A 990,625-nucleotide genomic window follows, 5' to 3' on the forward strand; every position below is an offset into this window, starting at 1 on the left:
CAACTCTGTGAAAGAGGGCAAGACGGGCTCTGGTTTTGATTAATGAGTTTTGACTTTAGAGCCAAACCTTTTCTCTGTTAAGTCAGAGGAGAACATCCTGTTAGTAATGTAAATGTCCAAAGGAAAAAAATAAATAACCCTTTTGGGGAAAAAAAGGTAGATCTCATATTTTCTCTCTTTCTAATAAATGATCGAGAAAAACTGAAACCATTAGGGACATTCATTCCTTTTATCCAAATCTGGGTCATGCTGTCTCTTTTTATAACATCGAAGAAGGACATGTTGGTGAGTGACAGGTGACATTTTTGCCATCAAGATGTGTTTTTCTCAGTCCAATCAAGATAAATGAATGTTTGATTTATTCTGAAACTTCCCCAAAGAGGTGTTAGTATCACTTTCCTCAAATAATTTCTCCCCATTACTTTAATAGTCGGGATGTAATGTTTTTCTATCTCTCCCTTTACATTTTTTCTTCTGTCCTCTGGAATTGAATGAATAATGATTAGTCAGCATCCTACTTCAGATGATTTTAGTGTATTAGAAAGTACTTGACTTCTACCCCAGGCTTCTCTTCACCTGGCTAAATAGTTCCAAAACTGTTTAACCTTCCCCAGCACAGTCAATGCTCAGTAAATATCGACCCCATTTTTCAATATTCTAAACACTTGTGACTGGAGGAAATCTGATCAGCATGCCTGGGTCTGACTGTACTTATTTTTTTTGCTGACCTGTGTTTATGACGCACTTTAGAGCAGAAACCATGCCTGGTTTTTAAACTCTCACAAAACAACAGCCCAGGGATAGAAACACTGGCCTGCGATAATCTTGACGCTGATGGGCTCAGTTGATGAGCACAACGCTTTTAATATTTCATCTCTCTAATGCGGCATCATTGAATATGTTCAAGATGAATTTTTAGAGCCCAGGATTCAGAACCCTGCAGCAATTAGGATAAAAACAAAATGAAACTTGATCTCCAAAGCACTGCAACTTTGATTACCCTGGTACTCAAATCAAAGAGCCTGGATGTGACTCTCCTGGTGTGGATTCCTGAAATCCTAAGGAGAATTGCCAACCCTCAGGATTCTGGCTTGGGGAACGTATGTAGCTGGGCTCAGTGGCCTCCAACGCCTCTTCCCAACCTAAGATGACGTGATTCTCTGAGGCCCTGGTGGATATAAATTCTGTTTTTCTTCCCCCCAGATTCCCGTGAATGGATTTGCTTTCATCTACATCCAAATATCTCATTAATACCATCACTTTAGACAACCATGCATTTGAATTCTCATGTGAGCTCTGTTCCCAAACATTCATATGTATTTTGGCTTTCTTTTATCTCCATCTGTACGATCTATTTCTGTTTCACTCATGGATGGATAGGTCTCTTATCTGTGGCACAGCTTATGCCACGTGAGGATACCGTCATCATAACATATCGTGAGGATTCAGGGCTGGGGCGGAGTACCCTGGGCCAAAGTGAGAAGCTGGGGCTTAGCTGTGTGTGGAGCCGAGGCACCTACACACCCAGCCACAGATGCCTGCAGGATATAGTGGGCTGTCAGCTCAGCCCAGTGCAGTGAGAAACGGTGACTTTTCAAAATATGCAATCTATATATTTGGCTTGTCTTCATTTTTGGCACTTGTTTATCACAGAAGGAAAAAAAAACAAGCTTGTGGGGAAATTGAATAATCTCTATAAAAGGGAAAAGCACAGTAATAAGTTATATATACTTTCCCCCCCTGTCAAAATTTAGCATTTCATATCTGATCAAAAGTTTTAAAATCTCTTTTTTTTAGACTTACAGTACATGAGATAAATGGGTTCTTAAAATGCACTTACAACAAAACCTCATTCTGATTAAATTTTCAGTTCAGTCACTACCCACTTCATTTTTTATGGGCTTCATAGGAGAAACTTGAAAAACATCATATGATATTCCAGGACTTGTTCAACTTGCTTACCGTGAGTGGTTTTGGTTTCCAGGTGCAATTCTGCAGCATCTAGATTGGCAGAGAGGAAATAGCTAGGCTTCCTCTCAGCTTAACACCCCATTCAAGACTCCTCGCAGCCCTTCTTACAAAGCACATGACAGATGTCCATGCAGTGCACTGGGGTCTGGGCTTGGTTTTGTGCTGCGTTCATCCTTAAAGCAGTTACTGAAGGTGATACGTGCTTGGTTAAGATTTCCTGGTTTTGTTTGGTTCAGGTGTTGGTGGTAAGTGGAAGACCTACCTGTGTGTTGATCTTCACTTTCACGCTAACTAGTTTTAAGATGGTTAGCAAATGCATCCAGGTCTTTCACAAAAGGCTTGGAGATGACTTAGCGCCAACCTCACATTTGATAACTCACCAGTGGTCATAGAGGTTAATGGTCTCATCTAATGTCACAGGGAGATGTTTGTAGTTACGATTTGGTTTTCTTGACTCAGTGTGCAGTACTTACCAGACTGTCTGCTACCACACTGTTTAAGCTGGTTAAGCTCCTAGATGATGCACAGTGACCAGCTTCACATGATTTATTTTATTAAGAAGAAAATAGATGTGGAATTGTTTTCAAAGATATAAAGTAATTATTAAAGTAAGACAATTATTTGTGCATCTTATGGTGTGTTATTTCTCTGTCGAGCTTCATATTTGTTGACAGGTTTTCCTTTCTTTTCTCGGGCACAGTTCTAATAAATGCTTTCCAAACACTTGTCCACTAGATCTGTCTTCTGGATTATCACAGAGTTGGTTTTCACTGATTACTTTTTCTCTGTGTTATGAGTCACATTCTTCTTTTTATTTTAGTCTAGTAATTCTTATCATATTCTGGACATTGTGACCATTGCAGAACTCTACATTCTGTTGCGCTTTCTAAGTATATTGATATTTTTGTTTGTTTTAGCAGGTAGTCAACTTGGCAAGATTCAGACTCCAAACTGTCCCCTCTGTGGTGGGCAGCAATCAGCATTTTGTTCAGTCCCTTCAGCTTGTGCTCCTCTCTGCAATGAGTTCTGGGATTGCCTGGAGATTTAAGCAGATCTTTTTTTAATGCAGAATTTAGGACTTGACTTCTGTGCATATCTCTTTCATGAATATTTATCCCCTCAGTTCGTAGCTGCAGTGGTCACTTCAAGCCCTTCTGGTTCTGCAAGGCAGCAAGATCATAGGTACTCTTTTCAGTTTTACTAACATCATTTGGTGCTGACTAGAGCTGCCTTCAGGCAAAAGTTCATAATGTATTGGAAATTTACCAGGTACCATTCCATTGTCTTCTTTTAAATGAATTCTCCTCAACTCCCCTCTCCCCCAAATTTAGTGCCTAAAATTGCCTCTAGGTAGTGTGTTGTTGTTCCCCCACCCACCCCTTAATTTAATTTTGTGTTTGTGTGTCCAGAATTGATAACTATTATTTGTGTAAAGGTTAACCCATTAGACGCTATTCCACCATTACCAAGTAGAGTAGATTTTGTATAATGAATTTCTTTCGGAAGTAAATTTTATAAATTATTTTCAAGTTCTGTAGTTCTCTTTCCCTTTTACATACAAGATAAACATTCCTAGTACCAAAATGGTAGAAAATATTATATGACATACATTTTTATTGCATAGATTGAATTCCCATGGGTATGGTTTAGGGCTTCCCAGGTGGCCCTAGTGGTGAAGAACCCGCCTGCCAATGCAGGAGACACAGGAGATGTGGGTTCGATCCCTGGGTCAGGAAGATCCCCCAGAGGAGGAAATGGCAACCACTCAAATATTCTTCCCTGGAGAATCCCATGGACGGAGGAGCCTGGCTGGCTATAGTCTATGGGGTCGCAAAGAGTCGGATGTGACTGAAGCAACTTAGCAGGCACTCAGGAATGCGCATATATGGTATATTTAAGGTTTACACTGTATGTATACATTAAGTATGGGGAACATATTTATCACACTTTTAAAAATACACACTATACATCCAGTGTTTTCTTGTTACCCAGGCTGGTACACCAGACCTTTGATCTACATATGTCTTTGTCAGCATCACTTGCACTTCACTGGATCCCCAGAGTAGTCAGGACAGCCATTCTAACTTCAGGCTAACCACCTCCTGTCTTCTCTGCCATGCTGTCTCCACCTCTGCCTATAGCTGTGATCTTTTTATTTTTATCCTCAGAAGCTACAGGATACACAGGAATTGCTGCCACCCCAGGCTAATCTTCAGTGTTAGCAGAGAAGGAATCAATCTCTTTTTTATAATTTCCATTTTCTTCCCCTTCTTTTCTTTCTGGAGAGTCCCATTTTTCTCTGCAAGTTGTTGCCGTTCCCACGGGGTGATCCAAAGCTCTTTCTGCCCTGTCTCCATATTATATCCCCAGAATTAAATTTGAAAGGTTGGTGATAACCTTTTTTGCTGAGTTGAGTCAGTGTCAAAGTGAGAAAATTTGAAAGAAAATGGATTTGTACAGGTGTGTTTTCTCTTGTTGGAGGGCAGGTCAACAATTCCTGAGTCACTATAGCTTCCAGTTGTTACCTTCTGAGGATACTTTGTGAAACAGGATGATTTGACTGCAGGGAAGAGTAAACCTTAAATCAGTGCCTTAATCAACAGAAATTCTATTGCATCTTATAACAGGGGGCCCAGAGTGAGGCAATAGCCAAGTTAGTTAATGCAGCATCTCCATGATACAAAGACATTCCCTGCCCTTCACCTGGCTTTCTGCTGTGTCACAGAGGATTACCTCAACTCCTAGCATCTCTTCTTTACATGGCAACATCCAGAGATAGGAACGTATAAAAGTTGTCTCTTTACTTTTTAAAAAATGAAACAGGGACATGTCTTCCCCAGGTAACCCCATAGTTTCTTCAGTATCGCTGGCCAGCAGTGAGTCATTTGCTGTCTGTCAGCAATTGATGGGAAAGGGGAGTGGGATTATTATTACTGCCTAGCCTAGGCATAGAAGGTTGAAGAGCCCCTTCAAATTGACCACAAATTTATGTCAACTTGGAATCTCACAGTGTTACTTTGGTTAGAGAAAATGTCTTTGCAAATATACTTAGTGAAGAATATTGATAGGAAATTATCCTGGATTCAGGGTGAGTAAATTCAATAAAATCATTGGTTCCTAGGTGGATTTTGTTATTGAAGTAGTAGTACTGTATCTGATGTGCTAATAGCTGAAATATTTGGTAGTGTAAATAACCTGTAATATTCACAGTAATCATCTTAATTTTATGACTTGTGCATGCAAAGTACAGATTATAAACATTTCTTTTATATTTCTGTGTCTCCTGATGATGATATCCAAGATGTAGAGGTAAAGGCACTGACATGTCTAAAATAATCAAGAAAGGGCAATACTTGTTCAACCTTAGTTATGCAGTTCACAGACCAGAATAGAGTCCAGAAGAGCATCCTTGTAGTAGATGGTCTATGATTTTTGGTAAAGGTGTCGAGGTAATTTAATTGGTGAAGGATAAACTTCAACAAATGGTGTTGGGACCATTGGATATCTAGGTGCAAAATGATTAATTTTGACATTTGCCTCACAAGATTCAGTTCAGTTTAGTCGCTCAGTCGTGTCCAACTCTTTGTGACCCCATGGACTGCAGCACGCCAGGCCTCCCTGTCCATCACCAACTCCTGGAATTTACTCAGACTCATGTCCATTAGTCAGTGACACCATCCAACCATCTCATCCTCTGTCATCCCCTTCTCGCACCTTCAATCTTTCCCGGCATCAGGGTGTTTTCCAATGAGTCAGCTCTTCGCATCAGGTGGCCAAAGTATTGGAGTTTCAGTTTCAGCATCAGTCCTTCCAGTGAATATTCAGGACTGATCTCCTTTAGGATGGACTGGTTGGATCTCCTTGCTGTCCAAGGGACTCTCAAGAGTCTTCTCCAACACCACAGTTCAAAAGCATCAATTCTTCAGCACTCAGCTTTCTTTGTAGTCCAACATTCACATCCATACATGACTACTGGAAAAACCATAGCCTTGACGAGACAGACCTTTGTTGGCAAAGTAATGTCTCTGCTTTTTTATATGCTCTCTAGGTTTGTCAAAGCTTTTCTTCCAAGGAGTAAGCGTCTTTTAATTTCATGGCTACAGTCACCAGCTACAGTGATTTTGGAACCCCCCAAAATAAAGTCTGTCTGTTTCCACTGTTTCCCTATCTACTTGCTATGAAGTGATGGGACCAGATGCCATGATCTTAGTTTTCTGAATGTTGAGTTTTAAGCCAACTTTTCCAATCTCCTCTTTTACTTTCATCAAGAAGCTCTTTAGTTCTTCACTTTCTGCCATAAGCGTGGTGTCATCAGCATATCTGAGGTTATTGATGTTTCTCTTGGCAATCTTGCTTCCAGCTTGTGCTTCATTCAGTCCAGCATTTCTCATGATGTACTCTGCATATAAGTTAAATAAGCCGGGTGACAATATACAGCCTTGACATACTTCTTTCCCGATTTGGAACCAGTTTGTTGTTCCGTGTCCAGTTCTAACTGTTGCTTCTTGACCTGCATACAGATTTCTCAGAAAGCAGGTTGGGTGTTCTGGTAGTCCCATCTCTTGAAGAATTTTCCACAGTTTGTTATGATCCACACAGTGAAAGGCTTTGGTGTAGTCAATAAAGCAGAAATAGATGTTTTTCTTGAATGCTCTTGGTTTTTTGATGATCCATAGGATGTTGGCAATTTGATTTCTGGTTCCTCTGCCTTTTCTAAATCCAGCTTGAACATCTGGAAGTTCACAGTTCATGCACTGTTGAAGGCTGGCTTGGAGAATTTTGAGCATTACTTTGCTAGTGTGTGAGATGAGAACAATTGTGTGGTAGTTTGAGCATTCTTTGGAGTTGCCTTTCTTTGGGATTGGAATGAAAACTGACCTTTTCCAGTCCTGTGGCCACTGCTGAGTTTTTCAAATTTGCTGGCATATTGAGTGCAGCACTTTCACAGCATCATCTGCTAGAATTTGAAATAGCTCAACTGGAATTCCATCACCTCCATTAACTTTGTTTGTAGTGATGCTTCCTAAGGCCCACTTGACTTTGCATTCCAGGATGTCTGGCTCTAGGTGAATGATCACACCATCGTGATTATCTGGGTCATGAAGATCGTTTTTGTATAGTTATGTGTATTCTTGCCACCTCTTCTTAATATCTTCTGCTTCTGTTAGGTCCATACCATTTCTGTCCTTTATGGTGCCCATGTCTGCACTATACACGAATATTAAAAATGAATTGTAGACTTAGTGACAAGAGTTAAAACTGTAAAGCATAAACCATAGAAGAATATATTTGATCTTGGTTGGGCCAAAAGTTCTTAGATATGGTATAAAGCATTCATAAAAGAAAAAAAATTTTAACTTTTTCAAAATTTAAAACTTTTAAGCTGTTGCAATGTACTGTTATGATAATGTGAAGACAAGTCACAGGGAGACAATAGTTACAGATCACAGTTCTGATAAAACACTGGTACACAGGGTACACAAAGAATTCTTACAACTCAATAAAATGAGCAACCAGTTTTAAAATAGACAAATGACCTAGACAGACCTGAAGAAAATATTTGATTGGCAAAAAAACACATGCAAAGATGACCAACATTATTACTCACTGGAAAAATGCAAATCTAAACTACAATGAAATATTGTCTCAGTTGAAAAAGACAGTAACAGAAGTTGGCAAGGGTGTGGAGACCAGGAAATTGCTGGTGGGAATGTAAAATGGTACAGCTACTTTGAAAAGAGTTTGACAGTTTAATTGAAACTGCAGCCTTAAGTTTTGATGACCCAGTAATTCTTCTTTTAGGTGTCTACACACAAAAAAATGAAAATATATGTCCATATAAAGACATGTACACAAAAGTGTATAGCAGGGTTATTCACAGTAGGAAAAGAAATAGAAACAATGCAAATGTCCATCAGCTGGTGAGTGGACAGAGAAAATGGTATTCTATCCATTTGAAAAAATTATTCTATAAAAGACAGCAGTCACAAATGACAAAATGTTGCATGATTCATTTTTACAGATTGTCCTGAAAAGGTGGGTTATAAAGAAAAAAGTAGATTAGGGTTCCCTGTGGCTGAAGAAGCCCTATTGAAGGAGCAGCAAGTGACTGGGGGGACCCAATTGGGAGGACCAGCATTTGGGAACAAGAGATCTTTTAGGGTGTCAGTAAGGTTCTGAAGCTGGATTGTGGTGATCATTGCAGAATTGTATAAATTTACCAAAAATCATTACTTTTTGCTTAAAGCAGATCAGTTTATGGCATATAAGTTATATCACAATTAAATACTCTAAGAATACATAGCAAGGTTGAGCACCAAAGAATGGATGCTTTCAAATTGTGGTGCTGGAGAAGACTCGTGAGAGTCCTTTGGACTGCAAGGAGATCAAACAGTCATTCCTAAAGGAAATCGACACTCAATATTCATTGGAAGGACTGATGCTGAAGCCCCAATACTTTGGCCACCTGATGCAAAGAGCCGACTCACTGGGAAAGACTCTGATGCTGGGGAAGGACTGAAGCAAAAGGAGGGGACAGCAGAGGATGAGATGGTTAGATCGCACCACCGACTCAATGGACATGAATTTGAGCAAACTCCAGGAGATAGTTAAAGACAGGGAAACCTGGTGTGTTGTAGTCCATGAAGTCACAAAGAGTCATACACTACTGAGTGATTGAATAAGTTATACAACAATAAAATACTCCAAAGAATGCATAACAGAGCAATTGTGTGCTGTGTGCTTCGTTGCTCAGTCGGGTCCGACTCTCTAGGCCACCCGGCTCCTCTGTCCATGCGGATTCTCCAGGCAAGAATACTGGAGTGGGTTGCCATGTCCTCCTCCAGGGGATCTTCCTGGCCCAGGTCTCCCGCATTGCAGGCAGATTCTTTATCATCTGAGCCACGTGGGAAGCCACCAGGGAAGCAGAAGAATTAAATCTGCAAATATCCAACAGAAAATACAGATGCAAACTGAAAAGTATGTGGACTCTATTCACTGTTGTCTCAACTAGAAAACTGATTTTTAGAAGGGCTAAAAGGAGCCTGGGAATTCTTGTTCCTGTCGAAGAACTGTTTAAATCTCATCACCTCTGTGTCGCTCAGAGTGATTCCTGAGTTTCCTGGCCTCCCACTGACCCAGTAAGCAGAATTAAGTGGTAAGAACCCTATTAGCTGAATGAGCAGAACACGCTTTTATGGTTTTTCTCTTTATTTCTTTTATCTTTATGCCATCCTGTGAGGTGGGTTGAATAGATATTTTGGGCCCCGTTTAGGTCATAAAATCACAGACCTATTACTAAGATGAAGTCATAGCTGACTTTTTAGCAGCCTTGGGAGGCCCATCTCCTTCGCTTGTCCAACCCCATCTCTCTGTTCCCCTGAGCAGTTTATGCTCCAGCATCACACCTGCTCCCCCATCTCTTTTCCCCTCTTCTCCTCCTCGGAGGTAGAACAGCAAGGCTGTCATTCTGGGGTGAATCTTTGTTTGAAGTCTGCTCTGGATGTGCAGAAGGCAAGCTCTAGGGCAGCCTGTTTAGCCAGGAGGGAGATCACACTTTGGAAAATGATTATTCTGCGAGTTTCCTTCCTTCTCCCATGTTGACTCTAACTTAAACTGAGTTTGACTACATTCTCCAGGCTATGAATGATGATGGCACCTAGTCATCAGCTATAACCACCATGGCAATATTTAACTATTGATGTGTGTGCTCAGTCGTGTCCAGCTCTTTGCCACCCCATGGACTATAGCTCGCCAAGCTCCTCTGTCCTTGGGATTCTCCAGGCAAGAATGCTGGAGTGGGTCCTCATTTCCTTCTCCAGGGGATCTTCCTGACCCAGGGGTTGAACTGCATCTCTTGTGTCTCCTGCATTGGCAGGCAGATTCTTTACCACTAGTGCCACCTGGGAAGTGGATTTATTGTGCATTTTACTTGTAACGGCGCCACTGATCTGGCAGCAGGTAGCAGTCCACAGTCCATAGACTGGGCACCCCTGATTTAGGCCCCAGCAGTTTGTAATAGTATGGGTGGGTATGGTCATTTCTGTTCACTATCCAAAGACCAACAGGCACACAGTTGGGTAAGAAAAAAAATCCCCAAGTTTGAAAAAGCATGCAGCTGCCCTTCTGCCTTTTGCTGTGTCATGATGAACATTGTCTATTCTGACCCAAGTTACCCTACTTCTCTAGGGGCATGGTTCTTTGTTTGACTCACTACTTCTTATTGATTAGGCTACTCTATCACTCTGTAAGGGTAAATATTAACCTCTGTGAAACTGATATAAATGAAAATTATTCTTGTCCAGAGCAGGACGAGGTTTCCCAGGTGGCACAGTGGTAAGAATCCACCTGCCAGTGAAGGAGATGCAAGAGATACTGGGTTTGATCCCTGGATCGGGAAGATCCCCTGGAGAAGAGAATGGCTACCCACTCTAGTATTCTTGCCTAGAGAATTCCATGGACAGAGGAGTCTGGTGGGCTACAGTCCATGGGGTCACACAGAGTCAGGCACGACTTCGTGACTGAGAGTGTGCACGTACACACACACACACACACACACACACACACACACCAGTGTCAGGCACGACTTCGTGACTGAGAGTGTGCACGTACACACACACACACACACCAGTGTCAGGCACGACTTCGTGACTGAGAGTGTGCACGTACACACACACACACACACACACACACACACACACCAGTGTCAGGCACGACTTCGTGACTGAGAGTGTGCACGTACACACACACACACACACACACACACACACACACACACCAGTGTCAGGCACGACTTCGTGACTGAGAGTGTGCACGTACACACACACACACACACACACACACACACACACACACACACACACACACACACACACACACACACACACACACACACACACACACACACACACACACACACACACACACACACCAGGAAGGGATGACTCTAGAGGCTACAGCTTTATTGCCCTGTAGGACTTTAACTGGTTTTGTATCTAGGTGAGCAATCCTATTCTAGCATTTGTTTCGCATCTATACATAACTCAGTCTCTCAAATCTTTGAATAGCTTTATGGTTCTTCCAGTTCTCTCATTAGTGAGTTAAGGAAATCTTTACATGGCCTCACTTAACACTTGTGTAATGGCACGTTTAACATTTTGAAAATTATTCTCTGAGAGCTTTAAACTAGAGAGCAGGAAAGCTGACTTTTTCCTGTCGCTGAGTAGTACATCTCGAAACACGTTGAACGCCACTCTCTTTCCTCCCTGCCCCCCTTGCTTCTATGCCTTGGAGGAGGCAGGGTTGGGGGCCTGCAGCCTGCATGTGCTGCTCTTCTCTGCGGCTCCCCTAAGGGCATGGAAGCATCTGGAAGAAGCTGGTGGTCTGGCTGTTCCCAGAGGTCCCCACTGCGGACGAGGAAGGCTGGCATCTAGGTGCAGCAGTCCTTCTACTCTTCTTGGTCTCAGGCATGTTGCATGGAGACGGCACATTAGTCAGGCCCCCAGGCTCCCTTTCTCAGTCCAGGTGCCCGCAGGGGTTACCCACACAGCTTGTCCACTGGGACGGAGCCTCAGCAGCCTTGAACCCCACTTTTGATAAAAGAAGTGCAGCACACACAGCGTGACCCATTTCAGGGCCGAGTGGTCCTGGCTGGGAATATCGGCGCCTTGAGGAAATAACAGATGTTAACTTCCGCAGTGAGGGGGCGCTGTGGGCTGGTCACTAGTATACAAGGGGCCTGTTATTTCACCCAGCATGAAATGTTCGGACTCTGAGTGAGGCTGTGGATGTTTTAACAAGAAAGGCAGAAGGGGAACTGAAAGTCTACCCTGGCCGCCTCTGCATTGTCTATGAATTAATGTAGGATGAGCCTCGTGTTAAGGATGAAGCTTTGTTTTGGTAAAATGGGAGGGAATCTGTAAACTCCAGGCTGAATCGCCAACAGATCTTAGCAAACAATGACATGACATAGAAAAACATCCTGGGTGGAACTCAACTCTGTTAACATGGGAAGACGTGAAGATTCTATAAAAGATTGATCTGGGTTCTTTTAGAGAGTTAACTCATATGGACCTCTAGAGGGTGTCACATTTATATTCCGGATGTTGTACATTCCTATCATGTCCCTGAACTGCTCATGGAGCATTGGACATACGCAACGGGGGCGAAAAATGTGGTGCCCAAAGTTCTCATCTTATTGTCTGTGTTCTCTATGGATTGAGTTTCAATTTCATCACTATATATTGATCCTGAGTTTCCACTCTTACAAATAATGCTGCCACAACTTTCATTTTCAGACATCTCTTGCCTACATCAGCTGTTACTTAAAGGTGGCTTTCTAGAAGTGGAATTCTTGGGTCTGCTTTAAAATGCTTTGAAAGAGTCTGCCATATTTCCCTTCAAAAAGACTTTATCAACCTACATGACCATCAAGAGTATTTGAGAATGAAAGTTTTCCCTCATTCTTACCAATGCTGAATATTAACCTTTTAAAAATAATTATACCAATTCATCATTTTCATTCATCAATGAAAAAAAAAATCATGGCAGAGTAGTGAACTGGTTTGGGAGCCAGACTGACATAGTTTAAATTCAGATTTTCCCACAGCTAACTGTGTGCTGTGGGAAAGTTCCTTCAAGTCTCCTTGCTCCTAGTTCTTTTCTCCACAGTAGTGAAAATACCCACCGCAAAGCCTGGCATAAGCCTTGCGTAGTGTGGACTTGTCAAACCCACATTAGACCACAGACATTAGACTCTGTGGTCAGTAGCAAGCACTCAACAGATGTTAGGTATATTTAGTATTAGCATTTTATAGATTTTGATGGGGCTTTGTACATATTTATTGGTCTTGAAAATCTACTTAGGGAAACTTTTTAATGTCATTTGTGTTCTGGTAGTCTCTCTTAACTTTTTCTTAAACTTCTAGCACTTTATATACATACACATCCGTATATCCATGATACTAAATATTTTTTTAAATCTATTTTTTGATTATATGTTAAATATTTTCCAGAAATATTCATGTGGCCTGTAATGTTGCATATACTGTTTTTATAAAGTTACAGAAGTTTAAGCTTTTTCTTTCATCACCGTCTGCCTTTTCCACTGTGATTTGTGCTGTTATGACTATTTATTAAGCAAGATTTTGGGAGAAAAGTCATAAAGGCTTGTTGGTTGATTGACTATCTCTTCAACTCTTGAAATTCTGAAATTTACTGTTTGCATTTTGCATGAGATATCATTTTCTCAGAAACATTTACATGAGTGGTACATCTTTTCTGTACTTACTTGAAATGATACTTTTATACCTTCTCGTAAAGTGAATGCCTATATATTTATGGATCTCTTTCTTGTTTCTCAAATTGTAATTTTTAATATGAATACTCCAATTGTTTTCACAAGTTTTTTTTTTTTTTTTCCTTCAGTATGGTAGATAGTAAACTGATGGAGCAACTGATTTCTAGTTTGTTTGTTTTTTGTTTTTTCCCCAAAAGTTTTCATGCTATTCCTGGATATTTTTTTTCCACCTGCTTTGTGTATAGTGTGTGGATGTGAGTGCGAGTATGTGTGTATGAAACTGAAAGTGAAGTCACTCAGTCATGTCCGACTCTTTGCAACCCTATGGACTGTAGCCCACCAGGCTCCTCCATCCATGGAATTCTCCAGGCAAGAATATTCGAGTGGGTTGCCATTTTCTCCTCCAGGGGATCTTCCCAACCAGGGGTTGAACTCAAGTGTCCCGTGTTGCAGGCAGACTCTTTACCCTTTGAGCCCCCAGGGAATCCCGATGTGGTACGATCAGTATTTATTTTTTCATTGTGTTTTCTAGTTTACTATATTTGTTGTTCATTGTTGTTGTTTGGTCGCTCAGTCATGTCCAACTCTGAGACTCCCATGGACTGCAGCATGCCAGGCTTTCCCGTCCTTCACTATCTTCTGGAATTGGCTTACACTCGTGTCCACTGAGTCAATGATGCCATCCAACCATCTCATCCTCTGTTATCCACTTCCCCTCCTGCCTTCAGTCTCCCAGCATATAGTTTTTACTATATGCTAACATGCAAGACATTGATTTTTGTACATGACGATGTGTCTGTCACCTTATGTCTGTCATCTTAGGGAACGCTCTTGTTCTAATCGTTTGTCTTATTTTAAGAGTTCATCTTAGAGTCTGATTCTTCTAGAGGAGGAAGATCATGCTGTAGAAAAGAATGGTCATTCCATAGATACCTTTACATTCTTTGTACCACTTCTGTATTTACTTTGACATTTTTATTGGCTAGGGCGGCAGTGTGATGTTGAAAAGGACTATTTTTTTTTTTCTTTCATCTTTCCAACTCTAATAGGAGTGCTTCCAGTGAGTCATCTTATGTATAATTACTGTAGGCATCTGTAAAAGGCCTGTATCACACTGAGGACATTTCCATCTATTTCCAGCTTGCCAAAAAGTTTGTTTACTCAGACATGCCTGTCAGATTTTATCAAATGCTTTTCAGCCTTTATTGAAATGATCATACTGGGTTTCTCTTTTAACCTGTTGTTACTTAGTACTTACTGTTGTTACAACTAATTACTTAGTTGTTTTTAATACCTTCTTGGTGTTTGACCATTTTGATATTCCAGAGTTAAACTTGGTTTGTCATGAAACAGTGTTCCGTTAACTCACAGTTGGACTTGGTTTGCTCATATTTTATCTGAGGCTTACAAAAATGAAACTGCTCCTTTGATTTCTTCTTTGTAGCTTTTGCTTTGTTTTGGTGTCAGAGTTAGACTGGCATCATAATTTTCTATTCCCTGAAACAACTGAAATTTTTCTTAAAAACTCATGTGGATGTGTGATGGTGTGGCTTTTTGTTTTATTTCCATTAAGGGTAACTCTAGGATAAAATTGAAAATTTTTGAGAAAGTCATGAACAAATTTCTATTTTTTACTTGTTTTTTCTAGTTCTTTGTGAGTAACTTGAACAGGTTGTCTTTTCCTAGAATATCTCCTGTCTGCCTCATTCTCTGTCCTCTCCTCCCTCCATTTCTGTCTCCCTAGCTGACCTGTCAGCCACTGAAAGGGAACTATGGATAAAGCTCCTCTGTGTGTGTTTCACACACAGTTTCTCCTTGTGTTTTCATCAGATTTTAAAGCACATACACATATATACACATATTTATGTATATTTAGCTTTGTAGTTAGATGCAGAGAAGTTTGAGTATTGCATCTTCTTATTGGAATGCATGATTTTGCAATTGTAGTCATCCACTTTATTATATTTAATGTTTTCTATATTGCTCTCTTTTTTGAAGTTAATTTTCCTGTACTATACCATTTTCTAATCATTTTTATTTTTACCATTTGCATAGTATATATTTTTACATCTTTTAAAAATTAATTTGGGTTAATTTCAGTGGGCCTCTCTTATAGTCCAGCTGGTTTTGATTTTTGTTTTTTTTTTTCAGAGTTTAAAATGGACATTATGGCTGTGATATATTTTGAGTTTGCTATTTTTGCTTCTTTCTATCTTGCCCCTTGAACTAATTATATACATATTTCATTTTATTAAATTTCCTTCTTAATCATTTGGAACTTGTATATCTATTTCTGTTCTTCCAGTGGCTATACTTATATTTTTAACAATTCTGCCAACAGCTATAGTATCTATACCTTCCTCTTACATAAGAGAAAAACTATATTCTTCTACTTCCTACTATCCCCTCTGGCAGATTCCACTACTGAGAACATCTGGGATTTTACTTTCAGATGGTTATTTCATGCACTTTTAAAAATATCAAGCACCACCAGTTATTTAAACTTAACTGTAACTTTTAGTGTTCTCTTTGATCACTATTCTTTCTTTCTTGTATCTTTTTTCTTGGTTTTGATATTTATTTTATTGAATTATCCTTTCATACTTTTTTTCAGAAGTATTTGTGGGTGGCAAAATTCTCAAGTCTTTGCAGATCCAAAGTCTTTATTTGTCCCCAAACTTGAAGGCGGGTTTGACAGATATGGAATCTGGGTTCAAAATAACATTGGCCTTTTTTCTAGCTTTTGAGCCATGCATGGTAAATTTAATCCCCACATGCTTATGAGAAATTCATCATCTTGCCGTTGGAACTCCTTTGGATTCTTCCTTATGATGAGCTGACATTCCACGATGATGGTTAAAGTGAGCATTTTAGAACTTGTACTTTGGAATAGGGTAGGGCCTTTTAACCTGATGAACTATATGTTTCTTCAGCCTTAAGTAAACTTCAATTACTTTGATATTTCTATTCATTCTTCTCTTCCAGAACTCTTCTCCATGTCTCTCTTTCTCTTTTTAAAGTCTTTATTGAGTTTGTTACACCAATGTTTCTGTTTGATTTAGCTGTAAGGCATGTGGGATCTTAGCTTCCTGACCAGGGATCGAACCTGCACCCCTGCATTGGAAAGCTAAATCTTAACCACTGGACCACCAGGGAAGTCCCTCCAAGCCTCTTAAATTTTCTTTTATGCTTGACGTACTAGGATCTGGGCCCTGGTCATTAGACAGCATTGTCACCTAACAATAAATAAATGTTGATTTACTGTCAGAGAACTATAACATCATCTAAATTAGATAGGTGTGCTGAAAATGTGCACAATCATGAGATAAAAAGGAATGAAAGCAAGAGTATGAGGAAAAGAAACAAATCAGGAAAGCCTTCCAGCACAGTGCTGGCTGACACCAGGGGCAGGGTTTAGGCCATGGAGTCACATAAGGGTTTTCTCAGAAAGTGTTACACTTGCTTGTGAGTGAGATGCTATAATTATACTCACTTTACACATGAAGAAATTCTGTTGATTTTAGTAACTTGTTCAAGGTCACACAGCTAGTAAATGCTTGGATTGTACCATGGCCCATGTTTTTCTGATTTTATGGTCTTTCAATTTCAAAGCTGCTCCTTGCTACACACCGTTCTATGTCCTGGTGCTCTCAAGAGAGTGTGGAAACTCTTACTGTGAGATGAGAACTTTGGGGTGACATGTGTGAGCTTTGTAGACCAGAGCTCTCAGCTTTTCTCTGAGAAAAGTAACTTTCAGGAGAAAAGTGAGTGGGCTGAAGTCATTAGCTGACTCAATATGGGAATTTCAACTTTAACTGTATTGCATGTCCAGCCTTCTTTCAGGGTAGGAGAAAGAAAAGTCTTGGAGATAGGGGGACAAAAGACAGAAGATGGCCACATAATTCCTTACTCATCCCTCCTTATATTCTGCCTTCCTTTGTGCCAAGTAAGAACTGAACTCAATGGAGGTTCCAAAATGCATTATCCTTTGGGACTTACCTGACGTCCAGTGGTTAAGACTCTGACCTTCCAATGCAGGGGCCCTGGGTTTAATCCCTGGTCAGGGAACTAAGATACAGCATGTTGTGAGGCATGGCCAAAAAAAAAAAAAAGAGACCAAAATTCTTCATCCTTGACCATTCATTTACTGTCATTACCTGCTCTTGACTTTTCCTTACTTCTTCACTGCATCTTCTCTTTTCAAAGGAACAGTGTAAGAAATGGACTATTTTGCTGTTGTTCTTGTTGCAATAGGTATGTTAGCTTTTCTTCTTAATTTTAAGAAATGAACAGTGTATTCCTTGTTCTAAAAGTCATTACCACTCAATTCTCAGGTATTCTGTGGTTTGTCTTTTTGTCTGTTTGTATGTGGCTGCACAATGAGTGTGTGGTGAGACTGTGCGTGTGTATTTTGCAAATGTTATTTATAGCTCTTAATTAGAATTTTTAAGAAGAGCCGTACAGGCTCAGTACTTTGTTTTCAAATGTGAGCAGCTGAAATTAGCTCCCTCTTATACCTTGCCTGAACAAAGCTGCCATGTGCCTCTTGCCCTCCTTCCCCCATGGAGAGGGATGAGAGTGGAAAGTGGATAATCCTCTTCACGGGGGATGGAGTGGAAATTGAGCTTTGCAAGCGAAGTCAGAGATAATTTCCCGTCTTCATTATTTATGGAAATCAGTTACTTTACTTTAATTATCCACTGTCTGTATCATCCACGTGAAATGCCTTTTCTTTTATTTAAACTGCAAATAATTGCTGGTAGATTTATTCATCAGAAATTGGAATCTACTTTTTTGATCTCTGGAAAGCCTATTAATAATGAATGAGGATGTTATTTATTTGTTATAATTCCACAAATGGAAACTGAAGATGGACTTTATATTCATTGCTCAGTCCCTCTGACATTACTTAAATAAGCTCACCCCAGGAGAAATGCAAAGAACCCAAAGACCAGAACAACTTTCTTATTTTCTTTCATTTTTCCCCTTCTCTCCTTCTTTTGACAAATACTGATGTGTGGTTACTTTGGGGAAAGCTCTCTTGGGGGAAATGAGGGAGAGGAGTCCAGTGCCTTCTAGGACATAATAAACATTCATAAAATCTTGACATTCTCACAGGATACACCCTGAGACCTTCAAGAATCTCCATATCCATAAATCCTACTATAGTATATAATTTCCTACATAAAATGCAATAAAATATAACTGAAGAATTTAAGTGACCCCTTTGGACTCTTAATGATTCTATAAATAAAGGACTCAAGTAATTTATAAAGCCATTAAAATAAATTTTGCCATTAGCAAAACTATCCATCGTGCTCGTTCTCACCTGGGCAGATTTTATGCTACCCAGAGCACTTGCTGAAATAGTTTCATGAACCGCTTTACCCAGTTTCCATCCAACACATGGGGTAGAATCATTCATGTCTGAGAAATAGCAGAATCGGAATCTTTTCTCTCAAGTTTATTTTTAAAAGTCTGTTCCCTGGCCATAGCCATCACTTGGTTGGGTCTCATTGCTTTCTCATTGTGTTCGCTGCCAATGGTAGACACCAGTTTCCCTACTAGCATCTCTTTTTTTCCCCTTGAGAGAATGGAAGTTCTACCAGCTTTTTAGCTTGTATGTGGAGATAAACGTGGATGAACTTGGAGGAGGATGCTCGGGGTCCACAATTGCTTTCATTAGCTGCTGGTGTCACTTCTAACACCGACCTTAGAACATCGGATTAAAATTTTATCCTCAGCAAAATTAAAGTATAGTATCAATGATGAAACGTTGACCCTTTGTTTATGGTCAAAGCCATAAACGGATGAGCCATGTCTGCTATGTCTAGATGATTTTACACCAGAAAAGAATAAATCTCCAAAGAAAAGATACAGATACAACTCCAAGCTCAGAGCTTTAAGGAAGATCAGAGAAGACTTCATGGAGGAGGCAGCATTTTTTTCTGGGATTTTGAGTACCAGTGAGATTTAGAAATCTGTCAAAGACATTTTAAACAGACGGGAAGAATGAGCAAAGATATGTAGTTGAGGATGTAGGGGGCCTATATAGGAAAAATGAGTGCATTTCCACCTAATTACAAAGATAATCCATCCATATTGTAGAAAATACAAGTTTCCGCCTCCCCCTTTTTAAAGCAATACTACAGACTCGACATAAAACACACCCAGTATAGAGATGTTGTAAAACACTGGGAACATATGCTTAAATAAATATTTTAAAATTCATAGGGATTTGGCAGGAAAGCAGGCAAAGTTCAAGGAGCACAAAGCAGTGAAAGCATACTATTGCGGAAAGTTAGGATCCACTGAAGCCAGTTTTGCTCTAGGATATTTTTCTGTTCCTGTTTCCCAAGCTTGGATTCGAAAGACTGTGTGTGGATGGTGGATAAAACCCGGGACTTGGACACAGTGGGAGGTGGGGTTATGCGTTTCCTCCTGGAGCTGTGGACTCTGCAGGCAAGACCCTCAGAGGAGAAAATGCAGCAAAACCCACCTTGCAGCTGGAGAGGTTGGGGGTCCTTGCCTGACTGAAGACCCCGTTGGATGGGAGGAGAAGGAGAGACCTCTCTGACTGCCCTTAACCACAAAGCTGCCTCCGCAGGAGTCTGAGTGGGAGTCGCAAGTCCCCTGGTGGGCTCTTGTAACTTATAAGATATAGTTTTAGAAATTAAGCCCAAGTTGGTAAGACTCCAAATGAGCAAGTGCAAATCTGGAATGGGAAAATGTACTTTAGATTGAGTCATCACTAGCATCTCCACAAATCCTAACATGTGCATCTCACCATACGCATGAGGAAACAAACCCTAGGAACAAAAGTCAGTGTGCATAATAAAGGGTAGGACAGAAGCTGCGCATGGTGCAGCCTTTTCACATTTGGAATATAAAGTATGTACTTATGCTACATAAGAAATAAAAGTGACTCTCGGAATATACTTAAGGAACAAAAGAATGTAAAAATTTACCAGTGATATTTTTCAAATAATCACAAATTTCTAAAAATGTAAAACATAATAATGTAAAGTGAAATTTCAATAAATGGATGAAAAGTACATTAGTTTCAGCTATGGAAAGGATCAGTGACCTGGATGATATATCGTAAGAAAATGCTAAGAAAGCAGAAGTTTTCCATCCTACCTTAATTTATGGCAGTCTTAGTAGCTTAGTTCTTTCTTTTTTTCCTCACAGTGCCCCTGGATCATAAGAACTACCATTTGTTTTTATTCAGTAGTTAGGCCCATACAACTCACTAGTAGTATTTTTGCATGGTATCTGACAGACATTGCTATTTCCCTCAAACATTTAAAATCCAGCATCCCTGTGGGCTTTGCCTAACACTCTGAGACCAATAGTTTGGGAACTGTGGATGTCAGATGTAGAAGCAAGCACTGGAAAATGTTAAAGATGAGTGAGAGACTTCATTTATCCAGAAGTAGTAAAGAAAAAACACCTTGCAAATGTCTTTTCCAGAATTCAAACCAAACCCTTAGATTCAGGAAGCACAACAAATCACAAGCAGGATAAATAAAATGTATGTCTAGAGAGATTGTACCCAATTGCGTAACACAAGACACCAAAGGCATTAAAGAAAGAGTGACTGACAGCTGACTTCTCAAGAGCAGAAATAAATGCCCTTGCTCAAAGAAGAAAGTGAAGTCGCTCAGTCGTGTCCGACTCTTTGCGACCCCATGGACTGTAGCCTACCAGGCTCCTCCCTCCATGGGATTTTCCAAGCAAGATTACTGGAGTGAATTGCCATTTCCTTCTCCAGGAGATCTTCCTGACCCAGGGGTTGAACCCGGGTCTCCCACATTGTAGACAGACGCTTTACCTGGCAGCAGTCTGAGCCACCAGGGAAGTGAACCATAAATATTGTAAAATATTTTCTTCAATTTCTTCTCTGTATATATTCTTAAATTGAGCTTCACATAATATTAGTTTTGTATTGTACTTTTTCAGTTAATACAGCATGAATATTCATCATTTGACAAAGTTTGATTTTAAAATAAATGATTAACATGTGCTTGACACTGTTCTAAGCACTTTATGAATATCAGTTAATGTTAATTACCAGTTCTATGAGATAGTTATTATTCCAGTTTTGTGTTTTCCCAAAATAATTTTCTCAAGAATCCTCAGTCAGTAAGCAGGGTCAGGATTTGAAACTAGGCAATCTGACTCCAGATTCTGTTTTCTTAACCTTTGTACCACATTATGTTGAATTTTGGACCATCTTAATTCTAGAAAACATGAACTTTAATATCAGTGTAAGTCATCATTTGCATGTATATTAACTAAACAGTTCCTTAATTTACACGTTTAGTTTTTTGTTAATTTTAGACATGAATAATATTTGATTAATATCCTTTTGTCCATGTGTGTCTAAGTGATTTGTCAAGATAGATTTTTAGGAGTTTCAGTTCAGTTCAGTTGCTCAGTTGTGTCAGACTCTTTGTGACCCCATGGGCTGCAGCACACCAAGCTTCCTTTCCCATCAGCAACTCCCAGAGCCTGTTCAAACTCATGCCCATTGAGTCAGTGATGCCATCCAAACATCTCATCCTCTGTTGTCTCCTCCTCCTCCTGACTTCAATCATTCCCAGCTTCAGAGTCTTTTCCAATGAGTCCATTCTTCGCATCAGGTGGCTAAAGTATTGGAATGTCAGCCCCAGTGTCAGTCCTTCCAATGAATATTCAGGACTGATATCCTTTAGGATGGACTGATTGGATCTCCTTGCAGCCCAAGGGACTCTCAAGAGTCTTCTCCAACACCACAGTTCAAAAGCCCATGAGTCAAGTGCTCGGGCCTGGTGGGCTGAGAAGACCCAGAGGAATCACGTGGAGAGGGAGGTGGGATGGGGGACTGGGATAGGGAATACGTGTAACTCTATGGCTGATTCATATCAATATATGACAAAACCCACTGAAAAATAAAAAATTTAAAAAAAAAAGCATCATTTCTTCAGTGCTCAGCTTTCTTGATGATTCAACTCTCACATCTATACATGACTACTGGAAAAACCATAGCTTTGACTAGACGGACCTTTGTTGATAAAGTAATGTCTCTGTTTTTTAATATGCTGTTTGTTTGTTTGGTTTGTCATAACTTTTCTTCCAAGGAACAAGTGTCTTTTAATTTAGGAGTTTAAAAATATTTAATGTTTAAAACTGATGAATGACCTAAAGGTACTGATAGAGCCAGTCTGCTTTCTGGTAGGATTTTATCTCTAACCCTGAGATCATACCCTCAGTAGAACCTTGCCAACAGTGAACATAAGAACTTAATTTAGAGTTTAATAACTTCCGATTATAACTTGAGAACATTGAAAAGTATCTGTTTTACTATGATTGCAGTTTCTTGATTTACAGATGATTTTGAACACTTTCCGCATGTACTATAAGTCAGTTGTGTTCTTTCCTGTGATCTTTGCTGAGTTTTCTCTTGGTGTTTCCATGTTTTTTCTCCAAAGGCATTGGTCTGTGTATCACCCTGGTACATAGCATGAGCAGTAATTTTGTATGATGTATTTGCATCATATATCTTCAAAAAGGTTTGACTTTTTATTTTTTGGTTTTCTGGCTTTTTTTTACAATCAAATTGTGTATGTATCTTCTTCGTTTTTGTTCTTACATTATCAGTTATCACCTCAATGTTAGATACTCACCTATATTGTTTTATAAATGCTTTCACATTTTATTTTACATTGAATTCTCTAAGCCATCTGGAATATTCTTTGCAGTATGTACTAATGTGAAGATCTGTTTAGTTCTGTTTTCCAAATGTCTCAATGTACCAGGGGCTGCAGTTTCTTCCCAGTTTCTCTGTTCCTCTTTACAAAGAGCTCTCCTTAGGAGCAAACCTACTTGCTGCCTTTCTAGCCCATCTTTCCTCTCAGATGCCTCTTGTCAGCCTCACCAGTGACTCTACATCATCAGGTCCATTGGTCCATATTTGGTCTCAGATAGCCTGGCCCGTCATCCTGCACAGTCCTCCCCACAACCTCCAGCCTCACAGGCAGTCCCTTCACTGTCTCTCTGCTTGGTCCTCCTCACGATCCTGAATTTCAGGGTTGATTTCACTCCATCTCAGTGCAAGGACTCCTCCCTGCCCACTCCCATCATGGCGTTATCCAGACACATGGCTTTGAATAAAATTCCTGTGTTCTGACTTCCAGATTCACACCTGGAGCCTGGATCCTCTACTCTGGGCTCTTCTGTAAGTACCCCAGGTTTCTTCACATGTCTGCCTGGGTGTGAATTCCAGAGCTTCTTTCCCAGAGCTGCTCTCTGTGGGGTTACCACAGCACTGCTGAGGTCACCCTATCTCAGGCCAGGTACTTCAGAGCCCCCGCTGACCCCTGCCTCCTGCTCACACCTGACTTCCACTCCAGGAAATCTGTTAACTCTTCCTTCTCCAGCACCAGCCTCACGATCTTCACTGGTTCTTGTTCACCATTTCTTGGGTGGGTTGAAGGCACGAGCCGTCAACTGGATGTTCCATTTTCATTCTTGTGTCTTTTTTTCCTTGTCCAGTATACCAATATTTTTGCTTACGAAAAGAAAACATAGTATAGAACCTATAATCAATAAAATATATTAGTAATTGTTTTAATATTGGTTGTAGGAAGAGCAGAAAAAGATGATAAGCCTGTCCGTAATCTTAAATAAGATAAACTCTTGATAACCAAGGCATTAAAACAACAAATACAATATTAAAAACTGTAGATCCTGGAAACTACTCTTCTCTGCTTCACCCATGTTTCTTTACAGTCTCTTTTTAACAAAGCAATCACTTGAAAATGATAGATCACACCAAGCCTCTGCTCTGTGCCTTTCAATGGCTTGCCATCTGACTTAGAGTAAAAGCTAAGATAATGACTTAAAAGACCTATGTGGTCTCCACTCCCTCTTGGGCCCCGTTTTGGCGACTCAGCTGCCTTTTTCAGCAGCTGCTATCCTCCCCAAAAGGCTCTCCTCTGAGATATGCAGGTGGGTCACCCCTCACTCCCTCTCCTTCAAATCTTTGCTCAGTTTACCTTCCCCATGACCCTTCCTCATCATCCTGTTTGAAATTCCAGTCGTCTTCCACATCATTGTCCCCCTTCTGCATCCATCATGTATGTCACCCTTATCATCTAATACGCTGTTATATGTATTAGAGTCTAAGTCTAATTCTAAGCATATTTTCATCCCTTTTGCTGATCTTTCTGTCATTATTGAAGCAATAGAATCTGACTTAATCATTCAGATTTTGTCAAACATCATTCACATCTGGTGAGGAAAGTCTTCTTTATTACTATCCTTCTATAATATTCTTTTGGTTTTTCTTAGTTTTTATTCCAGCTTAACTTTGAAAGTACTTTGTCATGTTCTAAAGGAAAAAAAAATCAACTTGAGTTTTTTTTATTGGGATTTCACAATGTATGGACATTCATTTGGAAAGAATATCTTCACTCTTGATTTCCAGGAATATTGTATGATTTTCTATTTATTCAGGCCTATTTTCTTTCTGTCATCAAAGTTTTATAGTTCTATACTTTCATAGTTCTCAACATATTTCATAGTTATTTCTATACATTTTAATGTGTTTTTTTCCTCCACTGTGTTCCTGTTGAGATTGTTTCTGTTAGATATTTTCAAAAGATTAGTTTTCAGATCCTAAAATATTTTTACCTAATTCAGATCCAATTATTGTTCAGTTGTCTCATTAGTTCCAGTAGTTTTTCGTTTTGTTCTCTTGGGTTTTCTAAGTAGATGCGGTGATAATCTTGTCTCCTCTCTTCCTCATATTTCGTCTGATGCTGTAATGACTTGGCTAGACTGCAAAAGGGTGTTGAAGAATTACAGTAATAACTGGGTTCTTCTTGTTATTCCCTCCTAAGTCTGTGCTGGCTGTTGGTTCAAGATGGATCTGTTTTATTATGCTGAGAAAGTATCTTTACCTGTTTTACACAAAACTCCTTTGGAAAAATGGAAAGAGTTGAGAAGTTTTTCTTGTGCTTTTGGTTTGCATCAATGAAGTTAATATCTATTGATTTGATTAACAGGTTTCTCAATATTAAACCACAGAAATGGTTGTCCCAAGTGGCTTTAAAAACACACTATTGAATTCATTTTATTGATATTTAAAGAGGATTTTGCATCTGTATTCATAAATGTCTCCAGCCTGTAGTTTTCATTTCAGTGCTGTCTTTTGTCATTTGTTGGAGTCTGTATTACAGAGTTTTTATGAAATAACATGGGAGGCAATTTATCTTGCTCCACACTTAGGAGAGACAGCAGTGTGTGTGTGTGTACATACATAAATATTTCTGTAGTGAGTATCTACTCAGAAATTTCACAGAATTTTTATCTTAAACACTATTTGATCTCAGAAATGATTTTGAAAACTTACAGATTTTTTTCCCCTATAGTTATTGGTGAATTCCAGTGTTCTACTGCTTTTAAAGGGAATCTTGATAGCTTTTTGCTTTTGAAGCAGATAGTTTATTTGAACAGAATTTTCAAATTATAGCTATGGAATTATACATGGTATTTTCTTGAACTTAAAAAGAAATAGTCTGTTGTTAAAATAAATCTGTTGTCGTGGCCCATTCTCCTTTCTAGTTCAGCTTATTTTTATTTTCTCTGTTTTTTTCATACTTTCAAGAGGCTTGTCTAATGTTAATTTTTCTAATAGTAAAGCATTTAAGATCTCTACCCCATCATTTTGGTAAGGATTGAATTTAGTTTTTTGTCCCCCCCCCCCAAACTGGTTTCTACTTTAATTTGTCTCTGATTTCTTATTCATTTAAGAGTAATTTTTAATTTCCCACTGATTACATTTTCATTCATTTAAATTTTTGTTATTTTCTCTTCTTGGAGTGTGGTTGGAGAACATGACCCATGTAATTTCTGTTACTGGGAATTTATTGGTACCTTATTCTTGATCCAGTAGATGATGTTTCATAATGGTCCATGGTCATTTGAAAGTAAGGTGCTTCCCTACTTGTAGGGAAGAAAATTTTATTAATTCAGTGCTTTAAACTAAAAAAAGATATGAAAAGATATTCTCTATGTCTTTTTATTTTGGGAGTCTATTTTATGTCTTACAATGTTACAGTCTCCTGTGATAGATAGTACTTCTGCTATTTTTATTCATACTGCCAATAATTTATCTGTTTCACTTTATATTTTTTTAACTTTGCATAACATTCATTAAAATACCTATTTATTTTGAAATATACTTATTTTCACTGTACTATTTGGCCTATATGAAGTTGAATTCTCCTTTGAGTGATAATATTTCTAGCTGTGCTTTCTGCATTTGTTTTATGGAAATGAAGAGACTAGGCTCCAGCATTTACCAACTCTGGGGCTGTCTCCTTTCCAGGACCTATGAAGTGATGGACCAGGGACACCTGAGTCTGCAGGAATGTCACCTTGGCTTTCTGCCTGCCTCCTGTTGTTTCTTTCCGGATAACAGGGCTCTGCGAATACATTGTGGTCGGGACAGCCCGGCTGCCTCCGGTGGTTCTCACGTGGTCGTGTGGTCTTTCCATTTCCTCTGTGTCCATCAGCACCCTCTCTGTTTTTTCATGCGTGCTACTTTGCCTTACTACGTGTGGAGGTTTGTGCCCAGATTCCAGGAGTAAATGTCTGTCTGCTTTAGGGATTTGTTGTATTTTCATACTTTGGCCATTAATGCAAAGAGCCAACTCATTGGAAAAGACCCTGATGCTGGGAAAGATTGAGGGAAGGAGGAGAGGGGGGCGGCAGAGGATGAGATGGTTGGATGGCATCACCAACTCAATGGATGTGAATTTGAGCAAACTGGGAAATGGTGAGGGACAGGGAAGCCTGGTGTGCTGCAGTCCACGGGGTCTCAGAGTCAGGCAGGACTTAGCACCTAAACAGCAACAACATCCTTTCCCACCAGTATCTTAATAAGTATTTTTGTAAACTGCTGATAAAGACCACATCAGAAGTTGCTGGGCCCATAAACAAAACAGAACAAAAACCTGAAAAGAGGATGCTCTACAGAGCTGCGGTCTGTCTGGTCAGCACCGTATTTTAAGAACTTCTATCCGGTTGGAGTGTAACAGATTGCTCAGCTTGGAGACAGACAGGATGGTGCTGGAACTGGAGTGAGAAGTGAGTGAACAGAGACCTATTATACAGCAGGGTCTGTAATATGGAAAAAAAAAAAAGCTCTGTATGTACGTGTAAGTCTGTGAACTGAGAACTGGGTGGGAGGGAGACAAGTGTGGGAGGAGGTCAGATCCACACTGAACTTCTAGCACAAATTAGTGAGAATATTTGGCAGATTGCTGGAGCAGGAACAGCCTTTGAGAGGGAGTAATTATGGTTATGTAGGAAAAGGGTTATTTTGTTTCGTAGAGAAACACATAGGGAAGAAGTAAAATGAAGCGTTATGAAACATAGATGAATCAAAGAGGAAACTATCTTAAAATGGTTAAATCAAGGAGATAGGTATACTAACATCAGTTTCACTCTACTCTCCACATGTATGGATGTGGAAAACAGTTTCATAATAAAAAGCATAAAGGAGAAAGATGACTCAGTGTGGGACATACAGTCTAGAGATGTAAGCCAGACCCCCTCCAGGTGACAACGTGCGGGGGGCTCTAGGGTGGGAGAAGCAGTCCTCGGGAGAAGCAGGGGCAGGCCGTTAGGACAGAAGTTGTGGGTGATGCTGTTAAATCCTGTGGTAGAGTTCATGAAGCCAGTTCTCAGCATGTAGTATTTGACAACATGAGCCGCAGTGCTTGGTCCACCGGGTGTTGTGAGGATGACATGAAACAGCACGAAGGCCCTGCTTACCTGCCTGCATCCTGGGGATGCTCAGCAGTTCTGTCTCTCCTCCCACAGTGACCTCTGGAATGGCTTGTGGGTCCCACAGTCCAGAAGGCTACTGCCTTTTTATCTCTCTAATTTTTATTTCTTTATTTTGGCTACACTGTGCAGCACGTGGAACTTCCCTGACTAGGGGCCTGGGGATCAAACCCTTGCCCCCTGCAGTGGAAGCTTGGAATCTTAACCACTGGACCACCAGGGAAGTCTACTGCTACCTCAGCAGTGTCTCTAGGAAAGAAAGAAAGGGGTGGTGTGTTCATGTTGGTTGCCAGGGATATGTCTGGGTTAAGGCAGGTGCTTCTCTGAGAGGCCCCCCTGGGACCAGGCCAAGGTGGTGATACAGCGTATAGTAGGGTGATACAGTGTATATCATACAATGTACGTTAGGGTGATACAGTGTATATAATACAGTGCATATTAGGGTTCTGTATTATAATAGTTGTGATACAGTGCATATTAGGGTGTCTGTATTATAATTGCTTTGGTGGGCTCAGAGGTGAGGATTTGGAAGCAAGTCTCAAAGAGTAAACAGTTTGATCATAGCCGAACAATCCACTTTTCTAAAAAGGGGCAATTTATCTTCGTACAGGCAGGTAGAGTGGTCTACTATTGAGATCAATGAATTTTCAAAATATTCCTAAAACAAAGTTATTTGCAACTTCATTTCTCAGGTCAAGAATTTTCAGGAGTGGTAAAGTTCTGTTCATTTAGAGCATTGAATGGTGTGGTAATGTTTTCTCAGCTCTAAGCTGTGTGTCTGTAGACAGTCCAGTTCACTGGGGCTGTTACGGGGTGATTCTCTATCTTTGATTCTGGTATCTCTGGTATCAATACATTGCTGCAGTCACAGCAGATGCATGTGATGGCTGGAAAAGCTTATTGAAACTTATCATCCATTTGCTGATGTCTATCAAAGACCTCACAATAAGCGCTGAGTTAGTAGTTTAACTTTTAAGGAAGCAGTCATTCAAAATCAGCAAAGACATGGATGAAGATGTGGGCAGAGATGGTTATCATAGCAATTTTAGATTAGATACAATCAAATAAGCAAAGAAATCTTAGCAAACAGAACACAAATTATGATCTAGCCAGAGGAACACTGTATTACTAGGATACATCATGCTTTTTAGTAGTATTTAATAGTGTGAGAAAATTCTCTCTGAAGTAAATTAAACTAGGATATCAAGCATCTGAAACTATAACATATGATAGCTGAAGGGAAATACACCAACATTTTGCAAGTGGTTATCTCAGAGTTGTGAGATGACAGATCAATTTCATTTTACTATGTGTACTCTTTCCTACAGATATTTAAAATGGAAATTTTTCTTATCTGAAAATACTAATGATGCTGCTGATGATAAAATGATTGAAGAGTGGTCCACATGCCTTCCAAAGAGGATAGGCTCTGATCATCTTTGTTGTAGTGCCAGTAATGAAGGCACTGTGGCAGTCAAATCAAAGTGAAGGACTTGGAGAAAGGGAGGGCTGGTTGGGTGTTCAAACTGGTTCTGAACATGGAGTGCAACCTGTGTTAATATGGATCAGCATCCTATGATTCAGGAAATGACTTTTGTCAGAAACAATGAATTTCCCCTGGTGCTTTTCAGTCCAGGTAACTCTGAAAATCCCACTCAGCAGGTATGGGTTCATCATCCTCGACCATCCTTCTTCTCAGGTCTGGCTTGACATCCTTGAGGACCTCTCATTAGTAAGTCTTTTCTCCATGCTGGGGATGCCTGTGACCCTCCTTATTTAACTAGGGTCCAGAGAACTTCAGTGACCTGCCTACACATGCGTTGTGAGTTGCATTCTCTGGATCAGCTGCCACATAGGAAGAGATGTTGAGTTACTTTCTACCATCATTTCTATGCAGCTGCAGCCCAAATGGCCAACAGATGCTATTGGATGGAAGTCCATCAGAACTGCATTTTTCCTACCTAAAATTCTAACTGCTGAAATGAAGGAGAGAAATAGTAAGAAACTCCAAAATGAGAGAATTAAAATGATCAGGGGGATGAGTGGGTACTGGAGCAAAAGATATTTTTTTTTCCCCCAGAACAGAAAGACAACTGCTGAGAGAAGGTGAATGTTTATCACATTATGAAAGGCAAATGTAAGCCCACAGCTGATTCTGGGCACACACTGGAGGGTGTTACTTGAAATCTGAAAGACATGAGAGAAGAGTGGAGTAGCTTTGGGTTGAGCAATGGAGAAGGAAGTCAAAAGGGAGGTGTTTTACACACATTGTCTCAAATAGCAAGCAGGCTGTGCACTTTGCCTTGTCCTTGCTCTGCCACCGGCTATTCCCACGTTCTTCCCTTTTAAGGACTCAGATTTCTTTCTCTTATTGAAGTATAGTTGCTGTGCAATAATGTATGTTACAGGGGTACAATATGGTGATTCACAATTTTTAAAGGTTATACTCCATTTATAATTGTAAAATATTGGCTCTATTCCCTATGCTGTGCAGTGTCTCCTTGTGGCTTATTTTATACATAATACTTTGTACCTCTTACTTCCCTACCCTTATCTTGCCCCTCCGCACTTCCCTCTCCCCATTGGTAACCACATTGCTTCTCTATATCTGAGTCCGCTTCTTTTTTGCTATGTTTCTTTGTTTGTTGTATTTTTAATATTCCACATATAAGTGATATCATACAGTATTTTATTCTGTCTGCCTTGTTTCACTTTTTAGCATAATGCCCTCCCAGTCCATCTGTGTTGCTGCAAATGGCAAACATTTTATTATTTTTCATGCCTTAGTAGTATTCCTGTGTGTGTGTGTGTTTACATCACTTCATCTTTAGTCATTCCTCTGTTGAAGAACACTTAGGTTGCTTCCATATCCTGGCAATTATAACTAGTGCTATAAACACTGGGGTGTGTGTCGAATCATGAATAGAATTAACTGGGCTTGAGAATGCTTTATGATTCAAAAAGGTATGGTACAAAAATATGTAAAAATACATATTTATTTTGCAATAAAAATGTAAATATTGTTATTATTATTAATAATAATGCCTAAAAATATTATGCAGACTCAAAATATAAGAAGGTTTGGAGAGTGCTGGTAAACATTTGAGGTTACCTTGACATAATAATTAAAGGGCAGTTGGTGGTTCCTAACAAGACACGGAATTCCGTGGCAGAGGCATCCTCTCCCCCGTCAGTCACTGAGCAGTGACAGGCAGCTGGAGCCCAGCTTTGAACCACTGTGTGTATGCGCACTGGCTGTGGTCAGAGAGATGTCACCAGGTGTGGTGTTGGAAAATAATCTGAAATTCGGCTTCCTCCTTTTACCCCATGTCTGTGCCTGACAGGGGCTCCCACAACATAGTCACAGCAAATGTGACCCCGGTATGGGGCTCTTGGTTAAAATCTGTGAGGACTCAAAGCCTTGTACTTGTAGGGCGCTGCACTAGCCCCTCCGCTTCGCTGGTGGCTCCAAAGGTAATCTGCCTACAATGCAGAAGACCCGGGTTTGATCCCTGCGTCAGGAAGATCCCCTGGGGAAGGGGCTGGCTACCCGCTCCAGTATTCTTGCCTGGAGAATTTCATGGACAGAGGAGCCTGGCGGGCTATAGTCCATGGGGTTGCAAAGAGTTGGACATGACTGATTGATTAAGTACAGTATACACAGTAACCCCAACCCATCCCCAAGGATATGAGTCATATCCTCATATGACTCATAGATATGAAGAGTATCTACCCTAAATGCTGCTGCATCCTGGGGCTAGAGATGTGGTCCCAACATGGGAGATGGCCTGTATTCTTCTGAGTCACAGACTGTTTTCCTGGTTCCCAGTATCTGCCTCCTCTTCCCTTCAAGGCTGAAGGCTAGAGTATGACCATCCCGAGGAAGATTTGCCTGGCAGTATGGTCATCCCTCAGAGCGAAATGAGCTTAAAAATACTTGAGAAGTGTTACTATTTCATAAGAAATATAAAATACCAGACTATAAATTTCATTAAAGGCATAACAAGTAGTATGGCTGAACTACAAAAAATTAAAAGTAGTTTGATAAAAAGATTAGAAGTTTAAATCAAGAACAAGAAAACATAAATAAGAATATTAAATATAAAAATTTCAAATTTTAAAGAAACAGTAAATGAATAAGCAGAAAGAAAATTGAGGAACCAATGAAGTCTTTGGAAGATATTTGAGCAAATTTTCAGTGTCAAAAATGAAAGGCACCCTGAGGGATGAGATGGGGAGGGAGTTGGGAGGGGGGCTCAGGATGGGGGACACGTGTGCACTCATGGCTGATTCATGTCAATGTATGGCAAAAACCACTATACTATTGTAATTAGCCTCCAGTTAAAGTAAATAATAATAAAAAAAATGGAAGGCAAATAATGGAATAGTCATGGCTAAGAAATATGAAGGCTAGAGACACACATAGTAATATCTGAGAAACAGGTCCCAGAAAGAAAATACTTTTAATGAGATGAGAAAATATTGCAAATAATAAATTTCTCATAATTAAAAAAAATTTTGGATGGATTTGGTACAAGGAACATCAAAGGGGAGCAGATGGAAAAGTCCACTCTTGGAAACAATAAAATTTAAAGACTTTGGAGTTCCAAAAGTTGACAGATCAAGAATAAGAATCAAATTAGCAACTGATTTTTCAAAAATAACCCTTGATGCAAGATGACAAGCATTTAAAACCTAGGAGCATATATACAGTTACATTTTCACTTGAATATGAGAGTGTGGTAAAATTATTATTCCAATTATAAAATTTCAGAAACTTTATGAGAAACTCACAATCAATTAGTTTAAAATAGACTTTATAAACTACTCAAAAGGCAAGAGAAATCTAGGAGTTGTCACAATAGCTATATGAAATGAAGGTTATTAAATGTCTTGTTAAGGTTTTTATTGTAACCTTAAATAGCAAAGACACAATAGAAAAGAAATTAAAAGCCTAGAGCTGTACTAATATGATAGCCACTAGCTATTTGAAATGTGAACATTTTGAATTAAAATTGTATAAAGTACATACAAGATTTCAAAAGTTTGCTATTAAAGAATGCAAAATATTTATATCAGTTTCAGTTTTAAATGATCTGTTGCACATATGGGCTAAGTTAAAACATATCATTAAAATTAATTCATCTATTTCTTTTACTTTTATGTGTCCACTAAAAATATAAAACTTTGAATATGGTTTAAATTGTATTTTAATTGGAGGGTACTGGTACAGTTTATACCAACATGATGAGAACTGGAGAAAATGGAAATAAAAGTTCTAGACTCATCAGATCTACTTTTACAGGTCTCAAAAAGAAGTCAGAATAAAAGGTGCACAGAAAGTGTTAAAAAATGGTAAATTACAATAGAATCAAAATCAAGAGTATAAATGAATAGAAATAAATTTCATATTTGAAGACAAACATTGGTTAATTGGATTAAAAAATTCAGATGTAGACTCTTTAGAAAAGATACACTCAGAACACAAAGATGTGGAAAGTTAGAAGTGAAAAAATGGAAAATAGACATAAGAAATATTAAGTAAATTAAGTTTGCATGCCTATATTAATATCAGAAGAAATTGTGTTTAAGGTGAAAAAAACAGTAGTAGAGATGGAATGGGACAGTGTATAATGATATATGGTTCAGTTTTCTTAGACAATGTAGCAGTTTTAGGAATATATAAATCTAATGGAAGAGTTTCAAGATACATGAAAAAACTGATAAAGCTATAAGGAAAATCTACGATCATGGTGGGAGATATAATACATGTTTTGATCACTGACAGAACAAGCACCTAGGTTAAAGAAAACAAAGCAATACAACTAGGAAGCCTGAGTTAACAGTCTCTTGTAGAGTTCCATACTCAACAATTGAGAAGAAACATTTTTTCTGCAGCACACATGAAATAAAAAATAGTCATGCATATTTCATCATAACAAAATCTCAATAATATCTCAACAGCAGGCAACATACAGACCATATTCATTCACTGCTGCTGCTGCCACGTCGCCTCAGTCGTGTCCGACTCTGTGCAACCCCAGAGACGGCAGCCCACCAGGCTCCCCCGTCCCTGGGATTCTCCAGGCAAGAACACTACAACACCATTAATATAGAAGCTAATAACAAAGACATAAATGTAGAGGTTAAAAACATGCTGATAAATACATCATGGATTATAAAGAAATTACTATAAAAATTTTAAAATATTACATAGAGCTGGCAGTAACAATGCTCCATATTGAAACTTGGAGGATTTGCAAAAGTGGTATTTCTAAAAAGTTATAGTCTTAAGTATTTAGAATAGAAAGGAGTAAATTCTTAAATAATGAGCATATTTTCTAGCTTAGAAATTAGAAAAAGTGATATAATAAACCTAAACAAAAGGAGAATAAAAATAAAGGTAGAAGCAAATGGAATAAAAAATATTTTATAATTGAGATCTACAATCAAAAGTTATTCTTTGGAATAAAAATACTGTTAGAATGTATAAACTTTTGAGAAAGCTCTAATCAGGAGAGATATACACACTATTATGAATAAGGAGGACATAACTATACATAAAATGGAGATTTAAAGGATTAGAAAATCTTAATAATATGCTGGAATTTTTAAAAACTTAGAAAAAATAGACAATACTATACTAAATTTCATTCTAAAGTGATTACTTAATAGCCTTGCAACTAGTAAAGAAATTAAGCTAAGAATCTTTCTAAAAAGAAAATATTATGCCTATATGATTTTGTAGACAAAGTCTTCCAAGAATAGATAGGAGAAATCATTCAAAATTTTCATAAACTTGTCAAAGAAACACAAAATAAATGAAACACTCGCCAACTTTTTTCACAATATAGCATCATTCTGTTACTAAAACTATAAAGAAAACTATAGATTCATTTTCTCTTTAAGATAGAAACAAAGTTCCTAAAAAGTATTAGTAAATTAAGTCCTGCAGTGTACTTTAAAAGAATCATACTATCCCATGATCACATTAGGTTTATCCCAGGTATTTAATAATTATTTATTAGAAAATTCAAAATGTCATTTACATTAATGGATGAAGAGACAAAAAGTTGCTTGAGCATCTCAATAGAAACATAAAAAGTATTTAATGTATAATTCAATGCTTATTGCTAATTAAGAAAAACATACAATTAGGAAATTGAGAGTATTTAAGAATTCCAAAACCCGATTAAAGAGTGTATTAGTATTATCTCTGGAGAAATGGTATAATAAAATAGACATAGGGAAAATATTTATTATAAATAATATTTTCATGAGACTACAGGGGCTGAAAAGTCCGGGATCTGCAGGGCGGTCTGGCAGACTGGAGAGTCAGGAAGCCTGATGTCAGGAGAGTCTTATGGCAGTGTGTTGGAGAATTCTTTCTTGCTCTTGGGATGCTGGTCATCATGTTCTTTTCAGGCCCTCACCTAATTGGATGAGGCCCACTCACATATGCAGAGCAATCTGCTTTACTTCGAGTCCAGATTAAAATTTTAATCTCATCTGAAACACCCTCACAGTAAAATCCAGAAAAGTGTTTGACCAAATATCAGGGCACACTTTATCCTGGACAAGGTGACACATAGAATTAAGCATCAAAAGAGGACCTAAGATGTAAAACAAACAAGCATCATTGCAGATGAAAAATGTTAGAAGTATTTGGCTTAAAATTTACATGAGATGAAGAAACTTTGAACACATATGTTCAAAGTTGACAATTCTCACCAGTACTATGGAACAAACATAAGAAAGTTAGAGGCATACAAATTAGAACTGAGGAAATAGTGTCACTACTTTCAGATAATATAATCATTCATGTGGAAAAACCCAGTAAATCAGGACAATTATTACAAATGTGGGGAGGGGATTAGAAAGTTCAGTTCAGTTCAGTCACTCAGTCGTATCCAACTCTACTGACCCCATGGACTGCAGCCGGCCAGGCTCCCTGTCCTTCACCAACTCCAGGACCTTGCTCAAACTCGTCCGTCAAGTTGATGATGCCATCCAACCATCTCATCCTCTATTGTCCTCTTCTCCTCCTGCCTTGAATCTTTCCCAGTATCAGGGTCTTTTCCAATGAGTCAATTTTTCGCATAAGTTCAATTCAAGTTCAGTTCAGTCACTCAGTCGTGTCTGGCTCTTTGCGACCCCATGGACCGCAGCACACCAGGCCTCCCAGTCTATCACCAACTCCTGGAGTTTATCCAAAATCATGTCCGTTGAGTCAGTGATGTCATCCAACCATCTCATCCTCTGTCACCCCTTCTCCTCCCACCCTCAATCTTTCCCAGCATCAAGGTCTTTTCAAATGAGTCTGCTCTTAGCATCAGCTGGCCAAAGTATTGGAGTTCAGCTTCAACATCAGTCCTTCCAATGAACACTTAGGACTGATCTCCTTTAGGATGGATTGATTGGATCTCCTTGCAGTCCAAGGGACTCTCAAGAGTCTTCTCCAACACCACAGTGCAAAAGCATCAATTCTCTGGCGTCCACCTCTCACATTCATATATGACTACTGGATAAACCATAGCCCTGACTAGACAGAACTTTATTGGCAAAGTAATGTCTCTGCTTTTAAATATACTGTCTAGGTTGGTCATAACTTTCCTTTCAAGGAGTAAGCTTCTTTTAATTTCATGGCTGCAGTCACCATCTGCAGTGATTTTGGAGCCCCCCAAAATAAAGTCAGCCACTGTTTCCACTGTTTCCCCATCTATTTGCCATGAAGTGATGGGACCAGATGCATGATTTTAGTTTTCTGAATGTTAAGCTTTAAGCCAACTTTTTCACTCTCCTCTTTCCCTTTCATCAAGAGGCTTTCTAGTTCCTTTTCACTTTCTGCCATAAGGGTGGTGTCATCTGCATATCTGTGGTTATTGATATTTCTCCCGGCAATCTTGATTCCAGCTTGTGCTTCATCCAGTCCAGCATTTCTCATGATGTACTCTGCATATAAGTTAAATAAGCAGGGTGACAATACACAGCCTTGATATAATCCTTTCCCGATTTGGATCCAATCTGTTGTTCCATGTCCAGTTCTAACTGTTGCTTCCTGACTTGCATACAGATTTCTCAAGAGGCAGGTCATATGGTCTGGTATTCCCATCTCTTTCAGAATTTTCCACAGTTTATTGTGATCTACAGAGTCAAAGATCTTGGCATAGTCAATAAAGCAGAAATAGATGTTTTTCTGGAACCCTCTTGCTTTTTTGATGATCCAGCAGATGTTGGCAATTTGATCTCTGGTTCCTCTGCCTTTTCTGAAACCAGCTTAAACATCTGGAAGTTCACGGTTCACGTAGTGCTGAATTGGAGAATTTTGAGCATTACATTACTAGCATGTGAAACGAGTGCAATTGTGCAATAGTTTGAGCATTCTTTGGCATCGCCTTTCTTTGGGATTGGAATGAAAACTGACCTTTTCCAGGCCTGTGGTCACTGCTGAGTTTTCCAAATTTGCTGGTGTATTTGAGTGTAGCACTTTCACAGCATCATCTTTTAGGATATGAAATAGCTCAACTGGAATTCCATCACCTCCAATAGCTTTGATCGTAGTGATGCTTCCTAAGGCCCACTTGATTTCACATTCCAGGATGTCTGGCTCTAGGTGAGTGATCACACCATCATGATTATCTGGGTCTTTGCATCAGGTGGCCAAAATACTGGAGCTTCAGCTTCAGCATCAGTCTTTCCAATGAATATTCAGGACTGATTTCCTTTAGGATTGACTGGTTTGATCTCCTTGCAGTCCAAGGGGCTCTCGAGAGTCTTCTCCAACACCACAGTTCAAAAGCATCAGTTCTTCAGTGCTCAGCCTTCTTTATGGTCCAACTCTCACATCCATATATGACTACTGGAAAAACCATAGCTTTGATTAGATGGACCTTTGTCTCTGCTTTTTAACTTGCTGTCTAGGTTTGTCATAGGTTTTCTTCCAAGGAGCAAGCATCTTTTAATTACATGACTGTAGTCAACATCTGCAGTGATTTTGGAGACCCCCAAAATAAAGTCTGTCACTGTTTCCATTGTTTCCCCATCTATTTGCCATGAAGTGTTGGGACCAGATGACATAATCTTCATTTTTTGAATGCTGAGTTTTTTGAATGTTGAGTTAGCTGGATATAAAGATAAAATACAGAAGGCCAGTCATCTTTTTGCACATCAATGGCTAAAAAGTAGAAAACATAATTTAAAAGAAAGATCCATTTACCATAGTATCAGAGAATACCAAATACCTATAAATAAATATATCAGAAGATATGCAAGCTCTCCAGGGGATAAAAGCCATAAATTTTATCTAGAAATATTAAAGAAGACTTAAATAATTGGGAAAATATACCATGTCCATGGATGATAAGGTAATGTCACATAAATATCAATTCTCCACAAACTCACCTAGAAATTCAACACAATTAAATTTCAGCATGGTATTTAATGGATCTTGATAAGGTTTTTATAAAAATCTGTATGTTTGAATAAAGGATATAATTGAAAGAGATTAACCATAATGAGTAACTTGTCCTACATAATATCAAGATTAGTTGGAAAAGTGTAGTAATTAAAACAGTAATATTTGCACACTGATTGTCAGGCTGATCAATGGAATAGATCCATGCATGTGTGGAAATTTGATGTAAAGACATATGTCATGACAAATCAGTTCAAACATTTAAAATTAAAATACTTGGTAAGAAAAATATAAAAATTAGATCCCTACCTCACATGGTTAAATAAATAAACCTCAGAGTGATTAAACAGCTTGATACAAAAAGATGAAACTGTAGAAAATATGGCTGAGTATATTTGACCATAGGCTACTTTTTTTTTTAAACATAGAAAACTTTTTCTCTGAAGATGTTAAATTGACTGGGTGATTCTATCCCTAGATCTATACCTGAGCAAAGCTCTCACACGTGCACAATAGTGGAAATGGTCCAAGGGTTTAAACAGCACCGTTCACAACTCACCACTTGGAAACAGGACCCATTGTCAGGGGAAGGGCCCCACTGTGGTTTATCCACACAGCGGGGTTGTATACAACAGTGAAATGAATGTGGTGGAGAGTATGGATGAATTTTACCAATATAATGTCAGCTGGAAAAAGTAAATTACAAATTGTAGCACATGAGCTATAGTAATATGCAGAAGAGAAAGCAAGGAAATGATTGGTTTCCTTGGACAGTGAGAGAGAAGGGATGGGGCTGCAGAGTGGTTATGGATGGATTCTTTTTTTTTTTTTTTTTGGATGGATTCTTATAAAGGTCCTAACTTGTTTGGACTCTGGGTTCGTGTGTGTTTCCGATATTATTAAACATGAATGTCTTATGTAGCTGCTCAGTCATGATAATTTAGCCCTCCTGCTTAGCTCTGCCACAGTCAACACTACTGCAGGCATGGTGTATTTTTGGTTAGCAGGAGCTGTATTTGTTATCTATTCCTCATTACAAACTCCCCCCAAACTCTGAGCTTAAACCAAAAATAATTCTGGTTCCTCTCAGTTTCTGTGGGTCAGGAACGCAGACAGGTTACAGTGAGGATGCTTGTGTCTGCTCCACGGTGCCTGGAGTCTCAGCTGCAAGACCCCAGATTGATCTCTATCCACAGCATTAAGGACCATTGTTACTGCTGCGGTCTGTTTTCCAGGGTGTTTATCTGAATCACTTCTTACTCCACAAGAAGGAAGGCAGGTTTCAATAAATAAAGGGTTCATTTAGATCTAAGAGAAACAAAGTAACGGTGACTAGATGGGCCCTTACTTTCAGTGGTTGTGTGGTTATAGCTCCCAGTTCTCAAATTGTCTTTCTATCCACATCAAGTAGCTAAACCAACAATCCCAACTCTGTAGTTTGTTATCATGACTGCAGAGGCTGAGGAGGAAAGCATAGTGTGTAGAAAGCTAGAAAATGTGGTTCTTTTTATTGGTTTGCTTGAAGGCTCATGGGACACTCACTCACATAAATAGAACTTACTGTGGCTACTGGGATGTACGGCTATTATCTTGGGGTAAAGTATCTATGTTCCTTCTAGTATCAACTAACACTGCATGAGGTGGTGGTGGTGAACTTCACCCTGAATGCTGACTTCAAGTACTTTATAAACACAGTTGCCAAGCCCTTGGCATGCTCCTGACAATTCATGGTCTTCCCAGATTCATCTGCTTTCAACTTATTGATTAGAAGCCAGACTTTCGAAAGCTCCCATACCCTTAATCCCAGGACCATTACTGAAGATAGTGATAAATGATAATGTTTCAGTGTTAATGAGGGAGTAAATAGCATATTAATGATGTTTGCAGATGGATATAAATCAGGAGAATTTGTTAACACCAATGAGGTCAGAAAGAAATCACTAAAAGTTATAAAGAAGAGGAAATGTACAAAAGGAAAAAAAAAAGGAAAATAAACTGAGATTTGACAGATGTAATGCATATTATTGTAGTAAACAAAGAGCTAATTTAAAATAACCAACTACATACTGTTCTGGACACCTAAAGTCAGAAAGGAACAGTAGTTATCCAAGGGGAGTTTATCCACAGCTTGAAAATTAGTTCTAAGGACTTTATGCCACAGACTTCCAGGTGCATTCTTAGATCTGTGACCAGTGTTGTACTTGTAAATGTTTAACAAATAGACCTCTAATTCCCCCAAAGGGTGTACACCCACACATAATTATTATCAAATGGCAAACAGATGGGGAAAAAAGGAAACAGTCACAGATTTTATGTTCTTGGTTTCCAAAATCACTGTAGACTGTAGCCATGAAATTAAAAGATAGTTGCTCCTTGGAAGAAAAGCTATGACAAACCTAGACAGCAAGTTAAAAAGCAGAGACATCACTTTACCAACAAAGGTTCGTCTAGTCAAAGCTACAGTTTTTCCAGTAGTCATGTATGGATGTGAGAGTTGGACCATAAAAAAGACTGAACACCAAAGAACTGATGCTTTCAAACTGTGGTACTGGAGAAGACTCTTGAGAGTCTCTTGAACAGCAAGGGGAGCAAACCAGTCAATCCTGTAGGAATTCAACCCTGAATATTCATTGGAAGAACTGATGCTGAAGCTAAAGCTCGAATACTTTGGCCACTTGATGTAAAGAGCCGACTCATTGGAAAAGACCCTGAAGCTGGAAAAGATTGGGAGCAGGAGAAGAGGGCAACAGAGGATGAGATGGTTGGACGGCATCACCAATTCAATGGACATGAACTTGGGCGGACTCCAGGAGATGGTGAGGGACAGGGAAGCCTAGCATGCTGCAGTCCATGGGGTCACAAAGAGTCGGACGCAAGTGAGCAGCTGAATAGCAACTGACATAAAGGATATCTCACTAGCTGCAGATAACTAGTATACAACACTCTATATTGTAAATTCAGTACAGACAGTCTATCCCCGTGGAATACCAAACTCAATTATCCATACTCCACCTATGATGAACAAAGATGGTTCCAACGTGGATGTCAGTTGCTATTTTCACTTACATTGGATGCAGCGAAAGTGAAACCATGGAGGTGTGGGTCAGAGCTTCTTTTGGTTGCTGATGACTTAAGCATCTTCTTTGTTGAATCAGGTAATAGCCTTTGAATAGTCAAAGACTATTTCCTCAGTTATTTGTTTTATTCAATGTAATGGCTACAGACTTGACAGGCTGCTAAGTTTGATCTCTTGATTAACTTTTTCTCCATTACTTTTTAGGTCTAGACAATCCACAAAGCAACTAATCCAAACCAGGCTTGTTTTGTAGTGTTAGCTGATTTTCATGAACACTTTCGCCCAGACAGCTTTCAAGTTACCCGCTTGATATCACTGAGTGCAGTCATGGGAGAGATGCATGAAGCCTACCTCATGCAATGTTTCAATTGTCTGGAGATGACAGACATAAGTAACTTTAAGAGCATAGACATTAGAAAGAAGAATGTGGGGTGTCAGTCAGTCAGTTCAGTCGCTCAGTCATGTCCGACTCTTTGCAACCTCATGAACCGCAGCACGCCAGGCCTCACTGTCCATCACCAACTCCTAGAGTCCACCCAAACCCATGTCCATCAAGTCGGTGATGCCATCCAACCATCTCATCCTCTGTCATCCCCTTCTCCTCCCGCCCTCAATTCCTCCCAGCATCAGGGTCCTTCAAGTGAGTCAGCTCTTCATATCAGATGGCCAAAGTATTGGAGTTTCAGCTTCAGCATCAGTCCTTCCAATGAACACCCAGGACTGATGTCCTTTAGGATGGACTTGTTGGATCTCATTGCAGTCCAAGGGACTCTCAAGAGTCTTCTTCAGCACCACAGTTCATAAGCATCAATTCTTTGGCTCTCAACTTTCTTTATAGTCCAACTCTCACATCCATACATGACCACTGGAAAAACCACAGCCTTGACTAGATGAACCTTTGCTGGCAAAGTAATGTCTCTGCTTTTTAATATGTGGGGTTTAGAGGTGGCATTTAGGGCATAGGGTGCAGCAGACCTGGTGAGAGGTGGAGGCCTGCATAGACAGATCTTGTCCCAGCAGAAGGTGCAGGTACTTCTTGACACCCTCTGGCCTTCTCCTCCTTGCCCCCCACATGCCTTGCTTCTGCCTCTTTCAGTGTCTGCCAGGCTTGTCTCATGGCCCCATCAGCCCTTCTCGTGTCAGCGTCCCTACAGCTCTAGTCTGGGAGTCTGTCTCCCCCATACACCCCTGATGGGTGGGGTCCTTTTCAAGTATGTCTACAGACACAAATGAGAACTACACACACATTTGACATGCAGCTCGGGCTTCACACAGTATTTTTCTAGGTGAGACTACACCTGGGATTCGCTCTCCAGCAAAACTTAATTCATCTCACCTGACACTGATTGTGCCTTTGCATATGCCTTTAATACTTTATATGCGCTCTAATGGAATAGCTAATCAACACTTTTGGTTGATGTATTTCTTCCTGCTGTGGTTCCTCTGTGCCCTTCCTCCACACCCCCTGCACCACCCCTGCTGCTGGCAGCAGAGAAGCAGGCTGTGAAGTCACTGCTGGCGGAGTCTGTGGTTCCTTGGTGTCTGCCCTGCTGTCCCGCCTTCGCCCCAGGTCACCAGCTTGTTGATGCAGTGGACACATGTGAAGTGAATTCCCAAGGGTGGGTTTGAGAGTTTTCCTTGATGTCTCTTGGGAGACAGAACTCAGTTTGAAATTGTAGTCACGCGCAAGAGTGGGCGATCATTCAATTAAAACACATACACCCCAATGTTCACTGCAGCACTATTTATAATAGCCAGGACATGGAAGCAACCTGTGTCCATCAACATAGGAATGGGTAAAGAAGATGTGGTATTAACGTACAGTGGAACATTGCTCTGTAATATAAAAAAATGAAATAATAATGTTTGTAGCAGCATGGACCTAGAGATTATCATACTGAGTGAAGTAAGTCAGACAGAGAAAGACAAATGCCTTATGATATCATTATATGTGGAGTCTAAAATGTGACACAAATGAACTTATCTGCAAAACACTCACAGACATAGAGAACAAAATTATAGTTACCAAAGGGGAAGTGGGGGGATAAATTAGGACTTTGGGATTAGTAGATGCACCCTGAAGGACCTATTGTATAGCACAGGAAAATATATTCCATATCTTGTAATAACCTATAATGGGAGAGAATCTGAAAAAGAGGACATATATGTGTATTTATATGAATAAATCACTTTGCTGTGTACTTGAAACTAACACAACATTGTGTATTAACTATATTTCAACAAAAAGAAAATTGCTAGACAGCTGTTTTAGGAACTGGAGACACAGGGGAAGAAGAAGCAACTGGTTCTCAAGTAGCTCAAGGTCAAGAAGATGATGACAGTAGAGAGATGCTAGAACAACAGCATTAAGCAGCTTGTCAGGCGCCTGACTCACATGAAAGGTGTCAGAGGAGGTGAGGTCTGAACAGGACAGCCTGGAGGGGTGGGGTGGGTGATGAAGCTAGGGTGGATGTAAAGAAACTTTCATCCACATTGAGAAGGTGAAGTCATGAGAAAATGCTAAGGGGTGGTGGAGGACCACTGTGTTCATAGTGGGACTGTAGAGACTGCCCAGCTTATGTGTACGTTCCATCAGTTACAGAAAGAGACCAGGAGTGGGAAATGAGTTTTTATTTTATCTCGGAGCTAAAGGAAAGCTTTCTCATAGCTGCATAATGATCAGGTGGGTGGTTATTACCCCAAATTCAGGGACTTAAAACAACACAGATTTATTTCTGCAGGTAGGAGTCTGGTAGGTGTCAATGGCTACAATGAAGATACAGGCGGTGCTCTTCCCTAGAGACTTGAGGAAGTAAACACCTTCATCACTCATGCAGAGCAGCTAAGGGCTATCGGGTACTTCTCCCGCGCCAGCCCTGTGATCAACCAGGAATGAGTCCCTGATGTTAGGGATTCGTGTAATTGCATTGGACCCACCTGAAGAGTCAGAGAGAATCCCACCTCTCAGGAGCCTTAGCTAACTGACCTCTGCAAGTCCCTTTTGCCACATAAGGCCACACACTCACATGTTCAAGGGACCAGGGCCTGACCTTCGGAGCGGCTGTTGTCCTGCCTGCCTCAGCTCATCTCCTGCTCCTCCCTGGTTGACCCTCATTGCTGGCTACACTGTTTTGACTTTTGGCACCTGCATCTGGATTTCTCTCCAAATTTCTGCCCCTTGAAGGGTGATTTGAAATGTGGAACCTTTGGCTAGCATCCTAAATCTAGAGAATGAAAGTGGGCATTTGAACTACACGTCCAGTTAGTCACATGGATGTTAAAGTTGGGGAAGCACGGCTCTGAGTAACTCACACGTTCTCGTCTCCTTCTATGCTTAGAAGATGTACATTCTTGTTGTCTTGCTGAGATTATTGAGGGAGGTTTGATTGGGCAGATGCCCCGTGCTGGAACCAAGTTGTCTCCTTGCCTTTGGTCACCACCGACACCTGACGATTCCCTGGTTCTGCATCTACGCCTGCATCTCTGGAGTCACAACATCTCCAAGGTCAGGAGGTCACTGGCAGCAAGGGGAAGGAGGCACAGAGAATCCTGGAGGGGTAAAGGAAGTACTTTTAAATGACACAGTCTGTTCAAATCACTATGCTGATGAGGCGGCCAAGAGCAGGGAACTGATGCTCAGTGAATCCAGGCTGTTAGCCAAGGTTCCTGGGGAGTGCTGTAAGCCCGGGAAATTGACTTCATGTGAAAGTCTGTGGGGTTAGATGGAACCCTACATGCACAGGGCCAGATTAGCTTGTTGGAGACGGTATATGAAGCAGGCTTTATTTTAGGGCATTGGTCTTTGCTTTATTTCAGTCACTACCAAGTTTGAGGACCCAGATACGTGTCTACAACTGACAACACCCCGCGGGGTCTCAGTTTGACATGTGGATGGAAGAATGTCTGAATGTGATGTAGTGACTGTGGGGTTTTCCCCTATTTGTTCTGCCTCCTGCCCCCCACCCACTCCTTCTAAACCACAGAATGGTGGTGTCAACATTTCTGAGAACCTGGGGCTAAATTCAAAAAAGCCATCAATATGATTTTGATAAATCCCTCAGAAAGTTGTGCTGGCCAAGGATATTTTTGGATCAAAGTGTTAGGATGTGTGGTCCCGCTATAAGTGATGCAGGATTTTGCAGACTAGATCTCTGGTCTCGATGGTTCAGATGCTTCATCCAGGGTCTGTGTCCCCTGCTTTGTGTGGAGTCAGTTCTGGGTTAGGAACTGCAGCAGGAGAGACACGCAGAAGAGAATAGGTGCAGACTGTCCTCTTCCTACTGTTTTATGGTTCCCGTGCTACCAAGCTGACATGTGTGCGCCTGGGGAGAAGGAGAAGGAGGGGCCCTCCCTGTCCACTCATCCTCAGCTTAGGGGCTGCATGGCCATGACTGAAGCTGCTCTTCTCAAGACCTGCTTCCCTTGGCAGCGAGTCCTTGGGCCGCCCACAGGGAGGGATGAAAGGACCTGTATTAGCTTTCCTTTCAAACCCTGACAGGTGCCATCACTCTTGTGGGTTTTAATTAAAATGTTTAATTAAGCACAGTCCTAGCAGGAGAAAGTCAACTCTCATCCTGGCCACATCCCCAGGCTTGAGTGGAAGGAGACAGAAGGCCTGGCGGGGGCCCAGGAGGGACCTTCAGTTTCCTGCAGACACAGAATGTGCGGTGATCAGGTGCAGAGGATGGTTACTTTGCTCTTTCCTGGAGCCTCAGGTCTGCCTTGGAAGCACTGAACCGGGGCTTCAGTAAACCCTCATCCCTGCTCTTACCCTCCTCTCCTGACCTTGTGGCATGGTGTCCAGTCTTCCCCTGGTTCCTCAGAGCCCCCACATCATCCCCACTCCAACACACACTCAGTAATTCCCCCGCCTCGCTGCCCAGTCCATGCCCACATCCTCCAAAAGCTCGCCACCCTTCCCCTTTCTCCCTGGCCGCTGCCCAGATGGAGGTCACTGTCTCCGCTCTAACTGGTGGCAGTTCTTGGTCATGCCTGATCTCAGTGAATAACACATCTTCTGAAAGATAACTTATTCTCCAAGATAAAGGAAGGAGATTTAACTTTAAGGGAAGATATATTTGACCAAAGACAGCCTTTGGGCACTCCTCAAAGCAAGGCCAACTTCCCTGGTGGCTCAGATGGTAAAGAATCTGCCTGCAGTGAGGCGATGGGGGGTAAGATGGTTGGATGGCATCATCGACTCAATGGGCATGAGTTTGAGCAAACTTTGGGAGGTGGTGAAGGACAGGGAATCCTAGCGTGCTGTAGTCCATGGGGTCGCAAAGAGTTGGACATGACTGACTGAACAACAACAAAGCAAGTCACATGGACTACTTTTACCAAGTTGTGTCTTGTGTACAGTAGTCACTCAATAAAAAGCTACTCAGACTCTCCATCTGCCTTCCAGGCCACTTGGCCCCAAACTCATTTACCTCCCTTCCTTTGCAAGATTAAGGCTGAAACAACCGTGAGACACCAGCAGTGAACTCTGCTGGGAAATGTGTGGGAAGGGCGGATGGAGCTGTAACTGTTCTGTTCTCTCCTTGTCTTATAAGCTGGGCTGGTGGTGATGAGACCATTGCTATTTTTATTTTTTATAGTTACCTCTTTATTTGGCTTTGTTGGGTCTTAGATGCAGCTCTCAGGCTCAATTGTCCTGACTCTTGTGGGAACCTAGTCCTTGACCCAGTCCTCTGCGTTGGAAGGCAGATTCTCAACCACTGGACTGCCAGAGAAGCCCAAGCAATTTCTTTTTTGTAGGAAATAATTCTCAAATATAAAACCTGAAATACAATAGGGTTCCAAGATGCAATGAACCGGCATCTCGATGTTGAAGATAGAGGCAAGGTGTCAGCAGGTACTGTTCTGAGCACTGCCCTGCAGAAGCCGCGTCTTCACACTCCCATCCTCTGGTCAGCAGTTCATAATGAGCAGTAGGGAGGAGAGTGAGCGTCAGGTCTGGGTGTCGATTCTTCTGATTCTTCCGGGCCAACCCTGGCATCACAGCTGCTCTCCAAAGGGCCTTTCCAATCGTTCCTTTTTTCCAGGTCACTTTCCAGTAAGTGTTCCTGTCTCAGGGCTGGGGGTGGGGACTGTGTCTCGAGTGACATTCAAGGGAGCATCGGGGTTTCCTTACAGCCTGCCTTTCCTTTTGCAGATGGCATCTCTATTACAGTCACCTTCGATTAGCCCATCTGAATGTGCCACGTGTATCCTCCTGGGGCCCGAGTGAGTCAGTGGTGAAAGGATAGATCGGGGGGACTGGTCACTAGGTAGCTGCTTGGATGGCATCCCAGGTGACTGGTGACATCCACTAAGAGGCAATGCAAGAGGTCACAGTAAAGGTGGAGGCCAGCCCTTTGTAGAAGCATAGGCACGTCCGGGAATTGTACCCTGGGCTCCATGGGCGGAGCCCCACACTTCCTCCTTGGAAAGCTGAGATGATAACATGTGTTCCCCCGTCTTTCAGGTTGGCTGTGAGAAGTGCATGACATAACTTCTGAGTTGTTGAGAACGCCATCAGGGTGCTCCTGAGACTAATGGGTGACAGGCCTGGGGGTACGGGAGCGGTGTACGACCGGGGTCAGGGGACTTCTCCCCCGAAGTGGGAGCTGGCATTCTGGGCCTGCTGAGCTGTGTTCTGTCCTGGCCACAACCTTCCTCTTTGTCCCAGACCCATTGTCTGAGGGGCTGTGTCCTGGGACTGTGCTGGCATGACTGAGGATGCTTTCAGAGGAGGTCTCAGAGATTTGTGTTTCTTTCATCAAACTTCTTTTCAACAATTCCTTTAAAAAAAATGGTCGGTGCTAAGGAGTGGGTGTGACTCTTGCTCCAAAAGCTCAGATGTGAAATAAGTATCGCATATATTTCCCTGGTGGCTCAGTGGGTAAAGAATCCAGGAGACCGTCTGCAATGCAGGAGACCAGGGTTTGATCCCTGGGTCAGGTAGGTCCCCTGGAGAAGGGAATGGCTACCCACTCCAGTGTTCTTGTCTGGAAAATCCCAAGGACTGGGGAACCTGGCGGGCTATATAGTCCATGGGGTCACAAAGAGTCGCACATGACTTAGTGACTAAGCCACAACAAATGCTTTGAAAAATCAAATCACACTAAATCCAAGTTTGAGCCTGCATCTCCCTGAGTTGATGGGAAATTCAGTCAAGGTCTTTCTCAACCCATCCTCCACCTTCCACCTCCAGTACTCGGGGTCCCAGGCAGAGTGGCACAGCCATGGTGTATGTTTCCACTCGGTACCACTGAGACCCCATCACACAATCCTCCGCAGCCTTTGGAGTCCAGTGGTCCTGCTGTTTCCAGCCTGAGCTCTGGCAACTGATGTCTGTCTGGCTTCTCCCATGGCCGCTCTGATACCCACCTGGGTCCAGGGGGCCCTGTCAGGGGCTTCTCCTGGACATGCGTCTGACTTCATGACAAATTCAGAGCCATCTGTCCTCTCATCAGCTGGGGCAACTCCCACCCCCTCTGCTGCCCCCTTCCTCTCTTTTCCAAGGCAACTCCTCTCTCTCTCGCCTTGGTACCTCATGAGCCTAGGCCCCTAAAAAAGAAGGGCAAGCATTTGTCCTTGGATCACTGGGCTCAAGTCACCAACCTCCCCGTTAGTCAAGGACATGAAAGCTTGGTGTCTGTCCTGGAATACAGGTAAGAAAAAGTACAGGGAAAGTGAATCCCAACTAGTATTGCAGAACGGCTGTTTTCTGGGTGTTGCTTGTCTTACACCGAGGAAAAGGAGAATGTAAGAGTGCTTGGGGAAAGGGTGAGAAGTACTGGGATGACTTCTGGGGGCTGTGCCTGGTGGATGCCGCTCAGTCGAGACCCTCAGGATGGGTAGTCCTGTAGTTTCCAGAAGTTAAATGCAACTCTTAAGTTACTTGTTTACAGGCCTAAGAGAGACCTTCTCTTGCAGGAGAAGGAGAATCCGAATGTACAACACATCTCCAAGTGAGGCTTTCTGTTTTAGGCATTTATTGAAAGTATGTTCCTTCCTTAAAGCCCAGGTGGAGACTTGGTATATGACTTGCTTTCTCTCCCAGCAACGTCAAAAGAACTGATAAGAGTGGCATTTTTTTCTTAACATGTGCTTTCGCTCAAAGGAAAAAAAAAAAGGCAACCGAAACCCTGAAATTTCTAAAGCAGTTCCCAAAATAGACCCAGAGAGAAAGAGAAAGCAAAGCATACACTGCAGCACTCCTCAAGGGAACAGTTATAACCTAGAGAAAAAGACGCGGGGCACACGGTGTCCTCCCGCCAGCCACAGACGCATGTCAGAGCACAAGCCCTCTTGCCTGAAAAATATTCTTCCCAGGACCCTGCGGAGGGGGCCCTAGACTCTTAGGAGAATTCTGGATACTTGTGAGGCCAAGCCTGGGTAGAACTCAGGCCCTGATGTGGCTGCATGTCTCTGGGAGCCAGCTCTGCAGGCTGTGCACCGGGTGCCCAGGGTGTAACTGGAAATACTCTGAGCTGTGGAGTTTCTGGTGGCTCCTGCCTCACCTCCCATCACTCCCCTGTGTTCCCACCCCCAAGGCTGCTCCAGGCTCTGTGCTCTGTCACTCTGCTTTGTCCTCTTTCCTCCTGCACCATCCAGGGCATCTCTCCTTGGCCTGGTACCTGGGCCATGTCTGCAGGTGGATGTCTGTCCTCCTCGTGTGTTCCCGTCGCACACAGGACTTTTTTCCAGATGACATCAGATGGTACTGAGTTTTCTCTTGGTCTCTCACCAAGACCTGCAGTCCAGGTCCCACCCTGGGCTGCAGGACCCACAAGGACAGACACTATTCTAGTTTTTCTGTCTGTGTCTGCACTGACTAGTGGTCACTCGGCTGTTTCTTGGCTACGAAGTTAACTGCAGAAACGAGATTCCTTGTTCTGAACAGGCTGAGGAGATGTTCAGACTTACGGGGCCTTGGACAGCTATCCAGGCCTCAGTCTCATCAGCTGCAATTTAGGGATGATGGTATCTTTATGACTGGCAGAGAAGCCAAAGGGCACAATATGCATAAGGCACTGAGTGTCTGTCCCCGAATAGGAGCTCCATGGTGGTCGTGATTGTGAGGCTTAGAGTTAATGTTACAGGAAATGTTGATGTTTAAACTCCTTATTCCCACTGGGAAACTAGGTGCTTTTAGTTTTTATTTATGGAGTAAATGTTTTCTCTGACAATTCCAACCTCTTAGTACCTTACCCCGAAGATTTTTAAAATTCTCCTCCAATCATCACATTGGTTTCTTTCTCCAGTTTTCTAAGCCTCCTGCTTGGCCACTAACCAGCACTGGGATGAGAGTTGGGGGTGACACTCTGTGATGCGGGTTAGCACTCAAGTCTGGATTCATAGTGCCCAAAGCTGCGAGGAATTCTGTTTCTCTGTCTTGGTTTTCTCACCTGTGAAGTGGATGTCAGGATGTATGGATCTATTCTTCTGGAAAGAGACCCCTGCTCTCACTGGGGGTGTGTGTGTGTGTGCGCGCGCGCGTGCACATGCATGTGTGTGTGTGTGCACATGCACTCAGTTGTGTCTGACTCTCTGCAACCCCGTAGACCACTTCCATTTTCGGCAGCACAGAGTTGTCTTCAGGACTGCCTGTTCTTTGCTCAGGGATTTGCAAATGGCTGTCTCTCTCTGCCAGGCATTCTGGGGACACACAGGGGTCCTGGTTGCTGAATCTGGTCAGCGCCGAGACAGCAACAGAGGATGGATCGTGGTTGATGGAGATGTACCAGAAGCTGTTTAGCCACTGGAGAGATGATTGTACTGAAGTTTGCAGTCTTCTGACTCTGGTTATTTCCTGGGACAGCAGACTGCTGGGCACACACAGGGTGCAGTATCTAGAGACAATTACAGAATAACATGGCTTTATATGTGGGAGGGACCCGGGGTTTATCTCATCCAGGTTCCTGGCTGTGAGTGCATTCCCAGGAGCCTTAGGCCCCCAAGATCCTGATCCAGGAGGTCTCAGGAGAGTGTTAGTTCACAGATTTTAAAAAGTGCCCCAGGTAATACTGTTGGACAATGTCTGTAGTCCTCTTTACCTGTCTATGAAGAAAGCCTCCAACCTGTGAAACTGCCTTTCTCTAGGGAGCAGTTATAACCTAGAACCAGAGGAGCTGAAAGCAGCAGACTCCCAGAGCATGCCTGGGCACAGACCTGTCTGCCTGTGTTAGAAGGCAGCCTGTCTTTTGCAGTGGGGTACTCACTACCTGCATTTTCTAGGGTGATGATGGCCAATAGCTGTGGGCCCTGGCCCCATCCCCTGTGCCCAGGATGGGACAGCTTCCTTCCACCAGCTTACCTTGCGGGCTGGGGGACGTCCCCACATATAGCTCTCTTTAGCACAAAACGTGCCTCTAATGAAATGTCACTTCTCAGGGCAGCAAATTCACCTGTAAGCATAAAATCCTCACCTGATTGCCTTCTATCATGAAATGCAACTGTATCTGAAGATTGATGACTCTAGTTAAGCCTCTAATCCTAATTCCTTGGATTAATATTGGGCATTCACTCAAACTCTGTCTTCTGATACTAATTCTAGTTGTTGATTTTTTTGAGTGCTAATAGAAATTGTATTAAAAAAATAAACATCTAGAACTATAAATTGTATGTCTCAGAATGTATTCTGTGGCTTATTCTCAATTTTAGAATCATCTTTCTAACTTGGTTTGTGTTTTCTTGAAGCAGTCAGGTAGATGGGTTGAATCTGAGACCTAAAGGGGAGGATAGATTGCTTAGCAGTCAGAAGATGAACAAAGGTCAACTGGACAAACCTCAGGGTGGATTCCACACCAATTAGACATTGAGTGAAAATTTTGAGAAACTGTGGTTTCTCCAGGGTGTTCCCCATCAGGTGACCATGGATATATTTATTTCTCCAGTAAACTCTGTGAATCAACCTCTATGCCACTCTGTAATCTTAGTGAAGTTTTCAAGAAATCCCTGAAGTGCATGTTTCCCTTAAGACGCCACTCCTGTGTCTATTCCAGTTGGACAACACTGTGCTGATTCCACAAAGATAGTGACAGTCTCCTGACCTCTAAATTCACGATTAATTATTGCATCCAGCACCCAAATCACCCCCAGTGTCCACGGGCCTGGCTTTATCTCTCGGCACACACAAGCCTGGCTTTTAATTAAAGGCCCTCCAAATTAAATGAAAACAAATTCAATTATTACATCTCATTGGCACAGCTCACAGCATATCCTGACAGCATTTATCTGGTGGACAACCCAGGGAGAGTTCAGCTCCTGCAACCTAAATTAATGTGCCCAGCAAATTATTTTTCTTATCTTTGCTTGAACAGGTTTTTTGCCACTGGGTCAGCCCTAGCTGTGGTCTTCACCGTCTTTGAACCAACTGTGGTCTTGATACTGTTTCTCTTTCCTCAATCTTTTCTAATCTCTATCCAGCTCTCGCACACTCTTGTTGCAGGGAGAGAGAATGGGCTTATGTCCTGCTCCCCCTGAAGAGAGAAGATAATTACCCTGCAGTCTCTGCAGGTTTGCAGGCACAGCTCCGATACACAGCCCTTATATTTAGATCTCTATGGAGGATACAGGGGATCATGTATGCACGGCTGGTGCCCCAGGCTGCCCGGAGTTTAGAGGCACTGAATTGTGATTGTTATGATCTGTCATATCAATTGTTGTTGTGTTTAGTCACAAGTTGTGTCCAACTCTTTGCGATGTCATGGACTGCAGCATGCCAGGCTTCCCTGTCCTTCACTATCTCCTGGAGTTTGCTCAAACTCATGTCCATTGAGTTGGTGATGCCACCCCACCATCTCATCCTCTGTTGCCCACTTCTGCTCCTGCCCTCAATCTTTCCCTACATCAAGGTCTTTTCCAATGAATCGGTTCTTCGCATCAAGTGACCAAAGTTATTGGATTTTCAGGTTTAGCATCAGTCCTTCCAATGAATATTCAGGGTTGATTTCCTTTAGGACTAACTGGTTTGATCTTCTTGCTGTCCAAGGGACTCTCAAGAGTCTTCTCCAACACCACAGTCATATCATCAGTCTTCTGTAAACATATTGTTTAGCAGTCTGTAATGTGCCAGGCAGTGCAGACAGCACAAGATCAGACACAGCCCCTGCCCAGTGGACCTGTTATATAAATAGGAAGGGAAGCAAGGCCAGACCTGAATGAAGGGGACAACAGCACTGACCTGAAGGGAGGAAGCCTGGTTTCTCCCAATGATAGATGTCAGGTCTCTGCCTTGATGGGATATATGGCTTGGATCACACTTGGGCAAGGTTTTTTTTTTTTTTTTTTGATGTGGAACTCTTTAGCTATTGGTTGGGCTTGGGGTGCGAGGGCTTCTGAGAAGGAGAGTGTTAGGTGCAGAGGGCAGAAAACTGGGTCTTCTCACCAGAGACAGACATCATCTGGTCTAGGAAAGGCTCTGAAATTGGGGGGATGTGGGTGTCAAACAGTGCCGTAGCCCTGGCAGCATTCTCGCTCTGGTGCTACAAGCGCGAGGGCTGGGCCATGCAGAGTGGATGGAGATGAGGAGAGAGCCTGGATGCAGAGTTCAGGGGGTTGCTAGAAATCTCCAGAACTTGTAACTCAGATGTATTTTTCCTCATAGCGACTGGATTGGTCTCATACTTTGTGTGGTTGAAGCTCCAAATGCTGATGAAAGCTGAAAGAAAACATGGATATTGTAAAAACTTCCAGTCCACTTACAGCCTAGTCAGAAGGGAAAAGCGAAGCAGGAGAAAGAATCAAGGGTGGAGTCTGCCTGGTGGTCCAGTGGTTGGTCCTCCACGAACTTCCGATTCAGGGGGCATGGGTTTGATTCCTGGGAACTACATCTAGCATAGCACACGGTACAGCCAAAAAGTAAAATAAAATTAAAAAAAGAAGTGAAGGCAAGAGCACCACAGTCCCCAGGCTGTGTCTGCAGACCATCCACTTAGCATCTCATGGGCCCCAAAGCATAGCCCACACTCCTCAGATCAAATGGGTTTGCCCGAGAGCTCTGCTGGGGACCTGAGACTCTAAAACAGACTGTGTCCCGGTGCTACACACCCATAGGCATCTGCCGTCTTTCTGAGGGTGTTGACAGCTGGGAGAGCATGGTCTTGGGGGACAACACAGGCTCTGTCATCTTGTTTTGCACCCCGAGTTGAGCAGGCAGCCCCGATAAACACTTTTCCTGAGTGTCCTATGAGCAGGAAGCCTTGTAGAAGTCTTTTAGGATGAATACAAGAGAAATGGAAGATCATCTCAAGGTATTTGTAATCCAATTAGGGGGATGGAAAATGCACACCCATAGAGGCACTCTAAAATGTCCAGTTCAGCTTTCCCATGCTGACTTCCATAATTTTGCATATGTTTGCAATTCCTCTTAACATTTTGTATTGCTATTATTTGTTTATATCTTATTATTCTGCTCTAGACCAAGCTTTATCAGAACAGGGCCTGTGTCTTTGTTTTTTACTTTTTTTTAAATTTTGTATCACCCCCCCCCCCCCAAAATTAGTACTGCCTCTGACATTTAGTGGTATTTGTTTACCTTTGAATTGAATACAGTAAAAACCTAATTCCAGTGTCCCAGCCAGAGCAGCGTCAGCCTCCCTGCTCTCCCGTCACTCTTGGTTGAGGCGTCTCTCTCTGGTGCCGAATCAGTCTCATCTCATCCGCAGGGTGTCAGAGCCGGGGCAGAGGAATGGGTGGGTTTAAGAGGCCGAACTTCAAGACCAGGCTGCATGGCCTTGACCTAGTCACTTCCCCTCTCGTCTTCCTGCCTGTGAAGGATGCAGGAGGATAGTCATACTTTCAAGGATCCTAAAGAGGGCGACAAGAGTAACTCACGTGCTGGCGTGATGCCTGGAGGGAGGGTGTTATGTAACCTCTGGCTTCCCTTGTTATCACAGTCCTGAAGGGTACTTTTCACGGCTTGGACTGTGTCCTCCGACTTGACGTGCACTCGTCTTGACAGTGGCATGGTATGGGTGAGTGTGACCTTGTGTGGAAGTAGGGTCTTTGCAGAGTAATCAGGTTACGATGAGACCATCCTGGGCAACAGTGGGCCCTATCCAGTGACTGATGTCTTTAGAAGAAGAGGGAAATTCGGGCTCAGAGACACACAGAAAGGGAAAATGTCATGATACAGATGGACCCCAGGGAGAACCATGTATTGACAGAGGTGGAGACCGGAGGGATGTGTATGTAAGCCAGAGAACGCCAGGGACTGCCCGCTGCCCTGAGTGGCTGGGAGAGTCAGTGCTTCATGAGGAACCAGCCTTGCCAGCACCCGTGTTCAGAATTGAGAGCTTCCAGAACTGAGAGAGAGTAAATGCCTGTTGTTGTCAGACACCCAGTTTGTGGTAATTTACAGGACGGCTGAGCTTTATCTTCTGTGTATTCATCCAACACAGCACCTAGTATAATGCCTTGAAAGCAGAAGATTTTGGCCAATAAATATTTGTTGAAGTGGATGAAATCAGCCATGGGATATTGTAAATGCGAGTCTAGAATTACAGAGTAGTTTTCCTGGGAAGTAGTGTTTACCAGCTCATTCTAAGTATCGCCTGTTTGAAATTAAATACCAGGTGCATATTTGTCTAATTCAGCTTGTTATTGGGGTGATCAAATTGCACATAAAATTACTTTTAAAAACATAATAAAGGAAAGGAGGTTGCCATGAAAGGGTGATCTCCTCTGGGCACCTGTCTTTGATTCATTTCATCCAGTTCTGCCTCCTGCAGATTCTAGTTTCTTCCCGTGACCTTGAGGACTCTTTAAATGAGAACTGATAGCTCCAAGTAGAGAAATTTGAAACAAACCAATCAAGGTAATGTGTATGCATAGCATTATGTTGGTCTGGAGTAGAATTTCATTCATGAACATTTTTCAGCATTGTTCAGTGTTGAGTGCCTGACCATGTGCTGGAGCAGAATACACAGAAGAGAGAGCCAGATTGAGGGCAGCCACCGTGAATGTGCTCTGGGCTCTTTTTTCTGGAGCGGACAGCTTACTAAGTGCACCGTCTGGTTGGATCTTTCTAATAGCTCAGTTAGCCGGTCTCCTTCAGAGATGGCAAGACTTGCTGAGTGAGATTCGACCCCGGCCCCAGGTCACACAGTGAAGGTAGAGACCCGGCTCTGTGCCCCGGCGCCTGACCCGAAAGCTCTCCAGTCTCCATGGGGAAGTCAGGCGCCCCTCGTCCCCACGGATCCTGGGGTGTAGCCACACAGACGGTAAGCAAGTGAATTCCCAGAGTCATGGGAAAGGGCGTGAATGGGAACTCTCGGGCCAGAGAACCCAATTCACCATTTTCCCTGGGTACGGTGGGGAGAGGCAAGCCGTCATCTGTGGCTGGTTGATTTTTACAGACCGCACTCTGCTTTGGTTGCAGGGGCTCTGTGGTTGGAATTACCTGTGGGGCGGCAGCATGGGGCAGGGCTTCTCAGCAGGTTTCCATTTAGAGCCAAGGACAGGGTGGGGCCTGGGCTGCTGGGTTGGCCTCCCCTGCTTGTGCGGGGGTTCTAGCTGTTTCTCTCTGGGTCCTGCTGCCTTGTCAGACTGATACTGACATAACTGCGGGCAAGGCCTGTCCTTAGCGGTAAATGGGAAGATGTCTCTTGTCTCTGCGAGGAGATGGGGGTCCCAGACAAGAGGTGGTGTGTGTCTATTGGAGAGCCTGACCATCCACCCATTGCAGCCACTCGCCTGCTCTGCTGCAGCTCTTAGGATAGCGAAGCCGTCACACGTGATGTGTGCGGGTTCTTGCTCCATCTCCGTGGTGTCTGCACATCGACCTGCCTGTGGCCAGGTTGACTTACAGGCAGATCATCAGACTGACTCAGACCAGACTTTGCGTGCTGCTATACTGAGAGAGCTCATTACCAGGAGTGTCGTGTGCAGGCGTGGCAGGCTTCCTGGAGGAGGCTGCCTTTGAAAACCTCACTACACTCACCCCTTCTCACTTGAAAAGAGGGCTTGAAAGAAGACCCTTCTGAAAGAGAAGGGCCATTCCAGTATCTGGTCGGGTAGAAGGAGATGGTGAGGGGGAGAGTCAGCCCGAGGGAAATGTATTATCTTCTGGGCTGCTCTTTAGTCTTTTTTATGTATGGGAGTGAGGGGTAATCTATTTTTTTTTGGAGTGAATCCTCCCAGCCTCAGTCACATTAAGACCATTCCCATCAAAACTCCACTTGCACAAAGAGGGTTATTGTTGTTTTCAGTAATATCGGCTTTTGAAAAACAGAAGGCCTGGCATGGGACCCAGCTCTGCCACTTAGAGGCTCCGTGTCCCAAGGCCAAAATGCACACTCGTCCGTGCTCCTGTTCCCTCCATTATAAAATGAGAATAGTAATACTAATAATAGTGTATTTCACAGGGTTTTTGGAAAAGTCAAATGAGATAATGTGTGTGAGAGTGTTTTGCAAATTGTAAAATATTGTACAAAGCTTGGTTATTTTTACCGAAAATACATATGGATTTTCTGCCCTTTTGAATTATTCATTTTCTGTCTCTTTCTAGTGGTCTGAACAATCGAGTGTTTGATTTTTATCTCACTTCCTTGGAACTCTGTGTCCGTTCACATCGGTTATTTCATTTTATTCTCACACCATGTCTCTCTTGCCTACAAAATGCAGAGTGTGATTGAGTTGTCTCATGTTTAAAATAACCTGGGCTCTGACTTCCTGGCCCCTTGGTATTTATTTTCCAGTGAACTTTCTGATATGAACTTGGGGACATTTTTAGGGTGGATAGTTGGATTGTTGCTGATCAGAGTGCCTAGACTTATGGAATAAACTTTCCTCTAGATTCCGAATATTTGTAAGTAGGGAAGCAGTGGGGCACCAGATAGAAAAGTGCCACAAGGTCCTTCCTGGCCATAGGTGATATGTTTTCTGAATTCAGTGCATTTTCAGGCCAACTGGCATCCTTGTCAGGCAGACAAGGAACTTGCTCCTTTTTGGAGCCCAATCTGGGTTCTGGTGTGACCAAACTTGGCCAGCAGTGCTGTGTCAGGGTCCAAGGCCACCCTCCTCAGGTCCCCTGCCTTGCATATATTGCTTCCTATTGCAGTATTTCTGACCTACCTCACCCCTCAAAGGGCCAATTTAATTTTAATTATTTTTTTTATTGTGGTAAAATATCTGTAACATGAACTTGACCATTTTAACCATTTTTAGTACATTTCAGTGGCATTCAGTATTTTCTTATTATGCAGCCATCACCACCGATCATCTCTAGAACTGTAGAGGGTTGTTTCCTGGGTAAAATAAAATCATTACTATAAAGGCCTTTAGAGAATCACACCCCATAGAAATGCAAACAGATGTTAGCCCTCCTTTTGCCCAGAAGTTTAGCAAGAGGGACAAAGCAGGCTTCAAAATGTTGCTTAACTTATAGTTGGATCAAGGAGGCTGCTGGGCTGTCTCCCAGCAGGGGCCAGATGGGTGGAGATGCATCGTGGTTAGGGTCGTGGGGACAGTTTACTGCCAAGGGGAAGCTGGGGCCACCTGGCCACACAAGTCATGCCCAGATTGGACACTCTATCCATTTGCATCCATTGCTTCCTCACTTGAATCTAGACAAGACATCATCATGTCCCCTGGTGGGTCAAGTAAGGGCCCCATGGTGCTCAGTGCGCAGGTTTAGAAATATTTGTGAGGGGAGTCCCTATAAAGTGCAGAGTTTCTGTATTCTCACAGATGATGGTGGCCTTCTAACTTCATCCAAACCACTTCTTTCATCCTAAATTCATAGGGAGGTTTTTCTAGCCTGCCACATGCAGTGTGGAGGAGACCTGTGTATTCATGAGTAGATAAATGCAGAAAAACATGTATTCATTCAACAATAGATATTCTTTCCTAATCTGGTTAACTTTAGGAAATTGCATTAAAGAGAAGACAAATCTAGAAATTACATGCTGCTTAAGGGGGTTGAGATACAGAGGCCTGATCTCTGTCTGTGGACGCTCCGCTGGGTTATTTTGGGAAGTGCTGTTCTTGTGTGGAAATTGAATTTGTAGAGAACAGGGCTAATGGCCATTTGCATCCAGCTGCTGTGTCCTTCACTGGTGTACAGGAGGAGAGCAGAGGGGGTGCGCATTGGTGGCGTTCACTGGGCTCCCATTGTCCTCAGGACTCAGCACACGATTGAGTTGATGCTGGTAGTATTGGTTTGCAGACACATGATGGGAGGAGCTGGAGGAGGTGCTGGAGCTGGGGCTTCTGAGGATGACAACGGGGGTCATCAGGAGTTTGCTGTATTACCCCCCACTCTGCTAATCGTGTCAACTGGCTTTTGCTGTTTAAGTTTTGAGTTCACTGAAGCTCAAAGAAGTTAAGTAAAATGTCCAAGGTCTTAAAACTGATACAGGGTAAAGGGGGCCAAACCCAGGCCCATCTTACTCCTAAGACCCACTGCCCCCACGTGCCACCCATGGAGATGACATGCGAGAAATTTCTAAGTTTAAGCAGCAGGGCAAGTGCTCATCCTTTTTTGCTTTTCGTTATAGTCCCTTTCCTAAGCCTCTACCAGGAGGAGAGATGAAAAAAGCAAATCTGAAATTATTTTAGATATCAAAAAAGAAGCAGAGAATGATGTACTCAGTACCAAGATTCCCTGTTTAGGAAAGAGAATGAAAGCACAGCAGCAGTTCCTGGCAGAGCCCTGTCCCCAGTGAGATCCACAGCAGGAACCTGGCTTTTCCTTGCTTGAGAAGGTTGCTCTTTGGCAACAGTAAGTCCTTTGGCTTAAAGAAGTCTGGTAGGATGGACTTAAGCTCTAGAGTCTTGGGAAATTTCAGAACAGTGATTCCTGACTCACCTGGGGAAGAAGAGCCGACAGAAACTTAGGTCTGGTGAAGGTGGGGCCACAGGAGGGAGGTGAGAAGGAATTAGTTAGCGATTGCATGTTTGCATGCATGCATGCTGAGTCACTTCAGTGGCATCTGACACTTTGCCACCTTATGGACTGAAGCCTACCAGGCTCCTCTGTCCCTGGTTAGTGTTTGCATCTTGTGTAATTGAGAGCAGGTGGCAGGGACTGGCTAGACCTGGACTAAAAAATATTAGGCAAGGGTCTGAAGACAGGGTTATACCCTTGAGGGTGCCTGCAGGTATGCTTTAGGATGTGATGACACACAAGTTGTAGTTGTTTAAAGCTTAGTTTTGAACACGCATCTTTTCTGTTTGCACCTCTTTAGATTGTTTTATTTCAAAGATGTTTATAATCTTCTCCTTCCCCTTAGAGAGAAAGAAGGAACATGTGTCTTAAAGACCCACTTTAGTAAATAATTCTTATATTTATTCCTGGAGAAACAGAGAAGAAGCATCTTATTAACTGAGCAACTAGTGAGTGAGTCCTTCCTGTGGGCCAGGGCATCAGGAAGATAGACAGTCCCAATGCCCGTGAGGAGTGTGCAATCAGGCGAGTGTTTGAGAGAGCATCCTTTAAGCCAGGCAGGAAAGGGTTAATGTGGACACAGCCTCTTCTTTCTTAAAGGGCCATTCTGAGCTGCCCAAGGCACCCACCCAGGAGACTCCGTCTAAGTTGAAGATCAGAGACAAAGCTGGAAAATGTTGGTTGGATAAATCCTGCTGGCCAGGAGGGAAGTCTGAGTCTGTGCTGACTGCTGTAGTTCTGTTAGGGGTCTGTGTTTCTCAGGCTGGGACTGCCAGGTCTGAGGGCCAGGCTGCCCTTGTTTCCATGGCAGGAGGTGGGGTCTCTCCACACAGAGGCATTTGCCGACACTTGTGCTCTTGAAAGCAAGGGGACTAGTTAAGAGTATAGGGTTGGACTGGGTTCAAATCCATTGTGACCACATTTCAGAAAACGTGCCACACTAATGATGGGTAAATGGCATTGTCTTCCATAAAGAAATGCCTTCCCCACACCAGGAATCCATGTGATGTCCTCTGTCTTTATGTAGGATCAATACGGAATCTGGCAATTGAACGGTGTTTTTCCACTACTTACAAAAGTGGGGCTGAAGGCATTTTTCCATGGTGTCATTCAATGTCTTTTTTGTAAATCCTGTAAATTGCAACTCCACACTGTCTGTCACAGCAAATTTCTGCTTAAGTTTGGTTCCATGGAAAATGCTGTCTTGAGGACACATTTGTATATTTCTGTTTTTAGAGAGCAACTGGCATATGCCAGTATCCTTTCCATTCACCCTCATGGGCCCCGACTCAGAGCTCAGTGAGTTACCAGGTGTTATCTGCTCAGTCCAGGTATCCGGGCACCTTCCTTCCTCGACTTCCAGGTGACCTCTGCTTCGACTTCCCCTAAAAGACTTGCTTCCCCCTGTCTGGGCACCTGAAGCCCACTCAGTAGGTAAGGGGCAGCTCTAACGGTGTTGCTGAAGCTGAAGCTGAAACTCCAATACTTTGGCCACCTGATGCGAGGAGCTGACTCATTTGAAAAGACCCTGATGCTGGGATAGATTGAAGGTGGGAGGAGAAGGGGACGACAGAGGATGAGATGGTTGGATGGCATCACCAACTCAATGGACATTAGTCTGAGTAAACTCCGGAAGTTGGTGATGGACAGGGAGGCCTGGCGTGCTGCGGTTCATGGTGTCTCAAAGAGTCGGACATGACTGAGTGACTGAACCGAACTGAACTGACAGTGTTGATGGTTTCCCTTTGTGTGTTGACCTATTTTTCTCTTCCTCTCTCTATCTCAAGAGCAGTAAATAGCCAAGTAAAATCGGTGCTTCTTGAGTGATTGGACAATAGGGTGTTGCCTTTTTGGTCCTTGAGGATAAAGATTATAGTAAGTGAAACATTTTTGAATCTTGAGGACTCCACATCTCTAGACTAGATATTGATGGGGAGCCAGAAGGAGGGAAGAGATAGGGGCCTTACTCTTGGATGGTCCCTGCCTGGGGGAGGCACATACACTCCATTTCTCTCCATTCCACTTGCTTGGACGTGACTGCATAACATTCACCACTGAGCTTAAAGCATTCATTATAGCCACTCTTCAGTGACCAAGAAAACCTCCAGAACCACCTCTTTAAACACATGGACACAGGGTCCTACTATGTGCTCACCGTTGAGGAGAGAGGACACATTGCAGCCAGTTCTTATCCCCTAGGTCTAATCATCCAGACAGGTGTTTAAGACAATCCTGTGCGTTTCTGTATTAGGACAGAATGTATATCCCTCAGTAGAAGTAGCAACAGAGTCCAGTGATGACCCAGAAGAGCAAGGCATCATTTTTTTTTCTTAATGTTGGAAGATCAGGAAAGGCTTCCCTGAGGAGGTGACAGATCAGGTAAACAAATATGCCAGGCAGTGTCAAGTGTGCTCGGGGATGGAGGCAGGGCCATCTGTCTAGGCACTATCTGCAGGGAACAGGTCGGAGTCGTGAAAGTCGGGGAGGACATCGCCACATCCTTGACAAGTATGTACCTGATGCTGTAATCCAAGGGTGGTGAGTGAGGGTTTGAGCAGGAGCAATGTCACTAGGCTTGTGCTTCAGAAAAATTGAGCTGAACCTCGGGGTAGAGAAGTGCTGGCTTCTGGGAACCCAGGTGAAATTTCATTCCAGTAACAGAGCACAGATCAGACTCTTCTCAGGATTTGCACATGAGGAGGCAAAGGGGAAGAGTGAAGGAGGCAGTTGGAGGAGAGATTGTCCACAACGTAACTTGGTAGTGAGGATGCCTGGAGGGATGTCCTGCCTGCCATGAGCCTGGGCATGATGGCTTTAGGAGGGGGTGACCAGGCCAGGACAGAAGTGGACGGGGGAAGCGTGGCGAGGGTGGCGGACAGCATACCTGTGGATGAGGGGCTGGCATGCGTTGTCACTAGGATAAAGTGTGGGGTGTGTGAGCTGAGCTGTGAGAGAGGAGGCAGGAGATAGGAAAAGGGGCCGGGGTAAAGTGGGGAAGGTAGAGGGGCTTCTCCTGGAGGTAGTACCGGGCCCTTTGGGGCTCCTGAGCCCGATGTCTGGGGCGGAGGTGATGAGCCTGACAGAGGTGTAACCACTGCATCTTCTGTGTTAACCTCAGGAGATGATCCTCCAGAGCTTGGGTGGCTCCTGGCATTAGTCAGGAAGTGCACAGTCTGCAGAGGAGGGAGATGGTCCATGATGGGCTTTGTGTGACTCCCCCGGGGGGTGGGGAAGGACTATTGGTGACAACAGCTTTGCAGCAGCTTCAGTCCATCCACCTTGTCTAGCCTGTACAGGTGCCAGGTCACACTCTTGACCTCACTGTCTTACCTGAGGCAGAAGCTGTAGTGACCTTCCTTTTCTAAACAGCAAAAACTATGTGGAAGTGGATTTCTCAAGATCATCTGGCTACCAGAGCAGGTAGTAGCTAGCTTTCTCTGAATCAGAGCACAGATCACAGACACTTTTCATCATCTGTGGTAGTTTTGTCCTGCGAAGGCGTCTTAGCGCCTGAGTTAGTGGGTCCCACAGCGTCGCTCCTGAGGGAGGACAGGAGTTGAGAGCCTCTGGTCACATCTCCATTGACTGCTCAGTGCCTGACCTTGTTCTCTGTGCATTTCTATTTGAATAACACATGATTTAATCTATATCATCCACTCATTAGTTCTGAACTCACGGCCAGCAGCCCTGTAACACACCCGAATGAAGCTCATCTTAACACACAAATTTCCTCTGTAACACACATGTCCCAGTGTCCTGCCCTTAAGACACCAGGCAGCACTCAGCATTGCTCTCGGGGGCATTTAAAACAGCAAAAGCACCAAGAAAAGCAAAAACTGCAAAATCTGCAGCACCTAGTCAACCTCAAGAGGGACACCAGTTCATGAGTCTGAGCTGGATCGACAGAGCCGAGGGTGCCCTTGACCCCTGAGCTGGGGACACGTGTGTTGGTGACTTGGCATTCGCTGCTCTGCCAGTGTTTGGGAAGGAATGTGAAAGCCCCACAAGCATGGATGGTGGGGTCACAGTGAGTTTCTGTGAGCAGACGCACTCGTGAATGCAGACTCGGTGGGTGAGGAGGATGGCGCGGGCCCCAGGTCGCGGGCAGGTTTCTCACAGCTCATGCGTTTCTTGGAGAATCTGGGAATATATATCGCTTGTGCTGGTGTCTTTTCACCTTCAAACTCGGGGTCAACATTTCCTCCCACCGCCCCAGTTCAAAGAGCTGCCTCCTTGGAGGAATCCTTAAGCCCTAACATGAGAGCAGGTGGTCCTCAGCAGGAGGGTCTGGCTGGGACCCCAGGGCCCCCTGAAGTCCCCCATGTGACCGGCATGGTGGTCCAGCAGGTGCTCCAGAGCTGGGGGCCCTGGCAGCCTCCAGCCTCCCTCCTGTGGATTCTGGGCCCTTATATACCTGTCCTGATCTTTGGGGATTGACAGCAGCCAGAGTCGGAATATTATGCTCATGCTCAAACCTGTGCTCTCGTGGCTACCGGTGACTCCTAGTTTGTTGTCGCAGAACATGGCAGGTTAAGTCCAAGTTCTGAGATTCCCAGAGACACAAGTTTCCTCCAGTCTCCCATCCTTAACCCCCCATGTGATCTTGTATAGCTGCCTTGATGTATTCCACTTTCCATTTCTTCATCTGTCAAATGAGGGCAATAACTGTATCTACTTAGATTTTTTTTGTGAAGATTAAGTGCATTCACTCATGTAAAGTGCTTAGCATGGTGTCTGCAGTATGATAAATACTCTGTAAGCATTAGCTTTTAGAATTTTATATGTAATTTAAAATATTAGCCTCTAATTTTTTTCTTTATACCATCTCAGGAGGAAGGATGGTCTTTGGAGTCAAGATTACTTCATTTCTACCTCTTTCTCCTTTCTCTGTCTGAATAGCTTTGGGAAATTACTGACTCTTTGAATCTTAGCTTCATAATTTGTTAAAGAGGGAAAAAAAGTCTATGTCTCGGAATTAAAAAAAAAATGAAGTATAATTGACTTATACTAGATGCTACACGAGGTGTACCACATGGTGACTTGCTATATCTATACCTTATGAAATGACGACACACTAAGTCTAGTGACCATGTATCCCCTTACAAAGGTGGTGAGTATATTCCCCAGGCTGTGCATTATATCCCCATGACATAGTCATCTCCTAACTGGGAGTTTGCGTCTCTTAATACCCTTCAACTATTTCACTCACTGCCCCTCACCATCCTCCCCTCTGGCCACCATCCACTTGTTCTCTGTGTCTTGGAGTCTGTCTCTGACTCAGGTTATTCTGCATGTTAAATAATGTTAAGGCATTTAGGAGAACTTTAGCTCTGGATCTGACACACGGTAAGCCTTCCTTGATCCTTGCTGTTAATCGTGATTGTGATTATTAATAGCAACGTGGTAACTGCATTTCTGAGAGTACTTTGAAAATCATTCTAGATTTGGGACTTATCTCTTTAGCTTTGTTAGCACACTTTCTTCCAACCAAGTGTGTCACCGGAGCATACCTGTCATTTGATGGGGTCTTGCTGTGTGGTCTTGCAGAGGCCCTGGGTGGGTGAGGGCTGAGGGCTCAGCAGGAAGAGGGTGGGTGGAGCTGGAACGGGTTCGTGGTGAGAGACAGCAAGGGTGCTACTGGGAAGAGGTGCTTTGCTCCTTAAACGTCCAGGTCCCCTGTGTCTGGGGCTCAGGCACATCACATGTCTCTCACCGGGTAGTGAGGTGCTCAGAGCTGCTGGGTGACCAGCTATGGTGACGGGAGTCCCTAGAGGGACTGGGTCTCCCGTGGACTTGGAGAGAGTCAGTAGGTCTCTTGGCAGCCAGGCCGGTGTCTCCATCAGTGTCTCCTGTAGCTGTGTGAATCCACCAGCCCGCCTCGTCCATGCCTGCTTGGCAGAATGGCCTTGAGTCTTTGCGTCAAACCGTCCACTGCAGAATGGTTGAGGTTCATCCCACAGCTGACCTTCTTCCACCCCTGCCTTCCTCCCTAGACTTCTCCTTCCCTGGGCCCTGCAGGTGGGAAAACCCTACTTTGCCACATCTCCATGCTGGGGAGATTGGCCGGCCCTGCTAGGTGTGATTGGAGCCGTTTGTTTTTAAGCTGCACATAAGCATTGGGTGAGATTTATAGCACTCTCCTTCTCGCAGAATCTACCCACTGGGAGCCATTAAAGTTTTATTGCTCTCTGCAGTTGCCTGGCCAGCGAGGAACTGAGGGGGCTGCGGCTGGAAAAGCTTTTTCTTCTGTGGACTTGTTCCTGAGGAATGTTGGAGGAGGGAAGAGAAGGGACACTTTTTTTGTTTGGAACCCTTATTTTGGTCCTAGTCCTTTTCCAAACTGCTTTGGACTTTCAAGAAGACTCCCCATATAATTTGCTCTGGGTGTGAAACCTCCTCTTCAATCAAGACTTGCTCAAGGTCCCACCTCTTGCAGAGAATCTTGTGTTGACCTGGTGAAGGCCAGCCGTGTCCATGACACTCCCCTCCCCTCTCTCCTGGCTGGACCCGGGCCATTTTCCACCCTTTTCAGGGTTCCAGTCTTGCCCCACCACTTGTTCTGTGCTAAGCGATCTTCCCCTTCTGTGGGCCTCAGTTTCCTCGCCTGTGCCGTGGGAATAAACAAACCCTACTGTACATGCTTTCCATGAGGCTGAGTGACAGCCAGTACACCAGTACATTTGAAACACTTGTGATGATGCCTGGAACATAATAAAGTCTCAAACATTTTTAATTTTTAATATCTTTCAAGTATATAAAGTCATTCATGCTTATTGTCACATTTAGCCTCCTAATCAAGGGTAAAAGCTATCATTCTACAATCACTTAACTAAGGATGTATTCCTGACAGCAAGAAAGACACATGACAAGTACCGGAATTTAGTGCAATGAACTCAAGGTGGGGCAGAGGATTCAGATTCCTCGATATGCATCTCTGTAGAAGTAACCCATCTTGTCATTGCTACAGATGTCAGGGGATCAACAGTCCTGGCTGAGCAGCTCTTCTGATTTTGGAAGTAAATTGAAGCACAGACTTTGGTTGTGTTATTGAGATACTCTGCTTTGTCACACAATCATCCCTAGAGTTGATGGGTCTCAACCATGTTGAGTTGATGGGACTCAAGTTCATCATCCGGAACTCCTGGGGGTCCAGAGCCCTGGGTACCCATCCCCTCCCCCACCCCAACTTTCCCTATGGGCCAAGGGCAAGTGAGACCACCCACTCTCCTAATAGTTTTCAGAAATTGGCACTTCCCAGGTTTACTGATGAGGGTTAAACTGGCAACGTGAGACAAATGGAGGGATTCCCAAATAGGCAGTTGTTACACCCACTGCGCCTCTTGTGTGCAGAGAAAACCCGTCTCATTTGAGTCATTGTTACAACACGTGGTCTTAGTTATAAATGTAGTTCTTGTAGTTATAATTTACAGGGCATTTGCTGTGTGCCAGTCATCGTCCAAGACATGCTGATCAGGGAGTTTCCCTTATGAGGCAAGTGCAACTGTGGCAGTTTCCTGATGACCCAGCGTTGGGACCATGGACAGCGGCCAAGGTCCTGTGTGCCAGTGGCTCTCTGCGCTCCCCAGCCTCCTACACCTGCTCTGACCACAGCCCCTGCGCTCTTCTCAGACACAGAGCTGTTCCTGCCTCAGGGGCTCTGCCCTCAGAGTCCCTCTGCCTGGAAGGGTTCTCCCTGCCCATCAGATGTCTTCCTTCCTTTTGAGAGCTGGGTCCCAAGGCAGGTTTGCCCCAACCATACTTTGTGAATTAACCCCTTTATTTTGTTCATGGCGTTTTTCCCTCCACATCATATCATGTTGTTTGTCTCACAGTCTAACTTCTTTGTTAGGATCGCAAGCCCATGCCGACAGGGACTTTTATGTGTCTTGTTCACCCTGTGTTTCTCTCTAGGGAAATGACTGGAATACAGGAAGCACTGAATAAGTATTTACTGAATAAACAGAAACCCTGAATGAAGGAATTAATAAACTAAGCAGATGGCTTAGAGGGGTAGATTAACTTCCCAAGTTCATGCATCTGGTGCATTTGTTGGGTGAATTCTCCTGGGAGAAGCAGGGTGATGCACCAAGAGGCTGTCTTGTCTGGTCTTCTTGTTGGCAAGGTGGGGACAGGAGCATCAGGATGTGGGACCGCATCCTTCAGGTCTTTTAGTGAAGGGACCAGATGCTGATCGCAGGAGTCAAGCTGGAGCTGTTCCCAGGGCTGGGCTGGTTCCGAGTCGTGGCTGAGTAGAGGGTGGTGGGGTGGGTCAGGGATCCCTTAGCCACATGCTGGACGAGCGTCTGATAGAACACGGTGCACAGAGCACAGGCTGAGGCCGGAAAGTCTGAACGAAGGGGAAACCACCTCCATCCCAACCTGGGAAAACTCCTTCATCTTCCTGAATCTCAGCTTTCTCAGCTGAGATGTGGCGGGCAGGCAGGACCATCTGCGGGCTCTAAAACTCTCATCAGCTCCAAGGGACCTCTGGTGTCCATCAGCTCTGTCCTTGTTCTTGTCCTTTTTCTAGCAGCTGGTGCTTCTGGTCTGTGCTGGGCCCGTGTGGGGTGGAGCACTTCTGCAGAGTGCCCCAGTCATGGGGGACGGTTTGGTGCCTATCTACCAGCCACTGTTTCAATCTGATCTATTGAACTCCTTGCTTGGCTCAGATAATTAAAACAGGACATCCCAGAGGGAAAACAGAGCAGGGGGACTGGAAGCAATGTTTTTATCCTGCTACTTATCAAGAAATTGTCATTGTGGGAAACACACAACAAAATCTAGAGAGACCCCTATTTGTTTTGAAAGCCTGGAGACCCATCAGGGTGAGGGGAGAGGGGAGGGGACCCTTTTGAGAGAGAAAGAGAAGAAGCACTTCCTCAGAGCTGGGAGCTGGCCGGTATGTCTTCTAATTTAATTACTTATCTTTCTCTCAAATTGTTTATGGTACGCTAGGCTATTAAACGCGCCATAAGCAAGCGGCTGTTGAAAGAGGAAGTGGATTTATTTGTTTTAGTTACCACTCCAACAAAAGTCTATTTCTTCCGCTAATTAAGATTCCATTCGCTAATTTAAATGTTATGCTAATTAAAGTATAATTTCAAAAATGTAAAAAGTGGATAGAGAAAAAGGAAGAAAAAATCGGGTTGGCCTTTAGGAATTGCGTGAAATTTATTGCGTTGTAACAACGGTAAGATGGGTAATTATTTCATTTGTTGGGCGTGCTGTGTTCACGCTGCTCCTTATTCATACCCATCTTCACACTTCAGCTCGTTAACACACACCTCCCCTCTCCCCCTAATGGGAATTTTCTTGTGATGGTTTAAGATGAGTTGTGAGTTAGGTCCTTGAAGCAATGCGTAGAATTTCTTCAGCTGGGCCACACAGAGTGTTGCAAGCTGCTGCGTGATTTGATGCTTAGAGACAAAAAAGAAAACATCTGGACTTCTGCTTCGTAACCAGTTTCTAGAGCCAAGTGGCTGCTGCTGCAGCCTTTTCTCCATCCTCCAGAAGCCTGGGCGTTGTACGGAAGACAGAGATGATGATATTTTACAGGAAGGAGGATGACTTTTCTTGGCCAAATCTGTGCCTGATGCTTTGGTCTGAGCTCGGGGATGGGGTTCTGGTGGCCTCTGTGCATGCCCGTGACGTGGGTTAAGCCAGTCGCCTCCCTGATCTCTGCCTTCTTGCTGGGCGAGTGGAGGCTGCTGGGAAGATGGACAGTACTCTAGTTGATGAAAGCTCCCAGCCTGTGGTTGGCATAGAGCAGGCAGCCCAGGTGGCCCCTTTCTGCCCACTTCCTAATTCTGAGGCTGCAGCCCAGACTGGGACAGCTTGGACTATGGGCTTCCGGGTGATCAAGGGAGAGGAGACTAATTCTGCCCCTTGTTGAAGGAAACCACAGCTAGCCGAATGCATGCTAACGAGGTACCCCTGAGCTTATAGCAGCACAACAAACACGATCTCATTGGTTTTGTGGGACAGGGATCCGAGGGGCTTCTCTGGGCATTTCTGGCTCAGAGGCCCTTGACCTGGCTCAGAGGCCCTTGACCATTAAGACGCTAGCCACCACAGACCTGAACCCAGGGCCACAATCTCTCCCCAGCTGCCAGTCAGGGTGGGTAGAGAGAAGCATTGTCTCCTGAAGATCCATCTGCTCCAGGCCGGGTCTCTGATGATGTTGCAGCTGTGGGCCATCCTGGAGCTGTGCAGGTGCAGGGGGCATCCTTGGGGATAAACCTCCAGAACTGGGATGGCTAGGAAGGGAGGTGAGTGACGGCAAATGCATCTGCATCCCCATTGGATCCTCAGTGCTGAGAAGCAGAAGGAGGTGGCTCTGCAGAGTGAATCAGCCCTCAGTTCTTGTCCGGCTGAGGCGGACGGTGCTTTCTTTTGTTGCCATCTTTCTTGCCAACTGTTAAGAGAGATGTTAATACTATAAACCCAAGGCCCAAGTCTCAGGCAAGCGTCGGGATTCCTGCTCTCCTCTGGCTAGAGACATGGGGACCGAGAGGAAGGAGTCATTGCTTGGGGAGTGGAGGGCTAGAAGGCAGGGCTTGGGGGGGAGGTCAAGGTGAGTTTTTACCTTCTTTAGCAGACTTGCCTTTGGCAGGTGTGTTAATCTCTGGGGCCAGGGGAAGAATTCTGTCCAAAGCCTCCCCAGAAATTGGATACGTTTTTTGTGAATTCAGTGCCAAGGTTGGGGCAGAGGAGCACTTACACTGGCCGCCCGCAGGCTTATTTCACAGCTCGCCTGTGTCCCCTCCACTCCCGGGTGCAGACCTCACATGCCCAGGGTCCCGAGCAGTGCAGACACTGGCTCTCTGTCCTCTGTGCTCTGAGACGTCCGGGCACAGTGAAGTCTTCAGTGACAGACGGATCCTGTGAGCTTTCAGGGCTCAGTGATGAATAACTGATTCCGACACTCTTCAGGTTTACAGATTGTCCTCTAAGAACCCCAGTCACTGTAATTTTCTGACACTGGATGCCAAAGAAATGCCCCCAAAAACACCCCTAATGAAGGGCTCGCTGACCCAGGTGTTCTTGGCTGGAAGCTGGTGGTAACTTCCATGAGCAAACGTGTACTGCATGTCGACTGAGCTGGGTTATTCTGCAGACGGTGGCAGTAACAACACAAGATCTGATCCCTACCCTCCATCGGAACACCCTGGGTAGGGGGCATCTCTGCTGGGAGAGCAGCCAGTTACAGGTGGCCTCAGACAGCTGTGTCACCTGCAGAGTCACCCAGCCCTGGAGAGTCAGGGATGGTGTGGAGATGGGAGATGGTTTAGCAGGTGCGTCATCCCAGGGAGGCAGGCAGCTGTGGAGGTGGGACATAGAGTGATGAGGCCTTTGATGAGCTCTTGCTCAGGCGCGGATGGGAGATGTCCAGAGTCTGAACTGAGGGGAGGGAATGGATGTGAGGTGTGATTCATGGAACAGCATAGAGAAGAGGATGCAATGGAGGGGCAAAGGGAGGGAGCTGAGGGCCAGCGCTTGGGTGGCTGGATGCTGGTGTTATTAACTCAGGTGGGGAAGCAGGAAAGACGGGAAGATGCAGAGAAGAAATTCAGAACTTGCCTTCTGACTGAGTTGCACTTGGGTCTCCCAAGCGTCTGTGGTTTTGGTCTGTGACCTGGGTTCCCTGCTCCAAATTCAAGGTCAGCTGAGCAGCTGAGGGTCAGATCAACTACCCAGACTCAGGACTCCCCAGGTGATTTTAAAAACTCTTTTCATATGCAGTGAAGTAAATGTGGGGAGAGGCCCTCCTGTCCCCTCAAAGGTCCCTCCTGTGTTGGGCTGGATGGAAGGGGATAGGACATTGATCGAATTGATACAGATGGGAGGTGAAGCCCCGGCTGAATCAATGCTCCCTTAAAGACGGCAATAAACGGGATTACAGGTTGAAAGACACTTATTGAGGAGTGACTCTGAGTGTCTGTTTTGTTAGCCTGGGTGCTGGGCTGATAGAAACGCCCAGCCTAGGCGTTGCCACGAGCAATGAGTCAGTGCTTTCTTCCTTGGCTGGCTGCCTGGCAGTGATGTGGGGGTACCCAGCCCCAGCCAGAGATGGGAGGAGAGCCTTGTCTCCAGTCCATCGGGGTGGGGGAGGGGTGTGGAGAGGCCCTTGAGGGGCCCTTGGGTCACTTACACGTGAGATCACAGGCTCACTGCAGGGTGACTGCCCCTAGGCATGCTCAGGACTCGGAGGCTCCCTGCTCCTCCTGCCAAAATCATTTGCTCAAACTTTCGCCCGACTGACGCAGAGGCTATTAGAGGCGCTGCAGCCACACAGCTGGCCATTAATTGGCAGCCAGTGCTTGATTAATGAGCAGCGTGCTAACGTGGGTTGGGGCTTCTTTGTGTGAAGGGTCAGAACAGTGAGCTGAGTTAGAAGCAACTGCCCCAACTCCCTCCCTCCCTGCCTCCCAGAGTCATGTGGCAGCTGGAGGCACCTGAGGAAAGGCATCCACTGGGGTGGTGCATCTCAGCCTGGCTCCTCTCCTCTGCAAGGACCAGGCCTCCCGGGAGGCCGGTGGCCACCCTGGAGAGGGGCTCCAGGCCACTCTGAGGTGTGATGAGACTCAAGACCAGCATGTCCACGTAAAGTCGTGTGTCCCAACACTGACATGAGTTTGGACATACAAGGCTGGCATCAGCTGCTCTTTGTAAGCTGCCGCTCATTCAGTTCAGCAGATGGGATGCTGTGCCTTCTGCCCCAGGCTGGCCGGGATGTCCTGTGGTCTTCCCCCTTAAATTCAGAAACTGCCCCCAGTTCTTGCTTCTTCCCCTTCTCCCCCTGCTCTGCACCATCTTGAGGTGGGGGGGGGTAGGTGTCCCTCCGCACGATGTCAGTCACCAGTGCTGCTTCCCCAAGCTGTGTGTGTCCAGGTATCCTGGTCTCCTGAGAGCCCACCTCTGGCGGGATCTGCCCCCAACACCCCCCGTGGATTCTGGAGCATCGCTCCATCACTATATGCCAAGAGGCGCGTTCCTCCCTGTTGTGCGTGGGTTATGGCGCGGGCTCACCTGCGGCCGCGTGCGGAGACACAGGCGCCGTTCTGGTTTGCCCCTTGCTTCCCCTCCCCGGCCCCGCCGCTACTCTGCGGTGTTCCTCTCTGTGTCCCTGCGGCCCGCACCCTCCCCTCCAGGCTGTGGCTCCTTCTTGCAGCCCTGCCTACTTTCAGATGAGCCTCCCCCACCTACTCTAGATCGCTCTCTGCTCTGAGCTTCCACCATCACCCACAACCCCCCAATGGGGCTTGCTGGTATTCCACCCGCGTCTCTCCCCGCTCTGGGCTGAGGGGGTCCCTGCAGCGCTCCTCCACGTCCTGCTCATGCTGCCGTCCTCTGTGAGTCTGCAGGGCTCAGATGTCCAGACTCAGCCCCGGCCTGGAAACTTTTCAGGACTGACTCACCTGAGGATGTAGGTAGGGACAAAGAAAGTAAACCTGTGAGGTCAGGAAGGACAGGGAGCTGCAGGGAGACAGACTGTGTCAGGGGACAAAACCAGAATCAAAACGGAGTGCTTCAATATTGAATTTAATATGGATACATACCAAGTTGGGGCCTTCCCAGTGGCTCAGCAGTAAAAAAAAAAATCTGCTTGCAACGCAGGTGATGCTGGTTTGATCCATGGGGTCAGGAAGATTCCCTGGAGGAGGGCACAGCAATCCACTCCAGTATTCTTGCCTGGAGAATCTCGTGGACAGAGGAGCCTGGTGGGCTATAGTCCACAGGGTCACAGAGTCAGACATAAGTGAGGTGACCCAGCGTACATCAAGTTACATTTGAGGTTTAAGAAAATAATATATAAAAGCTAGTGAGCATTGAGACACATACAATGTCATGTGTGAAGCTGATGGCTGGTGTGAAGTTGCAGTGTAACACCCTCAGTGCTCTGTGACAGCCTAGAGGGGATAGAATGGGGTGTGCAATGGTAGGGAAGTGCAAGGGGGAGGGTATACGTGTACACAATAGCTGATTCTTGTTGTTGTATGGCAGAAACCAACACACCATTGTAAAGCAATTATCCTTCAATTTAAAAAAAAAAGCTACTGAACAGGAAAGGTATGGTTTAGCTAAAGTATCAACTAATATATTCTACTTACAGTAACTTAAAATGACACAGAATATAGTCATCAAGAAAGAAAATAGTCTCAGGCAACAGTGAAATAATCTGCCAGAAGTCTGGTAAGAGTCTTCATGTTTTTTTATTTTAGACATTTTACAACTGGAGTATATTTCATGAGGAAATCAGACAAAAGGCATAGTGGATGAATATTAGGAAAAGTTAAAAAACCCATAAGGTATTGATATGTGATTTACTGAAGGAGTTATTTGCCTCAATGTCATTTCCAAAATTGAAATTGTGTAAATGACCTTTCAAACCTCACACTGAGGCCCTTTGAAGTTTTCTTTATGTTTTTAAATCTAACCGAAATGTTGCCCCTTTAAATCCTCCCTAGTGCATGTCATACGAATTCACCGTATCCTCTTTGATTATCCCATTGAACATCAGTTGATATTCTACTTATATTCTGGTTGTTTACATTTCTGTCTTCCACCACCAGATTTTAAGTAACATCAGGGCAACGACTGTTTTGTAAATTAGCACAGAATCAGTAAATGTTGAACAAACTCAGATACAGAGACAAACTTGTCCTTTAAACTGGTATCAATCAATCTGTGAGCTGTATTCTAACTATGCGGAGAAGGTAATGGCAACCCACTCCAGTACTCTTGCCTGGAAAAATCCCATGGACGGAGGAGTCTGGTGGGCTGCAGTCCGTGGGGTCGCTAGGAGTCAGACACGACTGAGCTACTTCACTTTCACGTTTCACTTTCATGCATTGGAGAAGGAAATGGCAACCCACTCCAGTATTCTTGCCTGGAGAATCCCAGGGACGGGGATGCCTGGTGGGCTGCTGTCTATGGGGTTGCACAGAGTCAGACACGACTGAAGCGACTTAGCAGCAGCAGCATTCTAACTATGTTTGAAGGTTCTCAGAGAGCCTGATTTCAGAACTATCAATACATATTCCAGGAAGAGTCCTATGGCTAATTAAGTTGGGGGAGATTTGGGGTTAAATACAGTAGAGCTGGTTTCTTTACTGTAGGACATTTCTGAGCCTTTAATATATTAATGTATCCTGTGAATCACCAGAAGTCAGCTATAATGTGCAGGATCTACCAAAATCATCTGCTACAGAACGCAGCTTTTATGCATTACTGTTTAATGTTTCATGGAACCTAGTTTGAGAAATGCTGAGCTAAGTCGTTTTTAGAGAAAAGGCACATAACCTGCCCAAGAAGTGCTGGAAATTAAAGAAGATTAAGAACTGGAAACACCTTATAAGGCAAAAGAAGTAGATACTAGACAGACACATGCTCTAGACTTGAAGAAAATATATATCGAAAAGTTGACAGAAAAGTTTGCCATGATGACAGCTGGAAAAGATTGGGACACTGAATATAGATCACAGAATTTCCTGAGAAGGAGAAAAATCGGTGAATCTGCTGAAGAAACCAGTTTCTTCTAACCACAGAGGGAGCTGTCTGGGGAGCTTGGCTCAGAGGATGAAGTCAAGAGATGAGAATCCAAGGGGTGATGTGGGAATGCCCCTTGATATGCGAGGTGGTGATAGCCGGAGCAGGGGAAGGGGGCAGGGGGGTGACTGGAATAGAACGTTAGTGTGTGGACTAATTAGAAGGCACAATGGGTTCTAAAGTGCCCGTGAGAAACCTGTTTGGATGGCTGGTTTGTAAAAGCATCATTCAGAGTTTGGATATAGCCTCTGTTTCTGATTCTGCCTTTTTCAAGGACTTAAATGGGCTAAAAGCCATATTATCAAACCTGCATTTTGCATTAAGCAGAAATCTAGATAGTCAGCATCTGAGGCAAACAAGTCAGGATCAGAACGATGGCAGCTGCTAAGGATCATCGATCAGAACAATTGCACAGTGCAAGTAAGTGGAAGTAAGGAGGGGCAGTAAAATTTACTAATTTCCTGGAAGGTTGTATCTTTGACTACCTTCATCCAATTTAAAATTGAATATTTAAAATTACTGTAAAAATTTGCAGGGGTGTGGGATCTGACTTCATTGTCTGTGGAAAGGAGAAAAATCCAAGAGTATTGGGAACATAATATGACAAAAAAGTAGGAACTGCCCTGGCAAGATACTCTGGAGAAGGGAATGGCGGCTATCCACTGCAGTATTCTTGCCTAGAGAGTTCCATGAACATAGGAGCCTGGCAGGCTACAGTCCATGGGCTTGCAGAGTTGAACACGACTGAACAATTAACACTTTCTTCTTCACTTTCACCCCCAATATAGAAGTAAAAATATAACTTTAATATCAGTGTGATGGTCAGGTAAAGGAGGTCATTATTTAACTGTCCTCCTTAAAGGCTATACAGAATGTGGAGTTTTTTGTTCTGTTTTGTGCATGATGGGAGAATTACATCCATAAACTTTGACTCAAGGGAGACGGCTCGGGAGAGTGAAGGGAAAGATAAAAATTCTATCTGAAGAAAAATGGCTGGGAGGACTGGTGATATTTAATTTGGGAAGGAAGACTTTGGGGAGATACAACTTCTTCCAAACATCTGAAGCATAAGAAGAAAAATTGGGGAAGCTGGATGGCTTCTTGTGTCAGAGCGGAGAGTAATTGCTAGGGCTGCAGGGAGGCAGATTCCAGCTCCATGAGGTACGTTAAGCTTCTTAACAACTGGGGCTGCTCAGCAGAGAGCAGGTTCACCCTGGAGGCCCAGGTGAGTGGCCTGTCCTGGAAGTGATGCGCTCTTGACTACCAGTGAAAACCCAGGGCAGCAGGGCTCAGCACATCTCTCACTCCCTCCGCATTAACCTGGGTCTGCTTGGGAAACAGAAACACAGTAGGTGTTTCCAGCAGACAGGACTGAGGACCGGGAAGAGTTACACAGTTGCTCGGGGACTAAATGAGCCGGGAGAGTCACTGAGTGCCCAGACATAACTCTCCAGGTCGCTACCACCCAAGAGATGGAGGCTGAGGAGCCAGGGGACCGATTGTCAGGGCGGAGGGGCTCAGGCAGGGACCTGGGGAGCTAGCACTCGGATTTTTGGAAAGGAGACACCTCTGAGAGCCCAGTGAGATCAGCTTTGGGATGGATGTCCAGACGGAAGCCAGATGTGGGAGCCAGCTGCCTCCTCTGGGCCCCCCAGGAAGGGGCAGGAGAGCAGAGGGGCGCATCCTCCCCACACTTTCCACTTTACTGCCACTCTGGACTCCTTGGGTGACAGGGCTGAGATGGGGGCAGACAGAGTGTCTGCAAATGGGGTTCTCACATCGCAGCCTCAGAGCTACGGGGAAGCATGTGCACCTTGAATTCGTAGCGTAGCACAGCCAAGCACTCGCTTGGGGACCCCAGCGGCAAGGACAGACCCTGGGTCCCTCCGGCTTCCACCCCTGCATTCACTGCCCTCAGTCCTCAGACAGCACCTGGGCCTGACCGGTTTCTTACCTACTGGACTATGCATGTCTTCCCTCCTAAACCTAGTGACCTACTTTGGTCCATGCTCCCGTTTGCCGCCGACGTGAATGAGTGGACGTGGACGTGCTGTGGGAGGTCACTCCCCATCCCCCTCACCATTCCTCTCTTCTTTTTCTCCCTCCCCACCACTGCTATATCCTCACGAAATACCCAGATGGATGTTGTAGGGGGATTCTTGTAGTGGTGAGAGGTTAGATCGAAGTATTTTTCATGCTCTTTCAAGATAAAATGTTCAAAGTTTAACACACAAGCATATTTTTGTTATTATTTTACACACTAGTTAGTTGTGTTGCATTAGTTTCTTTGTAACACTGGATATCTTATACTTTGACTGACTTACACATATAGCTCTTCTGAATTCCTGTCTTTATCAGATAGTTCATATTGAATGTAGAAAATTTAGAAAATGCAGGTTAACAAAGACTACAGAGCTTATAACTGCAAGCAGTTGTCACTGATCAGGTGTTGGTAAATATCCTTCTGGTCTTTTTTCTGTTCTCATCAATCATGTAGAACGGTATTTGCATTGTTCACTATAGATAGCTGTATAATCTTTTTGGTAATTTGGGTGCAGTTTTTAATGTCTTTGGACATCCTTCCTTCCACCAGTCATCTGTGTACCATCTTTATTGTCTGTCTAAGACTGCAGCGTGTGGCTGTCTCACACTGTAGTTGACCAGCCCTCCATCACTGAACCTTGGGTTGCTTAGGATGTCTGCAGTCTTAAGTATTTGTGCATATTTTCGATTATCATCGTAGAATAAATTCTTTCTAGTTAATTCATTTATAATTTTTAGTTGCCAAAAATATATATGTACTTTTTTTTAATTACAAAAGACACATTATGACAACTCTTATGATTTTTAATTCTTGTGTAAATGTGGTCTTTTACTAGCACTGACCCTTTGCCCACGACCTGACCCAGCTCCTATTCTCCTGCTCTCGAGCGATGTGAAGTCAGTCCAGCCTGTTTTGCCCCTTCTTACCACCTTCCCACACTCTCTCTGCCTGAGGAGTTCTCAGCAGACCTGGCAATACCCTTTTCCCTCCCCAGCTCCAACTCTTCTCTTTTAAAACTTGGAAGGCCCTGGAAACAAAGAGCAATGAGGAGCTGAGACTTCAGTCTCGAGGTTCCCGAAGCCTCGTCTTGTGACCGCTGAGTGCCTGGCCCTGGCTGGGGGAGCACCGAGTTGGTGTCTGTCCTCAAGACTGACAGCTCCATACACAGGAAACAGGCAGGAGAGGCTCCAGACAGGACATGAATTTGATGGAAGTCAAGCTGCGGCAGCAACTCAGGGAAGATGAGATGGAGGTTACGGGGGCCCTCAGGGGACCAGGGTTCTGCCCCATCAGCTAGGTGGCACAGGGTGGTCACATCCGGGCAGGGTCCCAGAGCTGGTCCACCCTGTACATGTCACATTTGTAAGTTCAGTTCTCAGGTCGTCCCTGGATACAACTCCTGAGTTATTTTCTTCTTGGAAGCTGAGAAATGAAGCCTAAGTCGCGATGACTCGTGCCCAAGGGCAGGGCACCCAGGTTCTTTCTCCCTCTACCCTGAGTGAGAACTGGTGGCCCAGTGTCCACGCGGCAGGATGGAGAAGGTGTGGACCAGCCAGGTGGCCCTGCCCTTCTGCAGCTCACCCCTCTGTGTGGGGAGGAAAGTGCGTGCCCGTGGGATGAGCAGATGGCTGGGACGCCTGACACGCTCACTGTTAAGTGTCTGTTCACCAGACAGTGACGAGAACTCAGAGGAAGGCTCTGTGAAGGGATGAGTCATGAGTGACGGGCAGAGTTGGAGAGTAAGGACCGGCAGGTATCGGCCATCGGAGAGATCCAGGGTGAGTGAACATTGGTGCCATAGAGGGTGATGTGGTGGAACTGACTGTGTACAGTCTTCTCTAGAAACACTTGATTTTTTTAACAGCTTTTTAGTTATATTATAATTATTGTCCCATTTCACAGGCGGGGAAGTTAAGTCTTGCACTAGGAGGGATGTGCTTCAGGGCCATTCCCAGCTGTCAACTCAGCTTGCATGTGACACATGGGATTCAGGAGACCAAGAGCTTAGAAAGGGGAGTTGGGGGCAGAGAGGTGGCTCCTGGCTGCCAAGATGAGGAGTTTATGTGCAGAGTTCGTGAGATACAAATACACTGGGAAGTGATGGCCATAGGACAGATTTTGATCAGAACTGTGCTACAGGGGGAGTCTATAGGAAGATTGGATTGGTAGCAGGGGTTCTGCTAGAAAGTTACTTTAACAGTTAGTGCTCAAGCAAAAGGATTCTAATGGAGGCTGTCCACCAGTTCACAGACATGCATGGGCACGGAATGTTCCACACAGCATCCCTCCTGCCTTTTAAACAGATTTATTGACATATAATTGACTCACTGTAAACTACTAGACTGCAAGGAGATCCAACCAGTCCATCCTAAAGGAAATCAACCCTGAATATTCATTGGAAGGGCTAATGCTGAAGCTGAAGCTCCAATACTTGGGCCCCTGATGTGAAGAGGTGACTCATTGGAAAGGACCCCATGCTAGGAAAGATTGAGGATAGGAAGAGGATGGGGTGACAGAGGTTGAGATGGTTGGATGGCCTCACTGACTCAAGGGATATGAGTTCGAGCATACTCTGGGAGATAGTGAAGGACAGGGAAGCCTGGCATGCTGCAGTTCATGGGGTGGCAAAGAATCGGACGTGACTTAGCAACTGAACAACAAACAGCTATGCATATTCAAACTGAACAGTTTGATTAAGTTTTGACGGGTGCACACATGATCTCCACAGTCAATGTGTGAACACAGCTGTTCCCCCAAATGTTTCCTCCTGGCCCTGGGGTGGTCCCTCCCCACACCCCAGCCTCAGAAATCCACTAACCTAATTTCTGATAGATTAGGTTGCACTTTCTAGAGTTTTGTATGAATGGAATCACGCAGTATGTACTCTCTTAGCTTTTCTGTTGCTATTGAGAATAATTGTTTTGAGATTCATTCATGCTATTGTCTCCATTCCTTTGAATCCCACCGTGTGGATATGCACCGTTTATCTACCCATCCACCTGCTGATGGGCTCTGGGGTTGCTTACAGTTTTGGATTTTAAATTAAAGATGCTGTGAACATCTGCATGCAAGTCTTTTTTTTTTTTTTATAGAATATGCTTTTATTTCTCTTGGATGAATACCTAGGAGTAGAACGGCAGCAACATACAGTAGGCATATGTGTAAATTTTTAAATAACCTGCACAGCATTTTTTATAAGTGGTTAAATGTATTATGATACATGCATATGATAGAAAACTTTTTACAACTGAAGCCTTTTAAAAATGATTATGGGTTTGTATTTGATAGAAATATGACCACAACAGAAGAAAAAAAGCAGGGTATTGACATTCATATACACATTCTCCAAAATATCATTAGCATTTGTTATATTTCACCTAATTTTGATGTTTGTGTGTGTACTATTTAATTTGTTTTCATTTTAAGCAAAACAGTTTTACAACTTTCTCTCCTCTCCACACTATATTTCTTCTAGTATTAGAAAGGAAGTTTAGGCTGGTTCAAACAACCAAATGATCGTAAGAAGCAGAGGCTGTTTTTGGAGTATGGGAGTTTATGGAATGGGAAAAAAACATAACTACATTACATGGTTGTTGTTTTCACTGTTCATTATGAACTATATACTTTTCCCTGAAAGAGAAGAACTTATTTTTTGGTATAGAGGAAGAAAAAAAAAAAGAACCAGTGTTAATAATAGCCTGATTATTTTCAACCCAAATGCCTAAGTAAAGCAACAATTGATGTGTAACTTATGCAGTTCTATGCAAACAATTATTTAAATTGGAAGAGAAAGGATGGGACATTGAGAATGGCAATGTTTACGGGATTGATGATCTGCCAGGTGGGCTGTTTGGTACAAGGCCACCTAAATGAGCAATGAAGGGCATTGCACTTTGAGAAGACGCTCGTCATGGCAGGTGATACTGGGGAGTTCAAGGATAACCAAACATAATGACAGTCATCCATGAAGTGCTTCCTTGTTTCCCAAACACATGCATGTCCATTCACTTGCTTAGTTACCCCTCTGATAAGAGGAGAGGGATTTTAGCTTAATCCCCATTTAATAAAGGAGGGGGGCCAGGGGCATAGAAGTCCAGTAAATTTACAACAAATGCTAGGACTGACTCCTAAAGATACACCGAGAACTTACACGTGCATCTGCTCGTTTAGTCCTCACAACAGTCTCAGGAGGAAAGAGATAAAAGGGTGGTTTTCTTTCCTCCTCACCCATTTTCCAGATGAAGGAACTAAGCCAAACTAGACTGAAAAACTTGAACAAAGACTCAGATGGGGGAATAGGTGATAGCAGATTTAAACTCTAGACTTAAGTCCTAAAGCCAGGGTCCTTTAGTTTATTCTGCAACTGTGACCTGCCTAAAATCACTTGCTGGTGAACAGGAGCCAGTGCTTAACTTCTGTCCTCTGACTCAACTGAATGCTCGTTCCTACTACTGGGTGGCCAGGTGACTGTGAGTGCTTGCCTTCCCTAGCTTTCCTTATTCTGTTTACTGTGGAAGAAAGTTGAAGAAGTCTATAGCTGTGTGTATGTGTGTGTGTGTGTGTGTTGACTGGTGTTGAAATGGGGATTCTTTCCATGGACTTTGGAGTGCATGGCGTAGCCTTATGGATGATGTATTGCTCCATTAAAGCTCGTGACTCCCTGTATTTTTCGACAATATCTTATGTCATGATGACATATGGTGTGTGTGGTTAGAAAAGTGTGGATATGCCAGCTGGCCCTGTGCTCCAATTCAATTATTTACTTCTACCACTTTTATCCAGCTAAAGAGCTTTCTCTTCCATGGCGTGTCTCAATAACACTAATGATTTGGCCTCTTCCTCCTTTTGGGAATCCCTTTCGGGGAGCCTCTCCACACTGATGCATGTGAGCACCGCTATAGTCTTGTCTGCTAAGAGTAAAATTTCTGGCTTGGCATTACCTATTTAGTAAAAATTTCTCATTTGCATTTCCTCCCAAGTGTTTTTTTTTTTTTTTTTTTTTTTCCTGTAAGGATAAGACATTTTTCTGCTAACATGAAAATCCACTTTAATTATCGCACAACGAAGTATTACTTTTGTTACAAGCTAAGCCGGACCCGCACGTTTCCCTTTTCTTGGAAACAAGAGGGCAGACTCGTGCCCTTGGAGTTTATTTTGTCCTTTCGGTCACTTGAGACTTGGCTGCACCAGATGTGATTGTTCTGAATGCTTCTAGATGGGCTTTCCTGGCACTCTGCCCATGATTAAGAATGCCTTTGATTTTTAGCATCACCCTCCTTTCAAAAATCGAAAAGGGATTCTTCCAGAGTTTTAAATTCATTTAATTGTATAGCTATGTTTATCTGATGGAGAGAAGTCAAGTGAGGAATCAGATATCTAGGACAAGATCTTGACTATTTGATTTCAATTCTCTGCTCTGCCAAGCTGATTAGCATGCTGGATGGCTACAGCATCATCCTAAAAGCTTGGCTCTTTTCCAGATTGGGCACCCCATCACTGGTTCTGTAACTGCCCATTGAGTTCTTTTAATGAATGTCAAGAGTTCTGGATTTCTGAAGATTACAGACACTATCTGACCCTGCTGTCTTGTGGTTAAGTAAGGGCCCTTTAGAGATAACCAGGGGGCTGGTGGTTCATTGGGTGGTCTCAGTTGGCCCATTGCTTTGTTTGGCTTTTTTTTTTCTTCTTTAAAATTAATGCCTATTTTTATTGGTGCTCATTCTTTATTAACCAGAGGTCATCAGCAGCCTGAGTATGGCCTTAACACCAACACTAAAACGAGGTGGCAGTAGATAACCAGAAGTGAGTAGCACCCAAGGAATGGGCTCCCCCCGGGCCCTCTCACTTTTTACCTCCAGAGCTGAGACTCAAAGCTCGGAGCCCAGAGGAGAAAACCTCTGCTAAAGCCCCTCTGATCCCATGGCCCTAGGACCATCTGAGCCCCACTGCCTGGGCACAGATCTGGCTTCTGGGTGCAGGGCCTTGGGCACGTTTGGGAGAAAGCCGTTTGTTCTGATGGGAATGAGATGGTCATTGGAACAAGCAGGTAAAGGAGAGAAGAAGTCCAGCAGGAGACAGGTGGTGCTGTCGCGGGGAGACTGTGTGTTCCGCCCTGTGTGGGCAGCCTCAGAGTGCTCGAGCTGGTTAGGAAGGTCCAGGGCTTTTTCCATTTCTCTGTCGCCAGCCTGGGAAGACCAAAATGAGGAATCAGGGCTGTAGGTTTGTCTACACTGGGGGGGGGGGCAGGATCCCTGTGGCCTTAGTGGTTGATCCTGACCCCCCCAACCCTGTCCCCCTGCCACCCTCCCCCAAACACCCCAATTCTCTCTCTTCCCTCCCCGCCCCATCCCCAGCTCTCACTTGTGAGTGGGCTGATGAGAACCAAGGGTCTGTACTGTGAGGGTGCTAGACACTGAGTCCCCACTTGCAGTAGCATCAGGGACATCGGTGAGCAGCCCTGAGGAGCGCCTTCCTCCCAGGACAGGCCGGGACTTTGCACTAATTCTCACCCAGTCCAGGAGGGCGGGGGCCGCTTCTCCTCTCTCTAGCCCAACAGAGACCAGCCTTGGGAGCTGCAGAGATGCATGCTGATTCCGGAATCAGGCCTGGTTCACACCCAGACACCCCACGCTGTGCTCAGATGCTCGCTGCTCTCTGCGGAGAAGTGGCTAATGGGGTGCTAAGTCAGGAAGAAGAGGCCGCCCCCGGAGGGGACCGGCAGGCTCTCCGTGGGTGTCTGTGAGATGGTGGAGTAAGGCCAGTGCTCACAAGTTGAGGGAACAGAGAATAACTAGTCCTTGGGTTCTGCAAAGCTCGTCTTGTAGAAACAGATGGGAGCTGTGTCTTCATCGAGCCCTTGCTAGATGCTAAATTTGAACCACTCAACTCTGCCACCTTCCCTCAAAAGTACCAGTTTACCCAAAAAGCCCTGACTGTGTTTCTGCAGCTTTTGGCAAAGGTAAACTGAATGAGCAAAAGTGTCTGATTTTTAATTGTCTTTTTTTTTTTTTTTTTAATGTCAGCTGCTGAAAGGATGCCACCTTGTCAAAGAGGCAGCAGTAGATGCTGATGGCGGGGCTACTTTTCCTTTTTGTTTACAGCATGGAGTCCATGAGCTTCTGGGTCTGGAAGAGTCATCTCCATCCTCAGCCACCCCTGAGGAGCTGATGGCAGTGTGTGTATGTGTGTGTGTGTGTGTGGTGTGTGTGTGTGTGTGTGTGTGTGGTGTGTGGTGTGTGTGGGGGTGAGCCAGAGGAGTGGGGTTGCAGGAAGGAGGAATGCACATGCCTTATCTGTATTGTGTGTGTGTGTGTGTGTGTGTGTGTGTGTGTATGTGTGTGTGTGTGTGTGAGGTGGGGCAGGGGAGTGGGGTTGCAGGAAGGAGGAACACACACGCCTTATCTCCGGGTACCAGGAGAGCCTTCCTCCTGAATCAGAAAGTGTGTTTCCCGACATTTGAGATGGTGGGCGTGGCCTCAGTGCATCCTCCAGGGCCCCTGGCACTGCCCCCTGTGTCTTGAGTGTGAAGTGTGGAGGGTGGACCCTTGCAGGGGGTCACAGCTTTAAGCTGGTCTCTGGCATGGTTCACTCCTGTGTGTGAATGGTGTGGACCCACGCCATCTCAAGGCTCGATTTCTGCAGAAACTAAACATTACAAATAGGACCATAGGCTTCCTTGTCACTGATGCTGGGGGGCTGCCGTGGCGTCTTCCTTGGGGCAGGGCATGTTTGTTCCCATGACCTGGGGGACGTGACACCTGCTCTTGTCACAAGAGCTCCTGGGAAGGTGGGTGCAGCTCAGAGTCTGTTAGGCTGCTGGGGCCACGGGTCCCGCAGGCTCCACACCTGGATGTGTCCAGCCGACACACAGAAGTGACTCCCATGGGCTGAGTGTGCATGTATGTGTCTCTGTGTGCATCTGTGCGTGTGTGTGCACGTGAGTGATGGAGGAATCAGAGGGAAGGGGGAGAGAGACAGACAGATGGGTGTGGGAAGAAGCATGGCCATGAAGAAGAAAGAGTCAGATCCTTGGAATCTCTACCTAAACCACGTGCTTGGAAAAGATGAATTCTAAGAGTAGGAGTCACGGTAACTTAGTCTCAAGTCCATTCACTACATTTGAGACTCACAGGGCTCCCTACCAGCCATTTTCTCCTTTCAGGAGGCCTCATCCACTTTAACAAATCGTATTCATTCCAGAAATTCAGTTGTCACTCACTGCCTGATGTTATGCTAAGGTCTGGGGAAGCAAAGGGAAAGCAGAAGATGAGAGTTTACGTTGTGTGTCTGTTTATTTCACAATATTTAACTATCGTTACCTATATTCTGGGACTTCCCTGTAGCTCAGATGTTGAAGAATTTGCCTGCCATGCAGGAGACGCAAGAGATATGGGTTTGATCCCTGGGTCAGGAAGTTCCCCTGGAGAAGGAAATGGCAACTTGCTCCAGTATTGTTGTCTGGAGAGTCCCATGGACAGAGGAGCCTGGAAGGTTACAGTCCATGGGGTCGCCAAGAATCGGATACGACAGAATGACTCATTTTCCCAAGTTGCTCTTTAAATGTCATTTTACAGATGGCAGATCCGAGGCTTAGTTTGAGGTGAAGGAACTTCCCCAAGATCCCACTCCTCACTGCTGTTGGGCCTGGTGTTGGGAACCACATCTGAGTCCAGAGTCACTTACTTCCCACTAGGTGAGCTACTAGTGTCTGCTCTCTGGGTGTCCTTAGTCTAAAACCGGGGGGGAAAAGGTGATGATAGAAACATATTAATGAAGAGCATGGCATTGGAGGCAGGGCCAGGACTGGACGCCCAGCTCCACCCCCGTTTCACTGTGTATGAGAACAGCTTGGCCTTAGCTTCTCTTTTGGGAGCGGGGATGTTAACATCTACTTCACTGGCTGGAATTGAGCTGATGTTCACATGATAGCTGGTGGCACAGGGTGTGTGTGTGTGTGTGTGTGTGTGTGTGAAACAGACCTTTAAATGACTGACATGAAATGTGATAGCCATATTATTGGCATTTATGAAGCACTGCTATTTACACGTCGAAGTAGGCCCTAAATAACTGTGGGAAAATCAATGACATGATGGAAGAACGGCCACATGAGCTGGGATGACCAGTCCTCACTGGTCAGAACCAGCAGGAGCCGGCGGGAGGCCCTCTGGGCTGCGTCTGTGCACAGAGATGGAGACGCGATGGCACACAGGTGCTAGCCGTGGGCACGGGGAGACCCAGGTGTGACCAGAGGAGCCAGGAAGGGGCAGTGAGAGGGGCAAGTGAGCGCGGGTCAGCTTGTGGAGGTTCTTGGGTCTGTGCTGAAGCAGGAGAGACAGTGTGCCCGGTGTCAGCTCTTCCCCCAGCAGAGGGAGGGAGCCTTCTGTGTGCCTCGGAACACGGCTTCCAGGAGCCACTGGGCTGGCGGGGCAGCCTGAATCCGGGGGTTGTGACCTAGAGTGGGGAGAATGGTTCCATCCCCTCTTCCCCTGCCACGCCCCCCCTTCACAGCTCACCTGCTTCAAGTGCAGCTTTTCCAGTCTGTGTGAGAGTGCATGTGGGCAGGAAGCTGAGCCTCTGGGTCTTCCATCACAACAGCATCTTTCAGGGAGGAAATAGCTCTAAATGGGCACCTCTATTATAGTGATAGCCAGAGGCATAGCTTTCAGGAGGTATTAGAGGAGCAGAGAGAGCTGAGCCCCAAATCCATGTTTGGAGGTGGGGGGAACACACCTTCTCCTGGAAGGAGAATTTACTCTAAGCTAGGTGAGCCCGGGCATGCAGGTGCCATGTACGAGAGAGCACCCCAGAATGTCATCATCCTACTCGCCCCCTAGCCCTTCCTGTTGTGCGGGGGTCTCACGTGATCAGATTGTGTCAGCCCGGAAGCTTCCTGAAGTGTGTGTGAGGAGAGCCTTCCCACCTGTCCAGCAGGTGCCGAGTGGAGTGTAGTGGGTCCACCGGTCAGTCCTCATCCAGCCTCGAGAGACGCATACTTGGCCGCTTTCCCCACTGGCCGCTGAGCCAGCTGAATTGCTCCCCGAGTGGCCCTTTGACGGGCAGTTTGCCTGCTCCCGGGTGCCCGGTTGGCTCACTGAAGTGTCTTCAGGCCCTTCCCTGTGGAGTTAAGCTGCCACATAACAACTCAGTCCTGCAGAAGGACAGAGGTGAGCTGCTTTCTCCCCACCCGCTTCTGAGCACCCTCAGCACTCAGGGCCCTTTCACAGCCGTCTCCCTGATGGGGATACTGGTGCAGTGCAGTCCAGCTGGGGAGGGGAGTGAGCGGAGGCCCTGGTGGAGGTGGGGCAGAGCGTAGATGCCGTGCCTGCTGCTCCATCTTCAAGCTGTCGGGTCCTGTCGGGGTTGGGAACCTGCCCTGTTATCCTTCCATCTTGGCCTGCTTTTACTTCTCGGCTCTGGCTTCCCTGCCCAAGGCAGGGTTAACTCGTGTGACTACTATCATATCCGCCGGAGATGTTTCTCATCTCGCTCTCTCCAGCCGGCGTCGGCTCCTCGGCCCCGTGGCTCCTGTCCCATTTATCTCCATCAGGGAGAGGTGGGATCTTCCCTGTGACTGTGGCAGCTTGACAAGCTCCTGCTTTTCCGAGTGAATAACCCTGTTTGGGGGACATCTAGGGGATGGTTTGAATCCCCAGAAGACCCAAGCCTGTGAGCACGAGCCTCCGTTGGCGTGATTGTAGGGGCCGCAGTGCTGCTAGGGGCTACTGTCTGATGGCAGGCAGGGTCCTCAGGGAGGTGGGGGGGAGGAACACAGCATTTCCAGTGGTTGGGGAGGACCATTTCTTTTAGCCCTGATGGTGTGGCTATTGACAGCACAGGCACATTTCAAAGGGGCTATTTGGCTAGATCAGCCTAGCACACACCTCAGGGCCTTCCTTTCCATCATCTGCATACTTTTTCAAAATCCCAAGTAATAGCATTTTTCCAGAAAGCCCGTTAGATGGGCTCTACCCCTCAGGGAGATAATTGTGGCCAGCGGGAGGAAAATGCACTTGGAAGGGAGTGGATGATCCAAGTTCAAGGCTCCACTCCCCCACGACCCTTATTTCATGCCTGAGACTTCGCCCATGACCCTCCCTGTTCAGGCTGCCTGTGAACAGGCCCTTGACCTGTTGGGATGGGCCTTGTGCAGACAGTGCCCGATACCCCATCGGCGTCCCTGCCCTGAGAACATCTTGGGTTATTGTAGGAGCCTGGTGTTTCCCTCAGGCACTGTTATGGTGCCCTCTCTGCAGAGAAGCGACGGGAGGGCAGAGATGTCTAGTTCTGGCCAGATGAGAATTGCAGCTGATGCTGGAACCCAGCATCTGGAACACCAGAGTCTGAGTGTAGGCCCCTACACATTCTCCTAACACAGTGTGGGAGTGGGACAGACTTCATGAGTAATGGGAACAGAAAGGCATTAAGTGGCTGGACTGATGTTGTTGATCAGAATTCAGCATCATGGGTTACCTGCATTCTTTCCCTCCTTCCTCCCCATCAGGTGTACCAAAAGCCCCCTCTCTGTGTGGAGCTGGTGGTAGTTTAGTTGGTTAGTTGTGTCTGACTCTTCGCAACCCCATGGACTGTAGCCCGCCAGGTTCCTCTGTCCATGGTTATTTCCCAGGCAAGAATACTGGAGTGAGTTGCCATTTTCTTCTCCAGGGGATCTTCCCAACCAAGGGATTGAATCTGGGTCTCCTGTATCGCAGGTAGATTCTTTACTGCTGAATCACCAGGGGAGCACCTCATATTGTGAACTTTCCACAATTACTATCAAAATCATGTGCTCCCAGTGCCAAGGCCCTTTTTTCCTACTCACAACATCAAGGCTGCCTCAGTCTGTCTCTATGTTTATCCTCATTCCCAAGCCCTCCCTATGTGGGCCTCCTGGAAACCTTCACGTTCCTTCCAAGTGGAAGAAGGTTGTGCAGGCCCCTCACTGTCTGTTACAATGGTGTAGGGAGAATGATAATGTCAGGCCCAGCCTGGTGCCCTGGAAACGGGAGGTTATGGAGTTGGTCAAATATGCAGTAAAATCTCAACTCTGCTACTTCCTTACTATGTGCTTTTAGGAACTATGTTTACCTTCTTTGAGATTCAGTTTCCTGGTCTTGACAATCCATCTTGATGGGTAATTATACATGAAAATAGATGTTAATTTCTGGTGGAGTCCCTGGTACATTTTGGGTGTGAATAAATGTTGGCTCCCATCTTTCTTTTCCTGTAATTGGATTCTAAGCTCTTTCGGTTCAGTGCTCATAGTTAAGGCATACATCTTTACATGTTGGGGTCACATAGGGTTTTGGGACAAATAGATACAAAAATGAGAAAATAAAAAATGAGTAAATGAAAGATTTTTTATGGAAAAAGCCTCTGAGATTCCTCCTGATTATTATTCTCCAAGTTTTACTTTTTGGCAAGTAATTATTATGCAACTACTCAAAGATGGAGGATAAAAAGATGAGTGAAGTATGGTCCACGTGATGAAGGGGCTTCAGTGGAGGAGACATTTTCAAGAACCACCATCAACAATACAGACACATGGACAGCTCAGGTAACTGAGCCCCCTGGGCCTGACTGTGGGTGCTGGAGATGCCTGACATGCAACCTTGGGAACTTGACCTATCTGAGTCTTTGTATTCTCCTCTGCAAGGCTGACATAGGATGTTAGTTGCTCTAGTTCATGGGTTCTTTGCAAGAATTAAGTGAAAAGTGCCCGAGAGCCTGGCCCACGGTAGATGCTAAGTGAACAGTCACTGAAAGGGTGACCATCCAGATACAGTCATCAGTGTCATGGGGGGCGCATAACTTCCGAGCAGATGTCACTTGTCACATGGAGCCCTAACGAATGGAAACAGTCATGAGAGAGAATGAAAGGCATTCCCGACATTGGGGGTGTCACGTGTGAGTCCACAGGCACAGACTCCTGGTTCGGCCAAGAAGGAAGTGAGGAGATGAGAAGGTGGGATGGAAGTCTGGATCACAGAGGAATTTAAATGTCAAGTAAGGGCACTTATTTATTTTACAGAAAAGACCAAGCAAATAAAAATTTAATATCGGAGGAGTAATGTGGTCAGAACTGTGTTAGGGACAGTAAGCTAAGGTCGCTTCCCCAACTCCTCTGGTGGCTTCCCTTATAATTCAGAACAAGCCCACTGTTCCTGCCATGGCCCACCAGTCCCCTCCTCACACCATCCCCGCACTCTGCTTCTCCCTGGCCCCCCAGTCCCAGTATGCTCCATAGACACTGATCAATGAGTGAATCATCTAGATAATGATGAAAAATCTGAGGATCTTCCAGCGTCACAGAGGAGAGAAGATGAGGCCTTAATGCATCAGCCTTGGGAGTGAAGAGCAGTCAATGTTTCTGTCTCTCAGATATTAAACTCTGTTACTAGGTATCTTGTCAAAGCTCCGCAGTGAGCGCTGAGAAGTCAAGATAGACAGAGTCCCTGCCTGCCTCCCTCGGGGAGATGAGCCAACAGGCCAGGGGATCACAAGAGAGTAGGAGGGGAGATCTGGAGGGTTTTGGGTGCAGAGGAGGACAGAGTAACCTGAGAACATGTTCATCCATCCATTTGGTCCATCAGTTGAGAATTGAAGGAAAAAGAAAGGGAAAACCCTTACTGCCTGGACCGCCCACCTGTGAAGATGGGTGACGGTGTTGTTTTGTGCTGTGACAATGACCCAGAGAGAGACTGGGAAGAGGGAGTCCAGGGTGCTCTGGGGGTCAGATGGGGAGGATTAGCAGCAGGCGCACTTTTCCAGTCACCAGACTTGATGGAAGAAGATCATGGAGGATACAGGACATTGTGGGTCTGATGTTTGTCAGTGTTCATAGAGGCAGAATGTTTATCCTTCCAAAAAGAGGAGAATCATTCCTTCTCAGACGCAACACACGCTCAGTCACTCGGTCCTGTCTGACTCTCTGTGGCCCCATGGACTGGAGCGTGCCAGACTCCTCTGTCCATGGAATTGCCCAGGCAAGAATACTGGAGTGGGCTGCCATGCCTTCCAGGTGAGCTTCCTGACCCAGGGATCACACCTGCATCTTCTGCATTGCAGGCAGATCCTTTACCCACTGAACCACCTGGGAAGCCCCAGACTCAACACAGGAGATGACTTAAGCAGTGGACACATCTTGATTTAATGAGAGCTCTGGGCCCTCGTCAGATCTTCTCAGGCTGCTTCCTGTCACAGAATGAAATATGGGATTTGAGAAGATGAGATATGAAGAGAAATTGGAAGGTGGTCTCTGAGGGGTGGTATCCTTAAAGTGAGAATCTGCTTTGAGCCCACATTGCAGGAAAGGATCCCCCCTACGCACCAAGCTGCCTTCTTAGAAAAGCTTGGTTTCATCTTCTGCTTACCAGCCCAGCGTCTGCCATGGACTGTGCATATGCATACATTATTTCTGTGACTATTCACCACAACACTATAAAGATGTGGGTTGTGACCTACACTTTACAGATGGATGAAAAAGCCCTGGAGACAGAGTAATATGAACAGCTAGTGAGAAAGAAGATCAGCACTGAGTTCAGATAACAGCCCACATCAGGGCACCTTTTTTAGCCACCTCTCTCCCCTAAAGGACCCACCTGAGATGGGGGTTCTGCTCGCCACAGCCTTGTCAGGAGCACTGTGTAGAATGTTATCATTTAGTTACTATTGAGAGTCACCAAGTCTGAGCTGGTTCCAGGAGCCCTGAAAGGAGTGGCCGTGAGTTTATGTCCCTTTCCTCAGACAAAGTGTTGAATGACAAATCTAATACGTAACCCAAATGTCTCATTGTACCTCTGTATGGCCATAGTGTGTCCTTTGTTTTCAGTGGGGTCTTCTCTTGGTCTAGTTTTGGTCGAACCAGCTCCTAAGATGACAAGGAAGTGTGTTGATTTCTTCTACGGGAAGTGTTTTGAGCTGAACTGACTCTTGGACAAGTCTGGCCAGCCGACTGTTTGCATGGGTATTTATTATCTTTTTTTTTTTTTTTTTTAAAGCTAAACCTGACCTGAACGAGACCTTGAGGTTCCAGAATTAATATCTGTCCTGTTCCTGCCACAGCTGTGACATTGTGAATTTGTAACCACAAACAAAACCTGGACAGGTTCCATGCCAGTCGTGACTTTAATTAAAGCTATTTGGAAGGGCTGAAGGCTAATTTAAAGGTGATGGCCAGCTGGGTTTTCTCAAGTCTAAAAATGCTGGTTTGACAATTAATGATAGTGAAGGGCTTAATTGGCTCCAGTTAAGCAGGGGGACAGGCAGTAACAGGGGAAGGTCAGTCAGTGTTCCCTCATCCACATGGGGACAGTCACCCTGAGGTCCTCTTTGCCTGGTCAGAGGAGTAGAGGCTGGTCTAGCCCAGGGTGTGAACAGGCAGCAGTGTGGGGCCTTCCAGACCATTTCTCCAGTTTAAACATGTGATGGAAGCTGGTGCAACACAACTCATTGTTGAGATTCACAGAACAGTGAATCAGTGCTTACAGCACAAAAACCATGGTGCATAACCAGGAGACATCAAACACCTTTCCTCCTGTAATGGAGTGCCAGTTCTGTGTCTCAACCCCAGCATTTAAGGGTGAATGGTATATTTCATCATAAAAGAAGCTTAATGGGAGTCATGCTGTGACGTGTGTGTGGACTCAGTTGTGTCCGACTCTTTGTGACCCCATGGATTATAGCCTGAGTCAGGCTCTTCTGTCCATAGGATTTCCCAGGCGAGAATATTGGGTGCTATTTCCTCCTCCAGGGGAACTTCCTGACCAAGGATTGAACCTGTGTCTCTTGTGTCTCTTGCATTGCAGGTGATTTCTTTACCGCTGAGTCATTGGTGAAGCCAGTACCCAGCTGATCCTAGTCATTTCTGTCATAACTGATCTCTTGTTTTTTACCTAATTCTACAACTGAACCTCTCCCCCAAACAGCTTTCAGAAACCAGTGGAGATATTCTTATAGGCAAAATCCACCATGTTAGATTGAACATCCACTCTACTTAAACCCCTGTTCCCTCTTCTAACACTGGGAGAATAAAGCCTATTCATGTGTCCACTAGGAACGCAGGTCCCATCCACACAATCTGGGATTCTATAAATTGCAGATGGACAGCTACATGTTTCTGTAACCTTTTGGGACCTGTATCAAACTTGACCACACTGGATTTTAAATGACAGAAGAGTTAGCCACTTAAGAACCTTTTATCAGCTACCATCTTGTTTTGAGGCAGCAGGTTGAATCACTTCAAATATTTCTTGGACACCTCAAGCTAGGAGAAGCTGCTGGAATTGTGTGGTGAGGCAGGGAGAGTGCTGGGCCAGGGGTCAAGAAGGCTGATGTTCCAGACCCCGTTGTGCTCCCTATTCAGCTGTGGGTCCTTGGGCTGAACACTTGCCCAGAGCCTCAGCCCTTCATCTGAGTGCTGGCTCTCTCAATGGGCTGGCAATTTCCTTCCAACTCTGTGTTTCTCTAACTTGAGTTCATCTTCACAAATTTAGTTTATGCATGGCTTGAGTTTAGAATCTGCACTTCTGACTCCTAACCCAGTGCTCTTTGCATTCTTATGGCCCAGTGTCTGTGGTTACACTGTGTGAATTGGGTTAACAGTGCCTGGGAGGGGACAGAAAGACAGGAATTGCTGGAGAGGAAGAGCTGCATGAGACAGACCTCATTCTGTTCGGTCAATTAGAAAATGAACTGAAGCCTCTGCATCTAGTCCATGCAGGCAGCTGCTATTAGAGCTAATTTGAACAGTCATTGGCGTTGACTGAGTTTGCAGAACCTCTCCATCAGTTAACTCAAAGTCCTTAACCTCGTGTTCAGCACTTATTACCTTTGTTAGCCATGGTAAACCTTCTGACCTTTTTCTTATAGGTAAATGGAGCCAAGAGATTGGTAATATATTTGTGCAGTGTCGTGGTTAGTCATCCTGTTTCTGCTCTTCCCCACTCTTGTCCTCTTTGAAGTCACTCTGGATTGTTTTCAGCTCTCTTTAAGGAGGCCTAGAAGTTTATCTACTTTTAAAGCAACTTATTTGAAGAGAAGTTGCCTTTCTACAGCTCCAGGCTCTGCATGCATGTTTTGTCATTTTTATTGTTAAGGCTTTTGCAAAGCCAGCTTCTTGAGTTGAGCACCTTTCCTCCTGTAAATATGTATGTTACATCACTCTATAGCCACGGATCTTGGATTTAGAGGCTGTATTGAATACTAAAAATATGTCCCTATTTACTCTGCATCTTTCTTCCCTGGTTCTCGGGATATCTAGGATGCAGAAAGACACTGCAGATAGGAGATGATTATTATTACTACTCTCAACTAGCAAATGACAAATTAGGGGTACTTTAAAAAGTTGACTGAAGTTTAAATAGTCTGTTAGTCAGGAGCTGATATCCTGGTGTTAGACTGCGTAGATTTGCGTTCACTCAAACTAAAATCCAGTTTTGCTGCTTGCAAGCCAGGCAAGTGATAGAAGATCTTTGTGCAGAGTCTCTATTGTGTCTATAAACTGTGGATAATAATGCCTTCTTAATAGAGTTGTTGTAAGAATTATGAGCATTCTTTATGTGTTAATTCTTCCTTTCTTCTCTTTGTCATTGTCACTGCTTCCTCCACCATACCAACATCATCTCCACCATCACCATCATCACCACCACCATCATCACCATCACCATTATCATCCAGTCAGTGAACGGCAACAACACACACAGGATGTAAGGAGCTATTTAAAATGGGAAAACATGGACTATAAGTCCTACAGACCTAAACCTGGAACGCTATATAGATATGGCAGATACAGACTTTGAAAACAAGTTTTGGGCTGCAATAGAGACTTTGCTTACAGTCTATGGCGTAAAAGGAGGCAGTCTGCTTCCACAGCCTGTAGTAAATGGACAGGAATGTGATATGAAGTATAATTTTTAAAAGCTTTTAGGGGGAATGCATGGGTGGGTGTCATTTAAGTCACCATGCTGACAGGAAAGGGAAAATACTTACAGTTGGAGGGTCATTCCTGAAAAGTTGAGGAAGCAACAAGCAGGGAGCCACTGATTTTGTTAATCTTCTTCATCCAAAAGTTTACATCCCTGGGATGATCTGCGACAGTCAGTGTAGAAAGAATCTGGCTGATGGCAGAAAAGCTGGAAGCAGAGTGCAGGCTTCTGCCTGCCAAGTGAGGATCTTACCAGTTAGATGATGGTGGCAGAGCAGATGACAGTGAGTTCACTGATTTCCTTGGAGAGGAGGGACCAGAGGATTTGCACATACTGATTTCTTCCCCATCATCTGTTTCTGCCACCCCATTGGCATGGAGACTAAGCATTTAAAATATGCAATGAGACCAGATGCTCCCTCCCGCCCCTAATGAGAGCTGACCCAAGTGGGGCACACAGCACCCAGGTGGACACTCTCTTCTGGACACATATGATTGTAAGACAGATTCCAGGGGAAAGGACAAATCTTCTGTCTTTGGAAATGATTCTAACATGGGAGTAGATATTTAGACTTCAGCCCGTAAGTGAGACAAATGTTTCAGCACCCCTTATAACTTAGAGATTGTAGCAATGATTACTTAATTGTCATGGTAACTATAAAGATTATTCTTCTCATTTAATAGATGAGAAAGCTGAAGCCCATTCTTTCCCACTGTCAAACAGTCTGGCATGAATGTGGATCCACTGATTCCCAGTCCACCTCGACAGTGACCCTCATCCAGGCCTTTGGAAATATTTCTTTGGGGGGATAGAAATAGAAACTGACCTCTTCCAAGTCCTCCAACTCTCACTGCTCTTGTATCCAGGAAAACTTCATTCATTCATTCACTCATTCATTCAATAATTTATGATTATCTACTAGTCTCTTGAGAGTCCACTGGACAGCAAGGAGAATAAATCAGTCAGTCCTAAAGGAAATAAACCCTGAATATTCATTGGAAGGACTGATGCTGAAGCTCCAATACTTTGGCCACCTGATCCGAAGAGATGACTTATTGGAAAAGACCCTGATGGTGAGGAAGATTGAGAGTAGGAGGAGAAGAGGGCAGCAGAGGATGAGATGGTTAGATAGCATCTCTGACTCAATGGACATGAATTTGAGCAAACTCCAGGAGACACTGAAGGACAGCGAAGCCTGGCATGCTGTAGTCCATGGGGTCACAAAGAGTTGGATATGATTTGGTGACTGAACAACAACCATCTATTATTCTATGGGCATATCAAGTACAAGAACGTAACACTAAATAAGACAAAGTGTTATTCCAAGATTCCCCATTTCTTTTGAAGCAAAAGATATAATAAGCATCCTAAAAACATGAATACGTTTCTTCTACGCACTAGACAGTGGTAGAAAAAGTCATTTGTGATGCTTTTGAGGAACTTCGGCTCAGGGCGTCAGAGGAAGCTCAGTAACAGCTACTCTGAGAAGACAGCTACTTGGTGCTCTTGGGGAAGAGCATCTTTGAGGACAGAGACAGCAACAGGGGTGTCATTGAGTCTTGCCTGATTGGGAGGAACAGGAAAAAAGCCAGTGAGCTAGAAACGTGGCGACAATGGGAAAGTTTCAGGAGATGAGGCCCCCCAATTGACATGAACCAGGTCATCTAAGACTTTATGGGCATGGTAGGAAATTTAAAGTTTATTGTGAGTTTAGCAGAAAGGCAGTGGAGGATTCAATTATTGGAATAAAGTGATCTGATTGGAATGTTACAGTTACCCTGACTGATAGTTGGAGTATGGGTTTCAGGAGAGAAAGAGGAAGAGGGGTTAGAAGGTTATTTCAATCATCCAGGTGAGAGACGGATACGTAAACCTGGGTGGTAGTCATAATAAATAGAAGGAAGTGAAGAGTTGAGATATTTGTTGAGGGCAGGACCGACAGTCTGAATGTAGGGGTAAGAGGGAAGGAGAGAGAGTAAGGTTGACTCATGGGTTTAGGCTCAACATATGGATAAGCAGTAGCGCCATTTGCTAAGATGGAAGCATCTCAAGGGAAGAAGTGTGTGTGTGATATCTGGGAAGCCTGCTGTGGACACTTAATTGTACCAATTTTGTGCTCTGGAACATGGGCTGGACTGAACATGCAGGTTTGGGATTCAGCAGGATTTGGATGTCGTTTGAAACCATGCGATTTGCAGGAGGCATCCCAGGAAAGAGTGTGAAGATGAGGAGCGGGGGGGGGCCTGAGGATGTAGCTTAGGTCCTTCTTTCAGAGGTCGGGAGGTGACCCAGAAGGAGCAGCTGTCCAGCAGTTAACAAGGATTGAGCTAGTAGTTGCTGGAACTACCAGATAGATAACAAATAGACAACAAAGGAACAGGAGAGCGTGGTGTTGCAGAGGCTTGGAGAAGAGAACACATTTGTGTTCAGTGCTGAGCAAAGAGAGGGGTTCAGAGGGGAGAGAGGAAGTCTCCGGCAATTTGGTGAGATGGAGTCATCGATGACCTTGATTACAGCTGCTTTGTTGAAATGGATGGATTTGAGAGACCATTGTGGCGGGCTGAGGAGTGGCTGGGAGGTGAGAAAGGGGGGGCAGTGGGGATATAGACAACACCATCCTGAATCTGGTCCTAATTACACTCAACCCTTGAGCCACAAAAGCTGGATATCGACAAGCCTTTGAAAGGCCATTTGCTGTTCTGAAAATAACCATGGTGAGTGGGGGAAGCCAATTTTGTGGTCTCTCTTTGTAACTCAGTCCATTTTTAAACAACATTCGCTATCAGCGAGTTATCCATCTATTGACCCAATAGGGTTTTATCTGTCTTGATGGGATGGGGAGAGATACATCCTAAAGGCATTCATATACCACTGCTCACCCAGTGCTTCCACAGCCTTCACCTTTCCCCCTGGTCCCCACCCAAGCCCCAGCTCTCCATGAGGATAGACCCCCGGGACCCCTGTAGGTTCCAGACAGAGCTGTGTGCATTCCCTTGTACATGGGACTCAAACACACACATGTGTCCTCTAGAGAGGAGGGGAGGGGATATACCTGGTACATGGTACATCCTGGATTTTTATTAAATAACTGATTTTTGGTTATTTTAATGTACACTCATTTGCTCAGTTCTCAAGGTAGAATAATGGTGTTCCAGGCCTCTGTCTGTGGAGACTTCAATGCTTCATATAAAAACAGCAGTTTGGGGAGAAGGTTGGGGTGTTCTCTGTTTCCCGGTCCCAATTTCTCAGCCTGCTCTTAGTCCGCTGGTGAGGGCGGTGCCTCGCGCTGTCCTTTGTTCTGTGCTCACATCGTCACTCTCCATTTCTGGAAAGAAGAGAATTGCTGATTTCTTTACAAATACTTTGCTTGCTTACATCCTACTGATGTTTTCAACCTAAAAAGCATTGGGGGTAGGGGGCGAGATCTGGATGGTTCACCATTAGAAGTGTGCTATTAAAATTGTCAGTTTCCTGAAATGCATGGTTGAAAAACCATCATCTTTTCCCCACTGTGTGTTACCCTAAACTATAGACCTGTCACCAGGCAGTGTTCTTGCGTGTGGGTACAGAGAGACTGTGGGAAGATCCAAGTGGCACTTAAATTACATTCTCCCTTTGATTTTGAAGACATTTAATGCCGTTTTGTAGAATTCCGAGGCCGGTGGTTCCATAGAGGAGGGGGCTGGCCCCTTTAAAAGTGTCTCTGCTGCAGTGACTAAAGAGAATTCAGTCATCAAAACAGGCTTGGCTTTTCTACCCAGATCTTCATGGAATTAAAAGGACAAGGAGTTTCCGTGGGCTCCATGCCCTCCTGCTGTGGACCTAACTGTGTCCCTGCTGCCCCCTTGCTGGGCAGACCAGGCGGCCCCCATAGTATGGCCCACTATCGGGGCACCACCAGTATTTGAAGGAAAGGTTGGATCTTACAAGAAGGCCAGGGTCTAGGGAAGACATGGATTTCCCTGCAGAAAAAAAAAAAAAAAAAAGTATTCTTTCTCTCTGCTAACTTCTAGAGAAGTGTGCTCTGTGCACAAGTCAAAATATTTTTTTCTGACTACTTAGCATCTTCCAAAATTTCCATTTGGAATCAGAAAGCACAGCTGTGTTCTTCCTGTCTCACATCTCACCTTCAGAAAGAAAATTCCAAGGGGAATGCAGCCACAGATGATGCAGAATCTGTAGGGAAGAATGTTTGAGGTGGCCCAGGCATCTTAACCTGCCAATGTTGTAGATGCAGGAGATGCTGCTGGTTCAGTCCCTGAAGGAGGAAATGGCACCCCACTCCACTATTCTTGCCTGGAGAATCCCACAGACAGAGGAGCCTGGAGGTCTACAGTCCGTGGTGTCGCAAAGAGTAGGACATGACCGAGGGATTGAGCATAGGCATCTTAAGAAGATGCTCCAAAGATCCTGGATAAGAGGGGGTGACCAGTGCACTTCTGGCTGGCACCACTCCACTTGCAAGTGGGGTGTTCTCACACAGGGTGGACCAGGCTCAGAGTCCCTCCTGGAAGGGTCCTGCTTGTCTGCACTCTGAACACCACTTAGAGGTTTTGAAATTGAACCCCCGGCTTGGATCCTTCCACTGCGTCACCTGAAGGAGCTCTTTCTCTAGAATCACAGTAAGAGTTGAGGATGAAGACACTGTTACACAAGGAACTGGCATGGTAAAAAGTGCACTATTTCCTCGAAACTGCAGAGAGCTGAGTGAACAGTTAACAATCATAAATGGACAATGCAGTTTATAGACACACAGGTGTTAATTTCCAGTCTGTACTCAGGAAGGAACTGTCAGATAGTCAACCGGTTTTAGTGAAGGGAATGCTCTCTGTCCTGCCCTTCTGTCATCTTCCTCTCTTCTCATAAAAGTAAGAGTTTAGATTTATTGAGTGGTTTCTATGTACACGTGCTGCTTAAAGGCTTGGTATTCAGTGAGTATGAAGTGGATACAGCTAATGCTGTTTTGGCTGTCTTGGGTGTTAGGAAGTGGAGCTGGGCGAAGCCAGGCCACTTGCCCAGGTGTCTGAGTCACTGAGGTGTACACGTGGGACCTGAAGCAACTTAGCTTGCACACACTCGTAGGTCACCCCACCCTCCACGGTATTTTTAGGGTTCTCCTCTTTCAGTCTTTCCTCTTAGCTCCTCATGGTATTTTATGAACACCTCTACATCCTAGGATTATAGTAACTTAAGTGATCTGGGTATCATTCTTTCTTGTCTTCTGGATTTCTCCCCCAAGTACATTTAATGTTGAAATAAATGATATGCAACTTCCAGCCCCATCAGGAGAAGAGAAATTCAGCCAGCAGGAGCATTCCTTTCTGTGTCAAGATAATCTCTCTGCTAATTTGGAAATGAAATGATTAGCTTGTTGCTGTGTCCAACTGCAGACGGGATCTTCATCCGCTAGAAGCCCCAGGTTTCCATCTTCCGTCTTAATTTCAGAGGTCAGCCTCAGCATAGAGTGAGTTACGTATGGAATGAAGAAAGAAAATTTCCCAAGAGCATCTGAGTGTCTTCCCGTTGTTTGGCTGCTTTTAACTTCTTAAGCCTTCTTTTCATTTGCAAAGACTGTCATCTCAATTTGGATTCCTGTGGGTCCTGTGATCTTCAGAGGCTGCATTCTGACCCTCTGTGGCAGTGGGAAGTGCCACGTGTTTTTGCTGCCTCCAGAAAGCTCTCTTTGTAATTCTTGTATGTCAGAGCAATGTAGGTGCAGCTCCTGGGAGAACTACAGTTGTGTAGGGCTACCCTGGACGGGGGTGAACAGTGACCTCAGCCATGGAAAGTGACAACAGCCACCTGCACAACCCTCTAGCTACAGGTGTTTCCCACGTGGCTTAAAACCAAAGCTCAGGTACCCTGAACAACTGGGTTCTGAAGAACAAGCAGACAGAACGGGACAAGCAGTGAGTTCTCTGCCGACAACCGCAACCCAGAGTAAGTAAACAACAACAGGACTTCGAGCTCAGCATAATGCAGGGTTTAATTATATGTATCTTCTCCCTCACCCCAAATATAATGGACCACAGTGTTCTTTTAAAGCGATGTAAAGCCTGTCTTTCTGCAGGTTAACCAGAGTCAGGAAGGATCATCATGATGAATTATAAAGCACCTATAGCAGAAGGACCACAACAAGCATCCAGTTCAGACTTGGATGTTGCAGGTGAGTTTTTACAGAGGTTAAGTGCGTTACCAGAGCTCGCATAGCCAGGGAGTGGTAAACACAGCCTGAAGTCAGGTGTCTGAATGCCCATTTGCATGGTCTTTACACTGTCACCATTTTGCTTTGAATTTTCTTTAACGTCAACTAGAAAAGAGATATGGTAAAGTGCCCATCTAATCCGTGACGGCCGTCCTGTAGGTGTTGGTGTCCTGCAGAGACCAGAAACCCCAGCAGCTATATTCCTCCTATACACCTTCATGTTTTCAGTGAGTTGTGCAGTAGGGTGCATTTCAGAAATAGCGTTTGCATTTCCATTCTCCTGTGTTCCTCTAGTAGTATTCAGATCTCTAAATATTGGCTTCTGTTCTTTCTCCTGCTTCTGGAAGCAAGAATTACCCAGTAAAATAGTGGGACTTGCCTCTCACATGCTGAGGCTTATTTTTCAGCAGGAGTCTGGCTGACTCTGGAGCATCCCACTTGGCATTTGGGGTGCTGTTCCTGCTGAGAGTGGAGGAGGCGCCAGGCCCATCAGCTTCTGTTAGGCCTGTGACTCCTTGCCTAGGACGTTGGTGATGCTGACAACCGAAGCCCCTCATAGCCTGGCAGCCAAGTCATGGTCCAGTTCTCTCTGGGTCTGTTCCAGCGAACCCAAGGTTTCAACACTTAGGTCCTCGTTCTCATGTAAAGAGGCAAATTTTAGCTATCTAGATGAGCCAAATAACCTCAACTTTGTGTCAAGAACTACCTTAAAGTAGGTTAGATTCAGCTTATTCTAGTAAACTCTCCTGGCTTCTTATTGGTTTCCCAGGGTCCAGAGAGAAGAAGCAGTCTCCTCCTTTTGCTTATATTGGTTTGTCCAGATGTGGAGCATCTGTGTTCACGAAGCCACAGAGCTTTATGAGGGATATTTGTAATTGAAGAGAATTAAACAGAAGGGGCCAGGCTGGTGCCAGAATGTGAAATGCCATCAGAGTCATCACGAGAGGCTTGGCTGAATTTTAGCTTGGGGGTATAATGAGCAGAACTCTGAGAACTTTCTTCAAGTATTTGAAGAGTGATTAGGTTTGCTCCAGGGGGCCCTGGACCACAAATCTGAGAGTACAAGAAGGAAGTTATAAAGAAGCACAGTTTGGTTCCACGCAACAAAGCATGTTGTGGTGAGGAAATTACATGGGCAGTATGTTCTCTGGCCGTGGGATGAGCCAGGGGAAATGAGTTGCGACCTCAGCAGTGATGCTGCAGGAGGAACAAGTATTTAATGGAGGGTGGAGGCTGAGGGATCCTAGAGGACCCTATGTCCTGGAGCATCTCTACTCCAGGGAGAATAGGCCAGACAAACACACTTGGGCAGCAATCATACAGTGGTTATTCCTGGAGAAATGTGATTAATATTAGGGTTAAAACATTCAATGAGTTTGTCTAAATTAGCTTAATCTGACAAATGCACTTAGGTTATTGTGACTGCCTAGTTTCTTAAGCAATTCCTGTTTTTATCTTTTGATTACTTTGAGTACTTTTCTGTAAGTTATCTTCCTCCCTGGAGATTTTTTTGTCAAGAAATCCCAAGTGCTTTAGAGCAGACACAACTGGGGTGTGATGACAGCACTCCTAGGTGTTGCGGTGTTACTCCAGGGCCCCGTGCAGGGTGCAGGGTCGGCTGGTTTATGGTATTTGCTTTTCTAGATCAGTGTTGATCAGATCCTGACGGTAAGGAGGAGCACAGGTTTTAAGAGGTGATCTATCTGAGGAATGCTGTTGGGGACATCGCCGTGTCTCTGAGAGCCGACCAGAGGGTCAGAGTTCCCAGGGCGGCCCTCAACGAGTAAACTGCACACGGCTCTGATGCTAAGGCTGTGACCTGAGACTTCTGTGAGACTACTCCTGAACTTAGGTAGCTTCATTTGTGGTTTTCCTTTTTGCAAGGTCTTCCATACTTCACTAAAGCAAAGGACGGGAAAACTCCCAAGTTGGTAGTGGATTCTAATGCACAGGGGCTTCTCTGGTGGCTCAGATGGTAAGAATCTGCTTGTAACACAGGGGACCTGATCAGGAAGATCCCTTGGAGAAAGAAATGCCTACTCATTCCAGCATTCTTGCCTGGAGAATTCCATGGGCAGGAGTGTGGCAGTTATAGTCCATGGGATCACTAAGAATTGAACATGACAAAGTGACTAACACTTTCACTTTCTGATGTGCAGAGTTCTGCCTTTCGATACTGGTTGTAGAAGAGGGTTTTCAAAAAGAGAGAGTTGAGGTCAGGCTTCTCAAGACTCAGATGATGGCCAGCACGTAGCAGATGGTTTGCTCAGTCTGAGCAGCATGGTGGGCAGGCGAGTGCTGACACTTGGAGGCGGGAGGGCAGCAAGTCTTGACCATCCCAGAGAACCAGGATTTGTTCCACTGGGTGAGGAAAGGGTGCAGTGGATAAAGGTGATTCCAGATGTCAGATGGACAAGCAGAGGTTAAGGAAGAGGGGAGAGCCAGGGTCGCCCCAACAGGTGGCATGCCCCTTCTTCATATCAGAGGCACTGGTTGCAGAGGCCAAGCTCAGAGCGGTCAGGGGACTCATTTCCCCCCTGGTGACTCAGCTGGAGAACTGTGCCCGGGTCTTCAGATACCATTCCTGGACCCAGCCCCACAGCCAGCTGCTATTGTGTCCATGTGACCCCCACCCTGGTTTTGGGGGAAAGCGAGCTGATGACCCCACAGATCCCTGACAATCCTGACTGATTGAGAGGGAAGCGGGTGGGATTTCCAAGTCTGAGGCTCACCTTTTAAGCATGTTTCCTTGCGGGGTTTAATCTTCCGTCGTGAAAGCTATTAGGGATTTCATCACATGCTGCTTTGGCAATTAGTTCAGAATAAACTGAGAAAACCACAGGGACATCGCTAAGGGGACTTTAGCCTCTGCATTCAGAGCACTTTTTAAAAATAAGTGAAATAATGACTGTGTTTAAACTGTACAGCGATATTTATAAATGTGATGACTTTTTAAGCTGTTCCAGGGGATGGGGTACAAGAGAGAGAAGGGAACAACCCCACTGAACACCCTACAGTAGCTTTTTCAGTCTACTCATGAAGTTATTGAGTTTTATTTTAAACGTGCATCATTTTTGTTAAATCCACTAGAATGCTAGACAGAGAGCTGGAAATAAGTGACCCAAGTCTTAAATGTTAGTGAAGTGTAACCCCACTGCTCATCCTTTTGAAATCTACATCCTGGCTGCCAACAGTTAAGAACCTGCCCCAGTTCCAGGGAGACAAACTCTCCACGAGCTCAGAAAGAAACTGCAGTGCCAGGGTTGGCCCTGTCTCAATGGGCCATGTGGCCTGACAAAGATAATTGATTTCCATTACTTTAATTAACAAAATCTAATTTTTCATCTGATGAGGGAGATTGGGTGTGACCCAGGTAGCTAGCAAGATGGCAAGTGCTGACCCTATGGTCATGGGAGGTTGGGAGGGAACAAGGATGAGGCAGACCCTGCAGGGGGTAGAGGTGGAGGGGACAACACAGGGGACCCCTGAACTGCAGCCGCCAGGGACAGGTGCGAACTCTGGTGACCAGGGCAGTCTTCCTCCTCTGAGAACATTTCCCCAGCCTCCCTGGAGAGGACTTGGGGTTTGTTACTCGCTTTAATGTTGGATTTCAGAGACCCACCCCTTCCTCCTCTTGAGGGCCCCGAACTAATGACTCAACAGAAGTTCCAGGAACATCTAAGGTGCCACCAGCACCCCTCCCAGCTCCTCCAAACTGACCTTCGGGTCCTCAGCGTTCACATCACCAACCGCCTTCTCTCACACCAGAATCATTCTGAACCAGGTTGGGGGTGCTGCCCAGCTCAGGGCCCTCTGTCCTGGGAATGCAGTTGGGGACCCTGAGCTGTCCTGATCCCCACTTGTGGTCCCTCCTGAGCCCCACACACCTTCCCCAGCCTCAGCGCTGGCTGCCCCAGGGGAATGGGGTGCAGTCCACCCTGTGGCACCAGGAAGGGACAGGGAGATTTGCTCCTTATCGGTTTCATCAATCTTTGTGCCGTGGAAAACTCTCCATGAGGTGAAGGTGATTTTCCCTCTGTGGGTACAGGTAGTGTGGCTGGCCTCAGTTTCCTGGGCTGTGACAGGATGCTCTGTCAGGCGGAGGCTCCTGAGCAGGACAGCTCCGTCGGGCCCACGTGGGAGGGGGTGAGCCGTCAGTCCTGCCGGCCCGGTGCTCCGTGTCCAAAGCATTGCTCTTCTTGAGCACATGCATTCCCTTCCTCGGGGCCTCTGAGAGGTAGAGGCCTCCAGAGATGGTTAAAAGGGGAACAGCAAAGCCGGGTGATTAGTTCTGACGCCTCTGGAAGCCAGCGCTCAGCCTGGAGAAATCACAGGCTCCTCAAAGCCTTTCCTGGAAACCAGACTCCATCATCTTAAACACAGTTCAGATAGCTCCTCACAAGTTCTTCTCTGGGACCCAAGAGAGCCTCGACTTTTGGCTCAGGGGTGCTGGTTGCTCATTCTCTTGGGAAAGCTAATTCTTCTTCCTCTTGCCAAACCAAAGGATGGAGTCTGAAGTTGTCTGCAAGCAGGAGTCCAGACAAGCTTTTCTGTGCTGCGTTTCTACCCTGACCCCTGGGCACAGGAAACAGCATTGCCCAAGGTCACTCAGAAGTCAGTGGGAAAGTAGGCTCCCTGCATTGCCTGTAGATATGAAGTGGATTCAGGTGGATGAAGAAACAGCTTACAGTGCTGATCTGTCTACAGATTCTACTGAGAGGAAATCATTTTCTGAGGTCATTTTTCAGTTGTGTCCAACACTTTGTCAACCCATGGAATTCTCCAGGCCAGAATACTGGAGTGGGTAGCCTTTCCCTTCTCCAGGGGATCTTCCCAACCCAGGAATCAAACTGGGGTCTCCTGTATTGCAGGCGAGTTCTTTACCAACTGAGCTGTCAGCGAAGCCCTTCTGAGGTCCCAGGTTTTGTTATTACTAAATTAGGGTTAGACTCAGGACCTCTGTTTGTTAGAATTCACTCGTGTGTTTGCTTAACAATTTTGGAGAGACTGTTGAGCATTCACGATGTGCCAGGCAGGCAGCGTCCTAGGCCCTGGGGATCCAGACGTGAATTAAATCGACAGGATCTCTGTTCTTGTGGAGCTTATGCTCTCGGATCTGCTAAAAGCAGGAAGCTAGCATGTGAATACCTGCATAGAGTCAGCAGAGTCATCTGCTAGGTAGTTAGGGGAGATAGAAAACAGGGGCGGGCTATTGAGGATGGCATGCCTGAAAACCAGCTCACACTGGGCTCAGCATGACTGGACAGGAAGCCGGGGGGCAGCTGTGTGGCTCCTGGAGATAGATTGCAACAGCAAAAGTCCCAAATTCCTGATTTTTTTTTTAACCCTTCATCACAGAGAGAGGTTTTTAGAATTTATGTATTTTCTTATGCATATATTTAAGTTTCTCTGTCTCTTTTGCACACACACACACTTAATTAGCTGGCTAGAGTGTTTAAAAGGGATCAGCTATAAAAGAGGGAGTGGAACTGTGCAGGTTTTGCAGACCGTCACTGGGCCCAAGGTGGAACTGTCACTCAGCCTTCCATCCTTGGTCCATTTGGGGGCGGGAAGGTTGGTTATGGGAGCTGAGACGTGATGTGTAATAGATGGAGTTGGCAACATCCCACTGTGTGCATCTGGATGATATGAAGGGTAAAAGGATGCTCTTTGGGGTCTGGGTGTTAGTTCCTAGTTCCCGTTTCTCATATACCTAGAGACCAGAGCTGGCCGACCAGGAGGGTGGTGTCCTGTTGCAACTGACAGAGGTGTCACTGCCACATAAACACAGGCAGCATTGACTGTGAATTCTGCAGTTAGAAAAGAAAACCATTTCTTTCCATATGCAGGCAGAGGGCCGGAAATTCTAGGGAGCAGAGGTGCATGTCGTTTGACTCAGCTGCGTGTGTGTTAAAGGCACAGGAGATTGTGACCAACCCATTCATTTTCTCTTACAGAGTTTTTGTAAGGTGTGAGGGCTGGAATGTTATCAGAGCTCCATTCTGAGCTGATCTAATTCAATTGGGCTTTTCTTGGGTTCCTCATATTAGCAAGATTCTACAAGGGGACAAAACAATATGAGACAGCTTCCTTTCTCTTAAGCGACTCAGGGTCTGTCTTACCCAGGTGGGGCCCAGACAGGGCCCACACACAGGACCTGTAACACCACAGGAGACCAGGTAGCCCTGGCCCTCTACAGAGCATTGCAGGACAGGCTGGACTTGAGCCACGTCTGAGGGATGGGGAAGATTCAGGGCCGGGGAGGACAGAGCAGGTCAGAGAGGAGAAAGCAGGACTCTGAGCGTGGCTCCTTGTATAAGATGATGGAGAGGCGGCCTGCAGGGAACAGGGTCCTTGGCACAGAGGGAGCTGTGGGTGGAAGGACTGGGTGGTGGGGAGGACCAAAGGGCAGGCTTCCATGCCATGTGGAGTGTCCAGTGGTCAGGCTCAACCAACCGGTTTAAAATCCTGGTTCCAGTATTTACTGCGTGACCTTGCCCAGTTTTGTAACCTGAGAATCAGGGCTTCCTTTTTTTTTTTTTTTTTAGATAATTTTTCAAATGAAAAGAGTAATAACAACTCATTTAGAAGGTTGTTATGGAAATTAAATTATATAAAAATTATATATAAAATTACAAGAACATCTCCAGCTATAGTGAGTTCTCAACAGAGAGTCATCCATATTCATCATTAGATCGCATCTTGCTTATAGTGAGGTCAGAAGGCACCGCGGATAGATGGAGAGTGTTGTTAGCTGATGTAGCAGGAGCAGAGGGCGGTGTTCCAGGAGGGGCTGTCTTTCTGAGGGAGCGGGGAGAGGTGGTGTGGGCGGTGGGGCCGGGCCTGAAGCCCAGGGTGGAGGCTGGTATCCCCAGGTGTCTGAAGGAGGAACCGCAGCTTCTCTCCTGAGAAAGTCTCCGTGGACATCATCCCAGCTTTGAGAATCACTGGAGGAGTCGAGGTGACAGCCGGTGACATGGCTGAGCTTGCATGCGCTCCCCACCGTGGGCCAGGCTGACTCCTGAGGCAGGATTGTCTCTCCGCAGAGCCGGTGCCATCCACCCAGAGGCCAGGGGGCAGCTGGGCCCGAGGAGACCCCAGGTCTCCCTCCTGTGGGCCGGGATGAAGCGCCTTTCTGAGTTCATGTCCATTGTTCTGACCCATTTTACCCGCCTCCTCCAACCAAAGGAGTAAACACCCCTGTTGACTTTTGGCCTGAAGTCCTGCCAGAAGACATCCTGCAATGCTGGCCAGCCCTTGGGGGACAGGGGGGGTGGGAGAGAGGGTCCTTGCTGGCCTCTGGACAGGGAACCTGGGACCAGAGTTCAGGAAGGGCAGGCAGGAACAGCACTGGGCAGCACCCTTCACCTTGAGTCCCTCCAGTCTGCATCATGGTGACAGCCATGGTGGCCCCAACCCCATGGTCACAGCACTGTCCACTGGGCTTGTCCCTGGGGCTCATGGTGGCAGGAGCAGGGGCTTTTGTAGCCAGAGAGCGGTGGTGGGTAAGTGTTTCTGGGCTGTTCTCCATATTGCCTCTGAGATGAATGAAGCATCTGAGGACTGGCTCACCTGTGGTGCTCATGGGCTGTCATGACAACAGCTGCATCCAGGTCGGGGGAGAGAGCAAGCTCCCTGCTGGCCGGCTGCCCTTCTAGGATACTGCAGAGGCAGCAGATGAGCGGATGGAAAGAGACAGCGGGGAGGCCCTCACCCCATAACTGAGAACCACATGCTGGATCTTGGTCAATCCTTGAGCCCAGAGCTGTGTAGCCTCAGCAGGTGGCGGGATGGGGCAAAGCAGCTTGAATTGCTGGCAAATGGGAGACAGAACAAATTCTTCAGTTGTTGGCAAGTCTAAAAGTGGCTGTTGGGGACTCGTGTGTGGACTCTACAGTTTCAGAAGAAAGCCTTGCTGTTTCTATCATATTGATTTAACACCGCCATCTCCTGCCACCGCCTTTTGTTTAGGCTTGGTATTTGCAAGATTCTAAAGCGAGGTTGGGGGTTTCTGTGTGCTGGATTTTGCCCTGGGTTGACACCTAGCCCGAGTGGCCTTCCTTTGAGACCTACGTGGAGGCCAGTCCAACATGGAGTTTTTGATGAAGAATGGCTGGGGTAAGGTGGTCTGGTGAGTGAGTGGCAGTTGGCAGAAGTGGTAACTGGATTCCCTCGATGAGAAGTCAACCTGCAGTGGAACATGCAAGGCCTCGGCCCGCAGTGGATAAAAGCACTGAGAGCTGCCCATTCCCCTATCCCAGAAATCCACAGTGGGCATCGTGAGCTTATGGCACCTGGTCTTCACCCCTGTTGGCTCGGCCCTGGAGGCATCCGCCAGGCTCCTGCGTGGATCCACAGTTCCCCAGCAACTGGGCTGTGATTTCTGGTGCCTCGTGAGACCAGACCTTTGGAGGGGATGTTTACCAGCTGCAGCGTGGTGGGGGTGGGCCAGTAGGGGGGTCCAGAGACCGAGCGAGTCTTTGCACCTCCAAGTTCTGCAGAGAGGTGAGCGCCGGGGACAGGTGGACAGGAAAGTCTGTTAATGGTGCCCGAACCTCAGGCGCCCTTTGCCTTAGAAAAAGTCAGGGACTCCTAACACACCCTGTCTTGTCTGTCTTATCTTAGAAGAGTAGTCTTACCCCCACTGTCTCTACTGTCATAGACTGTACTCCCAGGTCACGAGGCATGTGGTTTTTTTCTTCCCCCCCCCCCAAGATGCTTTGCCTCATGTGAGGTAATTCTTCATTATACATTCATTTGGTTCTCTGTTGCCCTTGCAAGTTTAATAACCTTAAAAATTGGATGCTTCTCACTGGTTCCGTAATGAAGCAGCAGTTTGTCTCGAGATTCAAATCGAGGTGAAGCTGTGTTGAGTTGGAGCCCAGCCTTGAGCATCTGGAGAATGCGAGCTCTCTCTGGGCGCAGGAGATCCTTGGTGTCATCCGAAGGGGGGGAGAAGGTCTTTTAATAGTCTGTGGAGGTGTGAGGAAGAAAGGAAGGAAGGGAGGGAGGAGCAAGGACATTGACTAAGATTAGAACCTCTCACAGTGAGGACAGCCCCACCCTCCTCCCTTCCGCGCTTCCTGGACGCTGAGGTGAGGCTGGGACGCCAACTGCTCTCTATTAAGCGGCTCTTCACTGAACTCACCGTTTTAGGTGCCAGGCTCTCCTAGTTCTACCATCTCATTAAAATTTCCTGACCCGATGAAAGAGGTGCTTCATCACCTTCCATCTTAAATTCGAGGATAGCACATCACACTTAACACCTCTCTGGGGTCACAGGACTATTTAGTACTTGAACCTAGACCTGTCTGATCCCATTTACTGGGCTCGGAGTCACTAGCTCCTACTGTGACAGTTTCTTTCTTTTGCTCTTTCATTTTTTCATTAGGACTTCCCTGGAGGCTCAGTGGTAAAGAATCCACAAGCAATTCAGGAGACATGGATTCGATCCTTGGGCCAGGAAGACCCCTTGGGGAAGGGAATGGCAACCCACTCCAGTATTCTTGCCTGGAGAATTCCATAGACAGAGGATCCTGGCAGACTGCAATACATGGGGTTGCAAGAGTTCGACACAATTTAGCTACCCCACAACCACCACATGTCTGTTCAGACATCTGTTCTATAACAATGTGATTCCATTCTCTGTGCTGGTCTCTGGCTTCATACAGGGGTCAGTGTCTTCACTGGTTCCCCTAGGACCCAGCATCTGTCCCTGCTGGGTCTTGCTACTTTCAGACAGAGTCTTGGCTGAGAGTGCTTTCTGTTGGGCTCACCATCACTGTGCTCTTCACTGGACAGCACGTCTGCCCCTTCATTGGGCAATGCCAGCTGTCAGCTTCCTGGTTGGGCATCAGTGGGTCCATTGGGTCAATGCTTGGGAGTGGCACTTAGCTGCGGCAGGACCCCCATGGTTCGTCTGCACCAGGGTCTGTTTATGGCCTGGCTCAGGCAGTGATCCAAGATGCTCCCTCTTAAGGAAGTACAGAAAGAGAGAGAAGAGGTGTTGAAGACTTGGAAGGTGCTTCCCAATCATTCGATTCACTGCTTTTCTAATTAAAACTCAGCCCATCCTCCAGTCCAGACGCCCTCATTGCAGAGTGGATGCTGCGGGGGGCTGTGGACCCTGACCTCCTCCTGCCCTTGTCACCCCCGGGCCTGTGCACTGCACCTGTCACCCCAGCACAGCCTCCAGCAGAGGCTCAGGTGTCTCTGGATACCGGCAGGTGAGGAGCCCAGAGAGAGCGCTGCCAAGAAAATCCCTGTTCTTGATCTGAGGGCCACGTCCTGGCCACGTGTCAGCATGCAGGGCACACAAAACCCTGACATGGGCGTGGGTTGGGGGTCAGGAAAGCGGGTACCTGGGCGACTCTAAGGTCAGTGTGACTCTGCACAGCTCACAGCTGCCTGGCCTGAGCTGCCTTTTTTGTAAGAGGAAGAGGCTAATGGCTGTCTTGCCCTTCAGGAAAGACGGCTGCAAGGATTAAACACTGTTGCTTCTCAGCGGGAGTGATTTGCTGCAGGGATGTGTCACAGCGTCTGGAGTCATGCTTGGTCCTCACCAGCCAGACCCGACGTTGTCTGCCGGCATCTGGAGTGTAGAAGTCAGGGCTGCCGCCTAACGCAGGCTCAGGGAATCTTGCTCCGCAAGAGAGGAGACTGCAGCCCCCGATGTCAGGAGTTCACACTGAGAAGTGAATTCATTTAATGTGTTCCAGTACTGACAGGCTGCACACTGCTCTGACGGGCCCAGCAGGCAAGTTCAGAGGCAACTAACCCAGAGATATGTTTCCACTGCTCCCTCCACTCCAAGGTCACCCCCCAAGGGCGGAGGGGCAGTCTCACAGACCCTCTGCCTCGGAGGCTGGCGGCCTGTGTGGTCCTGACGGAAGCCCCAAGTCTCTGAATGGTGGGCACGTGTGACTAACCAGAGGGTGTGCTGCAGGCCAGCCCTGGTCTCTGTCCTATAACCCTAACCCTAACCCTACCTCCCGCTTTAGCTGAGAGGCTGGGCTTAGATTTCAAGGCCCCTGGAGATGAACCTGAGCTCTGGCTCTGCCTCTTACCAACTGAATGAGCACCGTCAAGTTATCTGATGCTGAGCCTCAGATTCCCAACTGTAAACCAGAGAATAAGTGTTCAGAGACTTGGCTAGTGGCACAGTGGGTAAGAATCTGCCTGCCAGTGCAGGGGACTGGGTTCGATCCTTGTTCCGGGAAGATCCCACACACCACAGGGCCGCTAAGCCCATGGGCCACAACTACTGAGCCTGTGCTCCGCAACAAGAGAAGTCACCGCCATGAGAAGCCCGCATAGTGCAAAGCAAAGCAGCCCCCATCTGTTGCTACTAGAGAAAGCCCACACACAGCAACAAAGACCCAGCACAGCCAAACATATAAGTAAATAAATAAAAAGAAAATAAGTGTCCAGCAGGGTCCCGGACACAAGCAGAGTTGAGTGGTGGCGGTAGCAGTTGATGCAGTCATTGGTTTGATTATTATTACTGGAATGCTAATATGGTTATTTTTATCACCATGCTATGAGCTGACATCTTTCTATCTGCTCAAACAGAGACCATATTTCCAGTGACTCTCAACCCTTATGCATAACAGAGTCTGGAAAATCTGCCTTACTATGTGGACGCCCCAGCCCATGCTTGTTCAGCTGACTTTCCTGGAGGCCCAGCCAAGCCAAGGCTGTTATTGTTTCACTGAAGCCCGCCAGGTAGTTCTAACAAGTAACCAGTATTGGAAACGGATTGTTTTGTGCAATAACCCGGGCTCACCTTCCTGAAGACCCAGGTAGAGTTGTCTATTCCGATGGACACGAGGGGAGGGACAGAGGGGGTCTGTTCCAGTTTTGCAGCTTTTCTGCACCATCATCTGGTCTCCTTCCTCAGTAGACTTGAGGAGGCTCCCAGGGTGTGCAGAGCCCCCTGTCCTCGCCCCCGCTGGTTATCAGAGGAAAGTCAGAGCAGATGAGATGGAAGAAGAGACCCTGATGCTTGTCATTTGTCGGCTCGAGTCCGTCTGGGTGGTCGGTGATTACTGTGACTAACTTCCTGTGTGTCCTCTATAGATTACATCACTTTGTTCTAATCAGTTTATTTAATGAGTGAGTGGTCTGAAGTCACCTGCTCCGGTGAATTAGAAGTACCCTCTGCAGGGACTTGGGGCTTTGGTAAGGATGAAGCTGAGGCCTCTGTGTGTGGCAGAGGGTGTGTGGAGGCTGCTTTTTACCAGTGTGGGGGGCCTGTGGGTGGGGTCTGATAGCAGTTAGGGCAGCCCTGAGCGCTGGTTCACCCCCTGTCCTGTCCTCCTGATGAGGCTCTCTCTGTTTACTGTGGACCCCAACATCTCGAAAGAGCCTGATGAAATTTTTTAAGTGAAAAAAATTACCACCATGACCATTCTTCTTTTTGTATTGTAAATACACAGTTCAAATACAGGAAAAAACTAAATGAATAAGCAAAGGAAGATAATATATGTATGTATAGATATAGATATAATTTTTAAGATACAATATTAATGATAAAAATATAGAAAGATGTAAGGAGATTCTTTATAGTTGCTAAAACTTCAACAGGAAGTGAAGCAGAATTTTAAAATAACAACGCTCCAGTCACAATAGAAATATAAGGTTACACGATGTTACATAAAATTTAAAGATATAGAGGCTTTACAAGCCAATATAGCACAAGAGTGAAAGGTTAAGACAAAAAGCTAAACTCTTAACATAAAAAGTAAAAAACAAAGATATAGGATGAAAAAGAGGAAATAACTAAAAAAAATATTTTAAGAAATTATAGAAACTATTGTAGTACTTTTTAAAATGAAGAGATTTTTGTTTGTTTTTTTTGTTTGTTTTTGAGGAAATAGGCTAGTACTTGAAAACTAGAATGAGAAGAAAAAAGAAGCAACTCCACTGGGAAGCAGACCTGACAAAGGCTGTACCTGAGACCTGGGTGGTCCTGAGTCTCCCGTGGAGATAAGGCCAGCATCCATCCTGGGTGAGGCTGCAGGGGACTGGTCCAGGGCCAGTCTCCTGCCTGCACACCTGCAGGCCATGCTCCTCACCATTTATCCTTATCAAGGTTGGCCAGTGAGGGTCAGAAATGCGGAGTAATAACCTGGGCATCTGGGTGAAGCCAGACCCCACCACCAGCTCTTCCCTGTGAAACTTACCAGCTGGCCAAAAGACAACAAGGTAACAGGACTTCAAGAGTTCTGACCCCACATGCTCAGTTCTGCTTGTTTGTAACCTCCTGTAAGAATACATAATATTGTAAAGTAATTAGCCTCCAACTAATAAAAATAAAAGAAAACAAAAACAACCAAACAAAAAAAGGATACATAACGGAAAGGCTCTCCAGGGACTAGAGCCCCTTTCTCTCTGATTTTCATTCCCGGATCCTCACTTTTTCTTTGCTAATCACCGTGGAAAGCAGATAGCAGAATGCTCAGTTATGACTCGGACTTGGGGTCAAATCCTAGCTTTCTTCATTACTATTAATAGCTGTGTAACTTGTAAACAAACTTCCCTTATAGCTCAGTTGCTAAAGAATCTGCCTGCGAGTCTGGAGACCCAGGTTTGATTCCTGGGTTGGGAAGATCCCCTGGAGAAGGAAATGGCAAGCCACTCCAGTAATCTTGCCTGCAAAAGTCCATGGACAGAGGAGCCTGGAAGGCTACAGTCCATGGGGTCTCAAGAGTCAGATGCAACCTAGTGACTAAACTACCACCAACTTGTAAACAAACCTATTGACTTCTTCAAACTCCAGTTGCTTCATTTGAAAAAAAGAAGAGGATAAACTTTGTTGGTAGCTCAGCAGTAAAGAATCTACCTGCCAATGCAGGAGATAGTTTTGTCCCTGGGCTGGGAAGATCCGCTGGAGAAGGAAATGGCAATCCGCTCTAGTATTCTTGACTGGAGGATCTCATGGTCAGAGGGGCCTAGCAGGCTACAGTCCATGGCATTGAAAGAGTCAGACATGATTTAGTGACTAAACAGGAACAACAATAAACTTTCGCTCTCCTAATTGTGCAAAGGAACTGTTTTTCTAGGGTGGGAACTAATGAGGGTGGTGATCTGTTTCTGATATGCCTTTGTATCCTCAATATGCCCAGTACATGAAAAGTGTTCAATGTGTGTCTGATAATATAAAAACTATTCTTTTTCTTTTTTGTTTATTTTTTTGAAGGATAATTTCTTTAAAGAATTTTGTTGTTTTCTTTCAAACCTCAATATGAATTAGCCACAGGTATACATATAACCCCTCCCATTTGAACCTCCTTCCCATCTCCCACCCCATCCCACCCCTCTAGATTGACACAGAGCCCCTGTTTGAGTTTCCTGAGCCATACAGCAAATTCCCTTTGACTGTCTATTTTACATATGGTAATGTAAGTTTCCATGTTACTCTTTCCATTCATCTCACCCTCTCCTCCCTTCTCCCCCTGTCCACAGTCTGTTCTCTGTATCTGTTTCCCCACTGCTGCCCTGCAAAGAAATTCTTCAGTACTATCTTTTTAGATTCCGTGTATATGTGTCAGAATACAGTATTTCTCTTTCTCTTTCCAACTCACTTCACTCTGTATAACAGGTTCTAGTTTCATCCACCTCATCAGAACTGACTCAAGTGTGTTCCTTTTTATGGCTGAGTAATATTCCATTGTGTATCTGTACCACAACTTCTTTATCCATTCATCTGTCCGTGGACATCTAGGTTGCTTCCATTTTCTAGCTATTGTAAATAGTGATGAATGAACAATGGGATACGTTTGTCTTTTTCAATTTTGGTTTCCTCAGGGTATAGGCCTAGGAGTGGGGTTACTGGGTCATATTGTGGTTTTATTCCTAGTTTTTTAAGGAATCTCCATACTGCCTTCCATAGTGGCTCTATCAATTTACATTCCCATCAACAGTGCAAGAGTGTTCCCTTTTCTCCACACCCTCTCCAGAAGTTATTATTTGTAGACTTTTTGATAATGGCCATTCTGACGGGTGTGAGGTGATATCTCATTGTAGTTTTGATTTGCATTTCTCTAATAATGAGTGATGTTGAGCATCTTTTCTTGTGTTTGTTAGACATCTGTATGTCTTCTTTGGAGAAATGTCTGTTTAGGTCTTTTTCCCACTTTTTGATTGGGTTGTTTGTTTTTCTGGCATTGAGTTGCATGAGCTATTTGTATATTTTGGAAATTAACTCTTTGTCAGTTGTTTCATTTGCTTTTATTTTCTCCCATTTTGAGGGTTGTCTTTTCACCTTGCTTATAGTTTCCTTTGCTGTGTAAAAGCTTTTAAGTTTAATCAGGTTCCAGTTGTTTACTTTTGTTTTTATTTCTGTTACTCTAGAAGGTGCATCATAGAGGATCTTGCTTTGATTTATATCATCAAGTGTTCTGCCTGTTTTCCTCTGAAAGTCTTATAGTTTCTGGTCTTGCATTTAGGTCTTTAATCCATTTTGAGTTTATCTTTGTGTATGGTGTTAGGAAGTGTTCTAATTTCATTCCTTTACATGTAGCTGTCCAGTTTTCCCAGCACCTTTTATTGATGAGGCTGGCTTTTCCCCATTGTATATTCTTGCCTCCTTTGTAAAAAATAAGGTAGCTATAGGTGCTTGGGTTTATTTCTTGGCTTTCGATCTTGTTCCATTGGTCTATATTTCTGTTTTTGTGCCAGTACCATATTGTCTTGATGACTGTAGCTTTGTAGTATAGTCTGAAGTCAGGAAGGTTGATTCCTCCAGCCCCATTCTTCTTTCTCAAGACTTCTTAGGCTATTCAGGGTCTTTTTTGTTTCTATATGAATTGTGAAATTTTTTTTTTTCTAGTTCTGTGAAGAATGTCATTGGTAATTTGATAGAGACTGCATTGAATCTGCCAATTGCATTTCATAGTATAGTCATTTTCACAATATTGATTCTTCCTATGCAGAAACATGGAATATCTCTCCATCTGTTTATGTCAGCTTTGATTCTTTCATTAGTGTCTTATAATTTTCTGTATATAGTTCTTTTGTCTCCTTAGGTAAGTTTATTCTAGATATTTAATTCTTTTGGTTGCAATGGTGAATGGGATTTATTCCTTAATTTCTCTTTCTGATTTTTCATTGTTAGTATATAGAAATGCAAGTGATTTCTGTGTATTGATTTTGTATCCTGCAACTATACTAAATTCGCTGATTAGCTCTAGTAATTTTATGATACTATCTTTAGGAATTTTTATGTACAGTATCATGTCATCTGCAAACAGTGAGAGGTTTACTTGTTCTTTCCCAATCTGGATTCCTTTTCTTTCTTTTTCTTTTCTAATTGCTATATCTAGGACTTCTAGAACTATGTTGAAAAACAATGGTGAAAGTGGACACCCTTTTCTTGTTCCTGATCTTAGAGGGAATGCTTTCAGTTTTTCATCATTGAGAATAATGTTTGCTGTAGACTTGTCCCATATGGCCTTTACTATGTTGAGGTAGGTTCCTTCTATGTCCATTTTTTGAAGAGTTTTAATTATAAATGGATGCTGAATTTTGTCAAAGCCTTTTTCTGCATCTATTGAGATTATTGTATGGTTTTCATCTTTCAATATGGTATATCACATTGATCTGTGTATATTGAAGAATCCCTGCATCCCTGGAAAAAACCCAACTTGATCATGGTGTATGAGCTTTTTGATGTGTTGTTGAATTCTGTCTGCTAAAATTTTGTTGAGGATTTTTGCATCTATGTTCATCAGTGATATTGGCCTGTAGTTTTCTTTTTCTGAAAATTATATCTACCAGAACAAAACTAACTAAAGCCCAAACTGGAAAACAAAACTAAAGCAAGGTGTCAATTGGGGAATAAAGCAATGAAAATAACAGTAGCAAAATGTTGAAAGAAAAGAAAGAAAGAATATATATGTAAAGTTAAAGAGGTATATGAAGAAGATTTATATACATTAAAGATTAACTGCAAGGGGGAAAGAACAGTAGGAAAGGCAAACAAAGGAATAAATATAAAGAAAATTGAATAGATTTTAAAAAAATTAAAAATTAAAATTATAAAAAAGAGAAAAGAAAAAAGGAAAAAAGAAAAAGAAAACTGCATGGAACTGCAAAAGCCCAACGTTGAGGCAGAGGTTTATAACAACAATAAAACCTGTGACTGAATATACACATATACATATTCACCCATAAGCAAAATCAAAACAGTCCCACAAAAATAAAGTACAATAGATTGACCTGGTCAACAAAGGAAGCCAAAAATTATATCTACCAGAACAAAACTAATTAAAGCACAAACTGGAAAACAAAGCTAAAGCAAGGTGCCAATTTGGGAATAAAGCAATGAAAATAAAACTAACAAATATGTTGAGAGGAAAGGAAAGAAAGAAAAGAATAGACATGCAAAGTTAAACAAAGGTAGATAAAGAGGGTTTGTATACATTAAAGATTAACTGCAAGGGGAAAAGAATAGTAAGAGAAGCAAACAAAGGAATAAATGTAGAAAAAATAATAATAGGTTTAAAAAGTTAAAAGTTAAAAAAAAAGAGAAGGAAAAAAAAGAAAGCTCCATAGAATTGCAAAATCCTAATGTAGAGGCAGAGGTTTATAACAGCAATAAAAAATATGACTAAAAAACAAAAGCTCAAAATCTTAATTAGATTTCATAGTGCCAATAAAATGACAACTCCAAGGGGGAAAAAAATCCAAAGAATCTACATCATATGTCAAAACATAAGAATAATAACTGTTTTTCTTGAGTCACTGCTATCAGAGTCCTTTCCCTTGCTGGGAGTCACAGTCCACCTCACCTCCCTAGGATGCCCTCCAACACTCTGCTGATCTCTGGACCTTCTGGAGGGCAGCTCTGATTCTAATCTGGTCCCACTCCTCTGTGTTCTTGCCTCCAATGTCCACAGCTATCAGAACTAGTGCGTTTTCTTTTGTGGGAGCTCTCAGTGACCTTTTATATATTCCATAGACACAGAGTCTGCCTAGTTGATCGTGTGGATTTAATCTGCAGCTTGTACAGCTGGTGGGAAGGTTTTGGGTCTTCTTCCTTAGCCACACTGCCCCTGGGTTTCAATTGTGGTTTTATTTCCACCTCTACATGTGAGTTGTCCACTGGGGTTTGCTCCTGAGACTGCCCTGAAGGAATTGGGTTTGCCCCTGTGAGGGCCAGGTTTGGAGGTGATGCAGCTGCTTGGGTCGCAGGTGCAGTACCTGGCAGCACCAGGTACTCAGGGGAGTTGGCAGCTAGGGCAGCAGAAAATATAATGCTCTAGAAGAGTATGCAACCAGTATTGTCCAATATGCTCAAATATTCTTATCTGGAGAACCCCTTTCCCTGACAGAGTAGCCTGGCAGGCCACAGTCTACAGGGTCGCAAAGAGTCAGACACTACCGAAGTGACCCTTCGAGTATAGATGCAGGACTTTTTTTGCCTGTGGCAGCTCTGCCTCAGTCAGAGTTGAGCATGATGGTGGAGGAGCTGCTTGCGGGGACACTGGTGCTGAAAAGTGTGCAGGGACACGGACTGCCTCTGCCGCAGGAGTTATGGCCCTATCAGAGTCTTTTTTCGAGCCTCTTGTAGCTGGCGATCAGAAGGCCTTTTTGGCCAGTCTTTCTCCATAGCTCCACCCCTTCAGGCACCTAGAGGGCTCCCTTACCTGGGGTCCTTCTCTGGGGTCCGCACGTCAGGCACATGGAGGGGCCCCCCTGGTGGGGGTCCTACTCTGTAGATTGGTGCTTCAGGCACTTAAAGGGGCACCCTGGGTGGGATCCTGCTCTGTAGTTCAGTGGGTCAGGCTTTTAATGGACCAGCCTCTCTATTGTTCAGCTGCTGATGCTGGCATGTGGGAGAGAGAGGCTATGGTGATGGCTCCACCCCCTACGCATGACTCGGCAGTATCGCCTTGCTTCCATGGCTTTCCTCCACAGGCATTTCCATCCACAGTCTCCTCCCTCCCATCCCCTCGATCCGCCTCTCCGCAGTCAACAGCAGCCCTTGCCCTGAGATTGCTCCACGATCTCTAAACTCCAGCTCTGAGCCACTCGGCCTTCTGGGGGACCAGCATTCCTGGCCAGGGTATGTATGGCTGCGGCAAGGACTGTCTGATTCTTATACCATTAAGGCTGCCACAGGTCAGCTGTTTCACTCTTGGCCTTAAATGTTTCTCCTCTGACTCAGACAATTTCCCCATTGTGGGGATCGGACCCCTGCTTCAGTTCCCCCACCTGCTGAGGGCAGGTCCAATCCTACTAACACTCCTGTTTTTCCCCCTGTTCCTTCATCATGCCGAGTTTTGCTGGCTCTATATATTCTTTTCTGCTGGTCAGGTACTCCTGTCTGCTCCCAGCTGGTGTCCTGCATGCACTTCTGTGTCTGAAGGTGTATTCCTGATGGATCCGTGGAGAGAGATGTGCTCCATGTCCACCTACTTCTCCGCCATCTTGTTCTCATCCTAAAAGCTAATTTTTTAAAGCAATGAATTGCTCTATGCCAGGAACTGTGCGGTGCACTTTACTCTGATTAAATCAATTAATCTTTATATCACACTCACAGGCACACAGGTTTGTAATGTTACTATCCTGTTCTGCATATAGGGCTTAGAAGTTAAATAATTTGCCAAGGCCACCCACCTAGTTTTGATTTTTAACCATAACTTAATGAATGTTCGGATTTTCAGTGAGCGTGGATTTAAGGTGGGGTAAGCAGGCAGTGAATGACGGCTGGAAGAGCCAGCACACCCTTAGTGTCCACAGTGTTCTCTGGAGCCTGGTACTCAGTACCAAAGTGTCTTCTCAACACTCGTGATTGAAGCCCCTGAGGGGCAGCATCTCAGTGTGAGCCCCGAGCTGGTTGATCAGGGCCTAGACACACATTACCCCCAGTCTCGGGCCTCAGGGTGGGAGCTGTCCCCAGGGATCTTGGTCTGTCCACTCCACCTTATCCTCTGACTCCCCTGACCAGTACTGAGTGGCCAGTCCCTGTCTCTGCAAGGGAAACAGAGCATTTGTGCTGCCTGGAGAGTCTGGACCAATGACTCTCATGTCCACAGAATCCCACTTCCTCTCGGCCCCAGTAGAGAGGCTCAAGGGTGGAACTGCTTGAGGGAGTCAGGAGCATAAGGAGATGTGGACAGTGGTGTGGGGGCAAATTTATCAAAGCTGGGAGCTCCTGCCTTAGGGACTCCAGTGCTGACCACATAGGACTTCTCTCCTACCCCAGGTCAGGGGGTCTGATCCTGGAGAGCTGCATTGAGCTCCAGCCCTCAGATGGAAGTATAAGGACATTTTATCCCTGCAGTTGGCATGAATTGGAGCATAAGCACAAATCTGAGTGTCTTGGCAAGATCCTCATGCCAACTGTACCAAATGGACCTTCTAGTACAGATTGGGACTTAGTAAAGTAAGACAGAGTGTGTCAGCTTCCCTCTTGGCAATGCATGCACACGTGCATGCACACACACACACACACACACACAAACACACCATCATCTCTTCTGTTTCCTCCAGAAAGGAGGGGCAAAATCGGTGAAATAAACAATCTTAGGTTTTCTTTTTTGAGGGAAAGAAAATTTAGTTGTGAAATGACAAGAAACTAAAGCTGTGAGAAAAACAGGCTCAGGATTGCATTCAGTTCTGCTGAGGAAAACAGGAAAAGATGAGAGAGAAATGAGGCTTAATTTTAATGAAGGGAAATTTGCTGCTGAGTGGAGAGATGGCAGGAAGTGGGGGTTCAGGAGCTTCGGAGGAGAGGGCCTTGCATTCCATTGTGACGGACACCCCTTGATCCCTTAGGAAGCAGCCTCAGCACTCAAAAGCCTGAAAGACAGCATGCTGGATGCAGAGCACAGAGCAGAAGTCTGTGGTGCAGGCAGGAGGGGACCCGCCTTCTTCCCAGACGAGCCTGGGGGAGGTTGGCTAAGGACATGCCTTTCTCTCTCGGTAATTCAGATTTTTCTTCCATATGAGCACTTTGAACGTGAGAAAGATGCTGTGGATCTTGGCAGGGTCTCCCATCTTTCTCCTCATCTCTAACTTGATCAGATTTCCTGATCATGGGTTTCTGGGACATCTTAAGACCTTCATTACCATTTATTACCTATTAACATAATTTAAAAAATATATAAATATATATATTCTAATATGCTAAAAGTTGGAAATATATGTATATATATCTATAAATATATATAAAAAATCTCACTATTTCTGGTTCTTTCTGCATTTTGATAGGTGTTAAGATTACTCCAGTGGGAATGGAGTTTGATTGGAGTAAAAAGGCAAAGGTAAATTGACTCCCCCCACCCACAGATAGCACAGTCTAACAATCTGATATTTGGATAGGCTAACATAGAGGGCAAAAAAAAAAAGATGTCTTGACATATACTTATGCCAAATCAGAAGGTCTAGTATCCCCCACCAGAACACAGTGCATCCGAAGCTGGTGCTTTTAATACTAGAAATTCTAGGATGCGTAGAGTTATAAATGGAAAGTATATATAATACTATATGTAGAATATACACATACAGTAATATCTATAATACATTGGAAAAGACCCTGATGCTGGGAAAGATTGAGGGCAGGAGGAGAAGGGGGTAACAGAGGATGAAATGGTTGGATGGCATCACCAACTCGATGGATATGAATTTGAGCAAACTCCAGGAGATAGTGAAGGACAGGGAAGCTTGGCGTGCTGCAGACCATGGGGTCACAGAGAGTTGGACATGACTGAGCAACTGAGCAGCCACAACATATACTGTTCTACATGCATCTATAATACATAGATATAATTTTTCATATATATTGAACATATGTACTTATATATAAATGTACATTTTTTAAATGTGTAAAAATATATATCTAAGCTAAAATTTGATATTGTGTAAGCAAGAAAGGGTTAGCATTGAACGCTCTGTTGAAGCATAAAGCAGTACGTGATTTGTTCTGTTTGGGGATTGGCTGGTGAGCATTTGACCTGCAGATGCAGATGTGAGGCTGCAGCCGTGGAGCTGTGCGTGGAACCTGGGGCCAGCCCAGAGGCAGGCCGGCTGGGGTGTGGACAGACTTTGGGGCCTCAAGCAGTTCCTTGGGAAAGTGACTTTCTTCTCTTCTGGAAAAATAGTGTTTTGTGCAGACCCACAATTCCTCATTTTCTTAGAAGTTCTGCAGAACTTCAGGCAACAAGGTTTTTCTTCATCTTGATTCCAGCCCTGCATTCTTAGATAATTGATTTTTTCCCTTTGGGTGAGCAGGGGCAGCTGGGTGGTAATTACAAGAGTGGTGGCATGCCATCCCTAAACTCCTTTTATTTTTTTTTAATTCTCCTAGAAATGGCTCCCGGCTTGGATCTGAGCGATGTGGAGGCAGTGTCTTCAGACTGGACAGGCAGTGGTCAGACAGCATTTTCAGTAAAAAGGGGGAAAACAAGGAGCCTTTTCAACCATTCAGGGAAAACCGCAAAATGCTGAAGTATATCCTTATCAGGAATGTTAGTGAGCAAAATAAAATATGAAATCTGTGTGATTAAAATCCAATCCCTCCCCTTCTGCTCTGCTGGAGCAGGCTGCCAAACACCAGCACGAGGTCGGCACAGGGAGGCCTTTGGTGTTTAATTCCTGCCAAGGCTGCTTCTGGGTTTAAAGCACTCCCCCAGCCCTCACGGGGAGATGGAGAGTCTGAGAGAATACAGGCGCTCCCTTCTGAGTGATTTAGAATCCTGGACAACAAACAGTACTCCTGTTGACTGAATTGGAGAGATCCAAGCTCGTTTGGCCTCAGGAGTGTGTCCCTGTTGAGGTGGGGGATCAGTTAAGGGAGAGGCAAAAGCTGGAGCCACTGTCTGCCATCCCAGGAATGCCCCTCGGGGGCCCTCCATCCTTGCTGCTGTCTCCCTCTTGAGTTGCTCTCATCCTCTCTTCAGGGATTTCAGACCAACAAGTGTGGACCTTGGGTGTGGGAAGCATCCATCCAAAATCAGCAGATGCCTAGAATATAACCTCCGATTCTGTGCCTGGCGGCTTGGTGGGTGTCCTGCCCACTTGGAGAGGAGGCTGATCCTGTTCAGCTCATCTCCTGACCTGTGGTGCTGGCTGAAGGTCACAGGTCATATCCTCCAGAAGGATGTCCTCAGCCCTGCAGTGATTTCTTTCCTCTTAGTGGTCACAGCAGTTGCTGTTCTTGGCTTCTTTTTGGGTGCCTGTGAACTTGAGATGCCTTTTCATGCCCTGGCTGCCTTTCAGTTCAGACCATGGTATCTTTCCATTTATACTCAGATTTATTTCACTTCAAGCTGTGATTTCATCACCTTTGAACTTTGCGAGAGACAAGGGTGTATTGCACAAGCTCTAAAAGTTGAGCAGAACGCTAGGGGCCATGGTGACCCTGTGGAAGTCCAATCTTCTGCTTCTTAGATAAGGAGGTGAGAATTGATGTTTCACCACCAGATAGCCCTGTGTGGACGGGCAAGCCGGTACAGTATCCCCGCGTGCATGTGCCCGGCTAAGAGAAACAGGAGGCTGGTGGGCGTGGACCATAGGAAGCCATGTCTCTGGGTGCTCGAGTGGCCAAGGTGCCCCTGGACTAGATCTCTTCCCTGCTTTTTAGTCCAACCCATGCTGTGTTTCTTATCATTAGACATATCATCAGCTTTTTAAAAATGGAAGTGTAATTTATTTACAATGTTGTATTAATTTCTAATGTACAGAAAAGTGATTAAGTTTCATACAGACATATTATTTTTCATATATCTATATATCAGATATAGTTCCCTGTGCTATACAAAAGGACCTTAATATCTGTTCTGTATATAGTAGCATGTATCTCCTGGTCCCAAACTCCTTATTTAGTCCTCCCCCTTACCCCTTTGGTAACCGAAGTTTTTTTTTCTATGTCTGTTGGTCTACTTCTGCTTTGTAAACAAGTTCATTTGTATCATTTTTTAGATTTCACATATTCTTGATGTCATATATTTGCCTTTCTCTAATTGTACTTTGTATGATAATCTCCAGATCCATCCATATTGCTGCAAATGACATTATTTCATTCTTTTATATGGCTAATAGTCCACAGTATGTGTGTACCAAATCTTCTTTTATCCACTCATCTGACCATGGATATCTAGGTTGCTTCCATGTCTTGGCTATCTATCATAAATAGTGCTTCTATGAGCACTGGGGTGCCTGTGTGTTTTCAAATTATAGTTTTCTTAGGATGTATGCCTAAGTGTGGGATTGCTGGACTGTATGGTAACTCTCTTTTTAGCTTTTAAAGGAAGCTTTGTGCTGTTTTCCATGGTGGCTTCATCAACTTACGTTCCCACCCACAGTGTGGGAGGGTTCCCGTTTCTCCACACCCTCTCCAGCTTTCATTATTTGTAGACTTTTAGATCATGGCCATTCTGATCAGTGTGAGGTGGTACCTTATTGTAGTCTTGATTTGCATTTTTCTGATAATTAGGGGTGCTAAGTATCTTTTTCATGTTTAACAGCCTTCTTTTTAATTCAATGTCTGTTAATATTAATTCAATTTTGTGTACTCCAGGTCTTGTACAAGCAGTTGTTGAAAAATATACCATTTAAGATTGCTCAATTGTATTCCTTCAACAAGTATTTATAGAGCAGGCATTCTATGCCTGGCACTGTGCTGGTCTCAGGGGATAAAGCAGCGGGTGGCTGGGGAGGTGACAGAATGGACTGAGTTGGTGGCAGGGAAAGTAGAGGAAGCATGGAGGCATCTGATAAATTTGGAGATAGAGATGGGGGAACTGGGTCCTGGGAAGATGCAGAAAGTAGGGACTCCATGACGGTTTCTGTCTTATTGGCATTAGCAGTCAAGGCTGTTGTGGTCCCTACTGACAGACACAGTGGGTCTTGGGAAAGACAGGATTCTTCTCAAGTTCCTAAACGGCTGACATTTAAAAAACATTTGATCTTTAATGCAGTAGCAAGTGCCTATAAGAATTAACTGATAAGGTTAAACCATACATTTTAAAAGGCAATTGCATGGAACCCACCCTTGTCTTACTCTATCAGATTATTTGGATGGTGAGAACTAAGCATCTGTGTTTGAAAAAGACCCCTAGATGACTTTTTACATATCCCTGGTTTAAAAAATACTCCTGAAAAGCATCCCCATCAACAGATGTGGGTATTATGTGCTTGTGTACGGGATGTGCATGTGTGTCTGTATAAATTCAACTGTGGTATGTTTTAAATCCCACTCTGAGTTCTGCAAATACCTGCCTTTAATTAATCTCTGCCCAATTACCATCCATCAGAGGCTGTTTAGAGAATGAAAGCTGATTTCAATATTGGTCTGAGCAGACATAAATAAGTGAGGGATGTACTCAGAGAGAGAACTCAGGCTGTACCCGCTAGCCTTCAGCCGTCTTGAAATAATTTAGATGTATTTTCTCTTTCTCTCCTATTTTCTAAATTAGCAGGTACCTTTCATTCGAGTAAATAACTGAAAGTTGATATCTGTTAATATAAAATCAGACTATAATTTGAGTATTTTTCAGCAGAAGGCTTCTGCTTGGTGCTCTAGTTTTTGAGACTACGTGGTTTCTGAGAGGCATTTTGCTCAGTTTGCACTCACATGCTACAATCATGAACACTCACATCGACTCGTGTGTTTGAAACATGCAGGCAGGCATATTCCACAGTCATCACCACCCTGATCCCTGGAATCAGACCGGAGTCCCTAATAGGCAGCAGGCACTTAGTCCATATGTCTATTATTATATATTTCAGCTAAATTAGCGTCAGTAGCTAACCTGCATGAATATAAGGTAATGAGACATACAGATATTCCTGCAGGAAATCAGAAGCAGTGTGGAGAAGCTTGGTTTTATGTTTTTGACGTAGCCAAAATTGCAGTATACTACTGCCGTCCTGAGTGGCCCATGCTGTGAAAATGCCTTTTCAGTTGCCTTGAAGGCCAAGTCTCACCAAACTATAAATAAAGAATGTTTAGGAACACACACACACACACACACACACACACACACACACACACACACACACACACACACACACACACACACACACACACACACACACACACACACACACACACACACACACACACACACACACACACACACACACACACACACACACACACACACCTGCTTTCCAGCCTCTGTGTGCTGACAGCCTGATACAATCACCATCCAAACCGACTAGGAATAAAATCAATGTAACCAAAATCAATGCTCTTTTGTAGAGCTGCTTAAAGTCTAAGTGGAAGTGAAACCTTTGAAGCTGCCTCCCTTCCATAGATGCGGCACTTACTGAGCTCTTGATGGCCCCGGGAACCTCTGGACTGTTTCACATTCCCGGGAACATGCCATCTTCCTTCCGGGAGCCACAGAGGAGCGAGGGGAGGGGCCGAAAGTGAACAGATTGTGGGTTTTGTCTTTCACGCCATATTTCTTCCTCCCTAGTCCTGAGCCAGCCTGAGTGGCCACCCTGAGCTCTTTGTACCTGGGCAGACTGATGGCCCCCATAAAACAGCTCCCTTTGCAGAAAGCACTGGGAGAAAGATAACGCAGGCCAGAGGCAGCATCCGATTCTAACCTGTGGGCTGACCAATGCTGCAGCTTTACACATTGGCACAGCGAGTGGATTGTTTTCCAGAGAAGGGCACACTTTTAAGGGTTTGTATTCAAAGCTATTAAATAGATACTTCCTAAACAGACAGATATTGATAAGATGCTAGCTTTCTGGAACTGGTGAAAGTATAAAACTGTTTAGCTTACAGAGGAGGAAGATGCCATTGAAAACCAGCATTCATATTCGTTGACCATGGGCTCAGCTTACTTGCTGAATGCAAATTCTCTTTTCAAGTAGGTTGTCTCAATCGATTAAATTAACTGCATATTTGGTGAAGTTATAAAAACTGTGTCATTCAGCAAGTTTGGGCATCTATCAGGGGAGAGTCAGGTTTGAATATTGTTAGGCACGCATCTAAAATGACCAGAGGCAGTGGGAACATGGGAAGTGAAGGACACATGTATTCAGGGTGCAAGGTGCCCCCCGTCCTGGAATCATTCTTTCAGCTCAAGGACAAAGCAGGTTCAAAACCAGTCTCTGTGAAGCGTTTCCTGGAAAGCTTTGACTGTAAGAGTGTGTTTGCACCACATAATGCAAATGTCTTAGGAATTTCAGAAAATGCAGTTTGCTCTGAACTGCTCAATTAAATACAGACTTTTGTTGGCACAGAGGGTGGTCGTAAGGTCCTTTTGTCCTGGCCCCTTCTTCAGGGCTGAGCCTTCTGGTCAGGGTTGCTTGTGATGCTGGCATCTGAGTGCTTCTTGCTGGGTACCTTTATTTTCAACTCCCTGGATGGTGGCATTTGACACTCAGGCAGGCTCAGACTTACAGCAGTGGAAACTGTTTGGTGGAGACGAGTCCTGAGTGAAAGCAAAATGACTTGTCTTCTTTCGTTCTCCTTTTTTTCTTTTGCTTTGGTGATTAGAGGATCCAGAAAATAAGTGTTGGAATGATGCTGGTTGCCAGCGATGCTGTAATTCATGGGTAATCTTCCCTTTTGGGAGATCACAGCAGGGTTGCCACTAAGTGCAACAGATTCCAAGTGGGTTTGAGCAAAAAATTTTCACCCTGTCAGGAGCTCAAAAGAAACTTCTTACTGTTGTCAGGGCGGGTGAGGAACAGCTGGGCGGCCATGAACTGGACCATGGGTCAGTTGTGAGGCGGGGCTGGTGAGAAGGGCGCCCCGAGTTTCATTCACACGCCTCTCACCTGGTGCACGACCAGACCGGCTGCCTGAATGCCTTGGCTTGTCAACACGATGTGCCCTGAATTTTAAAGAGAAGGTTCCTCAGAGGACAGACTCCGATTGCTGTTCTAGGTTAAAGTGATCAGATCTGAGATAAAGAAGTCTCAGTATCTTAGAGCAGCGGGATCACTGAGATGATGAACAAAGCAGGTTTGCAAACCTGCAGCAGAGTCAACTCGGCAGTCGAGTCTGTGAGCCTGCAGGCTCATGGGAGGGGCTGGGGGACAAAGTGTGCGCTGCATGAGGCACACGGCCCGACAGAAAGTATGTGTGTGTGTGTGTGTGTTGGTACAACAATGTGATCTCATAAAACAGCTAGAAAGGAGCATCTGATAGAAAACATGGCACTGTGGACCCCGGGGACAGACAGGCTGCTTCCATGTTTTTTTTGTCCAATGATAAATAACCCAACCTGTCTGTGCTTCTGTTTTCTCATCTGTAAATGGGAATAATAACTGTACACTCTAACTCACAGGTGAGTCCTGAAGTTTAAATACACTTGAAGTGCTTAGAAACAGGCCTATCACATCAGAAATTATTTTTACTTTTATTAGAATATAGTTGTTTTACAATGTTGTGTTATTTTCTATTGTACAGCAAAGTGAATCAACTATATGCAGATCAATATAAAAAAACAAACAACCCAATCAAAAAATGAGCAGAAGACCTACATAGACATTTCTCCAGAGAAGACATACATATGGCCAAGAGGCATGTGAAAAGATGCTCAACATCACTGTTTATTTGCATTTAGAGAAATGGAAATCAAAACTACAACAGGTATGGCAGGAAAGAGCACAATATTGTAAAGAAGTTATCCTCCAGTTAAAAATAAATAAATAAATTTAAAAATAAAAAGCTACAATGAGGTATCACCTCACACCAGTCAGAATGGCCATCCTGAAAAAGTTTACAAACAGTAAATGCTGGGGAGGGTGTGGAGAGAAGGGAACCCTCCTGCACATGTTGGTGGGAATGTAAACTGACACAGCAATTATTTTTATAACAAAGTTACGTGGAACTGCTCTTGCCACAAGCTTACAATTTTAGAGAAACACTCTAGCATTGGCACAGTGATGCACTGCACAGCCGAGAGAAGCTTAAGACACAGAATCTGGGTATTCCGCTAGAAGCTACTAATGTGGATATGAAATGAAGCAGACACTGTGGGTACAATTGCTTGCCACACTGACTGTCACTGACTTTCTTCACCCACTTTTAAATGTCCAAGTGGAATGTGGTCAGGCAGAGACTCACAAATGCTCCATAAATACTTGACAGATACCATCACTGTAATGCGCTACTCATCTCTAGCTCCACCACCGCTACTACAGTTAATTACCGCTCTTGCTAATAATAATAAAGACATCCGAGGCTGAACAGTGCCTGAGATTAAAAGCCTTTTGTCTCTTAGCTGGTCAGTCCAAAGAAAAGGAAATACAAATGCAATTTCTTGCTTTGAGTCAAAGTTGACAGTCAAGCTTTATAAAAAATGGTCCATCAAAAGAAGTCAAAATTCATGGATTTTGTTGGTCAGGAGAGGGGTGAATGTACTAGATCTTATTCATTCTACCATATACAAGTTTTCAAATGGAAAGCACCTCTGAAGTTATTCATGTCTTTGATAGCATATTGTAGGTTAATTGGAAGTTTTTGTTATTTCTTAGAGGACTGTAAATTGTGGTCTGTTAATAAACAATGGCATGTTGATTCAATTAAGTATAGTAATTGACCTGACTTTAAGAGAAAAGAATTGTTGAACATTGAAAAAAATGTTCTCTTAGGGCTTGGTGGTGAGTCCTTGATTCTCTAATTTCTCTCGTTTTCCTAGTACTGAATCCTCATATCTGAGGTATACATGCCTACACTTGTACCATACCCACATGGGTATATATGTGGGATAGACCCATGTATGCACCCACACATATTAATGTAAACAAAAACAATAAGTTAGGTGTTTAAAGTCAGTGGTAAAATTGTTAATACTCAGTTGTTAATTCCTATTCTATTACCCCCTGATCAATATAAAAAGGTCTGATGCCAGAATTGCTCACTGACATGTGTGCTGTCCATGATGAAGGCTTGGCCCTGCACACGGAGGTTTGCTCTTGCAGCTGATGGTGTCCCCCCATCCCTGCCCCCTCCCCCACCACACCTAGCCTCCTGTTCATGCCCACAAAACGCGCACAGCCCCACCAACCTTTCACTTGTTCCCTCTGCCTGGAACTCTCTCCTCAATCCAGTTTTCAATCTCTCCCCACATTTTCCAGCACCCTCACCCCCCACTCCCACCCCAACTATCCACTTTATTTTCTCCATTTAGCATTTATTGCTATCAGGAATCATCAGTATCACTGATTAGATGAGAGCGCAAATGAAAGCAAGAAATTTTGAACATTTTGTTCTTACTCTTTCCCCCAAACCTATGGCAGTACCTGCCACACAGTAGAAGCTCAATCCATATTTGTTGAATTAGTTTGTTGACTGATTCTAGACATTGGTTCTGTGGCTGCTTTCAGTCCAGAGGAAGCTGAGGAGAGAGAGGAAATGGTTTTGAAGTTACTGCTCTGGTGGCCTCAGATGTGAGCCTCACCTTGGGGTGACGGTGGCATGGAGGAGGTTTCTTGGCTTGATGTAGGTAGGGGTTTGCCTGAGTGTCAGTCCGGCCTCTGAGTCAGTGGTTGCACTCTGAAAATGAGTCCTTTCAGTGGTCAGGGCTATTTCATAAGCAAATGAACTCAGTGGCACTCATATTAATATAATAACACAAGAGTAATGGGTCCAGCGCTCACTGAGCCCATCAACTCTTATTGCCCTTACATTCCGCTTTAGGAACTGCACATGCAGTAAGTCTCATATTTTAAACCAGGAAAGGCAGACACGTGGCTTTTCTGAATTCATTCAAAGCCTCCATTTTTTAAGGTTAAATAAATACTAAGTGAAATACTGCTAACAAGAGGTTTAGGAGACAGGTACCTAATTTATTTTTAATGAACCCGTGAGACTCCCCATTTTACCTTATTCAGCTAGTTTCTACTTGATTCAATTTTTGATTCCATAGACTAACAGGATCACTACACACACACACACACACACACACGCACGCACGCTGAGGTGTGGTTTTCAAGGTCCTATTGTGTTTAACCAATATTTCAGATATGTTCATCTGTTCCATGGATTGCCAAGATGACAGCTTGACAGCAAACATTATTTGAAGGATAGGAGCTACAGTTACAGCCCACTCTGCAGTCTATGGGGATGAACTGATGCACGTTGATTTTCGGCAGCGATGCCAGTTCTTCTGGACCTGAGGGCTCCAGGACTCAGCGTTGGAGCTGCCTGGTGGGTGGCTCTGCAGTGGGGACAGGAGACCCAGGGGTTGCTGGAAGGACTGCGTGCTTCCAGGGCCCTTGGCTGTGGCAATCAGAGGTTCAGGGAGGTGAGAATCACGTGGAACGGCAGCAGTACGACCTTCTCTCTCCCTTTCTGCTTATTATGAAAGACAGCATGGCAAGCAGTAGCTGAGGAAGGTTTCTGGCTCCAGAAAAATAGCACTCCCCACTGCTTAATGAATAATACGTGGAAGCCAGCCCACATTTATGGAACAAAGAAAATCAGTTGAGGTTTCAAGCTTTTTCTTACAAGCCCATATCGAGAGAAAAACTTTTACAGTTGGCCCCAAGTTTTAAATTGTCTAATCTTGGCCTTAAGTTGGTGGGGGGAGGAGCTTTTTAGAAGATAGTTTATTGAATCTAATTAATTGTTTCTTAATCTGAGTGAAAGATTCTTTGGATGTCTACAGTCCAGTTCTGGTAGCAAGTGAACAATGGATCTCTTTAGATTGGCAGTTGTTTTCTGTCGCTGCTGAAGCACTTACCACAAATTCAGTGACTTAAAACCACATAGATTTGCTTTTCTATGGTAGGTCAGAAGTCTGGCTTGGGTCTCTGGCAGAAATCCGGGAGTTGGCAGGGCTGAGTTCCTTCCTGGAATTTTAGGAGAAAACCCATTTCTGTGCTTTTTCCAACTTTCAGAGGTGCCTATAGTCCCCTCCCTCTGTTTTCAGAGCTAGCATCGCGGCATCTCCACCCGCCTGTCTCGTGTCTCTTTTTCTGATCACTATCTCAGAGATTCTCTGCTTTTGAGGACCCATGTGCATGGATTGGGCCCACTGTGTAATCCAGGGTAACCTCCCCACATTTCTGTTCTAAACTTAATCACATCTACAATAACCTTTTTTTGTGGCATAAAGAAACATTGCAGGTTCTGGTAATGAGGATGTGGACATGCTTGGGGACATTATTCTGCCTACCAAAGTCAGGTTAGAAAAGACCCAGCATGGTGTTGAGTGAAATGTCCCTCCGTCATTTTTGGATTCATTGATTCATTCATGAGCAGTTGGTTGAGATTTGTTGTTAATGGCACAGGCTTTGGACTCAGGAAATTCTGGCTTCAATACCTGACTGCCTCATTCATTCATTCCTTCATTCATTTATTCATGTAACACCTAATTACTGAATGTCTGGTAAGTGCTAAGTTTGTTTTCATCACTGGGGAAACAGCAGTGAGTAAGGCCAGTTTGCTGCCCATGAGACATTTATATTTTGGTAGAGGAAGCAGATAGTATGTACATAAAGAAATATGTCGTGACAGATAGTGACAAGCACTATAAAGACAGCTGCCCTGTTGCTGTTCAGTGGCTCAGTCGTGTCTGACTCTTTGCGACCCCATGGACTGGAGCCCACCAGGCTCCTCTGTCCATGGAATTTCCATGGAATTCTCCAAACAGGAATACTGGAATAGGTTGCCATTTCCTTCTGCAGGGGATCTTCCCGACAGGAATCAAGCCCAAGGCTCCTGCATTGCAGGTGGATTCTTTTACTGCTGAGCCTCTGGGGAAGTCCACTATGAAGATAAATGGCCCTGCAAAGACATATGCTGTATATGTATAGGAATTACTCAGTGGCCATAGCCATGTTTTCAATCATTCATTTGCTTCTGTCAATGTCAGACTTGTCAGTGGAACACTTAATGTGTATAAAGCATTATAAAAAGAGTTTGAGTACACATCTGACCCTTTCCTTGTCAATATAAGCCTGAGGGGTTCTGTTTTCTGGCTTGTTGATGAGAAAATATAGAATCAAAGAAGCTGAAATGACTTATCATGTGGCTGAGTGATAAAGTGGATGGAGTCCTAGGATGTCATCAGGCTTGAAGTTTGTTTGTTTAATTCTCTTAATTTTCTGCCTGAGCAGTCAATGCCCCACCACCACCCCGCCGTTATAGGTTGTAGATGGGAGAGGAGAGCCCGAGCTAGGATGTGAAACACTCACTTTCCCTCCAAACCTGAGATAATGTGATTTCTTTGCGCTTCCCCTCATTTTCTTGTGATCATTTTGTTTCTATTCTATCTTTGATCAATCATTTAAATCTGTGTTTACACAGGCCGAGCAAAGGGAAGATCTAGACAATTACCCGAGCCTTGGAACTGATTTAAACAGCCTATTCAGGGCCTGCTCGTCCCCTATTATTTCATTCTCTCTGCTTAGATACAGCTGGTGAGCACACACAGCTTGGGTGAAACAAGTGATGGGAGAGACCAGGGAGTCCTGGTACAACCAGAGTCTTCCCATGAGGTGTTTTTTGGCTGTTGGTGTCATTGATGGTGGGACAGGTATCCTTGTGGTGGTGGTGGGGGGGGGCCTTCTCCAGGTTAATTACATGTGCCTCATTAAGTATGCACACTTATTGCTGGAACGCACTTGCCGTAGCCTATTTTGGAGAGAATTTGGATATAAATGCGCTCTCCATCTCTATGAGGAAAGCTAAAGAAGCTTAGCAGGCGAGTGTCCAGTTGGCCTCCTCTTCTGAACTCCCTGCTCCTGGAATCTGGTGTCTGTATCTCGGAGGTTGGCCACCCTGCCAGCCCATCCTGAGCACCTGGGTGGACTCTGCGGCAGAGAGCTGATGAACCTGGAATGAATAATGTGTGGCTGTCTCAGTTTTGCTCCCGTATCAGCCCTGTAACTTCTGTCCTCACCAGACTTTGTGGGGAAGCCCTGGGATGTTTGTCACAAGTGTCCAGCTGTAGTACTGGCCCCTCTGCCCTGCCTGCTGTCTCGATCTGGATGCCTGCTTTAGTGCCCCACCTGCCCCCAGACACTGGACTCCAGTCACGTGGTGTGGACCCCTCTACCCATCTGCTGCCAGGCCGCACTCCCATTCCATCCTAGGCCCCTAGGTCTCTCTGGACTCCTCTTACACCTGGTGATGGACACTGTGACCTCTCTTCCTCGTTAGAGTACATCTCGCCTCCTGCTGCTGGGTTTGACCCAAACACCTCATCTCGCTGTCCTTGAGTTTCCTCTAAACACCAGCTGAACTCTTTGCTTTTAGAATCCTGACTCCACATCTAATGATGCAGAGTTCTTATTTACAACCTCTAGAAAGTCTGGGCCAAGTTCTCAGCACTTCCAACAGACCGAAGGGAAGGTAGCACATTATTTAACAAGAAGAAGCAAATATCTTATCCTCTGGTTTTGTGTCTTTCTCCTTCCAGCTAACCCTTCCTTCCCAATGTCTACCCATGAAAGGGCTTCAAGGAAAATGTCAATGAGTGCAAAGATTATCAGTGAATAATCCACAGCAACACTTAGAAGTGATTTTTTTCCCCCTTGATGTGTTAGCATGAGAAAATAAAACTGAAAGGGGGAGGGAGAAACCCACCAGTGACAGAGCAGAGTTCTGAGCACAATATCGTACTCAGCCACACACAGGAGGAATTGAAGCTCTGTAATACCTTTTCTGCCTGTAATATTGCTGCCTGCCATCTGGTCGCAATTGTAAAGCCTAAAATATTCAGGTAAACTCTATTTGCCCAGATAGTGGGAGGTTATGGGGATTTCAGCAGCCACTTGTCTTTTTAAATATCATTGTATTCTACTGTTTTCCAGAAGAAACTGTGTTTGCAGGAGGTTTGCATAGCACACGGGGAGTTCCACTGCAGGTGCCAGGTAGCGGGAGGCAGGAAACCAGCAGGCAGAGAACGTGCGGGCGGGAGGGAGGTTCTGCTTTCCGCTGGAGCCTGGAGGTCAGGCTGGGGGTTCTCGTGTGACCTGGGTTGAGTCCTTCCACCTGGACCCCGGCTGGCAACAGTCCTCTCAGTGAAGAATGCTACACATTCAGCAAGGGCAGTAGGAAAGGAGCGCGCTCCTCTTTGTTCTGGATGAGGTCCCCTAAGCAGTGCATCTCCTACTGAGTTTTTAAACTCTAAGACTATTTGTCGACTGTTTTCTTACTCTCTCAGAAGTGGTGAGGGGAATAGATAGGTCAGATATAACCTGTGCTATGCCATATTTGGGCTTCCCCAGTGGCTCTGCAGTAACATCTGCCTGTAATGCAGGAACTGCAGGAGACATGGGTTTGATCCCTGGGTCAGGAACATCCCCTGGAGGAAGGCATGTCAACCCACTCCAGTGTTTTTGCCTGGAAAGTCCCATGGACAGAGGAGCCTGGCAGGCTGTAGTCCTTGAGGTCACAGAGTTGGACATGACTGAATCACCTGAGCATGCAGGCACGCATGTACATACTGTATTTGAGGCATCACTTCTATCAGTTACCTAGATTTTTAAACTACAGGAAATACTTTTTCAAAAAACGTGAGATGCAGGGAGGGCGAGAAATACATGTAACAAGAGACATAAACCTTTGTGGACTCCTGGTGTTAAAGAAGACGGAGTCATTTTCTCCTCCGTGCGTTACGTGAGCATGGTTCCATACCCATTTGTGGGCTGGTATTATTTACCCAGCATGACTCTTAAGTGGTGAGAACACAGAAACAAGCATATCCCCTGACCACAAAAGTGTGTAAAAATAAGGCTATTGCGAACAAGAGTTGACTTTGATCTCCATCCTCCCGACCCTTTTCTCTTCATCCGTGTCCTTTCTCTGACTCAGTGCCCCTCACAAACCTCTGGATACCGCCTGCTTCTCAGTTTATACTCCCAATTCTCTCTCTCTCTCAGACTCTAGACATGTTCCTCAAGCTGCCTATGCTGTGTGTCCATCTGGATGTCCCAGAAGCACGTCACATTCAGCGTGTCCCAGGTGAAGTCCTCGCTGCCCTCCAAGCCTGAGTGCTCACCTCATGGCCCCATCTGAGGGGTGGATGCCCGCTGAGTCTAGCCTCTCCCTGATGCCCTCTCTCTCATTTATGCTAGCCTTGTAGACCCTGCCCCCTTTCTTCCTGCCTTCTCCACTCCACCTTCTACAGTCTTGCTTGCCATTTCTTTCAGAAAGAAATTTAGAAAGGTTACCAAAGAAGAACGAAGGGTTCCAAACACCCTTACCCATTTCCCCCTCACACCAGCATCCTGTATCATTAGGTCATGATCCAAACTTGGAAACTCACCTTGGTACAATCCCATCAATGTTCAGAGCATGCTCAGATTTCACCGATTTTTCTATTAGGCTGGTGTTTCTGCTCCAGTCCGGTATCCTCTGCTGCGTTTAGTGTCTTCTGAGTCCCCTCCAGTCCGTGACAGTTCCTCCATCTTTCCTTTCTTGTGTAACCTTGACCCTTTGATAAAGCTTTTCTCATTATTGTAAATATCCCCCAGTCTAGGTTTTACTGATGTTTTCTCATGACTAGTATGAGAATATCCTAGGGCAGATGCCATAGAAGTTATGTCCTTCTCACAGTTCTTAATATCAGCAGGTCCATGCTATTGACAGGTGTCGGTAACTGGTGATGTGATCAATGGTGATGTTCAGGGAATATCTGCCAGAAATTCCCATTGTAAAGTCACTATTTTCCCTTTCTAAGTTTTTGAAGGGAGAAGCATATTCCGTTTCTGCTTAAAGTTTCAGCTGTTAATTTTAGCATCTGTTGGACTTCCCTAGTCGCTCAGATGGTAAAGAATCTGCCTACAATGTGGGAGATCCGAGTTCCATCCCAGGATTGGGAAGATCTCCTGGAGAAGGGAATGGCAACCCACTCCAGTGTTCTTGCCTGGAGAATTCCATGGACAGAGGAGCCTGGCAGGCTACAATTAGCAATTTTTGGGGAAGGAATTATTACTGTAGGGTTCTGACAGTGATTTTTCTATTTGACTCATTTTTTCCTACTTTTGTTAATTAGGATTACTCTCAAAGGTAGAGAGGTCTCTTCCTCCATTTGTGGATATATTCAGTTATTTATTTATATGAATATGAACTCATAGCTCTTTCTTTTAATCTGTATTCTTATTTTGTTTCTTAAGTTTTCCAACTTTAGTCACTGGTTATTGATGGAAGTCAATTCGGCCCCTCTAACTTTTTTTTTTTCCATTTATTTGTATTAGTTGGAGGCTAATTACAATATTGTAGTGGGTTTTGTCATACATTGACATGAATCAGCCATGGATTTACATGTATTCCCCTCTAACTTTTTAATATAGCCACATTCCTCTCTCTCTTTTTAAGCACTTTCTTAATTTCTGGTGCCAGAAAATGCTTCAGACTCATCTTTGCCCTTCCTGGTCTCCATAACCTACCCCTTCTCTAAGGAACCCAGATTATCCTTATTAGATAATGGTGTTTAGAAACCAAGTCCCGGGGCCCAGTGTGTTCATTGCTGCTGTGGGGTAACTGCATCTGGTCAAGTTCAGTGGGAGGAACTAGGGAATGTGGGCGGGTGCTAACTCCTGTATGGGCCCATCCACCTGTCTCCCATCCGTCTCTGTTTATGTCTGTATAAATGTTTTAAGATTCCGTAAGTCCATATCGATACCTCTGATTCTAGCCGACACCACAACAACACCTCTCTCTCTTTTTTATTTATTTTAAACCTCTTCTTCCAGCAGTGAGAAACCTGCCTGTCATTACTTACAGTATGTTTGCTTATTTGTTTAATCCTAGTTATGCAAATAAAATTATTGCAGAATTGTTCATTTATTCCCCTATAAGGAAAATAGTACCAACTAGACTGTAGTATCTGGATATAGTTCTTTTGATTTTCTTCTTACAATAGTCTACTACCTAAATTAAGGCATCTTCATTTCTCTGGCTAGACCATGAAACTGGAATTCCTAGTGATTTTTTTCCCACCTGTGATCCATTCTTCACAAGATAGTCAGACAGATTCACCTAAAATAAAAATCATAGTTCTCTGCTGTTTAAAATTCTTCAATATCTCCCTCTAGCCCATAAGATAAGGCTGAAGATTTTGGTATTGCATATAAATCCTTCCCAATATGGCTCTTATCTTGTCATCTGGTTATTTGTTCTCTAGCACTGAACCTGACTTCAAATTCCCTGTGTGTTCATTGACTGAAGGTAGAAGTATAGACTACTGATTTATAAAATGCTGAGAGCACTAAGTCCTTGATCATTTTCCTGGGAGATGAAACAGAAAACAGAACTTGGAAATGAAAGAAAAGAAAAATGAGGTTGGTTGTCTGCCGTGGTCCCAGCACTTCCTGAAGGCCATCTCCTCAGTCTTCCTGAGGACTCTGAAGGTAGCACAGTTCATGATGCAGATACTGGAATCCAAACAGGCCTGACTTCAATCCCAGTTGGCCACTTGTTAACTACATCTGAAACCAAAGTTGGTGCTACGCTACTTCCCTTGGAAGGGGTAGAAATGGTTGGTCAGAGAAGGTGGTGTTTGACCTGAGTCAAGAAGGATAATGAAGCCTCCACTGTGGGCATGTCGGGAGCTGAAAGAAATGTTCAGAAAAGGGCAGGGGATGACCTATGAAGTGAACTCTGTATTTCAGTATTTCTCCTGGCTATTTTGCATGTGTGTGTCATGCACCTGTACACTGTGGAAAGAGACTTTACACCTTACGTAGCAGAAAGGAAATAGAGATCAGAATTGGAAATTTTATTCTGATCTCGGCTGTATCCCTGACCAGATGTGTAATCTTGGTCATGCCATTTTATCACCTTGAATCTGATTTTTCCCACCCCAAAACCTAGCAGTGGAGTTTGATGATCTCATCCCACTTCCGTCTCTTTGCTGGAAGAACCATTATACGCGTCCTCCAGCCTCACCTACTTCTGCAGGTCCTGCACCGCTGCCCCTGATGCTTGTTTATTTTTAGTTTCAAATTGGACTTAAATGCTATGGGATGCTGAACCAACTTGGAGTTGGAGGGGGTGAAGGACAGTGGAGTGAGATAGAGGAGGTTGGAACTGTAGCCACTGGTGACCATGACCACCTGCCCCAGCTTCAAGCCTGTATCTTCCTTAAACCTCTGAGTGGTTTGAAAGGAATCCCAGTTGACCCCAGTATAGCTTCTCTGCTGACCACATAAGCACTGCCCTGAGGTTGACCAGACAACTTTCAATTAGGACAGCCTATTGTGTGGCCACCTGCATGAGTCTCTATTAAGGATAAAATCAGAAGGACTAGAATGAAATTGCGGCATGAAAACTCTGTGTTGGTCATGGGGAGAAACTATGATGTCAGGCAAATCATGAAACAGCCTCAAATCATGGAATGTCCTCCTCTTTTTCCCTTTTGTCATTTAACTAACTGAATTGCTAGGAGGCAAGATGGACTATGTCACCGCACCCCCCCCCCCCCCAGCCTTAGGCCTGTTATCACATTTTATTAGATCAGATTTTTCAACAAGTATGTAATGTTCACATTTTTGCCATTTTGTGTTCCTAAGATCTCATAGAAATGTGGATCGTAATGTGTATGCATTTACTATTGCCTTTTCTAAGCTGTTCTGTATGTCCAGAGCTTATGAAAGTGAAAGAGTGAGTCACTTAGTCATGTTTGACTCTTTGTGACCCCATGGACTGTAGTCCACCAGGCTCCTCTGTCCATGAGATTCTCTAGGCAGGAATACTGGAGTGGGTTGCTGTTCCCTTCTCGAGGCGATCTTCCTGACCCAGGGCTCGGAACTGGGTCTCCTGCGTTGCAGGCAGATTCTTTACCATCTGAGCCATGAGGGAAGCAATAGCAATTCCATAAGAAAATTTTCATTATAGATTGACATAAAAAAGTCAGCTTTGGACTGGCTGAATCAAATCATCATTAAACTTAGACACCATTGGCATTTAAAAAAAAAATAGTTGTATTTAGGAGTTGCCCTTATTTTTGATGTTTTGCATTGTTTCTATTTAATTTAAATCCAAGAGTCTTCTGAATCATTTCCTTGTAGCATTCACAAGGAATTCACTATCATTTCTAGTCTACTCAGATAGACAGATGCTGTTCTATTGACTTGTAATACAACCTGCAGACGTGATTTCAGGGCCAAGAGCAGTTCCCCGATAGCTCTTTCTAGTGGCTCTGCCAGTTAAGGTGGTGAGTGTAACACTATTGTGCTGCTATTCACTTATGTTGCAATATATGAGAGAGCAGAAAAATACTGTAAGAGTGATAAACTTTAAAGCACCTTTTCAGCTCTAAAAGGCTCTTTAGGCAATGTGCTGCTGTTCTCGTCACTGAAACCAAAATGTGAAGGTTCTTATTATTTAAGGCTTCTAAATAAGCCAGATTTACCAATGTCAAATTACTGGTGAGCTGTTTGACCCCGTATTTATTTCTAATTTCCACAAGCTGTTGGTAAGAGCTGCTGTAAATCAGGTTGCCATTGATCTTGGCTCTTGCTCATGTAATTCTAAGAGGAGCTGTTTATGATCAACAGAAAAAGACTGCAGCTCTGAGGAGCATGCCTGTAGGAGTCCTCCGGATGCCCTGGAAATGAGGGGGTATTAATTATCAGGAGATAGGAGAGGCAGACACATGGGGAGACTATGAGGTCAGTCTACACATCAGGAAATCCAAGTGTGGAGAGTGGTGAAATTTGGTCTTAGAGGAGAGATGAGGGAAGACGAGTGCTGTGTAACAGATGATCACTTAAATGATTGATTTAATTAAAACTAACTGCATGTCCATGTGCAAGGCACTTAAATGCTTCTCACAGTCAGCCTCCATGCCTCATGGTGTTTCTGTTTGTGTTCTCTGCTTTCTCTGCTGGAGGGAAGGGAAGGGAAGGTTCTTCATCTCCTGGAGGGCTTTGCCCATTTCACATACAAGAAAATTGTTCCTGAGCTTGCCATCCTCACCACAGTGGGCATCTTTGTGCCGTGTGGTCCTCTGTCAGGGGTTGGGGGACGGGGAGCCTGCAGGTCTGGAGAATGAGACCGTAGTCATTGTCCCTGATTCCCTCTAAGACAGTCGCTGCGCCTTTTGCTTCGTGTCTCTTACTTTACTGAATTCTAAAGAGGGAAATTTTTCTGTCTTGATGGGAACAGAAGAAAGATAGAGAGGTGAGGAGGGAGAATTGAGTATGTAGCTCTGGTACCTATATCAGAGGATCAGAGTTATGACCCTCTGTAGGAAAAGCTTCAGATGGAGAGAGTGTGAGTCCATTGGAGCTCCAGGGCCCCCGGGCCGTGACTGGCTGACAGCTCCTAGCCAGGTCCCAGGGCAGGGGATCTCCTTCGCACAAGACAGAGATCAGGAAATTTGTTTGTAAACCAAACTGCGAGAAGTGAATCCTGTTCTTCTGTCAGTTCCCATTACCCAATTTGAGATTCATTTTTTTAGGAAAGACTCCTCGTGGGTGTTTTGCTGGGGGTGGAGTTGGATGGGGGTTCAGGAAGGTGCTTCCGGGGCATCTGTTCTTCACTTTCATGGCCATGTCTGTGCCTGTAATGGGTTCTGCTGTAGCAGTGGGTTCGGGGATTTGAGGCTGCTTTTCTTTCCAGGAAGCCTGGCATTTAATGGCTAAGCAGACGGTTCTGGGATCCAAGTGCAAGTCGTGGACTTGGTTACACACTCTCTCTGGGCGCTGCTGCTGCTCCTGGAAGATGGAAATCTTAGCCGTTGCCAGTTTCCAGCCCACTGTGAAGTGCTCTGTGTGGTGTCAGCTGTGTGCTGAGTTTATTCTGTGAATTTTGTGCCTTGTCAGGCCTTTGGCATTCTACAGGGAAAGGGGCCAGGGAACTGAGTTCCATAAATTCCAGCACGTTCATTTTCAGATAGTTTGCTGCCCATTTCTAATCTTAATGATGAAGGGGTTAGATTACAGCAAAGATGAGCTTCCTCTCCCAATAGCGTCTGCTGCATTTTCTGAGTAAAATGAGTCATCTCCGTGGGCTGCACGGCCAAATCTCACGTGTGGATACGGCCGTCCACACACTGTGCTTCCTTGTGTGAATGTCTATAATTTTCAAAGAGCTTTATAAGCTGGAAATGACAGTCCTCACATCTGTCACCTCTATTAGTTAAAATTTTACATGTAAACCTGACTGAGAAAGACTCATCTACGTGCTCATTGTCCCGGTGGTTATGAGGATGATAGTAATAACATTGTCTGTCTCCCATTGTTCACTTTGACTCCAGGCTTGACAAAGAGAAACTTGCCACAGGCGTTATTTTCTTTGGAGACCTGGTTTTGCAACTTTTCCTCTCCTCAACAGTGCCCTTTCTTTTTTGTTTCCATATGTATTCTAGAGTTCTCCTCTTCCCCAAATTCCAAGCTGCTCTCTGATCAACAAATAATGCTGAGCTGTACATGACTGATACAGTTCATCAATATCAGGTCAAGGTCAATCTCAGAACACAAAGGGTAGCTTGTTGTTGTTCCATCACTAAGTCATGTCTGACCCTTGGCAACCTCATGGAGTGCATTGGGCCAGGCTCCCCTGTTCTTCACTGTCTCCCAGAGTTTGCTCAAATTCCTGTTCATTGAGTTCGTGATGCTCTCTAACCATCTCATCCTGTGATGCCCCCTTCTCCCCCTGCCCCCAGTCTTTCCTAGCATCAGGGTCTTTTCCAGTGAGTCAGCTCTTTGCATCAGGTAGCCAAAGTATTAGAGCTTCAGCATCAGTCCTTCCAATGAATATTCAGGGTTGATTTTCTTTATGATTAATTGGTTTGATCTTACAGTCCAAGGTTCTCTCAAGGGCCTTTTCCAGCCCTGCAATTTGAAAACATCAATTCTTCAGCCTTCTTTATAGTCCAACAAATTGTAGCATGTTTTCTAGAAACCTCATTCAGAATTCTGCAGGATTCATACATCTATGGTGATGCAATTAGTTTTTTTTAATATAAGAAATGCTTTATTTGCTAATAATTGTTTGCCATTTTAGACAAAGCAAGTATGAACATATATAAGCCCAAAGATATAAACAGAGTCCATGGAAGAAATTACAGGGAAATACGTATTCCTTGGATTTAGCACTAATGGCATTTTCATGTTAATGATTCATGGAAATTAAAGAAAACTGAACTTCCTTGTCAGTGATTTTTTTTCTTTGTTGGGAAAACTTCTATCTTAAAACTTCCTTGTCGGTGAATTTTTTCTTTGTTGGGAAAATTTCTATCATAAAAATATCTTCTCTATGTTTCTTAATAATTTTTCAAGGGTTCAAAACAGAAAAATGCCTTATACCTCCATTCACACTTGAAGTCTTTATTAAAAGCATGTGGGTTAAAGTGTTTCTGGTGAAAGAAAGTTCTTCACTTCAGTTGCTCAGCTGTGTCCAACCTTTTGCAACCCCATGGACTGTAGCACGCCATGCCTCCCTGTCCATCACCAACTCCCAGAGCTTGTCCAAACTCATGCCCATTGAGTCAGTGATGCCATCCAGGCATCTCATCCTCTGTCATCCCCTTTTCCTCCTGCCATCAATCTTCCCCAGGTCTTTTCCAGTAAGTCAGTTCTTCGCATCAGGTGGCCAAAGTATTGGAATTTCAGCTTGAACATCAGTCCTTCCAATGAACATTCAGGACTGCTTTCCTTTAGGATGGACTGGTTTGTTTTCCTTCTGGTCCAAGGGACTCTCAGGAGTCTTCTCCAACACCACAGTTCAAAAGCATCAATTCTTTGGTGCTCAACTTTCTTTACAGCCCAACTCTCACATCCGTACATGACTATTGGAAAAACCATAGCTCTGACTAGATGGACCTTTTTCAGCAAAGTAATGTCTCTGCTTTTTAATATGCTGTCTAGGTTGGTCATAGCTTTTCTTCCAAGGAGCAAGTATACAGTCCGTGGAATTCTCCAGGCCAGAATACTGGAGTGGGTAACCATTTCCTTCTCCAGGGGATCTTCCCCACCCAGGAGTCAAACCCAGGTCTCTGGCATTGCAGGGTGATTCTTTACCAGCTGAGTCACCAGGGAAGCCTGAGAAAAGTCTTGATTGTTGAGAAATTGTTAGTAGAACAATACAATAGTGAACCCAGATGATTTTTGTTTTCTTGTTAGACAGTCTGGCTCTTTGATTTAGTGAAACTGAAGAACCAACAGGCCACCTGCGATGACACAGGTGATCGGCAGTCAGGAAACCATCCAGCTCACTCTCTGCGACTGGGAGCGGGCAGTTGGTCATGGAGATGCAGCCCATGTGCAAGGCACATTTCTGTTAATTTCTCGTGTGTGTGCGCAATTGCCTGCTGGTAAGGCCGTCGGTTGTACTTGCCTAAATACTTTCCAAGAGACACTTCCCTTACACCAGTTTCCATTTCTGCTTCTTAATTGCCTTTCCTGTGCCTGGAGGGTTTCATTTTCCCCTCTTTGCTCCAACTTCATTATCCAAAACCAGACATCAGTGTATTTACTTTGGGTTCACATTTTCTTTATTTTTGCTTTTTGCTTACTTCCAAATGTTCAGTTATTTATGAATACATCATAACCGAGATCAGGTTTGCCCAAGGTTTGAGCATCTTGAACAGTGATCAGTATCCACTCACACTCCTTTCTCGAAGAGGAGTGTTACTCAGTGAAGGAACTGGGAATTCCCATATGCTCACAGACTGCTCACAGCTCAGTAATAAAAGGGAAAGAAAGGGCTTTGGGTGATCTTTCCTTAAATTTATTTAAATGACTTTCCATTGCTCTATTCCTGTGTGTAAACTCACATCCCTTTAACTAGCGAGAATCTCATCTAGTCCACTCAGCTCACAAGAACTTAGATTCAGAGGAGAGCTGGATGTTTTCGTATTAGCCCAAGGAATAGAGAGAGGAGTTCTAAGTTCCATGGGATTTCAGAAATACTCTGACACATGCTTTACACCAAGTTTAGCAATTAATGTGGAGTAAGACAGAAGTGAGACATGGTAGTCCTTCTACCTGCCCCGGGGATACTCCTGTTTTGTCCAGCTCACAGGGATACCCCTGTGCATTCTCCCACCCTGCCCCTTTTGGTATCCATGTGGCCCCTTTACAGGGTTCAACTCCAGCTCAAATCATATCTCTTTATGAGGTTGTTAACAGTGATCATAGCTCACAGTGGACTGGCTCTTCTCTTAATGGCTCTGGTACTTAGAGTCAACATCATACAATTCATCACAAGGAAGCCTTGTTTTGTTTCAACCAAGCCCTGATTGGTTGAAGTCTTCTGTAGCTTTCCAAGTCCTCTGTGTTTCCAGTGAGATTCCGCCTGAGGAAGAGCTCTCCTACTGCACGATGTTCCACCTGCCTTGTAGTACTTTTTATACTCACGCACATTCACTCTTTGAGTCCTGTAACTGCTGGCTGTGGATCCTAAGGACGTTAGTGGCTGGAATAAGTAACTTGTTTTTTTAGGGGGATCGGGATGGGGGGAATACGTGTAACTCTATGGCTGATTCATATCAATGTATGACAAAACCCACTGAAATGTTGTGAAGTAATTAGCCTCCAACTAATAAAAAAAAAAAAGAAAAGAAAAAAAGAAAAAGAAAAAAAATAAAAAAGAGAAGTGAGAAAAAAAAATAAAAATACATCTTCAGGCCATTCTATTTATACTCAGCACCTAGATTGAATTGTTTCTCCCCCATAGATGTGCACAAACAAAGCAGCTATTTTCTCTAAAGGAGCCCATGGACACTAAGCTGTGTATCAAGAGGTTATTTCAAATGGGCCTCAACCTTCCTTCTTCTGATCTCATCAAATGAGTTCATGTAGACTTTTCCCCTGAAATAAAACCAAGAAAGATGTCAGACCACATTTACCTGCACGTTTGAAACACGCCACTCAGACTGAGCAGAAGTTCTCAGTGTTACTCATTTTGGAAATCTGGACTGGGAATGGATGTCTTTGTTGATTTCAAGGCAAACCCCGAATCCGTGTGCTTTGGGTGAGGCCAGATTGAAAACCTCATCTTCAAACAACACATGTGTCTGTGAAAGTTCTCTGCCCCGGTCAATGAAAGCCCTTCCTTATTTCCCAAATTTAGATGAAGGAGTGCAAGCAAATTATCTCTGAAAGGAGAGAGAATTTTTAATTTTTCTTCTCAACTTCATGTACTCTATACTGCTTGCCCTCTATAGGTGTGGCATTGCATTAACTGTGCTAAGGATGAAGCCAGGGGTGAAATACTGCCCAGTCAAGGATGACTGCATAGCTTATTGCCAAACTAGAATCTTTGAGAGTAAAAGGGGAACTGTTGTAATTATGCCAGGATGCTAGGTATAGACTGGGTGTATGATCACCCTATACATTTGTGTTCGTTTCTTCCCGCCGCTGTAACCAAGTACCATAAACCTGATGGCTTGAAGCTTCAGAAAAGTCTTCTACAATTCCAAAGGCAAGAAGGTCAGTGATATAGGGCTGTGCTCTCCGGAGACAGGAGGAGAGGGACTGTCTCTTACCTCGATCAGCTTCCAGCGACCTCCAGCATCCTTGGGCTTGGGGCTTCATCACTCTGGTCCCTGCATCTGTGGTCACAGGCTTCCTCCTTTTCCTCTTTATGAAATCTCCCTCTGCCTTCCTCTAACAAAGGAAACTTGTGAGGGCATTTAGGGCCCCCAGGAAAATCTAAGATAATCGCTTCATCTCAAAATTTTACCTTAATCACACCTGCAGAAACCCTTTTTCCTTATATAAAAGGGTGTTTACAAATTCCAGACATTAGGACCTGATATCTTTGGAGGCCATTATTTTGTCTACGCACCACCTGTGCCCTTACATCACCCGTGATGTCACTAAGAGGAAAACCACGCCCTGGAGGAAATAGAGCCACGCCAGGAAGTGCTCGTGGCTCGGTGCTGTGGCGTGCGTGGAAAGTGCTGTGTGGAAGAGACAGAGAACACCAAAGCCCGGGGCATCCTTGCTGCTAGAGAATGAATGGAATTTGGAAAGCGGTGGGAGAAAGAGTTCCCAACAGACACAGCCCGAGCAGAGGTTCTGGGGAGGGATGAGCTGAGATGTCTGGGAGACACGAAGGAGATGAAGGAGAAGCAGGTGTGTATCGGGAGCAGTGGGGCCCTGTTTGGAGTTAGGCTGACATCAGGATGCAGGGTAGGGGGGGGTCCCTCCTTGCACCCAGCTCTCCATACTCCCCTCTCTATTCATTCTGAAGCTCTTTTTCTTCACCCTCTTGTTTCATCCTCTTTTAAATCTCCATCTTTCCACTTCCCTTTGATCATCTTTGCAACTTTGCTTCTGCATCCTTTCTGGGTCCTGCTCATCCGGCCCTGCTGGGACGATGCCTGCATCTCTGCATGACCATTCTTCCTCAATTCACTCTGTGGGTTTTGTGTGTTCACCGTGAGTTCTTGGAAGAAGGGTCTCTGACGTGCCTCTGTGTCTCTAGCACCTCATGAGCACAGGGAGTGACCTATAGGATGTGCATTCTGAGTGAACAGACATACAGGTTTATACTAAGGGGGTCAGATGCCATCAAAGGTGTTGGTGGTTGTGATGGCAGTGGTGGTATTCAAGTTTTGTCAGCTAGTGATCCCTTTTCATCTATCAAAGATGAATTTTGGAACTCCTTAGGCCTCATCGGATCGTCCTAATAATTGCATCCCTCAGTCTGAAAAGTGAAAGTGTTAATCGCTCAGTTGTGTCCAAATCTTTTCAATCCCATGGATGGTAGCCCGCCAGGCTTCTCTGTCCGTGGGATTTCCCAGGTCAAAATACTGACGTGGGTAGCAATTCCCTTCTCCAGGGAATCTTTCCACCCCAGAGACAAACCCAGGTCTTCTGCACTGTGGGCAAATTCTTCACCATCTGAGCCACCAGGAAAGCCCACTCCTCAATCTACTTAGGAGCGAATACTGAAATCATCCTTAGTAAAAGCTATAGACACTATGTTCTTCCTAAAGATATCCAGAGGTGATGTTGATGATTTTCCCTCTATCAATTTCAAGTGTATTTTCCTCACTTCTTCCTGAATATTAACCCACTTTCATAATCTACCCATTTTCTCTCGTTCTGCCTTCAGGCAGTTGGGAAATAAGTTATCGGCTACTTGTTCTCGATGGCCTACAAGTGATATTGGTTTCCGGTTGCTGTAATTAAAGGTGACTTAGGAGAAGAACCAAGGTGCCTGCCCATTAATAAACAAGGTGATGCTCATAAGCTGTGCTGTCTCCATCAAGCACCCCGATCCAACCCCAGCAGTTTTCCATTAAGCAGGGGATTAACCGCTGGTGCAGCTCCGCAGAAGGAGCCAGGGAGACAGCTCCTTGGGTCCCAACAACAAATTACCTCTGAATCAAACCTCTGATTAATAGCTGTAGAGTTGCCGCTCTGCTTTGCATAATTAAGTTTCATGGAGTGTTACAATTAACAGCCTTGCCATCACCTAGGTAGAAACAGCCACCATTTATTTGGCCAGCGGCGTCGGAAAGTGCTGGGTGGTGGAAAAGATGCATTTGTGAGGGGATTAGGTGCATTCTGGGTCATAAATTGAATAAGGCTGTAATTATCTTCCAATAAAGAGCTATAAACAGGATGGTCCCAGGATACAACCTCAAGTCTCCTTCTTTTTTTTTTTTTTCCCTGCGGCTGTGGGTCAGAGCACTTCCTCCCCTGGTCAGATGCCAGCCAAAGCCTGAGATGTGTGCAGGTCTGCGTGGAAGTGGACGGCTGCTGCTTTCTAAGATGTCATGGTCTTTCTGAACCTCCACTGCAAAGCTCGTTTCCTGCCATTTATCATGGCTGCATTTTTTATCACACGAGAAGTCAGCCGTGTGATGCAGCTGTTGGGGAAGCTTCAGACCCTAGGAATTATCTGGGGAGAGAGGCAGAGTGTCATTAGAATTTTGGAGGTGCAGCAGAACGCTGGGCACTTCCTTGTTTGTGAGTCAGCCAGTAATTAACCATTCTTCAATGCCAAGGGATTAAAATATCACACGTCACCAGAATGTATTCCTTTTAGAGTTTTTTTTTTTTTTTTTTTTTCTGTAAAATGACAGTTCTTGGACACAGTTATTCCCTTGACCGATATTATTTAGCTATTAAGGCAGATGGTTCAACAGTAGCCGCCATAGGAGTTATGTCTTCCATTCTAATCAAGTCTCCCCTGGATCAATAGATGTAAAGGAGTGAATGATAGTTGAATAATAGCGACTCCTTTTATGGAGTTTCTTGAGAGTATGCGTTCTTGTGCAAATGTGTTTAACAGGGAACTCGCTGCAGAATTGTGGTCTGCCTTACTTCCCTATTCTCTTACTCTCTCCGTCTTCCTCGGTTTACTCATTCCCCCCTTCTGCCTCCTCTTTTTTCTTTCCTCTGCATTTCTTCTTAGCTCTCTGTAGTGTCTGAGATTCGACCAAGAGCAAACAATAGGAAACTGGGGAACCGAAGTCCAGTCCTGGAGCTTCTTCATGGCCATTCTTCTTGAGTGTGATTTGGGCAAGCTGAGTAATTAATTGGGCCTTGGGTTGCATTTTCTGTAAAATGCGAGGAAGAAAGAGAGGGAGAAGGGGAAGAAGGGGTACATGGAAGGGGGGCAGGAGAGGGAAGGAGCAGAGATGGTCATACCTGTCCCACCCATGATACAGTGTCACCCTGAGACTCTCAAGAGACCGTGCCTATGGAAGCCTCTGCAGATGGTGTAGAACTCTACAAATGTCACATGTTTTCGCTAGCCTCTTGATTAGTACTTTCAGGAATTTTACTAGGATTTAGAGCCAGACATATTGGAAGAAAACACAGAGGCCACACTCTAGACAAATAGGGTTTCTCGTTCTGCACTAACCAGGAAGAAAATGCTGCCATTCCTTGCTAAAAAGCCATTTGTCTTGCAAATTTCTATAATGAACAGATTTTGGAATAAATACCATGTAATCTGCGATGACAGTTCTCTCATTTCTTTTTTATTAGTTCAATCTTCTCAGCATCTGAACCACATAGCTCCAGAACCTCCATAATCATTAAGGCAGCTGGGTTGCATGTATTTTCCCTGCTTTCTGGCACATGATGGAGTCCCCAGCCAGTCTCTTGTTAGGAGTCCCAGGTTCTGGCCACTAAATGCACCTGGATAAAGACTCTGGATTCTGAAAGAGAACCAGCAGCGAGCTATGTGGCCTTTGCAAAAATATGCCCTATTTCCCCACTTCCTAACCTTTACCTGTGTGCATTTGAAACCCAAGTCTGACTCAGAGCTTGTGGGGACCTTGAGTTGCGTGAAACATCTCTTTGCTTAAAATAGATCAACTCTTCAGAACACAGAGTGGTTGTTGTCAACACTAACACTCCTTTCTCTCTGCCTTCTCCCTTTTCCCTCTCCCTAGGTAAGTGCTGTTTGATTATTGTTTTGAGCATCTTCGAGAGAGAGAGAGCTCAAGCCTGACCCAGTTCTCAGGCCCTTGGAAGGAAGTCTTTGGCCAGTCTCTGGCCATCCTGCTCGGTGGCTCCTGCGGTGTGTGGGGCATATAGAGGTATGGCTGTTCCCTGTTGCTGGGTTTGCGTCTGTTCATGGGGAAGAAAATGTGAGTGTTGGATCAGCGTCAGCGATGCAATTAAAAGAAATTACTGGGGACCGAATGCCAAAAGATGGTCGTTTCACCTCAGCAAGTCATCTCATTTTATGGGTGCTCGTGAATTCTATGTTAATCTATTTACTAAAAATGGACTTCATAAAACAAGTGAATTATAACAATTCCATTTCTAGGGGCTTCACAAATACTTTTTGCCTTTTCCTAAAAGAAGAACACAGGGTTGAAATAGATTTTGTCAATATGCCAGTTGAGTACATGACTGGGTCTGAGAAAAGTTGGTCCATTCCTCATTCCCAGATGATGACACTTGGCAAGCTTAAACACACACTTAAAATATCGTATAAAATTCTAGGTAAATAAAAGTACAGAGGAGCAATGTTAGATGCAATTCTGAGGACCAAAATGATACATATTCCTTGTGTCTGTAACTTTTGGTGCATCAAGTCATGGTCTCATAAAATGTAACAGTGGAGCTGTCCTGTCAACTATAGGGTCGGAATATTTAGTGCAGCTGTCGAGAGGGCATGGGACCCATGCCCCTCAGCCCAGAGCACCTGGGAGGGTGAAGGTTGAATATGGGCTGATGGCAGTGTTTCACTCTGGACCAGGAGGAACCGTGATGGTATCACAAATGCTAACCTACTGACCACAGCCTACACAAAGTACAGATGTAATCGTCATGTATTCTGAGTATTTCTACTTAAAATACCCCTGGTCTGCTAAGCAGATGGAAACATTAGATGTGGCTAAAGGAGATTTCTCATGCTTATTCAAGAAGACACACTCTGTCTTTGTCACCCTAATCCTAGAATATTTGCTGACATTTTTTTTTTTTTTTTTTTGCATTCTGTTTTTATCTTTATATGGAGCACCCCTGGCTACTTGTTAAAAGACAATTTTCAGAAAAGGTAAAATGATGGGTCACATATACGTAAAAGTGAACAGTATTTTCTTTAACTCATTATTCATAAGGAAACCAGGCAGGTGTTATATGTATCTTGAAAGAAGTCAAAGACGTACAAATGTATATGGGATAAAGGGATGTGGAAATCAGTTTCCAAATGGACTGGGGACTGGCCTTTTTCTGAGTTGGGAGGGGGAAGTTGACTGAAACTGCAACAATTTATTTCCATGTATATAGATGGGATTATTTTGCTTTGCTATCAATTATCTACAATTTACAGAGTTGTAAAATAGCTCACAGGCAATGAAAGGCTGAGATGAGATGGCCCAGTGGGGTGTGCTGGAGACAATGCACTGTTTTCCATTAGAGACACCCGGTGATCTTTTCTGCTTATTTCTCATTTCCTTACATACTCAAGAGAGTGGATTTTAAAATAGGAAGTCATCATCAGCTACCCTGTTTTCAGATCCTAACTCTCCGCGTTGCTCTTTATTAAAGTTCAGATCTGTTGCCAATGCTGAGACTTCAGTTGCCTTTGATTTTGGAAGCACTCCTGCCTTCATCTTGTGTGACTTCCCTGTAATGCCTCGTTTTACCGTTGCTCTAAAAGAAGCTTTTAATATTTCTCTGAAAAAAAGTGCCAATTCTAAAGCAGCATTTGTCCTATGAATGTGATTTTTAAGGCTGTGCATTAGCTATATGTTGTTTATACTTTGGTTATTTACTAAGGGATGTTCTCAGCGTCCCCTCCAGTGGGAGGGGCCAGATTTGGAACTCCCCATCTGCTGTCCATTTGCCCTTGAGACAGCTTTTGTCCATGATAATTTGTCTCCTAAGCAGGTCCCACCCCATGGCTCTGAAGCAGGGTTCATGTCAATGGAGTATGATGTGGTCACCACACATCTTCTTAGCTCGGTGATGCTTTCTCCAAATGTGGCTCTTCAGGGTGTGTCTTTCACCAACTTGTGGGTATCTCCCAAAGTGAGCAGGGACCAGAGGGGAGGAGCGCTTGGTCTGACCTGTCGGGGAGGAAAGGGCAGGTATCAGCCAGACTGGGTCGGATGGGCAGGATGCCTGCTCCATGGGGCACACTGGCTTCAACCCCAGTCACGGGCACCAGGGGAGTCAAGTGGTCCTCTCCCGTCCGTGGGTGGGATCGCCTCCCACAGACGCATGAGCATTTTTCCCTGTGAGCCTCTTTGCCTCTGGGGACTCTGCCTCATGCTGCTGTTGCTGATAAGAACCCGCTTGGCAGCCCAGAGCTGTGGACCCATGTGGACCCACGGTGATGGCTTTTTCAGGAGAGGCGGTGCCTCTCCCCACCACATCCCAGAAAATCGCATCATTTTCGCTGTTGGCACCGCTCACCGAGAGTTCCCCAAGTCCTCTCACACACAGGATCCAGCTGTGCTCCTGAGAGAACTTTGAAAGGAAAAGATCTGTTCCAATATTTTCCTTGCTCACAAACCATCTGGATTCTTTTTTTCTTTCTGAGGTTTTCTGAGGGTGTAATGAGGAAGTTCTAAATAGAGCAGTCTCCTCAGGTGAGACGGCCCACCGGCATCCACCCCGATGGGCACCTGTGTGCCGCAGGATGGGTCACGTGGGCTTCTCGTGGAAGGCTGGAGACCCGCCGTGACATAGACTTCAGCCTTGGGCTTTACTTCTTCTGGTCAATTGGAACCGCGAAGTTTAATTTATTAATGCTTGACTAGGATGATCAAGACAGTCATTTGTGCACTTGAGCTCAGGTCTGTTTACTCTGTTGATTCTCCATGGCACGTGGGACATGAAGGATAGAATCAGAACGTTAAATGTTTAGTAGTGGTTTTTACTACAGTTGCATGATGGACCCTGGATCCCGAAGAATTACCTATCAGACATCCTCAGGATGAGAACTCATCAGCCGAAATCTGTTCACTTTCCTAAGGGCTCATGGAGTTCTGAGATAATCAGCTTTCTGACTTTCAATTATAAATATAAAGTTGGTGTTGTTTAGTTCGCTCAGTAGTGTCTGACTCTTTGTGACCCTATGAACTTTAGCCCACCAAGCTCCTCTGTCTGTGGAGTTCTCCCGGCAAGAATACTGGAGTGGGAAGCCATTCCCTTCTCCAGGAGATCTTTTTGACCCATGGATCAAACCCGGGTCTCCTGTATTGGCAGGCGAGTTCTTTATCACTGAGCCACCAGAAAGTCCCTAAACAACAAGTACATTTTGTAAATAAAATAAAATAAAATAAAATCACAGATACTGCCATTTCCCTCTCCACCGTGTACCCACCTGGGGCTTAGAGGCTGTGTGTCTCCAGGGTGATAGGGAAGAATAGATTGAAAGTAGGGGGCAGAGGAGAGAAGCGCAGAGTATGATCTGTGATTGGCGTTTGTGCCTGTTTGCTGCGCTGAGTCAGTCATGCTGTGTCCTTCCTTCCCTGACATCACACTCTGTCCAGACCTAAAGCAGCTGAGTTTTAGAGCAGACTCTGGATTGAGATGCAGACTCGCCAGGGTGGCTGCTCTGTGTGAAGCCACCTTACCTGCAGCCTCAGACATGACGATATGGACCTCATCCTCACAGCCCCTCTCCTGTGCACCAGGCCCCGTGGCCTGCCTTCCTGTCCCTCTGCCTTCTTGGTATTGCCTCATACCCTCCTCTCCGGCCTGCAGCCCAGGGAAGAGTAGCTTGTGTGCAGTCCCAGCCGTATGTGGGTTTCTACAGCTGTGAGGCGAGGCCCCTTGCAGCCTGCTGGGTGATGAGGAGTGAGATGGAGCGTCCACTGTAACCCTCTGTGGCTCGTTCACGGAGTGGCCCTTTTCCTCTCGTCCACATGTTCCCTCCATCCCGCAGGCGCTGCAAGATGGAAATCACCCAGGGGGTCTGGAACATGCTTTATGAAGCCGCATTTTGGAGCAGGCCAGAGGGGCCCTGGCAGGAGCAAGCATCACAGTGACTGTGGTGGTACTGCGCCGGGTCCCACTCCGGGGAACTGGCGAGGGCGCCGGGTGCTGTCATTCCAGCTCAGGAGGTGATGACGATGCTGGTTTCCCTTCTGGCGTGTGTATCAAACTGTATCTTTATTTACTCGAGAAACATCAAAATAATATTGAAAGGATCATAGCATAGTCGCTGTATTATGCACGGAGAGAAAAGGCAGGGATTCCTGGAGGAAGGAAGGGGCATGTTTGAATGTCTAGGAGATTTTTAAGGGAGTTGGAAAGGAATGGGGAAACCACAATGGGGGAAAAAAAAGTATTACTGTATCTCTATCGCAATGAGATTTTGTAGGAGCTGGGAGCAGCATTATTACTCCCAGAAAAAAAGACCACACTCTTTTTTCCCCTCCCTTTTGATTTAGACTTCTGTGAGCCAAGTGCTCCGTGTTTTAATGGTCTGTTTTAAAGACAGAAAGGGCCCTTATGTGTCAGAACACAAGCCTGTCCCAGCCAGCACGGGGCTTTGTTTGATTAGGAGCCTTGTTTGGGAAAGATGGTATTTTTATAGCCTCTGCTTTGCTTCACCGACGGCCATATTGATGTGGCTCTCCAGGACGGGCCTGATAAATAGCTTCTAGAACCGCCAGGCCTTTCTCTCGGCAGATGCACCACTGAGCCTACCCCAACTGAACCGCACATCCACAGCGGCCACAGGCCACAGGGAGGAGGTCTGGGGCTCTGTGAGCTCATGGGCCTTCAAAAGAGCCACCAGAACTTTCCTGTGAAAAGTTCAGAAGCGCGACGGGAGTGAAATGCCGAGACGGGGCATTTCATCCACGTTGTTCAGTCTGTGCTCAGATGTTGTGGCCACTGGGAGGGCCAGGGCTCAGGAGAGTGGGGACAAACCCTCCCAGGGCGGTGGAAGTCGCTGTGATCAAGAGGGAGCTGGAGGATGTGGGATGGTGGTGAATGACAGCTGCCGGGCAGAGGTGGTGGGTGGTGATGGAGAGCAGGCAGCCTCGTGGGCAGGGGGCCTAGAGTTAGGAGGGCAGAGGATGCTGGCGTTCTGAGAGAGGTTAGCAAAACCTTGCAGAAGCATCCTGATGGCTGAGGATGGACGGGGTGAGGACACCGAGACAAATGATGAACACAGGCTGGGGGTGGGGAGGTTGGCTTTGGGGGCTGGGCAGGTCATACTTCACCCGGATATTTGGAACATCTGTGCTGGGCCCACAGCCATGCCAGCAGCCCTCCATGTAGCATCTATTATCTCTTCTTTAAAGCTGACATATTGTCACCTTTTGTGGGTAAGGAAGTAGCATCAGAGAGGTTTTCAGAACACACAAAAATACAAGAGAGAAAAAATAACAGTAAAACCCGAAAACAAAGGTGCAGCTGAGCAAAAGTGCTGAGCCCTGGCTCTTTCTGACCCTGTGTGTGGCGCTCTGTGTGGTACATGTGACGTGGCCTGCTATTCCAGCTCAGGAGGCAATTGATGATGAGATGTGACTTTTAAAACTTGGTGTGCGACACCCTTGCCCCAGATCCCCGAGCTCCAAACACCTGAGCATTTCAGATGACAGCTGAAAACACCTCTAATTTGAGGTTTTGCGACTTACGAAAATTCAGGTGTCCCCAAGAGGGAACAATAGAGGTGGCTGTTTATTTTGAGAACTCTGTTCCTCAGTCACAGCAGTAGTTGAGACCTGTCTTTCTCCAGCCTCGCCCCCACACCTGGTGAGAGTGGGAGCCCCTCCAGGGAGTTTTGGGAACCCAGGCATGTCACATGTGCCCCCACGGGGCCGCCTCTGTGGCCTCTGGTGGTTGTCTGTTAACCATTCTGCTCCTCTGCTAGCCCTGGTCACATGCCCTGACCTCCAGCCCCAGACCAGCTGCAGGAGCCTTCCCAGTATCTGTGCTGTGTCTGCCACTGCCCCAGGGAAGCCAGGGAGCAATGTGGAGGGCGGACCTGCTGCCCAGGGCGGGACTTGCTTCCTGCTTGGCTCCTACCCTCATCGCCCATCACTCAGCATCCAGTCACCCCTGCAGCTTTCTAAGAGGCTGGTCTCTTCCCCATGGCAGTCTACACAGGGCAGAGTGAACTAGCTCGTGTAGATTTTGCTTGTTGATTTATGGCAGTCAGGTAAGCCTCCAAACTCTCTAACCCAGTGCTCACCACACACTCCCTCTGAACTCAGCGGTGGGAGTGCTCACCTTCCATCTGTCAGGTGCTGCCCCTGCGGGTCTCCCAAGATGCCCACACACACCTGTGCATGATGGTGGAGAACTGAGATGCCGCAACAGGCAGGCTTCCCCAGGTGCTCCTGTCACTCTCCCAGGAGAGGACAGCAGTCACCTCGGTGGGTCAGGAGGGAGCTGGAGTACCAGGAAAGGGGGTCCCTGGGGTCTGCTTGTGGCCGCTCTTCCCAGGTGCCTTCTGCACCTGCATAGCTGCCAGGCAACCTGGTCAGCACAGCACAAAGTGAGTGGGTACCCCCTCCCTGCCCAAGCCTGTGGAGACCCAGCATGCCCAGTGACCAGCAGGCCTTTGTGGGCCCCAGAATTTGGGACCAGTCAAGGGCTTCCCTAGTGGCTCCAGACAGTAAAGATACTGCCAGCAATGCAGGAGACCCAGGTTCGATAGAAGTGGTGGTAAAATTGTGTAAATAAATATCATTTCAAGTCAATTTTGCCATCGAAATATAAAGGAGAGGATGTCACAACCATAGATATCTGTCTAATCATTCATGAAAGTTTCTTAAATCAGTGTTATTTATTGGAAACAAGCAAACAGCATCAACCCGATCCTCTATTTGTTATATAACCCTCATCCCTGGTGACTCAGTCAGTAAAGAATCTGCCTGCACTGCAGGAGACCCAGGTTCAATCCCTGGGTCGGGAAGATCCCCTGGAGAAGGAAATAGCAACCCACTCCAGTATTCTTGCCTGGAAAAGTCCATTGACAGAGAAGCCTGGTGGGCTATAGTCCATGGGATTACAAGAGTCAGATATGGCTCTTAGTAACTAAACCACCACCATTTCAGCAAAAGCCACCACCACCATCCAGGATAATCCTGCCCTCCTTATTTCGTACCCAGATGACTGCCCCAGTGTCCTAACCACGGGTGCACTTCCCACATGTCTCTGATGGTGTCCTTTGAAGATTTCAGTAAAAACCGGGTGAGCTGTGACAGGCTCAGCCTGTGTTTGCCCGTGTGTGGGGTGGTGTTAGCCAAGTCTTCCAAGTTCTGAGCAACCCAAGGCTGTCACTGCTCTTCCACCCCCTTAACATTCCCAAGAGAAGTAGCCGGCGGGGGGGTGGGTGGAGGAGGGCAGAGTTAGTCAGGCAAACGCACATTCTTTTTTAAAGAAATAATCTTAGTATACATGATGCATGTCTTTGTTTATTTCTGGCTGCACCTCTTAGTAGGCCAGATCTTAGCTCCTGAAACAGGGATCGAACCTGTGCTTCCTGCAGTGGAAGCTCAGAGTCTTAACCACTGAACCTCCAAGGAAGTCCCCATACTCTTCATTCCGTGAGTCTTTGGCCTGCACCCTGCTGCAGTCAGCCTCCTGTGAGCTGGCTGGATAGTCTAGAGCAGAAATCTCAGCTCTGGCTCTTCACAAGGATCATGGGAGGCATTTGAAAAATCAAAAACAAAGAAAAACCATGACTCTCAGGGCTCCTTCCCCTGAGACTGTGATTTAGTTGGCTTGCAGTAGAGTCTGAGCATCTGGATGTGGGTGTTTTAAATGTTCCCCCAGGATTTAATTTTCAGGTGGATTGAGCACCACGTAAGTCAGGGGGTCTTTTGCTTGGGTTGTGGCCTCATTTAGATCCCAGCGGCCTTTGTTTCCCATTTCTCTAGACTGGCCCCTGTGTCTGGTCCCTCTTGTCTTTCTCTCTCTCTTTTGAGCACTTGACTTGAGAGGCAGTGACCCCTTTGGTAGCTGGATGCTGAGCGCAGTCAGCCTGGTGGCCTTTAGGATTTGCCTGCTGCTCAGGAGCGGCTCAGGCCACAGGGCCCCAAGCTGTCTCATGGAGGTGGAGGCACAGTTTCCAGCAGGAACACGTCCAGGTCGGTGCAGACTCTCTGGTCTTGGGGAAGCAGGATACAGATGCAGGGTGAGCTTGAGGTGCTGGGCTGGGTGCCTGACCAGCTCCTTCTTGTAGCTCTTCTTCCTCTGCCAATTTAGCCCTGGAAGAGCAAGTTTAAAGAGAGCAGGCTCCCTCACTGATATCTGTTTCTTTAACCCCCGCCCCCCACTTACATAGGGAGATACATTCCCATCACTGCTGCCCAGAAGGTGCTTAGAATTTACCCAGAAGAGGGAACAGGGCTGAAAAGAGAGGTCAGTGGGCAGAAAGATAAGTCCAAAGTCCATCCTTAGGGAGGCAGCAGCCTGGTGGTGGAGGACAAAGCCCCTTAGATCTCAGCTCCCAATCTCTTTGCCTCTTGCAGGATGCTCTCCAAATTCAGGGAGGCCCTCTGGCATCAGGGAGTCCCTTCTCTTCTAGGCAGGTCTCTGTGGTCATCCCATGAACTCGCCCGGGTAGCCCTCTGCAGAGTGACTGCTTTCTCTTCCTTCCCCGTGGTTATCTCCTGGGACCAGAGGCACTGAGGCTTCTCCGTCAGGTGGAGCAGAAACTGCCCCCGGTTCCCATGGCAACCCCACTCACCTCTCTTCTAGAAGATGCCACCCCCACGTGGCCCATTAATTTGTTGGCTTTAAAAAAATAATAATTTTATTTATTTTATTTTGACTCTGCTGGGTCTCCATTGCTGCACTCAGGCTTTTCTCTAGTTGTGGCGAGTAGGGGGTACTCTCTAGTTGCGGTGCGTGGGCTTCTCATTGCAGTGGCCCCTCTTGTTGTGAAGCATGGACTCTAGGTGTGCTGGCTTCAGTAGTTGTGTCGTATGAGCTCAGTAGTTGCAGCTCTTGGGCTCTAGAGCACGGGCTCCGGAGTTGTGGCGCATGGGCTTAGTTGTTCCAAGGCATGTGGGATCTTCCTGAATCAGGGATTGAACCCATGCCTCCTGCACGGGCAGGCTGATTCTTAACCACTGAGCCACCAGGGAAGCCCCTTTGTTGGTACTTTCGACTCAGCATTTTGACAGAAGAAACCAGCCAATGTCTATATTGTGTCTGTCACTGTGACCACTTGCCCTGCGTGGCTCCACACTGGAAACATGGCTGGCCCACGTGATGAGATGACAGTATTTTCAATATGTTGAGTTGAAGGAAATATGCTAAAATAGCTTCGCTGTAGCTTTTAAACTTTTTTTTTATAATGTGGCTACTAGAATATTGAAAATTACATGTGTGGCAAAAAATAACTTTTGGGCTCATGTTGTATTTCTGTTGGGTCGCTCTGGTCTGTAGTGACCAAGGGTGGATTATTTTTCTTCACATTGTTTCTGTTTGTGTCTTGTCTTCCCTCCATCCCCGTCCCCTGCCTCCCCCTTCAGGCAGTGAGTGGAAATAACAGAGGTATAAGCCACCCCCTCACCCTGTGGTTCTCAGGGAGGTGAAGTCACTTTGTCTGACCCCCTCCACTCCCATTGCCAACAATAGGTGAGGTGCTCAACAAATAATTATGGCGCGCTAATTCAAACAATTATTACTTATCCTGAGTCATCCAGCGTGCTTTTATGCAACTCTGTTAAAATTAAATGGCCCCTTTCTTTCACAGGTTCAGCGTGCTTCGTGTCCATTCCCTTTATAAATGCCTCCTGGTCCTTTCTTCCTCCCTGCCATCCTTTCCGTCTTGCTAATCGCACAGGCCATTTTCCAGTTGGTCGCTGTTTGTTTTTACTGCAAACCACACTGCCACTCCCCAGTCTGGTCCTCAGTGACGACTCCCAAACACCCCTCTTGATTCCTGACATTTTCAGTGTCTGCTGCCAAGCCCTGCTGTGATCCACATGACACGCAGCCCTGTGTGTTGACTTGAGCCGCCAGAAGGGCCTCGGCCAGTCATGCCATCACCGAGCCCGTCAGGACACGGGGAGGTAATGAGTTTGCCATTTGAAAGACCGGGATCGCAGGTTTTGCATCGGTCCCTCCTCCCCCCTGCTCCCTCGCCATTTGATGTAGATTGGCACAGACCAGAGTTTTCTGAATGTAAGAACATAAAGATGTGAAATACTCTCAGAAAGGGAAAAGGCCATGCAGCTCAATATATTGACCTCTCCTGTTCATATTTTCAGCAATTCCGTTTTGGTAAAAGTGCTTTGCTGGTCACTGATGGCAGGAGGTTGGAGAATGAGGATGTTCTTTTGGACTTAGCTTTGAATGTGAAAGATGGAAGGCTCCATCCAAGGATCAGGCCTGACTCCTCAGTTTAGGACCAAGGAAAATATGCTTCTTAAAGCTGGAGAGTTTTCCCAAGTCTCATGGGTATTCACAGCTGAGTTTAGATCAGGAATTGGACTTCCTGAGGCATGGAGCAGCACCCACAGCACTGGGCCAAACTGCTGCTCTAGCAAAATGAACCTCATCCATGGTGTTCGGGTTTATTCCTCCAACTTCTATTTCAGAATTTATGGGCAGAATTACCTTGAGTGTGAGACTCAGTGCTCTCCTTAGACCTGGCCTCAAAGGTAAAACCATTCAGTTCTAAGAATGGCTGGAATGTACCTATTGTGATGACCCCACAAAATGCACCCAGGATGACCTTTCTTTCCAGGAAGGGGTCCCCCATCCCAAGCTTTCTGCTGAGATCTGCAGAGTCATGAGTGACCGAAAGCTAGGCAGGATCTGCAGGACAGTCATTCCACAGACTGTGCGTGGTCTTGCTCAGACAATTGGTCTGGGGTTTCCAGTAACTCCTCATTTGCCAGGCTGGGACAAACTTTCCTCATGGGTCACTGCAACACTCAAGATGCTTAGGAAGTGGAGTTCCCAAGGAGCAGTACCTGCCCACTTGCCTATGCTGAGAGCTCAGATTACTGGCTGATTCCTAGTCACAAGGAGTCCTGAATCTTGAAATATTTACTCTCTGAACCACATCGCTGATGGGTGGAGAGGATCATGAAAGATCTGAAACGCCTCCTTGTTTTCGGGTAATGAGGGTAACAACTTATGTCAACAGACGTGTCTCCGTGTGCACCAGCATCCTTTGTACCCCTCCCTCCTTCCTGATACATGTATCAGTCACTTAACAGAGAGCAAGAGATGGAGAAGGCAGTTACTCAGCATGGACCCGCCCTCTGGGAGCTGTTGGTCAACAGAGCATCTGTGAGATGAGGATGTAGAGGTGAGTGGTGGATGCCAGGGGCCTGACTTTGTCTTGAATGCAGCAGGGTAAGTGGAGGCAGCTGCCTTGATGAAGTGCTGCTCCCGCAAAGCCATCTGCTAACTGACATTTTAGCTCAAGTGACAAGGCCCCCTCGTCCACGCAGGCTAGCTTTTCCCTTCCTTTTCACCCCTCCCGGGTGAAGGATGTTCAAATCGGTTTCTGCTCAAAGAACTTTTCTACTGGAGCGTCAGATGGTGTTTATATTCTTTTTTTTTTTTTTTTCCTTCAACTTTTTTTTTTTTTTTTTAAATATTATTTTATTAGTTGGAGGCCAATCACTTTACAACATTTCAGTGGGTTTTGTCATACATTGACATGAATCAGCCATATAGTTACACGTATTCCCCATCCCGATCCCCCCTCCCACCTCCCTCCCCACCCGACTGCTCAGGGTCCTCCCAGTGCACCAGGCCCGAGCACCTGACTCATGTATCCCACCTGGGCTGGTGGTCCGTTTCACCATAGATAATATACATGCTGTTCTTTCAAAACATCCCACCCTCACGTTCTCCCCCAGAGTTCAAAAGTCTGTTCTGTACTTCTGTGTCTCTTTTTCTGTTTTGCATATAGGGTTATCGCCACCATCTATCTAAATTCCGTATATATGTGTTAGTATACTGTAATGTTCTTTATCTTTCTGGCTTACTTCACTCTGTATAATGGGCTCCAGTTTCATCCATCTCATTAGAACTGATTCAAATGAATTCTTTTTAACGGCTGAGTAATATTCCATGGTGTATATGTACCACAGCTTCCTTATCCATTCATCTGCTGATGGGCATCTGGGTTGCTTCCATGTCCTGGCTATTATAAACAGTGCTGCAATGAACATTGGGGTGCACGTGTCTCTTTCAGATCTGGATTCCTCAGTGTGTATGCCCAGAAGTGGTATTGCTGGGTCATATGGCAGTTCTATTTCCAGTTTTTTAAGAAATCTCCACACTGTTTTCCATAGTGGCTGTACTAGTTTGCATTCCCACCAACAGTGTAAGAGGGTTCCCTTTTCTCCACACCCTCTCCAGCATTTATTGCTTGTAGACTTTTGGATAGCAGCCATCCTGACTGGCGTGTAATGGTACCTCATTGTGGTTTTGATTTGCATTTCTCTGATGATGAGTGATGTTGAGCATCTTTTCATGTGTTTGTTAGCCATCTGTATGTCTTCTTTGGAGAAATGTCTGTTTAGTTCTTTGGCCCATTTTTTGATTGGGTCGTTTATTTTTCTGGAATTGAGCTTCAGGAGTTGCTTGTATATTTTTGAGATTAATCCTTTGTCTGTTTCCTCATTTGTTATTATTTTCTCCCAATCTGAGGGCTGTCTTTTCACCTTACTTACAGTTTCCTTTGTTGTGCAAAAGCTTTTAATTTTCATTAGGTCCCATTTGTTTATTTTTGCTTTTATTTCCAATATTCTGGGAGGTGGGTCATAGAAGATCTTGCTGTGATTTATGGTGTTTATATTCTTAAATCAGTGCCGTGGATGCTTCTAACATGATGCACAGTCCTGAAGATGCTCTTTCTAGGGAGGAAAAAGGACAGGCTCTTGCAAGACTTGAGCAAACGAAAAGATATGATGAAACTGACAGGGTGCTTTCACATGCAGACATAGGAGGGTGCAACTCTTGTCTGACGAACATAAACTCATTTAGAACTGAGACACTGTCTGTCTTTACCCTGCCTTCCCAGTGCCTGCACACAACTCAGTTGTTATGGGTTCAATAAATATCTCTGTACTATTGTAACCTACCTCTTATTCTGGTCTCTCCCCATTATGTCTGCTCTTTTCATCTGGTTGAGGGATGGGAGGGTGGCTGGAGGACAGAGACAGATAGACTCCTGTTTTCGCCAGAATAAGCAATTAACTCATTGTGCACCACATGTACACAAATAAGTTCAGCTTCTGTGCTACAGTCAAAATAAAAACCTGGACTTTAAAATATTTTTATGAGCAGAGGTGTTTTCATTTCTTTGCTTGAGAAAGGGGAATAATTGAAATAGGGAAACACTTTCATTTCTCTGTCTGATGTTCAGTTCAATTGCTCAGTTGTGTCTGACTCTTTGCGACCCCATGGACTGCAGCATGCCAGGCCTCCCTGTCCATCACCAACTCCTGGAGCTTGCTCAAACTCATCTCTAGCGAATCAGTGATGCCATCCTACCATCTCATCCTCTGTCATCCCCTTCTCCTGCCTTCAATCTTTCCCAGCATCAGGGTCTTTTCAAATGAGTCAGTTCTTCGCATCAGGTGGCCGAAGTATTGGAGTTTCAGCTTCAGCATCAGTCCTTCCAATGAATATTCAGGACTGATTTCCTTTAGGATGGACTGGTTGGATCTCCTTGCAGTCCAAGGGACTCTCAAGAGTCTTCTCCAGCACCACAGTTCAAAAGCATCGATTCTTCGGTGCTCAGCCTTCTTTATGGTCCAACTCTCACATCCATATATGACGGCAGGAAAAACCATAGCTTTGACTAGATGGACCTTTGTCATCTGATGTAGGGAAAGGTTTTCCAGTTAGAGAGTGAGGTTCTGTGAGGTGGCGTGTGGTCAGGCTGGCAAGGGCAAGGTAGAAGCAGCCGACTCTGGAGCAGGGGCAGGTGAGGTGGGCAGCTGGGGACTTCTGAGTGAACACCGCCCTGGAAGCGGCCCTGAGCTTCAGACAACAGCAGCGGGGTGGAAGGGCTGGGCAGGGGGTAAAAAAAAGGCAGTGACTTGTTGGGACCAGACTCTGCTTCTCTTCTGGCTCTGTAGCCTGACAGTTGCTTCTCAGGAGCCCTCAGTAGAGAAGGCAGAAGATGAAGGCTGGACAGTGGGACCTTGGTGCTCAGCCCAGGGCTGCTTGGGGAAGATCATGCCTCTGGGCTTGCAGGGGCTGCACTGGGATTTTTGGAGCAAGAGTTTAGACCTGGAAGAGAGGTGTCCTGTCCTGCGTGTGTCAGAGCCTCGGGGTAGTTTGGTCACCATGCAGTGCCCCTTTCCATCGAGGAGAGATTTGTGACTTGCTTGACTCTGTGTTCATGGGTTTGGGGAGTGGGGTAGGCTGCTGTTTACTTATCTTTCCATGATTGAGGCAGGGTTTGAACTGCTGAGGTTCCTGCTTCAGCTCCTCCAGTGGACCCCGCGTACAAAGTCAGGAGAGCAGCCCCTGAGTCTGTGAAATCACCCAGGGGATTCAGTGTGCCAGCCTGGGGATTCAGTGGGTGGACGCACAGACTTCGGGCTTCAGCAGACCGGGGTTTAATTCCTGATCTGCCATTGGGTGCATGGAAGTGAATAAGTTACTTAAGGGCTTAAACCTCCGTTTTCTCCTCTGTAACATGAAGATAATGTAGACTGCAGGGGATTGCTGGGAGTTGAGTGTGGGACTTTACAGTGAATATAGCGTTTGATTCCTCCACACTGAATTTGGAGCCAGCCAAGTAGAAGATAGATTTTTAAAGAATTGGACAAACAAAAAGATTAGTTTTCTTGCCGTTAGTGTTACCTTAGAGAACATAGCTTGGGTCTACAGCTACAAATGGGCTTCCTTATATCTTTAGAAAGAAACTGAGGCGGCTGGAATCACAGCCTCCTCTCTCCAGACGCCCCTCTGCTGTATGCACCCACACGGACACACACACACACGCTTCCATCTGCTGTACACACAAACACACTTCCCTCTGCTGTATACACACCCACAGACACACACACCCTCTCCTCTGCTGTGCACACACACACGCACAGACACATGTACATATCCTTCTCCTCTGCTGCATACACACACACACACATACCCTCCGCTCTATGTACCCCCAAACACAAACACACACAGACACACACCCTCTGCTGTACACACACACATACACACACACGTACCCTCCCGTCTATGTACCCCCCTACCACACAGACACACACACACCCTCTGTTGTACACACACCTGTACACTCCATCCCTTCTGTTGTACACACACATGCACACACATCCCTCTGCTGTACACAGACACACACACACCCCCTCCAGGGTCTCTCCCTCAGGAAGCAGGGATTCCTTCATGGGAACAGAACAAGAGGGGATATGGGTCCACCATAACAAAGGTGAGTCAGTACCTACCAACCCCCAATGTTTGTGGTTTAATTTTACTGATTTCTTCTCACCTTTCTGTGTCTCTAAAGTGATGGATTCATCAAACACTTTTTTTTTTTTTCAAGGAAAAGTGAAACCAAGCAATAGCAGCAAAACCTAGTCCCTACATGCCTCCCTCAATTCCTGCTGTCTGTGTGTGGGTTTTCATAGGAATCTGAAGGGAAAAATTGATATCCATGGTTTCCATCTCTGTAGTCATGGCATTTGGGTGTGTTCTGTATGAGAGATCGCAGCTTGAGATTTAAGCAGGCTTTTAGACTAGTCATGGTGGAGGCTGGATGACACTACTGTGGGGCAATGGGTGTGAAGACCAGGGTGTGGTGGGCTTACCCTCAGAGTCCAGGGACCACAGACTCACCTTTAGAAAACCACAGGATTTAACAGAGTTTATACCTGGAAAGAGCTTTACACCTGGATTCAGGATGGGACCTGACTCCCAGCTGTACCATGACTCAACTAAGTGAGCTTAGCCCGTCAGTCACTTCCTCTCTCTCAACCTCATTTTCTCTGTGGATGAAATGGAGACAGTAAATTCTATTCTATAGAGTTCTCAACACTTTCCAACAAGGCGATCACTTTCCAACAAGGCGATTACATTGGAGGACTTGACAACACTAGGTTTTCACATGCATAGATGCTGGATCCGAAAGGAAAAACATGTCACAAGGAACCATCCGATCTGTTCCTCACTCTATCTCCACCCGCAGCCTCCCCAGCTGACCCCACGTAACTTGAAGGAGGGGGTTTGAGAGCATCATAGCACAGGTTGTTTCCAAATTCATATGGCTAGACCACATTTATGATGCATGTTCTTTTTGCATGATATTATGTAACTTTATCTAGAAGTGACAAATGCCTAAATTAATATCAAGGACTCAGCTGATGGTGGAAATCACTGCTCAGCTAAAAAACTGCTCAGATACCTTCACTGTTCTCTGCACTTGACACATGGAGTGGGCTGGACTGGCTGGGGCGTTTGGTTCTCAGGGTGGCGCTTCAGAATGTGGAAGGCCTGCTTGTATCTTATTAAAACAGGCCCCTAACCATGTAGGCATTTCTGGGTGAGTTTTCTAAAGTCATCATTGCCATTCATGACACACTTGCTGTGACAGAGCTGTAGTCTTGATTCCACACTTTGTATTTTTCCACAAACTGTTTCTGACATCTGGGGAGTCATTCCTTGTCCTGAATCCTGGGATTAAGTTTATCGTTAAGATGTTAACACTACTCCTTCTCTGATCATCCTCACTGTTTCTATTTTTTGTCTGGTCGTCATTCAGTGAGGCTATCTCAGGAATTAAAAATTGTGCCCTAGGGATGACAAAGACAACAGTTTGGGTGCTTTAATGACAGGAATGTCAGGGAAGAATGACTCCAGAGCCAGTTACTGCGGTTGCTGCTGCTTTCATCAGCAAGGATTACCAAACAGCCCATGTTGGGCTGTGCTTGTGGGGATGGACAGACATTCACCTCCCAACATTCTGTGTCCATGAGGAGGAGAACATTGTCTCAGATGGTCCTTCTCTGGCTGGGCGCTGGACTAGGGCCCATATCTGGGTTGTGATGCCAAGCAAGGTGGGGAGTGATGACCTTCCTGAGGCCCGTGGTCTCTTAAGTGCTGACCCCTGAGCTGACGCTGCTCTGTGACCAAGCCCCCAGCCCATGGAGGAAGGAAAACTAAACCCCCTGTCTTTGTGGAATAAAAATGCCCCCTCCTTATTTAAAAAATTTAATGATAAGTGATAATAGACATTTTATTTGGCAAAGTGAAAGAGTTTTCACCTAATTTTTGATTTAAAAAAATTCTTAAAAACATTTTACTAGTCTATGAGAGCCACAAGTATGGGGATTTTTGTCCAAAATTATCTAGGTTATGCAACAAATATGTATTTTTTTATGCAAATAATATTCTCAGTTGGCAAAATCCAGGGTGGCTCTTGACAATTGATCTGATTTACCCAATGTTTATCCAGTGCCCCCTGCCACCCCCTTACTTTGCCTAGATAGTATGGATCCTTCCAGGCAGGCTTACTAGGACATGAAGGGTCTTTGTCAGTAAATCACCCTAATTGCTGATTGTGGACCAGCACAGAAATGTCCTTGAGGCATCTGAAATCATGGCTGCCTTTCTGACCCTGAGGGTGGGAGACATAAGTTTGAGAGACACAATCTAAGCTAAATGTCCTAGGACAAATTAAAATAAATGACATGCAGGGCTTCTGGGAAAGAGAAGGTCGCTCCCTTTCCATCCCAATTATGTTTTCCCTTTATCTCTCTCTTTTGTAGTGTTTGAAGTGGAAATTCCAAGGGAAAAGGAAACCTTGGGGTTAAACTGGACAAATTCATCTTTAAAAAAGCTTGGTGACTCCACCTGGGGTGGCAAGGTAGAGCCTGCTATTGGCTGGACTCTGAACTTCTGAAAACAGGGTGGGGGGGTATAATCACATGAATCACACCCCTCCCCAATCTGGGCTTCCCTGGTGGCTCAGATGGTAAAGAATCCACCTGCAATGTGGGAGACCTGGGTTCAATCCCTGGGTCGGGAAGATCTCCTGGAGAAGGGAATGGCTACCCACTCCAGTACTCTTGCCTGGAGAATTCCATAGATGTAGTCTGTGGGCTACGGTCCATGGGGTTGTGAAGACTCTGACACCACTGAGCGACTACCACCTTCACACTTTCACTTCCCAATCTGGCATTTCAGGGCCAGGTTCATTTCCTTGGGCTGCTCTAAAAAATGCCACTGTTGTGTTGTCTCATGGTTCTGGAGGCTAGAAATACAGGATCAGAGGGTTGACAGGGCCATCTGCTTTCAGAGCCCACAGAAGGAGTTCCTTCTGTGCCTCTTCCTGGTGCCCGGCGTTTCATAGAGAATCATTGGTGTCCCTCAGCTCATACGTGACCCACTCCACCCCCACCTGCATTGCCCAATGTCTTCTTCCCTCCTGACCTCCTGCATCACCTCTCTTCCTTACAAGGGCACCAGGTGTGTGGGTGAAGGACCTCCTATAGGACCTCACCTTAACCCCATCTGTCTGCCATGATCTTGTAGCCAAAGCAGGTTCCCTTCTGAGGTCCTGGGGGCGGGGACTTCAACACCACTTTGTGTAACACGATTCAACTCAGAAAAGATGTTCAGTAATGAACATGTGGGAATTAACGATTCTCAGAACTGCCACCTATTAGGACTTGGCTGTGGGCATGACAGACAGTGAGCAGAGAAGTGGGCTCTTTTGTCAGCAGGCAGCACTGTATGTGGATGTGGGCGATTTCAGTTTCAGTTCAGTCAGTCACTCATGTCTGACTCTTTGCTACCCGAAGGACTGCAGCACACTAGGCTTCCCTGTCCATCACCAACTCCTGGAGCTTACTCAAACTCATGTCAGTGATACCATTCAACCATTTCATCCTCTGCCGTCCCCTTCTCCTCCCACTTTCAATCTTTCCCAGCATCAGGGTCTTTTCAAATGAGTCAGTTCTTCGCATCAGGTGGCCAAAGTATTAGACTTTTTTCTTCAGCATCAGCCCTTCCAATGAATATTCAGGATTGATTTCCTTTAGGATGGACTGATTGGATCTCCTTGCAGTCCAAGGGACTCTCAAGAGTCTTCTCCAGCACCACAGTTGACAAACATCAATTCTTTGACGCTCAACTTTCTTTATAATCTAACTCTTACATCCATACATGACTACTGGAAAAACCATAGCTTTGACTAGACAGACCTTTGTTGGCAAAGTAATGTCTTTGCTTTTCAGTGTACTGTCTAGGTTGGTCATAGCTATTCTTCCAAGGAGCAAACATCTTTTAATTTCATGGCTGAAGTCACCATCTGCAGTGATTTTGGAGCCCAAAAATGTAAAGTCTCTCACTGTTTCCATTGTTTCCCCATCCATTTGCCATGAAGTGATGGGACCAGATGCCATGATCTTAGTTTTGTAAATGTTGAGTTTTAAGCCAGCTTTTTCACTCTCCTCTTTCACTTTCATCAAGAGGCTCTTTAGTTCTTCTTCGATTTCTGCCATAAGGGTGGTGTCAGCTGCTGCTGCTGCTAAGTTGCTTCAGTGTTGTCCGACTCAGTGCGACCCCATAGGTGGTAGCCTACCAGACTCCCCCGCCCCTGGGACTCTACAGGCAAGAACACTGGAGTGGGTTGCCATTGCCTTTTCCTCTGCATATCTGAGGTTATTGATATTTCTCCCAGAGATCTCAATTCCAGCTTGTGCTTCATCCAGCCCAGCATTTCGCATGATGTACTCTGTATATAAGTTAAATAAGCAGGGTGACAATATATAGCCTTGACATTCTCCTTTCCCTATTTGGAACCAGTCTGTTGTTCCATGTCCAGTTCTAACTGTTGTTTCCTGACCTGCATACAGATTTCTCTGGAGGCAGGTAAGGTGGTCTGGTATTCCCATCTCTTGAAGAATTCTCCACAGTTTGTTGTGATCCACACAGTCAAAGACTTTGGCCTAGTCAATAAAGCAAAAATAGATGTTTTTCTGGAACTCTCTTGCTTTTTGATGATCCAACGGATGTTGGCAATTTGATCTCTGGTTCCTCTGCCTTTTCTAAATCCAGCTTGAACATCTGGAAGTTCACAGTTCACATACTGTTGAAGCCTGGCTTGGAGAATTCTGAGCATTACTGTACTAGCATGTGAGATGAGTGCAATTGTGCAGTAGTTTGAGCATTCTTTGGGGTTGTCTTTCTTTGGGACTGGAATGAAAACTGACCTTTTCCCGTCCTGTGACCATTGCTGAGTTTTCCAAATTTGCTGGCATATTGAGTGCAGTACTTTCACAGCATCATCTTTAAGGATTTGAAATAGCTCAATTGGAATTCCATCACCTCCACTAGCTTTGTTTGTTGTGATGCTTCCTAAGGCCCACTTGACTCCACATTCCAGGATGTCTGGCTCTAGGTGAGTGATCACACTGTTGTGGTTATCTGGGCCATGAAGATTTTTTGTTTGTTTGTTTAGTTCTTCTGTGTATTGCTGCCACCTCTTCTTAATGTCTTCTGCTTCTGTTAGGTCCATACCATGTCTGTCCTTTATTGAGCCCATCTTTGCATGAAATATTCCCTTGGTATCTCTAATTTTCTTGATGAGCTCTCCAGTCTTTCCCATTCTGTTATTTTCCTCTATTTCTTTGCATTGATCACTGTGGAAGTCTTTCTTGTCTCTCCTTGCTATTCTTTGGAATTCTGCATTCAAATGGGAATATCTTTCCTTTGCCTTTCTCTTCTTTTCTCAGCTACTAGCTACTTATACTCAGTAAATCTTTAATCCAATTTTCTGTTGATGGGCAGGACAGTGTTCTGTCCCTGTTGTTTGACCTGAGGCCAAACTATGGTGGAGGAAATGAAGATAATGGTGACCTCTTTCTAAAGGTCCCATGCACACACTGCCACATTCAGTGCCCCCCGACCCTGCCAAAGGCTGCCGCTGACCCATACCTCTGCCAGAGAGTCCTGGACACTCATGGGCAAGTCTGGGTCAGTCACTTGTGGGGTCACTGCTCCTTTTCCTGGGTCCTGGTACACACAAAATTTTGTTTGTGCCCTCCAAGAGTCTGTTTCCCCAATTCTGTGTAAGTTCTGGTGTCTCTTGGTGGGGTTAATGGCGACCTCATTCAAGAGGGCTTATGTGTGTGATGTGTATGTGTAAATGTGCTCCTATATACATTTGTGTATGTACTGTATAACAGGTAGCATTATGCTGCAGTGGTATCAGAAGCTCTAGAAGGACATGCCACATGGCTTCTGAAGTGGCAATTACTAGAGCTGCATGACTGCCGCTCTCACCCCCAGCCCTGCAATTTCTCTCACTCCTGAGATTTCCCTGTAGTGAAAGCATCCATTTAGGCTGAGAAATCAGCTTGCAGTGGGACTGTTTCCTCCTCAAATGACTGAGCATTCGCAGGGTGGAGAGGGCCTTCAGGTAGGAACGTGGTGTTTTTTTAGGCAACAGGGCTGATTCTCCCTGCAGAAGGAAGAAGGCCATCTCTTTGGCTCCTGGCTTAGTGACTCCCCTGAGGGACTATTTAAAGGCTAAGAAAAATTTCTAATGATCAATTAGAAAAGAAAAGTTTCTGCAAAAACATTGTCTCCTGCACCCCCATTCTGCAAGAGAAAGAACATAAGGTCCTCCCACGATGACAACCCTGATCTTTCAGGGGCAGCTTAGTGAGACAGGGGAGGTGGGGGGAGCAGATGCTGAGGGACATGATGTGGGGCCTGGTTGGGGGGGCTGATCCTCATTCCCCTAGATACTCCCCCACCCGCTCTGATGCTCAGGCCTGCCCACCTATGTCACTGTCCATGTCCTCCCAGAGCCCAGGGGCTGGCCAGCCTTTCCAGTTTGCTCTTAGGTCACCTCCTCCTTTTAACTCCCCATCCTTCTGGCTCACATAGCTGCTGCAGGGAGAGGTGCTGATTTGTGTCTGGTCTTTGGCTAGAATAAGATGGGGCAGGTGGCCATGCATATCAACAACTCATCATTTCCTTGTGTGGCGACCCCCACGTTCACTGTGGGCTCTTTCTGCCTGGCTCTCCTTGAAACCCCTGATGGCCTTCTGAGAATGAATGCCGAGCTCTCGAATAATCCAAGCCCAGCAAGAAGTCACTCTCTCAGCGGTGGGCTGAGTGTTCCAGACAGTCATCTCATTAAGAGCAAAGGGAAATTTTGATGTAAAGAAGGGCCCTTAATTCTTCCACAAGGAGTGGCAGTGATAACGTTTGTCCCGCCCCCTGCTGACTCACCACTTTGGGGAAACTCGGCTGTGAGATGTCCCACTCACTCCTTTGTGTTTGGGTATTTTGTCAAAGGCTTTCACAAAGAAATGTTCTTTAACAAGAAACACATTGAAGCTGTTGAAGGGAACAAATTGGTGGGTATTTGTGAGTTTGGTAAAACAAGAAAGATGTGTTCTCAGCGTGTGATCGTGCGCGTTCAGAAGGGGTGCACCTGCCACCCCTGCAGGCTGCCTCCACCGCTTACCGTCCTTCCTCTGCACCAGAGCATCACCTTGCAGGGATGAAAGGGAATGGCTGTGGCTTTCATGTAACCATGGAGGGGGCAGGCGGGGTCAGAAACACAGGTACAATTTCATTGCAAGGAATACCACTTGTAGTGCTTCTTCAGCTGACCAAGAATTAATCTCAAAAAATATACAAGCAGCTCATGCAGCTCAATACCAGAAAAATAAACGACCCAGTCAAAAAATGGGCCAAAGAACTAAACAGACATTTCCCCAAAGAAGACATACAGATGGTTAACAAACACATGAAAAGATGCTTGAGCATCACTCATTATCACAGAGATGCAAATCAAGACTCTAATGAGGTACCATCTCATGCCAGTCAGAATGGCTGCTATCAAAAAGTCTACAAACAATAAATGCTGGAGAGGGTGCAGAGAAAAAGAAACCCTGTTACACTGTTGATGGGAATGCAAACTAATATAGCCACTGTGGAGAACAGTGTGGAGATTCCTTAAAAAAATGGAAATAGAACTGCCATATGACCCAGCAATACCACTGCTGGGCAGCCACTCCGAGGAAACCAGAATTGAAAGAGACACATGCACCCCAATGTTCATTGCAACACTGTTTACAATAGCCAGGATATGGAAGCAACCTAGATGTCCCTTGGCAGATGAATGGATAAGAAAGCCGTGGTACATATACACAATGGAATATTACTCAGCTATTAAAAAGAATGCATTTGAATCAGTTCTAATGAGGTGGATGAAACTGAAGCCAATTATACAAAGTGAAGTAAGTCAGAAAGAAAAACACCAATACAGTATATTAACGCATATATATGGAATTTAGAAAGATGGCAACGATGACCCTATATGTGAATCGGCAAAAGAGACACAGATATAAAGAACAGACTTTTGAACTCTGTGGGAGAAGGCGAGGGTGGGATAATTTGAGAGACTAGCATTGAAACATGTATATTACCATATGTGAAATGGATTGCCAGTCCAGGTTCAATGCATGAGACAGGGCGCTCAGGGCCAGTGCACTGGGATGACCCTAAGGGGTGGGATGGGGAGAGAGGTTCAGGATGGGGACACATGCACACTCATGGCTGATTCATGTTAATGTATGGCAAAAACCACCACAATATTGTAAAGTAATTAGCTTCCAATTAAAATAAATAAAGTAATTTTAAAAAATGTAGTGATTCTTATATGGAAAATCTACATCCTGGTGAATGCCCCTAAATATAATGTTTTATGGGCTCGGGTGGTGATATATTTTATGTAATCAATAATCCTATACAGTACCATCTGATAATAAATAACTGCAGTTTACATGACATTCTGGGATGTTAGTGTTTTTTCCTTGTTGTTCTACTAACAAATTGCACTTATCTTTCACTCTTTTTTTTTTTTTTTTTTTAACTTTTAGCCCCTAAAACTGCCTAACTCTAGACCTGTTCAAGCTGTCAGTTATCATTAATCCTAAACATCCTAACAAGAGTGTCAGAGCTAAGACAGAAGCCTGTGAAGAGGCTGACCTATGGATGGGGTACTGTTGTGATGCGGATTGGGGCTGGATATGAAGTGCCCCTCCCCTCAGGAGTGGTTCCTGAGCTAGGAGAGCTTAGCCCTAGATAAACACCCACAGTGGTGAGCACGGATGGGATGAGGATGGTGTCCCACCCCAACCCCCACATCCTTCTGCTTGGTTGCTCTCTTGGTTTGCCTGAGCCACCTGGATTCAGAGACTGTATGTGTCCATCTTCATAGCCCTTGCCTTTAGCAAACCACCCAGTGCATAATGAGTGCTCACCTACTTTTGTAGAAAAATCGGTGCACAAACAAATGGATGGATTCAGCACGGTACAACAGCGCATAATTGACTCAGGCTTGAGGTATTATTCTGGTGGCAGTTTTGTGCTGGCAATAGTTTCTGGAGGATTTCCGAAGAGTGAAAACATTACAGAGGGTTAAGAATACTGGTTCTAGAAGTGACAGACTCTGAGCTTCAGTTTCTTCCTCTGAGGAATGGGGGCAACAGTGGTGACTGCTCCCTAAGAGTTGTGCCTGTTCAATGAAGTAGTCAGTGTTTCTCACATAAAGCTAATGGGAATCATGCTGATCCTTGACGACTCTGATGATATTCCCTTTTCCTACCATTAATTTCTGTGAAAATTTTTTCTGTAATGTAGGGTCCGTGTACCTTCATGTTTTTGGTTTATATGCAGGCAATATATGTGTGTGTGTGTGGGGGGGGGCATGTGCATGTGCTAAGTCACTTCACTTGTTTCCAACTCTGTGTGACCTTATGGACTATAGCCTGCCAGACTCCTCTGTCCATGGTGTTCTCCAGGCAAAAATACTGGAGTGGGTTTCGATGTTGTCCTCCATGGGATCTTCACAACCTAGGGATTGAACCCGAGTCTTGCCTGCATTGGCAGGCAGGTTCTTTACCACTAGTGCCACCTAGGAAGCCTAGATAGATTGATCCATCCATCCATCCATCCATCCATCCATCCATCCATCCATCTTGTGAGAACTGGAGAGACAGATGTGTATGGGTGCATGTGACTCTTTAAAACCGTCAAAATGCCTAGAGGACTACTGTTTATCAGGAGCTTACTCTGTGCTAGGCTCTGGGAGGGTGAAATACTTTATCTACCTCATCCTCTTTAATTTCTATAAAAGTATTTGCAGGTAGGTATTATCCTCTTCTTACTTTATAAGTTGGGCAGTTTAGGCACAGAAAGCTTCAACAACTTATTTAAAATCCTGCATTAAGACAAGAGTGAATTTGGGATCACTGGGTTGTGCCACTCCTTGTATGGTGTGGGATCAGTGCCCCTTCCTCATCAGCCTTGGGTAACTGCTGATTTGGAGCATCTGCTGCAAGAGGCAGCTCAAAACTGAATTCCCAGATCTTAACCAGGGTGCCGCAGCCCTTATTCTCAGGCATCCACTTCCTCACCTCCCTGGCCCCTCTGCATCCTCCGAAGGGCGGGTGCACAACACTGCCCATGTCGGGTGCTCTCAGGCCCTCCATGACCCTTTACTGGTAACTCCAGACTTGGAGTGAATGTGGATGAACAGCAGCCATCCGTTTGGAGGGAAATATTCTCTCTCCTTTTCCCGGCCGTCCGAGACTCTCTTGAACCCAGCATCTTTTAAATATAAACCACTGAAACTTGCCATTTGTAATGCTCTTTGTCTCTCAGCCATGTTGAATTAAACAAGAAACTGCAATGGGATTGCATGCGTTTGAGAGAATAAACAGATACCTGGATATCTATTTTAAATGGAAGCCAAAAATGTGTTGTTGTTACTGAGTGTTTCTCTTTTAAAATACTCCCAGCAGTAGGTCTTCAGGAATCAGGGAAACACAGCAGCTCAGACCCAGAGGAGACCTGAGGCATTGGTCCAGCCCCCTCATTCTCCAGATGAGCAAGGGATTTCTTTCCCCTGGTTGTATAATATATTTGAGATCCCTGGTGCATCATTTCCCATCCAGCTGGTGCTCATGGTGGGAACCAGAGAAGATACTTGGGGAGTATCATACACTCACAATTTACCAAATTTTCTCTGAGATGACGTCTGTGCTCTACCCTCTTTTAGTCAATCCTTCCATCAATCATCCATCCAACAACAACAGCAAAAAATCCTTCTATATAAAGTCTAAAATTAGACCCCAAAATGAACCAAGCAGCAGGTCTGTGCTAGGTGTCTTTCCTGTAATTCCTAACACATCTGCATTGAAAGGACCATGGGCTAAGATGTGAAATTTAGATTCCAGTGTCTGCATTCAGGAACCCCTAAGTAACATCTTTAGTTAAGCCTCTCTCTATTTTTAAATTATACCTCCTAGTTATTCAGCTTTGGAAATAAAATGTACAGAATCACACCCCTTGAGGTCTTTCCCTTTTATCTGTTCCTCATTACCAACAACGTCCTGCAGCGGTGTGAGGTCTGCCCAGACCCTCTCACAATGCTCTCTCCCCCGGTGAATGATAGACATTATTCTTGCTCTTACAGAAAGGTAATCTTATCAACAAGCTCCCCTTGCTGGGGATGGTTTGCTGTTCCGAGTGCATATTAATGGCATCGTCCATGCCCGGCATGGAATTCAACCCTGTGCATGCCTTTATTTAGCCTCTTAATGTTAGTTTTGCCATCGCCCCAAATGGGTAGCAGTTGTGTTTAAAATGAAATTCTCAGTGTTCTTCTTTTTAAACCATCATTTACATTTTGAATGTAGTAAAGAGAATCCGGTCTAGGGCATGGTGAAAGTCTGGACTGGGTGTTGGGACATGGAATGCCAGCTATCTATGAGCAAGGATGCCATCGACTCACAGCTTCTCTGTTCTCCCTGCTCCTAGGGTCTTTGAGGACAGTCCTCCTCCGTGTGTTAAGAGTCACACACAACTGCTCTCTGCAAAACGTGCATGTCCCCGTTGTTCTTTGTTCATCCCCAGGGAATTTCCAGTTCAGGATTTAGTTACTTGCTGTGTTTGGAGGTGTCACTGAAAACATCATGTACATGTGTGTTTACTGCTCAGAGATGTCTTTCTTCCCAGATAAGTGAACCACCACTCTTAGACCGAAAGACCATTTCCAAACTAAAGAACCCATAGGTGGGGTGCCGCAGGCCATGCTCCTGCGTGCAGAGCTGAGGTGTCCCTCCAGCCGTTTCACACTAGGAGCTCTGGGCTGGAGTGCCTGGAGCAGGGCTTCTGCACGGGGCAACTTCTGAGCAAGTACATCTGGACTAAGAACCAATGAAAAAGATTCCCAAAGTGGTGACTGCGGTGAGGATGCTGGTTTTTGATGCTGTGTGGAGACTTTCGGCAGTCTTCCGGGAGTGCGGCTAAGATGGCAGAGTAGAGGGGCCCCGGACTCACTGCCTCTCACATCAGAGTCACAACAATCTGCAGAACTTCCATGACTGAGAAAGACTGAAACCTACCAGAACAGACCTTCTACAACTGAAGACATAATGAAGGAACCACAATAAGACCAGTAGGAGGGCACACTCGCCATATTATCAAATCCCATTCCCTGGCTGGATGACCCACAAGATGGGAAACAATTGCATTGTAGAGGCTCTCCCACGGGAATGATAGTTCTGAGCCTGATGTCAGATGCCTCCTAGTCTGGAGTTCAGCACAGGAAGAGAAGTCCCCAGAGCATTTGATTTTAAAGGCCAGTGGGGCTTAATTACAGGAGTTCCACAGGATTAGGGAAAATAGAGACTCCATTCTTAAGGGTGCACACAAAATCCCATGTACACCAGGACCCAGAGCTAAAGTAGGGACTTCATAGGAGCTTCCTGGGTAAGAAATGGCACCCCATTCCAGTGTTCTTGCCTGGGAAATCCCATGGACAGAGGAGCCCTGTGGGCTACAGTCCATGGGGTCACAAAGAGTCATACATGACTAAACAGGCACTGGTAGAAATTTAGACAAAATGTGATGGCAGAGGAATATAGTCCAGATGAAGGGATAAGATAAAACCCCAGAAGAACCTCTAAGTGATATAGAGATAGGCAATCTACACAAGAATGAGTTCAGAATAATGAAGCTGAAAAGAAATTACAACTGACACCACAGAAATACAAAGGACCATAAAAGATAATTGTGAGCAACTGTAGACCAATAAAATGGACAACTAGAAGAAATGTACAAATTCTTAGACAGGTACACTCACTCCCCAAGACTGAACCAGGAAGAAATAGAAAATATGAACAAACTAATTGCCAGTATTGGAATCAATAATTTGAAAGTCCCCAACAAGCGAAAATCTAGGATCAGCTGGCATCACAGATCAACTCTACCAAATGTTTAGAGAAGAGTTGCCACCTATCCTTGTGAAATGATTCCAAAAACCTGAAGAGGGAGGAACACTTCCAAGCTCATTCTCTGAGGCTGTCCTTACCCTGATACCAAAACCAGACCCAGATGTTACAAAAATGAGAAAAATCAAAGGTCTGTGTCACTAATAGCAGAAATCAACAAAATACTAGCAAGCCAACTCCAACAATACATTAAAAGAATCATTCACCATGACCAAGTGGGATTTATCTCAGGGATTCAAGAATTTTTCAGTATCCACAAATTAATCAATGTGATATACCACAACAACATTCTTCATCATATTGAAGAATAAAAAACATGATCATCTCAATCGATGTAGAAAAAGCATTTGACAAAATTGAACACCCATTTATGATTAAAAAACTTTCCAGAAAGTAGGCATAAAGGAAACACACCTCAGCATAATAAAGGGCATATATAATAAACTTACAGGTAACATTATACTTAATGGTGAAAAGTAGAAGTATTTTCTCTAAGATCAGGATCAAGACAAGAATGCCCACTCTTGACATTTTCATTCAACATAATTTTGGAAGTCCTAGCTCCATCAGTCAGAGAAGAAAAAGAAATAAAAGGAATCCAAATTGGTAAAGAAGTAAAACTGTCACTGTTTGCAGATGAGACAATGCTATACACAGAAAATCCCAAATATGCTTCCTGAAAACTACTAGAACCTGTTAGTGAATTCAGTTAAGTTGTAGGATGTAAAATTAATACCCAGAAATCTGCTGCATTTCTATACACTAACAATGAAAGATTGGAAATAGAAAGTGAGGAAAGAATCCAATTTAATTAAGGAAACAAAACCATCACATCAAAAGAATAAAATACCTAGGAATAAGCCTCCCTAAGGAGGCAAAAGACCTGTACTCTAAAAACTATAAGATGCTGAGGAGAGAAATTGAAGACAAAACAAACAGATGAAAATATATACCTGTTCTTGGATTGGAAGAATCAATGTTTATGAAATGACCATACAACCAAAGGAAGTCAGTCCTGAATATTCATTGGAAAGACTGATGCTGAAGCTGAAGCTCCAATACTTTGGCCACCTGATATGAAGAGCCAACTAATTGGAAAAGACCCTGATGCTGGGAAAGATTGAAGGCAGGAGGAGAAGGGGGCAACAGAGGATGAGATGGTTGGATGGCATCACTGACTCAATGGACATGAGTTTGATTAAGCTCTGGAGTTGGTGATGGACAGGGGAGCCTGGTGTGCTGCCATCCACAGGGTCGCAAAGAATTAGACACAACTGAGTGACTGAACTGAATCAACCAAAGGCAATTTACAGATTCAATACAATCCCTGTCAAATTACCGATAGCATTTTATTCACAGAACTAGAACATTTTTAAATTTGTATGAAAACAAAGAAGATCTTGAATAGCTAAAACTATCTTGAGAAGGAGTGGAATTGGAGGAATCATGCTCCCTGACCTCAGACTATATTACAAAGCTACAGTAATAAAAATATTATGGTGCTAGCAGAGAGTCAGATACATAGATCAATGGAGTAGGACAGTAAACTCGGAAATAAACCCACACACCTAGAGTCAATTAATCTATGGCAATATAGGCAAGAATATACAATGGAGGAAAGATGGTCTCTTCAATAAATGGTGCTGGGAAAAGTAGACAGCTACATGTAAAACAATGAAACTGGAACATTCTCTAACACCATATACAGAAATAAACTCAAAATTGTTTACAGACCTAAATATAAGAACAGATACTATAAAATTCTTGGAGGAAATATAGACAGACCACTCTTGGACATAAATCGCAGCAATGTGTTTTTGGATCCATCTCCTAGAGTAATAGAAATTAAAACAAATAAATAAATTGGACCTAATTAAACTTCAAAGTTTTTTCACAGCAAAGGAAACTACAAACAAAATGAAAAGACAACCTATAGACCAGGAGAAAATATTTACAAACAATATGATTGACAAAGGATTAGTTGTCAAAACAAACAGCTCATACAGCTTAACATATATATATACCAAAAATGAACAAAAAATGGGTGAATACCTAAATAGACATTACTCCAAAGAAGACAAACAGATGGCCAAAAGGAACATGGAAAGATGCTCAACATCACTAATTATTCAGTTCAGTTCAGCTCAGTTAAATTGTTCAGTCATCTCTGACTCTTTGCGACTCCATGAATTGCAGCACGCCAGGCCTTCCTATCCATCACAAACTCCCAGAGTTTACTCAAACTCATGCCCCTCGAGTTGGTGATGCCATCCAGTCATCTCATCCTCTGTCGTCCCCTTCTCCTCCTGCCCCCAATCCCTCCCAGCATCAGGGTCTTTTCCAATGAGTCAACTCTTCGCATGAGGTGACCAAAGTACTGGAGTTTCAGCTTCAGCATCAGTTCTTCCAATGAACACCCAGGACTGATCTCCTTTAGGATGGACTGGTTGGATCTCCTTGCAGTTCAAGGGACTCTCAAGAGTCTTCTCCAACATCATAGTTCAAAAGCATCAATTTTTCGGCGCTCAGCTTTCTTCACAGTCCAAATCTCACATCTATACATGACCACTGGAAAAACCATAGCCTTGACCAGACAGACCTTTGTTGGCAAAGTAATGTCTCTGCTATTTTAATGTGCTAACTTTCCTTCCAAGGAGTAAGTGTCTTTTAATTTCATGGCTGCAATCACCATCTGCAGTGATTTTAGAGCCCCCAAAAATAAAGTCTGACACTGTTTCCACTGTCTCCCCATCTATTTCCCATGAGGTGATGGGACCAGATGCCATGATCTTAGTTTTCTGAATGTTGAACTTAAAGCCAACTTTTTCACTCTCCTCTTTCACTTTCATCAAGAAGCTTTTTAGTTCCTCTTCACTTTCTGCCATAAGGATGGTGTCATCTGCATATCTGAGGTTATTGATATGTTCCCCAGCAATCTTGATTCCAGCTTATGCTTCTTCCAGCCCAGCATTTCTCATGATGTACTCTGCATATAAGTTAAATAAGCAGGGTGACAATATACAGCCTTAACATACTCCTTTTCCTATTTGGAACCAGTCTGTTGTTCCATGTCCAATTCTATCTGTTGCTTCCTAACCTGCATACAGGTTTCTCTGGAGGCAGGTAAGGTGGTCTGGTATTCCCATCTCTTTCAGGATTCTCCACAGTTTGTTGTAATCTACACAGTTGAAGGCTTTGGCCTAGTCAATAAAGCAAAAATAGATGTTTTTCTGGAACTCTCTTGCTTTTTTGATGATCCAGCGGATGTTGGCAATTTGGTCTCTGGTTCCTCTGCCTTTTCTAAAACCAGCTTGAACATCTGGAAGTTCACGGTTCACATATTGCTGAAGCCTGGCTTGGAGAATTTTGTGCATTACTTTATTAGCGTGTGAGATGAGTGCAATTGTGCAGTAGTTTGAGCATTCTTTGGGATTGCCTTTCTTAGGGATTGGAATGAAAATTGACCTTTTCCAGTCCTGTGGCCACTGCTGAGTTTTCCAAATTTGCTGACTTATTGAGTGGAGCACTTTCACAGCATCATCTTTAAGGATTTGAAATAGCTCAACTGGAATTCCATCACATCTACTAGCTTTGTTCATAGTGATGCTTTCTAAGGCCCAGTTGACTTCACATTCCAGGATGTCTGGGTCTAGATGAGTGATCACACCGTTGTGGTTATCTGGGTCACGAAGATCCTTTTTGTACAGTTCTTCCATGTATTCTTGCCACCTCTTCTTAATATCTTCTGCTTCTGTTAGGTCCATACCATTTCTGTCCTTTATTGAGCCCATTTTGCATGAAATATTCCCTGGTATCTCTAATTTTTTTGAAGAGATCTCTAGTCTTTCCCGTTTTGTTGCTTTCCTCTATTTCTTTGCACTGATCACTGAGGAAGGCTTTCTTTTCTCTCCTGGCTATTCTTTGGAACTCTGCATTCAAATGGGAATGTCTTTCCTTTTCTCCTTTGCTTTTCACTTCTCTTCTTTTCACAGCTATTTGTAAGGCCTCCTCAGACAACCATTTTGCCTTTTTGCATTTCTTTTCCATGGGGATGGTCTTGATTCCTGTCTCATGTACAATGTCACAAACCTCTGTCCATAGTTCATCATGCTCTCTGTCTATCAAATCTAGTCTCTTAAATCTATTTCTCACTTCCACTGTATAGTCATAAGGGATTTGCTTTAGGTCATCCCTGAATGGTCTAGTGGTTTTCCCTACTTTCTTCAGTTTAAGTCTGAATTTGGCAATAAGGAGTTCATGATCTGAGCCACAGTCAGCTCCTGGTCTTGTTTTTGCTGACTATATAGAGCTTCTCCATCTTTGGTTGCAAAAAATATAATCAGTCTGATTTTGGTGTTGACCATCTGGCGATGTCCACGTGTAGAGTCTTCTCTTGTGTTGTTGGAAGAGGGTATTTGCTCTTGCTCAGTGCGTTCTCTTGGCAAAACTCTATTAGCCTTTGCCCTGCTTTGTTCCATACTCCAAGGCCAAATTTGCCTATTACTCCAGGTGTTTCTTGACTTCCTACTTTTGCATTCCATTCCCCTATAATGAAAGGACATCTTTTTTGAGTGTTAGTTCTAAAAGGTCTTGTAGGTCTTCATAGAACCGTTCAACTTCAGCTTTTTCAGCATTACTGGTTGGGGCATGGGCTTGGATTACCGTGATATTGAATGGTTTGCCTTGGAAACGAACAAAGATCATTCTGTCATTTTTGAGATTGCATCCAAGTACTGTACTTTGGACTCTTGCTGACCATGATGGCTACTCCATTTCTTCTAAGGGATTCCTGCCCACAGTAGTAGATATAATGGTCATCTGAGTTAAATTCACCCATTCCAGTCCATTTTAGTTTGCTGATTCCTAGAATGTCGACATTCACTCTTGCCATCTCCTGTTTGACCACTTCCAATTTGCCTTGATTCATGGACCTAACATTCCAGGTTCCTATGCAATATTGCTCTTTACAGTATCAGACCTTGCTTCTATCACCAGTCATATCCACAGCTGGGTATTGTTTTTGCTTTGGCTCCATCCCTTCATTCTTTCTTGAGTTATTTCTCCACTGATCTCCAGTAGCTTATTGGGCACCTACTAACCTGGGGAGTACCTCTTTCAGTATCCTATCATTTTGCCTTCTCATACTGTTCATGGGGTTCTCAAGGCAAGAATACTGAAGTGGTTTGCCGTTCCCTTCTCCAGTGGACCACATTCTGTCAGACCTCTCTACCATGACCCGACCATCTTGGGTGGCCCCACATGGCATGGCATAGTTTCATTGAGTTAGACAAGGCTGTGGTCCGTGTGATCAGATTGGCTAGTTTCTGTGATTATGGTTTTAGTGTGTCTGCCCTCTGATGCCCTCTCGCAACACCTACCGTCTTACTTGGCTTTCTCTTAAAGAAATGCAAAAAAAGAAAAAAAGAAATAAATAAAATTAATTAATTAAAAAAAAACTACAATGAGATATCATCTCATACCAGTCAGAATGGCCGTCATCAAAAGTCTACAATAAATGCTGGAGAGGCTGTAGAGAAATGGGAATCCTCCTACACTGTTGATGGGAATGTAAATCAATAAAAAAGAATGAAATAATCCCATTTGCAGCAAATGGATGGACCTAGAGATTATCATATTAAGTGAACTAAGTGAGAAAAAAAAGAAATATCATATCACTTATACATGGACTCTAAAAACTCATACAGATGAACTTGTTTACAAAACAGAAATAAGCTTACAGACATAGAAAACAAACATATGATTACCAAAGGAGATAGCAGGGATTAAGGGTATGGGGATAAATTAGGAGTCTAGAAATAACATACACACACTACTATATATAAACAGTAAAAAGCAAGGACCTACTGAAAGGCCCAGGGAACTATATTCAGTATCTTGTTATAACCTATAATGGAAAAGGTTATAGAAATAGAAAAGAATATGAAAATATATATATATATATATATATGAAAATTGAAAATAGTGAAAGTGTTAATCGCTCAGTCATGTCCAACTCTTTTGTGACCCGACGGACTGTAGCCCGCCAGGCTCCTCTGTCCATGGAATTTCCCAGGCAAGAATACTGGAGTGGGTTGCCATTCCTTTCTCCAGGGGATCTTCCAGACTCAGGGCTAGAACCTGGGACTCCTGCATTGCAGGTGGATTCTTTACCACTGAGCCACCAGGGAAGCCCTGACATATATTTGTGTGTGTGCATCTGAATCACTTTTCTGTGTACCTGAAACTAACACAACTTTGTAAATTAACTCTACTTCTATTTTAAAACATGGTTTGAAAAAATAACCCATGAGTCTTTCCTTGGCCTCAGATTTCTTGCTTCTGAGTCCATAGATCTTAGCTGTCTCTATAAGGAGGCAGAGTATTGCTGGTTCCAGGGCCACCAGCTTCCCTGGAGCACACACATAGAGATGCCACTGACATGCACTGCAGTGTAAACAGTGCCTTCTAGATTTGCAAAATTACAGCACCAGTTGGTTCTGCATTTTGTGTTGAATGCATGTCACTGGGGCCAACACTTCCTGCCTGAGCAGTGTGGTAGGCCACGTTTGCCTTTAGAGAAATGCATTACTTAGCAGTTTCATTCTTTCCTTATTACAGGAGATATTATTCTACCCATATCATACCCCAAGCATTTCTATCTCTATTCATGTTAAATTATGAAATTTGGAATCACAAATTCTTTTTATAAAGATGATAAATTTAACCTGCTTAATACTAATCACAGTTTTGGAAACAGATTTTTTAATATATGCATTATCTAAACATTATTAATCTATGGTTTTCCACTTTTTCCTGTCAATCTATAATTAAATCACATGAAAACACACTGATTTTACATCATTATAATAAAGGTGTATTCTGATATCTCTGATGACTGTGGCTTCCTCCCATTCATTATTTAATTGCTAGACTCTCTACTATCAGCTCACATGGTGTTATCTAAATTAATTGTGAACTTTAATACACTTGGATCTGAAAAGGAAATCAGCTGTCTCCTCCAAAAGAAGGCTCAGAAAGCTGAATAGACCAATTTTATGTTAACAACTTAATATCCTCTTATAGTTAGGAGCAAAATCTGAATGTTTAGGTAAATGTCCCTTTCTGATTATAAGAGCTTCTAAATTGTGTGACACTGTTATATCAGTTGAGTGGGGAAAGAAGTGTTTTATTCCAGTGTTTTGAGATAGTATTTCTAAATTAATTTCAAGACTGCAAAGTCAGTGGGATCTGAGCCATTCCCTTAAATAGGAACTGAATATCCAGGGCTCTCAGTCTGGCCTAAAGTGCTTGCTGGATACCTGTGGCTGGTCAGGGAGGAGACACAGTCCAGAGAAAATACCAGGGTCATTCATCACCTCATCAACACTTAGAGGATCTGCAGACTACACAGAAGCCAGTACATCTACTGGATGGAACAGGGTGGGAGATAAAAGTCAAAAGGCAGAAAACAGTCCCTTCGACTATGGATCAGGGGAAAAAGATATTTGTCAAGATCTCAGTATAATCAATACAAAAAGCAAGTGACAAAGATTTATATTGTTGAGTGTTTGTTATGATGAAGGTACCAAGTATGGAGCTTTATAGACATCCTTCACTTTATCTTTTGGCTTCCGAGGTGGCACTAGTGGTAAGGAACTTGCCTACCAATGCAGGAGACGAAAGAGATGCAGATTTGATCCCTGGGTTGGGAAGATCCCCTGGAGGAGAGCATGTCCACCCACTCCAGTATTCTTGCCTGGAGAATCCCATGGACAGAGGGGCCTGGCAGACTACAGTCCATAGAGTCACAAAAAGTTGGACATGACTGAAGCAACTTAGCACACGTTGCAAGCACTTTATCCTTAGGACTGCCTCCATTTCAGATGAGAAAACTGAGACGTCTAGTGATCAGATAACCTACTTAGGAGCCCACAGCTAGAAAGCGTGGGATCTGTATTTTATACTTCATTGATGAAGATGATTGGGGCTTATGCCTGTTGTGTAATATCAACCCATACAGCTCCACAGCAGTGCTGAACGTCAGGCTCAGAGACAGGAGTGGGATCCAGATCCCATTGCTAGTAAGCTGTGGAACTGGGCGAGGAGCCAAGGTCATTTTAATTCCAAAACTTAGGCTCTTTCCAACACATGGCGTTCCACCGCCCACACCATCCTTTCTGTTATACTAAACAGCTTTTCTAGGGAAACAAACAATTATTTCTCTGCCCAAGGTGCTGAATCCTAGTTCTGCCTTTAAGATAGACAACATAGTAGATGTTTCTTCAAGACCTTTGTCTGTCCAGAAATTGACAGGCACGTCTCGGGTGGAATTTGTCAGGGGCTCTGCTTGAGCATCTGGGTCACTTTGGCACCTGGGGACCCTCTCTAGCATGAGGCGTTGCTCTGGAAGGGATGCTCAGCCACAGAAGTAGTGGGTGCTGTGGTGGTGTAACCAGGAGTTTCTGGTCTGGAACACTACAGTTTGCTCCATGTTTCCTTAGATGGAAAAGAATCTACCTGCAGTGCAGGAGACCTGGGTTCGATCCCTGGTTGGGGACGATCCCTTGGAGAAGGGCATGGCTACCCACTCCAGCATGCTTGCCTGGAGAATTCCATGAACAGAGGAGCCTGACAGGCTACAGTCCACGAGATCGCAAAGTGTCAGACACGACTGAGTGACTAACATGTCACTTCATCCTTACTTTACATTCAACACTGTCTCGTTCCTTTGGACTGTGTGTCTGTCTCACCCACTGAATCGGAAGCTTCCTCTAAGCCAGGAGTGTGTCTCCAGTGAGCCCTTCTGCACACACGTGTTGAGATCCTCCTATGGGCCAGGTATTTGTGCTGTGTCCTGAGCCAAACAGACGGGGTTCCGGCTGGCGTGTTTTAGCAGAGATACCGACAAGCAATGACAACAACATGGTGTGATAACGATTGTGACTGGGAAGGCTGTGTCGTGGGAGGACATACAATCCAGATTTAGAGGCGAGGGCTGGGTTCTCAAGGGACTGTCCGAGAGAAGTCCCAAAGGATGGGTGGAATTCAGCCTTGGAAAAGGGCCTGGAGGTTGGCCAGGACACACAGCAGAAGGAACAATGTGTTTGAGGGGGTGGAGGAATCGAGTTCACATGATTGAAAGTCCAGGGTGCTTGGGTGGGTGTCGGGGGTTGGAGGAGGCACACCCTGCAAAACAACCTGATACTCTTCCCCTGGGGCATCCGTCAGGACTCAAGTGTGCATTTGCATGTTGGTTTGGTTGGTTGCTTTTTAAATTCTTTGGATCCGTTTCTCCTGCTCGGGGTCTGGTGTCTGCTCTCTTGGCTTTCTCTTGTGCTGCTATCAAATTGCGATTTCGATCCTTGGCCAGGTTGCCTGTTTTGCTCCACTCCCCACCGGTCTTGTAAACAGAGGTCTATTAATACTTTATTCACAGTGAAGTTGTTGGGACTCATTATCTGAGGCCTGCAAAGTCACGTGAGATAATTGGCTGAGAGACATGCCATGGAGTTTCATTGCGTCTCAAAAGCCCTGATTGCTTCCGGCATGTTTCCCTTCTGTCTTTGTGAGGCCACAGCAGTGGTTTACCCCTGTGCCTGTTTCCCAGTGTCTGTGACTCAGGGATCAACTGATGGCTGGCAGCATCTCCGATTCCCAAACCTGAATCCTTCCGGCAGATCTGTACCTGGGACTGAGGGACGCTGTTCCACCCCACCCCACAGGGGACGCAGTTCCACAGGGATTCTTGTGCAAGAACGCCATCACCCCCTCCTCCCCGACCCTGCTTCCCTGTCCTGTTTCAGAGTCATCAGATTCTCTTGCTCCCAGGTCTATCCCATCCCATCCTTCAATACCTGTCAGAAACAATTAGCAGTGAGGTTTTTCCCCACCTGTTTTCAGAGGAGAAATTAATGGTTGATATTCAGACCTCTCTCCGGATGTTACATTTCCTGCAAAGATGAAAAACAGAAAGTGGCAGCCTCAGAGATAGGCAGTGCATATCAGACTTTGAAGACACACTTCACTCAGTGGTAAGGGATGGGAGCTGTCAGTGCAGATGGCAGAGGAATCAGACGCTTGAGGAGTGGACCCAGAGGGGAGGAGGGGTCTGTGCCTCCCCCAAGCCTGTCCTCTCCATTCCTGTCCATCTGCGGGTCACAGGGCTGCAGCGTGTGACTCATCTCCTCCAGAGGGTCCCCCTGAGCCCTGTCATTCAAACCCTCCCACCCCTCAGCGCACTTGGTGCAGTGGATGGACGGTCAGGGCTCGGTCGTCAGCCCTCCGATGGCTCTCTCCCTGCAACATGAAATCACTAAGCTTTGCTTTGGTCCTGTGCAAAGTGAAGATAAGAGGCTTAAACCCGGGACGGTGGGGGAGAAATTCTAATGTATAATTACCTTAAACAGTCTGTTACATGCACACATATTAGAATTCTACCCCCTCGAAGTACTTAGTTTACTGAATGTTTTATGCACTATTTATAATTCATTATGGTGTATCATTGACAGTTATATAGCTGTGTACATGTTTATAAAGAGGTGCCACGTGTATTTTTTTCTGTTAATTTGCAGAAAGTCTTGTGAAGTAGGGAAAGAGGGTATTGTGAGCATCGTGATTTTAAAGTTGAGAAATCTGAGGCTCGCCCTTGTCCCCATGTGCCCTTACCCAATGGCCGCCTGGGCTGTAGTGTTAAGGTCAACCTGCGGCTCCCTGAAGGGTGGGTGTGCGGTGACCATGTGGGGCTTGCCTGATGAGATGAGGAACAAAAGAAGGGCCCCCATTCCAGGAACCCAAAGTTTCATGAAGCGTGCATGGGACAGGTGGGCATTCCAGGTCAGCCTCCCTTATAAGACAGAGAAAGCCTTCTGAACGTTTCCCTCTTGGAAATTCACAGAAACTGGCTTTGATTGGATTTGTCAGCTTCATCAAGTCCAGGAGATGAGAATATGCTTTCACTCCTGAAATGACAGGATTCTGTCGCACACGTCATGTCCTGGAGGATGGTGCCTGAGTCTCTGGGAAGGGATTATTTCCTGCCACACTGATGCTGATCGGGGTTCTTTCTATTTGGGGTGGAGTTACCCTGGTCTTTGCGTTCATTCTCCTTTTTCTCATTTCTTCAGCCTCCCATTCCCTCCCCTTTCCATTCTCAACAACTCACATGTGGGTTTTCTTTCTTTTTTTCATGCCAAAATATTCACTTCAGCGGGGTGTTGTGTTGTGCTGTCTTCGAGTCTAGGAGGGAACCGGGATAAGGTAATCCCTCTTCCATGTTCTGTTCTGAACATGATGCCATATCTTGAGGCGGCCTGGACGACAGAAGTGTCGCATGTCTTCCCAAACCGTATCCTGTCCACTTTCCCAAAATGACACCAGTGAAGCTCGGAAAGCATCGACTCTAAAATATTGGTCAGCCTTTCAGGATCTATGTGAGAAACAGAAGGAAACACGCACTGTTGTGTATTTCTGGTTTGTCTTCTGGGTAGATCTTAACCTCGCACCCAAGGTAGGTCTAAAAGCCCATATTCTGTCGCCAAGCCATATCCCGGGTTTGCTGTCCACTAGCAACGGGAACCAAGTAGGTGGTAAGAAGCAGCCATCTGGCCCCCAGACAAAACAAGTGATGAACTATAGAGCAGGGACTCTGGGAGTGTTGGTTGCTTTATGCAAATTGTTCATTTCATGCATGCATGCCTGCTCAGTCATGTCCGACTCTTTGGGACCCCCATGGACTGTAGCCCGCCAGGCTCCTCTATGCATGGGATTCTTCAGGCAAGAATATTGGATTGGGTTGCTATTTCCTCCTCCAGGGGATCTTACTGACCCAGGGATTGAACCTGCATCTCCGGCATTGGCAGGCAAGTTCTTTATCCCGGAGCCACCTGGTAAGTCTGCAAAACCCTCCTCCCAGCAAATTGAGCAGCAAATCCAAGGGGCTCTCCCTGTGGAACCTTTCCAGGATGCCATCCCTGCTCAGGGCCCATGTGGACCCCACTGGGATCCCCACCGCTGCCACTGGATTCCACTGCAGTCCCCTGCTCACCAGTCCCGCTCGACCTGACTCTGGTCAGCTCTCAACACAGAGGCAGAGTAGCTCTTCCTAATGCACCCCATGTCATTCCCCTGCTCCCGTTCAGAGTAAATGCCCAAGTCTGACATTAGACATCTGCCTGCAGGATGGCGTTGGCCATTCTCTCAGGAGCTCTCTGACTTTGCTTCCTGCTCCCTCCAGCTGCAACGCCCAGCCCCTCTCCTTTCTCTGAAGCTGCCAGTTCTGCTTGTTTCCCAGCCTTCGCAGTGCCCTTCCCTCCCCTGGACTCCCCATCCCAGAAAGCCTCAACTCACCCCATGTTTGCTGGGGTCTTTGCTGATGCCCCTGGATAAAATCCCACCCACCATGGCACCATCCTTTTTGCCTTGCTCTATCATTGTCCAGTACAGTGTATTTTCTTCCTTTTTTCTTTGCTTATTGTCTACCATTTTATAGCCCCTATGAAGGCGAAAACTTTCATGTCCACCACTGTATTCCCTGAGCAGAGAAGGTGCTTCATGAAGAATAATAAGTGGGTTAATAAAGGAATTTGACAACTAATTAATTAATATGTGTTCAACCAGTAAATATGAAGACATTTTCTAGGGTGTAGAGTGGTTTTGGCCTCTTCATCTTGTCTCATCCCTAACCACTCTTCTGTTTTGGTTCTTTTCTCAGGCAAGATATGTTTTGCTTGGTAATTAACATTCTACTTTTGAAATGAAATTCTCATTTTTTAAAGCTATGATTTCCTTTCTACTTTTTTCCTCTCACTTTTGCATCAAAGATTTAGCTTGTTTACACCAACTAGATTTATGCACTTTTGCTTAGATGGAGATATGTGGGGTTTTCTTACCCTAAGTCTTCTCGTACCTCAGATTTCCAGGACTAGTCTTTGCTGTGACAGGCAGAGCATTGCTGGAAAGAATGAATGCTCTGCTTTGAAGCCTGGTAGTGCTGAAAAGCATTGACTTTATAACCTCACGACTGAGGCTCAAATCCCAGCTTGGACATTTATAAGCTGTGTGATATTGAACAAATTGCTAAATGTCTCTGTGCTTCAATGTCCCCTAGTGGAAACTAGAGATGGAAACAGCAATGATGGTATCAATTATATAACCCCATAAATTCAGACTGAGAACTAAATGTGTTTATCCTTGGAAACCTGGAGGAGGACGTGGCAACCGACTCCAGTATACTTGCCTGAAGCATCCCCATGGATAGAGGAGTCTGACAGGCTGCAGTCCAGGGGTCACAAAGAGTCAGACATGACTGAGCTACTAAGCACATCCTTGAAAAGTATTCAGAGCCAGGCCTAGCATATAAAAATGTTTGTTGAAAAAACAAAGACCTCACAGGGCACTTCCTCTTCCTGTCTCTGGGACAGACGGATTACTTCCTGTCTCTGGGCCTCCAGGTGTAAAATGGAGGGGACAGCAGAGATTGAACTATTTCTAATTGTGATTTTATCTGCTCTAAAATGTGAAATCTAAGGTGAGGCTGTCTCAGGGCCAGGAAGACAGATTTCGTGCTTCCATCTTAATTTAATTTTTACATCACTTCTGCCCAGGCCTCCAGGTTTCAAATGGATTATCCCCATTTCAGACCCAAAGCCTGCCAAGTCCTTCTGTTTCCCCGGCAGTTATTTTCTAAAACACAGAGCAGATGCCTAGTTAGTGTTCTTAGGGGCCCTGAGGGGCCCAGATGGGGCCACAGGGTCCCCCAGCATCCTGGCCTCTGTGGCTGGAGTTGGAGGGGGGGGTCCTGGCATGGCTGCATTACCAGAACTGTGCATCCAAGTGGGTGGCCGAGAGTGACAGGGTGGCCGGGCCTCGGCAGGACTTTGTACAAGTCACGCCAGAAGTGACATTCTCAGGGTCCCCAGGAGCCTGAGTGAAGGGAGGAACAGAGCCCCGAGGTCCCTGCTCAGGTCTCCTGGGACCTCCTGTGGAGGCCATTGCAACACCAGGTGGGCCTGCTCATCAAGGCGATAGGAGTCGACTGTCCTTCCTACGGTGAGGAGAAGGCAGCTGTGCTGTAACTCAGGGGCCCTAGCCCCTAGTGACCCTCGCTTCCTACCCTCACTCACAGGAGCCACTAACCCTCAAAATACCTGTGCTTGTCTGCACAGCTGGCCTCAGACAGCCAGGCCTTCCTCCTCGGAGAACTCGCTCCTTCCTCTGTGCCCCGTTCATGGAGATGCAGGGTCTCTGTCCTCTGTGCTGACCTTGACGGGTGGCCTTCCCAGGATTCAGGTTGCTCAGATGCAGGGACCAGGGCTGGCAGGCTATTCCAGTGACGGGCATGTGTGCGCCGAGGCCTGAGGACCAGGGTGGGGCTCCAGAACACGGGACTCCAGAACACGAGGACAGGTACCCGGGGTCCACACAGAACCCCCTGAGCCACTAGCTGACTCCATAGTGTCTCTTAACTCAGCCCAGGTCTGATCCTACAGCAAATCTAAAGGTCGAGGAGCTTTCCCAATAATCAGCAGGTTTAACAGTCCTGGTTTTGTATTTTCCAGAAGTTATCCCTAAGGTGTTCCACGAGACTGATCTCCATGCAGAGAGGAAAGAAAGGACAGGGAGGTTAGGGAGGAAGGAAGGAGAGAAAGAAGGAAGGACAGGCCCCCTGGGGTGGAACAGATGCCCAGCTCTCTGTGGTTGGGTGGGTGAGTGTTCGAATGGCACACATCACAGAAAGGCTGATAGGCAGGAGGGGGACCAAGTCCCACAAGTGAGCCCTATGCCGTTGACGAATGGAAGAAAGGACAGTGAGAATTAGACGCTGGGTCTCTACTGCTGTCCACTGTGAGCGGGGAGGGGGGGCCTCTGGAAAAATCACCACCTGCCCTGGAGCTGGAGTTTCTCATCTGTTATATTAGGGAGTCAAACAAGAGAATCTCTTCAGTCCTGCTAATTAGAGAGATGCTGGTTTATTCATCCCCCCCACCCCCCAACAAACATCTGCTGAGTGTGTACGTCTTCCAGACCCTGGGATTAGAAGAGAGAGACATTGATGAGTTGAAGGACCTCCAGCCACATGGACGTGGTGATTGAGGGCTCAGGGGCTCTGCTTCAGAGCAGAGAGGACTGGGTGTCTACGGATGGGCCGCACACGAGCCTGGCATAGGTGACAGGTACAAAACCATTGGTTAGAATGCATTCTATGCCTGGTGTCAGAAAGGCATGTTTCCAGGAAGCCTGGCTCTGTTTCAAGGCACAGTAAGGCAGAGATCATCTCATGAGGTGACCTTTCCTCAGAGTTCTTTCATTAAGAACCCTCGGTTGTTCCTAAACCCTTGAACCCCTACTCAGGACTGATCACTCCTGGCACATTTTTGAAATTGTAGATCGTTGAGATAGAAAGGCAGCTCGCAGAATCTGGAATGCTGTTTTCACACCTGGTGTTGTCCACTGCAGTTACCGAAGTCTTGCCTCCAGCAGTTAAGCCTGACACGGTACTTGGGAGCTGGCTCATAGGAGCCCGTAGGGAGCTGCCTGGTAGATATTCAGGAATTTGGCAGGTCAGTTTAAAACACTGGTAACTTCAAATTGGCCCTGGTGGGAGTATTTACCTCACAGAAATCAGCAAACAGCACACATCAGAGCTTGCTTTCTTCTTCTTCATTTTTTTTTTTTTTTTTAATCTTGTTGACCAGCCTACCACTGGGTAGAATCCCCTTGATGCAGGTACTAGTTGATAGAATCTACCCAGAGGAAGTTTTTGCAACAAGTATCTGGAGAATAATTGAAGCGAAGAGATGCATGATAATAATGAAAAATACTAGAACTCTGAGATAAACCATGTGTGTATGGTCAACTAGTATTGACATGAGAGCTGAGATTATTCATTGGAGAGAAGACAGCCTCTTTAATGAACGGTGGTGCGGAAACTGGATATTCACATGTAAAAGAATGAAACAAGACCCCTATCTTACACTTCTCACAAAAATTAACTTGACATGGATTAAAGACTTAAATCTAAGATCTGCATCCATCAGACTGGTAGAAGAAATTACAGGAATAAAGCCCCTCAACATAGACCTTGGCAGTGAGTTTTTGGAAATAGTACCTGCAGCACAAACAGCCACATCAAAAGTAAACCAGTTGGGGGTCACATCAATCTAAAAAGCTTCTGCAGAGCAAAGGAAATAACCAGCAAAATGAAAAGACAGCCTACAGAATGGGAAAAATATTTGCAAGCCATATACCTGATAAAGGCTTGATATTCAAACCATATATAAAGAATTGATACAATTTAATAGCAAAATAAAAAAAAAGACAATCCAATTAAAAATTAACAAAGAATCTGAATTGACATTTTTTCCAAAGAAGATGTATGAGGGGATAATAGGTTTATGACAAGGTGCTCAGCATCACTAATCATCTGTGTCATAACTAATCGCTATGACAAACCTAGACAGCATATTCAAAAGCAGAGACATTACTTTGCCAACAAAGATCCATCTAGTCAAAGCTATAGTTTTTCCAATAGTCATATATGGATGTGAGAGTAGGACCATAAAGAAGGCTGAGCACCAAAGAATTGATGCCTTAGAATTGTGCTGCTTGAGAAGACTCTTTAGAGTCCCTTGGACAGCAAGAGGACCAAACCAGTCAATTCTAAAGGAAATCAACCCTGAATATTGATTGGAAGGACTGATGCTGAATCTCCAATACTTTGACCACCTGATGTGAAGAGCCAACTAGTTGGAAAAGCCCCTGGTGCTGGGAAAAATTGAGGGCAGGAAGAGAAGGGGTGACAGAGAACGAGATGGTTGAATGGCATCACCAAATCAATGGACATGAGTTTGAGAAAATTCCAGGCAATGATGAAGGACAGGGAAGCCAGAGGTGCTGCAGTCCACGGGGTCAGAAAGAGTTGGACACAACTGAGCGACTGGACAGCAACAACAATGCTAATAAACTAACTAAAAGACAAATACAATATGGTCTCACTTATATGTAGGAGCTTAAAAAAGCAAAACTCATAGAAAAAGAGAAACTTTCTGGTTACCAGAGGTGGGGAATAGGGTGGACAGGTTTTGGATGAAAACGGTCAAAAACAACAAGCTCCTAGTTATAAGATGATTCATATTCTAAGATACAATGAGCAGCCTGATGACTGTAGTTAGCACTGCCATGTGATATATTTGAAAATTGTTGCGAGAGTAGATTCTGAGTTCTCATCACACGCAAAACACAAACTTTTCTTCTATCTGTATGAGATGAATGTTAACTAAAGTATTGTAATCATTTCACAATAGATTTAAGTTAAATCATAATGCTGTACAGTTTAAACTCGTAGTCAATTTTGTCTCATTAAAACTGAAAAATATATGAAAAATACAGAGTATCAGTCATTCCCAAACTTCATATTTTTGCCATATTTGTGTATAACCTCCATTAATACACTTATTTTTTAATTTAATGCTCTTCATGTTTTTAATTTAAACTTATTTTAAAAGAAATTTATATGCTGCTATAAATGGAAATAGGTATCTTTTGTTCTAGTATATTATAATAAATAATAGCATTAAAATAATCCTATCCATATATTACCTAGACTCATTCCAAATACTGCCAAGGGTATATACAATGGACAGTAAAGAGTATAAAATGGGTTATTATGGTAGGATCCAGTGTCTTTTCCTTAAAGAATAATGATTACAATGGTTATGGTACATTTACTGGAATGAGGCATCACCATCACATATACACTGTGTATATGTAGTTATATACACAATTATCTTTAATCATGTCTGATCCTTAGTGACTCTGGACTGTAGCCCACCAGGCTCCTCTGTCCATGGGATTCTCCAGGCAAAAATACTGGAGTGGGTTGTCATTCCTTTCTCCAGGGGATCTTCCTGATCCCAGGGATCAAACCCATGTCTTATGTCTCCTGCATTGGCAGGCAAGTTCTTCCCCACTAGCACCACCTGGGAAGCCCATTAGCTATATGTTCAGTTCAATTCAGTGAAGTCGCTCAGTGATGTCTGATTCTTTTCAACGCCATGAACTGCACCATGCCAGGCCTCCTTGTCTATCACCAACTCCCAGAGTTTACCCAAACTCATGTCCATTGGGTCGGTGATACCATCCAACCTTCTCATCCTCTGTCATCTCCTTCTTCTCCCACCTTCAATCTTTCCCAGCATCAGAGTCTTTTCAAATGAGTCAGTTCTTTGCATTAGGTGGCCAAAGTATTAGAGTTTCAGCTTCAACATCAGTCCTTCCAATGAACAATCAGGACTGAACTCCTTTAGGATGGACTGGTTGGATCTCCTTGCAGTCCAAGGGACTCTCAAGAGTCTTCTCCAACACCACAGTTCAAAACCATCAACTCTTCGGCATTCAGTTTTCTTTATAGTCCAACTCTCATATCCATACATGACCACTGGAAAAACCATAGCCTTGACTAGACAGACCTTTGTTGACAAAGTAATGTCTCTGCTTTTTAATATGCTAAGTTGGTCATAATGTTATTTCCTTCCAAGGAATAAGTGTCTTTTAATTTCATGGCTGCAATCACCATCTGCAGTGATTTTGAAGCCCAGAAAAATAAAATCAGCCACTGTTTCCACTGTTTCCCCATTTATCTGCCATGAAGTGATGGGACCAAATGCCATGATCTTAGTTTTCTGAATGTTGGGCTGTAAACCAACTTCTTTACTCTCCTCTTTCACTTTCATCAAGAGGCTCTTTGGTTCTTCTTCACTTTTTGCCATAAGGGTAGTGTCATCTGCATATCTGAGGTTATTGATATTTCTCCCGGCAGTCTTGATTCCAGACTGTGCTTTACTCAGCCCAGCTTTTCTCATGGTGTACTCTGCATATAAGTTAAATAAGCAGGGTGACAATATACAGCCTTGGCATACTCCTTTCCCAATTTGGAACCAGTCTGTTTTTCCATGTCCAGTTCTAACTGTTATTTCCTGACCTGCATACAGATTTCTCAAGAAGCAGGTCAGGTGGTCTGGTATTCCCATCTCTTGAAGAATTCTCCACAGTTTGTTGTGATTCACATAGTCAAAGGCTTTGGCACAGTCAAAAAAGTAGAAATAGATGTTTTTCTGGAACTCTCTTTGCTTTTTTGATGATCCAACGGATGTTGGCAATTTGATCTCTGGTTCCTCTGCCCTTTCTAAATCCAGCTTGAACATCTGGAAGTTTGTGGTTCACATACCGTTGAAGCCTGGCTTGGAGAATTTTGAGCATTACTTTACTAGCATGTGAGATGATTGCAATTTGCAGTAGTTTGAACATTCTTTGGCATTGCCTTTCTTTGGGTTTGGAATGAAAACTGACCTTTTTCAGTCCTGTGACAACAGTTGAGTTTTCCAGATTTGCTAGCATATTGAGTGCAGCACTTTCACAGCATCATCTTTTGGGATTTGAAATAGCTCAACTAGAATTCCATCACGTCCACTAGCTTTGCTCATAACGATGGTTCCTAAGGCCCACTTGACTTTGCATTCCAGGATGTTTGGCTGTAGGAGAGTGATCACACCATCATGATTATCTATTTGTGAAGTGAAAGTGAAAGTCGTTCAGCTGTGTCCGACTCTTTGCGTCTCCATGGACTCTACAGCCCATGGAATTCCTCAGGCTAGAATCCTGGAGTGGGTAGCCTTTCCCTTCTCCACAGTATCTATATGTTCTAATCACTTAATCATTGTAGGAAGATTTTATGAGGAAAGTTTTACCGTATATCCCAGCATTACTGAGAAGGAAACTGAAGCACCACAAGTTCAGGATGAGTGGCAGAGCCAGCCTGGAATCCAGGCAGCTGTGGTCTTTATAGTTACACTTCACACCTCTAATCAGCAACTCCTGTTGAAACTAAAAATACATAGACTGTGGGGCTGCTCCAGTAATCCTAAACCTTGGAAGACCCTGAAAGGTATTCCATAGAAATAAAAGCCATATACTTAAGAGTATGTATCTGTGATTAAGTCATTACAGCTTCAGTAGCAAAAAGTAGAGCCTGTCCACTTGACAGGGTAGATAGGAAGCCAGCGTGCTGCAGTTCATGGGGTCGCAAAGAGTTGAACACAACTAAGTGGCTGAACAACAACAACAACAACAACAGCAAGGGAATTTATGCAGCCTTCAAAACGAAGAATTCAAACTAGGCTAGATAATTTGAAAGGATTTCCATTGAGTTTCCTTGCATAAGAAAAGGAAAGTGTGGACCAAAAACTGTACAGTAATCCTAGTTTTATCAAATACCCACTAAAATGACTCATTCTCCTGGCAGCCGTGGGAGATGGGTGTTTTGAATGTGTCCACCCTGTAACGAGTGTGGGGCCACAGCCGTGTCGTCTGCATTTTCCCACAGGGCTCCATGCCAGCATACAGCTTGTCATTGTTCTCTGAATAATCCTTTGCACCTTTTCATTTGTTTGTCAGTCACTTCTTTTTAATGGCAAGTTTCAGGTTTTTTTTTTTCTTCTTTTAAAAAATGTGTAGCCTCCTCACTGTAAATTTCTTTCTTCCTTTTTTTTTAAACAAAGCTCTTGTGTGTTGTCTTTCTTACCAATACAGAGAGATGTCTTTCTTGAAATAGATAAGTTCATTATGTCTTTTGAAATTTCTGATTTTTTTTCATTTTCAAGTCAAAAGTGGGGGAAAGGAAAATCAAGCAGACCCAAATGAAATCTTGGCTAGAGGGGGCCTCTTCTTCCTCAAGGAGACTCAGAACCTAGAAAGAATCCCCCACCTGCACCGTTAGTGCTGGGTCCTGACTCTTCCCATGTGACATCATCACCACCTTCCCCAGTCTGCTCCCCCGGCCGGGGCAGGGGCTAGAGACTCCACTGTTGAAGTATTTACAGCCCAATTGTGAGCCTTACTTTTCCGTCCAGGCTACTTGCCAGCCCAGACCCTCGTGGATAAGCTGAATCAGAGTGAGGAGAGAAGGTGGCAGAGTCGACTTCCATTAGCATATTGATGGCACAGCAACTCCTCATATTTTATTCTCCTAATTAGATGGGTATTCGGTTATATTTAAAGCTTAAATCTTCATTATATCCTATTACTACTGTGGATTTTTTTAAAAAGTCGCTCATGCCTTTGAATCAAGGTAGATTTTTAATTTGACTTTCCTGTCTATTATTCTGTCTGTGGGCTGGATTCTTCCCTTTTTTGGACTCCATGCTGTATTGAACGGACTTGTCAGATGTGTAGTTAGTTTACTGTTTCTTGTGAGGGTTTTCTGGGGCCCCACGAGTCAGTGGGATAGAGACTGAGTCCCCTCTGCTTAGAGCTGCCTCGCTGCAGCTGTCCCCAGATGCCCAGCTACTCAAGGGGATGCTGTCCACTTACCATGGACTCCTCTCCCTCCTGCCCAACACGACTCCGGCATCACACAGTCTGAGAAGCACGTGTAGACTGTCTCCTCTCTCATCCTCCTGCCTTCTCATCCTCATCTCCTTTGGCCGCCACTCCCAGAGGGGCACCAGCATCCAGACAATTCTCCATCCCAGTCTCTCTCTGCTGCCCAAGTCTCCTTTCTAGAGACCTCACCTTTGCCTTTCCCCTTTGAAGCATCTCAGATGCTTAGGAGATGAGACCCAAATTCCTTGGCATGGCACTTGATATCCTTGTGTCCTGACCCAGCCTACCCAAGTCATCTTATCCCCATTGACTCCTTCCTCCATAAACAACCAAAAACATCCCAGTGGGAAGAGTGTAGGTCGAGGTGGGAAATGGACCAAACTCAGACCCTGTTCTCCCTGTCCTGGCTTTAATGGGGCCACACATGCCCTCTCGTGGCCTCAGCTGTCCTTCCCCCTTCCTGTCTGAAGCTTTCCTAATAACCTTGAGAAAATTAATCTCCCTTCTCTGATGTTCATTGGTAATTCTAATATGCTAATTCTTAGTGATTAAGGCCTGCTGTTGCTGGACTGATCACATGTCTTTGAAGGTGGAGCCAACATCACGTTCATCTGGGTGCCTTTTGCCCACAGCATGTGGAGCACGGTTGTCCCTCAATGCAAGTGTGTGAAAGGGATGGAGGGAGGAAACGGAGGTAGGACATGTGTGGTGACCTCCCCGGACTAAACTCGGCTCCTTTGCTTCTTTCTCCCCTGCTCTGTTTGACTTGTGTGTTTATTTTCTTTTTCACTTATTTGAAATGGTATCACTAGTTTACAAGCTCTGCTATGTTGTGAGGAAGTGACTTGCACTATATCAACATATGGCAGGCATCCCCAAAGATAACATATCATCATTTTCATCTTTAATCACATTATCGAGCTTCCTAGATGGTTCAGTGGTAAAGGACCCGCCTGCCAGTCCAGGAGACACAAGAGACACAGGTTCCATCCCTGGGTTGGGAAGATGCTCTGGAGTAGGAAATGGCAACCCACTCCAATGGAACTCCATGAGTTCCCGCTCTAATTCTAATGCACACTCGGTATAAGAGGAACGCAGGGCTCTTGCATAGAATCTAGGTCAGCATAGTCTGTTGTTTCTTTTGCTTCACTATGAAACCCACCACATCCCTCCTATATGATCCCCTTTCCAGGAGTCAGGGAAGGGTTAAGTGGAAGGAGAAAAGGCTGAACCACTGGCATGCAGGGTGGCCAGAAGCCACAAGGGAGGTTTGTTGGAGCAAAGCCCGATAGCTAATACTAATGAGATTCCTGCAAGAAATCCTTGGGGCTGAAAACACTGGGGGCGATGCTGAGGCCCCCTGAATGAACAGAGTTAATCAGAACCAGCTCCTCCAGAGGTTTGCCTGCCTCCAGCTCAGCATTCCAGCCTCCAATGGGTGACAGCTTAATTTACAAGAGCGCCGAGCAATGGCAAGTTGGAAAATAAACCAAATATACACATTGTAAGAAAAGGAAATGTGATTCTGAACTCCGTTTCATAGCTTTCCTGAAGCTTCACCAACCCCATAATTAGATGATACCTAAACTGCCTGAAACGTTAATATTACATATTATGAGAAATTTACTGGAGATTGAGTCGTACCGCCTATTTATATTTCTGGTCTATCTTGTGTCTCCTATTTTAATAGAGAATATGGCTGTGTGTATGCGTGTGTGTATTGCCCATTATGAATGAATTCTGATGTCTTAATAGATTAACCTTGCTGGTATCTAATATAATTTATTTTAAAAAAAAATGAAATTCCTACCGCTGCACAGATTTTAATGGGTAGGCGTTCTTGGTTTCCCTCTAGAAGTCTCCCTGCCTGAGGCTGCAGTTTTCCTGAAGGCCCGCTCCCTTGCAGGGTTGGGTGGAAGCTTGCCTGCACAACAGCTGTGACAGCAGGCCAGCGCTGCCCAGCAGAATCTCAGAGGATGGGATTGGTGTCTACCCGACCACCTTGCAGAGTCTGAAATAACTTCGCCTTTTAATAGCACAGCCTGGGGTAACCAGAGGCCCTGTTGCTCTTTCAGGAAGTCAGACAAGCCTCCCCCATGTCAGAGAGGCTCAGGGAAGGAGCTTGGCACATTCAATGCCCTGTGCATTTAGGTTCTTCAAGATACAACCTCAATGAGCTCTTTATTACTGATTTTTCTGGGAAGTCCTGTCCAGCCACCACATTGCCTTCTCGGCACAAACCTCCTAAAAAAAATCTCTGCCAGGGTTTCCAAAAATTTAAAACCAGATCTGGTCCTGGTGGGACACTTGAAGGGTAGAGGATAGAGAAATATGATCAGAGCTGGGGTCTCTGTGCCTTTTTCTGTCACCTCACGTTGTGCAGAGGGGGATGAGTTTCTCTCATCAGGAGTGGCCTGCTGCTTTCTAACAGATTTTGAAAGGTTGTGCTCCCCTCTGCCTGAAGTGCCAGAAAGAAGCAGTGACCACGAGTTCCCACCACCTCAGGTTGAGAGCTCACGGCGGGCTCTATTTTGGTACCTACAAATGCTCATCTGTTTGGGATACAAAGGCCTCCGTTGTGTCCCCAACTCTGCCTCCCCAACCCCTGCCCTTCTGCCCTGCACAAGGGCTCATGTTCAAATTCAAGGCCTCTTAAGCAGTCTCTGCAGTGGGTCTTTCGCTGTGGCCCTTTATCTGGAAACGTGTTTTATTGAGCACCCTTGAAAGTTCCTCCCTTTGGTGAGGAATTTCCTTTCTCATTTCCTTTTAGCGATAAACATTTGAATATATAGCTTCCCTGGTGGCTCAGTCAGTAAAGAATCTGCCTGCAATGCAAGAGACCCAACTTCAGTCCTTGAGTTTGGAAAAATCCCCTGGAGAAGAAAAGGCAACCCACTCCAGTATTCTTGCCTGGGAAATCTCTTGGAGAGAGGAGCCTGGCAGGCTACAATCCATGGAGTTGCAAAGAGTATCAGACATGACTTGGTGACTAAACCACTGCTACCATTTGAACATAGAATTCCTCATAAAAACCTGGTAGGGTCACAGAGTGCCCTTGTGTTCTGTACTTGAAGGACAAAGTCTTCCCTAATTCTCAGTGGCCATGTCCATCAACAGTGGGAGGTGAGCAGTGATGTTGGCTGGTGCGCCAGGGATGAGAGATGAAATGGAGTCCTTCCAGGGCCTACAGTCCTTCTGAATCCCAGAGGTTTGTTGCTAATGAGAGTCATGGTGATTAAATTAAAGAAGACCTGTCAAGACCCGTTCTTTCTTTGCTCTTTAAAAAAATGTTTTCTTTCCTTCCAGATGCCCTTTTTATGAGCTTGAAAAAGTTCTAATTAAGGAAACCTCTTCTCCGGTATAAACACTGCATTCTTTCAGTCTAATGGAGCTAAGATGAGGGCGATTCTTTTTTCTTTCCTGCTCCTTTACCATCAAAATAAACTATGTTAAAATTTGCATTTTCCAAAAGACTTTTTGTTTAATTCCTTCCTTCTTTTCCATTCCTCTTCCTACTTCAATTGAGCAAAAATTTCTTTCACCTAAACTCAAGATTAATACTTCAGTTGATATAGAATTATGGGTTATTGTACAAAAACATTGAAAGTACCACTCTTTCGTAAAACTCTGTTGCTGGTTGTTTTTTTTTTAAGCTTTTATTGAACTATAACAGAGACACAGAAAAGGGCACACATCACTGAGTGTAAAGCTTAAAGGAGTTTTTAGAACAAGAAACATGTCGTCTCAGAGGGACTTGGGGTTGCTTAGTTGTGTTTGCTACTTCATTATGTTTTTGAGCATATCTCATGTGCAGGGAAGATAAGTGCTAAAAGGATGCTCTTTAAGCCAGATTCAGGGACTTGGCTGGTTCCTTCGTGGTGCTGACGAGGGATCCTGGGGCTTGCTAAGTGGCGTCTCCAAGTTCAGGGCTGGCAGTGTCTGCGCTGCTGCAGCTTCTTGGCAAAGCCCTGAGCTTTCCTCTCCAGGGTCCATTTCCTCTTCACCCCCTCCCCACACATCGTGCTCAGATGATTGGACTGCCTCCTGGCATTGTTACGTGGAAACATTAATAAGCAGAGTCCTTAAGTGCTTTGACATCCTAACGTGCTGTAGAACTGCTTAATGACGAGGGGAGCGCCATGGAGCTGTCTGGTTCCAGTCACATCTTCAGAGGGTGTCTACACTGAATTGACAGCTCCGGTAGGTGAAGTTTAAAATATATGAAGTGTCAGAAAGATCAGAAACGGGTGGTGACATTGCCAGCTCACCCTCCCCTGTCTTTGTCTCGGTCGCCGCAACCCTGCTATAAAATATCTCTTTCAGAGCAGGGAGGCCATCACAAAGTTCTGTCTGTCCCAGGGTCCCCGGGAACAGACCAGCAGTTGCTCCTGCTGTGGTCTGGCTGCCTCAGCTCCAGGGGGCTCGACAGATGGAAGTAGACTGTGTGCCCAAACAACTCTACACTGTTGGATGATGTCGTCGTTCAGGTGCTAAGTCATGTCTGGTTCTTTAACACCCCATGGACTGCAGCATGCCTGGCTTCCCTGTCCTTCACTATATCCTGGAGTTTGCTCACTCTCATGTCCATTAAGTCAGTGATGCCATCCAACCATCTCATCCTCTTCTCCCCCTTCTTCTTCTGCCCTCAATCTGTCCCAGCATCAGGGTCTTTTCCAGTAAGTCAGCTCTTCATATCAGGTGGTCAAAGTTTTAGAGTTTCAATTTCAGCATCAGTCCTTCCATTGAATATTCAAGGTTGATTTCCTTTAGGATTGAATGGTTTGATCTCCTTGAAGTCCAAGGGACTCTCAAAAGTCTTCTCCAACACCACAGTTCAAAAGCATCAATTCTTTGGCACTCAGCCTTATTTATAGTCCAACTCTCACATCTGTGCACAACTAATGGAAAAACCATAGCTTATAGGTAATGAGATCCTACTATTTTTCCAAGATATGTTCACATCCAGGCAGGTGAAACATCTATATTATCTCCTGAATTCCAGAGACCTTCATCTTCCCTCTCCTGTCCATACCATGGACCTTGAAATTGCTTGAAGTTTCTATAACCCTCAGCTCCTCTCTCTTATCCTGTCATTCCCTCCTTCTAGGACCCTTGATCTTCCATCAAACCTAAAACTCTCATACTTGGGTCACTCCCTTTTGTTCACATCTGTGGGTTTCCTCTTGGCCTCACTTAATTCTCCACCCATCTAGAACTTCACAGCTCACCTTCTTAAAAATGGCTTGAAAAGTTTCATCTCTGAGTTCCCTGTCATCAAGCTTCCTTACAACCAGGACTCTGAGCACCACTGCTGGAAAATCATTTACACGTGGAGACTGGTTTTAGGTCAGGCATGGCCTTGACGCATCTTGGTATTTCTCTGCACTGACTATTTTTGCACTCTGCCACTCACTTCAAGCTTCCCATGTATCCTTTTCTCATTCTCAACAGATGGCCTGGCCCCACGTTCATAGAAATATATGCAGGTATGAATGCTCTCAAATTTCATGCCTACCTCCCACTTACAAGTGTGTCTGCAGCCTCATCCGCCCTCCGGCATCCCTCATTCTGCTTCCAGGGGGGCTTTACCTCATGGGACACTCACCCCATTCATGAACGCACGTGTTGCATTTTATTTTCAAAGTCATCTCTTCAGTCATTTTCTTAAAAAAGTAAGAATGTGCTCAAGTCTCTCCCATCTTTGCAAAAATCTCTTCCCTCAACTATCCAGTCCTGCTCCTTTGTAGAGAGGACTCTCCAGCCCCCATCCCAGGAGCTCCTTAAGATGTGGCCTTCTGACTTCCTTACACCCTGTCCACTCCTATTCCTCCCACCAAAATCAGGACAGGCTTCCAGAGCCCAGTCTAGCACCTCCATGATTTTATGTCTCTCCAGCATTGATTTCACAACCAGTCCTCTTTTCTCTTCAAAGCTCCATAGTCTCCTTCATTACTTCATTTGCCAAAAAAAAAAAAAAAAAAAAAAGTACATGTATGTAATTATTTGATCAATCTTCATCTCCCCCAATCACACTGCATACTCAGTGGAGGGAGAAATCGTGTCTTTGTGCTAAACACGTTAACCCTAGTGCCTAACTCACATCCTAGATGTACAATTGACATTTAACTGAATAAGCAAGTGCTTGCAGAAGAAGCGCAGCACCAGGGTTTTTCTCCTAGCATTCTCTTACCTTTCTGAGCTCTCCCTTTAAGCACATTGCTGGTGTCTTCCAGGGTATCCTTCAGCCTCTCTCTGCTCACTCTGGATGGCAGGCTTATGGAATCTGTTCTATGAATGTAGCTCCAAGTGCCAACTCCCTCCTAAGCCCCAGACTTATGTAACCAGCTCTACTAGATGTTGTCATTTCAATTTCCATAGATCCCTTAAATTCATCTCTACAAGAGCTGGCGTTATCATCCGCCTCTATTTTCGTTCTACTCTTACGTTTTGGTCCAAATCATCGCTGTTGATGTAATGTGCGGCGTCCCACCCAAGACGGCTGGCAGTCACATCACATCACTACCCATCCTCATCCTCCATATCAACCACTGTTACGGTCACTACTATGCCCCAGTGATTCTTCCTGCTTCACAAATATCTAGCTTGTCCTCTCCGACTATCCCCACTGGTGCCATCATTATAACTTCTTTCTTAGAAAATACTTTCCTAACTAGTCTTCTTCCTGTTTTCAGGCTTACCACTGGCCATCTATTTTCTATAACGCCATGAGGTACATTTTCTTTTTTTTAAGTAACACAATTATAATATTATTATAGCTTTGAAACACTGAAACAAATGGAAAGACCTCTGGCTACTTTGTGTAAGAAATGTGAAGCACTTCATGGCTTTCAAGCCCAGTCCGAGTTTCCCTGCCTGACCTGGTTCCGTGTCATCTCCCTACCCTGGGCTCCTCACAGGCCCCTGTGCATCCCCACCTTGCACGGAAGGTTTCATCATCCTGAAGTGTGCCCACTACCACCCCACCCAGCCTTCCTCCTGGAACTCTTCTCTTGCTTCATAGTTCAGCTCCTGCATCTTCAACTCAGGAGAGATGTCTCTGAACTACCACCTGTTAAGTGCCCTCATGGACGCTTGCATGGATGCCTGCCCCTTCCGCTTTAGTGACAATCACATTGTCTAAGCCTGTTTGCCTCTCTGTCCTGCAGTAGACTGTGAATAGTGTGAAGGCAGTGACTAAACATCCCTGCCTGATGCACATGGTATCCATCATATAATAAAGGTTTAATAAATCTACCTTAAATGAATGTTGAACTCTTCATGTTAGTGTTCCTATTATGAAAGAATTGAACTGTTTACACACTAAGTTTCTTAATCCTGGTAACACTGCTCTAGTTTGGGGGTAAAAGAATGAATGCGCATCCTACCACTGCTAAGATGTGGGGCGGGCATGTGAGGTGTAATGGTTCAGGAACATGACACTTGTTGGATGAGCAGAAGTGGGTAGGGGTGAGGGTGATGTGTTTTGGAGGTGGTCTGTGAATATATGCTGGCAGCAAATGGAAAGACCTGAAAGGTAGGACTTAGCTGGAGAAAGAGGAGTTATCAGCATAAAGGGAGCAGGGTCCTGGAGCCAGGTCAGTGCCATGATACAGAAGTGCAAAGAGGCTCTCCCCATCATGTTTTTAGAAAGATTGTTGGGGTGCTGAATTTTTTGTGTCCAGTCCCGTCCTGGTGGGCAGGCTGCTGGTGGTTTGGTCTGTAATGGGGCTCTTCTCCTACAGAATGGAGGCCAGGTGGAAGGGAGGCGTCCTAACAGTGTTGCCTGGTCTAGTGAACCAACCTGGAGGCTTTGCAACCTCGCTGAAGGGTGGTGGGTGATGAGAAGAAAGCAGGTGACTCAGCCTGGGCTGGGGAGAGTCTGCACCTGGTGGGCAGGGATTAAAATTCATCTAGAGGTGATGAGTAACCATTATGGAGAGTTGCCGTAGCATGAGGCAGGTGCAGGTGAGTGAACCTGGTTTTCTGGCCCCCTATATCAGAGGGCGAGGGGGCCCTGCCCCTTCCAGACCAGAGGCATCTCCAGGAAGGGAGCACGTGGGGTGGGGGCGGTGAGCAGAGGCCTTGGGTAGGGTGCACGTTCCAATGCTTCTGTTGCTGCTGTTTCCAATTATTTAATGTTTGAATCTAATCATTTCCTTGATTTAGCAAATCAAAGATTTTTTTTTTCCCTCCAGGGCAAAACTACCTTCATTTTATTTTCTTCTCTTTCTTCTCCATAATTAAGTAATTTCTTAATTAGTAATGTTCAACTTACCCAATCTGAAATGGTACATTTTATTCTTTCTTATACAAGCTGGCGTGCACACTCCCGCCTCCCCCAACCCTGGGCAGTGGGGTGCCTGTCACTGCGGGCTCTTCCTAGTCGTCTTTGCCCCGAGCTCATCCACCCCCCACCTTCTCCCTTGGTGAGAGGGATGAAGCATCTCCAGCCGCCCTTCCTGAGTGGGGGACCCCAGCTGAGTCATCTCACACTGTCTGACTTCCTTGTGGCATCATTAGCATAAAGGAACTGCTCAGAGGTGGTGTCACGCTGCAGGTCTGTGCCTGGTGGGCGACCCTACATTTGGCTCTTTCGAAATCGGAAGGCAGGTGGCCGGGCCTCTGCTGGAGGGGAGCCCAAGTGGCCTTGGCCGTGGCACTTCCCGGGCCCGAGGTGCCATGCACCAGAGGCCGGGCCGCAGGGCCAGCCCCCTCTCTCTCTGCAGCAATCTTGCTCTCTTTGGCTGAGCGTGTCAGCATGCGCCTCGGTCCTCATGCCAGCCTGCAGACATGGTGGGGTCCCAGCGAGAGACTGGGTGGAACCCCGCACCCAAGCGCTGTGTCTGTCTCCAGCCCAGGCTGTATGTGACGCCCACTCTCAGGGCTGGAGATTCAGCACAGACCGCTCCTCCACCAAAGTGCTCTGTCCACCGGTCCTCACTGGAGCCTGGGAGTGCTCGCTTCACAGAAACCCCACAGAGAGCACAGGGCAGGCGTGGACAGGGGAACATGTGCAGGGTCCCTCCTGCAGGACCCTCATCTCTGTGCCTCGTGAGCCCAGCCCCTGAGCCCTGGTCTGGGTGCAGGGCCAGGAGCTCCTTGTCCCTGTGGCCACCACTCTTCCTTGACCACCAGCTACCAGCCACTCTCTCTCTCCCCAGCTCCCTGGGCCTAATGGCAAGAAAGATAATGACCCAGCACCCCGATGAGGCACAATTAATGTTACAGTAATAGAACAATACTGCCTGCCTGTGATGGGGACTTTGAAATCTCCAGATGAAAGGCCCTTGGCAGTGCAGGGCCATTATTAGCATTTATGTACCACATTTCATCTTCAAAGCACTTGGCAAATATTAACTAATGAACACAGAGGACTGTCTTTTTTCCCCCTCCGGGACTGGGAGGGGGAGATGATGATGAGTATCCTCACTTAAATGGAAACATTGTTCCTGGACGTGGAGCAGAGAAAACCCCTTCTCTCAGCAGCATCTTTAGTCCCTTAGGGAGGGCGACTTGGCCAGGCCAGGCCACACGGAGCCCCCGAGCCGGCACTTTCCAGCCAGCGCAGTGCGGCCCAAGAGAAGTATGATGCAAGCCATGTCCAGGCTTCCAGATTTTCTAGAGCTGCATTTTTTTTAAAGTTAATAGGTGAAATTAGCTGTAATAATTTATTTAATCCAGTATATCTAAGATATGATTTCAACAAGTGACATAAATTTACTGAGATCCTTTATATTCTTTGTGTTTTTCGTACAAAGTCTTTGAAATCAGCATGTGTCTCCCACTGAGAGCCCATCTCGGTATGCACCTGCCACATTTAACAGGCTCAGTCACCCCACGTGGGTCGTGGCCAGCATGTAGAACGGTTCTGATCAGGATGGTCTTTGAATGCGTATGAATCGATAAAGAAGATGTGGTACATATAGACAATGGAATATTACTCAGCCACAAAAAGAATGAAATAATGCCATTTGCAGCAACATGGAGGGCCCTAGAGATTATCGTACAAAGTACAGTTAAAGAAAGACAAAGGCAAATATATCACCTATATGTGGAATCTAAAAAAAGTGATATAGACAAACTTATTTACTAAATGGAGATAGACTCACAGACATAGGAAATAAATTATGATTACCAAAGGGGAAATGGGGGGTAAATCAAGAGTTTGGGATTAAGTTTAAACACTGCTGCTGCTAAGTCACTTCAGTCGTGTCCGACTCTGTGCGACCCCATTGATGGCAGCCTACCAGGTTCCCCCATCCCTGGAATTCTCCAGGCAAGAATAGTGGAGTGGGTTGCCATCGCCTTCTCTGACTTTAAACACGACTATATATAAAATAGATGAAAAAACAAGGATTTACTGTATAGCATAGGGAACTATACTGAGTATCTCATAAAAACCAATAATGGAAGAGAATCTGAAAAAGAATATATATACACACACATACACATATGTATGTATGTATAACCAAGTCATTTTGATGTTCACCTGAAAATAAGACAACATTCTAAATTAACTATACTTCAATAATGGAATTGCTAAAAAGACAGTCTTTGAGAAGGAAATCCCAGAACACCATAGCCCACAGGGCGGAGTGGGCAGTGGTCAGATACGGGCCAGAGTCTGAGCGACCCACGTTCACATCCTGATCTGAAACTCGCTGTCTGTGCAATGCTGGGCCTGTTGTTAAATCCACTCGGGCTTCAGTGTCTTCATCTGTGATACAGGAGTGTTACCAGGCCCACTGTCCACATAAGGACTGCATGAGGCTGCTTTGTAACATGCTGAGCATAGGACCTAACATGTAGTAATAACACAATATAGTGGATCTTCTCATCCAAAAACATGAGCTCCTGTTTCTGGCCCTGCCTCCATCCCATCCCATCCTCCAGCACCAGACATGCCCTGCATCTGATGAGTCTGTCTGAGATGGGTCCAGTGGACTTGACACATGCATTCTCTCACCCTCACCCTGTATGTCTGACCTCTGTTCTCCCTTAACAGACACGTGGCTCCATGTGCCCAGAGCCAGGGGCCCTTGTAGGGCCACGTGGTTATATGAGAGAAAGGATGATGGGGTCTGGAATTGGAAGATTGCTTCTACAAGTGCTTGACCCTTCAGTTACTGTCCTGTCTATTTTAAGGGGAAGTATCTCCTTCACCCCAGGAACTCTTGTTGCCCTGGAGTCCTGCCTCCTTTCCAAGGATTCAACCTCCAGACGTGCCCACATGCCTTTATCGCTGCCTTTGCTTACCCCAGTGGCTCTGTCTAGAACATGCTCCGCTCCTTCCCCTTTAGCCTTCAGGCCACAGTCCCCGGGTTAGCTTTAATCCTGGCACTTGTACAGGTCCATTTCTCTTAGTTGTTCATAGCACAGCAGCCGTAGTGCACCAGCTCCTCAGGTAAGGCACCTACGTCTTTGTAGGTCACAGGAGAGGGAGCTGGTGACGTGGATACAGTCACCCAGGGCCTGTGGGCCAACCCTCCCCCCCCAACCAGGACACACAGATCCTGGGTGCTGTGGGCTGTCCATTCCTAGAGCTTGCTAAAGGTTACCAACACCAACAGTTCCTTCACTTTAAGTCATTTTATATAAGAAGCAGCAATGGAAGCATAGCCTGTCCTCTTTTTAAATGCATCCCTTCTGGAGGCACATTTTCGGCAGGCAGCACGTCTGCAGGAAAGCTGCTCATTCCTTGTAATCCTGGATATTCTGATGCAGTAGGAGCCTCAGTGCACGTTTATCTGACCCCCTCACCCCACAAAATATCGGCTCCTCCTGCCTGAGCCTCCTGTGACTCCCAGCTCCACACCTGCTTGTCGTAGCTTCTGAAGGATGCACCAAACATGACTGTGGCCAGAAGATCCAGTCAGGGTGAGGGAGGGGTTCTTCTGGGTCCCCAGTGGGTATTCCTGCAGAAGTGCAAGCGTGAGACTGGGTGGACGGCTGAAGAGCCGGGTCTGGTTCCCAACAGCGCGGTCTAGCCCAACCCTTCTGAGCGCTGTACGCTGGGAGCCTCTTGCTGCTGCAGACACCAGGTCCCTGTTCCACATCGGGCTTGAGTGAAAATGTCAGGTTCACACCTCGCTCCTCCTTCCTGCATCTTATTTCCCTCTTTTGGTTCTTGTTTCCCTCCCTCTGGGTGAAAGTCTGCTGCTAGGGCGAAATAAATAATCATCAGCCTCAATTTTCTTGAGATCAATGGCCCGAGTTGGTCTCTTACCAGTGGTTCCTTGCTCCAGGAGTTTCCTTTGGGGGGCTCTTCAGAGGAAAACACAAAAGCACAAAATGCAGCTGCCCGATTGTGCAGAACTCTGTGCTGCAAAAGATAGTGCAGTTCAGTGGGAAGGAATTCTCTGGGAGCCCCGAGGTGGCCAGCTAAATCTGTGAGCCCCCGAAGTGTGAAATTTGATTACTCTTATCTGGGCGCACAGCTCCTGATAACTGCTGTCGGTCATTCAATTACCCAGCAGCCTCTACAGATGTCGGCAGTGGCTGTTAGCTCAGTGCTGGGGTGAAATACGGTCTTCCCTGAGCAGGACCTCTAAGATAGCAATGGATGTCCACACTGGGAATGGCCTGGCCCGACCCCCCAGTGCTTCAACTGCTCCCGTCAGTTGATCGCTGCATCATTAGGCTTTGTGGACCCCTCTGCAGGTCAGAGAGCTGAGAATGGCTCAGAGAGATTCCAAGGTGATTAGGGAGTTTGGAGAATAAAGCCAGGAAGAAAGGCTGAAGAACTAGCATCATTTAGCTTGGAGCATATAGGCTGATTTAGTAACTCTCCCAATACACAGACGCTTTGGAAGGAGGGAGGCAGTCAGTTGCTCTGTGTTCGCAGAGTGCAGCTGGGAATGGACTGGGCTGGGCCACACCGAGACCAGCTCTGTCCCTTCCCTAAGTGACCTGTGTGACTTTGGGTGGGTCCCTTAGCTTTCTGGGCTTCACACCTGGTGGGCTGCTTCACTTCCTGAATATTTTTTTTTTTTTTTGATTCCATGAGTCATTAGGTTAAAATGTTGGATAGATTGAAAAAGGGCAGTTTTGCAATGGCAAGTATGGTTTTGCCAGGAGACAGACATTGTTATCTTCCAAAGGGGATTTAAGGGCTAATTCCAAAGATTTTTGTTAGTCATTAAAAAAAAAAAAAAAAAAAAGGAAACTGGGATATTTTTTAGGAATCTCAGGAGCTAGACTCTTCAGACTTGGCTTTTAGGAACAATGTCAGCTTCCATTAAGGACAGACAGCTGATGATTCTGAGCTCTTTCTTATAACAATATTCCCATTGACATTTGCCATCAGGGAGCATCTGTTTGGGAGCATTGCACCTCTCCACATCAGTGCTCATGAACTTTCAGCTCTACAATCCTTAAAATCCACCATGAGGCTGGGACTGGAGAGCAGAATGTCCAGCTGCCCCAGGGGCTGTGAGGCTTGTCTAAGTTAGGCTGGCCAGTGGTCTGGATGGGTACCAACTCTGGGCATTCTGGTTCTTATCTACAGAAGAGAAAATATTTCTACCACCTCTTAAGTTCTGTACCTAGGGCCTGTGAATTGAACCAACAAGTGACAGATTAACAGGAGAAAAGCATACACATTTTATTTGATGTTAATACTTTTACATGAAATTGGGGGCTTCATGGGAGTGAAAACCCCAAAGAAGCTATTAGACTCAGGAGTTTATGTACCATTTTAACAAAGAGCCATAAATTGTGGAGACATGATAAGACAAAGTGACGGGGTACTTGGGCTAAGCACAGTAAAATTGTGGGGCAGGGACAAGGAAACTAACATTGGAGGAAATTAGTGGAAGACGAGGGTGGTTTTAGTGGGTCCATTTGTTCAGCTCTATTTTGGGGCCAAATCCCAGACTCTCATGATAAGAATGTTCCTCCATCCCTGGTACATGGAAATTTTCTCAGGGAAATGTCATGTCCCATTTTTTAGGTAGGAAGGGGAGGGCACAGTTCCCTTCCTGCACCTGCTGTTTCTCAAGTGCCTTCAGCTCAAAATAACTTGTATACCAAAGTGGCGTATTCTGGGGTGGCATGTCCTGAACCCCTTCATAGCCTGCCTACAAAGGATGCTGCAACAGCTGGGGACTGCAGCTGCATCTCCCCCTTCCCGGCCCTGTCTCCCCAGTCTGGAAGGAAGTGGAGCATCTCTTTTGGTCCACAACTTCTCTAAATATATTCCCACAGCAGTTGATGTTGGTCTTCTGTGAAAGAATCTTGGCTGCCACGTAATCCAAGGAGGCATTGCTCATGGTTACCTGCAAGACCAGGCCAGGGGTGAACATGGAGAATGGACCACATGCCCGGACAGTAGAAGCAGGTGTTAGTTAGAGGAGTCAACAGCCCCCTGAAGAGTCCTGACTACAAAGGCAGTATATCCTAATTAACTGCAAATGCCTTGCTCATAAAGCTGTCAGTATCAGACTCTAATGTCTGTACTTTTAATGATGCATTTGATTAGAAGGTAATTTTATTCACTTGGTGGCAGTTGGACCTGTTTTGTGAGGGTCTCTTTCCCCTCCTCTTTCTCTCCCTTTTCTCTCCTATTGGAAATATTTCTATGATTGTGGTGTCCAAAACGATCTCATAAAGAAGGAAATAAATCTAAAAAGTGATCTCACCATGTCTCCTTGACAGCAGCCTTTGTGTGTGTGTGTGTGTGTGTGTGTGTGTGTGTGTGGTGTGATGTGATGGAATGAAGTGAAGAGTTTGTCTAATATCTCTTCGGGGCCCACAGCTGGAATCTCTTTCACATCCTAATATTCTCTTCATTCCTGGTTCTAATTATTGACATGACTTGGTGTGAATCACATATTGCAAATGGGCTCCCTGTTCTTTTATTTCATTTACATCTCACAATCAACCCATGAGGTCATCATGTGACTGATGAAGGTCCTGAAATTCAGAGATTAGTCTCCTGTCCTGGAGGACAGGAGTCTCCCTGTCCCCCATCAGGAAACCACACATTCAAAACCCATTTCAGTGTAAATCCTGGGCTTGCTCCACAAGGCTGTGTGCATCTTTTCAAACAGGAGCTTGATCTTTTTCCCGTGGGAACCAAGCGTTGGGCTGCTCAGTACTGGTGATTCCCTCTGGCTGCAGGACATCCAGGAAGCAGCCAAGTATCTAGACCTCCTGGATCACGCCTTCTGCTGCAGAAGCGTAAGGTGACGTTCAAGGTCACTGAAGTTCAGACTCTCGGGCGAATCAGGGGCCCACGTGAACTGTGCTTCGTCTTCCTCCCCTGCTGTGTGAGGGTGCTGTCTGGTCTCCTCTCTCACGGCCTGGAGCATCCTGTGGCCCACTGATCTACCGAATCCATTGCCCGCTCCTTCCTTTCCTTCTCTACTAATAGCACCAGCTAAGATCCAACGAGGGCTTCCTCCTTGCATGTTCTTCCCATGTACCATTTCATTTCATCTGTGTGGAGTGGAGGCACAGTGTTACCTGAAGGAGGCTGTGCTGTCAGTCAGCTGCGTGGGTCCCCCAAGGTCACAGGGCGGTCCGTGGAGGGGCTGCAGATCCCATTTCAGGGCAGACGGTCTCCATGGCTGCCTCTGTTACTCAGCTTATTGCAGGTAGGTCTGCACTCTGCTCTACACTGGGCTGGGTGCTGTGAGAGACACCGCGACAGAAATAAGAGGAACACACAGGCTTTAACCTGGGATCCAGAGGGGGAATGCTTCTCTAAATTACAGTTTAGTGTTTGCACGTGAGGACAGCGCACCTTTTCACTGTGGAATCTCAGAATCCGGCCTGAGTGATACCTTTCCACACATCTGACATTCATCCCGTTCACTCGGCAGTTCTCTCCACATGAGGACTCTGCTCAGCACCGTCTGAGCCCCACACACTCCCTAAGCAGAAGTTCAGGTCAGATGCATCTTCTAATCCTATGAATTAAACTTTTATTTCGCAGTTTGGGATAAAAATCTTAGCAGAGAATTTTTATGAGATATCAGATATAGTCGAGGCACTGCCCTGGAGACTCAGGTAAAAACACCGTGCAGTGGCGATGCGTGTCAGGTGAGGAAATTGTGTCTTCACACAACAAGACCAGTGATTCAGGATACGTGCGCTGCACGCAGGAAGGGGTTTGGGGATTTACGAACAGAACTGAGCGTGCCTGGTGGGCAGGCCTGGGAAGGCTGCTTGGAGGAGGTGATGACAAGGAGGAGCATCTAGGGTGTGGAAACCTCTATTCATCCTCTCCCAGGCTTTTTACCTTGTGGCTCAGACAGTAAAGAGTCTACCTGCAGTGCAGGAGACCTGTGTTCAATCCCTGGATTGAAAAGATCCCCCGGAGAAGGGAATGGCTATCCACTCCAGTATTCTTGCTTTGAGAATCCCATGGGCAGAGGAGCCTGGTGGGTTACAGTCCATAGGGTCATACAGAGTCAGACACGACTGAGGTGACTTAGCATATGTGAGTGAAGATAGTGGAGTAATTTCAACTGAGGTTGAATGATGCAACCTTGCCCCAGGCAACCTGGGAACAGACGCTTTTAACAACAGCAACAACAAAGCAATGGAACAGGTCCAGTCGGAGTCCCTGGGGCATCCTTTGCTGTCCCTGCAGTGCCCGGGGCTCACTCCCAGCTGGGCTGGCGGATGAAGCCTCTTGTAGCTTTCTGTGCTTTTTCTTGGAAGAAGACATCTGGGGATGAGGTGCAGAAACTTGCCGACAGTTATGGGTGCCCCTGGGACACTTCGGCTTTCGATTGAGACCTCAGCACATAAAAACTCTGCAGAAACGGGAGGTTTGGCTTCAGAAATTAAGGGCTGTCACTTTCCCCTGATTTCCTCTTCCCAGACCTGCTCTCAGAGCCCAGCCAGAGGCAGCAGAGAAGGGATATTTCACGGTGACAGTTTTAAACAGCCTCCGTGTGTGCGTTGCAATCATTTTTCATGTGAAGCCTCCCGAGTGCGCTGAGGGGCCCTGCACATCCAAGCTTCCTCCATAAATTCATGGGAAGCCCCGTGATGCCAGTGGCAAGAGGCAGCCGGGGGGGCTTCCAGACGGAGTGAGGGAGAGAGAGAGAAGCTGGAGGCCCCACGGGGCCCCCTCACTGGGCACCTATGGACAGCTTAGCACCCATCCCAGGAGCAGAGTGGACTCTGAAAATGAACTGAAAAATCTTGTCTGAGGTTCCAGTTCCTTGAGGGGCACTGAGAAGAGAGCTGGAAATAGAAGCAGGAAACCTGGGATCCCGTCCCATTTTTTTTTTTTTAACGTGCTTCTGCTGTGTGACCTTGCAGGTTTAACCCTGGCAACCTCAGCTTTCAGATCTCCCCTGGGGGCTGTTCCCACTTGTAAACCTGGGCTAATGGTGCCTGCCGTACTCCCCTCCTCGTGTTCCTGGGAGCAACAAGCGGGCGGTTGATCTGAAAGTGTTTTGTTCGTTGCGGAGCCCTTCAAATGAGCGGCATTTATTGCTGTGTCGCCGCAGCAACTGTGGAAGTGGAAACTGGCAATGGGGTCGTATTCACATAATTAGTTGTTCTCACAGCACAACAGCGAGTACCAGACTCCTCAGCACTTCCTCGGAGCCACGGCTGTAATTAATGAGTGGGGTCCCTCCCGTCCCGAGGACAGAAGTCCCCTCATAAAGATGAGCATCTCAGCCAAGGAGTTGAGAACCCCCAGCCTACCTCTCCAGACATGGTCCCCAGGGTCCTGGCAGGAGACGAACTCTGGGCATGTGGCTCTCTGAGTCAGAGCCCAACCCAGCTCCCTCTGCAGTGGCCGCAAAGCCCAGCTCCTGCACTTGGGGAAGCCCTAGACAGAAGGTTAAGTCCAGGTCTCTGCCTGGATTCTGATGAGCGGTCCCCACCGTTTCCTGTGATGTGAAGGGAACTGTCAGGGAGGCAGAGGGCCCGCTATGCTGGTGGGCCCGGGGCTTCCAGACAAAGCCATGGGGATCCCAGCTTCAGGTGAAGGGGTGGTGGGCGGAGAACTGCTGTTTCTTCTCCCCTTGCTTTAACACCCCGTGATTTTCTGAGCAGTTCTTAGCTTGCCGGCTGAGCTTCACAGCCGCCGATATATTTAAACTCTCGATCTTAAAGATCTCAGCAGCCTCTCCCAGGAGGAAATTACCTCCCGATTCAAGGAAGGCAGGTGCCCTCTCGAGATGTGCTTGACTCGCGTCCCAGCAAAAAACCCTCTCTTTGCAAACTGGGAGCTGGCAGCACAGAGGCCTGTTACTGGAAATAGATGCATTTATGAATTTCAACATCCTATTAGTGGTGATGATCTGACAAAATCACGAGAAAGGAGATATTTGGGTGCACAGCTGACAGATGATTTACGTGCCAGAGTGTCATGAGGAAGAGCGTGTCTCCAACGAAGAGGCAGACGTGTGAGTGCAGCTGGGGGTACTGGGGTTCCCAGCAATGTGACCCAGAGCCGCCCCCTCCCCTCCGAGGTCATGGGGACCCTTCGGGGCACCTGTAAGGCAGCGACGCAGACTGCAGGAGGGCTCGGGGTGGGGAGGGTTTGTGAGGACTGCACCCCCTGCCCTGTTCACACCACAGCCTTCCTTGAAATGACTTTGGGCTGACACAGGCAGAGCAGCCAAAGTCAATTTCTTTTCCTTGAATGTAGTAGTTTAACTAGAATTGGTAAAAGGAAATATATTTGGAATCATTATCCTTCCTGGTAAGATGGAATGGCAATAACAGTGTATTGAGTTATGAATGTCTAAGTGTAGAGGCTAGGGACCCTTGGAGGAATCCCTATTCACTGCCTGATGCCATGTGGGCTCCTCCAGGCACTGGTGACAGTGTATCTAGCCTCTTCTCCCTCCCCTTCCCTCCAGAGCAGAGAGTCTCCTAGCTCGTCATTGCCTCTGATGCCCTCCCAAGCTCCATCCATAAAGGAAAATTGGATTGGTACCATTAGCTTGAATTTAGTAGTGATGGAGAAGGTAATGGACTCCAGCTCACGGGCAATTCATCCGGATGTTAAAATATCACATATGATTGACCTACATCATTGCCGTGGCTGTAGAGTAGGGAACACACAGGAGGGGCACGGTAGCTTTGCAGGCCATCTGTTTGTGGAATAGCTGGTTATTAAGGAGAAATGGTCACCACCTTGAGATGGAATTCCCTTAGGGATACAAGAAAGAGGTTGGGAAGAGAGTTTGTCACAGCTGGCTTTTTCCCCTGCCATCACCATTTGAGTGTAAAGAGAAGGGAGCTTAGTCCCGGCTGGAGGGAAGTAAACAGATCGCAGCATCATCTCAGAGCTAAAGCCTCCAGCTCCACAGAGCAAGAACCAGCCTGTCCAACTGACTGCCTCCCCTCGGTGTCTGATCGCAGTGTCTGCTGGACAGGCTGTGGGTGGAGTGGGCTGGAGATTTGGAAGTGTTTGTTGAAGGAACCATAGGGATGGTTGAGAATTTTAGGTACATCCAAACTGTCTATTCTCAGTTTAATTATCCTACTCCTAGAGGGCTCTGCAGATGATCCACAAAGTTTCAAATCCCAGTTTTGCAGCTTAATTACTGTGTGTGTGTGTGTGTGTGTATGCATGCTAAATCACTTCAGTCATGTCTGACGCTTTGAGACCCCATGGATCGTAGTCCACCAGGCTCCTCTGTCCGTGGGATTCTCCAGGCAAGAATACTGGAGTGGGTTGCCATGCCTTCCTCCAGGGCATCTTCCTGACACAGTGTAACCTGGTGCAAATAACTTCAACTCTCTATGCAGGTTCCTCATCGGAAAAAAATGTCCTAATATAATGCTTCGACCTGGGTTCGATCCCTGGGTTGGGAAGATTCCCCTGGAGAAGGGAAAGGCTACCCACTCCAGTATTCTGGCCTGGAGAATTCCATGGACTGAATAGCTCATGGGGTCGCAAAGAGTCGGACGCGACTGAGCTACTTTCACTCACTCACTCGCTTGTAGGGTTGATTGTGGAGTATATGACATTTTACATGAAAGTTCTTTGAAGAAATATCTAATATCTACTTAGTTATAGACATAAGAGTATTTAATACCTGACTAGTTGTAGAATATTTAGTTACACATTCGAGTATTAATTGCTGTTATTATTAAATGATGCTTTCATCTTGCTTTTTATTACTCTATCCTTTTATCTGATGAAGATGTCAAACTCCATCTTATAAAATGTTTCAACTTATTTACTACAACTTAAAGCATTTGTTTTTTTTTTATATATACCGAACTCAGGAAAAACATCAGACTGCATCAGACTACTCGGGTGGCTGAGGATAGGTGTTGGTCCTCTGCAGGCCTGGGCTTTGCTTTCTTCTGTGTGATGCTGAGTCTGAACTAGACCATCTCTGGAGGGCTCTCAGCATGATTGTGGCCATGGCGGTCACAGTCACGTGACAGGACACATATTGCGTTGCTAGGCACTGGTTTACCTGCTTGACTTGGGTCAACTCATTTAATTCATACAATAATCCCATTGAGGAAGTTAATATCATCTTCACCCTAGGGAAGGGTGAGGACGCTGAGGCCCAGAGAGGTCAGGTGACCTGCCATGGTCACTCATCCAGTAAGTGGAGCAGCCAGTGTTTGGATCTAGGACTTAGGGAGAGGCCCTCCTTCCCACCCCTGCCCTGAGCCTATGGAACAAAATCAGAGCTTCTGCGGTTTCCTGTTACTATGGTTTTAAGGATTTTCCTGAACGCAGGGTGGATCTAGAAATCAGAAAATCTCTTCTCTGCTGGCTTTATGCAGTGATCTGACCTTGGCATCAAAGAATATTTTCCAGTCATAAATAGTGAAGTGCATGATTGCCAAATAAATGAGAGGATATTTGGTACTGTGAAGATGGCCCAACAAGCTGAGTTATTATTACTGTGTCAGGGTGATAACGAGAATAATGCGTGTCCATGGAGCACTTCATGGCCCCCACGCTCTCCATGGCCATCCTAATTATGCAGCCTGTTGACATATCCAAGAGAGATGGCCACAGACTTTTGTTTCAATACCTCGCTGCCATGAAACTTAGAAAGAACCTCAGGCCTGGGACAGAGGGTCAGGAAAAACAGGTACTGGGAAGCTGGTGAGGCCAAGACCAGGAGAAGGACTGACAGAGACCAGCATCTCCTGTGTGGGAGATGCGTGATCTGCTTCTCTCTGGACTGTGTAAATCAAAAGCTAATTACTGGGAGGGCTCTGTTTGTATTTTTATTGCTCTATTTACATTTTATGAAACCATCTGGTATCACTAATATGCTCAAAGTCAGTTTAATTTTATTCATAATTGTATAGCAAAAGAAAGAAGCTTTCTCTTCCTCAAGTGGGAGAGACCCAGGTCTGGGGGAGGATGGTGGCCCTGGCATGAGTGTTCCTTGGGCTGGCATGGTGGCCTCAGATGGGCTCCCTGGTCAGGTGGGATGTGGGCATTGTCTGGGGATGGTGGCAGCTCCCTGGCAGACTCCCTCGCCACTTGGAGGGTGGCGAGATGCTCTGAGCTGAGGGATGATCTGCATCTCTGGGCCATGGCAACCTTGCTCAGAGCTGTGCAGCAGCAGGTTGAGGAGCAGGAGAACCATCCACCAGCTGCCCGCTCCGGGTGTAGAGCTCCAGTGAGTCAGGCCAAGACGTGGCTGCCTCCAAGTGGGCCCATCTGTGGGCCTCCCAGGGGCCACACACTCAGAGGGGACCTGCAAGCCTCTTGTCCTCTTTCCTGTGTCCAGCCTCCCCAGGACACAGTCGTGAGGCCCCCTCGGTGACGCCCTGGAAGATGAAAAACCTGCTGTGGCCACTCTTGGCTCGGAGACTAATGGCAAAAGGCCGCTTCCCCCTCACAACCCAAAGTGAGCAGCTGCTAGAGGATTACAAAGCATTGGACCTCCTCGTGCTCATTTTAAATGTTATCTCAGCTGGGCAGTTCTTGCAAATGAGGCCTTCATCCTCCCCTGCTCCCCCGTCCTCCCCACCACCACCCAACACTCTACCCCATCAGGCGTGGGCCTGGACCAGGGCCTGCGAGGGGAGCCTGTGACCTGGCTGTGGCTATCTGGCCAGGGAGGTGGTGTTCCCAGATCGACTCCTCTGGCTTAACGCTCAGATGCTCATGGCAGAAGCTGGTGGGTCAGATGCGGCAGAGGGATGGCCTTCAAATTGGAGATGGCAGGAGTTAGCAGCCGGAGCTCAGTTTTAGGCTGTTTCCTGGACCAGTAAGCGAGTGCGGGAGAGCCTTTTTTGTTTTTTCCCTGAACAATTGAAACATCTTTCTTTCTGCTGCAGAAAAACTTGTACTCCATAACTGTCCACAACCGTGCCCTGCAGGTTTCAGAAACACAAAGTCAAACCTTTCATTGATTCTTCTGAAAAATAACTGCTGCTTCTTTCTCAAAGGGTCCCCAGTGCTGTTGCCTCCCCCGACCCCTGTCTCCAGGGTTTCCTGATGCTGCATCCTTCTCCCACCCAGTTTTTTCTTTGCCACAAGGTATGAATGGGCAGAGGGGAGGATCAGAGGCTTTGAACAGGGAAAAAGACAAATAAAACAGAGCAGAAACGCCTGGCCTTCCCCAGGGAAAGTCATTGCTTGGGACCCAAGACAGAGTGCTGGGTCCTCCCTTTCCTGTTCCTGGTCAGGGGCCCCAGAATCAGTCACAGAACTCTCCTGCCCAGTACAGCCTTCTGCCTGAAGTCAGCCCGTGCATGAAGCCCTGGCACCAGGTGGGTGAGGGCCAAGGACAGTGGCTGGGCCACAGAGCTCCCTGAGCAGGCCTTGAAGGGTCGAGACCTTCCCTCCAGAGTCGGGCCTGGACTGGTGCCCCTGAAGATGGGCCCTGAGCCTGTCTGTCCTCCCCAGGAGGCACTATAACTCACTCCCGGCTGACCTGCTTCAGGCCCGGTTGCCCAGCTCTTGGCAGGATGCTGTTCTTTGCTTTGATGCATATCCAAGGGGCAGGAGGCTGGGGCCTGGGGAGCGAAGACTGGGTGCCCTGACATCACACGGTCAGGTGCTTCCTCTCCCACAGTTTCGTTCCTCTTGTCACCATGCCGCCCACGTTGGATGAATGACGACACTCGTTCCAAACCCCCTGGCCCTCCACACCTCTATGCATGTCCCTCTTAAGTCTCTCCTCCTTCTTTTGGCATCTAGTTTATTTTGTATATAAACTGCTGATGCAAATGTCCAAGATAAACTCTGCTAAGTAACAGATGAAGACCGATAACGTCATTTATGATGTTGACAGGAGACCTGGTCATTTCCCTGTCCTGGGGTCGGCTCTGATGGTCGCACATTGTGACGTGCTGAGGTCACCGCACTAGTCTGCTAGGTTAGCAGGAAATCCGGGTGGTGTAATGATGAGCCTAAGCAGGTATGGGTCAAAACTCATCAGGCACCATGCAAAGACCACACCCTGAGACAGCACAGCTTTCTCTGAGTGCTGACCTTCACCACATCCCTGCCTCTGAGCGACCGAGCAGCTGTGTCGCTCCCACCTGCATGCTGCACATGGGGGAGGCCCCTGACCTGGGAGCTTGGAGAGGGATGCACACGTGGGAGCCAGGGCAGGGATGCCGTGCTCACACCCGTGACTGATGAGGCTCTGCTGGCACGTGGGTGAGCGTCTAATTCCCACCTTCAACAACCCAGGGGGTGGGGAGGAAGCCTGTGTCAGCTCCCTTCTCCACAGAAGGAAACTGCATCACACCAACAGCTATGTTCCCATCAGGACGCTGTAGAAAGGATTAGAGAGTGAGAGGCCTCAGTGTCTTTGGGGACCCAGCCTCCTTTATAGAACCAACTTGCTTCTCATTCCTCACAAGAGCCCGTTCCCTCATCCCTGCGCCATCGTGTGCCGTGACCCTCCCAGAGCAGAACCACAAAGGATCCAGTTTGATGGAGCGCCCCACGTCCAAGGCTTAGAAGCAGGAAACAGCCAAACCCTCACTGTGTCGTGTGACCAGGATGGCAGCCATCTTCAAGCAGGCCTCCTAGCATCATAACAAAGCTTCGAGATTTAAAAATGGACAGCAAATTCAAGCCATGACAGCTGCTGAGTGACTGCAGATTCTCATTTCCAACAAAGATGAGGAAGGAGCAGTGTGGCCTTGAGAAGGGTTCTATCCATTTTCTCATTGGGACTCACCCTAGAGTCCTGGGGGGTCTTGCACTGCTAAGCAGAGAAACTGGACAAAATCAGTCTCATAAACAGACCACAGCTGGATCTGGGGCCTCTGGATTAGGAGGACTTTTATGCATTAAGAGGTTCCCATAGCACCCTTGGAGTTTGGGCTTAAAAATGGAGGAAAGGATTTGTGAGTGTGTCTGGGACTGTGGGGTGAGAAGTGGTGGAATAGCTAGTGATCTTAAGACCTGAGGTTAGAACAGCCTCCCTCGGGCAGGCAAGAAGCCTCCAGCCTGTGCTCCCCGCCCATGGTCAGCTGCTCGGGGGGACACGACTCTCATGCCTGCCTCCTGTCTGGAAGGTGCGGGAGTGCCCCACGACCCCACCTATGCCGCCTCCCACCTCCTCTGGGGGCTGACAGCCCGAAGCGGTGGGGAAGCAAGAGCAACTGTGAGTCTCGGTCAGCCAAGAGTGAGGAAACTGTTCTGGGAAGGAACAGTGGGGACCTTGGCCTTTGTGTGTCCTTAAGTAACCCATTTCAGTTCCAAATGCACTTCTCAGAGCAGTGCCTCCAATGTAGCCCCTGACGACTAACTCTCGTGGGAGAGTGAAAGTCGCTCAGTCGTGTCCAACTCTTTGCAACCCGTGGACTATACAGTCCATGGAATTCTCCAGAATATTGGACTGGGTAGTCTTTCCCTTCTCCGGGGGATCTCCCCAACCCAGGATCGAACCCAGGTCTCCCACATTGCGGGTGGATTCTTAACCAGCTGGGCCACGGGGAAGACCAAGAATACTTCAGTGGGTAGCCTATCCCTTCTCCAGTGGATCTTCCTGACCCAGGGATTGAACCTGGGTCTCCTGCATTGGAGGCGGATTCTTTACCAACTGAGCTATCAGGGAAGCCCATAACCCTCCTGGGAATCATGTGTAAAAGCTAGCCGGGCAGCCTCCTGCTCCTCTGGGAGTCTGGAGTGCCTTACATCTGTCCATCCAGCAAGTGCTCCCATGGGGACTTGGTGGCCTGAGCAACACTTCTCTTCTCTCCTCATGTGCAAGTTGGGGAAAAACTGCTTGATCAAACTCCACTGCCAGCTTCAAATTCCCAGCTTGGAATGGTCTCAGGGAAGCAAGAACAGATGACTACTGTAATACTTGGTCAAGGAATAAGGCCACAGCCTGCCAAGGTGCAGGGTGGCAGTGAGTAGAAATGGTATCACTAGACCACTATTGTGGCTAGAGCCTGACTGGCATGTGCAAGTAGTGGGATTCCCAACTCTGGCCCCCTTGGAATTCTGAGGTGTATAATTATCTGCTGAGGGTGGGGGATGGGCAGGGAATGTCCCACGCATGGGGTGCTCAGCAGCATCCATGATCTCTGCCCAGTAGACCCCAATAGAGCCCCTACCCCCAACTGTTACAATTAGTGACTCCTCCAGACGTCACCCCGTCCCGCATGATCACAACTGCCCCAGGTTGCTGACCACTGAGCCATGTCACCCCAGCCGTCGTCATCAGAGCAACCTGAAGCCAGGTCCTCGTGTCAGCAGCGGCAGGGTCATCTGGAGGCTTTTAGAGATGCAGGTTTTCACCTCAGACCCGGACAGACCAAATCAGAGAATCTGGCTGTGTGCCCTGCCTATAGTTTCCAGCAGTCCTGCAGGTGATTCTTTCGTGGATTAGAGTGTGAGGAACACTGTGCACAGTAGCCACGTGCAATGTGGCCACTCTTATATTTTTAATAAACTGAATTTTTAAACTTTCTATTTATTTACTTACCTGCATGGTGTCTTAGTTGTAGCACACAGCATCTTCAATCTTAGTTGTGGCATGCGGAATCTAGTTCCCTGACCAGGGATGGAACCTAGACCCTCTGCACAGGGAGCACAGAGTCTCAGCCACTGGACCACCAGGGAAGACCCCTAGTTAACTGAAATGACTATAGTTTCTCAGTCGTTCCAGCCACTGTTGAAGTGCTCAATAGCCACGTGCAACTGGTGACCGCTCATATTGACTGGGACAGTTCTAGAACATTTTCAGAAACGGTGAAAGGAAGGTGGGCTGGACTGAGCTGTTTCCCCCACACTGAAGGGCTGCCAAAGTGTGGACGCCTCCAGGCACCATCAGACTGTCACTTCTGTCAAATTTGATGGTGTGTGCACTGGTTACCTTATGGTGGTGTGTAGCTGGATATAGAAACAGATTGAGGAGAACATGATTCTTCCATGAGACTTGGAAATAAGGTAGACTCTGGGGAGGTGAGGGCTTTAATCCATCTGTGGAAACAGTCAAGGCGACTGGGTGGAGAAGCATCATATTTGGGGCAGAATGAGTAATACAGAACATGCCTATATCTGACATTAAGGTAATACATTAGGTAGGGAAGTAAAAGTGACCACAGGTTCAGCTACTATTGCACAGATAATAATAAAGAGGTACTGATTTGTGGTGTTAGGCACTTTGCTGGGGGCATTGGGCTCTCTGATGGTATGATGGGACTCACTCACCCTCTGGCCTCTACTGAGAGTCTGTGGACAACTGATGGACTCAGATGAGCACAGTCCCAAAGACCTCTGAGACCTCTTTGCAGGCTCCCTACTCTATCAAACACATGAACATAGTACCAACAGCTCCAGAGAAAAACATAATGACTGATAGCACCAAGCTTCCAGGCAATCCCTAGAGCAGGGCAGGCCATGGCATGTGGGCCCCTGCTTCTGTGCTGTGCCAGTTGCAGACATCACTAGTTCATCCTCTATTCTTTCCCTTGGATCTGAAGGCAGACATTACCAATCTATCCAGGCTTACACTCACACAAGGACACGAGCTCACCATCTTCATCTTTGAATAACTTAGTTTCTCTTCCTGGTCTGTTTCTTTTTTTAAAGCTTGAACATACCCCTTCTGTACAGTGGGGTTCTGCATACCATTCCTCCTTTAGTGACTCAAACAGTGTTTCTTGGCTTCCTGAAGGTGGTCACTTAATGTTTACTGTCCTTTTCTATCATCAAACTTTGTATTTTAGCACAGATATAATTTGCCTACCTGGTGCATGCACGCTTCAGTCATGTCTGACTCTTTGTGACCCCATGTGCTGTAACCTGCCAGGTTCCTCTGTCAGTGGAATTCTCCAGACCAGAATACTGGGGTGGGTTGCCACGCTCTCCTCCAAGGGATCTTGCCAACCCAGGGATTGAACCTCCATCTCTTATGTCTCCTGCATTGGGAGACGAGTTCTTTACCACTAGCGCCCCAGTTAGTCAGTCATGTCTGACTTTTTTGCAACCCCATGGACTGTAGCCTGCCAGACTTCTCTGTCCTTGGGACTCTGTAAGTAATAATATTGGAGTTGGTAGCCTTTCCCTTCCCTGGGGATCTTACCAACCCCTCCCCCTCCCAAAATAAGTCATGAAGCACAGGTCACCATCAGAAGTACTGTTGGGCTGGTTTCTAGAAGTTGATTCCAATTTGAATTATACCAAACCTGGAATTGTCCAGAATTTATTTGCAACTAAAAATAAAATAAAAAATAGGAAAAACACATCCCCTGCCCAGCTTGCAGTGGTTTCAGTAAGCCCTCGTTGGCAGGATCTCAGGCTTGGGTGAAACTGGTCTGATGAGGCAAAGTCTGAAGCCTCTGCCAGAAGTCCCAGCAGGAGCAGGATTTGTCCCGGACTCGCTCACTCCCTGAGACGGGCTGGCGAAAGCTTCACTGAACAAGAAAATGTAAAAGCACTGACCCTCTTGGCCTGCCTGGCCAGCTGGCCCAGCACCCACCACTTCTGCTGCCACCAGCCCCCAAGCTGGGCGGGCGGGGGAGGTGACACAAGCTGTCTCCTTCCCCTGCCTCTTCTCCAGTGCCCTGGTCCTGTGCGGAGCAGCCTCCTCTTGACAGCCTCATCCCCTTTCACCCTGTGCTCCACTCTGCTTAAGTTACAAGTATTCAAAAGCATAAGAACAGGCAATGAATTTGCAGTACACTCCTTTGCAGGGGTCCTGGGGTTCACAGGCTGACAACGGGATACTGGGCTCCTATTTCTAGCCATAGAAAGGGGAAAAAAACATGACTAAATAATAAGATGAGGTTCCCTAACTGGTTATTTGTTCCTGGGGAAGCTCAGGGGGTGTCAAGGGGCCTGGGGCAGCAGACTGGACCCTGTGAAAATGTGGAAAGAGACTGTCAAGGTCAACTAGAAACCAGACGGACAGGGTGTTTGGTGAAAGTAGTCTAGAGACCTAAAAGTGGGGGGCTGTGCCTGTTCTCTGAGAGAGAATGACCGAGTTCCCGTGAAGGGCAGGGATGTGTGCAGTCAGCTGACTTGGGTGTAAAAGTGAGTCTTCAACACAATCTGATTAAACAGGCTTAAACCACAGGCACTGGGTCAGGTGATGCTTCTGCGTGAGGCTTTCCAAACACATTCATTCCTCGTGTACCATTCACTGGGCTCGTAAGGGATCTTCTTTTAATCAAGTTGTTTCTGTTTCGAGAATGACTCATTTATGTGTTCTACCTGGTGGTTTATGGCAGGAATACCCTGCTGAAATTATGAAACATGGGGGTGCAGGTGATGGCTTGTAGGACATGTTTCAGGGAGGTAAGTGTCGATGCTGGACAAAAGAGACGTTCTGGAGAGGGTGAGTTCCCCAGTGTCGTGAAAGATGCAGCCACAGAGGCAGGGAAGCCTGTGTGGGGATCCACACCTCAGATGCGGGTGGCGGGTGTGTGTGTGTTTTTGAGGTCCCCTTGCAACAGGAAAGCCCCATGCTCTGTGGATCTTGAAGACGGTGCCTTCTGAATGTGGTTTCTGTTACCTCCCTGCCTCTCCTTGGGCCCCCTCCCTCCTGGCTGCCTCCACTCATCAGTTACAAGGCCCTGGGGGTTGTCCCATAGTGAGGAGGTGAGATTACATTCCCAGCGAATGGGCAAACTGAAATGGGGCTGGGATTGAACTCAGCCGGGCAGCCAGCTTCATTTAGCGGTCTGAGCAAAGTCTGATTAGGAAAAGTCAGCGATCCAGAACCATGGCCGGGTGCTCTCCTGGGGGCAGTGGGGGCGGGCGGCTGCTCCAGGTGGCTAAGGGGACCTCTGAGCTCTGACTCAGGCCCCCTGCCAGGCCAGCTCTCCGGGAGAGCAGAGCGGGGGCTGATGCCATGCTGCTCCTGCAGTCTGTTCTCTCGAAAGTTCCTTCCAGATGAATGTCTCCTCTCGCCTCTCTAAGCATCCCTAGAGGCCATTTCTGACAGATCCATCTCTGGACCAGTCTGGAGACAGGAAAGCGTGTTCCTGGGGCCCTCGGTGGCCGAAGTCTTTCCCGTCTGTTAAAAAAAGGGGTGGGGGGGGGCGGGCAGAAATATTTAGAGAGAGAGAACTAGGTGTTTTGTGTCTCCGGGAAGTTCAAAGATGTATGCTTATGGCATTCCAAAGGCAGCCCTGGCAATTTTCACATGAAAAATGTCAGAGGAGTCTGAGATTCCGTAATTATCTATTTATGTGCTGCGGGGGCTGGATGAGGAGGCCAGAGATTGCCTCGTTTGCTGGCGAGACCGCTGTTCATAAGTAAGTGTAATGTGGCACACACTCTATATTGGTTCACAGGGATGGGAAAGTTAGTTATGTCTCATCGGAAAGCCACTTTACATTCATAGGTCATAAACCGAGTGGAAAAATAACCCAGGGTTTCAGTATTCAATTTGTTTACTCTGAGCCAAATGCAGCCTCTTAAGCTGATGAAAGGAGGGTGAAAGAGAGAGAGAAGGCTTTTAGGAGCTCACTTTAAAAGCTCAAAAGGTGTCTGGGACATTAAATAGCTGTTAAAAGCTCTAGTTGGATAATTTAAGTGTAAATGAGTGTGAACTATATGGATTAAATTTGCCTTAAAATACCAGCCTGAAAAATTAAGGGAAGACTATTTGAGACAAACACAGTTTGCCTTTTTTTCAAAACCTGAACGCTTTGAAAAAATAATTTCAGAGTCTCAATGAAAGCTAAATGCAGTTGGATTTAACTGCCCCTAATGATCTCCCCATTAAAAGCTACAATTCAGTAATAATTATACCCACATTCAAATAAGTACATGTGTTTATACACACACCACATAAAGTGTATGGGTTTAGTCTAAGCTTTTAAAACCTTTTTCAATCAGAAATGATAAGAAAAAAAAATATATGTATATATGCAAAAGTTCAACCTGTGAATCTGAAACTGTGGATGAGAAAAAAAAACTTCATTATTTGGTATATTGGTTCCTTTTATCCTTTTGGGTACTGTTATTCTTATGATTAAAATTGTAATATTATACATTCCTAGTGTATTTTGCCTCAGAATCATGACTAAAGTTTATCATTTTGCTAAATTAATTTGTGAAGAATGTCTGTGCTTCCTTCTAAGGATATACACTTTGGAAATAATGTTACTTTAAAATACCAAGTTTTCAACTCTAATTGTAACCTATGTCTTTCTACATTATGTTCATTATGCAGGGAGGTTACACATGAAAAAGTATCTTCTTAATTATTCATCATTGTTATCATTATTGGTCTATTAAAGCCATATTTTGCTTGATTTTAATATAATTTTCTCTCGAATTAAACATTATGAGCAACATTTGATAAAAAAATTGTCTATTATGAACAGTATGTGCTCTCTGTTGCTTTGGTTTTTAACATGTGGTGCCTTTTCTTTTTTTTAATCAGGGCTCTGTGGGTTCAAAGGAAAGGGTACTGAGCTTGAGAGATGAGAAAATCAGAGCATAATAATGCCCATGACTTTGGCCTAGGTTGCAGAGGGAACCAGGGGAGGTCCTTGGCTAAAGAATGGTTTTCCTACTCTTTCAATTTCCCGTGTTCCATTGTAGTATGCCACAAACATTCAAGTTTTCAAGCCCAATATTATTGATATGATTTTTGGAGAGATCATCAAAGTAACAGTTTGAGGTGGGGTTGTAAAGAATGATATGGATACACACATGGAATCATCAAGTATGGCAATTCACGCTGAGGATGCTGTGTCGCCGTTGTGAAGTCACCATCTCTTAATAGTTGTGGGGCCAGATTCTATTCTGAAGGGCCTGAAATTTTCTAGGCATCCCTGAACCTCAGGCTGATGGCTCAGCTAGCCTGTGTTGAGTACTATGGTAGTACTAAATTCAACCTAGTCCTAAGCCGTAATTTCTATGAAATCATGGGTTTAATGTGCAAGTTGTTTAAAAAATATTCACTAAATCAACATATGATATGGTTTTAATTTCCATTCATTCACATCTGTTGTTGTTGCTATTAAGTTGCTCAGTCATGTCCGACTCTTTACAATCCCATGGACTGCAGCATGCCAGGCTTCCCTGTCCTTCACCAACTCCCAGAGCTTACTCAAGCTCATGGCCATTGAGTTGGTGATGAAATCCAGCCATCTAGTCCTCTGTTGTTCTCTTCTCCTCCTACCTTCAATCTTCCCCAGCATCAGGGTCTTCTCCAATGAGTCAGCTCTTCACATCAGGTGGCCAATATATTGGAACTTCAGCTTCAGCATTGGTCCTTCCAATGAATAGTCAGGGTTGATTTCCTATAGGATTGACTGGTTTGATCTCCTTGCAGTCCAAGGGACTCTCAAGAGTCTTCTCCAATACAACAGTTCAAAATTATCAATTCTTTGGCACTCAGCCTTCTTTATGGTCCAACTCTCACATCCATACGTGGCTACTGGAGAAACCATAGCTTTGACAATATGGACCTTTGTTGGTAAAGTAATGGCTCTGTTTTTTAATATGCTATCTAGCTTTGTCATGGCTTTTCTTCCAAGGAGCAAGCATTCATTCAAAACCATCTAAAATTATTGTGCATAGTAAGTATCCCATAATTTCTAAAATACTGGTCTAGCCTATCTGTCTGATAGAATATTTTTGAGTAAATCCAATTAAATTCAGCAGACACTGGCCTGCTGTGGCATAAGATCCTAGTAGCCCCTGGAGATTCAAAGGTGAAAAATACTCATTTCCTGTACTAGAGGTCCTTATATTATGGTAGTAACATATATCTCGTGTATCACTGGATTTTCTGGAGTAATAAGTTACCCTTGAAGTTTAGTGGTCTTAAGCAGCAAGTGTTTATTATTTCTTGGGGAGTCCACGGATGGACTGAGTGATGTTTCTAGTTTGGGCCAGATCAGCCAATCTCTGAGGTCTGCCGGAGGCTCCACTGGGCTGGACGGATTCATTAATGTTTGGCAGTCAGCTTGGTGACAGTTGGGGTGATGGGGAGAACTGGCCTCACACTCTCCTCATCCTGCGGGCAGCAGGGCTCTTTCCCACACTGATGGTCACAGGTGTCCCCACAAGCCCTGCTGAGCAATAAATAGGAGCCTCTTTAGCAGCTGGTTTGCTAATGTATCTTTGTCCAAAGCAAGTCACCAGCCAAGCTGAGTTTCAGGGAATGAAGAAACAGGCCCTATCTTTTATTGAGAGAGGAGCAAAGTCACAGCACCAAGTTGCTTACACACAGGACAAGAGGAATTTGTGGCCACTTCCAATCTACTGCAACACATAGTATATCGCTGAGCATGTCAGAAAAGAGCTTGGGACACAGAGCTGAAAAGGGAATCAGCCTTGATGTATTGAGGAAGACTTGGAAGAGCTGATGGCCTGTGTGTAATGTTCTGGAGGACAAGTGGGAGCCTTTTGAGTTTAAGAAATCTGATTAGGAGAACTAGATCAGGAAGGACAGTTAGGAGAATTGGGGGCTCAAGTGCATGGAGGAGAGAAATAACCTGACTGCATAGCCCTGGCTAGAGGACAAAGCTGCGGTGTAACCAGGATCCTGGAATCACTCTTCAGCTACTGCATCGTTCTGATTACAGTGCTGCTAATTTTATTATTATAGGGTTTGTTTTTAAATTTTAGTTTTCTCCCAGCTCAAATAAAAATGAACTATCTTTTTAAAAAAATCAAGGCGCACATACACATGCAGCATTTTTACCAGTTTCTGCAAAAATCCTAATCTTTGCAGTAGTCCCCATTCTCTATCAATTAAAACACGCACACACACACACACACACACACACACACACACATTTCTCTGATCAAGATGCTTCATAGAGTTCATCATGAAATCTTGGAAGCTTATACATTCTTTCTTATTTTTTTTTTATTAAATTGTTTTTTCAACTTTAAACTGTTTGTTTTGAGTTGGGGTAGAGCCAGTTAACAATGCTGTGGTAGTTGCAGGTGGACAGTGGAAGGACTCAGCCATACATATACACGTATCCATTCTCCACCAAACACTCCCTCCCATCCAGATCCAGGCTGCCACACAACATTGAGCAGAGTTCCCTGTGCTATACAATAGGTCCTTGTTTATTATCAATTTTGAGCATAGCAATGTGTATATGACCTTCCCTAACTCCCTAACTATCCCTTCCCCCCAAAACAAGCTCTTTTCTTTTTTTTTTTTTTTGGCAAGTGTAAATTTGTCTTTTTTTATTTTCTAAGATGTTTGCACCTTAACTTTTCAAATTATCTTTTGAGAGAGATGCTTTAGAAGATGCACATGATCAAGCCAAGACCTGGGTGCCTTGGGGACTGTGGAATCTCAGAGCCCAGTTTTCCCAAGCTCCTTTCCATCATCATTTCTATTGATTAAAACATTCAACTACTCTCTTAACCACAACTTCAGATTCAACTCAAATTGCAAGTGGATTTTTTCATTTTATTATTTAGAGCCTCAAGTAAGGTTAACCAAGATTCCTTAGTCCAATCATTCATTCAAACACTGCTCAAGACATGTGAATAAAATACACACAGAGCCATGAGGCCATGGAGTGTCCAGACTAGCAGAAGACTGACAGAGACAGTGTTTGTATTGAGTTGACCAATAAGATCATTTGAGTTTTTCCATAAGATGTAATGGGAAAACCAAAATGAATCTTTTGGCCAACCCAATAGTGGGAGTTTGTCATGGAGATTGTTTGGTGCAAGAGCTTTGGAAAAACTGAACAAGTAGAACAGAATCAGGGGGATCAAGAGTGCAGGGGGGTGGGGGAGGGTGGGTTGCAGTTTCACCAGTGTATTCAGGGCAAGTTTTCTGGAAGAAGAGACAGTTGAGCAAAGGCTTGAAGGAGATGAGTGGTTGGCCACGCATGGAGAAAGAGGAGACGGTGCGTGTAGAGGTCTCAGTGAAGAAATGTATGTGACACAGCTGTTGCAGAGCAGTCAGAGTGGCTGGGCTGAAGGAGAGCTGAAGGAGGGGAGATGGGAGATGTGGTGGGGAAGGAGGGGGGCAGGATATTCCCAGCCTCGTGAACCATGGGAAGAGCGTCACACAGCTTCCTGACCTGGAGGAGGGAGAGCACAAGGCAGATTTGTTTTACTGTTGTCCTTGCTGACTCCGTTGACTGTGGTTGGTGGTGTGGCTGTTGTCACGCTGGGGCTTATGCACGTGAAGAATCCCAGCTCTCCGCCCCGCTATGCTGGTCTGCTTCATGCCTCTGAGAGGCTCTGCTCACAGTGATGTGTATTGTACAGATGACCCTAGGCAGGGCCAGGTGTATGTCATCAGCCTGCTTGTCCTCTGTGGCCCCAGGGTCCATGGCTTGGTTTGGGTACCTGGCCTACCCAGACTCAGTGTTTGTCATCACAAGTCTTAGACTCACTCTGCGTTCTTACCCTTCCTCGGTGAGTTGTGGATCACATGCCTACATGTGTTAAGCCTTTGCTTTGTCTCCTTCACTGGGTTTTGCTGATACTTAGAGATTTTGTGTGAAAAGCATGATGGTGATGATTATGACGATGATGGTGATGGTAGTGGTGGTGGTTTAATCCACACATACTGTTCTTCTGCAAGGCCAGGTGGGGCCCTGCCCTGGGCATGCCTTTCAGTGCAAGATTCACAGTTGCTGCTCTGGTGAGGGGGGAGTGCTGGGTCCCTCAACTTCCTGCTGGAAAGCTCCTATCCACTCTATTGATGCCGAGTCAGGGCATAGTCACAAAATCCTCAAAAGAATTCAAGATTTTCACAGCCCCCAACACACACGATACACTTGCAGGTTACATGTGAAAAACACAATACAATAACCTGATGCATAGGCAGGTGAAAAAAAAAATGCCTCTGGGCCCTAGGGTGGTTATTGACAATGTCTCACTGCAGTCTGGGGGTTGCATCCATCACAGGGACAAAGCTGTAAGGTTCCGCTGGTAGGGAAGACTCCGCACTTTTGAGAGTTCAATCACTAAAGAAACCAAAGGGACCCCAGACACGGAGAGTGGAGTTGTGGACACAAGGCGCTGTGGTATCCTGAGCCCTCAAGATAATAAATAATAGCCACCCTGCTCCTCGGGCTCCAGATAACCATCATCAGAAGGTGGAACCTGAAGGAATCATTCCTGAATTTTCAGAACCTACAAGGATGTTTGACTCCTTCTGAGAAGCTCACCCATCAGTCAGTGACTAGAAAGCTGGGGTTGCAGCGGGCAGGTCTTCATTCAGGATGAGGCTTCATTTCATCTCTGATGGGGGGTAGTTGCAGTTCATAGAGTTCTCCTGTGTATCTTCTTTTGTTATTGCTGTTAGGGATACCCTCTCTTCTTATAGAAATAAGGAAATGATGGTGATGATTAAAATTTGGAAGAGGGAGTTGCAATTAGAGGAACCCACATGGTCCATGGGGTCACAAAAAGTCGGACACGACCAAGCATATTAGTCAGACACGACTAACACACACTGTAAGAGACCCAGCTCTCTCCCAATGCACCTGTTCTGTTCTAAGCCTTTCACTTCATCTCCAGAAGTCTCATCAAAGTGGTTTATCCAGAAAAGCAAGTTCAGAGAAGTTAAGTAAATGTACCAACATCATACATCTATCAGGGAGTAGAAGTGGAATTTGAATTTTAGTCTTTCTGGGATAGGATCCAGATTGATTTACACTCGAGAAAAGTTCATTCCAGTTCACATTTCACCCCCTCAAAGAATAAGAAATTCTAATACATGTCGAAACCCTTGACTCCTCTAAAGACACTCCCTTCTGTGTTCTCACTGTGGTGGAGCTGAGAATGAAGAAGGCGACAAAGAGGGAACATCCTTTTGAGTCGAGTTGCCATGACTTCACACATGAGGAAAGAGGGTCAGTCAGAGCAGAGTCGTTGCACACAGACTCCCCCAACCAAAGGCTGGGAGGAAAGTTCGCAGGGAGAGGAGGCTTTTCCGAGGAGACCTGCTGTGTCAGCGAGGCAACGTCCCCCAGTGGGAAAGACCTGGGACGAGGGAGAGAGAAGGGAGGGGCAGGCAGGGGCAGGGACACCAGGAGCAGAGCGGGGCAACCGCCTAGTCTCCGTATTATGCTGGCCATTTGCCTCCGTTTTTCTGATCTGTCCATCAGCTGCTAACACCCAATTCTCTAAAACTAAATACAACTTGAGCAAATTAAGGGAAAGGCTTTGGAGAACCCAATTACTGTGAGTCTCCCAGTTGCTTGGAAATGGACTTCATTTCTCCCGTAGTAAATCAAACAGGGAGTGACAGCTGGGCCAGATGAGGTGCATCCTGCTCGGGCTTCCTCTGTCGGGTGTGTGTGGAGAGAGAGAGACTGTGTGGATTGTCTCTGAGACACCCCTGAGTGTGTGTGTGTGTGTGTGTGTGTGTGTGTGTGTGCGCGCGCACGCGCGTGCTTGTGTGTGTGCCCACATGCATCCTTAGGCCAAATTGAAAGACACCTGTTTCTAGGAAACTGTTATTTTTTCCTTCCCAATTTATCACAGTGGTTGCTACCACTTGAGAATCTAGTAGGTTTCTGAGAAAAGTTATGTTTATTATGGAAGCCATTTATTAATAATAAATAGGGGTGAGACTGCTAGAAACAGACATATTTTGTTTCCGTACACCTCATGTGAAGGCACTAGAGGAGAACTGACTTCTGCCTTACAGTCTGGGCTCATTTTCTTCCCTTACTTCTCTAGGTTATCTTTGGTTTCCTCATCCATTCCATCAACAAATGCTTCATGCAAGTCTGCTCTTTGCCACGCACTGTGATGGGTGCAGGGTGGCTGCAGAGCACGGTCTGCAGTGTTCCTCTGCAGGAAGTCCTGATCTGGGGGAGCCAGACACACCAGAAGCCAAATATCTAGAAGACAATGTGTTATCTATTCTACTATAACATTCCCTTTGAAGAATAGCATGGAGTCTTCCGAATTCAAATTGGTAATATTTGCCCCCATGTGTCTATTCTGAAGGGCATGCTCTTTGTCAAACTCTGACAGTATGCTGTTTACTGTGCTCAGTCGCTCAGTCGTGTCTGACTTTTTGGGACCTCATGGACTGTAGCCCACCAGGAACCCCTGTCAATGGAATTCTCCAGGCAAGAATACTGGAGTGGGTTGCCATTTCCTCCTCCAGGAGATCTTCCCAGCCCAGGGATGGAACCCACGTCTCCTGCATTGGCAGGCAGACTCTTCACCACTGCACCACCTGGGAAGCCCCATCCTAGATCATACAGACTCACATTTCTATTTTAATCCTAAAATGTAGATTCAGACAGTGGACAAGTGTGTTTCCTTATGTGTGATGTCTTTCATTCTTGAGCCTCTCAGTACTGAGAAATTGTATCATTTCATGCTCATCCACTCAACAAATGATTGCGGGATGTCTCTTTTGTTCCACCTGTCGTGTTAGATACTTGGATTCTAGGAGTAAACATGTATTATACAGTCCCTACTCTCATATAGGTTTTAATCCATCAAGGGAAATAAACTTTAAACAAAGAATTGCACCGTAATTATTTAATTACAGCTGTGATTAGTTGATATGATGGAAAAGGACAGAATGTTCTAAGAGTATGTAGTGAGGATATGGCATGATTTGGGGGAAGAGAGAGTATTCAAGAAACACATTCTTGATAAATGAAACTGAAATGTGAGTCAGTCATGTGGAGAGGACACAGGGCAGCTTTACAGGTAAAAATATTTTATTGTTATTGTTCTCAGGTAAGTCTGTCTTTTTCTGAGGGTGCGTGGGTTTGGTCCTTAGACATCCATGGAGATGTGAAAGCCAGACTTCCCTGTAAGCAATTGGAACCGGTGATGACGAGTTGGCATGATTTGTAGGGGACAGGAAGCCCCATCCTCTGAACTTGAAGCTGCTCCAGTCCTTGCTACACACCTTTGGTCCTAGAAAAGCCACTGATTTAGATAAAATATTTTTGCAGTTGTATAGCATCCTCTATACCCATGGGCGTCCTTCTGAGATGGCCAGGCACATACAAACTCCTGCAGTAAAGAAACACTGCATTGAAACATGTATATTATCAATTGTGAAACAGATCACAAGTCCAGGTTTAATGTATGAGACAAGTGCTCAGGGCTGGTGCACTAGGATGACCCAGAGGGATGGGATGGGGAACACATGTAAATCCACGGCTGATTCATATCAGTGTATGGCAAAAACCACTACAATATTGTGAAGTAATTAGCCTCCAACTAATATAAATAAATGAAAAAATAAAAAAAGAAACACTGGGTGTGGGGAGCCTAGCAGCAGGGAAAGTGGAAAGAGCAGGTGAGGCGTGTGTCCAGTGTGCATCAAAGATAACCTTTTCCCACTCCGTGTTCATGAGTGTGTGTATATGGATAATCATTGCCGGGTTCTGTTCATGAGGCCCTATTGACATACTTCATTTAACTTTATCATCCCCAACCATTCATGCAAAGATGGAGTGGCCAAGAGAGGCCTGACGTGTTGCTCTGGCCACATCCTGTGCCCAGGGTCGACTCCAGAGGGACGCACAGCTCTATCCACACTGGCTGGGTTGGCCCTCCACAATGTCACACAACATACACCCGGCACAGATCTTCCCTGCCTTAATCCACCCACCTGTGTACTGATGCTTGACACCGCAGCACAGAACTACACAAGGCAACACCACACAACACAGGGCGGTGTTTGCTGAGCACCTGCCGAGAGCCAGCAGCGTGCTGAGAACTTGGGGCACAGAGAGAGCAGGACAGACAGGGCTCGTTCCCCAGGGGGGTCTGTCATCAGGTCGGCAGGTGCAGCTGCAGGCGGGCCCTGGGGATGCGGGGTGGAGGGTGCGCCCTGCACTCAGGAAGTAGGGCAGAGTGGGGGCGCCTCACCTGCCTGGCTGTCAAATGCAGGTGAGGTGTTAATCGCCTGCTGAGGGATGTGAAGCAGACTGGTAGAGAAGGCAAGGAAATAGTTTCGAGGGCCAAAGAATAGAAAGCGTGCAGACCTGACGTCCAGCCAGGACCCAGCGCATCACGGGTTCAATACTGCTGCAGTGGAGCGCAAGGAGGGGTAGGGACGTTGTCAGAAGGTCTAGCTTCCTCAGATTACAAGATAATCACAATGACAGTGTTGCATCCAGAAGCCAGGGCCTGGAAATTGCATCTGACAGCCTGCCGTCTTCCTCTGCAGTACCGTCTTCTGAGAGGCTGTATGCTGCACTGCACGCCTCTGGAGCCTCTGCCTCTCAGAGATAGCTTTCTTTGAATGAATGTATAGTTGGAGTCTCAGAAACCACCCCAACCCCTGCTATTTTACAGGTGAGAAAGCTGAGGTCTGGTCATGAACTGGGCAAGGTCACTGAACTGCAGGCAGATCTAAAGTTAGCATCCTGGTTTTTCAGTCTACAGCCTTTACATGGGGAGACCATCATAATTTTACCCCCTTCTCAAAAAAAAAAGAGATAACAAACTTGTTAGTAGTCAACATTAATTAAAAACTGGGGCCTTTAGGTGAAATTGAGGTGTTGGTAAAAAAAAAAAAAGTTATTGAAACCTACAATTAAAAGCAGTTTGGACTATGTCTGTAGCTTCTTTCTGGTTTGTAAAAAGTTCACTTGTATCTTTTTTTAGGTTCCACATATAAGCAATATCATGATATTTGTCTTTCTCTTTCTGGCTTACCTCACTCAGTATGACACTGTCTAGGTCCATCTATGTTGCTGCAAATGGCACGATTTCATTCTTTCTGTGGATGAGTAATTTTCCATTGTGTATCTGTTCCACATCTTCTTTATTCGTTCGTCTGTTGATGGACATTTCTGTTGCTTCCATGTCTTGGTTGTTGTGAATAGTGCTGCAATGAAAAATAAATGTATGTATGTACAGATATATAATACACATATTTTATAAATATGTATTTAAAACTGAGTCACTTTGCTGTATACCTGAAACTAACACAGTAGTATAAGTCAACTATACTTCAATTTTAAAAAATAACAATTTTTTTAAAAAAAGAAAAAAAAATGAATGCATTAGAAATGACGGCTCTGTTAATTTAGAAAAGCAGCTTGGACTTTCTCCATCCTTTATGAAATCCTTGGTCAGGATGAACATGTGTGGGAGAGCCAAGGTCTCTTGAAATCGCTATGGCATTTGCTTTCTCTGCTGCTTGAGACGTAGAGCTCTCATGTCCAGCAGCTCTCTCCCTCTCCTCCGTGCTATTGGCTTTCCATCACTAGGTGACGGGACTCATGGGTCTGTGTTGGAGCAATGACCTATGAACCTTCCTATTTTAAAAAAGAATTCTCTTAAAACTAAAAATAAGAAAAAAAAAGATTGCTTATAGAACAATAATGGAAGCAAAGATCATGTCTAAAGGCAACAAGTAGAAATAAACTATTTTCTCTGTTTTCCCCCAGAGTGAATTGTAAGCAAGAGACTGTCCTCAGATCTAAAGAATTCTGCTAAAAAACCCTCTTCCATCCATCCTCCACCTCCTGCATAGGTCAAGTTAGTCTCCTTCTTTTCCTGAATTTCTTCTGCCCTTCAAGACTTCGCTGTGCCCCAAACTGAATAAGCCAGAGCCTCCTGTTCTTTTCAAGTAGCTAGCTTAAGATTTTTTTCCCTTCTCCTTTTTTAGATGTGTTATTTTTTTCTCAGAGAGAATTCCTACTCTTCTCCTATCCATCATGTTGTTTGTACATTGCATGTGGGGGAGCGGGTTCTTTATTTAAGTGCCTTGAGTTATGTACCTTCTCCTATAAACTATTTTAAGATACAAAGAGATGAATTTCAGAGATTCATGCACTGTCATTATTAGAATTAAACTCACAGCTCTTCTGTGCTGTGTCCCGGATCCCATGAACACATCTTCTGCAGCATCCCTGTCAGGTCCTCCCTTGACTTCTGTCCAAAGGACATCCCCGAGGACATCCCTGTTGCTCTAGTTGCCATGGCTTCAGGGACAAGCCTCCTTGTGATGCAGTCCCACCATCTCCCAGGGAGGGTCGCCCACTAATGAAGGCTGTGTCCCAGAAGCCACGTGGAGTAAATGTGCTTCCATGTCTACACGATGCTGCTGTATTTACTCGAGGGCAGTTGCGATGCCTCTCTTGGCTCTGCCCGTCTTTGCTGCATCTGGTGTCCAGAGGAGGCCCCTCTCAGCTCCGCATGTGCCTTACAGCCTTCCTGTAATGCACTGGCCTCTCTGACATGCTGTCCCCAGATCCAGTCTGAGCAAAGAATGAGTCTCACTTCATTTTGTTTTCACACTTTGCTTTCATACTTAGACTTAATACTCCTACTATGTAAACTAAAGTAAATCTGTGATCAGATTTACATTTTGAGCAGTTACTTCTCTTTTTAAACTCAGGACTGGGAGAACACTGTAAAACTCTTGAGGATTTTGCACACATATTGTTATTGAAACACACCTCCCCACTGAGTTTTCAAGTTATCACATAAGAATCTGTAACAATTAAAACAGAATAGAAGTTTTAAATAGTTTCATCTTTCCCATCAAAATACAGATTATTGAGTAAGACAGAAATCTTTTGAGCTCATTGCTAGAAAGATACTCCAGTGAGTTTTTGTTTGTTCCAGGAAAGTTGAGAACTGCCAATTTCTTTCCTTTTCCTGATAATGTAAAGGGCCTCCTCGGTGGTTCAGTGGTAAAGAATCCGCCTGCAACGCAGGAGATGTAGGTTCAATCCCTGGGCCGGGAAGATAATCTGGAGATGGAAATGTCAACCCACTCCAGTATTCTTTCCTGGAGAATCCCATGGACAGTGGAGCCTGGCGGGCCACAGTCCATGGGATCGCAAAGAATCAAATATGACTTAGCGACTGACGAGCAGTGTAAAAGTATTATGTAGATGATGAATTCCACCTTCTGGTATGGGAAAAGCTGAAAGTTTAATGTAAGACAGCACATTTCTGGTAGCATCTGATTTGGATCAATATAGCATACTCAAGGCTAGTCATCACCAACTGACTGACTTCCTTGGCTTTGTGGTCCCTGCAGTCTGACCTGATTGGAAAAGGCGAGGCCGTGTCTTTGGGTAATGTCACATTGCACACAGAATCACACCAGTTTCCAGGAAGACTTTGGGGTCACTGAAGTTACAGGAACGGGTCCTTAGGTCTCAGACATGTAAATACACAGGTCTTTGGTATTTGAGAAGCTCATCAGTCATGAGCCCCGCACCCTAGTGCAACTGGGCAAGTGACCATGCGTCTTGGCTCACAGCCCTGGCAGAGGCCACATTGTTCCTCACTCTCCTCACTAACATTGCCCTCTTCTGCCATTTCATTATTCATTGCTTGGAAAGGAGGCAATGATATTTACTGCCAGTGGTTCTCTCAGTGACCCATGCTAGTAAGGGGTGACGTATTTGCCCTTGAACATCTGGTTCAAGGATTGGAGGTTTTTCAGAGTTGGTGCTTAGATTATCAGTCTGTCCCCTCTGGCCTCACAAAACTATCTGCCCAGTGAAAAAAGTTAGAAAATAGCCTTCACCAAGGGCTAGATTCTGCCTTGCTGTCTTTGCAGAGATTAGCACGCAGGAGCCTCTGGAGCATTGTGGGGTGGAGGATGGAAGCCCAGGAACTGGAGTCCGCAAGGAGGAGATAGAAGGAGTCAGTGAAAAGAAGCGCAGATGGTGTATTAGGCTGATGTTAAAGCCTCAAGGCCATTAAGGAGTCCACTCATCATAGCCTGCGAGGCTCAGGGTGGAATCGATTTGGGGAGCTCAGAAAATTTATTCCACACCTGGTGCAGTAAACCCCAAAGCCATCACGGGGAATTAGTTAAGTCCCCTTATTCCTCATACATTTAGTTTCCTTGATCCTGTTTGTTTCTTTCTTCAGTTTGCCAAGACATAGGTGTATACCGATCTCAGCAGCCCATGAATATTTGAAAACTAAACTTTCTAGCAAATAAATTTAAAGTCCCAAATCAGTGTCTTAACATTATATGATCTCATCACTTAAGCTCAAGGAAGTCTTTTGGATTGCTTCCACTTAGAAAAGTAGTATTTTGGCATATAATTGTGCTACAGCTAGGGGGCTATTACTTCCCTGGGCTTCCCAGATGGCTCAGTGGGTAGAGAATCTGCCTGCAATACAGGAAACACAGGAGGCAAGAGTTCAATCCCCGGGTCAGGGAGATCCCCTGGAGGAGGCAATTGCAACCCACTCCAGTATTATTGCTTGGGAAATCCCATGGACAGAGGAGCCTGGTGGGCTGTAGTCCATGGGGTCACAGAATCAGACAAGAGGACACAAATGAGCAACTGAGCAGTAGAGGGCCATTGCAAATTTAATCTGACAACACACTTCATTCAGGTAAAATAGTATATTTATTGAGCATAGAGTATGTGTCAAGACTCAGCTTGGTACCAGAAAATATAATGATGTAGATGACTAATGTAGCCCCTGTCCTCATAGTGTTTATAATTTAAAGGGAAGGTTAAGACAAATGAGTAGGTGATTTTAATAGATGGTAGTAAATGTCATCTTCTTGAAGATAAGACCATTTTTATGATAACTTTTAATCCTTTACTACTTCTTCCCATACTAATTTAATCCTATACAGATACGATCAAGATGTTTTGTTAACTGTGTGATTGATGATAGAACATAACCATTGATTTTGTCAATGGCACTTGATTGGGTGCCATAATGAGTGCTGGAAATAGAACTCAGAAGAAAAGTTTGTCAAAGTAAGAGAGAGATGAGTGAGGACAGGCTAAGATTTCAAGAGGACACAGATAGTACATGTTGAAGACGCCAACATCTCACGGGTGCTCATCCCATGTTAGCAACAGGCTTTCAGGGAGCATTTATTGACCACTATGTGCCATGGAGAAATTGTGAGCAAACTTTTACATATTGGAGAAATGGTTGTCAATAATTGGATGAAACTAAGTAAGCATGTGCTCATGACTTTTCTAAAAGGCATCATCATAAAATGTCAAGATACTAGCATTTTTCCTTATGGGTTTCCTCCTCACTGTAGCAGTAGAATTAAGTAAGTCTGTACTAAGTTCCTCCTACATACAAAGCTCAGGCACTCTGGAGTCTTACAAGCTCCTAGAGGAGAACTGTCAATGCATTTACTTTTACACAAAGCAAAACTTGAAAAATATAAAAATGCTACAATTATAATTCCACTGGGGTACAGGGAGTTGGGAACCAACATTAAATAAAAGAACCTTGAAAGGCTTTCTGAAGGAGCTGGTATTTGAGCTGCACCTTAAAGACACACCCATCTCAGCAGGCAGTGAAGTGAATTCCCCATGGGAATCGGCCTGACACAAGCCACAGACACAGGTGAGCCGTGGAGTGTGCGGGTCATCACGAGTGAGTCAATGGAAAAAGATGCCGAAGAGAAAATCCGGTGGGAAGTGAAGCTGGCAAGCTAAGGTGGGAACAAGCCATTGATACAGATTTTGCATTTCACCCCATAGTAGGGAATAAGCAATCATCAAAGGGTCCTGAGAAGGGGCTACTTTTGTGTTTTCTGAACCTACTTGAGGAGGAGGAATGAAGGCCAGATCAGTGTTGGAGGAGTCAGTGAGTTATAACTCCTTATGACCTCATCATTCTGGGAAGATGTGGCGGAAGTAAATCTCAGGTGGGCTCTGCTGATAACAGTGGAAGTCAGCTTCGGCTGGTGAAGGGGGTTAAGTGTAGATGGACTGAGAGAGGTGGATGGAGGTATATTAGTTTCTCTCATCACTGAGCTGTGCAACCTACATGCTCAAGGAGCAAACAGAAGTAGGCATGTATACCTGGGAGCCGGTCTTGTTTCTGACTCCAGTCATTTAAAAATATTTATGACATCTTCCTCTTTTCCTAGAATAATACCTTTTATTATTCTAGGTGTTTTCCTTTTCTTTGTTTCTTTCTTTTGTTATGGTCCATATAGGACATTGATTATTATTGTTATTATTATAATTCTTAAAGTTACATTTTCTTTGAATCATAAATCAATGGTTTATCTTCCCTTAAGGCACTTCTATTTAAAGAGCAAGATCGATTTTTACAGGCTATGCCAACAATAAATCTTTGGGTCTTATTTCTTCCTCCTAAAGACTGGATCGAGATTATTATTATCATTATTTATTATTTATTGAGTGCTGTCAGTGGGCTCAGCAGTATACAAATATAAATGGATAAACATCATCATTAAGTCTGTTTCCAAAAGGAGCAGGTGTTTATCATGAAAGAAAGTACCTGGATTACCAAAATAATGCCCATTAGTGGTTTTTATTTCCTGGAAAATATGGTCTTTGTGGTCATTCAACTCCTGTGGCATTTATACTGGAACAAATGGAGGCAGCCTCTTTTTTTCTGGCTTGTTTCCAAGTTGGGAATTACCCACTGCTTTTTGAAAGTTATCTTTGATTTAATTGGGTCGTTTTGGCTTGATATTGTTCAAGATTCTCTCTTCATTAGTGACTTAAACAAAACCCAGATCACTTTTTCAAGGCAGAATGTTTCACTTACTACTTGGCTTTCTCCTCTTGGCCAGCAAAAAAGGAACCCAGCCCACACAGGATCTGCCTTTTTTATTCCATTTTCAGTGGTTGAGGAGAGGACAGAGTCTAGCCTAGAAAAAACAGATTTAGAAATCTTGGTTCCTCCCACTGGGAGTTGGGAAGAAATGGGTTCTATCAGGTGCACCCTAGAGGGTGTTGACATAGCCCCTTTATCCTGCTACTTCCTCAAGGACCACCATCAACCAGAATGCTTTCCTCTATTTTGGGGGTTAGATTAAGCAATATCTGAATATCCCCAGTGGCTCAGTGATAAAGAATCTTCCTGCAATGCAGAAGCCTCAGGAGACATGAGTTCAATCCCTGGGTCAGGAAGATCCCCTGGAGGAGGGCATGGCTAACCATTCCAGTATTCTTGCCTGGAGAATCCCATGGACAGAAGAGTCTAGTGGGCTACAGTCCATAGGGTCACAAAGAGTCAGACACAACTGAAGTGACTTAGCATGCACTCATATATCTAGAGTCATGTTCCCTCAAATTTTCTTCTGTTCTGTGTTAGAAAAGAAACAAGGACCAAAAAATGCAGTTTATGTCCAACTCATATTAGTTATTTGTTTAAATTCTTCCAAAACATCATGCTTACAGGCACTGTCAAGGAAAAAAGAAAAAGCACAATCAAAATTGGTTGATTTGAGGTCACCCAGTAGTTACAGCAGCACCATTAACATTTGTTTGGAGTTTTGCATGTTGCAGGAAACTCCATCATCTAGTCGAGGTTCTCAACAGTCTTGGAAGGGAGGGAAAGAGCATGTTATATTTAGCATCTCTGATCTATAAATGAAGAAGCAGACTTGCCTGCATTTAAACAATGCATATGCTGCATAAGCTGAAGTCATGTCCCTTTTCATTACTTATAATTGAATATAACTGAGAAAGGACCAAAGATGAGGCAGCCAGAAGCAGAGACATAAGAAATGTGAAGAATGAGTTGATCTTCAGAGTACATGCTAAAGGCAATGGCAGTGGGATTGCTGCCTGAATGACTTTAAACATACTTCTAGATCTATGAGGAAGTGGTTGGTCTGATAATCACATACAGCCCAGATCTGTTTATCTTCCCAGAACTAGATAAAAACCATCTCATGTATATATTATGACCTGCACTGGCAAATGGACCCATTTGTAGATACGGCTATCAATCAGCAAATGAGCCTCCCTCCCCATCCTAATCTGGAAAAACATTCAAAGCCATCAGGATAGTAGGGTTATTGGCTATAGCTTCAGAAGATCAAAAACTATTTGACCAAGAAGGAAATAAGTCTTTCCCTTCATCTTCTTTTTAAGTAAATAAGCCAAGTGCTTAAAACCCCAGGCCTCACAAAGGCCCTGTGTGCATTGTATTCCTTCAACCAACACTCAGTTGAGCACTTGCTGCAGGCTGTGATGTTTATTGCTCTTTTTTTTTTTTTAATTGAACCCATCTCAAATGGATATGGCTTCAATTTTGCCTCAGAACTAGTGAAAGATTTGGATGGTTGTGCATAGCCATAAGATTCTCCATACTTTGGATTAGTGGACTTAAACAAATGGACCATTCACCCAAAGTCTTGACCATATACTAATAGGACCATTGACCATGCACAGGATTCAATGTGCAACATACAAATGGAGTGTCCATGGGAATCTGTGAGGCTGTAGGAGATGAGAAAAATTATACATGGTGTTTTCATTCTCTGGTAAAGAGTCAAACTCATTTTGTTCTAATGATTTTTAACATTGTAAAATATACATTTTACTTTCCAAGTTGCTATCTAAAATCATTAGCAATAAAGCAACAGGGAACAAATTCTTACAACTCTTAATATAAAGACAAATAACCCAATATTTTGGGTCATTTGGACAAATGACTGAAGAATCTGAACAGCCAGCTCTCCAAAGAAGATATCCAAGTGGTCAATAAGCTCAGGAAAAGATATCAAACAACAACACTAATCATTAGGGAAATGCAAGCCAAAACCATAATGAGATATCAGTTTCTACTCAGTTCAGTTCAGTTGCTCAGTCATGCCCGACGACCCTTTGCGACCCTGTGGACTGCAGCATACCAGGTTTCCCTGTCCATCACCAACTCCCAGAACCTGCTCAAACTCATGTCCATTGAGTTGGTGATGCCATCCAACCATCTCATCCTCTGTTGTCCCTTTCTCCCACCTTCAATCTTTCCCAGCATCAGGGTCTTTTTCAATGAGTGAGTTCCTCGTACCAGGTGGCCAAAGTACTGGAGCTTTAGTTTCAGCATCAGCCAGTCAATTCTTTGCATCAGTCCAGTTCAAGTTCAGTTCAGTCGTGTTGTCGTGTCTGGCTCTTTGCGACCCCATGGACCACAGCACGCCAGGCCTCCCTGTCCATCACCAACTCCCAGAGTTTACTCAAACTCATGCCCATTGAGTCGGTGATGCCATCCAGACATCTCATCCTCCATCATCCCCTTCTCCTCCTGCCTTCAATCTTTCTCAGCATCAAGGTTTCAAATGAGTCTGCTCTTCCCATCAGCTGGCCAAAGTATTGAAGTTCAGCTTCAACATCAATTCTTCCAATGAACACTTAGGACTGATCTCCTTTAGGATGGACTGACTGGATCTCCTTGCAGTCCAAAGGACTCTCAAGAGTCTTCTCCAACACCACAGTTCAAAAGCATCAATTCTTTGGTGCTCAGCTTTCTTTATAGTCCAACTCTCACATCCAGTGTGACTACTGGAAAAACCATAGCTTGGACTTAGACGGACCTTTGTTGGAGAAGTAATGTCTCTGCTTTTTAATATGCTGTCTAGGTGGAAATGGCAACCCACTCCAGTATTCTTGCCTGGACAATCCCATGGACTGAGGATCCTGGTAGGCTATAGTCCATGGGGTCTCAGAGAGTCGGACATGACTGGGCAACTTCATCTCACTTCTAGGTTCGTCATAACTTTCCTTCCAAGGAACAAACATCTTTTAATTTCATGGCTGCAGTCATCATCTGCTGTGATTTTGGAGCCCCCCAAAATAAAATCTGTCACTGTTTCCATTGTTTCCCCATCCATTTGCCATGAAATAATGGGACCAGATGCCATGATCTTAGTTTTCTGAATGTTGAGTTTTAAGCCAACACTCTCCTCTTTCACTTTCATCAAGAGACTCTTTACTTCTTTCCTTTCTGCCATAAGGGTGGTGTCATTTGCATATCTGAGGTTATTGATATTTCTCCTGGCAATCTTGATTCCAGCTTGTGCTTCATCCAGCCTAGCAGTTTGCATGATGTACTCTGCATATAAGGTAAGTAAGAAGGGTGACAATATACAGCCTTGACATACTCCTTTCCCAATTTGGAACCAGTCCGTTGTTCCATGTCTAGTTCTTCTTGACCTGCATACAGATTCCTCAGGAGGCAGGTCAGGTGGTCTGGTATTCCCATCTCTTGAAGAATTTTCCACAGTTTTTTGTGATCCACACAGTCAAAGGCTTTGGTGTAGTTAATAGGACGGCTGTAATACAAAAGATAATAACCACTGTTTGAGAGGAAGTAGAGAAATTTGGATCCTCACATTATTGGGAATGTAAAATAGTGCAGCTGCTTTCAAAAAATGTCCAGCAGTTCCTTAAAAGTTTAAGTTTTCATATAATAACTTAGGGACTCCCTTGGTAGCTCAGATGGTAAAGAATCTGCCTGCAATGAAGACGACCCAGGTTTGATCCCTGGGTCGGGAAGATCCCCTGGAGAAGGGAATGGCAACTCACTTGAGTATTCTTGCTGGAGAATTCCATGGACAGAGGAACCTGGCAGGCTACAGTCCATGGAGTGCCAGAGTCTGAAGGACTAACACTTTCATGATAACTTATCACAGTAATCATATGGTAACTTATCAGTTATCATATCACAGTTATCATATGATAACTTATCACAGTTATCGTATGATAACTTATCACAATTATCATGTGATCCAGCAGTTACACTGCTATGTGTATTTTTAAGAGAAATAAAAACATATCTACCAAAAATATAAATAGCAATGTGTACAGTAGCATTACATCATAGTTAAAATGGGCAATCTACCCAAATGCACACCTGATGAATAGACACATAGATACAGGGATGAGTGGATAAATAAAATGTGGTAAATCCATAGAATGGGATATTATTCAAAAGCAGAAAGAATTGAAGTACTGTTACACACTGCAACATGGGTGGACCTCGAAACTATGGGCACTAAATGAAAAAAGCTGGTTATAAAAGACCACATGCTGTGTGACTTCATTTATATGAAATGTGCAGAATAGGCAGGTCTATGGAGAAGAAAATGATTGCATAGGTCTGGGCAAGGGAGTTTGTGGAGATTGAAGGTTGACTGCTAAGGGTAGAGGGATCCTTTGGAGAGAGGGTGATTAAAATATTCTAAAATGAATTGAGGTGATGGTTAGATGATTCTGTGAATATACTAAAATCCATTGACTCATACATTTGAAATGGATGAATACGTTACGTGAATCATATCTCAATCAAGTTACAAGAAAAAAAATGAAAGAGGAAAGCAGCAGGAATTGTGGACAATGGTCATTCCGAGCTTTACCAGAGTGTTTGTGATGCATGTTCATTCCCTTCCTCCTTGTTTCATGTCTGAAGACAACTCTGGAAAAGGCAGCAGTGATGTCCACACATGCAGCCTTTCTAGATGGAGCCAAGCTCCTGTACAGTCTTCTCATCTCTTGTCTCCACAGGGAAATTCTATCAGGTGGGACCTGATAGTAGCTAAAAGCTGATTCCTGGTGGGTCACAGCATGTTTGGCCTCCGGCTTTCAGGACTGGAATTCACCAGGAAGGTTTTTGCTTGCTGCTGTCTGTAGGATTATATCTTTATTGATCTTGCTTGTCTGTGACCAATGGGGACTATGTGGAAATGATAAAGCCCTTTGGAATGAAAATTCAGAATCTGGTGAGAACATCACTAGGTCCCAGTAGAGACGGAAGAAGCATGCTTATAAAGCCTGTTCAGTATAAGATATCACTCCCCATCCCCACTTGTTTCCCCTCATCAGTTAGAAGAGTGTTCAGCTGCCCTCACTACAGGTGGCCCCCAGGGGCAGATGTGAAGAAACGATGACTTTTCCCCAATTACCTTAGAAAACTGCTTCGTTTGGGAATCAGCCATAAATAGATCGTATCTCTATCTGGTGAATATCTTCCAATTTATATTAAGAAGTTTATAGTGTGTTAAAGCATAAACTGGTAACAGGATATAATGGGTGGGGAAAGAAGATGGAATTTTTAGGCCCAGAACAGCCTCGGGGGATGGGGGGACAGACACCTGAGATGCTGGGATAGTCTAAAAGACTCATAAGAAAGAAAAGAAAAAAGAGAAGGGGACCACAGGCCTTTTCAATAGTTCAGTATTTGTAACAATGGATACTGTATTTATTAATCAGGTAAGATTTAGCTGGTGTCATGTATTCAACACTTCCTAATTAAGAGTCCACTTCTTAGATAAGTGTTAAAGTGGAAGAGAGTATTGAGATGGTCATTAGGGGCCAGGGGTTGCCAGTAGGTATGTAGTCTAGAGCTTTCTTCCTTGATCTTCAATTTTCTCGTCGATTAAAACATTAGGGTTTAGGGACCTCCCTCCTGTGGTCCAATGGTAAAGGCTTTGCCTTCCATTGAAGGTTGTGTGGGTTCAAATCTCACATGCCTAAGACCCCACATGTCTTGGCCAAAAAATTAAACAGCAGCAATAGTGTAACAAATTCAGTAAAGGCTTTAAAAAATGACCAATGTCAAAAAGAAGTCTTTAAAATATGAACATATAAGTCAGATGATCTTTGAGGTCAACTTTGCCCCTAATATTCAGAAATTATGCAAGTCTATAGAAAACCATAGCATTTTCTATTTTTTATTCTGGTCTTGAATCACTCATTTTTTAGCGATGCGTACCAAGTACTTCCTACATGCTGGTCCCAGAGCCAGAACCTGGGGTCACAGAAGTAAAAATGATAAAATTCCTGCCCTTGTGTTATTGACTTTGCCCTCATGGAGAGGACAGTGGAAAATGAGTAAGCAGACAGACACACAGACTGTTCATAGAGCCTGAAGGTTGCAGCAAAGGGCATAGGAGTGGAAGTGAGGTGCTGGTAAGGCTTTACTTTAGGACAGGTCAATGAGGAAAGGCTTCTCTGGGCAGAGGACGTCTGAGTCGACACTGAAGAAGGAAAAGCCAGTTGTTCAGAGCTCTGAGGGACATAAGGGGCAGGAGGGAGGCAAGTTCACAGACCCCAGGGTGGAAGAGAACTTCAGCGAGCAGGACGAAGACGTGTTCTGGACAAAGGGCCTGTTGGACAAAGGGCCTGCTGGCCGCGTCAGAGGGATGGGAAGAGGTGGGACGTCCAGGCATCAATGACTATGGGAAGCCTCCCTGAGAACCATGGCAGGAAGGGGGACTTTTATTCCAGGAGAGTGATGTGAATTAACTTGGATTGAAGAGAGGTCACTCTAGCTTTTTGTGGATGAGGAATTTGGAAGGTAAAACCAGGGCAGAGAGACCAACTGGGAAGCTCTGACATCAGTCAGGGAGACAGAGGGTGGCAACCTGGACAATGGTGGTGGCAACAGAGTTAGGAGGAGGCAGATTTAAAGCATGTTGAACTCTGCTTCGTGTTATATGGCAGCTTGAATGGGAGGGGAGTTTGGGGGAGGACGGATAGAAGTGTAGGTCATAGGACTTGAGTCCTTTCACTGTTCACCTGAACGCCAATACAACGTAAAAACTTTAAGTAAAATTTTAAAAACATTGAAAGGAGAACAGACAATACATGGTGATGTGCAGGAAGTTGGTGGTGGGGGAGAGAAGGAAGAAAGAATGTGCCCTTGACCTGCTCAAGGGGTGGATGGAAAAGACCTGGGAGAAGCCTGTTGCCTGAAGGGTGGGGAGTTTGGAGGCCAGAGGCCCAGGACTCGTCTTGGATGGACTGGCTTGTATTGAGACAGCACTAGGATTATAAGTAGCCACATCACATGGGCAGTTCCATATGCAAGTCCACAGTTACAGTGGCTTTCTACCAAGGCCAGAGTACAGAATCAGTCCTGGATGAGGAGTGAGAGATGGAATGGCAATGCATTCAGGGAAGGTACGCTGAGTCACAGCTAAGTGCCACAAACTTCACCAGTGTGGATAATTTTGAGATGTTCCCTCTCTAGTTGTGGGGAAGATCAAGTACTTACAGTTAAAAATAGAAAGAGAGAAGGTTCTCATTATTTCTTAACTGTTACATTTCTTTCCCAAACTTGGGACGCTCAATATCCTGTTAAAAGCATTTTCTTAGAAACGCACTGCAAAACAATGAATATTTTTCTTCTATCCCCTGTATCTGTAATATTTCTCTCTTTCACATCAGACAAACCTTACATGATTTTTACAAATTCATCTATCTTTAAAAAATTCTTCCATTTTCTATGGACGAAGAAGTAAAGATTTCCTCTCTTATTTTTCTTGCTTTGCAAGTGAACGTGGTGGCATTCAGAATAGCTGCGGACTTGAGACCAGGAAGGCAGACTTGAGCTGCTTTTCGATTGTTTCTCAGAGTAAATGATGAAGTCACTTTATCCTGACTGATGACTTTTAGGAAAGAATCAATAGTAAAGACAGAAGTTAAGAAAGGCTTGCCCAAAGACGTGGTCCAAATGTTTGCTCCTGGAGGTGGGCAAGGCTTGTGTGGATGACAGCACCCAGAAAGGAAGGAGCTCAGTAAGTTCCCAGTGTAAATGGTGGTGCCTGTTTCTAGGGAGATGACTTCACTCATTGCCATTTAATTAATCTTAACCAGAAATAAATCTTCTCTTTGGTGACTACTGTCCTTTCCTCTTGAGAACAGAAGGGTAGTAAGATTTAGAGGTTGGAAGCTAGGGAAGGTATTCTTGGCCCTTCAGCTGGGACAGACATTTAAAATCACTGCCTTCCCTCAGGCCCAGCCCCTGTATCGTTCTCTGTGTAAAAATTTTCTAGGACGCTTAACACCATTGAAGAGGCTGTCTAATTGGCTCGTTATGTTATTGATTATTGTTCACCTGCACCTTTTAGCCTAGAATATATGAGGATGAGGATTCCGACCTGGTTTGTTTGCTGATGTACCCAAGCCTCTTGCACACTCGGGCATTGCAGACACTTAACAAATATTTGTTGAATGAGGGAGAGCAGAGTAAGTGAGGGTGGCCAGGAGACACGTGAATGACAAGGCCTCTCCCCCTGCCTGCTCTAAACGCCCCTGTTTTTTTCTACTTTCCCTCCCTGACCTGTACCCTGTTTTCCCCATCCTCAGTGAGGCAGGCAGTGAGCATCAATTTAATAACTTATCACTCTTGGCCTGCTGGCTTTTCATCTCAAAACAAAAGTGATATATACAAATAAATAAGCATCCCAAACATGTGAGCAAACCAGTCACGTGCCTTTAGAATCAACCGTCTGGGAGGCCCAGTGCTTCCTCCTAAGTGTCACCTTCAGAAAACTTTTCCCTTGGAATAACACGGACAGCCCAGAGCCCATTCTGCTCATGTGCTCGGCAGGGACAAAGCCGGCTTCCCTCGGAGTGGGACCACTTTTATGAAGCAACTAAATGCCATAGAAAGTCAAGTCTGATGAATGAGCTATGTGATCAGCCCTCATGATGTATGTTTGGATCAGAACCAAAATCACTACCAAGGCTAGAGGCTGTATTTCTGATTTTAAGACCAAAGTCATGGGACTTCCCTGGTGGTCCAGTGGCTAAGACTCCATGCCCCTGATGAAGGGGGTCCAGGTCCGATCCCCGGTCGGGGAACTAGATCCCACATGCCACACCTAAGAGTTCACATATGGCAACTAAAAGATTCCCATGCCCCACCTAAGACCCAGAACAGCCAAATAAAATACATACGTACAGATGTAAATAGATATTTTTAAAGGATCAAAGTGGCAGTGCTCAAAGATGCATCATAAATACCCAGGACCATGGTCATGCCATCCTCGCATTAAGTACAAGTGCTCTCAAAGTGACTGCTTTAAAAAACTGTACTCATGTATGTCTTCTGAAATTTTTATTTTAAAATCATTATTCCATCATCACACCTTCCGCATTTTATAGGATCCACAAACTGCCTGTATTTGAGTCTTTGCATCGGTGTATGGGAGTTGAGATGCTCTTCTCTCCTTGTTTGCTGGAGGAAGAGGGGAGGAGGTGGTCTGACCTGATCAGAGTCCACCTAGGAAAGGCATCAGGAACCAGAGTTTTGATCCTGAAGTAGAACAGTCTTGGGCAGGGAACCACAAGACGCTGTTTGTCTTGCTTTTCTTTCCCCGTCCATCCTTCCCCTTCCCCTTTCTCATTGTGTTTTCTTAGAGGATTTAACCTTCTGGGTTGTTCTCTAGGCACCCTCATCTCTTATTCCTTCCACCCCCAACCTCCTCACTGTGTGACCGTTCCCTCCTCTCTCGGGATCCATCGTGGACATGTGTGCCTTTCCTGCCTTTGGCCGCAGCTTGTGGCAGCTGTTGGGGAGACCCTGCTGGTGCAGTGAAATAAAGTCAGAAAGCTGGATTAACTCAAGTGGCTTTCTTTCACATTTAGGACTGCTATTATGGTGTTGATGGCTGGTAATAAAAGACCTTTTAGTGTGGAAAATCAAATCATCTTATACAAACATAAATGAGTCCGGACTATTATTATCCTAATGTAATTGGACAATGAACTCTGATTACAGGTGTCGGTTCCTGCCTTTCTTAAGGTATCATAGGGCTTATCTAGCAATTGCCAGACTGACACTCTTTGTAAGGTGTGCAGTTTATCATTAATGTGCTGCATTTCTTACATTTGGCTTCTCTAGACCCAAGATTTGTTGAGAATGAGGTATGAGAGCTCTGCAGTATTGGCCTTGTAGGTGTTTCCAGAAATGTTCTGCAATGAAATGTGATAGAGTGACAATTGGGGGTGGGGATCAAGTTGGTCATCAAACAAAGTTACCACAGGCGAAGTCTGCTTACCTCTCACTTAGCTCCTGAGAGAAGGGAAGGAATGCACATTCAGGAAGGAAATACTTAGGTTGAGATGGAAATGTGCTTAGGAGACAGTCTCTGCTTGTCAGTAGGAAATAATTTACTGGCTCAGGTAAATATGCCCATCTATCCTGGAAAATGTCATTGCTCTCTCTATATTAAATAACATATGATTAAAATCATATTTGTGGAGATTTAATCACCATGCAATCAGTGTGTTCTGTGAGTGGCTGCCTTCTTGGTGACAAGGATCCACTGCCCTACTGAACTGAACTGAAGTCCTCTGTCTTAACTACTCTAGGTGGATAGTTAATTTGATGGGCTTGGGTTTTATAGACCTGCCAAGGGCAAATTTTGTGTGTACACAGTCGAGCACCCTTCCGCGCGAGGGGCAGAGATCACTGCTCTGCCCAGTCTTGCTTTTGCTCACCTGTGCCCTCCTTATGGAAAACCCACTCTCCTTCACCCTTGCGTCCAGACTGTACCTCATCCCCAACCTCCTCATCCTCCAAGGCTGAGAGGCCAAAGGCCACCTCCTCCAGGAAGCCTCACCTGATTTCCTCTGTATGTGCTCATCACACATGCTTGTCCTCTGTTACAGCAGTCATCGTGAATTCCCATTCTGCATCATGTTCATCATTGTATCTCCTCAAATGTCTCTCTGGTGGTATATATATGTATGTATATGTGTATACACATATATACACACATATACATATATACATATATATGTGTGTATATATATATATATTTTTTTTAATTGTGGTAAAAGTCACATAACATAAAACATAATATTTTCACCACATTTAACCATCCGGCTCAGTGGCACTAAGTACCTTCACATTGTTATGCAGCTCTTGTCATCCACCTCCTGAATTTTTCACCTTCCTCAACTGAAACTCTGTCCCCATTAAACACTAAGTCCCCATTCCCCCTCCCTGTCCCCAGGCCTTGGCAATCTACCAGTGTACTTTCTGACTTTGCATTTGACTATTCTAGGTTCCTAGTATAAGTGGAATCAAGCAATGTTTGTCTGCACTTAATGTATATTGGAATGCATTTTTGAGGTTAACTTATGTCCTACAAACAGACTGTACCTGTTTTTTTTTTTTTTTTTCCCCTCTGTGCTATTGGTTCTCATCAGGGCACTTAGTAAAGGTTGGATGTTCGAGTTAACTGACTAATGAGTGAATCTCAGACCACAGTCTTCGGTTGCTCTTGACCTGAACCATCTGTCTTGTTAACCTCTTCCTTCTGCTCCAGAATGAAGGTCAAGAGCTGAGACTCTACTTCCTCCCCTTACTTCTTCAATCTCAGATCATCTCTACCGAGCCAGACAACCAGATTGAATTCTATCAAATGCAGCGGTAGTTTCTGCTGCATAATGAGTGGGCCCTGGTGACGGTGAATCGGCTCACAGTGTGTGAGGGAGTGGGCTTGCGTTGTTGCTATTTAGTTGCTAAGTCGTGTCTGATTTTTTTGTGACTCTGGATTGTAGCCCCCTAGGCTCCTCTGTCCATGAAATTTCCCAGGCAAGAACACTGGAGTGGGTTACCATTTCCTTCTCTAGGGGATCTTCCCTACCTAGGGATCAAACTGAGGCTCCTGCTGCATCTCCTGCATTGTAGACAGATGCTTTACTGCTGAGTCCCCAGGGAATGGTGAAAAACGTTATTGAGAACCAGGCTGTTTGCTCAGAGGGTGGACATCAGGAAGTGCTCTGCAGCCCTTTGGAATCTCTAAGAGGTGGTTTTCTGTTTGGGGCACAGGTTTCTCTAGGTCTGTGAGCTGAAGAATTGATCTTGGCATTGATCTTGGTACTAACTGTACACTGCCTTGCACTTCCCCTCGAGTTTTGAATATTTGTCTAGTGTTTCCAGATACATTATAAACACCTTGAAGACAAAAAACCTCAAGCCAAATAACTCTCTGTATCCTTTAAAATAACATAACCATGATCTCTTAGATAATATGTTCACAGAAACCTATGGTAAGGTTTTGCCGGGATAGTAACTTTTTAATAAATAAACAGAAGAGTGAGCTTGTGGAGTGATTTTTCTTTTTTATGGAAACGATACTTATCTCACAGTAGTTGGAAGCGAATATTTTGCAGTCATGAGACTGTAATTCAGTAATACTTGTGGGGTCTTACTTGTCAGCTCAGAATGCTGCCATCAACCAGAATGTTCTTTCTTTAGGAAATTCTGCAGGCTGACAGACTCTCCTGTGTGGAGTAAAGGCTCTCCTGGGTGGTGAGACGTGACTTTGCAGAATGAGACTGGGTTTAGGACACAGTTTGAGATGATTATGAGTTTTCCCTCTGTCTGCTTCATCCAGCAGAAACAGTACAGCAAATGAACATTTCCTATTTACTTTTGGCAGAGTTCAGCAAGATTTAGCTCAAAACAGATTTTATTTCTTAGAGTTTCATGTCTACCCAGGAATCCCATTAGATCAGGATTCCGAGGTTTTCTTTTCCATGGATACCTGCAATCAGAGATTCAGATGGACAGAAAGTTATAATAATGAGATATTATTTTGAGATAACGAGGCACCATATGGCCTCTTTACCAGCCCTCCTCATGTGGCAGGTGGACAAAACTAGCACCTTTTCAATTTCCTGGACACTCTTGGATCCTCACCTTGGCAGTTTGTTGTTGTTGTTGTTTAGTCACTAAGTCATGTCTTACTCTTTGCAACCCCATGGACTGTAGCACATCAGCTTCCCTGTCCTATGCTATCTTCCGGAGTTTGATCACACTCATGTCCATTGAGTTAGTGATGGCCATCCTGCCATCTCATCCTCCATTTTCCCCTTCTTCTGTGCCCTCAATCTTTTCCAGCATCAGGGTCTTTTCCAATAAGTTGGCTCTTGGCCAAAGTACTGGAGCTTCAACTTCAGCATCAGTCCTTCCAACAAATATTCAGGGTTGATTTCCTTTAGGATTGACTGATTTGATCTCCTTGCTGTCCAAGGGACTCTCAAGAGTCTTCTCCAGCAATTTGTGGGTGAGGCTAACTAACTGGGTTGATAGTAGGCTCCCCTGAGGCTCTCTAGGAGCAAGGAGTTGCCTTCTGCTTGAGAGCACAGAGGTCTCAGTATCCCCCATGCCCACCTTTCTGCTTCAGTTCCACCAAGTCCCTGAACGCATGCAATGCGAACGCTTATTTTACAACCTCTTTGTACATCCACCTCATCAGGAACTTGGCTTTTCATTTTGTTCTGCTTTGGGGCTGTGCTGGGTTTTCGTTGCTGTGTTTAGACTTTCTCTAGTTGCGGCGAGGGGGCTATTGCTTAGTTCCCGTGTGTGGGCTTCTCATTGCGGTGGCTTCTCTCGCTGTGGAGCATGAACTCTGGAGCATTTGGGCTTGGTAGTTGCAACTCGTGGGCTCCAGAGAACAGGCTCAATAGCTGTGGCACACAGGCTTCGTTTCTCTGTGGCCTATGGGATCTTCCAGTGTCCCCTGCACGAGCAGAACTCTTAACCACTGAACCACCAGAAAAGCTCTCGTTTTGCTTTTCTTGAAGGTGATGGCCTCTGGCATCTTGGCTCTAGTTTCCTCACTTTCTGACACGTGGCTTTGCCACTCTTGGCCATTCTGGGAAACTCCTTGTGTCTGGCACCTCTTACTGCAAGTTATGATACCGCTTCCCAGCATCCAGTTGGCCGCCTTCTATAGCAAAAAGATTGCCTCTTCCTTTCTTCCTGCTTTGTCATCCTTGGAGGGCATGCCTGGCAGTCAGCTAGCAACTGGGCTGGCCTGGGGTTGGTATTAATAAGAAAGAATAGGAGATCTGTTTGGCTTAGATAACCACACAAATTGCATTGCTGCATTTTTTTTTCCTTTACATTTTAAGAAGTTTAAAGTGTTTTTCTATCAGGAAAATAATAAGAAATCAAGGGAACGGCTAATCCTGTGGTCCCTCTTTAGCGTGGATTTCCACTGCAGGAGATCAGCCATCTTTTAGAAGATTGACATCATGTGGAGGAGCCTTCTTTTCTTTCCTGTCTCGTGGATTTTCCTCTGTGACTCACTGAAGATGTGCCATCAGCTGAAAGTAGTCCACTTATTTAGCGTTAGGGGTGGCTTCCCATTTTGTCTTGAGAGTCTCAAGGTTTAAACAACTAAAAGGGGAGACACAGAAGAGCAGAAGCAGTACTTTTTAAACAGACTGTATTTTGGAGCTTCTGTGTTGCAGAGACCTGTGTCTTGGCTCCAGGCATCTTGAGGGTAGATAGGAGGAGTGGCCTCGCTGTGGAGGAGGATGTTGTGAGAGCTTAGCTAGCCATGAAGGGAGCCTGGGCTGCAGAGCTGACCCCCGGAGCATGCACTGCCTTTTGAAGTTGGGGCTTGGAGGAAGTGTCCAGTAAAGAGAGTGTGAAATATGCCTGATTTATGTAAATCCTCGCCAACCATGGCAGCACCCAGGTTAGTAATTTGTGTGATGGCAGCTTTTTGCCAGGCTCATCTTTTCTCAGGACTGGAGGCACCTTGGCGACTCCAAGGGGAATCCTTGGAGCATTGGGAGCTGATTCCAAATCAGAACAGAGTTATTTCTGAAGAGGAAAGACCACTCTGGGGCTTGGTTTTGATTTAGGACACCAATGAACCTTGTTTCTCCTGAATGATGATGTAATTGATACAACAGGGTTTTTTTCTTCTGTATCATTTTATTATAGTTTTTTAGAAGTTGATTATAGATTCATGTGCAGTTGTAAGAAATAATGCAAAGAGATGCTAGGTACACTCTACCCAGTTTCCCCCATGGTGACTTCTCGTAAAACCATAGTACAACATCACAGTCAAGATCCTAACGTGTAATTCACCCCTCCATTCAGACTTTCCCTATTACATGTGCCCACACTTGTAGGTGCCTGTTTAGTTTCATGCACTTTGATCCATATATGGACTCCTGTATCCACCACTGCAGTCAAGATTCTGAACAGTTCCGACACCATCAGGCCCTCTCCAACTGCCCGTTCCTAACCATTCCCAGCTCCCTGCATCTCTGATACCTGGCAGTCACTAGCGTATTCTTCCCGTCTGTAATTGTGTCATCACATAAGCAGAATCATACAGTTTGTAACCTTTCTCGATGTACTTTTTTTCACAGCATAGTGTTTTGAGATTCATGCAGGTTGCAGTGTATCAATAATTCATCTCTTCCTATTGCTGAGTAGATGTATCACTTCTGGTTAACCGTCCACCTGCTGAAGGACATCTGGGTTGTTTCCTGTTCTTGGCTATTATGGATAAAGCGACTATAGACATTTGTGTATGGGTCATGTGAACAAAAAACCTCTGGGAAAGAGAGGTTTTTAAATCCTGCTTCTCTCATGCATTTTTGCTTCCCTGAACACTACCTGTCTCCACAATCACAGCTCATAGACACAGCATGCACATCTTGCCAGATTAATCTTTATGCACCAATCAAAAGGAGTCATCAGAACTTTCCTGACATGGCGAGAGTGAGCAAAGTCATGTCTGCATCATGAGAAGGAAAGAGGGAAGGAAGCGTACCCCACCCCAGTTGCCCCTCCCATCAGATCCAGCCTGAGTTCCTTCCTCCTTGGAGACCCTGCCCCTCCTCTCAGGGGTTTTCTCCCTTCCCTTTCTGAGTTGAATGTGATCACCCTCTGTAGAAAGAATAGGGGAAGTGGTCCTCATTTCCTTCCAATGACCTTGGGTGTACACACACTTTTTTGGGGCTCCAAAATCACTGCAGATGATGAACGCAGCCATGAAATTAAAGGACACTTACTCCTTGGAAGGAAAGTTATGACCGACCTAGACAGCATATTAAAAAGCAGAGGCATTACTTTGCCAACAAAAGTCCATCTAATCAAGGCTATGGTTTTTCCAGTAGTCATGTATGGATGTGAGAGTTGGACTATAAAGAAAGCTGAGCACCGAAGAATTGATGATTTTGAACTGTAGTCTTGGAGAAGACTTTTGAGAGTCCCTTGGACAGCAAGGAGATGCAACCAGTCCATCCTAAAGGAAATCAGTCCGGAGTGTTTATTGGAAGGACTGATGTTGAAGCTGAAACTCCAATACTTTGGCCACCTGATGCGAAGAACTGACTCATTTGAAAGGACCCTGATGCTAGGAAAGATTGAAAGCAGGAGGATAAGGGGACAACAGAGGATGAGATGGTTGGATGGCATCACCGACTCAACGGACATGAGTTTGGGTCAAGTCTGGGAGTTGGTGATGGACAGGGAGGCCTTGCGTGCTGCCTGTTTATTAGGTTGGTCAAAAAGTTTGTTTGGATTTCCCCATGAGATGTGATGGAAAAACATGAACAATGCTTTTGCCCAACCCAATCCTTTCCAAGCACTATACCAAGTGAGTGCCACATAGACAAACACTGAACCTTTCCTTTAGGATATTTCCATTTATGTGAGGGGTGGAGGATGCCACCCTCATTCCCCATGGGATGGTAAATGAAATGGGTGTGGCCCAGAGCAAAAGAGGGAGAAAAAGGTCAACAGTCATCTAGAAAAACCCTTTGTGTCACTTAAGAGGAATCAGGTCAGAGTCTTGCCCAACTTCAGAGAGAGCAGGCAGTTCAGTTCAGTTCAATTCAGTTCAGTTCCATCACTCAGTCATGTCCGACTCTTTGCAACCCCATGGAATGCAGCACTGCAGGCTTCCCTGTCCATCACCAACTCTCGGAGCCTGCTCAAACTCATATTCATCAAGTCGGTGATACCATCCAGTCATCTCATCCTCTGCCATCCCCTTTCCCTCCTGCCTTCAATCTTCCCCAGCATCAGGGTCTTTTCCAGTGAGTCAGTTCTTCACGTCAGGTGGTCAAAGTATTGGAGCTGCAGCTTCAGCATCAGTCCTTCCAGTGAATAGTCAGGACTGATTTCCTTTAGGATTCACCAGTTTGATCTCCCTGCAGTCCAAGGGACTCTCAAGAGTCTTCTCCAACACCACAGCTCAAAGACATCAATTCTTCAGCACTCAGCTTTCTTTATAGTCCAACTCTCACATCCATACGTGACTACTGGAAAAACAATAGCTTCAATTCGACTGACCTTTCTTGGCAAAGTAATGTCTCTACTTTTTAATATGCTATCTAGTTTGGTTATATCTTTTCTTCCAAGGAGCAAACATCTTTTAATTTCATGTCTACAGTCACCACCTGCAGTGATTTTGGAGCCCCCCAAAATAAAGTCTGTCACTGTTGTCTTTGTTTCCTCATCTATTTGCCATGAAGTTATGGGACCAGCTGCCATGATCTTAGTTTTCTGAATGTTGAGTTTTAAGCCAAATTTTTCACTCTCCTTTTTCACTTTCATCAAGAGGCTCTTTAGTTCTTCTCTTTCTGTCATAAGGGTGCAGATGCCATATGTCATCTGCATATCTGAGGTTACTGATATTTTTTCCAGCAAACTTGATTCCAGCTTGCACTTCATTCAGCTCAGCATTTTGCATGATGTACTCTGCATATAAGTTAAATAAGCAGGGTGACAATACACAGGAGTACAATTGAGGTACTCCTTTCCCAATGTGGAACCAGTCTGTTGTTCCATGTCCAGTTATAACTGTTGCTTCTTGACCTGCATACAGATTTCTCAGGAGGCAGGTAAGGTGGTTTGGTATTCCCATCTCTTGAAGAATTTTCTAGTTTGTTGTGATCTACACAGTCAAAGCCTTTGGCATAGTCAATAAAGCAGAATTAAACTTTTTTTGGAACTCTTGCTTTTTTGATGATCCAACGGGTGTTGTCAATTTGATCTCTGGTTCCTCTGCCCTTTCTAACTCCATTTTGAGCATCTGGAAGTTCACGGTTCACGTACTGTTGAAGCCTGACTTGGAGAATTTTGAGCATTATTTTACTAACCTGTGAGATGAGTGCAATTGTGCAGAAGTTTGAACATTCTTTGACATTGCCTTTCTTTGGGATTGGAATGAAAACTGACCTTTTCCAGTCCTGTGGCCACCGCTGACTTTTCCAAATTTTCTAACATATTGAGTGCAGCACGTTCACAGCATCACCTTCTCGGATTTGAAATAGCTCAACTGGAATTCCATCACCTCCACTAGCTTTGTTAGTAGTGATGTTTCCTAAGGCCCACTTGACTTTACATTCCAGGATGTCTGGCTCTAGGTGAGTAATCACACCATCATAGTTATCTGGGTCATGAAGATCTTTTTTGTATAGTTGTTCTGTGTATTCTTGCCACCTCTTCTTAATATTTTCTTCTATTAGGTCCATACCATTTCTGCCCTTTATTGGGCCCATCTTTGCATGAAATGTTCCGTTGGTATCTCTAATTTTTTTGAAGAAATCTCTAGTCTTTCCCATTCTGTTGTTTTCCTCTATTTCTTTACATTGATAACTGAGGGAGGCTTTCTTATCTATCCTTGCTAGTCTTTGGAAATCTGCATTCAAGTGGGTATATCTTCCCTTTTTTCCTTTGCCTTTCGCTTCTCTTCTTTTCTCAGCTATTTGTAAGGCCTCCTCAGACAGCAAGCAAAGCAATTAAAAATTTGCAAGCAGAAGTAGTTTATCTTTGGAACATCTGTGTATCATGTGTGTGTGTATGGGAAGCCCTGCACACTTACATTGATCTCCTCCTCTCAGAATTGGAACAATAATTATATCAATTATGCTTATTAAATTCCCCCAAATTATTAATTTAAGTTTCTATAGAATTAGCTTGGATGAATATTCTTCTGACTTGATCTCTCTCTCTGAAACTCTTGGTCTTTTTACATCCGTCTCTGTGATTCGTCCTCTGACTTTGCTTGGAGCACACTGCTTTGTGTGTGTGACATTATGCTCCTGTGTCGCCGAGACAAGTGCTAGCCTTTGGAGCTTTGCTTTCAGTGAGTGTGTCTTAGGTCTCCCACTGTGAGGGTGTCTTATCTCTGGGAAATGGTAAACCTGAGTCCACTATGTCTTTTGTACTCAACAAGTATCAGATATATACTTGTGATACTATAGTATATATGGTATTATGATACTATATATATCATGATATAGGCATATATATATATAATATGTATGTTAAAATATTACAATATATTCATAATATATTATGATATATACTCATTTTATATATATATATAAAGAACAACCTTCCAAGTTACAGAAAGTCCCAGAGGCCAGACCAGGCCACTTGGGAAGGTCATTGGACCCATGTCATTCAGAGCTGGTGTCCTGTGAGCACAAACCTGGATTGATTGGTACTGTCTGCCTCCAGATCCAAGGGAAAGAGTAGAGGATGAACTAGTGTTGTCTGCAGCTGGCATAGCATAGAAGTAGTGGTCCATGCACAGTGGCTGGCCCTACTTCAGGGACTGTCTGGAAGCTTGGTGCCTATACAATCCAACTCCTGATACCCATTTTGCGTTGGAGGCCAGTGAGGCTCAGAAACATTCCATGGTCTTAGTGTATTAAAATCAGGACTTATACTGGTAAGAGCGAATGAACTTGTTCATGTATCGATTGTCATCTGTCCTTGGGAAATGATACCACCTGATGATCCAAAGGTGTCCTGAAGTGTACATGTCAACAAAGCTGCAAATCAACCTTAAGTTGGCCTGAAATCTTGGCATCACCTCCTGGTGCCTCCCATGTAGCTCAGAAGCACAACGGCACCTGGAACAAATCTCTGCTTCTGTCTCTCTTCTTCACAAAGTAACTAAAAGTCGTCAGGAAGCGATTTTGAACAGTGAATTCGATGCTTTGCTCTCTGATTTTGGAGTCACCTCTGTGACTGGGAGGTTCTCATAATTTCATCATGAGATTCTGCATCTGCTGGGGCCACTGGGAGAATCCGGGGCGTTGGTGGGGTCCCCTGGACCCCTGACTCTGAGATGTCAGCTGCCAGCTCTGAGATGTGTTCCCTGGGGCATTTGAGTCAGTGGGCGTTCGGGGCAGCAGTTAGAGCATGGAGCTGTGTTCACTTCTCCCTCTGCTGCCTCAACATCTAGCATGTTCTGGAGTTTCTCTCCCTGGGAAAGTTTTGCTCTCGTGCAGTCTTTCTCGGCCAAGGGGTAGCCGGGTTTTGATTTGTTTGTTTGCTCATTCATTTCAGCGAATTTAGTTAAGATTAATAAAGTTCAAGCAACCTGTCCAAAGTCATAAGTTAACATTAGTGATTCAAGATGACTGATTTCCTCAGGGTTCTGGCAGAATTGACAGTCATCTTCCCTTCCTGCCTTTGAATTGCAGAATCTTCGAAGGCCCCGGGAGTGGGCAGGCCCCTTCCCCATTCTTGTTACTAAAGACATGCTGCAGGTCTGCATTCGGCTGGGTGTGGAGTGGTGGCTCACAGCGGGTATGCAGGTACAGCCGTGTTCCTGGGGCCTTCACAGGTGCGCCCCCTAAATATTAAGGGAGCAGGAAACTGTTTTCACAAGACTCAGCACATGCAGGGGTGCAGTGACGCCTGCGATGGGGAGGTGTGATGTGACCTGCTGGCTGAGGAGCATCGCTTGGAGGAGGGGTGAGCACAGGAGAAGGGGAAGGTGGCTGAGACACAAGACTTTCCTCGGTCTTCTCCAGAAGATGCCAGGGCTCTGCAGAGTTGAGTCCCGAGGTGACCAGCTCTGTTCACAGCGGGGTGGGGCTTCAGGGTGACCTAGGGGGCTGTGGGGCAACCATGGACCCTCTGGTGGATGGGACCACGGTAGAGACTGTGTGGTGATTATTGCTGACTTGCCTGGTGCTCTTTTAAGGTTTCATGTTAAAATAATGCCATGAATTAAAACAAACATTGAGGATTAGTGTGTTGCCTCTTTTCAGAATGGAGGCTCGTTACCCACTAAAGCTGTCTATTCTAGTCTGTTCCAGTCTATCCCAGTCTATTCCAGTCTATTCCAGTCTTTCCAGTCTATCCCAGTCTATTCTAGTTTATCATAGTCAATTCTAGTCTTTCCAGTATATCCCAGTCTATTCTTGTCTGTTCCAGTCTTACACAGCTTCAGTCTTTCACAGACTATATTAAGACACTTGCTTATGCAACCTGTTTCTCCATGCCTTCCACCCAAGAGTTTGTGTTTTGCTTTTGGAATAGAAAGAACTATGTCAAACACACTATTTACCAAAATTTGCTATGCACTGAGTCATATGGAAACCCCTCTGAAGTATGGACTCAGAGACCCACCCACGGAAATTGCCAGATGATGTGTATCTTCATAAACTTCATCAGTATTGAGGGTGGGCGGCTAGGGTTGGAATGGTTCCCATAGTCTTCAGCCAGTAGTTAACTCTTCAAGGTTAATTGAACTGTTTTTTTGTTTTTGTTTTTTTTAAATAACCTGAGGACCAGACACTCCCATTATACCTATCTCATATTCCATCCCTGGGTTGTGAAGATCCCCTGGAGATGGGAAAGTCTACTCACACCAGTATTGTGGCCTGGAGAATTCCGTGGACTGCATAGTCCATGGGGTCACAAAGAGTCAGACATGACTGAATGACTTTCACTTTCACTTTTATGTTTTCATTCATTGCACTTTCTCACTGGCCTTGCAGGTCGGTCCACAGGTTTCATGTATGAAGGAAGACAGAGCTTGGACTGTGGGTGTATCTATTTACATCCTGCATACCTGTCCTGAGGGGGCTGGTCATACCAAACACTGACCTTCTAGATACACTTTAAATCCAGACTCCTTTGGGGAAAAAGAAAGCTCATATATGTAGGCACAGTCAGTGAATTATAGAATTTTCTTTCAGGGCGCTCATCATCCTTTCCTGTTCTTGCCTTTCAATTTCAAGTTTCCTAATTAAATGTGTGAACAGAGAAACTGTGTTTTTGATAGATGATACCTGTCATGGGTTTTAGTCCATAATGGAAAACTTACTCGTTCTGTTTTATTTTTTTCCCCTACAGTTATACTTGTAAACCTACATACCAGAGTAAGTAAGGTATAAACATTTTTAATAACAAGAATAAATAAGCAGTAGAGGAGATGACTTGTTGAGCTTTGAAAGTACTTGATCATCATCAGCCCTAAAATAGAATGAGTCCCCTGGACCTGGGCAGACACAAGCCCTTCCTCCTAGCCACATCCCCTCTGGCAGTCGCCTCTTCCATTTGAATTGAGCTGTGGTCTTCTGTCTGCCCACAGAGAGACTGGCCCTCTCAAGTACAACCCAGTGTACTTTTATATCTGCTCAGACTGATCCTATAACACTAAGTCAGTCTTCTGTATTGCTAGTGAGCTTGTGACAAACAGATATAAATTATTCTTCTAGGGTTTTAAAATTCTACTTTCCAGTCTGTATTAAGTCTATTTAACATTATTCCTTAATTAGCAAGGATTCTTAAAGTATTTTTCCCCCAGTGCCTGAGAAGTAGATATTTATCATAAATACTTAGAACATAGAGTTTAACAGACTAAAATGATAGCAAAAAATATAGAAGACATACATATTTTTTCTAGAAAACAACAGAAACACAAAAATTCAGGGTTTTTTCCCCCACTAAACAACACTCCATGAGATTTCTGCATGCAAATAAATTACTTTCCGTACAAGTAAAGACCTCTATTTACTATATTGATAGAGCACCATTACTTGTTGCTCTTGGGTATCTGGGTTGTCACTCATTCTCCACTGTTATAATTGGTAATGTTCATGATCACTTCTGCCTCAAGAGAAGGAAGGGCTGATGTATTTTTTCTAACTCCATTAAGAAAACCGTTGTGTGTGTCTCCTTGGGCTGAAGATCCGCTGCCTCCTTTCACTATGAAGTACAGGGAAACCATATTTTCTGGGATCAGAAGGCAGTTATTTCTGGAACCTGGGCTCCTCCTCTGAGAACCTGTCCTCGTTGTTCTTGCTTGGTTGGGGAGAAGATGGGGCTGTCATGCTTATCCTTCTAGAACCTGTGCTGGTGTCCCACTTCCTTCTTCCTTCCGTGGAGGCGGGGAGGGCCCTTCTTGGTGCCAGAGACAGTGGGGAGCAAGGCAAGGGGGAGGCTCCAGGGACAGAGCCCGACAACCCAGAAAATGCTGACATAAATTAATCAAATGAGGCATCCGAGAGGATTGAATTAGTTGTTGATTTATGGCTGCGGCGCCGCGGCTGCCAGGCCATTTCTGCACGCTCGTCCATTGTTGTTCCTGATTTATGTCAGAGTCTCACTGCATTGGCTGACTGGGGATCCTTATACGATGGATGGAGGGGCGAGCGCTGCTCCCGTGTCAGCCGGCCCCTATCCAATCTTCATCCCACCCCCCAGAGTACAGCCCCATCCATCAACTCCATTATTTGCCTCATAAACTCAATGTCTGCATCTTTAGGCTCTGTTATATCCCTCTGCAGGCTTCCCTGATGGCTCAGTGTTAAAGAATCTGCCCGTAATGTAGGAGATGCGGCGGGAGCCACCGTTTTGATCCCTGGATCAGGAAGATCCCCTGGAGAATACTCCAGTGTTCTTGCCTGGAAAATCCCATGGACAGAGGAGCCTGGATGGCTACAGTTCATGGGGTCCCAAAGAGTCAGATGTGACCTAGCAAATAAACAACGACATTTCTCTGTGCAAGTTGGGCTGGTGACAGAAGAAAAAAATTTTTTTTTCCAAACTCATTCTTAGAGATTCTTAAACCTAGGCAGAATGAAGTCTAAGCCTAGTCAGTGCTTGTGGGTCTTGTGATGACCTTTAGGACGTCCCCCACCATGGTAGCCTCCTCCAGTTACTGTTAACTTTTATAATGAGAGGCCCTGGCCAATGATTTGTAAGATGATGTGGTTTGAAAGCTGGTGGCTTTCTCCTTGGGGGACCTATTTACTGCTGTGACATTTCTTTGCAGGAAAACATTTGTTGGGAACACTTTGCTGCTCATTCTAGAAATCTGTCCTAGAGGATTTTTTTTTTCATTTGTTCACTTTTTTTTTCTCTCTCAAGTTCTTTCCAAGTGTCATATACTGATTCCTGTACTTCTATCTATACTTTCTGGGTCCAGTCTTCAAGGGTTTTTTGGAGATAAAGACATAAAAAGTATTGCCGCATAAATAAACATATGGTTATAGACGTGTGGTTGCTAATGATCATAATTCTGATAAGTGAATTCACAGTTACCAAGAGTATTTTTATTTTTTAAAGCAAACATGGAAACATTATCTTTGGAATTCATGTAAAACATTCTTTTAAATGTATTAAAAGGAGGCGACTTTTTTTAAAGCTTAGATTTGGTTGTTGATTATGATTAATGTTACTTGGAAACAAGCTTCATGGTAAGGTGAAAAATCATATTCACTAATAATAACCTTGGTTTGAGGTAGTCTAAACAATGTTTGATTATCAGGCGTGGAACTTTTTTTAAAATTAGTTTTTAAGTGTTATAATTTTCAAATATATGTCTCAGGAAAACAGTCACCACCTCTAAAACTTCTTTTTCTTATTTTTTAATAGTATCTACCTTATGAAGTTATTATTAAAATGAAATATTTAATATGTTTAGTGCAATACCTGGCCTCTAGTAGATATTTGACACATGTCTGTCGTTAGTTTATCAGTCACTGTCATCTATTATTATTTTATTTCTAGCAGATACTTCTATTTCAGAGTCACTTAGCTTTAGACGTCACCAGTTGGTTACCCTACCAAAACTCCAAAATCATAAAGAAAACAAATCTTCTACTTCCACTACTTGCCCCATACCAACACACAGTCACCACCTTCTACATAAACACCCATATCAGAAGTCAGCAATCTGTCGCCCACCTTTCCCAGGCGTCTGGGTTCCAGCTACATAGAGCTCTTCCCCTCCCTCCAGCCTGCCACACACTCCCTCCTTTGAACTTTTACCAACATGGTTCCCTCTGCCTGAGTCAGCCTATCTTCCCACATTTCAACTATTTATTTCCTGTGCATCCCTCAGGTCTTAGGTCCCTTCTTCCAAGAAACCTTCTTAGCCTCCATATCTCTCTCACAGGCTCCATCTGTATGCCCCATGGTGTCTTGTGTTAACCCTATCATATCACTTGGCATATTATGCAGTAAATAATTGTAGTTTCTGCACTGGTCCAGGATCTCTATTATCGGCTAACTGTCATACTTATCTCACTGTATCCCTTTGCCTTCCATAGACAGGGGAGTAAGTGCTTGCTACTGCACTGCTGAACGCATGACTCTGTTTTCAAAGTCAGTTCTAATGGAGTGGACTTCCAAAAGTCATTTAAAGGATGTTTTCCATTAAGGGAGAGGTAATCTTCCATTTGAGTTCAAAGCCGCTGCAATTTCCATACAGGGGCTGGTGCTCTGCATTCAGATAAGTCCCAGGACTTAACATTTCACAGAGCAGCAGACCAACTTCAAATCCATTTCCATCAATTTCCCAGAGAATGATGGAATAAACCATCTCCATTGGTAGTAATTCGACTCTAGCCCCTGGCCTTCTCAGTGTTATGTCTCTCCAACTCTGCTCTCCAGAGATGGTTCTTAAATCGAGGAAGGAAGGAAGATTCCTCCTGGACCCCCACCTTTGCGTTTCTTTGACACCTCTCAAGAATTTCAAGTGGCAGAGAACAATGAAAAATTTGTGGCATCTCCCCCTGGGAGACCAGATCTTAAGACGGATTCTTCATCAAATCTTTGGGAGAAGGTAAGCAGTCCGAGACTTGGCAGAATTTTCTGACACAACCTGGCATCAGATACAAGAGCAAATAGTTAGAGCACTCGGCATCTGAAGAGGTATTGATTTTCCCTCTCCGCTGCAGCATGTTCCTCATCCCCTTGGCATCCTCTGCAAAAATGAAACACGAGATTTGAAAAAGAAAAAAATACTCAAAGTGACAGGTTGTTCCCGCGTCGCGGGTGTGTGTGGTTCCAGCAGGGAAGGGGCCGAGGTAACACTGCTCCTTGGGGTCGCTGAGTGCACTTTCAGACTGTGGAGTAAATTGAGGTAAATAACAGGTATTAGGGACGGCAAGATAAAAGCCCTTTGGAACAGTGGGCTAGGAGAGTGGAAAGAAGCAAGTCGGGCGGGGAGTTGGTGGCAGACCAAGATGGAGGCCCCACAAGGCAGACGGGAAGTGCATTCCCGGGTTGGTCTTGAAGCTGCAGGGAAGGGGACCACAGACAGGCGGGAAGGTGGGAATGGAAGGTTTGTCAGTCAGACAGTGAGCTAGGTGGCCCGCTCTGTTCCCTGGAAGTCTCCTCGTCAGTCTAGGCTGTGCTATGGAGGTTGGTGACCTCTCCATGGTCAAGGCCAATTGACTGAGGCCACTTGTCAGCCCCATAGGACTGTCCATGCGCAGCCCCAGCTCACGGAGGGAAGGATTCGCGGAGCTCTTCCTGAGTGCTCAGAAACTCGCTCTGCAGTCCCATCTGCTCCCCAGCTGGCTTTAACTTAGCATCCACTTCAATTAACGGAGAGAACTCTTAGAAATTCTGCAGCGGTCCGGTGGTTAGGACTCCATGCTTCCACTGCAAGGAGTCTGGGTTTGATCCCTAGTCAGGGAACTAAGATCCCATAGGTTATGTTGCAAAAAAAAAAAAAAAGGAAAAAAATCAGAGAAATCATGTTCAAGATATGGCTTCTCACCTTGCCCTCCAGTTCTGAGGCCTGAATTGGATTCTTGCTTCTGGCAACTGAATCACTATATTGAAAACCTAATGCTTTTAGCTCCTCCTGGATTTTATGTCTCTTGGTTGTGCATGCTCCCTACAGATTGAACTATTTCTGTGGTCCTGTCCCACAGCTCGGTTGCCTACAGTGTGCCTGAGCCAACCAGTTCCTTGCTCTTTTATTCCTTAGAATGGTCTTTAAATTGTACCAGCCTCCCAACCAGCACCTGGTCACCTCGGTGAAGGATGAAACCCTAGATTTTGTTCCCTTGTCAATGTAGTTAGATGTGCCTGGACATTTGACATTGATCTTCTCTGCTTTCCCAGCTGATCCTTTCGTTTATGTTCATGTTATCCTTTGACTTGTGTTTTAACTGTCCACTGGACACCTCTATCTGCATTTATTACATGTGACTTGAGCTCCATGTTTTTAAGTCTGACTGTGTCACTTTCCTTCAACATGGGCTTCTCCTACTCCTTCCTCTCTTGGTTCCTGAAGTCACCGTCTGACCACTTAACGTTGTCAGTGAGCTCATCGAATCCCACAGCTTTAAATATCATCCGTATTTTAATGAGATTCAAAACACAATGAGAAAGGATGTACATCTGTATGTGTGTATGTGTGTGTGTGTGTGTGTGTGTGTGTGTTTACTTGACACTCCATACCTGACGTGGATATCTAGTGAACAGGAGTCTTGAACTTTAACAGTTTCAAAATACCCCTCTGCTCTCCCCACAGTCTCCTCCCATCTCAAATGGCATCACCATGTTGCCTATAGCCAAATTCTTAGAATTACCTTTAATTCTGCCTAAAAGATAGCCTTCTCTCCCATATCCAAACCAAGTAAATCCCCTTGATTCTTCTCTTAGATTTGTCCAGAACCTGCCCACTTCTTTCCATCTCCAATCCAACAACTCAAACCCAACCTGAACCAACACATCTGAACTATTGAAATAGCTTCCTAACCAGTGTCTAGATTTTGTTCTTGTTGTTCACCATCCATTCTGCATTCAGCAGCTTGAATGGCCTATTAGAAGTGAAAGCCAATCTCTCTGTGACTTTCAGCCTCCTATCACCTTGCAAGTACACTTGCAAGCAGTGAAGTCTGGCCAGCATGTTCTGTCTTGTCTCAGACACACCTCCTCGTGAGGCTCCAGTCAACCTGGCCTTCTTCTTTATTCATGTCATACATGTGCCCACCCAAGGCTTTTGCACTTGCTCTGCTGTCTGCCTGCCATACCTGTACCCAGAACTCCACAGCCTGGAACCTTCTGTCACTTGAGGATCAACTGCAATGCACCATCCCAATGAGCTAACCTGAATCTGTATTCTTTCTCTGAGTACCATCTTTCATGTCGACCTATTTTCTGTGTAGAATGCCTGGCTCTCTGAGAAGATCTTGCTTGGTTATTTATTTTTCAATCAGCTGCTGCTTTCCACTGAAACACAAGCTCCAAGAGAACGGGGGGGTGGAAGGGCGAGGGGGTCTTCATCGGCCCAGCTCAGCACTGCATCCCCAGTGCCTACACATAGTAGGTCCTTAGTAAATAGCTGTACAGTTCATTAATTGGTTAGTTACCCAGTCCCTAGATCTTCTCTTAAATTGTTGTTATTTTGTCTCTTCCTGTAAATGATGGATTAGATGTGTTTAGAATTCTCAGATTATCTGTGTTTAGAATTCTCAGATAACAGTTTCAAGTCCTAAATGCTTTCTATTTCCATTTATCCCTTGCAATAATCCTAATGAGGTTGGCGCTGATATTTCCTGATGACAGATGAAGACACAGAACAGAGAAATATTAACTGTCAAGGTCACTCAGCTGCCCAGCAACTGTGCCAGGGTCCGCCTCCACAAACACCAAGGGAGTCTTGTCCAGAGACCTTTTCTTTTTTTTTTTGCCACATAGCCCCTGGGGGCAGCTGACTGTTCAGGGCAAACTGCCTGGCCTGGACCTCAGCAGTTTCACCCGGACCTCACTCCTTCTAGACTGGTGGCTGGGGCTTGTGATCCCAGGGGGTCCCTGTGTTCCTGTTCTGAGCACCATCAGCCCGTGACTTGCACCCCCTCTAGGCTGCAAGGGAAAATATTTGATCATTGGTTAAATCTGAATTTCAGATAGATAAATTATTGTTTAGTGTAAGTATGTCCCGTGCATTTAATCCACAACTCAAATTTAATTGTACATCTTGTATTTTCATTTGGTAAATGGGGAAACCCTACCCCATTATTCACTGGTGTGTGTGTGTTTATTTCTGATCCATGAGGTATCTGGCTTGTTTTCAAGAGTAATATTATGATACATATTGTATGTTTTATCACTGGGTCTTCAGAATAGAGGGCAAGGGTTGCAGTGGGAATTTATTGTACTACTTTGATTAGAAGCTACATCATTTTCTTAAAAATTGTTTCTCAACCTTCTGTAACTCTTTCCCTCAAAACAGAAAAACTCAGTACAATATTCCTTAATCTTCTTAAGGTCCTGCTAGCAAAAGTGATTTTATTTTGTTTTACTGTTTGGTGCCAAAGTAAAAATAATTTGTTTGGCTTTCCAAATATAAAATTATTATGAAATAGTTTTCTTCAGTTTACATATCTCACTATTCTACCAAGATGAGTCTCAAACTTTTACTTTAAAATAAATCTTAACTGTAACTTCTCTAAGAAACCATTGCAGGCTCCCTTAGGGAGAGTTAGTCCATCCTCTGGGCCAGAGGGTACATTCTGCCCCACCTGTCAGCACCTGTTGAAACATGCATATCCCACCTCTGCATCTGTGGACCAGTTGGGCACTGAGATGCTCATGGAAGAAGTTTTTGTTATTCTGTGTTCCCAGTCCTTTGCAAATCCAATAAATATGTCTGTTCAATGACCTTACTAATAATGCATTACAATAACAAGGAAGGGGGACATTGCAGCAGCAAAGCCTGTATCAAGAGTAAGAATCAGATGGCTCACCAGAGAGAGCTTTTTGACTAAAAATGGGCAGAAAGTAGTGCTGAAGAGTCACCTACCTTTGTCTCATCTCTGCTTGTTATGTAGTTCGTTTGATTTTTAAACTCAGAAAAGGAGGATTTCCTCTTCTTTCTCATGTAATTTTTGTGAACTAGTCTGACACAGTGATGAAGCAGTTAGCCCTTGGACCCAGACTGGGTAGGCTCCAGCCCAGACTCGTCACATTCCAACTGCTGTCTCCGTGTCCGTTTCCTTCTCTGTAAAAATGGAATGGTCACATCAACTTTTCCCCTGGGGTCAGAAAATACGGAGATGTGTTGCTAAGTAGAGGAATGTACCATAGTCCCTAGAACATAAAGAGAACATGGCATATGAGGTCAGGGTGAGCAGGTCTGCGTGCTCCAACTCGTGTTTGGGTCTTCCTTTTAGAAGAGTTATTGCTTCCTGGAGGCCTCTGGAAAGATGTGGTCCATGTGTACTTGTGAAAGTGCAACAAACCAGAGCCTTCTGTATAGTAGTTTTGCATAAATTTCCTAAACTGTATCACATTTTGTTTGACCTGATTTTATTGTTTAAAGCTCTGTCAGCTTGACTTCAGCTTTGCTGTTGGCTTTCAGCTCCCTTTGTTCTAAGGACACAGTTTTTTTGTCACTTGCTCTTGACCTGTGCCTACTTCCAAACTTGGCCCCCACCAAAATCATCATACCTGGCTCTCCATCCAGCTGGAAGACCCAACCATACTGCCAGAGTCATCTTCCCCAATGCCCTTTTCATTCATCTACCTTCCTCTCATCCCTTGTTTTCCTGCATCTGACCTTTTGGAAACCGATTTACTAACAGCTTGTGCTCCAACTGCAAAGCATCCTCATTCGAGGGGCAAAAACAGCTCTGGCATTTCTCACCAGTGTCATTGCTGCTGCCGTGCAGTCAGGGAGGTAATTCACCTGCTGGCCCAGGAACACTAAAAGTGATGGAGAATGTCCTGGTTCCTTTCCCCAGTCAAGTGAAGCTCTTCTAGTTTCCTGGGTGGGAAGTGTGGCATAACTGAACTATTTCTCTCGCTTTTCCATAGGAATTCGGTCACATGCCTTCCAGTTTGCATATATTCTTTTAAAAACACAGATAAGTGAACATAATGCCCTAAAGGGGGGACACTTTTATGTACTTTCCTCGGAGGAAGGATCGAGAAGAATATTTCCCCAGATAGATGGGGTGGGAAGGAAAAGGATGGGTCAAAATACACCCAAATTTCCAACTGAGGTGACTGTGTGAATGGTTTCGATGCTGACTGATGGGGAAACAGCGACACCCTGGGTGGGTGGGTAGTTAAAAGGAGATTGACTGTGTAGGGTCCACTGTGCAGAAAGGTCTGGGCTGAGAAGGGACTGTGGTCTCCAGCATGTGGGTGATCGTTGAGAACCCCAGAGTGGATGTCGAACTCCTGGGGGTTATGTGGAAGGAAGTCTAAGAAACAGTACTGTGGAAGTGGGATTTCGTTAGGAATGGAGGCTCTCAGGCATGTGTATGGCCTTAGGAGAAAGGTAGAGAAAGAAAGTCATTGCAAAAAAAAATTCCCCCAAACAAATGTAAGTTGGTGTAGCCACTGTGGAAAACGGTATGGAAGTTCCTCAGAAAACTAAAAGTAGAGTTGCCGTGTGATCCAGCCATCCCACTTCTGGGCTTAGATCCAGACAAAACTATAATTGAAAAAGATACAAGCATTCTTCTGTTCACAGCAGCACTGTTCACAATAACCAAGGCATGAAAGCAGATGTCCTCTGACAGATGAATGGATAAAGAAGATATGGTACATATACACAAAGAAATATGACTCAGTCATAAAAAAAAAAAAAAAAAAAAAAACTGAAATAAGGCCATTTTCAGCAATATGGATGGGCCTGGAGATTATCATACTAAATGGAGCAAGACAGAGGAAGACAAATATGATCCCACTTCTATGGGGAATCTCAAATATGACACGAATGAACCGACCTATGAAACAGAATCAGGGACATAGAGAATGGACTGGTGGTTGCCAAGGGGATGGGGTGGGAAAGGGATGGATGTGGAGTTTTGGGTTAGGAGATGGAAGCTCGTATATATAATGGATAAGCAATAGGGAGATAGTAGAGGACAGAGAAGCCTAGTGTGCTGCAGTTTGTACAGTCACAGAGAGTCAGACACGAATTATCAACTGAAAAACAACAATAAAAAAGCAACAATAAGGTCCTACTGTAGAACACAGAGAACTGTATTCAGTATCCTAGGAAAAGAAGATGAGTAAAAATGTTATATAACTGAGTCACTTTGCGGTACAGCAGTAATGACAACATTGCAACTTTAACTATACTTCAATAAAAAATAAAGCAAAAAGGAAAGAAATTCCCCAAAACATGGTGAGCCTGCAGAATGGCCCTTACACAAAGTTCATTGTCATTGGATCTCTTGATCCAAATTAGAAGCACATCCGCTTTTAGATCTGCTTGGAATTTAACTAAGTTCAGCATGAAAATAGGATAGTATTTAACAATAACACCCAACATGGGTCCAGTGATGTCTCTTCATTATTTACTTTGCATTTCTCACTCACTCTATAATTTAGGCATTATGAATCCATTATTACAGAAAAGGGAAACAGACAGACAAAGCCCCAGCCGGTGAAGGCACACATAAACAGTTACTATCCGAGCAGGCTTCTAGCCCTGGCCACCCAGTTCTAAATCTTATCACTTTTAAAGAAGACACTGGCTACTTGTGTGCTTTTCCAGCACCTCCTCTAAGTCATTTCGTGGCTGTTTAGTGTAGCTCTTTTTACCTCCTCTGTGCTGCTATTTTACTGTTCTGATGAGAACCCTGGACTGATAATGAGAAGACAGGGAGAACTAAACATGGGGCGGGGGAAAATGAAACTTCATTTGCCATTAACCACACATTTTCCTTCTAGATAACACGTAGATGATGCAAAGGCAATGATCCAAACCAATGCCAATATGCATTGAACAGGTTGCTAAGAAGTTTGCGTGTTCCTCCCAAAGAGGACAGGTCTGGTAATTGCAAATGAGTTTAATCTGTTTCACATCTGAATTATCCTGGGCTTAGTGTCCAAATTGGCTCGCTTCTCGAGTTTGTCAGGTCAGCTTTCCACACGCTCTCCCTCGTCAAGGGAGAGAGGTCTGGTGAAGAGCTGGCTTGGCTCGGAGCCAGTCTGCTCATAAAGCTGGGGTATATTGCACACCTACACACATGACTCAAATATTATCTGTCTCTACAAATCTCCTGCCTCCCCCATCTCTAGTCCCAGCAGAAGTAACTGCTTTTTCCTTGGTACTCCCATTGCATATGCCAGTATTATACTAGTAACTGTCACATGCAGAGTAGCCTGAAGACTTAAAAGTGCAAACCCTTCCTGGGTTGACTCAGATCAGTCATTTAATCTCTAAAGTCATCTAATCTTCTGATCTCTTTGTCCCAGCTCCATCACTTATAACATGGGCTGTTAATAAGACCTACCTCATATGATTCCTACATGGATTAAACTACTTGTAAACCATGGGTAGGGAACATACAGCAGCTCCTGGTACCTAGGAATTAATATATAAATGTTAGTTGTTATCATTCATTTCTTTAAAACACTGCCTATTTCACTGACCTGTGAGAATCTTTAAGGCAGTAGTCATTCCTTAATCATTTTATATTTTCCCTGTAACAGTATGTGTTCACTCTCCAGTGGTTAGAAGAGCGTGACTGTCATCTAATGGTCAGTGTCTGATGATTAATGAATTGAGATGAGTGAGTGAACCTAAAGCTCATGGACTAGTAACCAAGGCTTAGTGTGTGTTCAGTAAATCTCTCAATATTCTTTTGTCTCCATCATCAAGACATCAGCCTGCTTTTGGGTGGATTCCATCGGCTTTCAATTCCTTTTGTCTAGATGGTACTCAACTGGGGGAACGCTGGGTCAGAGGCTCTGATGTCAGACCTCAGGATCCAGGGACCAGTGTGGTCCACAGCTGTCCATGGCATCCTGTAAGAATCCCTGGAGGGGGCCTTGAAGGCTAGACAGGTGGCAGATACACATGGAAGAGAGCGGGCTCCCACAACAATGCAATTTCTGTCTCCTGCTTCCTGCTATGAGGTAAAGCAAGCCCAAACCCAAGAAATGAAAACCTGAGAGCCCAGCCTCCATTATCATTGAAAAGACCATTGCCTTAATTAGGTAGGAACTTGGAGGAAATTCATTCCAATGGATTCTTTAAAAGTGAGAAATTAAATCAGTTTAAAACCCTGAGAGTGTGAAGCTCCAGGTTCGGAGACAGGAAATGAGAAGGGTTGTTCCTCAGTGTCTCTGGGGTATTGGTTCCAGGACCCCCATGGACCCCAAAAGCCATGGGTATCTGAGTTCTGTATATAAAAATAGTGTAGTATTTGCATAAACCTACTCATATCCTCCCCTGTACTTTAACTTTTCAATTGAGGTATATAGTTGATTTATAATAGTATATTACTTTCAAGTATATAAAATAGTGATTCAAAACTTTATAGACTATACTCCATTTATAGTTATTATAAAAATGGCTATATTCCCAATGCCATATAATGTGTCCTTGTAGGTTACTTATTATATACACAGTAGTCTGTACCTCTTAATCCACTAACTCTCTTGCCTCTCCCACTTTCTCTTTCCCCAGTGCTAACCATTAGTTCTCAATATCTGTGAGTTCCTTTCTTTGTGATATATTTACTAGTTTGTTTCATTTTTTAGATTCTATTTACAAGTGATGGTTGTTTTCCAGTCGCCAAGTCATGTTCAACTTTTTGCGACCCCATGGACTGTAGCCTGCCAGGCTCCTCTGTTCACTGGGCTTTCCAGGCAAGAATACTGGAGTAGATTGCCATTTTCTTCTCCAATATAAGTAATATCATGGTTTTTGTCTTTATCTGACTGATTTCACTAAGCTTAGGACCCCTCAGTTCCACCCACATGTTATTGCAAAGGTAAAATTTTCTTCTTCTTCTTTTTTTTAAGCTGAGTATTTTTCCTCTGCATTTATATGCTGCATCTTCCTCATTCATTCATCTGTTGAGGGACACTTTGGTTGTTTCCATACCTTGGCTATTGTAGATAATGCGTCTATGAACATTGGGGTGTGTGTATCTTTTCAAATTAGTGTTTCTGTGTTTCCTGTATATATACCCAAGAGTGGAGTTGCTGGGCCATATGGTAGTTCTATTTTTGGTTTTTAAAGAAGTTACAGTGGGGCAGAGTCCTGGAGCGAGGACCTCACCCTGACACTGCCAGCACCAGCGTCCCTGTGGCAGGAAGAGCTCCCATAAACGGCTGCTCCATGTCTGTGTCCCAAGTGAGTCCTCTCGCTTCTGGCCTCTCTCGGAGCCTCAGCGGGGTCAGCAGGTGGGTCTGACCCAGCTGCCCTTTAAGCGACTGCTTCTACCCTGGGTCCCAGAGCCGTGAGATTCTGTGTGTGCCCCTTGAAGAGTGGAGTCTCTGTTTCCCACAGGCCTCCGAGTCTCCCCAAAGTAAGCCCCTTTGGCCTTCAAACCCATTCATTCTAGGAGCTCGTCTTTCCTGAGCAGGACCCCTGGGCTGGGGAACCTGAGGTTGAGCTCGGACCCCTCATTCCTTGGGGAGAATCTTTGCAGTTGTGATGATTCTTCCGTTGGTGGGTCACCCGTCTGGGATTATGGGACTGACTACACCACAACTCTGCCCCCTACTCATCTCATTTCACTGGGGTTCCTTCTTTATACCTTTAGTTGTGGACAATCTTTTCTGAAGGGTTCTGGTCTTCTTCATCAATGGTTGTTCTGTAAATAGTTGTAATTTGAGGGGATCCGTGACCTCAGGGTCTTCCTACTAGTTTGTCTTTCTGCCAGTGCCTCCTGTGGACTTTCAGTTCTCTCTGGATTACTTACAATACCCAACACAGTGCAAACGCTCTGTAAATAACTTTCCTGAGCAGGGTAAATGCAAGTTTTGCTCTCTGGAGCATTCTGGATTTCAGGGAGACAATATTACATCCATTGTTGGTTGAATCTGTGCAGCAAAGCCTCGGGACTGTCCTCCTGAAAAGCCAGGTGAATAGCAAGAGTTTGGTGAAAGCAACCTCCCCACGTGGGGAGCCTTGTGCTCTGGGCTCGGCCACTTCACTGGGTGACAGAGGTTCTGGGTGAATAGCTGGGGCTCCCCTGAGCTCACCGTAAACTGGCCTTTGTGGCCTGAGGGCTCAGACCTCTGCAGAGCCTCAGTAGCCTGCCTTGGGATGGAGAATCCTCATCCACCAGCAGCTCGAGGGCTCACTCCCGTGTCTGGAGCCTTGTAAGCTTCACTGGGAATCGGGCTGCGTGCTGTAGCTGGCTGGCTAGACCAGGCTCAGTTCACTCTGAGTGCTCCAGCTGCCACCAAATCACAGATAAGTTTTGCTCTGAGTATGTTCCCCCTTAATTTTTAAACCTATATGTATTTCAAGGGAAATTAAATCCATGGGTTTCTAGTTCATTTACTCTTAAATCATTAAAATGCTGTTTAAGAACATTAGGCACCCAAGAAGCTTTGCAAGCCATTCTCATAAGCGTCTGAAAGACTTTTTCCCTGCTTAGCAACGGCTTCATCTGCAGCAAATGGATGCCTGCACATGGGGATCCACAGGACGCAAGACTAGCTTGGATCGTGAACCGACGTTTTATGTAAAGGTAGGGACCTTCAAGCTGATGGAATACACACGCCCCCTCAGTGCTGGCGGGTAGAAACATAACCTTGCTCCTTCTACCAGCTGGGAATCTAGGAAAGAGTCTTTTATTTACACCCTGAAGCCTTGAGCCACAGAATGTCCCTCCCCCTGTATCTCTGCAAGGGAGTCATTGTCCCCATTATTCAACTGAGGCTTAGAGAAACAGGTCCTGTCACTGGAGATCTCAGCTGGGGGCACTGGGATGGATCATTCCTCCTATGAGGTTCTTTCTCATGCTGCTCACATGGGCTATTTTCCTTGGACAAGAGCTCTATCTGGCTTTTTTTTTTTTTTTTTTTTTTAATTAGCACTTTCAGTGTCTGTTTATTTATTTATTTGGCTGCATCGGGTCTTAGTTGTGCCTCCCAGGATTTTGGCTACATCACGTAGGATTGTTCTTTGTGACCCACAGACTTTCTAGTTGTGGCACACAGCCTTAGTTGGTTTGCAGCATGAGGGATTTTAGCTCCCTGACCAGGGATAAAACCTGTATCTCTTGCATTACAAGGTGGACTCTGAACCACCAGGGAAGACCCCCCCTGCCAGATGTCTTTGTAAAGCACTTACACTGTGCCCAGAGCTTAACCAGATAATGTATTCAACATTTTATTCATTCATTTGAGAAATATTTGCTACAGGCCTCAGTTCCAGACACTAAGGGAATACTTAGCATAATCTGCAAGACAGGAATTCAGGTTTCTGGTCCACAAATGGGGAAGGGGCACAGGGCTTGGAAAACAAGGCGGAAGGTTTACTTGCTTGTGGAACCTGGACACCCCTCGCCACTGCGCCACTTCCACCCAGGCATGGGGTTGCCCCAGCTGCTGGCTTGGACGACTTCTTTGTAGTCGAAACCTGGTTCCAAGCTGCTTTACACAGGTATGTTGGCTCATGGCTTAGTGGCTTGTAGCCCTGCCCTTTGTGGAAGCGGCAGAATGTCGGCGGCGTTGAGTAGAGACGTTGGGATAAAACATGAACCTTATTCAAAGAAGGGGGACAGCCTTATTCAGTTCTCTTTCAGGAGAGAATTTATCCATATCCCACAGACATGGAGTCGAAAGTCATATAATAGATTGTTGTTTTGTTTTGTGAGAATTTTGTTAAGATATAATTAATTGTCAGTTGTTTCTTAAAATTAATTAATTTTTGACTGTGCTGGGTCTTCGTTGCTGCATGCAGGCTTTCTCTGGTTGCGGGGGGTAGGGGCTACTCTCTAGCTGCAGGGCATGGCTTCATTGCTGTGGCTTCTCTTGTTGTGGACCACAGGCTCTAGGTGCTTGGGCTCTGTAGTTGTGGCATACGGGACTAGTTGTCCCAAGACATGTGGAATTTTCCTGGACTAGGGATCGAACCTGTGTCCCCTGCATTGGCAGGAGGATTCTTAACCACTGGACCACCAGGGAAGTCCTGCATAGATTTTCAATGCAAGTCTGGCCAGGGTTACTGTGACAGCAAAGGCAGGATGAAATTTGGAAGTGGACAGTGGTGCCTACTCGCTTGAGCCGGAGCTGTTACTTGTCTGCTCAGGTGGATGTGACAGAGTTAAAAGATGCAGGGGCACTTCCCTGGACCACTGAGGATGAACATTGGGTGGGAAATGAAATCCCGTGTTTCCTTCCACACAGGGCTGAAACGTTTGCAGAAAGAGGGGCCACTAGAGGGCGCCGTCCGGGAGGCCAGAGGGATGGAGGGAAGTAGACCCGGCCCTGAAATCCACAGCAACAGGTTCATTCATCTGATGCTGCAATGGCCCATCTGTAAGCCACAAGCAAACTGCCACTCCTTCATCACTCCTGCCTTGCTAACTTTCCCAGACATGTCCTTAGCACTGATCAGATGGCTTTCTTCGTGGGAATGAAGGCAGAGAAATGTTCATTCCTGGGCACTGCACCACATTCTGTCAGCAGGGGACACTGTGGCCGGAGTGGTCCTGGTGTGAACACGGTCTGGAGCTTGTTCTGTGCCCGGGCTGGAGGACAGTGCTTGGTGAGAGACCCCACAATGGTGGGGACATCTCTTCTCCCACAAGTGACGGAGCGCTGCCTTGTGTTGGAGGACACTGCATCCGTCTTTGCAGTCATTCCCCTGCCTTCTAGGTGGGAGGGTGATCGGTGCTTCCCTGTGGAACCCAGGAGTGGCCACATGGCCTCTTTAGCCACCATCATAGGGGCAGAAATGCTGGTGTCAGTTCCAAGGAGAACCTTAAAGCCTCACTCCCCTCCTTGGGAGAGACACCTGGCCAGAGAGGGGCTACCTTGCCAATCTGGGTGCAGAGTGAGGGTCCTGTATGCTCAAGGCTTGAGGCCACCTGTGATCACAGTGTAACTTCTTCTGTCCTGACTGACTGCTGTGTGCCTCATACTGACCGCAGGCACCAGCAATGTGCAGAGCCCTCTGGGAATAAGGCATCTCCTTCAGGAGTGCTAGCCAGAAATGAGCAATGTGCTGTTTGTGTTTTCAAGTGACAGGAGGTGTGAAGATTTTTAAAAACATCTCGGATGGCCTCTGTCTCAGGACCAGGCGTATCCCTTGATTCATCTTTGGTCAGCTTGGGAGTGTTCTCAGGAAGACAGGGAGGCAGAGGTGGGGAGGACTTGCTGGGCCATTTCAGGGTCTGGGGAGAAAGGCCACCTTTCTGCGCAGGTCTGTGATGAATGGCACATGGCAATCAGTGTCGATCGATCATGGGCTTGCTGTCTCCTGGTGCAAATTAAATGAACAGCCTTCCTGGCTCTCACGGGCCCTGGGAGGTGCCCCCTCCGGGTGGAGTGAGCAGCTTGCCTGCCCACACTGGCTTCTCTGGGACTTGCCTCCCTTTCTAATCAGGGGCTTTCACACCTCTCAGAGCTTGCTTTTCAGAAATGAATCGGAGGCACTGAGGAATATGGTGTTTGTATTCTTGACACCTTTCTTCTAATTATCATTTGCTGGTGAGGTTTGGTTTGGGTTTTTGTTTTCTCATCTAAGACTGTCATTTATATTTTGTTCTGAAACACAAACATCTCTGGATAACCAGGGAAGGCCATCATTTTAAGAGAATTTGAAACAGAAGAGGAGGCTGGCCCTGCCTTTTTGAACGAGGTGTGCAGGACACAAGACTCTGATGACCTCAGCCCCGCTGGCAAATCCCAAGCCAGACCCAGCGTCCCACCCCAGCTTGGCAAGGGTGGTCTCCACCTTTGTCTTTCTCCAGAGCTGAGTTCCAAATGCACATTTAAGGCAAAGCTGGGTTGTTTGTTTCCCCTCTCCCCTGTTATTTTTCAATTTCCCATGGCTCTGCACTTCCTGCTGACCCCTTCAGGGGACCTGCACACAGACCCTGGCCTTGCAGCCTCCTGCAGCTTGGGTGCCCTGCGGGGCTGGCTGGGTGATTTGTGTTTGGAGATGTGCTTTTCTTCTTTCTCATTTCCTTGGATCAACACAGAGGAGGAGGGCGCACCGGGTCTCAGGTTTTTGGAAAGTAAAGTTAAATGAGCAAGCTAGGTGGACACACCAAAATTGCACAATTTAGATTCCATTTTCCTTGGGTTGTTTAGACAGATTGGTACAATCTGAGTTTGCAGTTTGATCCAAAGGGGGAGTAGATTACTGGCTCTGAAATGAGCTTCCTTCAGCCCCTGCGTGAGCTGGTTGAAAAGCTGCCTCTAGCAGCAGCCAAGGCGGGCCTGTAACTGGGGAGGGAGGAGAGACGGAGGAGGAGGAAGAGAGGCCTCGAGAAAACATGGGAAGGTCAGGAGTTGCTGAGGACCGCCCCGCAGGCCTGCTGCTGATTGACCCGTGATAAACTTAGTTAGCTCCATGAGGCAGGCCTGGAGATGAACAGGGAGCCTGAAGCCATTATAAAACACTCTCCCTTTGCTTAGAAACAGACAAGGGATGCTATGATACCCTTGGGGGGCTTGTGGGAGGGGCCAGGCCCCAGTCACCAGCTAGACCAGCCCTGCTGCAGCCGCCTGGGCCCCATGGCCTGCAAGATGCTTCCTTCACACCGGATAGGGCAAAAGTTTCTTCTGCGGTTTTTAATTCACAAGGTTTTGTGCTGGTTTTCCACAGTGATGACAGCTGCCCACGGTGTCTGCAGCATGCCGAGCACGCCCCGGCTCCCTTGTCCTTCAGCAAGAGCTATTTCGCTCATCAGCTTCAGTATGAGGGAGAAATTGCCGGCTCCCTGTGAACATCTTGCCATTGGGTGACCTGATAAGCAGAATGCAAATGTACACGTGTAGCCTGAGCCCCGCATCCGAAGCCTCCACATGCTGTGGGCGTGTGTCTTCCTAAGTGGTTTCACAGACAAGGATGTGGGGTGAAGAGGGAACAGGCTGGGGGCGAGGGCTACTGAAGGGGATGCAAAGATGGGGAGATTCCCCACTGCTTGGTCTGGGCTCTGGTGGGGTATAAACTGCTTGATGTCTGTGTGAGTTCTTTGGGGCAAAATACTCATAACACAAAACAAAACTCATTCTAATACCGATTTTGTCTTGTGTGTGTGTGTGTGTGTGTGTGTGTGTGTGTTAAATTAGAAATTAGATTTTGTTTGTTTGTTTGTTTTTGCTTTGGTGATTAAAATAGTCTTTTACCCAGGGAAATTTCTTTGGAAGGCATCTTTTAAAATAAACATTGGATTTCTTCATAATTCTTTTTAGGTAGCTTTGTGGTACAGTATTATTACCTACTGTTTTCATCTTATAAACAATTCAGCAAACATTCTATGAGCCCACATGATGTGATAGACACACTATTGAGAGATACAGAAATGGGATTCTTGCTGCCAAGAAGCTCTCAGCCCAGTGGGATAGTTAGATGAGCAGACAGGGATACCTGAATGTACGTGGCGTGTGCTCTCCTCGAGGTAGTTTCTGAGAATGACAGGGACATGGACAAGGAGCACCCATGCAAGCTGAAACTCAGTCAGCCGGTAGAGAAGGGGGTTCTCCTAGGGATGTATGTCTTCAGGTTGCTGCCAGGTCCAGTAAGAGGGGGAGCTAGAAGACAAGCATGGGCATGGTTGGGATTTTATACAAATTGTCTACCACACTATGGAAGTGGGATTTTATCTTCAAAACCAAAGGAGGACTTTGAAAGAAATTAAGCAGGGGAGTGAAATGATTAGATTTGCATTTTATCAAGATGCTTTGACTGGCAAGAAATGAATACTGGTGGCACAGTGTGTTGGCAGACATTCTGATAGGTTAAATAAGAAATGATGAGGGCCTGACCTTGGACAAAGACCATGGGATTAGAGAAGCGGGAGGCTGAGAGAATCTCAACAAGAGGAAAAGTTCCAGATCTGTTAATACCTAGGACTTGGGTTATGGGAGAGAGGGAGGGAGAGGTGGGGAGGGAGGGAGGGAGATGCAGGCAGAGGTGGTCCCAAGGATTCTGGTTCTAGAACCTGGGTGGATGAAGGGCTGTGTTCAAAATGGGAACTGGAGTAGGGGAAACAGGCTGGGAGCAGGCACTAGATCTGTAGCAATATCTAGTAGGCAGCTGAGTAAACCTGAGTTCAGAGAATTCCAGCCTGGACATACATGTGTAGGTTATATAATAGACTGGTCAGCACAGTTGATGACAAGGGTCTGGTGTATAAAGTGAGAAAAGTTGGGGGTGGAGCAGGGCATGCTGGGGACACGCACGTGTATAAAAAACTGTAAAAGTTCAGGGAAATGAAAGGGAAGATGTGACTGAAGAACCGGGAGGCATTTTAGGAGATGGTTTCATGGAAACCCAAGTAGGAAAGAATGTCAAGGACAGAGTGGTCAAAACAGTCAGTTTGAATAAGGCAGGTTGTAAAAGTTCATCTTTTAGACTTTACAAACCAGAGCTCCTTGGAGGTTGGTGTAGTGTAGGAACGGGATCCAGATGACAGGGGGTGGACTGAAGGCTGGGGGAGAATAGAAGAAAGCACTGCATGTTGACGCTGTGAGATGTCTGGAGAAAGAGAAAGGGTGATGCAGTTGAGATGATAAAGCAAAGCGGGGCACAGATGGGGGCCAAATCCTACCTCTCAGCCTCTTGGTCTTTTCTCAAAAGTAGGAATTTTCTCATTCTCAACCACCCTCTACTCTGTCTTTAAGAAGCCTTCCCAGGAGTATAAGAGGTACATTTTCCCTCAAGGGCACAGTCACAACAGACCTTTTTAATAGAAACCCCTAGCAACCTATGCTAAGCAAATAATAGGATCAACAGAGAAGATTTGACTTCATGTTGTATCAATTTTCTGGAAAGACATAAGACACAGCGCTGGCGCAAAGTCCTCTGAGGTGAGGAAATTGTGATCCCAGGCAGCACAGTGTCTCTGCCTTGCATTCCCAGAAATCTAGGTTCTTTCTTTTGCAATGTCGAGCATTTTACTAGCCTTCTGGGGCTTCCCTGGTAGCTCAATTGGTAAAGAACCTGCCTGCAATGCAGGAGACCCAGGTTTGATTCCTGGGTCGGGAAGATCCCCTGGAGCAGGAAATGGCAACCCACTCCAGTATTCTCGCCTGGAGAATCCCATGGACCAAGGAGCCCGGCAAGTTATAGTCCACGGGGTCGCAAGAGTCAGACACCACTTAGCAACTATACCTCTGGGCTGTTCTTCTTTTCTCAGTCTTCACATCTACCTGCTCTTCCTTCTTTTCTGTCCATCACCCCCTCCCCAAACTGGATTCTCATTTGCGAACTCTTCACCCTGCTCATTATATTTTCAGTGGTACTTTCTTTCTCTGATGTGTAAGAGTTGCTTCCCGATAAATGGTTTTTGTCTTTAATTTTCAAGCAACCTTTTAAGATAGTTTAATGCTGATAATTAAAAACAACACTAGGTGAAAGATACCTTTTCCCCAATGGATGACATTTCCCAAATATTTGAACATGAAAAAATAAAACTAAATCTATGTAGGAGAATAGTCATAATTGCATTATCTATTAGAAAAAGTAAAAGTTCCCAGTGAAGGGCTAAAAACAACTAAAAATACAATTGTATAAAATTTAGAGAAAAAGTTCATCATTGGGAGGCATTTATCAAATCACTTATTTTGTCACAATTTTTTTTGCCAGATCAACCTGCTCATGGCAACATCTTTAAAAATGAACAACTACATGGGGTGTGCATGCATTTGGGACGATGGTGACAATGGCATGCATCTATTTTCTGGTCTCTGTTTAGACTCTTCCTTTGTAGAAAAAGAACCCATCAGACAGGACCTGAAATGTTAGGGTTGAACTTCAGACCTTGGGATCATCATCCCAGCTGGGATCATCATCCAGCTCTCTGGATGAGATTCTTCTAGGCATCTCCCCCGAAGGACAACCATGGTGATTCGTGGGCCCTAATTCACTTCCTGCCTCATAAGACCTGCTACTCCCCCAGGGTCTCCCCACCAAAGAGGACGCACTTCGTCTTCTCTGTGAATGCAGGAGAGTGTCAGCCTCCTGGGCTTGCCTGTATGTGAACTTTTTTACAGGGACCCCAACTTCGGAGTCTAGATGGAATCAGGTGTGTGATATTAGGCATCCGTGGGGCCATCCGCTCACCATACCTGCAGGGAGAAACCAGCATCTTTCCCTTGTTCTTCCCACATTTAACCTGAGCAATCAGGAGAGGAGAAGATGGAGGCTTAAGACGAAAGGTGCCCGGACACAGCCCTAGAGATGCCTCCATCAAGCATCTGCCTCCTGCTGTTAGACCAGCGCTGTGGGGAAAAGACCTGAGGCAGGGGGTCTTGGAGCCTTCAATAGGTGGTCTGGCGCTCCAGCAGAAGGCCCTCTCCCAGGGATGGAGGCAGAGCCCCTCGAGCAGGCCTGGGGAGAGAGAGCCTTTTAGCCAACCACCCAGGCAGCGATGCCACTGGTGGTTTGGAATGTGATCTAAACACCAGAGGAAGGCTCTGTGCCCTGGGAGTCCCCAGTCCTCGCCTCCCTGTAATTGCAGAGAGTCGGGTACCAGTTGAGCCTGCCATTTGGGCAGCCAGGGTGCTCTCTCTCCCTGGGGGACTGGCTGCCCTGCGGAGAAGTCTCCTTCTGCCACAAGCCCTTCCTGCAGCTCACGCTGGCGCTCAGAGCCCTGGCCTTTCCCTGCCCCTCTTCAGAGGGCAGCTCCTGGCTGCGGGCTGGCCTGCTCCTGCTCCCTCCACCCAGAAGCTGCAAGAGTTCCCAGCGCTTTTCTCTGAGCTGCAGCAGCAGCAGCAGCGCGTGGGAGGCTTGATGCCGTCCTGATTCAGCTGCCAACTCGGAACCTCCCCCGTGCTCCCGCATCGCCCTCTCGCTGCCCTTTCGGGGTCCAGCTGCGGGGTCCCGGCAGGAAAGGTCACGCCCGATGCCACAGCTCTTAGCATCTTGCTCCCTTGCCAATGGCTGCCGAGGTGTTCAGGCTGTGAGATGAATATTTCATTACCTTAGGAAGGGGGAAAAGATTAAATTAGTAAAATGACGATTTAAAAAAAAGGATAACCTGACTTCAACCCTTTTATTATGCTTCCCACAGCTAGACAGCAAATTGCGTTCCAGGGCTTCTGCTTAGATGGCTGTAAAGAATCTAACTTTTGCTTTCAAATTAACCTGTCAAATCATATATTTATAAAGGAATGAAGGGAAGAAAATGAGGGGCCTAGGTAGTCCTACGCATCAATTAGAGGGAAATTAATTACAATTTACCTGCATTAGCACATTCACACCCTCCGATTTACCGCAGGAATGTCTCTGGAACAGGAAGGAAGTCAAAACAGACCACTCAGAGGGGGGTGGCGAGGGGAGGGGTGACCCTGGGTCTGCAGCGAGACCGGGAGGGTGGGGATGGAGAGGGTGCCGGCAACTGCGTGTCCTGTATGTTGGTGCAAGAGCCACTAGGGATGACACGTTTTGGTGAAGCAACTTCTGAAAGGAACTCTGCAGGCGTGGAGTGGGCATACACGTGCCTCATGCCGCAAGCCCCCAGATGAAGACAGAGGCTCTCACTGTCGAAAGGAATCACAGAACAAAAGGCAGGCAGTCATTCCCTCTTCCTCTGGGGCTCTGAGAGGAACAGGTCACAGCAGAGGAGGTGACAAAGGAATCAGAAGTGGTGTCTGAGCCCCCTTTTACTCCTCAGGTGCAGAGCAGGACTAGATTGTGAAGAACATTTGGGAAGGTCACATGGCGTTGGACTTCTGAACTCCGAGGCAGAAACAGCGTGTGGAACAAAAAATGTCAACTACTTATCAGATTGCATGTTAAATCTCTGTCTCTGTTTCTCTCAAGTGTGAACAAGGATGCCGTTTTGCTTCATGTGAGAATCCCTGAGGCCCTCTGGAAGGTCAAGAGTAGATATGATCTATTCCCAGGAGACCTCACCCCTGCTTCTGGTACTGGTGGGAAAGGAGGGTGTTCAGAGGCTCTGGGGTCTTTTTTTTTTTTTAACCCCTGGGAAGCTCAGCTGAGATTTGTGCTGAGATCCAGAGAACTCCAGACCAGCGTCCCCTGCTCCGTCTCCCCACTCCTCTCTCTGGATGTCCCGAGATCTCCTGTGATGGAGCAAACATAGGAGTGTGCAGGGATGTCATTGACCTGCCTGGTGAGGGGCTGAATACAGGTTTGGGTGGTTGGCAAACTGCTCTGGAAGACTCAGTTTCCTCATCTGAAAAATTAGGTTAATTAAAACCACAGTGTTCTCCCCCATTCTTCTTTTAAAGAGGACAGTGTAGCTGTTTATGAAAGCTCTTTATAAGCACCAAAGAGCTGTACAGACTCAGGGGGGTACGGGCTTGTCATTACAGGCTGCTCTCCCTTTAAAAGGTGTGCTGTTTTTTGAAGCCAACACATCCTTCTTCCCTCCTCCCGGCCCGCATCTTCCTGCACTCTGCAACTGAACGCAAAAACAACCTTTGCCAATCGTGTGGGAGTCTCTGAGGCCCATTAGATCTTTGTTTTCCTCTTTCAAAATTTTTTTCTTTCCCCTCTGGGGTTGATGCATTATTAAAACCTTTGAAATAGTTTCAGAAGCCACTGCCTCAAGAGAAGGTTCCCTGACGGGGGACCACTGGCTTCCTGATGGCGTACCCAGTTCTTCTCCAGAGCCTCTTACCCAGCTCTGCTGCCATCCAGCATAAATGCCTCTGACGGAAGGGCCCCTCTCACTTTCATGATGAGGACCACAGGGTCCATTGGAGGTTCTTGTGAGCCTGGATGAACTGGGGAGGGGAAGGCGAGGAGAGGAAGTTTCATAAGATGCTCCGACCTCTTTGCAGAGACTTGCAGAATGGGCGCTGGGGCAGGTGGGGATGCTAGGACCTGGTAAGGAGGCTTGGATCCTGCATTCGGGGCACTGCTGAGACAGCCAGGTGCGAGCCTTCACTTTTTAAAGAGGACACTTAAACCATGGCCATGTACAGCAAGTGATAGATCTCGAGGAGTGAGAAATGTCAAGAGTGCCACCATGGGTTCAGATCCCTGAAACACTGACATTTACTGACGCGGTGACTGACAGCTCAGGCTCTGGAGTCCTAGGTTTAAACCTCACCATTTAGCATCTGTGTCAATGTGGGCACGTTTCATAACTTCCATGAACCTGGGCTTCCTCTCCAGTGTCCTGGGGTTGTTGGAGGGTCTGGTGACATCCTCATGGGTGTTAGCACAGTACCCAGCAGATGGCCAAGGTCCAGTCCACCTTAAGTAAGTAAGTGTTAGTCGCTCAGTCGTGTCTGAGTCTTTTTGATCCCATGGATTGCAGCCCACCAGGCTCCTCTGTCCATGAGATCTTCCAGGCAAGGATACCGGAGTGGGTTACCATTTCCTGCTCCAGGGGATCTTCCCAACCCAGGGATCGAACCCGGGTCTCCTGCACTGCAGGCAGATCCTTCACCGACTGAGCTACAAGGGAAGACCTCAGTCCACCTTAGTGGGTGTTATTCCCTTCCGTGTGCCTCTAACAGAAAGCTGATCCATCTGTGAAGCTGTTTCCTTATTTGTGTATGTTGTGGGGTGGGGAGAGTGGATGAGGAGGGAGTTGCCCAAGACATACTTCCCGAGGGCCACCTGGAGGGTTTAGAGAGGTGACAAAGGAGTTTGCCTTCCCAGGCCTGGTCCGGAAGGAGGCTGAGCAGGTGGGCAGCCTTAGTCCCTCCTGGAGGCAGCAGCTTTCATCTCGTGTACTGGTACACGCTATGCAGGGATGGGCTTCTCTGAGCAAGCAGGTTCTGTATGGTCCCCTTCTCAATGCTGCGAGGAATTGCCTTGGTCTCGTTAATCATTGCTGTTAGTTTACCCACCCTCGCTGTCCCCGGCCCCCATCCTCACCACCTCACTAGTCCCCAGGATGACTGTGGTTTGATCTCACATGAGCCTCCTCTGAACTGAGGCTTGGATTCGAATTGGATGTCTGCTGTTGAGACGACAGGCTTACCGAGCTGATGGGATGTGTCCAGGCAGCCTCGGGGTCACCTGTGCAACCACAGAGGGTGGAGCAGGCAGGGCCTTTGTGCGTGTGAGGCAAACCACCTGATCACATATGCGTATTCCTTCATTTGATCCCCTCAAAGCCACCCCAATTAGGCTTTATCATGCTGTTTTACAAACCATACTCGCTTGCTGCTGTCCAGGTAAATGCTGTTTATAATCAGAATTGGACTTCGTCCTGCTCAGGCGATGGACTCTCCAGATTACGAAGCGGGCGGTGTTTCTCATCTCCTTGTATGCTCCGGTGGCACCGACCTTCTCCAGGTACTGCCTCCTCCAGTTGCTGGGCAGCCTGGATCCAGCCATCTCAGCTATGTCCTCCAGCCTATCAAAATCTCACGCTCCTCAAAGCCCCTGTGACCCACTGCCACCCTACTCTTGCTCATGGGTCCCTCTCCCTTCTAAATGGTCAGCATGCTGCTCTTGCCCCTCCTCTGCTCCATCTGAGGTGCTGAAGGCAGAGCCTGCCTATGGAAAATGGCTCAGCAATTCAGGCCGAGGATGACAACCTCAGAAACAAAAGCATCTCTCTGACAATCTGTTCCAAGTGCATGTGAGGCAGAGGCTGGGAGCCCTGACACTCGGGGATGGGGTCCTGTGCCCCGCTGCTGACGGAGGGAGCGGTTCCTTTAATATTTGATGGGGCTGCCGTGGACTCGTTTATTTAAGTATGCTCCGTTCATCCTGCTCCTGCGGGGGGAGGCACTGCTGCCTCTCAGCGCTCAGCAGAGGTCAGGAGGGGAACGGCTGACAAATTTGACAGCTCTTTTTAGATGTTTAAGCTTGAGCATGACTTCCCCCCTTGTCTATACCAAACATGGGCTCCAACCCTTTGTCCTAAGAGGCCTGGTCTGTGAGTCCGTCAGGTTAGTACAGACAGCTCAGGGTGGGGAATGGAGCTGTGATAGTGAGCATCTCTGCACTCTTGTTGGCATGGCCTCCCCTTCCTGGAGCCCAGAGGGTCTTATCTAGAGGCCAGCACATCGCCGCCATCCCCACGGTTTTTATCAAGCAGGCAGTTACTGGCCATCATTAGTCCCCTTGTTCCATCAAGCAGCCAGAGTCCCAGAAGAGCCGAGTGATGTTTCTAGGTGTACTCAGCCAGAATGGTCAGCCTGTAGTGGAATTCTCAGAGTTTTACCCCAGTGCATCATTCAAGGGTCCACACTCACATTTATAGTTGGAAATGATATAAAACTCTTTCCACAAAGCTACCATCATTAGAATTGGGTATCAGCATCTTAACACCTTGTAAGGTATTTACTAGACCTTAGCACCTTGTAAGGTATTTACCAAGACCATGTGGTGCTGGTCTTCTTACAACATGTATATGCACTTCAGTGCAGTGGCTTCTAATTTCTTGGGGTCTAGGAGAATCAGAACCTTGACATTTGTAAAGGTCAGGAAATTAAGGTGTTGACCTTGGTACTCTTTTTCTTCTTTCGATACTCTGTATTCTAAACCTGGCTTTACAAATTGCAAGGAGTTACACAAGAAGCTGTGAAAACTGGGGAGGCTCTTCCAGTGAGGTAGAATTGGTAAGACTCTCTTGAGATGAGCCATGATGCACTTGGGTGCTGGAGGAGAGAGGGCATAACTTCAGGAGTCAACATTCTCCTGGTGGGGTGCCAGCCAACCACAGGAGGGAAGGTCTGCCAGCAAATGTAGATCACAATCAGGTATTGAAATTCAGACTGAAATAGATCTTTAGAATACAGGAAGCACTTCCTTACTTTTCCTTCTAAAATTCATCCCCTTTTAAACCCACAAAAGCTCCCCCCAACATTCATCATTTTTAATTCTCTCAAATCCTTCTCTGTTTCCTTGTTTCTGCTCAAGACTCCAGCCCTTACTCTACAAGAAATATTGAGCTCACCTAGCACGAACTTACTCTCCCTTCTCCCCCGACTTTTTAATGCCATCACCATGGCTCCAACCCCTAGAATTTTCCCCCACTACTTCTCCTCTTATCCTCACAGTCAGTCAACGGCCACAGCCTGCCCATCTGCTCTGTCTTTCAGCCTGGCCGCTCCCGATGCACTGCATGGCCTCAAAGCCTCCTGGTCCTGCCTCACCTTCGATGTGATTTTCCTATGTCCAGACCTTCCTTTTACAGTGTAACTTGTCCATTGCTTTTGGGGTTATCTTTCTAAGATTCAGGTTTTGTCTACTCACTCTTTTTTTCCCTAAAATTTTGTTGGATTATAGTTTATTTAATAGGTTGTGTTAGTTTCTGCTATAAAGCAAAGTGAAGCAGTTATGCACATATCCACTGTTTTAGGTTCTTTTCTCGTAGAGGTCATTACTGAGTGTTGAGTAGCATTCCCTGCGCCATACAGTAGATCCTTATTAGTTATTGTATAGCAGTATATATATGTCCACTCTAATCTCCCAGTTTTCCCTCCCCTGCCCTATCCCAGTAGCCATAAGTTTATTTTCTACATCTGCAACTCTTATCATATGATAATTGTCTTTGTCTGACTTCCTTCATTAAGCACGGTGATCTCTAGGTCCATCCATGTTGCTGTCTTTGTGCTGTACTGTCTTGACCGACTCTTTGCAACCCCATGGACCATAACCCATCAGGCTTCTCTGTCCATGCAATCTTACAGGCAAGAATGCTGGAGTGGGTTGCCATTTCTTACTCCCATGTTGCTGTAAATGGCATGACTTTGTCCTTTTTATGGCTGGGTAACATTCCTTTGTATATGCATGCCATTCCCTTCTCCAGGAGATCTTCCCGACCCAGGGATCAAACCCAGATCTCCTGCTTTGCAGGCAGATTCTTTGCCATCTGAGCCACCAGGGAAGCCTGCACATATGTGCCACATCTTCTAAAAAAAAACTAAAAACAGAGCTGCCATATGATCTGCCAATCCCATTCCTAGGCATATATCTGGAGAAAAGCATAATTTGAAAAGATATATGCATCCATGTTCATAGCAGCAGTAGTTACAACAGCCAGAACTAGAAACAATGTAAATGTCCATCAGCAAAGGAATGGATACAGAAGAAGTGTCCATTCACTTATGTTCACAAGCTTTCCCTGGCTCTTTATTGCATTCAGAATAAAACATAAACCCTTCAACCTCACATTTAAAACCCTCAACAGTGAGACCCTACCAAACTTTCTAGTATTCTTTTCAATAAAACCTTTTCTCCCCTTCTATCTCTACTTCTTTTAGTGAATAATAATTACTTTTCTCTGGTTTACTATGAAACCATTCCCCTTGCTATAATCTCCTCTTCTATCTTCTTCTGCTTCCATCATCGCCAGCCAACATGATATTTAGTTTACAAAGCTTAAGTAAATTCTGCCTCTCTTCACTGATCCATCATAGACAGCCACTTCCCACCTTGACAAAATACCTTTCTCTTGCAAGCCCAATGCACTCGGTAATTCTAGTGGACAGCTTGTCGTGAATCACAGCCTTAGATTAATTAGTGGTAGATGCATCTATTCCTCCTGTTTCTTTCAGATACTGGTGAACAGAGCTCTGATCACTCTTTGTTTCCCCCTAAAGAATCAGGCAAGCATAATTGAGGAAACCAAAACATATGTGTTGAGATGAATTCTCACGTGGTCTTACCTCCACTTCCTGCCAGTCCCTGTGGACCACCTGAAGACTCAGTTCCCATCTGGTCTTCTACTGTTGCTAAGAGGCGAGGATTTTTCTTGCTTAGATACCCAAGAAGGAGTTGCTTCCTGTCTCCCAGGAACTTGAATTAATTCATTTCTCTGTTTTGCTAATGTCCCTTTGTCTCTCCCCCAGATGTCTGAGTATTGTTTTTGATTTATTGCTTGAAGTTAGACCCATAGCTCCTTTTTCCTGCTAGAAAATGATAGAACCATCTCTTACTTGACTATTAACAAAGAACATACAAAATGAGTTGCAGTTGTTAGAAAATAGACATTTGGCCATTTGTCTCAATCTATTTGTAGTGGGATTGGACATCAGCTGATAAATATACATTTATAGGAAGTAGGACCATAATCAAACTCTTCCATTCACTGAATGAACATTTATGAAGCACTGACTGTGTGCCAGCTGCCACGTTGAAGGCCCCTGGTGGGTAGGGATGCTCAGCGAACGCTTCCCTGAGCTCACAGCGGGATGCTCTCGGTAGGTCCATTCATACCAGATCTGTTCCAGTTGCCATTACTTATGGATTTGGAGGCATTTGAAATCAGTGCACCCTCTACCTGAATGAACAGGTGGTGGTTTAGTCTCCAAGTTTTGTCTGACTCTTGCAACCCCCTGGACTGCAGTCCACCAGACTCCTCTCTCCATGGGATTTCTCAGGCAAGAATACTGGAGTGGGTTGCCATTTCCTTCTCCAGGGGATCTTCCTGACCCAGGGATCAAACCCAGGTCTCCTACATTGGCAGGTGAGTTCTTTTATCAACTGAGGCACCAGTGAAGCCCACCAGAAGGAATAAAATACATAATTGCGGAGAAAGAAGGGAGCCTTGTTCCTGGATGGCATTGGTGTGTTTTCCCCTTGGGGCACGAGCCAGGCTAGATTCAGGGTTTGTGTCAGGCAGGTGGGAGGAGAGGAAGGCCGGGGTGTGGACTGGACCCTCAATCGTTCCCGGCAATCACCCCAGGGAGGAGCACAGCTAAGCAGAGGTGGCTGCTGTTTCTCCCCTGTTCTTCCAGCCACTGAAGTGTCCTTCGTGTGAGGAAAAGGATGCCAATCCTCCTCGCATCCGCTGCTTGAGATTCCCCTCAAAGTCCTCTCGTCAGGAGAGAGGGGAGGACGGGACACGAGGAGGCAAGCAGACGCTGACTAAGTAGCATCTCTTCACTCTGAGATGCACAACAAGAACCAGAGAAAACAGCACACGCTCCTTCGTCTTCACGTGGCAGAGTCTCAAGAGCCCTCCGCCTCCCGCCTCTCCTCCCACTTCCTGCCTCGAAAGAAGAGCAACGACGTGGCGTTTAAGACGGAGTTGCAGGCAGTGCCGCAGAGGAAGAATGTGTCCATCTCAGGGAGAAAATAACAGCAACGGTGGGCTAGAGCAGCTCCCACCCTTAGGAGATGGAGCGTGGCAACGTGGACAGATAAGTGCACGGTCACTCCTGGCTTCCAGTTGTAGGATTCAGGCCAGCTCTCCGGAACGTCCCTTTCCTCACAAGGAAGGGCATAGTGGGCTTCATCCCTGCTTTATGCCACATTCACTCTGGGGTCCAGCGGAGATGAGATTTGGGCAAGTGCTTTCAACAGTGTATTAGTTACTCTGATTCTACGTGTTGCAGTTGGCAGCCTGCAGATCTTAGCACTTCAAGGCCATGTTGGCCATCTGACCACAGAAGGCAGGAGAAAGAGCTCAGCCTGGAACCACATTCCACCCAGGAAAAGCATGGACAGTGTTCTGTCTAAGTGGAAGGGAGCTTCACAGTGTTCTGTGTGAACCCTGCAGGGAGAAACGGGCCTGGTGACCAGCGAGACCATCCCTGGCCCAGCCACTGTAGGTCACTGCGCAAATGTCATCCGTCATTCTGTCTGGCAAATCGATAGGCCAGGCCATCCTCCAGGCATGCCTCCAAGACTGGCTGTGCTCTGTGCTCGGACTCACCTGCGTAGGCCACCCCACGGAGCAGATGTTCAGTACCCACGTGGCTGACATGTACCCCCGACCATGTCTGAGCTCAGGAGCTGGCATCACAGGAGTTGGCACAGCTCGTGCCTGGCTGTGCAGGCTGTGCAGTCACATCCATGTTCAAGGGTGGATGCTCCAGGGGTGTGGAAAGACTCTAGTGGTTTCCACCTCGGTGTGTTGTACAGACAGATGGTCACGGAAGCAAAGGGCTTGATCGGTGGCTTGAGTCATTAGATTGCCTCTATCAGCAGCTCTCTCTGCTACACTCACCCCGCTTCTCCGTTCCACACCTCCTTCACAGGTCTGCTCAGGTCATAAACCATTTAGGGTTTCAGTAGAGACAAGCATCACTTTTATTTAACAGAGATCGTCCAGCTCCTACTGTGTGCTGTGTACGGACAGGGAGACAGATGTGGGTAAAACCAAATCCCAGACATTTACAGTTTTATAGCCTAGAGATAAAAATAAAAAAGGACAGTGGGTAGTTAGCATTAAGTGAGCAATACTAACCAAAAGATAAAATGCAAGAATACTGGAGTGGGTTGCCATGCCCTCCTACCAGGGATCTTCCTGACCCAGGGATCTAACCTATGTCTCCCGCATCTCCTGCATTGGCAGGTGGGTTCTTTACCACGGGCGCCACCTGGGATGTCCCAAAACAAGATCAGAGGAGGTTAAAGAAGTTCCAGTCAGATCTGGCTGTTTGAGCGGGTCTAGGCTCCCGTCCAAAGCTTTGCAGGCCGCCGTGTTGGCACTGACACAGGTCCTGGGAGCCATAGACCAATCGTCCTGACCAGAGCTGAAGAAAGATGCTTAGATGAGGGGACTTACCAAGAAGACACTGAGTGCCAGGCTGCAGAGTTTTGATTTTATTTATTCAACATTTTGGAAACCTTTGTGGTTTAACTTAGTGAAGCTGTGTTGGCGGAACATCATGTTGAGAAATTATCCTTCTGGTAGAGGGCATGATGGGTTGGGACCGAGGTGAAACTAGAGAAAAGCAATATTAATAATACTAATAACTACTGCTTATGGAGAGTTTATTCAATATGTGACTGTATAACCTTATCGGTCACTCCGTGTGGTCTGTACTATGATTGTTATTTAATTGAGAGCAATTTAATTGTTAGAGAACAAGAGTCAGTGGCTTCCCAGGTGGTGCTACTGGTAAAGAATCCACCTGCTTATGCAGGAGACGCAAGAGATACAGGTTCAATCTCTGGGTCGGGAAGATATTCTGGAGCAGGAAGTGGCAACCCACTCCAGTATTCTTGCCTGGGGAATCCCATGGATGGAGGAGCCTGGTGGGCTAAGAGTCTGAGCACAAGTCAGTGTGGGCTCTAACTCACTCAGTCCTCTAATGCTACGGACTTGGAGTAGTGGTTACAACAGCTGGACAGCTGAGGGGGCGTGGAGAGCAACACCGGGAGGAGAGGGAGCAGAGATGATGAAGATTGGGTCATACGTGCTGAGGCAGAGCCCAGGAAAAGTGGGACTGGGGGAAGACACGCAGGCACTGTGTTGATGTCTGCAAGAGACAAGAGGGCCAGGGCTTTAGGAGGGCTAGGCTGGTCCTTGTCGAGAGAGGACCAAGGGACCCAGAGGAAGGCTGTGTTGTCCAGTAGCATCTGAATACTTGTTGGATCCAGTACTGGGTACACAGGATCTGGTCCAAAGAATGAAGGAGAGCAAGAGAGAGGAGAACGTGTGTATTTTGTGGGGCTGGATACACAGACAAGAGTGGACGATGCTGGGGGAGAACAATGTGGTGGATGGTGCGACTCCGGGGAAAAGGCCAGCCCAGGATGGAGACTATCCTTGCTGCCGCCCCCCCTGCCACCTCCTGGAGTCATGGGATCGCGCTTCCCAGGACGGCCTCTCAAGTTCACACACTCTTACTTTTATCTCACATTGTTTCCTCTTCTCCTTGCTAAGACTCCCCCGGTCACTTCGGGAGAATCACATCTGCTGTCCATCATTTCATTTGTAGTGAATATATAAAAGGCTGACCTTGACAGATCAGTGAGAAGAGCCTCCGTCCTGCTCATGTCCCTGAAAACTCTAGCCAACATTCACATGGGAAATCAGACCAATAGCAGTCACATCCCCACTCCCACAGGCTCTAAAATATCAGAAGCTCCCATTAAAGAATCCGCCTAACCTGCCTCACCTCTTCTAATTAACCATTCCTATTTCAAAGCCAACCTGCTTCTTAACATCTCTATCTTCAACAAGTACCTCTGCAGGGCTCTTTCAGAAAAGCCTGTGTTCTGGAGGCAGATACATTGGGTTCAGATTCCAGCTCTACCTCTTGCTGGTCAACACCAAGTGACCTCAGTCATTCGGTGAGAATAGCAATAGAGCCTGCACCTCATTAGGCTGGTGTGAGGCTTCCGTTAATTACTACAACCTGGCACACAGTGAGTCCCGTGAGTGCTGGCAGGACCACCGATGCTGATTCGGGCAAGGATGGATATGATGCTGTCTCTACCCTCAGCAAACTCATAGAATGGGGACTATTTTGTTTCATTGTTTTCACACATTGCTTAATTATTACTGTAGCAAGACTATGTGTGTCTGCTAAATTGCTTAGGTCATGTCTGACTCTTTGCAACGCCATGGAATGTAGCCTGCCAGGCTCCTCTCTCCATGGGAGTCTTTAGGCAAGAAAACTGGAGTGGGTTGCCATGCCCTCCTCCAGGGGATCTTCCTGACCCAGGGATCGAACCCACGTCTCTTGTGTCTCCTGCACTGGCAGGAGGGTTCTTTACCACTGAGCCACCAGCGAAGCCCACTTTACTACAGAGAACTACAGAGAACTCTGTGAAAGAACCTATGTTTTAAGTGCCTGGTGCATTTAACTTGCTGTTTGCAAACCTCTCTAGACTGTTCCCACTTTAAATGGAGGTCGATTTTTCTGGCATGCTAAGAGCTTCTGATGTTGCTAGAAAGTGCAGTTTGTGGCTAAAGTGTGAAATTTCACCCTCAGTGGAAAGGGGAGGAACAGGAAATGAACGCATGCTTTGGTCTTTTCCCTAGTGTGGGGGGAGGTAGAATGTGATGCTGCAGTGGGCCTCCCTGCAGACCAGGACTGGGGCCTCTTTCATGCCCCGGTGGAGTTCAGAGAGGGTTCACACAGCAGGAAATGGGAACTGGGGACACAAGGTGCTAGGAATCTGGCAGGGATCAAAGCCAGCATTGTATTCACTCTGAAAAAGCTCCTAATCAGTGAAAGACATCTGCAACTCCTTGATATATCTTTTCTTCATCTATCAACCCTCCTTGGGCTTACCAAGTGGCACTAGTAGTAAAGAACTCACCATAAGAGATGTGGGTTTGATCCCTGGGTAGGTAAGACCCCCTGGAGGAGGCCACTCCAATGTTCTTGCCTGGAGAATCCCATGGACAGAGGAGCCTGGCGGGTAACAGTCCATTGGTTTTCAAAGAGTCAGACAGGACTGAAATGACTTAGCACGCATGAACGCAACCTTGCTTATTTAAAACAAACAAAAAAGCAAAACATATCAGCATATTTAATAGCAACAGTGTTGAATTATTGTTCTTCTCTGGACTTCAGCAAATTCCAGAGTAATGTAAACCTCAATTTTAAGTAGCGTTTAAAAAAAAAATGAATAAACAGTGTAAGAACACCATTTATCCCAAAGAAGCATACTTACCAGGATGAATTCAAAGAGTGAATGCTTTTTTTCAGACAGAATAGTTGATCAAGCTTGAACTCATTAGGAAAAGTCAAGAATTAGAAACATTTTCCAAGAGAGGCTCAGCCAAATGCTCTGTAAAAAATAATTTTCTCTCTCTCTCTTTTTTGGAACATTTCCACACAAAAAAGCTTCTTGTTGTTAAATGGGCCCTAAACTGGTGTGACAAAATCATCCTTCACATTAATGGTACTTTTGGCCTTTTTGGTCCTGGGAATATGCAAATTTTTGAGGGCATCGGTTATAATTGTTTTCCCAAAATAGGTTGCCTTTGTAAAGGCAGGTTTCTGATGACCATTCTCTTTTGCTAAAAAATGATGTCCCCTAAGACACCCCCATAAAATATCAACCTCTGCACCAATTGTGCACACATGCACACACACACACACACACGCACACACACAGGGTTTCCTTAACCAATACCTAAAGCCTACACATTCTAGGTCGTTCAAAATCAAGTCATACCCTACATTTCCGATGTATTTTCCTATGTACGAGTACCCCACCCTTCTCTCCTTTATCCTCTTTCCCTCCCCCAGAGAAACCACACATGTCTTACTGTGTGCAGGACGAATTCTTCTCACCTGTCTCTTCCGCTCAGCCTCACCACATCCCTGTGCATCGGCAGGTGTCAAGAATGAGTTTCTTATCCTAAGTGGATAGACTCTTAGGCCTCCTGAATAAATATGGGTGAGAAGCAGACTCTCAGAATGGGCCTGCAAAGGGTAATGTGATATTTCTTGGTCAATATTGCTTTTGTGTCCCACCGTGGAATTCTGCAGCTGCTGTGGATGGCACACCTCCAGCTTGGGTAATTACATTCTGCTTACCTCTGTTTCTCTTGAAGTTTGAAGATAACTTATTCTTCAATTTTTTTTCCCTAACTAAAAAAGGAGTCTATGTTTGGCGTTGCTATTTGCAGAGACAACAGGGGTAGAGGGAGTCAGTGGAGTAGAAAAAGGAGAAAGGCAGCTGAGGAGGAGGGCATAGGCCCTGCCGTGGTCTACCACGCTGTTAGCTCTGTGGGGCTCAGTCTTTTCATCTGTATTTTGGGAGCCCTATTGCCCCAAAGAGGGTCTTTGCTAAGACCAGTGAGTTCTCTTGGCAGAACTATATTAGCCTTTGCCCTGCTTCATTCCCTACTCCAAGGCCAAATTTGCCTGTTACTCCAGGTGATTCTTGGCTTCCTACTTTTGCATTCCATTCCCCTATAATGAAAAGACATCTTTTTTGGGTGTTAGTTCTAAAAGGTCTTGTAGGTCTTCATAGAACTGTTCAACTTCAGTTTCTTCAGTGTTACTGGTTGGGGCATAGGCTTGGATTACTGTGATATTGAATGGTTTGCCTTGAAAACGAACAGAGATCATTCTGTCATTTTTGAGATTGCATCCAAGTACTGCACTTTGGACTCTTTTGTTGACCATGATGGATACTCCATTTCTTATAAGGGATTCCTGCCCACAGTAGTAGATATAAAGGTTGTCTGAGTTAAAATCACCCATTCCAGTCCATTTTAGTTCGCTGATTCCTAGAATGTTGACATTCACTCTTGCCATCTCCTGTTTGACCACTCCCAATTTACCTTGATTCATGGACCTAACATTACAGGTTCCTATGCAATATTGCTCTTTACAGCATCAGATCTTGCTTCTAACACCAGTTATATCCACAACTGGATATTGTTTTTGCTTTGGCTCCACCCCTTCATTCTTTCTGGAGTTATTCCTCCACTGATTTCTAGTAGCATATTGGGCACCTACCGACCTGGGGAGTTCCTCTTTCAATATCCTATCATTTTGCCTTTTCATACTGTTCATGGGGTTCTCAAGGCAAGAATACTGAAGTGGTTTGCCATTCCCTTCTCCAGTGGACCACATTCTGTCAGACCTCTCCACCATGACCCGGCAGTCTTGGGTGGCCCCGCACAGCATGGCTTAGTTTCTTTAAGTTAGACAAGGCTGTGGTCCGTGTGATCAGATAGGCTAGTTTTCTGTGATTAAGGTTTTAGTGTGTCTGCCCTCTGATGCTCTCTCAAAACACCTACCATCTTACTTGGGTTTCTCTTACCTTAACACATAGTAAAGTAATGCTCAAAATTCTCCAAGCCAGGCTTCAACAATACATGAACCATGAACTTCCAGGTGTTCAAGCTGGTTTTAGAAAAGCCAGAGGAACCAAAGATCAAATTGACAACATCTGCTGGATCATTGAAAAAGCAAAAGAATTCCAGAAAAACATATATTTCTGCTTTATTGACTATGCCAAAGCCTTTGACTGTGTGGATCACAATAAACTGTGGAAAATTCTAAAAGAGATGGGCATACCAGACCACCTGACCTGCCTCTTGAGAAACCTATATGCAGGTCTGGTAGCAACAGTTAGAACTGGACATGGAACAACAGACTGGTTCCAGATAGGAAAAGGATTACGTCAAGGCTGTATATTGTCACCCTGCTTGTTTAACTTATATGCAGAGCACATCATGAGAAATGCTGGGCGGGAAGAAGCACAAGCTGGAATCAAGATTGCTGGGGAACATATCAATAGCCTCAGATATGCAGATGACACCACCATTATGGCAGAAAGTGAAAAGGAACTAAAAAACCTCTTGATGAAAGTGAAAGAGGAGAGTGAAAAAGTTGGCTTAAAGCTCAACATTCAGAAAACTAAGATCATGGCATCTGGCCCCATCACTTCATGGGAAATAGATGGGGAAACAGTGGAAACAGTGTCAGACTTTATTTTGGGGGGCTCCAAAATCACTGCAGATGGTGATTGCAGTCATGAAATTAAAAGATGCTTACTCCTTGGAAGGAAAGTTATGACCAACCTAGACAGCATATTAAAAAGAAGAGACATTACTTTGCCAACAAAGTTCCATCTAGTCAAGACTATGGTTTTTCCAGTGGTCATATATGGATGTGAGAGTTGGACTGTGAAGAAAGCTGAGCACCGAAAAATTAATGCTTTTGAACTGTGGTGTTAGAGAAGACTCTTGAGAGTCCCTTGGACTGCAAGGAGATTCAACCAGTCCATCCTAAAGGAGAACAGTCTTGGGCGTTCATTGGAAGGACTGATGCTGAGGCTGAAACTCCATTAATTTGGCCGCCTCATTCGAAGAGTTGACTGATTGGAAAAGACCCTGAAGCTGGGAGGGATTGGGGGCAGGAGGAGAAGGGGACGACAGAGGATGAGATGGCTGGATGGCATCACTGACTCGATGGACATGAGTTTGAATAAACTCTGGGAGTTGGTGATGGACAGGGAGGCCTGGCGTGCTGCAATTCATGGAGTCGCAAAGAGTCAGACAAGACTGAGCAACTGAACTGAACTGAACTGATTACCCCAAAGAATTGATGGTTTCAAACTGTGGTGTGGGAGAAGACTCTTAAGAGTTTTGGACAGCAAAGAGGTCAGACCAGTCAATCCTAAAGGAAATCAACCCTGAATATTCAATGGAAGGACTGGTGCTAAAGCTTAAGCTCCAATACTTTAGCCACCTGATATGAAGAGCCGACTCATTGGATGATGCTGGGAAAGACTGAAGACAGGAGGAGAAGGGAATGACAGAGGATGACATGGTCAGATGGTATCACCGATTCAAATGGATATGAGTTTGAGCAAACTCTGAGAGATAGTGGAAGACAGGGAAGGCTGGTGTACTATGGTACATGGGTTCAGAAAGAGTTGGACACAACTGAAAGACTGAACAACACCAATACATTCTGTCCCCTGAGTTGTTGCAGGAATTATGAAAGCAGTGCTGTTGATCTGCCACAGAAAATTTGACTGGGCGACTGGGTAGGGATGACCTTAGCAGAGTGTTTCCACACATGAGAGGAAAGCCGTTCTTACATCTGGACACTGAGCCTGGCCTCTTCCAGCTGTCAGGAAAGAGCACAGCTGTGGAAGGCAAGAGGGTAATACCATGACTGCCTCTAACGCTGTGGAAGGGAAAATAGCATGGGAATAAGGACATGGGGTTGACTTCTGGTCAACCAGCTGCAGACCAGACAACCACCTATTAGTCACAAAGCCCCTGAGGCCGCCCTAAGGCCCTCAGTAGCAATCAGGGTAAATAGCACTTCAGCTGCCATTTGTTGTTATGAATATTATTATGAATAGTGTGTGCGTGCGTGCATTCACGCTAAGTCACTTTAGTTGTGTCTTACTGTTTGCAACACTATGAACTGAAGTCTTCCAGGCCCCTCTGTCCATGGGCTTCTCCAGGCAGGAATACAGGAGTGGATTGCCATGTTTTCCTCCCGACCCAGGGATCAAATGCACATCTCTTTGTCTCCTCCATTGGCAGGTGGAGTCTTGATCAGTAGCTCCACCTGGGAAGCCTGAATAGCATTTGAACAACTATTGAACACAGGTCTTGGGTGCTGCTCCCTAACCAGGAGGAAAGTCAGACACAGTGAGTCAGGGTGGCTGGTGAGAGCAACCCCTCTCAGAGCAGTTCTTCCAGAAGTTTCCTGCTAGAGATTGTGCAGTTCTGTATATTTCACTTGATTCTAAAATGAACATGGGGCTGTTACTCAATCAAGGGAGAGAATTGGTACATTTTGGTAAAATGTACAGTTAGAACAAGATGCAGGAAATGAAGGTGGGTCTGGAAACAGGAGCAGTACCGTAGAAAATCCAGCTAAAGGAAAACGACTCAGATTAAGCATACAACTGGGAGCCAGAGACGCTCGCTGTTTGGTCTCTGCCCATCCAGCACCAAGGGCTCCCTGCATCCTCCCAGCCTAGGTGACCTGGGCCATGCCGATAGCAGGATGTTGTGTCGTTTCCCTTTGTCTTGGTGACATTTCACTGGGCGCCCACTGGAACAAAGACAGCAGAAGACCATGCTAGAGCAAATATGGATGATGTATTAGAACAGATGCTTAGGGGCTGGTAGGACAGAACAGGAACACAGGGCTGAGAGTGGGTCCCCATGGTGGGGGCACCTAGCCTTCCTATTCCTCCTGCTTCTGCCACCCCAGGGAACAAGTGCAGGGAGACAGATGCATCCCCACCCATCCTCCCAGGACTCCCAGGGGAAGGGTCTCCCCAGAGGACCACAGCTCACCATGGGAGAGCATCCTTGTGTGATTTTATGTGGCTTTCATTTCCTAGACCCTCAGGCCTCTTTGGGGCCCCTTCCCCTAGTTAAGTCTGCACAAGGGAAGTTAGCGGACTGAGGGGCTGGTTGTGTGAGCAGGAGTGGGATGTGGGGAGGTCTCAAGGGGACAGTAAAAGGCCTGGGGGGCCTTATTATTAATAGTAGTTAAGTGCCCAAGGCTGATAATGGGGTATCTTTGTGTTGGCCCAACAGATAAGTTATAACACGCTAGGCTGCAAGCACCGCCTATGATTTGCATTGATACAATTGATACAATTCAGGCGGAGGTTTTCATTCTGCAGCAGGGCTGGTACAGGAGCTGTATTATCAAAGGCAGCTGAAAGGGGTTGGGAGCCATCTCCCACTCTGTGTATCATATTCATTAGTGGTGAGTAAGGTGCTTTGTCCCCAGTGGTATTGGATGTTCACAGTGTATCATTAACAACTCAAACAGCTTCATACATATGTCTTATTGATGTGTAAAGTCACTGCAGCCCCGGCTTCTTTCTCTCTCTTTTTTTTTCTTTCCTGAATGAGTGAGTTCTGCTTTACTCAGGATTCTGCCCAAAGCCTAGTGACATTTTCAGTGATTCAAGGTTCTTGGGTCTTAGAGAGGAGCTGTTGTAAGGCTAGCCCACAGAAAGCTGACCTTCTGGTAAGAGAAAACAGGGGGATAGATTTTTAAATTGTCTGGAGCAGGAGATGCTCTGGTACTGTCCTTTAAGGGGAACAGAAGGCAGCCACCGTCTTGCGTAGGGAAGACAGCAGAAGGGGGCAAGGTCTCCGAGGGTGACCAGCAGCCCTTCTGGAGGGGGCCCTATGAGGACACGCTGTCCACGGAGAGGCAGAGGGCCAGGCGGGGAAAGTGGATGGTCAGCAACCCGGATCTGAGTGGAGAGCTACGTGGAGTCGGGGAGAGAAGATGCAGGAGGACGGAGGAGACGAAAATGGGCCGCAGCTGACAGTGAGGAACGTGGCACTAAAAACAAAGGAGGCAGCTTTTCCTGGCTGGGCCGGAGGAGAAACAGACCAGACTAGAAGCCAATTATCTCTGATTGCACAATCAGGACCCTGCTTCCAAAGCAGGCTCCCCCCGCCACCCCCAGAGCTGGGGCCACCTGAGGATGATGTCAGAGCTGGAGGGGGGGCATAGAGCAGAGGACTCGGGCAGCCCTGATTAGCACAGGCAAGGTTTGGGGGCCCCGCCTGCTGAGTCCTAACCACGTAGAGAACTTCCTGGCCTGGCATGTTGGACAGGCTTTGCCAGCAGAATTTTAATTTCTGAGTTGATAGCTGCCAGGCCATCTGAACTAAACTTTCTGACTTCCCTGACTTTTGTTCTAAGCCCTCAGAGTTCTGTCAAAGTGGCAGTCCTTATTGCTGGTCTTAAAGTCTGCAACCCCACTATCGCCAGCCCTGTGGCTGGCCCAAGTACCTTTGTGTCTAGTCTCTATAGCCCTGCCCTCCTCTACTTTCCACCATTATGTAGAACCCAGTGCAAATTCCACTGGGTTGCTTCATGATCTGTTTTTGTTTTTATGCTATTTTTTGTTTTATTTTGTTCTTGGGGGTTTGGCTTTGTGTGTGTGTGTGTGTGTGTGTTTGGAGAGTTATGATTTTTTAAGATTTTTTTTTTAATATGAACCATTTTTTAAGTCTGAGAGTTAAATTTTAATTGGCAGGAATTTAGGACTTCAAGCCTGAGAGGCCGCATCTCAAGTAACCCTGACAGAGTGCTCCAAGGAGGTGAGGGAGGAGCTCAGGATATACCGGAGTCTTGCAACAAAGGGCAGGTAGTTGGAACATGAAACGATTATCCTTAACAAAAGAAAACCAGAAATCCCAAGTTAAGGGATTTAGCACTTTTCTATGTAGGGGAAGATGCAAGAGTCTGGGCTCACTGAAATCATCCCTTTCATAGGCTCCTCAGCTCTCTGGGTTCAGTGTCCTGTGTGTTTTATTTTGTTTATAGTTTTATTGAAATATAAAGGAAATCAGTCCTGAATATTTATTGGAAGGACTGATGCTGAAGCTGAAACGCCAATACTTTGGCCACCTGATGCAGAGACTGACTCAGTGAAAAAGACCCTGATTCTGGGAAAGATTGAAGGTAGGAAGAGAAGGGGACAACAGAGGATGAGATAGTTGAATGGCATCACCGACTCAATGGACATGAGTTTGAGTAAACTCTGGGAGTTGGCAATGGACAGGGAGGCCTGGCATGCTGCAGTTCATGGAGTTGCAAAGAGTTGGACACAACTGAGCGACTGACTGAACTAAACTGAAATATAATGGATGAACAAGAAACCACACATATTTAAAGGGTGCAACTTGACAAATTATAGCAAATATATACACCCACCAACCATCACTAGCAACATAATGGCCATAGAACCCCCACAAGTTTTGTCATTTCCCTTTATAATCCTCTTCTCCACCCTGGTGCACCACTGATCAGCTTTCTATCACATAGATTGCTTTATACTTTCAATATTTTTTTTTATAAATGGTATCATGGAGAATTTACTCTCTTTCTTGGTTTCCTTCATTCATCAAAATTATTTTGAGATTTAGCCAAATGTGTGTATCAATGTGTCATTCCTGTTATTGCCAAATAGTATTCCACAACAGAGATGTATCACGGTTGGGTTATCTGTTCACCAGTTGATCAGTATTTGGGCTGCTTTCAGTTTGGAGCTGTTAGAAATAAAGTTGAGAGGAACATTTGTGTGCAAGTCTTTATGAACATGCACTTTCATTTATTTTGGGAAAATACCTAGGAGAGGAATAGGTGGATCATTTGCTATCCAGGGTATGTTTAACTTTTTAAGAAACTGCCAAACTACTTTCCAAAGTTGTATCATTTTACATTTCCCACCAACAATACAGAGAATTCCAGTTCCTCCACATCCTCGCAGTCACTAGATATAATCAGTTGTATTAGTTTTAACCCTTTGAATAAATGTACAGTGGTTCCTCAATGTGGTTTTAATTTATTTTCCCTAACAATTAATGATGTTAGGCATCCATTTGTGTGCTTCTTTGCCATCAGTATATCTTCTTTGGTGAAGTGCTTTTCAAATCTTTCACCAACTTTTAAACTGGCCTGTTTTTTTCCTTATAATTGAATTGTGAGAGTTCTTACTATTCTGGATATAGGCCCTGTAATGACTACATGATATCTGCAAATGTTTTTCTATGAGTATTTAGCTATCTTTTCAATTCCTAAACAGTGTCTTTGGAAAATACCCTGATGCTGGGAAAGATTGAGGGTAGGAGGAGAAGGGGATGACAGAGAATGAGATGGTTGGATGGCATCACCGACTCAATGGACATGGGATTGGGTGAACTCCGGGAGTTGGTGATGGACAGGGAGGCCTGGCGTGCTGTAGTTCATGGGGTCGCAAAGAGTCGGACATGACTGAGTAACTGAACTGAACTGAACTGAAACAGTGTCTGTCAAAGGACAGTTTTAATTGTAATAAAGTCCAACTTATCAATTTTGCTTTTATGGATGCTTCTAAAAGTTTATAAAGTTTTGTTTTTCTGTCTACAGTCCATTTTACTTTTTGTATGTCATATGAGATAGAGTTTGAAGTCCATTATTTTGCATACGGATAGGCAATTTTTTCAGCACTATTAGTTGGAAAGAATAACAACCTCCCTCTGTGGTTCTCTTCTTTGCCAGGATTACAGCACTCGTGGGTGGACGGGAGGGTCTCAGCCGTGCCCTCCACAAGAGAGAGAAGCTTATTGCAGGCAGCAGAGAGTTTAGTCTAGAGAACAGTACAGGAAAACTGACTTTAAAAGGAATAGAAGGAAACATCCTCTAGGGAGTGTTTCCCTTCCTTTTCCTTTCTTGTACTTTTGGTATTTGAAAGGGATGGAGAGGCTGAGAAAAGTACGTGCCAGCTCCTTCAGGTTGAGTCTGCAAGGCAAGAGTCAGGATGAGTCCAGCACGTAGAGATCACCTTCATGGGGGCGTCTGGGCACGCCTGCTGGTGTGGCATTCTCCACTCCTTCCCGCATCCTATCAGTCCTCATCAGGCCTCAACATCCTGTAGTCACCGTAAGACGCTGGAAATGAAGCAATGAGAAGCCTGGTGTCAAAGGAAGTATCAGGAGTCAGGGCACAGAGAGCAGAGCTGACAGGGTTTCTGGAAAATTCAAGGGGAATGAGTTGCTCCATGCTGTTGTGGACTGACAGTTACTCATGATGCATCAACAGCACGTCCGAGCAGTCACACTGCTGTCCAGGTTGGAGCAGAGTCCAGAGGCATCTCTTTCTCTCCTGGCCAACACCTCCCACTCCACCCTGTCCCCGAGGGCTTGTTTGGAGGTTCTGTCTCTTGTGTCTACCCTAGGTGCCTTTTCTTGACACTTGCATAGAACTTACGCTTCTGCTTGAGTAAGATACACTGTACTATTTGGGTATTCTTTTTTTTTTGAATAGTTTATAAGTGTTATGAAGACAGAGATTGTTTTGTTCACAGTCGCATCCCCACGATGGGCACGAGCCTGCACATTGTAGATAACTGTTACATATTTTTTAAATGAATGAACGTTGACTCATTTTTTCCTTCAAAGGAAGTATGGCTCTGTGACATTGGCTGAGGACCTGTAATATCATCTTTGACAGATATACAAAAAAGTCCCCAAATGGTTGGATCTTAAAACCTTAGAATAATCTTTGAAATGACTGGGGAATTTGAAGAATGTTCACTGCTGGACATGCCAAGACCCCTTTGAGCTTAGAAACTCAAATATAAAATTGATTGAAGGAGAGAAAGAACCACATCAAAGGCCAGCTCAGGGTTATCTTTGTTTCCTGGCTTCACGGAGGCTATCATATTCTAGAGAAAGTTTGGATATCAGGAAAGATGTGCCAGTAGGGTCAGAAGTCCTGTGAAGACACAGAAGCCGCTTCAAGGCTCAGTCCAGTCATTTCCTGCTGGAGCACTGATTGAAAAGAACCACATCTGTCCTTACCTGCTGCTCTTGGAGACATTCTCTTTTTTAATGATCATTTTGCATCTTTTTTTTTTTCCTTTCCCACCTTCTGTGAGCCTTCTTCATGTGTCCACCACCCGGAAATCGAGGAAGGAGCCATCCTCCTAGTCCCAGGTCCTCCATTTAACTGGGTGAGCCCATGGGCAGGACACCCAGCATCTCACAACCTCACTGTGAAAAGCGAACATGCACACGTGATGGTTGCCCACTGCCTTCAGCGTAGCAGTGCTCTGTATGATTAGGGGGTAGAGTCATAGAAAGCTTCCAATCTATCCATAAGGTTTTCATTCTTAAAAAATTTATGAAGCAGAAGGAGCGAAATGGAAAAGTTGAATTTTACCTGGTGGGTATATGAGTATTTGTCCACTGCTCTCTCTACTTCTCTCTATGTAGTTCATACATAAAAATATTAAGGGAGTATGACCAGGTCATAGGATAACTACATTGCAGAGCTTGGTGAAAATGAAGGTTTAAATGTGAATACCTAGTCAGGTGGTGCTAACGGTCAAGAACATGCCTGCCAATGCAGTAGAAGCAAGAGATCCAGGTTCGATTCCTTGGTCAGGAATATCCCCTGGAGGAGGGCATGCCAACCGACTCCAGTATTCTTGCTTAGAGAATGCCATGGACAGAGGAGCCTGGCAGGCTATGGTCCATAGGGTCGCAAAGAGTCAGACACGACTGAACACACACCTAGCCAACTCAGCGGCTGTCAGTGTTTGCACAATGCTGGTGGAGTGGAGAGCGGGAGGAAGAGGCTGAGTGATGAAGAGTTTTGGAGGTAGAACTCAGGGACACTGGGGATGGCTCTGCACCATTAACCACAGATAAACCAGGGACAGGGCTTATTTCACTGGGGAACGGTGGATACATTGTGGACTTTTAAAATGTATAAACTAAACCTTGTGCTGGCCTGAGCTTTAGACCCCTGGAGCAGGATGCGCTCAACACCCATCCCAAACATTCAGAAAGAAGCTGCTCCCCACCATGCCTCTGGGGACTGTGAACACAGCCAGTGGCTACATCTCCAAGGGTTACCACCTCCCATTCCCGGAGACTGCTCAGGGTCACAAGGAACACAGACCTCTGGGCATCAGTGCTCTTATTCCCATCACTCCCCAGCCCACGGCGGGTCTAGGCAGAGACAACTGCCTAGTATATCCAGGTGTGCCCAGGTACACGATGGCTCTCACTGGGTGTCCTTGGGGATGACCTTGTTTCCTCTGGGGTCTCCTGGTTCCTGGGGATGGCCAGGGCCATGGAAATTGAACGGGAGGATTATTCCAGTTTCCATGCTGGGCTTGAGCAGAATGCAGGCGGAGTTCCTGTTGTGCAGGAGATGCCTGGGAAGAGTTGAAGAGCGGATGCTGCCACGGGATGGGGCGGGCTCCGAGGAGGCCCTTCAGGGCCACAGGAGGTGGTGGAAACCATGACAGCTCAGTCTCAGCACCGCCAGGCTGCCTGCTGGGCACGCGGTGGGTGCTGTGATTGGAACGGAGACCTTTGCCCCTGGGGATGCTCAGCAAATGTCAGCCTTTAATGAGCTTCCCACTCTGTCAAAGGGTGTCAGTGCAGTGTGTGCCTTGAACAACAAGTCGCCAGCCAGAGTTTCCTTCACCTGCCACTCGGCACAGGCGCACGGACCCTGTGATGAAGTGGATCAGCCGTGGAGAGGCCCAGAGCCCTGGGTAGGGGAGCCGTTGGACTCCAGGCTTCTGTTAAGGCTTTGCAGAGAGTCCTGGGTGGGAGGACGGGAGCCGAGGCGGGCTGCGAGTGCCCAGTGTTTAATCCTACCTTCAGGAAACACTGGCCTTTAAGAGAATCAGAGAACCCATGCTCTTCCTTCAAAGGTCTTCTTTCTTCCTTGAGGGTGCTGCAAGTATTGGGGAGAAATAAGCTAATGCTCTTTCTGATCCACACACTCCTTTTTGCAATTCCTCCCATCTGATTCCCTTAAACCTTTGGGTTACTCACCTGCAGAGCCGAGATAAGACATGTTCTGTGCCTTGAAGGCAGGGAGCTGTGGCGAGCATCTTTTTTGGGGGGCAGGGACCACACTGGGAACCTGGGTCGTGAACCGGCTGAGCCTTAGGAGCTGCTCTGCGTTCTTCCGGCAGAGACCACTCAGTATGATCCACTCCACCTCTGGGTTTTATTTTCTGAAAGCTCAGATGAGATAGCATGCTATCAAAGATATTAGTGTTTAAAAGGAGGCCACTAGTACATTAATTAAAAGCCTGCAACCCCAGAAAGCTCCAGGGTGCTGACTCCAAATGAGAAACCACAGAGAGGAAACCAGGAAGGCTGCCACGGGGTCGAGATGACCTTTTGGCATATGGTGACTCAGGAGGTGGGTGCCCGGATTTTTAAAGAACTCTCCAAGAACCCATCCATCTGGGCCCTGGTGCTGCCCCTTCTCATGCCGTGCTGACCAGATGGCCCTTGATAAAGCGGCTTCGTAGGTGGGAGGCAGGGACCCCTTCCAGAACTGCCCCCGTTCACAGAGGCTGCTGCCCTTGGCTGGAGCACGAACCATGTTTAAATCTTAAAAGCAAAGGTTTTGCTTTGTCTTGTTTTGGTTTGGTTTTTGTGTGTATATATGCTATCATTTCCACCTGGGCAAACAATAAAAAGAGTGCCTGGCTGATACATGTCTGAGTAAATCACAAAGAGACCTTGATGAACAAGGATGTGGTCTCTAGCATGAGAATATCTCCAAGCTGCTCTCTGTCTGTTTAATATTCAGGATCTTTCCAAAATCTTTTAAAGCCTGCAAAATACAAGGGTATTGCAAGGGCAAGAATCATCTGTGACCCAAACGAGTTGGCTGATCCCAAACCGTATAATCAATCGAGTATCTGGAATTGAGGGAATGTCTTCCTGAATGATGTCCTGGGAGAAAATCCTTCAAACCCGTGTCCTTGAGGTTGTCACAGTGTACACACTGGTCTGAGGGGAAATTGATTCTACAGATTGAAATATTTTTTCCAGTTCACTTCTTAGGAGGAGGTCTTGGAGAAACGTAATTTCTACTTTAAGAAGCCTCTAGGAAAATTATAGAACATCTTCTTCACAGTGTTTTAGATGCACTTTGCTAGTGATTTCCAAATGAAAAAAACGATTTAAGTACCTGAGAGGGAAGAAAGCAGCTGGAAAATGGCAGAACTTCTTGCTGGTCAGAAAGCCACAGCAGAGTCGAGCCTCCCGCCAAGTCATCACTGTGGACGAGAGACACTGATTTCTCATTTACCTTTGGAAGCGGGTCTGTTGGCAGGCCTGGGCTTCTCTGGAGTGTGGCTGAGAGATGCCAGGACCCTCTGAGGATCAGCAGGTGGCCGCTGGGTAAATCGGGGCTGTGTCAAGCTAGGGCAGAGAACAGGGTGAGGGAGGCAAGTTCCCTTGGACAGAAAGCCCCTGGTACTGATGGGCCCCCACCACCACTCCAGGAGGCCCACCACCCAGTTATGCTGAATGCACAGGAATGTGATCAACCTAGTAAGCCAACAGCAACAAAGAGGCCTCCTGCCTGGAAAGGTAGGCGGACTCAAAGCTCATGTTTTGAGCTCAAGAATCGAATCCAAAGTCAGGACACCTACTTTCTAGTTGTTACTACCTGGCAGGATGACCTGCAAAACCCATTATGTGCAGAAGTTGTGCTGCCCTGCCCTCCTACTATGGACAGGAACCAAGGGCCCAAGATGATAGTCACCAAGGACACGCAGCCAGTCAGCAGAGCTCTGTTCATGCTGAGACGATTACCTCCATACACACTTGCTTTAAAAATATCACCACTAGCAAGGATGGTTCTCTATAATCCACTAGGATTATCTCGACTATTACCAGGAATAATAGCTGTGCTAGTCCCAAATTGCTTTTGCAAATGTTGTATGATAAATAAGAGGATATGGAGCTTTGACAATGGGGATCTCCAAATAAGCATTTGACCAGACCCGATGTCAAAAAGTAGAGCTGTAAAATGATCATAAGGCAATGACTCTAGCATTTTAAAATTTCTAAGGGTCAAAACAAAACATGATTGAACATGATCACATGTCCCTGCAAATGAAAATGTTAGCATTAGAAGTTCTTTGGGGCATTTTTCTGAGACTCCTTTTATTAAATATTTATGCTCACATAGATCTTTTTAATCTCAAAATTATTAAGTCTTAAGATTTGTTGAGAAATAATATGGTATTCATCTGGAAAATATGCAGACAGATTCCAAGGGCCTGGCATGACTAGGCCAGAAACAAATAGGCTTTAGCGTAATCCAGTGCAACTTAATAGGTTTAGGTAAGTACAATCTAAAATATGTGAACTTCCCCCCAATCTCACCAGCTTGGGGATAAGAATGCAATCATGCGAGGAGTGATAGGCAGATACAACAGGTGATTGCTTCTTGCTGACTTTGCTCCAGAACTCCTGCCATGCCTACCCAGCTCAGGTATTACCTATTAACTATTAACCACCCACCCCCGCCACCAGGCTCTCACTGAAGGGGAAGATGAGAAAAGATCCTGGAATTTGATGATTTCACCAAGTGGCGAAGTCTTTCTAGAAAGTTTCTGCTAACCAGAGGAAGCCTCACTCTGTAGCTAGAGACTAACTGAAATGCTGCAACATGGTCCTTAAATCGCACATCTGAATGAATACAGAGGGGAGGGCTTGTTTGATGGATTAGTGAAAGTGTGGGGCGGTTACAGGAGTAATGTTGGGGATGAGCATCTGCCTTGAATGAATAATTGGAAGTTCTGGCCGAGAGACAGACTATCTCGACACCCAGACTATCCTACCACTCAGTTATGCTGAATGCATGGGAATGCGATCACCCTAGTAAGCCAACAGCAATAAAGAGGCCTCCTGCCTGGAAAGACAGGTAGAGCTCAAAGCTCATATTTTGAGCTCAAGAATCAAATCAGAAGTCAGGACACCTGCTCTCTAGTTGTTGCTAACCAGCAGGATGACCAGCAAAACCCATTCTGTGCAGAGATGGTGTTGCCTTGCCCTCGTTCTCACATGGACAGTGTTCCGTGGCCACTGGGACCACTCCTGGGTGTGCATGGCTACAGTAGAATGACCAAAGCCTGAGAGTTTGAGGCAAATCAGAATGACAGGTGATGCTGCAAAATGATTCAACCTTCTCTGAACTCTGATTTCATCCTTTGAGAGAAAGACTCTCTTCCTGCTTAAGATGTACTAGGTGGGTGTCCTTGTGTGTCTTCCTTAACCTTTGCACACTTCACTTTATCAAGTGTGGAGGTAATGTTTACCTTCTAGAGTGGTAAGGGTCAAGTTAGTAGATTCTTATAATACACTTAGAACACTGCCTGCGTCCCATGGTGAGTGCTCAATAAGGCTTGACTCTTGTTTTACTGAAGGAAATGGCAACCCACTCTAGTATTCTTGCCTGGAAAATCCCACGGATGGAGGAGCCTGGCAGGCTACAGTCCATGGGGTCGCGAAGAGTCAGACACGACTGAGCGACTTCACTCACTCACTCGTTTTACTGAAGAAACAGCTGAGTGAATGGGGTAGTTGCCCATCCCCCACTGATGCCCCTGGCCAGGCCGATACTGATAACGGTGTTTCTTGCACATCAGGGAGAGAACGTAGTTCCAGATTTCTCTTTGAGAACATGGACACATAGAGACCTGGGCCTCTGCTGACTGAGTTCAGGCACACGGGCCTCTGAGGAAGCACAGATCCTGAACGACCTGGGCCTTGACTCAGGAGTATGCTGTCCAGTGTGGTCATCTCAGCCTTGGCTGCAGTGACCAGTCATTTTTCCAGGGCCTGGGGCACAGCGGTGCTAGAAGTTACCTGAGCTGATGCTGATAAACCCTTGCCAAGTTGTGGCGTGATGTGATAGTTATATGCCCACTTGGCCTCTAACAGAGGGACCATCCAAGGGAAAGGACTGTTCAGAGCCTCACATTGAAGTCCAGCCTCCTTGGACCCACGAGGCCAAGGCTGCTGCTCGTGGCCAGACAACAGCTATTTTAATACTGGAATTAAAAACAAGACCAGCCATTTGCTCAGCAGAGGGTTGTTACTGGATTGCATCCTCACCCGGGTTTGTGTGGGAGGCTACTTTGCTAGATGCCTCGTTGCCAGCAACCACTTTGTCGTGGGGGAGAGGTAGGGCCAGGACCACTCAGCCGCCTCCTGCCTCTGCCTCCTCACTGCTCCAGGGACAGAGCTGCTGGCAGGGAGAGGAGGGGTCCTGTGCTCAGAAACGAAGTGGACAAGAGATGAAGACTGGTTTTCGATGTGGTCAAGCTGCATTTTACATGAGAAGGGAAGACAGAGGCCATGAAGACGGCCCCCAGAGCCCACACCTCCTCCCAACCCTGCTTTCCCGCCCCATTCAGTTCCTGCAGCTGAGCTCCCCTCTCTCCATCCTGCCTCTGTGGCCTCGAAACAGTATAGAAGTTGTCTCTTCCACCTCCTCTCCTGTCCCATCTGTTTCAATCAAAGCCACCAGGTAAACACCATGGAAAAACCACCAAAATCTCATGTATTTCTCTCACTATTAAGCAAATTAAATGCCCTGGCTCCAGCCCTGGTCTCTGAGTCTGAGAGGACAGAGTTCCCCTCACAGGAGCCTCCCTTCAGCTCTGTTGATGTGAACAAAGCCAGGGATATGTCGGATGTGGGCTTCGAGAAGAACAGGCATCTTAAAGGAGGAGACAGAAGCCACAGCCCACTTCCAGAGAGAATGGCAGAGGCAGGCACGGGTTTAATCCAGCATTGTTACCCAAATCCCAGTAGCTAACAGGGGAACAAGGGCTCAGGCTGCAACACGGTTCTTTATAGGAGCGTTTTCAACTGCGTCCCGTAGGCTTGGGCAGAAAACAAAGCCCCCATCAACATCCGGTTGCCTTCCAGCTCTCCAGGGATGGGGGCACATAGACAACACCAGTTCCCTTCTGGAAACACTTATATCTTGCATATTATTTGTAGACTCCATTTGATAAAGTCCTGGAGAACTTTCCAGTGATGCTTTTACAGTCCGTGATTATTGCTGTTACTACATTTATTTAAGAGTCATTTTGATTTGCATTTCTCTGATAATGAGTGATGCTGAGCATCTTTTCATGTGTTTGTTAGCCATCTGTATGTCTTCTTTGCAAACTAGTACAGCCACTATGGAAAACAGTGTGGAGATTTCTTAAAAAACTGGAAATAGAACTGCCATATGACCCAGCAATACTACTCCTGGGCATACACACTGAGGAAACCAGATATGAAAGAAACACGTGCACCCCAATGTTCATCGCAGCACTGTTTATAATAGCCAAGACATGGAAGCAACCTAGATGCCCATCAGCAGACAAATGGATAAGGAAGCTGTGGTACATATACACCATGGAATATTACTCAGCCGTTAAAAAGAATTCATTTGAATCAGTTCTAATGAGATGGATGAAACTGGAGCCCATTATACAGAGTGAAGTAAGCCAGAAAGATAAAAAACATTACAGCATACTAACACATATATATGGAATTTAGAAAGATGGTAATGATAACCCTATATGCAAAACAGAAAAAGAGACACAGAAGTACAGACAGACTTTTGAACTCTGTGGGGGAAGGTGAGGGTGGGATGTTTTGAAAGAACAGCATGTATATTATCTATAGTGAAACAGATCACCAGCCCAGGTGGGATGCATGAGACAAGTGCTCAGGCCTGGTGCACTGGGAAGACCCAGAGGAATCAGGTGGAGAGGGAGGTGGGAGGGGGGATCAGGATGGGGAATACATGTAACTCCATGACTGATTCATGTCAGTGTATGACAAAACCCACTGAAATGTGAAGTAATTAGCCTCCAACTAATTTAAAAAAAAAAAAAAAAAGAGTCATTTTGAGCCAAGTGCTTCCTCCAGCTTAGGATTCCACTGCGGTTGTACATTGCTTGCATTTTTATTTTCTGCAATTGGTAATAGTCACATTTGACTTTGAAACTGATTATCAGACTGGCCACTCTGAGCGCAATGATAAGGTGAATTATCTAATGTGTGCCCACATGCTAGGTTTAAGATCAGGCTCTCACCTGAGCAGTTATCTGGTCAAGCTACTCCTCGTGTGAGTATGATGTCAAAAAGCAATCTGTGCTAGAAACAAGTATACAGGGAGGGAGGGCATAAAAGAAGTAAAACAAAAATGGAAGAGCAACTAAGCTACAGAAATTGCTTAAATTTGAAGCAGACTGTGCTCTAAATGGATGGATAAATGGATGGATAAAGGAAAGAAGATTATCATATGAGATGGGGCTCAGTTCTTTTTGGAGTTCCCTAAGGCCATGGTCATGGAAAAGATCAGTGGCAACTCTGTTTCATTCCAGGATCTTTTGTTTGTTTGTTTGTTTCATTTATTTTTATTAGTTGGAGGCTAATTACTTTACAATATTGCAGTGGTTTTTGCCATACATTGACATGAATCAGCCATGGATTTACATGTGTTCCCCATCCTGCCCAATCCCCGCTCCCACCTCCCTCCCCATCCCATCCCTCTGGATCTTCCCAGTGCACCAGCCCTGAGCACTTGTCTCATGCATCCAACTTGGGATGGTGATCTGTTTCACACTTGATAGTATACTTGTTTCAATGTTATTCCCTCAGAACATCCCACCATTTCCTTCTCCCACAGAGTCCAAAAGTCTGTTCTATACATCTGTGTCTCTTTTTCTGTTTTGCATATAGGGTTATCGTTACCATCTTTTAAAATTCCATATATATGTGTTAGTATACTGTATTGGTGTTTATCTTTCTGGCTTACTTCGCTCTGTATAATGGGCTCCAGTTTCATCCATCTCATTAGAACTGATTCAAATGAATTCTTTTTTGATTGGGTCGTTTATTTTTCTGGAATTGAGCTTCAGGAGTTGCTTGTATATTTTTGAGATTAATCCTTTGTCTGTTTCCTCATTTGTTATTATTTTCTCCCAATCTGAGGGCTGTCTTTTCACCTTACTTATAGTTTCCTTTGTTGTGCAAAAGCTTTTAATTTTCATTAGGTCCCATTTGTTTATTTTTGCTTTTATTTCCAATGTTCATCGCAGCACTGTTTATAATAGCCAGGACATGGAAGCAACCCAGATGCCCATCAACAGATGAATGGATAAGGAAGCTGTGGTACATATACACCATGGAATATTACTCAGCCGTTAAAAAGAATTCATTTGAATCAGTTCTAATGAGATGGATGAAACTGGAGCCCATTATACAGAGTGAAGTAAGCCAGAAAGATAAAGAACATTACAGTATACTAACACATATATACGGAATTTAGATAGATGGTGGCGATAACCCTATATGCAAAACAGAAAAAGAGACACAGAAGTACAGAACAGACTTTTGAACTCTGGGGGAGAACGTGAGGGTGGGATGTTTTGAAAGAACAGCATGTATACTATCTATGGTGAAACGGACCACCAGCCCAGGTGGGATACATGAGTCAGGTGCTCGGGCCTGGTGCACTGGGAGGACCCTGAGCAGTCGGGTGGGGAGGGAGGTGGGAGGGGGGATCGGGATGGGGAATACGTGTAACTATATGGCTGATTCATGCCAATGTATGACAAAACCCACTGAAATGTTGTAAAGTGATTGGCCTCCAACTAATAAAATAATATTTAAAAAAAAAAAAAAAAAAAAAAATGAATTCTTTTTAACGGCTGAGTAATATTCCATGGTGTATATGTACCACAGCTTCCTTATCCATTCGTCTGCTGATGGGCATCTAGGTTGCTTCCATGTCCTGGCTATTATAAACAGTGCTGTGATGAACATTGGGGTGCACGTGTCTCTTTCATATCTGGTTTCCTCAGTGTGTATGCCCAGGAGTAGTATTGCTGGGTCATATGGCAGTTCTATTTCCAGTTTTTTAAGGAATTTCCACACTGTTCTCCACAGTGGCTGTACTAATTTGCATTCCCACCAACAGTGCAAGAGGGTTCCCTTTTCTCCACACCCTCTCCAGAATTTATTGCTTGTAGACTTTTGGATAGCAGCCATCCTGACCGACATGTAATGGTACCTCATTGTGATTTTGATTTGCATTTCCCATGAGTGATGTTGAGCATCTTTTCATGTGTTTGTTAGCCATCTGTATGTCTTCTTTGGAGAAATGTCTGTTTAGTTCTTTGGCCCATTTTTTGATTGGGTCATTTATTTTTCTGGAATTGAGCTGCAGGAGTTGCTTGTATATTTTTGAGATTAATCCTTTGTCTGTTTCTTCATTTGCTATTATTTTCTCCCATTCTAAAGGCTGTCTTTTCACCTTGCTTATAGTTTCCTTTGTTGTGTAAAAGCTTTTACGTTTAATTAGGTCCCATTTGTTTATTTTTGCTCTTATTTCCGATACTCAGGGAAGTGGGTCATAGAGGATCCTGCTGTGATTTATGTCAGAGAGTGTTTTGCCTATGTTCTCGTCTAGGAGTTTTATAGTTTCTGGTCTTACATTTAGATCTTTAATCCATTTTGAGTTTATTTTTGTGTATGGTGTTAGAAAGTGTTCTAGTTTCATTCTTTTACAAGTGATTGACCAGTTTCCCCAGCACCACATGTTAAAGAGGTTGTCTTTTTTCCATTATATATCCTTGCCTCTTTTGTCAAAGATAAGGTGTCCATGGTGCGTGGACTTATCTCTGGGCTTTCTATTCTGTTCCAGTGATCTGTATTTCTGTCTCTGTGCCAGTACCATACTGTCTTGATGACTGTGGCTTTGTAGTAGAGTCAGAAGTCAGGCAGTTTGATTCCTCCAGTTCCATTCTTCTTTCTCAAGATTGCTTTGACTATTCGAGGTTTTTTGTATTTCCATACAAATTGTGAAATTATTTGTTCTAGTTCTGTGAAAAATACCATTGGTAGCTTGATAGGGATTGCATTGAATCTATAGATTGCTTTGGGTAGTACACTCATTTTCACAATATTGATTCTTCCAATCCATGAACACAGTATATTTCTCCATCTATTTGTGTCCTCTTTGATTTCTTTCATCAGTGTTTTATAGTTTTCTATATATAGATCTTTCGTTTCTTTAGGTAGATATACTCCTAAGTATTTTATTCTTTTATTCTTTTTGTTGCAATGGTGAATGGTATTGTTTCCTTAATTTCTCTTTCTGTTTCCTCATTGTTAGTGTATAGAAATGCAAGGGATTTCTGTGTGTTAGTTTTATATCCTGCAACTTTACTGTGTTCATTGATTAGCTCTAGTAATTTTCTGATAGAGTCTTTAGGGTTTTCTATGTAGAGTATTGTGTCTAGGATCTTTTTAAAAGAAACTGGAACTCTGAGTCTTTCAAGTTAACGAGATCTGCCAGGTGGCAAAGAGCTTATACAAGCTACTCTAAAGCACCCTACAGTACTCATTGATATGGATGGCTCCAGGCCTGGGGTGCAAAAAATGAGCCTAGAGCATCTTCATGCACCACAAGAAAGACCCCCAAAATGATGGAAATGATTAAAATGACACAGGAGCCAGCTTGAAGGGGATCCCATTGGGCAATCTGGGGCAATTTGATCATCAAAATTAAAAAAGTACTTAACAAATCATAACAGAAATAATAGATTATAATCCACTGAGTAAAATAAAGTCAGTGAGTCTGTTTGGAATTGAATAGAATTAATTAATTAATTAATTAATGCGTCAATGAACAGGAAAAATCTCACAATATAGTTCTAACTAAAAACGTGGAATAAAAGAACATGCACTCTGATGTTCATAGCAGCACCATTTATGAGAACAAAGGTATGGAAGAAACTCAAGTGCCCATCAACAGACAGATAGATAGAGATGTGATGTATGTGTGTTTGTTTGTGTGTGTGTGTATAATGGAATATTGCTCAGCCGTAAGAAAGAATGAAACTCTGCCATTTGCCGCAGTGCAGGTGAACCTAGAGAATGCTTTGCTTAGTGAAATGTCAAAAACAATACTATATAATATCAAATATTTGTGGTTTTAAATAGTTTTAAAGTATCTTCCCACAATTACTTATGAATTGCAAAGATAGGAGAACACTAACCTGGAAGAACAGAAAATTGCCAGACCACACCTTAACCAAGTCATCAAATAGTGGAAGTCACCAGGAAAGGGTTACACCTGTACCCCACATACCTTCGTGCTGAAACACACTGAGTGGGGAACAGGACACTCCTACACATTCTTGCCCCAAATGCATCACTTGTGTATAAAATGAGAGCTCATCAGGGTGCTTAAATTAGGAACCGTTCTTCAGGTTAACTTCCCTGGTGCCTCAGATGGTAAAGAATCCACCTGCAATGCAGGAGACCTAGGTTTGATCCTTGGGTTCGGGGAGATCCCCTGGAGAGGGGAATGGCAACCCACTCCAGCATTCTTGCCTGGGAAATCCCATGGGCAGTGGAGGCTGACTGGCTGTGGTCCATGGGGTCACAAAGAGCTGGACAAGACTTAATGACTAACACACTACAGGTTCACTGGCCTGCATCTTAAAAATCATTAATGTTTGGAAGAAAGAAACTTGGGGAAAAGTCCCAGATTAGGGCAGACTGTAGCACTTGACAACTAAATGTGATGAATGTTTTTAGGTTTGCTCCTGAGAACCAGGAGGATATTATTGAAAAAAGTGATTAAATTTGCATATACATTATAAATTAGATAGTAGAACTATGTTAATGCTAAAATTTTGATTTTGAAAGTTGTTCTGTGATTAAGTAAAAAAAAAAAATCTCATAATTTTAGGAAATAAACACCGAAGTATTCTAGGGGCGAATGGGCACAGTAGGTCACATTTATATTCAAGTATAAATAAAAATACAATAAACAAGCATGTGGCACAGATAGTAAAGAAAATTAGGCAGAATATTAACAGCTAGTGAATCTGGGTAGACGCATATGAGAGATGTTATGTTTTCTCTAAATTCAAAATTATATAAAAATGTACTTACAGATATTGGAATACTGTGACAATTCAGCTAAATGTGGAGTCCCTTAGTCTTCAGCCATCACAACGGGCTGCTTTTATCCCTGAATTTTAGTGGGAAATGGGATATTTCTCAAAGTGACACAGAGGAGTGAGTTTCTTAGGTCTCAGAGGTGCACGTGGACACTTACAAAACTCTTGCTTTTTACCACCTTAGACCTCAGATGGCTCTGTTCTCAAGATGACTGCAGGGTAGCAATTCTGGCATTGAAAGTCTGTCCCCAGGGAAGTCACTTTCTCAGGCCCCCTCAGGGCTTTGTAACCTATTACTATCGGCTGGATCTGCAAAGGGCTCAGTGCAAACTCTGGGGCTGCCAGCCAGGCGTGGTGTATCTGCCCTCCCAGCCCTGTGACCTGGCAGGTAGTGGGCTCTCTGAGACAGTAATTCCACTCATGACTGGCGTTCGCGCAGCAGGTGACCTGCCTGGGTGGCCTCAGAGCTGGGTTGTGGATCAAGTAGCTGCAGACAAGTAGGTGACAGGTATATGACCACCTGTCAGGTGGGCATGTTCCAGGATGTTCTTTGACCTCCCACCCAGTGACATGCAAGTAACTTGCATCAGAGAATAACTGAAGGGATAGGCTACCCACTCCAGTATTCTTGGGCTTTCCTTGTGGCTCAGCTGGTAAAGAATCTGCCTGCAAAGCGGGAGACCTGGGTTTGATCCCTAGGATGGGAAGATTCCATGGAGAAGGGAAAGGCTACCCACTCCAGTATTCTGGCCTGGAGAATTCCATGGAGTCTATAGTCCATGGGGTCGCAAAGAGTCAGACACGACTGAGTGACTTTCACTTTCACTTCACTTTCTCCATGATCTAGGCTTTGAAGAAAGTCAAGTCAAAGGCACATGAACTGACAGGAAACATGGACCTGAAAGCAGTTTCAAGTTGTATTCAGTTCTAAGAAATCACAAAAGGGGAAGGAATGTCTTGTTTAACCTGGAACAGAGCACCTTATTATTCTCCACCCAATTCATTTCTCTGTTCAACACTCCCCACCCAGCTTTCAAGGCTCTCGACTCCACCTCCTTATTCGTTCATCCCACAAGTATTTATTTAGCTCCTATTTCATGCCAAGTATGATTCTTTTCCCTGGGTATATGGTGGTAAAAGAAATAGAGGCAATTTTCTGTCCTTGTGGATTTGATATCTTGTAAAACGTTATGTTGAGGGTGCAGGGAGCAGGCAGACCATGTATTACTGTTGTAAGCATTGAGGTGATCTGGCTCACACGTTTAAAAGATCATGCTGGTTTTGAGTTAAGATAGACTTGGACGAGAGTGATCTTTTAAAGATATGAGCCAGATCACCTCAACACCAGAGTTGAATGAATTCCCAGGTGGTCCTGCGGTGAGGGCTCTGTGCTTTCATTGCTGGGGGCCCAGTTCACCCCTTGGTTGGGGAACTTAAATCCCACAAACCTCTTGGTGCAGCTGGGGGAAAAAAGAACAGACTCGGAGGCAAAGCAGGAAGGGAGATGGGAGACCATGTTTCAGTCTGAGATAGTAGCAGTGGAGGTAAGGAGTGTGGAAAGGTTCTGGATCCATCTCAAATAGAGCTGGCAGGACTTGGCTGTGGACAGAGAATGAGATGTGAGAAAGCAAGTCATAAGAACCTCGAGATTTTGGTCAGAGCACCTGGAAAGATCCTATTCCCACTGGCTGAGGTTGGGGAGGTGATGGGAGGAGCTGGGGGGTGTGCTGGAGGAGTTCAGGTGGGGCACCTCTGACACCTGCAGGTCCCATGAGCGGTTCACGCAGGAGATCCTGCTGTGACCACAGTCTGTCCTGAGTGAGTCTGTCCTGAGAGCTCTCTGTAAACAACAGGATGTAAGGCACCTGCAAATTCTTCAGCATTTGTCAGTGTCAGGAATTATTATCCTTTTTATCTGATGAAAGCAGAGGGGAGCTTGTGTAGACAGTAGGGTGTATCATGGCCTCTTCCCAAACATGCCTCTAAATGCTACAAACATCACAACTTGGTCTGAAATGCTCATACTTAAAAAAAAAAAAGTTTTAAAAAATGTATTTTAGAAAGGGTCAATGTATTTATTTCTATGCTAATGAGGAAAGAATCATATATGTGTTTGAAGTTCAGAGGCCAGAGCACTAAACTAAATGATAATATTCACACTCCAGGGAAGAGAGTCACAAATACTTTTTATCTGAGGTGGGGAAACTGAGAAAAACTCCAACATTTATTTAGGATCAGTGTACTCTTGGCCCTCAGTCATTAATTGCCTTACCCTTTAAGAGAACAGGAGATCAGTTGCTAGCATTTGCCTTGAGCCTCAGTTTGGGTTTCCTGTTTCTTCTTCAGCAACCTTTATCTTATTGTGAGAAGGGCCACGGATTGTGATTTAGAAAATCCGGGTTTTTGCTCTGACTCTGGGGGACCCCCAGGCTTCACTTCCTTGGGTAGGATAAAATCTGATGTGCCCACTCCCCCGCTGCTCCCCCCCAGCCAGTGGTTGTGAAATAAATAAGGATGCACATGCACAAAGCACAAAAGCACATCTGTTATTTTTCTCTCCTTCTTCCCTGTTCCTCTCTATCCTGCTCAAGTTTCAGAATCCTCAGGTGTAAAATGATGCTCTAGGCAAATAGAGAGTGTGATCAATTCTTTGATTTAAGTGATTCTTTTAACGAATTTGTTTTCTGAAATATCTCCAATCCATTTCAAAAGTAATCCCAAGAAATTAAAAAAAAAATTTAATCGCAAAATGAACCCACAACAAGGCAAGCAAAAGAACTGCAAAAAAAAAGAAAATATTTTTTATACCCATCCAGTTTAGCTCTGGGCAGACCAAGTAAAAGGGGCCTCTTTTCTGCTGGTGACTGGGAGCAGAGTGAATGCTGTCACTGGGCTTTAAAAGAGGCTTAAAAATACATTTGGTGTGTTTTCAGTTTAGCCAGGAGATCTGGAGGATGAAAGGGGCATCTCTATTTTGTAATTGCAGAGAAGCTGCTGGTGGGAATTGTAAATCCTGGAATCAGCCCCGGTCTGGCATGGAGGAGGGAAGACTTATGTCGCAGCATCTTTCCTCAAGGGCTGCTGGCTGAGGCTGACACAGTGAAGTCCCCCAAAGGGCAGGTGGATGACAGTCCTCGCTTCCTCGAGCCTTGAATAATTAAGGAGTTCCTGAGTGTCCTTTCACTTGCTTGCCCTTGGCTCTCCTAGATGCTTGCCCTTCTCCTGAGATGCTGGTGATGGGGTGATATGCTCTGTGGAAGGGCGGGAGGCTATGCTGAACCCCAGCCAGCAGCAGAGAAAAAGCTTCCTCCTCCTCTCTAGCCAGGACCTGCTGCATCTGAGGACCTCGATCTACAGGAAAAATAAAGAAATAAATAAAGCAAACGCGGCTTGTGTCAGATCTGCTCCTGGGACACTTTTTATTCCAAAAAAAATTCCAGTCTCCTTTTTTCCTCTAAGAAAATAAAATTCCTAAAAGACAGCTCTTTTGGTCCACACCTAAAGAACTGTTTGATGTTTTTCTGATTTAGGAAAAAACAAGACTCATTCTGTTTATTTTTAATTATTTTCTCTTGATTTTACTCATTTTGCATTCACTTCTTATCTGTTATATACTCAGCATCAGAGTAACTCAGTTTTAAGGTCAAAATTCATTTTTATTTCTTTGCATTCAACTTGGTTTTCTATGTGATGTGAGAAACTTTGTTTCTTCTAGGATTCCACCTCCCAACCCCAAATGCATACACTGTTTGGCCAAGAGTCCATGAACTAGAATGTCAAAAGGTCTGAAACTTATTCAATTTTTATAAGTATAAAATACAATTTAAAAAATACTGGAAAGAAACTATACTCCTAGATTAATATAAGGAGCAAATAGCTTTGTCACCAAGATGCTTGTCACCATATCAAAACGAGGGCAATAAAAGTTGATAAATGCATTATTTGAATATTATATGCAAGCTTGTCAATGTATTTCCCAAAATCCATCATGAAGGTGGATGTGCAGGACAATTTCCTCAGCCCAGTGTCTGTAGATCTATAACAACATCTTAAGAAAAAAAAAATAATATCCTTCACCACTGCCCTTGAGTGACAAAGCTGATGAAAAACAGAGCCGTAGATAACTTCGGCCGACAGCATCAGCACCCTCTCCCCTTCTCCCAGGTTATTAATAGGTGTCGATCACAGGTAGCGCTCTAATCAGATACCAGTACTTTTTCCTAAGAAATGGTAGACCCCCATATCACTCATAAGGATCAGGTCTTCCCTGTACCCCCCAAACAAACCTGAAAACAAAAGCAGAAACCCTTCCCTGGCACTCACTGTATTTTACAAGGGGCCCTGCCAGCAAAGGGATTGAAGTCACCTAAGTTCAAGGTTTGCTGAAGGAGGCGGTGCCCCTGAGTTTAAAGGGAGCCCCAGATGGGCAAGAACCACTCAAGTGAAGTGGTACCTTCTCTCCTGGGAGTGAGATGGGGCCTCAAAGCTGTTGGAAGAGAGAGGGCTAAGAGAGTGCTGGGGTCTAAGAGAGCCCTGCCCAAGATAACTCAGGGACACTCACCGAGGGACCTCTGGGAGACAGAGGCTGCAGGGAGGAAGGCCTCAGAAACCCACCAAAGAGATGAAATGATATTTGCTGAGAGACATCGAGTTTTCACCTAAACCACAGTGGAGGGACACATGGAGCTAGAATAGACAGAGAAACCTGCCATTGTGCCAACGGGTGACTCATTTGTTTTTTACTGTCATATCATAAATGGCACAGCAGTATTCTGCCGGGGTTAGAACGTATTTGTGTGTTCTTTTCTCATTCACATAGAATTTAAATGTATTACCCCAAACAATGTTCAGTATTCTCATCTCCATGCAGAGCAGACTCAGGGAGGACAATAATACTCCAAACATTTGTCCCAGAAAGTAGGTCATATGGGTAAGCCCGTGACGTAGTTCCTACTTAGGGGCTGTCCTGAATACTTTCTGCATAACTGTGTTATTTCCCTTTCTCTGACACAAACACAGTCAGTAGACATCACTGTTATGACACCCACATCACAGATGAGAAAACTGAGGGCTGGAGAGGATCCATACCTGCCTAATAGTGGGAAGCTGATGAGTGGCAGGAGTCAGGATTCTACCCCAGGAGGACTGGTGGACCCAGGGTCATTACCTCTGCCCCAGGCTTTTCCCCCCATCGGGAATGTGTTCCATCCAGCCTCTGCATCTGACACTTAGCCTTACTGGCAGCACCCAGTTCATAAAGGGAAATCTTATTTGTTTCCCATTTGAGTCAGGGCTGGGAGAAGGGCAGCTGGAAGGAAATAAAATCCTGTACATTCTCAGAGCCGGGCGCTGCCACCTTTGAAGTCAAAGTCACCGTCACATCAATCAACGAAGACAAAGAGGAATCTGAGCCCCAAGATGGGGATGACATTGGTTCGATCCAGGCCATGTGAAGAACTTGCCCCTGAGCTGGAGAAAGAGCCAGCCCTCCAGACTTCAAGCCAAGGCCCTTCACAAAACACTGCATGCGTGCTTAATTTGCTTCAGTCGTGTTCAACTCTTTGTGACCCCATGGACTATAGCCTGCTAAGCTCTTATGTCCATGGGATTCTCCAGGCAAGAAAACTGGAGAGGGTTGCCTTGCCTTCCTGCACTCCTTCCTAATATGGCAACCTGGTTTATGGCCTCAGGATAAATGCAGGTTCACTCACAAGGGCATGTTTCCTCTGCTGCCCACTCAGAGCCCGGGTGACTGGACAATGCACAAGTTTGTACTGTGGCAACACCAGGCAGTGGCAAGACCTGGGGGTGGGTCCCAGTGCCTAGTAAATACGAGGTTTCCTTGACATCACATAAGTGTAGTCACGTTGTCTTCGTTATTAAGGACACCCATTATCCTAAGTTTCCAGAACGCAAAATGCAAAGTTTGCCCTTTTTATTCCATCCTTGTCTGTTGACTTTCTGTTGCCTTAATGGACCCAAACAGGGTTTCCAACTTTAGCACTGTTGGCTCCTGGACTGATTAACTCTTCTCAGGTATGGGCTGGCCTCTGCATTTAGGCTGTTATGGCCACCCTGGCTTCTGCTCCCTGGATGTCAGTAGCAACCCCTGCCCAGTCATGAGGACTCTGAGCTGTCTCCAGATGTTTCTAAGAGCTCCATGGGGGCAGATTGCTCATGGTTGAAGACCATTGGGCTGGAGGCTTCCTGAGGTTAAGTCCCCTGCATCCTCTTTCTTCTCTGTTCCTGTCTCACTTCCTTTGGTTATAAAATAGGAGGGCCAGGTGATATAACCTCTGACTTGCCTTTCCACACTCAAACACAAGGACATGTCTCCCTTTGTCTGATCAGACCAAGTGCTTCTAATCAGGGCAAACTGATCAAAGAGCTGACCATTGCTTCCTGCCAGGGAAAACTCATGGGTAAGTCCCTGATGATTCCAAGGAGGTCTGTTTACCGAGTATACTAACACAAAGCCGTCTTTTGCAACTAAAAGGGTAAGGAATAAGGAGGCCTGGAAATTCTTTCCCAGGCAAGAATATTGGAGTGGGTTGCCATTTTCTTCTCCAGGGAATTTTTCCAACCCAGGGATGGAACCCAAGTCTCCTGCAGTGGCAAGTGGATTGTTTACCCCTGAGCCACCTGGGGAGCCTGATACATTTCAAATTTTACAAGCTAAAGCAATCAATCAGTTAATGCAGACAAAAAGAAGGAAGAATCATTGGAAAGTAAGAGCAGGGAGCAGAGAGGTCACAGTCTTGTGAAACAGTCAGCTTGGGTGTGAGTCTTCATGATGTCTCCCAAAGTTGTGAAGAGACAGCAGCCATAGATCCACAAGACTTCCTACACACAGACATTTGTGCAGGCAGGACTCGGTGAAGGCCTTCCCTCAGCCAGTGATGTGTTTCATTGTGTTATTTAATGCACATTTTCTTTCACTATAGCTTGCGAAGTGCTGACTTGGTAACATGGTTACCAAGTTATATGAAGGTTAATAAAAATGGTCTTTGTCTCCATAGGGTCTTCAAATCTAGTAAAGGTGATGCAATTGTTGTTGTTTGGTCTTTCAGTGGTATCTGACTCTTTGCAACTTCGTGGACTATAGTCTGCCAGGCTTCTCTGTGCATGGAAATCCCCAGGCAAGAATACTGGAGTGGGCTGCCATTTCCTTCTCCAGAAGATCTTCCTAACTCAGGGAGCGAACCCATGTCTCCTGCAGATTGTTTACCACTGAGCCATCAGGGAAGCCCAATACATTTGTATCTAATCCATAAGAAGAGAGCAAATGGAGATCTGAGGAAGGACTGGCAGGTGCTTGGGGTAGGTTCATTGTGAGGAGTCAGTTGCACATGGAAAGTTGTGACTGCCCCAAAACCCCGCTGTTTTAGTTTCACCCCACTGGAAGGTACTAGTGCAGAACACTCCAACCCAGGCTTGGGAAGGACCCTGCAGGTCCTTCCTCCTTGAGGTGTGATAGATCCTTGACTGCAATTTTAGTAGGAAGGATCAAATTTTCATTATGGATTCTCAGACCAAAAGTCTGACAATAGCTCATCAAGTGAATGTGCAACCAAGAGTCCACATACCTTTAATCTCACAACATAGTGATCTATGGCCACCTAGAAGAATTAACAATCTTCTCAGGACTGACTCTGGGAAGAGCAGTGAATATTAATTCACAGCAAACCTGCCTCTTGGCCCAACCTGAAAATATACCTCAACACTGATCAGCAAACATATACCAGCCTTTTCTCAGAAATTCAAAGGCAAAAAAAGGAAAAGAATTTTTCAAGGCTTATTTCTTTGTTAATATACTCCTGTCTTGATCTGAAGTGAACCCTCTCCTGCCATAAACAAGAATAATTTGGCGGCTGTGCTTTTGTGCGTCCTGAACCTCTTCCTTGAACAATCTTGATGAGCATGTGGGTTGTGTGCCGCATACCAATCGCCACTCTGAGCCTGAAGAGGAGGCAGTCAAGCCAGCCCACACCATCTGTGGTCTCAGCTAGATTTGTGGCATGTCTCCCTGAGCTGAAGCAAGCCTCCCTCTGTCTCGAGTACATTGAGAATCAGAAATAAAAAATAAATTAAGACAAGTAGGCAAACATTAAAATGAGTTGTTACAGAACATTTGTGTAGATTCCAGTCTTCAATGTCAAGAGAGCATCGTTCTGCTGTAATGACATCTTTTCCCGAAAGTGCTCCCTTGCTGTGAATCATAAATAAACAGCCAGTGAAAGAAATGACAACACCAAAGTGGAAACTGAGTCACTGGGATCTCTGTGATCCTTTAGACAAAACACCTGTGACTTTGAAGAGGGAAGGGTGAGCAATGAAAAGGGAGAAAAGGAATTCCTGATGTCCTGTTGCCATCTTGCCCATGTTCACAGAAAGCCTAGCTTTGGTTGGCTGGCAGGTTGTCTGGATAAATAGGTTAGGGCCAGAAATGTTCATTTGTGATGAGAAGTTTCTTACAGCTTGTATCAGCAGTTCCAGAAGCGCCGACAAGGACAGCAGTGGTTGTATAATTCAGTGAGGGCATTGTGTCTGTTAGAAGAGCATTATCTCAAGCTTTTGTCCAGGCAATTTTGAAGGACTCCCTCCCTCCCCTTTATCAGAGAGCAGCAGCTAGAAATGCAGATAGATACCCTCTAATCAAAGCATGAGCAGAAGTCTTCAATCCTTGTAAGTTCTGGTAAAATAATTTGCTTCTCTTCACCTTGGCATTTCTATCTAAATTTAGAGCTATTTGTGTACTGCCAACATTCTAAAAGTGGTCCCAGTCTCACCACAGGGCAGGTGTCTTTCACAGCCCACCTCTCCCGTGGAGAAAAGAGGGCTGCCTGAGGTCACAGCAACTTCTGAGCCTTGATCTGAGTATCATTCACCTGGAGATACTTGGCCTGGTTTCCCTGCCTTTACAAATGGAATGCCTAAGACTGCAATGTATCATAAGAACTTTCTAACCTACTGAGTTAAAAGTGACTGTTCTTGGGAGTTTTCTGTTTAAGGCAATGGATAAAGAGCCCATCTCTTCCTCCAGATCAGAGGGTGGTCTGTGGGGCCTTGCCTGTTGAGGGAGCTCAAGTCAAGGGAGTTCTGGAGACCAGAGTGGGGAACAGAGGCTGATATGCAGAGCGCTGCCTGCTTCTGAAGTAGTGTCATGAATTTGTATTTATGTTTATGGAGGGCATATTTACTTTTTATTTTTGTCCCCTCCTCCCCTACCCCAAGCAGCTGACTTTGACATGTGCTCCATTGTTTGGTCCTGGGTATGTCATTTCTGCTTGCATTTGCTTTGCGGTTTGCTATTTGAAGTATCATTAGTTGCTTCCTCATCCTGGCTTTGCCATCATCCCATTTGCCATCTGGATGGAGCACATTGCTATAAGCGCTGTAGCCCCATATACACAATTATGTAGTTCCTTACACTGCTGGGGGGGTTCGTTATTTCTTTAGAAAACAAGGATGTGATGTGCATAAAAGCTTTCGCTTTGATTTTACCATCTAAGGCATTTGATGAATTCTTTGAGACTATTTCTAGTTGCCATCATCATTTCTTACAGAAAGTCTGTGTTATGTATCTGCATGGTGCTCTACAGGCTGTGACAGAGTTTTCTAAATGGGTGCAATGCTGGCCTCCTAGAAACCTGCAGTCCCAAATGGATGGTCTGAGCACATGCTGGTAATGATACCCAACTGCACAAAACATCTTTTTCTCCAGTGGGTTTTTGTCTGAAGTAAATTGGTAAAATTATTGTTAAATTGGTGTAAGGGAATATAGGCGCTATTTAGCAATTGGAGCAAATGTTAGAATGGGGAAATAAGAAATTTAAGACATTAATATAGTTCAGATTGGCCAGATCCATGTGAATCTAGGGGGGGAAATGCCATTTCAAAACAGTGTCATTGAACATGACTTTTCTACAAAACTATCCCTCTTTCTATTTATGACCCAATCATTTCAATTGCCCTGGCTAAAAAATCTCCAAATCCTCTTTGAGTCTTTTTTCTTTTACTTCTACTAAATCAAATCTGTCAGCAAGTCTTAATATTTTCATTCACAGTATGTCTTAACATTCATATTCTTTTCATCTCTATTTTGGACCTATTTCTGAATTTTGGCAGCTGTCTCTTAGGAGATCTTTTTACCTTTGGTTTCTGCTCATTTCAATCCACCTGCCCACTGCCACTAAAGAGTAACTCTGACATGCAAGTGCGATCAATGATGATATGCATCCCCATCCTTTCTTCACTTCCTGAGACTGGGAATCCCTTCTTTGTAACATCCAATGATATAATCAGATTCACACCTTATGACCTCTTCTACAAAGCCTTTGGCAACTGTTGTTGTTCAGTCACTCAGCCATGTCCGGCTCTTTGTGACCCTATTGACTGCAGCATGCCAGGTTTCCCTGTCCTTCACCATCTCCTGGAGCTTGCTCAAACTCATGTCCATTGAGTTGGTGATGCCAGCCAACCATCTCATCCTCTGTCATCCCCTTCTCATCCTGCCTTCAATCTTTCCCAGAATGCAGGGTCTTTTCCAACTACACTTGGTCTGAATAAAAATTCTCTGCCTTGATTTATGCTTTTAGTCAGCACCACAGTTACACAATTAATTGCCTTCTTGATTATTTCAGATACACAGTTTCCCCTTTATTTTAGCTCTAGGCCTTGTATTTCATTTTTAATTACCACCTCACCAAACATAAGGTTGATTGACCACATATAGTGGATGGACAGGCTTCCCTGGTAGCTCAGCTGATAAAGAATCCACCTGCAATGTTGGAGACCCTTGTTCAATTCCTGGATCAGGAAGGTCCCCTGAAGAAGGGAGAAGCTATGCATTCCAGTATTTTTGGGCTTCCCTGGTGGCTCAGATGGTAAAGAATCTGCCTGCAATGTGGGAGACCTTAGTTCAATTCCTGGGTTGGGAAGATCCCCTGGAGGAGGGCATGGCAATGCACTTCAGTATTCTTGCCTGGAGAATCCCATGGACAGAGGAGCCTGGTGGGCTACAGTCCATGGGGTCGAAAAGAGTCAGACATGGCTGAGTAGCTGAGTGCAGCACAGCACAGAAGATGGACAACAAATCTTTATTTTTCCAGGCTTATCTTTAAAACTGTAAATTCCAAGGACACATAGAAAATTCTTAAAGTGCCCCACAACCTACTAGACATCTATAGCATATAGTTTGTTCACATTTGGCTTTTCATGACATCTTGGGTTAGCTGGAATTAATGGCTGAGTTCTGACTGGGAATGACCTTTATAGGAAAGCTATGCCCACGGATCCTGACTTTGAATTGGAACTTTAATATTTTTCTCTATATCTTGGTGGTGAACCATGATCCATTTAATTAAAATCCACTTTTAGATACAAAAGAAATCAACAAACTGAAGAAAAGTGAAATGTCACATGCTTCAGCCCTCTCCCCTGAGTGCTCTGAATGTCTTCCTGAAGCTTTTGCTGAAGGCATTTATAGGGCCCTTTCACCAGAAATAAAATCTAGCACCAGCTGAGTTCAGATCTTAGACTTGCTTTACGTTCAGTGCTTCTCCATCTTAGCAACACTCTGAGAGCATCTTTTAATTACCATACGCATCTAGGATGTATACTTTCCAAAGCACAGGGAGACAGAATATCAGACCACCACCACATGGACAAACACCTGAGAAATTGTAAAGTATTGCTCAAGAACTTGTTTTATAGAAATGTCCTTCTTCGTCAGGATCCTCTGAGGTTGGGGTGAGTTTAAGTAACTAAACACTTGGATGCTTTGAAGAACTAGACTCTGAGCTCAAAGTTTTTGGCTCTCAGTCAGCCCCAGCCCTCAGTCTAATGAAGGGAAAGGGGAAGAATTTATGATGATTCTTCAGTACCTTGGACAGCTCCTGCTGCCTGCCTGCCATGGAAAAGCTTCATCAACAGATTGCTAATTTCCCTCCTTTCTCCCTGAATAGCATTATGCCTTCTGGCAAGAAGCAGCGTATTGCTTCCATCCCCAGATCTCACCTGTGGACATGCGAAGATGTCTAATGGCTTCCTGCTTTTTGCCCCACTGGGCTGCGACTGAGCAGGGAGGCAGAGCCGCCCAAGTTGCTAATTGTCTCAGCCTGTAACTCTTGAATGATGAAAAAGATTAAAAGGGAAGGAAAACAGCTATTATATCTCTTTCTTGAAAAAACTTGCACTGCGAAAGGCTCATTAACATCATTAGTGTTCCATTAACCTCTAGCCAGACAAATAAGCTGGAGGTAATTACAGAGCATGGGGAGAGAGAAAGAGAAAATAAAGGAATTTAAAAAGTATCTGGTGTAGGTGACATTTTCCAGCTACCTCAATTGAACAGTTGGACAGCCTGAAACTTTACTTACTATAATGCCAGCCTGGTGTTGGAGTGAAGCCAGAACCCTGACTGCTAGGAAGACTGTAGGTAATAGCAAGTGGGGAGATTCATTGATTGGGACAAAATGAAATTCATTTTAACACAACACACAGGATCTTGCGAAGGATCACTGTGTGATACAATAGAAGCTTAAAAAATGTCTACCACAAAATTATGTTCCATTGTATGAACAAAGGACTTTTTCACCTTATAATTTTTCCCCGTCACATTTCATTTCATTTCTAATCCACACCTCCTTACCTGGCTCTCTTCCTTTGATCCCCACTTTCACAAAATTGGCTGAAAATCTGGAAACTGAATGCAGAGCATTGTTAAGGTAGTTAGTCTTTAGGTTTCCTGGTGTGGAGAGGGCCATTTTTAGATGGAGACATATCCTAGATTTTGTTCTTGACTCAGTCTCAAAATACAAGGTGAATTTTGGTGACTTGGTTGTTGCTTCAGTAAATGAAGGAAATTCCAATTTCCCCAAGTACTTTGTGTGATACACAATAGACATGTAAAGTTTGATCAAAGTAGAATACATAGTAAAACTATAGTTCCACGATTATCTAATATAAGCCTGAACAAAGACAGAGGTTAAAATAACTACCTCAAAAGAGGAATGCCCAGATCACTATGGGAATACAGTACTGCTGTGGTTTATTATTCATTTTAGATAGAGAAATCATTTGCACGGTGCCCTTGTTTTTGTATCCAAGCCTGACAATTTCACTCCAAGGATTAAGGCACCTTCAAGGGTTACTCTTCCGAGTGGCCACTGATTATTCTCTCTTCTGCTCCCTGGAAAGTGCTGTTGGCTCTTTGCTGAGAACTTGATATAGCACATGGGGCTCTACCCCTGCTGCTCCATAGCTCGTGGGTCATAACCCTCTCCCATTCAGAGAGATTTCAGACTTTCCATCTATACAGACACTTAGCCTTGGATGGTCAAAATCAGAATCTGCTTAGTCATTGAGCATGGACTTCTCTACACCGTGTATATTTGAGTCTTTCTCAGGCTCTGACCAGTTCTCTGAGCCTTGATGGAATGGTTTAGCTGTTTTGGTTGTAATTCAAGGCCACTGAATCAATCAGTAGTTATAAAGTGAATGCCAGAAAAATTATATCCCCTCCCTGGGATCTGAGAAGTAAATGCTGAACTTATCTCTACTGTAGGAGACTCAGAACAAGGTCAGATGCATAAATATTAATAAGATGAACTTTTCTGAACTCTCCTTTGATGCTATCAAGCCCTTCCACTTACCACGTAAGTGTTCACTCCCTTAAAAATACCTACATGTTATTAGGAGTTTTGCAAGACACTAATGATATAAACATCATGAGTCCTCCCCATAATCCACTTCTGATATGATCTCACCTCTCCTCTCTACCTTCTTTGTTCCCATGGTCTTTCTTCTGCCCTGTTCCCCTGGCCAGGGACAGATGTCCAATTTCAGGAAGCATTTACGTTAAAAAAAAAAAAAAAAAAAAGTGTCTTATTCTCAGCAAATTGGGCAAAAAGGGGCTGCTTTAAGGGAACGTGTGGCCAGGAAACATCTTACTGTCTAGAGGAGGAAATGTAGACCACTCATTACATATTGATTCAGTGAGATGCTGTCTGGCCCTATTGGAACAGATGGATAAGCAAGGTGGCTGTTTGAAACTCCGCACAGCAGCCCGTGTAGATCACCAGTATCTAATGACATTGTTGATTTCCCCTTGGGAATATAATGCATCGTATGAGCTTTGTACGACATGCCAGCAACCAGATGAAGAAATATTTGCACAAACCTGGTAGTATGTGAATACCTAGCATCACTAAGATAAAAATTTAACGTGACATCCCAGGATTATCTTTCATATTTGTGTTTTCATGAAATCTCCTTCCCAAGCTCAAACATCTGCTAGATCCACGCTTCAAGACCCTGCTGTTACTAACTCATTTCTAGCATCTTGAGAGAACTTTAAGGCAGGTGTTTGAATGTATAAGCATATAGTTCATTCCAGACATTGATTCACCTAATATGTTGTAAGTGAGTACCGTCTTGGTCTCCTGCTATTTGATTAAATGGAAGAATCATCCTTGGATCTTGTGATCTGAGCATTCACCCAGACCCTTGCATCACCATAGAAGGAGCCGAACATCATTACTGACAAGATAAACACCTCAAAAATGCTTCTGGGAAATGTCCATTTGTAGAAGTACCAATAGTGTCCTGGATCACCTGCCATAGGTCATAGAGCAGAGAGTTTCCAAGGGCCAGCAGAGGGGAGTGATTTTCAGAGACCAGAAAAGTAGTCTTGAGCTTTTCAGGGGCATTATCACCTGTGGCAGACTTCAAACTAGTATCTGAACATTTGCCCCTAGTTTTGTGGATTTTTAATCTGGCATTTTCAGCATCCTAAACTTTGTCTAGTACATTTGGCCTGTAAGCAAACGAACTTCAGCCAAGTGCATTTGTTCCATGTTTAGCATTTTCCTGTGACTGGCCCCCTTGATGGAAACAAGCCCCACTTCCACGTTTAAAGAAACTCTCATCTGAAAGCCTCAAAGGCAAAGTAATTAACAGCTGTTCTCACATCACTCAGTCCATGTAGGTAATTATAGCAACACCTGCATTTTTTCAGAAACAGTTTTTCCCAGATCTGGATAAGTAGAATAATGTTATTCTAAATAAAAATGAATCTAATACATAGACACATCAGGGCTCGTAACTTTTACCTCTCAGTTCACAACTGCAGAAGTGAAGACCATCTGGCAGCCAGCACACTTATTCTTCCACTCATGTTCTTGACTTTGACTTAATTTTATATTTATTTTTAGAAACAAATGAAGATTCATCTACTCTGTTTTTTTTAATGAACTGGATTTACTGCTGCTCATGCCAGGATGGCCTTGGCCTTGAGTCCTTTGGCACCACATTCAAGAATGCTGACTGGTGTTAAGAAAGTTAAGTGCAGACCCCTAACTCTAGCCTGAAAGACCCTACTCAGCATCAGTTTACCACTTTCCCTGGAAATTATCCCTCTGCTCCAGTAAATCTGTAGCTTTTAAAACTATATTTAATGATCTATATGGGAAAAGGATCTAAAGAAGTAGTATTATAAATCAACTATTCCCCAGTAAATTAAAAAATAAAACTCTTCTTTTCCCCAAAAAGCTATATTTAAAGCAAGTACATTTCTCACTGGCTTTTGAATTAGAGAGAATTGGGTTTGAATTCAGGCCCATCATTTTCTGAGAATAATCTCAGAATCATTATGAGATATATATATATAGATAGATAGATAGATACAGATATAGATATAGATATATATGAGATATAGCATAGATTATTATGAAAATCAAATAGATCCTAATCATACATTATCTACTATTGTGCTGGATACATAACAGGTAATAAATTATCATCTCTAGTTACTATGCATGCATCAAAGAGTTTTGGTTGTAAGTTACAGAATCCAATTCAAATTAGCTTGGGAAAATAGTGGGATATATTGGAAGAATACTGGATATCTCTTATAACCAAACTATGGGATGGGGAAGTGTGAATTTAACCTCAGAGATAAGTGGCATTAGGGACTCAGGAGCTACTAGAACTCAGAGAACTCACTTCTCTCCTTCCACCGCCCCCCCCCCACACCCCTCTCCCTCCACTCCTCTCCCTCATCCCCCTCCTCCTGCTCTCTTGACCTTTCACCTTCTCTTTCCTTAATAACTTTCTGCGTGTTGGATTTCTTTTTAATCCTGCATTGTAGACTAACCTCCTCCACATGGGAAGAACAGGACTTCCATCAGCAGAGAAGTTGATGACTCTTGAGTTTTATTTCATAATTGACTCACGTTCTCTGCAATCCTCAGTCCTGAAATTTTAGGGGAGGTTTCCATTTTGTTCACTTGTATTAAAGACCCACCCTGGTCCCAACTAACCATGGCCAGGTGGCATGTGTCATGGGATGTACACTTAGTGTGGACACTAAGACATGACTATGTTTCTGAGCCCTGAGGGTCCATCCCAGAAAGGAAAAGATTGTTGCTGAATGGGACAGGCCAAAGATGATCCCCTGTAATGATTTTAGAGTCTGAGCATGTAAAGATAGCAAAATTCAATCCCTGCCCTCAAATGACTTAAAGTTATATGCTGAGGGTTATGTTTGAGAAAAGTAAAATAAAAGTTGGAAGTACAGACAGAGGAATTCCTGACTGTGTGGGGCTGGGGAAGGCAGGAGGTGGTGACTCACGTGGGACGTAAGCTGAAAGATGCAGCGTTTGTATAATGTGTGTGCAACCACACTTGGCTATGCAGGAGGGAGCTACCAGGGGTGAAGATATGTATTGCAGGCAGAAAGAGCTTCATCTGTAAAAGTACAGAAACACGGGAAAGCCCAAGAGACTTGTAGGCAGTTTCTGTGACTATTTCTAAGGTCTCTTAGGCCCGATGGACATGGAAGAATATCAGCCTGAAAATTGTAGGAGGGTGAGCAACTTGAAATGCCTTTTAGAGGACCTGAGGGGCCTGATGCTGGATGAAGATGGTGGGGTCCATTCAGGATCTCAGTTAGGAGAACGTCACCATCAGATGGACTTTTAAGGATCGTGTTGGGACTGTGGTGAACAGGTCAAGGGGGAACAGATGGAGAAACCTGGAAGAATAATCTTGTTAACTCAGGTGGAGTAAGATGAGAATCTGAACTATGGAAAGTGACTCCCAAGGCAGTAATGAGCAGAAGTGATAAGACTTGTTGATATGATTTCAGGGGGAAGAAGGGAGCTAAGTATGGCTCAGCATAGTGGGTGCAGGGAATAGGAAATGGGGAGAAGAGCCCGACTTAGCAGAGGAAGATGCAGGGCTCCTGTTTGGACGCGCTGAGTTTGGGGTGTGTGAGCAGCATGGCTACAGCCTGCCCACACCTCTCTGCTCCCTTGCTGCAGATAACGCTACTCCCATTAGTGTTTCAGACTTGCTGTGAGGCTGTGCCCAGGCTCTGACCACAGCTCTTTCCCCCATTCCTCACCATGTCAAGGGCAGCCCATCCACTCCTGAATGGCAATTGGATGATTTGTAATTTCCTCTAGAAATTCTTTCTTGTTTCTCCTTATCCTATGATGTCATGGCTATAGGTACCTCTTTACAAGATAATCACAGTTAAGGTTTTAGATTTTGTGTAAGAGGAAAACTCACCAAATGCTTGTTAAAAAACAGCAAGGAAGGGCTTCCCCGGTGAACCAGTGGTTAAGACTTCACCTTTCAATCCAGGGGGCACAAGTTGAATCTCTGGTCAGGGAAAGAAGGTCCAGCATGTTTGGGGGTGTGGCCAATAAATAAATAAATAAACCCAGCAAGGAAGACTTGATTCATGATGATTTGCAGTAGGTATGCTGGGGTATGTGTCTTCAGAGAAGAGACTCTGGTGAGACGCTTTGTGTTTTGCCTTTAGGGTAGAGAATGATGCTGTCACCTGCAGTGATGGGTCAATATCTGCCAATGTCTTAATTCATTAATTAATACAATTAGCCCTTAGCCCTAAAGAAATTTGTATTTGAAAATGAGCATAGGATCAGTCCTGATCATTTTACTTACAAAAATAATATAGCTCTCTCTCCAGGTAAGTAAAATTCCCTACAAAGAAATCACCTTGGGAGATGAGGCCACTGTTGTTAGAACATTTTCATTGCTCAGGAGTTACTGGGAACCCCTCTGGGTGTAAGACCTGCCTGCTGGACACATTTCCAGGTGTTCTCTCTCTATCTGCACTCATCACATAGCAGCGATGATCTCAACAGGCAATCGGTCCTACTCGTTTACTGTTACCAGAAAGAATGGCTCAAGATCAGCTTTCATTTTCTTTTTTGGCACTTGTCCTTCAAAATTTAATGGCTTAGATTCAACCGTTCTACACAGTGGGTCAAATCATTCCATTAGTTCGTGATACGTTTGGCAATCAGTATATATCAATAGGTTCTCCCAGCATCCACATTACTTGATATTAGCTTTCTTATGGGTACTTTCAGAGATTTGTTGTTGTTGTTGTGTTGGTTGATTGATGCCATTTGCTTTAAAATGTTTCTGGGATAAAATGATAGTAGTTCTGCTGTATGTATTCAAACGTGGGGACTTGACTTCCTATCATCTCTGTTTTGTAAGAGTTGGCAATTGTACACTTCACTCAAATGATGGTCAAGAGCATCTGGGTCATTCTGAGGAGGTATGTAGACTACCTGTATTCTAGGCATTTGCCAAATACATAGCCTTATCTGTTGTTTAACTTTCATTAATAATATGTGTGTGTCTTAGTATGTTTTCTTTTCTGAAAAGTGAGTGTTGGCATGTTCATTTTTAAAATATATAACATAAAATTAGGCATACTGAAAAGACCCTGATGCTGGGAAAGATTGAGGGCAGGAGGAGAAGGGGATGACAGAGGATGAGATGGTTGGATGGCATCACCGACTCAATGGACATGGGTTTGGGTGGACTCCGGGAGTTGGTGATGGACAGGGAGGCCTGGCGTGCTGTGATTCATGGGGTCGAAAAGAGTCGGACACGACTGAGAGACTGAACTGAACTGAACTGAGGCATACTGTGCCATAGCTTTTAAATACCATAAATAAGTAAATAAGAATATATACAAACAAAACTACTCAATGAAAATGGAGCCAAGTTAATGTGACTATGACATCACTTAATTCTCTTAATCCTTGATCAAGATGTGAATATGCAGTTGACCTCAAGTAGCACAGAGTATCTAGGATTCTCCTGCCTTAATCCCGTGTTTAAGTATGTGATGCCTCTCGGGCTCCTCTGTACCACCTGGCCTTTAATGAATCTTTGTACATCTGCCTCTTTTCATGTTATCCTTGATAGCTGAAGTAGTTCTCCTTGGTTCCAATGATTCTACATGCAGACAGTGATGTAATATTTATTTACAGCATAGCCACTGAGGTGATACAAAGTGTATTTAATTTTTTTTGTAATTATAACTAAGAAAGTAAAAGTGTTAGTTGCTCAGTTGTATTTGACTCTTGCAACCCCATGGACTATAGCCTGCCAGGCTCCACTGTCCTTGGGATGCTCCAGGCAAGAACACCGGAGTGGGTTGTCACTCCCTTCTCCAGGGGATCTTCCCAACCCAGGGACTGAACCCAGGTCTCCTGCATGGCAAGCAGGTTCTTTACCATCTAAGGCACCAGGGAAGTCCAACTATAATTAAAATGAAAGAAAAAAAAAACCCTCCAGTTGCAGGAAGAATTGTTTATCTTGGTTATGTAAATAATCCATTACTTGAAATAAACTAATGCAACTAAAAATTTTAGCTTGTTGTCAGAGTACCCCCCTTGATATTATTACCTAGTTTGCTGTGAGCCATGGGCAAGAGAAACACATGATGACAATGGCTGTTTCCCATTAAAATTACGGTTGGCGAAAGTGTCTGCTGTGACTCCCATCCCTGTGGACACAGTTTTCAGGGAGGTTTCATGTACTCTCCCATCTCAAGACACAGCATTCCTTACTCGGGCACCTGTACCCTGCCCACTGTGCAGAGTAAACTGCGGCTTGTAGCAATTATGTCATAACCTAAAGAAACAAGCAAGAGGCAAAGGTGCTGCCCAGCCTAGGTCTTCATGGTTCAGAGTCTGTCCTCCTGAGAGCTGATGGAAAATCGTGGAGTTTTCTGACGGGCTTCAGGTCTAAGAGAAGCTCTGGTTTTCCTGGGGTGTGGCCCCACACTTTCCCTTTATCATCCGCTTGTCTGTATGAAGTGAAAGCTCTTTTATTCTCAGGCTGACAGCATGGAGCCCAGTTCTCTTCCCACTGTGCACATTCATGTAAGACATTACAATATTAATTCATATCTTTGCACTTTCTCTGTCATTGTATTTTCTTATTCTCTTTTTCTTACATTTTTTTTTATTGCCAAGATTAAACTTTAGTTGTTCAGTCGCTTAGTCATGTCTGACTCTTTGTAACCTCATGGACTTCAGCATGCCAGGCTTCCCTGTCCTTCAGCTTTTCCTGGAGCTTACTCAAACTCATGTCCATTGAGTCGGTGATGCTATTTAACCATCTCATCCTCGGTCATCCCCTTCTCCTCCTGCCTTCAGTCTTTCTCAGCATCAGAGTCTTTTCCAGTGAGTCAACTCTTCACATCAGGTGGCCAAAGTATTGGAACTTCAGCTTCAGCATCAGTCCTTCCAATGAACATTCAGGGATGATTTCCTTTAGGACTGACTGTTTGATCTCCTTGCAGTCTAGGGGACTCTCAAGAGTCTTCTCCAACACCACAGTTCAAAAGCATCAGTTCTTCAGTGCTCAGTTTTCTTCATAATCCAACTCTCACATCCACTCATGACTACTGGAAAAACCATAGCTTTGACTAGATGGATCTTTGTTGGCAAAGTAATGTCTCTGCTTTTTAATATGCTATCTAGGTTGGTCATAGCTTTTCTTCCAAGGAACAAGTGTCTTTTAATTTCATGGTTGTAGTCACCACCTGCAGTGATTTTGGAGGTTCCCAAAATAAACTCTCTTACTGTTTCCATCGTTTCCCCATCTATTTGCCATTAAGTGATGGGACTGGATGCCATGATCTTAGTTTTTTTAATGTTGAGTTTTAAGCTAACTTTTTCACTCTCCTCTTTCACCTTCATCAAGAGGCTCTTTAGTTCCTCTTTGCTTTCTGCCATAAGGGTGGATCAAATTCTATGCATGTATAAACACAAAGCCTCAAAGTACAATCTCTAAATGATTAACAACCGTTATCCCCTAATGGTGGAGCAACAGCCTATATTGTCTTCTTAATGTCTGTTGATATCTAAATGTTTGAATTGCGCAGGTATTGTTGTTGGTTGGTCACTAAGTCCTGTCCCACTCCCTGGGAACCCCATGAACCAGGCTCCTCTATCCGTGGGATTTCAAAGGTAAGGATACTGGAGTGGGTTGCTATTTTTATCTCCTGGGTTATTTCTCATTCTTATCTTCACATACATTTTCTCATATATTGATTTTTGTTATTCTGTATCATAAGTAGTTTTGCAAGGTGTTGTAAATCTAATTTGATAATTAGAGTTTACACATTTTACTGACCTATACCATTTCCTAAAATCTAGTAAGGTAAGTGAGTTCCCATTTTACAAATGAGAGCTCAGAGCTCAGGTTCATGGAACAGAATCTGTAGGTGTAGGATTACCTAGATAGTAAGTATGGGAAGGAGCCTGTGACATCAGTCTGTCAAACCCTCCTTATACAGTATTCTGGTAGAAGGAGACGTTTCTCAAACTCTGTTCTCTGATGCACTAGGTGGTAACAGAAGCTCACAATTTTAATTTTGGTCTGTCGTCAAATAGGTTGGCCAAATTGTGTATAACATCTCTCTCTCTTGGGGACTTGCAAAAAAAGAGCGTTTTAAACTCTCCATGAAAACTTGCAGTAAATAAACCCATTAAAAAATTTGTAAAACACTGGGTTAAACCAGTGTTTTATAAGTTCTTTTTTGGCCCAGAACATTTTTTCTTCTTTTCATTTGAAATATATATTAACATTTTCCTGCAGACGGCTGTTTTAAAAAGCATGACTTGGAGAATGTTTGAAACAAAAATGTCAAAACAGAAATCCGAGCAGCATCTCAGTGTTGGCCCGAGCTCCCTGCTAACCAGTGCGTGACCTTTCTGCACTCACTCACCCTTTTTGGGTCATAAGTTCATCCTCTGTTAAATTATGAGCTTGAACTAGATGCTCTGCATCTCGCCTTTCAGCGCTAACATTTTTGATGTCTGACTCTGAGTGCAATCTCATTTGAGGCAAGGTCAGGTGTATACTTAGGCTTGAGGGTTCATGCAGCCTCCAGAAGCAAGCTTAAAAGTGACGAAGATATAGCTCATCACAATATATTCGGGTAGCACTTCAACAGTGTAAGACAACAAAGGAGGATCGTGGCCCAATTACAGACAGGTGGAGTGAGGGGTAGGGTGGAAGGAGCACAGGGCTGGTGAGAATACTCCTTCCAAGTGAAAAGGGAAGCACAGGTCCTTGGGCGACAAGAAGGAGATGGAGTAAGAGGAACATCTTTATTAGACAAGAAATTGACTTTTTATTTCAAACTGAAAATTGAATTCATCTGCATTTCTTTTCCTGTTTATAATATTGTCCAGATCATAGGAAGCTCAGAGGGGGGAAAAAGACAGGAGAAAGTCGATGTCCCTTGCACAGCTGAAAAGGAAAAATTGCATCCCACTTTACGGTAGGCTTTTAAAATGGGAGGACAATAATTACACCTCAACCACAGAACAGTGTTTGACTGTAACATCTCTTTTCAAGTAGGTAGATTCTACCATTTCCAGATTTAGAAAATGAAAACGTGTTCATAGAAACCATCAGAGCAAGGCAGATGGAGTCAGGTATTTGAAAAATCTTAAAGCTGCACTTGAGTTATCACCTTTGTATCTGCATATTTGAAATAGGTTATTAAAAGCCTTTCTGTAGCACCATTTTACACCATCTTCTCAAGTGCATCAAGGGGCATCATTCACTGTCCTCTGTTTTCTAAGAAGTGAGCTGTCGACATCAGCAAAAAGGATCTGAGTTAGATATTAGGTGAATCTACATGTTAATTAGACAATTCGGCTCAGGCAACCAGCTTCCAAGAGCGCATTGACACTGCACATGTAATTTGTTCTTGATCTTCTAGATCCAAACAGACCCCAATGCATCTCTTTTTTCTTCTCCCTTCCCAGTTTGGAATACTGCTTATGTCTTTGCTCACATCCTAACAATTCTTTGAGATGTCCATGGATCTTTCCCTCTTTTAGATACAGATTTTTCTTTTCTACTTTATGTAATTATTACATATGGCTCTTTTTTTCCTGCTCATCAATAACATATGCTTTGGAACTTTATCATGTGAGTATGTCAGTGGAGCGAAGTAGACTGCATTCACTGTGTGACTAGTTAATTTCTGGCTATGGTTTGTCTTGCCGAATGAGTTGAGAGCTCTTCCAAACCAACTTAACAAAGAGTGTGTCTGCTTTTGTGCTGGGTACTGAAGGAACTCTTTGGGTAAAGGAAACCCCGTCCCTGATCTCAAGCGCTTTAGTGGTGGTGGGGAACTACAGTTGTACAGCCAGGGAGAACGCAGAGCAGCCTAGAACGTGGGCAGTAGAGAGAAGGGAAGGTATTTAATGTGGGAGGTAATGAAGGAAAGCTTCATGAAGGCAGATTAATAGCCCTGCTATGCAGCCCAACGCCTGGCACATAGTAGGTGCCCATGAAATGCTTTTGGTTTCTGGAGCAAACGAAGGGATGGATGTATTTTAATAGACAGTGGCAGGAGGGGAGTGGACTTCAAAAGGAGGGCTGAACACAAGCATTCAATAACAAGGAGTCTGTTTAATTATCCTTTACGTGAAGGAGGATAATGAGATAACATGGGAAACGTGGGTAGAAACAAGCTATTTGAGCCCTTGATGACACGATATGTAGCTTAACTTTATTCTTCCATAATGAATGCACAGGTGGGCTTTGAGCCCAGAAATGATGTCATGGAAGGCTTTTAAAATATTTATTTATTTAACTGAGCTGGGTCTTAGTGGCAGCATGGGATCTAGTTCCTCAACCAGGGATTGAACCCGGTCCCTCTGCACTGGGAACTCGGGGTCTTAGCCACTGGACCGCCAGGGACATCCCATGATGGAGGCTTTTGATGTCACCATTTATAAAAATGATTCTTTAGTAGATCAGTGTTGAATGGTATGCTAAGGACTCACTAGGGCCTGAATTACTATTTGAGTTCTAATTTAAAAGGGCAGTGTTTTAGGTAGAAGATATGAGAGTCATGTTTAGCCTCCAATTAAAATAAATAAATTAATTTAAAAAGAAATACAGTAAAAAAAACACAACAACAACAAAAAGGAAAACACTGATGGACGAGGTGACTCACTCTCACCATGTGGGATTCTGTGGAAGCAGGCGAGGCCGAGCAGGAGAGCAGGGATCAGGACCCATGCCTCCTGCCTCCAGGCCAAGCAGCAGCCCCCTCATCACCTTAGACTTCCACTGTCCTTCCACTATGATGTTCTGCCCACCCCACACATGCTTCCAAAAGGAGCCTAATCTCCTTTGATCTCATCTTAACGGAGAACAGGGTGCCTCAGGTTTTCAAAGCCAGACGTTCTCCAGCAATGCCTGGGTCAGTATTTGCCTCCCAAATATGAAATTCTGTGTCTAAACTGGGTCTCGCAGCCATAGCTTAAGACCAGTTTATGGGAAACCAAAACTTGAATTTAAAAATTGATGTTCATCAAATTAAAAAAATTTTTTTTTAAATTTACTTATTTTTGGCTGTGCTGGGTCTTCACTGCTGCACTCAGACCTCCTCCAGTTGCGGTGTGCGGGCTTCTCCCTGCGGTGACTCCCCGCTCTAGGGTGCGGGCTCAGTAGCTGTGGCAGCGTCGGCTTCTTTGTTCCGTGGCACGTGGATCCTCACAGACCAGGGTCAAGCCCGTGTCCCCTGTGTAGGCAAGTGGATTCTTCATCAGTGGGCCAGGAAGGAAGTCCCGATCTTCATCTGTTTTTCATTATGCATCTGAAAACATTAATGTCTAAGAATGATGAGACGTGAAGACTGTCTATTGAGTGCTTTGCATGTGTTTTTGTCTGCCAAGCTCTGGAGCAGAACCACCCAGGTGTGAGTCCCAGTTCTGCGACTTACTAGCCGTTCATCCTAGATGAGTTATTCTCCTCCGTTAGCTACTTTCCTTGTCTATAAAATAAGAATAATAATGACACTTAACAAAATAATAAGACCTTCTCTCTAGGTCTCTTCTGTGGTTGGACCCAGTGTGGAATCTGATCTTCCCGCTGGTTGAAAATAACCAAGACAGGTCTCTGCTCTCAAAGAATTTGCCATCTAGTTAGGGAGAGGAGGCAGGAACATGAAAAAGTTAATTAGGAACAAAGATTAAAATAACAGTTCCAGACAACAATAGAAAAGATGTCACAGGGCTGTGTAAGATTAATTGCCAAATGAATTCTTTACACAATAGCAATTCAGAGAGAGGAGGAATCCTTTAATATTGGGAAGTCTACCCAATATTCATCAGCCCCTCCTTCATCCCCGCACAGTGAGGGGGGGAGCCCTGCCTGTACCCAGGGTCAGCCCCCGAAACCTCCAGTCTGTGCAGGCCTCCAGCCTCCTCCTTGGGGCTCCAGGCAGCTGCCTGGGCCTCCCCTTAGTTCATGATCTCATCTCCCCCCAAACAAGAGCAGGTTCATGCCAATATGCTCCAGAATTCCTAGAACCTGAGATATCTGTTCTGTTATTAGTGCAGGTCATTTTTTATTACAGGTGGCAAAGATACCACTGAACTCAATTCAGCTTTTGTAAATGTGAATTTATTGGCTCAATGGCTGAACAGATTCAGAGGTGAATTCTTGGCTCCAGACACCACTGGATCCCCAGGGCCAAGTGGCCTGAACAGGCCTCTGTCTCCCCAGCCCTTTGACCTATTCTCAGTGATGAAGAGAGTGTCCGTCTCTGCACAAGAGAGGTCTCTTCTCAGCCATCGCGACAGCTAATCTAATAACCACTGGGGATGAGCTCGGCCGTCTCCCCGATCTCAGAACAGTCCCTTCCAGGATGCTTCGGCTGTGTGCTCGCCGGCTGCCCTGACTGTCCCGGGTAAGAGGGGGCCTGCTCCAGACCAGGGGACGGCCGGACAGGAGGAGGCGGGCTGTGCGGGATTCAGCTTGCAGCACCCGCAGGGCCGGAGCTGGAGCTGGGGACGGGCGACGGGCTCTAACGGGTCACCTTTCCTGCCGTGAAGCCGAAACGCGCCTCCCTTGGCTGGCAGCTGGCGCAAAGCGTGTATCATAGTACGCGCTGTGACATAATACACTTGCCAACAGGTCTAATTCAGGAAAACTGGGCGAGGCAGGGTGGGGGCTGGGTGCATGGGCAAAGAGAACACTGGTGGGGAAGGATGGACCCCAGGGAGGACAGACAGTGCCCGTTTGAGGAACCCGGGGCGGCAGGTCCCCCCAAGAGGCTGTTTCTCTCTGGATTTCTCTAAAACCTGTCTCCATAACCCTGCAGTATCTGTGCTCCCTATTTCTCAAGCAGAGAATTAAGATCATGGTGTGGAGGCCGTGGGGGCGTTGCGGTGGGATCAGCCTCCAAGGAGAGATTCTAGTTTTCAGATTCCAGTTAAATGGGACCACCAGGATTATTAAAAATCCACGGGCAGGGAGCGCCCTCTGGTGTCTGAGCAGCGCCAGTGCATTTCTGAGAGAGGCGGAAAGGCTCAGCGGACCTGGGCATGTTAAATGGGGGATGTGACTTCCAGGGCCGCCTGCTTCGTTCTCGGCACTGAAGAGGAGCCAGGGGCCTCGACAGGATCAGTGAAAGCCTCTCAACTGCCAAATCCCACGGGCTTTCACTTTGTTTCTATTTTCCTTGGCACAGGCCAGGGAGTGGCTCTTCCGCCCACTTCACGGCAGGTTGTCCTTGCTGACTTGCTGACCTTAATGTCACTGCACGCGGGCAGTGAGCCTTGCTACTGCCGTGATCACGCATCCGCTGTAAACCGTGTGCAGTGTGGGCTGTTGTCACCTTAAGTCCACCACCCGCCCTGGTGCTGAGGTTGTTTGCATCGCCCTGTGCACCGCGTCTGTTACTTACCCCTGCAGGGTCTCCACCTGTGTGCCCACCACCTGTAGCCTCGCCATCAACCAGGTTATGTACAACTTAATCATTTTCAGGCTCCTTCATGGCAACAGTCCTCCAGGGCACGTCCTTGCCAATGTCTCTTTAGAACCCGATAATAACTGGGGGCTGACACAGACCCAGCAGTGAAAATGCTGTGTCAAAGGGCTATATATTAAATTATATTCCTTCCTTAATCTAAGTGCAACTTGATCCCTGTCCAGACTGCCTGTTTCCCTACAACCATTTATATCTCTACCTGTCTAATCTTTGGCAGTCCGTTATGTGTAAAGTGATCTGACTCCACCTTCTTATTTTAATCTGCATTTATTTGATCACCAGTGAGATACGGGTGTCTTCCAGGGACTGAGCGCCATTTGAGTTTCTTCTTTAAACTGTCCATTCAGAACTTTTTGCCAATACTCCATTAAGATTCTTTTCTTTTTTTCTTTCTGGGTGATCTGAAGAATTTCTTTGCAGAAACAAAATATTATTCCTTGGTGATTTATACATTGCAAACATTTTCCCCCAATAAATCAACTGTGTTTAAACCACATACCAAATGTGTTTCTTTCATTGAACAGAAAATCTTCTGACATACTCAGAGTCATCACATTTTCTTTGTGCTTTTTGCCTTTGAAGTTATTTATAGAAATTCAGGAAATTCTTCCCAGTCCTAGTTCACAAAGACTCACTCTATTGATTATATAATTTCACATTTCAGTTGTTAAATCATATAGAATCATATAGAATCCAGCTTTGCAAATACCATTATGCAGAGCTCTTACATTATTTTGCTTTTGATTTCAAGACTGTTTTCTACTTTTTAATTGCACAAGGTATCATACCAAGTCCCCAAGGAAACTGGAGGCAGACCAGCAAAACTTGAACCTCATTCCTTGTGTTTCTCTTCCCAGGTCCCGGGAAAAGTCCCAGAATCTTTTCCTCAGGGTGGATGGGGCCCAAGATTGCCTCCAAACATCCCTAGTGATTCCCAGCCTTCCTGATACCCGCACAGACTAGGATCTTTAAACAGCTCACAGAGCTATTTAAGAAGCTTGGAAAATGGCTTGGTGAATTTCCTCAGTATCACACGAGGGAACACAGGAATCAGAAAGAAACTAGCTCTAGCCGTCCATAACCTAGGGATTCTGTCTGTTGCAGAATCCTTCAACAAAAATGCAAATCCTTGCATTTTCCTTCAAGGAAAAATACCTCAACTGCCTGCTGTAAGTAGGTTGACAGAGAAGAGCAAAGTAAATCACACGTGCTAACTTCTGTCCAGCAGTGACCCTCACTGGTTGATCACCAAGTTATTTCCTCACACTACCTTTTACATGTACTGTCACTGGTGTAAGAGCTGGTGTAAGAACAGAAATCTTTGTTTGGCTTTCATCTGCTTGAAGGATAACCAGGTAAACTTTGTGCCAGAACCTGAAGAATTATGAATCAGGAAATAGGTTTCAACAACTCTAATCCACCCTGAGAGCTGATAATGATGGTGAGACTATTGATGATGGTTGATAATATGGTGATGATGGTGATGGTGATGATGATGTTGTTGGTGATGGTGGTGATAATGATGATGGTGTAGATGATGGTGATGATATAGTGATGTAATGGTGATGGTGGTGATGATGGTGATGATGTGGTGATGATGATGATACTGATATAGTGATGATGGTGATGATGATGTTGTAGATGATGGTGATGATATTGTGATGGTGAAGATGATGATAATAATAGTGATAGTGGTGATGGTGATGATGATATATTGGTGATGATGGTGAAGGTGACGGCATTGATGATGATGATGATGATGATATGATGATAGTGATGATGATGGTATAGATGATGGTGATGGTATTGTGATGATAATGATGGTGATGGTAATGAGGATATGGTGGTGATAATGATGGTGGTGATGGTGATGATGATGTGATGGTGGTGATGATGGTGATGATGATGGTAGCCTGCATTCTCACATGGTTTTACAAGGGTGAGCCAGTGAAGGTGAGAGCTTAGAGGTCTACATAGCACAGGGAAGTGGAGAGCTCAATAATTCATCCTATAAATGACCCTTTCCTTGAAAACCTCAGTCATTCAGGTAGAAATATTTTTGGAATCAGGGATGGTGGCAAATATTTGGAAGGTAAATGTACAATTAGAAGCAGCTAATTGTTCACCAAATATTTACATGCATTCACTTGAAAGGGAATCTACAAAATGCTAAAGTAAATAAAGTGTAAAATATTACATATGCCATAAACCTGTTTATAGAAGAGAAAGTTTCACCAATTTTATATACATTTAGGCATGCAAGAGTAAATTATGGAAGATTGCACACTGTATTTCTAAAATTCTAAAATCCAGGTAGATGAGAGAGGCAGGGACTATGGATTTGATATTAGATGTTTTATACTTTTCAACATACTTCAATGAACATGCATAACTTTATAATTCAAATAACTGAAGAAATAGAAAAGCTGATGGGATTTGGAAGGAAGATTTGGTGGCTGTCGGCTCTTTCTGGTCCTGGAAGGGTCCACATTTTGTGCATGCTGAGCTCTGTCCGAGGGAGAGAGTGCCTCAGGCCCAGGGGAGCAAGGGGTATCCTGGTGTTCTGGCTTGCCCTAAACAATCACCTTGTCCAGGTTACATGCTCTGAGTCCCCAGACAGGGTCACGGTTTTTCTTGGCCAAACCTTCTTTGTGGGCCTCTGGTGTGAGACATCAATAAAGTGGCCCGTGTGTTCTAACAGGGAAATCCAGCCTTGGAGCAGAAAGGCCCGCAGCAAATGGAGGTCTTCCTTGCAGCGTCTGAACCTCCCACAGAGTTCAGCACCAGCCCACACCTTTCTCTAGTCCCTCCAGCAGGGAAATGTCATCCTTCCTTTAGAGAGACGCAGGAAGGATGAAGGGATTCACCTGTTACACGGCCTTATCCCCATCTGTGTCTTTATTAAGGGGAAGGCTCCGAGATCCAAGGAACCTCTCTCTCTCCCTGGAGAACCTTGGCTTCTGTGCAACCCAGTGATGACAGGCCACTGTGGGAGGCTAGCAGATTGCCAAACCAGTCCTGACGATGCCACAGAAACATCGATCCTGCAGTCACCTCTGATATCTATCTGTGCCAGCATTCTGCATCCTTACAGCTACTTCAAGAGAGAGAGTCCACAGTCAGCCTTTCTCTCTGAGAAAATGCAGCTGAGGCTGAAGGAAGTGGGGGCATGACAGAGGTGGACATCTGTTCCACTCACTGTCTCCCTTCTGCTTTGATTCCTGGGTCCTGAAGAGCAGACACCATTTCCTCCCCAGCCGGGGATACCTGAGAGAGAGTGTCCGTGAGTGCACATGGATGGCCGGGTTCTGTGCATGGCTGTTCACCTTTGCAACTCGCTGTGGACAGTCTTTAAGTGGGCTGAAAGATGGCTCTCTTTCCACCTATTTTTAAGCGTTTTTAGTGCTGAGAATCCTGTATTGCAAAGGGATTGGTAATGAGGTATGACCATGGACATGACCAAACTCACGGCTACTCATATTCTTGCAAAAGTAAAGTAGCAAATTAGATTAGCTCCAGCAGCAATGTGCTGTCCCTCAGCATCTGTGAACCATCCATCTTGTCAGGTTCATCAGGGATCTGGGCATCATGGGTCTGGACTAGCTCTTGGGTTTTATTCCCCCCTCCCCTCCTAGCCCCCAGGTCTCAGCTTCCGTCTTTCTGGGAGCTGAGCTAAAGTTCCTCTAAAGTCTCATGGGTAAGAGTATCTGTGTGCTCCCATCAGCTTTTTCTCCACCTGAAAGGGAGCTGGAATGCACAGGATGTAACAGACCAACACCATGAAATATGGTGAAGAGTTAATAGAACTGCGCCTCCTACTGGCCAGAGTTCAGAGTGAAAGCCACTCAGTCTTGTCCGACTCTTTGTCACCCCATGGACTATACAGTCCATGGAATTCTCCAGGCCAGAATACTGGAGTGGGTAGCCTATCCCTTCTCCAGGGGATCTTCCCAACTCAGGGATTGAACCCAGGTCTCCTGCACTGCAGGCGGATTCTTTACCAAGGGAGCTATCAGGGAAGCCAAGAGTGCAGAGAGGGGCCGCCATCATACCAACATCGAAAAAGAAAACCTGGGACCTGGTTTTTCAGTTCAGTTCAAACAATATGCACGGTTCCCTCATATAAGATCAGAGGCCAGAGTCACGGAGGTCAAGCAGCTCTTTCACTCCGTGGTCTTAGAAAAATGAAAGATTATGATTTGAAATGAATTCTAGAAAGATATAGATGTTCCAAGTAGATTTGCATACTGAGAGAAAGAAATGTGGATTGATTCATTCTGTACGGCCCCAAGGGCTCTCTAAAGATTGAACAAGCTCTCTCAGCAAATAATGAATGAGATTCCCATTACCAGAGTCATTCGTGTAGAGGATGGATGGCTCGGGGTGGAGGGTGGATTTGTGTTTAAGAATGTACGTTTTGGAATAAGTCAAACCGGCTTTGAATTCTGGCTGTGCAATATACAATCCGTGTGACCTTGGGCCACTGTTGTAAGCTGTTTATATATTTATAAAAACAGATGTGATAAGTCATTGCTCTTCCTTTAAGGGATTCAGTGGCTTTTCAATGAGATGGTGTCTATAATTGTTTGACTGTACTTGACTGGCGATAGCCTTGTTGAGGGTGAGAGTGTCGAGACCAGAAGGTGTTTATTTTGCTCGCGATGTTTGACTCCACACTCATGAAGTGCTGGTTGAGAGCCTGCTCTGTGGCCAGCATGGCACTGACATGACCGCTGAGGACACAGATAAATGGGGTCGACATCACCCCTGCCTTCACAGCACCTGGATTCTGTGAGTGGTTGTGTAAGTGGCAGGAGAGGTACCAACCTCCCTTGAGGGTCAAACTGCATGGAGCTGGAACACATCTCATTGCATTCAGCTCCTGTGAGGTCTTGCGTCTCCACCGTGGAAACCTTGCTAGTAACACTGTCCCTTGGCATTGCTTTTCCTTGGTCCCCAGGGACTACTAGAATGTTCCAGATCTCACACTGCCTGTGTCCCCGCTCACATCCTTTCTGCCCAACTTTTACTCCTGGCAGTGCAGGGGTGAGGAACTTCTCGCAGATGTCAGCAGGGAGCGCCTCACCTCTGCCGCCCCTGGCTCCTCTGCCCCGGGGCTTGGCAGGTGCCTGCAGGAACCTGCTAGGTGCTCGGGCGTTAATTAACCTGAGTGTGACACCGTTACCACGCCACGGTGCCACCTTGCAGGTGCAGAAGCAGAGGCGGGCAGCGTGTGTTCCCTCTCTACCCTCGGGCAGGTGACCCAGCTGTATACAGGGCTCCTTCGAAGGGCACTGCAGAGTTGAACTCACCTGTTCCTCAGCTCACTCAAGGTCTCTCCTCTGGACTGGCTGTCTCTCCTTCCACCGCTCACCCCTGCCAGCGCCACTTCCACAAGGAACCATCTTTGCACAAACCCTCTGTCGAGCTCTCTTCTCCCGACTGAAACACACCAGGTCAGCGAAGTCTGCATCACTACCCTCCGTCAGCATCTCTCCTAAGTCTCTGTGACTCACTGTCTGGTTCTGAGAACCCAGACGTTTGCTGGTGGGGAGGGTGTGTCAGCGCTTGTCCCGTGATGGAGACTTGTCAGGGGGCTCCATGCAGACCGTACACCCCCCCTCCTTAGACCAGGGCTGTGCCCAGAGTCAACTCTTCTCTAATATGCGGTGAAGATGATTTTCTGCCACGAGGCAATACAGCAGTTCCACAATGCAGTTCATGCCCTGTAGACTGACTTTAGCTAACCCCCAGAGGTCAGTGGGGCGAGTGTGAGAAGGAGTTGAACTGTTGGGTAATGCTCCATCGCTGTGACGTGTGATAAGCTCTCTAGTGTAATTAGCCTTACTCTCATCTCTGTTTTCTCCTTCTAAACGCTCTCACCCCTCCCTAAATCTCACAGGGGATTATGCTGCCATTACCTTTGACTTATTTTAAATATTTCATCTCTCATTTATTTCCTTAAGTACAAAGTTCCTTAATAGCATTTTGAATGATTATCATAGTAGGTTTTTAAAAAGTAAGCTTTAATTCACATACCATAGAATGTATGTCTCTGAAGTATATAGTTCCCTGGTTTTTGCCACGTTTGTAAGGTTGTACGTCATCACCATCAGTTAATTCTAGACTAGTTTTGTCACCATTGCAGAAACCCTTACCCCTTAAGAGTCATACTCCCCACCATCCGTACACACATGAGGAGGCTTTCATCTCCCTACTGCTGTTCCCGTTTTGCCTGTTCAGGTTTGAGAGCCATGGGTCAGCCTATAACACTCTTCCAGGAACAGAGGGAGGGGGATCACAGGGCTTTACTGGATTCACCATCTCTACTTAACTACTTACCTACTCCACGACTTTGGACGAGCGTTTTATCCTTTCTGAGCCCGTTTCCCATTTATGCAACGAGAGGATTGGGCTCTTTCAGACCGATTTTCTCTAGGATTTGCAAGATCTTAGGGAGAGAGGGTTTTACAGGAGGCCCATGGATGCTAAGTCTTCAGAGTTTTGAATGAATGTTGATTGGCGCGTTTTCCTGGAAGAGAGTCCAAACGTTTAGAAAATTATAAGAGGCTGGTGCCCTCCCCATCACTGGATGAACAAGGGTGGGGATGAACAGCAGTGGATGCGACAGCAAAGCTCCTTCTCTAGCTCTAGCATCTCGCTGTTGACCACTTTTCACATTCGAGGGAGCAGTTTTTGACTTGCTCACAAGACAGGACAGGGCAGTGGTGCATAATACCCATTGATTCTGGGGCCAGCATTTTGTCTTTAAGCCTCTCTATTGCCTTGAAAGAGCATGTGTTTTGGAATCAGAAAAGTCTTTAAGTCTCGTTTACACATTGAAATATACAACACATAATACTAAAGTCTTGGGACAATAAAAGGATTTTCAAAAGGGGTTTCAGAAATAGTAAACAGGCAGCAAATCACATTTGTATCCTCACTCACTCATGAGAAGGGATCATGGCTAAGTCTTTTACAGAATACACACTACAAGTATTTACATGTGTTTTTACATACGTATATGAATTTTTCTGGCTGAGTGGAGTCGTCCAGATGTCTGAGCTTTACCTAACCCATCTCCTTTGATTGTCCAGGAACTTCCCGAGTGGTCCAGTGGCTAAGACTCCATGCTCCCAATGCAAGTGGCATGTGTCCAATCCCCAGTCAGGGAACTGTAGCCCGCATGGCGCAACTAGGATCAAAGATTCCTCATGCCACAATTAAGACCTGTAGCACCCAAATAAATATTAAAAACCAACAAGTAAAAATACCTTTGGTTGTCCTGACCCACCTCACTGCTTGGGTGGGGCCAAGCCAGGCCCCTTGGTGAGATCCGAGTGACTGTGAACGTGCTGCCAACACACTCCAACACGAATGATACGTGTCTGGGGTACGTGCACAAACACTCCCATCATTTGGCCCTCGGAGAAGGTGCTCACTGCAGACCCACGCTCCCTCTCCCTAGCCCCCTTTCTGAGTGAGATTCCACGTTCACCTTGGCAGGTAGGTAGGAGCCTGGTTTACCTGGAGAGGGTGCTGTGCATCTCAGGGGCTCGGTGTCTGCCTCAAAGCTTGCAGAAACATCTGGAAGCTCAAGGTGTGGCCTCCCCTGCCCCCATCTTGGTCCTGACAGAATCCAGCTAACATCCTCAGCCCACGTGCCCTTCACATCACCTCTCCTGGGGCTCCTCCTCATGCTTACAGCTGCCTGCCCTGACCACCCAGTAGCAGGAGCCCCGGCAATGGGAGATAATTACAAAATTAGCTTAGACACAACATAATTACAAAGGAAACTGCAGATAAACAACATGGATTTATGCATTCCGAAATCAACTGTCGCTTAGGGTTATAGCCTCCTTAGGACTTAGCCACACTGCTCTTCTCCCCCCCTGGGTTTGACACCTGAGCGTGGAGGGTGTGTAAACTTGTCCCTCTGTCCACACACAGTGAAACCTCCAGCTGGAATCATGGTCACTCATGTTCCCAGGTGGATACCTGCCTTCACTTTCTCCACAGGGGAGCCGGGTAGAGGTTGTGAAAACGTGAGCCCAAAGACACCAGTAGGAGAGAATTTAGCAACTGGCAGAAGCAGGGCCAGGGGTTCCAGGAGAGTTAGACAAACAGGGGCAAGCAGGGATGCACAGAAAATTGACATTGAAAGTTGCATGTTTGAAAGACACGCCAGGCTTTGCTTGCTGCGGAGCTAATTATTATGCAAATTTATGCTAATAAACCCTGCCTCCAATGTTGTTGAGAAGCTGCCTTTTCCCGTTAACATAACTGTAATGAGAGGTAAATTTGTAATGCAGATGCCCGAGGTAATATATCCTAAATCACTTTATGGTGTAAAGGACTCTCTCTCACCCCACCCGACACAAATGTCAATTTAAATTAGTTTTTGCTTTGCATATTTATTGAAGCTTTATTTATTGTTAATATGTACTAAGGACACCAACTAAACAGACCCCACTCCTTGTTAGAAGTGGAGTTGAGCACAGAGCTGGGACTGGCATTTGCTCATCCCGAGAGAGGGTAGACTTTTCTCTTCTCCCAGCTGGAGCCCCCATCAGCTCTGACGATGCCAGCACCCCGCTGGGTCTCCCTTCTCCTCTGGGCCGGCTGTCACATCGGGCTGTGCGGGAGAGGGCTGTTCTAGGATGGTGTTTATCACAGGGAGTGAAGAGTCGGGAGCAAAGCCTTTGTCTCCTCTGTCTGTGTGTGTGGTACCCAGGGCTGCAGAAGCTCGCTCCTGCCCACAGGGAAGGACTTGGGCTTCAGGTGGCACCAACTCTCCCCTTCCGAACCTCACTCACACGGGCCTGCACTCGGGCACGCTTCCTGCTGGCAGTCCTCAGTCTGACTCTCTTGAACACTTCCTCTGGGTGTTTGCACTGGGCTCAAACATGCACACGCCTCCACTCGCCCTGCACCCCAGCTGCGGTCCTGCAGCACCCCGACTCTTTCAGGAATGGGAGGGGACGGCATAGGCGCTTGAAGAGGTTCCTGCAGGTAATTCTGCCTCTGGGTGAGGAAATGGTCCTAAACCAGGAGGGATCATCTAGTTCAGGTTCTGTCACTTTTTCAAAAATTAAAGTGCCTGTTGTGTGTGAGGGTACGGTGTGAAGTCTTTCACGTGCGCTGTCCCTCGCCTGCTGTCACTGGTGGGCTGGCAGGATGACACTGTTTTGGGGATCACGAGGCTGAGGCTTTGTGGGCTTCCACACCTGCCCACGCTGGCCTACCTGCTACACACGGCGGATCGAACTCAGATGTGCGTTTATCGGGCTGTGAATCTCAGGGTCTTTTCAAGGCACAGTTCTGTTCCCGAACCACCGTTGTTAGCACAAGTCCATGTGCCTGGCACAGGGTGTGGCCAGACAAACCTAAAGGAGCAGAGAAAGGTTCATTGCAGGGCACAGAGAGTGGTTCATGCCCTGAAAAGCCCTGAGCTCCCGAAAGGTCAGCAAAGCATTTTAAAAAGCCAGGGGAGGGAGGAGGTGTCGCAGGGTCTGAGATCAGGCTGTGCACAATTTCTCTGATCGGCTGATGGTGGGTAACCAGGGAGCTGTCCCCGGGCTTACCTTTTCAGTCAGTAGGCTCCAGGAGCCTGGGGCTATGTGCTCAAGGTCATCGAGTAGTTAACAGCTTCCGTTTGGTGGGGGAGGTTTCCTTCTACATCTGCAAAAACAACTCAGGAAATGTACAGCAAATCCTGTTGTCTAGGTGCTGTAGAGAGGCGCTGAAACAGAGCATGTGAGGGGAGGCCGGTCCCCAGAAGTGCCCATGATATCCTGCGTGGTTCCAGTATCTCAGTAAATTCCAATTTTTGTTTCTTCTGTAAGTTTAAGAAGGGGCTTCCCTGACAGCTCAGCGGGTAAAGAATCTGCCTGCAGTGTGGGAGACAAGGGTTCGATCCTTGGGTTGGAAAGATCCCCTGGAGAAGGGAATGACAACCCACTCCAGGACTCTTGCCTGCAGAATCCCGTGGACAGAGGAGCCTGGCGGGCTCCAGTCCCTGGGGTCACAAGAGCCGGACATGACTGAGTGACTAAGCCGCCTAAGTTTAAGAAGTTGGACCTGATGGTCTTAAAAATTCTCTGATTCCTCTAGCTCCAAATTATATGATTAATATTTTATGATGAGGTAAATAATTGTCTCCTTATTCTGATTGTCTCCATCTTTTATTGTGAACTAAGATCAAGCTGGTGCCCTGCGCAAAGGTTGATAGCCTAGGCCGCCTACCTCTTCAGTTACTGTGTGTTTATTCGAGGGTTCCTGAGCCTCAGTTGTTCTGACACCAGCGTGGGCCAACGGGTCTGTTAAGAATCTGGGCTGGGGAAACACAGGAAGGTGCAAACCAGGTGTGTTCATTCACACATACATACATTCAATGCTTGCCAAGAAGTCTGTCTGTGCAAAATGTCAGGGACCTAAATTTTTCCTCGTTAGCGTAACTCCTTTGAGACGAGTTATCCTGCCAGGTCCCTCTGTGAATATGTGAACTCACAGGACATGGGGCAGCAAATTGACTGTTCATGCAGGTAGTTCAGAGCATGAATTCATCAGAAACCAGAACCTGAATGGGGAAACAGAACAGACATGATGAAGAAATGGCCTGAATACCGGCTTGTGTTTTTACCGCTCAGGCATGGAACAAGATTGCCGCTGCTATGTTTCCCGTATGTAAATAAAAACCCAACTAACATGGATTTTTTGGTTCAGGTGTATTAAGGGAAGGGCTCCAAAATCCCTGCAGATGGTGACTGCAGCCATGAAATAAAAAAAACGCTTACTCCTTGGAAGAAAAGTTATGACCAACCTAGATAGCATATTAAAAAGCAGACATTACTTTGCTGACAGAGGTCCGTCTAGTCAAGGCTATGGTTTTTCCAGTAGTCTTGTCTGGATGTGAGAGTTGGCCTATAAAGAAAGATGAGTGCCGAAGAATTGATGCTTTTGAACTGTGGTGCTGGAGAAGACTCTTGAGAGTCCCGTGGACTGCAAGGAGATCCAACCAGCCCATCCTAAAGGAAATCAGTCCTGAATGTTCATTGGAAGGACTGAAGCTGAAACTCCAATACTTTGGCCACCTGATGTGCAGGGCTGACTCATTAGAACAGGCCCTGATGCTGGGAAAGATTGAGGGCAGGAGGAGAAGGGGACAACAGAAGATGAGATGGTTCGATGGCATCACCAACTCAATGGACATGATGAGTTTGAGTAAACTCCAGAAGTTGGTGATGGATAGGGAGGCCTGGCGTGCAGCAGTCCATGGGGTCGCAAAGAGTCGGATATGACTGAGCGACTGAACTGAACTGAATTGAATCATTTACTAGCAATTTAGAGAAAAATTATCTGAGCAGAGTCCAAGGGCTTCCTCACCTCCCTGTACCCACCTGCCTCTGAGCCCCGAGTCTAAGTCTGTCCCCAGGAAGCCAGAATATCTTGATTCTACTGCAGAGGTACAGACTCTGACTTTAGGAGCTAAGCTAGGTTATTAGGCTGAGTCTGGAACCAGAGCACACTCTGTCTACATCTGTCTTGGATACTTTAAACAAACGTACCAGATTAATTATAGTTGTGACCGTGTGCTGAGAAAAGGCTTTAAAAGGTTGTGTATTATTTCATGTTTAGAAAAGAAATATGTTTTCTTTGTTAAAAGTGAAAATAGTGAACAATATAGAAAAAAAGAATGACAATTACCTATAAATCTACCCTCAAAGATAGCCATCCTTCAAGCCTCTCTGTGGACCAAGAAACAGAGAGGGCGGGGTTTTGTCTGAATGTATCAGGAGCATTTTCCCAAAGCAGACTGGACAGCGTGTCACTCTGGAAATGGGTGGACGTGGGTGTGAGCCACGGAGAGGTCAAGGGTGGCACGCTGGTCCTGGGGGTCAAGAGTCCACAGGGCACCCGATGGAGCAGTTTTGGGGTGGGGGGTGGGGGCGGGGGGGAGGTTCCAGGCGGCCCCTGTTCTCCACCAGCGGCTCTGAAAGGTGCACTTGGGCACAGAAGTGTGTTTGCACGACCTTTCAAATCCCTTCTCCTCCATACATCTTACTTTGCTCCTTGGTAGCATAAGAAAAACTAGCACATCTTTTAAGTTTCCCTTCCATCTGCAGTTTGTCCCACTCGATAAAGGAGTTGAAATTCTTCTGGCCTTGAGCTCTTTCCAGGGTTCAGTCAGAGTCAGGTCTGAGAGCTCCCAGATTGAGGAGTGCCTCATTCCAACTTTAAGGGGTCCCCCCACATAGATGGGAATGTGTGACTGTTGAAGAAATATAAGTGATGATTTGTGGGAGGAGGAGTCTGGCGTCTGAATCCAGATGGGCCTGTTCAAGTTCAAGGTCCCCTTTCCTGCTGTAGATCCCTGAGCTTCGGTTCTGCGAGCCTCAGATTCCTGTTAAATGGTACCACTTATACATACTTCAAAAGATTGTTACGGGTGTGGATAAGTGCATCCATATGGCCATTCTCCACAGTTTCTCAAGCACGCTACATCATAAACGAGCAACAGAGTGAAGAGTGAGAACTGATTTCTTAGAATCACATGTAATCACTTCTTTCAGTAATTTTTTTTTTTTTTACTTTATTTGTTTGGTGGTTTTGCTCTTTGGGTAGCCTCCACCTGTATTATCCGCATGCCGCTTTACGAGGATGGGGGTACACAGAGCCGGAGGCGGAGCCTCGCCTGATGGATGAAGGGCCGGGGGGTCCTGACAGCTTGCACGGAGATGCACAGTGACTCCCTTCCTGCTGGTTCCACGTGGCTCTGCCATCAGAAACCAGAACTGGGCTTCCCCGATATCTCGGGGGTAAAGAATCCACCAGCGATGCAGGAGATGGAGGAGATAAGCGTTCGATAGATGGAAGAGATAAGCGTTCGATAACTGGTTGGGAGGATCCCTGGAGGAGGAAATGGGAACACACTTCAGTATTCCTCCCTGGAGAATCCCATGGACAGAGGAGCCTGGCGGGCTACAGTCCGTAAGGTCACAGATGGTTGGGCAGGACTGAGCGACTCAGCAGCAGCAGTGAAAACACTGCCAGGCCCAAAGCAGGCTCTGGGTTTGGTCCCTTGAACTAACGAGAATCTCAATCAAGTCTCAGACTCTGACTCCTGGTGTTTCTGCTGTGGTGGGGCCAGGCCTGGCTTTGGCATTATTTTTTCCCCCAAAGGCTCTTTCCAGTGCTATTATTTTGAGCGTTCAAAGAACATGTCTGTGCTCCGGAGGTGGCTGTGGTTGAGAGTCCCAGTGTGTTCACCAGCTGTGGGACTGGTTTCCTGCCCAGGGGAAGGGCCACCAGGATGCTTGTGGGTGGGCCCTCCCAGCCTCCCAGCCTCCCAGCCTCCCAGCCTCCCAGCCTCCCAGCCTCCCAGCCTCCCAGCCTCCCAGCCTGTCACTCGCCTGCATGCGGTCCTGTCCTTGGTGAGCGGTGGTGCAGACAGAGCATCCTGTCCACCTCCAGGTGGGGCCTCCAGGAGTGCCCATCACCTCTGACCCCTGGCCACCCGCTCCCCTCCCACCCCGGTTTCATTTTCCTCCTTGTTCTTGTCACTGCGGACGCATCCCGCAGGTTAGGTGGGGGTCTTCGTGACCGTTTCCCTTGGGGTGGAATACGGACTCCACAGCAGTGACCCCTGCCTGCTTTGCTCACATTGTGTTGTTGGCATATAATAAGCTTCCAGGAACGTATCTGCAGTACGATGAATAAAATCTTTCCTACATCCACTGCCCACCCCACCACAGGCCGTGTGGTCACAGAGGCATTTGGGTCCCCGGCCCTGCCACAGGCCATGCTGCTTAAGTCACTGCAGCCATGGGACAAAGGGGACCTTGCTTTTATAGTGGGTCAGCCTGCCATGCAGGCTTCTCCCGGGACGCAGGGTCATCTGCACCCACCCGGACCTCCGCTCTCAGCCGGAAGCCTGTGGGCGAGACGCAGTACCCACAATTGGCCACACGGTGGCGCCAGCACTCCATGAGTGAGCTGAGACTGGGCGCCGAGAAGGGACCGTTCCAGCAGCCGCTGCTCTCCTGATCCCTGTTCTCCGTCCCCTCCACCCTCTCTAGGGCTGCCTGCTGCCTGTCCTCTGCTCCCTTGGGCCAGGGCCACCTCTTCTCTTTGCCTCAGGCCCCCAAAAGGCCTCCAGATGAGGGACTTTAGGAAACGGGGCGGGGAGGGGGCGGGTTCGTTGGAATTTTTTTTTAGGATTTGAAAGCAGTATTTCCCAGCCTGTCTACAACTGATACATTCAAGTGATCAAATCCTGTTCACGGTAACCAGCTTGACAAAAAATATCCAGGAATTTTTTTTTCCCCAACTCAGAAGTCGCTTTGAAGATCTGTCTTGTATTAATGATCACAAACTGCTCTGTAAATGACCTTTTTTGAGCACGAAGCTGATGAAAACCTGATAGCATATAAATGGGACCCAGAGTCATCGTTCAAATCCTATTAAAGCAAGTGCGAATGCAGACATATATCCTGGTGGGGCTGGAACGAAGGACACAGAGAATCTCCTGGAGCCAGAGAACCTGCCCCGAAGACCTTTCAGGAGCGTGCAGTATACCTTCTTCTTCTTTTTTTCTGACACCACTGGAGACTGTCTCACTGCTGAACTTAAAGGAGACAGGAGAGGTGGAAAGTGCCCCTGGGAGTAGCTAGGGCCCCAGCGGAGAAGCCTCTTGGCTGTTTTTCTCTCCCTTTTTGTAGAACAGGAGCCGTCTGTGCTAGCTCTGCTGGCCTGTTACAATGAGCGGTCAGGAAGTGGAGGAAGGATGGACCTGCCCACTGGCCTGGATGGGTTCTCTGGATGGGCAGGTCTCATGAGCTGGGAGAGTGACTCAGATAAAACAGGAGGACAGCAGGATCTCTAAAACCCAGACAGGTCCTCGAAGGACACTAGGCGGATGCAAGGAGCCCAGCAGAAGTCTAGAAGGGAACAACAGAGGACAAGATGGTTGGATGGCATCCCCGGCTCGATGGACGTGAGTTTGAACACGCTCTAGGAGTTGGTGATGGACCAGGAAGCCTGGGGTGCTGCAGTTCATGGGGTCGCAAAGAGTTGGACACGACTGAGCGACTGGGCAACAAAGCCCCCTTGATGGAAGGATTACAGCCAATCAAGTTGGGTCTCAGGTGCCAGTGATGCGGCTGCCGGGCCAGCTCCAGCTCGGAACCGGGTCGGGCGGTCAAGCAGAGCAGCCGAGCGGGGCGTGGTGCCGCCTCTGGGGATGTGGCAAACAGCCCTGGTCCCAGTGATGGGCGAAAGTCTGAGAGGGGTCAGGAGGCCACACCGCTGAGGGGAAGAGATGCGGAGCAGGAAAGCAGGCAAGGCAGAACCATCCTGGTCAAGAGCTTGACCTGCCCCCTCGAGATGGAAATCCTCAACTGGAAAAGGACCTGCTCAACAATAAGCCCCTGTCTTCTTAAGTCCTAGGAATCGCAGCTGAAATATTCCGGGAAATTCCTCAGGCCTGTTGGCAGCAGTGGTGGCCCCGTTCAGGGTGGAGAAAAGAGAAGACTCTGGAGGCAGTTCATGTCCACTCTTCCTCCAGTCGTGCACAAGGACCGGAAGACCCGAAGCAGGGATGGCTCGAGGGGACCACGGACCCCCTTTCCCCAGGCTGTGGCCAGGGTGGGAGAGACCAGCAGGATGGTTGGGTGGGCTGAGCGCAAGGGGCCTAGGGTCTGGGGTGAGAGCGTTGCTGCATCCTGACGAGGTTGTGAATGCAGAGCCGGGGCCCCCAGCACCACTGAGGGAGCACAACACACTCGCTGGAGGTTACACTGAGCCCAGGCCGGACTGAAGGACCGCCTCTAAAAACCATCTTTACGCCATTCCTAAGAAACGTGTTCTAAAGCTCTCGTTAGCGTCCCTTCTTGCAGCCAAAGGGGACCCCGTACCCCTTATGTTGAGCATCCTCAAAGGTCCCGCTGAACCTCTCAGATTTTCTAACTCCTACCTCCCCTCGCGACTTTACGTTCTTGTGCCTTTTGTGAAGATGCCGAAGTGTGCACGGATGGGGAAAAGAAAAAAAGAAATGAAATCGAGAGTCCTGCCTAATTATACTTGCAGAAAAGTGTGGGGAGGAGAGGTGAGAAGGCTTCTTTTGCATAGAACGCATTAAAATAATGTATGGAGACGCTCTCCCTTCCAGCAAAGGAGGTGGTCAAGACTAGAGGATCAATCTTTAAAAGAATAATGTTTTCAAAATCAGGCTCCTTGTCCTCAGATCCTTTGATGTATGAGTGTAATAGTGGGGAGGACACACAGTGAAATATACATGAGCTCCCTAAGAACAGAAGAGCCCAGTGGAGGGAGTATTAGTGTTTACAGCAAAACTCGATTGGAGGGCTCATTTCAAGATGATAGTTTGTTATGTCGAGTGCAATAACAGTCCTGTGTCTGGGAAGCGCTCCACCCCCCACCCGCCCCCCACTGCCCACTTCCTTCCGCCCCAGATCCAGGCATGAGGGTGCAAACATATCCATGGTGAGGTGAGATCCCTTCTTTGTATCTGTCCTTTCTGCAGACCATAAAGGAAAAAGGAGGAGACAGAAAACTCTGGACACTACCAACAGTGGCCTGGCTCTTTGGAGACTTAATCAGACAGTTTTAAACAGACCAGACATTAAAACAGAGGGGTTTTTTTTTGGCAGAAGATCAACCAAAGAGATAAACAAGCAAATATCTTCCTCCTATCTCTCCTCAATATTTATTTCTCTTACACACACTCAAAGGGAATTCAACCACAGCAAAAGATAAGTGTTGGCATAACTGGCCTTGCTGGGGAGGCCCAGCTTGGCCCCCAGAGGCAGGGTTCCCTAGCCTCGGCTTCTTTCCCGCAGGCTGCCTGCTTTTCTCACCTGGCTGCTCCTCTCAAGCCACACCCCGGGATGGCTATAGGGGCCTTGGTCCGCTGGACCGGGAGACAGCAGCAGGCTGATCGCATCCTCCCCTCAACCAACATCTTCCTCCATCCTCAAGGTAATGGGCACGGGGCAGACAGGGCTGAGCACGAACCTGCTCACAGGGGCTGAGTTCTATTTCAGGAGTGAAGGAAAGCGCCTTCCACGTGTGACCAGATCAACACGGGGCCGTGGTGATGTGGCAGAAGCTTTATTTTCAGTCTCTGATGGCGCATTCTCGTTGCCAGAAAGGGAGGCATGGTTCCCAGCTAACAGCTTCGGGGTCTCTCTTTACCCCAGTAGTGGATTTCCTTGCTTCTTTCTTAGAAGCCATGAAACCAGAGAGGATGGGAGTTTGGGGCTGGTAGATGCAAGCTCTTATATCTAGGATGGATAGACAACAAGGCCTTATGTATAGCACAGGGAACTATATCCAGTGTCCTGGGATAGACCTTAGTGGAAAAAACTAGAACAAAGAGTGCATATATAACTGAGTCACTTTTCTGTACAGCATAAATTAACACGACATTGCAAATTAATTATAATTCAATTTTTTTTTAAAAAAAGAAAAAAATGAAACCTGAGAGGAAAGTAGAAAATGAGAAAAAGAGAGGACAGGAGTGGAGGCAAATTGGAAGAGTTGGAAATGACCTCAAAAATCCTTTATCCTTATTCAATTTTTTGAAGTTTAGAATATGAGAGCCAGAGAGAGGAAAAGATTAGCAGAGGTTTTATAGACAGTTGGTGGCAAATCTAGATTTAGCATCATGTCTGTTGACTGAATACCCCCGAAGGTCTCATTGGATGAGTCTGAGTATTAGAAGCTGTGAAGACAGTAGTGGCTGAAAGAAGTTTCCCCAAATTATCATTTTTACCTGAAAGCTCGGATTTTAGCATTGACAGCAGGCACTGGCAGTTGTTTCCTGTGAAGTGATGCTTTTAAGAAAATGACTGTCAAGGACTCACATGTAAATAACCATAGATCGCCTGTGCTTCATTCAAGTACTCAAGAGCTGAGATTTAAACAAATATAATGTATTGAATGTTAACCCCTTGAGTACAAATTGCAAAATACTCGGAGTGGTGAGGTGAGGGGCGGGGATCCAGGCAAAGCCTTGGTTCCCTGACCTTGGGCTGCTGGTGCCTCGGGGTCCCACCCTTGTTGCCAGAGACCCCAGCACCTGCCTTCGTGGGGCAGGATCTCTACATCTCAGGCCAGGCCACCGCCTAAAAGAGGTCTCTTACCTTAGCCCTCAGACTACACTGCATCTCAGAGTCAAGCCCTTCCTCCTGTGTGTTTTGAAAACTTCAGTCATGCTATGTCTAATCATTGATTCCATTCTGTTTTACTTATTTACCTAGGAGAAGGAAATGGCAACCCACTCCAGTATTCTTGCCTGGAGAATCCCATGGACAGAGGAGCCTGGTGGGCTACAGTCTATGGGGTCACGGAGAGTCAGACACGACTGAGTGACTTCACTTTCACTTTCACAACTCAGCTTAAAATTCTTCAAGAGCATTTACAAACGCACATGAGCTTTGGGTGGGGTAGTGCCATGGATTAGGTCAATAGGAGTAGAACAGACATACTTTCAGCACTCACGATGTTCCTGGTGTGGGGAGGAAGCAGATAACAAACCTGTAAAAATCAACTGTACTCCGGTGCATTATGACCGTTAATAGGCATGCAGTGTTAGAGAAGATAGAAGACAGGGTTGTGTGATACAGATGTTTAGAACTTGTAAAATTAAGTTTAAACACAGAGGGTAAAAGAGTGTGAGACCTCATGTCTCTGCCCTGGAGGGGTTGCCAGTCTGTTTTAAGAAGAAAACAATGTCCCTGAGTGATATGATATTTGACATGATGTCATATACAATGATTAAAGATTAATATAAAGTTATCTGAATACTGCACACACCTGAGGGCTTGGCAAGATTAGGGGTGATCAGAATCAGGTAATAATGTCTTGGATGTAGGATAAAGTCCACTTAAACTGAGCTTGAATGACTGTCACCCCCCTGTAAGAACAGACCTCTTCCCCAGGCATTTAATTTGGGGGGGAATCCTTGAAATTACAAGCTAATTTCATAGTAGATTTAGTCTTTAATGTTTCCTCATTTATTTCCATTTTCACAGAAAGAGACTTTCTCTCTACTCTTAGAAATGTAGTGAGTCTGGGGGAGATGAGGCATTGATCTGGCTTTTATCCCATTGATTTCCAATTTCTCGGAGACTCTAAACAGGTGTTGATGGAGATGTTTATGCAGCTGATCGTTGTGTGGTCATGTTTGCTACGCCTGTCTTTTGCCTGTTAGGACACAAGATAGTTTATGAAATGACAATTGATTTTACATCCTGTATTCAAGAATGACCACATGACATTTTAGTAGATGTCAAATACAGCATGAAATTATTTCCAACTCATCCTCTGCTCCCCTCACCTGCCACCTTTTCCCCCAATCCATGATGTGTGTGTGTGTGAAAGTGTGGTAGCCGCTCAGTCATGTCTGACTCTTTTTGGCCCATGGATTGTAGCCCGCCAGGCTCCTCTGACCATGGGATTCTCCAGGCCAGAATACTGGAGTGGGTTGCCATTTCCTTTTCCAGGGGATCTTCCTGACTCAGGGATCAAACCCAGGTCTCTCGCATTGCAGGTGGATTCTTTACTGCCTGAGACACCTATAGTTGTGCTTATTGAGTAGTTTAAATGTCAAGTGTTTAGAAAATTATTATTTCTTCCACAATAATGGCAGCTTATCCCAGGGGTAGCCACCACTCAGAGGCACGCGTCTTTTGTCCAAGTTCCCAGAGCTGTCTGAAGGGGCTGGTGGGACTCCAGTCCCACCAGTAGATGGGTAGAGGGGAGACTCAGACATCCTCCTGCCGCTGATGGGCAGGTGAGTACAGTCTGTGCCTGTGCCTTTAAATCCCCGTGCGTCTTCCATCTACAGTGAGGGGATGTGCACCCAGCCCCTGAGGCAGCCCGCCAATAGGTGAACATGAAAAACATGAAATCTAAAGAAAGTGAGGCAGGACACAAGAGAGAGAGTGAATGGGGGTGGGAAGGAGACCTGTTCGTGTGGCAGGGTCTGGCAAGGCCTCTCTGGAGAGGTGTCCCTGGAGCAGAGACCTAACTGATGGGAAGCCAGCCTTGAGAAGACCCAGAAGACCCGTGCTCCAGGCAGAAGGAGATGCTGGTCCCAGGGTGGTATGTGCGATGACTCCTGTGCGTGTGGCCTGATCCCTCAGTCATCAGGGGCAGATGTGAACGTGGGGGTCTGAGACAGGCTGCTACACGGCTCTGTACTGGGACTCATGTGAGAAGGGTGGAGCAGGTGAGATGGAATAAGTTGCACCTGCCAATGGTTAGAACTGCGGATATAGGAGAGAGGGAAGGAAGATGCCTTTTAGGGTTTTGACCCGAGAGAGTAGGAATGGCAGTACCCTTTCCCAAGATGGAGGCTCCATGAGGAGAAGCAGAGTCTGGCTGGAGGAGGATGGTGTATTAACAGGATGTAGGTTGCAGAGCCCTGGGTGACATCTGGGAGGCACTGTTATACAATGGGTGATGGAGGAATAGACCTCTAGGGAGAGTGTGGGACCAGAGGTACAGATTCAAAGCGCTTTTCCCTGCTATAGACTCAGTTGGAAGACCCAGGAGGGGGTGTAGAGAGAGATGATCCCAAAAAGGAGGAAGAGCTGGCTGAGATGGAGAGAGGAGAGGAGGAAAGCCAAGTGAGGAAGCGGCTTCAGGAGAAAGAACGTGTCCACCGTGATGAATGTACCGAAGGACTGGGGAAAAGAAGAGAAATTTTAATCATTGTTTTTGACACAATGCAGTTCATGGGCGACCTTGACAATAGCAATTTCAATAGCATAATGGGAACAAGGCTGATTGGAGTGGATGGAAATCAGGGGAAAGGGAAAAGTGCAAAGCAGAGCACTTGGGATTTTTTAAAAAGACTTTTATTGTGAAGAGGGGGGAGGGTGTGGAGCCCAGGGCAGGTTTTCGTGTTTATGATGATGATTGTGATAATAACCATTATCATCCGTGATCACAGTGACCACCATTTATTGTGTAGTTAACACATACCAGGTCTGTGCCAAATGTTTTCCAGGTGTAATCTTATTGCAGCTTTCAGCAAATCTGTGAGGGAAGGCTCTGCTATTGTTATCAGTTTAGAGGCATGAGAACAGAGGAACCAGGTCCTAAATCTGATGAGAGAACTGAGAATTCAATTCCAAATTGGAGTGTCTTAAATACAGCAGATGGATACGCTAGCTCTAAGAGGCCAGCTGAAAATGAGTGGAATTTTTAACCCGACTTAGTGGAGACCTGTTTTGGTTGCAAGGGATAGTCCCAAGTCAGGCTGACTTACGAGAGAAAAGTGAGCGAGTTTCATCCACGTATCTCAGAAATCCAGAAGTAGTGCTGACTTCAGGTGTAGCAGGATCCAGGAACTCACATCGGGTAATAAGAGTTTAGTCTCTATGTCTGAACCACTGGGTACCGCTTTCCTTTCAAGATTCTCAAGTGGGTTTCCCTACTTGTTGGCCTCTAGCAGCTCCAGGCTGACTTCCAACAGTTTGGAAAAATCCAGGGTCAGAATTGCAGGTAGGGGTGACTTTTAGTCCATGGCCTGTATCACCATCACCTGCCCATCTCTGAAACAGCATCTGTCCTGGAGGGAATATCACGACCTCATGCCTGCCTCCAGAGCCTGGAGGCCATGTGTAGACATCGAGCCTAACTCTCCAAAGGAAATATCCAGGTGCTATCAACCAAGAAAGGGACTCTGGGTGGGCAGCAAAGGGCAGATATCCAGGAAACCATGGTGCACTCAGGTGTGCACTCTTACAATATCCGGATATGCTTCCAAATATTCTACTGGAAGATAAGTTCCAAGAGGGACAGAGTCCTTCCCAGCCTGGTTCATCTAACACGGTGAATGCCACATCATAGGCTCCGGTTTAAAGCATACGTTAATTGAATGAATATGTGATCTTAATTCATCTGTAACACTGCCTCATTTCACTCGACTCATTTACCTTCTTTTATTCTTATATAGAGAGCTCTTCATTGTATCCGAAACTCGTTATTTTTCTGACCTGTAGTTCTCCAACTCTCCCAAGTTCTTAGTTTATATGAAAAGAGTATATTCAAATAATGTCCCCCTCTTCAGAACGTTTCTGATGTTATTTTTTCAAAGGAGGAACAAGGACCTTGGTACAGAAACCCCAGTTCTCTCTGGGATGTCCCTGGAGGGTAAGAAGCTGATGGTTGAGCCAGAACTGAAATCCCCACCCGTTCTAACGAAGCTCTGCGCCGTCTGCCCCTCGAGGGCGTTTGTTTCCTCCCCGCTGACTCTGGAAGGTAGAGCTCTGGGGAGAGACAGGTACATGGCAAAAAGCTGTTTGGGCGCACTTGCTTCTGACACCGCAGCACCTGTGGCGGAATTCTCCGTCTAGAAAACTCTCGAGTGGGTGTGAGGGGAATGCTGATCATCCTGGAAGGCGACGAGAAGTTCTGTACTGTGTGAGCACCATGGGGAGGACGCCGGAGGGCTCTAGTCGTGTAAAAAGAAACTTGAGTTCTGTGTGATGATCGTGAGGAAAGGCTTACAATGAAAATAAATCAGCAAAGTCAGTCTTGTCCTGCATGAATGTGATGCCTTCTTCCCAGTCATTTTTTTTTTTTTTAATTCATCGGAAAGGTTTGCGGGGAGGTTTATGGAAGAGAACGTGACCTAGTACCTATGTGAATAGGAAGGGGCAGTTTCCCATAAAGATGGTGTGGACTGTAGAACATCACTGCCTGGGTGTAAACGCTAACCTGTCCCTTCTTTAGATGCCTGCAGGCGGGATGCTAATCACCTGCTTCTCAATGCCCTTATTGGTAAAACACATATAATAAAATAGCGCTACTTCATAGGTTCTAGACATCGGTTGATATGTTCAAAGCATTTGAAATGGTGCTTGGCACATAGAAATCAATATGTGTGTGTGTTTATTTCTATTATTATTTTGAACGTGAAGAAGATGGTAATGTGAGTATGAGTGTGTGTGGAGGAGGTGGTGAGCTTTAGTTGGAACCAGTCGTGTGTGTGTGTGTGTGTAGGAGGAAGGGGTGAGGCTGGCTCTTAGACCATCCCCCCAGGCTCCGGGCAGAATGTTTTAACACTCCAGAAACTGAAAGCACCTGTTGGGTGTCTCGCAAGTTTGAGAAGAGCAATTGCTCTGAAGTCAGAAATGGAATTAATGTCCTGGAAAGAACCAGAGGCTGATGTGAATAATTAAGCCTCTTAATGAGAACATTAATATTCTCCCCAATAGATTGATTTAGTGTTTCTCTTGCTGGAATTGTTGTATAAACCCACCTGGGCTGGCCATCTATCTTGATTGTTTAGGACAAACTGCACTGGCAAAAATAAACAAATAAATACAGCCGGTCGACCCCCTAATTTCACACTGTTCTGTAAAGTGTGAGGTAAAGGAAGCCTTGCACCCAGAATATATTGAGGCTGTGGAGCGGTCCTGAGTGGTGAAGATTTCTCAGCAGGTCATCTTGGGCTTTTGTTTTGTGTGTTTATTCATGCTAAGATGGGATTTTTTGCTCAGCTTGTGCCTCCAGCATGCAATGTGCAGAATCAGAGACGGTTGGGCCTCCCAAGTTCACTGACACCAGCTTTTTTCCAAGTATAAGTAAAACCGTTAAGTGTCATTTCAGGGAGGCTCCAAAGAGAACTGGTACCGTAGTCCTTTACGTCTCAGAACAGAAGGAGTTCAGCGAGAGGCAAAGTGACAGATAAGTAGTGATTTATAATAAACAGAATAGGATGCTTGGCTACAGTTTTATAATCAAAGGAAAAGTGGCAAGGGGAGAAGCCCTTCTTTGTATTTCTCGAGTAGACGTCATGCTTCCTTCATCAGCTCCTCCTCCAGGTTGGGCAGGAGAGTCTTCTGGTCTCTACAATAGTCAGGCTGGGTTCACGAATGACTATTTTGTATGTGTGCAGAGAGCATGCCCTAGGGATCGATAATTTATTGAGCCCCTGGGTAGGATGAGGGTCTCATGCCACCATTGTGTTACTGTTTGGGGACACATCTTGTGCTCCTGTTGGGTGGTTTTGCTTCTGAGCAAGGCTGCTTGGTTTTGTGGTTAAGCAAATGAGTGTTCTTGAGTAATCATTCCTACAGGGGTCTCCCGTGTTTTTTCTACTTACAATCCCATCGTGCAATTAACTATTTCATCACCTACTTTGTCTCTTGACTCTGTCCCTCTCATAAGGACACCCCTGGGTGGGAGTGATGTTGGCTCTGCAGCAAGACCACTGGTCGGGCAGGTGGGATGGAGTGTCAGAGAGGACTCACCAGAGCAGTGGGACCAAGAGGAGGTAAATGGGAATAGAGAAGGGTTTTTACAAGCAGTGATTTACCCTGTGGTGAGTGCTGGCTGAGTATGTCCAAAGTCCTCCTGGGAGGAAGCCCATGAGGGATTCACGAGTGGATGAGGACCGCTGGTGTGAGCTCAGGCTGGTTGTCAAAGGCAGCCATCGCAGGGAAAAAGGGAACCCACTGTTCTAGGAAGCCTTCTTCCAAAACCTTCCAGCTGAGCGGGTCAGGCCCACAGGGGTCGTCTCCCTTTGATTAACATATGGTTGCTGGTTGGGAATTTCGGTCACATCAGCAGAACCTGCCTTGTGGCCCAGGGTGAGCCTGTGGCTGGGTAACCGGGGAGAAAGCAGGTGAGCTCCAACACGGCAGCTGACCCCTCTGCCCTGGTCCTCCTGGGGTCGTCTGCCCTGGGGCCCAGCTAACAGGAGACATGTCAGCCAGGGAACTCGGGCTGGAGTTCTGCCTCCCGGACTGATCCATCTACCAGCCGCCCCCGATGGACAGCAAAGGTCAAGGTGCAACCAGCTCTCAAGAGGCCTGAGACATGCAGGTTGTCAGGAAACAGACTAGGTCACAGGCCGGCCTCCATGGATCCCAAGCTGCATGATTTTAGTGACATCAGCACCTCCTATTTACACGCTGGTTCATGGAATCCAAGCATTTTCACAAGTGCAGTCCATTTCATTTTTATCTCATTTTGCTTCGAGCTGTCAACCACATTTTCAAACAGACTGTGGGTCCTACCCGCCCTTATTTCACAGGCAACAACACGAAGGTGCCAAGGATCAGGGTGTGAGAGACATGTCCAGATCCTCTGATCCCAACTTCAGGCTCACACAGTTACCTGAGACAGCTCAGGACAAGACAGAGCAGAATCCAGAGCATCGTCTCTATGATGACTTTGCATCACTGCTGAGTCTTTCAAGCAACAGGAAAGGATCCGAGGTGGTTGTGTCCAGGTTATGGCCCTGGGCATTTCACCTGCAGATGAATCCTATTCCCTATAACTGACAATCTCAGAAATTTGGAAATCACACAGAATCCAATGTTATTCTCCTGGGAATCTTCTTATTCAAGGAAAAGCCTCTAGATAACAAACCCCATGAGGGCAGCAGGCCTTACCTTGTTTGTTCGCCAGGATTCCCAGGACGCTCGGAGTAGAAGTGGTCACTTTGCAAACATCAGTGTGAAGATGAATATATAATGAAGCCACAAATCCTGAATCATGGGGAACCTGTTACTGAGTTTTTGTGAAGTCAGAGCACCTGGAGATTTACACAGACTGGGTCCTTGGGTGCAATACTAGCTTATTGACCACTTCGTTGGCAAAATGCACATTATTCATGCTGAGCAACCTAAGAAAAATGGTTCTAAACGTCTTCAGAGACCAGAGGTGTAGTGGCCAGGGAGGCTGGAGGTTAACTGCTGTTCTGTATCACTCTGCTTGCTTTGGAAACGAATCTCACCGCTTACCAGTGCAGGAGTCAGTACAATGGTCTGCGTCACTGTTTCTTCTCTGATACAGTGGGGATGCTAAGAGTGTTTGCCTCATAGAATTATTGTGAGAATTAAAATGAGTTACTCATGGGGTTTCCCTGGTGGTCCAGTGGCTAAGATTCCACCCATGCAATGTAGGGGGCCTGGGTTTGATCCCTGGTCAAGGAACTAGATCCCAAAGGCTACAACTAAAGATCCCTCATGCTGCAACTAAAGATTCCACATGCTGCAACAAATACTGAAAATGCCTCATGCTGCAAATAAGACAGGGCACAGTCAAATAGATAAATAAATATTGTTTAAAAAATGAGCTAATCAGTGTAAAGTTTCCCAGGTGGTGCTAGTGGTGAAGAACCCACCTGCCAATGCAGGTAGATGTAAGAGATGTGAGTTCAATCCCTGGGTGGGGAAGATCCCTTGGGGGAGGGCATGGCAACCCACTCCAGTATTCTTGCCTGGAGAATCCCGTGAACAGAGGAGTCTGGTGGGCTATAGTCTGTTGGGTCACAAAGAGTCGTTCATGACCGAAATGACTGAACACACACGTGTAAATGACTTAGAACAGGGTGTGCCTGGGGAGGAGTGCGGGGGATTGTGAGCGGTGTTGGTGCAGGGTTGATGTCCCCTACTCAGCAGGATGTGCGATCTGAGGAAGAGGGAAGTCTCCTCCCCAAACCTGAGGCCTCAAGCCTGTGAGAAGTCTGGGGATTGAACACGCATCTCCTAGGGCTCTCTGCATTGGCAGATGGATTCTTCACCACTAGCGCCACCTGGGAAACTTAACTCATTTTTTAAATGCTATTTATTTATCTATTTGGCCCCAGTGTGGGGGGTGGGGGTCCTGGGGTCGTGTGGGGAGGGCAGCCCCCAGTGGCCACGGTCCAGCAGCAGTATCGGGTTTTCGAACAAGGACACGTGGGGAGGACACCCCCGTCACGAGAGCCCCCGGGGAGCAAGATACAGCATGGGGCTGGATCACGCCTTGTTCTCAGAGGAAGCTGGCTAATACCTCCCAGGGGTTCTTCACATTCAGAATTCAGACAAATCGCTGCTTTTTAATTAACAGAGCCCAACAACTCTGTTATCTGTCTTCTCATGAATCTATTTTCTCTAATCCCTTCTCCTCTTCCCACCCTGCCTGCTTCTGAGCTGTAATCTGCAAGGCGCTCTCTGAGGAGCGGGCGGGGGAGGAGCAGGGGCGAGGTGGGCACGTGGAGCCCAGGGTCCGAGGCTTGAGGTTGGCGGCCGGCAGGCACCCAGCTCTCTGTTTGCGGCCGCGGAGGTCTGTGACGAGAACCCCGAGTGAAGCACGTGGGCGGGTGTCATCCACAAGCCGGGGGTTATTAAGGATGTGGCACGACTCCCTCGACAGAGACCAAGAGGAGCAGTGTTCAGGGATGTCTCCAAATACCCCATTAATTTAAGTTTAGTAGGACAGTTATTGAATAATAAATAACAGCCAGATCAAGGGAACATATTTATCAGGGACTCATGCCCAGATAACACAATTGTGGCTGCACCAGTGGAGAAACCGGAGCGTTAATAGCTGCATCTCAGTGAACAAAATCCCCTGGTGATGGTGAGGAGGGCTCTGCCTCATGCTGCCGACACCCCGGGGTTCCCCCGAAAGCAGCATGCTTTGTTCAGGCGGGGGCGGCCCTTTTGCTGAGAAGATGGACTCATCGCCACAAGGGGCCAGGCACCGTTGTGATCAGGGCTCGCTCCGGAGCATCCCCGTGAGGTCTGGTGCTGCAGATGTCAGATGGGGTCACCAGTTTGCATCACCGCTTCGGTTCCCACCCAGGACTTCGCAACAGTCTCTGTTTCTAGCAAACAGCTTCTTTCCAGCTCCATTCCCAGCGGGGCACATCAAAATGGCTTTTGAGAAAAAAAAAAACACCTAAGTTAAAAATATCCCCTTCCACTTGCCTGCTCCTCACTTATTAGAACAGTGCCTCAGGCAGCAGGGCTGTCAGTGGCAGTTCTATTTGTGATGGGTCTGGAAGAGTTGGTATGTTTATGAATATTTACACCTCCAAGAGGAGACTAGACTGCTGTTAAGTAGAATTCTTTTTAATTCTTCAAATCTTTTCTCATGATGTTAAAAGTGCTGTGGACCATAAGAAGGTCGAGGGGGGAGCACAGAGGAAAAGGAAGAGGGACCCCAGTGTGAGTTCCCCAAAGCCGGCATCACAGGCCCCCAGACGCCAGAGGATGAAGGAGGGGGCTGGGTGAGGTGCTGGCTGTAGACCCGTGGTCTGCGGTCTTCCCTCAGCTTTCTTTTCATCTGATGCTTTCCGATGTTGGATTAAATGTTCTCGGTGTCAGAATCCCTTAGCAGAGGACTAGGGTGGGGGAGGAGGGAGGCTCGTTCACGCAGGAGCGGGCCAAGAGGCAGGAAGGCAGCTGCCCAAGTGTCAAGTGGAAAGAGCGCTATTAGGATGTGATGTTCTTAGGCGACAAGCGACTTTGGAATTGAATGATCCATCTTTCTCAGGATGTCAGGAATGAACTACTGCTTCCTACTTGTCTCCACACGCAGGCACTGTCTTCTTCCAAGGCGCTTGAACATTTACATTTTTGGAAAAATGTCAGAGGTACGACCTGGTGCAAAGTACATCTGGTGCCCTGCTCTTGGTTTCCCCAGAGTCTAAGGAAGTTGCTTGAGAGCAGACAGCAAGTTGGAACACAAGGGTGGAGCGCTTCCAGAGTCATCTCCAGGATAGGCCTTGGGCTGCTTCTCTGAAGTGTGGCTACGACAGAAGCCTTGGCTCTGGTACCTCTGGTCCTGCTGCAGAGCAGGTGCCTTCCCTCCAGTCCCCTCCATCAGGGGAGCATCTTGACATTCTTCGCTGGAGGAGCAGCCCCCAGAGACTGCCAGGGACTTGGCTTGCCTCCTGCTCGGCTGCGAGGCCATTGAAGCAGGTGACTGTCGAGCCATTACTGTGCCCTGATTTGCAAGTTCCTCTGCAAAGGAGCCTTCCCTTGGCGGGCTGTCTGCCATTAGGAAGATGTCTATCAGTAGGTAGTCGTGTGCTCATCTCTCAGCTAATTTAGAGAAGCCCAGAGTAAATGCCTCTATCACATTCTAGAAAATGCAGAAATCACAGAATGTGCCTTGTTCAGAAAATGTGGTTGGTGCCTGATTAGAGGTAATGCTTCAGACTGGGGAAAGGAGGAAATGACAGAGACCAGCCCACAGAGCCCAACTCTCCAACGGGGAGGCCGTCTTGTGCCCTGGCCAAGCTCTGGGACCCTGAGTCCTTGTGGCCCATTGTAATTATAGAGCAAGTGACTCCACGCTTCTGCCCCGTGAGGAGCCTGCTGCTTGCTTGAGCAGCTGCCACCCCGTCTCAGGGATCCAACCCAGTAACCACTAGGTTTTAGGAAGGAATGAAGCCATCCGTGACTGTCCCTCTGAAGGGGGTGGGTCCTTTGTTCATTCAGTGAACATTCACTAAGGTCCTGCTGGAAGGCTTGACCTTAGGAAGAGCCAACCACTGCGTAGAGCAGATGCACATGGGAGATGCTGCGCAGACAATCAGAATCCCAGCTTTCAGTTCAGTTTAGTTTCTCAGTCGTGTCCGACTCTTTGTGACCCCATGAATTGCAGGACACCAGGCCTCCCTGTCCATCACCAACTCCCGGAGCTTACTCAAACTCATGTCCATTGAGTCGGTGATGCCATCCAGCCATCTCATCCTCTGTCGTCCCCTTTTCCTCCTGCCACCAATCCCTCACAGCCTCAGGGTCTTTTCTAATGAGTCAACTCTTCACATGAGGTGGCCAAATTATTGGAGTTTCAGCTTCAGCATCAGTCCTTCCAATGAACACCCAGGGCTGATCTCATTTAGGATGGACTGGTTGGATCTCCTTGCAGTCTAAAGGACTCTCAAGAGTCTTCTCCAACACCACAGTCCAAAAGCATCAATGTTTCGGCATTCAGCTTTCTTCACAGTCCAACTCTCACATCCATACATGACCACTGGAAAAACCATAGCCTTGACTAGACGAACCTTTGTTGGCAAAGTAATGTGTCTGCTTTTTAATATGCTATCTAGGTTAGTCATAACTTTCCTTCCAAGGAGTAAGTGTCTTTTAATTTCATGGCTGCAATCACCATCTGCAGTGATTTTAGAGCCCCCCAAAATAAAGTCTGACACTATTTCCACTGTCTCCCTGTCTATTTCCCATGAAGTGATGGGACCAGATGCCATGATCTTAGTTTTCTGAATGTTGAGCTTTAAGCCAACTTTTTCACTCTCCTCTTTCACTTTCATCAAGAGGCTTTTTAGTTCCTCTTCATTTCCTGCCATAAGGGTGGTATCATCTGCATATCTGAAGTTATTGATATTTCTCCCGGCAATCTTGATTCCAGCTTGTGCTTCTTCCAGCCCAGTGTTTCTCATGATGTACTCTGCATATAAGTTAAATAAACAGGGTGACAATATACAGCCTTGACATACTCCTTTTCCTACTTGGAACCAGTCTGTTGGTCCTTGTCCAGTTCTAACTGTTGCTTCCTGACCTGCATACAGGTTTCTCAAGAGACAGGTCAGGTGGTCTGGTATTCCCATCTCTTTCAGAATTCTACACAGTTTATTGTGATCCACACAAAGGCTTTGGCGTAGTCAATAAAGCAGAAATAGATGTTTTTCTGGAACTCTCTTGCTTTTTCGATGATCCAGCAGATGTTGGCAATTTGATCTCTGGTTCCTCTGCCTTTCTAAAACCAGCTTGAACATCTGGAAGTTCACGGTTCATGTATTGCTGAAGCCTGGCTTGGAGAATTTTGAGCATTACTTTACTAGCAGGTGTGATGAGTGCAATTGTGCAGTAGTTTGAGCATTCTTTCGGATTGCCTTTCTTTGGGATTGGAATGAAAGCTGACTTTTTCCAGTCCTATAGCCACTGCTGAGTTTTCCAAATTTGCTGGCATATTGAGTGCAGCACTTTCACAGCGTCATCTTTCAGGATTTGAAATAGCTCAACTGGAATTCCATCACATCCACTAGCTTTGTTCGTAGTGATGCTTTCTAAGGCCCACTTGACTTCACATTCCAGGATGTCTGGCTGTAGGTGAGTGATCACACCATCGTGATTATCTGGGTCATGAAGATCTTTTTTGTACAGTTCTTCTGTGTATTGTTGCCACCTCTTCTTAATGTCTTCTGCTTCTATTAGGTCCATACCATTTCTACCCTTTATCGAGCCCATCTTTGCATGAAATGTTCCTTTGGTATCTCTAATTTTCTTGAAGAGATCTCTAGTCTTTCCCATTCTGTTGTTTTCCTCTATTTCTTTGCATTGATCACTGAGGAAGGCTTTCTTATCTCTCCTTGCTATTCTTTGGAACTCTGCATTCAAATGGGAATATCTTTCCTTTTCTCCTTTGCTTTTTGCTTCTCTTCTTTTCACAGCTATTTGTAAGGCCTCCTCAGACAACCATTTTGCCTTTTTGCATTTGTTTTCCATGGGGATGGTCTTGATCCCTGTCTCCTGTACAATGCCATGAACATCCCACCTTTAGGCAGGTACAAAACACAGCTCAGAACTGATGACATAGTTTCTTGAAGGACTTCATTCACCAGCCGAGAAAGGGGGGATGTGATGCTGAGGGGTAGGGTGGGATCTACCGGCAGGCTTCCTGCCTGGAGGTTGATTGGAACTAGCTCTTAAACACTGGTGATTTTTTTCTTTAGAGACCACCTGTGTGCATTCTTAAATCCATAATGGTCATTTTGTTCATACTACGGTTGGGGCAGCCCTGAGACAGGAGAGATTTCTTTTTGGATCACCGTCTGAGATTCAAGGCTAGCTGCTAGCATCCTCATCTTGGAGTGACAGAGTTATTTCTAAGGCCCTTCTTTGGTGCTCTGTGATTTTCAGACGATTCCATTCCTTAGAATTCCAAAGTTTCCTTCCATACCCCCCTGCTCTAAAATGGACTCAGGGGGCCCAGGCTTCAGTTTATACTTCCTCTGTGACCTTGTTTAACTTACCTGACCTCTCTGCACTGCAGTCCCCCACATATAAAATAAGGTTGATAATAGAACCCACCCCTGGAGTGTGGGTTAAGATAGTGACATATAAGATGCCTGACGGAGAGCAGATGCTTGCCAAACCAGCTCCGCCTCCGGTGGGCTTCTGATCACGGGTGTGATCATCCTCGGATGGTGATCTCCCCCGCCCCCACCCCAGCTCTCCCCCTGTTCTAATCTGACTGTGATGTCATCTGCTGCAGTCTCAGTACTTGGAGTCCCAGTCTGGAGTCCCAGCACTTGACCTCCAGCCAGCGGTGTGCTGGAGCGGGCTCGTGAGGCCAGTTGTGCCTGCCATCCTCACTGACCATATGAGGGTAGTTTGAAGTCAGCTGTGGTGGGAAAATGTTGACCATGGACACGGGCCGATGCTGAAAACCAGACTCTTCTTCTTCCATGGGCCCTAGCTAAACATTTATCAGCTCTTCCTCCAGGTATATCTCTGGAGCCCCAGACCCATATGTCCTGCTGCATAAATGGCATGTCCAATAGCTGTTCCATGGACTCTTTGAACTCAGTATATGCAGTCCTAATTTATTTGCTTTCTCTCTCTGTAACTCCTTTGAGTCCCTTCTCAGAAAATGGCCCCTGGTGTCCCCTATAGAAATTGGGTCACCTATTCCTTCTCCCTTGCCTACCAGCCTACCAGCCTACCAGCCTACCAGCCCTGAACCCTACTGATTCTCATCCTGTATATTTCTTCGTCTTCTCTCCCTCCATCGCCCCCGCCATTGTTCACAACGCCATCATCAGTTGCCATGCTGACAATGTCAACTTTCAAGGTCTCCCTGCTTCCCTGCAGGACCACACTGGGCTGCTGGTGGGATGCTTCCAGGGCCACACAGCTCAGCATGGTGTCCTTGCTCACCACTCTCCTCCAGAGACTCCTCAAGTGTTCCTTAGAGGCAGATAACTTTTTACAAAGGATCACAGCTTGTAGAGCATTGCTTGTCTCAGTTCTTGGTGTCTTTCTACACACATTTCTTACCGTTTTTCTCCAGCAGGAGAAAGCAGAATGGTTCCTATGGCTGTCAGCCATGGGTCCACATCCACACCCACCTGCACACGTGCACGCGTGCACACACACACACACACACACACCCCTGCTTCACCTGGCCTGCTTCTGCTTTCCAGTGTCACCTTAGCCTCGGCTTCCTTGTGGCAGCCTCTCCTGATCCCCTCCAAGTGGCAGCAGAAATCTGGGACTTTGCCATTATGTCATGTTACAACCCACTGCAGACGTCCAGCCATGCGTCTGTATTTCCCCAGGAGAGGCAAGCTTGAGGGGTCAGAGATGTCCTGTACCCCCCAACCAGCACAGAGCCTGGCGCCTGGAAGGTGACCAACAAGTGTGTCTTTATTAACTGAATGTAGACACAAATGAATGAAGAGACAAAGATATCGGCAGATGAATCCACTCTCAGATATGTTCCCTTTGTTGGAACTGTTTACCAGCTTGGACTTGAAATTACTCGAAGTCTATCTGCGAGGGACGATTCATCTCGATTTCTCCCATCACTGTTCTGCCCCTTTCTTCTCTGCCCCTTTCATGATGCATGATAAAAACAACCACATGCCATCACTCACAGTTGGGAGCATCCATGGGCGGATGAGGATGTGTGAGACCGAGGGCTCTGCGGGAGCTGAGGCCGGTTCCACGTGTGAGAAGGCGCACCATCAGAGCCCACACGCCAGCGCAGTAGACCGCAGCCCGGGTCCTTCTGCAGCCACATCACGGCCGAGTCGGAAATCTATTTTTCTGGGTGTGCACAGCTGTCACCTCACATTTTAGGGAACGGCAGGGGGTTCACAAAGGAGGCAGGAAAGGAAGGCTAGTTAATTTAGAACCTAAGGGAGCAGGAGGCCTGGTGGGGTTAAGCCTTGGCCAGCCTAGCCTCCTCCTCAGAGAAGGAGGTAATGGGAGAGTGATTCCCCTTGAATGCTCAGCGGGGGTTCATCTTTGTTCTCTCATGATCAGCTCCAGGGAAATTTAGACAGGTTTCAAGTCAAAATAAGATTTCTGGAACAGCCAGAAAGAAACTTGCACCTGGACCCACAGCCCCAGCTGGTTCTCTCTGCCTCTTGCATCGTCCCGGGTGATAAAGATCCTCGAATAAGCAGAGGGTTGATTATGTGGAAGATGAAAGGGAATCCATCTGGACTTTGCTTAAGCTGTCCTGGCCATGCAGGGATCTGGCTGGTCCGTGCTGGGCAGGCTGGGGTGGAGGTAAGGCTGTGTGGGTCATCCCCACGAGAGAAGGCAGGTGACCACACCTGTTCTGCAGGAGGTCGTCTCCTTTTGACGCAGCGCCCGGGAGGGGCTTTCTGTCTGAACCACATCCTCTAAAGTTTTTTTCCCTTGATAATTAAATTACAGTAGCAAGCTGACACTGAAAATAGAGGGGGCGGCTTGAATATCTTAAAAATTAAGTTCATCCAGAAGCTTACCGGGTGAAACTCAGCCTTTGTGCTTGGGCGAGTCACCGAAGGTCCCAACCTGATGCTTGGCACCCAAAGGTGCCTGGACACATTGGGAAAGGTGCCCAGGTCTCACCACCTGGGTCCCCAAGATGAACTGAAGAGCAGAACTGTCCCCGAGTGAAATACCAAAGGACCCGGGGGACAGGGCGTTACACTAAGGGGACAGCTCGGTGATGCTGTTCTTTTGAGCCCCACTGAAGCCCACATGGGTGGGTCGGTGGCAGGCTGCCACGGTCGCTGTAAGGCAGCCCAGCCCTTGCTTGTGGGGTCATGTGGTTCTCTCTTGCCATGTCTCTAAATTGGTAACATGATGCACCTGCCTAGGAAAGTTGTCAGAAAGGTGGAGAATGCACCTGTTAGTGGGTTCCGGGTTCCTTCTGAGCTAGGCGCACAGGGGCAGTGGATGGATTTGTCTGCTCTGAGCACACGAGGCTGTTCCTTCTGGCCAGGCTCTCAGGGCCTGTCTGATGAACGATGGACAGGGTGGTCTTGTCGCTGTGGCCCTGGACACTCCTGGACCCCTGCAACACACCCTCCCAGGGACCCTGCCTTCTCGGAGCGGGAGTGGGGGCCTCTTCAGGTCCCTGTGTCACATGAGAACGTGGGCCTAATGGTGGTGATTAGTCAGTGTCCAGCGAGGGAACAAATGGGTCTCCCACCCCCATGCCAGCGCAACACGCCAGAGAGGCATTTGATGAGGGGGTGGAAGGTCATTAGCCAGCAGGGCTGGTATCGATCCGGGAGCGAGGTCCTGGGATTTGGAGGCAAGTCACAGCTCCTTCTCGTGCAATTCGAGCAGTTACAGCTTTTTGGAGGACTCTGTGTACCCAGGGCACTCAGAGGACCGCTGCCCTGTGGAGGGGCCCAAAGAAAGCCCCTGAACCGAACCCAAGTCAACCTCTGTCTAGTGTGAATGTCACAGGTGCTACTGCTTCCAGAGTGTTTGGTCTCTTTGTTTTTCTACTTCTCCCTTCTTGGTTCATGTAGCTGTGTTCCTAGCAGACATCCTCCCCCTTGTGCAGACAGAAGACAGTGTCCATCAAGCAACCCACAAGGAACCGGGTGTTTTCTCTCAGGTGGTACGGTTGAGTTAGGAGGTGAGGTCACTCAGGAAGGAGCAGGTGAGGATGCTCGGAGACATTGGACAGGGTGTCCTTCTCCTTTGCCAGTCACTCTTCCTCATCTGCTTCTCAAATAGGTGATTTCAAGGCAGTTTAAGCGACAAAGGGAACTGCAGGTGGTGGAGGGGTGGTTCGAGCCCAGGGAGACAGCCAGTACAGGGGAAAGGAAAGGTCACACAGCGAGAGGCAGATCCAAACCCTAAGAACTCACCACTGTTTGTGAGTTGGTTCAGTCGATAATAACAACATCATGTCATCACCTAAGGTTTGTTGATACAATGAACGCTCGACCATGTGACAAAGTAAATCCCATGCCAGGTGCTTTGTATGCATTATCTAGTTTCATCCTCACAGAGGCCCTAGGAAGTAGGTGCTATTGTTCTTTTCCATCACACAGCTTTAAAAAACCACACACACGCATGAGTAAGTCACTGTGATGCAGAAAGTCTAAGTAACTTTCCCAAGGTCACCGGCTAACAGAGTCTTGGGGTTTAAACAAAAAAAACTGGGATTTGAACTCAAACTCTCCCTAGTAGTTAATCCTTTCATCTGGCTTTTTTCTCCGGCTAACTTGCAGTATTTCTCAGCCTTTTATAGCCCAAGCCCCCGCAAAGCTTTCTGATTCCTTCCCTGCTGATCTCTCCCAGGTAAGGAGCTATTCTGGTTGGTTGTACCTCCCACTCTTTGTGTTGTGAAATTTGCAGGTGTGGTGTTTTACTGCCCAAGTCCTTCCCCAGAGTGGAGTCCGGGCCTCCCTGCTCCTCCCCCATCCTGCGAATGTTTATCTGCATTTGCAAGACAGCATCTCCTGAGCTCCTCTACCTTCTGTGGGGCGGGGGCATCATGGCACTGATGCTCAGGATGACCCCTTCCCCTCCCCACCCCCCAAGCAGGCAACCACCCCCTTCATGCACTGGGCTTTATTTCTGGTGGGGCAGGTCTGCACGTCAACTCACGGTGTCTACCCGGGCGAGGGGATTCCACCCCAAGTCTTTCCGCACTCATTCCAAAGCCAGTTCTTCTCTCCATGCACACATACAGGTTACATGAGACACTGCTGCAGGGAAGTAGTCAGAAGTCAGTTTGGAAAGATGGGGAAGGTCTTCAGCTGATGGATGAAGAGTTTGCCAGGAGGCAGCGAGCAGTAGGAGCCAGTTGAGGAGGGGAACAGCAAGTCAGGGAGATGGGCTGAGGCCACAGACTATGGGGCAGGTTGGGTGAACTTTAGGGATGAGTTTAGGAAGAGCCAGAATGGATCAGGGGATGTGGTGTGAGGAGAAAGTGACCAGCAACTCCCTCTGGCAGGAGAATTTCAGGGGCTGGTGCTCAAATGGTACATGGAGAAAACACAGGAGACCCACACCTTCTGAGCCACTTGACTTGAGCATGTCCATAAATCTGGACCCACTTCATTTGTGGGCTGAGGGGCTGAGGAAGGGGAAGAAGCCCTCCCTTCCCAGGTCCTCAGGGGGTTGACAGGCCTCCCTGCCAGTCTGTGACATCTGCCCTCTGGCAGTTAAGACGCCCCGTTCAGAGCCCCGGGGAGGATGATGTGAGTGGGGGGCTGAACTCCGAGAGCCCTGGCTCCCAGTCCCATTATTCGAGCCTCGGGCAGGGTGCAGCCCAGATGCTCCAAGCCCTGCCTGTCCCCAGAGCTAGCCCCCTCGTCCCCTTCCTGTCCTGGGCAGGAGAGTCACCGCCTTGCAGATGCAGGGCATGGAGGTGTCTCACTGTAGTGGTCAGAGTTCACTGACCACACGTCTCTGACTAGCGCTGCAGGGCTTTGAGGGCCTGAGGGGTCTTCTTCCCTCGTTCCCTGTGTCCCTCCCCAGACCTGCTGAGGCCGCCTTGGACACGATGGTCCCACCGGGCGGGAGGTGGCACTGCTCGCCAGCATAGGGGCCACGTTGACCTCTACACGCACGTGCTCGGGGACACCAGGCCGTGGGGACAATAACGTCGGTCCTCTGGTCCCCGCCCTAGCATCTCCTTTCTGATCCTATGAGTGTGCTCTGAAGGCACTAAAGAGGCTGGGAATTCTGAAATCCCTGAACATGGGGATGAGCAGAGGAGCGCCAGCTGGGGGGAAAGGATGCGGGACCCTGGCCGCTTCACTGCTCGCCGCTTTGGAAGGGAGAGGACAGGGGTGGGTCCCACTGATCCAACACTGTCACAGAGGAGAAGCAGCATGAAATGGCAGGACAGCTTTGTAGCACGCTCTCTGGCACCCTCACCAACATCACAGAGGCTTGAAGGAGCAACCAAAAACAGCACTGTTTTTTTTTTTTTGGAACTTAGTGGCAGTAGTGAGTCAGAAGAATATGAAGGAGACCATCCTTGACTCTTACAACCAATTATTTTTTAAACTTGGTCTGCACTCACTTCTTTGGACAGCAGGAGAATGTAGGCTCCTATCCCAGTTCTGTCACTGGCTAGCTGAGGACAGCTGCCAGTGACCTCAGGGATCATGCTTAAACTCTCTGGGCTGCAGTTGCTTCATCTGTAAGAGGGGTAATAATAATACCTCCCACACAGGGATTTTCAAGAGCGTTAAGACAGACGTCATGTTGTGCCTTTGTCTGTATGCCTGGCAACTGAGGATAGTTCAATTTTAGTTGCCATTATTTAGAAAAAAAAATTTTTAATCATAAATCTTTTTATGAAAGTAAAATTGTACATGTCAATAATCACAGTCTACTGATAATTACCCATATTAGTTAAACAACCACTTGAGGCAGAGAAGTTGCCATTTTCCCCTCATTTTATAGATAAAGAAGCTAAATGCTATTATAGGAGGGTGACAGGGTGAGGCAAGGCTAGGAGACAGGGATCCTACTGTTCTGGGAGAGAACGCGGGGGAGATGCCACCATGGAGAAACTGACTCAGCTTCGTGCATGTCCAGACCATGCGGTTGGTGACCAGGCCCCTGTCTCTCCACCCAGAGCTCTTCCTACTCTCTCTGCTCCTTCCCACTGGGGCCACCTGAATATTCACTGGAAGGACTGGTGCTGAAGCTGAAACTCCAATACTTTGACCACCTGATATGAAGAGCCGACTCATTGGAAAAGACCCTGACGCTAGGAAAGATTGAGGGCAGGAGGAGAAGGGGATGGCAGAGGAGGAGATGGTTGGATGGCATCACTGACTCAATGGCCATGAGTTTGAGCAAGCTCCAGGAGAGAGTGAAGGACAGGGAAGCCTGGCATGCTTGGGGTTGCAAAGAGTCGGACATCACTTAGCGACTGAACAATAGTGAAAGCATCAGACGTGACAATGAGAGGTGGCCACAGCCCAATTTGCGGGGACAGTGGGTTGATGATAAAATCCTTCTGCTGAGACCAGAAATGCACTACAGGGAAAGAGTTCACATCTCTATCCCCAGCGTGTGCATTCATTTTGTGCTGGAGGGGACTGGTGCACTGCCATCCCCCTGGGGCCTGATTTCTAGGGGCTGAGCCCCAGGAGGCCGGACTAGGCTCCAGCACAGTGAGCCCTTAGTTAGCATTACTCACAAAAACCAAAGTTTGTCTGAATTCACCCAAACAGCAGCCATCTCTGAGCCGTGGCCCTTTTCCTGCCCACTGGTAGTCCAGGCTGCGCAGTACAGATGCCAGCTTGTTCTTCTTTAAGGTCAGGGTAAATTGCAAGGTGATGGCGACCTTGGCAACATGAGAGGGTGATGAGTCAAAGACAGCTGGGGCTCCTTTTTCTTCAGCAGAATCTGAATTTCCGACCCAGCAGCTGTGAGAGCCTAAAATTGACATTTGCGCTAAGTATTAATACAAACTTCATCATCTCTCAACAAAGGTGGCAAAATGAGCCCATTTATAGGAGTTGCACTTTCCACCCCAGCCCAACTTCTGATAAAAGAGAGACCAAAGGAGTTAGAAGAAAATATCAAATTTAGCCTCAGTATAGAGGTCATTCCTACCTATTGATAGCTCCCACCCTGTGCAAGACCACTTGGATGGCCCTGCAGCCTCTACCTGACCACTTCCAGAGGCAGAGAGCCCTGGCTCTGGAAATATTCCCAAATCCAATTTTGAAGTCCCCAGCCCCCTTTTTGGCTTAAATTGGATCTCATCTATTTAAAAAATTTTTTTGCTCTATTTATTTTAATTGGAAGATAACCACTTTATGAACTATAGAAATGATCCCTGAAAATATAATCTTGATAATCACTTTACAATATTGTGATGGTTTTTGCCATACATCAGTGTGATTCAGTCATGGATACACATGTGTCCCCTCCAACCTGAATCCCTCTCCCACCTCCCTTCCCATCCCATCCCTCCGTGATGTCACAGAGCACCGGCTTTGGGTGCCCTGCCTCATACATCAAGTTGGCACTGGTTATCTAGTTTACATATGGTAATATAAATGCTTCAATGCTATTCTCTCAAATCATCCCACCCTCTCCTCCCACTGAGTCCAAGAGTCTGTTCTTTATCTCCATGTCTCCCATGCTGCCCTGCATGTAGGATCGTCTTTACCATCCTTCTAGATTCTGTATATATGCATTAATATGCGGTATTTGTCTTTCTCTTTTTGACTTACTTCACTCTGTACAATAGGCTCTAGGTTCATGGCAACAACCTAGATGGCCTTCGGCAGATGAGTGGAAGTTGTGTTCATATACACAATAGAGTATTACTCAGCTATAAAATAATGCATTTGAGTCAGTTCTAATAAGGTGAATGGATCGATCTCGTCTTTAATTTCCTGTGGCTCTCACTTGTTGGAGCAGCTTCCCAGGACGAATATATCTTCATCCTCAAGGTGACGTGGTGCTCTGACTTATTCTGTAGTTGATGCTCTTGAACCAAACAAGTCTCGTGTTTTCAGTTTTCTTCATTTATTTAGTCATTCCTTAAAATTCTCTGCCTTTCGCTGTCTATCCTCAATGACTTGTTCTAGGGCACTGGGTAAACCCTGTCTGAATGCCTTCCGGTGATGCATGCACACTGGTCAGTTCTAACTCTTTGTCTTCTACGGCCGTGTGCCCCAGACAGACCTTCCAACTGGGACGGGAGCAGCGGGGTCGTGGCCACAAAGATCACTCAGACCATCAGCGCCCAGAGGGACAAGCAGAGAAACACCGGGAGCGGGAGTAACCAGTAGAGAGAGAGAGCAGTAGATGTAGGATGACCCAAGAGCTAGGTTTGTTCTCCTGTTGATAAACGGGGCCCCTCCTCAGCAGAGACTAAAGCTGCTGGTTCTTTATCCTGAATTAGCTTCCCCAAATCTTGGACTGTATTTCTCAGAGATCGAGATCTTTTTGACTTTGGGTCCTGGTGGGTGTTAATTACTTTTGTCAGCTTGGTTTGGTTCCTAGGAGATGATAGAATGCACTCACATCCTTTCTTAGGTCATGGCTTAAATTAAATATAATTTAATAAGACAGGACCAGGCACAGAACCCTGCGACACATCCCTGTTGTTTGGCATGCATTAGACACGCCAGAAACACAGCTCCACGTGTTTACAGTTTCATTTTGTAATGTTTGTGAGTGAACATGATTTTAAGGAGTTAGAACAACGTAAAGGAAGCATGGGATCATCTGATTACAGTATGTGGGCATATAAACAAACGTGAACAATAAAATTGAGTACTTCTCTCAGTAGACCACGGAGAATATTTCATTGATCTTTTGCAATCTTGGCAGCTAAGCAGTGCCTGGCACATCATAAGAATTTGCTCCTTGTTTATTTTTTTTCTTAATGAACACACACAGTGTCACATTATCCTGGGAAAGAATGGAGATCAGAGACATTTTCAGCTCTGTTCCACTGCATTTCAGCCGCGAGCCTGCAAAGTGACCCTAATTCATTGCCCCCTAATCAGCCCCGGTGATTGGCTTCTTCTCTTCCCATTCTCATATTATAGACAGATTTTGAATTTTGAGTGTATCAAGGTCTCAGCTTTCTTGAGGGTATCAGTTCTTCGTATAGGTGTGTTAGTCTGCTTAGATAATAACAAAGTGCTGCAGAATGGGTGACTGGAGTGGCAGACATTTACTCACAGCCCGATGGTTGGAAGGCTGAGACCAGGGTGTCAGCCAGGTTGGTTTCTCCTGAGGCCTCCTCCCTCCCCAGTGTGCAGACGGCCGTCTTCTTGCTGTGTCCTCATGTGGCCTTATCTCTGCACGTGCCCTGCATCTTCCTTGTGGTTGTTGTTGAGTCCCAAAGTCATGTCCAACCCTTTGCAACCCCATGTCCTGCAACATGCCGGGCTTCCCTGTCCTTCACTTTCTCTCAGAGTTGCTCAAATTCATGTCAGTTGGGTTAGTGGGACACAAGTCAGTTTGGATCAGAACCTACTCTAACAGACTCATTTTAGCTCAACCACCTCAATGGCAGCCCACCTCAGTACTGTTGCCTGGAGAATCCGATGGGCAGAGGAGCCTGGTGGACTGCGGTCCATGGAGTCACAAAGAGTCAGACACAGCTGAGCAACCGGGCACGCCTCTTTAAAGATCTTGTCTCCAAATACAGTCCTATTGTGAGATAGTGAGGTCTGGACTTTAGGGACTTCAACAGAGGGATTCTGGATAGACACAACAGAATCCACAGAAAGAGGGCACCAAAGCGAACTTGCACAGGTGGGTGGAGGGGTCCCGGTTGGCGCTGGGTTTGTGAAGTCCCGTTCACATGGGAGATACTAAAATGATCCAGTCCAGGCCTCGTCTGGACTTGTCACTACTGACCTTATCTGTAAAAGGGGCCCAGGTGTCTATTTCCCTCCCATCAGCCTGAGCCAGGAAGTGCCGTAGGGCCCGTTTTCTTTTCCTCTGTACCCTTGATGAAAAGATTAAGCCTGAAAATGGGATTTGCCAGGAGACCCATGGAGATGCACCTGCAATATTATTTTTGTGGTTGATGGAGTAGAAAGTTTCTCTGGGAAGAAGAAGCTTTGCTGCCAGCTCCAGGAACATGAGAGATAGGGTGGCAGGCCCCCTGCGTGCTCCTGTCCTGCGGAGCTGACTGCGGCCAGGATGGAGATAATCTATGAGCAGGAATGCCTGTCAGTACCGCCCTCTAACCATATCCATCGTCGGAAGTGTGATGCTCCTGAAAGCAAGGCTCCCGGCGCATCCCCAATCCTGTCTGGGGTGTTATCCATCTGGTGTTGACGATCACATCAGTCTGCTGGGGAGTGGGTGGAGTCGGGGAGATGCAGGGAAGGCAAAACAATGACCCGCCTGCCCAAGAACTCCCCTTTCATCACATCAGGTAGAGAACCTGCCTCTGCTAGTGTCAGGAGGAACCTGAGCTCTCAAGGTAGGGGTGACAGGCGCAAGAAAAAACAAGATCCAGGATTGAGAATGGAGTGTTTCCAGGTTAACATTAGGCTACACCTCTTCTAGGCTCAGTTCTTATGCCTTAGTAATAATTGGGGGAAAAAAATTAGCTAACTTTATTAAGCGCTTACTCCATCTCAGTCTCAGCTCTGCGTGCTCTTTGCAGCTTATTTAATGCTCCCAACTCTCCACACAGCATCACTCTTCCTGGAAGGATACTGAGTCACAGAGAGGTTACACACAGTGCTCAAGGTCACAGGATCAGAAGGAGATAAAGCCGGCATTCGCCCCCAGAGAACCTAACTCCAGATCCTATGCTCCCTAAAGGCTGCACCCCAGGTAGAGGCAACCTTGCTTTTATTAAACTCTGCATGTGCAATAGGCAGTGGCCTAAGGTCCTATCACTAGTGATCAGCTTCTCAGTGTTGTACACATGATGCTTTCCCTCTGTTTCTCTCACTCTTGCTCTCACTCCATTGCACACACACACACACACACACACACACACAGTGCTTCTCTTCCAATTAGAATGATGCCACTGCTTTTGGGATCTGCCCCCCAGCGAGTAATGGAGTCATCCTAGGCGCCCAGGATTGACCAAAGCAGGCTTTCCTCCTGGAGGAGCATCTTCTCCATCTCTCTTTCAAAATACTGCCGTTCAATCAAACATGGGCATGAATGCTCTTTCACACCCATAGGATAGGATCTACTCCTAAATTAACTGTTATACTTGTTTCAGAACAAGTATAACAGTTTCAAGAACAACTAAGACATTTCCTATATCAAGGAGGTGGTGAGAGATGACATTAAGACTACTATTTTCAATGACAAACAGATTTGGCCATCCTGCAACTTGCATGTATCAATGAGTTGGCCCAATGCGACATTGATAATTTTGTGGTTTCCTGATCTTAAAGCAGGGCTATCATATCCGCCTCCCAATTGCTGTGAGGTTGGTCCCATGACCACACTGCTAGGAGGATGCAGAGATAGACTTCAAATCTAGATCTGTTTCTGTATCAGTGACCACCAGCTGAATATGTTCTCTTACCTGTCGTAGGCTCAGCGTTCCTGTTTATACCTATTCTTATTTATGCTCACTTTCACCTCACTTATCTGTGATAATGAAGTGAAATGACATATGTAAAAAATAAAGCCATGCTGGGCACATGGGGTTCAACATGAGGGCTGTTATGGAAAGATCAGTACAGGCTACGAGGGAAGATTTACTCCCTGAAAGTTGTAAATAAGAAGATGTCTATATACAGCTATCTTCTTGTATCCACTTTTGTTTTTAATTTCAGAATGTGTGGGCCTGAATGGTGTGTATAATTTCGGGCGTGTCTGAGCTTTCACAGTGGCCAGAGAGCAGGGCTGGTAGAGGAGACTAAAGGAATGCAGTCTGCTGAGTCAGCACCCTTCTTTTCCAGCACGGCCTGTCCTCTCCCCAGGACGGGTGGCCCCGTGCTGCTGTGGGGATGGAGCCCTGGGCTTCGGAACAGCCAGAGAGTTTTATCTTGTCAACTCACTGCTAATTCATCAAAGAGAATAAATGGACAGAGTGTCTTGAGTGAATCTCTTCTCCCTCAACCCACCAGACTCACTTCCCGAAAAGGCAGGAGATGGACCCCAGACGGGAACAATGGGAGGGAAAAGATGAAAGGCCCTGTCTGTGGTAACAGCTCTGCTTTCTTTTTTATGAATCCATTTTTAGTCCTTGAACAAATGGGCATAAATAATCTCAGCCATTAGCAGCTAAAAATGGACAACCATTTCTGGATCAGGAGAGAGACAGACTAATTATATTAATGTAGAGTAATTATATATATTTATTCTCTGTATCCCCACTGCCGTTCTGAGATAAAAGTCTCTTCAGGAGGAACTTGGTGAGGTGAGAGGAGCAGTGGGCCACAGGGTGGATGTTTGGGAAACTGCAGCTGCCTAAACGTCAAAGATGGACTCACATTGGAAACTCTGACTTACACTAAATGCTGTCAGAGAAGGACCCTGGCCAGCTACTGGGGGAGTCCGGAGGGAGCGCTTTAAGCTCACATCTTGAGTTAGGTTCTTGGCTCCACACCCACCAGGTGCCGTGTGAGGGTTATTGCTGGAAGAAGAGATGCACCCACAGAATCTCCGGGTGTTCATTGCAGCGAGTTCTGGACTGGCTGCCCCAGCCTCTCACACAGACTTGAAGATGCAGACACCAAACGAGGGCCCCCAGCTTTGACAGTCATGGCCAGCGGGTATATATAACAGCTTTAGCGCTCTCCCCAATGCCCCATGTGTGCTGAGTGGGGCTCAGCCATGCCCTCTGCACGATGACCGTGCATGTCTTAGGATGGGGCACCGAGCGGAATCTCACTGCCCCATACAGGTGCGGAAGGGGCACCCCGGCTGGGCATCTACAGACGGGGACAGTGAAGGGGCTGGTCAGAGGGGTCAGACTGGAGCCAGAGAGGCAGGTACTACGACTCACTGGTTCCAGGTCACATTCTAACAAGGTCCATTCTGTCTGGAGGAGACCCAGCCATGCCTGCACCCAAGGAGCAGGGAACGGCAAGAAGTCTATTTCAGAGCAGCTTGAAGGAAGGATGTTGGGCCGATATAGCCACTAGGCACCACTCTCGAGTCTTTCACTGTGAAATCCTGGGCAGTGAATGCAATATCTTTTAGCTTGAGATAAATGGCGATCATAATTTCTCCCTCATAAGGTTGAAGATTAAATGAGCTAGCATACATAAAAAACAAAGTACTGTGTTTGGCCTAGAGTAGACATCCAATAAATGTTAATTCTTTGCATACTAAATGGATACCTGTAGTTGAATTCTTTTGAAGAGGTCTTGAAGTGCTAATTTGAAAGCTTGGTTCTAATGTTTCTTATTGGGCTATGATTCAGCGAGCCGGCAAAAAGGAGATTTTTTATTTCCTGACAAATTGTTTTATAGAAGTTCCAATAATTCCAGAATTTCTCTCTGCCATTCAGCAGCCATCTCTGACACAAATGATGGTTACCTTTCCTTCACATTCTGTCTAGCAGCTTCTTATTTATCTGTCTGTCCCTTCTTCCTTTCCTTCACGGGGTATTTTTGAGCACCTATTAAAGGCCAGATGCTGAGCTGAGAGGGGCTTCCCAGGTGACTCAGTGGTAAAGAATTTGCCTGCCAGTGCAGGAGTTGCATCAGACACAGGTTCAATCCCCTGGAGGAGGAAATGGCAACCTGCTCCCATATACTTGATTGGAAAATTCCATGGACAGAGGAGCCTGGCGGGCTACAGTCCATGAGTTTGCAAAAAGTCAGACACAACTGAGTGACTGAGCATGCACGCACTCATGCGAAGTAAGAACTGACCATACAGCCATTATTTCTCTTATTTATTTGACTGTGCCAGATCTTAGTTGCAGCCTGCAGGATATAGTTCCCTGATAGGGATTGAACCCAGGCCCCTTGTATTGGGAGTGTGGATTCTTAGCCACCGGACCACCAGGGAAGTTCCCTAAAGTCATATTTTAAACTAGATTGTGCCTCATGGAGCTAGATTGTGCAAAGTCTTTCTCAACTGATATCCCATTTCAGCCATCTTGTAGACTTGGGGTAGGGTGGAGGGAAGGGAGAAACACGCAAAAGCTCCCCCCACCCCCCAAGCCCCCACCTGATAGGAGTCAGTGACACTTGTCCATGTGTAGTTGCTCTAATGCCTTCTTTGGAAAAAAAGAAAAAGTCCCAACTCTGAGCTCCGAACAAAGGTTAATGGAATGATTTTGGATGCCTCTGTTTGGTAGAGAGAAATTCATGAAGGGAAAAAAGCATAAGTTCAAACTTTCCTGGATGGCTTTGTAAGAGGCCCTGACCATTGAAATCATCTCCAAATAACCCTTTTAAATCTAAAAAGAGCAGTCTTGTTAATTAAATGTTTAGTGAATATTATAGCTGGCCTATCAATTTGAGGTAGACTTTATGAAGCAATGGGCTGCGTTTTATATGCCGTGTTGTTTTATGAGGGTGGTGAATATTAACACCGTGCGCTTTGTGGACTCAGCCTGAGCTCTTTTCTGGGAACTTCACGATGATGCTGTTAAGTGGACGGGCAGGGCGTCCTGTCTTTATGCTACACGTTAGGGAACCAGGTTCAGAGCCTTCGCTACCTGGGCAGAGGGCCAGCACCTTTGGGACTTAAATCCACACTATTTCTAACCTGCTGTTGTTGCATCTGGGAGTCGGGAGTGGGCACCAGGATGAGATGGGAACACATGTTTCCACACACTCTGTAGACCTTTGAATGGGCTGCTCTGACCGAGCGTTTCAAGGATTTGATTTTGCTTTGATAGCACCTCGTCGGGGGTATCTGAGCAGTCTAGTGTTGAGACCTTGGTGACACCCTGACCTGGTGCCAAGTCACTATTACAACCAGGAGTTCTCCTCCCCAGGCTGGACTGTAGAAGCCCCGCTCCCCAAGTCTTCTCCTCGTGTGACTTACGAGGATGGTGGAGCAGAGGTCAGGAAGCCAGGCCAGATCCTGGCATCGCCTCCTAAGATTATGAGGAACCTGACGGAAGGGTTTCCTCAACCCCTGCTTCACCTCCTCCTGCTGCAGGAAGATCATGGTACCCAGGGCTTAGGCTGGTATGGATGCTGGGTGAGTCTTATCAGCTGTGTGTAGGGGCTGCGCAGTGAAGGTGTTCATTCAGTGAACACAGACACACACCAGATAACTCACATGTGTGTATACATGTTACAAATGGGCTATAAACGTGTGTGTTGCACAAGAAGTGACAGGCGTGCTTGTCAGAATGAATCAGATGATGGAATCTGGATAATCATCTCGGGAAGTTTCATGTGAGCAGAGGAGAAGAGCGCCAGCTTTGGGCAGGGACCCCGAGGAGTGGGCTGTGTGGTAATGCGTCCTCTTCTGTTCGTCTTTCCCAGCCTTGACCCCAGTCAAGCATGCCTGGAGTCTTAGAAGTGTTTTCTCTGAAGGACACTTGAGGTGCAAGCTTCTGAGAAAGCAAATTCTCCCCCAGTATCACAGGAGTGAGCACTGCCAAGATTCCAAAGAGAGGTGAGCTGCAAAATATCACTGGTTGAGGAAAGATGTGGGAGATTTTGCAGCTTAAAGATCAATTATCCAAATTTATGTACCTGACGGAGGGGCTAGATCCTCAGGTGCTTGAGGATAGCTTTTTCTTCTTCTTCTTTTTTTTTTTTAAATTCATGCGCTGTGTGTAGGATTTGTAAAAGCATGTTGACACTAGGTTGAGTTCTGAGTCAGCCTCCTTCCCACAGGAAAGTTCTCATGGGGCTGGAAGTGAGACACAACAGGCTCACACACATGCCGTACACCCCAGACTATTTAAGATTAATGACCACTAGACTCACAGGCATCTGGGGGGAATGGGTGAAGAGGCAGTTTAGAGAGAGAGCACGCCGTCAATGAGGGGCCTGGACTGGAGGGAGCCTCAGTTTTACCCAGATCAGATATAGAAATTTGGGAAAGAGAGATGTCTGGTGGAAAAGCAATGGGAGAAAAAGCAGGGCAGACAGGATAGGACCAAACCTACTGACCCAGGTGTTCCGGGGAAGCCTGGGGAAAAGCAGAGAAAGGGGATGAGAGCGGGGTGGGGGCGCCTGTGCACACTGCCCACCAGATGCCCAAACCACAGGGCGCAGGTGACCCCTTGGACACACCGCAACTCCATGTCCATTTTGATCTTTTTCCACGTGTGTGTACTTGAGTGTATGGGGAGAGTCCATGCAATCTGCTTCTATAATCTGGTTCAAAAGTCTTATAATTACAATTTTTCACCATTGTAAAGACTACCAGATATATTCAGATAGGTGGCATTTCCTGTAAGTTACTGTGTGTAACAGAATACTTGAATCCATTTGCCCAATCCACTCAAGTCATGATGAGGGAAATGATAATACATTACATATCCAATGAAGGTAGAACAACAATACCGCTTCTTTTCTGATTCCCAGCCTCGCTTTCAACTGAGAATCCATGTTCCTGAGAGACATGACTAACACCCCAAACAGGCAAGGCCTATAAAGTGTGAGCTTCGTAAATATAGCTGTCCACACTCCACTTGAGCCTCTGCTGGTGGGAGGGCTTTGGCCCAGCAGTGTTTGAAGCCAAGAGACTCTGAGCTGTATAATCAAAGACTTAATCACAGCTGTAATCACCCATGGAAATGCCAGCATTAAAAACAGACAGTCCTGAAACTTGGAGTTACAATCCACATGTGAGAAGATGGCATACATTTGCACAAAGAAAAATCATTTGCTTCTCTGTGGACTATGGAAGGAGTTGTTCCATATTTGTATATTTATGTTTACCACTGGGTTGAACACTGTAGTCTGATATCCTAATTACTCCAGAACCAATCCCATTTTCCTCTCCGTGGAGGGAAAGAAGCTATAGGCTTGTCTATGCATATTGTTCAAAGAGACCTCAATTCTTCAGCCTAGGAGTGTGTGTTATTTTTGGAGGACTTCCTTCTTCAGACTCATCAGAGTTGTGTGTTAAAATGCAGACCCATAGAACCTGAGCAGCACATGGGTTCAGGAATTCAACATGTCAGATCTCTTCTCCAGCGGTCTTTACATGCTCTGGTTTGGAGGATCAGTTGTGTACAGGTACAAGAAGGCAGGTCCTTTTGCTCAGCAGCTCACCCATGGCAGAACTGACTACTGGAAGACTTATCCTGCACTCTAGATCTTTGACAATACGGCCTTGCCAATCCCAGTTCAAATGCAAGAAGGCTGGCAAAAACTCCTAATATTGTATTAGCCAAAAAAGTCCATCCGGGTTTTTCTGCATCATTTTATGAAAAAACCAGAGCTATCTTTTTGGCCAACACAATATAAGCACTGTCCCCCCATATCTTTTATGAATGGTATGTCTTTACCATTGTCAGAATTGTCCAGGGAAAGCAGGTGGCTTGCTTGACATGTTTCTCAAGTTGCAATTAAATATTCACAGAGCAGAAATTCATACGTAGTTCCTTGTTGAACATGAATTACGTGCAAAAGGTCTATGATCGTTGGCAAATAGCATTTCTTAAGCTGTACTTCTTCTTGAGCATGTGGGGGACCCGCACTGGCCCCATGTTTGCACATCTCCAGAAACCTCAACCACAAAGGACTTAAGACCAGGGTGGGTGTATTGCTTCACTCTCTCAGAGCAATTCCTAACTTCCACCAACATTTCTCACCCACTTTGCTCCAGCAGCCTTCTCTTTATCCCTCCTCCTCCCCACCAGACTCTGTGGTTCTCTGGTGGGTCTTCTGATCCTCCCCACCTCTGTACCCTGGGACACAGCCTGGGATACCCGTGGCTTATGTATAGAGGTTTCTGTAATGCGTGGTCATGTGGAGTTGGTATTTGTCTTCACTTCCCAGGGACCACACACTCCCATGACATGGAGGCATCAACCATTTCCTTCCTGATGCCGTCCACCCAGCATCCTGCATACTTAGCTCCCAGCCTCTGCTCAGAGCTATCACTCCATCAGTGCTGCCCTCTGCCTGGCTCTGTGACCCTTCTACTTCCTCTCCTGATGAGTAGATGAGAAGTGCTTCCTGCCACCTGTAGAATGAGGCTCGGTTTCCCCAAGTGCTAATCGTATAAACCCAGGAGAACCAGAGGGGTGTGAGGCATCAGAGTGAGCCAGACCCTTCCTCTCCCCTCACAAATTCATGCAGGCTTGCCACTTTCCTTTCTTTTCTCCCCTCACAGCTTATTTTTCAAAACCCTCAGTAAATACGTTTAATAATCAGGCTGGTAGATTAGCATACAAAACCAGTCTTAACTAAATTTGAATTCAATCTTTATTTGAGGTGGTGACGGCTAATATTGACTATTGCATAGAATTATGAGAAACCCCTGAACAGTCAGCTCCAGTGGAGCCTAGATCTATTTTTTAAAACTAGTTATTGATTTTTGCAAATAGGCTTTCCTGGAGGCTTGGGCAGATCGCAGTCTTTAGGTGAAGTGTGGAAGGTGATGGATAGTGAGGGCAAGTACATTTTCCCTTTGTTCATCTACATTCTTATTAATAATAATATCTTTCATTTATAACTCCTTTCATCCTCGAGCATCGTGAAGTGCTCTGCAGACGTAATAATGCTGTGTGCAGAGATCCATCACCGAGCCCTGTGGGGGAACACAGCCATCGTCTGGCTCCACTGCTTGGCTGGACTGCAGCTCAGGACCCCACAGCTGTTTTCTGGGGAGACAGTTACATGTGCTGAGCCTGGAGTGGGGTGAGGCCCTTTGACCTAACATCCACCTTTGTCATGGTGGGCACTGAGTCTTCAACCACTGCACCAGGTCAGGGCAGCAATGGAGCAATTTTCTCAAAGGAATGCTCCATCTAAGAGCATCCCTCTGCTCTAAAAAAATAGGGAGTAAAACAGTAATGAGGCAAGTGTGCTGGGTTGCACTGTGTGTGCCTGTGTGTGCACACAGATACTTGCCTGCATCCCGGGGCTGCGGGGGGAGTAATAGCATTTTACATGGGGCTGGATCATCCAGGCTTGTAAGCATCTCTCCTGCAAAGCTTTTGTTTTGTTTCTCTCCAGTGTAAAAGGGTGAATGTGGAAGAGTAACTCTTTGGGCTTAATAGGTTGGTCAACCTCCAAGAGGAGACTGAGGTTCTGATGGTCACTTGTCACTTACGGATTATGTGGCCTTGGGCTGGTGGCTTCACCTCTGAGCCTTAGTTCCCTCACCTGTATGAGAGGACTCTGCAGGCTGCTGGAGGACTGAGAGAGAGTAAGCTGTGCTTCTCATGGCACCTGCCACCAGGAAAGCCAGCATCACCATTACTATTCCACAGATGCGGTCACAACCCATCCCGAAATCTGAACCATCTTTAAACCCCTTGTGATTCATTTTTGCCAGGCTCTTTTCCTCCACCTTGTTAGATAACACATTATAAAGATTAACGACATGTCGGCTGGTTAGAAAGCAAGAGAACAGAGGAAAGGTGTGAGAGGGAAAGAAAGGTAAGCTCATCCTTTGGTTTCCTTCCCGGGCCTTTGCTGTCAGGATTTACAGGTGATTTTTTTGCAAGTGTTGATTGTACGATGTTATTTTTCTGATCACTGGGACATCATCTGAAATCCATGTTCTCCAGGAAAGCTTACTGTCTCCATCAACAAGGAAACCGCTGGCCCTTCCAAACTGTGTGTTGAGGTCCCATGATAAACCCCTCAGCTCCCTCTGCTAATTAGCAGCCCACATCCCCCCACCCCAAGCAGCCCATCCAAGGAGTTCGGTGAGAGTGTCCATGCCTTCTTCTCCTTTATGGCTTTGTTTTTAGAAGTTTTACTTCCCTGTGGCTTCCCAGGTGGCACGAGTGGTAAAGAACCCGCCTGCCAATGCAGGAGACATGAGAGATGTGGGTTCCATCCCTGGGTCAGGAAGATCCCTTGGAGGAGGAAATGGCAACCCACTCCAGTATTCTTTGCCGGGAGAATCCCATGGACAGAGGAGCCTGGTGGGCTACAGCCCACAGGGTGGCAAAGAGTCAGACACGACTGAGCGACTTGGCACACACACTTCACTGTGCTCTGGCCTACCTGTGTGTTTCAGTTTCCCGGCTCTGCTGAGAAAGCAGACTCTTTGGGGCGTGAGCACTCCATCCGCTTTGTTCCCGAGCCCCAGGCCCAGCATACATCATGTCGCAGGCGACTGGGTGCTCACACGTCCCCTGATACCAGTGGTGCAAGGGTGCTATTTTGCTGTGTGCACTGGGCGCAACTCAAGCCCCACCAGCTCAGCTCGGCTGTGCGAGTGGGATGCCGGCTTAATTACCTCTCCTGATGCTGATGAGGATCAGAGGATGGGTGCGCTGGAATGCTGAGTGGCACCAGCTGCCATTTCCCATTTCCTAACTGTCCCCAGCCTTGTCCGTAGGAGGCTAGATTAGAAATGACATCCGGTTATCGCCACTTTTCTCCAGAGACATGTGGCTCATACCTGGAAGTGAACAAGAGTCTTTGCTTCCTGCATGTGATAAAGGGAGAGAGTTCTGTGCTCCCTGCTCCCCTGCTGACCCTCCCTCCGGCCGCCCTGATGACCCTCCGTCCACCTGGGATGCAGGGACCTGACTGCTATTGAACAAGTCTTACCTACATCGGTGTCTCCAGCTTGTGAACCAGAATGTATTACAGAATTCTAGACTAAGGGCTAACAGAGGGGCACAGCGGGGACTCTCACTTGGAGTCCCCTTTTGCCCCTTAAGGTCATTAACAAAGACAGTCTCTTCCTCCCAGAATCACAATCAGACTCAAAGGTATTGCAAGTTTGATTTCTAACCTCCTCCATGAGGCCAATAGCACAACAGGTGTCTTGTGAACTCTTTGGTTTCCCAGTGCATGTGAAAATTATATGCTTACACCTCACTGTAGTGAAGTGTGTGTACCGTGGTATATGTCTAAGGAAAAACGTGCATGCCTTAATTAAAAATACTTAGATGCTAACAAATGCCAACCATCTTCTGAGACTTCAGTGAGTTGTAATGTTTTTGTTGTAGAAACATCAAAGACCATTGATCCCTGGAACAATTATAATATTAATAATAATGAAAACATTTGAAATATTGCAAGAATTACCAAAATTTTGACACAGAGACCCAAAGTGAGAAAAAGCTATTGGAAAAAGAGTGCCCGGAGACTTGCTGGATGCAGGGTCACCACAAACCTTCAATTTGTAAAAACTGAAACATCTGTGAAGTGTAATCGGTGGATGCACGGCAAAGTGAAGTGTGCCTGTTCAATTATTTCTAAGAAAATATTCTGGCCTAAAAATTCAGAAAGATAATGTGTTGCCACATCAGACGTCAATGGCCTCCTCACTCTTTTGCACTCATTCCTATCCTCTTACTGGACTGTAAGGACCACGTACTCTCAACGCCTAACATCTGATCCATGGTAGGTGCCTGATGAATGTTTTAGAAAGCCTGGAGAAGGGAAGGAAGGAGTGGGTGAGTTCCACAACAGACAGAGACCCAATTCCCCCAGTGAAGGTGATTGTATCCTAGGCTGAATGTCTGTGATGTCAGTTAGAACAAGCCATACAAGAAGCATGAGAAGGGAGTGAGGGGAGGGATTGGAACAAAAAAGATTAAAATGCATTCCTTGCTCAGGTCACTAATGCAAGATTTTCCAAAAGACATAGAAGCAAAAAAAAGAAAAAGGGAAAGACCATTTCTTAATGGGATTTCTTGAAGTTGGCATGCATGAGCCCAAATCTTAAAAGGAGAGCCTGGCCTCTCCATACAGTTAAGTGATTTTTTTTTTAACCCTGAAGTTGTTTGGTCTCATTTCCTTAGCTCAGAAAAACCACTGTCTAACATTCCCAGGGGCCAGGCAAGGGCTTCAGAAGCTGATTTATTTGTATGGATCTTAAAGGTCACCCCTCTGCCCACCCTCTAACCCTGAGTTCCCAGGAAGGAGAGGAGGAGAATGAACCCCAGTTGCTTTGTCTGCGTGCCAACAGCTTTAGGCAGAGGAAACACCCTCTGGGGCATTCCCAGGGCTCTGACCCCCCAGTCCCTCAGGGTGGGTGGGGTGCAGGCTTCTTCTTGGGAGACTCCAGGGGAACTCTGCTCTTGAAGTAGGCCTAAAGCATCGGAACTGGTGGGGTCAGAGGCAACTGATGGGTTATAAGGACTTAACCAGGCAGCCACGTGCAGAGTTTGTGGATAAGGCGATGAGGAGGTTGGTGGGGAAGAAGGAGGTGCAGGTGATGCTCAACCCAGGTGGATGGGTCATCCCTCCATCTCCAACCCGAGGCTCTTTGTGAGGCCCTCTTCCTATGTATACTTATGGGCAACTCCCAGTGTCCCTGCAAGGCGCTGCTGCTTGTTATGTTGACTGATTGCAGGCCAGTGACTGTGTTGCAATGGCAGCGGCCACTCATTAGCTCGGGCGGCCCAGACAGAAAGCATCAGCTCATTCCGACCACATCCGCCTCTGGAGGTGAATATTCAACAGGAATTGATCTCCTTAATGAGAACACAGCCCGCGCCGCTTCAATGAGCAGCACTGGAATTTTAAACAGTTAATGATGACAGAGAGTTCAGCACGTGCCCACGTGTGCACTGGGGGGCACGCGTGTGTGTGAGGATGCTGGCACCCAGATGGCGGGTGGGCGCTCAGCCAGGGCTGGGCCTGAGCCTTGTAGCACATCTGGGAGAGCAGGGCTGAGCCGCTGGGGGCTGGAATGAGGGAGGCCCTGCTCTCAAGGAAATGCCTTAAGGGAAGCACTCAAGGATGTGCCCGTATGCCTGCTCCCCAGGACAACTGTCCAGAGCCAGACCAGTGCCCCTTGGCTGTGACAAACAGTGTGAGTCCCCTGGGATGAAGATGCATGCCGCGGTTCATGAGGACAGACCTCCCTTCCAGAGTAAACAGCTCCCCTTTCCTAAAATGTGGCTGGAGACCTCCTTCCCCAAACCCAAGGAACATAATTAAGAATCGGCTGAAATGGACGAGAAGACATGATAATTGATTGTGGCCTTTCTGCCTGGCAGCTGCACTTAATTAACCTTTAGATTCAAATATCAAGTGGTGTCTGTGCGGGGAGGCTGGGGCAGCCGCCGTCTGACCACACTCCTCTCTGCTCGCCAAGGGGAGGGGTCAGAGGTCACCTTGGGGCTGGGCCATCCCTACTGACGCTCAAACACTGCTCGGGCACCTAGAGATTCTACGCGGATCCTCAAGGTTACAGGAGCATCCAGGGTGGGGTGACGCCCTTGCAGTCTGCTCCAATGCTCGGAGTCCTAAAGCTTGTCCATGCGAGTCCATCCATGGGGTTTCTTAGCCATGTTTTCAGAGGACAGCCAGAGGTACAGGCCAGACGCCCCTATGAAGACAGCGAAGGCCCGCCAGTCCTCTCCGGTCCCTCTGTCTCACATGCCTGTTCGTCATCATCGCTCAGAAGAGCATCGCCTTTGAGAACAAAGCCCAGCAGATGCGAGGCCTGCGGGTAGGCGCAGGGGTCAGGATGCCAGTCACACTCACTCTGCAAACCATGGAGACCAAGGCCCAAGCCGGGCCTCACGGGAGCCGGACGCAGTCTGGCTCTGTGGGTCCTCTGAAGGGGCTGGCCCCAGCGGTGTCACCTCGGCTGCCCCGTCTTTGAGGCTTGTGGCTGAGGGACAGCGCTAAGTGTGCCTGGGGCACAGGGCTGGGGGATGCCCCGTGTCCCCCCTGGGATCCACCGGGGGTTGTTCCCCGCACAGCCCAGCCGGTGCTCTTTACTGTCTGCCTCTCAGGAGAGCGTGGAACCAGCGGCAGCACAATGGACGGTCTGACCTCTAGTTACAGCCCAGAGCACGATTGCTGTCTCTTTTTCTCCCATCTCACTGGTAATCTGGCTTCAAAAGAGGGTCACAGTTTTCTGACCTGCAGAAGGACCTGTCTGAGCCAACATGGGTTTTGAAGGTTGGTCGTAGTGTTTTCAGCTATGCTGTGTCTGCCCTCACTGGCCACCTCTCAAAACAAGAAAAGAGCGAGATAAAAAAGCAAAAACAAGGCAAGAAAAGAAAGAATAAGATTATTCACATTTTTCTCTCTTATTTTCCAGCATGTTCTACTCCTTTTAGGACTTTTTCTAAAGCAAAAATAACAACCCGGGTTACTAGACTCTTTAATAAGAGAATCGTTACTTTTCGCAAAGGCAGTTTTAGCCGGAATACAGTGGGTCCCAGGGAAACGAGATCTCAGCTCCATGGGACAGCGTGTCACAGCTATAGTTGTAAAGGGTCTGGCAGATTTCTCTCCTTTTCTTTGGACCAGTTTTATGGTTTCTGGGAAACCAAAGACCATCATCCAATTGACTCCTGGTCCGTAATTCATCCATTGCTCCGAGAGTGCTTATGTTATCCTTCCTCCTGCTGGCAGCGCTGAGACTGTGGTGGGAGCAGCCACCTGCAGGGGTCCAGGGATACAGAAAAGTGAGGAAACAACTGCCCAAGTGAGCATTGACTGGCATCATAAGTAAGGACTCAAGGAAAACAGTATCCTCTAAGAGGGGAGGGACCCAGTGTGGCAATTCTCTCTCAGATGTTGAATTTCCCAAGAATCGCCTGGGGAACTTGTTAAAAACGACTATTGCGGGGGGAGGAGCCAAGATGGCGGAGGAGTAGGACGGGGAGATCACTTTCTCTCCTAGAAATTCATCAAAAGAATAACTGTACGCAGAGCAAACTTCACAAAACAACTTCTGATCGCTAGCAGAGGTCACCAGGCGCCCAGAAAAGCAGCCCATTGTCTTCGAAAGGAGGTAGGACAAAATATAAAAGATAAAAAGTGAGACAAAAGAGCTAAGGACGGAGATCCGTCCCGGGAAGGGTCTTAATAGAGGACGTTCCCAGACACCGGGAAACCCTCGACCTGGCGGGCCTGGGGGAAGTGTTTGAATCTCAGAGGGCAACCTGACTGGGAGAGAAACAATAATAAAACCCACAGATTACGAGCCTAAAAGCAACTCCCAGCAGGAAAGTACCCCAGACACCCGCATCCGCCACCAGCAAGTGGGAGCGGAACGGAGAGGAGCGAGCGGCATTACTTGGGGCAGGGTCCGGGCCTGAGAGCCCTGTGGACAATCGGAGGGAGCTTTTGTGAGTTCCCAGCTTGAACTGTGGGAGAGCAAGAGAGAGAAAATTAACCGGCCAGAACACGCTGCCTGCGGTTCGCAGAGCAAAGGGACCAAGATTCTGGATGGTCGACATCCGCCGGGAGGGTCGCGGCGAGACAAAGGGCACAGGCACCCGACCGGCGCAGGCGGGGACTGGGGCTAGGGACGCGGCGGGCAGAAGGCGCACGCACCGGACTGGCGCCGGCGGAATCTGAGACTGGGACCACGGAAGGGAGTGGGCGCGCGCACCCAGGGAAAGTGTGACCGCCAAGCCCCTGGCTGCCTGGACCGCTCTGACGGGGAGGGCACAGGGAGCAGGCGCAGATCTCAGTTCCGACCCTTGGCGGAACACCCGAGGGCTGGAACTGCGCGCACCGCCGCTCCATATAGAACAGCTGGGAGCCTGAGCAGCTCCGGAGCCCGAGCAACTCTAGCCCCTCCCTGCAGCGCGACGGAACTAGCTACCTGAATAAGAGTCCACCTCCGCCCGCTTGGGTCAGGGCGGAAATGAGGCCCTGAAGAGCCTGGCAAACAGAAGCCAAACCGCTTCAGAAGGAACTGGTGCAACAGATTAAAATCCCTGTAGGAAACACTGACCACACCACAAGGGTCCTGTAGATATCAAGAAGTGTAAGCTGGAACGAGGAGCTATCTGAAACTGAGCCGAACCCACACTGACCGCAACAGCTCCAGAGAACTTACTACATATATTTTTACTTTTTTTTTTTCTTTCTTTCTTTCTTTTTTTATTTTTTTTTTTTAAGCAGGGAAAAAAAAAAAAAAAAATTTTTTTTTTAGTTTTATTTTTTCTTTTTAATTTTTTCTCTTTTATTTTCCTTTAAAATTCCCTATTACTCCCCCATTACTCCTTAACATTCATTTTCATAAATTCTTACGATTTTTGTAGTTAGGGAAAAATTTTTTTTTTCCTTTTTTCTCTTCTTCTTCTTTTCTTTTTTTTTTTTTTTTCCCTTCTCCTCCTCTATTTTTTATTTTTCTTCTTCTCTTATTTCTTTTAAAGTCCTCTAGTACTCCTCTACTACTCCTTAATTATTCATTTTCAATACACTATAACCTTACAAAGAGGAGAGGAAAAAAGGAAAAAAAAAGAAGAGAAGCCTTATTTTTAAACCGAACCTCATATATATTTCTAAAATTTTTTGGGGGGTGTTTTTGTTTTTGTTTTTAATATAGTATTTTTATGAGTCTAACCTATACTCTAGATTTTTAATTTTTGTTCTTCAGTATATGATATAAACTGTAAACATTTAAGAATCCAATATTCAGTTTCCATTTTTATTCAGGAGTGTGGTGATTATTCTCTCCCAATCTTGACTCTCTGTTTTCTACCTCAGAACACCTCTATTTCCTCCTTTCCCCTTCTCTTCCCAATTCAATTCTGTGAATCTTTGCTGGTGTCTGGGCTACGGAGAACACTCTAGGAACAGATGACTGCATAGATCTGTCTCTCTCCTCTTGAGTCCCCCTTTTTTCTCCTCCTGCTCATCTCTATTTCCCTCTTCCCTGTCCTCTTCTTCATGTAACTCTGTGAACCTCTCTGGGAGCCCCTAACAGGGGAGAATCTTTTCGCCATTAACCTAGAAGTTTTATTATCAGTGCTGTATAGTTGGAGAAGTCCTGAGACTACAGGAAGAATAAAACTGAAATCCAGAGGCAGGAGATTTAAGCCCAAAACCTGAGAACACCAGAAAACTCCTGACTACATGGAACTTTAAGTAATAAGAGACCGTCCAAAAGACTTCATACCTACACTGAAACCAACCACCACCCAGGAGCCAACAAGTTTTAGAGCAAGACATATCACACAAATTCCCCAGCAACACAGGAACATAGCCCTGAAAGTCAACATACAGACTGCCCAAAGTCACACCTAACACATAGACGCGTCTCAAAACTCATTACTGGGCACACCATTGCTCTTCAAAGAGAAGAAATCAAGTTCCACGCTCCAGAACACTGAAACAAGCTTACCTAATCAGGAAACCTTGACAAGTCAACCGTCCAACCCCACCCACTGGGTAAAAACTCCACAATAAAAAGAAATCACAGACCTCCAGAATATAGAAAACCCACTCCAGACACAGCAATCTAAACAAGATGAAAAGGCAGAGAAATACCCAACAGGTAAAGGAACATGACAAGTGCCCACCAAGTCAAACAAAAGAGGAGGAGATAGGGAATCTATCTGAAAAAGAATTTAGAATAATGATAATAAAAATGATCCAAAATCTTGAAAACAAAATGGAGTTACAGATAAATAGCCTGGAGACAAAGATTGAAAAGATGCAAGAAATGTTTAATAAAGACCTAGAAGAAATAAAAGAGAGTCAATTAAAAATAAATAATGCAATGAATGAGATCAAAAACACTTTGGAGGGAACCAAGAGTAGAATAACGGAAACAGAAGATAGGATAAGTGAGGTAGAAGATAGAATGGTGGAAATAAATGAAGCAGAGAGGAAAAAAGAAAAAAGGATCAAAAGAAATGAGGACAACCTCAGGGACCTCTGGGACAATGTGAAACGCCCCAACATTCGAATCATAGGAGTCCCAGAAGAAGAAGACAAAAAGAAAGGCCACGAGAAAATACTCGAGGAGATAATAGCTGAAAACTTCCCTAAAATGGGGAAGGAAATAGCCACCCAAGCCCAAGAAACCCAGAGAGTCCCAAACAGGATAAACCCAAGGCGAAACACTCCAAGACACATAGTAATCAAATTAACAAAGATCAAACACAAAGAACAAATACTAAAAGCAGCAAGGGAGAAACAACAAATAACACACAAAGGGATTCCCATAAGGATAACAGCTGACCTATCAATAGAAACCCTCCAGGCCAGAAGGGAATGGCAGGACTTAATGAAAGTAATGAAAGAGAATAATCTACAACCTAGATTACTGTACCCAGCAAGGATCTCATTCAGATATGAAGGAGAATTCAAAAGCTTTACAGACAAGCAAAAGCTGAGAGAATTCAGCACCACCAAACCAGCTCTTCAACAAATGCTAAAGGATCTTCTCTAGACAGGAAATACAGAAAGGCTGTATAAACGTGAACCCAAAACAACAAAGTAAATGGCAACGGGACCACACCTATCAATAATTACCTTAAATGTAAATGGGTTGAATGCCCCAACCAAAAGACAAAGACTGGCTGAATGGATACAAAAACAAGACCCCTATATATGCTGCCTACAAGAGACCCACCTCAAAACCAGAGACACATACAGACTAAAAGTGAAGGGCTGGAAAAAAATATTTCACGCAAATGGAGACCAAAAGAAAGCAGGAGTCGCAATACTCATATCAGATAAAATAGACTTTCAAATAAAGGATGTGAAGAGAGACAAAGAAGGACACTACATAATGATCAAAGGATCAATCCAAGAAGAAGATATAACAATTATAAACATATATGCACCCAACATAGGAGCACCGCAATATGTACGGCAAACGCTAATGAGTATGAAAGAGGAAATTAATAGCAACACAATAATAGTGGGAGACTTTAATACCCCACTCACAACTATGGATAGATCAACTAAACAGAAAATCAACAAGGAAACACAAACCTTAAATGATACAATGGACCAGCTAGACCTAATTGATATCTATAGGACATTTCACCCCAAAACAATCAATTTCACCTTTTTCTCAAGTGCACACGGAACCTTCTCCAGAATAGATCACATCCTGGGCCATAAATCTGGTCTTGGAAAATTCAGAAAAATTGAAATCATTCCAGTCATCTTTTCTGATCACAGTGCAGTAAGATTAGATCTCAATTCCAGGAAAAAAATTGTTAAAAATTCAAACATATGGAGGCTAAATAACACGCTTCTGAATAACCAACAAATCATAGAAGAAATCAAAAAAGAAATCAAAATATGTATAGAAATGAACGAAAATGAAAACACAACAACCCAAAACCTATGGGACACTGTAAAAGCAGTGCTAAGGGGAAGGTTCATAGCATTACAGGCTTACATCAAGAAACAAGAAAAAAGCCAAATAAATAACCTAACTCTACACCTAAAGCAGTTAGAGAAGGAAGAAATGAAGAACCCCAGGGTCAGCAGAAGGAAAGAAATCTTAAAAATTAGGGCAGAAATAAATGCAAAAGAAACTAAAGAGACCATAGCAAAAATCAACAAAGCTAAAAGCTGGTTTTTTGAAAAAATAAACAAAATTGACAAACCATTAGCAAGACTCATTAAGAAACAAAGAGAGAAGAACAAAATTAACAAAATAAGAAATGAAAAGGGTGAGATCACAACAGACAACACTGAAATACAAAGGATCATAAGAGACTACTACCAGCAGCTCTATGCCAATAAAATGGACAACTTGGATGAAATGGACAAATTCTTAGAAAAGTATAACTTTCCAAAACTGAACCAGGAAGAAATAGAAGATCTTAACAGAACCATCACAAGCAAGGAAATCGAAACTGTAATCAAAAATCTTCCAGGAAACAAAAGCCCAGGACCAGATGGCTTCACAGCTGAATTCTACCAAAAATTTAGAGAAGAGCTAACACCCATCTTACTCAAACTCTTCCAGAAAATTGCAGAAGAAGGTAAACTTCCAAACTCATTCTATGAGGCCACCATCACCCTAATTCCAAAACCAGACAAAGATGCCACAAAAAAAGAAAACTACAGGCCAATATCACTGATGAACATAGATGCAAAAATCCTTAACAAAATTCTAGCAAACAGAATCCAACAGCATATTAAAAAAATCATACACCATGACCAAGTGGGCTTTATCCCAGGAATGCAAGGATTCTTTAATATCCGCAAGTCAATCAATGTAATACACCACATTAACAAATTGAAAGATAAAAACCATATGATTATCTCAATAGATGCAGAGAAAGCCTTTGACAAAATTCAACACCCATTTATGATTAAAACTCTCCAGAAAGCAGGAATAGAGGGAACATACCTCAACATAATAAAAGCTATATATGACAAACCCACAGCAAGCATCACCCTCAATGGTGAAAAATTGAAAGCATTTCCCCTGAAATCAGGAACAAGACAGGGGTGCCCACTCTCACCACTACTATTCAACATAGTCTTGGAAGTTTTGGCCACAGCAATCAGAGCAGAAAAAGAAGTAAAAGGAATCCAGATAGGAAAAGAAGAAGTGAAACTCTCGCTGTTTGCAGATGACATGATCCTCTACATAGCAAACCCTAAAGACTCTACCAGAAAATTACTAGAGCTAATCAACGAATATAGTAAAGTTGCAGGATATAAAATTAATACACAGAAATCCCTTGCATTTCTATACACTAACAATGAGAAAACAGAAAGAGAAATTAAGGAAACAATACCATTCACCATTGCAACAAAAAGAATAAAATACTTAGGAGTATATCTACCTAAAGAAACAAAAGACCTGTACATAGAAAACTATAAAACACTGATGAAAGAAATCAAAGAGGACACAAACAGATGGAGAAACATACCATGTTCATGGATTGGAAGAATCAATATTGTCAAAATGGCTATTCTACCCAAAGCAATCTATAGATTCAATGCAATCCCTATCAAGCTACCAACGGTATTTTTCACAGAACTAGAACAAATAATTTCACAATTTGTATGGAAATACAGAAAACCACGAATAGCCAAAGTAATCTTGAGAAAGAAGAATGGAACTGGAGGAATCACCCTCCCTGACTTCAGACTCTACTACAAAGCCACAGTTATCAAGACAGTATGGTACTGGCACAAAGACAGAAATATAGATCAATGGAACAGAATAGAAAGCCCAGAGATAAATCCACGAACCTATGGATACCTTATCTTTGACAAAGGAGGCAAGGATATACAATGGAAAAAAGACAACCTCTTTAACAAGTGGTGCTGGGAAAACTGGTCAACCACTTGTAAAAGAATGAAACTAGAACACTTTCTAACACCATACACAAAAATAAACTCAAAATGGATTAAAGATCTAAATGTAAGACCAGAAACTATAAAACTCCTAGAGGAGAACATAGGCAAAACACTCTCTGACATAAATCTCAGCAGGATCCTCTATGACCCACCTCCCAGAATATTGGAAATAAAAGCAAAACTAAACAAATGGGACCTAATGAAACTTAAAAGCTTTTGCACTACAAAGGAAACTATAAGTAAGGTGAAAAGACAGCCCTCAGATTGGGAGAAAATAATAGCAAATGAAGAAACAGACAAAGGATTAATCTCAAAAATATACAAGCAACTCCTGAAGCTCAATTCCAGAAAAATAAATGACCCAATCAAAAAATGGGCCAAAGAACTAAACAGACATTTCTCCAAAGAAGACATACAGATGGCTAACAAACACACGAAAAGATGCTCAACATCACTCATTATTAGAGAAATGCAAATCAAAACCACAATGAGATACCATTACACACCAGTCAGGATGGCTGCTATCCAAAAGTCTACAAGCAATAAATGCTGGAGAGGGTGTGGAGAAAAGGGAACCCTCTTACACTGTTGGTGGGAATGCAAACTAGTACAGCCACTATGGAAAACAGTGTGGAGATTTCTTAAAAAACTGGAAATAGAACTACCATATGACCCAGCAATACCACTTCTGGGCATACACACCGAGGAAACCAGATCTGAAAGAGACACGTGCACCCCAATGTTCATCGCAGCACTGTTTATAATAGCCAGGACATGGAAGCAACCTAGATGCCCATCAGCAGATGAATGGATAAGGAAGCTGTGGTACATATACACCATGGAATATTACTCAGCCGTTAAAAAGAATTCATTTGAATCAGTTCTAATGAGATGGACGAGACTGGAGCCCATTATACAGAGTGAAGTAAGCCAGAAAGATAAAGAACATTACAGCATACTAACACATATATACGGAATTTAGAAAGATGGTAACGATGACCCTATATGCAAAACAGAAAAAGAAACACAGAAGTACAGAACAGACTTTTGAACTCTGTGGGAGAAGGTGAGGGTGGGATGTTTCAAAAGAACAGCATGTATATTATCTATGGTGAATCAGATCACTAGCCCAGGTGGGATGCATGAGACGAGTGCTCGGGCCTGGTGCACTGGGAGGACCCAGAGGAGTCCGGTGGAGAGGGAGGTGGGAGGGGGGATCGGGATGGGGAATACGTGTAACTCAATGGCTGATTCATGTCAATGTATGACAAAACCCACTGAAATGTTGTGAAGTAATTGGCCTCCAACTAATAAAATAAAATTAAAAAAAAAAAAAAAAAAAAAAAAAAACGACTATTGCCTTCATCTGTCGATGGGCATCTAGGTTGCTTCTATGTCCTGGCTATTATAAATAGTACTGCATTGATCACTGGGGTGCATGTATCTTTTTGAATTATGATTTTCTCAGGGTATATGCCTAGTAGTGAATTTGCTGGGTCATATGGCAGCATAGTTCTAGTTTTAGTTTTTTAAGAAGCCTTTATACTGTTCTCCATAGGCTTTCCTGATGGCTCAGATGGTAAGGAATCTACCTACAGGCGAAACAGGTTCGATCTGTGGGTTGGGAAGATCCCCTGAAGAAGGGAATGGTAACCCACTCTGGTATTCTTGCCTGGAGAATCCCATGGACAGAAGATCCTGGTGGGCTATAGTCCATGGGGTCGCAGAGAGTTGGACATGACTCAACGACTATCACTTTCTATTTTATTCACTGTGGTGGATATGCCGTAGTGAGGAAAATCTTGAGAATGGCCTCGCAAGAGGTTTGATCTGGATTCCAGGTACATGTAATGTTGAGGACACACCTGCCACCCCAGTATTGCGTTACAATACACGACTCAGTTGACCTAAGGTGGGATGAGTGTCCTGAGTTTTGCAGATGGGTCCACTGTTATTGCAGAGACCCTGGAAGCAGAAAATATTCCTCCGCTGGTGACAGAAGGAGAAGTCAGGGAGCTTAGAAGCACCGGGGGGACTGCCTTTGAGGACAGAGGGGATTGTGTGTCAAGAAGGGCAGGGGGTGCTCCAGAGCAGGGAGTTGACAAATAGGGGCCCTTGTCTCACCTGGACCTGAACTCAGACTACCGCCTAGGTGAGTGTAGAGCCTCCAACTAAGAACCCATGCTGCTGAAAAGCTTGATTTGAAGCTTGCGAGACCCTGAGCAGAGAAACTCACCAGTCCACCTGGACTTCTGAGCCTCACGACTGTAAGATGACAACTTTAAGCCACCACGGTCTTGGTAATTTGTCAGCAATAGAAAGTTACTCAGGGAATACGAAATGAAGGAAATATTGGCTTGTCCTTCAGGACCTCATAAAACCCAGGAGGCCAGTGACACATAGCCAGCTGAGACGTGATGGCTGAGCGTTTACTAAAGAATGAGCACAAGGAATCATGAAAACCAGGGTGGGGTCCTGCATGCTCCGTGTGGTAGGAGAAGAGGGTACAGTGTCACAGAGAAGGTGGTGTGTGGCCTGTGTCTTGAGGACACAGAATCAGGGAGGACACAGGCGGAGGAGATTCAGGACCAGAGGCAGAGGGTTCTGAACATACCTCTGATGGTGGGAAGGAAAGTCAGTGTCTCCTACCTGGGAGCCTGGAAACGTGGACATCACACAGATGCCCTTGGAAGTTAGGCAGAGGTCAGTGTAGAGGTTTTTCACATCTCTCCAAAGAGATAAGGCAGTGCCTTGAATTTGCTATGGGGAGCTGGAAGTTGGGAAGCACAGAATGATTGATCAGGTTTTTGAGTCTACTTGGAACTCAGGCACCAGAATTAATTACAATCATGGCCCCTGTCACACTCTTCCAATTGTTAGGGGCACAGCTTTATCCTCATTTTCCCTCCCTCCCTCCCTCCCTCTTTCTTTCCCACCTTCCTAATATAATGCAAACTTTGGAGCACCCCCCCAACACAGAAGCCAGACATTGACCTAGGTCTTTCAGTGCATCCTCTCCTGTCTTCCAGCTCCTATCTACTGATGGATTAATCCATCAATCTACCAGTCTATGCATTGATCTATCTTGCAAATAACCTACGGGTTTTGTCATACCTATTCATAATTTTCAACTGTGTGTTCAGATTTTTCCCTAATTGAGAAGGTGGCATCCTGCTGTTTGTCCTGTTTTGTGTTTGTAATCGCTGTTCTAAGTTTCATCCTATATGTTGCCTGTAGCCATACCTCATTGGTTTTGATCGCTGCATGTTATTCCATTAAGTGAACACACTGAAATGGATTGATCCATCCTTTTATTCTTTGATCTCTGGGGATTGGAGAGGTTTAGGCAAGAGTTCTCTTAATAGAAAATATGGCATCAGAACCAGGTTGGGAAGGAGAGGTCAGGCTGGAAATGTACGGGTAAGTTGGCCGTGATCAGAATGACTGGTGATAGATAGTTTCATTCAACTCACACTTAGATATTAGACTTTTTCCTCCCACATCTCCCACTGGGACTCCTATAGAAAGAAGCCCTTTTAGCTGAGCCCTGGGGCCCAAGAGAACAGAGCAGAGCCAGTACCTCAAAATGCCAGCGTTTTCCGTGCGTCAGAGAAGTAAAACCATAATCATCTCCTGTATGGACATACAGACAGACACCCTCTGTAACCCGCTGCTGGATGGATGTAACCTGGCATCTGGATGAACTGTGAGCCCCCATGCTGACCGCTCCTCTTTATAGGAAAGGGCTGCTGATAGGCTAACTGTCTTGAGATGGAGAAGCAGCAGGATCAGAAACCTCACAGCCTAACAGGCAAGAACTGGAGCTGAATTCTGCACCAAGTTTTCCTGACCCTCTTCTACTAGCATCACCTGCTACAGGTACAGATTCCATCTTGTGGATCCAGGAGGGAACGGGCCCCTCCCTGCCTCCCGAGGGATGCGCCAGAGCCCGCCTACATGTGGCCCCCTGATTTATGAGGAGGTGGAACAAGGGGCGTTTCTGATCAGCTCTCTTTAAAAATATGTCTCAAAGCAGGGTGGTAGAAGAGAGGTTTTAAATTTTTAATTTTTATTAGAAGTTATCCTTACATTTAATTTCTTCCGTCAAGTGGACCATTATGCTTACAATGAGTAATTATCTTTATCATCCTATAATACTTCATCTTCAAAGAAAATGTTTAAAGCTTTGTTAGAATGCTTAAATATGATATGCCGTACAGAGTTTCATTTTAATGAAATTTGGCCTTTTGGTGGGGCTGGCATAAATTGGATGTGTACCTCCTTTAAACTAGGTTTTCCTAACCATTGAATTATTTTTAAAAATTCATTTTTGAGGTATTGTTCACTCACCAAAAAAGTGATTTAGGTCATGAAAAAAGGGAAAGCTCTTGTATTTTTTCTTTCCAAGTTCTAGAGAGGTTTTATCTTGCTTAATTAACTGCCTGTGTGTGTGTGTGTTCCCCAAACAGTATGGGGAAGCAGTCGGCTTCTCTCAGAAAAATGGTTCCAGGGTCAGTCCTACCTCTAACTAGAATAGCTCTGTGATGAGAGCACCGCCTACCCTGTCTCTACCTCTGTCCTTGTTTGCACGGTGAGGGGTGAGTTAGATAACACTGGTGTGAATCCCCGTGGGAGCTGCTAGCCCAGCGCAGGTGCAGGTAAACACCCCAGCCACCAGGAAGTGAGCTATCTGGGGGTCCTGGTCAGGCTGCTGAGATGCCTGGGATGCTATGAGAAAGCCTGACTGCAAAATTTCAAGATGAGAAGATCTCTCATTTCCGTCTTTATTTTTAACTAGTTTGAATTAGGAGTTCGTTTCTGCCATGCGCAACATGCAGCTTTATTAAAGAAAACCCTTCTGTGAGAGATGTTTATGTTGAATTGTTTTACATTGATCCCAATTAACAGATGGAGTCACATTTCCCCTCTTTGTTTTATCAAGTGCTTCCACCCCAAATCTTCTAGGGTTCTGTAGCTCTGTGGGCTCTCAAAGCCAAGCAGGAGGTTGGGATTGATGCTGAAGGCCTGGATAACACAAAGGATGCTGATGACGACAATGGTGATGATGACATTGTCTAGACCAGGGGTTCTCAAGCTGGACACTATTGATATTTTGATGCAGGTAATTCTTTATTGTGGAGGGCTGTCCTGGGTAGTGTGGGATGTTTAACAGCATCACTGGTCTCTACCCTACTCTGTAGATAACAACAACAACCACAGCTCTGTAGATGCCAGAGAAATCACACCTCTACTCCCAGTTGCAATAACCAAAGGTGGGCAGCGAGGGAGGCAGGGAATAGAGGTGAGTGAGGAGCAGGCGGATGCCTGGCAGCACTAACAACAGTGCCAAGGACACATCAATCTTGTATGAAACTTGCTCAACTTCTTTGGATGCTTTCAGGGTGTGCTATTTTTTAAAATCTTATTTATTTATTGTTTTGTACTGGGTGTAGTTGATGTCCAATATTATATGTCTCAGGTATATGACATAATGATTCAAAATATTCAAAGTTATATTCCATTTATAGTTATTATAGAATATTGCTACTGCTGCTGCTGCTAAGTCGCTTCAGTTGTATCCAACTCTGTGCGACCCCATAGACGGCAGCCCACCAGGCTCCCCTGTCCCTGGGATTCTCCAGGCAAGAACACTGGAGTGGGTTGCCATTTCCTTCTCCAATGAAAGTGAAAAGTGAAAGTGAAGACGCTCAGTCGTGTCTGACTCTTCGCGACCCCACGGACTGCAGCCTACCAGGCTCCTCCGTCCATGGGATTTTTCCAGGCAAGAGTACTGGAGTGGGTTGCCATTGCCTTCTCCGTTATAGAATATTAGTGGTATCCTATGTGTGGTACAGTATAATACATCCTTGTGGCTTATGCTGGAGAGGGTAGCATTCACATTAGAGACCCATTTCTGCTTTCTAAGGGACAGAGGCTGATCAGAGTGTCTTTCTTTCTCTGACTGTTGTTTAAGTAACTTTAATTGAGAATTATGAACGTTCCAAAGTGGCATATCCTTAAGTGGGGGGGCGGGAGGCTGTTCTCCTTCCTTTTATCTCCATATTTACTCTGCCAGATTCCAGTTTCCTTAAACAGTATGATTTTAAGAACTCTTGCCAGGTTTGATTGCTCTGCTTTAAACACAACCTGTAGCCATTTATCTAAAATTTAGATTTTTCTAAATTGTCAAAATTGTCCAGATACATTGCTAAAAAATCACATTTCCTAAGTTTGTCTTTTTTTTTGTTTAAGTCAGTTCATGGTGTGACCTCGTTATGAACTTACACTCCACTGAACTCTCTGTAGATTTGTATAAGCACTGCCCCTCAGCGACTCTTTTCTCATCTTCTGTTTTACAGTTATTTCAGATTCGATGGCATGGCTTTTTGTTTCTCTGTCACATCTGCTTGGTAAACTCAGCTCATAATTCTAGCCTCTTGAGATATTTTGAATCCTATTTTGTTTCCCAGTGTATTTACTATTCCACCCAGCTTTATGTCAGCCACAAATTTTGACAAGTGTACTTTTTGTATCTTTGTTCAAGACATTGATGAAAATATTGAATAGGGTGAAGACTAGAATCAGAGTCATCACTGGAGACCTTTTTCAAGATTGCCAGTGATTCATTCATCAGAAACTTTTGGTCACAGTTTATTAAATGAATAACAGATTCATGCCATTAAATTATAATCCAATCCATATTTCTTTATTGTGTTACAAGGGTACTTTAATGACTCTTTAAATATTTGAAGACTCTTTCAGCTCTTACGAAATTGCTTAGAATCTGCTCCTGCTCTGACTGGTGATTCGGTCACACATCTAATTCATTTAGCAGATATCCAAGAACACTTCCCATAGACCAGGTGTTCCACTAGATGCTGGACCTGAAATGCTGTCCACTGGCAGTCCTGTCAATTACCGGCACAGTGGGTCAAAGAGGGGTCAGGAATGCTGTGCTGGGGGCTGGGAGAGGGGACCCTGCTAAGCCCCAGGTGTTGGGGTTAGGTGCCACCAAGGAGGTGACTTTCAAACTGTCTCTTGCCAAGTGAAAAAGACTTTTCCAGTTGGGAAACGTGGAATAAATACACAAGAGCCCTGAAATAGGAGTAGGGCCATGTGAAGAAGCTCTGGTTTGCATCGCAGGATAGGAAAAGGGACTGGTGGGCATGACTCCTGAAGCCCCTGAGTTTCTGGCCCTTTCGCCATCCTGGGCATCCTCCTCTCAGTGCTCTGGGGTGCCAGCATCTGGCCCTAAGCCAGCACTTGGTACTGTCCCTCTGGCACAGAACATAGTGGGCTGATGCATTTCTGGGGTGGGACGTTACTCGGCTGAATTCAACCCCATGGGTTTTTGTACTTGTTGAGTCACATTCATCAATCTTGTGTCAGTACAGCTGACTTACTAATAGTTAAATCCCAGGCTTCTTCCACGTGCTGCTGGTAGACTGTGAGCATCTTTTTTTACTCCAGATTCTGTAGTTTTGTGCATTAAGCACTCTTCCAAATGTGTATATACTGTTACATTCTTGACAAACAAGTCTTTTATATCTGTTTACTTACACAGTTTGAAGTTTTGTGAGATCAGGAATTTTATCTATATGTGGAAGACACACTGTGCATTTTTTCTTCAAAGGATAAAAGGAAGTAAATGGTAATCTGTCACTGTTCTTTATTAGTTACATGTGAGAATGCTTTTAACCCCCAGAAACTTCCACACATGCTGACTTTGGTTAACTAACCAAAATTTAGATGAAGATAGCCAAATAGCCATTAATCCATGTCAGTGCATGATCCATACCATTGTCCTTGGCAGTGGTCTCACTGTGACTCCTTAATCAGGAGTGTTTGTGTATAGTTCATTCATATTGCAGATATCTCAGGGTGGACTCTGTGGGCTCTGCAGAAAGTTTATTCCAGAGCACTCTTGGAAAGAAAACCTGTAAGGAAGGGAGTCAGCACTGGCTGAAGAGAAGGGTAGATTTTGCTGCATTTGTACAGAGGTGACCATCAACCCTGCAGGAGACCCTGGAGCTCTGATGGCCCTTTAGATTCACCCCCAAAGGAGGGGGTGGGGGATGACAGATATTCACGATCCCATACAGCCCAAGCCCTGGGAGGGGGGGACACCTCCTTGAAGGGAGGTGACCTTGGATGAAGCAAACTGACCTTGCATGGAGGGAGGTAGCTGCATTCTTCTGGGGCAGTTCCCAGCCAAGAAGTAGCAGGTGGTACCCTCCACAGCAGTCCTTCTGGCGTCTGGGAAATGAGTGCCTCTGTCCTGCGGGGATTAACACCCAATGGTCCCCACATCAGTAATAAGAATCAGAAAGGTAATGTCTTCAATGCAAGAGCTCATGGATCTCTTCTGAAATTCTGCTCTGCTTTCGATGGGAACTTTTTAAATCACCTATTTCCTCCTGTTTCCATCTTAACTGTTCACCAGTTCAGCAGAGATGTAGGCTAATGAATTGTCAATTTCCTATGGTGTACCGACTCTCTTACCTTGAGTTACGAATGGCCAGTTTATAATCCAGCCTTAATTCTGTAGCCAGTAGTACTGCCAGGGCTTCCTTGGACACTCATGCTGTTCTCGAGCGCTCTTCCTTCTAAGAGATTGGGAAACTGAAGAGGCTTAGTAGTTGGTGAGCCCTTTGCCAGACCAGAGAGCGTGTAACCATACTCAGGATCCCACTGACAGGATAACCTGTGCACTTGAAGTGCATGTGGACATGTGTCTGCTCTCTTGGAATGCTTTGTATTTCTAGAAGGTCAGTCAGTTCGGTTGCTCAGTCATGTCCAACTCTTTGCGATCCCATGAACTGCATCATGCCAGGCTTCCCTGTCCATCACCAACTCCCGCAACTTGCTCAAATTCATGTCTATAGAGGCAGTGATGGCATCTCATCCTCTGTCCCCTTCTCCTCCTGCCTCCAATCTTTCTCAGCATCAGGGTTTTTCCAAGGAGTGAGTTCTTTGTATCAGGTGGCCAAAGTATTGAAGTTTCAGCTTCAGCAATAGAAGGTAAGAAAAGCACAAAATTGAAATTGCTCCTGAGTACAGAACACCATATGCAAAAAACTGCAACCCATTTTCCCCAGAATCCTTTGTTCTTGGGTAGAATTGCTATCCATGTGAAAGTGAAAGTGAAGTCGCTCAGTCGTGTCCGACTCTTTGAGACCCCATGGACTGTAGCCCACCAGGCTCCTCTGTCCATGGGATTTTCTAATGGGTAAAATTTGAGAGAAGATCTGGGCCCCAAAAGGCCTGCTACAGGTGCGAAAATGTCCGTGCCTGCACCTCTGCTTCTGTGGGCACGGGTGTGGGTGTGTTTCTATCAAACACTGAATTACATCTCAGCCTAATTTCTGTGTCTCTCTGTATGCCTGCCATGTCAGTGAAAGATGAAAAGAGAATGAAAACAAGAAGGGAAACAAGCAGGTGCGCTGAGGCTTCCCCAGCACTTCCAGTGTTTCCAGTTCCAGCAAGACCAGGGCTCACACCCCTTCCTTGAAATGCTCAGCTCCCCACTGTGCCTTCCAAAGGCACAGAGAATCTGTCTCCTGGACAGATTCATTAACAAATTAATAGAATAATCAGCAGGGCTTTGTGTGCATTTTAGAGATAAAAAACTGGTAACAGCATTCTTTGACTCTTTAATGGGCCGATAAGCACCCACTATCTGCTCTGTGGCTGAGCTAATCACGCAGATAAAGGAGGTGAAATCAATCCAGAGTTCTGCGGAGGTCATTTACAGCTGAGGCTGCGCTCTGCAGTGGCTGGAAGGATGCAGGCGTTATGAAGATGATAACAGAGATGTGTGAAAAGAGAAGGAGGTGTGCAGGGCAGGCAGACCCAAACTTCTAAGCTGTGCTGCGCCCGGCAGAGTCCCCAAAGCCCCCACCTGTGAGGCTGCACCCTTTGAGGCACCTGGTAAGTTTGGAGAAATGCTTTTGGGGGCGCGCCTGCTCTTCAACTGGTTTGACAACTGATCCGAAAGTCATGAAAGTGAAGGATCTCTCTTCCCCTGCCTTGCCCTCCTTCTGTTTGAAATTAAGTGACTATGATTGCTTTTTAGAGTGAAAGATTAATAGCTGAGCTCTTTTGCAGGCAATTATTAGGTAGGTCTCCTGCTCAGCCTGCAGGCATCACCCCACCCTGGGCCCTTACACCTTGACAGGTGTATGCGGGCGCCTAGGGTCCTCTGCCCCGTTCAGGGATGGTTGCTGCTCTCTGGCACATTGCTCGGCCCTATTTTGTGCCTGGCCGCTGGCGGGGCACTGCCCATCCCCGGGTCCAAAGAAAGACGGGGGTGCACGTGTGGGACCCAGCGGTGCTGTCAGGCCAACACAGAGACTTCCACACCACGTGGTGCACAGAGGTACAGGGATGATGCTAGAAGACAGAGTGACGGGAGAAGGGCGACCCTCCAGACGGCGGGCGTGTCTCTGCTTCCCACAGTTCTGGCCAATGAGGCTCACCAGTCAGAGGCAGCTTTCAGTGGCACGCTGCACCAAAACTCATGCAAAAGAGTTTATTCGTTCAAACAGGGCGAGTCTTTGACAAGAAAGTGGCAACGGTTAAGCCAGACAGAATTTTGTTGTTCATTTGAAAATAAACTAGCAGCTCATTCGGGCTCTTAACGATGAGCCAGAGTCAGAGAGCCCGGCTCAAGGTCCTGCTCTGGCCTCTCCATCTGCTGCCGCTTTAGGATCCCAAATGGGTAATCTCCCCCTGTCCACGGAGTTCACATTCCAGACAGAAGGAAAGAAATACAAGGTAAAATAGGGTGGGGGGAATCTCATTGTAAGAACTCTCCCTGGAAGCAGCAGATCCCATGAGACAGAATTAGGTCATCTGGTCACAGCCAGCCCACTGGATGCCTAGACGTTCCGAGGTCTATGACACAAGTGACCCAAAGACCCAAATGATACAGAGTAACCATCAGCGGTCCCTTCCCCTAAGGGCCAGGGGAATGCCCATCTCCTGAAAGGAAGCTTATAACATAATGGAACTTGGAAAAAAAAAATCAAAAGGTTAAATAAAAGATGGGATTCACAGAAGAGATCCATAGGGGAGATCTAGATCAAATGTGCTTAAATATAATTAATGAGTATCCATTCTTAACAGTTTATTCTTGGACCACTGAGCCACCAGAAAGAGATGGTGTGGAAGTTGGGAATACTTCTGTAGTCCCTGAGCAAAAGTCTCTCTCTCTCTGTCACACACACACAAACACACACACACACACACACACACACACACACACACACACACACACACATACACACACACACAGAGGAGTGTACATCTCACCTCTAGAAATACACAACGACACTGCTCTTACCCAGAAGTCTGTCATGTGTTCCTACAGACAGAGAGAAATATCCAAGTGCTATAAAAGAAGAAGGGGTAGAAAAATAGAGAATAAAGGAATTGGGGTGAAAAAGGAGGTGTGTGGTCTCGGTTCTGAGTCCCTGTCCATCCAAGGGTCGAGTGTGGACCAAATCCACGGAAGGCTAATGTCAATTAACATCACTGGGCCTTGAAGCATGGCAGAACACAGGCGCCCTCCCAGGCTGGCGGTTGGCACAGAGCTGACCCTCCCTCGGACAGGAACCTTCCTGTGTGGCTCCAAACAGTGAGGTCCAGGCGGTGTGACCCAGTCGGGCGTCCATGGCCACGGAGGGTGACTCCAGCCTGGCCACCACCTCCTTCCACCAGGCACCCCGGCACTCCTTTCTCTACCTGGTTGGTGCTCAGCTGTCAACTGCAAATGATGGACAGGATTTCAACCGCCTCCGAGGAGAGCGCAGAACCATTAATAAAACATCAACAGCACAGGAATCCACAGGAGCCATAAAATAAAATCAAAATTAAATAACAAGTCAGAGCTCTGGCAAAATCCCACTTCCAGGAGTCTCGAGGGAGACAGTTATGTTGTCCCAGGAGGTGTTGACTATGGAGAGGCCTTTCAAGACAGGCAGAGGAGGTGGCTCGGCTTAGATAACAGAGGAGGAAGGCCCCTCGGGGAGACGCCTGCTCTGTGCAAGTGCGTGGGTGCCCACTTCCTTCTAAACCGAGATGCACCTGAGTGCCTCTGTGCTTCCGCCCCTTCCACTTCTCCCCAGCTGGCTTTTCCACTGTCTTTCAGTGGGGGAGGGATGTGGGCCAACTGCATCGGGAAGTCAAGAAATCCATGTACTTTCTAGGGGACAGGTAACAGGTGCCCCCAATCTGTGCATCGAGGACGCCCTCCGGGACTGTGGGGAATATGACACCCATCAAGGTGTCAAGTCTGCTTGGCTCATTTGTCCATCTCCTGGAGAAGTTTTGTGTCATTGATTCTCTGCTGAGTCTTCAGTCTATGCTGTGGCCTCCAGAAAGGTAGTCAAGACTTAGAGACCTTAATTCTCTCTAAGAAGCAAGAGTGTTCAGTGTTTTCCAGGTTTGCTCCTGCAAAACAAGAGAAGACAGTGGTAGTTTGAAAATGCTCCCCCTGCCCCAAGATATTCACACCCTAATCCGGGGCCTTGTGAGTGCTAGTTTAACGTACACGTTTGTTTGCTTGTTTGAAAGTCTCAAGGGTTGAACCCCAGCCTTAGCATCCGACCCATTTATTTCATCTCTTTTAAACCATTTGTATCAAGTTTTCTCTCTTTCCTTCTGTCAAAAGTAAAGTTGTAATCCCAGCTGCTTGTCACTTAAAAGAAGAAATTTGTGACATAACTGAAAGGATTCTTCTGGCAATGATCATGCCACGTTGACGCAAGAGTGCTAGGAGGACCCGTGGCAGACGTGAGGGTCCCTTTAAGCACATCCCTCTTGTGATCTCCCCATGGAGGTCGGCAAACACCTGGTCCATAGATCAGTGCTCTGAGGCTGAGACCGCCTGTAGACCCAGGCTCTGATCTCAGTACCCCCAGTAGGTGTCCACTTTGGGGGATGCTTGTTTCAAGCACACTCGGAAACACACCTGGAGGCTTGTGCTCAAGATGGCCCCAGGTGCTCGCTCTTCACTGACACAGACACCAAGTCTGTGTCACGGTCGCCCTTCCACCCTCCGAGAACGTGGTGTGATGCCTGGGTGTGGGCTAGCAGGGAGCATCTGCCGTGGACTGCTCCCTTAGTGCCCCTTAAAACCAGCACCATGGGGTTGGGGGAGAAACTGACGTTTTATCCACACAACAGTAGAGTCCAGGTGAAAACCGCTGCCCTCACCTATACCTTCTGCTGAAACCCCCTTCTGTCCACTCAGCCTAAAAGAACAGGGTCTATTTTTCTTGTTATAAAGGTCTAAGAAAAAATAGGAGACTTTTCCTCTCAGGAGCATTAGTGTGTGCATGTGCTCACACAAGTGTGTGTCCATGTGTATAAAGCCAGGCATGAGTGTGCTAATTATTAAAATAAAGATTCTACTCTGTTGACCGTAGTCATTCATTTTTTCTTTTCCTCTTAAGGATCCCTGTCTAATGATCCAATCTTGTTTTCCTTCAAAAATTTTTTTATTAAATTGTATGCCATTGCCTTTCCTTTGAATGAAATGAGATTGTGGTTTTTATGTATCTTCATGACTTCTGCTCCTCTATTCTGGAATTTTCCCTATTTCCTAGAGGATTTTGTTAGTATGAAGAGTGGAAAAGCCAGTTGCAATTGCCCATCATGGACTACCCCCTCAGGTGCCTTGAGAGCTGACCTGGTTCAACATGGGTTGCTACCTATCAAGTACTTACTTTGGTCAGGGGTGTTTTATAGCAAACACGGGCTCCAGGTTTGTATTTGGAAATTCTAACAGACGTTTCCCTTTGGCCAACTTCCATTTTCTTTTTTGTGTCATTAGTGATTTTATTATTTTTTTTAACTGAAGGATAATTATTTTACAATATTGTATTGGTTTCTGCTGTACAAGAAAATGAATCGGCCATTAGATAGATACATATGTCCCCTCCCTCTTGAGCCTCCTTCCCCCTCCCATCTCGCTTGCCTCCTCTAGGTCATCGCAGAGCACTGAGCTGAACTCCCTGCGCTGTATACAGCAGCTTCCCACTAGCTATCTAGTTTAGACACGGTACTGCGTATACGTCAATTCTCCTCTCTCAACTGGTCCTACCCCCTCCCTCCCCCACTGTGCCACAGATCCGTTCTCTTTGTCTGGGTCTCCATTCCTTCCCTGCACACATCAGGACTGTTTTTCTAGATTCCATATATACATATATATATATATATATATATGTTAATATACAATTGTTTTTCTCTTTCTCTTTTTAATTTTTATCTTTATTGAAGTATAGTTGATTTACAATGTTTCAGCCATACAACAATGAATAACAGCCATGATTCAGTTATACATACATAGCTATTCTTTTTCAGCTTCTTTCCATTATAATTATGATCAGATATTGAATATAGTGCCCTGTGCTATATAGTAAATCTTTGCTGTGTATCTGTATGTAGCAGTGTGTATCTGTTAACCCCAAATTCCACTTTATCCACTTTGGCTACCACAAGTTTGTTTTCTATGATTGCGAGTCTATTTCTCTTTTTTCAAAAAGTTCATTTTTATCACTTTTTTAGATTTCACATATGAGTGATATATGGTATTTGTCTTTGTCTAACTTGACTTAGTATGATAAGTTCATCTATATGATAAGTTCATCTATATATATCTAGGTTCATCCATATTACTGCAAATGGCATTATTTCATTCTTCTTTATGGCTAAGGAGTATTCCATTGTATATACATACCACATCATCTTTATCCATTCATTTGTTGATGGACATTTAGTTTTCTTCCATGTCTTGGCTAACATGAATATTACTACTATGAACTCTGGGGTGCACATATCTTTTTGAATTAGAGTTCTTCCCTAAAATATTCGCAGGAATGGGATTACTGGATCATATGGTAACTCTATTTTCAGTTTTTTAAGGAACCTTTGTAGTGTTCTCCATGATGACTTCACCAATTTCACCAAGTGTAGGAGGATTCCTTTTTTCTCCACACCCTCTTCAGCATTTATTATTTGTAGACTTTTTGATGATGGCCATTCTGACCAGTGTGAGGCGATACCTCATTGTGGTTTGATTTGCATTTATCTAATAATTAGCGATAGTTCATGGGGTCGCAAAGAGTCAGACACAACTTAGCGACTGAACAACAAATAATCGGTGATAATGAGCATCTTTCCGTGTGCATGGCCAACTTCAGTTTTCATTCATCTGGCTTCGTGACTACCCATACAGGGAAGATGGTGCCCCAGGCTGGGGCTGAGCACAGGCAGGCTTCTCTAAAGGGCTGTGTGTGCTCAGCTCCAGGGGGTCAGGAGGATACTTTGAAAGGAGGAGGGAGGGACTTAGACTTCCTGCCCTGAGATGGACCCCCATCTCCTTTCCACTGTGTTGCCAAGGGAACCACCCTCCAGCTCCACTTCGCTATCTGAGCTCTTTCTTTTGGGGAGACTCAAGCTGTTTAAAGCCAGACTGGCAGCCTCCTCGGCTCCCGGTTCCTGACATTTCTGATGCCCGCCTCTGGCTGCACCCGCATGGGCAGGCTCACGGCAGCGTGCAGAGCTACAAGAAAAACCTAAATTTAAATGTTAAAAAGCTTTTGTTCATTACCGGTGGCATTTCCCCCCTCCCTCCATTTGTCACTTGGAGCAGAGCTGTGACTCTTTTAATATCAAACAAATAATAAGCTCCCTGCAAAGTGATTTTTCTGACAAGGAGCTCAATATATTAAACTTTATCTATATTTTAATAGCCAATTTCACACCAAACTGCCTTCTTAATAATGTATTTACCACCTGGGGATATTATTCCAACCCATCTGGAAAGAATTGGAAATTAACTGTCCCTAAACTGAGCCTGTGTATGCTTTCCACTTGCTGTGGCAAACAGTGGTCTTTGCTGGGGGCAGGGTGCGGTGAGAGGGGGTCTCCCACCTGGGGAGACTGTGATCTGGAAGAGAAATGATTGCAGGTTTAGAGCTATGAATTCCTTCTCCAGAAGCAAAGATCATTCCCGTGATAAGCTGAGAAGGGCTGTGAGTGGGTAGGACAGGGCTGCTGGGAGCAAGAAACTGTCCCGCCATGTTTTAGAGAAAATGGACTTCCTTTACTGCCGTTGGCAGCGGGTTGGCTTGGGACAAATATCCTATGGGCTAACCTGCGGTTTCCTCTTCTGCAGGAGGAAGCGGATAGTTAGATGCCTTCAGAGGTCTTTTTTTGTGTGTGTATGAAACTTGCATGCACAGGCTCTCTCCTGAAAATGCTTTATCCTTCTTCACCATAATGTGCAGCGTTTGGAGGACTATTGCTTTACTCTGGTGGTTATTAATACCCATGGAAATTGGCAAAGATTGAGAGGCTGTGTAGACACTAAGGTGAATGAAGAGCCCTTGGAGCAGACAGGAGAGCTTCTCACTGGAGGAGCTGTTAACAGGTAGCCATGCCTGCAGGTAAACACAGGCTCCCTCCAGTGACCACAGGGAGAAATGACCAGCCTGTGTCCAACAGACCATGGAGCTAGCGCCATCAAATCATGCAGATGGGCAAGCATGTCCCAAGCCACACCCCACTGGGAAAGATGTTGTGAGGATGAGAGAGTTCTAAAAGGGAAGGGCTGTGACAGGGCGGAAGTGTGACATCCTTCTTTGGGACTCGGGGAGCATCACCAAGGACAGTGGATATTTTACCTGCATCTTGAAAGATGAACACGTGGTCACATGACATTCAGGTAAGAGCGTGGATGTGTGTGCAAGCCCAAGTCTGTGGACTCTGAGGCTGAAGCAGGAGGAAGGGACTTACTAGGGGTCAGGCAAGGTCTGGGTGCCAATTCGAATTGAACCTACATCTCTGGTGTGTGCTAAAGGTCTCAAAGGGACCGTGAGGAACTGCTTTGTTTTATGAATCCGAAGACATAAAATCTGTGTGCAGGATCAGCCTGGAAAATGTGTCAACTCTAGGATGTGGTGCATACAGGTCGAGGTTTCAAGAGTGAGAGAAGCTGGGACTTCCCTTGGAGGTTCAGTGGTTAAGACTCCCTGCTTCCAATCAATGCAGGGAACATGGCTTAAGATCCTGGCAGGAGAACTAAGATCCCATGTGCTGCAAGGAATGGCCAAAAAAGAGAGAGAGAAGCAGGTAACTTTGTCAGGGATGCACTGGAATTTGTAGGAAGCACACAGGCCCTTCGATGCAAACAAGATAAGAGTAAGCCTGATGTGGCTCCTGTGGGCCTGAGACCCCGGGGTGGGCTGGTGGCGAGGCTCTCCCCATCCCTCCTCCTGGCGTCCCGCCTGTCTGAGGATCGGCACCCCATGGAAGCCTTGTGCGTGAGCTTCACACCGGGTCCCCAGGCCAGTGCGGGCTGTGCAGAGCAGAGGAAAAAGAAGGGAGACACTCCAAGAAGGGGAGACACTCACCAGTGTTCTTAGAGGGAAAGGCACTGATTTCACCAGGACAGAACCGAAAGATTTACGTGGGAAGGGAAAATCTGATGGGGTGTTTGTTGGCTTGGGCTGATAGCAGAACCACAGAAAGGCCAGGAAGTGGTGGTATCGGGGGACTCCCTGCCTCATCGCGTGTCTGTCGCCTTCCTGGGGAGCACTCACATGTGCAGGGGTAGGGCAGGAGTGACAGCTACCTCCCAGAGCCTGGGGACCCAGAGTCCCAAATCAATCAGCAAACAAGGAGACTAACCGTGACAAGCAGGTCAAGGAGGCAAGGGGTGAAAGGCTCCTCTAATTCTGCCATTGGAAGACCTGTGATGCTAACAGTTACCTGGGGACCCCGTGATAATGAATCCCCTAACTTAATCAGACAGATAAGGGCTGCTACTGTAGCTGAGGCCACGCCAGGAGCCAAGGAACAATAGGCGCTGGCCCTCCGGGCCCTGGACTCCTGCAGTGATAATAAACTATATAAAAATCTGTCACTGAGAGATAAGTGATGAATTAGAATCAATTATATGCTTAAAATAATAGACATCCCAGCTTCCCTACTGCTGATGTGAAGGTGTCGACTGGCCTCAGCTGTAGTAACAGAAGGACGGTTCTCTACGATGCCCTCTATGTGGATGGATGGGAAGAACGGCGGAGAGAGACATTCCTGGCCAGGCTGCCTGCTTTTTGGTGAAAGGGGAAAAAAATACACAGAGGGTCATGAGCCAAGTTTTCACCTTGGTCCCCCTCCTCACTGGCGAGTTTGTCTTCACATCCTGTGTGCTAGGGCCGAACCAGTTGAATAAGGAGGTCTTGGGAAGGCATTTCTCTGGGCCCCTCTCTTTCCAGGAAGCACAACATGCATAATTGCCTAATCTACAAAGAGGACTGATGTTTGCTAGTAATATGCTAAGGTCCAGATGGGGTGATCCAGAATGAAGGTGCAACAGTGAAGAGAGATTTGGGGTGTTGGTTGAAGAGACAAACCTAATCCTATCCTGTTGTCTTGTCCCCTCTACTCCCTGTGCTCTTCTGAATCATAGGAACACAGCCAAGAGAAATCCCAAGAGCTTTTAGCATTTTTAGCATTTTGAATTTCAATTCCGACTTTCCACATTGTCTTGTGTTGCTACTCCTGCTACTGCTGCTCTTCCATAAGAGCCTAAGCCCCTAGATTCAAACCCTCTCTATAAATAAGACAGTCACAGCTCACTGGGTTGCTATTTCCTCCCTCCCCTCTCCTGTCCAGTGAGCAAACTCCTCTTCATGCCTCAATATACAACTCATCCTTGGTCCCCTTGCCAAAGCTCCCTCTGACCACCATTCCCTGCAGGCATCATACCCACAAGTAGAGAGTAAAGCAGTGATTACTTAGGGTCTGGGGTTTCATAGGTAGCTACTTCCCAACCTGTGATCTACAGAGCATTGTCTTTTTTTGTCTTAGTTTCCTCAGCTGAAAATGGGTGTTTCAGTAACAGCATTCAACTGTTGGGTTTATTGTGCATAGTACATGAAATAAGGCATGAGAAATGCCTGTGTCCATCTTGTCCTCAGTGGATAGTGATTGCTGATGGTATTAAAGCTCTTTCTTACTGTGCTCACCGGGGTTGATCGCCTGTCTGTATCATTTACAATAAGTGGAGCATCCTGAGGGCAGAGACTGTTCCATTCAGCAGCTAGCATTCCAGCACAGAGAACAGTGGTTGATGTCAGCCCTTCAGGTGCCTTAGGGCCATCAGGGATTGCAAGTGCACACTGGAACATGCAGATTCCTATCCAAGCAGATTATCTAACTGGGGATCCCCAAGGCCCCTCCTCTGGATGGGGCTCTGGCCCCCATCCCCGTGCCTCCTCCCGCAGCCCTCCCCCTTTTCTCCTTTCTCCTCTGTGCACTCGCGCTGACCTGGTAGGCTTCTAGTCTTTTGTGCGGTTCTGTATCAAAAGTTTAATTACAAAATCGCGCCTGGGCTTTTTAATAGCCCGAGCTCTGGCTGGACAGCCCTGGCCGCGGTCCCCGAGTGCGCGCAGGGCTGCTTCGCGCAAGCGCGCGCCAGCAGCCAGGGCGCACTGGGACTCCCGCCCTGAATCTTATTTACATTCGGACTAACAATAGCTCTGGAGCCTGGCTATAAATAATTTCTGGGGAAGAGTTGTCTAATTAAACGTGCAGCAGCAAGGAAAGTGCTTTAACCACAAGGCTGGTGTCCTAATGAACGTAATCACTGGATGGGGACAGCTTAGGAATCGCATCTCGACATCTCCCTGCGGAGGCAGAGAGATGGAGGGAAATACTCCGGGAGAATTTCCAATCAATATTTAATCGTGGAGTGTGTTCAACTCGTTAGGGGGCCTCTTTTTCCTTCTGTTTTCCCATACCAGGGGTAGAAAGGGTTTCCAAAGGCAGCTGTGTGGGGTGGCCTCAGCCTCAGATCCACTGGGAAAATTGTCTGCGGGTTGTCAATATTGAATAAAAATTATCTGAACACATAAAAGGTATGAATTAGTAAGCAGTGGCGTGTCATCTTGATAGGTACTGGATTTAAAGATACACATGGGTGGGAGGTGGGATTTCGGTCTTTTCTGCCAGTCTGCTGTATTTCTAGACTCTAGGTGGCTCAGTGGTAAAGAATCTGCTCCCCAGTGCAGGAGACTCGGGTTCGATTCCTGGGTTGGGAAGATCCCCTGGAGAAGGAAATGGCAACCCACTCCAGTATTTTTGCCTGGAGAATCACATGGACAGAGAAGCCTGGCAGGCTACAGTCCATGGGGTCGCAAGGGGCTGGACATGACTTGGAGTCTAAATGGTACAACCACAGCAGTCTCTCGGAAGGCAGGGGCTCTGGGTGGGGCGTTCTGCCCTTTCTTAGTGTGGAGTTGGGACAGGGTGCTGGCTCCCCGCGGTGTTTGATGACAGTGACAGGGCAGCTTCCTGACGGCTGTCCTCGTGGAGGACGGTGCTCCTGGTGGCATCCAGGCGACTGCTAGCCGACCCACCCAAGAGGAAGCAAGCCCAAGGCAGCCATGCTTCTTCTGCTTCAATGGAAACAGACAATAGAGCATCGGCCAGCTGGAAAAGGACAAAATCAGGATGCAGGGTCATTTTCTCCACGTTCCTGGTATCAGGTCCCTGAGGACAGAAAGTGTTCCAAGCAAGGAAGAACAGCACAGCATCAGAGTCACATGCTGGGAACAGAAACAATGCATGTACTCACAGATCTGCATAGATACCTACAAACACACACATCTAGAGGACAGATACACACATACACTCAAGTTGGTTAACTTGCGTGTTGTTGAAAACCCAGTCAACCCAGTGTCCTAACAGCTCACTGAACTGATGAGGGTGGGGGTCTGCAGAAGAAACCCCTGGACCATAATAACAGACCAGTTCTCATACCTTGTGCTCCCTCCCGTGCATGGAGATTAAAAAACAAGTGTGGATACCTGTGATTAATCTAATTCACCACTGGATGTCAACGTTGCTCTAGCCAATTAGAGAACAAACAGCAATCCCAATATCCTCTCTCTGGGAAAAGCAAAGTTTGATGTGCTGAGGGTATGAGTATGCAGGGGTTAGGGAGGGGCAGACAGCCATCCTCCAGTGGATCCAAGAGGGAAAATGATCCAACTCTAAATTCATCTCATATCCCTTTCATGACAAACGCCAGCTTCCTCCACATTCCCTATTCCCCTTTCCCATTTATTATTCCCCTCAATTAACACTTCCTAATCAGCCACATGATACACTCATTTATTTTGCTTATCACCTGCCTCCCCCCTCAACAGAACATGAACCCCATGAGGACAGGGAGATTTTATCTTTGTTTCGTATGGTACTCTTGATGCTGAAAAAAGTGCTTGACATAAACTAAGTACTGGATAAATATTTGTTTGGAGTAAATGAATGAATACATGAACTAAAGAAATCTGTAAATGCAAATGGAGGCAGAGACATGATTTCAATACCAATGGATGAGTGTTCTCTTTTCTACTCTGAGCCATGATGTTTTAATAGCTCGAGAAACGGGCAAAGCTGCAGATGCCTTAACTCACAGAATATCAGGTGTGGCAGAGTCTCCCAGGCAAGCTTCTGCAGGTTCTTTGAGTTCAATCGGAGCTCTGTCTCTACCTTGTGTGGTGAACTTGGGAGGATGGTAACCCCAAAAGCCATAGCTTCCTTGTCTATACAGTGGGATAACTGTAGATATTTGGGTCCACCTACCCTTTGAGAACTATATCAGATCAAATGTCAGTGTTGGTTCAGACTGTGTTTTTCCCTAACTAACATATACCAGGTCCTCCCCAATACCCGCTCACACGTGCTAGAAACCCCAAGGCTCTATATCATACTATTGGCAATAGAGGTTTTGTAATCCTTTTCCAAATACAAATATGAAATTTATAAACCTTTGCCAAATAATTCACTTAACACAAAGGCCTTAACTCTCAAGGTAAACCACAATGGAAATGGGCATCAAAAATCAATCTTGATGTGGAAAATAAACAGTTTGTCCATCCCAAGATATGAAGGGATTATGAAAAGAACCTTTCCTTCCTCCGGAGGCGTGAGCTTCAGGTTTGCTGCTGTTTTCGTTTCTCCTATTTTAGGCACATATCTAAGGATGGCGCTGCCATGGCAGCCAAACTAGGGCCCTTCTGAATCCATATGTTTAATTTTTAATAAATAAATTAAATTAAGCAAAAACTGGTCTGCAGTATAGAACCCTTTCAAATTATTTACTGTGCTGTCACTTTGGGATCATTGATGCTTGCTAATATTTCAAACTTAATGATAAGCACCATTTAAAGCTAAATAAGACATTTTTAGCACGCTGCTGGCAAGAATGTACAAGGACACCGTGAAGGTAAGGTGAAAATGCATTATTGAATGAAATTTAATTAGTGGATTTTGTTCTATTAGTGCCTTGTATATTGCATTTACGGAAATGAATACAAATATGATCCCGGCAATCTTTCCACTGAGAAAATGTCACTGATAATCTAACTTCACTCCTACTCTTTAAAATAGATGCAGGATGGAAATTGATGTCTTAGTCTCTTGCCAGTCAAAAGATTTTCTCATTTGTGGTTCTAATAATAACCAAGTTGTGGAGAGATGACTTCTCTGGAGCTCTGGCAGGTGTGAAAAAGGGTATCTGGTGAGAATTGATTGTGGCCGTTTCTCTTATGGCAGCACTTTAGGCAGTGGGTCTCAGAACTGGGTTGCATCATGTTCTGCTTCACTGATGGCATGTTTCGGGACCTGGAATTGTACACCTATGGGTTCAGTCATACTTAACACCATTGATAAGCTTTGTGCAGCTTATTTTTTTTAAGTAAACATGTACACTTTGTTGTTGTTATTGTTTAGATGCTAAGTTGTGTCCGACTCTTTGAGACCTAATGGACTGCATGCAGCACGCCAGACGCCCCTGGCCTTCGCTCTCTCCCAGAGCTTGCGCAAACTCATGTCCATTGAGTCGTGTCATCTCAAGTAGAGTCTCTGCAGACCTCAGCTGTTTGCTGCGACAGTACGGAATCAGAATGCCCATCCTTGCTTCCGAGGCTGTTGTGAGAGACATCTGGGCAGCATGCAGGTGTCGTACAGGTAGACGGTGTGATCCTCAGTACAGGTGTCCGTTCTCTGGATTGTGTGCCGAGCAACACCAGCACACAGGCCAGCAGAGCAGGCGCCTGGGCCCACTGCGACCTGGGCAGGACTTTGTGGTGGGTTAGTGTCTAAAGCTGAATGCAGGGGCCCGCACCCACTCTGCCACCACCCCAGCAAGCGGGTCGTCTGCCCCTCTGGACAGCACCTCTCTGGGATTCCTGGCCTGCTTGCGTGCCCACTGTACCCTTGTTCCCACACAAGGATGCCAGGCCCTCTGGTCCACATCTCAAGATTCCTTTAGCCTCAGCTGTTCTGATCCACATACATCCTTTTCTGTTCTTCCTCTCTCTGCCTTTCATCGCTTGCTATACCTTTTAATCAGAATCATTCAATGGTAACAAAACATTTGTTAAGGGGTTGCCTAGATTAATGATAGAGTGGGAGGATTTTTTTTATTCTTTAAAACCCAACAATGTCAAGAAAATGATCTTTGATGGTTGAAGTTTTACCTTTTCTAAATGAAGTTCAGATGTACAGAACTGGATTATTTATTGCCATTGGTTCATGAAACCCTCTCATCAGCATTCTATGAGTGACCAACCTCATATTTTCCTTTTTAAAAAATAGTATAATAAGCAAACACAGATTGATAACTCTTCCAAAAAATGCAAAAGCTAAGACTTTAGCATCAAGCACATAATCCCCTTCCAATTCCTCCTCTGGCCTCCCTTTTACTCCAACCATCATCGAGAATTCTGTGTTCATCTCATACTTCCATTTTTATACAATTTCATCATGTGTGTATTTATATATATATAATGAATTTTTATGGCTTTTCATCTTCATAAAAAGGATATGCATCCTGATATATGTAATTTTGAGGGCTCCTTCACTTCTTGTAGTTTTAAAATTATTCATATTTAAAAAAAAATTTTTTTTAATGTGGAAGTTTAAAAGTCTTCATTGAATTTGTTACAATACTGCTTTTGTTTTATGTTTTGATATTTTGGCCATGAGGCATGTGGGATCTTAGTTCCCTGACGGAGGATGGGACCCATACCCCCTGCATTGAAAGGTGAATTCTTAACCATTGGACCCCCAGGAAAGTCCCTATTCATATATTTTGTGTTTTGCTGCAGTTCATTTGCTTTGACGGCTGGCTGTATGTTATTCCAACTTGCGAATATATCTCAGTTCATTTACCCACTTAATGTTGATGAGTATTTATGTTTAAGCCATGATTTTTTTCCTATTTATAAAGAAGGCTACTAGGAACAGATATGCTAAGGAGAGAAATTTCTGGGTCACAGAATTTGGGAATGTTTAAATATAGAAGTTATCACCAACATGCTTATCACAATGCCAGCTTGTACTCCTACTGGTGATGTCTAAAGAGACTGAAGAATCACATTTTCTCCAGTACCGAGTAAGGACAGTATTTTCATCTTTGCAGATTGATTCTGTATAAAAAGCTACTAATTTTAGTCTTCATTTGTAATTTCTCCCTATGTGTTTTCTCCTCTCTGCTATGCCTGTTCATTTATTTTGCCCATTTTCCTATCAGTTTGCTCTGTTCTTCTCATGGACTTATTGTTAGGCATTCTTTAAACATTCTTGACATTAATTTTGTCAGTCTTATGAATATCTCCATTTTCAATCCACTTGAGATAATTAGTCCAGAGAATAAAGGAAGCATGCATTTCTTTCCTTCCATGATCAAATAAACCCGCTATTCTTGACCTTCTTCATCTCTTTCAATCTTCTGCCCCATGACATGAGCAGATTGAATGGATCCGAGTCAGAGTTGGAAAGGAGTCGACCTTCATTAGCACATTCCAGGAGTAAAAGACAGAGCTGGTCTAACCGCCCCCTACCCATGCCCCCAGCAGAAGCCTCGTTTTATTATTCTAAAAGAAAGGTGGAGCTGTGCTCCCAATTTCTATATGGTTTTAATTAATGGGCCTTCTTGATGCCTTCTCCATCTTCTCAGAATGGACTGTCTTGCTACAAAATGATCAAAGGATTACGAATGAGCATCTCTTCCTCCTGTGCTTCCCTTAGCAGAAATGACACAGACACTGGAAAAGGCATGGAGGGATTCATTATTCATGCAGATGAGCCTCGCAATTCAATAGAGCTAATTAGGAAAATGATGGAGTAAATTAGCACTTTATTCAAGTGTATTAATATTAATAAAACTGCCATTTTACCCTGAGGCTAAAGCAGAAGCGTTGGAGAGCACAGGGCTGACCAGAGCTGGGACCGTGGATATGCCTGCTGGCCAGGATCACGGCCACCCTCATCCACCCTGGAGGGCCCTCTTTCTCTCTGTTATCAAAATTTTCTTAATAGAAAGAGAGAGACACATTTCAGTGTCATGGGTGGGTGGAGCTCTCTTGATTTTATCCGGGTGTCTTCAAAGAAAATCCCATACTTTCCCACCTTGTTGTTAATAACATGCTTGTCCAAATCACAATTTCATATCCACTGTCTTATTCAACTTTTACAACAAGCTTATGGCATGAAGTGTTAGTATGGTCCCGTTCTTCATTGAATGCTTTGCCCCCAGGTCTTCCAATCATTCATTTTTTCCCATATCTATTCCATGACCCCTGGCTTAGCTCCAGTCTCCATCCTGGTCTCAATTCTTAGCCCCTAAAATTCATCCTGTAAACTGTGGCCAAACAATCACTTGAAATCACACATCAGATCGTGTTGTCCCAACCCAGCTGTAAACATTTCGGTCCTTTGACCTTGCTTTCAGAATTGACCCAGGCTCTCTAGCACATGGGACTCTTTCACAAACGAACCTCCTTCCTCAGGTCAGCCCCACTTTGACTTTCTGTCTCTCTGCATTCCAGCCACAGGGAACTGCAAGGACCTCCGGACTCCATCGCCTGACTCCTGGCGATTCGTGCAGAAGTTTGTCTTTCCCAGATAAACTCTCTAATTTTCTTCCCAGAGCTGTTCTGATGTGCTATCATATCTCATTTACCAGCCATTCTTCTACCAGAACAGAGGATTCCTGGAGGACAGAGGTCAGTCCTTATTGACCATAACGTTCACTCTCTTGACCATTAACCAGCATAAAGTATTATCAGAAGGATGAATGAGTGAGCACATGAATGGGTATGAGTGTGGGTGGGTAATATACTTGCTAGGAGAAGGAAGACTTAGAAACCTGTCTTGAAATCCTATTCTCTCTAATGTTCACGTGGTTGTCTGGATTCATTCTTAATTCATTACTTTTAGGGTGCTGGTTTGGATAACCTGTGAGATTATTCATTAGATGGAGCTTAAGAGGTTCAAATTTTACAAGACTCATTATTGGAATTCTTTCTACATTGTCAGTAGATTTGCTTAATTTGTCTCCAGAGGGTCATGGAATCTATAGAGAACTTTCTATTGTAGTTTACTGGACTTTTCTTTTTCCCTGATCTTAATTAACTCTCTGTTGCCCATTCTTGTTTTGATATTCCAAACCCTAAACAGGATTCCATTTCATAGGAAAAAAACTTTCTAAAGCTAAATAGACCTAGAACCCTGATAATCAGGTGTCTGATCGGGTGAACGAGAGAAGGGAACGTGGGGTTACGGTTGTAACCTATGCTCACAGTTAGGTCAAGCCTTTGTGTGCATGTGTGTGCTAAGTCGCTTCAGTTGTGTTCGATTCTTGGCAATCCTGTGGACTGTAGCCCGCCAGGCTCCTCAGTCCATGGGATTCTCTAGGCAAGAATACTGGAGGGGGTTGCCATGCCCTCCTCCAGGGGATCTTCCCAACCCAGGGGATTGAGCCCATGTCTGCTGTGTCTCTTGTACTGACAGATGAGTTCTTTATGACTAATACCACGTGGGCAGCCCAAGGTCAAGCCTGTGTGAGAGTGTTAATAACATATGCACCAGGTACAGTATAGGGACTAATGGTGGAGCAGGGAATAATGGTAAGAGGAGTGGAGGAAGTGGGTGACTGCGTGTCCAGAACACTAATGGGTGGACACTCTGAAAAATTGTAGATAAAATACTCGGAGAGACATGGATGCAGTTAGAGTCTGTCATACAGAGTGAAATCGGTCAGACAGAGAAAAACAAATAGCATACATGAACACATATGTGTGGAATCTAGAAAAATGGTGCAGATTAACCTATTTGTAGGGTGGGAACAGAGAGGCAGACATAGAGAATAGACACGTGGACCCAGGGGAAGGAGAAGGTGGGAAGGATTGGGAGACTGGGATTGGTATACGTACAGTACCATGGGTAAAACAGAGAGCTATGGGAGGCTGCTGCATAGCCCGGGGAGCTCAGCTCGGTGCTCTACGAGGGGTGGGATGCTCTGCGAGGGGTGGGATGGAGGCGGGGTGGGGAGGAGACTCAAGAGGAGGAGGATGTTTGTATACATGTAGCTGATTCACTGTGTGGTACAGCAGAAACTAACACAACAATGGAAAGCAATTATAATCTTAGTTAAAAAAAATTCAACAGTGATGCAAGGTGGCAGAGGTTAGATATTCAGTGATGTCAACTGGACTCTCAAGGTTCTTACTGCCAATATGACATAGTGTTTTCAAGCCAAGACGAGCATAGGTGATAGGTGATCACTGAAGCTGGATCCTGCTCACTGTTTGGAGCCCAGTCAGTGATCAGTGGCCTAAGAGGCTGCTCGTATAGATGGGAAGGCAGAGTACCTAGTGATGGAGGGCTTGGGGCAACATATTTAGACAACAAGAGTCCCTCCACCCTGGACCACTCACTTAACATTTTAAAGCCATATTTTTCTTATCTATCTATAAAAGGAGAAAATAATGATTAACAATTACTAACTACTGTAAGGATTAAACAGGATCATAAATCTCATGACGCTTTGTAATACAATTATTTGTTAGTATGTGTTATTCAGTCTGCCTGTTAGTAAGTGTTACATTTTTGTTCCCCCAGCTTCCCACACTGAGGGCTGCAATGGATTGATCTAGATTATATCATAAGTACTTAATAAGCATTTGTGAAATGTATCTGGAATGTGTTATAACTGAGTCGCAGTAAGGACTCTAAGGGCCCCATTTCTGAAGAATAGCAAGTGCTCAATAAAACTTGGCCACCACTCTGCGTGGTTTTGGTGTCTCAACAGATCTAAGCAGAAGGTGGAGTTGGGGGCATCACCCCACCTAGATCCAGGCCAAGGCTGTAGGTAGTCAGCTTTCTGCCCTTGACATGGGTTCCCTGGAGGGGGGCCTTAGCCCCACTGGAAGAATTTCAGGTCTTTGCAAAACTCAGCTCTCCGTGAGGCTGTAGTTTGAATGCAGGGCTATGGCCCTCTGGGAAACTTCTGAGATGACTTTAGATGACTCCAAGTTCAATGGACAGAAATCAGGGAAAGTGACTGGTACACAGCATACTTATTAAGAAAATAATTTCTCTGTGTCCACTTTAATCCTTTTGTTTTCCTCCCAATTTACCAATAGAACAGCAATGGGCAATCCATATAATTGGCTTAGCCTTAGAAATACACTTAGCTGCGTGTAGGCAAGAGATGCTATTTTTGTTTGTAAAACCACATGTAGATATATATAGTGCTTTGTGGAACACTTGGTATAAACAAAGCATCTTGTTGGTAATATGGGGGGACCAGGAAGAATAAATAAGACACAGGCTTCAGCTATTGCTCGGCAATGAGGTGGTAGAGAAATAAGATGTGACCTCTGCCCTCCAGGGGCTCACAGCGTCAATAAGACAGGACGGCGCGCAGTTACAGCACATGCCGTGTGCAGAGCGAGGACAGTGTACATGGCAGGGCTCATGGCATCGTCCACCAGGTCACACTGGGTAACACAGGATCTTGACTTTTTCATTGTGGATGGTCACGGCCCTGTGCAAACTGGACATAGTGAGAGCTTTAGCTGAGTGACTTCTGTTAAAGGGAAAACTTGACCAAGCTAGCAGCGGGCCCGCCCCAGCCCAGGAGGCATCTACCTGGCATTGTTCTGGGTGCCAGCACTGACAGTTTTCCTTTCAAGACGGTGGTGCTGTCAGAGGCTTTGCTGCCCTGCTTGGGAAAGCTCACTTGGCAAGTGGTTTAGCAGAGGTTCTGACAGAGGGAGGTGTCAGATGACTCTTCTTGGAGAAGCAACTTGGGAAGCTGGAGGGAAGGCGTGCTCTTCTCTGGGGATGATGGAAGACCCAGCGGGCCACCAGCATCTATTTAGACACAGGAAAGGCAGCTTCATTCAAAAAGCTCTCAGGGTTTGGCAAGGAGCACTCCAATCAGTAGCCTTCCTATTGTGTGTAATTGTTATGCAAATAAGCCGGCAGAGTCATCCAGGCTGGAAACAGGAATATTGGCCTTGCAGGCCCAGGGGAGCTCTGGCAGAGACCCAGCCCTGGGGGTCTGGAGTGCTGTCTTGATGCTTGGGCTTGTGGTGAGCAGGTTTATTCATTCGACCGTTGGAGAGAAGATGATTCTTTAAAAAGCAAAAATATTTGAGTTTCATAATGTGGTCCAAGCCTGGATTTTTACTTACTGCCTGCAAGTATCAGAAACAGAATATTTAATTGGTTGGAGGAGAAGCGGGTCCAGAGTGGTAAAGCAATTTGTCCAAAGAACCCAGGGTTATTACCTCTGAATTCATCATAATTTTACACACTCCCCCCATCCCTTAAGGGCTTCCTAAGTGGCACAGTGGTTAAGAATCTGCCTGCTAATGCTGGAGACACAGGTTTGATCCCTGGGTCAGGAAGATCCCCTGGAGGAGGGCACAGCAACCCAGTCCACTATACTTGCCTGGGAAATCCCATGGACAGAGAAGCCTGGCAGGCTACAATCTATGGGGTTGCAAAGAGTTGGATACAACTGAGTGACCGAACATACACACACATCTTGTCTTTGCTCTTGTACCAAAGTCACACCCCTCCCTTAGGCAGTAGGGACCCTCTGTTCTCTCCCACCAGCCCACCTTATCCCTCCCAGCTCCCTCAGGTGTTTCCTGTAGTGTACTTCAGGCATTTTTGGTCTGTCCTCAGATAGAGTGGACACACATATATCTATTACCATCTGCAATCCAGGTGGGACTTGGCCATACAGGACCGGCTATCCCTATCACCTTGGCCATTGCCATGACCACAGCCTGGCCAGTCTCCATCACAGCTTTACCTCATTGGGTGTAACTGGTCATGTCATTATCATTTCACTGCATAGTATCTGTTTCAGGGCTGCAATGGGATCGAACATTCTTTACAGACTTGAGACCTTTTTAATTCTCTGTGCCCAGCACTATGCAAGGCGCACAGTAAGTGCCTAATAAATGCTTGGGAAATAAATCCAGTCACTGATGACCTCAGCATTCACAACAGATACTCATTCTTGCCCACTGAGCCATGGTAAATTGCAGGAAACCTCCTTGGTCCTGTGTTCCCAGAAGCAGGCCGAGTTTGGGGATGTGTCATTTATCAGATTCTCTCTGGCCTGTGAACTGAGCAGAGATGGACCAGACGCCACCTCGGGAGAACAGAGATGAAAACATACATGCTTGTCTTAGAGTCAATTTTCTGACCGCATTATGTACTTAAAAATTAAATTCGCTAAAGGCACTTCAAGTGCTAACACTTCATTATAAGGTACTTATCAGTAATAAATCTACAGGACCTATGTGTTTTAAAGAAAACAAGAAATACTTAGAACAAATGAAGACACCTCGCTTTGGTCTCATCCTAGACAATTTCTGTTCTAGAGGAAACACGTCATTTCTAATTGAATGGATTAAAGATGTCAGACTATTATTAATATAGTATTTTTAATAATCACACAAAATGCCAAACTTTTCTGTAATTCCTCTTGCAGGAATTTAATATAAACTGGTAATTAAGAGAAGAAGGGGAATTTCTTGCTGACATTAAATGTCAATTTTTTATTATCCAAGGCACTCTCTCTGGCTCTTTTTTTTCCCTACTTCTGGATCATCACTAATAGTTGGTGAGACTTCAGGAAATAGCCTGTTTGCTCATGGATCTAAGCTGTCCTCAGCATCTCTCCTGTTCTCCTTTGTCCCTTGGAAAGTTCATGAAAGAGAAGGGCTATCTTTGCCATCCTTATTTACTTCTCACTCTCATTTCAAGGCTCTATAATGTGCCCTCTCTGCTCAACTGAAACAAATTTCCTTAAGGTTGTTAATGTCTTCCCCAAGTCTTACTTAGCCTCTTAATGACATTTGACAAAATAGCTAAGTTTTATGTTTCAAAACATGCTTTCACTCTGAATGGCCAGTCTTCCTGCCACCTTTATAAAGGTTCAGTCTCCTTCTAACATCCCCCTTCTCTGCAACGTGGGTTTCTCCATTTCTAAGCTTCTCCCACTAGAACACATCCAGTCCCACAGCCTCAAATGTATGTCCATTCTGATCAAGTACACACTTTCTAATCCCACATTTTTCTTGAGTGCCTTGACCTTACGAAAACATTTGTCCTAGTGGAGGAGACCAGTTTAGTTCAGTTCAGTTGCTCAGTCATGTCTGACTCTGTGACCCCATGGACTACAGCACGCCAGGCTTCCCTGTCCATCACCAATTCCGACAGCTTTCTCAAACTCATGTCCATGGAGTCAGTGATGCCATCCAACCATCTCATCCTCTTGTCCCCTTCTCCTTCTGCCTTCAATCTTTCCCAGCATCAGGGTCTTTTTCAATGAGTCCGTTCTACGCATCAGGTGGCCAAAGTTTTAGAGTTTCAGCTTCACCATCAGTCCTTCCAATGAATGTTGGAAGGAGATAATAATGCATGCATTAATGAAGGAGATAATACATGCATTAATTCATAAGTGCATAAAGGAAAACAGCATTCTAGGTGGCAGTATGCACCACAGATAAGGAAGGAAGGGATGGGAGACCCTGGCAGGGTGCTTCTCAGTGAGAGAAGCTATCATGGCCTGGAAACTTCATGACACATGGGTGTTTGGAGGATGAGCTTCTTATGCAGATGGAGCTACAGCCTTGAGGCAGGAGCCTGGAAGCTCTGGAAAAAGGGACGGTGGCCAGTAAGGAGTCACACCAAGGGAGGAAAAGTCAGAGGTGGGGAGGAGCCAGACCACGTGAGGCTCTTGGAGTGGAGGGTTGGAGCAGAGCTGTGACATCCTTACTGCTGTCCTGAGCATCTGATGTATGGCAGACCATGCTGAAGCTGGGAAACCACCCAGAGGATTCATAGTGACCTTGGAGGGAGATGAAGATGGTTTAGTGCGGGCTGACATCCGTGGAGGTGGGCAGAGAGGATGGGATTCAGAACGCATTTGGAAAGTAGATCTGGCACTACTTGCTGATGGATGGGGTGTGAGATATAAAAGGGTGGGAACCAAGGATGAATCCAGAATTTTGATTCTGAGCAGTTGAAAAGATCAAGTTGACATTTACTGAGATGTGAAACGTGGGAGATGCAAGTTTGAAATGGGAGAAAATTTGAGTTGTTTACTGGAAATCTGAATTGAGAGGGTAAGTGAGCAGAAGAAGCTTCAGTTCTGGGATTCAGAGAAAGATGTAAATGTGTACCTTGACTCGTTAGGCTGGCAGTCAGACTTAAAGCCAGAGGACCACATAAGGTCTCCAGGTGACAGCAGAGGTTCAAGGACTGAGTCCTTCCCCCAGATCTCCTTATTTATAAGCCCTGTCAATCCCATCCCAGAAATATCTTTTGTTAATACCTTCACACCTCCAGGGGGCGCCACTCACATGATGAGCTATGTAAAGGACACGACTTCAGGAAGGACACAACTGTGACTTTGCACATGGCTTCCCCAGTTTTACAGAGGGTTTAGTTTACCTCTCGTCATTTCAATAACAAAAGCCCCCTGTTTGGTCTCCATGCTATCAATCCCTTCTCTCCACTGTGATGGCAGACTATTTTAACCCAAATCTGACATGCCCACCCCTGCTTTCTTAAAAACTATAGTGGCTTCTAGCTTATTAGAAGTTAAAGGTCTTGTTCTTTTAAAGCCTTCCCGGTCCTGGCCCAAACTATTTCTCTACCTTCATCTCCTACCTCACCACCCATTTTTCATCAACTGTTGACACTTCCTTGTACCACATCTGCTGTGAGTGTGGTGTCTCTACCTGCGAAGGTCAGCTGGGAGCCCCCGTTATGCGTCCTGCATCCGGCACATGTTTCTGCGCCTGGCATCCACCCCTTCTCCCCTCCCTGAGTTTCCCACACGTCCACCAAGCTTCTGTGGCTCAGCTCAGCTCCCATGTCTTCTGCCAAGACTCCCACGGGTACCTGGGTCCATTTCAACTACGTTTTTAAGATTTTCTTTTTTAAAATAATAATAATGTTGGCTGTGCTGGGTCTTCGTTGCTGCGTGTGGGTTTTCTCCAGTTGTGGTGAGTGGCGACTGCTCTCTAGTCGTGGTGTGGGGGCTTCTCATGCAGGGGCTTCTCTTGTGGCAGAGCACGGGCTGTAGCATGCATGGGCTTCAGTAGTTGTGGTCCACGGGCTTTGCTGCTCTACGACATGTGGGATCTTCCTGGACCAGGGGTGGAGCCTGTGTCCCCTGAAGTGGCAGGCGGATTCTTAACCACTGGACCACCAGGGAAGACCTCTATTTCAACCCTTAATCAGCCGTATAGAATCTCATGATTCCTCTAGTGACTTCCTGTGTGCATCGTCTCTCCAACGGGATAATAATCTCCTCTAGGGCAAGAAACCACACAGTCGGTATTTCTGTCTATGCACCTTAGCACTGTGCAATAGAGAGCCAGCTTAATGAGTACCTTTCTGAACTGAATTAAATATATTGAAATGGCTTCCTGTTTCACCAGGTTCATAGATCAGGTAGGTCACCGAAGATTTCTACACATGTTCTAGATAATTTCTACACATGTTCTAGTTCTCTGCCATTGTTGTTGGGTGCAGAAGTTCCCATGGCTCCTAAGCATCTCCTTTTTATATTTACAATTCAAGAAAGAGATGGCACAGGTTCTGCCAGAGTGTATTTATAAGAATATGAAAAACTACGGCCACAAGCGTGTGGATGTGTGACTTCATGTTTCATGAGAGTGACATGTGATTTCTTGTGATTTGGGACATGCAGATGAATAGATGGCTATCTGGGAGCTAAATTTAGCAGTGAGATGGCTCTGTTCTGGACTGTGGTATTTTGGGGGTATTATTTCGTTGTTATTGACACAGTGGAGAATTTGGTCCAGAGATCCAGCAGAGAGAGTTCTTCCTTAGGAGCCCAGGGCAGGGAGAACAAACAGCTGTAAATAGCTTATCAATGAGTGCCTCCTACTTTGGATAAGTGTGTCCAGCCAGCAAAAAAAAAAAAAAAAAAGAGCTCTACATAAATGGAAATAACTAACATCCATTGAGCCTGACAATTTACAAAACACTTTCACATTTATTGTTTTATTAGACACACCAACTACCATGCAAATAGATAAAGAGGAGAGATGGTGATCCCGCTTCTACAAATCAAGGGGAATGAAAACCCTTAGATACTGAAAGGTCAGTCCAGTGTCAACCAGGCCGGTTGCAGAGGAGCATGGGTTTGGGACCAGGGTCTTCAGACCCCACATTTAGCTCTTTCTGCGATGCATGACACTGTTCCCAAAACAATGAAAATTTCAAAAAGTTTAGATGGCTTCATCTAAAAATGCTGCCTCTTCTCTCCCTAATCCCTTTTGCAGTAAGGCATTCCATGGGGACACTTACTCATATATTTGGCAGCAAAGTGAGAACAATGCATTTTTTTTCCCTTGAACTTTAAAAGGTGATTTAATAAATAAATGAAAAATAAACTGAGAAGAGTAGCTAAACCAGGTCTTCTGTTTCTAATAGAATCATAAATGCCAGAAAGTGCTGGGGGTGATTTATTATCCTGTTATTATAAGTGACTGGGAAGCTTTCAATGGAGTCCTTGCTAATTTCTAGCAGCTGCATTAAATCAGAAACTCTATTAGCTATTATAAAACCATCATCCCATTTTCCTGCAAATCAACTTGAACACCTGATAGGAATTTGGAGCTGTCTGTTACTCTGTGTGCTAACCTCATCCTTGGCCTCCAGGAAGGAAATAAACACCAATCAGAGGTGGCCTGGCATCGACCACATCAACTGTTAGGGATTAATCGATGACCGTCTACCTTTTATAGGAGGTATTCTTGATGGAAGATATAACTCTCCTCATGAATACCACTTCACTGAGAGAATGGATACTGAGACATCATCAAATCCCACATTCTGAATTTGAGCCCCCCTGCCCCCGACTTCTACCCAGCCTGACACCTAAATCTAGCACTCATCCACCCCATGTAAGTGCAGAGCAGAAAAGCAGCTGCATATAAATCAGCTGGAAATTGTTGGCACCTCTTCCCTCATTCACTGTGATGTTCACAGTAGGATTTATCTCCCAGGACTTACTCCCCCACGACTAGATCAGCAACACCTTATGCTGGGCAAGTTGTCAGTCTCACTGACTCTTACATTAGAGGAGATAGCTAGTCAGGGCTGGCTTAAGTGCAATCTGATGGGGAAACCAGGAGAGGACACTGCATGGAAGTTAAGCCTGCAGTGTGTGTGCAGATCCTGGAGTCCAGGAAGCAGAGCCAGAGGGAGAGAGTCTCTTGTCTTCTACCCGTCACCAGGTAGAAGACAAGAGACTTTTCAGAGAATGTGACAGGGCTTAGTAATGGATTGGATGTGGAAACTATGGTTTCTTGCCCGAAAACCTGGGTGAACATCCAAGCTGGAGAAGTTGAGTAAATCAAGGGACTCATACATGTTTCATTGTTATGATGAGTTTACATCCTGTATATATACCTCATATGCTCCTACCTGGTTGCCTTCGCTCTTGCTGTTTTCTCTGCCTGAAATTATTTTCCTCCAAAACATCATGTGGTTCTTCTCCTCACTTTAAGTTTTTGATCAAATGTATTTTCATCAGAGATTTCCATAAGCACACAATTTAAAATCGTATTTCCCTCCCTTGTTATTCTCTCATCTGGCTTCAGTTTTCTTCTGAGTACTTATCACCCGCTATCACTATATTTTGTTCTTTTATTCATTGTCTTGCTCACTGCCCTGGGCTTAATGTGGGAGTGCCATTGTGTATCTCATCCACTTCTGTATTAACAATAAGTGAAACAGCACCTGCCTGCTACTGGGTGCTCGTCACTGTTGAGAGAATGGACAGATGAGTCCTAGAAGCAATGTTGAGAGAGAGAGACAGAGACACAGACAGTGAGGGAGTGTAGGCTTAAGAAACCAACTAGTGAGTTATGTTCACATAAGTAATCTCTGAAGCCATAGGCTCTGGAGGAAATATGGAGTCCATAAGAGGGCCTTGAAGACCTCTAACCTTCAAAGAAGATGAACTTGCAATGAAAAAAAAAAAGGAGGAGTAGACCTAGAGGAAGGAAGGAAATCAAGGAAAATAGGGTGTGCAGGAGGAGAAAGTGTTGAAAGATGCAGAGCTGTCAAGAAGATGAACATTTAATTAAGAGTATCCAGTGGAAATGGTGTTCCTGAGGTTCCCCACAACCACAGGAGGAACTGTCTGATGGAGAGGTTAGTGTGTGCAGAAATGCGGCTGGGAGATGGGAGGTGAGAAGAAGCGTGATTGGAGAACTCCTAGAGATACTTGTTTACAGTGGGGCGACAGTGATAGACAAAAAGCCAAAAAAGGTTGGAATAATTTTTTTTTTTTTACTTTAACTTTTCATGTATCTAAAAGCCAGTGGAGAAGACGAACTTTAGGCGATGAGACTGAATGTACAATAAATCCAGAGAGTGTTCATTAGTATTACTTGCCTGAGAAGCCAAGAGAGATGGATCGAAAGCATGGGTGGAACTACAGGGCAAAACACAAAACAGACAGTACTTTGTCAGTGGAGGGCAAGAGAGCCCGGACGTGCCCGGGAAGTGAAGGTGAGAGCAGTCCTATCAGTGGTCCTCACCATCTCTACGGTAGAGGGCCCATGTGCTGAGAGCAGAGGATATGAGTGGGACTCCAAGGATGGGGATGATCAGAGAGGGTAGAAAGATGTCATGGGGAGCGGTGGGATGAGTAACAGAACACGGAGGGCAGAGTGGAGGTCGCTTGACTTCGGGGAGCTTGAGTTGATGAGAAATCAGTCTGCCTTGTCATGCCCCGAGCTGGGCTGCTCCTCTCAGCCAAGGCTCAGAGGAAGCTGGGTTCTTCCAGACTTCCAGGGATTTGGTGACGAGGCTGTGACCAAAAGAGTGATGACTGAGGGAGTTTAAGGCATTGGGCCAAGTGGAACAACAGACCGTGAAATCCAAGTTGGTTCAGGGAGAAGGGAAGAGACTAGAGGTCTTTCCCGAGAAAGAGAGGAGCCTGGGGTGAGGGTCCCAAAGTGGTCAAAGAGATGCTACTTGGACGACATCTGGCAGGAGAGGGGGTCTTTTGATAAGAGTGGGGGTCTTTGAGCCAGTGATCTGGGGGAGATGGAACGATTCTGTTTCTTGACAAGGCCCACCTGCTCAGAGCCAGGCTGGCGTCACTCACAAAATGCATCAAGTCCCTGAGAATGGGGACGGCATTTGTGTTAAAGCCTAAGTCAGAACTGAGCCCAAAGTGGGGATGAAGAGGCCTCTTCCAGGAGTGGACTGTGGTGGCCAGGGTAGGCGCTGGCACAAGTGGGCAAGCTGATTAAAAACAAACAAGCAGCAAACACAGAACGGTCATCCTCGCAGGCACTGCCTGGGGCAGAGGGGCAGCTGAGGGGCCAGTGCTGGCGTGGGCCAGGCAAGGCTCTTCTTAGATCTGGGACACTCAGATGTCCCGATCCTGGTTCGAGGTGGCGGCATCCCTGGGGAGAGAAAGGCACTCTTTCCCATCAATAAAGTTACTACGTGCAAAGTGACTAACCTCCGGCCTGTGACATGAGTACTTGGCACCTCGAGCAGAGCCAGTGGAGACCATGGTTTCCACAAAGATTTTGGAGCTGAGTGACAACAGGGACAGGCCTGTTCCTCCTCCTGTTTTCCTTCATTGGCTAACAGAGGCTCTTGTCTGCTGGGCTGCCCATGGCTGCCGCAGCAATAGTTGAGAGAGGATGGAGAGAAAGAGAGGAAAAAGACACTAAGAGGAAAGTGCCACCGTTTCCAAATGCCGTATCATCTGACAGTTTCATTTTGTGTGGCAACAGCTGTTTACCATGACAAATGATGGCTTTAACAAAATGTATACCTAGAGATGCACCAGAAAATGAATGCTGGAGTTTTCTGCCCAACACATTTCATGGGGCATTCTCTTGGTGATGAATAGGACCTGGGGAGTTGCATGTGGCTGGTACCTTTCAGATGGATGACCCTTGGTAGGAGGCTGGCCCTTGCATCAGGCAGGTTCCAGCTGCAAAGAGCAGAAGACGCTGCAACTGGTTTGCTCAGAGGTGTTCAGTGTGGGACGTGAAACAGCCTGCCCACTCATGGGGAGGGATGGCAGAGCAGGTTGAATGCTCAGCAAGTCACACTGCAGAACTGGGGCTGCCAACAGGTTCTGTTTTACACACAAGAAGCTGCCCCCATTCCCAGTCAAAGACACCAAATTTAGAAAGCTGCCTCTGCCAAGACACTACTGCCTTGGGCAAGCTGCCTTGAGCAGGAATCCATACCAGGCCGGCCTGGGGACCAGCACCATGAGCCTGCTCCTTCTATGATACTGGGCACCTGGGACAGCAAGCACCTGGGCCCTTGAGCCCCAGAAAAGGCAAGTGCCTCCATGATAACGTCCACAGAGAGGAAGGGGACCTATGGTGGCTGCACGGTGGTTCTAGGAGAAGTACATGAGGTCACACACAGGGTGTGGGGCTGAGTTGGAGCTGGCAAGATTTGGTGGATTTAGGATCCTGCAAATCCAGGTTTAGGGCTAGATGGTGAGTCCCCTATGGGTGTGCTTCAATTTTTTTGATTCATTTATTTACTTTTGATGGTGCTGGGTCTTCATTCTGCATGCAGGCTTTCTCTATTCGTGTTCAGAGGGGATTACTCTCTAGTTGCAGTATGCGTGCCTCTCACTGCAGTGGCTTCTCTTGTGGTGGAGCCCTGGCTCTAGGACATGCAGGCTCTAGGACATACATGTAGGCTCCAGAACATACATGCAGACTCTAGGACATACATGTAGGCTCCATGGCTCCCAGGCTCTACAGCACAGGCTCAGTACTTGTGATTCACAGGCTGAGCTGATCCACAGCATGTGGAATCTTCCCGGACCAGGGATCGAACCCATGTCTCCGCATTAGCAGGTGGATTCTTATCTCCTGTATCCCCAAGAAAGTCCTCCGGGTGAGCTTTAGAGGCGGGAGGAGGGAGAGTAAAGTTGGGAGGAGGGAGAGCACACTTGGGGGTGGGGACAGTGAGAGGCAGGGACAGGGAGAACTTGTCCTCAGCGGGGACCGCAGGGCACCCGGCCTCCCTGGAGTGTCCATATCCATGTGTCTTCACACTTCACCTGTCACCTCCACATGGTCACATAAGGGGGAAGCTCTCAGCCACTGAGAGTGCCACAGAGGGGCCACTCCACGTCCAAGGGAGGAGTGACAGGTGAAGACACATAGAAATATTCTATTCTTATTATAAAGAGGTGGAAGCGACAACCACTTCCTACTCCTGGAAGAGGTCTCTTCATCCCCACTTTGGGCTCGGTTCTGGCCTCTGATGGAGAAGAATAGTAAGATTATCTTGAGGAGGGGAAACAACATAGGAAGAAGCGTATTTGGCAGCTGTGTGTGATGTTTGAAGTGAGGGTTTGTTTATAGGATACACATGGGAAAACGATTTCATTCAAAATAAAATGTTTAATATATGGGGAGAGAGGGTTGGGTTCTTACTGTAAAGAGCCATGAGTGCCAAAAGGAAAGGAGTAAAGGCAAAATGGAAAAACAAAAAAGACATGAGAGATATGAAAAACAAAAAAGCAAGTCTAAATATATCGATAATAACTTAAATGTGAATATATTAAACAAACCAATCAAAGGACAAAGATTGACTGAAACATAAAAAAAACAAGATCCAACTATGTGCTATCTATGGGGGACACACATTAGAAACAAATGTAATGGAAATAAAAACATGGAAAAGATGCACAATGCTAACAGGATTTAAAAAAAAAGCTAGACTGGCTATACCACAAAATAAACTTTGAAAGAAAACAAACAGACATTAAAAAAAAATTACAGATTTAGGGAGATTTTATAATGATAAAGGGCCGATCCATCAGGAAGATATAAAAATTATAAATACATATGCATCTAACAAGAGAGTCATAAAATACATGAAGCAAAAACTGACATAATTGATGAGAAATGAATAATTCAACAATAATAGTTGGAAACTTCATAACCCACTTTCAATAATAGATACAAAACTAGGCAGAAGATCCACAAAGAAAGAACAGACATGTAAACCAGTGAGAGCCAACAGGTGTCTATGGACAAGTCAGTTCAGTCACAGAGGAGCAGATTACTCTCAAATATAAACAGAACATTCCCCAGGATAGATCACATGCTAAGCTATAGAGTAAGCCTCCACAACTTTTAAAGGATCAATATACAAAGTGTGGCATCCAACCATAATGAAATGAAAGGAGCAATCAATAATATGAAGACACAACCAAGAAAAGTACAGATGTAGCTAACACACTGCTTAGAGAAGAATATAGAGGTATAAACCCTTTATTTAGAAAGAGTGTGTGCGCTTAGTTGCTCAGTCATGTCTGACTCTTTGTGACCCCATGGACTGTAGCCCACCAGGCTCCTCTGTCCATGGAATTCTCCACGCAAGAATACTGCAGTGGGTTGCCACGCCCTGCTCCGGGAGATCTTCCCAACTCAGGGATTGAAGCCAGGTCTCCCACATTGCAGGCAGATTCTTTACCAGCTGAGTGACCACGGATGCACCATTTAAGAAGAAAAAAAATGTCAAATCAAAATTCTTAACCTTCCACCTTAAGACAATGGAAAAGAACAGTAAACTAAACCTCAAGCAAGCAGAAAAAAAATAATATTATACTCAAAGTCAGTGGAATAAAGAATTATAAATAACAGAGAAAATCAATAAAACTAAAAGTTGGTTCTTTGAAAACAGTGACAAAATTAACAAAACTTCAGGTAGACTAAACAAGACAAAAGTAGAGAATATTCAAATTTCTAAAATCAGAGATAAAAACAGGACGTAACCAATGGCCTCACAGAAATAAGAATTGTAAGAGAACTTTATTAACAATTATATGCCAATACCTTAGATAACTAAGATAAAATAGACAGCTACCAGAGGATAACTGAGCCCTGGGAGATGGGGTGGAGTATGTGCTTGTGGATCATTCCATCAAAGATTAGGAGCTGGTTTATTTCCATGGTCATTTCTGTCAATTCCTGATTGGAAGTTGCCCTTGGCACTTTTGACCTGCTACCTGCACTGTGGATATGACTTTCTGCCAGCCTCCAAAGGCCCTCAGGCACAGAGAGGCTGAAACTAGAAACAGGAAACCATCTAGATCACACTGAAATAGTACATTTGCAAGTGGGGCAGTAACGGTTTCTGCTATGAGTTGAGAGGAAAGGTGATGACAGAATAACTAACACACAGATTTTCTTTATCATGAATTTGGACAGTATTTTGAGAACATAAAGCTTTTTGGTGTGAGCATTTCACGATACAGGTAAAATCCTGGTGATCTCCATGGTTGCTGTTTAGAGATTTCCTCTTGTCTTGACCATTCATTACAATTGACCAATACATTTAAATGGAAACACAAGCATATATGAAGCTCAGACTCACATCTCCATCTTCTGCCTCCTCTCTCTGAACTTTAGAATTCATCAGCCACCAGTTCTAATCCTTGGCATCTCCAGATGACCTCTCTCTCTTCACTTTTCTTGCGTTGTAGACAATTCAGAGTCAAGGTGCCACAAACAACCTGCTCAGCTCTTTTAAAACCAGCTCCTGCTGTGACTGCCTCTGCTCTCCTGCCTGGCAGCATCATTAGCCTTGACCACCGAGGAAGGAAAGATTCCTCCTCTCTCTCTCCCCCCCTTATTGATGACAGGCTCGCTCACTGTCTGGGAAGCCTGTCTCCTGTCTCACTCCTTCCCTCAACTTCTTCAGTTTCCAGTTTCTGACTCAAGCTCGCTACATGTTGACCAAGCTATGCGGTTGATGCTGCCCGGGTTTGGCTCCGGCTGCTCCATCTCCAGCGGTGGCTGTGGGGTCCTTTGCATCAGGAGACCTCAGCGTCAGCTCAGGCTGTGCGTGGGGGCTGATGGAGTTTCTGCCTTTCTCTTTCCTTGTGAAGGTGAGCAGACCTTGAAGATGCTGTTTTTCTTACCAAGGGGAAGCAGGAGGGTTGAGGTGCATTGTGAAAAGCTGTCAGGTAGAGTGGGATGAAGTTTGGGTAGGCGTGCACACTGGGAGGTGGGTTTCTCTGGTGTGATGACTGCTCTCACTGTGAGTGCATGGGGTTAGGGTCCTAACCATGCTGAAATGGATAGACACACGTGACACCTGTCACCCAAACCGAGGACCTCTTCTGGCCCAACAATGCATTTTCATTCATTTATTTCTGTGCTTCCTCTTTTCACAAAAACTTCTAGGGAATATTTAGAACATAGTTTTGTGGATGAGGGTATAGCAATAATAGATTTTTTTAAGAGGAGACATTTTAGTCACTATTATATGATTACTATTTATTGATTACTGTATTATCACATATCACATTCCATAATAAAATGTGGTAAAAATATGAAACCCATGCATGTGAAATAGTTTCAGCATCTTTACAAATATCAGTGTATCACTTGGGACACTAAGAGCAAGGAGGCTGCTGTTGAGTATGGCTTTAAGAGCAAGTGATCCCTGAGATGCTGAGTCCTCTTTTCTGGCATCTAGAGAGCCTGGCAGACATGTGTTCCCTCTCTCAGAGCATCAGAGCTGCTGCCCTGGGCTCTCTCTGACTTAAGGGTCAGTGGACCGTCAAGTATGCACAGAGCTCTCTGCTAAGGGCCCGTGGCTGTCAGCCCCGTTCCAGGTGTGGGATTCTCTGCCAGGAATCCACACACATCATTTTAAAAAATATTCACAATAGCCCTGTGAGACAAATTTTAGTTCAGTTCAGTCGCTCAGTCATGTCTGACTCTTGGCAACCCCATGGACTGCAGCACGCTAGGCTTCCCTGTCCATCACCAACTCCAGAACTTGCTCAAACTCATGTCCATTGAGTCGGTGATGCTATCCAACCAACTCATCCTCTGTCACCTGCTTCTCTTCCTGCTTTCAATCTTTCCCAGCATCAGGATATTTTCCAATGTCAGTTCTTCGCATCAGGTGGCCAAAGTATTGGAGCTTCAGCTTCAGCATCAGTCCTTCCAATGAATATTCAGGACTGATTCCTTTTAGGATGGACTGCTTGGATCTCCTTGCAGTCCAAGGGACTCTCAAGAGTCTTCTTCAGCAACACAGTTCAAAAGCATCAATTTTTTGGTGTTCAGCTTTCTTTATGGTCCAACTCTCACATCCATACATGACTATTGGAAAAACAGTAGCTTTGACTAGATGGACCTTTGTAGGCAAAGTAATGTCTCTGCTATTTAATATGTTGTCTAGGTTGGTCATAGCTTTTCTTCCAAGGAGCAAGCATCGTTTAATTTCATTACACTTCAGTAAACAGAGGCTGGGAAGAGCTGCTAAATGGCTTGATGACAACAATGACTATGCCTGTCCTAAGCTGGGGTCTCTGAGGTGGTGTTTGGGGCACAAGATGCTTTTTAGGGAGTTTCCTTGGGATCAACAACTGTGGGGGCAGGAACAGAAGGGTCAGAGGTCAGGGTGTGATAGCCCTGTCAGCATCTTCTCTCACTGGGTGGAAATGACCCGGCCTTCACTAGGGAACTTGATCAGTCACTGGAGGCAGGCCATCCTGGGGAGGGATTCCCCAGGAAGAACTGGGAGGGAACCCATGCGGGGGGGATTTCCCCGCCTTGGGAATGAGGAGAGTGCTGAAGCCGTCATCTGACAGCCATGGACCAGAGCATCCCCTGAAGGTGAACAGGGGCAGCTCATCTCTGCATCCACTGCAGTCCTGGGTATTAAAATGCATTAAGTACTTAACGAGGATTAATGAACTTAATCCTAATAGCAACCCTATCAGGTTGGACGGCTAGTCTTTCCAGGTGAGGAAAATAGGGCTGGTGAGAATCAGGAACTCCCCCGGTCACAGGGTCCACAACTGCGCTCTGGTTATCTCCCCTTTCCGGGGCTTCCAGCCATGCTGAGCAGCATGAGGGACAGAAGGGCAGAGAGATGGTTATGTCCTGAACCAACAATTCAGACAGGTAAGAACAACAACGCCCTTGTTGTTCAAGAAGAATGGGAAACAGAGCGTGCTGCCATCAGGAGAGCAGGGGTTGGGAGTGCCTTGGCCAGAGTGCAGACCCACCGGTCGGGCTGTGCAGCTCCCAGCAAACCATGCAGCCTCGCCAAGCCTCCATCTACCTGTCACGATGGCCGGAGAACACCCTCCTCTCTGGCCTTCAGAGAAGGGGCCATGGAGTCCGCCTAGCAGATGGTCATGTCACATGATGTCCATGCTAACTGTGTTATGCACAGTGCCTTCTGGGGTGGCCCCAGGGACCCCGCGAGGACAGTGACATCATGGAAGAATGGGAGTTTGTTTGATCTTTGAAAGTACTGATGGGGATGAGGCAGGAGGAGAGAGGGGGACAGAGACTGCAAGAAGAGCTCGCGGTAGGGAAGGGAAAGCCATGCTCTTCACAGAGACCCTGTCATTCCACGGGCCATCTCGTGACATCATTCCCCCACCTCCAGAAGGACGGGTGCTCCACTGCCAGACCAGAGACCCGGGCTGAGGGGCTGGGAGACGCGGCTACCCTTGCTCAGCGGTGGGGCCATGCAGGGGACCCAGTCTGAAGGATTCCGAGTCCATGCTCCCACCACAACGTCACACCCGTGTCTGCTGTGCTCCTATCCATAGAATCTCTCCATTGAAGGAGACGGGGAATCTGGGTGTTTCTGGTGATTCTCTTCTTGTTCAAGTGGTGTTTCCACATTTGTTTGCAGTCAGGGTTATTCAGACAAGGTCTGTGCAGAAAGGGGTCTTTCCCTTGGCCCGTGTTTCCAGTTTCTTCATCCTCATCTGCGGTGGATGTGGGGCGGTTCCTGGGCTGGACCTTTCGTCTCACCGCTGTGTGCTCATGTCTTGCCCTCTGGGCTCATTGCGGTAAGACCTCTTCCCCAGCCTCTGAGTGCCTCCCTCCCCTACAACTGCTGCTGGCAGGGTGGGCTCAGCCCCGATCCTGCCATGTACATTCACCAGCCTGAACCCACAGCCAGTGGCGAAATAACTGAGGTGCTGGTGTGTGGAGCCAGAGGGGTCAAGACACAGCTGTAGCCCTGGAGTTAGTAGGGGGCAATGCTGAAGTGGAAAATAATAAATAATGATGAAACAGCAACAACAACCATGGCAACAGTTGGTAATAATAATGTTGTCATTACCATAGGAAGAAGAACTAATAGTTATTGATAACCTTGACCTTGGCATCCTCTCCTGCCTCCCATTTCTCTCCTGCTGGGTCAGAAATGGGATGAATGGACATAGGAAGGACACATCCTAACAGCAGGAGCTGCCTGTTGATAATGTAAGGCCATCTGATGGAGTGATACTCATGTCCATGGAAAATGCCCAAACAACCTGGGAAGCACCAGCCAGGGGTCACACACAGGCTCCTAGCATTATCTACAAGTGAGCACAAACAATGTCTAAGACCCCCGCCTAGTCCAGAATTCTAGGACACAGTGATTGCCCTCCCAAGGACCCTGAAACTGCCATGTCATGCCTGTGAGGTCCTGAGTGTGGGTGGGTGATGTCCCGCCAAGGTCCTATGCTTGGGGCTCGGGGCCAGATCAAGTGCCCCCGCCACACGTCCACATTCATGGATCTCCAGGCGCTCTGCCGAGCAGGTGCGGTTCTGTCTGGCAGATAAAACAGTCTGTCTATTTCCCATCCACATAGAGTGGACACCCTGGTGGGGGGCGTGATGCTCTGAGGTCACAGGTGCTGAAGTGAAAAGGTAAGTTGGTGGAGCACCCCCAATTTAAAGATTAACTATAACATGAAATAAGGCAGAGCCTCAAAATTGAATGCATGCTTTCCAGGGCACACGAAGTCATTGTCATGTCCAACTCTTAGAGACCCTGTGGACAGTAGCCTGCCAGACTCTTCTGTCCATGGGATTCTCAGGCAAGAATACTGGATTGGGTTGCTATGCCCTTCTCCAAGGGATCTTCCCAACCCAGGGTTGAACCTGTCTCTTATGTCTCCCGTACTGGCAGGTGGGTTCTTTACACTTGCACCACCTGGGAAGCCTGATTGTCTGTGGCTGGATCTGAATTGTAGGTCCCTAGTTGTCGGCAGGACCTTGTCTGGAATGTGGGCTGTCTTTAAAGTTAGAACCATACAAGTACAAGGGCCCAAGCAAGAGCCAGTGTGAAAAGTCATGTTAAAGACAGATTTGCACATGAAAAGCGTATCTGTAAAGAAACAAATGACCACATCCTTCACTCGGTGCCCCCTCTATGACACATGTAAGAATAATAGTCAGGGTTTTCCTGTGAACCACCATCTTCCAGTCACTCACACCATGGTCCAGACTCGAAATCTTTTCCTCCAGCTCTGAGTAGAAATCACTAATTAGGCAAACTGCTGATGTATGAGCAAAATGAGCCTGTTTACCATGCGGGTGCTTGCTAATTGCAAAGAGACGTGAGTTCCAGGCTCACTCCTTTGTCTGGGAAAAGCTATCTTCACCATGACACTGGAAGTCGTGCAGGCAAGGGGAACCCAGGCCTGGATTGGGGATGATAATTGAGCTAGTTTCTGTGCTTGGTTTCCCTCTTCTCGGGTTTTCTTCCTGCAATGATTCATCAGGAAGCATCCTCAGGCGTCTGCTGTGTGGCACTACAGCATCCATCCAGTTAAACACAGAAGCTGCTGTGAAGTCGGTCCTTCTGCAGAAAGTGTCACAGCCATACATTTAGCACATGTGTATTGAGCACCTACTTCTGCTAAGCTTTGTGCTCGATGCTGAGGATGGAGGCAGACTGATTCTCCATCACGTAGAAAAGAGAAAGTGCCCTGGACTGACCTGGGCCAAACGCATCACAATAAGAAGACAGGAAGGAGCTACTGAGGAGGGGCTGAGGAGTGGAGAATACTTATGCTGGGAAACTGGGGGTTTACCCAGAGAAGGTGACATGCAAGTTGGGTGTCGAGGTGAGCTTGGGAGTTGGATGTGCAGAGGAGGGTGCTTTGGATAGAAAAGCAGCTCTGGCTGAAGCAGAGAGAGATGCAGATGGAAAGACCCCTGTTTCCACAGTGGACATGGATCTGTAGGCTGTTCCCTCTGGAATGGGATTTGCAAATCATCTGGTTCAGTGACTTAGTTTTCAGGTAAGGACCTCAAAGGCAGGAGAGTGGAAGTCACTTCTGCAAAGCCTGAAGCTCTGTCCTGTCCAAGCCCTTTGCATTAGCCCCCGGTGTGTACTTGTAACTGCTGTCCTTGGGGCACTTGTGTGTGCTGGACTTCCTTGTATTCCTGTTCCTGGTGCTGGCTGTATTCCCGTTGCCAAGTCTGCAAATAGCATCCTCATGGCTCTTCCCCCTTAAATGCATCCATCCATCTACCAATCAGCCAGTCTGTCTATCAAACACATATTTACACACCAGCATGTCTGGCCCTTTATACACTATTTCTTTCTCTTGCTCTTAGAATGACCCATCTCTTTATGCTGCTTGTCTTTAAAATGCACTTATTCTTGATTGATTTAAGTTATGGAGATCTCAGAACCTCTTCTTCAACAGTTTCATCATGCCTAGACGCATAGGTATTTCAGAGCTGAAAAGACCCAGGCTATAGCTTGGCATTCTGTTTGTGTCTGTCTGTTTCTACATTTCCAAGAAACCTATTTTTAGAACCCCCCTGCCCAGCACCATTAGTTTGGTCTCATTAAAATGAGGATGGTGAGGTTCATTTCTGACAGACCCTGCCTCCCACAGAAGACAGTCACTTTAGCCCTATTTCAGCATCTGGGGAGTTTGTTTGTTGAATTCTCCTGTTTCTCCCAGAACCCCAGAGTCCTCAGCCTCAGTCTCTCTCAGCCCCACTGCCTGACAATGAGTTGGTCCAGTTTTGGACCTGGTCTCTCATCTCTGTGGACCCTCAGTGGCTTGGGTGGATGTCAGAGTAAGTGAATCAGTCCAGGAGTTATCAGAAAAACAGCCTGTGGGACAAAATGCACACTTTGCCAGGGGGTGGGGTGGGGGTTAGGAAACAGCCTATCTTGACACAGAGATAGAGAAGTGTTGGAATTAATTCATAAACGTGTTGGATGGAAATTAGCAGATGAAGATTTGCAAGGGGAGAGGAGACAGAGGGGGAGAGAAAAGGGAAGAGACAGACAGATGGAGAGGGGGAGGGATAGGGTGGAAAATAGAGCAGAAGACGCAGCTTTATTTCTCAGTCTTGCTTTACCCTCCGCCAACCGAGGCGGCCTGTGCTTTCCCAGGGGTCCTGCCTTGCCTGCGCTCCTGTTCCCCTTTTCATCCCTGCTGTCCTCAGCCCTGCTGCTGGCCTTGCTCTGGCTTCCTGCTTGCACAACAGTTGTGCTTTTCACACACGTGGCATTCCCGGCTTGGGATGGGGGGACTCTGATGCAGAAAGCACCAGATTTCTGATGTTCCCATGCTAGAAGCAAATACCTGAGCCTTTAGAGGGAGATCTCCATTCCTGACATTCTGATCTTATGCAAACGTCACCCTCTCTGAGCCTCAGTTTTCCATCTATGAAATTAAGACTGTTGGGCAGTCTGATGCAGTTATGTGTACAAGTCCTTTAATTTAGACTCGGGTATGCTGTCTGCGTTCTGTTATTATTGTTGTGACTATTATTATTGTGTTTTTTAATATAATTTTTCATAACATCAATAGAAGTAGCAGGTTCCAAACTCTCTCTCTGGTGTCCTATACCTGATAGTTCAATCTTCCTAATAGAAGTAAGAGGTCCAAGCATTGGGTTTATGTTCAGTTTTAGGGGTGAGACAGACACCCGTTACCCTATTTCCATTGATGACTGGAGTCTTGCCACATGATAGTGCATCTGCGGGTGATGTTCCTTCCTGAAACATACTACAGGCAGTCACCCAATTCCATTTTAAAAGAACGCTTGAGGTTACTAGGTGGGAGATTAGACAGGGCTGGGTTCGTTTTTACCTTCTATAACAAAGCTTTGCCCTAAGTATCTTTTCTTCCCTTTCTACCTCCCCAGATAGAGGTATTAGAGGTTGGGGGACATTAGTGGTGAGGACTAATCCAGAGACAAGTCCTGGATACCAGTGTGATTGTGGTGATTCTCCTGGGAGGCCAGCAGAAATTTAGAGACTGTTCAGGCCAACGTACCTCAAACTTTTTCAGCCAAAACCCACCATAAAAAGGACATTTTAAAATGTGACCAGAACACAAGTGCCAGTGTGAGAGCTTGAGAACGTGCACAAATAAAGGAATCAGAGCTGGACTATGTGATGTAATAGCATTTTACGAGAGACTCACTCCACACCACGTGATCATGCCCATCACAAGTATGTTTCCCACTGATGAGGTCATGCTGGAATTAGAATACTACTGTCTGGAGCCTGTCCACAGTGCATGTTAACCAAGGGGCCCAGCCCCCTGCTCTCCCACCATGAGGAACTTCCTCCAGGATAAAGAACTCACAGCGTGGTCCAGCATCAGTGGTATGTGGGCACAGGGCATCTGGACTGACATGCATTCAACTCGTCTAATTCTTCTTCTCCATCTCAAGCTAAATTGCTACCAATAAAATATCATCCAATGTCCAAATGAAGACAAATGTCTTCAATTATCTAATACTTGGAATGTGCATCTTGAATAGCTCTAAAGCCTGGGAAATTGGAGCCTATGAAATGGAGATACATAACTGGTTTTTATTATTAATTGAATAAATATTTTATTGAAAATGTGCTATTTGCCAGGAACTGTTATGGCTACTATTGGGACAGCAGTGACAGTGAACTGTGATGGGGACAGGAAAAGATTTAGCATTTTGTACTTTGGGTTCCTAGAAATGACTAGGAACAACCTTTCTTCTCCATGTGTTGCTTTCTTAATCTAATCATAATGATACCTTTCGCACAAAGATGTTAAAAGGAGGACATGAGGTGGTACCTGTGAGGCATGTACCCTAGCGTCTGGCACACAGTAGGATGATGGTGGAGGTGGTGATGGTTATGATGGTGATGATGGTGACAATCGGGAGAATGATGGTGGTGACGATCACAATGGTGATGATGGTGACAATGGGGAGGATGATGGTGGTGACGATCACAACGGTGATGATGGTGACAATGGGGGGGATGATGGTGGTGACGATCACAATGGTGATGCTGCTGCTGTTGATGATGGCCACTCTAATAGTTTTTTAAATGTTGGAATATTGGTTAGTTGGTCTGTCCCTGAGCAAGTCCACAGATGCAACATCTGACCTGAAGCAATTCATCTGACATGTACTCATTAATCATCAGCCACACACAAAGCACTGTGATGAGCACATACAGGTCTCTGACAGGTCCAGGGACTCTAGTCTTCAGATACGATATGTCAGTACCAAGGGCTGTCAGGCTATAGATGAAATAAAACCCGATGCCAGCCTCCCTCATGTCTATGCAGTTAGAGCCTCCCTTTGCATTCCCCTTCTCGTCTGTCACACCTCCCACCTGCTCTCTCCATCATCCCTCAGCTCACCACCCGACTTCTGCTGCCCCCATGGGGAAACCACTTCTGCCAAAGCCATCATTGTCCCCACCATGCAGACTGGCTGCATGGCGGGCCATCCTTCAGTGGCCTGAAGTCTCCAGCATCACACTGTTAACCACTCTCTTCTTTGTAGTCCAGAGGTCACTGATCCCTGATTTCCCTTCTGTTTTTCTGGCCAGCGTGCACACTGCCTCAGGAGACCTCCCTCTGCCCCTTCAGGGCCTGTGTTGCCCAGACCTCCCACCTAAAGCTTCATTCACCTCCCTGTGAGGCTCCTGCTGAACAATTGCCTCAGGACCCAGGGCTTGAGCTCCACATAAACAAAGATGATTTCAAAATCCATAGCTCAAAACATTATGACCTTCTTAGGCTCAGAGGGCTTCCCAGGTGGCACTAGTGGTGAAGAATCCGCCTGCCAATGCAGGAGACGTAAGAGAGGTGGGTTGGATCCCTGGGTTGGGAAGATCCCCTGGAGGAGGTCATGGCAACCCACTCCAGTATTCTTGCCTGGAGAACCTCACGGGCGAAGACGTCTGGCAGGCTAGAGTCCATAGAATTATGAAAAGTTGGACACAACTGAAGCGACTTAGCACACAGGCTCAAAACCTAAATATCCAAATGCCAACAGAAAGCTCTCCTTGGATGTTTCACTGGCACCTTATCTTCAGCATTTACCATTTATCCTCCTTCACTCAGGATCCACTACCCTTCCCGTTTCACTGTGATTGGTCATAATGTCCATTCAGTTTCCAACATTAGAAATCCAGTGACAGACTAAGTCCCTCTCAGTCTTTCAGAGTGCACTTAAAAGTCACTTCCTTTGAATGGTTTTCCAAGAACCCTCATCTAGTTCAGATGGTCCAACTCTTAGATGTGTAACATCCCTGCATATTTTTACTTTAAATCTTACCATATTGTATTACAATATCTGATTCACTTGTCTACTAGACTATAAACTCCTGTGGGCAGGTACTATATCCTATGCTCTGTATGCCCTGACCCAGCAAATTTTTTCAATAGCTAGGGTCTTCCCTGTTGACTCAGATGGTAAAGATTCTGCTTCCAATGCAGAAGGCCCAGGTTCAATCCCTGGGTGGGGAAGATCCCTTGGAGTAGGAAATAGCAACCCACTCCAGTATTCTTGCCATGGACAGAGGAACCTGGTGGGCTATAGTCCATGGGGTTGCCAGAGTTGGACATGCCTGGGCAATTAACACAGTTGGTCAGAAAAAAATATTAATGAATTAGTCAACAAAATAAATGAACAACATATTTTTTCAAAGTTTGGCTAATGAGATAAGATTGCAAATACTCAACATATAATGTAAGAGGCAAGTTCTAGATCCTCTCTAAGACCTTGGGGGCTCAGATTCGTTTTAGCAGGAAGGGGGAGAGGGAACAGGTGAAGCATCAGAGCATAGGAACTCAGTACTGAGCCCTCTGCTGGGGTCTCATGTACAGCTTGTTCAGTTCTTCAAAGGAAGAAAAAGTACAGCGTTGCCTGGCTAACCAGTGAGGAAGCTGGGGCTCAGAGACCCATCGCCCATGGTCCTGGGTGGCAGGTTCAGATTCTCTTCCATACCCTGGTTCTCAGGTCGAATGATCCAGTTTCTACCTGTCACCTTGGAAGATATAATGAGACTCGGGTTGGAGGGGAGGGGGCTGTTGGTGAGACTGTAATAACTCCTACTGAGCATTTGAAAAACTTTTTATGGCTTGTAGGTCTCAATATTATGGCTTATGTGATTTGATTTATAGAACTCTACATGGTGTGACTATAAACTAATGAGGCTGACTTTATTGTATGGCTTGTGGAAATTGGCTCTTTGCAGGAGGCTCCAGCCTTTCTAGAAGGAGACGTTCAGTGTGGTTGATACCTTGTGATGTCCCTCCATTGAGGAGTTTAGGGGCCAGGGAGGGGATGAGAACGGGAAGAAGCGTCCCGATGGGGATGGAGGTGAATCCTCGGCTGTGGGCTTTACTGACATTCTACAGACCATGGGAAGTGGACATCAGTTCTCTTGTGCAATAGATATTTGCTGGTATTTATGCCATGCCAGGCCCCAGTCCACTGCAGAGGAATCAGGGATGAACAGAAGAAACACCTGCTCTCAGGGACCCCGTGACCCTGATGAGAGAGAGAGAGAGTCAGTTACACAGACCCACATGTGTCAGATACTTTGAAGGAAGAGAGTAGGACAAGGAGGCCAGTATTATGGCAGCTGGATTGTAATTCATTAGTAGATCACTCCTTTGGTCTTGGGGAACGCATCTGTACATCTTTTCCCAAAGTGAATCTTGTGTGCTTCGCACTTTGTTTCTATTGCTATTTCGTTCATTTTGGTCAGTTTCAGTCATTTTAGCATCAAGAGAAGAGGAGGTTTATGGTCATTGATGGCAGGCAGCGTGCCAGGTACAGCAAGCGGGGCGAGCTGTCCTCATCCTCAGGGCAGCCCTGCCGAGAAGCTCCTGTTAACCCTGTTTACAGACGAGAATGCACAGACCTAGAGAGGATGAGTGGTGTGCCCCCAATCACAGTTACAGGGGGCAGAGCTGTGATGTGCAACGTGGAGGTTGATTTCTGTCCACTGCTGGTTCTTCTCACTGGCCCGAGCACATGGGACCTGAGAGAGATTGTGATGTGGCTGATGATGGAAGGAGGGGGGCAGAGCGAGACTCCACTGACCTGAAGTCTGGCCTCAGGTCAGCAGTGGACCAGGAAAACTACTGAAATCTCTTTGCCTCTAAAGTCCTCATCAAGGAAAAATATGGTAACTATGTAGGGATGGGTGTCAACTAGACTTACTGTAGTGATCACTGTGCAACAAATCCAAATATTGAATCATTATGTTGTACATCTGAAATTATTATAGCTTTATGGGTCAGGTATACCTCAATTAAAAAGCACATACATTTACCTCAGTTATCAAGGGAGCAAAAAGACAAAGGGAAATGAAATTCTTCCTTCCCATCTAACACTGGCCATGTAGGCAGTTATTATAAGGAATTGCTTTCAGTTTTATTTTGAACAGAACTTGTGTCTCATCCAAAGCATTACATTTTGGTATGTTTCCATTTCTTGGAAATTTCCTTGAACCTAAAAAACAGAAGGCTTTTGGTTCAGTTCGTTTTTGGTTCTGGCCTCTCTGTTTACTAGTGAATATCTCTAGTTTATGATACCTGCATGTCCTAAGGCTCCGAGATAGCCAATGTCCTCTGGCTCAGCCTCCACGCCTCCTCAATCATCCTGTCCCATTGGGTCCTCCTGATTTAGGTCGGTTTCTGGAATATAAATACGCATCATGCTCTAGCTTCTTACTTTCTTTCTTCCTAAGGCACACACAGAGCAGCTGGGTACAATCGTCTCTCAGATAAACACAAGCTGTAAGTTTTCCTTATTTATGAATAACACACAGTTTGAAATTGCTTTTACAACTGGATACAAATTTCATTAGATAAATTCAGATATTTCTGCTAGATGCAGAATTCCCCATAGCTATCCTCAGCTAGGCAGCCTCTCCATGGTACAAGGAAATCATAGTAATAACCACTTTGATCCTTAGGTGACTTCTAGTTCTAAAATCGGCTCTTTAAAATTAGAGAGAGACCTGTTCAGTTTCCCACATCACTCACACGCAACCTCTGAACAACTTGGAGATTTGTCTGTCCTGCCCTGTACAGCGTATCTGCCCCCAGAGCCACTTCAGAGGAAAAAAAAAAATGATGACGGGGAATTACGTCTCTTTCTATAGATAATGAGGATGAATATTGATGGGTGCTTACTGATGGCAAGGCAGGGCACCGACTGCTTTATATTCAGTATTTCATCTAACACTCACAAATACCGTACATAATCATTAATATCATTGCCTGTGTTTACAGGTAGGGAAACTCAGGGTGATCACAGTTAAAGGGTATTATGTAAAATCACCCAGAAGTAGACTTCAGAGGTTGGATTCAGGTGGACTCTCGTGTCTATGTTCTGACCTACCACCCAGTAAAACAAAGGCTTTTGATTGACCTACATCACAGCTGATAAGTTACAGAAGAAACAAGACTTAAACCTGCCCCTGATTCCCCATCAGGTTCATTAAGGGTAAGTAAGCAGCATTTTCTTAAAACCAAACTGATATAATTCACAGTCACACACCCTAACAAGCTTAGAATCTAGTCAAAAGCTGCGACGTGAGCGAGCAGAGGAAATACACTGAGACAATATGAAAACAGTGGAATCACTAAACTTTAGAACAGCATAGGTTCTGAATTTTAAACTGATGGGCTTTATTTCTAATTTACTAACAAAGGCAGAGGGGCCTCTAGATTTGGGGTGAGGGTTCCAGGGATCACATACTCCCCTGACTCCACCCACACAGAACAGATGGAGAGAGACTTTTATTCCCCTTTCGCCTGTAACAGGGAGCCTAACTGGACACCAGTGTCCTCGGGCTCTGATGTGACTTCAGCCTCTTTCCTCCTGCTGCCAGCCCACGGCTCCATCTGACTCTTTCATATAGCGTTTTACTCACTCTTTCAACTTCTGCCTCCCTAAACCTATTTCTTCTGGATTCATCCCCATCACCAGATATTGTGTCACTTCAAACTCAACCCCCACCGTTTTATTTTCTCAGTTTCAACATCTAGACTCTCAGGAAGCCTTGGCCACAGTGCTTCCACAGCACCCTCCTCGTTCCCTGTTTCTCCATCACCGTGGTCACCATGGTCACCAACATCATGTCTTCCCTCTTCTACTCCTGATTCCACTTCGTGTCCTTGAAGCCCCTTCTCTTCATGACAAAGTGATATCTTAAAGTTCATCAGATCATGTCACCTCCCTGCTTTAAGTCCTCTGAAGCTACTAAACTGAACTGGGTCCAACATTTTCTATTACTAATCACCCTAAATATCTAGATGTATATAAGACCTGAATCAAAGCTTAGGTTGGCCCATGGGGCAATTAAATCCTCTCATTTGTAATTTTTTTACATGCCCCAAGTTGTCATCACAGGAGAGTGGGAATTTGCTATGTAATCATAATTTATGATTACTAAGTGCTTCCATAGTTCCAAGTCCTTTGGCAATTGTCTCATTAATTGTCACCCTGTATTAATCATGTTTTGAGTTTTTTTTTTTAATTCTGTATTTTATGATGCTTTGACATCTTGGAGACTTTCTAATTCTGGACTCTTCAGGGCTAGCTCTTTCTAGAGATAGCAAATGACTAGACTTCAACCTACCATTCATATGCAAACCAACCCATTAAAAGCCCACAACCCTAAGCACCTTCTCTACCCAGCTATCACCAAGCCAGTGCTTCCCCTGCCCTGAGTCACCCCAGGGCCAGGTACTGGACAACTAGAGGATACAGGGAGAGTCTGAGGCTGTCACAATTACCCAAACGATCCAACCCTGTATTCGATCAAGCTCGCCTACCCTGCCTTGTCCATTCCATCACCTGGAAACCACCATAAAACCTCCTCCGCACCTGACCTTCTCCTTGTTCCTTCTGCTTCCTGGTGCTTCCCCAAGCGACCCTGCAAGGCGTGGCATGCCTCCTCCTCTGGGGAATACCAAGGGATACACTCCCTTCTTTCAAGGCAGTGTTTTCCATGTCTGCCATCTTAACCGACCTATCTTCCAACCTAATCTTGGGGACATTTTACAATACCCCCAAATCCTATGAAACAGCTGAGACAGGCTTTATTAGATACCAGTCACACAGCAGAAGGGTTGAGGAGTCAGTGTCTGAATGGATGGTCCAACTGCAGAACCAATATGCTGAGTTCTCTAATCCATCCTCATTTTATGTGTCTTTATGTATGTCATCATATATCCAAGCAAGGCATAGCTGCTTGGGTCTCCCTACCACGGGGTCAAGTCAAGCATTTCATAGAAATCTGCTAATATAAACTACAAAGGAGCTCACCACCTTTTCCCTTTCCCTTCTCAGTCTGGGTTGGCCTTCTAATATCTCAAAGGATATACTGGTCACTAGCAATGCCTTACAGATGAATGAATTGCCCCCACCAAACTGTAGACAGGCGTAGATTCACACAAAAATCAACCCCCTGCTGTTATTTCTCTGATTCACTGGCTCTTAAGTTCAATCCACTTATTCACCCACAAATACTGAACTAGCTAGAAAGCCGACTCACAGAAGAGAAAGATGACGGCCCCATTCTCTAGGACTCCAGATAGCTAGGGCTGGGGGCAGTCAGCCCCGCAAAAAATAAAAAAAAAAATTGACCACTTCCCCAAGAGCAGGGTTTTCCCGTGTTATGAATATATACTGTCTCGCTTCATCTTTTCTCTGCCTCTCTTCTTGGCCCACCTGTTCTCCTCGCACCTGGAATCTCATGCTCTTTTCTGCTTTCTTTTCTCCTCCAACAACTCCTTTCATCTCAAGCGGTCCTACACGGGCTGATCCAGCCTTTGGGAACGGCCCAGCTGCACCTCCCGAGAAGCACTAGAACCGGCAGGGGTGTGAGTCGGCCGCATCATCCGTGTGCCCCGCAGCCAAGTGGAGGGCTCTGCATGACTTGTGTGGCAGCCTGACCCATCCCCACGGCTCACACCCTCGGTGTTCAAGAGACAAACTCTGTCATTGAAGAAAATTGTAAGCCCAGCCCCAGTTCTCCCCTTTGCAAGATTGAAGTCCTTCCAGGACATTGACAGTGGACAAGAACGTCTCCGAGTTTAGAGGGTTACATGCAATGTGTATACAGAAAACCCAGCTACTCTCAGGTCTTAAGGAAAGATGCGTGTCATTAAACCTGGTGGATGATCCCGGAATAAGTTGTTAGGCTGCTCTCTGAGGCCTTGCCTCTCCTCCTAGCATATATTACCCCTCCTGGCAGGGAGTTCACTGGGAAGCATACTACTCATCTGCATTGTTAATGCCTGCTTTCTGGGAAGGAACTCCAGGTACTTCCACTCTACTAAAACTTACACATGTGGCATAACTAGCGACAATATTCTTTCTTCCTGAGGTCCCAAGCTCTAATTAAAAACTTTAGACCTGGGATATGTGTAGTTACCTTTTTACAGGGGGTGTAGGATGGACAGCACTTATTTATATTGTCTATTTATCATAGTACAGTATATAGTTGTTTAGTGCTAAGTCGTGTCTGACTCTTCAGGACCCCATAGACTGTAGCCCATCAGGCTCCTCTGTCCATGAGATTCTCTAGACAAGAATACTGGAGTGGGTAGCCATTCCCTTTTCCAGGGGATCTTCCTGACCCAGGGATCGAACCCATGTCTCCTACATTGCAGGTGGATTCTTTACCACTGCGCCACCAGGGAAACCCACAGTATATTGTATTATAGTATCTGTGTCCAGTCCTTTATAACTAACTGAGAGCAGGTAGCATGCTTTTGTGCCCTTCAGCAATGAACACAATCCATGGCAAGAGTTTACAGCTTATTTCTGAATTACATTTCATTGGAACAGTTGTTCAGAGCCCAGGCTAATACTGCAAAAGGATTTGAGTACCAATACAGTAAAGCAAAATGCACCTAGCAACCGTTCAATTATGATTATGATACAAGGGCAGGAGCCACACAATAAGGTGTGGCTTTTGCCAGGGGAGCAGAAAGAAATCCTCTCAACAGGCCCAAGGAAAGCCTTCAGTTCTTGACCAGAAAAAATGCGTTGGCACTCCAAACTGACAGACTGGGTTCTAAGAATGCCCTAACCACCAGTTCCTCTCCAGATGCATGATGGTGCCACTTCATATTGTGAGCATAAAGCAACAGACGGATTTTGTAAAAGTCAGTCAATACTTTTTAGGATCTCTCTGTGTCTTTCCCAGCTCTTGTATGCTTACAATGAGATCCTTGGGTAGTAATGTGGAGTAGGATGAAGACGATTTTGCCCGTGATGTGGTAGAGAGACATTCAGATTTGCCATTTGGAGAGAGAGAGAGAGAGCAAGTCTAGGGCCAGGAGTATTTCCAAGATGGGTCACCGGAGAAGAAAGCGCTCCGCCATCTCGCCAGAGCCCAGGAAAACTGTCTGGGATGGGACTGTAGCTCGGCCACGTGGAGTGGGGACGGCAGAGCTGCGGACGCCTCGCACCGCGCGCATTGAGTCGGCATTCTGGCGCGGGAAACCTAGCTGAGCTCTTCAGGGCGGGGTTTGGCAACTTCTGCCTTGGCATCCGGCATCCGGGGAGGGAAGGTGCGAGTCAGTTTCCAATTTGCTGCGGTCCCCGAGCTCCCTCTCCCGCCCTTCCCTCCCGCCAGCACGTAGGGAAGCCGCCGAAAGGGGCGCAGCGTTCCCGGGCAGCCGCGGTGTCGCGGGAGAGAGGAGCCGGGGAGGTGGCAGCCCGGCCCGCGCGGCTCCTGGCGCGAGTGGGCGGCGCGGCGGGGGTTAAGGTGGGAGCCCGCGCCCCGCGCCCGCCGGGATGCGCGCGGTCAGCCCGCTTGCTCGGCGCGGGCACCGCGGAGAGCGGCGGTCAGTGATGGAGCTGCTGCCATGACAACCCCGGCGGTCTGGGCCCGCGCGCGTCGGGTCTGCTCCCGGGAGGCCGGCAGCGCGGAGGCCGGGGGCGGCCGCTGAGCGTGGCGTCCGCGCGTCCCCGAGCCCCGCGCCGCGTCCCCGGAGAGGCGGGCGCGCCGTCCGCCCGCTCCCCGTGCGCCCCGAGCCTGCGCCGCGGGCGCTCCGCGGGCCGGGCCGGCCGCCAGTCGCCGCCCGGGCTGCGGCGAGGACGCCAGGCACCCACCGCTCCGGAGGATCGTCGGACTTGGCCGCGGCTGCGGGTCCCCGCGGTGGAACTTTTTACCGCCTTGGCGTTCCAGATCGGAGACTCGAGCTGGTTTCTAAATACATCTGTACATATGTGTGATCTAATAAAACATTCTCTCCTCTCCTTGAAGCGGCAGCTTTTTATGACATCTCCTTTATGTCAGAGACACTTGCCTGGCTTCTTTGGGTTATAAACTTTTGATGCCAGACCTCGGCAGGACGTGCCCAACTGAATGTTAAAGTAGCATCTCGAAGAGAGGCAGAGAAAGAGCAACCGTGACCTTCATCCCCGCACCTTCCTCCTTCCTCTCCCTTCCCGGCCGCCTCCCTCCTCCCCAGGGGAGCGTCGAGAAAGCGCTTTTTTGGATGCAGGAGGGGGCATCTGGTTGTGCCAGGCTGGAAAGCTGAGGCAGGATCCGAGGAAGAATCAGTAGACTCCGGAGAGCCTGGACTCCGCTTCTCCTTACCCCCTTCTCCGCTTCTGGCTGGTTCCAGCCCCTGCCTCCCTCCCCGCGCGGCTGCCCGAGACCCGCCGGGGTGCGGGGCGGGGTACGAGGACCGAGCCGCCGCCGGAGTTCTGGGAAGTTGTGGCTGTCGAGGATGGGGGTCTGTGGGTCCCTGTTCCTGCCCTGGAAGTGCCTCGTGGTCGTGTCTCTCAGGCTGCTGTTCCTTGTACCCACAGGAGTGCCCGTGCGCAGCGGAGATGCCACCTTCCCCAAGGCGATGGACAACGTGACGGTCCGGCAGGGGGAGAGCGCCACCCTGAGGTAGGGAGCTGTACTTCGCCGGGGGACTGAGCCCCTCGGATGGGTTTCGGTGGGAGCCGGCGAGCGAGAGAGGACCGGAGACCTGCGTGGGGGGCGAGCGTGGGAGAGGGCTTTTGAAGGCCCAAGAGGTGCCCACTTGGCCTTCTGTGGCAGCTGGGACCCGTTCTCCTGGACCGCTTGGTCATTCGCTGTGGCTTCTCTGGCCCCGGGTTTTCGGAGCGAGTCCTGAGGTCCAGGCTTGGGACTGCATGTATCCATGAGGCTGTGGTTAGACTTGGCACAGCGATGCGAGCCCTGGCATAGAAATACTGCGGGCCGTGCCTGGGACCACTGGTGCCCGGGGGCTGTCTCACGGTCGGGAAGGTATGTGATGAGGCACGGTGGTCCAGAGACGGCCGGTTGGCCTCTATCAGCGGGATACCTGAAATTTCCGGCTCTGGAATTGCCAGCTGCTGGGCCCGGCCCTTTATGAGTCTGCAGCCATCCATGCCAACCCCGTGTGCTGCTCCTGGGGCCCCGATTGTAAATTACGAGGGCAGTTTTATCTTTGCAGGCTCGGCCCAGGGAGAGGAAACATGTCTCTTTTATGCAACGACAACACTCCTGTGTGAAATGCACAATAGGAAAGCCTTTTGTTTTACCTTAATGAGTTACAGAGAAGCACTTACGGCTCCAGGCAGAGGGGTGGAGATTCTTGGAATATGAACCTTTAGGGACCCGGCCTGCTGCAGCAGAGACTTTAATAAAAATGCAGCCACCACTTTCCACCAGCTCAGCAGATATCATCTTTTATCCCTTTAATGAGGCAGTTCTGGTCCTCCGAGACAGATTCAGGGACGTCCCAGCTTAACTCTGCTCACAGTGTGCACGGGGTGAATGCATTTGCCCTGCCTGTGACTTTGATGGTTAAGGTGGAAATAAAACATCGTGCCCCAGATTCTGCAGCCAGAAGCCTGGCAGCTCCAAGGAACGCGTGAGGGTGGGGCTCGGCCCTCGACTTCCTTGGTTGCACCTTCTCAGCCCAGACGAGCCTCTCCCTGGGGAAGGAAAGGAAGGCCTCATGCGGCCACTGCTCTTCCTTCCTAAGCCCAGGCGAGAAGGTTGCTGCTTGCCGTCTGGGTGGTCTCACTGTATTTTCTTTTGAGCCCAAGGACAGGTCCTAGAACCTTGTCTGCCGATGCATGGGGGCCCCAGAAGGAGGGAGAAAAACCAGAATGGAGACAGACCTCCTTTCTAGACCTCCAGCAGGAGGGAACCCCTCTGGCCCCGGACGAGAGGGAGTATAACGTGCATACTTCCTTGCATCAGAGAAATCCCGGGGTGAGGGGCTGGTCCACGCCCTGTAAGGCACATGCGCAGAGGGTCAGTCTGCTCAGAGAGAGGAGTAACAGCCAGGCTACGGTGCGTGTTACTCCAGACGATATGGGGAAATGGTGGTGGGTGTTAAGGAGTGCCAATGCTGTGTGCCTCTCTCTCCATCCCCCAAACTCATACCCTCTTACCAGGGACAGGGAGGCGCAGCACAGGATAAGGTCTCAGTGCTGAACTTTCCAAAATCCTCCAGCCTCTTGTTGCCCCTGAAAGTTAAAGCTTTCTGGGCTGCAGTAACATCATTCCACCAGCAGAGGGCCAGCTTTGATCTGCCTTTTTATTAGCTGCTGGCCTGTTTTCATGATCTTCAATTCTAATGTTTAGCAGCTGGGCTTCGTAATGGGAATGGGAATAAAAAAGGGAAAAGCTGAATGGTTGCTTTTTGTGCTTTGTGGAGAAAAAAAGAAAAACCTTACATATTTGAATATAACTGTTATCTGTTACCTGACGGCATGCTTTTTCTTTTTTTTTTTAAGTAAGTCCATCTTACGTTGATTTTGCCTCTTGACTTCTGTATAAGTTGCCCTGAAATAGAGAAATTCAGTGCATTGTCCCCATTTTAATCTTTCTGTATTCTCTTTCTTTTACCGCTCATGTTTTCCTCTTTTATTACATTTTCTTTCATTTCTGTCAAATGCCTCCATTGTAGATGCTTTTTGCGTGTTATCCTTTCTCGACTTTCATCATTGAATTCTTACTATTCACTTACTTTTCAAGGTTCTGATTTCACTACCATCGCAGTGTTTCCTAAAATAACATCAGTAACTCTCACAGATTTCTGGGGGTCTCAAACTCTCCCCTTCTGTTCTCCGTGCTCCTTTGGTTTCTTGGCTCGGCAGCTGTGTGCTGGTCTCAATGAAAACCTTGTTTGCCAGGACTCCGAGGGGGCGGGCATCCTGTTTCCCCTCTCTGGAAGTCCATGGCCTCGACCCCAGATAGACGTGTCATCTTGTTGGGTTTTTTACTCCTAAAAAATTGTAGTTCTTAACCACGGTCACTCTCTAATCTCCTAAAAAGTGTACTGTTGGGAATTCTGTATTTGGGAATTTAGTGTTCTGAATGCATCAGATGTTCAGAAGGCATTGAAAACACTGAATGATTCCTAGGTCCACTAGTCACAGCCACAGAAAGTCTGTTCCTATGTGGCTGCCTCGGATCAAAGTAATCCAAGCCTGTTTCTCAATCTTGAATGAAGTCACATAGGAGGTCGAAGACCGACCAGGAGAAGCCAAGGGAAGGAGAAAACTCAGTCTTCCTTTGAAATTTCCAGTGAGATGCTGCTTGGCTTAGAGACGGGTGATCTCCTTCCTGGGAGGCATGTTTTGTGATGCCAGGTCTTTGATTGAACATGGAAGGAACTCATTTAATGTAGATGAGGCAATATTATCTTCCTCATAACTACTTCACAGGGCTACTTGAAAAGTAAAAATAATTATGTGACTGTGGAGTTATTTTGCCTTCTTGGAAGAGAGATGATATGGAAAATGAAGGTGGTATTCACAGTGTCTGAATTATAGCTGCTATGAATCTGATTTGAATTCATTATTACAAATGGGCCCTCTTGGCCAGAATCATTTCATTACAATTATCTGCTGTTGGGTTAAAAATGTTCTGTGCCTCTGCATTAGATGAGATATGACAAGTGTCTAGAAGTCCTATGTCTGAATCGCTGCCCACTTCAGGAAGGGAGCCTGGGATGCTTGGTGTGGTCAGCTGGTGTCTATTAGGCTATTTCAGTGATGCAATGCTCCCCAGATGTGTTTTCTTCCTGGACCTCAATCTTCTCTAAATTTGTTTCGGTTTTGCAGTGGACCGCATCATCCGTGTCCGTGAGCATTCTGAGGGGGTTTCGGTAGGCTGGAAGTGGGGGTTGTTGCTGTAACTGTTCTGCTAAGTGGGAAAAGTTCCACCAGCAACCTGGGGAGGGTTTTTTTTAAGCATGACAGGATAATCAGTTTTGCTGATCCAGGCTGGCTGATTTGGGATTATGCTTAGAAACTCTCGTCTAAAATACCCTCGCATTTTTATTTGGAGTTCTGAGCTAATCTCTTTGGAACCCAGTATTTGGAGGTTAACCACTGCCAAGGAGGAATCTGAGCAGTAGGATTTTGCCAAAGTCACCGAGGCAGTCAGGCTCCCAGGGAGGCGTCCTGCCTTCTCCTGGGTGTTTCTCTGCCTTTCGCCCTCTCCATCAGCAGCTTTTCTTTTTGTGTACGTTAGAACATTCAGAAGAGCCCCTCAGTTATTCCAAAAAAGGCCACAGCACTTGAATTTCAACATTTCATTTACCTAAACTGAATAAGGACTTCGATCTGGGCAATGGCTTCGCTCTTGGCCTGGGAAGATGGATCCAGATGTGGACCCAAGTCCAAGTCCGTGCAGGGCCACTCCCACTGCTCTGCTAACCTGGGCTGCCCTGGAGTTACTGGAGATGCGTTTTAGATGTTCCGTGGCCAGGATCCCAGACCAATGAAAGCAAAATGTCTGGAGTTGGGCGTGGGTATATTAAAGATCTCTTCTAGCATTTCCTATGTTGAAAACTGCTGCCCCAGAGCCCTTTCCTGCCTCAGAGCATCTGAGCAAGACTAATCTCCAGTGCCCCTGCCCACACTTACGTAACCCTACCTGCAGGCATGGACCTCACCACTCACGGCTGCCATATTATCTAAGGAGCACCAGGCCTGGGGGCCTGCATACCCATCTGGGCTTGATTCTTGCTCCTCCCCTCACCTGCCAAATGATTTTGAGCACTTGAATTCATCTGTGTACCCTTGGGGATGGTATCTGCCCCATCTATGGCATCGGGGAGATGAAAGAGCTGGTGTTATTATGCTGATTAGAAAGCAACACACAAGTGCAGGCTGTTATAGGAGCCAAACAAAAGCTCAGTGATGACCTGTGATCCTCTGTCTGTGATTCTGGGTTCATTTCTCTGCCCCCCACCCAGACGCATACAGAGCTCTAGAATTCTCCTCTCTCCTCCCCCCACACAGAGCCCTAGAATTCTCAGTCCTTCCCCAGTGCCAGCCAGCTCCCTGCTTTCTGCTCATGGTCAGGACTCACCCTCATCTGAGCCCCCATAACGCCTGCTGCAGATCTTTGTTCTGATGGATACACACCCTGGGCCCGTCAGTTACGTGTGGGTGTGGTTGGACTGTGAGTTCCTAGAGGCACCAGGCCATGACTTAGGTGTTGGCTACAGACACCGTCATGGATACTGAGGATCCAAAATGATACGTCTGGGCTGAACGCTTTACTCCTCTGTAAAGGGGCTCAGTCTCATGATGGAATGTTACCTCTGCCGCGATAAAGTGCTCACAGTGAAAGGGTTCTGTTCTCTTTACAATATGGCACCAGGCGGTGGTTGGTTAGAGCCTTTGGGGGCCTGGGGGACTTGCATTCTGGTGAGATCACTTGCCGGGGGAGCTTGGAGTCCACCAGTGGCCCCCGAGGCTGCACCATCCCTGGGACAAGGTGAGGAGCAGGGAAGCAGAGCAAAGGGGGTCTTCTCAGCTGCTGTAGGGTGATAGACTTGGGATTAGGGCTGTTCCTGCAGAGACCTTCCTTCTGTGGACCAGAGGAGACACGCAGAGCCGGGAGGGAGAGGGGCGGATGGGGAAGCTGACATGTCCCGATCTGGCAGGCCTGGAAGGTGGGGGCTGGCTAGATCGAGGCCGTCTAATCTCTGACTGGTGGGGGTGCCAGTGCCGGGGATGGTGGGCGCATCTTAAGGCAGTCAGCATACGTGTTCTGTGACTTTCTGGATTGTTCTAAACAACTCAGCCGTTCCCAGCTAAGCCCTTGTTCTTTTTTTTTTTTTTTTTTTTTGGCTTTTAAGTAAATTTGGTCCTTGGGTTCAGTTTAGTCCTGCTGTTCTAGAAGGGGACCTTGGCCTGCCTACCATGCTCACTGTGCAGCTGGCTCTGGTGTGGGGGGAGGGTGGAGGCAAGCAGGACTGGGCGGCCTGTGCTCCAGACCTGATGGGGTCCAGCCATGAGATGCAGAGGACAAGAGGTCCTGTCCATCCTTCCCAAAGGAGGACTTGAACATTATCATCAATGAGAAGCATCATCATAGTCCTAAACATGTGTTTAGGGCTGGCCGAAATGGCGCTGCTTGTTGAGTTAGGAACTGTTAACCTTTCTTGATCTTTTTTTTTCCAATCCACTCAAGATGGCCCCAGACTATTTTGGGTTTGTTCGTTTGTGTACCATTTCCCCTGCAGGAAGATGCTTTTTAGCTGACGTTGGGTTGGGGAGGAAGGTGGCTTGGAATGGGCCCTGGGGAGAGAGGCTTCCCGCTGAGTCCCTTCTCACCTTCCAGCCATAACACCTTCCTGGGACTTCTTGTACCTGGCACATCTTTTTTTAAGACGTGAAAACTGAAGCTGTGATGTTTCTGCAGCTCAGCACTCACCCTGCCTCCATCTGTGTGTCTTTGCCTCGGTGGAGGAGCTTAGAGAAGGGAGGTGTTTGAGCCTGGTTCCCCTTCCCTGCAGGACCACAATGCAGACCCTTCAGTAAAACCTGCGGGGGTGGAGCTTAAATAAATAGACCCTGTCATCCATGATTGACTGGTGTCAGGTGCCAGGCCAGTCACTTATGTATCATGTAATTTTCAGAATATTATGATCCTGTCCAGGAAGGAGACATTTTCTTCTACCCTTCTAGGGTCTTCTGGCTGGTCTAAGAATTAAACAGACAGCAGACAGGTGAAGAGGAGAAAATCAAACAAAAGTTTAATAACATGTATACATGGAAGAAACCCAGGGGAACTAAATAACTCACCCAAAAGGCCAAAGTCCTCACCCTGAACACCATCCTCAGCTGAAGACAAAGGAGGATGTTGGAAGAAGTGGTGTAGGACTTTTAAGTAGAGGAAGGCAGTTCACATGGAGATGAAAAAGCAGATTGATTGGTAAATAAATGTTTGTTGGTCCATCAGAGTGGGCTCTGATCTCTGGGAGTTGCCCCCCACACACACCTGGCAGTTTTCTTTGCAGACATCTCTCCTGACCTTTTATTCCTGGAATAGGTCCTCTACCTGAATTCTCAAGGCAGTTACTGGGAAGGTCAGAGTTTCTTCCTGAGTCTTGGGCCTTGACTGTTTTCAGCTTGAAATAATCCACGTCCCGAAAACATTTTGGGATGTCGAATTTTGTTCCTCTACAATCCCCAGTGTATAGACTAGGAGACTGGGGTTTAGAAAGTTGAGGCACTTGCCTTGGGTCACATGGTTATTATGTATCAGAGTCTATGCTTGCTCCTAGAATGCCTATCCCCCCTTCTTCTGAGTTTTATAGTACCCTCTTCCAGGTAGGGAGAACAGAGAACCTTTCCAGGAGCTTCAAGCAGAGAAAGCAAACGGCTCCTCTGTGTTCCTGGGACCTGTGTTTGAGCAAAGGTTAGGAAGTCTGCCCTGGGTTGAGGGCTGTGGCCGTCTGTTGCTGTGCCCGCAGCAGGTCCTTGACGCCTCTCACCTGCACCCCAGCAAGCACTGCTCTATTTCCTGGGGCCAGAAATCAGGCTGCAGAGGGTCCCAGCCAGGTATGCTGCCCCAGAATCATCGGTGCCCTTAGCTTTGACCTTACCCTGAACGCTGCGCCCTCTGGGAACGTCTGTGACCTCTCAGCAGATCACAGCATCTCCAGGGACCCTGCAGACAGGACAGAGCCAGCAGGTGAATGATGACAAGGACACCAATGACAGAGCATTTCTCCGAGAACCACGAGGAAGCAAGTGATTCGCGTGGAAGCATGGAAAGATGAGAAGTCACCTGTTTTTAGATCCTAAAATCCAAGTCATTTTGTAATCCCATCTCCCCATCTTTATGCTCATATTTTAGTTTAAACCATCAAGACTGTTGCAGCAGCAGGCACAGGCCCTCTTGCTCACCTTGTGGCTGACTCATACCCTACAAAGTCTGCCTGACCTCTCGTGGCCTCCTCCTCCCTGGAGATGGTACATTTTGCTTAAATCAAAGAGATGCTGAAGGACTTGACCTGGCTTCCATAAGAGTGCTGATCAATGTTGAAAACTTGCTTTTGAATATTAAACATCTCCAGTGGGCCTGAAGATTTATGGGATCTCGATTAACCAAGTTTCCATTGCATAATAGAAATACAGCATGTTTTAAGTGGTTGTGAAGTTTTCTGGCGAGGCCACAGAAGATAATTTAACTCATAATTACCCAAAATGCTATAGACCCGCCATGAAGAATAATAGAACACAATGTTGTTGTAGAGAAGTAATTACGCAAAAGAGGGGAAAAATGAATATGATAATTTTCTATTTATCGTGAATGCCAGTGCTGAAGAAAAGTAGACATAATTAGAGGAAGATAATATGGAAATATTTTCCCAAAGACATTTCTGAATACTTCCAAAAGTTTGGGAGTTTGTATTATTGTTTCTGTTGTGCCAAATTTAATTTTAAGATGCATAGCTTTCCTTTTATTTGATTCAAGTGTGCATTTGCAGCCTCAGTAATGTTGAAGAGTATTTTCATGAGTATTAATAAAGCAAGGAAGATAGACCGAGGAGATGAAAGACAAAAATGGAAAGAATAGAGAAGGAAAGAAAGAGACTTTCCCAAGGCATCAGGAAGAGTCTAGGAAAGACAGAGCCTTTGCCCAGGTGAGGACAAAGTGGCCTAAGGTGGAATCTCTGGCATCCCAGGTAGAGAAAGAAGAGGAGGCAGGAAGTGGCAGTACTGCCCGTCCCCTCCCCCAGCCTCTACTGTGCCAGTGTTCCCACCCCGATGGACTGTCCGGGTCATGGGACCACACCCACACAGGTGTGCCAAGTCCCCCCTGAGTCACTGTGTGTGTGTGTGTTAGTCACTCAGTCGTGTCCGACTCCTTGCGACCCCATGGACTCTAGCCCTCCAGGCTCCTCTGTCCCTGGGATTCTCCATGCAGCCCACTGGGATGGGCTGCCATGCCTTCCTCCAGGGGATTGTCCCAACCCAGGGATGGAACCCGGATCTTCCACATTGCAGGCAGAGTCTTCACCATCTGAGCCACCAGGGAAGCCCCATCCTAAGTCAAGGTGCCAGCAGATTTAGGGCTCAGGTTCTCACTTGGTGCCAGAACCTGACTCTTTCTAACCCTCAGTTTCGCCTGGCACCTGGAGACCCCTTTCCATCACTGAGCTCTGGCGCATGTCTGCTCCTTTGTGTTGGACCCACCCCAGGCGCTGGGTGATGGGCAGTCTGCTGTATTCAGCAGGAGTCTCTTCTCCAAAAGCCCAGCTCCAATGTTGACCCCAATCCTCTCTAACTCCCCCTGCTTCCTGGACTTTCCAGCACTTACTGTTCACCTGTCCACTGGAACGTCCCTTTCAGAGACCACCTTACAGGCAGGCAGCAGGTGAGGGTTTAGCCAATTCATGCTTGATCCTTCATTCCCCGTCATTCTTGGGCATATGTGTTGCCTTGTCAGATGCCATGCACCTTGACTGGGATTAATTGCAATTGATGTCATCCCAGTGTAGGGATTCTTGTTTGATGTTTGAAACTCCCCACGATGGATAAAAGAAGGCAGCATATGTTTTGCAAGGAAATGAATCAGTCAGGTGTGTTATTGGAGTGGCCATGCCCACCTTGACTTAGGTGACCGAAAGACAGCTGTGTGGAAGGAGGGAATAAAGGGATCCACATGAATATTCACATATTTATGTGCTGGCCTATGCTTTCTAGCCCATCCCTAAAAATACCCCTCTCCCTGCCCTTGTTGGCACTGCTTCTATGCCTTTTGTTGAATGTATTAACACTTTCTCTCCATCTTTGGGTCCCAGTGTCCAGTTCAACACCTAACTCAGAGGGGATGCTCCAAGTTTGTAGAAAAGATGCATGTGTGTCCTTTATCTCTGTCTGTCCACCTCTTTCACACACACACACATACCTACTTTTCCTAATGAAGATATTCTCATCCATTTTTAAGCAATTGGGAAGTCACTGACATTACAACCAAAGATTCTGGCATTTGAGTCCTAGTTGAGATAATGATCTCTCCCTAGATACTTGGTATTTAACTTGTCCTGTCTCCTCCTGCTTATTATAATTGCAGCATTTTCGAATTTCACACCATTCTTAAAGTCACCGTCTTGAGATGCTGAGCAGTTACAAAGGAGGTATACCAGCCTCGTCCCTTTTTATTAAGGATACAAAATAGAGGGTGGCATATCCTGGGACTGTATCTGCAAACTCTCGGGAATGGAAAAAATGTCAGTGAGAGTAGTCTCCTAAAATTGCAGAGGGCATCTCAAGATGAAGGGACTTAGGGACCTATTGCTTTGTCCATGTGAAATTTAGCAGCTTCTGTGATGTGCTCTCACTATGAGATCCTTGAATACATCCCCAGAGTACCTATCATGCTATAGCCATGCAGTGGGAGCAGTTTATAGATCTTCTTGATTATAAGCTTACATTTACACTCGGCTAGTCAGTGGGCTTTCCTGATGGCCCAGACAGGAAAGAATCTTCCTGCATTGTGGAAGACCTGCATTCTATGCCTGGATTGGGATGATCCCTCAGAGGAGAGCATGGCAACTTATTCTAGCATTCTTTCCGGAGAAGCCCCATGGACACAGGAGCCTGGAGGGCTGCAGTCTGTGGGGTTGCAAAGAGTCAGACATGACCGAGCGGCTACGCACAGCGCAGCAATCAGTGGGCGCTTAGAAATATAAGGCTAAGTATAACCCGTGTCAAGAGGTTAAGGCACAGACTTTAAAGTCAAGACGATTCAATTCAAATCCTGGCTGAGTGTGATCAGACAAGTGACCAAGTTTATCCAACCCTCAATTTTAAATAAAGGGTTGAGGGGTTATACACCCATTTCACTAAGTTGTAGGGGAGGAGTAGATGGCATTAAGTTTGTAAGAGCTTAGATTAAATCAGACATGTAGCAAGTTCGTGATAAACAGTAGCATTAATGTATTTTAAAAATGTAAGTTACTGAATTCACAATTTAAACAACCAGCTTTTATTGATTACTCTGTGCCAAGCCCTGTTCTAAACGGCATGGAAATTATAAAGTTGAATTAATCCCAGAGTTTCCTCTTTAAACACTCGTATCTAGTGAATATGTTAGCAGAATAAAGGGCCCATAGATCAGGAAGTGGGGGAGAAAGGAGCCAGAGGGAGAGTGAGGAGGGGAGGAGGGAATTTGCATAAAATGCACTATATTCTGTGTTCACTTAGACAAACCCTGGCATTCACATTCAACCACCACTCTAAAAGATATAGAATATTTTTTTCTATCATCCTCAAAGAATTCCTCTATGCCCTCTCTTTTTTTGTGGTCAAATATGTACGACATGAAATTTACTACTTTAACCACTTTTAAATATGCATTTCTGTGTCATTAAATGTGTTCATTTTATGTGCAAAAACGTGTATCTCCAGGCCTGTTTTCATCTTTCTGAACGGAAACACTGCCCACCTCCTCTGTTAAAGACTAATTCCCCATCCTCTCTCCCTGCTGCCCTGAATTTCTGTCTCCTCTAGGGACTTCATATATGTGGTATCATACAATATTTGTCCTTCTATGACTGTTCTGTTTCACTTAGTGTCATGTCTTCAAGGTTCATCACCATAGCGTGTGTCAGAATTTCCTTCCTTCTTAAGGCTGAAAAATATCCAATTGTAGGTTTATACCACTATTTATTCATTTACTTGTCTATGGAAACATGGGCTGCTGCTATGAATAATGCTGCTATGGATGTAGGTGTACAAATATCTGTTCTCTGCTTTCAGTTCTTTTGGTGTATTCCCAGAAATGGGATTTTATATGCCCAGAAGTAGATCATGTGGTAATCCTGTATAATTTTGAGGAGCCGCCTTACCATTTTGCATAGTGGCTGCACCATTTTACGTCCCCTCCAGCAATGCACAGGGGTTCCAGTTTCTCCACATCCTTGTCAACACTTGTTATTTTCAGTTTTTTGCTTTTATAATAGCCATTTTAATGGAGGTGAAATGTTATCTCACTGCTGTTTTGATCTGCATTTCTTTAATGATTAGTGATATTGATGTGCTTACACCCATTTGTGCATCTTCTTTAGAGGAATGTCTATTCAATTGATTGTTCATATTTAATCAGGTTACTAGGCTTTGTTGTTGTTGAGTTACAAGAATTCTTGATGTATTCTGAATATTAATATTTTATTAGATATGATTTGCACATGTATTATTCCATCTGTGGATTGCCTTTTCACTCTGTCAATAATGTCTTTTGATGCGCACAGCTTTTTAATTGTGAGTTTGCCCATTTTATCATTTTTTTCTCTTGTCCTTTATGCTTTGGTGTCCTATCCAAGAAATCTTTGCCTGATCCAATGTCATGAAATGTTCCCCATATTTTGTCCTTGAACAGTTTAATGGTTTTAGCTCTTCTGTTTAGATCTTTGTTCCATTTTGAGTTAGTTTTTGTATATGGTGTAAGGTAGGAGTCCAAGTTAATTTTATTGCATGTAGATATGCAGTTTTTCCAGCACCACTTGTTGAAAAGAGCATCTTTTTCTCATTTGGCTTCTCAGTTTATTTCTGTGGTCTCTATTCTACTCCATTGGTCTATGTCTGTCTTTATGCCAGGACCATACTGTTTTAGTTATTGCAGCTTATAGTAGATTTTGAAACCAGGAGTATGAGACCTTTTACTTTGTTATTTTTTAAGATTGTTTTAGATATTTGGGATTGGGATGAATTTTTCTATTTTTGCAAAAAAGTCAAAATCACTATTGACAGGGATTGCATTGAAGATGGAGACAGCTTAAAGTAGTATTGACAGTTTAATAATATTGTCTTTCAATCCATAAACATGGGATGTCTTTTCATGAGTATTTGTCTTTAATTTCTTTCAGAAACATTTTGTAGTTTTTAGTGTATAACTCTTTCACCTTGTTTAAGTTTATTCCTAGTAATTTTAAGTGTTATAAATTAAATTGAGTAGTTTCCTTTTTGGATTGTTCATTGTTAGTGCATAGAAATACAACTGATTTGTATGTGTTATATAAAACACCTAAGTTTTTATTTTTATGTGAAGATTATGGCATATGCATACAAAAATAATTTTATTTCTTTCTTTCCAGTTTTGATGACTTTTAGATATTTTTCTTGCCTAATTGCCCTGACTAGAACTTCCAGTACTGTGTGAATAGAAGTGATGAAAGCCAGCAATCTTGCCTTGTTCCTGACATTAGAAGGAAATATCTAGTTTTTCAGCGTTAAGAGTGGGAATTTTATATATGGCCTTACCTTGATATAATTTCCTTCTACTCCTAGTTTATTGAATTTTTTATCACAAAAGAGTGTTGAATTTTGCCAAATGTTTTTTCTGCATCAATTTACTATTTTTTTTAAAATTCAACCTGCTAATATGGTATATTCGTTGAGTGATTTTCATGTATTCAACCATCTTTGTATTCCAGTAATATGTTCTCCTTGTTTATGGTATATAATCTTTTAACATCATGTTGAATTCAGTTTGTTAGCACAGTTGGCTCTTAAATAGCACAGGTTTGATCTGCACCAGTCTGCTCGTATATAGATTCTTTTCAATGGTAAATACTGTATTTGCAGCATGAATTGTGGTTGGTTGAACCCACAAATGCAAAACTGCAGATAGAGAGGAACCAAAATTTATATGTGAAGGGCTAACTATAAACTAAATGCAGATTTTCAGCTGTACAGAGGGTCAGCACCCCCAGCCCCCGTGTTGTTCAAGAGTCGACTGTATATCGAGGGTTTTGTATCAGTGGTTTTGCATCCCTTATGATAAGGGATATTGTCTGTAGTTTCTTTTTCTTGTGATGTCTTTCTCTGGCTTTGGTATTAGGATAATGCTGGCCTCATAGAATGACTTTAGAAGTGTTCTTAGCTCTTCATTTTTTTGGAAAGGGTTTGAGGATAACTATTGTTAATTCTTTAACTTCTTCGTAGAATTCACTACTGAAGCCAGCCTGTCTTGAGTTTTTCCTGGTTAGGAGATTTTTGATTACTAACTCAGTCTCCTTACTAGTTAAATATCCATTCAGATTTTCTATTTCTTCATGATTTAGTTTAAGGAGACTATATGTTTTTCTAGAAATTTATCTCTTTTACCTTCGATTGATTATCCAGTTTGTTTACATACTATAGTCCATAGTACTCTCTTATGATCTTTTCAGTTTCTACAGCATCCCTTCTTTCCTTTTTATTTTATCTGGTCTTTTTTTTTCTTAGTAAATCTAGCTAAAGGTTTGTTAATTTGTTCAAAACTAAGTTTTGGTTTTGTTGATTCTATTTTTTTTTTCTGTTTTCAATATCATTGATCTCTACTCTCTCTAATCTCTGTTATTTCCTTCCTTCTATTATTTTTGTGTTCAGTTTGGATAGAGGTCCCGGCTACTGCTTACTCCTAACTGCACTACACTGCAGGTAGGTAGAGTAAGGGGAAATAAAAATACCATGACATTTCTTGTTATTTTAAATGATGCTTTTTTTTTTCTCCTGGATTGAGCATTTGGTCAGGTTCTGTAATCTTTGATTGATTTCCACAGCCCTTGTAAAGTTATTATTTCCAGTTTCTAATTGTTTAGTGTTTGTGTGGGTAAACAGAGGTTTGTTCTTCTTAGGCCATCATCTTGCTGACATTCCTGCTCTACCCTTTTGAAGTCAGTCCTCCAGGCCTAGGCAGGCACGTTTCCTTTCTGACACCATAGACATCATTTCATTTGTTCTATAATTTCATTTAAATGGAATAATACTATATTACACAGTATATCTAACATGTGACTTTTTTCCTTCAGTTTAATGTATTTGAGATATATACATGTTAGTTCATTCCCTTTGCCCTGTAGTATTCCATTTTATGAGTATATCGCAATTTTTTTCCCCATTTACCTGTTGAAGGATTAATATTGTTTCTAGTTTTTGGCTTTTATTAATTAATGTGCAATGAATATTTGAGTATAAATCTTGATAAAGAAATATACTTTCATTAAAAAAAATACCTAGGAATAGAACTATTGAATCATATGATATGTTTCAGGTTATCTTTAATGAAACAGACAGACCACTTTCCAATGTTATTATACCAATTTATATCCCCACTGGTAATGTCTCAGAGCTCCAGCTCTCCACAGTTCCAACATTTGTCATTGTAGGTCTTTTTAGGTTTTTGGGTTTTTTTAAAAATAATTTTTAACTTTTTTAGTGGGTATATGGAGTAGTGTATGTTTGTGAAATTTTAATTTGCATTTCTGTGGGGATTAATAATATTCAGTTCCTTTTTATGCATTTTTCACATTGGCCAGTCAAATATCTTCCCACAGGCAATGGATGATGGATGTGTTTATCCATCCATTTGTTCAGCAAATGTTTACTGGACACTATATGCCATGTGCTATTTTCCAGAGATTGAGTATAGACTAACTTGAGAAGTAAGTCCAGATGGCCCAGCTTTGGAAACTGGGGATCATACTTTTACGAGTTTTACCTCCAGGAGCCCCAGCAGTTTCTCAGCATGAAAATATGAGAACTGGCAGGAGGAGGTACCATTTTGACATACACCAGAGCATTCTTCTCTCTGTAACAAAACCTGCCCTCAAACTATTCACCATATTCAAACCTCAGTGGGTTTCACTGGAGCCTAAACTACCCGGAAAAGTGAAATACCCAGCTCCACCCTCCTTCAGCTAAAAAAGCACAAAACATAGCTTGAAGAGAAAGTGAGCATTAAAACTACACTCAGATATAGCAGGGATGTTGGAATTATCAGACCAGAAATTTAAAATAACTAGGATTCACATGTTAAGTGATTTGATGGACAAAATGGACAATATGCCAGAACAGATGGGTAATGTAACATAGAAATAGAAACTCTAAGAGAAAATACAGAAAGAAATGCTACAAAAATTGTTGTAGAAATGAAGAATGATTCTGATGGGTTTATTAGTAGACTGAACACAACTAAGAAAAGAATCAATGAGCTGGATGATATGTCAATGCAAACTTCCTAAGCTGAATAGGCAAAGACAAAAAAAACTAGGAAAAGAAAAGAGGATATTCAAGAACTATGGGAAAGTCATAAAAGGTATAATGTACGTATAATGGGAATATCAGAAGGAAAAGAGAGAAAGGAACAGAAAAACCAATTGAAGCAATGATGATGGAGTTTCTTAAGATTAGTGTTAGACAGGAAACTATAGATCCAGAAGCTTCAGAGATTATCAAGAAGGATAAATGCTCAAATAAGTACACCTATGGATATGATATTAAAATGAAGAAATCCAAAGGCAGAGATGGTTGAAAGCAGCTGGGGTGGGTTGAGGGATACATTACTTATAGAAAAGCAGGATAAGAATTATATAGACTTTAGATACCTTACAAGCAAGAGAAGAATGAAATGAAGTATTGACTCCATCCACCATTATTTACAGGTATTGCTGGCTCTTTGATAATCATATTATTTGTTCATTACTTTGCTCTCTTTCTTTTTCACACACATGCACAGACTTTTTTTGTTGTTTGTTTCAATTGGATGTTAATTTCTTGAGAGCAAGAATAGAATGTCAATGTAATTGTCTCAAGTACCTCCTATGATACTTTGCAAACAGAGCATGCTAATAAATTCTGCTTTGACAAGAGGCAGGTAGATTGCATCTTTCTCCGTGTCCGCATCTCCTTCCTGAGGTTAGACACAATCAGACATTTATTTATTTGTGATCATAAAAGAGGTGACAGTAATAATGAACACAAGCAACTTTTATTTGTGTAGTGATTTGCAGTTTGATCTTTCTCCTCCTGAGACGTTCTTTTCCAACCTCTTTGTACATCTGGTAGGTCTTCTGTATCTTCTAGGCCCCATTCAAATGCTGCTTCCTTTGTCAGTCTTTCCTAGTTTTCCTTGGTCCCCTTTATCTTAATAATCTCCAAGCTTTGCCAACCTGAGCATGGGGATCACAGTGAGTCATAGTGACTCGGGAACATTTTTTTTTTAGGATACAGATTCCTGTTCCCAGCTGCAGACATACGGAGTTAAGAATGCTGACACATATACTCAAGAATCTGATTCTCATGCAATGAAAATGAGTTCCGTGTACCATTGTTTGGAAATATTACATCTGATCCTCTCAGTATTTCCTGCAGAGCATGCAAAGGGAGTAAACTGGCCCTCCCCCGACCCCCCCATCACTGCTACATCCCTAACTGCATCAGATTCTCTAACAGGGTCTCCATGGGTCTCCATTCATGGAACTGAAGTTCCAAGAAGGCAGTGAAGATATCTTATTCATCTCTGTATCTCTAGTTCTGTGTACAACCTAATTTTTTGCCTTAAATTTTCTTGTTCTTTGTAAAGACTTATAAAAACCCACTCAAAGTATTAAGCAAAGAAGGAGGCTCTGTTATAAGGATGATGGAACACAAGAGAAGTGGAGAATACTGACTTCTCTAACAAGTGGAACTAGGCAGCCACTCTGCCTATTTCTCTGTGGCCACATGATCTTTTATTCAAAAAATAGGAACCTTTCCAGCACATCTGCTTTCTTTGTCTTTTTACCAGTCAGCTGTCTCCATTTCCACAGGATATAAGACAACCATCCTGAGTCTTCTGAGCTCACTGGTTCTCAGCCCAAGTTAGTTCCCACAGATCATCTAACATCTCTGTTTTCCATTTCCAAAATAACTTCCAAGAGATAAATCTGAGTGTTCCACTTTGGTTGAGTGTCTACCTTAGACCAATCAAACCATAGTTGGGTGGAGGGAATCTTATATCAGATACGATGCTTTTAGTTCTAAGTTATAAATCTGAAGAGCCTCTTGATAAGGGGGAAAGTAGAGAGTGAAAAGGCTGGGTTAAAACTCAACATTCAAAAAACTTAAGATCATAGCATCCGGTCCCATCACTTCATGGCAAATAGATGGGGTAAAAGTGGAAACACTGACAGACTTTATTTTGTTGAGCTCCAAAATCACTGTGGATGGTGACTGCAGCCTCAGAATTAAAAGATGCTTGCTCCTTGGAAAGAAAGGTATGACAAACCTCGACAGTGTATTATAAAGCAGAGACATCACTTTGCCAACAAAGGTCTGTATAGTCAAAGCTATGGTTTTTCTAGTTGTCATGTACAGATGTTAGAGCTGGACCAAAAAGAATGCTGAGTGCCAAAGAATTTATGCTTTCAAACTGTTGTTCTGGAAAAGACTCTTGAGAGTCCCTAGACTGCAAGGAGAATAAACCCATCAGTCCTAAAGGAAATTAAGGAATATTCAGAAAAGACTGATATTGGAAGGATATTGACTGATACTGAATATTGGAAGGACTGATGCTTAAGCCTAAGCTCCTATACTTTGGCCACCTGATGCGAAGGGCTGACTTATTGGAAAAGACCTTGATGCTAGGAAAGATTGAAGGCAGGAGGAGAAGGGGATGGCAGAGGATAAGATGTTTAGATAGCATCACTGACTCAATGGACATGAGTTTGAGCAAACTCTGGGAGTTGGTGAAGGACAGGGAAGCCTGGAGTGCTGCAGTTCATGGGGTTGCAAAGAGCGGGACGTGACTTAGTGACTGAACAACAACAATAAAACGCAACAGTGAAAGTGATGTAAACAATGGTACTATTTATGGTCTCACTTAATGAGAATGTTGAGGGAGGCACTTTCAAGGTTAGTTTCCATCAACAAAAGTGCTGAGATCATCACTTGTTTTGACTTCAGTAGGGCTGCAGCAGTTCCAGACATCACATCCTCATACAACAGAGTCCCTGGCTTCTGTTCCTGCTTTCTCTCCATCTCCTGAGAACAACTTGGGTTGCTTACATTTTAGAATTAACAAAGCATTTCTTTGTTAAGTAACAAAGAACTGGTGAGTGTCTCCTTTGAAAATATTTTCTAGAAGCTCTCTCCCAGTAGATTTCCCCGTGGTATCATTGTTCAGGATCACATTATATTCCCAGTCCTTGGATGGAAGAGTGGACTTAGAAAGTGGGTTTCTGGGTGTTTTAGTCCCTCTAGCGTGAGGCAGGCTCCATCAGCAAGGTCCTGGTGGGGGGTTGCTGTTGGGTTGGCAAATAGTTATGTGCATGATTCCTGGGGCTTAAACGTGGCTCCCTAATGTGACCAGAGATACAGTGCAGGTGGGGTGCTCAGAGTTCGCAGAGAATGGCCAGTGTGATCTGGACGGGTCCCCAAGGTACTTTCTACAGGAGTTAATACACATGGGTTAAAGGGACAAACCAAACAATGTGTCTGATTTGTTTGCTGTGTTCCTCTAACCTGATACAAAGGAAAGCACCTTGAAAGGAGCTCACAGTATGTGATTACTCAGAATGTCTGAATCCGTGTCTGCTTAGAAAGCAGCCAAAAGGAGTGTGAAGATGAGAAACAGGAAGAGTCAGAGGAAGTTTAAACAGGTCCACACACTAGAATCAGGAAAGAAAACAGCTCTGTGAAAAGAGATGGGGAGAAAGGAAAGAGTGATGGAGAGAGCCCAATCCCAGTGAGAAGAAAACCTCCTCTGGGAAAATAAAGCAGAGCAGGAAGCTCCCGGAGCTGAAGGGGTCAGAGCCGGGACTTCTTAAATCAAGCCGGGTGCACCAGGAGCCTCTCTGGAGGATAGGAGGAAAGGTGCTGGGGGAAGATAGCGGAGATTAATGAAGACAGGCCAGGCGGGCTCCCGGAGGTGTCACGGCCACTCAAGGCCCCCCTCTCTTTTGAGGTCAGTTATTTATTTATTTTGTAACGGAACCTAACAAATTCTAAAACCGGATAAATCCAATTACCTGTGTTTTGCCTTCGGGGAGCACAAAAGATTAATGCTGGTATTTGGCAGTGGCATAAAAAGAAATAGGCGGTAATAACAAGGAGGCTCGTAAAAGGATCTGCGTCCCAGGAAGGCCAGCTCATAGGTAGCTCTTGCCCTGGGCCGGCTGCTGCCTGTGCGGGGACCCTGCTTGCAGCCTCCAGTTTAGAGGGGCTGACATGGACCCCAGGGTCTTCCCACATCCGCCCCGACCAGTCCTGGAACCACGAGAGCTGAGCATGAGTGCTAACCCACCTGAGCCTGACTTCTGTTCACGCTTTCTCTCCATCTCCCGAGAACAACTTGGATTGCTTACATTTTAGAATTAACAAAGCATTTCCCCAGAAGCTACTCCATGGATCTGTACACAACTTCTGGCAGAGACTCTTGACTGTGATTATTTTCTTCTGTTTCCAGACAAGGAGCCTGAGTTGGGAGGAACATCCTAGAACCACTTCTCCCAACATCATCTTTGGTCTGGTGCTCTGTTCCGTTCTGGTAGCGTGTGTGCATGCTCAGCGTCCCAGTGGTGTCTGACCCGTTGTTATCTCATGGACTGCAGCCGCCAGGCTCCTCTGCCCGTGGGATTCTGCAGGCAAGAATACTGGAGTGGGTAGCCCTTCCCTTTCCCAGGGGATCTTCCTGACCCAGGGATCGAACCTGCGTCTCCTGCATTGGCAGGCAAATTCCTTACCAATGAGCCACCTGGGAAGGCCTCTGTGCTGCTAGTGGGAGAACCATTTTTGCAAACATGAACTTAGGAACAACACTGCTGGTGCACTTTTGGCAAACTTGCCGGGAGCCTGGCTGCGTGACGTCTGGGTGGAGTGGCCCCGCACGGTGGTGGGAGTGCAGTCAGACTGCTCTGATCTCAGTTCATGTCCGCAGTTTTGTCTTGTTAAGTTTCATTGTTTGAAACGCCTGATGTCTTCCCAGAATAGATTTTGACTTGTGAAATGTTTCTTCCAAAATGCCTTGCTTGATATTCACACATTTGGGATTTTTTTTTTAAAGATGTAATTACTTTTATTGAGGTATAATTCGTGTGCCATAAAATTCACCCTTTACAAGTGTGTAATTCAGTAGTTTTAGTATATTCATGGATTTGTGCAGCCCTTACCACTATCTAATTCTAGAATATTTTCATTCTTGCCCTAAAAACCTCCTGCCTGTTAGCAGCCTCCCCACCCCTGCTCCCAGCCCCCAGCCTCCAAGCAACCCCAGTCTCCTTTCTGTCTCCGTGTATCTGTCTGTTCTGGATGTTTCACATATCAGTACATGGATTCTTTCTTTGCAGTGCTCCACTTTCAACTTCCCCTTTATTTATTCATCCTTTCACTCCCTTCCTCTCTCATTCATTCCATAAATATCATTTGAAGTTTTGTAGTGATTTGAGCGTTTTGTTAGAAACTGTGCGTGGAGATGAGCAAGCTTTTAAAAGCTTGTACTTTTGAGAGAGGGGAGATAGAAGCAAGCGCATCCTGGTATGTCCTCCTGTCCTCTAAAAAGGTGTGTGTGTCTTCGGCCTCCACGGGACTCTGTGAGCTCTGTCCAGCAGCATCTTCATGCCCAGGACCATCTTCATGCTGCTCTTGTTGCCCTGGGACTCAGCACCATTTTCCATACTTGCAGCCCGCCTCTGGTATTGCTCCCCACTCCTGACAAGCAGGCTCTAGTTAGAACCCTCGTTCTCACCTCTTAGACCACTGGCTCCCAAACTTCAGCCGGCATCAGGGTCATCCAGAGACTTTGTTAAAGCATACTGCTGGTCCTCACGCCAGAGTTTCTGACTTAGTGGGTGTGGGGAGAAGTCTGAGAATTTGCATTTCTCACAAGTCCCTGGTGGTGCTAATGCCGACGCACTCCAAGAACCTAGAACCGTCCTTTTCCTCCTCGGTCTCCGCCCTCTGGCCCAGCTGGTAAGTCACTGCCTCCAGGGCTGAGGTTATCTTCTCCTGCTCCTCTCTTACCAAGAACCTGTAAAATGCAGTTCAATCCAGGCTCAAGGGCTTAGGACTCAAAGTCCTGCCCACCCACTTATGGTCCCAAGCATTGCCTACTTCTATGTTTTGTGGTCCTCCCTCATGCCGACTATATCATCTCTGATGTACTGAGTCTGCCACATCTGTCTGTTATGCATCTTACCAACCTCACCATCTTAACCAGCATTAGTGCTAACAGCATCCCTGCCATCATCATCACAACCACTACCATCACCCTCACCAACCTCACCATCACTAATGTCATCATTACTAAGCTCTTCACTCACACCCCAGAGAGATATTATGGCTAACCCAGTCTGAGGTACCATGGCAATAGGACAATCCACATTCTAGGCTTCGAAGGTCTTCAGAGGAAACCAGGTACTTCACAACATCGTTTGTGATTTTGTTCTTTCCCACACTCCCCGACAGCAGTTCCCTCCTCTGTACTCCATCAGTTGTGATGCTCTTGGCCCAGACTCACCTGCAGGGGCAGAAAGATGCTCCTTTGTAGCACAGAGAGGAAGGAAGAGTCAGACTGAGCAGGGAGATGTGCTAACTACCCTGTCGTTAAGCAGCAGCACACGTCTGCCTTAAACTTTAATCGATAGTTATTAATTAACAGGGAGAACAGTAACTCTCTTATTAAGTCAGCAGTGATAAAACAGCTCTGAGATGCTATTGAATGCTAATTGTCAGTTGATGACTCCACACGGTTTCCGAGGGTAGGTAGGCACGTTCTAGGTATAATACCAAGTTTCCAGTACATGCCGTGATGTTAAATCCTCATTATGGTCTTAATAATCAATTGGACTTCAGCATACGATATTTGTCTAATTAACTCCACATCTACACTCGGGAGTCAGCCTTGCTGGCCGCAGATGATGGGTTAGTTACGGTAGGTTAGACGTGACTGTGGGAGTGAGGGTGCGTTCTCTGTGCACTGGGGGACCATCTTCAGAGTGTGGGGTCAACAAAACAACTCAGGGCCTGCAGTGCAACTCACATTCCATTTAGAGGTAAAATATGAGTGAGAAGGATAATGCTTTCTTAGTTACAGTGCAGTTTCCCACCTACTGGAAGGGTCCAGTGTCTGGTCTCCCTTGCTGATCACTCACCTTGAACCTGGATTTGAAGGGCGGAGGCAGGTGGAGGGAGCAGGTCTCAGGCAGCCTTCCAGGACATTCTTGGTTCTTCACGCTCAGCCCGCACAGAGCGCTCTTCCCCTTCTCTTCTGCCAGCTCGCTCCTCTTCATCCATCACTTTCTTCAGCTCCCCAGGCCTCAGTACAGGCTTTTCATCCTCGTGCTACATCTTCTTTTCTCTGCTCTCTTTCCGGATTCATTGTCTCAGATTCTGAGATTGTGTTCAAGGCTGTGAATTTTATTTACTTTGCTTTGGCAACTATATGTCCAGAATGCTGGTGTGTGAACAACCTGTCGAAGGAGAGCAGCTGCGTGGCTCTGGTTTTCACAATTCATGATGGTACAACCACATAGACTTTGGAAACCCCAAATCGTGGAGAACAGTGGTCCCGGGACGGGGGGTGGGTTTGGCATAAACACCTGATAAGAGGCCATCTCGCTTGGCAGTAATGATGTTTGTAAAGGTGATTTTTAATTTCTTAAGAAAGAGTTTCCTTTCTTAAAAAAGAATAAAGAGCTTTATAAGGATATAAAAATACCCTATGTTATCATAATTAAAAATTAGTAAGACTACATCTCATACTACAATAAAAAATAAATATCAGATGGACCAGGAAGCTGAGCATTAATATAAATATAAACATCTTAGGAGCATCAGGAAATTAAGAGTTTTGTACATCCACTACATTCACATAATCTTGGGAGTGAGGAAAATTTTGTAATTAAGACAGGAAACCCAAAAGCAGTGAGGGAAAAATGATATATTGATAAATTGGCCTCATTAAGTACAAAAGATCCAAACAAGGGAAAAAAAAAAGATAACATAAGCAGTTAAAAGTCAAGTAGTAAAGTGGAGAAAACATATTAACAATATTTATGACATTAATATCTAGATTAAATAAAGAACAGCTACAAATCACCAGCCAAAAGATAAATAACCTGACAGAAAATAGACAAAGGATATGAATCAATTTATTGAAATAAAATAGTGCATACATATGGGAAAAGGTGCTGAGCCTCGTGAGTAATCATGGAAATACAAATTAAAGCACAAAATACAAATCGCCTCTCAAATTCTAATAATAAAATATATAGCAGTTTATGTCAGTGAGGACGCAAGGGAAAGGTGAGTCGTGGACTTTATTGGAGAAAGTACACTTTGCGAATCTTTGGTAGGAGGCCACTGAAAATTAGAAAACCAAGTCCCAGCCGTCCCAGACTCTGGAGAGGGGGTTTACAAACCTCTTCCAGAGGGAACCCCAGTGAGCCAACCCCGTGCTGAATGGTGGTTCCACACAAATTTGGGCACAAACTGAATGGCTCCATAGGCTGAAGCCCTGCTAACCATTCTATGACCTGCCTTGCAGCTCGTACAAAGAACAAGGTATCTTAGTTATCTTAGCTCATTGGACATCAGAAACGTATCTGTCTTTTTGTTGTTTTTCGGTTACTAAGTTATGTCTGACTCTATGACCCCATGGAATGCAGCATGCCAGGCTTCTCTGTCCTTTCCTATCTCTGGGAGTTTGCTCAGATTCATGTTCGTTGAGTCAGTGATGCTATCTAACCATCTCATCCTCTGCCACCCTCTTCTCCTTTTGCCCTCCGTCTTTCCCATCATCAGAGTCTTCTCCAGTGAGTCAGCTCTTTGCCTCAGGTGGCCAAAGCATGGGAGCTTTAGCTTCAGCATCAGTCCTTCTAAAGAATATTCAGGGTTGATTTCCTTTAGGATTGAGTCCTGTTCTCTTTGCTGTCCGAGGGACTCTCAAGAGTCTTCTCCAGCACCGTAGTTTGAAAGCATCAGTTCTTCTTACTGGGAGGTAGAAAAGCAGAGTGTATAACAATGCCTGGGACACGTTTATAGAAGAGGGACCTGTGTAGACACATTCACTTCTATAATGCCCAAAACTGGGTGAGGGAGGTCCTGTGAGGAGGAGGAGGAGGCGGTAAGGTAAAGGCAAGTCTGTGTGTCCTGCTTGCTTTTCCATTGTATGAATCTCATAGATTTGATCTAACAGCGTCTTTAGAAAGAAAGGTGGATGGGCAGTCACAGAAAGAGAAGGTGAGAACAAAGTTGGCATGCAGACCACCTGCTTGTCCAGCCCAGAGGGCCACAAGAGCACCTGTATCCTCCATAATGTCTGTCTTATAAACAGACATCATTCGCTGGGGAGACGTGTGCTGGTTTTTCAGACCCCGGCCACAGCTCTCTCTGCGGCTGCTCTGGGTTTGCAGGGATCAGGCAGGCCACAAGCACTCAGCTCGCCTGGTCTCACAGGGACCCCAGGCGAGGTAGATCCTGGTGGGCAGCCTCCAAGAGCCTCAGATCCGCTGGGGTGCCCACCTTCCAGAACAGCAGCTCCTGCTCTCAAGTTCAAAGATCAGGGCGATGGGATACAGCCTGAGGCTGTGGTATAAGGAGCCGAATTTCAGTTCAGTCTTCTATATGCAGAAGCAAAAACTTGAATAGCATTTAGTAAATCTAAATGATAACAGCAGGAAAATGTATGGTCACAGTAGTAAGGTAGACAGCTACATTATTTTAATTCATAGACATTTTAAAAAAATAAGGAAGATGTACAGTTAGACATGCACACCTAGCCGCGTCGAGGTGTCGCCAAGTTCAGAAGGGAAGAAACGGTGTTTCCTCATAACTAAGGGTGTGAAGATGTGGCCAAGCCCCCGTGTTCGCCAGGAGCAGGGTCTGGGATGCCGGCAGGTTGCTGAGGGTAGTCCGTCTTACCTCCTTGTAGGAAAGACACTGGGAACTTGCTTCCTGAGAGCAACGAGATGCGTGACAGGGCTGTTTGAGACAATCAGGTCGTCCTTCACACTCCAAGTGGATGTAATTAACTGCACTGATAGGATGTCATGCCAATAGCAATACAAATAACACCGGAAAATGAATCCAAAGGATGCCTGGGGAGGTGGAGGAGAGGTGGGGTGGGGCCCAGTCGAGTGGACGCGGTGACTCACCCTCCAGTGTAGCGTGGAGAAGGGCTCGGGTCACCTGGCTTTCTAAAGATGCAGATTTTTGTTGTTGCCGAAGAAAAGATGAAGGAAGATGTGTTCCTTTGGGTCTTTTCTTTGAGTTGGGTTATTTCGAGAGGTATCCATGATCAGAGAAGGGACCATCCTGGATGCCAAGAGCTTTGAGATCCCTCATCGCAGGGCCACCTGCCATTGGTTGGGCACCCCGAGGCCACTGCTGCACCACAATGAGGCTAAAAGTCTCCCTTGTGGAGAGAGGTACCCTCAGCCCACCTTTCAGTTCTCATGGCCTCTGGTTCTTCTCAATACTGACTCAGAGGGAGACAGACAGGGGTCCTGGGAAGTGAACCAAATTACTTTCAATGATGTAACATTAATCAGTATCCTGATGAACCATAATCAGAAGTGATATTTGTAAGCAAAATGTACAAATGTTTACTAACGGATCATCATTTTAAGTAATTAAATACAAGTTAATTGATTTCCTGAATAATAAATTTACTTTCCAGTAATTGTCCTCCATTAATGGATGTGCTCTTATAAGTGTTTTTACTATAATAAGTCATTAAGATTTCCTGAATAATTTCTCTCCAAACCATTGATTTTAAGTTACTTTTGCTAACACGAATGCATAAAATCTCATAATGCTGCCATGTATCAATTTCAATCAATGTAGCTATGACAGTTTGTAGCTTGTTTATGTTTTACTTTTAAATAATAAAAGAAAGGATAGGGAAAAAAAGGAGATTACGGTAATAGGTAAAGCATTTTCCAAATTTCATAAAACATTTTTCCAAATTGTGTCTTTAGGCAACTCAGACTGCATCAATACTTCTTCTTAAGGACTGTTCTAAGAATCAGTTAAGATTATAAATTTGAAATCATCCGATAGTTTCTGACAAGTATTTGGCATATGGTGAAAAGATGTCAGCTCATTTTTTCATTTGTTTCCAGAAGGCCCTAGGAAGATGTGGCATGGATTTTATCCTCTGGGGAGTCTCTGAAAGGTTTTAAGCAAAGTCATGATGCTTTAACAGATCATAGCAGCATAAGGAAGATGGAGTGATATGAGCCGAGAAAAGAGTCAAAAGCAATAGCAAACAACCCACCCAGCAGGGTTGTCTAAATAGTTGATACAAGAGATAAAGGTGTAAACTGGACAGACGTCTCAGTGTGCAAAAGTAAAAGATGATTGTTTTTAAAGCTATCCTAGGGGTTGTTTGACCAACCGGGGTATCAGACTGGATCTACCAGTAAAAAGAGAATCCAACCCATCTTGTGGTCAACAACTGGTCTGATACTGGTTCTGATACTTAATCTCCTAATTGTCCATTATACAATTCAGTGGGACTGAATTGATTCTCTTGATTTTTCTCCTCTCTGTCTCCCTCACCATTCCCAGAAATTGCTTCCTACATTTCAACTTCAGGAATGACATACGGAATGGAAGTTATTAAAACACATGAAGAAAGATGGATTGGGGAGAGAGGCAGGAGAGAAATAGGAAGGGGGGAGGTTGTGCAGACAAATTAAGCACCCTGGACAAGATGATGAAGAAGGAATATTGGCTTCACTGAATCTTGGAGGATCCAAACATGATATTTAGAGAGTGATGGAATAAGTTGTTGTTTAGTTTATCTTGGCAAAACCTGAAGATACTAATCCAGCCAACTCCTTGACTTGGAAATGATTTAACAATCAATTTTAGTGTTTCTTTTTTCTAATTTTTATAAGAATATCAATTACTAGTTTCCAAAAGATTTATTTAATTTGTTTTGTGTAAATGCTTTATAAATACATTCATTTTTATAATAATAACACTGATGTTCATGATGAAGGGAATTACTAACTGTGCTTCACTGATCTCATGACCAAGATGCGGAAAAAAGTCCATCACATCCTGGTGACTTAGGTATATGGGCCCAAATATACTGATTCCATTATTAGCCAAAACTATCTTGCTCACCTGCTGAATTCCTAGCTTACCAAATTATGTAAATATTTTCTGACTGATGCTTTACTGTATTAATAATTTCTAGCTTTATGAGATAAGATCAGAGTTTTATTTCATAGCTGAGAACCCTGCAGTCTTACCCATTTACTGTCTGTTGATTGGTGATAGTTCGGGGGCCTGTTTCTTCTGTCTGAGAGAAGGACTCCTTGGCTTTGTGGGGAATGATAAAGATCCCAAGGATTTTCCGAGCCTGATCCACGATGCCTCCCTCGTGTGTCTCAGTGTGTTCCAGCCTCTCAAGCTGATTCAGCCCTTCATCCTCCATTTACTGTGTCTCAAAGCAGAGCAGTGGGTAACTCACCAGATGCATTCATCTTCATATATTCTGAGTGCAAGGTTCTATATGGTGAGAAGGTAGATTGTTTACCTTCTAAACAAGTACAAAATTATTAAACATGCTTGATGTTTACGTGAACAGCGATAGCTGCTAGCATTATCATTCTTAGACACAGGAGAAAGGGGACGACTTTCAGCCGACGGTCTCTGTGCCATGTTTCTGTCCTTTGGATGGCCTCGTGGCAAGAGGCCAGGGACTGTGAGGATGGAGTGGCAGGTCCCAAGTCATGCACAGGACTTCTGGGCTCCTAGTACCTTCTGTGGCGGACAGTCACTTGACCTGGTGTCTTCGCTGCCAGGTGATGCCCATTCATCTCTGGGTTTGACTTGCTTTGTGTATCATTTCGCTGACTCTTGGGAGAGGTACCAAAAGAGTCAGAAAAACTCTCCTGTGATGTCTTGATGGATATGTGAATAACCAGGATGCTTTGCCCACTGTGCCCTGATGAAGAGGTCAGGTTCCAACTTCCTTCTGTTGTATCCCTTCCTGCACCATCTCCTGGTTAAGTGGCAGACAAGAAAGGAGAAACATATCATCGCTCAAGTGACTGATGCCCAGCTTGGTGGGGGCGGGGTCAGTGTCATCAGAATTCCCCTATAATTCTCCATAGAGGCTGAGCCTTTTCATGATCTGATGGTGCTGGTTTTGGAATGAGGGTAGAAGTGAAGATGTGGTTTCCATGCCGACTTTTGTAAGAACTGGTGGAAGAATATGAGGAAGGATGTGGGGTTTCTGCAGTCTGAGATTCAGGTTCCCGGTGTAGCCCAGATATTCAGATGTCTCATCCTGGATGGTTGCTTAACATCCTTGGTTTTGATTTTATCATCTTTGAAATGAGGGGTTTGCCCTGGGTGATCTCCACCCTTCCCTTGCTGCATCCTTCTGTTTTACTCTGAGTTAGCCTGGCTTTCTGTCCATTTACTATTGTTATCAGCTGCTGCCAGGCAGCTGCAGTAGTCCCGAGGTGCTTAGAGATATTGGATGATAGACTATATGGTGGGAACAGTGATGAGCTGCAAGCACAAAGCTGTCCGCTTGCTCCATCTTAGCGAAAATTAGCTTGGCCTTCTCTGTGTATGCACATATTTATGCTCAAAACTGTCATCATGCGCATACCCAGTTCTTACTTCATAGAAATACCTGCAAAAGGAAATCATGTGATGAGGAGGTAATCTCTCACTCATGCAGTAGGACTTGGTCCTCTATACACATGCTGAGGGCTTCCCCAGTGGCTCAGCTGTGAAGAATCCGCCTGCAATGCAGGAGCCACAGGAACTGCGAGTTCCATCCCTGGGTCAGGAAGATCCCCTGGAAGAGGGCATGGCCACCCGCTCCAGTATTCTTGCCTGGGAAATCCCATGGACAGAGGAGCCTGGTGGGCAATACAGTCCATGCTGTAGCAAAGAGCTGGACACGACTAAAACGACTTAGCATGCACACCCAGACAAAGACAGGCTTGAAGGGCACTGATGGAGGAATTTGGCTGAAAAGGAGGAAAGTGACATCAGCCCCGTCACGCCAAGGCACTGTCCAGGGTGACCTGCTGTCTACTCTCTCCCAAATGTGGATGTTTCGGAAACTCTGAGTTTTATTCTGTAACATCCTTGCACTCAGCTCTGCCTCCGGTGGTCTGCAATTCTGAGACCACCAGCTGTGTCATTAATGTCACATGTGAAAAGTTGCTACTTTGCAGAGCTCAGGTCCCTGCCGTGGCTTCAGGCAGTTGGGGGCCAGGCCTGCCCACGTGGAGCAGCCCGGCCGGAAGATGGCTCCCTGCCCGGCCGGCGCTCCAGGCTGCATGGGAAATGTGGCTGAGGTTACCTTTGTCCTGTGGGCGCTTTAATTGCAGTGGAAAAAGCTCACTGGAATCGCTGCTCCGAGAAGGAGGGGCGTCTCTACCAGAATTTCACGGGCAGGAGTGGTTTCTATTTTCAGAAGCAAGTCTCTCTGGATGGAAATCTCTCCCTCGCTCACTCCCCGTCTGCTGAATAAAAATCCTCCACACAGTGATGGTTAAAAACATCAATTAACTCTAAAACAATTATTATTTTTTGAAATGCCATTTTATAAATGTAATAACACGACACAATAATCCAGGGTTATTTAACAGAGCATTTACCCTGAAAACACTCATTACTCTTTAAATGCAGTTGACTCCGGAAGCCTCTTAGCATTAGATGGCAAGTGAGGCAGAAGCAATATTGTCAGAAACGCCACATCAGGCGCATATGTTAGCGGAGAAGGCTGACGCCGATCCCGCCCATGGACTGCTGTTTCCTGCATGCCTTGGGCCCCAAGACGTTCCAGCTCCCAGTGACAGTGGGGCAACCCTGATGTGACAAGCTGACAGTTGAAATAAGTGTCCTTTGAAGCATCTCCCCCCACGGTCACCCTCTCTATTCCATGAGGGATTGCAGTGGGACTTGGTGGTGAGCAGGGAGGCTCTTCCCGTGAACCCCATGGAGCAGACCTTGGTTGGCAATGATGACGCAGGGGCTGGCGATCTTGCTGCCGGCGGCCCCCGCTGGGTGATAGGTGTGCTGTTGTTTCTGTTCACCTTTGGAGCACAGGATGCAAGTGCCGGCCCAGCATGTTCCTTCTTAAGTCACGCCTTCTTCTAGATTTTTAACTAACCCTGAACTTCACTTCTAGTTTAGGAGCTCAAGAACGCAGGAGAGGGCTTTGGCCTCTCTAGGAAGTTTCTGTGACATTCAGCACTTGGGGGCTAAAGTTGCACCCGGGATCAGGGACAAATGGCTGTTTTGTAGAAAGCCTGGGTGTGTGAAAGGGAGGGAGATGGGCCCAGGTCAGGCTCCCCGGCCACGCCAGCTCACATGATGCAGCCAGCAGGAGCCTCGCAGGGGTTCAGCCCCAGGACTGCTTGCCTGGACTCTGCGGCATGTGGCTGGCAGGCTTCCAGCACAACCTTTCTGCCTCTGTTTGCTCTTTTGAGGAACGACTCATGGTGATACCAGAGTGATGTTCTGGGTGAGGGGTGATGGCCCAGGAAGCCACCATTCCCCTGGCAGGGAGCGCACGTGGTGGAATCTGCAGGTTGGCCCCCACGGGGTCGGGAGGGGTGTCAGACCCCAGGCTTCTTCCCTTCTTAGCATTCTTAGCTGGGGTCCCTAAAATGCGGTGTCTACACTGTCCACACAGATCCTGGTCTAAGAGGCTTCTCTGCTTTTGTTTATTTGGTATGAATGTGCGAAAGCTGGTGCAATGTTACCGTCTGTACAGATAATGAGTTAAGTCTTTCAAACCCAGAAGCAGCATCCTAGGTCTGTGACTATAGTAAACAAAGCAGATTGGCTGGTGGAACTGAAAGGGACTGTGGTCAAGCGAGGGGCAGTGAGCACACTGGTTGTTCTGACCCTCAGACCACGTAACCTGAACGATCACACAGGTCTTTATGTAAGAGTTTAGAAGGCTGATGGGAAAACCCTGGGAGAGGACCCACAAGCACAGGCTTAACAGCAAGAAGGAAACTGAGAGTTCACATACACTTAGTTTTTTAAATGCTGAAATAATATAAACAGTGCCCCAGAGAGGTCAGTGACTTGCCCAAGGTTAAACAGTTAACTGATGTCAAGGAGCCCCAGATGTGGGGCCTCTGGTCTCAGGTTCTGTGTATGTGTATGTAACTACATATTCCTCAGGAGAGGGGTTAGTTTATTTCATCTTTGTTTTTAGTTACACCACGGCCCTTGTCATCTCCCGGTCATGCTTGAAAGACAGGCCTCCATCCTCTTTCTAAAAAGTTCTCTTATGTTTCCTTCCCTGGTTGCTCTTTAAAAATATATATATATATTTATTTGTTTTTTTCCCTGTATTGTCATTTTGTTTCATTTTTAAAATTTTGATTTTATGTTGGAGCATATTTGATTAACAATGTTGTACTAACTTCAGATGTGCAGCAAAGTGAATCAGTTATACATATACTTGTACCCCTCTTTTTTAGATTCTTTTCCCATATAGGCCATTACAGTATAGAGTAGAGTTTCCTGTACTGAACAGTAGGTCCTTATGTGTGTGTGTGTGTATGTGTGTAGGCATGTGTGCATGCACATGCATGCACTAAGTCATGTCTGGCTCTGCAACGCCATGAACTGTAGCCCGCCAAGCTCTTCTGTCCATGGAATTTTCCAGGCAAGAATCCTGGAGTGGGCTGCCATTTCCTTCTCCACAGTGGGTCCTTAGTTATCTATTCTATATATAGTGGTGTGTAGTGTATGCGTCCATCCCAATGGCTGGGATAAGAAATGATGGAAGTTCTAGGAAGCAGATATATATAGTCAGGGCATCGCTTGTAGAACTGTTATTGTTATTGCTTAAATGAAAGTGAATATCTTTTAGCGTCCTGTCCATTTTGCTTCAGTCCACACTCTTTCCTATCACATGTTGCTAAGCCAGTCTCACCCTGGCCCATGTTGGTGTTTGGGCTTCAACTAAGGAGATTTTAGTGTGGATTCAGAGAACAGTGAGCTTTGCCACCACGAGAGTTATTTATAAAGAAGGCAGCATGCTCCTTTCTGGAAATATCTGGCTTCATTTCCAGCCTCTCTCTCTGAATACTCCCAGCCCTGTAACAAGGGCCCTGCCTTCCTATCCTTCCTGGAGACTCACTCACCTTTTTGATGGCATTTGGAGGTTGTGCTTGCCTCCCACGGGTGTGGATTAACCAGCCACTTCCTGTGAAGTGATCCTGATGGTAAATGAGCCTAATGGATGGTATTCCTTGCCCTGGTCGTGTGCTGCCACCAAACACAGCCATCTGCATCACCCAGGCTAGACTCCAGCAGCCCAGAGACCCCCCAACAAGCCGTGCGCTGAGGCAGGCTTTCCTAGAAATTACTTCAGGGGCTGCACTTGGGGGAACGCGGGCCCCAGGGGCTGACTGAACACAGAGCCCTAAAGATAAAACAAAATAGCTTTATTTAAAGATTTATTTAAGAGGTTTTAAAAATTGAGTAGAACATACATTTTTAATACTGATTGATATTATTGCAAAGCATTCTAATGCGAGTCCGCCCCATGGGCCCTTGCAGGCTACATAGACCGAATAGTCCTTTTCATGCCTAACATGAGTCATAGTCCAACCCTGGGTGGATGTGGTGATGTGCGGTGCCCCTATGCCCCGGGGAGGGGGTGAGAGGATGCGGGAGAGCAGCAGGGAGAAGGGAGAGGGGAAAGATGGTGTGTGAACCTGACGCTGTAGACCGCATTGCAATACAGAGGCTTCATGCTCTCTTTCTGAAATGTATCTTGTAGCTGATAAAATGCATGCACGCGAGGAGCCTGATGAAGGCCACGAATGCCTTAATTAAACCATGATTCCCATTTATTGGGCACCATCTGTGTACTCAGCGACGGCTCCCTGCTTTTGCATACATTAATTCATTTGATTCTGAAAGCAATCATGGTATTATTCCCATCATACAGATGTCAAAAATAAGGCTTAGCAACACTTGTAAGCTCATCCAAGCTTATATTGCAAGAACGTGCTGGAATTAGGATTTATCGAAAGTCAGTTTGACCCAACGACCCAGTTTTCTTTACACCTCTATGTTGTCTTGCCTCTACTGAAATCTTCCTAAAATGACATGTCTCTTTTCTTCTGTGTTCTCCCACTGTACCTTTATTTGTTAAATATGTAATTTCTGTTGCATTTTAGTTGATGAAGGAGTCTTTTGGGCCTAGAAAAGAAAACAACAGTCTCAAAGGCCCCGTGCTGAATCATCTAACTTCGGAGAAAACAAAGCATAACTTTAGTTCCATCCTGATGCTCCAGGCCAGTTGCATCTATCTGGGACTTATCCCCTGTCTGGAAACCTACCACCCCCTCCACCCGCCCAGAAGACTTATCACCCCCTGCCCAACTACAAGTGTCATCTCAACAAAAGAATACTCAAAATATCCTGCCTGATTGACGTTTCCCTTATCACTTCCACAAACCTCCCTATAAGTATGAAGCCTCCCTGATCCCTCTCGGCGCTCAGCCTGGTCGTTAGGTCGACTGTCGCCCCTCCTTGCCTGAATAAAGGTAACCTACTTCTGTTGAGGTTGTCTTTCCTTTTCTGCCTCGTTGGAACTATGCCTTACAGTTGATTTACATTGTTGTGTTACTTTCAGGTGTAGAGCAAAGTGAATAAGTTATACATACACATATATCTACTCTTTTTTAGATTTTTTCCCATATAGGCCACTATCAAGTATTGTGCTATATAGAACTTTACAGAGTAAAGTTCCCTGTGCTATACAGTAGGTCCGTATTGACACTCTCCTAATTTAGCATCACGAAGTTCCATATGTCTCATTGATCCTCAGCCTTCCATCTTCAGAAGCTATTTACATAGTGTGATGGTTAAACTTTGGATCAGGAGTCCAGTTCCTGCTCTGCCCTGGGCTCTATGAGACACTGTGGGCAGGTTACACCATGTCTCTGAGCCTCTGGGATTATAAACTAGGTGTGGCCTTGCCACCAGCTCCATAGCAGTGTTGTTAAAACTAGGAGAAGTGGTCGCTCTGGGACTTGCCCAGTGTGAGCTCCCGGCTCAGTAAATGCACTTGAAGCCATAGCTGAAACCGTGAACAGAAATGGAGCCAGCTTGATAAAGCACATGCCTCGTGTTTCTGATGCACCTGGAGCTATCAGGTCACCAAAAAGTTTTGTCTGATTGTTGAACCTTTTGGCAAACTCAGCCTAAGTTTTAGGTCCACAGAAAAACCCTAATTCAAAGAAACTGGCTACCTTCAAAGGGGTTGCATTAAACAAGTTTCCCACATGTGGCTCTAATTGCCAGCACTCAGATGGCCCAGGGGAGCCTCCTGCTAAGTGGGTCAACATCCTCGGAGTCAGGCCAGCTGTGTGCAGGCAGCTGCCTCCCGGGACTCTCAGGCTCCTCAGTGCCCAGCCTTCTGCGGCCCCTGGAGATATTTCTTGCTTTTAAATTTATAGAGCCATTAGCCTGCGATCCAAACAAAACACCTAGTTTTAATAGCTTGGTCAGTAGGTGGTTCCCCAACAATTTCCAAAACTAGGAGCAGTAGTAAGTTCCTGGAGGAGCAGCAGTTGTTGTTTGGAAATAATTCTCCAAATTGCATTTATCTCACAGCGGTCTGAGGTCACAAATTCAAGAGCAAGGAGAAGGCTCTTCAATTAGACACTGCGATCAAAAGAGATCTGTCAGGATGACATTCCATCTGAACAATCAATTGGGATGGAGAAGTTGTTCAGCTGCAGCTGCTGTGATTCAGCTTTTTTAATATTATTTCACCATTGGTTGGAGTCAGGGAACTGGCTGCGGAGTGCCGGGCAGTTCAGGGCACTTGTCACTCGATCAGATAGAAATGCATCTTTCTGTGTCCTGTGCTCCTGATGTATTAATGGCCAAACGAGTGAGAAAAGTTTCCTAAAAGGGAAGATAGATTTCTGCTGAGCTCTGCTATTCAGGATGCTGTCCAGCTGTGGGCAGGCCCATCTCTTCCCCCTCCCTCCCTCCCCCATGCCGTTCAGGAGGCCCAATTTGTGTTTGCCAGCCCAAGGCGAGACTTCCAAGACTCACCGGGCTCTTCTGGCCCTTGATCCAGTCACCTAGGATTATAGATTGGCATCGGAGTGTTATAAGATAATATATTTCCTGAAGCCACACAGCCAATTTCTGATTTCAGAGAGAGGGCACCATCCATCAAAGATACATCTTTGAGCTGCGGTTCAACATAATACTGCTTTCATCAGCTATTGCCATTGGAAACTACACACATACCCACACACCCCCCCACACATACCCCTCTTTGCTCCTTCCATGACAGAAGGAGGCAGTAGAATAGCAGTGATGGAGAGCTGAGGAAAGGCTGTGTCTAGGATGTTTCCTGTGTGACCACTGGAATGTTCTGTTTTAATCTAGGCTGGGGGAGCAGCCATGGGTTGACTTCAAAGCCCCAGTTTATCCCTTACCTCCTGTCTTACATTTCCCAACAGTAAGAAATCATAACTCATTTTGAAACAGAATGTCCACATTGCTGGGCGCTGTGTCTGCTGTCAGCAATCCCTTCAGTTGTTCGAGCTGAAGGTGCACGTGCCGTGTGTTGGAGTCCATCCAGCTGGAGGGAACGGTGGCCGGGAGAGGCAGGGCCTTGCCTCCGGCATCCTTGTGTTGACGGCAGCGCGTGCCGCTGACTCGGAATCTGTTTGCCAGCTGGTTCTTCTTTCCACCACTGACACTGCCTCTGAGAAGCCACGTAGCATTTGACTGCAGTGTCAGGCTTCTCAGGGTATTCAATAAATGAGAGGGGAAATGACAGTTACTCAGGGTAGATACTCAGGCAGGTTAAGCTTCCTGCATAGCATAGTTGGGAAAGCATCTCCCTGCAATGCGGGAGACCTGAGTTCAATTCCTAGGTTGGGAAGTGTGGGAAGTTCCCCTGGAGAAGGAATGACAACCCACTCCAGTATTCTTGCCTGGAGAATCGCTTGGACAGAGGAGCCTGGCATCCTGTACAGTTCATGGAATCACAAGAGTCAGATACGACTTAGTGCTCTCTTTCTTTCTTTCAGGGTGGTTATAGAGATCAGTCTGGGCTAGTTTACAGCATAAATATTGTTTAAGGAGCACGTTTTCTCTGGTCGCATGTGGGCAGGCTCTGATGACTGACTTTCTCTTTGTGAATGAAGTTCCTGCGCTTGGCATACTCTGAGACCAAACAAACCAAAATGTTGTAGTATGGAGTAGAGAGAGGTTTACTGCAAGGCCCTGCAAGGGGAAGGTGACTCATGCCCTAAAACACCCCGAGCTCTCCAGGGTTTTGGCAAAGCATTTTAAAAAGCTAGATGAAGGAGGGAGGTCTCATAGGGTGTGAACAGCTTGTTCACAAGCTTCTCTGACTGATGGTGAGGGCACAGGCTGGTGTCACAGGGGTTAACTCTATCCGTCCTTAGGCCCCAGGAGGGAGGCCTGGGGATATGTACTCATGGATATCAAGTAGTTTTTGTTCAGTCCCTAAGTTGTGTCCGACTCTGTGACCCTATGGACTGTAGCACGGCAGACTTCCCCATCCTTCACTATCTCCAGGAGTTTGCCGAAGCTCTATGTTCATGGAGCCAGTGATGCCATCCAACCATCTCATTCTCTGTCACCCCATCTCCTTCTGCCCTCAATCTTTCCCACCGTCAGGGTCTTTTCCAATGAATCAGGTCTTTGCATCAGGTGGCCAAAGTATCAGAGCTTCAGATTCAGCATTAGTCCTTCCAGTGAATATACATCAAATAGTTAACAGCTTCCATTTGGTGGGGGTTTTACATCTTCAAAGCAACTAAAAGCATCAACTACTATGATCTAGGTACTTCAGACAGAAGCTGAAGCAGAGGGTATGGGGGAGGGCCTGTCTGGGAAGACCCCATAGAGTCCTGCTAGGTTACATCTTTATAGCTCAATAAAATGTCTATTATCACTTAGCTGACAAAGGTCCATATATTCAAAGCTATGGTTTTCCAAGTAGTCATGTACAGATGTGAGATTTGGATCATAAAGAAGGCTGAGCACTGAAGAATTGATATTTTCAAAACTGTGGTGCTGGAGAAGACTCTTGAGAGTCCCTTGAACAGGAAAGAGATCAAACCAGTCAATCCTAAAGGAAATCAACCCTGAATACTCATTGGAAGGACTAATGCTGAAGCTCCAATACTTTGGCCACCTGATGCTAAGACCTGACTCATTGGAAAAGACCCTAATGCTGGCAAAGGTTGAGGGCAGGAAGAGAAGGGGGCAGCATAATGAACTCAATGGACATGACTTTGAGCAAACTCTGGGAGATGGTAAAGGACAGGGAAGCCTGGTGTGCTGCAGTTATTGGGGTCACAAAGAGTTGGACATGCCCAAACGGCTGTACAATGCAAAACATATCCATTGCCTCTCTTGGAATTCCCCTTTCTTGCCCCTGCCCTGCGTGAGAGCCTCTGCTTGGCCCACTGGTCTCTGCCCCTGGGTTCCTGCATCACAAGCAGCTGAGCAGCTGGCTCTCAGAAATGGCCGTGATGCTCACCCACCACGTGGCAGACACCCCACAAAGAAATCCTTTATTTTTACCTCCTACCAGCCAGTTGATCTGTTAACCAGCTCCTTCCCCAGCCCTGATTTCTTAGCCGATGATCTCTAGGGTAACCACTTCTCTGTGACTTAGTTATAGAGAAGAACCTTGAAGGGGCTGGGCCTGCAGCTGTGATTCCTCTGAGCTGGCATCCCAGTTGAAGGCTTTCCATCAGAAATTAACATTTAAAAGTGTCTTCATTTACATAAACCATACATAAATTTGCCCCAGGTTGGAGTAAAAAGGGATTACTCAATGCCCATGATACTTACACAAGGGGGATAAGCCTGTCTTCATGCTGGTGATTCTTTTCCCAGAAGGCTTCAATAGAAGATTCCTTGAAATACCATGATTCCCTTGTGCATTCAGAATATGATTCGGTTTACCTGTTTTTTTCAGGATCACACCTGTCATGTGTAAATCAAGATGTATTTGAATAATCCACGCACCATCCTGAAAACTGTCATTTCTTTTTCTCTTATGTCTCTTCCTCTTTCTCTGCTTCTGATGACTCTTCTGTGGTCACAGGGATATAGGACACCAGGCAGAAACTGAGGATGCACAGTGCCCATCACTGAGAAAGGCTTTCCTAGGAAAATAGAGTGACCACTGAGCCAGTGGAGTGTGGAAGTGGAGAGGTTGCACCCTAGACTCATTGCCGTTGTTTCAGACCACGGCTAGTGCTACCTTACCACCTGGCTCCATGCCATCCTGTGTGTGTGTTTATTTTGCAGAGAAATAAGGCAATCTCCTAGTTCAGATTGCTCAGAAATAAGGGCTTCCCTCGTTGCTCAGCTGGTAAAAATCTGCCTGCAATGCAGGAGACCCAGGTTTGATTCCTGGGTTGGGAAGATCCCCTAGAGAAGGAAATGGCAACCCACTCCAGTATTCTTGCCCAGAGAATCCCATGGACAGTGGAGTCTGGCGGGTTACAGTCCATAGGGTCTCAAGAGTCAGACCTGACTTAACTACTAAACCACCACCAAGGCAATCTCAGAAGCTTCCCAGGTGGTGCAGTGGTAAAGAACCCACTGGCCAAAACAGGAGACATGGGTTCAATCCCTGGGTTGGGAAGATCCCTTTGAGAAGGAAAGGGTAACCCACTCCAGTATTCATGGACAGAGGAACCTGGTGGGCTACAGTCCATGGGGCCGTGAAAGTCTGATGCAACTGAACACACACACACAAAGCAATCTCACCTCTCTAGAGAGTCGGTTATCTGACAAGCACTAAGCTGTGCTATTTGAATATATTATTTTGTTTAATCCTTAAAATAGCCCTGTGAAATTTTCCTATCTTATACTTAAGAAAACTGAGGCTTAGAGAAGCAAAATGAATTTACTTGTCATTGTTTTACTTTAATAAAACAGTGTGTTATTTGTGTATTTTGGTGACATTTTAATTCAGCCATCCCCAACCTTTTATGGCACCATGGACCAGTGGAAGATAGGTTATCCACGGAATCGAGAGGTGATGGTTTCAGGATGATTCAAGTGCATTGCATTTATTGTGCTCTTGATTTCTATTATTATTACATCAGGTCCACCTCAGATCATCAGACATTAGACCCTGGAGGTTGGGAATGCCTGGTTTAACTGATGTTTGTTTTGTTTCATCTGTATGTCAGATATTGTCTTGGCCGCTGCAACAGCGATAAGAAGCTCCATGAACTGAGGACAGACTTTAAGTGTTTGCAGAGAGCAAGGTGAAATGTCTATGGTGCTAGGGGGGAGGCATTTGAGAGGAAGGCATGTCCTGGTCATAGAGCTGAGGAACTTGGAGTTCATTTGGGTAGGAATGGTGTCTTGCAGGAGAGCAGAACATGCAGCCAGGTATAGAGCAGGCAGTATAGATGGAAATGGAGGACAGGCAGACCATGGCCTGTATGGTGGGCATGTCTCAGAGCTTCATATTCATTAAACCAAAAGAAGAACTGAACAAGAGTAGGGTAGGGGTAGGGCTGACTTGTTTATAGGTCACTTTGTCTGCCCTGTGAAGACAGGGTAAGAGGGGCCTGGACTGCACTTGGGGGCACCTTTGGGGCACAATGCTGACGTTTGGTTGAGAGATAATGCTGGCAGACACTAAAGCGGTGGGTAGAGAGAGAAGTTCACAGATTTGAGCACTTTGGAGGTAAAAGTCACTAAGGCTGGGTATCAGAGAGGAAGAAAGGGGAAATATCACCCAGTTTTTCAACTACACATTGAGTGGCTCATGGGCCGTTCACTAAAATAGCACAGGAGGTGGACCCAGTTGGGGAAGAGCATCATGAATTGTCATGAGTCTCCCTGGGTGCGGCTATCTTGACTTGTTGCTAAAACTCCAGTAAGGCCTATGGTCTGCTGGTCATAAGTGGTGAGGAAATGTGTGTGTGGACCAGCTTGTCGGAGGAGAAAGGAGAAATTAAGGACATAAGAGTGCCTTGGGCAGAACCTAAAAGAGGTTCAGTAATTAAGGGCTTGAGCTTTGATGAAAGAAAGACAAGGTCAACCATGAAATTAACAGGAAAGCAAGACACCTTATAGATGAGAAATCCAATAAAGACTTTTTCAAGAAGGAGACAATTGTCCGAAAAACCAAATGCTTGCTGATAAGTTGAGTCCAAAGACCTACTGGATTTACTAACACCATTGGTGACATTAATGAAAGGAATTCCAGTCCAAGATGAGACTGGAACTTAGGTTTGAATATATTGAGGACCAAACATCAAGTGAAGAAAAGGAGACAGTAAGTAAACAGACCATTCTTACAAAACACTCAGTCATTTGGAGGAGGAAAGGACAGAATTCTGGCTGAAAGGAGATGAGCAGGAGACTGAGTTGTTGTTGTTAGTGTTGTGTATGCTAAACACAAAGGCTTTACCTCCTAGACACTCATGATTCAATGGAGAAAGCCAGGCACAGACACCAGCGTGTCATGCTGTGATAAGACCCATTTGTAAAGACAGCCTCTCACTGTGCCTTGAGTTTATGGAGTCAGGACACAGGACACAGGGTGTACGGTCTTTGGAAACTGTGCTTTATTATGCAGTTATCTTTCAATTTTAACCGAGGCCCCAAAGCAATGCGGAGAAGGCAATGGCACCCCATTTCAGGACTCTTGCCTGGAGAATCCCATGGATGGAGAAGCCTGATGGACTGCAGTCTATGGGGTTGCTAAGAGTTGGGTGCAACTGAGCGACTTCACTTTCACTTTTCACTTTCATGCATTGGAGAAGGAAACAGCAACCCACGCCAGTGTTCTTGCCTGGAGAATCCCAGGGACGGAGGAGCCCGGTGGGCTGCCGTCTATGGGGTCGCACAGAGTCGGACACGACTGAAGTGACTTAGCAACAGGAGCAGCCAAAGCAATGGGTGCCAACTATGCTCGTATTGCAAAGTAAGATGCTAGGCTAATGGCTGACAGCTCACCTCTAGCCTCTGAAAGCTGGAACTTGGTGAGGAGAGAGTTGGAAATTAGTGATCTATATTGTGCCTTCTTTGACACAGCTCACGAGGGTTTGTGAGCGGCACCTTTCCCAGGGGAGGTATTGTGGAAAGTATGGTTCTCACCTCCAGCCTAGATGGAGAACCTGCAAAGGAGTCACACATAGAGCTCGCTGGTCCCAGAGGACTGAACAGGAACACAGGTCACCGGCTGGGTGAGTCCTCCATGGCCATGGGTAATGGGCTACATCTGGGGAGTAACTGCCCTCCTAGCAGGGGCGCTTCAAAGTTTCCTGAGGATGAGACAGGAGCTGTGCTAAAATGCTTCGGTCTGGGGCTTTCCTTGGTCCTGTCCAAGGGAATGGCCACTTGATTCAGTGCTTTACAAAAATAAAGGCCCCAAGGTGGCCAGTGGTGTTGGCCAACATGATCAGTGATCTTGAGAAGAGGGGATTATTGTGGGTGGTTTGTTGGTGGTAGAACGGTGAGAGGTGAGCACAGATTGAGAGAGTGGATATAATGGATGAGGACAACTTTTTACAGAAGTCAGGAAACAGAGAGAGACATGTGATGTCAGCTATAGTAAAGGTTGTTTTGTTTTGAAGAATGCAAGACTTAGCACATAAACCAGATAAAGGTGGGTTTTCTTGCTTCTAGTTTATGCTCTGCTTTGATATTATGTTCCAGTCAAACTAATGGGTGTCCTGCCACAACAGTTGTTATTGTTGTTTAGTCACTCAGTTCAGTTCAGTCGCTCAATTGTGTCTGACTCTTTTGCGACCCCATGGACTGTAGCCCGCCAGACTCCTCTGTCCGTGGGATTTCACAGGCAAAAATGTTGGAGTGGGTTGCCATTCCCTTCTCCAGGCATCTTCATCTTCTTCTTGTCTTCATCTTCCTGACCCAGGGATCAAACTCGCATCTCCTGGATTGGCAGGTGGATCCTTTACCACTAAGCCACCAGGGAAGCCCCAACAGTAGCAGGCTTTATTAAAAAGTAAATGAATCTTTACTTTTGAAAACCAGAAGGGGGCCCCTCTCTTTATAACACAGTATCTTGATTTTTTTCCCCACATTTCTCTCCATCTCATGCATGGCCAGCATCTGTTCCTCACCCCAAACAGCTTCCTCTCCTCATCCAGGTCAGAATAAGACGTTAATTCTCCACTCTTCTCCGTCTGCCTGTAGCATCTATTCTCTTCTTCTGCAAGTGGAACTCTGCCTTTTTCACTGTTGTTTTTCAATCTTTCAGTCCTGTCCAACTCTTTGTGACTATAGCATGCCAGGCTTCCCTGTCCTTCACCATCGCCCAGAATTTGCTCAAACTCATGTCCATTGAGTCAATGATGCCCTTCAACTAGCTCATCCTCTGTCAGCCCCTTCTCATCCTGCTTTCAGTATTTGCCAGCTTCAGGAATTTTCCCAGCATCAGGCAATTTTCCACTCTGAATTTGGCTATTTCTGGCCTCAGCTTCCTTTTAGCCCATTACTACTCCATGGAGTGATACACCCTTTCTGGGTGATGATCTAGCAACAAATGCTCCTGCTTCTTAGGAGAGATGGAAGAGAAGCCCTTGAGCATCTATGTTTTAACAGATTTCCTTTGGACATAAGCAAATAAACAAATCTATGTTTTTAGATTTGCTTGGGACATAAGTATTCTTAAATGTTGCTGGGAAAGAGCCAGAGGAAATGGAACTGACAGAGGTGATACAGCAGGTCTTTGAGCAGAAGGAAGGGCTGAACCTGAGCACTGATGGAGATGAAAGGGGGATCCTCAGACATGAGGAGGGTGCTTCCTTTATTGCAGCATGGATTGGGGTGGAGGAGGACAGGGAGACAGAGAGAAGATCTTTGCAGGTGAAAATTCAAGTGAAAAGTCTGTATTACAAGGGGCTTTCGTGTAACTGATTCACTCATCCAGCTAATCAAAGTTGTGAAGATAATGTTTGAACTGAATTAGAGGAGATAAGATTTTACCCCAAATAGTCATTCATTCAGCAAATTTTCATCAAGCACCTGCTCTGTTCCAGGCCATGGTATCAACACTGGAAGCATGAGAGTAAATAAAGTGATAAAGTCTCTGCTCCTATAGAACTCATGTCCTCTGAGCGTGGGGGCAGAAGGAGACCATTTGCCCATAAACAAGTTAGTTTCAATATTGGTACACATCATAAGGAAAATAACACAGGGTGATAGAAAGAGAGAGGTTGAGGTGGGGATGAGAGCAGTTTCTTCAGCTCCTATGTCAGAGAACATCTCCTTGAGATGCTGTGTGAGCTCAGATCTGAGCTGCAAGAGGGGAATCCACCATTTCTGTGCTCCTAAGATGTAAAGACAGTTGTCCATGAAGTTGGCAGTTGAACCATTGGACCTGGATGCTTTTAGGAAACTGAAATAATTTTTATAGCACAAACTTCCCCAAACTAACCAAGAGATACATAAAACTACCTTACCTGATTCCTTTAAATGTTCTAATATGTGTAATAGTGATTTCTCTTAAGACTCAAAATTTGGATGTTGCTTATAAATTGCATAATCCTATCCACTGGGGCAAAAACCAGGTAATATTACACTGACATGCCTTAGGGAGAAAGTGAGAGATGGAGAAGTAAAGAATGTTAGTATTATGCTGAGATGATCACCAAGTTTTGAATCCATCTTTTTCGCGTCTTATCCTAGGGGCATTTTTCTTTCTTATTTTTAAGTTATTTTATCTTGTGCTTTTGCATACATCTTTTCTAACCCCTTTAAATTCTTTAGGGTAGAAAGTCATATATAAATAAATAAACAGCATGCTCTAGAAATTGAACTGTCTTTCTCTTCTGCCTCTTCACTTCTCTGATCTCCAAATACTGACATGGAGGTCTGCATCTATCCCTGCTGAATCAAAATGAAAGAACCATGGCTTTCTAAGAGGTTGTCTCTTTTGTAACTTGATTCTCCCAGAAGCTGAGCATGAGATTGGAAGGGTGAAGAAAGGTGTTGTCAGTAGAGATGGTTCTAGTGTTACAGGACTTCTTTGAAGTGGGAGATAAAAAACTTTAATCAGAAGTCAGATGCTTCCAAGAATACCCCTGACTTTAGAATTTCCTTAAGATATATTAAAAATTTTAGATTATAAAAGAAAGAGGGAGTAGAAGGTATAAAAAAATTACAAAATCCCTCAAAGATAAAAGTTACCTTGTTAATGAGGATGGAAGCTTCCTCTAGAATCCCTTGCCTAAAATGTGAAATTTCATGTTTTTCCCATCTCAAAGACAAAAAAGTTCATTTCTTTCTATTAAAATGGTACATAGCTAGGTGGGAGGGGGATTCAGGACGGAGGGGATACATGAATACCGGTGGCTGATTCGTATTATATATGGCAAAGAGCCATCACAAAATTGTAAAGTAATCATCCTCCAATTAAAATAAACAAAATTTTTAAAATGGTACAAAACTAAATATCTACTTCTGTTTTGCACACATAAGGTTAGACATTTGCCTTATGCCTGCAATTTCTACCAGCGTTGTGTGTTTACTCAGATGAGCCTCATCTCCATCCCAATTGGAGTGCGGCCTTTTCATGGTCCTGTTACAAGACTGCTCCCCCACTAAGCCCCAGCAGAGCAGAAGGAAACCATGAAGTTGGAGGGCAAACCTCCTGATGACAAGATGTATTAATGCCAGTCACATCCTGGGCACTGGCTCCAGGAAGGAGACTTCTCTCCTGGAAAAGCATCAGGAAAGAAAACCTGTTAGTTCTGCTCTGCCCTTGGCTATCAGTCACTTGACCCCTTAGGTAACCACATTTTTCTAATGAGATGGGAAGTGCCAACCCAGATTCAAGGGTCCGCAGCTGAAAGGTGACATTGTTGGTGGAGATTTGTTTCCACCCTGGATACAGATTTAAAAGTTTCTTCTCATGGATTCAGAAGCACCTGCTTGCTGAGTCCCTAAAGGAGTGTCTGATGGACATTTAACAGCAGACAGCCCTCAAGTTCTTGACCATCATGGGACAAGGATGTGGGGCTTAGACCTCAAGGGGAGCAGAAGCCAGCATCACTGTAGTCTCCTCCTTTGCCCAGAACTTAACACGAGTCATCTTGAAAGGACCCACTTTCTTCATCCTTCCATCCCTGAAGATTTCTTTGAAATGGTACTTAAAGTTGGAGTCCTGAGGCAAACAGGGAGCTATTCTCTAGAACACCCTCGCACTTTCTTTCATGCTTCCATTGTCATCCTCCCATTGTGCCTGGACATACATCCTGAAAAGCCATCTACAGCTACCAGCTTCCCTATACACCCCAGCCCTGCTTTCAGATAAAGAAGTAAAATGTGTGATTTTTAAGAGTTTAGGACTGATTTGTCCTTTTCATCTTTTCTGACATGATTTAATGTTCCAGAAGTTGTAAAGGGAACAGATATTTTTTCTTTTTTTGTTGTAAAATTGGTGAATAATTTATCAAGTGACTGCAAGAGCTGCAGCTTTAAATTATTAAAATGCGTTTTGGTTTTGAAAGAAGACATCTGAGATGTTTGCCTTGGCCCATGCTCATGCCTTTGTGCAGCAGCAAGGAAGTCCTACAAATTCAGGGAATGGTAAGGTGATTTTCAGTGATTTATGGGGTGACTGAGAAAGAGCCAGGGAAAAAAAAAGCACCAAACAAACAAACGAACAATGCAGACAACTTTCATTTATTTAAGACAGAGCCTCTTTCGGAAGCAAATAACCTTTTGTCGCATCTCTGGAGAAATGACATTTCCTCTCCCTTCTCCTGCTTTGCAAGGACAGCAGCTGGGCGCCGGGAGAAGCTGAAGGAAATGAAAGGTACTCCCAGACCCCTCCCAGTCCCTTTTCACTGTCCATCTTTCACTCAGCAAGCTGAAGGCAAGGCTGTGTTTCCTCCCATTCGTCACAGGTCAGAAATGGAGCGTAGCCGCTGATCTCCGGAGAATATTATCCATTCCACTTAGTCCGACTTAAATAATAAATTTGCTCTGGGCCAGGAAAATAAAGAGAAGCCTAGAATATTTCCCATCTGGTCAAGGGCCCTGGTCTGGCCCATCTGCCCCTGTGTGGGAGGTGTAGCCTTTCCAGGGCAGATTTCCTAGCAGAGACAGAAGAGGGTGGGTCCCCAGACCCCTCTACCTGTGCTAAAAGTCCTGGGCTCCATCACCTTGCTTTCCCTTCTTCCTGCCTCTTTCCTTTACCCACCCTTCCATCTCTGCTGACTGGTTCTCCTCTATCTTCTATGATGCTGTGCAAGGGTTATTTTTTCTTCTAAATGCCTGCCCCCACCCCACCCAGGCCTACTCTGCATAGAAAAAGGTCATTGGATCCTGGCCGTAGGATCAATAATGTCTGGCCCCTAAATCCCTAAGAGAAATTGATCATGGGATTGGCACTCTATCTTTCGGCAGAGTAAGTACAAAGCTAAGGCTTAGCAGACAGCATGGCTGAGGTGTGGAAAGTGGGCAGGGCCTCAAGACAGCAAAGCCTTATGACAGTTGGACTCTTCCTTAGAGGAAAAGCATGTCTTATTCCACCAACCCTCCCTGTTTCTCTCCCAGCCTACCCCTTGCTCTGAAAGGAGAGGGGGTGTGAGGACTCTCTACTCTATTTTCTACTTTGCACAGCCCCTGTACGGGTATCATCGTCTTGTGTACACATTTAGAAAAGCTACACACGTGTCATCTCCCAAGGCAGTTACGTGACAGGTTACAGGTTGGAGTCACATTCGGGTTGTATGATGTCGTCACAGCTCATCCTACTCAGTTACGCTTTGTCTTGGGGTGAAGGCAACAAAGTCTGGGGTATTGGAGCTGAGTTCTGTCCATCCTACCCTTGGTTTGTCCTTCTCAAAATAAGGAATTGTAAGATGAAACACCTAGGTAGGGTCTGAGAAGGATACAGTGTTATAATCGAGGGCGGCTTGGATCTAATCTGATTCAATCCCTCCCTTGTAATGATGAGCCTGAGCTCTGAGACATTTAGCACCCTGCACCTTGTCTGCTCACCACAGAGCCAGTCCTCTCCACTAGGTCTACATTCTCTAACAGGGCCTGGTGACATTCTGGGGTGCATACGTGGGGAACCAGGAAACATTCTTAAGAGGGAGCTTCTTCATGATGGCAGGAAGCATTTTGCAAAGGACGGAGGCAGAGGCACGTGCTTTTCAGACAGTCCTGGCAGATGGATTTGCAAAGATACTGCAGTAGCACCACCCTTCCAACTTTCTCCTCTACAAGCTGACCTGGCAGCTACTCCCCGAGCAAAGTGCAGGGTCTACTCCTACCATCCACTGGGTCTAGTCTGGCCTTGCTATTCTTCAGTCACTAAGTTGTGTCTGACTCTGAAACCCTATGGACAGTAGCATGCCAGGTTTCCCTGTCCTTCACTGTCTCCCAGAGGTTGCTAAACTTGTGTCCATTGAGTTGATGATGCCATCCAGCCATCTCATCCTCCATCATCCCCTTCTCCTCCTGCCTTCAATCTTCCCCAGCATCAGGGTCTTTTGCAATGAGTCGGCTCTTTGCATCAGGTGGCCAAAGTATTGGAGTTTCATCTTCAGCATCAGTCCTTCCAGTGAATTTTCAAGGTTGATTTCCTTTAGGATTGACTGGCTTGATCTCCTTGCTGCCCAAGGGAGTCTCAAAGAGTTTCTTCAGAACCACAGTTCAAAAGCATCAATTCTTTGGTGCTCAGCCTTCTTAGTGGTCCAATTCTCACATCCGTATATGACCACTGGAAAAAAATCGTAGCTTTGACTACAGACGTTTGTCAACAAAGTGATATCTGACCTTATGACTGCTCATAACCAATGGGATTTGGCTAAAGTGACTGCATGATTCTAAGGCCAGGTCAAGAAAGGCTGCCAGCTCCTGCCCAGTCACCCAGAGGGGCCTCCCGCTCTGGAAGAAGTTTTCCCACTCAAAACAGAAACCTGCTGGAGGTTCCCAGGTGAAGCTGGTCCTTCCAGCCACCTTCTAAGGTGCAGACAAGTGACTGGCAATGCCTCTGTGATAGTGCAGGCCCAGGTGTGCTGGTTACCCCATCATCTGAGCCTCTCAGACCTCATGGAGCAGAGACCAGCCATCACTGCCCTGTCCCTGTTCCTGACCCACAGTCTGGGTCCAGCATAGCATCGTTGTTGGCTAAGTTCACTAAATTCAAGGGGCCTTGTTATGTATTAATAGCAAAAGAAGAGACAGTAATACTTTTACATGCGTGCTTGGTCATGTCCGACTCTGCAACCCCATGGACTGTAGCCCACCAGGCTCCTCTGTCCATGGAATTATCCAGGCAAGAATTCTGGAGTGAGTTTCCATTTCCTTCTCCAGTTGAATCTTCCCAGCCCAGAGTCTGGGTCTCCTGTGTTGGCGGGTAGATTCTTTACCACTAGCACCACCTGGGAAACCCATAATACATGTTTTCAGTAAAAAATAAAAAGTGTTTATAAACAAAAATAATGTTTAAAAGTTCCTTCAATACAGGCCTGACTGATTATGTAATTTATGGTAATTCACATAATGGAATCTCTATAATCCTTATAGAGATATGATGGTGAAATACCTTTTATGAAGAGATGTCTAAGACATATTATAAGCTGAAAAAAGCTACTTGCAAAGCAGTGTGTTTGCTATCACACTGTAGGAAGAAGAAAAAGGAACTGTGTCTATGTATGTGTCTGAGTGAGGCTTATATGTGCACAGGAAAAATCTGGAAAGGTATGCAAGAAACTCTTGAGCTGTTACTGCTGGACAGTGGGAATGAGGAGTCAGTTCCATGATCAATTTTCTTTTCATGTCACCCTGTTCTCTACCATCTGATTTTCTACCATGAATTCTTACTGAAATTAACACTTCCCAAAACTTGAAGGCAATGAAAAGTCTATATACTACCTCCGAAGAGAAAAAATTATTTATATTTATTGCAGATGCCAGCTGAAATTGCAGATTTTTAACTAACTGCACAAAGACAATAAAAAAGAATTTATTTTTCAATATTTGAGACAGCCCTTTTAACCCTAATACTGACTGACTTCGTTTTTTGTATAGCTCAACATTGGATGTCATGCATAGAATATTATAAAATGTGATGTCTGGGAAACAGATGATATTAATAAAGAATTAATTGTATTTTCTTTCTGCACCTCCCGACCCTCAACCAAGGCAGTATAAACAGCATGTTTTAACCACAGGCAGAAATGAACTCAGTCACCCAAAGAGAATGGTAATTAGCAAGATGTGGTTTAGATTATTGTTCACGCCAGCTCTCTTCTAGGAGGAGGAACCATCCTCATTGTTCTGCAACCATCGGAATGTAGCACTCACCCCTCCCTGTTTCAGACATCTCTTTGAGGTGGTGCTCACGGTAGCACCCTGCAGATAAAGTCACAGGCCATTTAGGAAGTGATCTTATGCCATGGCTCACCTGGAGATGTGTGCTGTTTGGGGGATGGGGTGCATTTGTGGCTCATTGGTAAGTTGATTTATGTGGTGGGGGAGGAGGTGGGGGAGGGAGGGGCAGCCTATGATCAGAGTGGTTGCTGTCTGTCTCCCTTGGCAAACACCGAGCTAGAGCTGTCCTTTCACCACTGAAAGGTTTCGCCAGGCTCCTGGGATTCTCCAGGCAAGAATACTGGAGTGGGTTGCCATTCCCTTCTCCAGGGGATCTTCCTGGCTCAGGGATCAAACTTGGGTCTCCTGCATTGCAGAAGGATTCTTTACCACCTGAGCCACCAGGGAAGCCCTCACCAATGATTTGCTGGGCATAGATTTATGTAACTCAGCTTTTTCCCTTTGGAAATGACCTCCATTAGAAACCACAGTGTTTTAACTAACGTGTCACTGATCGGAGGAACTGTTTCTCAGTTCCCTGTAAAAGCACCTTTGGGTACATCCATCTATGTAATTTTAGTAGAAATAATTTTGTAATGCTCCTGAATTATTTGTGTGTGTATGTCTGTGTAGCAGATATGATAGACCATTAATTATAGCTACTATTGAAATCTTGCATAAAAATATGAAGATTGCTCTGAATTTGTATGTAGCTGTCAACAATTTTCATCTCCACAAACCCTGTGTGATTTTGTAGCTTGTGATAGCCCTTTTAAATCACAGCAAGCCAAGATAAATTTTCACAGAATCCCCACTTTGCATGTCTCCCCATAACTATTTTCTCTTCCGTGATCTAGTCATAATAAAGAGACCCAGGCAATGTTTCTTACCCCTGGTATTTGTCTCCTAATATTATTTTCCTTGTTTCTTTGACAGCTGCTCTCTAAGGCAACCAAGGAACTCTGAACAGCCATAGACAATTACCTCATTTTCTTTGACTTCTCTAAAACATCTAGCGTTTTTGATTACTCACTTTTTCTTAGCAATCTGCCAGTCCTGACATGAGAATTACCTTGACTTTCGCCTCCCTTTCCAAGAAGCCTCTGTTCTGTTGTCAGTAAGCCTCATCCCTCCCCTCTGCCCCAGAAAGGTGGTGAGCACACCCACAAGAGTGTCAGCAGGCTTCTAATACACACTTCCTCTTATACAGTGACTTCATGCATGCCCCAGTGTGCTAATTTTCCCAAATGGAGAGCTTCAGCTTTCATCTCCTTTGGGAATTTAGATACCATGATTATGTAATTTTTAAGATTCCTTCCAGCCCTATAAATCTCTGATCCTATTATGTCTAACTGCTTGCTAGATATTTCCTCTCAGGTGTTCCACTAGGATCTCAAACTCACCATGCCTGAGTCTCAAAGCATCTTGCTTCTCTTCAGAATGTGCAAGCCATATTGTAAAGAGCAGAGACAGAATTTGGAGTCCAGTAGGTCAGGAATGGTGGTTCAGATGGTAAAGAATCTGCCTGCGATGCAGGAGACACAGGTTCAATCCCTGGGTTGAGAAGATCGCCTGGAGAAGGGAATGGCTACCCACAGTATTCTTGCCTGGAGAATCCCATGGACAGAGGAGCCTGGTGGGCCACAGTACCTGGGGTTGCAAAGAGCTGTCCATGACTGAGCAACTAACACTTTCGCACTTTCGCAGATCTGGGATTTAGTTGTGGCTGTCTGGTTTATTTGGGAAGTTTGCACATCCTCCCTGATTTGCAATTTCTTTATCTGGAAGAATATTTTTTTTAATCTTATGAGAGTTCTATAAGGATTAAATGAGCTAAAGAATGTAAAATTGATAGGTTGATAGTAGAAATACAGTGGCACGTGATGAACGTTGTTTTCTTCCCCTTGTATTCTGCAGTCTTTTTGATTTCCCTGTGGCTGTCTTTCTCCTGGTTACTCAGACTCAGAATGTGAGCCCCATTCTTATGTGTCACCCCAACCCAAACCAAATCATGTGACGTCAGTCCCTCTCAAAATGCTGTTACAACTGCCCCTGTGGATCCCACTGGGATCCGCCTACCTGAGAGCGCCTCCATCCCTTCATACCTGGGCTGCTGCAGGGGCTCTGTGACAGCCTCTCCACCAGCTTCGTGTTTTACAGGCCTAACCAACCCTGCACCCGTTCAGGCATCTTCCTGACTCACCTGTCCATGCCTTCCACAAAGAACAACCAAATATGTGCGCCAGAAACATAGTCTGACCACAAAATCATTTAATGTTATTGTTGCCGCCTCTTTATTTTAAAATAAATAAACAATGGCCCCTATCATGGATAATACCTTTTTCTTAGACACCTTGATCTGTGTTTTATTGCTGCCCTCCCACGCTGTAGTTAAAACGCGATGTTTGTCTCTGATATGAGAAATTTGCAGCCTGTCCTCTGGCCTCTGTGTGTACAAACTCTTGCTTCTGAAGCCACTATGGCCTCAAAGCTGACCTTTCGGACTTTAACAGGAAAGTCCTACCTCCTCCATGATCTCTGTTCCAACCATCCCAGCTGAGTTCTTTTCTCATTGTTTACATAAACATATGGGCTATTTTTGGAACCATTCTTTGGACGCTCAATCTGCAGGATGTAAATGCTTTTAAATGTGGGTAGTTCCCACTGCCTACAAAGTCCTCCTCCCACTTGTACTACTAGTGTATTCCTTTCTTCTTTGGTCTGAGCAACATGAAACATTCTCTCCATTTGGAAACTTCAAATGGCCTACTCAGCTTTGCTATGTCCCTCAAGTGTGATTGGGCATTTGATTTTGTGTGCACTCATTACATTGTTCACTTGTAGAACTTGTATTGTAATTACTTTTTCCATGTTGTTCCCTAGCAATCTAGGTCTGTATTTCTTGTTCATTTTAAAACTCTCCACTGGTGGGCTTCCTGCCATGTAGACAGTGCTTTGTAAACACACATTGTTCAGTCGCTCAGTTGTGTCTGACTCTTTGTGACCCCATGGACTGCAGCACACAAGGCTTCCCTGTCCTTCTTCACTGTCTCCTGGAGCTTGCTCAAACTCATGTCCATTGAGTCAGTGATGCCATCCAACATCTTATCCTCTGTCGTCCCCTTCTCCTCCTGTCTTCAGTCTTTCCCAGCATCAGGGTCTTTTCCAATGAGTTGACACTTTGCATCAGGTGGCCAAAGTATTGGACCTTCAACTTCAGTATCAGCCCTTCCAGTGAATATTCAGGACTGATCTCCTTTAGGATGGACTGGTTTGATCTCTTAGATTCCAAGAGAGTCTCAAGAGTCTTCTCCAACACCACAGTTCAAAAGCATCAATTCTTTGATGCTCAGCATTCTTTATGGTCCAACTCTGACATCCATACGTGACTGCTGGAAAAACCATAGCTTTGACTAGATGGACCTTTGTTGGCAAAGTAACATCTCTGCTTTTTAATATGCTGCTTAGATTTGTCTTAGCTTTTCTTCCAAGTAGCAAGCATCTTTTAATTTGATGGCTGTGGTCACTGTCTGCAGTGATTTTTGGAGTCCAAGAAAATAAAGTTTGTCCCTCTTTCAATTGTTCCCCATCTGTTTGCCATGAACTGATGGGACCGGATGCCATGATCTTAGTTTTTTGAATGTTGAGATTTAAGCCAGCTTTTTCACTTTCCTCTTTCACCTTCATCAAGAGTCTCTTTAGTTCTTCTTCGCTTTCTACCATAAGGGTGTTGTCATCTGTGTATCTGAGGTTATAAATATTTCTCCTGGCAAGCTTGATTCCAGCTTGTGCTTTATCCAGCCCAGCATTTCACATGATGTAGTCCGAACATAAGTTAAATAAGTAGGATGACAATATACAGCCTTGATGTACTCCTTTCCCAAATTGGAACTGGTCCGTTGTTCCATGTCCAGTTCTAACTGTTGCTTCTTACCCTGCATACAGATTTTTCAGGAGATAGCTAAGATTGTCTGGTATTCCCATCTCTTGAAGAATTTTCCACAGTTTGTTGTGATCCACACAAGTCAAAGGCTTTAGCATAGTCAATGAAGCAGAAGTAGATGTTTATCTGAAATTCTCTTGTTTTTTCTATAATCCAACGGACATTGGCAATTTGATCTCTGGTTCCTCCGCCTTTTCTAAATCCTGCTTGAACATTTGTTAGTTCTCTGTTCACATACTGTTGAAGCCTAGCTTGGAGAATTTTGAGCATTACTTTGCTAGTGTGTAAAACATTAGATCAGGTAAAGGGATGGGGTAGGGGAATTAGTGAGTATGATGTGCATGTTAATACATGCCAAGATTCCAGAATGATCCAGAACTCTCAAGTATCTCTCCAAAGGGATCTGAAGACCCCTCAAAGTCAGAGAGCATGGGGTGAAAACACAAGGTGGGAGAACAGAGACAAGCTTTGCTGGCCATTGTCTACCTTCCTTCAAGTTCCTGGTCTGTCTGGACCAGTTTCTAGTCTACAAACCCATCCTTCCACCCTAATAGGAATTACACAAAAGCATGGTACACTGGATTTGGTTTTCTGTTACTTTTTGTTTTGTTTTAAAGCAATTTGCCTTATATTTACTTATAAAAATATTTACATGGTTCATTTTTTATTTACTATTTTATCAAGCTGGCATTTAAAGGTACTTGTTGGAGTAGGAAATGCACAACCCATTTTTGGATATCGCTGGTCATTCCTTTTTTCTTGCCTCCTCCCCACTTCCATAGTTGGGGGTTTTCCTTGAAATATCTCCAGCCTGAACACCACATGACTTCAGATCCCCAAGGAAATAAGCCAGAAGGAGGAGGAAGAAGTTGGGTTAAGTCTCCTTAGCCCCTAACCACAGGGCTGGAATGCAATGACAGTAAAATGCACTAATTTATCTTATTTTACATAATTAGAGTTAGGGGCTATTGAACACAGAATGCAAATGTATGCTAAATATGCAAATCAGTCACATTTCCCAGATTCAGAGAAGGGGGAAATGTGGTAGCCTTCTGTCGGATGGTTCTCTCTTCACAGTGAACACAACTTTTCAGCACCATGAATGCAAGTAACTGCACAGTCACAGTTGGGGCTGCTAATTTGGAAATCCAGTTTAGGCTGATTTGAAAAGACAACAACATTTCTGCAATCACTGTCGTGTCTTTTATGATAGAGCTGGTTGTGTCATTTCTTGTTTTCTGAAGATAGCTTTTTCATTTTTTACTTTTTTTTTTTTTTTAGATTGGGGTCTTGCCAGGCTCTTTAGTACAAGGTCCAGGACTAACCAAAACTAGCATTTACTCATGCTTGTAGTAGATGTTTATGGGAGATTTCTCCATGTGGCTGTGGTTTGCTTGTCCAGCTAGTCACCTCTGTCAGGGTCCTCCCTGCTACAGTGAAACTGTTCCTTTGTGGCTTCATGTCCTCTTTCCCAGGGCAGCTTATAGCCAATGACTGAGGCAGGTGGGGTATCAACCTCAGGCCATCCTGGCACCTGGTGAGATAGTCGTGATGTGATGGGCTTTAATGTCTCCGAGCTCCCACAAGGCGGCTAAGCCTGCCTCCCAGCCAGGCTGTGCTGAACACACGCCCTGATCCTATTTCCCTCTGCTTCCTTTCCCAGGCGTGGGTTCCTCATCAACATCTTCGACCCCAGACTTCCATTCAGCTTTGTTGTCGTTCAGTCGCTTAGTCGTGGAGGACTCTTTGCAACCCCGTGGACAGCAGCAGCCAGGCTTTTCTGTCCTCCACTATCTCCCAGAGTTTGCTCAAACTCGTGTCCATTGAGTCAGTGATACTGTTGAACCATCTCATCCACTCAGCACTGCTTCCCAAACTCAGATCTGTTATACAGACCTTCATGCCTTACCTGTTTCCCCCCATTTTGCAAGTATTTTTTTCTCCCCCTAGAGCTAGGGATCTCCTTCTCTCCCAAATGTCTGTGTAGGTGGATGAGTAAATGTTTCCCAGTACTTCACCCTAGCTCATGTTTAGATGGTGGCATCTCAGGCAGTCATGGCCCCTGAATGGTGAGGACAGCTCTGTGAACCCCTTTCAGATCAGGCCACATGAATGACCACACAACTGTAAGGTCAGACTTATGACAAGGTTATTTTTGTTTAGCTTTGTATTCCACCCTGATGTTATTCTCACCAAAAGTTACAAGGGGCTGGAGTTGGCTAGTGGGGGTGGGGAGCATTGTCGGCAGGTTAAAGTAAAACCCAACTTTGTCAGTGTTGGAGGGGGAGTTATGGAGACCCTGACTAGGTATCGGTTTCAAATTACTGTCTGGACCCTGGCAAGGAAATTATGTACAATTACTTGAAATTGGTATGCAGCATTATTAGAAGGAAGAAAATAATATGATCATTCTACCAGTAATTTGGCTAGTAATTTGGTAGTAATCTCTAGTAATTACTGTAAATGCTAACCAGTTCATTTCCTGAATCACATTTCTTTTGGGGTGTTCACTTTATTTTGTACATGTTAATTGACTTTTTGTAAAATGTGCTAGCAGCATTTTATATTCTATGGCCTTACCTAGAGCTGAGAGTGAGAAGTGGCAAGTCAGTCTTCTGAGTTCTGTTTTGAGCATCTATAGAGTTACTGCTTAATTCAAATTAATCCCTGTGTATCTCAATTATGGTTATAATTAACTATGGGATTTTTTTTGAACATGGAATATCTTTGTGATATTATAACGGGGGAAAATAAGGTACCAAATTAATCAAAAGATAGGGTCAACTGGTTTGCAGTCAGAAGAGATCTATAGGCACAGACACACTTAGATGTGTAAGAGTTTTGATAATAGGCATGCACACTGAAGAGACAGTCTGTGTTTGTTCTATCTGTGTGCACATGCGTGCCCAGGTTCCAATTATTTAATGTCACATTCTCAGTGACTTCACAGGTTGATTAGAGAAAGCTCAAGGGGTTAAGAGAAGTAAAGAAACAATCAAAAGTTGAAGGGATATACTGAGATAGTGAGATAGGATTTGGAAGTAAAGACGGCATGGAAAAGTGGAAGGTGCTTACTACCTATCTGTGAATGAGCTTTATTATAACTCTATAACTCTATTATGCAGGTTAGAGATGCAGATTAATTCTGGGGAGGAGAAAATGCATAACTGGCATGTCTCTGAAATAATCCTTTATCTTTCTATGAAAGAGGATTTGCGATACCCCAAATGCCATAGTTACCATAAGGAAGTGTGAGGGACCATGCGTATTTCTGTTTGTTTGCTTGTTTGTTCCCCGCAAATGATCCCTGCATGCAATAGGTTCTTAGAATATTTTCTGCTATTATTACAAATGCAAATAGAAGAAAAATCTATTCATTAACCCTGGACTAATCTTCTAGTTGATTTATTAATCTCCTTTAGGATAGCTGTTACCCGTGACTTGCTGTATAGTACCACCGGTACAAGAGTTTTAATAAACATTCAGTGTAACTTCTCACTGAAGTTTGTTATTCTCACCCATTCTGTTTTTATCACAAAATGTCACTCTGGAGGCAGAAGCTCACTTTCCCAGTCTCTTTCCCACTTTAATGCTTGCAAAATGTGATTTGGTTGGTGGGCTGCTCCTAAGAACTTGCAAAGTCTGAATTCTATTTTAAATCTTCCTTTCTAATATCACCTTTATTTTTTGAAACCTGGAGAAGATTTTGTGTCTCTTTGCCTGTCTTTAATTTGTTGATTTCTGAGAATCTGTGAGTCGAGAAGGTCAAAGTGGCCTCCAGTTCATTCACCCTGTGGGCTCATCAAGGGCTTTTTAGCATTGACTGTGCATTTCCCACACTTTTAATACTGGTGTTTCACATTTTTCTTATCTTGGCACACAGCACTTTGTCTGGCCTGCAGCAGAAGCTCTATACGTATCTGTGCTGTGCTGAGTCGCCTCAGTCGTGTCCAACTCTGCAACCCCATGGACTGTAGCCCACCAGGTTCCTCTGTCCATGGGATTCTGCAGGCAAGAATACTGGAGTGGGTAGCCATGCCCTCCTCCAGGGGATCTTACTGACCCAGGGATAGGACCCAAGTCTCTTATGTCTCCTGCATTGGCAGGCAGGTTCCTTACCACTAGTGTCACCTGGGGAACCCACAAATATCCATAAAGCAGTAATAAAAACAACCAGCAATGCCCATTTTGCTTTGTTTTAGACATTTGACATCAATAAGGAGTATAGCTCACTTACACTAATTTTATTTGTATGAAGTTCCTAACACTGAGCCAAGTGAAATGAGATGGGTTGAAGCATGTTTTTCCGATGCCTCCTGTTGTATCTGTGAAGCACCGCTCACAACGGCTCTCTCATGCCGTGAGCCTCTGGTGGGTTTGCCTCTTGGCCAGAGTTTGCACAACAGAAAGTGCAGACCTAGTGATCTGACCTTGAATTTCAGTCATGCTCTGTGGCGTCCTTGTCGCAACAACTGTAGAGCTTTCCAGAACATTCCAGATCCGAAGCTGATGTCCGTGTTTCCGTGCCAGCCGTGATCACAGGACTGCCACCAGTCAGTAAAAGACTGTATGTGGAAGTGGCGCATGAGTTAGTGTCCTTATTTGTCAGTGAAGCAGAGAATAAGATACAATGCAATCAATTAGAAATTGAATGCTCCACGTGATGTTCCTTTGGCCAAATGTTCACACTCAGTGATGATTCTTTGAGGTTTTGATCCTGTCTTCTCGAGGGAAAGCTGCTTTGCATGACTGGAGCCTTGAGGCTGGGTAGGGAGTGAAGTCTGGGTAGAGTATTAGGGATGTTGCTAACCGGTCCACCCTGAGTGTGGTGAAGAAGCAGCTCATGGCTCCTTCCAGCCAAGTTCCCTCCACACTTGAGATCATCAGCTTGGGGGTCCCTAAGGGATCATGAGCACTAAGGGTCCTTTCTTTTAACTGTTTTCCTGTCATCCATTGAGACTCTTAGAACAAGGTGTAAAGTAAGTAGGACAACCGTTGCTACCCCTTTCTATAAATAAGGAACTAAGAACTGGGAAGTCAGCTGAGCTCCTGGAGTTAACATGATCCATGGGTGGCCAAGCTGGGAGCAGGCTCTCACAGGTCTGCTTTCAGTGCTATTTCTGCTATGGTACCAGGCTTGGCCCTTCATTTTCTGAAGACCGCACATTTTTTCCACTTCTATTCAAGTGAAGATTTCATCACCGTTTAAGAAAACCACCTTTTCAGTGGTGCCTTTCTGTTCTAAGAGTTTATTTGGAGTTTTGCTGGCTAGCTTAGTTCCCATCAATGACTGCCTTCAGAAATGCTGACCGTGGATTTTAGAATGGAATGGTTCAAACCTATTCTGCAGGTTGAAAAGATGGATCTCACATTTTGCACGCCAATCTGTGCAGAAGACAGCTGCTGCTCCTCTCTTTAGGGGGCAGATATCGCTTTTAAAAGGCTGCTGCCGCCTTTTGGTACCCTGGGAAGTGAGTGGGTCATTTACCCAGCTCCCTGCACCTGTGGTAGTCAGAGATATCAGGCACAAGGCCCTCCTTCTCTCCTCCTGAGAACAACCATGCCAGTCACGTTGCTTTATCTAAAATCACTCCCTGGAGAATATTGAGCAGCTTTCTGCTTCACTCTCTCTAACAGTCTGTGGTTGCAGGCGCCTCCCTAACCTTACCTGTCTTGAAAAGCAAAAGCCACATCCCTCTACCCTTAAAGATCTGGATCGGTGGTATGCACACTCCCTGAAGCAGGGATGTCTGGTTCCTTAGAAAACACAAGGCATGTGTACCCTTTTCATCTTCAGCCTCCCCCTTCCATTCTGGGCAGGGCACGATAAAACTGGTGCACCAGCTCACTCCAAGCCTTTCCAAACTTCCCACCGTCCACACATTTATATTAGATATTGATTTCTGTTTAATAGAATAAGCCAGGAAAAATCACACTCTTTTGTTGGCGTTCAAAGGATAAACCATAAAAGCCATTAAGAAGTACTGTAAGCATGAGAATGATGAATGGGACTTGAGTTGCCGTCCACCGACTATTTCCAGATAATGTCTTTGAGAGATTCCATTGCTTCTGGCTGCAGTTCAGAGCGATTTATTTGCAAGGTGAAATTCTGAGCGATGGTGTTTCCCTTGTAGTCGTGTCTGACCGTGTTAAAGAGACAGAACAGGATGGCCCTGAATGCGGATCTTACAGGGCTTGTGCCTAGGAATTTCTGGGATCCATCAGAGGTCCTGCTTTGAAAGACATTCTATCTTTCCCCTTACGCCCCTTCCTTCTGTGAACCAGAGGTCTCTCCTCTGCATGAGGGTCTGCTAAGGTTAAGGTCTGTTGGGAAAAAGTGACTGTCAAGAATGTCAGCTCCCAACTTCCGTGAAACCGGTGTGCATTTTGTCTTCCTTGCACTGGACTTTGTTTGAACTTGGATGCTAGTAAACTTCTGAGGGGGATTCCCAGGTGGTGCTAGTGGTAAAGAACCTGCCTGCCACTTTAGGAGACATAAGAGACAAGGGTTCGATCCCTGAATCACGAAGATCCCCTGGAGGAGGACATGGCAACCCACACCAGTATTCTTGCCTGGAGAATCCCATGGACAGAGGAGCCTGGTGGGCTAAGGTCCATAGGGTCGCAAAGAGTCGGACACAACTAAAGTGACTCAGTACGCTAACACCTGAGAATGATGTTCTTCCTATCTGGACCTGCTAGAACTGTGTTGTTGTCTTTTTTTTCCTGTGTGTGTGTTTTTTTTAAATAACAGAATCTTACACAGAGCCCTTCAAACTCTCCTTCATTTCTTGTTTTCTTTTATTTGTTAAAATTGATCCCCTCTGTGCTCATGAGTGCGCCTCCCAACAATGATTCACTGACACCTGGGCTGCAGTGCTGTGGTGCACATATCAATTTACGTTCCAGTGCTTGGAAGTCTCTCCCAATCCCTCCAGCAAAGCAATCAGAGGAGCCCAGACAGTCTTGATAAATGGTGAGTCTCTACCACATGGAGCAGTGTCTGCATGGAGGCATCAACAAATATTTATTAGCTGAATGGATAGATGACTGGACAGATGGATGGATGAAAGGAAACTACCATTTTCGGAGCACCTGTAATGTCACCAGGGTCACTGATTTATGAAATAAAGGATGACTTTGATACTGTTAGCCCCATGATGCAGAAGAGAAAATCAAGACCCAGAAGTGGGTTGACCAAGATGATAGATACAGGTTTTAAATGAAAAACTTGATCACTTTTCAGTGTTGCTCAGAGAAAGGATGGATTCTACAGTGTGTGGCGTGGGCGCATTGCGTTTTCCTCTTTACATAACGTGAGTAATTATACATTTTTACAAAAATGGAAAGTTTTATGGATTTAAAAGTGCATATCCCCTTTCTTTGGGAATATTCAAATTATAGTACTTGGCGCACTGCAAAGCTTATGTAGATTCTACTTCAGACAATTCTAACATTCCATTAGAATCTGAAACTGCTCCTTAAATATTTGCTTAGGTTGGAATTTATCTTAGATCTTCTCTGTAGTTGGTGAGGGGGAGGTAGTTTCTTTGTCCACCGAGAAACGTGTTTTTAGTTGTGCTAAGAGTTGAATCCTTATTCTCCCACTTCGGTTTGCACTTTAACTTACTGGTTAAGTAAGCATCCCCAGGCTCCTTGCAGACCCCTGCTCTCCAGACCTGCATAGCGCCAGGCACCTAAATGCAGGTTGTCATAGCATCTTCTCCCACTAATCCACATTTTAGGGCTTCATTTATAAAGTTTTCTTCAGGTCCTTGCTGCTTAACCGGGGTCTTTCTATTGGTTTCACTGTCAATTCTGATCTGTAGTAACAAGTGGACCTGATTTCCTCCTAAGACCCAGTGGCAGGAGCAGGGGTGGATAGGGGGAAGAGCTATTTCCCAAGAACAATCTGACAATCATCCCTGATGTCTTCCCAAAGCATGCACTTGAAACACAGTTTCCCAAAGAAGATAGCTTGTCCTTTAGGGAAATTAGATGAAAAAAAAAAAGTTTGTCTTAGGTACTCCTTTGGACCATTTCAATGATAATTTTCTCTCAACACTGCTGCAGGTCTTTTCAGAGTAATCAACAATGCCATCCAGATGCCCAGCATGCAGATAGATTTTCTATCAATGTGGGCAGGCTTGGATACTTTGTCATTGAACATAATAATGATAATAATAATAGAACACCCACCCAGGTGATGATGGATAAAATGTTCCTTGGAGAAAAGGAGGGTGTAATTGATTGTAGCCATTTGCCCTGAGTAGGAGTGTGGGTGGGAGCCAGCACCCTAAAGGAAACATCCCTCTATGAATGAGGAAAACAGGAGACCTGACCCCGGGCTGGTGTGATTGCCAGAGCCTTATCCAGAAAGAGGCAGGGCAGTTCCTTACTTCTTCAGCTGTGTGTGTATGCTCAGCTGTGTCTTATTCTTTGTGACCCCATGGACTGTGGCCCACCAGGCTTTTCTGTCCATGGGATTCTCCAGGCAAGAATACTGGAGTGAGTTGCCATTTCCTCGTCCAGGGGATCTTCCAGACCCAGGGACTGAAGAGACCCGTGTCTCTCACATCTCCATTGCAGGCAAATTCTTTACCAGTAGCCACTGGGAAAGCCAGCTACCAATTTAAAACACCAAGGCGGGCAAGCAAGAGAGGTGGATCTTGTTCTGAGTGCTCTTTTGGTTTTGTTTTGTTTTTTAAACAAATCTATAAAACTAAGTGACAAATGCTTCGATTACATTTCTGTCTCTTTGTCACCTTCTTTCTGGAGAAGCAAATGACAACCCCACTCTAGTATTCTTGCCTGGAAAATCCCATGGACAGAGGAGCCTGGTGGGCTATAGTTCGTGGAGTTGCAAAGAGTCAGACACGACTGAGCAATTAAACAACATCACCTTCTTTGGCTTAAGAAAATTATTTATCTTAGTCACTTTTCACCCCTTTTCAAGTTTGTTTACTGCTTTTCACTAGCTTTTAAAAAATATATATTATCCTTCCTCCCTGTGTTTTCTCTTGGCAGCTGTTCCCCCCATCTCCAGGTTAATTTCCTATCTTCCTCCTGTTGTCTTTCTTTGTCTTCATTCCTTTTGTTTTCTGTCTTCTTTGCCTGGACATCATATCTCCTCACCTTCCCAACACTACACCCTCTATCTACACTGAGTAATAAGGATGCTTTGTTCCCATGATTTTCATTTCAAGAAGTAAGCGTGTACTTGCAACAGATTCCTCTCCAAAGAGGAGGTGGTCAGTTGGGGGAGGTGGCCCTGAGGGCATGTCTACACCCGCAGCTTCAGAGGGCCTTGGACTCAGAGGGAACCTTGAAACTCAGAAGGAACCAAGTATGCACTCCAATTTGGTTCCAGACTCATCATCAACATATTATTTAAATCTCCTAGGAGATTAAATAAATCTGAATGTATAGAAACATTGATCCGAAGGACAAGAGACAGAAAGTAGAATCACAAAGAGGTTCAAATGGGATTTTCATGAAATCTAAATTCAGCCCAGCTTGCAGCAAGAGCCTGGGAGTCTGTGGACTGGACTTTTGACCATGCCTGGAAGGAGAAGTGAACCCCCTTTCCCGATGGAGTAAGAAGCACCCCAGTCTGCAGGTGGTGTCAGACTTCACAGGGCAGTGAACTGGAAGGTTTATATGGTGGGTCCCTGTGCTCTGAGGGGTGTGGCTTCCAGGACAACCAGCAGAGCTTGCATTTTCCTGCAGGAAGATGCCTGAGTGCTAATTGCCTCTGCGCTCCAGCCACAGGACTTCTCAGACATCAGCACTCTTCCTGGAAGGGAGACAGCTGTCCTACGTGTGACTGATGACCCTAGCAGATAGATAGTCAGGACTCACAGTGGCCTGGAAAGAGAAGAAACTGAGTTAAGCAGGATGGTAGCAGAATCAGGAGTTTGGAGCCCTCTTCACACTTTCCTTATGCACTCGTCATCCTCTTATAGATGGAACTTTAGCTCCAGGAAGAGCAGCAGGCTAATGGGGACCTCCTGTCTCTTGTGTCTGACTGGTGGCAAGTATATTAGCTGTTCTAGCCTTCCTGCTTGTAGATTGGGAAGGAGCACGGTGCCTCCCCATGGTTTCCTTTGGGGTTGAGTGGCTGGATGGCCTCACTCTGCCCAGCCAGCCCCAGCTTTGCAGGCTGGGCCAGATGGACCTGCTCAATGTCAGGCTCCTCCCCTGGACAGGAGGTGAGCTGGTGCCCGATGTCCTCTGCACAGCTCACCAGGTGGGTAGGGCCCCCGGGGATGATTATATATCTGGCATCCTTTTAGACCTAGGTGAATTTACCCACATGCACATGTGAACCGATTCAGAGCATCCAGGCTCCCGGCAGTCACATTCAGAAGGTGAAGTTAACAGCACAGCAGAATAGTTAAGGAAAAACATTTCCTCTTTCAAAATGCATTTAGAGTACAGGTTACGTTCATTGGGGTGTCTTTAAAGATAAGCAGAACTGTACCTTTTGTCCATCCACTCCACAAAATACTCTTTGAGCATGGAATAAATGCCAGGCACTGTTGCAGCAGCTCAGAAATAAAGGGCAAACAAACCAATACAATCATTGCCCTTGAAGGAAACAAATAATTTATTATTATTTTTGTTAGTAGTATTACTATTTATTTACTTGGCTTTGCCAGGTCTTAGATGTAGCATGTGGGATCTAGTTCCCTGACCAGGTATCAAACCTGGGCCCCCTACAATGGAAGCATGGAGTCTTAGCCACTGGAACAGCAGGGAAATCCTGAAACAGAGAATTTAAAACCATGTAATATGTTAGAAAGTAAACAATGCTAATGAAATATTAGTGCTGACAGTTGCATAGAAAGTTCTGGAAAGATGAGATGAAATTTGAGTATGGATGACATTGCATTTGGAAACCGTAACCAGCCAGGATCAGGTTTGGCAAAAGGAGTTTATAATCACCCCGGGCAAAGCGGGTTCTGTTGAATAACAAGCAGCCAAACAAAACAAAGACACACAGGCATTAATGAGACATAGCTGAAAAGTATAGAGAATGGGCATTCTTTAGGAACACTCCACCATGCTGAAGGTGACTCCAGCAATGACAGTTGGGTTCATTCATTCAAAATACGGCTGTTGGGTGTGTACCCCAGGCCAGCAGCCGTTCAGGAGGTTGTCCAAACAGCAAGTACCCTGCACCATGGCACGGATTCCCTTGGAGGGAGACAGACACTGGAGAATGGACATAACAAATAAAGAAATGGCAGTGATTATTGGTTTAACCTCATTGTCTTCAGGTATTGAGGCCATTGTCACATTAGGTGGAAGGAACTGCATGGGTTCTGAAATCAGTCTGACTGCTAGTAACTGCCTACTAGTCCTCTGTCCTGGAGCACATTACTAAGGCTCTCCCATGGCAGCTCTCTCACTGTGAAAATGGCATTAACCGTGTCTCTCTTACGTAGTTGTCAAGATATCATCATGTGACTAAAGCATCTCGCGTGCTATGGGTAGGAGAGAGGGGGCCAACAGTGACTGACTGCTGCTTTATTCCCACCAGAGATGAGGGAGGGAGGAAAGGGAGTCCCTCCCAGTTCTTTGAAAGACACGCAAGTTGATATCTAGAAAATGTAGTGACTTACCCAGAACCACGTGATGCCTCCATTTGGTTTCTGTCCAAATCATCTGACCATTTTTATCCCTTTTTTTTTACCGACTTGGATGCATTCTATGACCCTAAGCATGTAGAACGCTTTCTCCTTTTCTAAAATCACCACAACAGGGAAGATATTTGAGAAAACAGCACAACGTTTGAGAAAACAGGCACGATCTCATTGGCTAAAAACACCCTTCCGTCCACGATATGCATCCTCGGCCTTGTTGCCCAATTGTGAGAAAACGAGAAAAGACGGCTATTGGTTCTGTTTCTCCAGTTGTTAAACTGAGAAAATAACACGACACTTCTCGGTTTCCTGCAGTAGTGGGCGACTCAGTAGGTCAATGCCAGCAAAGCACCCTGTTCTGGAGTCTCTCTCACCGGAGATGTCCAAGTGGGACAGTCCCTCTTATTGGCTTGAGCCTGGAGCCTGGCAGAGTGGGTTCATTTTCCGTGACCTCACTCACCTCACCTCTGACCACCTCCTGGTTAACCTGGATGATGACACCCCTTGTACTTTTCCTCTAGCTTTCATTGTGGGAGCGGCAGGTGCCTGGGTAGTGTGTTAAATCAACCTCCTTACACAAAAGCGAGGGGTTACACGTACTGTACATTTGGCAGGTAGGTTGGGAGAGGGTCCAAGGGATGGAAGGAAGGGAGGTCTGCCCTCAGGACCCTCACCACTCTGCCCTGTTGGGTTCACATCCTGTCCTGGGAACTCACACCTCCTCAGATCTGCAGGCTCCCCATCCTAACCTCCTGAAAGCCCCATCTGAAACATAAGGAAACTGCAGTGGGTTCCCAGGCATGGTCAATTCTCAGCTACTTCCGTAAAGAAATCAATTAATTTGTCTGACAGTCTACTTTTCCTGAAGCTTTGCTGGCAGAGAGCTTCACTTTATATCATCTTGCACAGCCCCAAAACAAAACAACCATTTTATTTCATCTTCCATGAAAGTAATTTCTATTTATCTTGGTGAGATTCCCGTCCAAGCTAATCTACGGTCTGCAGTCGGGTTGCCTTTGTTCTCAGCACTTTTTGGCCAATGCCTCTTAGAGGGAGACTCTGAGTCCAGGGCAGGGGAAGCTGTTGTCATTTTAATGAATGGGGGTCTCTTCCAGCTCTGCTCCTCCCTGAAACAGTCCGTTTCCATAACCATCAAGATGTCAGATGCAAAATAAAGCCAGTTGAGATAGTGCACAGTGCGAAAGGCCATTCAGATTATTACTGAATCGCGTGATTGGAGAGACTTTGTAGGATCATTTTGTTCATCTCTAACTTTTTGAGATTTCCCTCTAATTGGTGCAAAGTTATCACCAGTGACAACAGGGTCTTTAAACCACAAAGGACCAGAGAGAGTGGAAGTAAATGGGATGTGTGAGGCTTTGTGTGAAGAAAATATGGAAGCCTGGGCTTGCAGCTTTCAGCTGCTGCCTCACACCTTTAGAAGCTGATCAGTGAATGCAAATGAGCAGTAGCAAAACATGGCAGTGAGAACAAGGGGTTTAGAGCCAAGAAACGCAGTAGATTCAGCTCAGGGCGGTGTGATCAGAAGAAAGTTGCTTAAGGCCTCCAGACTTGTTTCACTCACTTTTGGATAGAGGACAATAACACCAAGGCGCCTGCCTCCCAGTGTGCAAGTGATAACTTGTAAGAAGAGAACATTTAAAAGGCCTTTGCGTATTCTCATATGCAAATATTCATTATTAACACTGTTATTTGAAACTGAACTTCATCACAAAGGAAAATCCACAGTGAAAAATGTGGAAGACATCCAAAACACCAACAGAAAAGCCATTTTTGACAACCCACAGTTGTCCCTTGTCTATTATGATGACTCTCTTCTCTTGATACACTTTGAGATAAAAAAGTTGAAAATCAGCAAGAAAAGTAGGAAGACCTCTAGGTGACCAATCAAGATTCTTTCCTTGGCACAAGTCTTTGGCAGAGATGTCTGAGTGTTTAGAAAACACAGTCTAAGTGACAGCAAAGGTGCATCCAGAGCCCCACACCCTCAGAATAAGCATTTCATAATTTAGTGATGAACTTTATTGCATCCCCTTTGGTCTTGCAGAATTCCCATCTTGACAATGACTTTACGAGGACAAATAGCTTAACCTTTTCTTGCCTCAGTTTCTTCATGAATTAAACAATTTGTACCTTTTGGTACCTTTACTGCATAATGTCTTAAGGATCGAAAGCAATTATACATACAAGCATTCAGAAATGCTCACTGTAATTTAAGATCTCATTAAGGTAGATTCTTGCTTTTTGCATGCTATCATTTTAGGTTACTTTTTCTTCCTGCAGAGCAGAGAGAAGGATGGCTAGAACTGATCCTAAGAGTGTTCCAAGGAGACAAAGCCTCTAAGAGTAACAGGATGAAGTGAAATATGAAAAACGTCAGCTGACCACTGGGAGTAAACAGATTCCTGGCAATGGCCATTTTTAGATTGTGGAATTGCCTCTCTCAGGAAGTGGTAGAAACATTTACTGCCCGACTGGATAAAGTGCTCTCAGGGGCCAGATGACTTGCCATTTCCTTCTGCGTTATCGATGAGTTTTTCTAATAATAATAAAATGGCTGAAATTGGCTACAAGGCTGTAATCACTCACGGATAGGTTTCTGGCTACATCAGAATCACGCTGGCCGTGTCCTCAGATAATTACTCTGCATTTGGCCTCAGTCTTGGCAACTCCTCCAGCCTGTTTGCTGCTAGGTCTGCATCTACAGAGGGCTACATGAGCAGAATCTGAAGGAGCGTTGCATGCTTTTAAAGGTGTTGAGTCTCTGTGATTTTTAAACTACATGTAAGCTTCAAGCAGCTTCAGAAACACCAGGAAAGTGTTAGGCTGTTTAAATGGTAATGGCACAGCCCAGAAGAGACTGTGCCTCTGCTGACTTGAGAGTATGAATCAGTTTCTCCTGTTTGTTCAGTTGTAGTAAACATTTTTCACGGACTTTTCACAGTGTTTGCAAAAATGCCTCCTAAGCAAAAACAGGGAAAAAAATACACTTTCTTCTTTGTATGGCTTTCAAAAATACACCTATTGAAAAAAAAAAAAGCTTATGGAAGAATGACGAACTTCTTCCCAAAAAACCATATTTGATACTTGCAAATGTGCTTTTTTTTTTTTTTTACTGGTTATTAAATTCAGTTTATAAGAAGATATATACATTTTTTTTTCTTTCTTTCTAAAGCTAAATTTAGAGGCTGGGCTTTAGGAAGATGGTAGAAATCCCCCTGATTTTTTTTGTTTTTTTTTTTACTAACAATGCCATGTTTAGAACTCTGTCCTCTTTGACTTGCCAAAAGCAAAATCTTACTTTCAGAATTACAAACATTATGATTATTATTTTTAAAAAAGTAACTTCCCCAGTGGCTCAGCGGTAAAGAATCCACCTGCGATGCAGGAGCTGCAGGATACTCAGGTTTAATCCCTGGATTGAGAAGATCCCCTGGAGGAGGGCATGGCAACCCATTCCAGTATTCTAGCCTGGAGAATCTCATGGACAGAGAAGTCTGGTGGGTTACAGTCCATGGGGTTGCAAAGAGTCAGACATGACTTAAAGTGACTTTGCATGCACGCACACATGCTTATTTTACCACAATGATGATTCATGCAAGAAAGAGGTAGTGACTGGCCTGTTCTGCTCTTGCATCATGTGTCCATAGCAGCCAGGCATGTGCTCTGCCTGCTCGCTCCTCCCAGCTTGTGACTCTCAGAGACTGGGCCTGGCTTCACCCATCCTGGTTCTTCCTGCTCTTAGCATAGTGGTTAGCACAGCATAGAAATTCAGTAATTGTCTATTTATGTAACAAGCTCTGAGGGCCTTTCCAATCTATTTTTTAAAAAACCATTCCAGGAGAGAATCTCAAAGAGCCTTCTATAGTGTTTTGTTTTTTTTTCTCCCAAGCCAGAGAACCATTTTAAATTGAGATGTGAAATCTAGGGTTCATCCTTACCTTGAGACTCAGGGTTTATGTCTTTACTTCCTTCTAATCTGAAGTATATTTCTGTATTTTGCGTCATGATCATAATTTCATCTAAACTTACTGAAATCCTATTTGTAATTTGTATTAGATCCTATAGTTTATAGTCTGCTGATGGCAGAGCACTTTCAGACCTGATCTTTACATAACACTTTCCATTTGAAGTGCTTTTTTTTTTGCATAATCCACAGCATCACCTGGACCCTATGAGATGGAAGCCCAGGTACTATGACCCTAACTTTACAGATAAGGAAACCAAGGTTCAGGAATACCAGGTGATTTGAGTGAAGTTACACAGTGAGCTGTGACAGGAGCTTGAAACATGCATTCTGAATCCAGATTCAGTCCTGTTGCTGCAATATCTCAGTTGCTGCAAGGCAGTTTCCAAGTATTAAATGTCACCCACTGTTCACATCTGGGCCACCAGCTGGCCCATGTCTGGGTGCAGAGAACTTAACGTCTCTTGACATTCCTGCATCTCGTACTGATCTGACTTAGAAGGGTCCTCAGCTCAAAAGGAGAAGATTCCTGAGGGTCCCTGGGACAGCAAGGAGATCAAACCAGTTAATCCTAAAAGAAATCAACCTTGAATATTCATTGGGAGGACTGATGCTGAAGCTGAAGCTCCAACACTTTGGTCACCTGATGCAAAGAGCCAACTCATTGGAAAAGATCCTGATGCTGGGAAAGATTGAGGGCAGGAGGAGAAGGGGACGACAGAGGATAAGATGGTTGGATGGCATCACTGACTCAATGGACATAAGTTCACCCAAACTCTGGGAGATAGTGAAGGACAGGGAAGCCTGGCATGCTGCAGTGCATGGGGTCACAAAGAGTCAGATATGACTTAGTTACTGAAGAACACCAACAACAGCTTAAAATATGTGAAATTAACTTTCAGAAATAAGCCAATTCAGAACTGTTGTTGGACACTCACTAGATGCTGGGGTATTGCTTCTCCTCTTCAGAAAATATAATCCAGCCATCAGAGCCGCCTGTGATGGTCAATGGACTTGAATCCAGGAGCTGTAATAGCTGTGTCCTCTGAACAGTAAGAAAAAATGTCTGGGGAGCTAGGAGGGACTAAAGAAAGGGGGGTGGATGAGGGAAAAGAACACAGGAAAAGTCCAGATGGAGGGCAACAAACTCAAGAGTGGAGGGTCCCTGGGAGGTCACAGAGGCCATCTGCAGAGACGCAGACGTGATGGGGCCAGGGGAAAGGGGGAGGCCTGAGATGGATGAAAGGAAACTGGCAGGTGTAGAGAAGGGCTGAAGTTCACTTCTGCACAGATACAGACAACAAATTCACTAGGAAGAGATCCACTCAACAAAAAGAGTATAATCAAAAGATGTGCGGTGCTTAAAATGTGGCAACAGCTCAAGTGTATTAATTACCCTAAGCTGTTATTAGTATTGTTGCAGTTTAGTACAGAAGGGTGGCCCACAATTCCACTTGCTGTTTCCTGCATTTGAACGTGAAATCCCATGTCCCTGGCCCTCCAGCCTAGCGATGCAGGAGACCATGTTCTGCTGGAGCCCGTGTACAGGCGTCAAGTTCCCAGGAGCCCTTGTTCAGGAGCGGAGGCGAGCCTGTGTTTCTGTCAGTCCTTCTCACTAACTCTTCACCATGTTGCCATGTTGGTCCTGTGGCCACAGTCAGGTTCTCCTGGTGGTTGACTGGGACATCAGAGTGCCAAGTCCCCACCTGCTATAAGGGTAAAAATTGGGGAGCTGGAAAAGAGGAACCTCTCACCCCACTTTATCCCCTGGGCTCCAAGCATACCTCTAGTGTCAGAACATTATACACTGTCTCATAAACGTGATTCATTCAAGCCTAACACTGCTCTCTGTAGGCACTCAAAAGCAACTTCATCAGGAAAGACGTGAACACACACATGACTCATCTCTGATTTCCACTGAATAGAATATGTTCATTTGTTCCTCTTTTGAAAACTCCTGTGCCCAGTTGAGCCTTGAATATCATGACTTGAACTGCGTGGGTCCACTTATACGTGGATGTTTTTAAATTGATGTACAGTCAGTCCTTCTTATCCACAGGTTCCTCATCTGCAGGTTCCACCAACCATGACCGTGTATCTTGTTTCAATCTGTGGTTGGTTGAATCCCAGGATGCAGAACCCACAGGTAAGGAGGGTCAGTTATGAAACTTGGAGCAACTGCAGATTTTAGTGTCTGTGGCAGGTCCTAGAACCAATCTACCATGAATACTCAGAGATGACAGTATATTAATTTATGCAACTGCATTTCTGGTCATCAACAATGACCAGACTGGATGCAAGAATAAACTCTGTTCAGGATTACCTGCTGCAAACATACTAGGCCCAAGAATACCCCTTTCAGCCTAACCACTTGAAGTAGGGTCTGACCTACTGTGTGTATCCTGTGAAGCAGCTGTTGATCCAGACCCAAGCAGAAGTGCATGCATTGAATGCTGGGAGCCCTCTGAAAAGCAGTAAGAGGAATGCTTTCTATAGAGAAAACATATTCTTAACCTCAAAGAAATATCTTAGTATAACCACATAAGATAAGGTTTTGCATGAAGGGTGAGCTTTTGGATGTATAATCTTCTTTTATAAAAGAATAGCCTGGAAACTTTAGGTCACTCGTGTCTAAGAATTTGAAATATTTTAATCCAAAGAGAAAAGCTTTCAGGAAGAGTTGAGCTGTCAGGGGATTTTTTCTTTTTTTTTTTCCCCTCTGTACCTCTCAGGGATGAGGCAGGGAAAGGTTGGCAATGTCCCATTCAAATCTTATTAACGTGCTTTGAAGTTACAGTGTCACGGCATCCAAAATATCCTCCCAGCCCACTGCGTTCTTGAGCCCTCTCTGCCCGAGCTTCAGTCCTTGGCCAGAACAATGGAAAGAACCTTGAACTTGACATTTGTTTGTTTCTGAATTTATTTCAACTAGCAGTTTGATCTTTGAGAAGCCATTGTCTGTCTCTCTCCCTCTCAGTTTCTTTATGTGTAAATAAAGAAGTTAGATGTGATGGGCTTTAAGATCCTCCCCAGCCCGTCCCTATGTGAATATGTCAGGAATTTGTTACCCTGCTGTCATTGGTAGGAAACTCAGATCCGTGGGATATTTCAAAACAAAGCCAGAAGAGAAACTGACAATGAGCTGGATTATCCAAACTTCAGTTTCCGTCTGCGTGCAAATGTAGACAAACAAGCCTCTTAAATGGATAAGGGCTAAAAATAGTTGGGTGCTTTTAAAGTACTATTATGGAAAGTAATAATTATTACATAGAAAAGCTACCTCTGAGACGCATTATTACTTTCTGAAATCACAGTGCCCCCTTGCCTGCTATTTAAACACTGAATCGTTCTAGTTTCTTGGCCGCCTTTCCTTTTCATCCTAAGTTGGAAAATTGATAAACATATGAACTAGAAATAATTATTCATTCAGGTTAAAAGTATGCTCAAATTAATAGAATTTAACTTGAAGACACTATGTAAAGAAAAAAGTGGATAAACACATGACAGTCTCCAGTAGGATTAAATTCATTTTCAAAACCAACTTAGCTAGCTTAAGGAGGATATAATAGCAAATTTTTAAAAAATATGTATTTGTTTGACTGTGTTGGGTCTTAGTTGCAGTACACAGGATCTTTAGTTGCAGCATGCGAACTCTTAGTTGTAGCACGTGGGGTTTAGTTCCCTGACCAGAATCAAACCCGGGCCCCCCGGCATTGGGAGCATTCAGGGAGCACGGGACCACCAGGGAAGTCCCAGTAAAGTAACTTTAATTAGTAGATCTATTACTCTGTGCCAGACTCTGAGATACACATACACACAAACATGTATATGCATGTGAGAGAGTGTATATGTTTATGTGGATAAGCATATAAATGGGAATATATAAATACCTTGCATATTCAATGCTACCTTCACGTGTAAGACTTATCCTCCTATTTTTCAGTTAAAGAAAGGGAGTCAGAAGTGACCCCCAGGTTCCCCATCAGCTAGTAAGTGAAGTAGCCACTTCACTATTCTTACATGATACCCTATTTTCTTAAGAAAGGGCCTCATTATAAAGCATCCTGGTGTTTGTAAACAGTTAAATTTGATTTAAACAGGCTACACAAGCTATTTTAACATTTTGAGTTTCGATTTCTTCATCTGTAAAAAGAGGAATAAAAATAGCTCCCTCAGGGGACTGTCATCAGGATTCGCTGCCATTCAGGAATGACAACTCCCACCAAAGTTCCCGGCGCGTCATCGGCGGGGGCAGTGTATCAGCCGCACCTTCTCCAACTGCCTTTGCACTTGGATCTTTCTTTCCTGTTAGAAAAGAACTTTACTTGCCACCCCAAAGAAGTACCAACATCCTTACTGAACGCCTTCTGCTGTGTCATGACTGTCCATGAATCCAGCTGCAGGAGGTTGAGAGATCTTCCATGTGGGACCATGATGGTTAACTCTCAAGTTCGGTGATGTGGATCCCAGGGTTTTTCATGTTCCTAAGAGTTCAAAGTGCTTGGTTGTTAAATTTAACTCTATGGGAAACTAAAACTATCCCAAACTCTCCCTTGCCTGCTCCTGCATTCTCCTAGTTTAAGAGTCTGTCTTCCTCTTGGGGTTTTGAGCGGGGACACGTTGCTGTGGTCACACTCACCTTGAATCCAGACACGGGAGACAGCTGTTGCTTTCACCACATGTTTCGTCTCCATCTAGCTTCAGGGGACAGGCCTGTCACATTACCCTGTCTACAAGGGCAGGGAATTTAATAAGGTGATCATATTTTGCCTTTATAAAATGACTCGAGAACACCCTTTTATTAAAAGTCACTTGAAATAGTGTTCCATATAAAACTCAGCTACTGAACAAGGCATGTGGGTCACGAATCTGTGGACATTTAGTTGAACTCAGGTTTTTCAGATGAACACCAGGTCTTTGCTGTGAGTCAGGTTCAGGAAGGCAAGGCTCTCGTGTGTGTCTGCATGTGACCAAGGTCCCTGAAGCAGGGTGACATCATCAGACAACCAGCCAGGCCCCTCTAGCTCCCCTCCAGCTTGCTTTTTAAAATATTTACTTACATAATTATGCCCTGATTCCCCTGCACCACCCTGCATATGCCAAATTCAGACTTTTCTGAGTTAATGCGACTGATGAATTAACCTTTCAAGGAGTCTTATGAAGTGCTGTCTGGCAGCCAACGGTCTTTGTCTTTGAACAGCAGTGTTTGCCGGTACAATGACTTGAGTGTTTTTACGGCATTTTTCCTTTGTTTTTTTTTTTTTAAAGGAATGGAATGTGGGAAATGAAGGGGTCAGATTTAGTGTTAGGAGGCTGAGAGACATGGTTATATGTAGCTGAACTCATGACACAGTTGAGAGAAGGAGGGATGGACAGGCGTGCGGAAAACAGTCCACTTTGCAAAATTAAGAACATGTGAAATATGAATATGGAGGTTTCAAGCATTTTTGTCAGTATGCAGTCATTCGCAACAACCTTCTAGATATGTATTTTCTAACTTTTCTTTAAAAAGGTAGTTCTCACTTATCAGAATCCCACCCACCCCTGATGAATTCAAAGCTAATGAGCTCAGAAGTGATCAAAACACCCACAGATAAGTATAATTAGTAGTCCAAAACTTGGTTTAAATATTTGAAGAAGAGTGAACACCCAAAATACATATCAAATAGATTATTATCATTTCACTGATGTCATGAATCCACCACTAAAACTACCTAAAATTGAAAATTTCTATACTCAATGTCTATTGGTGTCTACTGGAAATAAAATGTTGAAAATTGTCTCTGAAATGTGAAGTGCAATTAGGAACATGATGATATTTGTGTTGCTTTCTCTTGTAATCACCTCTTACTAGAAGTAAGCCTGTTTCTGACCCTGAACCTTAGAGCTTCCTGGGGTGGGGGCTGTGGGTTCAGGACACTGTGTCTGGGAAGGCAGGGCCCAGTCCATCGTTGTCAAAGTCCTGCTGGCCCCGGTGCAGTCCAGCTCCTCCCCAGGACTCAGGGGCTGCCTGAGGAGCCCTTGTGGATAGAGAAGATTTCTCTTGTTTCCGAAGTCCAAGCAAGTTTCCTCATTACTGGTGAATGCATGTCAGGATATAAAAATCTAATCTACACAGCTGTGAATGGTTTTGGGACCTAGTTAACTTAGAAATTGATTCTCTGCACAGTCCAGACAATTGAAATAAGTTGAAGGTTTTCTTCCAAATACAGTTACCCAATTTTAAGGCATGGTGACCTAAATTCTTCCCTTGAGAAGTCAACATTTCTGAAAATCTATTGCCTTTAGTCCTTATAATGCTTGCTCCAGGGGCGCATGGAGCAGAGCAGAGCAATCAAGGTCTGTGTAGTTTATTGTGGCCACATGTGGGTGCTTCTTCCCTTCCTCTCCCCGCTTCAGGTTGCTTTCTCTAAAGGGATATGAACTTTCCTTTGCCATCATCATCATCATCATCATCATCATCATCATCATCAGTATTTTACTTTATTCTTCTTGTTATTTTATTTTTTATTGAAATTTAATTGACATATGATATGATGTTATTGTCAGGTGTACAACATATTTGGTTTGATACTTAAATACTTCTAAAATGATCTCCAGGATAAGTCTAGTAAACACATAGTCCCACACAAAGTTAGCACAGTGTTATTACTCAAATTCCTTATGGTACATAGTACATCTCAAGATGTATTTATTATATAACGAAATTTGTACCTCTTAATCCCCTTAACCTACTTCATCCATCCCCTCCCACCAACAACCACAGACTCTGTTTCTGTGAGTCTGTTTCTGTTTTGTTTAGTTTACTTGTTTTGATTTTTATATTCCACATATATCTGATATACAGTATTTGTCTTTCTCTGTCTGACTTAATCACTTAGTGTAATACCTTCTAGATCCATCCATGTTTTCACAAATGACAAAGTTTCATTCTTTTATGGCTAACTTCCCATTATGTATATTTGTGTATGTATGAATGTGTGTGTGTATATGTATATATATATATAAAAGTATGAGTATACCGTGAGTAATCATCTGTCCCTACACAAAGTTAAAGCAGTGTTATTGCTCAATAATATAATAAATAAGTCTTGGGATACATTCCTTATGGTACATAATACATCTCAAGACTTAGTTACTTTGTACCTGGAAGTTTGTACCTCTTAATTTCCTTCACCTACTTCATTCATCCCCCCCTCAATGTTTTATATTTTTGACACCAGATTTTACATTTTTATTGTGTGTATCTCTCAACTTCTTATTGTGAGTTTAGATGATTTTACATTTGTCTTTTAACCTTCCTGCTAGTAGAAGTTTTTCCTTCATAATTTTCCTGTTTCTAGTTGTGGTCTTTTCTTTTTTGCTTACAGAAGTCCTTTTGACATTTCTTGTAAAGCTGGTTTAGTGGTGATGAACTCTTTTAGCTTTCACTGTGAAACTATCTCTCCTACAATTTTCAGTGGTAAACTAGTGAGACAGTATTTTTGGCTGTGTTTTTGTTTTTCCTTCAGCGCTTTGAATATAATGTGCTTTTCCTTATGACCTGCAAAGTTTCTGCTGAAAAGCCAACCAGTAACCTTATGTGAATTCCCTTGTGTATAACCAGTTGCTTTTCTGAGGTTGATTGTAAGGTTGTTTGTTTTAATTTTTACCATTTTAATTGTGATGTCTTGGTGTGAACCTTTTGGGGATCACCTTGGGACTGTTTGCATGTCTGTTTTCATCCCCAGGTTAGGGATGTTTTTAGATTTTAGTTTTACAAGTGAGTTGTCTGCCCCTCTCTCTCTCTCTTCTCTTATGGGAGCTCAATAATGGAAATGTTGGTGTGCTTAATGTTGTCCTAGAGATCTCTTAAAGCATCCTTTGAAATTTTTTTTTTTCTGTTTAGTGTGGATGATTTCCACTACTCTTCTTTCATGTCTCTGATCAACTTTTTTTTATCGTCTAAGATACTACTTTTTTTCCCCAATTATCTTCTTTTTCAGCTCTGATTGATTCTTCTATTTTCCAACTCTTTGTTAAACTTCTCATTATGTTCATACATTCTTCTCCTGAGTTCTTTGGTCACTGTTGGTATTGTTACCTTGAACTCTTTATCAGGTAGATTACTTATTTCCACTTTGTTTAGTTCTCTTTCTGAGATTTGTCTTGTTCTTACATTTGGAACATATTCCTCTGTGTCTTCATGTTGCCTAAGTGGCTGTGTTTATTTTTATGTTTAGGGAGTTACCTCACTTCTCCTGACCTTGGAGATGTGGCTGTGTGTAGGAGATGTCCTTTGGGCCCAGCAACGTGTTCCAGTCTGGCTAGTTTGCTAGCCATTTGCTAGACAGTCCAGAGCTAGTTGCTCCTGGAATGTCCTCTGTGCGGGCTGCTCACACCCTTATATGTTTCAGGGTCAAAGGCTGTGAGCCTTCTGGCAGGTGAGGTGCTGGCGTGGATCTCTGTTTCCTGTAGCCCTCTGGCTCTCCCAGTGTAAGCCCCACAGGTTTTAAAGCCCAAGTTCCTGGTTCATCTTCACAGAACAAGGCTCACAGGTGGGGTCCTAATGTGGGGCTCAGACTGCTCTCTTTGAGGAAGGCCTCTGTGGTTGGGATTTCCCTCCTACCTGTGGGTTGCTGAGCCAGGGGTGTGGGTCCTGATGCAAGCCCATCTCCACCCTCCTACCCATCTCACTGAGATTCCTTATTTTTATATCTTTGGTGGTGGAGACTCTTTTCTGCTTGTCTGCAGGTCATTCGCATAGGTAGTTATTCTGTAAATTGTTGTAATTTTGCCGTGTCCTGGGAGAAGATGAGTTCAGGATCTTCATAGTCTGCCTTTTTGATCCCTCCTTTCATCACTATTATGTTAAATCACAAGAATTTTGGCTTCTTTATTTAATTTTTTTTCCTATTCTGGTTCTATGCATATGCAAATTAAAAATGAAATAAAGAAAGTAAATATTCATATTTCAGAGAGAAATCTAATGCAGCAGAGGGGAAAAAAGGAACACATACAAAACAGTATTTAAATTAATCAAAGTCAAGTGTTCTTGGCTCAGAAAATAGAAAGGATATGGAATGTTCTCTTTTGAGTTCCAAGTGTATATGAATGAACAATGCTACTCAGAGTCTTTTGCATTTCTATGCTGCATTAACCTATAGTCTAATGAATTTATGTTAGTGTATGAAATACTCATAGTGACCCATTGAGTTAGGTATGAGTGATTTTCAATTTACATTGATAGAATTTTGTATTGAAAAAAACACTTGTGTATGTTTTTTCTCCAATTAATGTGAAAAGAATCCATTACCCCCATATAGTAGATGATAAAAATGAAACTTTGAATGGCTAACTGGAGACGACAGTGTCAGGGCTTGGATTGAAATTTCTCATACCAAAGCAAATATTCTTCCTGTTGTTGTGAAGCAAGGCTCTGTAGGAAGTCCTTGTGGGTTGGATGGGGCCTCTCCAGCCCTGAGTGGAGGCTCACAACCTTTCACTGTGAGTCTCTGTCCTCCTTTCTCTGTTTTCCAGCAGTGTCTAGCATTGAACCATCATTTTCAAGGGTGCCTGTGCTTCCTTCAGGCAGGGGAAGGAAGGGGTGACTGACGAGGCTGCGTGCACCTGCTCTCAGGTGGGACGGGGCTGTGCAGTTTTAAAAGAAGAAAAGGATGAGTGAGGATACTGACCAAGCTGGGAGGGGACATCAGAACAGCTGGAAAAGGGCCTTGGTGAGGCGTTTCAGGGGCGAGCCCAGAGCCTGAGTGCTGTGTGGGTAAGTCATGGATGTGAGTGTGCATGACGTGAGCTGTTCTGCATTCAATGCACAGGCGAGACACACACACCCTTCCTTCCAGCTCCCCTCAGAGAATGATTATGTGTGTACACATGTTTGTGCTGTGCTTAATCTCTCAGTCGTGTCTGACTCTTGCAACCCGATGGACTGTAGCCCGTCTGGCTCCTCTGTCCATGGTATTCCAGGCAAGAATACTGGAGTGGGTTGTCATGCCCTCCTCCAGGGATGCATGTGTATACATACACATAAAAACTGGCTCTGTCTCCCTTCGCATAACCCACCTTCTTCTCTCAGGAGGGCATACTGCACTTACCTCTTCAGGGACCCTACCCACCTTGCCATCCCGGGACTTAGATTACCAACTTGCACTCATTCTTTGAGTCCTGAGACTCAAACGGATCTCAGGACCTGTTTAGATGTTTAAGATAACCCAAAGAACATTTTTTCATGTGGGTTATATCTGTCAATATGTACATATTGGAGAGCTGAGAAAAAAATGAATGGTTATGCAGCCATTTAACATTAAAAATAAGTCTATTGCATGTTAATTTAACACATTTTATGAAAGCCTGTATATTTTTCCATAATAAATTAATGAGAAATGTGTTATTACATTTTTGAAAATCTCTTAGCAAACAGCTGCATTCTCATAGTTGCTTCTATGATCAATCTGTTGTATCATTTACAATTTGTTTACAAATTGTTTACAGTATTTACAAATTTATTTATAGTATTTAAAGATAGTCTGGCTTCACATAGATTGTATTCATGAGGTAAAGAGCATTTGAATAGATTTTTAAGAAACTTGGGATTTTCTCCTTTATTACTGTACCAACACTTAACAAATGATAGTTTCTGCAAGAGTCATTGCAGTGTGAGGCCTGAAGCCATATCAACTGCATAATCTTACCCAGTTTCATTAAAATCTGCTGGTCTTCTCTGTACCATCTTTGCAACTTCCTGTGAATCTGTAAGTACGTTAAAATATTTTTTTAATTAGGCAAATAATTTGAACGGATTTTCTCCATAGAAATAGATGGATGGTGAATATGCAAATAAAGAATGCTCAACATCATTAATCATTGTGTGCTCAGTCGCTCAATGACTCTTTGCAACCCCATGAACTGTAGCCCGCTGGGCTCTTCTGTCCAGGATTCTGTCTCGGGATTTCTGAGGCAAAAATACTGCAGTGGGTTGCCGTTTCCTCCTCCAAGGGGAACTTCCTGATCCAGGGATCATTAATCATTAGGGAAATGTATACCAAAAATCACTGTGAGATGATATTTCATACCCACTGATATAGCTGTAATAACTTGGACAATAGCAAGTGTTGGGAAGCATGGAGAGAAAATGAATCCTTACTTATTGCTGAGGGGAAGGAATGTAACATGGTGCAGTTCAGTTCAGTTCAGTCACTCAGTTGTGTCCAACTCTGTGACCCCATGGACTGCAGCATGCCAGACTTCTGCTGTCCATCACCAACTCCCTGAGCCTACTCAAACTCATGTCCATCATGTTGGTGATGCCATCCAACCATCTCTTCCTCTTTATCCCCTTCTCCTCCCTCCCTCAATCATACCCAGCATCAGGGTCTTTTCCAATGAGTCAGTTCTTCATATCAGGTGGCCAAAGTATTGGAGTTTCAGCTTCGGAATCAGTCCTTTCAATGAATATTTAGGACTGATTTCCTTTAGGATGGACTGGTCAGATCTACTTGCAGTCCAAGGGACTCTCTAGTGTCTTCTCCAACACCACAGTTCAAAACCATGAATTCTTTGGTGCTCAGCTTTCTATATAATCCAACTCTCACATCCATACATGACTACTGGAAAAACCATAGCTTTGACTAGATGGACCTTTGTTGGTAAAATAATGTCTCTGCTTTTTAATGTGCTGTCTAGTTTGGTCATAGCTTTTCTTCCAAGGAGCAAGCATCTACTTTGCAGTTACTTTGGTGTAGTTACTTTGGCTGTTTCTCAGAATGTTAAAACATAGTTGCCACAGGACCCAGTGAGTCTACTCCTGTCCAATAACTCAGGAGAAATGAAAGCATCTGTCTAGACAAAGACTTGGGTACAGATGTTCACAGCAGCATTATTCACAATAGCTCAAAGGAGAAAAAACCCAAATGTCTGTTGACTAGTGAATGGATAAGCAAGATGTGGTCTATCCATTGGAAGAATACTATTTGATGGAAAAAGGAATAGTGTACTGACGCATGGTACAGCAAGTATGAACCTTGAAAACATTGCAACAATTGGAAGAAACCAATCACAAAAGCACACATATTTTAGAATTCTATTTGTAAGGAGATAGCCAGAGAAGACCTCTCAATAGAGAGGAAGTAGATTTGTGGCTGCTTAGCACTGGGGGGTAAGAATAGGTAGTCACTGTGAACAGAAAAGAGGTTTCATTTTGGGGTGATAGGAATTTTCTAAAACAAGATTCCCGTTGTAACTGTTTAACTCTGCATATCAACTTATATGCCCTGAATTGTACATCTTAAAAGGGTGAATTTTGTGATATGTAAATTTTATCTCACTATCCATCCACTAATCTATCTTGCACTTATTTTATCATGCCTAATCTTATAAAATTGGGAAAATATTGATTCAAAAGTTATGCAGATCTTGAAAGTATTGACACATTTCATTACACAGTATAAAAAATAACACTCACTTTAACACCACAAATGTCATCTGAGGAATCTCTTTAAATATTTGGAAGCTGTCAAGCTCAGGGTGACAAATTCAAGTTTTCCAAAATCCTCATTTTCCCCATGAAAGCTCAAATGGTATCACTGGCAATAAATAATACCAATTGTTTTCCTTGAAGTGACACTTCACTCATTTTTGAGAAAATGTCTGTGAGATACCAATTTTAATAACCATCGTTTGTCTGTCTCTAGATCATTCAAGGAAAAATAGTGTGTCTTGAAAAATGCACTAAGTTCAGCTCACAATTCAAGCAATCACACAACTGCATTTCTCTTGCTGGCAGGTTTTTATTTAGTAAGGACCAGTGCGTAAATGTTTTAGGCTTGGTGGGCCACATAAGGTCAGGCCACATGTGACCCTGGGCCATAGCCTGCCAATACCTATGTCTGGACAGTCATCTTTTTTTGGAGTGCAGAAGTGCTGTATGTCTTGCTTCCTATTTTCCACACAGATGAATAAAAATGCATATGGTTGAGGATCAAGATAAATTAAAATTATAAACTTTCAATGCTTCTTCAACTATACCCTTAAGTGAAAAATGAAATACACTTTCTTTTTCCTTTCTTTTTTTTTCTTTTTTCCTTGTAGGCATGGTGGTAAAGCATGCAGTGACAAGTGAGACACTTGGGTGTCACAGCTTTGCCTCTTGCCAAGGCACAGAACTTTGCCTCTTGCCAAGGCACAGAACTTGTAGCCATCATGGCTTTCTCACCTATGGTGCAAATATACAGAATGAAAAAGAGAAATGATATCATGGAATTATTCTGAGAACAGCTATGACCTCAGGGAACCTCTGAAAAAGTCTGAGGGACTTCCAGGGGCCTGTAGGCCACTGCTGGTCTAGATGGTTTTTTCTGTCCTTCTTTCCCATCATGTTCCTAGTGTGAAACAGAATCTAGTTGACTAGTTCAGAAAGGATCTAGCTGGGCATCCTTGGGCAAGGTATTTATCCTTTCTGAATTTCAATCTTCCTATCCATCATGTGGGGAAAATAACAGTGTCCATTCTTTCTTTTTAAGATTAAATGAGATTTTTAAGGGACTTCCCTAGTGGTCCAGTGGTTTAAGACCTCAACTTCCAGTGCATGGAGTATGGGTTCAATCCCTGGTTTAGGAACTAAGATCCCACATGCTGTGTGCTGCTGCTGCTGCCAAGTCGCTTCAGTCGTGTCTGACTCTGTGCGACCCCATAGACGGCAGCCCACCAGGCTCCCCCGTCCCTGGGATTCTCCAGGCAAGAATACTGGAGTGGGTTGCTATTTCCTTCTCTGATTTATGAAAGTGAAAAGTGAAAGTGAAGTCATTTAGTCGTGTCCGATGCGGGCCAAAAAAAAAAAAGATTAAATGAGAGATTTTAAGTTAAATACTTTGCAGAGTGCTGGAATAGTAACTACTTTATTGTTAGCCATAATCTTTTCTTTTTATGCTATGAATTAACTTCCTTTGTGCTGTTAATTATGTGCACGGAAGAAATGCTGCATTCAAAGTGAACTCTCTTGTTGGTAGATTTTAGGCACCTTGTGGGAGTGTGTGTTAGAGTGGAGCCTGTCCACACTGGACCCTCCGGCAGAGCCCGTTAGGAATGGCAGCCCCATGTCCCTCAAGACCTGGGATTCTTCATTGTATTTTAAACTCTAGACATTTTTTTACATACAGTTAGGATTACAAAGGAAACCAACTGCATTAGGATAGGCACAGCATCAAAATATTTTAAAACGTGATGGAGCATGTGCTTCATGATTAATGGCATTAAATAAAATCTAGCAGTGAGCCCAACATAAGTTTGAAGAAATGTGGAGTGAAAAAGTAATTTCAAAATACTGGTAGCAAGTATCACGTGCTTGTGTGCATGCTCAGTCGCTCAGGCTTACTCCTTGTGACCCCATGGACTGTATGCTCCTCTCTCCGTGGAATTTTCCAAGCAAGAATACTGGAGGAGAGAGGCCATTTCCTACTCCAGGGGATCTTACCACCCCAGGGATGGAACCTACATCTCCTACGGCTCCTGCATTGTCAGATGGGTTCTTTACTGCTGAACCACCTGGAAATCCAAGTATCCCATGATATGAGAATAACTGTGGTATCTCAGTGATAGATCTACAAGCACTGCTGACATTGCTGAGACAGGTTCTGACTATTCATAAATACATAAAGGATATGCCGTGTTGCAATTAGAGGGCAGGAAACCAAAGATGTACATTTCCTCTCCGTTGAAATTGACAGAGCTCCCTGAATTCTATTGACAGACCTCTTGGTCTGTTAGTAACCAAGTCACTGGCAGTGAAGGGAGGTCCTAGGTTAATAACCTCTATCTTCTTTAGCTATTTATTTATTTACTTATCATTAGAAAGGATAGTAAAGACAGGGGGGAAAGTTCTGAAGAATTGCCAGTTGTCTGGTGGATTTGGGAGCAGAGGCAACTAGCCAGGTCTGTGTTTTCACCTGGATTGTGAATATTTGGATGTAAACCCGTTTACTGAGTAATTACTCATCTCTTCTATAAATTAAAGCACAATTGCCCCAGGTTTAGAATATGAGAGAGTTACAAAACGCTTAATCACAAATGACAAAGTTACAAATACAAGCCTTCTCTGACTCTTCAAGCAATAACCTTTCGCTCTGTGGGTAGTTTCTGCTCCAATCATGGATTGAATTATACAGACTATACACATGAGTGATTTTTAATCTGAAAAATGTAAACACACACGTGCACACCCTTTCCACAGTGCAGAATTGTAAGACAGACAAAGTGTTTAACTTCCAACACCCTGTCTGCCCCTAATTGATTCTTCTTAACCAACTGTGCATTTTAACGTGTTCCAAGTTGGAGAAATCTAGCAGCACTAATTCCATGCTGCAACTGTTTATGAGCCTTTTAATGGGCAAATGGGGATTGATCTAATTTCTCAAGATGGCTAGGGAATATGTTAAGTGGCACCTGATTGGTGCACTGGGATGAGGTAGAAACAGTCATCCTTAACCACTAGGGGGAAGAAGGGCTTATTTTTATTCCATGAAAAGCAGACCCTAACTATAAGGGGATTTTTCCTATCAGGACTTTAGATTTTATTGAGGGTGCCTCTTTGGAGAATACTTTCACTAAAAGGGAGGATGGTGACCAGACAAATCGGCTCAGAATGTCTTGAACTTTGGCTGTTACCCAAGAAGTTTGGATCCTTTGTGTCTGGTCACCAATGGTTGTGGTCCCAGGGAGCAGAGTCATGCTGAGGTCGTGACTGTGTGTGAGAACCACACGAGGTACCCAGGGCTCATTTTTACCTTTCCCAACTTACCAGCTACAGTCGCCCCCTTACCGTGTAGAGGACGTTATAAAGTTTATTACTAGCAGGAGTTAGTTCAGTTTTCACAATTACTCTGTAAAAGGGAAGTGACATTATCGTTTTATAGGAAGAAGAGGATAGAGAAGATAAGAGAATTGCTGATCACGTAGCTGATGAAGAGGCCGAGTGAGGACAGTAATTTGGACTTTCTAAGTTCATTCCAGTATTTTATTTACTATCTCTCACTACCTTAAATTGAGGAAGGCTTCATGTCAGAGTTATTAGTATATATACTCACAAAACTCAATGTGCTCGTTCACTCAGTCGTTTCTGACTCTTTGTGACCTGTGGACTGTAACCCACCAGGCTCCTCTGCCCATGGGATTCTCCAGGCAAAATTACTAGAGTGGCTTGTCATTTCCTTCTCTGGGGATCTTCCCGACCCAGGGATCAAACCCGCAACTCTTTACCTCATCCAGATCTGGGCCTGTCATGATGTCCCACCTCCTCTGGTCTTCATAAAAATCACAGGACAGCTGGGGAAATGCTTGCAGCTCTCACATCCTCTCCTCAGGACGCTGCTGTCAGAGCACAAGCCCACCATGCCCTCAGCACTGCAGGGAGACACCACCTGTTCCGCACAATCGTGAAGCAGACACTCTCGGGAGATGAGCTTACGTGGAAAGTCTTAATGGATGACTTTGCTGCTTTCCAAGGTGAGCGAAAAGGTGTGTGAATACCTAAGATGGCACAGTGAAAAACACATCCATCACCTTTGCATCTCTGTATGAGCCATATTTCCCACAAGGCTGTTCCTTCAAGGTGGCCACACACCTGTCAAATAGCCCTGCAGGTTGTTACGGGGTGACTGCGAGCTCCTCAGAATACCTGAGTCAGTGCTTTCTCTTGGAATTCACTGTCTCATGTGGGAGTATTTGCAATTTTTTTTGCAGTTTCCCACTGCCAATTTGCTGAACTTCCAGATAGCTTAGGGGTAAAGATCTCTCTTGCCAACGCAGGAGATGTAGATTCCATCCCTGAGTCGGGAAGATCCCCTAGTGGAGGAAACGGGAGCTCACTCCAGGTTTCTTGCCTGGAGAACTCCATGGACAGAGGAGCCTGGTGGGCTACAGTCCATGGGGGTCACAAAGAGTCAGACTTGACGTAAGTGACTAAAGGACAACAATAACAACTACCAATTTGCTACTGATGCCCATGGTTCCTGGTGTTGGCAACTCGCTGCTGTGTGCTTATGTCATTTCCTTCTCCACACGACACGTGCCTGATTAGCAGCAGCAGCAGGGCAGGCTGGCCTGTCCTCTGAGGAGCCTGCCCTGGGTGCGGGGTTCGGGGCTGTGGATTCTGTCTGCCGATGGCCCACACTTCTACCTTAGAACGCTTCCCCTGGATCGGGGAGCTGGAATTTGAAACATCTGGTGATTATATACAAAACAAACAGAAATAAGAAATCATGTACAGATGTGGCTCCAAAAAATCCCCAGCAACAAGAAAGGAACAACATCAACAAATGAAAGGAGAGAGATCAGTACAGGAAGGGAAGAAGAAAAGAAACAGAATCCTCCAAAGACTATACTTCAGAAGTGTAATTTCAAGCTCAAATACCTAACTCCCAAAACAACATTTTTAGTGGTATCAGAAATTCCTGAAAAAGAGTTTGGAATTCTCTATGTTACTCTCCTGTTTCCATCTAAGAATTAGGAGAAATACTTCCCGAGGATAACTGATGCATAGAGAAGAAAAATTAAGTGTTAGAAATGAGTGATACTAACAATGTGTATTGTCATCTGAGGATGTGGGGCCCAGGCATTCTCTTAGGTCCAAGCTAAGAAATGTGAGTTGCATCATCTTAGCTGGTTTTCATCTTAATAACAGTGTACTGCTGCTGTGACCCCATAGACGGCAGCCCACCAGGCTCCACTGTCCCTAGGATTCTCCAGGCAAAAATACTGGAGTAGGTTGTCATTTCCTTCTCCAATAACAGTGTACAAATTAGCACAATTCTGGAATCTTACTGCAAGAAAGTTGTTCATATGTTGTGATAAGAAGATATTCTTCTTCTTCTTCTAATGTACTAGACATACATTTGGCTAGGCAAAGAAATGTTTTAATACATAAAGACATAAAATATTGAACAAATATTGAGGAGCTCAAGATTACTGACTCTGGAGGATCTTTCTACCCTGTGCTTGCCTGGGAGAAGGTACCAGTACACTTTCAGCCATGTGGGGCCACAGCCTGATTTGTGATTTACCCGAAGTCCCCAGAGACAGTTAAGGCTGGTGAGTGACAAAATGTCCAAGATGGGCCACATTCTCTGTGACCCGCCAAGAAGGGTGTCATCTCATGCTTCTTACTAGTGCTGGGGACACAGTTATAGATTCTAATTTTTCTACCCAGTAATTTGTCAAGAAGGAGAATGAGATCTTTAGCAGGGAACTTCCCTTGTGGCTCAGTTGGTAAAGAATCCACCTGCAATGAGGGAGACCTGGGTTTGATCCCTGGGTTGGAAAGATCCCCTGGAGAAGGGAAAGGCTACCTACTCCAGTATTCTGGACTGGAGAATTCCATGGATGGTAGAGTCGGGCAGGACTGAGCAACTTTCACCTCACTTCAGGGAGCTCAAACTACAGTTAGAAACATACACCACGTGGATCTCCAGGGATGGAATCAGGTCAGTAAGAGGATGTACATGAGCAGCTTCAGTAAAAAACTTGAGACACATTGAGCTGTTCCAGGTAATGATTTGGGTTGTGGAGTGTGTGGGAAGACCCTGTCACTAGTTTTTAAAGCAGAGGGAAGGGCAGCTGGGAGTCTCACCCTGTAGCCCAGTGTTTCACAGAGAACCTGGCCAATAGCAATTTATCAACCATCAGCTATGACCCAGTGACTCATGCCCCTTTACCAGGTTAGGAGAAGATGCTAAGCTATTGAACTCGACCAGTGCTAAGGCAGATATAATCCTAAGATTCTATCATTTACTTTTTGTCCAATGTGAATGGGACGGTGGTAGAATCAGAAAGCCACCTCTTAGTCTTGCTTTAATTCTTGATTATCTGAGAGATTTTTTAAAAAAAATTATTCTTTCCTCTTAATGGCTATGAGCAAGCAGGTATTTATGACAAGGAGGTAAAAAGTACTTCATGCTAGCCAACTGAAAGAATTTTTTTCTCCAAACCCTTCTGACTTAACTTACCTATTGCTGGTAGAGTTGACCAATAGACTTCAGGAAGAATTTTAATGTTAATGTTTTCAGGCCACAATGAGAAGGACTTAGGAGAACAGTCCTGAGTGTGGGGTTTGTCTTTTGCAACTGGTTTTGGGTGATCTCATCTCAGTCCGTGGAGACAGTGAAATTCTTGGCTATAAACCCTAGCCTCTTAGGCACTGTTTCAAGGAAGTTCACTGAAACTCCGGGAAGAAAACCCTGATCAACAGTAGCTCTAGAGGATTCTATAAATGGATTTGCCCTTAAGTGTTATGATGCTTAGTGGAAATGTGTTCTGCCCTTTTCTTTAATTAACTTTTAATTTCTGTGACACTGTGAAGGAGTGATAGTGATGGAGCTATTGCTCTCAGCATTCTGAAGCATGAAATAGAAGGGATCAAAGTTAAGTGTCCATATTGAGCCAGTGGCTTGGCACCATCCAGTCCACCATGTTGAATCCCAGCCAGTCTAGGGAAGGTCTTCCTGACAAGGAAGGCTGAGCGAGGAAAGGGAGTGTGAACCCAAATCATTACTAGGTCTAGAAAAAAAAGTAAGGCAAAGAGGAAGAGAGAAGAGAGGTGAAGTAGAGGGCTTTCAGCGTGTCTGTGACTGGCACACAGAGCAACTATATGGAGTAGGATACACGGAGAAGTTTCAAGAAGGCTCTGTCGAAGTGAGAAAGTGCAGGGAGCGCCAGTATTATCCACCTTCTGGAGACCCCACCCCAGGGTCCAGAGAGTCCTAGGTCACGGCAAGCTAATCCCTCAAAGGTCTATAGGCAGGAGAACAGTCAGGGCAATGACCTCGTCCTGCATCCCCGTCCACACATTTTTAAAGGTTGTGTGAGTTTGAAATGCGATGCTTTGCTCCCTGTTTTCCTTCCTGACTATGTTTCCTTAAGCTGTTGTCAAAAGGAGTTTGCTTTGTCAGTTCCAGGTAACCAAGGTGGCCTCAACGCATGGTGAGTGGTGGTCTATCCTATTTGTAGAAATTCAAGGGCTACCTTTATCAGGACAAAAGATGACAGATGAATTTAGCATGAGTGTGAGGTACTGGTGGCTAAAAGGAGGTCATACTGAGCAATGATTCTCAGGTCTGTTTACCAAGATCTCCTTGGTGGCTTCTCAGCAGTGGTCTTTGAGGAGCTGCCCCCCCCACCCCCACCTTGGTCCTCCAACACTGGGTCAGGAGCTGGAAGTGTGGAAGGGGGCATGAGTTTGTTGCCTCTATAAGCATGTGTCTTTTAGATTCTTTCCAAAACTATTGTGAAGTTAAAAAAAAAAAATTTCCTTTCATCACACCTTTCTTAAATCTCTTAATGGGTGTAGCGATTAATCAACTAGCTAGGCCCACCCACTCGTGGGTAATGTATTGGGTTGGCCAAAAAGTTTGGGTTTTTCCATACCATCTTATGGAAAAATCCAAGCAACCTTTTTGGACAACTCAGTAGTTTATAGCACATTGACCCAGAACAGATCATTTCCTTGATCTAGACCCTTGGGTTGCAAACTACAGCCCAGAGACCAAATTTGGCTTATCGTGTGTTCTTGAAACACACAGTTTTATAAGAACAAAGCTTTGCTCAATTGGAAAAAAAAAAAATTCCGTGGGTCTTTCCAGCTGCAACAGCAGAGTTGAGCCGTCATGCTGGAGGCAGAGACCTGCAAATCCTGAACTGTTTCCTATCTAACCCTTTACAGAAGTCACATGTCAGCTCCTGATCTAGACTTGGCATTTGTTGTATGGATTAATTGCAGAAGTTTCCAAAATGGCCTGGGCTCTCCTCTTTCTTACATGTGATGTGTATTTTGTGGGCATCTTCCTAAAACTTACATGTGATTCTGCCACTCTCCTTCCCTCTATTCACACAAGAAAAGTCTAGCTGCCTCCCAGGGCAGCCCCTCTCCAAAGCTACTTAGTATGTTTCATTGCTTCCCTTTCACTCAACTCTCTCCTCTCCCTATAGGGGTTGTGTTGCCTTTTACTTAACCTTTGTTATCCATTTGTTTCGAATGACTCCTTCCTTTTCTCAAATTTCCCCATGTGTGAAACCCAGTCCAGGCACAAGGCTCTGGGAACAGTTTCTAATCACTGTATTTCACCGTCTCTATTCCCATTGCCCTCTGTGTGTATCAGTACCATAGTGTTCATCATCATGACACCACATTGTAATTTGTCTGCTTACTTGTTATCCCACCAGTAGATGCTAAGTTCTTGGCAGCTGGATCCCTGCCATATTTGTCTACCACAGTTCCTGCCACTGGCCAAAGAGATAAGTGTGGAATCAATCAGTTAATGACTGCTCATCCCAATATGCCAGGTGTCTCCCAGGGGAACCCTGCCAGAGTCACCCCATACATGTAGGTTTCCATGCAATGGTTTAGTCTTCAGGAACTGAGTAGCCCTTCTTTAATCCTTCCACATGTATGTTCTTCTAAAATTGTCATGCAAATTCAGCAAAGCCTGAACACGTGTGGTCAGGTACAATGTAATCTACAGTGATCTTCTGTCCTTTACTGTATGGGAAATTTTTTCCTCATACATACAGACCCTTTCTCTATAATCTAAATAACCGTGTTCCACATTTTATGAACTAAATATCTTTCTGAAGTCAATGTTCATCCTTTAAGAAACATCACCTGAGCACCTATTTTGTGCCAGGGCTATTCTGAGTGCCAAATACGTATGTGTTCTCCAGGGACACACATGTACATGTGTATTTAACATCAGTGTTCTGTCTTAAACAGAGTTCTCCTTCTGGGGTACCTATCAGCTTCATTAAAACACCCTGTAATAGTTCTGTGACATCAGAATCTTGATGGTAGGACTTATTTTGGAAAAAAGAATCTCAGTTGAGTTTGATGCCCACTTCTGATTTGAAATCACAGTATAAAATGTTAGAAGTTTAAATGAATAGTGTGGACCTCTGGTTAAGTTATTTCTACAAATAAATGTAATGTCTTAGATTAACTGATTAACAAATTCTTAAAAGCCAAGAACCACCCACATGTGTGTAACTGGGAAAGCCAGCACCTTCAGCTGATGAAGAGAAGCAGAATATATAACTTTTCTAACCCTCCGTGTCTCGACATCTCCTAACATTTTATCCCCTAACATGGGTATTGTGTCATTTGTCATTGTTCTTAGACACTCTGTCACATCTGACTCTGCGACCCCATGGACTGTAGATTGCCAGGCTCCTCTGTCCATAGGATTTCCAGGCCAGAATACTGGAGTGGGTTGCTATTTCTTTCTCCAGGGGATCTTCCCAACCCATGGATCGAATCCACATCTCCTACGCTGGCAGGTGGATTCTAAGTTTGACTGAGAGAGCTGAAGGGGGGACATCTAAGTCAGTTTGGTTTTAAGTTTGTCTGCTTTTCCCAGGAAGTTGTGGTGACATTTCCAGGTGGATCTCTAGGACCCTTGAATGGGTTTGCAGGGAGGGGCCCTTTCTATTTATAGAGGAAATCTACTGGAGTGGGCCTCCAGAGGTGGAGGCCGAGCTTAGAGATGGACAGATTCTTGGGGGCAGACATGAAATTCCTGAGCTATCCACACTGGGTTAGAAGTGTTCCTCACCTTCTCTGATGAGGCTGAGAGGGCTGCTACTGTCTCCCTAAGTCCCTTGGTGAACAGAGACACAGAGGCCAATCGCTGCAGTTCTCTGGTCCTCAAAGCACGTTTGTTTAGCCCTGGAGCTACTGAGACTGTTTCTGGGAGGAAGGAAAGCTATAGTCAGTGTTGCCGAGTGATGCAGTGACAGCCTCCCAGAGATCCTGTGAACACAGATAGGGCTTCATCAGTGTGAGCCCCAGAGACCTTTTGCAAAGATTAATAATGGTGAGTAATTCACCTGGGGGAAGTGCTGGCTCACGTGAGGTGGAAACTAGGCATCAGTCTCCTTTTGGGAGGTATAGACGACTGGAGGTGTACCCTGTTGGCAGCAGAGGGAGGAAGAAGGAAAATATCTTACGCAGGGTTACAGGAAAACACAGGATACTCCAGGACCCTGGCTGAGAGCAGGAAGCCGACTTCCTGCAGAGGAAAGTGGAAGCCACCTTGATTCCTAGACTTCCACCTCATTTCTGTGGCTCTTCAATTTTGTCTATATCAGTGAGAAGCTGTGTCCTTACACTTTTCCCTGACCATGTAATTTCAAATGTCATTTTCTGTTCTATAGGATGCAGATAGATTGGGCTGGGTCTAAGACTGCATCTTCTCCTTTGTTGACACTGTTATTTATAAAAATATAATTTGTATAAATTGTGAATGCAGAGTGCATCTCCTCCTCTGAAAGTATGTTGTCTATTTGAGGACAGTCTTTTCCTAAAATATCAAGTCCCTCTCCCCACTGGGGGAGAATTTCTGAATATTTTCTATGGATAGTTATGAAGAAAGCTTTTTGTCTTGATTTGAATGAAACCCCTCTGGACGTGGCAGTTCCCTCCCACAGGCTGCAAGAATAGGGGAGGGGCCAATCATCCCAGCAGGTCGGATCCTTGAGTTCACACTTAGATTTATACTTGGGGTTCCCCCTGGACTTCTCTTTTCCATTTCCTTTAGTGAAAGGAGAGCTCCTCGTGGCTCAGATGGTAAAGAGTCTGCCTGCAATACGGGAAACTCGAGTTCGATCCCTGTGTTAGGAAGGTCCACTGGGGAAGGAAATGCAACCCACTCCAGTATTCTTGCCTAGAGAATCCCATGGATGGAGGAGCCTGGCAGGCTACAGTTCATGGGGTCACAAAGAGTCAGACATGACTGAGCGACTTCACTTTCACTTTCTTTAGTGAAAAGAATTATTAGTGGTGTCCTTTGGGGAGGGCCAAGGGGTCTGAAGATGCTGGGTAAGTGAATTCAAATTTCTGCTTTAGATTTTAAAAATGCCAAGGATGTGGTGATGTGGTTGACCAAAAAAAAAAAAAAAAAAAATCCCTCCTCCCTTAATGCAGTGTGAAGTCTTGGATAATTGTATGCAGCGTTCGTTAATGGCTAATTTAATGGCTAGTGCTTAGGAGGCCCTTACTTTGCCAGGTAATTTATAGGAGATTTTCTCCCTCCATTTTCAAGCAGCCCTGTGGGACAGGTTTTTATTTCCCCCTTTAAAGGTGAAGAGTCTGAGGTCAGAGAGGCTGGAGAACGAGGACGATGCCCGCTGTGGGGCGGCTGAGGGCTCCTGCTGCATCTCATCCTCCTCCTGCCTCCATGGTTGTGCTGTGTTCCTTCACAGCCCTTTTCCTAATCAGCCTTTTCCATCCCTGACCTCCTCCTCGTATTTCCCCCTGCTCTCCTTAAAAAGGACTCTCATAGTTTCTTAGAAGAAACGTACAGTTACAAAAACACGTGTGAATAATTTTTGGTTTCCTGAGCGCTTAAAGACTGATGCGAGTTTTTGATGTGAGTGGCCCCATGACAACAGTTTCATCCAGCTTTTCTTACAGGGGAGGGAAATGTGGTTTGGGAATGTTGCAAGTATACAGGTCCATACATTCCTGTGTCCTTGGGCTCTTCAGGGCTTTCACGCACCAGCACATTTCAAAACCAGGGTCCTGTGGGGCCAATGGCAGTGAGAAAGAGCCGGAGGTGCCCAGAGGGAACCAGGAACTTGGGACTCACACCTTCCCATGGACAAGAGGACACAGCTCAGTCATAGTCTGTGTGGGAAAGAGATAGGGTTGCAGGATTTTTCTAGTGTTTCCAGAGAGGCCAGAAATCTGAATGTTCAAGTGAAAGGACCTGATCTTTAAATGACTCCTTGTATCTGAACAAGGGGACTGCCCAGGTGGCTCAGTGGGTAAAAAATCCAACTGCAATGCAGGTTCGATCCCTGGGTGGGGAAGATCCTCCAGGGAAGGGAATGGCAATCCATTCCAGTATTCTTGTCTGGAGAATCCCATGGACAGAGGAGCCTGTGGGCTACAGTCTATAGGATTGGAAAGAGTCAGACACGACTAAAGTGACTGAGCATGCACTCATCTGAACTAGACCCCAAGGGCCCCACATAACACATGAGCTCGCTGGATGCTGTTCCCTGGCCCCAGCTCCCACCAGACCCTGGAGCACTACCTCCTTTACTTTCCCTTCTCCTAAGCATCTGCTGACCACTCTGACCGCTACTGCCATTTCCCTTTCTTGTATCGTGTATCCTCCACTCAGCTGTCCATTTTCACTGTGAACACCACCCCTCTCTAATTTTCTCAAGGACTCCCCCATCCCTGCCTGGGCCCTCTCCTGGCAGCCAGGATCCTCTCGGATGAATCACGAATGGATGTTTACAATGTGGAAAGAGGTGTAGGGACAGAGGAGCTCTGTCCACAGAGCCCTCCACTCAGGTAGTCGACGGAGGGAGGGAAGCAGAATCGGGAATGATTTTATTTCAATTAGGTTTTAATTAGCTCCTGTCTTGGAACCATTGGATCAGTTGCCAAATAATTGAAAAAACAGCCGTATTTGCATCTGTTGCTCCTAAAAATAGCGATTTTGCAGCATCTGATCCATATTTTGTTCAGAGGGTGAGAGGGAGGAACGGAGTTAGAGGGAGGAAGGGAGTCAGAGGGAAGAGGGTTTCGGGTGAAATAATGTGTGTCAACAGAAACAATGTGGATCAGAGGAGGGACTAGGAACAGTCCTCCGTTAGCCCCAACTTCATGTGGAATTAACCTGAGATAGGTGGCAAGAAGCGTCTAATTAGCAGTCTGCACAGACTTATTATAGAGCTCTTGCGATTCTCATGGAAGTGTGAGGAGCCTTAGGAGAAGCAGCCACTGCAACCTCGAAAGGATGGAGGGAGGTGCCTTAGGGAGGGGTCTGGAGAGCGCTGGGTCCTGGAGCTCCAAGTCAGAGCGCCCGGGTTCCAGCCTCTGTGGGTCTGTTGAGGAGCCCCCCTCTCTGGTCGTCCCCTGTGACCTGCTGCTGGAATAGAATGTCATTCGGACAGTGAGGGAGGCTCATGCCTACCCCCACCTGAGCTCCCAGGGCTATTCTGAGATTTCCATCATAACTCTGCAAGATGTTTCTTTCTTTTTTTTTTTTTCTGACAAGACAAACTGATCTTCCAAGGCTGTGAAGTTGATGAAAATGCTTTCCCCGTGGGGAAATTCAAGTGGACGCCTCCGTGCATTTTCTCCTGAGGAAAATGCGGTGTTTGGGAAGCTAAGGAGCTCTTGCCCTCGTCCTCTCCAGAGACCGCTTTTCTGTGCACGGAAGAGTGGGTCTCGCTCAGAACAATCTCTCCGCAACATTTTCTCTTTTTGTATGTGGTCGGTAATGTCTGTGAATAAATTCCTCAGGATCCCTTTCCTGTCCAGTTAACAACCGTGAACTGGACTGGACTTCTTCCCCTTCTGAGAGGATGCTAAAGAGGTACTGTTCCTGTATCCCATAGCTCCGTCGCCTCTTTGGATTCTTCGCACAGCCTTGCAGCTTCCGCAGGCCCTCATAGTGAGGTTACATGACTTATGACTCTAATCCCCAAAGTTCCTCCCCCTCCCCTCCTTCTCTGTGTATATGTCTATGGTGTCTGAATCTCTTGTGGTGGGAATGCATTAATGTAATGCTTGCATAATACAGAAATACATTTTAAAAAGTCTGCTGCCTGAACATAAATCTAATATAGCAGATCATGATTGTGTTAAATGCAATCAGAAATAAAATTATGCTAATCATCCTTTCAGGAGCCTTATATAATATAGTTATTAGTCCAGGATCACAACTGTTACCTCTATCTCCAGCATCGCCGCTGGACAGGAGGGTTCTTCTGTCATCGTGTCAGCTCCTTGTAAGCAGCACCTGGCCATTCACTCAGGACAAACGCCAGCACAGTATGCATTTCTGCTGGGACTGTTTTCCTTGATTACCCTATGTAATTCAGTCCCCACCATTCCTGTCCCCTTTATCCCATTAGTTTTATTTTCTTCATAGACTGCATTGCTATTTAAGGTCATCGTGCATTCTCTTTACTTATTAGCTGCCTCACTCCTCTGCAAGGTCTGAGGCAGGGGCCATATCCCCAGTGCTGGACTTGAAATAGGCTTTAAAAAGAAAAAGTTGAGATATAATTGCTTTATAATGTTGTGTTCATTTGTTCTGTACAGCAGTGTGAACCAGCTACATGTACACATATATCCCCTCCTGAGCCTTCCACCCCGCCATCCCATCCCTCTAGGTCATCACAGAGCACCGGCTTGAGGTCTTTGTGCTATATAGCAGCTTCACACGTGATAGTGAATATGTGTCAGTGCCACTCTCTAGGTTTGTCCCACCCTCTCTTTGCCACCTCCATGCCCACAACTCCACTGTCTACATCTGTGTCTCTCTTCCTGTCCTGCGAATAGGTTCTTCTGCACCATTTTTCTAGATTCCACATATAAGCGTTAATATGCAACATTTGTTTTTCTCTGTCTGACTTACTTCACTCTGAAGGCTTTTAATAAATGTTGGTTAAGTCATTCGATGAGTATTTCTAGAGACCTCCCCCCAATTTGGCCAGACTACTCTAGACTTGAAAATTCAGGCATGAACGTGCTAGATGCCCCTTCTCTCATCTTACGCACTGGTTGCCAGGGCAAGGGGACGGCGTGCAACCAGGTAAATAAAAGAAGCAAGAAATAAACCAGAGACAGGTCTAAGAACAACGTACATCCTGAGGGCAGAATAAAACAAGGTGATGTGACAGTGGCCCCCTGCTGAACTTGGGGTGCTCTGGGTTCAAATGCCACTGCCGGGGAGATTGAGCCTTCACAGAAGACCACGGTTGCAGGAGCAGAAGGAGGCAGGCTACTACCCCAGTAGCCTCTGGGGTTCATGGCCCCCATCTCCAATCTCTGTCCACGCTGCCCATCTCCCTGGAGCGCACTTTTCATCCAGCTTTCTATGGATGCATGTTTGTCTTCAGGCCTTGGGTTGGGAACCATCTCCTCTGTGACCTCCGCTCTCCCCAATGGAACTGACTGCTATCCCTTTGTGATACACACACTGTTCCCTGTACATTTATCTTAGTATCCTTCACCTAACCTTTCTTTCTCTCCTTTGTTTGCATGTTTTTCTTGAGCCTCTGTTGAACAACAAGTTCCTTGAAGGCAGGTACTACAGTTTCCCTCTTTATACCTAAAGTTCAGTGCAGATCCAGACGTTATCTTCTTCATGGTTATTATTAGATGAATGGCTAGGTGGGTATGTGTAACAGTAGATACATATATAAATGAAGAGAATAGTGGGCCACAGGAAGTTTTCTCCATTTTTAGGATTTCCTGATTCCTCTTTTTAAAACTTGGCCTTCTCTGTTTCTCTCTGTCAAAAACACTCCTTCCATAACCATTAACTTTATTTTCTGTGGCTTCTTTTGTGTGTGCATCTGTGAAAACTGCCTTACAATCATCTTCAAGTGAATTCTGAAAATGCCCCGAAAGCATCTCCACTTTCGCTGTTTGATAGTGAACCCTTGCCACCCCCAGCCCATACATACGTGCATTGCTGTGTCCTGTAGATGCTCTAGATTTTCCTTCCCCACTGATTTTCCTGCTAAGGCTCAAATGCAGTTCAAGTCTTATTCCGTCCTGACATACACATCCCCGCTTCCAGCTCTCGGTGGTGACTCTATCAGTCCTTTGATATCTGTATTAATACAGAACAAATATTAGCAGATAATGTATTGGTGGCCAAAGGATGGAAAGAGGTCTCATGCTCGGGTGATATTCGTACAACTCTTGATTTGAACTGTCATCATCCGAGAGGGCTAAATTTATCCTCAAATAGATGAAGTAACATCAGAGGTCCCCTAGAAGTTATAATATCTTAATTACTGCCATTAAAGTCTCATATGCACATGTCACCCACATCTTGAACTTCAGAGTCTTGAAGCAGATCTGTTATTTCTCCGAGCGTCCTGAGGGTTCAGAGGCACGTGGTGCTGCCACAGCCTGGTCCTCCTGCACACATAGTCCTCGGCGGCCTCGGACCGCGCGGGGGATGCTGAACAGAGTGTTCATTCTCTAACACTGATGAGAGTTTATACAGTGTTTCCCTTTGTCTATTTTTCCTTATTTGGGAAAGGCCAACATCCTAGTATCTGTGAATTAGACCCATGTATTCGGGTGATAAGTCTTTCAGATATGTCTGCCTAAGTTTCCTTTTAAAGATTTAAGCAGTTAAGTGTTCTCCCTGCTTCATTTTGCATTTTGAAATACACCCCTTATGACCCACCCAGGTGCATGAGCCTGCAAACAGACTCATATGTGAGTGTGTTAGGGTCCTTTTATGTACAGTGGATTCCTTCAACCTTATGCTGCCAACCAAAGAGGGCAGAAGATTGGACCAGAAGGATGGGCGGGTACATGTAGTCAGTGTATGTTAAAGTCCCCCACTTCTTGATAGGAAAATAAGAGGGATGATGGAGAATGTTCGGGAGTTTATTTAGGAAGGGTGCTTTAGTTGTTAGTGATGTCTGCCTCTGAGAGAGTGAGCACAGAGACGGAGGAGGGGTAGGGAGGACCGTGGCTGGCTTGGATGTCAGTATCCCACGTTGGAGTCAGATACAGCCATCAAGGGCAAGGTGGCAGAGATGCTTTTTGTGTGTCTGGGTCTCTTCTCAGGCCTGGGGACTGACAAATAAGCATAATACCTGGGCATCTCACAGAGGGTTATAATCTGTCAGAGATACAGAAACTTCTAGCTATTATGCAAAGAAGTGCAGATAGAAAGTGCCATTTGGAATCTACAAAGAGTGAGTCCAGAGTAGGAGCTTGTCGCCAAGTTTCTGGTTGTGTCCAGGTAGAAATAGACTCTGGTTCAAGATCAAGGATCTCTGTCTTTGTGCCTAATCAGCAGGTGTTATTAAGTACTTCTTGTGTAGCCAGTACTTAGATGGTTAATTATCAGATTCCTGAAATGGGGACTGGCAACTCTTGATACATTATAACTCACTTGTATTCTTTAAGGCCATTTCCAGTTCCCTCAGTGCTACTGCTATGCTTAACTGCTAGTCTGCCCACCTGTGATATGAGTTCTTCCAAGTGGGTTTGCACAGGATGGGGTGACATCCCCGGTGTGTGACTTTCCTTCTCTCCTGCTGGGGAGACTGCTCAGTGGTAAATACCGTCATGTTAGTCGCTCAGTCATATCTGACTCTTTGCGACCCCATGGACTGTAACCCACCAGGCTCCTGTGTCCATGGAATTGTCCAGGCACGAATACTGGAGTGGATTGCCATTCCCTTCTCTGGGGGATCTTCCCCACCCAGGGATTGAACCTGGATCTTCCACATTGCAGGCAAATTCTTTACCATCCGAGCCACGAGGGAAGCCCAGATACTGCCATGCCATTTTATAAATCCATCTTCTGTCAGTCAGGTGTGCATGAAGTGGTCCTTCACAGCCTGATCATCTTTGGTAGAGCTGATATAACTGATGTTATGATCCTGAAGCCCAGATGCTCTGGCTCTGGGAAGGTGGTTGCTCTCTGGTTGTCCTCGGTGCAAGAGCTGCCAGCCAGGAGACTGCCTGAAATGGCTAATTGACCTCTTCTTGTAATTACCAACGTCCCTATAGCATCTTTCCACTTCTGGTTTCTCTTTTTACTGTTAATGTCATTGCACCCATAAAATTTCAAGCTGATAAGATGTTATGGGTTGAATTGCATCCTGTCCTCCCGGCAAAATATGTTGAAGTCCTCACCACTTTTCCCTGTGAATGTGACCTGATTTGGAAATAAGGCCTTTAGAGCTGTTATCAAGGTAAGATGAGGTCACTAGGGTGGTGGTGTTCAGTCACTCAGTCATGTCTGACTCTTTGTGACCCCCATGGACTGCAGCACGCCAGGCTTCCCCATCCTTCACTATCTCCTGGAGTTACTCAAACTCATGTCCATTGAGTTGGTGATGCTATCCAACCATCTCATCCTCTGTTGTCCCCTTCTCCTGCCTTCAATCTTTCTCAGCATCAGGGTCTCTTCAGTGAGTCAGCTCTTTGCCTCAGGTGGCCAAAGTACTGGAGCTTTAGCTTCGGCATCAGTCCTTCTAAAATATGCAGGATCGATTTCCTTTAGGATTGACTGACTTGATCTCCTTGCTGTCCAAGGGACTCTCAAGAGTCTTCTTCAATACCACTATTTGAAGGCATCAAGTTTTCTGCTCTCAGCTTTCCTGAGGGTGTGTTCTAGTCCTAAACTACTGGTGCTCATAGAAGAGGACAAATTCTCAGCACAGACACAGAGAGAGGGGACAGGGTATGGAGACACAGACCCAGCAGACTCCAACAAGACAGAGGAGGAGATGGGAAGTTTGCTGCCACAGCCAGAGAATGGTTAGAGCCTCCAGAAACTGGAGGAGGCAAATAAAGGCCCTCTCCAGGATGCTTCAGAGGGTGCAAGGTCCTGCTGAAAGCTCGCTTTCAGACTTCTAGTCTCTAGAACTTTGAGAAGGTCATCTTCTATTGCTTGGAGCCCCTGGGCTATGGTAATTTGCTATAACAGCCTTGGGAAACTAGTACAGAGGTTCTAGACAGCTTTAGGTGGGACTTAGAGTTCACTTAGAACCTGACTGACCCCGAGTTTTTTCCTCACATGTGATTTCTCAGGAAGGAAAAAGTTAAGGTTGAATGCTGCAGACCCAAAGGCATTTGGATCTAACTCTCTGTGACTTTCAGTATCTTCTTCTCATCTTTTGCTTGTTTATGAGGAAGACCTATTGTTCACTGAATGGAATGTAACCCAATATCAGGTAACTTCTTGGAAAAGGGATCTAGGAATTAATGACTTAGAAACATAAAATAACAATTCAGTAAATCTCCTAATTTTAGTCAAAAGTGATCTGGAAGCAAGGCAACAATAGGTCAAGAATTAGCAGCTCTCTCTTGTTCCAAATTGTTGATTGTGCCAGGGTTAATAGACAAATTTGCCTTATAGTCTTCATTTATTTTTGGATTAGATCCTTTTCTTCTCCAAACTATAGGTCATCCTAAATACTTTTATAGGATTGCCTTTAAATATTTGAAAGTCCTATTCATTACAGGACTTCCCTGTAGCTCAGATGGTAAAGAATCTGCATAGAATGTAGGAGACCTGGGTTTGACCCCTGGGGCAGGAAGACCCCCTGATCTAGGAAATGGCAACCTACTCCAGTTTTCTTGCCTGGAGGATTTCATGGACAAGAGGCGCCTGGTGGGCTACAATCCATGGGGTTTCAAGGAGTCAGACACAACTGAGCGACTAACATATATACATTCATACAAATTGTTAAAACCAGTCATGAAAGAATAGATATGAATCACTGATTCTCAGCGATTTGTTTGAATTTTTTAAAGTGTTGATTCCTTTGAGAATCTGATTAATGACAATTTATAGAAGTGTGTGTGTACACATACATATACATATATGTATATATATATATATGATGTTATATTTGTGTGTATGCAGATGTAAGTTGCATATTATTTCAGGAGGTTAACAAATATTGCCTGAAACCTGCTCATGGTCTCTATGGACAGAATAATAGTCTATAAATGAAGGGTATCTATTCTTTGACAGGGATAAAGAATTCAGCCAGACGTTACTTTTTCACATGGGCTGCGTCTCTTCCAGCCATGGTTTGAAGTTTGGGCTTCCAGCTTTAAGGAATGTGGTTTGATTTTCCCTTCCTTTATTTTGAATTGTCCTTTGTGGAACTTAACGTAGGATGATCTTTTTTTTTTTTTTTTTTCATCACAAGCAAAGAAGAGGTTGGCAATGAACATGCAATTAAATGCTTAATTGCCTTTTGATGAGGCTGAGGGTGGTAGAGTTAGTGCGTGGGACTAGGGATTCTCTAGCTACTTAGAGCCTTGCCGAAGGAGGTTCTGGTTCCGCAGGACCACCAGATCCCTGGTCACTCTTTGAAACACTGTTGTCCTGCTGTCAGGGTCCCACAGGAGAGGTGAGTGTAGTGGGAAGGATGGTGGCAAGGCTGCTTCTTGAATGGAGACAAGTGATGGCAGAAGTAAGGAAGGAAAATGAAGAGGGCAGACAGCAGGTGCACTTGGAGACAAAACAGTTGCTGTCTAGTGACCATATTTTATAGGACAGGATGAGAAAGAAAAATGGCAGTGAAGGTCTTCATTGCCACAAGGTTCGTAAAGGGCTCCTGGCACCTACACAGACTTGACAGCCTGACTTTGAAGTGTTGAAAATGTGAAGGGCGGGGTGCAGAGAGGGAATGGTTGTGGGGGAATGTTGCGGGGAGGGGGAGTCAGGAGAGAAGGTCAAGAGAAAATGACTAGACTGGTCATTTCTGGCCCTATTACCAATGATGATGGATGGTTTGGGAGAGGTAGGAGGAACAGCATCTATTTAAAGATGGCAATTAAGAAAATATGTCTAAGTCGACGGAAAATGGCAGTTCCGATGCTGGCTGTTGATGTGTCTGATGAAGCAGGACTGATTCACCTACAGACTGACACAGCTGCATTAATGTGGCTGAAAATAGCAGTTCCCATCCGCCCATGATGGAGCAAGTGCCTCATCACCTGTGGGCTTATGAATGTAGATTATTCCCCTTTGACTGAAAATCATTTCTATCTGCTTTCTTCCAAGAGTGTTGAATCACCGCCTTCCATTGTCTGCTAAGTGAGCATCGAAACACCAATTTGTTGTTTGGAGTTCGGACCTCTGTTCATTGGGCGATAGTGAGGTGTATTAACCTTGTGCTTTCGAAATTTCCTCTTGTATTTTGTGTAGATTTTTTTTTTTAATGCTGAGTGTAATTGCTGTGATTTGCCCAATTGCGTTCATGTACATGTAGTAAGGCGGGTTTATGATACTGGAATACACGAGTCAGCGAGCAAAATTAAGCCTTCATTATCTGAGTCTATGACTGCAGCTCGATGATAAAAAAAAAAAAATGCAGGTGGGATAAATTTGATTCTGAACTTAAAGAGACCTTGCCTCACACAGACTTATTCTAAATATATCCTATTGCATCAAAACTATTGAATTTAGTTATGCTTCCTCTGCACTTTCTTTTCACCAATAGTGCTGAATATCAAGATTGCTGGGTTTACAGAGAGGTATCCTCTTGTAGTTTTAAATTAAAATTCATTTCCACTCTTTACTTAGAAGATAATGTCCATGTTCAGCTCCTGTCCTTAGGAAGGCAAGACTCCTATGTAATTTCGGGGAAAAGGTGGAGAGAAAGAATCCATCAAAGGAAGGTAACGTCCACCTTCTGTTTCTCAAGGGTCATGCTCTGCAAACATGCTAAGTCGCTTTAGTACTATCCGACTCTTTGCGACCCCATGTACTGTATTCCACCAGGCTCCTCTGTCCATGGAATTCTCCAGGCAAGAATACTGGAGTGGGTTGTCATGCCCTTCTCCTGGGGATCTTCCTGACCCAGGGAATGAACCTGTATCTTTTCTCTCCTTCATTGGCAGGTGGGTTCTTTTCCACTAGTGCTACGTGGGAAGCCCAGTGAAAGTGTGAATTGCTCAGTCATGTTTGACTCTTTGCAACCCCATGGACTGTAGCCCACCAGGCTCCTTAGTCCTTGAAATTCTCCAGGCAAGAATACTGGTGTGCTTAGTCACTCAGTTGTGTCTGACTCTTTGGAGTAGGTAGTCATTCCCTTCTCCAGGGGATCTGCTTGGAAATCACTCTGGGTTCCACCCATGAGCCAGCATCCGCTGGCATCCTCTGTAATTGGGCATCGTGACCTTGGATCGTTATGTGTTTTGAGTGAAGAGCCTACCTCCAGTGAATGTTGATAAAGTGAGGCTTTCTGAATGGGTCTTGATGAACTGGCACTCCAGGGCAGACCATGCAAAGTGCAGGAATGGCTCAAGCTGAGAGCTGGTTAAACAAATCAAGGCTCCTGTCTGGGACTTCACGTGGTCTCCACTCCCAATCTCATAGGTCAAGGTAGAGGTGACTCCAGTTAAGTAGATAAGAGAGTCCAAACCAGCTTTATGAATCTGTTGAGATGAAATTACAAATCACTTACCGCTTGGGGAAGGCTAAAAGCTCAGAGGAGTTTGCGAAGTTCAGGCTGTCCCTGCAGTAATTGGAAAGAACACCAGATGTGCAGTAGCTTTATGGGCAATTGATGGGGAGCATTACACAGGCTAAATTAGAGAATGAAGAGGAGGAGCAGTGCACGGGCCCGTACAAATGCAGCATATGCTTATGAAAGTAGTACAGCCTGGGATAAAGGGATTCGATACATCCTCTTCTGCTATTTCAGACCAGAGGTTACACACACCCTGACATCTCCAGAGTCACTGAGCTCTTGCAGATGTTTTCTTTCATTTTGTTTTCTTTGTTGTTCATTTTAACTAATTTTTATTGGCGTGTAGTTGGTTCTCAATGTGTTAGTTTCTGCTATACAACAAAATCATTCAGCTATATATTTACGTATATCCCTTCTTATGTGAATTTCCTTCCCATTTAGATCACCACAGAACGCTGAGTAGAGTTCCCTGTGCTACGTCGTTGTGTAGGTGCTGAGTCACATCTGACTCCTGCAACTCCATGAACAGCCCACCAGACTCCTCTGTCCATGGGATTTCCCAGGCAAGAATACTGGAGTGGTTTGCCATTTCCTTCTCAAGGGGATCTTCCCAATGCAGGGATCAAACCCAAGTCTCCTGCATTGCAGGCAGATTCTTTACCACTGAGCGACCAGGGACACTTGTGCTATACAGTATTATACATGTTAATAGAATGTTTTCTTTCTCTATCTATATTGCTTGGACTGAAGTCTGGATTATCAATACACAGTTAATATTATAGCTACTATTCAATGTATATTATCAATACATAGTTAACATTAATGGGTGAAGACAGGTAGGGACCCAGAAGGCAGGAATTCAAAGCATTTATGAGAATTACATGAGAACAAAGCAGTTTATGAGCTCTGATACCAGGCAGGGAGGTCTGTGCCAGGCAGGCATGGAGGACCACACAAGGAGTGAGCTGTAAGGCTCTGAGCGTTGACCATCACTAGACTGCAGGGTCCAAGGTAGTCATATCTCTGGTCTTTTAGTTTCTTCTTAGAAACTAGTCAGCCAGGCAGAGCAGAGGCTTCTCAAATACCATCTTCACAGGGTAGTTCTTGTTTTTGGTTTGTTTATTTAAAATATATATATATTTACTTATTTATTTATTTGGCTGTGCCAGGTCTTAGTTGCAGCACACAGGATTCTCAGTCTTCTCTGGGACTTGTGGCATCTTTAGCTGTGGCATGCAAACCCTTAGTAGCAGAGTGTGGGATCTAGTTCCCTGTCCAGGGGCCCCTGCATTGATAGTGCAGTCTTAGCAACTGGATCACCAGGGAAGTCCCCAGAGCAGCTCTTCTGTATGTAAGTTTCAAGTCTTGTGCTTTTTTTCTGGGCTTATTCTGCTTTTCTCTCATTCATTTACTGATGCTTTCAGTAATATTTACTCATTTATTCATAATAAAAGTCACCATTTACTACACATCTACCCTGTCATTGGACTTTGCATTGGACTGTCTAACCCTTACTAGACACTTGAACTTTGTTCAACGATCCTCTTTTAGCTTCAGTTTCCTTACCTGCCCAATAGAGACAACAATCCCATCTGTCTCAGAGGGTCTGAGTGAGGGTTAGATGAACTAATCTACATGAGGCGTGTAGCACACGATGAGCACCGAGGATAGACCAGCTGCTGTTATTTTATTTTATTTTTTTTTCATTCGAGTATAGTTGCTTTACCCGTTGACTCAGATGGTAAAGAATCTTCCTGCAGTGCAGGAGAGCTGGGTTTGGTTCCCTGGGTCGGGAAGATCCCCTGGAGAAGGGAACGGCAACCCACTCCAGTATTCTTGCCTGGAGAATCCCATGGACAGAGGAGGCTTGCAGGCTACAGTCCATGGGGTCACAAAGAGCTGGACACAGCTGAGCAACTGACACTAACATAGTTGCTTTATAATGCTGTATTAATTTCTGCTGCACACCAAAGTGATTCAGTTATTTATACATACACACACACACACACACACACATTCTTTTTTTAATTAATTAATTTTTGACTGCCCTGGGTCTTCGTTGGTGCATGGGCTTTCTCTAGTTGCAGTGAGTGAGGGCTACTCTTCATTGTGGTGCCTGGGCTTCTCATTGCAGTGGCTTCGCTTACTATGGAGCACAGGCTCTAGGCACACAGACCGCAGTAGTTGCAGCACATGGGCTCTGTAGCTGTGGCTCGAGGGCTCTAGAGCATGTGTCTAGTAAGGGTTCAAGTGTCTAGTAAGGGTTAGACAGTCCAATGCAAAGTCCAATGATAGGGTAGATGGTGGCTTTTATTATGAATAAATGAGTAAATATTACTGAAATATTACTGAAACAGTAGTCGTGGGGCACAGACTTAGCTGCTCTACAGCATGGTAAATCTCCCAGACCAGGGATTGAACCCATGTCCCCTGCATTGGCAGGTGGGTTGTTATCCACATCACCAGGGAAGTCCTACACATTCTCGTTTATATTCCTTTCCATTATGGTTTATCTCAGGATGTTGAATATAGTCCTCTGTGCTATACGCTAGGGCTGCTCAATGTGTAATAGTTTCAGCTGCTGTTATTTTTAAACAGACTTTTCATCTGTGCAGTTTAGTGTAATTCCCCTTTGGGGCTAATGTGACCCCTCCAGAAACACCAAGTTATACTCAGGGTAATAGGAGCAGGCATCACTTGACCTGATTCTTGGAAAACTGAAACACATAGCCATCCAAACTAAAACCTTGTGATGAACGTAGCTGAGTTTTGAAGTTGCGTTAATCTGGATTTTTAATTTCAATCATCCCAATTCTTGCTATGCTGTTGGGCAACTTATTTAAACTCCCTGTTCCTCTATTTCCCTGGTTTTAAAGATGGGTGGTCTTTACAGGGTAGTTTTTATTATTATTATTATTATTGGAGTATAATTCACAGTGCTGTGTTAGTTTCAGCTGTACAACAACATAAATCAGCTGAAAGTAGATATGTGTATCTCCCCTCCGTCTTGAGCCTCCTCCCCACGCCCCGCCTCCACCCCACCCCGGTTGATCATCACAGAGCGCGGCACTGAGCTCCCTGCAGAGCAGCTTCTCTCTCGCCATCTGGTTTACATGCGAAGAGTAGATGTGTGGGTCCCAGTCTCCCAGTTTGCCCCTTCCTCCCCTTCCCCTCGTGGAGACAAGGTAGCCTTACCTGCGCCGCATCTGGCCTGGTGTCCAGCATTTGGCTGGCCACTGGAATCTGGTTCCCTGCTCAGCTCTTCTGGCCTACCGAGTCATTTGTTAGGAAATCCACTGAACAGTTGGTCAGCAGTAAATAACCAGATATTCTAGATAGTGTCAAAGTGAACATTCGCTTTCTTTGGGGACAAGACAGAATTTTTCCAGCCTAGATAATTTTGTCTAAAACTGCCACATGACATGAGGAAGAACTGATAAACAATAGAGGAATTTCACTTGTTCTTTTCAGTAAATAGTACAATAATTTCATTTTCTTGATCATAGAACTTTTTTTAATGAACTGAGATGATATTTTAGAGCAGTTTTAGGTTTACCTGTGTCAACACATTATTAGCAAGACATCCAGGTTTACCTTAGGGTTCATGCTTTGCCTTGTACATTCTGTGGATTTTAACAAATGAATAAGGACGTGTATCCAGAAATATATTGGGTTGGCCAAAAAAGTTTGTTTGGATTTTTCCATACATTGTACAGAAAAACCCAAACGAATTTTTTGGCCAACCCAATATATCACACAACCTGGGTTCCCTGCCCTAAAAATGCCAGACAATCCACCCGTTCAACCTCCCCTACCCCAGTCCCTGGCAACCACTGATCTTTTTACCATCTCCATAATTTTGCCTTTTCCAGAATGTGTTACAGTGGAAATGGTACAGCATGTAGCCTTTTCAGATGAGGCGTGACAGCTCATTTCTTTTTAGCACTGAATAATATGCTGTTTTATGGAGATATCATTTTATTTATCCAGTCAGCTATTGAAGAACATTTGATTGCCTCCAAGTTTTGGCAGTTATGAATAAAGCTGATATAAACAATGTGTGCAGGTTTTTGTGTGGACATAACTTTTCAACTCATTTGGGCAAGTACCAAAAAGTACAATTACTAGATCATATGGGAAGAGTAAGCTTAGTTTTGTGCAAGACTGCCAGACTGTCTTCCAGAGTGGCTGTGCCATTTTGCATTCCCACCAGCGATGAATGAGAGCTGTTGCTACATGTCCTTGTCAGTGTTTAGTGCTGTCAGCATTCTGGATTTTAGCGATTGTAATAGGTGTGCAGTGTTATCTCCTTGTCTTAATTTGCAGTCCCCTAATGAGAAATGATGCTGAGCATCTTTTCATATTCTTATTTGCCATCTGTATATCATATTTGATGAGCAGTCTGATCTTTTGCCCAGTTTTAATTGGCTTGTTCATTTCTCATTGTTGAGTTTTACAAGTCGTTTCTGTCTTTTGGAAAGTGATACTTTATCAGATATCTTTTGTAAATATTTTATGTGTGGCTCGTCTTATTCTCTTGATGGCTCTTGGAACTTTAAAATGTAATGTTTCATCCTTAAAAAGGATATAAAAGTGAAACAAGAAAAAGTTTGTTTTAAATTAAGTTGCAGAGTGTTAAGAGGAATCTGATGCTGAATAGATCAATATTTGGAGACTCACTGGTTTACTCTGTCTTTATCCTTTTTTGGCCTCGATTACTTTCTAGGAACTCCAACTTCAAGCATAGTGATTCCTGGCAAAGGCTATTTATTGTTTCTAAAAGTATTCAGATAAGTCTTCTTTGTGTTCATACAAGGGAATCTTCTCTCCCTTATGTCTTATTAGAGAAAGAGCAATCACAAATACCAGGCTTTCCTGGTGGCTCAGATAGTAAAGTATCCACCTGCAGTGAAAGAGATGTGGGTTCAATCCCTGGGTTAGGAAGATCCCCTGGAGAAAGACATGGCAACCCACTCCAATATTCTTGCCTGGGAAATCCCGTGGACAGAGGAGCCTGATGGGCTACAGTCCATGGGGTCGCAAAGAGTGGGGCATGGCTCAGTGACTAAACAGCAGCCTCAAATACCACTTTTCCTATGGTTGTTGACCTTCTTATCTGTAACCAAAACTCAGAAAAATCAGGCCTGTGTAAGATAAATTCTGTGGAAATAATACAGTAAGAGATCAATCAAGAGAAATATCTTCTTACTAGACAAATGGACACTTCTCCAAATGGGGAAGTGCTCTGGCCATGCTTCATAAACTAGCCTTTTCTACTCTTTTCAATAATCCTGAGACAAAGGTCATGTGGCTTTTGGTTTCTGTAGAAGCCAGCACAGCTGCCTCTGTATTTCCCCTAGTCCTGCATTTTCTCTTCATGGTTGCCATTCTCCGGGGGTCGTTTGCTACCTGTGTTCAAAGGAAGCAGTCACCACACCACTCAGTCTGGCAGACTAGAAGTTCAGAAGATCAGAAACCCTTCCTGGCATGAAACGTGCTGTGAAATGTGTTTGAAAATAAAGTCGTTAATGACAATTGTCATAAAAAAACTTGCCCTTTCGAATGCATTTTTCATAGTTTCCAGGCCCCAAAGAGCTTGTCTTGTATTGAGATTTCAGATGGTCGGTGTGACAGACAATCATGCATATTTAAGCGTGTGCAGGCACATGGAAAGCACACCTGGGTATCTAATTGCCCATCTATCACCTACATCTATACCTACTGTGCCCAGAAGGAGACAGGTTTACACCCCATGGAGCTGCTCCAGATGAAACGCAGTCACATCTCCGGGCGTTTGTGGAAAACTTCCTACTGAGCGGTTGGAAAAATACCCTAAGAATAAAACCAGCAAACAAAGAACCCGAATGCTCCCAGAGCTGGTGGTTCATTTTGGACAAAGGTGGGGTGGAAATAACCCAAGTCACATGAAGAGCAAGAACAGTCCCTTGGAGGAGACCCCTTGGCTCAACATCCTAGCCCAAAGGCATAGGCCCTTCTCTGCCTGAAAGTTGCCTTCCTTCTGTTAAACTAACAGAGATTCTACCAATTAGTAATGCATTTAGGTTAATAAGCCATCCTCTGGGATGGCTGAAGGGCTAAGAGTCATTCACACATTGGTGTAAATTTGCTTAATTAGACTTGCTTTTTTCTACCCCCCTTCCCCAAGGGCGACGGGACTCAGGTAGGAAGACAGAAGAAAGGAATGGCCATTTACTGAGAGTGGAAATGTGCCAGGCCTGGTTACTCCAGGAACTTTATCTCATTAACCTTCATGGTTGTTTTTCAAAAATAGGAGCTATTCTCTCATGTTGCTGTTGAGGAAATGGAGGCCTGCACAGGTTGAAACATGTCCAGTAAGACCCATCAGGTGGAGAAGGTAGGATTGAAATCCAGGTCTGTGCTGGTCATGAGTAGGAGCACCGATGAGGGAAGGATGAAGGAGATGGTCTTGAAGGCGCGTACGATGGGCATCGTTGAGAATGGGCTATAGGCATCCTTATATATCATGGTAACTGGAGGCTCATCTATAGGCATAATGTTAGACTCTAAGCAATGGATTCATTCATTAAATAAATCAACATGTTTTAAATTAGACTGTACACTAGGTACTTTTAAAATTGTTAGGGTTATGCAGATGGATAGAACAGGCTGGTGACTACTGTTATGGGGCTCAGGGTCTAAAGGGGTCACAGATAATAACTAAGTGTATAAATAATTTGAGAGGTGAAGTCAATGATAAAACAACAAAGAATGGAAATGATAGCAGTATGACAGAGTCTGGGGGTTAGGTGGACAATGTCTTTAGATGATGTATCTGAGTAGCCCTCTCTGATTTGAGACCTGGAAGACAGAGCATCCTCCTACGCAGAACTCTCCAGGAGAAGATTTCCTGATACAGGGATGAGAAAGTGCTTTAGGTGGGTGCGGCCACCTGGGCCACTGTGAGCAGCGGGGCTTGAGAGAGACTCGGCAAACATAGAAACATGCTTGATTCCCTGCCCAGTTGACGTTTAAAGCCATTGGGAGATATTCAGAGGGCAGATGCTCTCTGATTTTCAGATCAGAAAGGAGACACTGGGTAGGGGATGTATGCATGGAGGGGAGCAGAGTGGTGAGGATGGTCCCATTCCAGTGTTCAAGGCAGACCCAAGAGTGACTTGGCCTGGGAATGGCAGCAGAGAGGATGGAGGAAAGTGGTCAGATTCTAGATATGTGTTGGAACCAGAATGGGCAAACAGCTGAGGATTAGATGTCAAAAAATAGAACAGTCGAGGGTGATGACAGGGTTTTATCCAGAACAGCTACATGAATGGTTGTTGTGTTCAGTGAGAGAGTGAAAGCCAGAGGAATAGGACTATCTCTTCTGGGAGGGGCTATGAGGGGCAGGGGTGATGGTGCAGAGAGCAAATCTTGAGATAAAATTGGCGCTTCCTATTAGACATAAAATGGGGAGGTCCAGGGAGTGGTCAGCATCTTCCTAAGAATTATGTTGGGGTCTCCTGCATTCAGGATGTCTACTGATGAAGTCACGAAGGGGAGGGTGCAGGTAGAGGAGAACTTCAAGACTTAATCCTAAGATGCTACAACAATTAGTGTCAAGCAGAGGATGCAGAGTAGGACCAGTGAGTCAGGCAGAACCAAGTGTCACAGGAAACAGAAGGCACTTTTCAAGAAGACAGTGATCGTGTGTGGGGGATGCTACTCACCCATCATGGAGCAGATTCAACAAAATGGAGGTTATCTGAGACCTCCAAGGGCGATATCAGAGGAGTAGTCAAGATGAAAGCCTGATGAAGTGCGGTCAGGACAAAATGGATTGAGTAAGTGAAGACTAGGAGTGTATATTAGGGCTTCCCTGGTGGCTCAGACAGTAAAGAATCTGCCTGCAATGCAGGAGACCAGGGTTCGATCTCTGGGTGGGGAAGATCTCCTGGAGAAGGGAATGGCTACGCACTCTAGTGTTCTTGCCTGGAGAATCCTGTGGACAGATGAGCCTGGCTAACAATAGTCCACGGGGCCGCAAAGAGTCAGACACAGCTGAGCAACTGGTACTTGCAGTTTACACCTTTTGAGGAGTGTATAACGTTGTGAAGTTTTGCAGTGATGGAGCAAAGAAGCGAGGTGGTAAGGGAGAGAGCCAGGGGGTGAAGGGAGAGTCTTTGTTCTGCTGGCTTCTTTGTAAGGTGAGACATCCTAGGTAGTGTTTGGGCACTGACAGTGATGATCCTGGAGAGAAGCTTATGGATGATGCAGAAGAAGGATGGTGACCATGTCATGAAGACCTTGAGCAGCAGGCAAAGGGGTTGGAACCTAGGGCATCTAGCTGGTAGGAATCTAGGAAGGAGGGGTCAGCCACTGAGTGGCTGAGACACGACGTTGTTTTTAAGAAGTGGAGGGGACCAAATCTCCTGTAAATGTGTTATACTTTCATAATTAAAAAAAAAAAAAAGAAGTGGAAGGAAGTGAGCTTGGGGATGGGTGTTCAGAGTTTCATAAATACACTGACGGGAAGAAAAGGTTGATCCCCAAGTCAGTGCTCCTGTGTTCTCAGCAGGTTCCGAAGTTGAGGGTCTGCTGGGTGGGGAGAGGCTGCAGGGTGTGTGGGAGGTGTGAAGTTTGGGGAATCCAGGAAGAAAAACGGGTGGAGACCAGGTGAGCGAGTGAATGAACAGACTAGAGAAACGGAGAAGGATGACCAGGCAGAGCTGGGTGCCCACAAGTCCCCTAAAAATCAGACAGGGTGTTCTCTCAAGATCATTAGCAAGGCCTATCATCTATGAAGAAATACATGCAGAGATTAAAAGCCGACAACTTACATACATTGTGGTACAGTGATAATGAATATTCACTAGGCGCAGTTGGCATGCATTATTTCATTTAATCCTTTCAAATTCATGAGATGGATACTCTTACAGTCTTCATTGACAAATGAGGCAACTGGGACTTGGAGAACTGAACTGAGCTACAGAAGGTCCCCGGGCTGGGAACGTGGACGGGGGCTGGGGAAGTGGGGGTAGAAACGGTCTCCTTGGTGACAGAGCTGCGCCCTGCACCTCTCTGCTGCCTCCTGGAGCACCGTTCAGCTGTTGATGGGTGAGACCCACGCCTGAGTGGGATTACACACATGCTGTACTTCTCTGTTACTAAAAATCTCAGCTGCTGACACAGTGGCATTAGGGAAGAAGGGCTTGCATCTGGTTTTTGTGTGTTTCACTCTGCCCCTGGGACTGGGGATCACCAGGCAGTAGAGGTGACTGGCCAGGCCCTGGGAACTGCCTTTGAACCAGCCCAGTCTCCAACACAGATGAGAAATCTTTTTCCTCTTTCTCCTCGTAATCCATCTGCTGCCTTGGAGAGAACTGATTTCTCGAAATCTTTTTGGTGTCCTCAAGATCAGAGTCCCATTCATTGCAAGAAGCTGTTCAAGGTATTTACACAAAGCAAGAAGAAATATGGAGCCTCTTCATGCAGTGGGGAAATTCAGGGGTACCCATGACTCCAGCAGGTGACAGGAGCAAGGGTAGGGGTGATCCTGAGTTCTCGGAAGGCACAGGGGTCCTCAGGGCTGGACACCTGTGAACCAGCTCTCCCTACCTTCCACACCCTGCCCACCCTCTGTGCTGCCTGGGCAGGTCAGAGTCCCTGGGGTCTACACAGACTCCTGTCCCAGGGTCTGTATTCCTGCCCTGAGCCAGGCTTGCCCACCTGAGGATGGAAAGTAAGCAAGAAAAGGCAAATAACAGAGACATCTCCGTGTGTTTACTCTGCGTTCTAATAATTGGCTGATTATGTTCCGTTTTTATTTGGTTTCACTGACAATCAGATAGAGAGCTGCAATACCCACCCACACCTTGTAATTACCATTAATGTCTTCCTTTTTCTCTGTGCAGAGTCAGGATGAAGTTGGCAGAGAAGCCATAGAAGGTTGAATCAGGTTGAAGTCAGAGGCATACACATGAGGCTGGACCAGCCTAGCTCTGAGGAGAGGCTTAGGGAGGGGGCAAGAAGGAGGAGAGGAGGAAGGCTGGAAAACTGTAAGATGGAAAGAGGGGAAAATACCTTGAATTGGAGACAAAGGCAAGTGAAGGAAAGTGTTGAAGTCAGCACAACAGCCCCGCGAGCTTAATTACCATAATGATGTAAAATAGCCCAATCAGCAATCTGGGGCTAATCTTTCATGTATTACAGGTCTCTCCTTCGTAGAGCTTCACAGCTTAAATGCATTTTTAATGAAGATATTCGAGGCAAGCAGATAATTTCCCCGTCTTTACAGGAGGGAATCAGAGCACATTAAATCGGCTGTGCCTCGCCTCTTGTCTGTCGCTGTTCAAAGGCCTTGCTCTGTCTGGCACCAGCAGATCCTCTTCCAGAACAGAGTGCTCTGCTCTCTAGCTCCTCCATCCAGGGGAGGCTGGGGAAGGCACAGCAGGATCGGCATCCAGGCAGAGGGATGGCTGGTCCCCAGGGGCCTCCACTCTGACTTGCCTGGTGCTGAGGGATGAGAGAAGTGACTCTTGGGACCAGTCAGCACCTGTGTATGCTGTGTAAGAGTCCAGATACCCATAGAAGTCATTGGAATGTGATGCTTAGATTGGAAAATGTGAAATGCTAGCCTGTGATCCTGACATTTACATGTCGGTTGAACCTGACATTTACATGTCGGTTTGGGCCAAAGAGCCTAGTCCAAATCTGCCGCCTTGACCAATTCCAACCCATCCAGCTGGGCTTTCCTACCATTCTGGGGCTGATGGCTGATAATAAGGGCAAGTGACCTGGAATAGGGTTAATTTGACAAGTGTAAGCTTCTTGTTCAAGTTTTAATGCTGTTTGGTCCAGAAGCCTAAAAAATCTGGTCCGAACATGTATGCTAGGTGTCTAAAGTAGGACCGCCTCAGAAGGACATGTCTGGGGAAGAGAGGAGGGGAAAGAACGTACCAGCTTCAGCTGTTCCATGTCCTGGTGAGACAGGGGCAGACCAAAAAGGAGCTCCTGATAATTTGGGGAAAGCTCTAATTGGCCTCTTGCTAGCCTTACCCATATCACCAGATGGCCTGAGCTACAACTTTAACTGTCTGGATATAGTGAGAGAATAGTGAGTAGTGATTTCAGCAGGGTTTCGGGAACCCTGCCCCCATACCCTCCCCATCCCAGCTCCCACCATATCCCCCTTAATTCCCTGGTTTCCAATGGAGCTCATCCCAGTGAATTAGTCGAGGGCAAAGAAGAGTGCAACTTTGGACAGTGTGCTCTCAAATCCAGACCCTATGCATGTATGTCTGTGTGTATTTGTGTATCTATCAGGCATCTATCATCTATCTATCTAGTATCAATTAACTTTCTAGTATTTATTTAACATCTGTTGTCTATATCTATCATCTATCTATCCACCTATCTATCATCTGTTTTTCCATCCATCCATCATCTATGTATCATCTTTCTATCTATCCATCCATCATCTATCATCTATCATTTATCTTACATCTATTATCCATCTATATACCTCTCTATCTATGGTCTATCCTCTCTCTATTATCTATCTATCCATCTAAGATCTATCTATCCATCCATCTATCTATCTATATCTTTTTAAGTCTTTTGCTTCTTTGAAGTAGAACCTTCAGTGTTTGTCTAGGTACTTGCAAGACACTGGATGACCTAATTAGATTCAGTCTCAAATATCCATAATTAGTATAGGAAACATTTTGCTTCTTTTCTGATTTTTGTGGTTCTCAGAATGATGACCAGAAAGGTACTGAACCTACAGTAAAGGGATGATCAGAACTGCCTGTCTTGCAGGTCCTCACCATCTAGAGGCTGGTGGTCCTGCTTGAGAGCCCAAGGCAGCAGGAAGGGGATCCACACTCCACACTTCCTTTTAGTTATTTCTTCCTTTGCTTGACTCATTCATTTATTCAGATAGTACTGTGTGCAGGCGATGTATAAGACCCTCTAACATTTCCAGAGGTGGTTGGCCGACAGGGATGTCCCTGGAAGGAGAGGAGAAATGTAAGCATTCGGAGTAAACCCCCAGACCCCACAGGTTGTGGGTTAACAAAGGACTCTGAAGGACGTTTGGCCCTGTTCTTCTCTGGGACTGTGATGAACAGTGCTGCAGCCCCCAGTTACAACCACGTTGGGTTATGTAAGTTATTTGGTCGGTTATTTCAAAATTGAAAGATGCTTACGATAACTCATTGATGATGTCCCTTATATTTCTTGAGAAAGGTACAGATAACTAAAGAAGAAAAGTAAAACTCATTCTAGGACTCGAACTAATCACTGGTATCTCATGTACAAACATAAACATATTTATTGTGTCTTCTGAACAGAAATGGAGAATACCATGTCCGACTTGTAACCCACTTTTTCACTTTATAGAACACGTATATTGCGAGTGATTTAAATGCTCTTCTGTCACATAGTTTGAATGGGTAGTTTGCCACACACCAGATTATATTTTGTTTAATTTCTGGATTTTTTTTTTTTTAACCAGAGACAGCCTTGTGACTAACATCAAATTACATTCCATATATCCGAAAGCTACTTAACACATAAAAAGCTAAAATGTACATTTGTAATAAAGGATTTAGAGTTTTTTTCAAGTGTGTATTTTAAAGTGTTCTTATCGATTAGTTTATTGTACAAACACTGGTTTTGTGCCTGCCATTGCCCATTTGTTCTGGGAGTGCCATAAATAAATAAGGGGCAAAGTCTCTGCCCTCTAAATCACTTAATAACTTTGTTTTGTCCAAATATAACTTTCTCCCTACTTTTTCTTTTTTCTGAGAGAAAAAGATGTTTCAAGATTAATCTGAAGTATATCACATGGGCCCGGTGTAGTGTGGCAGAGCCCCAGTATGTGCCCATACTGTTTTTGTCTGTCTCTTTAAATACCTGCCATGCTTATAATTGCCTTTTTGATGCCTGTTTCCCCTCCGGGATCCAGACCTGCCTCTCTCTTGTCTTCTTGGTGTCTCACACCGTGTTTGGCACATGATAGCCATCCGGTAAATATGTGTTGAATTAATGGATGGACAAATGAACCAGCGCCAGTTTGCCAACTTGTTTTTGCAAAATATCATACCTGTGCTACACCAGTGTGGGAGTGACATTAGCCTCCATCCATGAAACTGTCACGCTTACTTTCTCTCCTAATGTTTTCATTGCCCAACCCTTCTTAATTTTCTAAAGGGTCCTTTTCCGCCTCTAACAAAGCACATCGGATTTTTAAATTAGTTTTACTTTATTAATTTTATTTCAACAGACAGCAGAGTAAAATTTCAAAAGGAACACAATGAAAATAGTCAAAAGATGGCTTCCCTTCTCTGCATTTCAGCAACCTACTCCCTGGAGTTAGCTGTGTTACTAGTTTTTGGTCTGGCATGTATGGTCAAAGATATTTTAGTCCTGGAAAAAAAAGAATATCTTTACTCTTATGTCCAAATGGTAGCATATTGTCTGGTACTCCTCTTTCTCATAAATTCTTCAATTTGAATGTTTTCTATTGGTCTGTATTCCATTTGCTGATTCTGTGCCCAAACACCATTAAATTTATCAACTGTATTAATGATCTGGGATCATGTCTTAGTCTTAGAATTTCCATGTAATATTTTTCTAATAGATCAAAATACTTTGTTAAAATTCTCAATTCTTCTGTCTATTTTTACCCTTTAATCTTTATTTTCTTTACCATACTACTCATAGTTATTTAAAATCTTTGTTTGTTAATGCCAATGTAAGTATCATCTGTAGATCTGTTTCTCTGCCAACTTCTCTCTATTGATCATCTGTCATGTTTTCTTGACTCTAGTGACTCTGTATTGAATATCTGGCATGGCACATAAAGGAACCACAGAAAGTTCAGATGTTATTTTCCTCCAGAGAAGTTTTCTATTCCCTCTGTTATGCAGAAAATTCTGACATTATGTATAATGGTGAAACAGTGAGGGCATACAGTCAAGATATGTCAAGATATAGTTAAGATAGTCAAGAGAAAAAAAAGGCAATAGAAATAGACCTACATATGATTTAGTAGATAAGATTTTAAATAACTGTAATTAACATGTCTATAGTTAGTGCTTTCCAGAGAAATAGAAATAATATGATGTGTTTCTATATATAGAAATAGATGAGTATATATTTATGTGACAAAGAATTATTTTAAGAAATTCACTCATATAATTATGGAGGCTGGCATGTTCAAAACCTCCTGAGTAACACAGGTAGATTAGACACTCAGAGTAGAGCCAGTGTTGTAGTTCAAGTGCAGAGGTCGTCTCCTGTAATGTTCCCTCTGGCTTGGAGTAGATGAGTTTTTTGTCCTAGTCTGATCTTCAGCTGATTGGATAAGGCCCACTTGGGCAATCTGCTTTAGTCAAAGTCCACTGATTTAAATGCTAATCTTACTTAAAACACACCCCCATAGAATCATCCAGAATTTTGAACAAATATCTGGGCTTTATGGACCAGCCAACTTGACATAAAATTAACCATGTTTAAGAATTAGATTAAATAGATGAGAGGGTGGTGAAGTTCAATGAGACATTAAATCTATGCAATGAATCATGACCCTTGAGGAGGATGTTTTATTCATAGGCACCACAGGACTGCCCCTCATTTGACTTGGCTAGTGCTCCAGCTTCCTGTGCAGCCCAAGGACACAGCAGAGATCTCATAGTGAAAACTAGCCACACATTTCAGGTATCTGAAGGTTTCACTCCATCCTTACACTACTGGTAAAAGCTTTGTTGATTTTTCTTTTTTTTTGCATAAAGTTCTGCCTGAACCGAGCCCAGTTTTCCAGTCCAGTTGCAGTTGGGGGTGGTGAGGAGACAGAAACTAAGAAAGACCCTGAGAATGGTCTTTCCTTTTTGGTGTTGATTTTATCTAGTCTTTATGTCTGTAGCTCTCTGATTGCCTTTAAAAATGTTATTATAATTTATACAGCTTTAAAATTCATAGTAGGTAGAACATTAATCCATTATGACTATTGTACACAGAATCAGAAGTTTTATGAATTCTTTATTCATCTTATTCAATGATTCTTGACTATGACTGCTCATTAAAACCATGTCTATGAAACATATGAAAAATGCAATGGTCTTCATATACCAAATTTATCTAAGTTAGAATCCTCAGCTTACCTTTCCAGTGACATACTATTTCCAACTCCTTCTCTCTCTATGCACCCATTTTGTGTATAAATTCATGTCCTATCTTACCTACTCCCTTTTACCTACATCCACATTCAGTGGGCTGCTCTAGTCACAAAGGAGAGAACCAAAAAGTATTTATTGTTGGATTCACCCATGCTTTATGTTCCCCAGAGTTTTGATGCACAAACTCAACGCTTTCTTGCTTTCAACTTGTCTGTTTCCTAGTCCCATCTTACATTTCGCAAGTGTCCTTGACAATTGGTTTAAGGGAATAAAATAATAATAAGACATAACTATGTCTAGGTAGGGAAATGGCTGTTTAACATGTGACCACAAAATAGAGTGTTTAAACAGTGTACTAGTGTGATGTATAAGATAGCACAGCAAAGCGGGAGGACATGATAAATCTAACCGTGGGTGAGGATAGGGAGTTAAAACCAAGTTTTGCAGAGAATGCATTTTTTAGACTGATTTTGGTGTTACTTTTCCAGGCTCAGAGTTCCTATAGTTTTCATCAATTTAATTTGGTCCTGGACCCTCTTCTAGTTCTCAGCATAGCCCAGAACTGGTAATGGGCTCCATAATAACGAAATACCTATTTTCATGTTGATGTTTTCTTAATGCAAAATGTTTTTTTCTACCTCCTCTTCTACCAGATACTACTTTAGGGTGAGTTCCTCACTTGTACTGTTATATTATGGTCACTATTTCATCATGTCTTGGTGACAGTTAAATTAGTTTAGTTTAAGTCTTTACAGTAAAATTTAAAATTCATTTTGTGCTTTACAAATACTCCTGTACATTGTCGTATAGACTTCTGTGGCCATAGGATTTTCTATTGATAATTACTAGGCACTTCCGTTATTATAACTTTTTGTTAGGTTGCACTTATCTTCTGAAAATACAGTGTCATCTAATTCATTGCCCCCTTTGCACCTGAAATTTAAATTCAAAGCCCTTCTGGTAAAGTTGAGTTGTCTCCTGCAAATCCATGATTGTATTTCAGGAAATTATGAGACGTTCTCTGCCCTTGTCATGGAATCACCTCTATGAGAAAATAGGCATCTTTCTACAAAAAGCAAACATTATTTCTCTTTAGTATCATCTGACTATCCAGCTGTATGCTCTACAAACCTTGTTTTATTTTCTAAAGATGAAAAAAGAAGCAGTGAAAACACCACCTGTGGCCCCCTAGTCTTTCAGTTTCCTACCTAGGATTATAGGGCCAACTGAAAGGCAAAGCAAATTTCTTTGGAATTCTCCGTTAATAAAATTATATATATGGCCCTCTAATGGTTTGGTGGATTTGAGTTTTAGATCAACATTACTATTTCATAGTGAGTCATCTTCAAAAGCAAAGCAATAGCCCAGTCTCCATCCCCACCCCAGTCATCGGAAATTTCTATGATAACATGATATTTTTTCTTTAAGATTGAATATGAAAGCTTCAACCATTACATCAAGCCACAGATCAATCACAGCCACCACACAGAGAAAATTACCATTTGGCAACATCCATCATTTCCATAAGTGGTACCCGCATCTTACACCACCTGAGCCAGCATTAGCTGTTGCTGCTCGTTCCTGTCTTCACTGAGCCTGCAAGTCGACCAAAATAAAAAGGGTCTTGTTTCCTTCATGGGAAAAGAACAAGAGCACAAAGTATGTGTGTGAGGGGAGACTGTTTCTTTCCAGTCCTAGAATCTCTTGATGCCAGGGTCCTACTTACCTACAATTTTTATAACATTAACAAGGAACTGAATCTCTCACACTTTATTTGTTGACTCGCTGCACCAATCTACCCCCTGGCCCACTGACTTTGAAAAGGAGGAAGATAGCTCTGAAGAGTGGAGATTACAGCTGAGGATGAAGGAAAATGCAGGCTGCGTATTTGTGTTCTATCTGGGTTGTGGAAATGCTATAATGCAATCTCACAATGGACCAGGAACTCTCTCAAGGCTCTTGAACTCACTGTGTGATTTTTAGTTCTCTTCTATGAGTGGTATCCTTGCTCCCAGAACTCCAGGTACAAGATGTCTCTTCCTGCTGTAAACAAGAAATCTTATCTTCAGTTGGAGGTAAATGCACACACCTTGCATTTCAAAGTTCAACCATGAGATTGAATGAGAAATGATAGAATGCATAGTGAATAAATACCTGTGAAGGTAGAAGTGGGTGAAGAAATAGGAATATCATCTGTGAGATTCCTGAGGCTGATCAGCAATCTATGACTTGTGGGCACAGTCCTGCCCACACTCTGTTTTGTTATCACCCATGAGTATAGGATGATTTTTACATTTGTAAAGAAGTGAAAACAAATCAAAGGAGACTTAATAATACATGAGAAATCATATGAAATTCATATTTCACTGTCTGTAGATAAAGTCTGGGGCTTCCCTGGTGGCTCAGTGGCAAACGATCTGCCTGCCAGTCCCCGAGAGCAGGAGACTTGAGTTGATTCCTGGGTTGGGAAGATCCCCTGGAGGAGGAACTGGCAACCTTCCCCAGTATTCTTGCCTGGAGAATCCCGTGGACGGAGGGTCCTGGTGGTCTACAGCTCATGGGGTCACAAAAGAGTCAGACACGACTTAGCAACTAAACCTTCAACCTTCAAATAGTTTGATAGGTACATGTTCATTCATTTACATACTGTCTATAAGTAAGTAAGTATTAGTCACTCAGTCATGCCCGACTCTTTGTGACCTCATGGACTGCAGCCCACCAGGCTCCTGTGTCCATGAGATCTTCCAGGCAAGGATACTGGAGTGGGTTGCCATTTCCTTCTCCAGGGGATCTTCCCAGCCCAGGGATTGAGCTCAGGTCTCCTGTACTGCAGGCAGATTCTTTACCGACTGAGCTACAAGGGAGGCCCCATGTATTGTCTATGGATGCTTTCAAATGGCAGAACTGAGTATTTGTAGCACAGACCATATGTTCTGCAAAGCCTAAAGACTTACTCAACGGCCTTTTCCGTAAACAATGTACCAAGCACTGTTCCTTAGCAGGATTGCCCTAGGAGAGACTGCTTGTCCATAATCATATGAAATCATGATACTGTGAAAGGCTGAGTTAATACCATTCTACAGATTTCTCATGATGCTTGGAAACCCTCTGAATCCCAAGTCCTCTCCATTTCACTTGACAGTTCAGCTCTCTCAAACCTTTTCATTCTTCCCCAGATTCCACGCTTCTTGGCTACCCTTCACTCTTACCAGCTGACCTCATTTTCTGCTCCTCCAAGAGGAAAATTAAGTCATCGAGTGTGAACTCACTCAAGCCACTTCTTCCTCTCCTTCTTTTATTTGCATCTAGTATCCATCATGTCCCTCTTCCATACATCTTTGCTTCTGTTATTTAATCATTAAGTCATGTTTGACTCTTTGTGACCCCATGGACTGTAGCCCACCAGGCTCCTCTGTCCATGGGATTTTCCAGGCAAGAACACTAGAGTGGGTTGCCATTTATTTCTCCAGAGGATCTTCCCAATTCAGGGATTCAGCCTGTGTCTCCTGCATGGACAGGTGGATTTTTTTTTTTTTTTTACCACACCACTGAGCCACCTGGGAAGCCTTCCATATATCTTAGATTAGCATTAAAGATATATCCATCTTCCTACTTTTGTTTCTTTCTCTTTCAGGATTTTTTCCCATCAAATATACAATACTTTTCCTCCTCTCGATAGCCACCCTCAACGATGTCACAATATATAAACATGTAAACATGTCAACTCAGTGGTGTCCTTCACCGCTATCTTCTTTCTCGTTTTCACAGCTCACCTACTGGAAAGAATGCCCTATATTCACTCTTCTTAACTGTTTCACCCATTAAATCAATCTAGTTTTGATGATCTTCTATGGGAAAGTATGATAGAATTCTAATTACCACCTTAAGAATGTATTTCAGAAATGGTAGTGTGTAATTGTAATTCAGAATTCAGGCATTATTTCCAGGTATGTTATAGGCTTAAAAATAAAGATATATATAGATGAATATGATCTTTAAGCTATATAAAGTCAGAGCCAATATTTCATTAAGACATCAACAAAATGGTCAGTTCAGTTCAGTTCAGTCAGTTGTGTCTGACTCTGTGCTACCCCATGGACCACAGGCTTAGACTGGAAAATGTATCTGAAGTGCTAGCCTGTGACCATGATACATTTGCATGTTGGCTTGGACCAAAGAATCTAGTCCAAACCTGCAGCCCTGACAATTCCAGCCCGTGCAGCTGGGCTGTCCTGCCATTCGGGGGCTGATGACTGATAATAAGTATAAGCAAAGGGGTTGATTTGACAAGTGTAAGCTTCTTATTCAAGTTCTAATGCTGTTCAGTCCAGAAGCCTAAAAAATCTGGTCTGAACTTGTATGCTCGGTATCTTCACCAGGACCCCCTCAGAGGGACGGGTCTGGGGAAGAAAGGAGGGGAAAGAATGTACCAGCTTCAGCTGTTCAATGTCCTGGTAAGACAGGGGCAGGCCAAAAAGAAGCTCCTGATAATTTGGGGAAAGCTCTAATTGGCCTCTTGCTAGCCTTACCCACATCACCAGATAGTCTGAGATACAACTTTAACTGTCTGGATGTAGTGAGAGAATAGTGCGTAGTGATTTCATCAGGGTTTTGGGAACCCTGCCCCCACACCCTCCCCATCCTAGCTCCCACCATATCCTGTTAAACTCCCTCGTTTAAAATGGAGCTCATCCCAGTGAATTAGTGTAGGGCCAAGGATAGTGTGGCTTTGGACAGCATGCTCTCACATCCAGACCCTATGCATGTGTCTGTGTGCATGTGCGTATCTGTCTATCTCGGTTCCATTCAGTCGTTCAGTCATGTCTGACTCTTTGTGACCCCATGGTCTGCAGCATGCCAAGCCTGCCTGTCCATCACCAACTCCCAGATATTACTCAGACTCATCTCCATTGAATCGGTGATGCCATCCAACCATTTCATCCTCTATTATCCCCTTCTCCTCCTGCCTTCAATCTTTCCCAGCATCTGGGTCTTTTCAAATGAGTCAGCTCTTCACATCAGGTGGCCAAAGTATTGGATTTCAGCTTTAGCATCGGTCCTTCCAATGAACACCCAGGACTGATCTCCTTGAGGATGGACTGGTTGGATCTCCTTGCAGTCCAAAGGACTCTCAAGAGTCTTTTCCAACATCACAGTTCAAAAGCATCAATTTTTCAGCGCTCAGCTTTCTTTATAGTCCAACTCTCACATTCATACATGGCTACTGGAAAAACCACAGCTTTGACTAGACATACCTTTGTCAGCAAAGTAATGTCTTTGCTTTTTAATATGCTGTCTAGGTTGGTCATAGTTTTTCTTCCAAGGAGCAAACGTCTTTTAATTTCATGGCTGTACTCACATCTGCAGTGATTCTGAAGCTGGAGAAAATAAAGTCTGTCACTGTCTCCCCATTTATTTGCCATAAAGTGATGGGACCAGATGTCATGATCCTAGTTTTTTGTATGTTGAGCTTTAAGTCAACTTTTTCACTCTCCTCTTTCACTTTTCTCAAGAGACTCTTTAGTTCCTCTTTGCTTTCTGTCATAACGGTGGTGTTATCTGCATATCTGAGGTTATTGGTATTTCTCCTGGCAATCTTGATTCCAGCTTGTGCTTCATCCAGTCCAGTATTTCATATAATGTACTCTGCATATAAGTTAAATAAGTAGGGCAATAATATACAGCCTTTATGTACTCCTTTCCCAATTTGGAACCTGTCTGTTGTTTCATGTCTGGTTCTAACTGTTGCTTTTTGACCTACCCACAGATTTCTCAGGAGACAGGTAAGGTGTTCTGATATTCCCATCGCTTGAAAAATTTTCCACAGTTTGTTGTGATCCACACAGTCAAAGGCTTTGCCTTAGTCAGTATGCAGAAGTAGATGTTTTTCTGGAATTCTTTTGCTTTTTCTGTGATCTAATGGATGTTGGGAATTTGGTCTTTCGTTCCTCTGTCTTTTCTAAATTGAGCCTGAACATCTGGAAGTTCTCAGTTCATGTACTATTGAAGCCTAACTTGGAGAATATTTAGCATAACTTTGCTAACGTGTGAGATGAGTGCAATTGTATGGTAGTTTGAACATTCTTTGGCATTGCCTTTCTTTGGGATTGGAATAAAAACTGATCTTTTCCTGGCCTGTGGCCACTGCTTAATTTTCCAAATTTGCCGGCATACTGAGTGCAGCACCTTCTCAGCATCATCTTTTAAGACACCAATAAAATGTAAAGTTATCTAAAAAGAAACATTTATTGAATTCACAGATATTAAATCTAAGTCAATGAAATTATAAAAAAGAGAACCAATATGAGTCAAAAGGGAACATTTTATTGATTTTCATAAAACTTTTATATTAACTTGAAAGTTTATACCTTACTTATAACAGCTTAGCATTTTCAGGGAGGTCTTAGTAACTTACAGATGGGTGACTTCTATTTATATGGCTTCCATGAAAATGGAATCTATCTTGCTTTCAACAAACATTCTTTGAGAATATAGTCTGTGCAAATCATTATTTTAAGTGCTAGAAAAACATAGAAAAGTGTTATTGAAAATGGACTAATGCCCTCAAGGAAAATTTAAGTTAGTGAGGGAACTATACTAAAAAAGATAACTGGTAATACAGTCTTTGTAATACCAAAGTAGGAAATGAATTAATGATGAGATAGTCAAGATCATTGTAGTTCTGAATAGTGAGCAATTAAATTCGGCTGGAAGTGGAGTATTAGTTGACTTCTGAATCTTGGGTTTACTTTTAATAGAGAAAATGAGAGAGAAGACCATCTGGTTTTCTATTTCATCACGCTGTTGAAATGATACTCTGGAACAATTTTATTGAATAATAATCCACTAACTGCTATCTCTAATGATCTTTCCTCAGCTTCCACTTCATTCCCTTCCTGCAGAATTTGACTTTAAAACTTCCTCCCTTCCTGGTTTCTATGATGTTAACTTTCTGAGTGTCAATGGAATGCTGGATTTTTTGGCTGGATTTTTTCCTGCCTATACAGTGGGTTAGGACCGTTTAGTGAAGCAAAGTTATGGCATGGTTTATTCCTAACCTTTTTTGACTCCTGTATCTCCGGTTCACCTCTCAAGCAGAGGTGGCCTCAGTGAGGAAACTGATACAATTTGCAGTGGCCAGTGTAGGGACTGTCCTGCAAGGCTTCTGGAGAATGGAGCAAATCCACAGTCCTCTCTCCTGGCTTCGCAGGGGAATGGCACAAATTCAAATATGCTTCTTCCCAATCCCCTTCACTCATTATGATTCCGAGACCATAAGACTAATTTAAAAGCACCACCAGTGAAGCTGATACACGAAGAGAAATGAAAAATCTTAGGGTCAGTTTGGGGAATCCATTCTAGAATAGTTTTTTTTCTTTCTTTCTGCAAACCACTCCTATCTAAGGGTTTCCCAGGTGGCTCAGTGGTAAAGAACCCACCTGCTGACGCAGGAGACAAGAGACACAGATTCAGTCCCTGGGTTGGGAAGATCCCCTGGAGAAGGAAATGGCACCCCACTCCAGTATACTTACCTGGAGAATCCCATGGACAGAGGAGCCTGGTGGGCTACAGCCCATGGGGTTGCCAAGAGTCGGACAGGACTGAGCACTCCGTCTCAGTTGGAGAAATGAACTAAAATGTAGAAAAGATGGCAGCATCGCTGCACATATAAGCGTCAGCAACTAGTTGTTCTGTGATTATGTTCCTTTAGACCTATGACCAGACTTATGCTTTCATCCACCTGCCTGTCCATGGACTGTCCTCCTCTCTAAACCCAGGGGTTGTTGTTGTGATGCTTGTAAAATAGGATATGACTGTGCTGCCATCTCTGCATTGAACCCTTGGTGGGCGCTGACCTTTGCAGGCTCTGAGTCATGAAAGCTCTTATTAATTTCCTGCAGGGATGCTGGCACTCCGAGGCAGTGGAGTGGTGGGAGTTCATTAGCATGTGGGGCTCTAATTAGCTAGCAAAGGATTTGTTTCTGTCCTCTTTCTGATAACTAAGGAAGCTATAAATATAGACGTTCAAGAACAAACAAAAAGCCAGAACTGAAGGAAAGAGGTGTTGACATGTCCAGGGCAGATCTTTAAACCAAAATAACCACCCTGTTTTCTTCCTCGCACTCTCCGGGGACCTAATCAAGCTCTTCTAGAAAACTGCGTGTGGACATCTGCACAGTGTGGGAGAAAATCAGAGGGGTCTAGCTAAGGCCTGGAAAGAATTATTGATGGGATTGGATTGTGAAGTCCCTTCTGAACCTGCTGTTCTATGAATGGCAAATCTAAGGAGAGGTGGAAAGACCTTAAGTTCCCAGGTGTTGAAAAAAGAATGAAGAAAAAGTAATAATTGTCTTTGTGTCTGGGTAGGATTTTGTTAGAATAAAGACCACACTCTCTGTTTCCCAAACTAGAAGAGGAAACATGTTTAGATTGCAGCTGGGAGCAGTTTAATTGCCTAATTAATATTTGGCGGATCTTTATAAGATACTAAACCTTGTTCAAAGAGTTGGTAGGTGGTTAGCACACAACTCTTGGGGGTACCCCAAACTGTGCCAGATGTTGCTATGGAATCCCCGCCCACTGATGCTGAACCAATCAGTTGAGGTTCCAGGAAGTACTCTGAAGGCTTTTAATTGCTGGAATGAATTCCCAACTAGGCTGTGGTAGTTACCCCCGCCCCCACCCCACTTAAGATCTTTATAGGCAAGAAAGAAGTATGTCCACCTGAGGTTAAGACCCTGACTTGTTGAGATGGATAATTGGCTCTGTAAAGAATCAGCCCCTGGGATGGGTGGTCCTCCACCACTAGATGCCACACATTAGAGGCGCTGAGAGACAGACATTCTTAAAGTGCAGCCACCCTGTTCTGCATTCAACGTCGCTCGCTGGTCTTTTCTTCAGACCTGAGCCCAGACACACTGGTATTCAGAAATCCCCACTGCTAGAGCCCTTCCTTCCTTTCCACACCTGGATCCACCTAGGCAAGTTCTCCTGGGAGTAGAAATCTGAATACCCAGCCTGGGTTCCAAAGGCAAAACTATACTTGAGGTTTGACCTGCCGTTGAGCTTCTGTGGTTTCTTGATTTCCCTTCCCTCAAATCTGATAGCCTACACAAAGGTCTTTGAGAAGCCCACTTGAGAAAATAGAGGTGGTGGGGGTGGGGGGGTGGGGGGCTATGTACTTGTTAACAGCTGAAAGAACTCAGCAGTTGAAGACCTGGCTTCTGGGCCAGAATCAGTTTGCGTTAAATGGGGATGAATTTACACCATTCAGAGACCAGTTTTCATAGAATTTAACTATGAATCATACATAGATACCCAGAGATGGCATTTTCTTTAATTAAAGTTTTTTATTTTTTATGATGACATTTTAAATAAATAGGCTCAGTTCAGTCCCTCAGTCGTGTCCAACTCTTTGCAACCTTATGGACTGCAGCACGCCAGGCTTCCCTGTCCATCAGCAACTCCCGGAGCCTGCTCAAACTCACGTCCATTGCGTTGGTGATGCCGTCAGTGTGTTAACCGTAGGGAACATTTAGAAACATAATATTAAAATGTTAAGAGTTACAATCTTACCACAAGGAAATTAAAAAAAGTTCTGTGAGCTTGAAATAATCCTGTTAAAGCATTTAGTGCAGTGCCTGGCACACGATGAGTGTGTAATACAGGCTAATCACTCGGGTATCTGCTTTGCCCACACAAGGTTCCTAAGTCAGCCCTGGACCATGGGGTTGGGGTGAGGACTAATTCTGGGGTACCTGGCCCCCTCACATGCATGCTCACTTCTTCCTCCTGCCCCACCTCATTTGGGTATTTACTGCCTCTTAACAGAATCAGTGGACCTAGGGAAATGAACCTTTAGGTATTTTTGTGGCTTCTGAGCTTCAGTGAATAGTTTAGCAAAGAAAACAGTTAACCTCATTGACTAGAATCAGTTTAGCATTCATTTTTGCTCTTCTGTACTTCCTTTTAAATCCCAACAGCCAGGGCCATTTCTTCTTTAAGCTCTCGGGAGGGCAGCTTCTGATTGTGTGGCCTTCCTGAGGCTGTCGGTTGGCAGTGTAAGTGAAGCAAGATTTTCTCCTTGGAATTTTGGAAGAACAAGATATTGGCAAGCAGCTGAATCATATTCATAACTGAAAGTGTGCACTTTGGACTGCTCAATACCCTGGTTTGGCCAGAGGCCCTGGTATCACTAACAGACCATCTCAACACAGGATTGAAAGCATATTAATAGGATAATCGATGACATGTTATAGTGGGTGTTAGGAGAGTTCCTTTCGGTTCTGTGTTTCTGGGTGCTTTGCCAAGAGAAATTTTGTGCATCCAAAATTACTTCAAATCTGTTTCAGTAATTACGCATCACCAAGTGTGCTGAAATAGAGAACAGAGTAAGAAAAGAAGAGGATCATGCCACTCACTTTCCTGTCTGATTTTTACTGACTAGTGAATCCTCTATTGCTTGGGTTTTATCCAAATATGGAAGGTGTGATCGCAAACTTACCGTCGAAATTCTTTGAAAGAAAAAAGTGATGACTTTCAGGATGTAGCCTCTAGCCTTCTCCACATGTGTCATGGTCCCATCACCGTTCTCGGTCATCTCCATCGTCTTTATTTTTATATGTATTTATCAGTCTTGTCAAATGTCTTTCCTCTTGGCCTGCTGAATTCCCACTCAAGACATTGCACGTCCAGACGTGGGGTAGGGCCTCCTCCTCCACGTACCCTTGGTGTCACTATGGTGCCTCATTTCATAACGTAAGTAAGCAGATGAAATCTCATCCCATAACACTAGACTCAGAGCATTTATCTCATTGTTTTGTAAGTCTCTGTAAGTAAGTATTAGTCTCTCAGTCATGTTAGACTTTTTGCAACCCCATGGACTGTAGCCTGTCAGGCTCCTCTGTCCATAGGATTTCCCAGGCAAGAATTCAGAAGTGAGTTGCCGTTTCCTTCTCCATGGGATCTTCCTGACCCAGGGATTGAACCTGAGTCTCCCACTTTGCAGGCAAACTCTTCATTGTCTGAACCACCAGAGAATCCCTGTAAGTGTCTGTAGATGTCTGTCTACTTTCTCTGAGTTGTGAACCTCCTTAGGTATAGAACTCTTTTGGCTCTTTTATCTTATACTGAAATTCCAATTCAGGCTTTGGAATTTATTCAAACTTATTTGATGACCAAGAATATGGTCTGTATTGGTGAACACGCCCTGTACACTTGAAAAGAGGACGTCATCTGCTGCTATTGGGTGCAGTATTTGTAAGGATCAGTTAGATCAAGCTGCTTGTCTTTTCTAGTCCATTTCCTTCCTCATTGTTTGCCTACTCTTTTCTAGTAATTACTGAGTGAGTAGACTTAAAATATTCAGTTTTAGTTGTGGACTTATTTCTCCCTTTCAATTTTGTCAGTTTTTGCTTTATTTATTTAAATGCTGTAGTATTGAATGAATTTGTATTTACAGTTGGGGTGCCCGCAGGCAAATTGTCTTTTATCACATAATCTGTTCTTGTAGCAAGGTTTTTCCTGATGTCTATTTGTATGACAGTGATAAAGCCACATCAGCCTCTTACCCTTACTGTCGGCATAGCTTATCTTCTTCATCTGCTTACTTTCAACCTGTCTGTATCTTTCCATTTAAAATGCATATTTTGTGGATAGTTTATAGTTGACTTTTGGTTTTCTATTTATTTTGATAATCTCTGCCTTATAATTGAGATTTTTTTAATTCCTTTATATTACTTTTTGAGCTCAAGTCTACCATATTGCTAATTTTTTGCATTTGTACTTATATTTTGCTTTCTGTTTTTTCTTTGCTAGTCTTTTATGTTAATTCAGTGCTTTTAGAGTTCCAATTTATTTCTTCTATTAACTTCCTAATAGCTATAACTCTTTTTATTGTTATTTGTTATTATCATTTTGCTTTAAATAGTCAGTGGTTATTTTTTGGTTTTTTGTTTTTTAATAAAGCTTTTTTCTTTATTTTTTCTTGGACTACACCCCTGGCTTATGGAATTTTAGTTCCCTGACCAGGGGTTGAACCCTTTCCCCTGCATTGGAAGCACAAAGTCTTAACCACTGGACCACCCAAGAAAGTCCCAATCAGTAATTTTTAAAGTAAATTATGAGAAGTAAGCAAAATAGTCCTTTATGTTTACTTACTCATTTACCCTTTCTGGTCTTCTTCATTCTGACCTGCAGATAAAAGCTTCTATCTGAGTTTCCATCTGATTATCTTTTTCTTTGAATTGAAAAATATCTTCTGACATTTATTTTAGTGCAAATCTGCTGGCAACAGATTTCCTGAGTTTTCGTTTACAGAAAAGGTCCTCATTCACTTCAGCTTGTGGTTTGTTCACTAGATATGGAATCCGGGGTAGACTTCTCCTTCCTTTTAGCAACTTAGAGAGGTTGTGCCATTATCTTCCACACACTGGTTTTCTGATAAATCCGAGTTTTTTTTTAATCATTCTTACCTGTATTCAATATTTGTTTATTCATTTTTTGACTTTTAGCAGTTTGACTACAATCTACCTAGAGTAGTTGTTTTTGTATTTGTCATTTTTGATGCTTGCTGAACTTCTTGAATCTATAGATTGGTGGGGATCTTGAAATAAAATTTTGCCATTACATTTTTAAATATTCACCCACTATCATTCTCTTCTGTTTTAGGGACACCAAGTAAATGTAAATTAGCCTATTTTATAGTGTTCTCTTGTGTCCCAGAAACTCTATTTACTTATGTCAATATTTTTAAAAATGGCTGTTCTTAAAATTATATAAGTTCTATTTGTCAGACCTTTATTTAATTTACTGAATTTTGCTTGCCATCTTAAAGCAGTTATTGAGTCCATACAATGATTTTTTTTTTTTTTTCATTTCAGTGGTATACTTTTTAGTTCTAGAATGTCCATTTGGTTCTTTTTTAAAAATAGTTTCCATTTGTACATTGAGATTCCCTATCTACTTACTCATGTAGACCACATTTTCCTATAATTTTGTGAACACCTTTTGCTTAATTCTTTGACTGTATTTATAACAACTGTTTTAAATATAGCTGATGAGCCTAACATCTAGGTATCTTGGGTTCCGTTTCTACTGGTTTTTTATTCTTACGTACAGATCATATTTTTTTGGCTTTTTTACAACTCTTGATTTTTGATTTAACATTGGGATAATGAGTAATACATTGTAGAGTCTCTATATTCTGTTACCTTACTCTGAACACTGTGAATTCTTATTTCAGCAGGCAGTTCATTCACTGACTGATCATAGTGACATAATTTGCCAAGACTCAGCCTCCCAGCTCTACCCACTTTGCATCTTGCTTGGGCTTCATTTTAGGCTTTGTTTATAGGGCAGGAGGTTGGTCATGCTTTGTACGTGGTTCTTACTCCTCAGGGCCACTTTCTGGCATCTTGGCTGGAGCCTAGTGTGTTAGGGAATGCTGGTTATCCTGGTCGGGTCCACATTCCAAAACCTCTGGGCACTGCCCTTCATCCAGCAGAGTCTGTGTTACCCCTGTCTGCGCTCAAGTCCACTGCAGCTGGATCCACAGACCTCTGGTTCTCGCTCGGTGGAGGACCTGCTCAGCCAAATACTTGTACAGGACTCCCTGAGAGTCTGCTGAGGCTCCCTGTTTACACATTTCCCTCCTTTTTAATTTCCCACCCCGTAGACCCCAGCATCTCCAGCTGACCTGATTCATGATCTCTGCCACCTCAGCCCATCAGCACCAGGGTTCTCTGCTGTGACACCAGCTTTCTGCAATGAGCTTGGGAAATTGTCTCAACATGGAAACCTGGCCACCTCTGGGATTTACCCTCTCTCAGCCACTGCAGTCTCCTGCTGCCTGTTCTTCACTGTCTGAAAACAGCTGGGTCACGTATTTTGTAGCTGTTTATGGCCATCGGGCTTGTCTAATACAGTGACTCCACTAGTGCTGGAAGTGGAACTTGATTGTAAAATCTGTAAAAAGTACCCTTATTAGGAATGGTAATTTTTCTTCTTAATAAGCATGCTAAATAACAATAGTTAATAGTTAACATGGCTTGCTATATGCAAGGCATTGCTTTAAATGCCTGACCTTTCAAACTCATTTAACAGCCCTCTCTGAGAGGTAGTAATAATATCATTGTCCTTATTTCTAAGTAAAGAAATGGAAGCACAGATATATTAAGTAACCTGCCAAAATTCATACATTTTCAAAATTATTAAGTCACTCCCTGGTTTTAGCTCTTGTACTCTTAACAACTGTAGGTTCTTTCTTCTGGTAGAAAATGGGTCATGACTAAATAAGAGGAAAGGATCAGAATGAGGAGCATATTGAAATTCATGAGTAGAGAGGTGGAGACTATTAGTTGAATCATAGCAGGTTTGATATCAGGTCTTTGACTAATTCTGCCACTTTTACCTGTCCACCACTTTTACCCCATCCCGTCATTTTGTTCTCTTCCCCACAGAGGACCACACACATCCAGAAACAGTGCTTGGAGCAACAGCAAGACTCATTCATATTCCTTCCCACACTCTCACTCATTGCTTTTCTTTCTCTTACTGTAGATGTAGATGTGAACTCACAAACGTGCCACCCAAAGAAGCTCATTTAAAATGTAAACCTCTGGGTGGAATAATAAATGTTAGATTGGCCGTTTGATCTATCTGTGACAAGTGTTAAAACACATGTGCATTGATTTTTCTTTGAGGAGCGTATTTCTAAGGGTAATTTAATAGTAGTATTGAGCATAGCTTTTACTGGTGGGAAGGAGGAGGGGAGAACAGATGAAGAAAGGGAGCCGCTAATGGTGTTTTTCCTAATGCAATTGCTTAGGTCAGTGGAAAGCTGTCACAGCTTAATGCACTTGCTGTTTGAGGATGTTATCATGCACGGGATCGAGCCAGTGCAAAACATGAAAACAGCAGCGACTTGTTAGAGTGCGAGCTTTTTGAAGACCTTCTATCTGCAGTTACAATCATTTGACGAAAGAAGTTATGGTTCCTCCACATTTATTTCTAAGTCACATCTAAGTAGTAGGAAGAAAAAGCGTTTAACTCTCAAAAGGGAGTGGGAGATGCCATAGTAAATTGCTTCAGACACCACTCTCTTCCTTCTCACCCACTTGTGGAGATCAGACTTTTTTCTAGAGGGGATTGAGGCATTTGACTCTAATATTAATAGTTTCCGGAACCAGGAGAATATTTACTTTCTTTGACTTCGACCTGATGTACTGCTCTAGTACTTAGGATAGGAAGGTACACCCTTCATTGAGACCATATCTTCTGGTGTTGAGAATAATCCAGTTCTGGGATTTATTATAAATGCATACTTATTTTCTGTCATTGGTTTTTATAATGTTCATCATATATGGTTCCAAAACTCTTTGTAATGGAGAGATAATACTTATGGTGTTATAAATGGGTCACAAAGGTTTTAGAAATCATTTCTAAGAAATTCTTCAGGATTAGTTTTTCATATATTCCTTGAGCAAATGTTCACTGCCTACAGAGAGCTAATGAGCACAGGTTATATTGAAGAAGTAAGGGGCTGACTTATGATAAAGCTGAAGAGGCTACAAATGAACCTAGAAAATACGGCTATACATTTAACTTAACGTACAACAAGAAACATGGAAACTCGGCTTTGGTCGGGGTAAGGAGAAACTTGCTCTTTACATTAATGAAAGATCACTCTGGGTTTTGGATACAGAACAGACTTCAAACAAGATGGGGAGGAGGGAAGACAAGAGTTTCAAGAAGGGGGAGATTTAGGCAAGTGAAGGTGCAGTATATATTCCAGATATAAATTTGAGTTGGAAGTGAAAGAATTACCTGATAGTCATGGAGGAAAGGGAATAATCAAGAATGACTTCTAAGATTTTGGCTTGAATTTGGTGATTCGTGTTGCTATTTATTGAGATGGTGAAGTCTGAGTTCGGGGCAGGAGGAGAGGTGGTACAAGGAGATAGGCTTGGAGACAGAGAAATTAAGAGTAGCATTTGGGAAATGTTACTTTTAAAGTGCCTTCAAACAAGAAAGGAGAGTTTCCAAAGCTGGAAATTTGATTCAGAGTAAAATGTAATTGCTTTGAGGGCAGGGGCACCATCTGTTTCACATAATAAGCATGGGAAGTCCTGGGTGGCACGTAATAGCATGCATAAATATTCCCTGAAATAGTGAGTCCAGAGCTCAGAGGAAAGCCTGGGACCTGGATGTGAGAGACAGCAACATGTGTTCTAAACACAGGGAAAGGAAACTCAAGGTAAAAGAAAGCTGTTTGTCTCAGCTCCTTCCCTTAAAAAAGCAGCTTCAACTTATAATCTCAGAGCTTTCTTAAATGTTCATATTCAGTACAATTTATTTACTTGGATTAGAAAGTTTCCTAGAATTTTGAATAGAAACTGATGACTTAGCATTTCTCTGATTATACTAGGGATTGGTTGTACACCATATCTCATTATGATGCATAGTGAGAGTGAAGAGAACTGGCGTTCTCATTCTGGAAGACCTATTCTTCTCTACAAGTGTGAATCATTGGGGGGTTTTATCAGTTCTGATATTAAAAAAATCAAGTCAAAATCTTTGTCAAAAATCTTTCTAAAACAGGACCATCAGTTAGTTCTTTAAAAAGTTAAACAAATGGACAGACTTTTAGCTAGACTGATCAAGAGCAAAACAGAGAAGACTCAAATTACTAAAATCAGAAATGAAAGAGCATACATTACTACAGACCTTACAGTAATAAAAGCAAGTATAAGGGAATGTGATAAATAGTACTATGTCTACAAATTAGATAACTTAGATTAAATGGGAAAATTCTTAGAAAGGCACACTCTGTTAAAAACTGACTCAAGAAGAAACTGAAAACCTGAGTAAACCCATGACAAGTAAATAATCTAGTTAGTAATGAAAAACTATCTATAGACAAAAACTTAGTCCTGGATGGCTTCACTGGTGAATTCTACTGCACATTTTAGAATAAATCACATCATTTCTTCACAAACTTTTCCAAAAAAAATAAGGATCAGAGAATACTATCCAACTTATTCTATGGCACCATTATTAATACCAAAACCATTCAGTGATATCATTTTGGAAAAAGTTACAGAACAATATCTCTTAGAATACAGATTCAAAAATATTCAACAAAATACAAGCAAACCAAATAAAATGCTACATATAAGAATATATTAATACCATGACCAAGAATGTAAAGTTTGTTAAACATCTGAGAGTCAATTAATGCACTCCATCAAATAAACAGAATAAAGGGCAAAAACTACATGGGCATCATATTGATACAGAAAAACATTTGACAAGATCCAACAGCACTTTTTGATAAAAACACTCAAATAATTAGAATATATAGGAACATACTTAATTTGATTAAAAGACATCTGCAAAAAGTTAGCCTTTATCATACTTAATGGTAAAAGTTGAAAACTTTTCCTATAAATCAGAAACAGCACAAGGGTGTCCACTTTCACCTATTTTTCTCAACATTGTACTGTGGGATCTAGCTGGGGAAGTTCATAAGAAAAACAAATAAAGCCATTCAGATTAGAAAGAAATAAGAATAAGGTCTATTTGCAGATAGCATGATCTTTTATGCAAAAAATCCTAAGAAACCCACTAAAAATCTTCCATAGCTACTATATAGCGGGGTACATAAATATATAAAAACATCAATGTACACTGTCAGTGAACAATTCAAAATGAAATTAAAACAGCTCTGTATCTAGTGACATCAAAGAATTAGCTATTGAGAAAAAAATTAAAAAAACAAGTGCAACACTTACGCTCTGAGAACTAAAAAATATTGTTGAAAGAAATTAAAAAAGACCTAGAGAAAATAGAAAACTATCTACTGCTTCTGTATTTGGAGATTTAACCTTGAAAAGAAAGCAATATTTCCCAAATCAATCAACAGATTCAGCACGATTCTTATCAAAATCCCAGAAGACTTATCTGTTGAATATTATAAGTTGATGATAAGGCTTACATAGAAATGCAAGGGGCCCAACATAGCCAAAATAGTCTTTAAAAGCTGCAAAGTTAAAGAAATTATACTTCTCAATTTCAAAACTTAGTACAAAGCTGCAGTTATAAAGGAAAGGTAATATTGACTTGGATGTTCATAGCAATATTTTTCCTAACAGGCAAAAGTGGGGCAACCTAAATGACTATCAAATGAAGAATGGATAGAAAAGTTGATATGCATGTAATTCAGTATTATTTAACCATACAAGGAAATTAAGTACTGATACATGCTACAGTATGGATGACCTTGAAAACAAGATGACAGGTGAAAGCAACCAATCACAAAACCCCCACATATTCTATGATTTTATATGTGGAATTATCTGGGAGGCGACGGGACGACAAAGGATGAGATGGTTGAATGGCATCACCAACTCAATGGGTATGAGTTTGAGCAAACTCCACTGAAGGACAGAGAAGCCTGGCATGCTGCAGTCCACGGGATCACAAAGAGTTGGACACCACTGAGCACCTAAACATGCACACACACATATGGAATATATATGTAAGGGAAAGAAGAGGGAAATATTAAGACATTGGCCCATGTAATTGTCCTAACTCTGCAGGTTAAGCCAGCAGGCTGGAGACCCAGAGAATGGTTGCACTTTGAGTCCAATGACTGTCTACTGGCAGAATTGCCTTTTCTTCAGGGGAAGTCAGTCTTTTCCTTAAGGCCTCCAACTAACTGGGTGGAGTTTATTCATCTTATAGAAGGCAGTGTGCTATATGCAAAATCTACTGATTTAAATGTTAATCTTTCTCAAAAATTTGCCTTATGATAAAAACATCTAGAATATTATTTGACCAAATATCTAGTTACTGTGGCCTAGCCAAGTTGACACATAAAATTAACTGTCTCATATGTTCTCTGAGAATTGTTATGCTATTATCCATAAGATTATAATTAATGAAATTTTATTAAATTTTTCTTATAACCCCATTAATTTTGGTGTTTCATTGTATAGGCTTTATTTTTAAGTGAAATGTTTGGTAGTAGAAATGATGGCAATCAAGTTTTCATGTCCTTAAAAGGTTGCTTTTTGTTTATTTATTTATTTATTTTTCATTTTTTTATTAGTTGGAGGCTAATTACTTCACAACATTGCAGTGGGTTTTGTCATACATTGACATGAATCAGCCATGGAGTTACATATATTCCCCATCCCAATCCCCCCTCCCACCTCCCTCTCCACCCGATTCCTCTGGGTCTTCCCAGTGCACCAGGCCCGAGCACTTGTCTCATGCTTCCCACCTGGGCTGGTGATCTGTTTCACTATAGATAATATTCATGCTGTTCTCTCGAAACATCCCACCCTCACCTTCTCCCGCAGAGTCCAAAAGTCTGTTCTGTACATCTGTGTCTCTTTTTCTGTTTTGCATATAGGGTTATCATTACCATCTTTCTAAATTCCATATATATGTGTTAGTATGCTGTAATATTCTTTATCTTTCTGGCTTACTTCACTCTGTATAATGGGCTCCAGTTTCATCCATCTCATTAGAACTGATTCAAATGAATTCTTTTTAATGGCTGAGTAATACACCATGGTGTATATGTACCACAGCTTCCTTATCCATTCGTCTGCTGATGGGCATCTAGGTTGCTTCCATGTCCTGGCTATTATAAACAGTACTGCGATGAACATTGGGGTGCATGTGTCTCTTTCAGATCTGGTTTCCTCAGTGTGTATGCCCAGAAGTGGGATTTGCTGGGTCATATGGCAGTTCTATTTCCAGTTTTTTAAGAAATCTCCACACTGTTCTCCATAGTGGCTGTACTAGTTTGCATTCCCACCAACAGTGTAAGAGGGTTCCCTTTTCTCCACACCCTCTCCAGCATTTACTGCTTGTAGACTTTTGGATAGCAGCCATCCTGACTGGCGTGTAATGGTACCTCATTGTGGTTTTGATTTGCATTTCTCTGATAATGAGTGATGTGGAGCATCTTTTCATGTGTTTGTTAGCCATCTGTATGTCTTCTTTGGAGAAATGTCTGTTTAGTTCTTTGGCCCATTTTTTGATTGGGTCATTTATTTTTCTGTAATTGAGCTTCAGGAGTTGCTTATATATTTTTGCGATTAATCCTTTGTCTGTTTCTTCATTTGCTATTATTTTCTCCCAATCTGAGGGCTGTCTTTTCACCTTACTTATAGTTTCCTTTGTTGTGCAAAAGCTTTTAAGTTTCATTAGGTCCCATTTGTTTATTTTTGCTTTTATTTCCAATATTCTGGGAGGTGGGTCATAGAGGATCCTGCTGTGATTCATGTCGGAGAGTGTTTTGCCTCTGTTCTTCCCTAGGAGTTTTATAGTTTCTGGTCTTACATTTAGATCTTTAATCCATTTTGAGTTTATTTTTGTGTATGGTGTTAGAAAGTGTTCTAGTTTCATTCTTTTACAAGTGGTTGACCAGTTTTCCCAGCACCACTTGTTAAAGAGGTTGTCTTTTTTCCATTGTATATCCTTGCCTCCTTTGTCGAAGATAAGGTGTCCATAGGTTCGTGGATTTATCTCTGGGCTTTCTATTCTGTTCCATTGATCTATATTTCTGTCTTTGTGCCAGTACCATACTGTCTTGATGACTGTGGCTTTGTAGTAGAGTCTGAAGTCAGGCAGGTTGATTCCTCCAGTTCCATTCTTCTTTCTCAAGATTACTTTGGCTATTCGAGGTTTTTTGTATTTCCATACAAATTGTGAAATTATTTGTTCTAGTTCTGTGAAAAATACCGTTGGTAGCTTGATAGGGATTGCATTGAATCTATAGATTGCTTTGGGTAGTATAGCCATTTTGACAGTATTGATTCTTCCAATCCATGAACTCGGTATGTTTCTCCATCTGTTTGTGTCCTCTTTGATTTCTTTCATCAGTGTTTTATAGTTTTCTATGTATAGGTCTTTCATTTCTTTATGTAGATATACTCCTAAGTATTTTATTCTTTTTGTTGCAATGGTGAATGGTATTGTTTCCTTATTTTCTCTTTCTGTTTTCTCATTGTTAGTGTATAGGCATGCAAGGGATTTCTTTGTGTTAATTTTATATCCTGCAACTTTACTATATTCATTGATTAGCTCTAGTAATTTTCTGGTAGAGTCTTTAGGGTTTTCTATGTAGAGGATCATGTCATCTGCAAACAGTGAGAGTTTCACGTCTTCTTTTCCTCTCTGGATTCCTTTTACTTCTTTTTCTGCTCTGATTGCTGTGGCCAAAACTTCCAAAACTATATTGAATAGTAGTTGTGAGAGTGGGCACCCTTGTCTTGTTCCTGATTTCAGGGGAAATGCTTGCAATTTTTCACCTTTGAGGGTAATGCTTGCTGTGGGTTTGTCATATATAGCTTTTATTATGTTGAGGTATGTTGCTTCTAATCCTGCTTTCTGTAGAGTTTTAATCATAAATGAGTGTTGAATTTTGTCAAAGGCTTTCTCTGCATATATTGAGATAATCATATGGTTTTTATCTTTCAATTTGTTAATGTGGTGTATTACATTGATTGATTTGTGGATATTAAAGAATCCTTGCATTCCTGGGATAAAGCCCACTTGGTCATGGTGTATGATTTTTTTTAATATGTTGTTGGATTCTGTTTGCTAGAATTTTGTTAATGATTTTTGCATCTATGTTCATCAGTGATATTGGCCTGTAGTTTTCTTTTTTTGTGGCATCTTTGTCTGGTTTTGGAATTAGGGTGATGGTGGCCTGATAGAATGAGTTTGGAAGTTTATCTTCTTCTGCAATTTTCTGGAAGAGTTTGAGTAAGATAGGTGTTAGCTCTTCTCTAAATTCTAACCACCACATGGGACATTACTGCAGATTCTTGATAGATATGCTTTTATAGATGGTGGAGGGTCATTTAAGGTTGACTCTGAATTTCTAAGTGGTTAAAGTGTGTTTTTATTTTTAATCAATAATTGGAATCTATTTTTATTGAACTCTCCTTCTGTACCACTTGGAATTTTTATGGTCTTTCTTTCCTAATTATATGAATATAGTGAAATACATTAAAAAGATTTCCTACTGTTGAATTATCTTTACATTCCCCAAATAAAACCTCATTTATCTATGACTGGTTTTACTTATACATGCATGCATATACATGTGTATTGCTGTGTTTGATGCATTGGTTCTCTGTTTTTGTTATTGTTCAATCACTAAGTCGTGTCCAACTCTGCGATCGCATGGACTGTAGCACGCCAGGCTTCCCTGTCCTTATACTATCTCCCAGAATTTGCTCAAACTCATGTCCATTGAGTTGGTGATGCTATCTAACCATCTCTTCCTCTGCTGCCCTCTTCTCCTTTTGCCTTCAATCTTTCCCAGCATCAGGGTCTGTTCCAGTGAGTCGGTTATCTGCATTAGGTGGCCAGTGTATTGGAGCTTCAGCTTCAGCATCAGTCCTTCTAGTGAATTCTAAGGAATGATTCTGTTTAGGATGTTTAAAATTTTGTTAAGCTTGTCCTGTATGATTTATTTGTCTGCATTGTCCTTTATGAGTTTGTGTATCAAATATATAGTAATAGTCAGTTGTATATTTGTGAATGTTATTCAGCAAAGCTAGGTGTCTTAAAAGAACATGACTTTTTTTTTTAATCTCTCTAAAATTCTCTAAATCAGGAATTGGGGAGGGACTTGACTGGACAGTCTGACTTGAGGCCTCTCACAAGACTGCTCTCAGTTTAGTGGTTGAGGCTGTGGTCATCTGAAGAGTAGAATGGGCCTGCAGGGTCCCTGTCACGGCTGGCTCTTGTCAAGAAGCCTCAGAGCGCCTCTCAGGAATGCGCGAGTGTCCTCATGGCAGAGCTTTCTGCTTCAGCCGGAATAACTCATCCAGGGCAGAAGCTCAGCGTGTCTCATGGCCTCCTTGAGAAGTCATGCAGTGACCCTTCCACAAGTGCTGACTGGTCAAAGACCAGACACAACTCATGCGGGAGGGGCCTGAACACGGAGATGAAGAACCACAGGCTGACTTGGAAGCTGGCACCATGGGGACCCACATGCGATGCACAGGCCTGTTCCTCGTCTGGAAGAGCTTGCATTGTGTGGGAGTTGCTGATTTGTGTGCTCTGTCACTTCAGTTGGGTACTACTGTTTGCAATCCCATGGACTGTAGGCCACCAGGCTCCTCTGTCCACAGAATTCGCCAGGCCAGGGTGCTGGCGTGGGTTGCTATGCCCTCCTCAAGGGGATCTTCCTGACCCAGGGATGGAGCCTCTATGTCTCTGAACTTTCCTGAAGAGTCCCTAAAACCCAGCAGGGAAATTATCTGCTGCGTTATTCTAAAAAAAGTATATTTTTATTTAGTGTTTTACTGCTTATAAGGCTAATTGGTTTTAAATATTTTTTCTTGAGTCAATACTGATCATTTAATATATTTATAAAATTTCCCTATTTTATGTTTTGCATCATAGGTATCAAACTAGGTATCTTCTTATGAGTTGAAAAATTGATATTGAATTTCTACTATAGACAATATTTCATTACTAACTTGCTTACTTTCACTTTATTTTACAAAAGACATATCCTTTTTATTCCAATCAAGTAAACAGTTTTTATTAATCATCTACTTTATTAATTTTATTAAATTAGCAATTATATAATACTCCTATCAGTAAATTGCACTGTATTATACAAATTTATAAGATATAATATGAATAACATATACATAAATAATGTTCTTACCTTAATTTCCTTCCTTTTGCTTTCTTCAGATTTACTATAGTTTTTATTGTTTTCCCCTAATTTCTTGAACTGAACATTTATCATCCTTCTTTTATAATGCATGCACTTAAGGCTATACATTTATTTTTAGGCAGTGTCCAAGTAGTTTTATATATATGACTATTTATATTGTCATTTGGGCCTATGCATTTTATATTATTTATTATAATTATTTTGACTCACGGATTATTTAGAGATGTTTTATGGTATTCAAACATAGGCTTGTAGTTGATTTCTCTCACCAGTTTTTACTTATGGATTAGCAATTTTATTCCATTTTGTTTATACTACATGATCTGTGTGATTGTGACTCCGTGGCAGTTGTTGAGAGTAAGCTTATGTCCTAGTATGTGGTCAGCCTCTTTAAATGTGTCAGATGTGCATGAATAAGGTAAGCAGTTTCTAGATCTGGGGTGCAGAGTTTAAGATATGTTTGGTCAAATGGTTCATTATATGCTTTCTGCCTGTTTTAATGGCTTCTGAGAGAGATGAACTAAAACCTCACACTGCAATTTTGAACTTTTTCAATTTCATCATCAGTTCTATAAGAATGTACCTCATAAGGTTGCCTTGAGTTAAGAAGTTAGTTATCAGACTAAGCATGATGTCTGACACACAGTCCCCACACAGAAGTGTCAGCTGGTTTAACTAATTTAGTTATTATATTTGGGTTAACATTTCTGCACCAGATTACCTTTAAAATTTTTTAAATTAATTAATTAATTTTAATTGGAGATTAATTACTCCAGTTTACAATATTTACAATATAGTGGTGGTTTTTGCCATACATTGACATGAATCAGCCACAGGTGTATATGTGTCCCCACATCCTGAACTGTGACTGTTTCCATGTTTAAATTGAAAACAAAAACAAAAACAAAAAAAACTTTAGTTTCTCTTTCATACACATCTGTTGTGAAAGCTTATTATTGGATGTGTGTGTGTTTATGTGCATGTAAAATATTTTTCTAATGAACATATGTAAGATCTTTAACCCAAAATTTAGAAAATATATATTCTCTTCAAAGATATATAAAACATTTTTAAACAGCACATTCTATGCTGCAAGGTAAATATATTTTTATGTTTAGCTGCTCAGTTGTGTCTGACTCTATGTATTAAATTTAATATCTATTATATGTAATGTATATTAAGTTGAATATATTATATATAATTGTATTATTGATTATATTAAACAATAATCAATAGCAATAACATATTATAGTATATTGTATTATTAATTAAATAATACTTAACCTGAATATTTAACTGAAATTTTAAAGTAAATTGATGTATCCATTGTTTTCTAAATAATATTAGGACTACAGAACATTTCATTTCTTATCATCCTTTTTTTAATCAATCCTTATTTATAAATACCAGTATGGTTCCAGATTTTTTTCTTTGATTGCTGCTAACTTCATTCTATCTTGTTTGTATTCTATCTACATTCTGGGTTCAATTTCCATTTTTTAAAAAAGTATAACCCTTAGTATTGTTCTAAAACTAGCAAATGTATTTTTATTTTTTAAACAGCTTTTTTGTGATATAATTCACGCCATATAATTCATCCATTTAAAACATAAAATGCAATGTTTTCTTTAGCCTATCCACAGATATGTGCAATCATTATCACTGTCAGCTTTAGAATTGTCATTTCTGATTTAGAATCAGTCGTATTGACCCTTTGCGATTCCATGGACTGTAGACTGCCAGGTTCCTCTGTCCATGGGATTTTCCAGGCAAGAATACTGAACTGGGGTGCCATTTCCCACCCCAGGGGATCTTCCCGACTCAAGGATCAAACCATTGTCTCCTGCATTGCAGGCAGATTCTTTACTGTCTGAGCTACCAGGGAAGCCCGATTTTAGAACATCACCTATGGAAGCCCCTGGGCCCTTTCTGTCTCAATCCCTCCCCCACAACCGTCCCACAACCCCAAACAGCCACTAATCTGCATTCTGTCTCCATAGATGTTCCTGCTCTGGTTTCGAATATGAATGGAATCATCAAATATGATTCAATATTATATATTCTATATCATGTCGTGTGCAGTCTCGTGACTCGCTTCTGGGAGCATACATCGGTATTTTATTCTGTTTTACAGCTAAATGATGTTCCATTGTGTGGATTTAAAGTTTTGTTCTTCGTTCATCAGTTAATGGGCATCTGTGTGGTTTCTACCTTTTGTCTATTATGGATAATACTGCTGTGAACATTCATGCATACATGTGTGCTGCTTGGTTATTACTGCCTTGTAGTATGTTTTGAAATCAGGGAGTGTGAGTGATCTTACTCTGCTATTTTTTTTTATTCTTTGCTTGGATATGGGAACTTCATTCAGGCTTCTCTCATGCCTTACACCCAGTTTGTCAACTGTAAAATTCTAGGTTGACAATTTTGATTTATTTTTTAATCATCTAACTATTTTAGCAGTATTATTTGATGGTTTTCTGCCTTCTGTTTTTACTGATGAGAAATTTGCTGTCATCAATCTAATTTCTGTTCTCCTTAATATATTCTATATTTTTTCTCTCTTGTTACTTTTAAGGTAAACACTGTGTCTTTGGTATAATGTAAATTTTATTATAGGATATCCTTGTTTAGATTTTTTTTTAACTTGGATTGAGTATCCTTTACGAATCTAAGGTCTCACGCCTTATTTCTGAAATTGCTATCTATTGTAATATTTTTTATCTTTTAATTTTATTCTTTATGCCTTTTATAGCCACTGTGCTATTTTCTGTATCTTTGTCTCTCCATGATGTAGTCTAGATGAATTCCTCAAATGCATTTTCCATTTCTTTACTCTTCTCTTCAACTGTATCTAATCTTCTGCTTAACCATTGAGTTTTAATCTTAATGGTGTTTCCTTCTTATTTCTGAAATTCTATTTTTGCTACCAGGGATTAAAGAAACACTGCCTGGAATAAGACACCCTGTGTTCAAATTCTGACTTCTTTGCATAAGAACTGTATGATCTTGAGCAATATCTAATCTCTGTGTAATGTCCTAGCTTCCTCCTTTTAAAAAAATGAAATAATTATATTGGTGCCTTTTCAGGGGATAGCTATAAATATTAAAAAGATTAGATGAAATGCTTACCACAGTATCTAGCATCTAATAAATGCTAAATGCTAAATAAATGCTAAAGTTTGTTTTTAGGCAGCAAAGCTGCCTATATTCTTTCTAAAATAACCTACCATTTATTCTGTTTCTTCTTCTGTGTCTCAGTTGTGTTAAACATAACCACTGCGTCATCTTTCACCTCTGGTTTTAGAGTACTAATTTTCCCTTTTGTTTCTTCCATTGATTCATGATCGAATCTAAATCTGAACCTGACCTTGGATGCCATTATGAATGAATAATTTTCAAAGTCTGAATATAGAATATATTAGCAGTTTTATAGGTTAATTTTTAACTTTAAAACAGTGAGTATAGGTTGATTTATAACTTTAAAATAGTTAGACATGGCATGTGGACCTCCACATGAACAATTGCCCTGGGCCCTGGAGATGTCAGGAGCCCACAGAGTTCCATTCCTGTACCAGAAACAGATTCTTAGTGAAAGCATTAGAATATGATGTGGGAAGTGCTTCATGGAAGTTCATTCATCACGTTGTGGGGGCTAATTCAACAGTAGCTTCCATGTTAGGGAGTTTTCCTGGAGATGGGCGTAGGGGGTTCAGGATCATGGATGCAGTGGGGCAGACAACAGCCTGTCATTAAAAGTGGCACAGGGGATGTGGGGAATTTCAAGAGGAGTTGCATAGTTAAGGCTAAAAGCATAGTGAGAAATTTGGAATCGGGTAGAGGAGATAGTGAAGGACAGGGAAGCCTGCTGAGCCACAGTCCATGGGGTCACAAAGAGGTGGAACTGACTTCATGACTAAAAACACAGAGGAGGAGGCTGGGGTGGGAGGTGTTCCACCTGAGGGGCTTCGGTGGCCTCGGTCCAGGAACCGACCACTCCCTGTGGACACAGGAAGCCACTGCAGTGCTGGAAGCCACTGGCGACACAGTGAGACCCCTGTGTCACCTGATGCTGTCAGGCTGCAGGAGGCAGTTTGACCGGCAAGATTGGGGCCAGGAGATCTGGGTTGGAAGTCATCAGTGAGCAAGGACAGGCGGTGATGGAGGCCTAAGCTGGGGCTGGAGAGGTGGGCAATTGAGAAATACTAGAGGTAAAATTGCATCAGAAGCGTGCACTGCTGTCATCCTGCTGACGACTGTTTATCCTTAGAGCAGGTCATCTTTCAGACTGCACCTGAGTTATAAAAATAGAATTGACATCAGCCCCAAAGAGTAATGAGTGCCCTCAGCTCATCAGAACTGCTGTGACCAGCTGCCTTGATGATGTCTTCCACAGTCAAGGTTGAATCACTCATGGATGCTTGAGCCTCATTCCCTTTGGGTTTCGGGACTCAGGGACAGAATCAGAGGCCTCCAGAGGCTCCTGCCCTGGGGTATCATTTAATATAGGATGTTGACATAGAAGCCATGTCAGGATTTTCTGCTGGCTCTCCCTCTGGATGGATCCTGACCTGGGAAAGACAGGGCCACCTCTTTTCCCTCTGACTTGGGACCACCACAACCCCTGTGCCACTGTGCCAGCCTCACCTGTTGGGGTCTCAGGTGAGAGGCACTGGGTCAGGGTAGGCAGGGCCGACGGGCGGCTGACCCATCCGTACTCCTCATGCCAATACTCAGAGCATCTCGTGGCCCCTGTGTCTGGGTAGAGTAGGGATGGAGCCAGGATACTCCCAGACTCCAGTCGATCTTCCCTCCCGTGCAGCTGCCCTGAGCCCCCCTCACCTCTATCTCCTGATCTAAATTCACAGTGCCTGCTTCATGTAAATGGCACTTTATCCGGCTGGAAATGTGAGTCCTGTCAGGAGCACTGGGCTCCGTCATGCTTATCAGAAATACATTATCAGGTGGGGATTAGACAGAGGCTGGTGCTACTGTGCTGTCCAGGCAGGAGAGTGATGAATAATAGAAATTCCACGGGCCAGAGACAGACACAATTGGCAGGCCGGGCGAGCCCGGCCTCCCTTGCACTCAGTTCAGTGTGACAAGTCGGCTCCTGGAAGGCTTTCTGCTTGACTCACCCCCGCCATGGTCTGGGGGGCCTGGGGGCCGGGGCCGAGGTGATCCCCTCCTCCCGGCCCTCCCCTACCTCCCATTCTGCCTGCTTGCCTCTCCAGCTTGCTGTGTCCAGAAAAGACAGCATTTAACCAAACCTATGGACTATAACAGCAGAAAGAAAAACTTGGACAAATGCCCAAGCCCTTTTTCATGGAAATGGGTGGTGGAAGGGAGGGTCTGCCGTCTCTCTCCTCTGGGAAGAGTCAGGGTGGGGATCATGAAAGGCTGTCATTATGACAAACGTTAGATTCATCACTTTCTCTCAGACTCGAGTTGGCTTTGAAAGAGATGATTAAAGTTCTCAGCATGATGAAGTGTTTACAATGCATACATCAAAGTTTATGTTCATATCCCCTTTACTGGCTTGAGTTTGAGTAGGCTCCAGGAGTTGGTGATGGACAGAGAAGCCTGCTATGCTGCAGTCCACGGGGTCACAAAGAGTCGGACACGACTGAGAGACTGAACTGAACTGACTTACTGGCTTGAAGACCAAGGAGGTGGAATAAGTAGTTTGGGCAAAGGAAGCAGCAATAATTGCAATAAGAGCAACCATTGTCTCTCACTCCACAAAAGCAATGCCTTCCATTCTTACAGTGTAAAGGTGGAATGAACAAAAGTCATAAAACCTGATTTTAAAGAAAAGAGAAAGCCAAAGAAGATAAAGAGGGCTTATCTTTCCACCATCCAGCCTTTACAACCTAGAAGAGGACTGGGCAGAGTCCATATCTTATGGATGGGCTCAGAATCAAGGTCTGTTTTGTTCATGACTCATGTGCCTCTTCATCCCTTTATTTAGCAAAATGGGTGCTATTATGTGATAATCTCTGTGCTGCATGCAGGAACGCAGAATGTAGTAACCATTGCCCCATATCCTGCCTGGGGAGCTCACACCCCAACAGGTGAGAGGGCATTCCGAGATACCCAGATGTTGGACTCATCAGCCTTATTTAAAATAGCCATTATAAAGATACTAGAAGAATTAAACAAAATGTGTTCACAAAATTAGAGGAAAACACAGTCTAAATGAATAAGCAGATAGGGAATGTCAAGGTACAAATAGAAGACACTAGAAAAAAAAAAAGAACCAAATGGACATTGTAGAACTAAAAACTATACCAGCAAAATGAAAAATTTACCAAGATTCACTGGATAGACTCAATAGCAAATTCAAGATGGCAAGCAAAAGAAGTCAGTGAATTAAAGGGCTGATTGATAGAAATTATCTAATTTAAAAGCAGACATTAAAAATATTAATAAAAGTATAAATACTTTGACCACCTGATGCCAAGAGCTGACTCATGGAAAAGACCCTGATGCTGGGAAAGATTTAGGTTAGGAGGAGAAAGGGGCAGCAAAGGATTAGATGGTTGGATGGCATCACCGACTCAGAGGACATGAGTTTGAGCAAAGTCCAGGAGATTGTGAAGGACAGAGAAGCCTGGCAAGCATAAAGAGTCATGGGGTTGCAAAGGGTCAGACACAACTTAGTGACTGAACAACAGCAATAATAAAAGTAAATAGAGATTCTGGGACACAGAGAACACCATGAAGAGACTAATTTACACATAACTGGTAAATTAGGTGCAACACGGGCGGTGTGGGGAGCAGCAGGTAGACTCTCTTAGCCTCTGCTGCCCACAGCAGGCCTTTCCCACTGAGGATCCTGCAAGTCAACGCCAAATTCATCTCAGCAAAAGCCTCATGGGGCTTTTCGAGTGGCAGGGACCAGCTCTCATGCTGCTCCATCAAAGACAGGATCCTAGAAGGCCTTAGGGAACCAGCGAGGCCCCAGTAAATGTGAACACACCCCCAGCTGTTCCGTGGCATTTGGGGTGACTGTTTTCCTGTTCTCCACATTTGGGAAGAGCCTTGAACCCCGTGGTCTTGATGCCATGCAAGTCCTGTGAGATGTCTTACGAGGTATCAAAGATAAAGCCCAAGGGTACAGCTGCTATGATCCAACGCGATGCTGAAGGCAGTGCTCAGGACAGGGCCTTAGTGGACAATGTGTCTGCGGCCCCCCTCAACCCTCAGTCAGACCAGGGGGGCTGCTGCTGCTGCTGGCTGATCACATGTCACTACGCTGTCAGCCGCGCCTCAAATAGCACAGAAGAGGCATCTCGGGTTCCCTCTGAGTGTGTCATCTCAGACTCCCTTCTTCCCTGCTGTTTTCATTCTTTATCTCCCTCCTCGCTCGCCATGGGGAATCTTGTTCTTTCTGTTTGGTTATCAAAGTACAGCCTTGAGGGTCAGACCTAGATGCCCGTGAGACCGTCGATTCCTCCTGGTCCATTTGTCCAGAAAGGGCCCATGTTTCTCCCTTTCCCTCTGCCCCCAACTGAGATTGGTATCACATTCTGTCTGCATCATCTTTAGTCTAAACCAAATCGATGAATTCTTCTGGCAGTTCAAGCCTCTTCTCATTTTCAACTTTTTCTGAGTGCCCGTTGCCTTTTGTATCTACTTCAGTTCAGTTCAGTTCAGTCTCTCAGCCGTGTCCAACTCTTTGCGACCCCATGAATTGCAGGATGCCAGGCCTCCCTGTCCACCACCAACTCCCGGAGTTTATCTCCTTACTTTCCAATATACTGGCAGCCTATTTTTCTGTTACTGCGCTTTCTGTTTTTGCTGGGATATTGGTGTTCATATTGTTCTGGGTTTGCTAGATGTTGCCTAGGCTGTGATGGACAGGGCGGTCTTGTCCTCACCCTCTTGAGGCCAGCCATGCAATAAAACATTGCACACAGAACTGATCAGCCAGCATGCTGAGTGCTATCAAGGAAGGGGCAGGATGTGATCAATAGAACCAGAGCAAAGCCTGCTCTAGATTCGTAGGGCCAGGTAGGGGTGCCTTTGAAATCTTCAAGTGGAAGTCTGAAGGAGCTTGTTGGGTATACAAGCCAGGCACACATAAAGCATCGGGGCTAAAGAAACACACTTGGGCTTTCAGCAAGGAAACTGGACAGGCTAAGTTCACTTAGGATGAGTACAATCAGAGAAGCAGAGCTCTAAACTGGAACCAGATACTAAAGAACTTTGACATTTGGGGCTGAGTACAAGAGCTTGCAGGGAAGGCACATATTTGGTCAGCTGCAAACAGGAGGCACAGAATACAGCATCACCAGGGACCCCAGGAAGCATGGCCAGCGCCTGCAGGGTCCAGAGTGCTCTTTCTTGGCATAGCTGACTCATCCTCATGGTGAGCCTACTGCTTAGCACAGTAAAGATGATTCTCCTAGTTGTACTGATGTGAAAACTGAGTTTGCCTGTGTGATTTGTCCTCAGTAAAGACTTTGAACTGTTTGTGGAAAGTAGCCACACGCTATTTTTTGTTTCTATTTGAAAGGTTTCTCATCTGTTGTTTATTATTCACAAAAATAAGCAAATTCTGTGGTTTGTTCATTTGCTAGCTAGATGTATGTTTTTATTTCAGATAAAGACATGTAAGCTCAGAGAAGTTGCTCACACTCATGTGGACAGTCAAACAGAATGTTTATGGCTGATGCTCGTGCTCAATAGGGGCAATCTGTAGATAGTATTGGGCTTCCTAGGTGGCGCTGGTGGTAAAGAACCCTCCTGTCAATGCAGGAGACATAAAAGATGGAGGTTCCATCCCTGGGTCAGGAAGATCCACCAGAGGAGGGCATAGCAACCCCCTCCAGGACTCTTGTCTGATGAACAGAGGAGCCTGATGGGCTATAGTCCATAGGGTCATAAAGACTTGGAAATGACTGAAGTGACTTAGTGCACATGTATGTACATAGTGTAACATATGCTAGAGTCAATATCCCTAGTTACCAGAGAATGCTAGAGGTTTATTTTAATCTAGATCCATGGATCTCAGAGTCTGGTCCTCAGACTGGCAGCATCAGTATTACTTGGACACTCATCAGAAATGCAGATCCCAGGTGCTGCCCCAGACACTCTGGAGTGAGGTTCAGCAGTGTGAGCTGAACAAGCCATCCAGGTGGTCGTGATGCTGGCTGACATTGGAGACTGGTTAGTCTGGACCAAGGAATTTCTACTCTGCAGGCTCCATCCATCTTGTCCCTCTGTAGACTCACAACACCTCAAGGGACAAGCCCAGACACACTCCAAGGGGCTCAGGATTCACAGACCTTAAAAGTTATCCATGTGAGTCTCCATGGTGGGGAGCCACTTACGAAGAATGATAAGCACAGTGTTTATACTTAATAAGTAATGTATGTTCATTCTCCTTCAAAAGGTCCCATGCATGCACTGCTTCATTCAGTGCCCCGAACCCTGCACCAGGCCACTGCCGACCCAGGCCTCTGTCGCAGACTCCTGGACACTCACAGACAAGTCTGGGTCAGTCTCTTGTGGGGTCACCTAGAGCCAGATATCCTGGAATGCGAAGTCAAGTGGGCCTTAGGAAGCATCATTGTGAACAAAGCTAGTGGAGGTGATGGAATTCCAGTTGAGCTATTTCAAATCCTAAAAGTTGATGTTGTTAAAGTGCTGCACTAAATATGACAGCAAATTTGAAGAACTCAGCTGTGGCCACAGGACTGGAAAAGGTCAGTTTTCATTCCAACCCCCAAAAAAGACAATGCCAAAGTATGCTCAAACTACTGCATAATCGCACTCATCTCACACGCTAGTAAAGTAATGCTTAAAATTCTCCAAGCCAGGCTTCAGCAATACATGAACCGTGAACTTCCAGATGTTCAAGCTGGTTTTAGAAAAGTCACCAGAAAAGGTTTTAGAAAAGGAACCAGAGATGAAATTGCCAACATCCGCTGGATCATCAAAAAAGAAAGAGAGTTCCAGAAAACCATCTATTTTTGCTTTATTGACTATGCCAAAGCCTTTGTGTGAATCACAATAAACTGGAAAATTCTGAAAGAGATGGGAATATCAGACCACCTAGGCTGCCTCCTGAGAAATCTGTATGCAGGTCAAGAAGGAACAGTTAGAACCGGACATGGAACAACAGACTGGTTCCAAATTTGGAAAGGTGTATGTCAAGGCTGTATATTGTCACCCTGCTTGTTTAACTTATATGCAGAATACATCATGAGAAATGCTGGGCTGAATGAAGCACAAGCTGGAATCAAGATAGCCAGGAGAAATATCAGTAACCTCAGATATGCAGACACCACCTTAGGCAAAAAGCAAAGAAGAACTAAAGAGTCTCTTGAGAAAAGTGAAAGAGGAGAGTGAAAAAGTTGGCTTAAAACTTAACATTCAGAAAACTAAGATAATGGCATCTGGTCCCATCACTTCATGGCAAATAGTTGGGGAAACAATGGAAACAGTGACAGACTTTATTTTTTTGATCTCCAAAACCACTGCAGATGGTGACTGCAGCCATGAAATTGAAAGACACTCGCTCCTTGGAAGAAAAGCTATGACCAACCTAGACAGCTTATTAAAAAGCAGAGACATTGTTTTGCCAATAAAGGTCTGTCTAGTCAAAGCTATGGTTTTTCCAGTAGTCATGTATGGATGTAAGAGTTGAACTATAAAGAAAGCAGAGTACTGAAGAATTGATGCTTTTGAACTGTGGTGTTGGAGAAGGCTCTTGAGAGTCCCTTGGGCTGCAAGGAGATCCAAATTAGTCCATATTAAAGGAAATCAGTCCTGAATATTCATTGGAAGGACTGATGCTGAAGCTGAAACTCCAATACTTTGGCCACCTGATATGAAGAGCTGACTCATTTGAAAAGACCCTGATGCTGGGAAAGATTGAAGGCAGGAGGAGAAGGGGACAGCAGAGGATGAGATGGCTGGATGGCATCACCGACTCAATGGACATGAATTTGAGTAAGCTCTGGGAGTTGGTGATGGACAGGGAAGCCTGGGGTACTGCAGTCCATAGGGTCGCAAAGGGTTGGACACGACTGAGTGACTGAACTGAACTGAACTGATGTTCAGTCTAGCAGACACCCTTGAATACCTACTGTATGCACGTCTGGTAACTTAATAGGAAACACCCATGTGTTACAACTTAAGCCCACAAGTTACAACACTAAAATCTGCCTTGTAATAATGTGATGATGTCTGCTTGATAATGTCTGCTTCCTAATACAGCTTTCTCATAGTGATCTGAAAGGCCTTCTAAAATATTAATATTCCTGAGAGGCACAGAGATAAATGCTATTAGCTTTACATTCCAGGTGGGTTTAAAAAGGTAAAGGAACCACACAGGGAAATGCCGAATGTCTAAGCTGTTCATTTTCTTTGGAAATGACAATGAGATCACTTATTTGAGTTATCCAAATGATTTCTCTGGCTTTAATATCATTCCCCCCATTTCTTTTCCTCTTAGTTATTACCTTAGATTTGCACTATTGTGTGCAATTTAAAATTAATTATTCTACTCTAATGCCTAATTTTGGTTAGCACTTTAATTATGAGGTTATTTTAGCTTTTAGATGAGTTACAGCTGAAGTGAATGAACAGTATTTACTTTCATTAATGACAATTCTCATTACTCTTCCCTTCCACGGTCACCACATAGTGAAGGCTTTCAAAGCTAAAGGAAAAAATCCAATAAAAGTAAGATTCTGCAAGTCCCACCAGTCTCAGAGGAGAGCAGCTGGAGGTGGAAGGAGAGAAATCATGATGTTATGGAGGATGGGAGGTTTAATTGTGTTTAATATTTTTTCCAGGGTTTATTTTACATCCTCGTCCATCATCCACGTGGGTGGTGATTGCCACCTTACACTCAGATTTCTATCAGACTTGGAGATCTGAGCTGGGAACCGTGTGTTTGTATGATTCCCTTCAAACTCCTTGGTGAACTAGTTTATGCAGTTCCTATTGACCCACTCTAGACTTTCTTTATATGATCAGGAACCCCGGGCTATTTGGAAAATGTAGACCTGAGGCCCCCATCCCTAGATGCACAGCAGAAGCATCTGTGGGATTTTCCACAGGTTGTGCCCGGCTGATTCCTACTTCACCGGAGAAGCTGAAGTCTGGAGGGCAGGGCATGTGCAGGCCAGACCATGTTTATAGCAGTCATGTGGTTCTGCAGCTGGAGAATACTAGAATACTGACATGAACTTACTTTTTACCCTTAAAAAAAAAAAACAAAACCTTTTATTCTGTGGATCTTTGGTTGCTTATTATTTATTTAATGGGGAATATTATACTGGGTCTGATCTTTGTTGTTATTCTTTAAATGGAAAAAGAGATCTGTTCTTCCTTTTTATGTTAGTTACAAATTGGTACTTGCCATGGGCACTTGCCACCCACCTCTACAAGGATTAAATCAGGTGCTTCTACAGTTGCTGACCTTCACTATCTCCTGAAAGAAGTTCAGAGTGAGCAGAAATGAGGCACTCTGTGCTTAGGGAAAAACTGTCAGGCCAGGTCTTCAAATTAGTTGGATACTTTCAGGAGACGATTTTATGAGCCCAATTCTTGTATCTTCTCCTGTCTACAAAAGCACAAAAAATCCATCAAAGTGATACCTGCTTCTTGTAACTAGCTGTAAATGCTCATGAGAAGAGCAGAAACCTTCTGTAAAAAAAATAAGGCTTGATTGCACATATCATCCTTTCACCAAAATCACATATATACTGACCTTCCCCACCCCCACCCTGCATTTTTGAAGCAGCTTCTCAGAGCTATCTGAAATACTATCTCCCAAGCAATAGGGGCTTCCTAGGTGGCACTAGTGGTAAAGAACTACCTGCTAACACAAGAGACGTAAGAGACACAGGTTCAATCCTTGGATCAGGAAGATCCTGGAGGAGAATGGCAACCCAATGTGGTGTTCTTGCCTGGAGAATCCCATGGACAGAGGAGCCTGGCGGGCTATGGTCTATAGGACCGCAAAGAGTCGGACACAACTGAAGCAATTTAGCACTCATACACATGCTGTAGTCTTCACTTTGTCCCAGATAAAGCTTAACTCTCAACTCTCAGGTTGTGCATTTGTTTCAACTTAGCATATGGAAACATTTCTGCTAAGCTTCTCTTTCTCTGGGCTTCTCCTATTTCAAGCCAGGACAAGCCTCCTGGATTTGCTGCTGGAAGCCTGGGTCTGCCTTGGTGAGACTAAGCACCTCGTAGGGCCCTCGTGTGTCAAATGGAGCCAGTAGGAGCTCCTGTCCTGGCCTGCTCTGGGAAGTAAATGGATGAATATGTGTGAAGTGCTTTAATTGGTCCTTGAGTCAGGTGGGTCAAGATGGATTTTGTGTTGTTGTGTGGCAGTCACCATTATGACATGGGCATCATCATTATTTATGAAAACTCTATGTGGACTCAGCTTGAATTCCTTTGGGCACAATATAAGAAGAAATGATTTTCTAAGCAAAGAAATTATATGTACATAATATTAAGGATACAGGGTATAATGCACTGAAAAGAAAATAAAGTTTTTAAAGGAAGCCATTATGGATATAAAGACAACCAAATGAGAGCGAACAAAGGCTGTTTATCCCTAGCCTGTGGGAGCTGGGGAGTCCCCTCCATCAGTAGCATTTGGCAGAGACTCAAGGCAGGCAGAGGAGTGGGAAAACTTTACCCCAGGAAAAAGGGAAGGCTTCAAACCTGTGCTGATTGGAGGCTGTTGGAAGGGGAGCTATGGTGGGCACACTAGAAGAAGGAGTATTTGTGCCATTTGTTAGGGGTGCATCTTTGGTTTCCTCTGATTGGTCCAGAATTAGAAGAGGGGTGAAAATTAGGGACGTGATCATTTTTGTCCTGGCCATGTGGGGCGGGTCATTGCAGGGGTTCTTGTCTGGCTTCCCGGGTTGTTGCTGGAGAGAGTAGTTTGACTTCTCACAGCTCTGACTTACAGCATCCTAATCCCGGGGCTATTGCTGTACATGGTGGGCTGGGTCCCCAGGTAGGCGGCTGCAGGTTTTGGGTCAGAGTCCTACTTTTATAAACGGTCCGGACATTCAGTTTCCATGCTGCAGTGTTAGTATGCAAACGATTCTTGCTTCGTAGGTTTAACTGACCATTAAATCAGAGTGGCTAAAACTTCTAGTTAGAAATCCTGTAAGATGAAATAAAAGTAATAAAGTTTTATTGATTTTTAAAAAAATATTCCCATAGCAGATGCTAAATGAAAAAGCATTTCAGATTGAATTGATTTCACAGTTTATTTTAAGGCATGGTGGCCTATCCCCTGCTGGGTGTAACATTTTACTAAGGTACACTTGGATTTTTTAAACTAATTAATTCCTTTTTATTTATTTATTTTGGCTGTTCTGAGTCTCTGTTGCTGAGTGGGCTTTCTCCAGTTGCAGAGATACTCTCTGCAGGCTTCTCATTGTGGTGGCTTCTCTCATTGTGGAGCACCAGCTCTGGGGAGCAGCTTGCAGGCTCCAGGACAAAGGCTCAGTAGTTGTGGCACGTGGGCTTAGTTGCTCCAAGGCGTGTGGGGTCTTACCAGACCAGGAATCGAACCAGTAGGGTCCCTTGCATTGCAACGTGGATTTTTATCCTCTGGACCACCAGGGAAGTCCCTTCACTTGGATTTTTAATAAATTTAGATAACACTTGTATGCTCTTAAATTGGGGGAATAGTGGTAAAATAGCTCATTTGAAAGGATGTATTTTTAGGAAATAACTTACTATTGCTTTGGGGGAGTCTTGTATGTTTATTGTTTGTTTTTCACCTAGATTTTCTATTTGGAATTTATTTATAGGATAATTTTGAATTGTATTCCTGGAGATCTTGGGTAGAAAGAGACTTCCAAAATGTATTAATTGATAGAGATTAACTTGTTTAGGAGTGAAATTTGTCAAGAGGCAAGCCACCTAGGAAAATCAAGAGTTAGTTGTTTGGGTACTGTGATTTATGGTGGAATTGTTGTGATCTGATATTTCAACGTGGCTTCTCGTGTTAAAGTGTGTTGCCTTTGGTATGAGTCTGTTATGCATATGGACCAACTCCAGTAAGGCAGGATGCTTAATTTGCTGAAGACATGAAGAAGTAGGTCACTTGGAAAGTTAATGACTGGTCATCTTGAGCACAAACAAGAATGGGCTTAGTGACCTGTTGTCATAAAGTATTAAGCTCTTGATCCCACTGTCTGGCTCTGTCCCTCTAACTTGCCTTATATAAGAAGGGATGTTGAAACATTTGGAAAGAAAAGAGATCACAGTATACTCTTCCAAAATACTGAAGTTGAAGATAAATGAACTTCACATAATAAATATGTGTACACACACACATGCACATGCACACACCAATGAAATTATTCCCTTGATTCTTTGTTTCATCCTACCTATTATTATAAAGAAAAGAAACATTGTCCCCCATCCTTATGGGGAAAAATCTTCAGGAGAAATTGCTTTATTTCCCTTCTGAGGAGAAGTTAGGGGAGGAACTTGACAAGGTATTTGAACTTTATATCTCCCACCTCTCAGCATTAATTGTCCACCCTACCCCAAAAAAAAAACCAAACAAAAAAAAACAACCAGACAAAGACTGAATATGCCAGAACCATGATCTCATATATAAGTCATGTCACATTTTAGTCTAATTAAATCCCTTTCCAGAATTAGCACTTCTTTGGCCAACTCATTGCTGAGCACTAACTTTGCTAAGAAACATCCATCCTGAAGCAAGGAGAAGAAAGACTGAACCTGTAAGAACTACAGGGAAGTCAGCCCTCATTAGCATAATCCATCTCCATTGGTGCGTATGGAAATGCCAGGAGAGGGTCTGATGGACTGGCCTGGGTACCAGTGTGCAGAGCCGTCTCCATGGAAACTCGGCTGCAACAGGGAACCAGGACTTCACAAGGAGACACACCTGCAGCTCTGAAGTCTCAGTGCATTTATTTCCTCCCCCACACTTCATTCACATCTTTTTATTAAATGAGTCGATTTGTCACCACCAACTCTCTCTCTACATCAGCCCAGGTTCTGATCTAGGGGATAAATAAAACTTTCAGTTCAAAAATTTGCAGAGACATGGAGTAGTAAGGAGCTGCTGCAGATGAAACTAGAGATGTGGCAGCCTTCTCTGAATTGAATGACTTAATAATTCTGGCTGCTCCTTCCCTGGAAAAAATATAGCAGAAGCATCAAGCTATCTTGACTATTTCTGTCACTTAAGTCACTGATAGAAGAAACCCTTGGACACTTCAGTTGTGTGTCTGTAGTCTCTAGGGTGTGTTAAATCTGGACTGAGGGCGGGTTTAAAAGTTTACTTAACCTAAAGATTATTTTCCTGCTGGTTTCAAACAAATTTCCCAGATGCCTTATTTTCTGTAAAACCTTCCTGTATTATGTTGTGAAGAAGTAACTGCTGCTCTTGCCCAGAGGCCTCTGGGTGCAAAGACCGCATGGTTACTTGTCCTCTTCTTGGGCACCTTTTAATTTTAACTCCTAGAATAATCCCAGTTAGAAGATAGTACTTGAAAAACTGCCTCAAATCCTGTATGTGAAGGGACAGACCATAAATAAATAAATGGAAAAATATAAATATATTTTAGATCTTTATATGTATATATATGTGTGTAAATATATATGAAAATTCTGTCTTTCACAATACGTACAGATTGTGTATATATTCTTCCCAATGAGTCTTTATGTATAAGCCCCATTGTCAGGAATTTAAAACAGAGAGAATAGGTACCTCTCCCTTTGTTTCCCAGATAAGATAGTGTTGTTTTCAATTAGCTAGTTATTAAGAGTCCCCAAATTAGATAAATAATCTAGATAAATAAGCCCCTTCCACACTTGCCAGCATGCAATAGAAACCAAAATGGGACCTAAACACATACATGCACTCATCTTCTACATGGAGTTGGCCTGTTGGTGGATTTTCATCAAAATCCTAACCTGCTTATAACCCGATACATCTCAGACCCGTCCTGCATCCATTCAAGGCAGAGACAAAGGAACTGTGGGGAAAACTAATGATTTTTAATCCATATTTTCTCTGTCATCTGCTTTAAAATCCTTTTAGCATCAAGCCCTGGTTAAAACACTTCTCCAGATATCAAGCTTAGCAATGGGTGTGAAAGGGGCATTTAGCAAAAAAAAAAGAAAAAAAAAACTAAAAGGAAGGAAAACAACCCACTGTTTAGAGTGGAAAAACCCTGAATGTCCCATCAAAAAGCTTCTGTACTTGGTCTCCCTCCTTCTGGCACCTGCTGATCCTACTTAAACCCCCTCATTCATCAGAGCAAACGCATCTCGGTGTCTCAGACAGTGTGGGGCAGAGATCTCACCACTAATTAATGTGGCAGTTAATGGGCTCATGGCCATGGTGCTGGTGCCCTGGAGAAGCGCACACCCCCCTGTCATTCACAGAACTTCCTTGTGCTTGTTTAAGACCAGATAAGGCTTTCTGAGGGGTGTTGGGGTAACAGGTTTGGATTCTAGAAGCATTTGGTCTTCTCTTGGGACACACACACATATTCTATTTTTCTCACACACCATGTGATCTACACCAGAATCAGAGCAGCAGTTACTGAATATTAAATTAAATACAAAAGAAAAAAGAAAAAAAAGGCAGAAAAAAGGAAAGATGACTTGCATGAAAACAAGCTGAAAAGGTTAGGAACCAAAGGAGCACCCTAGAACAGTTTCAGTCTGTTTGGAATGAATTAATCAGACCATTAAACAGATCTTTTAATCTAAAGCATCCCTTTCATTTCTGTACCCTGTAAAACAAAGTGATGGAGAGTTGATGGCAGAATCTGCCATGCTCCTTATTTGTATTACACAGACTGGAGGTCTGGCCTCATTAGCATTCCATTGCAGTCAAGGACCACACATTCAGGCTGAAAGCTGGAGTGGGAGAGTCTGGGGCCCTGAGATCTCTCCAGCTTAATATAAACCACCAAGAGGAGTCTCCCTCTTTATCTGTCTGTCTGTCAATAGCCACCCGTAACTTGGAGATGTGATATAACTTCTGAAGAACCTCTTACTTCCCATCCCTGTTAAAGTATCTAAAGCTGTACCCTCAGATTTTGAACACAGTTTCAGGGATAGCAGGAAACTACAGAATCCCATCCCTGGATGTTGAGATTAAGGATACGGAAAAGTCAGTGTCATCTCAGGAGCCATACCAATGTTGTAGGGATCTTATCTTCACATCCTTTCGATGGGACATAGATTCGGTAGACTTCAATTTAAAGAAAGAGACAATTTCAGTGCAACCACAGTGTTACTAATTGTATGTTAGAATTAGATGAAAATGGATTCCATTAAAATCCTTTTCTATTTTTTTTTTAAATCAAGGAATACATTGATAATGAAAGCATTAAGTCTGGGAACTGAGAAGCCCAGACCTAATCCTTCTTCTTCCAAGAACTGAGACTCTGACTCTGGACATATGTAATTCCTCTGGGCCTTGATTTTCTCATCTGAGAAATGATTTGATGGGGATGGAGAATCTCAGAGGTCCATTTCAGTTTTCTTTCCCACTTTCTTATTTGCTGGTGGTATATAGAGAGAAAATTACAGTGGCAGTAAAATGGACACACTAATAAAAGACACAACAAAAACACAATTACCAGAATGAGACTGTAAAATTCCATAGAAGAATAAGGATATAAAAAATGTATCTGAATTCTTTCTGTGGGGATAATTTTGCCATCTGTGTAACAGTTGCTGCTATTCATGATTTATTGTTGCACTAAATTTTAGTTCTTTGAGGTCATGATTTGCACTTGACTCTTTTTAATCTCCTAGATCTCTTAGTATGGTACCTACTCCAAGGAGATGCTCGAGAAGTATTCCGTGAAAGACTGCATGAATGCCTAGAATGGAAGGTGGGAGAAGGCTAAGTGAGCTTCAGTGGCAGTGCGGGTAGCCTGAAAACTGAAAGCAAAAGTGTTAGTTGCTCAGTCCTGTCTGACTCTTTGCAACCCCATGGACTGCAGCCCACCAGGCTCCTCTGTCCATGGGATTCTCCAGGCAAGAATACTGGAGTGGTTAGCCATTCCCTTCTCCAGGGGATCTTCCTGACCCAGGGGTTCAAACCTGGACCTCCCTCATTACAGGCAGATTCTTTACCATTTGAGCCACTAGGGAAGCCCTAGGTAACCTGGGGCCAAGAGCAGCTCCCCGAAGAACAATTCAGTCAAATTCTTGGAAACTGTGAGTTTTTAGAGGCTATTTGATGAACACAAACGGGGAGGAATGTCTCGCAAGCAGAATGGAAAAGGACACTTCATGGTATAGCGTGATCCTGTCCTTGGTTTATCCAATCACACCGACATGTCAATGCCTCTGTTGAAACTCATAAACAATTACCTGTCAGCTTTCCAGGAACTTTCAGGAAACAGAAAATGACTGGCTTAGCTCTTCCCTGAAGTTACTACCTAGCCCACCCAGAGAAGAGATGAAACAGAGGGAAACACAAGAGCTTTCTGTCCCTTGAGTAAAAAAAAGAAAGAAAGAAAGGAAAGAAAAGAGAGAAAAGGTTTATCCCATTACTTGAGAATTAAGTAACTCAGCTGGCTTCAAAGTGGTGTGCCTTTAAACTCCCATCCAAAACTGTCGAGTGTGAGGCCATATTCTGATCAGAAAGCACCTCTTCCCAATTATCTCGCCCCCTCCTCTTCCTCCGCTCCTTCCTCCCCTCTTCTCCTCTTCTGAATCTAGCAAGATTAAGTGGCCAATGTACCTCCTCGACGCTGAATTTTAAAGGGAACAGCTCACTGTGTGATCATATTATTAATATTTATACCCTATCACTGAATGTTGACAGATTAATTATGCAACATGGTATAAAAATCAGCAGGCAGCGTGGGTGAGCAGTGGCAAAGTTCATGTATTAATAACTCAGCTGGGTGGCTGGCACGTGCCCCAGGATGACTGCCAGCTCCCGGAGCTCCGGGTCCCCATCCCTCTCAGGGCAACAACCTGCTGGATTTATTTCACACTTCGTACAGGTCAGTGTGGGCTTCCTCAGTGGCTCAGTGGTAAAGAATCCACCTGCAATGCAGGAGACAGAGGTTCAATCTCTGGGTAAGAAGATCCCCTGGAGGAGGGCAGGGCAACCCACTCCAGTATTCTTGCCTGGAGAATCCCATGGACAGAAGAGCCTGGGTACAGTCCACAGGGTCACAAAGAGTTGGATACGACAGAAGCAACTGAGTGTGCATGCTTCTTATAATGTATCATCTTTTCGGACCTCAAAAAGCAGTGTTTATTAAACCTTCTGGCTCCATCTCTAGGAGGTGACTGCCTGGGCCACAGAACCCAGAAAGAGTGTTTTCTGAAGCATAAATGGGACCTGTGATCAAGCAGAATCAGCTGGGGTGTGTAGGGGTCACTTTTCAGATAGACTGTTCAACGTGTGGTCTCCTTTTCTCAGAGTAGAAGTAATCCGAGATTGATTGGTGACGAGTGTTGCACATGTTGCTTCGCTAGGTGCCTAGGGCAACAATACAGTGGCACGGGCCCGGAGCTTGTAATTTGGTTGGGGAAGCAAGGTTTCAGTTCAGGAGAGTAGTATGCTGGAGGTTAATGTAAGAAGTCTTTCCAACTTCACAGCTCATCATCACTGTTGCTTTGCCTGTCTAGCCCACGGGTCCTTTTGGTGATGATGAGACTCTCGTAGAGGTAACTCTGCATGCTTCTTACAGTGTATCATCTTTTCGGACCTCAAAAAGCAGTGTTCATTAAGCCTTCAGCAAAGTGCAGTGAGGAACAAGGAGTTTTCTGTCACAGACCTGGAATCCAGGGCTGACACACAGCTGTTTGGCCTTGGGCAGATCATGTAACTTTTCTCAGCTATAGTCTCTGGGGAGTAGAATAGTAACCCACCAGGGTTTGTTATATAGGAGGTATTGTTGTTTGGTCACTGAGTCGTGTTTGTCTCTTTGGGACAGCAGCATGCCAGGTTCCTCTGTCCTCCTGGAGTTAGTTCAAATTCTTGTCCAACGAGTCGGTGATGCTATCTAACCACCTCATCCTCTGCTACCTGCTTCTCCTTTTGCCTTCAATGTTTTCTAGCATCAAGATCTTTTCCAATGAGTAGGTTCTTTGCATTGAGTGCCCAAAGTACTGGAGCTTCAGCTTCAGCATCAGTCCTTCCAATGAATATTCAGGGCTGATTTCCTTTAGGATTTTCTGGTCTGAACTCCTTGCAGTCCAAAGGAATCTTAAGTGTCTTCTCTGGGCTTCCCAGATGGCGCTAATGGTAAAGAAAGGAAAGGAAAGTGAAGTTGCTCAGTCGTGTCTGACTCTGTGACCCCATGGACTGCAGCCTACCACGCTCCTCCATCCATGGGATTTTCCAGGCAAGAGTACTGGAGTGGGTTGCTATATCCTTCTACAGGGGATCTTCCTGACCCAGGGATCGGACCCGGGTCTCCTGCATTGTAGGTAGACACTTTACCATCTGAGCCACCAGGGAAGCCACCAGTGGTAAAGAACCCACCTGCTAACGCAGGAGGTGTAAGAGATGCAGGTTCAATCCCTGGGTTGGGAAGATGCCCTGAAGTGGGACATGGCAATCCACTCCAGTATTCTTACCTGGAGAATCCCATGAACAGAGGAACCTGGCGAGTTAAAGTTCATGGGGTTGGGTTGCAAAGAGGCAGACATGACTGTAGTGAATTAGCACGCACAGGAGTCTTCTCCAGCACCACAGTTTGAAAGCATCAATTCTTCAGCGCTCAACCTTCTTTATGGTCCAGCTCTCACATCTGTACATGACTACTGGAAAAACCATAACTGACTAGATGGACCTTTGTTAGCAAAGTGATGTCTCTGCTTTTTAATATACTGTCTATTTTGGTCATAGCTTTTCTCCCAAGGAGCAAGCGTGTATTCGGTGGTTATCAAAAGAAGATGAATAGATAGTTCTGCAGAGTTCACTCAAAGCCATCGGTTATCAGGTCACATAATAAAAAGCTGGTGCAATCATAGCACATCAAATCAATTCTGTAAGTGATATACCTTATAATCAGGCAATGTAAATAATCAAACCCAATAAGGAAGCACACCTTCTCTGTCTTCAAGCAAAACTCCAACTTACCAGTAGCTCTGATGGCCTAACTCAGCCATTACACTCCTGTGCTCACTTAAAGTAGTCTGGATGTGCTTCCCACACCAAGGTTGGGGAGTTAGCATCCTCAGAGATGCAGCTCCAGTTAGCTACCTGTCTTTACCTGGCAAGTCAGTTGATTACATTAGCCATTTAGTAATATCCCCAAGTCATCTGTAAATCAGAAGAAAAACATACCAATTGTATGTGTAAGTGAAACGCTCTCATATTTTTTCTGACCATAATCCTTCACATGTTCCAGAAACCGCTTTAGTGGGGCTGAACTGGAAGAAACATAAGAACTATAGGATATGGCTCTGCCTGCTAAAGTGAGTGGCAATAAATGCCATGGAAATAGCAAGTAAAAATGTGCTTGTCACCGTGATGCTGTGTATATTAATCAATAGGCATTTGTTAATTACCGTCTGTGCACCCAACCCTTACAATGTGCACAGCCACAGAGGCACAGAAAAGAGCAACCCTTGTCCCAAAGGAACTAGAATCTACCAGTGAAACGGGACAGTGGAGAATGAAGTGGTGAGGCTACAAGGAAGGGAACATGGGAGAAGTCTCGGAAAGGGGAGGTCAATGAAACCTGAATCCCAAAAACGAGGATCTGAGAAACTGGAATTGCGTGCAACATGCTTGTGTTATCAATGCTTTATCAATGGATAACCCCTCAGCCCTTGGAGTTGTTGCTGGGGAATCTTAACTCCCTTTGGCCAACAGGCTGGGAATCCAGGGTAAAAGAGGAGTTGCAGAAGGGACTGGGCTTGAGAATTTCTAACATAACGGTCCTTGTGCAATCATCCATGTTACATTCTCCATTCTTATTGGCCAGATCCTGTAGGAGGAAGATGCCCCCTCCACCCCAGCAGGTTGATGTAAGGTATTTGGGGGTGGGGGTCGCTTAGTGCTTTTAAGCCTTTGGAATCTCCGTGGGATTCTCCAGGCAAGAATACTGAAGTGGGTTGCCATTCATTCTCCAGGGGATCGGCCCCATCCAGGGATCAAACCCACATCTTCTGCATTGCAGGCAGATTCTTTACCATCTGAGCCACAAGGAAGCCCCGGTAATAGACGAGGAAAGTTTAAAAGAATGGTCAATTATTCCAGCATGTGGACCAGAGCAGCAGGAATGAAAAGAGGAGGCTCCACATCCGGGAGCCACGAGCCCTGCATTCTATGTGTCAGGTGACTTTCTGGAAGGCACGTCCTGATGTTCATCCAGACGGGCTGTGCGGTAGGATACAATTTGGGACCAGAAACCTTTGAAAGTCAAATCCTTACTGTTCTAGTCTGACTGCAGACTAGTGGGTGCTGAGAACAGAGCCTTTTCTCTCTACAAAGCTCAATTAAAATGTGCATGTGCAATCCTCCCCCTCTCAGAGCTCCTGTGGTGATTGATAGAGTTATTTCCAAGTGTGTTTAGACGCAGTGGAATCACTTAACTCATTGTGGGACGGAGTGGATGAGGAAGGAGAGGTGTTAAAAACTAAAGAGCCAGAGGGGCAGGTGGCATCCAGAACAAAGGGGGTGCATGTGGCCTGCTAGGACGGGAGGGGATGGAAGTGGGTCCCTGGAACCCTGCACTGGGCCTCTTTTCCAAAGTGAAGGAAGGGTGTGAGCAGTAGTTTTTGATGCAAAGCTCATGGTGTGTTTACCAACGTGAAGGTTAATTGTGAGGCAAGAAAATGCCACCATGAGGCTGAGGCTTTTCAATCGCTGCTTTTTGTCGGGTCTCCAGGATCCTGCGAGTACAGAAGCGGTCCTTTGATAGCCGAGTTGGCAGCCCATCTCACTCGCCGGGCCCCGGCAGGTTGATGCAGCGCTGCCAGCCCTCCAGACTGAAGCAATCAGAAGCACTGCTTGATAGAAATAAAATGAAATGTGCCGGGGAGGAGGGGCAGGGCCCGCGGTGGGCATTTCAGCGGCTGGCACAGCCCTCGGTAAATCAGACCCTCGCGGAAGGCGGGTGTTAGCGGGGAGGCTGGGGGCACCTGCAAGGCCGAGATTAATCCCCTTTTTGTTTTCTTTCGTGTCTATCTGGGCACTGCTGAGTGGAAGAATTTCTGTTGGCCCCCTTCCTAGAAGGGAGCGGCAGGCTGAGCAAAGAGGATGTGTCATCACGTCACTTCTCCGTGGGCCTCTGCTGCTGTCTGTGTGTCGGTCTGTGTACCTCGGCCTCCTCCCTCCTCTGCTCATCAGGGCTGCTGTCTTCCTTCCCTGAAGTGGGCTTTTGGGCCCTGAATTTGCATCTCCCGTCAGAGCAAGGCAATCGGTCTCTGATGGCAGAGCCCTTCTCCTTCTCCATTGCCACCCAGATCCGACTCCAAGACTAGCCTTCAGTGACTAAGGGGCTAAGCTGAGCTTCCATTACACTCCAGTGCTGAGCCTTGGCTTGGCCCAGGTGATGCAGCTCTCTTTTGCAAATTAGCTCGTGCTGCGGGGAAACAGCCCTTGGGGATCAATTTGAAATCTAGGGCAACCAGATCTCTCACTGAGGACCTCCATAATTTTATTTAAGCAACAGAGTCACCTTTTTGGAAAATAAAATATCATTTATAGTGTCCAGGGGGCTTCCCTGGGAGCTCAGCTGGTAAAGAATCTGCCTGCAAAGTAGGAGACCCCAGTTCAATTCCTGAGTCAGAAAGATCCCCATGAGATTAGGCTACCTACAACAGTATTCATGGGCTTCCCTGGTGCCTCAGATGGTAAAGAATCTGCCTGCAATGTTGGAGACCTGGGTTTGATCCCTGGGTTGAGAAGATCCCCTGGAGGAGGGCATGGCAAACCACTCCAGTATTCTTGCCTGGAGAATCCCCATGGACAGAGGAGCCTTTCGGGCTACAGTCCATGGGGTCACAAAATTGGCCATGATGGAGTGACTAGTATCCAGAGATAAAACAAACGTGGAGGTGCTGGGACTGTAAAGGGGTGGGTTGCAGTAAGGGGAGGAGTGTGGCCTTAGCCCTGTGGGTTTGAAAGTCTTATTGGTTCCACTAGGACTTGTTCCTAGTGCAGTTCCTTGTTCTAAGGTATGTTGTATGTTTAGTAGCTAAGTTGTGTCCAACTCTTTGCAACACTATGAACTGTAACCCACCAGTTTCCTCTGTCCATGGGATTTCCCAGGCAAGAATACTGGAGTGGGTTGCCATTTCCTATTTCAGGGGTTCTTCCCAACCCTAGGATCAAGCCGGTGTCTCCTGCATTGCAGGTGAATTCATTACCAATGAGCCGCTAGGGAAGCCCCTGTTGTAAGGTGAGGTCATACTGAGAACTCATGAACTGGGAATTTGGGATTAGCAGATGTAAACTATTTATACAGAGGATGAATAGACAGCAAGATCCTTCTATATAGCATAGGAACTATATTCAATATCCTAGGATAAACCATAATGAAAAATAAGAATGTATAAATAAGAATGTATACATAAAAGAAGAATGTATATATGTATACAGAGGATGAGATGGATGGATGGTATCATGGACTCGATGGGCGTGAGTTTCAGCAAGCCCTAGGAGACAGTGACGGGCAGGGGAGCCTGTCATGCTACAGTCTATGGGGTTGCAGAGTTGGACACGACTTAGCGACTGGACAACAACAAAAATACGTGCATAACTGAGTCACATTACTGTCCTGCAGAATTTAACACATTGTAAATCAACTATACTTCAATGAAAAATAAATAAATTTTAAAAAACTCAAAAAAAGAGCCACTCGCTCTCCTAGTAAACATCTCTTAGTCAGCAGAACAGGCCAGGCTTTGCTCTGTTGTGTCTATGTAACAAGAATTTGCCAGGCAGGTCATAACTAGGACCCAATTTTAGATCTCAGAGCTTTCCTAGCTGAGTTCTTACTATTCCAGGTAAGGATTTTGGTACCTGGAGTAGTTCCTAATTATCACCTTTTCCTCTTGTTGCTCCATCAGGTGACATAAAAGGTGATGTATTCCAGTATCTTCTTTTTTTTTTCTTGGCTTTCCATTATGTTTATTTATTTATATTAGTTGGAGGCTAATTACTTCACAACATTTCAGTGGTATCTTATCTCCCAGAAAGCAGAAGAGTAGAAGCGTTTGATCTGAGGATCACTATATAGGGAAATGGCATATGCCCTACCACGGCCAAGCCCCGGCTAGAAACCTGGGCTTTGGGCTGGTTGGCTCATGTCCAGAGACAGAACAGGGTGCAGTGGTGGGGAGGGGGCATTCTTGGCTCTGGCTCCAGCAGTTCCATCACCCTGCCCAGCCAAAACAGTGATGCCTCATTTATAAGAAGTGGCAGTGAGAACTCCTGTCTCCTGTGGTATTAAACAGACCCGAGATGTCACCCTTCTCTCCTAACAGCACCTGGCTCCTTCTCTCAGGGGGTCTGCCTGCCAAAGCAGGGGACTCAGGAGATGTGGGTTAGATCCCTGGATTGGGAAGATCCCTTGGAGTGGGAAATGGCAACCAGCTCCAGTATTCTTGCTGCAAAAATTCCATGGACAGAGGAACCTGGCGGGCTACAGTCCATGGTGACTTAAAGAGCCAGATGCAACTGAGCATGCATACACACACACACACACACACACACACACACACACACACACAGAGGCTACAGCGTCCTCTGAGAACACCATGTGCATGAAAGATGCCAGCCACGCATCGATAGCTACCATCCTGTCCCTTGGGAACTTCCACAGGAAACCCAGGGAGCCTCAGATAAAGAAGAAATAATAATGGGGTTGACTGCCCACCTTCCACGTCTCCTTCTACCCGTTCCTTTTTCTGCCTTCAGAGCCCATTGTAAGAACCACCAGTCTCCTTAACTGTACTTCTTCTGCTGAATAATTGGCTAATTGATTTATTGCAGGTGTGGCCTCCACGTCCTCTCTTCCTTACATCTTGCAGTGAATTTTGTCACCTTTTCGGCCCTGTTTCTTGCATCCCCACCATGCAACTAGCCAGCATGTTGGCACTAAGTGGTTGGGAGAAATGCATTCTGTAGATATGAGAGCTGAGTGGGTATAAATGTCGGTCCTTTGCGAGGTGGATGGCTCCCAAGACCCTGACGCCTTCTGAAACATGCTCTGAATAACCTATTTTCCATGTGAACACAGGGCTCGGTGGATGAAGGTTATTTTCAAGTAGCCCTCAAGGTTAAAGTTGGTTGCTCTTCCAGATGGTTTCTATCGGAAGCTTTGGATTATGATATTGAACCACCCAGTGATCAGAACTCCTAGTGCCAAGAATAACAAGAAGTGGAAGCCAGCCACAGCAAGGGCTGCTGCTCCGAGGGCGTGCAGAGATGTGAGGGTCAAGGCCAGACCATATGGTCTATCACGGCCCTGCTGCCATAACCCCAGGAAATATAGATCAACCCTCAGCCCGGCTCAGCCCCTCCCTTTCCTCATGTGATTGTCACTGTATCTTCCAAGTTCCCCTTCTCCACTCTTTCTTCCAGGAACCTTTTCCACAGGCATCTTTCTGCAGTGGCTGGTTCGATTCCAGCAGCTGCAATTTCCAGCAAGCTCCTCGGGACTGTGGCTGAGAACGGCCATGTGGGCGGAGAGGGCTCCTGGGTTACAGATTCAAGGGTGAACCATTAGCCTAACATGAACGCAGGTAATGTAAACAGTATGGCCTCAGCCACCCTGGCAGGGAAATCTGCTGTGAAATAGGTCACCAGTGAAAACCGCACTGTTTCCAGGGGCTTGGCGGGCTCGTGAACCTGTTCTGTAATACAATTTGAGCGCAGAGCCCTCATAGAGACTCTTTTCAGTATCTTGTCTTTTTTTTCTTTCTTCCTCTTTTTTCCTTATTCTGAAGGCAGTTGCCCCAGCATAAAGCTAACTGACTTCAAATGCTTGCTGATTTTTTTTCCCCACAAGCTTATAACGAGGTTCTATGCATGCCACTGAAATTCTAGCTTCAGGAAGGTGGGAATGTGTGTCTGTGTTATACTGCAGAAACTTCAGCATCTAAGATAGTGCCTGGAACATAGTTTGTGTTCAATAAATGTCTCTGGATGTCCGAATGACTGCCTACGGTTTGATAACAAAAGCTAAAATTCTGAACCTTTTCCCTTTTCTAACTCTCCCCCAAAAATCAATGCTGAAGGATCTTGCTTCAAAATCAGCTAAAACTGCTGTAATGTCCTTACCTTCCCTCTCAACAGCACACATGCTCGAGATGAGACATGTATTTGAGGTTTGTTCTCCTCTTCTCCCTGCCTTCTGTTTACAAACTTCTTCAGAACATCATCAGCCAGTCGCTACTATGCTCACAAGGGCCGTGTTTCTACGGACTGACATCTTGTCAATTTCCACAAACGCTCTTCCACTCTCTGTCTTTCTCTGAAGATGGTGGGGAAATGGGATGAAAGTAGTGTCTGTCCCTGGCATAGGGATGAGATAAGAGGGGATCCAGCAGTCTGACCTTTCACTTTGGGGTGCATGTGTTCAATTTTGCACGTGCACACACCCATACTTTCATTCTGTTTCCCACCTTGAGATGTTGCTTTGGTCAGAATATGTGACTTCAGCATCTGGAGGCCACACCTGCCCTGGGGATGGGGGCAAGTCCTGGGACGAGAGCTCCCTCTCCGTGACGGGGAGCAGGTTTGCTATAAGAGATGCCCTGTGCCAGGGTAGGTATTTTTTCTTGTTGAGAGAAGGCGATTCTAACATTAAATAACCACTCCAGCCCCTCCACTCACAGACTCTGGTTGGTTAGATGCCTGGATGTTTCCCTTTATGAAAACCACCCGGCTTATTTATTGCTCTTTTCACTGCAGCCCCCAATCACAGGGGTGCAGACCCGGTAGCCCCCGCATCCCCTTCCTGTCCCCGGCAGCACAGCAGCCGCCACAAACCTACTCAGCAGAGCAACCTGGTCCCCGAGGGAGCACTTAGGAAGCTGACCTTAAGGAGCAATTTCAGGCAGGAATAGAGAGGCTCAATTGTTGATAAACCTGACATTTATTACCCGGAGATTCTTTCTCCAATGTGCAAGCTGCACTTTACAATTTTATCAAATAAAGTGCTTCTTTCTTCGTTTTCTCCTCCAGGCTTCCTGCCACCTCCCGCTGCTCCCATCTACCTGTGACTTTGCTTTGGACAGAGCACCCCTTGGTGAGGGCCAGGCTGGGGTCAAGGGCAGAGGGCGTGTCCTTCTCTCTCCTTCCTTTACTTAGGCAGCAGTGAGTGAGAGAGAGGATGTATCCATCATAAAGCTTTCTCTGCCTCGAAATGCGTCAGCTTTATGTGGCGTTCTCTAGGCCACAGGTCAGACCAACACCTTCAGTAGATCTAATACAGCCTCCAGAGTTCCCCAGTCATTAACAAACAGCAGCAATACATATTGTTTCCCAGACTGGAGAACAAGAGGACCCTCTATAGATATAGATCTCTATTGTTATATCGTTTTAATTAGCAGACCCCCAAACTTCACAGAGCTTAGTATCTCACATCTCGATTTAATGGATGGGGGATTTGGGGACATGGATGGTTCAGTGGTCTAGAGGCAGAAAGGAGGTGGATGGTTCATACCAAGCCCTACCATGTATCAGTCAATAGCATCATATTTAGATAGAATAGGGACACAGCTTTCCCCAGTTCCTAACTGCAGATGGTCTGTTACGTAATTGTAGACCCATGTGAGTGGGGAGTGGGAACTGCCCAGCTGTATTGATCTCAAATAGGACAAGCAGGTGGTCTGTAATCAGGAAAAGCCATGTACAGTGTGATTCATAAACGAAGACAGAAATATTGCAAATACACCAAACCATGTCAATGTACCTTCATTTGACTTTGGAGGAGCCAGTTCTTTTCTTTGAGATTGAGTTGGTTGACGGGAAACCAGTATCTTCTCCCCAAACCAGTATTCATGATCCCGACCCTGGGTTTATTTAAAGCCAGGCATGAGGGTGGAGGTTCTTATGAAACATTTGAGTATAAAACACTTTTAGTCTTTTATAATTTTTCCTCTAATCAATTACAGTTTGCTCCCACATTTAATGCAGTTTTTAAAAAAAATCTACTTGCAGTTATTGAATTTTCCTAAAATATACCACTTAAGTTTTCATGGAAACAGCAGTTCTCTTTTCCCACTCATATTGTATCATGAATTTAGTTTATGAGGAATTTAGGGAAATTATGTAATTATATGAAAAAGTACATCTGCTAAGAACAGATTTGGGGGAAGACGTAACTGACTCTTGGTAAGCATGCGACTTAACCAGTGAGTGGAAGAGTGCCTGGGTAATTCAGAGAGAAGGGCGGGGATTCAGGTGGACATCAGAGGGCCTGACCTTCAGAGAGTAGAGGAGTCCAGGTAACTCAGCCTGCCAGCTAAGGGACATTAAACAGACATTAATTAAGAGAGTTTTCATTGTGTGCTTAACTTGGACTCCAGGTTTCTGAATTCATGTGCTGATATTTTGACCTCAGACAAATCACTTAACCTTGCTGAGCTCAGCCTATTCATGTGCAAAATGAGAATATTACTAACTAAATTGTTTGAATATATACTCGGACACATATACACACACACCACCAAGGGCTGTTCTGAGAAGATCGCATTCGTGTGTATGATTGGTGTGGTAACCATACATACCTTACATATATGAACTATTTTAATTTTTACTTTGAAATAACTCTAAACTTACAGAAAAAAATGCAAAAATAGCACAAAACACTAACTTCTCAAAAGATTTGCCTACTATTAACATTTTGGCATGTTTTTTATGATCTTCTATATGGGTGGAGGGATGCATAAATGGATTGATAGGTAGATACTTAGATAGATTGATGATAGATAGACAGATAAAGGACATACTGTGAATTAACATTTTCCCCACCGTTTTGGAGTATATATACATATACATACACACACACACACACACACACATATATATATATATATATATTTGCTTTGTTGATAGTAGTTATGGTTTTAATTGTGGCAAGGACCTGTAAAGAATTGACACATTATTGAGCAACCATATGACCTAGGATAAATCAAGTAATCTTCCATATCTCAGTTCACATAACTAAAAATAAAGGTAAATTTAGACTCTCTGTAATTCTTATTTCATGAATGAATCCATTAATCATACAAATTATTTGGTCAAATTTAGAATACACAAAGATCCTCATTATATAAATAAAATATAGTACCCCCAAAGGCTTTACCTGTAACTACTGTTTTTAAAATTCTGTTTACTTAAGGAACATAATAACCAAATATGCTCTGCTTGTTGAGAGTATCCAAGTTTGAATAAATCAAGTATAAAATCTGTTTGAGGCAACTGGAGAAACTTGAATATGGACTTATTATTAGGTGATGTGGACATTTGTTGATTATGCTACGCTTGATAACTGTATTGTGTTTGTGTAGAAACAAATCTATAGTTTAGGGATGCATAGTAAATATTTATGGGAGAGATGCCATATGGCAGGAATTTAAACATATTTCTGGGAAAAATGAAACAAATCTGGTAAAGATATTAGTAATTGTTAAACCTATATGATGAATATAGGAGTATTCATTCTATTTAGGCTGAACCATATAAAATTGCCTAAATTAGGTTGTTACTGACCTAAAAAATAATTTCATATGGTTTAGAGTTTTACTGGAGTCAGAGGGATAGGAGTTCTCACTTTTCATATCACCTGAAATGGCCTTACTCTCTGAGATGCGGTGTTGTGTGTACCAAGCATTCAACTTAACGAATGTGCTGAGTGCTGGTATCTACAATTTATGTTACTTACCAGACAGCAAGCTCCACGAGGACAGGGTTTACAATTTAGTCAATTTTTTCCCTGGAGAGGAAATGGCAACCCACTCCAGTATTCTTACCTGGGAAATCGTGTGGACGAGGAGCCTGGCAGGTGTCTCTAATTTTATGTGAATTTTAAGTTTTTATTAATGGCAAAAAGTTTCTGCGCCTCTATTGGAAAAGTACTTTAGTATTGGCCCGGGTGGGCTAGTGGTAAAGAACCTGCCTGTCAATGCAGGAGACACAAGAGACATGGGTTTGATCCCTGTGTCAGGAAGATCTCCTGGAGGAGGAAATGGCAACCCACTCTAGTATTCTTGCCTGGAGAATTCCAAGGACAGAGGAGCCTGGTGGGCTACAGTCCATAGCGCCGCAGAGAGTTGGACATGACTAAATGATTGAGCACTTTGGCACAGAAGACAGTCATCGCCCTGGCCTCCATCATCCTTCCTGCCACTCACTACCCTCAGCAGAGTGTGCTGAAGCTTTGGTAGAACCCCCTTATTTCTGATGACTTGGTTTTCCTAAGGTCACCAAGTCTGCTCCTGTATCTTTCCTTGAGGTGTCCCCTTTGCCGAGAATATCACAATTCCACGCACCCTTCCAACAACACCCCTTCCTTATGTTCCAGCTCAGCTCATGGGTCAGGTTAACTGTGAAGCCACTTCTGAGCCTGCCCACCCCCGCAGTCCTTTCTCTCCTCATTCTGTCACACCTCAGCCTCACTCACAGCCAGTCCCCCAGTGCTCAAGAGGCAACCTTGCATGAGCATCTCCAAGACAGTCTCTCAAAGGCACGCACAGCCTCTGATCAGTCTGTGTCTTAGGGAAGGTCCACTTACTGTCCACAGTAGGAGGCTGAAGGGATGACTTCCACCTGCTCAGAGCCAGCCGGCTGCCATCCATGGAGCTGACCTGCCCAGCGCCTGATGGAGGTCTGTTTGTTGGATGAATACGTGGAGGCTGGGCTCTGACTCCAGCGAGGTCTTCTTTCCACTTGCTGCTTCACAAGGCTCTTATATTTCTGCTAGAAAATAAAATTAAGATCAGCAGTCCCCATGGGGACAAAGCCCAGTAGGACAGCGAGGTCATTGTGTGGTCAGAGTCCCTGGGGATTAAAGGACTGTCTTTCCACATTGTGTCTGAGATGTGTCGAGTCTCAGGGGTTGTGACCTCGGTGGGTTGACAGTTCAGCAACAGATTTCTGGAGTGTCGCTTCAACTTTCACTTCCTTGGTCAGAGGGATAGGAGTTTTCACTTCTCACACCACCTGAAATGACCTGACTCTGAGATGCAGTGCTGTGTGTGCCAAGCATTCAACTTCCAAATGTGCTGAGTGCTTGTATTTACAATTTATGTTGCTTACGAGACAGCAAACTCCACGAGGGCAGGGTTTACAATTTAGTCAATTTTATTCTTGGAGAGGAAATGGCAACCCACTCCAGTATTCTTACCTGGGAAATCGTGTGGACAAGGAGCCCGGCAGGCTGCAGTCCATGGCATCGCATCAAGTTGGACATGACTTAATCAAGTAAATGACAGCAACAACAAAAATTGTATTCCTTATGGTGCCTAGTATATTTTTTATCTAGAGTTGCAATCATCATAAAAACACTAAGAGCAGCTAGTACTTCTCAGAAATTCTACACACCAGGTACCCTTGTTCATATTTTATATAGATCTATTCACTTAATCTTCATATTCCTTATGTCAGTCACTATTGTTAGCTACATCTTATAGATGAGAATATTAAGTAGGTTTAAAAAAAGAAAAAAGACTAGCAATTTGCCCCAAATTATTATTCAGTTTGGAAGGGGTAGAGGTAGAATTAAAACCAGAATGTTAAGAGTGTGTATATATCACTGAATAGTATTTGTGTACAATGGGCACTAAATTTATATGGGCCAAATAAGCAAATGAATGAAGACGATGAAGTTTATTTTCAACAGCACTCTTCTAGTATATTGTACTGCATCTCTCGTGAAATTCCGGAATACATTATGAAAATGAGTGGGAATGAGGGAAATAGACTTTAAATTAAATGAATTAAAATAATTATTTAATTGCTCACTGTGATAAATGCTCTGAAATAGAAGTATAAACTGCTGGGAGGGTGTGCCAGCAGGGTCCCAGAGGCAGGCTGGAAGCCCAGAAAGGGGAAGGGGATGACCTCTAAGTGGGCTGTGAAAAGGTCCCAGAGCAGGGGGGTGCATGGCAGGTGGGCCACACGATGGAGATGGCAGAAGGGTGACCTGCCATCTATTATAAGGACTAGTCTCCTATCCTATAAATGGGATTTGGGTGCTATAAATTACGACCTGGAGCCACGGTCAAGCGTGCGTGCAGGGAGCCGATGGGGCCGCTCACACAGTGGTCCCCGAAGGAGATGATTAGTGGCTGTGATTACAGTGGCAGCGATGGGACCAGGGAGAAGCAGACACACGTGATCTCTATCAGAAGGTCACACCGACAAGGCACAGTCCAGAGACCTGAACAAAATTCCCGGGGACTTCTCAGGGAGGGGCATATCTCCTCATCCATCTCCTGGTCTGATCTCTATCCTCCTGTAAAAGCTGTGATCACAAGGCACATTCTCTCATGTATACCAGTAAGAGGACAAATTCCATGCAAACTTACATTGAAACTGATTTTTTTTCAGAGGCATTCAGTGGGTTGGGAGCTAAATTCTTTGTAAGGAATTAGACAGAATGTTAATGAATCTCTTACCCAAGGCTCTAGAGGATCAAGTCGCAAAGATTCTTTATTTTCTCTGGATTTTAGTGAGGGATTTTTCTTCCTATTCAGTTCCATGGCAGTGAATTGCGTTTCTCTCTAAGGCTCCTCAACAAACAATTTACAGTGTAAATATATTTGTTGGCATGCAAATCACCCTGCATTATGAGTCTTGATTAATATTATAATGTGTTGATGAAAGCCTATAAGTGGTTCTTGGAACTAAGGTTTCCGACAAAGATGTGCTGTTTGGGTGCAGAATGTTTGTTGAATATTAGATTAGGTTTTTTGTTTTGCTTCTCTCTCTCTCTCTCTCTTATTTTAAAGAGATGCTTGGTATGAAGTGGTAACAAACTTCAAAGTGCACAATTAATTAACACAGTCAATCTATCACCCAGGCTGCAGAGATACACGCCTGCCACACACACAGGTAATCCTGATCACATGGAGGTTGTGGGTTCAGCTGTTTAGCCACTCGCACATTGCCAGCATCCTATCTCTGGAGAGGTATTGTTCTATTGCATTCTGTGCGCACACAAGGGTGGATTAGATTGTGTCTGATCCCCACTCTACCCCTTGCAATGCTGAGATAGTGTCACTAGGCTTTGCACCTGTGACGACTGACTTCTCTTCATAGCTGTCAGCACGGATGCTGAGAGACAGGAATGGTGGACCTTCCATCTCCAGCAACTCATGGGTTGACCTGAGCTCCTCTTTCATACACCAGCTCAAATCAACCACATCCAGGGGAGGACGCACAGACTCAGGAGGTGAACTATGCCAGAGAGCATAGACGGAATGCAGACGGAACCTGGCTAATTCCCACTATGCCACTTTGCAGTGTCCTGGCCTTGGCCGAGTTATACCCCCTCTTCAATTTTCAGCTTCCTCGTTTGGAAAATGAGGCCAATAATTTCCATATCTTGAATTTAGAGTGAAAAATGGAATGAGATCATGGATTTGAAGTGCTTTCCTGGCCATGAAAAGAGAAGAAAAAAAAAGAAAAGAGTGCTGAGCAAATAGAGGCTTATGTTATAAGCAGAACCTCAGCTCATGGTCCACAGATAAGGAGATGGTGAATCTCATATTTGATTGAACTCTCCTCACGTTTTGTGGATTTTATTACATCTCACCATCTTTTAAGTGCTCATCACCAAGACTGGGGACTCTTATCCATACTACGCCCCTCTTTTCAGATGCCTGTCTAGGGGTTTGTGTCAGAGTGCCTAAGGGAGATTGCTGAGCATCTCAGGAAGATCTCGGTACCCAGTCATGCAGCAATGGAGCTGCAAACACAGCCATAGGCCATAAAGAAGAGAGAAGGGGGCCCAGCAGGCAGTGAGGGAGAGGAGCTGTGTTTGGTAAAGGAAGGCACGTTGGGGCTGAGTTTTGGCCTCAACTGGACACACAAACTCTGATTCTACTCTTGCTTCGTGACACCCAGAGAACAGATGGCGCTCATGAACGTGTGCTCTATCCTCTAAATAACTGGTGGGTCACTAAAGCGGCTTGGTTGATTACATTGCTCTCAGAGGGAATGTGAATTATCCATCCAGAAGCTTAGGATATACTGTGTTAGCACACCTAGGGCAAGCCTGGGAGGATGGGCAGAAACGTTCTGTATTGCCAAGGCTGGTATCCATCACTGAGGCAGGATTATTGTTTCAGTGGGTTAACATCTCTTAGTTTCCTTTTTTCATTAAAACATTGTAGCTGGATTTGTACAGAATATTCAAATTCATCACTAGACAAATAGGCATGTATGCATAAGTGAGATTCAATAAAGTGATGCTCAGGAGGCCAAGCTTCACTCTGCCTCCTCATTCTTGGCTTGTTGCCATTTCAGTGTGAACGCGGCTGCCGTGATGAAAGAGCACGCATACACCTTGACACCAAATCTACTAGCCCAGTCCTTTGCCTTTGTCTCTTCTGACTAGATCTCCAGGTGTTTCTTTGAGTCATTGGCTGACCTTCCAGCTGTGCTCCAGATCCTGTCTACTGTCCCTCCTCCTGATGAGAAGGGATCATCAGCATCCCTTCTCTGATGAGTTGTTCCCTTCGGCAGACCCCTGTGCTGATATTTTCTATTGTTAAACACGTTTCCTGACCTTATAACCATCTTCCAGCTTTCTCATCTCCATGTTATAGAAAATTCCTAAAGAGGATTTTCTCTACTCACTCTTTGCAGTGTCTTCTAGTTTTCTCTAAAATTATACTCAGACCTGGCTTCCATAGTGTATTAGTCAATTCAGGTTGCCATAATGAAGTACTAGTGACTGGGTGGCTCAAACACAGAAATCTGTTTTCTCAAGGTTCTGGAGTCTGGACGTCCCAGGTAAAGGTGCTGGCTGACTTGGTTCCTGGTGAGGGTTCCCTTCCTGGCTTCTCACTGTGTCCTCAGATGCACCCCACTGTCTCTTCTGAGGGCACTGATCCCATCACGAGGGCCCTACCCCCCAAAGGCCGATCTCGTAACACCTCCTAATATCATCACATGAGGGACTAGGGTCTCAACACATCAGTTTCACTGGGACACAAACCTTCAGCCCGTAACACATTTCTATAATCTTCCCAAACGTGTACTTGACAGTGACACTAATGACTCCCACTCTACCAAATTCCACGGTCCCACTTTACATGTTCCCCCTCCTCATTTTTCAAACTTTCATGACTTGGTCTCTGGAATGGCACCCAAAAGCTCTCCCTCCTTCCATCTTCTCTTTCCTGAACTCGCATTTCCCAGGCCTCACTCTTGGGTTCTCAGAGCTCAGTTCTGATTCTCTTCACTTCTCTCTGCGAGTCTCCAGGCATCTTCATGCAGTGTCATGATTTTAAATATCATCAGTGTGCTGAGATTACCCACGTTTATAGATTTAGCTCCAAACTACCTCCTGAAATCCAAACTTGTGTATTCAGCTGCCTCTATCACTGTCTGTGTGAATGTCTAACAGGTTTTCCTAACTTGTCAAAAGGTAACCTCTCGGGTCTCTAGGTTTTCATTCCTCCACCACCCACTCAAATGCCTGTCAACCTGCTTTTCCTTCTGTCTCCTTGTCTCCTTGAATAGCAGCTCTTTTCTTATTTCTCAGGCCCAAAGGCCTTGTTCTATGTTTGGCTTTTCTTTTATATCGTATACCCAAATATCTAACCCATCAAGTCACCCCAGTTCTACCTCCAGAATTCATCTAGTGTCTTTACATGTTTTAATTCTTTCATCTCAGCGGGTCCAAAGCCTGCAGTCTCAGTCCTGAAGTACGTGGCCATCTTCCGTCTGGCCTCTCTGCGTCTGCCTATAATCCCCTTCAGCATATGACCTTGCAGCAGCGCAGGAGAGAAACCTTATTGGAACACAGAGATGTTTGTATTTCTCCTTTGTTCCAAACTCTCCAATGGCTTTGTATTTGTCGCAAAGTAAAAGTCAGAGTCCTAGCACTGGACTTTCAAGCAGCACACAGCCCTTCCTTCAGGCCTCTCCGATGCACCTCCGCCTCCTCTGTCTCCAGTGTCCTCCCTCCTTCAGCCACCTGCTCTCTGCTTTGACCCGAGCAGTCAGGCCCTTTGCATCACTGTATTCTGCCCCTGCTTACTCTTCTTCATAGTACTATTCACATATATCCATCGTATTAATTTTAACCTGAGCCATCCAGTGGAAGAAAGCTTCTATGAAGCTGGGGATTTTGTTGTGGTCATTACATATTTCTAGATCCTAGAATAGCACCCTGTAGATATAGACATTTGAGAGTATTTGGGATGATTGAGGGTGTAGAAAGACAAGAGGATGCAATAAAGCAGACAGGATTCCGTAAGGTCAGCAGAGAGCTGGATCGGCATGGTTCACTGAAATGAACAGAATTCCCAAACCTTGTGTTAGTGTTTCAACAATTCCCTAAGTATTTAATCCCATCCAAACACTCTTCTGTCCTGACAGCACTTTTGGAAGAATCAATGTTGAATAACCTTACGGTCACTTTTGATTTCAATCTCTTCTTAAAAAATAAAGAAATAAAACAGGCAGTAGGAGGGGGAAAAATACTAATCAGATAACTACAATAGAACCTCTTGGTGTTAAGGTAAGGGCTTGGTGCACAATGACACAAACTCTTGAGCTACTGTCTTGCTAATCTCATTAAAATATCACTAAGTCATCAAGACAGGAAGTTGTAGCCTCAATTAACCTGTCTGAAATCTACTTCTGAGAAGGAATTCTTCTTGACAGAGCTAATACCTCTTTATTATCTAGGTTACTCTAGTTATCTTTTTATCTCTTTATAATCCCCCTCCCTCCCAGAGTCCTGTCTTCTGAGGTCCTGTCGGTCTTCTTCTGTATTAACAAGTAAAAAATGTCATCAAACACAGAAGCGTGAGGACTAGAGATACTCTAGGTGGATCATACACCCCTGCATTGGCTCCAAGTAGATGCTCATGGTCCCAAGCTTTTCTGAGTCTGGAAGTACTGACTTCTTTGGATTCCTAGAGTCTTCTAGGATCCTCCTATTGGGATCCAATTGACAAAGATGCTGCAGTGACTGACTTTGTCCAGGGGGACAAATGCTATCTGTAAGACTTTCCACAACCAGCCCATCTTCCTGGGACAGTATATTCTCCTTCTATTGGTCAATGGCCACTCTCCTTTGACCAAACTGGTATCTCTAAACCTACTTATTCCCAGCTTCTTTTGCTCATGAGTTCCACAGCCACCTGGAAAACCTCTCACTTTCTGTTCTACATCTAAACATCCTAGGTCAAACCCAATGCCTTTATGAATTTGTCCTAAGCACCAGCTCATATTAATCTCTTTCACCACTGGCTTTGTAAAATAAGCCTCTTCTTTAGAACTTCATCATCTTATGTTTGGTCATTTAACTATTACCACCACAATTATAATATAAGCTGATAATAGTGGTTACTGTTATTATCTGACATGAGTTGTGCTTACATTATCTCATTTAATCCTCGTAGTAATTTGAGGAAGAATTTACTGTTATTTTCATTTTATACACATGGCAGCAAAGGTTCAGAGAAGCAGTCCAAGGTCACGAGTGCCCTACTCAAGAGCAGGTATGTACTCCCAGTTCTAAGACATCCAGGGAGAGTCCACAGGGCTGATCCACGCCTGCCCTGAAGGGCTGCCCTTCAGAACAGGTGTGGATCTCATGCTCCTAGTTTATTTCTTAGACTGCCAAGCATTTGGAAGACCTTAGCATACTCAGGAATCAAATATTTTGAAAGCCAACTTCGGGGATGCTACTTAATTGAAATAAAATCAGTCATAAGGAGGTTTGTGGGATCTCCCTTGTTAGATCAGTATTACTGAGAAGGGTGGGTTTCTTACTCATAAGACTTACTTATCTGGATCCATCTCACGTGAGAGACCTCACCCCACCCCTGGCAGTCTCTGTCATGTTGGCACTTTGGTGAGGTGCCAGGGACTTAGACCTGTGATTGATACCAGCTCCAGAAAGCTGATGGATCCTGGCAAAAAATCTTACTCTGAGAGTTGGGAGGGTGGGAAGGGTGGAGTGAACGCAAGCACAGGTGGGAAGGATACGCCCTTACAGAGTTGTCCATGAATCAAAGGCGGTGGCTGTGCATGCCCTTTAACACAATTTCCGATGTACCTCTGGTGCTCGTCTCTGCCTTTCCTTCCGTTGAAAAGGATCTTTGGTGATCAGTGAAGGAACGAAAGCGCTCTGACCTTTGTTAGCTGCGGCTTTGCTCCGAGAGTGACAGGGAGTCCTGTAGAACATAGCGTTTCTCCTGTATGCTTCCTGGAGCCGGCACTTGGTGAGACAAGGACATTTTTGGTAAGGAAAAAAAAAAAAAAAACTTCACGGAAGGTCTGGTGGGAGGCAGGACAAACAAGAAGGTGCTGGGCTCCATGGCCCCTCAAAACAGCCAGTCTTGCTCAATTTGTGCTGCAGTGCTCAGGACAAGGCCCTCCTTCCTCATCCTCCAGCTCCAGGAGCCAGCTCCCTCAGCCTGGCAGCTGGCCGCCAGCATCACTCACTGCCTTTTACACAAGCCTCTTCCTGAGACTGGCCTTTCCTGGTGACTCAGTGGTAAAGACCGCGCCTGCCAATGCAGGAGACATAAGAGATGCTGGTTCGATCCCTGGGTCAGGAAGATCCCCTGGAGAAGGAAATGACAACTCACTCCAGGATTCTTACCTGGAAAATCCCACGGACAGAGGAACCTGACGGGCTACAGTCCATGGGGTTGCAATAGGTCGGACCTGACTGAGTGAGTTAAAAACAACTTTCTGAGACGAGAGGTTTGGAGGCAAGATGGAAGCTTTATTGAGAGCATCTGTGGCTCCATTTCTGCTCTCGGTACTGGTCCACCCAGCCACAGGGCCTCTGAGCTGACCCTGAGTTATCATCTCAAAGAAGCGGCTTCTCCGCAGCCGGCATCCACCTCCTTTATTACCCAGAGCTGCACTTCTGAGGTGGGCCAGCTCTGGAGTCTGGAGAGCCTCCAAGAGCCAGGAAAGTGGTTGGGAAGATGGAGGTAAACCCCAAAGAAAGAGAGGAAGCTGCCGACCATTGTCCTTTTCTTTTCAAGACAGCAGTGCCTTTTGCAGACTTTTAAATGGTTGCCACGGAAACAGAGTGAGGGAGCGGAGAAAGGTTACATGGATGCTGGATAAAGCTAATGCACCTTTAAAAAACATCCAGCTCACAAGTGCCTGAGACTCTGAAGGGGTTGGTAACATCTCATGTTCAAAGTTCCCCTTCTGAGCCTCAAGTACCTCGATACCATCATTAACCATATTTTAATCATTCATCAACTATAATTCATCTCCATCAAAGACTCACGCTGATGGGTTTCATGGACCGTGGCCTGCGAGGCTGCTCTTATGGCTTCCTCAGAATGAAGTGTCTGGCAAGCTGGGTCCCAGGTTTCAGAGGCCTTGGCTTAAAGGAATTTGCTGCCAAATCTTCTTCCTCCTGTAAGCAACACAGCGTGAAGTCTGTGTTTACTAGTCAACCTCAGAAGATGTGCGTGGCCTTGTGAGTGTCAAAATGGATGGTGAAAAGAAACGCTAAGTGTGAGCCTCAAGCCAGTCAGTCTAGAACACTTACCCCAGGGTGTGATTCCCCACCTCTGTGTGCTGTTTATGAGGGGTTCTTCACTTCAGTGAGCTCGCTCAAGAATCCTCTTTCCAACTCAGTTCTCCATCGTGGCCTCTAGTGAATATTTATAACTCCCGATCTCTGGAGGATTGTCCCACTTTATATTCTCTGTGTCCCCAGTAAGTTTATTTGTGCAATTTGTGCTGTATTAATTTGCACATGTTTATTTGCCATCTTGGGCCCTTAAACCTCTGTATATCTCCCAGCCGAGTCCTGTGGGTCTCCGCAGCAGCAGCTCAGCCTCCACCAACGAGCATCAGATCCTGGATGCTTGCTCTGTGCCATCCACACACGGTGGGTGCTCGCTGCCTCTCCAATAATAGGAAAAAGGGAATCAACTGAACTGATGGGTGTTGCAGCCGCACACACAGCCCTACTGGCCCTGTACTCACCATGACTTGGCTGCCCTCAGGTCTGACTAGAAGGCAGACATAGGAGAAAGCTGAGTCCAAGTACCAGGATGGACAAGTTTAAGATGCTACAGGTGGATGGTGGGATAATGTCCTAGGAGTTTCAAGCAGGGAGGACAAAGCATCTAAACAAAGTAACAGTGGGCAACTTTAGTGACTTCTGGAAAACCCCAGCTGTAATTCATAGATGGACAAGAATGTGTAAGAGATGGGCCAGGAACACACTGGACTGGCAGAGAGAGAGGAGACGCCTCATAGTTTACACATTTTCCATCATTAAATCATCTGCTTATTCTCTATGACCTCTGCAAACCCACACTCTATTTTAAAATGCAGTGAGTAATAACAATGGCCAGAATAGACAAATGAGGCTTCAGTGCCCAGACCAGAGCAGATGCTGAGTTACAAAGTCCCTCAGCATGAGTGAACACACGTAACTTGAAACACTGTCTGTGTTGTGTACGATATTGTAAAGACCTGCCTAAGAGAAGAGTCTCTTCTTATCTCCTAGAATATGAGCTGGGTTTGTGGCAAGAGAGAAGGGACATATAAACATCTCGTATCCCTATATGTCATGCGGATGCTGTGTGGCACAACAGAGCATTTTTACGGCTGCTTTTAGTGTGAACATGGCGGGCATTTCCATGGGAAGTGGTTTGCCTTAACTTCAGAAAGACAGCCCCCCCATTTGGAAAAATATGGAGTACCATGTTAGGTCAGTGCCTGTGGTCATGTCCTGTATTGCATTTTAATGCAGAAATTTGAGTTTTCCTTTTGATTCCAGGAAGAACAGTATGTATGTCCCTTTAACGTGATTGAGGAGATGAGAAGGATGATCTACTTTTTAAAAACATTTTCAGGAAAGAAAGTTCCACAATGCCACTAATGATTTTTGTGCAATTTCTGAAAATATGTTCTGCCAGAAAGACCTGGCTAAGATCTTGAATGGCAAACTGAGTGATACCCTTTCTCTTCCATTGTTAGTGCAATAAATACTCTATTCCTGGGATTCTGGCTACTTGTTGAGGCCCAGTTTGCTATTTGAAAGGTCAGAGCATCCCATAAGATGCACAGTGATGTCATCAATACAAGTAGGGTAAGATGAGATGAGCCCAGAAATGCCCAAGTTCGCTCTTCCTGTAATCTCCCCTTGGAGGGAGATGTCAGAGGATTGATAGCAGGGCATGGAGTGGGAATGATCACTTTATTACTGGCTGTTCCCATTCCCAACAAATCCCAAGCGGAGTTGGGTAAAGTTAAGCTGGGGTATGTATGTCCTTAATGGGGCCACCCTACCTCCTTTTGAACCTAAATCTTAAGTACTCACCATTTGCCATATGGTTCAGCAACTGGAAGTAATAACGGGCATTGTCAAATTATTACAGACAGAGAGGGAGAGGCAGAGCTGAGGCTCATCTCTGAGCATAGAGTGGAGGAGCCCCATCCAAGTGCGTGACATCTGAATGTACCTGCACGTCAGAAATATGCCCAATCACAGTGATAACCCTGTTTGGATTAGTGATGGAAACAGATGGCTTAATACATAATATTCTCACAGTACTGCATTTTACTTCAATTTTTCAAAGAATTATTAACTATTTCAATGCATGCATGCATGTGTCTGAGTCGCTTCCGTCATGTCCGACTCTTTGTAATCCCATGGACTATAGCCCACCAGGCTCCTCTGTCCATGGAATTATCCAGGCAAGAATACTGGAGTGGATTGCCATTTCCTTCTCCAGCAGATCTTCTTAACCCAGGGCACTGAACCTGGGTCTCCTGCATTGAAGGTGGATTCTTTACCGACTGAGCCACCAGAAAAGCATAAATATATATATGTGTGTGTGTGTGTGTGTGTGTATACACATATATATGTGTATATATATATATATATATATATATATATATATTTCAATCCATGTGTGTGTGTGTGTGTGTGTGTGTGTGTGTGTGTGTATATATGCTCTGCTTTGTCACTCAGTCATGTCCAACTCTTTGCAACCCCATGGACTATAGTCCTCCAGGCTCCTCTGACCATGGGGATTCTCCAGGAAGAATACTGGAGTGGGTTACCATGCCCTCCTCCAGGGGATCTTCCCTACCCAGGGATCAAACTCAGGTCTCCCATATTGCAAGCAGATCCTTTACCAGCTGAGTCACCAGGGAAGTCCATATGTATGTGTGTGTGTGTGTATATATTTATGTATGCATGTATGCATATATGTGTATATAAATATATGTATATAGGATACATACATGGATTGGCCAAAAAGTTTGTTCGGGTTTTACATCACATCTTATGGATAAACCTAAACAAATCTTTTGGCCAATCCAATACACATATATTCATATGTATGTATATATACATTTGTCTATAAAACATGAGATGGGGAAGGACAGGGAAGCCTGGCATGCTGCTGTTCATGGAGTCACGAAGAGTCGGACATGACTAAGCAACTGAACAATAGCAACAATTATAAAACAACAATTATAAAACAATAGCAACAATTATAAAAATTATATGTGACTGAGAGTCATGACAGCCTTTGTACTATCAGTAAGATCGCTATCTTGTCTCTGAAATGATCTGTTAGCATCTACACCTGCAGCACGCTAGTAATATCACCGGCCAGACATTCACAGCCCAGAGAATCACACCATTATCTTGTACCATTCACTAAGGCAAGTCATTTTTTAATTATTATAATGGCATGATTTTAAGTGGATGATCATCTTAAAATATGTTGAGAACAATGCCACTGTTTGCACACTTTTAGGGAGTAGAGTCAAAAATCATAATATTATAATAATAGCTTATAGCAGTATATGAATGGAGGAAAGAACTTATTGAATAACTTCACTGTCTTTGGCACTATTCTAAGAGCCTTCTATGGGTTCTCATTTCATTCTCATAACAGTTCTAAGAGGTTAGAACTACCTTCCTTTTATGGGAGGAGAAATCTAGCCATATTACTCTGTATGTAGCAGGGGCAGAACTGGAATTTAAACTCACATCTTTGTGACTTCAAGGAAGATGCTCTTTGTGATATCCTACAGCATCAAAACTGTCTCCAGATTTTGACCCAGGTGTGCTTCGAAGAGAGAAATGTATTCAGGTGAAGAACTTGGTGGACTGATTAGGAGGTTTAGCTGGGCTTTCAGGGGCTTTTTTTTTTTTTTTTTTTTTTTTAATAATGTGGACCGTTTTTAAAGCCCACATCCATTGTATCATCGAAAAATCAAGAAAGTTCCAGAAAAACATCTACTTCTGATTTATTGACTGTGCCAAAGCCTTTGACTGTGTGGATCACAACAAACTGTGGAAAATTCTTAGAGAAGGGAATACCAGACCACCTGACCTGCCTCCTGAGAAGTCTGTATGCAGGTCAAAAAACAACAGTTAGAACTTCACATGGAACAAGAGACTAGTTTCAAATAGGGAGAAGAGTGTGTCAAGGCTGCATATTGTCACCCTGCTTATTTAACTTATATGCAGAGTACATCATGAGAAACGCCGGGCTGGATGAAGCACAAGCTGGAATCAAGATTGCTGGGAGAAATATCAATAACCTCAGATATGCAGATGACTTCACTCTCATGGCAGAAAGCGAAGAAGAACTAAGAAGCCTCTTGATGAAAGTGAAAGAAAGGAGTCAAAAAGTTGGCTTAAAGCTTAACATTCAGAAAACTAAGATCATGGCATCCGGTCCCATCACTTCATGGCAAATAGATGGGGAAACAGTGGAAACAGTGGCTGACTTTATTTTTTGGGGCTCCAAAACCACTGCAGATGCTGACTGCAGCCATGGAATTAAAATATGCTTGCTGCTTGGAAGAAAAACTATGACCACCTAGATAGCATATTAAAAAGCAGAGACATTACTTTGCCAACAAAGGTCCATCTAGTCAAAGCTATCATTTTTCCAGAAGTCATGTATGGATGTGAGAGTTGGACCATAAAGAAAGCTGAGCTCTGAAGAATTGATGCTTTTGAGCTGTGTTGTTGGAGAAGACTCTTGAGAGTCCCTTGGACTGCGAGGAGATCCAGCCAGTCAACCCTAAAGGAGATCAGTCCTGAATATTCATTGGAAGGACTGATGCTAAATTTGAAGCTCCAATACTTTAGCCACCTGTGTGAAGAACTGACTCATTGGAAAAGACCCTGATGCTGGGAAAGATTGAAGGGGGGAAGAGAAGGGGACAGAGGAAGAGATCGTTGAATGGCATCACCGACTCGATGGACATGAGGTTGAGTAGTCTCCAGGAGTTGGTGATGGACCGGGAAGCCTGGTGTGCTGCAGCCCTTGGGGTCTCAAAGAGTCAGAGAGGACTGAGCAGCCAAACTGACCTGAACTGATTTTTAAATCTATAGAATTTGTTACAATATTGTTTCTGTTTCATGTTTTGGGCTGTTTTGTTTTGTTTTGTTTTTTTGCTACAAAACATGAGAGGTCTTAGTTCTCTGACCAGGGGTAGAATTTGTACCCCCTGCCCTGTAAGGGGAAGGCCTAACCACTGGACCACCAGGGAAGTCCTGGGACAAGTTCTTTAAGACTCAGGAGATACTGAGTGACTTGTATCAGAGGTGTCCTTAGATTTTGTTATTAATACTTATGAGGAATATAGACATCAGGAAAAGGTGGGAGGCAGGATAGCACACTCTATATAACTTACACTGACATTTAAGAAATGCTGGATTTGAGCCCTCTGATTTTACACCCTACTGTATCACCATCACACTGCACTTTATAGCCAGGACGAGGGTCGTACATCAGTAAAGGTCAAGTGCCCGGTACAATGCCTGACATAGGTAAGTATTTAACAAATATTTGCTGGAAAAATAAATAAATGAATCAGTAATTATCTTGGAATGAACATAGGTCTCTGGTTGCCAGCTTCCTAAGTAATACTGTAGTTTTGAATTATATTCTTGGTTTTATAAAGCTCTCCCTCCACGGGCCATGTTTATTTTTAAAAATTAACTGATATGAAACTTAATTTTATTTTGAGACTATTTTAAGACATAGTGGCCCACAGAGATACTCTGGGATATTATGAAGCAAACTTTGGGAAATTGCTGACCTAGATACAGTCGCAAGGTGATAGGTGCTACATGAATATAATAAATTATACTGAGGGGGTCCCCAGGCCTTTCTTTCCTGCTACTGCAGATGGTACAGAAATAGTCTGAAGAAACATTGAAAAATATCTAAGGGCAGAACAAATTTAACACCTTGGGCTGCTTTGTCTACCTATATTCAAATTATTTGATTTAATCCGAAATCTACTTATTCAACCAATATATGCTGTTGGAATTGTTTGTTATGATGTGCCAGACACAGGGCAAGGTTTTGGAAATGTGAGCGTGAACCTGATTTATCACGTCCTTCCCCCAGCGGAGGTCGTAGTGAAGGCACAGGGGAGAACAGACACTAATTAGGCAGACACTTACCTAGACACACAGTACATGTGTGTGTGTGTTTGTTTTTTTTTTCTCAGTAAAAATTCAGGTAGTAGCATAAGTCTGTCCTATATATACTACTGTGTGTAAAGCAGAGAGCTAGTGGGAACCTGCTATGTAACACAGGGAGCTCAGGTCAGTGCTCCGTGATGACCTAGAGGGGTGGGATGGTGGGGAAGGAAGACTCAGGAGGGAGGCGATATATGCATGCATATCGCTGATTCACTCCTCTATACAGCACAAACCACCATAGCAGTCTAGAGCAACTATACTCCCAAGGAAAAAAAAAATTAAAAATTCAGGTAGTGCGGCAAGTCTGCCCTACTTACAGCATCCTTCTTTTTGACACTTCTTCCTTCCTTCTCTTCCAATGCCTGATTCTTCTAAACACAATCGAAATGTCGGAGTGAAAGCTTATATCCCCCAAACACTGATCCAGGTTTGTGTTTTCTTCCCCCCAGAGGGAAGCAAGTAAAAATCAAATAAAAATGCCTGCCTTCTCCCTGACTGTACCCCTATAGTAAAAGCTGAATCAGGATTTGTCAAAATCGGTTGAGGAAGTGACTGGGTTGAACCAACACTCAGAAGCAAAGCTGAGGGCACAGAGAAGGACCTCTGATGTTGGTGGCACTGCACAGCTCAGAGAGATGCTGGGGATATTCTTTTTTTTAATATATTTACTTCTTAATATTTTTGATAAATACTTTTCAGTATTTGTTTTGTTTTTGGCTGTGCGGGGTCTTCATTGCTGCACGTGCTTTTCTCTAGTTGCAGCAAGCAGGGCTTGCTCTCTAGTTTCGGTGCTCAGGCCTCTCACCTCAGCTGCGGTGGTGGCTTCTCCTGAAGTGGAGTTGGGCTCTAGGGCGTGTGGATTTCAGCAGTTGTGGTTCCCAGGCTCTAGAGCAAAGGCTTAGTAGTTGTGGCACAGAGGTTTGGTTGCTTGGCAGCATGTGGGATCTTCCAGGACCGGGGATCAGACCCATGTCTCCTGCAGCGGCAGGCAGATTCTTTACCACTGAGCCATCAGAGAACCCTTGCAGATATTCTTGAGGATGATGATAAGCCAGTTTCAGACTCTGATACATTTGAGAGACAGCATCCTTCAATCTTCTTGTCACACAACCAATTCCCCTTGCTATGCCTCCAACACACACCATGCCCCACATCTTTGTCGCCTGGCTATAAGTTTATGAAATTTTCCAGGAGATGCCATTAGGTTGCTGTTATTTCTATGCATAGCATTTTTGCATCCTCAGCAGCATTTTTCTTGGCTGTGACTGGCGCATCTGTGCCTGTGGAAAGCTCTCGTCCAGACCTTCGCAGCTGTTTGTGAGGATGATTCCAGGATACCAGTAACCCTTCTCAGCAGTTTCACCTTTCTAAGAGTGTACAGACTGAAGCCCCACGTGCTATGATACTGTGTGCATGTTTTAATTAATGTAAAATAGCTGATCCAACTGAAAAATAATTAGGGGGCTTTAAGACCAGACCACTTTCTATAAAGGACACATCTGTTTCAAAACACTAGAAGCAATAAACAACTGCGCTAGAACAAACGAGCTTGTAATCTGTGTGAAGCAAGCTGGAGCAGGCAGCACCGCCCAAGTGGGGACCCTAGTAGGCTGGTCGGCGGCAGGCTGCGTGCTTCTCTTTGTGGGTCACACACCACATGTTCTCCACATGTGACATGGTTCACACGCCAAGCTGCGGTCTCCTTCATGGTTGGGGGGCATCCTGTGCCGAATCTGAATAGTCATTCAAAGTACTCTTTGGGGACCTCTAGTCTTGAAGAAGGAAATGGCAACCCACTCCAGTGTTCTTGCCTGGAGAATCCCAGGGACGGGGGAGCCTGGTGGGCTGCCGTCTATGGGGTCACACAGAGTTGGACACGACTGAAGCGATGCAGCTGCAGCAGCAGTCTGAAGGACAAAATAAGAAGGTGGCGCTAGTGGAGAGTGTATGGGAAGAGGGTGATTAACCTTCTCCAACCAAAGACTAAGATCTACACATGAACAGGCTAGCTTGTAACCTCTGACACTTAGGGATTTTCTGGCCCTAAGCTTGAGATAAGAGATGCCAATATATACTTAAAATCATGCTAACTAGAAAGATGGGGAAATTGACCCAACATTAAAAAGTCGACTGGAGGATAAAGCCTTGATGTAAAACATTTATTTTTGTGTTTTTAGTTTGGATGTTAGTTGCTCAGTCCTGTCTGACTGTGTGAGACCCAATAAACTGTAGCCCACCAGGCTCCTCTGTCCATGGGATTCTCCCAAGAATATTGGGAATTCCAGGCAACAATACTGGAGAGTGTTGCCATTCCCTTCTCCAGAGGATCTTCCTGACCCAGGGATCGAACCCTGGCCTCCAGCATTGCAGGCAGATTCTTTACAATCTGAGCCACCACAGGAGTCAATTATGTTGTGGATTCATTTTGATTATGAAGCATTAAACCTTCCCTGCTTGATTGGCTCTGAACGAAGGGATATGAATTTTGAGATCTGCATCTGGCTCCCCTAGTTCCTTAATATACAGAATGAGCTTCCTGCTACACTCCTCTTCTTTACAGGGCGGGTAATACCATGTATCACTCCAGTATGATGGCTGCCTGATGCTAAGTGCAAGCTGCCTCTTCTAAATTGTGTCCAGTACAGGTACCCAGGTATGCTGTAGGATGTAGGCTAAGTTCTGATTAACATTGACCAATCAGATGATGGGAGGGGCAGTGGAAGAGTGAAGACAGTTTATAGAGGTGAAATATAAGAAGGCGCCCCAACTATGTTCTGAGCATAGAGATGCTAATCTCTTTTGGACCAACAAAGGTCACATGGTTTCTACCTTTGCTCTCTGGGCTCACCGTTTAGTAGGCAGTCATTTTCTGATGCCCAGCTCTCTTTTTCTTCTTTCCCATTCTAGTGAATCCTCATAGCATTTCATAATTCATTCTAAGTCTTGACCAAGAGGATTAAACTTGTTTTGTTACCATTTAAATGGCCAAGGGCCTTTGACCTAATAATTTCACCCAAGAAAAATTTTCATGAAGAAATAGCTCAAAATTAGGAGGGTGCTCTCCACACAGCATGATTTTTAATTGGGGGAAAAATAAAAGTCAAAGTCAGCAATACAAGAACAGCTAAGTAAATTATTCCATATTCATTCAAGGAATTACTTTAAATAAAAATTATGAAAAACATATAGTATTATGGAAATGATTATCACAGAGTAATCAGTTCAAAAAAGAAACTATAAATGTTGCTGACACTATAACTATGTGATGATTCCATTTACACACCCACAAACGTTAACCTGTGTCAGATCTAAAGGGTACATGTGTTAAAAAGTTGAGGTTGTGTGACTTTTCATTTTTATTATCTTTATGACTGCTGTTATATTTGTGAAGCAACAAAACTTCAAGGGAATAAGTATTATGGGACACAAAATTTCATTCCAGGAATTAACCTTTTGCCTTGCAAAATAAAAGAAAGAGGAGTCAATTGTTTTAAGTTAATTTCACTATGCTTTTTATCTTCATTTTTACTAACCTTGACCTCCTAGCAATTCAGTCAGCCACACAGATTGAAGAATTGGTGAACTTGGCAAGTGTAATCTATTTTAGGTCATACCACCATCCAAGAGACCTCAGCGTCCACATGGAAACACCACCACCCTCTTTGATATATTATCTTCAACTGCAAGTTACAAAATCCATTTCACTTTTTATCATTCATTATCTATTGCTATATAGCAATTACTATGAAAGCTATCATCTTAAAATTCAGTAAACATTGATCTTTTTGGTCAATTTCTGTGAGACAGGCATTTAGGAGTGGTTTGGCTAGGTACTTCTGGCTCTAAGTCTCTTAAGAGATTGTTGTCATGACATTGGTTAGATCAGGAATCAGAGAGGCTGAACCGCGGCTGGCAGATCACTCACTAGAGATCTGGAATGTTGGTAGTGGCTGTGGGCAGCAGAATGTGTGGCTTTACCATGGGGAGCTCTGCACAGGGCTATTTGAGTGTCCACACAGCATGGCAGCAATCCAAGAGAGAGATCACAATGGAAACTGCATGTCTTATGTCATCTAGCATCAGGAGACACACACTGTCACTTCTGCTGCATCCCACTCAACGCATAGCCCACCGTAATTCAGTTTGGGAGGCTTCTATCTAATGGTATAATTAGTCTAATGGTGGGGGACATTTTTGAGATCTGCTACACAGTCCACACTCTGGCCCTTTAATGATGCATATCCTTCCAAGATGTAAGATGTTCTCTCCACCTGCCAAAGCTCTGAACAGTGTCACCCACTGACAGCATCAGCCATAAATCCTGAAGCTCATCACCTCCATCATGGAGGTGCATGTGAAAATGATGATCGTCGCCTGTGTTTCTTTGTTTTTACCTCCCTGAGTACAGTTTCTTTCAATCTGAAGGTCTGTGAACTAAAGAGACAGTTGTCTGCTCCCTGCCAACCACACACACACACACTCAAATCCATTCAATATACTGATGGGTTAGGCTTAGCCTAATTTGTGCAGGTTGCTCTTTTCAATTAGGATATGCATCGAAGTTACTTGTTCACAGCAGTTCTGAAATTTAGCTACAACCTGTTGCCACTTCTTTGATGTTAATACTTTTCCTTCTTCTTTCTTTGCCTCCTAAGCCCTACGCTGATATAGTTAATAGCATGCAGGCATATAACCCTACCACGGACTCATACTGTGCCTACTACATAGTAGATGTATAAATAAGCACACTGAGTTTAGTAAAGAGTTCACATTTATAAAGGTAACTCAACTTTCAATCTTGGACTGACTTATAGGTTGCAGTATATAAGCCATGCACTGTGGTTCATTTCTTTATGTTGGGTGTATCTAAGAAAACCAAGATGTTTAGATCCTTAGACTGAGGGTGACTTGGGTTTGTGTCACTGCCAGATTTGTTAGGAGTATTAGACTCCTCTGGGAATTGTGTCAGTTTGGTTCTGGTTCATGTTTATCTCTAAACCCCTAATTTTCCAGAATTTCTCGACTACTGTGCTGATTCTGGAGCCCCTCCATGTGCACGGTCTGATACAGTGACTCAGAAACATGGGTGACTCTTTACATTTAAATTAATTTAAATTATGTGTTCAGTTCTTAGACACACTGTCCATATTTCTGGTACCCCAATATCCACATGGGACAGTGAAGCTCACAGAGCATCTCATCATCACAGGATGTTCTGTGCAGAAGCACAGCTTGAAATGAGAGCAACAACACAGCAAACAAAACAAAAACCACACCTGTATCTTCTACCAAAGTCTCCTTCTTCATTGGTCTCAGCTGTCCAGAGTCAGTCCTTACAAACTCGTCCTTGACTTGAGTTTTCTAGACTCACATCGCCAACTGATGCTCTCTTTCTGCAAATACAGTTTTTTGGGGATGGCGTCAGCCAGCTAGAGATGCTTCCTCTTTCTGGTGGGCCCCGTGTCTGCTCCTAGGACTCTCCTGTGTCTGTGTGGAGTTCTGTGTCCATCCACTAGACGGTCAGCCACCTTCTGTCCATACTTTGTGCTGGACTCACAGTCTGAACTGAGGGTCCCTCACATTTCCAGCTTGTTTTAGAAGCAAAGATAGCATCAGTTCTTGGTCCCAGCAAACACCCCACCTCCTCTAATCTAGTTTCCCAGGTTGGCTCTCCTCTGCAGATGCTCTGTGACAATTTATCACACCAGAACTCCTCTGGAGAGTGATTTTCCTGAGTACTATTACCGCATTTCTATACTATCAAAATTGCATTTCACAGAGGAGAAAATAATTGACATAATATCTATCCAGGGAGGATCCAAGTCATTTTCCCATAGCTGGTATGCTGCATTTGCTTCTTGAGTATGTTACCCAATATACATGCCTTTTCATTAACCAGAGATGATTTGTTTTGGTTTTATTTAGTTGCTTCCACCACTGTCGAGGTAATTAACATTAGAACGTAGTCCTAAATTATGTTTATTATGTGGGCATTATTAACATGTATTAACATTGTAACATGTGTATTATTTATTAACATTCATTGAATCAGTCAACTGCTATCTGCCTGAATAGGCTGCATGGATGTTGTAATGGCAAATATAGCGTGCACTGTGTTCTCTAAGAATTCACAATCTTTTCCTTTGTCCTCATGGTGATGGCTCAGAATGAACTGGCCTGGGAGACATCCACTTGCTACCATAGGTGTGTGTGTGTGTGTGTGTGTGTGTGCATGCATGCACGCTCAGTGGTGTCTGACTCTTTGTGACCACATGAGCTGCAGCTTGCCAGGCTCCTCTGTCCATGGAATTTCCCAGACAATAATACTGGGCTGGGTTGTCATTACCTTCTCCAAGGTATCTCCCTGACCCAGGTGTTGAACCCCATCTCTTGTGTCTTCTTCATTGGCAGGCATGTTATTTACCAGCTGAACCACCTGGGAAGCCCCCTGATACCATAGGAGAGAAGTTTTATTTGACCTCTGTAGGGCAACAGCTGGTATATTTCCCCTTGGCTGTGGATGAGGGCCTCCTTCTTCCTTCTTGTGGGTCTGACACCTATTCTCACTCTCAACCAACAAATGATTTTCTTTCTGACAAACCCCATGCCTGTTCCTTAGGAGGCCTTTTAAAATATATATATATATTTGTTTGTTTGACCACATTGTCTCTTGGTTGCTTCTTGTGGGATCTTTTGTTGTGGTGCATGGATTGTCTGTTTGTGACACGTGGACTCAGTTGCCCCACAGCATGTGAGATCTTGGTTCCCAGACCAGGGACTGAAGCTGTTTCCCCTGCATTGCACGGTGCATTCTTAATCACTGGACCATCAGGGAAATCCCTCAGGAGGTCTTTGGATGTAAACCACATGAGCTGATCTCTAGAAACACAGAGAACCAGCTTGCACCCTTCTTCAAGCTGGACCTCTTTTGATTGAAAAGATGTAACAGCTTGAGATGGTTGGATCGCATCACTGACTCAATGGACATGAGTTTGAGCAAACTCCTGGAGATAGTGAAGGACAGGGAAGCCTGGTGTGCTGCAGGCCATGGGGTCGCAAAGAGTTGGACACGACTGAGCAACTGAACGACAGCAAAAGATGGCTTCAGAGTGTTTCTCCAGTGGAAAAGTGGAATTCAACCATGGCTATCAAAATCTGGAAGAATAACAGAGATGGCGCAGCTGCCAGGGAGATCCCAAATACAGTGGGGTGACCATGAGGATCTCTTTGCACTCTGTTCCTGACCCAGGATCCACCTTGTGAATCCCTTTAACCTTTGTCCAGCCTTGGGTGTGAGTGTCTGTGTGTGTGACACTATGAGTGTGTGAGTATGTAAATGTGTGTGTTGAATCTGTACAATGAGAGTGTTCCATTTTGGCTTGTCAGCACTCCAAGACATCATGAGATGCTGCAGTAGAATGCTCTGTTGCTATATTAAGATTTGTCAAATGTCAACACATGGAAAATTGGAAAAGAAGTACCTAGGTTGGCATGAGGTATAGTTGTTTTTACCTGAGTTGGGTGAAAATATTGTTACATAAAATTCACTGTGTTCAATGGGTAGTGACAGGAATGAGTCAGCAGAAAGCCCACCTGTCTTTCCCCGTGTTTTCTCTGGGACCATTCATGTCTCTTTGAGAAGAATGGCCACCCTTCATTGCCTAATCAGCTGTTCCTCCCACATTGAGCTGGGTCCCTTTCCTTCCTGCCTTTTATCTCCTCACCGTCACTTCTGCCCTCTCAGACCTTTTTCTTTCCTCTCCAGCCATAGCATGGGATGGATGGGAAGAGCACAGGCTGCGTGGCTGACAGCACTGAACTGGAATCCCTACTCTGCTCCTAGTCACTATGTGGTTTGGTTTTGGGGGGAATTTACGTTACTTTCCAAGCATGTTTCCTCATCTCTAAATGGCATTCGTCATGTCTACCTCTCAGGATTATTACGAGGGTTAAATGAGTTAATGCAGGCTACATGTATGGTGCTAAATGAAATTAATATTTCATTAAACTAACTCAGCAAATATTTATTAGCACCTACCTAGGCATCGGGGTTACAGTGAGGCAAACTGCACCCCCCTTACAGTGGACGTTGTGCTCCGATGGGGACACAATAAATCACACTGTCGGCTGATGAAAATGCAAGTGAGACATGTCATCACTGGCGGCTGTTTTCGGTTATCTTCTCAGTGGTCCCTCTTGCTTTCCTGGTTCATCCTTTTGTTCTTTCTTGTGGCTCTGCATCCACATCAAGTCTTCATGTTAATTCCAGGGCACTGGGTTCCCCCAGGAGTTGACATCACTGCGCTTGAAAGTGAGATTAGCTACCAGGGAGGAGTGATTTAAGAGGTGCTGTCACCGGGCAGGACACTCTCCGCATATACCTCAATAATTATCAACCCCTTCTGCCCAGGACTCAGGGAGCCTGTCTGGGGGCCAGGAATGCAGGCCGGGCAGGGGGTCTGCAACAGCCCTGGGGCCTCTGAAGGAGCAGTGCAGGGTCTAGCAGGTCACATGCTTTCACCAGTTTTCCCTGAAAATCAAACTTTCGTCCTGTTCTTGAAGATCCCAGGTGAGCCATAAGGCAAACTTTTTTCTTCTTCCTTAACTGAGTCGTGGTAGAGGGCCTCTGAAGAACAGACCCCTCCCCTTCAGCTCAGAGGTGCTGTGTCCCCGCCAGAGATGAGGGACAGGGCTGTGTGCACAGGGGCTGACTCGAGACCCTCCCTTCATCCGCAAACTCCTGTTTCCAGGAGTCACTGAAAGCACTCCTGATCCTAGCATGACATCTGTCTTTCTTCTTAAGGCACAATACATGAAGATATAGTAAGAAATGATTTTGTATGAATGTCAAAGGATGTTTTGTTCTTTGAATTATTTTCCAGGTTGGGTTTCTAAAGCAAAGGCTTTGAAGCTCCAGAGCCCAAGACAACCCTAGGCCAATTAAATTATAACTCCTGGGTCTGGACTCGCTGTCAGCGTTTGCTGAAGATGCCCAGGTGAATTCTGGATCAAGGCCATGGTTGAGGACAGGTGTAGTGGGCTCTAAGACTTGGGGCCAGCCCATAGCATCGTAGGAATGTCAAGGGTGGTCTTTCCTCCCGAGGACGCTGTCTGGCACCTACTGGGACTCAACAGCTCCTGCGTGTTGAGTGAATGCACAGACCAACAGAGGAGCTCACTCTGAGAGAGACAGGGATGAAACCTCTGTGAGAGCAGAACTCATGTGCAGGGGGAGGTTGACATACCTGGAGGTGAAAAGCGAGCTCTGAACTCAGCTGCCTGGGCTTGCAGCCCACTGCCCAAGCTGTGTGACCTCAGAGGACTGCCTCCACCTCTCTGTGTCTGTTACCTGCTCTCAAAAGGAGCTCTCATAGCACCTGCCTCGGGAGGATGCGATTATCCTCCTCCTGATATCCTTGACTGATGTGTATGAAGTGCTCAGGAGACTGTCCAGCATAAAGTGAGTCCCCAGGAAATGGGAGCCGTAAATGTGGTGAGGAGTCCTGGAAAGTGTGCAGCATGTCCATGGGGCTTTGGGGGACCCACGGAATACGGGATGAATTCCACCAGGAGGTCAGGGGCAGGAAAACTGAGTCTGCATGCAGGAATTTTTGAATTGAAAGATTCAACTGAAAACCCAGGGAGGAGAGAGAAGAGGCAGGGAGCGGGGAGGGAACGGGGAGGGAGCGAAGACATTCAGGCCCTGGAAGTTGGCTTAAAGGAGCAGGAGTGGCCCCTTCCTCGCCCGTGGCCCTTATTCTGGGCCCCATGGTTGATTCTCCCAGCCAGCTGGCCAGCCCACACTCATCTTCAAGTCCTTCAGCCACTTCCTTTGTCCTACAAGGAATCGACTCAATATTCCTATTGTCACTAGAAAGAACCTCACAGGCTACAACTTGGGCTAAGCGTGTATAAAGGTAACGTTGATATTATTACTTTTTTAGTAACTGGACTTAACATCCCCACTTTGCCTGCGGCAGGACCACAGTCCATTCAGAATCCACTCTGTCCACTCAATTCCAGGGTGACCCTAAAGTTTGAGGTGCTTCCTCGATGTTGGGGAGGGTGGGCTTGGGAGCAGGTTTCTGTTCCTGGGCTGTCCTGGAAGGACCCCCTGAAATGTCTTTGTGCTGGAATGGCCTTCACCTGTTAACCTGTCATGTCCCAGAGGGTGGCTGCAGGTTAGGATGCTGGGGCAGGTCTGGGGTGCTCTGTGCGACTCTCTTAGCCTGTCTGCCTACAACCCCCATGCAGCTGACTCCTCTGTGTACCCTGCATCCCACGGCCTGGGGGTCGGCTCACTCTCCACTGCTTCCCCGCTAACCACTCTCCAGCCAAGGGAATTTCACTTCTGCAGTACTGAAGGAAAGGGCTGGGGAACAGCCCCCTGATCCACCAGCAGTCTTACAAGTATTTTAGGCAGTCTATCCACTTCAGGAACTCTAAAGCCTGAATTAACTTACAGTATTTCTCTTTCCATTTATGATGTTAACAACCACCCTTGAGGGCAGGACACCTGGAAAGCATTTGATTCCTGGATAGGAAGAAAGAGGAAGGGGAAAGGGAGGTAAAGTAGCCAGGTTCAATGGAGAAGAAATAGAGATAAATATCTCAAAACACTGTCTGACATAGCTTTCATCATAAAACAGCACTAAAATTATCATGGCTTTTCCAGTAGTCAGGTATGGATGTGAGAGTTGGACTATAAAGAAAACTGAGTGCTGAAGAAATGATGCTTTTGAACTGTGGTGTTGGAGAAGACTCTTGAGAGTCCCTTGGACTGCAAAGAGATCAAACTAGTCCATCCTAAAGGAAATCAGTCCTGAATATTCACTAGAAGGACTGATGCTAAAGCTGAAGCTCCAATACTTTGGCCACCTGATGGGAAGAACTGACTCATTGGAAAAGACCCTGATATGGGAAAGATTGAAGGCGGGAGGAGAAGGGCACGACAGGATCCACTGTCATGGATGAGATGGTTGAGATGGTTGGATCGCATCCACTGTCGTGGATAAGAGGATGAGATGGTTGGATGGCATCACTGATTCAATGGACATGAGTTGGTGATGGACAGGGAAGCCTGGCGTGCTGCAGACCATGGGGTCGCAAGAGTCAGGCACCACTGAGCAAATGAACTGAACTGAAAATCATTAAATGTGAACAACAAAGCCAGTCTGTGCTACGTGTTTTTTTTTTTTTTTAATAATTTTTATTTCTTATCATCAACATAAGAGACAGGTACATTATGGGGGGTGGGGTTTAGAAGACATGGTTGCTTTATCCTGAGTTATATAGTCATAGGTGGTGAAGCCTGGATCCCACCCCAATCTGTTTGGTTCGAAGCCCCTGTTCTTGACCACTGTGCTGTAATGTGTGACGTATTCAAGGAGAAAGCAGATGAACCTTCTTAAGGTATTGTGGAGACGTTTGGCATTCATACATATTTGGGGTAAATAAATGCATATTTTAAGTATGCTATGGTCATTCTTTACATAAAAGCATCTGTGGCAGATTCCTTTGAAGTGAAAATAGCCAGTTCCTCATCACCTGGCTCCTTGCTCTGTGATCAGCTCAGTAGACTTTGTGTATGAGATTTTCTTTAGATGAAGTGCGTTCCAGGCTCTTTCTGGTCTAGATGGTTCTATTCTCTGTACCTTACTGGTGACTGCTTCAGAGCATCATCTCCGGGGGCAGATTGATATGATCCAATCAGCCTCCATCCCTCATGGTCCTCTCGATGCCTTTTCATTTAATTACAGGATATTGAGAGGCAGCAGTGAACTCTGCAAGAATAGAGGGGTTCCCTGGTAGCTCAGACAGTAAAGGATTTGCCTGCAATAGAGGAGTCCTGGGTTCAATCCCCGAGTTGGGAAGTTCCCTCGGAGATCTTCACTCCCTAATCACTCCTGTATTCTTGGCATTTGGGATTCAGCCTCATATTCTTGCCTGGAGAATCCCATGGACAGAGGAGCCTGGTGGCTATGGTCCATAGGGTTGCAAAAAGTCAGCCATGACTGACTGAGCAACTAATGGTTTCACTTTTCAAATAGAAAGGTTGGACATTTTTGTGACACCAGAGTAGTGGTGTTAAAACTCTCCACCTTAGGATGTGAGGGGAAGGCTTGGGGTCTGCACTGAGAACTTGCCTCCTATTCTTGCACTTGCTCCAGCCTCCTGGAGGCTCACAGCCAACTCACAGGTCTCCCTCTTAGCTAAGGACTCCGGATAAGTAGGCAGCGGCTAATGGATAACTGCCATAAAAGGCAAGTGCATCAATTAACTGTGATGCTGCAATAAACCGGTGGGCTCTGCATCCGGGCCTCTGTTTCTTCTTGGGTTTGGACTTCTTTAGGGCTGACCATCATTGTCCACCCCCCCCCCCAGGTTTGCTGTCACTCTGTGGCTCTCTCTGTGTTTCAGACCCACGAGCATCCTAGGCGAATGGCATCATTTCTTGAAACGCATATGTTTTAGTATCTATTGAGAGTTATTTTAGTAAAAGAAGAAAAAACCAACCATTTTAGTTTAATGTGCCTTTTTAAGATGCAGTAAGTTTCTTCACCTGTATGTACCCACCTCGGAAAAATGCAACTTTGTACAATGGATGTGATACGCATTTAGATGCTTGTTAGAAAGAAAGATGAAAGGGAAGATACATTCTCTTTGCTTCAATACATAAATGTCCGCCATGTTTTTAAAATCCCCAAATAGCTGCAGATACCTTTTTTTAGTGACTGATCTCTCTCTCCTTCCCTCCATCAACAAATGTCTTGAGAACCCAGGTTGTTCCTGTTGCCTCTACTTCCCTTCTTTCCTATTCAATCACCATTTACTGTAACCTGGACTTCCCCAGCCCACCCCACCCAGGAACAGGTGAGCTAAAAGCTCCTCCTTCCATCGCAAAGTGAGGCTTCCCTGTTCTGACCCCTACCTTTCTCCCATGAAGCCATCCTTCCTACCTCCAGAGGAACCCTTCCAAAATGTAGAGTGGATCATGCAATTAATACTGATCTGCTGAGAATTCTGCCTGGGTCCCTGGCACCCAGGGATGCGTCCACAGCTGGTGACATGGCATCCAGGGTGCCAGCCCTTCTCTGCACTTCCAGTAAGAGAGGCCTCTCTGCAGGTGTCTGCAACCAGCATGCTCTGCCATCACCTCCTGGTGCCTCAGCTGCAGCAGCTCCCCTTGGAAGTTGATCTCCTGCACCCCTTCCAGGTCTGACCCTGCTTTCTGACTGCATGGCGTTCCCTTCTCCCCTTGGTTGCTGGTGAGCTTAAGACATATGAACCATTATCTCTTCTGTGAATTTTCCCAACCCTACCCACCACACGTGCCATATGGACCTTGACCATGTGTCTGTTACACACGCACCCCGTTGCACTGTGCCCCTCCTGACATACACTCCAATCAGCTGTGACATCATTGCCTCTGTGAGAATCAGACCAGTGTTCCTTTTTTTTTTTTTTTTATTTTTATTTTTTGGCCATGCAGCACGGGGGATACTAGCTCCCCAACCGGGAGTCAAATCAATACTCCCTGCATTGGAAGTGCAGGATCTTAACCACTAAATCTCCAAGGAAGTCCTGGACAGTGTGCATTCTTGCTTTTGTTTCTCCAGGGCTGTCCCCAGTCCCTGGCATAAAATATTCAGCCAAAGAACAGATGAGTAAATGGATGAGCAATCAAACCACATTTTAGACCCTAAGGTGTTATTCTGTGTGAGAAAGGTCAGAGAGACTAAATAGAGCTTATATTAAATATGTGACTTTTTTAGCATCTAACTCTAATTTTAAATGATTGCTGATTGAATTATCCATGAAGTTAATTTTGATTAATTTATCCAGAATCATGTTGCCTTATGTTTAAAAACTGTACATAATGCTGTAAGGAAAAAAAATAACAGATATATGTTGAATTGTGGTTATAAAATAGTTCACATACACAAGGTAATAATATCATTGTGTGACATTTTATGAAGAATTTCATAAGTAAGTCACCTCTGACTACGCAGTACCTCCAGCTAATTTTCTTGCCAGTTATCTCAATAATTGGATCCTAGGTCAGTCTTCAGCCACAAGAAGAGTTGCAATAAAATGGACATTTAGGAACCATATCTCCATAATTCCATCCAGAATAAATTCCCAGGTAAATAGTGAGCCAATTAGAGAGGTGTATGTGGGCTGACGAGCTTTTGAAAGCCTCAGCAGTGAACTGGTAGGGACTTTTAAATGCATGGATCCATCAGTAACTTTGAATTGGCAGTTCTTTCTAGCAAATCCAATTTTTAACTGCAAGTGGCTTCTTCCAGAGATTTTTAAAAAGAATTGTTGGAGAAATAAGTTCAGAATTTACAACGGATGATCATTTATCTTTTTCTGGCACTAAGTAAAAATGGCAAACAGAGGCTGGCAGGAGGAAGACTTGTTAGAACCCCGGGAAGACAGTCTACCGCCTGCCGTGCAGAAGGGGGGTGGGCAAGGAGGGCTCACAGACTGGCTTCCAGCATGTTGAAGAAGATCACTTTTTTTTTGGTTTTGTTTTGTTTTGTTTTACCTGCACTGCACAGCATGTAGGATCTTAATTCCCTGCCCAGGGGTTGAACCTGTGCTCCCTGCATTGGAAGTGCTGAGGATTAACCACTAGACCACCAGGGAAGCCTCAGATCATACATTTTGACTGTGGACTTGGTTCAGGGTCTGATCTGCAGCCTTTGGGGCCCAGTGTGTGTGTGCTAGTCACTCAGTCGTGTCTGACTCTTTGGGACCCTATGGTGTGTAGCCCGCCAGGGTCCTCTGTCCATGGGGATTCTTCAGGCAAAGCAGCCAGAGTGGGTTGCTATTTCCTCCTCCAGGGGATCTTCCCGACTCAGGGAACGAACCTGGGTCTTCTGCTTTGCAGGCAGATTCTCTACCACCTGAGCTACTAGGGAAGTCCTGTGGGGCCCAAACTTGATTTCAGAGCTAACCAGTGTCTCTCAAATGGTCTGAACACAAGAAGGGCTGATTCATTAAATTTATCATGGGGTATCTACCCCGCAGGCACATTTATTAGCATAGAGTGTTTTCTTCCTTCCCTCCCCCTGTGCATGACATCTTCTCTCTGTGCTGTGTCTTCTTGATGATGTCCCCATAATTCCAGCCAGTTCCAGCCAGTTTACCTTATCTGTGCCCCAGGTATCTGCAGAGATGCAGTGGGAGAGGACTGTCCCAGCCCTAAGCCTGAGCGGGGGGATGGGGCTCCTTTTACAATAGCTGGTGGAGCCCTGTGCCTGCCTAGCCTGTCCCATCTGGCAAAGTTCGATGAGCTTCTTTTAGGAGAAGACATCCATTTTCTGACTTTTTGTTTCGATACAAAAGGATTTTTGAAAGGACCTGGGTCCATGCCTCCTTCCCATCCAGTTCTTACTTCTCCCATGGAAGAAGGTGCCCTTTGCTCACAGGCGGACTGCTGAGATGGACTCTCTCTGTGTGAACATGAAATACCTCCTGGTTCTGGTTTGCAGCATCCTGGCCACAGCACCCTCATATTCCCGTATGCTCTTTCCTGCATCACAAGAAGCCTGCCTGTGCCTGCGTGTTTTACATATGATACAGATATTATTTCAGTTCTGGGGTAAAATAAGAGAGAACTTCCCTGGTGGCTGAGTAGTAAAGAATCCGCCTGCCAATGTAGGAGACACGGGTTCAATCCCTGGGTCCCCCGGAGAAGGGAATGGCAACCCACCCTGGAAAATCCCACAGACAGAGGAGCCTGGTGGGCTACAGTCGATGGGGTCTCAAAGGAGTTGGACACATCTTAGCAACTCAACAACAACAGCGACAAAGAGAAGGCCGCTTGTAACTACAGCCGAATGACCTGCTCTTGAATCAGGAACTCTGTTGACACCATCAGCTGTGGCCCTTGTCACTGTCTCAGTTAACTCCAAACCCAGGAGAGGAAGATGTTACTGGTACTCCCACCCCACCCAACCATGCAGGCACGCACACACACACGCGCACACATGCACACACACCCCTAAATCGGAGCATCCAAGCGCGGGTGTACCCTGACAACACATAGAGAGTGGCCTGTTTTTCTGACTCATCAATGAGGCTGAGAAGAATTCTGCTCCCTCTGACGACCAGAGTGGATGCGGATGGAGGGTCTGGCAGTTCCCCTAGGACTGTGTGCCCGCCACAGCCAGCCGGGCACTGCCAGCCAGGACCCCCGCCCTTCACTCTGGGGTCTCTACCTGCAGGGCTGCACTCTCCTGTGGTCTCCGGGTTGAGAAGACCCTTGGAGCGCCCCAGAGCACCGCGTCCCTGGCTTCAGTGGAGCCTCCCCCTCCCTCCTGCCCATCAGTCGAGTGGAGAGTGGACCCGTTGGGGGCAGCCGAGTGAGGGAAATGGAGCTCAGCTTCACTGGCAGGTGCTTCCTGGTTCCCATGCCTTTCTGCTCAGGCAGCATCACCACTGTCCTATAAAGGGATGACCCCTGGCGTGTCCTCTCCCATCCACAAGTGGCCCGCCTAGCATCCTGCTGGAAGCAAGGATAGGCGAACAGGCCAGTCTGTGGAAAGTTCACCCAGTTCTCATGAGCGCAAATTTAGGAGTGGAGGAACCCTCTTTCACAGACACTTAGTCAAAATGGAGTTTTTCTCTTGTTGGGACGATATATGAAAATGCAGCATATAAAAATATAGAACACTCTACCGTGCTTTAAACTTTATGACAGATTGTGGTTTATTTTATTCTCAATACTCATTTCATACTTAATTTAGGACTCATAATTTTCTATTCTTATTTTTTCTTTTTTTTTTACTGAGTATAGTTGATTTACAATGTTGTGTTAATTTTAGTAGTATAGCAAAGTGGTTCAGTTATCCATATACATGCATCCTTTCTTTATCAGGTTATTTTCCCATATAGGTTATTACAGTTTCTCTGTGTTATACTGTAGGTTCTTATTGGTTATTTATTTTATATATAGTGATGTGTACCCGTTAATTCAAAACTTCCAATTTATCCCTCCCCCAAGCTTTCCCCTATGGGAACCATAAGTTTGTTTTCTATGTCTGTGAGTCTGTTTCTATTTTGTACATAAGTTTATTTGTATCATTTTTCAAAATTCCACGTATCAGTGATATTGTATGATTTGCCTTTCTCTGACTTACTTCACTTCATATGATAATCCCTAGGCCCATCCGTGTTGTTACAAATGGCATTATTTCATTCTTTTTATACCTGAGTAGTGGTCCATTGTAAATATACCACACTTTCCTTATCCATGTCTCTGCTGCTGGACATACAGGTTGCTGCCATGTCTTGGATATTGTAAATAGTGCTGCAGTGAACATCGGGGTGCATGTGTCTCTTCAAGTTATTATTTTCTCTGAATTCATGCCCAGTAATAGAATTGCTGGATCATATGGCAACTCTATTTTTAGTTTTTTAAGGAACCTCCTTACTGTTCTTCCTCATGGCTATATCAGTGTACATTCCCACCAACAGTGTACAACGGTTCCCTTTTCTCCACACCCTCTGCAGCATTTATTGTTTGCAGACTTTTTGAAGCTCTTTTCTTGAAAGAACTCCCCACAAATTTTAAACATTTCAGACACCATAACACTTGAGCCCCCCATTGCCATTAGGGATCATAGTTGACAAACTCTGGTCTGTTCCTCTCCTGGGGTAAAGGAGACTCTTGTCCTGAGATACCAGAGATTCAGCACCAGGCCAGGTTCAGGGACCCAGCAGGAGGCAGGGAAATTGTGTCAGCAAATCAGAGTGAAGCCACAAAGCCCTCAGGAAGGTGTGCTAGGAAATACCCCTGGCCTGACGTGATCTTTGTGTCTTGTTTCTCCGTCTCTCCAGGGAGGCTGGAAGGTGAGACTCGCTGTCAGCTCTGGGTGGGGTGGGGATGGGGCACAGAGGCGTGGGTTTTCTCCCTGTAGTTGCAGACGCAAGAGGACCTTCAGGACGAGGCATTTTTGGTGACTGCAGGGCATTCACCTGTTCTCTGTACTCTTGACCCATTCAAGATGCTCAGCCAGCACTCTCCTGCCCCTCAAACACCATGGCTCATGGACTTCGGTCTTTATTATCCTTTGAAAGTTCCAGACTTGCACACTTCCAAAATTCAAACTTTATTTACCTCACACAGAAGGAGGCAAACATTTGTTGGGGAAACAATCCATTTTGCGGAGCTAGCACTTGCAAATCATTATATTTTCTAAGACCTCTTCATTTCTGCTTATTTTCTGAATTTGTTGATTTGTTTTGGATGAGGGAGGATTTATAAAATTTTAATGTGATTTTTAAACTATATTATGATGCATATTAATTTTAAAGAATTTGGAAAACATACCAAATATAAAGAAGAAAAAAAAATTTCCACCTCTCAGAGACAAACCACCATTATAATTTTTGTATGTATCCTGCCAGCCTTGTTTTATGCATCTTTATTCCTTTTGCATGCTATCAGTTATGTTTGTATACTGTTTTATTAATTTATTTTTAAATATTTATTTCTTTGGCTGCACAGGGTCTTAGTTGTAGCATGTGGGATCTAGTTACCTGACCAGGGATCGAACCTGGGCCCCATGCTTCGGGAGTGCAAGTCTTGCACTTCAATCTGGCACTGAAAGTGCCCAGTATATTATTTTCTATCCTGGTTTTTTCGCTCTTAATTCTGTGACCATTCCTCAGGTCAGAATACTCTTAGAACTCCAGCTTGTGATGACTGTGTGATGTTCTGTAACAGGACCCTGATTTCTTCAGTGCCTATTGTTGAATAGCAGGTTATTTCCTTTTTCTATTATAAATTATACTCTGATATCATCTTTAAATATAAATCTATGTCTTCATCTCTGATTATTTCCTTATAATAGATTTCAAAACATAAGACCATTGGATCAGAAGCATCCAATAAGGCTTCCACTACTCCTGAGAGTTCATGTGTCTGCCAGCCATGCAAACTGAGTATTGTGCAGGATTAGTATTGTTTTTGTTATTTTTTTTTATTTTTGTTCATTATTATTTATTATTATGACAGGATTCTCAAAGTACCTTAATGTTTTCATTTAAATTATTACTCACATTGGAGGTTGACATGTTTAGGTATGTTTACTAATTGTAAATCCTTTCTGTGAAGTTTTTTCATGCCATAAATTTATCCATTTTGTATTGGGGTAGTTTAGAAAATATTTGTAAGAGATAGCTCTTCTCCTATCTTGAGGGCATTTTAAATGCTGTTTAGGTGAGGGACCCATCTTTTAGTTCTCAATGTCAAGCCTATAGTAAGTACTTAATAAATGAACATTTGATTTTGTATCTAGCTGAAAAATTCATTTTAAATTATGGAATTAAGCCTCAGAGTGCTGGAGTTTTTTTTTTCCCCCCATAAAAATCACATCTACCTCCATGTTGTAAAAAACTAGGTATTAAATGTCAAATAGTAACAGCACACCTTTTTTAGGGAAATTCTATTAAATTGGATTTTCTAGAAAAGTGATTTAAGTTAAAATTTCCTGATAAAATTTTTATCCATCTACAACTCTTTATGAGGCTCACTTTTTCAGGGAATTTCAGAATCAGTTTTAAGGCTATTACCAGGTAGATAAATAAATAGATAGATTTTACATATATATATATATACATAATAGATAGATAGGTGATAAATAGATGATAGAGAGATGATAGATAGGTAATAGATGACATAGCATAGGTAGGTGATAGATGGATAGATGGATGGTAGATAATGTATAAGTGATAGGTGATAGATGGTAGATAATATATAAGTGATAGGTGATAGAGATTATGATAGATGAACAGATGATAGAATCATAGATAGCTACATGACAGGTGGATAGAGGTAGATGGATACATAGATACATAGGCAGGGAGGTAGATAGTTTCATTTCCCCACCTTTCCAGCATGGAGTACCCTCACTGAAGCATGGGTCATTTAAATCTGCAGCCCACTCCATGGACAGTATTTGTGAGCCCCTGGTCCGACAGGACAGGTCAGGGACCCTAGGGTCAAGGGTGTGGTTGGAGCAAGTTTGCTGCCATGGCCCCTGTACTGGGGAGGGGTGGGCTATGATGGGGCCCGAGTGCCTCCAGGTGCACCTTTCTCTCCTGGCATGCCCGGCCCCTTGCTCCTTGTGTGCATCTATAGATATATTTGGTGTTACCAACTACATCTGGGCCAGACCTCTTAGAAGACAGGTATTTCGGAATTAATTGACCCTGACTTTTCTTCTAAGAAACATTAATGTGTTTGGGAAGTCAAGTGGGTCTGTCCTTTTTGAAAAATCCCTTCTAGGGAGCACTAGTCATGACTCATCTACCTGACATATATTGACCTCTGTGCTTCCCACTAATATGTAAATCAGGTTCCATTATCCCAGGTTTGTAGATGAGAAAATGCAGGGCTAATTGTTCAGGCCTACCCAGCTCACAATGGCAGAGCCAGGAATAGACTGTCTATCTCCCCAGTGTCAAAGCCTGCATGTCACTCAGCAGGCTGCTACTTGGTAAAGTGCTCGCTCGTGGGGTATCATCCCTCCCACCCCGCTTTCCTCTAGCATTCAACAGGGTGCTTGCACATAATAGATGCAGAGTGAGTATGTGTTGGCTCGATCAGTGGGTGGGTGCCTAAGTTAAACTAGTTGTTGAGCTAGACTCATGTGTGATCAAGAAGGCTAGAGCAAGAGGAGAAAATGAGAGGAGATGAGAAGGGGCAGTGGGAGTAAACGTCCCCCTGAGGACACGCTGTCTGCTGGCTGTCCGCCCCTCCTACCCAGGGGCAGGGAGACTGGACCCCTTCCTCCCTAGGATGGGAGCGGCCTCCCTCCCCCACTCCCTCTCCCAGGAACACCCCCGCCCCGCTTTGCTCTGAGAGCTGTTTTCTGCTCCATTTCCTCTGCAAGCCCTCAGCTCACCCTCAGAGCCCTCCGCCATCCTCTACATCGTTCGAGCTGGAATAAAATATAACTGTGTCTGAAAAGTACAGAAATCAAAGCTCCCCTTGGGGATTTTTTCCGTATCACCTGTCGAATTGAAAACCGGTGTGTCCTTGAAAAGATATGTATTTCGGGCCGCAGGGGTGCTAATTTGCAAGGCCCATTACTCAAATAAAACATTAAAACAGTCTTCGATAAGCCAGTGCTCTGGGCCCGTTTCCTCTCCAGCACAGGCATCACCAGCTAGAGTCTTCCTGTCAAGCTTCAGAGCACAAAGTCGAGATTTATCAATTGGTGTTTGGACTTAACTTTCACACTTTGTGTCTCTGCATTGTGAGCCCAGCTGCAGCACTCAGATGTTCCCAGGTTTCTTATTCCTGTCCTTGGAGCCAAGTAGACGAAGATGAGGCTTTGAAGCGTCTTCCTGGGTCTTCACTGTGCAGACTGCTTTGTTGGCTGGCCCAGTACGCACACGTAGACTGATTTATGGCTGGGTAACCTTTCGGCAGGTGTGATATTCGGTGTGGACAGCTTTGTAATGCTTTCTACTCAGACTTTTTAAAAATTAGAAGTGTCTTCATTACATATGTTTTAATGTCTTCAACAAATAACAGATAAAGCATGGGAAAAAAGAGGAGACGTCACCATTAGCCATACGAGCCGTAGAGAGTTAGAAAAAAAATCCTGCTGGATATTCTTTCAGTCTCAATTTGGATTTTTGTAGGGTTCAAATTTATACTTGGTTCAATGAGCAAAGAATCTACCTACAAGGCAGGTGACTAAGGTTCGATCCCTGGGTTGGGAAGATATCCCAGAGGAAGGCATGGCAACCTACTCCAGTATTCTTGCCTGGAGAATCCCATGGGTCTGTGGCGTCGCAAAGAGTCGGACACTGAAGCGAGTATGCACGCATGCTGTAAGCTGTAACTTAGATAGTAACATATAATTTGCAGCTTTAGTAAACATTTCCAAATAACTACCTAATACTGTGTCCTGAATATCTAATGAGAGTTAACTAACCTGTTACTATTTCTGTTCCTATTCCCTTGGATTGTTTCCATTGCGATGAGTAACACTTTAAGGATGATTTTGCTATAAGACCTTTGTGGGCGATGGAGAGGACAGGTGATGTCCCCTGTCATGAAATCACTGGGTCCACAGCTGTGAGTGTTTTGATCCCTGTTACAAAACAGCTCTCCACAGTAGAGCCTATACAGGAAAAGATATTTTCTTTATTTTCTTCCTGGTATTCATATTGATAACTTATGAATTCAGTTATTGACCCTAAAAGAGATGGGTTGGCCACCAGTTCTCCAGTCAATTCCAGATTTCTGGATTTCTGGCTGAGTCCATCTTGGGTCTGAGGTTTGAATACATCACATTTTGCTTCAGGATAGGAGGTTTGGAGCAATGGTTTCCCCTCTTATGTTTTAAATTTTTTATAATGATGTAAGATAATTTAAAATATTTTAAAATTTTTATTTATTTATTTTTTAACACCAGAAACATTTTGGATTGGGGTATAGCCAATTAACAATGCTATGATAGTTTCAGGTGGACAGGAAAGGGACTCAGCCATAAACGAAATGCACATTGCTGCTGCTGCTAAGTCACTTCAGTCGTGTCCCACTCTGTGCGACCCCATAGACGGCAGCCCACCAGGCTCCCCCGTCCCTGGGATTCTCCAGGCAAGAATACTGGAGTGGGTTACCATTTCCTTCTCCAATGCATGAAAGTGAAAAGTGAAAGTGAAGGTTTCAGCAAAACAATGATAAAGCATATTTATGTTGGTAATGCTTAGGGTTTCTTATGCCATATTGGTTAAAATCACATGAAAATGTCCACCTTGCCAATAACCAGGATGATTCCTTACCAAACCCTTCCTGGAAACTGGGAAAGGTAATTATAATTTAGAGCAATTACCGCAAACTCTTGCACCTGTAGAATTAGAGGCCATTATCCCGGAATCTTGGATGGGTTCATTAATGAATCGGCAAATAAAGCACATGATGAATTACGGAGCAGAGTGTCATTATCACTTTATGATAAATCATCTTGTTCTGGGCGACTTTACATTTGCAGCATGATATAGTGACTTTCTTCAAACCTTAAAGGAACTCCCAGTCTCTTTCAGATGGAAGAGAGAACAATGGGGACAGGAATGCAAGAGGGGCGAAGCAGAAGTACAGGCCTCTTTAGGGGCTTCCCAGGTGGCTCAGACAGTGAAGAGTCAGCCTGTAATGCAGGAGACCCAGGTTCGATCTCTGGGTTGGGAAGATCCCCTGGAGAATTTCACAGACAGAGGAACCTGGCGGGCTATGGTACATGGGGTCACATAGAATTGGACACAACTGAGTGGCTAATACACACACACGGGGGAACAAGCTGGGGTGTGGGAAGCACGTGGGGACCCTGCCCACCTGGATGGATGCAGAGATGAGCTGTTTAAAGGCTGTGCTTTGAGAGACTAGCTTCTCCTTCACTAGTAGTGAGGAGCAGTGTGCTCTGAGTTGATCTGGGCCAGTAGGATCTACAATTTTATTTTATATCTTTTTCTATTTTCTTATTTATTTTTTGTAAACTGCATGTCATTTCTCGTCTCATTCCCTGACCGCCAGGCTGCCCGGTGCCAGGGCTCTGCATCAAAACTGGAAACCCTGCGAGAAGCAGGAGCTGAAATTGCTTTTTGGGGGGCCTGATTTCACGCTGTGCAGAAGGTGGCAGCTCGGAGATGAGCTGGAAGGCCACGCTTGTGAGGAATGAAATGTGATGAGCCCTGGACTTTTATTGACACGCGGCATGGAGCTGGCACGAGCAGCCGGCACAGCGTCTTCTTAATCCTGTGTTCTTGGGGTGGGAGTCTGACCCAGTGCTTTCCCTTAGAAATGATACATATTTATTAGACGATGCAGCTTAAAAGAGAGAAGAGAGTGTGCCCGGTGTCAGACACCATCGCAACCCAACCTTTCTTTTATTAAAATGAATACAGACCATTTCACTCTGACAGCTCGTCCACCGAAGGGGAGCTTTATTAAGTGGTGACCTTCATTCTCTCCATGGAGACAGGCAGGCTTGTGCCTGACCACTTGTTGGGGAGGAGGGGAGTGGGAACCTGTGGAACGTTTTATGGGTTTTGAGAAAACCAGCCTGAAGTCCTGAGTTGTCTGCAGTTCCGCTAATTAGATTCATCCTCCCATTCCCCTCCACAAAATCAATTGCAAACAACATCCGGTGTCATTTTCCGCGGTACATTTCTGCGAGATAGAGCTGTCCTCCCAGCCCTCTCCTCCTCTCCAGGAATGGTTTCCTGCCAGCACTTTATGGACCAAGGACTTTAAGAGTGCGGGACTACTCAGGGTAGTCCCAGCATAAGCAATGTGATTCTTCTGAATTTTTTCAAATAGACTCTGCCACTTTTCATAGTCAGAGGGATCTTGTGTATTTAAGGCAGACTGTTGCTGTTTTGGTTAATTGTTTCTGCTTAGGTAAACCACTATTGTATGTGAATTTTGTTATGTTAGGGTACAGGTGGTGACAAAGAAGGGAAGATCTCTTTGCTTGTGAACATGTGTATGTGGTGTGTAAGGTCTACACATTCATTTATATACATATGATGCTCCCTTCAACACACACACACACACACACACACACACACACACACACACACACAGAGTGGTGTTCTATAGTTCAGTGATTCTCACTGAATATGACTTCAAAAGACCTGTCTCTACCAACTGTTGCTCGGTTTTCCTGATATTCTTTTAGCCTAAATTTCCTAAAAGGTAAAATGAACATAATATTTAATTCAAGGGACTAACGTGAGAATCAGAATCAAGTAAGTCATTTAAAATGGATTGATAAATTTGTTTTGAGTCCTGGAAATCTTTCTAATACTCTTAGGCAACCATCAGTCCCCATTAATGTGTTAGGAGCAGTTTTATCAATCCTTGAACTGCGCTTGCTTTTATTTATCCTGTTTGAATGTCACTCTTTTGGGTTCTTTCCATTGTTTCCATTTGCCAAGATCATTGTGAGTCTTCACATAAGTTCATCATCAACCTTAATTGTGTGTCCTCATTGGCAGGGAAACATTAGGGTGTGTTGGGAGATAAGAATGGGAAGAGATGGATTTCCTAGAACACCACTGTCGGCAGGCTGTCCTCTTCATGCTCTCCTGTTTTACCCTCAAATCAGATTTTGTTATTGGGTTTTGTGTGTCCTCCCAAGCTTCTGCCAGTGTCCTTGTCCCTGGTGCTAACCATGCCTCGAACCTTCAACTCAGGCTCTTTCCTCGTCTTCAGTCTGTCCTCCCTACCCTCTACCACACTTCTGTTCTGTCTTCGTTTGTTTGTCCTTCATGAAGCCTCCTCTCATCTCTCATTTCTTGGTTCTTCAATTACTTTTCAAGTCAGCCCAACATTGACCATTTGACAACTTTAAACAGTTAACGAGCTAAATGTTTTATCTTACCAACCAGACTGTGAGCAATTCTGGGCAAAGCCAAGTCTTAACTGTCTCTGTATCTCCTTTATAACCTCTACCGCTGCACTGAGCATTGTACAGACACTTGATTGAGTGAGTGAGTGATAAACAGCTCCTATCTTCAGCAAGTTTGTATGCAAACAAATATCATAAACCCCATACCATAAGTTCTACACTATTTTGTATTCTGCCATTGATTTATTTTTAACTGAAAAAAAAAGGGCTCTTTTTAATAGACACCTGTTTCTCACACTAGGTTTACACCAGATTCTAGTCCACCTAAATATGTTCTACATGGCATACATGTTCAGTAAAAATAGCTGTGGCCTAGGTTTTCACATTTTTAATAAGCTCCATGTGCTCTGCTGTTCTTAGCCACTCAATTGTGTCTGACTCTTTTCAACCCCATGGACTGTAGCCTTCCAGACTCCTCTGTCTATGGGGATTCTCCAGGCAAGAATACTGGAGTGGGTCGCCATGCCTTCCTTTAGGGGAACTTCCCAACCCGGGAATCAAACCAGGGTCTCCTGCATTGCAGGCAGATTCTTTACCAGCTAAGCTACCAGGGAAGCCCAATAAACTCCATAAATGACACCAATGGACTCCAAAGTTAGTGCACCAGGACAATCTGTTCATTATGTCTTAGGTTACAAGTAGAGGATGTTTGAGAAATTACTGGTTCTGTTATAGACATTTAGTAAACACTAAGCATTTGTTTCTTCATTGACATAATATTATATGATATTTTATTTTTAAAGGTCTATGCATTCCATTAAAGTCAAGTTAAAACTAATGTTAAAAACAGTGCCTGCTTGAACCAAGATCCACAGATGAAAGCTTATGTTAGGGAAAAACTTTAAGGAGAAACAGGATATTTGCATAGTCTGAATGCATCTTAGTCCACTGAATATTAATCACAGTGTTTTTTCTTTTAAATCACAAATTCTCTGCTATTCATCTCTCTAAGAAGTGAAGCTTAATACCCCTCCCTTTGAGTATGGTGACCGTGACCGTCTTAAAATGGAGAAACCTTGAAACAGAACAGGACCCCCTACCACGTCCTCTGCCTACCTTTTGCCGGTAGAAATTTTTAATCAAAAAGTAAGTTTAATCAGAGAAGTGAAAAATGCTGAAACAAAGGAAAACAGTCTAAGGAGACTAAATAATAATAATGTAATCATTAAGCATAGTCAAGGACCTTTAGCTCTTTCTCAAGGGCTGTAGATAATATTCTGAGCCATATCCCATGAGCTATCTTATAGATACCAAAACCGCAGGTGGAGAAGTTAACTACATGATAACCAGGCTGTACCCAGGACTTGAGCTGCCATAATTCTGAGAACTGACTGCAAAGAAATGAGAACAAGTGCACCCCGGAACTGAAGATTAACTGTACCTAAAACAACCAAGGTGATGCTAGTCAGATCACTGGTGACCATATTGAAGATGACTGTTAGAGAGGACTGTGCTGTTTCTGCACGTAACTCCCTCCCAACATACACACAAACTTTGTCTATAAAAGCTCTCACCCCTTGCTTTTTGGTGGGGTGGGAGGAGTTGGCCTTTGGACAGATGTCTGCCACCCTCCCCCCTAGTTGCCAGCATCTGAAATAAAACAAACTTTCCTTTCCACCAGCCTGCCCTGTTTACTGCCTTTTGACCCCCCACACCTACCTTTCGGTAACAACCTGACAGATACCACCTTACCAAGTGACCAAAGTTGAGATCCCAAGTAATGCCATGTAGACTTCATGTTCCTCCTGATGCAATAATGCAGTGAGAAGGAACATCAGCTCTGTGGTATCCTTACTCAGTCTAGCCATGGGAAATGTCAGACATGCCCAAATCCAGGGGCATTCTACAAAACACCTGTCCACTACTGTCCAAAGTCATGAAAGACAAGGAAAGACCAAGGTACCCTCCCAGGTTAGAGGAGACTTAGATGACAATTAAAACCAGTGTGGGGTGGAGAATGCCATCCTGGACACCCATGGAAAAACCAGGGAAATGGGAGTACTCTCTGTAGATCAGTTGGTGCCATTGTACCGATGCTGTGTCTTATTTTTTGATTATGGTACCATGACTACCAAAGATGCTAAGTGAAGCATTTCCAGTTCTCTGTATCATCCTTGCCACTCTTCTATACTCTTAACAATTATTTTAAAATAAAATGTTGGGTTATTTTTTAAGAACATGAAGAAAACAATGCCTTCCTGAAAGGCTTCACCTTTTATCAGAAAGCACACTGGAAGCTGACCTGTTTCCATCAGACGATTGAAAGGGAGCGGAAGGTGCTCCACCCAAGCAGGTGGAGACACTGGGTTATCCGCTGAGCATCCTTGATGAACATCTCTGCAGGAGGTCAGAGCACAGCTTGTCAGAGAATTCCAAGAAGGGAACTGACAACTGGTGAGGTTCCCTTTATGTTTCTTAAATACCTACCTTTCTTATTTGAAGGAAAGTGAAACTATATGACCCAGCAGGCTAAAAATAAGTGACTCGAGGCAAGGAACAGGTGGCCATTCCATTTAAATATGTTCCCTCTGAAATGAAAGAAATTCAGAAAATAAGTCATTGTGCTAAAGTGTTGAGTCTTACTCATTCTCCTGTGATATTGGTGGCCCTTTTATATGTGTAAAGGAAATATATTACTACTTGTGCCTAGTTTCTAGAGCTTTGTGGAACTGCCTTATTTGGATTCACTGAGTAAATTTCCTAGTTTCATTCCATCTTCAATTTCACGAAGTTTCAATATCTCCTATGGAACAATACAATATTCATCTTCTTTAACCCTTTCTGTTGATAAAATCTGTGTAAACCATTGTACCCCAGTAACACCAACAGAGTAAGAGAGATCCAGGTGAGTGTTAGTTCTGTCACCTACTGTGTCTGATTTTTGGTTACTTGGTTAATTGTTAATTTTTCCCTTTGATCATAACTGACTATGGGGATGTAATGGTGATTACTTTAACATTCCACATTACATCCTAAATAGAGAGAGCTGCACATACAGAAGCGCAATTGCTTTCAGAAATTTTTTTTTCCTTCTATTTTTTATTTGCACATGTAGAGTACTATACAAGTTTAGCACATTTGCAGCAGTCCCCAACATTTTGTGCATCAGGGAGTGATGTCATGGAAGACGGTTTTTCCACAATGGGGGCCGGAGTGGTTTCAGGATGACTCAAGCACATTATATTTACTGTACACTTTATTTCTATTATCATTGCATTAGCTCCACCTCAGATCACCAGGCATTAGATTCCAAAGGCTGGGGACCCCTGATTTAAGGGATTTGAATTATAAAGAGAAGAAAGATGGCAAGTTTGGGAAAAACAGAAAATGCTAATTTCTATAAGCCAAATTGTTAGCTTTATAACTGTGAGGATTAGGGTCATGGAATTATAACTTACCAGTGAGAAGGAACTAGAGAAGGTCTTCCATCTGCCATTCAGCTTAGAAATCTGTTTTCCAGCATTTTTTTCCCAAGTGTTCATTTAGCACCCCCTTGCAGTATTCACTGTGATGGGAGCATGCTATGTATAACAGTACCTCGAAATCTGCGGCACATTCCATCATGACACATCTCAATAGTTCAATTTTGGCTGTATATACATTTGTAATGTCTCTCATCCTGGGACCTCTGGCTGAGTATTATTTCTTGTCTTCTCTTTGAAGAGAACGGTTGCACCTGCCCCAAGCTGAAGTGCAGGCTCAGCATCCCCAGTCCCTTTCTGCTTCCTTTTGTAACGTGGTTCCTAGAAAGCATGCTAATTAGCATCCCCCTTCGAAAGTGCTAGCCAGAACTGAACGCAACCTGGATCATCCTCCATCAGTGTGTGGTGCATTTGCACTTACCAGGATTGAGAGATAGATTAGCACCTGCAAGGAGACCTACAAAGTTTGCTACAGATGGCCGCGGTGGGGCCACCACTCTCACTGTGTTAAATGATTCTGAAGGTTGGTCGAAGCAGTCTCCCTTTGCACCATTTCTCAGCCTTTTCCATAAATAGTGCAATAATGTCGCTATACAAGAAGTCCTCAACAGCATCAGGAGATATTACTTGGTGCATGTATGTACACCTCAGATATGTGTATGAGACTCTGCCCCTAAAATGCAGAGAAGGATGCTGGCAGACTCTATCTATTCAATGACAGGAAGCATCTTTTCTCCCTCCTTGCTCTCTCTGTCTTGTGCAATAATACCATCCACTTCTTCATCTCCCGCAGGCTCCTGGAGGTAAGGGAAGGCCGGAGCATATGTGTCTGTTGCCGCCTGGTGCTGGCGTTCCAGGGGCCTTGGCTCTGAAGAGCACAGATACAGTTCCATGTGTTATTGAGCCCAAGTTCCCGCTCAGACCATGCATCATCTGTTCCATTAGCTTTGTCAACTCTCACTCGTCTCCCCCTCAAAACCCCCTTGATCCTTTTACCTGTGGAAACAGTATCTGACTATTTTATCATCTGGCTATTTCAATTAAATTACATTAAAAAAGCATACAGTAAGGTTAAAAATGATCACTGTATCACTCCAACTTTCTTCCATCCCCAGAAGGTTAATTGAAAGGCAGCCATCTTGGCGACGTTTAGACAAATGAGGATAATTATGTGTTCTCCAGCTCTTTGAGAGGTTAATTGCCTAGACGTACGAAGCCTTGAAGAACAAAGACGGAATAAATCAGAAGCAGGACTGTGATCTGATCATGTAATTTGGTATATTCATGTACAACTCAAACAAATAAACCCCTAATTAGATGGACACATTCAGTTGCGTGGACACACTGCTGGTTCACCAGGGTCAGCACCCCAAATCTACACACTTCATTTGGAAGCCCCCCAAGAGGGAGGGTGAACACTCGGGCTATGCAAAATTATAGTGGGGGTTCCTGGGGCATGGTACAGGGGCTCGCATAATGGAATTCTACTACGTTATATAAACACCCTAAGTAGATTTACATTTCTTACCTCTTATTCAGAGAACTGACTTCCACTGGCCTCCTCAAGCCTGACATCTCTTCTTCTCTTAAGGAGACATCATTTTCAACATCTTGGGAGAATGAATGAAGTAGCATGAAAAAGTCCCTCTAGAAAGCAGGAAAGGACACCCAAGGAGGGAAGACAGCTGAGAGTCTGGGGGCTCTGCTGTTCATACCCTTTACTGGTTTCTCATCCGCTTGTGTTCTGGGTACTGGGAAGAGTAATAGTGAAGATGGGGTCAAGTGATCAACTCTAGCAAGATATGCACAGTATGCTCAATGGTTTTTGTTTTTGTCTTTTCCTTTTTATCAAAGCAATCCATGCACAATGTAAAATAAATGGTCTGTGTACTCCCTACTTACAGAATGGAGCTTCAAGCACCTGGTCAGTCTTTCAGCATCTTTCTCTCCTTCCTCTCCCAATCTCTGCCGGTGAATATTAACCTCATTGGCTTCGCCTTCCATTTTGTAACTGCATTTCACTTTATGTGTTTTATCTCTAACTCGATTCTAAAGATTTCAAGCCAATAAAGAACATCTTCCTTGTAGCTTTGCAAATGATGTTTTTCTGTAGGTTGACTTTTCTTCTTCTTCTTTTTATTTTTTGGACTTTCCTTCTTGATGGCTTCAATGTGACAATCTCTGGTCACTGGAAATGGTCTTATCAAACAGTCAGATGGATTGTCTGATGCAAAGTAAGTATATGCATTTTCAGCATATTCTTAATGCCTTTCCTATGTCTTCCTAATCCATTCAAATGTTGGAATCCACTTACTCTTCATAAAGGCATTTTTGGGGATGCACTGGCTTCTGGTTCTTATTTGGACTACCTATTTTCTGAACCTGTCACACCACTCTTAATATAGGACTTATTTCCATTAGTTCCTAGTTTAATTTCACCTTTTTTACATCCCATAGTATCATTTTCCTTTATTTTCTTCTCTAGTTCTAGGCAGGCTTTCTTTGTTTTAACCCTAAGTTGGCTTTAGTACATACCTAAGTAACTTCCTCAGGAAATACATATGAGTTAAAATTTCTGAGTCCTTGAAAGTACATCTGATTTTCCCTCATCGATGCATATAGAAATTTAGATTTAAAAATCATTTTGCCACATTTAGTTTCTTTCATCCTGGATTCAAAGGAAGAAAACTGCTGCCAGCCAAGGGTCAGTCTTTGTAGAGGACCTACACATGCAAGCAGGCAAAGACGGTTAATTACTTTTCTTTAAAGGACTTTGGAATATTGCTTCAGTCTTGACCTTTGACATACATGATGTCTCTACGTATAAGTCAGTTTTTATTTATCCTGCTTGATAGAAAGCCAATTAATTCTTTGGGGATATTTCTTCCATTATTTGTTCAATAGTGGCCTCTTCTGTACTTTCTCCCTTGTTTAATTCCGAAACTTTCATGTGTCAGTGTTGGACTTCTTGGGTTGACTCTGTGTGTATATGTGAAAGTATTTGTATTTTAAAGTATTTGTAATATGAAAGCAACTTTTCTAATCAAATAATTTATATTAATTCATTCATCTTTATTATAATCCTAATTCAAAGGTAAGACCATTGAGGCACAGCTATAAAGAGAATACTCTAGGTCTCAGCTATTAAGTGGTGGGCAGAATGGTGTCTATTCTCTTAACCACTTCAGGGTCCTGCCACAAACCCCCCCACCACACACACACATTATTCTTCTTTCTCTTTGTTGCTTTAAGTTCTGAAATATTCTCTCGATCTCATACCTTATTAACTTCATTTTAATACAATAATAATATTTTAATTTCCATGGGCTTGTTATTTGTTCTTGGTGATTACTTTTTCATTGTATCTTGTTTTAATTTTATTAGTAGAGTATCTTTTTTCTTAACTCTCTGATGACAAATTAGTCACATAGAAACATACTGTCTCTTTTGTTCCCTGTGTTTTCTGAAGCCAGTTCTCTTAATCTTGGCATCTATATATTTTTAAGTTATATTGATTTTCTTTTTGTAATTGTCATATATGCTTAATGGGACATGCATGGTTATGAGGGACTGGCTTGATATTGCAGGGTAACAAGTGTGGGTTTTCTCTGCTTCTGCAAACATGGGTCTCTTTCCCATCAGCTTAAAGTTCCAGGTGCTGCATGTGGTTAAGCTAGTTTACTGGCAGTGCACACATTTGTTAATACAGACATGGAACTGATGTTTAGCGTTAGGACTGACCCACATCAGAATAGGCAAGCTCCCTGGCAGCTTGCATTTTTTTTTTAAAGAGAATCTATTTGTTCTATTTGCCGGGTGTAATACCAACCTGTTTGCTGTCTGTCTGTGTGCACAGGGGAGTGAAGGAGATGTTTGGGAACCAGTTAGCACCATTGCTTTGTGGGCGAAAATTTACTTTCTCTATTCTCAGCCCACTTCTCATCCCCGTCCTTCATACGTCCACCTTCAATCCCAGCTGCTCTGGAATTTTGCTCGACAAGCTCACACATCTGCCAGAGAATCCCCTGAGGTGTGGTTCACATCCTTTTCCTACTCCCAGGGCTTCATTGACATCCCTGCTCTGCTGATGATCCCTCTCCTATTCTCTTCGATCTTGTGTGACCATCACTTTTGTTGTTTTCATTCCTATACACTAACAATGAAAAAACAGAAAGAGAAATTAAGGAAACAATACCATTCACCATTGCAACAAAAAGAATAAAATACTTAGGAGTATATCTACCTAAAGAAACAAAAGACCTATACATAGAAAACTATAAAACACTGATGAAAGAAATCAAAGAGGACACAAACAGTTGGAGAAACATACCGTGTTCATGGATTGGAAGAATCAATATTGTCAAAATGGCTATTCTACCCAAAGCAATCTATAGATTCAATGCAATCCCTATCAAGCTACCAACGGTATTTTTCACAGAATTAGAACAAATAATTTCACAATTTGTATGGAAATACAAAAAACCTCGAATAGCCAAAGTAATCTTGAGAAAGAAGAATGGAACTGGAGGAATCAACCTGCCTGACTTCAGACTCTACTACAAAGCCACAGTCATCAAGACAGTATGGTACTGGCACAAAGACAGAAATATAGATCAATGGAACAGAATAGAAAGCCCAGAGATAAATCCACGAACCTATGGACAGCTTATCTTTGACAAAGGAGGCAAGGATATACAATGGAAAAAAGACAATCTCTTTAACAAGTGGTGCTGGGAAAACTGGTTAACCACTTGTAAAAGAATGAAACTAGAACACTTCCTAACACCATACACAAAAATAAACTCAAAATGGATTAAAGATCTAAATGTAAGACCAGAAACTATAAAACTCCTAGAGGAGAACATAGGCAAAACACTCTCCGACATAAATCACAGCAAGATCTTCTATGACCCACCTCCCAGAATATTGGAAATAAAAGCAAAAATAAACAAATGGGACTTAATGAAAATTAAAAGCTTTTGCACAACAAAGGAAACTATAAGTAAGGTGTTTTCTTCATTACCTTTTTAACAGGGTGCCAGGAACCAGAAGTAAACGATGCATGTGCTTAGTGAGGTCACCTTGATCCGGCAACTCCTAGTTCAGGTTCTGCCAGCTGATTCAAGAGATGGATCCCCCTCGTTCTATGTGTAATTAAATAAATATGCTCTGGACACAGATCTTAAGGCCCTCTTCCTATGCATCAGCTAAGCCCAGATTCAACCAATGATGTTATTAAGCTCGTGCATGATATTCTTTCTGCATCTCACGGTCTCCTTCAGCATAAAGCCTTTGTGTGTGACACAAGCTCTTCTTACTCTGAGCCCCCACCTCCATCCTTCTCTGCCCATCTTGAATTGCAAGTTTCCCAAAACGACTCTTGCCTTTGTGTCTCTGATCATGCCTAGAACACACTGATTCTTCCCCTGCTTCTCCTTCCCCACACTAAGAGGGTCATTCTTCATGGATCACACAGAAAATTGCATTTCAGGAAAACCAGTTTGACTGCCACACCTAGGAAGGGCAGGCGAAGTGCTAGAGTCTGTACTTCTGAAAAGCAGTCCCTTTTTCTGTCTCCCGATCTCTCTTTTTCTCTACCTTTTTCATATCGTTCACCACATTTATTTTGACTGATTTGTGTGTGTCTCTGTCATTCCCTAAGCAGGTCAGGTCATGGACACACTGTATCTATTGAGGATGTATTTGGCTGCAAGTAACAAAGCCCAAATGGAGTTGATTTTTCTCAATGAAAAATTTTCAGAGCTAGGCAGAGCCTTTTTCTGTCATCCGTGTCCCAGATTCCATCCTATTCTTCTCTATGCCACCTGGAGTCTATGGTGTTATTCTAATCCTGTAATTTCCTGGTCTCAAGATACCTGCTCCAAATCCAACCTTCATCTTCACTGTAGATCAGAACAAAAACAAGGGAAAAAGGGAAAGGGTGGTAGCATCTGTGTCTGGGAAGTAAAAATTCATGTAAAATTCAGTTATTTAGCAAGAATGCCAGAATCCCTTGGCTGACTTCTATCTACCTCTCGTTAGACAGAAGTGAGTTACATGGTCATCTCTGGCCGCCAGAAAGTCTGGGAAGATGAGTGCTTTTAGCTGGAACGTTGCCACCTGGGGCAAAACCGGGATTCTCTCAGTAGGGCAGAAAGAGTGTTAGGGAGCAGGGAGCAGAATCTCGCACATAGTGGTTGCTTATTTCATATCTTCTTTATTTAGTATAGCATCTGCCACATAGCAGGCACTCATTCAATATTTATAGAAGAAGTTGATTTTAAGTCATGGAAGAAATCTTATTCTCTAGGAGAGAGAAGGTGAGCTCCAGACAGCCTAAATCCTCTCACAAACCTCCACTGTTACATGGGGCAAAGCTCTGGGTGGTTCAAGGGACAAAGCGAACCTGATTGCCCAGCATCCTTCCTGTAGGGAGTTTGGTTTGCTTTCTAATTAATGGAACTAATAAGGTAAGATAGGGCTTCCCAGGTGGTAAAGAATCCACTTGCAAGAGACAGAGTTCAATCCCTGGGTCAGGAAGGTCCCCTGGAGAAGGAAATTGTAACCCACTCCAAGAAAACGGCAACCCACTCCAGTATTCTTGCCTGGAAAATCCCATGGACGGAGGAACCTGGGAGGCTGCAGTCCATGGGGTCGCAAAGAGTTGGACTCGACTGAGCAACTTCACTTCACCAGTATTCTTGCCTGGAGAATCCCATGGACAAAAGAGCCTGGTGGTCTACAGTTCTTAGGTTCACAAAGGGTCAGATGTGACTGAGCAACTGAACATACACACACACACACACACACACACACACACACACACACACACAAAGGTGGTAAGATAAGCTAGAATAATGAATCCTCTGGACTTTCCAGGTTGAGTTTAAGGTTCTTATTATTGGGTCACAACAATTTCCAACCAGACACATGATGACTTCTACTTTCATACTGAAAACAAATAACTCACATTCTACCCTTCTGATGCATGTGGCTCCCTCCCTGCTGGACTTTCATTATTTCCAGCCCAATAAAAGAGGATGGAATTTTCATTTTTGAAGGAAAATAAAAACGAATTAGAGTAAACCTTAACAAGAAGGAGAAGGTGGTGGCCTGTCACCACTCCACTTCCTCAAATGGGTTATTTGATTTTGCTTAATTGTTGGTGAAATTTTCTTAAATTGGCAATTATAATCTGGAGCTGATTGCTTATCCAGGTAATTTACAGATATCTCATTTGGCAAGGATGCTTCATAACACTTGCCTTGAAGTCTGGTGTCATCATCTCACAGCTGAATTTTCCTTTTTGTATATCGTCTTCATTTGGAGGATGTTATTACTTTTGCCCACAGGAAGTTTAGGTGCTAATTCTGTTAGCTGCATGTTTCTGATGAAATCAAGTGGTTGTTTTTTTCACAATTTGTTTTAATCATTTAGGGCCTCAGTAGAATTGATTAGGTGTTCCCTGAAGCAAACTAAATGATCAGACGGAGATAGAAATTTATCAAAACGAGTGGCAGGATATTAACAATAAGTTACACTTTTTCCGGTCCTGATGAGGGGTTTTATGAGGTGACTGCTCAGCTGTCTCTCCCTGCCTTCTACTTTTAATACAGTCTCCCCACTCACTCCCCTTGTCAGCCTTGTCTGAAATCAAAGTTTAATTATCCTTATTTGCTCTGTACTCTGCATTAGGATAGAGTTTATCCAGTGGTCCAGCTGTTTTGAAGATAATTAGTCAAGAATTCAGCCTGCTATAAAATAATCCTTCTGGGCAAAGATCTGGGAACTAAGGACATACTCTCTGGTGGAACCAAGCCCTTCTCCACTTGGAAGAGTCACAGATTTTCTGCCTTAAGTCAAATACTGTGAATTATACTATCAAGTCAAATGCTTGAATTATAAAGCCGTTTCCATTGTTAATAAGTACCTGCTTTAGGAGATTTTTATTATTTCTATCTGGGGGGGGCCTTTAAAGTCAATGGGAAAAAGTTGATTCATGGTCAATTTTAAGGCAATAATCAATGAACGTTTCTGTTTACTTAAAAAAAATACTTAGGGACTTCCCTGGCAGTCCAGTGGTTAAGACAGCCCCCCAATGCAGGGGGTATGGTTTCAATCCCTGGTCCAGAAGCTGAAATTCCACATGCTTTGTGGCCAAAAGAAATGAAACAGAAGTAATATTGTAACAAGTGAAGTAAAGACTTTACAAATGGTCCACTTCAAAAAAATTTTTTTTTAATTCATGGAGTAGTAGAAGACATGTTTGCCTGTAAATGTTGCTGGTGTCTGCTTTGCTTAATTATTCATTCAGCAAGCATTCATGGAGCATCTATGATGGACCAGAAGCTATCCTAACCATCTGGGATGGAGTTGTGAATAAGACTTACAGCCTTCGAGAAGCTTAAAATTTAGGAGGGATAATGTTTTTGTGATTTCTTTCCTGTAGCAGTGAAAACATTTCCCTTGGGCAAGCAGTTTACTAATTTTCCAGTGAGGTGTCCAGCTGGCTCTGGGTCTCAGTGTGAATGTTGGGATGATGCGTTCAGGCCCTTTTTATTACATCTGATGAGTCTCCTCTGTCCTCTGAGCTCCATGCTGTTGCTTAGAGGGAAACCAGCCAGGCCCCCAAGATGACTAATCCTGCAGATGCAGGAGATGAGAGGCAGTGAATACCGATAACCAGCACCTAACTGCTGTCCTCATATTCAGTGGAGTGAATGTGCTTCTGGACATATCCAGCCTTCACCCACTTTCCTGGCCAACAATAGTTTCCTCCTCAGGTAGCATCCTGACTTGGGGGAAAGAAGCAAAGTGCGAAGCTGATTTTCCTACTGAACTCAGGTTCTTGAATTTTCAGGTCTGCTAACATGCCTTGCAATAAATGATGCTTTTCTTCTGCTGCTTTTGATTGAAGAACACTAGAAATCAGTTGGGGAGCAGGTGCTGCATTGTGTTAGATTAACGCTGATTGAATTCTTACACAGCCAGCTGATTGAAGCACGTGTTCTGCAAGCTTATGATTCTGCAAACACTAGGTTGCAACTGGGAGGGTAGTTTGCTGTATCATGTCCCTTAATCAACACCCTTCCAATCCATCAATACTGTCAACTGGAACTGAGATTCCTCGCTCACTCTGTGCAATAACACCCCAGGCCGGCCACAAGCCCAGAAATGGATCTCTGGAGAAAGAGGAGAGTCTGTTTCAGATTCTCTTTCCTTGTCATGATGAGTAGCTATGCTGTGCTTAGTCACTCAGTCATGTCTGACTCTTTGTGACCCCATGGACTGGAGCCTGCCAGGCTCCTCTGTCCATGGGGCTTCTCCAGGCAAGAATATTGGAGTGGTTTGCCAGGTCCTCCTCCAGCGGATCTTCCCAACCCAGGAATTGAACCAGGGTCTCCTTCATTGCAGTTGGATTCTTTACCAGTTGAGCTAACAGGAAAGCCCCATGCTGAGTAAATGAACATTTAAATAATGAAAGCAATCAGATGCGCATCAGACTTGGTAATGACACTGAATGGATATGGGCCTTCTTCTCCACTTAACAGGGTTCAGTTTGCTAACAGGATGACAAAAATCCGAGTTACTTCTACAGATGCTTGAAACTCCCCACGGGCATGCACCAGGCTCAGGATGGTCTGGCTAGCACCGAACGGATGTGGAGGCGATGCTAAATGACTGTCATCTGACGTTTTCAAAATGCATGTTATGTCAGCTCTGTGTCACCTCCCAGGCCATCCTGCTGAGAAGAGAATGGAGTCGGTGGCTGGGAGAAATAGCTCAGAGGTGGGCGCGATTGCAGAGGACTTGGGTAATCCTGTGAAAACCAGTGGACCATTCTCCACAAGGAGTCACTTAGTCTTAAATTGGCTCTGATGGTTCCCAGTGGGTTTGTGAGCAATTCTGACTGGAGGAGAGCTACATGAGGAGTAATCAGGAGGTGTTACTGGTTAGCAAGACAGCTCCCTGCCATGGAACGCATGCTGATCCTTCCCTCCTTTCTTTCCTTCCCTCCTTTCTCCTTCCCTCCCTTCCTTCATATTTAGCATATTCACAGGTTCTTCATCAATTGCATATTCTGTAGTATATAAAATAACCTCAACAGTAAAAAATTATTTGTGCCTCAGGGTCTTTATATTTGGGCTTCCCAGGAAGTGCCAGTGGTAAAGAACCCACCTGCCAATGCAGGAGACATAAGCGGCATGGGTTTGATACCTGGGTCAGGAAGATACCCTGGAGGAGGACCTGGCAACCCACTCCAGTTTTCTTGCCTGGAAAATCCCATGGACAGAGGAGCCTGGTGGGCTGCAGTCCTTGCAGTCACACACAACTGAAGTGACTGAGCATACACACAGGTCTTTATATTTAGATGGGGATTGTGTGAGGCTGAAAGGTCTGATGGGTGTAGAACGGAGTGTGCAGCCTCCTCAGTGTTCTGCACAGAGGATGGACCATCCTGAGCATCTCTGTGATGCGACTCCCCATGTGGTCTTTTTGCAGACATACTTCTCCTTTCGGAGCCCTCAGTATCCCCTGTGGAGTCTCCTTCTAAACCTGCAGTTGCTTTCCAGCTCTTACAACAGAGACCAAACTCCGGCTGGGCAGGGCTTGAGATGAAGCTGGACCCCTCATCATCCCCTGCCACATCACCTCTGCATCTCTCTTTTCTCATACTGTAGCCCAGGGGCTTCCCTGGTGACTCAGATGGTAAAGAATCTGCCTGCAATGCAGGAGACCCAGGTTCAGTTCCTGGGTTGGGAAGATCCCCTGGAGAAGGGAATGCCAGCCCATGCAGTATTCTTGCTTGGAAAATCTCTTGGACAGAGGAGCCTGGCGGGCTGTGGTCCTTGAGGTTGCAGAGCTAGACATGACTGAGCCACTGTCACTTTTCAGCCTAGAATCCAGCACCATGCCTGGTATACACACAGGTGCATAGTCACACACACAAACAGGCCAGACACACATGATGTTTGATGGACGATTTAGTAGATGTGTACATAACCAGCAGATGGAGAGAAGAATGGCCTGGTGTGGCATTCACTCCATTTCTCCTCCTCCACCTCGAGCACTGGTGCTCAGAAACAGAGAAGGAAGCCAATCATTCCACACAGGGAATCATGCGAATACATCATCATAGTAATAACAGTGATGATGCTATTACTATGTAATAGTAGTGATGCTATTACGCTAATAGACATGGGAGAGCCCAGTGCATCATACATGATCCTCAAGGTGTGCCCATCATAGGAGCATCAGCATTACCTGGGAACTTGTTAGAAATAGTCATCGGGCTCCAATCCTCCTGGTCCAGAAACTTGGGCTCCAGTCCTCCTGGTGCAGAAACTCTGGAAGAGAACCTGACAGTCTTGGGCTACCAGGTTCTCCAGATGATTCTGATGTGCCCTGAAGTTTGAGAACCAGTGACTTAAGTGGACTCTAACCCCAATGTTTTGTCCGATGTTCTGAGCCCTGACCAGTGTGATCCAGTGCTGTTGTTGGGAAAGCCCATGAAACGTGCTTAGAAGGCTGCTTCTGTTTGTAAACCAGCCACGTGTCATAGGCCTCATCCTTTCTGTCATTGTTCAGTAGAGATGAACACTCCCATATAACTCATTTTCCCTCAAGTGTTTCTTGAATGCAATCTGCAAATTTTGTTGTTCAGTCACTCAGTCGTGTCCAAGTCTTTGCGACCCCATGGACTTCAGTACACCAGTCTTCTCTGTTCTCTGCTATCTTCCAAAGTATGCTCAAACTCATGTCTACTGAGTCAGTGATATTATCTAACCATCTTATTCTCTGCCACCCCTTCTCTTCTTGCCCTCAATCTCTAATTCTCCCTTAACTTCTTTATAATGTTGGCTGAGCAAAACTGCCTCATTCCATTGATACAGTTTACTTAGCTTTTCTCATGAGATAAAAAGCCCTTTAAGGTTTCAGCAGCTTGCATAAGATCTCATAAGTAGGAGAATGGATCAGCTGAGTGTGAACGTAGGTCTTCTGACTCATGGACTCTGTGTCTCAAATTTTTTGTGATTCTGCTCCTCCTATCTCTTGATGCCTCCTTGCTGCCCTCCAGAATCTGGTAATTAAATGCAATTTTGCAAAATTGAACCATCTTGGTCAAAAACAGAGCTAAGAAAATTTTCTTCTGAGCCATCCCTGACTCTGAGTTTCCTCTTGGATGAGGAGAGTTACACAAATTTGTTTTTCTCTTTTAATATCCATAACTAGGAAGGCGATTGGTCTGACTTCTAGAAGCACACTTTTATCAATGTGAAAATGTGTTTGCCCTATGGCAGAACCAAACCGTTGCTGTTAGCGGCCAGATTTGGGCTGTCGGTCATTCAGAGAATCTTTGCTCTTGGAAAACTCGTCATCCCAAATCAATGAGAAAAACAAGGAGGGGTTGGATCCCAAGTGAGGCAACTGCCTCACATAATCCAATGAAAATCCCAAAGTAACAGTCAAATTACTGTTCACCATTTAAATGCTTTTATCGAGTACTTTCTTTGTGTCTTCTGAAAATAGGCCTAGAAATGTATTAAAAAGTAATTATGGAGAACCACCTGACCACAGATTCAGCATTTATTACACGTTGCGTGTAATCCCTGGCACAACTCAGGAGCTCAGCGAACAGCCAACTCATTGTATTAACACTCTTTTTTTCAAACACAAGGAAAGGAACTCCTTTTGACTTATCAAATCTATTAGACAATCTGTTCTTTTGCTGAAAATGAAGCCTGGTTGTACTTGATGTAAGACTATTTCACTACCAAGTCCATCAGAATAGTGATACTATCATTATATTCAAGCTGTATGAAATATAGTATCATCTCTTGAAAGAGGTTAAAAAGACAAATTCTAAATTAAAGCCTCTAATTCAAAAGACCTTGGTGATCATGGCATCTAATCCCCTGGTAGTTCAGACTGGCTCTTGGGTCTCCCAAGGACACACAGCTCATCTGTGGCAAAGTCAGGACCAGATTACAGCCAACAGCTCAGTGGTCCTATCTCAGTTCATCACTTACTCCTGGTCACAGGGGATGAGAAATGAGAAACACGCTCATCCATTTAACTTATTTTCTTCGTACAAAGGTTTATGTTTCATCTTTAATGGAGTTTTTTTTTAAGTTTAAATTTTAATAAGAATAATGAAAATTGATTTCATTTCATATGATTACTCAACAGAAAATCAGTAGCGATAATTATTACGTATGTTCTTTATACAAAAAGGGCATCATTTTCAAACTTTTTTTTAGGAACCTTCATGAAATTCTCTTCTGCTGAAGAAATAGATAGTAGAATCATTCATTTCCCAGATGGGGAAACTGAACACCAGGATGGTTAAGTGATTTTGTTGGAATGACACAGCAAGTTATCTCTTGGATTGTTAAAGTCTTACAGTGCATTACACATTAAATCACAGAGAACTCAATTTGCAAAGCAAATTAGTATAATATCTGTTTTCTATCAAACATTTAACTGAAAAAAAGTTCAGCCCTCCACTTTTCAGAGAGGGTGGAAGCAGTGGCATGCAAAGGAGAGTGACGGATGTAAATTAGATGCAGATATTGCTAGAACCAAATCACTTTCTAAATACTTGGTACTTAGTGCTTAAATTTGGAAGTTGATTTTATGACAAACAGGAGAGTTGCTTTCAGATGGAAAACACTGTGATATGACATAAAATGGTGAGATGAAGATGGGGGAAGCTGATTTAAATATGAGTTCAACTTTTAATTCCCTGAGTAGTTGAGAGATTAAAAAGAAAAGAATAGAAAAGAAAGAAATGTAAATAATTAAGTTTTCTTTTTTTTTATGCTGAGGAAAGGATGTGATTTACAGAAGAGGATGTGTTTTGCAGCAGAGCATAGGATTTGTGTCAGGAATCTTACATTGCACATCAATGTGACGGTACTTCTTGATGAAAAAAAGCATATCTATATATGTAGCTTAAAGCGGAGCAATTTATAAGACCCACAGAGACTGAGATATAAAAGACTAAGCCTTTTGCAGAGCATTCAAATCAATGTGATACTTAGTATGTCAAAACTGACTTTAATGGAATAAAGCTAAATCAAGAAAAAGTTGGTCTCATAGTGAGCAGAGGAAATTCCTAACAGTGATACCTACAAGGCAAGGAAATAATTTCCTAAGGAAATTGTCACGCTTCCTATTCTTCAGATCAAGTGCCTACCACTTTTACAATAGATCCTAGTTAAAATAGGGCTTCCCTGGTGGCTCAGATGGTAAAGAATCTGCTTGCAATGCAGGGGACCAGGTTTCATCCCTGGGTCAGGAAGATCCCCTGGAGAAAGGAATGGCTACTCATTCTAGTATTCTTGCCTGGGGAATTCCATGGACAGAGGAGCCTGGTGGGCTACACTCCATGGGGTCTCAAAGAGTTCGGACACAACTCAGCGACTTTCACTAGTTAAAATATAATTAGTTCCAACTGAATTCTCCAGGCTAGAGTACTGGAGTGGGCAGCCTATCTCCTCCAGAGGACTTCCCGGCCCAGGAATCAAACCAGGGTCTCCTGCATTGCAGGCAGATTCTTTACCAACTGAACTATGAGAGAAACCTGTAGCCTGTGAGTGGCTTTAATCAATGTTGAGAGATGATCTGTGGGCAGTGAAAGAAACAATTCCAGCTGAATACCTGGGCCTCCCATTGAGCCTGAATTGTGCTTTCATGTTTTGGAGGTTGAACAGTTTTTTATCTCCTTCAAGATGTTCAGGCAAGGGCTTCCCTGGTGGTCCAGCGGCTAAGACTACGCACTCCCAATGCAGTGAGCCTGGGTTCAATCCATAGTCAAAGAACTAGATCCCGCAAGTTGCACCTAAGAGTTTGCATGCAGCAGCTAAATATCCCAAGCGCTGAAACTTAAGACTCGGTGCAGCCGAACAAATAAATTAATAAATATTAAACAAAAAATATATAATTAATTCCCGTCTCTGATCAGTGAATCCACAATATCTGTGTGACTCTGAAATCTAGGCATCAGTCAGCTAGACAGAAATATCTTAAGAGCAACTGAGTAGCATCAAGAAAGAAAAAACAAAAGCAAAAACATGCCTGGTGTCCAGAAAGGAATTGATATCTGAGTGTTCAGCAAACCTGCATACAGGTCTAATTTCTACAACCTGTTGATTTTGATCTCCTTCAAGAAGAAATGTTTCCAGGGAGCTCAACCTGGGCTCTGTGATGGAGAGGTGGGATTCGGAAGGTGGGTGGAGGGAGGTCTAAGAGGACGGGGACATATGTATATTTACAGTTGATTCTTGTTGTTGTACTGAAGAAACCATTATAATGTTGTAAAGCAATTATTCTCCAATTAAAAACAAATAATTTTTTTAAAAGAAGTGTTTCCCTCTGAGATGAGGTTTGAGTAGTAAGCGACTGTTTCTGAATAACTTGTAGGTGATGTGTCCAGGTTACAGTGTTCCAAACATAATAGGAGAGAATAGAACATGTAGCAAGACTGACTGTTAATGGTCTCAGAAATTTAGGATAAATGGACACCTGGAGGAACCTTCTTGGAACACTGGGAGCTAGGAATGGGAACTGCTACTCCTGGAGTGCTTTGCATAGCAAAGGAATTGAATAGTAAAAGGTATCCACACTTTCTTCTAGATAATTCCTGTGCTGGCCATAGACTAAAACTCTTTGGATAAAGAATTTGGTGTCGGGAACAACTTCACAGCCAGAGTAAGGGTTGGAGCAGTAGAGGACTGTTTGTTCAAGGAAGTCCATGAGATCCCATCATTGCAAAGTTAATGTGGATGGGGACAGCAGCCATGGAATTAAAAGACACTTTTTCCTTGGGAGAAAAGCTATGACAAACCTGGGCAGCATATTAAAAAGTAGAGACATCATTTTGCCAACAAAGGTCCATATAGTCAAAGCTATGGTTTTTCCAGTAGTCATGTACAGATGTGAGAGTTGAACCATAAAGAATGCTGAGTGCTGAATGATTGATGCTTTTGAACTGTGGTGCTGGAGAGAACTTTTGAAGGCCCCTTTGACAGCAAGAAGACCAAACCAATCAATCCTAGAGGAAATCAACCCTGAATATTCACTGGAAGGGCTGATGCTGAAGCTGAAATTCCAATACTTTGGCCCCTTGATGCGAAGAGCTGACTCATTAGAAAGCAGCCTGATGCTGGGAAGGACCGAAGGTAAAAGGAGAAGGGGGTGGCAGAGGATGAGATGATTAGATAGCATCACTGACTCAATGGACGTGAATCTGAGCAAACTCCAGGAGACAGTGAAGGACAGGGAAGCCTGGTGTGATGTAGTCTATGGGGTCACAAAGAGTTGGACACAGCTTAGCAACCAAACAAACCAAAACAAAACACAGTTTCTACAGCCTCTTCTGTTTTCCTCCACCTTCCTCAGCAGTTCTTGGGGTGAGGACAGATCAGACCTAGACTGACTGAGAAAGCCAGGGAGACTGCAGCTAAAACCCCAATATTCCACTACAAGGCATTGAGAGTTCAGTCATTTTCAGTGCTGTTGTATTTGGAACTGCCACACTCCCCAAAGGCAAGCCGCACAGTCTGAGTTAGAATTGATGATCTGCACACATCTGCTTCAGGGAGCCTGGGGCCAACACCTGAAGGACAGCCCGATGCTGATCCACTGGAAAGAGACCAGAAGGTTGGGAGAGAGATCACAGATGGGCCAGAGTAAAGGAATGGACGACTCTGTAGGTTAGGAGGTGATTAAGTGACGGCAGGCGAGAATGGGCATTTGGCGAAGATGCCTTGTGCCCAAGACTCAGAATAAATGCCAGCTAGAACAATGAGGGGGCCCAGAGGAAGTTGCTAAGTTCCTTTTGGGATCTCCTGTATAAAACCCAAAGATACACACTGCAGATGCCATCGCACCCACGGCTAATTTTCTGATTTACATTGTTAAGAAAGGATTAGCGAAACCTCCCATTTCGATGGTCTGCTCCTAATTTGCATTTTTAACGAGGTGGGATCCAAGCCAGGTTCTGTCCCTTTGTGTTTATTTTGTAGGAACTGTGTGTTTATTTCTGATAATTACACATAAATCTTCCTTCCTTTTCTGAAACTGACTGAATAAAAGATGTTGGGAGTATTTTAACACCATAGCTGGAATGACTATCAGAACTGAGAGAAGTAGAATCCAATTATAACTCCTTCAAGAATATAATTAATGTTTTCTTCTTGAAGAGGATGGTTGCTACATTTCATTTTAAAGCGTTTGCCTTCTTCTTTGTAGTTTCTTGAAGCTTGTTTAAGAGAAACTTACACCGCAGGGAGCAGTGACTCTAAACCCGGATGTCATGACCGGCATGCCATGAAAAATGATGGAAGCAGGGAAAACGTAGGTTAGAAAGAACTAGGGCCTATACTTGAAATTTGATACAGAAATTTTCTGATTTATGTTCAAAGAGCTCAGAAAACCACAGCAAGATCTCAAAGTTGACTTATTTTAAATGTCTGTCAAACAAGCAAGGGAGAGATGTCAAATGCATTCTATTAACACCGTTCAGAAGTGCTTAAGAGCCATTTCAATGACTACAGAAGCTGAAAAGGAAAACCTGGTTCACATCTGTTCCCATGGACTCCTGTCCAGTGGTAGCAGGACCAGGTGAAGCCTCCTGGGGAGGGTTTTGGAAACAAGTCTCACCCTAAAACATTCATTTAAAAGTTCATTGACATTAGGTAATTCAATCAGATTTGGCCATTGATCCTGATATAAAATTAAAAGTCAACTGCATATATGATGAAGATAATTTCATTAACTTTTGCTAAGATAAGATGGATTTTTAAGAGAGCTATTACTGAGTACAGATGAGGCTGTGACTATTAAATACCTAATATTTGTACCAATCTTAAGGCCCAACCTAGTTTTTCTCTATTTCTTTAAGATGAATGAGAAATTCAAGTGAAGAAAATCAACCTGAGGGAGGCATTCATCATCCTACATGAGTGACCACAAAGTTATTTATTTGTCTCTCCATTGCTTGGTTTCTGAGAAAATATGTACCAACAGCAAAGCGCCACAAGAGCAAAGGTTTCTGCCCACTTTTCCCTGGTGAATCTCTGTGCCTAGATGGCATGCAGTGCATAGTACATGCTGCTTCAGGGCATAGCTGCTTCAGTCTTGTCTGACTCTTTACAACCCCATGGACTGTAGCCCAGCAGGCTCTTCTGTCCATGGGGATTCTCCAGGCAGGAATACTGGAGTGGGGTGCCATGTCTTCTCTAGGGGATCTTCCCAACCCAGGGATCGAACCTGCGTTTCCTGCATCTCTAGCATTGCAGGCAGATTCTTTACCACTGAGCCACTGAGAAACCCATGCAGTGCGTAGTGTTGTTGTTTAGTCGCCCAGTTGTGTCTGACTCTTTGCAACCCCGTGAACTGCAGCACACCAGGCCTATGTAGTGCATAGTAGGTACTCACAAAATATCTGTAGAATTAATGAATCCATCGGTTTTATAAATTTAATCTTTATTTTCACAGAAGGACTAGGGTTTTGTTTTCCTGTTGAGGTAGAAAAACATGAATTAAAGCCTGCAGAAGCCAATGAGGAAATTTAATTAAATTGAATATCTTTGTCCCCTGTGGAAATAGCTTTATACTTATTTGTGTGTGTCAATATATTTTGCTTTATATTAAAGCCATGAGATGTAATATGAATTAGGAATCAAAGCATGAGCTTTTAGTCAAACTGGCTCCACATCTTGCTAATTCTATGACCTGGGCAACTCATGTGACCTTTCTGAGATTCAGTTTACTATCCTGTCACGTGGGAATCATGCCACTCATTTCATAGATATTGAAAGAAGTAAAGGATCTGGACACTCTGTCTGGTACAAATATGCTAAACACTTAAATAATGATGGTCATGTGTTTGTTAGCCATCTGTATGTCTTCTTTGGAGAAATGTCTGTTTAGCTCTTTGGCCCATTTTTTGATTGGGTCATTTATTTTTCTGGAATTGAGCTGCAGGAGTTGCTTGTATATTTTTGAGATTAGTCCTTTGTCTGTTGCTTCGTTTGCTATTATTTTCTCCCAATCTGAGGGCTGTCTTTTCACCTTGCTTATAGTTTCCTTTGTTGTGCAAAAGCTTTTAAGTTTCATTAGGTCCCATTTGTTTATTTTTGCTTTTATTTCCAATATTCAGGGAGGTGGGTCATAGAGGATCCTGCTGTGATTTATGTCAGAGAGGGTTTTGCCTATGTTCTCCTCTAGGAGTTTTATAGTTTCTGGTCTTACATTTAGATCTTTAATCCATTTTGAGTTTATTTTTGTGTATGGTGTTAGAAAGTGTTCGAGTTTCATTCTTTTACAAGTGGTTGACCAGTTTTCCCAGCACCACTTGTTAAAGACATCACTCATTATCAGAGAAATGCAAATCAAAACCACAATGAGGTACCATTACACGCCAGTCAGGATGGCTGCTATCTAAAAGTCTACAAGCAGTAAATGCTGGAGAGGGTGTGGAGAAAAGGGAACCCTCTTACACCGTTGGTGAGAATGCAAACTAGTACAGCCACTATGGAGAACAGTATGGAGATTTCTTAAAAAACTGGAAATAGAACTGCCATATGACCCAGCAATCCCACTTCTGGGCATACACACCGAGGAAACCAGATCTGAAAGAGACACGTGCACCCCAATGTTCATCGCAGCACTGTTTATAATAGCCAGGACATGGAAGCAACCTAGATGCCCATCGGCAGACGAATGGATAAGGAAGCTGTGGTACATATACACTGTGGAATATTACTCAGTCATTAAAAAGAATTCATTTGAATCAGTTCTAATGAGATGGATGAAACTGGAACCTATTATACAGAGTGAAGTAAGCCAGAAAGATAAAGAACATTACAGCATATTAATACATATATATGGAATTTAGAAAGATGGTAATGATAACCCTATATGCAAAACAGAAAAAGAGACACAGATGTACAGAACAGACTTTTGGACTCTGTGGGAGAAGGCAAGGGTGGGATGTTTTGAGAGAACAGCATCGAAACATGTATATTATCTATAGTGAAACAGATCACCAGCCCAGGTTGGATGCATGAGACAAGTGCTCGGGCCTGGTGCACTGGGAAGACTCAGAGGGATTTGGGTAGAGAGGGAGGCGGGAGGGGGGATCGGGATGGGGAATACATGTAAATCCATGGCAGATTCATGTCAATGTATGACAAAACCCACTACAATAAGAAAAAAAAAAATAATAATGATGGTCACTACCTTGATTTGGAGGCTTCCCAGGTGGCATTAGTGGTAAAGAACCTGCCTACCAATACAGGAGAGATAAGAGACTTGGATTTGATCCCTGGGTTGAAAAGATCCCCTGGAGAAGGGCATGGCAACCCACTCCAGTATTCTTGCCTGGAGAATCACATGGACAGAGCAGCCTGGTGGGCTACAGTCCATAGCATCGCGAAGAGTTGGGTATAACTGAAGCAACTTACATTCATGCACCTTGATTTTTATTATTATCCATTTTAAGCAGCTGATCTCATCTAGTTTATAAATTCACTGAAGACAGGGTCACTGAGTTCTTTATGTCCACTCTCTCAGTTCACAGGTCATGGCTTTGCATTCTATAGCTACTGAACACATATTTGTTTACAAAAGCAGTTTTAGAATAGAGAGAGGGGTTTCAAAAATAGAGATAAACTGCATGGCGTCAATTGCTATTTAAAGTTGATGGAAATCTAAAAACTAGAATTTTTATTGGAGTATAACTGCTTTACAGTGTCCTGTTAGTTTCTGTTGAACAATGAAGTGAGACAGCTCTGTGTACGTACACATCCCCTCCCTCCTGGACCTCCCTGCCACCCCACTCCAGCCTGTCCCTATAAAAATAGAATATTAAAAAGGGCTAATGCTAGGATGAAATTAGACACAGGTTCAGAAAGGAACAACTCAGGAAGGCAAATTATAAAGGAACGGTATATAGGACTTAGGGGCATAGAAGGTTTAGGCTGAGAGTGGTCCTCGAGTCAATGGAACACCATCACATCTTTTCAAAAGGGTGACCTCCAAGGCCCGTCAGAGATTTGCTTTGTGTTTCGCAGGGACAGCTGGCAGCCAGAGCCATGAACTGGCACAGAAGTGTGGAATCTCACTCTGGGAGATGGATGTTGTGTTCTGTTTCCTAAAGACGGAGCAACCACGTCAGGGACTTTGGGGGCACAGTAATAAGCAAATTCAATTCATGAGTTATGGCTCCCAAACCTCTTTACAAGCTCCTCATTTTATCCTCCCACCAGTTCAATGTGAAGTCACTGGGATTTTAAGGATGAAGAAGTTAAGTTCAGAGAAATTACGTCACCTCTGGGTGGTACTCCTGGTGAGGAGCAGGTCCAGAACTTGATACCAGGATCTGGGACTCTGAGTGACCTGCTTTTCCCAGTACAGTGTTTTAGGAAATGCCACTCTCCAGCTTTAAAGAACACTCAGACGTCTCTTTCTAAGAAATTGTGCATGTGTTGTATTCCCTCAGTCGCTCAGTTGTGTCCAACTTTATGCGACCCCATGGACTGTAGCCCTTCAAGCTCCTCTGTCCATGGGATTTCTGCAGCAAGAATACTGGAGTGGGTTGCCATTTTCTCCTGCTAGGGATCTTCCCAACCAAGGGATTGAACTCATGTCTCTTGTGTCTCCTGCGGCAGATTATTTACCAGCTGAGCCACCCAGGAAGCCCCTTCTATTAATAAAAAAAATAGTAAATCTAGCAATCTTGTATTATTTTTACATATTGTACAATTGAAGCACAGCATAATGTCAATAAAAAGTCCTTTGACTACTTAGTTTGACGTTGTGTGTTAAACTGATAAGAACATTTATCTAGAACCAGAGGAAATGTTTAAGGCTTAGCTCTCCTGAGTGACCTTGAAGGCATCCTTTACCTCTACTCCCCAGTTTGCATTACAGGGAAACTCTGAGGATGCCCCAGGTCAATGAGGAACAAAAGAGGGAAGCTCACCTTCAGGGCACAGTGGGGAAGACTTTCCCTCACAGTAAAGACCACAGAACAGAAATTAGCCTCTCACACTCATTTGTTATGTCCATAAGGGAAGAAGGACTTGCTGGTGAGAGATCAACTTTTACTTGGGGCTGACTTAAGTCCTCTCCGTAGGTCTTCGACCCCAAAGCTCTCTTCTCTGCTGGTCTCTCTAGGAAGGCAGTTTGCCTCCTCAGCCCTGTCTGTGGCTGTGTGAGCAGGACCGCTGAGGCCAGCACTGGTGTGGGACACCCTCCACGTGCAGACACTGCACGTAATTACATTGACTGCCCATTGCTTTCTATCAGCCAGTGTTTAAAGAGGACGGCCATTTTTATAGTTTACAACTATGGAAAGATGGAGGAATTAAAAAAAAATAATGGTATGTGGTAACTATACACAAGAGGCAAGTTCTCCCCATGGTCACTAGCTCTGCGTGGCGTGAGCTCCTCTGCTGGCTCGTTAGTGATTCTGTTAGCTCAGGTGGGAAGCGTCACCAGAGAATGAGACTGTGGGCGTGGGTCCTTCAACATCCAAGCTTGATGGACCACCTGTATGTCTTCCTTGGAGAAATGTCTGCTTAGGTCTTCCACCCATTTTTTAATTGTTTTTGTTTGTTTGTTTGTTTTTGAGCTTCATGAACTGGTTCACTTTGCTGTATAGTAGAAGCTAACACAATATTGTAAAGCAGTTATATTCCAATAAAATTTTTAATTGAATTAAATGTAACAAAAGTAAAGTAAAACTGATTCCTTGCCTATTTTTTTTAAGTTTACCTTTGTCATATCTTAACATTTTATAATAGTTATAAACAATGCAAATATGTGTGGTTATCAGTCCTGAGTGTTCATTGGAAGGACTGATCCTAAAGCTGAAACTCCAATATTTTAGCCACCTGATGCAAAGAGGTGACTCATTTAAAAAGATCCTGATGCTGGGAAAGATTGGACACAGGAGAAGGGTCTGACAGAGGATGAGATGGTTGGATGGCATCACTGACTCAATGGACATGAGTTTGGGTAAACTCCGGGAGTTGGTGATGGACAGGGAGGCCTGGTGTGCTGCGGTCCATAGGGTCACAAAGAATCGGACATGACGGAGCAACTGAACTGAACTGAACTGAGGCAGATATAGATAATTAAAATTACCCAAAATCCTACCTTGTAGTGATGACTGCTAACCCTCACAAAAGAAATGCATGTATGCTTTATACCCTGCTTGCATTTAATGTTTTAAACTTCTGGCTATGACATTAAATATTCCTATATTAAAAAAAAACCTCTCAAGAGTCTTCTTGAATTGTGGTGCTGGGGAAGACTCTTGAGTCTTTGGACTGCAAGGAGATCAAAGCAGTCAATCCTAAAGAAAATCAACCCTGAATATTCATTAGAAAGACTGATGCTGAAGCTGAAGCTCCAATACTTTGACCGCCTGATGCAAAGGGTGGACTGAATGGAAAAGACCCTGATGCTGGGAAAGATAGTAGGCAAAAGGAGAATAGGTGGCAGAGGATGAAATGGTTGAATGGCCAACTCAATGGACATGAATTTGAGCAACCTCTGGGAGGTAGTGAAGGACAGGGAAGCCTGGTGTGCTACAATCCATGGGCTGACAAAGAGTTGTACCGTCTTAGTGAGTGAATACACACACACACATACATATTAAAAAAACAAAACTTGATGGACCATCCTTCAGCTTCTGATCAGGTTGCCCTGTTCTTTGGGCTTGGATAGTACCCACCGATTGTCTTTCCTTCCAGATGATGGAATCCCCATTAGTTTGGGAGAATATTTAGCAATTCACAGAACAGCTACAGTCACTAATGCCAGACTGGTCCATGTTGGCCTGGAAGCAGAGGCCTCCTGGCGGCCTCTGCTTCCAGGCCCAGAGAAGGAGGAAGCAGAGGGCATGTGAGAGAAAGCAGGCCACCTGCACTGCTGAATCATCATCCACATCCACGTTCGGGAAGCTTGTCAATATCATTAATGAAGCTGGGCACACCTGTCAGAGTGATTCAGGCAGGGGCCTGGCTAACAGGCCTCCAGAGCCAACGTAGGCCAGCTTCTCCACTGGAATATAAAAGGCCTATCAGCTGTGCTATCTGTATTGTTGACACTAAGTAAAATAATTCCTTGGAAAGCTTCAGAATTAGCATTTAAGAATGAGGAATCGTTACAATTAGAACGGAGGTGGCACGGCCGCAGCTGCCCCCGGCTCTGTCTTTCATGTATCTTCTCACCTGAATGCATTTGTGAGTCACAGCCCTGATCTCGCCAAGCCTTCTGAACCTGAAATTGGTATCCTTTGGTCCTGAGGGAGGTGAATGGGCCAGTTTTTATGTGGGCAAAGGGAGCAGCTGCCTGCATGGCCGGGTATCTCTTTAGCATCTTGCAAAGGAACTGATTTCTCCGCCTCTTGGGGAGGAAATCCCGCCTGTGAGTGTCAGTCTTTGGCACCAGGCAATGCTGATGATTGCCCAGAGGAGATCACAACTGAAATATACAGGTTCCCTGGGAGGATGTGGGTTAATGAGAGAGCCCCATACTAAGGGGGGCATTAGCTTGAATTGGGGTCATTGGAATATTTGCAGCCCAACCCTAGTTGGGGAGGTTTGAGAGGTGTATCCATCACATGATGCCTTAATGATGGCCATTCAGCTCCTGGGATAAAGCAGAGTTGTTCACAGAGCTCTAAATTTACCCCAGATGCCTGTGAGGTTGCAGCACGCAGACCTAGCACATTCTGAAATACTCATGGGTTTACAGGGCAGTTTGAATCCACAAAAGAAAAGAAAAATCAGAAGAACTGGAATTGCAGGTGAAGTTTTCTCTACTGCCGTGTCTACTAAACTAATCCTTCCTTGAGGATGTGCCACTCCCATCCCCATTCCCATGTCCCCAGCCAGTTCCCTAGGGTAAGACTTACATGTCTACAACCATAGAATGGATTTTGATTACCTAAAGATCAAATTAAGAAAACAATGAGATAACTCATTGAATAATCCCTCCTTTGTGATTTAAGTGTGCCTCCCTTTTTAAATTATAGCTTTATTGAGATCAGTCAACACACCACACAGTTCATCCATTTAAAGTGTACACTTCAGTGGTTTTGAGTATATTTACAGAGTTGTGTAGCTATCTACACAATTTCAGAATGTTTTCATCCCCCCCCCCCAAATCTCTGCTGTACTTATTAGCAGGCATTCCCCATGTCTCCCTGACCTTCCCTCCCAACTCTAGACAACTGATAAACTATGGTCTGTCTCTATAGACTTGCCTATTGTGGACATTTTGTATAAATGAAGTCATATAATAAGCAGGTTTTAGACACTGGCTTCTTTCACTTGGCACTTTCCAATGTTATTATTTTTTTAATTGGAGGATAATTGCTTTACAATGTCGTGGTGCTCTCTGCTGTACATCAGCGTGAATCACTTATGATTATATATACATACCCCCCTCCCTCTTGGGCCTCCCCTTGCCCATTCCACCCCTCTAGGTGGTCACAGAGCACCAGACTGGGCTCCTTGTGTTATACAAACATGCTAGTGTGTGTGTGTGTATGTGTGTATATCAATGCTACTTTCTCAGTTTCTCCTAGCCTCTCTCCTTCCCCTTTTGCATCCACAATCCCTCAGTTGTTAAGGGTCAGTCGTGTTAGAGCAGGTACCAGAACGCCATTCTCTTTTAGGACTGAATGATATGCATTATACGACATCTAATGGACATGTAGGTTGTTTCTACTTTTTCTCTGTTATGAAGAATGCTGCGTGAACATTCATGTACAAGGTTCTATGTGGACAGATGTTTGCATTTCTCTTGGGTACATACCTAATGGAATTGCTGGGTCCTATGTTAACTCATGTTTAACCTTCTGAGGAGATGCAGTGCTGATTTCCAAAGCAACTGCCTCATTTTACATTTCCCACAGCGATGCACAAGGGTTCTAACTTATCTACATCCTTGCCACCACAACATATTTTCTTTTCTCTTTTTAATGATAGCCACCATAGAGGGTATGCAGTGGTATCTCATTATGATTTTGATTTGCATTTATTTAATGACTAATGCTTCTTGGCTTCTTTTCATGTGTCGATTGGCTATTCCTGTATATTCTTTGGAGAAATGTCTATTTATATATATATATATATATTTTTTTTTAATTGAGTTGTATTTTTGTTGAGTTGCAAGCGTCCCTTACATATTCTAGAAAAAAGCCATTTTTCAGATACATGATTCACATTTGTCTTCTCCTTTTCTGTGTGTTTTCTTTTGCTTTCCTTGATTGTGTTCTTTAAAGTACAAAAGTTTTTAATTTTGATGAAGTCAAGTTTATCTTTTCTATTTGTTGTTTGTGCTTTTGACAGTACGTCTAAGAAACATTGCCTAATACAAGGCCACAAAATTTTACACTGGTTTTCTTCTAAGCATTTTATAATGATAACTCACATTTGATTATGATTATATAACAATGACAAGCATCTGATTCATTTTGAGTTAATTTTTATATATGGTGTGAGATAGGGGCCAGCTTTATTCAATTGCATTGAGGATGTCCAGTTATTCCAACACTGTTTGTTGAAATGACACTTTCTTCATTCAGTTGTCTCAGCATTCTTGTCAAAATTGATTGACCATAAGTATAACAGTTTATTTCTGAACTCTCAATTCTATTTCATTTTTTCATATATGTACCCCTGTGCCAGTATTGACATGTCTTGATTACCATAGCCTTGTAGCAAGTTTTGCAATTGGGAGGTGTGAGTCCTCACACCTTTTACTCCTTTTTTTCAAGATTGTTTGACTATTTTTAGCCCCTTAAATTTCCATATGAACTTAAGGATTGGCTGTAAAATTTCTGGAAAGAAACCAGTTGGAATTTTTTTTAATGTGTTTATTTATCTGTTTTTTAAGGTTTTTTTTTTAATTTATTTTTTGAAGGATAATTGCTTTACAGGATTTTGTTGTTTTCTGTCAAACCTCAACATTAATCAGCTATAGGTATACATATATCCCCTCCCTTTTGAACCTCCCTCCCATCTCCCTCCCCGTCCCACACCTCTAAGTTGACACAGAGCCCCTGTTTGAGTTTCCTGAGCCATACAGCAAATTCCCGTTGCCTATCTATTTTACATAATAGTAATGTAAGTTTCCATGTCTCTCTCTCCATATATCTCACCTTCTCCGTTCCTCTCCCCATGTCCGTAAGTCTATTCTTTATATCTGTTTCTCCATTGCTGCCCTGTAAATAAATTCTTCAGCACCATTTTTCTAGATTTTGTGTATATGCATTAGAATACAATATTTCTCTTTCTCTTTCTGACTTCACTCTGTGTAATAGGTGCTAGGTTCATCCACCTCATTAAAACTGACTCAAATGTGCTCCTTTTTATGACCGAGTTATTCCATTGTGTATATGTACCAAAACTTCTTTATCCATTCATCTGTCGATGGACATCTAGGTTGCTTCCATGTTCTAACTATTGTAAATAGGGCTGCAGTGAACAATGGGAAACATGTGTCTTGTTCAACTTTGGTTTCATCAGGGTATATGCTTAGGAGTGGGATTGCTGAGTCATATCATGGCCTCATACCTAGTAGTTTTAAGGAATCTCCATACCGTCCGTCTTCCATAGTGACTGTATCAATTTACATTCCCACCAGCAGTGCAAGAACATTCCCTTTTCTCCACACACTCTCCAGCATTTATTGTTTTTAGACTTTTTGATGATGGCCATTCTGACTGGTGTGAGGTGATATCTCATTGTAGTTTTGATTTGCATTTCTCTAATAATTAGCAATATTGAGCATCCTTTCATGTGTTTGTTAGCCATCTGTATGTCTTCTTTGGAGAAATGTCTATTTAGGTCTTTTCCCACTTTTTGATAGGGTTATTTTTCTGGTATTGCATTATATGAGCTGCTTGTATATTTGGAAATTAATCTTTTGTCAGTTGTTTCATTTGCTATTATTTTCTCCCATTCTAAGTGTTATCTTTTCATCTTGCTTATAGTTTCATTTGCTGTGCAAAGGCTTTTAAGTTTAATCAGGTACCACATGTTTACTTTTGTCTTTATTTCCATTACTCTAGGAGGTGGGTCATAGAGGATCTTGCTTTGATTATGTCATTGAGTGTTCTGCCTATGTTAGCCTCTAAGAGTTTTATAGTTTCTGGTCTTACATTTAGGTCTTTAATCCATTTTGAGTTTATCATTGTGTATGGTGTTAGAAAGTGTTCTAATTTCATTCTTTTACATGTAGCTGTCCAGTTTTCCCAGCACCATTTATTGAAGAGGCTGTCTTTGCCCCATTGTATATTCTTGCCTCCTTTGTCAAAAGTAAGGTACCCATAGGTTCATGGGTTTATTTCTGGGCTTCCTATCTTGTTCCATTGGTCTATATTTCTGTTTTTGTGCCAGTACCATACTGTCTTGGTGACTGTAGCTTTGTAGTATAGTCTGAAGTCAGGAAATTGACTCCTCCAGCTCCATTCTTCTTTCTCAAAACTGCTTTGGCTCTTCAGGGTCTTTTGTGTTTCCATATGAATTGTGAAATTTCTTGTTCTAGTTCTGTGGAAAATATCATTGGTAATTTGATAGGGATCACATTGAATCTGTAGATTGCTTTTGGTAGTATAGTCATTTTTGCAAAATTGATTCTTCCTACTCAGGAACATGGAATATCTCTCTGTTTATGTCATCTTTGATTTCTTTCCTTAGTGTCTTTTAAGTGTATAGGTCATTTGTCTCCCTTAAGTTTATTCCTAGATATTTAATTCTTTTTGTTGCAATGGTGAATGGGATTGATTCCTTAATTTCTCTTTCTGATTTTTCATTGTCAGTATATAGAAATGCAAGTGTTTTCTGTGTATTGATTTAATCCTGCAACTTTGCTAAATTCACAGATTCACTCTAGTAACTTTCTGATACCATCTTTAGGGTTTTCTATGTACAGTATCAGGTCATCTGCCAACAATGAGGGATTTACGTCTTTTCTGATCTGGATTCCTTTTATTTCTTTTTCTTCTCTGATTGCTGTAGCTAGGACTTCCAGAACAATGTTGAATAATAGTGGTGAAAGTGGACACCCTTAGGGGGAATACCTTCAGTTTCTCACACTTGAGAATAATATTTGCTGTAGGCTTATCATATATGGTCTTTACCATGTTGAGGTAGGTTCTGGCTATGCCCATGTTTTGAAGAGTTTCAATCACAAATGGGTGCTGAACTTTGTCAAAGGCTTTTTCTGCATCTATTGGGATTATCATATGGTTTTTATCTTTCAATTTGTTAATAGGGTGAATCACATTGATTGATTTGTGTATATCGAAGAATCCTTGCATCCCTGGAATAAAGCCAACTTGATCATGGTGTATGAGCTTTTTGATGTGCTGCTGAATTCTGTTTGCTAAAATTTTGTTGAGGATTTTTACATCTATGTTCATCAGTGATATTGGCCTGTAGTTTTCTTTTTGTGTTGTCTTTATCTGGTTTTGGTATCAGGGTGATGGTGGCCTTGTAGAATGAGTTTGGAAGGGTTCCTTCCTCTGCAATTTTTTGAAAGAGTTTTAGAAGGATGGGCACTAGCTCTTCTCTAAATGTTTGGTAGAAAATCTTCTGTGAAGCAATCTAGTTCTGAGCTTTTGTTTTTGGGGAGAATTTTTGATCACAGCTTCAATTTCAGTGCTTGTAATTGTGTTGTTCATAGTTTCTATTTCTTCCTGGTTCAGTCTTGAAAGATTGAACTTTTCTAAGAATCTGTCCATTTCTTCCAGGTTATCCATTTTATTGCCATATAGTTGTTCATAATAGTCTTTTATAATCCTTTTTATTTCTGCATTATCTGTTGTAGCCTCTCCTTTTTCATTTCTAATTTTGTTGATTTGGTTCTTCTCTCTTTTTTTCTTGATGAGTCTGGCTAAAGATTTGTCAGTTTTGTTTATCTTCTCAAAGAACCAGCTTTTAGTTTTATTAATCTTTATTATTATTTATTTTTTTAATTATTTATTTATTATTTATTTATCTTTCATTTTTTTCCCATTTATTTCTGCTCAGATCTTTATGATTTATTTCCTTCTACTAATTTTGGAGGGTTTTTTTGTTCTTCTTTTTCCAGTTGTTTTAGGTATAAAGTTAGGTTGTCTATTCGATGTTTTTCTTGTTTCTTGAGATAGGATTGTATCATTATAAACTTCCCTCTTAGAACAGTTTTTGCTGCATCCCATAGGTTTTGAGTTGATGTGTTTTCATTGTCATTTGTTTCTAGAGATTTTTTTATTTCCCTTTTGATCTCTTCAGTAACCTGTTGGTTATTTAGAAACATGTTGTTTAATCTCCATGTGTGTGAGTTTCTTACAGTTTTGTTTTGTTTTTTTCTTGTAATTGATATCTAATCTCATAGCGTTATGGTCAGAGAAGATGCTTGACACAATTTCAATTTTCTAAAATGTACTGAGGTTGGATTTATGACCCAAGATGTGGTCTATCCTGGAGAATGCTCCATGTGCACTTGAGAAGAAGGTGTATTCTTCTGCATTTGGATGGAATGTCCTGAAGGTATCAATGAGATCCATCTCTTTTAATATATCATTTAAGACTTGTGTTTTCTTATTAATTTTCTGTTTTAATGATCTGTCCATTAGTGTGAGTGGGGTGTTAAAATCTCCTACTGTTATTGTGTTACTGTCAATTTCTCCTTTTATGTCTGTTAGTGTTTGCCTTATGTATTGAGGTGCTCCTATGTTGGGTGCATAGATATTTACAATTGTTATGTCTTCCTCTTGGATCAATCCCTTAGTCATTATGTAGTGTCCTTCCTTATCTTCTTTATTTTAGGGTCTATTTTGTCGATATGAGGATTGCTACTCCGGCTTTGTTTTGCTTCCCATTTGCATGGAATATATTTTTCCATCCTCTCACTTTCAGTCTATATGTGTCTTTAGTGTCTGAAGTGGGTTTCTTGTAGACAGCATATATATGGGTCTTGTTTTTTGTATCCATTCAACCAGTCTTTGTCTTTTGGTTGGAGCATTTAATCCATTTACATTTAAGGTAATTATTGATAAATATATTCCTATTGTCATTTTCTTAATTGTTTGGGGTTGATTTTGTAGATCTTTTTTCTTTTCTTGTATTTATTGACTATATAAGTCCCTTTAACATTTGTTGTAAAGCTGGTTTGTTGGTACTGAATTCTCTTAACTTTGCTTGTCTGAAAAGTTTTTTATTTCTCCATCAATTTTGAATGAGATCCTTGCCAGTTACAGTAATCTTGGTTGTAGATATTTTCCCTTTCAGCACTTTAAATATATCCTGACATTCCCTTCTGGCCTGCAGAGTTTCTGCTGAAAGATCAGTTGTTAAGCGTATGGGGTTTCCCTTGTGTGTTACTTGTTGCTTTTCCCTTGTTGCTTTTAATATTCTTTGTGTTTATTCTTTGTTAGTTTGATTAGTATGTGTCTTGGTGTGTTTCTCCTTGGGTTTATCCTGTATGGGGATCTTTGTGTCTCTTGGACTTGATTGATTATTTCCTTTTCCATGTTGGGGAACTTTTCAACTATAATCTCTTCAAAATTTTTTTCATACCCTTCCTTTTTCTCTTCTTCTTCTGGGACCCTTATAGTTCAAATGTCTGTGCTTTTGATATTGTCCCAGAGGTCTCTGAGACTATCCTCAGTTCTTTTCATTCTTTTTACTTTATTCTGCTCTTCAGAAGTTATTTCCACCATTTTATCTTCTAGCTCACTGATTTGTTCTTGTGCTATTGATATCTCCAGATATTCTGCTATTGATTCCTTCTAGAATATTTTTAATTTCAGTAATTGTGCTGTTTGTCTCTGTATGTTTATTCTTTAATTCTTCTAGGTCTTTGTTAATTGATTCTTGCGTTTTCTCCATTTTGTTTTCAAGGATTTTGGTTATCTTTACTATCATTATTCTGAATTCTTTTTCAGGTAGTTTGCCTATTTCCTCTTCATTTATTTGGACTTCTGTGTTTCTGGTTTGTTCCTTCATTTGTGTAGTATTTCTCTGCCTTTTCATTACTATTATTATTTTAGTTTATTGGGTTTGAGGTCTCCTTTTCCCAGGCTTCAAAGTTGAATTCTTTCTTTCTTTTGATTTCTGCCCTCCTAAGTTTGGTCCAGTAGTTTGTGTATGAGGTGAAATTTGTGGTGAGTTTTGTTTGTTTGTTTATTGGTTTGTTTGTTTTTCCTCTGTTAGGCAAGACTGAGAGAGGTGGTAATCCTGTCTGCTGATGACTGGGTTTGTAGGTTTGTTTTGTTTGTTGTTTAGATGGTGATTCGGTGAGGTGATAAAGAGTCTTGTATTCACATGGTTTCCTTTCTGTGAGTTCTCACTATTTGATACTCCCTAGGGTCAGTTCTCTGGTAGTCTAGGATCTTGGAATCAGTGTTCCCACTCCGAAGGCTCATGGCTTGATCTCTGGCCAGGAATGAAGATTCCACAAGTGGTTTATTACGGCATTAAGTGAGATTAAAACAAATACCCAAAAACAAGAAACCAAAGAGAAACCCCAGACAAATGACAGTTACAAAATCAGGCAAATAATAATTAAAATAATGGAATATACACATATACACCCATAAGCAAAGTCAAAGCAGTCCCTGATTTTTAGTTATTGACCTTGTAGCTTGAAATCTGGCTAAACTTTATTAATTCTATCTTTTTTTTTAGTGGATTCCTTAGAATTGTCTATATACAAGATCATGTCATCTCTAGGGAGATAGTTTTAATTCTTCCTTTCCAGTCTGGATGCATTTTATATCATTTTCTTGCATAACTGCTCCGGCTACAACCTTCAGTGTGACACTGAATGGAAGTAAGGGTTGAGGCATCCTTTTTAGCCATAATGCACTTATCTATACAACTAAACATAGGTGGGGGTGAAATTTGAGGTATACATTATATATTTATGGTATATGTCTGTGCATCACCTAGCTTTTCGTAACTTGTCAGGGTGAAATCTTCCATATAGGCAGCTAAGTTTGTGTCTTGTCGATATATATGGTAAAGCATTGGTGCAAAGCATGTGTACATCCATGGATTCACAGAAGATGGGCATGGCTAAACAACAGCAATGCGTTGTCATATTTCTAGTCATGGCAAAAATCAAACCACTGAGCTGTACCTGCTAGTCTTGTCCTAAGGGGACTCACCTTCCAAGTCTCCTTCTTTCCTTGGAGAGGGATGTTTTTACATGGGAATGGATGGATGGAAGGTTGGTTTTTTAAACCTGTGAAGTGGAAAAGCCCAACCTCAAAATGAGACAACTTAAAGTGAAGATACAATTTTTTTCATCTTCATGAAGGAGTACTATGGGGAAAAAACCCTAGACTTGTGTTCCAAGTGGAAGAGCTGATAACCAGTGGTTGGGCTTTCATGGTTGATATCAATTCAGTGTAAGAAGGTCTTGCAAAAACCCAACTACTCCATGTTAGAATGAATTTCTTGTTGGTTTAACAAATTCTATTCATATGCTTCCAAAGTCATCTATCGAAAGTGAAAAAGTTTACTCATAAGTATTATGATCTCAAAATTATAATAACCAGTATTGAAAAATGCCGCCATCTTCACCTCTCAAAGCTACCAAAACGTGTCTTTGAAATTAAGTTTATTTTATAAAGTGGTCCCACCTTGGGTCTCCTGGAGTGTATGCATGGATTTGGGTGACTGCTGAGAGATCAGCAACTCAAACTGGCCTATTTTCCATTTGAACAATACAAAACACACTAAATCTTATTATTCACTGGGGCCATCCCCCTGCCAAAAATGTTCAGCCCCAAATGATGATGCCAGGTTTCCTCCCAGGCCATCTGCCGGGCCTGGCTCAGCTTTCTGCAAATTCAAATGCTTCCTGTTTCAGATGCTTTTGAATTTCCGCTCTTTCTGCTCCCAGGATGGCCTTTCCACCCACGTGGAGACCACAGACCTCCCTAGCCCACTCTGCCTCTTCTCTTCCTCTTTGCTCTGACACTGAGGCTTCTCTTCTGGATTTGCAACAATAAAATTTCTTCTGAGGTGAATTTCGTGCCTTGAGGAGAATATTAATGTACGTTTGCCTTTGTTCTTAATTAGATTCCTTGAAGGGAAAACCTCTTGGCCTGGTTTATTATCTAGCTTTGTAAGAGCTTGTCTGCTTTATCTAAACACTTTGAAGAAGTCTCTTCACCCGCATACCACCTGCATGCTTACAATATAGATTTTCATAATACTGGTCAATTGGAAAAGGGGAGAATGTGGGCGGCGCAGATACAGGAATGCTTAAGGGGAAATTGCTAAAGGTTGAGAGAGAGGAGGAGGTAGAGGCTGGGGAGGGTGGAAGGAGGGGGAAGGATGGAAGGAAGAGAGAGCAAAGCCTTACAGAAATGCAGAGACCCTACCCCTCGGCTCCTGTCCTGTCTAGTTACTATTCAGTGTTTGGCCCCAATTCAGCTTCTGGGAAAATTTAAGATTGCTGTTTTGACAAGTCATCACACGATGAGAAAATATAGATGGAAAACTTCTCCCTGTAGAGTTCTAAATAGTTGGTGACAAATGTTCCTTCCTGTCTGAAGCATGGGTCCCGAGACCCATCAGCCGCAGCTGAATATGGTTTTCTGTGAAATTCTTTAGGACCCCCCCCCCCACCTTGTAAGACATGACTCCCCCTCTTTTTCCGCCCCTCCATCAGAGCAGGCACGGAGCTGGTAAACCTGGATTTAGTGGATTAACTGTGTATCAGCTCTTGTCTAGGAGGGGCATCTAGAGCTCATGTTCTTGATTCCTGCTATTTGCAAAATACTCTCAGTTGGTTTCCCCCCTAGGTTTTGAGATCCATTCTGTAGATATTTTCAGATGCCCAAGGACCACCCCCTTCCCTAGGTTTATTTTCTGACTAGACGTTATACTTTTTCATCATCACTATCATCTGTTCCCACATTTCATTTAGTTCTGTTTTCTTCGCGAGCCTCAGTTCTGCATCTTGTCCCTGTTCTCTGAGGTCAAGCCAAGTGTGTGAGCAGCTAACTGTCTCCCGTGTAAGGAAGGACTGTACTGCTTACTGGGGCAGAGTGAAAAGTGTCTTGTGCAAAACATCATGGTTTTAGTTAAGGTGAATAACATGTTAAGGTGAATAACATCAACCTTATTGCCAGTAGGTGTGAACGATTAGAAGGAACAACAGGAAGATGACAATTAGGAAATTTCATTTTTAAAACTTGACAAGTGCAAACCCAGAAAGAACGAAATCTCCTGTTTCTCAAAGGAATGAAATCTAATGCCCTGGGCTTACTGATCACATGTCCTTCCCGGACACACGTGTGATGGTGAAACTCCTTCCAGAGGGTGGGGTTTCAGAACGTCAGAGTGGGTTCCATCCTGAGTGTGAACAATGAAAGTGACATCCAGCCGGAGGCCATGAGGACCAAGCTAAGTGTGCCCTTCCTTCTGGGCTCTTGGGTCCTTCCTTAGTGGAGCAGGACCAGGCACATGGTGAACATGGGGGTGGAGGGTCCTGGAGGGGTTTTCCTGGTTTGGAAGCAAGTCTCACTGTTTTCATTACCTACTGAGGATGTGGCAGAAGCCACATGGAGGTACCGCTGGACTCCTTGGGTGGCTTAAGTGACTTAGAGCTACAGTAAAATAACAAACGTGCTAGAAACAGTCTCCGAGTTACAAGGAGCTGCACACACACAGAACAAAGAGTGAGCGTGCCAAGGTCTTCTCTCCAAGAACCGCCCCCTCCTCCCCCACCAGCCATTTCAGTCTTTCTTGAGGGGAGGGGATGGGCCTTTGGAAATGCTGGAGTTTGAGTATTTATAGGAACCCAGACGCACCAGCTGTCTCCCTTACGTATTACTGGCCTGATTCTTCAGTGCACAAGATGAATAATTTACCCAAAAGCACATGTAAGTGTCTCTTTATTATTCATTATAATGAACTGAGACAGGAGTAATTCTCCACTCTGCTGGAATTCCCCAGGGCTTAACTTATCCAGACTCAGCTTGCTCTCCCACAGTTAATCTGAGTGGAGGGGGCCTTTTCTCTCTGGACATGTGGCCTGACCAGAACTTGTGCCATTTGAGGTGTGCGTGGGAGAAGGAGATGGGGAGGCCAGACCGATGGATGTCAGGACAGTATGAAGCACTAACAGCGCTGGCAGCAGGTCTATTGGGTACCAGGTGATGAAGTGTTACAAAAGAATTGTCAAAGGATAACAGGAATTGGTAGTCAGTCTGTGTTCAGGAAGTGCATAATTATTTTCAATATTCACCTACAAAAAAACATAATTAAAAAGATGCATCCATCCACTGAAAAGTATGAATTTTATATTTTTCATTCAAGCTAAAGGTTGATTCTCTCTCTTTTTTTCATCTTCTTTTTTTTCCCTCCCTTCCTTCTTCCACCTCTTTCCCTCTCTCTGCCTCATAGACTCCCCCTTCCCTCTTTATCTCTCCCTCTCTTACTCTGCTCATTTATTTATTTATAATGCATGATTCAATATTCTGTAATGGTCAATACGAGAAAAGAATCTTTAAAAAAAGATTCTATATATATATAATCTATATATGTAGATTATATATGTCTATATCTATATATATATATCTGTGTATAATTCACTTTGCTGTACACCTAAGGCTAATACAACATTGTAAATCAATTACACTCCAATAATTTTTTTTTAAACTTTTTAAAAGTAAAATACATGATAGGGAAACCCAGCCTCTCCATGTTTGATGAATAATTGGGTTTTTGTGGTGTGTCTTCTCAAACCTTCTCAGTAAAGAGTTCCATGAGAAGATCTCCTCTGATCAGAGCCACAGATGCTTGGCCTCACGATGGGAATAGTGACTATACCGTCATATTTCTTCTCTTACTCACGCGCGATGAGATGGGCAGGGCTAGAGAAATTCAGGCTGTGTCCAGGCAGTCCTTGTTCCTTGGTCCCCAGTGGGCGATCGAGAGTCCAGGAGCAGAGAAAGCCTTGGTCCACTCAGACCAGCCACCAGTGACTTAAATTAAAGGTAGCAGCCCCTGGGCCTGAACTGGAAACATTTGCAAAACTAACCCTGTGACTTTCTTGCCCCCAGGGAATCTCCCCCTTTGGGCCTTTTGTGGTCCATGGACAGAATTTTGCTGCTTTCTATTTTATTTTTTAAGCGGCAATAGTTCGCATAATCTATATAAAATAAGTTACTATTCTGGAAAAGATGATTGGCTTATTAAAAATGGATAACATATATTTTTAAACAAGTCAGGTTGACATCCTGCAGAAGCAGTGCTGGCGGGATCCGAGGAGCCTCCCTGCAAAAGCATCAGTTCCCATCGCTTCTCCTCCAGCTGTCCCTGCCCATCTGTCTGCTTAATGAGAGCTTTATTTTTAAAACACTGATAAGGTTCGATTCAGATATGTAGTCTGTTTAGGGCGACAGGAAGAATCAAGTCAGTTTATAGGCCTCAGAGTCTCCCATGAAGCCAAGCTCACAAGAACACACACAAACTCTAGTTCAAACTGCAAGCAGCATGTTCTATAGACTGGGGCTCAAGAGGTGGATCCTCTACTTAATTTTCCAAACTTTATAACTGGTCTATGTGTGCACTGAAAAATGAGCTTGAAAGGAAGGTCGACATTGTTGTAATGTTTCGGTTATCATTATTCTCTGGTTTTGAATAATTATGGAAATATGTATGTTGTTATTGTTATTTAGTTGCTAAGTTGTATCTGACCCTTTGGGATGCCATGGACTGTAGCCCACCAGGCTCCTCCATCCATGAGGTTTTCCAGGCAAGAATACTGGAGTGGGTATCTATTTCCTTCTTCAGGGAATCTTCCCAGAGCAAGGATTAAACCCAAGCCTCCTGTGTTGGCAGACAAGTTCTTTACCACTGAGCCAACAGAGAAGCCCCAATCTTATGCAGGATTATTATTATATATGATAAATAATAAATAAAATAATTTATAAGTAAATAATGTACTAACTATTGACTGTGCTCTCAGATTGTGATGATACTAGTATTAAAAGGATTATTTGTTTAGTATTTATCACCACCAATGATTTTTAAAATATCATTTCCCTTTTATAAATGAGAAAATCTGGTGCTCACAAAGGATCAGTAAATGACAGACCTGTGACTGGAACTCATGTATCTCTTATTAAAACATTGACTCTCTTAACCAGTATATTACACAGAAATCCTAGCGATAGGATAAAAGCTAATCAATGTTCAGTGTATTTTTTGTTTCATAAGTAAATCAGTGCTGATAAGTTTCACGTGACCCCAGAAGGGGGTGGTTTTGTTTTTGCCCAACTCTGCAGAGAGAAGAATGACCGCTGAGGCTCTGCCTGACTCCGGGATCCCATGATCCCTCGCATTATATGTGGGAAGGTGTGTGCAGGGAAATCCATGAGCTGTAATTTCTGCACTGCCGGAGTCTTTGGTCCCACGACACTCATGCTGGCAGCCTGTGGCTGACTCGCTCCATTCTTCAAAAAGATATCAAGCTCCCCAGACTCCCTGCTTTTAATTTAAAATTTTAATTTATACTTTTCCATGGATGATACTGAGACAGACGTGGCCATGAGTAAATATGTCAGGATAATCTATTGAATGGAATGAAAATGGTGTGTGCTTGGGAAACATTTTAATTTCATCTTGTGCACTTCTTTACCGGCTCTAATGAGCAAATCGGGAGGCTGGGTTTCAAAGTTGTTCAGGATATAGTGGAAGGGACAGTGGAATGGGAGCCTGGGATGAATAAATAAGGTGACCTGTTCTGGTGGCTTCTTCAGGCATCCTCAACCAGTCACTGGACAGTTGCTGAGGCAGCTATCATCTGAGACAGGGAGTCAGGGCTGAGAGCAAACCCATGCCTCCTTTTAACAGCCCCACCTGGAGTTCTGCACCAGTGGCCTGAACCACAGGGGCAAGAGATGTGGGGCTGAATGATGGAAGAGGAGGGGCTTTTTTAATTCTTATCTTTGAAGGATGCTTTTCTTCTTTACTGAAGGGCTCACTGCTTCTAAAATGACTTGGCCTTATGCTATAACGCTACCTTTAAATTAAAAAAAAAAAAATGTTGGAATATAATTGCTTTCCAATGCTGCATTAGTTTCTTCTGTACAACAAAGTGGATCAGCTGTTTGTATATATATATCCCCTCTGTCTTGCTTCTCCCTCCCACAACTTCTCCTCCCCATCCCATCTGGGTCATCGCAGAGTACCGACTTGCAAAGGAAGAATGTGGGTTGAAGGTGGCTTTCCAAAACCACCTGTGATTGCAAATATGAGGTGACCATACACCAATGACTAGCCAGGGCATTGATCTGTGGGGAGACCCTTGGTTAAATCCTGTGCTTGTCCTTCATTTGCTCTGAGATGCACCCTTACCGCTGTTTCACCAGCTCACAGGGTCTCCTTGCATTGGGAATGAGATCTTTGGAATAACTGTTAATTTCCTTGCTGTCCCACAGCTCATGTGTGGTAAACGACTCTTAAAGGAATTGAACACACAGCCCTGAAGCTCTGACCTGAAGGACTCCCTTCAACTATGGTCCTGTCCCTACCATCCCCTTTCTGTTTAGCACTTACATGATTGGCGTTTGATTCCAGCAGTGCCTCAGTTTGCTTGAGAGATGGAATGTTTTGGTGCCTTGTTCTAGGATGAGGGTTGTCCTGTTTGTACAGAGAGGCTGCCCAAGACAAGGACACCACAGCGTGAGCTGCCAGGGCCTGCGGGCCCGTGAGGACTCTCCTTCAGGTGTGCACAGCCGTATTGATGGATCTCTCAATTATGTATTGTTAAAAATACAGCATTTTCCCAACCACCAGTCATCAATCTAGAAACCAGCCCATCAACCACTGTGTCAACACGCTGTGAATGAAGCCTGATACAAATACAAAGTTAAAGTTATCTCAGTGGCTTTAGCTGAGAAAATAAACCTTAGAGGGAAGTGAAATCCCACTGCAGAACTCCGCACAAGTCGAGTGCAGACCTCTTCTCAACAGGAAGGTATTTTTGGAAATAAAGAAAATCTTAAAAGTGAGAGAGTTTATAAGTGGACTGGGAAAGCCCTTCATCAAGCTGCCAGGTATTTTGGTAAAAATGTAGATCTCACCTTCTATCTTATCTGTTTGTGAGCAAAATAACCTGTTTTGAAACTGGGTGCAGACCACCCTCCATGAAACTCCATTCTTTATATATGAGAAAATACAAAAAGAGAAGCCTTCAAAACTCCTTGGGAAATGATAAGCCAATGGATCCAGGATCTCTTGATTAAACTAACACACACTCCCACATAACAGCAGTTGAATTATGTTTTTCCAAATGCAGCAACAAGCTCTCTGACAATAGTAATAAAGCAGCTTCTGTTTAAACAATGTGCACTGTGTTTAGGTACAGGTTTGACTCTGGCTTATGTGTTACTTAATTCAGCCTCATGATGGCCCCAGGAGGTAGATGTGTTCCTGCTACTTCACAGATGGCGAGGGGAGGCTCCAAGGGAATAAACCAGGTTCCTGTCCTAAAGCCATCTGTTGGGCAGTAATGGAGCCCTTGTCTGTCTGAGCTGAGGCCCTCTCCTCAGCTCCATGATGTACTGTCTCTTTAAGGCCCAACTCAGCTACGTCAACAAAGTTCAAAAAGAATGCTTGACTCCCACCATCCTTCTCAAGATCCTCAAGATCTGTCTAGATGGCCCATCTGAATCTGAATGGGTTTCATCCCTTGTGGACGAGGGCCACTACTGTGTGGTCAGCACATATTCCTACTTTCTATCACAGCCAGCCTCTTTCATGCCAGCTCATTTGCTCAAGGACCTCGTTCAAGTTTCCAGTGCATAGAACCCACCAGGTTCTCTCTATCCATCAGGGCCCCTGTCTTCTTGTCTCCTTTCTCTCAATTACTTTCCAGTTCCTTTCATGCTTGGCTTCCTCCCCCTTGCCCATCTGGCACTCTCCAATGCAGGACGAACCCAGCCATCCATGCTTTCTGTGACTGCAGCTTAGCAGCTGAGCAGATATTCTTGGTTGGAGAATATCCTCAAAGCTGGCAGAGCAGTGTTGCTATAAATTCTTAGCCATGCACAGGCCTCAGCATGGCCTGTGAATCCTAGCACAGATCCCTAGCAATCTTGCTCTCTTTTTCTGCAAAAGCTATTTCACTTTTTCTTGCATCTACCTTCCTCCCCTGAATATTCATTGGGAGGACTGATGATGAAGATGGATCTCCAATCCTTTGGCCATCTGATGTGAAGAGCCAGCTCATTGGAAAAGACCTTGATGCTAGGAAAGATTGAAGGCAGGAGGAGAAGGGGACGACAGAGGACAAGATGGTTGTATGGCATTATTGATTCAATGGACATGAATTTGAAGAAGCTCCGGGAGATGGTGAAGGACAGGAAAACCTGGCATGCTGACGTCCAAGGGGTCTCAAAGAGTCGGACACAACTGAGCGACTGAGCAACAGCAACAACCTTCCTCCCTCCTACTCTCCTATTTACCATCAATTGATAACTCTGCCCTCTACTTGGGAGAAGATAAAAACGATCACTCAGGAGCTCCTTGTTTTCTCATGGCCAGAGCCACAAACCCATTTGTGTTGCTATTATTCTTTCCTTCTCTTCTGATACAAAATGAAGCACCCTTCCGTCCCATGCTTTAGATTCCACTCTCTTTCCCTTTGCCGAAAAGTTTCTTTGTGAGTCATTCAGTTTCTCCTGCATCATCAGTATACCCTTAATACTAAGTATCATAATGTGTACCTATCCTAATGTAAGAAGGCTGGCCCTTGTCTTCTTCAAAGTGGCATCTCAGGTTCTTAGCATCAGGCATCTCAAAGTGTGGTCCAGCCCTCCCACATCAGCATGATCACAGAGCTTGTTAGAGACACAGGTGTTTGGTTCTCACCCAGACCTAGTGAATCAACAGCGTGCACAGGTATTTGGTGGGCATTTAAACATTTGAAAAGCCCTAGCACCCAGTAAGTATTCAGTAAATATTTACAAAATGGATTCCCAGTGTTTCCAATCTTAAACAAACAACACTCTGGAGATCCCAGTGACTTTTATGGCTCTATTTCTCTTTTTACCTTTGCTGAAAATATCTGTGAAAGTGTCATCTACAGATATTGCCATCAGCCCTTCACTCCCATTCACGCCTCACTCCTTCATTCACTCTCCTCCCCCACCCCTCCCTTAAGTTTCAGACCCTCTTGTCATGGGGTTGTTATCTCTTGTCTACAAGGGTGCACTTGACTCCTTGGTGGTCCTACTGCCTACCATCCAGTCTGCAAAGGGAGTCCAGTATATTCTTGCAAGCATAATTTACACCATGGCATGTGTCTACCTGAACCTACTCAGGGATGCTCCATTACACCCAGTCTAAAACACAGACTTGTCATGTTGTATCTATTCACCTCCCAGCCTCATGGAATCTACCCTTTTCCCCATTTGCCTTGCTCAAGCCCCTCTGGGTTCAATTCTATTCCTTCCCTGAGTCAACTTCTATCCCAGATCCTGCATACCTGCCTTGTCCTCTCTCTAAAATGCTCTCTGTAGCCAGCACCTGTGCCTGATAATTGGTTTCAGTTTTCTACCTTAGATTGTCATGTCCTCAAAAGGCCTGTCTACTCACATATCTCTGGAGTAAGAGTTCCCATGTCATTGCCTATGATGACCATTCTAGTGGTCTCCTTGGCTCAGTTTGAGTGGATTCAGGGATTCTGAAGGTTGTTGATTGCACATTAATCCCACAAATCCAGAAGTACATAAAGGGTAGAGGCAGGGACCCTGCTCAACCTCTTGAGATGCCACTACTGGGGTGTCTGACAATTAGTAGGTGCTGAATAAATGTGTTCAACACACAGGTGAATCTAGATCTTTGGTCATCTCCATGAGTGGGATCGGCGGTCTTCTTAGTGCTCTTCTCTTTTATCATTCTCCTAAGAGTGTAAGAATCTTGAGGGCAGGAACCTGTGATGGCTTTGGTTGTTAGTTTTATTTAATCCTTGCCTCTGCCTCCTCGGGAAACTAGGACAGGTATTGTCCCAGCACACCTGGGCACACACAGTGACTTGAAATCTGGAAAGAGACCAGCTCAGCCACCCATCACCTGGAACAGAGCTTTCTCCTGACAGTCCTCCCTTCACAGCTGTGGTCAGCCCTCAGGGCTGCACCTTCCTTACTGCAATAGGAGTCCTCCTCCTGTCTCCCTCCTCCCACAGCCCTGCCCATAGCCCCTCTTCTGTGGTTGTGAGTGATTTCCCTTTGTGAAGCCACCTTTCAATGCAATCACTCTTTTCATTTTCCTTCCTGCACTAGAGACTCTGCCCTCCTTTCCCCCCGGCCTTCCGGCAGAGCTTGTGGGGACGGGAAGTTCGCTTGCCGCTTCAGGACACAGAGAGCACTGTCTTGATGGACTCATCCATCATCGGTCACAGCCCAAAACCCTGCACACCATTATCCTGTGGCTGATTTACTGCTTCAGGTGACATCGTGTTCAGGAGAGCCCATTCCTTCCTTGGTTTTGTTTCGAAGACTCCATTTCCTCCAGGACACTCATCCTTGCATGCCTTCGCATATGTTTCCTACTTTTCTCTGCATAACATCCCTCCCCCACCTACACATGTACACACTTGCACACATAAGACATACACACCCTTTCTATGTATTAATGTGACTCCAAACTCCAGCTGCTGTGAGCAGAGCACCATCCTCCAACGAGGATGTCGTGTGTCTGGCAACCTTCAAAGTCATTGTCTTGCACTCTTGAAGTCCCTCTTTAAGCAACTCTGACCTTGTCCCATGCTTCTGTGGAAGCTCTCATATATATTCCCTGTCAGGCCCTAGCAGACCCTAGTAGCAAATATTAGCTCTAGCAGAGTTATAACTCTCTCTGAATTTTTTGAAGTTTCCCCTTATGTAACTTAGGATTCTTGTTGATGTTCTCGACTTGACTGGATTTGTAACTTAGGAAGCAACTGAGTAGTTAAAGCTTCCCAAGAGAAAGTTTTGTGCAATTAAGCATACCTTGAAACTAGTTTATTTATTTTGGGGGGGGGGGGGTTATTTTTTTTTATTTTATTTTTTAAATATTATTTTATTAGTTGGAGGCCAATCACTTCACAACATTTCAGTGGGTTTTGTCATACATTGACATGAATCAGCCATAGAGTTACACGTATTCCCCATCCCAATCCCCCCTCCCACCTCCCTCTCCACCCGACTCCTCAGGGTCCTCCCAGAAATACTATATTTTTTCTTCCCCTCTCCCTTCCTTTAAAACATTCATTTATTATTATTGACCCTTGAATTCTCTAAAACAAGATCACCTTCTTCCCATTTTTGATAGCATTATTAATATATTTTGATCCATGTAAGATTTTTAAATGAAATCCAATTAACTCTCAATTTAAAAAAAAGAGGCAATTGACAAAGCAAAACCCCAAAAAATGATATCATGAGTAAATTTAAAAATGAAATTCAAAGCAATATATTTTAGGTTTTAACATTCAATCCTTTTACCTTTTTCAGCATTTCTTGACGGCTTTCTGAAAGGTCATTCTTTAGCAAGGGACAGTGGTAGGCAGAGACAAGGTGACCAGGGATTCCCAGTGGTAATATTATTTAAAAAATCTTATGTACATAAAATCACAAAACTAGATATAAATGTCTTAGCCCTATACCCTTCTATGACTCAGAGATCTAAAGTTATAGATCAGGGGGCTTCTCTGGTGGTCCAGTGGTTAAGACCGTGCACTTCCAATGCAGGGGTTTCAGGTCCGATCCCTGATCGGGGAGTTAAAATCCCACATGCCATGTAGCCTGGCCAAAAGAAAAGAAAAGGAAAAATTAAAATTATAAATCATACATGTACATAAATAATTTAAAGTTTTCAGCATCAGTGGAGCTGATGATGCCTTATTAAAATTAATTTCCTTGTTGCCTGTGAATGTGGTGCCGATGTCTGTAAGGATATCTCTTGACTTCAGCCCATGAACCTTGATGACCAAGTTCTTCTCTACATAGATTCACTCCAACTTTGGGGACTCCTCATCACCCTGGTTTTGAGTCACTCTTCTTGGCAGGGACACCTTGCTGACACCAGGAGTCCACCTTATATGCTTCTATATAGCCCTAGACAATGGAAATGCTCACCGATGCCCCTGTACCAACAGATGCAAGTCCAAACACTGAAATCTAACTGTGATCAGACCACATCCACAACATGCATATGTGATATTTGTCTGGAGTATTGTAAAAATTAAAAGCAGTGAGTTAAAAAATACAAGTAGAGGACCTGTGGATCTTGTGTGTGTGCGTGCGTGTGTGTGTGTGTGTGTGTGTGTGAATGGCTCATAGAGAGCCATAAAAGCCACACATAAAAGTATTTCCAAGGACATCTACTTCACCTTATATGGATCCTTTTCTTTCTCTAGCTTTATTGAGATATAATTGACATATTGTTTTGTTGTTTAGTCGCTAAGTCATGTCCGACTCTCCGTGACCCCATCAGCTGTAGCCCACCAGGCTCCTCTATCCATGGGATTTCCCAGGCAAGCATACTGGAGTGGATTGCCATTTCCTTCTCCAGGGAATCTTCCTGACCCAGGGTCAAACTCATGTGTTCTGTATTGACAGGCAGATTCTTTACCACCGAGCCACAACAGAAGCCTAATTGACATATAACACTGTGTAAGTTTCAGGTGCAAGGATGTTGATTTGGTGCATTTAATTATTTCAAGATGATTACCTTTGTAGAATAAGCTGTCACCTCCATCCCATCACATAATTTGCATTTCTTTTTTGTGGTGAAAGCATTTAAGATCTACTCTCAAGGATGTAATACAATATCATTAGCTATAATCCAATGTGGGTTCTTTTTTATGTCAGCTTGAAAAACATTACCTTACATCTTTTAATCATTATAAATATGTGTGGATCACCTTCTAGCTTCCCAGTGGGCTGTGGGAGGTGTGATGATACAAAGTGAAGACCACTGAGATAGTTCTTACCAGGTGGTATTTACAGCCTAGCAAATAAGTACGTATATAATGAAATCTAGTGCTACAAATTCTATGGTGAAAAACATTGCATTACAAAGAGGAGGAAATTTAGAATGATATGTCTATATTAGAGATTAAACTCTATTTGCCACTGTCTACTCCTGAAGGCAGACAAGCACGCAACATAATTTAGGTATTATCCCAATAACTAGGCTGGAAATAAAAAGGCATTTTCTAGTTAACTTCAGTTTCTCAAAATGCCAATTGTCAATTCTCTGAATGCAGAATCTATAAAGTTATCTGTAAAGGAGAGACACCATTTGTTAGGCTGGTTTCCAAGACTCGTTCTCCAGCTATCCAGATTATCTAAATGTTCCACAGCTATCTGTGGGTATAAGTGAGATTTATTTTTAATCTGTGCATGTGACATTTATTTTTAATGTAGACTTGATTTTCAGAAAAGCGTCGTATTGCATTCGGATTTAAGATGATAAAAGCATCAATGTCTAGCAAACAGGCGCCGAGGGTTTCCCTGACCGCTTCGTCTCTCTCAAGGATGCTCCCCACCCCCCTGGCACCCTCCGTTCCTTGTCCTGCTTTTATTTTCACTGCTTGTCATTCTCTGAAGCTAAGATACCTATTTTCTTGGGTGTTTTTGTTGTAGGATCAAGGGTGTGACCTTTGTCTGCCTCCTTCTGGCATTTCAGCTCCTACAGTGTCTCCTGACACACCTTAGACACTCCTGAAATACCGTTGTGTGAATCATGGCCGTTTTTGGTTTTGTATCTTCAGAGGCGAAATATAAAAGTAAGAACAAAATAATGACCATATGGAAGCTGGCCAGTTTCACTTTTCAGGATGAGCTGGTTATCTGTCTTCTGTCTGGTTTCTTTAAGGCATGCTAAGCCTCTTCATTTGTGTCCAACTCTTTGGAACCCCATGGACTGTATGTAGCCTTCCAAGTTCCTCTGCCCATGGAATTTTTCAGGAGAAAATATTGGAGTGGGTTACCATTTCCTCCTCCAAGAGCCCCTCTTCCTGGTCCAGGGATCAAACCTGAGTCACCTGTGTCTCCTGCATTGCAGGCAGGTTCTTTACCTACGGAGCCATTAGGGAACCCCTTCTTTAATGCAGTGGTTCTCACAGGGGGGTTCCCAGATCAGAAGCTCTGACCTCATCTGGGAACTGGTTAGGAAGACAAATTCTCAGCCCACCTCCAACCCACTGCAAGGAAGCTCTTGGGAGTTGGATTTAGCAATCTGTGTCTTAAAATTCACTTTGCTATATAGCAGAAACCAACACAGCATTGTAAAACAACTGTACCCCAGTAAAAAATAATAATAAATAAATTTAAAATTTCAAACCAAATTAAAAATTAAAAAAAAAAAAACTCTCTAGGTAACTTTAATGCAAAACAAAGTTTGAAAACCACTGTCTTAAGTCATGGGCTTCCCCTAAAGGTAATTCCCACCTCTGACCCAAAACCAAACCAGGTGACTTAATGTGTGTGAGTCTGTCAGTTGTGTCTGACTCTTTGCAACCCCATGGACTGTAGCCCACCAGGCTCCTCTGTCCATGGACTTCTCCAGGCAAGAATACTGGAGTGGGTTGCCATTACCTCTTCCAGGGTACCTTAATCCCATGTTGCCTATTCAGCAGAGTTGGATGTAATGCTTTGCAAGCAAGACCCCTTTCCATCACTGTCTTTTAGGCGTTTCTTTACTTTTTCTGATTCTACTTTCCACTCCTCTTTTCATACATAGCTAGAGGTGCTTTATGGTTGTGAAAAACTCACTTCCAAATGTTCTTCCAGTTCTCCAGGACTGCTTTATCTCTTAAGAGAAAATTAATGAAGTACCATAAATTTGAAGAAAATGTTGGCTGACCTCATTATTTGGGTTCTTAAACCACACGCGCTTTTTTTTTTTTTTTTTTTTTTAGATTAAGGAGACAACCACAGCATGGAAGTACAGAACTCTCTGCCACGCGGGGGTCATCTACCCGAGGGGTATATGAGGCTTTCCATGGGCTGTGTGCAGGCTCTGAGAGTGTGTGCTGCCTGGAGGGTTGATTGAACTGACTTGTCTCAGAGTCAGCTCCTACCAGACCCTGCGGCGATACGAACTGATGCCACTCACGCCCCTACCTGCAGTTGTAGTTCTTATACAAGGAAGTATATCTAAAGCAGTGCATTTTCAAGATCTGAGATGTCCTACAATGGATCTGCCCGAGAAAGTGCCTGTGTTTGGATTGTAGTTTTGACTCTCCTTTCTGACTGCTCCCACTTAATTTTTTGTCCAGGAGAGAATGTTCCTTAACTTCCATTGTCACCTCCGCCACTCTTACCAATCTGTCATCAAGTGGAGCATCATTCTCAAAGGAGAGTCCCCGCAACATAAAGAAGACAAGTCCAGAAGGAAATGGCAGTTTTGTCTTTTTTTTCATCAGTAATGATTTCATGGCAAAACTGCTACCTTCTTCGTCTTAGAATTAGAATCTAGAGACATAGAGCTGCTTTCTGACAGAGGGCATGTGATTTGGCACATTAAAATAAACAGCATTTCAATTTTCCCCACCTTTCTCAGCATATTGGGTTAACCAAAGTGCTTCCAAGTAACAAAATAATACATCTTTAATAGCCATTTCATAAAGCCTAGTAAAATACTAGCAATATACTGTCCAGATATTGAGAAATTGAATGAATTTAATATTGGGTTACAAAGCCCTTTGCAAGTCAGGTATTTTCCAATTCATTGCTTTAAAAGAAATTGAAGGAGGAATTAATTGAATTGTCAGCTGTGAGATCATTAAAATAATTTTTGAAGCTATTTTAGTATGTGGTTTTGGGCATATATTTTGGAAGAGGTACAAAGAACTGAATGACACTGCTATACAATATTTTCATTTCCATCTTCTTGCTTATGTGAACTTGGTTTCTTTCAAAGCAAAATAGGAATAGAATTGACCCTGAGCTCTCACTCTAGTATAATGATATTTATTGATGATATAATAACCAGAAAAGCCTTCTCCATCCCATTAAAAGCTATATTTCCAGTAAAAGTGTACTTCTTATGTTTAATTATTACTTAACAACATGTACAGAATATTTATATCATTTTATCAATATTAGCCTTATAACAATAACTCATTCTAAAAGAAACTAGTATTATTCGGAACTTTACAGTCACAGAATGTGAAAAAAAATTAAATTTCAATCTCTACATTTTATATATATTGTTGCAAATAAATATGATAGCTGATCAATAAATGATTTTCAAGCATAAAATACTTTATCAGGATAAAATGCTGCAAATAAAATCCTGCAGAGAATATGTATAATAGATACACAAGTTCAAGTTTAAAAAACGAGCAATGCACATTTTATGACTGTTAGAAAAGAGCTTGTTCATGAATTTTGAAAGCAAACAATCATGAGTATCAAATCACTATGGTATTTAAATTTGTATAGAGATATATAGAAAGGAACATTATGACATTTTAATTTTAAAATGTGAATATTCTCCATAGACCAAAAATGCATCTTTTGCAACTATTACTTAAACTTTAAACATATTATGTCAGCTTAAAAATGGGCAAAGGATTACATAATTGACCAAAATAAAATCAAGTCTGTCATCTGCACTCTCTCCTGTGTATGTGGTCCCAGGGTCTGGGATACCATACCCTTCACTTTGCCTGGATTTACTGTCTGCTTCCAGGTTGGCCAATTCCTGAAGCTGTACAGTTGGAATTTAACCTTCAGGAATCATTCCAACAGGGGTTTGACCTTCATGAAAATACAGCTGTTATTAAGGGTTGGCACATTAATTCTTATTTGCAACTGAGAGTAAATGAAAGAGTTTGTTAGATTTTTTTTTTCCCACCAAGACATGCCTTTGAAAGTGAAGAGCAGAGAGCGCCAATTAGGGATTGAGTCTTCACAAGGGAAATGACAGTTACTGTAGAACAAAAATGCACAGAAGGGGAAGCTAGAATCCCAAGGATGCCGAGGAGACAATGTGACTTCAGTTTTTCTTTCTTTTTTTTTAAATTAATTTATTTTTTATTGATGTATAGTTGACTTACAATGTTGTTTTAGTTTTAGGTGTACAGTAAAGTGACAAGGTGTTTTATAGAACACACACACATATATATACATATGTATATATTCAGTTCAGTTCATTCGCTCAGTCGTGTCTGACTCTTTGTGACCCCATGAGCTGCAGCACGCCAGGCCTCCCTGTCCAACACCAACTCCTGGAGCCTGCCCAAACTCATGTCCATTGAGTCAGTGATGCCATCCAACCATCTCATCCTCTGTCGTCCCCTTCTCCTTCTGCCCTCAATCTTTCCCAACATCAGGATCTTTTCAAATGAGTCAGCTCTTCACATCAGGTGGCCAAAGTATTGGAGTTTCAGCTTCAGCATCAGTCCTTCCAATGAATATTCAGGACTGATTTCCTTTAGAAATGACTGGTTGGATCTCCTTGCAGTTCCAAGGGGCTCTCAAGAATCTTCTCCAACACCACAGTTCAATTCAAAATCACCAATTCTTCGGTGCTCAGCTTTCCTCACAGTCCAACTCTCATATCCATACATGACTACTGAAAAAACCATAACCTTGACTAGACAGACCTTTGTTGGCAAAGTAATGTCTCTGCTTTTTAATATGCTGTCTAGATTGGTCATAACTTTCCTTTCAAGGAGTAAGCGTCTTTTAATTTCATGGCTGCAGTCACCATCTGCAGTGATTTTGGAGCCCAAAACAATAAAGTCAGCCACTGTTTCCACTGTTTCCCCATCTATTTGCCATGAAGTGATGGGACCAGATGCCATGATCTTAGTTTTCTGAATGTTGAGCTTTACGCCAACTTTTTCACTCTCCTCTTTCACTTTCATCAAGAGGCTCTTTAGTTCCTCCTCACTTTCTGCCATAAGGGTGGTGTCATCTGCATATCTGAGGTTATTGATATTTCTCCCGGCAATCTTGATTCCAGCTTGTGCTTCTTCCAGCCCAGCGTTTCTCATGATGCACTCTGCATATAAGTTAATTAAGCAAGGTGACAATATATAGCCTTGACCTACTCCTTTTCCTATTTGGAACTAGTCTGTTGTTCCATGTATATATATCCTCACTTATATTCTTATATATTCTCACTTACATATTCTCTCACTTATATTCACATATATTCTTCTCATATATATATATACACACATATATAAATTCTTTTTTAGATTCTCTTCCCTTATAGGTTCTTACAAAATACTGAGTGGAGTTCACTGTACTATACAGTAGGCCCTTGTTGTTTACCTGTTTTATATATAGTAGTGTGTGTACATTAATAACAAACTCCTGATTTATCCCCCCTCTTGGCCTTTGGTAATCTTAAATTTGTTTTATGTGTCTGAGAGTCTGTTTCTGTTTTGTAAATAAGATCATTTGTATAATTTTTAAAAATTCCACATGTAAGTGATATCACATGGTATTTATCATTCTCTGACTTATTTCATTTAGTATGATAATCTCTAGGCCCATCCATGTTGCTGCAAATGGCAATACTTCATTTTGTTGCTTAATAGTGGTGATGACGGTGGTGGTGGTTCAGTCACTAAGTCACTAAATTGTGTCCAACTCTTATGACCCCGTGGACTGTAGCCCATCAGGCTCCTCAGTCCATGAGATTATCCCAGCAAGAATACTGGGGTTCCTCCTCCAGGGGAACTTTCTGACCCAGGGATCTAACCCACATCTCCTGTGTCTCCTTCATTGACAGGTGGATTCTTTACCACTGAGCCACCAGAGAAGCCCGGCTGAGTAGCATTCTATTTTATATATACCATATCTTTACGGACACTTACATTGCTTTCATGTCTCGGCTATTGTAAATAGTGCTTCTATGAATGTAGGGGTTCATGTATCTTTTCAAATTATGATTTTCTCCAGATATGTGTCCAGGAGGGGGATTGCAAGATCACATGGTAACTCAGTTCTCCATATAATTTATACTAGTTTACATTCCCACAAATAGTCACAGCCTCCAACTGTTGGGAAGAGTAGGTGAGCATGTGTGAGGTAGAGATCAGCTTCTTACCTTGGTGACCCTGGTGACGACCAGCTGAAGTCAAGTGTATTGTTCTCAGGGGTAGGCAGGGGCGTGTGGGAAGGAGGAGGAACTCTGCTTGGCCACTTTCTCCTCCCCTCTCCTGAAATCTGAAGAGATAGCCTTACTTCTACCTCCAGACTGTTGGCTTTCTACAGCGAATTTCAAGATCCGTGTTATAAATTGTACTTGCAGGGCTTGGGGCAGCTTCGGGTACAGGCAATGCCAGTGAATGGGGGTGGGTATGGAGGTGAATATGTCTCATTTTTGACTTAACAACAAGTGAAGCATTTGCCATATAGATTAGCTGTGATCTGTTTGAAATACTGATGCACTTTCTCTCCCCTCTGGCCCTGGGCCACTTTTCCCACAAGGTGGTAAATGCGCTCGAGAAATGTAAACTAATTTTCATATAAGCCTAAGGGGAAAAATAAGATAGAAAGCAAATATACAGCAAAGATATTCACATAATATGTTTCAAAATCAAATAGAAATGATTTTGTAGCATCAGGGCTTCAGGATGATTCAGGCCACTGTTGCCCTCTATTTAAGAAGTTTTATCAATAATTGATCTCTTTTAACACTGGGTTATGTTATTTCATTTACTCCTGGAACAACAACAGCTGCATTTATAATAGAATCTCTTAACACTCTCTCCCTCTTCTCCCTCCCCTCTCCTCTCCCCACTCTTTCCCTTTCCCCTTTCTTGCCCCCTCCCCTCCCCACCCTCGCTCACAGGTGTACCATAGATGATCGGGTCACCCGGGTGGCCTGGCTGAACCGCAGCACCATCCTCTATGCTGGGAATGACAAGTGGTCCATAGACCCTCGTGTGATCATCCTGGTGAACACGCCGACCCAGTACAGCATCATGATCCAGAACGTGGACGTGTACGACGAGGGCCCCTATACCTGCTCTGTGCAGACGGACAACCACCCCAAGACCTCCCGCGTCCACCTCATCGTGCAAGGTGAGTTGATTGGACGGGGTGCTGGCGTTCCCGTGAGCGATGCAGAGGGCACATGATCTCAGCCTGTGCTTCCACCTCCTGTAGGAAGACACAAAAAGCCATTCCTCTGCAGAATCCAGAGACTGAGTGTGTCCTTCCACTTGTGGGTGTCTTGACTAAGTGCTGAGGATCTTCACAGAGCTTCTCAGGTTTATCTCTGGTCCTTCTGTTCTCATTAATAGGTTGTTTGGTATTGTTGAGTTGGTTGAGCTTTCTGAGGTTTGGACAAGATATAGAAATATAATATATCGTATGTTACTTAGCACTCTGGAGTTAGGGCAAGATACTTTAGGAAATTGATTGTACTACGCTCTGTGCCTGTTATTTTTTAGAGGCTTAGTTCATGATAAAAGGTTAATAGTATTGATGTAAAATCATATGATGTATGGCTGTTCTTGCATAGCTGGTGGCTACATGTGATCTGGAAAGGGATTCTCAGTGTTGTTTGGCATTGTTGTGTCTGTGTACACCCTTTTAGCCCCACAGTGGAGCTGAGGTCAAGAGGGATATTAGTCAAAATGTCTCTAGGTCTACGTTGGAAGTAAATTTATATAATTAAAAGGGGGCTCCCTAACTTCGTCTCCTGTTCTCCTTAAAAAATCAGAATTAATATAACCCATGCATAGTACTTCAGAGTTCTCCATTTGGATTTTACTTTGTGGGAGAAAAATGGGGTTAAAAAATATCAGAATCTCAGATATCAACTATTAAGTATTAAAAATTAAAAACTCACATGGAGAGCAACCATAAGCTTTGGGGAAGCATCATAAGGCAGCCCTACAGATGACCTTATGATGAGCTATCCCCTGCTAACACCCCCGTGACTGTGCAAAGCAATTTCTATCAGGTATCTATTCATGGTGCCAAAGAGGTACTGAGCAGACCAGCCCTCAGCCCCCAGTGACACAGTCTTCCTCCACCAATGGGTGGGGTCTTCTCAGTGTCTCCTACTCCAGCGTCTTGGAACCATGCATTGAGCTCAGAAGGAAGAACATGTGTAACTTAGCATCAGTAAGTGCCTTTAATCAGATTCCATCAGCTTAATGGATTTTTTTCAGGTTGTGATTTGTGTGTGGCATTCTTGCTTAGCTAGTATGTATTCCCTCATCCCTGCCTTTCTAAAATATATAATTTTGCTCATTTTGGTTGGCTTCATGGGGAGTTTGAATACCGAGTAGTCTTTTCATGCTTCAGACATGTATAAAATTTCAAGGGGACCATTCTTTTCCTTTGGCTGGGGATCTCTGCTAGCAGCAGAGAAGGCAATGGCACCCCACTCCAGTACTCTTGCCTGGAAAATCGCATGGATGGAGGAGCCTGGTAGGCTGCAGTCCATGGGGTTGTCAAGAGTCAGACACGATTGAGCGACTTCACTTTCACTTTTCACTTTTCATGCATTAGAGAAGGAAATGGCAGCCCACTCCAGTGTTCTTGCCTGGAGAATCCCAGGGAGGGGGCAGCCTGGTGGGCTGCCGTTTATGGGATTGCACAGAGTCGGACACGACTGAAGCGACTTAGCAACAGCAGCAGCTTTGCTAGTGGGCCATCCGGGCTCTGACTCCACAGGCCTTGGTAGTGACCTGAGCTTGGCTGGGGCTCTGTCTGCTGCAGACCCTGCTCCCAGCAGGCCCTGGGACTGATGTAGCACTTGAAGCTTTGCCTCCATTCAGCCTCCAAGCCCTTCTCTGATCCACACGCCCCCACACTCCCACATCTGATGCCACACAAGGACACCTATGCTCCCTGTTGTGTCTCTTCTCCATCCATATCCCACCAGCGGGATGGCTTGGGAGGATCATGTCTTGGGAGGTACAAGACAGCCTGCCATCTGGAGATAAAGGCAAGTGCCATGTCTGATGCTTCTCCTCTGGTGAGGCCCTCCCCAGGATCAGTCATCTGAGATGAGTGGGGATATCTGCAGAAAACAAGGAAGCGTGAACTCTCACCACCCGCCTGCCACCTGGGCTTGGTTCCAGAGCAGCTGAAATTCTCAGTCTAGGAAGTGATGCCTCCGTGGCACCTCCATGGCCTTGACAGCAAAGTTATCTTCAAATTCAGGAAACTCGGCGCTGAAAGAAAAAAGAACTGTCAGGCACTGTATGGCAACAGTCTCAAACAGAACAAGACTCTCGCTTTTCAGGAAAGAAGACAGATTGTGCAGGCATGTCAAAGTCAACACAGGCTGTAAAGGGCGCATGGCTCAGAGCTGCAGCGATAATACTGCATAAGAAGCTTGGAAGTCGTTCCTGGGGCTGGATGTGGAAGCCAGTGGGGTCTCCCCATGGGCCCCAGAGCTCTGGGTCAGAAAGAGTCTGGGAAGAAGCAGGGAGCCGAGCAATAGAGTCCTTCATCCCAGGGGGCCCTTTCTCAAGTCTCTATAATTCAAGCCAAGCGACTTCTGTAGCCCCTGTGACATTCAACTCAGAAATCAGAAGGGCAGAGGACGAAGGGAAATGCCTCCTCTCAGAAGTCTTAGCAGACTGGGTTTCACATTCATGGAGAGGCTAAATGAAGGTACCTAGGGAGCTGCCTCCTCCTCCGTCCTGATGGACAATGGCTGACTTGTCTTCATTTGGGGACCACTGAGTTTCCAGCAGGTGGAAGTAGAGACCCCATGACTGTATTAGAAGGAAGCCCAGGAGTCTCTCCCTTCCCAGCAGCGGTCGGCTTTCGTCCAACCTATAGATTAATTTTTCAGACTTAGTGTTAGTTCAGGTTAGATAAAGATAATGAAAGTTTCCTAATCCTCTTAAAGAAGATTTATCTGACCGAGTAGAAAGCTTTTGGAATACAATAAGGTATGTATAAAACTGAGGCCTAATCTTGCCTTTAATTTCCAACTGCTGATGGGTATTGATTTTGCAATGAGAAAAACTGAGAAATTTCCGAGCTGCAACTTGTCCATGTATATATGGTGTTTATTTATCTCCTGTCCATTTGAGAGTGTTAGAATCTCATCACGTCTAGCAGACAAGTGCCATGAGCCAAAGGGCAATCCCGTGGGCTCTGGGCTTTGTTGTTCCCTTCCTCCTGCAAAGTGGAGTAACTGAGAGATGCTGTATCACTAAACTCGAAGTCTGTCTGTCCCTGTTTTATAAGATGGCCTCTCCACATATCGGATGGGATTGATTCCCAAGTCCTTCTCTTTAAGGCAAGAAGCTGCATTCATTATAAGAGTATCACTGGTCCCTGAGATACATCTTGACCACCTGAAAGGTGGTCCTTGAAGGATAACTTCAAGGCACCATGTGATGGTGTGTGACAGCGTAGTTTAGACTGTGTACTTGGTGTATGATGCTCAGTCTGAGATTGTGTACCCAGGCATTAAGGGAATTCAGAACACTGGGCTCAGACTAGCCAGTGTGGGAAAACCAATCCGGCAGCCCTGTGTGGGATGGGGTGAGGGATGCTCCTCCTGTGATGAGGAGTTGAGGGGCACGGAGATGAGCAGGAGGTCAGGCTGATCACTCAAGCTGTGAGAACAGCAGGCTGTGGGTCTCCCTGGAGGAATGGAGAAGGTTCCTTCAGGAGACACCATCCAAGGGAAATTGAGAGGGTAAAACCCAAGGCCTTGAAAGAGGAAGAATTAAAATGATATCACCTCCCTTTTTGAGTCTGGGGAAATGTTAGATGATCTTGCTAGTAACTGTGCAGTTAGGATCCTCAGCCACTGGGAAAGGAAGGTGTTAGGGTTGTGAGCTATAGGAATAAAGAAAACACAGATCTTACACAGGAGTTACAGAACTAAGAAACAGGTATAATGCAAGACAAGAAGGGTATGTTTGAGATTCATCATGAATTTACTAGCATGAGAGTAGGTATGCTTTGTGAGATTACCCCTTTCTACTAGAGAACAGCGGGACTTCCCAGATGGCTCAATGATAAAGAATCTGCCTGCCCGTGCAGGAGACTCAGGAGAAGCAGGTTCAATCCCTCGGTCGGGAAGGTCCCCTGGAGGAGGAAATAGCAACCCACTCCAATATTCTTGCTGGGAAAATCCCATGGACAGCAGAGCCTGGTGGCTGAAGTACGTAGTGTTGCAAAGAGTCAGACATGCCTGAGAGACTGAGCGGGTAGACAGCCGGTGTGCGCACTGAGGCATTCTAGGCTTTCAGCAAATGCTTGTAAAATGGACAAAGGACAGACTGATACAGCAGATGAAATGGCAAAAGAAGGCAGTGATCCTGAAGTCCCTTCAAGCAGATAGGGGCAGGCAGGGAATAGGCAGGCTGTCCAGATGACTCAGAGTGGACAGTGATTGGAAAGAGGTCCTTGGAGGGATGAGGTCATCAATGTGACAAGCCAAGAGATGTGTTCTAACAAGGATCAGATGAGTTCTGTGAGCTTACTTAGTCCTTTACAATATGGTCACAATCTTTGCCTCATTTGACCCTCACAACAAGCCCTGGGAGACATCAGGGCAGCGACTGTTGTCTCCGTTTTGCAAATTAGATCACTGCAGCTTATGAAGTTTAAGGGACCAGCCAGGGTCCCCTGTGAGTCAGCGGCGGAGCAGGTCTGAACCTCGACCACGTAACTCCACAATCAGTGTCTCTCCAGCACCTGCCACTCCCTCCACTGGCAACCACATCTAAAGTGATTTCTCTAACCGAGATCCATGGGGATTTACTGGCTCTCCTTTCTTTTTCCCTCTTTTTCCTGCTACTGATGAACAGAAATTGGGGACAGAGCTCAAAAAAATAATGAGCGGGAAGGAGCAGGAGTGGGATGCTGGAGCCATAAAAGATGGAGAGGCTGAAAGAGAGACAAAGAAAATGATAATTAATCTACCAGTAGCTCATTCCTTGAGGGATATATGTTCTAAATGTTACCTCTTTACCCTGTGTAAGTACTGAGAATGCTGGCCCCTTAGAGGATCCAGAATCCAAGTGTCCTTCTGACTGTAACAAACTCTTCTGCATCCTTGTCTGTGTGGACATCCTCCTGTTGCAGTTTCTGTCACTGCCAGGGATCCATAGATGGAAAATCTGGTGCATCTTTGCTCCTTGGATGTTGGTATCTCTGTCTGCTCTCCTGGCTAGTTCAAAAATCTGTTGACTGCCAGACACTTGCTTTCATGGATCAAACTCCTTTTGCTAAACCCAATTTTAGGCAAAGGGCTAGAAATGATGAATTGTGTTAACAAGTCTGTGCAGTTTCTATATCTGCAAAGACTCTGGGGCTTTGAGCCTGGAGTCAATTCAGGTGAGACTGGGTGGTACCCAAGTTTACTTCAGCAGGGAGAAAAGTCTGAATCTCTACCCAGTCCAGTCCTATGTTCCGCTGGGTGTCAGACAGTCCCTGCACAGGGCACATGGGTGTAAACTGATCTCAGCTGATCCTCGTAGCCTCCCTGCAGAATTCACACCATACTCACATCTCACAGATAAGGAAACCACGGCTCAGAAAGAGTAAAAACTTTCCCAAAGATGATGGAGCTACTAAATGCTCTCAGTTCCCTCTACTAGGCTTGTCTTTAGGTAAAAGCTCTCAAAATACACACAGTGAATGCCCTCTGCATACATGATCTCTTTTGATTATCCTTCACTGAAGCCTCTGGAGACCAAACAGGAAGTCTCCACATTCCAAGAAAAAAACCCGAGATTCAGAGTTGATTTGTCCTAGTTATACTGGCTAGCCAGTGTCAAAGCTGCCCAAATGCCAGGAGTTGTTTTTTTGTTTTGTTTTGTTTTTATTGAAGTAGATTTGATTTACAATGTTGTGTTAGATTCAGGGGTACAGTGAAGTGGTTTATGTATGTTTATACATATATGTGTACATATATATATGTGTGTGTGTACATATATATATATCTTACATACATATATATGTTTAGGTTATATTTATATCTTGTAGATTATTTCCCTTATGGGAGTGAAGTAGCTCACTCTACTGACTGTCTGACTGTCTGACTCTGCGACCCCGTGGACTGTAGCCTACCAGGTTCCTCCCTCCATGGGATACTCCAGGCAAGAATACTAGAGTGGGTTGCCTTTTCCTTCTCCAGGGGATCTTCCCGACCCAGGGATCAAACCCAGGTCTCCCGCATTGCAGGCAGATGCTTTGACCTCTGAGCCACCAGGGAAGCCCATTTCCCTTATAGGTTATTAAAAATATTGTGTATAGTTGCCTGTGCTGTAAAATAGGTCCTTACTGATTATATATTTTATAGACAGTACTATGTATATGTTAATACTCCTTCCTTTCCCCTTTGGTAACCATAGTTTGTTTTCTATGTCTGTGGGTCTATTTCCACTCTGTATATAAGTTCACTTGTATCATTTTTTTAAGATTCCACATATAAGAGATATATGATACTTGTCTCTGTCTTACTTAGTATGGAGAATTTCTAGGTCCATCCCTGTTGCTGCAAATTGCATTATTTCATTCTTTTTATGACTGAGCGATATTCTGTTGTATATCTGTAGCACATCTTTATCCATCCATCTGCTGATGGACATTTAGGTTGCTTCCATGTCTTGGCTATTGTGAACAGTGCTGCGATGAGGGAATTTTAATTCTAGACTAAGTGTTGAGTTCACATGCCAGATTGCTAACTCATAGCTAAGTAGCTGCTGCTGCTAAGTAGCTTCAGTCATGTCTGACTCTGTGCGACCCCATAGACGGCAACCCACCAGGCTCCCCCGTCCCTGGGATACTCTAGGCAAGAACACTGGAGTGGGTTGCCATTTCCTTCTCCAAGGCATGAAAGTGAAAAGTGAAAGTGAAGTTGCTCAGTCATGTCCAACTCTTAGCAACCCCATGGACCACAGCCCACCAGGCTCCTCTGTCCATGGGATCTTCCAGGCAAGAGTACTGGAGTGGGGTGCCATTGCCTTCTCCGTAGCTAAGTAGAAGGGCAGGTAAATGTCACTTTTTGTGAGAAAGATACAGAAGTTCTGAGGTGGTACCGAAAAGGGTGGCTCCTCAAGAGACCACTGTGGGGTGGAGTGGCCCTGGCTGAGGTTGGTCGTGGTGGATGGGGGTCGGGCACCTGGTGGACCATCTCCAACAAGTGAGCGGGGCACACCTGCCCATGGCTGCCTACTTTCTGCCAGGGCCTACCTATTTCCAACTCTTCCTCTGTTACTCACCTCTTTTTCTCCTTTATTTTCCCCTTTTGCCCAAATATTCTTTAAATAGTCATTTAAATTAACATGCATAATTGTGGGCCTAAAGAAAAGCGGGCAGTCAACCTGAAATCCATTTAATTTATTCGGCGTGTATTTTAAATTATAATCACACTTTGCTCTTTATAGAGGCAGAGTGGGAATGTGGGAAAGAACAAGACCAGGCATCAAAAAAACTCCCTCCCCAGCCCGCACTCTGCTCCTCTGTGTCCCTGGAATGTTCCCTTCCTGCTTCTTATCCCAGGTGAAGAAGACAAGTGAATGTAAATGATTTCCTCCAGGTATACACAGGCACACCTAAACCTTATTCCTTTGTGTGTGTGTGTGTTAACAGATATATATGAAGGACATTCTTTCTTTCCTGCTTCACCTGTTATTTGTAAACCCCAAAACTCACATCAAATGTTGAATATATGCTCAGATTCCTAATTTCAGGGTTGGGTACACCAAGAAAGCAATTACAACTTAGAAGAATCAGGACTGAAATCGGGGCCTGCAGCAGGCCCTCTGACCCCAGCAGACGGAGGCACTTCACGAGTTGTCATTCACAAGGAGGGTGTCCCATCAGGTGCCTCCAGCCCAACCTCAGGGCCGGAATGAGACTCACACTCACAGCCTCTGCACAGACTCACAGAGTCTGTCCCAGACTCACACTTACTGTCTCTTCCCTCACGTTGTGTTATGCAGACATCTGTTGGAATTAGACACATCTTATAGCTGAAATAGAATCAGTGGTCCTCTCCACTGAATCTTCTACATTATCACATCTTTCCTGACATCATGTGTAGTTGCTGACAACACAGTACAAGACGGTAAAAAAAAAAAAACAGAAACAGATTTCTCATTTTATCAAGTCTGTAATTCCCCTGTTGTGAGGAGGAATATGGGACTATGTTCAGCTCTGCTTAGAACCTAAAATGATAACACATACACAGTTTTTCAGGTTTCATAATTGCTTCTTTTGTGGCTCATGGAATTCCAGCCTCCTCTCCGTGAAATTTGCAGGTCCAGCCTCCTGCTAGCCTGGGTCTGGAGACTATATGTTCAGTTCCACCAGTAACACTCATGACCTTTATATTATAGGAGCAAGAAGAGCTAGGATTTCCCAAGTGGAATAAGACCAAGGCAGAGTCTGATGCTGGATGAACACAAGTCAGGGCGGGAGATAGCTGAGCCTGTCTGCCAGAAGGGCAACAGTTCCACGTGGGAGCCCTGGCTTCACTTGGGTCCATCCAAGTGTGTGAGCTGGTTTGGAGCAGAGCGCAGAGACTCTGTGATCAAAGATGGTGCTGCCAGTCCTGGCACGTGGTCTGGGGACACATGCAGGAGCCAGGAAGAGAAGTGGCAGGGTCTGGAGCTGCCATTTGCTTATTTGCAGTGAAACTGAACAAACAGAATATCATGAAGTCTGCCCTCAGACTGATCACCAATACGGAGATGTTCAAGAAAATGAAAATGCCCGTTATGTTCTCGTTAATTTGCATGGTGATCTCAGCTGATGTCACTAGCTCACGAAAATATGAAGAGATCTTTCCTATTGCTGTCAGCAGGGGAAGCAGTGGCACTTTAGAAGAAGGGAAAATTGGTAAATATTCATCAATTCTCATCATAGTTGAAAGTTCACCAGGACCCTCCTATGGTCAGGATCCCACCTAAGGTTTCAGACTTCACGACCACAGGGTTAGTCAGTCATAGCCTAGCAAGAGAGTCATCTGTGAATTTCCAATGGCAATATTTTCCTATGCACAGCATGTGGACACATATTTGAAGACTCTGACTTGTAACCGCAAGCCTAGTTCTGAGCCCCTCATTACCAAGTTTTACCTGAAATACAGTGTCTGAGCAACAGACACTGCACTTTTTCCTGCTTTGGCTTCTCATCAAGGTAGCAAAAAGCCTTTGACTGTTTTCTCTCTAATCATTCTCTTCATTCATCATTCCCCTTTATAGGTTCAGAAACTGAAGGACAATAGAAACAAAATAAAACAATCACGGGAAAAGCAGTCACAGATATGCCTTTGAATAATTAGAAACCATGGCCGTCAGGTCTGTGTACCAAGCATGACAGTCACTTCACAGACAGGATCCAATTCTGTTTCCCACTTAGCCCAAGCAGGGGGATGCGTTTTCCTAATTTTTTGAATGAGGAAACTGAGGCTCAGAGATCTGAGAGTCAGGAGCTGAGAAGAGCTGTGATGTGAGCTCTGCTTCATTTGTAGTGAAACCAGCACCTAACCTCTATGTGTAACCTCCTCTGGGTTCCCTCCCTTTTAAATACGTCTCAGACCAGACTGACTCACTTGTTCATTTGCAAGGCACATGCTTATTTGCCAGGTTATCTTGACTTACAGAATCTCAGTCTAATATCTCTGCTGTCAGGATCTATCCTCCTTAGATCCCTCTCTCTTCTCCTACCTTATGAATTTTAGTGATTATGACTTCTTCCTTGGAGTTAATATCATTGTCACTGAAATCTACATTTCTATTTCTTAATTTCTTCCCTAGTTCTAGCCTCTTATTTCTGATTCTTTCCTGAACTCTCCAAGGTAGGTACCCCCTAGGTATCTTCATGTGCCCCACCCTGAACTTCTCTTCTTCACTCTAAAACCTCTTCTTCCTCTTTTAATTCACATTGTCATTCACCAATACACCATCCTTGTATAAAACCTTGGCTTCAGTGCTGACTTTCTGTCTTGATTCTCCATCAAAACAGATGTCATGTCCAATAAAGTCATTCTCCTCCTTCGTGTTCATTCCCACAACCACAGCCACCAAAGTGCGGCATCTTACCCTCCAGTGACTTTTCACTGTCACGTCCTAATTGCTACCCCGCCCTCTTTATAATTCATTTTAACACCGTTGTCTAAATATTCCTGGTGCGCACGTCTGATCGTGTCACTTCCCCCTGCTAGCAATTTTAATGACTCCCTATTGACAATGCAATCAAGTCAAAACCTCTTACATCACTTTTCCAAGTGCTAAACAATTCAGGGGCAGACCTCCTTCCTGTCGTACTTTCTATTTTTCTGTTTTTATATCCTACACACAGCTTAGCGAAACTTGTCCTTGTTAAACCTCCGCCCCTAATGTCCTGCATTCGTTTTCATTTCTCAAACAACCTGTCTGTCTCGAATGCTCTTTTCTCTCAATGTCTAAGTTCCCCAGACCCTGTAGAGAAGGATTATCCAATGAACCTTTCTGTGCTGATGAAAATGTCCTGCACTGGCCAGCATGGCCGCTATTAGCCACTTTGAGAACAGAGGGCTGTTGAGAACTTGAGATGTGGCTAGTGAATTTTCAGCATTATTTCACATTAAAAAACTTAATTAAAAATAGTCATACATGTTAGTGGCTGTCATATTGAACAGTGCAGTTTTAGAGTTGCTAAGTCCCCAAAGCGAAAGGCTCTCTCTGGAATTCCAAACCTTACCTGCGCTTGCCTATGCTCCCTGAAACTTCCCATTTCCTATTTCAGCTACTGGTGGGCCTAACTCTTTTCCTCTCCTAGATTTTTCCTTGAAAGCAAGAGCCAGAGTTAGCCCTCTAATTTTTGATATAGTCAAAACTTAGGGATTGCAATCTGTATCAGCAGGACCGTATAGAAAACTCTTCAACAAATTTATATTGTGTTAGGAATCCATGAAAATAGGGCATCCTAGGTGATTAACTGGTAAAGAATTCACCTGCAATGCAGGAGACACAGGTTCAATTCCTCGGTTGGGAAGATCCCCTGGAGGAGGGCATGGCAACGCACTCCAGTATTTGTGCCTGGAGAATCCCATGGACAGAGGAGCCTGGCGGGCTGCAGTCCTTGGGGTCGCAAAGAGTTGGACAAAACTGAGTGACTGAGCGCACGCACACACACACACATGTACACACACACACACGTACACACACACCACAAAAACATGCACACACACACACACACACCACAAAAACATATCACCAAGCTTAAATTAATTACCTTCTCCTCATGCTCAGAATAGATTGCTGTATAGTTAAGCATCAAAAACTTTTGTTTCTACTGAATAGGGAAGTTATTAGTGAAACCATTTTGAAAATTCCATAATTTAGAACTTCAGGGGAAAGATGTGACACAGACACTCTTTTTAGCGATATTAGAAATCACCCCAAACAAGATGGTCCAGAGGGCAGCCCTGGCAGGCAGAACTGGGAGGCCCCCCTCCCCACCATCCTGCAGCAATCTGCTGATGGAGTGAATGCCACATGCGGATTGGCCAGCAAGGACACATTAATGACCAGTTAGCGACTGTGTTCAGGTCAATTAATTTATATTTGTATTTTTGCAAGCCAAAGTTGCCCTGTTAGATTATTGATTCTTTGTCCCTGTATTCAATTTGTTTTTAATTGCACCATCGCTGGGCCAGACCCTCCCTCCTGGCAGACTGGCAATAAATCCGCCACCATCTCAACAATCAACAATAAATGTGTCTCTTCATGTCATTATTAATATGCCTCTTGGATGGGTTCGTTACCACGGCTCACAGTTTGTAAGAGCCGGATGGCGCACTGCCAGGAGGATTCCTTTTCCCAAGGGCTATTTTGTCGTGATAGGATTGATGTTCTCAGGCCTGTGTGTGTCTGAGAAAAGGGGCCTGGGATTTAATTTAATATAGCTGGAATGTGAGCTCTCTAATCCTCCCCTTATCATAAACAGCTTTAGAAGAAGATTCTGTTGGAAGAGAGATTTTTACCTTCTCTTCCATTTCTTCCTCTTTTCTTCTCACATTTATTTTTTCTTTTCTTTTCGAGCTTCTTCATTCCTTCTTAATTTCTGCTCAGATAGATGCTTTTCCCCTCTCAAAAACAACATAGCAGCTACCTGGGTGATCTAAAATCCCCAGAGAAGGGAGCCATGTGTCCCCCAGAAATTGGAGTTTTATTACTGGTTGATTGTTAGTTGAAAGCAGAGGGGAGTTCCCTGTGCTTGATGAGTGAATGGTGATTGACAGAGCTGCAGAAAAGTGGCTCTCATAATGTCACCTTAATTGAGGTCAGTAGTGAAAAAGAGTAAGAAGGAAATGGCTACCCACTGCAGTATTCTTGCCTGGAGAATTCCATGGACAGAGGAGCCTGGTGGGCTACAGTCCATGGGGTCACAAAGAGTCAGACACGACTGAGCAACTCACACTTTATTTCACTTTCTTGTAGAGATAATCATAAATTCCAGTGTTGTTATTGGATTTTTCAGTTATTAGAATTTTCCAGGGGGAAGCACAGATTTTAAGTGACTTTATAGGTTTGCAGAAGAGACCCTCTGTGTCTACACCAACGGAGGTATCTAAGTGGAACTGCCTACTGTATAAAGAGCTTGGCAGTGGCCAGAGATCTTGGAACCATGCAAATGTTGGCCATTTTCAAGGCACAAGTAGCTTCAAGACGAATTTTGGCATCCCTTCCTCAGCTACGAGGGCTTCCCAGGTGGCTTAGTGGTAAAGAATCCACTTGCTAATGCAGGAGACGCAAGCTCAATCCCCAGGTCAGGAAGACCCCCTAGAGAAGGAAATGTCAGCCCACTCCAGTAATTCTTACCTGGGAAATCCCACGGATGGGGTGCTTAATGGGCTACAGTCCATAGGGGTTGCAAAGAGCTGGACACGACTTAGTGACTAACCGACAATAGCCCTCAGATACAGGATGAACAGTCAATGTTTGGTTCAGGATAGAGATTTTCATACTCAGCTTACTGTGAACAATGCCCATGCACAGAACTTCTTGGTGCAAAGCTCTCTAGTTCAGGTCAAACTGGGCTTGTTGAAAGAGAGAGGCAGGAGGGCAGGGTGACACCTGCTGTTTCTCTTGATAGGCATCTAAGTGGCCCAAGGAAGTGGGAACCAGGGGGTGGTGGGACTCAGGATGGGATGGTTTAGAAGAGAAGGTGCAAGGGGAAGCTGGGGGAAGACCTGGAGATGCCCGCAGAGGGCCACGGGAACAGAGGGAGGATGCTAAGGGAGGCAAGGGACCAGAGGAGGTGGGGAGAAAGGGGGAGAGGAGACCGGAGAGACCAGCCCAGGGCGCAGCACGTTGCAGACACCTCCCCAGGGGGCATGGGGAGCTAAGTCCAGCCTTCTCTAGCGCAAGCTTTCCCGTGCCCGGATGCCCTGGGTGCTCTCCTCCAGTGGCCCCTCCCCACTGCTCCCCTGCTGCTTTGTTGCATCTTGGTCGGCACGGCCTCCCGACAGGCAGGGAGAGTAGATGCCGGCACTGTGTCAGAAAGTCTCTGACCCACACCCTCCCATCTTCCCCCACACTGGTGAGAACTGATCACATTTCTGCCGACTCATGGCTGGGCTTGTGTTTCCCACATGCTGTAATATCCAGGGTAATCCAACAGAAAAGGCAATGTTACTGATAAGCCTTAATTCAAACACGTACAGAACAAAATGCACTTACCAAGCTGCTTCTCAATAACAGGCAAGAAAAATTCAACTCTTGGTTTGACTATTTGCTCTGTGATCTTAAATGAGTTACTTAATCAGGCTAAGTTTCAGGGTTTTCATTTTAAATTTGGGGAAATAAAGCCTGCCCTACCTTCCTTCTTCTTAGGGTTGTTCTACATTAAGTGGACAGAACCATGGACAGGGGCTTCCCAGGCGGCTCAGTGGGTGAAGAATCGCCTGCCAAAGCAGGAGACGCAGGGGATGCAGGTTCGATTCCTGCCTCTGGAAGATCCCTTGGAGAAGGGCATGGCAACCCACTCCAGTATTCTTGCCTGGAATATTCCATGGGCAAAGGAGCCTGGCCGGCTATAGTCCATGGCGTCACAAAAGAGTCAGACACAACTTAGCGACTAAACAACAGCAACTCTATCATAGGTCATGTGCAACTTTTAAAATTATTTGTTTTAGACTGTTAGGTTAATTAACCTGCCTTCTGAGTTTGCATGACACTTTTGAACTGTGGTGTTGGAGAACTGTTGGTGTTATGCTAGGGTGATTCATTAATACTTAGAAGTCTGAACCCTCTACTCATTCCTACACAGTCTTGTCACATTAAAATATAGCCACTGACCCCTTATATTTTAATAAATTATGTTGGGTTTTATGGATAATAATGGAAGAACCAAGGCATCTTCTGAATATATCTGAATGTGTGCAATATCCCTATTTTTGAAGTTTGGTGTCTTTCTTACTATGTTTATTTTTTTAATTAATTTTTATTGGAGTATAGTTGCTTTACAATGTGCTCGGTGGTGACCTAAATGGGAAGGAAATCCAAAACAGAGGGGATATATGTATACATAGAGCTGATTCACTTTGCTATACAGTAGGAACTAACACAAAATTGTAAAGCAATTGTCATTCTTGTTATTTTTAAGTATTCTTCTCTTAACTATTTTTATATTGTTGTCATAATTTTATAGTCTCATATCCAAAAGGTACTTCTGAATAAAACACTACAATTAGGCTTCTTGAAAGAGAATTAAGAAGTAGACAACTTTGAGTCAAAAGAGAAACAGCACAAAATCATCATCAAAGGCTCTGTTTTCCTTAAGAACCTTACATCTGACATAAATACACAGAACTTAAAGATATTTCTAAAACCCATGTGGTTCAGACAGTAAAGGATCTGCCTGCAATGCAGGAGACACAGGTTTGATCATTAGGTCAGGAAAAATCCCCTGGAGAAGGGTCAGTTCAGTTCAGTTCAGTCACTCAGTCATGTCCGACTCTTTGTGCCCCCATGAACTGCAGCACGACAGGCCTCCCTGTCCATCACCAACTCCCAGAATCCACCCAAACCCATGTCTACCGAGTCGATGATGCCATCCAACCATCTCATCCTCTGTCGTCCCCTTCTCCTCCTGCCCTCAGTCTTTCCCAGCATCAGGGTCTTTTCCAATGTGTCAGCTCTTCCCACCAGGTGGCCAATGTATTGGTGTTTCAGCCTCAACATCAGTCCTTCCAATGAACATCCAGGACTGATCTCCTTTAGGATGGACTGGTTGGATCTCCTTGCAGTTCAAGGGACTCTCAAGAGTCTTCTCCAACACCACATTTCAAAAGCGTCAACTCTTCGGTGCTCTTATTCTTCCCTGGAGAATTCCATGGACAGAGGAGCCTGGTGGGCCACAGGCCATGGGGTCACAAAGAGTCAGATACAACTGAGCGACTTACACTAGCACCATATACCAAAAGGCATAGCTTCATTTCTGATGAATTATTCTTACTGCTCTCACATCCAAAATAAAATAAGAGAAGTCTATGCTCGTATTTCAATAGGAAAAAGAAAAAAAATGTCTGGCTGCTGTGCACACATCCCCACATGCCCACTTTAAACGCCCCACCAACGGGAGTGTGAATCGAGGGGCCCTGCACCCTGGCTGTCGTTAATCCAGAGCACCAACAACTCACAGCAGAATCAGAGAGCACAGAATAGCTACTTGAGGAATAAAGCTTCCCGGCCCTTGGTTCTGCAGCAGCAGGGTGGAAAGTGAGGGGACAGGAAAATCAAAGTCCCTTTAAAAAAAGTGATCACGCATGGAGGCAAAATGTCCCCACAGCAGGAAAGAAAGTGGAAAACACACCAAATCAATCACCTTCAGAATAAAGCTTACAGTCTTCTGCTGCATAAGATGTAGGTGGGGAGGGGAGAGTGAGCCCAGCAGCTTGAAAAGTCTTTTATTAAACTGCATGCCGGTTGCCCTGGCACAGACAGGAAAACGCAATTAAGGTCAGGCCATTAAGAAACTGCTCAAGGATGGCTCTAAGAAAGGACAGGAGGTGGCCTGCAGAGCTCAGAAAACTCACTCCGAAAAAGTGCCAGGCGGGGAGAAGGACCTGGGAAGGGACAGCCCTGAATGCAGGCCCAGTGAGATGCAGAGGAAAGGGGAAGGGGGAATCCATGCTTCTCAGGGCCCTAGGATATCCCGGACATTTCTCACGAGTCCTGACTTCCCTTGGCCCTGTTTGGGATAATGTGTCCCTGTGGGACATTCACGGTCAGGAGGGTGGTCAAAGGGCAGGTACGGCATCACATGGGTTTCACTCTGGCCCCTGGTCACCTTTCCTCTCCTTAGACACATTCAGGTTCACGTCTAGCTGCTGACCCAGAAGGGCAGATGTGGAGCCCAGATGAGACTCACACCGTAACCGCCCCCCCGCCCCCGCTGCTCCATCAAAGGGACCAGGGTGAGCTGAGCGGATCCGCTCATGAGGAACCTGACCTCCCATTGGAAGCTCCAGAGACACGTGTGCTTGAGAGCTGTCTCTGCTTCAGGGATTTGCTGGCTGTGAGGTGTGGCTGGCTGGTCACAGAAAGCACCAGGCGATGGTGACCAGCCCTGCTCCCTCCTTCTCACAGCAACCCCGGCGCACCCCCGTGCCTGCCCTGTTGCAAGGCCTCCCTAACAAAGACCAGGAGGTGTTATTCCAGGAGCTCAGAACTTCCAAGGGCCACACGGCCCTGATGTTGCTGTGCCTGGTCACACATCTGATTTCCCCACTGTGAAGCCGGAGACCAAGTTTCCACTTCTCTGTGGACACAAACGTTTACAAATGTTAACAGGGCCTAACGTGGATTAGATGCTAAAGATGTTTATTAAATGTGTCTGGTGTGTAATGAGCAATCAATAAGTATTAAATGATAAGATGATGGAAATATTCAGAGCAGGGGAACAAGTGGATGTTGCCACGTGTGTTCCCAAATCAACCCCGAGCTCACACTGGACATGCATAGCTTTGCAGGGAGTAGGGTGCTGACCAACACTTCTTCCTTCCTCGATGGGCAGGGGATGAATTCCTGAGTCAAGAGCGGGCGAGGCAGTGTCTGTCTGCACTGCAGCCTGGCCCCTTTCTCTTGTACTGATGCTGGACTGCAGGGTCCTTCCTGCATCCCCCGGGCACCATCCCCACCATGCTCTCCGTCCCTTTCCCTTTAGAGGAGCCTGAAGCCTTTAGGTGGCCTCTAAAGGGCTCAGGGTTTTCAGGGTGCCCACAGTGCCCAGGCTCCAGATCTTTCTATCCAGGCCTTTCTGACTCCATCTGCTGCTGCAGGAGCCTGGGGAGCCGTGACCAGGCCACAAGAGCAGGTTCCTGGAAGCTTTCTAGCAGAAACAACATCAGCTGCAAAGTGCCCCGTGTGGCCGCAGCGAGAGGGGTTTTATAGACTTCTCTGATGTTAGGAAGGCGAAAACCATTTCCAGGTGTAATATAATTTGGAACATGCTACCATTTTCTTCAGAAGCTATTGCCCTGAAGTGGTTTTCTGTCTCCGGCCGTGAATGTTCCCAGGGCTGCAGCTAATGTGACTCAAAGTCATCTCAGCACTGGCTGAGTAGAGTTTGTCGCTGAGTCATTTCTCACCTCTTTCCACGAGGGCCCTACAAACATCTCCCACCCTCACTTTGTTGCTGTTTTTGTATAGTCCCTCAGTCATGTCTGATTCTTGTGACCCCGTGGACTGTAGCCCGCCAGGCTCCTCCATCCATGGGATTCTCCAGGAAAGAACACTGGAGTGGGTTGCCATTTCCTTCTCCAGGGGATCTTCCCGACCCAGGGATCAAACCTGTGTCTCCTGCATTACAGGTGGATTCTTTACCGCTGAGCCACCTGGGAAGCCCTGTCTTTACTTTACTGCATCCTAAAGTGTCCTATGTCCCTCTTCCTCTCTTCAGCTTCCTCTATCCTGTCCCCTCCAGCCCCAGATGGGCCCCTCACCAGCCTCCAGCATCAGGGAAGGCCTGAGGGCGAACATGTTGCCAGTACATCACCATACATTTACATCTGGTTGGCCTGCAGACAGGTTGATTATGCAAAGTTCTCTCAGCGGGGGAAGATTCTGTTTGGTTTGTGGAACGTTCGATTACACAGAACACAGCTGGGAATGAAAGGGTGCAGCCCCTGCTTTCCCTCAGAGGAGGGCGTGAATGTGGTGGATTGGTAGATTGATGGACCAGATGTCAGCAGTTCAGCTCTGAGGACAGAATTCACCCACCTGGGCCCTGGTCTCCCTGGGTGTCAGGGCTTGCCCAAAGTTTGGAGAAAAGGCAAATAGCATGCCCTCTGGCCAGCTGAGACATTCTCAGCTTCTCTCTTTAGGTAAATTTAGCAGTTCTGTTTGCTCAAAGAAGTTTTAGGCCACCAGCCTGGCCTTTCATCAGGTGTTGAACGCTGTACTCTGAGGCCCTAGTCCATTCTATTTCTTCTGAGCCAGGTAGGACCCCGATGTAGGGCCAAGTTTCCAGATTCCGTTTGTATAAAATAACCCCATGGTTATAAGAACACTGTGTGGTGAGTCCAAAGATCTGGAAGACATGTCAGGGTCCATGATTTATGCCCTGAGGCACCGGGATCAACCTCCCTGGATCTGTTTCTCAGTCTATAAAGTAAGCAAGAAGTGGACGGTCTTGGAAATTCATTCCCACTCTAAAACTCTAGAGTTTTATTTTCAGGGTTACGTATTTTGTGTATGTCTTTTTTCTCCTTCTACAGATGGTTTTATATTGTAGTCTGTCCATTGTTTCATTTGTTCACACACTGAATATTCAACACCGACTGTGTGAAACCGTGTTCCATGACAGATCTTGAGGATCACACCTGTATTAGGCACTTCGCTTCAGACAGAGGATATCACAGATCTGCCTTTCGTAGGGTTACATCTACACTTCCTCCCACTGTGTTCTAAGCCTTGGGGGAAGAAATGGCTTGTGCCAAACTGAGAGCCTAAAATGTGCGATGGGGATGCTAACACGCAACAGTGTTTGCAGAACAGAGTTAACACAAACCCCACTTTCATTCTAAAGTCTGCCCTACTTTTTTACTTTTTAATGGAAAAAGAGGACACTGACAAAGAAGAAGAGTCACTCTTAAATTATGGAGTTTTCCTTTTCATTAATTAAAGGAACACTCTGGGGAATGGTGCAGCAGGTGAATGGTTGACCTACTGGTCCATCTTACCCTAAACATTCTAAGATACTCCAGGTGGGTCTTATCTCCTGGATAGCAAACAACAATGGCTTTTTAAAAAAATCAGTTAAACTACTTCATCATTTGTTGAATGTCAGTTATATCTATGATGTGTTAGGAATTATGAAAAGGAGAAGACATATTCAGGGAAGGTTTCATTCTTGAGGGGAGACAGAATATACCCTCATGAACCAACTAGAGACAACTGTTTACACTGAGCAGCCGGGAAAGCATACTCAGGTTTGGCCGGCTGTGCTTTGTCGCTTTGCCAGCAGACTGACGTGACATGTTCTCTGGGCTGTCGTGGGGGGCACCTCCAAGTCAACATGTCCAGAATTGAACTCACGTCCATCCTGCACCTGTGTCACTGCTCTTGGGGTTTGGCATCACTGTCCGTCTAGTTCCCTGAACCAGAGCCATGAGCATCCTTCTAGATGCCTCTGTCCTCGGTCCCTGTAGTGAACAGGACAATCTTAGTATCCTGGAGCTGCTGCACAAAATAACACAGGTGGAGGGTTAAATGATCGACACTCACTGTCACACGGGCTGGAGGCTGCAAGTCTGAGCTCAAGGTGCCAGTAGGGCTGGTTTCTGGGGAGTGAGCTCTCTTTCTGGCTGCAGCAAATGGCCTCCCAGCTGTGTCCTCACATGGCCCCTGTGTGTGTGTTTATGTGTAGAGCGAGCTCTCATGTCCCTTCCTCTTCTTATAAGGACACCAGTCCTCTCAGGTTAGGGCCCCATACAGATGTCCTCATTTAACCTTACCTATGTCCTTAAAGGCCCCAACTCCAAACAGTCAAATGGAGGTAGGGGCTAGGATTCAACACATGAAGGGGGGGAGCGCAAAATTAATTCCATTGCAAATACCAACTGAGGTTACCAGCTTTTCAGAGCTCAAGAGCTGAGTGGCTTAACACAATAAAATGGCACTGCTTGTTCAGAAATTCCAGTCACCTGGGAGCAGAGGGAGGGCAGTTGCAGGTTCCAGGGCATCTTTCAAGGCTAACACTTGGCTGAGACTCTGCCCCCTTAAGAACATGGTGACAGGGTCACCTCTGGCCACAAATATCCAGCAGGCCACCTGGAGAGGCAGGTAAAGATGGGCATAAAGAAATGAGGATTTGTTAGAGGAAGGGCTTGCATTTGTTTGTGTGTTTGTTGTATGGTCCAGGCTTCATGGAAGTATGCACAGCACTTCTACTCATTTCCGTTCCCCTGGCTGGAAACATGGTCCAGCTGTGTGTCCAAGAAGAGAAGTGTAGTTGTTGAGTAGTTAGCCCATCTCTGTGGTACCAAATCCATTCACCAGTCACAAGTACGTCTTGGATCTAGCCACCTCCTTCCACTTCTACTAGCCAATAATCGAGGACAACACACCATTGTCACTCACTTGAATTACTGCAAAATCCTAGTAAGGTTTATATCCACATTGCCCTTCAACTTTTTAATAGTATTAGATATAAGAAAAATGTAATATGTTAACCATTTTAAAGTCTGTAATTCAGAGGCATTAAGCCCACTCACAGTGTCATGCAACCATCGCCACTATCAGCCTCTACAACATTTTAATCATCCCTAATTCTGGACCCACTAAGCAATAGCTGTTCATCCCTTCCTCCCCACTGGACCCTGGATCCCCTCCACTTCTGCCCTGCTTCATGCTCCGTTGCGCTTGCAGTCAGAATGATCTAAGATAGTCTAGTCATCAACACCCTTGCATGTGCACGCTATAGACTTACCTGACTGTCCACTGTTTGCAGCAAGATTACAAACATCCCTGAGGTGACCCACATTTCCTGAGAGCTCTGATCCTTAGCTGCCTCCCTCTGGAGCTGACCTGTAAACTTCCTGGACCACTGAGCAAAAACACCTGCCATGTCGCCAGCTCTGCCTCTGAACCTGTTCATCTTTGATCTGTATCCGACACTGATCAGGCACCACCTTGATCAATGATGAACACATTCCCATCAGATTCTGATCTCCAGACTCTCACAGTGTTCTTTACTCTGTCCTGGGTGTTTCCATATTCCCTCCTTCCTGGGGCCTCTGCATCTGCTGTTCTATTTCCCAGTGATCTCCATTACTCCATCATCTGTCACTCCCTTCATCTTCTCTCACCCTCCCGACCATGCCAAGCCTGTCCCTTCCATAGCCTCTCCCTTCTCTTTTCAGAACACTTCTTGCATCATTACGTACATTTTTCTTTTAATTTTATAATAAATATATATCTTCCCACTGAGCCTTAAGTTCCATTAGGGTGGAGACTGTGCTATTTATGTTCACAGTTTCATTTCTGATACCAAGTGCAGTGCCCAGCATCTAATAGGCACTTGATGAATAAATGATGAATGAACAGATGAATGCTGCTGGCACCAGGACGAGTTGAAACCAGAATTACTCAATAGGTGGCTCGGAAGAAAGGAGCATGAAACATTGGCAAAATCAGCCTATAACAAAGAGGAAGACATTCCCACTGAACCCCCCACCCCCCGAATGAGACAGCCTAATTAGTTTATTATCTTATTCTTAATTCATTTCCTATTAAATCTTTTTTAGGATGTTCACTTCTTTTTAAATGTTAGTAATAATGGCATGATAATCAGGATAATGTTGAAAAAGAAGGATATTTCTGAATTCTAGAGTACACCCTTCTTTGCTGGAAAGGGGACAAAAAGCAATATTGTTGAGTAATAAGTACCGGGCAATGAATTTTATGATACTGTATTTGAAATCATCCTTCTTGGTGGCTTGGTGGTAAAGAATCCTCCTGGCAATGCAGGAGACACGAGTTTGATCCCTGGGTCAGGAAGATACCTTGGAGGAGGAAATGGCAACACCCTCCAGTATTCTTGCCTGGAGAATCCCGTGGACAGAAGAGCCTGGTGGGCCACAGTTAATGGGGTCACAAAGAATCAGACACAGCTTAGCAACTAGACGACAGCATCAACAAACATTTAATATTAAATCTCCCTAAACTTAGTATCTTTGACACATGTACTACATCCTGAGAGCTCTAAGAAGACGTGAAACTGCATCTCAGAGCCATGGGGCAGATGGACCAAAACCAGATAGGAGACTGGGGCTTAGTCATCCATACTCTCAGCTAAGTGTTGGTTCACCTTTGGCTTTGCTTGGTATTTTGTCCTACTCTTGGTCCCAGTTTCCCTGTTAATACCCTCACACTTCAGTCCTCTAGAAATTGGATGGGTTGAGAATATCAACCAAACCCATTTAAAGTCTTGACAAATGTTTTAACCTAGCAGCAGATCTGGGGGCAGAGAATAAATGCTGATGTTTCATCTTGTGGCAAACCCCAGGGCAGAGAAAGTGAAGGCAAAGGAATGAAGAAGAGAGGGATGGAAAGCATAGGAGGGGTGGCTGGTCAATGCTAGGTAACGATAATTGATGAGCAGTGATCAGTGATGAGCAGTCCAGAGGCAGAGCCGGCGACTTGGCAGTGTTTCCGCTCGCTGGTGCTGGAGTCTGCAGACCAGCTCGGAGAGCCTGTGCCTGGAAACTGCCCATCATCAGGCAGGATGGAGAGGGATCCCAACTCAACTCCTGCCTCCCTCCATCCCTGCCTTCCTTCGTGCAAGGTTACTCTGAAGGGAGTGAGTTCCTCAGACTTCAGGATTGCATCGTATGCCCCCTGCAGCCACGGCCAGGGAGGCAGACCCAACGTCCTGGACCGCGTTTCACCTGAGGTTAGAAGTGGCTGAGGACCCAGAGACCTCGCGAGCTCAGCGTATCAGATGCAGGCGGCAGAGATGCAAGGGTACCCATGCTGGTCAGCCAGGGGAGCAGAGGCTAGCAGCTGAAGGTGTTCGAGTCAAGGAAGCCAAGGGAATGTGAGGGGCGGTTGAAGGTGCTCAGTAGGCACAATTTCTGAAAGACTAGAGTATTTGGTGTAGTTACCTTTTCAGTCTTAACCTCCTCTCACCCTGGCCAGAAGGGGACAGTTGAAGCAGATCGGCAACACTGGATGGGTATCAGCTAAAACAAATACTGCGGCTGTGAGTTGGATCAACCATGTTAGAAAATCACTTAGTGATTTCTGCCACATTTAAATGTGGCCCCCAAATAACATCTGGGTATTTCCCCAGTTGAGATTTGTGTTTGTGTACAGTAAAAGACATGGATAAGAGTGTTCACAGTAGCTTTATTTTAATATCCCCAAACTGGAAACCACAGTGTTGACCAAGAGAATGAATAGATTATGGAATAAATACAATGAAAAACTACGTAGTAATAAAGAAAAAGACAAACTTCTAAGACCTTCCAAAACACAGAAGAGTGTCACAGATACTGTGTTAGGCAAAGGAAGCCTTGCACAAAATAGTACCTGTTATAGAATTCCATTTATATGGAATTCAAGAGTGTCATAATCGTGGCACATTTTTGGAGAGGTAAAAGTGTTAGTTGCTCAGTAAACTCTGACTCTTAGCAACCCTATGGACTTTAGCCCACCAGACTCCTCTGTCTATGGAATTCTCCAGGCAAAAATAGTGGAGTGGTTAGCTATACTCTTTTCCCTGGGATCTTCCTGACCCAGGGATCAAAGCTGGGTCTCCTGCATTGCAGGCAGATTCTTTACCATCTGAGCCACCAAAGAAGCCCTGGGCCCCTAGGAAAGGGGATGATGGAAACTTCTGGAATGAGACCGTGTTTCATGTCTTAATCTATATGGTGGCTATATGGATGAATACAGATATACAGGTTCACCTTGGCTATGCATTTCAAATCTCTCTGTTGTATCTATGTTACACCTTAATTACACACACACACCAAACCGCTCCCTTCCTGAGATTTTATGAAGCAAATCTCAGCTGCTATGAAAACATACAGATACAAAGCATCAAAACCCACAGTTTGGGGACTTGTCCATTAAAATCTTTTGTTTAGGAGACATGGAATGAGTTTGTCCTCCATGGAATCTGTAGCTACTACAAGAAAGGGTTTTCAATGACTGGAAAAAGGACGACCCATTGTCTTCTTCCAGCCCTAGAGCCCTCACAGCTACAATTAAAATAATGAATTATCAGAGGGAGAGCAAACATTTAGGTCAAAACACAAGCAACCAGATGGATCAGATAAACTGCTAAGAGATATTTTCTTTTTTGCACCAAGAAAAATGATAAGAGGAAAAAACTGACTCACAAAGAAAATACAGAAGGATGACAAAGCTTTAGTCCAGCAGAAAAGATCAAAATTCACGTCCCTGGATTGACAAGAGAAGGATCTCGGGGAAAATTGCAATGAATAGAGGGGAAGGCAGCCTAGAAAGAGGAGGCAGACACACAAAGATGGGAAAGAAAGAGAGCCTCATACAAAAGGGCCAAACATAAAGGGAGGAGAGAGAAACACGCGACCTGTAACAAGCCTCTGAGGAAGGGAAAGCATGAGAAAAGAAGCACTTGAGCTGAAAAATAAAAATGAAGGAGATGAAAAGGAAGGGGTGAAACAGCAGAAGGAAAGGGACTAGCCAGTTGCTCTGAAGAGAAACAAGGCTGCAGAATGGGAGTTTTCAAGGGCAGAGGGTCAAGGGCCCCAACCATCCCCTGCTCATCTGCAGCCAGGATGGTCCTGGCAGGTCCAGTCCAGATGTCCATGGAGATGATCAGAGTGCTTCTGGGATTCTGTGGCCTGGGATGAGCCCTGGGGTCCCGGGAAGAGTTCTCCCTCTCTGTCCAAGGTACCACATTTTAGTTTGGTGTCTGCAGTGTCCTGTCTTCTGTTGATCAAGGCTGAAAGCCTGAACCTGATTGAATCTTCTCTTCCTACCATGGAGCGAGGACGAGTGGAGTCAGAAACCTGGGCATGAGGTCTCATCCTGCAAAGGCTCGGGCGACTCATTTTCTCTCTTTGAGCTTCATCTTCCCCTGCTGTAAGTGAAGGTTGATGCTCTTTCTGGAAGTCCTTTGAATGGACTGATCTGGAAGAAAGACATCCAACACAAAGCACTGTAGACATTTCAGGAGTTATTATAACCAGATTTGTTGCTGGAGGACATTGCATGGAGACCTCGGATCACTTACAAATAAAATCAAAGGGAAAAAGCGCGTTCATCATGTAGGGTTGTGTTGGACTGAATGTTTGCACCACAAGGAAGATGCTGGCATCTGTGTCTGAGTGGTAAAACCCTGGAGACAGCATGCATACGCTCTGGTTTATGGAGAGGCGTGGCTGCCAGTGGAATGTAAGAGAGCTGAGCTCCAAGTTCCCCATCAGCTGGAAAAATTAAATGGCTCCTTCATCACCCACAGTTGTGCCTGCCTGGTGTATTTGGAAGAACCGAGACATTAAAAACAACAGCAAAACAGAACTGATTAATTACTGCAAAAGCTGTTTTGGGGGAAAAAAAGAGAAAAGTTGTTGTCCTATTATATTTCTGAAAAGTGAGCATTTTATTGCTTCTACAAATTGCTCCCTGGAAAGTACTTTCATTTTCTAATTGTTCATAAATTTACTGACAGGTGGTTACACAGTAGGTGTAACATCGTTATTTTCATTTTATTATATACACTGTTTTAACGAGAAAATCTGGAAGGTCCGGGTACCATACATCACTCGATATACCCTGAAAACGGGTGTGTGGGCATGCACAGCCCAGGGCTGCCGCTGCTCACATATGCCTGGGTCCAGCTTTCCTCATACGAGGTCAATCTGGATGGCTGGGGCTGGTTAGAATTTGAAGATGTGACAGGAAAAACAAATCACTTTTTCATAATTAGTCTTTTGCTTAAGAAAGAAAAGATTTCTTTTCGCTTTCTCTGATCCATCCCAAGTGTTCCTTGCCAGAAACAAAATAAATTTCAGAGTTTATGCACACACTAAAAAGTTGGTATTTGATGACCGTTAGTTGTGTTGGACAGATTGCTCTTTTCAATTTAACGTATATTGGTACTTACACCGTTACAGACCCCAAACTCAGTAAAGCTAGGAGTTACTTCAGCATTGTTTTAACCCAACAGTAGCACTTAGCATTTTGGCTAGATTATAGCAGGCGCTCAATAAATATTTGCAATTTACTGTTCCAACTGTTGTTCATAATTTATTTGCAAGGCTGAACCTATCAATTAAGAAAACTACCCTCTCATGGAAATAATAACCTTATGATTTACATGAAGGCAGCTACAGGCAAATGAGTTCAGCAAGTAGTTCACGTGTTTAGGAGGCCAGAGGAGGTAGAAAGAGCATGTGTAATTGGTTTCTGCCCCACTTTGTGGGAACCACTCCTGTTTCTTCTCACACTTCACCCCTCAATAGGTTTTCAAGCTGTTTGCCACTCTCTCCTGATAGAAACGCCCCCCTCCCTGTGGTCTCTGCATGGCCCTACTCACTCCTTCCTGACACTGGAGGGTAGGCTTTTATCTTATCACAGATAGAATTCCTAGGCAAGACAGGGAGGTCAAGAAAGCATCGTGAAGATTTGTTTAAGCCACAGGACCCACTGAAGAGGAGAGCAGGCAGACTCAAGTGAGCAGCTGCCCTGAGTTTCTTTGGCAAGTTGGTTATCTGAGGCATAGAAATGAATGGGGTGGAATAGTCACTGGGGAGGGAGGGGTTTGGGGTCCTACTCCCTGATTTTCATCACAGCTCTGTCTTCCCAAGGAGAGAAGAGATTTTTGTCCTTGTTTAGCCTTAATGGAAAGTGTCATGACCTCAGTGCATGATGGGAACTTCATATCCTCAAGGCTAATTTTATTGTAATGAGACCATAATTAGCCAGGGGTTACATTTGGATGCTGGAGACTCTTGCCTTCTCCCACTTTCTTTGTCTGCCTCTAGGACACTTATCACCCCAAAGCTGTGGTTTCCTGTCAGTCTGCAAACCCTGTGATCTTCTGGATCAAACTCGGGTCTCCTACATTGTAGGCATTGCAAGGAGATTCTTTACCATCTGAGCCTCCAGGGAAGCCCAATCAGTCAAGAGGTTCGTGTTTTGGTTTGTCTGCCCAAAGACCCCCACTGTTTGCAAGATGAGTGTTTTCCTGCCACATGGCCCCTGCCCCCACCCACCAAGGCCATTCTCTGCTCACACCTATCTACCTGTCGGCTGTAACATTCTGGTTCTCTCTCAAGAATGCCTTGCCTCAGTGTAACCTTGCTTGGAGATCTTGTCCAGGGCCCACCTTCATGCAGTCTGCCCAGCCTCAGATTGATCTCACTGCTTCTACTTTAAGTCATAGTGCCAGAGTCTGTGTGTTTCTCTGGAACTTCTCAGGGGTTATCTGCCAGACGTAGACCCCTGGGTGTCGATCAGCTCCTTTTCAACAGCCCAGTAGGACCCCCTTAGCACTGTGACTGCCTTCTCCCCCTCTTCTTTCTCTTTCAGGCCTATGTTATCACCTAGAAGAGCTGTAGGGTTGAGCAGAGCCACAATAGAACATCAGTTAAATTTTAATTTCAGAAAAGTAACAGATCATTTTTTAGTACATCTACTCAATGATTTTGTTTTTGGCCTTTATTTTTTCCCTCTTTACTGAGGTAGAATTGACAAATAAAAATTGTATATATTCAAGGAGTTTTGTGTGATGATTTGATGTACATAACACACCCTCACATGGTTACTATTCTTTTTGTGCAGTGAGAATACTTAAGATCTACTCTTCTAGCAAATTTTGAGTGTACAATATATTTTTATTACAATACAGAATGGTTAACTGTAATCACCATGCAGTCCATTAGAGCCCAGTACTTATTTGTCATAACTGAAAGTTTGTATCATGTGACTAACACGATCCGATATTTAAATTCAGATTTGGTGGATAATTTCTCTGATAATCATAACCCCTACTGAAATCAGGGAACCATATTTCAGGCTCCTCCCTTCTCTCTTATCCCTCCAAATACAAACAATCACCAATGTGCTTAAATTCATATTTCTAGTATTTTAAATTACCTAAATATCTTTAAAAAAATATTTGAAATCAATGCCTCAAGACAAGTAATTAATTCTTACGAAGATTCCCCCAATTTCTCTGCTTTTCCTCCTGCCTCACCTTTTTCAGTCTCTGCTTCACAAGACATCGTGGTGACCTTGCAGTATTGTGTTAAGTTGTGCAAACACTGATGTCACTTGGGAGAGCTCTTGTAGGCTTTTGCATGGAGTGGGTGTGCTCTTGTAGGCTTTTGCATGGAGTGGGCATGTGAAAAGGTGTATGTTTTATTAATAGAAATAGAAAGTCCTCTGGTATCTGAGCACGGTTTGATGACTTCTGTTGGCTCATGTCTCCTCTTACTCCAGCCCTAAAATCAGCCAGGCTCCTGTCCCGCTTCTAAGTACCCACCATGATCTTCGCATCTCAGAGCCAAGGCAGGAACTTGTGCCTCTGGTAGTAGCACCCCTGCTCATGCATTCAGGATGCAGATCAGGTATCCTCTGTTCAGAAAGGAAAGCTTTTCTAAAATTGGAAGGTAAGTTAGGTGACCTTTCTGAAAGCTGCCATATTCCATGCATATACCACTGTGCTAGAACCACACGTGTCCTCGTCTGCTTAGCATTGTGTCTGGTCTGATTTTGGAGTCAGACACTGGGCCTTTCATCTCTGTAAGCCCAGCACCTAGCACGGTGCCTGGCATTGAGGAGCACGAACAGGTGTGTGTGGCGTGAATACTAAACGGGACCGTTGCCTTGCCTGCAGGCATCTGTCACAAGTCCTAGCTTGCCATCCTTATATATCTTCATGGCCATTTGAAATGCCCCCAGACAGGACCACTGAGGCTGTAAGCTGTCTTTTCCCTGCAAATCAAGTACAGTTCTCTTGTATCACTTACTATATTGTATTTTATTTAGGAGTTTCCTTACCTGTCTCCATTTGTTTCTTCATTGAGCTCCTCCTGAGAGGGAGGCACCAGGTTCTACGCAGTTCCTTTCTTTAAGTACCTTAGAGTCTTTGGTACAAATTAAATAAAGATGTTGATAGACAGTGTATCTCAGGCATCTTAATACATGTATGAACTGGGTACAATAGAGCCTAGAAAAGGAAATAGTCATCCCCTTACAGGGACAGCTGGGAACATTTTAGAGAAAGGTTGACACTAAGATTCTGGAAGGGTGAATGAAAAGGATTCCAACTGACAGGGGAGAACAGACATGGCAGGCTTGGACTTGTGGAAGAGCCTGGCCTATTTGAGAAATGCTAAGGAGCTTTGCATGGCAGGAACATATGGGGAGCGATAAAGCCAGACAAAAAGGCAAAAGTCAGATGCTATGGGGAATCCAATACACAGATAAGGAATTTGGAAACCACAGAAGGATTTTCTGCTGGAAGAGAAATATGATTAATGTCACTAGATTTTGATTTTAAAAAATACGTACTTTATTGTGAATGCAGATAAAGTATAACAAAAGATATGGGAAAGGTCTGGTAAAAAGTGAAAAATCAGCTTATCTGTATTAATAGGTTTTCCTCTTGGAAATAATGATCTACTAAGGGCATCTTGACATGGCCTAAATAAACGAATCTACCAGAAGAAGTAGCAGTGTGTCTAGAATTCAAATAGCTGGTTCAGTGCTCACTGATATGAGACATGCAGGCTTCCCTGGTAGCTCAGATGGTAAAGAACCTACCTGCAATGTGGGAGACCCGGGTTCATTCCCTGGGGTGGGAAGATCCCCTAGAGATGGAAATGGCAACCCATTCCAGTATTCTTGCTTTGAAAATTACATGGACAGAGGAGCCTAGCAGGCTACAGTCCATGGGGCCACAAAGAGTCAGACAAGACTGAGTGACTAACACTTTCACTGATCAAGCTGCCTGGGTTCTGGATTATGTACTTTTTTACATTTTTTTCTTTTTCTGAAAATATCTGACATACAGAACATTTTAAAGGAAACATTATATATATATATATATATATATATAGTCACTCTTTTAAAAACAACTCATTTATGATATATTCAACTGATGAAACATCACACCTGCCAACTTTGAAAGGCTATAAATAGAGAGTGAAGCATAAATCTAGAAAGAAAACTAAGCAGATCCATTATATATCTTTTGCAATTAGGAGAATATTTTGGTGTCAGACTACAGAGAAATGGTTATTGAGTTGCTTAAAAAACTTAGCAACGGGAAATATAAGATACATAAATGACCCAAAAAAGTTTTATATCTATTGAAAGAATTATTATGTCAGCAATGTGAGAGATAAATAAATCCGCCATCCCAAATGAATTGACTGGATTTACACAAGTGGCTTCCCTTGTGACTCAGCTGGTAAAGAATCCGCCTGCAATGCAGGAGACCTGGGTTCCATCCCTGGGTTGGGAAGATCCCCTGGAGAAGGGAACGGCTACCCACTCCAGTGTTCTGACCTGGAGAATTCCATGGACTGTATAGTCCATGGGGTTGCAAAGAGTTGGACACGACTGAGCAACTTTCACTTTCACTTTTCACTCAATCTGTAGGTAAAATGGTAAGTGTCCTCTAAGGGGGAAAAAGAAGAAGAATTCAAACCAAATTACTCCAGTGGTCTTTACAGCAGGGGTGTTGGGGGTGGGGGATTGTTGTACTCAGGATTCCTGGTCTAAAATGTTCATGCTTCAGGTATAGAGCATCTGCTCAATAGGTATAGGATTTCCTGCGTAGGGCCACTCTTTGCCTGCCCTAATCACCACAGGGCCAGGTACCAGCCAACCAGGATGGTACCTCACTCCAGACCCTACAGAAATTATTTAACCTGGCCAGTCCCAAACCTTGCCTGCCCCGCCTTGCCTTATCCACACTCCTCTTCCTTCTGAGTGACTCTGGTCCTCCATGTGGCTTCCTTGCTGTGCTCTGCCCCCTATTTATGGAGATCTGCAAGTATAATAAACTTCCTACTATGTCTGTGTACAAGCATCTCCTGAAATAGGATCAGCTAGCTTATATTTCATCTCCAGTATAGTTTAATCTGCATTAGTGATGTTTTATTGTGTATAAAAATTAGGCGTTACTCTGAAGATAATTTAAAAATTAGTAATGCTACTACATAGCTACTCTTTTTTTATAATTATTATTACACCAACAAAATCCTTTTAAAATGTCAGAAATACCTAAAAAAAATTTTTTTTGCTTTATTTTGCTTTTTTTAATTGGCACCAGGTGCAGCATTGAGTTCATCACATTCTTCAGTTTATGTCATCTTGTCATCTTTACTCTGCAGAAAGTTGTTCCATTTAAGACAAAATCAAACAGTTAAGAAAACTGGAAAAAATTACTGACTGCAAATATGCTAAGCACAGGATTAATATCATTATTCTCTAAATAGGCAATGATAATTGATTTAAGGAAAATAAAAGACACTCATAAATTTTAAAAAAAGTAAAATAGGTATTTTGAAAGAGGATATGACATTTTTTAACACATGCTTATATGCAAAAATAAGCTAATTCACTAAGGAAGATATTACACATCAAAGTGCTGTTTTTCAATCATTATATTGACGTTAAAATCGTTGTGGGAAAGTTATAGTGGAAAAGTCACTGTCATAGGTTATCAGTGAGGTATAAATTAATTTAGAAAGCAATTTGCTGTTTACCCAAGACCACTGGAACAATCTTTTTCCTAAGATAGTGATTATAGACCTGTGAATTTTGACTAAAGAAATGATTAAAACCCAAATGTCAATGTAAAAAGATGTTCATCACATTGTTATTTGTGTCAGTAGAAAGTGTGTTATTCTGATTAGTAAAGAAATCACAGAAATCACAGCTTATGTGTAGTCTTTGTGTTTGTAAAGAAGAGTTGTAATTTGAGAGAGTGTGTTGTTACAAGGATAAATAGAAAGGATGCGTGTGTGTATGCATGTATGTATGTGTGTGAGTGTGTTCTCCTACTTCAGAGAATATACCACTAGACACCTTAGCAGGCTGGCAGAAAGTGAAGAGACTGGCAATGCCAAGTGTTGATGAAAATGTAGACTACGCCATGCTCATGCAATGCTATGGGAGTATAAAAAGTATAACATTTTTTTAAAGCATTTGGTAGTTTATTATAAAGTTTAGGATGCTTCTCTTTCAATACCTAGAAGTTCTACTCCTTGGTATTTACCCAAGAAAAATGAAAACATATGTCCACAAAGAGACTTGTATAAAAATATTTGAAGTGAAGTGCAGTGAAGTGAAAGTCACTCAGTCATGTCTGACTTTTTGTGACCCCCGTAGACTGTAGCCTGCCAGGCCTCTCTGTCCATGGAAATTTCCAGGTCAGAATACTGGAGTGGGTTGCCATTCCCATCTCCAGGGGATCTTCCCAAACCAGGGATCGGACCCAGGTCTCCCACACTGCAGGCAGATATGAAGATTTTCATAACAGCCTTATTCATTATAACAACAAACTGGAAACAGAATAAATATACATTAGTTGTTTAGTCGCTAAGTCATGTCTGACTCTTGTGACCCCATGGACTGTAGCCTGCCAGGCCCATCTGTTCCCTGGGACTCTCCAGACAAGAATACTGGAGTGGGTTGCCATTTCCTTCTCCAGGGTATCTTCCCGACCCAGGAATTGAACCCAGTCTCCTGCCTTGCAGGAAGATTCTTTACCGACTGAGCTACAAGTGAAGCCTAATATACATTAACTGAAGAATAGATGAACAAATTATGATGTGTTCATACAATGAGATACTACTTAGCAAAAAATTTAAAAAGAATGAGCTACCAGTATATATATCACTAAGAAAAATTTCAGAAGCATTAGATTAAGTTAAAGAAGTCAGACACAGTAAGCTTATATTCTTGGAGGCCATATAGATGTCATTCAAATGGATAAAACTAGTCTATGGTGATAGAAATAAAAATACTGACTGCTAATGAAAGAAGGTTATGAGGGAACTTTATGAAGAAATACTCACTACTTATTTTAGATGGTTGTTACCTAAGAATCAGAGAAGGCAATGGCCCCCCACTCCAGTACTCTTGCCTGGAAAATCCCATGGACGGAGGAGCCTGGTAGGCTGCAGTCCATGGGGTCGCTAAGAGTCAGACACAACTGAGTGACTTCACTTTCACTTTTCACTTTCATGCATTGGAGAAGGTAATGGCAACCCACTCCAGTGTTCTTGCCTGGAGAATCCCAGGGATGAGGAAGCCTGGTGGGCTGCCGTCTATGGGGTTGCACAGAGTCAGACATGACTGAAGCAATTTAGCAGTAGCAGCAGTACCTAAGAATATAATTTTTTTCAAAATGCATGAAATTATGGACTTAAGATCTATGATATGTAAATTTTATCTTAATAAGGTAATCCAAATTAATTTAAAAATGGATTAAATACTTAAATGCTAAAATAACAAAATAACCTCTAAGGAAAATTTATACATATGTATACCTAGACTCTCTCTCTATATATACACACACACACACATATATATATATATATATATATTTAGTTTTAGGGTGCATATTTTCTCACCCAAGACAAGAAACCTAAAAACTAGCTTGAAAAGGAAAAAAAAAAATTATCTTTGACTTTGTTTGTTAAAAAAATTACCCTATGGCAGAAGTATTAACATGTCAGTAGACTAAGAAGGGAAATAAATACATTTAAAAGCATAAAACACAGTGTCTACATTATAACATGGGGAAATCTATCATAGAATACTTGTTAAGAGCACAGGTCAGATCAATACCATTGTTGTTGTTTTTCTGTTAACACTCAGGACATATCTTGGATGCTATAGATCTCTATATAAGAGGGCATACTATGTTTTTTAGGTTTACAGTTCTGTGACAGAGCTCGTCTCTGGAAATGAACATGGGATAGTCATGCTCATCTGGGCCGGTCTGTTAAAATGATGTTCACCCAGAATGAGTCCTTCCTGTAAACATCCTCAGGACCGGGAATCTGGTTCAGCTGTAACAGTAGAGGAGGATCCTGGCATGCTATGGAGCAGTGGGGCAATATCTCTCATAGGCCCCTGATGGGAACTCTTGAGTCCCACTTCAGCTGCTTTGCTGGTGGGCTTGGGAATAGGGTGAGGAAGGCCTTGAGCTGAGATCGTAAATTTGTACAACTGCCATCGAAGCAGTCCATGACTTTTATGTACTTCTTTATGATTTAAAACTTTCCTTTGCATTCATTAACTCATTAGACCTTCACAACCCTGCAACCTAAGGAGATCAGGTAAAACCATGTCCATGTTAAAGACGAGAACATTGATATTCAGAAAGGCAAAGTCATCTTTGTAAGGTCAGATATCTTTTCAGTAATAAAGCTGGTACTTAAACGGAGGTCTGTCTCCCTCCATGGCTGTATAATTTTCAATGTGTCATTCTATCTCCAGGACAAGACAGTGTAGCCTCAGAGAAGTCTCTTCCTGAAAGATTCCATGATATTCAGCCTGAATGTATCTTTTTTTCTCTCTCTTTTTCTGTTTGCCTCCCTTCAGCAGGCCTGGGTAATCATTCTTCTCAGCATGGGAAACATATATCTAGTGTCATAACCGCCTCTCAGCTGTCACTTAGCCAAACTATGCAAATCCTCCATTCCCACCCTCCTGTGTAAGTCTTTCTTTCAGCCGAGATGTTCTCCAACCCTGGACGCCTTCCAGCTGTTCCGATGGGCTGGGAGGGGTGTCACCACCAGAAGATATAGAGAAGCATAACTGTTCAGCCTTCTTCATACATCTATCAGATACCTAACGAATGACGTTCTCATCATACTGAAAGGAGTCTAAGATGGGGCGAATTTATTTACAGGGTCTTCATAACAATTAAGTCAGTTCATCAGCAACCAGAATTACTGTGAGCCCTGAGCTCAATGACAGGGAAACTTAAGATATGGCATTATCCCAGTTTTAAAGGTGGTCCTAATCTAATCAGAAAATCTGTACAAACAATGTAAATCACTTTCTGCTATAAATAACAAAGCGTCAACTCTTGGTGTTTGAGGAGGGATATTAGTAACATCTCTTTGCCCTGCCCAAGTCCAGGAAAATGTAAAAGTCAGATAAGAAGAAAACAGAGATAAAAAATGTGGTGGTGGTTTAGTAATAGCACCTTCATTTCTGATTAAAAAAAAAATTGACTGTGGGTACTATGTTAGCACTGGACTGGTCCCTATCCCCATTCGCAGGGAATGCTGGGAAACTCCAGCCCCCCAGGCTAGGCCTGGCTTCTCCCCTTGCACAGCACAGGACCTCTGTGCAGAGGGCTGCTCCCAAAAGAAAGGGAAGGACTGATATGTCCTACCTGATCTTTTCCAAATCACTCATCAGATTATGGTGGTGAGAGATTTTGGAACCTCCAAGGAAAGCCAAGAATGCCTCTCAGATAAAAGGGACATCTGTAATCTCAAAGAAGCATCTCCTCCCCAACACCAGTTCAAGGGATGTGAACAATAAAGAGGTGTATCATCTCATGGGAGAAGTCAGAGGATGGGTGGAAATCAGGACTAAAATGGCATCTCTAGATCCAGATTCTTTCTGTCCTTTCTCAACATGTGGGTTTGGTCTTCAGGTTTGAACCATCAGAATTTAAAAGCGGGGGAAGGATTTTCAGACAAACTTAGGGACACTGCAATATTTAGGAGAAGGAAAAAGGTAGGAAAGTCTTCTCTTATGTCCCTTTTCATTAAGGAGGGGATGTTTTTCCAGGTATACTCCCTTAAACTCACCCTCAGATTCTAATTAAAATTAAGATTTGATGAACTGTCATGTCCTATTCACTGCAAGAGAGGCTCAGAAAATGAGTTTCTGATGTTTGAGCCCCTTGAGAGGAAGGTGGTCTCTGTCATACAAGAAGAAGTTTGTTAAGGTGGTAGTAGTGGAAACAGCTGTCGAGTGGGTAATCAACAGTGCCAACCTCAATTACATGTAAACAACATGCAAAGAATGTCAGTAAACCTGGAAATCACTGCACGGAGGACACACAGAGCTCCTGATGACTTAATATGTTTTTGAGTTCTCATTACATTTCTAAAATAAATGACGATCCAAACTTAAATGTTGCTGTCATTCTTGGGCCTATGAGCACTTGCTTGCTGCAAGAGTGGGATCATACTTTGAACAGGCTGATGGAATATGAATCTGGACCTTGATGATTACTTAGTCCTAGCTTCTGGTTTCTAAAGAGATGCAAACCAGGTTCCAGTTCCAGCCTACTTCTTAGTGGGGACTGAGATCATACACTCAGGGTCAGAACACAAAATTCTAACTCAGGTTTATGTGCAAGTTAAGAATATAATACTCTCTTACTTGTATATAAAATCTTCTGCAGAAATGCTCATATTCAAAGATGAACCTGTGCTGGAGATCACAGTGGTTTTGAAGTTCCATACTGTTGTATTTATCCAGTATCATTTTTAACTGTGAGAAAGAAACAATCCCCACAAGTAATGCAGTATGGAGCTTTCTTTCAGACCAGTATTTGAGTGTGGGATAGTTGGTCAATAATTGTTTAGAAGCCCTTTTTTCCCTAAACATCTGTAAATACAGAAAACCCAGATACTCCATCTAAAATCATGGGGACTACTTATTTTACAAACGTAATAAAACTGCTTCTGTCATTGCAAAATAAAATTACTGTAGATTTTCAAAATCCTAAGAACACTTAATTTATTTCCACTCTCACATCCCTTGTTCTTGAGGAGGGGGAAACAACACGAAAATTTCAGTCAAATGCTGATGAGGCTCAGGAATGATTGATGGTTCATGTGAAGTACTTTATTTGGAAAGAAAAGTGAGTCGCTTTTTCTTTCAGTAAATTTTGTCATGATTTTTTTTTTCTTTTTAAAATGGAGTTTTATTTAAAAGAATAAAAACAGGACTTCATAATGTAGGGTCTTGCCTACAGAGACCAAAACAATACATTGACCAAAATCTAGATGTCAGACACATTTAATCTGTTATCTTGGTAAAATCTACCTTAAGAAAGATCTCAGATTGTGCTGGCATCCATATTGATTTTATCAAGTAAGATCATCTTTGCTGTCAACAAGCGGTACTTTCTTGAGATTCCTAACATTTTTTTTCCATTCTTCCCCTACCCATCTGCCTTTGAAGCCAAAGAAAAGGTTACCAGACAACTAGGATGCCAAGTCATCACTTAGATCTCCCCAAACAGAAACAGAGCCGGAGCTAGCTGCTTCCAGACCATATTCACATTTAAGGAAAAGAAAGCCGAAATGGTACGTTTACAAAGCTGCAATGGCACATTTACAAAGCTGCGTGTGGAAAACAGAGCCCCCAGGATACAGGTATCCATTGTTGGCAGCAATAAAGTGCAAATGAAACCTGCCTTCACACTCACAATTGGGCATATTCACCATTGGGCACATTCTCCCATCAATGCCTGATAATATATGCAAATGTGTGTTTGCGCTCCCAGTTACCTGTTTGCTATCTTCATAGTTTTAGGGTCAGTGTAAGTGCTTTTATTACTATTTTTAATAAAATTGTTCTAAATTGTCTGCGGATGAACGATGCTTAGGAAAATTGCTATTGCCTTTAAAATCCAGAGTTAAACGAGCCTCTCCAAAACTCTTCCCTGAATAGAATCTGTATTAGGGACGTGAAATGCAAAAGTAAGGCAATTATCTGGGTGATTCAAGGTAAGCAGATCACCTTGCATATATTTGCCGCATTATTCTGGTTTTTAGGTAGAGGGAAGGGCCTCCATCATCCAGAACATGTTGCTTCACGTAACCGGTCCAGCCGCACCACCACAGAAATACAGGCAGTTGGAGCTTCTCTTTAGACGCTATTCTGGTGAAGAGAAGTGGATCCATGGCCTCACTGCGATCATGTGTCCAAGCAAATAAGCTTTCCATATAATGCTTTGTGACTCGCATTTATTCCGGCTTTTCTCAGGAAAGAAATAGTGGGTGTGAAGATACACTGAATTAAGGTTACAGAACTGCAAGTAGAGAAGAAAAATCTCTGAATAATTTTCTTGACACCACATTCAACCCCTTCAGGATCCATGGTGATAAAGCACTAAAGATTTATTTTAATGTGTAAAAACCCCACTCTGTTCCTCTGGGAGATGGTAAAGGAGTCCCTGGGAGGTTCGGGGATAGTTTATATTTATCAGGTAAAGTGCTGTCTGCTCACTAATAAGCTTCATAAATATTTCTCCCTTCTCCTGAAAGGAACTAAAAAAAGATCCAATTTTGCAATCTTAAAAAAAAGGAGGGGAGAGAGAGAAAGGAACCAATTTTCAAAGGTTCTAATACTTTAGTAGAAAAATGTAGCTGGGTTACAAGCTGCCTTCTTCACAAGACTGTTTGGATATCCTTTATATCGAACCCTAGCTTCACACACCACCAACCAACAGGCACTCCAGCACCCAGATAGATGACTGAGTCAGGCTCATGCTATATAGTCTTATATTTTTTATCTCTGTAGTTGTTAAACCTAGAAAAAGAATCAGATTTTTTAACTGGATTTGAAAGCTGATTTCTTCTCGTGACTCTAAGTAAACCTTGCCATATAAGAGATATACAAAATAGCCCTTTTAATGATGTACCTGCTTCCTTCTTAGTTCGGCTTTTTCCTGATCCTCGCAGACTTGTTGTACAGTCTCTCAGTCATGTCTGACTCTTTGCAACATCGTGGATTGCAGCACACCAGGCTTCCCTGTCCTTCACTGTCTCCCATTTTGCTCAAACTTATGTCCATTGAGTCAATGATGCTGTCCATCCATCTCATCCTCTGTGACCCCCTTCTCCTTTTGCCTTCAATCTTTCCCAGCATCAAGGTCTTTTCCAATGTGTTGGTTGTTTGCATCACGTGGCCAAAGTATTGGAGCTTCAGCTTTAGTATCAGTTCTTCCAATGAATACTCAGGGTTGATCTCCTTTAGGATGGACTGGTTGGATCTCCTTGCAGTCCAAGGGACTCTCAAGAGTCTTCTCCAGTACCACAGTTCAAAAGCATCAGTTCAAAAGGCTCTCAGCCTTCTTTATGGCCCAACTAATCCTAGCACACAGGTCCTTCTTAAGCCTCAGTTTGGGGAACAGTCCACCTCCATATTTTAGGCCCAGTTTTAACCTTAAATAAATAAATATCTGGAATTGTGTGCCAGCCTCTCTCTTAAGCCAGCCTTGCTGAGGGTGTTCAGGACTGGTGAACGTCAGTCTAGCGGCTACAGACACTGCCCTTGAATCTTAGTTTCAGAGAGATCCTGTAGCCTCAGTTGCCCTTGTTAAGTAGATCTGAGTCCCAAACCTTCCCACTGCTAAATTGTGGTATTTTTCCGTTATTACTTCTAAACTGACAGCTTAGATTTGGGTCTTTGCTCAGATCTTTGTTTATGGCATTTAAGTTCCACCTGCCATCTTTCCTCTTGTTTCCTTCTATTTCCAAAAGCATTTATTGAGTGCCTCTGATGTTCCAGGTGAATGTTAGGCACCAGCAGTATGCAGGACAGGTACTGCCTGCACCTAGATCCACAGTGATGGACAAGATGCCTGTGTTTAGAGCCAAGGATCTGGTCCGTAAGTTGGTCTGGTCTGACTGGCATGCTCTGACATATCCTGCCGTCGTTGCCTCTGGCTCAGGGGAGCCCACTTCAGGAGTCTGTAACCTGGTTTTGGAGACTGGGAATTCTCTTTTCCCACCCAGCTCATTGGACATCATGCCGGAGAAGGGCCTGGGTCTTGGCTGCTGATAATCTGGGACCCTAAAGTGAAGCATGTCTTGAAGCATGAACTTCCACATTTTCTATAAGGAGCACTAAGTGGAGTGATATAAAGTTAGATGTAAACCAGAACCACTTTTCTTTAAGATTTTTTTTCTTTTTGATGTGGACCATTTTTGAAGTCTTTATTCAGTTTGCTGCAATATTGTTTCTGTCTTATGTTTTGCTTTTTTGGTCGCAAGGCATGTAGGATCTTGGCTCCCTGACCAGGGATTGAACCCACATCCCCTGCATTGGAAGGCGAAGTCTTAACCACTGGACTGACAGGGAGATCTCAGGGCCACTTTTCTTAAGAAGCAGAATATATATATGTATAATACAGAATGTGATATGGGGTAGAGGATGCTTAGTCACTCAACAAACATATATAGAGTATCTCCCACTGGCCTAGCATGGACTAAATGCTTAGGAATACAGAAATTGGAAAAAAAAATGTCCAAGTTACAGTTTAGCAAGGGAGATTGTTATATAGTTATCCACTTGCCTGTGAGGATATGCAGATTTTGTAATGTGAGGGAAATATTAATACAATGAGCAAGTAGGTTACAAGCCACTTTTATACTGTAGGAATACAGATTAATCAAATGGTTATTTGGTATATCATACTAATGATAGATGTTGTACCTTCTGTGTTCAGATTGCTACATTTAGTAGATACAGTAGGAATCATCATGAAGATTCTGGCCATGAAGAGTAGAGTTATGTTCTGTGACTTTATGTCCAGTAATAGGTCTATTTTGGTAGCGGAAATCATGAATTGCCTCATCACTTTGTGCATCCGTTTAGCTAATCTGTATGTGTAAGGATCCAGTCAACTGGATAATGATTGGGTGAGTTTCCTTTTGCAGCTCTTGGTATTTTTCTCAGTTAGAATCGTTCACGTCCAGTCTTAAAACATGTTGCAAGTCGTGTCTCCAGGGATGCAGCTAGAGACCTGGTGAATAACACAAAGCATTTTTATGAAGCATAAGTGGAATTATTCTGGGTTGGTTGATGTCCCAGAAAAAATTTGTCAAGTGATCTCTATTTCTAAGCAGCTAGGTGTGACCAACCTGCTCCTTTGGTGCAGTCTGTATTCTTTCCCTCTCTGTCCTCACATCTCTGTGCTTTTATAGCACTTACCATTGTGGCATTTGCTGTCACCAATCTACTTCTTATTAAATTGTAGCTGTTCATCTTCTTCTCATTCCTGTAACATAGCTTCTGCTTAAAGTTCATTTTCTCTGTAGGATCAAGTCCTAGAACTAATAACAGCTTACGTGTGTTGAGTTTTTACAATGAATTTGCTAAACCTTTTGCATGCATTACCTCATCTAATCCTCATGTCAATTCCTCAAGGACAATACCATCATTAGTCCTATTTCACAGATGAACAAACCAGGACTGAGAGATGAAGCAAGTTTCCCACGATCCCGTCACTAATAAGAGGGCAGAGAAAGGACTTACACAAATCCCAGCACACATGCACATTTTCCTTGTGATCCTTTCCCCTTCGCTGCAGTGATTCTCAGAGCCCACAGACATCAGCTTCCTAGAACCTCGGCGGAGGCCAGCAGTCCTTTTATACGAATGCATGTGTGTGGAATCTAGGAAGATAACACAGATGAACCTATTTGCAGGGCAGGAATAAGGATGAAGATGTAGAGAACAGATGTGTGGATACAGCAGAGGATGGGGAAGGTAGGATGAATTGAGAGACTGGAATTGACATATATACACAACCATGTGTAATATAGATAGCTTGTGGGAAGCTGCTATATAGCCCAGGGAGTTCAATTCAGTGCTCCATGTTGACCTAGAGGGATGGGATTGGGGGGATGGCAGGGAGGTGTAAGAGGGAGGGGATATATGTATCTGTATAGCTGATTCAATTCGTTATACAGCAGGAACTAATACAATATTCTAAAGCAAATATAACCCAACAAAAATAACTATTTTTAAAATGTAATTTTTGACCTATCTCATTTATTCTGTCCCATACCATAGACACAGTAAAAAAAAAAAAAAAAAAAGAAAGAAAGAAAAAAATAGTAAGCTCCTTGAAGTTCAAAGTCTGTGTTTTTTTCCATTTTTAATTCTTTGCAGAGTCTAGCGGTTATTTGAATAAAATATATGGACATTATTCACATGAGCAATAAATGTGTCATATTTAATTTGAATTGAACACCCCAGTTAATCAGCCCCTTGGCAATAAAAGCTGTCAAACACTCAGTACAGTGGTGAAAGTTAGGATATGCTTGTTAAAGTCATCAGATTTAAAACAGTTCGAGATAAAAATATAAATCTTAATGCATAATTGGACTTTCCAGCTTATGAAAATGGACAAATAGTTTCCATATGCCTTACTTCCCTAAGACCTCACCTCTAGCTTTGAAGACCTTGAATCAAATCATGTTGGGTGGAATTGCCTGTCTTATCATCCATGCCACTGTGGAGCTTTCACCTTTAATTCTAGGTTGAAGTTGGTGGAAAGATCTTTTTTTTCCCTCTCCATTGTTGTTGCTGTTGTTCAGCCACTAAGTCATATCCAACTCTTTGTGACTCCATGGACTGCAGCTCTCTATTCTCTGCGTTGACTTCCCTTCTCTCTTCATCTCAATTAAATATTTAGATTCCTACTCATATGTGTAAAGACTTTCCTCTAAGTTTCTCAAGAATTCAGTACTTCATGGTGTAGATCTTGTCCCAAAAGAGCACATAACTTGTGGTGAGAAAACACAGCTTGTGAAGATTATAATGCAAACAGGCATGAAGTTAAAATGCATCACTAGAGGACCAAGGAGGAAACTGCCACTGCTACTAGCTGCAGGGGTCACCTTGAACAACTCCAGTTTCTCTGGACTTCAGTTTTGTTTGCTTGTTTAATTTTGGTTGCACCATGCAGCATATAGGATCTTCTTATAGTAGCTCCTTGACCGGGGATCTAACCCACACCCCCTGCAGTGGAAGCATGGAGTGTTAACCACTGGACCCCCAGGGAAGTCCCTCAGTTTTTAAAGATACTAAATTAGGGGTGTGGTTAGGAGTTACTCAGAATTGTTTTAACTCAGAAGCAGTAGGACCTTGATGATGACAAGAATTTCATCCAGAAAGCAGAGTTTGTGCTGCAGAGAAGTCTGACAGGAGGACTTGGGGAGAGGGTAAGTGTTCAGCAGGGAGAAAATGAGAGTGCAAGTCAGGCAGGTAGAAAAGCAGGGATGGTGAAGCACAAGCAGGTCACCTCAGCTACATGAACAGAGGGTCTCTGAAGAGGGCAGGGGGGCTGGGGAATGGAGATGTTGCTTGAGGTCATATTTTGGAGGCTTCCATACTTTTTTTTTTTTTTTAATTCTGTTGTTGTTTGATCGCTAAGTCACGTGTGACTCTTTGCGACCCCATGAATTTCAGTACACTAAGCTTCCCTGTCCTTCACTATCTTCACTATTTGAGTTTGCTCAAACTCATGCCCATTGAGTTGGTGATGCCATTCAACCATCTCATCCTCTGACACCCCCTTTTCCTCCTGCCTTCAGAATTTCCCAGCCTCAGAGTCTTTTCCAATGAGTCAGTTCTTCACATCAGATGGCCAAAGTATTGGAGTTTCAGCTTCAACATCAGTCCTTGGACTGCAAGATCAAATCAGTCAATCCTAAAGGAAATCAGGGCTGAATATTCAGGGCTGATTTCCTTTAGGATTGACTGGTTTGATCTTGCAGTACGAGGGACTCTCAAGAGTCTTCTTCAAAACCACAATTCAAAATCATCAGTTCTTCAGTGCTCAGCCTTCTTTCCCTGGAGAAGGGCATGGCAATCCACTCTAGTATTCTTGCCTGGAAAATCCACGTGAACAGAGAAGTCTGGTGGACTACAGTCCATGGGGCCACAAAGAGTCAGACATGACTGAGCAACTAAGCATAGCCTTCTTAATGGCCCTGACTTAGTCACAGTCGATGGAATACAACCTCAATTCTTTTCAGTCCCCTTTGTGGACTGCTGGTCTGAACGCCAAATGAGAAACATGCATTTGGTAACACGCTTGCCTTCTAAACATAAGTGACTGAGAACTCAACAAAGACATCAGTGCATCCACAGAAGAAACCTCTGGAGACTCCTGGTTTTCATATTCCATGCAAGCCTCCCCATATCCACATACCACCAGGAATGTCTCCAAAACATCATCTGGTATCCCAGAATCTTTCCTTGTCCAGCCATTCAGCTCTGATTACCAGTAACTACTTCCATCTTTCTGAAGTGAAAATTATGTCTCTTCTCCAAATTCAGAGCAAGATGTTATCCTCTGCTTCCTCTCCATCCCCATGAAAGGCTGTTTATCTTTATCTTTCAACATTTGCATGTATCACCAAGGTCAGTCATACAAGGAAGTAGGAGAAACACCCATGGTTCCAATATCTATTTCTTTGACTTTCTTTAGGGCATTTAGGGACAGTTTCAACAGGTCTACTGAGAAAGTTCCCAGGAGAGCTCACACATGGGGGAAGGCTCAAGTGTACAGAATCAATGAGCTGTTGTGTCTTGTTTCTTGCACGTTTTGAGTTGATGCAGTACTTGCTACACCCTGTAAATGCAGCCATCGTTGAGTTTGCTGGACTTGATCCAAGGTGGAAGGAAGATGCTCTGATTTAGATTTGAACAATGAGCTCCTCCCTTTGTTGGAGGGTTTGCAACCTGTGTGTAACTGAGAAAGGTTTACCTAATATGCTGTATTTTTGAAGAGCAGGTTTACAACATCTTCTGCTTTTCTCTGGGGTCATAGCCACCAGCTAGGATGTGCGTTGCTCTTCTGGAGGCCTGGGCATGCACCAAGTCACACGAGCCCAGGCAGAAGCTCACCCTGTGCCATTTTTCCCTGCAAGAAAGGAGGTCATTTTTCTCCAGTTTCTTTTCCTCTGTTCTGTGCCTTGGGATTTGTGGTCTGGCCCAGGAGCAAGCACATCAGGTCACTGCTGTTCACACATCTCCTCCATGCATCTTCTGATGGGCCGTCTGGAAAGAGCTGAGGCTGAGCCTTAAAACCTTGAAGTGAGAAGTCACTCCAGGAGCATTTAAGATTCTCCAGGGGCTGGGGCTTTCCTCCACCAGGAAGAACAAAGAATGAGTGACGAGACAGCAGAACCCAACCATCTACTGCCAGGACTGCGCCGGGCAGGGTGCCCACGTGGCTGCTCCTACTGTGGTCTGGGCTGGCTGCAGCCCTCAGTCTTCCCAGAGCTCCTGAGTTTCTGGCGGTGCCTGCTTTGGCTTCTGAAATCTCTGCTTTTGCTGTGACCAGTCAATGCTATTGTGCCTCATTTTATCTCCTGAGCGTTTGTCTTCTGCCCTTGCCTGTTAGCAACTCCTAGCTTCTCCTCTCTGTTATAACCTCCACTCCAAACCCTCCCAGGTTCTCATGCACACAGCATGACTGAATTAGCACATTGAGGAGGTTCCCAGGATAAATCGGGTCTCAGAATCTGCAATTCACACAACGTTTGAGCAAAATAAGATGAGGGGGCTTGGCTCAGTTTGTGACTTGATTTGGAGCATAAAACTGAAAGCTCTATTAATTTATCTGGCTAATATCAGTTATTTATATCACAAACTTGTACTTAATAAGTGTATGTTTATTAGTGAGCACACGATGAATTTATGTAGAAAGTTAATACCGCAAGGCTTAAAAAAAAAAAAGATTTGGGAATGTGGATGACATACTTTATTTTCTAGAAAATTTAATGTCAGAAAGTTCTTCTGAACCACAGCCCGAAGCCTTCTTGATGAAGTATAAATCAATCCAATTAATTCTTCTCTTGCCCTCAGTAAACACATAAACAGCTGGCTACCATATCCTTTAATAGCTGTAGAGAAACTTGGAAGAAATAAGTATACACTTTTTTCTGACAGTATAAATGATCCAGTGTCAAGGTCAGCAACGCTTTTATGAAAGGAGACTCTTCACTCTGCATAAGCAATTCTTCCTGTTTCCTGTCCAAGCCCCTGGACAACCTGGCTGGCCCTGAAATTAGGGATTCTGACTTCCTAAATAGAAGCACCTGTGGTGTGTTCGGAGGTGTCTTTTTGGAGGGCAGCCAAGTAGGATGAATAAAGGCTGTTTATGATGGACCCCTGACCATTAGGTTTCCAAACAGCGTTGCTTTGTATGAGATCCACTGTCATCCCCAATGTCTCTTACATGCCCATTATGACAGATTACTTTAGTGGACTCAAAACTTCTGTGAACAGGCAAGGAAGCCAGTTTCCTTGATGACTTGCAGACATTAGATCACTGCCAATCTCAGGGACTGTTTAGAGGAAGGGTCTGGAGTGGACATTATGGTGGCTGTGAAGCCAAGTGTCAGAAAGAGGCTGCAGACAATCCAGACAGGGCATTTACCAGCTTCCCTGTTCCTGCTTTCTGAGTCTTCCACTTCTGACCCACGATCTATCCAGTCCTCACCTCACCTCTGCCTACAAAGCCCCTGCCCTCCTTTATACCCCACAGCCCTGAACACGTTTCATGCCAGTGACACTGGTCTACTGGGTCCTTCCCCAAAGGAGCCCTGGGTTGTCTTCTTTGGTTTGTGCAGGCTGCTGTTCCTCCTCCCATCGCTGTGGGAAGTAAGCCTCACCCTTGAGTTTGGGTGACCAACTCTCAAGGTTTGCCTGGGACCTTCCCAGCTTTAGCACAAAAGCCTTTTGATGTTGTTCAGTCTCTAAGTTGCGTCCGACTGTGCGACCCCACATGCCTTGGGGCCTAAAAGCCAAAACATAAAACAGAAGGAATATTGTAACAAATTCAATAAAGACTTTGGAAGTGGCCCACATCAAAAATAAATAAATTAAAACATAAAATGTACACGTGGCATGTTTTGAAACTGCAACCACTAAAAATGATCATAACTTCGAACTGCACACTTGTGAAAACCAAATGGGCAAGGTCATCTAAGAAGCCCAGAGAAGCACCATGGAGTTCTCTTAATTAAAATCAGAACCTGATTTTCAGGTGATTTCTTAGCTGTCTACCTGGAACTGAAGTCCGTCTTGAGTCCCTTACAGGAGAGAACCAGGAAGAAGAAAGGCAGCCCTCACCCAGGTCTGATGCTGGGAAATGCCCCCAGAGGTGGAGATGAGGTCAGAGACCAGAGCCACAGGGAAGGCAGTAAGACTGTTTTAAATACAAAGTGATCAGAATACTTTAATTTTCTGCGTACAACGTTTCTCTAACCAGCAACTCAAGGAGGTTGAGGTTGATAGCTTCTTACAGGACAGATCATACATTCACAGTCATCCTTCGCATTTGAGAAGTAATTAAACATTTGTAAAATGACAGTTTTCAAATGAAATGTCTGACCAGAGGCTCCTTCAGGAATAATTATGTGGTTTCTTTGGCTGCGAGTAATGACACAGACGACAGAGCTGAGAGGCCACCCTGGCGCCCCGTCCTCCACTCCCAAGAGGCAGCCTTCAGCAGAAGTAACTGCCGAGGCTGCTTGAGCTCGCCTCCACCAGCACCCTTTGTGGCTGACTATCTCGAGCTAGCGTGGTACAAGCATCAGCATTTGGCTAGGGTTCCGCCCCCTTCTTTCCACTGTCCTTTGTTATAAATGATGGCATCAGTGAGATGAGACACCCGAGGGTGTGCTACTGAACTTTTGTCTATCGCTCTGTTTGGGGAAAACTTGACTTAAAAGTTAACTGTCAGGAGAGTTTCAACCAGGTATCCCTATAGAAAGGAGGCTTTCTTCACTGCGTTTGGCAGAGCAGCCTAGCTGATCTAAGAAAGAGCTATGACGCCGCCCTGGATACTTGTACTTTGTTGTATTTTTGAGCAGATTCTTGGGGGTGTGGTCAGAGGTACACTGATGTTTATACTTTAGCTGGGTGCCAGGACCCAGGTGGCGCAGTGGTAAAGAATCTGTTTGCCAATACAAGAGACACAAGTTCAAGCTCTGGGTCTGGAAGATCCCCTGGAGAAAGGAATGACAACCCACTCCAGTATTCTTGCCTGGAAAATGCCATGGACAGAGGAGCCTGGTGGGCTATATAGTCCAGTTCAGTTCAGTTCAGTCACTCAGTCGTGTCCAACTCTTTGCGACCCCATGAATTGCAGCACACCAGGCCTCCCTGTCCATCAACAACTCCCAGAGTTTATTCAAACTCATGCCCATCGAGTCAGTGATCCCATCCAGCCATCTCATCCTCTGTAGTCCCCTTCTCCTCCTGCCCCCAATCCCTCCCAGCATCAGGGTCTTTTCCAATGAGTCAACTCTTTGCATGGGGTGGCCAAAGTATTGGAGTTTCAGCTTCAGCATCAGTCCTTCCAATGAACACCCAGGACTGATCTCCTTTAGGATGGACTGGTTGGATCTCCTTGCAGTCCAAGGGACTCTCAAGAGTCTTCTCCAATGCCACAGTTCAAAAGCATCAGTTTTTCAGTGCTCAGCTTTCCTCACAGTCCAATTCTCACATCCATACATGACCACTGGAAAAACCATAGCCTTGACTAGATGGACCTTTGTTGGCAAAGTAATGTCTCTGCTTTTTAATATGCTATTTAGGTTGGTCATAACTTTCCTTCCAAGGAATAAGTGTCTTTTAATTTCATGGCTGCAATCACCATCTGCAGTGATTTTGGGCTACAGTCCATGGGGTCACAAAGAGTCAGACACAACTGAGCAACAGCAACAGGACAAATTTACCCCTTGAAACTGGGGTGTCAAGTAATTGATTGTCATACACACAGATGGATGCTCAATTCATACAAAGATGATCTAGCATTTTCCTTGTTAAATTTATTTTTAAAATATTAACCTAACTTGAATTCCTAAGACAAAAGAGTATTTTTTGCAATGTTTACTACAGAGATAGACAAATGTCAGTACAAGGAGAAGGATAATTTCTGCTATTAATATTTTATTTTTTATTTGTTCTCATTCAGTGAGGTGGATTTGAGTACCTTCCATGAACCCTGTGCTGTACACAGCAGCATAGATACACGTAAGGATCAGACAGTCCCAGGTATTGAAGAGATGAGGGCAGACTCTGTGCAAACAAAGGCAAGGATGCAGAGTTAATGCAGAAGAGTGAGGGAAGGGTGGTCCCCACTGTCAAGCACACAGGAGGGAAGGATGATCCATGCCCAAGACAAAAGGAAGTTTCCCCGAATGAGGTGGTGGCATCCCAGTTCTCCTTTAAAGGAAGAAAGAGGTCTGGTGGGGGTCGTGGTATGCTAGGCGGCCTGGACCAAGGCTGGAAGATTGACTCTTTGTATCCTGGGCACCTGTGGATGGTTTAGGGCTGCTCCATTGTGGGAAGTGGGAGGGGCAGAGGCAGCCCTGAAGCTGGACATGGTACCCAGCACCTGCCACTGGTGTTCCTTAATGGTCTAGTGGAGAGGGAACAGTCTCAGAAGTCAGACAATATGAGTTCAAATAATCGCTCTAAGGCCTATGACAAGCTGCCAGGTCTTTCTGTTTCTGAAAAGAGGACAAGAAAACAATAATACAACTTGTTTCGCTTCCTCACTGGATTCAATTCCTGACCCAGGTGCCAGTTCTCTGTGTGACTTCATTCCGGAACCCTCCCCTCCTGTGCGCCCACATCCAGGTTTGCAGCAGGGAAGCTCCTGAATCAGCAATCCAGGGGTTAGCAGTTGGCTTATAAAAAGATCACTCACCGACTTCCCTAGTGGTCCAGTGGTTAAGACTTCACCTTCAAACACAGAGGGTATGGGTTCAGTCCCTGGTAGGGGAACTAAGATCCCGCTTGCCTTGCAGCCAGGAAACCAAAGCACAAAATAGAAGCAATGTTGTAGCAAATTCAATAAAGACTTTAAAAATAAAAGATCACTCACCCAGGGGTGTGAAGGAAGACTTGTAGTGTTATGAGAAAGGAGACAGGGAGAACGTTGGAAGCCTGCTGTAATGTTCCAGGGAAAGAACTGATAAGGGTTTGAAGCAATTGTGGTGGAAACAAGTAAAGGAGATTCCAGACTTACTAGAATTTTTGACAAGATGGAGATCTGGGATGGAGCCGGAGGGATCAAGAGTGACAGGCTTATTCTTCAGTGATCCGGGCACCTCCCTGGAGTAATATGCACATTGGTTTGGGATGCCTGGACACCTCCTGAACATGGTCAACCCATAGGAGGACTCACGAGGGGCTGGAGGAGCATGCCTGTGAGTAAGGGTTAGGGGACTCCCCAGGGTCTCTGCTCCTCTGTTATTATCGTTGATTATTTTTGCCGCAAACTGTATTTGCAAAAAGCAGCATAATAATTTTTTTTATCATTATTAATTCTCCTCCACAACAAGATGCCAAGCTAGATTGCCTAGCATCTTCGGCAAGGCTGGGACTAGCACCCTGGAGTCTGGGTTCATCCAGCTAACCTCCTCTCTATTACATGGGCTTTACTGAAGCAAGTACCATAAAGCCTTACTTAATTAAAGTCAAGAAAACTGGCAGCACTGACAGGGTTGGTTCTGAAGTTAAGAGGAAATAAAAATAGCAGTCCCTCATCTCTGGACTGGTCAGAATTAGAAAAACAGAGAGACGGCATTGTGTGTCTGAGTGGAATGCAGCTCTGAGATGCAAGGAGCCTGCTCCTTACTCAGAGAACGTGTGGACCCTGAGGGCGTCTAGAAGCCAAACAAACAGAATGGATTTGAACCTGTGCTGCCGGCCAGGTACCGTGGCCCATGTTTTCATACAATTGGCTTATTTAAGCCTTCTGATACTTCTTTTATTTAATCTTTCCATTAATATCATTAGTGGTGTTGGTTCACAACAGAAGGAAATAGAAATATAAAGGAATGTGATAGGTTACCTAAGATCACACAGCTAATGAGATTGTGGATCCGGACATGGAACACAGATCTGATCCTAGAACCCAGTTCTTCACTGCTGGGCAGTATGTTCTCAGTTTAGGGAGCTAAAGCGAGTGGTTCAAGGCTATGTCTCTATTCTTTGTGTGAGTAAATCACCTACTGTGCGCTATGCCTAGTGGCTCAGTCATGTCCGACTCTTTGCGACCCCATGCACATGATAGCCAATTTCTATTACCAGTTCCTTATAATGAGCATTAGGCACAGAACACTCAGATGGAGAGACCATAGGCCTGACTCAGTTCAGTTCCGCCCAGTAGATGTCTGTTGAGTCCCTCCTGCTGCTCATGGGCTTCTCTGGTGATTTAGATGGTAAAGAATCTGGCTGCAATGCAGGAGACCTGAGTTTGACCTACAGTGACTAACACTGCTGCTCATACATGCCTGGTCCTACAGGGAGAGAAGTCCTTTGGGAAATATTCTAAGCCCCATACTCTGTGCCTTAGCAACCTAACAATCTAGCGGTGGATTAACCCTAGAAGTACCCCCAAGATCCCAGCTTTTACAGCCTAGGGGCCCCTCCATCCCAGAGAGCATTCTCCTCCCCGGCAACAGTGGAAATAGAGGAGCGGCCAAGTTGAGTTGTGAGATATTCCATTGCTGGTCATGCTACAGTCTTCAAAATAATAGTAATCACAGCATGTGTGTGTGTGTGTGTGTGTGTGTGTGTGTGTGTGTGTGTGTGTGTGTTCCGTCACTCACTCATGTCTGACTCTGTGACCCCATGGACTGTATCCCACCAGGCTGATCTGTCCATGGGATTCTCCAGGCAAGAATACTGGGGTGGGTTGCCATTTCCTTCTCCAGGGGATCTTCCCAACCCAGGGATCGAACTGGCATCTCTTGTATCTCCTGCACTGGCATGCAGATTCTTTTCCACTGAGTCACCTGGGAAGCCAATTATCACAGTAGCACAATAATAGTATTTGTGGAGCTTCTACTGATGATTCGGGTACTCTGCTGATAACTATAGTCACTTACATAATTAGTGATGGAATTGAAATTAACATTTATCTCTGCCTGAAAACAAAATTCCACCACAAATCACAAAGTAACCCTTGCCTTCCAGGTTACACCACACTTCCTTTTGGAGCCAAAACCCAATAGATGGAAATTCCTGGGCAGCAATTTCCGCAAAATCAGCTCCAACGGTATTAACAGAAATGATGAAAATTAAATAAGAGGGGGTTCTTCATTCACTTGTCAAGCACATCCCTTGCCCGAGGGATTTTTTCCTCATGTTACTTGCAGAATATCTTTCATTTCAGTTCTCACTCTATCTGTCTTTCTTTCCTTCAACTCCCAACTTCAGGAATATCTCCAAACTGGCTCCTGAATGGAATCACAGTCACATCGTTCCAGAAATGGGAAAAGGAGAAAGACTTGGAGATTTGTAGTGATGATGCTTGAAAGGTGGCTTTACTTATGTAGGGGGAAGTGGGAGTGGTGGTGATGTCAGACCTCCTGGGATCAGCCTTTCCAAGAAAAGCCTTTGGCTCTGTGCCTCATTCCCCAAATGACATTGCCCAAGCCAGCCAGTCACAAGCCTGTGACAGGAGATGCTTAGACCAATGCAGAGAGAGTAGGCGGTGGAGGTCTGGACAGAGCAGGGTAGAGGTCAGAGAAGTCAGATGCTGTCTGGAGGTCTGGGACATCTGCCAGCCTCAGAGCAAGAAGAGTGACTCCCCACCGGCAGTTCTTCCGGCTAATTGCTAATTGTGTGTTTTCTGTACATACATCAGGCTTGAGCGAGGGCAAGCCCGTCCAGAGAGAAACCCAAAGAGCTGAAGACAGAGATAAGCAGGCACAACAAAACCATACAAATAGATGAATAAATAAGAACATTAACTTTTCATGTCAATAGGACTGAAGAATTCTTATTACCTTATTTCTTGAAGGTATAAGAGGAAATTCCTTCTGCCCATTTCAACAGCTTCAAAGTGTACTTGAGACCACTTGGAAGAAGAAAAAGGACCCAAGTACCTGATAATATCACTTAGAGGTGCCAAGGGTAAATCAGAAGTGTTCGTAGACCTGCAGAAGGACTCCAATGCTCAAATAGCTGGGAACCTCACTCCACTTGAAAGCAAGCTAATCACTCTAGGCTTGGGTTTATTCATTAACGGATTCAGCCATCTAACACTATCGTCTTGCTGTGTGTAGGTGCTGGTTGTGTATTGTTGAGGCAGAGATGAGCTAGCTATGGCTGTGGTCTCAGAGTGGGTGTGGTCTCAAGGATGCTAGGACACAGGTCCCCGGAGGGGGTTGATTGAAGGTGTCCAGGGACAATCTCCACATTCTTTGGGACTGAGCTGAGTCCCAGCCCAGAAATCCAGGAAGTCCCCTACTGAGTAGGAATCACTCTTGAAACCAAGTCAATCAGTGCCTCAGAAGTGCTGGCATGCTTACTTGGGCTTTTGCCTGCGTTGTCTCTAACACACAAGATGCTCCTAGGAAAGATGTTATTAAACTTCTTTTCTAGGGAGGGTGCTTAGTTCAGTGAACCTTAGTACCTTAACAGTCACACAGCTGGCTTATAACTGAGCTATTGTTGTTCTGTTGCTAAGTTGTATCCAACTCTTTGTGACCCCATGGACTACAGTATGCCAGGCTTCCCTGTCCCTCACTATCTCCCAGAGCTTGCTCAAATTCATGTCCATTGAGTCAGTGATGCTATCCAACCATCTCATCCTCTGTTGCCCCCTTCTCCTGCTCTCAATCTTTCCCAGCATCAGGGTCTTTTCCAGTGAGTCATCTCTTTGCATTAGGTGGCTGAAGTATTGGAGCTTCAGCTTCATCATCAGTCCTTCCAATGAATACTCAATGTTGATTTCCTTCAGGATTGACTAGTTTAATCTCCTTGCAGTCCAAGGGACTATCAAGAGTCTTCTCTAGCATCACAGTTCAAAAGCATCAATTCTTCAGCACTCAGCCTTCTTTATGGTCCAGCTCTCACACCTGAACATGACTACTGGAAAAACCATAGCTTTGACTATACGGACTTTTGTTGGAAAAGTGATGGGTCTATTTTTTAATACACTGTCTAGGTTTATCCTACCTTTCCTTCCAAGGAGCAAACATCAAACTAAGCAATGGTCGTTTGTATTTTAATTTAAATAGCAATCCCCACCAACACCACCACCATTCTATCCTTCCAGATGTCAAGACCAGATTAATGTCTATCAAAACTCATTTCTTATAATATGTATTCATCACTTTTCAAGTGCTCTTTTAAATGAATCCCCAGTTCCTTAGCTTAGACCATAAGACTCTGAAGTTTCAGGCTGTGCTAGCATTTTGGTCTGATACTCCACTGAGGCTTTACTATACCCTCCACATCAATTAAACCAAACTACTCATCATTTCTGAAAACTTTGTTAATTTCCCACATCTATGTTAATTAAAAAGACTGTTGTTACTGATTATATGTGGGAGGTGTAGAAAGAGAAGATGACAAAGTTGATTCTTCATCTACAAGGCTGAGCGATTTGGAATGTTGGTGCCATCCAAAAAGAGGAGAGTCATGGGGAGGGGTGGTTTCAGGGAAAAGGATAAATCTTGTTTTAATGTCATGTGTGTTTTGACAGAAGAACATTCAGGAGAACAGACTGGGCTCCAGTTAGAAAACTGGCCGAACATTCAGAAGGGCAGTCACTGCAGGACAGGGAAATTTTGGCATATTCCATGAGAAAGTGATGGGGCAGGTTTGGGGGTGAAGGAAAGGACCAAGGAGAAGTGAGTGAATCAGGAAGAACAGAGAACCCGAGACTGAATCATGCAGGAAGCTCAAAAGTCTGCTGTGGGTAGGGGCAAACAGACAGATGCAGGGGAATGAAAAGAAAACTTAAAGCAAAGACATGGGTTCCTTCTGACATTTCTAAGAAAATAAGTACCAAGAAACAGAATAATTTGGTGCCCAAACCAAGGCTCCTCAATTTCCCCTCTTACTTTTAGGGACTTCCGTTAGCTCTTGAGAACAGAGGCATGGAACAAACATTCTACCTGAATCTGAGCTCTCATTTATCTTCATATTGTGAACCTTGCTTTTTAGATGAATATTTGGAAACGTTGACTGATAAAGATGGGCACCGACCAGTGTTCCAGAGTCTGGGTTTACACCAGGGTGAGCAAGACAAAATTCCTGGCTGATGGAGTTCAGGATGCTTCCTCCTGGACTGCATCAATGGCAAGTGCAACAGTGTTGTATCATGGGTGGGTGTTCAGGGAATTCTGCCAGGGAAGGATCTAGAGCTGGATGTTAGAGGATAAAGAGAATTGCTAAGTCTGGCAAGGAAGGTGTGATGGAGTTAATTAGAGAGGTATGATTTAATTAAAGAGAGGATAAAAGCAACACATGCATAGAGAAAAAAGAAAACATTAACAAAACAAAAACCTATAGAATGGAAGAAAATATTTGCAAATGATGCAACCAATAACAGGTTAATACTCAAAATATACAAATAACTCAGGTAGCTTAGTATTGAAAAAAATCTAATGAAAAAATGGGCAGAAGGCTTAAATATATTCTCCAAAGAATATATACTGATGGCCAACAGACACATGAAAAGATGCTCAACACCTCTAATTATTAGAGAAATGCAAATCAAAACTACAATGTGCAATCACCTCACACCAGTCAGATTGACCATCATCAAAAAGTCTACAAATAACAAATGCTGGAGAGGGTGTGTAGAAAAGGGGAAAAAGGAACCCTCCTACACTGTTTGGGAATGTAATTTGGTACAACCACTATGGAAAACAGTATGGAGGTCCCTTAAAGAACTAAAAATAGAGTTATCATATAAGCCACAACCCCATTCCTGGGCATATATCCAGAGAAAACTGTAATTAGAAAAGACACATGCACCCAATGTTCATAGTAGCACTATTCATAATAGCTAAGACATGAAAGCAACCTAAGTGTCCATCAACAGATGAATGAATAAAGATGTAACACACACACACACAATGGAATATTACTCAGTCATAAAGAAGAATGAAATAATACCATTTGTAGCAACATGCATAGATGAAGAGAATACTAATACTTAGTGAAGTAAGTCAGAAAGAGAAAGACAAATACCATATGATATATGTGGAATCTAAAAAATAATACAAGTGAATCTATCTATGTACAGAACAGAAACAGATTCAAATAGACATAGAAAACAAACTAAACGGTTACAAAAAGGAAAAGGGAATGTGGGGGAGTGGTTAAATTAAGAGTATGGGATTAACAGACACAAACTACTATACATAAAATAGATAAGCAAAACATGATTTAATGCATAATACAGGGAACTATGGGAACTATATTCAATATTTTGTAAGGGAAATAATCTGGGAATTATATCTCAGTTCAGTTCAGTTGCTTAGTCGTGTCTGACTCTTTGTGACCTCATGGACTGCAGCACGCCAGGCTTCCCTGTCCTTCACCAACTCCCAGAGCTTGCTCAAACTCATGTCCATTGAGTCGGTGATACCATCTAACCATCTCATCCTCTATTATACAGTAAATTTATAGTAATTATATATATAATATATATATAGCAATCACTTTTCTGTATACCTGAAACTAACACAATATTATAAATCAACTCTACTTCAGTTTTTAAAAAGCAACTATACTTCCATTTTCAAGCAACTCAGCATGCTTAGAATGCTGAATTCCAGGCAGGATGACAGTCTTTAGGCAGGCATGAGATTAGGGACAAAAGCAGGGACCAGGTGTTATGCAATCGTAAGGAGTCTTGCTTTTATCTTTTAGATGCTAAAGAAATCCATGGAGCGCTTTAAGTTGGGCAGTCTCGTATGTCTGATGATATTTTGGAATGATCTCTCTGGCAGATGGAGGGTGAATTTGAGGATGCAGAAACAGGGAGTCACTTTAGGAAGCTGCAGTGGTTGTCCAGGCTAGTGAGGATGAGGGCTTGGATCAGGCACTGATTGCAGAGGCAACAAGGAGTGTAGAGTCCAGAACTCTTTTGGAGATGCTGTGATGTGAATTGGCCGTAGACTGAATATGGAGGAAGAGGGCCGTGGAGGACACACACATACAGGCCTATCCGTGGCTCAGGGGACCACAGTCCCAGTGACAAGATACAAGCCTCAGAGATGAGACTGGCTTAGAGGGAAAGGTAGTAAGGCCAGTTTGGATGTGTGAATTTGAGATTCTGTGATGTATCAGTAAGAGACACCTAGCCGACATGTGAATCCACGAGTGTAAATTCTGACAAGAGTCTGGGCTGGACATTTAGATTTAGCGCAGAGGATGTGAATCCTTGTGCAAAGCCAACATTTCTGGGGCAGCCGAAAGACAAGCAGGCTGTGATGGAAACAGAGGGGAAACTGTCAGAAAAAAAAGACTAAACTTTGTGCAAAATTCATAGACTTGAGGAGAGCACAGCTTTCCAAGAAGGAGAGGATGCATAGAGCAGAGAGGTAAACGAAACCGAGAACTCAGCTCTGACATAGGATAAGATGGTTGGATGGCATCACTGCCTCAATGGACATGAGTTTGATCTAGCTCCAGGAGGTGCTGAGGGACAGGGAAGCCTGGTGTGCTGCCCTCCATGGGGTGGCGAGGAGTTGGACACAACTGAGAGACTGAACAATAACAGCTCTGAAATCAAAGTCGTCTGTGGGGCTCTGTGATGCAGCTGCCCCCTCCCTCTCCAGGGCCTCAGCCCTGAGCTGAGGGTTGAGGGAAGGTGAGCAGATGGGAGCTTGTGTTGGGGACCTTGTCTGAGCACGACGAGGCACCTGCCATCCCTTTCACTGTGCTTCTGGACGCTGAGCGACCCTACGTTGTTCTCTTTCATCACAGACTGGGTTTCACTGAGCTGGAACAAGAGTGTGCTACTTAACAGATGTGGGTGCATTCACATGGAATGCAGAAGTCTTCACAGACAGGACCAATTTCGGTGAAGCCCTAAAGGAGTGAGAAAATGTCTCAAAAATTAGACACCGGGGACCTGGCAGAAAGGAATTTGAAGGCATCCCCAACTTTTGTTGCAGCTGCTGATCGTGAATATTCGGTGTGTGCGGGGGATGCAAATTCTTGCTTTCTGGGACTTCAAAACAAACATCTTTTTTTGTAGTAGTAAGATCCACACTGGTATAACATTTGCTGCATATATTAACCTACAAGTCCAAGCTCTTTCTGGAATCCTAAAGGGGAAGAATTAAACATCTACTTCATGGGAGGCATAGTCGAAAAATCTATAGGTTTGGGGAAGGTTTCTCTCTTTATTTCTCTGAAAATAACACATCTCGTAGGTGAGAATATATGATGTCGATGGTAATTGCTTTTTTGCCGGAGCTACATTTTCATCCTCCTCCCCTTCTCCTCCAATATTAATTATCAGGACTAAAAATAGTCCATTGTGGGATCCGTGTGCCTCCGGGAGGCTTCTACGGAAATCTGACATCTGTGCAGAAGGCTCGGCCGAGATTTGTTTCTGTGAAGCCGTCTCCTGTTTGTGAATTCAGTAAACACTTTCCGAGTGCGCGCTGAAGTGTCTGTCTCTCACAATGGCTGTGAGTGGCAGCCTGTGAGAACAGTGTCTTTCTGAGCAGACATGACTCAGTGCCCGGAGGGAATGGGGAATGCATGGAATATTTATGATTAACAGCATTAATGAAGATAGGAAAATACTGATGCAGTAACGTACCGCCATGTAACACATTTGCCACAGAGCCTTTTGTTACTTTCTCTTTTCATAGGTACCTATGAGCAGATGTACCCCTCCCACATTTGGAGAAAAATAATGTAAGGAAACTTACAAAACCGAACATTTAGTGAGTCGTTTGTATCCTTGGTCTGTTAAGGTGTAGTTATTAATAGATGGGTACTATAAAAGTCATCATGGACCAATATGTGCTAGAATTAGAAACTCATGGCTTTGCATTAAGCCTCATCCTAAAAAACACCTATCTCTACTGGCCAAGTTATTTCTCACTCCAGTGGTATCAGATATTCTTCACTTTTCTCTTAGGAATGAATGGTAGTTTTGATGCGGTGTAAAGTAATGTAATGGAGGCAGGGGTAACGTAGTAGCATCAATACAGTGGTCATACTTCCTAAGCAAGACGTGTTTTGACAAATGAGTGTGTTCATGGAGAAAGTAAGAAGGCTTACTTTAAAATTGGACGTTCTTGAAAATCTGAGATGTGTGGTCATTAACTCTGGGAGATGTCTTAATAAAAAGTCCCAGGCAGAGTTTTAAAGTGGGAGCTTTATATTTGAGGGTACAGATGAGAGCAGTGCAGACAGCTCTGGGAGGTGAGGGCAGGATGTTTTGCTGGGGCGGGAAAGGGAGGAGGAAGGTCTGGGCAGAAGGAATGACTTCACACTTGTGCTCACATGGGAGAGGAGTTTACACACTGTTGTTGGCATTACAGAATTTTTTTTTTCTTTTAATTTTTAACCCCAAATGGTCATTTCACTGTCAGCTCTTTTGATTGATTTTCTGGATGTGATTTAATTCCCTTCTATTCTTTCAATACAAGTATACATTATATACTGACAGGTGAAAAGCCAATTTCAATCAAGTTAACTGATTCAACAGATATTTTCTGAGTCCCTGAGAATTCCAGAATATGATATACGTTGGTGTCGAGGAATTGACCTGTTCTGGAAAACAATAACCTGGATGTTTACCTACTCATAATTTCCCATTTAACAGAATAGGAATTATCCACTTTGAATGAAAGATACATTTTGGTCCTAAATTATTTTGTTGCTGTTCTTTATCAGGGCTGTTTGGCTCTTCTTTTCAGTTGATGTAGACGGGAGCCAAAAATGCACTTTATTTTTAGCCTACAGAAAACATAATTTGGAAGACAAATTTTTGCAATAAAATACACCTTAGAGTCCATCTCATAGCCCATGAAGTTCAACCACTCATCATCTCAAGTAAGAGAGGCAGCTCCACGTGGAGACATGGGGAGACCCGCTCAGTCCTTCCATGTTTACACACGTGTGAGGTCTGTCCGCTGGACACAGCCATGGCTGTCATAAATACAATCTTCAGGACTACAGATACCTCACACTGGAAGCTGGCAACACCCACTCCAGTAATTCCTTCTCGAATCTCTGGGCCAGTGGGTCAGGTACCTTTAGTGCTGAGAACAGAGATTCATTAGGCATCTTGTCCTGGTCCTGTAGACACTCCAGTTCACATCATGGGAGCAGCAGGATGAGGTCAGGGTGGTTCAGAGGGGACCGTGGTAGCATGTGAGCAGACCCGCTCAGCGAGAAACCCCAAGGCTAAGCGAGTGAGCTCTGGATCCTACACACCGCCCCCTTATCTGAATCTGACACTAACTACAGGAAGTCTCTTAATTACGTGTTCTGTGTTTTGGAGAACTCCATGAAATTTCATTTGAAGGTAAAAAATGATTACAGTTGTCCTTTCATATCTACAGAAGACTGATTCCAGGACCCCCGAGGACACCAAAATCTGCATTATTCAAGCCCCTTATGTAAAATTATGGAGTGTCAGAGCCTTCTGTATTCAGTTATGTAAATAAAACCACCAATTGAGATCAGCCAGAAATGTCTCTGAGAGCAATCTAAGTGTTCACCTAAAGAGGAGTATTTGAATATATCGTGGCTTGGAATCACTGTGCATATTTTCCAGCAGATATAAAGGAAGAAAGAGATCAATCTGCTCTTATCTAGGAAGATTTAGTCACGGTGTTAAACCTTAAAAGATAAGTTGCAAAACAAGGCTTGTAGCATGGTCCCGTTTATATAAAAATACATACAAATCAAGACTATGGGTGCCTTTACATACAATGAGGTACAGGCACTTGGTGGCTTCTTTCAAGGTGATGTTTTAATAACAGAATAAGTTGTTGCTGTTGTTCGGTCCTTCAGTCGTGTCCAACTCTTTGTGACCCCATGGACGGCAGCATGTCAGGCTTCCCTTGTACTTCACTATCTCCAGGAGCTTGCTCAAACCCATGTCCATTGGGTCAGTGACACCATCCAACCATCTCATGCTCTGTCACCCTCTTCTCCTCCTGCCCTCAATCTTTCCTAGTATCAGGGTCTTTTCCAATGAGTCGACTCTTTGCATTGGGTGTGCAAAGTATTGGAAAAGTGAAACAGGAGCCTGTCACTTCGGGGATTTTGTCTGGGGCAGAGATCTTTGGTATGTGCTGGGCTCAGGGTTTTTATTGCTGACTAGCAATAAAATTGATCACCAAACTAGTAAAGTCCCTTCCTTAAAACTTGTTTCAGAACTCCAAGAGAGAGAACACAGCCTCCCCAATATAAGCCAAGCTATATTGAGGAAAACCTGGCCTTAAACCTAAAAGTTGACCTTACCATAAAAAGAAACAACTAGAAAATGCACGTGAATATGGACCAAATTGTGGGAGAAAGAATATTAAGTGACTCAGATTTCAATATAAAAAGGCTGATCAGTTGGGGGATTATTTGTATTAAACTCAGAGGCAGGCCATTTTCCCTCTACTTCTCTCCATGGCCTCTCTGAGAAACAAATTATAGTGTAAATTTATTTTTTGGCACACCAAACAGTATGTATCAACTTATTCTTGATTAATATTACAATGTGTTGATGAAATTTTCTAAGCACTGCTTAGAGCTAAAAATGAGAAGTTTTTTTTTTTCTTTCTTAAACAAAATGTGTTGTTACTTGTTTTCATGGTGACTATTAGTTGCATATTCAATTTCATGTTCATAGAAATGATGTGCTGGGAAATTAGTTTAGTAGTCAGAAATATTGAGTTTCTGCATATCTCCCATGCCTCGGCTTTCTTTTCCAAATTTTCATTTTATTTCAACAAATTTGTTGAGCACCTACTATGTTCCAGGTGGCCTGCAAGGCCTAGAATGCGGTAGAAATGTTTTTAAAAGCTGTTCGCTGAATCAAGAAGTTGGTTGTCTAGTAGGTGGCGCAGAGACACCCATTACAAATTGCAATAAAAGATGACAGGTGTTATAAGGGAGGTTGGCACACGATGATAGAGAAAGAGGAGCAGAGACTGGCAGTATCTCCAAGCCCCTAGCATGTACCTGATACCTGACATACGCTTAATAATTATTTGTCAAATGAGAGGATGAAAGAAACCAGGACTGAAGTGAGACTTGTTGCAGCAACTTCATGGAAGACGTGACCCGTCAGCTTTGTCTTGAAAGAAAACAAGAAGCAAGTGAAGTGGTAATGAAACAAGGAGATATTCTGTATATATTACAGATAGAGACTTGAATCCCTTAAAAAAAAATAAAAATAAATAACCTGTGCCAAATGTATGGAATGAGGGAGAACTGAGGCCTGTCTTAAAGGAAGGCACCTGTTAAATAGAAATGTACACATGCATACATAGAAAGCTTATTTATATTTGTGTTACCCTTGTGTGTTTTATCCAAACACATTGTAACCTTTATACACAAACTCAAAATTTCTGTAGCAGCGAAGCCATGATTGACAGTGGTCAGGGCCTGCATCTCGTGCTGAGTGCTCATAGCCACTACCTTCTCACTCTTCTGCATAAACCTCATGCTTTTCAGGCCTTGCTGCTAATCATTTATTTCAATAGTCAGTGTCAATCCTTGCCACAAAACCTTTTAGGAGCTCAAAGCCTTGATGGGAATGAGATCTCGCCTCTGCTTTGTCTCGGTTCTGACAAAGTTTGGGGCTATTTTGAAACTTGTTAGCAGGAAGGAAAGAAGAATAAGAGGCCAGTAGGAGCACTTGAGCCATCATAGAGCAAGCAGATGTATATGAGCCATATGCTGAAAGCTCTTAGAGACAGGTTAAATATAGTCTCTTGCAAATGCCTGAATGTTATCCTCTTTTATTTCAGCTTTATTCATAGTCAACAAAGAAAAAATGTGCCTCTGTTATTAAATATCTTTGCATATGGCATGTTATGAAAAGACCTAGTAATAATAAGTCCAAATCAAGCTGTTTTAAAGCTAGGATGGCTGGGAAATGTTGCTGGAAGAATAGAAGGAATAACAGGTTAGACTTCACAGACTAAATGGTATATTGGTTCTTTTTCCTTCTTTGATTTTTCTTTATTATCAAACACTTTGAGTAGACATTTCTTGTGTTCTATATTTAGCCAAAAGGATGATGCTTCAGTAAATACTAAATGCTGCTCTATATAGATTCTACATCAGAGAGAAAAAGCAGAGATATCATGGAAGGCCTGTGATACTATCTGAATTTGAAGGAAGCCAGGGGGGACGCCAGGGACACCCATGAGAGCCAAAATACCATCTGGAGCTCTGTACATCCTCTGGATTCCTCTTAAGTAGCCTAGACCGTTTATGGCATAACGACTTCAATGGGAAGCCAAGTCCCACGGATTCATTTTGTTCCACTTTTTAAACCAAATGTCATTTCCACATAGTTTGGGAAAGATAAGGTACTTAGGATTAAAGAGTAAAGGAGATGGATTCCCCAAGACTCAGAGCCCTGTTCAGCCTGGGTAACATGTCTGCTAATCAAGGAAGTGTGAAGCCTTCCTCACCTCCCAGATGTGGTGACCTGCAGCCTGGCTTGCACCTCTCTCTGGGGACCGGACACAACCCATACCACCCTCCATCCTTAGGGACTGGGTCTCTGCACATTGAGGACTGTGGGACGTGATGGGTATGGAAGGTTCCTCTACTTCTTTGTCATTTCCTCTTTTTCGAGGTTTCTTTCTTACTGGCCCCAACACAAAAGTTAGGAGATGTTTTGCTTTCATAGAATAAAACTTGTGTCTAAGAACAAACCCATATGTGTCCTTTGTCACTCAGCCTCGTCTGACTCTTTGAGACCCTTTGGACTGTAGCCCACCAGGCTTCTCAGTCCGTGGGATTTTTCACGCAAGAATTTTGGAGTGGGTTGCCATTTGCTCCTCCTCCAGGGGATCTTCCAGACCCAGGGACTGAATTTTCGTCCTCTGTGTCTCCTGCATTGGCAGGCAAATTCGTTTCGTGCTAAGCCATTGAGGAAGCCCCCAAGAACAAACCCGTAAATAGACTCAAAAACACTACCAGATTCAAGCTGGTAGTCTTTGTTAAAGAAGAAAGAGAAGGAAGAGAGAGACAGAAAGAAAGACAGATATAGACAGAAGCAGATATATGTTTCTTATCTCTTAGGCATTTTTGCAATTAATACTTTGTCTAAGTGTAACAATAGCAATAATAACACCCAAACTCTATTGATCCCTTAACCCTTTGTTAGCCTCTGTAATGAGCAATTTGCAGTCATTTTCCCGTATAATCTACACAAAACTCAGGAGCATGACTTTATTATGCTGATGTGACCCCCATAAAGATCCAGTCTGAGGAAGCTGAATCACTTGTTGGCTGACACCCTACCAGGTGGTTAGGGGCAGCACCCCGTCCAGACTGAACTGATTGCAAAGTCATCTCCCTTCACTGGAAGGATGCACCTCCTACTCACTGACTTTGTCTCCAAATACAGTAGAGGGGCAGCACCCGTTAGGATGCTGCGTTTGACTCAGCGCCAAATCAAACGATGCCGCACCATCCGTGGCTTTTTGACTGATCTGACCTTGGGAGAAACAGCCTTCATGCTGGGTAGACAAGGCCGCAGAAAGCAAGCCAGCGCTAGAGCTCTAAGGCCGGTCCCTCTGCTCCGTCCTGTGGATGCTCAAAGCTTCAACAGCCAAGCACCAGTGATGATATTCTCCAGGACCTTTAATGTCCCAGAAGGAAATCTCCGTTTTATTCTGTATGCATAGGTCCTAATTCCATGGGGCTCTGAGAGTTCTGTGGCCTGTGTATAAGCCCAGGCCCTGTCTCCCCCAAAATGCTTTAACCTCTTTAATGCTGCAGTTGCCTGTCTGTAGGCAGTCTCCAGAGACGGAATAGGTTTTGGAATCTTCAGAGTTTTCATTAATGGAAACCTGCAATTCAGCAGGAAAAAAAAAAAAAAAAAGGAAGTAAATGGGTTGTGATACAGACAGGTGTTGGAGAGAACCATCTGCTTGTTAATAACTTGCCCATGGATTTTCATGCAGCAGGATGGGAACATTTATTATGAGATGCTGGGCCCCATTCCATTTCACTATCATTTCTGTAGAAATATTATTACTTGCTCAACGTGCTATATTTTTTAATTTACTTTTTAAAATCCTCCTCTCCTTGGATCATGCTCTCAATATTCTTTTCTCCTTCCCCCTTCCCCTCCTCCCATTTCCTGACACAACTCCTCCCTCCCAGGCCTCCTACAAACCACAGCTCAGGTCACACGTGGACACCGTCATTAAGAACAGCCCTCTTGTTCCCTGAGACACAAAATTCTGATTATACATTGAAAATGGTATTTTCTGATTCAGGTCAAATGTATCCAGATCATTTCAAGGAAAGGAAATTTTTTTTTTCAAATTTGATTTAATTTTGTATTATGCATACAAGCCTTGAAATAGATACAGCAGCTGCTATAGATAGACTGGGGGTTGGAAAGTTTGAGGAACATCACGTGTGGTCCTGGCTCTATCATTAACTAGCAGTGTGATCTTAGGTTTTATCTGTGAAGTGAATGTATTGAACTAGATTGATGGATTTATTGATTGATTCATTGAACAAATTTGTGTGCTCTGCCTTCCAAGAGCCATGCTCTGTGCTGAGTAATAGATGATAAAGTTCAAAGCTCTGGGCCCTGTTCTCAAGGCTTTCACTCTCCAGGGGAGGAACAGACAATTGCAACAGTGATGTTTGAAGTGTTGTGATGGAAATACATACAGAGGCCACCAAGCAGAATGTTTCAAAAATTCCTAGAGCTGTGCTTCGTGTGTTGGGATTTGCTGTAATGTGGTTTAACCAACAGCAGGGCAACAGAACCAGTGTTTGGTGTCTTGATTGACATGGTCACTATAGTGAAAGGGTAGTGGCTTTTTAGGATCCCCAGGGGCTTCTCTGGTGGCTCAGTCGTAAAGAACCTGCCTGCCAATGCAGGAGACATGGGTTCAATCCCTGGATCGGGAAGATCCCCTGGAGAAGGAAATGACAACCCACTCCAGTATTCTTGCCTGGGAAATCCCATGGACAGAGGAGCCTGGTGTGCTACAGTCCATGGAGTCACAAAGAGTTGGACACGACTGAACAACAGCAATCATTTGATTAGAGACTGCCCTCTCGGAGTGTATGTTGATGTGCATCTGAAATGAAGGGCCGTTCGGGGAATCAGACTGAGGGTTATTTTCTCCAGACCTGACCAGCATAGACCTTCATACCTTCTCTGGACTTGTTGATATAATTCAATATTCACCCACAATCAACAGAAACTCTTGAGTTAAACCCACCCATCCCTTTGGAATCTGACACTTTCTTTCCTCCCTGATTTATACTGGGATATGTAGTATCTCTTCCACATCCATTAGATTTTCTGAAAGAAACGTGAAGCTCGAGATTTGACAAAGAGTTCTTTGAATTGGAAATTTACAGATGTGAAAGTTCTCACAAAGGTGTTTGGTAAATTGATTTAAAGGGTCATTTTCAAATTATGAAAGCATATATCTCAATAGATCTTTAAAATACACAAATATTACCCCATCACCTTAGCACTCGAACTGCTGCGTGACTTCTTGGTATTTTCGCTTATGCATATCTGTTTTAAGGAGTTCAGTAATGACTAACATCAGAGGACAGTTACAGTACTCTCATGTCTGTGCCATGAGGGGATGGTTTACAAAAATTTTTTGACAGATCAGTTAGTGAAAAGTATTACCTCGATATTATTTAACTTCCACTTATTTGAGTAGTTATAACACGGTCTCTTTTAATATGCCTTTATGTGTCAAGTGTGAAAATGCTAAATCTCGGCTCAGTATGCATTTACTTAGGTTCTTGTCTGGCTATTCAGCAGTTTCTTAGACGAATAGGTGGGAGCCACTGTAGAATCAGGTTTAAGAATAGGGTAAGGGCACCCGGCCTTCCTCTCCCTCCTACTCTTTGTGCGGCTTTAACAAAGTTTGTTCATTTCCGTAAGCTTTTGCAGAAGTAGAGTGGCAGACAACTTCCTTCTTTACTGTTTTGAGAAAATTGGATGAGAATATATTTACTCAGCTGGCATACTGTTTAGCAATGGCAAATCCTCTTAAAATGTTAACTATTATGATCATCAATTTTTTTTCTTTAATCTAATAAAGCTGTCTTTCTACAACAATTGATTTTTCATGGTTCTAGGACAAGTAACATTAATGAATCAATTAGATGTTTTAATCATTAAACAATGAGTTCATTCTTAGTTAAACTAATCCTGGAAGTCTTCTTGGTCTCCTCTACCAAATACCAACACCCCATCAGTGCTGGTCCTTCTGCCTGTACCACTAAACTTTATTTCAAATCTCATCTCTGTCCCATGTTTCTTCTTAGGATAAGCTCTGCCTTGACCTGTCTAGCCTCCTGGCTGACCCTTCTTTCTCTGGAGCTCCCTCTACCCATCTCTTCTTTACTCATGTACGAAGCTGCGTCACTTTGCAGATCAAAGATGTGAATGTGGTCTCATTCATTGCATTCAAAACACAAAGTCCTGGGTTTTTGTTTGCTGGAAGATTTCTGATTACAGTTTCAATTTCTGTGCCTTTGATGGGTCTGTTAAGATCTTCTATTTCTTCCTGGTTCAGTTTTGGAAAGTTATACTTTGTTGTAAAGTAATTAGTCTCCAACTAATAAAAATAATTGGGAAAAAAAAAACAACACAAAGTCCCTGTCCTGGTCAGCAAGATGCCAACAATATGCCCTTCTCCTTGCCTACTCCCCACTCTCATCTTCTACACCTACCCCAGATACAGTGTTCTTGCTTGTCCTTAGACCCAAACCCTTTCTTTCTGCAGGACTTTGGACCTCTTTCTTCACTCTGCCTGAAACACACTAAGAGCCTTACACAGGCTCCTGCCTGATGCCCTTCTTCCTGGAGACCCTCTCTGACCCTCCCTTGAAGCCTTCAGAAACACCATGCTCCTTTAGACGTGTAATTTTAAATTTTTTCTATGAAATAATCTTTATTTACTTTTTTGAGTTTTCTTTTTAACTTTTTTTAACACCAAAAACATTTTGTATTGGGGTACAGCCTATTAACAATGGTGTGATAGTTTCAGGTGAATATCTGAGGGACTCAGCCATACATATACATGTATCCAAACCCACCTCCCATCCAGACTGCCACATAACAATGAGCAGAGTTCAGTAGGTCCTTGTTGGTTATCCATTTTAAATATAGCAGTGTGTCCATGACCTTCCTAAAGTCCTAACTATCCCTTCCCCCGTGGCAACCAAAGGAGATGTGGTACATGTATATACTGGAATATTACTCAGCCATTTAAAATAAAGAAATAATGTCATCTGCAGCACCATGGATGGGCCTAGAGATTGTCATACTGAGTGAAGTGTCAGAGAACTATCATATGACATCCCTCATATGTGGAATCTAAATAGAAAGGATACAAATGAACTTAGTTACAAAACAGAAAAAGACTCACAGATTTAGAAAATGAACTTATGATTATAGATGTGTACTTTTTAAATTGCCCCATTAGTATCTAAAATGATTGCATTTTTAAGTACTTGTCCATGTTCTCCTTGTCTGTCTCCCATTCTCCAGAACTCCTTGAAAAGGTGATCTCAAGGGAAAAATTTACCACGGTATGCCCAACACCTACAACTAAGCAGGTGGTCAATAGCAATGAGACAAAATTGAGCACAGATTTTGTGTGCCTGCTGTATGTCAGACACAGCAGAATGACGAGGTTTGGGGCCAGTTGTTTTATGTATGACTTTGGTCGACCTTCCCTTGGTCCTCGTACCTCCTGGACCACCGTACTGTTTTGAGAACCACAAAATGAAGGCAGGCAGTTGGGCAGTGGAGGAGAAGGTCTGATCTTGCAATCCAGGCTGTATCCAGAAGCAGATGAGGGAGGCCACGGGGTGGGTGCCAGCGTGCCCAGCTCTTGCGACCAGGATGCTCACTCAGCTGGGACGCACTCAGCTGCCGCCAGAAACCTCAGGGTTGTACACAGCAGGCAACTCAGGGCGTCTGCAAGGCCTGGACCTGAGGGTAAGGCGCATCTCAGCCATTCAGGGCCCCGCCCTTTGGTCTCGTCTCCTAGGTGATGGGTAGCTTGGAGCCACATCCTCTCATCTTCTCTCCTGATGCCCGCCAGGCCCATGGCTCATCCAGGGCTGACTGCTGTCCCTACAGCCCCCTGTTCACTCCCTCCCCTCCCCCAGCCCCACCAGGCAGCTCTCATCTCTCCTGGCCTCGCCCCACTCTGAGAATATGCACGAAAGAAATGTGGGGAATTAAAAGCAGCTCAGGGCTCCTGTAGCATTTGGAAAACAACTCTTCCTTAGATAAAGCCTGAGGCAGGCTCCCCTCTCACTGCAGCTTGATGAGTTGATATTGCTCCTCGTATAGCTTCTATTTGGGACCAACGCTGTTTATATAACACACATTTTCTGTATTTCTACTCTCTCATTTTTTACTATTAAGGACACTTGCCTAGAAACAGAATCTGTATTTTTTTTTCAAGTGTTCATCTCTTCCTGCTGCCTGCTCCCCACCTGAGTGCATTGCACTTGATTGCTGTGGCAAGGAGGCCCACACGTTTATCCCACTCAGCAGAGCATGCGTCTGCTAGTTCATCTAATCTCCCCTCCTATCCTGATACTCACAGGAACACAGACATGTCTCTGGCAAAAGGTATATGTGCAAACGGTTCTCAGAAATGCAGGGACGATATCTCCTTTTATTGTTCTGATAATACAGAAAATCATACTCAGCTGCTATGCAGCAGCTCGTCACGATTCCCCAAGATGCCCCTAGAGATGTGGACCTTACTCTGTCCATTTCAAAGATGAAGAGACTGAGGCAGAGATGAACTGACTTGTCCAGGCAGCCTGGAACCTCAGCATAAGCAGAGGGTTCACATTCAGAATCGCAGGTGCCCTTAATCTAGTGATTAGATCATCAGATCACGATGACACATTTCCGACCTCTTTTAGAGCTTGGAGAAGCAGGTATTTAATATTGCTAAAGGAAATTGATAGAAAGGTCAAACACAAAAAGTGCAGAGAGCAAGGCCTCTTTTACTCTACAAGTAGTGAAGCAGATTTCTCAGTGTTTAATTTATGGCCCATTCAGTGCATGAAATACATTTCTCAAACGGGAGAGACGGAGAAAAAAGATGATTCCAGGTCTGGGCTCCCAGTATTTAGGATTACGAACACCAGCCTGGCTGGAGGACCTGCCTTTCTCCAGGCCCGTCTCTCCTCCCACCCCTACCCCCACCCTCCTGCTTCGCTAAAGTTGCAAGAATAAGAACAGTTTCTGCAACTGTGTACAGGGGGATGATGATGATGAGCAGCATCACTCCTGCTTCTATTCCTTGGTTTCTGTACCTGTGCAGTTCATGTGTAGGGAAACCAACTCTGTAAATGCCCTCCTTGCTTCCCAGGTGGTAGGGCTTCCCAGGTGGGGCAGTGGTAAGCAATACACTTGCCAATTAAAAGAGTCAAAGGATGCAGATTCAATCCCTGGGTTGGGAAGATCCCCTGGAGTAGGAAATGGCAACCCACTTCAGTATTCTTGCCTGAGAAATCCAATGGACAGAGGAGCCTGGTGGGCTACAGTCCACGGAGTTGCAAAGAGTTAGACCTGACTTAGCACACACACACACACACACACATACACTTAGCACACACACACACACACACACACACACACGCTCGCGCACACACACACATACACACACACACACAGTGTTAGAAAGACATCAACACTCAGCTGCAATTTTAAGAAACCATTCACAATTCCATCTAATGGGGAACTTCAGGAAAGTGCAGAATATGGTAGAATGATGGGGTTCCCAGAGTCTTGTGCCCTTGGCCGCATTGTGATTAAGTGTGTTCAAGGGACTATTTTGCAGGATCTTTATCGGGGAACAAATACTCAGATTCATCTGTGAATGGAGAAGGTCGTTCTCTAGCCTCAAGGCAGAGAAAGTTTCTACTAGAATGGTGGCATTATGTGATTGTTTAGGATGTAATATGGGGATCAAGGAGTCGGCCAATTTAGATTGGGGTGGGGCTCATGGGGCTCAGTGAGTCCAAAGATGGCCTTGGTGTGGGCTCCGCATCTGTGACCTTGCTTGGTACAAGGCTTTACACTTGTGACCTTGGTGTAGGGCTCCACACAGATTGTGCAGTTTTCCTATCTCCTCCAACCCCGCCCTACGTGATCTTAAGGTGGCTGAGCTGCTCAGTCTCTGAAGAGCCGAGATTAAGATGTTTTTGTAAGAGACACAAGTGCATACCATACCTATCTATCTATCTATCTATCTATCTATCTATATCATAAAAATAAGAGAGAATATATAAACTTAAACTTTTGCTTAGTAACTAATGTTTCAGTATTCTATCTTAGAAATTATCTAGACATCTGGTGACCACTGATTAACTCAAGTTAATACCAGCAGAAGGTTTAAGTTGCCTAAAAATCTTGGAAATTGCCTTCTGGTTAACATGCTGTTTTGTCGCTAAATCATGCTTAACTCTTTTGTGACCCCATGAACCACAGCCTACCAGGCTCCTCTGGCCATGGAATTTCCCAGGCAGCAACACTGGAGTGGCTTGCCATTTTCTTCTCCAGGGGATCTTCCTGACCCAGGGATCAAACTCGCATCTCCTGCATAGGCAGGCAGATTTTTCCTGAGCCACCATGAAAGGCCTCAAGTTGACATCCTAGCACCACCTGGCATGTACAACTTCCCCGACCAGAAATTGAACACACGCCACAATGAAAGCGCAGAGCCTTAGACCACCACGGAAGTCCTGCTGGCAGCTGCTAAGGCCCCTTTTCCCTCTGTCCGATGTTTGGGCAGGTTGATCGGGAGGCCCGGGTGCTTCCTCCTTTAGTGCCTGGGTAGGGGTTGCAGGACAGGAGTTCAGTTCAGGCAAGCCCCTGCCTGCACGAGTGAAACTGCTCCAACCCCAGGCCTAACCACCAGAAAGCAGAAAGCCAGCCTCCTTTCCAGGTTCTTTTGAAAGCTGTTTTGGACCTCTTTGGGAGGATTGCCCTGCTCTATCCTGAAAGGCATCTTCTGAATAACAGACCTTTCCCTATTTTCTTGATGTTTGCATCACATTGTCAGACTCCAATCTGAACCACATTCTGAGTCTGCTGCACTATTAACATAAAATTTGTCAGAGTAGTGATTTGATTTTGATTCAACAAATTTACAGTTTTTCATAATCTTAAACATTTAGTAGAAGGCATGATATTTCATTCAATGAGCAAACCCGATTATGTTTAGTAAAATCATACCCAAGTAGAATAAAAGTCTCCATGTAAATTATACTTAACACTAATCTAACTGAAAATACATAGATGTTTTTAATTAATTAGAAGTGATTAAACCAAAAAAAAAAAAAGATGGACAGCTCTGACCACATGGTCATGTAACGTCCTCCGGGCAAATACATTTATCTGCCTCTTCTAGGACCAAACAGCATTCTTGAGGTGTTTTGTGAATGGTGTATAGTTCTGTTTCAGAGATGGTCTGGCCTTTTCCAAATCGTAAGCATCTTTGCAGCGATTCTCCTGGAGCCATAAGCTCCACGGTGCATCTCTCCCCATAAGACCTGTCTGTCTAATGAACCCATGCATCAGGGATGCCTGCATACAGCCTGGGCTTGCTAGGATCCCCAGATGCAGAATATGAACCTGCAGAGGGCTTTTATGCCTTATGCTTCTCTATTAGTGGTGGAAGCTATGAAATGCAGTAATTTGTCCCTTGCGTTTGAAAGGCTATCTCAGCATGTCCGACTTTCGAATCCCTAAAAATGTCAATGATGTTGTAGGTCTCTGAGGTTTGTAGAGTTTATTCCTCTCTCTGGAATATATGTATCTTTACAGAGCCTGCGATATCTTGACAGTCCCCACTCTTCTATTCTAACAAGCGTGGTGTCATCGACATAGTGGGCGAATGATAGTCTACAGAATGTCCAGCAAGATCAGCCCCTTGGAAATCTGTTAGAGGCTGGAGAGTTATCACAGCCTGAGGCCACACCATACATGTATACGTACTGTTGTTTCACGTAACAAGAATGATTTTCCTATCAGAAAGGAAAATAACAAGTTAACCAGATCACTGGCTGCATACCAAGGCCCATGATCTGCTTCAATCTTCTCTGGCAGAGGAACCACATCTGGCACAGCAGCTGGACTGGAAGCAGTGACGCAGCTAGGTGTGGCCATCCTCTCGGATCTGATCCTTCTGGCTTCTCTAAGGGAATGTCTTCTAAGTAAATGGTGATACAGCGGGGAACAACCCAATTATTTAAGTCTCTAGAACTGAAATGTAGTTTCAATTGCTGTTGGAGGTAGGTGGTAGGTACAAAAATTTCTACCTGGCCTTTTCCACTCCAGTAACTCCTACTAAGTAAAAGACCAGAAGACTGAATGTGAGGGCTCTGCCAGCTCCCAGGTGTTCATCCTGTTGTACACAGGTGGGGTCTGGGGAAATGACTGTCATGTGGGTGTTTGGGGACATTGGAGTTGGGCATGGATGGGGGACCCCCAATATACCTGTGTTCCAAGTCTCAGGAACGATGCTGTTTGCACTCTGAGCGTCATTTTTAACTCAGACTCCATCCAACAATTTGCTTTTCTCCAAATGCGTGGATGTGCAAGCAAATAGCTCAAGGTCCACTGAGGAAGGACCCAGGGCAGTTACTCCCCACATGTGGCAAACACCCTTCCCACTGGAAGGCACAGCTCTTTCCTTCAATGGATTCTGAGTCTGAGTTCATTTGAGTTCCAGAAACTGGGCAAGAGGTGGTGCCTTTAGTGTGGTAACTGACCTTAGACTCCTGATCATTTATAGCTGCTTTCTTTAGATTTCACAAACCAAGCACAGCCTACCTCTCTTGCCTGTAGGTTGCATCATGGCTTAATTCACATCTCCATGGCTCTTGGAGAAATGGATCCCCATCCCCCGCCCCCCCCCACCCTGTTGCCACTTAAATCTCCTCACTCTTCATGGTAAACATCCCGATTATTCTTTTGATCGTTAATCACTGTTCCTTGGCTTCCTATATTCGGGAATCTTATAGTCTGAGACCTAATCATCTTCCCTGTTACCAGGGGGTCTGGGTCTGTAGCAGCATTTCCTCCAGTCACCCACTGTCTGCAGAGATCAGGGTGCGCGCATAAACAGAAGCTTGTCCCCTCAGTTGATGGACCATTGTGCTTTATAGAACTGGAACTGTATGTTAGGTTTTTATTTATTTTTAATTGAAGGATTAATTGCATTACAATATTGTGTTGGTTTCTGCCATACATCAGTATGAATCAATCATAGGTATACATATGTCCCCTCCCTGCTGAGCCTCCCTCCCACCCCATCCCGCCCCTCTAGGTGTCACAGAGCCCTGGTCTAAGTTCTTGGAGCATACAGCAAATTCCCGCTGGCTGTCTATTTCACACCTGGTGGTGTATGTGTTTTCCTGCTGCTCTGTCTCCGTTCTTCCCACCCTCTCCTTCCCCCACCACTGTGTCCCTAAAACTGTCCTCCACGTCTGCATCTCCACTGCTGCCCTGCAAATAGGTTCATCAGTACCATCTTTCTAGATTCCACATATATGCATGCAACTGTATTTTAGTTTTAATAAAAGTATTAATGCACATCTCATTTGAATTTCTCAAAAAGAAAAGGAAGAAAAAGAAATTTAAGTACAAATGAATGGTTAGTTGACCTTCAAATAAATAAACAAATATATTTAAGGTTCTTAAAATATCCCTCTGCTGTTAAGGAGAAAGAATTACAGGAATCATGAAGGAGCTGGCGTCCCTGTATCCAGTGCAGTTCTCTCTATAAAGGGTTATCCATGAGGAATCTCTGCAATTTGTCATGTCCACTTCTAGGCGTTAAGTGCTGGAGAGGTTGGAGGGGATTAGAAGAAGCCAAGTCTTTCTTTTCTGCTTCAGTTTCCAGTCCCACCTCCACTTCTTAGCCATCCGAGGCCAGCAAAATAGTTTACTTTTCAAAATAGTTTTTGTTCCCTTGTATGTGAACCAGGTTGGTGGGATACAGTTCTTCTTTCCCTGTGAGGCTGTCAGCCAGTTGGAAGGAGCTTCAGACATAAGCACGGATAAACCATAGCACAGCACGGGGCTTGACATCAGGCTTTGACCTTGTTGGACGGGGAGCACCTGCAGACCAAGGGGACAGGATGTGGGGAGCACAGCTGATTTGTCTAGTTCTCTTGAAGCTTGACTATTTGTGACATAAATAAAGATAAGAGTACATTAGAAATAATACAGTGAATAGCTCCACCACCAAGTAAATAAATGATTGTGGCATCACCTGTGTAATGATCCACTGCTGCTGCTGTTCAGTTGCTGAGTCCTGTCCGACTCTTTGTGACCCCGTGAACTGCAGCATGCCAAGCTCCTCTGTCCTTTACTATCTCCTGGAGTTTGCACAGATTCACGTCAGTTGAGTCGGTGATGCCATCCAAACATCTTATCTTCTGTCGCCCCCTTCTCCTCTTGTCCTCAATCTTTCCCAGCATCAGGATATTTTCCAATGAGTCGACTCTTCCCATCAGGTGGCAAAAATATTGGAGCTTTGGCTTCAGTATCAGTCCTTCCAAGAAATACTCAGGGTTGGTTTCCTTTAGGGTTGACTGGTTTGATCTCCTTGCAGTCCAAGAGACTCTCAAGAGTCTTCTCCAGCACCACAATTAAAAAGCATCAGTTCTGTGGTGCTCAACCTTCTTTATGGTCCAATTCTCACATCTGTACATGACTACTGAAAAAACTATAGTTTTGGCTATAGGGACCTTTGTTGGCAAAGTGATGTCTCTGCTTTTTAATACACTGTCTAGCATACTGACAATCCATAGAAAGCAGTATATAATTCTTGGCTTAAGGACTTACATTTTCCAGAATTTGAGCAAGTCACACATGGTTGCTTCTCTTTAACTCTATAGCAGTAAAGCCTTTTTTTCTTTTAGAGACTCCAAATGCTGTCACCCCAAATGTGTTGCCCATTCTAACTAGCTCCCAAAGTACTTACAGAAACACCTGGACTCAATCCAAATCCCCTAGACTTTCACTTACTAGACTTATTCAATTAAAACTTATCCTTGTGATAGTTGATTTTAAAGCATTATTTGAAACAAAATCAAAACAAAACAACAACAACAAAAGCAGAATGATGGAAACGTTCCCTCTAGAGTTGACTCTCCTGAGAACAAGGCATGTTGATCTGGTTACAGGAGTCTTGTGTTGCACAAGGACCAAGTTTGTTAGTCACTGAGAGGTCAGCAAAGTCATGGGGAAAGTGAATCATGGGTGTGAATAATAAAGGGTCTTCCCTCTTCAGCTGTACTTGGGCTCTAGCTTTGGGATGAAAAGTTAAGCATCTACCAAAAATTTAGAGAAGAGCTGACACCTATCTTACTCAAACTCTTCCAGAAAATTGCAGAAGAAGGTAAACTTCCAAACTCATTCTATGAGGCCACCATCACCTTAATTCCAAAACCAGACAAAGATGCCACAAAAAAAGAAAACTACAGGCCAATATCACTGATGAACATACATGCAAAAATCCTTAACAAAATTCTAGCAAACAGAATCCAACAACATATTAAAAAAATCATACACCATGACCAAGTGGGCTTTATCCCAGGAATGCAAGGATTCTTTAATATCCACAAATCAATCAATGTAATACACCACATTAACAAATTGAAAGATAAAAACCATATGATTATCTCAATAGATGCAGAGAAAGCCTTTGACAAAATTCAACACTCATTTATGATTAAAACTCTCCAGAAAGCAGGAATAGAAGGAACAGACCTCAACATAATAAAATCTATATATGACAAACCCACAGCAAGCATCACCCTCAATGGTGAAAAATTGAAAGCATTTCCCCTGAAATCAGGAACAAGACAAGGGTGCCCACTCTCACCACTACTATTCAACATAGTGTTGGAAGTTTTGGCCACAGCAATCAGAGCAGAAAAAGAAGTAAAAGGAATCCAGATAGGAAAAGAAGAAGTGAAACTCCCACTGTTTGCAGATGACATGATCCTTTACATAGAAAACCCTAAAGACTCTTCCAGAAAATTACTAGAGCTAATCAATGAATATAGTAAAGTTGCAGGATATAAAATTAACACACAGAAATCCCTTGCATTCCTATATACTAACAATGAAAAAACAGAAAGAGAAATTAAGGAAACAATACCATTCACCATTGCAACAAAAAGAATAAAATACTTAGGAGTATATCTACCGAAAGAAACAAAGACCTATACATAGAAAACCATAAAACACTGATGAAAGAAATCAAAGAGGACACAAACAGATGGAGAAACATACCGTGTTCATGGATTGGAAGAATCAATATTGTCAAAATGGCTATACTACCCAAAGCAATCTATAGATTCAATGCAATCCCTATCAAGCTACCAACGGTATTCTTCACAGAACTAGAACAAATAATTTCACAACTTGTATGGAAATGCAAAAAACCTCGAAAAGCCAAAGTAATCTTGAGAAAGAAGAATGGAACTGGAGGAATTAACCTGTCTGACTTCAGACTCTACTACAAAGTCACAGTCATCAAGACAGTATGGTACTGGCACAAAGACAGAAATATAGATCAATGGAACAGAATATAAAGCCCAGAGATAAATCCACGAACCTATGGACACCTTATCTTCAACAAAGGAGGCAAGGATATACAATGGAAAAAAGACAACCTCTTCAACAAGTGGTGCTGGGAAAACTGGTCAACCACTTGTAAAAGAATGAAACTCGAACACTTTCTAACACCATACACAAAAATAAACTCAAAATGGATTAAAGATCTAAATGTAAGACCAGAAACTATAAAACTCCTAGAGGAGAACATAGGCAAAACAGTCTCCGACATAAATCACAGCAAGATCCTCTATGACCCACCTCCCAGAATATTTGAAATAAAAGCAAAAATAAACAAATGGGACCTAATGAAACTTAAAAGCTTTTGCACAACAAAGGAAACTATAAGTAAGGTGAAAAGACAGCCCTCAGATTGGGAGAAAATAATAGCAAATGAAGAAACAGACAAAGGATTAATCTCAAAAATATACAAGCAACTCCTGAAGCTCAATTCCAGAAAAACAAATGACCCAATCAAAAAATGGGCCAAAGAACTAAACAGACATTTCTCCAAAGACATACAGATGGCCAACAAACACATGAAAAGATGCTCAGCATCACTCATTATCAGAGAAATGCAAATCAAAACCACAGTGAGGTACCATTACACGCCAGTCAGGATGGCTGCTATCCAAAAGTCTACAAACAATAAATGCTGGAGAGGGTGTGGAGAAAAGGGAACTCTCTTACACTGTTGGTGGGAATGCAAACTAGTACAGCCACTATGGAAAACAGTGTGGAGATTTCTTAAAAAACTGGAAATATAACTGCCATATGACCCAGCAATACCACTTTTGGGCATACACACTGAGGAAACCAGATCTGAAAGAGACACGTGCACCCCAATGTTCATCGCAGCACTGTTTATAATAGCCAGGACATGGAAGCAACCTAGATGCCCATCAGCAGACGAATGGATAAGGAATCTGTGGTACATATACACCATGGAATAATACTCAGCCATTAAAAAGAATTCATTTGAATCAGTTCTAATGAGATGGATGAAACTGGAGCCCATTATACAGAGTGAAGTAAGCCAGAAAGATAAAGAGCATTACAGCATACTAACACATATATATGGAATTTAGAAAGATGGTAATGATAACCCTATATGCAAAACAGAAAAAGAGACACAGAAGTACAGAACAGACTTTTGAACTCTGTGGGAGAAGGTGAGGATGGGATGTTTTGAAAGAACAGCATGTATATTATTTATAGTGAAACAGATCACTAGCCCAGGTGGGATGCATGAGACAAGTGCTCGGGCCTGGTACACTGGGAAGACCCAGAGGAATCGGGTGGAGAGGGAGGTGGGAGGGGGGATCAGGATGGGAAATATGTGTAACTCTATGGCTGATTCATATCAATGTATGACAAAACCCACTGAAATGTTGTGAAGTAGTTAGCCTCCAACTAATAAAAAAAATAAAAAATAAAAAAAAGAAAAGTTAAGCATGTGCTAAAAATATTAGTATTAGATAATGCCTAAGCAAAAAGGTAACAGGTGTTAATAGATTAAGTTAGCACCTTATGCCTGTGGTTTATTAAAAATATAGGACTTAAGAATATAATGTTACAATAGTAATAAAGCACATTTGCAAAATGAAAAAAAAAAACAAAAACACAACATCATCTCTTTCTTCTAACATAACTAGTTCCATCCTATCATGCTACTTTCCAGTCCTGAGCACTATAATTTCATGGGTTTTCATCTGTTCTGATGATATCATGATCTACATGTTCTTTAAACGCTAAACCAAAATATTCCCCATGTTTGTTTCTAATTTGGTCTTCACAATGATCACTGCAATGGAGTCATCCTTTTTCATCTTGAGGATATTCTGTAGTTGACCAAACCATCTCCCCGTTGTTGGGGATTAAGTTGTTTTCTGTGGAGTCCTACAGAAACGTGCTATGATTAGTCAAAGACAAAGGGAAAATAGAGCTGCAGAAAGGCAGCCTGTGCAGTCCCCCAGGACCACCCACATACATCTGCGCTGGCTCTCCCTACCCCGGCTGCACAGAAGGCTCGTTGCCTCCCCACCCCAGTCTGCAGACATGGATGTTCCGGGCCATGCAGCGTCCGGCAGGGGCCAAGTCTGCCCTTGAGGAGAACTCCATGGGGACAGCATGCCGCCCTGCTCTCAAGTTTAGCGGTAACTACATTTTTCACAAGTCACCAGTGCACACTTCTCATTTTTGGATTGCCAGTTTCCCCTTAAGGACTCAGACAATCTCCCTTTGATATAACAGACTGTACTTCTATATTAATGTGTCAAGTTGCCATGAAATTTACTGCCTCGCTGGGCCCATTAGGCTGAGGAGATCCAGCACCGTCCTCTGAGCATCTCAGCCATCAGAGCTCCATCGTCTCTCAGAACAGCTTGTTCCCACGTGCCACAGTGCAAAGCGGGAGTTCTTCATGGGATGAGTGCGATGAATCTTCCAGGCCTTTGGGGGACAAGATGATGCTGCCTCCCTGAGAACTTCAGCAAGCAAGGTCTCTGGCCTCGCAGGGGCTGTTGTTCAAGGGTTTTGCCAGGATCCTACAGGTACTGGAGCCCCACTGTTCTTGTCTGTAAGCTACTTATCACCACCGTGTCTGGGTATCATACCTGGTCTACTACCAGTCTCACCACCCCCATTCTCCCTCTTTTTATACACACACACATGCACACATACTTTAATCTGTCCATCATCTTGGCAAGACCACCCAAGTCATAACAATTTGTAGTTGATTGTCATAAGACAAGAGTCCCCAACCTCCAGGATCTAACTGGCCTGATGATCTGAGGTGGAGCTGGTATAATAACAATAGAAATAAAGTGCACAATCAATGTAATGTGCTTGAATCATCCTGAAACCACCCCAGTCACTCCAGTCTATAGAAAAATTGTCTTCCACGAAACAGGTCCCTGATGTCAAAAAGGTTGGGGACCACCAATGTAAGGAACACAGTCTTCTTGGAAGAATTCAAAGTCATGTCACATTGTAGAAGGTGTACCAAAGCTCTTGCTTTGAAGGGGAGGCAGAAACACCAGACACCCTGGGAACGTGGAGGGCACCGAGGATACTGTGATTTGTACTTAAGCCAACAGATCTGCTGGATTCTTACAGGACCCCAATTCATCCTTGCTGTCCACCCAAGGAAAGCAACAGAGATGAAGTCCTGGTGGGGCTTCCTACGTGACTTTAGTGGTAAAGAACCTGACTGCCAATGCAGGAAACATAAGACACATGGGTTAGATCCCTGGGTTGGGAAGATCCCCTGGAGCAGGGAACCGCAACACACTCCAGTATTCTTGCCTGGAGAATCGCATAGCCAGAGGAGCCTGGCAGGCTCCAGTCCATAGGGTCTCAAAAAGTCGGACATGACTGAAGTGACTTAGCACACAAAGTCATAACACGTTTTAGGTTCGTGACTCTGCTTTCAGAAAGAAGTAGCAATTTTGTTACTTAGAATTTGACTTTTTTATTCTCTTCACCAGTGTGGCAGGAAGGGGAGGGGTCATCTTGATGGAGGAAGGAGCAGGAACCCAGCCTGCAAAGTGGCTTCCGCAGGGTAAACCCCATGTGTGGCTTCCCTGTCTTGCTTTTCCCAGGCATGCAATAATGTTGTCAGACCCTGAATACGTAATATTGCACATGATAATGCGTCCTAATGGGTGTTTGAGATAGAGTCAGGGTATTGTACACCATCTTGTGTCACTGGGTGTTGTTAGCAAACTAAGATGAACACTGTTGTTTTCTTTATTCAAAAATCATCTGTATGACTCTGGCACAAAGACGGGCAGAGCTACTGGGACAATTTTATTTTTAACATTCTGAACCTTGTAAGCCTACTGAACTGTTTAATATGTTACATTCAGCAAGTCTGGCTTGTACATTACCAATGCTTTGGAACTGTCATACCTCAGAATGAATACAAGTGGTGGACAAAAGCTTTTTGTTAACAAAGCTCTACACATGCAGTCCAGTTACCATTAGGACCTAAGGATAAACTAGGAGGTATTTTGTGTGTATTTTTCAATTTTCTGCTTAGTGATGGATATGGAATATCTTTTTCTGCCTCGAGTAAGATTTACTGCTATTGTTTTCCTTCCGGCTCTTGTTATAATGAGTTTTTTTCTGTTTGTTTATCTGTTTGTTTTATGTGGTTCACCACCACCACCCTGCCCCTGGAATATGATTTACAAACTCAATGCATTGGTTGACAACTACGGTGTGAACTTAGCAAACTCAATATGGAAAATCACTTCTCTAATTGCACCTGTGAGCAGACATAGGGGAATCATAACAAAAGCTGAGTGGTCTGGGGACTCACAAGCAGAAATAGTGTAATTAATTCACTCTGGAAAGTCCAGAAATGCAAACTAAAGATGCATCCATGCATGCATAAGACAGATACCAGGTAAGCTGCTGCTGCTTCTTACTTCCTCAGTCGTGTCTGACTCTTTGTGACCCCTTGGACTTTAACCCTCCAGGCTCCTCTGTCAATGGAATTCTCCAGGCAAGAATGCTGGAGTGGGTTGCCATTTCCTCCTCCAGGGGCTCTTGCTGACCCAGGGATCGAACCCGATTCTCTTGCATTGCAGGCGGATTCTTTACTATCTAAGCCTAAAGTACACTTTTATAAGACAAATTAAAATACCAATACTAAGGTACATATTCATCTTTTCAGTGTATCTTTTATACTTGCTTCTATGTACAGAGCAATATGCTGGGCTGTCAGGGAACATTACCTGTTCAATCACTTGTTATATGCTGGTATCTCTATAAACATGGGACTGGCTAACTCACTGAAGAATGCCCCTTCTTAGATACTAACATAGGGACCAAATGGCCAAACTCTAAAACTGTACCTTTAGGGAAACGGGGGAATTAAAAAGAAACAGAACTCTAGCAGAGGCTGACAATAGAACAGGCCTCATAAGCAGTTCCTATGACCACTTACATAGCTAATTACAGCCTGAACACCAGAGATGACATTTTCTGAGCTCTTAGCAAAATACCAGTGGGGTGGTCCCTACAGGGAAAGTCTCATTTCTGGTCCTGTTTCTTGACATCACCACCCCGTTTACAAAGAGAGGTACAGGCCCTATAAGTTACCAGTCTGGGCATTTCTGTTCCCTCCTGGCAGGATAGCCATTGCTGTGGCTGTGTTTTACTTGCTAGGGGTATGGAGGGATCACTGTGAAAACTGGATATTTAAGACTCTAGTCTGCTGTGAGGTAGGTATGTGAGGGTGTAGCACAAAGGGTTAGCTGAATTGCTGTCAGAGTATTCTATAGTTTTAAAGTCTTATTTAATTTCGAGAAGCTAAAAAGTATATAAAACCAAAGATAACCTTAAGACAAAAGCATGAATCCCTATACCTAGAACTGACAATGGTTGAAATTTTACTTAATTTCTTCCTAATATAAGCTACTGAAATTGTGTAGAAAAAGATGACTCTAAAAAAAGATGAGGGACTTCCTTGATAGTCCAGTGGCTAGGACTCTGAGCTTCCAATGTGGGGGGCTGGATTCAGTCCCTGGTGGAGGAACTAAGATCCCACATGCCACAACTAGGAGCTGGCACAATCAAATAAAGAAATAAAAAAATTTAAGATGACAGCTGTATCCCCTCTCCTTCCACACCCCATCTTCCCTGGCTCAACACTTGCAGTGTATTTTAAAATAGTTTAAATGCACATGCATCCATCAATCATATTATGCATTCTCTATTCATTCTTATTTTCTCTGCTTCATTTATTTGACTTTTTAGCAGTCTATAAAGTTTTAAGATTGAATGTGGGAGGAAAAGGCGACCATAGAGGATGAGATGGCTGGATGGCATCACCGACTCAATGGACATGAGTTTGCGTAAATTCCAGGAGTTGGTGATGAACAGGGAGGCCTGGCATGCTGCAGTCCATGGGGTCGCAAAGAGTCAGACATGACTGAGCAACTGAACTGAACCGAAAGTTTTAAAAATTTAAATCTCCTATTTTGAATCTATACACTTACAGATAATATTTTTTTGGGGGTAGCTTTTTTTTTTTTTTTTAATATTATTTTATTAGTTGGAGGCCAATCACTTTACAACATTTCAGTGGGTTTTGTCATACATTGACATGAATCAGCCATATAGTTACATGTATTCCCCATCCCGATCCCCCCTCCCACCTCCCTCCCCACCCGACTCCTCAGGGTCCTCCCAGTGCACCAGGCCCGAGCACCTGACTCATGTATCCCACCTGGGCTGGTGGTCCGTTTCACCATAGATAATATACATGCTGTTCTTTCAAAACATCCCACCCTCACGTTCTCCCCCAGAGTTCAAAAGTCTGTTCTGTATTTCTGTGTCTCTTTTTCTGTTTTGCATATAGGGTTATCGCCACCATCTATCTAAATTCCGTATATATGTGTTAGTATACTGTAATGTTCTTTATCTTTCTGACTTACTTCACTCTGTATAATGGGCTCCAGTTTCATCCATCTCATTAGAACTGATTCAAATGAATTCTTTTTAACGGCTGAGTAATATTCCATGGTGTATATGTACCACAGCTTCCTTATCCATTCATCTGCTGATGGGCATCTAGGTTGCTTCCATGTCCTGGCTATTATAAACAGTGCTGCGATGAACATTGGGGTGCACGTGTCTCTTTCAGATCTGGATTCCTCAGTGTGTATGCCCAGAAGTGGTATTGCTGGCTATTCTACCCAAAGCAATCTATAGATTCAATGCAATCCCTATCAAGCTACCAACGGTATTTTTCACAGAATTAGAACAAATAATTTCACAATTTGTATGGAAATACAAAAAACCTCGAATAGCCAAAGTAATCTTGAGAAAGAAGAATGGAACTGGAGGAATCAACCTGCCTGACTTCAGACTCTACTACAAAGCCACAGTCATCAAGACAGTATGGTACTGGCACAAAGACAGAAATATAGATCAATGGAACAGAATAGAAAGCCCAGAGATAAATCCACGAACCTATGGACAGCTTATCTTTGACAAAGGAGGCAAGGATATACAATGGAAAAAAGACAATCTCTTTAACAAGTGGTGCTGGGAAAACTGGTTAACCACTTGTAAAAGAATGAAACTAGAACACTTCCTAACACCATACACAAAAATAAACTCAAAATGGATTAAAGATCTAAATGTAAGACCAGAAACTATAAAACTCCTAGAGGAGAACATAGGCAAAACACTCTCCGACATAAATCACAGCAAGATCTTCTATGACCCACCTCCCAGAATATTGGAAATAAAAGCAAAAATAAACAAATGGGACTTAATGAAAATTAAAAGCTTTTGCACAACAAAGGAAACTATAAGTAAGGTGAAAAGACAGCCCTCAGATTGGGAGAAAATAATAACAAATGAGGAAACAGACAAAGGATTAATCTCAAAAATATACAAGCAACTCCTGAAGCTCAATTCCAGAAAAATAAACGACCCAATCAAAAAATGGGCCAAAGAACTAAACAGACATTTCTCCAAAGAAGACATACAGATGGCTAACAAACACATGAAAAGATGCTCAACATCACTCATCATCAGAGAAATGCAAATCAAAACCACAATGAGGTACCATTACACGCCAGTCAGGATGGCTGCTATCCAAAAGTCTACAAGCAATAAATGCTGGAGAGGGTGTGGAGAAAAGGGAACCCTCTTACACTGTTGGTGGGAATGCAAACTAGTACAGCCACTATGGAAAACAGTGTGGAGATTTCTTAAAAAACTGGAAATAGAACTGCCATACAGATAATATTTTACTCCTGCTTTTTTAAAAATGATTTCTTTAAAAAATTGTATTGGAGTATAGTTGCTTTACAATGTTGTATTAGTTTCTGTTATCCAGCAAAGTAAATCAGTCATATGTGTGTGTGTGTGTGTGTGTGTGTGTGTGTGTGTGTATCTATATCTATATCCCCTCTTTTTTAGATTTCCTTCCCATTTAGGTCACAATAGAGCATTGAGTAGAGTTCCCTGTGTTATATGGTAGGTCCTCAACAGTTATCTATGCTATATATCGTAGTGTGGTGGTTTAGTGCTGGTTTAGCCTCTAAGTCACGTCCGACTCTTGCAACCTCATGGACTGTAGCCCTCCAGGCTCCTCTGTCCATGGGATTCTCCAGGCAAGAATACTGGAGTGGATTGCCCTTTCCTCCTCCAGGGGATCTTCCTGATCCAGGGATCAAACCTGGTCTCTTGCATTGCAGGTGGATTCTTTACTGAGTTACAAGGAAAGCCGTATAGTAGTGTATATACGTCAATTCCAATCTCCCAATCCAGTCCAACAATCCCCTGCCTCGGTATCTGTAAGTTTATTCTCTACGTCTGTGTCTCTATTTCTGCTTTGCAAACAAGGTCATTTGTACCTTTTTTCTAGATTTCACGTATAAACAATATTACACAAAACTTCCTTTTTTTTTTCTGACTTACTTCTCTCTGTATGACAGTCTCTTCATCCATCTACATCTTTACAAATGGCACAATTGCACTTATTTTATGACTGAGTAATATTCTGCCATATATATGTACCACATCTTCTTTATTCCTGTTGTTTTACTGTTTACCTTTAAGATTTTAGTATGCATGCATATTTAAATTTATAGCTTCAGTGAAATTGAAGAAAAACAGCATGTGGTACCTTCTTCCAGAAATGAGGACTTCAGTAAACTTTTATGCCCATGCATACTCTCTCCTCAAAGTATCACTTCTCATCATCTCTTCAAATATTTCCATGGCATTGTGATCTAGAACTTACTCCGCAAAGGGCAAAACAGTAGCTTTCTTAAGCTTTAAAGGTCATATGATGGTAATTGCAGCCCATCTGCTCTGCTGTTACAGCATGAAAAAAGCCATAGGCAATTTGTAAGGGAATGAGTGTGGCTGTGTTTCAATAAAACTTTATTATGAAAACAGAAAGAAGGGCAGATTTGGCCTATGGGCTGTAATTTGCAGACTTCTTATTTACAAGCTTAGATTCAGGTATTTTTAATATGAAAGCTATAATTATGATTGCAATCAATATTTAGATTTGCCTTAGTTTTCTAATTTATTTCTTTAACCTCAGCTTAAATACCAGTTGCTTTCATCTGAATTCATTACTTTTGTTTGGGCTTTATTTTTCCCCACTTGGTCCTTTAGGACCAAGGTCTCTGGGCAGTAAAATCTATCATTCCTTTTCTATCTTAAACCAACTTTATTTCCCTTCTCTCTTGAATGGCACTTAAGCTGGATATACAGTTGTCCATCGGCTATGACTCCTTCCTGAGCTGAGCCGGCAGCAGCCCATTATCTAAGGGCGTCTTATGGTTGCTGCTTAGAAACCTGTTCATTGACATTTCTCTGCAAAGGATCTAACTTTTCAGTCTTCTAGTTTTTAAGGTTGTCCAACTTTGCACTATATTCTGAATATCTGTGTCCCTTCAGAAATCATATGTGAAAACCTCATCCCAGGGGATGGTATTGGAAAGTGGGGTGGGGGGAGTCTTTGGATGTGATCGGTGCTCTTGTAATAAAGACCCCAGAGAGCTCCCTCACCCCACTGCCCTGTGAGGATACAGCATCTATGACTTAAACAGAAGACACTTATTTTTTCATAGTTTTGGAGGTGAGCAGTCCAAGATCAAGGTGTCAGCAGTCGGGTCTCTCCAGAGGCCTCTCTCCTGGCCTTGCAGTCGGCCATCTCTTTCCTGTGTATTCACTTGGTCTCTTCAGTGTGTGTCTGTTTTCTAATTTCTTCTTACAGGGACACCAATCATATTGGATTAGGGCCCACCCTAACCACTTCGTTTTACTTTAATTACCCTCTGTAAGGGAAGCTCTCCTGGAGAAGGAAAGGGCCACCCACTCCAGTGGGGATGGTGGTCACCTGTGTGGGTCTCTCAGCTCTGGACGAATCCCCACTCACTTAGGTCTGGTTCTGACCTCACATAGATACCCAGGCTCCTTCCTTAAGGGCCATGCAGAGCCCTTCAGCCCAGCTCATGAATGGGTATGTCATCTTGCCTCAGCTTCCTGTAGGGAACCTGGTTCTAGTCACTCAAAGGTGTGGGCACGGCCAACCCCCAATCCTGTGAGTGTGCCCCCAGCCCCTACTGCCCTGCCCTGCTCCTTCCCAAGGGGCAGAATGTATCCCTTACATCCATGTGTTTCCTGTCTCCCCCATAATGTTTTCCTTCTATTTTTAGTGCAATCATATATTTCCTAATGTTAACAAAAATTTTATGTATCATGTCAAGCATCTTTACCACACTGCCATGAATGAAAATCTATAACCTCTTTTCAATCGACATGTAATTTTTATATGTTACTAATTTTTAAAATAAGTTAATTTTAATGGTTGCACTATTAGTTGGAAAAAAAAAATACCACGTACTGGGTAGCTTAAAACAACAGAAGTATATTCTCTCATCATTCTGGAGCCTGGAAGTAGAACATCTAGGTGTGGTAATGCTATCTCTGGAGGCCCTAGGAGAGCATCCTTTCTCACCTCTTTTGTTTGGAGGTTGCTAGCAGTTCTTGGCATACTTGATTGACAGCTGCATCACTCCAGCCTCTGCTTCTGTCTTCTCTCGAGCATCTTTCCTCTGAGTGTGTCTACGGTGTCCATGTTTACCTGTTTTTATCAGGTCACCAAGTTATCAGATTAGGGCCCACCATAATCCAGTATAACTACATATGCAAAGACCCTATTTGCAAGGAAGGTCATGTACCAAGGCTCTGGGATGGACAGAAATCTTGGTGGGATCCTGTTCAACCCAATACAGCTGAATGATATTCCATCTTATGGAAATAGTTCATTTAACCAATCCTAAGCATTGAAAATATAGATTGCTTCTAACATTTCTGTTGGTTGTTTTTTTCTATTCATGACCTAGCAGTAGAGAACATTTTTCAAGGAACTTCATGCACATCACTGATTATTTCCTTAGGATAAATATGTAGCAATGAAATTACTTGATTAATGCTGTTACTTTTGGGTTTTATATCCCTATATCTCTTGGCATTTGCACAGCGATGTATTACATTTTGGTTCTAAATATAAAAGCTTGTATTTTTCTGCCCTGACTAATCAGAACAAAAGACGTAGAGAAAAACGGAAAGAAGGAAAAAAAACACTAAGGAAGGTGCCATGAAGTAACCCTCCTTCATTCTGTCCTGGCTTCATTTCCACCTGTTACTTTAGAGGCTGACTTGCCCTCATCCACATTTCCGGATTCTGTTGCCATTCACTGAAGTATCTGCCTGTGGGCTGTACATACATGACCAGAGTCCAACAACACACACTGCTCTGTACAACTCCAGGCCCACTGCCTGTTCCCTAGCTACCAGAACTCTCATCTCAGACCAAAGCTTTTTAACTGCCTCTAACCCAACCTTTGAACTACAGCAAGAACGATCTTTCTAAAGAATGAGTCAGACTTTGTCTACTCCTGAATCCAACTTCCAAATAAATAAATACAAAACATTACCTGACTCCCTCCTACTCTAGAATTATTTCTCATTGCCCTAAGGGTAAAAAAAAATCCATTCATTTAAACATAATTCTCAATACTTTTATGACCTGCCCTCCCCCCAGTCATGGTGCTATGGTAACCACATTTGACAGCTTGAAGTTCCCTGAGGTGGAAACCACCACCCTGCGGTCCCTCCAGCTCACAATGTCTTCCTCTTTTGTAACAAAGTAACCCCACCTCCGGAAGAAGGCAATGGCACCCCACTCCAGTACTCTTGCCTGGAGAATCCCATGGATTGAGGAGCCTGGTAGGCTGCAGTCCATGGGGTCACTACGAGTCAGACACGACTGAACAACACGACTGAACAACTTCACTTTCACTTTTCACTTTCATGCATTGGAGAAGGTAATGGCAACCCACTCCAGCGTTCTTGCCTGGAGAATCCCAGGGACGGGGGAGCCTGGTGGGCTGCCGTCTATGGAGTCGCACAGAGTCGGACACGACTGAAGCGACTTAGCAGCAGCAGCAACCCCACCTCCACATCATCCCTAACCCATCCCCTCCCCCAACCCTGTTGCAAGGTTACAATGGAGTAACACTCCATGGAGCTCAATAAAACTCCATCCTTACCAACAGGATATTGTAAAGCAATTATCTTCCAATTTAAAATAAATAAATGAAATAAAAATAGAGCTCCATCCCTCTTTTATCGTTCGTTGCACCATACGTGCCGCCTGTTGGTTAAGCCAGTGCCATCTATTCTCAAAGAATTTGAAATCAGACAGAAAAAGTGCCTCAGCTATTTTTAATGATGCTGACGGCACCCCAGTGACTATGGCCCCGGTGCTTTCTCACCATGTGGACTGGGAAATTATAAGAGCTCTTTGTGAGAGAAGAATGATGGGGTTAAGAAGCGGAGGCAGGAGGTGGTAAGAGAGAGAGAACTTCCTAGGTCCCTTCTGTACCTCTTACCCTAGATCTCGCTCCGTTCCTGAGGCCATCATTCTGTTTCTGCCTTTTGGATCCGGGACATCAACCTGTGTCCTGACTGTAACGTTCTACTTGTGCTTAAACTAGTTCCACTGGTGACTTAGCACTCTACTCTGAGACACCTGTTATCACCCCCGCCCTAGATAGGAGGCTGGTGTTGCCAGTCAATAGCAGGCTTAGGATTTGAAGTTGGGAGTTTGACCTCGAGTCTATGCTCGTGAGCACTCTGCTATACCCTGGGACAACACTCTGCCATGCTACAGCTCATTCCCAAAAGACCCAAACCCCTCTTTGGCTTCAGGGAAGGGGTTTTAAAGGCAGAGCGAGGGAGGGGCTGCAGATAAGCTCCTGCACAACACTGATTGGTTAGCATCCAGGTGAGGTTTCAAGCATCATCAGTCTTCCGATTTCAACCAGTCTAGGGCCTATGTTCTTGGTCAGTAGTTTTTATCAGGAAGGGGTTCTGTTTCCTGTAAAAACAATTTAGGAATATGTGTCAGGACTTCATATCTCTCAGGGAACTGGGCTTTCAGTGACTCTGCTACATGTCTGATTTATAGTTCAAACTGTTACCATTCCCCCACCCCCAATAGATATTCTTTGTTTCTACATCTTCACATTTCCCAATCAACTCTGGAGTCAATCTCAAAAGACAAGGAACTCTTAGTGGAAACATGTGGGATCTAGTCCTCCAACCAGAGATGGAACCTGGGCCCTCTGCATTTGGCATTCAGAGTGTTAGTCACTGGACCACAAGGAAGCTGAAGATCCCACATGCTGCAACTAAGTCCTGGCACAGCCAAGCAAGTATAAAAAAAATAAATATTAAAACAAAAACAAGGTACACATGGGCGTGTACACGGTTTCACTTTGACATTCCAGGACTGGTAAGATTTTCCCCACTGAACTTCCACAGCACCTCTCCCCACACCCCGTCAGAGCATCTCACAGCAACAAGTAGAAAATGATATGATGACTGACCAGCAGTGCACAAGCTTTTTGCGGGTTCTTTCTGACCATTGTTTCACCCACAGTATCATCATGCCTGGAACAAAGCAATTCCTCCACAAAAATTGCTGATTAAATTGAATAACTCATTAGTGAACAGCTCACACGTTTCCAAGTGATCGTATCTTAGGTCTCTGTGATAATCAGAAACATTTTAACCCAGTGAGTCAGTCTATTAACAAGTAGCATTTTCTAGCTGTCTGCTTCTCTTGATGTACTATTGGGGTCATTCAGGGCAAAACACCTATAAAAAGAGCTATGCTGAGGCAACAGAGGTTATAACAGGTAAGTGTTCAGACACCCTACTTGTCCATGCTATGCTCACAAACTAATTCAGATTTCAAATCCTATGTTAGACAGTCCAAACCTACGTAATTTTACAGTAACATAGGTATTGTCTGATTTGGAGCCTATTTTTTCTACCTAAGGATTAAACAAACAAAATTTTTTGGTTTCTTGATTCAAAATGATAATTCACATACATCTGTAGCTTTCTCCCTTCCAAATTATACCCCCTGGCACCATGCTTTGTAAATATTGGGGGCTTAACAGACATTAGGAACAAAGTAGGTAAACACATCTACTCAATGTGATAAAGTTAAAAGAAGTGGAAGGCACTCTGGTCGTCTATGTATCAAGAGCATTGAATGCAAGGAGAGCTTCTTGTTCAATTGGGAAATGCCAGTCATAGGGTGGTTAGTGGGCCACTGGGGTGGTTAGTGGGCCAGCAGAGAACCGTGTTATGCAGGAGGAAATGTCCAGAATTTGAGCCCAGGTAAGGCCCTGGGTGAGGAATCCTGCCTGGGGCTAAGGCCCAGGCAGGATTCTGAGCAAGCTCTTGGGGTGTTGGTTCCCATGAGCTCCTATAAGGCGAGTGGGGTCATGGGAGAGCTCGCAATTGGGAGAAGATCAAATGTGGGTGTGGAAGAGATTATATATGATTCCTGAGTTAACACCCAAGAGCAGTGGGCAACCAGAATGCGGTCCAGATGTGGGACCTGGTGGGAAGTCACCAGCAGACCTTCACAGCATACATCATGGACACAAGTCAGAGTTAAGCTGAGTGTCAGGGTTTATGTTTTGGAAGCACTGACCGTGTGGGAAAAAGGGATACCAGGGTTGAAGTAGCATCCAGTGAGTAAAGGAGATGACCTACAGAGAGGACTCCAGGAACCAGAGCATTTAGTTTCTACACTTTCAAAGGGCCGCTTTCTGAATTTAAATGGTGCAAGTTCCAACAGATTGTGGAGACCTGTGATGTACAAAATTCAAATTGTTATTTGTGAAATACGAGAATCATTTTACAGCTCTCAAAATCCCTCGATCTGCATCTTCTTGTTGGAATAGCATCATGACATCATGAGGTTAGATATGCTAGCATTATTCCCTTTTCACAGATGAAGAGAAAGTTTCTGCAGTATTAAGCATTCTGCCCAGGATTCCATTAATAAGAAGTGGAGGAGTCTCAAGTGGAGTATTTGACTTTTGTCTCTGAGTTATATGCATGATGTTTGCCCCACCCCACTGGCTTTTCACCAGGACTGTAAAACCTATGAAGCTTTCTGAGCATGTTTAACCCTGCATATAAAACACAGTTACAGAGACCCAAAGCTCAGCACATTTTTTTTTTTTAACACTGTGGAGTACATAATGTATAAATGCATGCACACAGGGAAAAAATCCCTTAGGGGGAGTGCAAATGAATTCCTTCACATCACATCGTTTAGGGAGCCTGCTCTCTAAGTGCTTGTGACACTCATTCTAGAGCCTTAGGGGGTACTATGGGATCACTTCCTCACTATATCATCAACTGATACTGTGTTCCTCAATGATAGCCCCCACTATCCACTGTGAACCATGTTTTCTGAGCCCTTCCTGCATGAAAAAAAAAAATTGTGCAGAAATTCAGAAGATGTAAGATCTCTATACATAGAGGAACAGACACTATGGGATGACTCATCAGAACATACCCACTCTTAGAAGATGAGATTAAAGCAAACCCTGAACCTGGACTTCCCAGGACTCTCACAAGTGCCAAAGCAAAAAGGGCCGTGCCTTACAGGAGAGTCATTTCATTAGAGAGTCAAGGAAGGAGGACTTCTTGACTATGGAGACTCTATTGGTTAAGAGCCAGAGGCTATGGTGACCAAAGTGGCCCAATCAAGAGGGCCCAGTTAGGTTCCAGCAGGGGTCTGTCTTCAAGGACCTAGAATATCCTCAATATCCTGTGTGATTTTGGCCAAGTTGACTCCTATCCCTCACCCTTGGTTTCATCCATAAAATGAATCAGTGGATTGATGTTCCTCAAGAATTCATGTTATAAATCCCCCTATTTAGAAGGTTGTAGTTTATGACAGTGTGGTCATCTAAACTTGCCCACATAAGGCATTTCCATCTGGATGTAGCAACATTTTTGCTTGCCATCAATGTTTTGGAGGTAGATCCTGAATCAACCTACCCCTGCCCGTCATTACTGAATGCAATCCTCATGCCCAATGCACAGTGAGACCAAACAAGCCAGAATGTCAGTGTTTGGAGCAGAGAAGGGTCATGTTGTAGGGTCATGCAAGGAGATGGGCGATTGTGCCTAAAGACCCCTGAACTCCCTGAAGGGTTTCAGCAAAGCATATTTAAAGCCCTGGTGAGGGAGTCATGAGGTTGCATGATGCACACTTCTTGGTGTTGGAATTCTTTGTTCTGGCAGCTATCCACTTAGGTCAGGTCATGTTGCTGCTGTTAAGTCCTCCCTTCAGTCTGTTCGGCTCTTTGTGACCCCATGGACTGTAGCCCAGCAGGCTCCTCTGTCCATGGGATTCTCCAGGCAACCATACTGGAGTGGGTTGCCATGACCTCTCTCAGGGGATCTTCTCAACATGTGTTTCTTAGGTCTCCTGCATTGACAGGCAGGTTATTTACAGTAGTGCCACCTGGGAAGCCCAGATCGGGTCATGCTATTCCTATAAATCTCCAACAAGAGAGATGTTGCTCTCTGTTCTGCCACTTTTTAACTCTATGAATGGGGGCACAGTTTCAAAACCTGGTCAGGGGAGCTAAGATCCCATGTGTCTTATGGCACAGCCAAATAAGTAAAATAAGAGCTTCCCAGGTGGCTCAGATGGTAAAGAATCTGCCTGCAATGTGGGAGACCCAGGTTTGATCCCTAGGTCAGGAAGATCCCTTGGAGAAAGGAATGACAACCCACTCCAGTATTCTTGCCTGGAGAATTCCATGGACAGGGGACCCTGGTGGGCTATAGTCCATGAAATTGCAAAGAGTCAGGTGAGAATGAGCAACTAACAGTATGAGTGGAATGTGTTATACCCTTGTGGGACAGAGTGCTAGGAATGGGCTCTCCTGTATATTTCAGGCTACAGGCAACGTTCTTTTACAACAGGGACAGAGGCAGCATGACTAAGCACAAGTTATATATCACATGGGTTACAGTAAAAGGAGCAGATCCAATATGGAGTCAGATGTGTTCTTCCCTGGTACACCTCCACCCAAAAAATTTTCACTTTTTTAGAAAATGCAAATCAGTGAAGTTTTATTACACTGCAAAAGCTGACAATAGTACTTCAATGCTTTAAAATAAACGTGTAAAACTGGCTTCTGCAGACTGTCTTCAGAAGGGATAAGTGGGCACTGAAAATAAAACACCTCAATCAAGTGAGTTTAATTATGGAACAATTTTGGAGAAGGTGAGTTTTTAAAAATAATGTATTGAGGTGATATTCACATAAGATGAAATTAGCTATTTTAAAGTGAACAACTCAGTGGCATTTAGAGCACTCACAAGGTTGTGCAACCATAGCCCCCTCTCCAGTTCTCAAACATTCCCACCCTCTGGTGTAAGACCCCGTAGCCTTAAGCAGTTTATTCCAAGGAGAATGTCAGTTTTGAAAAGGTCAACAACAGGCCCAGGGGCAGTGGGAGCCCCTCCCTACAGCACACACTTTTTGTGTCTATCTCCTCATTCTCACTTACAGCTACAAATTTACAAACCTAACAGGAATTCTTTAAGCTCTAAGTATCAGGGCAAGAGTGTTATCCCAGAGTATAGCAGAGTGCTAACGAGCACAGGCTTTGAGGTCCAACTCCCATCTTCAAATCCTAACTCTGCTATTGACTGGTCACATCAACCTCATCTCTAGGGTGGCGGGGTAATAACATGTCTCAGAGTGGTATGGCCACTTAAACTGATAATATGTGTCAGCAAGTATCTTAGTGAATCAAAAAGACTGGTCATGCGCAACCAGAGGAGGTCTGTTTGCCACCAGAGGAGCACAGACAGGCACTTTCCATATACTCTGTATACACGTGGAAAGCAGCAGTGAGGACAACACAGAACATGGTTCACGGCCCACCTTGCCTTTTGATGTGTGACCTGACCTCTGTTCACTCATTGAGCTCAGCATTTGCTTGAAGGCATTTCCAGTGTTGGAGGCCGTCCTTGATGGCAGTTGTGTATTGTCAGTTTCCAGTTTTAGTGTCAGCCAATCAGCTTAAATTTGCTCAGTCTGAGTCAAATTATTATTATGCTGAAATGAGAACCTCAACCCAAAAGGTCTCCTAGAAGAGAGGTCCCCAAACTTTTTGGTACCAGGGACTGGTTTTGTGGAAGACAGTTTGTACATGGACTGGGGGTGAGGGTGGGAGATGGTTTCAGGATGATTCAAGTGCATTCATTGCATTTATTGTGCACTTTATTTCTATTGTTATTACATCAGCTCCACCTCAGATCATCAGGCATTAGGTTCTGGAGGTTGGGGACCCCTGTCCTAGACAGCATCGGTCCTCTCAGGATAACTTCCTGCCAGGACTCATCCAGATGAAAAGTTTCTTCTTCGCAGACCATAGTTTTCCCTCCTCACCTCTCCTCATTATTTCTCCCTTATTATTATGTCCTCAAGCACACTGGGCTATTAAACAGACCAGACAATCTTAAAAGTTATCTATATATCAGATTTTGTACAGGCATGTAGTTCTGGTTTTTACCATCAATTCCAGTTCCACTTTTCAGTTCTAACACAAGCTTGCCTTTAGTTGTTCTGGATGATTAGGAAGGATAATCTTTCAATTTGGACTGCAGATTCCTTCTTTGTCACCCAAATGTCAAGAACCACCCATACGCCAACAAAATTACTCCTGTAGGTCCTACCTCTGATATTTTTTTTCATACTGTCCTTTCTTTTTCCCTCTGAGTTCTAGTCTCCAAATAGTACTTCACAAAATGTCTATGTGTCTCTTTTTTCTTAATCCATCATTTCTCTTGAAGCTCTGAGTAATTATGGACCATGCCCTGGAAACATCAATTTCGGTTCTTTAAATCAGAGGGCCCTGCGCTGCCAGGCCCTCATTTCAGAGTGCTAATCATCTGTTTTCAAGCAAGAGCTCACATTATAACCCAAATATGTTCTTCTCTGTCTCTTCCCAGCCTGTGCTTTTTGGTTCATGTGTGCCTGGGGGAAAGAGAATTTACTGCAGACTCCTCCAAGGATCCTCTTTAACCCTGGAAGCCTCCAGTTCTACCCACGCCAAGGGTGACCCTTCCGTAACTCCGTGGGTGTCCAAGGATTGTTGAGGATGTCGCCGTATGGGCATCAGACACATAGCTCTGCAGCCCAGTAATTTCAATTGCAAAGGGAAATCTGCTGCAAAATGGGTCATAATTTGCTTTAAATTTGAGCATCAGTACATTTACTTGGCTGCCCACAGCCCTGTTCACCCATGCTGTCACTGGTCACTGAGTTACATGGGGTGTTTAGTGGTTATGTCTCTCTCTAAGTGAGCTGATGATTCAGAATTTAAATTTGCAGAACTGATTAAGAAAGGCATGAATTCATTTTACAGCGATGCCATGAATGGTGTTCACAGTGGATTGGAGCATGAGCTCTCTGATGGCTGCCATTAGGCAGGGAGGTAATGAATCCCCACCAGCGGTAATCAGCAAGCATTTATGGAGAGACTGTCTTGTCCAGGCACTGACCTGGCTCCTGAGCAGACCCAGAAGAACAGGATACAGGGCTCACCATCAAGGAACATGTATCTAGTGAGGGTAACACACAAATCTGGAACCCAGGGCACATACAGAAGTGGAGCAGCTGATGAGTCTGCAGAGATGGCAGGAGACAGCGTCTCACCATCCCCAGGAGTTCACAGAGGCCACGGGGAGCTTGTGAAGGAATTTAGAAAGCAGAGCCAGCAGGCAGATTGTCATTTTAGAGAGGCGGCTTCCTCAGCAAAGTGGGGAATGGAAGAGAAGCATTCTGAGGCAGGCAGGCAAAGCAGTTAGGAAGTAGTCGGGGTAGTTTGAATAAGAAATGCTAAGGGCCCCAGTTAGATCACTTTCGTGGACAGAGGAATGGATAAAGAGGATGTGGTACATATATGCAATGGAATATGACTCAGTTATAAAGAAGAATGAAATCTTGCCCTTTGCAGCAACATGGATGCAAGTAGAGATTATCATACTAAGCGAAGTCAGACAGAAAAAGACACATATCATATGATATCACTCATATGTGAAACCTAAAATATGGCACACATGAACTTATCTACGAAAGAGAAACAAACTCACGGACATGAAGGACAGACTTGTGGTTGCCAAGGAGGAGGGTGGGGAGGGATTGGGAGTTTGGGATTAGCTGATGCAAACTATTATATATAGGCTGGATAAATAGCAAGGTCACACTGTATAGCATAGGGAACTATATTCAATATCCTGTGATAAGCCAAATGGAAAAGCAGATATATATATGAATCACTTTGCTGTACATTAGAAATTAACAGAGCATTTTAAATCAACTATACCTCAATGTCAGGCTTCCCAGGTGGCACTAGTCGCAAAGAACTCACCTGTCAATGCAGGAGACACAGGAGATGCAGATTTGATCCCTAGGTCGGGAAGATCCCCTGGAGGAGGGCATGCAACCCACTCTAGTATAGCTGCCTGGGGAATCTCAGGAACAGAGGAGACTGGCAGACTATAGTCCATAGGGTCACAAAGAGTCAGACTTAACTGTACGAACTTAGCGTGCATGCATACTTCAACAGAATAAATTTTTAAAAAGAGATTGTGGTTGTGGAGATGAAGGGAAATGAAGTCATTTTAGACAATGACCATTGCCTAATGCAGTGACCTATTGGCTGTTGGAATGAAGACATAGGAGGAAACTAAATGGTCTTCCAGGTTTTAGGGAGACATACAAATGACCAGGTGTTGGGATGTGTGGAAAGATGTATTATATTGTGAGTTTGGGTAATTACTAAGAGTTTGATTTAACTGTAAGACCATCACTCTATAGGTAAATAGACAAAGATAACCAAGTTCTGCAAGTTGTCTATGTGGAGTCACAAGTACTGAGCCCAAGTCAGGGCAGACATTTCTCTTACCTGGGAAATGGTAAGCAGGCAGGAGCACCCTGGGATAACAGTGGGATTGATAATGTTTTCATCGTTAGCACTTCCCACAAATATGCACATTTAAAGCATCCATTGATTAAAGCCTATATTTCAGACATGCATATTATGGGAAATGACACTGGCTTTGCATAAATTTGCTTTTGAGTTCGCCCATAGCTAAATCACAGCTTTTATGTGAAATGAGGGCTACTTGTAAAATGGCTTCTGCAGATTCTTTCCTGAAGCTTCAGAGCCTCTTAAGTGGCTCAAATCAAGGGTCACAGACTGGGTGGAAACCAGGAGGCATAGGCTGCCTTCTGCAGGTTTTAGCACAAACCTCAGAGATGCAGCCAAGGATGTGAGTGGCTCGAGGAGGAACAGGACATTTATCCCTCCAGGTGCTCAGATATTGTTGTTTTCTTTCTGTCTTATCTTCTTGAAATAATCTCTCTCTTTACGAGTTGACACATGGGGTGAAGGTTCCCTCGTGTGTTAATATAATCTCTCAGGGAGTCAAATTCCCTTTCCCTTGGCTTTTATTAATTTGTTTCTCATAATTCCAGTGATGTGTTCAGATAGGGAAAAAATAGAGGAGAGGAAAGAAAAAGAAATAATAATAAAATGCAGAATGCCCCCCAGCGGCAAGCTGGTGGCATCCAGAGGTTGCAGATAATGGATTAGCTTTTACCTATTTCCATAGCAACAGCTTAGCTCCTCTTAAACACTTCTTTAAAAGCTTCTGATAAATGTATTCTGTGACCCTGAAAACTTTTCCATCTCCCTCCTGACTTCTTTCATCCTCAACCCCTCCTTTTCCCTTTTGCCCCACAAAAACATCAATTATTACCCATAACCTTGTGGCACTGGTCCTGGTTTTCTACAGACCTATTTCCTCAAGGGCCTGAGTTGGATCTGGGAGCAGGCAATGGATGCTTCACTCTCCTCCTTCCTTTTGATCTTTCTCTCTCTTTCTCCTTTTACTTCTCTTTCTCCTTTTGCTTCTCTTCCCCCTCAGTTCTTTCTTCTATATCCCCTTTTCCTCTCTTCTCCTTTCCCCTTTCCTATATCACTTTTGTACTCATCTTTCTCTCTCCCATGTCCTAAACTAAATATATGGAAATCATCATGCTATCAATCACTTATTGAAACTGAATTGGTGACTTTCAAACAGTTGGAAGGATTAACTGAACATTTACTTGTGATCAACACTCAGTTGGGGTTTGTAATGGGAGATGAGTTACTTGAGTATAATATCATTAAGAGTCTAAAATGTTATCCTTACCTGCATTGGTCATACTGAAATCAAGGCTCTGGTTGAAAACAGGACACTCAAAATTCAACAATATTGAGCCAGGAAGGTAGGAAAATGGATCGGGAATCTAAAGACCAGACTGTAGCGCCTAGCTGCACCTCTTCTATGTTGTTGTTGTTTAGTCCCTAAGTCATGTCTAACTCTCTGCAACCACATAGATTGCAGCATTCCAGGCTCCCCGATCCTTCACTATTTCCCAGAGTTATCTCAAACTCATGGCCATTGAGTTGATAATGCCACCCAACCATCTTTTTCTCTGTTGTCCCCTTGCCCTCAGTCTTTCCCAGCATCAGGGTCTTTTCCAATGAGTCTGCTCTTCACATCAGGTGGCCAAAATTGGAGCTTCAGCATCAGTCCTTCCAGTGAATATTCAGGGTTGATTTCCTGGTTGATTGACTGATTTGATCTCCTTGCAGTCCAAGAGATTCTCAAGAGTCTTCTCCAGCACCACAATTCAAGCAATAGCTTATGGATGGCTTTTTAATCATCCTTAGCTGCATGGCATGCATTAACCTGTAAAAGGAGAAGTTACCTCCAGAAACAGTTATCAGGAGAATTAAACAGGACTATTTCTATAAACATATTTGTCTCTTGGAGAGGTCAGTTTCATGTTGTTCTTATTGTTGATGTCACTGACTTAATCGCCACTGAAAAAGAATAATAAGATCAATGAGATATAAATATGGGCCAAAGTTATCATAGAAGTTTTCATGGACAAGGGAAGAATTTAAGTCGGATGTGAAAAGATGAGGAAACTTTCCATATGTGAGATGAAGGAGAAAAGTTAAGTCAGAGCAAAAGGTTACCGGGGAAAAAGAGCCAGGCAGGTAAGAGAATCTTGTTCTCTACTGCACATTCAGCACGTAGTGGGACTAAATGATACCCTGTGTATGTTTTTCTTTTGTTCCATTCCTTCTACCCTATAGAAAAACTGACATAATCATTCAGAAGAGAAATGAGTCGATAGTTTAAAGTAATGAATTAAAGCTAGTTATCTATAAAGACCTCCCAGAAAGCCATGCTGTCTCCTCCCTCGTGATCTTCGTGGACTCACCAAGGACATGTCACATCTGTGTATTATGTAGGATGCTTGTCCCGTGACCCTCTCAGGAGTAACCCAGTGCAGGAACTGAGCCCTATGTGCCTGTACTACCTCAGCTCCTGCCTCAGTGCTGGGATGTGTGTGGGTTCTCAGTATCCATCGATTAAAGACATAATTTAAGGAGAGCTGTGAGTCAGGTGAGGTTAGCGAGAAAGGTTTTCTTGAAGAGTTGCACTGGGAGTTGGAGTCTTCTTTAAAGGGAGGGATTCAAACAGGTGTTGCTCAGCTGCCCAAAGACACACAGGGTGCCCAGGTGCTGTCAAGGGGCCCCATTTCCTCAGAGCAGGGCACTCGCCAGGGAGACTCCTTCCCAGGGAACTAGAGGGTCTTTTCCCTCTTCGCCTGCAGGGTTAACAGAAGAAGAAGGAAAACCAGGAGTCCTCAAATCCTGCACTTGCCTGGCTTAGTTTGTACGGATATCTGTGTAGCTTATTTCCGAGGAACGCAATGCTTCTCTTTCCATGACTGAGGGAACAAGCCCTTGGAATCCAGTGCCGCCAACCACGGCCTCTAGGCAGAATCTAAATTGGCTTCTGGCGCCCTCGATCTCATCTGGCACTTTCCCTGAGCCTTGCATTTAATAAAAGTTTGTTAGAGACAATAAAAAAGGGTAACATGATGTTATTTATTGAGTTGCTCCTCGATCTCCATTCTTCTCATAACTAGCCATTACAGTAGGGTAAGAATAGGATTTTGTTTTGAATATCATTGCCACAGAATTAATTTCACAAATAAAATAACGAGCTTCTTCTCAGCCAGGGAAATGCAGAGGCCTCATCAGCACATGTTTGTGAGAAGGAGTCAGAGCTCCTCTCCTCCAGGGGTTTCCAGTGGGTGAAACTCCAGGGTGAGTGGAGTCTGGGACCAACACACACACCGCACACCTCTTTCCTGCCCTGCTTTGCGCTAGGGATGCTCACATGGGGAGCAGCTCTGAAAGGAAAAGTGGTGCATGGAGATGCCCTGGGCAGAGGGCAGGATGCAGGAGGAGAGAGGGTGGTCCTCACCACTTTGTCTCCATGGCAGTGGGAGAGGTGATGCTTGTGGGTTTCGATCTGTTTTCATAGCAGGAATTGTAAGAGCAGCCCCTCTGCCTGCTTTCCTAGGCAGTTGCCATTCAGCTACCAGAAGCAGGGTGTGTGCTCATGCTCAGCCGACTCTTTGCTACCCTAACTGTACCCCGTCAGGCTCCCCTGTCCATGGGATCCTCCAGGCAAGAATACTAGGGTGGGTTGCCATTTCCTTCACCAGGGGACCCTGCCAACCAGAGATCAAACCCGTGTCTCCTGTGAATCTTGCATGGCGAGTGGATTCTTTACCCACCGAGCCATTGAAGAAGCCCTGCCAGAAGTGGTCAGTGATGCAAAATTCTACATGCTCTGCTGTATGTGCAACCCTGGGCAGAGCTGTGGATGTGTGTTCCCACAAATCTGTATGGTGAACTTTTCACCCCCAAGGTGATGATATTGGGGCTGAGGCTCTGGGACATGCTTAGTCGTGAAGGCAGAGCCCTCTTGCATGGCGTAAATGCTCTTATAAAGGAGACCCCAGAGAGCTCTCTCACCCTGTCTGCGATGTCAGGACACGGCAAGCAGCCGCAAGCTGGAATAGCACCCGCGCCCTACCACGCCAGCATCCAGACTCACATTTAGAGCCTTCTGAGCTGGGAGAGGCACATTTCTATTCTGTATAAGACACCTGTCTGTGGTGTTTGTGACTGCAGCCCAGGTGGACTCAGAGAGCCAAGCATTCTTGCCCGCGATTCCAGGGTCCTCATTTGTGGACTAGGAGACTGGGCCCCCAGGAGATTTCACTTCTCTCTCTTAGCTCTAAAATTTCCTGATTCCTTAAATCAAAGCAAAGATCCAAATGGTCTTCTGTGCTTTGGAAGAACACTGGCTACGGTTATAATCCCAGGAGAAGAATTAGGTGAGAGCCGTATTTCTTGTAAATAGTCTTAAACATATTGTAATAGAATGAATATATTCTGTTTCCTTTATTATTGATAAGTGTATCATTTATTAGAACCCAGAATGTTTTAGTATCGTTCGTTAAAGTTCTTTATATTCTCTTTGAAAAGAGACCAACTTTTTAAAAATACGTATTCATTTATTTGGCTGTGCCATATCTTAGTTGTGGCATGTGAGATCTGGGTCCCTGCCCAGGGATTGAACCCAGCCCCCCTGAATTAGCAGTGTGGCGTCCTAGCCACTGGAGCACCAGGGAAGTCCTGAAAAGAGACCATTTTTTGTTTGTTTGTTTATCTCACTTGTTTATCTCACAACAGCTGGTATGCAACCTTAATACCCAGCAGAAATAGAACTGATGTTTTAGAAGATGACAGAAACTATTATTTGTCCAGACTGATGCATATGTGGGCCCAGAATTCAGATTAACAAGGACTGAAATGGTTGAGGAGGGGGTGGCTGCTCCCTGTCTTATCTTCGGAATTTTTGTGCCTTCACTCTTTCTCTCCTTTCTTCAGCCTTGTGAGTTTGTCAGCTGTGAGACTTGTACAAGCCTTTCTTGAAATCAGCCACTTCTCACGATATATCTGAATTCATTTAAAGTTGCCACTTCCTCCTAACAAACAAATTATTTCTTTTCTTTCAGAGGTTAGTTGATTTATCAAACATAGCTTTTCCTTATGGTCCATCTCTGACCTCTTACATGGGTCATGCTAGTATTTATAAATTAATCAATGATTCTACCATTTTTTCATAGGTCAGTTGGCATTTTATGGCATATGTGTCCCTGAAGGGTCTATATTAGGAATAATAACCTCACTGGGTACATCTCAAGTAGTTCACAGAGAGCTCTCAAACAGACAGACAAAAACACCTCCAGTGATATCTTAGCTGCAGGTTTGAGGCAAAAAGAATACTACAGCCCACACTACTGCTCCTTTTTTTTTTTTAAGTTTTTTTTGATGTGTACTATTTTTAAAGTCTTTATTGAATTTGTTACAATATTGCTTCTTCTTCTTTTTTTTTAAATGGTCTGCTGTTTTGGCCACAAGTGGCATAGGATCTTAACTCCCCAACCAGGGATGGAAGCCATACCTCCTGCATTAGAAGGTGAAGTCTTAACCATAGGATCGCCCAGGAAGTTCCCTTCCTCCCGCTTTTTAATCTGTATTTACGTTTAAGTGAAAATCATTTGCAATCACAGATAAACTCTGCCTTCATGGAGAGAGACTTCGCTGTTTACCAAACCCCTCAGCTGAGGCTCCAAGTACTGGGGACTTGAAATGGATCTCAGAGCTCAGAGCTCAGGTTGAAAACTCAGGCCCAGCAGGTGGAGATGGGCCCTGAGGCTGAGGTCCTCCATACTGCAAGGACGGACCCAGATCCCTTGTCTCCAGCATAGCACGTGCAGGTTAGCGACGTGTGAGCAGCCCCCGCTCCCCTCTTCTGTGGGCATGTCCGAGATTTCTCAGGGGTGACCTGGCTTCTGATACCCTTGGCAAAAACTGGTTGGAAATGATTTATTTTTCTTTCTGCCCTGGCCCTCTTTCTGTCCCTGAGAATCTTTGATTTGACCCAGTGTTGAAGAGTAAATACCAGGCTCAAGCCGGGATCCGATGCCTTTGGGATGAAGAGAGAGCCCAAAAAGGTTTTGCAGCTTTGACCTAGAGTTTTGCCAAAACCTAAACCAGACAAACTATAAACACAGCTTGAAGGCTGTGGAACTGCCATCGGACTTGGAATCAAGAAGAGCAGGATTTGGCTGGTGTTTGTAGGTTTGAGCTAGAGAGGAGGGAAGTTTCGTCCTCTACTTTGATACTTAAATTTCAGCTCTCCACTTGCCCTCTCTACTGAACTCCACAAGACCTTCCACAAAGCTCCCTGGCAGGCCTGCCTTCCAAGCCAGTTGTCCATGGCCCTGAGCTCTCCACCAAAGATGCCAAGGAGCAGGGAACGGGAGAGGATGCAGGACGCCGTCGTGGTCTTTCCGGATTAACACCCTTTCTCTTCTCACTCTGCATTCATAACCAAGCCAAGAGATCCACTTCGCCCCAGACACATTCATCTGTGAAGTTAGATGGGCAGAGAGTTTCAGAAGGAGAGAATATGGCGGATGCAGGGGGAAATGTGCAGGAATGCATTATTCATGCTGCATTATCATGTAATGAGATGTTCCAGATGAGGGAACCTTCTAGATAAACAAGCCTCCCTTGCTAAACAGGAAAACTTCTCTTAAATTTTAAACTATTTTTATATGTTTTGTTGAACGTGTGTTATAAGCATCTTTGGCTTGAAATAGAACACCTTGATTAGAACTTAACCATCTCTTGCTTTACTTCTCATATCTTAAACAGCAGTTCATTGCACTTTTCTGCCTCCCAGAAATGCCACCCGGAGGAGCCCTCAGCGGCTCCACATTCTGAGCCGTTTTTACTGGTGAAACTGTCAGGTTCTTCCCTGTGGGAGTCACTTGTCAGTTCATCAGCTCAGGGCACTCTTTCCACTCTTTCCACTTCTGCTAATCTTTTTTTTTTTTTTTTTTTTTTTCACTTCTGCTAATCTTTTGTCCACAGTAACTTAGGAATGAAATGGATGTCTTCGGGGAAAGGCAAATAACCAAGTCTATTAAGTCACCAGCTTTATTTTTCTGCATGATTCCATGGCCACCATTCAATTCAGATCAACAGTTCTTGAGTCTGTTAAGTGAGGATGCTGTGCTTGAAACTAGGTCTCATAAAAAAGTGCCTTTGACTGGTTGCCATCCATTAGGAGAGGCAAACAGAGGCTTCCTGCTTATCAAGAATGTCACATAAATAAGGACATTACATCCACTTCGTTGTGGGAAGTGCATCAGTACAAGAAGGCATAGGTGGAGAAGGAGAATGGAATGTTTGAATCATTCTGCTTCAAGAGGGTACAGGAAGGCTTTAGAGCAGAAGTGATATCTGTAAAAAAGGTTTTATAGGATGAATAGGAGTTCTGTAATTGAAGAAAAAGTAGATAAATATGTTCCAGACATAAGGAACAAGACATGTATTACCCATACATTTGAGAATACAAAAGTCTACCTACAGATCTCTCAGAAAATTAAACACTTGAGTTGGCTGACAGCACCATTAATTATATTTAGGGTGTTTAAAAAAAAATCAAACGTCCTTGTTTTGTGAACGCATGTCAAGTGATTGCAGTTGCTATTAACTAGGTTCAGACTTGCAGATAAATACCGGGGATATTGGAGAACAAGACAAGCATCAGCTTCATAAAGGGGAGACATTTCCATGTCCTCCCAAAGTGGCAAAACCTCTCATTTGCAGGGGGTAGTGGTCTTGGGTAGCTTTAAGGAGGGGCCTCATGGGTCTCCAAGAAGCAGTCCCAGAATCTCAGCTTCTGCATCACCTGGGGCTTGTTAGAAACCAACACATTCTATTGGGTATTACAGTATTTAAAAACTCGAGACATCTCAAGGGATCTCCTCTGTGCTTAGGAGAGACACCTAACTCCCAAAGAACTACTGAGACCTGCTGGGTTGGGCCTGGGAGGGTCCCATTCAGTCCCTTGGGGACAGGATGCCTTGATGCTCTGAGAGGACTGTGAACTTAAAAATATTCACAACTTAAAAGTTGAGAGTTATTAGGTGGGAATTTTTAAGCCTTTAAAAAGTCCGGAGACGGCATCTCAAGAAACCCGGGGAGAACTGCTCTGAGGAGGTGAGGGGAGGAGCCAGGTTGTGTAGAAGTTTTGCAACAAAGGGCAGGTAGTCTGAACATCAAAAGATGGTTGTAAATTAAAGAAAACCAGATACCCCAAGTTAAGGAATTTAGTACTTTTCTTTGATGAGAAGATGCAAGAGTCTGGACTCACTGAAGTAATTCCTTTGACATGCACCTCACCTATCTGGGGTCAGCAACCTGTTTTCACCTCCTGAGTTTCCTCAGACTCGCAGGCTCACCATTCTTGATGGCAGCTGTCGCTGATGACTGTGACATCCTTGTTTACTGAACTGGAGGGAAATACTCCATTTCTCAGGACAGATCACTGGGTGCAGACTCAGAGGGAACCTTGAGAGATCAAGATCTAACCAACTGCTTGGGCAGAAGGCAACTTCCTAGGTAGATCTGTGTGCCCCTGGGTTCCCAGAACTCAGAACTTGGTTTTATGGGGCACAGAGAATGCCTGGCCTCTAAGGGAAGCTCACAGTCAAGCTCTCAATTGCACTTTATTGATTTGAAAATGAGCCAAGTCTGCAGACTGGGCCAGCCCAAGGAATCTCTCCATGAGTCTTTTTTTTTTTTTTTTTCTTCTTATATAAGGACTAAATGGAAAACTACATTTAAATTAGAAGGTGGCAGAGTCATGCAGATGGGACATCATTGCCCTGTTCAAATGTTTTATAGCGTCCAGTTATTCTGGCATAATCCACTTGACTCAAAGAAATTAGTTCTGCTACAGAAACCAGGAAGGTGGAATCAACCAGTCAGGGCTCTCCCTTCCCTTGGGCAGCAGAGGATGAAACTGACATAGCCCTTCTTCCAGAATCATTCTGAGTCCAGATGTAGAGAGGCTGACATCAGGGATCAGGTCTCATTCTGCCGTGGGAGCCATTCTGTGCATGTAAGATGAGTTTGTATTTATATGAGCTCACTTGCTGCGTATGGGATTTATAATCAAGTTCTTGAGAGGAGGGCTGATACCATCCTCAGTGTAGTAATGCAATCTGCATGTATTTAATAACATGTCTTCATTCCAATTATACCAGGCATCATATATTAGGATGGGAGGTTGAAGAATGAGAGATAAAATAAAAAGTTTACAGGGCTAAAGATGTATTTTGGAAAACAGATAAGGGATAAAACTAATACCTTGCTAACTGATTTTGTAACCAAGCAGGATCCTATGGAGCCTTCCCTGGATAGACCTTTCCCCCATATCCTCTGCTTTAGCTGCTCTCAGAAGTACCTGAGACTAATAGCAATGTTTGTGTTGTTTTGTTGATGTAAAAAACCTCCCATCAAATGGAAGATGTTTACTTGATGACTGTGAGCACAAACCCCAGGCCTCCGGGAACCTAAGGACTGATAGAGTTAACCCCTGTGACCCTGCCCTGTTCCCTCACCGTCAACCAACCAGAGAAATTGTGCAGGATCTGATCACAGACCCTTCGCCCACCCTCCCTCAACTGGCTTTTAAAAATGCTTTACCAGAACACTTCAGGAGCTCCAGGCTTTAGGGCATGAGCCACCTGTCTTCTTACATGATGCTGCAATAAACATTTCTCTGCTCCAAACTGACATTTCAGTTTGTTTGGCCTCACTGGCCAAACTTGAGTTAACAATTTCAGCTTTTAATTTAATGGGATGCTTTGCCCTTTGGGAGTTAGTTATTCCTCTTAAACCAGGAGATCCCTTGAGACTGATACTGAATCTGGCTTCTGTACCTCTACAACAAATTAAATCTCAGAGACAGAGTTTTGGGTGAAGTAGAAAAGAGTAGCTTCATTGCTTTGCCAGGAAATAGGAGCCACAGTGGGTTCCTGCCCTCAAAACAATGTGTCCAGACCTGGCTAGGGTAGTAAGGATTTATATTCCTGGTTCAAAGAGGGTGTGATCAGCTCATGGACATCCTTCTGATTGGTTGCTGGTGAGGTAAGTGGGAGTCAACATCATCAACCTTCTGGTTCTGACCGGCCTGGAGTCTTCCTGCTTGTGGGCAGCACTCACTTAACTTCTCCCACCTGGAGGGGGTCTCAGCATCTTCAAAACAGCTCAAAGATCACTGTTCTGCATATACCTTGAGGGGGAACCAGGACCCTGCCCCCAAGGCTGCTCTATTGTCCCCCGATTGCTGCTTCCTTAACTCTGTATCCCCTCCCTTCCCTGATTAACTCGTGTTTGAACCTGCCTGTTGGAACTCAGGGAAGGTCCTGGAGGCTGAAAAGAAGCCTATTTCCTGCAAATAAGAAATGAGGAGATGAAAAAGTTTTTATGCCCAGGAGTCCCACAGGGTCCTACTAGATTCCAAGACCTCTTGATTTTCTACAAAATATTTTAAGGGAGTTGGATAGGGGAGAGTCTATTCCCGGCCTGGCTCCACACTTTGTTGTTGTTTACTCGCTCGATTGTGTCCGACTCTTTGCGACTCCATGGACTGTAGCATGCCAATCTCCTTTGTCCATGGGATTCTCTAGGCAAGAATACTGGAATGGGTTGCCATTTCTTCCTCCAGGGGATCTTCCTGACCCAGGGATTGAACTTGCATCTCCTGCATTGACAGGTGGGCATCTCCTGGATTGGCAGGCAGATTCTTTACCACTGAGCCACTAGAGAAGCCCAGGCTCCATGCTTACCACTGTGTAAATATTGGTACTTGATACATGAGACTCAATGGACTTGAGTTTGAGCAAGCTCTGAGAGTTGGTGATGGACAGGGAAGCCTGGCGTGCTGCAGTCCATGGAGTCACAAATAGTTGGACCCGACTGAGCAACTGAATAACAACAAATTGATTAAGAAGACTTGTTTGTTGCCTTATCTAGCTTTGAAATGGCACTGAATTTGGGGGTTAAATAAGCAAATGAATATAACTGTTCTTGTGTGCCTGTGAGAGAGAGTATGAGGTGGGGGTAGTTAGGAATTTGTCCTGTTTCTACTCTAAGACTGCTTCCATCCTCTTCTCTCTCCAGCCTGCCCTCTGTCTTCCCATCTCCACACCCATAGACTACAGGAACCTGCAGCCCGGCCCCCCGCCCCATCCCCACCCCAGCCAGCCTGGCAGGTGGGTCCTCTCAGTTACAGAGAGAGGAAGCAGGGTAACCTGTCTGAGGCTCTGTCCACACACGTGGCCCGTTTATAAGCCCGACTCTCTTTGCTCTGAATCCTCCCAAATGCTCTGTGTTTCTGCTTCTGGCACATTGAGTAGAACAGGCTCTAACTGTAATGAGTTTTTATCACCTTGAGAAGAACCACAGCAGGTTCCGGGTCTAAGCTCTCATTCTTACACCCTTAGGAGAAATGAAATCCATTGGAAATTAATCATCCATCATTTGAGGGCTCCGCTGGGTCTCCCTCCTCCTGCCATCAATACCTATTGCTGGGCGCTGTCTCGTGAGGGAGGGGCTTTCTTTGCTCCGTGTCTAAACACAGAGTCCGCATCAGGAGTGATGGCAGAATCAGAAAGCTCTCTGCATAGGAGTTTTAACTTCCCAATTCAAAAAAATTAGGAGAGATCTAATTTAGGGATTAAAAAATTCCCATAAAATGGATGGCACGTTGTTACACTGACCTTTTCCCTAAGGGAGTAAATATGATGAAGGGTGTGTTAATATGCTTGGAAGGGGAGTTTTATTTTCTCCAGAGGTAACATGCAGTCTCTGCTGGACTGGGAACCCAGCTGTGGATTCTGCAAAATCTGCCTCTGCCCTCACTGAGAATTTCTGGCTGTAGCTATGTCTCTGCCCACCACCCCAGTTTACCCAAAACCATGGCCTGGATTCCTCCATTTCCTTTCCGTAAGATGCCAATCGGGTACCTACTGTCTGACTCACCCCAATTCATCCCCTTTGTCTTATCAGATACACAGACACATAGTTAGGGGCACAGAAAACACCTGTGTGTCCAGATCAGCGTGGCCATCCCCACCATGCCCTTTCCTGCCCTTGAGGATCACATCTCCCCTAGAGACATGTTAGCATTTCTTATCTTGCATTTTCCAAAGAGGAAGAAGGTATTTAATCCATTTGGGCTCAAAGTGAGCCAGGTGAATGTCCTGCTGCCCCACTGAGCTTGCGCGTAGGTGCCTGTCCCCTCCCCGTCTCGCTGTGTCCCCCAAGCCTGACATTTCTCTGGTGTTGTTTGGTTGTTATTTTATTGTTTCTGCAACCCCATGGGCTGTAGCCCGCCAGGCTCCTCTGTCTGACACGTACGTAGGGGCCAGTGCACAGGTGGCTTTGTTTGCAGAGACTAATGATCTTGCTGACTTTTAGGAGGTGCCTCAGGTCCCAAATCAAGCCTCCCCCTCCCTGGGCCATGGCAGGTAGGATCACCCAGCCAAGCCCTTGTCCAGTGATGATCTGGACCAATGTGCCCCCAGCCATGAGGGCTGAGCAACCTTTGAGTGAGCAGTGCTGAGACCAGGAGTGTCTGACCACCCAGCCGGCACTGTTCTGAGCACTGAACATGTAATTGACTCACCTAAACCTTAAACACCCGTGAATTTTAGGTCCTCATTGTGTCCCTATTTTATAGATAAAACGTGAGGCACAAATAGGTTAATAAACGTCCTAAGGTCACACAGCCAGGAAACCTAGTGCCGGGAAGCAGGCCAGGCCCTCTGTCTCCAGAGGCTGAGATCCCACTAACACAGTGAATGAACTCTAGTTGACGGACAGAGAAAGACGATTCAGTACAGAAGACCCTGCAAAGTCCCGCTGGCCCAGGCAAAGGGCACGGAGAGACAGTCCACAGAAAATGCTGCAGACCATCCTGACACGAGTGAAAGGATGCAATCAAAGCACACAGGGATGCCATCTCTCGCTTACTGGCAAAGTCCAAAACTTAGTGATACGGGCTGCTGCCAAGACCGTTGGGGATACAGGTAGCCTCACAGACTGTTAATGGATATGAACCATGGTCAGACCCCCACACGAAGAAATCTATCAATAGCCATCAAAATGACAGGAGGATTTACACTTTAAACCTCCACCTGTTCTGCAACTCTGTTCCACACACGCACATTCACAAGCCTAAAATGAATGCACAGACACACACACATACACACATACAGTCACACACACAAACATACAGTAGTTTGACTGGCGTTGTGATAGTAAATTGAAATAGATTTTAGCTCATGTATCTGTGAATAGGATACTAGTTCAACAAATTATATGTGTGTATACAAAGGAATGAACTTCCCAGGTGACTCACTGGTAAAGAATCCACCGACCAATGCAAGAGATGGAGGAGACCCGGGTTCGACCCCTGGGTGGGGAAGAGCCCCTGGAGGAGGAAATAGCAAACTTCTCCAATATTCTTCTTGGGAAATCCCATGGATAAAGGAGCCTGCTGGGCTTTTAGTCCATGGGGTCACGAAGAGTTGGACACGACTGAGTGTCAGAGTACATATGCACATACAAAGGAATACAATACAGCTCTAAACACATATAAGGTATATTTTTATAAATATGAAACAACCGTGTATATACTCTGCTACTTTTTGTCTAAGGAAGGGTGAGAATAATCTATTTTCTTATTTGCCTGTCTCACACAAGTAAACATTGGCTGGATAAACCAAGTACAGATGAGTTAGGAGATACCAGAAAACAGTGGGGGACGGTGTTAGAGTAAGGGTGGGAGTCACACTTGTCTGCGTTTCAAAGTAGGTTGTTATTTCGATCATGTCAGTATAGTCACCTTTGAAAACATGACATTAAATAATTTGGAAATGGGATAGTATGGAGCTTACAGAATTGTGGGGGAACTCTGAGCAATTGTTTACAAGGAGTGTAAAATAAATTTTAATAGTCTCAGGGCAAAAGTAAATTTCCATCACATCCTTGGCCATGTTACCCAGATCTTCCAACACCAAGCTATGGACATGAAATTTAGGGGTGCTCCTCTTTCCAATGTCTGAAACAATGGAAGGGGGAAGGTAGTTTCCAGATTTCCCCACTTCACAGCTCTTTAATCCAGTTCAAGTGTACTGACATTCGTATTGCCTGACATTCGTATGCCTTCTGGATGTGCCTAGAGAGAAAAGATGTGTGAGAAGGGTGTTATTAGGCTCCTGTGAAAGCAGAGAAAGCGTTATTCCCTCCCCCAACAAGCCATATGTGACCACTATCTGGGAAGGGAAGTGCAGAAAAATAGACAATGTTTAAGAAAATGATGAAAAATATTATTAGAGGGCATCAAATTAAGTTGATTTAAAGCCCGCAGTTCTCTGAAATTGATGGCGAGTTTGCCATGGATTCACTGGGATTGTAATTTGGAGAATCCCTGTAAAACCTGGACCAGGGTCATCCTTCCCTACTCAGGGCAGTTTTTCCTGTAAGCTTCCCTGAGAAGAATGAGACATGTCTACGTGGGACTGTTTCCTGTCTTGCATGGGTGCCGGTGTGTTGAATACAATGCAGAGCAAAATCATTAACGTAAGAAGAAAGAAATACCCAGACTTTGCTTCTTCATACACCCCTAGAGATTCAGGGAAGGCCAGGAAGAGCTGGGTTTTCTTTCTTTTGTTTTTTCCAGGAAAAGAGGCCTCCTTTTGCTCCTAAAAGTTCTGAACTTAAAGTCACTATCGTAAATATCCTTAGCCTTTTAACTGACATGCTGGTTGAACCTTATTAACCTGAAATATTTCCTGGGCTGGTGACATGAGAGTCCCTAATAACCTTACAGGCGGCTGGCTTGCTGCTTAATGCGTTTTGAACATTTTGAGCACCAGCACTTTCCCAAAAGGTTTTGCACAATATTTTAAGCCTAAACTGTCTCAGATATTGTAGAACACTTGTTGCTGGGAATACATGATAAAACACCTGCATCATGATGACGCATTATGCACTTAAAGAGAGCTGGGATGTGTTCGTATTTGACAGGAACAGGAATGCAAATTCCTGGCTGGTGAGTGGGAAGCACAGGAGACATGGCCCCGTCGGCATAAGACTTGAATTATTCCGCTGGGACCCTCCAATGAGACTGCAGTCTGAGTACTGGGAAGCCACTTTTTTTTTTTTTTTTCCTAACGGGCTTTAATTGCTTTTTGCTGAGGCCAGGGATATTTATGGGTTAGGAGATTGCCAAGTTATTTATTAGATGGGGTATCTAGGGATAGACTAATATAAATCACTTAGGCCCGGTATTGAATATACCAGACACTCAGTAATTTAAAAAGCTTTAATAAAAATGCTAAAATATGAGACTTGTCTTTGGCTGTAATGAGACTCAGTTATCATGTTTTTATCAGCGATGTTCAGTCACAGACCCCTCCCCCTCCTCCGATGTAAGAAAATGGGAAAGCAAAGTGGTCCTTATTTTCAGATTCTCCAGATTTGCTGGAATTGAGACAGTGTTTAGAGATTTGCAGAAAGACTGACATAACAATGGTACTGCGGTCCTACTCGCTGACTTCCTCATACTCAGAAATCCAAGCATGTTCTCTCACATTAGAAATCTTGTCTTTTGTGGATCTAGCAGGGAGTTTTATAAGGGGGTATATAAGCTTGTATATGGACTAAGGAAAGCTTCCTTGTTGTACCTGCTGTGAGATATGGATCGAAGTACAATGAATGCTGTGGCCCATACCTGGTCCATAGAGGACACAGTAAAAACTCATGGAGCCTAGAGCTTGTGGAATCCCAGAGAGTCAAGAACATGACTTTTCTCATTTTTATTCTTTTGCCATTGATTAATAAACTTTATTTTATTTCTTAAATCTTTAAACTTTTATTTTAGGCGATTTTTTGGAGTATGGTTGCTCTATAATGTAGCTTTAGCTTCTGCTGCACATCAAAGTGAATCAGCTGTGTGTTTACACATATCCCCTCTGTTTTTGATTTCATTCCCACTTAGGTCACCACAGAGCACTGAGTAAAGTTTCCTATGCTGTCCAGGAGGTTCTCCTTAGTTACCGGTTTAATACATGGTAACACACACACACACACACGCACACACACACACACACACACACGTATATTTATGTATCAATCCCAGTCTCCCCCATCCCATTTCCTCTTTTGCTATCCATACATTTGTTCTCTGTGTCTGTGTCTCTATGTCTGCTTTGCAAATAGGTTCACCTGTCCCATCTTTCTAGATTCTACAGATATGCATTAATATACGATGCTTGTTTTTCTCTTTCTCTGACTTACTTCACTCTGTATGACAGACTCTGGGTCCACCCACGTCTGTACAAATGACCCAGTTTTGTCCCTTTTTATAGCTAATATTCCATCATATATATGTGCCACATCTTCTTTAATGAGAATACCGAAGTAGAGGTACATGCCACAGCAGTTTTCAAAGTATATAATTTTTTATGATTTCTTTTGTTCATGAACACTTAAAGTGTTAGTCTCTCAGTGGTGTCTGACTCTTTGCCATCCCATGGACTGCAGCCCACCAGGCTCTTCTGTCCATGGGATTCTCCAGGCAAGAATACTGGAGTGGGTAGCCATTCCCTTCCCCGGGGCTCTTCCTGACCCAGGGATTGAACCAAGGTCCCCTACATTGCAGGCAGACCCTTTACCATCTGAGCCACCAGGGAAGATCCTTTGTTCATAACTGGATCCTTTTTAGCAAAGTTTTAGCTTTGCCATGTTATAAAATACTGAAACAGGGGTCGTGGAGAGAGAAGGGGGTTGGCATTTCCTTATAAATGCTGAATGAGAAAGAGAAGTTCTTTCCTGTGGCAGCACCCTGCTGTGGGCATTGTTGTGGGCAAGGGCCTGTTCCTTTAAGATTTTCCAAGTCCCACCTTCCTCCCAAGAGGCAAGCTTTCTGTGTCTGATCCCAGCGAATTTCTTCTCCAGTTCTATCTCAGAGCTGGGCACAGGTGACTCCATCTGGAGTACAGGAGTGAGGGGCAATGGTCTCCTCTTGGCAGCACTGAACAGGTCAAGAAGAGAACGGAATAGAGGGAAGGGGAGAGGGAAAAGGGGAGGGAAGGGAAGGAAGTTACAGAGTTGGCAGACAGGAGAATTGCTGGGGAGAATCCAGATGGTTCCTGAAGGACAGTCCATGAGTAAGGCTGTGTGGGAAGTGGTGGAAACTCAGGTGAGTCCATCAAGGCTCCGAGGTTGCCGTGCAGGTGAGCAGAGCACAATAGGGATGCCCGTCCCTACTGACAAGATGCCCATCCTTGTCATCTGGGCATGAGTGGTCCAGAGCAGGGCAGGAGCTAGTAAACGCTCTGGTGCCAAATGAGAGGTGAGCAGGTCAGGAAGGCCCCTGCCAAAGGCTCCAGACCCGGGAGATCGAGTGTTGGGTGGACTCCTGGACAAACTCTCAAGAACATCATGATAGAAGCCCATGTCCATGCCCCTTCCTGCCCCTGTCGCCCCCGCATTCATCATAAGTCCTTCGGGGACAGGGAGAAAGATGAACACACAAAGGTGATGTCAGCGATCATCTGCTGACAGGTTGTTGGGTCAAAGAAACAAACAAAAAATCAGGAAGACCAGGAGCTGATGGAAGAGTTGGAGGGAGTTCACGATACCCTAAATGCATGTGGCCTGGTCCTCAGGTGGGGGGTTCCTCCTCCCTCCTGTCCCTGCCAGGCTGGGCTTTGGTTCAGCAGAAAGAAGGATGCAGACTGGAGCATCGGCGACTCTGCTGAGAGGCTGGAGGGCAGGGCCGGGCATACCCCGAGCAGGATGGTCCCACCTCCTACTCTTTTCTGTGCTGCTATCCTTTGACCCAGGAGCACAGAATGAGGGTCCCAGGGACCTGAGGCAGAGAATGAGAAGCAGTTGGTGATTAGGGCATGCTGGCACATCACCCAGACCACTTCATCTAGTCCTGCTCCCTATTCGTGTGGTTGGCATTACCTGCTGTTCCAGGCCATCGGAGAGGGCGGCTTCACTCCAAACTCCATCAGAGTCCCCTGAAACCCAACAAGCCATGTGTGAACTGCGAGGCCAAGAGCTGGCTGCCATGTTCATGGCTTTCAGAGCCAGTGGACTGGTGCTGCTTCTGGTTGTGGCTTTGCAGGGCTGAGACCTGGGTTCTGAAGTCAGTGGGGACTGGGTGCACATCTCAGCTTCTCCTCTGTCGCTGTGTGACATTCAGCAACTTGTTTAACCTCTCTCTGCCTTTAGTTCTTCACTGTGACACTGTGCAATTGTAAACCTTCCTGGTAAGATTTCCCCAGGATGAAATAAGTGATGTTTGGGGAATTATTTGTATGGCGCCTCCTGACACTCATGAATTTCTTTGAAAAATGAGAGTTGCTGGCAAAAAAAGAAAATCTATCAGCAGAATTAAGAGCCACTGATATTGACATTTATCATGTGACAGGCTCCATGATTAAAGCATTTTATATTCCTTTACCACTTATTCTTCCCAAGGACCCTATGAGTGACCTACATCACCACCCTACTTTGCAATGGGAACCAGGAGTTAGAGACATTTTGTGACTCTTTCAATGTCATGCTATGAATAGGAGGGATTGTAACAAAAGATGACTGTGACCAAGTAAAGAGAAGGAGAGAGGTCTGAGACCAGGGCCTGGGGGTCCTGGAGTGGGAGAGACTTGGGTGAAGAGAGGTCTTGGACTTGCCCGCCACCTCACAACACAAGCTTGACAGAATTGGGACTAGGACACAAGTGTTTCCTTGGCTGTAAAATGAGGAGGTTGAGCTAGATGATCCCTAAGGTCCGTTTTTGACTTGAAAATTGTATGATGTAAATTAAACCCTGAGATTCTGAGCGTGTGTGTGGCAAGCAGAGCCCTCAGGGGGAGGTGGCGAGTCAGAGAGGACAGGACAAAAGAAGACTCCGGAGGGAGGCATCTCCTGCCCCAGAAAGACCGACGGAGGAGAAAGACTCTGACAGCATGGAGGTTCTCTGATCCTGGTCAGTTGCTTGAATTGTGCAAATTAAAAATAGGAAACGTGTGTCTGTGTCTATAAATAGGTTCTGTAAGAGAGTGGAGACAATCATCACAAGTGGCCTCAACGGAGCTTGGAGGGTTGGGGATGTTCTGGTCCCTGGAGTATATTCATGTGTAATTCATAACCATTTGTTCTCCTTCCCTACATTCTGCGAATCCAAATAGAGCCAAGAATAGAAATGCAGTCAGAGCCCCCCAAGTCTAATCTTAGCCGGGATAGTATAAAACCACATCACACTGGGGCACAAAGGGAGTTCAGCTCACAGTCAGAGTCTAGAACTGCATCAGCTGGTCCTGTCTCTTAAGGATTGGGGTGTGACCACACGCAGTCCGGCCCTGTTCCAATTCCCTGGCTGCCCCCTGGGTCCTGACAGCTGTGTTTTCTAGAAGCCCCTCTGTGCTGTCATTAAATCCAGCACACATGGATTGAGCACCTACTGGATACCAAACATGGAGAGGTGCTCGGGATGCTGAGATAACAAATAGCTGTTCTTGTTTGTGAAGATTCTTCTCTTCTCTCTCCCCCAGGGGGTGGGAGAGACATAGGCAACAGGGCCCTGTGAGAAGGGCTTTAACTCGTCACACAGATCCTCACCCTCCCCAAACTTCGCTTGTTCTACCTCTGACTGTCTCTCACATCTCCCTCTCTGCCCATCTTCCCTTCTATAGCACACTTGTCCAAGGTATCACCACCTCCCTGCTTGGCAACAGCTGAGCTAGTTTTCCTGTTCCCACTTCTGCCCTCTTCCCAGTGTTATCTGTCCTACTGCAAACACTCATCACCACCATCATTGTCATCACACCACCACCACCATCATGATCACCATCTTCACCGCCACCATCACCATGCTCACCACCTCCATTGTTATCATCATCTGTTATCATCATCTTCACCACCATCATCATCACCACTGTCATCATCACCATTATCATCTCCCCATCCCCATCACCATCATCATCACCATTGTCATCACCATCACCACCACCACCATCCTGATCACAATCTTCACCACCACCATCACCATGCTCACCACCTCCATTGTTATCATCATCGTCACCACCATCATCATCACCACTGTCATCATCACCTTTATCATCTCCCCATCCCCATCACCACCATCATCATCACCATTGTCTTCACCATCACCACCACCACCATCCTGATCACCATCTTCACCACTACCATCACCATGCTCACCACCTCCATTGTTATCATCATCATCACCACCATCATCATCACCACTGTCATCATCACCATTATCATCTACCCATCCCCATCACCACCATCATCATCACCACCACCACCATCCTGATCACCATCTTCACCACCACCATCATCACCACAACCATTGTCATCTAATCATCACCACCACCATCGCCATCATCACCCTTGTCATCATCATCACCACCACCATCATTACCACCACCACCACCACCATCACCACAACCATTGTGATCTTATCATCACCACCATCATCACCATCATCATCACCACTGTCATCATCACCATTATCATCTCCCCATCACCATCACCACCATCACCATTGTCATCACCACCACCACCACCATCCTGATCACCATCTTCACCACCACCATCATCACCACAACCATTGTCATCTCATCACCGCCACCACCATCGCCATCATCACCCTTGTCATCATCACCACCACCGCCATCATTACCACCATCACCATCATTACCACCACCATCACCACAACCATTGTGATCTCATCATCACCACCATCATCACCATCATCATCACCACTGTCATCATCACCATTATCATCTCCCCATCACCATCACCACCATCATCGTCACCTCACCATTGTTATCATCACCACCACCACCATCATGATCACCATCTTCACCACCACCACCACCATCACCACAACCATTGTCATCTCATCATCACCACCATCATCACCATCATCACCCTCATCATCATCACCACCACCACCATCATCACTATCATCACCACCACCATCATCATCATCATCCCACATTTTAAAGCCCCCCTGTTTCTCTTGTAAAAGGATAAAATTCTTAGCATTTCCTCCACAAACCCATGAGTTCTGGCTTCTGCCTGTCCAGCCTCATTTTGTATGGCTTTTCTCTTTTCCCTTTATCCACAGCCCCCCGAGCTCACCCTGCTTCCTGTCTGTATGTAATCCTTACATATGCTGATCCTTCTGCCCAGGTCTGCTCAGAACAAATCTCTCACGTAGACCCACTGGCCAGGAAGGACCCCCGTCATGGGCCCTCCTGGTGTCTGGCACACCCACAGCATCATCTCGTGTTAACTCCCATGATCGTGTGTCAGTACTGGTGTTCTCCTGTGGATGCCAAGCTCTACAGCTGACATGAGATCAGGACTTGTCCTCTCTTCTGTCTCTAAAGTAATCCTAGGACATGATACACACTCGTGTAAATTTAAGAATGAACATATTACGTCATTATGCACAGGAAGTCATAGAGCACCTCCCGCTACTCACCCTTGGGATGGGGAGTGGTGATGGGGGAGGGTGCTGCATCTCAGCATCAGTTTGTAGGTGTGAGTAGGACTTGAACAGACAGATGAGTGAGAAGGGGGCCCACGCACAGACAACGCCGTGCGGGTAACAGTGTGGGACGATGCGTGAGCATGGGGTACATTGAGCACTGCAGGGAGGCTGACTTGGCTGGGGCACACACGGCTAGCTGTCTTGAAATAGGAGGGGAGACAGTGGGCAAGCAACGAATACTGGAGAGTTGAGCACAGGCATGGAACTATTATAAAGGAAGAAAGCACTTCCTGAGAATCCTGTGTGCAGGGTTGCCCCCTCTCCTTAGCGCAAGAATGTCTGGTTCTACCTCTCAAGAGCTGACACTTGTTTTTGCTGTTGTTGTTGTTGTTGTTGTTTAAACAGGGTCTTTATAGGGATGCAATTCACTCACTGGAAAATTCATCCTTTTGAAGAGTAGAATCCAGTCACTTTTAGTATATGCACAAGATTGCAGACCAATCACTACTGTCAATTCTAGAGCATCACCCCCGAAAGAAACACAAGCCCATGAGTGGCCTCTCCTAATTGCCCTCTCCCCAGCCCGTGGCAACTCATGTACTTTCTATCTCTATGGATTGGCCCATTTTGAAACTTTCGTATAAATAGAGATCATGTAACACGTTGCCTTTGTGTTTGGCTTCTTCCATGTAACAGTGTTTCCAAGGCTCACACATGTTAAAGCATCAGAACTTTGTTTCTCTTCATCGATGCATTGTACTCTACTGTACAGATGTGCTATATCTTGTTGATCCATTCAGCTGTGGATGAAAGTCTGGGTTGTGTCCAATTTTTGTCCACCATGAATAATGCTGTTATGAGCATTTTTGTTGTGTAGACCTGTTTTCATTCCTCCTGAGTATATACCTAGGAGTTGAATTGGGAAATCACAGGGTACCTCTATCTTTCATCTTCTGAGAAACTGCCAGGCTGTCAGGTGGCTGTACCATTTTACAATTCCACTAGCAATGCGGGAGGGTTCCAATTTCTCTGCATCCTCACCAACTCTTGTTATTATCTGTCTTTTTGATTATAGCCATTTTAGTGGATGTGAAGCGGAAACTCATTGTGGTTTTGATTTGCATTTTCTTAATGAATAATGATGCTAAACATCTTTTCATGTGTATACTGGCTATTTGTGTATCTTCACTGAATAAAGTCTATTCAAATCCCTTTGTCTACATTTTAATTGGGTTGTTTGTATTTTTTGTTGAGTTGCATGTGCTTTTATATATTTTAGATACTAGTTCCTTATCAAATATATTATTTATAAAAATTTTCTCCCATTCTGTGGGAATTTTTTCACTTTTTTGCTAGCATCCTTTGAAGCACACACTTTGCCTCAAATTGAACACAATTAAAAGCTTTTAAAATTTCAGTGATGTACAGTTTACCTATTTCTTTTCTTCTGTTGCTTGTGCCTTTGGTGTCTGTATGTAATACCTAAGAAATCACTGCCTGATCCAAGATCACAAAGATTCACACCTTTGCTTTCTTCTAGGAATTAGTTCTTAAATTTATGTTTGTGATGCATTTTGAGTTAATTTTGTCTATGATGTGATGTGAGGGTCCAACTTCATTGTTTTTCCTGTGGCTGTCCAGTTGCTCCAGCACAATTTGTTGAAAAGACTATTCTTTCTTCATTGAACTGTCTTGACAACCTATTGAAAATCAATTGACCATAAATATATGGGTATATTTCTGGACACAGAATTCTTTTCCACTAATGTAGACATCTACCCTTATGCTGATTTTTAAATAGGGAGACTTTACTAAGGATATGTTGAGGATTGAAGGAAATGGTGTATAAGAGCACTTAATACCAGGCTCAAATGAATAAACACTAGATATTTTATTACCACTCCTGGTGGTGGTGTCACTTTGTACCCCAGAGTAGCCACCTTGAACTTGCACTGTTATTAGAAGATAATTAACTCAGAGAATTTAGACTAGAATGGACCCAAGAATTCACAATCTAACTTCTTCACTCAAAACTAATCAAATAAATAAGAGACCACCACCACATACATACAACACACACATGCACACAGAAACACACATCACACACACACACACCTTAAGCCAAAACTATTAACTGATTTACAAAAAATCACAGTTATGGAGAAGACAACATTAGAGCCTACATCTCCTGACAGTTGGTGTAACGCTCTTTGCACCATATCATACTATTTAGTATAGAAAATACAGCATGACCAAGCCTAGCATGCTTGCTATAATTCCCAAATTAGTCTTAACTCTAGTTTATGAAATTATCTTCTTTGTTAAAACACAAAATAAAAGATAATCCTTGAAGAATAAAACAATGAGACTTTAAAAGTCTATTATTTTTATAAACTAGCCTTGAGGTTTAAAAATGTACTAGAATGCAGTTCATATTTATATTTGTTTTCCTTGGTCTCTTAATATTTTGTTATTCTCTGGGGGTGATGAAAATATAATAATAATGTAAAAACAAAAATAATAAGTATTTAAGTCTCTTTATAATCATTATCTCTAATCTTTTCTCCATATTCCTGTGTGGCAAATATTTTTATCCCCATTTTATGGTTGAGGAAGCTTATACTTAAAGGGCTTAATCACACAAAAAGTAGTTGGAAAGAAGTGATATTCAGGGACTTCCCTGGTGGTCCAGAGGTTAAGAGTCCGTCCTCCCAATGCTGGGAGCCTGGGTTCGATCCCTGGTCAGAGAACTAGATCCCCCAAGCTGCAACTAAGACCCTGGGCAGTCAATAAGGAAGTGGTATCTAGACTTCAGCCTCTATGACTCCAAATTATAAGATTCTCTTTTTTCATTTGTTTTGACTGTGCCATTCAGTCTTAAAACACTTAAAACAGGGAAGAGTTTTAACAGGTGGAATTACTGCCCTGGAAAGAGGGAGGTGCAGTGCTGAAACTCCTTCTAGAAATAGAAGCAGATGCCCCCGGAAAGAAAATAGATATGGAAGAGCCAGGCCATTTCTTTATATAAATGTGCAGTTTGCCCTAGACATTCAGGTTCAGTAGCTCAAATGAAGAGGCAGAGATGAATGATTATTTATCAAGTATTTCCTTTTTATTCTGGAAACATTTATCATGAAATTGTCCCTGCTATTCAAGGCAAACTTCATTTATATGTCTTGACTTAAAATGGAAGGAATCGAGATTGAGAGAATGAATAGTTAGGCCCAGATTAAGCCATTTTTCTGGAGAAGGGACTGGCAACCCTCTCCAGTATTCTTGCCATGAACAGAGGAGCCTGATGAGCTATAGTCCACGGGGACACAAAGAGTCAGGTATGACTTAGTGACTAAACCACCACCACCACCAAGCTATTTATGAGATTCTAAGTGGCATGTGTAGTTTTAACAACCATATATAAATATGAACAAAAGCAGCTAACATTTATTAAGCTCTTGCTTATTTCCAGACACTGTACTAGCATGCTATACAGATTTACACTTAGTTCTTATAACTGCTGCTGCTGCTGCTGCTAAGTCCCTTCCGTCGTGTCCGACTCTGTGCAACCCCATAGACGGCAGCCCACCAGGCTCCCTCATCCCTGGGGTTCTCTAGGCAAGAACACTGGAGTGGGTTGCCATTTCCTTCTCCAATGCATAAAAGTGAAAAGTGAAAGTGAAGTCACACAGTCGTGTCTGACTCTTTGCAACCTCATGGACTGCAGCCCACCAGGCTCCTCCGTCCATGGGATTTTCCAGGCAAGAGTACTGGAGTGGGTTGCCATTTCCTTCTCTGTTCTTATAACTAAGAGAGATCAATTCTTTCATCTTCATTATTCAGATGGAGAAGCAGGGCTCAGAGGGGTTAAGCCCAATGTTACACAAGTTTACCAACTCCAGAACCTTAGCTATGGTGCACAGCCTCTCACACACAGTTTCAGCCTTGTCATATCACCTCTGTGTAGGGTGGGGCAAGTATATCCAGAGTTCAGTCCCCAGTTACCTTTGCACAAAGAAATGGTTCTCCTTTAGAAAAGCTTTTTTATCTCAGAGCTTGAAATTGTTTGCATCACAGATTGGGTTGAAAATGAACCAAAGGCAGCAATAGAGGGTGGATAAATATTTTGAGTTTGGACTGGACAGCTTTTGAAAATGATGCCATGGATGCATATATAATGATTCACAAAGGAAACTGTGATCTATGTTAAGAAAACACATTACAACTGAAAGAAAAAAGAATAAGGTAGAGAGTATTTCAGGGAGGGGAAAGGGCAGATGTCAAGGGTCTAGGGTGGAGAACCCTTGGCAGATTCAAGATACTTTAAAAAACTACACGCTTATGTGCTACATTTGGGGGAATGACACTACTCCATGTCAGGCTTGTTATTATACAATAGGAACACAAGGATGAATATAGCAGATTCTGTTCATGGACGGGGCTTAGTGGTAAAGATAAATGATATGCTAAAGATATAAACAAGAATGCCTTGAGGACAGAAGAAGCAGTGAAAGCAGCATAAAGGAGCTCATATTCAAGTTGAGTGTAGAAGGTGAGCAGTCTGATAAAACTGTGTTTGTCTGTTTCTCTGTAGGGGTGTGTGTGTGTATATATATATACATGTATATATATATGCATATAACAGAGAGATGATATTTTATCTATGTCTATATCTACATCTGTATCTGTACAGGTGTCTATACGTCTGTATCTATCTATCTAATATCAATCCACCCATCCATCCATCCATCTAAAATGACCACAATCTGAAGTCCTTGTCGCTGTGCAGTGATGCATCTGCCCAGCCGTGTGCGGACACACTGTGACCCACCACCGCCCAGGAGAAGATAACCAGGTGCACACAAGACCCGCAGGGAGGGTCCCCAGTGTCTGCAGATGTGACGGGAAACACACTGAGCTATTTGTCATCCTTTAATTAGACTCATGTGGGTCCTGCCATTTTCTTTGGGTCATTTCAGCATTTCTAGTGAGATTGTCATACATTTTTGTGTTTATCTGTATATTCATAATCTCTAACGATAGATAGATGGATGATAGAGAGACTCATATACCACAGATACGTGTTTGAAAATTGAATGAAGCTCTCTTGTCAATATAGGTAGAAGCACTTAAAGTCATTTCCAAGTGTTCCTTTTTTTTTTTTTTTAATAAGTTATGATGGAAACGGAGGAGGACCATAATAGTATTGCCAAATTTAATTCAGACGGAAAATAAAATGAGAAGTGTTGAGCACCCCCCTTGGCTAGCTTGGCGCTGGTAAGACCAGGATGACCGAGCGGCCCCACACTCCCTAGCAGGTGCTTCACTGGGGAAACCAACTGACCAGGAGGTGGTTTCACTCACAGTGGACATCGCCATGAAGGAAGAGTCGGTGGGAGGGCCTTCAAAGCAGAGGAAACAGAGAATGCAAATATAAATATTGTGTTTGGGGCACTGATAGGAGATTAAAGAAGGAGGCAACACAATATAATGGAAGGAATTCTGTCATTTATTGACCACATAATTTTTGGCAATTTGCTTAACCCTCCCCATGCCTCAATTTCTTCATTTTTAATAGTGAGAGTACTTGTTCTGTTTATCTCATAGTTTGAGGAAAAGTCATGAGATAACGCATATGTAAGCTATTTGAAAACAAATCATCTGTTAATAAGCAATACCAACTATTGTAGTGGCTTAGTTGTCAGTTGTGTCTGACTCTTTGCAACCTCATAGACTGTAGCCCACCAGGCTCCTCTATCCGTGGGATTTCCAAGGCAAGAGTAGTGGAGTGGGTTGCCATTTCCTTCTCCAGGGGATCTTCCCAACCCAGGGATCAAACCCACATCTACTGCAGTACAGGTGGATTCTTTACCGCTGAGCCACCTGGGAAGCCCTAATACCTACTATTACCTATTATGTTTTAATAATGATGCCATGATTGAAAACAGAAAAAGCTTTCCTTTCTCCCACTTTACTTTCTGGGTTTCCTGTCTTGCTGGCAACCCTCACCCTTCACACTGTCCTTACCTTTCCTCCTTTGTGGAAAGTGACAGAGGACAGTGTGGGCCTGCAGAGGGTGTAGGGGGATTGGTGAAACATTGGGGTCAACCTCCAGGATCCCACTCCAGGAAGCTCCCTGTCAGGGACACTTTCCATGCATTTGGGAAAAGAGGATATCCCCCACATATCTGTAAAATTTTACAAATATCTCCTAACCCAGGACCTTTTAAATTACCAGACAAACACATATGGAACTAGTAGCTCTGAGCTGGGGGCTGTACTGAGCGAACCATCCCTGGACATCACAGCTTCAGAGTCCTAAATCATCCTCCATTGATCAGCTATGCCCCCCACCCTCCCGTCTCAGCTGTGTCCACCTTACAATAAGTGAGACGCTTGGGTCTCGACAAAGAGAGCTTCAGACAGCCTAACCCATCCAGATAAGCTGACCTTATTCTGAGAATATTCTAGAAGGTGCACTGAAGTTGTTGCTTTATAAAAAGGAGAAAAAAGTATTGATATTTCTAAGCCAGGAATGATTTTTTAACAAGCTGAAAAATACTGAAAAACAAGTAGTATGGTTTTCTCAAGAGAGTGCAGTGTAGTTAGAGAGTACACTATCCTTTCCCAGTGTGTGTTTTGGTAAAATATGTGCAATGAAATTTCAGACCAATTCCTAATGCAGAAATAATCCAAAACGTGGCAGATTTATAAGCCAGGTACATTTTATTTATTTGCTAACGTGGATTCCCTTATGATGGCAAATGTTCTCCATGTTACTTATGGCTTCTCCTTGAAAAAGACTTACCTCCATGGTCTCAGCAGCATAAAACTCCAGGCTGCAGAGTTTTCTGGATCAAGGATCAGCTGTAACTCTCTTCCACCAACTGACCCAGGTGGTTTGGAATCTCCTAGGACTCTACCTGTTTTCTAATTTATAATTAAACTGGCAGTTGGAATAAATCAGCATACCTATAAGCTTGGAGCGCCTCTCTCTGCCGACCTTTCTTTTATTTTGAGAATCTGAAAGAAAATTGAGAAGAAAGCTTTCAGTATCAGAAATCCTCCATTAGAAGCTTTGCCCCACCCCTCTTAGTTTTCAGATTTGTTCAATGGGTTTTTGGATCTTTCTTTCAAAGAGGAATTAAGCAGGTGCCCACATCAGCCTTGTGCCAGACACTGCGGAAAAGAGGTGGATGTCATTCCATCCTTATCTTCCAGCACCTCACTCTCTAGGTAAAGAGACAGGCATAGACATGGGTGGGGTGGGGGTGGAGAAGGAAAGAGTTGGATGAATTGGAAGATGAAGACTGACATGAATGCACGACTGTGTGTAAAACAGAGAGCTAGCAGGAAGCTGATGTATATAGCCCGGGGAGTTGAGCTCAGCTCTGTGATGACCCACAGGGGTGGGGTGGGGGAGGGGGTGGCAGGGAGACTCAAGAGGGAGGGGAAATATACACATGACCGATTCACATTGTTGTAGAGCAGAAAGTAACACAACATTGTAAAGCAATTACACTTCCATTAAAAATGTGTTTACATATATTTTAAAAAATAAACAGAATAAAAGAGAGTGAGACAGGTGTAAAATAATCAGCTGTAAGGACAACACATCCAGTTCCTTTGCTAGGGGAGGTGGGGGATCCTCTTTCCAGGATTTGGGAAGAGGTGAGGGAAAACTGCAAAGGGGAAGTGACTTTTGATGTCCCTTGAAAGATGAGCTGTGTGTTTTCAGACAGGAAGAGAAGAGGAAAAGGGAAGGGGCGAGTACAGAGGGAAGTGTGATGAGATTGTTGCACGCAGGTGGAGAGGAACTCTTAAAAGCACTTTGCATTTTCCCTTTGGTTCTACTTTTCCATCCACCGTCAGTAATGCCTGTCTCTTCAGTTACTGCTTCCCCAGAACATCACCCTCGTGCACACACACACACACACACACTTGCCTCCTGCTATGACCAGACCTTATATAGAACTGTTTCCAGGAGTGTCCTATACATGTTGTGTTAATGGTCACATTCCTCGCTGAATCAAGCGTAATAAACTGAAATAAACTGAAATTATGATTGAGAAGAATATCCATCGTCAAAACATGGTATTTGAATACTTGTGAGGCTGATGCCTCCTCTTCTGCAGAGAATCCTTCTCATACGTGTTTCTTCTCCTCTGTCCCTTTCCAGTCCCTCCGCAGATCATGAACATCTCCTCAGATGTCACCGTGAACGAGGGGAGCAGCGTGACCCTGCTGTGTCTTGCTATCGGCAGACCGGAGCCAACGGTGACGTGGAGACACCTGTCAGTCAAGGGTAAGGCATTTCCCTGGAGGAAGTTTTCAGAGTTGGTAGAGTGAAGCCTTGCTTCTAATGCACAACAGGACTTGAGGAGTCAGAAAACAATGCTGTATTTGTAGCGTCGTGATGGAAAAGCAAACAGACCGCGTGCATCTGTCACTGGAATTCTGAAGGATTTATAGAGAACATTTACTGAATCATTTCCTCAGGCCCTTTCATGACCTTCCTTAGAAGCTTTTTGTTTTCCCAACTATGAAGGGCAGAGGTACCATGAGAGTAACTTACGACAGAGACACTAATATCTCAAGGTGGAGATGCATGCATCAGAGGGTGGCCTGTCCTTTCTTGAAGTAGAGTGCCAGAAAGCTAGAAAGTGCACTGAAAATATTGGTGTTTTTGTACATCCAGGAGAGAGAAGATCTCCTCCTCAGTGTTTTCAGAACATTTACCCAGAGTGGTAGAAAGGTGATAAGGAGGGTTAAGTACTTTTGTGCCTACTGTGCTGGGAACTCGGTGATTGGTATTAAGACTTGAGCTGTGGTCATCGCCAACTTAATAGGGAGGGAACCTGAAGAACAGCGGATCTTATCCTCTTGGAAATAAAACTTACTCTGAGGTGAACTTGAAGAGATGGGCAAAGAGCCACTTGGTGTATTTACCCTGTTAACAGAAACTATGATAAATTCTATAAATTATATAAGAAACAAGTGCTCTCTCAGGCATTAGAAAATCTAAACGTGAAACCCAGTGAAAAGGAAAATGTGTGGAGTGTGCCTGTGTGTGATATAAAAATAATATAAATCTAGAGGAAAACCTAAGAATAAATCTTGGGAATGTTGAACTAGACAAGGACTTGCTAGGTCACTAAAAGCTCTAAGCGTAAGAGAAAAATGATAAATGTGTTTTGTATTATTTTTCTGTGGTTCCCATAACAAAGTACTGCAGACCTCACGGCTTAAACAACGGAAATGTATTTCCTTGTAGTTCTGGGGGCGGGATGCCTGTGATCAGGGTGTAGGCAGGGTTGTCCCTTTTGAGACCTGGGAGGGGAGGTCTGTCTATGCCTCTCCTTGAGCTTCTAGTCCTTTTCCAGCATCTTGGGTGTTTCCCGGCTTGTAGGTGCATCACCATCCCTGCTGGCATTCTCACATGGCCATCTTCCTGTGTGCATCTTCCTGGGTCAGATTTCCCCCTGTTATAGGAACATCAAACATACTGGATTGGGGTTGTTCTTGTATGACCTCATACAATCTTAATTGGGCTTTCATGGTGGATCAGAAGTAAACGATCCACCTGCAATGCAGGAGACGTGGGTTTGATCCTTGGGTTGGGAAGATCCCCTGGAGGAGGGAATGGCAACCTACTCCATCCAGTGTTATTGCTTGGAGAATCCCACAGAAGGAAAAGGCTGTGGGTTTGCAAACAGTTGGACATGATTGAGTGACTGAACAATAAATTATCTTAATTACCTCTGTAAATTCCCTATTTCCAAATAAGGTCACTTTCTAAAGCATTGGGACTAGGTATTGTGTTTTTGTTTTTTCGTGGGAGTGGGGATGAAATTCAGCTCATAACTGGGTTCATCAAATTCAAAAGCACCATTTTGTAAACAAAAAGATAAGTCAAAGACTAGGTGGAAACCTTTGCCATACACATACCTGACAAAGATTTTACATCTACACTATGTGAAGAATTCTGATAATGCTAACAACTTACCTTGAAGTGAACAAAACATTGAGACAGACAATTCACAAAAGAAGATACATGAATGGAATAAGCCCATGAAAATATGCTAAATGTATGTGTCTTAGAAATTAAAATTAAACCATAATGGAACTGCACTACACCAATACTATAATGACAAAAATTAAAAAGACTGACCATATCAAGTGTTGGTGGGGTTGTAGGGCAACTGAACTCTTATACATTGACTTGGGGACTGTGAAATGGTATTGCTACCTAACTCAGGTTTGGCTGCTCACCTCCAAAAGCCAGTAATTTGAGAGGCAAGCATCAGTAGAAAGGAAAGGTGCTTTAATCAGAAAAGCCAGCCAGCTGGGGAAATGTTGGGCTCATGTCCAGAGACCAACTCTTAGGGTTCTGTGGGCTAGGAGAGTTTTTAAAGGGAAGAAGGGGGAAGAATCAGTGAGTCTTCAAGGTGGAAGTCTGGGTTCTACATCTCCATTGCGTATGGACTGGCTGACTCTCTCTTCATTTGTCTTGCCCCGGAGTGATCTGCCTGCAGGATTGCTTGATGGCGGAAGGGAGGGGTCTTAGAGGCAGAGAGCTGGTCTTACTTTTTTTTATCTAGGAAAGGAATCAGCAGGTTAGAGGAGGCATGGTTTACATTCAGGAGAGCACAGGTCCTGAGTTAGGTTAAACTGCCTGATGATCTCATTCCTATAATTAGGTTCTTTTAAGGTTATAAGAAACAAAAATGGGCAAACACAACAGCTGCATTCTCCATAGTATCAACGCTATGGAAAACAGTTTGCACCTTGCTATAAAGTTAAACACACACTTAGCATATGACCCAGCAATTCCACTTCTAGGAATTCACCAAAGATAAATGAAAACCTATGCCCACAGATATGCATTGTACACAAATGTTCATAGCAGCTTTATTTGTAATAGCCTCAAACTAGAAGCCAGAACCCTCAACAGGTAAAATAGCTAAATCGTAGTAAATTTAAGCAGCAGATGGCTTCTCAGCAATTAAAAGGAACAAACCGTTGATACATGTAAGAAAATGGATGAGTCTCAAAAGCATTATGCTAAAGAAAAGAAGCAAAAACTTAGACACAGATGTCATTCATATGAAATTCTATAACAGGCAAAGATTAATCTAGAGTGACTGAAATCAAGTCAATGGTTATGTAGGGTAGGGGTTTTGGATAATTATCTACAAAGGAGTACAAGGGGCTTTTTGGGGGGTGATGGAAATCTTGAGCAGGATGGTTGTTATATTGCTGCTTAAATTAGTGAAAATTAATCAACGCTACACTAAAAATAAGTGCATTTTGTTGTATGTGAATTAAATCCCAATAAAACTTAAAAACTAAACACATATAGATATAGGAATTAATGACCCGGAGGTGCCCCCCTAGTTTGGAACATTAACTATGCGAGAAGCACTTATAAGTGGACACTGGATTTTTTACCAGGATCGTTGTTCAAAATTTCACCATCTAATGTTCTCTATGTGCATTGAGAACACATATTTCAGTGCTTGCCTTGTTATAGGGAAAGATAATGATAATAAATCCCCAGACACCCTTTGTGTAAAGACCTCAGATATTGAAATCCAAAATGTCAATATTGTAAAGTAATATTAACAAGAATATTAAAGGAATCATAAGGGGTATCTGGAAGCTCAACTTTAATATAAACACAGTGGTAGCTTGTGTTCCCAAAGATACAGGCCCCATGGAAATTTTGCTTTAAGTCAGAGAGAATTTTTATTTATGTTATATACAAAAATATGTCTAACCATCAGACCAGCTTCTATGTATTTGGTAAAATCACATGTCTTTATAAGTGCTTGAAATCCCAAAATGCATTTATTTGCTCCTAAACACACAGTTCTCTCAGCCTAGGAGTCTCTCGAAAGGCACTTTGATTTTATGGAAATGTTTTAAAGCAATTCTTTATAATGGTTTTGCGGTAAAGTTTGTTTCCCACTTAAAATACAGAAGATGCATCCACATTCTTAATCTTTTATATAACACAGTATTTGGAATTCAGTCTCAAAAAAAAAAAGAATATTAAATTTACATTTTCTCTCTCGCCTTTAAGTCTCCCAGCCCATGTTCAACTTTCAAATTCCTTTTTGTCTTTCCCTTGCTCTGGCCTTCACTTTGCTGTCTCTTTTTTCTTCTATTCTCTCCCCCCTTCCAATGATGTCTCAGCATATAAACTCAATGCATTGTTTTCAGAGTTTGACAAGCACTAGAACCTGGGAGATTTGCACATTTCAAATTTGCACCTGCAGGTGACCACGAATATTTACTTTTAGAAGGACACTCCTTCTTGCTTGGAGTTAAGGCGACTTTGGGAAGTTGTTTGTAAAGGTGTAGAAGAGCAGCTGATACAACTTGAACATCAAATAGCATTTTTAGAACAACTGACTGTTTAGTTCAGCCAGCGAGAGCATGAAATAGAAGTTGTAATGGCGTTTCCTTTGAAATTCCAACAAAATCGCATCAAAAATGTAGATTACTGGGCAGCTATGTTCCAAAATGTTAATGTAATGTTTGAAAATGATTGTTTAAATTTGGGAACTATATACAAGAATGAATAACCAAGTTCCATCAAGAAAAAGAATATTTTAATGACCAGATTATTAAAGTTTAAGAATTGTGGTTATGGTTTAAGATGACAGACTAAGCACATGCCAATCTCAAGAAACTATGGAAGAAAAGGTAAAGGTGAATAAATTCATGATGATGCTAGAGAATAGGAAGCATTTGTGGATCTGAAACTGTGAGGAATCTCTGAAATATAAAAAGTGCATAGGTACTTCCCTGGAAGTCCAGTGGTTAAGACTTTGCTTCCACTGCAGAGGGCATGGGTTCCATCCCTGGTCAGGGAGCTAAGATCCCGCATACCTCATGGCCAAAAAACTGAAACGTAAAACAGAAGCCATATTGTAAAAATCCAATAATGGCTTTAAAAAATGTTCCACATCAAAAAAAAAAAATCTTAAAAAAATTACATAGACACAATGAATGAAAATTTCAGCTCATAACACAGGAATATGATCTATGCCTGAAATGATAGCTGAAAAAGGCAGAGTTTTAGGTCATACTGCTGGTAAATGTTAAAAATTGACTGGGGCTGAGGGTGGGCAGGGAAGGGAGTCCTGGTAGCATTTGCCAGCTTCCATGATGTCAATGTACCCATCATTGCCACTTTCCTTGGAGCCCCTTTAAAGTAACTTGATTTTTTAGGTATTTTTAGGTTTTATTTCTGAATTTTAGGTTTTCGTATTTTATATTTTTATTTTAGGTACTTTTTATTGGATTTACTAGAGAATGTGGCACTTGTTTAATAGACTTCACACACATGGAAATATGCTCTGAGTGATCTGCAGCTTAGAAACTAGAATCATGCTGGAATTCCAGGCCAGGGGAAAATGGGCAGGTTCTGGGACAGGCCAGCAAAGTGGACAGGCAAGGGGTCAGTGTGTTTGGGATACATGGTGGGACAGGTGGGTTCCAAGAATGATTTTCTTTTCCCTTCTGGAAGGATGGAGAAGCAGCATCCATGGAATGTAAAAATGTGAGTCATGTGGAAACCATGTGGGAGGAGGGAGTGGCCAGGCTGTGGGGTTGGAAGGAGGGTCTTCTTTCAAGGTGCCATGTACCCCCTGCAGTGCCTCCATACCTCGTCCCATTTCCAGGGCATGTTTGGAAAGGCCAGATGTTTGGGAGGGATAATAAAGTCTTCTTTTCTGTGTCCTCTCCATGGAGGTTTTAAAATGACAGCTATTCACCTGTGAGTGAGTTGCTGCTGCAGTCGATTCATATACAGTAATACCTCAGGGAACAAGAGAGTGAGCAATTTCACAGAAGAGAGTTTTCCAAGTAACTGAAGCTGACTCCTTTATGCCTTAACGTGAGTGGTCGTTGATGGAAGCAGTTTAAAAATGTATTACGGCCACTATGGAAAACAGTGTGGAGATTTCTTAAAAAACTGGAAATAGAACTGCCATATGACCCAGCAATACCACTTCTGGGCATACACACTGAGGAATCCAGATCTGAAAGAGACACGTGCACCCCAATGTTCATCGCAGCACTGTTTATAATAGCCAGGACATGGAAGCAACCTAGATGCCCATCAGCAGATGAATGGATAAGGAAGCTGTGGTACATATACACCATGGAATATTACTCAGCCGTTAAAAAGAATTCATTTGAATCAGTTCTAATGAGATGGATGAAACTGGAGCCCATTATACAGAGTGAAGTAAGTCAGAAAGATAAAGAACATTACAATATACTAACACATATATACGGAATTTAGATAGATGGTGGCGATAACCCTATATGCAAAACAGAAAAAGAGACACAGAAATACAGAACAGACTTTTGAACTCTGGGGGAGAACGTGAGGGTGGGATGTTTTGAAAGAACAGCATGTATATTATCTATGGTGAAACGGACCACCAGCCCAGGTGGGATACAAGAGTCAGGTGCTCGGGCCTGGTGCACTGGGAGGACCCTGAGGAGTCGGGTGGGGAGGGAGGTGGGAGGGGGGATCGGGATGGGGAATACATGTAACTATATGGCTGATTCATGTCAATGTATGACAAAACCCACTGAAATGTTGTAAAGTGATTGGCCTCCAACTAATAAAATAATATTAAAAAAATAAAAAAATAAAAAAAAAAAAAAAAAAAAAAAAAATGTATTACGGGCTTCTCTGTTTTCTTGAGTAGAGTGGGTGTCATTTGGCCTCCTTTTAAAAACTGTAATAACATCGTACATATCAATTGTTTGTGCTTCAGTGTTTGAGGTCTGGATAACGACTAACATGGCCCTAAAATACTGTTTAAATTGTTGTTTCAGTTTTTTATAGCTCTTCTGTCTCTCTTTCCTTCTCTCGTATCAGAATTATCAATGCTTCCTAAAGCCATGTGTGCCTTTTAGCATCTGCATTTTTTTCTACTTCTCTTTCTCTCTCTTTTTTATAAACTGTAATACGGAGGAGGAATTGTTCCTAACCTTCTTTACATGTTGTGCGTTTTGGTCCATAAATGCCAAATCTTTTAAGAGATGGCACCACTTTGAGTCCTTGGCTTGATTATACGACTTTGAGCTTCATGGCAGTCAATTTTGCCATATTTAAAGGAGACCTATTCTGTGTATAACAGCTCAGAATTGCAAGTATCACATGTGAATGATATGGTAACTTTAAGGAATGTCTGTGTTGTATTTGAAGACCGTGTGCCATAAATCTGAAGTTTGAACATCTATATGCATTGCTGGTGGCTCAATGGTAAAGAATCCACCTGCAATGCAGGAGACCTGGGTTTGATCCCTGGGTCAGGAAGATCCCCTGGAGAAGGGAATGCAACCCCCTCCAGTATTCTTGCCTGGAGAATCCCATGGACAGAGGAGCCTGACAAGCTATAGACCTTGGGGTCGCAAGAGTCTGACACGACTTAGCGACTAACAATTTCACATTCATTTCAGTTTGGTATGCTACAAAAAGTACTAAATTAACGTAGCAATCTTTTTTTAAAAACAATATTGTAATCTCAGTTAAGAATTTAACTGAAAATATAAAACCCAAATGATTTCTATATAGTAAATTGAACTGTAAAGATAACTTGTGTGTGTTTCTGAATTCATAGATAAAGTATTTTTAATTCCTCCTTGGGGAAAAAAAAAAAGTCCACAAAACCAAGTTGATGAGTCCTGACTAAGAAGGTCGTGGTAGGGGAGGGCATTCTCTGAGGAAAAACTTGGAGCTTTCAAGAATAAGTGATAGCTTTGTCTCCATAACATAACATAATCTTTATTTTTTATTTTTTAAATTTTATTGGAGGTATAGTTTCTTTACAGTGTTGTGTTAGACAACTGTACTTTTTATATTTAATCAAAAACAAAAGATTTTAAAAATCAAGCAAAAACATAAAAGCTAAAAACATTAAAAGTAAAAAAAATCAAATTTATTGTAAAAAGGATAAATAATAAAGAATAAAGACTATTTAATCTAAAATAAAAGCAAGTAAAACAAGATAAGGAATAAGTGTTAAGTACACATATCCTGGTAGCTCAGACGGTAAAGTGTCTGCCTACAGTCTGGGAGACCCAGGTTCGATCCCTGGGTCGGGAAGATCCCCTGGAGAAGGAAATGGCAACACACTCCAGTATTCTTGCCTGGAAAATCCCAGGGACAGAGGCCCCTGGAGGGCTACAGTCCATGGGGTTGCAGAGTCAGACATGACTGAAGCGACTTAGCAAGCACACGCATATCCCAGGGGGAGTGTGTGCAGCTTTGTTCTGGATATGACAGTGCTAGACAAGTGAATTCCATCTAAGAGGGATAATTCCAGCAAGATCCTCATCCTTGGTCCTGACCTGGCTGAGCAGGTCTGTCTCTCTCCTGTCCTCTCTGCCAGGTGTTGAGGTTAGCAGATATACTGGTCCCAGAATGTTTCTACTCCAACTCTTATTTTTCATGCTGGACCTTGAGAAGAAAGTCTTAAAAGAAATTACCAAGTCCCTCACATTCCAAATAAAGGAAGTGCCAACTCATACTCATGTATAGGTGTCAACTCCTCGTGGCTAGCAGGGTTAGCTTCTAGACTGTTGTTGTTCAGCCACTCAGTCGTGTCTGACTCTGCGACTCCATGGAGTGCAGCATGCCAGGCTTTCCTGTCCTACCTTACCTCCCAGAGTTTGCTCAGACTCGTGTCCATTGAGTTGATGATGCCATCCAACCATCTCATCCTCTGTTGCCTCCTTCTCATCCTGCCCTCAATCTTTCCCAACACTGGGTCTTTTCCAGTGAGTCAGCTCTTCGAATCAGGTGGCCAAAGTATCAGAGCTTCAGCTTCTAGATAGAGCTAGCCTTCAGATTCTTAAAACCTGGGATTGAAATCTGGCCCAAGCAGTTAAACTGTCTGAGTGACTTTAGAAAAACCACATCATCTCCAGGATCCCCAATCTCCTAGACTGCAGAATGGGGCTATTTCTGCCAACTTCCTCAGATGATCAGCAGGACCAAAAGAGGGGATGAATGGAAGGCTTATAATTGCACTGGACACACATACACGAGTTGCCAGCAGTGTTCTAAATTGCCACTGTGCCATGTTTTAATTTAATTTTCTCCTTAGAATCCTTGTAACTTACAGCCATCCTGAGAGCTGGTTATGTTAACATCATGCCCACTGTATGTCAAGCCCTGTTATACACTTTACATGTTTTAGCTAATTTACTGCCCCAGTAGCCCCGAAAGGAGAGTGCTAATATTTATAATTGTGCCTTTCTTATTATGCGTTATTATGCCTACCTTGGTCTTTGTCTCTTACTCTTTAACATCGTTAGTCATTCATCAGTTATTCAATGCCTCCCTGGTCCACCTGAAAATTCAGAATGACACAGCAGTTTTATTTGTAATAGGCAAACTTGGAAATAGTCCAAATGTCCTTCAAGGTCTTCCTAGTGGTTCAGACAGTAAAGTGTCTGCCTACAATGTGGGAGACCCAGGTTTGATCCCCAGGTCAGGAAGATCCTCTGGAGAAGGAAATGGCAACCCACCCCAGTACTCTTGCCGGGAAAATCCCATGGACAGAGGAGCATGGTAGGCTCCAGTCCTTGGGGTAGCAAAGAGTCGGACATGACTGAGCGACTTCACTTCACTTGTCCTTCAAGGGGTGTCTGGTTACACCCACACCTTGAAATGTATTTCAGCAATAAAAGGTAAATGAACTATTATGTCAGTTGACATCATAGGTAGACCCAAGGGCATTATAGGAATGCACAGAGTCATTGTCAAAGGGTAGGATGCTGTATGATTCCACTTTTAAAACTGTCCCTAAATGGAAAAAGTGTCAAGATGCACAACCTCTCAGTGATGGTCAGCAGTTGGGGCAGGGGAGGGAGAGAAGTTATTCAAAGCAGTTGCTTTGTCGTGAAGAGACAGCTCCATGCCTCGTTTAGAGGGGTGATTAGATGAATTGATATGCATGATGAAATGTTAGAATTAAGACACAAAGGTATAAAAAATGGGTACATCCAAAAAAAAAAAAATCTCAGCCCATCACCTGGCCTTAACGGCGTGCTTTAATTAGAAAAGATGCCACCATCGGGGGAGCTGGCGATGAGCACACAAACCTCTCTCTACTATCTTTGCAGCCTTTTGTATGTGTGTATGCTTAGGAGCTCAGTCATGTCTGACTCTTTGAGAACCCGTGGACTGTGGCCTGCCAGGCTGCTCTATCCTTGCGATTTTTCAGACAGGAGTACTGGAATGGGTTGCCATTAAATCCATAATTACTTCAAATTAAAAAAGTGCAAACCAGGAATCACAAGTAAGATGAACCTCTAGGTTTCCACTAACAACATGCTTAAGTAAGAATGTCCTGTTTATAAAATATTTCCACACGCGTCATTTCAAGAGGGTTTATAGCAAGCCTCTAAAATAGGTCAGAGAAGAAATATTTCCTAGGCAAAGAAACAGGCTTGAAAAAGTTAATGGCGAATGACTCACAGGTGACTAAAGTGGAAGATCTGTGAAAGGAACATTGGCCTTGTTTTCCAAGTCCGTCTTTGTCTGCTGTACAAAGATGGAACAGGTACAATATAAAGTGATGTATTTTATCAAGTTCTGCTTGTTATCTGGGGCACCCATGCGCTTACACTCTCCTTTCTAATTCCACACCTACCTTCTTGCATCTGGAAGTTTCTAGCCGCCACTCAGCGTTGTGCTGAGAGTGGGGACCACTTCCCTGCCATTGTCTGCTGTAGGTTCCACGGCTTCTCTGCTTCAATTAAGATAAACCTGCGGAGACCCACCCACCTCATTTCTCTTCTGAGTCACCCCAGGTTCCAGTGCCAGCCACAGATGGGATTGCCTGTCAGTTGACCCACTGCCTCACCCAGTCCTGCGCCCACTTCTCTGTCTCTCTGCGAGGCAGCCAGGATCCTTGTTTCTAATCTGAAGTTGTGTGAAGAGCCTAATTAATCCCTGGAGTGTGAGAAAGGGGTGTCTGAGTTGAGAAATCAAGGTTATCCCTATCTTGCTCAGTGGAACAGTTATGGGCAAACAAGCTGTTCCTCTCATCTTTTTGCAAAGCAAATTTATGTTCACTAACTTTGGTTCTTGTTGTAAATGAGAAGTGTGTGAAGGTCTAGCCATGTGCTTTTCGCCATATGGGCACCCATATGTTTTCCTCCTTTGCTTGCGTACATTTTCGCTTTGGCACGCACATATGCCTGTATTTTTGCAACTTAACAATATTAAAACTAATCCCATTTATGCTCCTTTTGGGTGAGTTGATTGAGTCATAAATCCCTGTGAATCTCTTCTTTGGGAGACTGAAGTTCTTTTGTGTGATCAGGGGGAGAGCAGAGCATCCTGTCAGACGGATGCAGGCAACCACATCAGTGTGGAGCTGATGTCGCTGATGGCCCTGACCCTGGCTCCAAAGTGATGAGCTAAAACCTGGGGAACTAAGAATGTGGGCTCAACGCCTTGGGAGTATCCTCGTCTCTTCCTCCCTGGGGAGAAGCCCTCATTAGGGAACAAAATAATCCCCAGGGTTTTCTTCCTATGGGCCCAGGTGAAATAACTTACCTTAGCACAAGCCATCATGAGATCCTGAGCTGTGATTCTTCATGTGTGACTATACTTAATGCTTCTCACCGTCTTTACACCAAGTGGGTCAACAATATAGATCAGAAACAAGGCTTCCCTGGAGCAACCTTACCTTCTTCCCTGGAGTTCTTAGATTATAAAAATAAGAATGGATATTAACATGCATTATACCAAGTGAAAAAAAGCATAGATATCACTTTGTCAACAAAGATCTGGATAGTCAAAGCTGTGGTTTTTTCAGAAGTCATGTACAGATGTGAGAGTTGGCTAATAAAGAAGGCTGGGCACTGAAGAACTGATGCTTTCAAAGTGCGGTGCTGGAGAAGACTCTTAAGAGTCCCTTGGACCGCAAGATCAAACCAGTCCATCCTAAAGGAAATCAGTCCTGAATATTCATTGAAAGGACTGATGCTAAAGCTGAAGCTCCAGCTCTTTGGCCACCTGATGCAAAGAGCTGATTCATTGGAAAAGACCCTGATGCTGGAAAAGACTGAGGCAGGAGGAGAAGGGGGTGACAGAGGATGAGATAGTTGGATGACATCACTGACTCAATGAACATGAGTTTGAGCAAACTCCGGGAAACAGTAAAGGACAGGGAAGCCTGGTGTGCTGCAGTCCATGGGGTCGGAGAGTCAGACATGACTTAGTGACTGAATAACCATAGTACCAAGTGAAAAACCCCGGTAACTCAAATGCAAAATTGGAATTGGAAATGCCACCCGATATCTGCTGTAAGATGGTGTCCTCTCTTTTGCATTAATTCATTCCTTTGTTCGATGCATTAAGAATATTTGTTTCCCTCTATAGCAACAATGATGTGCAAAACAGATGTAATTCTTGCCCTCTTGGAGCTTATAGTCTAGTCAGGGAGATAGAGAGTCATTAGCTGGATCATCAAGAATATGTAATTTTTGAGTGTGGCAATTGCTCTAAGGACGAGTGACAGAGTGGTGTGAGCTAGACTAGATAATTCTTTCCTGAGATAGTGATGCTTGAAACAGACATAGGAGGGACTTCTCTGGGGGTTCAGTGGTTAGGACTCCATGCTTCCACTGCTGGGGACAGGGGTTCAATCCCTGATCAGTGAACTAAGACCCCACAAGCCACGCTGCATGACCAAGAAAAAGAAGATGAATAGCAATTAAGTATGGGGTTACAATTCTGTGATAGAGCCGGACCAACTGGAAACCTTCCAGGTGAGGGGAATAGCGTGTGTGAATGCCCTTAGGTGATGGGGGTGTGGCTTTTGAAGAAATGAAGAACCCTGTCTTTTTATTTCTAAGTCATATTTTTTAATTAGAAGAAAACTCATCCTAAGTTTATTTTCACATGACTGGGAAAGATCAGAAATATTTCAGTTGCATTTTACCTGAGTTAATTGCTAGTGCAGAGAACTTTCATTTTTCCTCTATGACAAAGTAATCTTTTTTTCAGTTTTCCTTTTAATTGAGATATAGTTGATTTATAATAGTTAACAAAGGGGAAAGCAAGGAGGGGGTATAAATTAGGAGTTTGGGATTAACAGATACACACTCTGTGTGTGTGCATGCTTGCTCAGTCACGTCCGATTTTCTGTGACCCCATGGACAGTAGCCAACCAGGTTCTCTGTCCATGGGATTCTCCAGGCAAAAATACTGGAGTGGGTTGCCATTTCCTACTCCAGGGGGTCTTCCCCACCCAGGAATCAAACCTGAGTCTCTTGCATTGCAGGCAGATTCTTTATTGTCTGAGGCACCAGGCAAGCCTTCAGATATACACTATTACATATAAAATAGATAACCAACCTACTGTGTAGTACAGAGAACTGTACTCAATATTTTGTAATAACCTATAAGGGAAAAGAATCTGAAAAAAAAATGATATATGTGAAACTGAATCACTTTGCTATACACCTGAAAGACCCACATCTTGAATATGTAGATAGCAGGAGAGAACATGGGCTAGGGTGGGGGAGTTGGGGGCTGGATCATACAGAGCCATTTACAGAATTTGGTCTTTATTCTAAAGTCACTAGAATATGCAAAAATGAGATGTTCTGGTGTCAGGATTTAACCAGGAACATGGCATGTCTGATCTACTCATTATCTTTGTAAATCTGCCGGATCACTAAACCTTTGTCTCCATTTCCCCACTACCAACCAGGAAGGAGTGAGTAACAATATGCTTCTTTACAGAGGAAGGGTAAAGGGAATTTGGAAGTATCTATTCCAAATACTCTTTAGATGATAATGTAAGAAGGGATATTAACATGTATCTCGCAAGTGAAAATCCCAACTAAACTCAAAAGTAAAATTAGAATTGGAAAGGCATCCAGGGCTGCCTGCCGTCTGTTACAAAGCGTTCACTACGCTGTTGCGATATCAAATTATGCCATTGAAATCAGTTGGACAGTGATAAAATTGAGACCAGCTTTATAAGTGCTGTAGATCTAATTGGCCTCAGCAGTGGGTCCACAGTGACTTTTGCTGCTGAACAAAAATTGTAGGCTTCAGTAGAAAATAACCAGCCTGGCTTCACACTCACGCACCTTGGCCACCTCTGGAAATAATAGACTTTAATTTAGGTACGGAGCTCCTACATCTGGACAGCTGTTGAAGGAACATCAAAGAAGTTAGCTTCCTCTTACTTCCCGGATGGGCACCCTTGATGGTGGATGGGAAGCATCTCAGGGCCAGCCACGAGCACTTGTACCTCTTAGAATTCCTTCTGCCCTGCAGTTTACATCTCTTCCTAAAAGCCTCTACATCTCTAGGACCACAGTTCCTCTCAATCGCCTGTTCTTGCTCCAGCTGTTTTAAATTGGGTCTCTACTATTTAAAGCCAAAGTAGTTCTGGTTAAATTCACTGCATGCTGGACAGGCAGTGTGTGAGCCAGTTGAGCATAATACACTCCCTGCTCTGAGCTCAGAGGGGAGTGGGGAAGGACTCGTAAACATGATGTTGCCACGTGGTGTGGTAGGGGTCTCACCACCAGGGAAATGTTCTTCCTTATAGAAAGCAGACAGTGAGGGAGCTGCCAGGGGTTCCTGGTTAATTTCAAGGCCACTGCCTCCATCATGAGTCAGGGACCCATGGGAGTTGGGAGACCCTGGGAGTTGACTAAGGAGCTCTGGGTTGCTAAGGGGATTCCACATTTAAATCAGTTAGAATCAGGCTGAGATAGGCCCATGGACTCTGGCTCTGGGTCTTGCAGCAATCAGTGAGGACCAAGGGTTCATCACCACCTCAATACATCACATACACAGCATCCATCCAGGTGATCCCATGGGCTGTGGAGCAGGCTTGCCACTGAGGATGAAAGAGCAGCATCTGCCAGCCTCAGTACTTGCCCAGCTCTCTGGCTGCTCTGGGATCAAAGGTGTGGTTTATCTTAATCAACTGACTCACTGCTTCACTGACTTTTCCTTGAGATGCTGAGCTCCATCCCACCCAGAGAAGATAGCTCTCCCCTTCCCACACAGAAGAGAACAGTTAAGGGGTTTAAACATTGGTGATGTTCCCAGCACCTGACACAATGCCTGCGATTAGAGGCCACCTTTGAATGACTGAATGCTTACCCATCAGTCCTGTACCTGACTTATTGAAGCCAGAGGAAATGAGGGAACAGGTAGGGGTAGCAGAGGTCCTCTGAGACTAGCCTCCAGATGTTAGGAAGCAATGTCTGAGAGGTAAAGGGGGAGTTTGGTGCATGGAGTGAAGACTGGGTGGGGAAGGTGAAGCTGAATGCAGCCTCTGAACCCCAACACCAAATTAAATCTCACAGACAGAGTTTCAGGTTCATTAGAAAAGGATAGCTTCATTGCTTTGCCAAGCGAAGGGGACTACAGTGGGCTGATGCCCTCAAAACTGTGTCTCAACCTGGAGGTGGCAGTGAGGAGTTTTATAGTAATGGTGCAAAGAGGAGGGTGCGATCGGCTCATGGAAATTCTTCTGATTGGTTGGTGGGGAGGTAACTCGGAGGAGTCAGCATCATCAACCTTCTTGTCCCAAAGCATTTGAGGTCTAGTGCTTGTGAGCAGCACACAGTTAACTGTTCCCACTTGGAGGCGGTTTCAGTATCTGCAGAACAGCTCAAAAATAATATATCTGTGTATGCCTTGAGGGGGAAGCAGGACCCTGCCCCCCAAGGCTCGATATTGTTCCTTGACTGCTCCTTTCTTATCACTTCATATCCCCCCTCCCTTCTCTATTAGCCACTGTTTGAATCTGCCTGTTAGAACTCGGGAAAGTCATGGAGGCTGAATGAAGCCTATTTTCAATAATCAAGAAATAGGGGACACAGAAAGGCTTTCATAGCCTGGAGTCCCACAGGGTCCTGCTTTGTTTCACAGACACTCAAGTCTGATCTGCATTAGAAGGTTGGGGGCACTTCTAGTCTTATCCCAAAGTGCTTTTCTCTCTTTTCCCCACCATCTCTCCTCGTCCATCCTTCTCTAAAACTGCCCACCATGCCGGACACCAGGTAGTCTTACTGCTGAGGTTTCTTTATGCCACATTTTTACCCAAGAGCGAGGCTTCCCCCAGGCTGGGTCTCCAGTGGGTGGTGACCCATGATGTGGAAGGTGGTCCTCATCTCCTGACCCACCCTGTCCTTGTGGAGAACCTCTGGCTTATGCTGGAAAGCTCGGTAGCTTTATAAACGGGGTGCATGCAAAGAGTGGGGATGACTCACCTTAGCACGTAGCGTTCAGTTTGGATATATCGTGCGAGTGAATTTAGCATCTTACGCTCATGAATCTGTGAGATGCCGCAATTTTGGGCTCCCATCCCTGCAATATCTCCATCCAGTCTTCATCCTCAGGGCACCTGCCGTCATAGGCTTCCCCAGTGCCAGGTCCTGCCTCCTGAGGGAAGAGGTCAAGGTGTGACTCTAGAAAGGATGGCAGAGGTGGGGGACATTCTTTCCTTCTTCAAGATAGTGAAAGTGAGTGAAAGTGAAAGTCCCTCAGTCGTGTCTGACTCTTTGTGACCTCATGGACTACACAGTCCATGGAATTCTCCAGGCCAGAATACTGGAGTGGGTAGCCTTTCCCTTCTCCAGGAGATCTTCCCAACCCAGGGATCAAACCCAGGTCTCCCACATTGCAGGCAGATTCATTATCACCTGAGTCACAAGAGAAACCCAAGAATACTGGAGTGGGTAGCCTATCCCTTCTCCAGGGGATCTTCCCGACCCAGGAATCGAACCAGGGTCTCCTGTACTGAGGGCGAATTCTTTACCAACTGAGCAATGAGGAAAGCCCTTCAAGATAGTGACCATGCTTAATTACTACCTCTGTTCCGATGAGAGGCAGAGGAGGGAGGGATGGAGGAGACAGGAAGTCACATTGTGATATAAAGTGGAGGATTTAATTGGAGAGGGGCCCTCCAGTCTTCGAATGACCCAGCCTCTGAGAGGGAACCCCCACTGGACGTGAGAGGGATCAAGGGGAAGTGAAATCTTGAAGCGAAAAGAGTTGCCGCTTTGAATCTGGGCTTCCCAGCTGGAGGCTGTGAATGACTCCCGCACTCAGGAACTAGAATTGTGAGGAGGTGTGGGAATCTGAGCTCCCCTGGACCACCTAAAGCAAAGCCCAAGGGCCTCACCCCACTCCTGGCAGCCTGCAAAGCCTCATTAGTGAGAAGAGGTGGGCACTGAAGCCCTTCCTGTCTTTTCATTTTGTTTTTCCCTTTTCTTATTTTATCAACAGTTTCCCCACTCCAGAATCACTTACTGGTGAGTCACTCCCTTGGGGGTGCTAGAAATGGTTTCTTTTAATGATTCTCTGGATGATTTTGCTTCCTAAGAGCAACCTTTAGTGAAGTAACTGATGTAATCAGAACTGCCTGTCCTCTGCTTCCAGAATTCTCTTTCTCCCCACCCTCCTTCTGTTCAGCTTACCTCCCCTCTCCACAGCACTGCCGTCCAGAAATGCTTTCTGCTCAGGACTCCCTCGGGCCTCCTCCTGCACCACTGAGCCCCTGCTTATGTGTCCCTGCACGCTTGGAACCGGATGCAGTAATTACATCTGCAGTGAAAGGCTTTGTCTCCCTTGTGGGCAGCAAGGATGCTCCCAGCACTGCTAATGAAGGAAGGAGCCTTATTTTCAGAGCATCGCTGGCTGCAGGGGGCCCCCGAATATCAGTCCCCAGGGTATCTGGAGGTTCCTCCTCCCGGGCCAGGCTGCACCCCTTGCCATTCCCTCTCCCCCTCCCAGCACCGCTCCCAGTCTTCTTACTCCTGCCTCTGCTCCAGGCTGCCCGCAACCCTCTGAGTATCTTTCCCTCAGCACTTCCTGTCCCCAGGGGCCAGAAGCAGGCTGGAGCAAAGGCACGGCCACGCACTTCGAGCTGTAGTTTAAGAATCTCCCAGTGTTTCCAGCATGTCTGACAGCAGCTAAGGTGAAATGTACCTGGAGCTTCAGGAGCCACCTCCAGCTGGAGCTGCACTCCTGGGAGCCCAGGTGGTCTAGTTCCCAGCAGAATTGCAAAAGGGGCCCGGAGACACCTTTGTGCTGAGGCATCTGACCGGCCCGCCTGCATGTCCGTATCTCATGGCATCGCTGCAGCAGATTGCCTGAGCTGTGCAATCACATCTCACCTGCCTTCGTTCTTAAGATCTATTTATGCTTCTTTTTCTTCCCCTTAAAGTTGCAGGTATTCAGCAAACTGAATACACACACACACACACACACACAAACACACACACCCACACACCCACACACACACAGGTTTTTCTGGTGGCTTTGCAGTAAAGAATCTGCCTACAATGCAGGAGGCATGGGTTTGATCCCTGGGTCTGGAAGATCCCCTGGAGAGGGCATGGCAACCCACTCCAGTATTCTTGCCTGGAGAATCCCATGGACAGAGGAGCCTGGTGGGCTACAGTCCATGGAGTTGCAAAGAGTTGGACACAAATGAAGCAATTTAACAGGGCATATCTATACACATATCATTATTTTTCAGATTATTTTCCCATGTAGATAATTACAGAGTACAGTGTAGAGTTCCCTGTGCTGTATAGTAGATCCTTATTGGCTGTCTATTGCATCTATGTGTGCGTGCTAGGTAGCTTCAGTCATGTCTGATTCTTTGCACCCCTATGGACTGTAGCCCACCAGGCTCCTCTGTCCATGCGATTCTCCAGGCAAGAATACCGGAGTGGGTTGTTATGCCCTCCTCCAGGGGATGTTCCCAACCCAGGGATCAAACCTGCATCCTTTAGGTCTCCTGCATTGGCAGGCCTGTTCTTTACCACTTGCACCACCTGGGAAGCCCATATTATATATGGTAGTGTGTCTATGTTAATCCCAAACTCCCAATTTACCATGCCCCTCCCCCACATTTTCCATTTGGATCCTTCCATCTTTGTCTCTCTGGACATCCTGCACGACTACTCCTGTCCATTGGTACCGGCCAAGTCTTTGTTCATGACCCTCTTGACTTCTCATTGCGTTTGACTACACATTTGATCCTGTAAAACACTGCAATGACATCACCATCATTGTCACCCCTGTCATCACCAAAATCATCCCTTAAACGTAGTGACTTGCCACGTTGATTTAATCTCATATGGTGTTCACAAAGACTTTCTGTCTAAATGTGGGCAGAAAAATAAATTAAGACAGGGAGTAACCTATGCATTTTACAGAGGAAACCAGGACTGGTTAAACTGATGGCCACCGGAAAGAACATTCTTTCAATTATTTATTTATTTATGCACTTGTTCAATTACTCAAGAAAGAATTAGTGAGTGGATCTTTTGTGTCAGGTACTGTGTGTGATGATGGGGTTAGAAAGATAAATAACAGGATACTTTTCCTCAAGGAGCTCCATTTAGTGAAAGATGCAGGCATAGTAATATATAGTTACAACACAATGTGGTATATGTGTGTTCACAGAACAGGATCATTTCATCCAACTGGGAAATATGGGAGAATCAGGGATGGCCTCCTGAAGAGGTGACTACAAATATGACTCAAAAATCGGTCAGAGTTTAATCAAAGGAAAGGGAATAGTATGAGTGAGGAGGAGGAGAAGAAAAATATCCCAGGTGGTGAAGACAGCAAAATAAAAAATGTAGAAATAAGAACTTACATGACCAACATAGACAGCATATTAAAGAGCAGAGATATTACTTTGCTGACAAAATCCATCTAGTCAAAACTATGGTTTTTCCAGTAGTCATATATGGATGTGAGAGTTGGACTATAAAGAAAGTTGAGCACTAAAGAATTGATGCTTTTGAAATATGGTGTTGGAGAAGACTCTTGAGAGTCCCTTGGACTGCAAGGTGATCAAACCAATCAATCCTAAAGGAAATCTGTCCTGAATATTCATTGGAAGAATTGATGCTGAAGTTGAAACTCCTATATTTTGGCCACCTGATGTGAATAACTGACTCATTGGAAAAAACCCTGATGCTGAGAATGATTGAATGCAGGAGGAGAAGGGGATGACAGAGGATGAGATGGTTGGATGGCATCACCAACTTGATGGACATGAGTTTGAGCAAACTCAGGGAGATGGTGAAGGACAGGGAAGTCTGGCGTGCCGCTGTCCATGGGGTCACAAAGAATTCGACATGACTGAGTGACTGAACTGAAGAATTTACATGGTGTAATTGGGAATCTATGAGCAGCCTAGTGTTGCTGGAGCTTAGAAAGTGAAATTTTTGTAACCTGAATAAAATTTAGGACCACATGTAGCCGGTCCAATGATAAATTTGCATTACAAGGAATCAAGTTTGGTCACAAGAAGAGAATAAACATATTTTAACACAAGCTAACTCTTTACCAAAATCTTTCAAAGTGGCCCCAACAAGTGTTATATAACAGCTAGTAAAATAGTTGAATGATGTTTTTACCAGTCTTCTCTCTGTATCTAATGAAAACCCTAGATCAGGGGTCTTGAACCTCCAAGATCTAATGACTAACGATCTGAGGCAGAGCTGGTGTAATAGCAATAGAAGTAAAGTTCACGATAAATGTAATGCATTTGAGTCATCCTGAAACCATCTCCCCCACCCCTGGTCCATGGAAAAATTATCTTCCATGAAATCAGTCCCTGGTGCCAAAAATGCTGAGGATTAATGCTCAATCAGATCTCTGCTTTCTTACCTAAACTATATATCTATCTTCTCTTGGTCTGGTGATAGCTTAACTTTCTAAGGTAAATTGACCTAGCTTGCTAACTCCTGATTCTGCAGCTCTACTCATTATCCTGATCAACACAAAGCCTCAGAACCAAGACAACATCTATACTTCATTATACATGTATGTATGTATTTCTGTCCACATGACCCTGATGTGAGATGAGGTTTGTGTAGGGTATGGAAGGCAAATCATAAGCTGCTGAATAGGCAGTGAATAGAAAGTAAGAACAAGGTCTTTTTTAAAAAGTCAATTTTTGTATTTTCATAACTTATATAAAGTAAAATGCACACATTTTCGGTGTGGACCAGTGAGGGTTTTTTTCTCCCAACTTTATTGAGCTATAATTAACATAAAACACTGAATAATTTTAAGGTATACAGCACAAGGGCATGCATAGGTCACCACAGTAAGTTTAGTTAACACTCATCCCCTCATTTACCTAGATTTTTTTTTTCTCATAAAGGGAACTTTTACAGTCTACTCTCTTAGCAACTTTGAACCATACCATACAGCAATGTTAGCTATAGTCACCATATTGTACACTACTTCCTCAGAGTTTATTCATCTTATACCTGGAAGTTTGCGCCATTTGACCACCTTCATCCAATCTTCCACCTCCCTCCCTACCTCTGATAACCACAAATCTGATAACTTTCTGAGTTGTGTTTTCTTTTTTTAGTATTTTAGATTCTCCATATAAGTAAGATCATACAGCATTTGTCTTGGTTTGACCTGTTTCACTTGGCATAATACCCTCCAGATCCCTCCATAACTGGTGCAAACACGCTCAGTCACTCAGTCGTGTCTGACTCTCTGGTCCCCTGGGCTGTAGCCCGCCAGGTTTCTCTGTCCATGGGATTCTCCAGGCAATAATACTGGAGTGGGTTGCCATTTCCTCCTCCAGATATAACTAGTGAGTTTTGACAAATGTATACATGGCTATAACCACCACCTTATTTAAGATACAGCATATTCCCTTCAATTCAAAAAGTCTCCTTATTTTCATACCCAGATCTCATCTCCACCCCAACTTGAGACAAACACCGACCTTCTTTCGGCTACTATGTAATAGACTTTTCTCTAGAGATTCATAAGCACATATAACACACAACATATTTATATTCTCGAAAAATATGCAAAATTTATACAATCTGAGACTATATATTTTTGTTTCAGCCTCCTTTCACTCAACTTTTGTGTCTCATTCATGTTTTTCTCTAGAAGTTTTGTTGTTGCTAAGTGGTGTTCCATTATATGAATATACCAGTATTTGCTTGCTTATTTGCTAGTTAATGCACAATGATTGTTTCTGCATCTCCTGAGGCCACGTTTCTCTAGTTGATGCTTCCTCACAGCTGCAGGGACTGTGTAGAATTTTTGTTGTTTAGTCACTAAGTCATGTCTGACTCTGTTACCCCATGGACTACAGCATGCCAGCCACCTCTGTCCTCCACTGTTTCCCGGAGTTTGCTCAAATTCATGTCCATTGAGTCGGTGATGCCATCCAACCATCTCATCCCCTTCTCCTCCTGCCTTCAATCTTTTCCAGCATCAGGGTCTTTTCCAATGAGTCAGCTCTTTGCATCAGGTGGCCAAAATATTGGAGTCTCGGCTTCAGCATCAGTCCTTCCAATGAATTTTCAGGACTGATTTCCTTTAGGATTGACAGGTTTGATCTCCTTGCAGTCAAAGGGACTTTCAAGAGTCTTTTCCAACACCACAGCTCAAAGCATCAGTTCTTAGACACTCAGATTTCTTTATGGTCACACTCTCACATCCATACATGACTACTGGAAAAATCATAGCTTTGACTAGATGGGCCTTTGCTGGCAAAGGAATGTCTCTGCTTTTAATATGCTGTCTAGGTCAGTCATAGTTTTTCTTCTAAGGAACAAGCCTCTTTTAATTTCATGGCTGCAGTCACCAAATGCAGTGATTTTGGAGCCCCCAAAATAATGTCTCTCACTGTTTCCAGTGTTTCCCCGTCTATATGCCATGAAGTGATGGGACTGGATGCCATGATCTTAGTTTTTTGAATGTTGAGTTTTAAGCCAGCTTTTTCACTCTCCTCTTTCACTTTCATCAAGAGGCTCTTTAGTTCCTCTTCACTTTCTGCCATAAGGGTGGTGTCATCTGCAAACCTGAGGTTATTGATATTTCTCCTGGAAATCTTGATTCCAGCTTGTGCTTCATCCTCTCTGGCATTTCGCATGATGTACTCTACACATAAGTTAAATAAGCTAACTCCTTCCCCAATTTGGAACCAGTCCATTGTTCCATGTCTGGTTCTAACTGTTGCTTCTTAACCTGCATACAGATTTCTCAGGAGGCACATAAGGTAGTCTAGTATTCCCATCTCTTTAAGAATTTTCTCCAGTTTATTGTGATCCACACAGTCAAAGGCTTTGACATAGTCAATAAATCAGAAGTAGATGTTTTTATGGAACTCTCTTACTTCTTCTATGATCCAACAGATGTTGACAATTTGATCTCTGGTTCCTCTGCCTTTTCTAAATCCAGCTTGAACATCTGGAAGTTCTTAGTTCATGTACTGTTGAAGCCTCACTTATAGAATTTTGAGAATTATTTTGCTAGTGTGTGAGATGAGTGCAATTGTGTGGTAGTTTGAACATTCTTTGGCATTGCTTTTCTTTGGGATTGGAATGAAAACTGACATTTTCCAGTCCTGTGGCCACTGCTGAGCTTTCCCAATTTGCTGGCATATTGAGTACATCCACTTTAACAGCATCATTGAATGTCTTAAGATGGTCAATACAGAAACAGATTGATTATATCCTTTGCAGTCAAAGATGGAGAAGCTCTATACAGTCAGTCAAAACAAGACTGGGAGCTGACTGTGGCTCAGATCATGAACTCCTTACTGCTAAATTCAGACTTAAATTGAAGAAAGTAGGGAAAACCACTAGATCATTCAGGCATGACATAAGTGAAAACCCTTATGATTATACAGTGGAAATGAGAAATAGATTCAAGGAATTAGATCTGATAGACAGAGTGCCTGAAGAACTATGGATGGAGCTTCATGACGTTATACAGGAGGCACTGATCTAGACCTTCCCCAAGAAAAACTAATGCAAAAATGCAAAATAATTGTCTGAGGAGGCCTTACATATAGCTGAGGAAAGAAGAGAAGCTAAAGGCAAATGAGAAAATGAAAAATATACTGATCTAAATGCAGAGTTCCAAAGAATAGCAAGGAGTGATAAGAAAGCCTCCCTCAGTGATCAGTTCAAAGAATTAGAGGAAAACAGTAGTATGGGAAAGACTGGAGATCTCTTCAACAAAATCAGAGATACGAAGGGAATATTTCATGCAAGGCTAAGTACAATAAAGGACAGAAATGGTATGGACCTAATAGAAGCAGAAGACATTAAGAAAAGGTGGCAAGAATACACAGAAGAATTATATAAAAGTATCTTAATGACCCAGATAACCACGATGGTGAGTTCATTCACCTAGAGCCAGATATCCTGGAGTCCAAAGTCAAGTGGGCCTTAGAAAGCATCACTACAAACAAAGCCAGTGGAGGTGATAGAATTTCAACTGAGCTATTTCAAATCCTAAAAATGAATATTACCAGATTTTAATATTATGTTTTCATGCATTTCCAATATTTTTTGCTTTATATATCTCATGAATGAGGTTTAAAAATAATTAAAGCTTCCCTATGAGTTGTTCCCTTTATATGTGACCCTTTTTCAGAATTTAATGTTTTTAATCTTGCATTCAACATTATCTGACATTAATATTATATTTATTACTTTGATTTTTAATACTAAAAGTCATTTGCTCATCTTTAGAAGAAATACTTGTATTATTCTGATTAGGTATATCTTTTATAAACAGAACTGAAATGTATTGTGCTTTCTTCTTTTTTTTAATCCACTCTGAGCCTTTCTTCTTAATAGGGAGTTTAACCCACTTGCAGGTATTATTAGAACTGATGTGTTTTTCCTTGTCATCTTTTTGTTTTCTGCTTTTGTTCTATCTAGTAGTCTCTGTGTTTTATACATTGTGCTCTTTGAAATACATTTTCCCCCTTTTATCCTCTATAGTTTTTGTGAAATGAATATATCATGCTTCTATTCATCCTGGTGCTTACATGTAGGTTTCCCAGAAGTGTTTTTAACCTATGTGACTCTAATTATTCAGGCCAAGCAAAATGCATTCTCCCGTGCTCCTATTTAAGATAAGAATTGAAGGGGCTGCCTCCCCCCCCACCCCCGCCCCGCCAACCTCATCCTGCCTCAACACTCTGAGGCTTTATCAAAGTCACGTTTTGAACTTATAATCCAGGACTATGTATATTGTGACATTTGTACTTTCAGTTAGCTTAATTGTCTGATTTATTGCAATTCTGCAGCCTCATCTCTTTAAAATCCAGTTCTCACTACTCCTTTCATGAGTCCCTTGTAGGTACCATTTGTCAATCTGTCCCATTGTTTCCTCTCAAAGTGGTTTAGAATACATTTTAACAAGCACACCAAAAAGACGTGTGAATGCTGTCTTTTCCAATTGTTGATATATTTCTTCTTTCATGTGATAAATATTTATTGAAAATCTGTTTTGCAATAGCAGCTGCGGTAGGTGCTGGAAACACAGTAATAAGCATACGCAGCATCCTTCAAGGAGTAGACATCTAGGAAGACCTGTTTGTTGCCACCAAGTGTGATTTGGCATCTTTCCTGAGTACGAAGCCCAAAGGTCACCATCTTTATCCTCAGAATTCCCGTATTACTGTCTCCTTAGATCAATATTTGGCATTTGTAAGGCAGAACACTGAGGCCTTTTCCAAGTCTCGGAATTTTATGACTAATTTATTTGCTACTTCGAGGTATGAATGCATTCCTGTCTTTATCTTTGGGTTTAAACCTCTTTCCTGAGATGTGGACATGGGTCTTGTGCTCAATTCCTCCTCTTGTGTGAAAAGTGAGAGTGTTAGTCCCTCGGTCGTGCCCAGCTCTTTGCAACCCCATGGACGGTAGGTAGCCCTCCAGGCTCTCCATCCGAGGAATTCTCCAGGTGAGAATACTGGAGTGGGTTGCCATTTCCTGGGTCAGGGGATCCTCTCAACCCAGGGATTGAACCAGGGTCTCCTGCAGTGCAGGTATCTTCTTTACCATCTGAGCCAGCAGGGAAGCCTGAGGCTCCCTTTATCAGGCACAAGGACCTGAGTATTTACTGAAAACTCGATTGTTGGTTCTGTGCAGTTTGTTCTGAGGAACACTAATTATACCCAAGTTGACTCTCTACTCCCTTTCTTCACATCCATCATCTTTTTTTGGTTCCCTCTTTCTTATTAAATTCTTCTATTTGTCTTTTTCTATATATCCTGGGAGAGCTTCTCAGCTTTGGACTTTATATCATTGATTTGGTTTTCTGAAGTTTCACATCTCGTGTGTTCTAAGCCCAGTGTAGATTTTAAATTTCATTGTTGTTTTAAGCCCCCTTGCTTATTTTCCTTATCTGCCTTCTTGGACTTCTGAATTCATCTTGTTAACTCTCCTTCTCAGATCTTATGGCATTATTTTTCAGCTTTCCTCCGTAAGTCCTTTTATGAGGCCATCTTTTGAGGTTGCTAGACAGTTTTTTTAAAATTTTACTAGAGTCCTGGGAATCAATTTTGTTTTAATTTTGATAAAATATACATAGCATAAATCTTATATTTTAGTCATTTTAAGTGTATACTTCATTAGCATTAAGTGTATACACAATGTTGTACAATGGAAGCAATTTTTAAAGTACTCTCTTCCTAAAATTCTTGTGTCTTTCTTTTCTTCTTTTCTGCAACATTCTTTCAGTATGTACTCCCCAAAAATGGTACAATCTTCCACTGGGGGACACTGAATAAAGGGTACATAGGAAAAGGCAACCCATTCCGGTATCCTTGCCTGGAAAATTCCATGGACAGAGGTGGCTGGCGGGCTACAACAGTCCATCGGGTTGCAAAGAGTTGGACAGGACTGAGCACACACACATACATCCATACATAGAGGAAGAAAAATGGTGCAATCTTGTGGTAATCGGACACCTCCTTGCCCTGACCCTCTGCCTCTGGATAATGTTTGGATGCCCTTTTAGTTCTCTTCCTGAAATATATATGGCGGTGTCAAGCTCTTGGTTCATTTCCCAGCATCTCACTGGCCTCTCCCTGTTACATGTCTGCTTTATTGAAATGGTGCTTTTTTCATTGTCCTCTGGAATTTCTGATACACAGTCATGATGGGCGAAGTTGCATAAATGAGGGCCCAGGAATAGGTATCTGCTGATGGGCTTTGAAGCTGCGCTGGTATTGCAAGTCCATTGCGCTATCTGAGATAATCTATTATGGTGGCTAGCCTCCTAGAGGCCCTGGTGCTCTCCGTCTAACGTTCAGGTCCACATTGCAGGAGCATTGGCTTTGTGACCTCAGCATACACCTGAGAGGCAGCATGAGGTGCACAAGGCTGAGTCTCGCCTCGCTCTTGGACAGCTGATTCTGAGGCAACACAGGCGGCCGTAACCCGAGGTCGTGGGGTCAGGTTCTGCCTCATCAAGTACTGACTTGCCAGGCACATAACCGAGTCACCTTGGGAGTGGATCCTCCTGCCCAGTCGAGCCTGGAGGTGATGCCTCAAGGGATGCCCTGACATCAGCCTCATGAAAAACGCTGAGTGGGAACCACCTAATTAAGCGACTCTTAGATTCCTGACTTAGAAAAATGGTGTGAGATTATAAATATTTACTGTGTTAAGCCACTGAGTTTTAAGGTAACTTGTTACTAAGCAGTAGATAACTAACGAGTGCATCCTTTCATTTAGCCGTATTAGTAATGGCTGTTCAGTCCTCCCTTGGTTGAAGCCTCGTTATCTAAGGAGACAGATATTTTTTTCTTTCCTCCTTTATTATCTTGTTTCATAAGGATAAGTTTTGTCATGATTGGAAAATATCTCTATTTATTCAATCCAGCTCAATTTGCCTTATAAGAAGCATCAATTTCTAGTTAATTTTAGGAAATAGACTGTTCTTCAATCTTAGTTTTCCTAAAACTATATCATTATTTTTTTCTAAACTTTTATAATTTATTTTAGTAACAAGTGAAGAGAGATGCATTTGAGTCTTCTACTTTGGTACATTATTTTTCTAAATTAAAAACAAAGGCAGTTTTGACCCAGATATCTCTCCTTGTCCTTAACAAGGGTACATAAAAGATACCTTTTCATCTTTAGCATGCTTGGTTGCTAAAAAATAATATCCAACACATCTGTATATCCTTCAATTTTTCAAGTAAAGTATGGATTAACTTTGCTGACTAAGATAGAAAATCTTATCAGTTTTAAGTAAAGATGGTTTTTGTCTTATTCTTTATTTAGTTTTTAAATTTATTTTCCTGTCTCATTGCATTGGTTAGAATTTTTTTGACATAACAGGAATCCCGTGTCTGTCTTCTGCTTTCATGCAATCGCCTCTAGGTTTTCCCAATAAGTGTGATACTCCTTTCAATTTGCAGAGAGATCTCAGTTATTGAGAGATCATATATAAATGTATAGCTTTTATTTATTCTTTCAAGAATTTCTATAACTTCACACATAATATTGGCACACCTTGTATTCTTGGAATTAATTTCAGGAACATTTTATCTGTTGAATGCATTGTTTGATTTTATTTGCTAATAAATTTGTGCTCTTATAATTAAAGCATTGTATGCAGTAGTGGAGACAGTGAAATGCACATTTCCTGACAATGCATAGATGATCAATGCATCCTAGCAGGAGAAGTAATGGTAATTACTACCACCATGAATGCTTCGGATTATAGTTTTTCAAGTACTACAGTGGTTCAATGCACTAATAATAACACAGAGAATAACCTTTGAGGTAGGGTAGCAATTTTCCTGCCACCAGGCTTATTCCCCAAAGTTACAATTAAATGTCATCTGCAAATGGAGGTACAAACACTACTTTTTATAGCTCAGGTTCTTTACCTCGTCTCTGTAATCCAGCCTTTTTCATTAGTGCTGAGATCCCAATTCTGGCCACGCAGAGTAGGAGAAAGATCCCCAGGAGATTCTATTTACCAACTAGATCTTGAATAAGCCATTACAACTTCTGAGCTTCTAGTTCTCATCTGTACAATGGAGCCAATCAACCAGCCCCCTCCATTCCTTAGAACCATTGCTATGAGGGTCAGATATGACCTGACCGCTGAACCAGAGTCCACTCCATACAGGTACAAATGGGTCATCATCGCCAGCAGCAGCACCAGTGGAGTTGTTGTATTAAGCTATGGCTCCTCACTCCCTACATGAAGCCGGATCCTTTTGCTTTCCTGTGTTATTATAGGCCTCATGAAGCATAGGCTTACGTTTCTTCTGGTTTCTGTGCTACTTAATTACCCTTCCTCATCTCCCAGCCATTTTTACATTTAAATAAAACTCTCATTTCACTTAACAATGAAAGGGCTAAAAATTTGCATATTAAGTGTGAGTCAGTGGCATGGATATCTAATTAAAACCTGTAGTTTTTTTTTTTTTTCCTTTTTTCCCCTTTTCATTTTTCTCGCCTGAGCTGCTGACATTACTGTCACTGTGTTCAGTGTCCCCATTCTGTCAGCCCTCTGTGTTCTGAGGAGAGCAACCACGAGGGTATTAGGGAGAGATGGAACTTACAGAAGCCAGAGGAGGCTGGGGCAGGAGGGAAAAGGGACCCAACACAGAGGCGGAAGAATCAGACACAGGGGGCTTGTGATGCAGAAACCCTGTAGAAGAAGAGGCACATAGGGAGTGGCAGGATGAGGCAACTGGATTTTAAAGAGGACAGGGTGAGGAAGGGAGTGGCTGAAAAATGGAAATTTACCAAAAAGAAGGGAAAGTGTAAGAATAGAAAGATGACATGATGGGTGGAGAGGAGCCTATGGCCGATGGAGATAGAGCAAGTGATTCAAAGCGGTTCAAACAACTGGGTATCGGCCAGGAAATGCAGGAGGTCAGGGTAACAGATCGCTGGCCTAGTTCCACAAAGAATGTTTGTCTTACATCACCACAGAGTGGTTATAATAAAAAGGCAAATCTGTTGGGTCTGGTTTAAGTACTGTGCTCTTATGTGATCTCATTTAACAATCCACATCCTTTCTCCCAGATTTTCTTTGTTTTCCTTCCCTACAGTCTAAAGGACTCAGAAATAGATTTCTTGGAATCATTTGTGCATCTTCAGGATATAACCAAATAAGAAATGAGCGTCTTCTCCCTCCTAACCCCTCAATACGAAGACCAGGCAAGCATATTTCACAAGGAGTTTGTTAAAGGCATCCACGCAGTAGATACCTTTGCCCACTCTGTTCATGTAAATGGATGGCCCCTTTCTAGAAGCACAGTGTTTATGGGGGAACTCAGCATGGATAAAGGTGCACGTGAAAAGCATGGCTCATGATAGGAGCCAGTGCAATCATGTGACACTGAGATCGTTTCTGCCGGAGTCAATCACACCCTCCCCCTGGGCACACGACATTGCCCAGTTGCTTGGGTAGATATGGACTAAAAGATCCTGGAGATTGGGCTGAATTTAGACCGTTTGACAGGTGATAGTCCCTACAGGGAGAGGCAAGGAAGACTTTTTGTTGCTGAAGCACAGGCTGCCACACTGTGGCCCCAGGAATTAAAATCCAGTTGATAAAGAAAACCACATGGAACTCTGCATAGGGTCATGTGGCAGCCTGGATGGGAGGAGAGTTTGAGGAAGCAAGGATACATGTGTATGTGTGGCTGAGTCCCTTGACACCTGAAACTATCACAAACACAGCTATATTTCAATATAAAATTAAAAGTTTAAATCAAAATCAATTAATACATAAAAGAAAAACTGTCATGGCAGTCTGAATGCATGTTGGAAAAGGATTTCCAGGCAGAGTATTGTAGAAAAGAGTGAGTGTGTTTAGTACAAAAGTAGAGATAATGTGGGCCCTATGAGTGCAGTGGGCCAACCTCCTGACAGATCAGGGAGAAACCACTCTTTTTGTGGGTTGGTAGCCAATTTTTACAGCCTCAGACAAAATTCCTGCTGGAAGGTTGGCATTAGGTGATCAGTTAGGGTTCTATAGGGTGAGTACTGGCATGGGAATTTTGCACAATAAGGAGTCAGGAAGCCTGCTGGTGATGACTGGGGGGCTTTTGGCAATGGTTACTAAGGGACTCAGTCAGCTTCAGAGGTGACCTTGGCTCTGGTCTCTGCTTCTGTGACCTGGGCACAAGGGGCCACACTTGTGACCCTGGGCAGGGTTCCACATCAATCTACAGTTTGTGGGCAGCTAGACTAAGGGCACGTGTGGTCAACGTCTTCGAAGGCCTTTGGCCCCGTTGTTGGTTTGGGAAGCAGCTCTCTGGACTCGTGTCTAAGGGCGGGTCACCTCTCCTCCTGATGCTGCGTTTTCCAAATTGCTCGATCATGAGAATTTTTCAGACTCTTGTCCAATTACCCATGACCAGCCACATCCCAGGCCTATCAAAGCAGATTTTGCAGGAGATGGTGCTCAAGATTATGCATTTAAAACACAATCAGGCAAGATTGCATATACCAGCTTTTGGAGGAGTTGGACAATCTCAGGTTGGGGGTGAGGTGGAGGTGTCATAAGACCAAATCAGGATTCTCCCTTGCAGATGGTGTCTAATAAGGAAACAATTTCCCTAAACTCCCCAAACCACCTTGACTTTCCCGTTTAGTTACTGGAGCATCAGCATCGTGACTCGATCTTGATGTGATGTGTGAGGTAATTAAGGGACTCCAAATCTGCATCTCCGCTTAATATCTTCATCCCCGAAGCTTTCCAAATGTGGCTTTAAGACAAGACAGGATCAATAGATTTGCGCTTTGGCTCTTCCTTCGCAGGTGGCTCAGAAGAATCCGCCGGCTATGTGAGAGATCTGGGTTCAATCCCAGGGTTGGGAAGATCCCTGGGAGAAGAGAATGGATACCCACTCCAGTATTCTGGCCTGGAGAATTACATGGACAGACGAGCCTGGTGGGCTACAGTCCATGGCGTGGCCAAGAGTTAGAAACAACTGAGCGAGTTTCACTTTCACTTTTGACTCTTTTGGTCCCTCCATCTAAGATCCTGTTTTATTCTTTCTATTCCACTTCCCAGGAAGTAGAATACTGTCTCTGAATGCTGATTTAGGGTTTTAATAGGACTGCTACCCATTGACAGAGTGTACCTTGATGCTAAATACCCACAGTTAAAACAAAAGGTAACACGAATTCAGGTCACTCTGCGTGCCAGCTTGTCTTTGAGAATACCAGCCCACTTTATCCTCAGGACAACTCTATAGCATCATTATTGTTTGGATCCAGTGCTTCTGTTAAGGATGCAAGGTAGCAACTGTTGGGTCGGTGCCCGAGATCACCTGGGAAGTGAGTGGCCCGACAGGATTCAGACCGAACCAAGAATTCAAGGTCCAGGTTTTGTTTTTTATTTTATTTATTTATTTTTGGCCGTGCTGGGTCTTCGCTGCAGCGCGAGGGCTTCAAGCTGTGCTGGTTTCCCTTGTTGCAAAGCACAGGCTCTAGGTGTGTAGGCTTCAGTAGTTGTGGCTCTTGGGCTTAGTTGGCCCTTGGTGCATGGGATCTTCTGGGACTAGGAATAGAACCCGTGTCCTCTACATTAGCAGGCAGATTCTTAACCACTGGGCCACCAGAGACATTCCAAGCTCCAGTGTGAACTTTTAAACCTGGACTGATTCTACCTCACCTGACGTTCCCCATCCCTGTGTTCAGCTCACCTGTGTGAGATGACTGGTTTCCAGCTTGAGTTGGTTGATCCCTCCCTGGACAACAGGTGGACTTTTGTTCTTGGGAGTAGTCATCATATTGCACCAGGCTTAAGGATGACTATGGCACGGTACCTAGGCAATATGCCCCCAGACAAGCCCTCCATCTCAGCTTCCTCAAGGGAGTCAGGATTATCACCTTCAGCAGCAATGACTTGTCCTCATCCCCTCACACCTAGGCACAACCCATCCCCACCTTTGGCCCATGCCAGCCTCCTCTAGATCTGCTCCTTGTCCTTCCCTTTCCTAACCCTTCTGTTCTAAGTCCCCGGCTGAGCTTCAAGAGCCACTGCCCCAATGAAGGAAGCCGATTCATAGAATTCTGGAAGTACGGCTTTTGCTTAAGACGCCAGAGGGACCACAATGGTATCCCCATCAGAATTGTCCTCACATTTGAATTCAAATTTGTTTGTGTAGCACGTACCCATCTCTGCTGGCTTTCATTTTTTTCTAAGATTTGGAGCAACTAAATTTTCTCAAAATGTGAATTTCCATCCCTTTTCAAATCTGGAGGATGTCACGTTACCAATAAAATAATGCCCTGTCTCTTGGTACTACATCATTTTAAAACATCAGGACCCTCTTCAGATTCCCTCCCAAAGTACTGAAAATGAAAATTCAAACCTCCTATTTGGAACATGAATACAGCCAAGTCATCTGGACAAGTGCAGCCTCCTTAGACATTGTTGTCAGACTCTCTATTGGGTAAAAAGCATCTAATTCTTCTGTCTTAAATTGAATAGACAAATTGTGAACCTGAAGTTGTGTGGCAAAAATCCATGTCCTGATTGGTGGTTCTTTGAACACAATGAATGCACGGTGAGAGTCCATTTATGATGAGATGGAAAAATACAGACACCTATGGATGTAACCAGGGCTGTGACATTCAAGAGAAGGAATCTAAGCTGATGGCGGTTGTTCTTAATGTCCAGGATTTCAGTTATATTGTTTACTCCATGTACAGAATCTGCTAGTTTATTTCTCCTTGAACCTCTATGTAATGTAAAGTCAGTTTAAGACATTGTTGAAGTAATGCTGTCAAATTTTCTCTTTTGATTTGAAATGGAATTGTTGAAATAGGTAGGCAGCTGCACACACACCCTTCTAGTGGCTTCTTATCTCAGTGCTGGAGGAGGGCCACTACCCTTCCAGCCACCATGCCGGGGGTACAAAGAGGAAGGATATTTTCCCCTGGGGATCTTGTCATTTTGTTCAAGGGGAAGCTCCTCCCTGGCCCACTGGCCAGTGTTTGCTTTCCTGGCCCAAGTTTTGTAAGAAGGGATTTAATTTCAGGGTAAGGAAGCCCACACACAGCCTCATTGCTAAGCTTCCACAGAACCAAGGTATCCTCGGTATCTGCACATAGTAACCACTGAGGGAATGGTGGATAACTTGTTATCATTAGGGAAGGCTCTGTGAGGTACTGTCTAATTTAGCCAGAGATCTTCTCCTTGCTTTTTCCTGCAAATACTTTAATTTCCTATCCTCACCTGAGACATCATGGTAACATTGTATGACTTTATACTGAGACTTTCTTGGTCTTAGAAATGTAGAGCTTTAAACCACATTCTTGGTTTTACTTGGTTTCCTAAATTAACCAATCCTGAATGTAGCAAAGCCCACAGTTCTTTACCTGATGTTATCTTCATGATACTGAACTCATCCTTAAGTGATGTAAGACTCTGTTAGAATCTGATCTGGGGACTACTTGGCCCACGTTGACAAGAGACAATCTCTAATTGGTCAGATTCAGAGTTTTCACAGCCAAAATTCTGTGTCTCCACTGACTTGCTGCATATCTCAAGAGGAAAACGGGGGTCTCGGGAGGAGCCAAATTATTTCCCAATAAGAAGAATCAGAAAGAATTTTCATAAAATAAAAATACATACTTACCACCATTTGGATACTTCTCAGAAGTATTGCTGTAAATAAAAACTCATTTAGAGATGATGTACCCTGCCTATGATGCTCTGAAATGCTTCCAGAATTGATTATAGTAAACCTTCTCCTGCAGTCCTTCCACGTCTCTTGGTTCCCTTGCCCTCACACAGCCTGGAGGGGAGAGGAGGCCAGCCTCCTCTTCATCCACGCAGAAGCCCTGCTATGCCCTGCCTCAGGGCTTGGACAGGGAGGGCACTCAGGCACATCTCGATTAAAAAGACATTCTTCCTCAGGAACTGGACTGTCTTCAAGTCTTCCTGGCTCTGCCTTTTGTGACTGTCACAGCTTGCATGCTTAGTCACTCAGTTGTGTCCGACTCTTTTTGACTCCATGGACTGTAGCCCACCAGGCTCCTGTCCATGGTATTTTTCAGCCAAGAATATAAGAGCAGGTTGCCCTTTTATCTCCAGGGGCTTTTCCCAACCCAAAGATAGAACCCATATCTCCTGCGTCTACTGTACTGGCAGATGGATTCTTTACCACTGAGCCACCTGGGAACCACAAAACTGAGACGCAACAAAAGGAGATACGGATGGTGTCACTCAGCTTAAGTAATTTCTTACAACACTTACTTCCAACCAGTGTATCTAATATCATCCCCCATACGCCATCGCAAATTTCATAATGCCTTGTGAGTATATCCTTGCAAAGTGTGAGTGTGTGAGGCACAACTCCCCCTGAGCCATCCAGAAGGGGGTTGATAAGCATAAGCTAGTTAGATGCACTCTTGGATTAAAGCTTCATGTATGTGGGTTGGATTTCTGAGCAAATATCTTTATTCTGATTCCTTGCACAGCCTACCCACAGCTGTTTCAACTTCTTCCTCTCAATCCCTGGAGTATGTTTTGCACATGTCTTTTAAAACATTCACATTCTCTTTGATGTCGTCATCACCTTGAGACTGCCATCCACATCAATGTTATTGCCCCCGTCACTCTGCCGCATTGAGGGCCCCTAAAAGTCAGAGGCCGGTCCTGATAGATGTATGCTCAGGTTTGCTGAGAAAAGGTGAACAGAATGGAAAATATGGAAGAAACTGAGTGGATTGGAATCAACTAAATGCAAATTGCTTATCCGGATAAGCTACAAAGGAGACCCCAGGGAGATGGCAGTGGTGTAGGACAGCAGAGAAGCACTTTCTATGAGAAAACAACCCCAACAAAGGTGCGAGAAAATTCTTTTCAGTAGAAATGTGTCCCCTGTAGAGTCTGAGTTCCGTCCTCACAGCATGGATTATCTGAAATTGAGTCTAAGCCAATTAAGAGCTTCCTCTTGTTTCTCCTAAAGGAAAATACCCAAGGCTCTTAGGAAGCTTGGGGTGTTGTGTTCTGTCCCCATGGGTCACCTCAGGGTCTTGTGCGTGTCTAGCAAAAGAGGGAGGCTTTTTTCTGCAACACATGCTTTTGTAAAAAACTCGATGGTTTGGTCTTTGACTGGGACCCTTGCATAGAATGGCCACATCGATAACAATGGATCTAAATTCCTTACCAGAAAAAGCATAGATCTCTTCTAAAAGGGAAATGCTAGTGTTTGTCTTTCCCTCTGCTGACTGAAGGCTAGAGCTGTTGAGCTTTTTTTCTCCTCTTCATGAGGAACCAGCTTCTTTGAGAATTATTAGGATTTCACTGACATCGATCCAGAAGGAGACAGGAAGGGAAAGAACATGGGGAGTGAGGGGAGAAAAAAATCTGTTTTTCTTCTGCTGTCAAAAAGAGAAGAAAAAGAAATACACTAAAATCAGTTTTAACTGGAAGTCACTCTGTGTAAAGAAACAAAGTTTATTTCATACTAACTGAAAGCAGGAGAAAAAAGTATCTATTTTAAAGACATAATTGTTGCAGTTTTACTGTAAGTAGCAGCTCATGGGCATGTGCAGAATTTGTGCCTGGATGGAAAGACAGACACAGCATGCATCAACTCAGTTTCCTTCTCACATCCGCAGAGCTCTGAATGAGAGCATCTTCTTGGATCTGAAAGACAGCTGGCAACAGGTACCAGCACTTCGAAGGTCCACGGTGGCCATAGTGAGCAATGGAAGTGAAGCGGATGGCAAGTCAGGACAGGATGCCTGGCCAGCATCCCAAAGCCTCACCAGGCTAGGAGGGCTCCTACAGGGAGCACAGCTGGCGGCAGCTGGGACCCGCTCGCAGGAGGCTGAAGCTGAGGTTGCCAGCGCTTCCACAACCAGCTGAAACTGTTTTGCACCCGGAAAAACAAAACAGATGAGAAAAGAGGCTCACAGGAGCCAGGCGGGAACATCATCCTGCTATTTGTGAAGCACGGGATAAACAAGTGCCTGTGTCTTGCATTCCAAGCCCTTTGGATCATGGTAAAATTGATTCCAACAAAGCAAACGATGTATTATTAATGTTAGTGTTTCTTTTAAAGATTTGCTACCGGCCGGCATTGCAACAGAAAGGGAAAGCCTCTTCTACACTGGCAATTCTTTTTCTTCAGTTATCTCTCAGTGGGACACTGTGTGCATCTTTTCTCCCCTTTTACTTTTTTGGGGTTTTTTTTTGAACAAAGAAATGGGAAACCAGGAAGGAGAGGGAAAAGGTAGCAGCAAGGCAGACAGGGGGAGGGACAGGAAAATGTGGAAGCTGTAGAGGGACATGGACCGGGAGCAGAAGGTGAAAGGAGAAGGCGTTTGGCTTTGAAAATTAGAGAGAGGGGAAAGTAACAAGAGGAGGCGTTGCGATGCTTCTAGAATACTGATCTCACACCCTGGACAGTCAGTGTAGACATCTCATCACCCTCGAGGAGACGTGAACATTTCCTCATGTCTGACCACAGGGAAGAGCCTCATCTCCGTGGTGGTCTGGGTGGGGAGAGAGATTGGCTCCCTTGTCTCAGCTCTGTCTTGTGCCGATCCTACCAGAGGGCAGGTCCTGCCATCTGCCGTCAGCCCCAAGGTTCCACAGAAAGTGTCATTCCCAGCAGGGTCCAGCGTCTTATCTGCCCAGGTTCATACAAGACCCCACAATCAGAGTCATGATGGCCTCAGAGGGAAAGATGGTCATCCAAACTTGACAGTTTAGCGTTTGTTCTCAAGTAAGGTCCTGAGAACAGGATGTCCCATTCTTTTCTGGATTACACTTAATCAGTCCATCATCCAGCTACTATCTCTTGAGTAGCTAGGAACAGGGAGTGCCTGTTCCTGTCTGCCAAGTATGACGCCAGTCCCAGAGAGCATCCTTCATCCCTTCATTCAGTACCACTACTGAGCAAGAGCTGTGTGCCAGGGACCGTTCTGGGCACTGGAGATAGATCAACAGAAAGCAAAGTCCCTACCTTCAAGTCTATCCTGGAAGCACTGAAGAGACAGCAGAGTGGAATAAACATACCAACATGGGAAGGACTCTTCAAGCAGAGTCATCTCAGTGAGAAGGCTGAGCTAAAGTGCAGATTACAAGATGCGAACGCATGTTACTGTCTATTCAGATAAGAAGCATGGCTATTCCTCGTGACGAGCCCAGCCACCCCTTAAATGTCTCTGATCCTGAGTGTTCTTGGGTATAAAGTCATGCTATGCTAAGTCACTTCAGTCATGTCCAACTCCGTGGGACCCCATGGACTGTAGCCCTCCAGGCTCCTCTGTCCATGGGATTCTCCAGGCAGGAATACTGGAGTGGGTTGCCATTTTCTTCTCCAGGGGATTTTCCTGACCCAGGGATCAAACCCACATCTCTTAAGTCTCCTGCATTGTCAGGCAGGATCTTTACCACTAGTGCCAGGCTGAACTGGGAGATTTCTGAGAGCTCTTCCAACTCAGAAACACTTCTATGTCTCTATCAGGTGAGCTCATGGGATCAGGGGATGTCTCCTGGAAGGAATCAACACAAAACTGGGTCCTGAGGGAAAAGCTGAGGAAGCCAAGAAGACGGGAAGGGAGTCTGTATGGGGAGGCATTATGAGAAAAGGAAGAATGAGCGGGTGAGTGCGGGAAAGCCCTTTGGAGACTGGAGCCACATCTGCAATCTCAGCTGCCTAGGACCTTGTGGTCCAGGGCCTGATGGCCTATTGGTTCTGGAGGAAGGCTTGTTCAGTGGCTACAGGAACAAGGGGATGAAGGGAAGGGGGTGCCCTGTGGTGTATGGGAGGCGGCAGCAGGTCATGACCTCAGGTCTGGCAGCACCTCATCACGGAGGACCTGCGGGTCATGGGTGATTGTGCCGTGGACCCTCTTATGAGTGCCGTGAGATCAGCCATTGCAGCCAGACTGCAGGAGATCCCCACGGAGGGACTCGTCTCTAAGACTGAGCAGCCGTCTCTCGATGACCCAAGACTGCCTGCTCTCCTCCGTGTAGCAACTGTACTCATTTTGTGGTGAAACATCCCCAGTGGAGACAAGAGAGCCCAGCTGTGTTTGGGTTTCACAGGCTGTCTCAAGATTCCTCTCAGATGTTTTGGTTTATGGCAAAGTTGAAAATACAGCATTATCACGATCGTTATTGCCGTTTTCACTTATTCAACTCCCACTAATAATTAATGTTTACTGAGTACCCATCGTGTGCAGTGGGATTCAATAAGCATTGAATTAGACTTGGCCTCTGTCCAGTGGGCTTGTGGTAAATAAGAGAAATACAAACAAGTTGTCGCCCGAATTGCAAGCTTCAATTTTTTTCACAGGCTCCCCTTGGTTAAACTTCACTAAACTAAAACCAAGAAATCTGACTTCAAGCTTGCCATTACTGTTTTATACCAGTATTTCCCAAAATATGTTTCGTGGGAAGAATACTGATAGATGATATATATATTTAAGAAAAGATACCCTGACAAATTTGTAAGCAATGGTTTGAGCAGAAGTAAATATGTTCACTACTGTAGGATTTTTGCTGAGATTTTTAATAGGCTAATGTGCCTTGTAAGCACCAAGGAAGATAAATAATATATAGAATGTTTTAAACTTATTTTGGCATGGAATCATTCTCTAATAGACTATAAAAATGCAGTTTTGAAACTCTGTTCTAAAATTCAGAACGATTTTTTTTAACCAGTGAATTTTATGTCTAAGGCCTCTTTGCTGTTCTCTCAATTCACCAAAACCTTGGTAACACATCCTTATAACTGTTGAGGAAGGACTGTGGATAAGCGGTTGGATCAGGAAGCCCTTCATATAATTTTACAGCTTTGGGGTTACCCAGGCAAGGATATAATATTCATACTAGAGGACAGTCTCTTCCACTGCCAGATAAGGATTTGAGGAGCATGCTTTTATTAGTATTAAAAGAATTGCAGGGACTTCTCTGGCAGTCCAGTGATTAAGACTTCATCTTCCAAGGTAGGGAGTATGGGTTCAATCCCTGGTTGAAGAGCTAGAACCCACATGCGTTGCAGTCAAAAAAACCCAAAATCTAAAACAGAAGTAATATTGTAACAAATTCCATAAAGACTTTAAAAATGGTCCACATCAAAAATAAAAAACAGTGGGCATCCTTGACACACACTGCAGTGGCTAAAATAAATAAGATGACAATACCAAGTGTTGGTGAGAATGCAGAGCAACTAGAATCTTGTTTGCTGAGTCATTGCCAGGAGTGTCAAATAGGGAAAATGCTTCGAATAACTGGGGTTCGTATGAAGTTCAATACTATACTATGACAGAGCAGTTTCACTCCTAGGTATTCATTCAAGAAGGCTGAGTAAAAATGTCCCCAAAAAGACTTTAACAGGGATATTTTATTTATTACATCCATAAATGGAAGGAGAGTAAATATTCATCAAGAAAAAAATTAAGCTAAGCAAAAGTAGTCATGTATGGATGTGAGAGGTGGACCATAAAGAAGGCTGAGTGCTGAAGAATTGATGCTTTTGAACTGTGGTGTTGGAGAAGACTCTGGAGAATCCGTTGGACTGCAAGGAGATCAGACCAGTCCTAAAAATCCGTCCTGAATATTCATTGGAAGGACTGATGCTGAAGCTCCAATACTTTGGCCACCTGACGCAAGGAGCCGACTCATTGGAAAAAGCTGTGATGCTGGGAAAGATTGAGGGAAGGAGGAGAAGGGGGTGACAGAAGATGAGATGGTTGTATGACATCACCAACTCAATGGGCATGAGTTGGAGCAAGCTCTGAGAGACGGTGGAGAACAGAGAAGCCTGGTGTGCTGCAGTCCATGGGGTCACACAGAATCCAACATGACTGAGCAACTGAACAACAATGCAAAATAAGCTGCACGAGAAAATTGGATACAATTTGATCCCATTAATTTTAAAGTTTTCAGTCTACACAAATTCATAGTTGGGGTTATTCGCTCAGTCGTGTCTGAGTCTTTGTGATCCCATGGGTTGTAACCTGCCAGGTTCTTCCCTCTATGGAATTCTCCAGGCAAGAATACTGGAGCGGATAGCCATCCCCTTCTCCAGGAGATCTTTCTAACCCAGAAGTTGAATCCGAGTCTCCTGCATTGCAGTCAGATTCTTTACCATCTGAGTCACCAGGAAGCCCTAAACAAATTCATAGTGACAGAAATCAAGTCAGTGGTCACCTTGGGTTAAGGCATGGGTCTAAAAGCAGGGAGAAATTGACTAGAGGGGCCCTGGAGGAACATCTGGGGTGACGGGAACAGGCTGTTTCTTGACTGGCGTGGTAGTTACGTGACTGCTTACAGTTGTCAAAACTCATCAAACAAAACACTTAAAATCTGTGCATTTGATTGTATGTAAATTAAATCTCAGTACACACATGGAAACAAAGTAATTGGCACCCTTTCCTCATATGGTAGCTTTGTGAGTTCTGTCAGCACAGCCCAGTCATGAAGTCCCACGAGCACTTGCCCATGGAAGGACAGAAGATGCAAAGTGACCCATCTGTCCTGTCACAGGGGGCAGTGTTCATTCCAATCTTTCAGAATGAAAGTGGTCAATCCCCAGATACTTAGAGGTAGGCTAACTTGGAGAACTCTTGTAAAGGGCCATGAGTTAAGTTCAGTCACTCAGTTGTGTCCAATTCTTTGAGACCCCTTGAACTGTAGCACGCCAGGCTTCCCTATCCATCACCAACTCCCAGAGCTTGCTCAAACTCATCTCCATTGAGTTGGTGATGCCATCCAACCATCTCATCCTCTGTCATCCCCTTCTCCTCCTGCCCTCAATCTTTCACAGCATCAGGGTCTTTTTCAAAGAGTCAGTTCTTCGCATCAGGTGACCAAAGAATTGGAGTTGCAGCTTTAGCATCAGTCCTTCCAATGAATATTCAGGACTGATTTCCTTTAGGATTGATTGGTTGGCTCTTCTTGCGGAGTCTTCTCCAACACCAAAGTTCAAAAGCATCAATTCTTCAGCACTGGCAACCAGTTTCATGTATGTGTTTTCCATGTGCTCCTACATATCTCCCTGTGAAAGAACATGTTTCTGATACCTGGGTAGCTGATGAGTTGTCCTTTAGTTTTTTAAATTAAGTTTATCACTGACTGTTGTGAACATGTACAGGGTCAGTCACTTTAGTCATGTCCAGCTCTTTGCAATCCTGTGGACTGTAGCCCACCAGGCTCCTCTTTCCATGGAATTCTCCAGGCAAGAATACTGGAGTGGGTTGCCATACACTTACTTCTCCAGGTGATCTTCCAGACTCAGGAACACTGACTCTTGTTGAAAGTGGAAGTAAAAGTTGGTCATGTCTGATGCTTTGTGACCCCATGGACTATGCAGTCCATGGAATTCTCCAGGCCAGAATACTAGAGTGGGTAGCCTTACCCTTCTCCAGGAGATCTTCCCAACCCAGGGATCAAACCTAGGTCTCCTGCAATGCAGGTGGATTCTTTACCAGCTGAGCCTCCAGGAAAGCCTGACTCTTGTTATTTAGCCCCAATTCTACTTTCTTTATTTCAGCATGGCATTTTGTTCATTCGTTGGTAGATGCTGGCCTTAGACACTTTTTTTAATGTTGTTTTTTAAGATAATTCTTTTCAATTGGAGGATAACTGCTTTACAATATTGTATTGGTTTCTGCCATACATCACCATGAATTGGCCATAGGTATACGTATGTCCCCTCCTTCTTGAACCTCCCACGCCACCTCCACCCCATCCCAGCCCCCTAGGTTGTCACCGAGCACTAGATTTGAGCTCTCTGAGTCATACAACAATTTTCTACTGTCCGATTTTAAATACGATAGTGGATATGTTTCAATGCTACTCTCTCAATTCTTCCCACCCTCTCCTTCCCCTCCTCTGTCCACAAGTCTCTTCTCTATGTCTGTGTCTCCGTTACTGCCCTGTGCATAGATTCATCAGTACAATATATCTAGATTCCACATGTGTGTGTTAATATACGATATTTGTCTTTCTCTTTCTGACTTACTTCCCTCTTAAAGGGTCCCCTCGGCATTAGGAGCAACACCAATTCATCATAGAAATCAAGGACTAAACACAAGTAAAATTAATAGCTTTCCTGGGCTCTGCCAGTATCATTTTGATGAGAAAGGCAACAGTCATCAATTATATTATTTAACAAGTCATTAAACTGAGAAGAGAAGGATCAGCATAACCATAGTCCACTCATCAGTTTACAGCTGATGAATAATTATCCACTGGGTTTCTTAAAAACTTTATTCCCTCAGTGTTGCTCTTAGATTCTCAAGTTGGAGCAACAAAGTCCTTGACCCAAATGAGTCTGGGGAACAAGTATCCAGGCAGAATTTGTGCATCTGCCCTGTCTCTCCATCTTTCCTCCCCCTGCCTCTTCCCTTCCTCATCTTTCTCTTCTTCCCACCATCACCTCGATCCACAAGTACCCTGCACGTACTAGATCCCTGATCCTCAGTGCTGTGTGCTCTCATTTGTATGATTCCATTTAATCATTCCTTAACATCCAGTTAGAAATGGCATGAGGAACCCACTTCACGGGTTGAAAGTTGAGAATTAGAAATTCCAGTAACTTATGGAAGAACACAGTTCAGACTTGCAAGGTGGTGATTGCTCCTAGGTCTGTGTGACTCGCGCTGAAGTGTTAGCCATGCGTGTGTCACGGCTCGTGCCTTGACCTTCACGTGTGTGTAGGCGGTTTTCTTCCTTTTAATTGGGAGATAGTAGCTTCACAGGGTTGTGTAACTTTCTGCTCTACAGCAGTGAGTCAGCCGTATGGAATGCACATGCCCCTCCCTTTCGGGTTTCCTCTCCACTGAGGTCACCACAGAACCTCGCGTGGAGTTCCCTGCTCCCTGCAGCAGACTCCCATCAGTCATCTGATTCATGCACAGCAGTGTACACATGTCAGCCCAGTCACCCAGCTCATCTCACGCTCCCTTTCGCCACTTGCTGTCCATGTGTTTGTTCTCTGCATCTGTGTCTCCATTTCTGTTTTGCAAATAAGATCGCCTATACCATTTTTCTAGATTCCCCATATCAGCATTAATGTATGATGTTTGTTTTTCTCTTTATGACTTACTTCACTCTGTGACAATTTCCAGGTCCATCCACATCTCTACAAGTGACCCCATTTCCTTGCTTTTTTATGACTCAGTAATGTTAATTGGAAGGATTGAGGCTGAAGCTGAAACTCCAGTACTTTGGCCACCCCATGTGAAGAGTTGACTCATTGGAAAAGACCCTGATGCTGGGAGGGATTGGGGGCAGGAGGAGAAGGGGATGACAGAGGATGAGACGGCTGGATGGCATCACCAACTCCATGGGCGTGAGTTTGAGCAAACTCCAGGAGTTGGTGATGGACAGGGAGGCCTGGCGTGCTGCGATTCATGGGGTTGCAAAGAGTCGGACACGACTGAGTGACTGAACTGAACTGAATGTTCCACTATATATATGTACCACATCTTAAAGTTTGAGCAAACTCCAGGAGTTGGTGATGGACAAGGAGGCCTGGCGTGCTGCGATTCATGGGGTTGCAAAGAGTCGGACACGACTGAGTGACTGAACTGAACTGAATGTTCCACTATATATATGTACCACATCTTCTGTATCCATTCCTCTGTTGATGGACATCTAGGTTGCTTCCTATTCTGGCTATTGTGGATCATGCTGCAATGAACACTGGGGTGCATATGTCTTTTGGGATTATAATTTTCAACAGGAAATATGGCCAGTAGTGGTGTTGCTGGGGCAGTGGTCTAGTATATGTTAGTGTTCTCTCTCTACCTGCTAGATTTTGAGCTGCCTGAACTTTTAATTATCTGCCATTATTTTTTTTTTCTACTTAAAAGTCCTCCGTACATTTAAAAATGAACAAAATGACATCTCAGCAAATCATTTTGTGACACCTCAGATATAAATGTATACTTCATTTGCTACAGTATTTGCATTTTAGAAATGTTTTCAGGGAGTCCTCATTTGTAAATCAAAACTTTTTCAAGTTAATTACTCTATGCATCTGAAGAGAATTCACAATTAAAAGAAAAAAAAAATAGAATCCTCTTTCCTAAAGCCAGTGATTGCTTGAATTCACCAGCCCATGCTTCCTGTCTTTTTGCATTCCACCCACCACACCCGGCCCCTAAGAATAAAAACAGGAACACACTCCAGAAACAAGTGTGTGCCTCATTCTGATGGGCTTTTTCCAGGCTTGACCCTGTTTCCTGTGTTGAAGGTCACCAGAGATCTGCGTATACAACTGAATACTTGTAATGCATGTTGGAATGAGTGTTGGTATCTGTGCGTGAGATAGAAAGACATCACGTGCGTTCAGCAGCCATGTAACATGGACAGTACCGCAGGGGATGCTTTCCTGTGCCGGAAGGGAGGTGCTGGGGCTGCCATGACAACGTCCCATCGGCTGGGGGTCTTTCACAGCAGACATCTATTTTCTCAGTTCTGAAGGGTTGATGTCCAAGATGAAGGTGCAAGCAGGGCTGGTTTCCTTTGAGTTCTCTCTCCTTGACTTACAGATGGCCACCCTCTTGCTGCTTCTTCACCTGGTCCTTTCTCTGCTCACCTGGATTCCTGGTGTCTCTTTGTATGTCCTGATCTCTTAGCAGGGCACCGTACGGACTGGGTTAGGGCCCTGCTAGAGGACTCCTGTTACCATAATCACCTTGTTAAAGGCCCCATCTCTAAATGCAGTCACATTCTGGGGTAACGTATAAATTTGGAAAAGGAAGACAATTCAGTCCATCATAGGAGGTTAATACATTTCTCTAATTTGCTCTTTAGAGCTTCATGTCTAAAAAATGAAGTCTTACAATAACTTTGTTTCTATAAACTCAGTGACCCACTTAGAATTGATAAAATGCAACAGGAAACAGGAGAAACACACATATTACATCTCTGGGATTTAGGGCAGCCCTAAGACCTCCTGAAGGACAGGGAAGCCTGGCGTGCTGCAGTCCATGGGGTCACAAAGAGTAGGACACGACTGAGTGAGCAACAACAAAGGCCTCCTGAACATTCTTACAGACCCCACCAAAACCCACCCTGTATTCTTAGCCTATGGGCTCGGCTGGCACTCAGGAAGGGACGCCAGGCACAGGTGGGCAGAATAAACCAACAGCATGGGGCGCGGGGGCAGTGCCTCCAGCCACGGTGAGGGAGAGACCTCAACAGACGACCATGGGCTAAGACAGACAGATGCTGGGACCCAGAGGAAAAGCTACTCAGGGTAACACATGTTCTTTGACCAGGTTGGCCAGAGCAGAGGTTCTGGGAGCAGCTATTCCTATTTCACCTGCAGGGACCACAACTCAGGGCTTTGGAGGAGAGCCCACAGGATCCAGTAGGGTCCTAGGGTCCTAGTAAAACCTGCTGAGGTTCAGGGTGGAGCTCCACCCTGGTGAGGACATGAAGTTTGAGACAGAAGAGCATCATCTGAACGGAGGACACCAACAGCGAGCTTGAAAGGGAGGGCAGAGGTTCCAGCCAGTTTGTGGTCACTGCAGAGGACTTCCTGATTCTGCCCACCCATGGGGGCTGAGGTCCTGCATGTACAGGACAGGATGGGGCCGGGCTGGACAGAGTCAGAGGGTACAGGTCTCACTACCAAGTGCAGCTGGGGCTGAGGCGCCCAGGCCACGGGGACACTGAGACCTGATTGTTGTTTGACCTTGTCTCTCCTTTGGGATTGTCCTCTCCTTTGCGAATAAATCCACTTCCCCTTAATTTACTCTCTCCTTGACTGCATGTTTCAGAACACATTCTAGTGCTCCTAGACGGAGGAAGGTCCTCCCTCTCAAGATGCAGTCTCCTTGTCAGTGCCTTAATTTAGTACTAAGCACTGTCAAGCCTTCCTCAGCAGCACTGATAGGGAGGGCCTGCGGTCATTGGCGTAGCTGAGGTTCCCTTAGTGAGGACTCTTTAATCTGCATGGGTCCATGAGGGTGTCTGCCTCACGGGGTGGGGTTTCCCAAAAGAGAGGGCCCCGAGGAGAGGGCTCTGCATCTGGAGTTTCCCCAGGGCTCTTTCCTGACCTTCTGCTGATTTCCCTCTTTGTGTGAATTTTTACAAATGTCTTGTAGTAGTTGTATTAGCTTGGGGTTTCCCTGATGGCTCAGATGATAAAGAATATGCCTACAATGCAGGAGACCCCGGTTCAATCCCTAGGTCAGGAAGATCCCCTGGAGAAGGAAATGGCAACCCACTCCAGTATATTTGCCCGGAAAATCCCATGGACAGAGGAGACTGGCAGGCTACAGTCCATGGGGCCGCAAAGAGTCGGACTCAACTGCGAGACTAGATGCTTGGGCTTTTCACTTTTGTATTAGCTGAGAGCCCTGAGGATGGCTTTGCCACAGGCCCTTCCCTGGTCACCTGCCACTTAGTACCTCTTCTTCTTACAGGAAGTTGATGGTGCGATGGGAGGTTCTCCTCGCCTTGCATTTGGCAGCCGTTCCTTCTAACCAGGTGCCACGCCGGGTCCCCCTTCCAGGCCAAGGGAAAACGGTGGGCTCCGGCTCACAGTGAGGGAAGTGATCTGAGAGCCTGAGGAAACGTGGAGAGAACTCCCTGGTGATCTGGGCTACAGTCTTCTTAGGTTAGTGTTCTGAACCTAAGAGGTCTGTTTTAGTGGGTGTTGGAGCAGCTGATAGACCGGTGGCCTGTTCGTTTGCTGAGACTAGGCTCTGGGGGCAGCCCCTGAAGGTAGCGAGAGGGATGCTGTGGGGCCAGGCCACCGCTGACCCCCCGCAGCGATGATGCACGGGGCCCTGGCGCTGCGGCGTCTCGGTCCCAGTGGGGAGACGGGGTTCGCGGCAAGCCCCGCTGCAAGGCTCATCCTGCAGCTGGAAGCTCACCTCCACTTACCCCATTTATCTGAAGTGCTGGCACAGGCTGCATGCTGCTGTGACCGAGTTGCCATGGAGAACTTGTATCCTCTTGGCTTCCTCGCTGCTTTTACAGGCAGTATTACAGAGGAGAATGTCTTTGCTGCTAGGAAATATAAATATTACCCAGAGATGCTCATTTTCTCTCTCTATGATGATTATTACCAGAGATATGCAAGAAGACTTCATTACAGCGCATTGTCCTTGGTAATGAGCCCGCCGTAGCTGTTCCGAGGATGGATCAGGCTGCCCGGGGCGAATCGTGTTAACCCTCAACTAGCTACTAGATAGATATCTACTAGATAGATAGATATGAAGTAGAACTGTTTATACATTTAACAGATTTTTTTGTGGAGTACCTACTACGTTCAAGGCCCTGGGGATACAGAGACAAATAGTATACTCTTCTGCCTTCAGAGGACTTATATTCTAGTAAAGGAAAAAAGAACAACAAACTAAATGTAAAATGTCTTGATGTGCTCATTCGTGTCTGACTCTTTATGACCCCATGGACTGACTGTAGCCTGCCAGGCTCCTCTGTCCATGCAATTCTCCAGGCAAGAATACTGGAATGGGTTGCCATTTCTTTCTCTGGGGAATCTTCCTGGCCCAAGGATAGAACCCACATCTCCTGCATTTCAGGCAGATTCTATGCCAGCTAAGCCATGGAGGAATAGTCTAGTAAAGGAAAAAAGAACAGCAAACAAAATGTGAACAAATATTCAAACAAAACCACATGTTGTTATAGACTTCTTTACCAAGGGTAAAGAGGCCAAAATGTTCAGAATCCTGAAATGTCACACGATTTAGCACTTAGCATAAAATCCAAGCCTCTCCTCTATAATTACATCCTTAACTACTTATCTGCTCTTACCTCATAGCCACTGTCCCACCACACACACACACACACACACACACACACACTCCCTGGCCTTCCTTGACTCTGCTCCAGTTTCATAGCCTCCTTCCTGGTCTTTGTCCTGCTCATCCCCGTACCAAGGCCTCTGCACATGGGGCTGCTTCTGCCTGCAGTGTTCTTCCTCCGTATCTGTACATACTTACCCCCCTCCTTGGTGTTAAGATTCCATGTCTCTGGCCTTCTGATGTAGAGCAGAACCTACTCATTCTCTAATATATCACCTTGTTTCATTTTCATTATCATATATTTTCTACTCATTTTTCCACATTTTTTCCTTGGCATCTTCTCTTTGTTTCTCACTTCCCCTGGTAGACTATACATCCCGTAGTAATACACGTCTCTGCTTGATTGACGCCTCCCTAGCACTTACATACAGAACAGGGTAGGTATGCCCTAGAGGTTTGTTTAAAGAAGGATGCCAGGGACCTCCCTGGTGATCCAGCCAGGGGCTGAGACTCCATACTCCCAGTGCAGGGAGTTCAGGTTCGATCCCTGTTCGGGGAACTAGATCCCACATTCTGCAACTAAGAGTTCACATGCCACAACTAAAGATCCCGCATGCTGCAAGTGAGACCCAGCACAACCAAATAAAAATAAATAAAGAAAACTTAAGAATAAATGCCAGTGTGACAAGTGCAGTAGCCTCGGAATATCTGCAGAGCTCTGACTGGCTAACTGGGATTGGTAGTGGTTACTTTCAATAAGATATAGAAGACACGTTAATTGGAGGTGAAGTAATGAGTGTAATTCTAGATACCTCCAGTTTGGGGTGTTGGTGATGTCTGGATGTGACTGGTTCAGTGTGCAATTAGACTCATGACTCTGGAGGGCCGGAGAGTTCTGGGAGGTATATATAGTTTTAAGAGCCATTTGCATGTACCATAAATGATCTAATTCAGTGTGAGACGTCCCTTAAAATTAGTCCCCAGGCGAAGGTACAGCAATTTTACCTTGCAATCCTTACAGAGTCTTCCACAATCCCAAAGTGTTCTCTTGATTATTTATTTAGAGCAATGAAGTCATGTTTGGGTGGACACATTAACTGAAACTACCTCCGTCACTGATATTTTGCAATAATTAGGAGATGGTCAGAGAGAATCGATCAAAACATGGTTAAAGATTTTTAACACTGATTTAAATAATTTTTGTGGTTATGACCTGATGTAAACAGATTTTTAGAAACCATTTTAAAAAGCAACATAGTAAGTGGAAATCAGATATATATACGACTCTATGGAAAACTAACAGCCAACTTCTACACAAAGAGATACTGTGATTCAGGGCTTAATTTCCATGGATGGCTTCATAAGCTGATTCAGAAAAGCAGAATGCACACTGGTGCAAACACTGGTATGAAGATGCTGGGCTTTGAAAGCTGTGTTGGATGACACATGAATTCCTCCAGGGAAATCTAAGAGCCTGATGTCATGATCCATAGGAAGAGCTGAACTGACCCCCAGTGGGGGAAAAACAACATTTCTAAATTAATATACTGGTTTATATATGAAAGTGAAAGTCGCTCAGTCGTGTCCAACTCTTTGCGACCCCACGGACTACACAGTCCTTGGAATTCTTCAGGCCAGAATACTGGAGCGGGTAGTTTTTCCTTTCTCCTGGGGATCTTCCCAGCCCAGGGATGGAACCCAGGTCTTCTGCATTGCAGGTGGATTTTTTACCAGCTGAGCCACAGGGAAGCCCAAGAATACTGGAGTGGGTAGCCTATCCCTTCTCCAGGGGATCTTCCTGACCCAGGAATCGAACCAGGGTCTCCTGCGTTGCAGGTGGATTCTTTACCAGCTGAGCTATCAGGGAAGCCCAAGGTTTTTGTATAGTATTATTTTAAATGCATGTGTTCCTTTAGGTTAAATAATTTAATATGATATACAAGCATTGGGTATTATTTTATCTTCATCCCTAAAATTTTTCAAAATTCTGTTTTGATTTTCCTCATTTGAGAAATGCAGGGCTATCTTGCAGTCAGGTCTGCCTTATTCTTATCTATGTGTATAATAGGTGGTAGCTGAAACACAAGAGGATTTCATGGGGCAGGGGACAGGGTTGAAGACAGAGTCAGTACCCACCCTGAGGAAAGGAGTGGAGGAAAAGGAGTCTGTGTAGAAGACTAAGAGGAATGAGAATTTAGGAAGTAGGAGAACCAGGAGAAAGTAATGAAGTTGATCCCAAGAGAAAAGGCCATGTCAAAAATAAGGGATTTTTAATAATAATACTACTACTAGTAGTAATTACAATATAATGGACTGGTCCGTATGTCCTGGACCTTTCCGTGGAGCGGTCAAGTGAAGCAAGACTGAAAAGAATCCATTACATTCGTGTAGTGTCTGCTGGTCACCTTGGCCCAGGCAGTTTAAGTGGGGTGAGAAGATCAGATGCCTGCTGCAGAGGTGTGAACAGAAGCAAGGGGACCACAGGCAGAAATGTACATCTTTTACAATTAGCTTGACTGCAGGGGAAGGAGAGGTGTGTACTTTGGCTCAAGGGGGTTTGCAGTTTCAGGAGTTGTTTCTAAGGAGAGGAAAGCATGGGGCATCATTGTAGGTTGAATAACAAAAGCCAGAACAATCCAGAGAGCAAAGGGGACTGATGGGATAAGCAGGGTCCCAGCAACAAGGGTGTGGGGAGACCAGGTCAGATGGAGATGCGTTTTGTCCAAATGATGGAGAGCTTCTTCCTTTGGACCAAGAGGTAATGAGGTGAGGGACAACAGAAGTCTGCAAGCTTAGAGGTCGCACAGCACAGCGCTGCCTTAACCTTGGCGAACACCTGGAGGCCAGGTACCTCATTCTGAAGTCATCAGCACACCTGCCTTCAGAAGCAGATTGAGCAACAGGTGGTAGGGTCTGAGCTCTGAGTTTAGAATCCTTGACTTCCATTTCTTCCACAGAACATTATTCGTAAGATTTGAGGGGGGACTTCCCTGGTCCAGTGGCTAAGACTCCAATGCAGGGGACCCAGGTTCAATCTCTGGTCAGGGAACTAGATCCTATATGCTGCAACTAAAAGTTTGCAGGCTGAAAGTAAAGATTACGTGTTTAAAAAAAAAAAAAGAAAAGTAAGACTGGGGAGAGTCGCTGATCACCATGATTTTTGTGGCACTTGCCTCCCTTTCCACCTGACCCAGAAACCCCTTTCTTGCAGTGTTGCCCTGGGAACCAAGGGAGGAGCTTCGTTGCCCCCACGGTCTTCTCAGATGAGCGCGCTCTTCTCAGCTTTCTGGGCTGCAGAGCACCAGCCAATTGAATGAGGGCATTAAACCACATCTCCAGATCCTCTTCCAGTGCCAACATGTGATGTATCTATAAACACTTAGCTCCCACCAAGCCTTTAAATAATAAAACAAGGTGGAACATAATGAAGGGGCCCAATGAGTCGTATAGACAATTTGTGCTGTGAGCAAGTCTTTTTAAGTTGACGGATGTGACATTGTTCTCAAGGAAAAGAAAACTTCAGCATTTCATTTTCAAGAATTACCCTGATCCGAATTAGGTCATGGGCGTGTGAGGGGGGAGGTTGGGAAGAGTCCCAGAGCAGCTCCCAGGTGATACAGACTTGACTTTCTTCGTAAGCCCAGAGAAGGCAGAGGAAAGGCCCCAGTGAGTGGCATGGCTGGCTGGAGCCACTGGGCTTCCGCACCATTTCTGCCTGCAGAACAATGAGCCTTCAGGCCCCTGGACGAGTCTGTTATCAGCCAGCAGCAGGCTGAGGAATAATCTCCAGCCACCAGGACAATGGGTGCCGTATCTCAGGCCAGTTAATGAGCAGTCTTTAAACTGCATCGGCTGGATTTTATTATCCTTTAGTTTTACACCTCTCAGCCTACAACAGGCTTATCTCCTTTTTGTTGTTCGGCAGGGCCCCCACCCCCTCCACAAAGGAGAAGATATTAGTTGACCTTTTTGCTTTCCTCACTTTCTTCAAGTTGGAAGCCACAGCATTATAATAAGCCTCTATACAAATACACACAGGTGCCTGCATGATTAAAATGACCTGCCTCAGTTTCTTGTGTTCAGTACTGGATCCAGAAGAGCCAACTATGTATCTGCTGCATATTAATGGTAGAGGCCCGAGGAGCCAGCCCTGCTGCCTACTGGGGTCTTGCTCTCTGAGCTGGGAAAGGATTCATCTCCATCTCAGCGAACCCCGTGGATTCTGCTGTAGGAACCACTTCCTACACCAGTGCAGAGACACCTAGTACGAATAAGATCTCGTCTTCCAAGGCCAGTGGTTTCCACATTGCTGATTTGCTTCAAACCATCAATTGGTCCTTTCAATTTTTTGTTGTGAAAATTCAACTGTTATTCCAACAGGAGTTGACCAGGCTGGATGAAGGTTTTATTTTGTCCTATAGAGTCACTGGGACTTTCCCTGTGACACTGCCCTCTGCTCTTGTCACCTGTCTGTAAAGTATCTTCTCTGAGTCTGGGAGGGTGGTCCTCAATGGGAAGGAAGGGGGCACCTTGGGATGGTCAGAGTTTCTCTCTCTAGATGACTGTGCATTGGGAGAGGCCAAGTCAAAATTATTCTGAATTCACACAAAAAAAGAAAAAGTCCAAAATATGAAACAGTGACCCAGATAGTCAAAATTAGTCTGTAGTCAACCTTAGTTTTTCACTGTTAAAGACATGCATAGGTTAGTGACCAAAAAAAAAAAAAAGAATTTTGTCTTATTAAATAAAGTGTTTGGAAGAATTCAGAATGATTTCCAAAATGAGTTAAACATGAAAATGAAAAAGAATTAAACAATATACAAGCTATTTTTATGACCTTGAATATAGGAATAACTTCCTAAGCAAGATTCAAGTACAAAAGTTATACAGGACAAGGTTGACAGATTTGGTGATTTGAAAAAGTATTACAATTAAAGACAGACTGTGAAATGAAATTAAAATATAAATAGCAATGTTGAATAAAATATCCTCAAAGTCTATAAGAAAAAGTCAATCAGACACAGAATATACATAGATTTCTTATAAATCTGACAAAAGAAAAAAAAAAAAAAGGCAATCCAATAGAAAAAAAAATGAATACAGAGAAAATATATTGAACAACATAAATAGGTAGTAAATATTAAAAGAATCATTTATTGCAGTAGAAGTCAAAACATGAATTATGCCTGGAGGTATTTTAAAGCAATGGGATTGGCAAAATGCATGGAGGTAAATAAATTTTATTTTGGGGAGAACCAACGAGGTGGGCATCCTCATGATCCAAGGTGAGGTTGAAGGCTGGTAAGCCACTAGGGACAAGAGTGGGAGCATTGGTCAAATTTTAATTGAGAATTTTTAAGTATCCTTTCTAAATAAATTCTTGCAGAGGTGGAGAGGAATCCTCATGGCAACACTGTTAATTGAGGAAAAGTAGAAACAAATGCTCCTTAGGAGGGGAGAATGTAGGCGAGTTCCCTGGCGGTCCAGTGGTTCAGACTCTGTGATTCCAATGCAAGGGGCACAGATTTGATCCCTAGTTGGGGAACTAGGATCCTACATGCCATGTGATGTGTCAAAAAAAGACAGGAACATATGAAGAAATTCTGGTATATCTTTTTATGCAGCCAATAAAAAGAATAAGGAAGGGGCATACAGATATGAAAAAGTAGGTTGTGAAAAAGTTGTAGAATAATAAGTGTGTTATTATCCTAGTTACATAACAAGATCAATGTGTAGACATATTCTTGAATACGTGTGGCTGCACCAAAAGCATATTATCAGGTTGAATCACAAAAGGAGGAAATGGATGTTCTCAGCCGTTGAATGGCCCAGGAGTGTTTCCACCACGTGGCAGAGCAGACCTAAACCCAGATGCCCTGACCCTCAAAGGTTCTCAAGCGTTGAAGTGCGATAGAGCAGGGCTTCTCAAACGTGCCTGAGGGCCTGCTGGGGTATTGCTTTAACTTCAGATGCTGCTCAGTGCGGCAAGATGAGGCCTCCTGAGTCAGCTGTTCCCTAGTAAAGCCAGTGCCGCTGGTCAAGAGTAACACTTTCAGAGTGAGAACTGAGAATTTCCTGGAGCGTTTGCTGCCCTGGCCTCAGCCTTAGAGATAAGAAAACTAAGAGCTTTTGTGTGAGAGTGACCATCAGATGTCATTTTTGTGCCCAGCGATAGTGTTGGGGAAAGAGATGGTAGTGAGGGGACAAAATGGGAAGGGAAGTGGATGAACTGAAGCGAGTCAAAGATGTAATGAGATCCTCAAAGTATGAATCCCAGATGATATTTACACGGAAGCTACAAAGAGAAAGTTGAAGCAATTGCACTTGTAACTCAAGTCAAATGTCTCCAAGTACTGGATGAGTGGATATGTTTTTAACCTGATTAATCCAGATAATTGGTATGAGTGAAAAGTGAAAGGGAAAGTGTTAGTCGCTCAGTTATGTCTGACTCTTTGCAACTCCACGGACTCTAGCCCACCAGGCTCCTCTGTCCATGGGATTCTCCAGGCAAGAATACTGGAGTGGGTTGCCATTTTGTTCTCCCTGGGATCTTCCCAACCCAGGGATTGAACCTGGGTCTCCTACATTGCAGGCAGATTCTTTACCACCTGAGCTATGAGGGAGTTTCTTTTATCACTTATTACACTCATCCAACTGGACAGTCATTGCAAGAGGTGCTGAGAACAGTGTCTGTGGTCTTGCTGAGATGATGAGCCCTCTTTGGAGATCTGGGAATTCTGCCATCTTTGCTACCCTAGTCCCTCCTGCTGGGTGACTGACCTTCAGAGGTCATTTCCAGCTGCCAGCTGGAGCACTGACTTCCAGCAAAGCCTAATTACCCAGGCCTGGTCACCAGCTACCCTCTCTCCATAGAAATGCACTCTGATGCCATGAGTCACATGTTTGCCTAAGAGAGGGGCCAGGAGGATTAAGATATTTTGTCTTGATTGTTGAATGCCTGTTCCTTCTTCCCTTCCAGAGAGCTTAGGAGGCAGTGTAATTGAGTCTGTGTTTCTCTGCTTCTCATGGCAGAGGAATCTGCTCTCAGGGCATCTAACAAGGAGGCTCTGGCCAGGAAGCAAACCCAGCTGCATTATTTAGATGTTATAAATCACCGTCTCTCCTTCAGTGCCGCTAGCTCCCTGCTCAGCATGACTGATGGGCAGAGATCATACTCAAGGTCCCCGAACACTCAGCTTCCCAGGCTCTCCTGGGCAGGGCTGAAAGTTCTCAGAGATGCTGAGTTTTTTAATTTCACAGGTGGTGGTGGACAGTCCTCTGGGAAGCCTCAGGAGACGGGGCTGTGAAATGGCAGATGCGTGGGGCTGGAGTTCTGACTTGTGCTCTGCTTCTCCTTTAGTTCACTCAGCATCCTCACATCCCTCATTAATCTCACCCAGGCCTACTGCCCATCTATAAAGTGGGATAAGTAATCCTACCTAATTTCATGGTCTTTTATTTAATTACTGAGACACTTTGTTTATCCATCATTGGAAATGAGCTGGTCCACACAAGTCGACATCTAAATAAAGCCCCAAAGCAATTTCTAAATTTCAAGCACTGCTATGGAAGTATTTCCAAGAGATTCTGTTAAAGAGAAACTTTTCCTTGGCTTCTTAAATATAGTAGAGCTGATATTGTTTAATCTTGTTTTAATGACTCAAGGTCATCGTTATGAATAGTGTTTATTGAGCAAGGCTGAGTGTCGGAGATACCCTCCAGAGCTATTGAAGTGCATGGCTATTTGCTCCTGTGAAAAATAGGCCCCAGACGCTTTGCTTTTGAGTTCCTGTGTCTACCTTTTATAGTATTTCCTGATTCCTCCTTGCTGTCAGGTTACCAGTCATCAATTTTTTTGCTGCTGGAATTCACTTATTTTTACTCACCATATGCCTTCCTCCTGCAGACCCTGCCCTGACCCCTTCATCACATCTAAGTGTTTATTATATGATCGCACTCAAAATGTGATCCATTGATTCCCCAAGACCCTTTCAGAGAGGTTGTGAAGACAAAGCTATTCTCATAGTATTACTAAGACATGATTTGCTTTTTCCAAGAATTGACATTTGTCCTAACAGTAGCAAGGTCATGGTGGGTGTACTGCTGAATCTTACCACTCATCAGTTAAGCATCATTGACATCTTCTCATCTTCACTGTACCCCTCATCACTGCACACTCACAGTCAGAAAAAGAAAGAATAAAAAGCCAGCTTAGTGAAAGGAGGCATCAAAATTTAATTTTATTACATCTCAGCACTGAATACCTGCCTTTTCACTACTCTGTAAAATGAAACAGAAGTACACCTAAAGCACAAAGTACAGCCCTTTGTCAAGGAAAAATCACTTGTTAGACGATTTGAGTTACAAGCTAAAGTAGCCCCTTCTTTGTCTAGAAAACAACATTTTTCCTGGGAAGAACAATTGACAGATGCACTGCAGTCACCCAGACTTGGTTATTCAGCAGGTATTTCCTTGAAAATGAATAATGCAAACCTGGCACTCAGGTAACAGCTGACAGCACTTGTAACAGAACATACAGTTCGAGTTCTCCCGAATTTGGGAAATTTGTATTTACTTCATGACCGCAGTGGGTTCCCAATGCCCAAGGTTTTCTTAATGAGATTGGCAGTGATATTCACAACTGTGTGTCTTTTAAAATTATATAATGAAGTATGTTAGAATTTGGAAGATCTACACAAATCACTGAATGAAACTTTTCTAAATAATCAACACACAATGTTCCCAAATGATGCATGGATAAAAGAGCCAGTCACAGGGGAAGACAGGACAGAGGATTTTAGAGTAACAGAATACAAAATGTTCCTTGATCTAGGAGGTTTCAGATTTCACAGTGAAATTAAGCTTTAACAAAGTACCACTTGTTAAATGCTGGTGTATACCAAGGGAAAATACTTGCAGCTATCTGAAAAGGCTACTAGATACTTTCTTTTGTGACTGTATCTCTGTGTGGCATTTTCTTCTCACACTTCAAACACAACAACCTATTATAACAGAAGCAGATATGTGAGGGGATCTAACTGTGCCTGCTTAGGGAAATATTAAAGCTATTTGCCAAAATGTAAAAACTCTTCTAACTTTTATTTTAGAAGATATCTGTTTTTCATAAGAATAAGTTACTTATGTTAAAGTGTAATGAGTTTATGATTGTTACTTTAAAGAAATAGTTAATTTTTTCAGTTTGATTTCTAGTTTGGTAAATATTAATATTGATAGGTATAATACTGTAAAGTAAGTTCTTTGTGGTCCTCAGCAATCTTTTTAGTATCAATGAGTCCCGAGACCAAGAAGTTTGTATTATGGTGATGAATTAGCTCTTACTTCTTATATAGCATTGACTCATCAGGGCCTCACAACAATCATGCAACGTAAACTGATAAGGAATTGCCATCACCATATTGCTGCAGGGAAAATTGAGGCATAATTAATTACGGCAAGTCTAGATTACAATCCATATCTTCTACCCCTCTGGCTGTGGCGTGTTATTCTACAATTAGCCTGGAGATCAGAATATAATCAGGTTTATGCCATTTGTGTCAGACATGAGCGTAAGTCAGGTCTGAGTGGGCTCCTGAGCTGGTCCTGGGTCGTGCATGCTCTTTAAGGCTAAGGTGGTTTGTCACCCGTCTCTTTTCTGCTCAATTTCCTTCCTTTCCTCTACCCTCACATCTTCCTGTCTCATTCCTGCACTCCCTTCAGGGGTCTGCTTATGACTGCTGTATCAGAGGCTTCTCTGCCCACCCAGGACAGAACAGCCCCAGCCTCCTTAACCTACTTGGCTAGTTTTCCGTGCAGGACTGGCCCATCAGTGTGTTGACTGACCCTTCTCACTGGAATCTAAGCTCTTACATGTCTGTTCTGTGGGTGTCCCAGACATAGAACTGTGCCTGGCACAGAGGAGGTGGTCGAATAAACAGCAAGGTCCCAGTGTATAGCACAGGGAACTATAGTCAACATCTTAAAATAAACTGTACTGGAAAAGAATCCAAGAAAGAATATATATGTAATAAAACCCTTAATTATACATATAATTAAACCACTATAAATCAACTCTGCTTCCAAAAAAAAAAAAAAGAATGCTATCCATATTTGTTGAGTAAAAGAACGCATGTCTTGGGATGTTTCTTTGGGAACCATTAGTCTGGCCAGATAAGTCCCCCCAGACACATCCTGGGTACCACCATATTCTGTGACACAGGTGTTGCCACCCTGCTCTGAGCAGCAGCACACTTATTTCCCTTCCTCCTTAGGAGGAATAAACTGTGGGGTAAGAGCTTCATTTCTTCCCAGTCAGACAACATTCTGAGCCTCAGTCTCTTGAATTATTGCAGCAGTATCTTAGGTTGCCTCCTCTAGTCAGCAATCTCTGGGACAGAGGTTTTAGCTTTGAGTCGAGATCTCTTGGAAACATCACTGGAAGGAGGTGAGGAGGTGAGTCCAGAGGCTGAGAACTTGAGCTGAACAACTCCTGTCACATGTGCCTGGGCTCATCCTCCAGGGAGCTCTGGCTGCTAAGAAGCTGTCCTGGGTGGAGGCTAGGGCCCAGCCCCTGTGGCATCAGGAGCATGCTGTCCTGAGATGAGACCTAACGTCGCGTGGGGGCAGCCCGTCCCTCGGTTCCCCAGGGGGGGATCTCAGCACAGAACACTTCAGGCATCTGGGTGAATGAGTGTTTCCGTGCAGAAGGGGGAATCTGATCAAGCATGCATGGCCTTCACCATAGAACACGAAACAGGGAAATTCATGGCAAGTGCATGCCACTCTGTAATTATGTGATTCATTTTTAGTTGCTATCATCATCATCATCGTCATTGTTGTTGTTGTTGTTTTGACATTTCTTTAGAGCCCTTATTGTTCTCTGATGTTATATATGTTATTTATGGGTTGTCTGTTTATGATCTGTCCCTCCACTAGAAGACAGGACTTCTATCATTCAATGCATTGTTTTCAGTCATTAATCAGTCCTGAAACACAGCAGACATTCCGTAAATATCCATAGAAGGGATGCATCCTGTTATGTTTAATTCCTTTTGAAAAAGGGTGTGTGAGTGAATGCAGCCTTACTCTACGGCTCCAGTGTAAGCTTCCTGAGGTTGGGGTATGTGTCTTACATCTCTCATTATTGTCTTTGTTGCCTTTCGAAGGTGACCATTCCTTTGGAAGGTGTTCAGGGCCGTTTCCGTCCGACTCACCCCTCCCCAGCTTCGTCTGCTCCCGTGCTTTGTGGAGCATGCACTCCCTCCGGTCTCTGCACCCCCAAACAGCCCCAGGATGCCCTTCCCGAACTTTCAGGCTGAGCTAATTCCTCCTCGTCCAGCCTCAGCTCCTCCTGGTTCCGTGCACTCTGGCTGGTTCCACACACCCCCTTGGCTTCCCCCCTTAAGTCACCTACATTACTCTTCGTTGTAATTGTCTTTATGACCCCAAGATTCCAACTTAGATTGTCTTTTATGTCTGTATTCTTTTACTGCCGGACAGTCTTGAATAATTCATCTTCCTAGAACCACAGAATTGTAAAAACAGCATTATAGAAGGTATTGTTTAAGTGGCTAAGTCATTTTAAGTGGTGTGTGTTGGACAGTACAGCAATAATAACACACGTTTACTTGATAACTTACCCGGACAAGTTCAAAGCACTTTTCGTGGACATTATTGCTCTCTCCTCCACACTTGATGCCGTGGGTGCATCGCGTTGCTTCTTGGTGGAGTACTTTGGGCCTCCCCCCTCACCAGCCTCTGCGTGAATCCTGGGTCAAACCATTTATCATGTGTTGAACAAATGGATGAACAAGTGGTTATGGGCTAACTGGGAAGCCCTACAGTCTGCTCTGCTCTTTTATTTTGCTACTGACAACAGTGCAGTTGGACATGAACCAGAAGAGACATGAGGACATTAGACCAGACTGTACAGAATTTTCTTCCAATTAAAATCCACAAACCCTAAAATAATTGACTAAAAATAAATTTTAAAAGATTCCAGCCTGTGGTGACCTCTCCTGCTTTAAAATTCCTTTAAGCAGTGATTAGAATTCTTAGCTATTTAATTCACACAGCCTTGGACATCTTTTCTTTTGTTTGACTTGCTCCTTAAAATTGTTCATTGTTATTTAATATTGTCTATTTTTTATAGAATGTTTCCCCATTGCACTGTGTCCTGCTTCACAATGGAAGCCTGTTTATCCCTAGCTGCAGTTCATAAAAAGCCTAGGCTTTCCTTGGGGCATCTACAGGGGCCTCTGAGAAGGTTGAGGAGTGGAGGGAGGGAACAAAGGAAAGAATGGCTGTGACCTTGACCCCCTGACTCCTGACTGCATCCTGGGATCCTATACACATTCTCAGAGCCTCCCCAGAAGAACAGCACAGTTTTTATTACTTAGTGAATCTTCATTGTTCAGTTACTCAATCGTGTCTGACTCTTTGCAACCCCATGGACTGGAGCATGCCAGGCTTCCCTGTCCTTTATTAACTCGCAGAGTTTGTTCAAATTCATGTCCACTGAGTGATGATACCATCCAGTCATCTCATCCTCCATTGCCCACTTCTCCTCCTCCCCTCAATCTTTCCTAGCATCAGGGTCTTTTCCGATAAGTCACCTCTTCACATCAAGCGGTTGAATTATTGGAGTTTCAGTTTCAGCATCAGTCCTTCCAATGAATATTCAGGATCAATTTCATTTAGAATTGACTGGTTAGATCTCCTTGCAGTTCAACAGACTCTCAAGATTCTTCTCCAACACTACAATTCGAAAGCATCCGTTCTTCAGTGCTCAGCCTTCTGTATGGTCCAAATTTTACATCCTTATATGACTACTGGAAAAAACATAGCTTTGACTATTTGGACCTTTGTCAGCAAAGTGATGCCTCTGAGTTTTAATATATTGTCTAGGTTTGTCATAGCTTTTCTTCCTAGGAGAGCAAGTGTCTGTGTGGATATGTTAACTTTAGAAAAAATGCGTAACATGAGAGTTGTGAGTTAAGGTTTATTTGGGGACAAAATGAGGACTGTAGCCCAGGAGATAGCACCTCAGAGAGCTCTGAGAAACTGCTTCAGAGAGGCAGCAGGGAAATGTCAGTATATATGTGATTTTGGTGAGGCACGTATTTTTGCAGGTTACTGCTGGTTACGAGGAGCAGGCATCACCATGAAGGATTTTACTGCTGCTTTAGACATGAGGAGATACAAGAGTTGGACTCATAAAATCTGCTCCTGCAAATGTCTATCTGAAGATCTGTCCTGCCAGTTTCCAGCCCTCTCCCCCTCCCCCGCCTGAGTACAGAACGCCTCATTTCTTCTGTCCACCCTGAACTCCTTTCAGAGGGTGTGGAAGGTCAGCAGCTACAGCAGAACATGATTTAATCCCTGTAGAGGTTGATGGCAAGTGCCCATGGCAAGTACCGATTTGTAGTTGACAGTAACTAAGGATTGGGGCCACAAGCAGAAGGGGTAAAGATTCCTTTGGGGCCAGAATGAAATATGCTATCAACAATGTCAGTTCCCAGCCATCTGACCCTGAGCGATGCAGAGATGAAGTCACTTCCCCTCTGATAGACGCTTCTTCTGCTAACTCCCTCTGCCAAGCACTGGATGGAGGTCTATCCTGGAGAGTGATATCAGTTATTTGAAGGACACCACCAGAGGTGGGAACACCCTCCATAACGGGGACTTCCCTCTGAGCACAAGGTGACTCTGTGCTAGACAACCCCCTTCGGGTCACTGGATCCTCCAGCCTCATTTTCCTACATTTCCAAGGCATCCACCTGATGCATGTGATCCTTTGTGACATAAAGAGATATTTTGGTCCTGGGAATTTAAAACAAAAGTAGAAAGGAAATGAGGAAGCCCAGCAGAACTCTTTTTCAGAGCTGGTTCCAGGAGCATAGGAGTAGATCAGGCCGTTTAAGAATACCCTGTTATGTTTTAGGAGAGGGGTTTGACCTATTATATACCCACGTTTATGTGATACTTTCTATTATAAGTGCATCACACTCTGTTCATAAAATGACAAGAGTCTCCCAGGAAGAGAGTGAAGCAACTGGTATCCCTCACTGACCATGACGTGTTCATTCAGTGCGGGTTAGGGTATGATTATTATACCCTTATTGGAAAAAAATAAAATAAATTGACATTTTAGACTGGAAATCACATCATTCCTAGGTGGTGTGCATGCCGGCTGTGTGCAGATATTATACGTCCCTGCAGTCATGAAGCAATTTCTGTGCTGGTGTGGGTGTCCCGTAGAGCAGCCTGATTGGATGTGAAGGCAGCCCACTGGCCTCCCTGCAACAGGCCCATAGCCTCAGTTATGAGGAAACACAGACGCCCTTCCGCCCCATGGGCCAGGGCTGCCACATCCCTGAGAAGCCCTGGGCGCTGGCGCCCTGCTCTCTGAGCTCCATCCCCTCACCCCCACTCTGCCCAGAACCCCTCCAAGGGGCGGTCACTGTGAGCAGTCCCGGAAGAGGCGGTGGAGCATCACCAACGTGGAGGGACTGCCCGGCAGGATGATGAGATGCCTGGTGGCTCCTGATTGGCTATCAGCCCACTGAAGCCTGGCCTCGGGATGATAGCCCCGGCTCAGTGCGCGCTGATCCTCAGCCTCCTGAGTCAGATGGTCATGAGCAGACTTCTGAGATGCCTTCTCCTGTCACTGACCTTGCCAAGGACTGTGAGCAAACGCTGAGTTACTTGGACCTTATTCCCCCAAGAGCAGGTCAGGGCCTGGAAGAAGCTGGGTCTGTTAATAAAAACACAGGTGGCCAGTGACTCTGTAGTCACATGGAGTGTAAAACCAGAGACCACACAAATAAGCCCGGGGGGACACAGGGGATGGAGGAAGAGTCAAGCTGACAGGTCCACTGAGTGGTCTCCTGGCCAGCCCAGTGTCTTAGCGCCCCCCTTAAAATGGTGAAAACTACACTTCCATCATGAGCTGTGCACACAGGGAGCGTCTTTTCTTGCTAATGATGTGACCTTGAGAAGTTTGATGAGAAAGCGAAACATGAAAATAGCTGTGGCTCCTGACTTAAGTGAATAAATTTAAGTGATTTAAGTGAATGATTTAAGTGAGGGGATTTCTCCCCTGGAGCCAGAACTAACTCACCAAGAGACAAACCAGTAATTTTCCTCAGAGAAACTGCGATAAAATAGCTTAAACTTTCCTGAATCCTCCAGTCTCCCCACCCACCATGCTGTTCCAGGTCTGCCTGTTGAAGCGGGGTCATCTGAAGGTCAGCATCCATCACGGCCTGGCCACACCCCAGGGGCATCTCCTGGCCAAACCCCAGGGGCATCTTCTTGCACCACTGCCCCCAGCTAAATTGCATGCAGCCTTTCCATTCCAGTGGATGAGCAGTTTAGATGGCATGCATGTATCTCTTGAAGGGTTTGTGTTTAGGTGTGAATAAATCAGTGAATAACCAGTCTTATCCCCAGAACTGGAAAGTGGGATGGAAAAGTAGGACTGGGTCTCACTGGTGAATTCCCTTCTTTCGCTTGCCTGCTTTCCCAGCAGCTCTCTGTGAGCCCCCACCCGCCAGGACTTGTAGTGGGCAGGGGGTTGCTGTCGGCGACACTGTGGACCGTCTTGGCATTCACTGAGCTTCCCCTGAGTGGGCATGCTGGTGACGGAACAGGCGTTTACTTTCTGACGCAGGGTTTTCAAATGGGCGCCTTGACATCCCGGTGCACATTTCTTTGTTGTCAGAGACACATTGTGGGGCCTTTAGACACATCCCTGAACTTTAGTTTCTAAACGTCAGTAGCACCCCCTTCCCAAGCCCCACTTTTGACAATCAGAAAGTCCTCAGATGTTGCTAAGTGAGCCCTTTGGGGTAAAAATCACCAGGTTGCACTTAAGTGATAAATATAATGATGAAAACAGGTCCTACTGGATCCTAGAGCTGTGGCATCTCAGACTTCAGGATGAAGTAGTCAGTGTCTCGCAGGAAACAGATGGCGCCATTGACCTTGAAAATTGTAGGCAGGTTAATAGGGCTTCCCAGGTAGTGTTATTGATAAAGAACTCCCCTGCCAATGCAGGAGACGTATGAGACCCAGGTTCAATCCATAGGTCGGGAAGATCCCCTGGAGGAGGGCATGGCAACTCACTCCAGTATTCTTGCCTGGAGAATCCCCGTGGACAGAGGAGCCTGGTGGGCTACAGGCCATAGCATTACAGAGTCAGACATGACTGAAGTGACTTATCACACACACATGCACAGGCAGGTTAATAAGAGGATTATTTATGAGGTGTGGAGAGGGTGTGGTGAGCCACACTAGTAGTGATGAACCCAAGGCTGAAACAGCAAGGCTGTTCCCCCGACCCCTTCCATCTCCTAACCCACAGTCAGCACGTGAGAAGGGATCTACCTGCTCAGGAGAGGAGATTTGTGGGTGAGAACCAGCTTGAGAGGAGCTTGTTCTTTACCCAAGTGACCAGCTGGGAGGTGACCTTCTGGGAACACACGTCTGAACTCCTTCCCTTCCCTCTGGCCACCCCAAACAGAGGGCTTCTGTAGCCCATGTATGCCAGATAGCCCAGGAGAAAGCAGGACAAAGAGGAGGTACTGTGTCTGGAAGGTTGAAAATGAAACATCTAGTATTCCAGGCTTCCCTGAAGTGGAAAAGTGAAGTTGAGCCCCAAAGGATACACCAGTTACTTGGGGGAAGGTGGAATAGAGTGTGCAGATAAGCCATGTGATTTCCATTTCACGAAACTCAGTTAGAAGAATCGTTATTGCGTTTATAGTTCATCTGTGGAGCCCCTACCAGCCTGGCTAATGAGAAAGTCAATCTGAGTTGTGTTTGGGGAGCTGGTTTTTCTCTCCCGAGCATCCTGAAGCCTTGGAACACGGTCTCTGGGTCTCAGTCCTCAGGGGTTGGGAGCAAGGCACCCCTCTGGATGAAGGAGCAAGAGGACCAGTGCATCTTTACTTCTGAACCCAGCTTCCATGCCACCTGTCTGCAGCTCTGTCACTTACAGGCTCCAGCATGGGAAGCACGCAGGTGCCCCCACTGGTGGGAGAGGCCCCCATCCACCCCACCCCCAGGTTGGCCCACTTCCCCCTCCGGGAGCTGGGCAGTTTGTTTTCCTGTTTCTTTAAAACAAAAGCCTGCACGGTAATCATCTTCTGGGTGCCTAGCAACCAACACCTTCAGACTCCAGGACACAAAAGTCATTAACAGTCCTGAGGTGAGAAGCTCACACCACGGGACTCGCAGAGCCTGGCTTCCAGGATGGGGGAGAGAAGACCCCCCCTTGGTCCTTCCAGCTCTCTGAAGCTTCCAGAACAAAGCTTGCCCTGGTTTCTTAGCAGACCTGCCTGTCATGTTACAGAGCAGGGACTGGACCCATGGCCAGTTAGGCAGGGGGGTGGGGGGTGGGAGGGGGTAGGTGGTGCAGTTGAAGCTTGTTGGGTCTGGCAGAGAAATCCCGTGGGTCTGGCAGAGAAATCCCGTGGTCTGGCAGAGAAATCCCACGGGCTTTAACAATGGGGTGAGAGAGAAAGATGGAACAGAGCAGAGAAAACCTGCTCAGGTACCAAATCTGCAGAAGTCTCTACTGAGACCCATGTGGTCACCCCAGCACATCGAAAGAACTAAGAGAGAGTCCATGTCTTCTCACCGTGCACATGTCCACAAGCAGTCCTGATGAGACAGTCAGCCCTTCTCACCAAGACTGAAGCACCCATTCCTACAGGGATGAGGGGAAGGGGGCACCCAAACAAAGTCAGCAGACAGAGGAGCTCCCCAAACACCGGGCACCCTCATCGCTAGCAGACATCAGAGCCCTCCTGCAGCCAGCAAAGGATGCAGTGTTGACTTAGTGTTACTGCTCACCTGCTGACTCCCTGGAATGAAAACCCCAGAGCCGAGTGCTTTCTTCAGCACGGAAGCACAGAAGCCGAACGCAGACTCCTCCTGTCTCAGGAATTAACCTGGCTGCCATCTGCGGTCTCCCAGCGTCCTGCTTCCCTCCATCTCATGGGTGTCCTTGCTAACTCAACAAAGTTATTACCCGATTAATAACTCCTCTGATGGAAGAGTTCTGGGATAAGCTGGAGCCCCCACTTATAATCTGCAGGTGATGGGAAAATTATGTTCAGTTCAGGAATAATTGATGGAAACGGCCTCTCCTCTTCTGCAGCTGATTGGCTTTGTAATTGTGATTTAATAATGTAAATATCACTTGTTTTCTTCTGAAGATGAATTGGCTTCTGATTTTCTAAACTCAAGGCTCTTTGGGCTTGTTTATATCTTTGAGATTTCTCATGAGACTGAAGGTGAGATGTATTTCTTATTTTGTTATATTTTTCTTTGTACATGCGTACATACACACACACATGGTTTGAATCAATGGTTGAAAGAAACATTTTTTTCAAACAACTCAGCTACTGATGATAAAATATTAGAGCTAATGCTCTTCAGAAATTATCTAATCTAATCCCTAATTTTCACTGATGATAAAGCAGGAAGCCCAAGGAGGTTTTAAGTCAGTAACTCACTCAGATGTACGTGGAGTGTTAGAGATCGCTTGTGGACCTGGTGTAATGCTATTTCCTGAGTAATGAGGAAAGTTTGCAAAGAATGGCTGTGACATTGTGATTTATGATAAGAAATATCTATTTGGCTTTTGTCCAGTTCCTAGCACAGAGCTCCTCCAGCCCTTGGAATTTCCTGAGAGGACAGGAAAGGTGTCTTTTGCTATGCTAATGATGTGATTGTTGGATGGCACCTAAGGATGCAGGCTGGTTTCCAGGGAAGCTGGGTCCAGTGATTAGGTGGTTGGAACTTTCAGTTTCTTTCAACCATCATCTCCTAGGAGGGGCGGGGACTGGAGTTTGAGTTCGGTCATCAGTGGCCAAGATTTCAACCATGCGTATGCCATGAAGCCTCCATAAAACCCCTCAAAAAGAGGTTCAGGAGTTTCCAGGTTGTTGAACAAGTGGCGATGATTCAGGGAGGGTGGAAACTCGGAGGACACTAGGCTCTGGCCACTTCCTCTGTACCTTGCTCCCTGTGGGTCCCACCTGGCTGCTTCTGAATTACATCCTTTCATAGTAAACTCCTGATTTAGTAAGTAAAATGCTTCCTTGAATTCTGTGAGTTGCTCTGCAAATTACTCAAACCCAAGATAGTAAAAGAATCTGGCTGCAATGCAGGAGACCTGGGTCCAATCCCTGGGTCTGGAAGATCCCCTGGAGAAAGCAGTGGCAACCCACTTCAGTATTCCTGCCTGGAGAATCCCATGGACAGAGGAGCCTGGTGGGCTACAGTCCATGGGGTCGCAAAGAGTTGGACACAACTGAACGACTAACACCCACGTGAGGAGAGGAATGTGGGATGCTCTGATCTGGAGCCAGTGGGTCAGGAGCATAGGTGACAACCTGGACCTGCATTTGGCATCTGAAGCTGGGAAGGGGGAAAAGACCTGCAGGAGCTCCAGGTAGAGGGCATCAGAATAAGACTGAACTGCAGGACCTGAACTGGTATTGAATTACTCGGTGAAGGGGAAAACCTGCACGTGGGAAAGGGGGTCAGAATTGTAACAGCTCCAAATTTCATTTTCCCTACTGATTGTTTCTCTGCTGTTATGGACACACATCATACACGTATGTGTGTGTTCATGTGTGTATAATACACAGAATCAGGTACATAACATGCCCTTGTACATGTGCATGCTCAGTCATGTCTGACTCTTTAAAATGCTGTGGACTGTAACCCACCAGAAGCCTTTGTCCATGGGATTTCCCAGCCAAGAATGCTGAAGTGGGTGGTAATTTCCTTCTCCAGGGGATCTTCCCAACCCAGGGATCGAACACACATCTCCTGTGTCTCCTGCATTGCAGGCAGATTCTTTATCTGCTGAAACTTTGGGGAAGCCCATCACACTCTGTTATTTACATCACTTCCAGGACTTACCTCGGGGCACAAACTTTTGTAACTGAAAGAGCCTCTAATGCTGCATGTGAGTAAGTCAGGGCCGCACTACGGGGTAACTGAAACTGCATCCTGACCGGTTCTTGGAGTCGCCCTCTCTGGGTGGTCTTGGAGGGTCCTGGGAAACCACAGGCAGCACCGTACAGCTTCCTGTTCCCCCGAGGCTCCAGGCCCTGTCCCTCAGGGAGGGGCACACGAGATGCGCTCCCAACCTTTCTCTCTATCCAACATCCTTTGGTCCAGGCTTGCCCGTGGAACCCAGTCACCCTTGCCATCTTCCCTGCCTTTATCTCCCACATGGCCCTCACAGGTCCTGGCTGTGCAGGCATGGGGCAGGGGTGTGCTGTGGTCCCGAAGAGCATGGGGCCTCCTTGCTGCTGGCCCCTTGCCTGTCATCCGGCATCTGCTGTCTGGTCGGGAAGGATTAGGAGGTGAGCCACGTAGCGAAGGAGGGGTGTTTGCCAGGAAGGTGGGAGGACAGAAAGCAGAGAGCGCTGTGGTCCTGCATTTGAAGTGAACCTCAGAGCCGGGAAAATGGGCCCCGAGTCATCTCAGTGGATGATTAGTTATACCTGTAAGACATTATTCCAGTCTGCCCATCGAGGGGAGGGAGAAAAGAACAGCTACTTGTCAAAATCGGCCTGCATGGGAGACTAGGAAGGGAAAAGAAATAATTAATTTCCTCCATTAATACCAGACATTACCCCCGGACACACACAGTCCTTCATAATTGTCAGCTCCTCTCTCCCCCATCGTGGAGCAGCCACTGCACGGTGACAGATGAGGCCACCTTGAAGTCACAGGGTGTCTCTGTTCTGAGGTCTGCGCCTTCGAGACCCCAGGCCCAGTACTGGCAGCTGGGCCAGTTCCCTAGCACACAGGCCGGGGTGCAGGGACGTTCCGATGTTTCTTTAGAGGCCGGTGGCCCTGCGCTCCTGGGTGGGAGCTCTGCCCACCGACACGTGGTCATCAGTTTCCAGAACTCAAAGAATTATTTAGGGTTTGACCGTATTGCTAAGTTATGAAACTTACAGATGACCTTAGAAGTCCTCTGGTGCAATTTTTATTTGATAGGAAAAAAAAAAAATCTTAGGACTTAGAATGGTAAAAACACTTAGCCCAAATCATAGCACATTAGTGGTGACCCTGATGGTAGACCCAGGTCTTTTGAAGTCCAATTCAGTGGTCTTATATCCTGATTCCTATTGTTGGCCCAGAGTCATAGAAGGTCCCGTGGAATGTGCCTTCTATAGTGATGAGGCCAAAAAGGGGGACCAGGGAGACAGAAGCCTTTGATAAGAGATCAGCTTGATCAGAGTCCAGCCTGGATGGCAGGCAGGAGACCCTCTTGCCTAGAAATAGCTCCTGGAGTGTGGATACGGAGAGTCCTTGACAAAAAGTTTCCAAGGGCCCCCACCCTGCAGGAAACGCCCCTGTACCCCGAGCAGAGGCCTCACCCGCTGAGCACTGGCTCCACGCCCTCCCCTCTCAGCCCAGTCACAGCTGAGCACCTGAGCCGCACTATCTCCCTGCGATGCTTCAGAGCCGGGTCCGAGCTCCACGAAGCGGCCACCAGCTCCGGCGTGACCTGCCTGCCGAGTGCTGCTTGGCTTCGTGGGTGTTTTGCCTGGGAGCGAATCGAAGTATTTCAGAAATATTAATGAAGGTGATAATTAGCACCACTACCATGCAGCCGTGCCCTTGGGAACTACCATGGGAAGAGAGAATAAAGGCGAGAAGGAAAGAGAAGAGAAGAAAGGGAGGACACGGGAGGAGTCAGGCTGCATCGGAGCTTCATCTGCAGAAACCAGGCTGTGCTCTTCCTCCAGGGAGCTGGGAAAGGGCAGCCACAGCAGTTCCCTCCAGGACTGCGGGCCCTGAGCCCCAGCTGGGTGTCTCCCCGGGGCATGCAGGGCTGACCCTCACTCGGCCCCTCACCCTGTTCTCCAAGAGGAGACCGAGCTGGTGCCCCAGGAGCTGCAGGATTGCAGAGTCCGGGTGACTACTCCGCATCCCGGCCCTGCATCCGGACCCCTGCAGGGTCCGACAGCCCAGTCACCATCACTCGCTGGCTGTGAAGGTGTGTGTGTCAGTGCAGCCCAGAGTCGGGCATGGGTAGCGGCCCTGGTACTGGGACCAGACGCAGGCCGTTCTGTGGGCCAGAAGGCAGGGGCCACAGGGATTGTCATCCAGACCAGCGTGGCATTGAGAGCCGAAACCAGCAGTCAGTAATTACAGTGGATAACAGTGTCAACTGTCCAGGCAAACCTAACAGTATGATTACCCACCTATAAAAATAACAAAGGCCTTGATGGCATTGCTATAGATACACATCAGTCCCAGGGAAATGAGCATGGCAGGTGGGGTGGAAGGAAAGTTTTAAGTCCCGCCACAAAGCAAGTGCGAGGTAAAGCATGTGCTATGATGTTGCTCTATTCTCAGAAACAATTTCTGGCTTCCTTGGTGGTCCAGTGGTTAAGAATCCACCTTGCAATGCAGGGGATACCGGTTCGATCCCTGGTCTGGGAAGATCACACGTGCGGGGGGACAACTAAGAGACTGCGGACCAGTACTGCCGAGCCCATGCACCCTAGAGCCCGTGCACCACCACAGGAGAAGCCCCTGTAATGAGAAGCCAGGCGTTGCAATGAGAGAGGAGCCCCCACTCACGGCAGCTAGGGAAAGCCCGAGCACAGCAACGAGCACACAGTGCAGCCAAAAAATTTTAAAATAAATTAGAAATTAAAAAAAGAAAGAATTTTCAAGGGGTGGAGAGTAGGGAAGGGACAGAGAGGGAGTTTAGGATCAGCAGATGCAAGCTATTGTATACAGGATGGATAAACAAGGTCTTACAGCACCGGGAGCTACATTCAATATCCTGTCATAAACTGTGATGGAAAAGAAAAAAAGAAATCATTTGAAGATGTTGGATGCTACCTGTTCCCCACAGATTCCTACCCTGGAGGTTTGCTCTGAGCTCAAAACATCATTCTGCCAAAGTGCCGTCAGGAAACTCACTGGTTGTATTGGCCCAGGGCCTTTCCATTCCTGCAAAATATGGTATTCTTTGAGAAACAGGGTCTGGGTTACCGGAGGTGCCTGCTTAGGTTAATGCAGGCAAGGTCAGGTTCAGCTTTCTGAAAACATATATAAATGAAAGAAGCAATAGGTCATTCAGTGCCTTCATCAGATTTTATTTTTTTTAAGCAGTAGTTTATTTAGATTAAAGCACAGAATTCATTTCACTTGGTAGTTGTTAACACTGAGATAACCCTGTTGGTTCAGAGTGCAAATAATAGTAATACAAGAGGAAAACATGGAATAAATAAAAACTTTCCAAGTGTCCTTAATATTTTATCAGTAATGTAGATGTTTAAGCTCTGCTTTTGAAAGTGTGATGATTTTTTTTCTTCAACCTCTATGTTTCGGTCTGAACTATTTATGTATATTTATATTTAGACACTTTTTAGAATATAAATGTTAGCTATGTTTTGAATCCATATCAGGCAACCTGTTCCGGAAACGGATTCAAGCTTCCGTCCTCAGCCATTTGTCTGCCTGTGTGTGAAGTCCCAGCTTCCTGCCTTCTGCATCCCCCTTCTCTGGGTCTCTGTCTGTTTGTCTGTCTGTCTTCTCTCCCTGGCCCACAATCCAAACTCTCATTTAAGGGGACTTGGTCACATCCTCACAGATAGCCTGGCTGTTTCTGCATCACTCTTTGCGGCCCCTTCCCTCTGGGTCAACAGTGTCATCTAGTTTCCAAAACTCTCTGATGATTCCTGATTCTTCCTACAGCTAGTGAACACATCTCAGAAAGACAGCATCAGTAAAACCAAGCCAAGCACACATTTTGGGCTGTGGGTTCATCACACTTTCGTTTAAGTACAGTGTGGGGAAGGGATGAAGCTGAAAGTTGGGAGTCAAGGCTGGCTGGGGACTCCATCCACACTTTCTGGTTGGAAGACAGAGGGGAGCCCAGTGTTGCTGGGTGCCTGCAGGGTCGTAGAGAGAGATCGGGGGTGGGAAGGCTGGAAGAGTGCAGAGGAGATGAGCAGAGAGACCAGATCTAGTGAAGACAGAGTCAGTGGGGGGCAAATTCAGGGGTTCAAACCCCCAGCCATCATGTGCAGAGTGATCAGAGTTCAGCCTGACCAGTCGTGCAAGGAGGTCACACAAATCGGGGTGTTGTTCCCTCTCTGTGTGTCTGCAACTGAGAGTGGATGAGGTGGGGAGTGAGTGCTGAGGTTCTCAACTGCTGAACTTATCCCGGTTCCCAACTCAAGCGTGTTCTAAGGTTTCTATCCTTCAAAAGAAGGAGGCTGTTGTGTCAGGAGGTGTGTGATGGAGAAGGACGCCAGGAGATCCCTAGAAAGGAAGGAAAAACCCTCTTCCCAGTCTATGGACTTCCAGAAGGTGGCTCCTCCATCCCCTCTCCCACGGGATCACTCGTTCTCCCCCCATGGAAGATGGGGGACTGGGGCAACTGTGAGGTTATTTGTTCCAACAGCTAAACAGAGACAAGACCGTCACCTTCCAGTGAGGGCTGCTTTCCATCACCTGATCTATTCTGCTTGGGTCTAAGGAGTCCTGCTAACCCAGACTCTTTATTTCAAGGTCCAGTCTGGGACCTGCAGTCAGCCCTTACTCAACTTGAGTCCTTGCATTGTACAAGTCCAGTTGTATTGAGTTCACAGGGAGAAAGGCAAGACCTATGTCAGCCTTGCATGCCGAGCCCAGACTATAGACCAGCTTGACAGCCACCAAATTGGTGTTTTCACCTGCTCAGGGCTCATCTTCTGTGATTCTGTTCTTTGGACCAGAATCCTGGAGAGAGAAGGCTGAGTGACATGATTTGGGAACACATCCCCTCGTGCACCCCTGACGGTGTCTGCCTTGTCCCGAGCATTCCCAGGGACTGAAGCAGCGGCAGGGGCTTCAGACACCGCATCCCCTCGACCCTCCTGCTGAGGTGACCTGGTTCCAGATCCCGAGGGCAGGGTTTCCAACAAACACACAACCTGCCCGTGAACCCACACTTTTTCCTAAGCAGGCAGCACTCCTCACAGGAGTAGGATCAGCTCTTTGATCACTTGCATGGCTACCCAGCCTTGGTGAGTGAGCGAGAGACTGTTCATTCTCCGGGGTCAGTCAGAAAGCCTGGTGGGAGCCTAGCTGATCAGCAGTAGGCATGGGGGGGTCATGGTGGCATTTGACTCCACGTTTCCAAGGTCGGTGAGGTTAGGCATCGTCCATAATAGCCCCTCCTGCTGGGGAACCAGATGACTAACTACTGGCTTCTCCGGAAGCCCTGCCACATGAGTCCAGTGCCCTCAGGGTGACCCCCTCCCACCATCTTTCCTCCGGGTGCAGCTCCCTGCCCCTCACTTTCTTGCCTATCTGCATTCTCCTTTCTTGGCCGTTCTTTCCCCAAGCCCGCGCCTCCCTGGGCCAGCGCCTCCTAACCTCCATCATCACCCCCTCCTGCTCTCTTCCTCCAGGGCATCCTCCCCCCTGGCGTGTACCACACAAGTCACCTCCTGACAGGTCTCCTGGCCAGAGCTGTGACAGGTGCTGGCGTTTGCTTCACAAAACATCTTCCCCAGATAGAACAGCAGCTTCCTGTGGCTGAGGAGGAGGCAAGGAGGGGCTGGGGGCCCCGTGCGGGTGGCTTTTCATCATTTCAAAGGGAGAAGCGGGGCAGCATTTTGCCTCCCAATGAGGACAATTTCTTGAATGATGTGAATAGTCTGGAAAAGGAATAGGCCGCCCCCTGGAATCGTCCCTGGGGATGTTTGCGTGGAGGGAAAGATATTCTGTCAGGGACCATCATCAAAAACGTGGAAGGCTGAAATCTCTGACCCTTCCTGGTACTTCCAACTCTATAATTCTAAGGACTTGGCTGGGGAAGAAGAAGAGGAAATTGGGCCAAGAGTGACGGCTGCAAAACAGCAGGCTTGGAAGGACGGGATGTGGAGGGAGAAAGAAAGAGAAGTGGGTCAGGAAGCTCCTAGATTTTACCCTGAATTTTCTCTTTGAGCCTTTCATTCCTGGACACCCAGGTTTCTTCTTCCATCTCTAATAAGTCTTCCTGACCCACCATCCCTGACTTGAGAGTCCAATACAATTAGGAATGGAAAAATTGAAACTGAAAAGAAAACATATAAAGTATTCCAGTTCTCGGCTCATCAGCTGTGGACTCCCCAAGGTCAAGGACCTTGCCTTCAATATGCTCTCCACCTCTTGGCTTCTTACCCATCACCTCGCTCACCATAAGGATGAGTAAAATACCTGCAGGTGACTTTAGGGATAGAAGGCCGGACCAGGGACCTCTCTTCCTGGGGTGTGTCTGCTCCCCCGCCTCTGTTTCTGAGATGGTGCCGGCCCTGCTGCTGGGGGTTACACGTTCCTTGTTCCTTGTGCCTGTGATGTCAGAATGTATATTCCTGCACAAGAGGCTGCCTTGCGCCCATGGACCCGTGGGGCCAACTCAGCCCCTCCCCAGGCACGTGCCTTGCGTCTGCAGGGTCCGGGTCCAGGGACCCCCTCCATCCCCTGATAAATGGCCCCATTTGTATCCCTGCAGATCTTAATCTTCCTAATACAGTGAGCTGGACTTATCTGCTTCGAAGTGTTCCTCCGTGGAAAGAAATAACCTGCATTTTTAATATATTTCTGCCAGTGATGCGAAGCCACTTCCTTTGACTTCCAATCATGTTATATTTGGCTGTCCCAATGCATAGGGCAGGATGAGATGCCTCTGGGTTACTGTCTCATTTCAGGACCTCTTACCAGAAAGTAAAACAGTGGGGGCTGATGTGAAACTCCTATTTTCATATCATCAGAAAAAATGCTGTAGTCTTGTAGCCTATCTATTCATTTAAATCTCTCTGACTGTGTCTTTACAACCTTTCCCATGGTACCCAGAGCATCCTGCCTGCAGCCTGGGCGTCTCGCCTGCACCCCATCTACCTTTATTCCCTTCCTTACATCGGTGACTCCTTCCTCCTCCTCCTCTCTCCTTTCCTGTCACCACTCATGTATTTCTCCCTCTCTGTCTCCCTCCCTCTGTCCCCCAGTCAGCAATCTGCCTTACTGGCAGCTAGCAAAGGGGATTCAAGCATTTGTAGCCTCCTGCCCTTTTCTCTGCAGTGTGGAATCAGGATTTTATGTCACAACCAGAATTGCAGAGGGCAGGGAAAGCATTCCACACTGCAGTTTGCCAGGTCTCCAGGCATTTAGCAACCTAGATTTGTTCTGCTTTGCAAATCTCACCCAGTATTCAAAGCAGTTAAGGAAACAGCATCTCCACCCCCTTCTTTGGGCTTGAGGTGGGGACAAATGTCAACATTTTCTTCCTTTTCTTAGCAAAACTGGGGTTCAAGGGTGCGGGTATTTTGCAGTAAGATCACAAGGACCCAGTGGGAAAGATAGTTTCAAGGGTCCAGATCCTTAGTGATGACCTGCCAGCAAAGCTCACAGCTCCAGAGAAAGGGTGTCTTTTGAGATGCAAGCTCCTCAAGGATCTCAACTCAAGGGGCAGACAGTAAATGTCACTGACCAGCCAACCCCTTCACAGACCCAGATGCACGAGAGAGTCAGAATGGGCTGAGAACAGCACATGGAGGTGAGTGTGGACAGGAGGCCAATAGCACGGAAATCCTGAGACACTTAGAAACAGGGGCAGATGGGGTGCAGGCAGAATGCTCTGGGTACCATGGGAGAAATTCTGAAGACACATTCAAAAGGGACTTTAAAGAGAAAATAGGCTACAAGACTAGACTGTGTTTTCTGAGAAAACATATGAAAAAGAGAATTTCACATCTCCCCCACAGGTTTGCTTTAAGACAGAAATGCAGAATCCAAGCCCCACCCTGCACCTACTACATCAGAATCTATATGTAATACATAAAATCTCGGAGGAATTTATGTGCCAATTAAAACCCAAGAACCACTTACTTTACAGAACAAACTTGACGAAATTCATTTTCTCACTTAATGAGGTAGTATTATCGTAACGACCCTCATTTTGTGCAAAACACTCTTACTTCCTCCCTTATTTGCTGTCACAGAACAGTCCATGAAAACAGGACAGAGTGGAGATAAATTCCCGCGTTCCAGAGGGTGGCCTTGTTGTCCAGCAGCTTCCCCCGTGGAGGACCCGGGTCTGTCCCCTCACTCTGGTAGAAGACACTCACTCGGGGTCCTGTGCAAAGACCCCTATAATCCCCGAAGGGCTCCCTCCCCTCTGTGCTGACTAGCATCACAGATTTGCCTCATCAGGGGCTTTAAGCCATCTGTCTGGTATAAACTGGGCAGCCTGCTGTGGGTCTAACTCATTCTCTCCAAGAAAGGTGGGTCAGTGACCCTGCCAGAGGTTCCTGCCAGACCCACTGCAGGTAGCTCATCTCCTTGGTTAAGTACAGGGGGGTTAATTACTCGTGGCAAATACACTGCAGTACAATTTGAAAGAATGATGGAGTCTTTATAGGAGAAAGCCATCCTCTCCATCCTGCTATATTTATTCACTGCGAAAAAGGCACGCTGAATCTGGAAAGTCACTATGTCTGTATGATTTCACTGTTGTTTTTTTTTTTTTCCTTAAAAGCACTTAGGTTGGTCAATCAGCATCATTTTAATGAATGAGGCAATTTTTATCTTTGTTGTTGTTTAGTCACGGCCAACTCTTTGAGACCCCATGGACTGTAGCCTGTCAGGCTCCTCTGTCCATGGGATTTCCAGGCAAGAATACTGAAGTGGGTTGCCATTTTCTTCTCCAGGGAATCTTCTCGACCCAGGGATGGCAAACGCGGGTCTCCTGCGTTGGCAGGTGGGTTCTTCACCACTGCACCACCTGGGAAGTATCTTTATTACACATCCTGAAATTAGTGGTTTCAGAGTCCTCTTTAACACTGAGATGCTGTTAAGTCTAAGAGAAACAAGGAGACGAGGGTGAGAGAATGTTGACATCCCTCTAATGACGCTGAGGAGTTAGATAGGAGCCAGCCTGGATGATTAAATGTCTGTGGGGTGGAGGGCAGTGACCAGCACTGCCACCCTGGGGTCCCAGCAAACAAGACCCCACCCCGGGGCCCAGGAGGCAACTGCCCTGTAGCATCGCCGTCACAATTTTCAAAATTCTTGTCCAGTGCCTGGGACCAGACTTGCCCAGTAATACCATTCAGAACTGACACCCAGGCCTCAGGCTGGGAAGTGTGGGCTTGCCCCGAACCCCGCTTTCCCCTTCACCTCTGCATCCAGTCACTCCTCATGTGGGTTCGACCAGATTCCCCAAGATCCTGAAACTCTCCCTGTGGGCTTGTTCTGGGGTCATATCCACAGGCCCAAGTCCCAGGAGGCTGCCCCGGCCAGTAATTGCTCCTGCTGGCCAGTGATGCAAGATTTCCTTCACTAAATAGCATGAGACTTGGGTTCCCAGGGTGGTGCTCACTTGGAGAGACTCGGATTGTTTACACATTGGCCTGAAGCCCCTCACTTTCTGCTGTTGGTCTTGGCAACCATTATCCAGATACTAAAGGCAGAGCCTGGATGGGCGTGCTGAAGTAAGGAGGGTATGGTGGCAAGAAAGGCCAGAAGAGCTGAAAAAAGTCAGTGTCCCAGGAAAGGATAGATGGTGGGAATGTCCCAAGACTTCTATGTCAGCAGAATCAGGATGGCAAAGCACCTGCCTGGTGTCTGCCCATCAACTCCCTCAGCCCCAACATCCTCTTCCTGCCCCAAACCCATTGTGGGCCCAGACTTGGCTGATTGAGCGACCATTGGATTAGATATGCTTCTATGGGTTTGGAGAAAATTTACAACACATTTTTATCATCCTGAAAACTAATTCTGCTCTCCTGCCCGTAGCACAAGAAGGAATCAGGTATCAGGCTTATAAGAAATGCAAACGGATGTACTTTCTCCTTGGCCCTTGGGTGGGCTGAGTTTTTAAAGGAGCCTGATGCTTTGGCAGATGCAGGCCAACAGAGGGTCTGTCCTCTTTGCACTGAGCCACGAGAAGTGGAATGAGGAATGAGGCAGAGGCAGATCGTTGCAAGAGTGTGTCATGGTGGCTGCAAGCAATGTCGGTTTCTCAGCCCCAGAATATGTGGGATCATGAATTGCAAGTTTCACAATTGCCTGGAAATAAGAGACACAGGTTCATTCCCTGGGTTAGGAAGAACCTCTGAAGGAGGGCATGGCAACCCACTCCAGTTTTCTTGCCTGAAGAATCCCATGGACAGAGGAGCCTGGCGGGCTACAGTCCATAGGGTTGCACAGCACTGGACACGACTGAAGCAACTTAGCATGCAGACAAGCAAAGCCTCCAGAATGTCCCACAAAGCTGGGTATTAAAATTATTAAGTACCCTCACCCTAAGTTCGAGTAACCAGAGCTCTATCATTTGGGGCTTTCAGAGTTATTTTATGTTCGCAAATGTTTATTGAGCACCTACTGCGTAGCAGTCAAGAAGGGTTTCCTCATTCATTCATTCTCCGTTTTGTCTTCCCCAGCACGTTTGAAACCAACCAACTCTTTTGTGTCTGTTTGTACCAAAATGTTAATCATTCTACAAGTCTTGGTAGTTTGTATTCTGTGTATAAAGGCATGTAGTACACGGTGAAAATGTAGTGAAAAATGAAGATGTCCATGTTCACATACCCTAACCTTATTCCCACATTTAAAAATTATGTTGCTGACCATGACAATTCTCTTTCAAAATAGCAAAGCTTATTAAAGTACTACAGTATTTCACATGTACTCTCTTAGTTAATCCTCATAATAATCATATTTAAAAAATGAATGATATGCCCTTCTTTAACAAATGATCTGAAAAGTTAAAGTGACTTGGATTCAAATGTATTGACCCAAGATTCAATCAGAGAATTTCTTCAAATACTTTGGGGCCAACCGATGTCTAAAATCTTTGAGTTGAGGTTCAAACCCTATTTTATGGATTTTCGCATTCCTTCTCCTCTAAATTCTAGATGGAAATACAGTTATGTTCCCAGTTTCACAGTTTCTCGATTGTCTCTGTCTGTTTCTTGCCTCCCAGAAGGCCAGGGCTTTGTGAGTGAGGATGAATACCTGGAAATCTCTGACATCAAACGTGACCAGTCCGGGGAGTATGAGTGCAGCGCCTTGAATGACGTCGCTGCCCCTGACGTGCGGAAAGTAAAGATCACTGTCAACTGTGAGTGGACCCACTGTCGGGGAGTCCCAGGGAGCAGAAGGGCATGGGGACGGGCAAGTAATGGCAAGGCCATTTTCTTAATAGATCCAAGCTGTTTCCAGCAGGAAAACACTGTATCAGATCGCTGTGCTTATCACCAGCTCCAGGGCCACGGGACCTTCCTGTGACTGTCAGAGCTTTTAGCTAATGGGGAGAATTGTTAACTCTGGGTTCATTTGAAGGCTTGAAGACAATGCAGGGGTAAATGCAGTATCTTCAAGCAAGAAGTCCTTTTCCTAAGATAGATGGTTGTTTAGCTGGAGGAGGGGGTGTATACAGCAGGTGACTGTCAACTGTCCTGCCTCTCATCTGTCTTATGGCCTTGCTCCGTATCCCCCTACAGACCCCCCCTATATCTCCAAAGCCAAGAACACAGGGGTCTCTGTTGGCCAGAAGGGCATCTTGAGCTGTGAAGCCTCGGCAGTGCCCATGGCTGAGTTCCAGTGGTTCAAGGAAGACACCAGGTACCTTGAAAGCAGAAATGGGGCGTGTCTGAAGCAGAGCTGATGGGTGATGCCCATGGAAGGAGGGTGATGGAGTCCAGGGGGGGAGATATGGCAAAATCAAACTGATGACAGCCTCCATTACAACAGAGCCTCCTCTTAGAACAAACAACAAAAAGCAGAGAAAGTTGGGAAGTGGGAAATGTGGACCGACTTTGTTCCAGAATCTGAGATTGGCTGTAGACGGGGTCATCTTGAAGGACTAGATGCAGCCTGAAAGTGTGGGCACCCTCCCTTTCCACCCCTGATAGAGACTATGGTGCTTACGGCTGGAGGGAGAGGGACTGGGTTAGTTGGAGGGAAGGGCTTCATGTGGAGGAGAGTTGCATGTTGGGAGGGGTGAATCCCCAGCCCCTCTTGCCTGCCCCCTCACTCCATGAGTGGAACCAGACCCCCAGTACCTCCTCTTCTTTTGCAGGCTGGCCACCGGCCTGGATGGCATGAGGATTGAGAACAAAGGCCACATATCTACGCTGACTTTCTTCAACGTCTCAGAGAAGGATTATGGGAACTATACTTGTGTGGCCACAAACAAGCTTGGGATAACCAACGCCAGCATCACACTGTATGGTGAGTGCAGGAGGCCTGGACATGGGGCTTGGATGGGCGGGGGAGGAATGCGAGATCCGCTGGCCTGTGTCCATCCATACTGCTCCCCACTCCACCTTAGATGCGAACACAACCCCACCACTCAACCTGGTCATTCTCTTACCCTGTGATACTGTGGCGTTTACAAGGTAACCGATAGCTCCTGGTCTATCATGAGGCGAGCTTTGCACCTTACAAAAGGAGTGAACCGAATTCTGAACAAAGTTGGACAGTGGTTGCCTTAAGCAAGATGGAACCATGGAAGAGTTCAATTTGCAGTACTGTCTATTGGTCTGAGGAGTTAATCAGATTTAATGCTAGGATGCCTTACAGGAAGAGTGTATGATTCTAAAGGTTCTAGTTGCAGTTGTAAACCAGGTCAACTCTGCCATCCTCACCCTCATGTTGACTGCATGTCATGTTCGCATTCATCAGAACGAACGGAGAAAGAGGCTGGTCCTCATCAGGACATCAGCTGGGACATCCATCCCTTCTCTGAGGGTCGCCCCCTCCCATATGGGGTGAGGGAGCCCCAGAGCCCCGACTGGCCCACTGGGAGCCCTCATCCCGCCTTCCCTCCATTCTCACACTGCCGTGTCCATCTCCTCGTGTGACATTTCACCCCACCGGCCAGGCCCAGCTTGTTGTGATGGTCCGTGTGTTTATGTGTGTGTGTATTTGCTGAGATTTGGCGAGAGGGAACTGTCTGGTAAATAGGAAGCAAAGGTGTTCCTTGTTCATATGGACCTCAGTCCCCGAACAGCTTTCAGCGTTGACGTGAAGGGAACTTCGTCCACCAACCATCTGAAATGTGTGATCTGTGTCTCTTGTTTTCTCTCTGCATTGTGTGTACATTGTGCTGTGTGTGTCTTAGAAATAAGCCCCTCATCAGCGGTGTCAGGTGGGTACCGCATGTTCCTTCGCTCCTCTGCCTGCCTGAATGCCTATGCTTTTGACCTTAAGCCTCCTTCCAAGATAGGCTTGCCTGCTCCTTCCCCCTGACTTGTTCTCCTTACTGGATAGACTTTTGGGGGCTGGTCTGCACACTTTAGGTAACAAATATGTAGAATACGATGGCTTTTGTTGTTGTGGTTGAGTCACTAAGTTGTGTCCGACTCTTTGTGACCCCATGGACTGTAGCCCTCCAGGTTCCTCTGCTCATGGGATTTTCCAGGCAAGAATACTGGAGTGGGTTGCCATTTCCTTCTCCAGGGCATCTTCCCAACCTGCATCTCCTGGGTTGCAGGTGGATTCTTTACCAGGGAAGCCCATGATGGCTTTTACACACATACATGTGAAATATCGTTATCCATTTCTGGAGAAGGGCTTTCTCCAAAATGATAAACTTCCACTTGGTGGCTTTTAACAGGGCTGTGTATTCTATTTGTACGTGGCACTAACGGAACCCAGCCCAGACACCAAATGGCTTATTAGATGGTTGTCTTCCTAGGGAAGTCACCCTAATGTTGCTTAGTCACTAAGTCGTGTCTGACTCCCTGTGACCCCATGGACTAAAGCAGGCCAGGGCTCCCTGTCCCTCGTGATAATTTCTTCAGCCCAAAGCAAAAAGGGCTAATGACTTAATTCTGAAAACTTCATTTTAAGATATGAGTACTTGGGTCATGTTCATAATGATCGTCATAATATCTACCATTTACCAAATGTTAACTGGTTTCCATGCATCATGCTAGTTCTGCGCAAGACAGGTTATTAGCCCATTTTAAACACGGGTAAGAGGAGGACCCCAAAGGCTAAGTGACACTGAAGTATATGTAGCTAGTGAAGAGGTGTTGATGAGACCCAGACCAGACCCCTCCTCAGTGCTGGAAGGTTTACTAGAGGACATGACACAAGGGCACACACACACACACACACACACGCACTCTCACACACACACTCTCACACTCCCAGGCTGAGCGGAAGCCTCCACACAGCCCTCCGTATCGAGGACCAGTCCCAGCCACCGAGGACATGGTGACTTGAATTGTCCAGACCAGGAATCAGCCCTGACCTGCTCCTCTCCCAGCTCTGGGTCCGCCGCTTTCACAGCCCGTGGCTCTGCCCACACCGTGGTGTCTGCGAATGCCCATCCCTTGATCTTGATAAAACTGAGGGCAAAGGGTGAGATTGGGGTGCTGCCCTGCACTGACTCTGCCATGTCCCTGTGAGCTGGTGGGGCTGCCCGTGGGGGTGTGGCCGACAGGAGGACCCCAGGGCTGACTCCTAGGGGTCTGGGTGCTTGTACCCCTGTGCTGTGAACTCGGGAGAGAGGTGTGTCCCAGCCGAGGACAGCAGCTCGTGGAGATGAAGGATATATTCACCTGCCAGGGCTGCTATAATGAAAGAGCGTAGGCTGGGACAGCAGAAATGGATTTTCTCACAGTTCTGGAGGCCAGATGGCCAAGGTCAGCCAGGAAGAGCTGTTGGCTGTACTGGATGGGGGTGCTCTTCCTGGCTTGTAGATGCCATATGTCCTTTCCTCTGAGAATGCTGGGGATAGGGGCATGGAGATGGCCAGAGATGGGGAAGGAGGGCTCCCTGGGGTGTCTTCTTATCATTCGAACACTAATCCTATCGATTGGGACCCTACCATTATAACCTCAGGCTAAGTCACTTCAGCCCTGTCTGACTCTTCGTGACCCTGTGAACTGCAGCCTGCCAGACTCCTCTGTCTTTGGGATTTCCCAAGAACTGGGTTGCCATGCCCTCCTCCAGGGGATCTTCCCAACCCAGGGATCGAACTCACATTTCTTACATATCCTCCATTGACAGACAGATTCCTTACCTCTAGCACCCTCTGGGAAGCCCATTATAACCTCACTTGACCTTAAACACTTCTTTAAAGGTTCTGTCTCCAAATATACATCAAGAGTTAGGGCTCCAACATGTGAGCTTGGGGACACAGTTCAGCTCATGGGAAAGACATAGCTTCATACCCGAGGGCAGCCAGCCACACGAAGCCCAGGTCAGCAGTTAGCCTGTTTGAACTCATTTTCCATTTCCATCTCCCATCTTCTATGTAATCTGAACACATTCTTTTAGAGGACCATTTGAGCATTTACACGCCATCTGCTCACACCCCCCAAACCCACACACAGACATGCCGCATCCCCAGGCGTGCATTGGTGTCTGCCCTCAAGGACTGTGAGCTGGGTTTGTGGGGACTCTGGGCCCTGAAGTGATGTGTGAATCCATCACAACACACACTCATAGCAGACCTCTCACACAAACATCTTTCACATAGTTTCTGCCTACACTTACAGAATACAGGAAAATGAGATGAAAGCAATCTCAAATGAAGGCAGAAGACATAGGCTATGGAGGCAGTAGGCTGAGACAGGAAGTGCTTAGGAAAAAGGAGAGACAACCCAGGTCGGCGGGTGATGCTCAGAGGTGAGTCAGTGGCCGGTGTTGATGTGGGGTGTTTCCCTCGGTCACCACCAGGTGCTGCTCCTCCAGAGGCCACACAGACGGGACAGGTGACCAGCAGCATGCCAGCTCAAAGCAGCATTTCAGATTGTCCACTTTGCTCAGTCCCAGGGCCACTGTCAGGACTAGAGGGACAGCAGAAGGTAAAGAACAGACCAACACGGAGATGGATGGGGAAACTGGGTACCAGGTCTGACTCTGGCACACACCATGATGCCCTCTGCTCCATGGTTGCCTGTAAAATGTAAGAACAGATAAAAAACAAAAACAAAAACAAACAAACAAAAAAACACACTCCAGGCTTCCTTCTTGCTTTCTAAGTCCCTAATTCTGAAAAAAATGAAAGGAAACTAGGGTCAGAAGCAGATCTCCAAAGCCTGGCGTCCATAACCTTGGGGATTGTAGCAGCTGTTCTGATTATTGAAAGCAACTTGCTGGAAGTATCTGTAAGCTTCTTGGAGAGGATGAGGCCTCCAAAGGCCCCCCCGCCCTGACATCCTAGAGCCTTGCCAGGACCACATGCAGCCGGGGTGGCTGAGCTTGGTGTGCTGGGCACACCTCTGCCCCTCGAGGAATCCGCTCACTTTCTCTGGACTTGCCAGCCCATTCTGCCTCCCCTGGGTCTTGGGCAAGAACCACTCCCCTCCCTGTCCTTAGGGTGCAAGGAGGGAAGATCTGAACTTGATTACATCCGGCACTGCAGAGACTCTGAGGCATGCAATGAGCCGTGTGAATGTCTGGATTGGAACTGGCGGGGGAGAGGGGCAGGGAAGCAAACAAAGCCGGGAAGGAGGGGTCGGTGCAGAGAGGAGAGCAGATTCATCTGTGAAATTGCACCGACACCAACGAGGGGCTCTGAGTTCAGTACCAGGACTAGGGACCCCTCCTCAGAATCGTGTCCTTGCAGAGGAGAATGGCAAAGTAGTCCAGCGAAGGCAGCATCTGGGCTCAGGAGTTCTTTCCCTCAGGCAGTCTCAGTCCCTCAGAGCAGCCTGGAAGACAGTCTACCTCCCCTGCCCCCGGAAGCCATGAGGACAGAATCTCTGTTTTCTTTTGCTAATGACATTCCTCCATACATGTCAGGCTGGCTCTTCAGACTGGATTTTCTTCAACTAGAGGCAGCCAGACCACTCTTCTCCTGCGCTCTGGCCGGCCTCACCTAGGGCAGCCTCCGGAAAGCTGGCCACAGCCTGCCCCCCATCTCCTCCTCCATAAAGGCCCCCAACATCCTCACCTTCCCCTGGTGGCTCCAGGTGCAACATGAGGGCTGGGCAGAGGGGTCGAGGCTCCGGCATCTCCTCTCCCTTCGCCTCCAGTCCGGACAGTCAGACCTCAGCCTCACAGCCCGTTCTGCCCAAACACCCAGACTCCCTTGGCCCCAGACCTCCTGGCCCCAGCCCCCCGCTTCCATCTTCTCTGATGCGCCCATGTGGCTCTCTTCCTCCCTCTTGGTCTCAACCTGCATCTAGCCCCTCCACCATCTGCCCAGGGGTGGCATCATAGCAAGAGGGGCAGGGTCTTCTGTCTCCTCGGGCGTCTTTGAAGGGAGCTCTATCTTAGCCCTCAGACCTCGCTTCGGGTGCTTCAGAAATGCCGTTCCGTGGGCCTGGTTCCAGAGCCATTGAATGAAAGTCTCCAAGGAGCCCTGAGGATGTGCTCCATGGGCAGATTTACCTGGGAGCCCGGGGCCCCCGGGAGCCGACTGGTGTCTGGGCAGCTGTCTGGGAGCTTCCCGTCTGTGTCCCTAACTCTCCTCAGTTCTGAGTCAGAGGCCACTCTGCCGCCTGAAAGTTGCATCAGGGCAGGCTCCATCTTTCTCTGGCACCTCCTCCTCCGCCCTGCAAATGTACACCTTATCTTCACACCCAGCCCTCACTCCAATCTCTGAGGTCATTCTGACTTTTCCCTCCCGCCACCCCTCACGCCTGTCAGCCCACAGGTCCGAGAAAGCAGGCCCCAGCTCACCCCTCCCACTGTCTCTGCCCGCCCCTTCACTCACCCCAGAGCAGGTGCCATGTCTAGTCATGAGCTTCTCTTACGGTGTGTGGGTCGCTTTGTCCTTGGTAATCTCTGCAAACTGCCACTTCGGGACCTCCATGACCCTTCCCAAACTCAGAGTCAACCTGCTCACCCCCTGCTGAAACCTGCCTCCCAGAAAAGCCTGAGATCAGCCTCGCCCTGAGATCAACCTGCATCGTGTCCCCACGTTCCCCGTGGCCTTCTCTGCACCCACCACTCTAGACAACCCCCTCCGTTGCCTGGGACCCTGGATCCCACTGCACATTCCAGCTTCTGTCCATCAGCAAATGCTTGCTTAGAGCCCAGTATGCGCCAGGAATTAGATTCAGATTGAGGCATGGAGGGAAACACACTTCCCAACTTGTACAAGCAAGTAAACAGGCGTTTACAATAGAATATAGAACACAAGTGCTACCTCAGCAGAATAAAGAAGCTACTGGCTAGTAGGTGTTGGCCAGACGTGGCTTTAGACAGCTCAGAACCCTCTGAGGAAGCTATGTCTGGAGCTCAGAGGATCTGAGCCATGTGACTGAATTCCTTCCTGCCTCAGATAGAAAGTCCACCATGGAAGGACGCCCTAACATCAGGTTCTGTACCCAAGTGTCTCTGGCCTTAATCCTGTGCTTCTTTCTAACCCATAGTACCCAGTCTCTTCCACTGTGTTGTAGGGTCACAGAAGGAAGCATTTGACTCTTCTCTGCCTAAGTTACACTTACCTTTGAAGCGTCTCCTTAATGGTACCCCATCTACCAAGCATTTCTGAGTTCCACTGAAGAATCATTCACCCATCGTTTAAATTTTCTTGATAGTTTACCTTTAGGCTTGTATTTGTTGCTACACTGAAGGATATAGCCCTGAACCTTGTAATAGTTATTGTCCAGTAATTTATTAATCCTGAGTGGATTAATTAATATATCTTCCAGTCAACAATGAGTCCATAACAGCCTCCATAAAGGGTGAAAATCTTCACTATCCAAAGGGAGGACAAATACTCTAATGGTCTTGTAGTTTCCCCCCACCGCACACCAAGAAAGCCAAATCAACACACTGTTCTCACACTACCTCTTGCATTCCAGCCCCCCCATATGTCCCAGTTCTAATTTGAAATTTAGGGTCCCCTCCAACCGGGTCTTCCTTATAAGGGAGACAATGTAAAGGAATGTAAGGCAATGTAAGGAAGACATCCTGACCAACTGCTGAAGAAGGTGGCTTCTTCTTGCAGAGACATCCGAAGCTGCACATGCTTGTCCGTTTCCTGCTGATAACATGTATGATTTTTATTTTCCAAATCCACTATTTAAATCCAGGTGGGAGGGAATGAGTCAGAGAGAAATGTTAATGCTTCTGGCCGATGGCAGCAGCAGCAGCACTTGTATTTTCCCCAACCTGCAAAATGTCAACATATTAGGGGAATAATATGCAGACATTTCACATTTCATTCCTGATGAGGCTCCTTGTCACTCCCTCGCACCCTGCCCCCCTCTGAATCACTGACATCTGACTGTTAGCCCGGGCATTTAGGCTTTAACATAGAGTGCCTGGCTATGCTGATGTCAGCATACGCTGGAGCTTCTGGTTCGGCATAGACCAGAGCCTTGCCTCTTTCAGGGCTGTGATGAGCTGATGGGTCTGAATTAACTTCTGCTATGAACTTCCTAGGCTGTGGGCTTTGTGGGAGCGGCTGCTGTCTTGGCCTCTTTATCCCCATGCCTTCCCAGAGCCGTGAAGACTGGTTCAACTTCCCTGCAGAACAACACCAGGCCCTGATTCTGCTGTAATTAAAGACAATGGAGGAACAGCATCCTTTGATAGCAAGTTATGCACCTTCATCAGCCAGACCTGCTGAAAAGAGGTTTACGTTTCTCCAACAAGAGTAACACACTCATTGTCTAATTAGATTTCCTCTCTCCTCTTTTAATCACCAAGAACATCATTATCTTTTTGGTTCCTCATTAGGAAGGTCACATAGTTCACACTCATAAAACTCATCTAAATTTCAGAACAAAGTGTATCTTCTTAGATTTCAGATGCTTCCTTGATCTCACTGTGCTATTACCAAGTTCAACTTGCCCGTGTTTTTTTTTTCTTTTTTTCCCCTTAATGTGATGACCATACTACCACCTGCTATTTTAACAGTATTACAGCTGCAGCTTGCTATCGAATTTCCTGCTGAAGAACTGCTCCCGGTTTCCATTGCAACCACAGGAAGAAAAAGGGGGTCGTTTCAGTACCTTTCTCGCTTGTGATGGACCCTCCAGTTTTTCTCCTTATTTTTAAATTATGAAAGTATGATAACACATTTACAGGAGACCTGGAGAATACAGAAGAAAGTTTACATAGTTCCACTATATATTACAATTTTTTAACTAAATAAGGTTTTTAGTTGGAGTTTCAATAGCAAACTCTTGAAAATTCATTAATGAATACACAGAGAAGTAGAAGGGTATAGTAGACCTGAAAAGCACTGTGAAACACTTCAACATAATTAAGATTTATATAATTTTCACATAACAGTAGGATACAAATTCTATTCAAGTTCCCATAGACTATAAACTAGGAGACACTGGAACATATCCAGAGACATAAAACAAGGGGCAAAGATTTCATGGTCTAAAGTTATTGAAATCATACAGACTCTGTTTTCTTATCGCTGTGCAATTATGCTAGAAATCAATATCAAAAGACATTTTAAAATAACCCACGTATTTTCAAGAGAAATGTGGCATTTACCAAGAAAGATCTTTGACTTAGCCATTGAGAGCCTCAATAAAGTTAGAAGGCTGAAAAAACAAAGAGGATGATTGCAGAGATGAAAGCATCTAAATGAAAAATTAATATCAAAATGAGAAATTAATATCTTAAAAAAAAAAAAAACCATGTATCTGGACCCTTCCATTTTTAAGCTTCAAAATCTTCTGCAGGGCACGATCTCATTCATAAACTTATATAGTTTGCTGGGAGCTTTGTGCTGAGTTTGGGTGCTTTGATTTCTAACCCCTGTTTCTCCAGAGTGTGATCAGCCTGCCCTTGAAGTCAGCCACTCTTGTTTTCCAGCGAACTGGGTTTGCAGGTTAATTCTATGCTAAGTCCTCGACCAAATTTGCTTTTTAAAAATCTATAAAGTATAGTATATTTAATTCAGCAAAGTAGGTAGCCTCTCCAAGTGGACTTTATTTTATTCATCTCTTGGTTTGCCTCTTTCTTTATTTACTTGTCTTACCACTGCTGGGCCTCACACTTGGCCATAGAAACCTTACCTCCAGCACTGACAACACAGACAGAATGATTGCTATTTCTGATGCTTGTCATTTCTGGAATTTATCTCTTGAACATTTCTGTCTCTTTCTCTCTTCTGTATGCCCAGGATTAGCTCATTTTGGTCTGCATATGTCCCCAAGGTATTCAGTTGTCATTGTTATGTCATTCATTGTTGATTTTGTGGCTTTGTGTCTTTGTGTGGGCTTTTATTTTCAAAGGTACTCAACAACAGGAATGAAGGAAGCAATACATTTTTAGCGATAAGGAGGGTGAAATGAGGGGAAAGGGCATAGTAACATGTTCTCACTTTTAGTTTATCCCTGAAAAAATATGTAATTAAATCTGATGTTTATAAGAGTCATTCTGTTGGACTGAGTCACTATTAAGGGTAAATAAAGAGTTCTTGAATGTGGGGATTTCCCAGATAAAGAGATGGGCTTCTAATTATACCTCCTGAGAGTAACTGGCCTTCCCTGAGAAGCCTTAACCTGTGGTTGAAGCCACCTCTGGTGTTGTCAGGATAGACCAGTCACTTGCTTGCTAAGCCAGAGTCACATTTGCTTGGCAACTATCTTTGAGAATCCAGTGTACACCGGATGTCTTTATTTAAAGCATGAGCCCCACAAAGATGCTACTTTAGAAACTAGCTGCTATGGTCCTAGTTCTGATTAACCCAGCAGTTATTCATCCTTTGCTTAGTCTCAGGGGTTTTATATGCCATCTGAACTCATCCTCAGAGCATCCTTGCAAAGACAAAAGCACCTTCCCACAGAGTTTATACATGAAAATCACTGCTTCAGAGATCCAAGTCATCATGCTACTTCCTGCTAGTGAATTTGCACGTGGGAGCTCAGCTTGGTGCCCTGTGGTGACTTAAAGTGGGGGAAGGGGGTGTGGGTGGAAGGTCCAGGAGGGAGGGGATATACGTTTACTTATAGCTGATTTATTTCATTGTACAGCAGAAATTAACACAGCATTGCAAATCCATTATATTCCAAATTTTTTTTAATTAAAAAACAAAACTTATCCTGCTAGTAAATAGCAGAGCAAGAATTCAATTTCAGTTCTCCCTGACTCCTAAATTTAGTCCTCTTAGACTTTCCAAAAGGCAAGGCGTTCCTGAGATGAAAGGGAGGTTGGGCTGTTTTGTTTCAAAGGGCGTTCTTCTCAGAATCTGTGAAGGAGTGAAACATGTTTGTGTTTGTTTATTGATTTAGGTGAAGACAGAGGACTTCTAGATCTGAATGGAGAATAGGGAGTCTTCCCTGGCAGTTCCACTGCAGGGGGCGCGAGTTCAATCTCTGGTCAGGGAACTAAGATCCCACATCACACAAACACACACAAACCACACATCAACAACAGCCAAAAACTAGAGGGGGCTCGGCTGTGTGCAGGCAGAGGCTGTGCCTCTCCTTCTCTTTGGGATGGTAGCTGGCACATGACAGGAACAGCACACGGTTCTTGGGTGGACGGCGTGGCTGCTGAGGCCAGCGTGGGGTCTGCTTCTCCTCGGACTTGCCACAAAACTTGGCTTCGGCCCTCTCTCATCGCCCTGCTCAGCACCCCACACCTCCTAGGTCCTCCCAGCAAGTGACCTCTCTCATCCATCTCGCCACTTTACTCTCACCTCCCAAAACCCAGCTCACATCAATGTATTTGGAAAAGATCTACCAAATAAGCTAACATTAGCCTCAACTAAGGGCTTCGCCAGTGGCTAAGCAATAAAGAACTGGCCTGCGATGCAGGAGCTTCAGGAGACACACGTTCAATGCCTGGGTTGGGAAGATCCCCTAGAGGAGGAAATGGCAACCCACTCCAGTACTCATGCCTGGAGTGTAACCCTGGCGGGCCACAGTTCATGGGGTCACAGAGTCAGACACGATTAAAACAACTTAGCATGCACAGCCACAGCTAGGCAATGGAAGGTAGGGGGTGTGGACCCATGAGAGCAGTCCTTCCCATGATCTCGTGTCTACTTTCTACCAGATGCCACCCTGACCCCTCCATTTCTTTATCTGAAAACTGCGTTATGAGCCCTGTTTTCAAGGAGAAACTGAAAGTACTTTGAGATCACAGAGCTGGCAAGACACAGAGTCAGGATTTAACCCCAAGTCGGTCCGAAGCCAAGTCCCAACCATTAGCTGCACTTTTCTAGGGACCAGTGACTTTGACCCCAAAAGGTTTAGGGCTGCAGGGACAAAGCAGTGAGGCCAAGGTGGGGCAGAGGCGTAGAAGTAATCAAGGCGGACACGCCAATTTGCTGAACAGCACCCATCCACCACTGCTTCTGTATTAAAGCACAGAGAAGCGTTTACCCAATCAAGTCAGTGACCTTCACATACAGAAAACCTGCAGGAGAAAGAGGGTGGGCCAAATGGAGGGTAGCACTGAAACACACACAGTATCGTATGTAAAATAGATAGCTAATTGGAAGTTGCTGAAGAGCAGAGGGAGCCCTGCCCAGTGCTCTGTGATGACCTAGAGGGGTGGGACGGTGGGTAAACGGAGGCTCGGGAGGTAGGGGATAGATGCTTACTTATGTTTCATTCAGTTTTTGTACAGCAGAAACCAACACAGTAGGATAAAGCAATTATCCTCCAATTTTGAAAAAGAAAAGCTATGGGAGATACCCAACCCAAATTCTCCCCACCCCCTCATTTCCAATAGAATCAGGGTTACTGTGAAGCTGCACTAATGAATCCATTTGCTGCTAAAGGCCTCCGTCTTACATTCCACCAGCCTGCAGCATGGTGCACGCACGTGAGCTCCTCTCTCTCGGCTTTGAACAAAGCCCAGAAGATTTCCTGTGGCTGCTCACTGCACTGGCATTTGTCCCAACTGCCAGATCTCAAATGTGTCCAGGATCCATAGCAAGAAAGCAAGGCTAGTTTAATCTCTGTCCTAGTGGGTTTGGCGAACTCCTTGGCCAGAGCAGCTTGGCCCTTTCTCATACACTGATGGGCTGTAGACACTTCAACAGGAAATTGCCATGTTGTCTGATGCTTAGAGCAGGGCTTATCACACCCACTAAAGAATAAAACTTCCTGCAGCAGCATAGAGAATGAGGCCAAAATAGGGAAACGTTGAGTCTAGGAGTATTTGGTGCCCTCTTACTCTCTCAGGAGATGGCATGCTGGCATGCAGAAAGCTGCATGGTGATGGTCTTGCACCTACTGGAAAAGACCTTCTGGCCGTCCGCACCCCCCACAGCCGTCCCTTCTGGGGCCAGATACAGAGTGTCTAGCCATTCTGTAACTCCAGACACTAAGGGAGAAGAGCTCAGAGGACACCCATCCCAGTCTCCTTTCACTCTGCTGGTGGAAGGACCATGGCCACAGAGGGGCTGTCCCTCAGCGAGGAATCTCTCTCACAGGTTTTCTGTATGCTAAAACCACTCACCTGGTTATGCAAATATTTCTCTATGCTTTAATACAGAAGAAGTGGTGGGTTGCAGCTGTTTAGTGAATTGGTGTGGTCCCATGATTACTTCTGGAGGAAGGCATGGCAACCCACCCCAGTATTCTTGCCTGGAGAATCCCATGGACAGGCAGAGCCTGGCAGTCTACAGCTCATAGAGTTTCAAAGAGTGGGACACAGCTGAAGTAACTTAGCACACACACACGCATCCCAGTTTTTGGAGAAACTGAGTCAATTCAGAGGCCATTTTGGTGTGATGCCGCAGTCTCTGAAAAACATGCACAAAAGACCATTTTCCACAGAGAAGAGGTGGAGTTGTGGTCATCAAGGGTACCAGCCCCATAGACAGAGTGACTCAGTTCCAGTCCAGCTCTGGGTATATTATCTTGTGTGGCCATAGGCAGGGTGCTTAGCTACGCAGCTCATCGGTTCCCCATCCATAACGTGGGCATGCCATAGGGTTTCCTGAAGATAAAACGGGTTAATGGAGGTTCTGCATTTAGAGTCACAACTTGGCACACAGAGAGCACCATCTATTATTAATATGCCTTATGGCCATACCCCCAAGCGGGCTGAGCAGGCGTGACGCCTGCTGGGGCCCTGCTCCTTGGAGAACTCAACTGGCGTGAACAGTGGCTGCACCCTGCCTGCCTGATCAGCATGAACACCTTACTGCCATTGCCACCTGCTATCGTGATGACTCCTTCTCATTTACCCACAATTTAATGCACTGGCTTCATTAATACATCGCCTCTCCTCTTTATTTTATCTACATCCAACCTTACGCTGGTAATGTAACATTCCCCAAAATGCTAAGCCCGCTGGTAGAACTTGGAATAAAGTGATTCCTATAGTAAAGACCCCTGTCTATCTAGCATGGAGCCCACTCCACAAGTTGACATCAGTGTAATAAATTAGTGAAACATATGCACACATATATATAAAAAACAAGTTAATACACATCATAAATAGACTTTATATTTTAAATATTCTTTAAAGAATCATATGGTTCTGCATCATCCATTTCCTTTTAAACTCTCTTGAAAATCTCAATCGCTCATCTTTTGCAGAAGACAATATAGAGAACTACCTTGGGCTTCAAACTGGGCCTTTTCCAACTTAGTGCATTCTCTAGGCTGATACGATTCCTTAGGATATATGCCTCGGCTGATGGGGACCCCTGAGTCAGGCCGCTTTCTATAAATGTTCATTAAGCCGTTATGGGGACCACAGCAATGGGCTAAGGCCTGACTCTGCCCGTTTCTGTGAATACTCTATAACCAAAGTACAGAAAACTATGAGCAGGACTCTCAAGCTCTCAAGTAAATATGAATTCTTAGTAGATAAGAGAATCGTGTTATGCACTGGAGAAATAGAAGGCATCCTGCCGAGAAGCCTGGGGTGGGAACAGGTGGATGCTGGTCGCTGAAGCGAGGGACGCATATGTCCCCTGGCTAAAGGTCAGCATCAACGAGGCCTGGATCCAAGCCATGATACTGACCAGGAAGCTGCGGGGCCTGGGTGCTGTCAGAGGAAACCCGACTCCACCGGCCCTTTTGTCGGGAGTGCAGTTCTTTGCCAAGGAGCCACGTTACCACTAAAGCTGGCCGTGATGCTCTGCCTGTCTTCCCTGCTCCTGCCCTTTGCCGCTGACCCTACAGGGTTGCCTTTTGAAGACTTTTACTCCTTTGACTAAGACGTAGCTTCGCTTACCCTGGAATCCTCTCTGTTCGCTGGTCACGGCTCTTGCTGATGACCCTAGATTCTTATGCTGCCCAGCAAAGGTGATGGAGGTGTGGGGGCAGGGCTGGACACTTATCCTTCCACCCTGGGTCCTCAGGACGGGCAAGGACAACCCCCGTGCACACAGTCTGTCTTCTGGAGGAGCATGTAGATAATCGTGCTCTCATCTCGTGTGGAATGTGAGGGATTCAGGAGGGCTGTGTCAAAGCGCCAGAGAGAGAGGGAAGTGGAAAGAAGGATGCTCGAGGGAAAGCCCGCCAGGCAGAGGACAGTAGCCGCTAGGTCTGAGAAGGCGGGGTCCTCTCAGTCCCCTCTGGTCATGCGGGGTCGACTGCTGGCTTAAACCCCACCATAGTGTCTAAAATGATGCGGTGTAGTTATTCATGCTTCCCCAACATCCCAGTCATGCCAGGCGAAGAGTCAGCCACGGCAACACCCAGACTCCTGGGTCTCACGAAAGCCTCCCTCCCCCTCCCGCCTCCTCCCACCTCTCCCCTCCATCCTGACTCTCCTCTCCTCATTCCTCGGCTTCCCCTCCCGCCCCTGTCTGTCCTGCACACCACCTCCAAGGTCCTGCTCTGGCCTGTCAGCCCGCAAGTCTAGCCCTGCCTTCCCTCTGCCTCTGTGGGTGTTTTAATCCCGGTCTCTGAGAGCAGGCTGCAGGGGCCAGGCGTCCCAGGGAGGAGGCCCTGTGAGTCTCTCCGTTTATGGGGACGTGGAAGGGCCAGGGGTCGGGTGGAGGCTGTTCAGAGAGAAGCATGCCTGCGCAGTGCTTGGAGGGGCCGAGGAGGCTGCGCTCTGGGTGTATGCTAATGCTAACGAGTCTGTCTCTCTTTCCCCTGCACAGGGCCTGGAGCCGTCATTGATGGTGTAAACTCGGCCTCTAGAGCGCTCGCTTGCCTCTGGCTATCAGGGACCCTCTTTGCCCACTTCTTCATCAAGTTTTGATAAGAAAGCATAGGTCTTCTGAGCAACGCCTGCTTCTCCATATCACAGACTTTACCTGCACTGCGGAGGGCCAAACAGCTTGGGCTTCTTTTTGTTTCTGTTCCTTTTCTCAGTTTTGGGGTGGTTTTTTTTTTTGGACTCTTCTTTGTTGATTTGATTTTTCTTTCTAGTTTGAACGAGTGGGGTTTGGGGGAGGGGTGGGCAGGGTTCTACCACATGCAGGATAATCACTCATAGGTGGTGTGTCCAAAAATGGAACCCGTTCTCCACCCTTCCCCTCCCCTCCCTCTGCTCCCCCTGGCATCATCACCACCAACCAACCACCCTCCACACCAAACCGTAAGTTCCATTTGGGCAAAAAAACGTGCCTCGTGATAAACACCCTGAAGATACAACTTGACTTATAATGTAGTGCACAGCAAGAGTCATATCCAAGGGTCCTATTACTTGTGTCTTTAAAGCTGTGGACCATTTTCCTGACTATGATGTACAGATCCCTCTCTCCATGTTTATTATGATCTAATTACATGAGGGTTCACATCCTTTCTTTCTGGGAATTTCTCTTTCTCTTCCTCTCTCTCTCTCTCTGTCTCTCTGTCTCTGTCTCTGTCTGTCTCTCTCTCTATATATATATGTATATATATATATGAAACATTGCCATCTTTTCTAGCCATTCTGCCCTATTTGCTTTCTCTACCAGCTATAAGGATTCAAAGTTTGGGGGTAGGCATACAACCCAAACCTGAACACTGAGAAGTCATGTAACCGAAAATAGGGGGAAGAATCTTGAGGAGACTATTTCTCTCTGAAAAATACTATCCAGTTCTTAAAAAATGATCCAGAGGTGGCTGATTATTTAGGTTTTATCAAGCTCACTATCAAAGTAATACACCGTTTCCCATCTATTCAACCATCTGATTGATCACTCCATCCAATTATCTCCCCACCCATTTTCCTCTCTGGCAATCCACTTCCTTTATATATCAATCTATCAGTGTAATTATCCAACACATCTTTCTATTTCATTCCCCACTACTCACTATCAATCCATCACTGTATTCATCTCTAGTCATAGTACGTCTGTTCCACTGGATTCATGTCTCCTCTACCTTCTGCAGACATTGGCATCTTCAGAATTAACCATCAGTTTCTCATGTGAAAGCCAATGATCTCATGGGCAGACAACATAGAAAAGCAGTATGTCACGGGCTGTCTGGAATGTGCCCGTCCATCTACCCCAAGTAGGTGCTGGTAACAGATGGACCGAAGTAGCAAGTGAAAGATCAGTCAGTCACTCTTCCCAGGAGAGATCGTGTTTCCAGAAACAGCTTCTTGGGAAGTAGATCGGCCTTGGCAAAACCTTGATGAGCATCGTGTTTTATCTTTCTCACTTGAAGGACCAAGGTGCCAATCTTCATGCTTCTCTCAGTCTTTCAAGAAAGTGCATGTCAGGAATCTATGAGACTGTCCTTAACAGAAAGAGAGAGAAAAACACAGTTCTGTCTCTTCAACATGAAGACAGCCATCCATCTGAGTGGGGTGACTTCTGCTGTCGTCCCCTTTCTGCTCCAGTTTTGGTTTCATGTGTTTGAAAACTATCCAGTAAAGAGCCGATGGAAGCCAATTACACGGCGGGTGTGTTGACAACTCTGGTATTTGTTTCTGGAAGCTCTTCTGAGCTGAGGGCACTTGAGCAAACTGACTTAATTTCCAAGCTCTTGATTAACACAAAACTGCAAACAGACGGGGAGAGTAACATGCATCTTCCTTGGATACAGACTGCTTCTCCAGGAACTTTGGGGGATAATGCCCTCAGCTCTCCATGTTCAGATCTTTCCAGAACACAAAGAAGAGCTGACCCTATCCTTCTGCTTTATCTCCCGGGACAAGAAGGACTCAGCCAGCGAGAGTGACTGGGATGCAGAAGAATGGCATCAGAAGCCTGCAGGGCTGTGCCCTTGACCTGCGCTGCAGGGGGTGACCTGCTGAGAAAGAGGAGAGCCAGCAATGACTGGATCAAAGACCCGGGCCCAACGGAATACTCTTTAGCGCCACGATCTAAAGCATGAGAAATATTAGCTCCAGAGTCCCCTTCCTGCCGTGCTTCATTGGTCTTCTTCCTCTGAAATGTGGCCTCTTTGTTTCTCTCTGTTATGACACATGAACGTGATGTACAGTGGAGAAACACACTCACGTGTGCACGTGCGTGCGTGGGTTGACTTGGCATATGAAAAGCTCGGCACTTCCGTAGAGTTAGAGCTGGTGTGAGTGAAATTAATATTATACTTGCCAGCTGTAAACAGACATCTGCATTTCCCAGGGAGCTGCCAGGAGCCAGATTTGCAGAACATGAATGATGTGCCAAAAGCAGTGTGTGGATTCCAAGTCCAGGGACGATCGTGAGCAGGCATGGAGTCAGAATTAAAGGTCGGACATCAGTGTTTCAGACCTGTCACCGCGGCCAGGGTGGTGTCAGACACTGAATGAGCGTGTAACGTGTCACATCCAGTGTTCTGCTGATAACACGCTTGCTCCTTAGGAGTAGAAGTGTGGACGCCGTGGGGACCAGACAGTCTTGGAGAACAGGGTGCTTGAAATGGATGAGCTGGGCATGTTCTTTCCTCTGAGACTTGATCAAAAGGAAGGCATCCATCCTTCTTCAGCCAGGAGAATCCCAGAACCTTCCAGACACAAAGAGCCTGGGTTCAGAGCCCCTAGAGAACTCTGTGCTGCCTCTTACAGCAGATATCAGGAAGCATGTCTGGGAGTTACAGACTCCAGCCCTGTTTCAGAGGGGAAGGGTCCTAGCGTCACTCCTCACCTGTCTGGGATAAAGACAATGAAATAAGCAAGACCCAAGGAAATGGGGCAGTGGAACAGAAAACCCTTCTGCCCAGCAGACACAGTCCAGATTCTGTGTTGTCTGGGTTCCTTTGGTGGGGATGGCTCCACAGGATGGGAGCTGTTACCCAACACCTTGGAGCATATGGAGTAGCAAATGCCTAAAGACAACGTCCAAGTCTCTTTACATATGGAGGGCAGATGGATCAGGCCTGCTGGAGAGAGGTTTTTTTTCAAGGTGCCAATGGTGAGGTGGGGCTTGGGGTAGAGAAGGAAAAAATTAAATCTTGAGTCTCTGAGAACCTGCGGCTTTTCACGGGTTCTGCACGTGAGATGGAAACCCAGTAAGGCTCATCAAGAAATCAGGTGAGAGGAACTCAGCAATGTATAATAGGTACTCTGAAACCCTGCCTCTCCCCAAAATATGTATTTCCACCAAAGTGAAGCCAGTGCAAGTGCTAGTGTTGAGATCCTGGCCAAGCTGTTTTTTCAGTAGTTTCATGTCAAGTGCCTGATACAGTCTTCTGCAAGTTGAAGCAAATGCGTTTAGTATTTTTTTGTTTGTTTGTTTTATCTGCGGGAAAGAGGCCATTCAGGCAAGTGGTGGTTGAAACATGCTTCTGTTTTATGCAGAGAAATTATGCTTAGTTGTGTTCAACTGTACAGAAGGAAAGGTGAGGTTTTGTATCACAAAGAGGACCGGAGCTCTTTCCTCTGAAACCCATGCCTCAAGGTAGACAATGCATTTCATAGGTTGGACTGTTCATTCTCAAAACCTGGGTGGGAGGTATACTGTGGGACTTGGGGAAAGTTCAGAGCAAGTTTGAGTTCAAGGATCTGTTCCTGAACCAATCCAGCAACTTGCTCTCCACGTGGAGGGGTCATCGAGCTCCAATTCTCCTGGGAAAATGCTCGGGAAAAGAGTAGAGAACCTTGAGGTGGGCAGTCCATCTCTAGGCAAGCGCATCAACTGCATAGCCTCAAGAGTGGCTGGAGATTGCTGTTTACCTCCAGTTCCAAGGGAGGGCTTCTCCTCCCTGGTTGAGTATGGATTTCATCATTAGGACGGAGGAGTGGGGTGAGGGATGGGGCCATGTCACCTTTCCCAATTTGACCCTGAGTCCTCACCAGAGAAAATCTGGCTTTGCGATACCTGAAACCAGCCCTCCTTCCCCCCACCAAAAAAACCCCAAACAATTTAAAAAAATTTTATAATCTCTTTGGAATTAGAGGAAGTAGGGGAAGTGGTGTAGAATGTTTCTCATTGGCAATATTCATTTGTTTTTGTTTGTTTTTCTCCCAAAATGAGGATCATTCACATTCATTTTGTATGAGCCCTTTTCCTAGAAACTTAGACCCAACTGCCTCACCTCCTACTCGCCCAAGCTTCCCTGTCTTTTTATTTTAAGATGAGTAAGTTGGAGCAATTTCAGGAAAACTTCACAGGTGTGTAGCTAGGAAGGCAACGTTCTCAGAAAGATACCATGTGATGAGAACTCCTAATGATCACTAACAGGCAACAAATAAAAATGCTGGTCTCATTTCCCTCATTTCTTGAGAGAAGAGAAGTAAATGAAAGAAGGAAGAGATAGATATGCAATTAAAAGATGCGGCGAGAAGATAGAGCTGAACCAAGCAATTTAGCCTTCAGGTGCAGAACACCAGCGGTCCACAGGGCTGTGGAGTGGACTCAATTAGACACAATTGTCTTCAGCCTGCAAGTAGCCAGTGAAGCCTAATTTCCCGTGTTTTAAAAGACATTCCATTTTGTTTCTTTCCACGGTGTCCTTTTAAAGCACAGGGTTGTTTTTGTTGTTCCATGATGCTGAGTGCGGAAAGAAAGATGATGAACCCTCTGCTCTTTTTGGGGGGGCCACATTCTAGCTATTGGCCAATTTAAAATGATATCAATCATAGCAATGATAAGTAATCCTAGCTGCCTTTGTGTTAGTTAAAGGGAGCATTTTTAATCATTCAGAACCTTTTGTGACATGTAAAGTGCAATTGTGAGGAACGTGTGGGTGTATGAAAATGTATCTGTCAAGTTCAGAGTCCTCTAGATTATAAAAACTTATGACTTATCAATGGTGCCGTCCTAGCTGTGTCAGACAATGGGTGTGCCCGTTCTCACAATTATCCTGAAAACGGATCTGTGTTCAAATGCTTTAAAATTTTATCACATGATACAAAAGTATAACTTTGTCAACCTTCTAGAGGTTTTTTTCCTCCCCTTCTATTTTCTTTCTTAATTTTTTCCTTTGAAAATCAATGAAGACTTGATTTCTGTCAATAATTGTATTAAGGGTGAAAATACTACCTGAATTTTGTGCATGTTACATTGTAGTTGTAACCTTTTCTAATTCAGGATGAACACTGAGATGGTTGTGATTGTGCAGTGTATCAATAAAGTTCAAAGTAATTTGTAACTTTTGGGGGGCTGTTTATTAGGACACCGCAATTGAGTATCCAGGAATGGGGAAAGCTAAGCAGGGTATGCTTCTCCCGTGTGTGTGTGTGTGTGTGTGTGTGTGTGTGTGTGTGTGTGTGTGTGTGGCTTTGGGAAGGAGATGCGATCAGAAAACTGGGTACCATCTCTCTCTCTCTCTCTCTCTCTCTGTCCCTCTCTTTCATGCATGTATACATCCACATGCACACAGAATACTATAATAAGCAATTTCATGTTAAAATTACATATCTTATATCTATGCCATTTACAAATCATACAAAATGCAAATAACATAAAATGCAGCTGCAGCCTCAAAGTCTAATTTATTGGCTTAGGCTACAATGAAATCAGAAGAGAGGTTTCAGGAAATGAATGACCAGATATCACTCAGTTTGAGCACTCCTTAACAGTTCCTGCACCTTGAGCCCATTGGACCAAGCACCACTTTGACAAGAGTAAGTATGAGGAAATATGGTGACTGTGATATGCACTTACTCTTTTTTTAAATTAATTTTTATTGGAGTATAGTTGCTTTACAGTGTTGTATTAGCTTCTTTGTACAGCAAAGAGAATCAGCTATACATATACATATATATATATATATATATATATATATATATATACACTCTGTTTTGGATTCCTTCAAAACACACTTATTCTTAAAAGTACGTTGGAGGTACTGTTGGTTTACTGTAGCATCCACAGGGTAACGGATGAGGAACAGACCTGGAGAGCAAGTTCATTCTTCCAACTGTGTTTCCTAAAACATCTTTCTCTTTCAGTAAATCTCCCACCATCTTGTCACATATCCATCTGCTCTTCCAAAGGAATGGGACTTAGCTTCCCACCTGCCATTTCTGTATCAACGAACCCTTCCAAGCTCTGCTGTTGACCAAACGTGTGATCTTGGACTTGATGTTTTGCCTTACACGTCTTTATTTCCCAGTTGCACCATCAGTAAATATACCCCCCCCACCACCACCGCAGTGTGTTCTATCAAAGTTGCCTGCAAAATTTTGTGTGTCTCTTTCAACCATTGGATTCCTCAAGACTGACCCCCAATAAAGCTCAGGCCAGTGGCCGATAAGGATGTGGTCATGCCACGGGGAGTGGCGGAAGATTCTTCTTTTGATTTTATAGACTCTCTCTCAAGCCTGGTCAAGTCTGGATGCTGGAATGATGAGGTTTGTTTCTCATGGCTTTCTGGACAGACAAGGGCTAATCCCTGGCTTTCAAGACTCTGTTCCCCACAGGGGATGGAACACAGATAAGTTGATGGACTAGATCATGTTCTTTGTAAATTAAACCACCAAGGACATGGTGGGCACCAAGTGATGGAGAGTTTCCAATTTTCTCAGACTCATTGTAAAATCCTGACTTGTCGAGGAAACAGATTTCCAGTTCTGACGTCTTAATGCCTTGAGTGCACCCACTGACCCTCTCCTTTTACTTCTTCCTTTTAATCACCCTCTTTCCACCCATGCCTGAACCCCTCCTGCTCCTGCTCATCCCACAACATTTACCCATCCATCTGCTCGCCTGCTGGCACAGACATTTATCGGTCTTTCACTTCATCCAGCCACTCAGCGCCATCAATCATTGACGTACTAATTTATTTCTCCATCAGCTAACCACTCACCTATTCATTCACACATTACTTCTCCATTTATCTAACCCTTATTCCCTCTATTCAGTCATGCACCTCCCTAATATGACTGTCCCCCATCTATTTATTTAAACCCTCCAGCCATTCTTCACCTGTCAATCTGGCCAGTAAGCATCCTCCAACTAGCCTTTGGCAGATATACCTATTTACCAACTCACTTCCAGGTAATGGCAATCTTTTCTGTTATCTTTCCTTCTGAGCAGGATGCTTTATCTGCTTCTTAAACATAGCAGCTAAACAATAGGATGCATTGTTATTATCTTCTCCCACAATGCACCCTATTAAAAGCATAAACAAATAAAGAAATGCTTTAGGACAGCAGTCTCCAAACTTTTTGGCACCAGGGGCCCATTTCTTAGAAGAAAATTTTTCCAGGGGTCAGGGTTTGGGTGAGGGGCAGTTGGCGATGGTTTCGGTATGATTCGATTGTATTAGATTTATTGTGCACTTTATTTCTTGAATTACCACATCAGCTCCACCTCAGAGCATCAGACATTAAACCCCAGAGGGCAAGGACACTTGCTTTAGGATATTTATTAAGGGCATCATATTTCCTTCCATCTGGATGTATGACAGTCAACAGAGGGTGGAGAACCAGGGTTTCAATGGAAATACCCAGAGGAACAGATGTCTATATTTAACTTTCTAACACTATGAAGGCAATCAAGCCATGAAGATAAGAAATGACAAAGGAAATAGGAGAGACCTCAACCGACAACTGTTCCTTCTCTTTGCTTTGCTTTTCTGTTGAATGAGTCACCTACTTTGGTGAAGACCAGGGTGTAGGACTGATTGGCATCAAACTCTATCATCAGTTTTGAAAGCCAGCACCCTCAGGCTACAAATGATGCTCCCTTCCTTTAACATGTTCCCCTGTTCATTAGGAAACCTTTTATTTTTTTCCCCCTTAAGTGATTTTTTTCCCCATGTATTCATTTATTCATTCATGCACTCAATTTGGAGATGAACTCCCTTAAGGAGCTCACATCTAAGATGTGAAAATGGTTGCATACAGAGAAGAAATACATGGTCAAATTGCAACACTTAGGTTGGAGCTATGAGAAGGTGGCCGCAGATGGAGTAAATATTGGGAGATAATTAGGAGGCTTCTTCCCCTGCCCCCACCCCAGGGATGCATACAGCAGATTGAGGCAGAGGATATGAACAGATATATCATGACAGAAATGGGCCACCAGGACCATGGCATAGTCAGTGTTCAAGTATTGACTGGCAGAATGAATAAATACTAACCGACAAATGAGACCATGAAAGGCAGTAAAACTGTCAATGTCCAAAGAACGACAGTAGGTACTTTGGATAAAGCTGACTCAGATCCCCTGGAGAAGGACACATACCATCTCAGTTCAGTTTATTTCAGTTCAGTCTCTGAGTCATGTCCGACTCTTTGCAACCTCATGGACCGCAGCACACCAGGCTTCCCCATGCATCACCAACTCCTGGAGTTTACTCAACTCATGTTCATTGAGTTGGTGATGCCATCCAACTATCTCATCCTCTGTCATCCCATTCTCCTCCTGCCTTCAAGCTTTCCTAGCATCAGGGTCTTTTCAAATGAGTCAGTCCTTTGCATCAGGTAACCAAAGTATTGGAGCATCAGTCCTTCAGCATCAGTCCTTCCAATGAATACTCAGGACTGATTTCCTTTAGGATGGACTGGTTGGATCTCCTTGCAGTCCAAGAAACTCTCAAGAATCTTATCCAACCCCACAGTTCAAAATTATCAGTTCTTCAGCACTCAGCTTTCTTTATAGTCCATCTTTCCCATCCATACATGACCACTGGAAAAATCATAGGTTTGACTAAATGAATCTTTGTTGGCAAAATAATGTCTCTGCTTTTTAATATGCTATCTAGGTTGGTCATAGATTTTCTTCCAAGGAGCAAGTGTCTTTTGATTTCATGGCTGCAGTCACCATCCACAGTGATTTTGGAGCCCCCCCAAAATAAAGTCTGTCACTCTTTTCAGTGTTTCCCTATCTATTTGCCATGAAGTGATGGGACCTGACGCCATGATCTTAGTTTTCTGAATGTTGAGTTTTAAGCCAATTTTTTCACTCTCCTCTTTCACTTTCATCAAGAGGCTCTTTAGTTCTTCTTTGCTTTCTGCCATAAGTGTGGAGTCATCTGCATGTCTGAGGTTATTGATATTTCTCCTGGAAATCTTGATTCCAACTTCTGCTTCATCTAGCCCAGCATTTCTCATGGTGTACTCTGTGTAGAAGTTAAATAAGCAGAGTAACAATACACAGCCTTGCCATACACCTTTCCCAATTGGGAACCAATCTCTTGTGCCATGTCCAGTTCTAACTGTTGCTTCTTGACCTGCATACAGATTTCTCAGGAGGAAGGTCAGGTGGTCTGATATTCCCATCTCTTTAAGAATTTTCCACAGTTTGTTGTGATCCACACAGTCAAAGGCTTTGGCATAGTCAATAACACAGAAGTAGGTGTTTTTCTGAAATTCTCTTGCTTTTTTGATGATCTAACGGATGTTGGCAATTTGATCTCTGGTTCCTCTGCCTTTTCTAAATCCAGCTTGAACATCTGGAAGTTCACAGTTCACGTCCTATTGAAGTCTGGCTTGGAGAATTTTGAGCATTACTTTGCTAGCGTGTGAGATGAGTGTAATTGTGCAGTAGTTTGAACATTCTTTGGTACTGCCTTTCTTGGGGATTGGAATGAAACTAACCTTTTCCAGTCCTGTGGCCACTGCTTAGTTTTCCAAATTTGCTGGCATATTGAGTGCAGCACTTTCACAGCATCATCTTTTAGGACTTGAAATAGCTCAACTGGTATTCCATCACTAGCTTTGTTCATACTGATGCTTCCTAAAGCCCTCTTGATTTCACATTCTAGGATGTCTGACTCTAAGTGAGTGATCACACGATCATGACTGTCTGGGTATGAAGATCTCTTTTGTACAGTTCTTCTGTGTATTCTTGCCACCTCTTTTCAACATCTTCTGCTTCTGTTAGGTTCCTACCATTTCTGTCCTTTATTGAGCCCATCTTTGCATGAAATGTTCCCTTGGTATCTCTCATTTTCTTGAAGAGATCTTGTCTTTCCCATTCTATTATTTTCCTCTATTTCTTTGCATTGATCTCTGAGGAAGGCCTTCTTATCTCTCCTTGCTATGCTTTGGAACTCTGCATTCAAACGGATATATTTTTCCTTTTCTCCTTGGCCTTTTGCTTCTCTTGTTTTTTCAGCTCTTTGTAAGGCCTCCTCAGACAACCATATTGCCTTTTTGCATTTCTTTTTCTTGGGGATGGTCTTGATCATTACCTCCTGTACAATGTCATGAACATCCGTCCATAGTTCTTCAGTCACTCTGCCTATCAGATTGAATCCCTTGAATCTATGTCACTTCCATTGTATAATCATAAGGAATTTGATTTAGGTCATACCTGAATGGTCTAGTGGTTTTCCCTACTTTCTTCAATTTGAGTCTGAATTTGGCAATAAGGAGTTCATGATCTGAGCCACAATCAGCTCCTGGTCTTGTTTTTGCTGACTGTATAGAGCTTTTCCATCTTTGGCTGCAAAGAAAATATCAATCTGATTTTGGTATTGACCATCTGGTGATGTCCATGTGTAGAGTCTCCTCTTGTGTTGTTGGAAGAGGGTGTTTGCTATGACCAGTGTGTTCTCTTGGCAGAAGTCTATTAGCCTTTGCCCTGTTTCCAAGGCCAAATTTGCCTGTTACTCCAGGTATTTCTTGACTTCCTACTTTTGCATTCCAGTCCCCTATAATGAAAAGGACATCTTTTTTGGGTGTTAGTTCTAGAAGGTCTTGTAGGTCTTCAGAGAACCATTCAACTTCAGCTTCTTCAGCATTACTGGTTGGGGCATAGACTTGGATTACTGTGATATTGAATGATTTGTCTTGGAAACAAACAGAGATCATTCTGTCATTTTTGAGATTGCATCCAAGTACTGCATTTCAGACTCTTTTGTGACTATGGTGGCTACTCCATTTCTTCTAAGTGATTCTTGCCTACAGTAGTAGATATAATGATCATCTGAGTTAAATTCACCCATTACAGTCCATTTTAGTTCACTGATTCCTAGAATGTTGACATTCACTCTTGCCAAATCCTGTTTGACCACTTCCAATTTGCCTTGATTCATGGACCTAACATTCCAGGTTCCTATGCAATATTGCCCTTTACAGCATCAGACTTTACTTCCATCACCAGTCACATCCACAGCTGGGTGTTGTTTTTGCTTTGGCTCCATCTCTTCTTTCTTTCTGGAGTTATTTCTCCACTGATCTTCAGTAGCATATTGGGCACCTACTGACCTGGGGAGTTCAAGTTTCAGTGTCCTATCTTTTGCCTTTTCATACCATTCATGGGGTTCTCAAGGCGAGAATACTGAAGTGGTTTGCCATTCCCTTCTTCAGTCACATACCATGTTGAGAACATCAAATCTGGTTGGAATAGAACAGTTTAGGGGAGAGGGGAGTTATGGACCATCTTTCATTGGATGTCAAATCTCCATAAACCTTTCTGATGAGGGAAGAGGAAGCAGAGACTGAGGAGCAGGGCAAAACTAAGAGGCGAAGGGTGAGCTGCAGAAAGTCTACTGTTTCTGGGTGGTTTCCTCTAAAAGCTGAGTTTCTCCAGATAAGATCTTCCTAAAACTATGGGATTTAGCATGAAGACATGGCTCACTTGCATTTACATATTTAATGGCATTTCTTATTTCAAAAGAAGAATATTTATAGTTCTTACCTGTCTGCTATTTGCTGTGGTCTATAAGTGGCTTCCCTGGTAGCTCAGTCAGTAAAGACTCTGTCTGCAATGCAGGAGACCCAGGTTCAATTGCTGGGTCGGGAAGATCCCCTGGAGAAGGAAATGGCAACCCACTCCAGTATTCTTGCCTGGAGAATCCCATGGACAGAGGAGACTGGTGGGCTACAGTCCATGGGGTCACGAAGAGTCAGACACGACTGAGTGACTCACTTCTACCAGGTTTCTTTCACTTATCATGTCCTATGAGACATATTTCCTTCTGTTTAAGTTCTCCAAGTCCTTTCTCTTCAGAGACATCAAGTGATACCCATTTAATCTCATCTTCAGTAATACAGTGGTAATAATTCCTGCCTCAGAAGACAGACTGTGAGAATTATTAGGTGTGAATAAGAAATTATATGTAACATGGTACCTGTTATTTATTAGTTGCAAAATAAACATGAGTTGTTTTTTTCTATCCTTCCCTCAGCTTTCCCTCACTGTCCTCATGTACCTGATCCTCTATTTAGGGGACCCCCACATCTGAGATCTAATGCTTGATGGTCTGAGGTGGTGCTGATATGATAATAATAGAGATAATAAGCACAATAAATGTACTGTGCTTGAATCATTCTGAAACAATCCCCCACCCCGCACTGCCTGTGGGAAAAAAGTCTTCCACAAAACTGGTCCCTGGTGTCAAAAAAGTTGAGGGACCGCTGCATAAGACAGAATCTCAACTCTGTTTATTTCTTTCAAAAAGCTGGAAAAATATTTTATGAATTATTTATTTATTGAAGCTTAAAAGGAAGAAGGCATCTCTGAGTATTGGATAATTCAGGGACAGAAGCTTGGAAAGTGGAAAGAATTTTTGTAGAACCTCCAGGAAAGTTGAAAAAGTAGAGAGGGTAGAAGATCATTTCAGGCTAATAAGCTTGTATCAACAGCTAATATGTGACAAGTACTGAGGACACAAGTGTGAGTGACAGAATGACTGTCCAGGAAACCCTGGTCCAGAGGAGCATCTAGAACTATATCAGAACACGGTAGGTAGTGTCAAGGCTACGGGAGCCCAGGGCAAGGGCAGGTAGCCAGATCGCAGGGCTCAGGGCTCACTTACAGCAGAGGAGAGGCCTGAGCTGGGTCTTACAGAGGCAAGAGGGCTTAGCTGGGGAAAGGGAGGCAAACAGCTAAGTGATGGGAGATTTTCATCTTTGAGGAGCCTGTACAGATGTGAGAAGCATAGCACAGACAGGAACTCGGAAGGGCAGATTATCCCGAGAGGGGTGAGGGCAGGGGCAGCATGACAGGAGATGGGGTGGAAGGGGCAAGCAGGGACAAGGTCCTTAAATCTCCAGAAATGTTGAGATGCTTGGACTTGTCCTAAAAGAGGGGACATGTAGAAGGATTTAATCAGTAGGGTGACTAAACCATATTTGCAATTTAGGAAGATCACCATGGCAGGAAAGCAGATTAATGGGCGAAAAAGCAACATGTTAGGGTTAAAATCATTCAGGTGAGGAATGATAAGGAGCAGTAAGCAAGTTGGGGGTGAGTTTTAGAAGAGAAATCAAACAAGAAGGACTAGATGCCTGGGGTGATGGAGAATATGAAATACGAGGAATATTCCAGGTCTCTAAGTCAGCCAACTGGGTAGGAGATGGTACAATTCTAAGATCCTCAAAACAGGAGGATGATGAGGTCTCATGCAATTTTTGATGTATTCATTTTCAAACATCCTTAGAACTTCCAGGTGGAGAGGTTTAAGCACCATCAGCATCTTCCTGAGTCATCTAATTATATCATCATCGTCTACAAGGGACCCTGATTTCCTTCTCTGCTTCCCACTTTCATTCCATAGGAACTCTAGCTCCTTGGATCATCTGCGATTCATTCAGCATCCTCCACTTGCTCTGCATCTTGATTTTGTTAGACAAAGGTGTTGCCTTCATCGCCTGCTGTGATGGAAGAGTCAGGAAGTACTAGATGAGTTAAGCAGGAAGAAGGCAAACCGGCACAGCTACCCCCCACCTGGATAGGATCTGGCACTTTTCACGTCTCGTGCAAGAAGACCAACCTCAGTTCAGTGGGTGATGGGGTGGGAGGGATGACCAAGCATCGAGATTCATCTGTTATCTGTGTCAGAGTCAGGCAAGTCCTGTCTATTTCCCACGCTGTTCCATGTTAGAGTCAGGCGAGTCCTCTCTGTCTGTTTACCACATTGATGCTCATTTGCTTGTGAGCAAGTTTCAGAAAGGTTTGGAAGCTTCCAGACCTCATCAGAGAGCAACTTTCAGAGGCGTACATTCCACTTGAAAGACTCTTCTCGCTCTGTGCATTTCCACCCCCCGCCCCCCGCCCCGATGATCCCAGAGACACCCGCCGGGAAGGTTGCATCCCAGCAGGAGACATTGTGTCCACTGCATCTCTGCATCATGAGTTGCCTAGGTGGTCCTATAGGTGCGTATAAGCACGCAGTGACGTGAGCCCACCTGTGTGTGCTGCTCAGAGGTGAGGGGGTGGAGGCTGCACGCTGGGAAAAACTGAGCTGAAGTCCAGATTCTGCCATAGATGAGCTGTGTGCCTGCAAGCTGACAGCAACACCTCTTACAGCCTCAGTTTCCTTGTCTGCAAAGTCGTGCTGTAATTGTCATGGCACTACTGTGAGATGGACAAGGGCAGATGCCATGGGAGGAATGGGCAAGCTACCAGCTTGGATGCTCTGAGCAGGAAGGTGGCCATGCAGTCAGTCTCTTTCCTTCACCCTCAGCTCTGTCTTGTCCCTTCTCCAACCACCACTCCCAACTACCCCACATGATGGTCCAGAAGTCATCTCAGGAAGAATGGCTCTGCTTAGATATCATATTCTCAGAGCTGTCCTTAGGGTCATGAGAAATAAAACATGTAGAGCACCAGGCAAAGCATCCAGCCCCTGAGTGTTAAATGATGCCACTGCCTCCTCCCCTTTCTCCTCTGCTTCCTTGCGGTCCTGGGCAGATAAGCAAACCGACTTCAAAAGCACAGAGGAGGTCCCTGGCTCCCCTGGTGCTTGGACCCCACAGGGTGGGAGATGCTTTCTGGGTTGGCTGGGGAGGAAGTCAAGCTGGGCGCTACCCATGGAGTCTGCTTCCTTTTTCACTCTTGGCCTCATTCCCTGCAAGGCGAGCTTGCAAGGACGGTTGCTCTGGTTACAAGACCAAATCACTGCCGTTTCCGTCTCTTCCTCGGTGAAGGTCTCAGGGGAATCAGCTTATTAGAGAAGCAGTGGCTGCGTGATGGAGTCAGCTAGGACAGTAAAGGGACTCCTTGGAGGTCCTCAGATACAAAGGCCCCGGTTCTACTCTTGATGAAGCCAGAGCCTCCATCTCAGGGCTGCCTGGACAACCCTGTCTGCGGCTGCTCCCGTCTCCCATCTTCCACTTCGTGCGGCGGTGCTCCGGTATCAGAGTCAGTCTGCTTGTTTGAACGTGCCCACTTTGATGTCAACACTTACTGAGTTACAGAGACAGAAGCCCCACTGTCCCTGCCTGACTCTTCTCTGCACTATCTCTGGTCATGGGCAGTCTCATCACTCTTCAACCTGCCCCTCTCCTTCTCAAAGTTCTTACCTTAAGAAGCTGGAAATTGCTGAGGAATAGGGTCTGATGTGACGGGGCTGTGCCCAGGGCGAAGAATTCTGTCCTGAGACTATGACACGCAGTCTCGGTGACGTCCTGGGAGAAAGAGACACTGTGGCCGGCCCAGTGTGCCTTGCACAACTGTGTTATGACAACTGCAATGTGTGTGTGGGGAGGAGTCAGGCAGGATGGAGGGAGACAAGCAAGGGCCCGGGGAGATAACACTTCACGTTTATGAACTCACGCGTGGAGCTAGCAGAGCTAGGAGCTCTCCCATGCCTAATTCATATAGTGTTCAAACCACCTCAAGCATGATGCGCTGTTAGAGATCTCCACGGGGCTAGAAGTCGGCAGGGTTGGAACCTCCTCCACCCTGGGTCCCTCTGGCTCCACACCACATGCTCTTCCTGGTTCAGGGTCCACGGCCCCCCTGTTCTCAGGGCTCTGTTGATCGAACCAAGATCAATCACTTATGTCTGTGGACATCCACTTTCTCTGTGAGCTTCTAGAAAGGAAGGTGGGGTGACACATGTTGAGAGAAAAATGGAACGAAGTCCCGGGATGCTCTCTTGGCTCCAGGGGTCAGGTCTAGAGATGCCTGTGCTCCGTGGGTTGCCCCTTTCCATTTTGT

At 44.5% G+C, this 990,625-nt stretch overlaps 1 protein-coding gene across 4 annotated transcripts; it reads left to right on the forward strand.

Moving 5' to 3' along the window:
• The first annotated feature begins 478,719 nt into the window (after window positions 1–478,719).
• On the forward strand, window positions 478,720–974,667 carry OPCML (opioid binding protein/cell adhesion molecule like). Of its 4 annotated transcripts, none has more exons than XM_065936478.1 (8): window positions 478,720–478,886; window positions 751,124–751,356; window positions 879,170–879,295; window positions 958,586–958,723; window positions 959,106–959,226; window positions 959,684–959,835; window positions 960,728–960,754; window positions 974,567–974,667. In XM_065936478.1, exons 1-8 carry the CDS (start codon window positions 478,720–478,722, stop codon window positions 974,665–974,667), a joined length of 1,065 nt encoding a protein of 354 aa, XP_065792550.1. The 4 variants fall into 4 exon arrangements, with proteins under 4 accessions (XP_065792550.1, XP_065792553.1, XP_065792552.1 ...); XM_065936481.1 differs by having other exon boundaries at window positions 958,589–958,723; XM_065936480.1 differs by lacking the exon at window positions 960,728–960,754.
• Window positions 974,668–990,625: the final 15,958 nt, after the last annotated feature.

The sequence above is a fragment of the Muntiacus reevesi genome, chromosome 5, assembly GCF_963930625.1.
Source record: "Muntiacus reevesi chromosome 5, mMunRee1.1, whole genome shotgun sequence".
Taxonomy (NCBI): Eukaryota; Metazoa; Chordata; class Mammalia; order Artiodactyla; family Cervidae; genus Muntiacus; species Muntiacus reevesi.

Bases quoted from the DNA above. Each gene is read 5' to 3' on its own strand.
- OPCML (XM_065936478.1), top strand. From the start codon at position 478,720: ATGGGGGTCTGTGGGTCCCTGTTCCTGCCCTGGAAGTGCCTCGTGGTC. The intron at 959,227-959,683 runs GTACCTTGAAAG...CTTCTTTTGCAG, and splicing joins TGGTTCAAGGAAGACACCAG to GCTGGCCACCGGCCTGGATG. The intron at 960,755-974,566 runs GTGGGTACCGCA...TCCCCTGCACAG, and splicing joins CCCCTCATCAGCGGTGTCAG to GGCCTGGAGCCGTCATTGAT.